We start from the raw sequence: 1,134,527 nt of genomic DNA on the forward strand, positions 1-1,134,527 counted from the left end.
ACCCAACACCTCTAGTCCAGGCTTTCCTCCTTCCAGGAACTGGCAACCGCTCCTGGAAGGGGGGTATGGGAGGAAGGAGGGAGGGAGTGCAGGAGGAGGAGGAGGAGGAAGGGATTGAAGAGGGGAAAAAGAAGAGAAGAGAAGGAGGGAGAGAATGCAAAAACCAGAGCTGGTCCTCCTGCTTCCAGAAAGTAGTTGGTGGGGAGGGGTGATAGCGAATGAAAACTCTGTGGCAAGGTTAGAGCACAGGTGTTCAAATACTTTCGACTTTTTCTCCCCTATTTTATGGCAAAGCGTCAAAAAGAGGAACATTTGAAGTTCTCCAAAGACCTGTCTCTTTCGTTTCCAGGGGACTCCAGTTAACTTGAGCAATGCATTTCCCATATTTAAATAGCCACTTATTTAACAGTTGTTCTTTCCTTAGTGGTTTTCCAGGGCCTGCTGCCCAGAATGCCTCCATAAACAGTCTTGGGCTTAGAAACTCCGTACTTGCGTCATGTTGGAGCATTAATTCAGCTCCAGAGCCCGACCTAAATAACTTTTTAATCTGAATCAAGGGAGAGCTTTAGCGGGCTCCATTTCTGGTTTAATGTGATATAAATCGCAGATGCACTTTTATTGAATGGTTAAAGCAGCGACATGGAGATCATCAACACAAAACGCCCTGAACAAAACCATCCAGAGAAATAAAGCTGGTTAATAAGATTTTTGAGAAAGCTTTGTGTTAAAAAGCAAAAAAGGAAAACCAGCTGAAGGTGACAGTTAGTTCATGGTTAATAGGATCAGGGCGGCCTGGCGGGCTGCACACTTCTCTTTGGGGAGGTTCAGCCACACTAAAGAAATGAATGGGACATTTTACACATCTGTTATCTAGCCGAGAAACGGAATTGAGGCTCAGCGCCACCCCAGCCCCAACCCAGCAGAAAACAAAGTACTGTCTACAGGAAGATTCTCATTTGAGGCACCAAATTAAGTAAGAATCGTCTTTCCTGATGTGGACCAACGTTTTTGGGAATCGCGTCCTTCGTGCTGTTTTCACGTGTTTGTACATTGCAGTTGATGAAGAAGCAGCAAAACTTTGGCCGGGTTAAGCGCCCGCAATGGGTAGGACTCTCTCGGGACAAATCCCAACCTTTGCTGCTGTGCTTTTAAAAGTCCAGGCTGTGAGTTTCTACTGAAACTGCCGAGGGCTTCTAGAGGTTAGGAAAGAGGCAGCAGAGCACCCACAGCGTCCAGGTGTCCTTGCCTGAGGCAGCTTCCAGCAGAGGTAAGCCCTTGGGAATGGAATCCGGCTGCCTTGCCCCTTTTCGACGCTCTCCTCTGATCCTCCCCCGGGTGAACTGCCGTTCGTTCCTCAGTGACACTTATAAAGATACGTCGCTGAAAATCATTTTCTAAGTTGCTGGGAGTTTGCAGGAGAGTCATATTACTATTCAGGTATCCACTAACTCTCTCAATCTCAATTAGTTTCCCAACATGAAATAACTCAAATCAAGACCTCCCCCTTCCAATCCTAGGGACACACATCCAATAGCCCCAAAGCAGCAATTTCAAGTCTCCCCGGGTTGTTAGAACGGCACTCCCCTACCCCACATTTATTTAACCCACCCATCACATCTGCTTTATGCCTCAGCTGGAGTAATGTATAGGGCAGAGACCAAAGAGGGAGTATATTTTCATGTTCACTGACTTGAAATTTTCCATTGCCCTCCCCACAAGGGGGGAGGATTATTTTGCTGATTGCCTGGAGATGAATTTCTATGAATATTTATTGATTTATTTTCCAGGCTCAGCAGGGGAGCTGCAAATAAATTTAGTGCATTCTTTAAATAATTCCTTTTCTATGAGGCAAGATGTCATCTGAAACTTCTAAATAGGCATTTAATTAGCCCGGGTGTTGCTTCCGAACAAAAACTCCCGGCGAGAGCTTTGGGGGCGCACTGTATTGCAAAGAGGCGGTCGATACGCAGAATTGATGCGCGCCAGCCTTTGTTGCCAGCCCATTGTGCGGGCCATGCTTATGAAGACTAATCCAATCATAAATTGCACCCCTGCGCCAATCAGCGCGCCCAGAGCCTCCGGCGAATGAAGCTCGAGTGGAGAACTTTGTTGAACTTCATTGTCAGAGCTGTCACTTTTCAAAACGCTTTAACGGGCGGGCCACTATAAAACCATCACCTCGACGGGAGGACCGAGGAGGACTCGCAGACACCCAAGTGGGATCGTTACTAGAAGACGTTTGCTAAGCCCAAGAGCGAGGGCGGGAGGGGCGGGAAGCCTAGCATTTGCCCTCTGGCCACTGGAAGAACGGTTTTTCCGCCCGCCCCTCGCCTAACATGATGTTCCCCGGCCTCCTCGCGCCCCCAGCCGGGCACCCCAGCCTCTTGCGCCCCACGCCCACCTTAACATTGCCCCAGTCCCTGCAGTCGGCATTTTCCGGCCACTCGAGCTTCCTGGTGGAGGATCTGATCCGCATCAGCCGACCCCCCGCCTACCTGCCCCGCAGCGTGCCCACCGCCAGCATGTCGCCCCCTAGGCAGGGGGCCCCTGCGGCTCTCACAGACACAGGGGCCTCGGACCTGGGCTCCCCGGGGCCAGGCAGCCGGCGGGGCGGCTCACCGCAGACGGCCGTCTCCCCTGCCAGCGAGCCCACGTTTCTGAAGTTTGGAGTGAACGCCATCCTTTCTTCGGCGCCCAGAACTGGTAAGTGAAAGCAAAACGCTAAGGGCCGGTCTAGATGCAGAGTCCTTCTGACCTCAGTTTCCCACACGCAGCGGGTACCCACGCTCACAGCAGTGCACACAAGTACGCAAGATCCCCGAGGCCCCACTGTCAAGCAATGTGAGACTTAGGTTAAGAAGATTCCCGGGAAGAAAAGCCTCCAGGTTCGCCCCACCCTCAGAATGAATTTGAACACCTACAGTCCGAGCGCGCACAGTTCCCTGGCGCAGTGAAATTGCGCGCACGCCCCTGGACGTCTGCGTTTCTGTCCTTGAGCTTCTGAAAGCCAGTTTTTGTTAAACCCAAGACAATATATTTACTAGCTTAGCAAGTATTATCGATCTGCAATTCTTTTCTCCCCCCCCCCCCGCCACCAGTTCTTCTATCTCGTTAGTGCCTAGGATGACATGGGGGGGGGGGAGGACGCTGAGGACTACTGGGGGAGGGGGTTCCACAGATAGAGACAGTGTTAGGAAAAGGTTTACTTTACTGTGTCAGTACATTGAGTAAGATGCCTTTGAAACCAGCCGAAAGGTTAATCATGTCGTGTATTCACTGTGCTGTACAATAATCATGTACTTAATCAAATTCCCTTTCTGTCTCCCTCCTTCTGTTCCTCCTTTCCTCACTCTCTCCCAGAAACGTCCCCCGCCTTGCTCCAGAGTGTCCCTCCCAAGACCTTCGCCTTTCCCTACTTTGAAGGCTCCTTCCAGCCTTTCATCAGATCTTCTTATTTCCCAGGTAGGTCTCACCCCCCTTCCTTTCAGGAGGCTGGGCGTCGCCCCAGCCCCACCCCGTCGCTCCCTGCCCCGAAGCCATATTTCTCCGTCCACCCCACGGGGTTACGCTCCGGTTCAGAGGTTGCAAGGCGTACAACATTCACGAATCCGTCGCGCCAATTTGATGCCCTATTTAGCACAAGCAGTGACTGCTTGACACTTTGCACCAATTCCCTGCTCTACAAATTAGCAGGAATTGTCATGGTCCAAATTTGAGGCGGTTCCCTTCCCGGCGAGGGGCTGTTGGCATCCCTTCACGCCGCCGTTTTCCCACAGAGTCAGTGCACTTGGCCACGATTCCCCACAAAGCTTTCAGCACCATGACCAATTGGTCAGCTCCTCCGGGCAGCCACACACAGACCAACCCTCGCCCCTCCAAGCCGCCGAGAGACACCTACCAGCCGGGGCTAATTTCTCTTTAAGACTCATTCAGGGCTTCAGGCTTTTCACAAGACCACATGGGGTGCCCTCTTGTGTGGGATGCCTGGGGTCGCCCAGGGGGAGGGGGACTAGATCCTCCCACAACCCCAACCTTCTATTTCCAACCTGATTTCCCAAACTCTTTCTCATACCGTCCCCCCACCGCCATACCGTTTTAAAGATCCTAGAGCTCATAAAATAAGTCGGAGGGAAGCCCATAATAGGGTCCCGGTTTAAAGGAGAATCACCTTAAACAGGTTCCAGGACGTTTTCATCCTGGAATCCCAGTGGTGACTCAAACTATGGCTCAAAAACTCTGCAGCTGGTCAAGATTAAGGAGACAGGAACTCTTATAAAGGGAAGAGAGACTGGGCATGGTCGTTGGGGGATGGGTAGAACCTCGACAGCACTTCCAAATATCAGCGAAAGAAACAAGCAATTGATTTTTGAAAGGGGGAGAGAGAATTTCCCCCCCCTCACCATTCATGCTACTGCTGATAATGGAATTTGCTCCCTTTCTCCCCCATCTCAATGCTCTAACAAAAACAACCCGAGCTTTATAAATAGCTTTTCATGTCCATTTAATGAAAATGATTCGGGGAAGAGAAGCCTCTGCCATCAGTATTCTCCCAATGGTCTTGGCCTGCAGTTGTGTTTAGTTTGAAAGTGTAAATCTCTTTTGTCCCAGTAATATATGGCTTTCGCTGCTTGTCCTTAGTCTTTTTCTGTTAGTTCATTACTACACAATTACCATTCACGCTTCATTAGAGTCTCTGTTTCTTTTGGGGTTTTTTTTTTCCTCCCTTAAAGCGAAACTCTCCCCCCTTTTATCATGCCAATACCCATTGGGAAGCGGTCAATGTGCTAATTAGCTGCCACTTTTCATGTATTCTGGCCGAATTCTTTACGTTTTGTGGGGGAGGGGAGGAAAGATTAATATAAAAAAAGATGAATACTGATTGGATTTTTTCAAAACATAAAAAATCCAAAGCGGATTTTCTCCTCTCTATCAAATCAGTAAATCACCTCGTTTTCATCTAAAGAATGCAAAAGCCACAAACGTGTTAAAAGCTTAGGGGGGAACCCAGTGGCTGGCTACTTTATTTTTACAATTTACTTTTTTCTGCAGCTATATTAGCTGATGCACGCAAGTTAGTTTCCCTGAGACCGTTGAATGGAAAAACGAAATAGGCTATTGTGGGGGGTCTTTTCTGTGTTTCCGTGGTTTTACCTAATCCGGGTTTGCACGGTTGAAAGGGAAAGTTATTTGGGCAGAAAGCGCCTTTCACTCTCGCAGGTTTGTAGGTTCGTAGCCTGTTCTCCAGGGGGAGAAAAAGGAGAGCTTTAAAGAGATGAAGGGATCAGAGAGAAAAACCTAAGGAGGCCGCAATGGTGGGGCGGACGCCACCGGCCCGGGCGGGCCACCGCCCACTCACTCACCTCGCACCCCTGGCCTCCGCAGCGTCCTCCAGCGTCGTGCCCATCCCGGGGACCTTCTCCTGGCCACTGGCCGCCCGCGGCAAGCCTCGTCGGGGCATGCTGCGTCGAGCCGTGTTCTCCGACGTGCAGCGCAAGGCGCTGGAGAAGATGTTCCAGAAGCAGAAGTACATCAGCAAGCCCGACCGCAAGAAGCTGGCGGCCAAGCTGGGCTTGAAAGACTCACAGGTGAGGGCAGTCTCCCCAGAGCCCCTCTCCCCACGCATCGTACGAACGGGAAGGTTCTCTGAAACCGCTTAGGTCCCATTGTACAGACGCGGTAAGGTCCAGGGAGGGAGTAAGTGCACGAGCCAGCTTCGCGGAGGCTTCTCGCGATAGCCCGCCACTCTCCCCGCCCCGTCGCTGCCGCGCCCAGCGTCTCCCCCACCCCCGCCCACCTGGGCCAGGTGCCGGAAGAGAGGGCGAGAGGTGCGTGCAGCCGAGCTGGTGGGGGTAGGGTGCGGGCCACTTCCGGTCCGAACTCACTTTACCGGGTGGGGAGCCGGCAAAGAGAGGAAGAACGGGGCCTCCTTCCCGCCCACTTGCGGCGGCGGCGGCGGCGGCGGGGGTTCCGCGCTAAGCGCTGCTTCTCCCCGGCTCTCACCCCTCTCGCCCCAGGTGAAAATCTGGTTCCAGAACCGACGCATGAAGTGGCGGAACTCCAAGGAGCGCGAGCTCCTGTCTAGCGGGGGCTGCCGCGAGCAGACCCTTCCCACCAAACTCAATCCGCACCCGGACCTCAGCGACGTGGGCCAGAAGGGTCCCGGGGACGACGACGAGGAGGAGGACGAGGGCCCGGGCAGCCTCCGCCACCGCCTGGCCTATCATCACCCGTCCTCCGACACTCGGCACCTGCGGGACCCGCGCCTCGAAGGGCCGCTGCCCCACTCGCCCGCGCACTCTGGCAGCCCCGACAAACCTTCGGACTTCTCCGACTCCGAGGAGGATGAGGAGGGCGAGGAGGAGGAGATCACCGTGTCTTAGAAGCCCTCCCGCGCCCGGGGTACCGATTATAAGTGCTTTGAAATTGAAGAGGTGGGATTCGGTGCGTGTTCACTTGCCCCCGCTGCGCAGACGCTGTGGCTCCCCGCTGTAGAACTGTCGCCTCGTCGAGGGCACCCTGGCCCCTTCCACTGCCCCTCAACGACATTCCCTTGCCCCACGCCACCTACTAACAGCCCTCTCCGCATAAGTTAAATTTAGGTCTTGGTCCCAGCCTTAACTTTGCCGCGAGGGCCCCTGTCTAGCCTCCTTATTGCAAGATATTTTCAACACAGTGGGGTGTTCACTCTCCCAGCCAGGGTTTAGCTGTGAGCCAGGCCCTGCTGGTCTACAGCAGCAACAACCCTATAAGGTAAGAAACCTTTTCTGAAGTGGGAAACCGAGATAGGAGTCACAACATCAAGCATATAACTTCAAGACCCCTGACTTCCTAGATCCCTCCACCTCCCCATCTTAGGTAGCGAGGGCCTCTTGCCCAACTCCAGACACTGGTAACCCAGTCTTCCCGTAGCAGTGCCCTTAGAAAGCTCAAGAATTTCAAAAAAGAGGGGCTTCCCTGGTGGCGCAGTGGTTGAGAATCTGCCTGCCAATGCAGGGCACACGGGTTCGAGCCCTGGTCTGGGAAGATCCCACATGCCGCGGAGCAACTGGGCCCGTGAGCCACAACTACTGAGCCTGCGCGTCTGGAGCCTGTGCTCCGCAGCAAGAGAGGCTGCAATAGTGAGAGGCCCGCGCACCGCGATGAAGAGTGGCCCCCGCTTGCCACAACTAGAGAAAGCCCTCGCACAGAAACGAAGACCCAACACAGCCATAAATAAATAAATAAAAAAGAAAGGCAAGTAACTTTATGTTAAAAAAAAAAAATTTCAAAAAAGAAAAAAAAAAATCTACCCGTGCCTTCTGGTCTAAGGTACCACATAAATATTGAGTCTTTTCTACGTGTCATATTCCAAATGCTCTCTGGGCAAAGAAGTGAATTCTGTAAATGGGAGGAAGAGTCAGCCTCTATTTCGAGTGTGTGTTTTAAAGCCTTTTCTTTACTATTTCTGCATGCATAGTATATGCACCAAGCACTCTACCTTGTGCCCTTTTATTATTTCTGGGGAGGTTTCACTGAGCACTGGGCATGATGTGAACAGAGAGAGACCCACAAGCCTCTTTGATTTTTTTTTTCATAGACCTTTGCTGTCTTTGCACAGCTTTTGTGAACTGTACACTATTTTGTACACTTGTATGGATATTTTATACCAAGTTTATTGTGAATGATATAAAGGACTGATTAGATTTCCTTCTCTCTTTTTTTGCAATGGTTTTTAAACTTTAAAAAGGTAGCTGTTTAATTGAGTAACTTATAAAAAAATACTTATTTTGTATTTTTACCATGTACAGATTTTTATATATGTATATATGTATCAAATGAACAAATGCCAAATAAAAAGTAGGATGCACACAACAATAAAGTGTTATCCCTAACTTACAGAATGTTAGAGCTATTCTAGTGCAAGGAATGCAGCTATTCTAGTCCAAGTGATGCTGGAATTTACAGAAGGTATACTCATATTCAAGAGAGGAAGGCACTTGTCTAAAGCACCCAACTAGTTAGAGGACAAGCTAGAACTAGAACCCATCTCTGACTCTCGGGCCAGTGCCTTTTCTGCTTCCCTGTACCATAAAATAGCCAATTTTGCTATGGTTACAAGTAAAATAGCTCCAGTCAAGTGATGTCAACAAGTTGAGTCTGTGATGATCCTTCTCCCCTACTCTAAGGACTGAAATGATGGACTAGAAAACAACAATGAAAGTCAGTTTAAGTGGTTCAACTTTGCAATGGTTTTTCTTTCCCTCCTTGAAGGCATATTTCCTAGTCCCCAGGGAAGCCCAAAGTTGGTTTTGACTTCTGTGTATTAACTGATTTTAATAGGAATGACATCTACAGGCAGGACTTGGGAGCCCAGATACAGACTCTGGGGCTCCCCAGTGAAACTAAATTTCTTTAAAGACTAACTTTCAGCAAAAATGATTTATTTAACCAGCAACCAGTAAAGAACATCAGGTTAGAACCCTGGCGAGGGCTCTGTGCTCCTTGAGAGACTGATCTCTGCCACATCAGCCACATAACACATTTGTTTATTGTCCTAACCCACACCACAACAGCCAGGAAAAAAAGTTGTTAAGCTTAAATTTCAAGAGTTTGCATTATATTTGAAATTTGAATATATTCTATTCTCAACTCCCTTTTCAAATAACACAAGCCCTCTCTATGCTAAGGTCCTGATATCCTGCCCTGCTGGGCCCATTCCTGACACTGGCAATCACTGTTTTCATTGTCATGGGAATTTGGGGGGAAAATTATCTTAATTCAAGAAATCTCCTACATTTCCCCCTCAATACATATGAAAGTGTTAGCGTGGTGTCCTGCATATGGTAGGCATACAATCTTTCAGACAGGAAACCCTCTCTGCTCTGAGTGATTCAGGCTATTTTCTCCTTCCCTCTGCTGTTGCCCAGAGAGATAACCAGAGATGGAATCCTGGCCAGAAATGGCCCACCTCTCCCTCTCTGCCAGCTCAAGCCTGCAGTTATTACTTACAGTCGAGAACTATTTTCAGGCATGGGGATGGATTTGTGTCTACATCAAAGTACTCTAGTGGCACACCCGTGTGCATTGCAGCATTATTTACAATAGCCAAGAGATATTCATGTTCACATCATTCCCATTATTCACAATAGCTTCCGCAACCCAAATGTCCATTGATGGGTGAAGAGATAAAGTGGTATACACACACAATGGAATATTATTCCACCTTAAAAAGGAAAGAAATCCTGTCACATGTTATCCTGTCAACATGAATAAACTTTGAGGACGTATGCTAAGTGAAATAAGCTAGTAATAAAAAGGCAAATACTATATGATTGCAATTATATGAGGTATCTAACGTAGTCAAACTCATAGAAACAGAAAGTAGAATTGCAGTTGCCAAGGGCTGGGGTCACAAGGAAATAGGGGGTTGTTCAATGGGTGCAGAATTTCAGTAATATTTCAGTATTGGAAAAATAACTCACATGTTAGCAGATTTAAAAATCCAGCAATGGTCAAAATTATGGCAGGCAAGTGAAAAAAATTTGAGGTAAGCAATATATATATTTTTGTTTGTTTGTTTTTGTTTTCTTTGCCACACCACACGGTGCAGCTTGCAGGATCTCAGTTCCCTGACCAGGGATTGAACCCAGGCCATGGCAGTGAAAGCCCAGAAACTTAACCACTAGGCCACCAGGGAATTCCCTGAGGTAAGCAATATTATCATGAGACAATGTAAAATTCAAACCAAGAAGTATTATGTGATGTAAATAAAGTTTTTTTTCTGTATTAATAAAAGTTAAGAAAACCCAGAAAAGGAAAAAAATATACTCTGGAGGTTTTTAAAAAATGTTTGCTACTCCCCCATATGCACAAAGCTTTATTTCTTGAGAATTACAAATGGCACATTTTGGCTCATTTTAGTGCCAGTTTTAGCTGAGCGTCACAAGGGTGAGAATCATGTTCATTTTGCATACTGTTTTCCTAGTGTCATGCATAGTCCCTAACATGTATTAGGTGTTTGATATGTGTTGAATAAATAAATAAATTAAAGGAGGGACAGACACACTCTAGAGTCTAGACCATAGATCTGAAAGTTGAAGGATTACTTAGGCCGATAATAAAGTAAAAGAAAAACACTAAATTAATTGGTCAGATGTGTTTTTAAAAATCAAACCAATTGGGCTTCCCTGGTGGCACAGCGGTTAAGAATCCGCCTGCCAATGCAGGGGACATGGGTTCGAGCCCTGGTCTGGGAAGATCCCACATGCCGCGGAGCAACAAAGCCCGTGTGCCACAATTACTAAGCCTGTGCTCTAGAGCCCGTGCTCCGCAACAAGAGGAGCCACCGCAATGAGAAGCGCGTGCACCGCAAAGAAGAGTAGTCCCTGGGGGCTTCCCTGGTGGCACAGTGGTTGAGAGTCTGCCTGCCAATGCAGGGGACACGGGTTCGAGCCCTGGTCTGGGAAGATCCCACATGCCGCGGAGCAACTAGGCCCGTGAGCCACAATTACTGAGCCTGCACATCTGGAGCCTGTGCTCCGCAACAAGAGAGGCCGCGATAGCGAGAGGCCCGCGCACCGCGATGAAGAGTGGCCCCCGCTTGCCACAACTAGAGAAAGCCCTCGCACAGAAACGAAGACCCAACAGAGCCATAAATAAATAAATACATAAATAAATAAATAATTTAAAAAAAAAAAAGAGTAGTCCCTGCTCGCCGCCACTAGAGAAAGCCCGTGTGCAGTAACAAAGACCCAACACAGCCAGAAATAAATAAATAAATAAATTTATTTAAAAAAAAATCAAACCAACTACTTTAGTCCAAAAGACTAAAATAGTTATAAGGTGAAGAATAATAAATACTACAAAGAAAGAATTTTTATTGAACACCTATTATGTGGCAGGCAGGCATTCTGCTAGGTGCCTTACACATCAGTGCTTCTCAGACTTTAATGAGCATGAGACCACCTGGGGATCTCATCAAAATGTAGATCATGATTCAGAGCTCTGGGTATTTAGCATTGCTAACCCCTTGTTGGTCCACAGAACACACTTTAAGTAGTGAAGATTTACATGAAGTTTTATTCTCACAATAACCCATCTAAGGTAGATATTATTATCCTACAATACAGAAGGACAAACTGAGGCTAGGAGTTTTGGTAATTTCCCCATGCTTACCTCAGCCAGAATTCAAATTCAGGTGCATCTAACTCTAATACACCATCCTCCTTCCTTGACTAAACAGGTAAAAACTCATTTACCCAAACTCCAACCAATAGGCACTCTTAATAGATCTTTATGTTTTTTAATATTCTGAAGTTATGAGAAAAAATCAGTGGCTATTTAGGGACTTCCCTGGTGGCACAGTGGTTAAGAATCTGCCTGCCAATGCAGGGGACAAAAGTTCAAGCCCTTGTCCGGGAAGATCCCACGTGCCGTGGAGCAACTAAGCCCATGCACCACAACTACTGAGCCTGCACTCTAGAGCCTGTGAGCCACAACTACTGAGCCTGCATGCCACAACTACTGAAGCCCGAGCACCTAGAACCTGTGCTTGGCAACAAGAGAAGCCACCGCAATGAGAAGCCCACGCACCGCTACGAAGAGTAGCCCCCGCTCGCCGCAACTAGAGAAAGCCTGCAGGCAGCAACGAAGACCCAATGCAGCCAAATATAAAATATAAATTAATTAATTAATTAAAAAGAAAAAGAAATCCAAATAAAAAAAAAATCATTGGCTATTTAAAAACCTTTCTCATCCACCTAAACCTCTTGAACCACCAGCTCTCCTCCCTGTGGTCTAAACCAGTGATCCACAAACTGTGGTGTTAAAAAACCCCTTTACACTCTTAAAAATCACTGAATATCTAAAACATTTTTTTGTTTCTGTGGGTTTTATCTATCGATATTTTTGGTATAAGAAATTAAGACTGAGAAAAAATTTAAATACTACTTCATTTTAAAACAATTTTGTTAAATATCCATATAAATACCATACTTTACGAAAGATAAGTATATATACAAAACAAAAAATTAGAAAGAGGAAGTGGCATTGCTTTACATTTCTGCAAAACTCTTTAATGATTGGCTTAATAGGAGACAGCTGAATTCTCTTATCTGTAGAAAACTTGGCTTCATACAAATATGCAAATGGAAATGAGCAGTATTTGATTAACCTTAGATGACTGTGGCTCTTTGGTACAACAGCAAAACTTGATGAGTGGTAGTTTTTTAAAGGTTAGTAGCAATTTGAAATCTAAATTCTTATCAATGAACTTTTCAACTATGTTACATTAAAGTCCATTGGTCTGTCTTGCATTTTGAATGGGTATTTTACCCATATTTGATTTTGTAACATCATGCATTGGTCATTTGGAAAACATTGGTTCACTGGGTAATGTCAATATTCTAAGCATTGACACTTTCCATATATTATCAAACATCACATTTGTTAATATCACCCATCTCATCATAGAAGTTTTAAGAGTTGAGGAGCTGTCAAGTTCATGGTGGCAGATACAAGTTTTCCAAAATTTAAATTTTTATTTGAAAACTCTAATTTTATATGGGGACAAATGCTACAATTTTTTCTTCAAGTGAAAGGCTCACTTCATTCATTTTTGAGAAAATGTCTACAAGATACCCGTCTGAAACCATAGTTTTTCTATCCATCATTCTTTCAAGTAAAAATGGAGTTCCATGAAAAATGTGGCTAGTTGAATCTCAAAGTGCTTTTCCTTGAAATAACCATCACATTTCACGATGTAGAAGTGCTTTATGCACACTTCTCATGTCATCATACATAGTATTAAAAGGATTATATATTATATACTTAAGCATTGAAATTTGATAACATTAATAATTTTTCCTGCCCCACCAACCACATTCTTAAGTGAAACTGGCTGTCTGTGGGCAGGAGGCAGCAGAGAATGCAATGACCACTGGTGTAGTTTAGCACCCCTGCCTTGATTTGTGCCAAGGTGCCAGTAGTTGTACCGACAACCGATTTTGCACTAAAAATGCCCTAAAAATGTCAACACAGTAGTTGAATAAAATATAAGATTCAAAAAGGTATTCAGGGCTTCCCTGGTGGCACAGTGGTTGAGAATCTGCCTGCCAATGCAGGGGATGCGGGTTCGAGCCCTGGTCTGGGAAGATCCCACATGCCGCGGAGAAACTAGGCCTGTGAGCCACAACTACTGAGCCTGCGCGTCTGGAGCTTGTGCCCGGCAACGAGAGGCCGCGGCAGTGAAAGGCCCGCGCACCGCGATGAAGAGTGGCCCCCGCTTGCCGCAACTAGAAAAAGCCCTCGCACAGAAACGAAGACCCAACACAGCCAAAAATAAATAAATAAAATAAATAAATTAAAAAAAAAAAGGTATTCAATACTTTAAATACTTCAGCAACACTTGCATTTGCTGTCAAGCATTTACAGATCTTCTTTGATGATTAGCTGTTTTGAATACTAAACAAATACAAACAGAATAGAATGTCCAGGCACTTTTGCAGATTTGTCCATTTCCAAAGCAAAATTACAGTTTTGCAGATGATTTATTAACTCTGTTTTTGATGAGTTACTCTACTATTGGAAAGTGGCACCATCATGACTTCTTTTACTGACTGTTCATCCAGCAGGTGTTCAGCATTGTCAGCTGTTTTAATTAGTCTCAGCTGCTGAGTGTACTTCCTTGGCTAATGCAAGATGCTAACTTACTCTGTGAGATGCTTTAGCGGCCTTTCCATTTCTAGTCTGAAAATCTGTAACAATTTTTAATTTTTTTTTTTTATAAATTTATTTATTTATTGGGTGCGTTGGGTCTTTGTTGCTGTGCGAGGGCTTTCTCTAGTTGCAGCGAGCAGGGGGCCACTCTTCATCGCGGTGCGTGGGCCTCTCACTGTCGTGGCCTCTCTTGTTGCGGAGCACAGGCTCCCGACGCGCAGGCTCAGTAGTTGTGGCTCACGGGCCCAGTTGCTCCGCGGCATGTGGGATCTTCCCAGACCAGGGCTCGAACCTGTGTCCCCTGCATTGGCAGGCAGATTCTCAACCACTGCGCCACCAGGGAAGCCCACAATTTTTAATTTTTAAAGAGTGCCTCACATCTTTGTTTTAAAAATGCAATTCAATTCCTTTCTTTGAACTCTGAATGACTGGTCTCAGAATGATAGTACAATTTAATTGGAACCATAATACTATCCCCGAATGGTCTGCTGTGTAAGACAATAAAGGTAAATTATTACATCAATTAACTTTTAACATATTTTCCTTCTTTTATGCAGTTTCATCCAGCTTTTGTTTTTGTTTATTGGGGGGGAGGGGCAGTATATTCCTGCCTTCCATGAACTCTGATATGTCACTTTTATCTGTTTTAGCATCTTTAGAAATAGACAGTGCAGCTATGGGTTGAGAAAGTGACTCTTCTAGTCTCCCTTTCAAAAGCCAACAATTCACCCTTAATATAAGAAAAACACATGGCACATTTTCTTTTATTTTTAAATAAAATATAAAATTCTAAAATAATAGCAGTTTTTGGCAAAATCTTACAGTGTAGAACATTTTCAAAACATTTTAAAATATTATTGCTAAACAAGACAACCATGTGCACTTCTTGTGTTTCTGCATAGGCACAAGGAAAATTTGGGAATTTCAAAATAGCAATTTACTGGGTGATAATGAGGTTACAGATGTCATAGCAGGTATAAGTAAAGAGAGCTGTGGGCTTCCCTGGTGGCGCAGTGGTTGAGAATCTGCCTGCCAATGCAGGGGACATGGGTTCGAGCCCTGGTCTGGGAAGATCCCACATGCCACGGAGCAACTGGGCCCGTGAGCCACAACTACTGAGCCTGCGCGTCTGGAGCCTGTGCTCCGCAACAAGAGAGGCCGCGATGGTGAGAGGCCCGCGCACCGCGATGAAGAGTGGCCCCCGCTCGCCGCAACTAGAGAAAGCCCTTGCACAGAAACGAAGATTCAACATAGTCATAAATAAATAAATAAATAAATAAATAAAAGAACGTGAATTTCTTAAAAAAAAAAAAAAAAAAAGAGAGCTGTAAAAGCACAGCAGAAGTACTGAGAAAAGAAAAGCTAAGTTAATCACTAAAATGCACATAAATCTAAATTCACCACCTTAGAAAATTCTAAGAAACACAAGACTATACAAGCACATATTCCATTAGCCGTCAGAGGGAGAGACCATTGCACATGCAACCCCTACTGTACAGAAAACACCACTGTACAGTTGTGGAAGGGTCTTTGGGACTTCCAGGGTCCCCAGATCACACTTTGAGAGCTCATCATTTAAACGTATGAAGTGCTTTACTAGGGGAGAGATGGGAGGAAACTATTTGGCGAAGTTCGTACCACTCCACATAAAAATTTAGCTGCAACCACACCTGTGCCTTCCACAGGTCCTCAGTTCCCTCCCTCCTCTGTCAACTCTTCCCTTCCCTCCAGGAATCCCTTCTCTATCCAGCTTCAGCCCACCTTTCTCAGTAGCACCTTCCTATCAGTATTGACACACGATCAACTTTATCCCTTCCTCCAAGCATACCCTAAAAAATCTCCTCTTCTGTTCCCTCTAGCTACTGCCAGATGTCTCTCAGCCCCTCGAGCTGGCAAAGGCTCATTCTTGGGCTCATTACCCTTAACGCAGATGTTTCTCTTTATCCTTAGCCCTTGCTGCTGCTTTCTCCATGAGCTACCCTGGTGATCTTCTCCTGTCTCCAGCTAACATCTGTTTGATGGTGAACCCCAACCTTGCACTAGAACATCTCTTTCCTCAGCTCCAGACCCAGATAAGCAGCAGTCTTTGGATATCTGCCCTTGGATGTCCCAAGAACTTGTTAAATTCCACATGCCCAGGACCAAGGGCGAGTCTTCTAGTTGCAACACTCCATTCAAACAAAGCAGAAACAAAAACAAAAACACCCCAAAAAACAACAATAAAAAACCCCCCACCCAAGTCTTCCCCTAACTCCATGAATGCCTTCATCTCTCTTGCTCAAAAATTAGAGACAAGTGTCATTCCTGACCTCTCCCTCTCTCATCCGTTCCGTACAAGGGATCACCCTCTAAGGCCTGTCCTGGTATGTAAGTCCTTAGTAGATTTTCTGCTCTTCTTTCCATTCTCACTGCCACTATCTCAAAGAAAAGCTATTATTATTACTATTATTATTATTTCAGACCATACTACATGCTAGATGTGGTGATTAGCATTTTTATATACATTATTTCCTTTAATCACCATGACAAATGATCTTCCTGGTTGTCCCCTTTTCCCAGCATTTAGTGGGTTTTGTGGAGAAATTTGCCCCAAGTCTTGAAGGATGGTATTATTTTTATGGGGTAGGAAGAGGAAACCATATACTGTTTTGTTTCCAGAAAGACATACCAGGAAGAGCAGAGGGAGGAATGTTTCTGAGTGTGTTTGTGGACAGTAATGTTATAAGATGTTTTTATTCAGTGACAATAAATTGAAACAAGCAGCCACTAAGTAAACATTTCCAAAACGCCTCGTTCCCTTTCTTTACACATAAAAGAATAACAGTAATGGCTACTGAGTCCTAGTGTGCCGGGCATATTGCTAAAGCTTCCATTTAGTTTGCATCTAACTTTTACTACAGCTTTCCGTGGAAACATCAATACCTGCATGTGACAGAATGGGAAACTGAGGCTGAGTAACTTTCACCTAATTACCCAGATGGCAGAGACTCCAGCACATTCTTTTTCCACTAAGGGCAAAGGGACCATAGAACCCAAGTCTCCGCCCCTTCTCTCCACTCCACTACCAACTGCAGCTTCTACATGGGGTCCTTTGGGTAGATATTCATGCTTTCCTTTAAAGAGTGTCTTTAGTTGGAGTCCCACAGTCTGAATTTGGAAAGACAATATTAAATAATTATAGAAATGGTTTTCCTGGTAAAGACCTGTAAGTCTGCAATTTTACACTCTCCAAAAAGAAAAAGGTTTCCTTGTTTTAAGTTTATGGTTTTACTTTAAAATTCAAAAAAAAAATGGGGGCTTCCCTGGTGGCGCAGTGGTTGAGAATCTGCCTGCCAATGCAGGGGACACGGGTTCGAGCCCTGGTCTGGGAAGATCCCACATGCCGCGGAGCAACTAAGCCCATGTGCCACAACTACTGAGCCTGCGCGTCTGGAGCCTGTGCTCCACAACGAGAGAGTTCACGATAGTGAGAGGCCCGCGCACCGCGATGAAGAGTGGCCCCCGCTTGCCGCAACTAGAGAAAGCCCTCACACAGAAACGAAGACCCAACACAGCCAAAAATAAATTAATTAATTAATTAATTAATTAAAATAATAATAATAATGTATTAAAATTCAAAAAAATGACTTTTTAATGCTGATGCAAAAACAATCTCAATCGGGATAGGTGGGGGGAGGGATAAATTGGGAGTTTGGGATTGACATGTACACACTGCTGTATTTAAAACAGATAACCAACAAGGACCTACTCTATATCACAGGGAACTCAATATTGTCTAATAACCTAAGTGGGAAAAGAATTTGAAAAAGGATAGATATATGTATATGTATAACTAAATCACTTAGCTATACAGCTGAAACTAACAACATTGTAAATCAACCATACTCCAATATAAAATAAAAATTTTAGAAAAATTCAAACAAATCAAAACAAAAAAACAATCCCAATCAAATGAGATCCTGGGACAGAAAAAGACATTAGGTAAAAACTAAGGCAATCTGAATAGAGGACTGACTTTAGTTGATAACAATCATGTACCAATATTGTTTTTTTAACTGTGACAAATGTACTGTGGTAAGGTAAGGTGTTAACATTAGGGAAGATAAGTGATTATATGGGAACTCTCTGTACTATCCCTGCAGCTTTTGTAGAAATCTAAAATTATTCCCAAATAAAATATTTTTTTAAAAATCCAGTGTATTTGTATAGATGTGTTGCAAGGGAGAAAACAGGACCACATTCTTTATAGTTTAAATGGCAAAAGTACTATTAGAGTAAGGTGATTATTAAAAGGAAAAGTGAAGTTTCAATTCATTCTTTGGTAATCCACACAACAAAAGTGTGCACCCCACCCCCTGCCCAAGCCCAGTGGGGCTGATGATTCTATTATTTAAGCCACTCATCCCTACTCCCCCCTCCAAACCCCCCACCATCAGGGTAATGCCTCCTGGAATTCTTTGTGGCACAAACATCTTGTTTTAGGACCATGTTTAGACTGTGATTAAAAGAGGATTATTTACATCACGTAGGCATCCAATGCGAAAGGACAGGCCACCTCCTTTACTTTTCTAAACTTTTCTGTAAATACCACACCCCAGCAATCACCAACAAACTAAGCAAAGCAGATCAAGGGGCGAGAGAGCTGAGGTTTTATTGTTCTTAGCAAAAAACTTTCAACTAGCAGCTGCCACTAAACTCCTCATTCTTAATTCAAAAGGACTCATTTACTGGGATTGATGGCGTAAGTAGTGCTAAAGTTTGTATTCCAAGAAAACCTTCCTTTTCAAGCTGTATAATGGGAGGAAATGACCAGCAATGAACAGTTATTAATTATTAACAAGGCCTTGGACAGACTGGTTTGCAGAGGCCTATTTTACATACAGGTATTTGAGAAAGTAGGTCCTCATTCTAAGTTCTCACATAAGTTTTCCTCACCTCAACATCCAATCAACCCCTCACATTTGTTCAGAGTTTAAAATTTTTACCTTACCTCATCCCATTTGATTTTCACATCAACCCCATGAGATAATCAGGGCAGGCTTCATTTTCCCCATGTTCCACATAGGCTCTGAAAGTTGACTGATTTCCCCAAGGTGGCACGGCCTGTAAGCAGTAAAGATGGCACTTGAACCAAGGTTTCTTAACTCTAAGTCAGGGTTCTTTCATTTAACAAGTATTTACTGAGTGCCTTCTGTGTGTCTGGATCTCTGGTTGTTCCTGAGGATGGAGTGATACTTGAAACAAACAGGGTCCTTGGTGTTGGAAGCTTACAGTCCAGCAGGAGAGGCAGAGACAAGTCAATGAACAGATGCATATAAAATCACAAATGGTGATGAGGGCTATAAGGGAAATAGAGTGCAGAGCTAGCCAGGGAAAGCCTCTTTAAGGAGGTGACATTTCAGCAGATATCAGGCACCAGTGGGGCACATATTGTAGAAAGGATGCTCCAGATGACTTAGGAGTCTGCAAAGGGCATGACAATGGAGAAAGGAACCAAGAGACACGATGTGGTTAAAAAGAAATGGGAGTCAGAGGATGGGCAGAGCGAATCTCTCCCAGCTTTGTAGCCCTGTTAAAGGGCTTCAGTTTCATTCTACATGGGACAGGAAGTACAGAAGGGCTTTTAATATGGCTTGACATGACTTGACTTGTGTTTTTTAGAAAATCATCCTGAACACAAGGTGAAGAATGGATTGAAGAATAAACTGGTTTTACCTATAGGCAAGAGTGGAAGCAGAATGATCAGTTAGCAACACTTAGAAATTATGGTGGGGGAATTCCCTGGCAGTCCAGTGGTGAGGACTCGGTGCTTTCACTGCCACTGTTGAGGGCGCAGGTTCGATCCCGGGTTGGGGAACTAAGATCTCGCAAGCCTCTCAGCCAACAACAACAACAAAGACCCAGCCCTGTTAAAATAAGGAAAGAAAGAAATTATGGTGGCTTGGACTAGGGGAGTGAGAGTGAGGGTACAGAGAGGGCGAGGGCTGAAAGGATCCACAGGTTGTAGGAATGAATTAAATGTGGTAGGTGAGGAGGATGGTGGAGCGTACTGTATTGTTCAGTAAAAAAGCCAGCCACAGACCCATACATGAATTCATTCATGGAAAAGAAAAGATATATGTATTAATAAAGATCCTAAAGGATATCTAGCTTGAGCTAGGTCAATTCTGGGTGTGAGAGAAAATCCCAAATAACAAAGGTTTACAACAATACTCACATTCCTCTCCTGTATACAAGGATGGGTTTGGAACAGCATCTCTGGGTCTTCCTGTCTCCCTCAATAGGGAGCTCCCACTCTGGGGTCTGTGATATTGTCATTTATAATAAGAAATATGTATTTGGTCTGTGTCCCCCTTTCTGGCACAGAGCTCCTAAAACCCTCAGAATTTCCTAAGTGATAAGACAGGTAAAGGTGTCTTGTTATCCATAACAAACATCTTTCAACAACACCTGAGTTTATGTTAATGAGATGACTTCCAGAAAGCACTTAAGAATGGGGGCCAGGGACTTCCCTGGTGGTGTGGTGGTTAGGACTCCGCCTGCCAATGCAGGGGACACAGGTTCGATCCCTGGTCCCGGAAGATCCCACATGCCGCGGAGCAACTAAGCCTGTGTGCCACAACTACTGAGCCTACACGCTGCAACTACTGAAGCCCACGCATCTAGAGCCCACGCTCCATAACAAGCCACCACAATTAGAAGCCCGTGCACCGCAACGAAGAGTAGCCCCCGCTCGCCGCTGCTGGAGAAACCCGGTGTGCAGCAATGAAGACCCAACGCAGCCAAAAAAAAAAAAAAAAAAAAATTGGGGGCTGGGGGCAAGTGGAACCTACCACATGATTAAACGGTTGGAGCTTTCAGTTCCATCCACAACTTTGGGGAGGGCAAAGGGGCTAGAGATTGAATTCAATCACCAATGGCCAATGATTTAATCAGCCATACCTACGTAATGAAGCCTTCCTAAAAGCCCAAGAGGACGGGGTTTAGAAAGCTTCTGGGTTGGTAAACCCATGGAGGTGCTGGGAGAGTGACTGAGAGCCTGGAAGATCCGTGCCCCTTCCTACATAACTTGTTCTGTGCAACTCTTCCATCTGGTTGTTCCTGAGTTCTAGTCTTTCATAATAAATCGATAACCTAGTAAGTAAACTGGCTTCCTGAGTTCTGTGAGCCGCTCTAGCAAATTAATGGAAACTGAGGAGGGTGTTGGAGGAACCTCCGATTCACAGCTTCTTGGTCAGGAGCACAGGTGAGAAGCTGCACTTGGAATTGGCATCTGAAGTCTGGTGGGGCTGAGCCTTGACTCCCGGCAGCTGACTCCCTCTCCACGCCAATCGTGTCAGCATTGAGTTGAACTGAAGAACTCCCAGCTGGCAATGCAGAGTTGCTTGGTGTGGGAAAAAAAACCCCACGTATTGGAGGGTCCCAGGGGGCTGCTCTGGCTCTGGCAACCAAACAGTAGAAAGGAGCAAAGATGAGGAGAAGGGCATGTCTTTTTCTCTGAGGGCACATCCCTGGAGTTGCACACACGAATTGAACTTCTCCACCGTGAGCCAGAACTCAGTCACAGAGCTGCGCACAGCTGTGCGGGAGGGAAACCTGGTTATCCAGCTGCGCTTGCTGCCCAGCATGCATTAAAGCCAATACCATGGCACTGGCTTGTGATAAAAGAAAGCTCGATTGCAAGGTCGACTGGCGAGGGGACAGGAGGCAGGGCTCACAGCTATCTCCCCTATCCAGAGTTGAGGGTGAAATTTAACCGGTTAGGGCAATTTCAAACTTGGAAGCTGATTGGCTAGTCTGGAATCAGTCCATCTATGGGTAATCAAGTTACTCGTGCTGCTGGAAGCTGACTTTTCTTTATTGAAGGACTTCTTGCTTCGTAAAGGGCTCCGGTGGCAACATTTCTATTCTCTGAGTTCCGTAGACTAAAGATTCTTGGTTCCAGGCTCATCCTGGAGATGTGGGTTCCCATCTTGCACGTGCACAGTGCTGTCTCTAAAATAACTCCAGGTCTGATTAATCAACAACCTACTTAAAGGAAGCAAAACCAGTTTAAACTGGGCAATGCTTTACATTTCAGTGTAATCTGACTTCTGGGTGGTTCTATTACAGAAGATAAAGGGGAGAGTGGATAGTGGGGCAGCTCACATCCTCAGTCCCCCACACCCAACGGTCCACGTGCCTCTGTGGGGAAGCAGGTGATGAGTAATAAAAAAGGGATATTTTATGTCCCTTTATTTATTTTATTTTATGGATTTGCCTTGCTTCATTTCTCTGCTTTGGAAACAACGTATTTGTGTATCATTTGTGTACTTTTTTTTTAAGCCAAAGAAGGGTTGGAGAAGGAAGAGGAGGAGCTTGTGCTGGGACTGGATAGAGTAGAAGGCACCTGTGAAGGAGATGGAAAGGAAGCAGCACTCATGGTAGGAGGAAAACCAGCAGAAGTAGGTTGTCATAGAGGCAAAGAAGTAGAGGGATGCCAGTTCTCCCGAAACTTTAAAGAAGGCAGTCAGGATGAGAATACAAACTATCTGGCTAGATAGAAATCATCAGGGACCCTGAGAAGACCAGTTTTATTTGAGACAGGGGTGTAGGCCAAAAGGAAGGGAATTAAAGAATAAATGCCCCAGAAACAGAACCAATACACAAAACCTTGCTGTTTGCTCATTCAGTGGAGAGAAAGCATGCACTTCGATAAAGGATGTTGGGACAACTGTCTCTCCAAAATTATGTACACTTTTGATCCTGAGCTCACATCATATGCAAAAATTCACATGACTTAAAAACCCAAAACTTAAATGTGAAATACAAAATTTTCAAATACTTAGAAAAATACATCTTGTTGTAGATGCACATAGATTTAGTAGAAGTTTAAGAACACAGACAGGATAAAAACCCAACTCCTGCCTCCAAAGAGGAAGAAAGGGAAATGGGAGGTGGGAGTGTAGGGGACATGTTTTTAAATCTGAAGGACATATGACAGTGTTAACATTTGTAAATTCTAAGTGGTAACAACAAAGTTTATTATACTGTCCTTTGAACTTTAATATATTTAAACATTTCTCAATGTCAAGAAGTTAATAGGAGAAAGGAAGTGGAGCAACAGTTCTGCTCAGGCTGTTACAAGAAAAATGCCATTGACTGGGTGGCTTATGAACAACAGAAATTTATTTCTCACTGTTCTGGAGGCTGGACTTCTGAGATCAAGGTGCTGGCAGAGTCAGTGTCTGGTGACAGGCCACCTGCCGGTATACAGTTGTCTTCTCAAGTGGAGAAGATGCCTTCCACACCCCGAGGAAGAAGTCAGGGAGCTCTCTCAAGCTTCTGCTGTGAAGACACTAATCCCATTCCCGAGAGCTCCACCCTCATGACCTAATCACCTCCCAAAGGCCCCACCTCCAAATATCATCACACTGGGGATTAGGTCTCAACATAGGAATTTGGTGGCAGCAGCTAGGGTGGGAGGACACATTCAGTCTATAGAAGCCAGTTGTTTTCTTTTTTTAATGAAATGGCATAACATAGCATTGAATGGAATAGAAAATCTCAGTGTATATTCCATGAGTAATGTTTTCTGAAATGTTTGTTTCTATTTCATATGTGTGTTTATGTGTGACTGTGTGTATGCCAGTGCATGTGTGTGAGTGTGTGTGCTTACACACTGAGTGTGTGTGCCCTGGGCTGCTTCGTAAAATGCATTTCTTACTATGGGTCATGGTCAAAAAGTCTGAAAGTCACCGGAGACAAGAATAGTCAAGTTTTTCAATCAGGTTGGCTATAGACAAAAGCAGAGCAATGGAACAGGAGTTGGAAAGGGATGTGTTGTTAAGGGAGGTTCTTGGTTTGCTTTTCCTTTTTTTTTTTTTTTTTTAAAGTCTGCTGATTCTGGAGCATGTCTGTGGGCTGATGAAAGATACATCCAGAGAGAAGGAGGGACTTCCCTGGTGGTCCAGTTGTTGGGACTCCACGCTTCCACTGCAGGGGGTCCGGCTTCGATCCCTGGTCAGGGAGCTAAGATTCTGCAAGCCGCGCAGCACAGCCAAAAAAAAAAAAAAAAAAAAAGAGAGAGACAGAGAAGGAGAGTTTGGTGATTAGGACTAGAGTGGGAGTGGAGTGAAGATCAAAGGGGAGGTGCATGATCGAATGATGTTAGTCAGGCATTAGCAGGCTCTGATGGGCACTGATTACGTACACAGGTGTGTGTGGGGGGCAATTCAGAGGAAGACATGGGACACGTTCCCACGCCCTGCACCCCACGGCATGACTCATAGTCTGTGTGATGTGACAAGGCAGCCACAGAACAGGCTGGCAAACAGGCAGGCAGGACAGGGCTCTGACAACAGGTGCTTTTGAAGTTCAGGAAAAAGATGAGGACTGGGAGTGACCTAGGTGGTGAAGCCTTCTCTGGGTGAATGAACCTTGGGGGTAGATTCGGGGGATAGATGCTGAATGGGGGCAAAGAGCAAGGGGGTATTGGGGGAAATGGGATTTCCTGCAGAAGAGAGTGGGGAGAAAGAGGGAGTGGATTTTGATAAAGGAGAGCCAAAGGGAGATGGACACACTGCTTTGGATTCCAGTCTGGAGGTGGAGCCTGGGATAGGAAGCTGACCTCTCTTATTCAAGGCCAAGTTACAGGTAGACAGAGTAATAACATTTAAAATCTACTGACTGCTGACTAGGTACTAGTCTACATTTATTGCCTAAGTTATTCCTCATAACAACATTATAAGGTAGGTTCTATGATAAACTTATTTTATGTTTACTGATAGTGAAACCTAGGCACAAGGTATTAAGAAACTTGCTGGAGATACACAACTAGCAAGTGACAGAGCAAAGCTTCAAACCTAAACAGTCTTGCTCCAGAGGCCATGCTCTTAACCATTACTAGCTTATACCATCTCTGGTAGTGAGCTGCTTTATGGTAAATGGCACATAGGAGGTATTCGAGAAATGATTAGAGCACGGAAGGAAGGAAGGGCATGATTTGGAAAATAATAAAGGAACCCCCCAACCTCTGTCCTTCTGTTGTGCCTTAAACTTCTGCTATTAAGTCTGAGTCATACCCACAAATCATGTGATGAGCAGCTATTATGCACAAAGCATGCTATTAAAGTAAGTTAAGGAATTGCCCATAAAACCTCAGATAAGCAGACCTGTGTTACCTGGTTGAGAAGAGTAACAAAAGGAAGTTGGATCAGAGCTCCTCTGATCTTGGACAAACTTTTAGGTTAAAATGTATTGTCAAAGAGGCAAAATGTTACATGAGGAAAGAAGACACATAGATCTTGGTTCATATCTTAGCTCTGCCATTTATTGCCATGCATACTAAGATGATTGGCTAATATAATTTTTTAGACCTCAGTGTTCCCATAATTAAAATGGCAGTATATTGGCAGGGGCCCAAGAGAAAGAGAGAGGAAAAAAAGATCGAATTGTTTAATTGGCCCTAAATGACCCTACTGTGATCCACCAATGAGCCCTGAATAAGAACATGCATTTATGTCAAAATAGGAAAAGAAACTAACACAGACCAGCAAGTCACCAAGTAGCTCACATAGGATGCTTTTGACCAAAATGGCCTTTGATCAAACGTCATGTTTCTTCCTCAGGTGATCATGCCTGAAACTTAGGTTCTCTGGCATGGCTTATCATGCTCTATAGGTAGAGCACTGCATGCTAATAACTTTATACTTTCTTACAACTTGCATCATCAGCCTACCTCCCTCATATTTCAAGGTCACCTCCCACTGGGAAGGAGGATGTTTTCCTCTTAAATTCTTTCCAAGTTGTCTGTTTGGCAGTGTTTCCTGGAGCCATAATGACTCCCCTACCACTTCCAGCAGCCCTGAGGGTGACCACTCATCTTTTTGCTCATCATTGTTTAGGACTCTTGGACCCCTCTTCCCAATAGGATGCTGCCACTTCTCCACGGGCATCAGTAGAGGCGTGAATATGGACAAGGACGTACTTTCCTTACTGCCTTGTCCCTAGATTCTCCACCCCCACCATGCTTTTTGAAGGCTGGAATCATTAAAGGTGGAAGACGTAAGCTGTATACCAAACATGGTGTTTCCCCTAGTTCATGGGAACAGGATATAGGGCAGCCTAGAGTTTGTTTGTCCGTCAACACTTCATCAAGACCCATGCTCTTTTCATCCTTCTATTCAACCTTCCTTAGATGTTGGCTTTTGAGTTTTTGTTTGTTTTTTTCAGGGGTGGCAAGATGTCTGTTGCAGTTCCAGTCATCACTTCTTCACATGATAGCATCCACAACAGGAAGCCACAAGGACAATGGCAAAGGGAGCTTTTTTATCACATGAATCTCTTTTATCTTGGAGGAAATCCTTCCCAGAATGCTCCAGCAGATATCTTCTGCCTCATTGGACAGAACTGGATCCAGGTCCACGTCCTGACCCATCACAAGCAAAGGAGCTGCCATTTTGGCTTAGGCCAATTGTGGTTCACTCTCTGTGGTTGTGCACATTGTTGCCTGAACAAAAGTGGGGTTCTATTAGTCAGAAGGGTAGGATAGCTATTGGGTGGACAACCACCAATGTCTTTTGCAGCATCTAAGAACTCACACCCTTCTCCTAGTTCCTAACACTGCTACTCAACTCCACCTTATCATTACCTTTGGCCTCCCTTCAAAAGAGTCTCCCTCTTCATACATTAACCAGGAAGACTTCCACTGACTTTTTGGAAAACTCTACTCCTTGTCCCTCGGGAAAGGTCTCACTCCAATTCTATCCGCTTCTCCTCCTGTTCCACGTGATAATGATAACTTACTCTTCCCCAGAATGGGAGATAAAGAAGAGGCATCTGCATGACAAGTAGTGGTGACTGGACGCTCTAGGTCTAAGAAGGAGAAATTTGATGGCCCAAATTCTTTCGTGAAGTCCAGGAAGAGTCCCTGCAAATCATCTTCACAAGTGGGAGTTTACCTCTTCATTCTCTCAATAGTCCTGTTAGTAAACGTTGAATCAAATACTCTCCCTCACACACACACACACACACACACACACACACACACACACGTCCCTGACTCGTAATGCAGACACTAATTCTCAGAGGTGCTGTTTTAACTAGTGGTCATAAATGCAGATGCTTTCAGGGATCAGGCAGGTGACACACACTGAAGGGGGCCAGGACTGGCGGGGACTCTGGAGCCCCCCCAAAAGACTGCTGTGCCCTCCAGCTGTTTGTTACCACGTGGGAAGTGGTCAGATTGCCTGGGGGAAGTGGGAAATCTGGAATTTAAGTGCAATTTCCCATTAAAAAAAAAATGCTTCATGCCTCCTCTCTCACCATGAAGTCTCTACTTCATAATATTATGTATGCAGACCTGTTCCTCGCCTTTGTCTCCCCAGCTTCTTTCAAACTATCCCTTTATGCCTGCTTGACAAAAGAGGGAAGCCTGAGGCTGAGCGGTACACCTCTGAGTGGCACCCTTAACCTTTTGTTATCCCCGTGGACCCACGGATGTTTGGTTTATTCAATTATGTTATGATGCATCACCACCATTATTCTTTTTGATGCTCAGTGATCTCAGACTCAGCTAATGGGAGTCCCTCAGATACGTCTCCAGTAGCTCTTAAGCACCTCCATGCTTTCTGGGACAACCAGAGTTTCCAGGCTCACCTTGTAATTTTTCTGCCGCATACGTGGAATCAGCCACTTCTCTAAGAAGCTCCGGTTTATTTTTTAATGGGGAATGGTATTTAGATATCAAGATCTGGTGGCTAAGTGTGTTGATTTGTACTGTAATATCATTGCTTCCATGCCCTTAGAGGAGAGAGAGACAGAAACAGAGAGACAGAGAGATCATACCGATCATCTACAGCAGCATAGGGTTCTTCTTTTCTTCCCCATTCCATATTTTCATCTCCCTTCTCTCACAGTATGTGAGAATTATTGTTACCCCATACAATATATTTGATTTAACCTACATACATTACTCACAAAATAGTACTGGAATGACTACATCAGCACCACCATCAGCATGCCTACAAGTAAATATAAGATTATATTCCACTAAATTGTACAAAGTTCTGTCATCAATCTGATGCACAGTTAGGTCTGTTTGTTTCCGCTGGTCTTCATTTGTAAGCATTTTTCCATCCTTGCTGATGTAACTTTATTTCATGTGCACACCTAGGGTGTTTACCTTCTGAACTTCCTCGAACTTGGCTTCCTTCTACCTCACTTTCTCCCCGTCGAGTCCTTTTTTTTTTTGGCCACACCATATGGCTTGTGGGATTTCAGTTCCTAACCACTGGACTGCCAGGTAATTCCCATGTTGAGCCCTTTAAACGTCTGCATTTCTTTCTGTCTTTCTTTATTCTCTGTCCTTATCACCTTTACTGATAGGAGCCAAGTTCTGTGCCAGGTGCTAGAACCCCACGGTGGAATCAGCATGCCTCCAGCTCACCATGTGTGGAGGAGACACAGGTAACAGCCCGTTGCAGTGGAGCGATGGGGGCCATGAAGGGGAGGCACAGGGCTGCCGGGAACACGGGGTTGGGGGGACTTCTCAATGCACTGTGCCCATCGAGGGAGTGTGGGTGGCACTCCTTAGCTGGTTGTCCCATTACAGGCGGAAGAGACAATGTCTCTTAACATTAAGTTAATAATACTCACTATTGACTTAATAATTATTAACTTAATAATACTTATTATTAGCGATAGGTTAATAATACTCACGTCATAGGGTCACTGTGAGGATGAAACGAGATAGTGCATATAACATGCTTAGCACAGTGCCTGGCATGGGAAAGGGTTGAGTATTACTAATACGGTTGTGTGATGCTCTCCACAGAGACACACACACTGTGGAGGTTCAGACTGAACGGCACAGAATTTCCCCACATCCTTGGAAGTTTCCCACTTCCATGTTGGTATGGACATCTGTCTAATTTTGCCCACGTAGCAATCATTCCCTTCTCTTGGTTACAACGTTTCGATTTGCCTTTGGCGAGCCAGCTCTCCCCACTCTTGGCGATGTGGTCTGGGTGTGGCTGGCTGTCCCCCATTCGCAGCTCGATGAATGGACACAGGACTCAGGCACATGAATCTAAGCCAGGATCCACTATGTAATCTGCAGGGCCCAGTGCAAAATGAAAATGCAGGGCACCCTGTTCAAAATTCAGGAAGAATTTCAAGACGGCAGCTGCATTACAACAGATTGCACCTCACTGTGGACCCAGGACTTCCTCGTTCATCTGTCAGACAGTAGGGGGAGGAAGGATTCAAACCCACAGATACCTGCCAAGCTCCTCCACTGTCCTTGTGCTTGAGGCTGGTCCAGGGCTCACCCACATCAGGATACAGAGCAAAGACACGCCAAGGGAAAAACGGAAGAGGTCAGCAGTTAAAGAGATCTCACAGGCATGTTGCCTTTGTTGCACATCTGACCATCCTGAGCCCAGAGATGGAAATGTTTCTCTAAAGGTCACACAGCAAGTTCATGGCAGTGTCTGAACTGGAACCCAGGTCTCCTAATGCTAGGGAACCATCGACTGAAACTGCCCACCCTGGCCAAGCACAATAATAACCCCTTGCATGAGTTGTCTCACAACAGGAGGTCCCGGTAAGGAAGGCAGCGCTGCTGCTGAAAACTAGCTGGGAGAATTTGGGAGGGGCCAAAAGTGAGACAGGCTGGGACCTGGGACCCTTTGCTGGGACCTGGGACCCTTTGCTGCAGTGTTGCAATGCTTGCACATGGACACACCTCTCCTCCAGCAACAAAATACAAAGAAACTACATGGGATTAAAAATAGCTGTGTGCATGCCCAGTTGGGGCAAATTCTGGACCCAAAAGATACAAAGAGACCAAAAAACCCAACTGCCACTTTTGAGGAGCCTGGAACAAAAATAGGGTGTCAGGAGCAAAAGCAAGGTACTGCACATGCCCCCTGCACACAACACCACCTAAGGGGTGGGCAAAACACCTAAGCCATCCCTCTGGCCCGACCCCTGGAAGCACCACTACCCTCATCCCATATAAGGAACAAACTTGCCCCCTTTTGGGGAGCGAGCAAGCAAGGGAAACTGTGGTTTGTTCTCGCTCACCCCTGCTGCGGCAGGGGCCCCAGTAAAGCCTTGCCTGAATTTCTTGTCTGGCCCCTAGTCAATCTGTATTGATTGGGGAAGGCCAAGAACCCTGGTTGGTAACAAAAGGAGGGAGGAGATGCCAGCCCATAATATGTCCTGCCAACCTCCCAGAAACCCTCACACTAGAATCCATCTCGACTGAGAGATGCGCACCACCAGGAGGGACCTGCGTCAGACCAAATATGGGCACAAGCAAGATGACTGTCCAGAGACAACCCGGAAAGCTAACCCCACCACTATAAACCCTGAGACTACGAGCCACAGCCACATGGCAGAGCAGTTCTCCTGGGTTCCCTTACCGCTGCTCTCCGCCCAGCGTCCCTTCCCAGTAAAGTCTTTTGCTTTGTCAGGTCATGTGTCTCCTTGGACAATTCATTTCCGAGTGTTAGACAAGAGCCCACTCTCGGACCCTGGAAGAGGTCCCCTTTCTGGTAACACTGGGGGCACTCCCATCACAGGTAACGAACTATGTTTGTCCTCACTAGGCAGGAGGCCAAAAAAAATTCCACCCTAAGATCTTGCTAACCTTCTCAGAACAAATACGACAATAGCAGCTAACGTTTGTTGAGAGCTTACATCGTGCCACACGCTGTTCTCGGAGCCTCGCAGATCTCAACTCATTCAATCCTCACAATAACCCCAAGAAGTAGGTCCTGTTATTATCACCTCCATTTTACAGGTGGGGAAACAGAGGCACTGAAATGTCAAGTGACCGGCCCAAGGTCACACATCTAGTAAGTGGATTTACTGGGGTTTGAACCCAGGCAGGGTTTAAAACAACTGGGGTTTAAACCCAGGCAGGCCAGTTGCAGAGCACAAGGTCTTGGTCAGCACTCTACACCGCACAGAGTGGCCCAGGCCTTCGCCCTGGTGTCTGTGGTGGACAGGCAACCCCCAGGGAAAAGCAGCTCCTACTGGTTTAGTGCTTGCTGCCGCCAGGTGCTGCGCTCAGCGGTTTACAGGACTTGTCTCAGCAGGTGGTACGTCCCTCAAGCACCCTCCAGGCTCCCTCCCAGTGTCTAGTTACAGAAACCTGGACTCAGCAGACTCCACGCATTATCTCATTTAACTGGGCATCCAGAGGGAGAGTGGACTCCTGCCACAGATGAGCCGGTGGCTGGACGACAGGATCCAGCTCCATCTCTGCTCTGCTCTCCTCCTCGCTGCTTCATCCTCAGGCTGGTCTCGAGATGACGGCACCAGGTCGGAGGTCACCTTTCAGACATGACGATAGTCAGAGGAAGAGGAAGCGTTTCTCCCCTGAGGATCTCTCTTAAGAGATAAACTCTCCCGGAAGTCACCCCTTCCCCAAAGACTTTCCCACAAACCCCATCATAGGTCTATTCCTGACCCATCCCCTAGGAAATAGACTGGGTTTTACATTAGACCATTGACTCCACCCTGGAGCTGGGGATGGGGGTCAGTCTCCTTGAGTCACACGACCTTGTGGGGGAGGGGTAAATGCCTGCACACCATCAGGGTTTAGTTAGGAAGAAGGGGATGATGGATGCTGAGAAGGACGCAGCATCTACTACAGGTGGATATTTCATGTTCATTTTACAGATGAGCAAACTGAGGCTCAGGGAGTAACAACTTTCTCAGGGTCACAGCTTATGCATGGGGGAGCTGGGATTTAAACCCATTCTGTAGGACTCCAGAGCCTGTGTGCCTAGCTGCTTCCCTAGTTGCCCAGGAAAGGAAGCCAGGACACCTGGGTTCTTGTTCTGGTGGCACTATTAGCTCAGGTGTGTTTGGGGACAATTTCCTTCCCCTCTCTGATCTGCATCCTCCTGTGAATGCAACTATGGTTTCTTGGGCGTAACCTGCAGGGCCGAGGTGGACCAGCAATGAGGTTATGGATGTAAGCATTTCAGCAACTGCAGGTGGAGGGCGCCATGTGGTATAGGAGAGACTCCAGGCTTTGGAATCTGACTGGGCCCTGGGTTCAGATCCTTACTCTGAGACCTTGTACAAGTCCCTTAACAGTCTATAGAGTGGGGATGATGATACCCACTCACACAATTGTTGTGCAGGTCACATGAATCCATGAAGGCAAATTCCTTGGCTTAACAGGATGCCTGACACACGTCAATTCCTTTCCATATTCCATTTATTAGAGAATGCTGCTTCGTCCTCCAAGCATGGGGTAGAAGGGAAAAAACTACACTCAATTGTCTGAGGATCATATCCAATCCTTTTTTGGTAATATGGCGGGGGTGGGGGGTGGGGGAGGGGAGCGGGGAGGAAGGGAGGGAGAGAGAAAGAGGGAGGAAATTTTGCCAAGAAAGGCACGTCCATCCCAATGGAGGATTGGCATTGCTTGGGCTTTGCTGCCCCCTCGTGGCCACTGTGAGTAGAAAGGGCTGCCTGTAACTGCACACTGGAATGGAAGGAGCTGGGAGAAGCCGGCAGTCCCCAGCTCCTTCCGATTCTCCAGCGCTAAAGGGGGGCCATAGTCTGTTTCTAACGTGCTTCCTGGGCTCGGGGTGGTCAGCCATATTAGGGAACCACTGAGCTAGTCCAATCCTTTCATTAAACAGATGGGAAAACTATGGCCTTGAGAGTAGGTGGGACTTGTCTGAAGGAGGCAGCCAGGATAGGAGCCAGTAACTCAGGTCTCTAGACCCCAGTGCTCTTTCCATTATGCCCTGTCTGAAGTGATCCTGGCAGGCAAGCAGAGCTCCAAAGACCACTGGAACTCACCTGCCAACCAGGGCTGGGATCCCTCCGCTGCTGCTGTCAGGTGGTCCTCCATTCTGTGCTTGGACTCCCATGGTGATGGGGAGCTTACTAGCATCCTATTCCCTACTCGTGAACTTCAGAACATTTCCCCTTGTCTGGGGTCCAGACTCACCTCTCTGCATCCTCCCCTATTGGACCCAAATCCCCCATCTGAGGCTGAGCAGCTCTGTCCCCTGACACACTGGAGAGACTGCACAGCCAGAGGAGCCAGAGCTGGGAGGATGAGGGAGATGGAGTGAGTGCTTCACGGCATCGGGAACCCTCTGGACGCATCGCCTCCCTGAATCCTGCAAGACACAGGTGGTTTAGCCTCATTTTACTTCAGAGGGGGTTGAGGCGTAGGGAACTGGCATTAACCTTTCCAAGCTCACACATCAGTTAGTGTTGAGGTGGACGCAAACAGTGTCCTTGGTTTATGGGCTTGGGAAGCTCAGTCTGCTACGATCAGGAGCATTCTCAGCTGCTGGGTGTGGCGGCCAGGCGGGCAGCCTGGGGTAGCATTTACTTTGTAAAAACCTTATTGTGAAGTGTAACACGCACAGACAGAAGTGCACAAAGATATACAGCTTAGCGATCTATGACAAAGCAGCTGCTCATGACATCACCACCCAAGTCACAAAATAGGACACCACCAGCAACCCAGAGCCTCTTATCCCTCCTGACCACTGCCCCTGTCCTCCTTGCTTTTCCTTCTAGTTTTATGACCTACACACGTGCCCACACCTAACGGCAGTGTGAACTTTATGTAAATAGAATCACACATTTGGCATCAGTTTGGGTCTGGCTGCTTTCACTCAGCATTCACTCAATATCCCCCTACAAATATTTTCACTGCCGGAGGACACTGACATCACAATTTTGTCAGTGGACCTGTGGACTGTTTCCAGGTTTTGTTATAATGAACGTGATAACTGCTGCGAACACGTGTGCACATATTTCTTGGTGCATACATGTATACACGCATTTCTGTTGGGTATGTAACTGTATGCGTTTCCTAGAGCTGCCATAACTCAGTGTCACGAACCGGCAGGTTTAAAACCGCAGAAAGTTATTCTCTCACAGTCCTGGAGGCTAGATATCTGCAACTAAGGTGTCAGCAGGGCGGTGCTCTCTCTGAGACTCTGGGTAGAATCCTCTCTCGCCTCTCCCCAGCTTCTGGTGGACGCAAGGAGCATCCATCCTTGGCGTGTTTGCAGCTGCACAGCTCCCACCTCCGCCTCCACCTTCGCGTGGCCCTCTTCCCTCATATCCTTAGGTTATCTTCCTGTGAGGACACTAGGCATAGCGCATTAAGAGTCACCCTACTCCAATAGAACTTCTTCTTCATTAATTACATCTGCAAAGACCCTATTTCTTTTTTTTAATACTCTTTAGAGAATTTTATTTTATTTATTATTTTTGGCTGCGTTGGGTCTTCGTTGCTGCGCACGGCCTTTCTCTAGTTGCGGCGAGCGGGGGCTACTCTTCGTTGTGGTGCGTAGGCTACTCATTGCAGTGGCTTCCCTTGTTGCGGAGCTCAGGCTCTAGGCGCGCGGGCTTCAGTGATTGTGGCTCGCAGGCTCTAGAGTGCAGGCTCAGTAGTTGGCTATACTTCACCTTTTGCGTTTCACTATACATTGTAAAACCATCTTGTCGATTCCATAAAAATTATGTCGGGCTTTGGAGTGGGCTTGCATCAACTCTCTAGACCGTTTTGGAGGAACTGACATCTTCACGTTAAGTCATCTAATCCATACACATCACATATTCCTCCATATCTTGGGGTCTTTCACTTCTCCCCATGGTTTATAGATTTCTACGTAGAGGTCTTGCCCATCTTTTTTTTTTTTTGGCCGTGCCGCGTGGCTTACAGGATCTTAGTTCCCCGACCAGGGATCAAACCTGTGTCCCCTGCAGTGGAAGCGCGGGGTCCTAACCACTGGACCGCCAGGGAATTCCGAGGTCTTGCCCCTCTTACATTGAATTTATTCTTAGGTATTTGATATTTCTGATGCTCTGAAATTGGTATTTTTAAATTAAAAAAAATTTAGGTGCATATAGATGTTCAATAGATTTACATGTACTGACTTTGTATCCAGCAAAAATTTTCAACTTATTATTTCTAATCATTTATCTGTGAATTCTTTTGGATGACCTAAGTACATAATGCTATCTGTAAGTAAAGACAGTCCAATTTCTTCCTTTCCAATCTTCAGGATTTACTTCTCTTGCTTCTCTGTGCTGACTGGGGTTCTCTACTATGATGTTACCTGATGAAAGGAGGCATCTTTCTTTATCTGTCTCCTAATCTGAAAGGGAACACATTCAACATTTTACCATTAAATACATTACATATGATGCTTTCTATAGTTCTTGCTTTTTTATGTTTTATTTTTTTACATAAATTCTTTTTATGGTCAAGGGAGAGAATGTCTTAAGAAAATGGATTGGGAAGAAGAATATTTTTTTTTTAACATCTTTATTGGAGTATAATTGCTTTACATTGTTGTGTTAGTTTCTGCTGTACAGCAAAGTGAATCAGCTATACGTATAAATATATCCCCTCTCTTTTAGATTTCCTTCCCATTTGGTCACCACAGAGCACTGAGTAGAGTTCCCTGTGCCATACAGCAGGTTCTCGTTAGTTATCTATTTTATACATAGTAGTGTATATATGTCAATCCCAACCTCCCAATTCATCCCACCCCGCTTCCCCCCTTGGTATCCATAAGTTTGTTCTCTACATCTGTCTCTATTTCTGCTTTTCAAATAAGTTCATCTGTACCATTCTTCTCGATTCCACATATAAGAAATATTGTATGGTATTTTTCTCTTCACTCTGTATGACAGTTTCTAGGTCTATCCATGTCTCTGCAAATGGCATTATTTTGCTCCTTTTTATGGCTGAGTAATATTTCATTGTATAAACGTAGAGGTGGAATATTTGATGTGGAAAACCTTGGAAATTCAGGATATCTAGTTGCCACACCATTGTACCAGCTCCCTTTCATTTTGTTTTTGACAGGCATTAAAAACTGCCTATTCTCAACGTCTGGATTCTTTACCTGCCCCCTGGCTGGGCCACTGTTGTGTGTTACATTGCGTTGGACATTTCACATCACCAGCAGTTGAGCCAGCTGGGTAGGATCAATTTCACAGTGACCCCACAGGCCTCACTTCAAACCAAGCCTTTACAGTTTCTGTTGTTCTGGTAAAAGTGAAGGTTAAGATGTGATGTCATCTCCCACTGCCTGTGCTCTACAGTGGATATTAGCTGCAATGCGGAACGGGGCCCCTGAGATGAGAGGCAGGATTTGGGGTTGGAATACGGGGCTGAAACTCCAACTCTCTCACCCCTTAGCTTGCAGGATCCTTGGCAAGTTGTTTTCTCTGAGCCTGATTTCTTGTCTTCGTTTTTCCTCTCACTTGTAAAACAGGAGTAAGAATATTTACCTCCTCTGGGTCATTTTGTAGATTATATTGGAGCACTGGGGAAAGCATCTGGCAATTAGTAGGTACTCAATACATAAAAAAAAAAATCTTTCCTGTGCCAAGGGGTCGACTGGTGGGGGGGGCGTGGCTGGATACTGATAGATAGAGCTTGCCTCAAAGTGTGGTCTAGGACCTAGAGTGTTGGCCTCACCCAGGAGCTTCTTAGAAATTGAGAATCGCAGGTCCCACCCTGGACCTACTGAGTCAGAATCTGCATTTCCACAAGATCCCCAGTGACTCAAAGTTGGGGAGGAGCACAAAGTCCTGCATTGCTAAGAAGCTCCACACAGGCAATAACTGAGGCGAGGAACTGAGAAGAGGTAGGATGTCGATGACACAGCAGCAAAGATGGGTTTGCAGATTTTGGGGGGCTCTCGCTGTGTTTCCTGCATCCAAATAAGAATGACTTCCTCCTGGCATGAAGCTGAACTCCATTGAGGACGTTCTCTAGTACAGAAAAGCCAAACCACTAATCTGAATAAATAAGCATCAATTTTATTGAATCATGAATAATTTAAGACTGGTACAATCATCAGCTTTATTCTCTATGATGTGGGGCATGATCTCCGGCAGATCACTGGCAAATCCAAAAACCTCATGACAAATGAAAATTAAATAGGGAGGGACGGCGGACGGGGAGGGAGGACGGAAACATACCGTACACAAAATACTCAATTCCTAGTTTTCTCTTTAAAAATGGCTAGAAAAAATTCATCAAAATGCAGCACTTTAATCAATTATTTACAATTTCTATGTTACAATGAAAAAATGTACATCTTATAGAACATATTTCATAAACTGCTCCACTGGAAATAACTAGATCAAAACAGCAAACCTTCCATTTCGTATCCACAAAGTTGGATTATTTTTTCCTTTTGAAGTAGATTCGCCATTATCAAATTCGAATACACAGAATTTTGAAGTTTAAGCATCAACAATAAAATATGTCCCCAAGATACAACAAAGGTCTAGGCAAGTCTCGTTCCGTGTCCCCCCCTGCCCACCCACCACCTTAAACTAAAGGGAATTCCCATCTCACTTATGGCCTGTAAAATTCTTGGCAGTTTGGAAAGAAAACTTTTGGCTTCCATTGGTAACTCAACACAAATGTTGCATAGAATTTCATACATTTTCAAAATTAGCCTAACTGTAGAAAAAGGCAAAATGGAAGCATTTCGGACAGAGCCCTAAATGAGCACAAAGTCACTTTGTCAAAGGTGAGTGACACAAAAGCAAAACAGGACCAAAGTAAGAAATGTGCATATCAGACAACCCTGCTTCCGGAAACTGTAGGAAAGACCCCGAGTTGTGACTCGTACAAGGCTACACTCCTTGAAACCACCGTTTCACTTGTCAGGCAGCACCAGGGACAGAGGTCTCAGCGCTGAGCCTGGACCTGGTGGGAGGGAAGTCTGTGGGACTGGGGAGAAAAGAAAGAGAAAAGAGGGTGCTGTAAAAAAAAAAAAAAAAAAGTTTCAAAGGATATTGGCAGGTGTCTACTCACAAGGTGACCGGGAAAACTGCCCATGAGGAGAAGTCCATTGCACCTCCTCCCAAATTCACAGTATGAGCGTGTAAGGTCATTGCTGGGAGATAAATTGAGAAGGACCATTCTTCAGGTTTACCAGAAGGCTCAGGGTGTGACTGACCCCTGAGGTCACAGGCTAAATACATGCTTTAAACATTTTATGAAAAACAAAACAGAACAAGACACACTCACACACCCAGATGACTAAGGAAGGCTTAGCAGAATAGAGTCTGAGTTTACTGAGATTAGAGAAAAGAGCACGCTGAGAGGTTTTCCATTCACCTGCTGGAGGGACACATTCCCCTTTTCCTTTCAAAGAGGAAGCAAATGGTGTCATCCAATGTAATGTGACTGGTTTCAGGTCACGCTCTTGTGGTAAGAAAATAAAAGATGTTGAGAGAGGGACCTTTGGAAATAGAAATGTAAAAAAAATGGAGTAAAAACCCTGATCATTAACAGAGACTCCCCCCATGGGGGTCCGATAAAAATAAAACAGAAACAAATGACTCAAAGATTGACCACCGGTCAATACCGGTATGTTGAAGACACATACGAGCAGAGCATGGCTCAACAATGTCATGTAACATGGTAGGAACTTTTGCCTTTTCCTGCACAAGACAGATCTTTGTCTAGTCAGGGCGTTAGCTGGAGACTGATAAGAACCTTAAAAAAAAAAAAAAAAAATTTTTTTTTTTTTTTTTTTCCTTTTTCTTTTTCCCACAGTCACGCATCCACACGAATGAGTCTTTTGGATGAGAAAAGTCACATTAGCTTGAGTTCTCCTAGTGAGTAGGTGACTTGTTAGCCCTGTTTGCTCTGATGGGGAAAACAGAAAAATAGACCCCAGGCAGGCACGACACTCATCAATGAACACGGTGAGTACAAAACCAGTTAAGGCATCGCTTTGGGAAGGTCAGCACCGAAGAGGTCAGGCAAGGCTCGTCCGCCGGAGGCTAGAGCTTCTGGAAGGGAGCAGCTGCCTCCACCTGTTGACTTGTGTGACGTCACGTTGGTTCTGGGGAAAGTGCAAGTGTTTTGCGAGGTGACCTCACACCCCACCTGAGGTCGGGGCTGGCATGCTGGAGGTGTCGACGTGTGTCCTGCAGCCTCGAGGACGAGGAGGAAAGGCAAGGTCCCGCTCACCCACGCGCTGAGGACGGGGTCCTGGTCCACTGTCAAGGGCACAGCGACCCCGGCCCCAGCAGGAGGCAGCGAGTGTGCAGAACTGTGAGGAGGGACAATTGAAAACCAGAACTCAGCAGGACCAAACCAAAAGCCAACTCCTGCGGTTCTCACGTTCACCAAAGGATGGATTCTGACCACGAGGGGAAGGAGGGGGGAAAAAAGTCTTCAAAATCAACAGAGTCAGAAAGGGAGAAACTCAACCTCATTGTCAAAGGGGTGATCGGTTCGCCAAGGTAGACCAATTCTCACTGTACACAGTGTTAGCAGGAGTAAGACCTGATTCATTTCTGTACGAGAAGGAAACAGACACATGCAGCTCTGCGTTTACAGCCACATCCGCTCGGCCTCACTCTCACTTATGGATGAACCAGAGGCTGATGGGTCTGAAAGGCGGGGGTGAACTGGAACAGGCAAAATACCTCTCGGGTAAGGAGAGCACCATTTAAGAAACAAACCAAAGAGAAAGCACGATTTGTTTTTCCTAAGTTTTTCCTGTGATGCGGCTCTGCAGTTTGTTGAGTGTGACCAAAGCAAGGGCCCCAGCTGGCATCAGATCTCTCTGTGGCCGGTGTGTTGGAAGGTCGGCAGCGGGGTTGGAGCTGCAGGGTCTGTGCGCGGAGGAAGCCCTGCTGTCTCCGTTTTCAGCTCTGCTCTCATCTCTTCTGTCTCTGGGCCGCTGAGGGCAGGATGCTGTTTGGTTTCAGAGCTTCAAGTGGGTTGGCTTTTTTTTTTAAAATCCTTTTCATTTCAACGGTGATGGTCCTTTCCCGAGAAGTATCTTTCAGTGTCTTAGGAAGGTCACAGCAACAAGGCAAAACAATAATTGACACAGAAGATGGTGCAGTTCTCCCTGTGAAGGAAGCGGTCCCGAGGCGGCTGGCCCGGGGCGCCTGCACCCAGGTCAAGGCTGGAGGACGAGGAGGGTCCGGGTCTTCGCGCGGCACTCACGCCGAGGCCGGGGGCTGGCTCAGGAGGGCGTCCTCAGGGTGGTGCAGGGGAGGGAGGTGGAGGGCAGGAGGGCAGGCTCCGTGGCCCGGCCGTCACAGAGTCGACTCCAGGGACGAGTCCAGGATGTCGTCGTGATGGCTGTTGCTGTTGGAGTCGCTGTCATAGCTCTGGGGGCTGGAGTAGTTGGCTGCTTCCTGCAGCCTCATCAGCATGTTCATCTGGGGAAAGAGCGGAGACTGCGACGTAGCTTCCGGTCCGGTCAGCCGGCCACGCCTGGCCTCTCCAAAGCTCACGCCGCCTCCTCTAGACTCACCCTGGGGACTGTGGCCTGCAGTGGACGAGAGCACGGGCCCTCGGCCAGGCTTCCAGGGTTCAAGTCTCGGCTCCCCCACTTACTAGCTGCATGACCTTGGGCCAGTGACTTAACTGCTACACCTCAGTTTCTTCACTGGTCACGTGTGAATAATTATACCTGCCCTATAACGTTACGGTGTGGATTAATACATGCAGATCACTGAAAATACAAAATTCTCTAAAAGATAATGTATATATATTTTTTACTTAGGAGGGGCACCTTACTCAAATATAGCCCTCAGCCTGGGTGAGATGCCAGCCAAGCGCCCCAGCACCACTGTCCTCGAGGCACAGGGTTCCCCCTTCGATGAGCATCGAGCCCATCTGTAGTCCTGGCTCTGGCCAGAGGGCAGCCTGGAGTCACCTGGGCTCCAGCTCCTGTCAAGGCCTCCATGGGGAGGCGGAGGACAGCATCAGTAAAGCAGAGCCTCAGAACACAGAGAGGCCTGGATTCCAATTCAGAAACCTTTGGGCAATTATTTAATGTATCTGAGCCACCAGTTCCTTATCCATACAATAGAGAAAACGGCAGTACCCATCCCATAGGGCTGAAGTAGGGAATTAAACGACATGATGTGTATTCAATCCTTAGCATAGGGCCTGGCACATAGTAACTGTTGAATAAATGTGATAAATCTACTATCATCATCACCATCATTTCTCTTAAGAGTTTAAAGACAGTGTTCTTGCGTCTTCCCTGGTCTACAGTCTATTGGTCATTTGTGTTCAAGGGGAGATGGGGAACTGAAAACTACCAATACTTTAATTTTATTTACAACTATAAACTGTGTGTGTATGTATTTTATATTTTATCTAGCAAAATTAGGAAGATAGGGTCTCTCTGAGCTATCTTCAGACTTGGTGCAGCTGGGTGTGAACTCCAGCTGCCCCCTGGCTGGCTGCCCCTCAGGATGTCTAGCAGAGTGGGCCTGGGTGGGCCAACCACAGAAGCACCACCATCTGGTGTCCATCTGCACGGCTGCAACCGGGAAGGGGTGGAGCGGAAGTACAAGGAAAAATCCTTCGCAGCCAGGATTATTCATTCACTCATCAAACACTCCCTGTGTACCCATAGTATATGGTCTGGAATAAAAACAAGACAGTCCTGCCCTCCTGGAGGCCTCAGTCTCAGGAGAGTGAGAGATCAGTTAACAAGAGGGCTATCATAGCAGACACCTGTGGTCCTGGGCAGAGAGAACAGGACTTGGGGGGAAACACCAAGTATCTAACTTGGTAAGTAGAGGTAGCTGGGCCGGCATAGCTGACTTCTGGGAGCCTGAGGTTGGAAGGACAATTCTGTGTAACTATTTGGAGAACCCCGGGTCTTACCTAAATGCCTTCTGTGTTTAGTCAGTGACACAAATATCCCTGGTTAAGAAAAGAATGTCCAGGGCTGAGCTGGCCATTCTTTCCTCTAGATATCCTAAATTCTATTTTTACATAAGTTAGAGTTCATGAGCTTGAACCCCCCAAAATAGTTCCATGACTTTGGCTTTTAGTAACGGTCAACGTTAGAAATGGCCTTTTACAGGTTGATCCTTTCCTCTGGAAAACCACTGTGGTAAACACTGCAAATTAGGTTGTGCTTAGTAATACAAGCCATAAATCCATTTAAAATAAAATTCCCGTTTAAAATGTCTCAATAGGACCACAGCTGCATCCCGCCAGTCAGGGGTGGCAGACAACCCCAAAGCACCTCTTATTATTATTTTTTATCTAGCAAATCAGTTAGTCACTAGGGATAGAACAGCAAGTCAACTGTCTTTTAATCCTGCCGCATCTCTTATGAATATGTTCTTTCATTAGGTAATGCAAGCAATATTCTTTGCAGTGTTTTTCCTTTTGCCTTAGTTGCCAAGAGAGCTCAGGGTTAAATTTATAGCATGATAATGGTCATTTAACCATGGGAAGTTCTGGTATACGTGCTTCAACTTTCTTTTTTTTTCTTTTTTAAAGATTGATTGATTGATTGATTGATTGCTATGTTGGGTCTTCGTTTCTGTGCTAGGGCTTTCTCTAGTTGCGGCAAGCGGGGGCCACTCTTCATCGCGGTGCGCGGGCCTCTCACTATCGTGGCCTCTCCTGTTGCGAGCACAGGCTCCAGACGCGCAGGCTCAGTAGTTGTGGCTCACGGGCCTAGTTGCTCCGCGGCATGTGGGATCCTCCCAGACCAGGGCGCGAACCCGTGTCCCCTGCATTAGCAGGCAGATTCTCAACCACTGCGCCATCAGGGAAGCCCTCAACCTTCTTTTAATAGGGCTTTTGATTTATTAGGTCTAATTTCGCAGTATGACTATGTATGGGTCTTACATTGGCAGAGAGTTCTAGAATTGTAGTGGTATGATCTCTGACCCAGGTTCTTCTTAAAGGGCCTTTACTGCTTTATCATTAGTGGAGTAAAGGTGCTCAGGCAGCGTTAAAGGCTTAACTCATGTCACTGGCTAGGGGACCCGCATTCAGGCCCCCTTGCCCTCTCCTCCATGAGTCCCTCCCGCCCTCAAACCTCTCCCTGCCTAAACTCCTGACCATTTGGCTTGGGCTACTGGGCAAGACATGATAAAGCTGGCACTCAAACCAGAGGGCGAAGAGTGGTGTAGGGACATTTAGAGAGAAAAATCAAATTCTTGAACTTTTATCTGAAAAATTTCAGAGGGGTTAAAGACAAGAGTGAAAAACTAAAAACAAGGAAGAAAATATGGGCAAAAATATCCCAAATCTTGGGATAGGTCTAGCCTTGCAAAGCAAGGCTGGGGCTCAGTCACTTCCAAATTTCCGGTGTGCCTGGCATGAGGCCCAGTACACAGTAAGTGCTCAGTGAATGCCGAGCCGCTCTGGAAGCCGAGAACTCACCAGCGGGTCTCCGTCAGCATCGCTGGGCGGCATCTGCTTGCTGGTTGACCCCTCCCGAGGCATGGAGTAGCCGTCGAAGCCGACATCCTCGGGCCGGAGCTGCAGGAGGGGAGGCCACTCGTGCTGCTGGGGGCTGGCTGCCCAAGGATAGGTGTCCATCACCCACTTGGCGGGGTCCTCCCAGGGGGCCCGCCTTCCATACAGCTGGAAACAGACAAAGAAGGAACAGTTAGGAAGTGGGCCGAGACCTCTTCTGCAGGCCTGGTTTTGCAACTTTCTGAAAAACTGTCCAAGCCCAGCATTATGCTTCCCTTGATGGAGTAATTCCACTTCCAGAGGAAATCCTAAGGAAATCATCCAAGGCACGGACACCTTGATGTACTAAGACCAAAGGCAGCATGACCTAGGGAGTAAAAGCACTGGCTTTGGAGTCAGCCTGACCTGGGTTCACATCTCAGTTCTGCCACTGACTCACTGTGTCGCCCTCAACTCTAAGCCTCGCTGATCCAACTTGAAAAACAACTCTCTGATTTGAAGTGTTTGCCAATTTCCATGATATGAATACTCCCACCATGGCCAATCAATTACCAACACGATGTCACTGAATGTGGAGCTGGAAAGAGGTGCTGTCATCCCACTGAGTACCCTCCCTCCTCCACGGCACACAGATGCGGTGCTGGGTATCAGCAGCCCAGGCAGAGGTCACCAATGGCTCTGGCTTGATAGAACCCCATTTCTTAAAGTGAGTCTGACTCTCAGAGCCCCCGTGTAGAGGCGCTGGTCACTTTCAGAACAGCAAATTGTTAAAGGGGTTCCATGTGGGTACTGGAATTGTAACTGCTTCTCCTCCCTCATGTATTTTTCAAAATTGCCCAAAACAACTAATTTGCTCTTAAAGCGGAATTATCACATAATTTTGTAAGACCAGTACCATGCCTCCAAGCTCCTTTCCTTAAGCCTGAAATACCGAATAATACAATGATTTTAGTGACTTCTTCTGGCAATTTCAAGAAATACATACACTCTTCAAAGAATAAAAACCTAGGCTGCACCACTTCCCAAGGCGAGGCTCTGCATCTCACGTAGCTGGGTGCCTTCTCTGTATCTTTCCTCTTTAACACCACCCCTGCTGCCACACCTTACAGCTCACTGTGTGCCAGGGATTACGAGAAGCACTTGACAAATATCTTGTTTAACCACCATGTGATTCCAAGAGGAAGCATCACTACCCAAGTTTCCCAGACAAGGAGCCAGGCCCAGGGACGAGAGAAGGCAGAACTGGAATCCAAGTCTGCCCAGGTCCGTGGACCACTTAAGTCTGAGCAGGTGTGGCAGGACTGGCTCACAGCCAGGACAGGACGTGCCCACCCAGGAGAGTGCCACCTGTGGCTCTGGAAGGGCACCCCCTCTGTAGGGCATCACAGGGGTACAAAGACCAAAGCCCCCTGAACCACAACGGCTGCAGGGGGGACTCTAGAGTGGAATTACATCTGGACCGCAGCCTGTCTGTCCGTCTGCCTCCTCCCTCTGTCCTCCCAGAACTCTTACAGTTGAGAGGGGAGGGAGGGGGATGTGGGGAGAGAAGGCTGACAGTACAAGAGAGCTGAGCTCTGGCTGATAAAATCACGTCTTTCCCAGGTCACAGGCTGCCTCAGCTGGAAGGAACTGGGGTCCCAGCCGCCTCATTTACCGGATGGAGAACTTATGGCTTAAAGAGAAGAGCCAGTTGTGAAAGGTTTCGGAGCAGAGCTGGATTCGAACCCAGGACCCTGGCATCCTTGTCTGGGCCTTTCCCTTCTTCCACCCCTCCTGACAGACTCCACTCTGAACCACTCGGTATCGGCAAGAGCCACATGACTCAGCCAAAACCGGAGCAGGGAGATGCAGGCCAGGCTGTCTACCCGACGAGGACACGTCACCTGGGCTGGGCTTGCTGTCTCAGGATTGCCTAAGCCCCCTCCGATTGTCTCAGGGAAGCACCTGCCCTGCCCACACTGCAGACAGGCCCGCCCACCTCCCTTCCTCCATGGCCGCCTCCTCCTCCACTCAAGATACACAGCCTTCTATGAGCTCAGCGCTTTCAGACACCAGCGCCCTTCCTGTCTAGTGCTCCAGCCCTGTCTACTGCGAAACCTTCCTTAACCTGGGGCAGCGGTGACTCCCAGGCCTGAGAGCTCAGTCTGACCTTGGAAAGGCAACTCGACTCACGGTCCGAGCAGGAAGGGATCATGTGAAGGTTCGTGTGCACATGGGTATGAGTCAGGGAGGAAGGGAACACAAAGCGCTTGGGGATATTTAGAACTGAAAAAGCCTGTTGCACATAAGAAACATTCCTGCAACTTGTAGAAGCTTCTCCCTCCAAGGGCTTTCCCTACAGCACTCAGCTGACTTTCCCAAGCCAGATTTCACATGTGTGAGGCTGAACCAAACGTCGTTTCTGGCAGCTACTGCTTCTGTCTCCATCCTCCAGCCTGGAAGAGAAGATGCTCAGGGCTGCAGAACAACAGAGCCTAGAATTCCGAGCTCATCAAGTTCCTAGAGGGTCTGGCCCCGTGGCTTTTAAATTTTTGCTCTGTTCCCCTGACCCTATTATGAGTAGTCTGAGGAACTTTGGGGCTCCACAGAGCCAGCCTGAAAAAACTCTTCTAGTCCACACTTTTCAGATTACAGACGGGAAACCCGAGGCTTAGCAGTGGGAGGTTTGCCCAGAGTCTCAGAGCAAGTTGGGTCATCTGATCAATGGCTCCCCACTCTCCGCTTTCCACCAGGGAGACAGGGGTCTTTTGAGTGACTCTGCAGGCTTTGGACACTTTGGCAAGTGTTTACAATGAAAATTCCAAAGGGGAATAGGGCTGAGGACTAAGTCATAAGACAAATGCACACCTGGGCACATCTAACGTCGTCTGCAAGAACAGAGAATATTTTTACAAGCCTCCCCACTTGCCGCTGGACATGTCTAAGTCCAGATGATGAATGGCTGGGTAAGTACCGTGGCAAGCAAAGGATGTATCGTAACGCTCCTTGGTCCCACTGCAGAGCCCCGAGGCAGCTCTGGGAAACAGCAGACAGTGGTACAGACAGACAGACAGACAGGACATTCACTTTCCGCAAGGCAGGGAGGAGCCTCGTATGCCCACTGGGTCAGGAAGAGGGAGCCAAGACACTGGAAACTGAAAACTTGGCCACTGGGCACCTTGTGACTCTGTGGGATGCACATGTTTATCACACGCGAAGGCATCAAGGTACACATTCTGGAAGAGCCTACAAGCAGTTGCGCGCGCACACACACACTCTACTGGGAAAAGACTCAGGAGCCAAAACTTGCAATGACACCTGGTACCCACTAGGGGGCGATGCCACATCTCCTCCAGGCAAGGCTGTGCCTGTTGGGGGTGCTGACTGGAAGCCCCTGGTGAGACCTGACGGCAGCAGGGTCTCTGGGCTGCCAGCCACCACCGGCGGCCCCGCCAGAGCCCAATCTGGGGACTCCACCTCTTCTTAGCTTATGACCTTGGCCAAGGGCTTAACTGCTTTGAACCACAGCCTCATGGTCACAGCACTCCTCGCAGGGTCAGGGCGGAGTAAATGGCCTGCACAGCGCCCAGCACACAGTGAGCTCGGGACTCAAGGTAACACGAAGGAGAGTGAGGAATTTTAAACTCTGTTTTTTGAATAGAAGAGTCTTTTTGTCAAATGAAACCTTATGTAGAACGTCACGCTATGAAACACAATACTTGGTTCCCTGAGCCACCTGAGGGGTCTGGATGCAGTAACAGGGGTCTAAGGACAGCCTGAAAAATCACGGAAGTAACCGAGGCGTCAGCTACAGGCTACGACGCTGGCTCATCCACACCCCGCCTAGTGAACTGGGGAAGGGTCAAAAACTCCTGTGAGCCTTGGTTTCCTCGTCTGTAAGGTGCATACTGGGCGCTGAGAACTAAACGGAATCATGCCTGTCAGGCCCCTGGCACAGTGCCTGGAAGGTAGCAGCCTCTCAATAAATGTCATCAAACTTTCCTTCAAAACTAGAGACATGAAGGACACTCCAGGGTTCCTCATGAATCTGCAGATTTCATGGGGTCTCCCAGGCTGCAGAATGGGATGAAGTCACAGGTTTGGGGCAGGAGGGCTCACTTTTGAGCAACTTGGTACAATGCTAACTCTGGTTGCCTCCTCTGGTTGTTTCCATGTTCTTGAAAGACTGCCCTTCAAAAGACCTCAACAGCACAGGGAAGTGATGACTTTTCTTGCCTCACAGTGAACTGGTGAGTCTCCTGAGACGGTGGCATGTTTCTGTTCCTTGTCCTAAACGGGCTGTTCCACAGCCACCCCCAAGTCCTTTCACCTACAGCCTCCTTGTTCTTGGTGGGAAAGAGACCCTTGAGATCCAGTCCCTCAGCAACCTCTCCAGGACGGGCAGGGAAGATCAGACCCCACTTTCATAGCCATGCCCACAAGGTCTTCTTTCAAGCTGAGGTCCAAGGAGCAGGGCCTTAGCACTGTCCATCCTTAGCGAGGACCAACGAGGGGCCTCTGATGTGTAGCTGGAGGCTAGAGCAAAGCCTACCCCTCCTGGTTGGTGCCTCCTTGGGCAGGAAGCCTTTATTCAACAGCACCCACGACTTTTTCCAAGCACACTCTAGGTCACTCCTGTCCTGCACCAGGAGACGTATTTGGGCAAAGAAGCAAAGGGGAGAAGTGAGAGGTGAGGCAGAAATAGAAGGAAACAGTGCCCCTTCCTCCCCTGCAATTCCTGTGGCTTCTGTTGAGCGGCGCGGGTTTCTACTGCAGTCCCTGGAAGCCCCTGATGGGAAGAGAGAGAAGCTTCTGGAACGAAACAGACTCCAAGAATCCAGCAGGCGGGGCATCCCAAGAAAACAGGAGTGACCGGGTGGCTGTTTGGGTTTGTGGTCCTAACAAATCCATTTGAGTAAAGACTAGATTATGGCTACTTTACCCAGTGAATTTATCTACCTAAAGAGAGTCCACTGACAGATCTGAAATCGTTCATATTTTCTTTCAAAAGCCACATTCGACAAAATAGAAATGCTGCCATCAATGGGAGAAATAGCTGAAGGGCATTAAGAGGTACAAACTTCCAGCTGTGAAATAAATAAGTCATGGGGATGTAATGTACAGCATAGGGAATATAGTCAATTATATAGTAATAACTCTGTACGGTGACAGATGGTAACTAGACCTACCATAGTGTAATTTCGTAATGTATAAAAATATCAAATCACTATGTTGTATGCCTGAAACTAATATACTGTATGTCAATTATAATTAAAAAAAAATGCTGCCATCAATTAATGATCTTCAGACACTGGAAACTAAGGCCGGTCAAGGGATTGCCGAATTTCTTGCTACTCTCTGCCTTCACAATCACTTATATTTGAACACGGTGGCTTGAATACGCAGCCTACACGCTCCAGTTCAATGAAATACCAGTGACCAGAGACGCACCACCTTCCTTTTCAAGCCCTGGTTGTCCTGAATGTCTCCGAAGACCCTCAGTGCTGCTGCATGTTACAGATACAAAGCAGCTGAACATCCGCCAGGCTCAGCTAAACGTACACAAATGACAAACCCTGACGGAAGCCATTAAGGTGTGCCGTCACACACGTGCATGTGGGTGTGCAATCCCTACGTGTACCGTCACACACATGCATGTGGGTGTGCACACACCCCCGCCCCGGGCCCTCCACCAGCATCATGTGTCTCCCACTGTCTGGTACTGAGGAAACACAGCCCTCAGAAACCCGGCTGTCAAGCTCGTTCCTGGACAATTCAGCCGTGCGTGATGCCTGCTAATTACTCAGAGTGGTCCTGAAAGCGGACAACCTTCTCAGGCCACCTCCAGACTCAACAGTAAAACTGTTACAATCTCCAATTTACTGCTAAGCTCCTAGCATTAGCCCCTGGGTTGAGTGAGAAGTGAAGGATTTGGGCTTTCCAGCTGCAGCAGGGCAGGAGGGATGGGCAGCCACGTGGGCCCAGGGTCACCTGTGAGGGGTCCTGGCGTCAGGCAGCGAGTGCCATGGGGCTTAGGGCCAAGAACCTGAGGCCTGGATGCAAATCCCAGATTCTTCAAGTTCCACTTCCTCACCTTGGACAAGTCACTTATTCACTCTGAGCCATAATTTTCTCTTAAAAAATGGGGATAAAACCAAAAAATCTCTGCCTAACCCCAGGACAAATGCAGAGCTTGAACCAAACAGCAGATGCTTTGCAAACTGTGAAGTGACATAGTCCAGTTCTTGTGCACTCACTAGGCTGAGCACTTGATGGCCATGACGTCACTGAACCCTGGCAATAACTCTTTGTGGCACGGTACTATTGTTCTGTCTTCCATCGATGAGGGCACTATGGCAGAGAGAGGCTGGATGACTTGCTTAGGGTCACACAGCTAACAGTGGCAGAGCCAGGATCTGCAGCCCAGTGTGTCTTACACTGCGCTAGACGGATGGCTTCACAGGTGAGGGCTTGTCACCTCACGTCAGTCAGATTTCTGAAGAGGGAGATGAAGACAACCCCTCTGGTCACTAGAACAGTCCCTCAAACTTTGAGGAGGTCAGTGGGCAGTGTGCTTCTTACCTGGAGTCCTTCTCTGACGGCTTCCAGGAGATAGGGGATGATTGAGTAGTTCCACAGGTCGGTGAACCACACCCTGGAACCATCCACGTCGATGGGGCACGACAGGAAGAGCCGGGGGCCTGGGGACCACAGGGAACTCAGTCAGACTGAAACGGGGGGGCAGGAGAAGCCAGCCCGGGCACCCCTCACAGGAGGGACCCTGCATTTTCTGAGCGAGAGCGGAAATACCAACTGCCACGCGGTGGGCACAGAGCAGGAAGCTTGGGCTCCCTAACCCCACCCTGGGACCGCGCTCCTCTCGGGAATCACCCCAAAGGGAGGCGAGGCTTTATGCAGAAAGATGTTCACTGAGATATTATTAGTCCTAACCTTTGCAAATGGAAGCACAGTAGATGTCCGAGAGAACAGAAACAGTTAAGGAAGTGACGGTGCACCCACATTTGATTATTTCGCAGGGTAATTATTTTGCAGAGCAATACAGAATGCCCATGAGACAATTTGAAGTGAAAATAAAAAGAACATACTGTATGTACACCGTGATTGCAACTACATAAAACATGTACGGACAAGGACAGAAAAAATAAGCTCAAATTACAATGATTACATCAGGATGGTGGAATGACCAGTGATCTTTTTTTTTTTCTCTGAAGCTTAAGCTTTAGGAATGTCGATAACATTATTTTATTTATAAAGCAAAGCCAATCCCACAGGGTGGTTTCCACCTGGGGGAGCCTCGGGGTGGGGGCCCCTCACTGAGCCCCCAGTTTCTGCACCAGCCTGGGGCTGGACACTTGTCTCTGCTGCTCATCAGCCCCAGAGCTCTGGGCAGGAGAGAAGGGCAGAGACAGCCCGGGTCTGTCTAGGCTGTGCCTGTCCTTCTGTCCCCTTCTCTATCCATGTGGCCAGTGCAGCACCCAGCTACCAGGGCCCAGGGACAGCCATCCGAGGAGGCCAGGGCCCCAGAAGCAGCACTTCCCTCCCCTGCCAGCCCGCCTGTCGGCACCCACCCGGCCTCCCCTCCCCACCTATGGTGACGTCCGAGGAGCTGTGAGCCTCCAGGAAGCGGTTGAGGTGATGCCAGACCTTGGGAATCCAGTCGATGATTTTTACCAGCTCCATGTTCCGTACCCGCCCACCGATCTCCGTCTCCATGAGCTTCCGCCTCAGGAACCGGCCCAGGAAACCCTTCACGGGCTCCGTGTGGTTGGCACAAAGCACCCACCTGGAAGAAGTCAGGAACACTTTTCCATGACAAAGACTATGGCCAACCTCACGAATCAAAGCTCACTAGAGCTGGAAGGTGCATATGTTAATACTCAAACTGGACTCTTCTGAACACTGCACATACATCAATTCACAACTCCTCACAGAAACCCTGTGCCATAGATACGATCGCCACCCATTTTACAGGTAGAAATTCTGAGGCACAGACAGGTTATGTAACTTGTTCAAGATCAAACAGCTAGTCAACAGAAGAGCTAAGATTAGAACCAAGACAGTCCAACTCCAGAGGCTGAGCTCTGACCACTGAGCTAACTGCCCCTTGTGATTGTGACGGGTTCCGTGCTGGGCTGTGGGGCTGTAACAATGACTCAGACACAGTCCCTGTTCCCCAGGAGCTCACAGTCTAGCGGAGGAGGCAGATAAGAGGAACGAGAGATGACGAAACCTGGGGAATCAAGGAAGGCTCCTCAGAGGAGGGGACATCTGAGCTGAGACCAAAGGAGATGAATGGAGCAGCCACGTGAGGCAAGGCAGGAGCAGGGGTCGGGGCGGCAGTGGGGTGGAGAGCATGCTGCAGCATCTGCAAAGGCATGAGCAGCAGTGTGGGGTGTTTGGGGAAACTGCCAGAGGTTCAGTGCAACCAGAGTTTAGACTTGACCTGGCAACCTAAGGGGCCTGGATTTCATTCTGGAGGCAATGGGGAGCCATTGAAGGACTTCTTGCATGAGGATTTACAGTCAGATTTGAATTCTAGAATGTTCACTCCGGTTGCCATTGGCACAGAGGATGGCCTGCAGGGGGGGGCCAAGAGGCAGGCAGGCATACTGGTTAGAAAATGACTGCAACAGTGTGCTGGGAGATGATGTGGCGGTGATGGGGGAAGCAGGAGCAGAAAGGTCTTGAGGGACGTTCAAGAGAAAGCATGGATAAGACTGGGACAGCCTGGACGCAGAGGTGACCCATGATCTCAGTGACCTGGCGGAGCTGGTATTTCTCTGATAACCGCAATTCAGGTCTACTTTCAACAGGGATGCCAGCAGAATGGCCATGAAAATGAGCCAGGGGGGGGTCTCACCCCAGGAGACGGCTGTTCATCCTCACCTAAGGCCCCAGGCAGGGGAGGAGTATACGGAGTCAGCTGAGCATCAGGACTGGGCGGAGGGCATTTCGCAACGGCAAGGCGAGAAGCCACACAACCTAGCATGGCAGAAGTCCCACACCCCAGCAGTGGGGTAGCTCGGTACGGGGCTGGGGCAGAGGGCTCACAGCAGCTGGAGCTCGAAGGCCACAGACTCTGCTCCATGAAGACATTCATAAGCAGGAGCTTTCACTGCTCATGTCCGCTTGGGACAGACGGACGTGCCACTGGTGACGTGCAGGGTTGCGTGACAACAGTCCCTGCCCAGAGCTGCCCCCGGGGCACCGCTGTCCCAGGACTTAGCCTCAAAGAGATCTGGGTGCAAATCAGCCCTGCCATCTGACTGTGACCTGTGACCTCACACAAACCACTTAATTCTCCCCACTTGTAAACTGAGAATGAGAAATTTAACGACTTGAGGCTTTTGTGAGAATCAAATGAGTGAAGCGGGGAAAAATGCTCACAGTTCCCGGCATATAGCACGTACTCAAAAAATGACTCCTTACCTGAAGTTATGATGAAGCTGCAGGTTGGGAGTAGAAGAGGTAGCCTGGTTCATTGTGCCAATTATATAAGGGCTGCGGGGGAAATGAAGGATAGGAGAGCTGGAGAAGGTGTCGCAGCATCCCGGGGCATCTAAGGGCCTAGGTAGATGGCTGCTGGCTGCCACCCACCCCTATCCCCCGCCCCAGCCCCTCCCTGCCACGTGCGTGCAGCACTCCTACCCCCTGTAGCACGCGTCTCTCCCAGGGGCCACGAGGTCCAGAGCTGCCTTTACCATTTGTGGTCCTTGCAGTTGAGCAGCCCGTTGAAGATCTCGCCCAGGGAGCTGACATGATGCAGGTTGTCCAGGATGATGACCAGGGGCATGTCCACAGCGTTGTTCTCGCTGGCGCACTGGTCGGCGAGGTTGGACAGGTACTGGCGCAGTTCCTGCGGAGGCCGGGCAGGAATGAGTGGGTGAACGCCCCCAGGAAGACGCACGTACTCGGCGCCTTCTCCCGCCCCGGGCCGGTACCGGCAGAGGGGCCCTTCCTGAGGCCTCGCGGTAACCGGTGCTGAGTGCCTGCCCGCTACAGGGAGTCTGCCTGGGCGCAGGGGGTGCGGGCGGGGGAGTGGTGAGGAGGGCCTGGGCCCTGGCTTCTGGAATTCACCAGGCAACAGAAAACCTGGGCAAGAGCAGGCACCACGGGGGTGCCCAGGCATGGTGCTGCACCTGCTCCAGCACTCTCTAGAAGCGCTACTATTTCTTACTTTGCCAACCTCCCAGGAAGGCCCTGAGGGCAAGCGCCTCACACACCTCCGTACATCCACAGCACTGCCTGAGAGCCATCTACACAGAAGCCCTTGATGAATCAGCACAGCAAAGGACCCCCTTGCCCCCAAACACACATATGTCCTGCTGACGAGTGCTGGGGCAGACAGACAGTGAATGGTGCAGGGGGGGTGGTCTCCATGCATGGGGGGCCTTGGAAGGTCTGGGTGAAAGGGGAACCTTTGGCCTTAACTGTGAAGAATGGGCAGGGCACTGTTTGGAGCTGGCACTAGAACACAGCTCAGCACAGCTGGGGCAAGGGGCGCATCAGAAAAGGAAGAGAAAGAAGAATGTGCGATGGGGAAAGGCCAAAACGGTGAGCTAAGGGCCAGCCAGTGAACCCAGAACAACTTCCTGATGGTATTATCATCACCATGAGGATGGAGTGACCTTGCGCCAGGCACGGCTCTGGGACCTCACACATATGAACTTCTGTGCCCCACAATAACCCTCTGGGGTGGGCACTATGACTGTCTCCATGTTACAGATGAGGAAGCTGAGGCATCCCTCAGTCAGGTGAGCAGCCTGAGATGGCACAGAGGGTCGGAGGCAGGCCTGGATCTGGACTCGGTGTGGGCGCCTCCCCATGCCACTGTCCTGCACGCTGGCCTGGATGCTCAGGGGGTCACACCTCCTCTGCTTCCTACACACACACGCCTCCCTTTTAAGTCAAAATGCGGCTTTTAGCAATAGAAGCAGCCCAATTTTTAAAGTTACTAGTTATTTTTCCTTTTAGCTCCTCTCCACTGTGGGTTCTTGGCCTCCGGCACCTGACAAGGCCAGGGATCTTGAGGCTTGGAGCCCTCTCTTCCTTATGCAGGTTTGCAGGGTATAGTTGGGGAGCTGTGCTCTGTACAAGGGTGCCTGGCCAAGGGGAGTGAGTGGGGGCTGAATTCAAGCCTGGCTCGACCTCCAGCCACGTGCCTAGGATCCTTCTCTCCCTGGTCCTGGGAGAGGGCGCCTTTCCTGAGCTTATTCACAGAGGATCTTGGTACAGGGGCTCTGACCACTTCCCGTAGTCCTGTCCCTGTGTCCACGTCACTTGGAGAACTTGTGGTGCAAATTCCCAGCCCCACACAACCTACTGAAACAGATCATCTGGGAATGAGGTCTGGGAGCTGCATCTTCAAGGATGCCAGGTGATTCTTAAGGTGAAAGAGTCACTTCCAATTCACCTTTGACTTCCTGGCCCCCTTGGCCAGAGTGAATCACCCATCAACAACCACTGCATGGATAATGAACAAGTTTGAGAAAACACCTCATAACCCTAGGCTGGGACTAGGTCAGGCTGTCCGAACGTTTCCACTGCTCCCTGTGAGGCAGGATCAAGCCTATTTGCTGGCTCTGGGGTCTAAGACATCGACTGGAGCTCCGGTCTACTGCTCAGTGCTATCTGAGTGGCTTTAGGTACGTGGTCATCTGCCTCGAGCCTCAGTTTCCTCATCTGTAAAATGGGATTGTGACAACTACTTCCTCGAAGGTCCTGCTGTGGGGCGTTCAGTTTGCTGCTCCCAGGGTAAGCAGTCTGCACATGTGAGCTGTTGTTCTTATTATTGTTGTTCCACAAAAGAAGGTTTTGTTCTGGAAAAACAAGAGAACCTGGTAGGTTCGTGATGAATTTTTGGTAAACTGAAGTGGAAGCATCTGGGTTGACCTTAAAGAACTACCAGCACTGAGCATTGTGCCCAACTCACAGCGGGGAAGTAAGAAATGAACTACATCGACTTACACATGGAACTTCTTGCTGGGACGTTCTGGGTCAAAGCCTTCCTTTCTGCTAGTTCCATTCTGACCTCCTTCCCCAGGCTTTTATAACCATCAGAGGTGAGCATTGTAAGAAACGCTGCTTTGCCATCACGGGGGTGGTGGCATCACCAGTTCTTAAAGGACTAAGCAGCAGCCTCTGAACGACCTTCTCACCTTGCTGGACTTGTGGTCCACATTGAAGGTGGCGATGACCCCGTCTGTCAGCTCCCGTCCCTCCCGGAGCACCAAGTACTCTGACAGCCGGTTGGCCAGGTAGGTCTTCCCAGTGCCGCTGGGCCCAGAGAGGATGATCCGCCGGTGCTCCACCAGCAGGGAGACGTAGCGCTGCAGGATGGGCTTGGGGATCAGGGACTCGAACACCAGCGAGTCCAGGCTGTTTTCCGCGAGCCCTGTGTTTGAGAGAGGAAGTGTTCGCAGCCCCGCAGAGAGGGTGGCTCTCTGTGCCTGCCCACCTGGGACTGCCAAAACGCAAGGCTATCCCTTTCCTGGGTGGCCCCGCCCACCCAGGGACACCGCAGGCTCCCTTCACCAGCACCATGTGCTCTGGCTCCTGGCTTGGCTGACTGCCACCCACACACAGATTCACCTTTAACATCTGGCCCCTCAGTCCTCATCCATCCTCCGCAGAATTCATAAGACTCTGAGCCCTACTTGTCTTTCTGGATTTACCATTACCGGTGGTGTTGGCTCAAACCAAACGTGCATCTCCCGTGTCCACCCAGACCCTGGGGCTGCCTCTTCACCCTGTTATTTCCTTCACTCCAGGTGCCGCTGCTGTCCACACTCAGATACACCATGAAGGTATCAACACTTTATCGTTAAAATGAGGAAAAACGCAAGGTGGGACCATTTGATTTGGGGATGTGAATACTGGCAGACCTAGGCTGAGCCTCTCCAACAACAAGAGGAAACATCTTTCCCCCTCCCTGCCTGGGACAACGTCATTACTCAGGGCTGTTGGCTTTACTAGAGCTGTTTTCTTCATATCATTCCCAAGAGAGGATCCAGCCAAGGTTACTTATCCAGAACCTAAGGCAATTCTATTAAAAAGCACCTCAAGAAACCACTATATGTAGGCAAAAAATAAACTGAAAAGCACTTATTCTGTTTTACAGTAGCATCTTCCATCCACATAATTAATTCACTGCAAACAGACCCCCCTAATGCATCTATACATTTGTTTCCAATCTTTCCCAACCAAAGATAGCACAGTGACTGTTCTAGAATCATCCTGATGAAGGATCCCAAATGAGATCTTCTGGGTACAGGCCTAAGACTTTCCTAGAACTGGTCTCAACAGAGCCTACATGGGCTCAAAGTTTGATGCAAAATATGGAGGATAGGGTCTCCTGTCTAAACTTAATAACAAACACGGGGCAGGGATTAAAACACACTGAAACCCCTCTCTTTGCATCTACGTTGCTGTCTCAGTCTCTTGTCAAAAACCCCCCTGGCAGTGACTACTTTGCAGACGAACTCACTTCAGAGCACACAAAGCCACAGCCCCTGCCCCGGTGCCACTGAAGCGAATCATCTGCAGCTCACGGATCTCTTTCGGCTCAAATCCTTGAGTGGTTTTTTTTTTTTTTAATTATTTATTTATTTATTTATCTATTTTTGGCTGTGTCGGGTCTTCGTTTCTGTGTGAGAGCTTTCTCCAGTTGCAGCAAGCGGGGGCCACTCTTCATCGCAGTGCGCGGGCCTCTCACTATCGTGGTCTCTCTTGTTGCGGAGCACAGGCTCCAGACGTGCAGGCTCAGTAGTTGTGGCTCACGGGCCTAGTTACTCCGTGGCATGTGGGATCCTCCCAGACCAGGGCTGGAACCCATGTCCCCTGCATCGGCAGGCAGACTCTCAACCACTGAGCCACCAGGGAAGCCCCTTGAGTGGTTTTCAGCGCCTTGAAGACATATGTGTCAAGCACCACAGGAAAACAGAAGAGTCAGGTATCGCTTAAAAACAAACCCGAGCTGATCCCTAGAGATGCTAAAACAACGTGATGTGCTGAGAGCAGCACCAGCTAGGCTCCGTGGTGAGGTGGCCTGTTTGGGAAGCAGAGAATCCTGTCGCTGTTCCTACAGAGGTTTGCTCTGGTCTCAGCAACGGGTCACTCCTTTTACCCTTCAGTGCTTGCAGCGCTCACCTGCTCGCCAGCGTGGATGAAGCGCAGTTTAAAGTCATGGCGTATCAGGCTTTCCCTAAAGGGTTCTTGGAGTGGACAGCTGTTGTCAAAGTGTGCCTGGCAGCCCTCCCCTCCTTCCCCTTGTAGTGGGACTCTTCTTTCTTGCAAGGAGTTCATTCCAGCCGGTCCAAGCAGGGCTGACCCAGCACCTTCACCCACCAAAGGGGTGGGCTTGTGACCAGGCCGGGCCAAAGCCTGTCCCTGGTCACAACGACTGATTTGGTGATGAGCATTGGACCCATGGTGGGCCAGAATCACCCCTAAGAATTTCTTGTCACTCTTTTCCAGAAAGACATTCTCTTTCTTCTAGGTTCCTAAGCTAGAAGGATGAATCTGGGCCATTCATTTGCTATGTGCAGAAAGCTCAAAAAATAAGCAAAGCCGAGGTAGGCCTGATCCTGATGGCACTGTTGGAGCACCTGGATCCAGCTGCGCCTGAAGCCTATACCTGGATCTTCCAGGTACCTGAGCCTGTATGCTTCCTTTTGGCTAAAGCTAGTTTTGAGTAGGTTTCTGTCACTTGCAGCCCAAGGCCACAATTATGGAATGCCAACAAGATAAGGCTATGTGTGAGGCTCCAACAGGAACATGCTACTGGTCACCAGGGGGGCAAGATCTTCATTCCTGCTGATGAGGAATGTTGGGGTGCTTTTAGAAAACCTCCCAGTTAGGAAACAAAGCTTGCATCAAACAACCCCAAAACTACAGTCAAGATTAATGCCTTCCAGGGAAGAAATAAGATACTGTGAAGGCTGAGCTTAGGACAGTGTTTAGCAATCTCTTCTTTAAGTGGTTCATAAAATATAGGAAAAAAGGGGTTTTGCAGTCAAATGCATTTGTGTCAGACCAGATCACACAGCTTTTTTAACAGCAAGGGTCAGGACATTAAAGGACAGAGGCTTTAGAGAACCTGTATGGGAATAACGATGCCGGACTTATTTGGCCGTGAAACTTTTTTTTTTTTCCAAAAAATACTTTGTGAGTCTAAAGTTCCACAGAACTTTAGCCTCGGGCGTAGCCTCTCTAGGTGATGAGGCAGTTGGAAGCTCGAGCAGCATCGTGCATGGGCAGGAGCTTCATTGCTTCCGCAGGGTGCTCCGAGCAACTCCCCTCTGGCCCACAGCACATCGTGGTTTCCCATCTGTAGAATGGGACTGCATCTAAGGCTCGCCGGCAAGAGTAACTCACTGGTATCAGTGGAGCCCCATTTCAACAGGCTTATTAAGCTTCCATCATCTCAGAGTCATAAGGCTAATGGCACCTTTTGTTATGTAATTTCAGCAATAAACTAAAATTATTTGTTTCCGACGGTCGCTGAAAAAGCTGAAGACCGTTCAACTTGCTTAGGTAAGAGTAACTGCGGTGGATGGGGAAAAAAATACAACCCACATATACATGCACAAACAAAATCATGGCCACAGGTTCCCGTGCCAAGTCACAGAACAAAACCTACAGTTCTGGAAGCTCCCACCCCTGCAATGGGCTGGATTACCTTTGACGGCCACAGAGATGGTTGTGTTCTCTCCAACCAGGTAGCCACAGGGAAGAAGCTCGGGGGTCTCGGAGGTATTGCTGCGCTTGATGTCCCCAATGCTGTAGCCGAGGACACTATCAGAGTTCAGCCCCAGCTGACTCACGGGGTCGACGTGAATGATGTACTCCTGGACAAAATAAAATAAAGACCCCGTCAAAGGTGTGGCGAAAAATCTGCCCAAGACTCACGTCTTCACTGGGTGATTTACGGTCATCTTCTCTTTCCCAGCTGATGCCTGAGTTGAAATCGAGCTGTGGAACGAGGGGCAGAAGAGCTGACTTTCTCTGGGGAGGACGCCCTGGTATCACAGGCCCCTTAAGGTACAGATTTATTCGGTTAGTGATGGGAGGGTGGGAAACCCTAACAAGATGGTGAACAGTTAGTCTGGATGAACCAAGCACGGAAAAGTTAAGCTGCTTTTCCTATAAGTTCAGCTGAAGTCTTAAAGACATTGGGGCCTGTGAATGGTGCTGGAAAATGCATGAAAAAGTAATTCTGACAAGAAATCTCTCCACCAGCCCTTTCTTTTGGTTCAGGTCAAAGGCCATATAATGACAAAGGGAACAAAACCCCGGGCTGCTAGAAAAAAGCAGCTTAGAGTTTTAAACAAACAAATGTGTGTTTAATTTGGAAAGTGTTCCATCTTAGATGAGTGACCGGAAGGTTTTAGGTCAGTGAACTTGGAACGAAGTCCATGGGCTCTGTGGTAGCCACACGACTGAGGTGGAATCCTGATAACAAGTCTCTACCTTTAATGGTCTCACTTCTTCACGTGTGACGCCTCACAGGCTCTTTTCAGCCCCAACTGTGGTCTTTCTAATCCAGGGATGTCCCAACTGCCCATCAGCAGAGATAAGGTTTCGGCTGGGGCAGCAGGCTTGGTCTGCTATAAGCCATTCCTGTCTCTCACCCCATCTCATTTCTACAGACTGGCCTGTCAAGATGGGAAGCGAGCTTGGGTCAAAGAACAGAATTTTCCCTCTGTGAAGCCACCTGAGTCTAGATGCTAGGAGACTAGAGTATACTAGTTAAAAGTCAGGTTTTGATATCAGACCAACTCAACTAGACCAATGTGGTCTCTGGCACAAAAAATGTGGGCTATTATTAATACTCAGGGGATGTGATTAATGAACACTTCTGGTTATTGAACTACTTCAGGTCAATAGAAAAAAATGTACCAGAAGCTTCTTTCAAATCACCCAGTACGTCAGGGTTCACCTAGATGCTCATTAGTAATTTCTCCTGTGGCAAACACCCACTCCAGTGATGTGATTAGAATGAACAGAAAAATAACTGTGCCAACAGCCTTGACACCAGCCACGGATCAGAAGTCAGTGTCACGCATAGCACAAATCACAGAGTCTGAAGTGCTGGCATGGGACGCAGCGTAAGTTGGATCAAATCCCCCTACCAAAATGAAGGGTGGAAACATGATGTCGTAGCCCCAGAACACACGCTGCAAAACATACTCAACAGGACACAATTCTAAGGTGAAGAGAATGTAGACATTAGCAGTTCACTGTGAGAGGCTCATGTAATCGCTCAAGACCAGGAAAATGCCTCTCCCTGGCTGGCCAACCACTGCCAAGGGCAGATGAGAATAGTTGGTCCTGTTACCAGCCTATACTTACCATCCTCCTTCTGTTCCCTTGAGGGCCAGGGGACAAGTCCCAGCAACATAAGGATGTGGGAGAGGGGACAGGCCCGATGAATGACCAGGTTCGGGCCACAAACCGCCCTTTCCCTCCCGAGGCCCAGGCCCCCGCTCGGGTGCACTGCCGTAGCTGTCTTCACGAAGCACTTACTTTGAATAGCCGTCTAACCACCCCGTCGAGCACGTCCCACTTCGTCTTGCCACTAACTCCAATGCAGCCGATGAGGAAGAGGTGTGGTCTGGAATCCTAAGGGCAAGGAAATGTCCGCAGGTGAAAAACAGGTGGCTCCTTTCTGACTCAGGTTACCAGAGGACTCAGATTGTCTTAGAACTCCGCCAATGGTTTGAGAGGGGAAGAAAAGTCCTATTTGTTTTAACACCAGATGTAACTTGGACTGAATGCAATGGTCTTAAACACTTTCCTCCCCTATTGCTAAAACAGCAACCCGTGGGTTAGCAAGAGAGGATCTCCTCTCTGGAATCTAGAACCTTCTACCGACTGTGCACCTCATATGGTGTATAGATCACACATCCTTTGCGGGGAATGCTCTCCCCTCTCCTTTCTGCCATCTCTCCCTTTCCAAACCTTGCTTACCAACTCACCTCTTCCAGGAAGCCTTCAATGATCAACCCACCAGGCTCAGAGCTCACATTGCTTCAACAGTTCTGTACACAACTTATATGATGATATATTCTGCACTTGTTTATTTTTAGGTATTTGTCTTATTTGTCTACCAAGTTTGTCTCCTTGCTCGATCTTAAATTCCTTCAGGATGTTTTTATTTTTTCTTTTCTTCTTTTCTGTTTTTTAATAGTATTGATTTCTTTTCTTCTAATTAAAAGTTAAAACATGTCCAATTCAGAAAACTGGTAAAACTCCAGGAAATTCACAAAAAATAATCTTTGTTCTACTTCTTTTGCCTCTCTGCCCACAGGGCTCTGCATAGTGGGGGCTAACTGATCACACTGATTAAAGGAAACTAATAGAACATTCCATTTTGTTTGGTTTTAAAATATCTGACATGCTGATAAGAATATAGAATTAGGAGAGTGGAGGGAGGTGGGGAGAGGAGAGGGTGTATTTGGCGGTTAAGCAAAATCAGCAGAGAAAAGAGCAACAGTCTTGAAGTGAGATGATCTGGCCCCATCACTTGCCTTACAGCCTTAGGTAAGTGATGCTTGGGTCTTGGGCTTCTCAACTGTAAAATGGAGATGATAAAATCTGGGCAGCCAACCTCATCTGGATGCTGTGGTGATCCAGAACAAGACAATTTTGGAAAGTGACAGACTTCCGTAAAATGTAAGATCTATCTGTTGTGTTGATGATCATTAGAATAAAATGCATTCACAGATACCACTTGTGTTTATTAACAGAATGTTATAAGAATGGACTTCCCCCTTGATAGTCTATCACTCTACCAGCTAAGCTCTGAACTATTTTTTGGATCTTTCTAAACTAGATCATGCTCAGACCCCTGGCAGCTCAAAATCCTGGGGCTACCCTCGTCAGTGAGACTAGACAGCCAGCCACAAAGTAGAATCCCCTGGCAGAGAAGTCTGGCTGCAGACGCTTTGTTTTGATGGGCACTGCGGGCTCCCAAGCTCTCAGAGCCTATGACAGCGTGTTGGCTAAAATACTCAGAACTAACAAGCAAACAAAAGCCTCAAGGGACTTACATGAGGGGCTCAGGAGGTCTTTTCCCACTTATCTGAGAGATGGTCATTCTCAGCATCCTTTAGATTTAACTGACGACTAAAAATCAACTTTGACTGTCAACCCTTGCCCTCACCCTAAAACAGTCTCTGACGGGGGTATGACCTCTAGACACTGGAAGAGAACAGAAACTACTCAGAAAACTCAGATTCCCAGCCTCAGTGAGTCAGGGTGCCCCACCATCTTCACTGCTAGCCACCTGTGTGCTCCTGGGCTTGACCACCTCTACCTCCCAGTTTCTACTTGGTCAGCAGCCTCTGATGACTGGATTACAACAGGTGCTCTTGGTCGGATGAATCTGGGTGGCTTACTTCTGTACCTTCCGGGCTAAATGTGCTTAGCTGCCTTTGAAGTGCTTTGGGAATATACTAAATTCAGAAAAGCCGTTTCTGACTGATGTTAGCGTTTAGCTAGATACTTGAAAGTGGTGCAGTGTGGACCATCTTTAGAACTCTTTACACACTTTTCAAACACGAGAGACAGGGAGGGGCCGTTGGCTCACTTTCACGGTGGCAAAATGCTGCTGGGGAGTATGGTTAGTTAGGGAAAGCGTTAGTACTATTTCCAAATCACCTCAGGCTCTTGAGGTGATGGGGCGTGATGATGGAATCACTATGCTAGGTAGTTCTACCTGGGGAAGGGACAGGCCAAGCAAGGTAAGGGATCCAACTAACCTCCTTCCACTTCATTTCCTCCTGAAAGCTGACAACTATCTTAACATGCCTGCCTCCTTCCTTCCGAGCCGGGCATTCACCAGTGTCATCCAGCAACATGTCTGCGAATGGAAAACATCAACAGCCTTAGGCACACGGGGACAGCAAAGCCGGCTTCCTGACACCCCCGCTGCTTGTCGGCACAGCAGCAGGACAAACCAGGTGTCGTGGTGCAGGGGAAGTGGGATGGGGGGTGGCGGGGGGAGAGGGCAGAATGGAGAACGCAACCACAGAAACCAACAGTGGACCAATCAAGGAGCCAGCGGGCTGACGATGTACCTTTGCCAAATGGAAGTGCAAGGGAGACTCAACCAAAACGACAGCAAGAGCAGCGTCATGGATAATAAACCAAAGCATCAGCCTCGATATGCTTACACACAGACCTGTGTGATCTGCCTAGATCACATTCGCTAATTATCAAGCCAGCCTGAATCCAGCCCCAAGGCAGGAAGGTCATAAACCAAGCCAGCGTCCCAATCGGCTACCAAGGGCAGGTGGGGCAGGGGGCGGGTGGTATGCAGCATACAGCTTGCAGGTCAGCCTCTCAAAATGGATCAAACAGAACTCAGCATGGTGGGCGAGGGGATCCAAGCTCATGGCTTGGAGAAGTTGGGGCGCTGGAGCAAAGCATGACAGCAGTCTATTGGCTGGGCTCATGTTGGTAGCAGACGCACACCCACACACACGTACACCCTAAGCACACACCCGCCTGCTGCCTCTCCACGTGATCTGCTGATCTGCTCATCTTGGGGCTCTTGCTTAGAGACCAGAGTGCCAGCTGCAGGCCCTGTGACGCCACTCACCCAGGCTGCTGGACTCAGCGAGGTTCAGGCTGTGCTGGGAGAGCCCCATGGACTGCCTTGGGGAGGTGGAGAGGGACGCCTGGGAGGGCGCCCGGCTGCAGCCACTGCCTTGAGACTCCGACTTCAGCCGGTCGTTCTCAGCTTTCAGCTTCTCTATTTCACTCTGCGAAGGGTAAGGGAGAAGCTCACTTACTAGGTGGCTACCATGCGAACAAGCCTTTCCTGGAGGAGGGATTTGAAAGTTCCCTGCGGGGATCAAGTGCATATCCCAGCCATGGAGGCAGAGTAAGTTACACCATCAGAGAGATTCAACAGTGGTCACTGCCTTTGCTGTATACACAAGACCTCTCTCTTTTGGGTTTTTTTTTTTTTTTGGCTGTGAGGCATGTGGGATCTTAGCGCCCCGACCAGGGATCGAACCCGCACCGCCTGCATTGGAAGGTGAAGTCTTAACCACTGGACCGCCAGGGAAGTCCCCCGACAAGACCTCTCTGGCACAGGAGGGTCCGAGAGCTGGCCTTTGACAAGACCTCAGAAATGTTTCCCAGAATCTGGGTGGTAAGTGGAAAAAGTCTTATCTAGGAAGTTTGAAAACTCTGGGTTTCTCAACCCAGACCTTTACTGCAGGACTTCTCAGAGCCTTTAATAAGCTGGTATGCATTGTGAATCTGAAAGGGGCACATAATGTGCGGCATTTCCCAAACATTTTTGATCAAGGAGCCTTCTTTTCACAGAGTTTCTTATGGAACGAGCGTTTCACGGAAACTCCTCTGGGAAACGCTGCTCTCCAGTGAAAGCTGATTTAGTAGAATCCACAGTGGTCTTTCATTCCATGAATATTTATAAAGAACCTACTATGTGTTAAGCACTGGTCCTACATCCAGAGAAAGGGATGCAAAACAGAACGGCTCAGAGACTCAAATGCCTTCAATCTGTGTCAAAAGGTGAGAGGGGCCGTAGGAACAAATCTATAGGGATCCAGATGAGGGCACTACACTAACTCTTCCAGCTGCAGGACGTGGAAAGGCTTGGCACAGGAAGAGGCGTCAGGCTGAGCCTCGAGGGAAGCTTCCGATCTAGGTGTGCAGAAGGCTATCCCAGCGGAGGGCGCCTGGCAGGAGCATCTCCTCCCCGGGCAGCCAGGGGCTCAGCCGCACTCCTGGATCTCACCTGCATCCTGTTCATGGCCTCCCGCAGCTGGTCCAGCTGGTGTGCAGAGCTGAGGGCTTCCAGGCGGATGTCGGTCAGCTTCATCTCCTTGTCTCTCAGCTCGTTTCGGAGCTGCATGACCGTCTCGGCTTCACTATCCATGCACTCCGAGATGCTAGGGAAAGAGGAGTGTTACTGACCAAGGCGGCTCTGAGTTCAGCTCCTTTAAGTTCTCCACTGACCACCACGTCATCATCAGGTTTGTTAAAGAGTAACCCTGTATAACCAGCTGCCCGGTGCTTCCCGGAAGTGACAATATCAAAAGCACCTGAAATTCACAGACTTTATGACTTCTCTACACTCTTTCTTTGCAGAGCTCTGGCAATCTGAATGGCTCCGGTATGCCTTTCAGCCAAATTCCAGTGATCTAGGGATAAACAGGAGCCAGCAAAAGGGAATGGTAACCTTGGGGGTTTGAAACCCTCCGTGATGTGTACACAGCTGGGCCCCTATAAAGATACAACATGGCCCTTGATATCTAAACCCACTCAGAGAAATGAGGTCAACTGTCTGTTGTAAAGATTGGACACTCCAGGGTCAGACAGCTGAGGGTGATTTTTATTTGCCAAAAATGGGAAGAAACCTAAAGATATGGGTGGAAGATGCTAGTCTGTTTCTGGTCACATTCTAAAGCCCACTCCCCTAAAGGTGTCCAGAGAGAGAAACATTCTTTCATTCCCCCACCCCCCCATACTGCTTAATAAGCCCATGGCAAGGAAGAGAAACATCTCAGGTAGTTAGCAGAGAGGATGCGACATGAAAGCCAAAATTTTATCTGAAAACATGCAACAGTGTAGTGAGCTGTCCTCCTTCCCCAGCTGGACACCAGATCAGGAGACTGTGGGACCCTGTGAGTCCCTCTGTTTTAAGAGGTGGACCTTCCAGGCTGAGTTCCTTATTCGATTACTTAGGTTTGCCCTTCAGATACTGGCAAGTCAGCACAAACTGGAAGATCATAAAAGTCATGATGAATTGCAATGTTAGAAAAGATAGCTTCTATTAAAGAAAAAAAAAAAAAAAGTTCTGTTGATTTCAAAGATTATAGGAGCTGAGGTGTGGGGTGATCCAGAAGAGAAAGCTTTGACATTTCTTGGAACTAAAACAGAAAAAAGAAAGGAAAAAAAGCCCAAGTTCATGAAGTTACAAAGCTGAAGCTGATTATCTCTGAATGACATGGTGAGCACGTGGTCTGTGCAGAAATAATCACTCGAGCCCTCTCTCCAGGACCCAAGTACTGGATCTGAGGCCAAACCAGACCTGACCTGTGAAACTCGGAGAGGGAGTGGAAATGTTAATTGCCAAAGGAGAACCATAATAATTGTTAAAAAAGATGTAATTGTATTTCAGGGGCAGAAAGGACTAGAAGAAAAATTTAACGCCTGAACAGCCAAATCTTTTTGTGGCTATTTTCTTGACCTGCACCCTGCGCTGTTTTGAGAGATACAAAATCATCTGCTATTTTAAAAAGTTGTCAGCATCCAAGAAAACTTCTCCACTTCAAAATCTGAAACCTCCAACAGACCCTTGAAAAATCATATAATTATTCCCATTTCATACCTATGAGAAACTGAGGCCAACAGATTTGGGACTAAAAGAGCTAGAGAGACAGTAATATCTTTAGAAATCAGATCATCCTCTGCCCCCCGCCAACCCCCCAGCTCTCTGTGCTTTGGATAGCCTGTGGTTTGTAGGGTTTAACTATACAGTCATACTTTCTTTGGTTTGGGAGGTTTTCGAGGGGAGCTTGCAAAAACTGGTTCTCTCTTGGGAAAGGACTATGGTTTCTGGGTTTAAATGGAGTGTAAAGTCTGAACAAAATTCCACTGTGACATTCTGGTCTTAGCCAAACCATGTCCTGCATAGATCTCGAAGATTCCAGTTCACTGCAGAGAACAATCAGCCTTAGTCCACCCTGTCTGTCTGTCTGTCACACGGCAAGGCGCTTTGCTCCAGTCTCCTTCATGTGGCCTGTGCTTTTTCCCCCAGAAAGCTTTCTCAGCAAGAGAGACAACATCTCCTCCACACCCACTTTGTGTAATTTATCACATGGGTTACTTTGTGAAGCTTGGCCAAACAATGACTTTACAAAGGGAAGCAAACTAAAAGGAAGAAAGTCTGTTGGGAGTCCAAGGCCCTCCCGTGTCCCCCACAAATCGGCCAGTTCTCAGAAGCACAGCACAGCGAGGCCGCACAGGAGGGGTATCCTACAACAGAGGTGATGTTGAAAACAAGCCCCAGCTAAGAGTTAGTCCCCCTGTGCCTACTGCCCAGGACAGAGCCTTCTCCCCTGGTTCTGCCGAGTCACTGATAATCACTCCCTGCGTGGCCCCTGGCTCCCCCCTAGGACCAGGGTTCTTCTCTGCCTCATTTGTAGTATCTGATCACACTGATCGGCACATAATGTTTACTGAATACATAGACCACTGTGTCAGGCATCTGCAGCGTATTATTTAATGCACTACGTACACTACTAACTTTCGGGAAGAGACACTACAATTATCTCCATTTTAAAAACGGGGAGGCTGAGACAGAAAGAAATTGACATGCCCATTAAAAATGTGAGAATCAGAAACAAGTCTGATGGGTCTGCTTAACTCCAGGGCGCAAGCTCCTGAACTTCACCCAGCAGGCATGGATGAACACACACGGGTCCCCTCTATGGACCACTTACTGAAGCAACCTGATGTTAATTTTTCCTACTCAGCCCCTAACACTTAATTCCAGCATATTCCTGCCCTCATGCCCAGGAGGCAGGGCTGGGAGCATACCTAACTTTACACACCCTAGTGTGGGAAACACTGCCTTCCCACACGGCCATTCCTTCCGCCCACGGGGTAGGAACTTTTCTGAGCCCCGACTCCTCTGCCTTTGGTTTCTTCTTTGAACGCCCTCTCGCGTCTAGATCTGCACATTCTTACAAACCCTTCAAGGCTGGAGAGAAGCATTTGCTCTCTGCCCACGCTTTGGAAAACCAGACCCAAAGCAAACATCTCCAGTGTGCCTGGATTCTGTGGAATGTCAGGAAAGGGCTGCTGAGCCAAAGGGTGGGCCCGCCTGCCCCCCAGTCCCTATGGGGAAAGTGGTTTGGGGGAGCGCTCCTGCTACAGGCTCCGGGAGCCCCATAGGCCGAATGCACCGCTCCTTGGCCGCCCGGCAGCTTCTGGCCCAGTGACTACTCCCGCCTCCAAACAGTTTCTTCTCTCTGCTCCTGGGTTTCCACCCACCTCGCTGGCTGCTCTACTTTCTCTTCCTGAACCTGAGGTATGAGAGAGCCCCAGAACTCAGTCCTTGCCCCTCTGCCTCTTCTTCATCTCCATTCAACCCTTTGGAGAATCCCTCCAGCTTCCCAGCTTTCGAAACCACCTCTGAGCCCACGTCTCCCAAATCTCCACCTCCAGGAACTCCAGGCTGGCTGGCATTTCCACAGGGATGTCTACTAGGCATCGCAAACTTTGCACGGTCAAACCAGAGCCGCTGATCCCCACCTGGCCCCGTGTGTGTCTCCCACTCATGCCGGAAACAACGCCACCACACACCCAAGTCCTCGAGTGGCAAGTCTAGGAATATTCAAGGATGATCTCACGTTCCTGCTGAAAACTCTCCAAAGCCTACTTATCACACAGGAAATCAGCCGCAAATTCACCTTGGCTTCAAAGCCTCACGTGTCCTGGGCCCGGCCTCTGCACGGCAGGCCTTCTTCCCACCACCTCCTCACGCGCCCGAGACGCAGCAGCCAAGCTGGCCGGCCCCCCCTTTCTCAGACACAGCGGGCCTGCTTCTGGGTTCTGTCTGGAGGACTGCCCTGCTTGCTGGCAGGCAGAGTCGGCCACGGGTTTACGACGGCCCACCTCCTTCCCCTCCCGGGCACGCTCATGTCACGTCTTCCCGCCAAGGTCGGAAGCCCTGCTCAGCGGACTGTGGGAAGAGGCCTGGTCCACGACACACGCCTGCAGGGCCTCCACACTCTCTCCCCTCCCCGCCTGCTGGCTGGACACTCAGCAGAGGACACGGGCCCGCAGGACAGAGGCAGCCTCGGTGCCGGCATCACCACACGGCAGGCCGCCTGCCGATGAGGGAAACCTGTGTTGGGTCTGGAAGGAAGCAGAGATCAACAGTCACGGGTAAAGGCGCCGACCTTTGCGACTGAGTTTGTCACAGCAGCTAGTGTTACCGACGAGAACTAGCCAGGGGTTCTTCCTGGCACACAGATCTCGGCTGAAACGTCATCTCCTCGGAGGGGCCTTTCTGGACTACCCCGTCTGCAGTTGCTGCCGAGGCACTCTGTATCCCAACACACTGTTTCAGTTCCCAGCATGAACGCTCGGCACTATCTGATTCTTCTAGTTTATCCAGCTTTATGTGCTTAATGCCCGTCTCTCCCCCTGACACATAGGGTCTACACCGGAGTTGGGACTTGATCGTCTCGTACACTGTTGTCACCGGAGCCAAGAACAGCGCCTGGCACGGAGCAGACCCCAGGAGTGGAATCAGCTCTACTGTGTCACGTCCCCGCAGGCCCTAATCCCCAGGGGTGGTTAATATTTATTCTCTTTGGTCTCTCCAGAACCGTCTTGGGTAGTGTCCTGCTCACATGGGCTGTCGTATGAGAAGTTTATACCAACACATAAAGAACAGATGAGGAGTTCCTTTTTCTCCTGGCCAGGAAACAGACAACTGGATTGAGATGCCCTGGGATGATGGCAGGTGAGTCACAGGCAGCTTGTCCTTTATTTACCTCTTGGGCACTCTTCAGGTCAAACAGGACTCACACTCCTGAACGCTGGTCTAACCCTCACGCCAGCACACAGGGCCTCAGGCGGGCACTGCACTCCAGCGCTCAGCACTCCTCTCCCTCCCCCTGCTTGGGGTTCGCCCTTGCCCAGGATGGAAGTGCCCTTGCCCAGGATGGAAGTGCCCGTCCGCAGGGCCTTCCTCTTACCAGAGTGCTCCCCGAGAGAAGAGGAGCTGCTGACCTAAGTAAAGCAGACACCCTGACAAGGCCATGCTTCACTGGTAGGTGGGTTCATAGAAAAGCCAGGGCTCTACGCTCTGTCTCCTTGCTTCCACTGCCTGTCTCGTGTGCAGTCCGTGCAGGCGACGTGCCACCAAGGCCTGGCCCACCGTCTCACCCGCATTTCCGGCACCCGTCTGGTGAGCCGGCTTTGGGACGCTGGCGCAGGCTGCTGTCTTCTGCGGGCGGGCTGGCTGGCTGAGTGGACCTGGGGACGGCGCCACAGACCTGACCTCCTGAGATCGCAAGGAGGTTGCCCTGCACGTATGGGATCTGACCCGGCCCTCACGAGAACCCATGATGCAAATCCCACTTTCACCAGTGAAGAAACTGAGGTGTCCACCACTACCCCACCCCACTGTCCAACCCTAGCTCACTGGCTGTTCTGACCCCAGCCACAGCGGTCCTCTTCTCCCAGGCACTATCTTATCTCGCGGGAACTGCCTTTGCAGACAGACCCCTTGAGCTCTGGTTCCTCTTTCACTTCTCACCTGGTTGTGCCAAGGGCTCTGATGGAACTCAGCCCTAGCTCTGACTGCCCTATTGCAGGGGCAATCTTCTTCACCGCTGCAGGGAGTCAGCTGTGCCGCCTTCTGAGCAGACACCTGGGTCCCCACCTGCCTGTCCCAAGCCATTCCTGACCTCTTCTTGCCTCTAGATTCTCGGCCTCATGTTTTGAGATGGGGCACAGGACTGTCTCCCTGCGCCCTGATGGAACAATGCTCAGTGGGTGCTCGGTGGAAAGCACGGGAGGTTGGCTGGGCAAGAGCAGATGACTCTTCCCTTCTGTGTACCTCTCTGCCAAGGGCAACAGCACCTAAGCCAAGGCCAAGGGAGCAATTGCCTGTCTCACTCAACCAGCTGTGTTCCCAAAGGGCTCTGTACAAACAGACTCATTTACAGTCGACTGGGAGAGTTCATGGTGATGAATCACTCGACGAAATATACAGCCCTTTGGTAAAGAGAATCGTCACTGAATCGCTCTGTTTTTTTAAACGTCTAATTTCTGAGTGCTGACCTCAGAGAAAGAGTCAACACTAAATGATGATCAAAGAAGAAAAGTGTAATCTCTCTAAGCCCCGTCACCCAAGTGAACCAGAATTTCAGCCCAAACTGCCAACACTTATACCATCATCTCCCTGTCAGAGCACAACTGGCTGTAGCTCTTCACATCCACTTATCTTGTTCAATTCTTAGGATAGTATGAGACAACCACTATCCCAATTTGACAAAGAAATGGAAACAAAGAGAGGTTAAGCCGTTTGCCCAAGACCAGACAACTAATTATGCACACCGAGGCCAGCAGAACAGAAACTCGTTTCCTTTCTCTTTTAAACTCTCTGGTCCTAAAACACCGAAAGAATATGCACGGTCTTATGAACGCAAGACACAAAGGACCCCAAGGAACATAGCAGGACTGCTAGCCATTCCTATTGGAGAGGGTTCCCAGGGGCCAAAGATGTCATCTGACCACAGTGACCCCGGCAGACAGACTTACAGAGAATTGGAGTGAGAGTTCCTCAGCAGGGGAGTGGAGCCCATGGAACCGTTGTGTGGTAACTTTGGTGAGGAAGGCAGAGAAGAATCCGTCATCTCCTCAATGTCTGAATGAGAGGATGCCGACTTGGGGGACTTCTTCTTCCCGAAGGCTTGCTTGAAGGAGCTGCGTAACTGAATACACAAGACCGTCAGCCTGGCAGGAGCTGAGACCACCCCTTAGGCCTCGGCAAAACGGAGACATGCAGAGTGAACAGCAAATTACTTCTCCCACGCTTTCCCCCCAGCAATGAAAAAGGTTCCCAACAGCTCTCTCGAATCAGTGCATTAAGGGAAGAAGAGTTATCTGGTGTTGACAGCTCAGGGGACTGGACCTGTGGATAACATTCCATGCCTACTCTTGGCTCAAGACTAGATGCCAACAGCAAGACAGAGCCTGGCTCAGCAGATGGATGTCGGGAGGAGGAGGTGACACAGCAACAAAGCGGGGTGCTCAGACACGGTGACGGATGCGGATGAGGTTAGTCATATCAATGGATGGGTTAGCTTGGTATCTGATATTCACGTTGGTCTTGCTTACCTCATTGACCTGCCAGAGAAAACGCAAGCAAAAATGGGGAAGGGGAAGGAAAAAAGACAATTTTTAACAGAGAAAGCCAGTGACAGGGAAAGCTTCGGACTTTTCAGACATGACATGGCTAATAATAAACACCATACAGAGAGGAGGTTTCCGGTAGGATCAGGAATCTTTCAAAGCATTAAGGGCATCTTCCTCTATTATGGAAAGAGAGGAAGAGCGAGTCTGGAGGCCCCTACCATCCGAGCTCTGCAAGCTTCTCTGTCTGGTTGAAATGACTGTCCCACCTTCCTATACTCCTCACTCTTTTCTGACCTTTTATCAGTCATCTCTAAGCCTTATTATTATTATTATTTTTTGGCATGTCTTCTTTTCTTAGCAAGGGTAGCTTCATTGCTGCACTGGTCCCAACATGGCCGCATAGCTCTTTGATATATATACTTAGGAGCCCCTGCTGTCCTTCTATACAAGTAATATAATAAAAGCAGAAAATTAGCTGTCTTGCTTCTTGCTCAAAAAATGATATTTTAAAGAAACGTATTAACCATATTGGGAAAAAGGAACTGGTATATCACAGATTCCCCAAACCATGAGATGGATTTGAAAATTCTAGTGAGAACATAAAGAATTTAAAGTGCGATGTCTGCTCTGAAAGCCATGATAAGCATGTATTTTTCTAGGCCAAAAAATAAATTTTCATCTTGAAAAATGTCTTTTAAAAAGTAATTTCCTTTTTCTAAAGTCTTTTTTTCCTACTGAAAACGTATTCTGGGCATTTTCTTAGCCATTGTGAAATTCAGAAAATTGGTCATTCTGAAATAATGGGAATTGTCTCCCTTCAAAGTTTCACCCATAGCAAACTGCATGTCCAGCTTGTGGGCGAGTCTGGATCCCATTTCTCTCCCATTTCCTACTTATGGCCATATTTCCAGAGAGTAGTCACAGAAAGAGAAGGATTTGGTATACATCAACCTAAATCCTTGCTTCAACCTCTGGTAAAATGTCAGGCAGAAGAGGAGATGATAAAGATTAGACAAAATTAAGCTTTGGGATTCTCTAAGGATGCCAATTATCCATCCTCCCCAATTGCACTGGTAACCAAGAGTTGTCTTAAAACAAACAAGTTTTATTTCCTGAATTAAAGAAAATGGATAATCATGATTTTTCATAGAAAATAATTCTCATCACTTTGATAATTAAATCAGACCGTATTTATCAACAGCACATTAGAAACAGTAACATGAGTTAATTCTGTTTGTTTAAGTCATAGCAAATGAGTTGACTAAAAGCCATTAGTAACATAAGGAAAAATTTAATCGGAACAATGAGAGGATCACACTGAACTGGCCTTTCGGCTTGCCTCCGAAGCGAGTCATCAATAAGTAAAATGACTAAATCCTCGATTCCTCCATCACTAGACCTCGCCACCCATCCAAGATAACACAAAATGAGGGGGAAGTGCATGGGATGAATGAGGACAATGAAGCTACTGTGAAAACACGATGCTGTCAGCATTGACAAACGGGGCCCTGTGAGTCCTGGCCAGCTTCAGATCAACCCGGGGTGTCCCTGCACTGAAGTCGGGGAGCAGCAAACATCTGTCAGAACTGACTGTCACAGCCCTGACAGCGGAACTAAAAATTGGATGGGGAGAGGGGAGTGGAATTTCCCAAGAAGAATGGGAAAAACTGTTCAAGAGGCCACCGTACGGAAGGCCAAGTAGCTCGATGGGATTATGGAAGCATGGAGAAACACTGCATTGGACACTGGTTCTATTATATTTGCTATTCTGAGGTATGACCCCCGCCTCCCCCCCCCCAAATTTAGAACCACTCACTAACTGCTAACAACTACATTATGAAGCTTTTACTTACAGCAAATGGTCAAAAATTTTTCAAAGACAAGGGTGGGTGATTTAATGCTATCATAGGCAATTATGTAAATAAATAGATAAGGACTACGGTTAACGATGGGATAACTAGTGACACATATTCCAAAAAAGACTTTGGAACTAAGGAAAAAACCACTTAAGAGTAATTTTGCTCTAGTATCTGGAACTCTGTGGCCAGCATATGATGAGGAAGAAATGACACGTATGAAATGAAAGATGAGGGCTTCACGTAGTCTCATGAAACAGAAAAACTACAAAGAGGTCGTTATTTCATAAATCCTAGGGTTTGGCTGAGCACCACCCTGATTTTAGTAGAAACCTGTCCACAAGCCACTTCTCTGGATTGACTCCCAAAGGTCTATGTTGTGAAGTTAAGAGCTAGCCTGGGCTCTATCTGGGGCACACTGTTTCCTAGCCTGACTCTGCTAGTGCCCATGAGAGTCTTTGGATGCACACTTACCCAATTCTTTCTCTTCTTCTTCTTTGAATCACTCTCTATGTTGCTGCCCACGCTGGAGTGACTGGTGGCACTGTTGATGCTGGAGACGCTGTCGGAGGAATGCTGTCTGCGGATACGGAGGTCTGCGGACTGGGAGGTACCATTTCCTGGAGACCCAAGGCAGGACATCAGGAGTTGCTGACTTGAGCCCCTTCCTTTGCCCCAGGATTTACACCTAAGTCCACACACCCAAGGACTAGGAGGTTATTTCCCATTAGACATCACCTTCTGTTCCGTGATGCTGGTTTTAAGGTCCTTGGGTAGCTGAGTGCTACGCCCTCTTCGGTCAATTAAAGGAGGGCTCTCTCCATTTTACAAAACAGAAGTCAGGGGAGGCTTAGAGGTCCCCCCACACTCACTCTTTTGAGCTAAAATGCGCCTGTGAGTTGCGGCAATACTCATCTGTGTCATGAGTGCCTCCTCCTTTGCTCTCCCCGCTCCTCCCGCACCAGCCTTCTTTCAGGCCCTTGGACATGCCAAGCCCATGTCCTCTCACCACCTTACAGGTGCCATTCTCTCTTCCTGGGATGCTCTTCTCCCTCTGCTCTGCCTGGCCAGCTCTTGCCAATCCTTCCCACTTCACTTCTAGCCTCGCTTTTCCAGGAGGTCTGACGTTTGAGATAACAGTGGTACCAGAAATAACACTGCCCAGAACAGTAGTGAGACCAAAATAAAGTTTGCAGACAGTGTTCCTCACAATCACAGAACGACCCTGACAGCCCGGTCTTTAAGAGCACTGGTTTCAGGGGCAGACTTGGGTTCTCGTGCCATTTCTGTTTCTCACACTCTGTGGCCTCAGGATGGGACTCTCGCCTCTAAAATTCAGTATTCCCCTCAGTACAATGCGGACAGGACCAGCACTGCACTCATAAGCGTGTTGTGGAGAGAAAATGGAATAATGAAATAATGTAAACACTGAGCACGGTGCTTAGAACACAGCGAATGTTCCATAAATGTTAACTCTCACTATTACTTTTCTATCGGTTCTCTTCATATCATTTTCTGGACGTAACTCCTCCTCATGCCCATATCTCCCCCCACCACCCAAGTAAGATACACAAGGACAAAGCAATCCTTCCAGAATATTTTCCGGGACAAATGAGAGACGAACCCATTTCAGGCTGTCCCAGGTCAATATGTAAATATCAAAGCATTAGTGACGTTAAGGCTATGAAATACTTTGACACTTTGCCAACAGAGATATACTTTCTTCCATTTTGAGATACATCAGAGAAGAGGATGAGCTGGAACAGCTGTTTTCCTAGAGGCTGGAAGTAACTGGATTAAGTGCCTTCTAGGACCTGTCCGACTGCCACGGACACCCACCCTCTGGCAGGGAGGTTGCATCATATATTGTCAAGGGAGGGTTCCTAAGGGCAGGCAGGTCGCTGGTCTGAGGCTGTTTCTCTCCCTTTACCTTTGCAGTTGAGCTCTGGGGTGTTAATTACCCCATTAATGGCCGCCTGGGCAGCTGCGTTCTGTTTCTTCAGCAGCTCAATGGTTTTTCTTAACTCATTCAGTTCTGAATCCTGAGGAATAGACGAAAACAGTGGTCATCCCCAAATCATTTTGTACCGAGTTCAGCTGAAGTACAGCTTAGCATCGTCAGCTTAGAGGAGGGTAGAGAATGAAGGAGTTGCAGGAAACCTTTGTGTCAAACATCAGGTTGAATCAGTTTTCAATAGGCACGTGTGAGTACATCAACGCAGAAAGAATAGGACTAAGATCTGTGGCCGATGCAGTTAACTGCCACTCCATCTAGGTCACATTTTCACTCAGCAGACCTATTCTTTCAGATTCAATTCCAACAGTCCAACAAGCACACTAAAATCTATACAACTCTCTGGAATAAAAGAGGATAATGTTTTTAGGTTTGTTGTTAATTCCAAGCAGGGAGGGAAGAAGCATTCTTTCTGCTTTACCTTCTGCTCAGCCGTCATGGTTAAGCTCTGGAGCCTGATTGTCATGTTTCCAAGACTCTGTTCAAAGGCTGCCACGAGGTGAGCCTGGATGGGAAAGACACATTTCCCTTCAGTTACATTATCTTGCAAGGTAGGAGTGCCTAAAGGGTGCCAGGTCTTAAAGACGGAAATCCAAATGGAGCCACGTGGGCTAGCCCCTGTCGACTTCTTCAGCCTCTTGAGCCCTACTCCTCACCACTCTCTGGGATCCAGTTACTCTAGACTTTCACGTCCTTCACACCCCGTGCTTCTTCCCACCTTAGGGCTTTTCTGCATGCTTTCCCCGCTGCCTGGAATGCTCTTCTCCCAACTGCCTCCCTAACTGATTTTTACCCATCCTTCTCAACAGACCTCAGCGCATGCCTTCAAGACACCCCCAGATTGGGTTGGTTCCCTCCTATTCACTCCCACAAGCACACTGGACTGCTGCTGATGTACGCATGGTGATATCACAGTCAAAAACACACACTCTTGTGATTGCTGATTTACGCCGGTCTCCACTACACTGCAGGATGACCTTTTGTTCCCCAAGCACCAAGCTCACAGTAGAGCCTCACGTTGAGTGTGTTTGTAGGATAAATGAACAAAGTGGTTGGCAGATGTTGCTTGTTATAATCCTGGTTAATAAAAAGCCACCGAAAGGCCCATCTGCTACCTCCTTAGAGAACCTGCCCACCGTTTTCCCTGGAGTTATGACTTTCCCTGGGGCTCCCCTGCACTTTTGTATCCCTGTTAGAAGACAGCATCAGACACACCATTATTTTACGTTTTACAAAGACAGTTTTAAAAATGCCGCCAATTATAGCTGAAATATGCATCCAATTTTCAGAGATGCGAAAAACATGAAAAAAATATATATCATAGAATTGAGAAATGTGATGCTTCCCTGTCTGCCCCTTTCTCTGAAACCCTCTTCAAGGGCAAGATGCAACTCTGTGTCCCAACACTAAGCCTTTTTCCTTCTTCCACAGAGCAGTAGGTGAAATATTAGTTAGTTGACCTAGGATCCTGATAATATTGTTAAAACCAAGGATAAAGAATGGACAACTCATCTAATCCTACTGGCCTCAGTTTCTTCGTCTATAAAATGGAAGCAATATCTATGTTCCTCCCAGGGTGATTGTGAGCACTGAATGAAACAATATAGTTGAAAATGACCTATAAACTGTTAAGGAATTGCAAAACACAGGAATGACTAGAGACTGCAGGGAAAGGAAGGGGTTTGGGACTGAGAAAGTGACAAAAGATACAATGAGAACACAGGTGTGGAGACATCAAGAAAGGGTTCTAGGAGCGGGGTGGGTAGATACACAGAAGGTCACAGGAGGAATCAGAAGGACCAGCAAGATACTTGAGTCTTGGGAGAAGTGAGATCTGATGGTTCTGGAAACTTCTAGAGGAAAAGGTGACTGACTCACAGAGTGAAGAAGACAAGGGTGGGAGAGGAGCCGTCACCCTGTGCTGTGAGGAGGGTCAGGGTCAGTGGACATTTCAGTTTGAGGAGGACAGACTTGACAAGTGAGTGAGAGGCCTCGGTTACTGGACTTCATCAAACAGGGAGACGGAGGATAAGACATCTCTAGGATCAACTGCTGAGTCTCTTTTCCATTGGCCGTAGGAACCGGCAGGGAGCAAGGGCACTTGAGATAGAAATGTTAAGTGGACTGGCCAGCTTCTTTCTGATTGCACGCTCTCTCTTTATTAAAAATTGAGAAAATGCCTTTGCATTTTAAAATAAAGAGATATGCTTTAGTTTGCCCGGGACAATGTGGCAGAACAAAAGCCAACCAATTCAAGACATTCACAAAGTGAATGAAGCCAGGACATGGATGTGAAAAAGAATGACTGCTACCCTTGCATTTCAAAGGAATGACAAGGTCAAATTTAAATGACCGAATTTCCATTTATTTCAATTCTCATTTGATTGCCCCAAGAGTCTCTTTGTGGGCATTCAAAATTGCTCTTCAGTTAAAAACAAAAGCAAAAACCTGACCCCATGAAGACTGCTATCAAGAGAGTGTTTTTGCAACTCAAGAAGGAACCACATTCGCTCTGAAGAACCAGAGGATCGCATTTTGCTGGCGAGCAAAAGGACTGACTTTGTGTCATGATCTCGATTATGAACATATGGGCCAGGAGGCTGGTTTAGAGCCGCACAACAGCCTTCTCAGCAAGCAGCATTCTCATATTCCCAGGAAAACAAACACAAGTGGTATAAAAACACTCAGAGAAGGTGGCTTTGAGTAGTTTGTCCTAGAAAAACAAACACAGCTTGGCCTGCGAGAAAGATGGCAGACAGTAAAACACGTTAGCACTGCTGGCGGTGTGTGGCAAGACTAAATATTTACTTTAAAACAATACTGGGGCTTCCCTGGTGGCGCAGTGGTTAAGAATCCGCCTGCCAACGCAGGGGACACAGGTTCGAGCCCTGGTCCGGGAAGATCCCACATGCTGTGGAGCAACTAAGCCCGTGCGCCACAACTACTGAGCCCGCGTGCCACAACTACTGAAGCCCACGCGCCTAGAGCCCGTGCTCTGCAACAAGAGAAGCCACGGCAATGAGAAGCCCGCGCACCACAACAAAGAGTAGCTCCCGCTCACCGCAAGCAGAGAAAGCCTGTGAGCAGCAACAAAGACCCAACGCAGCCAAAAATAAATTAATTAATTAAAAAAAAGAAAAGAAAAGAAAAAAAAGAAAACAATACTGGATTCAATGGCTTTTGTGAAGAGCAAAACGTACTTCTGAAATAATAATAATATGTGAGAGATCTCACTCTTCTTGATCAGAGAGGATAGTTCCAAATGGCCCAATGTAAGGTCCCTTGGGGAAGCATGAGGTCACTGGAGGAATTAATCCAAGTTCACTGATAAGTAAATTACTTACTATTTTTTCATTAGTAAGGGGCAGCCATTGGCAGCTGTAATTCTTAACTAGGGGAGTAGCTCCAAATCACCTGTCAAACCTCACATGTTTCGAGGAGACCCCTGGCTCACCGGGTCTGGGGTAGGTGCTGGATTCGAATGCATGCATCTGGTTACTGAGATGAAGACTACCCACAGAAGAATACCTCTGCCGTCTTAACTAGGCTCTAAGCCTCAAATTTCAGATCTAACATCAATTTCTGATCTTCTTTGGATAGAGTTACCGACAGAGGAAGAAGTCAAGGAAATAAAGGATTATAAAACACACAGTAGCCTAGTATACTAGGGTTTTGGAAAAAACCCCAAAGATTTCCAGAAATGTAAGAGAGCTCGGGAGAATGAATAGTTATGGGTAGTTACCAATGACTGAGCCTATAATCAAGGTCAAGCACTGTGCTAGGCACTTCATGCGCAGACTTTAAAGTGAACTGGAAAGTTTCCTTGAGTAGACTCAGGCTCAAGCCAGGAATTATGTGGGCAAAAGCTGCAGATAAATATCAATTACCTTCCTGGTCCAAAGAAGACAAGCTTTTGAAGTTGCTTTTCATTTTAACAGCATGCTGGGAGTCACGCAGGTGGCTTTCTGACAGGCTCACACACACGGATATGTGATCTCAAGCTGGGTTGTGTGCTCCCAAGCAGGAAGCCCTGCCTCTGAGGCATCTCAGCACCTTCCAGAACCTCAGGCCCTGCCTTCTGAGCCTCAGCCCTCGCCAACTCACGGCTCTGCGCCTCCTTTATAGACTGATCTGATGGGGTAGGAGATCTCTGCCTCCACTCTGACCCCTCAAATCCTATAACCACACCACAGTTAGGAAGCTGACTTAACCACCTAACAGCTGAGAGCCTTCAGGATGTGGCCTGACCCTTGCCTTTCTTCGATGCCTCCCTCCTTTCCACTTCCTTCTCCCCTCCACCTCAGCCTCTTCCCCACATCCAAGCCATAGATTCTAATTACACTGAGCTATTTACAGTTTCCAAATGCACCGTGGGCTTTTGCACGAATTACTCTTTGGTTAGAATGCTGTCCTTCCCATGCATCCTCCCCTACACAGCATTCATCAGATGTCACCTCCTCCAGGAAGCCTTTCCTGCCTTCTTCCAGCCCCACCAAGACTGATCTAGGTGCTCCTCCTATATATTCCCGCAACTTTCACCCTTTATTGCTATCACAACAGCTATCATGTTATAGCAAAACTGTTTTGTCTCTCTGCTGTACCAGAGAAAGAACACTAAGATGACAGTGATTGTGCCTGCTTTGCTGTTGAACCCACAGTACCCGGGGCATAGTTGGCACTCAAACAGTTGCTGAATTGAATGCCAGTTGGCAGTGCCTCCTGAACACGTACTTGTGTATATTACAATTACAGAGCAGTCAGCTATTTACTGTGGAGCCTTCGATTTTTTTTCTCTTAAGACGAACATTTCTGAGCACTTAATCTATTTCAGGTACTGATCACATGACACCCCTGAGAGCTAAATATTATCATTCCCCAACACACAGATGAGCAAAGGCAGGCTCAGAAGTTAAAGAATTTGCCCAAAGCACAATGCCAGTAAGTGTCAGAGCTGACACTCACACCCACGATGCTAAAGCCTATGTCTTTTTTATTATACCACACTGCTTCTATAATGCTCAGAGGTAGCAATGGCTACCGCCCTGGGTCTGTACTCACATTTGCTGTCAGCTGGGTGGTCAAAGCGGAAACCTTCTCCTGGGAGGCATCCAGCTCCCGCCGTAGTTTGCGAATCTAAAGATAACAAGGGACAGAGTTACTTGCTTTGGGAGTCTACTTACAGGATGAGCTGGGAGAAATAACTGATAATAGTGAAAGACGAAATCCAACTAGCCAACTCTTCCTTACCTCTGACTGGCATTTTTCTTCTGGCTGTAAAGAAAAAACATAGAAGAAATTAGACCAGTTGAGGAACTAAGAACAGTATAATCCTGCCTACAGGGAGTACCATATTTGGACACTTAGAGCAGTGTTGAAGATTTATTAGTTTCTTTCCTGATGGACTTTTCTGGATCAAGTGGTTCAATTAATATGACCAATCAGGAAGGCCAAATATGAACAGCACATTATTTTAAGAAACTAGAAAGGATTAGGAAATACGCTCCTGTTTTGGTGGTGAGGAGCCCCCTGTTCCCAGGTGGAGATGACGACAGGGAGAAGCTGGGAGGAGAAGGGGATAAGCTAGGGCAGAGTTGCCAGATTTAGCGAATAAAAAAACAGGACACCGAGTTAAGTTTGAATTTTTTTTAGTTTAAGTATGTCCCATGCCATATTGGGGACATACTTATACTAAAAAATTATACGTTGTCTACCTGAATTTCAAATTTAACTGGGCATTCTGTATGTAATCTGGCAATCCTACCTGGGAGGCAGGGAGGACGGCTCATAGATGAATTCTGCCCCATTTTATCCCTCCCTCTCATCTCCCTAGGGCACTGAAGCAGAAACAGCAGCAGGTCAGGAAGCTTCCCGAAGTGAGGGGGGCTGGGAAGCCCTGTCAGCCAGCCTGGTGACTCCCCAGGTTGTAAGGATGAAGGTGGCTTGTACCTTCCTGCCGCTCCATCTCTGGTCCCCCAGTTACCTGTGACCCTGGGGAGTAAAGACGAAGCCTGTAGGCCCTCTTGCTGGCAAAGCCTGCCATACTGGGCCCTGGGTCTGTGGTGACACAGCAGTTGGCCAGCCAGAGACTACGAGCTACTTATCTCTTCCCATAGGGGGAGCCCACATGGGTTGGAGGAACTATTCCTTCTCTCTTCTGGGGTTCCCGGGGGGGGGGGTCCATAAATGAAGAAACCCCCAACCCTCCCCAACTGCCCCCGCAAACACACCCTTTCTTGGAAATATTGGAAGTGTTCCTGCCCTTCTCTCCACACCCCGCCATCTGCACTTCCCTGGGGTGGAACAGTGACTTGGGAGCCAAGTAGGTGAGTGAAAATCAGGAAGGACCCTATTTTGTCCTTGAGTCCTCTATGTGTGTCCTAATCCAATTTCACTAGTGATAAACCCATTCTTTTAAAAAGTCAGCATCTGGTTTCTGGTTTCTACTTCTCTATTAGTTCAGGATGCAGAGGCGTATGATTCGTTAGGCCCCGTAGTCCCTATACCTAACAGCTGGGACAGGTGGGTAGCCGTTTCCTGTCTGACCGCCCTTCACATCCTGCTCCCACCGCCCTCACTCCTGGTCCTGCCCCAGAAGGCCCTCCCTCCAGGCTGGCTTCTAACAACAGTAAGTAATTGTTAGGTACACTGGGGCCAAATCAGTTAACCCTTGCAGTAACTCCACAAAGTAGGTTTGTATTCCATCTGAGGCTCAGAGAGGTTAGATATCGTGCCCGAAGCCACACAGCTGGACAATCTCCTCATCTAAGCAACACTTTCAGGAGAAGGTTTGGAGAAGTCCTCAGGGCTTACTCTTCCCTCTCTGATAATATTCAGCCATCTCTCCTTGTCTGTCCGTCTGCCTGTCTATCAATTCATCCCCACCACCATCAGATGTTTATTGATTTCTAACTATGTGTCAAGCACTGTTTTAAGAACCTGGGATACAGCCGTGAACATGACCAAGTCCCTCACATCTTATGTTGCTTACGTTCTGGTAATAATAAGTAGCATTTTATTGAACACTTACTATATGCCAGAGACGGTTCCAAGCACTTGACATTCATTATTCATTTAATCCTCATAACAACCCTTTCAGAAGGTACTAATATAATTTGCTCATGGCGACAGCTGATAAGTGATAGAACTGGGATTGGATCCAAGGTAGTCTGGCTCCAGAGCCTATGGATCTTAACCAGCACTTTCTCCGGCTCTGACTATAGCGACATTCTCCTGGAGGCCTTCCAGAAATAAGGCCCTGGCTTCTGAGTCTGATCCAAAGGAGAAAAGTTAATGGTGATAACGTCACAGCTATCTAACATTTGGGAGGCAAATGGAGGTCTGTTAGCAGGCTGAACCATCCAAGGAGGACCAGCCCAACTTCTAAACACTTCTATCAACAGCCTGCCTTGGGCGGCTGCCACTGTCTGTCTCGGTGCCCACCTGTCTCTGGGGCTGGAATCCTGCTCTCAACAGCAGCCTGGAGAAATCATGTGTTTTGTATCTTGCCCCAGCTGCTGCTGCTCTTCTGTGCATCTGGGAACTCCGAGGGAAGCTCCGGGCCTCTCTCCACTAGGCAGTTCCCCTGGGAACTCATCTGTTGCTCCCTACCAACGAAGAAAGCAAATCTGATGCCAGATGTGGCCTCTTCAGTTTTTTTCTACTCCAAGGGCCGGCCATGACCTCTTCATGGCATTTGTTTAGCATCAGGCTGTCTTTTCTTTCCTTTGTAATTAAAATTACAGGCAAATTTCAGCCAGAATGAACATTCTTGAATATCTAAGAATTACAGAGATTTCAGGGGGGAGAAAGCCTATTATCATCCAATAAGAGCCTTTAAAACACTCTGGTCTTAAACAGACTCTTTGGTCTGGGCTGGTGGCAACTTAAGACGCTCCAAAGATCTCTTTTTAGACAGCAAATACGAACTTATTTACCTTTTCATTTACAAAGGCGCCTGAGCATTTGTTTCTGAATTTCATCATCACCAAGGAGCTAATAATAGATAAGGGACCACACACCACTGCCTGGCCAGACTTGCAGTTTTCCTTGGAATTAGCATACCACTCCATCATGAAAATATTCAAAGGTTAGAGTATTTTGTAAAAAGTCCGCAAAAGCAACTTACATTCTCAGAGAAGGCACATATAAAGAACAGTACATGGGAACCTTTGACTCACCAACTAGTGGAATGTCAGAGGTTGTAGGGACCTCGGAGACCACTTGGCCGAGCTCCCTGAGGCCAAGGGCAAAACAGAGACCCTCAGAATAAGGAGGTAATTTGTCCAAAGTCATACAGTAAGGGAAAAACTATGAATAGGCCTCGGGTCTCTTGCTATCCAGATAAACATGGAATTAAAAATGATTATTATTAGGTCTTTGGTAATTTGTGAATTTATATCAACTCAGAAAGGACAATTTCAAATTTCATGAAAACACGAACTTCAGGTCCACACGCCTAGAACAAACATTACTGAAAGAGAGGCCTGTAGCTCTAAGAACTCCCGGTGGTTGGCATGAAGGGGAAGCAGCCAGGAACTGCAAGTGATGGTTTCCTGCATCTGAATTCTCACAGGTGGAGGAGCTCGTGCTCTTTCCCTCCCAGGCTGGCTGACGCAGGCCAGCCCCCATTTTTCACTTTTCTGAATGAACAGTGTGTTGACAGGAAACCCTGGGAACTCCCTGGGAAAACATGGGGCTTGGGCACTGAAATGTCTGGTATGACTGCACTGTACCAACCCTGTGAAACTAGAGTTCCACATGCCCCCCGTGCCCTCTGTGCCTCTGGCTTCCTCTTTCGGAAGCAGGCTCCTTCCTCCACCTAAGCCACGTCCTCAGGGCTCAGCCCAGAGCCTGGCATATATCAATACTTGGTGCCAGTAACTACTGTGGAAGAAGTGAATCTAGGCTGAAAAGTACCACCTCTGGTCTGGTACCCATGTCACAGAGTTTCATTCTAGAGGAAAGGACTCAGTAGATGCAATAGCTGATAGTTAGAAGGCCATCCCTATGCTTTCTTGGATAACGGCTTAAATAACCCCTTCCCAAGGTTACCATATATAAAGTCTTTAAAATGAAAGCCAGGACTTTGACAAAACTTCAGACAAGATGACTAGCAGAGCAAAGAGGTCCTGTGGAGTTGGAGGGGCAAGGTGGGTAGGAGCAGAAGAGAACGTTTCTAGGTCCTTCAAATCAGACCATGTCGGCAACCACTGAAGTCTGTTTGCTCGCTACAGGCCTAAGAAAGAACAGTCAGGCCCTGGGCTCTTTGACTTGATTCTGGGATGGTCTTTAACTTACAGGGGGCTATCTACAGTTTGTCCCACTACAGAGCCGAGAAAACTGGCATTACCAAATACTGAATTATTAAAACATCTGTCCTCCATGGAATTAAGGGCTAAAGAATTCCCAACTCCTAATTAGTCAAATGTTTTTTTTCCTACAGGAATTCCCGAGTTAACGTTTTTAAGATAGTTATGCACATAGTTATAAAAAGTAAGCATACTGAATAAATCCAGTACTATATTTGATTAAGTTTGGCTTTTGTTCAGTAGACCTCTCACTGATGACAGCTATCATTTACGAGAGCTTCCTCTGTGCTGCGTACACTCTATTCATTGCTTTACGTGCATTTTCTTATTTCATGCAAACCTATTTTTTGAACACCTACTATATGCTAGGCCCGGTTCTAGGCACTAGGAATAAAACCAGAAAAAAGTCCTTGTCCTCAAGGAATTTATATTGCAGTGAACAGTAATATTCATAACTTTAATTCTCATTACAACGCCACAGGGTAGGGGGGCTGTTGTTCTTTCTACTTTACAGACAAAGAAACTGAGGCAGACACAAAGTTGAAAAAGGCATCTCATACATTCTAACTAGTTACCACTCGAAGCACACTGCCACTTTAACAAAAGTCACCTCCTGATTTATTGGTTGGTACATCAGTAACTGTTCGTGAATTTCAAACCTTGTTCCCTAATTAATTGATTCCCTTATAATGGAAATACTCTCTCTAGGAGACATGCTTGTATTTTATTTTTGACACACATAGCCACACAGCACTGATTTATACTCACTGTAGAATAAATTGATGACGTGCTGGAAACCAAGGAGAGTGAGGAACCATGAACTGTTTAAAAAAAGAAAAGAAAGAAAAGGTGAATTGCACAGTTGGCTACTTTGGAGCCGAAAAGGGGAAGGGAAGGAGAAACTCAGCATTAGAGGACATTACCAGGCTTGGAGCAACTTAACCTCACCTTGACCCAACCTTTCCTGGTTTGGTGACAGGTCGGTGTCAAGTAAGGAATAATTTTCTATGGGAGTCATCTCTCTATTACCACATTTTTTTTTCTTACAACATTCTAAATACTACCCCTGCTCTAACTATCAAAATAACACATAATTACTAAGCTAAATGTTTCAAGTACAGAGAAATGTTAAGAAGCATTTTCACTGCCATAACCTGTGTGACTCATAATTCTGTTACCCAGAGGCAACTTTTACCTCCTCTGTTCCAGCATATTTTATTCCTTTCTTTTTTCTAATGTATCCCCTTAGGGTTAAGATTGGGTTGCTAGCATCTGCCATTTGTATAAGCAAAAAGACGAGCTGATTATTTTGAGCATAGGAGGCTGGCTGTTGGCCATGGTAAATTCATTCTAGATGACCCTGTGGTAGAACATTGTTTAGAAAACATATCCACAGAAACATAGATTCTTCATTTGATTTCTATCATATCTACAAAGTGTCCTCTTTTCTGTTTGTGACTGGTACTTCGGGTACCATCCTTGTACCCTCCTCACCCCCTCCTGCCCCCAGCCAATGGAGACATTTTATTTTCTGTTTTCATGTAATTTAAACCATGGTCTTTTCCAGGACTAGGTATTCTGGCTGACTTCTCTTCTTGGAAACCAGATTCTTTAATGACATTTTCTTAGTAATCTCTCAACAATTTGTTTGAAAGACAGAAATATGCCTGTTGAGACATCACAGACCTTCTAATGGGGCACAGCTTCCCTGACCAGGAGTGGAATGCTTCTACCCCACACTGCGCTCTCACCTGCGGTCTGAGAGTGGGAGGCTGGGGAGGAACTTTCCATGTGTACTAGACGGCTTTCACCTACCACCCAAGGAGTGAACTCAACTTGGATCAGCGGTTGGCAGAAGCTACCTGCCCACAGATATCCCAGCAACGGCTCAGCCGACCACTCCGGTGCCTCCACACCGTCTCCCCAGTAAAGCTTCCAACCTCCCATCCTTCATTTAGGTGCTCCTATCGCACTCTGAATCCTGCACGGCTCTCTCAAGCATGGCCTGCGTGGTACTCTGCCGTCTCAGAGTCTCTGCCCTTTCAGTTCCTTTGGTTTAGGAAGTTTCCCATTCCTGCCCATCCAAATCACCAGGATCGGCTCAAAGAGCATCTTCTCCTGGAGCCCTATCTCGTTTCCCCGACAGCCACCGGGATGGGCTTCCTCCCTCCTCTAACCCACACAGCTCTTGGCTTGTGTTTCTGGTCATCTTCTCTCTTAGAAGGTGCCAATTGCTCTGAGGCTATCTCTACACCGCCACTCAGATCCACCCTCTTCAGCAATGCCCGAGGTCCTAGATCTTTTCCTCCTTTCTTTCTCCATCCATGACTCATCTGGCCCATGCCCGTAAAAGATCAGTTTAAGGTGTTAACGGCCAATAATGGCTTTCAGTGTTAATATGTCCACACATTAACAGACAGGCCTCTCATGCCCCAGCCTAGGGGCCTAACGGTCCAAAGGGGTAAGTTACTTTAGCCCCAGGACACAGACACTAGGGGGGAAATTATGCTGGAGGCCAAGCTGAGGGAAGAGAGGTGAAAGCCATCCTTCAACCACACCGCCCTGCCAGACGCCCGCTCCAGAGGCCTGCGCAGGGCTGCTGCGTGGCCTTGGGCTGCTGAAAAACGGAGGTTTGTCTCTTCTATTTCTCTACCTCATACACATGGATTCACTGATACTGCCTTCAGCGATACCTCAGGGCAAGCTTGGGGCCGCAGGCAGAGAGGAGCATAGGCCTCGGGTGGAGGTAATTATTTTCCTCTGTAATTAATTCCTCTCACTTGTAAATAGCAACAGCAAGGCTGTGGTCCAAAGAAAGAGTCCTTGCTTTCCAGATCAACCCAAAGCTGAATATGGCTGCCTGAACCACTGCAGTTGGCCCTCCTTCAAGAAAACTGAGCCAAGGCAGAGCCTGGGTTATGTGGCTGGGGTACTTTTGGACGACAGAATGCTTATGAGACGTACAAAGCCAGAGCAGCAAAAGCATGCTCTGCAGCTTCCTCCCTATACCTGTACCTCCAAAAATTTGAAGATACAAGGAACCACAGAGAATACCTAGGCCTTCTCTGCCACTGACTAATCTGAAACCCAGAGAGGTTAAACAACCTGCCTAAGGTCCTACAGCATTCAGGAAGAGAATCTGCAGACCAGAAATCTGGAGATGGCTTTGCCCTTGACTGACCTTGTTTACTGGTATCTGAGGTTTTTTTTTGTTTTTGGTAAAGCTTTTTGGTATATTTAGAATGGTTTCCTAAACCCCTCATTCAATCTACACAGGCACAATCTGGGACCAAATAAGCAAAAAGTGCATGTTTGAGAAGAATTAGAAGGCACAGGTAGGGGTGAAATCACAAGATGGAATTAGACAACCGGGCATATTCCAGCCAATAAAGCAAACAAATGCCTCTGTTGTCACACTTGGGCACCATATATATATATACACACACATATATCTACGTCTATAGATATAGACGTAGATATATATATATATTCAGCTTCATACTAATCAAAGCACTTCCTCATACTACTGTTTGAAGTGATCCTCATCATCATAGAGAATTTGTAGGTAATATTCCCAGACAGGGCAGGAATTTCTATCCCTAATGAACACAGGAGTAAATTTAGGTCCAGAGAGGCTAAGCCATGTGGTCAAGCACACACAGCTGGTCAGGAGCAGAGAGAGAAAGTGAGTCTGGGTATTGCACTCTAGTTCTCGCTCTGCCACTGGGGGCTGTGGAAGGAAAGAGTCGGTGAGAATGAGATGCAGTTCTGATGGCTAATGGGCTGCCCTCTCAACCAGCGAAGGAAGCATAACTGAAAACGGAGACCACACTGATGAAGGTTCAGGGCTTGCTTCAGACACGTAAGAAAGCCCAGCTGTGGCCAAGGAAGAGACAAGTGTAAGGCAGGATTGAGTAGAAACACAGAGGGCTGAGAATCAGGAGTTTAGGACATAGTTCTGGCTGCAAAAAGTCCCCAGGTCACTTCCTCTGTTCAACTTTGCCATAAACAAAATGGGGTTGAAATGGCCCATGGGGAGAAGGATAAAACAAAACACAACAACTATAACAATAGCTACCATTGACTGAGTACTTACTATAAACCCCTTTCAAAGTCATTCTGCTAAATGCCTTCCAGGATTTATCTCACCTAATCTTCACTTCAATCCTCTGAAGTAGGTACAGTTATACTTATTTTCCACATTCTAATGAACAGGAAATAGGCTGAACAGGGTCAAGTCCCTTACTCAAAGTCACCTTGCTAACAGTGGAGGTGCCAGGACTTGAATCCAATCCTGGGGCTAGAAACACAGGAGAGCTGCAACACAAGATTTATTTACTAATAAGCTGCTCCGTTTCTGTGGGTTCCATATGAACTGATTTAGACTGTACCAGTTCTTAGGGATGACTGGTAAAGTCCCTGGATTTTTTTTTTCTCCAAAGACATTCATTTGAAAAGTGCCTCAAGCATCTCCCTAAAGTGCACTATTAAAGTTGACGTGAAGATTGCATAATGCATCTGATGGAAATTAATTTACCTGAAATAACCTTGAAAGGTTGCACCTGGGCCATGCCTGTACCTCATCTACATACTTATGACTTCCATTTCCTTCAAAATGGAAAGTGCTAATTAAATCCCACAAAAACCTCACTCAAGTACTTGTGCTAATTCTTCCTAAATTTCTTTCTGCTTTCTGGCATATGATATACCTCACTGCCTCTTATCAATATAAGGAGGTTCTATTCGGTCCAAACATGAGATGTGAATTTTTTCCCAACTGTTTCTGCAGTACCAGGAGTTTATACATTCAAGAGGGGAAAAAAAAAGTCATCCCCCAATGGAATTAAAAACACCTAATTGCACAAGCCCTATTTTGTTTTGGTAATGTAATAGCCTTGGAAGAAATAAAATCAATCTGATGCCAAATTTCCCAAAAGATGAAGATGTTACATGTTTCTTAGTATACTGACAGCAGTCTCTACCCCTTCTCCCCAAATTTGATTTTACCTCTGCGCTTCAGTTCCACATCACCATGAATCATCAGGGTTTACAAAAGTCTAGACACTGCTTGTGGGCAAGCCCTTTTTATCAATGTCACTTTGACATCCCAGATATTCCACAGTTGTGCTGCCTGACGGCTTGATTCCAGATGGAATAAAAAATACCCATCTGATGATGATACTGTAATGGTCCTGGACCTTTATGAGGTCAAGTGTGCTTGTTTGGACAAGTTGCAGCACTGAACATGGTTCACTCAGGTACACACGGGACAGAGCAGATGAATAGGGCACAGGGCACTCTCCATTCATGAGTCATTATCAGGAGGGCTGGGAAATGCTTTGTGGCCATGCTTGGTTCGCCCACTGATCAGAAAAATGTTAAAGACAAACTGCCTACTCCTTCACCTTATGGTCAACGTACCCTCCACGGTTACTACTGATTTCTAGCTCTTAAATCCAGCAAAACGCTCTCAGTAACTCAGGCTCTGCCCCTCCTTAATCCTCTGTCCCAGTGGGTTCCCACAGATGGGTTTACAGACGAGTGTCTGCTCACTGGACGCAAATGATACATAAATCAGAGTGGAGAGAATTAAGGAAGATAAACCAGGGGGCAACTGCTCTGTAACTAAACTCTTTACAACTTTTGTTAAAAAGAACACTGGGCAGGGCAGAAGCTGACATCTTGCATCTCTCTCCCTCTTGACTTGTTTAGGGGTTTCCTCGACAGTCACAAGTTTATTTGTTCTTTCCTACCAGGAGGATGCTGGGCATATTTCCCCATTCTCACAGGGGCTAGGAGCAGAGGGAAGTGCCTGTGCCTCCCCTCCCCACCCCCATTCTGTTCTGTCCCTGGCAGAAAAGGCACAACTAAGGCTATGGCCCTCCGCCTGGGCTCCATTTGCTCCAAGAGTCCCCCCCTCCTCTGGCTGGGGACTTCCAGCTGCCAGGACATCAATGCTGAAGCTCAGTTTTCAGGCTGTAACAGGTACTACCATTACTGGATTAACATTTATATATATTATCTCATTTAATTCTCATAATTCCATGAACCTGGTATTCCTACTTCATCAGTGAAAATACAAAGGCACAGAGAGGTGAAGTTAACTTGCCCAAGATCATATACCTAAGAAGTAGTGGAGTTGGAGTTCAAACCCTGGTATTATAATCTCATATTCTTAACCACTCGTCACTGGTACTGACACCAATGTCTTATCATCCCCATCTCTGGGAAGCTTTTGGGGGTGGGGGTGATGTGCCTTCCCAACATTTTGACTGTTTGCTCCCCTAACTCACACTTTGACTGAAGTAGGAAAGAGAAATGAACTGAGTTAGGAAGATGGCTGATGAAGATGCCCACTGTAGTTTTCTCCCCAAATTCTGATTAAAATGAACAAAACATAAAAATCCAACACCAAATATTCCCAATTAGCAAGCAAAGAAGGAAAAGGGCAAAACTGAAAGCAACAAACTTAAAAAAACTGGTGCTTGAGAAAAGAAATAGAAAATTCTGGAGCGAAGGGGGGAGGCGTGGCTGCCGAGAGCCCCCCAAAGCCATACGGGTGTGTTGGCACAGGGAAACGAACTCTCCAGTAACTGGCATTGCCAAGATGGTGTGCCAGCGGCTGAGCCTCACAATGGAGGTGCATGCCAAGAAGCTAGGGCCCAAGTCCACGGGAGAGAAGCCTGGAGAGGAACTCGGTCAACTCCAGGGTTCACCCGTGTTTTGTCTTCCCTACAGTCCTGCGAGGTTAATTAAGAGTCAGACCCTACCATGCAGAGTTCCCCAGCCCCGCGCCCCACAGTAAGTGGCGAGCTGGAAACTTGTACGGGTGGACTCTTAGGTCAACGAAGTGAACTCGGTATAGAGGACTGTTAACCGCTCTGCACAGCGTGAGAGAGGGTGAATCTCCTTGCTTCTTACCTTCTTCAAACCCATCCCGGAATGAGCCTGAGCGGCTCATGGTTCTGCTTTTCTCGTCCAGGGACATGGAGCTGTTCCGGAAGCGGCTGTCCGTGTACGGGTCATACTGCCCGTCGGCATTGGAGAGGCTGTGGGTCCTCAGCATGGTCGGGTTGGACAAGCTCATCTGGGTGACAGTGGTGGGACTCGCTGGAAGGAAAGGAGTCAGTCAAAGGGTTGGAGATTCACGTCCCGGTTCAAATCCTGAAGGGGGACGAAGAGGAGGCTGCTTACGATCAGCCATCCCCGTCCCTGTCAACTTCTCTCCCTTGTCTATTTTCTCAAAGGTGGTCACACCAGCATCTGAGTAACACATTTACAGCTAAAAATAAGGGAGGAAAGGTGGGTCAGTTCCAAAGCGAGGCTCTGGGCCTCAGCTTTCCAACTTGGCACATTCAGACAAGCTAGTGTCACCTTCCAGGCATGAGTTAATTACTTTCTGGGCTCATCTGGAACAATTCTCCCTAAAGCCAAAAGCCCAAAATAGTCCAGCCGGACTTTTGATCAGATGGGAAGCATTTGTGCATGACAAGAAACTCTTGCCTCAAAGAGTTACAGCCAGGAGAGAACAATATGAGAACAGGTCTCACCGTCTCAGATGGGGAGGATTTCATAACGGTGCCTGCAGAGCTTCAGTGCAAAGGGCGTGCATCTACCTTAGCCGAAACTGGCTTTCTTATTAAAATCCTGTCCATTTCAGTCATGTAAAATAGTTCACAAGTATGCATTCGGTTCACTAACAATGAAGAGTTAACCCTTACTTGATTAGAGTCCTTAAAGATTGAGTTTATTATTCACAATAATCAGAAAAGGCTGCCTCTCTAAAGAACGAGATGAGACTGGAAAAAATATTTCCCTCTCTTTCCATCTTGGAAGGCTCAGCTCTCACATCCTGCCACCTTCGTGTAACCTTTCCCAGTCATTTCAGCCAGGACTGTTCTTTCCTTTTTCTAACTGTGTATACTTGCTATCGGATCATATGCAGTTTTTACATGGATTCATACAAAGCTTTGGACTGTTCTCTTTTACCTATCTATGAGTCTGTGTGTGTGTTTGTCTCTCTAAAAAAAGCATCCGTTGACATGTCAGCAGGGACTGTGTTACAAATTCTTTTCCTTTCCTCACTGTGCCAGTCAAAGCATGATGTCACCGGTAGGCATTTCCAAGAATATCTGCTCAGTCAAAACCTGATCTTTATTTCCGGCTTAATAAAGCAATGAGGATGACCAAACATGGGATACGCTATAAAACCTACATCTTCAGAGGTCTTAGAATACATTCTTCTCATTCCACGGATGGTTTGCTCTTTGCTATAACCCCACCTATATCAACCATGTAGAGAAAATTACTGATAGAGAACCAAAACACATTTTTCTTTTCTTTTGCTATCAATTGCCTATAATCAAACTACACTGCTGAGGGCTGATCAGATACTGAGAGTGATGTGACCACATGTCTCTTTCAAAATGCAAGATAACCTCTACCCTAAGGCGCTGATCAACACAGTTAATGCCAAGTAGCTACTCACCAAGCTGAGAAAAGTTGAATCTTGTTCCGGAGGGAGAAGTTACACTGGAGCCAGAGGAGAAAGGAGAGTTGGCGGCAGTGTCCTGCAGGCCTCCTGCAGAGTGCGACCGTAACCATTCTTTTGCGTCTTCTTGTGTGCGAAGCTGGGAGGTGGGGGTGTACCTGGACAGACAGAAAGCAGGCTGGGATTAACTACGAACAGCGCTTATGAAAATGAGCTCTCTGGAGCTGATGATAAACATATAAAAAGAAACTATACATCCAAAGATGACGTTTGAAAAATCAGATCGCTACACATTCCCGAAACTCACAAAGTTTCTCAAAACCTTTTTTGCCACTTGGCTGTCTTTGGGGGAAAACTGCAATTCCTTTCAGTTTTGAGGGAACTACATAAAGGGAACAAGATGGGTAAACGCTCAAAAGAGCCGTCCCTGGGCGTATCTGTAACATGTTGATTCATGACGGTGTCATTTCAAAGCCTCCACCTTGACAGGACTGAAGCAACAAAACAAGCTGCTGTCAGAGCTCTGAGGAAGTTTTAATTAGATAGCTCATGGCACCTGCATTCTGGAGCGCAAGTAAGTGGCCATGAATCACAGAGTATCAGAAACCAGACACGTACAGGAAGGTATGAGGAGACCGACGCTGACAGTAGTTACTAGAATCTGGCAGAAACCAGTCTTCACAAAAGGAACCCCAAATCACTGGGTCTCACACAGGGGAGGGTCTTCAGAAGTCACGTGGTCCACCTCATCATTAATTCTGAAACGTATTTGGTAATGATTTATTGAACGTCTCCAACGTGCCAGGTGCCTTCATAGACATTATCTTACTGAAGCCTTGGATTCTCCCAGCAACACAGATGCTATTATTCCTGTTTTACATTCAGGGAAGGTGACAGCCTGCCTTGAATCACGTGTCGAGATTTCAATCCATATTTGTCTGATTCCCAAATCCATTATGGACGCTGCCTGTGGGTTCTTCTCATTATGCCCACAGGCAGCATCTTGAATGTCTAAAGTGCCCCAGTGGCCAGAGTACTTTGGACTTATAAACAGATTACCGTGGGGTTACTACTGATTACGTAAATAGAGGGATCCTCTTGACTTAGGACAAGGAGTTGTCAGTGTGTTGGTATGGGATGTGTGTGTGTATGGAGTGGGTGAGCTAGAAAGGGAGTCACAGTGAGAGGGAACATAAACACGATTCTTCCTTAATGTTTTTACTATACTTGGACTTTCTAGGTTCCATCAATTGCCTGAGGATTCCCTGTCACTTACCTCTATTCTGAATTTTTTTAAAAATAGATTTTAAAAGCCAGAGCTACATAATTTTCACAGAATAGAGCTGCTCCAGAAATATACACATTAGCATTACGAAATGCTGATATTCGAAGATGTGAGCTTCCTCTGGGAGCGACGCTGGGGCATCAAGGTCAAACTCACGTGAAGAGTGGGTATGATTTAAGCATTAGCCTGAGTGCCGACAAGCATGACGAAAACTGTTAAGTACAAAAGGCCTTGCCAACTCCCCCCTCGAAGGCCACCGTGCTGAACTTCCTCCCTCGGGAGGTCTGTTGGGGGCTTTTTCAATACTTTTATTCTTAGATTTTTAGATTTGGCCTTACTCGGAACTACTGTTGAAAGGAAGCATTGATACCTACCTCCCATTACTGGTCAAAACGCTCTCAGCCTTAAGAACTGCTGGTTATTAACTACAGACATACATGACAGCAACGAAACATTTCATTCCAAGTTCCACGTTTTGCGAAAGCACTTACTGCTCGGTGCAGGGTGAAGCCGATGCTACAGAGAACAAGGTGTTTAGAGAGCGGGAGAAATGACAGCTGTAACCGTGTGACATTAAGGTCACGGGGCAGGCGTTAGGACTGAAGTTCTTCTGGTTGGCAAAGTGAGGTGGATGGCGTGAGCAGTGGTGACTTATAGCATCTTGTTTCACCAGGACCAGCGCCAAAAACGAGCCATCACTTACAGTGAATGAAAGGACATTCGCTCTTGGAAAGAAAGTCTTTACTTTCTTTACATCAAAAAAAATGAACACACCCACGTCTTGTTGGACATTGAAAATTGACCCGATTTTCCATTAGAATATTCAGACAAGTGCAAAGCGCCTGTCCTTAGCAACTTTCCATGGGCCAGAAAGTTAAAAATCTTCAAATTGGGCGGGGGTGGGGGGGGAATATTTCTCTCCTTTGCTCTGTGTCCTGGCTGACAAATCAACATGCTACAAGTCATATCCTTTCTCTTGGAAGACAGCCCGTGAATGGAATGGTCATGGCGAAGTGATCAGCGATTAAACCCACTGGCCCCAGAAGTAGCGGTAACTGCTCTCCGGGCTTGCTCAGGGTTGGTTGTCATGAGATGGTTTGACCACAGTAAGCCTGAAAGAGCACAGCCTCTGCTCAAGCAAAGAAGCCGACACATGGACAGATGAGAACGAGAGGGTGGCGAGGGGAGCCGTCATCCAAAGGGTCCTGCTGCGGTGGCCAAAGCGGGGACCCCCAGCCCAGCCCGAGCCCCACCAGCCATGAGAGAGCCACACAGCCAAGCCCCAGAGCCACACCAGATGGCATGGATGCAAGGAGAAAACACAGATACCTGAGTCCTTTCTTAGGCAAAGTGTTCCTATCAAGGTGCGGGTCACTGTAGGAAAGTTAAAACAAACATAAGAACCTCAGAGAAGCACAGGGAAAGCAGGCCATATGAGGGGGGAAAGGCTAAGGAGGAGCCAAGAGACCTGGAGGAAGAGACTCACTTCACCAGGGAGCGGTCCTCTGCATGCAACACATCCACAGCCACGGGAACAGAGGAAACCCAGGCCTGCGTTCACACCCAGCATCCTCCAACCCCGTCCCCAGGAGGCCTGAGCCGCTCAGCCCCAACTGCTCCTCCTTTTCCGCGGGTTCAAAGCCAAACTCAGGAGCTGCCCCCATCTGGAAGCAGAGCCCATGCCCTCCGCGGCAGACAGAGATGCCAGGCTCCGCGCACCCCTAACCACTCTGGCCCACCACCAAATGCCACTGGCGATGACTTCAAGTGAGAGAAGGGACTTGCTGGAGAGTTTCAAGAGGCCAGCAGTCTGCATATTTGGAATTCATCTGTAACAAGTGAATTCCAGGTCCCTCTCAGTTTTCGAGGCTCTCATTGGGCGTAGCTGGGAGCTGAGCCCTGGGCAGAGTTGGGGCATGTTACGACCTGCTGGCTGATAAAGTCACACAGCATTTGGATTTCCAAAGAGCTAGGTTTAAAGGCTTGGTCTATGAGTCTGACAAAAGCAACGTTTTCGCTGTTAATGGGGTGAAGAGCGTTTTCATTAATTTTTTTTTCCCCCTAGCATGAAACAACATCTGCTCATTATGTTTGGCCAAGCCATGGCTTCCCCACAAACTCAAGGTCAAGGTCCATCTCTGAGGCCCACCCTCAGGGCATCTGGGGGCCAGCAACACTCCACATAGTCTTCTTACTGTTACAGAAAACGGGCACACAGAACACAACAGCCTGCGAGACACAGAGCCAAACTGCAGCAAAGGCCTTTGAGAGGGCAAACAGCCAGCTGCGTTGGGGAGCAGGGGTGGGGGAGACAAAGGTGCGGGCCGCAGAGCCGCGTGGTGGGCGGTAGGTCACTTCTGGGCTTGGAGGGGGAGGGGAGAGAGGAGAAAGGGCAGGAAGCTGGGAAGCAGGAGCATGCCACGGGGAGGCTGAGATGCCAGTGAGAGCTTCTGCCGCCCCTCGCCAGGTGGCAGGTTTGAGGTTCCTTCCCAAGCTGGGAGAGGAGGGGCCCGCCCCGCTCCACCTCTTCCTGAGCTTTGTGGGCAGCGGAACAGACCCTCACAGGCATGTCTGGGGGGTCACAGAGCACACCGGGGCCACGAACACAAGCGGAAGCCGCAAGCCAACAGCCTCACACAAGACATCTGGCTTGACACAGGGGGGCAGAGGAAGCTAGAGGCTCGGTGGCGTCCCCGGCCTACAACGTCATTACCTGTCCTGTTTCCTGGGCAGAGTACTTCTGCAGAACTTAGGGCTAGCGGCAGGGGAAGAGAGAGGGCTAGAAGGCCAGGCAGGTGGAAAACAAGAGAAGGAGCATTAGATTGGGAGGAGGGGGTGGGGTTATTATACGCAACAACTAGAACATTCTTCTCATTTCCAGTGCTGATACTGCCTTTCTTCTCCATGTGGAGAAAATGGACTTGTATCATTACTGCAGTGAGATTCAGAGCTTTGAGGACAATTCTGGTTTCTTGATTTCCTATCACTCTGGTCCGCGGCCCTTCAAGTAGGAGGGTGTCTGCCCCGAGGACCAGCATATGGACTCAGCTGCTTAAGGAACACCCCACCACACGCTCTGCGGCTACAGCTTGGACCTGCTTGGACCACACAATTACAAGGGGCAGGGAAAGAGGCAGTTGATGAACAAACAATAAAATGGAAGGACTTCGAAGGCGGAATGCCCTTTCAAAAGGCAGCATGAAATCTGCCCCCAAGAGACTTCCAGCAGCTCCATGCACTGAGAAAAACCACAGTGAAAAAGTTAACAGGAAGCAGAGCCTGGCTTAATCCATCCCAAACTGGTTTCCCTCTGGAGAGACGATCAGAAAGAGAGAAACCTCCCAGCAACGGTGAGTTAACACTTGGGCTTCCTGACATAATCTCTGGACTCTTGGAAGGGCGTCTTTCGGGGAGATAAAGGCAGCCAAATGCACAGCACCAACCTTTCCGACAGTGTGGTCTTCACACTGTTGGTTCTGACAAAGGGGGTCAGGGCGTCATCCTTAGAGGCGGCAATGAGGCCGGTGGAGGAGTTGTGACTCAGCGCCCCTCCGCTGCCCAGGGAGATGTCAATGGACTCGCAACTGGTGTGGAGGCTGCTGACCGACTGGAAGCCCAGGCCGTCCTTGCTAACGGCCGAGGAGCTGCTGGCGTGGGTGCCCCACGTGAGGCTGTTGGAGGGGCCCGAGTGGGCGGAGCCGGGGCTGGAGGCCAGGGGGGACTGGGTGCTGTCTGCGTTCTTACTGTAGAGAGGGCTGCTGCCGCCGCTGCTCAGGACGCCGCTGCCCGAGGGGGACTCTAAGTTACCTTGCTGGCTCAGGGTGGCATGAGGGTTGGAGATGACCACCGAGTTTTTCATGTTTTCGGCTGTGGCGATGGGCACTTGCTTGGTAGGCTTCCCACCAAAGAGTCTGCGAAGAGACAAAGGGTTGCACGGGTTGAACACCCAAAGCCCAGGGGCGCTGGCCCATCAGAGGAGGGCGGGGCACGGGAGCTAGTGAGAGTCCCTGGGGAGGGAGGCGCGGTCCTTTCTACAGCTCAGGGCGCTCCCCTGGGAAAGGCTGCCACACACAGCGGGCCAGGGCACTGGTGGAGCAAAGGCTCCACCTTCAAGTTCTAGGCTGCTGCTGAGACCCTGGATCTACCTGAGCCAAAGGGAGACGGGGAGTAATTTTCTACCGGCCTATCCCTCGCTGGTCCAACATCTTGCTTTCCTTTCTTTCCATAAATAGAGTAACTAGAAAACTGCCCTTGCCCAGGAAACATCTCAAGGGAAAAGAGCTGCTTTAATCACCTTTGTATCCATGACCCCAGGCACAAAGCAGGCACTCCGTTTATGACAGTTCAGCTCCAAAGGATTTGGTTTCTTTGATCTCATAAGCAAACATGTAGAATCAAGAACAGGAGGCTAGATCTGGAGGCGGCCTGGGCAATGTATCCTCTCAGATGTATTCTCACATGAAAGCCCAGCCTGAAAGATGTGTCTTTTAGGGCCAGAGAGCTAGTACTGTCCAGTGATACACACAAACCTTGTGGGATTCACAAGATGTTCGACCAGACACGCTGGGTGTGAACTGTGTCTCTGTGATAGACACACAGTAATGCCATTGCACGTCATCTCCCCCACTGCTCATGACCACAAATGTGCTGTCAGAACGCAGGGTATGGCACAGACACTCCCCTCTTCCGTTGGCAGAGGGTTCTCTGCTAGGATGGAGAAACTGTCTTAAAGTCAAAGGACAGTACATGCTCTAGAAATGTAACGGCTTTATTCTATCCACTAAAACTGTCATGGAACAGGTATCTCCGAAAAGAGACGATACTACTACATACTATGATAGGCAGGTTGCCCTTCACCCAGCTAGTCAAAGTGGTGTGAGTTTGACCTCCGACCTCTCCAAACAGTTGTTACAAATCCCAATTGTTGTAAAAATCAATAAACACATAATCAACCCTCACTACAATGTCTGGTGACAGAAGAGGAACACTTTTTGCCTGGTGACAGAGAAAGAACTATCTTGTTGCAGAACCTTGGCTTTAGAGTGCTTACATACTTCCGGTGTCAGGGACCTCACTACTTTATACTCCAAAGGCTAACTGGCTCCATTGCCAAGCACTTCCAATTGTTACAAAACCAAAATCTAACCCACCTTCTTCCAACTTTTATGCCTTGCTCCTAATCCTGCTATGTGTAACTACACAGAAAAAGCCCAATCTTTTGTCTGTTAGTCCTTCAAACCATTTGAAGAGAGCTATCACACTTCACCTAAGACTCCTCTTCTTCATACTAATGCACAACGAGAGCATTCAGAACACCTTAACAATTTAGGAAAAATGTAACTGCTAGGAATGGGCTGAAAGGTGCTCAATTCACAGCCTAAGAAGCTGCATGCATTTTCAAGTATTCTATTACACTAGCCTAAGGGTCTAGTAAAATGCCTTTGTAGTTACTAAAGGAAATCTATAATACCAAAGAGTGAATATTACATATAATACTTGAGGCAAGAAGCAGAGAAAATTTTCATTTACAAGGCAACCTGTTAAAACAACAAAGAGCAGCCCAATAGGACTTTTCCCTGAAAAAATAATCATTACTGAAATTCTAATAATCAAGTCTAGACAAAGAACAGTGAACTGCTGCATTATACCTTTCATGTGGAATGCTTCTTCTGAAGGCTTTGCAAACATTCCCATTCATCCCCAAATATGTACATGTGCACATAATTTTTATTTTTTCACTGCTAAGTTTTCTATCCTTGGACTTACTCTTTCTTATGACAAGAAATTTCCTGAAAAGGTAGGACGAACTCTGCTCTATGCAGCTGCAGTTTTAAAGTGGTCCAGTGGATATTATAATGAGATACTATGGAGAGGCAAAAGTTGTATAAACTGAAAGGAAACTGTTTTTAAGAAGTGAATAATCAATTTTAAGGTACAAATTTCCACTCGTTGTGGAAATGCAGGAAAATGCCTTTTTCAGGTAATAGGAAATCAAATTCTCTTTTTCAGAAACGCTTCTGCTTTGTTTTTTCTTTCTTTCTTTTTTTTTTTTAAAGGAAGCTAAAATTTCAGGCACTAATTTGGAATTATGCATGCAGTATAAAAAAGTATGTGGGGGATATTGGACTATTTGGGGAAAAGGTCTGGCCATTATGCCACTGTCTGGCATAATGATGAGGAATCTGAGCCACAGAGTGAAAACAAAACTGTTTCCCTTGAGCTCCCCATCCAGATCTAAGGGAGTATTAGGATCTCATCTTCAATGGTAGCTAACTTTTATTGAGTACTTACTATGGGCCAGATGTAGCTACATAGATTAATGGACACAAGAACCCGTAGGTAGGTATCATCATCCCCATTTTACAGATGAGGAAACGGAGGCAGAAGTATTAAGAGAGGTTACATGGTGGCTAATTAAGGTGGACCTAGGATTCAAACCCAGGATGATTGATTCCAGAGGCTTATGTTTTTCATGCCAACATGGGAAAATAATCAGTTGACTGCAGAATTGCTGGCAGCATCCGACCAAACAGCTTTACCCAAGGACTGAAGTGGAGAAAACCAGAGGTGTCTTCAGCTAAGAAAACAGGAAGTTATTAATCCAGGATGCCACTCCACGTATTCCAGTTCCGCTCGGCGCCATTTACCCACTTACCTGCGGAGCGTGGGAGAGGCCACATCAGGGTACTTGGCCCCTGGCTGGAGAGTGGCCTGAGCCGCACTAGACACAGGCTGGGCTGCCGGGTTCACCTTCACTGAGTTACAGGAAGCCACGCTCTCGTTGTCAGATGAGATGCCTTTCTCCTTATCGGTCTGGTTGACCAGACCTGGCAGAGAGCTGCCCAGGGCTGTCTTGGAAGGCTCCCTCAGCTTGGGCACCGGCAGGCCTGCTGACTTGCTACTGATGTTGGAATCTATGCTGCTGGTACTAGACCTGTTCCCAGCCCCATTCCGGCTGGTGGATTTACTGGGCCTTGGCAGACTCCGGTACTGTAAATTTGTCCGGGAGCTGAGAGACAGATACCCGTCATCCTGATTCTGAGCCCCATCCATGCTTGTCTTCCGACCGGTGGACCGACCGACAAGTGCGGACGACTTTGGGATTTTGCCCAGCGTGGCTGACCTGCTGGTGACAGTGGCCCCACTGGCTGTGATCATGGCCAAACCAGCGGCAGAGCCACTCTGCTTCTTGAACCCAAAGCTGTTGGCATTGGCAGTGGGCGTCCTGGAGCTGCCGGGGAGGGGTTTCTTGGATTCATCACCGCTGCTGCGGCCAGCATCTGACGGGGAGCGCTTCACCTGGGAGGCTTTGGGAGACAGCCTTCCTTTCTCAGACACCTTTGCATCATCTGTTTTTCCTAAGAGAGAAATCAGAAAGGTTAGCCTGCACACCAAGAAGCCAGCTCCGCCAGCTCAGACTGTTTAAAATTCTCCCCTCCTCCAAAGAACTAGTTCGCTTTCTCCTGGGGGAAAGCAGTCCCCTTGGGAGACAGAGGAAAGAGCTTTTTATAAAGATAATCGTGTCTACAACTGTCACCATGAGCCTTTTAGGAGATGTCAATGGTTTTCCTCATTCGCAAAGCAATCTAAATTTACCCAGAATAAAGCAAAGCCAGCCAATCACTGATATGTCTGGGAAAGAGATCTTGTGTTTTATTGACCATTCTCCCTCTGTCCATTGAAAAGCTGTCCCTATCATTTTCAAGGGGTACCCCACCTTCCTGCAAGAACACTGCCCTTGTTTACATACATCCTTAAATCATGGACAACATCAATTCAACACACCAACAGCTCCTACCCACGTGCTCTTGAATAGCCTTCACTGGGTATGTCAGCTCTGACCCAGCTTAAACCAATTCAACGTGTCTCGGCAGTTGAACCATCTTCAGAATTTAAGAGGCTCTCATGCTTACATATTTCCACTTGGAGAAAGGTAAGGATGTGAACCTTTCTGAAAGCTGGCTATGAGCAGGGTCTAAACCCTAAGAAGAAATACCTGTGCATTTTATAGGGATTTAAAAAGTATCATCAAGCCCTCGCTAGAGTGACTGCAGTTCAGGTTTTGAAAATGACAAGGGCCCACGCATGCCTCTGACTCACCAGTTCCTGGGGTCTTGAGCGTGCCTGCCGGGGCAGCCGGCTTCGTCCTCGGCATGGTGATGCCCACCTGAGCTGTCATGCCTCGCCGCCACGAGCCTGTCTGAGAGATGACGGGGTTCTTCTTGCCCGACGTGCTTTTGTCGGACTCGTCAGACACATCAGAAGGATTCCGCCTCCACTTCGACCCTGGCTCCATCTTTATGCCACTGTCTGACCCTCCGTCTGACTTCTTGACATCGTCGCCGGACCACAGGGAATTCCTCTCCACCTGTGAGTGTTTCTCAGCGTCGGTCTGCGAAGGAGACCCTCTGAATCAGTCCTTCTCAAACCCCAGGCTAGAGAGCCCCTCACCCCAGAGCAAAAATGCCCACGCACTGGACAAGTTAAGGGAAAAATAACAGAGGACTACTTGAAAACGTTTGGGCCTTTGTACTCTGGTTATCTTGTTAGGAAGCCTGATTTGTTGGGTCCAAGGAAAGTAAAGCATACGAATATGTCCTAAAAGGGAGTGAGGGAGGAGAGTAAAAAGAGCCAGAGGAGAAAGAGGGACAGAGCCCCATGGAGGAGGACCGATGGACGGAGCTGTGACAAGAATTCAGCCACCAGCTCCGCCACTTGGCGACGCGCCTCCTCTAGCTCCGGCAGCCTGAGCTCTATCCAGCTCGCGGCCTCCCAGCCCATCTCCCTTTGTTCTGCCAGCTCCCGATCACTCCACTGGCAGCCAGATCTCTGGATCTAGCACAGCGCCACAGTCTAACACACCGAGAGTGAGCGACAGAGGGCGGCTGCTAGTTCCCCTCGCATCAGGGAGAGAGAGGGGCTGAGAGGAAGCAAAGCCTCAAAAGCCGCTTCCCTCCCCACCACACCACGCTAAAAGCCAGAGGGTGCCTGCTCCCACCCCAGCTCCATTCATATGCCGCTGCTTGCTCCTCTTGTGGGATTTTGGGCAGACAAGGGATATAATTAGCCAGCTTTCTTTGGAAGAGGCCTGACCTGCTGGCCACGGAGCCCAGGAGGGGACAGAAGTGGGATGGTTAATCATTTGCTGCAGTTGAAAGCCATAACTCGCTCACCAGAAAGCTTTGGGGGCCTCCCTAGGGGCTGGGGCCAGTCTGAGGAGATTTCAGCAGGGAGAAGCAGTGCAGTGAATGGGGAAGGGTGGTCCGCAACACTTTAGGGCGGCTCCCCTGCGATACAGGTCCCGTATTTGCTGTACTTAACTACCAAGAGGGCAGCATCAGCAAGGTAGGAAGTCAAAATGACCCCCTGGCAAGAATCTGGCCTGATGCTTCGAGATTAGTCATTCGATATTAGTACCGATGGCTTCCTGCATGGAATACACTGGCTGAGTGGGAGCAAAGACACATACAGACAAGCAGCCCAAGTTCAATCGCCTCTCTAGCACCACCACAGCCTCCCCCCTCTCCCTCAGCCACCTCACGGGTGCCTTCAGTTGTTTGGTCATTCCTCAAACATTTCCACGAGGTACTAGGCATAGAGAGAGGAGGAGGACAGAAACACTCCTGGGCTGCAAGAAGCTCATCGTTCAGCTGCGGCAAAGGACAGAGACAGAGGCGTCCCCACAGCAGGCACGCAATCAGGCTTGGTGAGGACATGAGCACATCGGTCGGCGAACACATGCTTCTCGAGCTACAGCACACTTTAACAAAACGACCTCATCCGATCGCGACCGCTATCTGGTCAAGGAGGGTGAGCAGGTAAGTAGAACTGCCTTCATCTCAGTTTTACAGATAAGTGGAAACTCACGGTACTTGCTCCATGTCCCAACTACACCAGCCCGTGTTCCTCCCTCTAAACCTCCCAGTGTATTCATTCAACCAGAATTTCCTCCATGCCTGTGGTTTGCTGGGCACTATGGTGAGTCTGAGGATCTGTGAGTAAGATTGGTTCCCATCCCTTCTGAAGTTTACGGTCCAGTGAAAGAGGCAGGGATTGGAAATATAAGACAAATAAATGGAAAAGGACAAGGAGTCTGAGACAGAATTACAGGCAGTGATGTAATTTAGAGTATGATGATGGGGGTAAGGGACAGTGGTCTGGTAAGGCCTTTTTGAAGAAGTGTCCTAAAGGATGAGCAGAAACTTACCGAGAGAAGAGTTTAGGGAAGAGCAGGCCAGGTAGAGGTAAGAGTATGTGCAAAGGCCCTGAGGCAGAAAATATCTTGGCTTTGGAAACATTCACTCAACAAATATTTACCCGGTACCGCTGTGTGCCAAGCAAGCTTTTGGGTACTGGGAATACTACAATGAATGAGAACAAAATATCAATACAAATCATTAACCTCCTGGAGCTTATGTTCAAGTACATTCTAACACATCCGTTTACACTCTAAGAGGTACTGAAAACTTAGCACATACCACATCCTGGGGTACTGCATTAATTATTCTTTTAATGTTCCTATACCTTATTTTTCCTGATCAAATTATAGTGATGCTAATAGTTGGAGCAGTAACAATTAAAATTTACTAAGCATTTACTATGTGCTAGGCACTGGGCTAAAGTGCTTTACATGTACCATTTAACTTAATCTTCACCAGAAACCTATGAGGAAGTTATAGTTTGTAGTCTCAATTTTACATGAGAACACTGAGGCACAGAGTGGAAAAGAAAATTGCCCAAGATCACACAGTGCAAGGATTCTGGGGAACCTAAGTGCGGAGCCCATATTTTAGCCATCATGCCATGCTGCCTTCCTGGAGGACAAGTCCAAGGACTTGAGGATGCTGCATGTCCAGGGGCACCTAACATAATACCTACACCCAGTAGATTCTCCTTCCATCCTGGCTGGCCGGTGGTTCCCCAGCTCCAATTCTGGAGCAGTTCCAGCCTAGCCTCTGGGTGGGACCTCCAGAACTGATTCCACCCCAGTGGCAGAGAGAGTGCACACATCCCTGGTCTGGGACTACAATTGAATCCCCCACTGGAAAGAACAATTATCCAACCATCACAGCCCCACAATGTGGTCCAGGGTGGCCGGCTTCCCAGCTGCTCTCGGCACAGCAGCCTCTGCCCCGGGACATTATACTGGCTGTGAGTGCACATCTCCCTAGCAAACCCCTGCTGAGCTGTGTGTCAGATCATGTGGTGGCACCAGGAGGGATTAAAAGATGAAGAAGGGCCAGCCTCTCTGTTCCCAGAGCTTACAACAGGAGGGCCAGCTGGACGGCCACATGGGATGTACAAAGAGCTGCACCCTCCCCTTTGCCAGCTGTTCCCATCTCAAGTGGTACCTCCTTTCTGTAGATTTTTCTACTGCCCCTACCTGCAAGCCCACTTACTCATTCAGCATCTAAGAGGGAAGGCAGGGAAATAGCCACACTCAAGGAGGAAGAGGGCCTGGAAGATGGGAGAGTTCTCCCCTGAGGGCCCAGGTTCCCCAGAGACTGAAGAGGGGAGGCCAGTCTTCTGAGAGCGAGAGGATGGAACCAAGGCGCTGAGGAGCGAGGTGCAGCCGTGGGGCGGGAGGTGGAGGGAAGAGCATGGGCTTGGGGTCGGACAGACTTGAGGTCAAGTACTAGGTGCTGCAACTGCCTCCTGTGCTGTGTGTGACCCTGAAGGAAGTGGCTGAGCTTCTCTGAGATTGTTACCTTGTGCATGAAACAGGGGTGATAACAGACAGGTGTCTCAGAGAGCTGACGGTGGGCGCAATGAGCTCAATGTGGAGGGACTCAATTTTAACAGTGGCTCTTTTGTCACCAACTGTCCCCCCTCTGAAAATCTCCGGCACTTTAGCATTTAATCTATTTCTGTCTTGCATTAAGGTGAACAGGGTACTTGTCTTTTGTGCTCTTGGGCCACAAGCCTCTAAGAAGCCAGAGACACTGCCCTCTTCAAGCCCACACCATCCCCTGCAGATTGAGATGCTACACTGGCTAAAGTTGGAGTCCCAGTAATAACAGAAATTAGGATCGGCGTCAGCATCATCACCTGCTGCCTTTCTTACTGGGCACTGGGTGCCTCCGCACACATTATTAGCTCATCTAATCCTCTCAACTTGCACTTTTATCCGTATTTGACAGACAAGGAAAGCACAGGTGTGAAGAGGAAAGGTAACTTGCCTCAAGTCAGGAGCAGCAGGACCCAGCAGGTGGCAGAAGGGGTGCCCCACCCACACCCCAGCCAAACCCTATCCTTACCTCCAGACCATCATCCAGAGAGCATCCAGAGAGCTCCAGGATTACTCAGGGTCACACAGGACAGGAATCCTTGCCACAGAATTCAGAATTTTGTTTCCTTCAGTAGCAAAAAGTAAACTCACATGGAATTACCATTTTTTCCCCTTGTATATTTTATTAAAATTTCAAAGGCAGTGAAAATGAGAGGAATCTTGACATATGCCTTTTTTTGTACCTTGGCACCTGGAATGGAACCTTCCACAGACTGAGAGAAAATGCTGAGTCACAAGGACAGGAAGAGATAGATGAAAGGGATGTGGGGAAGTGATGTTCACGTGTGAAAGTCTTCTGCCACCAACACACTGTCCTAAAAACAAAATGCTGCAAGACATAAGATGAAATGCTCTGACACTACAGAGAAAGGACATGAATAACAGTCAACTTTTGGTTCCTGACATGAATGGAGGAGAGAAGCAGAGGGATAGGTAATATAGAGGAAGGAAGGAAGGAAAGGGAAAAAGGAAATGGAAAGGAAAGGAAAGAAACGAAACGAACCGTCTGAGCAACTATTGAGAATTAGGCTGAGGGAATTCCCTGGAGGTCCAGTGGTTAGGACTCAGTGCTTTCAACTGCCGAGGGCCGGGGTTCAACCCCTGGTCGGGGAACTAAGATCCCGTAAGCAGAGTGGCACAGCCAGAAAAAAAAAAAAGAAAAAGAAAAAAGAAAAAACGAATTAGGCTCATTTATCTGAAAGCGTGTTCAGATAAAGAATGTCCATATCGCTCTCACACTCACCCTTCAAGATAAGCCTAGTTACCGTGATTTTACGTAATCACGGGGAGGCAGAGGCTTGGAGAGGTTGAGCTTATCCAAGGATGCCACAGAGCTAGGAGCTCAACCCTGACTTCCAAGGCCGTACCTTTTCCCTGACGCTGCAGCCAGACTCACCGGCTCTCCTGGAGAAAGTTGGTCAAGAGGCTGTCAGACCCCAGGCAGGGAGATGCTTTGCCCAGCACACTGAGAGGCAGTGAGCAGAGGCCGATGCTGGGTATCTGGGCACGGGTGCCCCATCGAAGACCCTCCCCGTGCTCCTCAACATCCTTGAGGAAACAGTCACTCACAGACAAAGGGGACTTCCATCCCCCAAGGATCGCTCCTCTGTTACCGGCTGCCGCCTCTCTCAAGCAGCTAAACGAGGCTGTTCCTTAGGCTTCCAGACGATAGCTCCCCTGTTCCTTAGATGTACTTCCTTTTGGCTGGTCTTCAGAGGCTTTTCAAATATGAAAACTTAGGCAGGCAACCTGTCCTCAACCTGCTTTCCCAGTGGACACACTGGGCTACTTCTTCTTGCCTTTCCATGCCTCGCCCGGGATGCTTTGTGTTGCCCATTTGTCCAGGGAAACCCATGTGTGATGGGAACCTGAATGAGCCCTGGGGAGGATGGCAGTGTACACCTTCCCGCTGCCTGACGCTGCTCTGAGAGGAGTAATGGCCCTTAGCCTTCCTCAGAGTGCTACAGGGGAGGAGGGGAGAAGGCTGCAATTTATGTGGATTCAGATACTTGGAGATGCTCCCTGGACAGGAACAAAGGAATTCCAAAGAAACCATCTCATCAGGAATCTTTGTAACTATGGGTGCAAGTCTACATTTATTTTATTCCAAGACCTACTTGCTTAATTTTTATTTAAATATTTTAAACTCAGGTAGTTGTAGAGCAAAAAACAACCCAATAAATAGTAAACTCTTTACAACCCTTGACGTTATCTTTCTGATCTTGGTCAAAAGACATGCTTGTGTAACATCCTTGAAGCTTTTCTGATGTGACATTTGCTAGATGAAAGCAAAGAGCTGGTCAAGGAGGAGGGGGGGCCTTGACATTAACCAAATTCAAATGTATCATTTGTAAATCCCAGATGTTTACTCTGTATCAATGTGGAAAACAGATTCTAACTCCAGGTTTGTGGGAAGGGAACAAAGACAAGGAGACTGTTCCCAACAGTGTTTTGTTGGCTCAGTGAGCATTTTAGGAGCAAGCTTCTTCCTACCTTGCAAGTAAACAAGAGAGAAACCTACTGATTTACAGATCTCTCTCTCCTCTCTGTCTCCATCTGTCTCTCCTTCTCTCTTAGTTCCCCAGCTCCGTATCTAAGAACTGTCTAGAAGCTTGGTTGTTGTTACTTTGAAATTAAAATGAATCTCAGAAAAAAACAAAAATTAGTGTCCACAAGGAAAGGAAAACGGTGGATATCTTTTTTTTGGCTGTGCCCCACGACATGCAGGATCTTAGTTCCCCGACCAGGGATTGAACCTGGGCCACGGTAGTGAAAGCACCAAGTCCTAACCACTGGACTGCCAGGGAAGTCCCGGAAACTGTGGATATTGTAACATTTGGCAAGTGGTAGGGACACAGTCTGGCTGGGTGTTTCTAACTTGTGTCTAATAACTAATTAAACAGTAATCAGTTGGTGGTGTGGCTTACGTTTTTTGGGGGTTTTTTAAATTAACTTTTTAAAAATTGAGGTATAACATTCATATACTGAATGTACAATCTTAAGTATATAATTGGAAGAAAATTTCTGAAATTAACGTACATAACTACCCCTCAGATCAAGATATGGCACATTATCAGTACCCCCCAAATCTCTGGGCTCCCTTCATTTGGGTAGTTTTTTTTTCCCTTAGCAGCCACAACCCACCCTTGTTTGCCAATGATAATTAGAAATTCAGGCTAAAAATGAAAACTCAAGAAGTCATAGGCAATCCCAGAGGCAACACCTAATAGATTTCATCAGGCAGTCTGTGTTTACATTTCTGTGGTACAGAATTAATCCCACACTCTGACACATCCTTCATTTAGCCCCGTCCTCAAAGAAAAAGATACCTTTGAAAGCAAAGAGATTCCCAAAGCAGCTCCTATCTGTCCAGAGTGAGAAAGCCGAGAAAGGAAGCGGACGTGAAAGGAAGGGAGTGAAAGAAGGGGCTGTGTCAGCTCTGCCCTCAAAAGGTCCCTCTGGGAGACTCCATTCCCATCAGACCTTCACAGGGGTTCACCCGAGGCAGCGGGCCCCACTGGTGGGAGGGACTCATCATGAAAAGGATTGCAGTCCGTATATGCCAGTGCCACCGTGGTTGACCAGTCCTCGTGCCAATCTGTCCCAGCGTGGGGACTGGTGGTGAGGATGGCACCTCACTTGTCCGCTAGTAAAATGGGCTTATTAGAACCAACCCCTCTGACCACTAAGGGAAGCTATGAGGGGAAGCAAACACACCTGCACAAAACTGCTGTGGAAGCACTGCATCTGAAACACTAAATCAGAAGGTTTAAAGCAGGGGTTGGAAACTCAAGTGCCTCGGGACAGGCAGGTATTTGAAGGGTGTAGCTGGTTGGCACACAGTGGCGCGGGCCCTGTCCAAAGGCGGGGACACCCGGGCATCAGTTGGTTGTGGAGAATATAGACTCAGGAAGGCAATATCTTCTGATTTTTCAAAGAAACCAGAAGCTCACTATCATGTGAAATGATGAACTTGAAGAAACTTGACATGCAATCCCATTTAAAAGAAGAGTGATACTGTGGGCCAAATACAATACACTGGCAGGAGGATATGACCCACAGATCTGTTGGGACGTACTGGTCTTCAAGCCCAGGCTTCTTAACTTTGTTCCCACCCCAGCACTCTCGAGGGATCAGACGAATGCCAGGGACACGCACTCCAGACTAAGAACAACGGCCAGTTGAGTCCAACATTCTTTTTTTTTTTTTTTACAAATAGATGATGAAACTGAGGTCCGGGAAGGAAACAGGATTTGCCAAGGCCACCACAGTGAGAGCGGTGAGTCTCCCCACTCCCCTTTAGTGTACCCCGATACTGGACCCCCCCCTCTCCCTGCAGGTAGAGGACAGAGTCAAGACATAAGAGCACAGGCATCAAGCAGGAGGTCGGGCCTCATCTCACAGACCTGGAGATTCTGCGCATCCCAAACAGCCCCCTTGGCCCACAGGCCCAAGGCTCTCTGCTGGCAGGGGCCTTGGGAGGGACCCTGCTCCTTACCTGGACATCCAGGCTCTTACGCGAGGAGGCAGGCGTGTTGGCATAGGAGCCGATGGAGGAGCTGGTGATGTCATCCGTGCTGAGGTTGTCTATGGTGTCGCTGATACCGCTGCTGACGGAGCTGCTGTCATCCCAGCTGCCAAGACAAACACAGCCTGAGCACCGAGACCTCACACTGCGCCAGCTCAGCAGCGTCTGATGATACAGACAAGCGTGTACCATCCCCGAAGGCTCCGGTGTCACAAAGCCCCAGACAGAGCTCCTTTGCCTCTGATGTGACTCATCTTCAAGGGTGCCATCCATCCGTTTCGTCTGGCAGCCGGGTGAAGTGGCTGATGTGTACCTTCCCCCGAAGGGTGGGCACCTCCCTGAGCAGACGTGGCTAGACACCTACACCCTGCCTACCCCATCCTCAGCTTCATCTCGGGAACTTCAGAAAGGCCAAGGGCTACCTGCTAGGCCTAGAGCCAGCAGAGGAGCAGGGGTTTGGGGGCTGGAGCTGAAAGTGGGGCAGAGAGAGAGACAGCAGTGGCACCCTCCCTGGGGCTCAGAGCGGGAGAAAGAACTGCTATGTGAATTCCCTGGACTCCACTCCTGGAGCAAAAAAGCCAAGGGAAGGAAAGTGCAAAAGTCAGCAAAACCCACCAACTCCATTGGCAGTTCTAACTCTAATAATATCCCAGGATGCATCGAAAATAGAGTCCATTTCTCAACCCTCAACTCCATCGAGACCATTGTCCCCCACCATTCAAGTCAAACCTCCAAGCAATAATTCTTCTTTTTTCTTCTGCCTCCTGCTTCCCAACACCAAGACATTCAGTCCACCCCCGGGACCGCCCGCCTCTGCTTGCAGAATCTCTCCCAGTGTGCACAGCCCTCCCCGCCCCTGCGCCCTGTGGTTCCAGCTGCTTAGCTCTGCCTAGGTGACTGCCAACAGGCCGGCTGCGCTCCGCGCTCCTCGTCTGCTCCCAGACCGTCTACTCTCCCCACGGCAGCCAGAATGATCTTTGTGAAACACAAATCAGATCTATTGCTCCACTGCTTCAAACCCTCCAGTGGCTTCTCAGGGACCCAAAAACTCTGTACTCTGGCCCTCAAGACCCTGTGATCCAGCCTCCCCGTCCAGTCCTGTCTTGGGCCCCCCTCCATCGCTCACTGGCTCTGGGTGTTCGTGTTCAAGGCTTTGCATTTACTGTACCTCTTCTTGGTCACCTGTCCCTTCTTCCTTCTCACTTGAAGAGTCACCTCCCCAGAAAGGCCTTCCCTGGTCCCTCTATCTGCAGTGCCACCTCCACCCCCCGCCCGGCCAGCATCAAGCTGGTTGCATTTTCTCATTTGTTTGGTTGCAGGGTGGCAGATACACAGCAGGTGCTCAATAAATACTTGCTGATTTAGACACATGGGAGTGGGAAGTTGAGGAGGCTATAAAGTAAGCTTCCAGCATCAGTGTAACACTGCTCTACTTGATCGAGTGACAAAAGGTAAGTATTATTGTTTTTCTATTGTACAGGTGGAGAAACTGAGGCTTAGAAAGGTAAGACGCCTGCACAAGGTCAGACTGTGAGAGGTGGAGCAGGACCTGCAGCCAGCTGGCCCAGCTTCAGAGCCACCCTCTTTTTTTTAAAATAAATTTATTTATTTATTTTTGGCTGCATTGGGTCTTCATTGCTGCACGCGGGCTTTCTCTAGTTGGGCGAGCAGGGGCTGCTCTTCACTGCCGTGTGCGGGCTTCTCTTGTTGCGGAGCATGGGCTCTAAGCGTGTGGGCTTCAGTAGTTGTGGCTCGCGGGCTCTAGAGCGCAGGCTCAGTAGTTGTGGTGCACGGGCTCTAGAGCACAAGCTCAGCAGTTGTGGCTCATGGGCTCTAGAGTGCAGGCTCTGTAGTTGTGGTGCACGGGCTTAGTTGCTCCGTGGCATGTGGGATCTTCCTGGACCAGGGATCAAACCCGTGTCCCCTGCACTGGCAGGTGAATTCTTAACCACTGCGCCAACAGGGAAGTCCCAGAGCCACCCTCTTTACTGTGATGCCAGACGGCTCTCTATTACATCAATTTTCAGTGCACACGGGCATACGACACGGCCCACTTCCCCAGGAGGAAGCCCAGGTTCGGGAGGCTAGCATATCCCAGAGCAGGAGTGGCAGGGTCAGTATCTACACCCGGGGCCGTGTGATGATGAAGCATTGACTTAACCATGTTACTCCACCTCTCAGCCCTCCACAGTGAGCTGTGCCTCACCGAAAGGCCTGCACAGCGGCAGCCTGATGCCTCAGAAACGCCAGTGTCAGAACAATTCCACTCCTGGGTATACATCCGAAAAAACAAAAACACTAATTCGAAAAGATACATGCATCCCAATGTTCACAGCAGCATTGTTTATAATTGTCAAGATAAGGAAGCAACCTAAGTGTCCATCAACAGATGAATGGATAAAGATGTGGTATGTACATACAATGGAATATTACTCAGTCATAAAAAAGAATGCAATTTTGCAATTTGCAACAACATGGATGGACTTAGAAGGCATTATGCTTAGTAAAATAAGTCAGGCAGAAAAAGAGAAATACTATATGATAGCACCTACATGTAGAATGTAAAAAAATACAACAAACTAGGGAATATAACAGAAACAGACTCACAGAACAAACGAGTGGTCACCAGTGAGGAGATGGAAGAAGCAAGGGGCAAGATGGGGTAGGGGATTAGAAGGTACAAACTACGATGTACGAAATATATAAGCTGCAAGGATATATTGTGTAGCACAGGGAGTACAGCCAATATTTTATAATAACTATAAATGGAGTATAACCTTTAAAAATTGTGAATCACTATGCTGCACATCTGAAACAAATAATATTGTACATCAACTATGTCTCGAAAAAACAAACCAAAAAAACCAAACAACAAAAAAGAAATGCCAATATCTGAGATTTAGAAAGCCAGGAGCTCCCCATACTCCCCCCCAAGTAATCAAAAGGAAGTTTCAGTTTGTTCCACCAACTTGTAGGATGCCTGTCTGAACTCTGCTGATCAGACAGGAAGACGAGGCTTAGTGGAAACCTGTTTTCATCACCTTTCCCTTCAGCCCGCCAATTTGGCTTCCTAAAGCCCACCTGGAGGGTCCCACACAAGTGCAGGGGAAACATGCGAAGGTGGTTCTCAAGTAGGGAGGATAAAGGCAGGAAGTGTGAGGGCTCAGGAGGGGACTTGGGATGAATTCACAGGGCCTGCAGCATCCCGCAGCTCTGGGTCTTAGCCGACCTCCCTCCTGTGATTCCACTGCTTTGGCCTGGGCTCCATCCGGTTCCGAATCCTCCTTTAAGGACTTCTCCAAATACTCTGGCCCACCCTCACAATCCCCTCCTCTGAATTCCCACAGTCTTCCGCATTTGGGTTCATTCTATACACTCCTGCCGTTTTCTAGTTGTTCTCCATATGACGGTCTGTCCTACTTTCCAAGTATATGCAGGGGTCTGCTTAGTGATAGTGACAAGTGCATCCCAGGTGTCAGGCATCATGCCAGGTGCTTCCGATACATCACTTATTTCTCCACTCTTCATATCACACCTGTAAGGGACCTATTATCCTCCCCAGTTGACAAATGAAGAGATCAAGGCTGAAAGAACAAGTATTTTGCCCAGTGCCGTTCAGTCCACTTTGGAATTGGGTTTAAGACGCTGAATTGTCTAATTTCAGAACATGCGCTCCCTCTGGCCTGCATCATCCGATTTTTCACAACAGCCGTTGGCTGAGCACTTGCCAACATGCCAACTCTTCAGTATCTGCAGTTATTCTCAGCAACGCTCCTACTCCCTCACAGGTGGCCTTGCTTCCTAATGAGGAAACTGAGGCTGTGAGAGCTGCCGTCCAGGGCTCTCTGCAGATGCGTGGCAGAGCTGGCAGTGAAACCCTCCCCGACCCTGAAGCCCACCTCCAGAGCAGTGCTGCCACAGCAATACCAGCCTCTCATCAACTCCATCTCCAGGCACACAGTATGTGTTTATTAAACTCCTCCTGACTGAACTCACGTACAGGAGAGACAGGCAGGGCAAGTTCTGACGCAAACGCGGCCCCAGCAGTGGATTCTGAGCCCGGCTCCCTCCCACTTCAGCCTCTGACAAGTCACTACTTCCTTGCCTCAGTTGCCTTATGGGTGACACATGGATGACACCACCTAGGCTGGCAACTGTGGAAGGCTCTGCTGGGAAAAGGGTGACATAACAGACGGGAAAGGACTCTAATCCACTCTCATGATGAAAAGAAAATCCCATGAGTCTTTAATTGCATCTGCTCTCTGGGGTTAGCAATTTAACGTATCTAAAATTTCCTATAATCCAACGAAGAAGAAAGAGGACAGCCAGGAGACAAGTGGGGCTGGAGGGGAGGAAGGAGGGAACTTAGTAACAAATGCCCATGAATCCAAGCCCCAGATTTTTTTGCTTTGAAATTGTACCCGCTCTTCCTTTGTGGCCTTTCAACACTGAGAGGCTGTTGCAGAGGGGCATGTGGCACTTATCACACACACGATTCTTCCCACGTCGGTGCCCAGAGCATCATGCGGCTATGATGAGATTACAGGAAGTCCTTGAAACTGAGCTGGCCCAGAAGGGGCGAACCAATGATCTACCCCACAGAAGAGTGGAGTGGGGAAATTAAGGAGGAGGATGAAGGAGCAGTGACACAAGGGAAGTCCATGCTGAACAAGAGTGGCCTTGGTGTCCCCCAGGGCTGTCTGTGTGCCAGAAACCAGAGCTGTCCCCACACTCGGAAAACCAGCCATGTCTCCCTCACTTCTGGATCTTTGGGGACATTGGCGGATCTATCTAGATATAAAATCACTTAGCTCCAACTTGTCCTTTCCCTAAAATTCAGGGTATTATAAACGGTCATGAGGCACCAAGATCAAGGTCAGTGAGTTCCAAGAAGCATCCTAAGGAAAACTAGGTCCATAAGATGCTCTGTGATAACAACGTGGTCCGAACAAGAGAATGTGGGGTATGCCAGCCCCCTCTTAGAGATTCACATTGTCCATGAACTTCACAGTTACAAAGTGCTGGCACGAGCTCTTTAACTTTGCCTAAAATAGCACTCCCCCCACAGGAGATGTTGAGAATGACACACAGCTCTGGAAGAAATGCAAAGGAAGCCTAGAGCTGCCTCGGACCCACTGGTCCCTTCATCCTTACCTGCCTTAGAAGGCAGTTAGCACAGAGGCAGGGAAGCAGAGGCAAGAGGAATGACATCACCTGAGCTCCTGCATCCAGGTCAGACCAAAAGCCAGAAGCCACTTCTGGGAGACCAAACAGTGAGAACTAATACAATTCTTTTCTTTTGCTTAAAACTAGTTTGCTTAGGTTTCTGTCACTCGGTATACTTGTGCTAACTAATGGGGAATTGCAATTTGTTTCTAAAACGACTCCAGACATGTGGTTGAGAGTCAGACAGGAAAAATGTGGAAAGCATGCAGAATTCATTCAGGCAGTAAGAACATTAGTTGAATCCAATCAAGTGGCAAAGGAAATTAGGTACAACCTGGGATGGGGTACAAGTCTACTGACCCAAGTTGGGCGATAAATGTTGAAAGAGGTTACAAAACATGATTATGACTCAAACTTGAAAGAAACCCAGAGGATTTGTGTTTGCAGTGAGGTGAAACAAAATTCCAGGTAAGAGGCTCCAGGGACCCAGATGACACGGCAGAAAGAACTACAGGGTACTCAGCCACGGCTCCAGAACATTCATTCCGGAATATGATTGGACCATTCCTGCATCCTGCCCTTGAATCTGATTGAGAAAAATCACATGATGATTCTGAGCCCACCTGAGAGGATAAACTTCCTCCCTTCAGCTGGGAGTAAGTGACTTTAAATCCTGGGAAAGTTTCAAAAAGATGAAGGGAGATAATGAAATAAATCCTGCTATTAATACTTAAGTTTAGGGTGAAAGCTTTGTGATCACTGGGGTAATCTCTATATGTTTATAATATTTTAAAAAATATACGGCCTATTAGAGATTCTAAAAAGAATAGTCTTGTGATTCGAACCTAAATGAGTACTGAGGGTTTTTTTTTGTTTTTATTTATTTATTTATTTATTTATTTATGGCTGTGTTGGGTCTTCGTCTCTGCGCAAGGGCTCTCTCTAGTTGCGGCAAGTGGGGGCCACCCTTCATCGCGGTGCGCGGGCCTTTCATTATTGCGGCCTCTCTTGTTGCGGAGCACAGGCCCCAGACGCGCAGGCTCAGCAGTTGTGGCTCACGGGCCCAGCCGCTCAGCGGCATGTGGGATCCTCCCAGACCAGGGCTCAAACCCGTGTCCCCTGCATTGGCAGGCAGACTCTCAACCACTGCGCCACCAGGGAAGCCCAGAGTACTGAGTTTTGATTTGAGATTTTTAAGATGAAAGATTTAAAAATTGGATTCAGACTGTAAAAAGAATTGAAGTGTTTTGGACAAACTGAAGCTATAAATGTCATAAATTATGTGATTTGCAAGGGTTGTTTAAGTGCTTAGAAAGATTTTGCTTGTTAGGCTGCTAAAGTCTACCCCATCCAACATTTTGGAGAGCATGAGGAAACCAGGTATGTTAAGTTTACGAATGCAATCTGAAATATTTAAGGAGGGAAATCCCTGGTGGTCCAGTAGTTAGGACCTGGCGTTCTCACTGCTGGGGGCCCGGGTTCGATCCCTGGTCGGGGAACTAAGATCCCACAAACCTCGCGGTGCAGCAAAAAATACATAAAATAAAATAAAATATTTAAGGAAACTTAATTATCCAAGTTTGCAAACAGTACTAATTAAATTCAAGTCTGAATTAATAACGTACTAATCAAATAACAAGTGGAAACATTCTTAATGTATACAAAAATACTTGACTTACAGATAAGATTTATAAGAAAACATAGGTTTCAAAATTAAAGCTTCAACAGTTGAATAGTAAAACCTAATTAATTCTAAGACATTCTTTTTGGGTACAAAAGTGTTCCTCAGACATTTAGAAAAATATTAAAGCAGATTTCATTTTGTGAGTGAATGAATGATTTTTATATGAACGACCAGAAGAATAAATGAACACAAGACAGCATCTATTCTCTTCACCAGTTCTTCCCGCTCCACTTCACCTTCACTCTGTATTGTAAGACTGCCAAGACTACTCCAAAAGTCTTAGTGGAAACAGCACTGTGTTCAACAGCCTTGGGAAACAAGCAGAAGAACTCTGGGGGCGTCCTCCTGCCCCAGGTTCTGTCATAGGAAACTAAAAGGGACATGGGGCCCACAGCTTGGCTGGTTCCCGTCTTTTTTTTTAAATTTCAAAACAGCATATGATGTTTATGCCCTATAAATTCTTTGGCTGGGACATCTAGAGAAATGGCAAGAAGATGTTTCCATTGACTCCTCAGAACCATCAACACAAAAAGATCATTTCCCCTCCAGATCACAGCCATGTCCCTTTTTCTCTCCTCAATGAAAGGTCCTCCACTGGTGATCATATCAGGGCACAACTGCAGTTATAAGTGATCAGATTGGAAGATGACCTTCACCTATTTTTGCCAGTGGGTGGGCGGAAAGAATTCCACCAAACATTTGCTATTTTTCTTCAAGGCTCCTAAACTAAATGTTTTTGAGTCCCGAGCCAGGGGCCTTGAATTCATTTTGTTCATCTCACCCCGTCAGCCAGCACCCTCTATGTGCCAGGCACCACGTGCGGTTCCAGGGGGTACAGTGATGACTCAGTTGTCCCCACCCTTGACCGCAAAGCCGGTAGATGTGACAGACAAGAACACATAGCTCAGACACAAAGGAAAATGTAAAATGGGAAGGTCAGCAAAGGAAACTGCACTGGTTTCAGACATTTCTACAGCCTTCAATAGCCCCTCAAACCACCAGCCAAGTGCCAGCACAAGGCAATAGACGGCAGCATGCCAAAGCCCAGGCCCACCGGTGCTCTTTGCTATGCTGCTCTCTCCTTCAAGACTTGGAAGTGGCAAAGCCAAGGAGCCAGGAGAGCCAGGCCCTGGCCCCAGCCCTCCCCTCTAATAGAACTCCCCTCTAATAGAACTGCTTCCTATTAGAGTCTGGATATGTCACTTACTCTTAGTTCCCAGTTTCTCATGAGGGAGGTGGATGCAGCCATCCCAGAGGTGCTTTCTAACTGCCATCCTGGGAGTTTAAGCTCAGAGAAAAGCTAGTAGAGGCAAAGGGGCACTGAAGGTCCCCACTGGTCAGAGCACCTCCTCTCATTCAGTAAAAGCTGCCAAAGAAGTAACTGCACTTCCTAGTTTCTGGGCTTCTTCGTTGCTGATTTCACCCCTTAAATGATTATCTTTAAAGCCCACACTGAGTCTTTTAAATATTTGGAATAGGTGCCAATATCTTATACATAGGAGATGATTACTCAGCCCTGAGTTGTAACTGCTCTCTTTAGACAGACATGTGCTTTCCCATTTGACTCAACCCCCCATCTGAGTCTTTGCACTCACATATGCTACCTGACTGACCCTGCAATTTGAGTTTGAGACCCTCCTACAGAGGCATTACAACCCAATCCACAATAGAGGTCCTCCATGAGACCACACTGTTTATCCACAAAGGAATAAGATGCAATCTTACCTAATACTTAAAGCCACCATTGGCGGTGTTTACCAAATGCCAGGCACTGTACTAGGCATGATACATGGATTATTCCACCTCCCATTTTCCACTGGATGAACCGAGGCTAAGAGCCCAGAGCTCATCAGGATAGGACTCAACCAGGGTCTAATGCCTCTCATCAGAAAGAGAGTACATGTAGGTCAGCTTCAAAGTCTCTGTCTGCTAACCAGCCGAATCTCAAAAGAACCTCGACTGGCTGACAGCAACCACATATAATATCAATGAGACCCCATGTTGGCCAAGACACAGCATTTTAACCAGAGCCAAGGCTCTCCAAAGTGACCAGAAAATCCATTAAAAAATGGAAAGGCCCATAAGACAAGGAGATCCAGTTTCAGAGTCTTACAAGAGATTCTGACATCGCTGTGTCAGGAATTCAAATGCCACTCAGAGGGCTTAAAGCACAATTTCAACAGCCCAAACACAAGCTATCTGCTATGAAAAACGCAGGTGAAAGAATCATAAATTACTCCAGCCTCTCACACTCCCTGTTTTCCTCACTGTTCTAGGGAGTTAGCATTCCATACAACCAAGGAAGAGTAACCTGCTTTCACCAGACCCTCCTGAGAAATCACCTCTAATTTGGACAAATTTTTAATATTGAGCTCTTCTGGGGAGTATCTTGATATATCAGGAATCTGTAATGGTTCTGAATTAATGTGATACTATATTTACAACTTCATCTTCCATGAAATAAAAAGGCAAAACCGAATCCCAAGGTTAGAGGGATGATTAAACAGATTTTTCCACTAGGATTTACACGCCCAGGCATGAGGAATCCTGGCTTTCAGCGAAAGACTCTGAGGAGTTACTGAAGGATCTGGAGGGTCATTACACTTTCCAAATGGACTCCCTGTGAGATAATGTTGTTTATGCAAGGGAAAGGCATGCTTAAATGATGTTGTGAAAAAAATCAGATTGCAGATAAATATTAGTTCTCTGCTCACTAATAAACCACAGCAGGTTAGCAGAGATGAAGTACTGTAACTCTGGTTCTCAAAAGCAGCCTCCACAAAGCAATGGATCCTAATCCCCTCTCCCCCAAAACCCCAAAGCCTGGGTCTACTTCCAGAAGGCCCTCACCGTTCTCAGAAACAGTCTGGACAGCCCCTGCCCCCGTCTCTGCCTCTCTCCTGGTGACTAAGCCCGCACTGTAGAGCCACCCAGGGCTGTGTCCCGGCCTTACCTGCTCACTTTTCCAGTTCTGCTCCAGAATCACAGCAGAGCTCATTTCCAGGGCCCTGTGCCCCCCACCAGAGAGCTGTATTCACTTGCAAAAGCCCAGACTGGTGGAACTTGTTTTCTGGCTATTGTTCAAGGCAATTGTTCCTGTGAAACCCCAGGGCCCAGCGGAATGAGATCCTTTGGTGTGGATGAGTGAGCAAGCCCAACCAGGGCTTAGCAGCAACCCCTGGGGAAGGGAAAAGGTTTGGCTACCTCCATTTCCCACCAGACAGGTATGTTAACTATTTCCTCCCCAGGAGATTTTCTCAGGGGCCTCACCTCCTCCGAACGCTGCCGGAGCCTATTAAGAAAATCGACCTTCAAAGAATGCAACAGGACTCCTGCAGAAACCTACCTTCCGCTGCCTATCTGAGAATGATAAGGGCCAACTTTAATTGACGTTTAAAGCTGCGCCAGACTCCATGCTAATTATATTACTTGCATTCTTTCATTTAATCCGCCCAACTCTATGATAAAAATAATAACTATTATTGACGGCTTACTTATATTTTCTCCTGGGTACCATGAGATAGAGACTAATTCTATACCCATTCTAGAGATGAGACAACTAACGCTTGGAAAGAAAGGCCCAAAGGTCATACAACTAGGAACTGTTGAAGCTGGGATTCACACACAGATCCAAGAGCGTTCAACCACCTCATTTATTTATTCATTTGACACATTTTCATGAACACCTACACGTGTATTAAAAGGACTTTAAAGTTTTCCACATGAAAAAAAAGATAGCTACTTGAAAACAGCGATGAACAAGCAAGCCACCCTTCCTGGTTTCACCCCTGGGATCAGCCTACAGGGTTTTGCTGTTGCAAAATGACCCAGAACCTGAGCTCAAATTAAAGAAAGGGCAGAGTTAGATACTAATCCCAGTAAATTTAGTCTCATCTAGCAGTGGGCTAGGGTACCACAAACCCCCAAGGCTCTGCATGGAGGCAGCATATGCTCTGGAGGAAAAAGCAAAATAGATCTAGGTTTGAACCCTGGCCCTGCCATTTGCTTTGTCAGAGCATCTGCACCTCCAGGAGACCCAGGTTTCCTCCTGTGTGATCTGGTGCTAATTAACGCCCCGTCCTCATCAGATCTCCAGGCACAGAGGAGATAACCAGCTCCTGTCAGCTGCAGTCCGGGATCCAGGGACTTTGCAAGGGCCGCAGGAAGGAGACACAGGCCCACGATATGAAATAGATGATAAAGTTCTAGCGCAAGAGCTTGCTGCCATAAATGGGCAGTGTCCCAGGGGAGAAGCAGCTTCTACAGACAGTGCCAGGTGCAAGGCCAATCATTTGAGGTGGAGAGAGGGAAACAGGAACCCCATAAAGAAGGCTCCAAGGGGATTTAGTAGCAATCAGAATGCCTGGGGTTGAGTTTCACCCCACGGCACCTTTGTCCCATTTTGGTAACTCATTCCTTCAACAAGTAGGTGGTCCCCTGAGTAAGCGTGAAATTCCTCCTTTGGCTCCAGGGGCTGGTTGGGCTACAAACCCCAGCGCTCTGGTCCAGATGCCCTATACCCTCATTGTCAGAATAGGCACCAGCGTGTCTGCTGGCCTCAGCTACACAAAGGCCTCTCTCCTCCAAGGCTCCACCAGAGAAGGCTGCTGACACTTGGTCCACAGCCGCCTGGCTTTTGCCAAAGATCTCAACAAACTTGTCCTGTTGTTCTGTTTACCGGAAGATATGAGTACCCTATACATCAACAGAATTCAGCAATAGCTAATGAAAATAGCAGCAAACACTTACACAAGCTGAAAAGTTTTAATAGTGGGCTCCAGGCACTTTGCTAAAGCACTTTACATATGTTAACCCACACACTCCTATTACACTATAAGGCACAAACTATTAACAGTCCCTTTTTATAGATGTGGAAACTGAGACTTACAGGGGCTATGGTGACCTGCCTACGGTGCCAGAGCTAATAAATGGAGCTGGATTGGAACCTAGATCTGCGCGGTTCTAAAACCCAAGCTCTTCTTAACCACATTCATTCAACCTAAGAGCAGAGGCAAAGAGGCTTTTAAGCAGATCACAGTCATATAAGAACTCTGAACTCTCACTTGTTCTCCAAAAAACCCAGGACACCTTTTAATGAAGTCAACTTATTTCAAAAACATCTCCAAGTAGTTAAAGGTAAGCTGGGGCGGGGATCCCAGACAGGGCACTGACTGGCTGCCCTAGGTCGAGAGTAGGTGGGGGGATGTGAGGGTCCCAACATTTCCATTAACACCGCCCACCCACACATACTCACACTCACCTCCCAATACATCTTAGGAGTCCAGGAACCTGAATGCACAAAACAGAACTACAATTGCCTCAGGGCTGCCGGTCAGGGGTCTTCTGGGGCAATGGGATGGGGAGGGAAGGGAACTCAGGTCAAGAAACAGACACTCAAAATCAGCTCTGGGACCCAAGAGCAGCTCAGCCCTAGCTAATTAGCCACCCCCGTCACACATGTGAACGGCTAGTGCCAAGCCTGGGTCAGCATTAACATTCTGGGTGTACAACCTCTCCCTCTGGGACTCCATAAATCCAGCTTCTTGGGAGGCAGCCGGAGAGTTCCAGGGCACAGTTCCAGCAGCCCAAGGCCAACTCCAAGGTCACTGACCTTCCCAGATTTGACTTTCACTTGGGCTTCTGCCCCCCTGAACCAGGTACAAAGCCAACCAGCACAAATCCAGTCACAGATTCATCCATGAGTCCGAAAGCCTCAAAGAGATTAGCAAACTCCCAGGTAGGTCCTGCTGCCAAAGCAGAGTTACTTTTTAATACCATCCCGCTCCAGAAACAAGCCGAATCTGAGAGGCCCAGGCAGGCCGTGCTTGTAAGTATCATGTGCACTTTGGTGAGTCCTCCACAATAAAAACTGCCCTTCATCCAGCTGAATCCACATTTAAACTTACAGATAAAACCATCCTGAGCCATCTGCCAAGCCCAACAAGGAAGGCAGAGTGGTGGCCAGTCCCAGCTTTGCCTAGTATCTGTGTGACCTTAAGCATGTTCCTTAACCTCTCCTGGCTCCCACTGCCTCACCTCAAAATTTAAAATAATATTGCTGGCTTTGCAAGAAAAGTTAAATGAGACAATGTCTGTTAGGTGCTTGGCAAGTAGTAGGTGGCAATGAACATTGTTTTCTCTTCCCCTTGTCTGGCTTAAAAATAAAAATGCTCCTCTTTGGGCAGCTTTAGAGCAGCCCTAGCAAACAAGAAAAGTACTCCTACTTAAATCTATGCCATCTCTCCCAGAGCCTAGTTTCCACAAAAAAACCCACCTGGTAATTTGCAGCATTAGTAAACATAACCACAAGTTCACCCGGCTTCTTAGACTCCAAATAAAACCTCCAACTGCAAGTCATTTCAATCAGGGCCCTCTGAACCACCAGCACCCCTCGCGAGGGGCCCATGTTGCCTCTCTCTAGTTCCCCCATCCCCCCAGGCTCAAAGGTCTCCTCCAAAAAGCCTGAAATAAGGACCTAAGATAGCCAGTGATCAACACCCAGTTTTTTGGTCTCAGCAGCCTAATTTGATAAGATGGTCTGGAAAATATTGACATTACCCAAATGTCCAGGTGGACCAAGGACATTTGGGTAATGCTCTGTCCGGCTGCCTTTAAGACTATCAAGGTTAAAATGAAAAGGGCTGGGGGTGGGAAGGAAAAGGATGCTGAATTTCCTGACCAGTGACTCCCCCGCTACTTAGCTCACTGGGATTTTGGCAGCTGCACCACTGGCTTCTCTGCCTGGCTTTCCGATACCATCCAAGGTAGTACAAGCACCACACCCTGCCCCAGGCCCTAGAAATTTTAGAATATCGTCCTACCTTGTAAGGTTCCTAGGCCAGAGCATTTCACTACATTGTGGTCCTTAGAGAAAGCAGACAAAGAAGCTGAATGAATCTCACGAAGGCAATTCCGTCAGCCAGCCAGCCAGCCAGCCAGCCCACGCCGGGCCTGGGAATTCCAGGCACCCAGCAACTCTGCTACAGAAGTACCAGCTAGAAGGGGATCTCCATTCCCCTGCCCAGGAAAGAAACCGGATCCACCAACAAAATTAACCCCTAAAGTGCTGAAGGAGCGAGAGGTCAGGCCTGAGTGCTAGTACCAAGTCAGCTGTGAAAAGTTTCAGCAAAGCAAAAGCTAACACCAAACTCGGAAACTGTTACCGTAAAGCACCTAGTGGAAGGGCGCTCCTACGGTCCCAAGGGAGTCGGTAACAGTTGGTCAAGCTGAATAAAATCTAGACGTTAAAGAATATTCTAAAAACCCATGGACTGTGCTAAAATGTTGGAAAAAGTCTCTCAGCTAAAACTGCTACTATTAATAATGACACAGAAATCACTGACGGTAACATTACTTAACTCATTCCATCAACAATTGAATGCAAAGCATTTAACTGAAATGATTAGCCTACAGAGATAACTTATGAACCTGAGAGGGAAAAGATACCTATTTGTATAGCTAACAATGACATACGTTATTTCCAGTGATGTCAATTTTGATGCAGTGCCAACAAAAATATGCATTAATTCCTCATGGTTTCTGTTTTTGTTTTTTTTAAAGATGCTCGGTCTATGCATGGCTACTTTAAACATTACAGTACAGAGGCTGGGAGGGGAGGTGGGACGGGAGAGAATCCCAGTTCTGGGATGGGAAGGGGTTGCACCAACTAATCCCTATTAAAACCTGTAATCAAGGAATTCAGAAGGAGCTATGTAAACAGATGCTGTGAACAATGAACAACTGTTTTATTAGTGAGAATTCAAAGGCAAAATAATGTCATAGCCACAAGCTTTTATTTTAAAGTGAAGGAGGATTAAGATGCTCTCCAAAACCCTTACGCCCTCTCCAAAAATCCTACCAGCTGGCTCCCGGCAGCTTTCAAAGACTTTCCTTGAGAAAGGCTCTCTCCCTGGCCTGGGCTGCCTCTCCAATCAGTTGGGGGAATAGGGGGTTCTGTGTGTGTGTTTGGAAAGGGGGGAGGGTAGGCGAGGAAGCAATAACTGGCCCCAAGCAAGGTCTCGGTGTGGTCAATGTTTGCTCAGCAAACAGAAGCCTTTCAAAGGGGGAATGAAGAGCCATTCCTCCCCGACCCAAAAGGGGGGAAATAAAAGGTCAGCTCAGAGAGGAAGCGATGGTCTAGTGGGGCTTCCCAGGTGAACAAAAAAGCAAATGTGTCCAGGAGCAGAGATTGTAATCTTGAAGGAGTCTCAACCAAAGTTAATCATTCACATCTCATCCCTTAGGGCCCTCCCCCAGGTGAAAAACTGAGGCCAGCCTCTGCAGTGGGAAGTGGAAGGCAGAGGCTGGGTGAGGGATGGGTGAGTTCAGGGGAGGCCAGTGTAGCCCAGATCTACTGAGACAAAGTCAGGATGGACCCAAACTCTGGCTGACAAAGATGCTTTAAACCATTCCTCTTACCTTCTATACTGTCTCTGGAACTGAATTATCTTTACAACATGACTTGTTTGAGAATCTCGCTGACTTCTGGGTTAATTTAGATGGAACAACTACGTATATAGAGACATACATACATAAACACACACACACACACATAGGCATATATACATACACACACATAAAAATTTTCCACTGTTTCCTGCAGTTGTTCCTTGTTTTAAGCAAATATGATATGTAAAAATGCAAATTAACTGCCAAGATAACTAAGGGATCCATTCATTCATTTATTCATTCAACTAACCGATATTTACTGAGCACCTGCTATACAAGAGTCAACAACATAGACAAAAAATTCCTTACTCTAATGAGAACTTACTGTTTAGTGATAGAACTATACAATAAATGAGACAAAATGTAAATTATAGAGTATGTTATAGTGATAAGTGCAAAGGAGAAAAAACAATGTAGGGAAAAGGCTGTGATTTGTCAAGGAGGGGTGTCTGAAATTTTACATAGGGTGGTTAGGGAAGGCCTGCGAAGGGATGATTACGACAGATCTGAAAGAAGTGGGGGAGTTGGTTAGGTGAATATTCTGGAGGTAGGCGCCTTCTAAAAGAGGGAAAGGTCAGTGCAAAGGTCCTGAGGCAGGATACAACTTGCACATTCATTCCAAAGACCCGGATCCCAGTGCGGCTGGAGCAGAGTGAGCAGTGAAGCAAAGGGAGCCTAGGAGGTCAGGTCAGAGGGGTGGAGGGAGGGAGGAGGGTCCCCGAGGAGAACCTGGCAAGTCACTGTAAGCATCTTGGCTTTCACTCTGGGAGAGACGCACAGGAGGGTGAATAATGGAGTTTTCTCCTTATATAAAAGTTCGTGTAAATCTTCAACACTAAATATACAATTATGCACAATATTTTTCAAGGGCAACTTTATTACACAAGACAATATAGTTTAAAAGGATCTCAGTCCTCTCCCTGTGGTTAAAAGTAAAGATCACATCTTTAATATGAAACGCTCTGAATTCTTTGCAGCTACGGGTTCAAATTTAGCTAGGGCTTTCCCATGCTCTGAAAGGCAACACTCAGTATGGCTAAGAGATCCAGCAACAGGAGGAGATAAGAAAAGGAAGGCAGGTCAACCAACTCTATGAGAGCAGATGCCCTTTGGCTCTTCGCAAAGAGCCAAGCTTACCCTGTCATTTCTGACCCTGGTTTCCAAATAGGCCAAATTCCAAAGACCTTCTAGAACTCACAACATTTTTCTCCACAGAAACAATGTTATCAATGATGTCACAGTTCTCAGGTTAACTCACAGAGCCATTTTTTAAACCAAAAAGCAGGTGACCAACTCTACCCAGGTATCAAAGAGTAGAATGAAACTTTATTCTTAGAATACAGTAAGTAATTAGAGAAAACACCACTGAAATGAATCTAAAAAGATGTTCACTTATTTCTAATGAATACTTTTATTAAAATAATACTAATAATACTATTTTATTAAAATAATACTAATACTTCACTCCTTCTCCAACATCGTCGGTTTCTCTCTTTTTACTGGCTCTTTCTCACTGGCCAAGAAATATATCACCTATTTCATCAAATAAAACGAAATTTTCTTTAACCCCACGTCCATATTCTCCTCCATGACCATGTTACAGCAGAACACCTCAAAGGAGCTGTCTATACTCCAACTCCTATGGCCCACCATCTCCTCAACCCACCAGGAAGACTTGCGTCCCCCTCGCTCCACTGCAACTGTTTTGTTTCTCCCAAGAACATCAATGGCTTAATTCTTGCCAAAGCCAGTGGCCCTTCTGCTACCAACGTGGCAGCATGTAGCTAGGTTGGCAGCTTCCTCCTTCCGGAATGGGTCTCTTCCAAGGTTTCCATGCCATCATCTGCACCTGGTTTCATCGTCCCTCATTGGCTGTGTCTCTGTGTCCCTTAGCTCAACCTCCTCCTCTCCAGACCTCTAGGGTTCGGTCTCTTGTCCCCTACTCTTTTCTACCTAGTCTTTTCCTAGGTGATCTCATCTGGGGCTTCAAATACTAGACATAGACAACTCTGAAGTTTGCTTCTCTAGCCTGGCCCCCTTTGTGTACTCAACACATCTCAAATCTAATTCACCTTAGACAAAACTATTGTTTCCAACTTCCAATTTGTGTGCATCCCACTGCCAAAGTCGTCCCCTTCCCAGTCAATGTACCACTACCCACCAGTCATCTATCAGTCTCTCTTTCCTTCATGCCTCCTCTACAATCCACTAACAAGTCCTTTTGGCTATACCTCTCCAATGCACTTTGAACCTGATTACTATTCAGCATCTACAGTAAGATCACCTTGGCCCAAGCCACCGTCATCTCTCTCCTCCGTCAGCCATCTCCCTGATCGCCCAGCCTTCCTTCTTGCCCTGCTAGGATCCATCAGCTACACTTCAGTGACAGTGACCTTTCAGGTATATATCAGATCAAGTTGCCTTTCTGCCTAAAACCCTCCAAGAGCTTCCCAGGGAACTTAGAATAAAATCCAAATTCATTAGAATAAAATCCAAATTCGTTCCCTTGGCCTAAAAGAGATCTGACTCCTGCCCACTCCCTCTGCCATTGTGCCCCTCTCCTTCATTATGTTCAAGTGCAAGGCCCACGTGGGCCCTGGAACATTCTAGGTCTCTTCCCATTTCATAGGCTCTGTGCTGAGTTCCATTTGCCTGAAATGCTCTCCCCCCACATCTCCCCATGGCTGCCTCCTTCTCATGGTTCACGTCTTGGTTGGAATGTCACCTCCTCAGGGATTCCCTCTAGACTCTGGTCCAGTTACTTTCCACTCCATGATACTTCATGGTACTTACCAGGCAGCACATTATTCGTTTATTTTGTGTGCGTGTGTGTGTGTGTGTGTGTGTCTGGGGGAGGGGGTGTTATTGTCTGTATTTTCCAAAAAAAAATTACCAGTAAGCTCTTTGAGGGCAGGAGTGCTGTCTGCTTTTGTTTTGGGAGATCTCCTCCCAGTGCCTAGGGCCCCGATGATGTGGTCCTGGACCAACTGGGTACAAGAGGACAAAACAGTGAACTGAACTCTCTGTGCAGTCTTCTGGCAACTTCTGGTGCTGCCAAGGACTTTAATTCAATGTTTCTTAATCCTTTACTTGGTCACAGACCCATTTGAGGATCTGATAGAAACCCAGGTCTGTTTCTCTGTAAACAAAAATGTATGCTGACATTTTTGCACCATTTCAGGGATGCACTGATCCCCTGAAGCCTGTCCATAAGCCCCAGGTTAAGGGCAGCTGCTTCTGAGGTTCATGGCAGTGGCTTTACACAAGGTCTAGTTTCACATTCATTCCATCACCTTTTGTTTCCTTAATTCAGGAGCCAGCCTGATGCTCATTTGGGTTGCTTTCTTCTGGTTTGCTAATAACAGAACAAAGAGAGAAGAGAAGGAAGGAAGGCTCTCCTGGATGGAGGAACAAGAATGGGAAGATAAGGGGCTAAAAGAATACCTGTGAAAATGAGAAGCATCGCATTGCCCACCACTGAATTTTACTGACTGCGATCTGCAGTAGACAGTGGGAAGGGGAGAAATACTCCAGAGGTCTTCAGCAAAGCCTTCCCAGTATAGGAGTTAACACTAGGGAGTTTGTGATTTTTAACAGAAATTATAAGACACAAGGTAGCTTTGGGGTAGAAAATGAACAACATTCAACCAATAGCCATTTAGTGCCTAACCTGACTCCAGACTGGACATTGGGGATTTAAGGGCGAGTGGAAGAAAATATCCCAGCCCTGATGGAGCCATTTACTCAGAGGAGACAAACAAGGAAAGTCATTCTGGATGCTACGGGAAACGCGATGAAGGAAACAAACAGGGTGCATGGAAAGAGAGTCACAGGAGGCACTTCCTTTAAATACAGTGGTCAGGAAAGGCATCTCTGGAAGTGATATTTAAGCTAAGATGCAAAAGACGAGAGGGAGTCAGCCATCAAAAGGAGGGAAGCATGGTGTTCCAGGCAGAGGGCAAGTCCTGTGCAAAGGCCAGAGGGAGGGAAAAGCTGTGTGTCTGAGGAGCTGAAGTGGGGCTACCATGCTTCTGGGTGGCGGGGGTGGTGGTAGGTGGTAATGGAAAACAAAGTCCACCCTCTGGAGAACTCCAGACCCATTAGTAACAGATGATCCTGGTGGGGTACCAAAGAAAGAGCTTTGGAGATACTGTCCGTGTGCCTCTGTACCTCCATTTCCCCAGTTCTTTCCTGGGTCTCAGGACCTATTGGATAAATGAGAAATCCCCCTTTCCTGTTGAGGTGCTCATGCAGAATCTCTGCTTCCACTTGGTCCTCGCCTGGCTTATTCTTTGCATTTACAGATTGTGGGTCCTGCCCTCCTTTTCCAGCGAGGAGGTGATACCGTCCTCCAATCTTATTATAAAGACAGAAGAGTCACATTTCAGCGTCAGGTGTTTTATCTTGAGGGGTTGCAGTTTCTGTTACCTTCAACTGATTAATTCCTGGGATTGTCTGGAGCTCACGCTTGCGGGTCCTCACACGTAAAAGAGCACGCATACTCCTCTGTCTCTAAACAAAAGGCTTCATTTCATCAGGAAGAGTATCCACTCTGTTATCCTTGTCTACTCCCCTCCCATTCTGAATCTGAAACCAGTGGCTTTTTGACAAAACCTTGGATAGAGGAGACTGGAGAACAGGACCCTGGGTGTCGGCATCTTCAGCCTAAGATCACAAAACCAGACCTTCTGTCCTCAATCCAACATCAGAGATGCCTTTTCTTTCTTTTTTTAAAAAATTTATTTATTTTGGGACTTCCCTGGTGGCACAGTGGTTAAGAATCCACCTGCCAAGGCAGGGGACACAGGTTTGAGCCCTGGTCCGGGAAGATCCCACATGCCAGAGAGCAACTAAGCTCGTGTGCCACAACTACTGAGCCTGCGCTCTAGAGCCCGCGAGCTACAACTACTGAAGCCCACGCGCCTAGAGCCCGTGCTCCGCAACAAGAGAAGCCACTGCAATGAGAAGCACATGCACCGCAATGAAGAGTAGCCCCCACTCGCCACAACTCGAGAAAGCCCACGTGCAGCAGCAAAGACCCAACGCAGCCAAATATAAATAAGTAAATAAATTTATAAAAAACAAACAAAAAATACAGATTATTAAAAAAATTATTTTATTTATTTTTTTGGCTGCGTTGGGTCTTTGTTGCTACACGTGGGCTTTCCCTAGTTGCGGCGAGCGGGGGCTACTCTTAGTTGCGGTGCGCGGGCTTCTCATTGCGGTGGCTTCTCTTGTTGCGGAGCACAGGCTCTAGGCGCGCGGGCTTCGGTAGCTGTGGCACTTGGGCTCAGTAGTTGTGGCTCGCGGGCTCTAGAGCGCAGGCCCAGTAGTTGTGGCACACGGGCTTAGTTGTTCCACGGCATGTGGGATCTTCCCGGACCAGGGCTCGAACCCATGTCCCCTGCAATGGCAGGCAGATTCCTAACCACTGCGCCACCAGGGAAGTCCCAGAGATGCCTTTTCTAACAGGGTGCCAACAAACTACAAACCAGCTCCCAAATGGCAGCATTTTCAACAAAGGATACGTGAGGCCAACGTTATTTTCAATGACAACGATAATTCAGATTTACATACTTTACTGCCTATAAATCTCATTTAATTCTCCCAACTGTGCCAACAAGTATTATTATCCTTACGTTACAGAAAAACAAACTGGAACTCAGATAACCTAGACGCCTTGCTCATAGTCATACAAGCACTAAGGGACAGATCGAAGCCCATGCCTTCAGATGGCAAATCCTGTTCAGTTTCCATAACTCCACGTGCTTAGAGTAGCAAACATTTCCAGGTCACTGTGCCAACAGATGTCACTAACAGGTTATCCTTTAGCTGCTTCTAATACTTTGGACTTGGTCCTATTTAGATCTACCCTTCCACCGGATTCTATGATATCATGTCTTCTACTATATTCCCAGTGACTGTTCTCTTTAAAATATTGGCTGGGTGCTGACTTTTATGTGCCAGGCATTGTGCTGGGTGAACAGTGGTATGCAAAAGAGAAAAGGTCTCACTCTCCCCCTCATGGAGCTTATAGTGTGGTGTTGGTGGGGATGTCAGGCAATCAAATAAAAAAAAAAATACATTTAATTGCAAACCATGATACATGCCACGAAAGAAAAGCATAGTAAGCTGTGGGAGCACATCAGAGGGGAGAAGAGGAGATTACTGCTTCTAAAGTCAGAAAAATCTGTGCCTAGGCTGCCTGTACAGGAATGCTGTGCAATGCTATAAGTTGACAGTTTGGCGAAAAATTTTAATTTTGTGCCTATTTATAGCTTTCCACATAATAAAATGAGATTATCCCATAAACCCCATCCCAGACACCCTTGGCTAATATACAACAGCCACAAAGATTCCTGTCATTGTCTCCACGGCCAATAAGGAGTAACAGCAGATTAGAAAGTTAGTTCATCTGGTGTTTAGGGATCAATTTAGAGCTAGGGCTTCCTGCATCTTTGGTCATGGTAATAAACCTGGTTATTTGGCAGAAAATATTTAAAACAAAAACAAAAAACCAAAGAAGCAAACCCACATGGCAATTTGGTCTTTCGAAAAACAAACAAAAAAAAAAAATAAAGGAAATTTAAAATAATACCATTGGCCATAACGGGTTGTATTTTGATAATGCTGTTATGGGTGCATAGGGAGAATCCCAAGAGTTCAAATATTTATTTTTGCAGCTGGACTATTATCTATCTCTATGAAGATGGATGGGTAATGAATAAAATATTTCAAAGCCACTCTTTGGCTTTTTTTCACGTGGCTCCAGCTGCAAGGACATCCTTGAGTGTGTTCAGTGCAAGGTGGTGAGATAATGAGCGGGGTGGGGGGGCGGGGGGAGAGGCTGGAATAGGTGCTAATCAGGGACAGCCTTGAGCTGGCTGGGATTGAAGCCAGCAGTCCGCAGACTCTAGTCTCACGTTACTCACTTGTTACTCCACACACCCAAGGTGCTCCCTCTGGCCCTGGGTCACTCAGCTCTCACGCTGGAAGTGCCCTGCAAAGCAGTGGAGAAAACACTGACCAGTGCCCGGTTCAGCCAAATCACTGCCGGACGATGGCTCAGATTGCTTGCCTGTTCGGCGAGCCGACTGCCACCCCAGAGGTTCTCAAAGACTCCTCCAAGCATGAACGTTTTTATAAGTCTACACCCCTAGATCTCCCGCTGAAATCCCTTTTTGAAAGAAAATTCATTTGTCTGGCGAATTTGACTCATGCTTCCTCTGAGCCCTCAGCCCCTGAATTTCCTGCAGACTTTCTAGGTGTCAGGTGTTGTCTCTAATGCTGTAAATACCTCATCCCATGGAACCCTTCCTACAACCCTGAGTCCCTCATAAGAAAAGCTGTCCTGGGACTTCCCTAGTGGCGCAGTGGTTAAGAATCCGCCTGCCAATGCAGGGGACATGGGTTCAAGCTCTGGTCCGGGAAGATCCCACATGCCACGGAGCAGCTAAGCCCCTGAGCCACAACGACTGAGCCTGCGCGCCTAGAGCCCGAGCTCCGCAACAAGAGAAGCCACTGCAATGAGAAGCCCGCGCACCGCAATGAAGAGCAGCCCCCGCTCGCCGCCAACTAGAGAAAGCCCGCGTGCAGCAACGGGAACCCAACGCAGACAAAAATAAAATAAATAAAGGAATTGATAAAAAAAAAAAAAAAAGAAAAAAGAAAAGCTGTCCTGTCCCTTAGCTTGGTATTTCATTGTTTCCCTCCTGAGTTTATAGGGACTATAAAATAGGTTCACAATCTCTAAACCACAATCTTGTCTAAGTCAAAGGGAAAAAAAAAGTTTGGCAAAGAGCCCAACTTATTCTAGGTATTTGCCTAGTGGGGTGACTAGCTGAAAAGTTACAGACTGGTTAAGAATTAAACTCCTTCCATTTGACCATCAGTCTCTAAGAGAAAAACTGTTTTGAATGAGGGAAGAGAAATAAAACAAAGTGATTGGCACATAGTAAGTGCTTACAAATTTTGCTATGGGTACGGAAAACCAACTGTGTGCCAGGGATGTACACTGTTGATATCAAAACTCAAAATACTCTAGTAAGATAGATTTTATTGTCCCCAACTCACAGATGATCTACAACTCTGAAAGGTGAGGTACGCTGCTGAAGGACAGATAGCTAATAAGTGCTAAAGAACAAGTCTGCCTGATTCATAAGTCAGTGTCCTTTTGAGGATTTTTTTTTAAGCTCTCATTTTTATTGAATTCTTATCATGGCAGTTATTGTGCTAAATTCTCTGGTCTTATTTTATCCTTCTGACATTCCCTATATAGTAGGTATAAGCCCCTATGTACTAGGGATTATTATCCCTAATATATATGAGGATGTTGAGAAGCAGTGGGTTAAGTAACTTACCCAAGGCCACACTGCTGGTAAGACCCTACTAAGCAGAGCTTGAGTTGAAACCACCCTCATCACCTCTGAATTTTGGCCTTGAGCCTGGTACTTGGCCCACTGAGGACAATTTTCTTCACTTCACCAATAGCCACTTCATTGCTCGAGTATTAAGTACATTGACAACAACCTATACCCATGGGCCCTTTATTTTCTTCCCTTCTTCTCTCCCTCTCTACAGGAGTAGTTGACTCCAAGGGTGGGTAACATCATGGTAGATCCCACTTCTGTATTTTCATTTGAGTTCAGAGAGAAAGATAAACACGCTCATTCAATTCAGAGCACCGTGCACACTGACACTAAATTTGTAGGTCCAGCTGCAGGCAGCTGGCTGGGCCCAGACAGAAACTCCATTCTTCAGCCAACCTTCTCCCAGACACGGTACCAGGAACAATGGAGTGTGGAGACAAAAAGTGTGTGAATGGTTCAGGGCAGCCCCATCCCCAGTAGCCAGAACATACTCAAGACTACGTTCTTCTAACAGGGCCCCAAGGGCGTCATCTGCATGCACAAATGTCAGAATTATAAGGAAAATGTAGAATACAGTCTTTATTTGCAGCTCACACTAGCACGCATACATTTAGCTCCAAGAATGGTCTTTGCATTGTTGTTTGTAATGACAAAAGGAGTGGGACGCCCCGAAAAACCTTCAGTGGGGAAAGAGTTCATCGAACTGTGGCTCCACTGTAGAATGGAAAACTGCGTGGCCATCAAAAGTGATGTTGATGGATCCTGATATAAAAAGATGCTCATGCAGTAGTGTCAAACTACAAAAGTAGACGATAAAATCCTTTCCATTTTTAGAGGTTATAGAGCGTAGCAGTTAAAATTAAAGACTACAGAGTCACAATCCCTGGTTCTGCCACTTCCAGCTGCCTGACTTTGGACATGTTGCTTAAGCAACATATGATGGGTTCCTACTCTAGAGTTACTGTAAAAATTACATGAATCAATATATGTAAAGAGCGTAGAACAATGTCTGGCTCGTAGCAAGTGCTCAAGAAATTTTTGATCTTTTTCAAAAATAAAATGTGTAAGTGGTTACATGCATAGAAAAAAGTCTGGGAGTCACCAAGGTGCTGAGAGTGAATCTCACTGAGTCATATGTTATGATGACATTTTGCTTTTCTCCCTACTGTTTGCTTATCTGTATTTTCTATTTTTCCAAAATAAAATGTTGGTTTTTTCTTTAATAAGGAAGGAAGAAAATCACCTTTAATTTTATATTTAAATCCTAAGCTTTAATGAGAAACAGAAACCTCACCCAAACTTGCTTTTTAAAAAAAGCTGTGTGTGGGTCAGGCCAGGTAATTACAAAACCTGGAGTCTGGAGAAATGGCATGGTGTTACCTGGTCTTTTCTAGTTCAGTGCCTTAATAACAAGAAAGAATTTGCACCCCAGCGCCTCGGTCCTGAAGATGCATGAGCAGAGCTGGGGAGAGGAAGAGAGCAGAGAGACGGGAAAGTCTGGTTTCATTCTTAGCAATCCACTTGGTTTAAAAAGTCAGGAAGTTTAGTAGATTAAAGGTATTACAGCCACTATTCATAAAGGTGTTTTGTTAGAACTTCTAAATAGCAATCTGGTGAAATAAGCCTTGCACAGCTTTAAATGAAAGCCTCTGTTACAGTACTTAAAGATTCCTAGAGAAGGAAATAGATACCAGGTATTAATTTACCTAAAGAGCAGCTGCCTGGAAGATACTGTAATGTATCCTATGCAGCCAATGCTATAAAATAGGTTACCAGTCACAGAACGAAGCTTGAGTCCACATCACCCAGTGTAGAACTGCAATTAGCAGTAATGAGAGGCATGTCTGTGTTCTGGTAAGAGCCACGGCTGGACACAAATTACAGACTTGGGTCCCTTTCTACAAACTCCAAGAACATTTAAAGCTGCTGGAATCCAAGAGGCAGAAGGCGTGTTTGAATTTCAAAACTCACGCACACACACACACACACACACACACAAACCAACCAACCAAAAAAGTGCCTGATGTACTTATCTCACAAATGCATCTGGGACGGGAAGATGCGGCAAACTCTGGGGGGAAAGCAACCTCACTGTTATTGAGCCCCCATAAGCACAGCAGGCCCTGTGCTGTTTAAGTCAATCGACAGAAGTTTTCTCATGTCCGGTCTTATACATGGGGCAGAGTCTTGTGAGGCTCTAAATCAATGTCTGAGACACAAATGCCATTTTTCCCCACTATTTGTTTCTTATGAGATCATAGAAGATGTCTCGAGAGAGGAGGATGTCATAGTTCGGGGAAGATGGGGTCAAGGTGAGAAGTCTTAGAGTGGAAAAGAGGTAGGATTTGGAGACAGGTAGCCTTGGGAGTGAATTCCGGCTCCAAGAACAAGCTGAGCTGTGTGAGCTGGAGCTCATCTACTTGTCTGGGCAGTCTCTCATTTGGCCTGGGGAATGAGGATACGATGGTGGTAAGACAGGCCCTTGTCTTGAAGATGCTTTGCGCAGAAATGAGGTGACAGGCGAGTAGCTGACATTTATAATATGATGTGTTTGGTGCTCTGATAAGGAACAGTTCTAGGATACTATGGAAGTAAATAGGAGGGTCAGCTAATCTGGTCTTGGGAGTTGGTGTGGTCAGAGAAGGCTTCCTGGAGGAGGTGACACTTAATGTGAGCCTTTAAGGATAAGAACCAAGCTGTGGGGACTTCCCTGGTGGTGCAGTGGTTGGGAGTCTGCCTGCCAATGCAGGGGACACAGGTTCAATCCCTAGTCCGGGAAGATCCCACATGCCACGGAGCAACTAGGCCCTTGCACCACAACTACTGAGCCTGCAAGCCACAAATACTGAGCCCGCGCACCTAGAGCCTGTGCTCCGCAACAAAGAAGCCACTGCAATGAGAAGCCCGTGCACCACAATGAAGAGTAGCCCCTACTCACTGCAACTAGAGAAAGCCCGCATGCAGCAACGAAGACCCAGTGCAGCCAAAAATAAATTAATAAAATAAATAAATTAAAAAAAAAAAAAAAAAAGAACCAAGCTGTGGGTGGGACGGAGGGGAACATTGTAGGTCAAGAGTACAGGCTCTGCAAAGGCTATGAAACAAGAGAGGATAGTTTTGGGGGAATGGTTTGGAGATCAGTGTGGATGCAGAAAGGGGAAGAAGGGGCAGGAAATAATGGGGCTAGAGCTCACAGTAAGCCTAGTAACAGAGTTTGAACTTTATCCTGAGACACATTCATTGCTTCTGGAAAAGCTATGGGAAGCAGGGATGCAGATATAACAAAGGGAGGTTACCCAGCTATATTTCCCAGTTTAGAAATCTCCCGCCGTTTCTTGCATCTTGTGTGATTTCTTTGACAAACCCAGCATTTTAAAAATTATTATGTCTAGCCCGTGGAAGCTCCAAGTCACACCATGATCTCACAGCTCATCTGTTGCAGGTTCTGGAGATGCTGTTCAGACTTCACTGAGTTCAACGAGCAGCTACCTCCATGCAATTCATTTGCAATTACTTAACCCCGAATCTTATACAGGGTTGTCTATCTGATGAACTGAGGTCACCCTAGAAGTTTGGATCTGAAAAGAAACTTAGGTGCCGTGTGGCTCAATTCCCTTATTTTATGGGTGAGCTCAGGCGGAGAGGAAGTAACTTGCATGAGAACACAGAGTTTAGTGACAGATCCAGGGTGGGACCTCAGATCTCCAGCCCCCAACCCATGTTTTGCTTTACTATCCCCCACCCCCTGTCTCTCTTCTTACAGACAAAGGGTTCCAAATTCCCATCCCACAGTTAGGGAGGTCTCACAGACACCTGTGCAGCTATGCAGGGCCATGAAATCTCATTTGCCAGCAAATGCTACAGGAAGGAACAGAAAAGATGGTTGAACAGGATGGAAGTGATAAGAAGGGAAGCTAGTTACAGTGCTCTTATCCATTTAAGAAAAAAGCAGTAACATCACAGCAGTCGAGGAAAAGAATCAATTCTATTTACGCAAAGCACTTTAAGGTAATGAAAAGTGTTTCCAGCATTACCCTATTTCAAAACATTTATCGGATGCCAGGGAAATTAAGCATGTGCAGGCACACATACTGTTCTGTGCAAATGGTTTATCTAGAAAATAACCCGGGGAAAAGAGATCTGAGGAACTTCAATTTTCAACTGCCAAGTAGATCAAAGACACAAGCAGCAGAAAAAGAAATACACAAGTCTAAATTTAGTCGTCTCCCACACTGGCGAACTTCTCTTCCAGAGTGGGTTGGCTGCCGCGGGGACACGGCGTGGTGTGAATGATTTTCTTCTGAGCCTCTATCTTTGCCTGAGCAGAGTCCTAAGGGTAGCGCGGAAGGTGCTGATTTGTAAGCATGCTCTGCTTGTGTCCCTGCAATCTTTGTTGGCTGTCAGGGGGCAGGGAAAGCTCTGGAAGGTTGTGAACCTCAAGAAGTAGCTGAGGAAAGGACAATAAAGGTGAGAGAGAAAAGACACAGATACAAATGAAGACAGACACACCCACTTCAGTGAAAATGAAAATTCACTATGAGAGAACATTGAACCTTTCAATACACATTTAAATCAGGAGGCCTACCTAGTAATGGAAAAGCAGACTAACTGATTTAAGCTTAAAATACACAGACTGAGATTTCTGAAACATCTGGGCTCTGTTCCCCCGCCTCCACAAAACAGGCTTCCCCAACTGACACGTCTCATAAGACTAGCGCAAGAAGTAAAGCATAATGATGATGTTCTCCCATTCTGTGGACATAAAACACTTTGACAAATTCTCACCAGCACCATAAAGCAAAGGATCCAAAGCGTGCGGGTGGGCACAGTAGGCGGTTATTCTAACGCTGGCTGATCCGGGCAGATGACCACAGCAGAAGCCCTGGCGAGGAGGCGGCTCTACCTCCTGGTACCCACCCCTCGGTGCTCCTGGTTGCAGCCCCTGATCCACAGCTCACACCACAGGCTCAGTGGAGATAAATACTGAATCTGACTTACCTTCCAAGGGAGAACTGATTTCTTCAAGGACTGGCTTCTGTCCTCCAGCCAACCTGTCAAACCTATCTTTTCCTGGTGACCATGAAGACGTTCTGCTGGCTAAATTTAGACTCTCACAGCCTTCTCCAACCTGTCATTTCACTCTGGAGAAGGGCAGACCAGTTTCTTCAGTGACAAGAATACTGCCAACCCTGTCAGGATTGGAGAGATATGGCTAGGTCCCAGCGGGGCTCACGGGTTCCCGCACCCTTGCCCTACACCTCCAGGAAAATCCCTTTCACACACCCTGGGCATGCGGAGTCTCATTTTAAAAGACCTCTAGGAAAGGAAGGACCACCATTTTACTTAATAATCTAATTCTTCTGTATTCTACAAAGTCCTTCCTAACGCTTTCTGGGAGACAAGAAAAAAATGGTCTGTGGAGACCAGGGTTCCAGTCTCAGCTCCGCCTCCAACTATGTGCAGGTTATTTAACCTCTTTGTACCTCAGTCTCCTCATCTGTAAAATGAGCATAACTCATTGGATTCCCATGAGGATTAAGTGAGTAAATTTCAGTAAAGTGCCTGGCTCATAGTAAGTACTACATAAATGTTAGCTGCTGCTGCTACTACTACTATTACTGCTGCTGCTACTATTACTGCTGCTGCTGCTACTACTATTACTGCTGCTGCTACTACTATTACTGCTGCTACTACTATTACTGCTGCTGCTACTACTATTACTGCTGCTGCTACTACTACTATTACTGCTGCTGCTACGACTATTACTGCTGCTGCTACTATTACTGCTGCTGCTGCTACTGCTACTGCTACTGTTACTGCTGCTGCTACTACTATTACTGCTATTACTTCTACTACTATTACTGCTGTTACTACTACTATTACTTCTACTACTATTACTGCTACTGCTGCTACTACTACTATTACTGCTGCTACTATTATTAACCCAGCTTCTCCAGCTGTCTGACCTCAGGTAAGTTCACCCCTCTGCACCTCATTTTAGTTTCCTGACACGAAAAATAAAGGTCACACTGACTTCGCAGGAAGGAGTTTGGCAGGATGACATGAGGTGAGATCCTGGAACCTTCAGCCCACTGCCAGGCACATAGGAAGTGCTCAGAAATGTCAGTTCCCTTTGCTGGGTTCCTCTCTGAATTGAACAGCTCTCAACCCAGACGGGACTCATTTCCCCTTGTTCTGCTTTTAAAGAATGATTAAAAATAACCAGAAGCACTTGGCATTGAAATTGTTCACAAACATTTATGGGGCTTCCAGCACGGGGCTTCCAGGCCCTGGCTGTTACAGTGTTAAGACGGACAGAGAGGGTGTCCACTGGCAGAGGTTCGCAGTCCAGCGAGGATGCATCAGAAGACACTTTCCTTTCTGCCCTACCTTGGAGCCAAATCTTCCTTCTGAATAAATGCTCTCGTTTACTGGGATTCTCACTGGTGGGTCTCATGCTGACTACACCAAGAAGGGCCTCTAATTATCTGCATTAAGTTACTCTAAGTCATTTGGTTAGTAAGTGCCTGAGCTGGGATTTGGGCTATCCCAGCCAAATTATTTGGGCGACAGGCTATTCCTCGGCTCTTAACCACTGCATTTTGCCTCAGGTTTGAGGTCTTGAATCCAAAGAAGCATGAAAAAGAAAAAGAAAGACAGATGAGAAACGCTGACTCCCCAAAGCCCATTTGGTGGCATCTGGAACAAGAGGGAGGCCAGTGCAGGCCGGCAAGGCGGCTAAAGCTTGTAGCCTGGAGAGCAACCCAGTGGATTTAGATGCTATCTTCTTTCAGAACCACCTTAAGTTACAAGGAGGCCCTGGGGCAAGGAAAGGGAATTTCTGAGACTAGTAAGGCTGTGCCTCCCAGGGAAGGAGGTTCTGAAAGAATTAACTGTAACCTGATCAGAGCATCAAAACTGCCCTTGGAGCACATCGCTTTATGTTCCATTAGCACCGGGTGGTCATTTCCTCATGGCTAGCAGGGAGAACGTGGGCTGCTGAGGCCGGAGCCACACCTGTTCTAGGGGTGCAGCGAGCTGCACGGGAGAGGAGAAACCAGGACTTCACACGCCCATTTCACAGAAGGGAAACCAGAGCGCAAAGAAGGTGTGGATTATCCTAGAATCGTGCGTCCCGAAACTCAAGGTTCCTCTGAAGGACATTTAAGTCTGCCAGGCAAGAAGGCTTCATTCTCCTCCCTGGCTCTCAAGAGGCTTCACGCCCATAGCCGTGGTCTGCTCCTTCTAAACCACTAGGAAGAGTGCGTGCAGGTAGTTGGGCGTGAACCCCTTACTTTTCCCACCAATAGGGCCCAGTGGCCTCCTTCCTGGAGAAGCAAAAGGCAGAAGCAGGTATGATTCTTTTACCTGTTGGACTCAAGTGGAGCTAACTCAGAGATTGTGGGGAGTGGGTACCGATAGGAGAGGCAATGTCCCACACCTGGCCCTTTGAGTCCCTTGACCCTCGGGAGTGGCTGGGGGCAGTGTGTGGTCATGTGAGATAATGGAGAGGGCTTGTGCACGCAGGTCAGATGACCTGGGTTCTAGTCCTGCTTGCTGTGTGACTCCAGACAAATGACCTAGCCTCTCTGAGTCAGTTGCATCATCTAACTTGAAGGTGGTGGTGATAGTTTTCCCCTCATAGATGGGTATGCAGATGAAATAGAACATCATTTGAATCCAGCCCCATCGGTTACTAGCTCTATTTCCCCATCTGTTACACCGAACTCACCAGCCAGGCTGTGATGCCCACTAAGGCACAGCTTAATGCATCTAGCACAAGAGAGGGGAGGGAGGTGCTTGTTATTTTCCACCCTCAGTGACCTCAGAACCCCACCGCTCCCCTCCCCCACCTCCTTCCCAGGTGCAGTGAAGTTCTGGGTCTGTTCTCTGGGTGCATGTCAGAGGGCTCGTTGCTTAGGGCAGAAAGCATTTCTCCAGCCTCCTTCCCTCCAGTTAGTGGGACAGCTGCTGCACCCCCTGGTTTACAACCCATTTATGGCAGGACACCCTGGTCACCGGGTGTTTGTGTAGTGTTTAATCATTAGGAGGTGGCCAGTTTTAATACGGTAAGCCCCAGGACATCTACAGATAAGTCAGCTATTGTGTCTATCAGGGTCTGTTTTCAGAAGGCTCCTCTCGAAGGGCACAGGGATGACCTCTGACACAGCCTGGAGATGGGGGAGGTGACTCCTGAAGGGCACAGTGGGACATGGCTACTAGAGATGAGGCTTTAGGTATCCACGTAAAGCACCAGCCAGCCTGGAAAACACAGCCTGCAGGGATGGGACCTCCTTTCCCTCCGTCCCATTTCCCTCCCTGCCAAACCTGGACTGTCTCTATCCTCCTCACCACTCAGATATCCCACTTGTTTTCCAAGATCCACCTAAAAGTCCCCTCTCCTCCAGGAATCCTGCTCTAGCGCTCTGGTTCTGACCTCTGAATCAGAAAGCATCGACAGTCCCCTGCCCTTTCCCTCAGTTGCTCATGACCTGGTCTTTGAGATAACGGAGAAGCCTTTGGTTTTTTTAAAGAAGGCGCCACTCCAGACCCCTGTGTACCCACAGGGTTAGCTCAGCACCCTACACATGCTAAGTCCTGGTGAGCGCTCCACTGGATGGAAGGGACAGTCACACTCCAGTCATTTCAGTCAGGCTGGCACCTGATCCTTCACTGAAGACCTACTCTGTGCCACCCACCCAGCTAAGGGCTGAACCAGTGCTGGGAGCGAGAAAAACAACCATGTTCACAGTGAAAAGCCAACGCCTCAAGCTGGGGAAACATAACTCATCTGGCTAAAACAGGAGTCCAGTTTAACAAGTGCTGACTGAGCACCTACTGTGTGCCAAACACTGTATTATCAGGTCCTGGAAACCCAATGATAACTAAGATAATCCCTGTCTTCAAGCTTAATACAGAGGTAATAGAAAAAAAATAACAGTTAAGATTTTGTTAGAAAGTAAAGGATTGCATGGGGCCCTTTGGGAGCTCCCAGGAAAGAAACTTACTTAGTCTGAGATGCCTAGTAAGGAAACATTGGAACCGAACGCTGAAAGAAGTGTATGTGTCAGTTAGCCTCGCAAAGCAGGGCCAGGAGAGGGCATTCTGAGCAGAGGGCCTTCCACGGGCAAAGGCACAGAGACGTAGAACATCATGGAGTGTGCTAGAAACTGTGAAAGGTTTGGTGCTGCGGATTATGAAGTGGGAAGTGAGGCTGGTGTGGCAGTCAGGGCCGAGGTTGGGTGGACCACTCTAGATCCTTCTAAGCAGGTGAGTGATGCACTGATACGCGCAGTCAGATCGGCATTTGGGGCGGATCACTGCGGCTACGCGCGGGCTAACGTGTGGAGTAACAGGACAGTGGCCATGAAAGCAGAGGGGCTGTGCCGGGAAACACAGCACATGAGAACACGCCAGAAAGCGGTCGGAAGAGCGATGTTGAGGAGGCCGCCCAGCTCTCTGGCCCCAGTGGAGCTCAGATCTGAAGTCTGGGAGCTGACCTTGGTGGCACCAGCACTGGCGTGGTGGCTGGGTCATTAGCATGACAAGTGCTGCTTAAGGACAGAGGCCCTCCGCTCCAGACTTCCTGCAGGGACATTCAAGGCCAGAGCCTGCATTAGCTCTACCAGCTCGCTGGCTTTGCCCTCTAGCCCTTTATCCCAGATCATTAAGAGCACAGCCCTCTGGGAGGCTACCTCGGGGCCCTTGTTTAAAGTGAGAGGCAAGGACATTTAATTGCCTCAGCTAGACACCCTGCTTTACTCCCCGCTCCCCTCCCCTCCATACCCCCTGCCCGGTTAGCACCCCAGGCGCTCCCACAGCACAGCCCACAGCTTGTGTCTTGAAACATAATCGGTGTGTGTTCTAAGGCCCTCCTCAAATTATGGCTCTGATCTTGACTTCCAGACGAAGAGCTGGAATTATAGCTTGGCTCCGAGAGACATTTAAATCCACAGGGTCATAAACCCTTTCAAGTTCTGTTTCAAGACCTTTGCTGGGGATTTTAACAGGTTTGCACCTCTGATGTTGTTATGCTGTGGTCAGCCTGCTGGTTTCAAGAGTGGGGCCTCTTGCCAGGATGTGGAGTGCGCCGACTACTTCAGCTTTTGGCAGTTACTCATGGGGGGCTCTGGCCTTAAATGATATCTTCTGCTTTTTCTTCAGCCAGAGTTCCCCAAGGGTAGGAGAAGCAGGGGGACAGGAGCTGAGTGAGACTGTCCCCCAGAGCAGAATCACAAAGAGAAGGGTATGCTGGGGCACAGAGGTGATGCAGGCAAGTGGCCACAGTGCTGGACCTGGGGTTGGCAGGACCTATACTTCCATCCTGGACCCCCAACTTAGGCACTTCAACCTTCCTGTGTCTCTCTTTCCTCATCTGTGCAACTGGTATTCTAATCCTTTACAAAACAAAACTGGCTGCTGTTTACGGAGGGTGTTTAACTGGGCTCAGCCGCTGTGCTAACATTACCCCTGCACTACTCTAATTTACTCTGCACAGCTACTCTACGAAGTGGAAGTGGGCTCATTATTATTTATTTTATAGACAAGGACATGGGGGCTCAGGATGGTTAAGTTAATTGATCTCTGTCATGTAGCTGGGAGGCAGCAAAGCTGGAGTCTAAACATGTCAGGGGGTTGCAGGTTTGAAATCCTTTTTCTGGGAAAGATAGTGGGCTGGGTCGAACCATTCAGTCTCACACAGGAGAAGCTCCTGGATACCAACAAACCCATTTTTTGAATGCAGGTTGGGGCCATGGTTAACTTAACTTGAGGACTGGATGAGGACTGAGTGGGATGGATCACTATAAGCCCCAGCACCAGAATTGATCTGTGCTGGCAATAAGAGTTGTTTACCACCACTGATGCCTCGTTCTGATTGGTCAGTGCCTGTTCTGCTTGGCCAGTGCCCTATTCTGATTGGTCAGTGCCTGTTCTGCTTGGCCAGTGCCCTATTCTGATTGGTCAGTGCCTGTTCTGGTTGGCCAGTGCCCTATTCTGATTGGTCAGTGCCTGTTCTGGTTTGCCACTGCCTTGTTGCCCTTGTTCTGACTGGTGAGTGCCCTGTTCTGGTTGGTTGGTGCCTGCACCTCAATGGCTTTAAGTATTTTGCATATTGTCCCTGCATCACAGAGCCAGACAGTCATTCAAGAACATATGTAATGAGCACCCTTCTGAGCCAGGCACTGTGCTAGGAAGGAGATTCACCTGCACACAGAACTGACCTAGTTTATGTTTTACTGATACTTACAGTCTAGTGGAAAGACATAAAAGACAAATAAATAAAAATGAACGCAAATGCAAATAGGGATGTGAAAAAATCAGACTGGATGCTCCAGAAGACACTAACAGCTGAGACCATTAGAGAGAGTGGTCAGGGACCTTCCCTGAGAGATGGGTGAGATGTCTGAGTTGATTCCTGAAGGATGAGAATGAGTCAGCCTTATGAAAAGAAAGGGGGGAGCGTGAGAAGCACATTCCAGGCACAAGGAATAGCACATGCAAAGGTTCTGGAGGGAGACATTTGGCAAGTTCAAGGGCCTAGAGGAAGGCATGCGTTGGGGAGGGGAAAGTGGAATGAGGTGAGGCCAGAGAGACAGGCAGGGACTAGAACATGCCCTACCCTGGAGACCATGGTAAGAAGTATGGATTCTATTCTATGTGCAGCGGAAATCCACTGAGGTAAAGTTATAGGCAGGGGGCAGAGGAGATCTGATGTACGTGTTAAGCAGATCACAATGGCTGCTGGGTGGAGAATGCACCAAACGAAGGCCATGGAGGAAACAGTGAGCCCAGTCAGGAGGCCACAGTGGGAGCTCAACGAGAGGTGATGGCAGCCTGGACCCCTGTGATGGCAGATGAGAGACAGTGAGAAGCAGAGAGATGTGAGAGATCACTTGCAGGGACTATGGCCAAGATTTGCCAATAGACTGGATGGAAAAGGAGAGGAAACCTAAATATTCAGCAAGTCTTATTAATCATTCTTAGGGTACTGTAAATTAATTATACAGCAAACATCTACTACTGTATATGCCAGGCCCGTGCAGAGTCCAGGAATGCTGAGTAGAGTAAGATACCATTCCGGTTCCTCCCTTTAGTTTAGCGGGGGAGACCACACCTGGAGGCAGACAACTCCAAAGGCATGCTACATGCTACCAGAGAGCAAAACACGGGTTACCGGGAGACCCTGGATGGATGAGAGGTCCGCGGGGGACCCCGTCTGGGGTTAGGGGAGGAGAGGAGAGGGCAAAGAGGCTTCCTAGGAAAGGCAGGGCTGGGGCCAGTCCTGGAGCATGAGTGGCGGGGGGTTACGGAGGTAAGGGAAGCCAGGAGGTTATTCCTGATTATTCCAGGAGAGAGCTGGATCAAAGACTACTCATCACTGGCACACCCTCCTCTTTTAGAGGCGGGCAGCACAGCACCCCAGGGAGAACATGTTTTTGGAGTCCGACAGACCAGGTTGGAATCTGAGCTCTGCCACTCACTGCCCACGTGCCCCTGGGCAAGTCACTTAGACCCACTGACCCAGGACTTCTCAACTGTGAAATGGGGATAACTCCTCACTGGGTCCCCTGGGAAGTTAGAGCAAATATGCAAAGCATTTAGGACAATACCTAGAAAAGTAGCTGCTGCTGACAATGAGGCTCAGAGGCCAGGACCACAGATTGCAAGCTGCCGAGAGTCCTATGGAGGAGTTTAGACAGCCTCCCAAGGGCCCTCCACCCCTGGTGTACCCAGAGCTCTCACGAGCTCCTCCCACACTGACAATGGAAAAATGACTCCTTCTCCCTGCAAGAGCTCCTACAGAACAAGGCAGAGGGTACCTGGAGATCTACCCGCATCTGCCTGCATGGTACTCAGCTTCTGGCTGATGGCAGGACACCCAGTGTGGCCCCTGCACTCACCCTCCGCAGCCACCTGTGTACCCTGTACAAGACAACACATGAGAGTCCTGCCCAGCCAAGATGACCTGTGATTCTGCTGCACGTCTCCTCTAGGGCTTCAACTACCGCACCCTCGTGGGTTACCCACGGGTCCACGTCCCGGAAGCCCAAAGAGGCAGCCAGGGAGGATTGTTTTTTTTTTTAAGCCTCATTTTGCCACCAGAGGGGTTGTGAGTGCCTCTCCCCAAATCTCAGGGTAAGCTAAAGAGAGAGGAGACAACAGAAACCCTTGAGTCAGGGGCTTTGAGCCCACCGAGGCATGTAACCACTTCATTTCCTTCAGTCCCCATTTAATCTCCTCCACACAATCCTACAACATCCCTCAAAATGTCAGAGTCCCTCTTCAGATCTCATTTCAGGCAATTTTACAGAACTGAGCACCACGGATTAATGAGGGCGATAAATCAAAGTGCGCAGCGGACAAGGGAAAACAACAGGGCTGCAGCTGGAGCGCACGAAGCCGGCCTCCTTTTCCTTAAGTCCCAAGACACAAAAGCCATAGGGGTCTATGGCAGAGGCCACTCCCGGAGCAGACAGACCCTGAAGGTCACCAGGTGTGACCAGCAGGACAAAGGGAACTCTGAAGCCTCTGCTGGAGGTTCTGGCACTGAAGAAGTTAAATGTTCCTACAGAGGAAAATATGACTCCCACGGCTTGAAGCATCCCCAAATTCTTCTTAAGGAAGAGCTAGAGTTCCCTCTGCAGCAGCAGAGCCCGGCCTGAGCCGCAGTCTCTGGCATTCCTATGACCCAGCCTCCAGATGGGAAAAACGAGAGCTGGGAAGAGGACTGTCTCAAAGGTCAGCGGTCCCCAGGCTGTCACCTTTGCAAGCACCTCAGCCGGTGCAAAGCACTAAGGAGATGCTCGTCCATCACTCATGTAGCTCCCAGTGAGGGTCACCTTCTGGAAGGATGGCACTGAGCCTCTGAACAAAGAGGGAGCAAGCACGATGATGGAAAGCAAAGGTTTTGTGCCCAGAGAGACCTGAATTCTACTCCTAACTTTGCCCCTTACGGCACTGTGGCTTTGGGAAGGAATGTCACCTTTCAGAATCTGCTCCCTTATCCATAAAGCTCATGGTCTTGTATAAACCCATTCCCAGTTTTGCCCTCTAGGACGCTGGTGTACCGCACAAAGCCTGCCAACTGCATGAAAAATCACAGTGTAGGGAAGTCCCCCCAAGCCCCCGACACTGCTCATTCCCAAAGCCGCCCACTCCCCTTTGGACAGGCAGAGGCCGCTGCTAGTGGTGATTTAGGGAACAATGTCCTCCCAAGTCTAATTAAATCCTGAGTCAAAACACCCACCAAAGTAAATACAATTCATTGCTTATCAGTCACTTGGAATTTTATCTCAATGAAAATAAGACTACAATCCCATGAGCTTCAACTTCTAATATAACTTTGGGGAAGCTCCAAGTTAGAGCAAAATCCATTATCACGTGTAATAGATTTTCTCCAAAGCGTCAGAAAGGTACATACACCCACCGCTCCCGGTCACAGCTCTGTCTGCCCTACCTTCCCCTTTTGCAAGATTTCATTCGGTCCTTCAGCCCTGGGCATTCATCTGTGCCTGCCATCAGCGACACTGCTACCTGCCTCTCTCTCCCTAAGTGCCTCGTGGCTTCGCTTTGAAGCGCAGTGAGGATGGACTTTGAGGCTTTCTCTCCTCTGGGGAAGAAGAGGGGCCCCTCAGCCTGCTGGGTCTGCACACACCAGGGGCCCTGGATGAGCACCGCGCTCCTAAAAGAAACGCCATCGCACGACACCTGTCATCGAGATCATCAGAGTCGAAAGGTTCGTGGGGTCCCTGCCCTGTGTGGATGAGTCACAGCCTTGAGTCATTCTGTAACTCTGTCCTTCAAATGACAAACAAGAACACCGAGTCCCAGGAACTCAAGGACCTTGAACATCGGCAGATCTGACTGCATGGATGAAGGAACGAGGGGTTCGGGGAGGGGAAGCATCTTGCCCAAGATGTTCAGTGGTGGCAGAACCAGGTCTAGGACAAGGACTCTTGATTCCTAGTGCACTCCCTCCCTTACTGAATGGACTGCATTTGTCCTTACCAAAGCAATAATGTGCGCTTTCATCAGTTACTCAGAGTTCATGCTCTCCAAACGCACGCCGAGATGACTTTGCTCCCCAAAGCCTGGAGGACAGAGCAGTCACTGGACCACAAACCATCTCCCCAGACCTGGATTTCCTCACTGGCAAAGTGAGAGAGGGCTGCGGCTGGTGACTCTGAAGGGCGCTCTCTCCCCCAGCCTTGCATGGTAAGCCTCTCTTCGGAGGGGCAGCCTTGGGAAAATACATTTACATGCAAGGTAACCTTGAACGGAAACTGGGCTGGCACAGCTGTCCAGCGTGACCAGCCTAAAGGCTACACTGAACCAGGAACACGTCTCCACAGCCGGTGTAAGGGCTCCTTCTACACCAGGCTTATTTCATCAGCTCCTGCATTTCAGTCACAGAAATCACAGCTAGGCTGCTCTTCAAACGTGACAAAGGATATTAAAGGAAACAAAAGGAAAATCCCAAGTGGATAATGAAACAAGCGGGCCTATTTTGACACTTGGGTAATATTTTTAAAGGATCTCTCAAATCATCACTGACAGGAAAAGAAACCTCCTGCATTTCACTACAGTAACAACAAGTTCCCAATGTAGGATGACATTTAGCCCTCAGGGCTACCCCTGGTCCTTCCGGTTCCCACAAATCTCTTTGGCACTTGGCACACGGTGTTATGAGGGCTTATTAAGGCTCCTCTCCCCTCAATTTGACTGTAAGCTTCCTGAGGGCAGGGAGCAGGGACGATGTCCTGACTCACCTTTGGACCCCCAGGGCCTGGTGCATGGGAGATGCTCTGTCAATATTAAATAGTCATCAGCATTTTCTATAAGCTGTCACATATCAAGATACAGGCCAAATACTTTGCTGAAATGCAACTGACCCATAGCATTGTCTAAAATTCCTCAGCCAGTTCAGTCAGCGGGTTCTTCATCTACGGGCTCACCATCCCCGACCGAGGCCATCAGTCAGACTAGGCGCCATGGTGCCCAGCATCTGATAGGTATATAGTGAATATGTGATGAACTGCATGATTCAGAGTTGGTTACATAATGCGGTGGGGTGGGGGCAGTATTGGGCTCAGGCTGCCACTTGTATGTAATAAAACAATGATAGTCACTAAGGAGTTCTCCACATATTTTGTTCTCACAGGCACCTGGCAAAAATGTACTTCTCTTCACCTCTGAATTTAAGTGTACCCCTGTGACTTCCTTCGGCCAATGACAAATGAGTGGAAGTTACAGGGGCCATTCCTGGACAGAAGCTTTAAGAGGCAGTGTGTCTTCTCTTTGCCATGGACATTGTCAATGCTCTAAATAGTCGCTTCTCTGGCACCCCAGGTCCTAGGGTGAGAATGATGTACAACATAGCTTCCCACTGATCTGCAATGGCCAGATACTAAGGGTGGGTTTTGGGAGTTGTTTGCTATGCAGCACAACCTAGCCTGTCGTAACTGACGCAAAGACTGGCCCAGGTACTCGGATTAAAACACATGATGTTATTTTCTGTTCCAGGGCACAGGCGTAGTCAGATTCTGAGTTTGGGATGGGGGCCTATGCTTCAAGTTTCTGGGGGAGGAAGCACAGAAAAAGGTGCCTCCTTTGGTCTTTTTTTTTTTTTTGGCCACGCCACATGGCATATGGGATCTTAGTTCCCCGACCAGGGATCGAACCCACGCCCTCTGCAGTGGAAGCGTGCAGTCTTAACCACTGGACCGCCAGGGAAGCACATGGTTGTTTCTCTTTGACCTGTCACTCTTGCTTTTGTATTGCTAGATGTCTTCTCATCCATACTTTGTACAACCATCAAGTCTTCAGATTACCTTTAAGCAACTATTGAAAAGGCACCACGTTTGGAAAATGTGCTTTGGGGGAGTGACTGTCTTCCCTGTCCCCTAACGTACACACACTCCGCTGTGCTTCTCCTATGGCAAGCCCTGGAACAAAGCCATGAAGTCGGGCAGCATAAGGGAGTAGAGGGTTCTCGTGGGGCCACTATACTGCCTTTTTTTTTTTTTTTTAAGTGAAAACACTGCATGAATGAGAAATGATACTCCACAGACCATTCTTTCTCTTCTTGTTACAACCCCCTGGGAGAATTCCTTTGTGGCTGAAGGTGCAGATGGTTTGCTTCCTGTCAACGCTGCTCCCCGTTCAGCACAGGTGGCCTCTGCCCACCCATTCCACAAGCAGCCGCTCTTACTTAAAAAGGAAGCCAGTGGTACCGGCAGAAAAGAGGCTCTTGGGAAAGGCCAATGCAGTAAGTATTATCCTGTTACCACGGAAATAGAGGTTTGCCTCTAAGGCTCCTTTTATGAGCTTTAAAATGAAAGTGACTTTCACTCTCTCCTTTGTGTTCTCTTGCTACACACGGGCAGGAGAAGAAAGCGGAAAGGGATGGAAAAGAAACACAATGAAGATCATTGATGCTGGGCACTGTACTAGAGGCATCTTCTTATTCGAAGAAAATGAGTATAACCCTGGAATGCAGGACTAGGAAAACGCTTGGGGGCACTAGTGGGTATAATAGGCAGTTATGAGGCAGTGAGAAGGAGGAGGCCAGGAGTATGAGAGAGGAAGAGAGGGGAAGGGCTGGGGGTGACAGAGGGGTGGAGGTGGGGCGGGGGGGAAGGGAGAGAAAGAGAGAGAGAGAGAGAGGGGGAGAGAGAGAGGGGGAGAGGGAGAGAGAGAGAGAGAGAGAGAGAGAGGTAGAGAGGGAGAGAGGGGGAGAGAGAGAGGGAGAGAGAGAGAGGGAGAGAGGGGGAGAGAGAGAGAGAGGGGGGTGGGGAGAGAGAGAGAGAGGGAGGGAGGGAGAGAGAGAGAGAGAGAGAGAGAGAGAGAGAGAGAGAGAGAGAGAGAGAGGGAGAGAGGGAGAGAGGGGGAGAGAGAGAGAGGGAGAGAGATCAACTGATTGAGCCAAGCAAGGCAAGATGAAGACAAAATATTATGGGAACAGTCAGGAAGGCAAAGTTCATTTTCACTTAGTCCAGTAGGAATCTCAATGCTGAATTACCATGCAAATACGCAACCATGTAGGACCTTATGTACAGCTGTATTCTCAATTTTCTCCCTTTTCTACATGTCATATTCTAACTTACATTTCCTTCTGTCCTAATGTTTCATTCTTTTAATTTACAATTGTTCTTTTACTATACATAGTTACTCTAAGCTGTTACGGAAAGAAGAGGGCTTAACTATTAGTTAAGTTAATATAAAGGTAAGAGAACTGCAGAGGGCTAGAGGCCAGATTGCCCTGAATGGCTTGCAGGCCAAAGAATAATCAGTGTATTTATCTTTGTTCCGTACTTTATAAAGCACTTTCCCTACCGTCACCTTGGGCCCTCCTCACAACAGTCCTGTGAGGCACGTGTGAATACTGTCCTCATTTTAGAGACAAAACCCTGAAACTCAGGAGTTTTGACTAGACCTAGGGTCCCTCTACAGCAAATCCCATGTCTTCTCTTTACTCCACAGCTGCCTTTTGAAATAGAAATGAGCTGGTCTATATCAGCGCTGCCCAAAAGAACTTGCTGCAGTGATGAAATGTTCTCTATCTACTGAAGAGTGTCTGCATTCTCCAATAGGGTGGCCCCAAATCACGTGGGACCTGCGAGCACTTGAATGTGGCTCATGTGACTAAGAAGCTGACTTTTAATTTGGTTTATTTTACACTGTCATGGCCACAACCCACTGGGGGTCCTTACACTGGCCGGTACAGATCTTCAGTCCCGCACTCCCACCACATGAATGCAAGGGAAACAGGGCTCAAATACTGGCAGCCAGAGATGGCATGAAGTGTGATTAGTGATAAAAGAAGGGCAAACCCCGCCCCCTTGGCTTCCTTGGTGAAGGTGGGAAGATTAGGAAATGACAGTGCTCAAAAGACACAGAGAGGAGACAGCGAGGGGGAGGGAGGGAACATTTTAGGGGAGCCCTCCTTAGACCAAGGCTCAGCCAAGTAGGCCTGCAGACCCCCAAACTCTGGGTAGAGAAACTCCAGCAATGCCTCAGGGACTACAGTGGTAAGCCGGGAGCAGGGAGAATTCTTCAAATGACTGCAGAATCTCAGCAGATTCTATGGGCCCTGGATTTCTGGGATCATTAAAAGGAAGGATCAGCCTTGGCCTGGGATCTTGAAATTGTGGACCCCTCCTCCAGCAAACCACCCAAGTTGGCAGCAGGTCAGAATCCACAAACAGGCATCCCTCCTCCAAACCTGCAAGGAGGCTAAGGGGTAAACTGGCCCAGCACTGTGTAAGAAAGGCCTTTTCCTTGAGGCCTGAAATCACGATGGGATAAGGGATGAGGATCAGCCCATCTGCAGTGTCCCTGTGAGAAAAGTGTGGGATGGAGGGAGAGGAGTCAAGAAATATTCCCTCTTCCCTCTTAATGCAAACTGTTTTGCATTGTCCCTTAAGGATGGAGTTCGCCTTTCCAGGCATCTGGACGTTGTTTACCTTTTTAGTGAGTAGGGCCTCAATTAACGAGATGACACCAAGATACGGGCTGGAACTAGGGAAGAATCCCTGCACAGAGGGCTCCCTGAACGGGCAGTATGGCAGGTGGTTAGAGCCTTTGGGGGGGGTCTGGTGGGCCTGGGTTTCAATTCCAGCTTGGACACTATAGACAGTTAGCTGTGGATGTAACCTAACCCTCTCATAGCCTATGAAGCTAGGATAATACCTCCTCTCAAAGGGTCAGGGTTAGGAATTAATGACACAAAGTTTGTAAGGTGCTTGGCACAGTTCCTGGCATATAGCGATCCATCAGGAAATAGCGACTGTGATTGTTTTTGCTATTTTCTTTTTTTTAAATTAATTTTTATTGGAGTATGGTTGCTTTACAATGTTGTGTTAGCCTCCACTGCACAACAAAATGAACCAGCCATACACATACAGATATCCCCTCCTTTTTGGACTTCCCTCCCATTTGGTTACCACAGTGCATTAGGTAGAGTTCCCTGTGCTGTACAGTATGTTCCCATCAGTTGTCTATTTTATACATAGTATCAATAACGTATATGTGTCAATCCCAGTCTCCCAATCCCTCCCACCCCACCCCTTTCCTCCTTGTGTTTTATTATTTTCTGGTAAAGATGCGTATTAGTTTTCTATTGCTGCTGTAACAAATTATAATAAACTTGGTGGGTGAAAACAGTAAGTATGTACTGTCTTACAGTTCCTCGAGGCAGAAGTCTGAATTGGGTCTCATGGACTGAAATCACAGTGTTGGCAGGGCTACATTCATTTCTGGAGGCTGGAGGGGAGCAGAATCTGTTCCTTTGCCCTTTCCTTTTTATACAGGCCACCCACATTCCTTGGCTGTGGCCCCTTCCTCCATCCGCAAAGCCAGCCAGGGCGGGTGGTGTGCCTCTCACACCTCATCACTCTGCCCCCCTCTCCTGCCTCTTCCACTTTTAAGGACCTTGTGATAACACTGGGCCCACCTGGATAATCCAAGGCACTCTATCTAAACGTCAGCTGATAAGCCACCTTAATTCCCCTGGCCATGTAGCGTAACATATTCACAGGTGCTGGGGATATGGTCGGGGACATCTTTGGGGGGCCATTGTTCTCCTTACCCCAGGCTTGGAAGGGAGGACGAGGGGAGAAGTCATTCCCATCTGTGCTCCCTCTAGCCTGCATATCCCAGCAGGGGCGATGCCTAAGAAATAGCTGGGTTGGGGACCTACCACATGGTGAGGGCTCCTACCAATTGCATCTGCTGGCTGGGGTGCTCTGGCCTGGATTCAACTCCTTTCTCCAGGTCGGGCCTGAATCTGTGAATGCACCGCTTGGTGCCAGGAGGCCATGTTGTTCCACACAAATCACAAAGCCAAGCAGTGCCCTGGGCTCTTGGAGATCTTGTGACACTCCCACCGAGGAAGGAGGGCCTGGCTTGGCAGGCTGGTCAAATACCAGGTTGCATAGTTACATCCTCACACTGTGGGACTCCCTGTTCAAGCTGAAGCTGGGACGGCTCCGAGCACCAAGGCCTGGGTCCCAAATGCAGACAGTCCAGTTTATACAATGACTGAAGCCCAACTGAAATGCCATCTCAATACCTAAAATGTGCAGAATTTGCAGGGCACTGAAAATCTTGTAACAAGGGAAAAACAAAACAAAACAAAATAGTTTCTCCTTCCTGTTAGGTGATGTCAGAGGGCAATTTTCATTTTGTTCAAGTCTCAGGCTGACGTTTTAACACGCGGCATTAGTTTTTCTGCTATTTTTATTACTACCTAAATTAATAAAAGCAACCGGTGTTTGATAAGCGTTTTAATGGTTGAGAAGAAAGTTACCAAGTAATGCAAAGTCCTCCTCGGCATCTATGTGCACAGAAGCCTGGCTTCTGCCCTCCACGTGCTCTCAATGACACGTACATGACCATCGGGGGAGCATCTAACTGTCTTACCCCACTGCTTGCTAAAGCACGATGCCAGAAGGGGCCACAGCGGTGCTTTGGGGGGACAAAGAAAGGGACCTGAGAGTGGAAACTTTCCCACAGCTGACCTTTAAGCTTTGAAAACACTCAACTCACTGGAGTTCAAGAACTTCTGATGGGTTCCGAGGAGACAGCAGTGCGTGCAACCAGCCGGAGTTCCACAAACCATGCGACTGTGGGCCCAGCCCCTGGGCCCTCCCTGTTGTTTTCTTTCCTTCTCCCAGGCTGCCGGCCCACAGACCTCCATGCCAAAGCTCTCTTTAGTTATCTGTTATCTGGGGGCAACAGCTTGTAATAAGCTACCTCTGTTTGTCCCTTTTGATCCTCCCTTCTCAGACAGCTGGCTCTAGTTTGCTGAAAGTTGCCCCTGATGACTATCAGGTAAAAACTAGAGCCCACGGGTGGCAACCCTAAAGAGTGACAGGAGATCAAGGACAGACTTGGCATCTTGAATTTACGATCTTCATTTATTATTTCTCAGAAGCTGGCTGGTGACATAACGAGACTCACAAACAGATATGGTCTCTGTTTCCCAGACTCTGAAGGTACACGTTCCTATCAGTTACTTTTAATAACCCTGAAGATACCCCAGCTACATCCCGTCGCCAACAGCCACGGCCTGCCTGGTGGGTCGGCGTCCTTTAGGGCCTTCCCCCGGAGAGCTGCCCTTCCGGGCTGCACTGCCAAGGTCAATGATGTTCCTGTTTGCACTGTGAGGTGATCCGCCCTTCTTGTGCTTGCCTTCCCTTTGCTGAGGGCTCATCAGAAATCATCTCTCGGTACTTTTCCTATTTCCTTTGTAGAACTCATGTAGTTTACTGCTTGTGTGTGAATCCTTAAGGACTGGGCTGTCTTTTTATAAAAAACTTCACGGAAATAACTTAGCTCTTTTTTTCAGGTTAAAAGGGAAGAATTCTGGAAAGGTGCTGGGTTCTCTGCATTTTTTTTTCACTTGTCTAAATTATTTAAACCACATATTTCCAATTCAAGGATAAGAACAGGATTACCTAGCCTGCAGCCATTTGCATACTACTTTTTATTTTTTAATATATCTGCACACCATCTGTGATATTCTTCCTTGATATTTCACGTTAAATCATCCCAAGCCTACACTATCCTTACCCTAAAAGCAATAATTGTAAAATCATGGGTTTGAGATGCTAGTTGTAAGGTTTTTTTTTTAAATTACAATTAAAATGTAATTGTTAAAAAGAAGTATTTCCCTGTCTAGCATCTAAAATTATTTCCTGTACTATTAATGTTAGCCTCTCACTTTGGGACACACTCATGTAGAATATAGTTTTGGGAAGAGATTTACATGAGGAACTTGAAAGAAATAAATCTACTGCTATTTCAACTTAGCCAAAGATAAAGAATTCTTATGGTCTGTTTACACTAACTTTGGAGAGTAAAGAAATGTAACATATTCAAGAATAATGCAGAATATCTCACTGCCTACAGGTCAAAACTTTTATATAAAATAGAAAATTTGTAAGCATTATTAAATCCTTTTTTTAAAGCCACCTGAATTCTTTCTTTACAAGTTGGTCAGGGGACTTCCCTGGTGGCTCAGTGGTTAAGAATCCGCCTGCCAATGCGGGGGACATAGGTTCGAGCCCTAGTCCGGGAAAATCCCACATGCCACGGAGCAACTAAGCCCGTGCGCCACAACTACTGAGCCTGCACTCTAGAGTCCGTGAGCCACAGCTACTGAGCCCTTGTGCCACAGCTACTGAAGCCCACGCGCCTAGAGCCCGTGCTCCGCAAGAAGAGAAGCCACCACAATGAGAAACCTGTGCACCGCAATGAAGAGTAGCCCCTGCTGGACACAACTAGAGAGAGCCCACGTGCAGCAACGAAGACCCAATGCAGCCGAAAATAAATAAATAAATAAATAAATAAAATTTAAAAAAAAGTTGGTCAGTTATCCAATCAGTCTTAAATGACCACATCTGAGCAATTCCAGCTTGGAGAGAACCAGGAGACATTGTTGTCTACTTGGTCCCACCATAGGGGCTGAGCTGGAACAACAGAACAAATGTCACCCATCTTTCCAGTCCCCGCCCAAATCCTCCACCTCCAAAAGCAGGAACAAGCTCAGCTGTGATCTATGATCATTCCATTAACCTTGCAATGAAGCATTAAATTAAATTGCCTACTGCAGACTCTGCTTTCGCTACAAGGGGAAAAAGGCCTTCACTTTATGCTAATGGATTTACTAAGCAACTCCATGTTTACAAGAGAATGCAAATAAGCAAAATAATTTAGCAAATTGTGAAATCTCCAGTGGGGGCGTTACAACAACTGATTTTTCTTTTGCTGATATTTACTCTAAAGATTTTAGTTATAGAGAGTTTTAGCCTTAGAAAGAGCAGTTCTCAAACGGTTCATCTTTCTATAGAATTTTCAAACCAATACTTTAAATAAAGTTACAGGAAAAAAGCTGACTTGAGCTGGCACCGTAGTAGAAAGTCTTCTGTCCTCTCTGGTATCAATCACCACCTTGGATGCTGGGGAGATTTGGAGAAGGACATAGTCGAGTTGGTGACAGAGCCTGGGCCTTGGGCAGATGCCAAGCTCCCGATAACGAATTCAGCACTCTCCACACCAGCCCAAGCTTCCAAGTCTTCCCCAGAGAAGGTGAGGATTCCTCTTCAGCAAATTCCATTTCTGGGGGTAACTTCAAAATAATGCTGCCCTATTTCTCTGAAGCCAGAGAACTACAGAAGTTATATCACTCTCTGTAAAAAAGTATGTCCTGCTCAGTTCATAATTGCTTACTTCTTAGTTTTCACTAGAAATTAAGGTTTTTAAGAGTCAAGGATTCTAATTTAAACATGTAATTAAAGCTAACAGGAATAACAAGCAAAAAAAAAAAAAAAATATGTCCTGCTAAGAGAATAGTAAGAAGCTGGGCTTGTGATACAAATATTTGGCACAGTGATTTCAAACCACTCATATCAAAATTCCATGTTATGGGGACTTCCCTGGTGGCGCTGTGGTTAAGAATCTGCCTGCCAATGCAGGGGACACAGGTTCGAGCCCTGGCCCGGGAGGATCCCACATGCCGCGCAGCAACTAAGCCCCTGCGCCACAACTGCTGAGCAGCCCCCGCTCGCCACAACTAGAGAAAGCCTGCACACAGTAACGAAGACCCAATGCAGCCAAACATAAATAAATAAAAATAAATTTAAAATTCCATGTTATGTCTCATCAACCCAGATGTGGAAAGAGGTCAAGTATGCCAGAAAAATCCTTCAACAGTCAGATCATTAAAGGGTACTGAAATCTAGAAATATAGCACATCGGAGCTGGAAGGGATCTTGGAAATCATACAGTCCAAGCCCCTTCTTTAATAAATTGCTCATGGTCATAGAATTGGTTTGTGTCAGAGTAAAGACTAGAAACTTAGAGGCCAAATATTCTTCTTTATTATAGTGTTTTCTGAAGCTCTTTTTGTCTCTGAAGCAATGAAGACCGGTCAAGTCCTGTCATGTCAACTACTCAGCATGCAGTGTATAAAGCTACATGGTTAAGCCTTGCCTCCTATCACCAGGCAACTGGAGAATTATGGGGAAGCCTGCTCAGCCATGGCCAGGAGAGCTCTCTTCTACACACAGACCTTCTGTGCATCACCAGGGACTCTGTTCCTTCCAAGGTGCAATACCTAGATAGCTGGCTAACAGAGGAAGCCAAGCAGATCCCCAGGGCCTGCTGAACTGATAAAGATGCAGTAGCAACAGTCAAAACAACAACAAAAACTGCCCAGCCTGAGATCGCTGGGTTCGTGCTGTCAGAAGCACCATCCCACCCAGAAGCAGGATGCAAGAGCTGGTCGGCAGCCCTCTCCCTCCTGCTGTGCCAGCTCCTAATCCCAGGCCCAGCTTCAAGGCCTCCCAACCTCTCTGGTGGGTTAAAGTAGCACCCATCCGCTCTCACTATCACTGCCCTCATTTCTCAGGCCCCTCTGGAATGACCTCCACACCTGGGCAACCCCAAGTGGAGCAGGCTTACCTGTCAGCATCTCCGAGGCCCAGGGAGGTGTTTCTTTGCAGGGTCTCCCGCACCACAGCCATCCCATCAGGGAGCCGGTTCAGGCGGCGGGTGTAGAGGCCAAGTCCACCATCGGTCATGTACCTTTGAAAGGAGAAGAGGATGACGCAAATGTATGGTTAAGAGCAAGTCCTGTGCCATCTTGCGGTTCATATCCAGAAGCCCTGCATGGCCATCCCGTGCTCTAAGTGGGAAGGAACTGAGGCTTTCCCAAGGCTCTGTCACTGATCACAGCCCAGGGATAACTCAGCTGACTCAACCCAAAGGATGACCAGCTTGCTAGCAAAAATAAGTCGGCTTAATTAACCCAAACTCACAGGAATCTATGAAGCAGAAGGGAACTAGTAAATAAAATCAACTGTCAGATGCATTCATGACATTCTTTTTAATGTCAGCAATTATACAAGCAGGTGTTTTACCTAAGTACTGTGAATGGAACTGACAAGTCATTGGCAAATCATAGGGAAAAATGTTATAGAACAGTGCAGTGGAAAAAGTAGGCAAGCTTTTAAGAGGAAAAGAAAGAAAAGATGGAGGATACAAGAGCCAGCTTTGCCGTCATGGGCAAGTCACTTCTCTGAGTCCTGTGTTTTTCATCTAAACTGTGTGAATATCACAGCCTTCCTGCATCACAAGGTGGACATGAGAATTAGTGAGATAAGGAATATCACAGCGCTCTATAATTTGTATAAGATCGTATAAACAGAAGATGTTATTAGGATAGTCATCATCTTGAAGTAGCTACAAGGGTAAATTTCACCTCTGATACGTCTTAAGGCGGGTGTCCCAAACTCTCTGAATAACAGTAATGCTCCTTTACTTTTCTAGATCTCTTGGTGATGCCACAAAGCTATCTTCTGATGAAATCAGTGTTGTCAGGGGGAAGGGGAGACCCCTGAAACTTTCTGTATAGATGGCTGACTATCTACCAATCAGACCAGTTCCTGAAACATTAGCTACCAGTAGGAGGTAGTTCAGGTCCAAAGCAGCTTTACTTCATGTACCTTTGCTCCTCCATGACACCCCACAAAGGAGACTGCTTGTGCCATCACCCCCATCTCCAGAGGAGAACAAGAATTCAAAGCAAAATTTGAGCAGAGCCAGAATCCAAACTCGGATCCCTTAAATTCCCACATGGGCCCTATCAGATAGACCCGCAATGCATCTGAAACTGCAAGTGATTTGCATTTCAAGTCAAATAATAGGAAGTAAGAAGACCAATGAATGAGTGGTTGTTTTGCTGCAACAGTCAGCTGAGCTACATCATGGAATGTTTCACTGCATTTGGTATCTTGGCTTTAGAATATATGGCGTAGATCCTGAGGGTTCTCAACCCTTGAGATTTTTCCACCTCTAGTTTAGGAACTTCTTAGGATATATTCTTAGAAAAACGGACTTACAGGACGCTGTGGAGGTTTCCCAGAACCAGTAGGGTCAAGTTAGGGTCAGAGAAGAAAGTTCTCACAGAAGCCATCTTGGGTGAGAAAGAGCTTCTGTTTTGGGTCAAAAGAGCTCTCCCTTAGGGCAGCTTCCAGGATACCATGTCTGAATTGACTTCTCTGATGGCCCCATTCATCCCCCGTTTATGACATTAATGATCACAATGCCAGCAAAATGGAAAATCTGCTGAAGTCAGTCAAACCGATTGTTTGTGCACCAGCAAAACAACACAACAGACTGGTTTTTTTCACTCAACTGTAAGATAAAAACCACCCTGTGAATATACTAAAACCCAACGAATTGTACACTTTAAAATGGTGAATTTTATGGTATTTGACTTATACCTCAAGAAAAAAGAAAGAAGAAAAACCAAAAACCCCAGCGATTGCAGCTATAGTTAAATAATTATTTGTGTAATGACTTTTGGATGCTTGGTCCCCACGCTGGATAGTGAACTCCTTGATTGCAGAGACTATTTTATTTTGTTCAAATCTATATCCCATGTGCCTAACACATACTAAGTGCTTAATAAATATTGCTTTTGTTGAATGAAGCCCAAAGATACAGCCATAGGGTGAAGTTCAGCAAAAAACATTTTGGGAGGAAGCCAATTACAGGTTCTTCTTCCTCTTATATGTCAGCAAATTTGACATCTAAGACATACGGCAATTAAACTGTCTACCTGTCAGTCAACCCATCTGCCCATCCATCCACCCACCCACCCATTCACCCAAAAGACGTAGTGACCCTGGGTCCAGTGGTGGACTCCATGTGTGCATCCCACAATTAACATAAGAAGAAAAAAACAAAACACCTACAGAAAAATGCAGTAACTCTGCCAGAGGCTAGACTTTCTAGAGTAAATGTCCTTTCAAGGAGATTTCAGTGGAAACTCTTCAAAACACAATCTGCTGCACCATTAAACAAGGCAGTTAATTTCGATTTTAGCAAAGTCTGCTCAGCCATATAGATAAACAAAAATTTTTCAACTGGGGAGATCTTGTCAAAGGACAAACTAATTTTAGCATTCATTTCCCTGCTGGATTCTTATTGCTGGTGAAACAACACACACGGTTGGGCAATTACACTTACCCGGGCATGTAGACGGAGGCCCACACATACACAGCCCTGGCTTTCTGTGAAGGCCAAGGGCAGAGGCTGGTGAGCATTCCAGAGACTGAATGCTGAGATGTGCTGCAGCCCCCAGGCCCACTAACACCGGGTGCAAGATGGTGGTGTCAAAAACTGACCACCGATGAAGGTGGGGGGCCTTGGAGAGACGGGACTGGATGTGCTAACTTAGCGTGTCCATTGCTGCTGGGAATTCTGATTTTGTTTAGGCAGAGAGGAGGGGAAAGTCAAGGATAAATCAGGATCCTCTGCCTTCTCAAATGCACCAAAGACTGAAAGCCAGAATCAAATGTAACCAATGTGACAACGATCCAGTTTCTTTACAGATCTATTTCATTCATTTTGTGTGTGTGTGTGTGTGTGTGTGAGACAGAGGGAGAGAGAGAGAAAGAAAGAGGGAAGGAGGGAGGGAGGAGTCAGAAGTGGTTAAGGAAAAGAGGGAATTTACCTCTTCTCCCAGAGATTTATAAAAACGTATTCAATCATATATTTTTTTTAATATTCAAAATAAATTCTATGTCCTCTCGCTGCAAGACAGCACAGCACTGGAGATAGCTGTCACTTGAACCAGCCTCACACTCAAGAACTTATTTATTTCTAAAATTATTATCCACCAAATACAGTAGTCTGATTTATAAAAAGCTCTGTACATATTTTTAATAACTCTTCTGGTCTCAATGAAAAATATATATTTTTTGGTTCAACTCAAATTTCTACAGGAATTGGCTACTGAATGCATTAATATAGACTGCTGTCAGTTCATCCCTTTAGGAAGCATAATTTTAGAGATGAAGCCGTCACTGGTGTGCTGATCTAAAAGACCAGTCCTCGCCCTGGAAGGTGAAAAGGCTTATGTTCCTGAAGGCTCAGGAGGCTGGGAGGGATGGCTGCATCCCATCTCTGGGAGCTTTATCAGAGGCTCCCATTGGGTGGAGATGCAGTGACTTGCCTGAGGTCAGAAGGAAAGGAACCAGCTGATCTAGGGACCGAATCCCTGAGCACCAGGGCCACACTTTCCTTCTCCGTGGAGAAATAAATAATTAGTGCTGGAGCCTAATGAGGTGCTGGTAATATCCTAAGGCTGGCTTGCTGGGGTCCTAAGCCACCAGGCAACTGAACAATTTCCACACTGTCCTCCCGAGTTCCGCAGTGATGGGTGGAGGGGGTTCTCTGCCTCCCCTTTCCGCTGCTTCCCCAGAGGCTCCTGGATGGAGAGCGGGAGCCTCTGCTAAAGAGACAGGGTGTCTGTGGGGTGTTTTTCTTGCTTTTCAAGGCTGGGGCACCCTGCGGTGGCCCACGAGCATCAGAGTTAGGAGCATGGCTCTAACTTGTCAGCGAGTCCTGGGTTCAAAGTCTCCCCTGCCCCTTGCTAGCTGAGGGCCCTCGTGTGCATCAAATACAAACCGTTAGCAAATACTAACGGTTACTGATGTTTGCTGGGTGCTGTGCTAAGTGCCTCACATAAGTCATGACATCTTCAAAAGAGTCTTATCAAGTGTTATTTTTATCTCTATTTTTTAGATGAAGACAATGAAACTGAGGTCAAGATCAAGTACAGGTAGGTGGGTTCTAATCCCAGCTTTGTCACTTTTGGAGGGTAATTTCTCCAAGTTTCAGTTTCCTCATCTGCAAGATGAGTGAAACTACACATGAACCTCACAGGGCCGTGGTGGGTAGACTGAGACAGTGTGTATAATGCCCAGAGCCTGCTATATCAGGAGCCCTTAAAATTGATTAGCTGCTGTTACTATCAGCAGCAGCGATGGCTCGTATCTCTGAGCAGTGACTCTGCAGTCCCTCCTCCCCTTTCAATTCCACAAATATTACGTGCTCTGTGCCAGGCTGGGGTTACAGAGACAGAAAGGTCTCATTCCTGTCCTGTTTAGTGAAGCTCAAAGTCAACAAGGGTCTCAGATATGTAAATAGGTAACTCTCCTACTGCAGGATGAGCGGTATTCCAGATGGATGTATGACAGGCTCTGCGCATAAAGGGGAAGGAGTCACAGTTGGCCTTTGAAGGGTGCATAGGAGTTTGCCAGCCAAAGGAGGAGGATCCATCTAGGCACATAGATGACATGTACAAAAGCAGAGAGGAGGGTAAGAGGATGGGAGGTAGTTCACTGTTGCCAGAGCAGCAGGAACAAAGACAGGAGCTTGACTGCAAGGGGACCAGGGCACAGTCAGGAAGGGCTGGGAGGCCAGGCTGGGCTGAGACATTTGCCCGGAAGCCAGGGAAGCTATGAAGGTAGTAAGCTAGTGAGTAACAGGTTTTTGATACCTCCCCCATTCAACACTCCATTTTTGGCGAGCATTGTCTCACTGATATCTCCTGTAGATTTTTCAGAACACGCCACTTGTCTGGATCCTGTCTGAGTCACCCCAGACCTTCGGGGAATGACCAGACTTGCAGGGTAGACCTCACCACCCCTCCAGCTAAAAGAGACCTGTGAAGGCAAAAAGCCTATGACAAGGAACTTTCTCAACAAAATAGGTGCATCCTGTGTAACTGACAGGAGCTATGAAAAAGCTTTGGAATCTCATAGGACCTGTCAGAACAAATACGCTAAATTCTGAGTCCAACGGTGTCAACAGATCTCTTCTCCTTCTTTAAATGTACATAGTGAGGCAACAATGTAGAACAAGTGAAACTGGCTCTGTGAGTCACCTTCAGAAGGAGGGAAAGAGGACCCCTCCTTCCCAAAGTTCCCAACCTGGCACATAAGGAATACAAACGGGCTCGCGCACTGATCGCAAAGGGAATCACCTTTTGTCAAGAACTGGGGGAGGTGAGAGGGCATGGGAAGGGAGAAAAATATGTACACTGATGTATTTCAGTGTATTCCTAATAGACCACAGCATAAAAAAATTAAAAACTCTCAGAGGCAAGAAATGAAAGCAATACCGATAGAAAAAAAAAAAAAAATCGAGCCTCAGTGATTACTTTTCTTCAAAGAAATGTCAGCTTGTCTGTATTTCTGGGACACACATTTGGTTTAAATGTGAACGCAGCAAAGAAAAATGGAATAAAAGAATTGCATATTTAAAAACTATTCCTTGCCAACATCAATATAAATATATGAACATATACATCAACACATACCTCGTTGTATAAGGTTAAATAAAGTGATGTGGGCGGATGAAAAGACCTTGCATTTGAGTTTCACCAACACCCAAGTCCCCAAACAACCAAAGCTTTCACAGTGCTCTTCTACTCCATTACAATAGGCCTGACATTTATATTCTAAGTTTATTAGGATGTAAATTGAGTTTCTGGACCAACCCGTAAAAGGATCCCTTTAGTTTAGGGCCTCTTAGAAGTCAGATGAATAAATTTCACTCTGGGTCATGGAAGGACAAACTGACAAGCAAGTCTAACAAAGCTGCCTGCATCCTTTTGAAGAAAGTTGATCTTAGTGACAAAAAAGAATCTGCTACATTTGACTTAAGGGGAGAAGATGCATTTGAAATGCAAAAACATGGTTGGAAAAAAACAGATTTTTAAACTTTTCAGTGCTCTTTTTGGGAGGATGTGAGAGTTCAGTTTTCCTCTCCAGCAAAAATAATAATTATAATAGTAAGACTGCAGCACTAAAATTTAGGCGAACACTTAAAATTTTACTAATGAAACACTTGGAAACTGCTTTGCCCTCAGGTTTTAGGCACAAAATCTGAGGCAAATATGGCATATTTCATTTACCAATCCACCCCCCTGCTGCCCTCACCTCCAATGACAAGTACGGAAACGTATCACAGAGCAATTCTAAGACCCTACCCACTGCATAGCCTTAATATCTAAAAATCAAAGAACAGGTTGCTGTGCTTCTCTATCATGGACCACCCCAAACTGACACACAATGAAATGAAACTTACAGCGGCCTTCAGAGAGAAAGTCTAAGTTTCCAATGTCTTTCTTCATTAGGTTTCCCTGGAATAATAGGACTTCAGGTATAAATAATCCAGACTAGACAACACAAATAATCAAGAAACATTTCTTTGGTGTTCATGTCTTTTGGGGAACTCCTCCAATAACTCTGCTGGCAGAGGGAGAGAGGGATGTGCCCCTACAGGACCCGTTTCCTACCTTCCTGCTCGGCGCAGGGTTGGGGCAGCGATCAGCACCGCTTCCCACTGTGCTCTAGGACAGCTGGCTCTTCAGGACATCCCCGAGCTGGTATCTTGCTCTTTTTAGGAGGATATGAGAGTTCAATTTTCCTTTCCAGCAAAATCTGCCCTTATTTCGCTGAATCCTGGAGCAGCCACCCGAGGCCATACCATGAGCCACCTGGGCTCAGAGCACAGAACAGGGCTATGGCAAATAGATGTCACTTTCACTGCAGGCAAGTTCCCTCAATGGCCAGGAGCCACCAACCGGGAGCAACCACAGCTCAAGGGGCACCAGCTCCGTCTGTGGCTCATCTGCATCTCATTTCCATCTCCCCGAGTCAGTCCTGGCTGTGAAGTGAGTCAGACGACTGGGGAAACCTTGGCTCAATGCTCTGACCCTGGTGTAGCAGGAAGGCAAGCCTGCAGAAGCGAGCCAGGCTCAGCCGGTCTGAAGCCTACTCTGGCTACCTAGTCACCGGAGCACGCCTCTCTGGGGAGCACTGCAAAGACGTTGCTAAGCAAGTCAGGCAAGAGCTCAGCTCCAGCAGGCCACGGAGACAGAGGTAACAGCAGGAAAAGGGAGCCCTGAGGAAAGGAGGAGTCAAAGGGTCCCAGGGGGCCCCATTAAGCCTCACTGGGTGAAAGTGGTGCCACAGACTTTATTTCCGCAAGCTAGGTGCTGCAAAGCTGCTGGAAGAGAACACAAGGCACACTGCAGGGGTCACGCCACAAAACCCAACACCTGCCTCTTCCTCTACCTGCCGCTGAACCAGTAGTTTCAGCACCAGCTGGCAGCTTATTGGAGCTGCGGCGTCCCAGACCTCCTGAATCAGACCCTGCAGTTCAACACGGTCCCCACGTCGTTCTAATGTGCATTAAAGAATGGAAAGCAGTGACCTCAGGCAGTGGTCTCTGTAGTGGGGAGCATAAGATGACCCACAGGGGTGAAAACCAAAATGCTTCTGTTTATATTTAGTTCTTATCACGTCCCTTGTAAATCCTGCGTGTATGCAGGTATTATATACTATGCACAGTGTTTCAGTCACAAAGCATATGTATGTTTAAAAAACAAATACAGCGTCTAATGGAGGAACAAGCTCTTTCTGATGCAACCAAAAGCAGTTCAGAGACCACCGTCTAAAGCAGAAATTCCTAAATCTTCTTAAGTTGTGGACCCCTCAGAGAAACCCGTGAAAGCCATAAAACCCATCTCTCGTATGAATAAAACGTGTATCCAGTTCAAGTCAGGTCACAGGACTCCCCCCCAACCCCCGCCCAGGCCCTGTGTCAGTGGCCCCTCTGCGGAGTTAGGGTAGAAGTGGATCCTGGCTGAGTTGGTCCCTTCGACATATACAGTTTCCGCAGAGCAAGGTGTTTGCTTGTCTTTGCTGTAAACGGACTTCGCACTGGCACATGGCATCGCTGTAACTCACAAGTCACCCTGGCTTCTAGCACACAGACTCAATCTCACCACTGCTGTGGGTTTGGGTTTGTCTTCACCAAACTCCTAGCAGAAGAGAGACTGAACTAGCAGGAAAATTCCTGCATGGTGATGAAACATGCTGCTATGGTTCTTGCATCTTTTGCAAAATGTAATGTGGATTTTTACAAGTTTAACAAAATTCCATCTAGCATTGATTACCAGAGCATTTCGATTTAGCTTGCCTACGGATCTATACATATATCAATGCTATACATACATTTTAAAAAATCCGTAACTGTACTAATAAAATACACAGTCACATAGAGAGCCAGGGATTATAACAATTTATCCCTATTTATGACCCCTATTTAAATAAATACACACATATAAATTTTTCATTACAACCCATAACTATGCTTGTTTAAAATGGGTGTTGGCAGGGTACCCTCCTGAAGAAAGGCTGCACGCTTTGGAAATTTGACAGTCCCCATGTCTGGAATTTGGTCTGGCTTGAATTCTCTTTATTGTGGTTCAACTGTCAGTGTGGGATTGCAGCAAGTATTTCTAGCATGAGCAGGAAGCTTTTTGTCCACCTACTGAAAGATGAAACACATTCTAGCACACAGGAGACGGTTCTCTAGACAAAGCCCCTTTAAGCTCTTTCTTGGAATGAAACAGATGGTGAAAGGAGACTGACTGATATCCAGGAATTCTCAAACCTTAGAATACACCCGAATCATCTGGGGAACCGAGAAAAATGCAGACTCCAAGGCCCCAGCTTCACAGATGCAGAATGCCATTAGTGGGGCCCAAACCTGCAGTTTTAAATAGACCTTTTTTTTTTTTTTTTTTAATTAATAGACTTTTTACCTTTTTTTTTTTTTAAGTATTTGTTTTTTTTTATTTATTCATGGCTGTGTTGGGTCTTCGTTTCTGTGCGAGGGCTTTCTCTAGTTGTGGCAAGCGGGGACCACTCTTCATCGCGGTGCGCAGGCCTCTCACTATCGCGGCCTCTCCTTGCGGAGCACAGGCTCCAGACACGCAGGCTCAGTAATTGTGGCTCACGGGCCCAGCTGCTCCGCGGCACGTGGGATCTTCCCAGACCAGGGCTCGAACCCGTGTCCCCTGCATTGGCAGACAGACTCTCAACCACTGCGCCACCAGGGAAGCCCTAAATAGACCTTTTTTAAAAAAGCATTTGAGGTTTATAGAGAAACTGCACAGAGGAAAGTAGAGTTCCATTAAACTCCTTCTCCCCTACCACCAGTTTCCCCTATTAACATCTTGCATCAGTGTGATACATTTGTTAAAACTGATAAACTGGGTTTCCCTGGTGGTGCAGTGGTTGAGAATCCGCCTGCCAATGCAGGGGACACGGGTTCGAGCCCTGGTCTGGGAAGATCCCACATGCCGCGGAGCAGCTGGGCCCGTGAGCCACAATTACTGAGCCTGCGCGTCTGGAGCCTGTGCTCCACAACAAGAGAGGCCGCAATAGTGAGAGGCCCGCGCACCGCGATGAAGAGTGGCCCCCACTTGCCGCAACTAGAGAAAGCCCTCGCACAGAAACGAAGACCCAACACAGCCAAAAATAAATAAATTAATAAATTAATTAAAAAAAAACAAAACAAAACTGATAAACTAATATTGATACATTATTATTTGATACTAATAATTATTTGATACTAATAACTAACATTATTATCAATAATATTGATACACTATTAACCAAAGTCCACAGCTTACGTTACAGTTCACTGTGCTGTATAGCTCTATGGGTTTTGACAAATGCATAATGATATGTATCCACTGTCACAGTATCACACAGCTAACGTTTTATTGCCCTAAAAACGTTCTGTCCTCCCCTGTTCATCCCTTCCCTCAAATCTGTAGTTTTAACAGACATGTAATTTTCTTTTTCTGTCTTTCTTTTTTTTTTTTTTGGTTAAATAATTTTCTTGCAGTCAGGATCAAGCTGTCAGAAATGCTGGCTTAAGTCTTGAGAGCTGGATGGAGGAACTGTGAGCTAGACTGACCTCAGTTTCCCTAAGAGTTAGTTAAAAAGTCACCATAATGTGACTATAGTGTAACAGTAACTTAACTTTCAAATCCTTATAATAACTAGTCTTGGCCCTGTATACTAAGGAGGCAACATGCATGTTAAAAGTACCCGATCCCTGATTCCTAATGGCCCCTCCATCTCAGATCACGGCCTGATAAGAGTTGTTAGAACTCTAAGTTTCTTCTAAAATATCAGTTAACTCTTGTGCGTGGACTTTCAGGTCTACAGGCCCCAGAACAGTCCAACTGTGGAAGCCCAGACTGGGAAGGGACATAAGTGAGCAGTGCCAGGTATACTGAATACAGAGTACTGGGGGTCATCGGTGGGGGGCTCAGCGGGGGTGTCATAATTAGATGCCCTTACCCTGAAATAACCTTCTGTTTCAAAAGAATCCGTCCTCCCAGGCACTTCTCATGCACTGGGACACGCTTGCCAATCTTCTGGTTGCTGCTATACCTTATCATTCCCATGATTTCTGACATGACTCCCCGACCCCTAAAGTTCTCCACGACACAAGTTCACTTTTCACCTTGAGTTGGTGGAATTTGTCCTGGCGTTCAGGATTGTGTGTTTCCTTTCCAAGATGACTAGAGCTCCCAGCGGTGGGAATCAGACATCCAGAGTCTCTTTCCCTTTTGGTTCCATGTAGACACCCCTAGGTAATAACCAGAGTCACTTCCAAACTGGGGAGAAGCCAGCTGGCACTTGAGTTTAGGTTTATGTACATTTCACTTTGTCTTATCTAGACTGTGGCTCAAAGAAATGCCCAGGGGTACTGAGAACAGGCAGAGGACGAAGGTGACTAACGTAACTGGGGGGCAACCTCTTCTGAGACATAAAGCAGGCCTTGGGACATCACCCAACCTCAGCAAAGATTTCTGGAAGCAGCTGGGAGGCTACAGGAAGCACCGCACTAGAGCCCTATGCAGGCTGCTGCCCTAGACATGGTCCACATTTTGAGGTGGTGTCATTTGTTCAGTAAACATTTATGCAGCCCCTGCTGCCAGGCAGGCACTGGCCTGGGTGCTGGGGATACAAGAATCAGATCCAGTCCTTGACCTTGAGGGGCTTAGTGTCTGGGTGAGGGAAACAGACATGTCAATGTTTGCATGGGGCTCAGCAAGGGCCAGAGCAGGGAGAAGGGCCAGAAAAGGCTTCTTAGAGGAAGAAACCCTCAAGTGGCATCTTGAAGGATGAGAAGGTGTTTGCCAGGCAGCCTTGGGTTGGGGCAAGGAAATTAGACAGTTCACACAGACATACGTGTACCAATACAAAGGATCTAAAATGTACAGTGGATTCACTGTGTGGTCTTAGATGCTAAATTTCTACTAGGTAACATTTTCATTAAGAATATCATTGTTCTGGGCACTCATTCTAAATGGAATTCGATAAATGTATTTCCAACACAAAGAAATACGTATATAGGCCTCTGGCTTTCAAGCACAGGGATTAAGCCAAAATTGGGTGACCACAAGTATACTCGAATTACCTGCCACTAAATCCGGCAAGCCCAGTAGACACAACAGCTGACAACATAGGATGCCTGACCCTGTGTGCTTTTCCATTTGTCCGTGAGCACTGGGTCACCTTCAGAAACAACACCCAAGCAGCCAGAACACCAGTTCTCCATGGCAGTGGGCCCATCGCTGGGGTGGGGCAGGAGTTTGGAAAAGCATATTTGATGTTATAAATTTACCACTTTAAACAAACAACTAAAAAGGCCCAATGCTTTTTATAAGGTATTCTATAAAGTTTGACAGAATTTTGGTTCGCGTGGAACTACTGAAGAGACGGTAATTCTCTAAAGACACACTTATTCTTACTCTCACATGCCCCCTCCCCCCAATTCAGAGTGTGATGTCTTCACATTAAGGTATATGAGAGTTTTTGCTTTTTTTTTTTAAGTCTGAAAAACACTGAGTTAAAGTTCTGTGAGGATGGGAATCAGCCATTTTCCTCCTGGAGAGTTCAGATTTTGAACTACGTAAGCACCAGGCCTCCATATTAAGTGAGGCCATCGAAACATGTGTCGTACAGTCACAGAAGTGTCTCAGGATAGATTCACATGGAAGGAACAAGACTGTGGCTGAGAGTGGGGACGGGGCCCCTCCCCGCCCTGAGCCACGACAGGCAGATCTCACAGCTGCCTCTTTGGGGTCCCACCCCTTCCCCCCAGAAAGCTGCACTGCATAATCCTGAAATTCTTAAAGTCTTAAAATCAAAACAAAATTCTAAATTGAAAAGGCTTCCTGCACAAACCAAGGGCCACCGAAAAAAAGAAAAATCAGCCCAGCCTCCATCTTGGCATTCCCCAGATAATGCCTGGGTCCCTCCCATGGGAGCCACAGAAAAATGCCCTTTCCTACTAAGGCTGGTAAATGTCTGTCCTACTCCAAGAAGTGTCTGTGGGGTCCAACATTGTACAAACTCCAAAAAACAAATGATGTGCTCCTCAATGATTAAAACACCATGCTTGAGTTGCCATAGGGTCCAGCAATGCCACTCTTGGGCATCTATCTGGAGAAAACCATAATTCGAAAAGATACATGCACCCTTATGTTCACAGCAGCACTGTTTACCATAGCCAAGACATGGAAGCAACCTAAATGTCCACTGACAGATGAATGGGTAAAGAAGATGTGGTACACATATACAATGGAATACTACTCAGCCATAAAAAGAAATGAAATAATGCCACTTGCAGCAACACAGGTGGACCTAGAGATTATCATACTGAGTGAAGAAAGTCGGAAAGAGAAAGACAAATACCATATGATATCATCTGTGTGTGGAATCCGAAATATGACACAAACAAAATTATCTACGAAACAGAAACAGACTCACAGGCATAGAGAACAGACTTGTGGTTGCCAAGGAGGAGCAGGGGTGGGGGAGGAATGGCTTGGTAGTTTGGGCTTAGCAGATGCAAGCTATTATATATAGGATGGATAAACAACAGGGTCCTACTGTATAGCACAGGGAACTATATTCAATATCCTGTGATAAACCATCATGGAAAAGAATTAAAAAAACCCCACCTTGCTCATCTGCACACTGAAGTGCGGTGGCCTCACTCACCATACTCTGCCTCCTCTAGCATCTTAGTGCTGAGATACTGGATGTCTTTTAAGATCATCTCCCCCACCTCCCACTTAGGACACCAGCCTGAAAATGTTGTACCTCTAAAACCTCACCTTAAATGCAACCAGGCATTAAGAAAAACACCAACAGGGACTTCCCTGGTGGCGCAGTGGTTAAGAATCCGCCTGCCAATGCAGGGGACATGGGTTCGAGTCCTGGTCCGGGTGGATCCCACATGCCGTGGAGCAACTAAGCCCCTGCGCCACAACTACTGAGCCTGCACTCTAGAGCCCGTGAGTCACAACTACTGAGCCCACGAGCCACAACTACTGAGCCCATGAGCCACAACTACTGAGCCTGTGCTCTAGAGCCCGCAAGCCACACTACTGAGCCTGTGAGCCACAGCTACTGAAGCCTGTGCGCCCAGAGCCCATGCTCCGCAACAAGAGAAGCCACCGCAATGAGAAGCCCATGCACGGCAACGAAGAGTAGCCCCCGCTCGCCACAACTAGAGAAAGCCCGCGCGCAGCAACGAAGACCCAATGCAGCCAAAACTAAAATAAATAAATAAATTTATTAAAAAAAAAAAGTTAACCATTTAAGAAAAACACCAATAATACACAGTCTTACGGAACTACAGAATATTAGATCGGGGGGTGGGGGGAGGTTCCGAAGATTACTTGGTCTGATGATTTCTCAGATGTAGAACTGACACTCAGAGAGTTTAAGTGATTTACCCAAGGAAACACAACTAGAAAGTAGCCACTGATGTGTTTTCATTTTAATATATTTTTGTGTTCAATAAATTTATTGTGTTCAATAAAGCTTTTATGATAAAGTTTAGTTCCTTTTTTTTCCTTTTTGTTTTAACTGTTTACCTATTTATCTCCTTGTCTTCCAGCCTCTCACCCAACAACTTCAACAAATGTATGACCAGTATTATTATAATTATGATTATTATAATTATTATTTTCGAGCTTGTATTTTTGCTTCACTACTCCCAGTCCCTAGATTCTGCCTAGAATTCTTGAGATCGGTACCTAACAAATGTTCTTGGTAGACTAAATGAAAGAATAAATAATAACCTAGAATTAAGTTGCTTTAATGTATGATATATGTGTTAAACATTTGGGAAATACAAAGAAGTGAAACATCCTTGCATCTACTTAGGGAAAAGTCAAATATATTAATAGAGGCTATGTTAGCTAAAGGATTCAAGGAAGACTTCTAGGAAGATGGGGGTCCCCCAGGCAGGGGCAGCTAGTGAGAAAAGGCTTAGAGGGAGGGGTCATAGGTCCCATTCAAGGGACAGCATGGCATGAGCAGAGTACCTGGTGTAGGGAACAAGGTCAATGCCACTCTCAGTGGCTCATGAACCTGAGCTGAAGGCAGGCATGTTGCCCCCTGGCTGAATTCCCCATTGTCTGTGATGTTCTACAAAGGAGTAAAAGTGAAACCAGTAGAGCAGGGAGTTCAGTTGGAAAGGCAAAAACTTTCCCTGTAGAATTTCAACAGGTATGGGCCTGGACAGTGCCACAGGCATGTTTGCAAGAAGGACAGGTGTGTCTCCCCACAGCAGGGCGGCTGCTGGAGCTCGGGAGGTAACTTGGGCAGGAGACACCAGCAGCCAAGCGTCCAGGCAAACCAGCCAGCCTGGGGACAGACGGAGCGGCCCAAGCGGTGAACGTCGGGAGCGGCAGGGGCACCCCCGTGGCAGCTGGAGCACTGGTGGCAAGAGCGGGCTGGGAAGGAGCCAGAACCCCGGCCGGTGACCTCCAGAGCAGCAATCAAGCAAAAGCTGGCTGTCTACAGGATACTCAAGTTACCTGCTATCAGGGCAGTGGGAGCTGCAGTCACAACAGCTGGCTGTTGCTGTACAAAGGAACAGGGTCCCTGAATTTCTCACGCTTCCACTGGTTCAAACGTTTCCACTTTCACAAGAATGGGAGACAGATAAGCGGAAGGAGTCATTCAAACAGGGCAGGGGCAAAGCCACATCCCCTCGACCCTGCGTAGTGAGAGCGGGCTTATTCAATACTGCAACATTTTACACTTTAAAAAATCCAGCAATCCCATTCCTGGGCGTGTATCCAGAGAAAACTCTAATTTGAAAAGATACATGCACCCCAGTGTTCATAACAGCACTATTTACAATAGCCAAGACATGGAAACAACCTGAATGTCCATCAACAGATGAATGGATAAAGAAGATGTGGTACATATATACAATAGAATAGTACTCAGTCATAAAAAAGAACGAAATAATGCCATTTGCAGTGACATGGATGGACCTAGAGATTATCATAATAAGTGAAATAAGCCATAGAGAGAAGGACAAATGTTATATGATATCGCTTATACATAGAATCTTAAAAAAAAAAAAAGATACAAATGAACTTATTTACAAAACAGAAATAGACCCACAGATATAGGAAGCAAACTTACAGTTACCAAAAGGAAAGGGGGGGGGGATAAATTAGGTGTTTGGGATTTACACTACTATATATAAAATAGATATATTCAGTTATACATATAACCGAATCACTGTGCTGTATACCTGAAACTAACACAACATTGTAAATCAACTATCTTTCAATTTTTAAAAACCTATCATTTTCACTATACAACCTAACAAGTGTAACTTTCAGGAACATCTCGGCAGGTGTGCAGCCCCTGAGCTGACTGTGATTCTCAACAGCTACTCTGACATCTGCCAGACCAGAACCTGCAGCAGGGGAAAGAGGTGGGTCTGATTTTTGTGTTTATTTGAAGGGGGCATGGGTGAGAACATTTTTCGAAGGAACAGCTTTGGTGCCCTGCTACCACCTGCAGGCTGGCATGACCTGTGGAAACCAGTCTTGTCAAAGAGACCTTCTCCTGAACACGACGCCCAGCTCCACTCCATCCTTATCAGGACCTCAGTCATTCCTATGGGAACTGGACCCCCTGAATCTTACACTTTTACAGGTCCTCTCTCTCAGTTTCTCACCTCATACAAGAATCCCTTCTACAACATGTGGACACAGGTTTCCAGATTCTGCTTGATTACTCTCAGGAATAGGACGCTTAAGTCCTTAAAAAAGAGCCCAGCCCACTTTGACTAGGTCTGATTTTTAGCATGTTTTACATTACACTGATTAACAGTAACCTTGGTGTTTAGGAAATGAAAAATGAAAGTCTAACTGCCACCCACAATTTGAGTTTGGTCCTCTGGAACCTACTGCTTTTCTAAGTATTGTCCACGCCAAGCAGATCTAGTTTCTACAAATATTTCTATTACATTTTGAACCCTTTTTCCTTCCTCGTCACACTTCCCTAAACAAACCTTTGCTTAATTCTGAACCTCTTCAAACCTGGCACCAAGAACAAAACAGACATTGTCTAACCAGCAGATACTCTTTCACCTCCCACATTATTATCCTACTCATCAGCTGAAGGTTAGGATTTATAGAGCTCTCTAAAACCAAGAAGCATCTTTGGGTCTCAGAACCTAAAACCCAGCAGGTGGCAGCACCAAAAGGGAAGGTGCTTGGATCTCAATTGCTGAGTCCTCAAGCTTCCTGAGACTGGCTGCACCCCTTAGTAGCTGGATGACCTTAGACAAGTGGTCTCTTTTATCCCCAGTTTCCACATCTATAAAATGGGGATAATAACAGTGTTATAGGCCTCCTAAGATTTCCCTAAGAATTCAAGAATACAACACTTGAAAAGTGCCTGCCACGTTAAAAGTACTCCACAATCACTGGCTGCTGTTATTACCAGCAACAGCAGTAGCATCTGCGCCAGTGGCACCACTATTATAATTACCCTCTTTCCCTCTCCGTTCATTCCAAACATGTCACTAAACACATACAGCAGGTCTGGTAGAAGATGTTAGAAACGCAGGCGTAAAAAGACACAATCCCTCTGCTCAAGGATATCTTAGTCTAAGGGATAGACAGTTATACAAACAGACAAAGCAAAAGGAACTGAGAAGAGCCATCTGGGAGGTATTACCAGGTGTTTGGGACACAGAGGAGGAAGGCGATGTCTGCTGGCATTGCCAGGGAAGGCTTCCCAGCTTCAGCAGATTCTTAAAGGACTGTGGCAGGTGGATGGGAATGGAGGGGGTAGGGATTTATGGACAGAGAGAGCAGCCATGTGCAAAAGGCACAGAGGTCTAAGAGTGTGTTATGTACATCAAGGAAAATGTCAGTGGTCCAGAGTGGCGGGACCAGGGTGCGTGGGGGAGGGCTGGGCAGTGAGGGGATGGTGGAGATGACAAGAAACGAAGCCGGGCAAGCAGGTCACTCATTAGCTCCCCAATGGAAAGGAGGGCCTCTTCTGTGCCATGTACTGTGGGGCACAAGAGATTCGTGGTAAGGAAGACGAGCTGTGTCTCCATTAAACTTACACTCCAATGTGGGACCACGGAGGGCCTTGTGTGTCATCATGCTGGACAATGCATGGGGTAGGATGTGGCAGACTGTAACTTTCCGAAGATGACTCAGCAACGTCTCCATCCCATGTGGTCTTCTTCAAGGTGATCTGCCCACTGAGAGATGGGATCTATGCTCCCTCTTTGAATCTGCTTTGGCCAATGTGGTCCAGTGAAAGTGACACTCTGTGACTTCCAAGGTAGATGAGAGAAAGGAAAACTTTGCTTTGCTCACTGTATCCCTTGCCCCTGGGGCTCTGAGACCTCCATGTTGTGAGGAAGCCAAGCCACATGGAGAGGTACGGGCACCCTAACCTTCAAGTCACCCCAGCCCAAGTGTCAGGCGTGTGAGCGAACAAGCTGTGGGGTGACGTGTACCCCTGCTATCAAACCAGCTCCAGCCCTGGGGGCCTCCCTGCTGAGGCTCCAGACCTGGTAGAGTAGAGACAAGCCATCTCCACTGTACCTTGTCCCAATTCCTGAGGCAGAGACCTGTGAGCAACACCAAATGCTGGTTTCAAGCAGCCAGATTTTAAAGTCATGTGTTACACAGCCACAGAAACTCAAACACAGAGTTTACCCAGCAGGCGAGGTGGAGCCACTGAGAAATTATAAGCAAGTGATACCGTAATCAGAGTTATACTCTAGAAAGAGTTTTCTCACCCAAGTGTAGGATAGATTTGTTGGATGGACGAGATCAGAGGCAAAGAAAGCAAGGAAGGGACGAACGCAAATCATCTGGAGGAGACGCGTGAGCGTTAACACTAGAGGGAACCACGGCAGCAGAAAGTGAAGAGACGGAACCCATCAGCCTGGGTGACTGGCCTTCTAGGAACAAGGGAACAGAAGAGTCTGAGATTCCTTCTGGGCTGTGCACGAGAAATGGATGTGGAAATACAGGAGGAGAAATAGATTTGAAGGGGAGAAGAGGAGTTAGATTTTTAACACGTTTACACAACTTACAGGGTTTTCAGTAAAAACCCAACACAGTGGTTGCACTGCTGCTTTGCGGTCAGGTATCTGCATTTGAGTCCCGGCTCCCTAACTCACCGGGCTCTGCGACCTTGGGCAAGATACTGATGCCCTCCAAGCCCCCGCATCCTTGTCAGGAGAATGAGCAGACGACCACACAGACTACGGCAAGGCTCACAAGAAGTAAGGTATATAAAGGGCTGGACACAGTGCCAGGCGTTTAATATTGCTCAGTAAACAATACCAGGTAGTTGTTATTATTACCACCATGATCCTTATTATTAACTGTTATGCATACTTGGTCAGAGGCTGGCAGGTTCTTTGTATGCAGGAGGCCTACTGAATGAAAGCTCTTCCCAGGAAACCTTGCACACACCTCTGGAGCATGGTTTATTCAAGCGTAAAGTCTGTGTCCACGTCTAAAATAGCTACGCCAGCCTGCAAAGGCGGGGGGAAACCAGTCTGTTAGCTGTCCTCAATTTCTGTCTCCCTCCCTCTCTCCCAACTTAAAGGGTGAGTGGTTTTAATTAACAACTCCCCCAGCATAAGGCAAAAGTCACTCGCTTAATAAAGCTCTAACTTGCCGCGCATGGTTCTGGGGTATCCAGGTGGCGCTGAGCTTGTAATTGTGTGTTTTGTTTGGGTTCGCAGTGGGTGGGAGGCGACACAACTAGAATTTCCTTGGAGAAATTCAGTATCACATCAACAAAGGCTGGAAACCGCCGGTGATGGAAATGTCCACTTTCATGAGATTTTACAACAAGAAGCTAGGCTGTGGTGAGGTGCTTCAAGAAATCACCTTGCAAGGGGGGCTCCAGCTCTGAACCTTCCTGACTCTGACCATCTCATTGGTTTTTGTTTCCAAAACACACAGCACCAGTTTTGCCCCCGCTCACTTTCTGCGCACCAGCACGTGGAGAATGTTGATGCAAGTGTTTCTAAAGCTACAGCCAAGACCTGTGATATTTAATTGAAATGAAACATGAAATAATGCTTTTGAGGCAAATAAAAGTATCTGCTTTTGCCCCCTCCCCAGCCAGCCTCCTTGGTCCTTGCACAAGCACTGGCCAAGTATTTCTCAAAGTTCCTATGCAACTCAGCCCTCCAAGCCTTACCCTTCGAACACCGCCCTCCATCTCTCTTTATAGTCCTAATGCTCCCTAATATGGCATAGGGGAGACCCAGGGTTTCCAATATCCACAGATGCCCACTTCTCCCTTTTGGTCGTGACTTCCATATAATCAGAGCTACAGGGAGAAGCCATACTACAGAGTTCTTGGAGCACAGGCTCTGATTCCAGCCCAGTTAAACACTTGGTTCCAGCTGTTACTGTAATAGGGAAGAACAAATCAGACTCCATATTGGATCTGTTTCTTTTTTTTTCTTTCTTTTTTTTTAGATTGGAGTTTATTTATGTATGTATTTATTTATTTTTGACCGCGTTGGGTCTTCGTTTCTGTGCGAGGGCTTTCTCTAGTTGCGGCAAGCGGGGGCCACTCTTCATCGCAGTGCACGGGCCTCTCACTATCGCGGCTTCTCTTGTTGCGGAGCACAGGTTCCAGACGCGCAGGCTCAGTAGTTGTGGCTCACGGGTCTAGTTGCTCCGCGGCATGTGGGATCTTCCCAGACCAGGGCTCGAACCCGTGTCCCTTGCATTGGCAGGCAGATTCTCAACCACTGTGCCACCAGGGAAGCCCGGATCTGTTTCTTTTACTTTGTGTTCTACTGTTTTTGCTACAAGTTAAGAATGTTGCCTATAGCCTGAAGTATACAGGATAGTTCTCAAGGCTCTGACCTTTAAAGGTATAACACTTTTCCATTCATATAGAGATAAAAAGTTGCAGAACAGAGCATAACATTTGTCTTATTGGAGGTTTACAGGAACATCGTGACCTGACCTACGTGGGCAGCTGCAAGAACAAAGGATTCTGACACCAAGAAGTTTGCAAGGACCAACCACACTCCCTCCCTTTTAGTATAAACGAAGCCTGAATTCTAATTTGGGTGAGATGGTTCTTTGGGACACTAGTCCGCCATCTTTTCCATCTGCTGGCTTTCGAAACAGTCACTATTCCTTGCCCCAACAACTCGTCTCTCAATTTACTGGCCTGTCATGTCATGAGCAGTACAAGCCTGGACTCGGTAACATTACCACCTGTGTGACCTATTCAAGTAACTTAACCTCTCTGAGCTTGGTCTCCTCAATCATAAAAAAGGACAAAAAAACAGCCTTTATCTCAAAGAACTGATGTAAACAGTAAGTGAGACAATGCATGTCACGAGCTCAACAGAGTGCCCAGCACATGACAGAGACCCCAAAGCAGCTTAGCTGTTGTGAATTACAGCACCGCTACTGCAGGACAGGCAAAAAGACACGCGCTAGCAGGCACTGTTGGTCGACTTCTATGTGGTCTTTTCCCATCTCAGCAGAGCCAACACCACATTTATTCTGTCCCATGTTTCTAACAACTTGAGCTGACTTCACCCGTTAAACTTCACTGCTCAAGTATGTGAGATTTCTCATTTCAAGACAGATGACCGGGTGATTACAAGTGCAAAGCTCTGGGAACTGGGACATGGACTTCAACGATGCAGCAGAGAGAACCACAGACCCCATCTCCCTCTTGTCCCAAGATCAAGAGGTGAATGTGGGCTTGATTTATAGCTGGAAGATCCTGGAGACAGTCGTGGGCCTCTCCTTAGACTCTGACTCTTATTTCACTTTGGGGGTCTCAAAAATCATCAGCCCTCCAGAGGTATCCATGCCAGGGTGTCTGTTTAACTCTGTAGTTATTTCAAGATTAAGAGGAAAGGTTAAAACCTCCATTTCTCGGGAGATTTCTTATTAGGACCTGGGGATTCTGGAAGGGATTTGATGATTTTCCAAGGCATGCACAGACTCATGATTTGTTGTCATATCGGGGTTGGGGGGGGTTGCACTAGCCTTGAGCCCTCACAGATGTTTCTACAAGCTGTGTTGTTCTTTGTCTCTAGACCACAGGTAAGCTGCCTCCTGGCCCGGATGACTCATTTCTACTGATCATACAACAAGGTCTGCTGGCAGACTAATGGTTAATTTTATGTGTCAACTTGGCTAGGCTGTGAGACCTAGACACTTGGGCAAACATTAGCCTAGATACTGCTGTGAAGGTACTTTTTAGAGGCAATTGACATTTAAATCAGTAAACTTTGAGTAAAGCAGATTACTCTCCAGATTATGGGTGGGCCGCATCTAATCAGTTGAGGGCCAAAAGAGAAAAAAGACAGATGTTCCCAGGGAAGAGGAAATTCGGCCTCCAGGCTGTGTTTGGACTTGAGATGCAACATCAAATCTTCCTCTGGAGAACCCTAATACACAGATGGACTCTGACCCAGTTAGCAGATATCTAGCTATTGTGCCCAAGAATAAGAAACAGCATTACATCATCATAATAATGTTCCAAGTAGGATAAAAGAGTAGGAAGGCAAACAGATGCATAATTCCAAAAAGCCCAAAAGGAACAACCATTCTGTAGGTGCCAAACACTTTAGAAACACTATCTCCTTTCTTTCTCACTAAACACCTAAGAGGCAGGCTACCACTGAACAGGTGGGAAACACGCTCAGAAAAGGAAGCAAATTTGCCAAGGTCACACAGCTGGCAAGCAAGGAATATGAAGTCAGGTCTTCTGACCACGAGTCTAAAGTTTCCTCCATCATACCACATCTCCAGAGCAGCATGATGAGAGGATCATGAGTTGCCAACAAAACTTAAATTTCTTATCTTGATCTGAGTACAGGCACATATGGTCTATTATTATTATTATTATTTTTTTTTTTTTTTGAGTCTTTCAACATGGGCTTACTGTCTCAGGGCCAAAATACTCCCAACCTCATCCAAATGTTTCTTTTCGTCTTCACCTCAACTCGAACTTGGTATCCTCCAACCTCGCTATCATAAATCTGTTGAGCCACTCTGTAGCTGCTGGCCCTTGAAAAAGAGCTGGAAAGGGTGTTTTCAGTGATCTATATGCTTAAGATAAAGATAAATATGACTGGGTTTTCTAGATGAGAGCTATGCAAAGGCTTAATAGGAAAAATAGAGGACCTTCAGGTCTACCTGTGACATAGTTCTCTCCATTCAAGGTACATTTGCAAAGCACTAAATAGTGAAAGAGGAGCCCGCAGACTCTATAAGAGAGGGTGTCCAGAGGGAAGCAGAAAATACCCAACTAGAGCAAAGCAACAAAGGCACCAAGATCACACTGAAATTCCTGCACACAAAGGGAAAGACATAGCAGAATAGCAGCCATCTTTTTTCTCTCCTCCATGGGCTTAAAAAACAATGAAGTAAACAATCACTCTCTTGGGTCTTCATTTTTCTTATCAGTAAAATAAAAATATCCTATAAAGTTTAAGGGTTATGTAAGGTACCTGGCACACAGAAGGTGTGTGATACATGTTAGCCCCTATTCCCCGTCACCCATCGAGAGCTACAGAGTTGGAATATGTCTTTCCTGGATATGTAAGCACCCTTTGGTAAATGTGAGCTCACCGTCCCTCTTGATGAGGACCTATAATGATCAAAAGTGAGATCCCAAAAGAAGGGGTACCAAATGGTCAGCCTGAGAACAAATCTTGTCAGTCAGATACCCCAGAGCAAAGCCTGAGATGGAGAAGACGCTTGTTAAATATTTGTTGATTTTCAGTAATTAGAATGCAGAGTCTCTCTGCAGCGTGGATTAATGGACCCAAGGCAGAATTTCCCTTGGTTGAACACCTGGGGCTGATCTGAGGAAGGCCAAAGCGGCTGTGTGTTCTGTTGATGATGCTTACCAATGAAGAGCCCTGTGAAGGGCAGGAAGTCTGTTCCGACAAGACAGCAGATGGTCCAGATGGTGCGAAGCAGAGGAAGGAGAGCCTTGCTAAACATGATTCATGGCGGCAGGTTTCTCTACCCCAGCGCAGTGGATGCAGGCTGCAGCGTTTAGGGGGATTCTTATTTCCCACATGAATGTCAGTTACAGCCTCATTTCAAACCCCACTCACTATAAGGAGATGTCTCACTAGGGTTTGGGAACGAGCAAGGGTAGAAGGGAATGACATATAGTGAGTACTTCTACCGGCACCAGGCTCTGAACGAGGCATTATGTGTACATCATATCCCATTTAATCCTGGCAGCAGCACCATTATTATGAGGAGGGCTTGGAAGGGTCCAGCAGCACTGTGCATATGTCACCTCATTCAATCAGTCACTGCAACTCCAGGCATTATTATTCTCATTTGCAGATGAGGGAAGCCTGCTTCCCAGAAGAAGAAAGTGAGAACAGAAAAGGCACCCTCAGGGGTCTGCGCTATGGTCAGACCAATGCCCTCAGCCCACATTTTGCCTCTCAATGGGAACATTTATCACCACCTGCCTTGGGTTAGAATTAGGTGTTGAGCACAGGGCAGCGTCCCCTACTGGGCCCGGTGCTTCTCCAAGGCAACAATCGGGAGGCTGTGGGACTGGCGTTTTCCTAAAGCCCTAGGGATTACACTCCAGAGGCTGCCACGTACTCTGCTGGAACCGCCAGCCAGCCCTGGTCCGGGGGTGGCCCGGAGGCCTGAGACCATCTAAGGGCAGTGGGTGGTGCCAAGAGGGTGCTGAGGACAGACGTCAACTATTCCCAGCCAGTATCGGCATAGGCCGGAGCCCGGGAGCCGGCCTTGACTCGCCGGTGCCTCCATGCCCCTTGTCCAACTGGCCTCAGGTCAGGCGGAGTTTAATGTAAGGAGTCTCTCTAACTCCATGTGCCCGTTCCCAGGGCCTCGGCTTTACCCGGAGTGGTGTCACCCCTCCCTGGACTCTGAGAGCTTCTGACCTGAGCTCCCCCCACTCCCGTCTTGAATCTCCATCCAACTCAGCCCAGGCACCATTCTTATAAAACTATACGCCGCACACCTGTATGTCTTCATGCCCTTGCTCTTGACCTAGGCCTCTTGTTTATCCTTCAAGGCCCAGCTCACAGGTCCTGAAGATGCTGTAGCTGCTGCCGGCGGTGGATACGGTTGGTAGTGCTGAGTGTTCTGTCCAAGCAGCCAGGCTCGGGGCCAGGTTCACAGGCGTGAGCTCACGGAAGCCACACAGCAGCTCTGAGATGGGCACAGGGAACCTGCTCCAGGACACACAGCCCAGGGCAGGGCAGCCAGATTGGACTTCCCAAGCCCCCACCTCACAGTCGGCCCTTTATCTCCCCCTCATCGTCCCCACAGAAGGCACTGCTTCCTACCGTCTCTGGAGCTCCCCGCTCTTACCCTGACCTATTTCCTCCCCGTTCTGTGAGCGTCCTGGTGCTGTCAGGACCTCGGGCCCTTGGGGCTTGTTAATTTCCTTTGGTTTTACTGCCTTTAGCACAGTCTCCGGTACACAACAAGCTCAGTAAACACTTTTTAAATGGAATTTTACTGCCTTTTGCCTGGAGCCTCCCGAGAAGGCAGGCCAAAGGAAGGGTTTCCAGTCTCCACCTCCAGGAGAGCCTGTGCACTGGAGGATGTCACTGAGGATGGGCGAGCGGGCGGTGAGCAGCCCCCGCAGGGGCTACTTCAGAAGGGCCTGAGGCATGGTCTTCTTCTCCCAAAGCACTCACTTTTGTTCCCTTCTCCCCTTCTTTCCCTGAAGATGCTGTGGGTGGGGTGGAGTTGGAAGAGATTCCAATCTCGAAGCAAGCTAGGAAAACTCCCAAGAAGTCAGGGCTTAAGCCCCGTTTCCTGAGAAGACAAGACGCCCCCTTCTTTTCTCTCTTCCCCACGAATTACTAAGCCAACATTTGCTATTACGAGTAACGGTCTGGGCTGCCCATGTCACAGTTGGACCACGCTTCATTTCTCTGGGAGGTTGTTCTCCGGGAAATCTTTTTTGAATCCTGCTCTCTGCCTGTTCGATCTAACTCACCAACAGTGAGTGGCGCAAGCAGGCTTGGGAAGGCTGGAGAATTTCTCTGCTTCCAGCACGCCGTCAGCTCAATCGTTCTTTCTCCTCTGATAAAACCGCCTGCCCAGCTGCCGATAAGGGCTGAGCGATTTCCCACACTCAGTAAATCAAGGGAGTCTGCGATGCGGGGAAGAAGATGGGAAGAAGACATGTGCAAGTGACGCTGTCCCAGCCACTGGGGACAACTGATACTGGTAACCAGAGCCATCAATCAGCCGGACCGCCCGTGTCAGATGACATCACGGCCGTGCGGGGGGAAGCTGGCACCTGTTCAGCGACGCTTGGGGAAGTGAATCCTGCCCCCTGCCCGACTCCCTGTGCTTGCTCACTCCACCCAGAGAGCTGCCAAGGGAAACGGAGGTCATGGGGTTTGCCTGTGATATTTAACACCAAGGAAAATATGAGACAGGGTGAAGTATTTCTAGTTTCTGTGATTTCACACCCTGCTAAGACATGTATGAATCACCAGGGGAAGCGAGGAAACACCAAGGGAAGCAGAGAGGAATGGAAAGGCTGATAAACTGGGACCTGGTCCAGCCCCACCACCAAACTACTGGGCTACCCTGGACCTTTGGCTTCATGCTGGAGCACCACCGTATTTTTTTAACATGTGTGTGTGTGTGTGTGTGTGTGTGTGTGTGTGTGTGTGTGTGTGTGTGTGTGTGTGTAAGAGGAATGCAGTGCATTAGGGGCAAGTGGTTTGCCGAAGGCCCTGAAGATCTGTCTTCCTAGAGAGCTGAGTCTCTCCCTTTCCACGACGGTTCCACCTTCCGAACATCACTGAGAATTCCCAAGCCTTCCAAGAGCCTCACAAGCCAAGATCGTTTCAGGGGGATCAAGCTGGAGAAACAAGAGCCCACCTTTTTCAAATCCCAGAGGTGCCCGCCACACCCGGCTGGACCCTGCCATGACTCTGTGCCTTTCAGGACAGCCTTGCCTAAAATCATTTATCTTGGCTCCAGGCTGCATTTTGGCCAAAAGGGGTATTTTGGCTTCCTCTCCTATCAGTTTGCCAGGAACAACAGCCTGTCAAGGTTACTTCAGGTCTGGCCTGGAAAGACCATGAGAAACATTCACCAGATAAGAAAGAGCCTTTCGCGCTATCACTACCGCCTTGTGGACACACGGTGCGCCTGCTGTGTTCTGCGCTGACTTGAGAAACGCTTCCCTCATTTGTCCCATGATGGTCACTGGAGGAAAGGAGAGAGAAACAGGGCACCTCTACCTCCACCCACCACTCCCATGGTGTGTGGCCCTGGTCCTCTGTCTCTTTTTCCTGCACTGCTGATGTCCAGCTCACTGGGCTAGAGGGAGTCACAGGTCTGGAATAATTGGTGTACAGGACAGGGCCGAGGAAAGGAAGGTCACATGGGTGGGGCATCAAGCTCAAGGGGCCTCAATTTGAGGCACATCTTCATTCAGAGACATGTGATTGGTCTTGCTTCGCTGAAAGTCAGCTGCAGCATTCAGTCAACGAATATTTATTGGCCACTTACTATGGAACAGGCACTGTGCTAGCCGATGAAGATAGGGGAGCATCTAAGACAGACTTGACTTTGACCTTTAAGAGCTGGTGACAGGTATGGGCTCTGTCCCCTCCTCATAAATAATGCACTGAAACAATCTAAAAAAACGTTGTGGGGGCTTCCCTGGTGGCGCAGTGGTTGAGAATCTGCCTGCCAATGCAGGGGACACGGGTTCGAGCCCTGGTCTGGGAAGATCCCACATGCCGCGGAGCAACTGGGCCCGTGAGCCACAATTACTGAGCCTGCGCGTCTGGAGCCTGTGCTCCGCAACAAGAGAGGCCGCGATAGTCAGAGGCCCGCGCACCGCAATGAAGAGTGGCCCCCGCTTGCCACAACTAGAGAAAGCCCTCGCACAGAAACGAAGACCCAACACAGCCATAAATAAATTAATTAATTAATTAAAAAAAAACAAAAACAAAAAAAAAAACGTTGTGTATGGACGCTGTGTTTGCTTTTATACACACATATATATTTGTAATAACTCCGATGCAGTGCTATTGGTGCTATTACAAATACGTCAAGTACCATGAGAGCCCAGAAGAAAGAATCACCACCTCTGTTTGGATAGGATCAGGGAAGGCTTACTCAAGGAGGTGACCTGGCAGGCAATGATGGGAAAGGCAACACAGGGTGCTGTACATGCAAATGATACACGGAAGCCTGAAACACTCCGTTATGGTTAAATGTTTGTGCTTCTCTCACCCCTGCCAATTCCTATGGTGAACCCCCAGCCACCGATGTGATGGTATTAGGAGGTGGGGCCTCTGGGAGGTAACTGGGTTTGATGAGTCACAGGGTGCGGCCCCATAATGGGATTAGTACCCTTAGAAGAAGAGGAAGACACTCCAGACCTGCTTCTCTCTGCATTGGGAGGACACAGCAAGCCAGCAAAGGGGCTCTCACCAGAACCCAACCATGCTGGTACCTTGATCATGGACTTTCCGCCTCCAAAACCATGAGAAATAAATGTCTGTTGTTTAAACCACCCAGTCTACGGTATTTTGTTATAGCAGCCTGAGCTAAGACATGCCATGACATATTTATGGAGCTACAAGTAATTCGGCAGGGATGGGTTCCTCACCTTCTGAGGGATGAAGTCTCCCAGTAGGCACATGTGGTATCTGTTGTGTAATCCCTGACACCTAACAGGGAAGAATTTAGCCATCAGAAAGCCAACTCTGAAGACCAGCTTGCTCACAACCCCACGTTCTCTCTTGCACTAGACTTCCGGTCAGGCCACATTTGAAAGACGATCCAACTGCTACAATCTCCATTCTCTCAGCCTTGAATAACACCAGCCCTGAGTCTTAAACCAATATAGGACTTTGACTCTTTGAGTCAAAAGCAATCAAAACCACAGCATCACACCCTATATTGGCCACTAGATGGAGCTATGCATCACACCAAAAAAAGAAGACCAGAGGCTAAATTGATTTTCTCCAAGTGTTCTGTACATAGAATCACTGACTTTCACAGCTGGTGGTAGCAAGTTATACAAGCCCAGGGTCCTGTGAGGGTGGGCATGAAGGATAGACCATTCACAAAATATTTATTACATTCCTACTTGTGCTAGTCTCAGTTTAGACAAATAACAGGCACTATCTGCCTTCTGGGAGCTCCATGTTTGGTGGAGCAAAGGCACACACACACACAGACACACACACGCACACGCACACATTGTGCATGATGTTTCTTGTGCATCCCAGACTCTGCTGGGTGATTTTCAAGTTCTCTCTAATTCCCAAATGTTAAAAACTTGTTCCAGTTCATTTGGCAGAGCCAAGATTAAATCTCAAATCTGCTTGCCTCTTAAGACCATATCCTTTCCTCAATACCATCCAGTTCCCTCTCAAACACTTCCCATGCTAAGCGAAAGGTTCACACATAAGGTTGGGTGTGAACCAAGACCACCAGAAACACACCAGACAGAGCTAACTGACTGGGGTGTCCAGGAAGGCATCACAGAGGAGGTGTTTTTTTGTTTGCTTGTTTGGTTTTTTTTGTTTTTTGTTTTTTTGGATCAGTCAGATAAGCTTGAGGGGAAAGAAATTCCAGGGAGAAAGAGGCGGGTCCTGTGGCACAAAGCTTTGCAAATGCAGGAAACAGCCTTTGGTAACAAATGGCATGTAGCCTAGGGCACTGGGGAGCGTGGGGTGTGTGAGGAGGGATGTGAACAGGGTGGAGGTGGGAGGGCAGCTGAGGGAAAGACGTAGACCGTAAACAGCCTCCCTTGTTCAGTTAAGAAGTTGAGATCTATTCCCACAGGCAATGGGAAGCCATCAAAGGCTCTCGGAGAAACTTCTGATGTTAAATTTAAACGGTCATTCTTTTTTCCAGGAAGGGAGGTATATTCATACTTTGGAACATTATACAACTCAGTGACTCCTTTGAAAAGAAAAAAAAAATCTTTCTGAACATATGGACACTAAGTCTGTCCCTTTAATTTCACTCTATACCATATGGCATCCTGAATTTTTAGATGAGTAGATGGATTGGCTTCACAGATCAAAACTTGGTAAGAGACATCTTCGTCTGTTTCTTTAATTCCTTTTCCACTAACCACAGCCGAAGCCCAATTTATCAATCTAATAAAATGAAGTGGTGAGGTCAGACGATTGCTTGCACAGTACTTAGACACGCCTGGCACATACTAAATGCAATAGAAGGGTTTAATAAATACACACACACACAGACCAAAGGCATGTGCCATTAGTTCCTTAGCTAAACTCCATGGAAATCAAGTAACTTCAGCCCTACCTTAGGGAGAACTGAATGATACACACAGGTGCACGTGCAATCATATCCAGGGGAGACAATGAGCTGGAGACATCAAAAAAACAGCTGTTCTACCAAGCTGAGGTCCAGTGTCATTTTAAAAACAAAGGCCATACGTTTTCAGAAACTAGAATTTACTTCCACCTCAGCCTTGCTAACTAAACTTGCTGTAAACTTTTACGAGAACTTTCCTCAAAGAGCCTCAATACTGATTTATATATTACTCATACATCGAGGCTGTTTCCACTAAGCCAAACAAACATCTGGATGAAAACTGTAATCATTTCATTGTTTCCAAGTGCTGGGACCTTTGAGGTTGATAAGACATCTAAACCCTGTCTGAAAACTGTGTGTCTTTATCAGATACTTGCCATTAATTAGATGCAACCTCAAAGAGAAATCTAATTGTAGAAGGTTAAAATCCAAATTAATTGTAGTGCTTTGAGGCTTTGGGAAGTTAAATGACGTGCTTAATGTTACAGAGCTTGCGAGTGGCAGAGTGGGATTCAAGCTTGTCTGGTATCTGTCTGTTTTCTTTCCACTACACCAACTGCCTCAGCAATATGACTTATATTGGGCAGATTCTGAAGTACAGACTAAATGACCAGTCATTCAATATCTACAACCTTGTCATGTTTATAAAAGGAAAAAGAATTGAGTACAAAGGACATTAAACGGCGTGCCCTGAACTCTGCACATACAGGCAAACCTATAACTTGGCCTCAAAGCAGAAACTCGCGTGCATTTCCAGTGTGGAGTCATGCTTAACTAGCACTCTAGAATGTCACAACTAGGAGCTCAATGCCATCTGGGCTGCCTCTCCTCATTGTGTAGGTAAATTTCTACATTAAAAGGAATTGGTGGGGCTGGGGGGAGTTGGAAATAGACCAGAGTTCTCCAATTTCAGTAATTGGGTGTTTGCTTACATTTCCGCACTTTTATCTACACTTGCTCTAAGCACTATCTCACTTGCTAAAAATGTAAGCTTCCCAAAGCAGGAAGTGAAATGTAAACATCTGTGCCTTTTAGCAGGGGTAAAGGCTTTGGTTTGAATAGCTGAAGAAACTAGGAATGTCTCACTGTAACATCACTAAGGTTCAGTTTACGGTGTTTCAATGTCTCCACCTTGTGGAAACTGTCAGTAGTACATAAAAATAAATACATCTTCATTTATTAAAAGACTGACCTGACAAGAGAATAAACTTTCTTAAAAAATATGAAAATCTCAAAATAGTCCCGAAGTATTTTGGTAGTATATCACAGTGGGAAGTGATAATGATAACCTTGAGGCCATGCTGAACAGCAACGGTCTTCTAAAGAGTAATAAAAGATTAAATTACATGTAATTTTAGTAACAGGTATGTGTTACTGTTTTCATGTTCATGTAAAACTAGAGACACAAAATGATGCTCTAAGTTAACTGGATCATTTGATTTATCAGGCCATTAACTTTCCCAGCCATTTGGATAATAGCAGAAACGTGTTACACCGTAAGGGTTTGGTGGCTCCTGTCTTTGAAGATTTCACTAGGGGATGGTTCTAAAAGTAACAGGCAAAAAGCCAAAGCAGCTCTATCTCTAAGCTTCGAATTAAATGAAAGAACACTTCTAGTAAGACAGGTAGAACTAAGCAAAAGTAAATCAATTTTGAAATAAACTCAAGTAGCTGTGCTATTTCAACACAGCAATAAAATGCTGGGCAAGATGGGGCAGTACGGTGGTTAAGGAACTAGCCCTGGGCTCTGCTTCTTAACTACTTGGGCAAGTTATTTAACCTTCCTGAGCCTCAGTTTACTCCTCCAGAAGATGGGGATTATGATATCGCCTATCTCAAAGGACTGCTGGGAGGATAGAAGAAGAAAATATATATATAAAGCGCCTAGCACAGTGCTTGGCACATAGTAGGATAATGAGCTATTGTTAAAATTATGAAAACATTGACTCACCCATGGGGTTCTTGATCATTACATTCAGGAAAATAAGTGGCATGATCATCATGCCTAATTTTTATTATCTGTAATTTTATCTATTAGAATGTTAGAGGGGGAGAAGGTCTTGAAGGACTTCTGGGCAAGCCGGGTTAACAGATGAAGAACTCACAGGCAGTGGAGCAAATGGATGCTTGTTCAGCTTCCACAGTGATCTGGAAGTGTGGCAAAAACAAGAAGCCAAGCCTCGGGCCGCACGTGGTCACGGCCCGGCTCAGACATCATCTCGTCACTCGCCTCAACTTCGCATGTTACAGGGAGGTTGGGTTTGCTCCTTCATCCATCGAGCCGCGTGCTCACCAATCCAGCAACGTTTATAAGCTCCTACATGTACAAGGCACTGGGGATTCAGTGGTGAGCAAGCCAGACAATGTCCCTGCATGATGGCGCTTGTTGTTGTAAGCAGGAACGGGCGGGGAAACGATAAAATATAAACCCATCCTCAGGATAATTTTAAACAGCGATAAGCTTCCAAATGAGCATAAGACACGGTGACGGAAACTAGGCCTGGGGCAGGTCACATAAAGGACTTCAAGTTGAAGGGTCAAGGAGGGCCCCTCCAAAGAGATGCCAGCCGAGCAGCCAGAAGGAACCAGGGGAATAGATCTGGGCAATAGAACTGAGGCAGAGAAACAGTGCAAAGGCCCTGAGGCAGGAAAGAGCTTGATGAGACTGAGGGACAGAATTACCAGCTGCAGCGGCAGATGCAAGGGGAGTGCAAGACAATGAGTTCTAAGAGGCAGGTAAGGGCCAGATCCTGTAGGCCAGGTAGGCCAGGCTCAGGAGTCTGGATTCTATCCTAAGCATAAGGTTTGGTTTAAAGGACTGACACAATATGGTTTGTTGTCAAGTGTCACTCTGGCTGCCGGTGGAGCCTGGCTGGAATTGCCCAGCGAGTTACTGCCAAGCCCGGACTGCGGCCCAAGTCTTACGTCTCTTGGCCCAGAAGGCTCCCCTCCAGGGCACACAGCCTTCAAAATGAACAGGACGTGAGGAAGGCAGTTTGCTCTCCCCCAGAGAACTTCAATAAGCCCCGCAGAAGAGAAGGCAGGGGCCACGCCTCCCCTGCTCCGTGAAAAGAGAGGCGGCCCAGGTACTCACCCGCTCGTGATGTCGTCCGCCCGCACGTTCTTGCTCAGAACGTCCCCATCGCTCATGTAGCCGGGGGCGTCCATGCTGATGCTCTCCAAGTCCATCTCATCTCCTGCCTTGTCCGAGACGTCCCCGTGGCAGATGCTGCTGCCCCTGGAGGCCAGCTGCCTCCGCAAGGGGGCAGAGTACATGTAGCGGCCCGACTCGGTGTTGATGAAGCGGCTGGCGTTGGCTCGGGGCGGGTACCCGTTGCCCATCGAGGGGGCGTCTCCCGCCTGCAGCCGAGGGCTGGACTGGCCGAGCCTCCAGGACAGGGGAGTGGGCCTGCCCGTCAAGCTGAGGATACTGCGCCCGCTGATCTCCGTGGTGACATTGGTGTCAAACGTGGTTTCCAATGTGCTAAAAACATAAAACCGGCCTTGGGTTAGACCCCAATATGCCTAGTAGCCTTTGCAGTTCATATTCTCTTTCATTTTTTTTTTTTAGAATTATGAAATATTTCCCATATACAAAAGAGGATCAAAAAATAAGGTATTGGCGTATATTAACGCATGTATGTGGAACCTAGAAAAATGGTACAGATGAGCCGGTTTGCAGGGCAGAAGTTGAGACACATATGTAGAGAACAGACATGTGGACACCAAGGGGGGAAAACTGCGGTGGGGTGGGGATGGTGGTGTGCTGAATTGGGCGATTGGGATTGACATATATACACTGATGTGTATAAAATTGATGACTAATAAGAACCTGCAGTATAAAAAAACAAACAAACAAAACAACTAATACTAAACTTTCATTGGGTTATTTGTATGGAAATATGTTAATATAAATGTTTCAGACATTACATGAAATTTCTAAAAATAAAAAAAAATAAGGTATTGGGCTTCCCTGGTGGTGCAGTGGTTAAGAATCCATCTGCCAATGCAGGGGACAAGGGTTCAAGCCCTGGTCCGGGAAGATCCCACACGCCGCGAAGCAACTAAGCCCGTGCGCCACAACTACTGAGCCTGCGCTCTAGAGCCCGCGAGCCACAACTACTGAAGCCCACGGAACTAGAGCCTGTGCTCCGCAACAAGAGAAGCCACCGCGATGAGAAGCCTGTGCACCGCAACGAAGAGTAGCCCCCGCTCACTGCAACTAGAGAAGGCCTGAGCACAGCAGCAAAGATCCAATGCAGCCAAAAATAAAATAAGTAAGTTAAAAAAAAATAAGGTACCAACATACCACCCAGTGTAGCTCTGTTGTTAAAAATGAAGACAAAGCTGCACATCTACGTGACATTCTGAAAAGCCCAGCACAGACTTTTCCCCTAAAACATGGTACAAGATACCCCCTAACAATTACTTTAAATAAACAATCTTAACTACTGGAATCTTCTTCCAACCCAGGAAAGGAAGTAGAAAACTCTGGACTGATAACAATGGGGCATAAAGGTAGCTGTGTGCCTATTCATCCTAGGACGCTGCATCTCAGCTCACTTTTCCTAAAGGCAGGATGCACCCATCCACTCACTCCCAAGGTCCTAAGATCCCATTTTTCACATCCTCAGCTCTCTCCAGACTGAGCAGGTGGGGAGGGCCCTGATTTTCTAACTCTGTAATATCATCTATCCCCCCAACTCCACTACACACACACACTTTTGCTTCTCCCACCTTTTGTCCAAAATGACAAACTTTGGGGGCAAAAGGCCAGAAAAGAGTGGTAAATGCCTGGGCTTGAGACGCATGAAACTAGCTGAGTCTGAAACTGCCAGGAGATGGAGCTCGTCCCTGGCCCTCCGAAGACTCTTTTGCAGTCAGTCCACTGTCTTTCCGGCCCTGCAGGTCTCACCACACCATCAAGATGCAGAGACACACTGGGGTCTCTTTACTAAGCAGAGAGAGCGAGAGTCTTTCCTGCAGAAGAAAGCATGGAAGATTTCCCTCCTGTCATGATCACCTAGCCCAAGCCAAGACATCCACGAAACTGCTGTAACCTACATTAAATCAGTTTCAATGATGATGGTGGAAAGAGGGATGTTTCTTAGCTAATCAAGAGTCGCAGTGTCCAGCACCTGGTTCCATGCCATCACCACCCACCCCCAGTGGACTCTTCTCTGGGAGAATCAATTAGGTGCCTCATCTGTTTTGTTTCCCTCTGATCCTGGAAGCAGCCTGACTTTCCTTATACTGGGAACTCCTAAGGTTCGGGCCCTGGTCTTCTTTAAGAACCCACAGTGCTTAACTCCAATCTGCCGTAGCTGCTGGCCATGGTAGAGCCCAGCAGTCTCGTTGCTGTATTCATTTATCAAAGAGACTGAAATTGGAGAAGCAGGGGAGACCCCCCACCCCCAACCCGGGAGCTCACGGGGGTAACTGGGACTTTACCTTGATCATTAAGGCCAAACACAAACCATAAAAGTTGGTTCTGCCCAAATCACAAAGGATGTCCCAGGGCTGCACCCTCTTCACCTTCTTGCTCAACAATGAAAAGAAACTGATAAATGTTTCCAGTGTAATCCTAGAGTTCATCTAACGAAATCATGGTTTAAACATGATCCTACGTTTTTATAAATATTTCTGTTCGTGTTTTATACACGTGCATGACTAACAACGTTACAGAGTGCTTGGGGATCAGAGGCCGGGTAGGAATTCGAGTTATTCACTTTATCACACAGGTCAAATACAGTTCACCTGCTCGTTTCAACAGCATAATATCACATCGTTTTGGAAAATGCAAGCAAAGGGAAATTTAAATACAGCTGGTCTGCAACATCCTCTATGGGATGGATTTAGCAACCTTCTGCTTTGGGGAGGAATTTGTCTCCACGGATTTTTGCTCCTGACACTTCTGCATGCCGTATGGCATTCTCTGTGAATTCCAGCACATTTGGCGATCAAGGTTATTTATTCCGTTATTAACCAAATCACTTGGCTAGTGGCGGGTACACACCGTGGCAGAAGCAGCCATGTGAAAACCAAGTTACTAGCTGGTTCAGGAAAGTGATTCATGCTCCAGATACCTGTGTGTAACCTGAGTTCCCCGTAAACTGGACATGGTCTCCTCCAAATTCTGCCGCAGATCAGCGATGTTCTTCACTGTCCGCAGTCGCCGAGCCTCGGGATCTTCCCCTGGAGAGACAAAGGTTAAAGCTATTTTAGTTCTCAGATAGATGGGGAGATTCTTGGGAACAGCAATTGCACCTGTGACCAAAACCACGTTCCCTGCTCAGGGCCTGGTTCACCACGGGTGCTCGAGAAGGATTTGAGAATGAATGCATGAATGAATAAATGCACAGCTGCCCAAAGGAAGGTGTTAAATCTAAAGAGAGAGAGAGGTCTTTCTTCTCCCTGCAGGTCCCTCCAGCAACAGGTGAAGTCTAGCTCATGGGAAAAGCAAAGTGCCGAGCCTGAGACACACACATTTTCACACTGTCTCCAATAAAGCCACGAACACATTAGGTCTGACTCCTGCCCAGGAAGGACCTTTGGTTTTCTCACCCATGGGTGATAGGTGCTGCTGTCTATTGGCCTGACATTACAGATGGTTAATTTGTAGTGGTTAAAAGATCTGCACTTATTAATCATGAATATTCCTCCAGAGAGAGGTTTGTCTTTTCCTTTGTTCAATTTGTTAGGTCGTCTCGAATGCTGGCTCCTTTAACTCCCTGGCTGAGCGGTCACGGGGTAGGTGCTGACCCTCTCTCTCCATCCTTCAGATTCCGCGGTCCTAGACGAAGACAGTGACAGCGCTGACCTCAAAGGACTGTTGTAGGGACTAAATGGAGATCCCTGAGCGCAGCACCCACCAAAAGCACTCAGCTCACGCCAGCTGGTGCTGCAGAGCGGGGAGCATTCGAGAAGATTCAGGCTTCTCTCTGGGGGATAAGGGACTGCCATTCCCTGGGCAACATTTCCCATCCCACTAAATACCTGGCCCGGAGAGGTCAAGTTGGCACAAACATCCCAGGAGAAACAGGCTACACACAAGCTAGGAAGCCACGTCCCCTCTCAGAGAAGCCTTGCTTCGGGTTGTCTGGCTATTCTGTTTAGTTTGGGCTGCTTATGGGGGGAGAGGAAAAGCCAAATAACTAAAATAGTGATTAAAGGAATCACACATCATTCCCTCAGAGTAATTTCAGGAGGGCTGAGAAGACCACAATCAAGGATCTTTAAAAGCTGATGACTATTTCAAGTGCTCAGCAATATTTCTAAAGAAATCTCTATATAGAACATAGTACACATGGGCAGCAGCAAGTGGGATATAGAGCAGACACCAAGTAGAACTTCCAGCAATTGTCATTAATAGTGCAACAGGCATTTCTTATAGACATTTCTATAAGAAATGTCACAGAATTAACTTTCCTTCTGAGACAGATGATCTTAGATTATTCTCAGCATGGTGGTGCCTGGAGGGTGGGGAATGGACTAAATGATTGATTATATGGAGATAATCTGCTATAGCAAACGCTCTATCCTTGAAAATGCCAGTGTTTTCAATTTTCTTCCCACTTCTAACCAAGAGAAATTTGGAAGGCATTTTTCTCTTATCCAAAAAGTGGTCAAACCTGCATTTCCCATCCAATTCTTTAAAATACATATATATATATGTATGTGTTTTTAAACAAAAGCAGTGATGAATATCTATTTTACCTTCCCCTAATGGCTGTGGAGGAACGTAATTGCATCTATCTCCTGGGCCATCAATTAAATATCTTTTACTGCCAGTTTGACCACATTTTATCTGTGTAAAGGCTGCCAAAAAGGTACTGATCATTTGGATAGCTCCAGGCCCTGCAGGGAACATTTATTATGAAGCTAAGTCTAGGGACCAGTTTTCAAATTACCTTCATTAATTAACTTAATCACACACAACAATATAATAACTATATTTATAGGCATACCTTGTTTTATCGTGCTTCACTTTTTGTGCTTCGCGAGCATTATGCTTTTTACAAATTGAAGGTTTGTGGCAACCCTGCGTCAGCCAAGCCTATCAGCGCCATTTTTCCAACAGCATTTGCTCACTTTGTGTCTCTGTGTCACATTTTGGTAATTCTCCCAGTATTTCGAACCCTCCACCAGCAAAAAAATTATGACTCGCTGAAGGCTCAGATGATAGCTAGCATTTTTTAGCAATAAAGTATTTTTCAATTAAGGTATGCACATTGTTTTCTTTTCTCTTTTTAATTAATTTATTTGTGGCTGCGTTGGGTCTTCGTTGCTGCACGCGGGCTTTCTCTAGTTGGCGGCGAGCAGGGGCTACTCTGTTGCGGTGCGCGGGCTTCTCAGTGCAGTGGCTTCTCTTGTTGTGTAGCACAGGCTCTAGGCACGTGGGCTTCAGTAGTTGTGGCACGTGGGTTCAGTAGTTGTGGCTCACGGGCTCTAGAGCGCAGGCTCAGTAGTTGCGGTGCACGGGCTTAGGTGCTCCGTGGCACGTGGGATCTTCCTGGACCAGGGCTCAAACCTGCATCCCCTGCATTGGCAGGCGGATTCTTAACCACTGCGCCACCAGGGAAGTCCTGTACATTGTTTTCTTTAGACATAATGCTACTGCACACTTAGCAGGCTACAGTGTAGTGTAAACAGAGCTTTTATATGCACTGGGAAGCCAGAAACTCTGTGTGTCTTGCATTACTGCAATATTTGCTTTACTGCAGTGGTCTGGAACCAAACCTGCAATATCTCCAAGGTATGCCTGTATTTATCCATGTCTCTATGAATGACACATTTGCCTGTTAACTCTCCTTTAGAAATTCAAAGATCTTTGATATGGAGTGGTATCTCACCTTTGTTTTTGATAACCCCACACAAATCTATAGATGCTCAAGAAATATTTATTGTCCACAAGATGTTTGGTCAACGTAGGGCTGAAGCAAAAGGATAGCTTTTGCATTCCAACAGATAAAGGTTTGAATCATGGCATTGCCACTTACCAGCCACTTGACCTCAGGCAAGTCACTTATTCTCTCCGAATGTCATTTGTCAAATGGGGATAAAACCCCTTCCCTCAAGGTTAGGAGGATCAGATGAGATGACACATGATACGCCTGGCACGAAATGAGGGCTCGTTGAATCGGAGTGTCCTGTTTCCCTCTGAGGGGTCCCACTAGGAAATATCTGCTCCTCTCGGAGCTCTACATACCCAGATCCCAAGAGCAACGCAGAAACACAAACCAGTAATCTACCTGCCTTGCTCAGGTGATCACGTTCTGAACTGCCAATTCTACCTGCTTGGAAGATGGCCTTAATGTAAGATCTCCCTACCAACCCATAGCCTGAACAAAATAAACACACAACCGTGCCCTGGTGGAAATGGCTGGGGCCTTAAAGCCCGTATACAGAGAAATTAAAAACTGAATGAACTATTCCATGTCTACCTGTGGCTCTCTTGCATCTACCAAGGGCAGTCCTCCCTCAAGCCACTGGCCATGATGGAGAGAACACCATATTCTGACCAAATAGAGCAGAGGTGAGGATGTCAAGGTGTTCCATGAGGAACATGGACGGAACCGGGGATTTTTACTTGGAAGAGGGAGGCTAAGGGACACGCTGCTACATGGAAAAGAATGGAAATTGTCCGTGAGGCTGGATTATATCCAGTGATTTAGAAAGGTAAGGATAAAAGACTCTATTACTACTTATCGCCAATAAAATATGGAAGGGCTGCCTCGTGAAGGAATAGACTTTCCATCACAAGAAGTATTCCAGCAGAGACTGAAAGACAATTCATCAATGAATGATCGAAGGGATTCATGGACTGGATGATAAGCGGACGTTGTTCCTTCTAACGTTACAATCTGAGATGCAGGACTCACGTGTAACGCTACATAAATGACAGAGCACCATGGGAAAATCCACCTACTTGCATAAGTAAGGGGGAGGAACTAAGCAATTGATCAAATAGTCTCATAAATGTCCATTCCTAAATACACTCGTTTGTTGTCATTTCAAGGGATCGGCTGTACATAAGCTGAATTCAACCTCATACATACAAGCTACTATGTAGTGTCTCCATAAAATTCTTAACTGTACGGCCGCATGTGTTACAGGTGCCCATGTGAGTTCCACTACTTGAATGTAAAGACAAGTCACCCTGATTCAGATATTGTCCTTAGCAACTAACATCGTTTGACTTTACACCAAAGGGTGCTTGATCAGGCATGACCGGCTGCACGGTTCTGGTCCCCAAACCGACAGCATCTCAGGCTTTCTGACCTCTCACCTGGTTTACTGTCCTGATGCGCAGGAGACATGGGGAGAAAAAGATAAAGGAGTGAAAAGATCACAGGCTGCCATCTGTCCCTGTGAAATTTAACTGTTATGTGGAATGTTTTCCGGCTGCCGCTTTTGCTTTTCAGATGTGAATTTCACTGAGCCCCAATGTCTGCCACGACTCCACACTCCTCCACGAGTCACACATCTGACCCATGCCGGCCTCTGAATCACCAGCCTGGCTCTTTTGATGCGTGCACATACGAACACAATCTGGAATGTGTGTGGAGACCTGAGTAGTAATTAAACTCCACACCCTTCTCCTGAGAGCTGGCCCTTTTCCTGTACTATCCATGTCCTCATATGCAGGGGGGCTAAAACCTGGGAGAGAAGGAAACATAAAATCAATCCCAAACCACTAAATGGGGCCCTAAACCACTGTAAGATGGATCACTTACAAGTGGCCTGAAACCTCTCTGCCCCATCACTGTGCCCAGGCGCAGAACCAGAAGGAAAGAGTGAAGTCACTCAGATCCTCTAAAATTAACACTCAGAGCTAATGGTCAAACGGGTATGAGAGTCGATCATGTGGGCTGCAGACCAACTCCACAGCTGTAATGTGGCTATTAATATGGTGGGGTCATGGATATTTAGTCTAATAAATGGATTTTAAACATGGATTCAATTTTTAACCCAACTCTGGAAGTGGTAAGATATGCGAAGAATAACTCAGCCACTGCTAAATATGTGGTTTACCACTCCCTTCCCTGGTTAGAAGTTGCTGGAACCCAGGGCACAGCGCTGGGAACGGGGGACAAGGGACAGAGAAGGTGGTAGCTCGGAATACACTGCAGTAGGAATTCTAATTCTGATGCTACCTTTTTTTCTTTAAATTAAGAATGTGACAGTATAACACTAATAAATATTTGTGGAATTAACTATATGACAATTGCAGATTTTATGATTTTATGTGATATAATATCCCTTTAATCATCCTTGTCTGGGTTATATTTAAATAAAATTTAGATTTTGTTTTTGTTTTTGGTTTTGGTAAAAGAAGCATGCTGAAATCTTCTTTCCAACTGTTCCCAGGGTGCTCAGAACAATTTTCAATCAGTGCTTCTTAAAGGAAATTTGAAAAAGTCGATACATTTTAGAGTTCCAAGTCTTTTTGGAAGGCAACTCTATCTGAAGAGTGAACAAGGAGATTCAAAGTGAAGTATCCGAGCAGCCCAGAGCCCCTACATGAGTGAAGAGGAGCATACCTTAAAACAGAATGGCCAACAGGTAAAAGACTTATTTACATTTCTGAGGAGGAGGGAGTAGATCATGAGAGAAGGAGAAGAAAGAGAAGGAAGGTAGTAAGACAGACATTCAGTTTGTTTGGCTCATCAATCAAGGCAACAGTGAAGCAACTTCACATCAAGCTGGGTTCGGGACCTTCCAGCAGACGGTTGCACGGGAGGCCTCACCACCAAGAGACACGGAATTTCCAGGCGCCAAACTCACCAGTGAGTTCCTCCAGGGCAGGCTGTCCACTCTTGGTGTAGTGGCTGGGCTCCACGGTCACACCCCCTGAGCTGGACTCGGCAGTAACATTCCCTTCGGTGTCTGTCTGGGACCTTCACACACAAACCAGAGCAGACACACTCGTCACAAGGGGTAACTAGCACATCCGGACCACCGTGCCCCGACCACAGCCCCGACTATCCCCTCCTTCGGCAAGAAGCTTTAGAACAGAGCAGACCAGCAGACGGATGCTAAATAATTCACTGGTGCACGTGGAGCAGGGTCCTAGAAACAGACAGAGCCACCGAGCTGTAAAAGATGAAATATTCATCACCCAAATGGAGGGTCTGCAATCCTTCACTGGAGGACGTGTCTCTGCATCCCCTTCGGGGAGCTAGGTGTAGCCAGAAAAATGCTGGCGAGTACTGGATGGTTTGGATCGTTTAACATGTGCCAAAAAGAGCCACTTCTAAGTAACCAGCGATGCCAGCAAGCCAAGCATGAAGATGACTCCATGACTCCACTGACAGCCCCCAGGGCCCCCCCCCGATCCTCCTGACACAGCCGTCTCTGGAAAGATGACCGTACAACCAGTCAGGAGTGGGTGCCAGGCAGGTGTGTTTGTCCTCTAGGTCTGACTCAGAGCTCAGAGCTTCTGAGATGAAAGGTCTCATTGATCATTATTTCAACACCTGACTGAAATTCGTACTTCCCCAAACCTTCTCCATGCCCTTTTTTGTCAAGCAAATCGAGGCAACTGCTTCATGTCATGTGCTCTTGCCACAATTACCTCTGCTTATTTTGGCGTGCCAGGCAAACATATAATTATACTCAGACACATAACCATGGGTGTAACGTTACTAATTCGTTAGCATCCTGAGCTGATTCAACCAGATTTCACTCCCTGTGAAGAAAGTGTTTGCCAGCAATGTGAACTGTCTAAAACAGACTGTGGCGGATGTGTACTGATAACCCCACATCATCCATCCATGCTCCCCCCTTTGCCCTCCTACCGATACCATCGGTTCCCCATTCCTGCCATCTCGACCTTTAAAGGATTTTCATGCTCTCAGTGTTCCTCTCCTTCCCTTGACCAGAATCCAAGCTCTCGCCATCTCTGCCCAGACCCTAGAAGCACTTTGTGAACAGGTACGCTGCCTCCAGACTAGAGGTTGCCAGCGACAGCCATGTATAGAAACCAGCCCACAGACTGATTCTTATTGGTCTCCACAGTATTTTTTTTTAAAGCTTCTGAATTCATTTCCACATTTAAAAATTGGGAGATTTCAAAAAAATTCTGGATTTCTGCCTTCTCCCAGTAAAAACAAGTCTGGAAGGACTGAGCTCACGTTCTTGCGGGGCGCCACCTGCTGGTGACATGTGGTGGCGGCCCCCTCTAGAGAGGCGTGGGGTTCCCTCTACCAGAGTCCCACTCACCCTGAACCACTCCTTTGTATTACCTTTGTGGAGCCAAGCAGGCACGTGAACCGTGACTTCTGTTCTAGACTGTTCCTAGGTGCGGTCCACTCCCCATTCTGTCCTGCACTGATCTCGGTGATGCCGATGTGATCCTGTCACCTTCTGATTAAAGGGTTCCGATGGTTTCCCGTTGCCCACAGAATAAGGTCTAAAGTCCTAATTGTGATAGAAGGTGCCCTACATCATGGGATTCTTCCTTCCTTCCTTTCCAGCCCTGTCTCTTGCCACTCCTGCCCTTTACACACAGCCCTGCCCTGTGCTCCACCCACATGTGGCTCCTCTCCATTCCCAGATCATACCCTGTCCTTAACAGTTTCTTCTTTGTAGTCATTGTGTCCTCTGCCTAAAGGCTCTTTTCCTCTTTCTTCCTTAGTTTGCTCCTAATCTACCTTTCAGGCACAGTCCCCATGTCATCTTGGCCTGGAAGCCTTCCCCAGTCACATGCCAAGCAGGCGCTCAGGCAGGGTGTGCTGAACGGATAAATGAGAAGTTTTTAAGTCTAGAACGATGCTGGGTGCTAGAAGGAACATTAGACTCGGAGTCTGAACGCTGAGCTGGCTGCAGCGTGCAGTCCGTAACTTGATGGCCACGCACATCTCAGTAAGTCACTGCACCTCGTTGAGCGTCTGGCCCTCAAGCGGGGATTACGACAGCGACCTCTCCTGGCTGCCACAAAAATCACAGGTGAGACAACATAAAAGCAGTCAAGTGTAAAGCAACAGAGGTGTCCAGTGTGCCTTCTGAATCGGTAACTATGATTTACTCAGAGTTATTTTTCAAAAGTGATTTATCTTCCTTTTCTTCCCTTGGTACCATCACTAACGTGGAGAGGTTCGGGGGGAAGCGCTGTAAGGTATATACAGTGAGCTATAAACTTGAGAGAGAGCATCTCAGAGCACAAAGGGAGCCTAAACCATTTCCTAAAATCCTCTAATCTAGCCCCATCTCCTCACTTTACAGATGAGGCTCAAAGCGAGGCGGTGATTTAGAGTCAGACAGTTTCGTGGTTAAGCACTTGGCCCCTCTTAAAGGGACAGACTTGGCTTTAGACACTAGCTTTCTGGCTCTCAGCTCTTTGACCTACAGCAAGTTACTTAAATACTCTAGGCCTCAGTTTGCTCACCTTCAGAACAGGGATAGAAAGGGTAGCCAGCTCATGGAGTTGTGAGAATGATTAAATGAGCTGGGTCTCTGCACTCACGCGGTGCATACTCAACAGCTATGCCTGCAGCCAGGTCCCAAGGCCACCCAGGGGCTCACAAGCGAATAAAAGGCAGAGTCCAGGCATCTGACTCCTATCCCAGTGCTCTTCTTTCCCTCCTCCTACCTGGCTCACCTAGAGGAAAGGCACCTCAGAGGAGCCAGAAGGACATCACACAGGGTGAGCGTAAACGCAGCTGGACAGACAGATGTGACGTTTTCTCCTTCCTCGTATTTGTCAGACATTTGCTCTTGATCATTAAGAGTTTTTCCTCTCATTGAAAAATCTTGAAATATTTTTAAAAAAGGTTAAACGTTTTAGAATCGTTCAAATAATTACAGCCAGAAAAAAAAGGAGCAGGGGTGAGAGATTGATGGTAATCAGACTGTCACGTATTTTAATTCTGAAAATGCAGATCAAGAATCTGGGAACAGTCGCTCGAATATGCATCACCTCAAGACTATTCGTGTAACTGCCATGATAAAAATTTCACGGCAAGCAATTCAGTTGCCTCTATGGTTTATAAAAAGCTGAGCATGGAGACAAGTGCTGAGTCATTATCTAAGCCTTGGCACCCTTCTCAGGACTGTTAGCTGAGCTGATGACTTGATTGAATACAAAGATGACCGCCTCCCACTAAAAAGGTCTGGCGTGACCCTCACTGAAGGGGTCGGTAAGCAACGAAAAGGAAAGAGCTTCTCCTCAGAAGGCCTGACATTCCCTCACAGGCTGGATGCTGCGGGCTTGACTCTGAAATCAATCGCTTGAACCAGACTTTCTATCAGCTCTTGGCAGGAACGGTGACAGAACCTACTAGAACTCACCTCAGGCAGAAATAGAGGAAATATCTAATTCTTTGGGGAACCATGTAAACAGGGGAAGCTGAAAGCATGGGCCTGAGTCTGTGCATATGAACAGGTATGTAAATAACACGTGTGAATATGTGTATTTGCATTTTATGTATGAATGTGTACTTGTGTCCTTACGTGTGACTGTCCCTGATGTGCATCCACACTATAGGTGTATGAGTGTGTGTGTACAGGTGTGATTGTGTATATACTTAGGGTAGAAACTGTGAAGTAAGTGCCCAGACTGTGACCTTCAACCATCGGTCCCCTTGTGCTGTGGAGAGGTATTAGTTATCGCTCAGCTGTGCAGTGTGGCCCACTGCCCTGCACATCTCGAGCACGGGATAGAGTCGAGCGCTGTGAACAAGGTTCTGGGAACCCCCAAGAGCAGGGCTGAGAGGCTCGCATCTGCCCGGAGAGGACTCATCCCACGCATCCAGCATCACCCGGAGCCAGTGTCCTCCAGCCTGTACAGGTGTGTGGTGCAGCCAGAGGCTCTCGTAGGCCAGAACCACCCAGACACAGCACCTGGCTCCACGTGGTCTCCCGTGGTGCTACGGATGTGCCATCAGAGACAGACAGACCGAGGGACCGATAACGGACAGACGCAAACACCCAGGCTTGTCTCCCCAAATACCACCCGGGTTCTTTGGTTCTTCTAGAACCAGTCCCTCCTTACGGCTACCCTTCTTCCTCATCCTGTTCTCCATTCGAGAAATCCCAGCACAGAGCAGGGACCGAAAATATATTTAAGGAATTCCCTGGTGGCCTAGTGGTTAGGGTTCTGGGCTTTCACTGCCGTGGCCCAGGTTCAATCCCTGGTTGGGAACCTGTAAGCCACACCACACAGCCAAAAAAAAATTTTTTTTTAATTTAAAGAAAAAAGAAAAGAAAAAATATTTAATACGTGTGATGGGGTAAGAAACCATGAGGATCTGGAATTTTAAGATAAGCACCTCTGTGAGAAGTCTCCGTTACTCAGCAAGGTGGTTTTGTGGTTTTCATTGTTTAAAGTACATTCAGGATGCTTTAGGACTGATGTTGGAGCCTGTCGAGTGACAGCAAACCACCCTCCTAGCTCCTGCTCATGCTGCCGCCGCCTCTGCAAAGCCCCTGGGTCCCCATGTGCCTGGGCCGCTCCTCCTCATCCCAGGATCAGCTCACATTTTACTTCCACTCTTTAGCTTCCTGACCTCCCCCCAGCCCTGCTGAATTAATCGTCCCTCAAGCACACTGATCACGCGGCACCTGAGCTGTCTGCCTCCATGTTCCCGGGCAGCAGTCCCGACCCCTACCCTCAGAGACCCAGAATCCACCAGCAAGGCTCCTTTGGCCACGGGCCCCGGCAGGGCAGGGGGGCAGCCGCTCCTACCTGTACAGGAAAGGCGCCACCGTGGCAGTGTTGGGGTGGCTGTATTGCTGGGGCTGAGGTAGCTGGACGCTGACAGTATTGCTTCCCGTGGTCTGGGCGGTCCCGACGGACCCACTGACAGTCTGGCTGCTGATGCTGTGATTCAGGGTGGTCCCTCCTGGGGCTTTGCCTTCCGAGGACGCCAGGCTGGAGGAGGAACTGGAGTGTCTGCCGTCCAGCTGGGGCTTCTGCTGGGGGAGCCCCGAGCTCGGCTTCCCACCCCGGCTCCGCTCCCCATCCTTGGAAGGCGCGGGGGCACTTGGGGATTTCCCGGGCATGCTCTTCATTCCTGGTTTTGGTATCCCGCTGTGGGAAGGGGCCGGGGCCTCCTTCTTGGCACTGTTGAGCTTCCCCCCTTTGGGGATGAAGCTGGCGATCTTGGAGGACTTTTTTGGCACCTCGGTCACCGCCACCCCGCTGAGGTCTTCTCTCGGCCCCTCCTTGAGGTCCGGCCTCTCTGTCACCGAGGCTCTCTTGGCGAGGTCCTTGCTTTTCTCCTTCTCCTTCTCCCGCTGCTGTTTCTCCTTTTCCTTCTCGCTGCCTTTCGGGGAACTCTTCTTGTTGGTCAGCGCCCGGCTGAAAGTTCTCTGGGCAATGCCCTTGAGCGCGATCTTGGGGCTATTGGAGGTGGGGCCCGCCGCGGACAGTGGGCGACCGCCGGCCTCCATCTCTTCGCTCTCTTCGAAGCTGGGCAGGATCTCCAGCCGCTCGCAGCTTGTGTCCCGTGACCCCGGGCCCTCACCCACCTTGGAAGCCCCCTTGCTGTTGAAAAGTTTCAGTTTTTCCAGCATGGACCTCTGATTGTTGGGGGCTGGCTTCAGGGCTTCGGGGGTGGGCCTGGGGGCCTCGGGTGCAGGAGGCTTGACCGAGAGCGTGGCAGCCGTGGCGCTGTGCTTCACACTGACCGACTTGCTGCGCCAGGGCTTGGAGGCCGTGCCGGGCTGGGGGATGGCCGAGGAGGCGCCGCAGTTACCAGGGGCGCAGCCGCCGCCCTCCAGAGCAGCAGGTGCATCTTCGCTCATTCCGGGGTGGGAGGGGGCCGGACTCGCCAAAGGCTCTGCAGAGGCAGGGAAGAGAAGGAGACCTGAATCACACCCATGGATCTGCACTGATCACGAGGGGGCATCGGCCACGGCTACACGGCCAGTCGCTCCAACCCAGATGCCGCGCAGCTCCATTACCTGCTTCATGCGTTACCTATGGTTCAATTTAAACTCTACCTTGACTTTCTCCTATTCACGCGCTATTCACATCCCCCCCTTGTCACCTTTTGTTGTATGCTGTGTGAATGCATGCTGATCTTAACATCAACACGCACAAGGCACTATTAAGCACATATGTTTACGGGAAAACAAAAATCCGCATCACCACTATGATGGTGTAGGAATGATGTAGGAAACATCTCCTGTTTTGAATGACTCAACCCACAACCCCGTTTCCTAGTTAAGCCAAACAATTGAGAATCATCCAACTTTAAGAAAACAATGTAGCAGAGACATTAAAACAGAACAGACCAAAAAAAAAAAAAAAAATCCAGAAAAAGAGAAACCAAGTATAATCTTTACAGAAGAAGAATTACCCACAAAAGTTGCTAAATCCCATCAAAGCAAATACGTTTTTCCTACGTTGGCACTTTTAAAGAGTTACGAACACAACGCAAGTTAGAGTTAAAATAAAAAAGGCTTTTGAGCTTAAGAGTATGAACTGGGCACAAGCCTTCACCGTAAGCAGGAAAATGTGCAGGTTATCTGAAAGTCAAGGTTTCCCCCTTGGCGGTCGGGGAGTAGTTCCCCGGCCAGACTCTTTTCTCAGAAAAGCTTCAAAATATTTCCAAACTAGAACTGGAATTATTCTGAGAAGGGCGGGTTCCAAACTGGTGCTCCGCTAGGCACCGAGGTGGCCCAGACCGCAGACATGAACCCTGCAGCGCCCTTCCTCAGGCAGCACTCGGAGCCACGCAGCTCCGTCCCCGACGTCAGGGCAGCTGTCAGAGGGAAGGTGGCAGGGACATGGCTGAGCCCAGCGCCCACACCCACCCACGGCCGCGCCCGCCCGGTGCAGACAGGATGCGGTGCCTCGGCCCCAAAGAGCACGTCTGTGCCTGCAGAGTCACGATGACACGACTCACCCAGCGGCAGCCACTTTCTTCCGCAACGATTCCCCAGGAAAACTTCTCCAACCCGAAAGGCTGTCCTTCCAATTGTCACAAGTGTTTTCGGTTAAACTGCTCATGTTTCTAATTAACTTTTGTCATCCGCAACTCCTCCAGTGCCCAGAAGCCTGGCGGGATTAACGGCTGCTTCTTCTGTTCTTTTTTTTTTTTTTTCCCCTTTTTAAATACCTATGTTCTGCCGCCTTCTAGCAACAGAGTAAACTGTATATAGAGCGGCTTTTTATGATTTAAAAGTCAACGGCCGCCAAAGCCGAGTGAAGGCAGCCCCTTGTGGGACACGAGCCGGGAGAGCTCCCGGCAGAGGAACTGCTTCCCTTCACTCTCAGCTGCTCCGGGAAGCCACGGCTCCAGGGTGATCCAACGCAGACCTCCCAATGTTTTAAAACACATACATCTTCCTGACTTACTGGGGATTTGGGTTTGGAGCAGGGGCTGCTGCATGATCCTCCCTAACAAAACTCAAGGGGCGTTGCTGGATCTTTTCCTGGGGAGAGCCGGGGACTGCCTGGGAAACAGGCTCACAGAACCCACCCACACTACTGGCCTTTCAGAGGGCCTCCTCGGGTGCGACGCTGCTCATGGAGGGCTTCCTGGGTGTCACAAGGTGTGGCACTAGGCACGTTGTGAAGGGGGTTACTGCCCCCATTTGACAAGACTAAGGCTCAGAGAGGGCAAATGACTGCTCCTCAATCACATCGCTGGAAATGGACAAATCTGGGCTTTGGACCCAGGTCTCCCGACACAGTGTTCTTTGGGACTGCATCACAGCTACCTCCTGTGAGAAAGAACACATCTAAACAACAGCCACTTAAATGACTAGAGTACTTCTGGGGCATCGCCTTTTCTATTGCTTGGGTATATTCACGATACCCGTGGTGGGGGACAAACCAGCCCAGCCACTGGAAAGGAGGCAGCCTATGCCACAGAGGCCAGCGCCCTGGAGGAAATACTGGTGACCCTCCAGTCCCGAGTTCCACTCTCTCAGGACAACTGTCCTTCCCTTTACTTGGGCTCGGATCTGGGGCAGAAGTATTCATTCATTCGTTCATTCAATACATTCATTCATATCAATATTCAGTGAGTGCCTAGTATATGCCACACATTCTCTAGGCACTTGGGATGCCTCAGTGACAGTGCCGAGACCCCTGCCTTCACGGAGGTTACACTCTGGCAGCGAGGAACAGATGATAACTAATGTAATTAATAAATACATCTTATCATTTGGTAGCAAAGAAGCCCTAAAGAAAAAGGGGCTTTGGGGGCAATGTGCTTATAGGAGCTGCAACAAATCACGACCAGAGGTACGCCCCTCGTTCCTAAAGGAGTTTCAGGCATACTCCCTGCTGAGGAGACAGACATGGATCAGTGTCACTTCTCTGCTCCCACACATTCCTTGGAACTCTTATAAAGCCCGCCTGAAATCGTTTGGACAAGAAATGCCCCTGCCTAGCGTTTGTGTGTTTTTAAACCTTAACACACACAGCTAGAAATCAGTTGTTACTAACTAGCTAAGGACAGATCCAGAGCTAAACAGATGCCTGGCTTGTCTAAGAGAAATGTGCAGACCAACCAAAGGTGTGTGTCTCCTTTAGGGAAGGTGCCAGGTGCAGGGAAGGGGCCCACGCAGTGTAGCCACGGCGGACACACAGGCATTCCTCAGGCCGTTCCCCAAACAGCTCCCAGAAACTCTTCCCTGTCTTGCAAACCCCAGCTCACGTGCCTTCCTCCTTTGTCAAGCTACCTGAGACCCTCGAGCTGAACGATGCAAACCCCCTCGTTTGCATCACATCACCTGGTATTTCTCCCTACTCTGTTTTCCCAGGACACTGTCCATGCCTTCCTTTTTATAAAAGCATTTGGAGGGCCACCTACTTACACCAGGCACTGGGAATACAGAGTTGAGTAAGATGCGGCCCCTGCCCTCTAGGAACTCACTGCCCAAAGGGGCAGCGGACCTCAAAACAGAGCACAGAAACAATGTCAAGGCTTTAGAGGGCTGTACATGGTCCCAGGAGACCCAAGCATTGGGATCTCCTAATTCTCCCCAGGGAGTCTGGGAAAGCTTCATTGTTATTCCACTGGTTTGTAAATTCCTCCAGGGCAGAGATGACCCCCACCCCCATTCACCCTTGTGTCCCAAAGCCTGCCAGAGCATAGAAAATAGTAAATGGTTTCTGAATTGTTGGTTGGTAGTTTTGACCTTTGCAAGTCACATTTAAGGCAAGAGAGACTCAAAATTTGTGATTAGTCATTAGGGTTTTATTAAAACTTTTCAGTCCAAACTCAGGATCAGGACTCAGAGAGCTTCAGAATTTCTACTTGGCATTTTGCCTGGGCTCCCCTGGTTACAGGATCATGGGGACATTTCAAGGCTACTCATTACAGCTGTAAGAGTAGTCCTGGCAGATGATTCTGAATTTGGTTTCTAGAACAGAAGTTCCCTGAGTAGGGCTACAGGGCACCTGAGAATCAGATCATCAATACTTTGACATTATGTCATAGCCAGAAAACCCCTTAACAGTGAAGGGGCTCCAGGTCATGAGTGGTCTTGTCCAGGTGAACTTGACATGTTTCTGTCATCCCTAGGGTATCACATCAGTGATCTCAGATCTTGGTTGAAGTGGAAAGCAGCCATTTCTAATACAAGGCTTCTGTGATTCCCAGCATGAGACTTTCCTTACCAGCCTTCTGAGATAGTGAGATAAATGCAGGAGGGATGTGGGGAGGCAGGCCAAGCCTCAAGTTTTACACCAGTTGAAGGTGTGACCCCAGGTATACCACTTTGCCCCTCTGGGCCTCCGTCACCCCATTTGTAAGAAAGAGGATAAGCTTTTTCTCTAGAATCCTTTCAGCTCTGTTTCCATTCAAAGCTCAGCGAGTCTCCAAGAGACCCTATGAGGCTGGGCCCCAAGAACGCAACTAAGTCCACTCGCTAAACAAGTGAGTTTCCCTGTGCTGCGACATACAGGTGTTTCTTTAATGTCAATCATACCCCCTCCATGGTTCTCTTAAGATGCTTACCAATAAATGCAGAAAACTGGCTGGGTCAAGGTAGCTAGTACCTTGAATGAGCTGCTTGTGAATTCAAAAATGCTAGTATTCTATGAAAGTAAATGTGTGGGAGGGAGGGCAGGGGGAGTTCTTTAAAATTAAGAACACTTCTCTCTCTAATAACTAACAGCTCTAGTTTCTTTTCTCAGGTATAGGAACCTTTGTTGGAACAAAGGAATCTGAGAGAGCAAAAGGAGGAAAGCACAAAAGGAATGTTCTGACTACCAGTGTTCTCCCAATAATGGTATGTGGGGTGAAGAGGTGAGATGAACATTTTTGATGGCACGTGGATAAACATTTTTATATTTGAAAAGTTACGTATTTATTTTATTGCATATCAGAAAAGATAAGCAGCCCATATATAAATCAACAGTTTCACAGACAGTAGATGTAATTTGAGTTGATTTAAGGAAAATATGAAACAAATAAAAACACAAGCAGTTCACCGATGTGGCAAAAATCACGCAGAAAGTTTGTGAAAGACTAAAGTTGGGGAAACACTGTTCCATTAAATCAGAAATACTTATTTTATATGTAAAATACATAAGTATTTTAATAATACTTGTTTTATACTCAATTTATTCTTTTGGAAAATGCAATCAACCCAAGAGAAATTAAATCAGAAGGCCCAAATAAGGACTAGGTTCAAAAACTAATCTGAGGGGCTTCCCTGGTGGCGCAGTGGTTGAGGGTCTGCTTGCCAATGCAGGGGACACGGGTTCGAGCCCTGGTCTGGGAAGATCCCACATGCCGCGGAGCAACTGGGCCCGTGAGCCACACCTACTGAGCTTGCGCGTCTGGAGCCTGTGCTCCGCAACAAGAGAGGCCGCGATAGTGAGAGGCCCGCGCACCGCGATGAAGAGTGGCCCCCGCTCGCCGCAACTAGAGAAAGCCCTCGCACAGAAACGAAGACCCAACACAGCCAAAAAAAAAAACAAAAAAAAACTCATCTGAAATGGCTACTTTTATAGCTTTATTTATTTATATGTATTTGTTTAGCACGACATTTTGCTGAGACTTGGCCAGATCTGGGAACATGACCAGGCCTTTGTTTAGCCAAAGGTAATTTTAAGAATAACGGTCTTAAGTTTCAGATTACTAAACATAGTAAGGATAACACATTACATCATGCCCAATAAACATCCCAAATATCCATATGTAAAATTAAAAATATCAAGACTTACTGTATGTAATAGACACTGGTATATTTTGCCCTAGTCCATTTTTTAAAATGCTGATCACAGGGGCCCTGAACGGATTTTATGACCCACCCGTGGACCACACCCTGCAGCCTGAACATCTCGGCTTTAAAAGGCCAGCTCGCCAGGTTCACGCACCACCAACTGACAAACCACTGCAAAAAGGAAAAGTCTCATTTGAAATACTGCAGAAACAGGAGGCCTTTGAAGAAGAGAAAAGGCTTTTTTGTTTTTTTTAAGAGTTTAGAGAGAGCATTAATCCTCCTGTGGGGAGGGGAAAAGTTTGGTTTTTCTGGCAACCAGCCTCAACCTTCCCTGACAGTAACCAAAATATTTTCTAAATGGAAATACTGTCCAAGGCAGATAAATAAGTATTTCTTCCTCTCTACTTCCAAGAGGGCCAGCACTTGTCCCCGGCCCCTTCTGTCCCCAGCTTCCTACTTAGGGAGACATTGGTGGTCTGGTCCGGATGGCAGCAGGCACCCAGGCAGTGAGGCCAGCTGACCTCAGCTCGTCACCCTACTGTGATTTTAAACCTGCCCTGGGGATGGTTCTTGCCTAAATCCTCTCCATCACCTTCAGGAAAAGGCCTGATAATTGGGCCTGGGAAAATGTTTACAATTTCCTATAATTTGTCAAGGTATCAATCTTGAGCATTCAAATTTGTTCGGACAATTGAAACCAGTTTTTTGTTTTTGTTTTTTGTGGTTTTTTTGTAGGTTCATGGACTCTAGCCATACAGGCTGGAGACTGTTTCCAGAGTTACTCAGGTCAGTTTCTTTACAACCATGTTAGCCACCGGACCACAGAGGGGCACGTAAATGAACCTCACTCAATCCACTTAGTGGTTCTTCAGGATTCCTGGAGCCTGGCCCGAGGCGCCTTCTCAACACTGTTGTGATCAATGTCTAAAATTAAGGGCATGGGCTTAAACATAGTTTCTCTCCAACTCCTTCTTTGAGAGGATCCTTGGAGGTACAGAAAGATGGAGAGGGGGCGTCAGGAGAAGTACCAAGAAAAGTGTACAGAAAGGGAAAGGGCATGGTGTAGAGGGAGCTGGGCTTTGGATTCATATTCTCTAAGGATCATTTTGTGTCTACAACTCCATAGGCTCCTAAAACATCCAAGTTAGAATAAGAATGATGATTTATATAAACAAATATTTTCTTTAAAGTTGCTCTGTTAAGTCAGTCCCTATCAAAATCCCAATGATGTTTTTGTTGAAATAGAAAAATCCATACAAAAATTTAGATGGAATCTCAAGGGACTCTGAATAGCCAAAACAATCTTGAAAAAGAACAAACTTGGAGGTCTCATACTTCCTGATTCAAAACTTACTACAAAGCTACGGTAATCAAATCATTGTGATGCTGGCAAAGACAGTCATATAGATCAATGAACGAGAGAGGCCAGATATAAACCTTTGCATATATGGTCAAATAATTTTCAAGAATATTCAGTGGGGTAAAGACGGTCTTTTCAACAAATGTGCTGGGAAAACTGGATATCCATGTGCAAAAAAATGAAGTTGGATTCTTACCTTATACCATACAAAAATTAACCTAAGATGAATCAAAGACCTAAATGTAAGAGTTAAAACTATAAAACTCTTACAAGAAAACACGGGGCAAAAACTTCATGACACTGGGTTTGGAAGTGATTTCTTGGATATGACACAAAAAGCATGAGCAAAAAAAAAAAAAAATAGGTAAGTTGGACTTCATCAAAGTTAAAAACTTGTACATCAAAGGACATAATCAACAGAATGAAAAAACAAACTATGGAAGATAATACTTGCAAATCATGCATCTGATAAGGACTTGAACATATAAAGAACTCATATAATTCAACAACAACCTGATTGAAAAATGGGTAAAGGACTTGAATAGACGTTTCTCCAAAGAAGATATACAAATGACCAATACACACACAGAAAGACGTTCAATGTCACTACTCACCAGGGAATGCAAATCAAAAACCACAATGAGATACCACTTCATACAAATTAGGATGGATATTATTAAAAACAAAACAAAACAGAAAATAACAAGTGTTTGTGAGGATGTGGAGAAACTGGAACCTTTGTGTACTACTGTGGGAATAGAAGATTATGCAGCCATTGTGGAAAACAGAATGGCAATTCCTCAAAAAATTAAACGTAGAATATGATCTATCAATTCCACTCCTGGGTATATACCCAAAAGAAGTGAAAGCAGGGACCTGAACAGATATTTGTACACCCACGTTCATAGCAACATTATTCACAATAGCCAAAAGGTGGAAGCAACCCAAGTGTCCATCAATGGTTAAACAATAGATACTGTTTGGGTAAATGAATGAATAAGTTAAGTGTGGTGTATATATATGTATACACACACACAAACACATACACACGCATGCACACACAATGGAGTATTAATTCAGCCTTCAAAAGGAAGGAAATTCTGACACTTGCTACAATATGGATGAACCTTGAAGACATTATGCTAAGTGAAACAAGCCAGTCATGAAAGGCAGATATTGTTTGATTCCACTTATAAGAGGTCCCTTGAGTAATCAAATTCATAGAGACAGAAAGTAGAAGGGTGGTTGCCATGGGCTGGGGTAAGGGAGGAATGTTCACAATGAAAAAAAAAAAAAAAAAAGAAAGAAAAAGATTGTCTTTGGCTGCAAGTAACCGAATTCTGACCACACAGCCTAAACAGGTGAGGGTTTTACTACTTTATTTCCAGTGCTTAGCACAGGGTCTGGCACACAATAAGGGCTCAATAAATGTTTGTTAAACTAAAGTTTATCTTTGATGTTAATGAATCACATGAAATTACATAGTTTCGAATATTAATTTATTAGTATTATTTTATTCTAGCTTGAAAAAATATCTGCTTCAAAGGAATAGTGATCCTTTTTAAGAAACTCAAGCAGGGAAGCAAATTACACCACTAGGCTTTTTCTTCCTTAAATTGGCCATCACTGACTCTTTGGTCAAGCTGTTTCTTCCAACTGGGATGCTTCCTTGCCCCCCTCATTGCCTCACATCCCTACCTGACTTTCACCCCCACCCAGTCTACCTTTCATGGCGTTTCTTCTAGGAAACCTCCCGAACCCCCAAACCAGAAGCCATCTCTTTTCATCTAAAGAGACGGAAGCCTCTGCCAGGCCTTCTCTGGGGTCCTGACATTTGCTGCCCTGCGTTGTAGTTAGTGGTCACACTTAGCTTACTCACAAGAATGGCTGATGCACTAGGTCCCAGAAATGCTTGTTGGAAATCCGTGCCTTTGTCCTTTCAAGACTGGCTCATTTCCCTTAGTGAAAGTGATGCACTGACAGGTGCCCAGAAATCAATAAACAAATAACAACTATTACCCACACTGGATCCCTCCATATGGTTCAAAATTAAAATCAGGTGTGCCTGGCTTGTCCCTCTTGGCTAATCGTGCCAGTTGTTCTCTTTACAACTAAGTGAACTCAGAAGACTAGAATCCTTGGTGATGATTTTAATGCGTTTCCTGCTATGAATGGTGAGAATTTTGCTATACTGGGTCATCAAAAAGATTACGTATAAACACGCCAGTACCTTATCAGGGCGTGACCAAAAATGAATGTGCAGAATGTAATTTCAAGGTAATTCTTTCTCTTCCGTGGCTTATTTTGGATAAAACCAAGTGAAACTATGGGTAATGAGGTCATTTGTTGCTCTAGATGGAGCTAAAAGGCAGTAAAAGAAGAGAGTACCATTTTCCTACATAGTTGTCACTACATTTTCTCCAGCTTTACAAGGTACGTTTTCCAATCCTACTTAATGCCATAAAGAACTGGGGAAACTAAACAAAGGTTAACTTGCCTGAAATATTAGTATACAGCTGGGCTTATGGTTGACCTGGTAATAACACCTTAGAAAGAGAATTCTTAAAATCTTTACCTCCCTCCCTCCCATACACCCTTTACATCAAAAAGTGTCCTATACATATTGGTAAATGCTCCCACTCTGTTGGGTAAGGAGACACATCATTTGACTGCTGACACCTGAAGGAAGATACCTTTAACAATAAAAAGCGGTCCTATTCTTCACCTTTCATTTCTTGAAGGCTTATCACCGTCAAAACAACTCTTTCCTCTCTCTTGAACTTACTTGTTCAAAATCCCAAGCAATATGTTTGAAGAGAAAGCTTTTGTTTTAACTGGTCAAGCCATTTCTCTATCTTGTACCATATATGGCTATAAGTACAAAACTGGCCATAGAAAACTTTCTCCCTTGCTTCAAGGGTGTATGAAATTTCACAGAGATGATAAACACTTTACAGGGGGGCAAATCTCATTCTCACAGGAGGTCACCGTCCACAGCTAACAGCTCTTTGGCAGAGTGCAATGGTTGTACACTATTATAAATACATCCCCCTAAGATGGAGCTGGTTAAGGAATGCTATAGACTCTCTTCACCTAAGATACCAGCCCAGTCTTCTTGTTTTCTCTTTTGGGCAAGGGATGGGCACTCCAAAATAGGAGCTTCCAAACCAGTGTTAAACAAGAATGCCTTCTATTAGACAATACAAACAGGCAGTAACAGAGAGAAGGGGTTCCAGGCTCAGGTAAATTTAGAAAACAGAGGGCTAAAGAGTAGTCAGTTTTCTTGCCTGCAGGACTTCTCAGAGCCTTTAACATGCTCACTTGCACTGGGAATATCCAAAATGATAATGGGATAGTATGAATCCCAAACCTATTTTTTGCCATAGAATTGATTTTATGGGATAGCTTAAGGAAACAGCCTATCATAGGATGCATTCTGGTAAACTGTCCTAATGGAGGGGGGAAGAAAATGGGAATGTAACCCAAAGCAGATAAGACTGCTGTCTAACAGGTAATAGTCACTAATCAGGAGAGCTATGCAAAGGAGAAGGAAGAAGATGCACCTTTTTTTCCCCTGGGAAGTTATAATCTAGTAGATTGTGGAATGCTTTCATGATATGCATTTTGAACACTAAATATCCTTAACATCTACCTGTTCCCTTTCATTTCAAAAGGATTAGGATAAGGCTCTGTACTAAAGCCAAAAAGCTACATGAAAACAGGAAGCAGCAGTCATGGCTGTGCAGGGGGATGTCTATAAAAAGATTTCTATCAACAGGCTCACTGTGACTCAGTCCTGACACATGGCAGCCATGAAAACTGATGTGATCTTGGACTGTATGAACACAGGAATGACATTTAGAAGAAGGGAGGTAAGATCTTGCCCTGTTGCGCACAGCTCAGACCAGAGCTAGAATGGTGAAATCTTTAGAATTTTGGACCTGGAAAGGCTTCTTAGAGATCCTCTACTTTAAGTCACTCATTTCCTCAAAAGGGAACAGATCCTTGGGCAGGTAATGACTTCTCCAAGGTCTCCCAATCAGTAAACGGCACAGCTGTTACTGAACTTAGGACTCTGGGGCTTGTTAAATAAAGTAGCTTTGCTGGCCCTGCCCCCAAACCTCCCAGTTCAGAATCTCTGGGGATGGAGCCAAGCAGCTGGAGGTCTGACTAGCTCCCCAGGTGACTGTCATCCAGGTATTAAAGAATTCGTGTCTTACTACAACACGCTGAGAACATCTATCTATCTATCTACCTATCTATCTATCTATCTACCTATCTATCTATCTATCTATCTACCTATCTACTTATTTACTTATTTATTTATGGCTGCGTTGGGTCTTCACTGCTGCAAGCTAGCTTTCTCTAGTTGTGGCGAGCAGGGGTTACTCTTCGTTGCAGTGCGCAGGCTTATTGCGATGGCTTCTCTTGTTGTGGAGCACGGTCTCTAGGCACGCGGGCTTCAGTAGTTGTGGCACGTGGGCTCAGTAGTTGTGGCTTGCCGGCTCTAGAGCACAGGCTCAGTAGTTGTGGCGCACGGGCTTAGCTGCTCCGCGGCATGTGGGATCTTCCCAGACCAGGGCTCGAACCCGTGTCCCCTGCATTGGCAGGTGAATTCTTAACCACTGCGCCACCAGGGAAGTCCTGCTGAAAAATTTTTAACTTGCCCAGGGTAAGGACTAGAATCTGAGGATGACCGTGAACTATTCTCAGCAAGGAGTGGCCGAAATGAAGGAGACGTTCAGCTTGGAGCAGAGAGGATCTGGGGAAAGGTGAAAGTGGAAGAAACCTTCTTACTGAGGTGTCTTCCTTTCCCTTTGATTTTTTTCACCCACTGACAGTGAACCATCAAAAAGGATTAAAGCAACACCTGTCAGGGCAGGCCCATGACTCAGGTCTGCTCTGTGGACAAGGAGAGGTCAAGGGCCCACGACAGCACTGGAAGGTGGGAGCTTCCCGGGCTCCACGGCCAAGGAGGCGGGGTGAGGTGGGGAAGGGAGTGTTCGCAGCAACTGTGGAAAAGGGGAGTTGACCCAACCTGCTCTGCTCCACTTCTACCAGAGCAGCTCTCTTTACAAGTAAGATTTTATTTGACAAAAGGTTTCCATGGAAGAAAAAAACCTGTAACAACTTTAATAATCCTATATTAATAAGAATAACAGCCAACACTGACAGAGCCTGCACTTTGTGCAGACACTGTGCTAGAAAGCACTTTCATTGTATTGACTTTTTTCTTTTGCATTAAAAACCCAATGAGATAGGTATGAAGAAACTGAGGCGCGAGGCTTTAGGTGCCTCAAGATCAAACAGGTTAGTGCCAGGCAACTTTATTTCGAAGTCTACACATTTCAGCCACACTCCCAGTCTACCCGCCTGAAGACGAGACCCTCAACTGGACTCTCAAAGTACGTGCTCCTCTTCTGGTACAAGATAACGGTATTTTCATCAAGTCTTCCATCAACAGCTTTCAGAGATGCTACAGCGAAATTCTCTGACCTTTAACTCCTTCCAGGAGAAAAAAGAGAATTTTTCTCTCCAGGAGACTCTTTTTAAAAAATGGGGATGTCAAACAGCCGGGCAATAACTTAAGTATGGTTTTTGTTCTTCAGAATTTAGGATGCTGGCAAAATGCAATCTTTCTGCTGTTATTTTTTCTGCCAATCAAAATCAGCAGCCAACCAAAGAACTAACTTATTGTATTTCTCCAGGGGAATCAATGCAGAAACTGAGAGCTGAATTGGACTATTATTCACTATCTATGATTGTATTATGCCAAAAGTGCAGGAACAGGAGGGAAAAAAAGCAGTCATTTATCCTGATTCTGCCAAGTATGCAGACACGTGGTATCAGATAGATCAAATAATTCCAGGGCTTCGTGACCGTCACTGATCTACACCCAGCTCTACCAGACTTCTGAGCCTTTTCACCTGACAGTTGTCTCCTTAATGGAAAAACAGAATTTTTCTTCTGAAAAAAAAAAAAAAAAAAAAGACATACGCCGAGGTAGAAAATGTCCCTAAGGACTGCTCATCAGCTTTATTCATCAAAATCGGGAAGCAATTTCCTTCAGGTGTCTGTTTTGTTTTATACAACAGGCCTGGCTGTGACAAGTTGGGGGTAGATTGAGTTTTTGTAAGCGAAGCACTCATTTAGAGGAATCTAGTAACTCTGCTGTAAAGCTAAGACATCTTTTAAAAACAAGAGAATCATGATGAGGTGGAGAGAACGGCAAGGTAATTGTTTTATTCTGCTCTGTGCAACTCACACCACCCTAAGAATCGCGCAAACACAGGACTCTGTGGATGGGGGCAAGTCCAACTTAATAGCCTGGTAACCTTGACCTAGTCATTTAGTTTAAACTCCAGCTTATTCATAAGTAAAACTAAAACTAACATCCCTAACTACCATTTACTGAGTGCTAACCAAGTGCCAGGGACTGTGCAAAGTGCACTAAATAATTTCATTTACCGAATTCATTTAACTAATGATGTCATTAATTCACACATAAGCATCTCATGAAGTGGGTTTACTGCAGCTCAGAGATGTTAGCAACTTGCCCAAGGTCATGGCTAGGAAGCAACAGAGCAAGAATCTGAACACTAAAGTCCATGCTCTTAACCCATGCACTTCACTAAACGGAGATGGTGACCGAAGCTCTCTTCCTTCGCTATAAGGAGCAAAGGAGCAATGATGGGAGAGCATTTTGCAAAAGTATCTGCATACAGATTCACTTTCATCCCCCTACTAATATTGGGCTTTCTTAAAGCAAGGGATCGCTGTACCCAGTCCTGATGGAATTGTCCCATAAGCAGAATGGGGCCGGGGGGGGTACCCTAAATGCTCTCCCTGCCCCGATTTTATAGAGGGAGGAAAAGCTGCGCTTCTTGGGGCCCTGTGCGTTCCAAAGTACCCACGGACTGTAAGACGCTTCCCACGGCCCCATCCAGGCTGACTGAAGATCGCTGGCAAGCTCCCTCTGTTCCTCTGTGAACCAGGGCCCCGTGCAAGGCAGGCTTTGGCCTGTGTGTCTTGTCCACCTCACCAGGCTCACTGGAGGCAGCCCAGATAATACACAGCTCTCACTGTCTGCCGTGATGACTCAGACACTCCTGGCAACATCTGCTCTGTTTCTGTAAGACTCAAAGGGCTCTTCACATGAATGACGGTGAAAAGCAGTCAAGAAGCTTCTCACCCGTGTGCAGGGCTATGAGATATAATGTGGAAACCAGGCACGCTCACGAACCAGCTTGGAGGTTTTAGCGCACACTTACACATGCCAAAGCTTATTAAGTGTTGTTCCAGGGGATCTCTGTCATCTTGAATAATGAATTCTGGAGGTACAGTAACCAGGAATATGATTGAGGCTTAAAGTTATTTGGTGATGTTTCTCCTTGGAATCCTAAAACCACCACAACATGTAGTGTCTATTCCTCCATCCATCAGATCCCATCCCATCTCTCCAACATTTCTGACTCTTCTGAGTCCTTTCCCAGGTGCTGGAGATACAGTAATAGATATGAAATCTATGCCTTTAAGGGGTCCTAAGTCTTATGGGTGAGACAGACCATAGAGCAGAAGTAACAGCAAAGTGTGAAAACACTGCCATAGGAGAATGCTTATGGAACTCTGGATGGCAAAGTGGGTTACCTCACTCAGTCTGGGAGCAAGAGGCAGTCCCGGAAGTCATTCAAGCCATGTTTCGTCACCCTTGCATAGAACTTTTAGAACTTAATTCTTTATAAAGTATTAAAAGGAAATAAAGTGTCCAGGCACCCAAACCAAATGATTAAAATAAAAATATATAGATTCTCCACGTGATCAGGGTAAAATCTGGTCAGCCAAACGCACTCATGATACTAATCCAGGAGTTCTGAGGGCATAGCCATTGCCTCCAGGCATAATGAAAAATGGGACACATAACTCAATCAGAATGTTATTCTTCCCTGCTCACCCAGCATGCATATACTCCCTTCATTCAGCACACGTACTGAATTTATTTCCGCAATGAAGGGTCCTTACAAGTCACCTCCCAGTCGGGGCTGGAAAAAACAGGCATGCAGACACCACACTCATTCTTTCCCAAATTTGGCTGACAAGCCAAAACAAAGTGGATGGTCTCGACTATTATCAAACCAACTACTGATCAAGTCCCTCCCAGCTGTCAATCCAGAAGCCACAAGTTCAAGGCAAATGGCTAAACTTCCTCTATCAAGAGACACGTAGCGCAATAACAAAGATATAAATGAGTGAAAGAAACCCAGATGCAAGTTTATACCCCCAATTTGGGACTTAAAGGAGGAAATGAAGGCAGGAAAAGACAACTAGCATTAGCCCCACACTAACTAGGACCGAGCTTGGCAAGCAGGTTCTTTTCCTGAATTTTCACAACCACCCAACGAGGAGAGCGGTGTCAAGTCTATTTCACAGAACAATAAATCAGGCTCAGGGAGACTGAGTCACTGGCCTGAAAACACATAGCAGGTGAATGCAAAGGTGAGATTCAAGCCAAGGTCTGTCCAACACGGAGGCTACAGAGGGCTGCCCCACCCTCACTCTCCTTTGAGAAAGTAATAGAGCCGGGACCAAAGCTATGCAGTTGGGGGTGGGAGGTGGGTTGTGGGCTGAGCAGTGGGTAGTAGCATATTTCTGGGAAGCCACCGTCTGTTAGGGTAATGGGAACACCAGAATTTCTGTTAGGATGAGAGAGTTGTTTCTGGTAGGAGAATTCCTTAATAAGCTACTTGGGCCAGAGGCTGAAGTCCTAGGAGAACCTGTATGTCTTGCAGAAGATAAAGGAAATAATTGCTTGGTCCCATCAAAAAGAGAAAAAGAGGGAAAGGAAGCGGGTGGGACAAGCAAGGCAGGGGACACGTGATGTGCAACGCATCCCTCCTGGTGACATCACCATAAACTGCCACAAAAGCTACTAAAAAATTGGAAATGCTTGCTGTGAGTGGGTTTCTCTTGGAAGCCATCAAGGAAATAGGCTTCCGTGTTCAGGGTGAGGGTGGAATGGAGACAACCTTCCAAGAGATCAGCTGGGGGAGGCAGTCCACAGGAACTGGCAGAAATTCTGAGGTGGGATCCAGGCTGTTCAATCAGATCTCCCAAGAGCGAAAGGTCTTTGCCAGTATGTGGACTGTTTAGTGCAGGTCTGGGACAACTGATCCCTAGTTACACCAGCCATTGCCTGCTTCAGCATCAAGCCATGCATCTCTTCCTCCTGGCCTTGGTTTGCTCTCCTTTACCTCACCCAGCACAGCACTCCCACCTCCCTAACCCATTTCTCCTGTGAGGGTCACAGCCCATCTCATCCTCTTCTCATCTCCCCATCCTCTGTCCTTCACAGGCCTTAGCCCTTGGTGCTGACCCTGCCTGGTCCAGACTTAGCTCAATCTAAGTACCTATGTCCTCTAGGACAGAGGGTCAGCAAACCAGGGCCTGACGGCCAAATCTTTTTTTTTTTTTTAATTGAAGTATAATTAATTTACAATGTTGTGTTAGTTTCAGGTGTAGAGCAAAGTGATTCATATATATATATATATATATATATATATATATATATATATATATATATATTCTTTTTCAGATTCTTTTCCATTATAGGTTATTATAAGATATTGAATACACTTCCCTGTGCTATAACAGTAGGTCCGTGTTGTTTATGTCCACAACCTTGTAAATAAAGCTTTATTGGAACACAGCCATGCTCATCCTTTTGCATATTGTCTATAGCTGCTTCCTTACTACAATGACAGAACTGAGTACTTGCAACAGAGAACCTATGCCCCATAAAGCCCTAAGTATTTACTATCTGGACATTTAAGAGAAAGTTTGCTGACCTTACTCCAGAATATTAATTCCTCGAGGCCAGGGGCTCTGTTTCACTCATCTTTTTTTCTCCAGTACCTGATACAGGGTAAATGTTGTTTGATTAAGTGGTTGAATGCATGCACGAGGATTAGATAAACATCATTAGGTCAGTTACTGCAAAGATAAAAATTAGAAATGCTTTTAATAACTGAAAAGAGATAATTCTAGCTAACTGTATTTTCTAGTTAAGCCAGTTAGCAGCAACAACAGAGACTTTATGTTTCAATACATATTGATTTGTTTTTTTCTCAAAAGCATGTTATCCCATTTCTCTTCCTTAGTACTTGTGTCTAATTGAAAGCGCCACGTGATGCTTCAAGCTGCATATCTCAACATCAGTATTCATTACTGAAGAATCACAGACATAGCTTTCGATGTTATTTGGAAAGAGGATCATTTGCCTTCAGTTAGATGGTGAAAATTTTTGCTTTTTGGTACATATACCAAAAATACCAGTTTATGTCCCTATCATTTACGCTTCATGATTTTAACAATTAAAAACAGCTCAATAACTTATTGAGCATATATTGTATAAAGGGCACTATTCTAAGCAATTTACTTGCATTGCCTAATTTATCCCTCACAATAACCCTAAGTAGTAGATCCTGCTACATCCTCATCATCCTCATTTTACAGATGAGAAAACTGAGGCTTGGAAAGATTATGTAGCTTGTCCAATGTCAAATGACAGGTACACTGGCTCCAGGGTCTGAGCTGTAAATCATGATTCTACAGCTCATTCATTCATTTACCCCACCAACAAATATTTACCTAAAGTCTCTAGATACCAAGTTCTGGGATGGCGAGGGACAGAAAAGAGAAGAGGGCTCAGTCCCCACCTGCAAATGAAGGATGGACAAGATAAGCATAGAGCGTGATGAGGACAACCAGAGAATAAGGGCAGGGTGCTGTGGGAACACAGAGGAGGGGTTTCAAACTGAGCCCAGGAAAAGCTTTCTAGAGGAAACAAAGTCTGAGCTGAAATCTAAAAGGTGAAGTAGAAACTTGGTGGGAAAAAAGAGTGAGGAACGAGGAGGGCAGAAAGCATTTCAGAGACAGACCAGCACCGACAAAGGCGGCACACTTGAGAGAAAGGCCCCTGCATGAAAGGCCCCTGCATGAAACCACTAACTATTCCATAAGGCAGAAGCTTCAAGTGAGACAGCAGACCAGCTCCCTCTAAACGGTCAAACGCAGAGGAGAAATGGTAATTCAGTATTCCAAGGTTCACTTGACAAGTTCCCCCTTCTCAACAAAAGTCATTTTCTTCTTTATGAAAATCAGATAACTTCTGGACTTCCTAGGTAGCGCAGTGGGTAAGAATCCGCCTGCCAATGCAGTGTACATGGGTTCGAGCCCTGGTCCCGGAAGATCCCACATGCTGCGGAGTAAGTAAGCCCGTGCGCCAAAACTACTGAGCCTGCGCTCCAGAGCTCGCGAGCCACAACTACGGAGCCCACGTGCCACAACTACTGAAGCCCTCACACCTAGAGCCTGTGCTCCGCAACAAGAGAAGCCACCGCAATGAGAAGCCTGCGCAATAAAAAAAAAAAAGAAAATCAGATAACTTCTGATTGCAGGCTCCCTCCCACCAAAAACTAAGGCCCCGATGGACTCAGTGAAACCATAAAGGCTGGTAGAAAGTCAACACTCAATAAATACGCAGCAAATAAATGCACTAAATTGGCACAGTAAAGCTGTGCACCAGCTTTGAGTTAAAATGAATTATTTTTATTTATTTTTTTAAGGTAAGAAGTGGATTTATTTAGACAGATACACATTCCACAGACAGAGTGTAGGCCATCTCAGAAGGTGAGAGGCCAAAATGAATTGTTAACTGGAGATAGTCAGCTACCAAGCTTTGGAGATGGAGGAATGTGAAAAAACAGTATGATTTTAATAGCTGGTACCAGAGCTCCTCTTAGAAGCTTTGTTTAAGAAATACCTTGGATATGGGCCACCATATCCAAGGAAGTGTGGAAGATGAGGCTCTGGGGCATGGTCCGGAAGGAGACAAGAAAACAGAGATCAACTGTTTGGCATACGAAAGGGAGAGGGAGAAGAGGAGAACTGAACAATACAGTAGGAAGCTGGAGTCTTAAAAACAAAACAAAATGTGGTCACTGAGAAATTCTCAGTGTCAGGGAAGCTGAAGGACTTTTAAGAACAGGAACATCCAATATTCAATTTGAAGGTGTTCGTATTGCAACACTGTAACCCCTCCATGGCCTTAAACTTTCAGGAAAAATCTACGCTCAAAGCCTTATGTCACTCTTTTGAGGACAGAAGGAGGTGGGGCAGTTCCAGTGCCAAGAGAGGGATACTGCACATAGGATGGGAAGCGCCATGATCTACAGGCTCGAGTATCTCAACAAAACAGGAACTAGGAACAAATACTACTGACCAACAGTAATGTAACCCCACCTTCACCCCAACAAAACAAAATCAGTAAAACATAACACTTCCAGAAAGACTCTGGGTCTTCTTCCACCTGTGAGTTGGCAGATCAATTTCATCTGAATCTCTGTGGTAGACTAGTGAATATCTAACAACCCTGAAGAAGACCAAAAAAGTTCTGATTTACAGTGTGTGCCGATTTCTGTGGTGTAAATACTCCCGCCATGGCAGCTATCTAGCTATTGACATGACATCAACAGTCTTCTGAGAGTCCTAAAAATTTTTAAGTTGGCTCTCATGAGCTGGTACAAGCTGGCTGATCATGTCCACAGCTGGCGTCTAGGTTAATGGCAGTTCCCATGGATGCAGTCCTTGTTTTGGCTTTGACAAGAGAAAGTGCTATCCAGAGCATTATTAGCTTCTGGAGACCAGGCAATACCTATAGGAGGGTAAGGAAGGCCGAGGGACAAGAAAGGCACAGAGGCAGGCACCATGCATCAGGGAGCCATCATGTAATCAACGTACATTAGAGCTGAAAGGAAGCACTCAGTCAGCTGGTATGATGCCCTTTTTTAACGAGGAGAAACCCAGGGCCCAGAGAGCACGATTAACTGCTCAAGGTCACTCTTTGAATTAGTAGCCGACCTGGAACTGGAGCTGGGGCTGCCTGCCTCCCTCTCCTCTGTGCCTCAAAGTTCTCCTTTCAGGGAGAGGAAGGCCTGAACTTGGCTTGCAGCTGGGCAGGGGCACACACGGGCAGCTCTGGCTAAGTTTTTTTTTTTTTTTAATATAACTGAGTTTATTTTTTAATTTTTTTAATTTTTATTTATTTATTTTTGGCTGTGTTGGGTCTTCGTTTCTGTGCGAGGGCTTTCTCTAGTTGGGGCAAGTGGGGGCCACTCTTCATCGCGGTGCGCGGGCCTCTCACTATTGCAGCCTCTCTTGTTGCGGAGCACAGGCTCCAGACGCGCAGGCTCAGTAGTTGTGGCTCACGGGCCCAGTTGCTCCGCGGCATGTGGGATCTTCCCAGACCAGGGCTCGAACCCGTGTCCCCTGCATTGGCAGGCAGATTCTCAACCACTGTGCCACCAGGGAAGCCCTCTGGCTAAGTTTTTACATTTTACTAGCTTACCATTTGGAGAACTTCTGACTCTCTCTGTATGAAGAGGAGGAGCTCTGTCAGGGATTTGGGTGAGCTTAAGAAAGCCCGCCAGAGATCCAGCTGACAAGAAGGAACGACCCAACTGGGGTGGCCAGCAGCAAAAGAATGAGCGGACAGATTTCTCCAAGAATGTCCAAGGATGTGGGCGGAAGCAGAGGGCGGATGGGATCTTCCCAACTGTAAAAGGATCCCCCATTCCCATGCTGATCAGCAGGAAATAGGAGAGGCAGAAGAGGGAGGTCCTTTTATGTTCTTAATACATCTCCAAACACAAAAACCTAAAATGTACCAGGCAATGTCACTCTCTCATTGAAAAGAAGATCAAATTAGGCATCGTAAATGTTTTTCAAATGATTTCTGGCCTGGTTATGTTACAGAAAACAGGGCAGGGTGATTCAAACCTGCTGTCAATACAGAGTGAAGGAGAGAAAAATGCCAGCTATTCCGCAGCTGTCCGGCCGGGATCCTGCAGGAGCTGCTTTCATGACAACTCTGATGCACAGAAACAAGCCAACTTCCAGAGCAGGAGTTAAACCAAATAAACCTGAAGCATATCAATTTAGGAGGAGAGTCTTAAAATAGCAGCCAGGAATGCATGGGTTCCCTTCCACAACTCAGATTACATGCCCTGTCCCTGTCTTAAATAAAACTATGCACTCAAAGTGTCTGTTTCATCTAGTTTCCCTCTGAGATGCCAATGAATTTTCAGCTCATGGAAGCCAGTCTGGAGGCAAACATGCTGGGTGAGCAAATGTACAAAGTGATACTCCTTGGAAAGGCAGGCAGGGTACGGAGAGAAGTCAGACACAGTCTGGGTCCCTAGGAAACTATCCTAGGATTAGGGAATGACACACCCACAGGGTCATGTTCCCAAGGGTGAAGATTTCCAGCTAAACTAATAGGATGGTCTTCATGAAGATGGGCGTTTAAAATGGACTCTCCAGAAAGGGAACCCTCCTACCTACACTGTTCGTGGGAATGTAAACTGATGCAGCCACTATGGAAAACAGTATGGAGGTTCCTTAGAAAACTAAAAATAGAGCTACGATATGATGCAGCAATCCCACTCCTGGCCATATATCTGGGAAAGATGAAAACTCTAATTTGAAAAGATACATGCACCCCAATATTCATAGCAGCATTATTTACAATAACCAAGACATGGATGCAAAGTGTCCATCGACAGATGAATGGATAAAGAAGACGTGGCGTGTGTGTGTGTGTATGTGTGTGTGTGCGTGTATATATATATATATATATATATATATATATATATATATATATATATATATATACACGCACACACACACATATACATACAATGGAATATTACTCAGTCATAAAAAAGAATGAAATATTGCCATTGGCAGCAACATAGATAGACCTAGAGAATACCACACTAAGTGAAGTAAGTCATATAGTGAAAAACAAATATTAGATGATGTCACTTATATGTGGAATCTAAAAAATAATACAAATAAATTTATTTACAAAACAGAAACCAACTCACAGACATAGAAAACAAACTTATGGTTACCAAAGGGGAAGGGGGGGACAAATTAGGAGTATGGGATGAACAGATACACATTACTATACAGAAAATAAACAACAAGGTCCTACTGTATAGTGTAGGGAACTATATTCAATATCTTGCAATAACCTATACTGGAAAAGAATCTGAAAAATATATATATATTTATACATCTGAATCACTTTGTCATACACCTGAAAGTAACACAATATTGTAAATCAACTATACTTCAATAAAAAAAGATAAATAACTCTGCAGGAGGCAGTAGTTTATGTAATAAATATCTCTTCTGTGCTAGGTCAAAGGAACACAAAGATCAACAGTGACCCATTTCATACCCAAAATACTACATTTAAACATATTTTTTCTGCTTCACTTAACATCTTGGTAGCCAGCAGTACAGACATTAAAGTCCAATTGTGTTTAAGTAGAATGTAAAGATCTGCCCCATGCTGTGGGTGTTTGAAAGCAGAACAGCCTTTTTCAAGAGATACAGAAATGCACGAGAATCACTTTTTTGCAAAGAGGCCAAAATGTCCTCGAGTCCAAATATAAATTCCGCTCCTACTTTCTCTATCTCAAAAACATTGGCCTTAGCTCATCTTGCTTTTGATAGTTCCCTAATCTTTATTTAATGAGATAAAGTTAAAGAACTACTACCAAACATAGGCATTTTGCTTAGAAATTAGAATGTAAGCACCAAAAGAAGTTACTCGGCTGAGATCTAACTGAGCAGAAATTCACTGATGAAATCCCTGCAACCCATCATCGCACCCATCAGGATCGCCCCAGCGGCTGCATAAGTCATCACGTGTGTTCACAGACACTGAAACTTACTGGGATTTAGCCGGCCCAGGACTTCATCACCACCCAGCTCCATCAGGTCCCTGTGTCCACAAATAAAACTATCACTGGACCATGATGTGCTTTCTCTTTTACTGAAAGCCCATCAGGTTAGCAAAGCTCCTTGGGCAGCTCTGCCCCCAGGCTGGGATTGCTCAAGCCATGATGTTCCAAAAATTGATTTCTGCTCTGACCGGCCCATGGAGGTACACTAGGTCATTAAAAGGATTCTAGTACTAATTCCAGTGTGTGTGCATGCATGCATGCGTGTGTGTGTGTGTGCGTGTGCGTGTGTGTGTGTGTGTGTGTCTGTGTGTTGGGGGGATTCCCCACACCTCCCAGCAATTCTCTGACACCAGCTGGGTGTCCTCCAATCCAACTCGATTCTAACATTATTTACCTGGAGTTAGTGTCAGATTCCACAGGTTAAGGGTTTAATCCCACAAGACTGCTTCCCACCCCCAACCCTCTACCAACACTCAAACATCAGTCAGAAGCCTGCATTTCTGACTGACCAGATAGACTGAAGGTACCCATAACGTCCTCCTTGGATTCGACTAATTTGCTACAGCAGCTCACAGAACTCTTAAGAGAAATATTTTACTTACCAGATCACTGGTTTATTATAAAAGGATATAACTCAGGAACAGCCAGATGGAAGAGATGCCTAGGACTAGGTACCGGGAAAGGACCAGGAGCTCCCATGACCTCCATCCTTCCCACACCTCCATATGGTTACCGACACGGAAGCTATCCAAACCCTGTCCTGTTGGGTTTTTATGCAGGCTTCATTACAGAGGCATGACTGATTAAATCCTTGGCCATTGGTGCTTGACACCAATCTCTTCCCCGGAGGTCAAGGAGTGGGACTGAAAGTTACAACCCTCTAATCACAAGGTTGGCTCCACTGGCCACCAGCCCCCATGCTTAGGTGCAGTCCAAAGTCACCTCACTAACAGAATAAAAGACACCTTTACCACTCCTATAGCTTAGAAAATTCCAAGGATTTTAGGAGCTCTGTGCCAAAAATGGGGATGAAAACCAAATAAATATTTCTTATCACAAATCACAATATCACAGTCGCCCCCTGTCCAAGGCCAATTTGGAATTGTCCAAGAGATCTCAGAGTAAGAAGATTGCCCAGAACACTAAACAGATTCAGGAAACCTGGGTTCTGATCCCGTTTCGGCCACCGTCTGTTCTTTCAACAAAGATTTATTGAACGTGAGGCATGTTCCCTGCCTACATAGAACTTAAGAGTGTAGCACTGATTTGCTGGGTAGACTTGACAAGGTCACTTTGCCTGCTTCAGACAGACACGTGCAAGAAAGCTCTCAACTTCTGTTCCCTTCATCCTGCCATGCTCTCCCTCACCGTCCCCGCCCCCTCCCCTTCTTCCGCAAGCTGTTCCCTCGGCCTAGAATACTCTCTCCTTCTATGTAGTTAATTTACCACTCAACTGGCATTTGCTGGTTTTGGTCATAGCTGCATCTCCAGTAATTTGCACAGAACCTGACACAAAAAAGGGGCTTAATGATTGGTGAGTTTAGTCAAAGCGAGCTTGTATGACAGCAGGATGGTTAAAAAGCAAAACACCAGCTTTGAAATCATGCAGATCCTAGTTCAAATCTCCACTCTGGCCCTTGCTGGCGGCGTGATGTAGGCAACTTATTTCACCACTCTGAGCCTCCGTGTCTGCATCTGTGAAATGGATCAGATACTACTGACATTCCCTGGTAGTGGTGTGAGGGATTGAACAAGGCTATGCATGCAAAGTGCCTGAAACACCTCTAGGCCAGTAAGAAAACCTGAATAACTAGCAGCTCACCACGACCGTTATCTTCATTACTACTGTTACGAGGTCCTTTTCTGTTCACGGCCCACCACCCCATCTACACTAACAGCAGGCCCTACAGTTATTTATAAGGCAGGCTTTTGTAACAGCTGCTTGCTGGCACACATGTAAGGCTTTCTGACAGCAATGAAGAGGAGGAGGAGGAGGATGATAATTACTTCCTCTCACGTCACTGATTTTGGACCCTTTGACAGGTTTGTTTTACAAAAGCCCACATGAGAAGTGGGAGAATAAAAAGACCAGCTCAAGCCTGCTCCTGAAGAAATGGACTTCCCAGAAACTCCTCAGGATCCCCTAACCACAAACCACGGAAAGCTGCACAACATTTTACAACCAGGAATCTCTTCTTTGCCTGCCAGGAATCTATGCTCGCCAAGGGTATGGAAACCTGTTTCTGTGCATTAGATCAAATGACAACTCAAAGTTACAATCTGCTTTTATCTGGATCAAAGGCAAAAAGATAAATATCTCAGCCATTACTTAAAATTCCTAGTCCGGCACCAAAGGCTTTCTACACTGTGGTTCCAGAGGGAATGGACAGAGCAGGGCACTCTGTTACCTGCCTCAAAGCTCTGCTTACTGCCTGGGGCTCTCCTGGAACTGGGGGAGCTTCTGGAATTGGGTTCCTAGAAAAAGGGGGCTCATTCTCTATCCCAGGGATCAGCCCATCTGAACTGGATTAAAGTTAAATAGATACAGGGAAAGGAGGACTGGGAATTCTTTTCTGCATTACCCTTGTGGCAAAGGCAATGCCCTTATTTTATTGAGGGTAAACTGAGGCCCAGGAAGGGGGAGGCACGTAACCAAACACCACTGAGCAGGAACAGAACTGCGGTCAGAGCATCTACTCAAATATGGCAGGAAAGGAAGCCATTTTTTAAAAACCACTTTATAGAGATATAATTCATGATCATAATATTCACCCATTCAAAGTGTATAATTCACTGGTTTTTAGTATACTTATGAAGTTGTGCAACTATCATCACAACCTAATTAAAACATTTTATTACAGCAAAAAAAACTCTGAAGCTATTAGCAGTCACTCCCCATGCCCCTCTGTATGCCTTCACCCTGACCCTTAGCCCTGGCAACCACAAATCTACTTTGTGTTGCCATCGATTTGCCTACTCTGGACATTTCATATAAATGGAATCATACAATGGTCTTCTGTGACCAGGAAGCCATTTTTTCATGATGGACTTTAGCAGCAGACCCTCTGGTTGCTCCCTGAACTACTATCCAGAGATGTGCTGTCCCATACTGTAGCCACTCGCCACATGTGGCCATTTAAATGTTTAACATTGAATATACTAAAACTTCAGTTCCTCACTGTCACCAGCCACATTTCAAGTGCTTAACAGCCCCATGTAGCTAGTGGTTATCACATTAGACAGCACAGATGTGAAACACCACCGTCACTGCAGAAAGTTCTATTGGACAGCACTGACCCGGAGGATACAGAGGCATTTGCTCCTTAACTACAAATCCACTCTCTCTAAAATGGCTGCTCTTCCTGGTGTTGAAAAGTTACCTTTGCAGATGAAGAGTGAAGGTGAGAAAGAGCTAAGGGAAGGGGGAGGGGGAGGAGGAGGGGGAAGAGGAGGGGGAGGAGGGGGAGGGGGGAGGGGGAGGAGGAGGAGGGAGAGGAGGGGGAGGAGGAGGAGGGAGAGGAGGGGGAGGAGGAGGAGGGAGAGGAGGGGGAGGAGAAGAGGGGGAGGGGAGGGGAGGACGGGGGGAGGGGTGGGTCAGGAAGAGCCAACCTCCTCCTCCCACCCTTCCCGCCCCCAGCTCAGTGTTATGCTGGGTGCCCAGGGAGCTCCCCTGGCCAGGACCCAGACCTGAAAAGCTCTCTGTTTAGTGAAGTTCATCCAAAAGGCAGATATGCCAAAGCCTTTGGAAGCACTTCAAGGAATCCGGCCTCTACCTCAGCTGTTTGATGATTTCTGAAGCGTTTCAGGCCAGAAGGTGATCTGAGGGACTCCTTAATGAGAGTGAACAGTCCTGATAAGTTTCCGGCCAGCAGTGGCTACTTTGGTTGCCAAGACATGACCACTAAGGCTGATGGACACCCCAAGGCCAGAGCCATGGCATCTTGGCATGCCCAGACAGAAGGGAGCCCAGGCTCTGCATTCCACCCCTTTCCTTGGGCTGTTCACTAGTTCAGCTACAATGTCTTTCCTCTTATTGTCGAAAGATCCTTCAGTCACTGGCTCCCAGGAGCAGGGCAGCAGGTTATTTCAAATTGCGGTTTTGGATGCATTAAGATGATCAGAGAGCCCAGACTGAAGGATGATGGACAAACTAAAGGAAATACAGAATCACATTTAGAAAAAAATCCTATCCTAATCCAAGGGTGCTTTGTTCCAAAACACTGCAAAAATCATCCGTCATGACCTTTTAAAGTTGTTTTAGAGGAGCATTGTTAAGTTGGCTAATGTCCTCTGTTTAAAACTCTGCTGGAAGATATATCTTCTTTCTTCTTCTTTAGCAGCCAATTTATTTAAAAAAAAAAAAAAGACAACCTAATGAATGCTTCATCCAGTGTGCCTGCTTGTCTAAATCAATACTTTTGTCTTGAATTTCCCCTCCCTCAATGAGTGGCAGTGGGGGCATTTCAAGAATCAATAGGTTACATTTCTAAGACACCAGGAGCAAAAGAGAACCAGATGGATATTCACCAAGCTATGACAAGAGTTCATTTGCTAATAAGCTGTTCTTTCAGGGAAGGGCACCCTGTGTTTCTTGGTCCCTTGGTTTTCAAAAACATCCTGCACCACGGAGATGTAGCTAAGCAGGAAGAGGCAGTTCCATGGGTGCTTTAGACTTCTGACCCTAAGCAACAGACCGGGCGTAGAGAACTAGCTCTCTGGGGTTCTCTGTTCAGCTGCTGTGGTTATTCTGCCCCTTGCAGTCATTTCTGGCTTCGTACATTCATGAATTCACACATTCAATAAACTTCACATCCATAATTCAGGGTATTTTTTCCCCCCATGTTTCATCTCATGTAATCCTCCCAATAACTTTGCAGTTGGTGCCATTCTCAATTCCATTTTAGAGTTGAGGAACTGGAAGTTCAGAGATGTTAAAGAAGTCATCAAAGTCACACAGCCATCAGGTGGAGTTGCTAGGGTCAGATCCCTGATGTCCTGCAATCCCAGGCTGGCATTCAGGCCATCTTCATTACATGACAACTTGTGCCAGTTGGTATGGAAAAGAGAAAGCAGGGGAGCAAGGGGATCTGAAGACCAAGGATCCCAGAGGCCCAAGAACAGGCTTAGGCAGAGCCAGACCTGTTTTGCAGGCTGCTGTTTTCATGGGTAGTTCCTACCTTGGCCAAAGGGGGTCTCATAAAGCAAGCGGGGCTTGTGCCCTGCAATGAATGGCTTGCGTCTGCTGGTCAGAGAGAACTTCTGTGGGACTGAATAACCAAGGATGCTTCAGCCACTCTCCCCACTGAGAGTTCTCAGAGCTACATGCCCCCAGCTCCCCTTTAATGAGCTCAGAGGATTCTCATTTTCATGTGATTGCAGTGCTAATGCACTGTTACCTCAACAAGTGAAATCAATCCATATATATATATATATATATATATGTATATATATATACTGGATCCAACTTACACAGTGTGGAGATGGATTGCAAAAACAGTCTTAGATCTCCACCCCTCTCTGGATCCTGCAGGCTTTGCAGTGTGACTTTGCAACACCTCCCTCCTTCACGCATCTGGGCGGGCCGTGTGACTTGCTTTGGCCAACACAATGAGGCAGAAGAGAACCGATGTCACTTTTCAGAGCTTAGGTGTTAAAGGGCCTTGCACACGTCAACCCTATCTCAGAACTTGTCCATCACCATAAGAACAGCATGGACTAGCCTGCTGGAGAACGAAAGACCAGGTTGAGAAAGCTGGTTTGGCTCAGCCGAGGCCAGTGCAGATCAGCCGGCATCCTACACACCACCCAGACAGCCTCAGATGTGTGAGCCAGCCCCACCGGGATTACCGGAGCCTGGCACGCCTCAGCAGAGCTGCCCTGTCCTCCTACAGGCTTGTGAGAAATAGTAAATGGCTATTATCTGAAACCAGAACTTTTAGGGCCTGAGGAGACAGGAGTCTCCTTCGGTCAGAACCTGCTTCACCAACCTTATCAAGGCTGAAGTCCAGAAAAAGGTTTCCTCCCACAAGTTCTACTATTATTTACTATTACCTAGGCAGTAGGTAACAGGCTTGAAGATGCTCCGGGGGAAATAATCAAACCCTCTGACGGAGGGTTTGAGACCAAAATGGCTCAAAACTTGGCTAAAAGAGTGAAAGCTTGGAGTCAGGTGATCTGGATTAGCCTCCTCGCCCTAGCACATGAGTCCTATTGTGGAAAAGTCACTCCGCCCCCCACAGGTACTCACTGGTATTAACTGGAGACCAGGTGAATTTAATATCAGGCCAAGTAATCCTGGCTCGCTAAGGAGGTTTATCACCAAAGGGCCAGAGCCTCATTCATACATGAACAATAGGACAGAATGAGTCTCAGGTGTGCAGAAACCTTTACAGACAGGGCCCAGAGACTCTTTCCTAGAAGGAAGACTCTCTCTCCCTGGTTTTCCCTAATGAATGCTGCCCCCTACAGCACATATGTGAAATAGACTTTAAAAAATAATTCTGTATGGATACCTGCCTGAAGATGCTTGTATCTGGCTCTTCTCAGGAGAGGGCAAGAAAATGAGTCCAATGTTAAAATGGTTGAAAGCAAGCACGAGTAACTTCTCACTCAGTGGCCATGGCTATTTCCGTGTGGCAGGGGTCCTCGCCTGTGGCCTCTCTGATGGCCTCAGAGCATGAGTTTGGCAAGTTCCAGACAACTTATCTGAAGTTAAGGGAGAAATCTTCCCCGAGGATGTGAATGGAGTAAAGGAAGTCATTGCAAACTGCACACAGGCTGCTTTCTGCATGAAATGCAACTTTCATTCAGTAATGAACCCTAGAGGGTAAGCAGCATGAAGAATAAAGCACATTGTTGGAATGAAGACCTTCAAAGGAACCAATCCAAAGGTGGGGCTTTGGGAACTGCCACAAACTGTGGGGAAGAATGTGTCATTACCAGGCCTTTCCAGGACCTACTAAAATCACACCAACTTTACCCTTTGCCTGGGATAATCAAATCCTATATTTGCAAGGGATCTTACAGAATATCTGTTCCAATCTACCTACTGATGCAAGAAAACTCCCCTCTAGTAACCTCAGTGAGTGACGATCTAGCCTTTGTATCCGTTCCTCTGGAGTCAGGGAACTCCCTACACCCAAGACAGCCTACTCAACTGTGAGAAGACAAATGTGAAAGAGTTCTTTTTCCTTTTTTAAAATGAAGCTAAAGTTTGCATCCTTGTAATTTTTTAGTTCTGCCCTCTATGGCTAGCGGGAGAAAAAAAGCTGGCCCAGGATATAGACTTTCATTTCTAAAAGGAAACTGGTCTCTCTCCATAAAACTGTTTCTTAAAACATCTTTTGTGTCTAACCACTGGGTGGGAGAATGGATGTGCTGAGCAAAGCAGACCTCTGCCAACTTCTCTCTGGGTCTCACACCCTGATGGGCTCCTACCTAATCCAGAGAATTCGGTTCATCCCTCCTTTATTCTCACTCATAGCACCTAATCTTCTTCTCAAGAGCAGGTATCACACAGTGTAACGAGATTACTTGTGTTGTGTGTAATAGCTGTCTCTTCCACTAGACTGTAAGTTCTATGAGGGCAGGGATCATGACCTGCCTTTTCACTTTTGAAGTTTCAGTGACTACCATGATGCCTGAGACAGAGGAGGTTCCCAATGGCGTGTGAATAGATGAAAGATTGAGTTCCAAGTATGTGAATATGCAGCCTAATGAGAAGAGAGAGACTCATCTACTGCACACTGTACAGTCTGGTTGGAATTACCTGCCTTTTAAAAATGGAGTCAAATCTAGCATAACTTTTCTTGCAGCAAAAATCCACTAGTGCCTTCAGAGATCCTTATGCTTAGGGCTAATCCTGATTCTTGAATCCACCGGCTGGTGGCCTGCTGAAGGGAGAGAGTGGACAGCCTCGTGAAGACCGATTTCAGCTCAGGCCTGCTGTCAATTCCTCGCCACTGGAGAGCGCGCTTCTCCACCTTCCCACGTGAACAGGGTCACACCGACAGCGTGGGTTTTATTTATTCAGTCCTCATACATTCTCCTAAGTTGTGGAAACAAATGTGGGAAAGCTCTGCCTGGAAGAAAACGCTGGGACAGTCTGGAGTCATTATCCTCCCAGTGTGCCCTGAGGATGCCAGCCCGCAAACCAAGGCTCTACTCGGATACGATACAAAACCTGGGCAGTAGGGGGAAGCAGAGACTCACTGTCCTGGACTGTTCCGAGCCAAAGGACTTTTTTTTTTTTTTTTTTTTTTTCCTATCTTTGCTTTACCCAAGGTGAGTTATTACAGGTCACTGATTCCCTACTCCTCTCCACGTTTCGTAAGAATGCTCTGGGGCTTCCCTGGTGGCGCAGCGGTTGTGAATCTGCCTGCTAATGCAGGGGACGCGGGTTCAAGCCCTGGTCTGGGAAGATCCCACATGCCACGGAGCAACTAGGCCCGTGAGCCACAACTACTGAGCCTGCGCGTCTGGAGCCTGTGCTCCGCAACGGGAGAGGCCGCGATACTGAGAGGCCCGCACACCGCGATGAAGAGTGGCCCCCACTTGCCGCAACTAGAGAAAGCCCTAGCACAGAAATGAAGACCCAACATAACAACCAATCAATCAATAAATCTTTAAAAAAAAAAAAAAAATGCTCTGATTCTCCCATCTTGAAACAGGCAGAGGGAGCATCAGGTGTGGAGAGGCCTTCTTTACCTTTGCTCTAATGAAGGAAGTAGGCCAGGCCGCTGATTTCCATCAGCAGCTAATAACTGTCGAATCTCCACAAAGTTTGGGGAACCTTGCCAATCCCATGAATCAACACAACTGTCACTAAGAAATCATGGCAGGAGCTCCCAGGACACTAAGAATGTAAATTGTGCCCACAATGCCTTGGCATAAACCACTGTGCAGCATGACCATTTATCTCCATGGTGTGACACCTACCAAAGGCCCATGCGGCAGTCTCACCACAATGAAGATGGATTATGACCATTATCTTGGAGACAAATATTCTCAGCGTGACCCCTCATCTGACACCCTCAACAGAAGATGGTTCCCCGACACATGGGATATGTGTTGGTTATCCTAATGAAATGCACAGACTCAGAAGCTTGCAGAAGGCAAGCTGTAGCTGAGAAACAGGCATTTTATCTGTTAGGTTCATTTATGCCTGAGGATGCCACGTCCTTAGCACAGAGGCAACCACACACGTGTTCACGAGAAACTCCTCATCGAGTTGGTGAGCTACACGGAGCTCTCAAGCTTTATTGTTCAGGAACTCTCCCTGTTCTGACCAGCATTCTCTTCTTGTACTTTTCATTGTGAATAGGGGCCACGTGCGCTCATAGAAAAGTTAATCTCAATTATCCCCACACATATTGTATTTATCTTCTCATGCTAATACACACTGTCAAATACCTAACTTGGAGAAGGAAAATATTTTTTTTCCAGAAAAGAACATCTAAACGAACAACTAAACTAAGACCTGACTGCAGATGACACCTGGATAAAAATGACTAGGGGAGCCCCCAGAAACATAAACACTTTCCCCTACCAATGATCCTTGAAATTAAATTGAATTCGTGTACGTGTGACGCTTTGCACATAGAAGATGGAAGCAAAAGAAACGCTGAGATTTATCACCTGAAAATCAGATGAACATCAACTGGTCATTTTCGGTTCCTGACACAAGACTAATCAAACAGATATTTCATCTTCCTAAATGATCTCTTTTCTTTCTTTTTCTTGACTCTTTCATCCTGTTACAAAAAGCCAGGTTTAGTGTATTTTCGAGAAAGGATATACAGCAGAACCATGAGGTCCCGCATGGCTTTGAAACACATCCCTATTTAGAGAAAAGCAAACATGGTTATATCCCTCTTACTCTTCTCCCTGAAAAAGGATGGCTTTAGCATTGAAGGTTGTTAGTGTCACACATTAGAGGGAGTGATACGTCTCCTCCTCTGAAGGCTCTTCTGAATTACACAGTAGATCAAAACAATGGCTCCCAAAGGTGGCCAGAGAGAGTTCTTTCACCTTCATGTTTGACTTTAGTTTAATGCTAGAGGTTAAGGACAAAGGCTACGCCGGAGCATGGGAAGGAAGGATCATCACAGAGGCTCCCCTCCAGGCAGCTCTGCCAATGCTCACCCTTCCTCTGAACAGGAGATTGCTCTTCCATTCATAAAGTAACACCAAGCTCTCCAAGTGCAGGGAGAGAAAGAGCCAGAAGATGACTCTTCAAACAGGGAAAGGGCAAGCTGACTTCCCCCTCAGACCACCTCCTTGCAAAGTATTCCCTCCACTACCCTATCTAGATCCCACAGGGACAACTCTCTTTTTTATATTTCCAACCTAATGTGGGATCCAAATCCATTTCCTTATTTTCTATTAGCTCAACTGAAACAAGGTAGCATTGAGTCATTTTTTTTTTAATTAAGAATGTCACTAGAGATTAATGAGACAATAGCAAGAAACCAAAAGATACAAAGACCTATGCAAGTAGCTAAGTCTACCCAGTATAAGCTGCTGACTCTGAGAATAAGTGTAAATGTGTGTACAACAAAATGCATGTAACATGCCAGTGTAAACGGTTTCCCACGCGTTGAGCTCCTGCTATATGCCAGGCATTAATTTGGGCGTCTTAACACGTTTATCTCCATTCCCCATAACAACATGCTACAAAGTAGTTGCTGAGAGTTGAAGGGCAATTAGAAGGTAGCATGCCCTTTCAAAGGGGAGCAAGAAGTCCTCCTAGGAGAGGCATTCTCAAACTTCAGTGTTGTAAGAACGATAAGGGTGTAAAATGTAGACTTTCAGACTCTGACTCAGAAATCTGAATTAGGAGGACGTTTGTAAAGCTTCTGGATTTCTGTTTTTAGCAATTACCTCAAAGGATGCTGGTGTAGGTGGCCCATTCATCATACCTTGAGAAACGACAGTCTAGAGTCTTGAATTCACCGTGCCACCAGACCACAGGACGTGAGCTGTGTGCTTCAGAGCTAACAGAGAGCTACCATGTGGGACCTGTTCTCTCTTCCATCACACAGGGGTAATTTACAGATGCTATGTCAGAGTGGAAAAATGTTACTGTGGAGGCACTATTTTGGGGAGAGATGCCATGTGTTTTAGGACTTTTCATCTCTTCAATTAGACGTCAGTAATTTGTTTAGAACAAGAGGGAACCAGGGTGTAAAATGCAAACGAGAAAAATGAAACCTGCCTTTACTGCAGGAGCCACAACCCCCAGCCCCCAACCTGTAAAAGGGCACCACTAACAGACAGCAAACAACCGGACTACACAAGATTTAGAAAGGTCAGACGTAGCAACTGTTTCAAGCTGTGCAAATGACACCCACGTTGTCAGTCAACGTCGGCTACTAGGAAACAAGTCATACCCTTCACAGAAATGTCTTCAACCAACAGAGGTGACAACGCCAGGAAATCTGAATTGAGCTCTACAAAAAATGAGAGAAAACACTTCACATCTGACTTTCTCCCGTCACTAGGGCTAGAGCGGCCTGTTGCTGCTTCGTAGATAACTGAATCTCTGAGAGGTGAGGTGACTTGCTGTTGGAAAAGGATTAACAAAACCTTTTCCCCTTCTGCATGAGAATTTGACCTTGGGTTAACCTTCTATCTCTGTTCCCCTGGAAACTTGATAAAGATAGAATGTCAGCTATGTTATCAAGCAACACTGCTCATGATAAAATTGACCCTGGATAGTCATACCACATCTGGACGGACAAGAGCTATAAATGAGGGCCTATTGAGGGCCACCATCATTTTGGGCTCCTCTGAGCGCTGTGACTCTTACCGATCGGGCCCAAGCCGATCGGTGGGAACCACAGAAGTTTTGCATGTGGAGCTATTACAAGAGATACTGGCTCTTGTGGGTCACGTGGCTTTTAAGCTACAGAGACTCCTACACCTGCCCCCTGTGGGTCTTGTTCCCTCACACCTGAGCTGTCCCCTGAGGTGGGAGAGGGGAGTGACAGCCCCCCGATGCTGCGTGGACTGCTGTCTATATGCTGTGAGGACCACTCCTATGGAACAGAAACGTCCGCACTGCCCTGCCGACAACCTGTGATTCCCCTCCGTCCCCTGAGGAGTGGAATGGTGCCAGGTGTGGCCTGTGATGGTCCGAGCGTGATTCTGAACACATGCCGCAGTGAGCAGTGCACTTGCCCAAAGCCACGCTGCTGGGAGGTGGCAGGGCCAGAACTCAAACTCAGTTGGCTGTCTTCAAGGTAAACATTTTCTCTTTAATTGCAGGGCCCAAACCTTTTCTCCTGAGATAACTGTATTCTGGCCCAAGAGACTGGTGCAACCGGTGTAAACACTTGCCAGACATTCTTTTCGTCTCCAGTGCCACATGAGGCCCCTAGGTTTGGAAGCATCTATTTCATCCTGCCTGCCCACCTCGACAGCGGGGTCAGCTGAGTCATTTCTAGATGATTCTCCCAGTGTAGGCAGCTCTTTGCAGGAAACTGCCCTCAGCAGGAAGCCCCTTTTCTTGTCACTTTAGCAAAGCTGTATTGTAACTAACTTTTAAACCAGGCGCCCCTCCCCCCCCCCATGCTCTACTCATCTCTGGCCCAAACACACCTTTCAAATCTTTTGATTACACAATACCTTGCCTAACTTGTCAGTTCTTTCCCTAGATCAAAGAAGTAGAAATGAAGAGTAAGTAATTAACAGACGACGAGATCTCTTCCGTAGCTTCCCCTTCGGTAATCTCCCGAACAAACTGTGTGACCAAACTGTGTGAACAAGATAGCATCTAGAGGAAGATCACGAGGCGTTGACAAGTCTGCCCACAAGCCTGCACACAGGGGGATGGCGACGACTCTGACCCCCCATCTCAATGATTAACTGAGGTTACTTCCCTGTTTCCCTTTAAAAGCTTTCATGGCCGAGTAGAATCTTTAGAGGTAGTTTTGGGGGACACTGAGTCCACCACCTCCCCAGATTGCAAGCATTCTGGTTAAAGGCATCTTTCCTTTCTATCAACATCTGTGAGAATTGATTTTGTAAGCAGCAAGCAGTGGGACCTATTCATTTCATTTGATAACACCAGAGACTTCTCTAAATGCAATGGTACCCTGGTTCAAACCTCTAGATGACTTTTTAAGCCCTCAGACAATTATGGCTTCAGGCTGGAGGGTCATGGTGATGTCACACCTGATTCCCAAACCAAGGTGACTGTCACCCATGAGCACAGACGGGTACCCAAGCTCTCCCCTTGCCTGGGGTGACAGCTCTGGAATGGCAGAGGTCCCCTGATGACCAAGGGAGGTCCTATACTGCCACTGAAATGATCTTACAGAAGTTTCCCTCTACAGGCCCTCTGCGGGGCATGAGGTTATTAACACAGTGAACACAACACAGGTCCTCCCAGATTAACAGCTGACCAGAAGAGTGGATGCATCATTCCTTCCCAGCCTCCCCTTCCTCTGCTCTCAGCAAAAATCTTCAGATGGAAATCAGGGCAAATGATATCACCTCTCTGAGGTCCTCCCCAGCCTTCTGGCTAAGTGGATCTTTTTCCTCACCACTTTGAGCACAGCCCTATCACAGGACAAGTGAGCACCGCCCCTCCCCCAAGGCTATCCAGCTCCCAGTTCTCACCGTCTCTACAAACAGCCCAAAGCTGGGCACAAATGGTGACAAAACGAATAAAGGCAAGAAACAACATGAAACAGGTGCACCCCAACCATATTCTCTTCTGCGTGACCTGGACCACTGAATCAATTCCATCTAGTCTAAACTGTAATTTTAGGTCAGCATCTTGATTAACGGCAGAACATGGGCAACTTCTTCGTGCTTCCCTCTCCCAACCACTAAGTCTGATAAAGAACTTGCTTTGCCAACCACTAAGTGACAAGTTTATAGAGATTCTAAATCAATGTTACTCAGATATGACATCGTGCTGAAGGCCGTAAAACCCCGTCTCCAGCCACCTCTGGCTCTCCTCTTCTGCCACAACAGGTAGGAGTGAACAAAGAGGAAGAAAGTGACCCAGAGAATGAACAACCGAGGAAGGAACCCACCAGAAAGCACTGATGGGGCTCACATTAGGCAAGGCCAAACAGCCAGTGAAAACTTCACAGTGGCTTAGTGCCAGAGGACTTTAGACTCACTTTACAGAAGGGGAAATTGAGGCCTGGAGAAGTGTCTTGAAGGAGGTCATGCCAGGTGGTAGTGAGCTTGATCTCAAGCCCAAGTGCTTCTGTACTATGCCACACTCACTAGTTGTGACTCTCAGCAAAGTGTCAATAAAAACAGTCAGTTTTTAGCAAATGATCTTGTTATTTCAGCTTCTTAAAATAATTTGCTTCATTTCTAAGACAAGGTATTTTTTGCCCAAGAGAATGAAAATAAAAGTGTCAAGTGTGGAGAGAAACTAGCCTTCTCACACATTGTTGCTGGGAATTATAAACAGGGATAACCTTTGGGGAGCAAAATTTGGCACTGTTAAAACAACTGTAAAATGTGCATACACTCTTCAATGCAGCAATTCCACTGAAATGGTTGTATACATGCAAAAAAGACCTACAAGGATGTTAATCTCAGTACTATTTATAATATCAAAAAATTAGAAGCAACCTAAATGAAAGTGATTAAAAATATTAAGGTAAATTCATACTATGAAGTACTATGCAACTATTTTGTGAAAGAGAATGACCTATAAAAAGAGCTGTCCACGACTTGTTGATTTTATTTATAAGACTTAAAATGTCATATACGTATGTGTGAGACTGTGTGTATATGTATAAGGCTCCTGTAAGAATTAAATATTACTAATAAAGCACTTCAAATAGTTCCTGCCAAGAGTAAACATTAGGAAAAATTTATCAAAATGTTATAGTATATAAATCAACTATACTTCGATTTAAAAAAAGGAAATATTAAAAAAAACTTTAAAATAACAAAAAATGTGATAGTATATGCATGAAAAAAATATAGAAGAATATAAACTAAGTGGTTAACAGTGGCTTTGTCTGAGAGGTGGGATTATATAGGGTTCTTTTTCTTTTAATAAATTTGTGTTGTTCGAATACTTTAATATAATTATTTTTATATTGAAAATATAGTAAAGATATGCTTTCTACAAAATGAAGAAAACCTTATTATTCAGAAAAGAACATCCCCCATATGCACAGAATTCAGTCTAGGAATACTAAACGTTCCAAATTTGTATGACGGACTAAATACTTTAGACCTGTATTAGATTTCTGGCAGTGTTAACCTGTTCAGAGGATGTAAGTGAGGGAATGGAAGGAAGAGAAAACAGATCATGTCACAAATGCTGAAAAAGAACAGCTATTTCCTCTCCCCTGAAAATCTGTGATTCTGGCCTGGAGCCCTAGAGCCACTCGGAGCCAACAGAGGAAGTGAAGGGCGGCCGCGCGTCCTGGCCATTCCTTGACAGATGTTTCGCAGCCGATCCTGCTGACACATCCTGCAGGCCAGGCAGGGCTCTGCACGGTTGTTGCCTGCAGGAGTGCGAATCCAAGCGCAGACCTAGACCATGGCAGTGATAATGATACAACAAACAACTGGCAGGTTTTCCTAAAGGCTAAGTAAGGCTCTGCAGACTTTCCTCCAAACCTACAAAATCTGAAATCTGAATTTCTAGGAAAACTACCAGGTCGTGTTGCTGTACAGATCATTTCTTGCTGGGTTTTGTGTTATCAACAATGTACTTGGTCACTTTATGGAACAACGCAATGAATTGTGTGAGTCCTGAGGTTTTTTTCTAGCTCTGAAGTACTACCTGTTAGTTTTCTTCTGCTTTACATCTCAGTTGATTGCCCAGTATAATCAGAACTAAATTCAGTGATGATGACAAAAGGGGACTTGTTTCTTTGGGTGTGATTTTAAGAGGAATGCTTTAGTGTTTCCCCACAAAGTATAAAGTGCTCTAGGGTTTTTGAAAAGTTGCCTGTTACAATCTCCTTTTATTCCTCTTAATCCTTTTTAAAAATTGGGACTAGGTGTTGAAATATTTTTGTCATTTATTTTCAGAATAATGAATTTCTCATTGAACTTACTGATGTGATTAGATCAGTTCCTAGGACTGGAATTCTCGGGTCAATGGATCACACAGAAAAGCCTATGAATTGGTTCACCTGAGAATGAAATGCCAGAGCACAATGCAGTCTGGGTCTGACTGACTCACAAGAAAGCTTCAGGGGAGGACAGGCAATGAGATCCTATCACGGACTTGACCTCATGGGAAAGCAGTCCTCACCTCAACTACAGCACCAACCACAATGAACTGCAATTCAAATGCTCACAGTTTCTCTCTCCAAGATTTCTCCAGGTGAAGGATGCTATCTTATGCACCCAAGTACCTGTTGTGTCTTTTACATGGCCAGGTGGCTGAGTTATTTCTGTTCCGTCCCCACAAACTATATTTTGCACGCAAGCCGCCTACCTCAGTCTGCAACCAAGGTCAGATTCAAGGGAGAATACAGGGAACATGAAGAAAGGAGGAGGAAATAATGAGTCTCTGAAGGTAAAATCACATGACCCCGTTACTTCAGGATGGTGGAAAAGTATTAGTAAAAAATACTGAGGCCTGGGAATTTCCTGGCGGTCCCGTGGTTAGGACCCAGCGTTTTCACTGCCAGGGCCCGGGTTTGATCCCTGGTCGGGTAACTAAGACCCCACAAGCCACGTGGCTCGGCCAAAATAAATAGATAAATAAAATCTAGGTCTGCCCCAACCTTGCTTTACGTCAGCTCCCCAGGATAGGAGAGGGATAATAAACGCACCTCCCACGCACCTGAACCTCTATCAGTAATTTTTATCACTGTAAATCCTTGCAGGGTTTTGAGCGCATCATAGCTCACACAACATTCTCACGCATATCCCCTCACTTGACACTCCTCACACACATCCCAGGGGACAGGACAGAACCAGAGTTCAAAGCTGGCAGTCGGACCTGGATATGAATTCTAGCACTCAATTAACGTGGAGGGCAAGTTACTAAATCTCATTTAGCCTCATCTTCTTTACCTGTAAAACTGGGGTAATATTTACCTCATGGAATGTTTCTGAAGATCAAGTACAACATAGTGAAAATCAAAGTCCCTAGCAGATGTTACATGCTCAACAAGTAAGTATGATTTCCTTTCCTTCTGACACCGGAGTTTTTCCCTGGGACAATGCCTCTATTAGCATTCACAGCCACCGTCCTTCAGGGGGCCTCCCGCCTGCCTGCTTGAGGCACAAGTGGCAACCCCTGCCCAGGACAGAGGCAGATTGGTGGCTGTGCCAGTGCCAGTGGGGAGCCCCTGGCTGGGCTGCCTGAGTGGCCCTATGTCTGTGTGGGCTCTGTGTGGGCCCTGGGTGGTCCAGCCACCAACCCTGCACCTTCCCACATATGTTCCCTCCAAGGGGAACCTTTTCTTTATTTCCTCAATTTTTTGGACATTGGCCTCATACCCGTCCATCAGACTGTTTTATGTCTATTCTCCCCAAAGGACTATGGGACAAGGGCAGGCTTCCCAAACACCTTCTCCTCTCTCCCCCCTCCCTCAACCTGCACATCTCGAGCCAGCTCTCAGTGGCAGGGTTTCAAGCATGTCTTTTCCACTTCCAGGAAAAGCACAGTATTAATTGTGGTTCTGGAACCAAAGTGCCTGGGTTCAGTTCCAACTCCATTTCTCACTGTTTCTGGTGTGACCTCGGCGACTACTTAACCTCTCTTAACCTTAGTTTCATCCTTTGTAAATGGGGATAACAACACACTTTGGGGGAATTCAATGAGGCACACAGTAGGTACTCAACAAAATTTAGCTCTTTTCTATATTATGTATATATACATAAACGTATCTGGAAGGATATGCATAGAATGGTTTACAGTGGTATGCTTCAGGGAGCATATAGAGAACTTTTATTTGATAGAAACTTATACCATTTTACAAGCATTCGTTATTTTTGTAATTTAAACACACTTTTAACATGAATATACTTGGGTATGGTAAAGAAAAGGAAAGGAGGAGAGGGGAAGGGAGGTGGAAAAAGAAAAGAAGAAGAAAAATGGTCTGCTTGAGGCAGAAGCCAAAGGCTGGATCAGAGTCACGACTGGTTGAGACATTCTGGTTACAGCTTTAGTGCTAGGTGCAGAGTTCCCCATGCCTTGCCAGAGAGAACTTCTGCCATATATATGTCAGCCTTACACAGATTTCCTTCATATTTCCTCCAGTGTTCCAGGTGGGAGTGGGCGTGGGGGGAAGCCCAGCTCCATTGGATTAAGTTATCCTGGGATGGAGAGGTGCAGGCAGGGAGGTTCTGATCTCGTTCATGGTGGGAGAGCTGCCCAGTCCCCTGGAGCACTTTGCGGGGGGCAGGCGGGGGTGTCTCCTGGGTCCCAGGGGAGGAGGGGGTACATCCAGGACAAGCCCTAGGAAGCTTCCACACTACCAGGCAGGAAATGCTTCCAAGGGACCTGGGCATGCCCCCCTAAGAAGTCTAGACCATTTTGCATGAGAGGAATAAGGGAGGGCTCTGTCTATTATTGAAGAATCTTCTGAGCGGTTTCAATTTCCCTATTTCTCCAATGTCTCATGAGATACAGACTGCAGCAAGCAAAGGTTTGTTTTACTACCTTCTGTGCAAGAGTCCCCACAGGGCTACTTACATTTCTCCCCCAACCTAAAAGCTCAGTACTATGCATAGTAAAAAATCATATCCTTTTTTGGTAAGAGCTACATTATCAGAACAGCAAGAGGAATGCTGCCTACTCTTTATGTGTAGCCAAGATATTCATTTAGCAAACCCACATTTCGGACTTTTTCAAAGGGTGAAAACCCTCATTGTTCCTAACTTCCCTCACATCACTTCCGATGGGTAAAAACCTTATCGGCGCACAAAATGCATGCCCCGAGCAGCTTGCATTTCTAGAAAACCACCTCCTGTATAGAGAATGTTCTATGAATGTTTTCAAATTGCAAATGCTATATTGCTTCTGTGTGTCTTCTGGGCTCCACCCAGACAAACACAGCTATTCCTGCTGGCAACTATGAATATGTAATACTGTCCCCACCTTATTAATACCTCTGCTAACAAAGTTCCTGCCAGCCAAGCACATCCTTGTGACCCGTTCCCATCACTATTTGCAACCCCACACTCACCCAATAGAACTGGATCTGCTATAAAGGAAGATGCCAGAAAGGACCCCCAAGAAGGTGGCTTACCTTTCTCATGGCTGCTTGCTGGTGGGGGTGGGAGTGGGGAGGTGACCGGTTTGGACTTGTCATAGTTGTTAAAGCTCTGGCTCCGTCGGTTGTTAGCAGTGGCTGACCCTCCGCGTGTTTTGGCCTCGTTGCCTGCAGCGGATACCCTCGCGGTAGGACCTGGAAGTCTAAAATGCAAAAGCAACAGAGTAATGGCTTCAGTCTCAGGAGAACAGCAGTACCTCAGAAGGTACTGCAGTCATGCAGGAGGTAAAAGAAACCATTCAAGACATCGGGTCGGTGGCGGTTTGCCAGTCCAAGGACTTACTGGAACCACCACAAACATCTAGGCTAGTAATGACCCCAGTAAAGTCCAAAAGCCAAGTGTCAGTAGTTTTCCTTTGAACACAGAGAGAAATATATGAATATGTCTGCTGATTAGAAATACAAAGCTCGGGAGTTCCCTGGTGTAATAGTGGTTAGGATCCTGGGCTTTCACTGCTGTGGCCCAGGTTCAATCCCTGGTCGGAGAACTGAGATCCCACAAGCCACACAGCATGGCCAAAAAAAATACAAAGCTCATCTTCCTTTTTCTCTTGGATGAGTAATTTTACTTTTCAATAGGGCCAAACCATGTCATCTCTAATTCTATCAAGGGCAGAACATAAAGGCCTGTTAAGACTCTACTTGTGTGTGCATCTCTTTTGACAGATATTGAAAATGGTTTTTGCCATAATCTAGGGATGTAAGTATCAAGAAAAAGATATAATTTATGATGGTCAGAAAGGAAACTGCTACCTCAGAACCCAACTCATCTGCAATGAAAAATTATGTACTGGATGGAAACATTTGTTCAGACATACATTTTCCTTCAACATCTGAAAACCTGTCTCCATAGACATTACTCTGAGTCTGAAGCTCAGCTTCTCTGCACAGTAGATGGATAAAATCATACATTCTTTCTGTAAAATGAGCAGGAATCTGTTAGCCTAAAGACAAACACACACTTTCCCTTTAAATAAAACACTTCATTTTTGGGTGGTTTGGGAAATAAAGTCAGTAGACTAATCTTTGGTAATGTGTCTAAAGATATTATGGCCCATTCCCCAAAGAGTTAAGGCTATGACTCCGCAAATCAGAATTTTGGTTCAGGGACTACTACGTGGACTCTTTCCAATCATTAAAGTTGAAAGATGAATAAATGATGAAATATTTAGTTATATCTTTCAGCTAAAACCCACTTAGCAGTGTTGAAAAGCCACTGGAACCTCAGCTGACCAGCATTAGATCTAGCGATAAGTCTGAATTTTCAACTCATAAAGCTTTCAGCCTTCTCTTTCCACACAAATCTCTAAGCACCAAAGAAGTCTGCAGTCTGGAAGCATTTTAGATAGAAGCAGGCAAACGCTTTAAACTTTTTCTTGTTGGCTGAGCAAGAAAAGATGGCTGGAGAGTAAACAGAGAACATGAGCTGGTGTGAGAGGACTGTAAGATTTATACAGTTAAGAAGAACCTGGCCCAGTTCCTTAACTGGGAGCTAGGAGAGAAGGAAGGCAGTGAGTTCTTCCCCCCAAAAGTGGCAGAGGGAAGGCCTCACTTCCCACTGCATTAGGAGGATTTGCCCCTCTGTTAATTTACCCCATCTTGTTTAGTGAAGATATTCACTGCATGAAGACAGGCACAGAGTGGGGTGCAAAACCAGCAGTGCCAGTGCCTGTGTTTGTGGACCAGAGGCGGCCAGGTCAACTGATCAAGGAGGTCCAGCAATGGGATCTTGGTACCTCTCGGTTCTGCTTCCAATGCACACAGCACCCTGCAAGCCCTCCAAGACGGACAATGTTACCCGAGGACTCACAGCCAATGGCAGAACTACTGCAGGTGCAGACATGGGGCTCCTCAGGGCTGGACTCTGCAGGAGTCTGTATGCCCACAGATAGGCCTGCAAAAGGATTATGGACATGTTCCAAAATGATGTCACAGCAACAGTTTTAAGTGGTGCAGGGTAACACAGGTGACAGTATTCTACTCCCGTGGCAAAGAACAGGGAAGCAAAAAGCAATGAGGAGGGGAAAGATGCGTTCCAACGAGGAGGGGAAAGATGCGTTCCAACGAGGAGGGGAAAGATGTGTTCCAACGAGGAGGGAAAAGATGCTTGAGAGGCCCCACTGCCCTCACCTGGGACTGGACCACAGATTTTTCAGAGCAGCACAGGGCCTTTATAGAGGCAAGAAATCAAAGTATTGGATGGGATGGCCACAACCTTGAATGAGGTAGGCAATTTGGTCCTCTGTGAGGCAGTGTGGTACAATGGATAAAATATGAGCTTTTTCCATACAAATATGGACATGACATTGGGCCAGTCTTATGATCTGAGATTCACGTTCCATATTTGTCACTTTGGAATAATAGTAAAGTACCCAATGGGATAGCTGTAAACTTGGAATGGGACTTAAGGTCCAGCTTGTTGTAAGTACTCAATGCATGCTGGTTCCCCTTATCAACCTTTCTGCTGAGCACAGATTCATAAAGGAATTGGACATTGTCATAAAGAAAACATGCTATGGTAGAAAAAAGAACCAGACAAATAAGGAAGGAATCAGGCAGATCTAGGTTAAAGCAGCAATAGAGAGCTGGACAAAAATCAACACACAAGAGTTGGAGATCAACATTTCCAAAGAGGCAAGACAGGTTTTGGCAGACAGGATTCATCATCTCCCTAAGGAACATTCGAGGAGAGAAACTGCTTCATCCAAGCGTCTGTGACGAAGACCTTACACTTGGGGTACCTCTGAGCCATCTGTGGGGTCCAGACTGAAACATCCCCAGTCTTGGATTAACTGAGACGGCTCTGGTTTCCCAGGGGTGGTCACCATCAGATCCTCTTCCTTGAGTCAGAACCTAGAGGTGCTACTCTGATGGGAGTGACCCATCCTTCAAATGGCTACAGGTTGTACCAAGTTTTCTGAGACATGGAAGAGGTCTCGAAGGCCTTGAGGGCAGCTGACATGACAATAAGGGATGGTTGGCACATGCCGAGCCATCAAAAGCCACCATAAAGCTCAAGCCAACTCATGTCACCCTCTACCTCATCACCATTACACCCTAGTAAGGACAGCTCCCTTAACTTGACCAAAGGGGAACATTGGATGGAGACCAAGTAACTTCTTCCAAGTGTCAGAAGGAATCTATGTGAACACTGTGCTTTAAAACTTGGGTTCTGTTGCGGATGGGGTTGGACAGTGCTTGCTCCAAAGCAAGCCTCCTCCATCCCTCTGAAATTTTCAGCAGTCTGCCTCACGAACAAAGGCCATGAATCAATGTGTGATGGATGGGAAATAAGGTAAAAAAGCTTCGTTTGGATCCACCCAGGAGGGAACCAAAACATCCCTTGGGATGATGAGTCAATCCACAAACTGAATTAATTCAGACTGAATTGTGAATACAGGATTTCAAAGGCAAAGGTGACCACGAGATCCTAAAATACCTGAGCAATCCAGGTGAGGGACCTGGACTTCGCAAACTGAAGCAGGGATGTGCTATGTGTGTGTTTCTGAGTCCTTCCTCACCCCAATTCATCTGTTGAGACTGTAATGCCCAATGTGATGGTATTAGGAGGTGGGGCCTTTGCGAGGTGATTAGGTCATTAGATAGAGCCCTCATGAGTGAGATTAATGCCCTTATAAACGAGGATCCAGAAGCCTAGCTTGCCTCTTCCACCACGTGAGGACACAGCGAGAAGTCAGCAGTCCGCAATCTGGAAGAGGGCCTTCACCAGAATCCGACCAGGCTGGCACCTTGATCTTGGACTTCCAAGCCTCCAGAACTGTGAGCAATAAATTTCTGTTGCTTGTAAGTCATGCAGCCTGTGGTGTTTTATCATCGTGGCCCAAAAAGATTATCACAGGGTTCTAGCTCAATCTTATCCAGATCTTAAGGGGCTGATTGACCCTAGCTGACATCTCAATTACATACGCATTGATAAAAGAATATGAAAGGTCAGAAGTAATTCAAAGAAGAGAAATAATGACCTCGGAAGTTGTTGGAATGGTCAGGGAAGGTTCCAAATAAAAGCGACCCCAGAGCAAGATGTGGCATGTGGAATGAGAATGTGAGTAGAGGGCAAGAAGGTAGCGGGCAGAGGTGTGATGCAGAGGGAAGCTTGTAAAAAAAAAAAAAAAAAAAAAAAAAAAAAAAAAAAAAAGCACTGAAGAAAGAAAGGGCCAGTGTGTGCTGGGGCTTGGGGGACAGCGTGGGAGGAAATGAGGCTGGAAAGCCAGGCGGGGGCAGCCTTCAATGTCACACTATGAACCTTGGACTTGGTCCTGTCCTCCAGCAAGGAGGCATTCATTAGGGAAGCTGAGAACAGAGCCAGAGTTGAAAAGCAGAGTAGCTTCCAGGTCACAGTCACACAGGCCCCTGGCTAACATTCTGAAGTTCATTACTGTTAACATCCTTGTGCATCAGGAGAACTTCTCTCAAGCCCCAGCCTGCAAGTAGCTGCTGTCTGTCCATTAGCATCATTCTGCTGCAGAGCTGGGTCTTGCTCATGTGGAACAGCTGCAGATACCAAAACAGCTGCTGCCCAGCGATACCTGCCTCATCAAGAAAAAGCAGAGAGAGGAGAGTGCAGCAAGTCAACCTCGAGTCATCTACACCCTGCATCATCCAGAGTGCCAGAAGGTTTCAACGGCTCCTTTGCAAGAGGGACTCTACTTCCCATGATCATCCCATGTCCAAACAACAGTTACAGAATGAGAGGACACAGATGTGTTCTCTGAAACACACACACGTTGCTTTTTTAAAAAATGAAGTTTAAGGGAAGAGGTGTAACAAAGAGGCAGAAGGAAAATCCTGCTGCTATGGGAGCTATGGTCAATTTCTCCAACATGTGCACAGCCGAGCAGGCAGGATGGTAAGACTGTTGTTCCTGGCACATAACCTGTGCGTGCATCCCGGCTCCACGCGTTGTACGTGCTGATGGGAAGAAAGCCGTTCCTCTCCCCCAAACCACTTCAAAGGCTGGGAGCAGAAGATGGCCCTCCCAGGAAAGATGGCAGCTTGTGTGCACATGCTCAGGACCTTGGGGGGGGGGGGGGCGGAGGTCATAATTGGAGATGCTTTTGCTAGACAAGATGATTAAATGCTGAACCTCTCAGCTCCATGGCATCTGCTTTTCAGCAGCTGGGCAGAGACGGCTGAACTACTGGCCACACTGATTCTTCTCCACGAGATGGTCGCATAGAGATCGACTCTGTGAGACTCGCTAGAGCTGGCCCAGATCAACCCAAACCACCAACATCACCCTATCAGCTAGTTATGGTGCACTGATTACATGCCAGGTTGCAAAGGACTGGAAATGACTTTATTTAGTCCACATAGCACTGTGAGTGAGGCAGGACTACCCCATTTTACCAGTAAGGAAACACAGGCTCATGGAGATTAAATAATTGGCCCAGGTAACATAGTAAGTGGTGAAAACGGGGTTTAACAGGTTTGACTGCGAAGCTGCACTTTTCGTCACCATGCTTCAGTGCCTCCCACAGGTAGAATAAGCCTAAATACCTGAGGCTCACCAGGGATGCCAAGAGGCAATATACAGTGATCAAAGGTGGAAATTCATGGAAACCCTTCATCCCTGTACCAGTTCCCTCCATAAGCCCCTTCCCCGTAGATTCAAGATGAGGCTTCCCACCCTGCTCAACATCCTTGGTGCCTATCTAGGTGTTTGGCTCTGGCTGGTGTTCAATCAATGTTTGCACCTGAACAAGAGACCTATTTCCAAAGCTCTGGGAGAGGTATCCTGCTCAGCCAGAGGGGTAGGTAGGGCTGTTCCTTTTGGCAACCAGACTTTACTACTACCCCTGGTGGTGCCTGATCAGCTAAAATGTTTACCAAGACTGTGCTCAAGTCTAGGGGCGGGGAAGTGGGGGGGAGCCGAAGGCAAGGAGTGTTAGATGAATAATAAAATGAAGACCATCCCTTTGTCAGGCTCATCAGAAACAAAATGTATCCAAAAGAAACTCTAGGTGACGGACAGGACCCTGATGGAAAGCCAGACCTCGGCTTCGGTCAACTTGGAAGCCCTGTGCCCAGCACGCCCTCAGGGCAGGGCAGACACGCCCTCATTCTTCAGTTCTTCCTCTCTTCCCCCCCAACCCCACTCCACCTCCTTCCATCATTTGGGACTGATAATAATAGATCATTCACGGGATGGGCATGTGCTTCCAATTAGATTCTTTCCCAACTAGTTCCTGTTTTCTCTCTCTTCCAGAAGTAAGCACATCGGGGGAACAAACACTAGATTTCAGGTTTCCTCCAAGCTCCCCACCCCCTTCCTTTCCTGTGTATGGACTTTGCATGACACTCAAAACACAAAAAATGGGATCCCAGGTTACCAGTGCAGTGGTGGGGAGAGGCTGTCTATCTGACTTGGGCCTCGTGCTGTTGGGAAAGCAGTCACTCTCTAGCAGGGTGCTATGGACTCATGTTTGTGTCCCCTGCTCCCCAAATACATCTGCTGTCATCCCAGTGTGACGGTATCTGGAGATGGGGTCTCTGGGGGGTAATGAGGTCATGAAAGTGGAGCCCTTGTGATGGGGTTGGTTAGTGCCCTGGAAGAAGAGACAGAGACGGGAGAGCTTGCTTTCTCTCTGCTCTCCACCATGTGAGGACGCAGGAAGAACACAGCCATCTGGAAAACGGGAAGAGGGCTCTCACCAGAACACGACCATGTTGGCACCCTGATCTTGGATTTCCCAGCCTCCAGAACTGTGAGAAATAAATCTCCATTCAGTCACTCAGTCTATGGTGATGTGTAGTAGCAGCCTGAGCAGACTAAGACACATGCCTGTGAGATGCAGTGATGAATGTAGGTCCTCCAGAACCAAGTCTGGGTAACATGCTGACTTGTTCTACAGAGAAGCAGCTGCCCTGTGGCTTCTCCCTGCACCCAGACGGATCCTGAGTTGGGCCTCCCCATGCGTAAGCTTTTTAGAAAAGTTAACTGATTAGAAAAGGCACCCACCTGGAGCCTAAGAGCGTGGGGCAGCAAGCAGACGTTCTGTACCTATTTGTTGCATGAATACAGACAGAAATGCAGTCTGGGCATCCCTTTACCTTTACGTGAGAATTCAATGAAAAAGAAATACCAGCCATAATGAGGAGGAGACTCTGTTTCTGTCAGGATGCTACAAGGGCAACATGAGGCAAAGGCCAGGAGGAATGGCTGAAACGTAAGATTTTAAAAAGCAGCCTCAACAACCACATAAGTACCGGAATTCAAGGAGGAGGAGGGGGCGGGGAGAGATGTAACATAGTGGTTAAAGTGAGGGGTCTGGGGTTAGATTACCTGGGCTCAAATCCTGGTCTTTCCACTTTCTGTGTGACTTTGATAACTTACTGAGAACTTCCTAAATTTTAGTTTCCTCATCTGTAAAATGGGGATAATAACATGACCTACAGCAAGAAGACCGATGTGAAGATTAAAAAAGATAATGTATTCAAATTGGCACATAATAAGCATTCAATAAAAGTTAGCTGTTGATACCTTTAAAACAGAGTAGATACAGGGACATAACTGGCGTTTGCCATACCCTGAAACAGGTCCTGACAGGATGCGGTAGATGCCAAACTGAGTCAAGAGAATTAGTGAGCAGCCCTAATTTTTATTTTCAGGGAACTGAGGTGATCTGTCCATGGTACACATGGTACACAAGAGCACCCAGAAATAAAAATGACACATTGCCTTATTGCCTTGTCTCCTCTGAACAACTGGATTCATGCTTCAGGTCTTTAAAACTCAAGAGAAAACCAATCCCACATTAGTAATTTTAATGACAGCACCAATAACAAAAAGCATAACACACATAAATGAGATGCAGGTGAGGTGGGATCAGGGCCAGGACAGAGCAGGGAGCCAAACTCATCATAAAACTACTATGGAAAACCACCTACAAACTCACCTCTCTAAATCAGAATGGACTTTGATGTCCAAGCAATCAAAGACAAAAAAATCAATGAAATGCAGAAACAATACGTACAACTCAACCTCACTTACAGATCACACACACACACACACACATCCCTTCAACAACCCCATGGCCACTCTCAACTCTCCAAGACTGGGTCATCAGCCAAAGCATGTTTGGTTTTCCCAAACTGCAAACATGACATGGGGAGGGGGACCAAAAGGAAACGCAGCCAGAACAAAAGGAACGAGGGGCTGGGTTGAAACCATGCTTTGCGGGACACGGAGAAAGTCTAACCTAGAGATCTTTTTCTGACCCAGAGTGAAGCGGATGATTTTGCTTTGTGATGAGTCCTTGGAAGATGCACTGCATGATAGGAAAGAAAAAAGTGGAAGAGATGAGTGAGGGGAGAGAAGATGCATTAGACACACAAATAAATAACAGGAGTCCTGTGATAATGCGAATGCCCCTGGGTTTCCCTCTGCCCACTTTTTCTACAATATGCAGCCTTCTTTCTAGGTCTGATTTGATAAATTTCCAACATGAAGAAATTGCTATCGAGATTATCTAAGAACTTTTGTGGTTTTCTTTTTTTTTTTTCTTAACTCCAAATCTCTTTTCTGGTATCAGTCACTATAAGGCCTTCTTCCACAATGACACTGAAGCCAGGGGTCTCGGACAAGTAAACTTTGTAACTTTCTAAAGTATTCAGATGTTTCTATTTTGTATGCTTGTTCTACCAGGGTGGTTTTTCGATGAATGTCCTGAATAGCCCATAAAGTTGACCCTAAACAAGGGTGGAGGTGTTTTCAAGTTTTGCTGGTCTTGGGAATTTTTGCTCTCCATGGTATAAGCAATGATCATTTCAAGTCTTCTGAACTTACTACAGTCTGGGCTTTGAACCATAAATTTATGAATATGAAGAATCATGGTTGGACTAATAAAAGGTTAAACTTATTTATTGCCTTATGAAAGACAGAAATATTTATCTTTCTTGCATCCATACATCTTATGCCACATTCATAAAAGGATATGAGGTGAGAAATACAATGTTAGTGTCATTAAACTTAGGAAGTGAAGGAAGAGACAGAAGTGAATGAATTAAAAAAAGTAATTGTTTGGATTTTTTCTAGAAAGCTAAATATTGATAATATGTAAGGTAGACACAGATGGAGAGGAATTTCATGAGGTGAAATGTGGATCAAGTTCTCAGCCATCACGTAAATTAATGAGAAGAGCTGCAGGTAAAAGTGAGTCTCTATTCGGCGGCCATCACAGAGGAGTTGCTGTGATTCCTTCATGCCGATATCTCAAATTTCCTTGCTCAGCTTCCACAACTCTCTTATTAACAAACACTACGGAAAAGCTGTAAAGTTTTAGTATTTGCTATCCTGAGAGGTACTGTATTTAGGCATGTTTGTATCTGGCAGAGTTCTAATGAAGGATCAACACAAACCTGGTATTTGGGGGTTGCATCAACATTTGACGTTAATGATCAAGGGTCTGAACCATTATCCTTGGGACTTTGGTTATCAAAGTCAGAATTTGGGGATAGAAATACAATGAAACAAAGCCAGGGAAGTGATTTTACTACTCTTAAATTTACAGCCAGAGCATGAGCATGGGGTATCACATCTCTAGACCTTGAGAACAAGATTATCCTCTGGAAGTAAAATTAGAAACTATCAGTATATAATGGATAAAACAAATCATCTGCGAAAGTAACCCAATATGGGCCAAATAAGGGATGAATGAGGACATACAGCAACTCCAGAGCCCAGTTTGTGTCACCACATTGCAGGGTCAGGGGGTCATGATGGCAGGAACTACTCTGGAAAAAATGGATATAAAAACCTGGCTTAAGTGAGTTTGGCTCGTCTTTAGGTAAAGCATTTATTTTTTATTTTTAAAAATTTCTGGCTACCTCGCGTGGCATGCAGGGTCCTAGTTTCCCATCCAGGGATGGAACCCCTGCCCCCTGCAGTAGAAGAGCAGAGTCAGTCTCAACCACTGGACTGCCAGGGAAGTCCCCCTAGGTAAAGCGTTTATTAATAGTAGGATGTTTTTTCTTACTGGGAGATGGGTGTCCTGACTGTAACATCTGGTTCTTTTTTTTTTACGATTTTAATTAATTAATTAATTAATTAATTTTTGGCTGTGTTGGGTCTTCGTTGCTGCACGAGGGCTTTCTCTAGTTGCAGCAAGCAGGAGCTACTCTTTGTTGTGGTGCACGGGCTTCTCATTGCAGTGGCTTCTCTTGTTGCAGAGCACAGGCTTGAGGCGCGTGGGCTTCAGTAGTTGTGGCACATGGGCTCAGTAGTTGTGGTGCATGGGCTTAGTTGCTCTGCGGCATGTGGGATCTTCCCGGACCAGGGCTCGAACCCATGTCCCCTGCATTGGCAGGCGGATTCTCAACCTCTGCGCCACCAGGGAAGTCACCATCTGGTTCTTCTGAGAAGACAAATGCTTACTATGGAAATGGATGCCTCAGGCTAGCATAGCTCAGTGACAAAAGCCCAGTGTTTCTCAACACATGTTCCTTGGAACGCTATGCAATGAGATGCTCTATAAAATAAGAGTTCTGTGGCTCAGTTTGAGAATGCTTTCTACGTTGCCTTCTGAAGATTCCCAGTACACATGTGTTCCTCCCCCCACCCTAACCCCCCCCCGGCCCCCGACTTCCTTATCTCAAGAAATGCCACCATTTTCCTAACCGCTCAAGCCAGAAATCTCGGCTTTATCTGTGATTCCTCTCTCCCTCACTCTAGATAGTCCATCTACTATCAATTCCTCTCTCCCTCACTCTAGACAGTCAATCTACTAGATAGTAGTTCTGTTGGCTCATCCTCCAAAATATCCTGAACTGGTCCATCTCCATGTTTGCTCTACCACCTTGATCGAAGCCACTGTCATCTAGAGGACCATGGAAGCCTCTTAGCTAGGGTCTTTCCTTCTATTCTTGACCCTCCCACAGTCTTATTCTCCAGAGAGGAACAAAAGTGACTAAAAAAACAAACAAACAAAAAAAACTGTAAATCAAATCAAGTCTCTCTCCTGCTCAAGACTCTCCAATGGCTTGATACCTTTAGAATGAAATATCCACTCTTTAGCCTGTAGAGCCATCACTGTGACCTCATTTCAAGGGCCATGGGACTACAGAACTCTAGGGGCCACCGGTCAGCCCTCTTTGCTTATAGGCTGCCTTTCACTTCACACCCCCTTCACCCACTGAACTCCAGCCACACTAGCCTTCTTTCTGCTCCTCCAAGCTGCCAAGCTTACCCCTACCACAGGGCCTTTGCACCGGCTGCTCCCGCTACCTGATCTATTCTACACCCGCATGGACAGCTCCCTGTCATTCATATTTCCACTTTGGTGTCATGTCCTCAGAGAAAGCTTACCATCACCCCAACCTAAATTATCAACCCGGTCCCTCTGACCCCATTATCTTATTGTACTACCACCATCGGATATTTCTCTTCCCCTTTTGTTTGCCTGCCCTCCTCCAGTAGAAAGTAGAGAGCAGGCACCTTGGCTATCTCATTCACCCTTGAGCCCCCCAGTGCCTAGGACAGTGCCGGGCACACAGCAGAAGGCATTCAAACACTAACTGGATAAATGAATGCATATTGGCCGATTCAAGGATCTGAGTAGACCCTGCAGTAACAGTTACACAACTTAACCCAGAGGATTTCCCAATTTTTTCCCCCATAGAACCCTTCCCCTGCATGTTACCATCCAGGGAATAAGCACTCTGCAAAATGCAGTGTGGGAAATGATGTCCTGATCATTTAATCATCCAGGTCCACCGGGGATCTCGGAGCAGAGAATGGCTCCCACCCAGGTGGTTCTTCAAGGCAAAGGTGCCTTGGCTGGCTGCCTGGGTGCCTGTCCCTCACTGCTAGTGCAGGCTTTCCTACTAGCCCACGCATGTCCATAACGGGGCCTGGATATAATTCGATAATCAGTTAGGGGCTCTGAGTTACATCACATCGATAGATGTGCTGGTTGTAACACCATCACAATTGGGAAACAGCGCTTCTCCTGCGGAAAAAAAGCTGTAACCATCTATAAGGCAGCTGCTTTGTTTGAACCACTTTGTGCTTTGCCTAACTACAATGGCCTACTAAGGGTATGACGGTGTGTGAGAAAACCTACGATTATTAATGCTGGTGCTTCGGGGAACTGGAAAGGAAAAGCCATTACCCTTTAGCATATGTTCAATGAAATCAAGCAATCAATTCGATCAGTGGCCTTTAGGTTTGATAGCTAAAGGTTTATGGCTTAAAAAAAAAAACAAACAATTATGGTGGACTTTTCTCCAGAACTTTACTATGAGTCAAAAACTTTCTAGTTCCTAATCTCCTCCTTCTTTTGTCATGAAAACAAATGTTTTACGAGGTGATCGTCTGCAGATCACCTGTTTAGGAATGCATCTATACACTGTAACAGAGTAGATGGAAACTGCCCCAGCGTTCTGCTAGCGTTATCATTCTGTGGCGAGTCCCTCTGGCAAGCGTGGGTCCCTCTGGAAACAACAAACAAAATCTAGGTCCTAATCCAAAAAGCAGAGGGCCACAGCTGACACTGCTACCCGGTCTCTAAGGTCAACAAAAGTCAGTCACATTTAATGGTAACTGCTCCCCATGAGGGGATGCCGGCCCCCTCAGGGAAGGGGGAATGCCTCTTTCCCTGCTAAAAACCACCGGCCATCTTTCTTCTGTGTTCTCAGTATTTCTCTTCTGGCAAAGCAGAGGCATCTGCTGGAGAACTTTTGCCTCCACTAAGGGAAATTACTTGCACGTATAACACTGAACACCCAGCTTGTAGGCAGACACGCAAAAGAAATTTGAAGTCTATTTTAGGGGCTGTTGATTGCCTACGAACGTGTGCGTGGGTAATAGGCCAGAGTTCAGGCAGGAGCAGCTAATTAGCTCTGGCTGCTGGCGATTCTGATCTATAAAAGTACACATCTCCGCCAGGCACATCCATTTCAAGGTCACGCTAATTCCCCACTAACTACCGGCAGTTCTCAGCATCGAAGAGGCGCAAATGACACACACGTCCGGCACAGGCTAGAATGTGGTCAGTGGGGCAGAAGACCCCTGAAAAAAAAGCAGAAGTATCATTTGGAGAGGAGAGCCCACCTGGACTGCATCTCAGCTTGTGCTTTGGACGGCTGGTGCGGCGCTGGCTGGTGAGGCTGGCACGGGGCTTGGGGAGCGGCGGGCACCTGTTGCTGAGGAGCGCCAGCCTGGCACTGGGAGGGGGCCCCGGCCGCCGGGGACACGGAGGGCAGCAGTGGCGAGGGGAGGTGCGGCTTCTGGGGCTGCTGCTGCTGCTTGTACCGCGAGAGGCTGAAGAAGAGGCCTAGAATGGCCTTGAGGTTTCCATTCCTGATCTCTGCAAGACAGTGAAGAGGCCCTGGTTAGAGGAGGAAGCCTTTCTGCGGAGCCCTGTCTCGCACCCTTTCAAGAGGCTGCTTCAGCCCTCGCACGAGTTTTAATTCCTCTAGGATATGACAGATTTCCTGAACGCTTAATTGGTGTCCCAGTCAATTAAAATCAGGCCTAAACCACAAAGAAATTAGTTGATTCTCCCCACTGGGATTAGAGTGGATACCCGAGGCAAGCGGCAACTGGGATGTCTGGTGAGTGCCAGGGGGAAATTCTCAGGAAGGACACAACCGAAAAAGACAGAGTCCCGAGCAAGACTGTGCTTGTTCAGGACACAGAGCAAGCCGTCCAGGGACAGAGGCACCGCGGGAAACTCACCGGTCTCCACGCGGCCCTGCCCAATCCGTGCTCTGCGCTTCAAGCCACCCGGAGTGAGCCAGTGGCTGCCGACCCCCTCCAAAACCCTCGCCCTGCTTCGCCCAATCATCCTGCCCTCAGATGGCTCTGTGTCTCTCTTGCCCGTTGAATAAATAACTTGAACTTGGGGTGGGCGTGGGAATAGGAGATAGGGGTTGTTTCCATAAAGAACTCACACAAAAATTCTCCTATATTAAAAGAAATCTGTGCAGAGTGGGGCTAAGAAAATTTTTTATTCCAGACGTAATTTTTCCGATGTTAAAAAACGCATTTGCCTCGAGCCATGCATTAAGCGCTGCAGAGAAGGAATAAAATATTTATTCACAGGCAGAGACTGTGGATGCAAGTGTGTTTCCCCTTGGGCAATCCCTCTTTTCTGCAGTTCTTTTAACACCAGATGCTGATGGCCAGGGTCTAAACTGACCCTGAGGGTAAAGTAATAGGGCCACCCAGCATGGGGGACAGAGAAGAAGGAACCTAGGGGCTCCCTCTGCTTTGCTTCTACCCTTAGGCAGAATTTCTTTTTCTGAACTGGCAAGGGGGTTAGAGGGAGTGGGGTTGGAGGAAGGGAAGCCCCCCTCCCCTGTGTGGGTAACACACACCTCCAGGTTAGCCCCAGGCTGGGCAAGAGGATGCTGACAAAGGAACCAGAGTTTCCTCCAAGGACCAGACCAGTTGAGGGGCAGAAGGCATGAATGGGGTTCTTTCAGAAACAAGCCCCATTCCCTGCAAGCCTGTCAGTGCCCTGGGGTGTGATCCTGCTGATTAGGTCAGGCTGAATTACTTCCTGTTGGAGAGTTCCTCTTTCCAGCCTCTGAAGAAACTGACAATACAAACTACTAAAATCCAACTTTCACCCTCTGCTTTGGAAGCTAGCATGTGCTGATTGTGGGACAAAACCGTCAGGAGCCCAGCTTTCGGAAACCCAAAGCCATGAGTTGCAGTCTGTACTCTACCACTTACTAGCTATGCAACCCTGGACAAGCCACTTAATCTCTCTGGACCTCAAATGACAATATTGACACAGCTTGCCCCATCACACAGGGTTGTTTTGCAGATCAAACCAGAGCAGAGATGTGAAAGCACAACTGTAAACAGTCACGTCCTTCACTGGTCTTGGTTACTGTATGACCACAGCAGCCTCAGAATCCTGTAGGAGATTCCCATGCAGTTCCGGTTTCATGCCTTAAAAATTATGGTTTTTACCATGTGACCTTATAATTTATCATGCAAATTACATCATTTTTGAGAGTGGGAGGGAGAAGTTCTTGATTACATTAGGAAAACAGGTGTAAGCCAGGGCTGACTTGGACAAGTCAAGATGCTCGTAAACCACTGTGTGCAATGCAGGGAGCACAGAAAGTTTCCCCAGATGTGGGAAAGTCCCCCAGTTTCTTTGGGTGGCTCAGCTTTAACCCTTCAGCTCTGCTTCCTTCTCCATCCTAAGGAAATCAGAGGAGAACACACCTGTGGCCCGTTCCGCTTCTGCTTCTAAATGTTCTGACAGGGACACCAATGTCACAGAGTGTGAGGCTTGGCTGGGATGATTCAGTTTATAGATTGAGTTTTTGTAAGATTCAACCTCTGAGTCTCAGTGTTCTTCTTTAAGATGGGCCTTTTCCTCATGGGCAGATGGAGGGTAAAGGGACACACCCCTGGGCCCTCGGCTGGACGGTGACGGGAGGCAGGACAGAATCAAGAGCTGGCGTGCAGGTGACGACCTGTTAAGGAACTCGGGAAAGCAATTTCCCCTCAAAATTGAATCCCTTGAAGGGTGCAAACAGAGCTATAATCATGACAGATGAAATCTGTGTAAGATTTTAGTGCCTTTTATAGAGTTACTACTAATTAGTATATATCAAGAGAAGCTTTTTACATACATGATCCCGTTTAATCCCTACAACCTGGAAAATGAGGCCTATTATCTCCCTTTTACTTAAGGGGAAACAGAGGCTCAGAAATGTCTGAAACCTCTGCAAGTTAATAAATGCTGGAGCTGGGATTTGAATCGAGGTTTTTCCAGCTCAAAGCCCAGGCTCCCAACATGGTGTAACCAGGCTTACTTACATACCCATCATGGGTCGTGTATTGAAAAGCACACCAGATAATGTTTTATTTAAGTTAGCTCATGGCCATATAAGTATTCTTTACTCTCCTTCTAGAAGTATTCTTGTATTATGGGATGTGTCAAATATCCCATAATACATTTTTTTAAAACCATGCAAGAAAAACAAAGGAGGGAAGAACTAGCAATTCAGCATATCCAAGGGCTCAAGGGTTGCCCCCTGCAAAAAGCAGGCATATCCACATCGGGACCCCCTTAACCTACCTGCCCAGCCCAGGGCAGATGAATGGAGCTGGCTCCGTCATATTCTCTCCCTGCTGTGGATGTTCAGTCATTTATTGTTCATAACTGTTCTATTATTCCTGAAAACATCTTTTTATTTGTGACACAGCGCAGTGCTCCCATAAATACACTTTTTCTTAGGAGGAAGCATTTTTATTGTAAAGATCACTGATTATTAGAGCCACAAAGACTTGGGTTTGAATCTCTCTAGTCCATCATTTATGGACTTCAAAGTTTTTCCAAGAGTCAACCTCTCTGAGCCTGTTTTCTTCTTTAAAACTGGCATATGTGTGCCACACCTTCCCCACAGGGATGCTATGAGAATTAACAGAGGGTTAATGAGAAAATAAGGGCAACGCACCTAGGACATGGCCTGACTCTGTATTTCCCTTTTTGGTTCAGAAAATACCGTCGTTGTACCTGCGGTCCCCTCAGAACTCAGCACAGAGCTCTTCAACTACGAGAAGACTAAGAAGCCCTTCTTCCTGCACATCCCCTCCAGGCCACAGTCACAGGCGTCAAAAAGAAAATCAACCATGATAATCTCATTTTACAGAAAACTCAATGGTCATCTTTTTAAAACAAACAAACAAACAAACAAACAAACCAGCTCTACTGAGATATAGTTTATATCCATAAAGTCAAGTGTGTGATGACTTTTAGTAAGTTTAGTAAATTCTAGTTTTAGAATACTTCCATCACCCTAAAAAGTGCTCATCTGCAGTCAATTCCCAAACCCATTTCCCCAGGCAACCTCTAATCTGTTGTTTCTATTGATCTGCCTATTCTGGGCATTTCCCCATAAATGGCAATCATGGGATGTGCAGTCTTTTGCATCTGGCTTCTTCCACGGAGCGTAATGTTTTTAAGGTTCATCCAGGTGAGAGCGTTATCACTAGTTTGTTTCTTTATATTGCTGGGTATTATCCCATTACATGGATAGACCACATTTTATCCATTCACTAGTTGGCGGACGTTTGGACTGTTTAATTTTCTTTTCAGAACACAGGACGCAAGCGTGGTGAATGCTCTGTTTGGGATCGAGCCACACAGTTTATGCCATGGGTGGTCCAAAATAGCTAGAATTGTGTTCTCTTCCTATTTCCAAATGGCATTTTTCTGTGTGCCACGAGGCCTGGTAAGTTGGCTCCACAGGCTGTCTAAAAACAAAATCCACCAGCCCACAAAAATGTTCCCCTCATGACATTTCCCGAGGCTTTGGAAAAAGAACATCATTCTGTTTCTGATCAACTATCCTCACCCTCCTGATTTGTAGAGAAGGCAATAACTGTAGACCTAGAGACATATGGCTTGTTCAAGGAGACATGAGCTAGGCTGGTATCTAAACCAGCATGAGAACCCTATTCTTCTTTCTCTCCTATGGCTGCCCCCACGTAAACTGAAGAATAAACTACACGGGCCATAGTCCAATTTCCACTAGAATTCAGTATGGCGTTGATTCTGAACCTCCTTGGGTTCTGACTGATCTCCGTACCCACTGGCTGGCGCTAATCTGCATGGATGCTTTAGGGGGATGTTGGGCAAGAAGGGAGGATAATAGAGTTATTTTCTTTCAACATTGTTTAAAAGAAACCTCAGGCCTGCTTTAGTAAGGCACAATCATTGGAATAATCTAATACAAAGAAACCTGCTTTGTAGGAAAGGGATTGGGAGCCAAAGGGAGGGCTGCCTCAGACCGCAGTCTCAGAATTCCTATTCAATCCCCTTAAGCCACGGTGTAAGGTCACCCGGCTGGTTCGGGATTGTGGATTCTGTGGCATTACTCCTCCAGCTGGGCCGTCTACATCACCCACATTCAGCATGTAACTTTCCACCCCACTCTGGCAGCCCTTCTGTGTACTGCTCAGCAAAGCCCCTCAGTGACTCTGCCCACAGGGGAAGTGGATGAAGGGGTGGGAACAGAGCCAACAGGGCCCCCTGCTGGTGAAGGACAGAAATGGCCCCACTCACTGCCAAACTCAGGTGACGTGGGTAGGAGGAGATGGAGACAATCTACGTGCTGCTTTTACCCTAACGGTCCAGAAAAACCTCCTGCTTTCTGGCTCAGGATGAAAGGAGGAGAAAGCTCAGCATCAGGTCTCTGGCCATCAGGGCAGCACACCCAGGTCTGAACTAATCAAGTCAGCAACCGATTTCACTCCTAAAGCATATACTCCCTGTTAGAGTCACCTGGAAGCATCTTCCTGCCTCTGTTTCTCCAACCTGCAAGACGGATAAAAAGCTAGTCCTTTGTTCCCATCATATTACCTATGCCCCAACTTCTATCTAAATTTCCCTTCACCTTCCTTTTCCGATTGGTGAAAGCCTATTCAACCTGTAAAACCCAGAAGAAACATCACCGTCTCTGAGAAGCCCCTGCCTGTCCCAGGCAGAGCTGATCGTAGCCTTCTTTGGGCACCACTGGATCCTGTACATACCACCAGCACAGCTCTCTCATTAATTGGAATTTAAAGCTAGTTTTGTATGACTGACGTGACTTTCCGTGTACCCCGGTGCCTAGCACTGTGGCTGGCATATAGGACGTGCCCGGCAAATGCGTGCTTAACTAAATAGGATATGTCTTCACCTCCAGACCTCCGCTTCCCCATTACGGGAGGATGGGCTCAGGGCCAGGTAGCGCAAACCCCAGGTGTTCTCGAAACTCCCAGGGATAAAGGCCATTCCTCCTCACAGGAACAGGTTTACAGATGGTTGTGACAGGTGGAGTGAGGGGTTGAAGTGATCTAAAAAATCACCCTGGGGAAGGCTGAGGCCCAAGCTCACAGGACTCTGGCAAGTCTCCAGGAGCAAGCGGATGGGTCCGATCTTGGGGAACACGCAGGGGACAGGAAAAGTCCCAAACCAGCAGCATCTCCACGGGCCTCACCTGGGCCTGCAGCCCCTGCTCGCAGGCATCAGCTGTCTGTGCCCTGGAACAAAGGCTCCCTGTGGCTCTCTCGCAGGCAGGCCAGGGCAGGGCCTGAGCTGCTGAGATGCTTCAAGGACAGGTGCACACACCCTCCCGGGTTCCAAACCTGGCTTTAGTCACTGGGAAAGGGTGGAGATGTGCCTATGAGGCTTTCCAACCGCTGATTTTTTTTTTTTTTTTTTTAAATCAGAGGAGGAGCCTCAGGGCAATCAATCATCTTCAAAAGGAAAACAAAGAGCATTAAAATTACATGATTTCTTTAAACACTATAATGATTTTCTAGTAGTTATGGGGGTGGTTAGAAGTGTAGACAGTGGTGAGCAGTATAAAATACCAGGACTTGAATCAACAGATGTGAGTAGCTTGACCACTACTGACTCTGTAGGCCTCCCTTTTGCCACAAGGAACAATCTCTTTGGGCCGTAGTCTCCTCATCTGTAAGATGGGGTAATACGAATACTGATCTCGGAAGGTTGCTGTGGGGGATTAAATAGGATATAAACTAAAATGTGTATAACACTTAGTCCAGGGGCTGTACCTGGTGGGTCCTCGATACATGATTTCCACTCCTATAACTTAACAGTATGTCAAATGGAGGTACTTCCTGTAGCCCTGAAACTGTGAATAAGGCCCATTTGAGGAAAACAGGCTCTAAGTACCCTTGCTTTGTAAGTTCAAGGAATTGACAGAAGTTGGGACCAGTCACCCTCCCACAAGACTGCACTAGTCCAGAATCAGTCTTACAACCAAAGACCATCATCACCAGCCTCTACCCACCGCGCCCAAAATCAGTATAAGAAGATCCAGATGAGAGAATGTCATTGAGGGTGGGCGTGGGTGGTCATGATTGATGACCACAGAGACAGGATATCTCCCCCCGTCACCAAGGAGCAAGACAGTGGGGTCCTTGCACTCCTTGAAGTCGAGGGAGTAGAGGCTTCAAGAGAATCACTCCAGGTGGTGGTGCTGGTGTTCTAGTGCCCAGCTGGGACACCTGCTTAGCAGGGACCTGGCAGATCTGCCTGTTTGCCACCTAAGCTGGGGGAAAAGAGCTGGAGAGAGATTGTATGGTGGGGACTTCCAGGTGACAGGAGGCCTGTTCCATCACTACAAGTGGAAGACAGAGCCCACACATTCCTGCTGCTCTATGGTGGGTAACGCAGGGATTGTGAGACTGAGGCCTACGGCCTTACCAGGACCACCTTAGTGTGGGGACGAAGAGAGGCCTGAATCAGGGGGATGGAATGGGACTTCTACTAGCTGGGGGTGAGCTGGAGGAGTGGTCAAATCTCACAAGAGACTACCAAGGCCCTGGGAGCAGCATGGGAGTGAGTGCCGGTCAGCAGGGCATGCAGAGACCCACACTGGGGACAGTAGAAATGATGGCCCACCAAGAGGAGGGCAGCAACTTCACCACCAGCAGAACTCTGCTGCCTCTGCTGCTGCCCCAATCCTGGAGGCTCAGGCACAGGAACGAGGGAAGGGAAAGGAAATCAAGTCATCACACCCCCAGCCCCCCTCAACCTTCCAAAGCCACCTGCACGGAGGGGCACCGGGGAAAAGAGCTTTGAGTCTGAGACTGAAGTTTAAAAATGAACAAGGCTGAGTCTTAAGTATTGACATAAATCTGTTCTAATAACTGCACAAGGCTGAAGAGAATGGGTTCTGGCTCAGATATCGTTAAATGAGTCTCAACCAAGCAGGAAAGATGGGGGTCAACATAGCACAGGTGTGGGCAGTTACTGAAAAACTTACTTCATGGTTATACCCCACTGACTGATTCCTCAACACACTGGTTCCAGTCTGCTCTTCCCTGCTCAGACTCACAAGGGCCACATCCCACCATCGACCAGGGGGCTGGGGCTGAGTCTGTCTGCACGATATGCCTTCACAGGCTGCCCAGCATCTTCCGAGACAGCGTTCCGGCCAACAGAGGTTCTAGATCTTTTTTGATTTCTCTCACCCGTACATGGCACGCCCACATTGTATCCATCTGCCTTCCCCAAAGACACCATGAACAGGAGCTCCGAAATCACACAGACCTGGGTTCCAATCCTGGCCCTGCCACTCACTCACTGCGGGCTTCATAACTTCTTTCAGGGAAAATTTCCTCATCTGTAAACTCAGCATATTATAAATTCCACCGTCAGTTGTGAGAGCTGGAGCTGATGCAGATAAAAGCCTTAAAAGCACAGTTGGTACTTATTCATTCAACAAATATTTGTTGAGTAGATTCTCTATGCCTTAAGGTATAGAGAAGATGGGGCAGGGGAGAGACAGGACAGGCAGAAGGCAGGACAATGGGTAGATAGATGGCGGGGTGGCCAGGGTCACCTCCAGGCCACATGAGATGAAGCTGGCCTACAGGGTCTGCATCCCCTGGAGCCCTTTCTGCTAAGCGTGACTTGTAGAAGAGACGCCCCTGCTGGTGCTCTGCTGTGGGTGGGGTGCACAGGCCCGGGATCCAATCATGCCCAGGACCTAGGAGGAATGTGTGCCTGCCACCTCCACCAGCACGAGAACTCTCTACCAGGAGGAAGCAATGTGCTCCTTGGAATAGACATTTGCATCTCCCTACCTCTCCATGGAAACACCAACACCAACCCCTCACGCCCCAGCGATGCGCATGCCACATGCCATTCAGCCTAGATCTCATCCCCCGTGGAGGAGGGCCCATAGCCCAGAGCAAAGGAATCCTCCACGGACCCTTCTCTCAGAGCTGAGATTAAGGCTGACCACCGAAAGCTGCCTCAGAGACCTCTGGAAGCAGTGTGACCGTGTCTGACCCGGGGCAGCCCCAGCCTGTTAGAGGTCCCACTTGGGGAATTCCGTGCAGACATGAGACACCAATAGCGGCCGCCCACCCGCAACACTGGAAGAGACTACAGCCCAGAAACACAGCCAGGAAAACCAAGCTTTCACCACACAGCAGAGCAAAGGCAAGGAACAGGCCCCCAAAGGATCACGCTTGCAAACTTACGCTCCACTGGGCTGCGTCCTTCCGCAACGCTCCCCGCCTCCCCAACCCTAACTACCAGAGTCAATGCTAACCAGCAACTCTGCAAAACGCGGCCAGGATAGGGAAAGGTGGTGTCATCTGAGGCCCACACTGCTCTACCTGTTCTGGGAAAACTGGAGGAGGTGCAGCCTAATGAGTTTGGGAGGCTACTGGGGCCTATGGCTGCTCTGGAGCTAGCAGCTGCTTGTATTTACAAACAGGAGAGAGACAGAGCAAGTTTCCAGAGTAAGCTGTTGCCCGAGGAGGCTAAGAATTCAGACCGGCCATCTCCAGACCGGCCATCTCCAGACCAACACCTAATGAACAGCGAACCACCAGCAAACGCTAATGTGCTAATTAGCCACCAAATTGGAGTTAATTAAAAACTAATCACGATGTCAAAATGGAGCACCTCATTAATAAATCACGTGCTTTTTTTGGGGCGGGGGGAGCTAGGAAAAGTGCTGCTTCTTCTGATAAAATTAAGAGATAAGGATTAGGCATTTTTCCCTGGGAACTTGCACAGTTTAAATATGCTCTGTGGTTAAGTGTTCTCTCTCCCACAGATAAGGCTTGGCTTGATAATTAACTAAATTGCCGGTTGCGTGAATCAAATCGGTGTTGTTTGATGAAGCCCTTCTCAAAGAGAAGCAGCTCCGTCTTTACTGCTCCCTCCGTGTCTTGCCGACAAGGCTGGCACGGTTGGATTGGCACTCTCAGAGAGATTCTTTAGGTTGTCAAAAAGTTGGCATCCTCAAGTGTAGACAAGCATTGAGTGGCCTCAAAGCCAGAAAGAGACAAAACCGGAAAAGCCCACCAGCACCCCTTGGCTTAACGCTAAAAATGTCATCAATAAGTAACAGGTGGGCATTTCGAATGATGAAAGGGCAGCTTTATGACAAGTGCTCAGACTCACCTTCTGCAGACAGCCCCTGGATGTTTATTCCCTTAGCTGCCAGGAAATTCAAGCAGGCATCTATGTTTTCAATCTAGGGGGGGGAAAAAAAAACAACAATATACACTCAATAAATGTTCAGTCTTCTCCAGAGCCATCTCTTATTAGGAACAAAAGTCTATGTCAGAGAGAGGGTTCACTGTGCATTTGCTAAGGTTCTCAAAGAGGAAAAAATGACATGAAAACACCGGATGGATAGATGGGTGCAGGTCAGTACTCTCCTTTGTCTGTACTTGCACAGGAAAAGGCTACCTAATATCCCAACCACACACAGCGCCAAAAGTCAAGGCCTTGGATTGCTCACGCCTGCCAAAAATAACCAGGGTGGAATTGGAGCTCTCGTGTTGATCACTGTCACCAGTGCTATCCTGAACACTTGAGCAGCTGCCAGAAACACAGAGGTGGGGACAAGGTTAGGAGACCCTTCCACCTACCAGCAGCTGGGAGAGACTTCCCAGCCCCCGAGGAGGTGGGCAGTCAAGCATAAAAAGAGTGAATGGGCGTCTCAGCGGGAATCTGGGTAGTGTTTACTCACAAAATTCTCAGGATGGCAGGCATTGCAGAGGACAGGGAGAGCTGCAAACTCACCGAACCTCTCTGTCCTCTGTGTTTTCTGTGGCAGAAGGGACCCGACCCCACCAGGGTCTGGGAGGCCTCCCGGGCTTTCCAGGGCTGATGCCACGGCCAAGGGCACGGCCAAGGGCACGCTCACGTCCAGCCCTCAGGAAAGAGCAATTAGATCATTCCCAAAGGTCTGATTTGCCTTCAGACCTTTCCCTTGTCAGGGCTAATTATTTTTTGGTCTACAGGAAACTGTTCAGGCTCGATTCATGTCAACGGTGACCAAAAATAAGAGAAACTGCCTTGGACTTTGGCACAGGGAACTTTGGATTTCACACGGTTTGCATTTCACAGCGGAGATCTTCCTCACCTCCGCAACCCCTCAGCCCCCGCCCGACTTCCCAGGCTCCAGCCACACGCTTAGGAACTCCAACCAGTATTTGACCCATGGGGTTTGTTGTGAACTCATAAATGACTCTCTTTCACAGCGTACGTGTGACCCTTCTCCCTCCCCTCCCCCAAGCAATATCCTGATGGCTCCTTCAGAGCCACAGGGTGAAGTGTCTCCATTTTACGAGCTCTCATTTGAGTACAGTCTGGCTCCAAGGCAGTCTTCCTGAAGTTCACGTCCACCCTCCCCTGATGTCTGGCATTCTCCTTCTCTGCTCCCAGTCTTCACAGCTTCCAAACACGTTAAATTAAGCTCAGGGACACCTGAATAAAACTGCATCCATTCTAAAAGAATCCGCTCAACCCTGAGCTTGAGGTCACTCCATCCTCACATTTTTTAGCTCAGGTTCCCAATCTCTTTCCCAGCTTACAGCTCACCTTCCAGGGTCTTCATCTGGGAGACATTGTTTCATCTCTAAGAAAAGGGGTAGAATGCAATTCCTACAAACGAAATAAATGCCGATGCTACACGTTATGCCTGCCACCATCGCAGAAAATCGTTTCTTACAAAGAGGGAGGAAAAATGAGATGGCTTTAAACTCTCCTTTCTTCTTTCCAGCGCAGGATGACTGACAGTGACAACCAAGTGCTACCACCTTGGAGGGAAGGGGGGCGAGGGGGAGGACGAAGAAGGAAGAGAATGGCTGGGAGGACCCTGTGCAAGGTGTTTTGGAGCAATTGGCTTCCATGTAGAAGTGTAATAAAAATCATCTCTCTAAATGTTATTGCACTCTATTACAAAACCCTGCTTTTGAGAAAATACCAATCCTTATTTCATGATATTGTATACAGTGGTAACAGACCAAAACCACTCAAAAGGATTTGTGGCCTCTACACAAAGGCACTAGCATTTAAATCACAGTAAACTTATAAAATTCCTCTTCTACCGCTTGTCTCTTCCTATAATCCTATCCTATTTTTTTTTTTTTTTGGTGTGTATGTGTTTTTATTGTTTATCTATTTTTTATTTTTTTAAACTTATTTTATTGAAGTATAATTGATTTACAATATTGTGTTAATTTCTCTGTACAGCAAAGTGATTCAGTTATATATACATTCTTTTCCATTATGGTTTATCACAGGATACTGAATACAGTACCCTGTGCTATACAGGACCCTACCCTACTTCTTCTAATATAATATCTTACACATGGCTCTGAAGGGAGGCTTTGGCAATTATGACCCCATAGAAAATGAGAAGAGAAATCTGACCACCCCTGAATCTGTTAATGCAAAATCAAAAATAGTGCACTTGGTATTGATATTTATCCTGGGAAGTGTCATGTAGGTGGGCTGACATGGGTAGGTTAAGTTTTTCAGCAACAGTGTGGCAGTGTGACACTAAATACAAAAAAAAGGGACACCTGCCAACATATTCAAGAAAAGCACTGCTCTACTACAACACTGCAATTCTATAGAATCTTCCCTCCAAGGAGCATGAAGTACGTTTCCTTGTCACATCTATGGAGCATTTGATGTATGTGGCACCATTTAAAGTCCATGGTGGGACTTTCCTGGTGATGCAGTGGTTAAGAATTCGCCTGCCAATGCAGGGGACACGGGTTCGATCCCTGGTCTGGGAAGATCCCACATGCCGCAGAGCAACTAAGCCTGTGCACCACAACTACTGAGCCTGCGCTCTAGAGCCCATGTGCCACAACTACTGAGCCCGTGTGCCACAACTACTGAGCCTGCACTCTAGAGAGCCCACACGCCATGACTACTGAGCCCGTGTGCCACAACTACTGAGCCTGCATTCTAGAGCCCATGCGCCACAACTACTGAGCCTGCGTGCCACAACTACTGAAGCCTGCGTGCCTAGAGCCCGTGCTCCACAACAAAAGAAGCCACCTCAATGAGAAGCCTGCGCACCGCAACGAAGAGTAGCCCTGGCTCGACGCAACTAGAGAAAGCCCGCGGGCAGCAACGAAGACCCAATGCAGCCAAAAATAAATAAATAAATAAATAATAATAAATTAAAAAAAAAATAAAGTCCATGGCAATTTCTTCTTGCAAGGCTACCCTTGGTACATTTCAATTCACCCATGGGGCTTTCTTTTTAAATGTTAAATTCTGTTAAGGGGAGAAATAATTATAAACAGGTTACCTAGAATATTTCCTCTCTTGTTGATTTTGGTTACAGTCCTATCATTCTGTCAACCAATTTCATAATTTTGATCAATAGTTCTTTGCTGAGTAAGGGAGACTGGGAAAGGAAGAAGATTTTGCCCCCCAGGGGGCATCTGGCCACATTTTGGGTTGTCACAACACTGAGGGGAACTGACATCTAGTGAGCAGAGGCCAAGGACGCTGCTAAACACCCTCCAAGGCACAGAACAGTTCCCTCCCAACAAAGAATTGTCCAACCCCAAACGTCAGCAGTGCCAAGGGTGAGAAACCTGAGGGATGTGATTCTTTCAATCACTCAGTCAACATCATTGTGCGGATGTCTGCTCTGTGCCAGGCACTGTGCTCGATTCTCTTGACAGTGTTGGTCCAGAGTCTCCCCCCACTCCAGGAGCCCACATTTACATAATCCTTCTCTTTAGGGTCCACAGAGCCACTCGACATACACCCCCTGACTCCCGTCCATTTCCAGGAGAATCAGAGCATATAAACAGGGGAAGCATTAGGATCTCCCTACATCAGGTGAAGGAGGAGACCTAAGGGCACTAGGAATGCTTTCTCCTAAAGAGGAGATGAAACGGGGAACACTATCCAGATGGCCAGATTGCACTCCCAGAAAATGTAAAACCTGAAAGTAAGAACTTGGGTCATCATTTAAAAGACGATTCATAAGCCCATCAAGCGCCTTGAATTTTTTTCCCCTCTACCACGAATTCTCTGCTCACAGAGGAGTTCAAAAAACATTCCTCAAGTTTCAAATCCACTGTTTAATAATGTTCCATTAAGGCTAAAAATCACTCCCGACAAGGCGGCGGAGACCCACGCTCTTTTCATCTGCACCCCAGGAAGGGCACGGGGCTGGGAAGCAGCATAGGGTCAGATGTGGATTCCAACCTCCCGCTTCACTTGGAATGAGATCAGAAGAGGAGAAGGTTTCTTTGATCCACGCTCTCTTGTGATTCAAATTCACCTTAAGGTTTTCTTATAAATACTGTTCAGGTAAACAATCCGTCCTCCAGTACGACTGAGGTTGCAAACTCCCACCACATCCCTGGAGGGGACAGGACGGTGGCAGGACCCTGGGGCACTCAGCACAGCACAGTGAGGTCCTAGTGCCCATCTTTAATGAGGCTCATGGCTCATATGGGATCCAGACATGCAGTGCAAGATGAGAATCCTGTTAAAGTTGAGAGGCAGAGTGAAGGAAAAGACTCTTCACCAGCAAAGTATGTAAATACAACGAAAGTTGTTCATTAACACATAGCGGCCAATATAAACTACTTTCCAAAATTAGCTGAAAAAAAATCTGTGCGAAGTCTGACATTCCAGTGTTGCTGATGGGTGGGGAGGGGCACTGGGTGAGAAGGCTGTTGTAGTTGTCGTCATAGAAATGGGTCCAAGAGCTCTGGGATCAAGCTCCTGGAGTTTGCAGTGCTAGCTGGGGTGGAGGCAGGAAGCTGAGAAGGGGGACCACAACACCAGAGACCCTGGGAGCAGAAAGGAGCTGGATGGAGGAGTGGGCGGAGTAAGGGGACAAACCAAGACCAAGATGTACTTCCCAGAGTTTCCCTTTGTTTGGGGCCATATGTGGCCTCAACCCTGTGTGGTCCATGAACATCCAAGAGAGAAAGGCTGCAATTAAGCCTTTCTCCCACTCTCAGCCAGGCTCTCCATCCCAAAGTTGAATAGCTTCTCAACAGTCTCTAAACTTCAGACCTGCAGGGCAACTTCCATGGACCATGTATGTTGTAGCCTATGTCTCCCACATCCAGAAATATATCCCCAAACAGGCCAGGCACAGAGCAAGGAAAATCAAAACAAATGGCAAACAACTGGAAAGAGAAGGGAGGGGGGATCGGAGGCAAATGGAAAACTTCACATTTCAATCATGATTAAGGCTGGACTGGGTCTCATGATAACATAAAATATGCAAACCTCAGAAGCACTGCTGTATATCTCCTTGGTAGCTTAGAGACTGATCAAATACCATCTGTTGTGGCAGTTGTCATGGTAGCATTTTTCTCTGAATACCAGTGTATGTAGTTGAGTGCAAAGCTCATGAAAATGATTAATGCAGACGAAGACCATCTCTACCGGCACTATCGCAGCCCAGGGGAAGATGGGGCTCTGGGCATAACGAGTAAATGGGGTGCTAGTTTTTATGAGTTCAGAGTTTGTCACCGCACCCCTTGAAGGTCTCCTTCCTGAGAAGATGAAATTGGAAGGGAGGCAAACAGATGCTGTATTAAAGTCAGGTATGGTCACAGCCATTTTTAAAAAATCATGAAAACGGGCTTCCCTGGTGGCGCAGTGGTTAAGAATCCACCTGCCAATGCAGGGGACACGGGTTTGATCCCTGGTCCGGGAAGATCCCACATGCCACAGAGCAGCTAAGCCCGTGCGCCACAACTACTGAGCCCGCGCACCACAACTACTAAAGCCCGCGTGCCTAGAGCCCGTGCTCCGCAACAAGAGAAGCCACGACAATAAGCTCACGCACTGCAACAAAGAGTAGCCCCCGCGCACCGCAACGAAGAGTAGTCCCCGCTCACCACAACTAGAGAAAGCCCACGCGCAGCAACGAAGACCCAACGCAGCCAAAAATAAATAAATCAAATAAATAATTTAAAAAAAAAATCATGAAAACGCCTAGAGCTTAAGTAGTGGGAGACCTAGACCCCAGACAAGGCTGAGCGAGAACTTGCAAGTTCTAGGGACAGTAAAAGCACAGTGTAGCTTCTTCTTGAGCCTCTTATCAATACAAACAACTTCCTCCCAGAAGTGTGTGTGATCTTCACACCTGCTATTGCTACTTGTCAACAAAAACAATTATCATTCATCCATTCATTTATCCATTTCTTCATCCATATTTACTGAGCACCTTCTGGGTGTTAGGAAATGTGTTGGTACTGGGTATACAGTGGTGAATAAAAGAGACATAATCCCTGACCTCTAGAACCTACAGTCTAACGTAGGGGAACTGGCACTAGATAAACAGTACACCAATAGCATCTGTCATGTACTAAAGGACAGGATCTAGCCTGGGGGGATGGGGAGTCATGTAAGAATTTAAGGAAGAGATAGCAAGTTGGTCCACAGAGACAGGGCTTTTTGTCTGTTCTGTTCACTGATGTAGCTCCAAGCACCTAGAAGAGCATGGGGAGCATGGTAGGTACTCGAGAATGTCTGTTGACTGAAGGGAAATTTGAGCTGAGACGTAAGAGTGAGCTGGGCACCGGGAGTGGGGAAGAGAAGAACATCCCCATCACAGGGGCTCTAAGGCTGGAAAGCTTTCATGCAGGATGCAGCCCAGCATATTCTGGGAACCAAAAGAGCTGGAATGACTGGAGGCCAGTGAGCAAAGGAGAAAAGCAATGAGAGAGGACACAGAGCAAAAGCAGAGTGCTGGGCCATATTCAGGAGCTGATGTGGAAAAGGAGAGAAGGGAGGGGTCCTTCCTGTTCTTAAGGAAGCCTTGACACTCCATTACCATGGCAACAGCAGCCAGGCCAAGCCCTTCTGGTCCAAAAGTTTCAGGATGGGCTATGTTGTGTTAGGGATGGATCAAGCAGTGCCTTCAAGGTGGGGCTCCAGTGACATCCGGGCTGGGCACCGAGACAGGGAGGGATGGGAAGGGTAGGGCAGCATCTGTGGTCACATGTACTAGGAAGTCTGTTTCCTATCTAACAAGCCTCCACGCTCTCCTGACACTCCTTCCCCAGACACTTTCCAAAAATAAAAATAGAATAGAAGAAAAAAATAAAAACAAGAAATCCAACCATGAAACCAAACCAAAATATACTTTGGGGAACTGCCCTCCGAAATGCCTATCTCACCAGTGTTGTCTTTTTGCTCTGCATTCCTAGGGACCATGACCTGACGCATGATTTTCCAGCTTCACTTTTTTCTCTACCTATGTCAGTGTTGGGGTCCAGCAGCATCATATGGTCACTTACATGGTCATGGGTCACAGTATGGTCCTGGAGATGCACATCACCACAGGACAGAGCACGCAGGGCCCAGACACTGTAGTTTTTTTTTTTTTTTTTTTTAATAACATCACTTTTTTTAATTGAAGGACAAAAGGCGGTCACATTCAGAGATCAAGAGGCCTCATCCAGATGGTTAAAACCATCTTTTCCTTCTTCGTTAACCATCTCCTAACTTCAAGTGATTTCCACAAGTTCTCCGGAACCATCTACAACTGTCCTTTGAGGCGATCCACCACACCACGGCATGGCAAGGCCTGAGCAAACGCACCGCCGGACACACCTCACTGGATATCATCGTCATCAAAGAGATCTTCAAAATCATTAAAAAAGTCTGCGTGAACTGCCTTTTCATTGGCTGCCAAGTCCATCAGGAGCCCGGTGCTGCCTCCTGCCTCGTCCAGATCCACGTAGGGCCCCGCGCCCTCGGGAAACATCTCGTCCACCGCCGGCTTCATCTCCGCCTGCAGCTCCGGCGACACTGTAGTTTTAATTTTAGAAGGGGACCCCAGAAAAAGGGAAATGTATGCTGGTGCTTCAAATCCGCCCAGGTGGGGAAACGTTCAGGAGCATCTTTCCTTGTAAGCCCCACATACTGTTGCTTACTTGACAGACACATAAAGCCATCTTTGGCCAGTAGTACAAGGGGCTCCATACCTTCTGTCCCAGCTCTGGCCATTCAACCATCAAAGATTTCAGAAAGTCATCTCTAGCTCTCTTGGTGGCTTTGAAACAGAAAGCTTAAGAACGTGGGACTCGGGGGCTGGATGGAGCTTGAGTCGCTCTGTCAGACTGTTTCTCGTGCTGCTTTAGTGCCTTGCCCGACTCCTTCCTTTAATTTGGCAATGTTATCCTCCTTATCTTTTATGATATTTATAACTTAGGCTTTCCAAGATGTTGTCAAGAATTCCTTTTCAAAAAATTTTTATAGGAGTCTCTCTGCTGTTACAGCAAATGGGTAAGTCCATATGGATACAAAAAACGTCTCTCTAGAGAAGAAAAAAAGTTGAAAACAAGAATCTCAAATTCCTCCAGTGACTATCTTTTTCCACTTTGCTTCCTACTGCCTAGAATGTTTCATTTCCCTATTATTTTCTGACTTCTCGATTTTTCCCTTGAAACAAAGAGAGAGACCTGGAAAGGGAGCTGTGGCTAACTTCGCAAAGCCAGTCCTCACTCTGGAGGCTCCCAGAATAGAGGCCTACAGTTGAACTCTGCAGAGTACCTGCTTTTGGATACAGCAGTCCTTCTGAGGGTGAAAACTCCACCGGGGAACAACATCATCGGAAAGGCCCAAAGGATGCCCTTGTGCATGTTCGTTCAGCACAGCATCCTGCACGTCATTTCTCCTCCTGCAATTTCAGAGTAATGATCCCAAACGTCCTAGCACTCCCAACAGGGATTATTCCAAGTGGAGGCCTCCATTAGGAGCTGACATAGATGCTAAAAGGGGAGTGATCAGGGCTAAAGAGTGATATTTACAGGATAACAAAGGGTCAGACAGATCTGGGTTCAAATCCTGATTCTGCCATTTACTGAATTATGATCATCAGCAATTTAACCTGATTAGTGACCTGATCTGTAAAATGGGCATTATAACACCTACCACTCAGGGTGGTGGTGGTTATCATATGAGAGGATATGTGTATGGTACTTAGTAGGTGCCCAATAACTGGCAGTTTTTGTTACTGTGTTGTCAATTCTGATATGAATGTCCCTGGTCAATAATGCTCAGGCCATGACATGCTCAAAGCTGTGTCTGGAGTCGGCCTCTGGCAAAACAGAGAATTAAACAAGCTTATCTGGTCTGCCTTCCATTCCTCCTCCTGGGTTTTCCTCTCCATTACCTGATGTGCAATCCCTCTCCTGAAAAGATGCTGATAAACCAATTCACACCAAGGCAGAAGGGCCTGCTACTAGCCTCCCAACATGTCACCTCACCCGGAGGTACTTGTATACCATCACAATTATTAAGGAACAGTATATGTTGATACAGATATTGAACTCCACACTAGATTCTGGTTCCCTTAGAAACTACCCACAAAACCCTAAGAAACTTATTAACTGCTTCAAGCCTCAAATTCATCAACTGTAATATAGGAATGCTGATACCTATCTCAGAGCATTAGTGAAGACTACATGAGTTGACATATGTCAAGAGTCTCGTGGTACCTCACACAGACCTTTAAAAAGGCTCTTCACAGCTAACACCTATCCTTCTCAAACTCTTCCAAAATATAGCAGAGGGAGGAACACTCTCAAATTCATTCTACAAGGCCACCATCACCCTGATACCAAAACCAGACAAAAATGTCACAAAAAAAGAAAACTACAGGCCAATATCTCTGATGAACATAGATGCAAAAATCCTCAACAAAATAGCAAACAGAATCCAACAGTACATTAAAAGGATCATACACCATGATCAAGTGGGGTTTATCCCAGGAATGCAAGGATTCTTCAATATACGCAAATCAATCAATGTGATACACCATATTAACAAATTGAAGGAGAAAAACCATATGATCATCTCAATAGATGCAGAAAAAGCTTTTGACAAAATTCAACACCCATTTATGATAAAAACTCTCCAGAAAGTGGGCATAGAGGGAACCTACCTCAACATAATAAAGGCCATATATGACAAACCCACAGCCAACATCATTCTCAATGGTGAAAAACTGAAACCATTTCTTCTAAGATCAGGAAAAAGACAAGGTTGCCCACTCTCACCACTATTATTCAGCATAGTTTTGGAAGTTTTAGCTACAGCAATCAGAGAAGAAAAAGAAATAAAAGGAATCCAAGTCAGAAAAGAAGAAGTAAAACTGTCACTGTTTGCAGATGACATGATACTATACATAGAGAATCCTAAAGATGCTACCAGAAAATAACTAGAGCTAATCAATGAATTTGGTAGAGTAGCAGGATACAAAATTAATGCACAGAAATCTCTTGCATTCTTATACACTAATGATGAAAAATCTGAAAGAGAAATTAAGGAAACACTCCCATTTACCATCGCAACAAAAAGAATAAAATACCTAGGAATAAACCTACCTAGGGAGACAAAAGACCTGTAGGCAGAAAACTATAAGACACTGATGAAAGAAATTAAAGATGATACCAACAGATGGAGAGATATACCATGTTCTTGGATTGGAAGAATCAATATTGTGAAAATGACTATACTACCCAAAGCAATCTACAGATTCAATGCAATCCTTATCAAACTACCAATGGCAATTTTTACAGAACTAGAACAAAAAATCTTAAAATCTGTATGGAGACACAAAAGACCCTGAATAGCCAAAGCAGTCTTGAGGGAAAAAAACACAGCTGGAGGAATCAGACTCCCTGACTTCAGACTATACTACAAAGCTACAGTAATCAAGACAATATGGTACTGGCACAAAAACAGAAATATAGATCAATGGAACAGGACAGAAAGCCCAGAGATAAACCCACGCATCTATGGTCAACTAATCTATGACATAGGAGGCAAGGATATACAATGCAGAAAAGACAGTCTCTTCAATAAGTGGTGCTGGGAAAACTGGACAGCTACATGTAAAAGAATGAAATTAGAACACTTCCTAACACCATACACAAAAATAAACTCAAAATGGATTAAAGACCTAAATGTAAGGCCAGACACTATAAAACTCTTAGAGGAAAACATAGGCAGAACACTCTATGACATAAATCACAGCAAGATCCTTTGTGACCCACCTCTTAGAGAAATAGAAATAAAAACAAAAGTAAACAAATGGGACCTAATGAAACTTAAAAGCTTTTGCACAGCAAAGGAAACCATAAACAAGACGAAAGACAACCCTCCGAATGGGAGAAAATATTTGCAAACGAAACAACTGACAAAGGATTAATCTCCAAAATATACAAGCAACTCATGCAGCTCAATATCAAAAAAACAAACAACCCAATCCAAAAATGGGCAGAAGACCTAAATAGACATTTCTCCAAAGAAGATATACAGATTGCCAACAAACACATGAAAGGATGATCAACATCACTAATCATTAGGGAAATGCAAATCAGAACTACAATGAGGTATCACCTCACACCAGTCAGAATGGCCATCATCAGAAAATCTACAAAGAATAGATGCTGGAGAGGGTGTGGAGAAAAGGGAACTCTCTTGCACTGTTGGTGGGAATGTAAATTGATACAGCCACTATGGAGAACAGTATGGAGGTTCCTTAACAAACTAAAAATAGAACTACCATATGACCCAGCAATCCCACTACTGGGCATATACCCTGAGAAAACCATAATTCAAAAAGATACATGTACCACAATGTTCTCTGCAGCACTATTTACAATAGCCAGGACATGGAAGCAACCTAAGTGTCCATCGACATATGAATGGATAAAGAAGATGTGGCACATATATACAATGGAATATTACTCAGCCATAAAAAGAAACGAAATTGAGTTATTTGTAATGAGGTGGATGGACCTAGAGTCTGTCATACAGAGTGAAGTAAGTCAGAAAGAGAAAAACAAATACTGTATGGTAACACATATATATGGAATCTAAAAAAAAATGGTTCTGATGAACCTAGGGGCAGGAAAGGAATAAAGACACAGACGTAGAGAATGGACTTGAGGACACAGGGAGGGGGAAGGGTAAGCTGGGACGAAGTGAGAGAGTAACATTGACATATATACACTACCAAATGTAAAATAAATAGCTAGTGGGAAGCAGCCGCATAGCACAGGGAGATCAGCTCGTGCTTTGTGACCACCTAGAGGGGTGGGATAAGGAGGGTGGGAGGGAGATGCAAGAGGGAGGGGGTATGGGGATAAACATATGCATATAGCTGATTCACTTTGTTATACAGCAGAAACTAACACAACATTGTAAAGCAATTATACTCCAATAAAGACGTTAAAAAGAAAAAAAAAAAGCCCTTCACACAATCCCATAATGGCAGAGTACTAGACACCCATGGCATCTTCTGAAACGGAAAGATCATTTGGAGTTGTGAGACATTCTGAGATCCACTAAATTATGACACTAGTACAGCCCCTCTATGAATGGGCTCCTTGAAGCTCGAATTCACTTTGAGCCTGTTGGAATCAGTATTTTCTATCTGAAAAGCTCTCAGGTCAAAGTCTCCTCTGCTAAGTTACATAGGAAACCCTAAGCCTTAGACAAGTAGTTTTGTTAAGAAGAATCAAACATTTTTTTTTTGCAGAAAACTTCTGGCTTCACCTACAGAGAAGGATACAAACTCAGATTCCAACTTCTAGACCCCAAACACACAACTGCCTCTTGAACGAACGGGGAAGAGCAGTGCTTGTCGAAGAATTTCACCCAGGGACGAACTGGGACTTGGCAGCCTCATTCATTCCTGGAAAAGTGATGATTGAGTATTTACTCTCTCCCAGGCCCTGCTCTAGCAGAAGGGGAAACAGTGGTGATGAGACAGTGTGGTCTTTCCCTTGTGGAAAAGACAGCCTCCTGAGCAAGAGCAGACTTTAAGCAAATATCACCCCACTAAACAAAGTTGATACAGGCTAACTTAGACCTATCAGCTCACCTACTTGAAAGCCTAACACTGACTCACTGGGATCTTTTTAGAAGGTCTGGGTGCTTTTTGTATTTTTGCCATATTTCCATGCTTTAACCCATAAGCCACCACAAAGTCTTCAAGAGGCAGCAGAACATAAATGCAAAATAAAGCAAAACAGCAGATCCCTGATACACCCCAAGAGTGCAGTAAATCCTCAGTTTTGGAGATACCACTAGAATCTATCATTTCACCCACAAAACCAACACATATAAAAGAACAGGGTAATGGGATAATTAATCTGTAGATGAAGGCCAAGAGTTACACTTGGCTCACCAGCTTGGTGACCAGTTCCCTCACATCAGCCTGTAAAACTCAGTTTTGTGGCTCAGCCAACTTGCCAATGTCTGCAGCTTATGGTCCTTCCGGGTTGGTCGTGAGTAGCTGATCCATGGATTCCTACCCCGCAATTCCAAGGATAGCATGATGTACCTAAGTGCAAGATGCATCCTGGCAGCATTGGTAACCAGGGAAGTAAAGCCAAGCAGGTAAATTTAAATGCTTTAATACTCAACTCAGGATCCTATAAGACTTTGCTCTCTCACTGTGATGATGGTCGGAAGGAAGCCAACTGTTCTATTATCCTCTCCTTGTATGTATCACCTGTAGTGTTAATTTCTGCAGGAGATGTAATTCAAAAATCGCCATTAAAAAAAAAAAAAAAAAAAAGAAATGGCATATTTGGGAATTCCCCGGTAGTCCAGTGGTTAGGACTCCACGCTTTCACTGCGAGGGCCTGGGTTCAATCCCTGGTTGGGGAACTAAGATCCCACAAGCCATTCAGTGTGGGCAAAAAAAAAAGAAAATCACCATTGTTTACAGTCTAATTCCAGATGTTGCTAACAATTATCATATGCCAGGCATAATACTAGGACCTTTCACATACCTTACACTTCAATCCATTTTTTAATTTCAAAAGCTGTTTGTAGGTATAGCTAAAGAGTTGAGCCTGAATTATAGCCTCCTAGTGGACATTAATATAGAATTTGGGAGATTTTCCAAGCAGTACACAAAATACACCAAGAAACTAGATTTGGCCAATAGTTTCAAATTCCAAAATCTGTGATCAAGGCAAAGAGCTACTTGCCAACCAAAAATTATATGAGATTAAAAGTAATTAAGAATATCATCAAGAATTAAAGTAACTCTCAACTCTACTTACTGCCACAGCCAGAATGTCGAAGTCACTGAAAGAGGGGAACAAACAAGACAAGGAAGGTCTTTATTACAGGATATCCTTGAGATTCCCAAGGCTACAAGATCGCTAACGCACCTGTGAAGAAATAGTGACAATTCTTGTATATAATGCGAACCTGTTACTCATTCCATCCTTGTCAAGTATTCAGTTGAACCAGATAAAATTGCCATTTTTGTAGGTAAAAATGGTTACATACTGGCCATTTCATATGGTTCTACCTATTATCAATATATTAGGAAGATGCTTCCCTCCAAAAGCTAAAATTATACTGCCAGGTGATCATAAAAATAGAGCACTCTATAGCCACTGATAAACAAAGCATCTGTAAATTCTGAAACTCAGATCTCTGCAAGTGTCTCTCAAAGGAGTTTCAAAAGACTGATGATGATACACTTTGGTTTATATATATAAAGTCAGAAGAAACACCCCATTCACAAGCTAAGCCCTCAAAGGCCCTTTGCTTCAGTTCTAAGAATTTCTCCTGCACTATCCCCTTATAGAAAGCAAAGTGGGGCAAGGCAAGACTTTCATTCCAAGCTGATTCATCTCAAAACTACCCATAAAAGGCAAGCAGTAGTCGTCCTTCACAATAGTGAAGGGTAACCCAGGTCACCTACCCTTCTCCTCTTGCCTTCCTGTTCCTTCAGGGGAAAGTGTGAGAAAGATGAGATTTTCGTCAGGTTCTGCCACCCTATGCAACTCTACATGACTGTTACCACATTCGCACCAATGTGGGAATCTACTCCGTAGGAAAAGCCAACTCATGCCACAGGGTCATCATCGGCATTGTGATGGCACCATCACAAAGAGGAAATTTTAAAAGAGGAGATGGAAATCAAGCATTTCCCAGGACCAGAGGTGAAGTCTGGGGAACCATAGGTTTCTCAGAGCTCCTTGGCTCTCTTTGAGCAAGGTACTTAATTTCCCCAAGCCTCAGTTTTCCTTTCAGTAAAATGGGGATAATTATCATTTTCTTATCCCTCCCAAGAAACTAATATTTACACTCTTAGAAAACATGAAACACTGGGCTAGATTCTTTTCCGTACATTATTATTTCAGTTATTTTTCACCTTTCAGTTAGATAAGGTAGGGTTTTTTTTTCTTTTTTACATTTATTTTTGGCTGTGTTGGGTCTTCATTGCTGCGCGCAGGCTGTCTCTAGTTGCGGCGAGCGGGGCTACTCTTCGTTGTGGTGTGCAGGTTTCTCTTGTTGCCGAGTACAGGCTCTAGGCGCACAGGCTTCAGTAGTTGTGGCACATGTGTTCTAGAGCGCAGGCTCCGCAGTTGTGGCACAAGGGCTTAGTTGCTCCGCAGCATGTGGGATCCACCCGGACCAGGGCTTGAACTGGTGTCCCCTGCATTGGCAGGCGGATTCTTAACTACTGCGCCACCAGGGAAGCCCCGATAAGGTAGGTATTATCATCACTCTCTCAATGGGGAAATGGAGGCATAGAGTGTTAAAGTGCCTTCCTAAAATCACGGTTTAAAATGGCACAGTTGCAATTCGAACACTTACTGGAAAGTGTTTTGTAAGCTCTCTACACAAACATGGGGCATTAACAACCGAGCAGCAACAACTTCACTATTGCTGAGGGGGAGAAAAATGACCACCCCGTTTTGTCATTTCCCTGGCCCTCCAGTAGTAAGACAAGGCAGGTAATCAATCCATCGAAACTAAACCCAATCATTACATCAGAAAGACAAAGGACACTTCGCAGAGGAAGGAGTGACTTCTCCCACATCCTTCTGGACACGTTTTGTGGAAGATATTTATGTTCTTTTATAGTGTTTGAAATCTTCTAGGGCAGGAATTATTTAAACCAATATAAACATTACAGGCATTATTTTGATGTTGAAATGCTCCCATAACAGGGATTTTTCAAACTACCATATGCCAGTGTTTAGGATTCCTGAGGAAGTTCATGATACTTATAAGAATACAATGGTTTGGGGGTCAAAAACCTCAAATGTGTGCAGGGGGTAGGCAGGGAAAAACTAAGTAAAAGAGGCTGGGTATAAGACAATAGGGAATGGTGGGGAGTATGACTAACGCAGTCTACATCTACCTAAAGAGGACAGCTGCTATCCAGTTTTAGCCAATTGTTGCCTGTGGAGTGCCAATCCAGTACTGCCATTTTTTTCCTTAAAAAAGCTGGAAGATCATTGTTTGTGAAGTATATTGATTTTCATCTAATGGTTGGCAGCTGTTTAGTTTTTGTTTTAAAAGGTCTTTTGGGACCTGAACTCAGCTTGTTGGCCACTGTTCTCTTCTCTTTGCTTGTGAGCACACTGGCGTTCACCTACTGACCAGTTCCCAACACGCAGACACCACAGGCTAACTATGCCTTACCAAAGTGCCAACAGGAATTCCTTGCTAAGTTCTAGTTCATGGGAAAAAAATAAAAAATAAAAAACAAAGATGCATACCAAAACACCCCTTTGATGCTAGGCTGAAACATAAGAACCCCATGAAGACATATGCAGGGAGATGGATCCAAGCATGAAGCCAGATGGCTTTTATATAAACCACAATCTACATGGTTATAAATCACCATCCAATTTCTCTTTCAGCTCAAGATCTGAAGCTATTCTCTCCCCACCCATCCACATACTTGCTAAGCTCTTTAACCTTACGGGGCACCACATGTTGCCACTCAAAATGCCTCAGTTTCAAAGTAGGTGTAATGGGGATTTCTTCAGTTAATACTCCCTGAGCATCCATCAGATGTCAGGTGGTATGGGCAGATGGAGAGATGAGACCCCGCCCTCAAAGAAGTTAACGTCTGGTGGGATGCAGGCAGTTAAGGACAATGTGCTAAAGGATTATCACCTGGGTTTTCAATGGAGGAAACCAAGGGTCACAGAGCTTAAGTGAACTGGAAGAGGTAGAGAAGACACTTGCAAACTCCAACACCACAGCTGCAGACACAATTCAGATCCTATCAACTTAGAACTTACCACAGTTCTCAGACAAGAGGATGTCTAAGGCGTCCTCATCCTTCCAAAAAGTAAACTGATTGGTTCATTCAAAAATATTTAGTTAAACCTTATTGTGGTGATCACTTCGCAATATATACAAATGTCGAATCATTATGTTTGCACACCTGATATGAATTGTGAATTATACCTCAATCAAAAATACATAGCGTTCCTAAAAAAATAGTTAAAATTAAATAAACCTTTAGAGAGATTAATTTTTAAAAATTTAAAGAACTTTGCAAACTGATAGATGTTTAAATGCGTATTTGCACAGCCATATCCCAAAAGAAGTTTTGTTTTTAACTCGGCTCCAAGATACGGTCGGCAAAGTAAGGTCACCGAACCAGGAGCAGCAGCAGCATCACGCAAGAGCTTGTTACAAATGCAAATTCTCCAGTTCCTTCCCGGACCTACTGCATCAGGAACTCTGGGGGCGGGGGTGGGGGGGTGGGGGGGCGGGGGGGGGGCGGTGGTCCCAGCACTGTTCGAAGAAGCCCTCCAGGTGATTCTCCTACTCACTAAAGCTGAAGCCCAATGGCTACAGGAGGTTTTGCCAAACCTCCAAACACTCCTTCCCTTATTAATGAAAATAATCTGTTTTCATGGTATCACTTCCATACACTTTTATAAAAGATTGGATTTGGGAATTTTTTGGTTTAGGATTACTTAAGTTTCTTTCTTTTTTTAAAAAATTTTATTTATGGCTGTGTTGGGTCTTCGTTTCTGTGCAAGGGCTTTCTCTAGTTGCGGCAAGCGGGGGCCACTCTTCATCGCGGTGCGCGGGCCTCTCACTATCGCGGCCTCTCTTGTTGCGGAGCACAGGCTCCAGACATGCAGGCTCAGCAATTGTGGCTCACAGGCCCAGTCGCTCCGCGGCATGTGGGATCCTCCCAGACCAGGGCTCGAGCCCGTGTCCCCTGCATTGGCAGGCAGACTCCCAACCACTGCGCCACCAGGGAAACCACCGGATTACTTAAGTTTCTTGATAGCATTTTAAAGTGCCTAGTATTTCACATATGAAACCTTGACGGGTACCATCGCCCCACTCTCTGGGAAGCTCCCAGACGGCTGGACCATTTATTGTTTGGCTCTGAGAAAGATTAGCTGAGCATTTCCAACGTACCTAGCACTAGGCCAGGTGCTGGAAATATGGAGCTTTTCATTGAACTAAAAGATAAAAAAAACACGCTATATGTACTACAAAGCTTTGACGGGATTACCTAGCATATGAAATATAAGTCTCTCATAAAGTGTCCTTAAATGTCGTATTAATTACAAGACAAACACACATTAGTTAGGGAGCATAGTACTTACTCCTGAGTTTACATTCACATCAGGAATACCGCGTATCCACTTCTAAATAATAGACGAAATGGCACCTGCCACACCCAGTATCTGAGCTCAGTATCTGAGGCAGCCCATGATATGGTCACAGTGTTGGAAACTAAATGTGGGCCTCTGTCTCCGCACACTTCCTTGCAATGACCTGCAGTAAATGTACAGATGTGCAAAACTCCATTCCAAAGTGTTCTATCAAGGGAGGCAACTTCCAGTCAACTCAGAAACTTAACAGGCACACAGTGGCAAAATGAGCCTCTGCTATAAACCCGAACAGCTTGCTAATACAGTCAGAGTTACTTTGCTTGAATCCCAGAGTGTATTAGTTTCCTACTGCTGCTGTAACAAATGACCACAAACTTAGTAGCTTAACACAACATAAATTTATTATCTTAAAATTCTGGGAGGAAAAAAAAAATAAGGACTTTCCTGGCGGTCCAGTGGTTAAGACTCCATGCTTCCACTGCAGGGGGCACAGGTTCGATCCCCAGTTGGGGATCGAAAAAAAAAAAAAATTCTGGGAGGTCAGAAGTCCAAAATCACACACCACTGTATATGAAATAGATATCTAATAAGGACCTACTGTATAGCACAGGGAACTCTACTCAATACTCTGTAACGGCCTCTATGGGAAAAGAATCTAAAAAAGAGTGGATATATGTATATGTATAGCTGAGTGGATCAACTATGCTCCAATAAAAATTAAACAAAAAAAAAAGAAGTCCAAAATCAGTTTCAGTGGGCTAAATCAAGGAGTCCGCAGGGCTGCATCTACTCCGGAAGCTCTAGGGGAGAATGTGTCCCCTTGTCTTTTTTATTAGCTCTGGAGGCCACCTGCATTCCTTGGCTCATGGCCCATTCTTCCATCTTCAAAGCCAGCCAAGTAGCATCTTCCAACCTCATTCTCTCTCATTCATTCTCTCCCTCTCCCCTTCCCCCACACTCCCCATGTTCCCTCCCTCTCTTCCTCTCTCTCCTCTGACCTGCTTCCATGTTCCACGGTCACATCTTCTCTCTCTCACCTTCCTGCCTCCCTCTTAGAAGGATCCTTGTGATCACATTGGGTCTGCCCAGATAATCTTCCTGTCTCAAAATCCCTAACTTAATCACCTCTGCAAAGTCCCCTTTGTCATTTAAGAGAACATATTCACAGGTTCCGAGGATTAGAATGTCGATGTCTTTGGGGGTCCATTGTTCAGCCTACCACACTGGTGCCTACTTTTTGAATATGAAAAGCCTTTTTAATGCACAAGTTAATAGTTAGGAAATATGTGACTTGTCAACAGAGAAGGGAATGACAGTCTAATGTGCTCTCTTCATGAGCCAGGTGCTTTTAATACCGTCTCTCATTCATCCCTGGCAACCCTGGGGGCAACTTCCATAATTATCTCCCTTTTACAGAGAAGGAAAAAGACTCGGATTTTCAGTAACTTGCCCAGCACACCTGCCCAGTATGTGAGACCCAGGTCTGCCTGATTCCAGAGTCCATGCTTATTCTTTTTCATCCCAAATCTCCTTGCCATGATGGAATGCCTCATCCCAAAGCTCTGCCCTTACCTACATGAGGAGACAGTATTACAAATATAATTTTTGCACCTCCACGTCAGTCATTTTCTCTTCTTCCATCTATTTCCTTACATGTAGGATAGCATAAGAGTTAAGGGAATGGAGTCTCGAGCCAGGCTTCCAGGGTTCAAACCCCAGCTTGTCACTTACTAGCTGTGCGACCTGAGGAAACTTACTAAACCTGTCTCTGCCTCAGTTTCCTCACCTGTAAAGTGGAAATAATAAAGATACCTGCTCTCATAGGGTTTTGTGAAGATAAAACCAGTTATAATGCAGATAAAATGTCTAAAACATTGCCCCAATGTACTGTATATGTATTTGCTATTAATATTATATAAAAACCCAGACAGAATCAGGGACAAAGGCAATAACCCTAGGCTCTACAGCATGAGGGGGAAAGAACGAGATGTTCTTCAACGTGCCTCACATTTGGCCCCTGGCAGAGCACAGCAAATGGCATCAGGGTCCAAGTTCTCCATACCCTTTAATGGAATGAACAAAATATATTTCTTACTCCATAGGGTTGTTATGAGAATAAAGTGAGTTAAAACATGTAAATCACTTAGAACAGTAATTATCTTCATTTTTATTATCAATGTTAATCATCTCTGGTAATTGTAAAGATGTCTAAAAATGCTACCTCAAGCAACATAAAAGAACTCAGTAAACGAAAAATTAGCTGCCATGTTCTATTTGGATCCTCTGGATAAACCAAGGAAGAAAAGAATTAAGAGAAGGAAAGACACTTCTAGAATAGTGTTAAATATCTATTTCTTAAATCCCATAAAGAATTTCCAAGTGAACACCCAGCGCTCAAATCACTGCTCAACAGTAGATAATGATATGAGAATAACAGTATGTTATAATCCTCTAGCCCCATGGACACATCCAGGCCAGCTCCCTCTTTGGTCTTTCCATCTGTCCGTCCATCCACCCGACACTTATTAACCACCTACTCTATGCTAGTCATCTAAGTGATAGGTGCTTAGATCCTCAGGTGAAAGATACAGCATCTCCTTCAAGAAGACAATTGAACAGACAACCACAAAGAGCAGGTTATGAGACATGCTTTCACACCTGGGAACACAAGGGACAAAAGGCACCTAATTATCTCAATTACTTGAGTTAACAGTTAACCTGAATATTCAAGGTTACATTGCCCAGGTGGGACAATCATCAGGTCTTCCTGGCAGACTGGACAGCTTGCATCAAAGTACAAGGCATGAAAGTACAGGGCCTCCTTGGGGCACCCCAAGTTCCAGTATGGCTGGGGTATAGAGTTTGAGTGGCCAAGTGGCAGGAGATGGTGGTAACTAGATCGTGAAGGCCCTTCTATTGTGTGCTCAAGAGTATGGAGAGGTAAATGGGGAGCCAATGATGGTTTTGAACAGAGAGGTGACCAAAAAGGTAAGAGACAGACATGGAGATGGCCGCCATCTTTGAAAGAGAATGTCAGCCACAACACATGCAGTGATGCTAGACGTGACCCCTGAATGGGAAGCAGTGGATGCTTCCTGCCCATGTTGGCCCTGGACTCTCCACTTTGTTTTAAATTCTAAGGGGCCCATGGACGTTCCTTCATTCTTTCTTGGTTTTGTAACGTGTGTGCCCTTAGGGCCATGTAAAAATAGGTGCAAGGGCCCAGGGAAGAGGCAACTCAGCTGCCCAAGGATCTCAGACACTCCCCAGGCATGTGGCCGGCTTTCTGGCAGCTGTTAGGAGGGCTCAAGGTCACTGGGGCTGGAAACCTGATCTTGTTACAGACAGCCTTCTCCTGGCCCAGGAAGCTCTGTGCAGAACGCAGTCGGAGGTACCTGGCGCCACGGCTCTTCCTGGGCTTCTCAAGATGCTGCCTTTCACTGGGGGCCACTTGCTCCTTTTTCAGCTCTTGAGTTCCCATCGACAGGTCAACTCAGGCAATCTCCAGAAATACTCACTCTCCTCCCTTCTCACTAACTCTCAGCTAAACCCAGCTGGCTCTACTGTGCCCACGAATGAGAAATAAGGGACTGGTGAGGTGGAGACTATTATGCCCTTTCTCTGTCGCAGAAGGGACCACCACAGGCTCTCCAAATAGACAGACTTGGGTTCAAGCTCCCGCTCTGCCTCCTAGGCAAGTAGTCTGAGGCAAAAAAAACTTTTAAAGCTCAGTCTCCACGTGCAAAATACAGACAATAATTGCACCTATTCATAGGGCTGTTACTTCCCACATTTCCCGGGGGAGGAAGTACAGTGCCGGGAGGCCAAGTGGATTAGCCAGGGCCACGGTGGTAATCCCCTCACCCAAAGGTAGGCTGGCCAGTCTTGAAACATCTATTTCTTTAAAAATACTGAGGTATCTTGAAAAACCTCATCCTATTAAGAGCTAACATCAACTGTGTGCTTCCTCTGTGCTCAGCAGCATGCGGGCATGCTGTCATACAGATGGTCTCATGCATGCCTGAAAACCACCCTGGGAGGCAGGTGTTGTTACTAACCCCGTTACAGAGACTGGTCCCCTGAGAACCTAAGGAACATGCCCTGGGTCACAAGCAGCTGGCCTTCAGGGCCCATGCTCTTAGCCCTGATGCCTTGTAACCTCCAGAGGTTAGAGGTGAAGACGACCTAGTTGATGGTCTCTTTTCCTACAGGAGACTTAGGAGGACCAGAGAATTCCAGAGCTGGAACCTGATGCCCGGGTAGGGGGTCCCTAGGCTTCATCACACTGTGTATTTTCAGGGGCTGGCCTTCTGAAAGGGGGCTTCAGGGGCAAATGTGACAGTGGGGACGGGGAGAGAAGAGGCAGGTGAAAGGGAGATGCTACGGTGGCCCTCCCTGGGCTGCCTAATCCTATGTAAAGCACTAATGCAGTTTTTGTCACTTTCACACGTGGGGTGCCACATACAATTTTATTTGGGAAAAAAGGGGGGGGGTTCTGCTCATGGAACAGAAGTTTGAAAACCAGTGTCCTGTCCTTCTGTGTCTAAGGGCAAATTCCTCTTGTTTTGGGAACCTAGCTGCTGCCTTTTTCCACAGGGGCCTCTGAAAGGACAGGGCGAGGAGCAGACCAGTGCCCTAAGCAGCAGGGGCACCGAATGTGCGGGTCTGTGGCGCCCCAGAGGCCTTTGGGATCCGTGAGCTGCTCAGGCCATATGCAAAATTCCGGGGTATGTGTGATCCGGGGAGGAGAGGGCCGGTAGCTCTTCTCAGATTTCCCAAGGGTTCCATGTCCCCCAGTACCTGAATGGCTACTAAAACAAATCATCATCATTGGAGAAACCACCGCTGACTGAGTGCTGACCATGTGCTATGGAGAAGGGGGGTGATGAGGTCACCTACCGCAAAGGGCTGTTGGGAGGATGAACTAAGAGGATATTTGTGAAGCACTCAGAATGGCACCTGGCACACGGCAAACACTGTTTGGCCTTATGGCTTATTTTCATCATCATTACTGTCATCCGCCGTTATCACTTTGACTGCCTCATTAGTCCTCACAAAAACTTGATGAGGTTCGTATTATTATCAATCCCACTTTATAGAACAGGAAATAGAGGCTTCAAGAGGTTAAAAAATTAGCTCAAGGCCACAGAAGAGCAGAGAAGGAACTCGAAGTTGGCCCGTCTGGTTCCCAAGCCCAGGCAGGCCCTCGGTCTAGAAGGGCTGAGGGAAGAAGGCAGGACTCCCTGAGGGCCCAGGAGGAGGTGGGCAGGCAGGTGGGCAGCAATGGGAGGCCCCAGATGATCCCAGGCCAGAGCAGAAAACAGGCCAGGGCTTTCCACTGAAAGGGCCTGAAAGGACAGGCAGCCTTCCTAATTTTGCACCTCTTCTAATCAACAACGCAAAGCCAAACCACTTAAATTAATAATGATGAAAAAAGAAAACCACCCCCTGCTGCTCCTTTCCTAGGCTCTAAAGTGAGCCAGCGTCTTGGAATACAGTGGGTTCAAGGCACAAGGCAGCGGCAGCCCCAGCGTCCACTGGCTGTGCTCCAAGCAACGTTTCTCCTTCCAAACACACACGTGACCCTGTGGAACACACCACTTGAAAGTCAAGAAGATGCCCCATGGGTTGCCGTGGCAATGCTAAACAGAAGAAACATTTTAACCAGCTCCGACGCACATACATCAACCTATTTAAGGGCCAAGTGGATGGATTGGGGGGTGAGGAGGTGGGGGGAATGTTGTTTCTACAGCTCCATCTCCGAGGATTTGGCCCCCAAAGCATCTATGCCAGACTGAAACAGAGCAAAGGACTCCTTCAACACAAGCTGAGGCCAGGCTTGCTTGGGAAAGGGAAGCCACTGCCATGCTTCTGCATTTTGGCTGCAGGCACAGTCCTGTTTTACGAGGGCCACGAGAGGGTGACAGGAGATGCCGAAGGTCCTGGCTCTGCCTCTCCCTGGGGACAGCCCTCCAGCTGCCGGCACCAGTGTCTCTTGATAACGCTGGCCTATAGCAGGGTCGGGAGGGTCGAGTGTGCCCATGAGTGTGAAAGGCCTTAAAGCAGTGCGTGGATGCCTGTGAGTGCTGATGTTAACAATACTAACCACCATTTCTCACACCCCATGGTTCAACTTTCATCCACAGGAGTTGATCGCCATGGGTACTTTCCTTTAGAAAACTTCACTCCAGGGTCCAATGGGGCTGTTCCCTGAGGCGCTGCCACCTGGGGAGTGATGATGAATGCAGAAGACTTGGCCCAGGTCTGAAAAGACCACCATGCTTCTGGGGTCTGTCGCACTCTGGTCTCTTCCATGCCCTATCCCTCACCTCGGATACAACGGGACAAAGGGTTGACACTGAGGAGAGGCCAGAAGAGTCTCACCAGACACAGCTGATGGCACACGGTAGGATCCATGAACAAATGTTGCCAAACCTTCCTCTGCAGGGTCCAGGATATCCTCAGGTAAACAGAATCTCCAGAAATGGGAATCCTCTTCCACTCATCATTCCCTGCGGTGAACCCTCTTGCCTTTCAAGACTCAACCCCTGAAAGTTATTCCTAAGCCTCCCCTTTTCCTAGAGTGGACTGGCCCCCACTGTGCCACGCACAGATGTCTATGGGAGCAGTTGCACTATTCTAGTGTTCTAATTGTTCTCTGGGCTCCTGCCCACTCATCACTGAGCTCCCTGAGGGCAGGGACCCCATCTTGTTCACGGGGGTACTAACCTGGTCTAGTCCAGTGCCTGGCATTAGTCGGCACTCTGTGACCGTGTGCTGACTGACAGGCTAGAAGTATACAGTGCCATGCCCATAATGTTTGTGCATCAGGGCCTCTGGAATTCTCTAGGCCATATGCCACAAGTGTCTGCTTTCACTTCCACATCCTCTGGGAAGAGAGCAGAACCTGAAGCAGAGCCTGGAGCTCAGGAGTTGGAGAACAGAGCTCCGGGAAGCCTGGTAGGTCAGGAGGAGGGGGATACGAGAGGAGGAAGAGGCACCCCACCTGTAAAACTAAAGCTCTTGTGCCTACCCACCGATGAGCTAATGAAATAATTTGCCGCTTGAAAACTGAAATAGCACCCATCCCCCCTGCTCTGAAGCAAAATCGTTTTCCTTTGTCTCCGTTATTTAAGGCCTCTGACAATGCTCTGTGTTCTGTGAGCACGATAACTCTATGCTGATGATTTTCAGTGGAGTCACAGCTACCCTCCCAGCAGGTACACTCTCTCCTATTCTCTCGTTGTGTGTCATCTTCCTTGTGCCAACATGATGCTCTCCGTACATGTTCCCTTCTGGTCTCCTCCAAACAGGCAACGTTTAGCAAACAACAACAAATCTTTATCATTGGCTGCCCTAAATAAAGCCTAATTGGGAGTTTAACGTTCTAGGAATCTAGAAATGGTGGCTCATTCGCTATGCCATCTTCCCAAATGATACTTCCCATGAGTAGACATGCTTTAACTCTGTACGTGCTCACACACGCATACACACAGGTGTCCTACTAGCCAGAACACCACCTGTGCTTGTGTGTAAGCAGCACTTCCCGTGTGCCCTAGATGAGTTCTGCGTTATGGATTTGTCATTGCTTTGTGATGTAGGCGAAAGGACAATGGCCCCGAGTTCCTTATCATCGCCTTTCTCATTTCCTACAGAATGGAATGACTGTGGTGGAGGTTTTGACGTTTTCCTGGACTCACATCCTGTCTGCTGAATTATTCTCTGCCACTTTTACCACCAGACCTTGTCTGCCCCCCCTCCCCCGCCCCTGAGCTGGAACTAATTACCACAGACAATTTTAGGATTTTATATTCCTGTGTTCTTAAAAAAAAAAAAAAAGAAAAGAAAAAAAACACAGTCCATGAAGAAAAACCCAATACTTCCATAGCTGAAAGAGTTATAGAGAAACCACAAAATTGCGTTGGTGCTATGTAGCATTATACATAACATATTTACATAAACTAAGTTGGCACAGAAGAATCTGAGGTGACGGTATTATTTTGTAAGCTTGAAAGTGGACTTTAACAGCAAACATCTCCACCAGAAGGTACAGAAAATACAAATGCACCAAACAGCATAAAAGGTTCACTACCTTAAACTGTCAGTTGTACATATGCATTATAATGGGCTGGGACAAACACATCCATCTCTCTCCCTGGCGGAAATACTACATCTCTTTCATGAGAAGCTATGACTGCATGTGTAAAATGCTTGCACTAAAATTAAGTCTTCTATCTTCCAAATTTTCTCAATTATTAATACACCAGACAGCTGTAGTAGCTCTGGCAAAAATAGCAGCCAAGCTTTTCCAAAAGTCAAAGCAGCCATGAGATGTCTGCATGGGGACTTTCCTGTGTGAGGACTGGCCACTCTCTGGATCAAACAAAAAGAAACAAAATCTCCAGTGGAACAACAAAAAAAGAGAAACTTGTTTCAGAATTTAACGTGAAAAATGACACCCCCTGCCCCCGCCAGGCACACTCACTCCTCTTTATAATAAGAAACTTTGTGTGTCTAGATAAAAAGTTGATGAAAGGGCTATCTGTCCACTCACTGGGATAACAAACAATTCAGAAAATTAAACAGTAAACCCAAGGAAGGCCAATCACTTCAGTGTATTCTGGAATGAGACTATCCAATTGTGTCTACTCAAAGGGAGGAGGGTGAGGTTAGAAAACAAATTATGCCCCTTTTTTTAGATTTCTGGAAGCAAATTAACGTCCAGGAGAAAAGGTTGTCCTTCAGTTGCCATCTTCGTATTTTAAACAGGTATTAGCGTCATCTTAACAGACTCTGATAATATACAATCTTTGTGGAAATATTCATATTTGAAAAGCATTTCTAAGGGAAAAACTAAGCACTCAGATTGTGTCACAATTCAATGCTCCCTGAACTCAACAGTGATCATGAATTTTCATTCAAAGATTATGTGTAGGACATGCAACAAGAACAGAATAGATTTTTAAAGATTTTTTGAAGTTATAATATCAGAGCTTAAGCATATCACGCCAGAGAGAATGCCACTTGTCAAGGTTACGTTGTGAATGGTCTGGATGTGATTGGACATTTCACATTTCCTGTCACAGTTCTGATTTCACATCATTCTAACCTTTAAAGGCAATCAGACCACACGCCCCAATCTCTGATGGTTGTTACGATACCATCACTCCATCTGTGCCCCAGCAACCATACACAAACAGAAATTGTTGTGGGTCTTTGAGGAAAAAGCAAGAGTCATATCAGCCCAAGTTCTAAACAAGGGTATGTTTGCACCAGTTCTGCATAACTTGTTTCAAAGAGCAAGGACCATATTTCATTTTCTCTGTCTCACGACCTACGTAAAAATCACAGCCATTTCCCAGTAAATGCCAACAAATGTCAGAGAAGCAAACCATGGCTATTTGGAAATGGCTGTTAGTTTATTAATATAATCCCCCAGAGTAAAGCTTGTGGTGTGAATGTTTTCAAGATGGTCAATATCATTTAGAGGTAGGGCTTACTAACATAACACAAACACTCACTGCCCATGTACCACTTACCATTTGCGATCTGTTCTTTGGACAGCCATTGATGTCTTCAATCTTCTCATTTGCTGAAAAAAGAAACACAAGTCAGAAAAATAAATAATCATCACAGACACTTTGAGCAGTGATGTTCAGGACCCTTGAGGCCAAGAAAATCCTAAGGCCCATACTGGGGTTTGTCCAACCAACGCAGGCATGTGAAATACTGAGACGCATCTAGCAAGCTTCAGGACTTACTCATCGAGCTGCCGCCCTCCAGGGACAGCTGGGGCAAGGTCGCTGTCATCTAAGGCAGAGACAACTGCATTGATGACAGTCTTGGACTGATGGGGCATGGTGGAAATGTTTGGAGACTGGGAAACGGCCTGAGCTGTGACTGTGCTTTAGGCTCTTAAAAAGGCAACTGCAACTTGCCCACAAAAGATAGGGTGCTTCAGAGTGGATCCATCCAGCCACAACACAGCTCCTGGGGACAAAAGCCATAGATGACAGCATCTCACTCCATCTTTAGCCAGAAATGCTAAGATTGCTTTTGTTTGTCCTGATTCTATTCCCAAAGTGGTGGCCAATAGAAGAACAAGAGAGTGAGACTTTAAAAATGGCACATCCATGGTCATATAGTAAGTCCAGATTAGATCTGGAACACACACTATTGAAGTCAAAAGAGTACCTACCTACCTATTTAGGGAAGTGATAGAAAGAGGCTGTACGGAATAAGCTGGAAATCAAATAAATAACAGGGAAGAAAGGCCCAGCTTCCCATGGTGAATGTATTTCATCCTAAGTATGGAGGAATCCTTGCAAGACACAGCCCAAGACATCTGAGTTTGCAACTACAGTGCTACAAGAAAGGTAGTACGTGTAGTGGCTTGGAGGCGAAGATACCCCAGTTTGAAGCACAGCTTTATAGCTTCTCAGCTGTGTGATCTTAGCCATGTAACACAACCTCTCTGGGCCACAGTTTCCTCATCTATAAAATGGAGCTAATACTACCTACTTCACAGGAGGAGCTGTGAGAAGAAGACTATATGATGCCAGTAAACTGCTTAGTGCAGTGCCCAGCACACAGTGAGTATTCTATGTACGGTAGAGATCATTAATCCAATAAGATATATTCTTATCATCTATGAAAAAATATATAAAATAAAATTTCCCTTTTTTGATGTCTCCATCTGAGTTAAGCCCAGAAACTCAGCTAGGAGTTCACAGTAAAGAATTACGGACTTGCCTCCTCTGTGAAGCCTTTATGAGATTCCTCCCCAATCCCATGCCCCTTTATTGCATGCCCCCTCCCCCAGAAGGGTAAGTCCCACTAGGTCTCTTTGCTCTCCCAGCACCCTGGACTTGTCTCTACTTTGCTTTTAATCACCTAATGTGTAACTCCTTTTCTTGTCTCCGCCAGCTACGCAGACATGTAGATTTTGTTTTTCACACTTGTATCCTTAGGGCTCAACAAGTGTTTGCAAAATTGCATTTAAAAAAAATATATATACGTGTGTGTGTGTGTGTATATATATATATATATATATATATATATATATATATATATATATATATATCACATCAGATTTTAATGACTATGACACCTAAAACTTCCATGAAGAGAAAAGACATTGAAAAGTGTCTGAAAAGGATAACAGAATCAAAGTGTCCCAGGACACTGAGGTTTTAGAACACCTGAACCCAAATATAGCTCACCGTTACCTCAATTGGGTTTTTTTCCTCTAGTGTTTCTATCTTAAGAAGTAAAAAATAAGAAAGCAAGCTAGTGGCAGGAAATTATTTAAAAATCTGATTACCAGAGACAGCCTGGTTAGTATACATTCAGCCTGATCTACACCTTCTTTAGAACTGGCCCAAAGTAATAGATATTCAGGCTTATGACCCACCTGGGAAGACCTCGGTCTTCAGAGAGCCAATTGAGTTTTCTCAGCTCTTAAGAACACTGGGATAGGCATTTTAGGAAGCTTCCTCCACCTGCTTTTCCCTACTCCCAAAAGAGGTGCCTTAAAGCCTTTAAAAAGCACGTAAAGGATGCCCAATGAATGGGATAACTCACGGATGTTTGTTCTTCAGTTCACCAGAAAATACAATTAGCCAGAATGTGTCACTAGCATGTAAACTCCACAAAAACAAGGATTTTCATCTGCTTTGTTTTCTACTATAACCCTAGGGCTTAGCACAGTGCCTGACACACAGGAGCCACTCAATATGTATTTGTTGAGGGGAACTAAGGAGTATTCTGAACATTCCAATGAATCAAAGTTTTACTGTCTATTTTGAGGCAGCTGCTCTTTCACTTGTATATATAAATGTCTGTACTGAAGGTGGAAAAAAAGAAAGATCCTTGACAAATGGCACTCCTTCATACATGGGAAATTATGGCAGGCTTGCACTCTGACCTTGGATTTTGATACACAACACTGATATGGCTTTTGAGAACCAAGGCCACTCAAGGTATCTTCCAGGTGGATACTCATGATGGCCAAAGTCATAAGTCACTGGATTCTGATCAACACCCAGTTCATTAGTGCTCATTAAAGTGAAGGATGGATAACTATGATCCTGAGAAGTCATTTTAAAGATTATTTATATACCTTCTGGATAAACAAAACCAAGGGATTTGGTCTAATTATCCCTCTAATTCCTTTTCATGGTCTGTCACCTAAACCACAGACAGGTGCTCCTTGAATTCATTAGGCTCCTATAAGCCTAATGCTGCCATTTTACAACATTCAAAATAAACCAATGGGGTGAAGCCTATTCATGACCCTCTAAAGAAAACATGGGAAGAGATCAAATGACTCAGCCCAAACTCAAAATAAATGTTTAATAAAAATGCAAAAAAGTCTGGACCTCCTAGTTTCCAATTTCATGTAATTTAAATACTTCTCCTTCAACTTAAATTCTCAAGAATTTCTGTGGTTGTCATAAATACTTAGAGCAATAATAGCAGCTCTGATTCTGCTGGTTAGAAGGAAGAAGAGCTTGGTCCTCAGAGCTGAATTTATTAATTCGGGGTAGGGGGTCTTTGGCTACAGCCCCAGAGAAGATAACCAGAGAAGCAAAGGCATTTGTCCCCCAAAGTCTTCAACTGTGATTAAAACTGGCATCCTGAAGTGCCAATGGTAATTTATTCATTCCAGCAATCTCTAATGTGGTGACCTGTCTGCACACAAGGTGACAAGTTAGTAACTGGAAAGCATCAGTGCACTTTGAGAAAAATGGAATCAAGCTCATCACTTCTCAAAAGACCTCCTCGGAAGGGTTCCAAGCATTTCAACAGCCCAAGCATCTATGCATGGCAACTATGCATGTGCAGGGCAGCTGGCGGCCCTGCCAACGTCTAGCAAAATTGGCTGCCCTCACTGAAAGACAGATGACTTACCCAAGGCCACGCCATGGTAGCAGGTCATCAACAGAAAGAAGGTAGAGTCCGGCGTGTTGCCTGAATTTCCTGGTTGTGCTCAGAGGCAGCCCAGATGGTGGTGGAAAGTGAGCTGCTCTCATCCCCTCTCTGTCTTGGCTTCCTCTTTCTCTCCAAGCCTCTTTTGTTTATCCTGTTTCCCTCCCTCTCTCTCTCCTCTTTCCTCCCTTTCTCCCGCCCCTTCTCTCCTTCGCTCACTCCAACCCCTTCTGGCATCCTCCCTGAGTGACAGCAATGTAAGCGGGAGGAGGGAGGCCTGTCTCTCCCTCTTGATTCATGCTGTTTATCCTGGCCTCGTAAACCTTTCTAATAACTCACGGACATGGCACCGTGATGGGCTGGCAGGCAACTGCCGGCTTCGGGCAGCTCATGACTCAAGAAGATAATCATACTAATAAGAGGCTGAACACAGACATCCAACCCTCAGTCACTAAAGCAAGGGCATTAAGAGGCAGCAGCAAAAGGTCTATTTTCTGCCTAATGGGCAGAAGGCAATGACGGAAAAGTGTGGGCCCCAAGATATCCCACTATCTGGTAAGACCAGCCCTAGGATGGATGGATAAAGAGATGGCTAGACCCTAGGGCCCATCTGGGCTAGATGGAGACTCAGGTAGGAGCAATGTCTGTGAAAAGCATCTAAGGTTTTCCTTCATGTTATACATCTTAGCTTTTAAAGGATTCCAACTCTCCATCATTAGAAATAGTAGAGGAGGTAGTAAGATCCCCAAGCTGAAAACCGACTCTTCAACCACTGGCCTTTGTTCCTTAGGTTAAAGCCCAGAATTCACTGCCCTGTACCTGGTAGCCTGGCCTTATTTTGCCTTGTTGAGCCTCTGACTCTCTACCCTCCAGCCTTTCTACGCATTATTTCCTCCACCAGGAAAGCCCTCCCTGACCACTTTACCCAGCTAACTCCAAGTTTGAGGTCTTGGCTTATAGATAAATTCCTTGAGGAAACGTTCGCTGATTCCTACCCTCCTAACCCAGCCCCCCAGCTCCCCAGTCATGGGTCAGGCCACATAGCACACGGATCCTTAATCATTACGCACAACTTTCCTCCCTCCCAGGCCTAGGAACAGGTTGTCCCTTAAAAGGACAATCTCCCTGACTGCAAGTTTTGATGGACCTTCATGTAAACGTGTTCTTTTTAACTATTTTGAAGTAACTTCAAACCTACAGAAAAGTTACAGGAACAGTACAGAGAATTCCCATATAGCATCATCCATTCTCATTTTCTCCCTCTCTCGCTCCCTCCCTCTTCCTCTGTATAGGTACACTTTTTAAAAAATTCTGAATCAATTCAGTGTAGGCTACATAGATCACGTCCCTCACTCTTAGTATTTCCAAAGGACAAGGATATTATTTCATGGTACAATTTTAAAATTCTGAAAATGTAACATTACTATAATTCCAATATTCCAATTTTGTCAACTGACTCAAAATTGTCCTTTATGGCATTTTATGCCCCTGTATGGGATCCAGTCCAGGATCATGCGGTACATTTAGTTGTCAGGTCTCTTTAATCTCTTTTCTTCTGGAACAATTTCTAAGCCTTTTATGTCTTTCACAGCACTGACATTTTGGAACAATTCAGGCCAGTTTTTTTTAACAGAATGTTCCACAATTTGGGTTTGTCTGAGATTCCTCAGGATGGGTTTCAGGTTTTCCATCCCTGATTGCAATACAACACTAAGTCATGTTGCACTCTTTTCGAGGTACCACGTCAGGAAGCACGTGACATCCAGCTGCTCCTCACCAGTGACGTACTTTTGATCACCTGGTCATGATGCCTCATTCTCCCACGTGGTTACTATGGTTCCCTTCGCAACTAATAAGCCATCAGTGGAGAGCCACTTTGAGACCATGTAAATAGCTGCTCTCCATCAAACTTTCTCCTCTAGATTTCAGCATCCATTGATGATTCCTGCCTTAACTAAACTTTACCATCACAGCTGCAACTCTTCTACATTTATCAGTCAGCATTCACCCAAACAGTTGAGTTCTCTTTTCTCCTCCATTGATAGATCATCTATTTATATATCTATCTATGAATACAGATTTGTAGGTTCCTATTTCATTCCACAGTTATAACCCACAATGGTCCTCAATTATTTTGATGCTCTAGTTGTCCCAGATTAGCTTGCTCTTTGTAGCTCTGGAGGGCAGAACTAGTACTTGTAGGGAGACACTACCAAGGAGGGGCAGATTTTGACTTAATGAAACAAGAGCTTTTAAAAAATTCTAACTCTCCATCATTAGAACTAGTTGAGGAGGTAGTAAGTTGCCCATCTGCTGACTACTTTAATAGACTCTGCTGACTACTTTAATAGACTCTGCTGACTACTTTTCATGGAAGCAATTCACACATCAGGTTGAGGCGTTTAAAAGGTCCCTTCTAAACCTTAGAGTTGCATCAGAATCCTGGAAAGGAGGAGGGTGTGACATACAGTTTAGAGGAGTGCTCAGAAGAATACTAAATACTGGTAAGGGAAAACATCCGGGCCACCTTCTGGAAACAATCCGAGCCAGGCTTAGGGAAGCAAGGGTTGCAGTGAATAAAATTCTCATCCCTAATCTCCTCAACTCTTCTTGAACATCACTGCACGCCAGGTACCGTGTTAAATGCTGTGAACCCAGAAAGAAAGATGACTCAGACCCAGGCCTGGAGAGACCCAGGCCCAATACAGCAGTCAGTAGGATGACAGAGGAGGGTCCCTCCAGCTCTGCCTGGGGGAGCTAGGAAGTATCAGAGAGAAACTGACCTTTCAAGAATGAGTAGGAGCTCTCCAGCCAAAGAGCAACTGTAACCACTAGAATTCTGTCCAATACAGATGGAGTCACTAGGACTCCAATTCGAGGAAAATCTTAGGGAGAATAGAGAGAGATACACCCACCCCCAACACACATATGTGTGTGTGTATACACACACACACATATATGTATATATTAAAAACATGTACACATACAAATATACATTTTTACATTTTCCTTTTATAGGCACATGTGTGGGGGAAGCAGGGAGTATAGCAATTAATAGCTTAGCATCCTGGCCAGAGTGCTGTACCCTCCCGCCAGCCCCCCAACCAAGAGATCTGTGTTCATAAGACACTCTGAGATGAAATGTTCTGAACTGGCTGATGGACAGTCTAGGGAAGAAGTCACATAGGAGATGCCTATGTTTAGCTGCCTTCTCATCCCCCCGTATCCTGGGCCTCTGTTCTCCACACCCAGAGCAGAGGGTGTGAGCCTGGCACGGTCACGGGTAGAGTTCCATGTGTTGACATCTGGCCTTACTTAGTAGGGAGTCCCTGGGCAGAGGGAGCCTCTCCTGGAGGGCTGGGGGGAAGCAACTTGGTGGCCTGAGCGGCAGCCTGCATCAGTGGTACTAGCTTGAGCTTCTGAACTCGCAGTCCAGTAGTTCAGGCCCAGAAAGGTCACTGTCTAGGGAGGTTCAGCTCATCTGAATAGATTCAGGGAAGCATCCTCCTGAGCAATGATTAAAAACTGTGCTAGCTTACATTTCCCTAGCACTATGCTTAGTAAATTTGGGATACACGTGTTACCATTCACCTTTGCTGGGCCCTGGCAGACACAACTAATCTATCGTGACACTGTGACATCGATTCAGAGGCCTCTTCATCTTTCTACACATATCTTTCTAGGCAGTGACTACCAAGTCCTATCCAGAAACACCTTCCAGTATCCAAGCACATTTCATATCTGATACCTACCTTGTGCCTTTCCCAAGACTGCCACAAGATCAGACAAAGCAGGCATGGCTGTGCCCATTTTAAAGACAGGGAAACAGAGGTGGCAGAGGCCATGTTCAGAGACCCATGTGGCAAGGAGCTGAGAGGGTCTTCTAGGAGCTGAGGGTGGCCTCCAGCCAACAGTCAGGGAGAAACCAGGGCTCACGCTCCTAGAACTGCAAGTAAATGAGTTCTCCCAACAATCTGAGTAAGCTTGACCCCTTTCCCCAGTCAAGCTCCAGATGAGAACTCAAGCCTGATCAACACCTTGACTGCAGCCTTGCAGAGGCACCCAGCTAAGCCATGCTTGCACTTCTGATGCACAGAAATAGTTAATATATGTTGGGAGATAGTTAATATACGTTGTTTTAAGCCATTAAGTTTGTGACATTTTGTTAATACAGCAACAGCAAACTAATACAGGGAAGGAAGGAAAAAGGAGAGAAGAGAAGGAGGACCAATGGAAGCTGGTCTTCAATCAATCTTAGGACAGCAGGGAAGCATCTTTCTCTTTGAAAGTCCAAAATCTTCGCCTAAGGGCAACTTACCTATATTTTTAGGTACAGTCTCCACAGATGTGAGCAGAGCTAGAACTATACAAGGCTTCTTCTCACTTGAAGGATAAGCAACTTTTCCATAAGAACTCACGCCTGAGGGGCTGGGGCTTCTGTCCTTTTTTTCTGCCTTCTCTTTTGGCATGAGTCGGCTGCTAAAGCTGCCAGCGACAACAATCAGCCTAATGCCATCTAATTGACCTCCTGCCTCCACGGTCTGCTCTAAGTTCTCAGGCAGGACCACTGGGGTGCTTCCCTTAAGACCCAAGGCAAAGCTGCGCCCAGCCTCCACCCACGCGCCTGCCCAGGGTGACTCCTCTCCTCCTGCACACAGCCAAGGCATTAAAAACCCCACCGCTCCACTTCCCTTCCCCTAGTATGAAAAACAGAACCAGCCCTCTGCGGAGTTTGATCCTTTGATTTCTCAGACCCGATTAGAGTTCACAGGAATAAACCAGCCCCATATTGCCTTTTTTTTTTTTTTTTTTGAAATATTGCCAGAGTAATCCACAAAAAAGCACCATCGCAGGGGGGAAATGAGAGAGCCAGAAAGATGGTAGGAGGTAAGAAAGGGGACAGAGAGCCCCTCCCCAAACCACCAGCATTTCCCCCCAGCCACGGCTAGTCTTTCTTCTCAGAGAATCAAGATGAGATTGCCACGTGGGTGATCTTATCAGGAAAAGCAAGCTGGTACCCCTCACTCCCCCGGCACAAGACAGAGTCAAAAAGTGTCATACATGTGACAGAAACACTGCATTTTTAGATGTCAGGGTTCCGGTCCCTCTTGCCAGACTCGGTCCCGTCTGGACTGGTCTCCATGGTAACTCATCCACCCCTGATGTAAAATCTGCTCTTACCCACAACCTGGATAATCTGGGCCAGGAGGACGCCGTCCGTCACGTCTTGCTGGAGATCCTTGATGAGACGTTTGTGGCCTGATTTGGCTAGATAATGATTGGCCCAGTCCGTGTAGATCTGCAAAAAAAGCAAACGGGCAACTTTAGGAACCCCGTCAGATTCCATCCGAGGCAGCTGCTGGGCCGGTACAGGAGCCACTGCCCCGCAGGCGAGCTGTCTGGGGCCAGCCAGCGCCATTAACATGCAGTGCATTGTGCCCATGGGGTATTCAGCTGGCCAGAGCCAGGCTTTCACCTATTGAGAGATCTGCCATCAAGGCTCAGGAGAAAGCTAAAGAAAGCTTCAAAACATGCAGAGGCCTGAATGGGACAGGGGACACGGAACTAAACAGTCTGTGCCAGACGGCTTTGAGAGGCTGCGGCTCTAAATGCAGGCGAGGTCCCCTCCGCCCCACTGCCCTACCCCGCCCCTTCCCATCTTTTTCTCTTTATTGAGAAAACGTATGGGGAGGTTACCACCCAACAGGCATCTTTTCATGGGCCATTTCAGGGAAAGGAGGGCTATTGAGTTAGCTGAGTTCTCAGGAGCCTGGGTCCCTTGTAAAGGAGCCAAGTACCAAAACACAGAGCGCTTCAATTACTCTTGTGTGAGTGGGGTTATTAATGGCCTCACAATCATCTCAAATTTAATCAGTTTAACTTAAAAGCCTGGCATCATTTTCACAGTTGGGATTCTCTGAACAAAAAAAACCCCAGCAAATTCCAACAGATTTAAACACAGCATCGGTGTGCACAGCACCCGAAAGGCAGAGGCTGGGTCACCACGGGATCAGGAAAGCAGACCCCCTTGGGGGACGGAGAGACCTGCCCCTCCCAGTCACAGAATCATCGGCACAAAGGATATTTGCTTCCAACGAGCCAACAAACACAAGAAAACTCTCGCCTAAAAACTTCCTCCCTAAATGACATAAGCCAAAAACAAAACTGAAAACCTCCTTGTCAATTCTGAGTGCTAAGTTTCATGCGTGGACTTGTGAGTTTGTGGGGGACATGCAGGTCCTGTTTATCAGCACCTTTTTTTTCCCCCAGGAGGGATACAAACCCACGCCTGCTCAGAAAGAGAAGTATCCCACCTCAGCTGGGCCGTGTTTGCAGGTGCAGTTCATGTACTAATCCATGTGATGTCTCCACCCAAATGATGAAAGTGATCACTGTATCTCCACTAGCAGGCCTGCTCCGAGATCTCGCGTGACTCACCGAGCAGTGGAAGCCCCGGCCTCGCCCCAGCTCTCACTCTCCATCCTGCTCTTCCCAGCACTGTGCCCAGAGGACTCTCACACAGTGGGGTGCTGCCCTTCAAGGCCCCCGGAATGGGCACTGAGGGCCAGGGCCTGGACTTGCAAAGCAGGCCCTTCGAGGGAGGCGGCACCTCTGACTACTCCACCTGGGACTGTGAAGGCCTCATCCCAAGAGGGGCCAAGGCAGACGTGCACTTTCCACTTCATCAAGCGCGGAGAACAGACGACGCCTATCCACCCCCCAGCCCCCAACTCGAAGCTTCCATTGCAGAGACCCACACCACAATATGGTTCTATTTCACACCTCGGACCATGGCATCTAATCCTTAAATCCGTGTCACTTTCCTTCCTCATGACTCCCAAATTGTCAGATAGAAGCTCTAGTTCAGCAAGATCATTTTCAATTTCACAAGCACTGAGAAGGCTAAGGAAGTCGAGCGCCATCTTGGTCATTACAATGGCCAATCTGAGAGATCATTCGATGAAATTGTTAAGAGGGAGAGAGAGAAAGGGAAAAACATTCAAAGGAAACGAGAAAGACCTGGGTTCAAGTCCCAGCCCTGGAGGCTCCCCAGGGTGGGGATTTGGGTCTGTTTTGTTCAATTTCTCAACATGTATCTCTGGAGGAATGGGTGTATGACCTCAGGTGAGCTATTTAACTCTCTGAGCCTAGGTTTTCTTATCTGTAAAATGGAATAAATACCATGTACTTGTCAGTTCTTATGAGGACTGAGTGATATAACATATTCGAAAAAAAGTGCCTTATGCAGAGTAGGAGCTTAATAACAACTAACACATACAGAGCCTAATACATGCCAGACACTGGTACAGACACTTTACATGCATTAACTCATTTCATCCTTATTCTCTGTGGTAGATGCTATTATTGTGTCTATTTTCCAGAGGAGAAAACTAAAGTATAGAGAGGTAAAGTAACTTATCTAAGATCACAGGGAAGTGGCAGAGCCAGGATATGAATCTAGGCTGACTAACTCTAGAATCCCTTAGACACTCTCCAACACTGCTTCTCTGAATACAAATATAAATTATTCAGTTCACTCACCCCCTCCATGACACCGTCCTACTGACTCGGCTCATTCTCTGTTCAGTTATGTTCACACTGAAAGAATTATTTAAAAATAAATAAAAACCCCAAACCTATCCATTGCTGTCTGAATGCCCTTTGGCAAGTCACTTGCCTTTTCTGGGCTTCAGTTTATCCAGCTGTAAAATGGGCACAGTAAGGTCTACTTCAGAAGGTGGTTGTGAAGACTCAGTGAAGCACCACCTGGAAGCCCCTGACCTGACCCACGTGGGACTCAGGAAGCAGAGGCAGCAGGTGGTCAAGAGGAGGGCACCGGAGTCAGCAGACTGCTCTAAATCTTAGCTGCCACGCAGCTTATTACGTCTGTGTCCTTTGGCCTGGGTGTCCTCATTTACAAGAGGGGATAATAATACCTACATCATTGGGCCATTATGAAGGTGAAACAAGTTCATACACATAAAGGACACAGAATCTGACACATGCTAAGTGTTCAGTAAATAAAAAGAATAATTAGAAATTTGACTACCAGCATTATAAAATGGGCCAGAACAAAACCAGCCACAGCCTCTACCCTGAACCTCCAGGACACAAATGACTTGAAGACTCACTCCCCTTCTCTTTCACAAGGTACAATTTCGAGAGTCTGGAGCACCCCCATCTGGAATCACAAACCACGGTAGACTGTAAAAGAAAAGCAGGCCAGAAACTGGCCAGGCTGGTCCAGAGAGTGATTCCAGGCTGGTCTCTTCCCTAAACAGGAGATAGAGCACAGTGATGTCTCAAGCCCTGGAGGGATCCTACCATCTGAGGGTCTGAGGGACCACGAGAACATCCCAAAGCTTAAAGCCATCTGCCCTACAACCATCAGCTGAGGTGAGAACAGGCCACGGACAAGGACACCGCTGAGCGGGAGGGGATACAGGTACCTCTGCTCATTCCCTTCCTAGGTGATTAAGGGTATTTTAAAATAGACGTATCCTCCCTAAAGCCAGCCCTCTCTGTGTCTATACAATCCAGCAGGAAACCAAGGTTAAATAAGCAAGCTTCTTTCAACGAGTACAGGGGTAACCCTCTCCCACTCACCCACCGGCACACACAGTGTGGAGCCCTGGGGAGGCCACACAGGTATCTGGTATACCAGGGAGAACTCTGAAAGTTCTACAGTGGTCAGAAATGGCTCTGCCAAAGAAGTGAACCTCTCTACTCCACGCTGTTTAAGACAGGGCTCTTCTTCTCCCAACTCGAAGCTACCTACATACCACAACCAACTTAATCTTCCAAGAGCACAGCCCTAGTCCTATCACCTGCTCACGAAATCATCAACGGCTCCCCACTGAATGAAAGGCAGACTTTTCACACTGCAGTTAAAGGTAGTCTTCTCATCCATCCACTCTTCCCCAGCCAGTGTCGACCTCACAGGGCAGGCAGTGCGTGGGTAAGTGTAAAGCTTGGGCTTGGGAACTGACCAAGTCAAGGTGGCCCTTGGCATGTGAATTTCTTTTCACCTCTCTGTACCTCAGTTTTATCCTCCATAAAATGGGAATTATACCAAATATATGATAAGGCAGGGAGGGACTGGCCAACTGTGACCCAGGCCAAACCCAAGGGACCACCTGTTTCTGTAAACAAAGTTCTGTGGGAGCCCAGCCACACCCATTTGTTATCTGTAGCTGCTTTCAGACCACAATGGCACAGCTGAGTAGTTGTGATAGAGGCTTTTGGCCCGCACAGCCTCAAATATTTACTGTCCAGCTCTTAACAGAAAAAAGTGGCCAGTCTGTGTCATAGGGACTGAATGACATAATATGCCTGCACATAGCAAGGGCTCAGTAATAGTTACAATTACGCTCAGGAAAACTGGACCTCACACTTCCCCATCTCTGAACTCCTGCCACCCCACCCACCTGGGTGCCTCCACCTGGGGCCACCCCAAAAAACTCCATTCCTACCCTGGTTCCTCCAGGAAGTCACCCTTGATTTCCTCATTGCATCCCGAGCGGCATACGAAGCAGAGAACCTGTTCGCTGGCACCACCTCCTCACCCCACCCCCAGATTGTGGCAGAGACAGTGTCTTTCAAGGCGGGGGCACAGCAGGTGGTCAGTAAGTGGTTGCCGGGGTTGAGCTGAATGGAGAGAAAAAGGGCAAACCCCTGGGAAACTGATTGCACTGGAGACTTAATGTGAGCTCTCAGTGAATCCTCAAACCAGGATCTCAAGTCTCTTTATTGACTGAAAAGAGGAAGGAATAGAGAAAATAAATCACTCCATAGTGCAAGCTCGTTAATCAGGACCCATCAGACAAGAATCATTGATTATCTGGAGTTTCCTCTCCCCAGCTCTCGACTTTCTGAAGAAGTGAGTCACAAGAAAATGCCTAGATTTATTTTAAGAAACACCGTTTTTATGGGCCCTGCTATGCATTGACATACTTCAGCCCCATCCCTCTCACTTGCTGTGTGTTTGAAAGATTTTAAGCAAGGGCTAAGGCATGCAGGGTTTCCTCTGTAAGCCTCAGGCACTCAGAAGCAACTTCTCCAGAGCCTTTCCTTCCTCAGAGTTCTAAAGACTTAGGGCTTCCGTTGCTTTTACGCTGGAGCCCACTCATCCTTGATCTGCGAACTTTCAGTAGAAACGGGCAAGACAAAGAACCACGCAGTTCTAGGAAAGAATAAAACAACCATCCCCACCCCCAACTCCAAATCATCACATCATTCCAGAGAAAAGATTCTCGGGGAAAAGGCTCTAGAATCGTTTCACACCAGTATCTGAAGGAGTCTTTCCCGCTCTGGCTCTGACCCATCTCGCTGAGTTTACCACGCTTCCCACCCCCTCTAACGGGAGACCCAGTGCTCCAGAAGCGCCCGGTGAGGGAAAGGAGCTGCTGTCAGAGGCTTGAAAAGAAAAAAGGGGAAGGAAGACAATGACAGCTGAAGAGCGAATTCGTTTTGATTCACTTTATTAGCCCTGACAGAATTTCAAGGAGCGTGTCATTTGTTTGCTTATAACTCCACATCATTCCATATCAAACAGGCTGAAATCAAAGAGGGAAAATCTTGACAGATCAAGCGAAGTAAAGAACCTGATTATTAGCTGTAACAAGAAAACTGATAAAAATGGCACTGCTGTTAAACCAGCGGGGAAGGTGCCAAGTTTATACTGCAATTAGCTCTCAAATGAAGGGGGATTGGGGGCACTCTAAGGAAGAAACCTCCCAAAATTCCATAAAATAACTGCACCCAAAGTCATTGCCCTAACAACTCTAAATGCAGACCAACATGCCGGGCAGGCAGCGTGATGGATCCTGAAGGCAGCAGATAGCTTTTAGCATAGTGGTTCCAGGAGGAAAAGAGTACAACGTATCTCTTAGCAGGAAATGCCAGGGTGGAGATTTAAGATACAAGTACACTAGTCACTTAGCATCTGAGGTGGTTTCCAGTCCAACAGTTGTACAGAGAACTCAACTGTTCGGCCTCTATTCAATGTCCCGCTCTAGACTCTGGAAACATCATCAACATCCTATCATTTCCATGACTGTGCAGTGTGTGGTTAAATGGTTTAGTTCTGATTGTCCTGAAGCACAAAAAATGGTATTGCAACAATAGTATAGAGTGTCCACCCAGCACCTGAATACCACAAAGAATGATTATTCAATTAGTCACAGTTTTAAGACAATCAAAATGCACCATTTGTTATTAAGGGCAAAGCTGGTTAACACATTCACTTCTGTATCCCCAGCATCTCGAAAAGAGTCCGGTACCTACCCCACAGGTGTGGCCACATGTCCACAGATCATTTTAACTGCCTGGGGTGAAGTAAGGGGCCTGAAGTTAGCTGGTGGCTTTTTCCCTCTTCCCCTCTCTCCCCATCAGAGTCTAATATATCCTTTCTTAATGTAGACCCTGCCTTGATTAAAACCACTGCCTTGAAACAAACATTCAAATGGGTGAATGGTGTCCCCAGCCCTATACATTGGAAAAAGAGGGGGAGCACGGAGAAGCCAATCCAGGCCACACAGCCCAGCAGGGGCTGAGCCTGAAAGCTGGCACTGCTCCCTGTTTTCTCAAAGGAAGAGTCCAGCTCTGCCCAGTGTCCGTGGTTCTCACTACATGCCCACCCTAGAGGTCAATGACTCTCCTCCATTCCCATGTTTGCCATCTCCCGATGCGTTACTCAGGTCATTTGTGGTTTTTCATCAACCACGGTAATTATACAAGGGCAGTGTGTCTGCAATCTCAGGAGCTGGCGTGGACCAGGGTTCAGATCTGGCTCTGCCTCTTACCAGCCAGGTGGCCCACGATGAGTCAGGGCCAGCTGAGCGCGGGGGGCCCTCACTTACACCGTGGTGATACGCAGGTTTGCTTTACAGACGAAATGAAAACATGTATGTCAATGGTTAACACAGTGTCTGGAGCACAGTACTGAATAAATGGTGTTTATTCATATTCAAATTAATATAAGTTTTGGGGGAATAAGTCATTCTAAATTGCTGAGAGCTTCCACTTCTGAAAGCCAGTTTTTAACTATGCCATTGGGACTCTTTCCCAAATAGATTATCATGATCCCTGCTTTTTAAATTAACCCAATTCCATGTTTTCCTGATGACCTGTGGACGTCACTATGAATAGCATTTTGTTGCACACAAAGATGCCCTTAAGGCTGCAGAGTTGCTGGACTGTCTTTAAAAGACCCCAGAGTCCTTTAAAATTAGATGTAAAGTAAAAGAAGTACCATTCAAGCAGGAGCCTTGATAGGACTTTTCCACTGATGAAAAGACCTAAGTGGAAGGCTTCTGTGGCACCCCTCTGAGCTGCTCAGAGGGTCGGTAGGGAAGGCTTCTTGGCTCTCGGCTGGTCTCTAGCCAGGTAAGGCTGCTAGAAAGCTGGGCTCCAGGAGCACCTAGATGTGACTGGGGTCTGTATCTCCCACGCGAGCACGTGCAGAATGGGACTGCCAGCCCCCGTGCTCAATATACGTTTTGGAACATGGTTCACAGGATTTTGTTTACACCAGGGAGTATACACCCCTGTCTGGACCCAGAAGATAGCAGCAGGGGGAGGGAGGAGCCCACTGCTGGTTTTCTCCCTTTTTAACTGGCAGTAACCTACATACTTGTATGCACAACCACCAAAGAGCCACCCTGACACCTGCCCATATGTATGCTTCTGTCCCTAAGGGATATGCACACGTGTACACACACATACACAGCAGGTGACTAGAGGAGGGGCAGGGCTTATCGCTAATCCGAATTTCCGTCCACTCCCCTCACCACCCTTCCTCCTACTTTACCTCTGAATGATATCAAGTCAAGATAAGGTGCTCAGAGCTGCCTGTACGCCCTGGTGCCTTGAGCAAGAAAAAAGGAAGACAATGACAATGGCAAGACAATGGCTGCCTGAGCAGCCGCCTCTGCTGGGTCCCACTCTTGCTGCAGCCTTGTGTAGGATGCTAACTATCATCCGCCAAATTCTATGGTGAATTGATAAAGCGAGCACCTCCTAGAGTCAGACTGCTTAGGTTCCAGACATGCCTCAACCACTTCACGGCAGAATTATCCCAGGCAAGTTCCTTAAACTATGTCTGAGCCTCTGTTTCCTCATCTGTAAAATGGGTTGACTCCCTATTCAGGTTCTTGTGAGATTGAAAAGAGGTCATCTAAATGGGAAGGAAATCTAAAAAAGAGGGGATATATGTTTACATATAACCGATTCACTTTGCTGTACAGCAGAAACAATACGGTAAAGCAACTATACTCCAATAAAAATTAATTTAAAAAAAAGATGATGAGAAGGAGAAAAAAAAAAGAAAAGAGGTCATCTAACAATGCCCGGTGCATAGTAAGGGCACACAGTATGTTAGTGCCAATTATCATTACCATGGAGACGATGCCATGCACTGTGAACACGTGGCAAACAATGGATTCCTTTAGTGCCCAACTCACGTGTGAGGAAGGTATTATTTCCCCCATTTTACAGATGAGGAAATGGAGGCTCTGAGAGGGGAAATGACTGTCCCAATGTCACACACTAGTATGCAGCCTTTGACAGCAGAGACTCTGGTTCCTAATGATGCTACACTGCTTCTCAGAGGCCCATGCAGGAACCGCAAGCTACAGAAGGGTGAGTGTCACGGCCGCGTGGGAAAAGCAGCCAGCGAGGGTGAGGCTCATTGCACAACAGGCACCTCAATGTCACCCGCACCTGCCCCTGGGAACACAGTTGGCTGCTTGTCACTCACGCCTAACAGATCCAAGAGGGGAGCTGACACTTTCCCATGTCACCAAAGCACAAACCAAACATCATTTCACAACAGTGTCACCATCGCAAAAATAAAAATGCCAGTACAACAGGAGTTACCACCGCAGGGTTGTATCCGGATGGGAAATGCTCAGGAGCAAAGTCCCCCAGTTCCTCCAGCCTGAAGTGGACCAGGCCGGCCTGGGAAGGGCCCCTCAGCCACACAATGGTGGCATTGTCTTGCGGGAACACCAACCAGCCGCAGGTGGGCGTGCACAGCAACTCCGGAGGTTTTGAAACTGTGCCTCTAGAAAAACACACCAGGCTGGTGAACGTGCAGGGAGGCACTGGTGAGATTTTAAGGATGAGCACGTAGGCGCCTGCTTACCCCACACCTTGGGTTGACCCACCTTCAATGCCTAGGATGCCCCTCGCTTGCTTGCACTCTGTCCTCCTGGGATAGGCTGTGCTCTGCCCTGCACTTGACAGGATACACAGTCCTTTCCCATTTGTTTCCTCACTATGGCCACCACCTGTGCACGAGGGGAGGCTGTGCTTCTGTTGAGAGCCTACTGTGTGCCAGGCATTTTCTACCTGTGATCTCATCTACAATCTCTCCCTGCTGGAGTGACAGCTGCAGGAGAACAAAAATTCTCATCTGCTTTGCTCACTGAATTTTTCCAAACATCCAGGATGGTGCCTGGCACACAGTAGGTGCTCACTAAATATCTGCTGACTAAATGAGTCATCCCCATTTTACATACTGGAAAACAGAGGCTCTAAAAGGTTAAGAAATGTACATGGGGTCCCACAGCTAATAAATGGTGATGCTCCATTTGAGCCAGGCAGCCTGGTCCGGCGGCCACCAGCCTTTACAAAACACGTGCATCCAGGTCTCCCGAGGGTCTCCCTGGAAAGTCAAATAAGGCCAAGTAAGGATGAAGACTATCACGGGTGCCTTCAGAATAAAACTGGGTTCCCCCTGCAGCACTTCCTCTCACCTACTCCAACCTTAGACGCAAGATCTGAATAACTTTTACCATAAAGTCCAGCATCTCCAAGAAAGTCAAATGTCAGAGCCCACTTGGAATTACTCAAGTATTTTCTCTCCCTTCCTGTGTTCATTAGTTAGTGACTAACTAGAGATATTCTCTTCCCAAGAGCTTCCTCTATGGCTGTGATGGGAACCAGGTCCCCGCCCAAGGCAGGCCTGGAGGGAGGGAAGGAGGAGATGGGGTGGAGGGTAGGCGGAGCTGCTGAGTACACTCTTTGACAGCAAACATCCCCAAACCCAACAAGAGCTTGTGAGAGCTGCCTGGCAGGGTGGCCACACCTGAGGGGCTGGTGACAACCTGGGCAACAATACCAGACCTCCCTCCCGCCTGGTCATGAACTGACCTTTTAAATATGAGCCTCCCTCCGGTCCTCCAAGCCTCCACAGTTGCCCTCATCTGCAGACTGCAGGTAAGGGGGTGCTGGCCATTGCACTTCTCGGTCGCTCCTGTCCAGCCCAGATGCCTCAGCTTAGCTTCCCAGGCACAGGCTCCCCAGGATTTTGGCCCTACCAGGTCCAGTCAAGACCTTGGAGTCCTGGGTAGCCTCTGGTAGGTTGCTTAACCTCTCTGAGTCTGTCTCCTCTTCACAGGGTTGTTAAATGCATAAAGGGAAATATTAGACCTAAGGGACATCACACATGTGGACACGGAGTATGGCAAGGCGTTGAGCAAGCCACTTTCTGAGCCTCAGCTTCCACATTTGTAAAATGGGATAATAATTTACTATCTACTGTGAGGACTACATGAGGATGTTTGGAAAGTCCTTAGCACAGTGCCTGGCACTTAGGTGGAACCTTTAAATTTTTTTAAACTTATTTTTATTTTTGGCCGCACCACGCAGCATGCAGGGTCTTAGTTCCCCAACCAGGGATCGAACCCGTGCCCCCTGCACTGGGAGCACAGGGTCTTAACCACTGGACCGCCAGGGAAGTCCCAGGAACCTTTAAATGTTAGTTTCCTTTCCTGCCTCGTCTCCACGTCCCCAACCCACAAATTCCTCTGGTCCACCACTCACACCACAGGCTCTGTGCCACGTTAACCTTCAGTCCCTGCTGGGGGGTTTTCTGGTCTGGCGTGTCCTCCCGCATCCCCTCCGTTTGGCAGGATGTTCTTTTCTAGAAACCAGCCCCGACTGCCAGGCTTCTCTCCCTTCTTTGAAATCCTAGTGCACCTACAATTAAATATACCTGCGTGCCTAGCTACCCAGCCCCTGTACCTTTGCCCACACCATCCTCTCTGCCAGCAGTGCCATCTCTACCCCACCACCTGGCAAATGCCTATTCGATGTCTTAAAAGCCTAGTCAAGTGTCAATCCCTGTAAAGCCACTCCCAACTCACTGTCTCACTCCCAACAGGAAATTCTTTGTTCCTTCTTCTTGGCTCCAAAAGCACTTTGCACATGGCTTCATCATGGTTATTATAACCATCCACATCTCACCTGGGGGCTTCTCCAGAGTAGAGAACAAATTTTCTACATCTTTGAAACATTAGCACAATGCCTGACTCCCTACAGGAGCTCAATAAACAAGCACTTACTGACTTACTGGAGGGTCAACGGGTGGACGGATGGACAAGAAATGGAGGGGTAGACCAGTGAACGTTCAGATGGATGGACAGACAGATGGATGAATAGATGGAATGGACGAATGAATCTGTCCCCCTTCACTGCCTAGAACATAAAGTCCATGAAATCAAGACGATGATTCATGTATCTCTTAGACCAGTCGTAGCACAAGACACAGAACAGGCACTGGTAGGTAACACTTTGCTGTGAGAATTTCCAGCAACACGGTAGTGACCCACCTGACTGTGGACATTAAAGTGTTCTTTAAAACGATACACACACAGAAACACACACATGCTAGAGTAGGCTTGTACTGGCTCTGGAGAGTTGACTGTTAAACTTTTAGGAAATCTGTGAGTTAGCTGTTAACCAGCCATTAATTATAAAGGAATATCAGAAAGTGAAATTTAAGAAAACAATCCCATTTACAATTGCATCGAAAATAAGATACCAAAGACTGAGTTCTCACCTTTGGGCAGTTGTTTTCTAGTTGTTCAACTCTGCATTACCAGATTGGCCTAAAATTATTCAAAATATTCTCTGAAAGGATTAATAGGAAATGATGAGACACTCCTGATCTCCAGGAATGTCCATCTCCAGTAGACAGATATTGGGACAGATAGATTGGGACTATCTCCAGTGGATAGTCCCAATCTCTCTACAGTGTTGTCATATGAGGTGATCCTGAATCCCAAGAGACCAATTCATCCATAATTACAATTACAGAATTTCAGTGACTGAAGAACCTCTGGTGATCTGATACAACCTTAAATTTATAGTTGAAGAAAGTGAGGCCAATTTAAGTTACTTTTATGTTATCCCCAAACTTAAATATATGGCCCTATATGGACCTGAAAACAAATATATAGGCCAATCATCCATGAGGTCACAACAAAACATACATGAAGCAAATAAAAATGCACTCTTTTGTATGATAAAGCTGAACTTAGAAAACTGATCATTCTGAAAAAATAATTTAATCTAAAATTGTTCAATTTAAAATCCCTTTTCCAATTGTATTGAGATTTAATTTACATGTAATGTACTGCATATATTTCAAATGTAAAATTTGATGAGCTCTGATCTACATACACCCACGAAAGCATCCCTACAATCAAGATAACAAATGTTGGAATCTAAAAAAAAAATGATTCTGATGAACCTAGGGGCAGGACAGGAATAAAGATGCAGAAGTAGAGAATGGAGTTGAGGACATGGGGTGGGGGGGAAGGGTAAGCTGGGACGAAGCGAGAGTAGCATTGACATATATACACTACCAAATGTAAAATAGATAGCTAGTGGGAAGCAGCCGCATAGCACAGGGAGATCAGCTCGGTGCTTTGTGACCACCTAGAGGGGTGGGATAGGGAGGGTAGGGGGGAGACGCAAGAGGGAGGAGATATGGGGATATATGTATACATATAGCCGATTCACTTTGTTATACAGCAGAAACTAACACAACATTGTAAAGCAATTATACTCCAATAAAGATGTTAAAAAAGAAAAAGATAACAAATATTTCTACCAACCCCAAGAACTTCCTTGCAACCCTTTATAATCCGTCCCTCACTCTACCACTGCTGCAAGACTAACACGGATCTGCTTTATGTCATTACAGATTCACTTAGGCTTTCTGAACTGTATACACATAGAATTATATATACTTTAAAATTACATTATATAAACTTACAATTAAATCTTTAAAGGTAGTCGTACTCAAAACTCATCACTTCCTTTAAAATTATCTTTCTACATTTTGCCATTGTTTATGCTCGAGGTGATTTACATCTATTTCCTCCACATGAGAGAAACAGTATATAATGGTATAGTCTTGCACATCTCTTGCCAGTTCAGAGATGTCACATTTGGTAGACTGAAATCAGCCTTGGTAGGAGGATTTACCTTGGAAATCAGCAAGTGCTACCTATCAATTGTGAGCCCACTGCTAACCGCCACTAGGTGCGCACAGGTGAGTGGTGGGGGTGGGATGTTCCTTTCTTCCCCCTCCCCCCTCCCCCCAACCCCACACCAAGGAGGAGCTTCTTTGTTACGTAAAATAATGTGTATGATTGTGCAAATTTAGAGGAGTGCAGACTGAGCTAAAATGCTTTGCATCAGAAAGACAGAGTTCAGGCAGAGAAAGAAAAGGTTTGGAGCTGGACCGACCGGGAAGCAGGAAGGCTGTGTGGGTGGGGAGGAAGGAAGAAGCCCTGGAGACAAGATCAAGGGGCATTTAATGAACCTGTACATGGTCCAAACGCAGCCCTTTCAAATCTTCAATAAAATCTATATTCTTACTGGTGCTTTCTAGGGCTAGTGGAATCCTTCTTAGGAAGCCCTAAGGTGCCACGTCCTGCTTCCCAGTGGGTGAAGGGGCAGGAGAGAGTGAGCCAGAGCCAGTTAGGTTACTCCCGTTCCAGAGTGATGAGCTTTATCCACAGGGCCGAGGGGTAGATGGCGAGCTCGTGGTACCCCTAGGTAGCACCGAACTGGGTGCCTGTCCTAAGGCACTCACTCAAGGAATGCTGGCAGACAGGCCCTCTTGGTGGCCTCATCCCTCCTCCCGCACAAGCCTCCTGGATTCCAGCATCAGTCTCCCAAATATTTATGGTCCACAAGCTGCCTCAACCCTTCCTGCCCCCTACACTGACTCCGCCACCCACCGAGGTGTCCCAACTGGCCCTGCTCCCGATCTCCCCATTCCCGGGCACTGGGCCTGGCCCCGTCTCAGCCTGACCCTGGCGATCAAAACTCACTTGACATGTTCCATTCCATTCCATCGGGGCTTCCTAGGTCCCAGGTATGCAGCTCTTCCAGGGATGGCCTGGTGAGTCACTGTTCCCAACTAACATTTACGTTCCCAATGGAGTCATCAATGCTTTACTTCCAGGAGATGGCTAGGGGGAAAGGCAACCACACTGGCAAGCTTGGGAGAGAGTTTTTTGTCTTTTTTAAATGGTAAAAGGGTTTTTTGGGGCCAATCAGATCACTGCAGGTGAGTGGCCGGCCAATCAGATCACTGCAGGTGAGAGCAGTACATTGCTCACTAAAATTCACAACCCACGGGACAAACTGTGTGCACTCTTGCTAACTGTTTGAGGATGCTCCCTTACCCAGGAAACCTGAGTAGTGGATGACAGTTTAAGGATTTCCCCTGGGTCAGGTTTCTTGAGAAGATTAAGCAGCCAAAGCAGGCTGATTCATCAGGAAGAAGCAGATCCAGAGAAGACCCCAAGCATGGGGGCCGGGGGCAGTCCCCTTTTCTGCGTGAGGGGCCGTGAGGCGGGGGCAAAGCAAGATGGTGGGTGGGGCTCCACCCAGAGAAAGAGGGCGGGGCACAGCTGAGGGGCCCTGGGAAATAAACGGGGTACCATGTGTCCTTATTCTCCCCCACTTCCAGGCAGGTTTATGGTTGGCACAGAAAAGGTGACAGCCATGAACTCTCTGAATTTTATGTTAGTGACAAGGAGAAAATGGTGTGCAGTGGTTAAGAGGGTGAGGTCAGATCTGGGATCAGATCCTGGCTTCACCTCTGAACGTATCCAAATCCAGGCAAGTCACTTAAACGCAAGCTCAGTTTCTTCATCAGTAAAATGGAGATAATAATGGTACTTAGTGCATAAACTTATATTAAGGATTGATGAGAAAAAATGTGCAGCACCTGTGAGCCCACGCACACAGGTACCCAATGAGGGGTAATGATGCTTATTAAGGAAGGTCCAGGTGCTCCAAGGGGAAACTTAGAAGGTCTGGCATCCTCAAAAATGGTCAGAGAGCTTCGTCCCATTGGGTAGAGAGGCACTAGGCCTGCCAGAGACAGTGCTATGTCATTTGTGGGAAAGTTGTGTGACAAAGGCTTTAAAAATCTCTGGAGATAGGCAGTTCCCAGCAGTGGCCAGCGTTGCCCTGCCCCAGAAAACGCTGCCCTGTTCGTTCTCCATTTAGGAGCCTCCTTCCTTCCTGAGTAACTCCATGGCCAAGAGACTTGGCCACAGTGGAAGTGGCCGTTGTGCCCCGGGCCCCTCTCCAGCCCAGATGTAAGAGCTCTCAGGCCTGGGGAAATCTCGGGGGTTCTGTGTTTTGTATTTTTATAATAGGCTTTTACTAGGAAGACTACCAGATACCAAGCTGGCACCCAAGAAAGAAGGGGCCAACCTGGCCCGGAGCACAAAAGAACGATTTGCACAAAGATACTGTTTATTCTACAAAGTTCTGGAAGTAAGCCCTGACTGATTCATCTCAAGAAGAATACATAAAGTCCTAACTACAACTCAGTCACTACCTCCCATCTGCGGTGCTTATAACTTATAAAGCCCTTCTGTAGATACAATCTAATCTGAGCCACACCACAATCCTGGGAAAAGGGGGAGGCGGTCGCACTGCATTCTCCCCACTTCATAGATGAGGAAAGGGAGAGCTCAGCTGGTCAATGATTAGCATCAGCACTGCGGCCCAGGTATTCTCACTCAGTCCAGCCATCTAGGTGTCACTCGGCAGGTACCAACACCAGGCCAGGTCATTGACGTGCGGTGATGGGGAGGGAGTCTTCTCTTCCTAAGGAAATCGGAATTCAAGTTCCGTGTGTGTCCAGCCAGGCTCAGCAGGAGATGGAAATCCCCATGCAGAACACGAGATGTGTTCATCGAAGCTCAGAATCACATACCACAGCTTCCTCCTACTGAAATGTCTATTTTTAACATCCTACCTCAAAAGAAATCTCTTCCATGGGGCTGTGAGCCTAGATCCCAGAGCTAAAATGTCAAAGTAATGACCCAAAGACATCTCCATCAATCACGCTTGGCCTAGGTATTGTTAGACCTCTAAAGCAAAAGACACACCGGTGTCCAATATCCCAGTAGCCCTCTACCTCTAATGAGCCAACACACCCAGAGGACGGAGGCCACAGAAGGATATAAAATATTCGGAGGGCTCCACAGAGAGGCTCATATGGAAAATGGCCTCAAAGCTGCATCAGAAGATAGCTCCATGCGGGGAGTTTTTTTCTACATGGTTCACACCGATTCCATTCATACCCTTGCATGTAAAGGGCAAGACTACCCTCTCACCTAAGCGAACGTTTCGTGGCTTAAACATTTTACAATCAAGCATTCCAAGGTCAGTTATACACAGTAATCATTAAACAAATAAGAGAAATTCGCTCTTCCCCAGAAAATGCATCCTTTCTACACCTTATAACAATGTTGCCTAGAAAGTTGAGTTAGGGGGAGGGGCAGAGATACGTTCTGGGAAGGGGAGGATAAACTACACCGTTGTTTGCGAGCGAAACGAAAACACAGCAAAGTGACTGGTCTGATTATCAAACCGGGGCGCCCCTCTGCCACAAGCATCAAGACTGCCATTGGCCCCAGGGTCGCATTAACTGTCTGAAGGTGAAGGAGACATAAAGGAAAAGAAATACATCTTGCCTTTTTGCTCTGTGTTGCAAGATCCCAAACGGATTCCCCACAGTAAATGGAAAGCCACAGGGGCAGCTGCTGTCCGGCTTGAAAGATCCTGTCCAAGTTGTCCGACCAGCAGTGGGGGAGGTCAGCGGTGCCCTGCCTGGGCCATTCCTGGTCTCACAGGACGGGAAATCACTTCGAGTTACCTCCCAAACAGATCCTTTCTGCAGTGAAGCCCCCTGGAGGACTCCCTTACACCTCTTCAGACCTTTACAGAGGTCAGTCTTGTTTCCCGTTTGCACCTGCTGAGGCGCACAATTGAGAAAACACCCAGACCTGCCACACCTGTTGGCGTCTGCGGCCCTCCAGATTGTTGCCTTTGGTTTATGCGACTGTATTTTTTCAGGCCGTCAACAGCTTCTAGACAGATTCTTCCCTACCTGCTCTAAAAATACACCACTGGGTCCTCACCCTGTGAGGACACAGGAAACAAAAAGCGACAACGAGATGGCAGTTAGTTCAACCAAGCGTTCTGCAGATGAAAAGCCAGCTCAGAGCTGGGGTCCCAACAGGCGTAGAAAATAAACTAGAACTGTCTCTAAACACAAGCCCCAATTCAAACAAACTTCATCACCTCTCCCCAGGGACCCCGCCAGTGGCCCTCCAGGTGGCTTACCATTTTATAATGGTTGCAGGAATCCCGGCTCTCTCCCCGGGCAGGAACCCACAAGTTGATGCTTACAGGCATGGCTCGACCCACAGCCCACGCTCGGTCCCTGCAGTCCATGGCCTACGCCCTCCCGGGGTGTCTAGTTCAAAGCACTGCGGAGGCGTGCGAAGCCTCGAAGGTTAATTTTAGCTGAAGTCATGCTCCCACTGTGGTCAGATTTTCTTACACAGGCCACCTCCTGAATAGCGGCAGCTTATGTTACCACAACCCGCTGGGCAGCCCTCTGGCCCTCAGCCGCAGTTCTACACTGCTGCCATTCTCCCCCCTCATCTCCCCCACCCCATTCTCTTCGCCCTCCAAAATAATCGAACTGTGTTTATATTTTCATGACACACTCGAGGGAAAGAAATCACAGTTCCTTTTGCTGCCCCAGGCAAACGAACCTGGGGAATGGCTCCCCTCTCTCCCATGCTTGGCAAAGGCTGGGCAAAGGCCGAGGGATTGTACAAACTTCACTTGAACCGGGCAGCACAAGGGCAGGAGCCTGATGCTTCAGCTTCTGCAGAGACGTTTTGAAAACCTTTGTCTAAGCCATTAGTTGCGTGGGACCCTCACGTGTCTTGTCTTCTGCCTGACATCCTTTTTGTCAAAGGGAGGCACAACCGTGCCTGCCCTTCCATTTCTCTAAAAATGCTGATGGAGAGGAACCTGCATGTTTCTACCCAGAGGTCTCGCTCCTGCAAAGGAAGAGAGTGTGAGCCTTCATTCAACTTTGCAGAGGTTTTGAAAAGGCTGTCTGTGCAGGGTCCTCGGGTTCCAGATTGCAGCAAGTGGAGACTTCAGGAGGAAGGTCCCTAGAAGCAGTCTATTTCAGGTAGGCCTCGCTTCCTGCTAAGCTCAGCGACTGGGACCTGGGAGCTTACCAAACCGGTCTGTGCCGGGGTTGCCTGCTAGATGGAATTCTGATCTGCTCTTCAGATGGCCTTTTTTCAGTGTGGACAGGACCATGGAAAGGCTATGGAAAAATTAAACAAATCTGGAGTGGCCGACTGCAATCTCCCACCAGACCCCACAGCCTACAACCTTGCAGGCAAAACGCTGGTGTGCAGTGCTTGAAATTGACACTAAGGCCACACCCAGAAACTGCTCCCTGTAGAATGTAATGCAGTGCCTTTCCCCGTCTGAGGGCTACCTGTTACAATCCCATGGTGTCCTAGGCCCCTCTTTTCTAAGACTCATTATGCTTGTAATTACTTCATTCATTCAAGACCTTACTGAGCACCTACTCTGGGGCAGGCACCCTTCTAGGCTGGGATGAGGCAGCAGTGAGTAAGAGAGCCCTATGGGGCTTTATTCTACGGAGGATGAGAAGTGGGAGAGACAAAATGGCAATAAACTGATTAGCAAGTTAATATCAGAGAATGATACATACTATAAAGCAAATGCAGTAGATGGGAATTCCCGGTCAGTCTGGTGGTTAGGACTCCACGCTTCCACTGCTAGGGGCCCGGGTTCGCTCCCTGGTCGGGGAACTAAGATCCTGCAAGCGGCGCGGTGCGGCCCAAAAAAAAAAAAAAAAAATGCAATAGAGAATGAATGGTGAGGGGAGGAGGGATCCTATGTCAGGGAACTCAAGAATGGCCTCTCTAAGGAGTTGACACTGAAATAAAGACCTAACTGACAAAATGGCGGCAATCATGCCAAGACTCAGGGCAACGGTTGTCCCAGACCAGCAGTATCAGCATCACCTGGGAACCTGTTAGAAATGCAGATTCTCAGGGCCCACTTCAGGCCTCCTGAATCGGAGACTCTGAGGTTGGGTCCCAGCTGTCTGGGCTTGAACAAGCTCTCCAGGTTTTTCTCATGCACACTACAGTTTGGAACCCACTGAAATAGGGGATGAGCGTTCCAGGTAGAGAACTCTATGAACAACAGAAATCTGTGGTTCTTCTCCTGGCTAGAATCCCCAGCCACCAGCCCAGCGCCTAGCACAGAGTAGGAATCCAGTATCTTTTGACTTCTTGCCAAGCTTTAAGCCCTAGCAGCCTGGACCCCAAATAAAAATCACAAAGATATAAATCACAAAAGTGTTAAATTCATAAAACTTCAGCGAAAGCACCCAAAAAGGAACAGGAGGAACTCATTTAGAATTCCAGGTGGCCAGTGGGAAGCTTTCCGTCATGTCTGAAACTGCCAGCCGCTAAGATTGACTCTTCCCAATTTAATAAAACTTGGCATCACGAAGTTGGCAATTAGATTTCCTGTAAAAGGCTAAATGTGGTGGCCTTCTGCTTCCTGGATTCTGAAATTCAGTAAGAAAGGCATTAGTGTGTGGCAGCTGGGACAATCATTTAATTGATCTTTTCTACCCATAGAACCCTCCCTTCCCGGCTTCAACCCACTGAATCGTAAATCAATGTCACCTTCATTGTGAGCATGAAAAGGCAGGAAAAAACACCCCCCTCCCCAAACCAAATAGGAGTCAATTTCCTAATGGGGACTAGGTGAGGCTCTAAGTGGGTGCTGCCATTTCTCCCCCTCTGGCCTCCTCCTGGGCCACCCACACAGCTCCGTGCAGGCCAGTGGGAGCTCCAGTGACATGCAAGGCAGGAGACAAGGCAAGGCGCTTCCAGTGGTAGGAATTCCTTGACAGAAATGGCATGATTCTGATGTCAGTCAGACCCAGTTCAGATCCCTGAACTGGACTATATTTTGAAAGCATCTGCAAAGGCATTTGGCATGTAGGAAGGGTTCGATAAATCGTTTCGTTTTCTCCTCCCTCCTCATTCACACTGTATTTAATTTTACTCATTCATTCAACAAATATTTATTGAGGACCCACTATATACATATACCCACTTACTAGGGATGGAATGATGATCAAAATGGACATGGAGTTTCTTATCTTGAGGGAGGGTCAGGTATTAATCAAATAAGGATGTCAAGTAAAAATAAAGAAAAAGATGTCAGAGGGCACTTGTGGCAAATGCTACAAAGATGAGTACATGGCACCATGAGCCTGTAATGGAAAAATTCAACCTGTCAAGAGATTATTAAAATACAGAGGCCCAGGTCCCAGGTAGGCATCTCAATCAACCTCAGGACATGGGGTCCTGGCACAGGGGTGTTTAAGAAGTTTCACAGGGGATTTTACCGCTGGAGTGGGAGGTTACAGACCAGCAAGGGAGGAAGGCTAGAATGATCCATGTGCTAACTGGTTCGAGTTGGAAGCTCTCTATACATTATAAACTATTTTTAGTTTATAAACTAAATAATAGTTTACAGTTTCACTATAACTATATACTGACCTATATAGTATATCGGTATAAACTAATGTTTAGCTTAACCTAGATACAATATTTATAGATACGTGCCTTAGTATGCACACATTTATTTCCTTGTTCTGTCAACCGAAAAGATCTAAAAACAATGATATCCCAGTGGCAACAAGCACACCCAGTGCCCACATCTTGGTTTCTAATACTGTTTACCAATATAAGGAACCAGGGCTTCGTGGAGAAACGGCTGATTCTTGGGCTGCGACAGGAAATATTCAGATGGGCCTGGAGCACATTATAGTGCCAGAAAGGCAGGATACATCCCCGCACCAAAACACATGAATGGGGTTTTGTCACAGCGACACAGGAGCTAAATGAAAGAGCTCCCAATGGCCAACGCCGGAACAACTGACCAACAAGAGTAATAAAGAATTAATAGTATTGGATTGAAACCCAACGTATGAAACAAATATCCATGAATCCATACTGAGAAATAAAAGGTTGAATAAATAAATAAATGACTGGGGAGAAGAGAAAAATCTCCCATGCAAAGAGAATTCCAAATAATTTATGTCGATATTCTGTTCTCAAGGAGGTACAATGTGAATTGCCATTCCTTTGACAACGTGAATTGCCACTCCTTTAAGTGTGGGCTGCACAAAGAGAACAGTATGGAAGTGATGGGGAAGAGTAACTTCACAGAGAAACCTGATAAAGACCAACCCACCCGGATGATCAACACATCCACATCCGTAAGTTGTGTTGATCGTAGGTACCCCTGATACGAGGTGATGAAAGTGGCACTTGACATCTCTGGTCTTCCTCCCCAGAATCCACAATCTTAGTCTCATCATGAGAAAAGCATCAGACTGATCTCAATTGGGAGGGGCCATTCTACAAAATATCCAACCAGTACTCCTCAAAACTGTCAGGGTCATCCAAAACAAGGAAAGTTTGAGAAAGTGTCACAGCCAAGAAAAGCCTAAGGAGACATGACAACTAAATGTAATGAGGTGTCCTGAATGGGGTCCTGGTACAGATAAAGGACATTAGATTAAAAAACTAAGGAAATCTGAATAAAGTACAGACTTTAGTTAATGATGTTTTAATATTGGTTCATTAATTGTGGCAAACACACCATACAAGTTGTTAACAATAGGGGAAACTGGGTGTGGGGTATATGACAGCTCTCTGTACTATCTTCACAGCTTTTAGAGTAGATTTAAATTTTCAGAAAAGTTTACTTAAAAAAGATAACACACAAAGCTCCACCATCGACTATAGTGTGCAGCCAGGTTTGAAAACTGAACTCTTAACCACCCATGGATAGACTGTTGATTTAGCCATTTCAAGGGCAGAATGCCTTCCCTGAAGTTAGATTTGAGATCACAGAATTTCAGAAACATCATTCACTTATACACACACACCAACCCCCATACATGGATGTAATGTATATAAAGTCTATACCCTAGTTATTATGTACCAGAAACTCTTTCTGCATGGGTGAGTCTCCTTGAATGCTCATTAGTAACTGTTAAGGATAAAAGGACTTAACAGAAAAAAAAGGCCATTCAAAACTCCAGGTTGTGCTTTGATCCTTTCAAAAGGGCCATGAAAGAACTATTTGTGCCCAAAGAATAAGTGCTGGGAATCTCCCAGTTAACAACCCTGGGCCCCAACTCAAAAGATCCCATTTGTTCTTAAAGATTCTGCATTTGATTCTTCCTCACCTTTAAAAGAAGGAATCAAAACACCTGAGGGTCCCTCAAGATAACCAGATCAAAATGTGACGTGAGACACTGTAATTAATAATGTAAGTTAGAACACACCAGATCCTAAGATCTTCAGTATGTAAAAAACCTCTCGAAAAGTGAATTTAATACCCAATGGCCCCATGGTCTGAGATTTTGAAGGGGAACAAAAAATACTCCCTATGATTGGAAACACAAGCCCAGCTTTCACCAGCAATAGGTGGCAGCATTTCTGTTCTCTGGGCCACATTCTATACACAGAATTGTACCAACTAGTAATAGACAATTAGAAGGCAAGGGTTTTTCAAGGTCCTACTGCATCCCTTGTTTTCCATTAAAGGATACACTCTTTCTACAAATCACTTTGGCCAGAGATAACAAAATCACGTCTCTTTCTTAAAAAACAAAAGAAAAAATTAAAGTGACAAATTAATTTCCCCAAACATAATAAAACTAATTCAATCATCTTGTGCTGGCCATCTGCTTCACAGATGCAAATCTAACTGCATTTCCTACTGCCTGATAACTTGCTTAATTCTGTTAGCTCCTGTGACCCTGCTTTTGTAAGCAGTTCTCAATGGGACCTTCCCGGTGGCTTCCAGACAAGGAATTGGCTGAGCCAGAGAAGTGTTTCTCCAAGGAGCAGCAGTGACGCAGCCCCTCTCCAGCTGGCTGCCCATCAGCAAATGAAGTTTTAAACAGGGCAGCTAAGATGGCTAGACTTTCAGCTGAACTCAACTGGATAATGGGTACCGCACAGCACTTCCTACATGTCAGGCACTAAGCCCTTTTACACGCATATGTCACATTTAATCCTCACAAATTGAGTTAGTTTCTATGACTTTCACTCATGAGGAATCTGAGGTCCAGAGATGTTAAAACACTTACTCAAGGTCTGAAAACAAAGCCTTTCGGACCTGACAGCCCATGCCACTGGCCACTATGCAGGTCACTCAGCATGACAAAGTGGACCGCCTTGAAGTCTGAGCTTAAACAGAGACACCAAAGCAAGCCTGGGACAAATGTGTAAAATGCAGGATTTCAAAAGAATACTGGGGTTACCTTGGCGGCTCAGTGGTTAAGAATCCGCCTGCCAACGCAGGGGACACGGGTTCGAGCCCTGGTCTGGGAAGATCCCACATGCCGCGGAGCAACTAAGCCCGTGCGCCACAACTACTGAAGCCTGCGCGCCTAGAGCCTGTGCTCCGCAACAAGAGAAGCCACTGCAGTGAGTAGCTCGTGCACCGCAACGGAGAGTAGCCCCCGCTCAACACAACCAGAGAAAGTCCGCGCAGCAACGAAGACCCAACGCAGCCATAATTAATTAATTAATTAACTAACTAACTTCCTTAAAAAAATAAATAAAATAACAAAGGAATTTTGGAGAGCCAGTTTCAAGACTTTTCCTGCTCCATCAGATGGAGGATATTAAAGAGACGAAAAAGTGTGGAGAAAGAGAATTTGGGGGAGAAGGGTATCACTGGAGACCACTGTGCTACGAGCACGTGCTCTACCCATTCACTCAAACCTGGGTCAGGGGTGCTTCAGTGGGGTCCCTGGGAAGCCTAAGATGAATGTGCCTGCAGTTAGAGATGCTGTGGTCTAAGATCTGACTCCTGCCCTGAGAATCTGGAGGGATGAGGGAGGGTATGATGGACGGTTTCAGTGATGGAGTCAGGAGACTGTTACAGGCTGGGATTAGCCTGCAGCCCACACTGTTGAGGCAAGAGATTTGGTGTTTTCTTGGAGGGAGCGCACACCAGGGTTCATCAGGGGTTCCTATGAAGTGGCCCTTGAAGTGCTCCACAAAAGAAAGACTCAGCTTTCAACAGAGCAGGAAATGAGCTCAGGGAGGCACCATTGAGTAAGCCCCTTTCTCCTCTGCGTAGTTCCCCGGCGGCTGGGGAGGGCGGACTGCTTTCACTTTTCCTCTGCAGGGGCCTGACAATTCAAGTTTGAGCTTTGATTAAGTATTATAGAGGGGGGATACTCTAGTTTCTCACTTGAGGCTATCTTTGCAAGTTATTGTGACCACGGGACTGTCTATATGAATGAGCAGAATGGCCATGGGCTACGAGAGCCTTCCTCCCGTGGCAGGAAAAAAAACTCATGGGCTTTGCCCACTATCCACACATTACACTTACCCAATACGCCAGTTACATGAGCAGGGCAGAGTCCCCTGGGGAACTTTTAAAAAACACAGATGCCCAGGTCCCACCTTCAAAGAGTGATGCAGTAGGTTTGAATGACCCAAACATCTGCCTTTCTTTTCAAAGTTCTCTAGAGAATTCTGATGCCTTGGTAGTACTGAGAACTATCAGATCACGCTCTATATACAGATATAGGAATAATTATCTCCGAAAGGAGGAGAGAAGATCACTTCATCAACACCCAGGTTACTTCTTAATATTTAGAAAATCTGCATTATTTGGTGAGTGAGGCAGCATGGTTATTAAGTATGTCCCACAAAAGAAGGTTTCCAGCGTTGCTTTTTCTCATCTCTCAAAATATTAGCAAATGGTGGCACACAAAAACGATACGAAAATATTACGATCAATTCTCCACCCCCTCTCCAGAAATGAATCTTCACTTTAAAGATAAGAGAACTGAGATTTAGAGATGTTATTTGCTTAAGGTCCAGCAGTTAACAAGAAGCAAGGCTGACAGTCGACCCAGGTCTTCTGCTTTCAAAGACCAGGTTCTTAACCACTATACCTTCTTCCTTCTAAGAATCACCATTAATGTAGAAATCAAGACATTCTTTTCCCCTGGCCCCAGGCCTGATCCTGTTCCAAAGTTTAAGTTGAAGAAGTGCAGGTACTTGAGATGAAAGGGATCCGATGACAGCAGAGGTGACTGATGCAGGATCATTTCCTACACAGAACTTCAATGTCAAGGCCGCTAAGAAAGAGTTATCACAAACCATGTAATATCCCTTTGATGGAGAAAAAGAATTCAGGAAAGGAATATTTTCCAATGAGAAGTTCACTGGAGAATTCAGCCATCTACAAAATACATTAGATTATAAAGCCAGAAGGAATCTCGCCTGACATTTTAGGACCTTGTTTATTTTCATCTAAGGGTGTGGGAAAGAAACTCCATAAAGATGGAACGCTGTGGCTACCCAGGCAAATTCAGCATGAACGAGCTTTTAAAAATCGCATGTTCAATCAACTACTTAACTACAAGTGACTGAACTATCAGGGGACAAAATAAATAAATAAAACCCTCTGGAGTGACATTCCAGGTTCAGAAATCAGACACGCATGGTTTCATGGAAATTATCCAGGCTTTGACGCCAGGCAGAATTTTGGCTGGTTTGAATTCTGGCTCTGTCACTTACCGACTGACCTGGTGACTCTGGGCAAGCGATTTACCTTTTGACACTCAGTGTTCTCTTCTGTGAAATGGAGGTGTGAACACCCCAGTTGAAAGGGCTGCTGGGGGAATGAGAGGTCCGCTAGGGAAAACCCCAGCCGCCAGAACGCAGAATTCCCTCAAGATTCCGTAGCTCATCTTTTTGAAGAACCTCGATAAACATGGCTAGATATTTCAAATAAATGGAAAGAGACAACCAGATAAGGAAAAGCGGCTCACGGCACATGAAATTTTAATGTCAGCGACAGTTCAGGTTTGGGCCTAGTCAATAGGAATCATAAATAGCTGTCACCTAATGGCCATGTCCTCTTGAAAATGGGTTATTCGTCTGAGTCCATCTCCCAGAGGACAGCTGCAAATACCATCAATACTGGCACTAAGCAACAGCCTTATTTATAGCTAAGGGACAGATTCCAAACATAGAAGAGGTCATGGAGGCTGAAACCCCTTCTCCAAACTCCCAAATTCCTAGAGGGCGGAGAGGTGAGGCTAGAGAGCAGGTCTTACAGGAATGCCTGAACACAGTGGGAAAACTGTCAACAAAAGTGAGAAAAACTGAACAGTAAGGAGAGGTTTGGAAAGGAAGAAGCAGCCATGAAAGGAGGAATTGGAGACAGTGCTACGTACGCCTGGCGCGGCTGAATCGGCCACCACCTGTCATGAGACTGCCCCCCATCTCTCGGCTAACACCTACTTGTTAAAAACTGGAAGACCTCTCAGAATCTATCAGCATGTTCAAGGAGGGCCAGAAAGTCTGCCCTTGGCCACACCTACCAGGAAAGCAATCTCCAGTACCTACAGAATCAAGTCTCAAAGGCTTAACTTGACTTTTAAGAAGTGTTACTTAAGCCGGTAACAGTTATATCCCACTCCTCCCCTTCACTTTAGCCAAGTGCAACTACTGGCAATTCCTCATAGAGAACCACCTCTTTCCAGGCTCTGGGCCCTTAGTCTTGCAGTGGCAATGCACAGCCTTCACAAATTGGAATCCTGTGTATTTCTCAAAGAGCAGCTGTTTCAAATACCACTCTTCCCCCCAAAAATTGTCCTCGGGCTTTTCATCCAGGTTCTTAAGGGTCTTGACTCCTATTTCACATCTTAAGGTCTCTGAGGGCAGGAGCTATGATCTTTATCTCCATATTCCCTTGCAAATTTAGTGCCAATTCAAGTGGCAATAAGTGTTTGTTGGATGGATGGATGGATGAAAGGATAGAAGGAAGAATGGATGGACTTGATGGATTAAGAAGAAACCAGCAGGGAACACATTATCCATGGTGTCATTTGTCATCCAGTACAGCCAAGAAATGGAATGTCCTGGTTATCACAATATTCTGATTAATAAAGCGCTCCACCCCCTCCCAACGCCATTCACAGATTTGACCACGAGCAACTGACTATGTCAAGATGGGCATAAAATCTACCTTGCATTTCAAATGGAATAAACAAGACTGTCATTTGTTGATGATTCGGAAAGCACTTGGACATCCTGCAAGACTCAAGGTTAGGAATCTCAATGGCCACTGCACTGTGGTGTGTGAGGAGGACGGGTTGCAGAGCACTGATTAAAAAAAGAATCCTAGATAACGAGACATATGTTTGCTGAAAATATAACTGAAAATAAGTAGTTTTTCTACAGTCCCTTCTTCAGTGGAGTCTTACAACGCCAGGATGAACATTATAAACTTTCAACCAGATGACCCTACAAAGCAGCAGAGACATGAAGAAACACAGAAACACACACACACCACCCCGAAGTGCATGAGGTCTGGCTCTCTCCCCTCAGACGCAACCGGCAGACTTGAACTCAAAAAATCAGTGGCAAAAGTCATTAAGCACCCTGGCCACAGATCACATTAAAACATCTCACCCTTGTCTCGCACTTAATCCCGGCCCTCCCCTCCTCCAAGTTCTCCTTACCCTTGCCAAATGTTCCTAGACAAGGCCCATGCTTGTTTGACCATTTCCCAATTCCACCAGCCACACATGGGCTGAGGCAGAGGAAACACACACCAAACAAGTAGGGCTGCTATTATTTTTAACTTGGCTCCTTGGTGCTCGCAGGTAGAAGAACCGGTTCTGTTGTAAACAGTTTCTCCATTGCCAAAGCAGAGAGTAGCACTGGGGGCTTGCTGGGCCTGTGGTCCCCTGCCACTAGAGCTTTCCCAAGCAGTCATCGGACAGCTCCCGCTCACAGGTGCTTTCCTGAGCCAGGGCATTCTGCCTCCTCTCTATTAATTATATGCAGCATCTCAATGAATCCTCACGACATCTTCTGAGGCAGGGATTACTACCCGTTGCACAGATCAGGAAACAGATACTCTGGAGAGATAAGTGACTCATCTAAGCTGCACAGGATTTGAACCCACATCTGTCCTCATCATGAAGCTATGCTCCCACCATTTCAGGACATCACTTGGAAGGATAGAGCATTTCTCACTGCCAAGTGCTCTCTTGTCCTCTGTCCCGGTCCCAAACTGAGTAGCTGTGGCAGCCTCTGCAACTAGAGAGGGGCATGAAAGGGTGAGCCGATACTCACCAGAGGACACAGCCCCCTGCTTGGTTCTCAAGGCAAAACTAAGGTACTCCGTGCAGTCAGAGGCTCCGTCTGAGTTCAACAGATGTGCCGGCGATTCCACTGCATAGATTTGATATGCTGCATATAACTAATAAAGTGTATGCCCACCTGGGAGTTTGCTGGTGCCAAGAATGAACAGAAGGGAATGTATTGCAGAAATATTAACCTTGGCAGTCTCCTGCCACAGTAAACCGCTGGCTGAGCTTTAATGAAATCTTGCACAAGAGCAGAAACATCTGTATCGCTGGTAAAAATAAACCCCAGTCTGGAACGCACAACTGTCTTTGCACAAGGACACAACAAACCTGGAGAGAAACGGAGAGGAAGCCTTTCTCTGCGATCAAAATGACTGTTTATAACAAACAGAAGATGGGTCTGCTCACCTCTGTGTGTGCTCTGTAGTCAGTCTCACTAGCTTCTTGCGAATGAAGATGCATGCTACATTCGCGCAACTCAGGCTTTCCTAGCAGGCTTGTGAGTGTGGGCGAGCAAAAGTCCTGCAAGCGGCCCATCCCCACGGACCCTTCCTGTCCCCACAAAACCATTCTCCAGGATGAATGAACACTATGCCAGCACAATAAGGCCTAATTGCTTTGTTAAGTATCCTGAATTAATTACTCATCCAAGCCAAAATTAAAGCACGGACATAGCCTTATTTAAAAGATATAGTAAGAAGCCAGTCTACAAACCACAAGTGGTCAGGGGAGCCCTCAGCAATCACATCAAGTCGCTGTATAAGTAGGGAATATGATACCTTCTGTGCTAGGTGGCCTTTCCCAGAAAACAAATAGCACAGGAACCGAAATCAGACAGTCCTAGGGTTGGAAGCCCTCTTGCCCAATCTCCCTCCTCCTTGACGCACAAATCCCCTAATCAAACCCTGTGCCAAGTTTTCCCAAACTCCCAGGGATGAAGACCTCCCCAACCCCTAGGAAGCCATCTGACACTACCTTAGAAAGCTCTTCCTTCTGCTAAATTAAATTTTGGTTTTGTTTGATGGGGAGAAGCCCAGAGATGAATCCTACCAGCCCTTGGGAGATAGAACGTGGCACAGCATCTCTTCCATGAGTCTGTATATAATGAAAGTGTTTCAACTTCCTCTAAATATTCTGCAGAACAAGGTTTCAGTTCTCTCACACCCTGGCTGTTCTCCTCCAGATAGAGGGTGATGATGGATAATGATGACAATGATGATTATTAAAATAAAAGCAATTATCTTAGCTCTTATTTAGTAAGCCCCTACTATGTGACATAACAGCTCTTATTTAGTAAGCCCCTACTATGTGACATAACAGCTCTTATTTAGTAAGCCCCTACTATGTGACATAACAGCTCTTATTTAGTAAGCCCCTACTATGTGACATAACAGCTCTTATTTAGTAAGCCCCTACTATGTGACATAACAGCTCTTATTTAGTAAGCCCCTACTATGTGACATAACAGCTCTTATTTAGTAAGCCCCTACTATGTGACATACACTAGACTATGCACTTTCCAGGCACTTCTACTGGAATCCTCACAACAGCAATAGTTCGGGACTATTATTCTGTCCATTTTACATTTTGAAGAAATTGAAGCTCACCAGGTGACGTAACTTGCCCAAGGCCATAGAGTTAGTAAGTGATGGGGTCGGGATTCAAACTCAGACAGACTCACTGGCCTCTTTGTCCTCATGCCTAAAGAGGCCACCAGTTCAGCCATATCCTTCTAATGGTCCACGAGGTGGGCTACGGACATCATACTTCCACGGGTGGAACCCGAAACTGACATTCTCTACTGGGAAAGACTCAGACCCTGAGCAGCAACGGCGACAGTCTGCCTAGGGAGAAGTAAGTCTTAAACAGGGAACAGGAAAAGGAAAGTGGGAGGCAGTGAAAACAAACTGTTTATCATTTAACAATCTGGAGGAATGTTGGGCTTGGAGGAGACACAGCAAAGGGGGAGGGGCCAGAGGGTGGCAGCAGGAACCTTATCCCCACAGCAGTAGATGGCTGGCAAGAAAGCTGCTTTCTGGGAGACCCAGTGGGTGCAGGGAGCAAAGGGCCAGTGTGCTGGCTACAGTCAGGGGGCAGGCCGCCTTTGTGCCTACCCTTCTCCACTCCCCACGCTGGATGGGACCCTGTTGTTGCCAGACTGGTTGGACTAAGTCACAGACAGTAAGGATGACCTGTCTGGCTGCCATATCCCTGATCAAAACTGGCTCATTTCAAGGGTGAAATGTCAGCAACTTGGGAGGTTGCAATCGGACGAGGAAAAATAAACTGCGAGGTTACTTCAGGGGTTAAAAAACGAAACCTCCCCAGAAAAATGAAGTTCTCTTTTGTGCTTCTGAAATTCTCAGACCTAACAACTCCATGAAGAAACGTATGGGACACTAATTAAATACTTTGGGTCCTGAAGTAAGACCCTAATGTTCATTTGGCCTCAAGCTTTGTCCGGGATGGGGAGATTTTCTGCAGCTGTGAGCTTACAGAAATGACCCAAGTCTAGAGTTTGGGCTGGGATCCCAGGTGTTTGGAGATCCCAACTTTACTTCCACACACCCTCACGGTTTAATCACAGTACAATGAAAGCACAAAGAGGTTCCAAAGAAAATACACACACACGTACACACAAATACACCTATTCACACATGCACACACATAGACACAAACATCTATTTTCCTTCTCTCTCCCCCTCCCTCTCTCCCTTTCTCTCTCTCTCTCCAAGGAATCCCCAAGCTACCAAGTTAGACTCACACTAAGCTTACACCTTACACTAAGCTTAAGATCGGTTCAGGGCCTGGATTTTCAGAGTAAAACCATTTGGTCAGAAGAGGAATTTACTAAGCCGGTCACAGGTTATCTACCTAGAAATGAGAAGAAGAACTGATTTACATTTGATATGCTGGGGGAAATGGGAATTTTCCTTGCTTCTCCAACCCTGGGGGTCTAAGAACCTTGAAGATACCTACAGATGTGTCTAGGAGGGAGCAGCCAGCTGGAGCCCTCTTTCTTTTGTAAGGTTGTGGGCCAACCCCTAAGTGCTGGAACATCCAGAGGACCCCACAAAACCCCACTGGACTTGTCAGAAGTGGGCCCAGTGCCACCGTCTGAACAGAACTGCCAGCAAGTACAATACACTCAGTTCTGCCAGAGGGGAACTTGGGTCTCGCTGTGAGGAGGACGGAGGTGCAGCAGGATAATGGGGAGGATGCTGGGGTCAGGAACATTGTAAAACCATCACCAATGTCACACCTGCATCAATCAAACCAAGTGTGTCAATTTAGTACAAGACGTGGGGCTCCCCTGGGCTCTGAGAAACTGCCAAGATACGCTCTTCTTTCCAAGTTTGAGGCCCTGGGCTGAAACCCAGGGGCGGGCAGTTAAAACAATTTCTCCATCAAATTCCTCTCCTGAAAAGGCACGTGTTCCGGCCTCCTCTTGACTGCTGAGTCCACACAAAGTCTCTCAGGGCTCTGATGCCCTCATCACTATATGTGGAACAAGGCAAGGGGGAGACAAAGAAAGGGTCTGAACAGCACCCACACACCTGCTCTCTTCCTGCTACTGGGACTGCTGCGTCTAGGACAGATGCCCATCTGTCTGAATGTTAAGGAACATTCTTCCTTAACAGTTTGCAGGTGCTCTGCAGGAGAAAAAAGCAAATGCTGGACTGTCCTGGCAGAGGCAGGAGACAGACCTGCTGAAGCTCAAGGGGATCCCCCAGCCTCCCCTCTCCCCCTACCAGTACAGATGTCCAGGTGAGCTACAGCCCGGCACCTAGCTTGGCCAGTCTAGGGAGATGACACGTTCCTTGTACAAGGCAACTGATGCCAAATCGCACACTTCTGCCCACACCGGGACCCACTGGGTGGTTTGTTCTACTCACCTGGGGTCATAGCGTCTTAGAAGAGTTTTGGTGACAGGGACACAACACTGAGCATTTACAGAATGGACTTAGTGAGGATCTGTAATTCGGAATGCCCTCTTTACTCTCCCTCACCTCTAAATCCTATAAAAATGTTCTCCACTGGTAGTTCCCCACCTGGGGGCCTAGGATCCTTGCGGTCCTCGAAGGTATAACAGTACCTAAGAGTTCACATGGGTGTAAGAATGCTTCCAATCAACCAACAGGAAAAGGACAAGGACTGTCACATCTGCCACAGGGTGGGACTTTAACAACTGCTTAAGTTGATCCATGCCGCTTCCTGCCAAAACTTTCAATCTCATCCCATGACCCTGAACATGAAGTCCCAACTCTCAAGACCCTGGCAAAGTCTTTCAGAGCCCAGCCTGTGCTCACCTCTCCTGCCTTAACCCCCTGGAGGAGGTGAGCGCTAGAGGGATTAAAAGAACACCAGCGAGGGTAATCCCAGTACTTCAGATCTACAGATTTGGAGATTTTGCTTCCAGAAACCCACAGATGAATGGGAGGCAGTCAGGTGTACTGGAAAAGCTACAGGCTTTGAAGTCAGTTAAACCTAGACTCAAAAACCCCCTCCACCATTCACTTGGTAACCTCAGGCAAGTTACTTAATATATCTGAACCTCAGTTTTTCCTCTATATGTACAATGGGTATCATGTAAAAGGAGCTTCAGGATAACCTATGTAAAGCACCCATCGTAGTGCTTGGACAGAGTGAGTTCTGGACCCCACAGCCCCTTGCAAAAAGCCCCCTGCACTTTCTAATTATCTCCACACATGCATGGACCACCCTCTCCCCACAACTTTTTAAAACCATTTTCCCACAGCAGAGGAGACTGGCAGTGAGATTTCAAACCAGATTTATGAAAACCCGTAACTAGAAGATTAAAATTCCAAATGTCATCTGGATAAGATGGGCCAGATGCTTGGAGAATTACAAAAAGCCTCAAGCTCTTTGCACTGGCAGAGAAGTGGGAGCTGTCAAGGAGATCGTGTCAGAGGGTCTCACTGATTGAGAAGGAGTGCACTCCACCTATGATGGCAAAAGAGAGACACATCTTCAGGACTGGGTGTGTGCACTGCACTGGCTAGATAAACTCAAACACCATCACGTGGTGTTTGGTGAGGGCTTTTATTCACTGGGAGGCAACCATGATTCAGGGTTGGCTCACTGGCCCTTCTCCTAGGTAGCTCTGGAATGCACCTCTGTCTACCTTGAGGCTTCTGGGGGCCAGAGGGAGGGGATCAGACCAGGGCCACTAGGAGAGAAAACCCTAGAGGCTAAGTCATTAGGACCACATACACACCAATTGACTTCAGCTGATCAGCACCACCTAACACTGCTTGCAAAAAGCAGAAACGGGAAAGTGAGCAATATTTACAGAACTCCTACCATATGCACACCAACCATGATGAATGCTTCACACACATGACTTCACTGAGCCCTTCTGACCACCTGATGAGGGTCTGTGCATCATTACCCTACTCTGTAAAGGAGACTGGTGCTCAAGGAAGCTGAAGGTACCCAGAGTCCTATAAGTCCCAAACACAAAGAAGCAGAGTAGGGATTCGAACCAGGTATTTCTGATTCGAAAATGCATCCATTGTCCTAGAACTTGCTCCTTTCAGCTACAACCATCACATCTCATGGTCCATTTCCACAGAGGCTGGCCCACTCCCACTGACTACCATGGCCAAAGCAGCTCAGGTAGGAAGTTAAATCAAATCATCAATGTCATTATCAAAGCACTAAAAAAAAAAAAAAAAAAGTACAAGAAAAAGAGCGAACAAACATTCACAGAAAGATAGACAAGATGAAAAGGCAGAGGGCTATGTACCAGATGAAGGAACAAGATAAAACCCCAGAAAAACAACTAAATGAAATGGAGATAGGCAATCTTCCAGAAAAAGAATTCAGAATAATGATAGTGAAGATGATCCAGGACCTCGGAAAAAGAATGGAGGCAAAGATCGAGAAGATGCAAGAAATGTTTAACAAAGACCTAGAAGAATTAAAGAACAAACAAACAGAGATGAACAATACAATAAGTGAAATGAAAACTACACTAGAAGGAATCAATCGCAGAATAACTGAGGCAGAAGAACGGATAAGTGACCTGGAAGACAGAATGGTGGAATTCACTGCTGCGGAACAGAATAAAGAAAAAAGAATGAAAAGAAATGAAGACAGCCTAAGAGACCTCTGGGACAACATTAAACGCAACAACATTCGCATTATAGGGGTCCCAGAAGGAGAAGAGAGAGAGAAAGGGCCAGAGAAAATATTTGAAGAGATTATAGTCGAAAACTTCCCTAACATGGGAAAGGAAATAGCCACCCAAGTCCAGGAAGCGCAGCGAGTCCCATACAGGATAAACCCAAGGAGAAACACGCCGAGACACATAGTAATCAAATTGGCAAAAATTAAAGACAAAGAAAAATTATTGAAAGCAGCAAGGGAAAAACGACAAATAACATACAAGGGAACTCCCATAAGGTTAACAGCTGATTTCTCAGCAGAAACTCTACAAGCCAGAAGGGAGTGGCATGATATACTTAAAGTGATGAAAGGGAAGAACCTACAACCAAGATTACTCTACCCGGCAAGGATCTCATTCAGATTCGATGGAGAAATCAAAAGCTTTACAGACAAGCAAAAGCTAAGAGAATTCAGCACCACCAAACCAGCTCTACAACAAATGCTAAAGGAACTTCTCTAAGTGGGAAACACAAGAGAAGAAAAGGACCTACAAAAACAAACCCAAAACAATTAAGAAAATGGTCATAGGAACATACATATCGATAATTACCTTAAACGTGAAAGGATTAAATGCTCCAACCAAAAGACACAAGCTTCCTGAATGGATACAAAAACAAGACCCATATATATGCTGTCTACAAGAGACCCACTTCAGACCTAGGGACACATACAGACTGAAAGTGAGGGGATGGAAAAAGATATTCCATGCAAATGGAAATCAAAAGAAAGCTGGAGTAGCTATACTCATATCACATAAAATAGACTTTAAAATAAAGAATGTTATAAGAGACAAGGAAGGACACTGCATAATGATCAGGGGATCAATCCAAGAAGAAGATATAACAATTATAAATATATATGCACCCAACATAGGAGCACCTCAATACATAAGGCAACTGCTAACAGCTATAAAAGAGGAAATCGACAGTAACACAATAATAGTGGGGGACTTTAACACCTCACTTACACCAATGGACAGATAATCCAAACAGAAAATTAATAAGGAAACACAAGCTTTAAATGACACAATAGACCAGATAGATTTAATTGATATTTATACAACATTCCATCCCCAAACAGCAGATTACACTTTCTTCTCAAGTGCACACAGAACATTCTCCAGGATAGATCACATCTTGGGTCACAATCAAGCCTCAGTAAATTTAAGAAAATTGAAATCATATCAAGCATCTTTTCTGACCACAACGCTATGAGACTAGAAATCAATTACAGGGAAAAAAATGTAAAAGACAGAAACACATGGAGGTTAAACAATACGTTACTAAATAACCAAGAAATCACTGAAGAAATCAAAGAGTAAATCAAAAAATACCTAGAGACAAATGACAATGAAAACATGACAATCCAAAACCTATGGGATGCAGCAAAAGCAGTTCTAAGAGGGAAGTTTATAGCTATACAAGTCTACCTAAAGAAACAAGAAAATCTCAAATAAACAATCTAACCTTATACCTAAAGGAACTAGAGAAAGAAGAACAAACAAAACCCAAAGTTAGCAGAAGGAGAGAAATCATAAAGATCAGAGCAGAAATAAATGAAATAGAAACAAAGAAAACAATAGCAAAGATCAATAAAACTAAAAGCTGGTTCTTTGAGAAGATAAGCAAAATTGATAAACCATTAGCCAGACTCATCAAGAAAAAGAGGGAGAGGACTCAAATCAATAAAATTAGAAATGAAAAAGGAGAAGTTACAACAGACACTGCAGAAATACAAAGCATCCTAAGAGACTACTACAAGCAACTCTATGCCAATAAAATGGAAAACCTGGAAGAAATGGACAAATTCTTAGAAAGGTATAACCTTCCAAGACTGAACCAGGAAGAAATAGAAAATATGAACACATCAATCACAAGTAATGTAATTTAAACTGTGATTAAAAATCTTCCAACAAACAAAAGTCCAGGACCAGATGGCTTCACAGGGGAATTCTATCAAACATTTAGAGAAGAGCTAACACCCATCCTTCTCAAACTCTTCCAAAAAATTGCAGAGGAAGGAACACTCCCAAACTCATTCTATGAGGCCACCATCACCCTGATATCAAAACCAGACAAAGATACTACAAAAAAAGAAAACTACAGACCAATATCACTGATGAATATAGATAGAAAAATCCTCAACAAAATACTAGCAAACAGAATCCAACAACACATTAAAAGGATCATACACCATGATCAAGTGGGATTTATCCCATAGATGCAAGGATTCTTCAGTATATGCAATTCAATCAATGTGATACACCATATTAACAAATTGAAGAATAAAAACCATATGATCATCTCAATAGGTGCAGAAAAAGCTTTTGACAAAATTCAACACCCATTTATGATAAAAACTCTCCAGAAAGTGGGCACAGAGGGAACCTACTTCAACATAATAAAGGCCATATACGACAAACCCACAGCAAACATCATTCTCCATGGTGAAAAACTGAAAGCATTTCCTCTAAGATCAGGAACGAGACAAGGATGTCCACTCTCACCACTATTATTCAACATAGTTTTGGAAGTCCTAGCCATGGCAATCAGAGAAGAAAAACAAATAAAAGGAATACAAATTGGAAAAGAAGAAGTAAAACTGTCACTGTTTGCAGATGACATGATACTATACAGAGAGAATCCTAAAGATGCCACCAGAAAACTACTAGAGCTAATCAATGAATTTGGTAAAGTTGCAGGATAGAAAATTAATGCACAGAAATCTCTTGCATTCCTATAAACTAATGATGAAAAATCTGAAAGAGAAATTAAGGAAACACTCCCATTTACCATCACAACAAAAAGAATAAAATACCTAGGAATAAACCTACCTAGGGAGACAAAAGACCTGTAGGCAGAAAACTATAAGACACTGATGAAAGAAATTAAAGATGATACCAACAGATGGAGAGATATACCATGTTCTTGGATTAGAAGAATCAATATTGTGAAAATGACTATACTACCCAAAGCAATCTACAGATTCAATGCAATCCTTATCAAACTACCAATGGCAATTTTTACAGAACTAGAACAAAAAATCTTGAAATTTGTATGGAGACACAAAAGACCCCGAATAGCCAAAGCAGTCTTGAGGGAAAAAAACGGAGCTGGAGGAATCAGACTCCCTGACTTCAGACTATACTACAAAGCTACAGTAATCAAGACAATATGGTACTGGCACAAAAACAGAAATATAGATCAATGGAACAGGACAGAAAGCCCAGAGATAAACCCACGCACCTATGGTCAACTAATCTATGACATAGGAGGCAAGGATATACAATGGAGAAAAGACAGTCTCTTCAATAAGTGGTGCTGGGAAAACTGGACAGCTACATATAAAAGAATGAAATTAGAACACTCCCTAACACCATACACAAAAATAAACTCAAAGTGGATTAGAGACCTAAATGTAACACCGGGCACTATGAAACTCTTAGAGGAAAACATAGGAAGAACACTCTTTGACATAAATCACAGCAAGATATTTTTTGATGCACCTCCTAAAGTAATGGAGATAAGAACAAAAATAAACAAATGGGACCTAATGAACCTTAAAAGCTTTTGCACAGCAAAGGAAACCATAAACAAGACGAAAAGACAACCCTCAGAATGGGAGAAAATATTTGCAAATGGATCACTGGACAAAGGATTAATCTCCAAAATATATAAACAGCTCATGCAGCTCAATATTAAAAAAACAAACAACCGAATCCAAAAATGGGCAGAAGACCTAAATAGACATTTCTCCGAAGAAGACATACAGATGGCCAAGAAGCACATGAAAAGCTGTTCAACATCACTATTAGAGAAATGCAAATCAAAACTACAATGAGGTATCACCTCACACCAGTTAGAATGGGCATCATAAGAAAATCTACAAACAACAAATGCTGGAGAGGGTGTGGAGAAAAGGGAACCCTCTTGCACTGTTGGTGGGAATGCAAATTGATACAGCCACGATGGAGAACAGTATGGAGGTTCCTTAAAGAACTAAAAATAGAATTACCATATGACCCAGCAATCCCACTACTGGGCATATACCCAGAGTAAACCAGAATTCAAAAAGACACATGCACCCCAGTGTTAACTGCAGCACTCTTTACAACAGCCAGGTCATGGAAGCAACCTAAATGCACGTCAACAGACGAATGGATAAAGAAGATGTGGTACATACATACAATGGAATATTACTCAGCCATAAAAAGGAATGAAACTGGGTCATTTGTAGAGACGTGGATACATCTAGAGACTGTCATACAGAGTGAAGTAAGCCAGAAAGCGGAAAACAAATATCGTATATTAACACATATATGTGGAACCTAGAAAAATGGTACAGATGAACTGGTTTGCTGAGCAGAAATTGAGACACAGAAGTAGAGAAAAAACGTATGGACACCAAGCGGGGAAAGCGGCAGGGGGTGGGTGTGGTGTGATGAATTGGGAGATTGGGATTGACATGTATACACTGATGTGTATAAAATGGATGACTAATGAGAAAAATAAATAAAAAATAAACATTAAAAAAAAGAAAATAGGATTATTCAAGATTTAATTTCTTCTTGTTTTAGTTTTGGAAAGTTATATTGTTAGAAATTTCCATTACTTCAACATTTTCAAATTGGTAAAAAGTTGTCCATATTACCCTATTGTAAACTTTTCCAGGTCTACATAATCTATGTCCATGTCCCCTTTTTCTTGCTGATAATGATTTTTTCATGCCTTTTTCTTTTTTTCTCATTAGTATCAATATGAGGTTTTAAAAATTTTACAAATGTCCTACAAGAAACAATATCTGAATTTTATTGATCTTCTCTATTATTTATTTTCTATATAATTTATGCTAACTTTATTTCTTCCTTCCCTCTACTTTCTTTGGATTTTATTTTAAAAATAAATAAGAAAAAGAAATAGAATGACTTGTATTGGAAGGTTGATCCTGGGCCATAGTCTAAGATCAAAACTATCAGTGAGGCTTCCCTGGTGGCGCAGTGGTTGAGAATCTGCCTGCCAATGCAGGGGACATGGGTTCGAGCCCTGGTCTGGGAAGATCCCACATGCCACGGAGCAACTAAGCCCGTGCGTCACAACTACTGAGCCTGTGCGTCTAGAGCCTGTGCTCCGTAACAAGAGAGGCCGCGATAGTGAGAGGCCCTCGCACAGCGATGAAGAATGGCCCCCACTCGCCGCAACTAGAGAGAGCCCTCGCACAGAAACGAAGACCCAACACAGCCAAAAATAAATAAATAAATAAATAAAATTAAAAAAAAAAAAAACTATCAGTGAGTGGAGGGAAAATGCTCTTAGCCTCTTAGCCTTCCTTAGCAGAAGGAATCTGCTTCACTGACCAAAATGAAAACCCAAAATCACCTGGGATTCAGGATCTGTTAAGCAGAGAGTTCACTCTCTTTGAAATGAAGGGGAAAAACCGGGAGGAGCAAAAGCTCATCTTTTGCTGACTCTAGCCTTTTTCATGCGGGTTGAGCCCACATCCTCCTGCTACATTCATCTCTGCACCTCCACCACGTCACACTCCTGCTCTCACACCGCCCGTTAGCGACACTTCTTACCATCCGAGATCAAGTTCAGAATCCTTAGCTTGGCATTCATGGCTCATGATAACCTGGCCTCAGTCTCCCCTGCAGAGAGAGGCAGTGTGACTTAGCAACTGGGCACACTGGCTTCAGTGTCAGCCTAACCTAGGTTTAGCAACAGGGCTCAGCTGCCTAATAGCTGTGTGACCTGAGGTGGGTTCTTAAGGCTCTCTGAAGCTAAAATGAGAAGAAATAACATTCAGAGGAAGAATGGAAACACTGCATGTGAAACATACTCGGTATAATGCATGGAACCTAGGGCCCATTCAAGAAAAAAGAAATCGGAGATTTTTAAGCCTTCATGCCAGGAGAGAGGTTGATACCATTGCACTGTTCCACCTCTTGATTTTCCTGACCTAGACCTCTCTACCACATCCCCCTACACACCCTGACCAGAATTCTGCAAGGTCCAGATCACACCAATACTGTTCTCTCTTTCCTGTGACCTTGCTGGTACTGCTTGTTACCATTTAACTGGGATTTGAACACTTATCCTGGTTAGTTATCTGCCTTATCTCCCCATGGTTATGTTGTCTATTGGCATTCGGCATCCATTTCTGTCCCCTGCTATGTTCTCTTCCACTTCCATACTGCAGCGTGGAAGCATATCCCAGACTCCCTTGCAGTGGGGGTTCTGGGTGTGATTTAGGTTCTGCCAACAACTTGCACTTGCATGAGGTCTAGAAGGCAGGCATGAGGCAGAGGGGACTGGCAAGCAAATTACAACAGATGGGAGTGATTGTGGAAGCCAGACTCCAGGTTTCAGAATCTGGTAATCAGCTTCGTGGGAGTCAGAGGTAGGTGGGTGGGGGCAGCAGGGGAGTATAACAACTCTAGCATAACAGGCCCTCTAGATCTCAGCTGTGGTGGCTTGGCCTTAAGATGAAGAGTCCAATTGCACCCTCCTAACTTCTGTCCTTCTTAGCGATTTTGTATGTTACCAATTCCCTGTATTAAATCCCTTCCTGCTTGAGTTACCTAGAATGGTTCCTAGTTCCTGGACTGATGCCAAATTATTAAGACCCCCCCCCCTCCCCCACCCAGTTTGCTCTTCAGCTTCTCAAGCTCAGTAATTATCACATTATCTGTATGTAGTTTAGTGCTTAGCTCTGGTTGTAGGGGCTGCTCACTGTATCATGAGTCCATCAGGGATCCAGATTTATTTTCATCCTTGTAGCTGACTCAGCCTAAGCAGCCACCTTCCCACAGCACCTCTCAAAGCCACAGCCTGTGAAATTGATAGACGAGAGTGTATATTACCCAACAGTGCCCACGGCCAAGGAGGGCTCCAAGTATCTACAAAAATCATATGCTGGGAAAAAGAAATAACTGCCAACACTTGTCCCAAAGCAAACCTGGATGACAGAAGCAGATCTGTCACTGGGACAAATTTTCACCACACTTATGAGGTGGCAAACTCAGCACTAAGACTTAGACTAAAACTTTCTGACCATTCTGTGAGCTTTGATAGTTCCTCCTTCTTTCCCTGGTCTGTCTTTCTTTCTCTCTGGTCAATAAGAGTCAGATTTGCTTTGTAAGTCTGTGTTTCACAAGTGTGGTAGATGAACCCCTGGTGGTATGCTTTGTAAAATTTTAGACTGCACACTGGTGAACATCTTATTGTAATGCCTATGTATTTATTTTTGTGATTACTTTCTATTATGCCCAATGATACTGCTTTTGCATTTGTAGTTGGAGTATATAGTTTCCTCTTTAAATAAACTGCCTCAAATTAAGTAGTTACTGTGAAGAAAACTAGTAAGTAAATAAGCAATACAAGTGGGTAGACAAATATGGCAAAACTATGAATATGGCGTAAGAATGACTAAGTTTGGGTGACACTGACTTAAATCAAAATCAAAATAAATATATTTTCTGGGGAATTTCAAATGATCTTATCAGGATAGTATGAGATGGCTCTGAGAACATTCATAATTCATTTTACATAACTTTCCGTCCCACTTCTCTTCTCAGGGTCTTGGGAATAATCTGGTCTTCCAGGAAGACTGTCCAATGGCATCAGAAATCTCAATAGCCTTTTGCAGACTGTGGCCCTGAGCAGGTTATTCAACCTCGTTTGGCTCACTCCTGTGCCTGGGAAAGGAAACCTTCAGGTGCCCACTTACTCCATGGGGTGCTGAGGAGAACAGAGAGATGCAGCTATGCCTTCTAAATGAAATCATTAATTTCAATGATTGTCTTTAGTTGAACTGATTTATCTAAATACAGTTTTTGACACATACAATCCCAGGGTTGGGGGAGAAGAAAGGCTTGCAATAAATTATTCCAATAAATGAATCTTAATGGGGGGAAATGTTAGTATCCGGATAGACCCTTTTAAAACATACTTGTTTATTTTGGGTCCTTGTGAATATTCATGAACAGAAATGATACTGAAGCTAGAATGAACAGCCTACCTCCCCTCCATTCCTGCCAGCGTAGAGAGGGGGATAAGAGTTTCTAAGCAATTCTCAGGGTCATGGGCTTCTTCTCTTCCAACTGGATGCACCCCCCCTGAAACTGAAGCAGGTGTGGCCACAAGGGGTCAAGTACCTATACTCCAGGTATCCTCAGTGGGATACAAACACACCAGTTTTCTTCTGAGAAGCTGGCTTCCAAAGAAGTCAAGAAACAATGTGTTGGCATACAGTTGGTGCCAAATAAAAATAGCACTAGGCTGTGGCTGATTCCCTCAGCCATAGACATATGGCTGCAGAGCTAAGGTAACCCCATGATGTAGATCCACAATTATGAGAGGAAAAGGAGGTGGGTGATTTTCTCTCCAGCCATCCCACAAAAATACTACTGGCACTTAGGGTCCCCCAAAACCCAGTGTAAGAGGGCAAAAGAGAAAAGGGTGACAATAAGGCCAAGGAAGTAACTCACCATGAATTTGTGCAGGATGAGGCTAAATTCCCTGTGGACCTACTATGGTCATTTTTAGCAGAGATGTCACAAAGCACATCCTAGAATATGTTTGATAAGGGGAAAAGTCTTCTGGGGAAATGGTTGTGATATTCATTGCAAATACCACATTGGTCCACAACCGTTTGAGGCAGGGTTGGGGTGGGGGGCAGGGGAGGTCAAATCTACTGCATAAGGCAGCCAAGTTGGGTTCTTTGGCAGCTGCAGCTTGTCCACAAGACTAGGACCTCAGAGAGGATGCGAGAAATGCAATGTATGAAAGGCTTCACATACAATGTAACAACAGTATACTTGGCGTGGGATCCTAACGATAGCTGGCCGGAGGAGGAACGTGGCTGGCTCAGGTGAGGTGAAAAGGAAGCCTCCTTACAACTCCAAGTACAGATGTCCCTTTCCAGAAGACCCCGCCAAGTACCTTGCCCATTAGTTTGGTCATTCGTTCATTTGACAAATATTTATTGGCCCCTACCTTTGAGCCAGATACTGTGCTAGGTGTCAGGGATTCAGTAGAAAACCAAACAGACATGTCCCTGAAGCCATGAAACTGACCTATAAGTTGGGTGAGATGGATGATACAGAAATTAATGTATTAATAAACAAGACAACATCAGTGCATGTGGTGTGTTACGAGGGAAGGAAAGAGAGCGACAGAGCTAGTGACTGAAGGGGTCACTGCTATGGTGAGGGCGGGTGGAAAGTGAGGCTTCTCTGAGGATAAAAAGAGAAGGAAGAATCATGCGAAGAGCCAGGTAAGAAGATTCTGGGCAAGAGAACAGCCAAGACCAAGGCCCAGAGATGGAAAAGAGCCGGAAATTGTGAGAAGAACAGAAAGGCACCCCGTCCCCAGTGCCTGCCCCCAAAGAGAAAAGAGTAATGTGGGGTGATGTTGGGCGGCAGACAGGGCCCGGATGGCGCAGGACCCCAGCAAGCCACGATGGTGCGGGGGAGGGGATTTTATTCGACATGCAACGGGCAGCCATGGGAAGGTTTAAACAGGGAGCAAAATGATCTAAGCTTTCAAAAGGTCACTCTGGCCCCTGTGGGAAGAATGGACGGAGGGGGTGGGGTCAGGACTGGAAGTAGGGGGCCTAGTTACCTGGCTGCTGGAGTAGTCCAGGTGTGAGAGACTTGGGCCAGGTGATGGTAGTGGAGACTGAAGGAAGTGAGGAAAAGCAATTGAAAAAGCCTAGGCACACTTCGGCACTGAATCAAAGCTTCCTGAATGAATACTTATAACTTGGCTGGAATTTTACCTGATTGGATTGGCTTTTCGAAATTCAACCATCATAAAAAGTGAAACTGATCATACACCCAGCCACCTGTTCTAACTCCGAGATGGGCAACAAACATCTTTGAATTGAACAACAATCAACTGCTGTTATATAAAGTAGGCATTAAGATAAGCTCAGGGCAGCATCTCTATCCATAGTAAAGAAAAACGGCTCACTCAAAACCGTGCTGTCAGGAGCTTCCAGTCTGTCTTCCACTGCCTCCTACCTGCCCCCATAACCCGAGCCCATTCTCACTTCGCAGTTTCAAAGTTGAGAGCCTGAAACCTCCCCATAACGAACTGTAACTTCCAAGGAAGAATGTGGTCTGGCATCATGCTTCAGTAAACCCAGAAGGCATGCTGAGATAAGAGTATTAAGGGTACCTATTAATGAAGACGGACGTCCCGAATAAAGCAGAGATGTCCCAAAGGGAGACATATAAACCAGAGCCTGCATCCAGGCAGAGGCTGAGTTCCATAATTGCTGGCAAGTTTGCAGAGAAGGCTTTTGCTTCCCAGCTTCCTCAAAGAGCAGCAGAGGGGTGGCAGCATGGAGGAAGAGAGGTTTTTCTCCATTCCTCTGGAAGCCTGATGCGCATGCCAGACAATTAGAACGTGGGTCATCGGTGGTCCTGGAAAATGGTTTTGGTTTCCAAGGCGTGCTCTCCCTTGCAGCAGACCACCGTGTTGGGCCTGACACCATTAGGGGGTCATGCTTTCTACTGCTTAGAACCAAATCCCCCTGGTAGTGAGGGCTTTGACTTCCAGAAAAACTCATGGGGGAAGGTGGGGAGGGGCTAAAGAACCCAGGAATGTCACTGGCACAGGAGTTCCTAAAGCCTGTGACCTGGATCTAAACATGTAATTGTTAGGGAGACAGGCATAAAGGAAGGTTCCCCTTTCAGTTTCTGAATTTAATCACCTCTCACTACCACCTAGGTATATAAGTTAGCCATGCATGTGAAGAACAGGCACCCTGGCATACCCAGGGCAGTCCTGCCCCCCTGGGGGCCCAGCAGTGGGGCTGCACAGACTTGGCAGGAGAAGGGGAACATTCGCAAAGCATCTCTTAGGGGCCCGGCACCTTCACTCACATATGTCCACTATATAACCCTCCTAGAAAACCTCTTAGGTGGGAAGGAAAGACCGTCTCTGTACTAGAGGGGAGTAAATGAGGTCCAGAGTCAGATAACCAGTGCGCAGCAAAGCTGTAGTCTGAATGAGTCAATTCCAAGTCCCGTGTGCTTTCCACACCTGCCAGCCGCTGCCCTCAGCCCAGCCACACTCTCCCCTAGGGGGATGAGTGCCTGCCCTCTGGATGGCTACAGTCCGGGGTTCCAACCCAACCACTCAGCTTGCTCCAAGCTCTTACCTAGCTTAAGAAAGGTGACCAGGCACAGATGTTCTCACTTGTGAACTCTTTTTGAGGAAAGAACTCTATAGTGCCCGAACTCTGCTACTGCGGGTATTCACCAGCTGCCATGTACTCTCTCCTCTGCAGGGTCTCTCTCCTCTGCAGATTAAGATGTGCCTTTGAACAGCTCTCAGGCTCAGCTTCTTCCTGCCCAGCTCCGGGCCTGCAGACCTGCTCCCCGTGCGCTCCGCACCTGGGCGGGAAGGGAACTTGGCAGGCTTGGCGCGCTCCCAGGCTGCAGCAGATTGGCGTATGCGGTGTGCGGGGCTGGGCGGGAGGGCAAGGGGAGGAGTCGAGGACGTGGCTCCTTTGGTAGCTGGGGAGGTGGTAATGGTTAACCCGGCAGGGTGCTCTGCGTCCTCCTCTGGTGCCCTTGGTGTGAGTGATGTCACCCCCCCCACCCCCACCGCAGGACTCATCTGCAACCAGGGCCTGCCACAGTTCCTAGCAGTCACTGGTTAAGGGTGTAAACTTTTCAAGCCAGATTGATCCGCGTTCAATAGTGTAGCTCCCCCTCTCACCAACTATGTGACTCGGGATAAGTTATCAGCTTCTGAGACTTAGTTTCCTTATATATAAAATGGAGATAATCACAGTACTTATGTCATAGGGCTATTGTGCAGATTAAATGAGATAATGCATGTAAAGGCACAGAACAGTGCTTCCCACCTAGCAAGTACTCAATAAACGTTTTAAAAAATACAAGTAACATTCTTTTAAAGTCAGTCAGTCATTGGAATTGCAGTTCTTCCCTGGAAGCGGCAGCAGTTCCAGTCCTAAGAGTCCCCCCTTCTGGAAACAGAAAGAGAAAGGAACAACTTAAGCACCAACCTGGTGGCAGATGCTGTGTCCGGCTGGCTCCCAAACACAACATTCTCACCCCTTCAGAGGCAGTAAACGATCTGGCCATTCGCTCAGCACCTACTTATAGGCAGGTGCCTCGTATGCATGTCCTCTGATCTATTCAACAATCCTGTAAGGCCAGCATTATTCCCACAGAGGAGGAATCTGAGGCTCAGAGATGTCATATAACTTGCCCAGAGTCACACAGCCAGGAAGGAGCAGTTGGAATCACACAGTAATAATGAGAGCAACATTTACATAGTCCTTACGCTGCGCCAGGTATTGTTCTGAGATCTTTACACATATTAACCCACGTAATCTTCAACACACCCCAGATGAGGAGGGACTATGATTATCCCACTTCACAGATGAGAATAACTGAGGCCCAGACAGGTCAAGCAAGGTCATACAGTGGACAGCTGGGCTGGAATAAGAACCGAGGTAGGTTGGCTCCAGCGGCGTTGCTTTAACCATTGCCCTAACTACCTCTCAAAAAAAAAAAAAAAAAAAAAAAAAAGGCCTTGCTCTGCTCACAGCACTACCCTGCCTCTAAAAAATGGAACCTCATGGGTGCTGAGGATGCTTTTCTAATCAGAGACAACTGTGTCAGAATCAAAAATACAATGGGCTGGAAGTTGGAAATACTGGGTTGTGACCTTAAGCAAATCACTTTCCCTCTCTGGATGTCAGCTGGTCCAAGTAGAAAAAGATTGGTTTGGGCTAGGACTTTGCACTGCAATCTCACAGCACTAACAGTATATGGTTCTCTGAAATGGGCCTTCCTCCTTCCTGAGGAAGACCATGAAGTCCATGGAACTGTGAGCTGAGCTTGCTGACAGGCCCTTCTCAGGGCAGCCAAAGCACATCTAATGGAAGGAGATGGCATGTGGCCGGGAGCATGAGAGCCGCCCACAAGCGAGCATCTGAGCCTGGGAGATCCTGGGCAATTTACCAGGCCTTGGTTTTTCCCCTTTGGCAAAGATCGAGAAATAACTTGCCTCAGAAGGTTGCTTTGAGGTCATAAAAATGGTCATAAAGCATTTTCCCAGATTCAGAGTCCGGGTTTGCAAAATGCTCTTGAACTCAGCCATGAGAAGAGTAATCAGAGAAGAAGTCGGGACTTTGCAGGATTCCCAGAAAGCAGTCTGAGAATGTCAAGAATCTTCATTACTTCTCCATGCTTCTTACAGCTGAGTCTGGTCCAGAAAGAGGGAAAAAAAAACCCAATGCTAAATCAAAGCAACTCAGAAGATATTCAAAACAGTACTATGCTGTTTAGTATAATTATATGCTATCCAGTTCTCCAAAGTCTTCATCTCTCCCATCGGACAGTAAATTCTTAAAGGCTATTAAATTTGTCTCTCTCTAATCATAACCTGTAGATTTGCTGATTCACTTCCAAGATGAGACCCAAATTCGCTTCGCTGTACATTAACTTACCTAATTCTCCTCTCTTTTTCTTAAGTGACTTGATTCAACTCAAGTCAACAAACATGTACTGAACGTCTACCATGGGCCAGGCAGTATGCCATTTGTACATTCCAGCTACTTTTTAAAACTACGTAACAATAATGGCTGAAAATAGCATCAATGTCTTAAGCTTGGAGCTGGGGGTGGGAGGCGGGTAATCAAACCTTCCCTATAAAAATCTGAGAAGGTCAAAGAATGGTTTTGGAATTTCAACTACTTGCTTAAAGTCTGCTTATTTTAATCATTATGCATTCATATAATATGTATTATACAAATTCTTACTACATAAGATTGAGTCATTCATCCATTCAACAATTATTCCTTGAGCAGCTGCTCTTTGTTAGGCAGTGTGCTAACAGTCCTGAGAGATTCAAACAAGAAAACTGGTATATTACTTATTTTATTGGAAGTCTAATTCCAGAGGTCCACGGCTACCAATTTTAAACTACAGCAATGGCGTCTCTCTTCCTCAAGGATGATAAGATTAATTCATTCATTTAGTCAACTCATACTGGGCATCTATCTTGCGCCTGGTAGTAGAGATATGTTGAAAAGCAGTCAAGCATGATGCTTGCTTTCATGGAGGCCAGCCATCTAATTAAGCAGGCAGCCAATTACTAAATGCAATGGGTGTGATGAAGGAAAAAAACAAGGGACTGAGATTTTGAAGGGGGTACCTACATAAGATAGATAGGGCAGGGAAGGTCTCTATGAAGGATCTCCATTTAGGTTGAGTCCGGAAGGATGAGAAAGAGCTAGTCGTGTAAAAAGTGGGGAGAAGGGCATTCCAGGTCAAGGGAACTGTAGGCGAACTCCCTTAGGTGGGAAAGACATGGTTAGTTCAAGGTAGGATGGTGCGGGAGCCTGGTGAGCAGCCGAAGGAGGTAGAGATGACAGATGGGGAGGCAGGCAGAGCACTTGGTGCAGGGGCTTCTAAGCCAAGGTGATAAGTTTGGATTATATTCTTTGTGCAAAGGGAAGCCACTGAAATGTACGTGAAGCAAGAGAATGAAGTGGCGCCATTTTTCTTTTGGCACCGCTCTGGTGCCGTATGGAGAATGGGCTGCGGGCAGGCAATAGCGACACTACGGAGACTAGTTAGGAGTCTAGTTAGGAGGCCATTGCAGTTCTCTGAGTGAAAGATGATGGTGCCACATGAGAAAATGAGAAGTGGTCAGATTCTAGATCTGTTGGCAAGCTTCAAGCAGAAGTACTTGCTATTGGGATGAAGGAGGGCAGGAAAGAAGGACTCCAGGATGGTTCTTCAGTGGCTAGAGCCTCTGCTAAACAGAGGACCATTTACTGCAGCGGTTCTCAACCAGCAGTGATTTTGCGCCCTTAGGGCACATCTGGAAATTTATGGAGACATTTTTGACTGTTACGACTGGGGGGGTCGCTACCAAATATTCTACCATAGGTAGAAGCCAGGGATGCTGCTATAAATTAAATAATTATCTGGCCCCAAATGTCATTAGTGCCAAGGTTGAGGAAGGCCGACTTTCAGAAGTAGGAACAGTGAGGATGGGAGACAGTCTGAGGGGTTACTTAGCGCCACATCTGGGACATATTAAATTGGAAATATTCATGTTAAATTGTCCTCGGAACCACACGGCTCAGAACGAAGAAAGTAAAAAGTGGGACTGGCAACAGGCTCCTTGGAGGAGGAGAGAGTGTCAGTCCTTTCTCTCTGGGCTCAAAAAACCCAGTGGTCCTACTCATGATCCTCTCTGCTGCTAAATTATAAAAGAAATTTCATAAAATCAAAAAATGGGAGTCTCGGAGGGCTAGATTGGGAGTTTGGGATTGACATGTACACACTGCTATATTTAAAACAGATAACCAACAAGGACCTACTATATAACACAGGGAACTCTGCTCAATATTCTGTAATAACCTAACTGGGAAAAGAATTTGAAAAAGAATTAAAAAAAAAAAAAGGAGTCTCTTTAGACTTGCCACTCACCATGTTTGGAACCCTTCCTTTCTTCTGTCCCCAGTTCTGCCTATTTTGCAAGCCCAGTGCCAAGCCTTAGATTTTCAAGGTTTCCCTACGGTACCCATCCTTGCTGCATCTAAGTTCAGAGGAGTCTGACTTTTTTGGCACCTGCTGTGTACTGGCAACTCTCTAGGTATGCCATCCTGCTACGACATACGTATCTCCTTTAGATTTCTGACATCCCTCAGAGGAAAGGATTCCACCAATCTTCCAGATAGAGAAACTGAGGCTCAGACAAGTAACTTGTGGGCCACGTTGATGGTGATGTAGACCAAGTTCTGTTTCCAAAATCAATGCACCATACAGGCTGCCTCCCTCTCATCTCCTACAGCACTCAGTCTACAGCCTCTGGATGGTGATCAGGTCCTGCTTTAGACCACAGCTCTCAGGTACACTGGTTTCCTGTGCCTACCAGTGGCTGGCACACAGCTCGTGCTCAATCATTTGTAGAAGCGTGTTCCCCCTGTGTTAGCCTGGCCCTTCCAGCTGGTCTGTTAAGAGCTTGAAGGCAGGGAAGCATGTTGGGGAAGAGAGCAGAAACGCTCAGCTTTTCCTTCTTTCCCAAGATCCCATTGGATTCCCTAAAGAAGGAAGCACCAGTAGGATTTCTGGCCGCATCTGCACACCTACAGGAGATGCTGGGTCTAATCTGACCTGGCAGAGACTAGTACTCCTTGGGGTCTCAGGTTACTGGTGGGTGGATGACTGCGTTTAAAGGCAAGAGTCAGGCTCCACGCAGTCTCTTTCACTTCTGGGGTGCAGGCGACTCTGGCCCTTTTTCTCTCACTGTTCAGAGTCTCCACCTGGAAGTCCAGTTAGGTCAACCCTGTGGCCAATTCACGGGAGACAAGGCAGGAAGCCTTCCTTTGGACTCAGGCCTAAGTTGTGTTCTTCACAACTTATCAGAAGTCTTGGATTTGGGGAGTTAAAAGGGGCGTACCAAAAAGGTGCTTACCCAGGTTAATAAAGGCCACCTGTCTTTGTCCTTAGGGAGGGAGGAGGGCACAGCCTTGATTTATGTTGCATTCACATCCCCCTTGCATAATTTGGGTCACAGTTTAGATAAGAATTCAATAAAACTTGGAAAATGATATAAATAACTCCAACACGGCACTACCAAACCTATCCATCATGCCCCATTCCCCTCCCTCTCTGACCTGCTCCTCCTCCTGAGGTCCTGATGTTGGTCAGTGACAGTGCGACAGCCCAGCTCTCCCAGGATAAAAGCCTCAGAAATCTTTAAACTCCCCTTTTTCTGACAACCAGAACAATCTCACCCCCCCCCTCACCCCGAACAACACTCCTACCCAAAGAATGTCTTTCCCAGGCCACTACCTGAGCTTTTGTTCACTCTATGGAGAGAAGTCCGCCAAAACATAAACCCTGGGAGGAAAGCCGTGATGTCGTCGTCATCTTTGCCTTCCCCAGAACACAGAACCTGGCACACACAGAATGTTCACAACCTGGAGCAAGTATAAGACCACCATTCCAGCTGACAGTCTTGGGCCAGGGAAATTCAGAGACACAGGCAGCACGGCCTGCAGCTCCTCTTCTTGCAAAGGTGACACCAAATATCAGAATCAAAAGGTCACCATCAGGTCCCCACACCCCTCTGCTCCCAGAGCACAGCTACACCCCACACATAGTACAAGGTGAATGAACTCCGCCTGCAAAGAGCTGAGCCCCAGAACCATCAACTTCCAGCTGGGACACACAGTAAAACCCTGAGATGACTGGGCCTCATGATAACTTGATTTCCCATTTAAATGGCCTGGTGATTTGCTCCAGGCTTCAGCCCAGAATCCCGTTCTCCAACAAGGGTAGGTAAAGGTCTTATCTTTATGCATGTGTGTGAGAAGGAGCGGGGAGGGGAGGGAAGGGGAGATGGGGAAAGGACCACCTCTTGGGGAGGCGCAAGGCAGAGCTCCACAGCCACACCCCTCATACTCCCCAGGCCCAACATGCCTAGGGAGCCAGCCGGGAGCCATGGTATCAGAAAACTCTTGGAATATCGGCCACTCTCTTGGGTCCTCCTAAGCAGCTGCAGAACCCCAAAACATTCAACCCACACTGAACCTGGAGTGGACCTCTACTGGGAGGGAACCAAACTGCAGCCTGGACCCAGACTGATTGGGAACCCCAAGAGAGAACCAAGGAACCCCTGCCAGCTACTGCTCAGATTCACTCCAGCTATTTCATTAACCTTACAGTACACAACACTACATTTTATGGAATTCAACACTGCATTATGGGGGGAGGGAAGGATTGGGAGTTTGGGATTAGCAGATGCAAACTAGTTTGTATAGGATGGATAAACAACAAGGTCCTACTGTATAGCATAGGGAACTATATTCAACATCCTGTGATAAACCATCATGGAAAAGAATCTGAAAGAGAATATATATATGCGTAACTGAATCACTGTGCTATACAGCAGAAATTAACACAACATTATAAATCCACTATACTTCAAAAACATTTTAAAAAACAGAATTTTAAAACTAAAAAAAAAAAAAAAACACTGCATTATGATGAAAAATCAAAATGGTGACTTTACAGTTGCTTCATTCATTGAACACGTATGTGTGCCAGGTGCTATGTTGGTTCCGGGGAAGGCAAAGATGATGGAGATTCAACTGCAGGCGTCTAGGAGGCAGCTGCAGAGGGTCCAGGCAAGCCGAAAGCAAGGTGGGGGCATGGGAAAGGGGATTCTTTACCCACAATGGCTACTCTGGAGACATAACCTACAGGGCTTAGCAACTGAAACATCTTGAAACTGCACCATATACAGCCTTGAAACCCCAATTGTCTCCTTGAAGAAGTCTACAGCCATATATCAATCTTCACATTCTTACAATATAGAATGCTTCCAGGAACTAAGTTAAAGGATAATGCACCAAACTCCAGATTCCTAGCGTTATCTGATTATATACATGCTTTTTCTTTTTTGACTAATTTTCTGTCCGAGAACTTTTCTCCTCTTTCCCTGGTGTAAGGTAGATGTGCAGCCCCCTTTTACTGAGCGAGAAGCAACTTAAGAGGGAGAGAGGGCAAAGGGCATGCAGCATGGATTCAGAAAATATAAAGTAACACAAACCTAGCTGTCCCCATGTTTTCCTGGGTCAGAAATCTATGTATTCAAATAGGGACCCCTTTAAACCAAAATATAGTTCAATCTGGAATAGTACCTAACCAGAGAGGCAGTGAGACAACTTCTGAGGACTGAACACTACCGTGTCTATAGCTCCCCGCTCCTCCCCATACGGCAGCCAGACATTACTGTGGAGAGAACATTTACTACTGTGGTTAGCGCCTGGAAAAAGAAAAAGCCAACCGACACAATAAACTCAGTTCATTTAATTTCAAAACATGAACTCATTGCTATCTCAGGAAGTATCACCTTACTCTTTAGATTAAATGTTAGCCCAAGTCTAGGAGGCATTCAACAGTGAGAAAGTAATATACTTTAGTTGGCTTTTCCAGGCTCAAGTTTCACCAAAACAAGTTTCGTACAAAGATTAGCCAAGTACCGGGTAATGGGATATGGAAGGGTTACGTCATCTGCGGCCCATTTCCAAAGAAACATGGCTTTTCCAGGTGGAATTCTAAGTGCTCTCTCTTCTCTTTATAACCTTTGTTACACCAGTTTGCTGGATGGGTAATGGCAGGTGTATTAAAACTGCTTCCAAGCCATGAGGCCTTGGGCAGGTCATTTCATCTCTGAGTCTCTGCTTCCGCCGTTGTGAAGTGGATTGTTAGGGGCCACTAGTCATGGGGCCCCTTCCTGAATGAACATCCCAAGATTGTTAGTCCTAGACTCCACTGTCCAACTCTTCCTGTGGCTGCCTGGGCAAAAGTCCCCCAACGGGCATTTGAGTCCAGCATCCAAACGCTGTGTGACTCACACATTCTATGAGTAGGGATGGAAGTAACTACCTTGCAGACTAAGCCAGTTCATCTCCCAAGTCCACTGCTCAGCCAAATTTCCAACCCTGACATTCACCCACCTTGCATATCCTCAACCACTTCCCAGGCACAGTGAGAGATATGAAAAAAGAATAATCTGTGTCCTTGATCTGGTGATGATAATGGTAATGAATTTTTATTAACTGCTTATGAGGTGTCAGGTCCTGCACCGAATACTTTACTTGCATCATCTCATTTAATTCTCACAAATCCCTCTTAGGTATACATAACATAGGAGGGAACTGAGATGCAAGGAGATTAAATGATTTGGCCAAGATCTCACAGCTAGGAGGTGGCAGAACCAAGGATTTAGACCAGGCCTTTCTGATGTGATACTACATTTTAGCCGATCTAGATGCTTGGAGTAACCAAGTATAAATATGAAAGCATCTCACTTTGCCCAGGACAGGACTGATTTACACCTGTATCCCTGTGCAGTTCTTCATAGTACCCCCTTTCACTCTCAGAAGTGTCCCGGCTTGGATGATAAATTATACAGTCGCCTACTTATAATGCCTCCCTGAGGGGTGATAATAATGATAATAATTATTATTAAACAACCATGTCACATTTGCAGTAAAGCCCTACTTAACCACTCTACATTAAAGAGAGACCTCTCCCACCCTCCCTATCCTTCTTCTTACTTTGCTGTATTTTTCTCCATAGCATTCAACGTAAAAATACAGATTTTGCCTATCATCTCCACTAAAATATAAGTTCCATGCAGGCAAAAATGGCTTTTTGTTTACTTGTGTATCCCCAATTGTAGTAGATGTTTCATAAATATTTGTCAAATGAATGAATGCATCATCGTCATTGGAACAACAGTGAACATTTCTTGAGCATTTACTATGTGCTAGGTGCTGCTCAAAATACATATATTTTATCAAACAACCCCAAGTTTGGAAGAGTTATCCTCATCATTTTATAGATGAAGAAATGAAGCCTCAGAGAGATGAAGCGATACTCTCCAAGGGCACACAGACTGTTGGTGGCAGAGCTGGGAGGGAAGTGAAGCTGACCATCTACACCACCAACCACCACTCTAAGCCTGACAGCAGAGACACAGCACACACACAAGCACCACAAGGCTTCAGGACAGTACGGGGTCAAAGGCGGGTTAGCGCTACTGCCTGTCAGAGATCCCCAGAGAGTGTGTGGTCAGGCAGGGCTTCTTAGGAGAAAGGGGACTTGATCTGAGCTTTGGAGGATGGGATAGAACATGGACAGATGGAAGAAGTATTTAGTCCCAGGGAGCAGTGAAAGCGGAAAATCACAGGGCTGACCATGCTGATTAGAACAAACAGCTTCTATCTGGAGGCCCTGCAGAGCAAGATTTAAAACGCTGCTGTCAGGACTCTCCTGGTGGACCAGTGGTTCAGACTCCACGCTTCTGGGGCTTCCCTGGTGGCTCAGTGGTTAAGAATCTGCCTACCAGTACAGGGGACACGGTTCGAGCCCTGGTCCGGGAGGATCCCACATGCCGCGGAGCAACTAAGCCCGTGCGCCACAGCTGCTGAGCCTGTGCTCTGGAGCCTGCGTGCCGCAACTGCTGAGGCCCGTACGCCTGGAGCCTGTGCTCCGCAACAAGAGAAGCCACCGCAATGAGAGGCCCACGCACCGCAACGAGGAGTAGCCCCTGCTCGCCACAACTAGAGAAAGCCTGCGTGCAGCGACGAAGACCCAACACAGCCAAAAAATTAAAATAAAATAAATAAATTAAAAAAAAAAAAAAAAGACTCCACGCTTCCAACGCAGGGGGTGCAGGTTCGATCCCTGGTCGGGGAACTAAGATCCCACATGCTGCATGGTGTGGCCAAAAAATAAAAATAAATTAATTAATTAAATTAAAACAAAAACAAAAACACTGCTGTCACTTAGAGAGCCTTGAATGCCATGGAGGGGTTGAGCTTCATCCACTAGTAAGCAGGATCCCACAAGAGGTTTCCTACCAGGAATGACATAGTGAGCAGTCTGGATTCCTGAAACTTCACATTGGTAACAAGGCCAGAGGAGTTGGCAGGAGCTTCAGCTGTGGACCAAGACTCCCCCTGGAGCCTCTGCAGATATACATCCTCTTAAAAGCCCAGGGCACATACTTGAGCTGGTAAATCCCTGTTTAAAGCACACTCCTTCCCATAGATTTGTGTTTTGGGTCCTATCATATTCCTTTGAGCATGTTGCCCTTCTCTACTATGACAAAGATGACGCAGGCGCTAACCCTTGTCCCCCACCACAGTGTCCTGAATGTATGTAATTAGTATCTGTGGTGGCAAGGACCATCCTCTCCTATCCCCCAGCCATCCCAAACATCTCCATCATACCTTCTTATTACCCTGTTTAAACACTATCTGTCAACTTATTCTATCCTCTCCCCTCTTTTCACGGCCTCTCCACCTCCTTGGCTGCTACTCCTATAACATGAGAGCCAGCACATCTGCAACATCTGAGTCAAAACGAACAACCCTTTGGAACAGCCCCTGTGTCACCCAGCCAGGAACCCTAGGCTCGCAGCTAGATGGATGACGGCAGTCTGGTCCACATATCCTGGAGAGCCTAGACACCCTGAAGAAAAGCTTAGCCACATGCCTTCTGGGTGACTGGCATTTTATGACAGAAACCAGAAACAAAACCAAAAAATATACATATTTTGCCGGCTCCACACAAAAACGATGGCAAAAGTAATGCGAGCGCTACTGGGTCACCAGAGGGACCAATTATAAATCTCTACATCCATATCAACACCAAAATGAAGGAAAATGTGTTACCTTAAAATGTCATCCTAAGGAAGTCACTAATTTCAGCGGTTTTCTTTCCTCCCCTCCCGATATCCATTTCTTTATTTTCTCAGTAATTAACCAGAGTCAAAACCTTCCTTACGTGCTTTGGTTTCAATTCTGAAAAGTCTATCAAGGCTATGATGGCTCATTACCTATAGCAGAAATGCATACTGAAATGTTCCTGTATATTTCAACCTGGTTTCTCCAGGAAAGGATGGAATTTCTCGCTCTGGAGATTTTTGGAATGAACAGAAAAGACATGATGACTTCAGTACCTGGGATATGGTAAAAATCTATGCCAGTTACAATTAGTGGAAAGCAGGAGAAAGTTCTAGAAGTTTCTGAGAGTTGAAATTGCTGATATTTTCCAGCAGAAGAAGGGAATACCTTCAGGTGAGTGGTCAATGAGCTTTATCCGGAAAAAAAGCAAAAGTTGTCACTTTTCTATGCACAGAAAGACAAATAAGAGCTGAAGGACCACTGCATTTTAAACACAGAACCAGGTCGTACATGGGCTCTGCAGTGTCCAAGGCCTCCTTGCCTTTAGGAGGGAGCAGTATAACTGCAGAAAGGCAGACAGGGCCCTTTAACCCACTGACCTCTTTTAATCTGCTTGTTAGCTTGGCTGTGGGCAGGACCAAGGGGCCTGTGATCAATGCCTCTCTGGGGAAAGGTCAAAGGTCAGAGGCGCATTCCCTCATCATCATTATTCTCAATTATTCTTCATTCAGAGCTACTTTCTCCCCCATTTTGAGGAAGGGCCCCATAAGTGTTTTCCAGGACACTGAAGGGCAATGACCCAACCCAGCCCCTCTCACTGTGTTTCCTTTCCTCTTCACCTGGCTCATTGCATCTCCCTGGCCAAAGAGGATAATAGTGGGTAGCAACTCACAGAAAGGCCCCTCACAGAGAGAAAGCCCGGAGGTAAGCACAGGCCTGTACACAGCACGTTCACACATACCTAGCTCAGCAGAAAGCCCCACTGGTCCCCAGGATGCACCCACAGTTTTATGACAGAGCAATTCAAGGCACAGACTTTGTCATCAGACAAGCCAGAGGTTCTACAAGTTACTAACCCTGGAACGTTAGGTAAGTCACTTACCTCTCCGAGCTTTAATTTCCTCATCTGAGCAGTGGGAATAAGAGTAGTTTCTCCTTCATAGGGTTATGGCGGGGATGAAATGGAATGAAGCTCAAAGTAAAGGATCAATGCATGTTAGCTATTAATACGATGAACATTCATTATATGATTATTTTAGCAGTACTACTATTTCTATATTTCCTTGATGATAAATGTAAAGTATGGGCATTGCACAAAATTTGAAATATAAGCAAAAGTATAGACCAAAAAAAATCCTTGATAATCTCCCCCCAGAACTGAGCACTGTTAACAGTGGGAATATCTCTGTTGAGTGTTTCCTCTGTGCACAGAGACATGCACCCACTACTGGACCACCTTGCAATCACAGGAGCAACCGTCCACCGCTTGTCAACTCATCGCTGGGCCCTGAGATCAAAGCCTGCGGCACACTTCTAATTCTCATGGTAACCCTGTGAGGCACTGTGGTACCCATTTACAGATGAGCAAAGCAAGGCTGAAGAGGTTATGCAGCCAGGTCACACGGCTAGCTGTTCCTGAACAGAGCTGTGACTGTGGGCCTCTCTAGCTGGAGTGCCTGCCTCTCTGCCTGACGACAGGCTGCAAGGGTGGCCGCCCCACCCTGCTTTTCCTCTCCCCATTCGGTGGCTCTGCCACTTCTCGGAGGACACTAGATGCTCCAGAAGTGGCCTCATTTTTTTCTCCTTGCCCTGCCCAAGTTGAAAGAATCTAAAAGAAGGGAAGTGAGAAGGGGGGTGATAAGGATGTCAGGACCATCTACATCATGCTCTAGGCCTGTGCTTACCCCCTCCCAGTGGGTGCTTCAGGCTTGAGCAGTCCCCTCTCACTTTTATCAAAGGCTCTGTGACCCTGTCAGATGGGATTTGAACAGAGAAGGATTTATCAGCTACTGCCTTCTACCCTACGTGGGCAGGTGCCTTTCTGACATCCCCCTGCAGAGATAATACATAAAGATGCAAGTTCTGCCTCTAATTACTCTTAGCCTTATTTTGATCCAATTAACCTTAAAATAGAACATGAAGCAAAACCTTTGGTTCCACTATTCAATCAGAACGGTGAATTTGCAAGCTGTGGGTTAACTGACTTCATGTTTATTGAACTGCATCAGTGATAAAAGTTCAGGCACCCACCTCTGGCCCCAGGCCCCATTCTGGGATGGTTATTCATACACAATTGACTTCCAAGATGTTCCCAGAGAGCTCCTTCCTATAGAGGGCCACTAATGACTCAAAGGTAAAAAAGGTTTGTTTTCCTCAAGCTCATTAGGAGAAAAAACCATTCACCCAAGAGCACAATGGAGAGCAGGACATTTACCTTTGAAGAAAATAACAATAATAACAACAACTGTTGTTCCCATTTTTAGGTACCCATATATCAGACTCGGTCCTGGATCCTGTTTCTACATTCTCATTTCATTTTTTCACAACCTGGGAAAGAGGGCTGTAAAACCATCTTTTACAGAAGAGGAAAACTGATTCGGAGACTAGCAAGTGGCAAGGCTGGAATTCAAACTGAGAATCACCTGAGAGCGAAGTCTTTCGCAAGGAGCACGGCCTCCCACCACGAAAGGGCTCTGCACAGAGGAAACACACAACATAACTGGTAAATCAAACAGTAAATGATGAAACCAAAGACAGACTAATGAGGTGTCAACTAATGATGTGTCCGTGGTTTCTAGGATTCTGCAGAAAAGCTGAGGCCCATCCTTGAGGGTAGCAGAGGCTCTTTGAATGTCAAGACGCAGTCATCAGCTTTTTCTGCCTGGGACAGTAGCTGCCGCTTCCCCCAGTGCTCCCAGGTTGTTTGAGCGCCTCTAGCCCCTCCCCCACCTGGCACAGGGGTACTTTGGTCAGACCACAGCTACCTTGGGTGGTCCTCACAGCTCATTCGAAAAGTGAGACTCATGTTGGGGAATGCTCCCTCCATAGGCTAAAAGGGAGGCTGTATTGGAGCAGTGAGGACATCCCAGCCCTTACCATAGCCACCTGCCACCAAGCTCTAGAAAACCATCCCCTGGCATACTCCACGTTTTCCCTGCCTGGGAAATAACTCTTTTTCTTCTTTTTTTCTTGAGAGCATTTAGGTCTGGCAGCCTGACACTACCCAGTCCAGACCAGGACCCAACTTTCCTGGGCTGTATCTTAAAGTAGCATCTCAGGTGTAGCTTGGAGAGAAAATGTGTGAAACTCTGGGCTCTCCCACAACAGTCTGGCTGGAGAAAGATTTCAGGAAAGGATTAGGGAACTGGAGTCCTGGCATAGTGCAGCAAAGGTGCATAACATCTGCTAATGTTATAGCACATTAAACGAAGTTGTAAAATAGTAGCTTAAAGTTAGACAGGCCAAACATAACACAAGAAGTATGAAAAGCAAGGTGCCATTTTTCCAAGAAATAAGTTCATTATATGAAGAACCAGCTTAGGTTGATTTAGCACCTTGGTATCCACTGCAGCTGCTATGACTTTTTTTTTTCTTTTTGGTAGCATCTTTAAAGAGTTCACCCCATAAGTATCAATTCCAGTTTATTAATAACACCTATTCCTTATTGAATGCTTATCTTGGGTCAGAAACCTACAAATATAATTCCTTATCCTTGCACCCGCTCTACAAGGTGAAAACTTGCCCAGTTTACTGAGGAGGAAACTGATATCCAAGGGGGTAACTCACTTGGCCTCAGCGCTGACTGACTTCAATGGGGAATTAAGGTCCCCGCCAGCTGAAACCATCAGATAAAAAACAAATCACAAAAGCAAAACTCAAAGAAGAGCCTTCCGATCACATTTTCTCCTTGTGATGGAGAAACAATTCAGACTTCCTGGGGCAGAGAGAAAAACGCCGCTCTCCTCTGCCGTCCCAGGAGTGATGGGCGGTTATTTTTGAAATCGGAGGAGAGAAAAAGTACCTGCAGCCTAGACGGTTCTTACAAGCTTGAAAGAAAACTAAGGCATTGTGAGAGGCGGGAGAAGAGGTCGCAGTGCATATTCAAGCTGGGCTCGCGTTTGTTTGCCCAAACAAGCCAAACCGCAATAGAGATCAACACTCGCGCGCATCCCCAAACTATCAAAACACAATGGGGGCGGGGTCGGGAGAGGCGGGCAGGCCATGCTGACCCGGGACCCGCAATGAGAGCTCCGACCTACGCGCAGGAGACAATCCCCAGCGTGTGCAACCCTAGAAAGCCCCAGGAATTCCTAGGTGGAAGGGTCTGGGAGATAATGCAGCCCATCCCACCCGCCTTCAATCGCTCACACACATACGCACATCGACTTTCCTGGTTTAAAAAACAAAAAAAAAACCCTGAAATCTATTTTCAAAACAATAAGGGAAATACCAAGAACTGGACGCATTTCAGGGGCTTTCCATCACGGGAGACAGTTCCTAATGGGGGGTGGGGTGAGGAATAAAAAGTAGAGCAGCGCCCCGGGAATGAGGGCTGCAGTCCACCCTTACCAGCTTCATGGTGGTGTTATTCTGGTCCCAGCGCCACAGCATCACGCTCATCTTACTTCAAGGAGAGGAGGGAAGGGAAAGAGGAAAAGGAAAAAAGGGGGGGAGGGGGCCGAAGCACCTGCCCGCGCGCCCGGCAGGTTGGGCCGTCCCGTCCGGAGTCGTCCTCTCCGACCCCGGCCCCTCCGGGCATCCCCGGCGCCCGCGGCCGCCTCGCCCCCGCCCGGGGCCGCTGCCGCGCGCGCGCGGGGACCCTCCCCAGGAGCCCGGCGCCCGCGCTGCCCGGCTCTAGTGCCTCCGTCGCTCGCTCCCAGCCGGCCTCCCCGCCTCCGCCAAATCAAACAACTCCCCCTGCGTCCGAGCGCCCGCGCCTCGCAGCGCGGGGGCCGCTGGGGCCGCGGCGGAGGGGGGTCGGGGCCGGCGGGCTCTCCGCCTCCTCGCCGGCCCGCGGGCTGCCCCGCGTGGCCCCCGGCGCTTCAACTGGCCGGCTCCCCACGGCGGGGGCGGGGGGCGGGGAGGGGGGGGCAGAGGTGGTCGGAGCGGGGAGGTACTTAACTCTTTCGGGGAGGGCGTGGGTAGGCGGAGCAGACTAGGCAGAAATAGGGAAGGTCTGGTGGGCCGGGGGCTGCGGGAGCGCAGTCAGTGGCTCCCCGGTCCTCGCGGCTCCTGAGCCCGCGCCTCTAACCGAGTGTGCTCAGCTCCATCTGCATTTTGTTTCCGCACCGAACTCATGCAAGTTGTCTGACAGTGGCGGCTCTGGGGCCGCCGCCCCCGGAGCAGCTGGAGGTGAATGCACCATCGCCACCCCTCTCCGCCCCCTGCACCGCTCCCCACCCCCCACCCCCCCCACCCCCCCCACCCCCCCCACCCCCGGCAACGCACACACCCGCGCCAGCCCACACGCCGCTTCCCCAGCAGCAATTATTTCCTGCTACGTGAAGGACGGGGCTCGAGTGTTTTCAAACACACCTGGCTGCTGCTGCCAACGAAAGGACGTCCGTGGAGGGGAGGAGGAGGGGGCAGGCGACGACAGGCGGACAGAGGAAAAGGCTGTGTGGCCTTTGTTTCCTCTTCTGCCTTTCCCACCTGCCACGGGCTCTTTCTAGGGACCTGTCCCCTCCACCCTGTGCCCTCCTCTGAGACTTTGGGGGCTGGGCACCTCCACACCTTCCTGCCCAACCCTTGGCCTGGGTCTAGCATCCCCTAATCTGGCAGTGACCCTCCAGGGCTCCCCAGCAATTTTTAGTACCCTGAAAAGGCTCAGGAATCCTTCAGCTCCCCAAGGCAAGATGGCACTAGCCACCCAGACCTCAGGGCTGTATCTGATTGGGGCTGCTCTGACATCTTGGGATGGAAATCCTGACTCTCCCCTGCTGATAGAGAGCTGTGAGGAGAACTTAAGCAATTGCCTTATTACACATTCATTTCAGTAGTCAAAACTGTTCAAAATGACAGGAGGTGATCAAATGGGTCCTAATCTTTTCAAAGTGATCTTTAAAACATGCCAGTTAGATCAAAATGTTGCCCTACCTAACTAAAGCTTTCAGGATTTGGTTTCCCTTCATAGTTGAAAAATCCCAACTCTTCTTCTATGGCCTACAACTTCATCTCCCAGCCTCTCCCTCTGACTTCTGTGCTCCAGCAACAGTGGCATTCTTTCTTTTTCTCAAACACACAGAGGGGGAATTCCCTGGCAGTCCAGTGGTTAGGACTCAGCTTCCAATGCCCGGAGCCCATGTTTGATCCCTGGTGGGGAAGCTAAGATCCTGCAAGCTGCACTGAGAAAAAAAACACATGGAAATCCTTCCCACCTCAGGACCTTTGCACCTGACAGTCTCGCTCCCTAGATCACAGTTTCCCCTAGACCTGACCATGGTCTCATTTTCATGTCACCTCCTCAGAGGGACTTCTGACTTTTCCTGTAGTGACCTTCTCCTTCCCACACTCTTCTATCCCATTACAGTCATCTTTCCTTCCTTGTTCTGCTCACTTTGTAAACTTAGCTAACTTGTATTCTTGTTTATTTTCTGCCTCATCCCATTGGGCTAGAAACTCCATGGTGTCCCCAAGTGCCTGCAACAGTGTATGGCTCAGAGTGGGAGCTCAGTAAATGTTTCCCTACTGAAAACTGTTGACAACTGTCCTACTCTAAGTTCATGCAGCTTCCTCTGCAATGAGGACTGAGCCAGACCCAGGCAGCACACCCCACATCCTGCCAGAGGCCCTGACCTAGACTGAATGTCTACAAGAGACCCTTTTATGTACATCTCCACACATATTTCTGGAGAATGAAATAAAGGCAGTCACCTTTGCTCCTCCAGGGAAGGGGCACATCCTAGGGAAACACAGAAAGGGGAAAGCAGGTGTCATTTTAAAAAGTATATTCCATATTAAAATATGTATTTGGAAAACAAGATTCTAAATAACTTTTTTTTTTCTTAAAATAAATCTTGACAAAATCGTATTGGCCAAAAAAGCAAAACACAAGCTCTCTATTGCAGCTATTTTAAGCCAGGGGTTCTTGGAGTCCAGAAACTTTCTGGTTATGAGAAAATGCTGTGAGACTGGACGTTTGTGCATTTTCTGGGGAAACACGTATAGGTTTATCACATTCTCTAGTATACCCAGAATATTAAAAAACTACAGGTCTCCCGGAAGTCACTGAATGAGCATTTGGTTCCCAATCAAAATCTTTGCTGGTCAAAGATGGAAAACACCAGTCACAGTGGAAGGAGGAATCTGAAGGGTGGGGATTTTGAGAGGGCACCTGTCCCAGCTTTAATTAAACAGAATAAATCCTGTGGCCTTGCGTTTCAGGTCTCACACCCTTCAGGCCACAGGTATGTTACCTTGTTTAGCAAATTCTCCTTGATCATCTACCATGATGCACTTACCTGGCTCTGTGCTGGGTATTGAGAATCAGAGGAGTTCCTCTCTGATGTGTGTGTGTGTGTGTGTGTGTGTGTGTGTACTCCTACCGTGCACACACACAGTCTACTGGAAGATGGACACATACACCACCAGTTGCAATGCAATGTGACAGGCACTTCAGAAGAGGGCTATACAGTGTACAGCTGGCCCAGAAAGAAAAAAACCTACGAACAAGACTGGGAGACATGGAAGAACTTCAGAGTGGTGACGCTGGCCTGCATCTGGAAGGATGAAGGCAGGCTGCACAAGAGGAGGCATGCATCCCAGGAAGATAGAATAGCACGTTCAAGGATGCAGAGAAGTGAAAAAGCATGGCAAGTTCTGTGTGGTCAGAATGTGGAGATGAAGTGGCAGGAAGTGGGGCAATTTGTTAGGCTGGAGCAGGCTAGGTCCCTATAAAGGGGATTCTACCCTTAATTCTTATAAATCAGGAGAGTGATTTGACCAAGTTCCCATTTTACGAGGAACTCTCTATTAATAGCAAGAGGATGGCTTTGACAAGGTGGAGGCTGGAGGGACGGAGACCAGTTGGAAGGCTGTTGAAATCACACAGGGGAGACAGAATAAGGACCTGAGTGAGGAGACGTGTATAGAAAAGGAGACTGATGTCACCAGCAAGCCACAGATGCCATGAGTGGCTCCAAGGGGTAATGGCTGTGCATTCACCCAAGTAGGTGTCAGGACCCTGCAGATTTTCAGGGACAGACGTGGCTCCTTAAACCTCCTACTACACCTTGGAGAGCTGTTTCTCATTCACCAGGCTGCCTCTCCCAGCACGTTTCTTCTCCTTCTCATCTCTGTAATCTCCCATCAAGGCCTTCGATATGAATTCAGAGAAAGAGATCAGCCTCTCTATGTGTGGGCCACATAGGACAGAGCCGGTGGGAACAAGGCTTGTGAAGATCTGCCCTGAAGTGCAGTCTGGTTCTTCCCAGCTGTCAGCCTCTTTTTTCAGCTCATGGCCTCTGACCCATCCCCTGGGCCTGACCATTCAGCGCTGACCCTTGCAGGTAGTAGCACCCGCAGCTTAGCCCAGCTCCCTGAGCGTGAACTCTCTTATACTCTCATGGCAGCCACAAGGCAGGACTCCAGGTTCTAGTCCTGGGCAACCCCTCCCTGGTGGTGCTGAGCCCACCCCCAGAGGCTGAATCTGCCCTTTGCTGACAGTGTCCTATGTTCCAGACCTTTCCATCCCCAGCATCCAAGAGATCCATCCCACATCATCCAGCATTCGCTTATTCCCACGTCTATCTTCCCTCCTGTCTGCTTCTCTGAATTTCAGCCCAGCTTCAGTAGACATGTGATAAATATCTCCTAAATAAAAGTGGGAGCGTCCATCTTGCTCGTCAAGGCAGAATAAGGAGGGGAGGAGAGCCAGGCCAGAAAGCTGGGTTTGAGGCTTAGAATCCCAAAGACCTGCTCCCCTGTGAACTTTCTTTCCCTTGCCTATAAACTGATGATCTGTGAAGCTCCTTTTCACTCCTAAATCCTGCAAGTCCAGCCCCTGTCTGATAAACTAATTTGTGTCCGGCTGTTAATGGCTTAATGCGTTTCCCAGATAACGGATTTCAGTTTAACAGGGGTCTTCCACTCTCCCAGCCAAAGCAGTGACTAATACGGGAAAGTTCAGACGCAGTGGGGGCCGGCCCGGGGAACAGCAAACAACATGGGCTCTTTAGACGGGCCTGAATGTGGGCTGGTGCCTTTCCACCCACACGTGAGGCAGACTGTGGGGAGATGTCAGCTTTTACGTGGTACAAGGCTAACAAAGTTAAGACCAGAAGCGGTGTGCCACCCCAGAGGAAGGGATAAGCTAGTTAGCTTGACATGGGGAGTCCACTAATTTTTCCCCAAATAACTGGGCTTGAACAGAAAAATGCCACAGAAGAGCTTAGCATCACCTGTCAAATGAAAAACCTAGCCATATTAGCAGCTATGTATTAAGCATGGCACAGGGCAACTTTCACTTACTCATCACAGCCCTGCTAAGAAAGGTCATTTTGTGGATAAAGGCTCAGAGAGGGAGAGTGATTGGCTCTGTTCAACCATCTCAGAAGCCGCCAAACAGGTCAGCCTTCCTCACCCACTATCTCTGCAGTGTCTGTGTTATTGTCAAACTTCCTACAGGAAATGAAAGTACAGAAATGCCATCCTGGGATAATGAAGAGGACCTGTGAGCAGATATTTTTGCAAGGGGCTTTCAGACTTATTTTAAGTCTCCTTCCCACTCTGGAAGGGCCCTGCAATCTTGGATATGGAAAAAGAAGATGTATAAAAATTAAAATAAAAGGCTTGAAAAAGTACACAGCTGGCAGGCTTTTCAGGACTTGAGCATCAAATTTAAGAAAAGCACTAAACCTTCCTGGAGAAGAAAAAACTCTTGTTGAAAGCCAGGGACAAGGAGAGCCTGAGCACAGGAGGTGCCATCTCCCCTCTGCCAACCTCCGGGAAAGTGAGCCCCCTGCCTATAGGTCAGCCTGGGAATGCTGGGGTCTGCAGGGGGTCCAAGGCGATTGGGGGGTTTGAAAGTAAGATGTATGGCTTTCAAGAGGGCAGACACAGCATCACAGTGACAAGTCCGCAAATGAATGAATACACCCCTAGAAAGGGCTGGGCTGGCTGGGCTAGCAAAGGATTCCTCTCCCCCCACACCTCCTTTCCTTTTCTCTTAATATAAAGAATTATGTAAAGGCATCTCCCAGCGCACATACTAAATATCACTGACTTTTCTTGTATTCCCCCGAACAGGGTTTAATTGGTCGCTCCCCATACAATTTACTTTCTTCCTTCCAGTGACGGGGGTCAGGTGGTGGTAGAGAATTTCTGGGAAAAACAGGGTCTCCGATCGCCCCTCCCAATGTACCTGTGAGCTGCTCACTCCCCAGGACTAGGCCACTCACGGTCACGCTGCCACGCCCTCACCTAGGCTGTTCCCTCAGCTTAGAAGTGCTTTTCCTTCCATTCTCTGCTGGACGATATCATGTTGTTCTTTCAAGACTCAGAGCAAAACTAACTTAGTTGGTGAATTGCTCTTCAATCTCTCCCCCATCAGAACTATTTACACCCTCCTCTGTGGTCCCCAGTATTTTGTTTCTATCTTCTTGACGGCCTTTATAATAGTCCATCTTCTCTTGGAGTTTGAGGTTGGTATGTTTTATTTGCTGTTATGGGTATTAGTATTGATATTAATATTATTACCACTAGGTTATAAGTTGCTTAGAAACAGGTGCTCTACCTTATTCATCTTTGTACATGCAGAATAGTGCTTGGCTTATCATTGGTATAATTAAACACAATTAACAAATTCAGAATGTCAGGGCTACAGGGGTCTGAAAGATCATCCAGTCCCCCACCCCCCCAATTTCCAGAAGAATCCCCGTATACAGCTCCTTCCACTGTAACATGAAAAATGTATGAAAAATAAACCCAACTGAATTGTGAGGCTGGAAGCACCGGGGCATGATGGCATCTTGGGCAGGCCCTCAGGAAGAAATCAGAAGTCCATGGTGACTCAGACTAAAGATTCACTTGTTTGCTGGGAATCTGGATATTTGATACTTCCTTTTAAATATTAGTCGAAGAAGAGCTTTTGGAGAGTGAGGCTTCTATCTTATTTCTCTCTATAGCCGCTCAAACACTGTCAAACATAGAGGGGGGAGTAGGGTAAAAAATAAGTTTCACGGTTAATGAATAAAAGACTAAATTCAAAGCTCCAAGGCAAGAGGTTTTGATTTATACAAGGCAGCCGAACTGGTCCCAAGCAATGGAGGACACACCTCCAAAGAGCGAGCTTGTTTATCCCTCACGTCCGAGGGTTGCCAGGTGCCCCCGGTATTTATTTGCTCTACTCAGCACCCCAGGGCTGGGGGCTCCTCCTCCAGCCCCTTCCCCTCCCACCACCTCAGTGAGGCAGATAAGGGTTGAAATTGCACAATCTTTGGGTGACCTCTGACCCCCCTTTGAAGGGCCTCCACCTGGCCAGTCCTCTCTCCAATTCCCCCACTCTGAGGACCGCCACCTCCAGCTCTGACCCCAGGGAGGTGCTGGGGCATGGGGACCCACAGACATTTTGGGAAGTGGCTTAAAGACTTGTTTCAGGCTTATTGAGTCCACTTAGGTGGGCTAGGGGTTCACATAAGGTGAAATAAAACGATTTAAGCAAAAGAAAAAAAAAATTTAGAAAAACTTCTGCCGCAAAACTGCGGCCACAGAAATATGGATAGTTATTGTGGAAGCACTTAAGAAAGTTAAATGGCTTCTAATTTTTATCCTCTGTTCTGGTTTTGCATTTGAATGATTCAGAGAAACATTTTGGAACAGAGCTGCCCTCAAACTCTCACTGGGGTGTGTTAGGGTGTTGGGTTTTGCTTTGTTTGGTTTTCAGTGGCTGTGGTTTGGTGGGGGAGAGGGTGGTGTGGTTTCGTTTATTTTATTTTCCCTGTGGGATCAGCCTTTTCATTCTGGGCCAGTTCTGGTCCCTGGGGATTAAGGTTAGCAATTTAAGAGGCAGCGCCTTTCCCAAGGGGCCATGGTCTACACTTCCTGGGAACTGTTGAGGAACTGAGCGCCTCTCTAATAACTTTGCTCTTGGGAGTGTAGTTGCTTTCAACAGAAAAGTTACATGATTGAACGATTAAAGGGACACGAATACCCTAGACGTGGGCTAAAAATTATTCCCCAATGGGGGCTTTTTTTCCCCTTGGAACAAAAGCAGTAGGTAAGTTGATTCCACTTTTGTTAGGCCTCCTGATCTCACAGGAGATGGCTACACACACACACACATACACACCCCCCTCCAGCAGTGTACACAATCCACACTGAGGGTTCCTCCTCCCCCCCAGCCCAGGAGAGGGTGACTGTGATGAGCGCCCCTGGGGAGAGGATCAGGGCTGGCTCTCTGGATCCAGTACACAGGGCTTGAGCTGAGGATAAACAGGAGGAAACAGATGTCTGAGATGCACCAGCCGAGAGAGAGTGTGTGTACACAATTACCCTCTATTCCAAGTCAACAGAGGACAGCAGGGAAATCCCAGAATGAGGGCGCCATTGTTGAGCAAAGGAAAACTCCCAGCGCCACTAATGACTTGCTTTTGGCTTCCGTACAGGCCCATGAAATTACACTGGTCATAATTACTGCGGCTGTTGATCAAACGGCCTCGGCAGTTCAGGGCATTTCTCAGCTCCTAGAGTAAGACTAGTAGAGAGGTTCTCCCAAGCCAACCCCTTTACACAACTTCCTCTCTGGTCATGCTCCAGTCAAATGTGGACATCGAGAACTCAAGGTGACCTGGTGTTATATTTATCAAAGCACTTTCTCATCAGTTACCCAGGTAACTATTCTTAGAACTATTCTGTGAACTAAGTTGAATGGCTGGCATGATTTTCCAAGAGGACACTGAGGCACAGAGAGGGTAAGTGAGCTGTCTAAAGTTGCACAGCTGTTTAATGAGACCACCAAACTAGGTCTTAGACCTTATTGGCTGCTATCCAAATCCACTCTCAAGGGTTCTCAAGACAAATGGACTTTACATAATAATAGTACTATTAACAAAAGCAATAGCAGCAACATAATTAATATCTTCATTGAATTTCTATGTGCCAGGTACCATTCTGAGAAGTCTGCATGTAAAATCTCATTGAATCATCATAGTAACCTTATGATATAGGTTTGAAAATTACATGGTACAGAAAATCAGGACAGAAAAGTTAAATAACTCACCTAGAGTCACATCGCTTGGATTTAAACTCTGTTTAGCTGCAGAATCTACATTCTTACCCTGTGCTGTTCTATCTCTCTGTGTGGTGACATCATAATCATAAAATGAGCCTAAGATCAATAAATAATATAAATGTACTCCACTGAAAGGGTTTTGACAAATAATAGGTACCATTCCCATTTAGTCAGGGGAGGATTGTTTTTGTTTTTTGCTTGTTTTTTGTTTTTGTTTAGTTTTAATGATTGTTGTTACTACAAATAAAATTCCACCAAATGCACCAAATTCTTTCTCAGGTCATGCAATTGTAGGTTTTTTTTTAAATAGCTCTGTGACCTGCAGCAAATTATAAACCGCTCTGCCTCCTCTTCCATAAAATGGGTATGATCATACTTACCTTTCAGGGTTGTTTTGAAAATCAGGTAAGATACTACATATGAAGGACCTGGAAAACTGTAGATTCCTAGAACTAGTTTCCCAAAATTAATTGATGGTAAACAAAGTTTACTTCGTTCAACAAACTTACATATGTGTCTCAACTGCAGGACTCCTGGGAAGCTTAAATACGCTAGTAAGCATCTTGGAGTTCTTGGTAGGAAACCAGAAATGGAGTACTTCCCAAATTTGACTATAGAACCCTTTGGGTGAAGCATTTCTCCAGCTACTATTCCAAGTAACACACTTCAAGATACGTCTCCCACAAAGTGGAAACTGGTATGTATTTTCCCAGAGGGTCCCCCTCTTCAGCAACATTCAGAGCAGCTCCAGGCCATCTGAAGTCAGCCCTAGATTTTTCCACTTAACTTTGAGACTTTGCAGCAAAAGACTTAAGCTTGCATTTCTATTATTATAACTATCAGTTATATCCTCATAACAGGATATGAGTGACGAGAGAAAGGGGCTCTGGGACTCCAATAGAAACGTGACAAGAGACCTAAGATGACCCAACTCTAATTCTTGTGTCCTACAAGCTGCAGAGTCACACCAGGAGCTAGTCACCCAGAATGTGTGGCCGGCCACCGACACAAAACCCAGATTTGAAGGATGGCCCTATGATGATGAATCCCCATCCTTCCAGCACACACAGAGCAGATGTGTAAAGAATAACATGGGGTTGGCCCAACACATGGAACACAATTGGAGGAGAATGCATGCCTTTCTCTGCTCTGACACCACTATCCTATGGAGGTGGACGTGGGATGTCTAAAAATCCCCACTGTTTTATTCTGATAATAAAAGTCGTTAACATTTATTGAGTACTTGCCTACTTTTAGCAATGTCCCCAGCACTGTCTAAGCTAATCGTCATCTTCAATCCTCACAATAACTCTGTGAAAGTATTACCATCAACATTTTACAGAGCCGGTATTGGGAGCACAGAGGTGTGGGGTAAACTGCCAATCATCACACAGCTCATAAATGGTGTAGCTGGGATTCCACCACGGGTTTGTCTGAATCCATAGCCTTGGGCCTAGGCTTATAGGCCTTATGGGTCATCTAGAGCAGTGGTTCTCAAAGGGTGGTCCTCGGACCGGCAGCATCAGCAATACCTGGGACCTTGTTAGATATGCAAATTCCTGGGCACCACGCCAGACCTACTGAATGAAAATCTCTGGTGGGATCCAGCAGTCTGTGTTTTGTACAACCTCTGCAGCTCATTCTAAGGCCCACTAATGATTGAGAACCACTGCTTCTGGGGCAAGGGCTTTGTACCCAGGGGATGGCATCCTATTACCTGAGAAAAGTAACACAGCCCCAGAATGAGTCCTCTGGTCCATTATCCAGTAGTGCCACCCAGCAACAAGCAGGGCACATTAGGGCAGGGGTGGGGGGCTAGTAGTTATTTTGGGAAGGAAAAGTAATAGGGAGGTTGGTGGTCCCAGGGCACTAGGGCCAAGACAGAATGGAGAGGGAGAGCCGCCGGTGTAGGGGCAGGGAAAGGCCAGCGCAGCCCAGGTCTGCAGTGAATATGCCACCACTTCCATCCCAGTCTATTCCATTCCATCCCATTTCCCACCCTCCCTCTTCCCACAACCATAGACTCTCAGGGCTGTGCAGTCCTCAGGACCCCTGAGTTCTCTTCCTACAGGGCACACGTCCCCGCCTTAGCAAAGCCTCTGCCAAGGGGGCCCCCTTCCTCTGCTTGAACCCCTGCAGTGATGGAGAGCTCACTGCCCCCAGGGCGGTTCTTTTCCCTTCTGGAAGCATCTGCCCGTTATGCTGCATTTTCCTTCTGTGAGATTTCTGCGTGTTTCCTTACACTATTCCCTGACTTTCCTTCCTCCACTCCGTGGAGGTCACTCCGAACTCACCTGCCCAGGGCGGCCCCTCAGATATGGACAGAGCCCAGGCTTCCTGGGTCTTCTCTTGTCCAGGACAAAGGCCACAGTTCTTTCAATAATTCCTCTTCTACCTGTTTTCATGTCCTTTCCCCATCCCCATCCATCTGAAAAGGCTCCTGAGGAATTTTCAGAGAGGGGCATCCAGAAGCCCTTATCTACCACTTTCTGTTGGCCGAACCCACCAAACTCCACTACATGGAAAAGTATCAGGCTTGCTGAGCAAAGAGGCCTGGGCTGCCACACACGCTGTGCTGTCATGAAGGAGGGCTGGATAGCCCCCTTCCTGAAGGAGGGGCTGCGGGGAGGGAGCACTGACTGCTTTTCCTTCTCTTCTTCCTGATGAGAACATGGAAAACAACAGCCTGCCCTTCAGAGATTGCCTCCCTGCCTCTGCGTTCTCAAGGAAATGTTCTTCCAAGACCCACTCAACATGCAGGGAGGGAGGCCCATCCTGAATGAGAAAGTTCCACCCCACGTGCTTGCCCCCCATAACCTGGAGGAGCACCTGTTCCCTGCATCCCTCCTGTGTCCCAGGACTGGTGGGGATTTGCCACCCCATTGGAATCCTTGGCTCTTGGAGTTGGTAAACATCAAGCTGTGTCAAAGCCCCACAGCCTCTCTGCAGTTGGCAGGGATTGAACCCGTCTGCAGGGAAGAGATAGTGATGGGTCGGTTTTCTCTGGACAGACTGTGGTTATCTTCTCCGAGGAAGCCAAGTAGGGTGGGCAGGCAGCCTGGAGATCTGGGCTACAGGCCCTCGAGGTCCCAGTGCATCCTCCGGAACAAACTTCTTGAATTTAGATTCTGGTCCACCCTGGCTAGCTGTGTGACCTGGGGCAAGTTATTTAACTTCTTGTGAGGTCTATGACCTCATCTGTTCATGGGGATATCTATCTATCTATCTATATATACAATTCCCTCTCTCAAGGTTGCTGTGAGGACCACATGTGACATGCATATGAACACTGGGCATGGTGCCCGGCACACGGTCAGTGCTCACTGGATGTTTCTTATTTCTATTGGTATTACTGTTTCACACAACTTGATTAGGGACCAAGTTATACATGACTAGAGCCTTTTTAACTTTGCAAAGACTTTCTTAATTCTCTGGTAATCCTAATAACTCAACGAGCTGACAATGTCAAGACTTACCATTACCATTGTACAAGTGAAAACGCTGAAGGCCAGAAAGGTCAAGTGACTGGTCCAAAGCCACACAGCAGACCCGTCATCACATCCCAAACCATCTGACCTCCTGCCTTCAGCTCCTGAGGCACGGCTGTGATGGACAGTTTGATTTGCACTATCGTTGCATTTTCCCCCATATTCTACAGCTGTCTTATTTTCTAAAATCAAGAGCTAGACTCATGATTTCAGACACAAAATTCCCCAGTCTGGACAGTGTATGGACTCCCCTGTCCTACACTCCCCAGTTTCTATCCTAAGGGGCATCCAAGGAAGAGATTCCTATATCTTTTCACTCCCTAACCTGGCTCCTGGGCCAGGGCTGGTCCAGTCCTTGCCTGGTGTATGAGTCAGTTTATAGCCAAGCTCACTGCCTAATACAAAGCTCATTGTCTGACCCTGAGCTAGAATTTGAGGGTGTGTGGCACCAAGTCCTCCTGGAGTCCTCCACAGGACCACCCCGTGCAGCACCCCATCCAGCCCCTGAGTAGCCTCCTACAATGGCCCCAGGAAGGGGCCCAGCCTCTCTTTTGCAATGATCCAGATCCAAGCCTATTTCTTCTGAAGCTTCTGGACTAAAACAAGGCAGGGTGGGAGTGTAGGGTGGGAGGAGGGTATACCTGCCTGCTCTAGATGCACCCCTCTCGCTTACCCATCCAAAGGGGCCCCTAGGAGGAGACTCTGGGGTATTTGTGTCTGGGGCTGGGAGTCACCATGTTCTATTCAATGGCTCCAGAAATACCAGATCTTTCCACCATGTCCCGTCTAGGCCTGATAAGCACCATCTCTTCAATGTCTGTACTAACTGGATCGCAGGCTGGCTTAGCTGTATATTCCAGGGAAGGACAGCTGATCTCAGCGCTTTCCTCTGGCTCCAAGAGATGCTTCTCTCCCTCCTCGAGAGACATCAGGAATTGGCTCTGCTGAGCACTTATCCAGGGATGCTCCAATGACATCAGCTTCCTGGGAGCTGGACAGTTCCCCTCACTTCAAAGCCTTGCTTTGCTCCCCTCCTCTCCCTGCTCCTCCCCACCCCCATGTTCACACTCGGATTCACCCTTCAGACCCCGACGGTACGTGGAACTAGGTTCTCACAGTCCTCGCTATCATCCAGAGCACAGCTTGGCGTCTTCACCTGATCTCTCTTTATTAGACTGAGTCAACAGGGCCGAGCGTTTAAAAGAGGGTCGCCTTGCTGCAAATGAGTGGTATTACAGGAGAAGGAAACAGAGATGGAGAAAGAAACAGACACAAATACGAAGGCAAGGAAGAAGAAGATGATGGCAACGTGATAGACTCCTGTGTGGCTCACAAAACCTAAAACATTTTCCATCTGGCCCTTTACAGAAGAAGTTGGCTTATCCCCTAATATTGAGATCTGAAGGACAGTAAGCCATTTTTTGAGTTTCATTTCCAATATTATAGGAAGTTGCTGGGATCGGGGCAGGAGGTTCTGAGCAAGCCAGTGGCACAACCTGGGTCTACCTGTCAGCGCTTCCTCTGGCTCCACCACAGGGAAATGGCCGTAGGGGTCCCGGGTGGCACAGGGAGGTGGGCTGGCGCTGGTCTACTCACCCAGGAGGGAGAGGATGGTAGCTCTGTTTGCGATGGCGGCAGTGGCGGTGGTGAGGAGGGCTCAGGTTTGAGACACATCACATACGGGAGGTGAGGGAAAGAGAGGCGTGAAGGACAACTTGGGTTTTCAGCTTGAACAACTAGGCAGATGTTGGTGCCATTTACTGAGTGCAGAAGACTAAGGGAGAAGCAGTTGGCGAGATGGGTGTGAGAGATCCAAAGTTCTGGTGTGGCCATGATCAGTTTGAGATGATGATTAGACATCAAAGTGGAGACGTATATACACACATGCACAAAATGCATATAATGTAAATTTTTTATACCAAGGTAATAAATGCTCTGTATAACTTCTTTAAATTTACATAGTGCTCCAGCATATTAATACCCTGTGAACTTCAGAAAACCGAAGACATTTACGGTAGTATTGTTGGTCACCAAAATGAAGGGGATGGAGACTTTACAATTGTGAGAATGCGCAGATGTTCTCATTAAGGCAATACTGACTCAGATGACCATTTAGTATCTGTCACCTCAAATGCCTCAACTCTGGAATGCCTATTGTGACAAACATGTCACATACAACGTAAAGAATGATAATGTTACTGATGTACTTGGAAAAAAGAAAAAAGAGTGTATTGAAGACTTACGTGTGAAGTAAGATATTCATGCTCATAACAATCTATAAGGAAAATGTTTTCCATCTGTCTCTCCCCTTTCACTGATGAGAAAACTGAGGCTTAAAGAGGTGGAACAGTTTCCCCAGCGTTACATACGGAGTTCAGCGGAGGTAGAGCTGGGAGACAAAGCCACGAGTCCAAGTTCTTAATCCTACATCCTCTAAACTGAACACAACCGTGTCTGCTCAGGAAGGCACCCTTCCCTTTTTGGTGTTTGTGTTTGGGCATTTTTATTTGGGCAACATAATGGACAAACTGAGTTCTCGAATTGATTCTCTAGCCCAGATACAATAAAATATCCTTGTTTTCTACCTCTGAATTTAGTAAAATTGAAAATATACATTTTTCATTATAATACTTTTTCTTACACAATACTTTTTAACTGATGAAAGTAATACATGCTTATTAATTAAAATTGAAAACACAGAAAAATAGAAAAGGTGAAAATTAGTCATGTTCCCAATCCTTAAATATAGCCATGATTGAATATTCTGGGACTTTTTAAAGGCTGCATACACTTTATCTGCTTTATAGATAACAATTAGTTTCTGAGGTTCAGAAACGTGGGCTCAGCAAGTAAAGAGGTCCCCAAAGGAGCCAATGAAGTATATGGCAGAGGAGCCAGGTAATAAATAATAAAATGGCTGACATTTATTACAACAACACAAAGATGTGTGTCAAGAATTGTGCTAAGTGCTTAAGCTGCATACCTTATATAATTCTCACACCCATTTTACAGTTGAGGCAACTGAGGCTTTCATCACTCCCAAGCAGCAGAACTGAGACTTTAACCCAGAGCAGGAGCCCTTTAATCTCATGTTATTCTATTCTAGAGAACAACAATGGTCCACCAGAAGGCTAGGAGGTGCTTAGTAAACAGTTCTTGAACAAATAAATCAAAACTAAGGAATCTGATTAATTCAGAACAAAACTAAGGAGAGGAAGATACAGTGAACAGGGACAACCCAGGATAGACTAATTAATTGATGCATTCATTCAATAAATATTTACTGAGCATCTACTAAGTGCCAGGCACTGAACTAGACACCAGGGACCAGCAGTGAAGAGGACAGACTAAAATCCTGGCCTCATGGGGCTCACGTTTTAGTGGATGGATCACCATGGGTGGTTAAATCTGGGAGATGCTCAGCGTGGCTTGCCCCCAGGTCCTAAAGGTCTACCTCATTTCACCCTGATGCACATATTCACCCTTCGTCAACCAACTTCTAAAAAGTAAAGAACTTCAGGAATGGAAAAATCTAATTATGGAGCATTTCTATTCTATTCTTCAGACCAAACATTGTCTAAGTTGTGCTTCACTGTCATCTCTTATTAGCTATATTTCTGCTCAATTTCCAATCAGACCCTCTAACTGGAATTTTTAACCTGAGGCCCTCCAGGGTCCCCATGGATGGGAGGATGTTATATAAATATACGTTTTGCAGAGGGGGAAGGGGCATGGAGGGGAGGTCCACTGCTTTTGTCAGAATTTTGAAAGGGTGTGTAACCTCAAAAAAGTCGAAGTCCATGGCTCTAACCTTTTTCCACTTCAGTGATACTTCCTATCGTCTGTGAATGTTGACTCTCTTTTCCTATAACAGTCTCTCATAGAGCTGAGACTGAGTGGCATGTGGGCTTTGCTTTCAGGAACTCGGTAAGTACAGCACTGGTATTTTTCCAGGCGAGGCAAAAAATGGAGCTTAATTCATTCACTTCCACACTGACACAAGGGGGAATGTTCCAATTCCTCAGCCACTGAGAAAGGCAATGTCCCCTAGCAGGCTTCACACAACCCTCTTTCACTTGATTATTATTGGAGTCTCACCCCTGGCCCTGACTCCACACCGTGGGTCTATACTGTTTCCCTGAATATACACAGTCTTAGATTCCTTTGAGCCAAAGAAAATAACACTGTTCTGATAGTCGACGGCAAGAACAGACTTCCTAAGCAGGTTGTGCATCTGTCAGAATTCCTGCTCGCTATGCTTATTCTTGAACTCCAGATATCAACCACCATCTCTATAGGGTAGGAAAATGGAACAGAAAATACAGACGGTCTCCTGTTATTTCATTTTGTTGAAAGCAAGTAGCACATTCAAGTGGAACATTTCAGATTCAAGGTCTTTGTAAGCGTTCATTCCTTCAACAACTACATCTTAAGTGTCTACTGTGCTCCAGAAACTTTCTAAGTGCTGAGGACAGAGCAACAAACAAGACAGGCATGGTTCCTGCCCTCTTGGAGCTTGCGGACTAGTGCAAGAAAGAGACATCACAAGTAAATACAAGTGTGCTGAGAGTTATGAAAAAAATATGAAGTGCTAGTGGGCACATGAAACCGAAAGACCCTATGTAATATCATAGTGTCAAAGAACGAGGAAGCCATTCCTGCTGAAGTAACAGCTATGCTGAGAAACCCGAGGAGAAGTTGCTGAGGCCAAGATGCATGGAAGGAGAACAGGTTAGGAGCCACTGAGGCTTGTGCAAAGGCCCGAGGCCAGAACTAGTACAGCAAATTGGAGGAACTGGATGAAAGACTGTGTAGCCACAGCAGGGAAAGTGAAGCCACAAATGGCTGGAAATAAGGTTAGGGAAGAAATAGGGGAGCTGCATAGACAGGGCTTTGTATGTCATTGTGGGATTATGCTGAGAGCAAGAGGAGTCATGAAAAAGTACCAAGGAGGGGAGTGTATGTATGTATGTGTGTGTGTGTGTGTGTGTGTGCGTGCGTTTGTGACATGACCAGATTTGAGGTTTTTTGGATTTTGTTTTTGTTTGTTTGTTTGTTTTATTTTTTAGCCACGCCGTGCGACATGCAGAATCGTAGTTGCCCGACCAGGGATTGAACCTATGCCCCCTAAAGTGGAAGCGCGGAGTCCTAACCACTGGACCGCCAGGGAATCCCCCCAGATTTGAAGTTTTAAAAGATCATTCTGAACACAGTGTGGAGAGTGGACAGGAACTGGGCAAGACTGCATGTGAGGAATCTGGTTTAGAGGTGGAGAAGTGGAGAAGGAGAAGTGGACCCACCTAAGAAAACACAGGGAGCACGAACCAACAGAGCTTGATGGTAGGTTAGATGTGGAGGTGAGAAGGAGGGAAGGATTAGTTCTCTGAGTAATCATTTCTGCTTGTCCCCAAAGCAGTTCTAGATACTCCTGGATACTCCAATTGGGGTTACAGTATGCCAGGTATAAAGCTGAAACAAGCCACAAATGCAGGACGGTCCAGGGACACTGGCCAAGCCAGTCCCTACCTGGAGCCTTTGTGGGGATTCCCCTGCCTGGACCAGGCTCACCCATCTTCACGTACTTGGGGTTTCAGTTCTAATGCTGCCTCCCCAGACTGGTCTTCACTGAGCCACTCTGGAACACATCACCCTGCTCTACTTTCTTCACAGCACTTGTCACTCTCTTATTAATAAACGTATTAATGCATTTGTTTACTTGTGTTTTGTCTGTATCTCCCCACAAGAAGGTAAATTCCATGACGACAGAAACCTCGTTATTCTTGTTTCACTAGAACAGTGCCTGGGGCATAGTAGGTGCTCAATAAAAAGATGAATGAATAAATGACACCCCAAAGACCAAAACCACCCTCCACTGCCCTCTCCTTGGGTGATCTGGACATTCACATTGGCCTTGGCTCTGAGCCTTGGCCCAGATGAGCAGCCCCCGTGCTCAGATTCCACACGAGCTCCTTCAGACTCCCTCTGGCCTCCTGAACACAGGGCTCAGGTAAGCAGCAGGTTTTCAAGAAACAGCACTCCCCTGGGCTTCCCTAGTGGTGAAGCGGTTGAGAATCCACCTGCCAATGCAGGGGACACGGGTTCGAGCCCTGGTCTGGGAAGATCCCACATGCCGCAGAGCAACTGGGCCCGTGAGCCACAACTACTGAGCCTGCACGTCTGGAGCCTGTGCTCCGCAACAAGAGAGGCCGCGCCAGTGAGAGGCCCGTGCACCGCGATGAAGAGTGGCCCCCGCTCGCTGCAACTAGAGAAAGCCCTTGCACAGAAACGAAGACCCAGCACAGCCAAAAATAAATAAATAAATTTAAAAAAAAAAAAAAAAAAAAGAAACAGCACTCCCACAGGGATTTCCTTTCATTTCTTCCCCAAAGCAGAAGAACCACCAGCATTGGTAACTTTCCAAACTCCACACCTCAAGGCACAAACCAAACTCGATAGGATCCTGGGACAGAATTACTTACTCACACCCATGACTGCAACAGCTCACAGCAAATATTGCTTGTGCTGCTGATTCGTTTCTCTTTTTTCCCCCCAGTTTTCCCCATAGATCTCAGGGCCAAAGTCAACTGCATTTGTACTTCACAGCTGATTCTTTTTAACCCGAGATATTGGACACGATTTGGTCCTCTCAGCTAAATTCTATCTTGCAAAGGGCTCTTGATTCTTCCTACTCTTTGAGTTTTATTTTGAAAAGATTCTGTTTTCATAACAGGAAGATGGAGACTGCATTCTGCAGAGGGGAAAGAAACAGGGAGTGGCAAGGCCCGGCCCAGCCCCTGCAGAGCCCACCGAAGGGACGAGTTGATCCTGAGTCACCAGTGGATGGTCAGTTGTCAGAGCTTGTGAGTTAGCGGCTGCTGTGGATGAGTCTTCTAATCTTTTCCTCATGCCTGCAGTCTCCCCGAAGCCAAGAGGGAAATGACTAAGAACAGACATCCCTGTCCAACGATAATTTCAACGGGAAACCATAGTGGAACTGATTAGATAAGAGAAACTGTCCCCTTAAAATACAATACACCTTACTGTATTGCCCCAGGGTTGAGTTGGGATGGGACAAAGGATAGGCTGTAGAACAGCTGGGTTAGGCTGGACACCTCTTTCTCCAGCCTGTCTCTCTGAGGAGCCATCTCAAGGCTCACACACTGGCAGATGTGCTGGGGCTGCTCTTGAAATGAAAAACACTAATCTCTGTTCCAAACCGCTAATTCATGTGCCGGAACTCTCGCTTCATGGGGACTATTTTTGTCTTAGAAATAGCCTTTCAGGAAGTAGAGGCAAATGATCACATAACAAACTTTTGGAGGGGAATTAATAAAAATCAGTTCTCAGGGATGCTATGGACGGCTGAGCTCAAGATAATCACATTTGTAGCCCATCTTGCCATCACTGAGCATTTTCCTTTGCTCTGCATCACTAGTCATCTGCGTCTTCTGCGTCTGCCCCTTCAAATGGTAACAGCAGCAGCCATTTATTGAATACTTACTATGCGATGAGCACTTTATATGGTATTTTATTCAGTTTATATGGTATTTTATTCAGTTTACATGAGCTGAGCATCCACTATTATCTATATTTTACAAATTGAGACATTAAATAACTTTGCCCCAGAACATATAGCTAGTAAGTACCAGATGTGGGAACCAATCCTGTATCTGACACCAGCAGCCCCACTCTGCTCTGCTGCCAGCCTCTCTTCAATCAGTCTATTTACTCTGTTTACTAAATCAGAAAAGGTATATTTGTTTGGTTTTTGATTATCCGCAAAGACTTTTACCAACTGTTTTTCACGACACTAAATTAAAATAACACCTGAGCCTTAGTCTCTTCTTCTAAGTGAGAGTGTTGGACAAGATTGTCTCTAAAGTATCTTCCAGGAGTTCCCTGGTAGCACACTGGTTAAGAATCCGCCTGCCAGTGCAGGGGACACGGGTTCGAGCCCTGGTCCGGAAAGATCCCACATGCCGCGGAGCAACTAAGCCCGTGTGCCACAACTACTGAGCCTGCGCTCTAGAGCCCATGAGCCACAACTACTGAAGCCCGCCCACCTAGAGCTGGTGCTCCACAACATGAGAAGCCACTGTAATGAGAAGCCCGCGCACTGCAACGAAGAGTAGCCCCTGCTCGCCGCAACTAGAGAAAGCCCGTGCGCAGCAACGAAGACCCAACGCAGCCAAAAATAAATACATGTTTATTTAAAAAAATAAAAGTAAAAAAAAATAAAGTATCTTCCAGGTCCAAAGGGCTGCAATTTCATGCTGATCAACTGCACAAAGCGTCTTCCTACTCTCAAGAGGGGAAAAATTTCTCATTAGGCTCTTTCAAACATCCACTGCAATTCTCTGTAGATGGTGGGGTTCCTACAAAATCTGTAATAAATGAAGATCCAAGGTCTCCAGGGGCATGTGTAAAAGTGGGCCGAGGAAACTGCTCTGCCTTCCTGGGGAGGTCTTGGCTCCCACTTTGCCAGCGGCCTGGGTCTAAGTCACAGGTGATTACCAGCTGTGCCGATTCCTAGATGCATCCGAGTGTGACGACCAGCCCGTGTGGGTGTGGAGGGAACCCCCGAGCCCCCAGGCCTGCTGACTGTTTACCCTGCAGCAATATGAGAGAGGGCTCCACAGGCGCCAAGCCCGAGCCCAGCCACCCACTAACCAAGCACGCTGCCCAGCTGCCCGCCCTGCCCTGCCCAGGCCTGGCCACCATCCCTCACTGGACACATGGCCGATGACATGGCAGCACAACTGCCCCCAGAATCAGCTTCGGCAGAAATGAGTCCACGCTGACTCCTACAAGAGTCACCTTGCTTTCCACCACGGCCACTGCCTCCTGTTCCCCTGACCCCCAGCACCCTTGCTCTCCCCTCCCCAGCCTCTTCCAGCCCCCTCACAGACCTCTCCTCTTCCTCACCTGACATAGCTCCTCCCCACGCAGATCACACCACTGCCTCTTTCTCACCATTCAAGTCTCAGCTCCAACAGCCCCTCCTCAGAGAGGCCTTCCCGGATCTCCTGTCACTCTGCCACACCACTACGTTTATTTTCTTCATCGCCATCACCATGATTTGAAATTATTTTGTTTATGTGTTTCATCACCTGTCCCCCAGCACACAAATATAAGTTCTATGAAGGCAGAAGCCCCCCCATTTTGTTCACTGTTGTGTCTCCAGTGTTTTAAACAGAATAGTAGGTGCTCAATAAATGGAGTGAACAGAATCTTTCATCTCAAATTTCCTTATCTCTAAAGGGGAGGTGATAATATTTGTATCACAGAGCTGCTGTGAGGATTACAGGCAATGTATTTTCAGGGTTTGTCTGAGACTAGGTCCCAGTAACAGGCAGTTTTAAGATGATTATGATTGCACTGAGAGGAGTAGCATACACTGGGGGTTAAGCCTACAGGCTCCAGAGCCTGAATCTGGCCTTCACAACTAATTAGTTGTTTGACCTTCAGCAAATTATGTAACTTCTCTGAGTCACAGTTTCCTCATCTGTAAAATAGAGATAATAATGGCATTAATGCAATTATACTCCAATAAAGATGTTAAAAAAAAAAAGAATGGCATTAACTCCTAGGGCCATTGTGCATATTAAATACTACAATCCATGAAAAGTACTCAGAACATTGTCTAGCAGGAACTATACCCTCAGTAAATGTAAGCTATTATTGTGTACAGATATAGGGCTATACATTTTCCATTATGCTCTCTCCTTATACACTATCCAGCCTTTAGCACTTTGACATAAAGTCTCTCAGCTCTTGCTTCTGAAACCCTATGAGGACTAGGAATTATCCACTCTATTTTATAGCTGAAAAAACGGACACTCAGAGAGGTCAAGCAGTTTGCCTGAGATCACACAGCTAGCCAGAAGCAGTGGAGGAAAAGCCTCTGAATCAGGAATTCAAACTCTCTTTTGGTCACCACACTATGCTTGTGTCCTCATCCAACCTACAGTCCAGAATCTGAAGACAGCACGCTGGGCCCAACATGGAGAAACCCTGCCATGCTGTTTGAGTATTATTTTTGAGTATTCAAAATAAACAGAAGCCCTAGGCCTCTGCACACTCACTGAGGTCAAGTGCGTCTCTCCCAAGCCCGCTCCCTCGTAGGCCAGTCGAGGGCTTGGCAAAGCCACAAAGACGGATGGAGCCTGTGGCTTCGGCCACTAGAGGAGGCCCAAAGTTCTAGTGCTCTCCCAGCCTCAAAGCAACATCAAAATAGCTCAGCACTGGCCGGGGGTGGGTCAGAGCGGGGCACTGAAGCGGTCACCCAGGGCTTTGTCATCCGCTTCCAGCTGGGAGGTGAGTTCACTGGGCACCAGGGTCTTGCCCGTGGATCAGCCAGGCCTAGTGGCCCCTCCCAGGTTGACCCCCTGCCCTGCCTCGGTACCTGGCCCCTGTCCTCGGAAAGGTTATCAGAGGTGGCCTGACCAGGACTTGGCAGCTTTTCCTGCACCAGGGACAATTCAGGAAAGGAGCTCTGGGCACAAAGTCCAAGGAATCCAAGGGGCTGGAGGCAAACGATGGGAAGGGGAGCCAAACTGCATTCACCAAAAAGAACCCGGTGCCCCATTCAGTCTTTTTAACGTCCAGTAGGAGCAGATTTGTTGTGACTAATGCTTTAGGCTTTGACTAGTTTCACATGCAAAGTTTCCAAAAGGAAGTAGAGATTGCCATTCTCGGAAACACCCACCTGCTGAGGGAAACCCACCCAGTTTAATTCCTTAAAAAAGCAACAAGGCACAAGGAGCTGTAGCCAGAAAGAAATCACTCAGAACCAGTTAGATTTGAAGCAGGCGGGGGCTGGTGGTGGTGTTAATGGGTGGAAATTTGATTGGATTCTGTCATCCTCCTCAAAAACCCTTCATGATTGTTCCTTGCTCACAGTCTAAACTTCCTGGCTCTACCTTCTAGGAGCTTCATGAACTGGTCCTGTATTGGGTTGAATGGTGTCTGAACAAAACTTCATGTCCTCCTGGAACCTCAGAACGTGACCTTATTTGGAAATAGGGTCTTTGCAGATGTAGTTAGTACTGGATTAGTGTGGGCCTTAAATCCAGTGATTGATGTCCTTAGAACAAGGTCATGAAGGCACCGGTACACACAGAGAGAAGAACGCCATATGAAAAGGAAGACAAAGATTGGAGTGATGCGTCTGCAAGCCAAGGAATGCCAAGAATTGCCAGCAACCACCGGAAGGTGGAAGAGAGGCATAAAGCAGATTCTCCCTCAGATCTACCAGAAGGAACCAACCCTGCTGACATCTTGATTTCAGACTTCTAGCTTCCAGAACTGGGGAAGAATAAATTTCTGTTGTCTCAAGCCACCCTGCTATGGTACTTTTTTAATGGCAATCCCAGGAAACTAATACTGGTCCCCACGTACATGCCTAGCCCTTCTCCCATCAAAGTCACCCTCCTCACACTCCACGTATAGGAGATGGTTATTATACATTTTTTTTTAAGTACCAGAATTCAGGTATCACCTCTGCCATTTTGGCTGCTGTGTGACTTTGAGCAAACCAATTCACTTCTCTTATTTTCAGTTGTCTAATCTATAAAATGAAGGTAACAGAAGGGCTTTGGGGGGAGTTTGAATGAGAAAATATACGTGTAACAAGAGGGAAACTATTGATATGTAGCCACTAGGATTTCTCTTGAGGAGGTATCACATTTGTTTGGAAAATAGAGCTTAATAGGCCACTTGCAGGAGGGCGGATCTCAAGGGCTCAGATCAAGAACCTGGGGGTGGAGGTGGAGAGGACTGTTGATTAACATGATGGATTTGTAGTGTGTAAGTTGGGTGGTAAGAATCGGCTGATAAAGAGAGAGGAATGTAAAGGGAGAGAAAGAATCCAAGAGATAAAAAGGGCCAGCAAGAGCAGGGGAAGGAGGGAGCACCCCGCCCTGCCCAATACCATGGTGTGGCTAAGGAGGGCTTCTGGAGAAAACAGAAATGTCTACTGGATACTTTCAGTTGTTTGCGACAAGGTATATAAGATAAGGTCTTTTCCCCGCCTCCCCTCAAAATGTCCAGTAAAGACTAAATTGGGTACCAATGTTTTTATGCTCACGGAGTTTTTTTCAGTTTGAACTTGGAGAGGTACCAAGTTGGAAGGCTGGGCTGTCACGGGGGTAAAAATGAGAGAAGCCCACACAGACACATGAGCTGGAGACCCAGGGACCTGGTGGCAGGGACCCAGGGATATTTGGTGGCAGGCATGTTGCAGGTACTTTATAAACATTACACATAAATGTTTCCTTTGGCCACAGTCCTCACCTTCCTGACCATGCCTGACTCCTGCCCGAGGCTCGAGTGACTTCTGCCCTTCCTCTACCACTTCCTCACCCATTTGAATCCTACCCATCCTTCAAGAATCAGCTGCCTCCCCATGAAGCCCTCCCCCACCTTCCCAGCTGGAAAGGGACGCTCTCTCTTCTCCCAACTTTGTGCAGCCCAGATTCCCATGTAACAGGTACGCACTGTAGTCTTTCTGGAGTTAGAGTTAATCAATAAAAAACAAGACAAAAAGTCGTGCAGAGGCAGATAAGGGAAGATGAACTCAGGACAAAGAGAAAGACCCAGAAGGGAGTGGGGGAGGGGGAGAAGGTGGGAGGAAGGGGTCCTGAGAAGCTCAAGTGACCAACTTCATTCACGGTCATTGTATCTGGGTTGGGCGAGAGGGACAGAGGGGAAAGGTGACATCACAAGTGGGGCCTTTTGTAAAGCTGAAATTCAAGCATGTCCCCTGACTCTTGAGTGTCATTCTGAAGCACAGTGAAAACAATTGCTCTGCTGGTAACGTGGTTTCTTGGAAGCTTTCTATAGCCACGTGGGCACGAATTACCAAAACCTCCGCCTGCCAAGTTTTCTCCCTGCCCTTGCTCAAAGCAAATACATATATCCACAATGGCCTGAACTGGGCATTAACCTCAAAGGTAGGGCAGGTGAAGTGCTCTGATCCACCCCCAAAGGGCTCTGTAGAGGAGCTCTCGATGGGCCTGGAACAAGGAAATAATTCCATTTACCTATTCAGCCGGGAGGACAGGGGACAAACCACTCCCTTCCCCACAGACCTCAGCACCCATTCTGGAGCCCAGGCTACTGAACTACTGGGAGGTGGAGCCACAGGAACGTAATATACATTTTTGCTGTTCTCAAGGAGGTCCTCGTGTAGGGAAAAGAAACCAGCAGGCAAGTGCAGTGCAGTGTGAGTAGTGCAGTGATAGCCCAAGGGGTTATGACAACCTAAACCCAGAGAATTACTGCCCGGCTGAGCCTTGAGGGACGAAGAGGAATGATGATATTTCTCAAAGCCCATGACTCACTCCCACCACAAATACACACACTGGCTGTTACAGTCATTGTCATTTCAGAAATATTAAAACATAAGGAAACATCTGACTTGGAGGAGAAAAAAAAACCTATGATAATCAGGTAAAAAAGCTTGAGGGAGGGACTTCCCTGGTGGCGCAGTGGTTAAGAATCCGCCTGCCAATGCAGGGGACATGGGTTCAAGCCCTGGTCCGGGAAGATTCCCACATGCCGTGGAGCAACTAAGCCCGTGCACCGCAACTATTGAGCCTGCGCTCTAGAGCCCACGAGCCACAATGACTGAGCCCTTGTGCCACAACTACTGAAGCCTGCAAGCCTAGAGCCTGTGCTCCGCAACAAGAGAAGCCACCGCAATGAGAAGCCCGCGCACCACAACGAAGAGTAGCCCCCGCTCGCTGCAACTAGAGAAAGCCCGCGTGCAGCAACGAAGACCCAACGCAGCCAAAAATTAAAAAAAAAAAAAGCTTGAGGGAGAAGCGGAAAGGGCTACCCAAGCAGAGGGAACAGAATATGCAAAGGCCCAGATGTAAAATCATGGTTGCCATATAGGCAACATTCTAGTGAGAAAGGAGGTCTCAGTGAGGTGGCTGTGATAACAGAGCACCATAGACTGGGTGACTTAAACAACAGACATGTATTTTTCACAGTTCTGGAGGCTGGGTGTCAGCATGGTGGGGCTCATGCTGAGAGCACTCTTGGTTCACAGAGAGGTGCCTTCTCACTGTATTCTCACATGCGGGAGAGAGAGAGAGAGAGAGAGAGAGAGCTCTGGTCCCTTCATCTCCTTATAAGGACACTAATGCTATCAAAGGGGCTTTACCCTTGTGACCTCGTCTAAACGCAACTATCTCCCAAAGGCCCCCCTCTCCTAGTCACATTGGGGATTAGGGCATCGACATGTGAATTTGGAAGGGTGGGGGGACACAAACATTCAGTCCACAGCATTGAGTTGTAGTAATTGAAGTTAATGACGATGAGATGAATCCCTGTTGGTCTAAGACAGTCCATCACAGCATCATCTGTGATAATCTAGAGTTGGAAACAACGGAACTGTCCAAACGTTATTACTAAATCATGGTACCTACATACACTAAATACTCTCCAGCTAATAAAAGTGACTGTGTATAAGCATATTTAATCACACGGAAAGATGTCCATGATGTATTAAGTTTCTTAAACTATAGGTCAGAAAATACATAGATGGTAATTGGTAGAAAAAAAGACTAAAAGAAAACCGACCAAAATATTCACAGTTGTTATCTCAGGGGTGAGATCACAAGTAATTTTTTAACTATTCTTTTACTCTTCCCATGTATTCTAAATTTTCTACAATGGACTTGTAAAGTGTTTGAAATCAGAAAGGAAGGTGTGTGTGTGCGTGTGTGTATGCATGTGAGGGATTATGTATTTACTGCCAGGCATGACCCAGGAAATGTGGGAGAGCACATTGGTGTGACCCTCCAGGTCAGAATGAGTGAACAGGCACCCTGCAGGGATCCCTGCGGCCACTCCATTGCTGACTGTTACCTGAATCCCCTCGTACTTGCTTCCCTAAAGGTCACACTCAATCAGTCCCAATCATCCGCTTAAAGAGTTAGTTTAAAGGACACAGCTACACTCACCTTCTAAGATGGGAATGTAATTAGTTCTTGGGGTCAAAGGTTCCTTTGTAAAATGTTTGATTAATTATTTGTTAGCAAATCAGCATTGACAGATGTGACTGTTGGCCTATTTGAGGGGGGAAGGTGGGAACATGAAAGAAACAGCTCCAGGGTGGAGAGAAGATGGTTGTAGACTTTGAAGATCCCATGAGATCAGAGAGCCAAGGAGAAGCCCTTTACCTTTACAAATGAATACGAGCTAGTAGCTGACTACCTAAGGCAAGTCTAAGAAAGGCAGCAGTGGTGTAGAATAACGGCTGAGATTCCTTAAGTTACCCATCTGATCCCTCCCTGGTCTGCACACCGAAGCTATGATGGTGAAGTAGACACAGGTCCAACCTTCACGGACTGGCTGAGAAAGACAAAAAGCAAATGCGTATGTGCTATGAAGACAGGCCATGATTTTCATAGGCCACTATGAAAATCAACTAAAGCAAGTGAATAGAGACTGCTGAGGTGCTGTTTTTGATGGGTTGGTCAGGGAAGAGCACAGACTAGAAGAAGTGAGGGAGCAGGCTTTGTGTTGATGGGTGGAAGAGCATTTAAGGCAGTGGGAACAGCAATGACGGAGGCCCTGAGTTAGGAGTGTGCTTGGAAAACCCCCAAATAGCAAGGAAGCCAATGCCGCTGGAGCAAGGGAACCTGAGAAATGCTCCCAGGGCTGCCAGATCCAGCCAACCAGGCGTGGTCCCTCTGCGTACGGGTACCTCGTACCCTGCCACAATCCTAGGCATCAGCTTTCTCCTACCACCACCTCCAGCCCAAGAGGATCGAGTCTGACAACTTGGCCCTGTTAACTATATAGGGTAATGGCTGAGAGCTCAGGCTTTGAAGTCACTCACCCCTGGGTAAAGGTCCCAGCGCTGCCACATCCCCGCTGTGCGTCCCTGGGCAAACCGCTTAGCTTACAGGAAGCCCAGGGGTATGCCGGTAAACTAGATGTCCTGGAGGAGAGGGGGGCAGGGGATGGAGAAAAGCCCTGATTTGTAGCATTCGCCCATTTCTGTGGTGTAAATACTCACACTGTCGCTGATTTCAGTTAGCAGCATGAAATCACTGAACATGGAATTGGGAAGAGACACACGTTTGGCTCTTGAGAGCCAGTACTAGCCAGCTCCAGCATACCACTGCCTCAGTTCCTCCATCTGTAAAATGGATTTCACCTCAAAGAGTACCTGCTGAGAATTAGATGAGGTATATGTTAAAAGCACTTAGCATAATGAATGTCACACAGCTAATACTCCATAAATGAGGTACAATTTGTATTCAATTTGGCTTTTGTATGTAGAAATGATTCTTGAAGGTAAAAAGGGCCAAGAGGAAGACTGGGGCCCTAGTGTGACTCTGTCTCTGCCTCCTGTGTGACTTTGGGCAAGTGGCTTTCCCTCTCTGGGCTTCAGTTACTCTATCTGAAGTGAGGGATAGAGCTATTGATAAAGTCCCTTCCAGACTGGACATTCTGCAACTTCCTACTTTGGGGACTGGTCTGGAAATAGCATTGAAAGAACAAGTGGCTGAAGGCTACCAAGGCAGCATGAGGGAGGGATAGAGTTTGCTAGATTCTCACCAGTATGAAAAGCTACCAGGACAGAGGTGGCAAATGTGTGCAGAGCCTGGGATAGCAAGTTCTTTCCTGGCAAAGGCTAAAGAATTGTTCAAAAGGTCAAGAGAGTGAGAGAAAAATACATTAAAAAAAATGAGACCTATGGCCGTGGTGAGAGAAAAGGAGCATTTGTTTAAGTGAGTAAGGTCAGGATTGATAGGCTTTCAGAAAATGTCTTTAATAAACATGTTAGAAAGGAAGGCTGTTTCTGCCAAACCTTGCATGTAAAGAATTCAGAAAGGAGCTGTTGAGGAAATGCTGGGCGAGATGAGCACATCAGAGGCAAAGAGGGAAAAAGGAAGGTGAGAACGATAAGGTCCTTTAAGACCATCCCCACCACGCACAAGCAAGGCAGAAAGAGCAAGAGGCTAGCTAGAGACATCAAGTAGCACCAAACTTCAGGGACTTGAAAACTGAATCTGCAAAGCTGAGTTCTTTGTGCCTCCAATGTCCTCATTAGAATCCCTTTGAAGTACATCAGACTATAATTTTCAAGAGTCAAGAACAAAGCTCCATCTAGCCTTTGGCTCATATGGCCCATCAGAAGGAACAAAGTATCTGCCACGGCTCCCCCAAAGCCACAGACATGAGGCAGGCCTCCCCGCAGATGACAAGCTGCCCTGAAAGATTTTGTGGACTTTGCACTTTTCTTTGTCAAAGTCTCTGGACTTGCCTGAATTTCTTCTCTGGGGGGACAAATGAATATCAAATCTGAATGCTGTGATCCCAGAAATTGCTTCCACTGGCTATTATGGTTTGGAACTCAATTTTCCTCACAAACGAATAGTTTTCTCAAGCAGCCTGAGAACTCACAGCTCTTCTAAGTCATGACAAGTAGGTAACTTAACTGAATTTCCATCTCAGTAACCCCTGTTCTAACATTTTTGGGTCAGGTATTGTTCCCATAAGGAACTTAATTCAGATGCCCTGACATCCAGGGAAATGAAAGGGGGAAGCTGCAGAAATGTACTTCATTCTGACTTAAGCCAAACTCTGACAGGTGAGCTTAATTACTAGCTAGCCCCTCATCAACCAGCTTAGGACAGAGAGAATAAAGTTGTAATAAAATGGAATGACAGTTTAGTCAAACTGGGACCTCAGTGGTGGCAGCCGGTGACTGGAGTGGCGAAGTAGATGTTTAAAGAGGTGAGGACAAACCTGCAACAGGGACGTCCCTACCTCCTCCCACCTCTTGGTTTTATCATTTTCATGAAGACACAATGAGCTCTGGGCCTGTGGAGTCAGGAACTATAAATGCTGCATTAACTATGTCTATAAACGATTAGCAACCGTAGCGTTTAAGCTTATTAAAAATAAACTGAGAAATGAATCAATCATTGTCAAACGCTCAGCGTGATGTTGCTGCTAAAAATGAGTCCATTTGAAATTCTAAGAGCATCTTACAGTGGATGCCTAAACAATCTGTCAGTGAAACTTAAAAGAGTGGTTCAGAAATGACACTCTGAGGGTTAGAATCTCTGGGTTCCAATCCGGTCTTTTGCCAGTTACCAGCCTTGTAGTTTGGTCAGTCCTCCCCCATCTCTGCCTGTCAGTATCCTTGATCATGTTCATGCACATCTTTGTCTTTTCAGCATCCGATCTTCCTCGGGAGCCCGGCTGAGATGCCCTTGTTCTCCTCTGAGCCTACTTCTCCTTGGCCTGTAGCTCTCTATAGAAGTGGCGCTCAGCCCTCCAGGGAGTTTTAAAGCCCCCATCCACGAGTGTGTCCCAAGAATCCCTACAGAAGCATTTTGCTCATATCGTCACCTTGAATATTCGCAACAATGTTCATTCAATGAACAGGTGTTTATCCAGCACTTACTCTGTACCGGGCACCATGCTAGGTGCTTGGGATAAGATGGACAACAAGGCAGGCACAGCTCTTGTCTCCAAGGAGCTCGTGGTGTACGAGTGTTATTATACCCAATTTACAGGCGAGGAGACTGAGACTCAGCAAAGGCTAAACAGTGGGAAGTAGCAGAAGTGGGATTCAACCCCAGCCTAAGTTGTTTCACTCCCAGCTGTCCAGGGACATTTCTTTTTCCCTCTCCCAGATTCCTTGAAGGTGGGCTCCAGGTCTCCTGTGCCTGCCTGCCTTTCTCTCAGATGCTCAATAACCAAGGCTGGCTTAGCTGAACTCCACAACCCTTGGTTACCTAATCTGTAAAATGCAGGTAAGCAGGTCTGCCTCACTGTATCATGGGATGGATGTGAAGACCCCAGGGCACATATGGGCATCTGCAAGGGCCTGTGAACAAGTTGGAAGCAAATGCGACTTGGAGGCGATTTCCTCTGCAGGAAATTCAATCTCCCTGGCTCCACCACTCCACTGGTCAGCCCTGTCCCAGGCCTCAGTGCACATCAGAGCCTTCCCACAAAGCCTCCAGAAGGTCTCATTACATGCCCAGCACATCCCGCAAATGTTACGCTCAACTGCCCGTGTGCTCAGGTTTCCTGGGCTGTGCACAATCTCCCTGCCACCCGGTCAGTGGGGCCCTGGGGGCAGTGGGCAGGGGCCCTGGCATCGCGGCCGAGTCTTCTAGGCCCTCCCAGGTCTCCACCTAGGCAGAGAGTTCTCCATTTCCAGATGGGATCACTGTCAAGAGGGAAAGTGACACTGGCTATTTCCTGGAAGGGAAATAACTGCTGAGGCAAAGTATTAAGTGAATAACTTACCCCAACTCAACTTGAGTTTTAGTTTTAAAAAACCAAACATCTTGAAACCAGATCAATATCACTCCCTGGAGACAGTCAGGGAGAAGCAACGGAGGCCGGGAATGGGACAAAAGTCGATTTGCCTCCTCCCAAGGGCAGCTTGGACAGTGGGTGATCTGAGCATGGATGTTCAGCTCTTGTCCCAGGTCCTGTCCACTCCTGGCTAGCTAGTGAGCTTGCTTGATTCAGTCCTTTCTGTCGTCCTGTCTGAGAATAGCACAGTGTGATGGAAGGTGATTAATTTGAGTCCTCCATCTGTGCTGTGTGACCTCAAATTACTGACTCATCCTCTCTGAGCCTCAAGTTTCACATCTATAAGCTGGATATAATTATTCCTACCCCAAAGTATTATTGGCAAGTAAAATAATATGAGTGATGACATAATAAGTATTCAATAAAAGGTAGACAATAATGATAATAATCATCACGGCTTTTTTAAGAGGGACATGATGAGAGCCTAGCTTTATAAAGCTTAGTCTTGTGGCTCCTCTCAGTTGGGATTGGAGGGAGCATTCTAGAAGGTGGATATGACTGACTGACACTGTGGATATGGCAACAAGAGGGGAGTCAGAGCAGGATTCTTAAAGAGAAATGGAGGGGGCACTTGGCAAAGGGGTTAGATGAATGAAAAGGATGTGGAAATCAGACAAAATGTAAATAAAAAAGAAAGAAATCCATTTCTAATTTTGCCATCCGCAACTCCTTATTAAATCTGCCTTCTTTTGATTAATCCTCCTTCCATGCTTCTCCAGCATTCTCCTAGTTAATGACAGTAAACACACTCCATAAATAAAAAGTGTAGTAGAGAGGTAATTAATGCTGAGCCAACTAATTCCGAATTTCTAATCATGCTCTACTTACATTAAAATGAGATTCCAGACATGTGTGACAATCAATTTTACTCTAGTTTAAAAAAAACACACACTCACAAACTGAAGTCAGTTATTTAGGGAGAGATTCGGGAAGCACTTGGCTTCCATATGTCACCCAAATATGTGGAGCTCCACTTGTGTGCCTGTCGGGATGTGGCACTGTCATTGCCTTGTCTTCTGTAAAGTTGCACTCTTGACTATGTTCAGAGAACAAAGTTGTATCATGACATCTAAGTTGAGTCAGGGCAGCAGAGCTGGTCTTGCAGGAGGGTGTGAAGGGGGCTGAGGCTGCAGCTGACTTTACAATACTATTTCTTACTAGCCATATGTTTTGGACAAGTCACTTCTCTTTTCTCTGTGTCAGTGTCTCTATTTCTTCATCTGTAAAATGGGCATAATGCTTTAGGATAACCATGTTGATGAAAACACTTTGAAAACTGCAAGTTTCTTAGTGATCACCTAAACGTTGCCCAGTGTTTTATGTGATGGTCAACTATACCCAAATGGCCTGAATTTCATACCTTCCCAGTGTCAAAAGCCAGAGTCAGGGAGGACGACAACAGGGAGGGAAGCAGGTGTGTGGAGGGCTCATCTGGGGGCCACGTCCAGGGCCAACTTACCCATTAGGCACAGTGCTTAGGGCCCGTGAAAATATTTTAAATTTTTTGTAATCAGAAGAAAAAAAATAAATATAATCCAGCCTGGATTATATTTGTATAAGACCAATATATTATATATTGGTCTTATAGCAATGCAGCTATAAAATTTATTTTTTTTTAAATCTGTTTTTGATGGAGGAAGGGGTCCACAAAGGCAAAAGTGAGGGCCCATCAAAGTCATAATGTAGCCCTGACCAAGTCCACTGCTAATGAATGCAAATGGGCTTCCCTTGTTACCCTTCCCAGAGCCCAGATTTGTTCCTCTGAGACTGATGTCTGTTCCTAGACATAGGAATCTTCTGGAGACAATGTCCAGGTCAAGGAATGAATAGGAATTCCCGACACCACGGCTGGATGGAAAGGGAGATTCCTGAGGGGGGAGGGGGAGTGGTTTCTGGATGCCTCTGGAATCATACCTTCTCAGCTGCTGTCCAACCTGACCACTGGACTCATTTTCCAGGCGGAGATACTCTCTACTCCCACTGTTGGTGGGAGTATAACCTGGTACAAACTTTCTGGAGAGCCATTTGGCAGTGTTTAGTAAAATCTAAAGAGTATGTCCTCTGACCCAACAATTCTGCTTTCAGGAATCCATCCTACAGTCCTTCCTGTGCAACTGTGCACAGATAAAGGTATAATGAGCACGTTGTTCATGGTGGTAAAAAACTGGAACAAGCCGAAATGTCCATCAGGAGGGCAATAGCCAATACACTGTGTAGCGCCGACAGCCATGCAATGGACAGCAATAAAGCAGTTAAAGAGAGGGCATTTGATCTCTGTGTCAAGAGACGGTGAGGAGAGAAAGACCTCTGTAGGAGGGTGTGTATGGGGAGATTGCAACTGGGGAGGAAAGAATAGGTGTATTTGAATATGCTTGTTTTTGTACAAAAATTTCTGGAAGGATGCACAATAAACTGTTCATAGAGGTGATTGCTAGGTGAGTGGGAATGAAGTTGGTTGGAGAGTAAGGCCTTGCCAGGGCGAGGCTGGCAGGGGAGCATTTCACTGGGTCTCTGGCAAAGTGTGTCACTGGGATCCTCCCTCTCTGCTCAGAGAAGCCTGGGAATCTAGGGTGGGCCTTCTTCGTTCCAGGTCTTTTTCTGGAAGGTCTTGCGCTCTTAGACTCTATACATACAAGGAGGCAGAAAGTTCGGGCTTAAAACCAAGTTCCCACTTCACTAGCTGAGTGGCACCCTCTGGAAGCCTCAGTTTCTTCATCTGTAATATGGGAACAACTACCCCACCCTTAAAAGTCTTCTTTGAGGAGGAAATGAGACAAGCTCTGTGAAGACATTCAGCACCATGTCTAGCACATATTAGATACTCAAGAAACATCAAATGCATCTGAACTCAGGGGAGGGGAAGGCGATGCTATTGGCAGGGGAGCACATCACAGCCTGAAGAGGACCCTTATGGCCTGAGGATGGGGATGGCCCCAGCCTGACCCAAACCTTCCACTGCTGGTGGGGCACACAGACACCCCAGGCTCCTTGAGCTGGACCAGCCCAGCAGCTGCTGCAGCAGGACAAGGAGAAGCTGCTGAGATGACCGCCTGATGCAGCACACTGGCCCTTTGTCCATCAGCAGAAAGGGATGAGCTAATGCTTCGTGTCCAGGTCCAGATACCATCACATTCCTGGGGCAAGAGAAGCAGCTTGGGGCTGAGTCCAGCCCTTCTATGTGGCCTTATCTTGGAGTGCTGTGTCTTGTCCCTCATTCAGACCCAGAGTTTTATCCTTGGGGAAACCCAGTCACAAGCTCCCATGCCCAGAATTGAGAATTACAAGCACCAGGCATTTTCCACTTTGGGTAAGGAGATCACAGACAAGGCTCAGGAGGAAGAAGGGCCTGGAACACACAGCCAGGACTGGAGACCCCTGTGCTTCACCCACCCTAAGATATCTTGGGCCAGCAAAGCTGGATGAGCCACAACCAGTCCTGCTCCTATCTCCAAGCTGGGCTTGGGTGGTCGGTGGTCCCTCCCAATGAGGTCAGGGGAGCTGAAAGGCCAGTCTCCTGACTCACAACTTCAGAAGCACTGACCTCTCTTTGCTGCTGCAACCCCGTAACCATCACCTCCCCCACTTACAGAATCCTTTGCAGTTTATAAAGCCCTTCATGGGAGCCTCACATTGGCTTTGTGAGTAGATGTGGAGGATTTTCATTACATTTTAGATAAGACACAGACTCATCGAAGTTCAGTCGTATGTCTGAAATCCCAACTACGGGAGTGGAATTTCAACCTAGGTCACATGACTCCTCTCACTGTGCTCTTCCTCCTAAACGTCACTTGTTTTCCCTCTCTGGAGCTCAGTTTTGCCCTCTGTACTGTGAGCACATTGAATTGGACCTTCACTCCCCAGGATGCTACAAGCTTACAATGATATTGCCGAAGTCCCCACGCATGCATTGCTGCAAAACACCACCAGATGGCAATAGCAGCCACGGCTTCCCAGGCAGCAGTGGGGAACTTGGGCTTGTCGGCTGCCCACACGTGAATTTGTCTGGACCAGGGCAGAGGTGGTTTCTTGATTCCCTGCCTGTCTGGGCACCAGGACCAAAGTATCGCTACTCCCACTATCTAGAGCCAGGCAGGGCTGACACCAGCCCAGGTCCCAGTGGACGGCAACCAGCTCCTGTAACCTTCCTGGCGCCAGCGCCCCAGCTATCGGTCCAGGCACTGGGCAGAGCAAGGATGCATCAAACCTTAGCCTCCAGGTCCTACCTGGAGCATCTCACGTGGAGGGCAGCAGGAGTCCATGAGCCAACGCTGCAAACCACACCCACACCTTTGCCAATCCTGGACCTAGGCGATGACCACGTGTGAAATTAATTCTGTGCTCAAAGCAGCTGTTTACAGGGCACTAACTATGTGCCAGATCCCATGTTAAATGCACTTATCTCCTTCAACTCTCACAACAAGCCTATGAGGGCAGGAGCTATTATCACCCATGTTTTACAGATGAGGAAAATGAGGCTGGAAAATAAGTAATTTGTCCAAAGTCACCAGAGGTAGTTAGCAGTAATCCAGAATTTGACCTAAGCCCACGTAACTCCCCAGTTCATGCTCTTCCAAAAGAGTTTGGCTAGACTGGAGTATAAGGGCCTTGGGAGGGGTAAGTGGGAGAAGACAAACTGTTAGGGGAGGCCGAGGCCATCCAGGAAAGGGTCCTGATTCCAGACTTTGAAAACGGTGCCATGACAGGGTCTAACTCACTCTCTTCACCTCTTGCCACAGTCTCACAGCCGTCATGCTGGGGCTGCTGGCTGCTACTGGAAGCAGCACAGGGCAGAGGTTAGGGTGTGGGCTCTGGGGCCAGACGCTCGGGTTTACTAGCTAGGTGACCTTGAACATGACGCTGAGCTCTTTGCGTCAGGTTCCTACTCTGCAAACTTGATGATAATGATAAGAAACAGTATCTCCCTCACAGGCTTATTGTGAGGATCAGAGATTATATATGGAGTGTGCTTTTAACATGCCCTGGATATACAGTAAGTGCTCAATAAATGCTACTATTAGTGACTGGGCTACCAAAGTGAGGATTGCTGTGGTTTGGTTCTCCTGCCTGACCTTCCTTCTGCATCTTCCCAAACATCAGTACTTCTCCTTCCCTGATTATGTCTCCTGTGTTTTCCGACTTCCATGCCTTTGCCCGTGATGTTCACTCAACCTGGGTCGCCAAGTACCCTACTTCTGTTGAAAAAACCCCTCCAAACTTCAAGGCCCACCGCAAATTAGTACAGTACGCCTTTAATTAGTTCTTTGTGAATAAGTTTTATTGTCCCTCGATGTTTGCAGGCAGTCATCCCGCCCAGCACGTCACACAGTACTTTACTTTGTTCATAGTAGGTGCCCCCAAAAGGGCACAGTGCAAATGATTCCTCACTGTGGGCCAAATGGCCACCCTCCGAGGTGTGCCTGCTTGGAGCGCTGATCAGTATGGGAGAACTTTCCTTTTCCTCTGCAAGGACAGAATAAAGCATTTCCCTCCCCATAGTCCTCTTTAGAAACCTTGTGAAACTTGAATTCACAAAAGCTGAATTCCAAGCATAAAAGCAAAACCCAAGGCCCTGAGAAATTCTTCAACCCAGCTTGGCCAAGTCTGGAACTGCCAGCTCTTCTTTCCTCCTAAGAGGGAAAAAGAGGATATTTTCCCCCTAGGACACTGTCAATCCCTCTGATTCAACCACTGACTCAAGCAAAAGAAAGATTTAGCCAAGAATAGTAAGGTCACATTCCTAAAGGGGCCAAGCACTTGGCCAGGTGTAAGACAGCCAGGAGTGGAGGGGACTGTGGTAAACAGAGAACACTACTTAAAGTCATTCCCAAAAGATTTTGCCAAACAAGTGTATCCACAGACCTAATGCAGCCTGAGGGCCATCTGCTTGCCAACTTTACCTTAAAAATTTGCCACTGAGGGCTTCCCTGGTGGCGCAGTTGTTGAGAATCTGCCTGCCAATGCAGGGGACACGGGTTCGAGCCCTGGTCTGGGAAGATCCCACATGCCGCAGAGCAAATGGGCCCGTGAGCCACAATTACTGAGCCTGCGCGTCTGGAGCCTGTGCTCCGCAACAAGAGAGGCCACGATAGTGAGAGGCCCGCGCACCGTGATGAAGAGTGGCCCCCGCTTGCCACAACTAGAGAAAGCCCTCGCACAGAAACGAAGATCCAACACAGCCATAAGTAAATAAATAAATAAATAAAATTTAAAAAAAAATTTGCCACTGACCCTCAAAACAGCGGGATTCAGGGGCCTCAGTATGACCTCTGAAGTAATACTTAAGGGGGACAAACCTGAATTTGAATTCCTACTCTATCATTTCCTAGCTGTGTGACCTTGAACACTTTACCCTCTCTTTACCCCTTTTCTCATCATTAACATGGGAATAGAATGAGAATCTGTCTAGTGGGGTTGCTATGATGATTAAATGAGAAAACATACATGAACAGACTGACATAGAATCTGATATATGTTAAGTGATTTTAAATGTTACTGACCAAACAGGAGGATTGTAAGGGGAGAGGGTAGGATTTGTATATGTTTCTAATTACATTGTTCCTTCTGGTATAAGCTGTGTGTTCTCTCCAGCTACTGCCTCTTCTCCAACAGGTACAACGTGCGGCCCAGGGGACAGAACCTAACTTGTTGCGCTCCAAGGGTGGCTCTGGGCTCCAGCATATAGCTCTGCATTCCTACAGGCAGCCAAACAGCACAGCAGCAGACGTTTCCCATCTGCAGTAGTTAAGACAGCTTCAGAGAACTGTCACAGAGCCCGTGCACCAAAAGCCGTGTGACCTCCTGCACGGGGAGAGACCCAGAGGTCCCCTCACAGTGGCCAGGAACGGTCCTCTCTGGTCTCCCTAACAAACAAGCCCCATCTGCCAACTGCAGCTACCACGCCAGGCGTCAGGATATCCAGTTTAGGTGTCTACGTTGGCTATAAACACCGCCTCTGCCTTGAGGTCTCACCCGCAAGTTCCTCACTAGGAAAAGCCACCACCCACTGACGGTAGTCTCCCTACTTTCTCCAGAACCAAGCAGATGGAGTTGTCTCTTCATCTCCTGGATGTGCCTCTCCCACATCTGTCACCCCCATTTAAGATCTACATCTCCCCCAAACTGGAAATCCAGCCTGAGCAAGGCTGACAGGCTCCAGATGGATCCTCAGAACACATACATTTAGGGGCTCCTGCTCTGCCTGGGCCACACGACGTGCAAAACATAACCAGCATCCAAACTGTTATTTTAGCCCTTTTTATCCCCCTGAAAGCCCTATATTATGCACCCTCACCTTCTCAAAAATCAGAATACATTAAGCAGAAGTTTACCTCTTCCTCGTGGCTCAAGAAGCATCACAACCATCATTAATCGTTCTCAGGGCTGAGAAAACAGTGGATTTTTCAGTCCCCTCTTCCCTTGTGGTTTCACTGCCAGCTGACGACTGGGCTGTCAGAGTGCCTACTTACCCCGGCCCTCCTAGTCAGTTGCTTTAGATCTACTTAAGCCTGAGAAATCAGATAATAACTAGCAACAGCCACCATTCATTGGGCACTGTGTGTGCATCAGACTTCCAGCTGAGGGCTTTCTTTCCGTGCACGATTTCACTGAACCCTCTCAAGCACCCTGGGAGGTAGGAACTCTTATCCCCATTTTTCAGATGAGCAAACTAAGCTTGGAGTTTAAGTGTCTTGCACAGAGGTGTAGAGCTAGGAAGGAGCAAGGACGGTTCTTTTTTCTTTTTTTTAAACATCTTTATTGGAGTATAATTGCTTTACAATGGTGGGTTAGTTTCTGCTGTATAACAAAGTGAATCAGCTATACATATACATATATCCCCACATCTCCTCCCTCTTGTGCCTCCCTCCCAGCCTCCCTATCCCACCCCTCTAGGTGGTCACAAAGCACCGAGCTGATCTCCCTGTGCTATGTGGCTGCTTCCCACTAGCTAGCTATTTTACATTTGGTAGTGTATATAAGTCAAGGACGGTTCTTGAATCCAGTCTCTTTGACCCAAAAGTCTGTGATCATGGTATACCACCTTCCACCATGTTACTCTGCTTTGGAATTATCTACTAGATAGATGGGCCCCTTGCCTCCCTACTCATTCTATGCCTTCCTCCTTGTAATGATGTAATTCATGCCTGTTTTCCCCACCAGGCTGTAAGATCCAGGAAAGCATGGATTCTGTCCTCCTTGTTCACCCTATCCTGGCCTCTCCCTCCCCACCCTGCTGAACACTGTACCTGGCAGATAGAAGATGTTTAATAAAAAGACAGACTCACTCCCTTCTTCTCTTTCTTTCCCTCATATTTTCTTGCCTCTGTGCTCACTATTGTCCTTTAAATCAGGCTTTTGAGTGCCTTCCTAGAAATCTTCAGTCTCCCTCCACAGCCTGGGACCAGCTAGTACGCCCCAATTAACACCTGGAATCGTGGGGCTCCCTGTCCTCAGTTCTCCCTTCAGGGACCCCTCTGAACTTCTACCCGCTCATGGTGTTGACCAGATGCCCCAAGGAGTTCCAGAAATTACCCCAATGGTGTCTTGGGCTCCATGGCTGGGCCTCAATTCTGGGAGAGCAAGAGTGTGGATCCTCTTGGCTGGGACTGAAGTTCTTTCATGAGATTGTATGAGGTTGCCCTATCCAAATGGTGCTGGCACACTGACTTTTGGCAACAAACTTTTTTAATATAGATAAGAACCCCTCAAAAATATTTGTCAGGGGCCCTATATAGCCTAGGGGAGGCTTTGCCTACGCAATCCCTAAAGGAAGACCCCACCAATGTTTATATTGATGAAATCTGATTAAAATGAACACAAAGGGTAGCCATGATCAACACCTGGAACAGCAGAGTTGGGGCAGAAGATGTCATGCAAGTTTGGGCTTTGGAGGTGGCAGATGTGAGTCTGAATCCCAGCTCGGCCGGTCTGCTGGCTGAGTGACGTGGGGCAAGTTCCCTCCCTCCTTCCTGTGGAGTGGAGTGTAAGCATTTTGGTTTAGGAGCCTCGTGAATTTATTTAGAGGTCCCCAAATCTTTCCAAATTACAGTTGACCCTTGAACAATGCAGGAGTTAGGGGCACTGACTCTCCATGCAGTGGGAAATTCTAGTATAACTTGTAGTCTGCCCTCTGTATACCAGTTCCTCCGTATCTGTGGTTCTGCAATCGGGAATTCAACTACCCACGGATCATGCAGTACTGTAGTATTTACTACTGAAAAAAATCTGCATATAAGTGGACCCGTGCAGTTCAAGGGTCAAAACTGTACTTGCATTTTGTTGCCCAAATCCAGATGGCTGGGGAAGGCAGGCTGGCAAAGTGATTATGAGTATAGACACCTGGTCCAAATCCCAGCTCTGCCATCAATTAGTTCTCTGATTGTTAGCAAGTCAAATATACAGAGTAACCCTCAGGTATCCCTTCTGTGAAATGGATATAATTGTAATTTCCTTATAAGCTTATATGAGCAAGACATGAGAAATCTTATATATAAAAAAATCTTAGCCCATGGTAGGCATTCAACAAATGACGGTTATTGACTTTGATCTCCAAATCAATCAGTATGTTTGCTTAGCACAAACCTAGCACAGATGCTAGGTGCCCCAGGATATTCCCTGGGAAGGAATAGAATATTCCCTGGGTGTTTAATGCTGACAAGAGTTCTCACTGAAGCTCAGCAGATCATGTTGTATTAAACATACTGGTAAAGACTTTGCTCTTGTCTCTTCATCTTCTGCTTCAGCAAAGCTCCGGGGCCTGGGACAGCCATGGAGGTCCTCATGGAGGCTGCCCTGGGTCCAGCCCGGCAGCCCTGGACCCCAACAAGAGGTGGCCTAGAAGGCAGACTGACAGTGGGTAGCTCCAGTTTTCCTAAGAGGAAGCTATTTTTAATCCTAGCAGCAGTGGAAACTGCATACATTAACATAATCTCAACTCCACCAACTTCTAGTTTTTCATTTTTAAAAAACATGTTTCATGATCAAAAGCCATGCCCAGTTTGTGTCTGGAGCTGGTTGATAACGAGAGGGGGAGATACACGGTCACTGCCGCATACTATGCGGGGACAATGTGTTTTGAACTGTCACCACCCCCCATGGACCTCTCTCTGTCCCTTGAGGTGCCTTGAGCCAAAAACTCTTTGGAAAGATCCTGTGCTTCTGATGGCTGATGCTGGCGACCGGACAGGTGCTGGCAGGTCAGGCTGATGTAGGCCCCAAATTGGGCAGATGGCAGCAGATGGCACCCAGGTGGGCAGCCCCTAGTACTCAAGCACCTTCCTCTCCACAACGTCAGCCTCCCAACTTCAGCTTGTTCTTCCCAACCCTGCAGCTTATTTTTACCATGGGAGAAAAAAAAAGTGATGCTATTTCTCTGCATTTTACCCTGAAACAAGTCACACCAGCTCCCTCAAAAAAGCACCCAACAGATGGCTCTGGTCCCTTGCGCTCAGAGAAACAGCAAACCTCCTGGGCTCTCGGGAAGTTATTAAAATCTCACGCATCGTGCAGAGGGAAAGGCTTCAAACTCCTTTGTTCAGAACAGCATAGAAGTGAGGAGCCGGAGTCCTGCTTCTGATTTCGGCTGTACGATTCCAAGCGCAAGCAAGTGACCTAAACTCGCTGTGCCTCCATCTCCTCCCATATAAAATGTGGGTAACAACAGTGTTTGTTTCCTGAATAGTTGTGAGGATTAAATTAATCAGTCCAGTGCCTGGCACACAGTAGGTGGTCTGTAAGTATTGGCTGGAACTATTATTACCTCTGATGGAAACCTCTGCAGGGCTGGAAAGGAATGCTACAGGACCCTGTCTAGGATGCCAGGGGAGAGGGCTGCTCCCAGGGCAACGTTAACCCCAATACCACCCATGTATCTGGCTGAGAGAGCCAGGGAGGGTGGGCAGGCACCACTGCCACCAGCGGCACCAAGCTGCCAGGTACCAGGCTTAGTCACAACACCCATGGAGAAGTCTTAGGTCTCCTGGAGAGATTCAGAGTGGGGCTGCAGCGACAACTGTAGCTCACATTTAGTAAGCACTTACTACATGCTGGGTCCTGGGCTAAGCACGTTACAGGCCTTCTCTGATTTAGTCCCCTCAACGCTATGAGGAAGGTATTATTACTATCCACATGTTACAAATGAGAAAACTAAGGTCACAGAGAAGAAAGCATGAGGCCAGGACCCAGCTCTGGCCTGGCCGACCAGAGATTCTGTGCTTATAATAACTACATACCACCGAGGTGGGGCTGGAGGGCTGAGGGTGGTTTCCCACACCGCCAGCCTGAGAGGAGGGTCGCGGGCCTGGCCCAGACCTCCATGGCAGACCTGGCCGAGAGAGTGTGCGGTCCGTGACTTTACTGGGGATCCAGGTCCGAGGCCTCTGATTCCAGGCCCAGGCGGAGACTCCAGCCTTCTCACCGTTTTCCGGCGGGGGGATGTGTGAGCCTCTCCTGTCCCTGCCCAGCCCACAGGGATTACTCACTTCCCCACCTCCTTTAGTCAGACTTCCAAAGGTCTGTTAAAATGCCACCGTGTGACCTGGAAAGACGGATACTTAACCCAGCTGGTCAGGAATGCTTGAGCATGAATTGCTTTGCATCAGACTGAGTGTGAGTAGGAAGGAAGGGCAAAGAGCTCAAGAGAAAGGGACCCAGGGCAGTCACGTTTTGAGGCAGCACGTGGAAGGAAGGAAATGGCTGGCAGGAGCCTTCTTGAAACTGACCCATCCAGGTCCCCTTCTCTTAAGCCATCCTCCCCATCCTGAAGCTGATGACCTCGCTTGTGCTGCGGTGTCTGTGTCTGGCACTGGTTTATTATATTCTGCCTTTCAAATCTTACATTTACATTTTCTCACAGGCATTGAGGAAATTGCTACCTTGCCCTTTGCTGGCTGCGTGGTCACTTCACCCGTAACTACCCACCTGGAAATTGGCTGCAATCAAAAAGCAACAGCTTCCCTTGGAGTCATTACACAGCCTCCCCTCCTTCATCTCTTCCTCAACACGGGGCGCCAAGCCCTCTGCTTGTTCTTCCTCCAATGACTCTTAGGTCTACTTGCTCCTCTCCAGCCTCAATGCCCGTCCTTATTCCAAGCCCTTATTGCCTCTCTGTGCCAGTTTCCTCATCTGTAAAATGGGGCTAATAATAGTACCTTCTTTATAAGACTGCTGCAATCTTTTAACAAGTTAATACATGTAAAAGTCTTAGAAGAGTATCTAGCACATAGTAAACACTCAGTAAACATTGGCCATTGTCACCATCACCATCACCATCATCAATATTAGTACTAAGATTGCCAACAATCCCTGGTCAGGCCTCTAGTCTCCATCCTTTTCATCGCAGTGTTCTGAGATGATCTCCTTAGATACTGTTTTCAGCCTGCCCTCCCCTACTCAGAATCCCATCATGGCTCCTCACTCTCTGGGACTGAAACCAAATGTCCCTGACTGGTCTTCAAGGCCCTCATTCTCCAGCCTCCAGCCTGCCTTGAGCATCACCTTCCCATATATATATTCGGTCAAAGCACGTCTCTTCAATGTCACCCCTCACTGCATGATGGCCATGATCATTACTGCCTCTAGGCCTTGCACAGGTTCTTCTGGTCCTTGGAAAACCCTCCTTCCTCCCTCCACGTACCCAAATCCTTTATCCTCTTTAAGGAAAGACGGGAGATCAGAAACCAGCTCTTGTCCCATCTTCCTCAGAAGCCTAGGTCCTCTGTCCAGAGGTTGGGCACTTAATGGCACCAAGTGGCTTAATGCCCGCTGTCTGGTAGGTGGAGCACGCTATGTCCTCGAAGATGCTGCATGCAGACCCAGGTGTGTGGGTGACAGACAGCCAGTCATGGGCTCTGGAGCCAAACGCTCTTGAGCGCAAAAGCTGGTGCTACCATTTACCAGCCACTTGACCTAGATCAAATCAGCCAGCCTCTCCAGCGCATTTTGCTCATCTGCAAAATGGGTCTAAGGCCTGACCCTAGAGGGCAGTCAGGGGACCTAACCCGACGCTGGGAAAGAAGCCCCACTACAGTGCTGTGTATACAGCAGGTGCTCAGTAAAGATGAGCTCCCTTCCCCTCCCCTCAACAGTCGCGGGCTGTTGATCATTATTCTATTGGAAACCAGAGTATCACCTAAAGTAGCAATTTAATCCACCTGCTCCACAGGAGGGTGAAGCAGTCGGTGGAAAGGCCTCTCCTGTGAGAAGCTCACCCCACCCACTCCTCAGAAATGCCCCCCCTTTTCAAAGCTGCTTTTCTGTTCAAGACAATAAAACTAGCATCCAGGCCAACAGCATAATTGTGCAGGCATCGGCTGACAAAAAGGTTTAAGAGGGTAATAAAGATGCCCACATCTCAGACTTCAAGCCCAGCAGAGGAAGAATGGATGGTGTGACGCGCATAAATCCTCAGATTCCTAAAGGATGTTCTTTCTCTCTGCCTCCCAGGGGGCTGGGCAGGGCAAGGCCTAGCACAGCAGGCATGTCAAGATCTTCGGGAGACACCCAGGTGTCTGGACCAGACCACGACTGGGCAAGGAGGGCCTGAAACCGGCTACTCCTCAGAGAGGCATCCAGATGAAAGCTAGAAGCAGAGTCCCCTGAAGCCCGGGTGACCAAAGGCCTCCAGAGAAGCCAGGGGTGCAGTCTCCACAGCCATCCCTCTGACTATACCTCTTTAGGCTGGTGACCTAAGCTCCCTAACCTTCACTTCTCCACCTAATAATTACTCCCTCACAAGGTTGTTAAGATACTCAAATAAGACCCTGTTAATAGCTGCCCATTTCTTGGGCACTTGCTACGTGCCAGGCTCCACACTAAGTGCTTTATGTGACGGGTCTCTTTCCATCCTCTCAACCACACCTGTGAGGCTCTATTTTACAGAGGAGAAAACTAAGCATGGAGATGTTAAGTACTTCCCTGAGGTCACAGAGCAGAGACAAGGCTTGAACCCAGGCCTGTTTGAATCCCCAGCCCATGCTCTTAATCATTATACTTTGCAAAAAGTAAAATACCATATAAACATCTGGTATCACTGTTATTCACCTGAGACAGAAGGAGAATGATATAAAAAACTGACAATAACAATGCCAGGCAGAGAACCAGTGTGCTGAGGGGGTTAGGACGGAGGGGCATGGAGAAGGCCTGGGGCCTAAACATTTCTGGCCCCCCTGTATTTCCCTCTCCTTCCACTCCTACCCTCCATGCCCCAACACACACACACACACACATACACACACACTCACTCCATCTAGAACCCTGCATTGGCAGTACATGTTTACTTTCACTATTTTACTTGGAATCTCACACCAGTCCCAGAGGCAAGGTATATTGTTCCCACTTGATAGATGAGGAAAACTGAGGCTCGGAGAGGTTCAATGACTTACCCAGGGCCGCACAGCTAGTCAGCCATGCGATACAGCCCAGGATTTCAACTTGGATCCTCTAACTCCAAGACCCCTATTCTTTGTGTCAGTATGGTTGTGCAGGTGTGGGTGCGATGTCCTCCTGGGATTTCAGAGAGAGCCCATCTGTGACTCCCTCCACCCGCCCTCAGTGTTCATGGTTTGCTGAATCGTGGTTGCTCATTTGTTCACTGCATGTCTCCCCTACTGGCCTGTAAGCTCCTTTGAGGGCAGAGGCCACGTGTGGCTCATTCACCATTAAGTCACCAGGGTTCAGCCCAGTGTGACAGGCAGGTGCTCAGTAAATAGTCACCAACTGGAAATGCACCTCAAAGCTTCCCTTCCCACTGTGGGATCTGGGGGAGAAAGATGCAGCTCGTGGAAGCGGGGGTGAGGAAGAGCCAGGGGGCAGTGGCTGCCTTTCAGTAAAGCACCTACTAAGTGGAACAGCCAGCACCCCAGGTACGGGAAGCGGGAGGTGGAGAGTGTGTGCAGGAGAGGACTCCGTCTCCACGTGCCCCACCCTGGCGGCACGGACGAAAATCTAGCTGAGTCCTAGCGCCTCCACGCGTGTGCCCACCATGGCTTCCTTAGCTAGGATTGTCAGATTTAACAACGGAAAATAGAGGGTACCCTGTTAAATGTGAATTTCACATAAACAACCAATAATTTTTAGTTTAAGTGTGTCCATGACACACCAAATGGACCCACATCTTGGTTCAGGCCTTATCGATTATTTTTATTTGTTACATACTTAAACATAATTTTTAAGTTATTCACTATTTATTGGAAATTCAAATTTAACTGGGTGCCTGCGTTAGCCACTCCACCTGCGGGTGCCCTAAGTTACTGGGGTGGGTGTTATTTCTCCAAATCGGCTGAGAATGATGCCCTGAGGATCGAGGGGACCCTGGAAAGAGCTGACCACAGTCCCCAGTGTCCGCGGGTCAGGGCCCGGCCTGGGCACAAGAGGAGGCGGAGAGCGGGCCTGTGGCTGGGAGCCGGGTTCGCAGTCTTCCCGGCACGGGGAGGAGTGTGGAGTCCGCGCTGGCTGCTCCCCATTAAGCGGGGCTGGCATTTCAGAGCGCGTCAGGGGCGCTGGCTCCCTGCCCTGGAAGTCAGCATCTGGCCTCTGAGCCGGCGCTGCCTGCCGGGCCCCAGCCCTCTCAGCTCAGCGGACCCGGACCGAGGGCCCCAACGGGCCATTGTCATCCTGCCTGCGCTTCAATGGGGCCATTCAGGGGCTTTGCAGAGGCCCCTCTGGAGGGCACCTCCCCCCCTCCTGGGTGCCCTTGGCCGCAGCCTTCGCCTGTGTGGGTGGGGTCTCTGGCTGTGGCAAAAGCAGCTGGCAGCCAGGGCAGCGTTACTGAAGACTGGATTGTTGACGGAGGGCACCGAAATGCCCCACACGTCACGGGACTCCGGGGTGCTCTGCCCACACCGCGCCCCTGCCCCGGACGGGGCGCCCAGGCTTCCGAGGGGCCCGCACCTGAGGGCTGAGCAGCAGGGCCTCCCCTACGTTCACTGAGGATCTGAGGGCGATTCGCCGCAGCCAGACAGAGCGAGCTCCAGCCCAGGCTTTGCCAAGTCCTAGCTGTGTGGGATTAGGCGAGTTGCTTCACCTCTCTGAGCCTCTCTTTCTCCACCTGTAAAACGAGACTCCTGATACCTCCCTCCTAAGGTGGACACTGAATGAGGTAAAACACGTAAGCATGTAGCATGGAGCCTGGCACATAGTAGGTGCTGAATAAATGTTCCCTTCCCCTCTATCCCTTCCTATAGCTCTTCCTGATCCACGGAAGACCCCAGGAAATGTGCTCTCCTGTCACCAGCAGATCCAAAGGCCACTGCTAGGGGGATATCTTGGTTCAGGCCTTCACAAGTGGACACTGGGCCCCTCGTAGACCTGGCACTCTGATTCAGGCCCCTCTCAGCCCACACAGCCCGTGATAAGCAGCACTGACCCACAACACACAACTCCTCCTCTCATCTCTGGCGCCCCTTCTGCCACCCCGCTCTGGGGTCCTGAGCATCTCATACTGGCTTTACCCTTCCAGGTCTCCCCACCCCCAGGCTGTTCCTGGGCTCTGATTTCCGAATGAGCAAACAGAGAGACAGATGCTGAACTCTATGGGCACTGCCAGGCAACTTACAGGCAGCCAGCTTGGGCCTTAAGCAGAGGACAAAGGGGCACATACCCTGGGTTCACAGCCCTTAACCAGGAGTCCCAGTTAACCCTTTCCAGTGGCTGACATCCTGGTATGACGCCCACTCTCCATGGCAGCCCTGGCCCCTGGCAGCAGGGAGAGGAGCCGGGGCCCCCTGTCCGCCAGAGCCCTCCACCCTCTACTCAGCACACGAAATCCTGAATATGCTGCTCTGTTCTCTCTGCATCTCGCGTGCATGCCTTCCAACCCAGCTCCTCTCACCTTGTCTAGGCTCCCATTCTTGCCTGCCCCCACTCACCCAGCTCCCTCCTTCTCTTAATCATCTAAGTTGACCTTTCCCTCTGGACCAGCCTCTGTCAGAGAGTGAGGGCTGCAGACCATCTTCTGCACATTCACTTGCCAAAAAAAGACATTCTTGGGCCTCCCCCAGACCTACAAAATCAGCATCTCTGAGGCTGGGGCCCAGGATTCTGCATATTTAACTGGTGCCCAGGTCATACGGATGCACAGTGACGTTTAAGAACCACTGTCGTGGAGGAAGAGGGGCACGCTTGGCATCGCGCTCTGACCCCGCAGGACCTTTCTTTGCACACTCCCTGTCCTGTTAATAACTGTCTGAAAGAATGAATTAATTGGTTTCCTTATTGCCAAATTACACTAATATAATTGAGCTCTGCCATCTCATTTCCCAGTTGCATTCTCCTTGGACTAACTTGAGAGGTTTCTATCCATATATTAGAGTACAGCAGAAAACACAAATACACACACCTGAGACCTAACATTTACAGAGAACTCATCACATGCCAGGTATTTGCCACATGCTTCATACACTTTAAGGCTCAGAGCAGCCCTGTGAGGGCGTGACTCTCATGCCTCTAGAGCAGATGAGGAAGAAAGGACAAGTTTATCAGCAATTCACCTTACATGGGCAGAGCTGGAATCTAAACCCTGGTCCATGTGGCCGTGACCGCTTGCTCTTACCCACTTCATTATCCTGACCTCTCTGAAAGAGCTGGTTTCAACTCCAGTAGCTCTCACCCCAGACCGTGCATCAGAATCCCCTGCAGAGCCCTGAGAAATACAGATGCCGAAGCCTCACCCCAGGCCTATATCTGGAAGGGAGATGTCTGGACGTGTGTTCTGTTTTGACAGCTCCACGTGGTCCCGGCAAAGAATGACTGGCCATGCGCCCAGGTCATGCGGCTTGCTCAAGGAGGTCTAGAGAGAAAACTCAAGTTTCTTGACTCGCACAACAGTGCTCTTTCAGCCTCACTGCTCACATGCTAGGGTGCTGCCAGCGGTCGAAATGGATTTCCTCTAGCCCCTCAAGCAGCATCTGGACGCACATACACGCACGCGTGCCTGTGCACACACGTGCATACACGCACACTCCCGCAAACATCTTAGCATCGGACTCATCATCTCCCCGTCATGGGACAGCTTCCCTGTTCCCATCAGGACCCAGTCTGGACTTGAGGGGGGCTGGGGATGTCCCTCCTCCAGGTGACTCAGATGGGGTTAAATGAGACAAGTCTAGGGGAGCTGGGGAAGGAACAGAAAGCCCCCCTTGACTCTCTCCACCACCTTCCTCCCTCCTGTGGACTCCAGAGCAAGGTGACCAAGTCCTCTTCCTCCACCTGCAGTGGCCCATGCCTGACTAGGCCAGGCATGTGCTCAGGGATGGGCGGTTTCTATGGTACCAGTGGCCGTGTAAGCAGCTTTTAAGTAGCCCTGATTTACACAGAACGAGACAAAAAAACTCCCACCTCTAAAAGCATTAGACAATAATTTCACCAAACAGTCTGATCCAGGGGCTCAATTAATCTGCTCTGCTCCTATCAATGGGCTTTCCGCAAATCAGTACCCAGCCGCAGCATGACTGAAAGAAACGCCTCAGCAGGGAGACAGATTACATTTGCACGGCACCTGCCCATTCACAGGGCTTCCCTAGGCGGGGATGGAGACCCCAGCATGGCCACTGGAGCGAGCCGCTCCCCTTGGTTCTCTGGGGCACACTCCTTCACGGAGCTATGCTAGAATCATGCAATGCAATTTCCTATTGCAATTCAAGGAGAACTGGAAGGAAACTTCCAAACAGCAAAGGATCCTGGGAGTTGGGCTCTATTCAGACGAGGGGAAGGGCTGTCCTCCCTTTGCTGAAGGGGCTGGAGAGGATTTCACCGCTGGCTGTGAGAAGGGCTGGGATGGAACTGCCTCCAGGTCCTGAAAGATGCCATCTCGGCCAGCCTAGAACACACCAGCGGAGAGGAGAGCTGAGGTCCATTGATCCTGAATTCCCAGGCCAAAGACAAGATCTCCCTTCCTTCTGCAGTTACCAGGCAGATTACAGCCTCCCATCACGCTGACCAAGCATTAGCCACAAAGCCCAGTGCGCAGGTGAGTAAGACAGAGCAATGTAAGAAATGAAGCGGCCACAGATTCTAGAAGTCTCTTTTATGGTACCCTCTTCTAGGGTTGCCCTGTCCATCCCTCCCATCCCTAATCAGAGGGTAGGGTTATTAGAGGCAATGGGGCCTGTGCCTCCAGACAGAAGATGCAACTGAGTATTTATAGGAAGGTTTCTCTTAAGTACTTCTGAAGGGGTGAGGACGTAATTGTTCTTCTGCTTCTTAAACTTTAATTTGCCTATGAAATATCTTGAGGTCCGGTTAAAATGCAAATTCTGATTCAGAAAGTCTGGGGCTAGGCCCGAGGTTCTGCATTTCTACCAAGCCTCCAGGGGATGCTATTACTGCTGGTCCATAGACCATACTTTTATTAACGAGGGTTAAAGCACAAAAAGTAGCCAGAACAAAGAAAGGAAAGAAGGAGGGAGGGAGGGAGGGAGGAAGGAGGGGGGGAGGGGAGAAAAGAAAGAAAGAAAACTGAAGACAAAAAGGAACCAGTGTACGCTGGCAAATCCAATTCTCACCTCTCTCTTCTACTGTGGATCCAGCTCTCAACTAGGACCAAGTAAGAGTCTGCTCATAGGGTAAGAATTCCCCAACCTGATCACTGTAGATTTCTTAGTAGCATCTGGAGAAACAGTGTAAGTAAGAGTCCTTGACTTTGAGTCAGACCTAGATGCCAGTCCCAGACCTGCCTGGAATCCTGTACAAGTCCCTACTGTTTATTCACTAAATATTTAGTAAGCACCTACTATGTGCTAGACACTGTTCTAGGTGCAGGGGATACAGCTGTGAACAAGAGAGGCAAAGCCCTGGTTCTCATGGAGCTGAAAGTCTAATAGAGGAAGACACAAGATAATAAATACAGAACATGTCTAGAGTAGACTGCTCTGGCTCTGGAGAAAACTAAAGCAGGGCAAGGAGATATAAAAGGATGGATTGCTATTTTATATAGGGTTGTCAGAAAAAGCGCCACTGATAAAGGGGCATCTGAGCAGGGACTGAGGGTAAGAGAATAAGCAGCGTCAATATCTGGGGAAGACATTCCAGGCAGAAAGAACAAGTGCAAAGGCCCCGAGGCTCGGCTTCATCATCTCCAAAATAAAGAGGTAAGGAAACAGGATCTTTGTGATACAGTTCTAAGGTTCCAGAGCCTGCCAGCCAGGAGCAGGAGAGGCTTTGGAGGTTGGGGGAAATGACCTGCGCTGTGTGAAAAGGCCAGGGTGGTGAAACCCATAGGCCACCTTGATAGCCCCCTCCTTTTTCACAGTCTTATACATCTCTCATTCCAACTCTGTTTCGAGGAGCAAATCACCCAGTTGTTTTTAAGAAACAAAAATAATCTGTCCTCTTAAGGGAGAGATATTTTAAAACCACTGAATGGATTTTTCCTTCCCAGCTTTTTTTTTTTTTATTGATACATCTCTTCTCCTTCCAGTTCTAAAATAAGCACCCTGTCTGCCCATACACTAATCCAAAGGCAACACAGTGCAGATGGCGTGGGCCTGGGGAGAGCCAGGCGGAGGTTGCTTGGAAGGCACCAGACCCGGAGAAAAGGCACCAAGACAGCCTGACCAGCCTGGCCTCGCCCATGGCCTGCTTCTTCCGAATCCAGGTGACGAGACATTCTTAAAAACAGCAGTGGAATGTGGTGAGAGTTGGCATTTGCAAATGACAAATTTCTGACCGAATTCCAGTTCTTTGGAATGGAAAATCAGCAGTTTCCTGTTATAAAATGTACCAACAGTTCATGCCTAATACATGGGTGTGGGCAATGCATATACTTCACATCTAAATTTGGCTAAAAATATATCAAAGCCGGCATATTTTTAGCCAGGTAAACATTTCTAGGGACTAGGTCAAATTTATATTGGTTCTGCTCTGCAATCCAGAGAAGAAATGATTCCAAATGATGAGAAGCAGGGACCCAAGGGGAAAACCACACAGTTCCCCCAGGCAAATTGGGAGTCACTGATTCTTAGTGACCATCTCCCGTTTGGGAGTGCTTCCCAGGACTAAATAGTTTGTCCTTTCCCACTAGAGAGGCAGCGCCTTTTAAAGAACAGAGCCCCAGGCTACTTTAGGAAGGCAAATCTTAGTTGGGTTTTACTACCTCTCACGCTAAAGGACCTTAAACAAGTTGTTTTCCATCTCTGTGCCCTCATCTCTCTTCCCCACCCTCAACTAGATTTGGGTGTAGTTAGGAGCAGCACGGAGCGAAGACCACACGGTGGGTAAGGATGCATGCTCTGCCAGCACTGCTGAGTTTCAGGCCTGGTTCCTCCATTTATAGGTGGGTGACCTTGGGCAAGCTGCTTATGGTCTACCTGCCTTGGTTCACCTGTAAAATGGAGAGAATAACAAAAGTGCTTACCTCAGAGGTTATTGCTTTTATGATGATTAAATGGGTAAATCCATATAAAATGCTTAGAAGAACACCCAGCACATAGTAAGTGCTCAGTAAATAAGTGATCTTATCTACCCCATGCCAGGCATTTTTATACACACTATTGCTTTGATCTGCATGACCCACTGAAATGCTACACTTTCCCTCAAGCAGCGGAGGCTTGGTTAGACTGACTTGTCCAAGCTGGAGTTCAACAACTATTTATTGAGGGCCTACAGTGTCCCAGGCCCTACACCAGCACTGGGGAAGTTAGATGTCCAGTAAATAAATGGGGAGGTAGGATCTTAACCTAGGTCTCTCTGACTTCCAGCCTGGGGGTGGGGCTCTAAGGTGTTTGGTAGAAAAAGCACAGATGTGAAATTAGAGAGTTCCAATACTGACTCCGTGTGATCTTGGTCAAGTTACCGACCTCCTTTGCACCTCATACATGAAACTGATGAAATGCCACAAGCCTTATCACATTGTGGTGAAGCTTAAATGAGATGATGTATGGAGAGTGGCCCATGGGAGGTGTTGAATGGTGGTCTGTTGCCACAATTATATGATCCACAAAGAGGCCCTGGTTTTCTGATCCGCTAAGCCAAATGCAAAAGCTTTCAAATATGAAAGAATTAGGAGAACAGACTTGTGGTTGCCAAGCGGGACAGGGTTAGGGGATGGATGGATTGGGAGCTTGGGATTTGCAGATGCAAATGATTATATACAGAATGGATAAACAACAAGGTCCTACTGTATAGCACAAGGAACTATATTCAATATCTTGTGATAAACCGTAATGGAAAAGAATATGAAAAAGAATGTATATATATATGTATAACTGAATCACTTTGCTCTACAGCAGAAATTAACACAACACTGTAAATCAACTATACTTCAATAAATTTTTCTTTTAAAACAATACTTAACTACTTAGTAGATGGAGGGGAAAAGAACATAGCTCAGGGCTGGTTCTAATTCTTTAAAACATCAGGCACTTCAGAACAGAACATCTGATCGCCATGAGTGAGGTGGAAAGGACACTGGGCCAGGAGTCAGGGGGCCTGGATCCCAGTTTTTGCTCTGCCCTCAAAGCTGGGTGACCATGGGCAAGTCACGCCCCCCTCTGGGCTATGTTTCCCCATCTGCACAATGGAGCTTTGGGAATAGATGGCCTCCAAGGTCTACACTGTCTCAGACATCCCAAATATCTAGTCCATAGAGGCACAGATCACTAAGCAGACATCCAAGTAAGCCTGATTCTTCTAAATCTGGTTTTGTCACCCAAATGGTACTTTCCCCTCCAGCGCTTGCCTTCCTCTGTCCAGAGACAGTTAACAAGCAAAGTTCACACACTGGAAGGTCTGACAGCTCCAGGATGCTCGTGGCCCACATTTTTTGACGTCAACATGCGTCACTCTCAGGTCTGAAAAGAATCAAAGCAAACCAGTATGAAATGGGGACTGTCTGCAGAGCTGCAGCAGGAGTACAGGAAAGAGGTCCTGCCAGCTGTCAGGCACATGGCCCTGCCCAGCCCACCAGCACGGGGGTGACCTGGGGGACAGCAGCCGCAGCAGCCAGAGGAGACCATGCCCAGATTGCAGCAAGATGTGAGCAAAATCCAACGGGGCTCCTCATTCTGTAAATGCAGAGCCTCTGGCAATAGGCTGGGACAGGCACAGGAGGCCCTGACAAGGAGACAGTGAGGAGGCCAAGGCCAGGGAAATGGAGAGCGGGCTCCAAGGAGAAGAGGGTTTGGAGGTTTGGTTTTCTAAAGCAGCACCCCAGTATAGGATTCAGGCCTCTTCCAACTCCTGGCAGAAGAAGGCAGTGGTTAAGAGCACAGATTTTGGACTCAGAAACACCAGGTTGGACTCCTGCAACTGTTCACACCAGCTGTGTGACCTGTAAAAGTTCCATGACCCTTCTCAGGCCTCTGCCCACTGACTCCTCACTTTTCTCCTTACTGATAAGACAAGGTGAATAACATGGGCTCAGAAAGTTAGTGTGAGGATTAAGTGAGATTTCGTATGGAAACGGCACATAAGTGGTTGCTGAAATCATTATTCCTGGAAGGCTTGTCCTATCCTCTTTTCTTAACCTACTAAAATCCTTCAGAACCCTTCTCAGGTCCCCCTTCCAAAGTTATTGGTGGGGGTGGGGATGGAATCTGCCAAAGCCCTCCGAAGCCCGTCCAACCCTTCCCATCTACTGTACCGCCATGATCACAGCTGGACAGACCTTCTTCCAGTGGAGCAGCCAGCCAGCTTGGATGCTGTAAACAGTCTTGTGTAAAGAATCTGCCTCCTCCTGCTACCCAACCAGGTGAGTTTTCCCAAGACCTGGCGTTGGAAAGCTTTGACACTGGCCTCGCTTGGCCACCCACCATCATGGGATCATCTCAGCTCACATGCCAAGAGGGAGTTCTGCAGAAGCCATATGGCTTAGCCGCAGCTTCAGGAACACAGCTGGTGCTCAATATCCACTCAATCCTGTTTTTCAACTCTTTCTTTTATCTTCGCCCTCCCATCCTTCTTTGCTTCTGCAAATAGGAACTAAGAACCTACTATGTGTTGATGCTGTACCCCCAGAGATCATGAGAGACACATCCCTGACCTCACGGAAGCCATGGTCCAGCTAAATAAGCAACCATAGTCCAAGTGATGGGGGCTCAGAGCAGGCTATGGGAGAACACAGGACAGATACTGCATCCGGACTGTGGTGGTGGCACAGGGCTTCCTGGACGAGATGGCACTAAGCCTGAACTTCAATGGGTCAAGGATGGGACGGGTTTAGCCAGGCAAAGGAGTTCTAAGTAGTGAAGAGAGGAAGAGGTTAAAGCAGACAAAGGAGCTTGCTTCCACTCATAGTCCTTGCCTGCTTCATGCCTAGATGAGTAAAATTCAACCAGGTATTTTCATATTTTAAAAAATTTCCTCATTAAAAAAATCTCTTTTATACTTTCAACCTTGGAAACATCTCAGATTTTTATAAGAGATTATCAAATCAACCTGGATCTTATGATTTCCATAAAATTTCAGCAACCCTTCTCATAAAAGAAGAGGAATTAAGCCAAGATTCTCACACTACACCAGAAAGGAGATAAGGAGTCCAGACCCTAAACCCAGTGAAACAAACTTGGCCAGGCTATTTACTGTGAGTGAGTACGTACACACACACACACACACACACACACACACACACACACACATACACACACACACTCCTACTTGACACACACTCCTACCTCATATATGTTCTCATGGATACACCACAGATGTCAAGGGAATTGCTAATGTATGCTCTTTAGCCAAGGCTTTGTTTTGCTTCCCAACATTTTGAAAAAGTTCGAACACAGAAAAGTTGAAAGACTCGCACATATATCTTCACCTAGATTCACCAGTTGTTAACATTTTACAGCATTTTCTTTCTCCTTCTATCTACAGATATACTCACCTTTTTTTTTTTTCTAAACCATTTGGGAGTTAGTTGCTGACATCAAGATACTTCACCTCTAAATATATCAGCATGTAACTCCCAAGAAAATGGACATTTTCTTACATTATCCCCAAACCATTAACATCGATGGAGCAACACTATCTAACATACAATCTGTACTCAAATATCTCCCATTGTCTCCAAAACGACCTTTCTAGCATTTATGGTTTTGCTTGTCAAGGATCTCTCATTGGATTTGGTTGTCATAGCTCTTTAGTCTCCTTTTCTAGAATAGTTTAGTTCTCCATCTACCTTTTAAATTTTTTTCTTTTTCATGACATTATCAGTTTTGAAGATCCCAGGCCTGTTGTCTTAACGATGACCCATAATCTGAATTTTTCTGATTGCGTCTGCGTGCCAACAAATGATCAAATTCCCCATTTTTCCCTTCCTCTGTCCAGAACCAGCCTTGCCAGTTACACAGTGATAACGCCTTAGTGGACCTTGTGGCATCAGAACACTTAGAATTTTACAAATCCCAGAGAGGTTAACCGATATGATGACGCAGCTAATGTTTATTTAATATTGAATGAATATATTCAATATTTCTAAACTCTGGGGCAGAGGGGAGGAGCCAGATGTCATATATACCACACCAAAGGAAATTTTACAGCAATTTACTTTGATTCCGTATTAACAATGCCTTTTCAGATATTTTTTAAAAAGTGCTTTCACACTTGCTATTTAAGAACCTTGACTTTGAGGTCAAACAGATAAGGGTTCAAATCCTGAGTCTACCACTTAACCAGCTGTGCTAGTTGGAAAAGTAGCTTAACCTCTCTTACCCTTGGTTTCCTCAAAGGGTGTTTATGGTGTGAGATGTTTAAACCAGAGTCTCATTCATAATAATTACCTCTATTAAGCTTTACAACAACTCTTCAAAAAAAGTAGAGCAAGTATCATCCTACTCATTTTGTAGATTAGGCAACTGAAGCTCAAAAGACAATGTAACTTATTGAAGGTCATGCAGCAAAGCATCTAAAGAGACAAAATTAGAACCAAAGTTGCTGATTCCCAGAGCTGTCATTTCTATTCTCTTCAGGAAGTAGCTTCTATGTAACAGGATGTTGGGAGGATTAAATGAAATGATGCATGCCTGGTGCTATGCATTGGGCTGGTAAGAGGCTATGCTCTGTCAGTGTCAGTGCCCATTATTATTTTTCCGGTGTCACACTCTCGTAACTGATTTTGTTCAAAGGCTCCAAAAGAACTTTATAATTATCTTGCCCAAGCCCCCTTTCCTACCCTATCTTCTCTTCCACCAAGACAGGGGCGGTTGGAACAAACCAAAATTCACTAAAGGTATTAAGGTTTCACTTAGAAGGAAAGAGAAAATATTCTGAGGCTGTGGGGCTACTGTTTGCAAAACACAAAAGAGGGTCTGTTTTCCTTGGGAAATGGAGCACTAAGTCATGAGTCATTCTTTAGGTTCTGCGTGGGCGACTTGGGGTTCCTGCGAAAACTTTTGTGTCACTCACTAGTGTCTTGTGTGGACTGAAGCACAAAAGCCTGACCCAGTTTTGTTCCCAAAATCACATGAACCATTCTGCCCAAGACATTCTAGGAACACATTGTCCATCTCTTTGAACAATGTGACCAAGAGACAGAGTCACCATTGAAAGTGGCCCCGTGGCTATCAGTAAAACACCACTGGGCAGCTGGCCATGCCTTGGGGCACCTTAATGACCAAGCTGATCACAAGGTTCAGCTCCCACCACAGTCATGCCAGCAGTAAGAGAAGAGGGCTTTCCTTCTGCCTTCAGAACAATAAGAAACCATTCAGAAGCCCAATCAATGGGACTGTTCCATTCTTGGTCCTGGGCAGTGCTGTCAGATTGGCCAGCTCCACTCAATCACCTTGACAGTGCCAGCTCAGACTGGGTGTACAAAGGAGGTTCCCATAAGTTTGGTTTGCAGCAGATCCCTCAGCTTGGTTAGTGCTATAGAGATGGCATGTTTGGGACCAAAATGTGGAGGTTTCATTTCACAACTCTGGATATGACTACATTAATTTACTCTTGACCCTGACCCTCATTCATCTAACCAAAGCCCCGCTATGCTCTCTGCTTCCACAGTGCAAGTCAACTGTCCTCCATGTAATCAACCGTGCACTTGAGAGGCAGAGAGGCAGAGAGGTAGGGTAGAAAGAACACAGGCTTGGAATGAGGCAGATCTGGTTTCCAAACTTGGCTCTGACCTTGGGTGATAAAAATAGGCAATATCACATATTCCTTGCTTATTGCATGCCAGGCTCTGTGCTCAGCAACCTACCTGTATTATCTCACTGAATCTTCACAGACAACCTATAAGCATCATCGCTTCTGCTTTATAGATGAAGACACATTTAGAGATGTTAAATAACTTGCCCAAAGCCTGGATTTGAACCCAGGTCTGTCTCTCAGTTAAGTGTAATCTACCATTTAAAACTGTCTCCAAGTGATAACTTCCCTTGGTCTCAGCTTCCTCATATGAAAGGCATGGGCCACTTTACATTTTACCCAGTTTCTTGTGCTTCACATTAAATTTCATATACATATAAAATTTATATATACATAAAATCATTTATAGCAGTCTACTACTACCTGGCACATAGCAGATGCCCCCTAACTACTCCCTTCCCTGCTGATGAGACTGATTCTAAGAAATAAGAGTCTCTGACCTTAAGCCAAAATCTCACTGGGTGGTTTGGCTTTTTCAGACTGGCTTCAGGAGCTTCACTAAGGCCTAATTAAAACACCTCTCTCAAGGCCACATCTCTTATGTCTTATAAGTCAATAAAATGGGACACCAAGACTTGGTGCTTCAATCTTGGTCACAGAGGAAGGGAGTATGAGAAGTGGGAAGCAAATCTAGCTATTCTGAAAGCTGGAAATTGGGCTGTAATTCCCCCAGCCTGGCCTTTGATGTGTGTGTGCTTACATGTGCTCATTACTTTAAGCTGTTCCATGTGTATATATTTGTATATGTGTGTGTATATATGTATATATACACATATCCAGAAGTAGATGTATTTATACACACATATATACACACGTAATGATACCCTAAATTAGCCACCAGTCCCACCCTTAAAGTGTCTTCAGAAAATTAACCCATGGAATAAGCAATAATACGTGAACTATAAACATTCTTGCATGTTGGCAGATAACCACGCTACACATTCCCCCTCCAAGAACCGAGGAAGAGAAGAAAGGGAATAACACAATAGCAGAAAAATGCACTAATCAAATCCATAATCAACTTTGATGATGGAGCAAGGATTCTAATCAAAACACAATGGGGCAAAGTTGCAACAGGTTGCAAGCTTGGAGCTGCGCTCTCTTCCCAGGGGCCTCGCCCGCGCTTTCTTTTTAAACATCTAAAACACCCACAGAGGATTTCAATCACTTCTAATTACTTTTTTAAAGAAATGAGTTGCAAGTTGAACCCCAGGCTCCTAAAAACAGGAAATATCAAAATATTATATATATAATTTTTTTCCCCTGCAACTGCTTCTTAAAAATAGGCTAACCTCTCCTCAAATAGCTCACAAGCATTCCTTATCTGAAGGTCAGCCGGACAGAGTTTCTGAACTAACACAGAGCAGATCTCTAAAACAATTCTTTGCACATGGTCATAATTTATACGCCATGTTAACAGAGCAGATGCTATAAATGTTCATTCTTGGGGGAAGGCCCAGGTATCCCAACACCAGGAGGGGAATTCGGGAGGGATCTGTGGCTGCAGAGCAGTTCCTTTCTCTGGGGGTCGAGCCCCAGCTGTAGGTTTGTGGGAGAGATTCAAGGTGAGGGGTTTGGCAAGTCGGCAGTGGGGGCTGCACCTAAAAGCTAGCTGCTGGCTGCGTCAGGTCTTTTCACACTTGATGGCGATGGACAGCAGGCTTGGGGGAGAACAGGTTGTCACTGGCTCAAGAGAGTCGCTGCCTAATAAAAGCCACGAGACCCACGTCCTTTCCGCATCACTACCATGTTGGATATCCTGAACCCTAAGCTAATAATAATAATCACTGTCATTTCCCAAGGGGCTGTTATGAAACGGGTCTTTTATGGACACCATCCTTCCACCTTCTCATAACTACCCTGCATGCTCAGGATTACTACGGACCACGAAGGCAGCACGCAAATCCAATCCTCGACTGCAAGGAGCCTTTGTTCTTTGCTCATGATTACCTTTCAAAACGAAGACACCAGATACGAAGCAATCACCTGTTAGGCGAAGGTGCGGCTTCCCGGTGGTGACACCCACTCCTGCTCCGCACCACCGCGTGGCCCTGCTCCTCCTCCTTCCCTGGCATGCTCATATCACCCCCTCTCCTCCCCAGCCAGCCATTCCTGCCCATCTCTGGAGCCCGCCATCTCCTGCCTCCTCCGTGAGGCCCTCAGGACTTCTCCAGCCATGGTGGCCTTTTCCTTCCTTTCAGCCCCAAGCATACCTCTCAGCCCTCTTCATGTTGTGCCTGATGCCCTTGGTACATCAAGTCATGCCTCCCAACTAGACTATAAGATCTCCAAGGCCCAGGCTGTGTCTTATCACCCTGTACATCCGCCAGAGCATCCAGGAGGAAGGCAGCTGTGAAGAGGGGAAGACCCCCCCAGCCTGGAAGCCAGACCAACCTGAGCTGGGCCCCCCACTCGCCACCCTGGAGCAGGATGACCTGGAGCAAGTTATTCTACCTTTTGCTAAGTCCTGCTTACTCTTCCCGCTCAATGGCTAGAGCAGTGGTCTTAGAAATCAGGGCCTGCGAGTAACTGGCAAGTCCCTATGATTCTCTCTCTACAGCATGCTGGTTTAGGACTTGGAGTCCAGAGACAGATTGTCCGAGTCCTAATTCTACTTCTGCTACTCACGGGGTTACTAACCCGGTCCTTGCCTCAGTTTCCTCATGTGTAAAATGAGAATAATAACACTTATCTCACTGGATTGTTGTAAGAATCAAATGAGGTCTTTTAGAACAATTCCTGGCACATAGGAAGTGCTATGTGATGACTCGCCATTATTATATTATTGTCATTAAAGAAGATGTTACAGGAAATTACTGTCATAGAAAATGTTATATATGCTTTAAGTGTTACTGTGGGAATGAAATGAGATCGTATGTAAAGAGCCTGGCACATCAGGCACTTCTCTCATCTTCCCACCATGGCTGGTACTGTATTAGGCATGTGACAGATGCTCTGTAAATCCTTGCAAACTGAATGATACCTTCTCAAGGGCTTGACAGAATAAGCTATGCCTTTTCTCACTGAGAGGCTATTAGATCTACGTTCAACGATGCCCCATCTCTTGGTTTAGCAATACGAATAGCTCATTTTATTGAGTGTTTCCTATTTGCCTGACACTGGGCTTTACACATGTTACTTATATATGTCTATACATATGTCTATATGATGTATGTATATGTTTATATATAAACATATGTATATATGACACTTTACATATGTTCTTTTTCTTAATCCTCATAATTTGTGTGGTTGTTTAACGTCCATTTTTACAGATGGGAACAGTGAGGCCCAGAGAGGTTAATGGACTAGGTCACCAGCTAGTACACGGTGGAGACAGGATACCAGGGATATCCACCTGACTTTAAAGCCTGTGCTACTGACCACTGCACAACCCAGCCTTCTCCCCAAAGCCCCCTGAATAAAAGGGGAGTCAGATGCCCCAAGGTATCATTTGCCATTTAACTCATCATCTCCTGAGTATCTTCTAGTGATAAATACCAGGTTTTGAGTCCAGGACTACCAGATGTGTCAAGTCTGACACAGTCCTCGATCCGTATGGAGAGGCTTTCCTGGATGGTGAATGGACACCATGTCAGGCAAAGGGGGAGGAAGCCTTGTCCAAAGATGGGAAAACCCCTTTTGCCAATGTCACTTGGATGCCAGGGTGAGGCAGTGAGACAAAGGATCTGAACCTGCCACAGAGAAGAGCCTCCAGGAAGCTCGGCCATGAATAAAGAAAGGGCAGGCTGGAAAAAAACAGGATAGCCCACTGGGAAGTGGCCAATTTCCTCAGCAATCCATCCAAACCATCCACATGGTCAGTACACAAGGTCCCACTGAGGGCAAGGCAGGTGGCGTGGGGGCAGCCAGGGGACTGTGGGCCAAGGGCGAGGGAGAGAAGAAAAGCCTCGAGGGAACTGGACCACACCAGCTCCTCCGGCAGCAGCTGGAGATCATTTTTTCAGGAAAAAGAGGGATGAATCACCTTTCCAGAGCCTGCCCATGGCAAGTCCACCGACAGTGTTCGTTAAATGAAGGGTCAAATGGGCAACAGTAGAACAGTTGCCTGGGTAGCAACGATCCCAGTGTCCACTTTCCCTCTCATTCCTTGGGTCCTCCTCATCAGGCTGGAGGCTGTGTGTCACATCCCGGAGTCACTGCTCTGGCCTCCTGCATACCACCCACCACACCTCATCAGCCCCGTCTCCAAGGATGGAGGGGAAACCCTCACAAGGTTGCACCCCCAAGCTCATTCCCATTTCAGAGCCCACGTACAAACCTGTGTCGAAGGCAGAAAAAGAGCGCAGAGCACAAAACCCTGGCAGAGACAGGCCCTGGGAGCATTGGGGGAAATCTTTCTCCCACACACCATCACTCAAACCTGTCAGCTTCCAAACATGTTTAGCAAGTGCAGCAGCAAGGGGCATGCTTATCAGCCTGGCGTGGGAGCTTAATCTGCTTTGAGGGCCTTCTCCAACCCAGAGTTCCAAAAGTCTGCTTACAATTAGCTTCCAGCTCCAGTTCCTCCATCAGAAAGGCTAGGAATGTGTTGAGTTCTAGCCTCTGATCAGAGAAATCTCCAGGAGAAGGTGGAGACAGTGTCAGCAGAGAGTAAGTGCCAAAAAGGTCAGCTGGTCTGTTGCCACTTCCCTCACACCAGCCCCAAACTACCTCCCCCGCTGGCTTCCCGCCTCTCCTGACCGGGACAGTCACATCCGTCAGGTTTGCCTGTCCCCAAAAGTCCCTGCTGACTAACTGCCAAGAAAATACAGCACGCCCCTGCTCCCTCCTACCAGAAGAAGAAAAAAGAAAAAAAAAGCAGCAGAGAGGGCAGGAGGCCAGGAGAACCTGATTGGCCCTTGCTGATTTCCTTAAAAGAGATTGCATGGCTAGGGCCCGTCACCCAGCCGAATTGGGTGATGCGGGCTCTGTCTGGAAAGGTAGAAGTCATCAATTCTTTTCAAGTCATCCCCCCACCCCGGCCCCAGTCACCCGGGCTACCGGCATCAGGATCTGCTACCCAGGAAGGAGGGGCTTAGCTTCGGGCAGCCATTCTGAGGCAGGCACCCCCGCCCACCGCAACAGCCAGCCGAGACGCTAGGAGTCTCCAGCTGCCTGCCTCCGCTGGTGCACCGAGCACTTCTACTGCAGTCCCAGCACCGTGCCTGGAATCCTGTCAACCCAAAGGATGGGGCAGGGGCAGGCATCTTCAAGACGAGGGGAGCAGGTACACTGCCACCCCCAGACCCCTTTCCCTGGATCTTTCAGCCAGGCCAGAGGGCGTGGAGCCCAACGAGGCCTCGGACCATTCCTTGGCAGGGACAGAATCTCTGCTGAACCGACACACAGACAGACAGACGCTGCAGCAGACACTGCCTTCTTGGGGCCAAGCTCTCAACATGCAGAACCTGGCTTTTCCAGTGCGGCACAGTTTTGAGAACACCCTGACCGTGCCCGCCAGAAGGAAGCCGCAGACGTGCCCGCACCCCGGTCTCACAGAGCTCCTTAAGGCAAACCTCGGTCACCGGCCACACCCACTGGCCAGCCCACTCTCCGCGCGCAACCCCCAATCTGCCGGCCTAAGTGGGACGGTTCCCTTCTCAGCGCACAGGGTAGCCCTGTCTCCTATCCGGCCATGCCAACACCCCCCCCCCCGCAAGTATTCACCCTTCTCCCAGAACAGTGCCCCGGCACACAGCACCTCTCACCTGGGTATCGAACCCGTTTTCCACCGAGCCGCTCATCCGCAGCGGGAGCCCCTCCCCCGCCGGCTCCTGCAGCCCCTGCGATTTCAGGGGGATCTGGCTAGGGTAGGCGGTCTTGCTCACCTCCACCTTGCTTCCTAACTTGAGGTAGCAGGGCTGGGGGCCCGCCCGGGCTGGGGGCACGTGCAGGATGGGCGCGGCGCTGTGCACGGGTTTGGGCAGTCCCGACTTCATTTTGGAGGCGACCAGGATGGCCGGCATCTTCTCCCGGGGCTTCGGCTTTCCCAGCACGTCCCTGGCAGCGGCGGCGGAGGCGACCGCTAAAGGCAGCGCGGGCAGCAGAGCAGGCGCCGGGCTTCGGCCCGAGAGGCGCCCACCACCAGCCGAGGGAAAGAAAAAAATATCCCCGGGTCGGGGATCTCGGAGCAATCCGGCGAGCTCGCCTTGGTCGCGGCGCTCAGCTGGTCCCACCTGGACGGATGCTGCAGCCGGGTTTCACGCCCCTCCTGGGCGGCCTGTTCAAGGGCTCCGGGTGCTCAGGAGCTGTTGCCTCTTGTGATTCTCCTCCTGGGAACTCGAGGCTTGGACGCCCATATTAACTTGTCACTGCATCTCCGAAGTGAGGAGGCCCCTTTGGAAGAGAAGCGGCGGGGACCCACGCCTCCCGCTCCGGGAGGCTGCGGGTGTGAGCGGGCGAGCTAAGGAGCAAGCAGCTGGGGAAGGGAAAGGACGATAGGGGGGAGAGGGAGGGCGCACGGAGCCCAAGACGTCTTCACCGAGAGGCAGCTGCCGCCCTGATCGCGAGCACCGCAGTGTCACCCGCTACGCAGAGGCGCGGCGAGAGCTCCCGAAAGGTCTCTCTACGCGTGACAGTCACCACTGCCCAGAAGCCCGCCGGACAGATAGCACCTCGGCGCCTGCGGGTCTGCACATGCTCCGTGCGCTATAGCGCAGCAAGGCTGTGGCCGTGGGGCGCGGGCACCGGGACGCGCGGCTGGCGGGCTGGGCAGGGCAGCGCAGCGCTCGCGAGCGGCCGCCGCGCTTCCCGGGAAGGCTCCGCTGGCTGCGGGGCTCCGCGCAGGGGAGGACAGCCGGCTACCCGCGCGGCTGCGGCGCGCGCTGACAGCCCGGGCCGCCCCGGCGCGCCGATTGGTCCGTGGCGGGCCAATCTGCAGCCGCGGCTCTCACTGCAAAGGGGGGCGTGGCCTCAACTCCCGGGCCGCCGCCGAAACTCTGGGGCCGCGCTTGGCCGCAAGTACAAAGCCAGCTGGTGGCCGCTCTGCAGCGCTGCTCGGGCTTCGCGCTCCCCCGCGGGCTGACACCCCCGCGTCGCTGAAACCTTTTGAAAAATGCCCTTTCGAACGCAAGCGCCCGCCTCGGGGCCCCGCGGGAAAGGCTCCGGGGAAGTTTGTTTCCTTTTTAAAATTGTTCTGGTCACCTTAACGGTCTGAGGCTTCCGGAGTCGCGCCTGCAGCCCCGCGGCCCCCCATCTGGTCTGGGCAGGGCCGTTCCTCGTCTCCCGCGTTAAGGACGCGCCAGCCATTTCTTCTCTTTTCTGCCAGCTCTTCCAGGCGCGCTGGGGGGCCTCCGAATAGCTTCCTCTCCAGCTTTCAAAGGCTGCACATTTCACTTAACTATTTGAAGTATTTATAGGCACATACAATACCCCGCGAAGCCTCCCGCCCCAAGACGGTTCCTCCTTGCAACCTACCACAGACTGACCAGAGGAAGCCAGGAGAAGCTCCATGACCCCGGCGGGCTCGGGCTAAATTTTGCTGCGCTTCATGTAGGAGCCCCTCCCTGTCCGCGCCTCGGACACACTGGCCCTACAGGTTCCTCGACTTTAATTCGCCTGAGGACTTCTCTCCTGTCCCAGGTGCTCTATGGGTTCCTCGCTGAGAGTTGGAAGAGATGACACAGGCAGGCCAGACCCCTCATTGATGAGAAGCCCCCACCCCTGGAGAACTACCTGGATTTAAATCGGGCAAGTTCTCTGACAAAGCTTACAAAACTTCGGTTCTCACTGGGAGTAAGGAAGGGGTTTGACTACATATATATAATATACTGTTGTTTGGTTAAACGAGATCGTTCATTACAGTCATTTAGCACAGGTACTTAGCTATGTGAGAGACCAGTAAGTTGGGTATTATTATCCCTATTATTAAATTACTGCTTCTCACAACACCCCCCCACCACCCCACCCCACCCCAGTCATCTCTGTTTATAAGCTGTTTCTCTTCTCTGGCTCTGAGATACAGGTTTTCACAGTATGCCCACCCTATAGCCTGATTTTCAATGCCGATAGCATTGATTTGTCATTATCCAGATCGCAGGAAATAAAGTTTTCAAACAATCTCTCAAAGCAGTATTAAGAAATAAGAAGGCCTCTTACCCTGGCCTGTTCCCTTTCCTATCTTATCTCCACCCATTCTATGCAGCAACTTTCTACTCTAGCGAGACTGAAATGCACACAGTCTTGTATACAATTTCAGGTATTCCTCCCTCTGAAATTAAAGCACACGTGGCCCGTGCCACTTACTTAGCACTCAGCCCTTTACCATCTGATGCCACCTTGTTATTTATGGTTTCATGTTTATTTTCTTCTTAAAGAGAAGGCCTCTTGAAGTTAGGAACTGCATTTTTAACCTTCATTAGATTCTCTCAGCATTGAGTATAATGCTGTGGACAGAATAGCTACCCGGATTGTCATCAAATGGATGAGTAAATGGTGCCAGCAGCAATTAACCAGGAGAGAGCCTTTTAGATCCAGGTACATAAGGTCATAAGAGATGTTATGCTGTATTAAACCTTGGGACTCTCCTACTCAGAATTCTGGTTCTGCCAGATGTAGCAAGAGTTATGGAAATATACTGCAGTCTTTGACTTTAAAGGTCATGGAGATATTCCAAAGTATTTCCATGGCCTTAATGTAGTTTTTCTCAAAGTGTGGTCCCCAGACCACCACCAGCAGCATCAACACCTGGAAGCTTGTTTGATAAGCCCCACCCTAGATCTTCTAAACCAAAAGTTCTGGAGCTGGGGCCCAACAATCTAGGTTTACCAAGTGTTTAACCCAGCGATTCTGATGCACTCTGAAGTTTCAGAACTTCCACCCTAATGAATATATCATGCATTCAGTGCTCCTCCAGGGCCACTTAAACCTTAATATACATAAGAATTATGTATCTTGCTAAAATACAGATTCTGATTCAGTAGGTCTAGAATGGGGCTGAGATTCTGGTTTCAGAATAAGCTCCCACATGACACCCATGCTGGTGGTCTGAAGCTCACACTTTGAGTAGTAAGGCTAATCCATAGGTAGCAAAATGGGTTCATCTCAAGGGCCATCTCTAGCTAATTGACTTTCTGTCACACTGTGCTGAAATGAATTCCAAGGGTGCATGTATCTAGTTAAGTTGGAAACAGCAGCCTGATCAATTAATAATGTCTGTCATGGGTACAGAAAGAGACCTAGTGACATACATGCTATGTATTTGCCATCTTGGATCTCCCATTTAAATCATATTTGTACCAAGGTCATTTTTTTGGATTCTGAGACCCTCAAATATGTACTAATATGAAAAACAATGCATTCTTTTTTGAAAAGTACCTCTTCCTAATACTCTAGGATTTGGTAAACACATGACAGTTCACCTTAACCTTATGTGATTTATTTAACTAAAGTCTTATAACTTCTCATCTTTCTTGATGGAAAAGGAGTGAATCTTTTAGTCTACTTCCAAATTTCTTTCCTGGCCTCTGCATCCCTTTAACAATTTTATTTGCTCTTTCCTGGAACATTTTTCATCTCCCTTTATATCTTTCCTGTCTTTCCCTCATTTTCCTTCTTTAAAGCAAAATAATTTGTCATTATAACCAGACAAAGGGGAAAAAAAAGCTATATTTTCCCTGAGGCAAAAGAGATAATTGCAAGATTCCTCCTTAAATAAGATCACCTCAAATTATAAAAATGTCCTATAAAGTTACTCCTTCCACATAGATGCTGTGTTAACATGAATGAAGTCATTTTAAATCAATAAGTCTGGCAAGCATTGGCAGCTAAAGAAGACACTGGTTCAGCGTATGGCAAACTGCTTTGGAAAGAACACACTATCCAGGGTTTTTTTTAAATGTTATTTTTAAAAAAATGATATGCACTGTGGATAGCCCACTATTTTATTTTATTTTAATTTTTAAAAATTTATTTATTTATTTATTATTTTTGGCTGTTTTGGGTCTTCGTTGCCACATGTGGGCTTTGCGGCGAGCGGGGGCTACTCCTCGGTGCAGCGCGTGGGCTTCTCATTGTGGTGGCTTCTCTTGTTGCGGAGCACGGGCACTAGGCACACAGGCTTCAGTAGTTGTGGCACGTGGGCTCAGTAGTTGTGGCTCGCTGGCTCCAGAGCGCAGGCTCAGTAGTTGTGGCGCATGGGCTTAGTTGCTCCACGGCATGTGGGATCTTACCGGACCAGGGCTCGAACCTGTGTCCCCTGCATTGGCAGGCGGATTCTTAACTACTGCACAACCAGGGAAGTCCCAGCCCACTATTTTAAATCCCAACTTTGACAACCCTTCTCTCTTTTTCTCTTTTGGACTCTAAACTTCCAAAATCTCCCAATTTGAAACATATTACCAAAGCTCCCAGGACCACTGAATCATCATCCAAAGAGTTCGGCAATTCTCTGGCTGTAAGAACGATCCTCAGGTCAGGATGTGCCAGCTGTACCGCTTTCTGATCCTATACATCAGCCACTGGTGATTAGTTGAGTGTAAATTGGGCTTCGGAGCTGACCTGCAAGTGACCAACCCCATCAACCCATCCTTTATCTGACTTAAAGACCCCTGGCTGCGCCTGACCTCCCAAGAAGACAGCCCTAAGAGAGCCTGAAACATCTAAACCCCAGCCTACCACACACACAAAAATGCAGGAATCTGGGGAAAGAATCAACAGACTCTTGGAGACCCCTACTATAAATGATGAAGGGACATGTTGCAAGTCTCTAGAATAATATAAAAAGCAAACATTCTTGAATTTATTTGTGAGTAAAAAAAAAAAATCAGACTAGCTTATTTTCAAAAATGCACTTTTCCTTAATTTTTTATGGCATGGGTTGGCAACTTATGACACCTATCTCAGCACTGGCACAAATGCTCACCTTTTGGTAGTGGCTGAAAATGAGACCCCACCCATCTCAGACTGCAGAGAAACTGGGGTAAGAACCTTAGAACAGCTATTTAGAAAGTCTGCTCACCCCCCCTCCCCCTCCACTTGCTTCTAATCTACCTTTTTCCAGATGGATGTGTGCAGATCAGTATGCTCAACGGTAATCTCTGGGTTGTTTTTTGAGAGCTGAAGACAGTGGCTTCTTCTACCTGCAGGGCTGGAGTGTAAGGAGTACGTGTGAATGTGTGTGTGCGTGTGTGTGTTTACAGGTGTTTGAGGCAATAGCCCTGACTAAATGTCAAACAAATATATGGTAAACCACTGGTTTATCTGATATGGTGTGGCTCAATCATTAACTCAGTGAATAAATTGAGAGCCAACTATGTGCCAGGCTCTGGGCAGTATGACGGGGAGCAAATAAGAATAAGTGCTCATTCCCTGCTCTCAAGGTTCAAAGAATGATGCAACTGTTGTTTCCAGCCTGAGGGTTGCCCTTTTCCACAACTGAAAAACTGAGAGAACAGGGCAAGCAAACAGGGAAATAAATGACAAATAGTAGAACTAACACTCCAATAGAAGCCTAAGAATAACTGGGGCTTAAAGGATCAAAACCCTAACCGCACATCCCCAACAGACCTAGAATTCTGAATCTGCGTGTCTGCATTTTAAACAGGCACTCATGGACTCTGAATCAGTTCTCACACTTGGCTTCACAGCCTTGGCTGTCCATCAGAGTCACCTGTGGAACTGAAAACACAGGGTTGCCCGGGCCCCACCCTGGACCAATTAAATCAGACTCTGGGGATGGGGTCCAAGCATTTGTCTGTTAATAAAGCTCCCGGCTGCAGGCAAATTGAAAAGTGCTGCCTTAAGAAATGCTACAAAGACTTTGCTCCCTCAACACTTTAGAGTGGGGGATGAAGAGGCAAGAACCTGGACAATTTTAATCAATGTGAACGGACAATCTGGAAAAACCCAGGCCTTCTATTACTTTCTGTGCAAGATCTTCTTTTTGAGAGACACACTGAGCCAGTCGAGCTGCCTGTGCAGCCCAAAGGCAGCTGGGTAATTGCCCAAATGTTGCCTGGGAGTCAGCCATGCAGACGGCATCAAGCAGCCTGACCTCTGGTCAGTGCGGGCCCCCAGGCAAGAAGCCAGCATGCTCCAAGCTCCCTCCACCCATTTCCTCTTTGGGTTACTGCTTTCCTCCTGTGAGCCTTCCTGCCTACCCTCTGACTCTGCCCCAGGTACAGGGCCTGGTAAGCATCTGCTAGCAGAGGGGCTCCTGGCCCTGGGAGAGGTACATGGTGCCCAGGGTTCAGGGCTCTCTGAGGAGGGCCTGGAGCAGTTAACTCATGAAGGTCTGTGCTCAGAAAAGGTGTGCTGGCATGAAAAATCTCAACAATGGATAACAAAAATAATCATGTAGAACTTTGGTATGTACTTTGTGGTTCTTTTTCCTTTATTTGAAATGTATTTGTCGGGACTTCCCTGGTGGAGCAGTGGTTGAGAATCTGCCTGCCAATGCAGGGGAAATGGGTTCGAGCCCTGGTCCGGGAAGATCCCACATGCCACGGAGCAACTAAGCCTGTGCACCACAACTACTGAGACCACGTGCCACAACTACTGAAGCCTGCGTGCCTAGAGCCTGTGCTCCGCAACGAGAGAAGCCACCGCAATGAGAAGCCCGGGCACTGCAACGAAGAGTAGCCCCCTGCTGGCTGCAAGTAGAGAAAGCCCGTACACAACAACGAAGACCCAATGCAGCCAAAAATAAATAAATTTATTTTTTAAAAAAGTATTTGTCGTGGGGGTATTTATGTTATTATTTACATACATGTTTGGCTATTGTTAAAACTTGCTAATATGTTTATGTGTGTTTACATATATATAAATAAATACATTTATAAAGAGAAGGAGAAGGAAGGAATCACATCACAATACTAATAGCGGTTATTTCGGAGGAGCAAGTTAGGGGACTGGTCATTCCTTCTTATTTTTCTATCACTGTTTTAAAGGGTTGGGATTATGGTTGATTTCAACTTACTTTTCCATGCAGTTTTGCTGCATTTTTCAAGTAAGTATCTTTACTTGTTTTAAACTTTTATTTATTCAAGGAACACTCATTACGCCCCATAGTGAACAAAGCCCTGTGCCAAATGCTGGTGATATAGAAGTTAGCTAGCTTATATCCACCTCTGCCCTCCACCTTTTCAGGCAGGAGAGATGAGTCCTCTCCCAAACAAACAGACAAAAGCTTTGTTAGCTATAAAAGATTAAAATCCAGTTTTAGTTAAACTAAAATCCAGTTCAGTTAAATCCAGTTTAGTTATATATATATACATATATAAGATCTATATACAGTTGGCCATCTGTATCCGTGGGTTCCAGGTCCACAGATACAACCAACAGCAGATGGAAAAAAAAAAAAAAAATCCAGAAAGTTCCAAAAAGCAGAACTTGAATTTGCCGTGCCCTAGCAACTATTTACATAGTATTTACATTGTATTAGGTATTATAAGTAACCAAGAGATGGCTTAAAGTGTATGGAAGGAGGATGTATGTAGGTTATATGCAAATACTACGCCATTTTATATAATGGCCTTGAGTATCCCACAGATTTTGGTATCCGAGGGGGTCCTGGAACCAATCCCTCACATTTGCTGAGGGATGACTGTAGATAAGAAAGTCACTAACAAGCAGGGTTCCCTCCTTCTAAGACAGCCAGGAACAGTTACTCCAGAGACCCTTCCTGTTTTCCCTTCCTTCCAGGGAAGCAGCTCCTAATAGAATCCTCCTCTGCAGAAGTGCCAAGACCGCCCCCGAGGAGAGGGACTAGGAAATCCATCCTTTTCTGACTGACCTACCAAGCTGTCTCTATTAGCCACGACGCTAGCCTGAAGACAGTCCTCATCTTGCAGAAAGAGAGAGGACGGAGAAGAAAGTAGGCCCCTGTATGCCTGAAACGAACCCTGCTGGGCACATGTAAAAAGGAATTCTAGTTCACACTACCCCTTGGCTGAGTGAAAGCTGGTCTAAAAACTGTCAACAATGCAGAGACACCCGTGAGGATCTTTTGCGCCCTGAGATCATTCGAAGCCACTAAACATAAACAGCTGTGTTGATCTCTACTCGCTCTCCAAACCCAAGGCAAATAAAACCTAAGAGCTTGAAGGGTGGAAAAGAACAAAATATACAAGGATTTTCTTTTATATTTTGGCTTAGAAAGATGGTTTTACAAACAGGGGGGCAAGATACCATTCGGTCTTTTTTTTTTTTTAAATGGCATCTTTCTTGAAGCTCCACATTGTGCGAGAATTTTAGACATTCACTGATACATTTATCAAAATTTTTTTCCTCAAGGCAGTCTGGACATACATCAAATGTGAATCTAACACAGTCAGTCTCCCTAAGGCTGCAAAGAAGACTGTCAAGCATGTCACCCTGGCTTCCTCGTTTCCACAAAGACTGTCTTTTTGAATTTTGGGATGGTGAATGAATTCCTATTCACAATCATTTGCTTCTTAGGGTTTTATCCTTTCCAAGGGGGTAGAGGGGACCCTGAAGAGTTGACTGTGGAGATGGAGAATCCAGTCTTCCAAGGCATCTGGCCTGCAAGACTGACTTCCTGCTGAATTATCAAAGACAGGTTGCTAGAATCTCCTCCCATGACCATTTTAGCTCTTCCCTTGCCTTTGATCCTTTATTCTTGACTTTCAATCCTGTCCGGTATCAACAACCTCATTTTCTTCTCCTCTCCCTAGAGGAGGAGCTTGAGCAGAGTCCCTTATCACGGCTTTTTTTTTTTTTTTTTTTTTCCGCTTGTACTGCATGGCTTGTGGGATCTTAGTTCCCCAACCAGGGATTGAACCTGCGCCCTCAGCAGTAAAAGTCCTAACCACTGGACCACCAGGAAATTCCATGCTTATCACTGCTTTTTTGTTTCCAGTTTCTTCTCTGAGTGATGTGAAGGAGAGAGAAGACTGGGGTGGCGTCAGGCAAACTTGGGTGTGAATCCTGATCTCACCTCCCATTGACTGAGCAAGGGTCACTTCATTTCATCTCTGGCCCTCAGTTTGTTCATCAGGAAAATGGGAATGATGGTAACTAGCTCACTGTGTTGTTGCCAGGATTGGGGATAATGGAGACAGAGGGCCAAGTGTGAATCTAGAACTTCATAGGTGCTCTACTCATTCATTCATTCACTTAAATCATCGTTCAGTGGTACTGAATGCCAGATAGTATGCTAACTGCTGGTGATATAATGTTAGTAAGAGCCAAAGTTCTTTTCTCATGGAGCTTACAATACAATCAGGAAAATGGACAATAATTACACAATCACATCTGTGGATGTATAATTACTAAGCAAGGCAAGTGTTATGTTAGCAGATAAAGAACCTAGACTGTCGAGGCAGCCAAGGCTCCTGGAGAAGTGATGTTGGGGTGATGCTGGGATGAGGTCTGAAAGGCAAAGAGGCAGGGATGGGGCTTTCATGGCTGCCTGCCAGTGTGCTTGAGATGGAAGGCTGGGCAGTGCGCAAAGACCTGGGCGCCCCCTCTGCATACTCCTCCCTATTACCCATGGGGTAAGAGGTGATGTCAAGGTTTCAGTTGCTCTCCTGGAAGCCCTTCAGTGAAATGGAAAGAGTCCCACAGATGTGCATGGACACTTAATTGGTTGTGTGACCTTGGCCTAGTCACTGAACCTCTCTGAACCTCAGTTGCCTCACCTATGCCATGAGTAACACCCACCTCCTAGGACTTTGGAGCAAGATTAACTAAGAGAAGCAGTAGAGGTGAGTACAGTGGTTGAAAAGAGGATGACTTTGGAACTGGACTGCATGAGTTTGATCACATGCCTTTGAGCTCTTCCACTAACCAACCGTGTGACCTTTGACAAGTTATTTAACCTCTTAATGCCTCAGCTTTCTCATCTGTAGAATGGGGTTTCTAACAGTACCTAACAGCAACACAGGGTTGCTGGAAGGATTAAATGAACTAATATGTGTAAAGCACTAAATCAGAGATGGATGCATGGTCACTGCTACCACCATTACGATGATCGTTTTTCCTGGCACACAGTAAGTTCAAGCCACAGTTCCTCTCTCCCACCTACCCTGGAGTCACTACATGACCCCTTGTGGTGGGTATATCTGAGTGTGTGGAAATTTCCATTGCTAAGACACTGAGTGAAGGCCCAGAACCTGAGGCTAGGAGCCCAGTGGGGACCTCTGCCTCTCTGAGAGGGGTTCATGGACACCATCCCCTGTCCTGGAAGAGGGATCTGTATCCCCAGAACTGGGGCACCCAGAATGGGCCAGGCAGGGAAAAGAAGCTAAGAGAGAGGGTCATGGAACCTCTCCACAAACACTTCCCTTGCAGTTCTGCAGGCCGAGAGAGGTGCAGAGAGGTCCAGCCTCTCTCATTGTAGCCCCAGCCCATATCTGCCCTCTCCTCACCTGGCCTCCTGCCAAACCCAGTTAGTAGAGAGGTACACAATCAGGCTATGGGCATATCTGTTATATCCAAGACACCCACTCAGGGTACTGCACCATTCTTCTGCCACGGGATGTCAAACGTGGGTGCCCCCCCCAACAATGGCTGCTTTTATCCCAAACGCCTGAGGTACCGAGGCCATCCTCTCCAAGGAAGATGCCTCTTTGGGGGAGGCAGGCTTTGCTTTCAGCAGCCACCTCTTCATACTGGTGTCTCTCTGACTCTTCCAAATCCACAGTTAAAGTCAGCACATAGTATCAGCCCAGGCACGGTGGTAATCCGGGTGCAGAAAGCCACTGGGATGGGGGCAGGGTTTGGGGTGGGAACGAAACAGTCATGTGCCAGAGTAGTCCTCTCATTTAATGTCTCCAAATAATGCAAATTTTCTCCCTTTTACGGATGAAGAAACTGAGGCTCAGAAGTAATTTTTTCAAGGTCACACAGCTAGGAAGCAGTGGAACTGGGATTCAAATCTTGAACTGTCTGATTCTAAATTCCATGCTTTTTCCATTCCACACACTATCTGACACCAGCCACCTGGGACTGAGTCCCTGGCTCTATTGACTGAAGGTTGGGCAAATCATTGCCTCTCAGCAAAACGGCTCACGCCTTCCTCCAACAGGTGGCTGAAAGTAGGTTGCAGAGGACCTGGGAAGAAAGAGAGCACTTCTGTTTGAGTAGTAGGGCAGGGGGCTAAGCCACAGTGTACTGGGGTTCAGGTATGGAAACAGGCGCTGGAAAATCTGGAATTTTCTGTGTGCTCTTCTTCTTCCTCGTCCCTTTCCTTATCCCCTACACACACACGTGCACACACACACAGACAAACACACACGCACACTGTCCTCATGCAGCTTGCATCTGGCAGGAAGGCATGCCAACGGAGGTGTTGAAATCCATGGAGAGTCATGATTTGGCACCTGTGGAGTACTTTTCAGCACTTTGGAATGACAGCTTATTCGTACACACAGCTCCTCCAGAAAGGCTGTATCCGTGCCATCATGGAGAGAGGAAATCAGAGCAAAGGCTGTGAGTGACCATGGCCAAGCCTGAGCTGAACTTCTCACCCTTGCTCAGTGAGGCTGCTCACAGGTACCTCTTGCTCCCTTCTGCTGTTCAGATTCCAGGTGATCCTGGGAAAACCACGGATCCCTTTTAGGCCCCAGTTTTCTCAGCTGCAAAACAAAGGGTGCTCAGCCTGGGCTCTCAAGACCCACAGGAGCTTAGGATACGGTAATGGCAGTTAACTGGGCATAATAAGAGCTGCCATTTACTGAGAACCATAGACACGTTTACCAGGTGCCTTATGAATGATATCTACAATTCTTAAAGCAAACCTGAGAGGTAGGAATGGCCACCCCATTTTACAGATGAGAAAACTGATCTCCACAGTGGTCAAGGGACTTGCCCCAAATCACATAGTTAAATGCTGGAGCTGGGATTCAAACCCAGGCTCATGTGTAACTATTACCACTTACTGCTTCTGAGGGGATAGGTAGCCTCTCTGCTGGCTTAGATAATGGGCAGGACGCGGGTTTCCGGTTCATCCGTGGCCGCCCGCTCAGCACTCAGTCCTGTGCTCCGATGAGCGGGTGCTGTGTAGGAAGGTTCTGGTGGGCACAGGCGCTGGGTAGGTCATGCAGCTTCCAGGGAGGGAAGGCACAGAGCCAGCTGCTCTGGGGCTGACCCCTGAGGTCCAGATAACATGTCGAAGCGAGAGTTCAGTGGGGGGGGAGAGGAGCAGGAGGCCCTTCTCACATTCCTCCCCACTCAGCACGGAGCTGCTGTCAGAGCTGATTGTCGTCACGGAGCGCCTGCACCTCCGCACTCTCTTCCAAAACACTGACCTACTTTCTGTCGTGTAGAAATGTATCCCGAGCCCCGCAGCTAATGCCTTCTTACTCTCATTGGTACAGGTGGCAGCTATTCTGACTGTCCGCTGGATAAAACCCGGTCTCCTAGTCTGGGTTCCCTAGGCCCTTCCTGCCCTGCCCTCACCCACCTCTCCAGCTTCCTCTCCCTAGTTTCTCTTTTGTCACATGCCCCATCCATCTCCAAACATGCCAGCCCCTCTCACGCTTCCACACACGAAGAGGCAGGACAGTTCAGCGGTTAGCACAGCTCTCGGGAAGCAGAGCGCCTGGGGTCTTATTCTATTTCTGTGATGCTAAATATCCTTGGGCAAGTGACTCACTCAACTGTGCCTCAGTTTCCACATCTTCAAGATGACTGCAATAGCAGTATCTATTTTGTAGGATTATTGTGAGGATTAAAGAAGAAAATACACGTAAAAAGTACTTTTGAAAAGCTCCCGGATGATTCCACCGTGCAGCCAGGGTTAGGGAATCTCTGGTATCAGACTGTAATCTCCAACAGAGTAGAGAAGGCATCTTATTGTGTGTACTTCATGGCCTCGGCGCTTATGTAGCACAGTGCCTGGCAAAAAGCTGGCATTCTGGAAATAGATTTTGAATGAGTGGATGATTCTATTTATTTGGAAGATTAAAGGATAAATGATCCTTTCCCCAAAGCCAGACATCCAGTCACTCCAAAAACCCAATTTCAGCCTGAAACCAGTAAACCCATGATCCTGTTCATCAAGAAGTCCTGCTGGTTGAGAATTCAACTATGAGATGCTGAGCTCAACTGAGCCACATCTCAGTAAATAAAGTCAGTATTTAAAACTGACTCCTGGACAAACTAGGAAGAACAGACTCAATGAGATCCAAACAACACACTAAAGGGAAAAAGACTTTCAACAGGAGACAGATTTTCGGGTATTTAAGTGTTTGGATGTTTACTCTAGGTTTCTTGTCAGACTTCAAGTTTTAGGGCTCATGCCAGCTGCAGACTCAAAATGCACAAATGCACTTTCTGAATCATCACACCTAATTCCAGATGGAAACACTAGGAAGTGACTCTGACCAGCTCTACTGCTGGGAGAGAAGTTATTCTTAGCACAATGGTGTGGGTGGCAAACCAGGGTTTTTTTTTTTTTTCTGAAGTGATTGATGTTCAATTAGGCTGCTGAAAACTAGGACAGCATTTCTATGTATGGGGGAGAAGGCTGGAGCAGGGCAGGACCCATCATCTCAGGGTCTTGTAGCGTTTTGCTTTTTCTCTTGTGGTGTGCTGTCCAAGAGAGCTTCATCTGAGGAGGTATTAGCATGTGGAGTATAATGGAATTCAGTGAAGAGGGCCAGGTGCTAGCTCTGCATTAGTCAAGATCAATGGGAAAAAAAAAAAAGCAGGCCCTTTGTGTTCTTGGACAGAAGTCAGATGGAAACCCAGAAGGGACAAAACCTTTCAAAACACATGGAAATAAAGGACACATTTCTCTGGCTTGCACCCTGCACCCAAGCAAGCCCAGGGCAGCTAGGTTGAATTAAAATGCACACAATGACCCAAAGTTAAGACAGGTAATGGGACAGGAGGCAGTGCCAGCAAAGCCAAGGCAAAAATGTTGGGACCAAACAGTTCTCAGATCCCCACTCTGTGCTAGGCACTGACAGATAACATCTCATTCATTCTTTGCCGGGTAGAGTATTGTTATTTCCTGTTTATGGATGACAGAATGGAGGTACAAAGAAGTTAAATAACCACTCCAGTTAGTAAGTGGATGAACGGGGATTGTGAACTAACTCCCATCCAGCCTCCAGAGTCTGTATCTTTCCCACTATGGCAGGTCCTCGGCTGGAAAGCTCTGACTCAGCTCCCTCGGGAAGGCCGCCTTGGGCTGCTAAATAAGGGCAAGTGACGGCACCTGGCCGGGGGAGGGAGGGCAGAGGAAGCAGCTGGAGGGGATCCCCCTCACCAGGAGTTCTGGTGCCCATGTGCCCCTTGGCCTGGCTCAGCTGGGGGTGAGCTCTTGATCACAGCAGCAATAGCCTTCTCAGGCAGTGACCACTGGATAGCGCTTTGCCGTCAGCCATGGCCTTGGAGAGCAGCAGGTCACCCTTGCCTGTGCCAGGGCACCCCTGAGTGGGAGGACAGGCTCCAGGGACTATGGAGGGACACGGGAGCAGATCCCACAGAGCTGGATGCCGGAAAGGCCCCTTTTCCAACCTAGAGAGGCACAGGGGAGAGCTAATGTGATGAAAAGTCCAGCTTCCTGCTAAATGGACTTCGACAGGCTATGGCTCTCAGTCACTAGGGCGACACCGCCTCCGCACCACCCCCTGCCACCCAAATCCATCTGCATGAGGCAAGTAGGCTCTGAAATCTCATTCTAAGGTAAGGAGGAGCCGGGTACCACCAGCTTGATCCTGGTGACCAAGGACATTGGAACTGACATTTAGAGGATGACAGTGGCCCATTCAGGACAGCAGAGTTCTGGTCCTACCTCTTTGTAGCAGGAGCTGAGTTACTTTTATCCTTCTGAATCTCAGTTGCTTCATGAGTGAAATGGAGATGAAACTAACACCTACCTCCAGTGGTCTCCAAAGATGTTCTGCCTGGAGGCCCAGGGCCCCCTCAACATTTCTGTGGCCCTCCCCTCCCTCGGATTCCATGTGCTTTGCCTCTATTGGCCAGCGCCTGTGACCTTGCTCAGAGGCTGCATGTGGGCTACTGGAGCCCCTTCACCCAGGTACGCAGAGAGCTGAGTGAGTCTGAGCATGGACTCCGGAGGGCACCCATGACCAGAGATGGCCCGCAGGCACACCAAAGCCCAGCTCACTTGTCTTGAGGTGGGACAAACTCTGAGGAGTAAACGAAGCTCCAGAGCTCGACGCAGGATGAGGCTAAGACTTTGCCCAAAACACATATCCTCACTTGGCTTCGTCCCTGGCCCTGTCCTGCTTTTGTCCTGGCAGCATTGCTTTAATAAATCACAAATACTCATCTGAGTCCACCCCTGGGGAACCCAACTTCAGACACCACTCTGTTGGGTCACTGTAAAGATTAATTGACATAATTGCTATCAAGTGCTTAGCTCAATGCCTGGCACACAAGCAGGAATCAATAACTGGTAGCTATTGTTCATTTTCAGATGGAACCAGATGACATTGCCAATAACAACTATTTTTGACTCAAAAATGATAATTTCATATGGATCGACCTAATGCTATTTAATGATAGGTCCAGTCTCCTAACATTCTCTCACCAGCTACACTGAAAACATTTTTCTAATGAAGACCACAGCCTGTTCTGGTGGGTTCCCAAATCAGTGTCTCTTCTCTGTTCTGTCCCCTTCCTAGAATAGTGCTGGCCTCAAACGTCCCCTCAGTTGCTGGCATTTGGGCTCTACTGGGCTGGGACTGGGTACAGATACACTTGTTATTTCACCAGAAGACCATGTGAACTGCGGCCCCACCTAAAGCAGGAGGAAGGGCAGGGTTGTGGGTGGAGGAGAGCAAGCGATATTTGTCAAGTGGAAAAGGACCAGATCATAAATAGGAAAAATGTTTTCGACTTCCCCCAAGGGCAATGTTTTGTAAATATATTTTTGTTTTATTTTCCTGAAATAAAAAAAAAAGAGGCCACTTTGGTGACCTCTTAAAGCAGGCTGTTGTGAACCGACTCTTTGAAGGGCCATGGTATATTTTATGGCACATTGCAGCTTCAAACACTGAACAAATGAATCCTGTGTTCATGTCGGCGTGGCACTCCTGGCTGACAGAGACATAAAATGTGCATGGGAAATTGTTGTTTATATTTCCTCTAGCTATCACTGCTCCAACCTCATGACAATGGGGAAAGTTTACGGTGCAAACAACCCATCTGCTGTCTCACCCCAAACGCATCATCCCCACCCCTCCCATAGCGAGGGGACCCTGTGGAGGGTGAGTGTCACGCGCAGTCATGGCTTCAATCACAGAGGAAACCAAGGGCCCAGGTAGAGGTGGGATGGTGGCAGATAAGTGACAGAAAATGAATCTGAAAATATTGGGGCACCAAATGATCTGCTTAATTGGCAAATCTCAGCCATAGGTAACCAGGGAGCTGTTGAGCTGGGACAGAAGGTATTGGTCAGGTTCTCAGGCAGCAGGGACTCTGGGCAGGGAACAAAATCTGTCCTGGGTGGGGGACAGCCCACTATTGGGGAGGCTTGGCTGCTCTGTGACTCAGTTTGGGCCCCATCAAGTGTGCAATAGCACATAGAATACTTCCCACCAGGTAGAATGTATCTGTCATTTGCTTGTTTATTTTTCATCCCTGTCTTTCCCCTCACCTCAACACAAACGCACACACTTGGGATTCAGGTTCCATAAGAGCAGAGGTTTCGTTCTGATGTATCCCCAGAGCCTAGAACAATGACAGGTACTCAATACATATTTGTCGATTGAATGAATGAAATATAATGGCCTATACTGTCAAGACGCAAAAATGCCTGTGGAGGTAATAATGATACCCAAACATTAGATAAAATTGGATTTTGCCCGCTACCCTCCACTTACTGAGGCAGGGAAAAAGTCAATCCAAGTTTAGAAGGATTTGCAACCATAAGGAATGAAACAAGGAACAGTTTCTGCTTTACTGGAAAACTCCATTAATCAGACCATCCCTGTGTAGATGTTTTGTCTATAGAGCACAGCATATTTAGATGTTTCCAGATATTCATATGTTTAACATTAGGTAGCACCAAGCCATGAGCTTTCTCAGACAAAAGCGAGCGAAAGCAAACATTTGACTGAGGAGCCACATGTCCCAGCTTCTCAGACATGGGTTTCCAGGGGGTACATGCGAACAGAAGTGCCTGGTGAGTCACCTGCAAGTCACCGATTGGGGGAGAAGCTTATAGCTTTCCTTCTGGCTCAGACAAGACCCGAAACCTCCACAGTGAGGCCCTGAGCCGGGGCGGGGATTTCTCCCAGCGAGTCTGTGAGCACGGCCAGAGCTGTCAGATGATCCATTGATGTCTCTTTGGCAGGAGAAGAACTGCGCCCGAAGTCACAGAGGGCCCACAGATGTCACGCTGGCGCTCTGCCACGGAATCACGGCCTGTGTCTCTCACCGTCATGGCTGACCCCACAGAAAACCCTTCCAACGACCAGGCCAGACAGTGGCAGGGCTTGAGCCGTATGGAAAGTATTCTCAGCCCCGCTCTTCTAATTGAGAACAGAGCACACAAGCTTTCAAGCATTTAATTGTATATTCCGACACCACCGTGCCAGTCGCACTGAAGTCTTTTGGCCCAGATGAACCCAGGGTTACCCAGAAATGAAGGAGGGAAGGTGGGTTTTGGCCTTTCTTACTTTGACCCTATGTAGGCTGTCGTATTCACAGGAAGCTGGACGGGTGGGAGCCTGGGCTGCTATTCTTCAAGGCTTAGTGCCATCCTCACCCATGAAAAAGGTACAAGAGTGGGCTAGGTGGGCCTGCCAACGTGGGAAAGCCAGAGGAAGACCCAAGATGATGGTCACTGTCAGCTGGTGCGAAAGGGGGTACGGGGCTGGGACCCACTCAGTGATTGCCTCTAACTGCCCTGTAGCCAACACCTACACACCGCGACTTCATACTTAAAATATGGCAAGTCTGAATAGAGATGCGCTCTAAGTGTAAAACACACACTGAATTTTGAAGATTTTGTACGAAAAAAATGCAAAATGTCTCATTAATAATGTTTATACTGATTATTATGTTGAAATGAGAATATTTTGGATATACTGGGCAAAATAAATATATGAAAATGAGTGACATCTGTTTCTTTTTTTGATGTTGCTACTAGAGACTTTAAAATTACATATGCAGCTCATATGATATTTCTATTCGACAGCACTGGCCTAGAGCCCTGTTAGGCCAAGTCTGATCCCTATTGGCAGTATCACTTGTCAGAAATGCAGATTCTTAGGCTTACCCAGCCCTACTAAAACAGAACCTGCATTTTGAACAAGATCCCCAAGAGATGCATTTGCATATAAAAGTTTGAGAAGCCCCGGCCTAGGCCATTCCCTAGGATTCCTGGATTCACCGTGGGTGAAGGCCAGCTTTGAGGGCTATGGCAGAACAGACCCCAAGAAAGAAAACTCTGGTCTGTGCAGTATCATGGCAGGAGCCCTAGTTTGAAAATCATGGGATCTGGCTTCTATGCCTGATGCTGCCTTGAAATTGCTGTGACCTTAGTTAAGTCACTGCCCCTCTCTGGGGCCAATTCCTCATCCTGCAAATGAAGAACCTGGACTACAAGACTTTTAAAGCTCCTGCAGGAGCTTTCCCTCATGACAGCTGGTGTGACTGGAATCTGCTCCTTTTTTTTTTTTTTTTTTAAGTTTGTTTTTTTTTTTTTAATAAAGGTATGTGTCTTTTTTTTTTTAATTTTTTAAAATTTATTTATGACTGTGTTGGGTCTTTGTTTCTACGCGAGGGCTTTCTCTAGGCACGGCAAGTGGGGGCCCCTCTTCATCGCACTGCACTGCGCGGGCCTCTCATTATCATGGCCTCTCTTGTTGCGGAGCACAGGCTCCAGACGCGCAGACTCAGTAATTGTGGCTCACGGGCCTAGTTGCTCCGCAGCATGTGGGATCTTCCCAGACCAGGGCTCGAACTCGTGTCCCCTGCATTAGCAGGCAGATTCTCAACCACTGCGCCACCAGGGAAGCCCTCTGTTCCTTTTACAAAGGTTCCCAGACAAATCCCCTGGAAGGTTTTGTTTTCACTTTGGCTCTTGCATCCATCCCACTCAAAACAGTCATATACAGTGGGGAACTGATACATATGTTTTAGTATGTTCTAGTATGTCCTCCTTTGGGTCCTGAGAACTTTATTTTAATTAATTAACGTTTTTGTTATTGAGCAATTACTACATGCTGGGACTGATTCTAAATATTTTACATGTGTTGTCTCATCTAACTCTTACAATGACCCCAAGAGGTAGGGCTCATCAAAACTTTAGAGAGATAGATATAGATTTATCAATTAAAGCACAGAAAGGGTAATTACATTGCCCAAGATCATACAGCTGGTAAGTGCTCAAGTCTGGATTTTGTTCCAGGTAAGCCCAACTTCTCATTCTTAACCAAAACCGTGAACTCCTTCTGGGGCTGTTCTGAAACTCCTTACACATGTGTTCAGCCCCCGATCTGCCAGGGATGCTTATTCTCAACTTGCCACATTTGTTTTTGGTTTCCAGGCTCCAGAATTTTTCCCTGACACTGCTGACATCAAAACCCCAGAGGACCGCACCCTTGTTAGTTGTTCCCTTGGCCTCCCGGCCCATAACTGTGGATAAGGGGCACCAGACGCAGCAGCCATGGTGCCATATTCTTGCTCCGTGCTGGGAACAAGCATTCAAAACAGGTGTGTTGACCCTGACTCAGGGTCCTCCAGACTTTGGCCATGAAGTCATGACTGGCCAGGAGGGGAAAGGCCCAGAGAGGCAGCCTAAGACTGTTAGATGGCAAAAATAGGGAGGAAAAAGGAAAGTGTTATAATCGATATAAGTGAATCAAGTCAACACACAAGACCAAACTAGGTTCTTCTGCAGCATTTGCCTGATCCCCATATGATGGCCCATGTCACGCATTTGGCAACCACGATAATCTCTCTCTTTGAACTCAGCACCCACATGACAGAAGTCTCCTGGGAAAGACATTCTGTCCAGTTGCTACAATGACATAAATACCCAGTTACACACACACTCTGACAAGCCTGGTTACAACGGATGGGGCAGGCTGATTAATTTGTCCCCAAGGAAATAATCAGAAAAAGGTTAATGCTAAAATAAGCCCTTTTCTTTTTAAAGATCGCTCTCTTCTCTCATGAATAAATTTTGCTGTAAAAATAACTACTCGTAAGGTAATCATAGCAATGCCATCAAAAGGCAGTTTAGTTGGCCAATTGTGAATGCAGTCTGGGGAGGGCTTGTCCTGCCTGGCCAACGTCTCCTACCCAGCCAGGCTACATCCCTTCTTGCGCCAGCCCTCAGCCACTTGTGTTGTCACAGCCTTTGCCCTGAGCCCTGTTTCCAACCCTTGCTTCTACCTTGTACACCTCTTCCCAAACTTTTCCTCCCATTTCTGGTTCCGGGCTTCTTGCCTCGTTTCCTGATGATGTGTTTGTACTCATCCCTTGGAAATGACACATCACTTTGACTTCGGCATGCCAACCTCTCAGACTAGAATTTGCCTTCTTCCCGTAGATGATTCCTTTCTGGCTACTCCAGAAACTGGCCGAGGCTGGCTCAGCCTGCCCTCCTCGACTCTGTCCTGGCATTGTCACATGACTTTTGTCCAGAGCAAGTGTGCCTTGACCTGGGGAGGGGGGACCAAGAATGGACCACTGAGAAAGGCCACTTCAGGATTCTCCCTCCTAACAGATTCCCAAAGTCTCTGGGAGCTCCTTGTGGGAACATACAAGACTTTCCCTCTGTTGAGTTACTCCCAGCCAGGGACTGAGCTTCCAGGCCTCCTCCCCTAATCTTGCTGGGTTTTCATACCTAGAATGACCATATGACTTTTCGTCCAAATTGGGCTCCTTTGGCAGTGGAAGTAGATGCTATTAATAATCATGCCTGGACAACAGGCATAAACTGGGATTGTCCCAGGCTAACTGGGGGACTTAATGAAGTACCCTTACTCGGATCCCAACTTTCTTCTCAGTGATACAGCCTGATAATAACTATATCCCTATGTTGTATACACTATACCGATTCCTTCTTTGATCAGTATCACTGAGACTTGTCCACAAAAGTACCCCTGAAGACTGATGCGTACACGTCCCAGGTGACTGATGCACTCTGCAATGGAACCACCTAAAGCCTCTTGACAGCGGCTCTTTTCTTTGAAGTCTTAGAGGGTATATACATTTTGTCATTCTATTTCATAATATATCCTCATTTTGCCTTTTAAAAAACTACCTTTAGGGGGCTTCCCTGGTGGTGCAGTGGTTGAGAATCTGCCTGCCAATGCAGGGGACACGGGTTCAAGCCCTGGTCTGGGAAGATCCCACATGCCACGGAGCAACTAAGCCCGTGAGCCACAACTACTGAGCCTGCGCATCTGGAGCCTGTGCTCCGCAACAAGAGAGGCCGCGATGGTGAGAGGCCCGCACACCGCGATGAAGAGTGGCCCCCACTTGCCACAACTAGAGAAAGCCCTCGCACAGAAACGAAGACTCAACACAGTCATAAATAAATAAATAAATAAAAGAACGTGAATTTCTAAAAAAAAAAAAAAAACCTACCTTTATATTCTTTTCTCAAAATTTAAAGTGAAATTGATGCCCAGGAAGATGCTAGCTGCAGGTTTACTCTGTGGTTTTGGGTCCCCCCTGATTCTACAGTGTCATCTGAGAAGCGTGACATTATAACAGCCAGTGTGGGTGGCAGGGTGGACAGAAAACCACGCACACTCACCATGTCCAAGATGTCTGTTGGGATGAATGAGAATTCCACAGGTCAAGGTCTAGATCAGGGTCTGGGCTTGCCTAAGCATTTGACTTTCTTCTCTACTGAGTCTCCTTTTCCTCTATGTATGACAAATCTAAGACCAATAACCCTCATGCAAGAGTCTTGGGGGCTTCATGATCATGCAACTCAAAGCCTTAGATGGGATACTTTGCCCCTGAGGTAGAGATGCTTGAGCTTGACAACAGACCACCTCTGTGGGAGACACTCCCCAAATGCGAGGTGTTTGTGTGGGTCCCCCACCTTTCATCCCATTCCATGGTTTCTGAAGAAACCAGAAGGCAGCTCCCCCAGCAGTCATACCTGGAGTGCTGAGTCCACAGCAATTCATCTGGATGGAGGCTGGGGGTCAGCCTGAGGCACAGAGGCTCTAGGTCAAATCTCCTAGACTCAGCTGACTGTGACTTCCTCATTGAGGCCTGATTCTAACCCAGAAGATAGGGCAAGGCTCTCATCATTTGTGATCCCACAGCCTCCCCGTGCATCCCTCCCACCTAGCGATGTCCTACACCACACACACACACACACACACACACACACACACACACACACACACACACACAGAATCTGGTCCAAGAACATCAAGTCACTCTTCCTTTTTCTCTGGCACCTGCAGCCATTTGCCATGTCTGAAGATTTAGTACATCTTGTGTTGAATTCCTCCCCTCCTCCACCTCCTTCCTGCAGACTTACAATTCCCCTAGAGACGAAAGGATAATTTGAAAATTAACTTCTTTTCCCAGTCTTTTTCCATAGCGCCAGGAAATATCCTCAGATCAAAATACACAGGGCCTGGAAGGTAACGATTAGGAGGGGGCTTGATGGGGACTCTGGTAGCCGGTAATGTTCTATGTCTTGACCAGGGTAGTGATTCCATGGGTGTGTTCATTTTGAGATGATTCATTCGCCTCTACATGTATAATGTGTGCTCTCCTCTGAATGCATGTGCTACTTCAGTGAAAGTTTAAATTTGAAAACTAGCACAGGGTGAGAGGGAAGGCTCTAATTGGAGACTTGCTATCTGGACAAGAAATCTTTCTAGCTCTTTTTCTGGTTCTCACCTATTAGTACAGCTAAGAGCTGCTATTGGGCTGCTGGAGCTGCCACTGTTTCAAAGATGCGAGGCTGAAGGCCTGCACCGTCTCCCTGCTTGCAGGGAGAAACTTGTATTGAGAGCATGTTAGTCTGTGATCTCACGCTGCTCCTTCTAAGGCTCTGGGCAGACTAACCCTCCTGGAATACAGTCAGGAGGTCCTTAGACAAGAGGCAAAGTGGTTGAGAGCCGAATGTTTGGAGGCAGACAGATAAACCTGTACTCAAACCCTGATTCTGTTACTTGGTAGCCATGTGACCTTGGGAAAATGATATAAGCTTTCTACTCTTCAGTTTCCGCATCTGTAAAATGGGGCTAATGACAGAGCTGGCCCCATATGATTGCTGTAGGAATTACCTGTACTGCATATAAAGGGTTTCGCCCAGAGCCTGGCAAAAATATCAGCACCCACTAAAGACTAAATGTTATAATCCAGTCCAGCCGCCTCACTTTATGAGAGAAAAGTAAGACCCAGAGAAGGGAGTACCTTGTTGAGGTCACAGAGCCAGTAGGTGACAATGACAAGGACCGGCACCCAGATCTTCTGGTGCCTTCATCAGGCACAGGGGACATGGCTGGGGACAACACGGGGAACAAAGAGGGTCCTGCCGTCCTGGAGCTCACAATCTGGGAGACGGTGGGTGGAGAGACACCAAACTATGCGGATGACAAGCAAGGGATGGGTTATTCAAAGAAGTAAGGGAAACGTATCACAGGGGCCTAAGAGAAATGAAGAGGCAGGGGAGAGCCTGTGGGAAGGTGCTGGGGTGGGGTGGGCATGGCACGGGGAATAGGACAATAAAGGGGCCGGTGCTGGTGGAACGCAGGGAGCCAGGGGGAGTGTGCAAGACCTCCTAAGCCATGCCGGGAATTGTGGACTTTATCCTATTGGATGTGAGAAGCCACCTCAGGGTTTTAAATTGGGAAGTGACATAATGAGATTTGCTCTTTAGAAAAGAGCCCTGAGAGTGAGCCCAGGTCCAAAGGCACCAGGTGGTACAGAGTGGGAGGGCTCCTGCAGCCTCATTCAATTCCCACGGCCAGAGCGGCAGGGCCCCTTAGGGGCTGGTGCATCTTCACCAGACAGTTGGGGAAACTGAGGACCAGAGAGGGAGAGTGACTTGCCCAGGGTCACACGGCAACCCAGAGGCAGAGCTAGGTGTGCTTCCCAGGCCTCCAGGCACAGTCCCTGCTGCACCCACAGCCACCTCTGCCTTGCACAGCGGTTTTCTTAACATCAGATGGACCAATGGGCTCTTAATGGGCAGGGACATGTCTTATGTCTAGAGGCACCGAATAGATCTTTGCAGAATGTAGGAATTTAAGTGCATGGCCTTTTATGGGGACCCTGGATCTGCTCCCCTTTCCCTCCATTCTTCCTTCTACTTCTTCCTTCACAGCATCTTGGGGCCTGCAGAGCTTGACCTCAGCCTGGCTGCACCTGCAGACCTGCTCAAGTAGAGACTGGGAAGGAGTGTGGCCATGAGCCCGATTCCAGCAGGGCTGCTGGAAGCCTGCTTCCCCCCCACCCCTATTGCTGGGTCTGGAAATTCCCAAGGATTCTTCCTCAACTCGTCCCCCTTGGATGGATAATATGGGCCTTTGAAATAAGAGGAAAACTCCTGCTAGGCTGGAAATTAAGGTGATTTAAAGCCAGATGGCAGAGCTCGGAACGGCGAGGACAGGATAAGTCATCCAAACACACCAAGCTGAGAAGTCAGCTTGGCCTTTGGGCATGGAGGTTTTGGGGTTGTTGTGGACATAGGGCCCGGGGTGGGCTTCATGGCTGGGCCTCCTCTGAGGGTCCAGACCAGGGTCAGACCCTCACTCCTTGCCTTGCTCCCTTCTCACCCCAACCCCACATTAACCACAGGAAGAATCTTTGGCTTTCCCTGAGAAATGGATTTCCAGGTCCTGGCCCTGCCTGAACCTGTGCTTATGGAGTGAAGGACTTAGGATGGGAAATTAACACTGAGAAATGGATTTCCAGGTCCTGGCCCTGCCTGAACCTGTGCTTATGGAGTGAAGGACTTAGGATGGGAAATTAACACTCAGTGAACACCTGCCACATGCCAGGCACTGTGCTGGGGGACCATGGGTTATAATGACCCAACCTGCAGCAATGTACCACCCAGTGGCTCTTTAGGCCACAGGGATAAGACCAGCCTGGGAACATAGGCAGGATTCTTCCCTTGAAGGGAATGGGTGTTCCCATAGCCGTCTGTCCTGGAGGTTCAGGAAATGCAATGAGGCTCTGGACTGGATGAGGGATGAAGGAGATGTGCTTTTCACCCTGGTGCCCACGGGAGTTGCACCAGATCTGCTGTCGGGAGAGGCCGTGAACGGTCTAGGGGTCAGCGAGCTGCCCTTGGCTACACAGATGCTATCCAGGAGCCGGGCAGCCCCTTGCCACCACTGTTTACCATGGTGGAAGCAGCGGCAGCTCAAAGAAGCAGCAAGTTTTGGTGATAATCAACATTTAGGCAATGCTCAAGGGGGCATGACTTAGTGCCTGCCCCTCTTCAGAGAGGTGAGAGCAACCCAGACTGACCCTTGGATTGAGGCAAGCACTTCCCCTTTGCCCCTGGGCTCTCAGAGATAGCCAGTGGTGATGACACCTGAGCCAGCCAACTGGTGACCTCACATGGGGAATTAACCCAGATTGTGGTGTCGGCACAAAAGGGGTGCCATGGAACAGAAGGACCCCCAGGATTCTCTCTGGAGCACATGTAAACCAACGCCCTGGGAAACTCCTCAGAAATGATGGGGGGACATTGTCACAAGGGCTAATGTCCAGTAACGAAACTCAGACCATAATAGTTGACACAAAAGGAAGTATAATTCTATTTTAAACTGAGTTCAGGGACGTACAGATTATATGTTACCTCACTTTTCCAACACAATAACCCTTCAAAGGAAATAGAACTAATTATTATCCCTACTTTATAAATGAAGAAATGAATATTCTGAGAAGATATGCCAGTGATCTCAAGTTTTTACAGTTCACAAATGAGCAAGTTAGAAAGCACTGGGGGAATGTACATGGGTTGCTAACTTTTATTTAATATTCCTAAATAAGGAAATTTAAACCCCCCAAATTGCTACATCTACATTCACTATTGCTTTTTGGTAAAAGAAAGGATATTTTAATGTCAAAAATATAGCAGACAAGCTAATCAGTGTAAAGTCTGGTCTTTTAAACTTGATAAAGTTATATCATTGAAGATTCAATTGAATATCCTTATTTGTCTCACCTCCCTGGAGACCTGTGAGATGTGGTCCTGTACTTGTGCTGGTTTGTGGCGTGAAGTTGGGATTCCAGGGGATGAGTGACTCAACCTAGCCAAAAAGAGGCACAACCAGCTGTGCTCCACTGTGGTCGGGGCAGGGGAGACCCACAGATGCTCTCCAGTGTGCTCCAGGGAGCATCGGTGCCCTTGTCTGACTGTCCTGCCCACAGGCCTCTTGGATGGGCTCATTGGGCTGAGAAATCAACCAGTAACACCAGCACAGAGCACCTGGCTAAGCTCAGCACTGCGTGTTCTCCTCTGCACCAAATTATGGCCCATTAACAATCCAGACCTTGCTGGGACACAACAGCGAAAGAGAAAGGCAACCCAACTCTCCTGTATGGTCAGGCCACCCAAGATGGCTGTCCTCTTGCTCTCTGTACCTCCCCTGCTCGACCAGTGCTTGCTTCACCTACGCCCTACTGACCTTCCCTCGTATGCACAGAGTCTAATCAGTAAAGGCCTACATACTTGCCCCCGACCCCAGCTAGTGATTGTTCTAATCTTTAGATCAGAACATCTCCAGTTTGATAGCTTATCAAAAGGGCAGTGAGGGGCGAGCTCCTCTACTGGTTTCCCTGGAAACTGACAGCCAAGCTGACGTCAATTCCTCCTGTAACTGGTAATCCCTCCACCCACCCTCCCCCAGAAGTAAAGACAACCGCCACGTCCTGCCTGCCATCTGTCACACACAGTGGGGTGTTGCTCCAGGACCTTGCTTCAGACGTGTAAGATCACCATCCATTAAACTACTGATGTCTCTGTCACCGACTCCAGGCTCTTTCTTCAGTCTGGACGCTGGGCAAGTACGGGGCTTGCAGGACTGTGGGGTGAAGCCCAACATCTCCCTTTTCTCTTTTAGGAAAACACATCATCAAACCCTCATCCCCAAGATGCCGCCATGAGGCTTTCTGCTCCCTGAATGCCCTGCTTGAAGGAAAGATAAAACCATTCCCTCTCCTTGCCTGTCCCCACTGAACAGGCTTAGAAGGGTGCCAGAACAAGACCGCTGATGGTTCCCCAAAATCCAGGGCATTCTTGCCTCCTCAGAGAATCACAAAATATTAGCACTGCAAGGAACTTAAAGGATAATTTAGTCCAACACCCCCATTTTATGTATAAAAGGCAAAGAAAGCAGCCACTAAAACCCAGGTCTTCTAACTTCTAGCCAGAGCCAGGGTGGCACAGTTGACAAGCCACAGACGAACTTAGGTTGGAGTCTAGTCCTCCCTCATCCTAGCTGTGCTACCACGGGCGAACCTTCACTTCTCCTAACCTCAGTGTTTTCAACTGAAAAACGGGCAAAATACATACCAGCCTGCAGGGTTCCCTCAGGGATTAACCAGGCCACGTATATAGGGCACTTCACATCCGGCTGTCAGGTTGTGCCCAGTGCCCAGTCCATAGTTCCTCTGGGCAGCCTACTAACTTCTCTAAGGCTCAATGGTTCCATCTGTGAAGTGGGGATAATAATTGGATGATAGGAGCTAATGCAGGTATGTAAAAGGTTTAGCCCAGTGCTTAGCACATAGCAAGCAGCACGTGGAAGCAATTATTATTAGCACATTATCAGCCCCTTCTCTCTGTCTTCCTCTCCTCCCTCTCGAAGTCTCCCACTCCTCGATCCAGATACATGAAAAGGGCAATGTGTAGGGTGAGTACTTTGTTAGTGGGCTCTTGTCCTGCCTGTGGCTCTGGTGGCGCTCAGCAGCCCTGGAGCCCTGAGGGGTAAAGTCCACTCCATGGCTAGCCCCTCCCTGAGGAGTTTGATCAGGGTCCCGTGGCCAACACAGCTTTCCCAATGATCTGGAAATCTATCTAATTCCCTCCTTAATGTATTCCATCAGGTGGAGGGGTCCTAAATCGTGTGTGAATGCACCATGCAGCCTCCTGAGGCTGTCTGCCACCTTGGCCATTCCATCCCCGCAGGAATCCCACTCGGATGTGCAGATTCCCCAGGTGGCTTCCTGATCATCTGGCAGCAGGAAATGCTCACCGGACACTGGTGTGAGGCTCTGGACACTGTAGACATGTGCTGTGTGAAGGGAATTCCTGGACCTCAAACCCTGACTTGCCAGGGGCTGCCCAGGGCCTCTCAGAGCCATAGACCGTCAGTGCAAAGGATGGTCTTCCCAAGGTCGGGGGGAAATCCATCGCTAGACCCTATCAGACTGGTCTCCTATTCTGGAGGATTTAGGCAGACCAGGGGGCCATTACTGCCAAATAATCAAGTCACGGAACTTCAAAAAGACAAAGTCAGCTTGCTGACAACCCAACCAGCCATTTCACATGGAGTGGTAGAACCACCTCCAACTTTGAGAAAGAGAGACCTGAGTTGAAATGCTAACTTTGGCAGTAATCAGTAGCATCACTCGAAACCTCAATTTCCGCATCTGGAAAATGAGGACCATCAACCCTATCCTTAATAAATGCTGTGAAAATTAAATAGAAAGTTGATAACTGCTTAGTTCAGTGTGTGGCACGCTGTCATTATTTAATGATGACCCAGTTAGGGCAAAGGACAGTCAGGCCAGGGACAACCCTGAGAGACTCTCGCTGCTGTGTATGGCATGGCCCCCTGAAAGCAGATCATTTATATTCAAATCCTGGCTCTGCCTCTTTCTCTACCACGCCAGTTAACCTTTCCGTGCCTCAGTTGCTCTATCTGTAAATGGGGCTAATGATAGTACCTACCTCAAATGAGCTTATGATGGTTAAATTTTTAATGTAAAGTACCGAGAACAGTGCCTGGCACATAGTAAGTGTTCAGTAAATGGTGGCTAATAATAATAGAACTAAACGATTTCTTATCAGCCTAAAGTGAACGTCTCAAGTGTGAATTTTGGGAAGCTCATTATTGTCCTGCCTTTCTGAAATGACAGATGGGCAGAAGGCATGAGACCCACACCTTTCTCCTGCATCAGTTCATTCCCAAGCAAAGGAGCTCTGCTTTATGATAATAATTGCCACTCCTAGAAGGCCTGCCATGTACCAGGTGTTTTATAGATTTTATCCCCGATCCTCATGATAACCCTCTGAAATAAGCATTATTATCCCCATTTTACAGATAAGGAAGCTGAGGTTTGGAGAGGTGAAGTGACTTGCTCAAGAGAGCACAGCAGTGGGCAGGGACAGAAGCAGGGTTTGAACACCAGTCTGTCTGGCTCCACAGCCACAGCCGCTTTGCTTCCCACAACAGAATGGGGCTCTGGATCCCTTCTGTGGGTGTGGGTATGTCAACCAGTCCCTCAGCGCTCATTCAGCTCCACTGGGCTGGCTGAGGCAGTTGATATTTAAAAGCTGGAGGGTAGTGGGGAAAAAAACCTCTCAAAACAATAAACGGTGATTCAGACCGAGTCTTAACTCAGGCGGTTACGGGAAACTGGCGGGAAGCGACAGCCTTAGTCACTGAGGAATGGCCGAGCCCCTGACTCATGGGCAGCAGATCACGTTGCTCAGGACAGAAGCCAGCACTGCTTTCAATGCCAAAAAGGCAGGAAAAAGCTTCGGTGCGGGGGTTGGGGAGAGCAGGAGATGAAAGAAATGATGAACTGGAGTGAGAGATGCTTTGTAAGGGAGGGACCAGGCTTGCCCTGGTCCCTGGAACGACACCTAAACTCCCAAGTCTGACATTCCTGCCCCTGTGTATACCGGCCCCCATCTTTTTCCTCCCAATTTCTCTCTATTCTCATTCAAACACCCCACATTCCAGCCAAATGGGATGATCCACCATGCCCAGGATGCCCTCTTGTTCCCTTCGGTGCCTGGAATGTCCTTGCCTTTTGCTCCCGGTGCCCCAGTCTCCCAGCCCTTGGGTCCACTGTGTTTGCCTCTCCTTCATGGGGTCTTCCCTCCTGCCTGCAGCTCTAAATTCAGGCCCTGGTTCCTCAAATATCTGTGGAGCATATACTATGTGTTAAGTTCTATGGTAGCTACTGGAAATACAAAGATGGATTATACATGGTCCCCACCCTCTGGAAGCTCACATCTTGTGTCCCTTTCAGTGAGGAACCAGGTGTATACAGGGAACCGGACAGTAATCTCCACAAAAGAAGAGCTCTGATACGGGGAGGGTTGTGTGGAGGGAGGGCAAACCCACTCTAGGAACCCGGGGAGGCTTCCTGGAGGAGGTGATGTTTGAGTTGAATGTTGAAATGTAGAAATTAGAAGATGGTGGATTGGGGAAGAATATAGAATCATCACTTCTTCTAAACTCTCAAAAACAGAAATTTAGGCAAGTAATATAAGTTTATGGTACAAAAAAGAGAAAAAAAATGAAGAAAAAACCAGAGAAGAAAAGTACCAGCATCTGTAAATCCTATTAAAATTTTGGAGCAATTCCAGCCTTTCCTCTGTGTATTTCTATGTGTGTAGACATACACATTAAAAAAAAATGTTAATCTGTTTTGTAATCTGCTTTTTACATTTAATAATATAATATGGAATCTTTACATGTCAGTACACACTAGTCAAAATAATACAGAGGTCATGACTTATCTACCCTGAGAGGTTTTGTTTGGCTCATGTTCAAATTCTGCAGTTGCACACCTAGCATGAGGACTATATGAGCTATCTCTCCCCAAGGCCACCTTTCCTTGTGTTAAACACGAGTGAGGTCTGCTCCTCTGTTTACATCCCCTGCCTGGCTGGTCCAGGCACTGGCATCTGAGCCCCTGATCCTGAACACTTGAATGGCTATGTAGTATCCCAGAACAGGAGGCACCTTGAATTCCCTGGCATCTTACTTGGGCGTCTCTTTTGACACCGCCAATTTCTACTAAAGAGAGCCACTCATCACGTAGCTGCCTTGTCCCCTCATCGGTGGGCTCCTTGGATACAGGCTCCATGCCTGACATTTTTCTCTCTCCTCCTCTCTCCTTCTGACTCACAATACCCAGCACAGCTCCACGATGACTCTTGCTCAAAACGTGGTTACTAAACGTTTGACAAAGGGATGAAGGAGAAAAGTACAGAGTCATGGCTTGACCTCTCCTAATTCAAGTGAGATGCACCCACCCCCCCACCAATCCAGATCATGCAGCAGATGAAGGACAAGGGCTCCAGAGTAAGCCTTCCCGGGTTCACACCTGGTTCCACCACTTAGCGGGTCTGGCAAGTTCCTAAATCTCTCCATACTTCAACTTCTCTTGTGCAAAATGATAATACTAACTGTACCTATCTCACCAAGTTGCCACGAGGGTTCAATCCTACAGGAAAAGACCTTCTAACAGAACATGACACACTGTTACAACTGTTAGCTATTGTTTTCACTCTTATCCTGATTATCTTACACGCTCAACTCCCCTCTGAAGGAGGCATTCCTATTTGTCAGCCCCCCTCGCTCTATTCCTGGGGCACAGTCTCACCCTGTAGAGAGGGGTCTCGGGCTGGCACCCAGCCTGACAGTGGGGGTGGATTCTCTTCTCAAAGGAGGAAGATATTGGAAGCATGGTCAGCAGTTTCCAGGCCTTTGGAAAACTTCAGTGAATTAGACCAGGGGTGGGTAAACCTTTTCTGTAAAGAGCCAGATGGGAGATATTTTAGGCTTTGCCGGCCATATGGTCTCTGCTGCAACTACTCAACCCACAGTTGCACAGAAGCAGCTATGGACAATGTATGAATGAAAGGTCATGGCTATGTTCCAATAAAACTTTATTTACAAAAACAGGCGGCAGGCCAGACTTAGCCCAAGGGCTGACCCTTGGGTAGACCAGTCACACACTCACAGAGTCAGGGCCTGTGGGTCTTCTCTGCTCTGTGCTCCTGAGAAGCTCCTTTCTTGCCCGGAAGCTCAGAGTCCTCATCTATCAATTGAGGTGATCGGGACAGATCATTTTTAAGAGGCATTTTGTCTCTAAAGTACAATAATTCTGTGCTTGGTAAGCTGTGTGACCCTGGGCAAGCTCTGTTCTCTCTGGGACAGCTCTGAGAACAGAGCTTGCCCGCCTGTCCTCCTCTGTAAAATGAAGGGGCTGCGTCGGCCACTGAGCCCTGACCACGTGCCCAGGGGAAGCCTTTGGGCTAGGGAGGCCCTGAGTTTGCTATAGAGTGAGCCACAGGCACTCAGGCACCCCGACCATCCCAAGATGCTGCCCTTTCCCACCTCACCGCCCTCCTCCCCACTGCCTGGGACCCCTGTAATCCGTCACTGTGGGCTGGGCTGATGTTCAGCCCCACACTGTGACACAGCCAGGTTGCTCTTGCCCGAATGGCTTGCTGGGAAGTCCCTCCACAGCCAGACTGTCTCACTTCATGTTTGAGTATGCCAAGCACCCAGGCAACTCGTCTGCAGAGTGCAAGGTAGCATGGCAAACCAGGTGTGGTGTCATCGTGGACTGGGCCAGAGCACAGCGTGACTCAGAGGCCAATAGGAATGCAGAGTTCCCTGCTCTACAAGGCCAACCTTAGCGGCTCCTTGTGGCTGGCAGCCTTTATTCTGTCCTTTAGAGGCACTGCCTTCACTCCTGGCGATCTTCATATGCACACACACACACACACATGCACGATCACAGGGTACCACGTGGCCTTTACCTCCTAGGAAATGTCTTAAAGATCTAAGGAGAGTCAGGAAGCTCTCCAGACCCAACCAAATGCTGCTTTTATCCCCATAAAAAAAGAAAAGCAGCTGCTCCGGCCTGACCCACAACGAGGCAGGCCTTAGAAAATGAAGAGCGTCTCCAGTGGGGAACCATCGCATCCTTGTGACCTGACCACTGGGAGACAGGACTGGGCCAGCCTCATTTCACCGGGAGCTGAGGTGCCAATGGCAGTGACACCACCATCAGCCTAGGCAATTCTCCCCAGCAGATGCCTCCACCCCACAGAGCGCGTGACTTCCAATCTTCCCTGGGGTATTGGGAATAACAAAGGCTGTGTCCCAGCACCATTGTACAGCTGGGGAAGGCCGGAAACCAAGCTGCAGGAAACTGGTTGCTATGGTTTCCTTGAGCATACTGCCATAGAAATTGCTTTCTAAAAAAAAATTTAAGGTTTCTGTTGTTTTTTTTTTAGGGAGAAGTAAGGAGGGAAACATTTATTTCAATATTTACTATAAGCCAGGCATTGAACTAGGTTCTAAATCCTCATAGCAAACCACTAGGTTTGGTGGTAATATCTCCATTTTGCAAATGAAAATATGGAAGCACAGAGAGGCTAAGACACCTGTCCACAGACACAGAGACCGAAGGTGGCAGAGCCAGTTTTGAACCCAAGATTGTCATACTCCAGTGCTTGTTTCCTTTCCTATATATACACACTGGGATTCAGGAGATTCTGCAACCCAGATTATTCTTATCATCCAGGCCCTGGAGCAGGGGGTGGGACAGAGGATCAAGGGGACAGGGAAGGAGCTAAACCAGAAATTAGAGAGCTGAGGGGACTTCCCTGGCAGTCCAGTGGTTAAGATTCCACGCTTCCACTGCAGGGGGCGCAGGTTCGATCACTGGTCAGAGAACTAAGATTCCGCATGCTGTGCGAGTGCATGCGGCCAAACAAAAAAAAGAAAAAGAAAAAGAAGAAAGAAAGAAAAAGAAATTAGAGAGCTGAGGAATGAGGACCCTGGTAGCTTCTGATGCACAACCACTAGGCTCTTCAGGTTCTCCAGGTGGGTGGAGGGATCACAGGATTTGGCATCAAAGGGCCTGAGGATAAGGTCCACTTTCCCACTCTCAGTTTGAGCCTCAGTTCCCACATCTGTAAAAATGGGTGTAAAAGTCCTATCTGCCTCATAGGGTTGCTGTAAGGATTAAGCAAAATAACCCATGTCAAATGCATGGCACAGAGTAAGCACTCAATAAATGTCAGCATTCTGGCTATTGTTACCATTTTTAATTATGCTATTTGTGAAAACAAACCTGTAAATTATGAATTGCGGTGCGAATATCAACTAATTTAGGGGGTACTTAGGGCTAACTTAGTGGAGGGACCCTGGGAATGGCCGTGCAGGTGGCACACCCCACAAGCCACATGACTGTACACAGCAGCCCTGATTTACTGGCGGATGGGAAGAGACTTCCTACCTTGCAACCCGCGGTGAGAACAGTGATGCGTGTGTTAGTCCCACGGGTACTTACTGAACACCGAGTACGTGCCGCGTCTTGTGCCAAAAGGAATACGACATGGTCCCTGCTCTCCAGGACCTCACGGGTTGTGAAGGAGACAGAAGGGGCACACACACTGGCCGTTCACTCACAGAGTGATGCCTACTCTAGGTGGGCATGTGCAGTGGGTGTGCAGAGGGGGGGCCATCCCTACAGGGAGTGTGTGTGTGTGTGTGTGTGTGTGTGTGTGTGTGTGTGATGGTGGGCAGGGAAGACTTCTCCATGAAGGGGGCATTTAAATTAAGCCTTAAAAGGTACGTAGGAGTTTGTCAAGGGAGAAGCAGGAGAGGGCAGACTGGGAGGAAGAAACAACACCTAAAAAGATCTCGGGGCATTTGGGGAACACGTGATTAGAGTTTCAAGTGCATATGTGTGGTGTGGAGTTGGGGGAGGCTGGAGGAGTGGGTAGGATGAGAGATGAAATGGAAGTTGTGTTGGGTCTTCTACAGTATGCTAAGGATCCTGGAGGCTTCCTGTGGTCGAGACAAGAAAAGGAAGCCGTTGTGTGTGTGAAGGATGTGATTGGAGGTCTATGGAGGCCCTGGGAGAGATGGTATAGAAGCCACGAGGCTAGGGGGAGAGCCACCCTTTATCTCCCACTCTTACTCTCTGCGAGGCCCCCTGCTGACCCCTTCGCATGAATCCCCTTCTTTAATCCTCCTCCAAACTTCACAGGGTGGTCCAACTATTGCCCCATTTTTCAGATGAGGAAACTGAGGTTTGGCAAAGTTCTACACCAGATTCGAACCCAGGTAGGCTGGCTCTTTCCCCTCCCAGTGGCCGCTGCATCCTACCATGGACAGGTGGCACGTTTCAAAGAGTCCAGGAGAGAAGTTGTGACGTCTGAAGGAGGGCAGTGGGCCTAAGGGTGGAGGCTGAGGGTGCAAAGCCTGACATTCCAGGCAGAGAAGTGAAGAAGTACCCAGGAAGCCCAAGACTCGGGAAAACCTGCTCTCTGGGTGACCTCACTCACAGAAACTTCCAACTGTCAACACATGTCCATTGTGTTTCCTTTCTGGGCCTGTCCCCACCTTTTTCTTGGAGAACATAAGCCTGGCCCAGGACAATAATCCTGAGAACAAACTCCCCCCTCCAAAACTGGGAGAAGGGAGCAGAGGAGTTCAACCCTCAGGGCTGGTTGCTTATAACCTTCCATTGAGAAAAATTGCTGGCTGGGAGCTGCCGCCATTCCTGTCTGTCAAGGGCGGCGTCCAGAAGGCTTGTCTTCCCAGAAAGGAAGATGGACACATGTGCTCCGTCCAAGAGCTTGTCCTCACATCCCTCTTGTGCAAAAATCACTCCAGAGTGGAAATGAAAATAAGACTTGGGACATGGTGATCCTTAGGCCAGTCTCTGAAGGTTCCTCACTAGCTCGGGGAAGAAGTGGCTGCAAGTGTCTGTGATCAGAGGGAACAGAGAAGGTGAGTCGGGACCAGCTGGAGAGAGAAAGAGCTTGATGCTCAGCCAAGAGCTCCTTTCACATCCCGGGCCAGAGGCACTTGGCTGCCTGGCCCAGACCTGACGATGACCAGAGCTGCTCTCCAAGTGTCCCTGAGTTGCTCTTACTTAATTAGCTCCATGGCCATAAAAGGCTGGCTCAGCTCAGAGGAGGCGTCTGGCCCCAAGAAGCAGCAAACTGAGTGTCATAAAAACACAGGCCCAAGAAGGGGAAAGGAAAGGGAAGGGTGGGAAATTCAGATCATCCTGGATGTGCTGTTTCTGACAGCCGCTGCCCACCCTGGCCTGGAAGGAGGCTGGGTCCTGGCCCCCGAGCCCCGCTGTGCCTAGCCTTAGTCCATCACGGAAGGAAGCTAACAGGTCCTGGGAGGAGAAAGAGCTTTGCTGCATGTGTTGTTTAATCAAACCAAAAGATAATGCACAAAACTTTCAACCCTCCATCTAAAACTGATTCTGGGATTTCTTTAAAACTGACTGTTTATGTTACTCACTGTCTCCTTCTTCCTCCAATTAAGACTCCATATGAGAAATTTCTTACAGAATTTAGTGTGAAGGAACCTGTTCTCAGAGGAGTTGGGTTAAGAGGGTGGTGAGAGACGAGGTTTAGAATCAAACTCCTCTGGGTTTAAATACTAGCTGTGTGACCTCGAGGAAATCACTTCACCTCTCTGATTTTTGTTGGTTAAATGAGGATAATGATAATACCCACTTCTGAGAATTGTTAGAAGAATTAAAATTCTGTGTATAAGGCATCCGGCACAGTGCCTGCCACATGGTAGATGCTCAATAAGCACAGACGTGCATGAATACATTTATAAAACACAATGCAGCCTCTCTAACTTCTTGGTCCTGTAAATGGAAATAATAATGTTTATCATCATAGGGCTGCCACGTGAGAATACCTTGCATGATAATGGTGCTCACTACAGACTCAATATTCGTCTCTTTCTCTTTCTCTCCCCAGCCTCTGCTTATGTCTCAGCTGCTCAGAGGTTCAGAGCCAGATTCAATGTCTAATCCAGCTCTTGGGCTGTGGTTGTTTCCGACTTCTCTTTCTAGCAACCCTCTTGTAAGCATGTAGTTTGTTGCAATCTCCCTCAAATTTCCTTCGGAGAAAGACTAGGAGCCAATAAATAAACGTAAAACACTCCTAAGTCTACGTTCTGTGCCACAGGAACTTTGCCCTGTCCCTCTGCCTGACTCTCTAAGACCTGAATCCTCTTTGTTTGGAAGGTGCCATAGGCTGCCGGCAGGGAGTTGCATGGTGCCCAGACCCTGACTGACTCGGAGATGGAGGGCACTCTGCCCGCCCGCGGGCCCGTCCCAAGCCTGAGCTGGCCGAGCTGGTCGATGCAGGACATGTCCGCTCTCAGCTTCTGTCAGGCTCCTTCCTCACGCCCTCTCTCTGCCGTTCCATCTGTGCCGATCACCCTCAGCGCATCCCTCCCACCCTCCATGTCCTGGGCCCAGCAGATAGGAAGGAACTCTTTCTGGTCACCTTCACGGGGCATTTGCCAAGGGCTCACTGACTCCCGAAGTCCCCTCCAAGAGGCAGGTCCCACCATTCTGCCCACTTTACAGCGAGAAAGTTAACACTTGGAGAAGTAGAATAACTTGCTCAATCAAGGTCAGTGACAGAGGCAGGAATACAACTCATGTCAAGGAAAGATGTGCCAACAGTCACCTTGACCAGCACTCATTCCCGAGTGGACCTGCCTCCCTCCTAAGGGTTGGTTGGATGTAGATTCAGGCTCTGTGCCCTTATGAAAATAAAAAATTAAAGAAGAAATTAAAGAACCACACAAGTCTCAAATATTTCTTGAGTGCTGACTCAGGATCTGGCACTGGCCTGGGGACCATGACGGAAGCTGCTCAAGGCACTATACTTGTATTGAGCACTTACTCTCTGCCAGGTACTGTGCTAAGTACCCTCCACTTGGAGTTCCTAGGACACGCAGGGCTGGTTCACTCCTGTATGCCCTTGCCCTGTTGTTCCCTCTGCCTTGATCTCTTCTTCCTCTCTTCTATCTCATTCCTAGGTGTTCAGGTTCAGCTCTGAGGTTGTTCCCAGGAAGTCTGCATCCCCAGTTCCCTCATGGCCCCCATCACTTTATTGTAATGGCCTATTTATGAACGTCTCTCCCTCCATTCAGGGCATTCCCTGTGGACATGGATGTGCTTTGTACATCTTTGTCTTTCCCACACCTAGAATCACACTAAGCATACAGCAGGAGTGCTTAAAGATTTGTTTACCTAAATCAAGAGTTGGCAAACTAAGGCCAAATCCAGCCTTTGGCCTATTTTTGAATGGTCCCTGAGCTAGAATGATTTTTACATTTTTAAAGGGTTGTAAACAAAACAAGCGCATAAATATGCAACAGAGACCATATGTGGTTCTGCAAAGCCTGAAATATTTACTATCTGGCCCTTTACAGAAAAAGTGTGCCAACCCTTGTTCTAAGTGTTGAAACTAAGTCTTGAGGGGCAGGTGGGATGGAGGAGCTGCTGGGACGAGCGGGGCTCAGTCTGACCCCAAGGAGCCAATCTGGCTGCAGGAGACGGGAGCCACAGGAACAGGGAGAGAGTGAATAATGCCAGATGCGGCCGGAGCAGGGGATGCTCAAGACAGATTTCATGGAGGCAGCTGAGTTCAAAGGGTGAGTAGGATTTCCGTAGTCACTATAAATAGAAGGCATTCCCAGCTGAAGGACAGGACATAAAAGCTCAATGAAATAAGAGGCCCCGTATAAAGAAGACAATACCGGAGAAATCACACCATCCACTGTGGAGAAGTACAGGTGTGAATATGAGCACATGCATGCATGTGCTGGAGCTTGTTCGTTACCTGTCATGATTGTTTAAAGCACACACAGGTTGTTGGTGAGACGAGAACCAGGGCCAACAGTCCAAGTGAGGCAAAGAGCAAGAACTAGATCAGAGAAACAGCAAACGGCACTAATTGATCACCACCCTCTTTCACGAGCGGCTTGAATGTAGCTTCCAATGCCTCTCCGCCCAAGCTCCGGCCCCCTCTGCCCATTTGGCGTTGAAGCAGATGTAACCTACTTGCCACCTTAGACTAGATGGAGGCCCCAGACTCTTGGCATCACAGGGGCTTCGAGGAGAGGGGCCAGGAGGGCTGGCCTAGCCAGGTGGGCTGCACTGGGGAGAGCGTGGGGCTGGAGGGACACGCCAGGCTCCTCCATTAACTGCCTTGACATTCCAAGGGGGCTGGATGAACCAGACTGTGGCTGGAAAGCGCTTAGGCCAGGCTGCCGGGGAAGACAGGGTGTCATTATTTATTTATACAAAATGCTCCGTGGTGGTTATTTCTTTATTAATAATATCCTGTGGGCTCAGAGGTGCCCACAGCCACGGCATCACCTCTTTGGCCTCTCCCGCCTCCTCCGTGGCCCAGCTGCAGCTTCAAAGCCTGGGCTTTTCTTTGGGGGCAGGGGGAAGCCAGCAATTAACGCCTGCCTCCTCCCTCCTCTGCCCAGCGAGTCACAGGCATGGCTTGGTCAGCAGCCCCTTCCGGCTGGCTTGGTGCCTGAGGACTCCAGGCCCCCTCGGTGCAAGGCTGCGGGCAGCCTTGGGGGAAGCGCTGCAGAGGGGCTGTGCCTTCTCCTTGGAACGCGACAGGAGAGAGCGCAGGTCCTCCCTCCGCAGAGCTCCCGGAGCAGAGGCAGGCACCGCATCACCCCCGCAGTGAGGGAGCTCGCGCCGCGTAGGGACCCCTCGGAGACACCAGGGGCAAAGCGGTGAAGAGGAGAGGGCTGTGCCCTTCCTCCTGGACCTCACAGGGAATCCAGCGAGGGGAGGCTGAGACCACCCGGGGAGTTCAAGGTTAGGCGAAGAGGCAGCACGCCCAGACCTCGGGGGTTGAGAAGGGCTAGAGGAACTGGGGCCTAAGCAGAGATACAATGGGTCAGGGGGAGCCACTGGCGGTGAGTATGGAGGTGTGGGTGGAGAGCATTCCAGGCAGAGGGATAGGGGAGGCCAGAGTGCGCGTGTACGTTTGAGGGACTGAGGTTCAGAAAGGCTGGGTCACAGAGCGCAAGGTGGGATGATGAGGATGGACCGCAGTCTTGGATCTTTGTGGGCAGGAGCCAGATCACGTGGGACTTTACGGCAAGTTGAAAGCAGTAGGACTTTTCCCGAGAGCATCGGTGGTCGTAATATGCAGGGGAGAGGTGTGATTAAATTAGCGTTTTAGAGAAACTTGAAATCTGGATGCCAAGTGGGAGAACATGTCTGACCTACTGGGCATCACCCAGGACTAGGGAGGAAGGAGTCTCACCCACCGCCATCATGGGCAAGCTGGGTCCACTTGTGTGAACCTGGACTTAAAAGGGTGTTGAGGGACTTCCGTGGTGGTCCCTCTGCCCTTCCATTGCAGGGGGCGTGGGTTCAGTCCCTGGTCAGGGAACTAAGATCCCACATGCCGCTCGGCACAGCCAAAAAAAAAAGGGTGTTGAATGACCTGGGATTTACTAAGAGAAAACGGAACGGGACAGGGTAGGACCCTCTGACCAAGCTCAAACCACTCAGCCAGGTGCCTCTGGCTCAAAACCCCCTGGCTCACAAGTACTGAGTTACATCACAGGCAGCTGTCACCAGTGGAGGAAGGAGAGAAAGGCTGTGAGCAGCATGGCACCCCATCTGGCACTTAGTAGGTGATCTATATAGTTAGCACCTGTATAGAGCATACTGTGCACCTCGCATTGTGCTTTACATACATTAACTCATTCTGTCATGCTGAGGCTCTATGAGAGAGGCGCTATTGTATTCTGCATTTTACAGACGCTCACATTGAGGCCCAGAGAGGGTAAGTAACTTGCCCGAGGCTGTGTAGCAAGTAAGTGGTAGAGCCATTTAAAATGAAGGAGTGAGGGAAGGAAGACTAGAACAATAAAGGTCATCTGGGGCTTAGGGAGAAGCAAGTGAGATGAAATGGAGCTGAAGAGACCAAGGCGATGGCAGTGAGCGTCGGCGTCTTGCAGATCTCTTGTGCAATTAAATGACCTTTTATACAGAAAGGCCCAGTACGGCTTCTGACGCCAGGGAGTAGCTCAATAAACCTCAGCCGCCGGCTGCACCCTCTCTGCGCTGGTGCATCAGCCAGAGCTCTCCACCTCTCTTATCGCCAAGCGGGTGGTCACTTGTCCACCCCTGCATTCCTCCATCCATCCATCTGTTTGTCCTTCATCTTACTGGTACCCCAAGAGGATGGACAATACATGAAGACCCAAGCTCTCCTAATTGTCTCCCATAGGCCTGCAGTGTAGAGGGAATCACTTCTTAACAATGAAACGGGACATTCTTCTCAATTACTAGTGTTCTGTCTCAGAAACCTATTGAATACCGCCAGGGAACCAGCACTCTCACCTCTGGGCGCAGGTGAGTTGATGGGAAAGCACCTGAATTCTGGGCAGCCGCAGCTTGTGCACCAGGGCAAGGTGGCCCAGTGCCCGCCTCCTCAACCCAGCCTGGAAACAGGGGTACATGAAGGGCCTGAATGAGGAGGGACAGAGAGGGGGATCCCACCCTGGACTGAGATGATTCAAGATCAGCATTAAGCTGTAAACACACTTTAAGCCACTAGGCTGTAGAACCAAGGTTACTTTTTAAGGCAATTGATGGAAATAGCATTTCATATGGGAAGTGCAGATCTTACTTATATGTGATTTTTTAAAATACTGTCTTTTATACGTTCCCAAACAGTTCCCTCCCTCCTCTGCCCTTCTTCCTCCCTGGAGGTGTCCTCTTGGACCTGGGAGGACAGGCAGAGGGGAGACATTCAGTGGGCGTGGGGGATCCAGGATGGGTCCTCCCCCAGCCCCCCGGACCCAGACCTGGGCCCTACAACCCACCAACTGAGCTGTCTCCTCATCTTCACTCTCTTTCCCCACCCCCTGGTGCCCCTAAAGCACACCTGTAGGGGGATTTGGGAGGCTTTGGCTAAGACAGGCTCCAAGGGAACTGAGAGCTATATGGGCGGTGGATGGGAGTGTGGAGAAAACAGGCAAGCAAACACCTTGAGATGTGTGACTGTGGATTTTGAGAACCTTTCATGGTGTTTGAGAAATACAAATAAAGGACTTGAGCTATGTTGAAATTCCTTTTGGCTTCTGAACTGTGTTCTTTTAACCATGACACCGCTCTGGCATAGAAACCTGTAAAACACACACTGGTCCTCACCCAGGGAGTTCTCCAGTTCCTCAGAGCCTAGGCATTGATTTGCCTCATTCAATCATTTATTCATCGATTCGCTCAACGAGTTCTTCACAAGCACCTAGCATATTCTAGGACTGGTGCTGGGCACAGGGGACCCAGGATGGTTCCTCCCCCAGTCCCCCAGCCCTGAGCCCTACACCCCACCAATCAAGCGGTCTGCTCATTTTCACTCTTTCCCCCCACCTCCTGGTGCCTCCAAAGCTCACCCGTGGGTACTGGCCATCCCGACTGGTGATCTCAGGCCTGAAGAAGTTGCCAGCCTTCCACCTGTGCCCCTAGTCAGATGCCACGCTGAGATTATTTGTTCACGCATCCGTCTTCCCTGCCTGACTATGAGCATTGCAAGGTCAAGGGCCACGTCTTACTGAACTTTAAATCCCCAGAGCCCAGCACAAGGTCTGGCACAGAGCAGGCATCAGTGAGTAATTGCAGAATTTTGAAATATCTGTTTGGTCTATTCCATCAGCCAGAAAAGCAGAGCAGGCACATTCTATGTGCAAGGCACTGGCTCTGAGGCCCGGCCGGTGAACACGGCGGACATGGTCACTGTGTCCAAGAGTTTGCAGCTTCTTGGGACACTGACAATGGGAACAGACAGCAGAGGGGCTGAGCCCAGTCTAGGGGTGGGGGAATTGGGGTGGGGTGAGAGGTGGGCTGGGGCAGGCTTTCTGGAGGAAGTGATATTTAAATCAAGTAGGAACTAGCTAGAATCAGCAGTTTTCAGTGCTGGTTGCATATAAAAATAACCTGGAGAACGATATAAAAATACTTGTGAGAAGGCCTCACTCCCAGAAATTTTGATGCGTTTGGCTTGGGGTGAGGCCTGAACATCACCTTTTTTTTTAACTTCCTCAAATGATCCTAATGTGAGAGGCCAGGGTGAAGTCTCATTAAGCTGGATGAAGGCAGAGGTGGAGGTCGAGGGGTGGGATGAGCAAGAATATTCCAGGCCAGCATGTGTAAAGGTCCTGAACTGGACAAGAGCATGACGTAGCCTAGGAACTAAAAGAAGTACAGTAAGGTGGAGGCGAAGACGGGGGGAGAGGGCATCATCACAGACCCAGCCATCAGTGCCCACCGAGTCCACAAGTTCTACAGGCTGCCTGGGAGCCTACTTGGCTACAGGGGAAAAGCAAATATTCAGGGCTCAGGCCACCCATGTGTGAGGTCATTACCCCAAATCCCCCTTGACAATAGCAATACTGAGTGGTGGTTATTCTCTGCTGCAGACAGGCTGCTGGAAGAGGTGCCGTGAAAACATCTAGCCAGTTGGGACTATGGTGGCACCAGGAACTCCCACTGGTTTCTGCAAAGGCTTAATGTGGACTTTTACACCATTCCAGATACTGATTCAGGGAATCTGGCTTCCATTATACATGTTGGGCCCCACCCCAGACCAACTCAATCAGAATCCCTGGCTAGTGAAGCCAGTGAAAAACCCATGGTGAGATATTGGAAGCTGGCTGTTATAGCGGAAAGAGCATGTGATTTTAACATCAGAGAAAACTAGGTTCAAATTCTGGCCCTGAGACTTTGCTACGTGAACTCATACAGGTATTGAACCTTTTGGAAGCTCAGCTGTATTTTATTTGCAGAAGGAGATTTATAATACCTCCCTCGTAGGCATGTGGGAGTGGTGGGGGTCCAATTGCCTGCGATGGAAAGGTGTGATGATGACGATGGGGTAATGATGGTGATAATGATGCTATTTCATTCTTTGAAGTTATGTTGTGATTCATAATCCTAGAATGAAATAATCTTCAAGTATGGTTGTAATTGATCACACATATCATATTCGCATTTTAGACTATGGTTGATCTAAAAAGTTCTTTATAAGAAGATTGCTAAGAACTCTCGCCAAATGTTTCATTATTAAATTGATTCTATCAGGCTTTTCTGCTCTTCCAAGAAAAGATGATCAACATTTTGGATGGTGAGAAGTTTGAGATACGTTTGTCCTCAAATCTATATCTTACGAATCAGAAATGAACGGATCACAAGAGCAACGGTGACTGTGTGTTTAAAATCTCTTAAGGCTTTTACATATATTGATTTTGATTTGAGCAACAACCTTGCCAGGTAACTATTAATATCTCTGTTTTGCAGAAGAGCCAGTTCCTTAGAAAAAACAAGCCACAAGGCTCTTCCTTGAGCTTCCTGAACAGAGCTGTCAGGGGATAAGGAGAACCTCATAAGCTGTAGAAAGCCATGTATGGGGGTGTCAGGCAAGCACGTCACTCCCTGCCCCCAGCCATGCCCCATCTGCTTCTCAGCCTCAGAAATAGCATCCTCTCCAGAGGCCTGAAAGGAGCGCCGGGTAACAGTGAGCTGGGGAGGAAAAGAGGACCCTGGCTGGTCGTCTGCAGCCCAGAGCGTCCAGGGGCCACAGGGTAGAAGCTGCTGCCCCTGGAGCGGGCCCAGCACGCCTCTTGACTTCTCAGTTTTGTTAAGTGGTCATTTTTGTTCTCTTAACGTCTTCCCCAAGCCCCCACCCCCAGGAAATACAGCACAAGTGATAAGCTCCTTGGCTTTCAAGTTTCACAATACCCAGGTCTGAATTCCAGTTCTGCGACTCACTAGCTGTGTGACTGGAGCAAATTATTTAATTTCTCTGAATTCGAGGTTTCTCTTCTGTGAGGTAGAGACAATCTATCCCTCACACAGCTGCTCTGAGGACTGAACATGAGAATGCTTATAAATGTCTTGTACGTTGCAGGAGCACGACAGGTGTTCAATAAATGTTCATCTGTTCCCTGTCCTTCCTTGGGCAGGTGGAGCTCAACATTCTCCTCCATGGCAAGGGCCTCTTGGCATCTTGAAGCCCCCAGGGTTCAAATTCAAACAGGTTGAGGCTTGAGACTGGGGCGATATCTAGCTCTCCGTTTTCTACTGAAATTCAGAGTTCTATCACCCACCCCTTCTCAAAGCTTGCCAGAATCCCTAAGGATGGCAGCCTTATTTCTCCTGTCCTGGGAGACTTGTTTCTCTGGTCAACCTCGTAACTGTCCTATGGGCTTGAGGGAGGAAGTGCTTCTCTAAGTGGTTCTAAATTAATCTTGGACTCATGACCTCTCCATTAATAGACAGCAGACCAGTCATGGTCTAGGACACGCAACAAGACGACTAAAGGCTCAGGGACAGCAACGAAGAAACACAGGCATTGCCAAGAAACTGACAAATCTGGTTTGTCTTCAGTTTGGGGTCCCCAATAGCTGGCCCCGTGCCCAGCTGTGGGACTGGCATCCATGTGACAAAGGGTCAACTTTCTCCTCTCACTCAAAAGAGCCTTCAACCAAAGAGTCTAGGCCAAAAGAAAGAGGCCCAGGGAAGGAATCCAGGGCCGGTGGAAGGCCCACCTTTCAAGTCTGATCTCCTCCAGAGACTGGAATCAGGCTTCACCTTCCCCCTTGAAGGATGGTCTGGTCCCTTTCCTGTGCAGTCACGGCCTTACCCTGTTGGCGGGGGGTGGCGGCAGAGAAGGTTTCATTTCGCGCGACAGACCGGCTTAGTTGGCAGTGGCTTTCTGGATTCCTGTGCCGTGTCTGGGCTCCACAAGGAGGAGTGCGGTCATGAATCAGTGATGTCTGCCGTGGGGATGGGAGTGGGAGGGGCGGCCACAGGCCACACGCTTGTCATTCCTGTCCTAGAGCGGAGAACCTGCATAGCGTGCGTCCATATGCCTAACATCAAAGGTGTGTGGATGTTATTATACGAAAGGCATTTTGCTCTGCTGAGAACTTTGATGGAATCTGAGAGGAGGTCAGGAGCAAAGGGCTGGGGAAACTTGAACTGGTCTGAATAATAGAGGCAGAAGATGTTGGAGTTCCCACGCTTATCTGGAAGGAAGGAGGGGAATATAAGAAATGAGAGTAGGAAGAAAAGAGAATATGTTACCAGGATGGTGTGGGGCTGGAGGAAGCAGACAAACCATTCGGAGGGTGTGGGAGGCAGGGGACCACAGGAGTGGTTTGGGTGACGGCTCTGTAGTCAGATTGCCCGAGTTCGGTTCTTTAGCTCTGCTACTTCCCGGCTGAGTAACCTCGAACACATCTCTTATCCTCTCGAAGCCTCAGTTTAATCTATACATTGGACACATCAATAGTGTCTAATTCCTAGCGTCACGGGGACAATCAAATCAGGTCATACATATGAAGTGCTTAGTACAATGCCTATCATGTAATAAGCACCCCGTAAACATCAGTTTTGGTTATTTTTATTTCTCGCCCCCATACAGTATCTAATATTCAATACAAAGTTACATGCATTTCTGAAATACATACCCCCTCTCTGTGTCGCCAGCAAATCTTTCGTATACTCTACACACATACACATCGCCTTGTGTGAAAGAGATTGGGTTTCCAACCCAGAAAATGTGATGCAGAGTCAACATGGGCAGAGTGGGGAAATGACCATTAAACTAAGAGGCAAGAGTGTGGGACTTGAGGGAAATGTGCAAATGGCTCTCTTATCATGACCCCAGCTAGGAACTGATTGAAACCGGGGAGAGCCTTGGACCTCCACAGGGCATGGCGAGTGGTGCTCAAGCTAAGTGTAAGTGGTCCCCTGAATCGGGAGGGCCCTAGCTGGCATCAGGTCACACACACATGATATCAGGCAGTCGTGTGGCAAGGGGAAGGCACACCAGGCCGGGGAAGGTAGCCAAAAGATACAGTCCACTTGTCACTGGACCTGGGGTCTGAGTGTCTCAGGCATGGGTGAGACAGGTGGGGCTGCTGTAGGAAGTTCTGTGCTTCCACAGGAATCCCTGAGCCCATGGGCACAGCTTGATCGTAGGGAAGTGGCTGAATGGAAGGAAGGCTCCAGGGCAGGCTTGTCTGGTGCCACCGGGGTGCCGGCTCTGCAGGGCCACACAACCGTCCCTCCAGCTGCCTGGCATGTGGTGGTTGGCAGGGATGGGAGGACAGTCAGGGCCATGAGACCCACCTGGAGTCTGAAAGGTAAGGCAGGTAGAAGTAACAATTGCCATTCTCATATTTGCTTCCCAATCCTCCCTCACCTGAAATTCGGGAGACCTGGGTTCCAATCTGACCTTGGCCATTAATTCATTAAATCCTTTAGTCTCCTAATCCGTTATAGGAGACAAATATTTCATGTCCTACCTAACCACAGATTGTCATTTGAATCAGATGGAAACAATGAAGTAATAACACAAACAATGAAATCCATTGAGTATTAAAAGTCAGACTCTGCTCAACACTTTCACCCTTGTTCTCTTATTTAGAATCATAGTAACTGTCCACACTGGGCATAATGTCCTGACTTCTTCTCACATGAGGACACTGAGACACAGTGCATTTAAGAAACTTATTCAAGTCACACAACTAGTAAGGAGACAAAGCCAGGATTAAAATCCAGGCCTGACTGGCCATCAAACTCCTATTCTTACCTTCACACCTTAGTTTCAAAAGCCCTCTGACAAGTTAAAAACACCATACAAACAGAAGATACCCATGCATCTTGTTATATGCTATTTTTGACTTTGAATCATTTCAACACACCCAGTATCAATAGCGACACTGTAATGATAGCCAAAAAATGGAAGCAACCCAAGTGTTCATTGGATGAATGGATAAACAAAACGTGGTATATCCATACAAGGGGATATTGTTCAAGCTTAAAAAGCAATGAAATTCTGACACATGCTATGACATAGATGAAACTTGAACACATTGTGATAAGTGAAATAAGCCAGACACAAAAGGAAAAACACTGTATGATTCCATTTATATGAAGTACGTAGAGTAGTCAAAATCATAGAGACAGAAAGTAGAATGGTGTTTGTCAGAGGGTGAGGGTTGTGCGTAGGGGTAGACATTTTATTGTTTAATGGGTACAGAGTGTCAGTTTGGGGAGATGAAAAAGTCCTGGTGGTGGATGGAGGTGATGGTTGCACAACAGTGTGAATATTAATGCCACTGAACTGTACACTTAAAAGCGGATAAAATGGTCAATTTCAGGTTATGTATATTTCACCACAATTTAAAAAAGAGGGACACTGCCCAAAAGCTCCATATCCCCTCAATTGTTAGTGTTTTCACAGATAAAGGCTATTATTATCACTACTGCTACTGCTATAATTAGAAAGGCAATTCTCCTTTCTCTAGTGGGGCTACACCAGCCTCACATCAGAATCTCAGAGTGGCAGATGGAACGTGGTTTAGAAATTGTATCCAATATTGTAGTCTTATATTGAGAAAGCAAACAGAGTTACCCATCGCTTTTGTAATACACCTTGTGCAAATCTTCCAGGCTGGGCTGACATGGAGTCAGAAGGGTTGAGGAACCCTGAGTCAAAGTGTCCGAAGCTGGGGGTGGTTGGTCACCTCTGGCTTCTGTTCGGATCTGCGGGCCCCTCGGCATGTGTTCGCCATCCCCTCCTCCCCAGTGCCCTGCACACCTTCAATTACTCCCGACCTAACCTAGTACTACTATCTCCCTTGTTTTCTTCTGGACCCCACCTCTTGTTGCTGCCTGGATGTCAATTTCAGGAGCCTGTGAATCATCATGGCCAGACCAGGAAGCAGTGAGTGATAGTGGTGACTCATCCGAAGCCACACAAGAAAAGGGACCAGACAGCACAGGTGACAGGCTCCCCGATGGAGGCCCCCCCCCGCCAGGGAGGTCCAGCCTGCTGGGGCAGCCCCTGAGAGGCAGTGGCCTGGTGAGGTCAGCATAAAGCCACCCTGCTTTCTCCTGTCCCGCAGTGCTGTTTGTCTGGCCTTTGCTGTGTTGTCTAACCTGATATTATCTAGGGCACTGGACCCATGTTTACTTTGAACAGCTTCGCCTGCCAAATTCATGCTGGGGAAGGGAACACAAACACAGAGAAAGAGGGGACGCCTGCGGTACTCCTCCCAGAACATTTTCTTTCCAAACAAGAGTTGTTTGCCTTGAAAGGCTCAATTTCTTAATGGCAGGCAGAGAAATGATCAATAGACTAATCGTAAGAGTCATAATTCCGTTTTGTGCAGGGCTCACTAAATTCAGGTATTATACAGGCACTTCACACAGAATAACTCATTGAGACCTCACAAGAACTGTGTGGGGGCTTCCCTGGTGGTGCAGTGGTTAGGAATCCGCCTGCCAATGCAAGGGACACGGGTTCATGCCCCGGTCCAGGAAGATCCCACATGCCGCGGAGCAACTGGGCCCGTGAGCCACAACTACTGAGCCTGCGCGTCTGGAGCCTGTGCTCCACAACGGGAGAGGCCGCGACAGTGAGAGGCCGCGACAGTGAGAGGCCCGCGCACCGCGATGAAGAGTGGCCCCCGCTCGCCGCAACTGGAGAAAGCCCTCGCACAGAAACGAAGACCCAACACAGCCAAAATTAATAAATAAATAAATAAATTAAAAAAAAAAAAGAACCGTGTGGAGTAAGAGTTCCATTTTATTGATGGGGAAACTGAGGCCCTCAGGGACCGAGTCACTTGAAAAGGGCTACATTGCTAGCAAGTGATAGGGTCAGGATATGAACTCAGAAGGTCTGCTTTGGGCCTCTTGTCTTTAATGTCTCAAGGAAACTGAGGTCCAGATGAGGGAAGCATCCTTGATTCCACCCTCTCTCTTGCTTTGCAACCCATATCAATCCATCAGCTTGTCCTTTTGATTCTGCCTCCTAAATACATCTCAAACGTGTCCCAGTATAGTCCAGACAACCATCAGCTCTTGCCTGAATCCCTGCAATTTCCCCATAAGAGATCTCCCTGCTTCTACTCTGACTACGCTCCTCCCAGCCCACTGTCCATATACGAGCCAAAGTCATCTTTTATTGTTAGAAATCAGAGCAGGTCACCCCTCCCACCCCATGCTGCCCCCACCATCTGGCCATATCTTATGCTTCCCTTGCCCACCACCCACTCCACCTGACCTGGCCTCCAACATTTGCCAAGCTGTTCCCAGTACTCGGCCTTCACACACACTCTTCCCTCTACCTGGGTCTTGCTGGTTCCTTTTCATCCCAGAGGTCTCTGGTGTAAATGTCAACTCTTTACAGCCACCTTCCTTGACTCCTTGTACAACCAGATTCTCCTCTGTTTCCTTCACAGTATCACAACTTGAAAATGTATACTTACACCTCTTTATTTTTACCCGTCTTCCCCACTGGACTCTCAGTGTCACAAGATCAAGGACATGTCTATTGAAGTCACTGATGTATTTCCAGGGCCTGATGTTATGACAACAGAGTACACTTGAACTGCTAAGTATCCGTTCCTAGAATGTTTTTGCTGATTTCCGTCTCCCCCAGGATCAGGGCAGAGATATACCTGGTTTCCTGACTCCACAACCTTCCTCTGGCCCCAGTGGAGCACACTTGATTCTAAATGTCAGCTCAAGTCTAATCAGTGGTGCACTGGTACTTTGGCTCTCCAGGAAAAGATAATTCCCGATTTGTAGCCCTTGCTGATTTCCATGGTGTGAAGACTCCCACTGTAGCTGATTTCAAGCAACAAATGCGATGTCAGTGAGTCGGGAAGAGATGCATGCGTTAGCTTTTGTGAGCCAGGAAGAGCCAGTTCCAGCACACCACTGGGCTCATCCAGGCCCAGAGCCCCTCTTATCTTCAGTAAGGGGATTTGAGGAGTTGGACTTCCACACTCAAAGGGCATGCCAAGAAGTCCCCTCTCTGCCTGCCCTGCCTTTGATTAGGTGGCATGGATTGGGTGCTATGGCTGGTGGTTCAAAGTTCAGACATTAGTGTCTATAATCCAGCTCCCTTGCCTTTCAGCTATGTGACTCTTAATAAATCACATGGCTTTCTAAGACTCACTTCCTTCACCTGTAAAGTGGAGATAATACTGGTACGTATATGGTTGTCATGACAATTACATGAGTTTCTATGTGTAAAGTGCTCACTATAGAATAGTGGTTAAAAGCCTGAACTCTGGAGTCAGACAGCTTGGGTTCAAATCTCAGTTCTGTTACTTATTAGATATGTGACCTTAGGCAAGTTACTTAACCTCTCTGTGCTTCAGTTTCCTAAGATATAAAATGGAATAATAAGAGTACCTGCCTCATAGAGTTGTGAAAAGTAATTAGATAGTAAACACAGAATGCGCAGCATAGAATAAAAGCTATTATTATTTGGAATTAAATGGCAACAGTAGATATAAAAGTCCTTAGCACAGTATCTGGTACTCAGTAAGTGCTTGATAAATAACAACTTTCATTATTAATAATACCTGATCCTAGGCTGTGTTCCCCAGTCCAAGTCTCCACCTTGTCCCAGATCTAATACTTGGGTCTCTATCACCCCAGGCCTCTGCCCCTGACGTGACGATGTGTCCAGAAAGCTGTTCCCACCCGTCACCACAGGCTCCTCTCATCGCTCTAACTTGTTGTTTATCTCATCTCTCAGGATACCCAGCTCTTCTTCATGCCTTCCTGCTCTGTTTCCTGCCTGTGCAGGGCTCTGGAGCCCCAGGGAAGCCAACGTGCCTTGCTTGGGGGCTGAAGGACATCAGCACAGGCTTCCAGTCAAGGCCTCTCTGTCTGGTCTACCCTGCCTGCTGTCACCGACCCACGTGTTCCTGGCCCTCTCAGGATATAGGGCTGGCGTGGTTTCAGGCAGCCTAAGGATGTGGGCAGCATAAGCATGATGGGAAATGGGCAGCAACTCAGATATAGGCGCATTTCCCTAATATTCAGAACCCTCTTGAAGATCAGCCCTGGGTGTGGCATAATCAAAAGAACATGGATATAGAAAGTTGATTGGAATTCAGATCCTCAGCTACATACCTTCCATCTCTGAACCAGATTTATTTATGTATGTATGTATGTATGTATGTATATTAGATGTGTAAAATAAGTTCTACCTGCTTAGCTGCATTGGAAAATACAAACAAACAAACAAAAACCATACATAGGTACCTGCCACAAATTGGATGCTCAAAAAGGAATGACCAGGATGGTAGCCTTTTTAGGCTACCCTAGACTGTCCTGCTTTTTCCAAATTGAAATACTGGAGGGCCAGTTTGAGCCCTTGGTCTTATTCTTCTCTAGTCATACTCAATCACAGTTCCCATGAATTTACATGTCCAGATTTATATCCCCAACCCAGACAGCTCCCCTCAACTCTGAATCTGTAGGGCTAACTTCCTGCTCAACAGTATCGCCTGGATGTCTACAAGGCACCCCACTACATCACAGCCAAGTCAGAACTCCCTCTCAGGCCTTCCCCTCCCCAGAATTTTTCATCTGAGTAAACGGCTTCTCCATGGACCCAGGTGTTCAGGCTGAAAGTTCAGGTGAGAGCCTCGATGCTTTGTCTCTCACACCTCACACCCAAAGCATCAGCAAACGCTGTCAGCTCTACCCTTAAAATATATCCTGAATCTGATCACTTCTTAGCTTCTCCACTGTCACTACCTTAGTCAGGCGACCATCATTTCTGTCTCTAGAGCACTGCTGTTCCTAAGAAATCACTTGAGTCTGCAGATTCTGAGTACATGGGGGCAAGGCCTGGGGGTCTGCATTTCTAGCACGTTCCCAGGTGATGTGGGTGCTGCCAGTTCCCTGGGCCACATGGAGAAGCGTCCATCTTCTAACGAGTCTCCCTGCTTCCACTCTTGCCCACTTTCTCCTCAGTAGCTAGAGGGATCCTACAAAACATAAAACAGATCAAGTCACTCCCTTACTCAAAACCCTCCAATATCTCCCCTTCGAGCAGGGAGTGAAATCCAAAATGTCAAGCCGACCCGCAAGTCTCAGCACGATCTGGCTCAGGGCTCCCTCCCCAACCTCAGTCCAAGCATCTCTCCTGCACTCACTGCATTTCACCAGGATGGCCTTCTCTCTGTCCCTCAAACACACCACACACACCAAGCTGCCTCCCCTCTCAGGGGCTGTGCATGTGCTGTTCCCTCTGCCTGATGAATGCTGAGCCGGAGAGTCCAACAGAGCATGAAGCTCCGAGAAAACAAGTGAGATGGATTCCCTTGTGAGACAGGGGATGGGCCTTTGCCACTGAGGATTGACCCTGGGGCCCCTCCTGCAGCCAGCCTCCCTGGACATGGAGGTCCCTATGCACTGTCACTCAGCGCTCTGCATTCTGTCATTTCCGTTTGCTGTTTAGAGAGAAACTCAGCTTGAAGCTGCGATGTGAGATAACCGTAATGCCCCAAGGCCACTGGACAAGGCCCCTGCACAGAAAGATCTTCTTGAGGCAAATGCCCTGCAAATGATCCCCCTGCCCCCGTCAGACATCTGTCCCCCTGGAAACCAAGAGAACAGCTGGACAATCTTCCTTCTCCAATCAAGGGCCCAGAGGTGTGTTTGATCTTTGCAGTCACCCCTAAAGCTCTAGCCTGTCAGGTCATCCAGGCGAGCGGAGGAAAGCAGAGGTTCAAGTCCCAGCCCTGCCAGCCAGGATTGTGTTACCAAGGGCAAGTTATGTCAGCTCTCTAAGCCTTGTGTTACTTGTCTGTAAAATGGGTATAGCAGTGGTTCGCTACCTCGCATGATTATAAATGTATTCATATGCGTGATGCACTTAGAATGGGACCTGGCACACAGCAAGCGCCCGATAAGTGTTTATTAGTTATTATTGTCATGCCTCATTATCTCTGGTATCTTCCAGTAACACGGCAACCGGGGCGGCCGAGTTGGATGGCAAGAGCATGAGGTTTTGATGCCAGGCACGTCTGGGTTTGAATCCCAGCTCTGCCTGGCTGCATGTCTTTGAATAAGTGGCTTCACCTCAGTTTTCTCATCTGCAAAATGAGGATATTAATAGCAACCTCCTGGGTACGTGAGGAGGATTCATAAGGACACAAATGTAAACTGCCTGGCACTCAAGAGTTGGGGCCTAATAAATGTTAGTTCCCTCCCTCTTGTCCTCCTTTACCTCCCTCTGGAGCTTGCTCTGCATTCACAGTCCTTTTTTTCTTCCTCTTTACTGTCACACTGAATAAATGAATACATTAAGTTAGTTCGAGCAGATACTTTAAGAATCCAGGCTGGTACATTTCCCAGGTTTCGCCGCCATCCATCATGAAACATTAACAAGAGCACTTAAAGAAACACAGCGCAACAGAGATAGAGCGGAGCTTCTCCATGGCTCCGTGGTTCTTGTGCAAATGTCACCTGTTATTAAGGCCAAGGGCAGGAGAGGCTGAGACATGGGGGAGTCCTAAGCGGAGCCCGGAAAAAGGATGGGGATTGAGAAGCCGGCTGTGCACAGCTAGGGTTCAAGGCTGGGCAAATTTCTGCCTTCCCCGGAGGTTTGTAAAGAAAAACCAATGCTTCGTAGTCTCAGAAAAGGTGGAAAATACCTAAATAATCTTCAACAGGGAGCTAAAGAAATTATAGTCTATGAATACTTTGCATCCATTAGAAGGAAAGAAGTGAATTTGTATGCACTGCCGTGGAAAGCTGCCAAGTGAAAAAGCGAGGAGGAGAATGCTATGTATGGGATGGTTCCATTTACGCGAGAAAAGCTCTGCAGTCGTATATGGACATAGATGCATGTAAATGTGTGAGCTGCTCACAGCGGTTACCTCCAGGCAGGGGGAGGGCATTCAAGGCAGGCATGGTGGTTGAAGCCACGCTTCCATAGAAGTACCACATATACTTCTATGTTATTGATTGTTTCACACGTATATTACTTGGGAAGTTAAGGAAGTAAAAGGAAAAGAAAAGAAAGGAGGGGAAAACTAGTATTTCTCTGTCCGCAAACCCAAGCCCATCTAATCAAGGATACTTAGGGTCTGGAGGAGCCTTGCTTTCTCACTGCATATCACCCCAGATTCAGAGATTTGTCCAGACATATATCCCTCAATGCCGATCATGGGCCTGCTGCTTTGCATGTCTGCAGAAGGGTTGGGATTGGGGCTGCTTTGACCTAGGGCCCTGCCAGTACTCATCCTGTGGCTCAGCTGTGCCTCCTTCAGGCCAGAGGAGCCCTGGGAGGAATCTGGTCCCAAGGGTGCTGGTGGTAAGCCAAGATCTCTCCGAGCTCCCCCTCCCAGAGCCCACAGATCATCCAAGTGCAGACCCTGGCTGAAGGTTCTTATTAGCTGGGATCATAGGGGCACAAACGGCATTTTTTCCGATAGGCTCTATTTAATTGGTTAACACCCTAGATTCATCTTTGTCAGGTCACTCCTTGCTCCAGGATATTCTGTGGTCCACCGTTCCAATACACTACATAGGATACAATACAAACTCCTTACTCTGGCACTCAGGGTCCTCAAGGATCTGTCCTAACTAGATACCCATCTTTCTAGATCAGAAGGAAAGCATATCCTATTACGGTTTGTGACTCATCTTGCCAGAAATGGTTTTTAGAAACAGATGCCATCTGTCAAGGCTGCCATCTGCCCTGCCTTTGCTAAGAAGGCCAAAGTGGATGACCAGCTGGTCTACCCACCTCATTTTTTCACTTGGATCATCTGCAGTCTCTTCGGTGAAACAGGGTTGGTGATAATAATTCAAATGATAAAGCAAGTTCCCATGGATTGAGCTTTTACCTCATGCCACACGGTGCTAAGGGCTTCAGATAGATTATCTCACTTATCTCTCACAATGAAATTTCAAAGTATCATGTGCTCCCTTTACAGATGAGGAAACTGAGGCCCAGCAAGCATGAGGGGAAAGGGGCTTCCTGACCTCCAGGCAGTCCTGCCTCCCCAAGCTCACAGATGTGGGGGCCCCTCTGCAGCCACAGTGGCCTGCTGGGTGTGCGGTGAGAACATTTTGTGGAGTGTATCCCTTGTGCCTCCACGTTACGTGGCCCACTGCACATCACAGGCCCCAGAGACCCCTGTCCCTCTGTCTCACAGGGAAGTGCACTGGGCCTCTCTGCTCCCCGATGGGGCCTGGCAGGTTGAAAATGCTTTAGTCAAGCTCTTACTTAATCTCTGTGCTCTTATAGGACCCTTGAGAAAAGACATCCTCCCTGGAGACGAGCTGTGAAGAATGCCTTCCAGGGAATGGCCCTTCAAGAGTGTCAAGAGGGTCTGTACAGCAAACCTAATGGCTTTGTACAGCAAATCTGGTGGGATGTTTTCTTCTCCCAAGAGCTCTCTTGAACTAAGACTCGGATGAGGGATTCAGGTTTTGTCTTGGTCACCAGAACTGCGTGAACCTGTCCTCTTTAGGCCAAGTTTATTGAGAAATAATTTACATAGAATAAAGTGCACCTACTTAAAGTGTTCAGTTCAATGAGTTTTTATAAATGTGACACTCCTGTAACCATCACCACAGTCAAGATACAGTAGTCCCCCCTTCTCCATGGGGGACACATTCCAAAACCCTCAGCGGATGCCCGAAACTGCAGATAGTACCGAATCCTATATTCACTATGTTTTTCTTATACATACATACCTCTGATAATGTTTAATTTATAAATCAGGCACTGCAAGAGATTAACAATAACTGATAATAAAATATAACAATTATAACAATATACTGTAATAAAAGTCATGTGACTGCGGTCTCTCTCTCTCTCTCTCTCTCTCTCAAAATATCTTATTGAACTGTAGTCACCCTTCTTATTCTTGTGATGATAGGAGATGATAAAATACCTACGTGATGAGACGAAGCAAGGTGAATGACATAGGCACTGTGACGTAGTGTTAGGAGGATCATGTGCTTAGTGTGATCCTGGACCCTTGAGCTATGACGATGTTGATGGTTGGACGTCAGAAGCAGATGACGTCAGTAGCAGATGACGTCAGTGGTTGTGGATCCCGGGCAGAGCGGAGCGAGATGGCGTGCAACTTCATCACGCTACTCAGAATGGCGCACAATTTAAAACTTACGAATTGTTTATTTCTGGAATCTTCCGTTTAATATTTTCAGATCGTGTGTAACTGAAACTGTGGAAAGTGAAACCGTGAATAAGGGGGGACTACTGTATAGACGTTTCCATCACTCCAAAAGTTCCACTTCCTGCTTTCAATCACTAAACATTAAATCTGTTTTTTTCTAACATTCATACACCTGGAATCATTCTGTACGTGGTCTCTTTCCCTTGGCTTCTATCACTCAGCATGTTTTTGAGATTCATTCATGTTGGTGCACGGACAAGTAGTAATTCATTCCTTTTAATTGGTGGGTAGTATTTATCATATGAATCTAATACAGTTTGCATATCCATTACTTGTTGAGTATCTGGATTGTTTCCAGTTTGGGGCTGTTATGAATAAAGCTGCTGTGATCATAAGTAAACAAGTCTTTTGTGTAACTCCATGTTTTCGTTTCTCTTGGTTAAATACCTAGGCATGGAAGTTCTAGGTCCATGTGGATGTATTTGTTTCCTAGGGCTGCCATACAAAGTGCCACAAACTGGGTGGTTCAAAACAACAGAAACTTACCGTCTCTCAGTGCTGTAGGTTGGAAGTCTGAAATCAAGGTGTTGGCAGGGCCGTGCTCCCTCTGAAGCCTCTAGGGGATGATTCTTTCTTGCCTCATCCAGCTTCTGGCAGCTCCAGCCCTGGTCCTTGGCTTATGGCAGCCTAACTCCAATCTCTGCCTCTGTTTTCACATGGTGATCTTCCCTGTGTGTCTGTGTCTTCACATAGTATTCTCTTTTGTGTGTCTGTGTTTAGATTTCCCTCCTCTTACAAGGACATCAGTCATGTTGGATTAGGGCCCACCCTAAAGACCTCATCCTAACTCAACTACATCTGCAAAGACCCTATTTCCAAATAAGGTCACGTTCACCGGTACCAGGCGTTAGGACTTCAACATACCTTTTTGAGGGGGATACAATTCAACCGGTAACATATGGTAAGTAGCTGTTCAATTTTATAAGAACTGCTAAACTATTTTCTAAAGTAGTGGCATCACTTCACTTTCTCACCAGCAATACAGGAAAGTTCCAAGTTGCTTCACATCCTTGACCACTTGGTAGCTGTCACACTCTTGTGTTTTTGCACGCTAATGGGTGTGTAGAGGTACCTCATTATGGGTTTTTTTTAATATTTATTTTATTTTATTTATTTGGTTTTTTGGCTGTGTTGCATCTTAGTTGCGGCACATGGGCTCTTTGTTGCGGCGTGCAGGCTTCTCTGTAGTTGTGGCGCGCGGGGTCCAGAGCTCATGGGCTCTGTAGTTTGCGGCACGCGGGCATAGCTGCCCTGCTGCATGTGGGACCTTAGTTCCCCTACCAGGGATCGAATCGGAGACCCCTGAATTGGAAGGCAGATTCTTAACCACTGGACCACCAGGGAAGTCCCTACCTCATTACGGTTTTATTTTGCATTTCCCTGATTGTCAGTGATGCTGAGTGTCTTTTCATGTGCATATTTGCCACCCACAGTCTTCTTTGGTCAAGTGTCTGTTCAAATATTTTGTCCAGTTTTTAACTGAATTGTTTACTTCTTCTTATTGAGTTACAAGTGTCCTTTATAGTATATTCTCTCCAGACCATGTTAAAACTAGGAGTGATAGTCTCATTTCTAAAGTCCCTTAGACCTCTTTGGTTTAATCTCAAATTAAATGGTCAAACTGATGGGAATGTTTAACCCACTGACCAGACGCAAATACTGAATTGTATTATGTCTTTTAACATAGCAATCTTACTCTAGAGGATTTATCCTGAGGAGATATACAAGGATTTTGTGACAAGAATATTCTTCCTAGCACAGTTTATATTCGAGAAAAACTGGAATTAATCTAAATGCCCTAAAACAGGAGATATCCTAAGTCTAAGTGATATAATAATATACATCTACTAAAACAGATGCCATAAAAATTAACATGGAAAGATGTTTATAATATAATGTTGATGAAAAAGCCAGTTATATAAAATCATGCATAATATTATCCTTTAGCAAGTGTTCACAAAGAGCATAGAAAGCTATCAAGTAGGAAATACACCAAAATGTTAACAGTAATTGTTTCTAGGTGGTGGAAATTGGGGTAATTTTAATTTCCTCTTAACGTATCTGTATGCTCTGTTTTCTCTACACTTAGTTAATAATTGTACAAGGGTTGAACTGTGTTACTGCCAGGGCATGATTTTCCAAAGCCAGACATTCGATGTTAGCTTTGTTATCCTGAAGGCTGGCTACAGCGGAGTGGAAAGAAAACACCCTTGTGATCTCTCGGAGGGTCCCCATCACCAAACACTCTCCAGGACTGGTCCTGCCTAGCACACCTTAGCTCCATTAGCATTGATGGTGGGACCAAAGCAACACGGCCAAGCGAAGAGCCATCAGTGGCAACTGGGCTACTCAGAGCCAGGACCCTGACCCCCTCCTCTAGATTACTGGGCCCATCCTGAAACATGATACAGTTGAGGCCTATCAGGCAGTAGTATGTGGGTAAATGTTTAACAGCTGGGTCTCCAGGAGAACTAAAACCAGCCCTGATTTGGCATATTTGCTGATTTCTGTGGTGTAAATACTACCTTCATGGCTGATTTCAAGCTACCAATGTGACATCATTGAATGTAGCATTGGGAACAGCTGAGCACAGCAAAACATTATACAGTATTTTAAATAGTGTTTCCATCACACTGAAGAGACTTAAATAACTTTAAGAGCACAGGGAGAAGTAAAGGAATGAAGAAGTGATGAGTTTTGAGTATTTATGACCTTCAATTTTAATACAATGCATTTAATTGTCAGGTTATATAATTCAATTTTTAATAATGACTATTTTTAACAAGGAGCTCACAAAATTGCTGAAAAATTAATACCTGGCTCTCGTGCACAGACACTAGCCAGCTCCAACATATCACCGCAAATTAGGCTGCCCGGCCTCGTGGAGAGGCCCTGCCCCAGGCACGCACAAGGAGGCTGTTAAACTGAGCCTCTCAGTGTTCTCATTTTCGTACGAGTCTAATACTACCTAATTCACAAGAGTGGGGAGGAGTAATGTAAAAGTCCTAGCACTGTGTCTGGCACACAATGGGTGCTGAGTGATCGTTAGTTTCCAAACCTTCCCTGAGGCCGGTACAGTCAAGAGAACAAGCCAGAGCCCCCCACACCCGCCCCACCCCAGTACCCACCTCCTCTCTCCCCCTTCAGTCCCAGGAAAGGGTGGGTCAGAATGTCTGACACTCGGCGTCCATTCCACATCCATCAGTGACCAGGGCTCACCACCTAAGCGTGCCCAGCCACAGGGATGGCAAAGGGCGGGTGGAGGTCTAGGTTCAAGAGCTGGGACATCTGGATGCAAATGCTGGCGCTGCCACTTGCTTGCTGCAGAAGCTTCACGAGTCATTTAATTTTCCTGAGCCTCGGTTTGCTCAGCGGTAGAAGGGGGCTATGCTGCCTGCCCCACAGTCATAATGACGAAGGCGGATGGTGCTGGTGCTGCTGCTGGTGGAAGCAGACACCCATCGCTGGGTTTGCACTGCAATTAGGTTTATGAATTTCTGGGCTTAGGGGACATTTCAAGGGGCAAAGGGCAGCTTTAACCCTAGGTCTGACCCGAGGCCTGCTCTGTACTCTTCCATGGTGGCATCAACCACTGTACAGTGCCAGCCTCTCCATGCCTACTGGGAGCCCATCAGCCTGCGAGACCTGCAACACACATGTGCAAGCCTGTGTGCTCAGCCTCGTCCCCACCAGGGCTGTGGTTTGCTGCGTGCTGAGGGCCGCTCTCCAAGGGAAACATACCTGGCCAATCCTGACCACAGGCCCAAAGGTGGCAAGCTAGAGCAGCTCAAGCCAGAGACCCAGAGGGAAAGTGGCATCTCTTACCCTACCTCTGCTTGGTGCAGGAGGGCCTGGCATTTTGTGGCACACCTGCCCCCTGCCTGCAGCAGATTCTTCAGGAATTCTGGAGGCTAAGTGTTGGGAGCCAGGGCAGTGTCCCCTTGCAGTGCCTGAACAGACATGGGCTGTAGAGTTAAGTCAAACCTGAGTTCAAGTCCTGGTTCTGCCACATTCAAGCTGTGTGATTTTGTGTAAGTTACTTAACCTCTCTGGGCCACATCATCCATACCTATAAATTAGGGACATCAATAATACCTACCTCATAGTGTTGTTGGATAGGATTAAGGATTTTATAATTAAAGCACTTAGCATAGTACCTGCAGCATAGCTGCTATTTGAAAACTGTCGTCTGATTCCCTCTAAATAAGCATCCCTCAGCAGCTGTCTCTGGCCAGTACCCTCACCCTAAAATACATTCCAACAGAACCCCACCCTGGGAAGCTCCACAGGCCCTACACCCTAACGTTTCTGAGCCCACCCTCCCTTCTGCCCTCTGACCTCCAGTAGTTTGTGGCACGTGGCACCACGGGTCCTCAGCTCAGACATGGTCATAAATCCACATCATTGCCTGCCATGTACAGCTGCCCAACGCTTGTCTGCACGAAAGACAAAAAGCAGGAGGAAGCCGGCCTGCCAGCCTCCTCTGCCCCATTTCAAACAATCCTGATGTGTCGATTAGAATATTTATATTAAAAGAAGCAGCTCCCACTCCACACCTCCATTTTTTTCCTAGCTGGCTTCACTCTGCAGCCCCTCGACATCAGTAGTGAAAGACAATCGGAACGCAAACCATGTTCGCAAAAAGTCACACTCAGAGATGCTGGCTGTGCATTTTCTGACATTTGCTAGGGAGGCCATTAGCATTTCTGCTGATGGGGCTGAAGCCCTCAGCCCTGGCCTCTCACTCAACCCCACTTGCAAAGCTGGGGGATAATCTGCAAGGTGGGCACGGCTCCATAGAAAAGCTCTGTGTCAGGCGCTGTCATCAATCCCGGGCGGCACCACTGCTCCTGGCAGCCAATTCGACTTTAAAGGACATCACAGCCATGTCAGAAGCTGCCCCTGTTCTCTGCTTCAGCCATGGTGTAGCTTTGGACTTGGTTTTAGACTTTTAACCTTGTCACTTATCAGCTGGGTGACTTTGGATGAGTCCCATAACCTCTCTGGGCTTCATTTTTCTCCACTGTAGAATACCAGTCACCTTTTCACCCAATCAAAGAGTTGTGGTGATAATGAAATGAGACATGCCTTTGAACTATAGAGCAAGTGCCTGACACATAGTAAAGGCTCAATACATCTTAGTTCCCTTTTCTTCTCATCCCTCCCCTGTCCGCTGACATCCCTTATCTAACTCTGCATGTCGTTAACTACCAGACTAGGGATGGTCAGCATCCAGCATTCTTATCACCCCAAATTCCCACCAGTGCCATGGCAGACGTTGCTACTAATCTATCCCTACTACAGTAGGCAGAATTACACCCCCCAGAGACGTCCACATCCTCCTCAGCTCGGAAATCTGTGACTATGTGACGTGCTATGGCCAAAGGGACTTTGCAGATGTGATTATTAAGGATCTTGAGCTGGGGAGATGATGCTGGATGATCTGGTGGACCCAATGGAGTCACAAGTCCTTATAAGTATAAGAGGGAGGCAGGAGAGTCAGGCTCAGAGAGATGCAGTGTGAGGGAGACTCAACTGGCCATTGCCCACTTTGAGGACAGAGGGAGGGGCCACACACCAAGGAATACGGCTGCCGCTAGAATCTAAAAAGACTGAGGCAATGGATTCTCTCCTAGACCCTCCAAAAGGAATGCAGCCCTCCTGACCTCTGGATTTTATCCCAGTGAGGCCTGTGTTTGACTTCTGACCCCCAGAATTGTAAGAGAATAAATTTGTGTCATTTTAAGCCACCAATTTTTATAACTTGTTACGGCAACAACAGGAAACTAACACACCCATCATCTTTCTCCAGGAGAATATACTTGGCCTGAGAATTCTTTTCAATATAGTGCTCCAGGCAGCCACCGCTGAGAAATACCAGATGTGACCTTCAGTCAAGGCCCCCCTGGGCCACACAGAATGCCAAAAACTGTTCATCACGCAGTACTCTGATTATAGCCCGCCCTGACCTGATGGCCATCTGTCCTGATCTGGGACCTTCTCAGGTCCCAGCTCTGCTACCTACTTTCCCCTTTGCTTGAAACCCAACAAGCTAAGGGCCACACTCCAGCCAGCTCTGGGCTTAATGGCCCTACAAAACGGACTCCTTCTTCCCAAGGCTTTATTCTCCCAGTTCTGGCGAGGGCCTGGCTTCCGCGGCTGTCCCGTGACCCACAGCTGGCGGATCCTCAGAGCAAAGGAGCTCACGTGAATGGCTGGATCAGAAGGAAGGAGAGACCACAGCCTGTCTCCCGGCTCCCACGTCCCTCAGCCTCAGTACAGAGGCTCTCATCACAAGGGGTTATATGAGATGCATTCATGCATATCCACCGGCCTGTGGCCACCAGAGGAACAAAAGCTTCTTGCAGCAACACCTAGCACCAAGGACGGCTTCCCTGGAGGAACAAAGGGTCCCAAATAGAGCTGTTTTTCCTCCACTTGTGATTGCAGAGGAGCTATAGACAAGGACAAGCTCCCAGGGGATGGGCACCGAAGGGGAGAAGATTATGACTCACTGTTCAAAATGCCCTGACATCAAACACCTTCTCCCCAGCATCCATTTCTGGAGTTCACCCCATGCAAATGTAACCACACACACAGCCTTCTTCTGTGTGTACATACCACTCCCATCCAGGACAACCCAACCCACAGAAAGCCACATGCACACGTGTGTGTCAGTCCCTGGATATATGTGCACACACACACGCACCCAAACGTCAGGATGCTCTTCCCTGTGATGGGAAAGCACACTTTGGGGCCATCATAGTGCACAGACACAGGGTCCTACTTACCAACCCAAGACACATAGACATGTATGTGTTTAACTACATGTAGGCAGTGAAATACCAACTTTATGGTAAACACGTGCACAAACATAACACACGTACTTGGAAGCGCTGCCACCTCCATCCTGTGGCATACATATAATTGCATCTAGGATCAACACCTCAAAACCGTGGTGATTCCCCCTCCACACCCCCCCCCCCCACCAACGCCCACATCAGAAGGACAGCCACTCAGAATGCAATCTGGCACATGCTCTCCGAATGCCTTAGTGAAAACAAGCAAAAGCCACGTAAACAGAAGCAAAGGCCTTTGATGTTTTTGTTTCTGCAACAGGACTGCCACCTGACTCACGGGCTGACTGCTACAAGCTGCCTACTCTCGCAGCATGTGGCCACTGTGAACACAGGGTTGGTACACACTGAGAGCATGGGAATCATTTCCCAGGGGCCTTGGGTGCTCATATTAACATGAGCATGTGTCACACATACACACACACACACGTACCCCTGACTGTTTGCAGCTGCCTTTTCTTTTTAAATCTCTCCTATAATACACTTTGCAATCCAGCCCCCCTCCTGCTCGGCTGGGCTCAACTATTTCGGGAATTGGCACAGATGCTGAGAGCAAAGATATTATTCTGAGATGCTCAACAGAGATCAAAGCTGCTTAATCAAAGCCGTCGACTCTGCGCACAGCGCCTTAGCGCATCCAGAGCCCAGGTGGAGAGGAAGAAGTCAAAGCAGATAATTGAGGAGACCGGGGGAACCCAGTGGTGGAACTCCAGGTCTGACAAGAACGAAGCCATCAGGATCAGGGAGGGACTCCTAAAGTCCTCCAAGTCCCAAGCTGGTCTCACTCTCCATCTCCAGGCGGAAGTCGCTCAAAGCAGCCCCAGAAAGAAAAATATCAACCTGCTTAAAAAGCACTCCAGGAAGTTGTGAATTACGGCTTAGTACTGTGAAGATTATATTGATGTTTACTATGTTTAGTACGTGAATATATCCTAAGCTGTATGTCTTATTTATTTAGAGGTGAGGAAATTATTTAAATTCTGTAAAATTTCTTAGACTTTCATATATGTAAAAATCAATTGACACAGCAATTTATTGTCAACTGAGACACTGATTTAGTTATATAGTTGGGGTAATATATCAAACATACATCTCTTGGTGTACCACTGGTGTAAAGCTTTTTAAACTGAATGTTAATAAAAATTTTCCACGTGTTCAAAAAGTAAAATAAATACATAAAATTAAAAAAAAAAAAAGCACTCCAGGGAGGAAGATTTTGTAACACTGTATCAAACGATTCTCACGCTTAGGAAAGGGCTTTGTCTCCAGGCACAGGTCTGATGAAACGCTCTAGAACTTACAGGGACTGTGGCCCCCTCCCTGGAGAGTTACCGGGAGGTGCTGAGCCGTGCAGGGTAGGGGCAGAGGGGTAAGTCCCGGAGGGTACAGACCCTGCGGGAATGCGGAGATGGAGACCCAGTGGGATTCCCCGAGGCTTGCGTTCTTCACTTAGGGAATTTAGTCAAGAGAACACCTGTCCCTGCCACCCCTTCCATCCCCCAACAAATATAAAGTGGTCACTAATTAATTCATTAATTCAACCAACATTTGTTAGTACCTGCAATTCGCCGAGCACTGTTCCAGCTGGGAATATGCTTGACCAAAACCAGGCCTCTGCCCCCAAGGAGCTTGCACTTGAGATGAAAATGGGAAGAATGGATGGGGGAGACAGGTCAGAAAAGGAGAGACAAGAAATAAAAATTAAATTTCAGATTGCCAGAATTGCTAGGAAGGAAACAAAGTGCTATGAAAGACAGAGAGGTGAGTAGAGGCCGTGAGGATGGAAGGCTGTGTTTATCTAAGGTGACCACAGAAGCCTCTTTGAGGAGGTGACATTTGAGCCCAAACCTGGAGGATGAGAAGGAGGCAGCCAGGTGAAGAGCAGAGGGCATTTCAGCCAGAGAGAATGGCAAGTGCCAAGGCCGGGAGGTGAGAGCCGGCCGCGTTCGAGGGAAGCCAGTGTGGCTGCAGCCTGGTAGGTGAAAGCGAGAGCGGGGGCAGGCAGGACTGCCCGGCGTGTTAGACCAGCTAGGGGCAGGCCCTGGGGGACACGGTGAGGAGGTAGCCCTTCTTCCCAGAGTCTTTTTTTTTTTTAACATATTTATAGGAGTATAATTGCTTTACAATGGTGTGTTAGTTTCTGCTGTGTAACAAGTGAATCAGCTATACATATACATATATCCCCATATCTCCTCCCAAGAGTCTTAACTCACTGACTGCTGTGGAAACGGGTTAAAAGTGGACAAGAGTAGAAGCAAAGAGACCAGCTAAGTGGCTACTGCAGTGGTCCAGGCAAAGGTGATGGTCACTTAGACTAGGGGAGTGGCGGTAGAGGCGAAGCAGAGTGGATGGATTGTAGATTCATTGGTAGGTGGAAGGGATGGGCCTGCTGATGGATTGAATGTAGATGGTACGGGGACTGGAGAATGCTGTCATCTGTCAATATTATAAAGTCAAACTTCCTAGAGTCAAAAATCCCAGGGCTAGGAGACACCTTCGAAATCACTTCTCATCCAGAGTTTAAATATTTGCTTCCTGCCCCCACCGGGAGGTCATCAGCCCCTGCTTCCAGACGATGGTACCCACTAGCTACAGGGGCCAGCCTACCCATGGCCTGACAGATAGCAACAATCCCTGGAGAGCTCTCCTTTGGGTGGTGCTGAACTCTGCCTCTCCAAAGCGCCCATCCCTGGTCCTGGTTATGTTTCTCCTTTGGGGTCACAAGGCAATGGCAAGCCCCTTTCCATAGGGGGCACTTTGGAGAACTGTGGGCAGTGCTAAAGGCGTCCTGGGTCATCTTTTCTCCAGGCCAAACATCCCTAGTGTCTACAGTCGCTCAGGGCCACCCCAGCTTGACATCAGTGTCACAGTGTCCCTTCATGAGGTCAGCACCTGGGTGTGGGTCTTGGACTTTAACACATCCAGGTTCAGAGAATCGCCAATGGACTAAAAGTCAAGATGTCATCTTTCTTGAGCCCTACATTTGCAACCCTTAGCTCACAACTCAGCCACTTGGCCCAGAAAACTGGGCTGGCCAAACCCTGTCCCTTTAGTCTTACCTTTCCCCTCACAGAGCTATCTTTTTGTCCTAAGATGTTCTCTTAGGCCTAGGGAATGGGTGACACTATCCAGAGCTGTGTTTCCCAAGTAGGCTCTGAAATGATAGTCCCAAGATACAGCATGGGAAGAGGAATCTTCAGGTGAGTAAGTGTGGGCAATGTTGTGGATAATAACGTAAAGTATTATATGTGTGTGTATATGTATATATTAGAAACATACGTAACATATATGTATATACTGTAATAAAATACAATACTATAATCTTCTCTTGGAGTTTCATGATACGCATGAGCAAGCTCTGAGACGTCCTGCAGTAAAGATATCCATTCAATTTGGTTGACTAGCACGTTACCTAAACTTATTGACCAAAGCAACCTTTATTCCCAAACACCTACTATTCATAGCTCCGCTTTAGGAAACGCCATTCCAGATGACTGAGTTATGAGATGGAATTTGTTATCTGTCTGACTTAAGCCCCCAAGTCCCACTTTGCCCTGAACCATTTAGATGTTTTAAAGCCCAAATGGTGTTTTTGAATTCAATTACCCGCTTAACGGATTCTGTCTTTCTTTACTGGCACTTATAGACCTGGCTTCATTTACATACACACACTGGTTTGGGCAAGTGAGCAGGAGACCTTCCCTTCGTCCCCGCAGCCCTTCTGAGTTCAAACAAGCCATCCCTTGGCTGCCAAGCAGGTCTGAATGGAACTGAATGTTTGCACTCTGTTCCGGTTCCTAGGACGAGATCCCGTGGGATGAGCCATTTCTCCACATTTCCCCCCGTCCCACTCCTCATCCTGATTACATACAAGGCCCGTCAGTGGGGAGTCACTTGGCTCGACGGGCACAGGTGGGGGAAGGCAGCCCTGGGCCTCCTGTGCGACACCCAGGGAATCGCTTTCCTCTGAACCTCCACTTCCCACGCTGCTGAAGGGAGAAGGAGACCACTAAGGCCTCTGTCTGTCGGTGGTGGGTTTGTTTGGGGCCCCTCCCCGTCAGCAGGCCTGCGGCAGTCAGTTTCCCAGAGAATTAACCTAAAAATACAGCAACGGAAAGCGTCCTCCCCACACGCAACCTTATAAAAAACTGGAAAACCTCTTGAAATAAATACTTCCTTTGTTGATTAAATATCTAGAAATATTTTGCCGTTCTGCATAGGCCGCCAGTCCTAAAGTGCAATTGTCGGAGGGTTAAAAATAGTAACGGTCGTGGTGGTGGAAGGGCTGCGGGGGCCTCATGCAGGGCTGTGCTCTCCATGTGGGGCTGCTCACAGAGGGTTGAACCATTTCATAGGTGCTCCTGGTGACCAAACCCTCTTCGAAGTAGTGAATCCACTTCATGCTCTGCTTCATACAACAAACCTGAAGTAGAGCTGTGTCAGGGGGCCTCAAGCAAAAGCCATATTTTTTGCACAAATGTTTTAGGCATAGTGCACCATCCTTATCGGGAAATTGTGGGAACCCTCTGGAAATCCAGCAGACAAGGGCCAACCTTGTGAACAGAACTTTCTAAGGATTGCAGTCTCAGCCTGCTATATTAACGCTTTTCTACACAAGGGCCGATACTCTCTCTACTTCCAGATGAATAAGTTAAGGCTCAAGAGATGCGCCCAACCACCTGTGTACGTTTGGGCACATTGTAAACTACACTGGGCCTCAGTGTCCTCATGGGAAAAAAGTAGGGATAATGTAAACTACCTTATATTGTTGTGTGGACAAATAAGGCTGCATGTAAAGCATTAGGAACAGTGTCTGGTGCATAGTAAGGACTCAATAATATTAGATAGTATTAGCATTAGTATTATTGGTCTACACTACATGGTTAGTAATTGGCAAAGTGAGCCTTCAACTTCTGGTCTGCCTTTCTCCGCCGTATCTGTCTTACTATACCACATTACTGCTTCCACCAAGTTCTGCTTTCTCAAGCTCAAAGCTTGCTTTTTTGGTTCACATGGTGGAAAGCATGGCAATGAAGGTCCCTGTGTTTTGCTTATTACTTTTCAGACACTGAGAGAGAAACTGATCTCCTTCTTTCAGTCCCAGTAACAAACTTCCCAGGGAAGGGACTGATTGTCCCAACATTTTTTTTTGTTCTTCTCCCAATTCATCCCACCTACCCCTCCCACCCCTACTTCCCCCCCTTGGTGTCCATACATTTGCTCTCTACATCTGTGTCTCTATTTCTGCCTGTGTCCCAGCTTTTGACAAGTGCTCACCCTGGGATCAATCACATGGGCCTAAGAGGGAACGGTCACATCGAAATCTAGTAACTCCTACTGAAATCATATGAATTTGTGGAAGGCATTCCTAGGAAAAGAGACTTGAGGCAGACAATCCTGTAAGTGTCCATTACAAGCGGGGTAACAATATGTACCTCCCAGGGTTATTCTGAGGATTTAATAAGACAACATACATAGAATGTTTAGCACATAGTAAGTGTTCAATAAATTATCGCAATAATGACTTAGTCAAAAATCTGTATCTGAAATAAAAGCCAATTTGCTAGTCTAACCTAAGAAGGCACCTGGAAACTAAAAGGACAAAACCCCCACTAGCTATGAAGGCTCTCAAAACACCTTGTATGTGTCAGCACCTGCAGGAAGGGTTGGGAGGGGGAAATGTGTCCTGTGTCTGTGAGCACAGAGGTAAACTGGGGCTGAAGGGAGGTGTGCAGAGACTGAAGGTAGAGGCAAGGCCAGCAGCCGGGGAACACAGAGACTAGAGGTCAGGCCAGGAAGAAGTTCATGGCCCTTCATGTGGCCAGGAGGCCACACCCCCAACTCTTGAATGGAGCAGAAAAAGAAGACCCAGAGGTACTTTTACCAGCTCCTTCATGGAAGCCTTAACTTGGAACTGATATGCTACACTGGGACCCCATCTGTCCCCGTTGAATAATTTCAACTTCCAGCACCAAAGCTCCCTTCTTTTAAGAGGGAACTCATTGTCACATTTCACGAGATGTGGGTCTATATACCAAGTGGATCTGGACCAACCAGACTGTGTAAATTAACCTGGAAGGTGTGAGGCGGCCTGAAGTTCCAGCGTCGTTCAGAGTAAGTGAAAGAAGACTTAAAGGTCGCAGAACTCACTACCTAAGATTCCAAGTAAAGAACTCCCTGCACAGACTTGAATCTCTTCTCTCTCTCAGTATGAGGCAAGTCAGCAGCTCCCTGGGCTCGAGACCTTGTGGCCAGCAGGGTCCTTTCCTGGGTGATGTGCCCTGAATTACAGGTGGGGCCATCGGGAAGATGGTAAGCAAAGAGACCAACAAACCCAGGGCCCCTTTCCAAGGGTAAGGAAATCTCCATCTTCCCACTGATGCTCAGGGACAATCCTTGCTTCTCTAGGAGAGACAAATGTGTGGAGAAACAGACATGGAGACCAGAATGCAAAACAGAAAGAAAGACACAGATATTCAGAGGGCACTACAAACATCTCTGATTCCTCGGAAAACTAGCAATTGCACCGACCAAATCTATTGACCAGGGCCCTAATGGATGAGATTCAGGCTTGTGGAAACACAGAGCTCAAATAAGCTGCTCTGTATTGACTGTAATTTCATGAGCATGAGGTTCAATTAGCCATTGCACTAGACATGAACCCAAAAGCTATTTAAAGCTTTGCTGCAATGCAGACTCCAATACATGGCCCAGATCTGCCTCTCAGGACAGCAGTCAATGCCCCCTCTCCCTCCCCATAGCCACTGCTCACCCGTCCTTAGGTAAGACGGCCTGGGTTATGAGAGTACTTTTCTCACTGGTTCCACTGCCTCCAGTCTCTCTCCCTCCAGTCCATCCTCCACCCTGCAGCTGGAGTCGTTGATCTAAAAAAAGCAAATCTGATGATGGCAATTCCCTGCTTAAAAATTTCTGATGATGCTGCACAACTTTCAGGATAAAATTCAAACTCCTGAGCTTGCCTATAGCACCCACACGCTCCGGTCTTGCCTGTAGCACCCACACGCTCCGGTCTTGTCTGTAGCACCCACACGCTCCGGTCTTGCCTGTAGCACCCACACGCTCCGGTCTTGCCTGTAGCACCCACACGCTCCGGTCTTGCCTGTAGCACCCACACGCTCCGGTCTTGCCTGTAGCACCCACACGCTCCGGTCTTGCCTGTAGCACCCACACGCTCTGGTCTTGCCTGTAGTACAACCACGTCTTAGCATTCCCAGTCGCATAGCTTCTGTTCCAACTTTCTTTAACCCCTAGAAATTCTTCACACAGGTTGCTGGAGGTACTACTACGTTCCCACCAAAAACCATTTCATTTTCCTTCTGCGGACATGGCTACAAGTAGCTGATTCTGAGGCTATAGAGGATGGAAGAGTCACAAAGTGATGGTGCCTGGGTCCCTGAATCACTGCAAGAAAGAGAGCCATCTAGAAGCATCTGACCAGGAACACTGGTGTTGGACCATTGCATGAGCAAGAAACACCCTTTTATTATACGGAATTACTGAAATTTTGAGCACATTCGTGACAGCAGTTAGTGAACACTAACTAACACGTGGGCACGTTCTCTTAGCCAATAGGCCTGTGCGTGCGTGCTCTCTCACCCTGCAACACATTTCCCTTTATTTTCTGCCTAGAAAATACCTAATTATCCTTCAATACTCTGGCATCACCTCTTCTGGGAAGCCTACCTTAGTTCTCCAAGCTGAGTTAGGAACCTCATCTCTGAAGTGTCTCAGAATTTTGCGCTTTTCTTCTGCCAGTGTACCTAGCCCATGGAATTTAATTCTCTCTTCACTTGTCCAACTCCTCCAGTTAATAGACTCTGGGCAGGGACTGTGTTTTGTTCATCTCTGTATTCCTGGGGTGCAGGATAGGGCTTTTCCCTGAGGAGAAGTTGAGTAGAAGTTTTTTTGAATAAATGAATAAATGGATGAATAAATGGAGTGAGTTAAGACATAGATTTGTGAATGGGTGGTTCCTTGATCATAACCTATATATGTATATAATGCTGCCTCCCTCCTGTGTGTGCTGAGGACAATGTAGGGCAATTGGTGCAGCAGCCCAGGCTGTAGGCAAACCTACACGGCAAGCTTTCTGGACAGTGGTTGCTATAGGAGCCAGAGCCCTGGGTTCTCTGTGTGCTGTGGACACAGGTGAGGGGCAAGAGAAAGTTAGGAAACCTTGGCCTGGCGAGGAAGGAAAAAGGAATGTACTTTTATTAAGCATCTACTATGTGCCAGGCAATTTAAATATATTCTTTCAGTGAGTCTACCCTGACAACCACTCTGTAAGTTTGCTGCTATTATCCACATTTGGCTCAGAGAAGTTAAGTGACTTTTCCAAGGTCACACAGCTGGTAAACAGCAGCAGGGCTGGAATCCAAACGAGGCCCGTCGGAATTCTGAGCAGGGGCTCCTCCCAATGCACCTCAGGGGACAAAGGCTGGAGCCAGATAGGCTAGTTTCTCCATGATGCCCCGGGCCTGGACCCTACACAGATGTGAGGCCCGCACATCAGTCCTGGCCCCAGCAGAGCACTCCGAATGCTTCCCCTGGCAGCATCCCATTGAACATGGACTTCGGAGGAGAGGGAAGGAACAGACTGCTTTTCCCTGGACCCAGCTCTGTCAGGCAGGCCTGATTTGCACAGCTGCCCCAGATAAGGCGGAAACAAACACCGGGCTGCTGGGTCAGCTTCCCCTGATTTCTCAGGTGAGGGAGCCAGACTGGAGCCAGCACATTTCTCAGCCCCCAGGCAACGGTGGCCAGGCCTCCCGGGCTCTGTCTCCGCTGGCAGCTGTGAGCCGCACAGACTCTTGGCGGGCTGAGCAGCCCCTGGCCCTGCTGACAGGTAAGGGCCCAGGGTCCTGAATGCCAGAGACCTCCCCCTCTGGCTGGGGAGATGGATCCAGGCGTGCAGCCAGGAGCCCCAGGCCCCGGTCAAAGCCTTTGCGTGCTTCAACAACCTGGCAGCTGAGCAGAGGCCCCTGAACTGCTGTCAGGGAGATCAGGAAGGCAAAAGTCCTTCTGGGGGCTTCCCTGGTGGCGCAGTGGTTAAGAATCTGCCTGCCAATGCAGGGGACACGGGTTCGAGCCCTGGTCTGGGAAGATCCCACATGCCGTGGAGCAACTAAGCCCGTGAGCCACAATTACTGAGCCTGCGCGTCTGGAGCCTGTGCTCCGCAACGGGAGAGGCCGCAACAGTGAGAGGCCCGCGCACCGCGATGAAGAGTGGCCCCTGCTCGCCACAGTTGGAGAAAGCCCTCCCTCAGAAACGAAGACCCAACACAGTCATAATTAAATAAATTTATTTATTAAAAAAAAAAAAAGTCCTTCTGGGATGGGACTAGGAGGGGAGGTTAGTGGGGAGAGGCTGGAAGGAGTTTGGGGCCCAGAATGAGCCATCTCAGTGAGGCCTCTGCCAGGCACTGTGATGGATGAGCAGATATAGCTTCTGCCCCCAAGGAGCTCAGAGTCTAGAGCAGGAGGTACACACAAGGCAGACAATCTTAGTGCGGTGTCAAAGGGAGGCAGATTCTTCAGGCTGTACCACTTACTAGCTGTGTAGCCTTAGACAAGTGACAAACTCTCTGGACCTCAGTTTTCTCATCTGCAAAGTGGGACTAATAATATCCACTTAAAGGGTTTGGATAAGAAGCATACGGGTTAATGTACTTAGCCTTGCTCATAAAAATGGTGCTTGCTAAACACTGCGTGGATCTTTGCCCTCCTGTTGAGGTGGAGTGTGTGGAAGTCAGGGACCTTGGCTTATATTTCTTTATATCACCCGTGGTTTTTAGCCCAGCGCTGAGCGTTTTGTTTCCTAAGTATTTAAGAAAGAGGTCAAATGCATATCCTAATGGGATAGAAACGACTGCCATCAATAATAGCTTCAGGATGTGAGTCTCTCCCTACTGGGCTTCCTGCAAGGAATCAGCCTCTCTGACTGACCAGGATGAAAACTGCAAAACGGGCAACAGCAGGTGGGAAGAGGTTGGCTAGTCTAATAATCTCATAATAATGAGTCTGGATAATCTAAACCTGATAAAAAGCTCCTCAAATAATCAAGACAGACTGCAATGATGAGAATAACTCCTATCTAGGCAGCACTTTCAGTTTGCAAAACTCTACCACAAACATTACTTCATCCAGGGGAACCCAATAAATATGTGTTGAAGGATAGAAGCTTGCAATAGCCTCATGATGCAAGGTACAAGTGTCCTGATTTAACCGATAAGGAAGCCGAGGCTCAGAGAGGTGAATTAAATGGCTAGAAAATTATGGATCCTGTTTGATGTCAAACCTAGTGTCTTTCACACCACACCGCGTCACTCCTATAAACAGACGGTAGAAGGGGGTATGCCATCACAGACACCTGCCCCACCCCGAGCCAGAAAGGAAATCCAACCAATACAGCTCTTCTCAGTGTGCTGGTCTTGGAGATGGGTCTTTGAAGCAACATGCAAAAGCTATTCCCTGCACCCCTATCCTGCCCCCCAGCAGGCATGTTCCCTGGTGGGTGGGAACCGTGGAAAGATGAGAAGGGGGTAATTGACACAGCTGGAAGGCAAACAAACAATGAAGCCGGTGAAAGGTTGGCCTGGGTCTCTCTTGCTGATGGAGGGTGTGTAAAATATGGAAATAAAAATTACACAACTGAGCTGTCTCCTGGGAAGGTGATGGCTAATTAGATGGCTCACAGCACACTGACCCCTCACCACGGAGCAATCTGCACCCTCGGCTTGCAGACCCCAGCCACGAGCCAGGCGGGATGCCCAGAGAGGCAGCTGTCTCCTGGGATGCTGACGGTCACCAAAGCCACCGCTCAGAGGTCACTTTCCAGGTACCATTGCCTGTGCTCGGCCTTTGCATTCACTACTCGTTGAAAACCCTGAGAGTGAAGTGCTGTGAGTGTCCCCGTTTGCTATTTGTGGAAGTAGAGGCAAGGGGTTTATGTGAGCATCCTAGTCTTGGAGGGGAGGTGAAAGGTGGGCAGTGACTCTAGAAACAAAAGGAAAGATGGCCTTAAAACCAGAGACAAAGAATTGGTTTTGCTTTCTCCTTACATAGGCACTTTTGGGGGTGAAATAGATGACAAATCCTGGCTTGTCCAAGCTGGAAGGGCCCTCAGAGAGCATCGAGGCCAGTGTTTTACAAACTTTTCTTTTTCAAGCAATAGGACCCTTTGTTTAAATGCACTCTTGAGTGGAACCACAGTAGATGAAACAGAGCGAGGAGGGGCTGCCCTCTTAGAAGTGGGGGTTGCTGCCCTCAACCACTGCCTTCTTCCCTTCTTGCCTTGCTCTCACCATCATGCCTTCCTGGAACCCTAGGGTTCCCTGGAATCCAGTTTGAAAACCAATGTTCCTGCTCAACTCCTTCATCTTGCACATGATAAAAGAGAGATCTGGAGAGGCTAAATGATCTGCCAATGTCAAAAAGCCAGTGAGTGGTAGAGGGAGAAGCAGAAATCAGGCTTTCTGTTGTTCAGGCCAAGGATTTTTGGCTGGGCCATGCAGCCTTTACTGCTCTAAACTACTATGCAGATAGATGCAGATGATCTAGATATTAATGATATATAGATACTGAGAGATAAAGATACGTAATTTATTGAGCATTCTTTGCACCAGGCTGTATGGGTATATTGGGGACCCAAAGTTGGGGAAACATGGGCTCTATTTCTCAGGAGCTCCCAAAAGAGATGGGGAAACAGACAGTGGCCTCCAGGGTTGCCCCACAAATCGGAGAGTGGAGAGGATTTTATCAAAAGCCCGTGACAGCTCATGAGGAGTATAGAATGGGAAAGAGTTGCTCTGGACTGACAGAGGCCAAGGCTCTTGGGTGGGGAGGACTTGGACCAGCTCTTGGACCAGCAGAAGTTGGGAGGGTTGATGGGCCCATAACACAAGAGGCACTGAGAACAAAAGCAGAGAGGCAGGGAAGTGCAGGGCATGATTTAGTGAACACGCGGGGCCTTCCGAAGCTGAGATCAGTCCAGTCTCTCCCCGGCCCCCTTTCCTAACAGGATTTGCGCTTCCCACTCTCCCCTCCCCATCCCCCCACGCCCACCATTCTGGGATCTCTTTGGGGGCTCAGCCTCTTCCTTTCCAGCAACTGTCCTGAAGATGGGAGGGGGACGTAGGGGGAGAGCATGCAAAAGGAAATTAATTCCTCAAGGCTGTGTGTGAGTGTGTGTGGGTGTGAGTGTGAGTGTATACGTAAGAAAAAAATACCATCAACATCAAACACGGAAGCTATTCTGCCTTTTAGGAGAGAGGCACAATTAACCTGAGAGGAACTTTTCTGACACAGCTTTATTACTAACACTGTTGTTATTGTTAGTAGTAGTAGTAGTAGTAGTTGTAGTCTAGGAAAATGTCTTAATGGGCCTCTTTGGTTCCTGGCCTGGGAGGGGAAGGAGAAAAGAGAGAGGACTAAATTTCTCCGCCCAATATGACATTTGGGCTTTGCTCCCTGGGAGCTGCAGAGGCTTGATGAGTGACGGCTCAGAGGGGTGGGAAAGAGGGGTGTACCAAGGAAATGCAGATGGAAGCCCAAAATAGGCAGGGAGTGCACTCTGTGGAGACAGAGAATTGCCACCTGGTTTCTGGGAAGAAAAAGAGCTGTTTTCCGCCCACTCCTTTATTTTCCGCAAAAGCCTGGTAGCCACGAGATCCCATGTCGGTGGCATTTGGGAATGAAGATGGGCGCAGGAGAGAGGGCTGTAGTCTCAGGTGCTTGGAGCAAGGCCAGGAAGACGATACACCTTGGAGGGAGCAGCTGAACGCCTTGGGTGTCCTGGGGAGAGGGTGTTTGTCAGTGTAGCAGGGACAGGGTTTGGGCTGTTTTATTTGGAGAGTATAGTGGTGGATGCTGCCAGAAGGCTAAACGGCTAGGGGACTTTGGTGTATGTAGTTATGCGTGTGGAATTACATGCGTGTGCATGTTTATGGTATGTACATTCACATATGTGTTCATGGGTGTCAACACTGATTGTGCAGGTAACTGGGTGCGCATTGGTGAGTATGGGTAAGTGATGGGGGTGATTAAATATACTGTGTGTATGTGAGTGTGTGCACACAGGGCTGGGACTTCAGGACCTGTGGGTTACATGTGGACAAATGAACACAGATGAGTACATGGCCATGTGCGTGTGGACGTCTGGATGCATATCTGAGCACGCCTGTGTGTCTGTGTGTGGGGGCAGGGCTGTGGGGCTATTTGCGAACGTGTGACACTGTACACTCTACAAAGGTGTGCACAGATGTGCCAGGGGCCCTGTGCAGGCCTGGCCGCCTCTGCAACGTGTCTTCCTCCCCACAGGGCCCAGCACGGGCTGGTGAGGCTCCAGGCAGTGGGTAAGGGGGAGCGGATGTTCCCGGCATGCTTGCCCCAGAGCCCTGTTCCTTGCCCTGGAACATTCCCGCTTTCCCATTCCTGGGAAGGAACATAATGTCCACTGGCACCTCTCCCGCCTGACGAGTCCAACTCCCCGGCTGCCTCGGGCCGCGAGGCACTTCCTGACCAGGACGGAGAGCATCCAGGGAGCCAAACCCCAGGGGCAGAGTGGGAGGGAGACACACCGGCTCCAAGGGTGTCAGCAGTAGGAGACTCTCCCCAGGCGTGATGAAAGTAACCATCGTTTATTGGGTGTTTGTCCTGTGCCGGCCCCGTGCAGAGCATTTCACAAGCATAAACTCACTTCAGCCTCCCCACGGACTCAGTGGCCACGGGTTACCATTATCTCATTTTGGCAGATGAGGAAACAGAGGCTTAGGTTAAGGAATTTGTCTAAGATGACACAGGCAGTGCTGGGATTGGAACGTGGGTTCCCTGGCTCCAGAGCCCAAGCTCTCACCCTGCAGGCAGGACTAACACCTCCCATCTGGCTGTCACCCTCGGGGCACAGAGAGGGAGACTGGGGCCCAGGAGGAGACCCTCTCGCACCAGGCTTCCTTCTGTGCCAGGCTACCCCCTTGGAAGCCCTGGAGACAGGTGGGCTGTCACTGTGGCAAGGGACCTTGGAGAAAACTATGGTCCACCCTCCACTTGGGAAAAAGCCTCGCATAAAGGTCCAGAGCACATTGTCCTCTGCACAAGTTGCTTCCTTTTGCTGGTACTGATAAGATCAGAATTGCAGCTCCTGTGGCCTGTGACCAGAGAACTTCACCATGGAAAACCTTCCATTCCCATGGTCGGCATGGCCCCCAAGCCAACAGAGCCCTGGCCCAGCACACACATGAGTCTCTTGGTCCCCAACTGATCCTACACACCTCAGCCAGCCTCACCTTCTTCAAACACCCCTTTTGCATGTGAGGACCTACTACGTGCCGGGCCACGTGCTGAGTCCTTTCACATCCCATATGGCATGTATTCTACTTTCTAGTTATTGTCTCATTTCATCTCCATAACTGTATTATAAGGTTGACGTTACTCCCATTTTACAATTAGGGAAACCGAGGATCAGAAAGGTTAAGTCACTTTCCCAAGGACACACAGCTCATAAAAATTGGAACCAGAATTTGAACTTGGACCTGACTCCAAAGCCTATGTTTTTAATAATTAAATTATCACATTTCAGTCCCACAATACTCCTGTGAGGTAGGAAATATGAAGCCTCGGATCAGAGAAAGGGCACAGATCTGTTAAGTAACTTGCCCAAGAATACACACAGAGTAAGGAGCAGAGGTGAATATGAACTCAGGTCTGTGAGAACATCAATGTGCTTCCACAGATGGATACCTGGGACCACATTATAAGAATGTGTGTGTGTGTGTGTGTGTTGGTAGTGGTGGATCTTTCTGTCCTTTTCCTGCCAGCCCAACCCCTTAGCTTTAGCCAAGATGGGTCTCTATCCTTCTGGTCCCAGAGAGGCCATCCTCTTCCTCACGCCACTCATCTCAGTCCCTCTCCCACCTCTAACTCTCCCCTTCTCAGATTTTTCATGGTCCTCAGAGGGTACCCATGTACCTCCCCTCAGAACCTTGTTCTCCCCAACTTGACTCTGGACTTTTCGGCTAATTTTTCTTTGGTCCCCATCTCCCTGTCAAATCTGGGGATCCCCATCACCACAGCTTAGCGCAGGGCCAGGCCCATGGTAGAGACTCAGACTGTACCCATTGCTTCTTCCAGTGATGAGGATGAGCCTTGAGTCCCCAGGGTCCCATCCATGCATCTAGAAAATATTTATTAAACACCTATTATGTTCCAGGCACCATTCTAGGTACTTGTTTACATCAAAAAATAAAACCAGACAAAAATACCTGCCCTTATGGGTCTTATCATCCAGGAGGGAGAGAAAGACAAAAAACAACAAATAAGTAAATTACGAGTATGTTAGAGAGAAAATAGCCTAGGGTAAAGGAGAATGCAGAGCCCATTGAGAAGTTGACCTTTAAGCAAGACTTGAAGGAAGGAGTGAGATAGCCATGCGGATATCTGTGGGAAGAGTGCTCTGGGTGGAACAAACAGCAAGTGCAAATGTCCTGAGGTTTATGTGTGCCAGTGTGGCTGGAGTGCAGTGACCACAGAAGAGTAACAGAGGAGCAGGTCAGATCGTACAGGGACTTGACGGCCACGGTAAGGACTTGGATTTGTCCTCAGAAGAGGAGGAGGACTTCAGAAGCTCCTCCCACCCCTGCCTCCTGTCCCAGATCTTTGTTTTGCTGTCTTTTTATCTTTCAGGTCTGGACCAAAGCTGTCTCCTCAGGGAGGCCTTTCCTAGGGCCACCTTTATGTAAGTGGCACCCACATCTCACCATTCACTCTTTATCACAACTCCCATATTTAACCGTTTTCATGATCTGAAAATTAGCTGATATGGATTTCCTTGGCTCCACCCACGAGACTGGAAGTTCCTTGAGGGCAGGACCTGTGTCTGTCTTGTTTATTGTGGAAACCTCACTGCCTAGAACAGTGCCTGACAGTGTCCAAGCATTGTACAGCGAGCAAAGTAGCAAGCAGCCTGTTATCCCCATTACCAGCCTGCTAATAGCTGATGCACCCCAATGGGCTGGATACCGGCTCATGAACCTGCTCCTGTTGGGAAGGCAGGTGCATGCTTTCTGCAGAAAGTTCATGCTGCCCCTCCTCCAGCTGCCACCATCCACCTTAAATGCCCTCTAACACTCACTAAAATGAAATATAAAGGTTTAAATTCAAGTTACAACAAGCTAAAAGAAAACATTTGCAAAGCTAAGCCCTCCTTCCTGCCCCGCAACTAGGTCATTAAAAATAAAAAGCTCTTTTCCTAGAAATTCATGGCATTGCCTTGCTGGTCCAGTCATAAAGCTGTTACCCAGAAAATTCCACAGAGACAAAAGGAATGAAAAGTGATGGAGAACCTGCAAGGTTGTCTCCATAGATTTTATCATTTAGGCTCCTAAACAAGGCTGCAACGTAATGTTATTACACCTATTTCACAGATGAGGAGACTGAGGCTCTGAAGTTTAGTAACTGTCCCCATCTCCATATTATATGATTAGCATATGACAGAGCCAGGACACCAAATCTTCATGCTCTCTCCATATGCCTGCAATAACACAGCCTCTCAATTCAGCATGAAAATCTATGCTTCTGAGGACTGAAAAGAAGTGAGAAAAGGAAAACAAGAGAAATAAGGAACCTGCCTCAACAGGGCTGGGGTTGGCTGAAAGCCGGCTCAGGGCCCAGGCCAGAGGAGCCAACCTGAGCCCAGCACTGCCCAAGCAAGAACACCCAGCACCTTGGATCCAGGCGTGGCATTGGGACAGCTCTGTCCCCGCCATCATCCAGGGCACTGGAAGCGGCCCTGGGGTCCGGCTCGCCGCCTGGGTGCTCCACAGGGAGTCTCCACTGCCAGCCTGCCTGCCTTCCAGACTAAACACTTCCTCTCCCAAGTCTCCCTGCTCTGCCGGCCAAAGTATCCTAGGAGGGTCTCAACAACACAAGTGAAGGATAGTTTACACGTGTCTCTGGACACCCTTGGGAGAGATGCAGGCATGAACCCAGGCTCACAAACACACACGCACAGGGGCAAGTGAGCCTTTGGACACTGCTTGGGGGAGGTAGACCAGCCCAGAGAGCCACAAACACCACACACGCGCACACGCACACACGCACACACACACACACAGGCAGAAATGGTTATCTTTGCATACTGATCAAGAGAAGTGGGCTCACACTAAAATACACACATATAAATATCCAGACACCACGTGCCCTGAGCTTCTGGACACCAACAGGGACACATATGCCTAAATGTGGACACATACACAGGGTGCAGGGCTGTATTTTGGAAAATAAGGAGGAAAAAAAACCTGCCAATGTTTCCACTGTGTGCTGCTTGTAAAAATTTTGTAGCCTGGAGAGACGCCCACAAGCCGTGTAGCTGTGTGTGGGCTGTCAAATAAAGTGGGGAGCACAAAAGCAAACAGCTCAGAGAACATGGGGGTGGAGAGGCCAGCACTCTGCTGACAGGGCTGGGGTAGGGGCAGCACAGAGGGCGGGGTCCCCCGACGGCTGATACAGAGGCAGCTGAAGCTGCCAGCTGATGGGCCTACGGCTTTAGTTCCCCGAAAGAAAAAACAAAAACTAAGCCTACCCTAATGGTTGCTTTGCTAAGATTCAAGAAAATGATATTTAAAGCACAGTGCCCGGCACATCCCAGGCACTCAGTACATGAAAGCTGTTGTGATTAAGCTCACGGGTAATAAATATGTGAATCATTCCATTGCCACCTTTGATGCTGCCCCTTTTAGAGCTGATTCATTACAGCACTGTTTGTCTCAAAAATTTTTTATATAATATAATATAGTACATATACATATATTATGCATTTGTAGTAATGGTAAGTGCAAAAACAAAAACTATCATTTGTTGAATATTCACTCAGTGCCAGGCATTGCCCTAAGCACTTTACATGTGTTATCTTATTTGACTTTCATAAGAGCCATATGAGGAGGTACTATGATTATACCCATTTTACAGATGAGGAAATAGAGGCACAGAGGACTTAAAGCAAGTTTACCCAAGTGGGAGTTTGAATATAAATGCAAATCCATTTAAGTGCTGAAAACCTCAGCGTGTGTGTGTGTGTGTGTGTGTGTGTGTGTGTGTGTGTCTACGTGTTGTACATATTCACTGTGGAGGGAACTCAGCCAGAACAGTCAAGTGGGCACTAGCAGCCCCAGTGTCTCAGGCAATGACTACGAGTTGCCCGTTCTGAGCTTTGCTCGGTGGAGGGCACACAGCCATCTGGTGCCTCCACCCTAGTCTCTCCTCTGGGCGGTATTCTGAGGATGAAGGAATGGCACAGGAGGTGGCCCAAAAGTCACAAAGAAGAGGACCATGTTTGATATTAAAAATGAAAATTTTATGGTGGGCGGAGGGGTCTTTAGGGAAAAGTTCCAGAAAACAGAGGGCACATAGGGATCGGGGTAAGCCCTGATCATAATCGTTACTGCGGTCTGGAGAGCTTAACTATTCCTTGCGTAGAAGGTGCTGGGGAAATTCCAGACAGAGGCTCTGAGGAGAACAGGAAAGCCACGGCTCCAGAGCAGGCACCTCCTCTCAGCATGAGCTCTGCTGCCTGGCCGTGGGGCTGGGCGCCCCCGGACCCCAGCATCCAGACATGTACCCGCCATGCCGACAGGGTGTGTGTTTAAAAGAGACTGGGGTGCCAGGAGTAAACCCTAACGTAAACTATAGACTTTCGGTGATCACACTACGTCCGTGCAGGTTCCTTCATTGTGACAAAGGTACCACCTGTGCAGGATGTTGATAGGGAAGGCTGTGGGGCTGGGGGTGGGGAGATGGGGTTATATGGGAGCTTTGTACTTTGCCTTTATTTTGCTGTGACATAAAAGTACTCTAAAAAATAATATATTAATTAGAGAGAGAGAGAGATGTGTGGAGCCAAAAGAAAGACACAAGCCACTCCAGATCGGAGGGTTTCATCTGTGTTCTGAGCAGCCAAGGGGTTTCTGGAAGGTGCCTTATGGGCCACTAGGGGCTGGGGCTGCAGCAGAGAGGAAAAGAGCCAGCAGGACCAGCAGGATCCAGCATTTTACCTGTGAGATATTTATGTTAAGTACATATTATAAAGCAATAAGAGATTTCTGAAACTTTGAAGGGGGTTCATTTTATAGAAAGCTCGGAGTCACAGTGGTAGCCCACGTCCAGGTAGCAGGTGTGAGCCCATTGGCCTCATTGCTCTGGATAAAATCTGATTTTCCCTCTCTCTATTTTCCACTGTACTCTGACTTCCTTGACTACATATAGGTTATCATCTTGTATTAGCTTATATATTTTAAGCTTCCTCAAATCCTTTTTGGAATAAAGTTGAATCGTGAAGGAAAAAAAATGACTGGATTGAACTAATGCACATGGAACAAAGAGGGGGTTTATTTCAGGAACTGAGATGAGCACCACCCCCCATCCAAACCCCCAAACTGAGAGTCCAACATTCTCTGTTACCCTCACCCATATCCCTGCGGATGTGACTGTTGTCAGTTGAAGGGTTGCCTCTTGTTGGCCAAGGGATGCGGCCCTTCAAGAAGAAACTCTCAGACCTGATTTTGGGCATCTGAGGGGGAGACCCCAGCTGCAGTGTTCTCACTGTAGAGTGGGGGTACATCAGTTCCTGGCCTGCAGGACTGCTGGGAGGATGTGTGGTGAGAGCTCGGTAAGGGTTATCTGCTATTGCTGATGGGTTTAAATTATCCATGATGTAAACCGAGTTTAAATCTTTGCGCCAGAGCCCATGTGGACAGCCTGAGCTGTGCCCTCTCCCTTCCTCTCAGGCTTTGAGGGTAGCGGGAACAGGATCTTTGAGGACACAGAGGCTCACATGGCCAGGAATCAATTGTTCAACTGATCCTGGACATTGAATGGTAAGAGTCCCCCTAGTTAAGGCTGGGTGAGACTTGCAGAGCTCAGGGCCTCTGCCAAGCCCTCGGGGGTGCCCAGAAGGGAAGACACACTCCCTGCTCTCAAAGAGCTCAGTGTCTACCAAAGGAGACCCACCTGCAAACCACCAACTACAGCAGCAGGAGGAATGAGGTGTCTGTGACTCCATCTTGCCTTTAGGCCTTTGTCCATGCTGTTCCCTCCACTTGTAACACTTCTCCTTCCCTCCATCCTGCCTTTAAATGTCTCTCCTCTCTCTCCCTCTCTCCCCCTCCCCTCCTCCTTTTCCCACCCCCCTTCTCTGTAAGTCTTCCTGAAGACACCCGTCTTCCTTGTCTTTCTACACACCTGGTCTTGATGTATTTCGCATTTTCTTTTTCTCCCTCCCCTCCTTTCCTTTGTGTCAGCTTTCACCTTCAAATTTCTATATTTGGAATTTCTTGCTATCCTTTTGTAGTAATGTAAATGACTAAAACTATGTCTGCGGTTATTAATAAATCTCATGTGTTATCTGCTTTTACAAAGGCTAGTGTGGTAGGCAGACTCATGGCCCTCTGGAAGTCGCTGAATCTGTGAATGTGTTCTTTTATACGACAAAAGTAATTCTGCAGATGTGATTAAAATAAGGATCTTAAAATAGGGAGATTATTCCAGATTGCCCAGGTGGACCCAATGTAATCACAAGGGCCCTTAAAGATGGAAGAGAGGCCGAAGAGGGAGAGAAGGAAATGTGGCAATGAAAACAGAGGTCGCGGTGATGGGATTGATGGCCAGCTGGGGACCCTGAGACATGGAATGCGGGAAGCCTCCAGAAACTGGAAAAAGAGAAGGAAACAGTCTCCTCTACAGCCTCCAGAAGCCCTGCTGACACCTCAATTTTAGACCTTGACCTCCAGAAGATAATAAATTTGTGTTGTTTTAAAGCCACAAAGTTAGTGGTAATTTGTTAAACTAGCAATAGGAAATTAACACAGCTGGCTTCCGAAGAGAGACATGGAAACTCTGTTTCTCACAGGAGAATTCATATTGCCTAGTGTCAGGATAGCCAGATTTTGTGTGTGTGTGTGTGTGTGTGTGTGTGTGTGTGTGTGAGAGAGAGAGAGTGTGTGTGTGTGTGTGTGTGTGTGTGTGTGTGTGTGTGTAATGGGACTCTCCCATACAGCATATGGATATCTTTTCTCCCCCAGATCATGGCTGACACAGGACAGGTTTCCTCAGAATAAATGGATGCTCTCATCTCAGTTGGGCCTTTGTGTGGAGACTAGTTCACATGCCTAATGGACTTGGCCTGAACACCCCTCCCTCTGAAAAACATCAAGGGCATCATTGTGTTCATGCACTAATAAGCAAGGCAAGGCAGTTGGCTTTGCTTTTCTCGTGCTCTCTTTTCACAGTGACATCTGCTGGTCTTCAGCTGGCATCCCGGGCACTGTGCACAAGGGGCCGTTAGGGCGGTGGAAGCGGGAGCAGAGGCCCAGGGAAAGGCAGCGTCCCCAGGGCATTTTACCATTTAGAAATGCACCTACATTTTTACAATTAAAACACGAGTTCTACAAGAAGGACCCATGTCTTTGATAAATGGAGCTCCATAAAGTCCTACAACAGCCCGTTTGCTCTGTTGGAATGTAGTAGAACATGGTGATGCAGAAAGGTGCAGAAAGCTAGATTCGGATACTGGCTCCTACTGGCTGTGGTCCCTGGGTTTGGTACTGTTCTTTTCCTCATCTGTAAAATGGGAGAATAAGGTGATTCTGGGTACACAAGGGGATAATGCATTTATGGGCATAGCACAGTCCCTGAGAGAGGTAGCTCTCAGGGCACATGTGGGCGCTCTGGCACTTAGCCTCCTGATCGAGCATACAAATTAAAATGAAGGATCATAAAGAAATAAAACTAGGGTTCTGTGGTCAGTTACCTTGTCAGAGGAATCTCTGTTGAAAGGTTTCCAAAGGCACGAACTATTTTTCTCCTTGGTTCCCTTTAGGCATGAAGCTTCTCTTCGGCGCTGTGATTAAGAAGCCTGTAATCTGAGCTCCCATCTTGCATTCTGCTCAGTGGACCCGTTTTCTTTCTCATCCCTCAATTGTGCTCTCAGCCCAGCCACACCCATTCATTAGGGGCTCCGAGGCTGATAAGGAAAAGAGCTGAGCTGTGAGTGGAGAGGTACCTGTTTACTCCCACCTTTGGGGCCAGGAGTACAGTCAACTGATGGGGCAGGAAGCCTGCCGTACAGGGTCAAGTACAGCCAGACACATTGACACGCAGAGCCGGTCATCCTCCAGCTGCAACCTCTCGTGACAGCTGCCCTCACGCTGCTCAGAAAGGCAGAGCCTCCTCCGCTCACCAGGTGGGGCTGCCTTGCCCAGCGCTCAAGATGGCAAAGTGAGCAGAGCTGGTCCCCATGCCTACAAATCATCTCGTCTCTGCTCTGGGCCGAGAGGGCTCTCAGCGCCAAGGGCAGACGAGGGGGAGATCTGGGAAGGAAGGACTGGGGGGGGATCACACCCACACCCGGGGGGCCTATCTGAGCAGAAGCTGAAGGGCCAGCTGTGCAGCTGGGGTCACCTACCAATAGTGGGAGTCATTCTCCACTGTGCCCTCACCAGATCCAAGGGACACAAACCAAGAGAGGGCCTTAGCAGTGAGGAGGCAGAGTAGTGCACAGCTGTGGCGAACCCCTGCTCCCTGCCCTGGCCTGGGACCTGGCCATGGGCGCGAAGGAAGTACCGCCAGCTGGAGCAGCGTATCTCCGACGTTGTTACGTGTGCTCCGAATCGCTTGGGGTCTTGTTAAAATGCACATTCTCATTCAGCGGATCTGGAGTGGGGCTGAGATTCTGCATTCCTATCAAGACCTCAGGTAAGGCTGCACTACCTGCCCACCTTTGGGATTGCAGTTAGCCTGAGAAAGCATAAAAAGAAACGATAATTCAGAGACAAGAATAGGGACTTGCCGGAGACCTTCCTATCGACTTCCATGATGTCCTGGGTGCCCCGTCTCTCGGCAGAGGTGATTTAGTGTGCTCTCGCCTCCTCGTGGCCTTTGGGGTTCCGGCTATGTGCTTTTCTGGAGAATGAAGAGGGGCCCAGGGCAGGGCTTGGGGATTTGGATTTGACTAACATCAAGTGCCTGATTGGAGCAGCCCCAGGGGCACAGACGCAGCGTTGGGACAGAGCAGAGCTTGGCTGAGGCAGCTGGAATGGTGGTGGTGGGAGGGCAGACGAGGCAGAGAAAAGGGGAAACCAGAGGTGCGCAGGTGGGGTCCCAGAGGAGCACTGGACACGGAGCCCTCGTTGGCTGTGACACCGGCGGCAAGGTGACCTCTCTGTGCCTCAGTCTCCTCATCTATGGATAAGTATTATAACATTTTGGCTTCAGGATTGGGGTGAGGATTAAAGCAATGAATGGGAAAGCATCCGGCGAATTACCTGACCCATAATAGCATCCAATATCCAAGATATTTTGAAATAAAAAGCAAATAAGCAGGCTTAGCCCATGCAGGATCTTGACAGCCAAACAAAGGGGCTTGGCTGTGCTGTCAAGAAGCCAGTCACAAATTATTCCCAACTCTTTAATCGAACAAGGCCCGCCCTACAGATCTCTGCTGAACTGCCTCTGAGGACTTCAATGGACCTCAAACAGATAAAAATTATAGAATTTAAACTTAGTCCTGAATGCCGGCCTCTCACTCGTTCCCGTTAACCTTTTGCTTCAGTGTGAACGGGTGTGATGCCACGGGCCTCCAGAGTTCCTGGAATCATCGGCCAGCTCTCTCTCCGAACAGATTCCACGATGAGCGAGAGCAGCACGGGAACAGGGCATCCGGGGGAGGCTGCACAGCCTGGGCCCCGGGCCTTGAATCCCAAAGGCCTTCCAAATCTGAAATCTGATGAAGCTAAGAGAAGAGGTGACCCCTTTTGTAGGGTCCTTGCTAGAGGCCCTTAGAAAAAGGCAGCCTCCGTCATGAATCCCTACCAGGCAAACAAATGAAGCAAAGGAGTCAGCCCTGCAGCTGCTACCAGGGAGGGGATGCGAGGCCAGCCGCTGGCCCTCCTCCTCCTCCTCCTCCTCCTCCTCCTCCCCACCCGCCCATCCTCCCTCGCCCCGTTGGACAAGCCTTCTCAGCTATGCAGAGCTTAGGCCACTTTTCATTATTTTTTTTCTTTTTTAAAAATAATATTTAGAAATGGTTTGGGGCCCGGAAACTTAAACATTTCCACCGAGTCATTTTTTTCCTGCAGTGTATTTTTTGAAGTAGATAGAAATAAAGCCAGCATGTCACAAACAGAACACGAGGAAATGGTAAATACGCTTAAGATCAGCGTAGGGGAGTGCCCCTTTACCCTCCTGGCAAGAGGATCTTAGAGGGGGCTGGGCTGGAGGATTAAGAGTTTCTCCCAAAGGCCAAAAGATCTAGATGGGTGTGGTGGCCCAGGGGAGGCTGGGTGGAGGCAAGTCAGTATCTCCTCTGGGTGTTTTTTTCCTAAATAAATATCCCTTCCCCCCACCGCCTCCCCTCAACCTCTCAAAGAGCTAGTGGCAGTCCTTTGTCATTGTCAGGAACATGTCTGGACTCAATCCCAGCTCAGCAGCTCACTACCTGGGGGACCCTGGGTGAGTTAATTAACTTCTCAGTATCTTAGTTTCTTCGCCTGTAAGTGGGGTGACTATGGTTCCCATCTCATGGGGCAGCTATGAGTTCCAATGGAGTTAATACCCGTGAGGGGTTTGGAACAGTGCTTGGCACAAAGCAAGGTTCAATAACTTAACTTTTCCCAAACCACCAATAACTAGCATGTCCCCAACCTCTCGACCCCATCCCGGTTGTTTCATTGCCCCCCTCTCTGGGTAAATGACAGCCCCATCCTGCCAGTTGCTCGAGCCTAAACTTTGGAGTCAGTTTTTCGACTCTTTCTCTCTCCTACTCCATAGGCGATCCATCTGCAAATTGTATCAACTCTACATTTAAAATAGATTCAGAATCTGGTTGCTTTTCACCATCTCACCAATAACACCCCGCTTCAAGCTAGTGTCACCCTTCATCCTTACTATCACAGTACCCTCCTGCTGCACTCTCCTCCTGGCCCCTAATCTCTCCTCCAGAGCAACCCTTTTAAAACATTTAAGTCCAACGATGTTTCTTGGCCTAAAATGCTCCCAAATCTCTCCATCTCACTCAGAGTAAAAGCCAGGTTTTTCCCAGGGCCTCCAACCCACTTCCTCTCTGATGCTCTCACCTACTGCTTCTTCCCTCTTAGTCTCTTCCAGCCACACTCTCTTCCTTGCTGTTCCTTGAACCTGCCAAGAATGTTCCTGCCTCAGGACATTTGCACTTTCCATTCCCTCTGCCTAGGACACTGTTCCCTCAGAAACCTTATGGCTCCCTCCCTCCCTTCCTTCAGGCTTTGCTCAAACTTCACCTCATCAGAGAGGTCGTCCTTGAACCTCCTGTACAGAAACCTTCCATTGCTCGCTGTACCCATTTCTCTGCCTTATTTTCCTTTTCCGCTTTTATTGCTAGTTAATATGATAAATCTTTGTTTCTTTGCTTTTTTTTTCTTTCCTTCCTTTGGTTTTAAGACCTAATACAGCAGCAGCAGCTTAACTCCTTTTCTCCATTGCTATACTCCAAATCTCTCGAAACATGCCTGACACACAGTAGGTGCTTTATCACTACTTATTGAATGACTATCTCCCTCCCTCCATTCTTGTCTGCCTCTAATACAACTCCAGGCTGTAGCCAGGATGATCTGCCTACAACACATTTTATGATGCTCGTTCACTGCTCATGAACAACCAGTGGCCCACTTGCTGCCGACAGGGCAAAGCTACTATGACACACAGAAGGCCTTTTGTGGTCTGGTCCCACCTAACTGCAGGCCCCTCTGTTGCCATCAGCAGACCCTGCAGCAGTAATGTCATTGTTCCCTGAGCAACGATTCTTAGCTCGTGCTGTCCCTTCAGCTCGATACACTCTCTTTTCCCTTCTCCATCTGCCAGACTCTCACTGTGGGGGGTTGAATGGTGGCCCCCAAATGATATGTCCATTCAGAACCGGTGAACGTAACCTTTATTTGGAAAAAGGGTCTTTGCAGATGTAATTAAGCTAAGGATCTCAAGATGAGATCCTCATGGATTAGGGTGGGCCCTAAATCCAATGACAAGTATCCTCACAAGGGAAGAACAGGGGAGAAGACACAGAGGAGACAGCAACGTGAAGACGGAGGCAGAGACGGGAGTGATGCTGCCACAAGCCAAGGGATGCCTGGAGCCACCGGAAGCTGGAAGGGGCAAGAACCAGAGGCCTTTCCAGAGCCTTTGGAGGGGGCACGACCCTGCCAACACTTTGACTTTGGACTTCCGGCCTCCAGAATGGTGAGGGAATAAATTTCTGTGGTTTTTAGCCATCGAGTTTATGGTAGTTTGTAATGGCAGCCACAGGAAATTAACACACTCCCTTTTAAAACCGCCACAGAGATGCAGTCTTCGCTTCCCAGCACTGAGGGGGGCTGAGGTAGCCTTTTTGTACTAGATGCCCCTGCTTCCCTGGCCAAGGTTGATTGGAGCCGGGATGGACACCTTGCCCGGGCTGGGCTGGTAAGCGTCACAGGTACCGGGAACTATATGGTGAGGCCATGGGGCATGGGTAGGGGTGGTCATCTAGGCTCAGAGTTGGGCCGTGTGGGGTCATGTGGGGAAAGGGAGCTGCGTGGAGAGGCGCAGGGCAGGCCCTGACAACACAGAAGACCGGGGGCCCTGACGCCTCCTCTGCTCCCATGGGGGAGGGTCCTGCTCTTTGTTTCCAGAAGGTTCCTTGTATTCCTCTAAAATCCAGCCCCCCTCCCCTTTTCCTCCACCTGGCTTTTCCTAGAGGAGGCTGCTTTTCCTTGCAACCCAATCAACCCTAAGCTAAGAGTTCAGCTCTAGTGTCACCTCCATAAGAGCCTCCCTGACTGCACCACATGGAGAGAGATGACCCTAGTCTCTGGGCACTCTCAGCTCTGTGTCCCCACCAAGATTCACTGTCATCGTTAGGGATGTTTGCATGCCATTCTCCCCTCAGACTGAGCTCCTCCAGCCATGGACCAAGCTCGTTCTGTGTGTCCGGATTTCCTAATTAATCACCCAATGGGGTACAGTGTCTGGTACCACAATGGATAAATAGATGAAAAAAGGACAGGTGCCACTCGGCTCTGCCCACAAGGAGCTTTCAGGCAGGTGGGGAGGCCCCGCTCACACACACCGCAGGAGCACATGATGAGGCAGACATCGGGGTCGGGGTGGGAGCAAGCAGAGGGCAGCTCTGAGCCCTGGGTCGGGGGAGGTCAGGGAGGGCTGATGGGTGTGGCCACCCGAAGGAGAATTGTAGAGGTTGTGCTTGGGGGACAGTGATGGCTCGAGCAGGCCGAAGGCAGGCGGAGCAGGGAGCACTTCCGAGGGGGGCCTGTGGGCATTGGGAGAGGCAGCATTTGGGGCATGTGATGGAGATAAGGCCAGACTTAAGTGGAAGTTCCAAGGTGGGAACTCTGATGGGAAGTGTCAGTGGGGCCCGTCCTGGGGCCTTTGGTCACTCACCCACTTAGCTGATGTTCAACCAGGCACTGTGCCCACTGCCAGCTTTACAGCAATGACAGATAGCAGAATTCAAAGGCTAGACTGGAGCTCTTAAGAGAACACCACTGTATCTGCTGTTACAAGGATCAGGAAATAGTCAGCTCATAACCAAAGCATTTGTAGAGCGTTTTACAGTATATAAAGTGCTTTCTCACATGTTAATGATTACAAAGTCCTGTGGTATAGTAGGAAAGGAGTGACTGTGGCTGCAGAAAGCCTGAGTAAAGGTCTTGCATCCTCTGTGCAGCTCATGATAACCCCCGAGCTTTGATGTCCTCATCTGTAGAACGATGACCGTGGCTAGTGTTGATTGAACACCCACTGCAGGCCAGCTACTGTGGTAGTGCTTTTATATGTATATGTATAATATTTTATATGTATAATATTAACTATTTTAAACTTCAAAACAACCCTATCAAATAGGTACTACTGTTATCCCCATTTTGCAGATGTGGAAACTGAGGCTCAAAGAAGCTAAGTAATTGGCCTGAGTCACACAACTGCTCAGCAGAAGAGATGAGATTTGAACGAAGTTATTCCGGCTCCAGAGTCCATGTTCTCAGCCTCAAGGCTACACTGCAGATCCCGACAGCAGGCCTACCTCCAAGGTCTTATCTTTAATAAGATTAATAGACATGTAATTGGTTAGAGGTTAGAGGTCAATATTGACCATTGTTATTCTTCTGTCTGACGCTCATGGTGCTTGAGCATTTGGTTGCTTTAGCAGATGCTGTTGACACTCTGGCATCACTGTTGGCCGAGCCTAGAGATCACCCACAGACAGTGGCAGTGGCCCTCTGCATGGGGCCATTCTCTCTCTGAGAGATGCTTGGCCACCAAACACGGCAGGCCAGAGGTGCTGGGGTGCTCACACCCAGGAGCGCCCCGCAACCAATGAGGCCTGTGAGTTGGTGGATAAATACGTCAGTGGGCCAATTCCGAGGTGTGCCCCACACAGTCCCTCAGAGGGTCCCTAACAGGACTGAGCCCCAGCTTCCCGCAACAGTTACCCACCCACGAGGCCCCTTTGATGGACCTCCTCCTCTCTTTGCCTCACCCCCCCAACCCTCATAATGCTGCCTGGAATCATTTCCCAAATAAACTACGTGCATCGCAATCCTTCCCTCAGGGTCAGTTTGGGAGGACCCAAACTAAGACAGGGGTGCAAGCTGGTTTGGAAAGAGAAGAAAAGAAGAGCTATTACACATTGAGGCTTGAGGTTTTTCTGGACACACATAACTAGGGGAAGAGCTGGGGAGGGAAGGGCACACACAAGCCCTCCCGCGGAAGGGGAAAAGTCCCAGGAAGTGGGGAAATAGACCAGGTACCCCTCATGCTGGCTGTCAAACAGGACAGCCTCCCCCGAGCCCACATTTCACCTGACGCTCCAGAAAAGATTGGCCATCAGAGGATTTTTGGCAAGAGCCCCCGTGCCTCTGGAGTAGATTAAAGGGGCATTCCTTGAAACTCTGGGATGTGAGCACAGAATAAACACAAATAAGCTCCCCTTGTCTAAATAAACTGAGGTACAGTTTTATGAAGCTGTTTTCTTTTTCTCCTCACCCTCCCACACTCCTCTCCTCAAAGGCCACGCTTGTTTGCTTACTTACTTAATCCCAAACCCTTTGCACCTTCAAAGGGCCCCTTTGTGTCTAGGATGATATGGAGCGTTTCTGCCTCGTAGACCCGATTTTCCAAATGAACTTCCAAACACAGAAGAGCCCAGATGATTGACAATGAGACAGCATCGTGGTTTGGGCCAACGGATGAAATGAACAGAAGGCAAGAAGGAAAACACGAGAAAGGATGAATTTTCAGCGGGTTCCTCCAGCCAAATAGTTTGTAATTTCATTGGAAAGGATCCTCATGAGGAAAGAGACCAAAAAACATGGTGGAAAAACAGCAAATTACTGGCCCAGCAGTGTGGCTTCTTTCTTCGACAAGTTGGTCATAAAGGAAGAGGGACAGGACGCATGGGAAAGGGCTGAGAGCTGGCCCGCATGGTGGGAAAGAGGGCTCTGTCACCTCAAAATGAGGGTGGCCCTTGGGCCAGGTCCAAAAGATTCTCCACCCACTTCATTCATCACTGAAGCTGCAGAAGCACTGAGAACAGAGGGCATCTGGCCGGACCCACCGTGGAGGGTCCGCATGGGGAGAAGCTTTCAGAGAACACAGTTGGAATGAAAAACCAACCCAAGAATTTTTAAAAAAGAAAGCTGGCCATGAAAGAACATATTATTCAGAGCCGATCAAAGAAAAATCAGTGGGGATATTTGCATTGTGAGGTACCCAGTTCCCTAAAGGTTCAAGTTCTTCCAATAAGAGGCAGGATTACCTAGTGGTTAAAAGCCTGGCTGTGGAGCCAAACTGCTTGGGAGGGAATCCCCAGCTACGCCATTGATGGGCTGGGTGACCTTGGCAAATTACATAAACTTTCTGAGGCTCAGTTTCCCCATCTGCAAATCAGGGCTGATGATAACAATTGTACTCACGTCAGGGAGTTATCAGTGAGGATTAAATGAGAACATACATCTAAAGCACGTAGAAAAGTGTCTGGCAGATAATAAGTTACCAATACATGTTAGCTCTAATTACTACACGGCTTCCAAAGACAATAGCTTCTCGGCACTACAGTATTCTCACAGGTGCAATAGAATAAAAGTTAAAGAGGCAAAACAGCATGAAAGCAGGTTCAGAGCAAAGAAGAATGCCCTGAAGCTAGGAGACTGGAACAAAGCCGTGGATGGCCTTACCTGAGCGTATCCCCCAAGGAGCACAGATGGCCGGTCGCTGTGCCTGCCTCCTGTGCTGGGGAACCCTGAGGTCCCCGCATGCCCAAGTTCTCCTCAGTGTGGTAGGAAGGCCCCCTTAGACTGTGGATCAGAGGCGTGGCCGAGACCGGGGCTCTGTCCTCGCAGGGGAAATGGCACACCCACTCCTCACCCTGGAAAGCAGCTCTGCCACCCGGCTGTGCCTGTCGCTGCTATGGTTAGCGGCTGGGACTGGTCCCCGGGGCAGCGGAGGGGTTATGTCGCAGGCACGGTTCACAGTGTGGTCTGTCTGTGCAGAGGGTGGCACTTCTCAGGCCCACCTGCCTTGAGAGCAGAGCCCCATCTCCATCATCCGCTCAGGATCAAGGTCCCAGGTTTCCTCTGCAGAGGTGTCTTCATGGGGGGGGAACCGGCCACGGGCACGCCTCCACTCATCTCAGACAGACGCACGCACCCTGGCGAAACCCACCATTCGGTGCAAACATTCCACATGCACCCCAGAACCCCAACTTTTCCATTTAGACCCCTGCAGCTTGGGAATGAAGCTGGAATTACAGCAAAGACAAAGGGGCCGCTATCAGTAATTATTTCTGAAGCAACAAGCAACTAATTGGGGCTTACTGTTGTTATAAACCTATACTGCAGGCAGTAATTCAACTGCAGCTAATGAGAATTCCAGCACCAGCCTCTGCCCCCACTACACGACGACTCCCCCTCGTCCCAGGCGGAGGGGTCTGCTGCTGGAAGAAATAAATGGTTTCTTCGCAGCCCTCCGAGAGACAGTAGTCATGCTGGAGACTTCTGCCCGGGGGGCATCACTGTGGCCGAGCAGTGGGGTGAGACAAGGCACAAGTGAGAAGCCCAGGAGCACAGGAAGGCTTCTAGATCGGCTGCCATGCCCCCTCAGGATGGTGACATCATGCCTGTGGGAAATGGCTGCGGGATGCTGTCAAGTCAGTGGAAAAAGAGCTGAATCGCCTCTTTTATAAATAGATTTATTGAGAACCTTCTAACGCACCAGGAGCTCTCAGAGATTCATTTATACACATTATTTCCTTGACTCCTCCTAACAGCCTTAGGAAGGAAAGGAGGTGCCATTAGGAATGGAAGAGGGCAACTTGGCTCGCAGAGGGGAAGTCACCTGTGGGAACTCACCTGGCCGCTGCACAGAGTGAAGCCAGGGTTGGAAACCAGGAGGAAGGGGGAACTTTGGGTGACATTCCTGCAGGCAGCCTGGCGATGTGGGAAGCAGGTGTGGAATCTGGGGACAGCTGGGTGTGGCCACTTAGTAACTGCCTGGTGAGCTTGTCAAGTTACCAGAACATTCCACGCCTCAGTTTCTGCGTCTGTGGACTGGGGACGATCATGCCTATCTAGTGGGTCTGCTGTAAAGACCACACGCTGTAACACGCTGCATACAAAGCATTCGACATAGCGCTTAGTGCATGGTAAATGCCCAGTAAATGCCAGTTATTATTAAAGATGCTGTTGAGATGCTCTCGAAGAAGCACTGAGGGTTGGAAGAAACTCATCGTCTGAGCACGGCAGAATTTTTGTGATAGTGGAAGCTGTGGAAGTTTCAGCAGAGTGTCTGGCTGCCTGTGTCCCTGGGGAAGGGGGCAAACCAACCCAGCAGGCTGGCTCTGCTCTGAGGCCACTGCCCTGGTGTCCAGGGCAGCGGGAAGCTGGCCAAGCTCCCAGACAGCCTGTCTCGGGCCTGGAGCACAGAGCCGTTGCCTCACCAGCTTGTAATGAGCTGCGTCTCCATCCTGATTAGGGGAACAATCCTCACTCAGAAAGACTCAGGGGAAGGAAGTGACAGCGTCGTGGGGACAGGGCATAACCTCGTCTCCCAAGGAGGGGCTCGCTTCTGGGGAGCTGGTGACTTGGAGGTCACGGCCCAAGATGGTGCCCATCCCCCTGGAGGAGGCTGAACAGACCCCACTGGGGCAGGTCTGGGTCAGAGCAGGAGACGAGCTGAGCCAGCTCTGGCCTCCGTCTGCAAGCCTGGGAGGCAGCTGCTCACGGGCTCTGGTTTGCCAAGAGGGGCAAGCAAGGAAACCAACATTCTCTGGGCACATTCTGGGCACCAGGCCGGATGCCAGCCCTATGACATCATCACTGTCATCAACGTTGTCCTATTAAATCAAATGTTAGAGCACCATCTTTTCCAAAACTGTAGATTGCAGCCTGTTACTGGGTTATGAAAACAGTTTAGTGGGTGACAAATAGCATTTTTTAAATAACGTGATAAAAAATACAGAAAATTTCAGAGTGCATTGGGCAGAGCAAGGATTAGTATCGTGCTGTGGAACTTACATTTCTTGAATGTGTCTGCAAGTGTTTGGGAGCTGGGTTGTAATGGGGATGGAAATCGTGCTCTTTCTTAAAGTTGTTGTAGGGATTGAATGAGTTAATGTTTTAAGTGCTTAGTGCAATGTAGCAGAGGCTGCCAGCACCCACCCAAGTCCCCTTGGAGATAGTTCAGGCCCCCTGGATGTCTCTGTCTCTGTCTCTCTCTCTCTCTGGTCGTGGAAATATGCTTAATTCAAGTTCAGGGCAGGTAAAAGCATGGCAGAATTAATGTCCCAGGATCAACCCTCAGCCTAGGAGGCCTGGGAGATGGTGGATAAACACTGCATCCTCCTCACCAGCCCCCCAACCCAGTGCAACAATTCTGAGGCATGTCCCCCACGATCTCTCTGAGCCCCAGATGCCCACAGAGCAACTCCCTTCCCCGTCTCCCTTCCTCTCTCTCACTCCGCTTCCTGGGATCCCCTCCCAAGTAAACTTCTTGCACCTATATCCTTGTCTTGGTGCCTCATCTTACTTTGCATGAACTCAACCTAAGATAAGCAGATTCTGGCAAAAAGTAGTGCTTCATCATGTTCATCTAGAGATAGGATCTGTTCAAATGCTTCACATGTATCATCTTACTTAATCTTCACCCCAGCCCTATAAGGTAGGAACTGTGATAGTCCCCATTTTCCAGATAAGGAAACTGAGGCTTAGAAGAGTTAAGAACATTGTTCAAGGTCACATAGATAGAAAGGAGAGAGCTCCATTCTGAATCCATGTGTGTTACTAAAGCCCGGTTCTCACCCTCTGCTCTCCATTTAATCCACACAACCACCCTGACAGTTAGCTACTGTCGTTACTCCCATTTTACAGATGTGGAGATGGAAAGTTCAGGGAGGTAAAGCGTTCAATTCCCACACTATTCACTGCCAGGCTGGGACCCCTGGCCCTGTGCTTCCCATGACATCAAGCTGCCTCCCAGTGCCCTGGAAAGGGTAGGCATGGAGAAAAAAAAAATCCCCGCAGTGGAAACTGGCAGCTCTTCACCAAACCTGTGGTACAGGAGAGAGGTAAGATGTGGATGAAAAGAAGGGACAATTCTAGCAGGCTTACTGGGATTTCCAGATGGAAGTGTGTTCCAATGCTTGTGCCTCAACTTCTCAGCCTGTTAAACGGGGCTGATGAGCTGACATTAAATCCCTCTACTCACTGCTGGCTTCAACTTTTATCTTCCCATCCTTATCTCCAGCAGCCCCACCATTTCCACCAAAATCCCGTGAGCTGTACGTGCCTAAGGTCTGAGCTCCATCTGCATGGCTCACGGTGATTAGTCACTGCCCATCTGCTGCATGCCAGGCAGCGTGCTGACCACGGTGCCTCAGCTTCCTCATCTGGTATATTGGGATCATCTTAGTATCTTCTTCATGGGTTGTTATGAGGATTAACTGAGCTACTTGTGCAAAGCACATATCTGACCAAGGACTCTCAACTCCACATTAAAAAACCAAACAATCCAATTAGAAAATGAACAAGTGACGTGAAGAGCCATTTTACCAAAGAGGATATTCAGTTGGCAAATAGGCATGTGAAAAGATGCTCAACATCCCTCACTCCTGGGGAAATGCGAGTAAGACCATGGTGAGATGTCACACCATACCTATTAGAAGAGCTAAGATTTAAAAAAAAATAGCGACAACACCAAATGCTGGCAAAGATGTGGAGAAATGGAATCACCCGTACATTACTGATGGGAATGTAAAATGGTACAAGCCGCTCTGCAAAACAGTTGACTCTTCCTTAAAAAATCAAACATACACTTACCATATAACCCAACAATTACACTCCTGGACATTTATCTCAGAGAAATGAATTCTTAGATTCACATAAAAACCTATACATGAATGCTTGTAGCAGTTTTATTTGTAATAGCCCCAAACTAGAAACAACCCAGATGTCCTTCGATGGCCAGACCATGGTACATCCCACCATGGAATATTACTCAGCAACAACAAAGGAATGAACTACTGATGCATAAAACAACTTGGATGGATTATGCTGAGTGAAAAAAGTCAACCTTACAAGGTCACATACTGTGTCATTCCATTCAGATAACATTGTTGAAATGAAAAAAGTATGCAGATAGAAAGCACACTAATGGTTGCCAGGAGTTAAGCATGGCAGAAGGGAGAAGGGTGGGTGGCAAAAAGTAAGCCACCCTTACTGGCTTACTGGTAGAAGGGAGAAGGGTGGCTCTATAAAGAAATAGCATAAGGGAGATTTCTGTGGAGATAGAATAGGTCTGTGTCTTGATTGTGGTGGTGGTTACACAAATCTACACAAGTGGACACAGAACTGTACTCACACACCATCATGCCAATGTCAGTTTCTTGTTTTGATACTGTACTATAATTGTGTAAGATTTAACCACTGGAGAAAACTGGGTGCCCTCACAAAGGATCTCTCCACACTATTTTGCAATTTCCTGCAAATCTATAATTATTTCTAAAATTAAAAAAAATGTTTTAAATGAGATTTTAAAGAGTTTAGATCAGTGCCTAAGTGAGCACTTAATATTAGCTCTCATTATTATTATTTCATTTTCATTATTACTTCATCTTATTTAATGTTCACAATAAGCTTATGAAAAAAGGGTTTCTTACCTCCATTCTACAGGCTGGAATACTAAGACTCAGACACATTAGGTAACTTGTCTAAATTTACATATCCATAAAGACCTAGGAATTGAAGTTCAAATCCATGGACTTCCCACATATATGCAAATACCCAGTAAAATAAAAATCTTTGCCCTCACTGAGTTTATAACATAGTAACGGAAGTAAGAGATATAACTTAAACCCAAGCAGAATACCATACATGCTGTATAAGTTCTATGGAAGGATGGGAGAAGGAAAAGTTAAAAATTCCAACTGGGGAGATTTAGGAAGGCTTCCTAGAAGAGGTGGCATTTGGGATTGTTTTGAAGAATGAGTAGGAGCTCAGTAGGTATAAAAGGGGGTAGTGGTGCAGGAAAGGACATTCCAGGTAGAGAGAACCTGATGGCTAAGGGGTGGGAGAGCTTGGAGAACAGTGACAAGCTCAAGGTGGCTGAAGCAGCTGGCATGAGACCAGAGGCAGAAGCAGAAGGAAGGAAAAGCAGAGGGCAGTCGGTGAGAATAGGCTGGGGATTGGGCTTGTTCTCCCAGCTTTTGCGCACTGTGGCCTGCAAATTGGAGTCTGCCATGGAAGCCTAAAGGCCAATGTCTAGAGTGCATGTGCTGTGAAAACAGTGTACGACAAGGTACCAGGCTTCTATTTATGCTGAAAAAGCCGGGTAGAGCTCTGCAGTGGGTTCTGGGGTCCCAGCAAACAAGGAGACCTTCTGTTTCAGGACCTCAAGGTGACATTTTCCAGGGTCCTCCCAAGATCAGCCCTAGTGGATTCTAAAGGCAAACCCCTGTCCCTTGTGGGCTTTGGAATTTTATCTTTCAATAATAAGTCATGAGCCCTATCACACCTGTACTTAGTAATCTTCCCACCCCATCAATGACCACTGTGCAGTCAGGATCCAGGTCTTTCCGGGTCATTGTTTTTGTTTTTTGTTTTTTTTTTTTGGTTGTTTAGTTTTTATTTCATAACCATAAACTTAACTTTGCAATTCAGCTAAACTTGGAGGGGAATAAGGAAAATATGGAACCCAAAGAAGTGCAATGAGAGCACAAAGATTATAGTATATTTTGAGCAGATGGGGATGAAGGGGTGCTCTCCTGAGCTACAGAAGGAATGGTCTGGTGGTTAAGATAAAACACAAGTCAAATTTATTATTAGATTTGTCCACAGTCAGCAATGGTGATCTTCCTGCTGGTCTTGCCATTCCTGGACCCAAAGCGCTCCATGGCTCCCACAATATTCATGCCCTCTTTCACCTTGCCAAAGACCACATGCTTGCCCTCCAACCACTCAGTCTTGGCAGTGCAGATGAAAAACTGGGAACCGTTTGTGTTGGGGCCAGCATTTGCCATGGACAAGATGCCAGGACCCGTGTGCTTCAGGAGGAAATTCTCATCATCAAATTTCTCCCCACAGATGGACTTGCCACCAGTGTCATTATGGCGTGTGAAGTCACCACCCTGGCACATAAATCCCGGAATTATTCTGTGAAAGCAGGAACCTTTATAACCAAAGCCTTTCTCCCCAGTGCTCAGAGCACGAAAGTTTTCTACTGTCTTTGGAACTTTGTCTGCAAACAGCTCGAAGGAGACGCGGCCCAAGGGCTCACCGTCGACGGCGATGTCAAAGAACACGGTAGGGTTGACCACGGTTGGGCAGCGCGGGAGGTTCCGGGGTGGCGGCGTCTGCAAAGCCTCTGGGTCATTGTTGAATGCAGCTTGGAGTTGACCATGTAGAGGTTCCATATTCAATTCCATTCAATCAATCCAATATCTATTTATTGGGTGCCAGCTAAAAAAAGACCCTGTGCTAGGATCGGAGGTGAAAGAACAAAACGCAGTCCCATAGTGGAGAAGAGACAACCATACGGCACCACACACAGGGCAATGGCAGTGCCGACCATCTAGAGGCAAAGGGATGAGAAACTACCCTGGACTCTGACTGGTGGAGATGGTCACATCTGCACGACTTATCTTTAAAAAATATGCTCCTAAAGCCATTGTGGAAAACAATATGAAGGTTCCTCAAAAAATTGAAACTACCATGTGATCCAGCAAGTCCACTCCTGGGTATATATCCAAAGAAAACAAAAACACTAATTCAGAAAGATACATGAACCTCAATGTTCATAGCAGCTTTATTTACAATAGCCAAGATATGGAAGAAAACTAAGTGTCCATCAACAGATAAATGGATAAAGAAGATGTGGTATATACATACAATGGAATACTACTCAGCCACGAAAAAGAATGAAATTTTGCCATTTGCAACAAATGGATGGACTTGGAAGGTATTATGCTAAGTGAAATAAGTCAGACAGAGGAAGACAAATACTGTATGATATCACTTATCTAAAAAATACAACAAACTAGCGACTATAACGAAAAAGAAACAGACTCACAGATGTAGAGAACAGTGATTACCAGTGGGGAGAGGGAAGGGAGAAGGGGAAAGATAAGGGTAGGAGATTAAGAGGTACAAATACTATGTATAAAATAAATAAGCCACAAGGAAATATCATACAACACGAGGAATATGGCCGATATTTTATAATGACTATAAATGGAGTATAACCTTCCAAAATTATGAATTACTATGTTGTACACCTGAATCTTATATAATATTGTAAATCAACTATACCTCAATAAAAAAATGTGGAGGTAAAGCCTCATTCTTAATGAGAAGGGCGCTGTTGGTCATATTGTCCAGAAATTGTTAATGGGACTAAACTGAGACACAAGTTCTGCTTACATCACAGTAAATTTATTGAAATGGTGATAATGAGACTGTTAACCTTTTTGCTAAGGTCATGAGTGAAAACTGGATGTACCACAACTGCAATACGAGAAATGTGCTAAGGAATGATGCATTTTAGATCATTAGCCAAAATAGCAATGTACTTCTTGCAGTTCAACTGCTAGAGCCCTAAAGTGAGTTATTTGAAAAACTAGATCCCAAAGATTCTAAGTGGGATACTCTCTGAAGTACGTCATCAGTACGTCCTTATTCAAGTGGAGATAAAGAAACCCAACTAAGAAAATTGCGACCAGGCTGACTGACAAACAACTGTGGATGAAGTATGGGATCTTTTAAAAATGCCTATCTTGAAGATAAGTTTGACTCAAGTTTTGGAGGAAATAAGGTAACTTTGATAGGCAGTGGAATGAATCACAGTGTGTGAAATTCCTTAACTAAAAATGTATTGGCTTAAAAAAAATGCGGAGGTGGTACTTGGTCGTCTGTGGGTCTTTGCAGTCAGGATTTTTGTTCAAATAACTTCCTCACCTCTCCGTGTCCACTTTGGTTTGCCTTTCCCAGACTGTCCCTGAGGCCTGACGCAGCTGATGATTTTGGAAAATGGATTTTGAGCTGTAAAGGATAGCTATTCCAGATGTATACTCAGGTTTCAGAAATAAGAATTAGATTAACAAGAGCAGCTGAGAGAAGAAATTAACACAATATTGCAAATCAACTCTACTTCAATAAAATTTAAAAAAAAAAAAAAGAGCAGCTGAGAGACCTCATTAACCTTCTGGGACAATCGCTTTCAACCTGGTGTTTTTGGAGCCTAAGAGTTCTGCGGAGGTGTCCTGGGGGGAGGGGGTGCTGGGAGACAGCCCTGTGGAAGGGGGATGCTGAGGGCCTGGTCTCGGGGTCTCCACCTGCATCAACCAGAAGAGGTCAACGTAACCTTTCTTACACACTGCAGTTCCAAATATGTTGGAAAAAAACACTGTGTAAGGTTTAAAACCTCCAAAGCTAGTCCATCATGATCATCTCATCATATTTTACAATAGCTGATTTTGAGTGTTTTGCGTGTGTCAGACACTGTTAAAGGGGCTTTATGTGCATTATCTCATTTAATCCTCATAGCACCTTTAAAAGGTAGGTACCATTATTAGCCCCTTAACATAGGAGAAAACTTAGGCCCAGAGGTTAAGTAATTTGACCAAAGCACACATACCGTAAGAGATGGAGCCTGGCTTTGAACCCACGCAGCTGCCTCTTGAGCCTGCACAATTTTCCACCACGAGGTGCTGGAAGCTGAGGCCCAGGGAGAGGCAGGGACTTGCCCCAGACCTCACAGTGGGCTCAGGGCAGACCATTCCCCCTCAGGGCCTTCTTCCTCCTTCCCTCCCTCCCTCTCCACCCTGCAGTATGCTTCCTAGAACCGACTCACAAGTGGCTTTAAATAGACCATCCCTTGGTTACCAAGCATCTGTGCTCTCACGAGGGGAGCCTCTGAAGGAAATGGAGCTGTGATAACAGATCTGCTTTGGAGCCCCCTGTTCTGAATGGGCCCAGGGCGCTCTCCTGGCCTGTGGCCTCATTTCCCACCCTCTGCTCTAGATGCACTTGAGGACCTTGGGCACGGCATCCCAGGCCCTTCACAGTCTGCACTCTCTCTGTCTGCCCTGTCTCACCTCCGTTTGCTCCTCTACACATATCCTTGCTACTGCAGCTACGTCTACACCTTATTCTTTTGTCCATGCTGTTCCCTCTGCTGGGAATACCCTTCCTGCCTCGTTGGCCCGGCATTCTCCTCCTCACGTGTCCTCTAGGGTCCTGACCTCCCCCACGAGGCAGAATCACTCACTCTCTCCCAGCACCCTCCCTGTCACAGCACACACCCCTGTGCTAGAACCATTGATTTCACTTCCTTGATTCAAAGACATGCAGGTGGTCCCATTTCCCCTTGACTAAAATCAGGGTAGTTCTTACAATCCACGCTTCTGAGTCAGAGTTCTTCTTGCCTCCAGGAACCCTGTTACTGAATGGATAGTGTTTTGTAATTGATGTCGTCTTAGGATCCAGGAAATACAGGACTTCTGGCTCCCTCTGGACTGAGCTCACCTGGGTTGGAGGCCATGACCCAGGAGTCTCAGGACTGCCAGCAGCCAACACAGGGAGGCACAGAGGAGGGGCCGGGTGGTGGTGGTCATGGTGTTCATGGACTGGGAGGCCCCCTTTGTGCCCAGGTCATCATGGGAGGCCTGCGGGGCTGTAGGCCCAGGAGAGCCTCCTGCCGTTTTTACCCACTACCCAAGTTCACGCAGCTACCTCATGGCCTATGCCCTGGAGGGAAACACGGGCGAGAACAGCAGACTTCATTTCCCCGTGTTAGTTTTCTGCCATAACAAAGTACTACCACTCACTGGGTGGCTTAAGCAACAGAAATTAATTTCCTCACAATTCTAGAAGCTAGAAGTCCAAGATCAAGGTGTCAGCAGGGTTCGTTTCTTCTGAGGCCTCTCTCCTCAGCTTGTAGATGACCATCTTCTCCCTGTGTCTTCACATGGTCTTTCCCCCATGCGTGTATCTGTGACCTAATTTCCTCTTTTAATAAGGACGCCAGAGTCATATTAGATTAGGACCCTTTCACCAGCTTTACTGAGCACCTACTATATGCTTGGCACTGCCCTAAGAGCTAGGGATTCAGACAAAGATAGTGATATTGTCGGCCAGAGGCCAGATCCAAGGCCACCCTAGCTGTATTTAATTCTTTATGGACTCCATTTTAGTATATTTCCCTTTCTGTAGCAAATATTGCTAACTATCCCTAAAATTCATGCTTTTCCTTCTATGGTATATTCCTTCCATGTGGAGGAATTTCCCAGAAAGCAACAACAGCTCCCAGCTCCATTTATATCTAGGTGTGGCCATGTGACCTCACTGATGAAATGTAAGAGGTGATGAGAGCCATTTCCAGGCTGAGGCTTTTATGAAGCTGGTGAGCCTTCTCCACATTCCTTTGTACCTTCCTTTGACTAGATGCAGGATGGTGAAGCCATAGGATGGAAGGAGCCTGGGTTCCTCTATCACTGGATGGAGGGGAGCCACCGCTGACCAGAAATGTCAACCTCAGACTATTATGTGAACAAGAAATACATTTCTATTGTGTTGAGCCTTTATACATTTGGGGGTCTTTTTGTTATAGAAGATTACATTACCCTAACTAACACAATTTTTAAGTGAAGTCAGTCTCATTGCTGCACTGGTCCAGACACGTCTTTGTAGCTCTGTTGCCTACTGTCAAAAGAGTCTTGGATGTAGGGACCCAAAGGAAATGTTTATCAGCCAGGAATCAGCCTTTTCTCTAAGCCAGATGCCCTTTAACTCAGATTGTGAGAGTTTTCTATGAGAAGGACTTAAAAACCCTGGTAAAACAAGCTTTCAAAATTTGAGAGAAAACTGTAAAGCTTCCCTGAGAAATTCCCAAGCACCATATTCCTTTACCTGGGAAGTCGATCTGGGTACAGGACAATTTTTTAAGCAGCCAGAAACCCTTTGCCTGGGTTCTAGTCACTGGGGCTGTGGCCCAGTGAGGGAGCGGGCAGAGTAAGGACCACCTGGCAAAGAGAAATTAGCAACTAATGGAAGCCCAGCCCCCTGGTTGGGTCAACAGCATGAGTCAGAGTGCTACAGAAATAGAGAAATCCCATTCATAAATTTTTCCTCACCCCAGCTTAAGAGCTTTCAAAGTCATAAAGTCGACATAAAGCCAGAAGACCTACAATTGTCCAATTAGAGGTTTTATCCAGGAAAACACACATTTTCAAAGTCACTGGTTGGTCCCCGTGCCAGGAGTGTAGCTAAGCTGGTTTGGCGTGCTGCACCTCTGGGTTTTATGGAACTTTCCACTTCAGTGAGACAGGACAGAAGACTTCTTAGAGCCTTTTACCCCCAGGGTGTGGTCCACGAGGGGCCTAGAGACACCCAAAGCTACTCCTTCCTGTGACAGCCCAGGAGAAACGAGAATCTACCTAAGCCAGCTCATGTGGGAGGGAGTAGCAACTAAGTACTTACTATCTACTATTCTTGAGGGTTCTAAATACATAGCGCACATGATTACATTCAATCTTTATTACTCCCCTGCAAGGAAGGCTCTATTTTCCTCCATATTCCAGATGAGGAAAGTGAGGCCGATATCTGAATGCAGGTCCAGTGATTCTAAAATACTTCATCCTCTACATTCTGTTACCACTCATGATCCCAGGGCCCTGACTCTGTCTCTGTCAGGTGAAAAGCATGACCAGTGAGGGGAACCAGCCCTGGACAGAGCTCCCAATATTTGCCAGGCATTGTGCTGGCATTTTGCTTAGATTATCATGATAAATCCTCATAACAGTCCTGCAAAATAAGAATTGTTATACCCATTTTACAACTGAGGCTCAGAGATGTATGGTACATACTTGCCCGAGGCCACGCAGTTAGAAAATGGTGGTGAGTCTGCCTGAGCGAAGTCCCTGCTCAGAAGCCTTATCCCAGACCCTGACCTCACCCTCCTATGCATCATAAGACTTTTATTCTTGGGAGGGATTTCTTTCTTGTCAAATTCCACCTCTACTTGTGCACATTTAATTGGTAACTTCTCTGACAGTCTTGGATGTTGAGCCTTCCACAGGCACATCTACTTTTAGGCCACTTACTAGCTGAGTAACCTTGAGGACATCCCTAAACCTCTCAGAGGGGACACAGTTTCTGCTCTCATGGGACTTACCATCTAGACCAGGTGTTGATGAACTTTTCCAGTAAAGAGCCAGAGCTTAAATGTGTTAGGCTTTGGGGTCCATCTAATCCCTGCATGGCAACTACTCAGCTCCGCCATTGCAGTGTGAAAGCAGCTGAAGATATAAACGGATGCATATGACCAGATTTGGCCCATGGGCCTAAGTGTGCAGACCCCCTGATCGAGGTGGTCAAATGATTCCACAAATGTTAGATTCTCACTGGGTAAGCGCTGCAAAGGAGACGGATCACCCTTCCCTGAGAGTTTATTCCCCCAGGAACTGGTCCCAAGGGGGTTGGCAGCTTGGACAAGGCCACTCCGTGAGTCAGAGCCGGGCTAGGACCAGGGTCCAGGTCTCCTGTTCTCCTCTCGGGCCTCCCCCCAGCACATGCTGCCTCCCTGGCCATCAGGGAACCTCCTCCAGGAACTGAGGCTGGTCCTGCGGCCCTGTTAGAGGCGCAGGGACAGCGGGCAGTCCTCAGAGAGCAGCCCGGGGCTTCTGCAAACGCCTGGCTTAAACTCTGACTGGGGCCAAGAGGCTTCCCTTAGCAAATCACTGGCTCATTTCTCTCCAGCAGAGCCTGGCTCTCGCAACACCTTCTGGAAAGCTGTTACAGCAGCTGCAGCAGCACGCGTGGCGTTAATTTATTAAAATCCCAGCTTGTAAAAGCCGATCTTGCAGGCAGAGCTAGAGGAAGCAGAGGCACGCGGCACCGGACACGGTGTGAGCTGCTATTTTCTTCTCTCACAGCCACAAAAGGAAATGTTGGCGAGGTCCTGGAAGAAGGGGTGGTTGGTGGGGAGCGGACGCTGCCGGATTTGATAGCAGGAATACGAGTCATTTGTCTTATTGTAAAAGAGATGTGTGTTTGGATGCCGAAAATACTCTGGATCCTTTCTTTCCTCCCCTCGCAGGCATGAAAAGCCGGGAGCAAAACAAAATGCTGCTGATTCTGAGGCTATTTTGGGTGCCTGCCGCGGACTGTCTGCTTCCGAGCCCCTCGGCACACGCCGCCTTCTCAGAGAATGGTTTGATCAAATTGAAATGGGGACCGAACGAGCATCTTGCTGCTGCCGCCGCCTGCCATCAGAGCAGAAAGCACTCCCCACAGGCCGGGCCTGGCCCACGTCGCTGAATTCTTCCCTCTCTCCCCGATGCCCACCCACTGCACACCTCCTGCCTGCGCCGTGCTCGCTGGCGCCTGAACTCGGCTGCCCACCCCGTGCCAGGAAGCTATTTACCAAAGGAAATAACTCCGATAAAGGGCTAAAATTAGCCAGCAATGATGGAAAACATTTTGTCGAGCGATCTGTTGACAAGAGGGGAAATAGAGCTGTGAAAAAGATAGGGGGTGAAGGACACGGAGGGACAAGGGGGCTGACTGGGACAGGTGGGGGAACCCAGAATTATCTGGGACAGAGGCCGGAGGCCAGGATGGCCGCATGGACGGCTAGGCCCAAGTGGCCAATCTTCCCTCTCACTCAGGGGCCCCCGTCCTGCGCTATGGCACCTGGCCTCAAGGCAGCGAAGGAGGCAGAGCCAGCAAGTTTCTTCCCAGAGGATGGATGTCTGAGGATGGGTATCAGAAGCGCAGCCCCAGGAAGGAAGCAAGCAGAGGGCAGGGTGAAGGCTAACCAGGACTTGGCTTTTGGAGTTCAAGTCTCAGCTCCGCCAGTTACTAACCGTGACCTTGGACAAGCCACTTAACATCTCTGAGCCTCATGTGATATCCTCACGTGATAAATAAGTATAATGTTAGACCCACGTCACAGGGTCGTGGTGATAATACACGCATACTATTTACCAAAGCAGCATTATTCAGGGCATTCAGCCTTCTGCAAACACGGATGGAGGGCATTCTGTGTGCCAGGTGCTGTCCCGGGAACTGGGGAATGCCTTGATGAGTTAGACAAAGCCCTGCTCTAAAATACTTTAATTCCATAGAGAACACCGCAGGGAAGGAAGAACTCTCCTTAGAAATATAGAACCAGCACTGTTCGCCCTGAAGCAACTGAATTGAAAGGCCCCAGAATGCCTTTGCTGGGCCGCAGAGACATTTATCCCATCCGACTGCATGTCTACTACTGGCTACATACTGGAGAGGGAGGGATTTGAGCTCAGTCTGCCTTTTTGAGATACACAGCCTGGTGGGGAAAACAAGTAGGTAAACAGGTATCTGCCATTCAGCACGAAAAGGACCATAACAGAGTTAGGTTTAAGAGGGAACCATGAATGCTCCCTGGAGACAGAGGGAACAACCTCATGAAGGAAGTGACAGAGGCGGGTCTTAAAGGATGTGTAGGAGCTGACCAGGCAGACAGGGAGGAGAGGAAGGCATTCCCACAAGAAAGAACGAACAACATGATGTTTGTGAGAAAGATGTCCATAGTTGCAAATGGCTGGTGTGCAAGACGCAGGGATTGGTGATACTCAACCCATTTAATAATTGGTATGGCAGGGACCAAACAGTTAACATGCGCTGGCCATGGCGCTGGAGAACAGGGTTCCAGAGCCCCTCTGTGAGCCGGGCCCTTCCTGTTACTTGCTGGACCGTTGGAAGGCCAGGGGGGTGTGGCAGGGGCCAGACGGTTGGAGGATGTTAGGTGGGGGACACAGAGAGGGCTCAGGGCAGTGGATAGTCACCAACTGGTTTAGAGGTATGGTTATACCGGTGTGTGCAGCTAAATGGAGGAAGGAGTGGAGGGAGAGGAACCCAGAGGATGGGGCAGGGTCTCCAGGGCCCACAGGGAAGTCGTGGGGCATCCCAACAGGCAGAGATCTGGGACCCCGACCATGATGTTTGCCAAAACACCTCCATTTTTATTCTATTTGCACGTGGCTGTCCCATCCAAGGCTTCGTCTGGGAGAAGTATTTTGATGTTAAAACAATGACTCACGCAGCATAGCCTCTGTTCTTTGATGAGCAGACATCTGAATTTTGCCCTCTTCAGCTTTTGCATTTGCCACCACACTGTGGAAGGATATATCTGAAAAGTTTCTGAAGGCTTTTCTCTTCATTCCCATGGCTGATATTCTGAAGCCCTTTCCCTCCTCTGAGGTCTTGCAGAGACCAGAAAAGCATCCTGAAAACAGGGATAGGTCTGCTCCTTGTGAGTAGTCCCAGCGGCTCACGCAGGGCCGGGCCTATCAGAGGGCTTGATAAGGATATGATGTTAGCACCCAGTGGACGGCCATTGGCCATCTCTGCTTGGTCATCTCCAAGGGCAACATGAATGCTTCTCTCTGAGGCCTCAGATAAGGCCACTGAAACCACATGATGAGGTGGAAGGAACATGAACTTGGAGAGCAGGACAGACCAGGAGTTTAATCCCAAGGCCACCCACTGCATCCTAGCTCTGTGCCCTTGGTTACATGATTTACTGGCCTTGCCTCATTTTTTTTAAATCTGAAAAATGGAAATGAGAACAATAAACATCTGATGGGGTCATCATCAAGATAAATGAGATAACGTTTGTTTTATCACGTAAGTTTGGTTCTTGCATTATCAATACGAAGAGTGTTTAATTACAGCCAGGCACATAGTAGGTTCTCAATAAAAGCGAGTCCTTTCCCTCTCGTCTCTTTCTTTGAGGTTTCCAAGCACTAGAGTTTGCAAGTCTTTACAACAAGCTAAATATATACAAGTTAATCATATTCATGTATTTGCATAAAATAATAAGCACTAATTATATATTACAGCAATTTCTGAAAAATATCCCAAAATAACTATCTCAATACACCAAAATGTTAACAATGTTTTTTTCTGGGTAGTGGAATTGGGTGATTTGTATTTTCTCCCCAGATTTGCTACAATTAGTATGCATTATTTTCTAAATAGGTGGGGAAAAAAAGCAACAGTGAGTAAGAAGAAAGCTGTCCTCCGATACCCTGTGTTGGGAAGTCTGTTCACTGGCCTCAGATTCTGCTGACGGTCTCTGTGACTCCGCGGACCTGGTGAGTCATCAAAAGGTTGAAGTAGCTTGAAAATAGAAGATTTTGCAGCAGAATGCGTCAAGGCTGCCCAGGCTCTGGCCAAGTGGGTCTGATCCTTTTCTTCCTTACTCTGGGAGGCCAGATCAGAAAGAAGTGTGCTAACTTGGGGGGAGGAGAGACAGAGGGGAACCCACTCCACAAATGACTGTGCTCACAGGGCACTGATGGAGGCCTGGATTTGAGGGCTCACTCTGCCGTGTGCCAGATGCAAGATCTTGGGCCAGCTTTTTACTCCCCTGAGCCTCAGTGTTCTCAGTCCATGTGTTTCAGTTGTCACTTCCTCCGAGAAACCTTCTTGAACCACCCCAGCCTCAACTGGGCACCCCTCATTAGAGTCTGCACCCCAATCTGCTCAGCCCTCTGTGTTACAATGATCTCTTCATGGCCCCGTCCCCTGTACGAGGCTTAGAGCAAGGAACACAGCTGCCCACAGCTGTTTCCCTTGGCCTCTCATGGAGCCTGGTACAGAGTGGACCCTCCATAAACATCTGCTGAATGAATGAATGAATGAATGAATGATGAATGACATGCAAGCCTGTGCCAGGCCCTGGAGCTGCAGAGATGTAGCTGCCTGGACCCCCTGCCCTCAAGGAGCTCACACTGTGCTTGGAACTCAGTCTCCCCAACAGAATGTACACTATGAACAAGACCTTAAAAGGCTTAAGAGAAACTAGGAGAATAAGGAAAGAGAGGCGAATTCCCCCAGGGCCTTGTATAAGAGACGGAATTTGCACAGAGCCTGGAAGAATGAGTAGAACGTCCCCCGTGGGGCCAGGAGGTAAGGCAGCTGAAGGCAGGAGTCAGGCAGAAGAGTGCTCAGAGGGGGAGAGATGAGTGCAAGGCGGGGGCCAAGTGTGGAGCACCTCCCATGGGAGACAAGCAGGTCTGGGTGGCATTCTGGCTGCAGCAGGTTGAGGAGGAGAGCTGATGGGGTCTGACTTGCCTCTCTCTAGACTGGCAGGACCAGGCATCTCGCATCTCTACTAGATGCCAGCCTAGCCTAGCATTCTTTCACCTGCCCATCAGGAGGGCTCAGAAATAGGACCAGTTTGGAATTTGCCCAATCTAGTCTTCAGCAAACAAGCCCTCTAATTTAAACCAACATCTGTGAAAAGGGCAGGCTTTGGCATGGGTCCTGAGGAACACGGACGTGATTAACCTCTGCCAGATGCAGCAAATTAATTGCGGAAAGGATATCCTGGGAGCACCCAGGATCTTAAGGGTAGCCAACTGTTGAAGACAAAGCCTGCTTGCCTTGTCTGGGCTGGAGGAGCAGAGCTGTGGCTTCTTTGTGGGGGCCCACTGTTCCCACTAAAAAGTGTGGGGGCACTAGTTAAGTTCAATCTCACCCCAAGGCCTTTGCATGTGCTGTTCCTGCAGCCTGAAACCCCTTCTCCCAATGTTGACCATGGTTGGCCTATCCTGATATTTCAAGTCTTGGTTCAAATACTGCCTCCTTAATGATACTTTTCCTGGCTCCCCATTTAACATAGCATTACTACTCCCCTCCATCACCTCCCATTATATGATTATATCTTCTGCTTTCATAGGGCTTCTTTTCTTTTCTTTGATACGTGTTTATTTTCTTTCTCCCCACCTGACTCCAACCAGACTTAAGTTCCAGAACAGCAGCGATCTTGCCTTGCTCACAGCTCTGGTCACCGTGCCTAGCATAGCACCTGACACATAGTAGGTACTCAATAAAAATGAATTGGATAAAAGAAAGGAAGGGAGGGAGGAATGGGGCTTCTAACACAATAGCTCCAAAATGAAACACAGCCCCCAGCCCACCTGCTCTGGGAAGCTGGCTCATTAACCACGAGCCTTTGGAAAACATCCAGGGCAGGGCCTGGGGTGTTGCATCCCCAGGGACAACAGAGGCCTGGTACTTGAGGCTGAAGGAAGCGAAGGGGAAGAGGGAGGGGACTAACCTTTATTCAGCCCCTACTGTGTGCAAGGCCATGTCTACTGACGGAAACCTCTCATTTTACAGATGAGGAGACTGTAGCCCACAATGAATAAACATAAAATAACATTTATTTTGTAGCCGGGGTCAGCATGTCACATATATTGTCTCATCCATCATCCCCCCCCCCCCTCCGCCGCAAAGTCTGGGAGGCAGGCATTGATGACTGCTGAGATTTTATAAGCAGGGGGATTCAGGGATGTTCAAGAAACTTACTCGATTTCACACAATTCAGTGGCAGAGCCAGGATTAAGAACCCAGGTCTTTCTAACTCTTGTCTGATATCTCCCTTGGACAGAAAACACCCTTCACAGGCATGATGGCTGTCTTGGTCTTGCCCTGCACACCGCCCTCCTGGGGGCAGAAGTGGAGGGAGCCCCGTTCCAGGCCACGGCTCTGAGCAAACTTTTCAGACAATCCCTAGCGCATCCACTGGCAGCTCTGGAGCCCTTAATTAGCCTGCCACCTCGGAGCGCCGAAAGCTGCTTGGGTCGCCTGACTCAGGGAACATGCCAAGAGCCGCCTACGCACGCGGGCAGGTGAGGGGGGATGGGCCCTCTGGCCCTCCAAAGCAGCGAGCTCAGAAAACACCCAGGGCGGCCAGGCTGGGGTGCAGGGCAGGGCGAAGGCTTCGCTCGCGGTCCAGGAGGGGAGGGCTCGGTCCTCAGGCTCTGTCACACCCATCAACTGTGTGACCCGTAAGTTTCTTCCTTTCTCTGAGCCCTAACTTTCCTATCTGTAAGGCTATCGTGAAGAAGAAATGAAATGATATACGCCAAGCACTGCCCAAGGCTGTCCCGGAGGGAGAGCTCAGTAGAGATTGGTTTTCTCTACTAAGCACAACTGTCCTGGATGAATTCTAAATTCAGAACCAGCCTGCAAATTCTCCTTCCCACTTGTGTACTCACACATGCGACAAACACGTGTGGGGTCCGTGCTCTGTGCATGCCCTGGACACTGGAGAAAAGACAATGAACAAAGTGGTCCAAACCCCTGACCTCAAAGCCCTTACTTTCTAGTTGAGGGGCTGGGGAAGGAGAGGGGATGATCAACAAAACAAAGAAATACATGTCAGATAATGTGCTAAGAAGGAAAAAGTAAAGCTGAGAATGCAGATAGGAAGTGTAGGGAGACAGGGTCACTGGAATTCTGGAGAGGGTGCCCAGAGGCGGGCTCACTGAACAGCTGACTTCTGAGAAGAGAGTGAAGGAAGTGGCAAAGGCTGCCCTGTGGATACCTAGTCCGGGGGACAGCTTTCCAGGCAGAGCAAACAGGTCTCAAATGCCTCCTGAGCTAAAACGCCAAGGCAGAGTCCTCACTAGATTTCAAAGACAAAGCTTTTCCCAAACAAGAAGTCAATGAGAAAATTAGATTTTGTAAAAATGCAATTTGTGGCCAGTTTTTCAAAAGGAATGATGTGATCCACTGTTGGTTTGACGGTTTGCTCTTTCTGGGAACTTATCTTTGGCAAGCCTCAGCATGTTAATATAGGTTTCCCTAGGTGATGATACTAATTAATATCAGCAGTAAGAATTATAATCACTGTCATTTCTTAAGCCCCTACCAGGCACCAGGCACAGTTCCGGAAGCTTTGATGTGCACTGTTACTATTCCCATTTTGCGGATGAGGAAACTGAGGCACAGAGAGTTTAAACCTTTAACCAAACTCACACAGCTTTTAAGTAGACCAGCTGGGGTTCAAGTGCACGCAGCCTGGCTCTGGCATCTATGCGCTGACCACCATGCTAACTACCTCAAAACCCGCAAGTGGTTGTTGCTATCAGCATGAAGGGATTGCCCTGGGCCATCCAAGCTTTCCCTCTCTTTCCTGTGAGCCATGCTGCTTCCCCCAAATGAACACTGCAGAGCTGCCCGTTGAATCTTTTGACACGGCTCATTTCTTTTGTCAAAGATGAAAAATCTTAAAGAAAAAACATGTTGCAGATGGACTCCTACAGCAAAGGGGTGACTCAAAACTCCAGTCTGCATTGCAGAGCGGAGCGGCTGAGCAAGGAGTGAGGCAAGCTGGCGCCACATCCTCAAGCCTCAGTTTCTCCGTCTGCAAAATAAGAAGGGATGGAAGGCTCTAGGGTCTCTTTCCAATCCACGATCATAGGGTTCAGAGACATAGGCCCTGACCTAAGCCATAGAGCACTGTTAGGAGTTTACAACTGATACACAGAAGGCAGCAGCCTGGGTGAGCTGGCCGTGTTGCTGGGCAGGGCGAGGAGCAGCCACAGGACCAAGTCCATGCTCTGGACCAAAGGAACACCTGCCCCATCTGACTGCCTTGTGTCTGCCAGCGTCACCCCTGTGGTCTCACGGCAGTCAGTGGGGGATGGGTCTCTCTGCCTGCCAGAGTGCTCGCCATAGGGTGACCCTAACGCACTGAGTGCTCGAAGGGTCGGGAAGGGCCACACCTGTGACTGTGCCCCATCTTGTCCTTGTCCTCCGTCTCTGCACTTCCCGTCTTATAGCTTCTTAACACATCTTATCACTTATCCTTTGGGGAAAGCTGATGTCCAAGGGGAAGGGGACATATTAATGATAAGTGATGCTAAAGGCACCATTTACTGACTGCCTTCTCTGAGCTATGTTTGTTTTGTTTTTTTTAAGAGGTAAAATTCACATAACAAAAAATTAACCATTTTAAAAGGTACAATTCAGTGACAGTACGTTCTCAGTATTGTACAACCATCACTTCTATCTAGTTCCAAAATAGTTTCATCACCCCAAAAGGAAACCTCGTACGCATTAGGGAGTCACTCCCATTCTCCCCTCCCCCAGCCCCCCTGCCACCACTAATCTGCTTCCCATCTCTCATGGATTTGTCTATTTAATATCAATGGCATCATACAATATATGATCTTTTGTATCTGGCTTCTTTCACTTAACATGTTTTCACGGTTCGTCCATGTAGCATTTATCAGTACTTCACTCCTCCTTATGGCTGAATCATATTCCTTTGCATGGACAGAACACATTTTGTTTATCCATTCATCTGCTGATGGACGTTGGGTTGTTTCTACCTTTTGGTTATCGTGAGTAGTGCCGTTATGAACAAGTTTTTTTTGGAACACGTATTTTCAGTTCTTTTGTGTACACACCCAGCAGTGAAATTGCTGTATCAGATGGTAATTCTATGATTAACTTGTTGAGGAACTGTCAAACTGTTTCCCACAGCACTGCACAATTTTACATTCCTACCAGCGCTGCACGAGGGTTCCAATTTCTTCACATCCTTACCAACACTTGTGGTTTTCCATTTTTTAAATATAGCCACCCTAGTGTGTGTGAATGGCATCTCACTGTGGTTTTGATTTGCGTTTCCCTAATGATTAATGACCCTGAGCATCTTTTCATGTGTTTGTTGACTATTTGTAGATCTTCCCTGGAGAAATGTCTATTCAAGTCCTTTGCCCCCTTTTTAATTGGGTTATTTATCTTCTCATTGTTGAGCTCTTTATGTATTCTGTTGAATTCCTTTATATATTTTTGTATATTAGACCCTTGTCAGATATAAGATTTGCAAATATTTTTTCCATTCTACAGGGTTGTCATTTGACTACAAAAGTTTTAATTTTGATGAAGTCCAATTTATCTTTTTTTCTTTTCTCGCTTATGCTTTTGGTCTCATAGCTAACAATCCACTGCCAAATCCAAGGTCATGAAGATTTACCCCTTTGTTTTATCCTAGAGAGTTTTGTGTGAAGTGCTTTTTTACATTTAATCTCTCTGACACTCTCTGAGGTAGATGCCATCATCATCAACACCCCATCTTAGAAATGAGGAAACTGTGGGTCAGGATGTGTAAGTCACCAGCCCAAAGACACACAGCCAGGGCAGAGCAGAGGCAAGGTTTGGACCTGTGTCTTCAACCCTGGAGCCCAAGATCCACGTCATTCAGCGTCTCCACGTCTACTCTCCTGCTGTCTTTATTCCGCTGTCTTCAACAGTATAGCTATTTCACAAATGAAATGCTGAAAGGGAAGGCACAAAGGGATGCAGATTTCCCCCTGATTTCTGAAGGCCCAGGTAAAAGCAGCCACCGGGTTGAATCCAAGGACCAAGTCATCTTTATATCTCAAAGTTTAACTTTGAATAGATTTTGTGGCCGTGCTTCCGAACTTTCCTTTCTTATAAAGCAGCAAATAGTGGGACAGCTTCTTTGAGCCATTGCATCTCATAACTCCCTCTCCCAGGGTGGTTAGGGGCCGTTCTCTCAACCCAGCTCATTCTCCAGAAAAGAGGGGAGAGGTAGCCCTGTGCATCCTTGGGTAATGTGAGCCTGACTCCTCACCTTCAAGTTCACAGCAAACACCTATTTACTGAGGCCTAAGATGAGCCAAGCTCTGTGCTGTGGGGTCACAGAAAGAAGCGTTTCACTGGCTCACAGTCCTGTGGAGGAGGGAGACGGAAACAGCTGCCTCGGCGTGACACACAGGGGACCACGGGAGAGATGGGCATGGATATTTGGAATCAGATATGAGACTACCCATTTATTCATGAAAAAAATTCTTATGGATTTTTCCTATGTGCCCATCGTTCCTTTGGATCCTGAGGATAAAGCAGTGTTGTCTCACAGGGCTTCCATTCTAGTGGGCAAGACAGACACTAGCCAAGGAATCAAAGAAGAGGTTTATTGGGCTTGGGAAGGGATCAGCATTTGCAGAGCTGGGCCCCGCGAAGATGTTAACGCGTTGGGCGGGGCAGGGCTGTCCAGTGTTTTTTCCGACACCACCAAGCAGTTCTCCAGTTCTCGGCAGCCACTGCCTGTCCTACAACTTTAACTCAATCCTGACACTGTCTACCTGGAGACAGCGTCAGATCCCACAGGTTAAGGGCTCAGTCCCACAACACTGCCCTGGCTTCAGATGTCCATCGCAAGTCCAGGTTGTCACCTGTGCTTCGGACCAACTGGCTATAAATCGGAGGCCCCATGACTCCCTCCTCAGGTTCGATAAATTTGCCAGAGAGGCTCACAGAACTCAGAGAAACATTTACTTATGTTTGCCAGTTTATCATAAAGGACACAAATGAGCAGCTAGATGAAGAGGTATTTAGGGCGAGGTCCAGAAGCGTTCCAAGCATTGGAACTTCTGTCTCCGTGGAATGGGGGTGCACTCCCCCCATCCCCGCAGGTGAATTCATTTACCAACCTAGAAGCGCATCCAGTGTCTTGTCGTTCAAGAGGTTTTTTTTTTTAGAGCTTAATCTGCAGCCCCCTACTTCCCTTCCTCAGAGGTTGGTGGGGGGCTGAAAGTTCCAACCCTCCAGGTCTTTCTGGTGACCAGCCCCATCCTGAGGCTGTCTCCATTCCCCACTCATCAGCATAAACTCAGGTGTGGTCCAAAGGATCTCCTTATGAGTAATAAAAGACACTTCAATCACTCAGAAAACTCCAAGGATTCTAGGAGCATTGGGCCAGGAACCAGGGACCAAGACCCAATACATTTCTTACACCACAGAAGGGAGAGCATTCCAGGCTAAGAGAAATGCACAAGCAAGGGCAGGGAGCTATGCAGGTATTTGCTTGCTTGTTTGTTTGTTTATTATTTAAAATGTTTTTCTTTGATTATAACTTTTAAAACTGCAAAAAAAGAAGAAAAACCACCCATAATTCCATCACTGAGGGATAATCATTAACGTCATGACCATGGAAAACCGGAAGCCATTTGACTTCTCTGAACTGCAGAGCCCACAGATGCCTGGCTCAGCATCCAAAAGGCCTGTGTTACGTGGACCGGAGCCTTGCCTTCCCCCGAGCTGTCTGTCAAATAGAAGGCACACGGGGACCCAAGGCAGCACAGCTGAAATGAAAGTTAATGACTTTGGCTCAACTCCCTTCTGCTAATCAGATCCACTGAGATTGGAATTAAAGCCAGAGCTCCCCTTTGCATTCCGGGGTATGGCTGGGGTGGGGAGGCCACCTCGGGAAGACACCACATGCCACAGCACAGACTTGGGGCCTGAGACCTGGCTCTGCCCGCTGCACCCCTGACCTGGGACAAGTGCTCTCCCTCTCTGCTCCTCTGTCTCCTCATCGGGTGATGCAGGAACAGGGACCAGGCCTACCTGGGAGGTGTTTTCATAAGAAGTAAACAAGACCAAGTAGGTGAAGTGCTTAGCAGGATTTAACCTGTAGTTGGGTTCAATAAAAGATGCTACCATGCTCCGGAATTCTGGGTCAAGTTGCCACTTTAAAGACCCATCCCTGCAACTCAAACATCCAGGATTCACAAACACCATCCAGAACTGGGGCCGGGATGCACGCACTCTCTCCAGCTCTTCCTGCTCCGGATTCTCCTGAGTGCCCTCCTCCCCTCCACCCCACCCTGCACCTTCCCATCCATTCCACGCCCCATCTGGCCCCTGTCTGGAGCCTCTCTCCAGGGTCCCGGCACTGGAGAACATTTCTGCGGACACTCCCCTTAGAGGGTGTCTTGGGCTGAGCTGAGACTCCTGAGCCCAAGAGACAGAGCTGGTGGCCTTCTGGGCTACAGAGAAGTGGTGCACCAAAGAAAGCAGTAGCTGTGACAAGAGCTGGGGCATGAGGAGGGCGTGCAGGCCAAGGGAGCTGAGATGGCCTCATTCACACTTTCACCCACTTCACGTTTATCGAGCATCTACTATGAGTCCGGTGCTGCCTCGGTGGCTGGCGTGGCAGCTGTGAAGAGGTCCCTGCACTCAGAGAGCTCATAATCGGGGGGACAGAAAATGAAGTCAGAAGTTACACCACAGCGTGGTCAATGTTAGACAGGGGGTGCCAGGAGCCCCTAACCAGGCATGAGGTGGAGGGCAGAGCGTGTGCACAGGTGAGTGGGGTCACCAGCGACAGGAGACCCCTCGGAAGAGGGGACCTTTCAGCTGAGCGTGACTGTGAGTAGGTTCCCTGAAGACATTTTTTTTTTTTTTTTGAGAGGATAAATAAAGTGAAAAAAGAGTCCCAGGCAGCAGAAACAGCCACGCAAATCTCTAAAGACAAAGAAGAATGTGTACATCGGAGGGACTGAGATAGATGGTCACAGTGAGGTGCCTGAGACATGGGCCCAGCGACAAAGGCAGGCCTGGCTCCTGAAGGGCCTTCCAATAACAGAGCAGCAGTGAGCCCGTGACCTGGGAGGCAGGGGTCAGAACTTACTAGTGCCTGACCTTGGGCAGGTTATACAACCTCTCTGAGAGGTGCTGGTGGGAAGAGGGAGAAGGGAAGGGATGTGAGAACACAATAGAAATAAATCTACACGATGACTTCGGAAAACTGTATACCTTGGTCCAAAACCACACGGAAAGCCCCAGGCTCGCTCTCTGGTGGGTGAGTCTTCCTTCCCCCAGGACCACCGCTTGGGACCCAGCCTGCCACCTCCCTCCGCAGCCTCGGCTCCAGCCCTCCCCTGGTGGGTCACTGGCCCACCTTTCTTCCTCTGACTGGGAGACGCCCACAGTCAAAAGTGAAAAGAACCACTCGTGCCTCGTCATCCTGTCCCCAGCCATGGCTGAATGTTCAAGAGAGGAGAAAAGGAAGTATCTATGAAGCTGTCAACGGGGACATTCTGGACTACGATGAAGACAGCAATATTTACTTTGCAGCGATAAATATTACAGAAACAACCTTCCATTGTCCAGTCTCTGGTCTGATGTAGATTTCCCTTGCCAGGACAGTGTTCTCGCTGCCTGGAGAAATGACTGCAGCAAAAGTGTGGACCCCCAATAAAACAAATAAAGGCACCTCTGTGATACTTGGAAAATTTGCTCTCAGAGGTGAGTGTGAAAATGCTACCGAATGTAAAATGGTTGGCTGGTGGGAAGCAGCAGCAGAGCACAGGGAGATCGGCTCGGTGCTTTGCGATGACCTAGAGGGGTGGGATAGGGAGGACGGAGGGAGGCTCAAGAGGGAGGGTATATGGGGACATGTGTATGCATATGGCTGATTAGCTTTGTTGTGCAACAGAAACTAACACAGTATTGTGAAGCAATTATACTCCAATAAAGATCTATTTTTAAAAAATGCATGGATTTGGGGGCTTCCCTGGTGGCGCAGTGGTTGAGAATCTGCCTGCCAATGCAGGGGACACGGGTTCGAGCCCTGTCATGTGTCGAGCCCTGGCATGTTCGATCCCACATGCCACGGAGCAACTAAGCCCGTGAGCCACAACTACTGAGCCTGCGCGTCTGGAGCCTGTGCTCCGCAACAAGAGAGGCCACGATAGTGAGAGGCCCGTGCATCACGATGAAGAGTGGCCCCCGCTTGCCGCAACTAGAGAAAGCCCTCGCACAGAAACGAAGACCCAACACAGCCAAAAATAAATAATAAATAAATAATAAATAAATTTTTTAAAAAATGCATGGATTTGAATTGGACCTACCTGGATTTGCTCCCAGAACCTTTCTGTGCTACTTGGGTGACCATGGACCGGTTACCATGCCTCTCTGGGCCTCGGTTTCCTTGGATTCTAGACCTAGATGGAGCTTATATCTTCACCATGTGACTGTACGGATGGAATGAACCCAGGGTATCGTCTGGGTTCTCAGCAAGTGTAGATTCTCTTTCTCCTGCTCTTCTTCCTGTCTGCCACATGAACTTCCTACATGGCCAGCAGCTCTGAAATACCTGAGTCCTGAGGCAGTACCAAGACTAGGTCACTTGCGGCAAGCTGCCTGGGCTCCCTGTCTCCCAGGCCCAAGGGTGGCATCCCCAATGACAGGAAGCATCTCGTGACTGAGCCAAATGGTCTTCACAGAATCAAGTTTACAGATAAACTTGAGGCTTATGGTGGAATTCAGCCATGCTCCCCTCTTGATTCAGAGATCTATCAGGACCAGAGTTCTTTTTTCCTTCCTGTAACAACTGTAAATGAAAATGACCACCTTGGTGAGCCCTTAGATGGGGATACAGCTTGGTGTCCTGCAGCATTTCTGGAAGTAGCACCCATGGACCACCAACATCAGAATTCCCTGTGAGTTGGAGCAAGCCCAGCGCTCCAGGAGAAAAAACATGAAGCCACAAGTTCTTTTCCTCCAGCTGCCATTAGACATCCGGCCACAGCTGGCATTTCATTGGTGGACGGAGAGACAGCCGGGAGGAAAACTGAAATGTCTTCACATTTGTATCGTGTATATTGCACTATAGCACCTCTGAAAGGCACAACTCATCAAGTCCACACAAAGGCATAAGTGTTTGCACACAGACATGGTTTATTTTAATGGTGGGTTCAAATCAGTGAGTGGACTCAGGCAGTCATTTTACTGGCATTAATTTCTGTGATAAAAAGGAGGGCTGTCAATTTCTCACCGTAGTGAAAATAAATGCAATGTGAGCCCTTGCCAGATAGCTGCAAAAGGGGTGTGCAGGGGAGTGGGCTTCTCCAGCAAAGAGATGTTCTGACCTGTGTGCTTCTAGGAGCAGAGTTTAGCAAGGAATTGGTACTTTCAAGGCTAGGAATTTCAAGCAGATCTAAAATTGGGAATATGATTGAGTCACTACTGTAGTTCTTACCAAAGTACTCTTGGATTAAGAGGAAAGAGGGGACTTTTAATTGTGGGATAAATGGGAACTTTAATAATTTGAAAGACTGGGGAAATAGAAGGGTAGTCCACAGGGTTTTGAGGCAGTGTGGAGTGGAGGGAAAAGCATGGGCTTTAGGGTCAGACACTGGGGTTTACAGATATGGTTGCTGTAGGACTGAGCATATGTGATATGACTGCCATTACACCCGGCAATGTCCTAGGCTCTCAGTTGGTGGCCCATGGCACTGTTATCTTTGCTCACCAGCTGTGTGGCTCTGGGAAAGTCACCTTACCTCTCTGAGCCTCAGACTCACCTCTATAGAATGCTCACGAGCTACAGAAGAGCACAGAGCAGGTGCTCAAGCAGTGGTGGTCGGCTTCCTGAGCCCTCGACTCACAGGGGATGGCAGCAAGGGCACTAACTCCTAGCTCCGGATCAGAGGGCAGGTCTGTACCCCTCACCCACCACCCCGACTCCGAGGGTAAGAAAGCTGGCTAAGTAGGGCGAGCCTCCTTGCACAGTTCTTGCTCCTTTAGATGGAAAAAGCACATGAGGCCCAGATCCTGGCCCTGCCAAGAGTCTCCTTAGAAAGGCACCGCAGGCAGCGCCCTGCTGAGGGCCTGCCGGGGCCAGACTGGGTGGCGAAACTAAAATCAACAGCTAAGGAGGCACTTTCTGAGGCCTCAGGGGAGAAACTCAGCATCAAGCCAGCTCAGGCCCTCGCTTTTCGAGCAACGAGAGGAAAAGCAGTACCCTGTCTTGTGACCATCCCCAGACATTCCTCTCCACAGTGGGAGAAAGATTCGAGAACAAATGCTGATCCCAGCCTCAACCCATTCCCGGCAGAGACAGCCCCCATCCTCAAGGGTCCCAGCAGGCTGTGCTCTGAAATGTGTGCATGTCGCCCCCTGCAGGTGGCCACTGTCCCTGCACCCACCAAGACCCCAGCCTCAGTGGGTGGGCCAGACTTCTTACACCAGCACATCCCGGCTGGGAGGAGTGGGGCAGGGAAGAGTCGGGACCTGCTCCCAGGACCCCTAGGGCCCCAAATGGCCTCCATGTGGACAGCTGAAAACAGAGACTGTCTCTAAAGAATGATATCAGTGTAGCTGCTAATATTTATTAAGCACTTGCCAGCTGTCAAGTACTTTACCTGCTTTACGTCCCTAAACTCTCTCAATAACCCTGTGAGGGAATTATTATTATTGGTCTCCCCATGTTACAGAGGAGGAACCCAAAGCTCAGGCATGCTGAGGTCATACATTAGGTAACTGGCAGAGCTGGGGTTCAAACCCAGGGAAGCCTGACTCCAGGGCCCGTGTTCCACTGCAGTGGTGGTTCTCCAGTGTCAGGGTGCATGCAAATCACCCACAGGGAATGTCAAAATGCGGGTTCTAGGGCCTTGTTTCCATAGGTCTGGATTCAGTGGGCCTTGCGTAAAGCCCAGGAATTTGCATTTTAACAAGCAAATTGGTGAATTCTGAGAAAGACGCTAGGCTGCATCCCCATCTAAGGGCTCAAATACCAACCAAGAAGGTCATTTTAATTTATGGTTGTTACAGGCAGAAAAATGGTCTGTAAAGGTCCCTCTGTGTCAAGAGGGGACTCTGACGAAATTCTACCTTCGGCTTCTGGTTATCTGTAAAATCTACCCAGATTCCTGGCCCCCAGCTCAGCGCTCCACCAGGAGAGCTGCCTGTGAGGGGAGAGCCCAGGGAAGTGATAGAGAGCTGGTTGGGCCCTGCCCTGTCATTTGGGAGTTCTTGGAAAAGTCCCTTCTCCTGATCTTGGTTTATCCATCTAAGCAATGAAAAGATCTGAGATCTTCTCTACGTATTGAAAATTCTATGTGCTCATACTCCAAACCTTTGTATGTCTTTTGGCTTCCTGCCAGTTCTCAAAGCAGTCAAACTTAACTGTCCAATGTCTCCGATGGGTCCAGAAGTTACGTTAATTAGGGCTTTGCTGTTAACGCTGTTAATACCTTCCCCAGGTAGGTAAGACATAGCAGATTCTACTCCAAGTTTTAAGGGTGATGCTATTTCAGGACCCAGGGCAAACTCATAGGATTAGATAGATGGCCAGAGAATAGACGGAAGGTCACTGATTCCTTGACATCCCACCATCCCACCGTATGGTTGGCTCTGAGTCACAACTTGATTATGAAGCAGCTCTGTCTTGCTTGCTCTGAGTAAAGCAGATCAATAGATCAAGAGACGAACAGCCTGGGCTCCAACCCCAGAACCATTGCTATGGTGCTGGTTGAATCCCTACCAGCTCTGGGCCTCCTTTCCCCTCTTTGTAAATGAGGTATTGGACTTTGCTTTACACAGTCCCCTCCTTCCTGGACTCCGATTTATTAGATCATCCAGCTCTGGGCAGACCTAATCCCTAGCCAAACATCTTAGATTTCTATCCTGTTGCTGATATAGTGCCCAAACCCCACCCAAGCTCCAGGGCCACCAAAACTTGAAACTGAAAAAGAAAAAATAATTCAGTAAGGGTCAAAGAGGTTAAGTGAAGACCCAGCCCATGTCTCAAAGAGGGTGGCTATCATAAAGGTTTTGTCTTGCTTAGAAGATACCTTGGCCCCGGAGATGTCCCAAAAGCTTATGGGGAGGCCCCAGGGATCACTTTGATTATCAACAGGCCTTGCCACCTTCCAAGAGGGGATCCGACCCCAAAGGGTTGGGGGCTGGGCATAACTTGGTCACAGTCATGATAAGTCTCCCCACTAGAAGGCGCTGTATTTCCTATAAAGGCATGTGAAAATAAAGACACTATAGCTAATGCTTGGCACACAGTGTGAGCTCCATAAATATCAGTTGTTGTGGTGGTTTTTGTTATTTTTACTAGTTAACCTCTATAAGGATATCTGTAAAATGGGCATATTACCACTGTCAGGGAAATGGTTGGAAGATTAAATGAAATGAAGTATGAAGGCATGAAGCTATCTCTTTTGGAGGCTTGATGCCTGCATCTCTGGATTGGGTGGCCCCCAGACCCAGGGTGAGGGCAGGAGAGAAGGGAAGACTGGAATGGAGACATGTCCCAGATCTCAGCCCTCATCTGCAGGATCTTCATTCTCCCCCCCAGGGACGGCAGCCTAGGGCAGGGGACAAGGCTCTCGAGTTAGGCAGGGCTCAGTGCCAAGCCTGACTGAGCCAGACTTGCAGGCTGTGAGATCTTGGCCGAGTCACCTAACCTCTCTAAGACCCAAGGGAGTTCACAGAAGGTGCAGGGTAGAGGTCCCACTTAAGGAACTTAGTGCCCGAGAGGGATAAGAAGCAGAAACCTTATCAAGGGCTTTAGCTATCCACAGACTATGGGATTTGGGGTTCACAGCAATTTAACTGAGCTCTCAGAGACTCCCCCAGCATATATGTAAATTAAACAGGTTGATGAAGATGATTAAGTAACTTACAGATGCCTGGTAACAGTAGGTGCTCATAATATGTTCCTGATTTTAACTTTTCCCTCCACTGAAGGGGAGAAACTCATTCAAGGTATTAGAGCTCATGAAGGCAAAGGCCAGCCTCAAATGGCCTTTGCTGCCGGCCTTGGACTTCAGAACCTCACATGTGTTATATGCCAAATTCTAGGTCCAGACAATTTTCTGGTTTACCCTAAATAACAGATAGGGCCCAGCACTGTCCTCCCTCCTTGGCCTCCCACCCGACTCCTCCCATCACTGATTGTCTCTAAGGAAAGTTCAGCTTGGGCAGGACCAGTGACACCCAGACGTGTGTCTCACTGACAGCTGACCACACCGAGCTGTCATAGGAATAGAATTAGTTGTAATCTTGGTGACAATCAACACTTAAAGGGAAAAAACCCACACATTCTGTCTTTTATCATCTCAGAAATTCCTCTTTCTAACTGTAGAGACCCAAGCAGAATTGAAGGCTAAATTTCAGAATTGGAAGGAATGGTTGAGATCATCAATCCAATAATTTACCAGGTGCATTCAGTAGAACACCAGTCTTTGTGGAAAACAGGGGTCTGTGGTCAGAGAAGTTTGGAAATACTACCCACATATGCTCTCCTTCCCTTAGAAATTCACTGTGCAGGTAGCATTTAAAAGGCACTGAGCAGTCCTGCAGAAAGAGACTCAATTTTGTTTAAGCCAGTTCCCCATCTTATTTACTTTGGACCCTTCCTCGCAATGCACATTTAAAAAAACCATAATACCTATTAACATAACATTTCTTCTATCCAGTCTACTTTACTCTTTTCCACTACTCTTTTCTGGCTCCTGAAGGCATCTGAGTTTGCAACCCATTCTTTAGTCCAGATATCCAGAAAGATAAAGTGACTTATCCAAGGCCATACAGTGAATTATTCTTGATAATCATAAAAACCAACATTTGCATAGCACTTCAGAGATTTCTATACACTGACATTCTTTCAAAGTATCTCATTTTATCCTCAGAATATAGTAACAGCTGATGATGCTGTTGAGGGCATATTGACGACCTCTGTGGAGCTTCGCAGCGAGACCCCTGTACTATGTCCTTATCCTTCTCATTGTGACGCTGAAGATTCTGCTGAGGCTCAGAGAACCCGATTCACATGCCTGAGATTACACAGCTGGCAAATAGCAGGGCCAAGGTTTGAACCCAGAAAGTTTGACTCCAAAGCCCACACTCCCAGTCTCTCCCAGCCAAGGAGAGGTTGTTTTCCTGCAGCAGGAAGCAGATGTCTGCATAGCTGATAACCTGGGAATCTCAGGGTTTTCTAAAGCTTGTGATTAGATATCCGATGTCTCAGGAAGCAGCACATCCTTCTTCTTTTGGGGGGAGGGGGGAGGAGGTGGTGGAGAATAACCAAAGGAGGCCGAACCATCAAAACATGGGGGCTATTTTACCACTGATTCTGAGCAAAGCAATAAAAAACAGCTTCAACGAAGAGCTAATTAGGAAGTCATAACTTGGAAAACCACCAAATGCAGCCTTGATGAGGATGAAATTTAATAAAAGCACAGCTTCTGGTCCCTGCAGCTAGAGCTGATCAGGCACGTGAGGGGAATGGCTAACGGAGAGGTAATTGAAGAACTGGAGACTCCAGGTAGAACAGGCAGGGTCGGAGGGCTCTCTGTCCGTCTGTCCTTCAAAGGGCTGACGGACTCCCGGCACAAGGTGGTCTACTGAGAGGGGGCTCTGGAGACTCACCAGAGGGGACACACAAACCCCAGACTGGCTCTGGGAAAGGGAGAGGGCCAGAGGCTTCAAGAGAAAGCAGCTTCCTGCCTCCAGAGTCATCTTTCATAGAAATAGGTACTTGGGAGTTTCCTTAGTGATCAGACAAGAGTGGCTTAACATTCACGTCAATGGTTGCTTCCCAAAGACCTGGAAATCGCTACTGCTTGTGGGTTACGCACTATACACCCCCTCCTGTGAGCCACCCTTAGCCGCCCTAGTTTACCACTAGTGTTAAAGGAGGTAAACATGAATCTGGATTCTACCAGCAGGAGACAAATTCTGAAAGAATGATATTCAAATTAATATCTCAAAATAATTCATGCTCCTATATGCTTCATACATTATAAGATGCTTTCTGGGGCATTTCCTTATTTAGTCTGCAAAATAATTCTATGGGGTAGTTGTCTTTATTACATCCATCGGAAATCACATGCGGAAAGAAAGGCTCAGAGAGGTTAAGTGACTTGGCCAAGGACACACAGCTTATAATGATGATGTGATAAGTGAATGTGCTTTGGATTCAGAAAGACTTGGGTTTAAATACCAGCTCTAACCTTACCAGCTGTGTGATCTTGGGACAATCTCTGTAGTGTCTCAGCTTCGGTCTGGTCAGCTGTGATAGTAGTTACCATTTACAGAGGGTTTCCTCTGTTCTACCCGTGATGGATTGTTTGCAAAGATGGCCACCAATAATTCCTCCCATCACTGGAGTGCGTCATTACTCCCATCAAGAAGTAGAGCTTCTTTCTCTTCTCCTTGAGGCTGCTCTGGCCTTGTAACTTGCTTTGACTCATAGAATGTGGTGGAAGTAATGCTGAGCCAGCTCCTAGTCTAGGCCTTAAGAGGCTGGTAGCTTTTATACTTATTCTCTTGGAGTCCTGAGTCACCGCGTAAAAACATCCTGACTATCTGCTGCTTTTTTTTTTTTTTTTTTTCCCAAAGCCAAAAGAGACTTTTAAAAGGGAATTTTCAGATCCTAATACATTTTTTTTCTTTTGTTGCAAATGTATGTTAATCCTGAAGAGGAATGCACAGACCCTATTACTTTACTATTCTGTTCGTCCCGCCTGCTTTCTGTGAGCTAGAAAAATACTTTCATGACAATGTTAGGGGAATTGGGGGTCCTAAAAGCCTTTTTTCCAAGGGACTCTCATAACACCTGAGTTCTAGAACAGCTATGCCACTATTTGCCAGTGATAAGACCTAGGGAAAGTGACTTGACTTCACAGGCCCAGCCAGGCCCCAGCTGAGCTGCCATACATTTGAAGAAGACTTCTTGGTCATAGAGCCTCATCTGAACTGCGCCACCCAACATCCCATGGAGAAGAAAACTATTCCCCATAGAGCCCTGCCTTAACTGCAGAATCATGAGCAAATACATAGTTGTTGTTTTGGGGTGGTTTGTTTTGCATCAATAGATAATTGAAACAGTACCTAATTTGTATTAATTCATTCAGTCTTCTTATCAACCCCATGGAGAAACTGAGGCACAGAAAGCTTAAATAACTCGCCCAAAGTGACACACCCAATAAATGGCAGAGCTGGATTTAAACACAAGCAAGCCGGCTCCAGAGTCCACATTTGTAGGCACCACATTATGCTGTCCCTTTGTAAAAGGACATGCCTTTCAGAGTCATTAAAGGGACTCTCCCTCCCCAGTGTGGTCCCACAGCGGCATCCACTCCTCCAAGAAGAAACTCCCAGTGGGCTATTTGTAATGAGGTGGATGGACCTAGAGTCTGTCATACAGAGTGAAGTAAGTCAGAAAGAGAAAAACAAATACCGTCTGCTAACACATATATATGGAATCTAAAAAAAAAAAAAAAAAAGGTTCTCACGAACCTAGGGGCAGGACAGGAATAAAGACGCAGACGTAGAGAATGGACTTGAGGACACGGGGAGAGGGAAAGGGAAGCTGGGACGAAGTGAGAGAGTGGCATGGATATATACACACTGCCAAATGTAAAATAGATAGCTAGTGGGAAGCAGCCGCATAGCACAGGGAGATCAGCTCAGTGCTTTGTGACCACCTAGAGGGGTGGGAAAGGGAGGGTGGGAGGGAGACGCAAGAAGGAGGGGATATGGGGATGTATGTATACACATAGCTGAGTCACTTTGTTATACAGCAGAAACTAAGTCAACATTGTAAAGCAATTATACTCCAATAAAGATGTTAAAAAATAAAATAAAATCAATAAATCTGAAAAAAAAAAGAAAAAACTCCCAGTGGGCTCATCAGACATTAACCAGACCCAGAGCCCCTCTGTAATCCTGATTCGATGCTGCCCTCCAGTGGCCACTGGTTATCCAAACCTTCTCCTATTTGCTGGTGACACACCCCCAGCCTGCAGACACCACCTCACACTTCCCAACTGGAACTGCAGCCCCTTCTGTTCTGTTTGAGTCCCAGTTTAGCCAGGCCTTTCCATGGTCACTGCTCAGAGGAAAGTATCGCACCTGAAGCTCAAGTTGAGGTGCTTCCAGAACCCCAGAGGAGAACTGATAGAGCATCTGGGGAAAGAGGATGTCTCTCCTCAAGCCATCAGCAGACATGAAACTCCCAGTTTTCTCTTTCTGAGCCCAGGGTACCATCGATTTCCCAAGAACTGCACAGATAGCATTTAATCAGAGGCAGCTGTACTTCAGCAACAGAAATGTACACATTGAGATTACTTCACAACAGCTACAATAAATAGAACATACAAACACAACATTCAACTCACTCATCATTAGACTGGAACAGGTAGAGGCTGGGCTCTTGGAAAGACCTAGGTTTGAATTCTGGCTCCACCATTTACTGGTTGTGTGACCTTGCACAAGTCTCCTAACCTCTCTCAGCTTCAATGTCTTCATTTGCAAAATGGCTACAATAACAGCACCTCTCTCACACAATTAACCTGAGGATTAAATGATATGATATTTAAGAGTACAAGTAATCAAAAAAAGTCTGAATCATATTTACTTTCTCCGTTTGCTTATTTAATTTTAAAGTTCCCTGATTATTGTATACATTGTAGAAGCAATGCATGTCTATTACATAAAATTTGGAAAGGAAGGAAGGGAGGGAGGGAGGGAGGAAGGGAGGAAGGAAGGAAGGAAGGAAGGAAGGAAGGAAGGAAGGAAGAGAAAGAAAGGAAGGAAGGAAGGCTCTGATGCTGGGGTTTTAAATCAGGGTCCACGAACCCCCTAGAGGACCTGTAAGAAGTTCATAGCATGCCTGAACTTGAATAGGAAAAATGACATACTGATTTCATCAGGTTTTAACTAAAATGCAGCACTTCCATCCATTATGAATACAGGCATCAAATCACAGAAATCTTAGCTGTAGTACAAGCAACTTTGTCACCAAGAGGAATGTCAGACGTTGTTATTTCACGTTTTAGTTTTTGCAGGTATCTTGAAATACTGTTTGCATTCATCACCCCTTCATAGGTATAGTAGTTATTTGACCTCCTGCTAGGTAATCCTTGTTATTTAAAGGTATTTAAGAAAAAACATATACACTACTACGTTGCAAATTTGTTTTAAATTTTGATACCTGTATTTCAATTTCATTGGTTTCCTTTGAAGTTCTATGTTTTCTATTTCATGCATTTAATAACATGCTGAGAAGGGGCCCACAGGCTCACCAAACAGACAAGAAGGATTTTTGTTGTACAAAAAGGGTTAAGATTTGCCCACTGTGATGTCTCCACCCAAGCCCATGACTAGTTCAAATCCTACCCCCCCCACCCCCGTCGTTAACTGTTTATGTATTTCCTATTGCTGTGATCAGGTTGTATAATATAATTTTGTAGTCTGCGTTGTTAACTAACCATAAACATGTTTTCGTGCTACTTCTTGCACACATAATTTTTAATGGTGGCATAACAGTCCATTTTGTTGACACACCACAATTCACTATTCCCCTATGGTTTGCCATTTAGAAATGCTTTGAATCTGTCACTTTTATGAATGACATGGAGATGAGCATCTTCCTGCGTAAAGGATCTTCCATGTTTTAGATTATTTCCTTAGGCGAGATTCCCAGCAGTGGCAGAGTGAATGTTTTCAAAGCTCTAACACCCTCCCTGGTTCCTGGGGAGGTGAATGCACTGACATTCAGGATGGAGGAAGAGAAAAGGCTTTGAAAGGGAGGCTGAGCCAGAAAGACAAATGGGAGGACAGGGCCGTTATAGACAGGTGTGCAGGCTAAGTCCTGCTCAAGGATACCCAACCCAGGTGATAAGTGTGGGCTGGATTCTAGTCCGTTTCTGCTACCAAGCAATGCACTCTGGCTGGGGCCGGCAGCCCACAGGAAGGCACGTTCTCCGAAAGGCACCACAGGGACAGAAGCCGGCCTGCTGAGGAACCCACCACTGACCCCTGGTGGCAGCATCTCCTTGGGATTTCCAGGATATAAAAACCACACCGTCAGAGAATGCTAGAAAGGAGGGACCACATTTTCAACCTGGAGTTCCTAGATCTCTAGGATCTGGGAAGGCAAAAATGTAGGATCACAAGCAAGTTTTACTTCCAAAACATATAAAAATTAACATGTGCCCTCAATAAGGCCTTAAATGTACAACTTCTACAGGTTGAAGGTCATTGCTGTCATTTCCTCCTTGGGAGTACAGAGTTACTGTAGTAGCTGCTGTGGTGCGCCCCCCAGGACAGAGGTCCTCCCTCCCCGGCTCTGGGAGCATCAGCCGCTGTTCATGGCTCAGTCCTTCCTCAGGAACCACACTGACCTTAGGGAGCTACCTCGTCCAGGTAGTGGCCCCTGACTGATGGATGTCGGGGTACTCAGGCCTGGCCCCTCATCCAGTGGAGACAACTCGGCAGCTCATCCCAGCTCCAGCGCTGCCCAGAGGTGGGCTGAGGCCTTTGTTGTGAATGCACGGAGGTCTGACCTCTCCATCTGCCCACTCCAGCTTCCTTCCCTCCCTCCCTCCCTCCCAGAAGGCTTGCCAGGGCACTGCCAACTTCCCACACATTCATCTTACCTCAGAATCCATTTCTCGGGGAACCCAATCTGAGACAGTTACCTATCTTTGTTTCATAGAAAATGTGAGAAGAAATAAATGATTACAACATACTTTGGTGGATTAAAATTTTTCAAAACATGGTGTCCATGAGGTAGGAAACCATTTTTAAAAAGATCTTTGCGGCATTTAATCCTGATCCTCACCTACCCCCTTCGTTTTATGGATCGAAAGACAACCCCAGAGGACAAGTGACTTGAAAGTCACACCGCCTGCAAACATCAGAGCTAGAATTCAAAGCCATACTAGTAGCGTTTCCAACCCTCAAGGCTGCCTCTCACTAGCTTTGGGTTCAAGGTAACTCACTATCTAGATAAAAGTTAATTCCATTAGTGGGGAGAAGCAGGGCCCTGAAGCCTAGTGTCTCCCCAAAAGGTTAGTCATCTTCCCTGCCCTCACTCTCACATCCAGAGAGAAATCCTAATCCATAAGGTGATTCTAGTGTGGGTACCGGCATCACACAGTCAATCCGGGCTCTGCCGCTTGCTGGCTGTGTGTCTTTAGGACAGTTAATTTACTTCTCTGAGCTACACTTTCTTCATCTGTAAACTTAAAATTCTAATAATTTCTCAGAGTTGTTTTCTGACAAAGAGAAAAACCTCTATGTAGATTTTTTTAGCTCTTCCAGGCCCTTAGAAGGCTCTAACCCAGCCTTAGTTCCCCCAGGCCAACTTTATCCTGCATTACCTCCTGGGCTTAGAGCATAGTATTTCCAAGAAGATAGAACTCTCACTTATTTTCAGGGTGAAATTAAATCAAATGCCCTGTCCCCTTCTGTCATTGCCAGGGGGACAGACGTCAGCCTCACCTTACTGGGTGCAAGGCCCTTTGAGCCTGCAGCCTGAGAACCTGTGCGGCCCAGGCAGTGACTTAGCCCTGATCTGCCAGCAGAGGGCAGCACCACTCTGCCAAAAGCCCAGGAGGATTTGCCATCCAAGCTGCCTCCTCCGTCTTACTGCTTCACTGGCTCCCGCAGAGAGCCTGGTCCTGCCTCTGAACCTCTCCTTCCCTGGAGCCCAGCGGCTGTGGCATGTCTCCCCAGAAATGGAATGGCCAGACCTTCAGGTCTGCAGCAACCAGGGCTGGATTCAATTTGCAATGCCAAAGCATATTTGAATGGGCTCTTCCGTTAAATGCGTCCATTTGTTACAAACAATACAGACTGGAGGTGGAGATTCAAACCAGACCAAGGAAACCAGCAGTCTCGGCTCACTGTTTCCTAGGCCTTTGACAATCTGGTGGCCAATGCCTTCGCTCAGTCACCCTGAGGGTGGGGGGAGGGGGGAGGGGGGAGGAGAGACAGAAATACAGACTACGCGCGCGCGTGTGTGCAGGCTTTGTCTGCATTTGTGTATCCTGATGCTCCGAGGGCCCTGAGCCCCCGGGGTGGAGGCCCCAGGAGGGAGGATGGATGAAGCAGGGGTGGGACCCCACACGTTCTTCCTCCTCCCACGAGGAATTTGGACAAAGCCTGGAGCAGAGCCCTCACGTTCCCCTGGGAGCCCAGAGTCCTGCTCAAGACAGTGGCATTAACAAAGTTGGGTGGGTGGGGAAGTATGTTGATTTCCTGTATCTCAGATTCTGGAGACAGAGCAAAGGTTTTTGGGACTTTCTAGCTGAGGGGCCTCCTGGGTTGGAGGCAGGACCATGCACTGAAAGAGGGTGCCCCTCTCAAGGGTCTGTCCAGGCAGGGCTCTCCCAAGGGACAGGGACAGCCCCCACCCCCCCCTCACCAAGCAACATTTTCCTGTACAAATGTGTCCACAGAGAACACATCACACAGCCATGCTGAGGGCAGAGACAGGGCTGCCAGAATGTGCCTTCTTTTTCACTCCATTGATGCAATGGACAAGAAGAAGGATTTCTGCTTACGCATTAATTTCACTGTCTTGAGTGGATCGCGCGCTCTCTCTCTCTCTCTCACACACACACACACACACACACACACACACACACACTCACAATGCAATGTCAATGCTAACGAGTAAGCAAATTTTTCCACAGAGAGAACTGCTGCCCGGGAAACAGCTCGTTGGAGAAAGCTACTTTAAGGCAGAAAATCCTCCCAGAGCGCTGGCCAGTGAAAGTGATTCGGCTCTTTCAGACTGCAGCGCTGAAATAATCTTTTTTTTTCCACTTTCTCTCCAAAATGCCTATCGTATCCGCAAGACCGAATAATTTACGGTTCTGCTTGTCCTTCAAGCCACCAAGTGGTTCCACTTAATGTTGTTCCACAGCCTTGGGACAAACAGAGCCTCGTCTTGTGTTCTTTGACCCAAATGGGATCTGGCTGGGGAGATTCCGCCCTACTGGGAGGGGGATGGGAGGGAGCTGGTGTAAGGTTGGAGCCCAGGGCCCAACAAGACCCCCCAGCCGTGACGATGCTGCCCTGGGGCTTCTGGGAATTGACCCAGAGAAGCACAAGAGGGGCAGAGTGAGGGGGCCGAACACCCAGTGACTGTAAACTGCAAATTCCCCGCAGACACATCACACACACAGAGCGCCCCTCTCCTGGCTCCGTCTGTCCTCGGATTCCCAGTTACCCCAGCTCTCGCCCCTCCCAGCCCCAGGCCTGGCAAAGAGGCAAAGGATGGGTGATAAGTGCTTCCTCCCCACCCTCCCCCCACTGCAACCTGCCCCCCACGGGCTCCCAAACTGACAGTCTCGCTGCCCCCTCCAGGGGCCCGGGCCACCCCAGGCTCAGCCCTGGGCCTCGTAGAGTGCAGCGCCTCATCAATAATTCACAGCCTCCCCTCTGCTCCGCAGACAAAGGGAAGGGGAGAGTGCAGGTCTCAGAAGCCCCAGGAACCCAGGGCTGCTAAAGTCCTCACCAAAGGAGCAGCGAGGAGGGTGAGGTGGGGAGAGAGGAAGGGGAGGGAGGAGAGGAGAGCAAGGGGCAGGCGGGGAGCAGGGAAAAGAAGAAGGTGGGGTGAGAAAAGGAAGTAGAATGAATTTGATCTGGAATAACAATTCTAGAAGCCACGCATGCTTCACGCATGAAATGCACTATTCCGACAGAACTAAGGAACTTTTTTTTTTTTTTCCACTGCTATTTTACCCCAGAAATGAGAGGAAGCAGGACACGGCTGGGTTTCACAGACTATTTCTTCACAGTTTCTTATTCTGTTTTGACAAGACATCTGCTTAAGCTACTATTCTGAACCTCGCGGTGTGGAGCCTCCGTCAGCTTTGCCAAGTCCAATGTTCTGCAACATAACAGGGGAAGTTGACAGCACATGCACCTGGAGGGTGGGGAGGGGGAGGTGGATGGAGGGGTGTGCAGGGGGCCAAGGGAGAGGAGCACTTGGCGGGGTCACCACTCAGCCAGGAGCACACGCTGAGCCTCTCGGGTAAGTCGCTTGACTTCTCTGAGACTCAGCCTGGCCTCTGATCCCCTCCTCAAGGAACAGAACACATGGTCCTTATCCTTGGGGTATTTACAGTCTGGAACTTGATCCCAATGACACATCAGTCTGCTAACCTGCACGCATTCTTGTATAAGTTGTAGAAAGAAAGTGACAGGGGTAGGCTGGTATCAGTCCCGGAGAGAAGCCATAGGGCCATGTGGAAAGGGATGGGCTTGATCATTTATTAGGTAAATATTTACCAAGCGCCTGTTCTGTGCCAGGCCCTGAAGCCATAGCAGGGACCACACAGACCCAGTCGCTGCCCTTGTGAAGCTCATGGTCTGCTGAGTTCCAATCTCCACTCCAGTTCATGCGCACCTGCAATGGGGTAAGCCACCTGACCCCTATGGGTCTCGGTTTCCTCATCTGTAAATAGAAATTGTTAATCCAAACTCATGGGATTATTGGGAGGATTTAGGGATGCTTTAGGTACAAGGGTTCTAGCACAGTGCCTGCATTCAGTAAGTGCTTAATAAATGTGCATCCCCTTTCTCTTTCCTCATTAGCAGACAGGGGCATTGAGGGGCTCTGGAAGGAAACTCGGAGTTTCTCAGCCAGTGATTTTCTTTATCAAATGAGCATCAGGAATAGCTTTACTCCTATCTTCCTTCAGATACTGTCCTGTCAAATTTCCCTTCCACACCCCTAGGTAGCAATATCTCAAGCAGGTCCCAGGGCTTTTCTGGTTGCCTTCGGGTATTGGAACAATCTCATTTTCAGGTAATCACTAGTCCGGTGCAATCTAAATCAAAACTCGGCTCTCTTTTCCAACCCCACGCGTGTCCTCTCTCCCTGGCTGCAGTGTGAGCACTGGGGCCACAGAGCAGCAGAAGGGGGAGGCGGGGGGCTACTATTTTGCTTTCCTTGCTCCGTCCCCTTCCACTTGCTCTCCTGTTTCTGGCCCCTCTGGAGCTGGGGGAGGAGGATGGGAGGCTATGGAGAAAGGGCAGACTCTGACACGACTAATGTTATTGTCATCTGGCTATGATGCCCTTGGTGGGCAGAGGACCTAATGCTCATGGGGACAGTTTGGGTTCTTGGGCGATGCCCCCTGGGGCCTACACATTGTATCATTCATGGCTCAGAGGCAGGACCCTGTGGGGGGACCTCTCCCTCCTCCTCAGAGCCTGCCCTCCGGCACAGCACTCCCATATAATCTGCTGCTGGAGTCCCCTCTTCCTGGCAGGCAGCCCTCCCTCGTGAGGTCCTTTTAAAATGGCTCAGCCTGGTTACCATTTGCTGTCACCTGCCATGCTACTGGCAGAAAGGTCACGCTCTCTCACAGTACCTGCCCTCCTTGCTCTGCAGTCAGGGGCATCTCTTCCAGCCAGGGCCTCTGTTCATCAGGTCAACCCTCATGCTCTTGGGGACACTTGTCCTTCAACCCCAAGAGCACGGGGTGGAGAAGGGGGTGCCCCTCTCCTGTGAGTTTCCGAAAGGACTCGCAAGCATCCAGCTGGGAATAAGATCCCAGTCTCCCTTCTCAAAGGCAGCCTCGATCTCTCTGAGTGGTTCAGAAGGATCTCCCTTCCTACGCACCCCCAGACTTCCTTTATTCACTCTGGAAGTAGGAGCCCTGGGACTGGTCTTGGTCACCTCTTAGCCAGTTCAATGAGGATGACCCAGCCCCTATCTTGAGAAAGTGTGGACACCCGGCCTCAGCTTGGGAGCCTCAGCCAAACCCCAAGACAATAAGAAATGTCCCTTTTAATATCCCGTCACATTCAGAAAGAGGAGAATGACTTTTGGTCCCAAAGCCTGAGACATTCACTTGCTTAGGGGCCCAGATGACCTCCGAGGCCCTTCTTGCTCAGGGAAGCAGTCATTTGAAAGAGATGTAGTCTCATCTTTCTTGTCTGTAACCCTGGCTCAGACAAAAAGGAGGGCATGCAGGAAGTCGGTGACCTCTGCTTAATACAAATTACCTCATCTATGAGCAGCTCATATGTTTAAACACTCACTTTTAGAATGTTTTGAAATTTTCTATTGCTTGTGGTTGGCAAGATATTGGTAAAGGGCACACTCTTTGGTTACAAAGGCAAACTGTAGACCTAGACAATATAGGCTCATGAACCCTGACTCTTCCACTATCACTGTGCTCCTGGGTAAATGACATTTCTCTTCCTCAGTTATTCCATCTGTAAAATGCAGACAAGAACAGGTCCTCCCTCAGAGAGCACAGGAGGCCATGTCACTAGAATCAGCCTGGTACAGAGTACGTGCTGCAGAATGTGCACGGTTGGGAGTGAACGGTGATAACTGAACCCCACCCCCATCATCTGATTCCCTTTGATCACTTATGTCTTTGCTGTTTCAGGATTTTACTTTATTATTATGCCCTTTCCTTAAGTTTCTTTCCTTTCTGTTCATTTGTGAACTGCTCTATGGAGATACCCATTACTGACAGCCATGAAATTGTCAGTAAGAGACGCCATGACTAACCTCACCTGTGAACAGTGATACCCAAGGAGGAACAATGGTGACCACGGAGTCAGGCCCCCTGAGTCTGATTCCAACCCCATTCCTCACTAGCTGGGTGATTTGCAGCAGGTGATTCAACCTCTCAGCCTGGACTTCCCCATTTCTAAATCAGGGACGATGCTCAAATTTACTTCACCTTAATCCACTCTTCCAACATTTCTTGTGGGCCACCAAGTTGCAGACATTGAAATGTTACTATCCAGACTGCAGTTGCTTTGTTTTAATTAGCAGGGAACTGGAGCCCAGAAACATCTCCGGAAGCCAGCCCATTCCCTGTAGTGAAAGTGAGTTCTCAGACCTTTTACTGTTATCACTATTATCCTTATTATTATTATCATCATCACCATTATCATCACACAATTATCATTAGCCTTATTGTGACTACTCAAAGCAAGGATGGGCAAGTCTTAAAGCAAAAGAGAGTATGAGGTGGGATCTTCCATCTCCTCCAGCCTCTCAGCTCCTACTTGTTCTTTAGTAAATGGCCCCAAGGAAAGGGAAGATGAAAGGCAAACTTGAGAGGCCAAAAGAAGAGGTAGAGAAGATGACAACTGTAGCTGGATGCCAGCAGCCTCCCCTCAACGCCTGATAATCCCGTGTGCAGAACAAGAACACACTTCATGGACCTGTGACCAAGGAAGGACTGGAAAAAGTAGTGGTGGGAGAATAAAAAAATCAGCTTCCAGAGTCTGCAATTAGAAAAACCAGAAAGAAGCTACTTTAGTGTCAGCAGTTTTGTGTTTCATGGTAAAGTACTGCTTTGATTTGGCATTACATTTGGGGGTGCGGGGAGAGGAACTCAAGTATTTCCAGCATCTTTCAAGCTCTCCATCTGCTGGGGCTGCTTCTGGCCCTCGCTCGGCTCTGCAGATGGCCTCCAGCCCCGGCGACCTTAATTAACGACTGCTCTCCAGCTTGGAGAGCTGGCCTCCAAAGTTACTATAGGATCATTAACCTCTGGGCAGCCGTGGGGCCTGTGTGCAGGTCTGGGGAGGCTCCAGTTGGAAATGGGTGTGCAAGGACCCCCCCATGTCAATGTCAGGGGCTCTCATAGTCTCATGTGCACCCACCCCCGATTCTTCACCTACCATTCAGAAGGGAGGTACACAGGCTACAGGTGAGCTCCCAGAATCCAGGTGCTGACTATGGCCTAAACTTCAACTGTTCTTCTCCCAGATCTGATCTAAAAATGAATCACGGGTTATATGGATGGGGAGATGTCTGCACCTGGGGGTTAGAAAGTGCTACGTCTTAGGGATGTAGCTTCCCATCTCAAGGAGAGAAATAGAGGAAAAAAAAAAAGAAAAAGTTTAAAATGATTACATTTACTTTAGAGGAACTTTAAAAAGAGAGAGAACTAGCTCAAAACCTGGGAAATAAAATCTTTTCGACAGTCCCTAAGGCAATTTAAATGAGAAAAAAAACACCTCCAAAAGGGCTGCTGGAGTTTGGACCACAGAGGGTGGTTACCATGGTAACCAGCCCCTCCTTCTGTACACAACCCTTCCCCCATTCTCCATGAACTCACCCCACCCTGCAGGTGGCTTTGGAGAGGCTGGGATTCTGAGAAGAGGCAGTCCAGCCGGCTCCACTGCCCAGCTTCCAGGCTGTTTTCCTACCTGCCCCCAGCGGTTCAGTCTTTGCCATCCAGGCCGCACAGCCGGGGCCCCCAGCATGGCCACCACGGGGCTTCCATTAGTCACGGCAGCCAGACCCCCAGCGGTCAGTTGCGCCCTCAACATGGCCTTAGTTACAAAACAGCCAGGCTTGAGGGAGGAGGACGTCTCCGAGCTGGGGGTTCAGCCTCCCCTGTCATCTGCTCTTCAGAAACCAGTCAGGGCTTGCGTGAGACTCCCAATCAAGACCAAACAGGGATGAGATTTCTCTTCAGGAAAACATCTATTTGTTTTCGCTGCCTGCTTGAACACAGTTTGGTGTGGTTTCCTGGAGAATGAGTTTCCTTGGTTCTAAAACAGAGCCCCATGGAATTCTAAGTTTCCCTGGAAGCACCCAGTGGAAACTTCCCGGAGGGGAGGGGAGGGAGATCCCAACCCACTTGGAGCCGCTCTGCCTTCCGTTATAGCACAGGTTTCTATACTATAACTGCTCGACATTTTATTTGAAGACAAACAACAGAAGAGTTCCTCTACTTAAAAAAAGTGGAAATGATTAGATTATTTCCCCAAATGTTTAGTACCCTCAGGACAAAAAAAAGAGAGAGAGAGAGAGAGACACCACTGCTTACTTCTCTGACCGATTCATGCCAAGCTAAATTGTCTGGCGAGCAACCAACTCCCAGCAGCTCAATGCCAGCCTCCCAGGGAGGCTCCAGGTGGGAGCTCCACTTCAAAGGGGGCACCCCTAGCCAGGACCGCCTTCCTTGGACCATCTGCGTGCTGGTGCTGCAGCTGTCCCCCAGGAAGGAACTCTGTCCCTGGAGGCCACATCCAGCACCAACACCAGTCTTTAAACCAAAGAGGCTCCAAGGGAGACAGATGGAGGTGAGCACGCATGTAGTGAATAATTCAGCTGGTTGCCACGTCCAAACCGGCTCCCTGGAGGCAGGGTTGAGACACACATCTGCCCCCTTACGAAACCTCACCGAGCCAGTCAGGTCTGGGTAGCGGCTTGGCCCTCCGGGAGCTCCCAATAATAAATGCCTACCTTGGCGAGGAGGGCTCTGGCAGGCAGGAGGAACACAAGAAATGAATGGGCAGGTGGATGAGGACCACGGGGGTCAGAGCAGCTTCATGGGGGGAAAGGGTCTCTGAACATGGCAACTGCTCCGAATGGGCTTTACTGCCTCCTGGGCTGAAAGCAGGGTGGAGAAGGGGAGCACCTAACATTTGTTACCATCCAACCACGTGCCTGCCGGCTGCTCTGCACATGAGCACCCAGGTCATCCTTACAACATTTCGATGCGGCGGGTGTTAGGACCCCATTCTCACGCCTTTGTTCGAAGTCACTGGCAAGGATTAGGCTGAGGGAGGGTTGGAAGATCTGCCTGTGGTCTCACAGCTACCGGGTGGCAGAACCAGGCTCACTCCAGCAGCCAGGGCTCATTCTGCTGCCCCCGAATCCCTCCCTCTGACTGCCCAAGCTTTCTTCTCGCTGGCCCCAGGAGGACAAGATGGCCAGGTAAGCAGCCAGGGGGGTGACGAACCAGGAGGAGGCTGCACAGTAAACCCCATTTTTCCCCCCGAAGTGGATTTTCTCCCCAACTCCAAGCCACCAAAGTAGACCAGTGTCCCAGAGTGAAACCCAGCCCCTGCCCGGCTTCAATTTCTCATGTGTGGAATGTGGACTCCAGGGAGACAGAACCCAGCTCAGGCCTTGATGGCTGCTCAGAACACTGGGTTTCAGACTCTGCCTGACCAGAGCCTGGGAACCAGTGAGCCAGGGGGATGAGAGACTTGAACTTGGCCTTTACAGTGACCTCCGTCTACTTGTTGTCCCTGAAACCTGTGGCTGGCTCATAGCATGGATCTCATTCTGCTCACATTGGAGACTCACGGCAGAAAAAACTCAGGAGTTAGAATCAGAGGGTCTGGGTCCAAGTCCATCTCCTCCTCACGCTGCTTAAATCACTTGGTTTAGATGGCATCCAGCTCTGCCCATGTCACTGCTTCCTTGAAGAAGTACTAATCCATGCAGTCATTCATTCATTCAGTAGTCAAACATTTATTGAACACTTACTATGTGCCAGGCACAATATTAAGCCCTACACACCTATAAGATGCTCAAGAAATATTATTTAAATGGATGCATACAGTGCAAATCATATTGCTGTACTAAGGACATTAATAAGCTTTGGTCTAGAGGACAAAAGAAGGCAGTTTACATTGGAACAATACTTTTTATAAAGCTATAAAGTACACTTGTGACCATTATAACACTTGAGAGATTATCCACCATGAGCCTGGAAATACAAGAGGAAGACGGAGGTGACGAGTAGCATTTGGTGTCACTGAGAGGTCGGACTCAGAGTTGGCTAAGTGAGAGAGGAGAGGGCAGGGAATAGAAAGAGAAATAATGTTTGAAAACCTACTGTGAGTAAGTCTGTAACCTGAACCACTCTAGAGTGGGGAGGCAGGTATTTTTACTCCCTTTTTATAGACAAGGAAAGCCAGGCTCAGCTCAGTTAACCAACTTGTATAAGATCACACAGTCAAAAAGGCAAGACACCTGACTCCAGAGTCCCTATATTTTAACTCCTACACCGGGCTGAATGTTTCTCGAGGGGGAGTACAAGCTGGAGAGACTGTATCAGTGGGATTAGGCGGGATTTGCTGCGAGGATAAAAGCAAAGTACCACATGTAGGGGTGTGCAAGTAAACGTGACAATAAATGACATTTCATTGACGGCAGCGATGACTGCTTGTTAGGTTGGCTGGCAACACGCGTCATCAACAGCTCAAGCCACGGTTCCTGGAACTTCAGAGATACGTTTAGAAAGTATCGCTACTTCCAAGAGGAAGCTCCCACTTCTAAAAGAAATAGATTGATGACCATACAAGGTAGCCATTCTTATCTCTGGTCATAGACAAGGAAACTGAGCCTTGGGGAGTTTATTCAATTTGCTTTAAATCACTCAAAGAGGAAATGGCAGAGCAGGGATTTGAACCAAGGTCTTTTTGACTTTGAAATTTACATTGCTTTCCATGACCCTATTCTGAAGGTGACCAAGGATGAATGAAGAAACTCTTCGAACCTCAGAATTTGGAAGAGACCATAGGCTTTCTCTAATCATTGGTTCTCAAACTTAAGTGATTAGACCAGCTACCCGGAAAGCTTATTAAAGCTACTGGGGAGGACAGAGAGATGGGATCACCCATCACCAGAGGGGCTGGTCCTCTAGGACCCAGGGGCAGGATTAGAGGTAAGCAGGAGACCAAGGAAGAGCTGGGGGTCTGAGTCAGGCTGACCTCCTGACTCTACCACTTCTAGCTCGAGAGCTTGGACAAACTCCTGAATTTTCTGAGTCTCGGTTTCCTCACCTGTAGAATGGCAGCACTATGGCTTTTGATGGACAGTGTGCTTTGGGGCAAAAAGACCTTGATTAGAGTCACAGCTCTGCTGGTGGCCTTGGCTGAATCCCTTGGGTCCTTATCTCTAAAATGGGCATACTAAGAACCACTTCACAGCCTGTTACAATGAAATGAGATGGTATCTACGGAACCCTTGGCCGAGAGCCCAGCTCCTAGTAAACACTCCATGAACAACAGCTATTCTTATTCAAGGCAGAGAGCAAAGGGCTTAAGAGCTTGGGCTCTGGAGTGACTCTTCCAGAATTTACCAGCTCCATCACTTACTGCCTGTGGGACCCTGAACGAGTTCCTTAATCCTCTATGACTTGTTTCACTCACTCTGTAAAATAGGGGTAATAAGATATTACCTTAGAGGGTTAGGATGAAGATTAAATAAGACAGGCATGTAAAATGCCTAGCCTAGAGTCTGGCAGGTGGTGATGGTCCTTTAAAGGGTACCCATTGTTGCCTCCCTATGGGATCAAACTCACTGAGAGTTGGCCAACAGCAGATAGGTCTACCCAGGGAGGGAGGGAGCTCCCTTGTCTGTGGCAGTGCTGAGCCAGAGGCTAAAGGACCATCTGTCCAGGGTAGGTGGAAGGGATTCCCATATGAGGTCAGTGGTGGGCCCTGCTGACCTCTAAGACCCCGCCTGTCACTCCCATGCTGTGACTCACTCTGTTTGAGTTAATAAAGAAGACACTGACCCATCAGACCAACAAATCAGAAGTGGAGAAATCACTTCCTGGCTTAGTTTTAAAAAACCAAAGCCCTTTTCCAGCCAAAGGCAATTACAGACTGATCCACAGTAAGGCAGAAGCATATTTCAATTGAAAAATGGCATCTTCCTAGCTGTTGCCATATGGAGACAGGACACCAGGTGGCTCAGGGCTGAGACCAATCACAGGGTCCAATTGGAACTAAATAAAATGACCCCCTGGAGGAAATGGCTCCAGCGAGGCCCACAAATCCCCATGACATGTCATTTTGGCATGTCCCACATCAGCCTGGGCCTCATGCTCTGCCTGACGCCTGAGGCTCTGTCCCTTCCTTCCAGTGGGACAAAGAGATGAGGGGCCTCAGCTGTGAGTACATCCTAGTGTAGAGGAGGAGCCCCTGGCACAGCCGAGGAGTCCTGGCCTCAGCCCGCTGCTGTAGAGAGCCCCAGGGACAACCAGATTCACAGGGGACTCTGCCAGGGGCTGACAGTCCCCAGAGATGGACCCAAAGCTTTCATCTATAGTAAAACTCTTGCCCTACTGTATTTCGGCTCCATCCCAGGGCAGTGTAGTCTCAATACTGCTACTGCATCTTTCCTTCCCTGGATTCTGGAGCAATTTGTCTTTTTCCCCTGCTGTGGGAAAGCAGGTCACATTTTTGGTATAAAAGGTGGGATAGTAGATGCTGGACGATGGATCTCTGTGGTGCTGCCACAGCCCTATAATAGGTAACAACAAGGACCTACTGTACAGCACAGGGAACTCTACTCAGTACTCTGTAATGGCCTATATGGGAAAAGAACTTAAAAAAGAGTGGATATATGTATAACTGATTCACTTTGCTGTACACCTGAAACTAACACAACATTGTAAATCAACTGTACTCCAACAAAAATTTTTAAAAGAGAGAACTTGGCTATGATTCCCTTGTCAGGCCCTGAAATTCAAAGCGGCAGTCAACAGCTCTGCCTCCACCGCTGGCTTAAGGGGCTGAGCGCAAGAGCCAGTCACGTTTCTAACTTCCTCTAGAAGCTGCTTCCTCTAGTCACATTTCCACTTCCCCCATCATCATAATACAGTTTAGCATTTAGCAAAGTGTGATCTGTGTTGTGCAAAAAATGACAAATACTTGGGAAATACTGAGTTAAACAAGTCAAATTTGTTTCCTGCAGGACTTTCCAGAACTTTTAATAAACTAAATTGAATTGGGAATCTCCAAGAAAGGGACTGGGGTGTGGTGGGCAGGGACACTGTAGAGCATTTCCCAAGCTCTGTCTCAGAGGATCTTGAAGGAAATGTACTTCGGGAAACCCTGGCATCACTTGGAGCATGGAATTTGGAGCCTGATAGAGCCCGGGTCCGGGACTGAATCCAGGTTCTGCAATTTACTAGATGCGTGACTTCCTTGAGGCTCTTTTTGCTTTATTTAATAGGAATGGTTATACTTACCCTGCAGAGTTGCCATGAGGATCTGTAGCTAAATGTACAAATGTGCATAAAATGCTTATAGTTGGGGAAGTAATAAGTGCTCAATAAATGGTTACAATTCTTATTTTTGATACTGTTACAATTTCATTGCAAAGAGTAAAATAGACAAGGGTCCTTGGGCTTGTCTTTAGAAGGAAGGAGAAGCAGGCAGGAGAGAAGCTGGGAAGGCCTCCTGCAACCAGTCTGGGTGGGGACCTTGGGAGATGCCCCAGGGACAGGTTGCCTCTGAAGGTGGGGGATGGCAGCCACTGAGGGAGGAGAGACAGGCTGAGTCCTCTGGCTCTGCAGCCTAACAAAGAAAGGGCTTTGGGGGCCCAGCCGGGCCCTTCCTGGATAGTGGCTGGGAACAGCCAGTCGTGTTTACCCCCTCAGTTGCTAGGAACAATTGTCCCTCTCAGACAGCCTATTGTCTCCAGTAAAGCAGGCACATAACTCCCATTGGCGCTGATGGGATTATGGGTTCCTATCGGGAGAGAAACAGAGCCCAGGCTTGGATAAGGGATGGGGGAGCAGTGGGTCCCCCTTGGCGACCTATCTCAAGGCAGCCATTCGTTTGATTATCAGCTGAACACAGTGAGGCTTCTTTCAAGAGAACTATTCAACCCTGAGCATTTGTAGCCTGGCTGCTTCTTGATAACTTTTCAGGGAGTAGACTGACTGCATCAAATTTGGGATGCAATAAAAAGGCTTCAAAATGCCCATGACATTAGATCTTGAATCAAAATGGCAGTAGCTGATAATGGCTTTCCAAATGGCTGTGTTGTCTCAGTTGTCCTCAATCTTTTTACTCCCATCCCCCAAAAAGAAGGTTGAAAAAACACTGGCTTCTTGTTAAACTGATCATCTAAAAGTTGTCATCATGAGTGCACATATTTACTCTGTGTTAATGAGCAGAAAATAGCATATTAAATAAAATTAGGATTAGGTATAACTGGAATAAATATCTCATGATGTGATTAAAAAATAATGAATGGAATAAAGCACATCAAATCGGAAAGAGATCACATATAAACTTTACACGTGGGTTTCACCAATATAGCTTGAAAACAATGGTAGCTCTGAAAAACATTCTAAGCACTTTGAGAAGATTAGCATCACCAATCTATGCTGCTTTGTTCCTGATTCAGAGCCTCCCAACACAAGCCCAAAGACCCTATTTCCAGTGCCAACCTTAGCCTGTAACAGGAAGATGCACAATTTGGGAAAAGATAGGACACCCTGTGTGTTTAAGGTATCTTAGTTAATCATTAGAGGTGGCTTACTTCAAACTAATATTTCAATTTATTCCTTTGTTTGACATTCGGATGGTTTGAAATCCCAGGGCAAATCATCATAGTAAGATTTGAGATAAGGGAGAGGTCTCCTTCTTGTCAAATGGGAGAAGAGCCTCTCTGAACTTTTATTGGGTAGATTTTCTTGGTCAGATCAATACTGGAAAACTGTTGAAAAACAAGTTGAGTATCTGGAAATTGATTTCTTTCAAACTATTCATGCATACACACCCCTGGGGAAATCTTCAGGTACTCCCAGTTTGAAGAGCATTGCTCTGATTTAATGAGATTCAGTTCACAGAATTTGGAGAAACCTGTGACTTTGCAGAGTAAAACTACCTGGGCATCACAGAGCCATTTAAAGATTGCAGGGAGAGGAAGGGATAGAAAATGATGCAGGGCTCTTGCCCTACAATTTTGATTCACACACTTAGCAAACAGTAATTAGGCAGCTACTACACGCTAGGCACCGTTCTAGATGTTGGGAATTTTGTGTCAAATGAGACAAAGTCCCTGATTTTGTGGTCCTTAATTTCTAGGGAAAAGAAAAAAATTTTAAAGATAATGTCAATATCTTGGTTGTTATATTGCCCTAGAGTTTTGAAAGATATTACCACTGGGGGAAACTGGATGAAGGGTACACAGGATTCCCCCGTATCATTTCTTACAGCAGCATGTGAATCTACAATTATTCTAAAATAAAAAGGTTAATTTCAAAAAGATACATAAATAAATGAAACACAAACTTACAGAGACCATGACATGAAAGCACAAAAAAATGAGTTATAATTTGAAAATAAAACAGAGGAACGTACAAGAATATGAACAGAGAACTTCCAGATTTGATTGGTCAGGGAAGGCCTCTCAGAAGAGATCGTGGTTCAGCTGAATGATGATGAGAGCCTTCGGGGCCAGGTTGCTCCAGAGATGTCACAGCTTGGCCAGGTTACTGGACCTCACCAATGTCAATGATATTTAAAGATACAGGAAGAAAAAAGCAAACTGAGAGACTCTACTGGTCTGAGTTGCTTTCTCTGTGGCATTTTCTCACCAAACCTAAAGCATAGGTGTTGCAAAAGGTGCAGTGAGGTAAGGGACCCAAGGCTGGGTTCTGGCCCCTCCTTCCCTCAGCAGCCTTATAACCGTGGCAAGTTGCTCATTCCTCTAGAACTCAGGTGCCTTCCCTGCCAAACATGATCTCCAGACCAACTGTTTCACATATACTTCCTTCGTCAATCCTCACAACACCCTATGAGGCAGGTTCATCTTATGGATATAGAAACTGAAGCTTAGAAAGATTAAATAATAACTCTGAGGTCACACAGAAAGTGGCAGAGCCAGGACTTAAACCCAGGTCTGTTTGACTTAAAAAAAAGCACGTGGACTAGATCTGATATACCCGTGAGCTTGTGTCCAGAACTAGGGAAAGTCACTCAGGAAATGGATAGTAAAGGTGACGATATCCAGAATGCACTGGGACTTCCCTGGTGGTCCAGTGGTTAAGACTCTGCGCTTCCACTGCAGGGGGCACGGGTTCGATCCCTGGTCAGAATGCATTAAGGAGAGGAGGAAAAGACAAAGTCTACTTGGTGGCTGTTGACCAAAGGCCAATTCTAAAGCCCCATCACTGAAACAGTCAAGAAAACCCAGCTGTCAGCCACAATGGTACAACAAATAGACTGTAGTAAGCCGGAGGGGTACTGTGCTATGAAAAGAAAGGGGACTTGGGAGACTTGGCTTTGATTGCTGGATCATATGGTAAGTCTATTTTTAATTTCTTGAGGAACCTCCATGCTGTTCTCCATAGTGGTTGTATCAGTTTACATTCTCACCAACAGCGTACAAGGCTTCCAATTTCTCCACATCCTCGCCAGCACTTGTTATCCCTTGTCTTTTTGATGGTAGCCATTCTAACAGGTGTGAGGTGACATCTCACTGTGGTTTTCATTTGCATTTCCCTGATGATTAGTGATGTTGATCCTCTGGATTTCTTCTTCAACACATATGAGAAGTTACTAGACTCACAGGGACCCCTTTTATAATCTCCTTCCCACTATGGATCTCACAATTTGAAAGCCATTGTCTCCTAAACAAGTCAAGTTTTTGAAAGATAATTAATGTCTCTTTTTTATTCATCAAAGTGATATATGATTGCCTATCTAAACCCCTGCTCTCCAGGAAATAACTGGTTTCCATGCTGGCCAATTATAATTCTTGCCAAAAGCAAAGATGTTTGTGTCCAAGTTCACATCTCTATGGTCTGACTAGGATGAAGTAGAAGATACACGTTGGACTTCTGGGAATGCTAATGATGGCTCCCAATCTCCATTATAATCATCCTGAAGCCCAAGAACTGAGAATGTGGGACCTTAGCTCCTAGAACTCCAGGTCAGGGGCAGGGCTAGGGACTACATCTGGATTCTGCCACTAATTGAATGTAAGATTTGGGACAAGTCATCACTTAATGTCTCTGTACCTATTTATTAGGAATAACATTGACATTGGAAGGCTCGTGAGGATTAGTAGAAGATGTACTAATTGAAGATGTATTAGTAGAAGATGCTGAACAACTATCAAATATCCATTTTGTTTCCCAAACTTTAATGGGTATTGTACATCCTGGGAATCTTATAAAAATGCAGATTCTGATTCTTATGTGTGAGTTGGGGCCTGAGATTCTGCATTATAACTTGAACCCAAGTGAGCCGATGCCACAGGTCTGTGGACCACACTTTGAGTAGCAAGGGTCTAACACACCCTCCAGAGAGGGTGCCAAACAAAAGGGCAGTGGGGTTCAAGCTGGGAGACCTTGGTTGTAAGCCAGGAGAGTGCAGTCAACAGAGAGAGGTCTCTGAAGTTGGATAGACCTTGACTTAATACCAACTGCGTCTCTTGCTAGCGGGTAGATTTATGGAAGATGGTTAATTTCACTGACTTGCTTTTCTCTTCCAGAGATGGGAGACAAAACTGCCTACACCTCATTAGATGGCCTGGAATATTAACAGGCACCAGGCACATAAAGCACCTCACATAGGACTTAGCACATAAGAGCTGCCCAATAAATGTTAGTCCCTATTGATTCCCTAACTTTTAATGACCTGAATTTGTGACTGTAATCAAGTTACTTAATCTTTCTGAGCCTGGGGTTGAAGCCTGTGGGCTAGCCCATCAGCTTTTCCGCTTCTGTTTTCCTAGTTATGGTACTGGGTCCTAATATATGCGTGGCCGCCTCTCAGGTTTATCTGCCTAATTCTAGGGGCTTCCTCAAAAGGCCTGCCCCTAAGGGGTCCCATAATCTTGACCTCCGGAGGCACATATGTTGTGTGCTTGCCTGGGGCTCAGTTGGACAGCAAGAAGATGGACCCCTAGGTTACTGGTAGTTAACTGAGAATTCTAATTCTCAACCCCCCAAATCAGGCCTGGTTGGCTCCACTGCACCCAAAATGTCAATAGAGAGTGGAGTTTGGCTCAGGAATGATGACACTCCGTGATCAAAAGAGGCGGCTACAACTGTTGATATGTAATTTATGAATAAAGGATAAAGAGAATGTTAATTAGGGCAGAGCTTGCAAGAAGGCAAATTCCCAAAGTAAAACTTTAGAGCATGCTCAAATGATTACTATTTTAATTAAAAGTGTCTCACCCAGTACTAATGGCAAGCCACCCTTCTCACCGCAAGGGCTGTCTGAAATGCAGAGCTGGCTGCGTCTTCCAGGGGCGCCGTGAGCTGCTGAGTGAACCCAGGTCAGGCTGAGCTGCAGTCCCCGCCTGGTCCACATCGAGGTCTCGATTACTGTCAGGCTTGGGGGCTCCTCCTCCAGCCCCTGCACCCTTAGTTTGAGGAGCAAAGTATGGCCACGTTTCCTACCACAGCAGATGCTCTAGATCCTAGGAACCACGCCCCCTCCTCTGCCTCCCTTTTCATTCTAGCAGCCTCCAAACTGTCCTCCTTGATTCCTGTCTCATCTACTTTCCCCAGGGCCACTGCCAAGCTACCCTCTACACTACTGCCTGAGTGATCTTGCTAAAATGCTAATCTATCACATCCCTTGTTTGTCTCAGAAACCTCCAATGGCTCCTTGTTAACCACACCAACAGGAATGGTGATGATTTATTGAGTACTTACTATGTGCCAGGCATTGGGCTGAGCACACAACCACATTCCCAACAACCCAAAGGGAAAATGTTAACCTCATTTCAAAAGTGAGAAAACTGAGGTTAAGAGACATGAAATTGCTGGGCCAAACCATTGAGAAGTATCAGAGTAAGGATGTGAACAAAGATCTGAGACTAACTTCTAAGCCTACGGTCTTAACCATTAGCCCACACTGCCTCCATGGCTCTTTTTTGCTAGAGGATAGGCTGAAGTTTCCTCACATGGGATTCAAGGCCTCTTAGTGTTGGCCTCATTTATTCCACCACCATCATCTCCAGATGCTTCAGATACTGCCCTGGTATTCCTGCAGCGCCAAGCTTTGTGCCATGCTCCTTCCCTGACCTCTGGGCTCATCCATGATCCCCTAGATCTCCATGCGTCTAGAGATGCTGTGCACCCTCCCTTTCCTCTAATCACCTCTCTGGAGATCTTTCCTCACCTGCTCCCTTTCTGTGCTCCCATACTTCCCTGTCCTCACCTCCTCCATTGGTCTCCCTGGCAGCAAGTTCCCAGGAGACAGGGGCTGCGCTATTCACCTTGGCATCTGCAGCCCCAGCACAGCACCTGGCACAGCGTAGGTGTCCACCAAAGTCATTCAACCAACCATTAGCCATGCACTGCAGTCGGCACTGTGGCTACAGCAGGGAACAGGCTAGAACAGTTCTCTGCCCTCGGGGAGCTTACAGTCTAATGGGGAAGGAAAGCAAGAAACAAATAGGCAAATAAACGAACAAGATGATTCCAGAGGGTGGAAAATGCTCTGCAGGAACTGAAGCAGAGAGATGCAAGAAGGAGTGACTGGAATGGTAATCAAGATGGTGCCATGTGAATAGTGATCTGAATGTTGAGAAGGAGACACAGGCAGGGGAACAGCACATGTAAATGTCCCAGGGTGGGAACACATTTGGGTGTGTCTGAGGATACGTAGAAGGTGCCCAGCACAGATAGAGAGTAGTGAGAGAAAGAGCGTGTCCCAGAGAAGGTTTCAGTATGAGATGAACAATTAGTGAAAGGCAGGGGGAACCTGGTTACAATGCGGTCCAGCTTTCACCCAGCCCTGCTGTCAGATGCCATGGGGAGAAGAATTTTCAGGAAGGCCCCAGGGCATTCATGGAAGTGGTCAGCTGATGACCTTCTTAGGAGGATAAGGGAATTATTTACACCAATGGTTCTGAACCCTGGGGAAGGGGGTGGGTACAGTTTTGCTCCTCAAGAAACATTTGCAATGTCTGGAGATACTTTTAGTTGTCTATTTGTCTATTAGCATTAATGGGTAGCAGACAGAGAGGCTGATATACGTCCTACAATGCAAAGGACAGTCCCCTAACACAAGATTCATTTGACCCAAAATGTCAATATTGCTGAGGTTATGAAACCCTGGTCTACACTATAATCCTGTTGAAATGCTGACGGCAACTGACTCTGGTCAGCTCCACGATTAGGCCTTGGCCAAGAGCCAGCTTTGTCCCATCACTCAAACCCGCCCAAATCCACCTCTTCCCTCCCACCTCCTGCTCAGGAAACTTTCTCATGATACCAGAGAAGACAGAACGGGCCTTCACCAGCCCCTCCCCAGCCACAGGAAACCCATTCAGCACCATTCTGTGTGGCACCACCCTTGACTTATAAAAATGTGGTCTAAGAGAGCACTGGACCCCGAGTCCCCAGGGTTGGGTGTGAGTTACCCTCTACACACATCAGTTGCCTCCCTTTCTAGTGGCCTTTCCAGGAGCCACTCCGTTTCCATGAGGGCACTGGAGCTGCTGAGACAAATTACATTTTCCGTTTATGTGGGGCAACGCCCTGAACGTCCCTTGTCATATTATGGGGAGGGGTTGCCCTTGGGCTCTGGCGATGAGGCTACTAAGTTTCATTCAAGAACCACACGTCGATCCCAGCAGGGAGGCAGGGGGCTTGGTGGACTCCAAAGCCCTTGGCCTTAAACACCCTGCTTTTCAGCCTGGCTCCACCACTATGAGTGGCCTGCCCCCTGGGGTCTCAGTTGTCTCATCTACAAAATGGGAATAATAACACGTACCCTGAATGGTTGTTTATATTGATTAATGATTACATAAATCTCCTAGTAGATGCTCAAAGTACTGCAGCCAGTATTATTGTTATCATAATGCCTGAGCCAGAAGAGGGCTTCAAGATCATCCTGGCCAACCTCTTCATTTTATAGATGCAGAAACTGAGGCCCAGAAAAAGAGGAGATTGGCCTGTTTTCTGGGTCTTGAAGGGAGTAGAGCAGACATTATATGCACATATTACCGATGAGGAAACTGAGTTCAGGTTTGGACCCAGGTGAGCCCAAAGGTTCGGCCCTTGTGGATGCCAGGTAGCCAGTGCCAGGTGATTGGCTGCAATGCCAGCTGGCCACCCCTGAACTCTGCATCCTCAGACTGAAGCCCCATAGGGAGGCACCATCATGGCATCTGCCTCTGAAGAAGAACTTTAACTGTCTGACACTGCATTTGGCTGGAACTGGGCCGTGAGCGTCCTAGCTTTGCAGTCTGAGAGCACAGTGCTTGTATTTCTGTTTTTTTTCTCTCTCTCCTCTATCACTCCCATGGTGATTTCAACTCTCACCACCTTTAATATCACCTATATACCGGCAACTCCCAAACTGACTATATCCCATTGATATTAAGACACACATTTTAATATCTCCAAAAGTTGGGATGTGTCCTAGTTTAATTGGCAGTGCTCTTTCTTAGTAGTACATAAAATAACGGTGGTCTTACAGTCAATGACATCTTACATTTGATGAAATATGGTACATTTTTAGCACAGAATACCCCTTGAGTTCCAGCCCCATAAATCACAATGGCTTTTCAACATCTCCCCTTGGATGGGGAATAAACATCTCAAACGCAAATAATAAAATTGAATTTCTGACCTTCCCATCTTCCCCATCTCAGCAACTGGCAATTCCATCCCTCCAGCTAGCTGTTCAGGTGGAAATCTTGGAATCACCCTTGACTCCTTGATTTCTTTCCCAATCTACATCCATGCTATCAACAAATCTTGCTGATTCACTTCAAAGTGAATCCAACCACCTCCCACCGATCCACTACCACCATCCTGATCCAAGCCATCCTTGTCTCTTACCTGGATTTTTGCCATCACCTCTTAACTGGTCCCCTGCTGCTCTGCCCACCTACAGTCTCCACTCAGTGCGGCAGCCAGAAGGGGCGTGGGCTTCACACAGACCCTCCTGTCTTTAATAACCTATAGCCGAAATGACACATATTTCTTTCTTCCTACATTTATTGTCTGTTTCTTCCACCAGAATGTGAGCCCCATGAAGGCAAGGGCCTTGTCTCTCCATTTAGTGCTAATCCCTACCTTCTAGAGCAGTGCCTGGCATAGAACAGGTGCTCCTAAATACTTCTTGAATGAATTGTGTCCCACAGGACGATGCTTTCGAGGGAGCACTGAAGTCAGGCAAAGCTGGGTTCAAATTCTGAATCTACCGCTTCATGGATATGGGCCTTGAGAGGTTCATTTAAACTCTCTAGTCTGTTTCTCATCTGCTTAATGGCAATAATAATACCCACCTTTCAGGGTTGTTGCGAGGGTTAAAAGAGTGAATGTGCAGAAAGCTCCTGCACGGCGCCTGACACATAGCAGGAGCTGGGTTGTCGTCACTTATTACTATTATTACTATTGTCATTCCAACCTCAGGACTTGGCCACGGAGCTCTGGGGCTTGTCACCACACTATGGCACATTTTAGTGAATGGGATGTAGGCTCAGGGCAGAAGCACAGAGGTGTGCGTGCACTGCGGGTGGGGCAGACTTGGATGCAAGTCCTGGCGATGTCATGCGTCAGCAGTGTGACCTCGGGCAAGCCACCTAACCCCTCTGAGCTCCAGTGTTCTCATGCATGAAGAAGAGATAATGATGACATCTATTTCACACGATTCTTAAGAGCATTTCTAGTGCACGCACACAGCACGCGGTAAATTCTAAGCAAATATTAACTCAGGTTATTATCATCTGACCCAGCTCCTCTCCCAAACTCGGAGCTCAATCCCCGGCTCCTGACATCTGGGGAGCTGCACTGAGCTTCACCTCAGCCTGCCTTCCTGTAGCTACACACAGCGGAAGGAGACTGCAATTGCTTTCCTAAAGCTGCTGTGACCTCCTGAGAAGCAATTACACGGCGCCCAGCCACACAAAGAGGCAGTCCCACCCCTGCCTCCTTGCCAGGGACTGGGATGTTAATGTCAGGCTCCGGTCCTGCCTGGGACCTCCCCTGTCATTTCCAGTGGTGACCTGGCGAGGGGATTTGGGACCCTCCTGCTGCCACCAGCGTGCTTTGCGCGGACTGCTGATTTCCACCGGGGAAGGGCGATGGGGAGCCTTTGAGTTTTCAGTTCTAAATATTCCCCATGACCTTCCAGCAACCTCCACGCCCTCAGCGAAGGAAGAAAGTGGTACAAAGCAGATTTCTTTTTTCCTCCTCTAAAGAAACACTGCTGTTCCACTTTAACTTATCTTCCTAACTGGAACTCCATTAATTCAGAAGTCAGAGCACTCATTCATAGCAAGATACCTCCAATCGCCTCACCTGATCACTGAGAGATTTGAAGAGGTTATGTGCAGTGTGAGAGGCCCAGGACAATGGGCGGCTGTGTCCCACCCACACCCCCCAACCCAGGATCCCACCCCACTACCCTGGGGAACCCGCTGTACCCCTGTATGGGAGCTCCGGTGGTGAGTAAGGCAGAAAAGTTCCTGCACCCTTGGGGCTTACGTTCTAGAAAGGTGAGATGGGCCACAGAGGAGGACGCAAAGATAGAAGCCAAGTAACTTCCATTAAGGTAAGAGTACAGAAGAAAAAGAAAAAGGTGACATGTTAGAGAATTACTGGGGTGGGGGGGTCTTTGCTGCCACTTTAGATGGGGTGATCTGGAGGGCCTCTTCAAGGAGGTGACATTTCCATATCCTTCACTCAAGTACACACTCCCTTGTGGTCAGGGAGCAGTGTGTACCCCACACAAACCTAGCGCCCAGCAAGAACTCGGTAATCATGCATGTGTGTTAAATGTTGACGTCAGTAAACGCAGTGACATGTAGCTGTTTGCATATGTGATCGCTTCTTTACCTTGTGACTGATTCAGCAACTTGAGCTCCCGCTTTCCAATCTCTAATTCAAGGAACAGGATACATTGGAGTTTCCATGGATCTCCAACAAAATAAGAAAAGTAAGGACAATATTGGGAGTTTTCATATAAAAATCTAAGTGTATTTAGTTCAAAGTGCTGCCATTTATTCCAAGATCAGGTTCCTTCTTAATTAGTATGTGTGTGTGTGCTAAAATGTCTTTTCTTTTATGAAATGGTGGTCTAGGAGATGTTCATTTTTTAGGTTTCTTTTTTCTCCAATATCCTTACTTGGCAAATAAGTTTCTTGTCATTCTTAAAACATATTATTGGTCTGTAAACTCCAAAGACCAGGGAACCACTGTTTTCATAGCCTTTCTCTTTGGCAGCCTAAAGGTTCAAGGGAATAGGCTTCACTGCGGAAGGGAGATGGCAAATTCCTACCAAGTGCCTCTTCATACTGGCCAGATTCATCCCTGGTTTGGGGGTGGGATGATGGGGTTTCAGGTGCCTGGAAGTCAGACTGTGCATGTGAGAAATACAGTCATCCGCAGTCTCAGAAGAGGATAAAAAAAAAAGATGTGATCCTGTGCACTGCCCACTCAGCAGTGCCCCTCCAACTGCAAAACACTCAGTACTGTTGCAAAATGCCAGGGACGGGGGATGCCGGGACCAGGAGGTCATGAGAAGAGGCCACCAAGGCTGATGCAAAAGGTCTTCCTGAAACCACCTCCCTTTTTGGTCATGGTTGTTTTCTTGTTCCCCTTTACGTCCCCCTGGCCTTCCCCAGGATTAGAAAGGTGCAGTCAGGGTGGGGGAGAGGCACTGAGTGTATAATGTTTCCCTGATGCAAAATTATTCCTCTCCGTGCCTGCCACACCATATCACAGAGCAGTGAAGGTGGTTTGTCTAACAGGGCTCCTGGGGAACTGCACCCCGCCCCTCAAGCCCCTACCGTTTGTTAAGAGAAACAACTGCAGCCTGATTCCCAGGACTGGGGGAGGGAGGAGGGAGTTCTCTCCCTGTGACTTGGCTGTTCTGCATCTTCAACCCCTCTGAGGAGACTCAGGGAGCCTGTGGGATTCCCATTGTGGGAGTTCCGGTGGGAGATGGGCTCCACCAATCAGGAGGGACCACCCCAGACTGCGAATCAGGAGCCTGGGAAAGAGTACATTTCAGCCACGACCTCAGACAGACAAAGAGATATTAGATACTCTGCACGGTGCAGGGAGAGACCAAGATGCGGACGTTCACGGTCGGTGTCTGATAAATTCGAGAGAGTGAGCTTGAATTTGGAGAGAGCTGCTGCGGGGAGGGAGGGCACCCACCCTAGAGGGTCTAGAGAAAGTGGTCAATGCGCTGGAGAGCTTGACCTATGTGCACTGGAGGCTCACCAGGCTAGTGCCTGATACGGACCTGAGAAAGTTAAAGCCAAGGGAGTGTGGCTGTCAGCAGAGGGGCGGGGAGAGACAAAGAGACAGAGAGAGGCAGTTGCATGGAGAAAAAACCCACCTCTCCCTCCCCAGCAGTGGCTAAGGGGGCATGAACCTCAGGGACTTCTATAGGAATGTTAGCCATAGGGGACAAGTAGGGACAAACAAGAGTTTCTGCTGCCTTATTCCTAGGGTTTGTGGGTTCAGAAATGACATTTTTCAGATGTGGACCCCCTCTGAAGAGAGAGCTGGTGCAGGGGAGTGATGGGACTTTAGCATAAGGAAAACTTCCGGCTTCCTAGGGGGCCACCAAGCCAGTGGTGATCTCAGGCTTGATTGCAATCAGCAGGTGAGCCAGACCCCGCCTCCCTGTCCTGCCATAACTAGGTCTCTGAGAAAGTGTGAAAGAGGTCTGCTGCCTAATCAGCTTTCAGTGTCTGCCCCCAAGTCCAGAGCCGGCTGTGACAGCTGTGACTGGCACACCAGTTTACTAAAAACTTTCCTTTTCTACTGTCCCTCCTCCTTGTCCTTGCCCAACCCTGGAGCTGCAGTCAGTAAACTGAGGGCAAAGGAAGAACAGAGAAAGAGTGAAAAGCACAGTCCTACCCACTCTCCAAGACAAGGCTGGCCCTGAAGCTGGCCCTGGAAGGGGACATGGAGAAGATTTACCTCTAGATCAAAGGCAGAGTTGGACCTAACACACAGGACTGGGTATTCTCATTATAGAACCAAGACTGTGCTTTGTGACTTCAAGTGACAGAAAATATTACTAACAGTGAGCAGAAGAGTCATCGGACCTCCTTGAGTTTTCATCTGGGGACAGGAGAAAAACTTCAGTGAGAGACAAAAATGAAGTTATTCTGTTCCTCCCAAGACTTGTGCTTGACGAAAGTACGCAGGGGATCAGGAACCAGGAGGGGCGTTCCACTGGCGCGGCAGAGGCAGCACAGGCCACGGGCCGTGTCCAGGGAGGGCTGTGGCCAGGCTGTCGGTGGGAGGCAGAGGTACAAGCTGACGCAGTGGCGGCGACCATGGCATCCTCAGCAGCCTGGCTTTGAGGCTCAGCTTTGTCGGGTACCAGTGGGTCCTGGCCACCCCCTGGCTTCCATCCTGCCTGCCTGTTCCTAAGCCTTGGCCTCCAGCCTTCTTGGCAAGTCTGCAGACTACCTGAAATCTTCTCAAGGAATTCATTTCCTTAATGCAACGGAAAGTGCTTTCTGTTTCTTGTAATCAGAAACACTGACTAATAGGTCCTCTTTTGCCCAGTCTTTTTTTTTTTTTTTTTTTTAATATTTATTTATTTATTTATTTATGGCTGTGTTGGGTCTTCGTTTCTGTGCGAGGGCTTTCTCTAGCTGCGGCAAGTGGGGGCCACTCTTCATCGCGGTGCGCGGACCTCTCACTATCACGGCCTCTCTTGCTGCGGAGCACAGGCTCCAGACGCGCAGGCTCAGTAGTTGTGGCTCACGGGTCTAGTTGCTCCGCGGCATGTGGGATCCTCCCAGACCAGGGCTCGAACCCGTGTCCCCTACATTGGCAGGCAGATTCTCAACCACTGCGTCACCAGGGAAGCCCTGCCCAGTCTTTTAAAGTAGTCAGCAAAGCCTGTCTCAAGTTTTCCCTAGCATCCCAGGCATCTTCCTTGCTTGTTTCCAGCTAGAGACTCAGAATCTCATCTTTATCCAGATTGGAACATCTGGCCAGATGACTCTGCCCTGGATCCCATCTCTGGCCCTTCCAGTCTTGGTGACCATGTTACACAATGATTATGAGAAAGAGTGTCTGAAGTCATACCTGTCTCTGTCACATGTTGTCTAAGAGACCTTGGGAGAACAACTTTTCCTCATCTGTAAAATGGGTATAATAATCCTTTTAAGGATAATGTCAGAATTAGAAGGGATTATCACATTTGAAGTACAGAGCATATTACCGGGTACACAGTAATACTCAATGCATGTCAGCTAGTACCAGTACTAGTAGTGGTGGTAATACTCGGAGTAGTACGGAAATAGTAATAATAGTACTTGTAGTAGTTGTAGAGGCTGGGCTCTCTGGACTGTCAGGTGAAAGAGGAATAAATTGTTGTTTTGTTTAAACCACTGGCTTTAGGGTCTCTTTGTTACACAAAGTAACAAAGGCTTATTTTGAGTCCTAATGGAACATATTAAATGAATATTTTGAATTTTAAAAACATAAAAAAGTTCCATTTATACTAAGGTAAGAATTATGTCCAAAATATATGCCTGTGCAAAGTCTGGAAGGAAAAATGATTATGATAAGGTGATGGAGTTATACGAGAAACATTTTTCCCATTGAAATTTCCTCTTGTTATCTGTATGTTTCAATAAAAAACTATCTTGCCAGAGGAAAAGAAGAAAATGCCCCTGAGATTGAATATATTTTGATCATGTTTCTGTATCATAAGAGAGGACTGTATCTCTGAACCCTCCTTCAGCTGTAGGTCCTGGAGAGAATTAAACAATAAAAGAGACAAAGACAGAAAGGACAGGTCTGCCTCAGTGAGAGTGTGGGAGTAGTGGGCGCTCTTAGCACAGCGCTGAGAGAAGGGACGCTTCTTCCAGGCAGCATTTCACAACACCCACCTGAACCTCGGCGCCCCCAACAGGGAGGTGGGGAACATTCTCAGGTGGGACCAGTCCATGGGGCACCGAGACCTGGGCCTTCACTCTAAGACATTCGGCCCAGGGTATCCTATCTCCTGTCTCCCCTGGTGACCACCTGCCCAGTAGCCTAAAGACTGGTTTTCTGGATCAAGGCTCCTCCTCACAGCAACCTTAGCAGTCATCAGACAAACACCTGGCGTTTCACGCTAATGAGATCTCCTAAAACATGCAGGGCAGGAAGGTTGTCTCCAGAGGCTTTGTCCACAAGGTAAGAAAAGGTAGGATGGGGGCAGGCTATTACACGATGCGTGTTTCTCCTACCAGTATTAGTGAGAACTAGGCTACGCCCCCAGTTCCACGCCCCCATCCGACCCCATCCAAGAGAAAGGCCCACCTTGCAAGGTCTCCCACCACGGGACTTCTCAACCTCAGCTAACATTCTTCTCCAGTGTGGCTCATTGTCAGCACCTCTCAAAACAAGATGTGTGGTTTCCGCATGGCTAGTAACAGATCACAGGCCTCGCTTGCTCAGCCTGCGCCCTCTCTTCTATTTCACTCGGCCTGATTGTTGACAGGCCGTGAAGGAAGCATATCCCATTCCACTTAAAGAATTTCTGCTAGAGTGGTTTGGGGTTGGTACTCGGCAGAGCTTGAACGTTTCTAATGATCTGAGACATGCCGTAGGGAAGAGATTCCAGCTGGGAGACTGAGCTCGCTGTGCGTCCTCAGACAAATCAGTGCACCTCTCTGGGTGTCAGTTTCACTCTATCAATGATGGGGGTTGGACAAGAAGATCCTTTCTAGCTCTGATACACTCTAGTTCTGGAAATCCACTCTGGTTTAGGATGCTGCACTCTGGCTTGAATTTATGACCCAGACAGCCATTTGAATGCCAATTTAATGTTTCTTTTTTGGAGAAATGACTATCATTCCCAGGGTAATAACCAATGAGCCAATTCAAACCAAGGATAACAGGAAGAAAATGAAAATGTCTCTCCAAACTGGCTTAAATATAATTTACACAATACTGGTCTAACACAAGGCTAAACACTGAACTCTGTGTGTCTGTTAGCTGAGGCCAAGGGGCCTGGACACTGCAATTCTAAATAATAATTGTAGAAAGCCTAGACGCTTCTAAGGCATTAATGGGAAGGGACACCATCTCCTGGAGAAGTCGCTAGAGTTTAAGTGGCTTAAGAAAATTTGAGGGTGGTGTGCTGGGGCACCCCAGTAGGAAATTCAGATCTTAAAATGAACAATTCCAGGATTAGAGTGGAGGCAGGACATCTTTCCTGACCTTTCCAAGGGCTGGTTCTAAGGCGTGGCCCTTTTAGGCCTAGCCCTCACCACGCCGGCACTGACATCAGCTCAGTGTCTCCACAGCCGGCAGCCCTGGGAGCTCTGACTTGCTAGATCAATGAAAACATCAGCCTTGCCAGATGTGTCTGCCCCACTCCAAGCCCGCTGTGGAGCCAGGGGTTCAGGCTCGCTGCCGGACCATCTGCCATTAGGCACTGCTGTTAATTGCTGTGCTAATGAACAAGATTTGGACTGGAGGCACGAAATGCACATGCAGATTTAGACACAGTTCCCAGATACTGGGTCCTGCCTCCTAACAGCCTGGCACAGTCTCCAGGACGCAAAGGTAAAGGTGGCCGAGTCACATCATGGGCACAGACAGTGCATAACCCAGTGGGCAGATACTCCAAATAGCAAGCATTGGGAATTTTTCAACCAGGCACTCATTCGTCCATTCATCCATCTATCCACTCAACAACCACTGGCTTTACGGTGGACACTGTGTCAAATGCCAGGGCTTTAGGGATGACAGTGACTCAGTCCCTGCTGCCAGGGGATGACAGCCTAGCAGGGGGGAGACAGACAGCTGGACAAATACAGCAAATGCATCGTGGCAAGAGCTGGGAGAGGGGTCAGGCTAGGGGCTGGGGGAACACAGAGGAGGGGTATCTAACCAGCCTGGAGTATCAGGGAAGACTTCCCTGGAGGAGGAGAGAATGCCTGAGCCAAATGTTAAAGGAGGAGCAGAAATAACCCAGGGAAAGAATGGAGGAGGGCCTTGCAGACAGAGGGACTAGGAGGTAAAAGAGAACGGAGATGTCTGAGGAAGCCCAGGGGGCTGGGTAGAGCACAGGTGTGTAATGGGGGAAGGGGAAGGCACTGGGGGGACAGAGTGAGGATGCTGGAGAGGGAGATGGGGGCAGAAGATGAAGAGCCCTGAAGTGCAATTACTCTGCAAACCTTGACTAGGCTCTTGCACTGTTACAAGGGATAGGGCTAGGTCAATGTGAACCCCTGCCCTCAAGGGACATGAGCAAGGAACACAGGTGGTGGCTCAGAGTGGTTTGGAAGAAGAAGAAATGGTAACAGACTGAGTCAGAGAAGGTCTCGCTGTTGAGGAAGTCAGAGCTGGGCTTCCAGTTTCAAGAAGAACTTGGTCAGCTAAGCCAGCGTTAGGAGCCAGATACTTTGCACATGTTGACTCATCAAATCAGTGAGGCTGCGCTGTCCTCCCATTTTCCAGGTGAGGAGACTGAGGCCCTGGGAGCTTAAATAGTTTGGCAACTGGGAAGTGGTATGGCCAGGATTCCGACCCCTGGTATGCCTGACTCTGAAGACTGTGCCCTATCCATGCCACTTCCCAACGTCTTCCTGGAAGAAGGAACAGCACGAGCGAGGCCAGGAGAAGATAAATGGAAGGCACAGGGAGGACCAGTCAGGAGAAGAGAGTTTGTGTGAAGCAGGAGACTGGGGTCCTGGGTATATGGATGGTCTCGCAGAGCAACCCAGGCTTGAGCTTTGGAGTCCAACGATTCACCCTCTCTTGGCCTCAGTTTCCTAACTGGAAAACGGGGACCTCACATCTACGACCTGTGGCTGTCATCGGAATTCACTGAGATAATGCAAGTGCTTAGGACACAGCCTCCAGCCTCGTGTGTCCTCAAACATGGATGATTGATTATTTTAATCAACGGTCATCATTATTACTAATAATCATAATAACTGTTAGTAAGACCCCTGAATTAGGTTGGGACCAGTATGTGGGGAACTTTGAGCACCAGCTTGGAAAGCGGTTTTGATCTTGTCGATACTGAGGAATCGCAGAGAAAGGTTTTAAGCGCAGATGAAATGATGGCTTAGAGCCTTTTCTCCTCTCCTAGAAAATAACACAGCAGCTCCCTTCTTCAGAAGTTTCATGATTTTTCTTCTACACAGGAAAATTGCATCACAGTGAAGAAAGACCCTTTCAACACCTGCAAATGCTGGCCTTGAGGTGCCAGTGGGGGTCCGAGTGACTGTCTGAAGCCTGGGCACACGCCACAAGGAGCCTGAGAAGGGGTTTGTGGGCACCTGCTGGGGCCCGGGGGGCTCAGACACCCCCGGCTGGTGAGGAAGGGAAGAAGGGCGGAGTCACCACTGCTGGCCCCTTACCGCTGGCTCTGTGAGCCTCCTGAAGGTGTGAGGCAGCATCCCCTCAGCCATTTATCATCAAATCAGAAGCCTCTGGAGGCCACGCTCCTGTAGCCATAGAAACAGGCCCTCTCTGGACCACTCCTCTCTTTATTAAAAAGGATGAGTTGGTGGGTCCCCCCATCTTCAGTGATGGGAGTGGAGATAGCTGAGGGAGGGGAGGCCTTTGTGAGGGGCCCGCTGTGGCTTCACTTCCAGCCTGCCCCCCTGCCCTCTTGTTGTTCTGCAGAAGGAGGCTCTGTGGAGGCTTCCAAGCTGTGCAGCCATCCCCGAGGAAGGGGAGGAAGATCTGGCATCTCCCCAGGCACCCACACATCTTTGAGTGATTCTACTCCCTCGTGACCTGTCTGTGAAGCAGACCTTATCTTCACTTTACAAATAGAGAAATGTGGCCCAAAGAGGGCAAATGACTTGTCCAAGCCATGCAGTTAGTAGGTGGCCAGGCTGGATCCAAACCCCCCGTCTGTCTGATCTGCAAAACCCCAGTTTTAACCCCTACTGCATTCTGCCTCTCAGAGCAGAGGGTGAGAGAGAGAAGAATTGGCTAGAGCTCTTCGGAAAAGGGACTAAATGATAGTGGCCAAAGCAAAAGGAAGGATCCAGCTGACCCCTGGCTCTAAGCCAGGCAGAGAGACAGTCCTGGGTAGCACCTCCCCGAGTGACCTTGGGTAAGTGTCTTAGCTTCCCTGATTCCTGCATCCTCATCTGGAGAATGGCTCAGGGCAGGAGGGACCTATTCGCAGGATGACTGTAAAGATCAGAGATGTGATATCTAAGCCCATGGCCTTCCATAAACGCTCACTGATGGCAGTTCTGATTCATACAGATAGGATGGGGGCTCCTCAAGTATCCCCACTAACATGTAAGATAAGCTAAGAACAGAACTGTGAGCTGGACAGGCATGAGAATCTGCCTTCTCCCTGACAACTGCTCTTGGAAGCGATCCTTTATTGCTAAGCACTTAGGCACACTAGCTAGTTTCATCTTCCTCACAACCTGGAGAGGTATTACCCTCCCGTGTTACAGGTGAGGACGCTGAGACTCAACGACGTATTGCCAGGTCAGCCAGCTCCTGCTTGTGAGGATTCAGAGCTCTGCTCCCTGCTGCTCTGGCTCACTGTCTGTCCCCACAGCAGCCCAGGACCTGGGCACTGGTCTCTGGATCCATGGTCTCCAGAAAGTTCCAGAAGGAAGTCTTGTCCCTAGCCTCAGCCCTCGCATCCTCCTCTCAGGAGTTCAGCAGCTGCACATGACTCAGCCACTTCTTTTAGCCGAGTGGCTACCACTGATCACCCAATGTGAATGATCCAAGCTGAGGACTTCACTGGGACATGGGGAGAAGCAGGGTTCAGCTTGGAGTTGTAGGTCCCAGGCCCACCACCCCTCCCTGCCTCATCACCAGTTGGGTGCAGGACCCAGACTCAGTTTTGCAGGGTCCAAATGAAACAGTGGGCGGTCACATGGACCCCTTGAAGGGATTTCTAGGCTGGCCTTCCATTCCCCTCCATCAAAGCACTGCTGCAACTCACAATGAGGGCCGGGGGAGCTGTAAAATCCCCATTTGCCACAATTAGCAGATGAGTAATGAAGTGGCAGTGGCAGCCGGCAGCAGCCTCTGCTCTCCCAAGGCCACCCCTTTGCTCCTGTGAGTGCCACACAGGGACAGAGCCCGGCAGAGCACCTGGTACCCAGAGATACCTGGAGACACACCACTGGCTTCTCCTGCTCTTCCTCCCTGAAACCCAGGCTGTCTTTGATGTTACCGAGCAGCTCGTGTTCTCTGCAAGGGGCCTGCGCTTAGAATCTCCAAAAGCAGGGTGAAGCAAGGGAGGGGGACCCCAAAGGAGCAGAAAGGAGGAAGGAGAGACGAGGAAAAAACAACGTCTGCCAGGACCCCGGGGCAGGGAGGAACTATGGTGGGAAAGGAAAGCAGGCTGAGCAGCTGGAGCGCAGAGTGAGGTGCGTGGATTGAGAAAGGGCTGGACGGGGTGGGCAGAGGCGATCAGGCGGGGGTCCCCACAAGCCACGGGGGAGATTTTGCCATAGCGTTGGCATCTCATGGCTTCTACCCTTCTGGACTGTCAAGTCCTTTGATGCTTCCCTAGATTTCAGTAGCAATTTTGCTTCATCTGCAGATGGTTGTACTTGCCTGAAAATGGGCTGGCGCCAGCTTCCGGGCCATAGTCTGGAACAACGCCCGTGCGTGTTTGTTTCCGGGTGCATCACATGGAAGACGATTAGAGGCAGCCATATCCTTTCTGTGGTCCCTGAGGTCAGGGGCTGCCTGAGCATGAAGGAGACCCCAACTCCTGGCACCCTTCCAGAAACCCTCTGCCTCTTCTGGTCCAGCCAAGAAAGGACTTCAAGGCCCTCAGACCAAAGAGAAGAGTTGAAAAAAGTCTCAGCCGTAGAGAAAGCGCTATTCCCTCAAAATGCTTCTGTCCTGCTCAGTTCATCAAACCTGCTTTATGTAGCACAAAATGAACACAACCCTCATTAGCACGTTTGTGCTGCAGCTGAATTATCAAAAGCACATGCTGCTTCCAGCCTCTGCATCCCCAGAGGAAGCACAGCGTCTCCCTGAGAGGCCCGGCCAGTGCATGTGGAATCATCACTTGTCCTGTGCTCATGCAGTTTGCCTCATTTCCTCCAAGGAGCTATTTGCTGAAGGATATTCTCCTCCAGGTCTGATCCTCAGTGAACTCCCATGACCTGGCTGGGTCTGGTGAGTTGAGGTGGGAGGGATAATATGGTGTGTGGATGTGCTGGGCTGCCTCAGAAGCTAAGACAGGTGCAGCCAGGGAAAGCCTTCCTGAACACCAGACCAGGAAGGGGGTCCTTCTCGCATTTCTTCATTCGTTCCGCAGTTACTCATGGAGTGCCCACTGTCTGTGAAGTGGGGGGAGACAGCAGGGTACTGTGCATATTGGTGGGGATTCTAGAGCTAAATGGGCAGGGTTCAAATGCTGGTTCTACCACCCAGTAATAATAAAATTACTTTTACCCACTGATCCTAATTGGTTTTGTCACCTGTGAAGGGTGCTGGGCTACCAGGGTGGGGCCATAGAACCACGGTTGAGAGCCACTCTTTTAGCTGCCTCTCCAGCTGTTTGGTATGTCATCTGAATAAGCTTGGTCAGGAGCCTCATCCACCTCTGTGGGCTCGACCTGGAAATCTGGAACGATCCCCAGTCCTTTGGTGCTCAATCACCTCCTCTTTGCAGGGTTAAAGGTAACTCAGCCACTTACTGGCAGGCAAGACAGAGGTGAGTTTGGAGTGCATGATACTGAACTAAGTGCCAGGCACTGATGGGCAATTTGTGGGCACTGTTTTACTCCGTGCTCTCAAAAATTCTGTAAGCAGGTATCATTATTCTCATTTAAAAGATGAAGACACTAAGACTTGAAGAGATTTGGTGATTTGCCCAAGGACATGTGAGTGCTCAGGACCAGAACCAGAAAGCCTTGAATCAGAGCAGAGATTCCACAGAAAAGCCCCCCGGGCCAGGGCATGCTCACACGCGCTAGGGTGGCTGTGAGATGCAGCTCTGCAATGAGCACATAACATCCATGGGCAGCAGGGAAAGTGGACTGTGCCGGCCAAAGGAAGGGAATTAGCTGTGAGTCCTTCTGTCACTTTCTCACCAATCCACTCATTCTCTTCTGCAAAAACCCACTTGAAATTTCACCTTTTAAACAGTGCTGATAACGTCACCTATCACCGCGTCTCTCTTCTTTGTTCACTGAAATTCCCAGCATTTACCCACTAAACCCCACTGTTGACAGGTATACTTGGGGCATATTGTGCAGGTGACCTGGGTCTATTGCCCACCCTCTCTGAGCCTCACATCCTCACCTGGGTGAAAACGCCAGGCCAGCGGGGAGCCATTTGGCTTTTTCTCAGTCCCCATTTCTCCTGCTCTCTCCTTTCAGAGGTCACTGACCAACAGCCAGAGGGACCAAAATGGAGCCAGCTAAGACTACAAGTGGACTCCACCATCATCTCATGTCCCCTCTGCCCCCATGACGTCAGCCAAAGGAAAAAAAACAGTGATCGTAGACGAGCTCATTTTGCTTTCTACATGGGGGTGAGCTGTGGTGGAGAAGGATTAACCCAGGTGTGCAAATTAGCACAAGGCTATAGGCTACAAAGAAATCAGCCGCAAAAGAGTTCCCAGCCGGGCCTCTTTTATCCACAACTGAGGACAGCTCGTGTGGTTTTCTGCCCAAGGTGTTACTGGTAAGGGTAGCAATTCTGGACTCTGGGGAGTTGTTAGTGAAGGCAAAAGTTTGTTTGGTATTGTGGGGCTCAAACTGTGACACTACATCATTGGCTAAGGAGAAAGAGGGGAACGTGTCACCTTTTCCCGGCAACAAAAAGAAGAAAAGTCCCCAGTGTGGTGGCAGCTATTCTGAGTTCTGCAGCTACCTTAGAGATCTCATGTGGTCTCAATTCTTTAAATCTGTGTATCACACATGGATAACATCCTACTTTATATCTCCAGCCAGGACATCTTCCCTGAATTCCATACTCGTATATCCAACGGCCTATTTGACATCTCCACTTGGATGTCTAATAGAAACCTCCAACTTCATGTTTTAAAAACAAACTGCTCTTCTTCTCCAAACTCGCTCCATGGGAAGCCTTCCCGTCTCAGTCAAGGGCAAATCCATGCTTCTAGTTGCTCAGGCTGAAACCCTTGGAGTCATCCTTGCTGCCTTTCTTTTCCCCACATGCCTCATCCACTCAATCAGCGAATCCTGCTGGCTCTACCTTCAAAACATATCCCAGACTGACCAGTCCTGGCCACTCCCTTGCCTCCAGCATCGCTCCCTGAATTACTGCAATAGTCCCTTAACACACAGTGTATTTGTACCAAGGGGAAACTAGAAATTAATGTCCAACAATATAAGCTTTAGAGAATAACTTTTTAAGATTTCCATCCTCTGGACCGTCAAATGGCTATTTAAGGCCATGCTTGAAGAACAATCAAGAAATTGCCTGGGAAAATCGTACTTGAAATTATAAGGTTAAAAAAAAAACAATACATGTAAACTGGAAAGTTATATTCAAAAATGTTCTCTGGGTTCTAAAATTATAGGAATTTTAAGTTTCTTTTTCTATGTTCATACTTTCTAAAATTTTTTTAAAGAATGAAGTTTCATTATTAGGAAAAATTGCTACTTAAAAAAATAAAATGATGGGAAAAAAAGACAGAAAGAAGACAGAAGCAGAGACAATGTGTGGTGGTTGAAGAGGAGGGAGAGGCTGCAGTTTCCCTGTCTGCAGAGAATGTGTGAGCTCTCTGTCCTGTGTGTCCCCATTTCCCAGATAAAGAAAGAGAGGCCCAGAGATGCACGGTGACTTGCTAGAATAACAATGCCTGCTTTCATTTATTCCCAGGTGCCAGACACTGTGCAATGTGCTTTATAAAATGAATATTCTTCATACTACCTGTCTCAGGTTAGCCATCCCCCCTGCCCTGCCCCACCCCATTCTACAGCTGAGGAAACTGAGGCTTACAGGAGTTAGAGAACTTGTCAGAAAGACATGACCGGTCACCTTCAAATCTCGTGTTCAAATCCCAAAGTCCATACTATTAACTACTATTGTGTGTTGTTTTTTTAACTTTACAAAGTCATAGGTTAACTTAGGAGTGGAGAACCGAGGTTTCCCAACCTCCTCAGTCCCCTTGCCCCATTTGAAAATGGAAGGTGACAGCAGAATGAAACAGCTCAGAGGCCCCCTAATACTTCTCAGCCCAGGGCACAGCCTGGGCCTGCCTGGGCCAGGGCTACCTCCTCTGGTTGGACTCATGAGTCCAAATTTCCCCTCATAAAAAAAAGCAGCTGCTGCGGGCAGGCTTTCAGAGAGCCTGGGGCTGCCGGCAGGGGAAGGCCAGCCAGCCTGGGAGGTGGGAGCTCCCCCCAGGGCAGCCTGACCTCCTACCCAGAATCCTCTCCTGTGTGATTCCCTCCCAGGCAATAAAGCCATAGACGATCTAGGGAGCATCTCCTAGCGTTAAATGTCAAACACACACCGATAAAAAGTCTGGTGAGCTGATCTCTCTGAGATGAGGAGAAGGGGGACTCGGGTCCTATCAGCAGCTTCTGGGCCGTGGGGGAGGGAGTCATGTACCTGAGGGACTCCTGTGGCCTGACAGGTAGGCCTGGGCTGTGGAGGTGACAAATAGTTTCACCTACAATGTCTGTAAAAATAAGATCAGAAGGACAGCAACGTTACAGTGTTGTTGAAAGGATCTGATGAGAGTATAAGTTAAACCCCAGGAGAACTGAATTGTTCTAGTTCTGAGGACAACAGTGCCGACCCCCGGCTTGCAATTGGGCAAATGAAGATTTTCCTGTGATAGGCGCCCTACACGACAAACACAATATGGGCTGGAGCAGAGCGATGCAAAGGCGTCTTGAGGAGACAGAATGGCCCTCAGGCCTTTGGCCCTGGATGTTAACCTTGGCGCAGGTACTAGCATTTTTAAAGGAAAAAAATAGGTTTTAAAGGAAAAATATAGGAAAGCAAAGTTCTCACGTCTTTCAAGTCAATCTAAGAATTAACTTTCTCCTTCTTATCCACAGCAGGTTATATTCCCCTTGTTGTGGCATCACCCAAACCAGCGTAAACAGTCCATGTATTCTGGTATTGCAAAAATGAGCTTCACTTGTTGATCTGATCCCAATCTGGTGCACACCTGTGAAAGGATGCGTGTGGGACGTCGGGACTGAGGCACGCTGTTGGGAAAGCATCTCCAGGACTGATGAGAAGGGGACCAAGGTATTTCCAATCTTTTTTCCTACAAGGCTTAAAACAAAGTGGTTCTGCCTAACTCTGAGTTATCTAGAAAGGCAAACTAGCCACTTGGCCCCTTTCTAACGAATCACGCTTTCACTCTAAGAGCCTAAAATACAATGTGAATGCATGACAGTTCCCTTGTGAGTTTTAGCCTCCCTCGGGGGATAGGACTCCCTCTTTTCCCTCCTTTCTCCTTCCCTCTATGCAGCCACTTGCCAGTTGGCACCTCCGTACCACTTCCCACAGTCTCCTACCTTCTGCAGACCTGTCTCCCAGAGAACCCGTCCCAGCCTCGATCTCTGAAGTCTCAGCCTCTGTGTTCAGTGGCCGCTCCAGAAAGGAAACTGCCAGCTCTGGGTTTCATTTACAGCTAATGAAAGAGGCTGTTTTCCCTGGAGACAAAGTCAGAGGAGTCTTCACACTGCCAGGCACCCCCCCTCCCTGGGGCCCGCAGCTCTCAGCGTTGTCCAGACACCCCATCCCCATTCCACCCCTCAGGAGGGGCACCTAAGGGTCCCAACAGAACCTACCGAAGTGAGAGCTCCCCAGCAAACAGGGAGGTTTCCTGACAGGGAAGGGAAACAGAGTCTGTCTATTTCCCTTGGAGTCTGTCCAGGTAGAGCAATGTCAAAGACTGGGCAGGGGTACAAAAGGCTTTAGGCAGGAACCCCAGAGGACAGTGTGCAGAATTCTGGCCATCAGACCGCAGAATGTGTTGTTACTGGCTACATCCATTCCTATTTGGCAAATGTAGTTTTTGGATAGGACGATGTTTTTCAGTCTGGGCTCAATGTGCCAAGTGTCCTGGGTCAGAGGGAAAGGCTGGTGTCCACGCCAGATGGCAGGGCCTGAGGCTGGGGGAGACTGCAGAGCTCGCCAGGACCCCAGCAGTGGCCCGGGCCCAGCAGAGTCATCACCGGGGCACCGAGGCCTGGGTGACGAGGGCATTGTTCTCCTATTCTGGTCCTTCCCTCCAGCCTCACCTCCCAGGCCTGAGCAGAGGGTCATGGAGACAGGCAGAGAGACAGCAATTGTTGTCTGGCCCAGAAAGGCTGCATGAAAAAACTCCCATTTTCCAGCCTGGCGTTTCTCACGCACCCACCCGCCTCCCAGCTCCATGCCTCCAGATGTCTTCCCCACTTTTTTTTTCAAAATAATAGCAGCTCTATTGATGGATTATTCTCATACAATTCATCTACTTAGAGTACACAACCTGATGGTTTTTAGTCTATTCACAGAGTTGTGCAACCATCACCACAATCAATGTTCACCCTACTCCCTCCAGATAACCCACACCCACTGCTGTGAGGATGCAGTGCCTAGACCCTCTTCTGGTCACATCGCCCTCAGCTTAACCATTGCTTTATCAGTTCTCCTAGTAGCTCTGGGAGCACTTGTACACTTCAGAAGAGACCATGAATTTAAAAAAGGAGAAATAGTACAGCATCATCAAGAAATCTGACCTGCGATACAGAAAATGATCAAGGAGAATCTAATGAAGAGTGAGACTTCTGTCAATGAAGCATAGGAGGAACAGGAATTGTTAACCTCTCTACAAACTGACTGACCTGATTAAAAAAAAAAAAGAGCTGAAGCATCTCAAGAAGAATTGTTTACCCATAAAAAATGCATCTATTAGCAATCACTGCCCTTTCTTTTCATTCTTCCCCAAACCTAGGCGAATCTACTTTCTGTCTCTGTATTTGCCTATTCTGGACGTTTCATATAAATGGGATCATACCATACTTACCTCTTAAGCCCCGCTGCAGCCCAGTTTAAGCCTCCTGGGGCTTGTGTGTCTACTGGGGACCATGGCACCAGGCTGGGCTACCTGTGCTGATGGAGGAAGCGGCAGGTCCAAAACGTTCATGCATGCCTGCCTTTTCTCCGTGAGTCCCCAAACCTCCTGGCTGTGCTCTATGATGACAACCATGGACTGACAAGACCCTCAGACATGGAGTCAGGAAATATGGGGGCAAAGACAGGCTTTGCCATTTGCCGGCTCCGGCACTGACACGTCACTTAAACCTCCTGGACCCGTTTCTCAGCCGCAAACCAAGATTAATAAATAAGTCTACCTCCCAGCCTCGCGGTGAGGGTCACACAAGAGGCGTGTGAATGCACACAGCATACATCATAAAGCCATATGCAGATAAATACGGTGTCATCCCAGCTCTTCTTTGAGTTTATAAACAAAAGTGAAGAGCTGGTCTTCTTACCGTGATAACTCTATGTCCTCCCCTCCCCACCTTTATTCCTCTGTGTTTTATTCTCTCTGTGCCTATGACACAGATGTCAAGGACCACTCAAGGGATGGTGCCCCTAGAAGCCAGTAAAAGAAGAGCTGACCACTTCCCAGGGCTCTTTGGTGAGAAAACAAAATGATCAGTCCTTGCTGGGCAGGCTGCAACACACAAGAGTGCGTGAGCATGGACCAAAAGCCTGGACTTTGGATTGGGACAGTCCTAGCCTTCAGGGCTGGCTTGGTCATCTCACCTCTGGCAGCCCAATTAACCTCCTCTCCTGTTTCCTCACCTGTACAACTTGAGATAAAAATAGTTACAACCTCATGAGTTGTGTGCTAGGATTACCTGAGATAAGGGCTTAGCACAGAGACGGACTAGCGGTCAAGATAAATTGCAGCCACTGCTATTAGTATTATCCTGGTTGTAATTATTACTGCTGTTATCAGAGAAGGGGTAGCATATTGGTGAGAAGCACTGGCTCCCACCTGGGTTTAAGTATATTCACAGAGTTGTGCAACTGTCACCACAATCCATGTTCACGCTATTCTCCCCCAAATAACCCACACCCACTTCTGTGAGGACACACTGCCTGGACCTCCTCCTGGTCACATCGCCCTCAGCTTAACCATTGCTTTATCAGTTGTTCTAATAGCTCTGAGAACCTCTGTATACTTCAGAAGAGAACATGAATTAAAAGAGAAGAAATAGTACAGCATCATCCGCCAGTTTGGTAGTTTGAGGCCAGGCTCCACCCCCTCTCTGTGCCTTAACTGAACGTAGATACGAAAATAGTACCAAACTCATAGTATAGATAACTGGGAAGGTCAATGAGTTCATATACATAGTGTGCTTAAATACAGTGCCTGGAACAGAGAGCTATGGAAGGATTTGTTACTATTACTTCCTGAGATGGTTCTCCTCATTCCCTCACATATCAGCAATGGCTCCTGGGTATCTTCCCCTCACTTCCTCCCTGTATACCCTGAGTCCCTGTTTTCTATCTTAAAAGTCCTTCTGATACTTTTTCAAATTGTAAAATAGCCTCTGGTTTTCTAATCCCATCTAACAATCTGTTTACACCTGCAAAAGTCCAAGAACTAAAAGCATTAGATAGTTCCTCCTGGAAAATGTTAATGCCCAGAGGAAGAACACCCCCAGGAATGAGGAAAAGCCCCCAGACTTTGGAGGTGGGTCTCTGCCTGCAAGATCTAGCTCAGACATTTCTCTCTAGCTGGCTGTTCGAGGCAAGATTAAAGCAATTCCAGCAAATGTCAGGAGCTCAACCGCCCAGCCCCCAGAATAAAAGTCCATTTCTTCCTTAGGGTTCTAGGGGCAGTGAATCTGTGGCTTGAGGGGGTAAACACTGATGAAATCTAAAGAACCAGCAAAGAGAAGGTGGGGCAACCGATTATCTTCCCAACTTGCCTCCGCTGATTACATTATCATTTATTGCAGCTCAGCAGGAAAAAGCTGGGAAAAGCAGCCTGCGATCCTGGGTTGAATAACTATCCCAACTATCAGGGCTGGGAATACAAGCTCGATGTAGCCAAATCTTAAATGCATTTGCATCTAATCCCCTTCTAATCCTTCCTATGGAATAATGTAAAAGCTGAACAAGATCATCCAGCCTTCCCAGGGTGCACAGGACACAGACACTCCTGTCCAAACTCTGAGATGTAATTAGCCAAAGCGGGGTTCCCCTCTGAGAGCTTGAAGCCCGGTACTCATGCTAATGACAATGTCCCTGTCCCAGATGATTTTGTGCATTTGCACACACGTCCCACACACGGCTGGACAACAGGGGACTAAACCTCAGGCAGAGAAGGACCAAGTCGAAAGGGATCTTAAGAGCTGTCCAGTTACCTGTCCCACTCTCATTCTACAGAACAGGGCACTGGGATCCACAGCAAGGACTAACTTGCCCTAATTATCGCTCTGTCCTTTCTCTTTTTTGTTTCCTCGTTTGCCAGTGCAAATCATTTCGCCTACACTGCAGGGGTTTTGAGGACTAAACGAGAGACATAGGCCCTGAAATGTAGTAGAAGCTTGCTAATTTACTTTCTTCCCTTCCTTCTCATGCTGCCCTGATATGTAATGATGGTGTTTTGTTTGCTTTCTCCTGAACATTTAGTGGGACCACAGTCAACCTACCAAATATCAAGGAAGCTGGGAAAGCCATGAAGTTCTCACCTTGCAAGACACAAGCTTTCCCCTCAGTATAGGTGGTGGGTCTTTGGAGGTTTTATTCATTCATCCGTTTATTCAACAAATTCAGAGTCAGCCATTGTTCCAAGGATACAGGAGTGAGTAAAATAGTTATTGTGAGAGAAAGATCTTAAACAAATCATTACACTCCTAATTATGTAATGAAAATTCTGATAAGTGATACAAAAGACAGACAGGTGGCTGTAGGATTGTATAACAAGGGGACTTAACAGAGCCTGGGGTGGGGGTAGTCATCCCAGAAGACTTCCCCGAAGACCCAAAGGAAGGCTTCCTTGAGGAACATTTATGCTCACAAATGAAGGATGATTAGAAATTTGTCCAGCAAGGAGTGGGGCTGGGAATGAGGGCTGGGAAAAGCAGCCCTGGAAGATAGAGCATGTGCAAAGGCCCTGGGAAAGAAATTGCCTGCCATATTTGAGGAACCACATAGGATTAGAAAGAAGTCTAAGGGCTGGTTTGTGCTTGTATGATTATTTGTTTTTGTTTAGTTTTGGGGAGGACCAAGGTCAGCAATCTCAGAGCCCTGGGGAGGAAGGACCACTGGAGGGCGAGTCAATGAGTCAGTTTGTTAATCCTGACCCTTGGATCAAACCAGGGTAAGAGTTGCTGCAACTCCAGAGGAATCAGTGAGACAGTCCTAGGAAGAGACATTTGAAGTTCTGGGGCTGAGCAAGGCTGGTCCACAGAACAGCCCTCACCAGCAGATACTTATTAAAACACCCCTTCCCCCACTCTCGCCCCCACTACCTTTGCTGTAGAAGGAAGGCTACTCCTTACTTCATCGAGGACCAATCTTCCAAAACCAACTCAAAATCTAGGAGACTGTATGTCTCTCAGCATTTGTTCAGTCTTCATGTCATCATTAGTCCAGGGGCGCTGTGCATAACAGTTAAGAGCTTGGGCTCTGGACTGCTTGGGTTTGAATCCTGATATTGTCATTTACTAGCTGTGTGACCTCAGGCGCGTCTCTTAACCTCTCTGTGTCCTCATCTCTAATCTCTAAAATGAAGATAACAATTTATTCACTTCATAAGGTTGTTATAAAGGTTAAATGAGATGCTGCATATAAACACTGGGACACTCAGGTGGACGTCCTCAATAAATGGCAGCTTTATATAATTATTATTTCAGTAATATCACCATAGCAACCCTGTAGTGCATGTTTACAACGTTCCAGATACTGAGCTGAGTATTCCATATACTTTATTTTGAATGCTCCCATAAGTTTAGTATAATGATCCCCATTTCCTAAATGAGGAAACTCAGGCTCAGAGGAATTAAGTGACATAGCTATTAAGTGACAGAGAGAAGATTCAAACCCAGGTTCCAAAAGCAGTCCCCTCTCTGCATTTCTATCCCAAATTAGCCACTTCTCATCAAAGTGCTGTAAAATCCCGTTAATTACGACTAATGAGAATGAGGTTCTATCCACTACCTGTTCATTGATTTGCAGATTTTTAATATCATTCCTTGCCCCAGGAGAACTCTCCAGGGGACCATCATTACCATACAATTCTTTGGGGGAAATGAAACAACAGCTGGCCCTTCCAATCACCATGGCAACACTCCTGTAAGTACATGGAATCATGTCAACAAAAAAAATTTATATATATATATGTTCTATATTTGCCCTTAATCTCTATGTTACACATTGACTTGCTGATGACACCATCGAGGCTCAGGTACAGGTGTTTTCAATCAGTTTCAAGATCCTTCCCCCTCCTCTGATGTTTCCAAGACCCCATCAAGCTGGGCATAGGCAGGAAGAGACGTTGCTAGGGAAAAGGGAACATTGCCAAGCTCCGGCCCACAGCAGCACTTGCTTCACTCTGGCAGTGTGTAAGTGTGGGACAGGGCTGGCATCATGGGCATGTGACCAGTACAGTGGCAAAGGGCCCCGCACTCAGAAACGGCCCGTGCTTGGTTTACTACTCTTGCTGATGCCGTCCTGAAATGCTCAATAACCTTTGAACAAGGCATCTCCCATGTCCACTGGGCAGCAGCCCCACAAATTACGCAGCAGGTCCTGTGTGAGAAACAAGTGATGAACAGGCATTTTGTGCATTTCCTTCCTGGATGGCATTTTCTCCTTCTTTATGCCTCCTTCTCAGATCTGCCAATCCATTCAGCACTCTAGCTCAAGAGTTTTCATCAAAACTCAATAGTCTTCCCCCAGAGAATGCAGCCATGCCAATGTCACCAGAACGGAGTCACTCATAACCCTACAAATAATAGTTGCTATGTGTGTATTGCCTGCTAGATGCCAAGTACCACACTCAACCGGGGCTAATATTATTTGTGATCTGGAAGGTGGGTAGGTATTATCAGCCCCACTTCACAGTTGAGGACACTAAAGCTCAGAGAGGTTCAGTGACGTTCCCAAGGTCACACAGTACTGGAGACACAAATCTTGTGACTCTTCCCAAAGGTCCTTCTCAAAGGCTGCTGCTGTGCCTGACTTGGGCCCAGGTGGTTCTCCATTTGTGGCAGATCACTTACAAGTCCCAGGAGTGCGGGCCCCTCCCAGCCACATGCCCAGAGTTTCTGGCTCTTCTGACATTTTCCAGACTTGGAAGAGACACTTTCCAGTGCGGTGTGGGTGCTGACATTGTGGGAGGCTGCTGACAGGATTGGGGTTACAATTCCGAAGTGATGAAGACTTAGCTCCCCACTGGGCACACTGACCAGCGGGAAATAGGGGTTGAGAGGGAGCTGGGCACAGACATTCCTCTTCCTCCTCTCTCCATGGACTACTTCTGTCATTTGCAACCAAGGGAAGCCCAGCTAGCACTGTATATTCCCACTGAAGGGAACTAGAATGCAGAGGTGGGAAGAGGGTGAGCTTTGGAGCCTGACAGACCTGAGTTTGAATCTGGAACTCCATCACTTTCCAGCTCTGGATCATGAGGGGTAATTGAACCTCTCTGTGCCTCAGTTTCCCCATGTAAGAAATCAGGGGAATAATACCATATTTCAAGGAAACTGTGAGTATCTAATGAGGTCATATATATAACATGCTGAGCACCGTCCTCCCGCCCCCAGTATCTGCTCAAAACGCTGACTTCCTTTCCCCATCTTCCATGTTGGTGGCAGGGACTATCTGTAGAGGCAGGTTTTGCTTCAGCCCAAGACCCCATGGGTTTGGTCAGAAAGCACTATTAGTCACTCCAAGCTGTCCTCGTTCTCGGCACCTTGAACTAAGAAGGCAAGACCTAGAAGCCTTCTCTAGAAATCAAAGTTCACAAAGTCTCATCCCTGAAGCATACCTCAGAGATAACATAGTTCCAGCTTTCACACAGACTGCTTTGAAAACCTTTTTTTTTTCAGCTTTTAATATACACATATATATATTTTTAACATCTTTATTGGAGTATAATTGCTATACATTGTTCTTAGTTGCTGCTGTATAACAAAGTGAATCAGCTATATGTATATATATATCCCCATATCCTCTCCTCCCTCTTGCGTCTCCCTCCCACCCTCCCTATCCCACCCCTCTAGGTGGTCACAAAGCACCGAGCTGATCTCCCTGTGTTATGCGGCTGCTTCCCACTAGCTATCTATTTTACATTTGGTAGTGTATATATGTCCATGACACTCTCTCACTTCGTACCAGCTTCCCCTTCCCCCTCCCTGTGTCAAGTCCATTCTCTAAGTCTGCGTCTTTATTCCTGTCCTGCCCCTAGGTTCTTCAGAACCTTTTTTTTTTTTTTTAGATTCCATATATATGTGTTAGCATATGGTATTTCTTTTTCCTCTTTCTGACTTACTTAACTCTGTATGACAGTCTCTAGGTCCATCCACCTCACTACAGATAACTCAATTTCGTTTCTTTTTATGGCTGAGTAATATTCCATTGTATATATGTGCCACATCTTCTTTATCCATTCATCTGTCAATGGACACTTAGGTTGCTTCCATGTCCTGGCTATTGTAAATAGAGCTGCAGTGAACATTGTGGTACAGGACTCTTTTTGAATTATGGTTTTCTCAGGGTATATGCCCAGTAGTGGGATTGCTGGGTCATATGGTAGTTCTATATTTTGTTTTTTAAGGAACCTCCACACTGTTCTCCATAGTGGCTGTATTAATTTACTTGCCACCAACAGTGCAAGAGGGTTCCCTTTTCTCCACACCCTTTCCAGCATTTATTGTTTGTAGATTTTTTGATGATGGCCATTCTGACTGGTGTGAGGTGATATCTCAATGTAGTTTTGATTTGCATTTCTCTAATGATTAGTGATGTTGGCATCCTTTCATGTGATTGTTGGCAATCTGTATATCTTCTTTGGAGAAATGTCTATTTAGGTCTTCTGCTCATTTTTGGATTGGGTTGTTGGTTTTTTTGATATTGAGCTGCGTGAGCTGCTTGTAAATTTTGGAGATTGATCCTTTGTCAGTTGTTTTGTTTGCAAATATTTTCTCCCATTCAGAGGGTTGTCTTTTCGTCTTGTTTATGGTTCCCTTTGCTGTGCAAAAGCTTTTAAGTTTCAATAGGTCCCACTTGTTTATTTTTGCTTTTATTTCCATTTCTCTAGGAGGTGGGTCAAAACGGATCTTGCTGTGATTTATTTCATAGAGAGTTCTGCCTATGTTTTCCTCTAACAGTTTTATAGTGTCTGGCCTTATATTTAGGTCTTTAATCCATTTTGAGTTTATTTTTGTGTCTGGTGTCAGGGAGTGTTCTAATTTCATTCTTTTATATGTAGCTGTCCAGTTTTCCCAGCACCACTTATTGAAGAGGCTGTCTTTTCTCCATTGTATATTCTTGACTCCTTTATCAAAGATAAGGTGACCATATGTGTGTGCGTTTATCTCTGGGCTTTCTATCCTGTTCCATTGATCTATATTTCTGTTTTTGTGCCAGTACCATACTGTCTTGATTACTGTAGCTTTGCAGTATAGTCTGAAGTCAGGGAGCCCGATTCCCCCAGCTCCATCTTTCTTTCTCAAGATTACTTTGGCTATTCAGGGTCTTTTCTGTTTCCATACAAACTGTGAAATTTTTTGTTCTATTTCTGTGAAAAATGCCATTGGTAGTTTGATAGGGATTGCATTGAATCTGTAGATTCCTTTGGGTAGTATAGTCATTTTCACAATGTTGATTCTTCCAATCCAAGAACATGGTATATCTCTCCATCTGTTTGTATCATCTCTAATTTCTTTCATCAGTGTCTTATAGTTTTCTGCATACAGGTCTTTTGTCTCCTTAGGTAGTTTATTCCTAGGTATTTTATTTTTTTGTTGCAATCGTAAATGGGAGTGTTTCTTTAATTTATCTTTCAGATTTTTCATCATTAGTGTATAGGAATGCAAGAGATTTCTGTGCATTAATTTTGTATCCTGCTACTTTACCACATTCATTGATTAGCTCTAGTAGTTTTCTGGTAGCATCTTTAGGATTCTCTATGTATAGTTTCATGTCATCTGCAAACAGTGACAGTTTTACTTCTTCTTTTCCAGTTTGCATTCTTTTTATTTCTTTTTCTTTGCTGATTGCTCTGGCTAAAACTTCCAAAACTATGTTGAATAATAGTGGTGACAGTGAGCAACCTTGTCTTGTTCCTGATCTTAATCGAAATGGTTTCAGTTTTTCACCATTCAGGATGACATTGGCTGTGGGTCTGTCATATATGGCCTTTATTATGTTGAGGTAAGTTCCCTCTATGTCTACTTTCTGGAGGGTTTTTATCATAAACGGGTGTTGAATTTTGTCAAAAGCTTTTTCTGCATGTATTGAGATGATCATATGGTTTTTCTCCTTCAATTTGTTAATATGGTGTATCACATTGATTGATTTGCGTATATTGAAGAATCCTTGCATTCCTGGGATAAACCCCACTTGATCTGGTGTATGATCCTTTTAATGTGCTGTTGGATTCTGTTTGCTAGTATTTTGTTGAGGATTTTTGCACCTGTGTTCATCAGTGATATTGGCCTGTAGTTTTCTTTTTTTGTGAAATCTTTCTCTGGTTTTGGTATCAGGGTGATGATGGCCTCGTAGAATGAGTTTGGGAGTGTTCCTCCCTCTGCTATATTTTTGGAAGAGTTTGAGAAGGATAGGTGTTAGCTCTTCTCTAAATGTTTGATAGAATTTGCCTGTGAAGCCATCTGGTCCTGGGCTTTTGTTTCTTGGAAGATTTTTAATCACAGTTTCAATTTCAGTGCTTGTGATTAGTCTGTTTATATTTTCTATTTCTTCCTGGTTCTGTCTCAGAAGGTTGTGCTTTTCTGAGAATTTGTCCATTTTTTCCAGGTTGTCCATTTTATTGACATATAGTTGCTTGTAGTAGTTTCTTAGGATGCTTTGTATTTCTGCAGTGTCAGTTGTTACTTCTCCTTTTTCATTTCTAATTCTGTTGATTTGAGTCTTCTCCCTTTTTTTCTTGATGAGTCTGGCTAATGGTTTATAAATTTTGTTTATCTTCTCAAAGAACAAGCTTTTGGTTTTATTGATCTTTGCTATCGTTTCCTTCTTTTCTTTTTCATTTATTTCTGATCTGATCTCTATGATTTCTTTCCTTTTGCTAACTTTGGGGTTTTTTTGTTCTTCTTTCTCTAATTGCTTTATGTGTAAGGTTAGGTTGTTTATTTGCGATGTTTCTTGTTTCTTGAGGTAGGATTGTATTGCTATAAACTTCCCTCTTAGAACTGCTTTTGCTGCATCCCATAGGTTTTGGGTCATCATGTTCTCATTTTCATTTGTCTCTAGGTATTTTTTGATTTCCTCTTTCATTTCTTCAGTGATCTCACGGTTATTTAGTAGCATATTGTTTAGCCTCCAGGTGTTGTGTTTTTTACAGATTTTTTCCTGTAATTGATATCTAGTCTCACAGCATTGTGGTCAGAAAAGATACTTGGTATGACTTCAATTTTCTTAAATTTATCAAGGCTTGATTTGTGACCCAAGATATGATCTATCCTGCAGAATGTTCCAAGAGCACTTGAGAAGAAAGTGTATTCTGTTGTTTTTCGATGGAATGTCCTATACATATCAATTAAGTCCATCTTGTTTAATGTGTCATTTAAAGCTTGTTTCCTTATTTATTTTCATCTTGGATGATCTGTCCATTGGTGAAAGTGGGGTGTTAAAGTCCCCTACTATGATTGTGTTACTGTCTATTTCCCCTTTTATGGCTGTTAGCATTTGCCTTATGTATTGAGGTGCTCCTATGTTGGGTGCATAAATATTCACAGTTGTTATATCTTCTTCTTGGATTGATCCCTTGATCATTATGTAGTGTCCTTCTTTGTCTCTGGTAACATTCTTTATTTTAAAGTCTATTATGTCTGATATGAGAATTGCTACTCCAGCTTTCTTTTGATTTCCATTTGCATGGAATATCTTTTTCCATCCCCTCACTTTCAGTCTGTATGTGTCCCTAGGTCTGAAGTGGGTCTCTTGTAGACAGCATATATACAGGTCTTGTTTGTGGATCCATTTAGCCACTCTATGTCTTTTGGTTGGAGCATTTAATCCATTTACATTTAAGGTAATTATTGATATGTACGTTACTCTTACCATTTTCTTAATTATTTTGGGTTTGTTACTGTAGGTCTTTTCCTTCTCTTGTGTTTCCTGCCTAGAGAAGTTCCTTTAGCATTTGTTGTAAAGCTGGTTTGGTGGTGCTGAATTTTTAGCTTTTGTTTGTCTGTAAAGGTTTTAATTTCTCCATCGAATCTGAATGAGATCCTTGCTGGGTAGAGTAATCTTGGTTGTAGATTTTTCCCTTTCATCACTTTAAATATGTCCTGCCCCTCCCTTCTGGCTTTGCATAGTTTCTGCTGAAAGATCAGCTGTTAACCTTATGGGGATTCCCTTGTATGTTATTTGTCGTTTTTCCCTTGCTGCTTTTAATATTTTTTCTTTGTATTTAATTTTTGATAGTTTGATTAATATGTGTCTTGTTGTGTTTCTCCTTGGATTTATCCTGTGTGGGACTCTCTGCACTGCCTGGACTTGATTGACTGTTTCCTTTCCCATATTTGGGAAGTCTTCAACTATAATCTCTTCAAATATTTTCTCAGTCACTTTCTTTTTCTCTTCTTCTTCTGGGACCCCTATGATTCGAACGTTGGTGCATTTAATGTTGTCCCAGAGGTTCCTGAGACTGTCCTCAATTCTTTTCATTCTTTTTTCTTTATTCTACTCTGCGGTAGTTATTTCCATTATTTTATCTTCCAGGTCACTTATCCGTTCTTCTGCCTCAGTTATTCTGCTATTGATTCCTTCTAGAGAATTTTTAATTTCATTTACTGTGTTGTTTATCATTGTTTGTTTACTCTTTAGTTCTTCTAGGTCCTTGTTAAACGATTCTTGTATTTTCTCCATTCTATTGCCAAGACTTTGGATCATCTTTACTATCATTACTGTGAATTCTTTTTCAGGTAGACTGCCTATTTCCTCTTCATTTGTTTGGTCTGGTGGGTTTTTAATTTGCTCCTTCATCTGCTGCGTGTTTCTCTGTCTTGTCACTTTGCTTAACTTACTGTGTTTGGGGTCTCCTTTTCACAGGCTGCAGGTTCATAGTTCCCGTTGTTTTTGGTGTCTGCCCCCAGTGGGTATGGTTGGTTCAGTGGGTTGTGTAGGCTTCCTGGTGGAGGGGTCTGGTGCCTGTGTTCTGGTGGAGGTGGCTGGATCTTGTCTTTCTGGTGGGTAGAATCACGTCCGGTGGTGTGTTTTGGGGTGTCTGTGAACTTATTATGATTTTAGCAGCCTCTCTGCTAATGGGTGGGGTTGTGTCCCTGTCTTGCTAGTTATTTGGCAGGGGGTGTCAGCACTGTAGCTTGCTGGTCATTGAGTGGAGCTGGGTCTTAGCATTGAGACAGAGATCTCTGGGAGAGCTCTCTCCGATTGTTATTACATGTGGCCAGGAGGTCTCTTGTGGTCCAGTGTCCTGAACTCAGCTCTCCCACCTCAGAGGCTCAGGCCTCACACCCGGCTGGAACACCAAGACCCTGTCAGTCACACAGCTGATTGATTCTGATGTTCTCAGAAGCATCCAAATGGGGTGATTTGATTAGGCAGCTGAAGAATAGTGGAGGATACCTCTTTTCAGAGCAGTCCCTCAGAGCTTTATGGGAGCCTGTCTTCTGGGCTTAAGTCCTCAGAAAATTCCCCAAATAAAACATAATTCTCAGCTTTCAAGTTCTACTTTTTTTTTCAGTCAACAGTTGAATGACTTGCTGAACAAATATTAGAAATATAAACATTACTCAGAAAACTAAAAGTTACTTTGATTAAAATAACAGGTAGCTATATATATTTAGTCTAGATATTTTGCAAGATATTAGTAAAAATTAAAAAACAAAGAGTCGGTTTGGGGCTGTGGACTGGGAGGCCTGAGTCTTAGAGGGGGGCCACCTGCTCACTGGGTGCTCCACTGCCCTCACGATGGCCCCTCTAGCCCAGCAGCCCAACACGGAGACTCCTCCCTGAGCCCGCCAGGAACTCGGCCTCCTGCTCTGAAAATCTTTAAGGAGTGGTTATTCAGTTTGGACTCGAATACCTCTCGTGACAGGGAATTCACTCTCTCACAAAGGCAACACGTTTCATTTTTACACAGCTCTGACGTGAACAAAACATTTAGTTTGCTTCTTCCATTAGGCCTGGAATCTTTGACAGGTGGGGAGCCCCAGATTTCTATCACATAGTAGGGTCAAAGCCTTGATAGCTCCTGCATGTATGTCACCATCATACGCCTAGAAGAGATCTTCGAAAAAGACAATATATAGCTCACTTTAACAAGTACCGTGTTTACCCAGTACTTTGTATCCACACATCATGGTCATAAGAATAGGATCACGGAAGAGATTAAAGATTGCAAACCCTGTGGCATTCCTCCCATCCAGGGGTGAAGTCTATGTCCCAGCCCCTTGAATCTGCATAGGCTCTATGTCTACTCTGATCAATAGAATATGGCAGAAGTGACACTGTGCCACTTTGTAAAGTGAGGCTTTATGAAGCTGGCGGCTCCCATTCCCTATGATCTGGAACACTGTCTCTGGGAACATTGGATGTCAAACCCTGAAGCCACCATGCTGATGCGGCCGCATGTAGATGCTCCAGTTGACAGTCCCAGCTGAGCCCAGCCTTCAGGTCATTCCTCAGCCAAAGCACCATACATGTGAATGAAACCCACCCAACCAGCTCATCACTGGTTGAATTCCATGATTGGTCTTAGTTAAAGCCACGTGGAGCAGAAGAATTGCTCGGCAGATCCCTGTCTGAATCCTTGACCCACAAGATTGTAAATTATAAAAAGATGGCTGCTCAAGATCCTTTTTGGCCCAGCTCCTAGAGAAATGGAAATAAAAACACAAATAAACAAATGGGACCTAATGAAACTTAAAAGCTTTTGCACAACAAAGGAAACCATAAACAAGACCAAAAGACAACCCTCAGAATGGGAGAAAATATTTGCAAATGAAGCAACTGACAAAGGATTAATCTCCAAGATTTACAAGCAGCTCATGCAGTTCAATGACAAAAAAACAAACAACCCAATCCAAAAATGGGCAGAAGACCTAAATAGACATTTCTCCAAAGAAGATATACAGATGGCCAACAGACACATGAAAGAATGCTCAACATCCTTAATCATTAGAGAAATGCAAATCAAAACTACAATGAGGTATCATCTCACACCGGTCAGAATGGCCATCATCAAAAAATCTAGAAACAATAAATGCTGGAGAGGGTGTGGAGAAAAGAGAACACTCTTGCACTGTTGGTGGGAATGTAAATTGATACAGCCACTATGGAGAACAGTATGGAGGTTCCTTAAAAAACTAAAAATAGAACTACCATACGACCCAACAATCCCACTACTGGGCATATACCCTGAGAAAACCAGAATTCAAAAAGAGTCATGTACCGAAATGTTCATTGCAGCTCTATTTACAATAGCCAGGACATGGAGGCAACCTAAGTGTCCATCGACAGATGAATGGATAAAGAAGATGTGGCACATATATACAATGGAATATTACTCAGCCATAAAAAGAAATGAAATGGAGGTATTTGTAATGAGGTGGATGGAGTTAGAGTCTGTCATACAGAGTGAAGTAAGTCAGAAAGAGAAAAACAAATACAGTATGCTAACACATATATACGGAATCTAAGGGGAAAAAAAAAGGTCATGAAGAACCTAGTGGCAAGATGGGAATAAAGACACAGACCTACTAAAGAATGGACTTGAGGATATGGGGAGGGGGAGGGATGAGATGTGACAGGGTGAGAGAGTGTCATGGACATATATACACTACCAAATGTAAAATAGATAGCTAGTGGGAAGCAGCCGCATAGCACAGGGAAATCAGCTCGGTGCTTTGTGACCACCTAGAGGGGTGGGATAGGGAGGGTGGGAGGGAGGGAGATGCAAGAGGGAAGAGATATGGGAACATATGTATATGTATAACTGATTCACTTTGTTTTAAAGCAGAAACTAACACACCATTGTAAAGCAATTATGCTTCAATAAAGATGTTAAAAAAAAAAAAGATGGCTGCTATTTTAAGCTACTAAATTTTGAGGTGATTTGTTATGCAATAAGATATGACTGGAACAATCATTACCTCATCCAAGAGATGAAGAAACAGAGGCAGAGCAAGGTAAGTGAATTGCCTAGACAGTGAGGCACCAACATGTGGGGCTGGAACCCAAGACTTCCTGTTTTTAGTCTTATTTTTCTACTTCATCTTGATGACACTATGAACACCTATAACCATCAGCAGCAAAGAGCACTCATCGTTCATTTTAATTTTATCTAAAGTAACATTATCTGGCACTTCCACAGCCTGGTGTCAGTGAAATTCTTTCTAAGTGCTTTAACACACAACAACCCTATGGGGAAAGAGCTATTATAATCTCTAATTTGTAGACAGGGAAACTGAGGCACAGAATGATTAGGTAACTTGCCAAAAGTCATGTAGTGTCATTCAAAAAAGCCAGGGCATCTTAAGTCTCTTCAACTCAGAGATGATCTGAACTCATGGTCGTTATGTGTGGCTCAGTGCCATATTGGCTCCCACCATGAGTTCTTAAGTTTTGAAAGTCTCTCCAGAAGCTTCTGGGAGACTTGAGACCCACCCATGGTTCACTTACAACACAGAGCAAAGCTATAAAGGACATAAATACTTGATATCCAATTGGGTGAAGGGAAGCATCTCTGTGTCTGCCTGAAACCCTGTCAGAGAAGCCAGGCCACCCAACCAATGCCACAATTAATTTCCCAGCACACACCATCGCCTGTGGGGAGAGGAGGTGCCGGCTCATTTCTTATTCATGAAGTCACACTGCCAGGCTTCATTTGCATGAAGTAATTTCTGCTGCTGCTACCCCACCATCAAATAAATCCATTTCTACTACAAGTCTGGTCCCTTTACACTAAGAGAGATGAGTAAGCAATATATGCAGAAGGAACATACCCTTTGGACTATTTTAATCAGAAACATGTCTGTAGCTAACACTAAGTGATTTTATAGGAATATAAAATATCTTGGACTCCAAGTACTCAAAGACAACTCTGTCTCAAGATCTGTTTTGGGGAGTGCTTACCGTTTTTTCTTCCACTTGGCCAAACGCAGAGATTTTACAACCACTGGAGTTGTGGAACTATAGCTACTGCACCGTTGTCCAGAAAAAGAAATGAAGAATAAAGGGGAGCGGGCAGTAGCCTGCCAAATCCTGACGAAATGAGTTACTGGAAATGTAGATGACCCTTTGCATGGCGGGCAAAATAGTGGTCCTGCAAAGATGTCCACATCCTAGTTGCTGGAGCCTGTGAATATGCTACATTACATGCAAAAGAGACCTTGCAAATGTGATTAAGGTGAAGGACCTTGACATGGGAGTGTATCCAGGATTTCCAGGTGAGCCCAATCTAATTGTGTGAATCCTTAAAAGTGGAGGAACTTTCCTGACTGTAGTCAGTCAGAGAGATACGACTACAAATGAATGACCAGAGAGATGCAATGTTGCTGGCTCAGAAGAGGGAGGAACCAAGGAACATGGGCAGCATCTAGAAGCTGAAAACAACTAGGAAACAGATTTGCCTCTATATCCTCCAGAAAAAAATGCAGCCCTCCTTGACACCTTGATTTTGAGACTGTCAGACTTCTAACCTATAGAACTGTAAAACCATACATCTGTGTGGTTTTAAGCCACTAAGTTTGTATTAATTTGTTACAGCAGCCACAGAAAATGAATACACCTTCTATCAAGAGTTCTTTCTACGATTTGCTAGCTGTGTGACCCTGCCTGAGTCACCTTACCTATCAGGAATAGTGTTCCTGAGAAAATCAGAGTAATTTAGAGAAAGCATCTGAAAGTTTTCTAAGTATTAAAGTCATGTGGGGTTAAGATTTTACTATTATTAACATTATTATTCCAGCTGACTACACTCTATCTAAGAGAGACAACCCGATAGAGATGGCTGAGACTTTCCAATTCATAGTGCTTCAAATCATTTAAGCAATAATCATTTAATGCCAGCTTCCCCAGATCAAATATTTTCCCAGAGGTGATAAAAAGAAAAAAAAATGACAAGAAGTATTTCATTATTTCTCCTCGCCCCTTTTTAAGATCTATCCCAGATATTAATCAAAGAGGGGTGTACCAGCTATTTATTGCCACAATGATGCTGTGTAACAAAGTACCCCAAATGTTTGTTGCTGAAAACAATAAGCATTTATTTCACTCATGAGTCTGTGGGTCTTTGATTTAGGCTGGGCTTGGCTGGGCAGTGCTGGCAGTAGCCCAGCTCACTCTCATGATGGATAGATGATTGTCAGATGACTCAACTCTTCTCTACATGCCTCTAGCCCTCCACCAGGCTAGCCTGAGCATCTCCTCATGGCAATGGAATAGGAGCAAGAGCAAGAGTGGAGTTATCTTTTCAAGCCTCTGCATGTGTCGCATCTAATATCCCGTTGGCCAAAACATGGCACAGGTCCAGACTTAGAAGCAAGTAAGTAATTCTTTAGTGAAAGAAAATACAAAGACACATGGCAAAGGGCATGGATACTCTGTGTGTGTGTGTGAAGAGTTGGGCCCATTGATACCGTTAATCTATCACAGAGAAGAAAAGCAAAGCAAACTGTGTCATATTTATTTGAGATTTAAGCACCTACTGTAAGCCAGAAACTCATCTAGGGGACATGGAAATAAACAGAACCTATCTTATGCAGTGAACTTACATTCCAATAGAATGTCTAAGATGAGTGTTTACAGGGCAAAAGAACAGCATATGATATGTTCCACAACGTTTCAGGCCCAGGCCAATAACTGGGGATAACATGTAAACTGGGGATAAACGTAAACAGTATGTTATCTCATTTAGTCCACACAACAGCCCCGAAAGGTGGGCACTATGCTCATCCCTATTTAATAGAGGTAGAAATCAAGGCTGAGCAAGGTTAAGCTGTGTACATGCCCAGTTTCAAGATACCGAGCTACATCTCATTCCAAACTCCAGCTTCATTCTGCTCCACTCTGGAAAGCATTCCTTCATTGACTCAACAGCTATTTCAGTGCCAGGCACTGTTCACAGCTCCTTAGAAATGACTCATGACTCTTCTCCCGCCCAAAATCTATCAGACCTCACCAACTGCAAACAGAATCCCTACCATCTCCCACCTTTACCCCCATGTGGGGTCATCATGGTTGAGAGACGCTAACTAGCTCCTTTTAAAAAACCCAATAACAACAAAAACCCTCTAGGAGAAACAATTCATCATTATTACTGTAACCTCTGGTTCACTTCAGTCTCAGGTTCCCGGCCTTTTATTTATGGTGCTTTCAATGTGGTTCCACTTCATTAACTGCTCACTGTTGAGGCCAATTAGATGAGGTTAAAGCACTTCTGGAGAAATCACCCAACCCAGGTGGTAAAGGCAGCTTTGTCTGCCTAGGGTGCTGGCTCTGCCCTCCAAGACATGTAACAACCCAGAGGTGGTCGGAGCATGTTGGCTGGGCTGTATGGCTCACATAAAATGGATGGACTACAGACAGATGTTAATTGTGGATTTATTTCAACAGAACAGGTCTGAACATGATGAGAGGTTAAACTAATGGTTTAACCATAGTAGCTTGCTACTAAATGAGGAAAAACCTTAGGGAAAAGCTTCTTTAATAACAGAGCTGTCAACCTAGTGAATTAAACCTGGCTGAGCTAAGCTTTGTACATCTGAGTGTGACGTGACACTCAACAGCATAGGCTGAACCCGGATTATGAGCTACTTGAGAGCAAAGACCCCAGCTTTCCATCTTTGGAACACAGCAGACAGTCGTAGCTCAATCAATATTTTGAGTGAATGAATATGTGGATGAGCGAACAGATGGATAGGAGGATGAATGGACAGGCAGATGGATAGATGAATGAATGTAACAGGATGAAATGGGGATGAACAGGTAGGAGTAAATGTCTGTGAAATAAATAAATGGATTTGTGATTTATTTATTTATTTATTTTTACTTTATTTATTTTAATTTATTTATTTTTGGCTGCTTTGGGTCTTCGTTGCTGTGTGCAGGCTTTCTCTAGTTGCAGCGAGAGGGGGCTACTCTTCGTTGCGGTACGTGGGCTTCTCATTGTGGTGGCCTCTCTTGTTGAGAGGCACGGGCTCTAGGCACGTGGGCTTTAGTAGTTGTGGCTCACGGGCTCAGTGGTTGTGGCTTGTGGGCTCTAGAGTGCAGGCTCAGTAGTTGTGACACATGGGCTTAGTTGTCCACAGCATGTGGGATCTTCTTGGACCAGGGCTCGAGCCCATGTCCCCTGCATTGGCAGGCGGATTCTTAACCACTGTGCCACCAGGGAAGTCCCGTGATTTTTTAAAAATTAAGTAAAGTTTCACACTACTTATGGGAGCGGGTAGGAACAGGGAGAAACATTTATTGAGTACCTCCTGTATTTCAACACAATACATATATTTTCTCATTTTCTTTTTTTAACAATGGATCTGATTTAATATACTTTTTATCAGAATTATAACTTTTAAAGTTTTTTTTATGGGCTTCCCTTATGTCACAGTGGTTAAGAATACGCCTGCCAATGCAGGGGACACGGGTTCAAGCCCTGGTCCGGGAAGATCCCACATGCCGCGGAGCAACTAAGCCTGTGCACCACAACTACTGAGCCTGCGTGCCACAACTACTGAAGCCCACATGCCTAGAGCCTGTGCTCCGCAACAAGAGAAGCCCCTGCAATGAGCAGCCTGCGCACCGCAATGAAAAGGAGCCCCTGCTCTCCTCAACTAGAGAAAAGCCCGAGTGCAGTAATGAAGACCCAACGCAGCCAAAAATAAAATAAATAATAAAATAAATTTTTTTAAAAGTTTTTTAATTATTGAAGTATAGTTGATTTACATTGTGTTAGTTTCAGCTGTACAGCAAAGTGATTCAGTTATACATACATACATACATACATACATATATATTCTTTTTCAGATTATTTTCCCTTATAGGTCATTACAAAATATTAAGTATAGTTCCCAGTGCTATACAGTAGGTCCTCGTTGGTTATCTATTTTACATAGAGTAGTGTATATATGTTAATCCCAAACTTCCTAATTTATTCCCCCTTCCCCTTTTCTCACTTAATTGTAACCACACCTCTCCAGAGTTGGCTTAATCATCCCCTGTTTACAGAAAGGGACGCTGAGGCTCAGAGAGGTTATGTAAGGGAATTGGCCAAAGAAGCCAGGGTTCAAATCTGAGTCTGCCTACTTCCTAAAGTCTGTGCCCTCCCCACCGGGAGTTGGGAGAACTTTCAGGGACCTTGTTTTGTAGGTAAGGAAACTGAGGCAGGGAGAAGCACATGATGTGACCATAGCCATCAGCAGACCGTGTGTAAAAAAGAACTGGGGAGCTGCCTAGATCTGTTGTCCTCGTATCCAGAGGAGCCACATGGGGAACGGGGATGGCCTGGAGAGACTGGAGCCACCAGGGCGGCATATAGAGTGCTCAGGGCCTGGGCTCTGAAGCCAGGCTGCATGTGTTTGGATCCTGGCTCCATCACTTCCCAAGTGTGTGTTCTTGTGCCAGTTACTTAACTTCTTGGTGCCTCCGATTCCCTATCTGTAAAATTAGGATGATGCCAAAATGACCTCAGGATGATTGTGAGCACCAAACGAGCTCTGACAGGATCTGGCTCAGAATAAGCCAGCCGTGGACGTTAGCGACCGTTCTGAGAGTTGGCTCCTCCAAGCTCCTTTTTGCTGCTCGCTGCTCCAGACCCGGCAACCGCCAACTCAACATGGTACTTGAGCAGAAGGGGCCTCGTGGAGGCCTTTCTGCCGATTGACGTTTGGGAACAAGAGCTGGGCTGACGGAGGCATTCTAAAAGGGAATTGCATTCTCTTTCTATGGCTTTCAGGTCACAAGTTCAGGTGGCAGGCTCACCTTTTGGTTAGCAAAATTCATTCATTCCCATCCGATGATGAATGACTCATAAACGCTCAGAGCCTCGGGGACCCTGGGGCCAGGGGCTACAGCTGTTCATCTAATCGTGGAAAAGTAAAGACAAATTTAAAAATAGGAAGGGAGCCTGGGTAAATCTGAGGCTGTGAAAAGCCAAGGAATAGCAAACACATTAGACATACAGGGAGGCTCCCAGCCTACATTCTAAAGGGATCTACTCACCAGGGTATTTTTTTCCATTATGTTCTGATACCTTCAGTCTGTTATGGGACACAAGCCTGGACAGAGCGGAAACAGCTACCCATTATTAAATACCTACTATATACCTAGACTATGTTTTATTTCACAAACACCAACACAGCACTTAGAATGTGCCAGACACAGTGTTAAGCACTTTATAAGAATTAACTCATTCAATCTTCATCACAGTCTTGTGAGGCAGAGAATATTATTATTGCCATTTTACAGAAGCCGAGAGCCACAGAGAGGTGAAGAAACTTGCCCAAAGTCAAGTGGCAAATAACTGGTAACACCAGGGTTCGACCCCTTCACTGCTACGTTTTGGAGTGGCTACCAGCTGGGATGGGGACTGTTCACCTTTGCCCCTAAGGACACCCAGGAAGGTGGCTATTATTACTCTCCACGCTACAGTGAGGAATCAGAGGCACAGGAAGATTAAGTGATGTGCCAAAGCACAACCAGTGAAATTCTGAGTTAATTAACCCCAGGTCTGGAACGAACGCAAAGCCTGGCCCCCCCCCCCCCCCGCTCCTTTGACATTAGGAGCCAACATGACCTTAAACAAAAATAGTTCAGTAGACTGTTTCTTTTTAGTGATCACATCTCAAATTTTCTGAAATAATGCTAATTTCATGTCATTTTAAAAATAGATTTTCATTAGTTGCCTATTATGGTAGCCAGCCTCCAAGATGGCCCTGGTGATCTGTGCCTCCTAGTAATCGAGTCCTTGTGTAGCCCTATCTCACCCTACACAGGACTGACCTGTGTAACAGATAGGATGCTGCAGAACTGACGTTGTGTGGTTTCTGAGGCTAGACCACAAAACACATTGGGGCTTCTGCTTGCTCTTCCTCGAGTTACTTGCTTTGGAGGAAGTACCTACCATGTTGTGAGGACACTCAAGCAGCCCTTTAGAGAGGTGCACGTGACAAGGAACTGAGGCCCCTCCAACCATCAGCACTAACTTGTCAGGGTGAGTGAATCATCTTAGAAGTGGCTCCTCCAGCCCCTGTTCAGCCTTCAGATGAACACACCCTGCCTGACATCTAGACACCAGCCTCCTGCGAGACCCTGAGCGAGAACCACCCAGCCAAGCGGCTCCCAGATTCCTGACACTCAGAAACTGGGAGACAGTAAATGTTACTTTTGAGCCACTAAATTTTGGGGTAGTTTATTATACAACAGAAAACTAATTGCATATCTAAACATGAATTTTTTTAACATCTTTATTGGAGTATAATTGCTTTACAATGGTGTGTTAGTTTCTGCTGTATAACAAAGTGAATCAGCTATATATATACTTACATACCCATATCTCCTCCCTCTTGCGTCTCCCTCCCACCCTCCCTATCCCACCCCTCTAGGTGGTCGCAAACCACCGAGCTGATCTCCCTGTGCTATGCGGCTGCTTCCCACTAGCTATCTATTTTACATTCGGTAGTGTATATATGTCCATGCCACTCTCTCACTTCGTCCCAGCTTACCCTTCCCCCCTTCCCGTGTCATCAAGTCCATTCTCTATGTCTGCATCTTTATTCCTGTCCTGCCCCTAGTTCTTCAAAACCATTTTTTTTTGTTTTAGATTTCATATATATGTGTTACCATAAGGTATTTGTTTTTCTCTTTCTGACTTACTTCACTCTGTATGACAGTCTCTAGGACCATCCACCTCGCTACAGATAACTCAATTTCGTTTCTCTTTATGGCTGAGTAATATTCCATTGTATACATGTGCCACATCTTCTTTATCCATTCATCTGTCGATGGACACTTAAGTTGCTTCCATGTCCAGGCTACTGTAAATAGAGCTGCAATGAACATCGTGGTACATGACACTTATTGAATTATGGTTTTCTCAAGGTATATGCCCAGTAGTGGGATTGCTGGGTCATATGGTAGTTCTATTTTTAGTTTTCTGAGGAACCTCCACGCTGTTCTCCATAGTGGCTGTATCAATTTACATTCCCACTAACAGTGCAAGAGGGTTCCCTTTACTTCACACCCTCTCCAGCATTTATTGTTTGTAGATTTTTTGATGATGGCCATTTCTTTTCTGATTTTGATTCCTGTTATTTCTTTTTTTTCTCTGATTGTTGTGGCTAAAACTTCCAAAACTATGTTGAATATTAGTGGTGAGAGTGGGCAACCTTGTCTTGTTCCTGATCTTAGAGGAAATGCTTTCAGTTTTTCACCAATTGAGAATGATGTTGGCTGTGGGTCTGTCATATATGGCCTTTATTATGTTGAGGTAAGTTCCCTCTATGCCTACTTTTTGGAGGGTTTTTATCATAAATGGGAGTTGAATTTTGTCGAAAGCTTTTTCTGCATCTATTGAGAAGATCATATGGTTTTTCTCCTTCATTTGTTAATATGGTTTATCACATTGATTGATTTGCATATATTGAAGAATCCTTGCATTCCTGGGATAAACCCCACTTGATCATGGTGTATGATCCTTTTAATGTGTTGCTGGATTCTGTTTGCTAGTATTTTGTTGAGGATTTTTGCATCTATGTTCATCAGTGATATTGGCCTGTAGTTTTCTTTTTTTGTGAAATCTTTCTCTGGTTTTGGTATCAGGGTGATATGGTGGCCTCATAGAATGAGTTTGGGAGTGTTCCTCCCTCTGCTATATTTTGGAAGAGTTTGAGAAGGATAGGTGTTAGCTATTCTCTAAATGTTTCATAGAATTCACCTGTGAAGCCATCTGGTCCTGGGCTTTTGTTTGTTGGAAGATTTTTAATCATTGTGTCAATTTCAGTGCTTGTGATTGGTCTGTTCATATGTTCTATTTCTTCCTGGTTCAGTCTTGGAAGGTGTGCTTTTCTAAGAATTTGTTCATTTCTTCCAGGTTGTTCATTTTATTGACATACAGTTGCTTGTAGTAATCTCTTATGATCCTTTGTGTTTCTTTTTTTTTTTTTTTTTTTTTAACTTTGGGTTTATTTATTTATTTATGGCTGTGTTGGGTCTTCGTTTCTGTGCGAGGGCTTTCTCTAGTTGCGGCAAGTAGGGGCCACTATTCATCGCGGTGCACAGGCCTCTCATTATCGCAGCCTCTCTTTTCGCGGAGCACAGGCTCCAGACGCGCAGGCTCAGTAATTGTGGCTCACGGGCCTAGTTGCTCCGCGGCATGTGGGATCTTCCCAGACCAGGGCTCGAACCCGTGTCCCCTGAATTGGCAGGCAGATTCTCAACCACTGCGCCACCAGGGAAGCCCTCCTTTGTGTTTCTGCAGTGTCAGTTGTTACTTCTCCTTTTTCATTTCTAATTCTGTTGATTTGAGTCTTCTCCCTTTTTTTCTTGATGAGTCTGGCTAATGGTTTATAAATTTTGTTTATCTTCTCAAAGAACCAGCTTTTAGTTCTATTGATCTTTGCTATCATTTCCTTCATTTCTTTTTCATTTACTTCTGATCTGACTTTTATGGTTTCTTTCCTTCTGCTAACTTTGGGGTTTTTTTGTTCTTCTTTCTCTAATTGCTTTACGTGTAAGGTTAGGTTGTTTATTTGCGATGTTTCTTGTTTCTTGAGGTAGGACTCTATTGCTATAAACTTCCCTCTTAGAACTGCTTTTGCTGCATCCCATAGGTTTTGGGTCATCGTGTTTTCATTGTCATTTGTCTCTAGGTATTTTTTGATTTCCTCTTTCATTTCTTCAGTGATCTCATGGTTATTTAGTAGCGTATTGTTTAGCCTCCATGTGTTTGTAATTTTTACAGATATTTTTCTGTAATTGATATCTAGTCTCACAGCGTTGTGGTCAGAAAAGATACTTGGTATGATTTCAATTTTCTTAAATTTATCAAGGCTTGATTTGTGACCCAAGATATGATCTATCCTGCAGAATGATCCACGAGCACTTGAGAAGAAAGTGTATTCTGTTGTTTTTCGATGGAATGTCCTACACATATCAATTAAGTCCATCTTGTTTAATGTGTCATTTAAAGCTTGTTTCCTTATTTATTTTCATCTTGGATGATCTGTCCATTGGTGAAAGTGGGGTGTTAAAGTCCCCTACTATGATTGTGTTACTGTCTATTTCCCCTTTTATGGCTGTTAGCATTTGCCTTATGTATTGAGGTGCTCCTATGCTGGGTGCATAAATATTCACAGTTGTTATATCTTCTTCTTGTAGTGATCCCTTGATCATTATGTGGTGTCCTTGTCTCTTGTAACATTCTTTATTTTAAAGTCTATTATGTCTGATATGAGAATTGCTACTCCGGCTTTTTTTTGATTTCCACTTGCATAGAATATTTTTTTCCATCCCCTCACTTTCAGTCTGTATGTGTCCCTAGGTCTGAAGTGGGTCTCTTGTAGACAGCATATATACAGGTCTTGTTTGTGGATCCATTTAGCCACTCTATGTCTTTTGGTTGGAGCATTTAATCCATTTACATTTAAGGTAATTATTGATATGTACGTTACTCTTACCATTTTCTTAATTATTTTGGGTTTGTTACTGTAGGTCTTTTCCTTCTCTTGTGTTTCCTGCCTAGAGAAGTTTCTTTAGCATTTGTTGTAAAGCTGGTTTGGTGGTGCTGAATTCTCTTAGCTTTTGCTTGTCTGTAAAGGTTTTAATTTCTCCATCAAATCTGAATGAGATCCTTGCTGGGTAGAGTAATCTTGGTTGTAGGTTTTTCCCTTTTATCACTTTAAATATATCCTGCACTCCCTTCTGTCTTGCAGAGTTTCTGCTGAAAGATCAGCTGTTAACCTTATGGGGATTCCCTTGTATGTTATTTTTTGCTTTTCCCTTGCTGCTTTTAATATTTTTTCTGTGTATTTAATTTTTGATACTTTCATTAATATGTGTCTTGTTGTGTTTCTCCTTGGATGTATCCTGTATGGGACTCTCTGTGCTTCCTGGACTTGACTGACTGTTTCCTTTCCCATATTAGGGAAGTCTTCAACTATAATCTCTTCAAATACTTTCTCAGTCCCTTTCTTTTTCTCTTCTTCTTCTGGGACCCCTATAATTCACACGTTGGTGCATTTAATGTTGTCCCAGAAGTCTCTGAGACTGTCCTCAATTCTTTTCATTCTTTTTTCTTTATTCTGCTCTGCAGTAGTTATTTCCACTATTTTATCTTCCAGGTCACTTATCCATTCTTCTGCATCAGTTATTCTGCTATTGATTCCTTCTAGAGAATTTTTAATTTCATTTATTGTGTTGTTCATCATTGTTTGTTTGCTCTTTAATTCTTCTAGGTCCTTGTTAAACGTTTCTTGTATTTTCTCTATCCTACTTCCAAAATTTTGTATCATCTTTACTATCATTACTGTGAATTCTTTTTCAGGTAGACTGCCTATTTCCTCTTCATTTGTTTGGTCTGGTGGGTTTTTACCTTGCTCCTTCATCTGCTGCATATATCTCTGTCTTGTCACTTTGCTTTACTTACTGTGTTTGGGGTCTCCTTTTCTCAGGCTGCAGGTTCATAGTTCTCATTGTTTTTGGTGTCTGCCCCCAGTGAGTAAGGTTGTTTCAGTGGGTTGTGTAGGCTTCCTGGTAGAGGGGACTGGTGCCTGTGTTCTGGTGGATGAGGCTTGATCTTGTCTTTCTGGTGGGTAGGACCGTGTCTGGTGATGTGTTTTGGGGTGTCTGTGAACTTATTATGATTTTAGGCAGCCTCTCTGCTAATGGGTGGGGTTGTGTCCCTGTCTTGCTAGTTGTTTGGCATGGGATGTCCAGCACTATAGCTTGCTGGTTGTTGAGTGGAGCTGGGTCTTAGCATTGGTGTGGAGATCTCTGGGAGAGTTCTTGCCAATTGATATTACGTGGGGCTGGAGGTCTCTGGTGGTCCAATGTCCTGAACTTCTCTCTGCCACCTCAGAGGCTCAGGCCTGACACCTGGCTGGAGCACGAAGACCCTGTCAGCCACACGGCCAGGTACGTGAGGAGTTTCTTGCCTTTTGGGAAGTCTGAGGTCTTCTGCCAGCATGCAGTAGATGTTCTGTAGGAGTTGTTCTACATGTAGATGTAGTTTTGATGTATTTGCGGGGAGGAAAGTGATCTCCACGTCTTACTCCTCCGCCATCTTGAAGGTCCTCTCCACTGTTCTATTCTGTAACCATCTTACATCTAACCTCTCCTCTACTGGTGGAAATGTAGGTTATATCCATTTTCTTTGCAATAATAAAAAAAAATTATATGGAGTATCTTTGTCCACATGACTTTAAGCATTATATGATTATACTCTTTGAATAAATTCCTGGAAGACAAGGTTTTTAACTATTTGGAAAGGAAAGCCTTTCTATTTGTATCCATTGAGATGAAGTTTTGCTAAATATAACAAAGAAAGTCAAAAGAGCAGTGGTTTAAATGAGACAGAGGTTTATTCTTATAAAAAGAAGTCTGGAGGTAGAGAGACCTTATATGGAGACACATGAGGCGGTTAGGCTCCTTCCAGTTTACCCTCTTTCTTCCCTGGGGTATGGTTTTTATCCTTGTAGTCCAAGATGTCTGCGAGAGCTACAGCCATCATATCAAAATTCCAGGCAGCTGCATGGAGGAAGTAACAAAGAAGGGTGTGGCTCCTCTCTTTAAGTGTCTGCTGATATGTAACTTAGTAAACTTAGTAAAATGTCCACATTTAGCTACAAGGGGAGCTGGGAAGTATAGTATTTAGCAGCACCCATATGTGCCCAGCTTAACATTGGAGTTCTGGGACTATGGGAGAAAAAAAAAATGTATGTTCCAGCCCACCTGTGGATCCAGTGTCCCTTTCATGAGGTAGTGGGAAAGTCTTGGAAGTCAGGCATGATTTGGGGGGAGAAAAGCTATCTTCATAAAAACATTATGATCACAATAGTTAACATTTATCCAGTACATAGTATGCCCCAACACTGTGAGCTAGTTCTAGTATGTCATCTCTGATCTCACAGGATAGAGCTGAGAATCAAGCCCAGATGATTCTCTATCACGTACCGAGCACCTACTCTGTGCATCTCATTTTAACTCCTGGCGTACAGGCCACTGTTTTGCCTCACAAGATGACCTCCTGAAAGGCAGGGACTGTGACCCTTATTTCACAGATGAAAACTGAATGCAGCAAAGTGATATAAGTTGCTCATATCAGCCTGTGAATGGTGAAGCTAGAATTAAGCACTACTCCATCTGAAACCAGAATCTCTATCTTTTCCATGTCATAACGCGGAGGGTCCCTTTTCTTTCAAAGAAACATATTATTAGAAGTGACGGCAGAGGGAAAAAAGGTACCACAATTTCAGACTACAGAATACCTTCCTTCTTCCCTGCCCACCCCTTAAGGGGCTTAAGATACCACTGTGGAGTCCAGGGTTGAAGATGTGCACATGGGGCTTCAATGAAGATGTGGTCTCTGGGGAAGGGATGTAGGCCCTGGACCTTCACAGTCCCAGGGACCCTCCCTCACCACTTCTCCTGACTGGACAGGGGAGCCTCCTAGACACCGCCCACCCTGCCCAGGGTAAAGCAGACCCTTGGAGAACAGAAAAGATGCTGGGGCCAGGACAGCACTGACCGTATGACAGATTCCTGAGAGCAGACACCCCAGTGTCCTCTATAGGGTGGCCTATCCAAGTGACTCAAAACATCCAGGGGACAAAACTGTCTGCTTTACCTCAAAGAGATGAGGACAGACAGGGCCACCCTGCAGACTGTAAGTTCTATCGATTGGCATCTGAAACACTGCACCAAGAGTTTGGCCCCGTGCCTTGCACATAGTAAACACTCAATAAACGTCAGCTTGGTACATTAATATGTCAGTAATGATGCAGTGATAAATGCTTGTTTATTACAGTTAGGTGCCACTACCGAGAACTAACTAGCTGCTAAGTACAGTATGTTCTGTTCATTATCAAATTTAATTCTTATATCAACACTGTGGCGTAAGTGTTATGATCACCAATCGCCACTTCAGAGGTGAAGAAACTGAGGACTTATGAGAGAAAGCCCTGAAGGACACACAGCTGGGAAGGGGCAGACCTGGGATGTGAACCCAAGGCCGTCTGACTCCAGCATCCCTGCCCTAACCTTACTTCGCCATCTGTACATCTGCAAGATCCAAAATGGCCTGTCTTAGTTGTTCTCAATGAGAACACCCTCTATCCACAGCCATTCCCTGCCTGCTTACACCTACAGATTAAATCAGTAAAAGGGATGACAAATTCTCAAATGTACAGAAATGTTATTGGTCTAATAAAGTTGGTTACAGCATCACTATATTTAGAGCAGCTATTTGTCATTTTTGTATCTTTCAGTCAATAGATACAGAAAGCAAAATTACTAAAGTGGAGGAAAACAGTGGTCCCCGAAACCTTGAAGTTGTGATTCACCAAAACCACTGTGCTAACCCAACCCCCTTATAAAGACACTGAGACAGGGAGGGGGACATTGACATGTCTGAGATCACTTAGTGACACCATATGATGTTCCACCTGCCTCTCTGATATTGGTGGAGGCACTTCCTAATTTTTAGGATATCTTTGGTTTTTAGGACTTCTGTCCATGGCTCTCCAAAACCCTAGGAGCATGTATTAGCTACCTCTTGCTGTGCAACAAATTATCCCAAATCTCAGAGGCTTAAAACAACAACAATTTCTATGGGTCAGTGATCCAGACAGTTTCACTCAGTCCTCTACTTCAGAGTCTCTTACAGGCTTCCATCAAGATGCTGGGTAGGCTGTGGTCATGTCAAGGCTCAACTCGGGGAGGATACGCTTCCAAGTTCACTCACATGGTTGGTGGCATGATGATGCCACGATGTCAGTTCCTCGAAGGCTGTAGGACTAAGGACCTTAGTTTCTCACTGGCTGTTGGCCAGAGGCTGCCCTCAGCTCTTGCCACATAGATCTCCCCAACATGACAGTTTGCTTCATCAACGCAAGCAAGCCAAGAAGACAATGGAGAAAGAGTCCAGTAAGATGGAATTCACAGTCTTCTATATCCTAACACGGAAGTGACATCCCATCACCACAGCCATATTCTATTTGCTGGAAGCAAGCCACTAGGGGAGGGAATCACCCAAGGAGGGAATCCCAGGAGGCAGGGATCACTGGGCACATGTCAGAAGCTGCCAACCACAGAGCACCAGCTCCATTTCCCATTTTGTGAAGCTGTTTCTTCTCCTCAGGAGGAAGATTTTAAATAGGAATGCCTTTCAGCACTGAATGAACAGCATCACTTCCGGTGACCTTGCAAGTGACAAGTCTTTGCATTCTGAAGCCACTGAGTCAGCCTCTCTCTGCTTCAGGAAGCAAGCTTGGGGGTGGCGGGAGGGAGCACAGTATAGCTGGATGGGTCTCAATGTCCTCCAGTCATTTTCCAGATAAAGAGGCCCAGAGAGGGAAAGCCACTTGCCCAGGCAGTGTGCCTGAGCCCTCTGCTTTGGTCTTTACACCCAGAGCCTCTCTGGGTAAGGTGCATCCACTCCAATCCTGACCATTCTCTCAAGTCCAGGAGACAACACGTAATCGGTTGCAACTATCCCTGGGCATCTTCTGGGCCTCCAGGAGCTCTTTTGAGCTAAAGGGTGCTGACTCACGGATTATGGAAGGTGCTTGGATAGATTGAGGATAGTTCTAGGTCTGAGGGACTATGCATATTCATTCCTTTATCCACTCCCTCATAGGAGGCTTCGGAGAGATGATGCTTGAGCTAAGTCTTGCAGGATAAAAGGTGGGGGGCAACAGAGACAGAAGAACCAGAAAGACCAAAGCCCTGACGATGGAGAGTGATGGGGAAGGCTATTAGCCAGTGGCTTCTGAGGCGAAGGGTCCCAGGGGGAGATTGTAAGTGGATGCATCTAAACCCTCCCTGTTCCCAGGCAGCTACCCTCAATTCCATCTTCAGCTGCTCTGACGCCACCCACTTTTGCCTAGTTGGCTTTGCACTCCAGAAGCTACAACGGGCAAACATCAGAGGAAGGGCACTTTGTGTCTCTTGGACAAGGCTACTGTGGGGAGATGCTTTTGCCATACTCCACTCCTGAAGGGCTGCAAAGCTCACCTCACTCAGAGGTGGACCATAAGGGCAGTGCCAAGCCTCCCCAGCTTGGTCAGGTTGAGGGCTCATGGTGGACAGGGGTCTTGCCACCACTTCAGCTCAGCCTCCTTTCCCCAGCCCTGCAGCTGGCTCCAGCCTGCCCTGTTCAATGCAACACGACAGAGCCTGTCATTGGCACAATCAGGAAACAGGTTCTATTTGTGCACAGGCATCTCTACGTCATAGCCCCTGGACACTCTGTGCCCTAGCATTTGGAGCCATCCCAGGCCTGCCTACATTATTTCTTCCTCTCTTTCTTTTTAAAAAAAATCCTTAATAGATTCTATCTATGTGCTCCAAGGATCTGCTCCATGGGAAGCAAATTCAATCTAATAGGAGTTAAAGGATAAGAACGAGTTTATTCAACTCACTTCCCAGGTGCCATATTTAAATATTCACAGGTGACTTCTGGAGACCATGTGTCCCCAAAGGAGTGACTGCAGTTATTGAATTAACAGGGGCAGAGAGGATATTTGGGGGGTGGATGGGCCTTTCAACATCTCCCAAATCAAGCCCTGTATGCTGGTAACTTCCTGGTAGTCTTGGTCCTAGTCTAGAAAGGGAGGGTAGTGACAGAAGAAGTGACCCTTCCTTTCTTCTTCGCTCTCTTGCCTCCCACTTAGACTTGAAATTCAGAGGAAATCTCAAGTCAGAGGGTTCTGAGAAATGAAAAGTCAGGGATAGAAAGAGGCTTGGCTATCACTGGCCTCAAGATCCTTCAGAAACCCACACATGCCCTTTGTGGGTGGGAAGATCAGTACTCAAGCAGGGGAAGTGACTTGCCTAAGGTCACAGGGCAAGTTTATAGCAAAGGGAGGAGCCTGAGCCTCTGAACGCCTAGGCCTGTGCTTTGTCCTTTGCACCTTGTTGATTTCCAGAGGGTAGGTCCAAGGGAGTTGCTTGCGATAAGTTTCAGGGCGGGGCCAAGGTGCTATAGAGTCTGCAGCCTGAGCCTCTAGTGCACAGGAAGGACGGAAGTCATCCCAAGAAACAGGGATTTCTCCTGGCCTTGGGGGTAAAGCTGTTCTGTCACCCCATATGGAAGACCTCCCCAGCTCTGTCTGGATGAGTGCCTGCTGAGGCAGGGGTGAGGGCAGGAGGGCAGGCAGATGAAAGCCAGGCCCAGTGCCAGCTGCCAGAGGCTCAGCACTGGGAGTTTCTCTTGCACCTGCTGTCTGCTCCATCAGCCCTTTCCCTGCCTGACTCCGGCAGCCAGCGGCTGTGGGGCTGGAGAGAATGTGGGCTGGCAGCTCAGGGGTTGGCAGGCTGATGAGGGAAGGGTTGGGGTCAGAGTGGACAAAGCCTTGTGCCACCTCCCTCTAGGAAAGAAAGACCAGAAGCTGGAACTTCCCCAGGAGGGGTCCAGCCCTGGGAACAGGGAATAATCACAGCCCAAGGTCTAGGAGAACAGACCTCAGGGTCCAGGCAAAGGCCTCGCAGGGTCAAGAGCTGAAGGGTCCCTTCCTCTAGACATAAACAACAGCAACAACAAAGCCCCCATACCAGTTGGCTGAGCTGCTCTTCTGGGGCAGGATTTGCCAGGGCACTTGTATGGTTCCTGAGGAAGAGATGCTTTCTAACGGCCAGGGTTCTGCAATAGTGGAACCGGCAGCGACCACCCCCGCTGCCCCCGCATCATCAGAAGGGCTGTAAGAAGTGGTGGAAGCAGTATCTGAGGATGCTGCAGAGGTGACTGACCCCGAAGCACCTCCAACCTCCCAAAGCAGGGGGCAGAACAGTGCAAAAGAGACAGCCAGACTTTAATTAACATATTCATTCTCTGAGGGCCTGGGGAGACGTGTGTGTGTGTGTGTGTGTGTGTGTGTGTGTGTGTGTGTGTGTGTGTGTGTGTGTGTGTGTGTGTGTGTGAAGACCAGTCACAAATCCAAGGGCATAGAGGAAAGAGACACCTGCATTGCCAGACTCAAGAGGCAGAAGACACAGTACTTTTTTAGCAACAAGGTGCTTGAAGCCCACCTCACCACAGTCTGTGACACCCCAGGCGGGTAGGACGCTGAGGATCGGCCCTGCTGAGTAAAACGTTTGGGCTTTAGAATCAAGAAACTTTGGTTTGAATTCTGGCTCTGCTACTTCCCGGGCAAATTACTTTGCCTCTCTGTGCTTCTGTCTTTCCTTCTGAAAACCAAGTAGGATGAGAGTATTACTCACTTACCTATAACAGGGGGTTGTAGGACCTGAATAAAGCAGAGGGCAGGCCAGAGGGCTTGCACAATGCCCGGTACCCGGGAAGCTGGGCTCAGTGAGTGGAAGGTGGCATTTGTGTGAGCACAGGAGTGTGGGGCTGGGCAATGGCACATGGGAACAAGAGGCATGGAGTGGGGGGGCGCATTAGCCGCTGTCCCTGCCCCAGCCCTTCCCAAGAACCACCCCCCCACACACACATATGTGTATATGTGACTGCAGAGTCTCTGTAGCTCCCTAGCACAACGGCACTTAGGGAAAGGCTGAACGTTATCCCACGTGCCTTGAAGAGCATCCCATTTACCCCTGTGATGAGCGGCAGTGAGCTATGCTGGGCGTTGCTAAGGCGGTCCTGACACGGATTCTCCTCCGTGTCACTGCCCACCTGGCCAGCTCCAGCTGACTTCTTAGCCTCTCGGGACCTTGCTGGACCCACGCCAACTGCCCTGACTTGCAAAAGCTGCTGGGAGAGCAGTGCTGAGCTGTCAGAGTGGCTCCCTCCAACTTCACTGAGGCCAGACCGTCCCAGTCACCAACGTCAACAGGCTACCTCCATTCACGGTCAGTTTACACTTATCCTCAAGCACCACCTGGGCCGTGGCCTGACTCATGGAAAACTGCCTTCTTCTCATTTGACAGACAGTAACCCTGGGGTCCCGAGGAACATTCATTTTGGTCTGGGAAAGTTGAGTTTAGATGGAGAGAGCTCAGATAACAGAGGACAAATTCAGCAGCACATTCTCGTTCCTGGAGGCGCAATACATTGATTCTGGAGCTGATGTCTTCCTCTCTCCAGTGACTACCTAGATGCCCTTTAGTTTCACCAACTGTAAAATGGGAATAATAATGGTACCACCTTCTGGGGTTGTTGGGAAATGTAATTAGATTACGATAAGGATAAAGTTCTGAGCATAGTGCTTGCACATAGCAGGCTCTCAGTATATGGATAATAAATTTAAAATTACAAATGTATAAATCAACTACACTTCAACAAAAAAATAAATTTAAAAAAGTAAAATAAAATAAAATTACAAACGTAACTTATAATTTTTTCTTTTTTATTATCTTTCTTTATGGAAAGCATTAAGAATTTCCCACCTGAGCCAGACCTCCTATTTATATGCCCAGATGCTGTCTTTGACAGTTAACACTAAGGGCATGCTGTGAGTGATATTATGAAAACCATCTATCATTGACCATTTACTATTAAAAGTGCCTGGTGGTCAGTAAGTGTTCAGTAAGGGATGGATTCCTTCTTGCCCTTCCCCACCTTTGTGTGCTACCCCTGAGATATACTGTAGATATTCAATGGTCTTTTAAACACCTTGGTCTACATACCGTGTCAATACACTATGCCACAAGGTATGTCTCAAGACATAGTATCTGAGGAGGGGAATTTAACAATAAGAAGAGTAGCCTCTATGTATTGACCATTTACTACATGCTGGGCCTGCTCTAGATGCTTCGCATGGATTATTTCATTCAATCTTCCAAACAACCTCATGGGCATTCCTATTACTATTGCCCCCATTTTATAGATGGTAAAAAGCAGAGGTTTCGAAGGCTCAAGTCGTTTGCCCAAGGTCACACAATTAATAAGTGGAAGAGCCAGGATTTGATCCCAGGTCTTTCTGCTTCCAGAACCCCATCCCTTAACCACTGCTCAGATAGGTAGCAGGAAATAGTTAAAAGACAAAAGTGAGGCTTAAGAGCTTTACAGAGCAGGGGTAGAGATGTCCATAGTTGGCATCTCACTGAATGTCACAGCCTATGTGTCAGACACAGCTCTCCCAAAAACTTGCTCCTTCCCACAGAGCCCTTGGACTAGTCTTCAAGCCACAGTTCATAGGCCCGGCTCTTGGCTCTTGTACCAGGCAGAGGCTACCTCTGTCCTTATCCATCCAGTACAGATGCCAGAAGCTGGAGATTCTCCAGGGTCCCCTTGGGGAGTATTTGAGGGTGTGGCACTCTTGAGGACACTGGTAATTTGATTCAGTAGTGGACCAAGATTTGCAAGTGGCCCTAAGATCCATACCTACAAACTATCTAGCAGTCACAGATCCCCACGGCTGAGGCCTACAGACTTCCTCCAAGGGCTGCCTGCTCAGCCCCCCAAGCCATCATCCCTCTCTCCCTCTTGTGCAGGCTCCATCTGCAGAGGGCATGATGGGCCAGTGAGCAGCCCCAAAGAGGGAATCTAGAGAGGGGAAGCATGAGCTGGAAAAGACAGATAGACAAAGCTCCCAGCAGCAGCTGGTCAGGGAGGCTGGATTCTCACCTCTAATCTGCTTCTGCAGATTATGCGTCATGCAGTCATTGGGGGAGAAATACCATGATTTACATGACAAGGGCCAAAGGAGAGAATTACGGCAAATCAATTCTGCATGAGGAGATAAAGCCCCATATTTAATATATGCAGTGAAAGGTAGAAATTCAATTCTCATAATGGCAGATAATGCTGATTAAAACTGACATCCTTTATTAGTACGATGATTTTTCCCTCTCTTCTTGGACTTGAACAAACAGGCCCCATAAAGACGTGGTTGTAGAACACCATCGTGAATGAGCAACTGAATGAAGAATGGGCGGCTCTGGCCACCGCAACAGACGACCCCCCCGGAGAAGGCGCCCCTGGAACAGCACCAATCACTCTCACTGAGCCTGGCAAAGGGCAGACGGTATAGCACTGCCTTGGGAAGCTCCTGGAATCCGCACCAAGTCCTGGCTGAACCATACTCAAGCCGCATGGCCAGTAGCCCGTCACTTTTCCCACTCTAAGCCTGTCTCCTTGACCAAGTAAGTGAGGTCAGACTCCAGCAGTACTCCCCAAAGCTCACCTCAAGGACGCCTCGAGGATGAAAGGAGGTCCTTTAGCCAAATATGTGAGGCTGCGCTGCAGACCAGATCCTTCTCTGGGCCCTTCACAATGCACATTAGCTGAGTGAAGGCTCTGAAAAGTCGTGCAGCAAAGAAACTTGTTTAATTTTATTTCATCCTTGGTATCCTTAGATCAGGGTTGGCAAATTTTTTCTGTACAAGGTCAGATAGTAAATATTTTAGGCTTGGCAGCCCATACAGTTACAAGCACTCAACTCTACAGTTGTAGCGTGAGAGCAGCCCTAGACAATAGTAAACAAAAAGGTGTGACTGTGCTGCAATAAAACTTTATTGAAAAACACACCGTGTGAGCCATGGTTGGCCAGTCTTTGCCCTTGACCATGAACGACTGCAGCCCCAACCTTCTTTTCTATGCGAGACTTATTAACAGGTCAAAGAGCAGAGCGGGTAGGAGGTCAGGTCCAAATCCCCGCTCTGCTGGGTAGTAATTCTGAATCCTTGGATAAATGACTTAAGCTCTGTTACAGCTCCTGGCACAGAGAGAGGTGTAGGGTGGAGTCAGTGAGACAGTTTCTTGTTAGAATATACATAAAGCACTTCCATAGCAACTGTCACATAAACGCTCAATAACTATGTTGATGACAGTTTTATTATTATTATTATTATTATTATTGATGTCCAGCAGTGGAGCATTCTTTGAAATGCCCAGAAGAAACAATCTCCAAAAAGGCCCCTTGGGTGCTTGCATTCTGCTGGGTGAGTAGGGAGGAGACCAGCTACCAGTGTGCCACCAGAGCCATGGTGGCAAAGCCCTCTTGTGGAGTTTCCAGACTCTCATCATTAATTTCCCATCAGAGTTCATCCTCCCTGACCTCCCTGTCAGGGAAGTTTCTTTAACTTCCTTTCAGCTCAATTAATTATACCCGACACAGTGACCAGGCCACCACATGAACTACGGCTCAACTCACAGCCACCCTCCAGACTCAGCCCCACGCAGCTGGCTCGGGCAGCCAGGTGAAAATGGCCACCCCACCTCTGTAGGCCCCATCCAGATCCCCAACGTCAGGGGAGACCTCTGGAAGCTGGGAGCTATGCTAAAGGTATGCACCTGTCTCTGTAATGAAAAACAGTTCCTCAGAGGCCTGGCAAAGCCTCCTTTTTAACTATCTCATTGTGGGGGAGGCTTTGTTTCTAAAGCAGGCATTACATTTGCATCAGAACTTTTGACCTGAAAAGCAAACGTGCCTTGCCTTGGGACAGAGGAGGAGAGGTGTCTGGTAATGGTTATGGAAGCCAGCAGGAACACGGGATGGGGATGAGAACCGCATGTGTGCATGTTTGCATATGCATGTGCATGCATGAGTGTGCATGCATGTGTGTGTGCATGCGTGTGTGCACACATGTGCGTGTGTGTGCACACACGTACATGTGTGTGCACAGCATAGGGGCTAAGGAGGCAGGTAAGACCTTGGTTTTTGTCATGGTTGGTCAAGGCTTAGGTTGTGTCCTATCTTCTTGCACTATCTTGTACTTGCAGAAGCAAGTACCAACCCTGACACACAGTAGGTACTCAATATATTTTCACTGACTGATTGAAATATTTGACAAATTTATTAATGAGTTACTATCCCCCCTCCTTTTTCTTCTGCTTTGGTCTGCTAGGCCCTTGGTGTTTTGCTCCTCAGTGAACTCCAAGCTGGCCCGCTCTGCCCATTGCTTTGACATTGCCTCTTGGAAACCCCTACCCCTCCTCCCCCATCCCCTCACACTGGAAGCCCTCCATCAGCGATTCTTGTCGGCCCCTGGCTCTGGACCTGCCTGTCCAGTCACGCCCAATGACCTGGATTCCCCTTTGCTTTGCTGAGATGGAGCTTTGTGGTTTCCTCTGTCCTTCGCTCCTGCTGTCCCTCTGTGAGTCCCACCTCCAACACCCCTTCCAGAGGGAGCTCTTGCTCTGCGCCCTATCTCTCTCCCCTGATGCCCACACACTTTCTCTAATTGATCTTGACCATTTTCTACCTGATAAAACTCTTTTTAACGGACAGCCCTTATTGTCCTCCTGAGGGCTCTTTGAGGGCTCTAGGACATCTTTCCAGGAAGGGTTGTTGCTTGTAGCAATAAATGCTGAATTTGTCATGATGGCAACACATTACCCTTTGTACTGAATGGTGTTTGCATCTGGCAAAGCACTGTCAAATGGGATCTGGGGCTGTGCTGGAGGCCACCCAGAGCGTAGAATCCAAGGCCCAAACTTTAAATCCTGGTTCGCCTCCTCTTGGCTGAGAAACCTCAGGCAGGGTCTTCAACCTCTCTGAGCTTCTGTTTCCTCATTTGTAAAACACAGATGGTCTTGATCCTGGCCTAACCTAACTCAGGGAGAGGCCATGGGGATGAAGTGAGATGACGGACACAAAAGGAAGCCCCTAGTAAACCTTCAGGCATCACAATACCAGTAATTTCCTGCAGCCTGCTCTGTGCCAGGCTCTGCTGGGAATCCTCATGAAGGCTGTGAGTTTCCCAGTATGGTCCCCAATTTAGATGAGAAAACAGAGGCTCAGAGAGAAGTGATGTGACCAAGGCCACATGGACCATTCAGTCCCAGTTCCATCTGACTGTGGAATCTGCAACCTTCCACTCTGCCACACGGTGGGCATTTGATTATTTATGACTCTAAGGGAGGAACCTATATCTCAGGGGGCAGCAGCCCCACTCAATAAATCCTTCTTGATTAACTGTTTGAATGCATACGATATAATAAATAATGCAAATAAAATTGATGCAGCTCGCTGCCCTCTAGGAGTTTTTGGTGTAATGCAAGGAGCAAACATTGCAGGAGACAGCGAACAGCAGTCGGACATAAAAGGGCCATAAACACGACAGGTTTTACAGGGTTTGCAATGCCCTCATCAGCGTTCCTCTGCCAACTCTGATGGAGGTTTGAGTGCCTCGTTCACCTTGACAAGTGTTTTCGTATCCTTATCCCAAAAGGTCATTTTCCCTGACCCAGACTGGCTATATTTCCGGCCCTGTGACCCAGTCTGGGGGCAAAGGACCCCCTGGGAACATGATATGATTGGGGGATGGGAGTGATCATTCCTCACCTTCAAACTTCCTTTGATGCCCAAAGCTTGGAGAGGAGAGGCAAACTGGGGGGAGGACAGAAGGCAGGTACACAGCAAGGTGGTCACAAATGGGCGTGCTGGTACTGGGCAAGACACCCTGACCCACGCTGAGGACTGGGTGAGCTAAACTCCAGCACTGAGCCTTCATCCTGGACAGAAACTTGGGTGTCATCCTTCATTTCCCCAAATCCAAGCCAGACAACACCAGTGCCCCAAGACGCTCCATGAAAATCAGCTTCCCTGGTAAATTCATTTGAGAAGCAGATGCACGTCAGTTCATTAAGGGCTCTGGAAAGACCTGCACGTGGGACTTGAGTTAATTTTGTCTAACAGTGCTTTCCAGTGAACTCTATTCACGTCCCACAGAGCTAATGTTACATGGAACACAGTTTGAGAGATGATGTCCTTTCTTTTCATGTGAGGACACTGGGACCCAAAGTGGGGGTAGATGGGATGGCCACCTAAGATCAGTTGGTGAAGAACTGAGACCAGTATCCAGGCCTAGAAGTTTCAGCAATAGCCCAGTGATTGGAAACACAGGTACCCATAGGAGGAAAGCAGCTTGGCTGTAAGAAAAAAAAAAAAGCCTCTGGATGATTTAGCTCACATCTTTTTACATTTTAATATGTCATGAGTTTGGACAAATTTTTCTGACTATAAGATAAACAATAGCACAAGAGTGATATGCTCTTAATGGCAACTGACATTCAGCCTCAGGGTCAGGGAGCAAAAGGGAGCGGTGGGGACTGGGGCTAATGGAGTGCTCTGGTTACAGGGGCAGCCACTCCATGACTCCTGCGATTACTGCCATGTGAATGTGCAGGTCACACGTTGTTGGTTCTTTTGATTTCTCAAGAGAAGCAGGATGGATGGATTTGTACGGTACATCTTCTAAAAAATATATTCTTTGCAGGCTGAATTTTGTCAATGGGTCCCCGGTTTGTCTGTGCTAGATCCTTCTCCTTCCGACCCGGTGTGTTCCTCTCCGCAGACGGCCAAACACTAGCACCCTCCAGCAATCAAGGGCAGTACCAGGCAGGCCAGCGGGAGGCAGAGGTTTCCCTTGCCCAGTTTGCTCTGCTCTGAGGGATTCCCCACAGAGATGAATTGGGACAACAGGGCCCTGCAAACAGCAGTTTTCAACATAAATATTGCCGGGTTTGAGCTAATGTGTTATCAGCCTGGCCTGTAATCCAAACAAAATAGACCATTGTCCCGTGATTATTTTTCCTTTGGACAAAAGCCTCTGAACACTTGGTTTCCCATTTTTTAACCTCTGTATTTATGGGCCATGTTAATTTAACTCAGCAGCTCCGCCTTCAATGCGGTTCAAAAGAGGCCAGGATTTGCATTTCATGATTTCAAAGCCTTTCTGATCTGCTGGGCTGCCCTGAAAGGGAGGCTTTGTCCTCTTCATTCTGAGAAAGAAGAGGACAGAAAAACCACCCAAACCCTTTGACATAATACAAAACCTCTTCGGCAGCTACACACACGGCTGCTCATATCCCAGAAACAGAGAGCTGATCCCAGAACACCTGGAACGTTCTGGAACAGTCTGTCTTGGCCCTCACAGCTGCAGGCTGTGACCAGGGAGTGGGGCTGCTGACCCAGGCCCAGCTGAAGGTCATCAGAAGTGCCGGCTGCTGGCTGGTGAGGCTGGGCCAGGCGCTTGTTCATGGGACCAGCTTACACCCCGTCCAGGGCTGCCAGGCTGTCTTCTCTAGAAGCAGAGGAGCCTTCCCTGAAGTCCACCCACCACTTTTTCACAGCGTGCCCAGCACTGGGCTAACAGCTTCATAAACTGTACCGCAGTTTAACCTCGCAACATATGAAATGGGATCTGTGACTGTCATTTCACAGATGGGGAAACTGAGGCTTGCAGAGGCAGAGTGATTTGCCCGAGGGCTCAAGGTCTCTTGAAATGAAAATAAAGGATTCTCTCTGGAAAGCAAAGCTGGCTTTTTTCATCTGTCCTCAGAAGATGACTTTGATTTCAATTCCCATGACTGAGAATGGATTTCCATTTTTCTCTTTTAATATAAATTTCTAATGGAACAAATCATCCATGAATGTATTCCAATACATTCTTTTTACAAAACATCACAGGTAAGGCTTAAAGCTTCTTAGACCGCTCTCCTTCACGCCTTACCCCAGCCCAGCACTCACATCCCAAGTCTCTCTTCCCCTCCCCAAAGGCAGCCACCGTGATCAGCTTCCACGGCAACCTTCCACTGGTTTTCCAAGTGCTTATATACTATTCTGATGGCTGTGCATGTATGTAATGTTTGCCACTTCTTAATAAATTGGTAATCATGTCGTATATATCTTTCTGCAATTTCTTTTTTACATTCACTAAGCTCTTGGAGAATACGGAATACAGCAAATCTAGAACTTTCTCAGTCTTCTTACCCTGCTCCATGGTTCGGCCACGCCGAACCATGTTTTCACTCTCGCAGACACTGCAGGGACACGCCAGCCCGAGGCTGCTTCCTGGGGCATACCTGCAAGTATCTTTTCAGAGCTGATGTGAAAAATGGGATTGCAGCAGGTGACAGGGACTGTTTGTTCCCAACATCCTCTCACCTCTTCCGTGATACAGAACCCAGATTTCTTAGTTTGGGTTCCCTGAACCTGTCTCTGGTGTAGAGTGTGCGGGCAGAGGTTTACTGGGGAGAGATCTCAGGAGGGCCACCTATAAGGAAGTGAGGAAGGCACGGCTGGGCTGGCAATGCTCTTCCAACCAGGCTCCAGGGGGCCCAGCAGGACCTCTGGAGCTGGAATGACCCTTCAGAGCTGTCCCAAATTGAGGCAAGGAGGCCAGGAATTTTTCTGCCTGCAAAAGCCAAGTATAGGCAAAAATGGCCTCCTTCTGGAAGGGTGTATAAGCTTGGGTGAGATGGTTCCCAAGTGACCATCTTGGCTCTGGGCAGTGACCAGAGAGAGACACAACTGTGTACTATCAGTCACCGATATCCCCAGCAGCTGGGGACTGGGATGTCAGCCCTGAAGAGGGGACCTAGGCGATGTAGCACATATCCGCTGCACCCACTTCCAGAAGAATGACTCCATTTTCCAGACTCCCTCCCAGCTAAGTGCATGTGATGAGCTTCTGACCAATGGGACCAGGCACTAACATGAGTAACTTGCAGGTTCTGCCATAGAGGGATCATCTCAGACTTCTGCAGGAGAGCAAAGTTAACTTGAGTGCTATTTAGATCAATTTTATGTGAACTTTCTTCGAAAAACAGCCGAACGTATATACTGACTAACGTACCATGGGCATGCACTATTAAATAAATTGAACAGCTATAGCACTACTAGGCCTCTCCCTCTCATCCACGTCTGTGCCAACTCATGCCCCCACCTGCAGAGTACGCACATGTCCGTTTCATGGAAATGACTTGGTGCTGAGCCATCTGTATCCTCTAACCTGGGCCCATTTCTGACCTATTTGTAAGGACTCTAGCGGTGGCTAAGGATTCTGTCAGATGCATGGAACAAAGCAAGCCTAACTTGGCAGAAAACAGACCCAAATAGACACCCCCTAAGCCATATTAGCTTCTAGCTTCAGTTGGCTCGCACCTCAAAAAACAAGCTGGGGGAATCAGGACCAACAAAGCTGTGTGGGTCCAAACCAGAACTCTAAACTCTGAAACCTTGGCTCCAATCCCAGCTTGGCTGCTCTCTTGGGAGCCCTGGGAAGATTCCTATGGGTCCTCTGTCTTCTCATATGGAAAACCTGCTGACCTGTAGCACAAAGAGTGGGCTCTTCACCCAGACCTGGAAGAGCCTCCAGTTAATCATGGTGCTTCTGTGGGTCACACAGTTGAGCTGCTGGGGGACCCCACATAGGAGGGCAGGCAGCACCAGGCTTGGCTACTGTCGCTGACTAAATGATGGTTTTACCATCGAAACTTCAGGCAAAGTATCATCTTCCCAGCAGGCACTATTGAGTTTATTTACATACAGCACTGCCTAAATCAACCAGGAAACAAGGGCCCTGGAGAAACAGCTCGAGGGAAGAAGGCAGCAGCACTTCCTGAGGGCCTATTATGAGCCAGGCACTTACAAATATTCAATATTATCCTATTTAATCTTCCTGACAACCTGAGAGACCGAAGTCTAGCTATCGATGAGGAAATCAGGACCCAAAGCGATGAATGCACTTGCTTGGGCTGACAGAGTGAGGCTTCAAACCAGCCCTATGTGGCTCCAGGATCAATAATAATAGCATTACTACTAATAATATTAATGGCTCTCATGTACATGTCACATCTATGTTTAGGTATTGTTCTTAGCGCTTTACACATGTCAACTACTGAATTCTCAGGACAACTCTGTAAGGTAAATACTCTGATTATCCCCACTTTACCGATGAGGAAACTAAGACACAGAGTGGTTAAATGATTGGCCAACGTCACACAGCAAGTAAAAGTTGGAGCTGGGATCTGAACCAACAGCCTGGCTTTGGAATCCATGTGCTTATCCACATGTCCTCTGGGCTCACTGCCCTGTATTTGTCTCTACACTCTCAGCTTGCTATAGAATAATGGAGCTAAAAGGGATTACAGAAAACATAGTCTAATCTCCCTATTCTACAGATGGACAAACTGAGACCCAGAGATGACAAGAGATTTCCCCAATAACACACAGATGGGAGCAACAATGCTCGGAGCAGAACTAAGATGGAGGAAGTAAGGAGAAATTCATAACTAAGTTTAAAAGCAAGGCACTCTTCACCCTTAGCCTCTGTTTTTTACTTCAACAGATCTGGGGTTCTCAGGAAGCTGGCCGGTCTAACTTTGGTGTTCAGTGTTTGGTGTTCCAGCAGGAGTGGGGATCTGAGGGCAGCATCTGTGGGAAGAGGATCAGAGTGAAGCTGGCAGTGGCAGAGAAGGCTCTAGCAGCTCTGGAAGCCAGATGGGTGCCCAGGCAGCCCTAGCCAGGCACCGCAGGGGCTGCAATTCTACCATATTGATTGGGCTAAGCAGTGCCCTCTTCAGGCTTACCCTTTACTAGTTGGAAATCAAAAGTGAATACTGAGTGAGGATGACGATGGTGATATAACCAGTGCTGAGAAGTAGTAGAGGGTAGTGGTTATAATAATGAGTAGTGGGTCCACTCCATCATTGGCTCTCAGTGTGACTATGGATAGCTGCTTAATCTCTCTGCCCCTCAGATCCTGCACTGGTAAAACCATGATGGGGAGAGTGCCTCGTCTACCGGGGAGAACTAAATCCACAGACAGTCCTAAAGTGAATAACATACATCTGGCACAGAGTAAGCGTTCAAGAAACAGTTGTTGCTGTTGCTTCTTATTGCTACTGCTACTTGTTGGGCACTGACCCTGTCCCCTGGCTCAGGGTGTTATAACCATTTTTCTCATCTTATCCATCTGCTGTGGTGGGTATTACTTTCTCTACTTTACAGATGAGTAAATGGAGACTAGAAGGATTAAGTAATTTGCACAAGGGAAGCAACTGACTTCTTGGTGCGAGTAGTTTACATGGAGCCCTATCTCTCCCTCCATGTAGTGTTCAAAATGGTCCTGATAACATGCAGATGTAGCCATGGGTACTGGGAAAGTCACCAGAAAAAGGAGATGGGGGAGAGACACAGAAGGCAAATTTCAATGCAAATGCAAATAATCTTCATTAAAATAAGAGAATTTGGAGGTGGCTGATTTTCTCCTTTTGCCCCACCATTCTCCACACTTCTCCACCCTGCTCTGGCTCAGGAGGTGATTCTACAGACTGCATTACCCAGACTCCCTTGCCCTCTAGGCCAATGAGAGCCCCTGCCTGACAAGAGAAAGGAGAAACGAGAGCCAGGGTTGGGGGCGGGTGGTATGTCCCCAGCTCCCTCCCCGCCAAATTGTCTCATTCTTCTCCTTAAGGCCAAAGCTGCTGTGGGGAACCCCTAGTCCAAGGCTACAGCTTTCTCCCCTCAGCTCTCAAGCCTGGGGCTTGGAACAGCCCCTACTTTCGCTAGTTCCCGTTGGCTCCCTCAACCCTGCCCGTGCCTTTGTAAATAGTCCCTTGATTAAACCCTCTCCAACCAGTCCTTCCCAGTGTGCCACCAGCTCGCTACTGGAACCCTCACCTGGGTTATAGGGTTCCAGGGAGTTTATGGGACAGGAACATCACTTGAGTTATTCCAACTCTCCTGGAGGCTGTCTAGGGAATGATCCAGACACTTCTAGTGAGTTCTCAGGCTAGCCAACAGCTCTCTGAAGCCCCATAGCTCAGCCAGCACTGACTCACTGACTCTTCAGGGTTTTCCACCTTCCCTCAGCCCCAGGGAGACAAGGAGCCTTTGCAGAAACAAACTTCCAGGAGCCAGTGTAAGCGCTGCCTGGCACAGTCTAGGTTGACCCTCTGGCCAAGGGCAAGCTCAGGGTCAGCGATCTCCAGGTCATCGGGCAACCCTCCACTCTTAGTGTTAATAAAGAGGCAGAGGTGACAGACAAGGCACAGGGGCTGCCTTATTTTGCATTCTTGCCTCCTTTTAAGAAGACAGATAATCAATGTTAGAGCTTCTCATGGGGCTTTAGTACAGCTGGTCAGAGTTGCCTGGCTAGAAAAATTCAATACAGCAATGGAAAAAAAAAAGAAGAAGTCCAATAAGAAAATATAGAACAGGTAGAAAATGCAGGAGAGCCAGGAACAAAGGTAGCCAGATCAGGAACATAACTTTTGGATTTCAATGGTTTTCTTCCTTTCCAACCTCTGCTCTTTCCAACTCCTGCCAGATTTGCCAAGGAAAAGCCTGCCAGGATCCTACAAGCAGGTGAGAGTGCACCTGGTGAGATGAGGCTGGAGGCCATAATGGAATGCTAGAGATGAGAGAATGCAGGAACTAGCACCACTGACCATATGGGGAAATGGCTCTGGTTGACCAAATGGCTTAATTAGCAGGGTTGGTAGGGCTGGGCTTTAGGAAAGGTAGGTCTTTTCTGCCCAGTCTAAACGGGAAGGCAGAGAATACACGATCCTCTGGACACCAGAGGGCAATCTTTTAAGCCCCTAGCTATCCTCTGTCCCATCCCACAGAGTTGATGGCAAAGGCCGCAGATCATAGTCTAAGGAGATGGCTTTTCCACCACTTCTGCCTCATCCTGGGGGCCTGCCTCAGCTTATTCTTGACTCATATTCACACGTGGGCATTCTTGGGGCCAGAACTGAGCCAGGGGAGCGGCCACCTATCTTTGGGAGGCAGTGGGTTCCCTGGAAAGGGTGGGGACTTGGATGTCACACTGTCTGGGGTTTGCTTCCAGCTCTGCCACTTGGCAAAATGACTACAAGGTTTTGAGTACTTTCCATACGCCAGGTACGATGCTAGGAGCATTACATGAAATTCTCTCATTTAATCCTCATGAGAACTCATGACAGACTCACGAGTTAAGTTTGGTTATCCCTGTATACAGGTCCAAGGTCCCAGACACAGTACGTGAGAACTCAAACATCAGCTCTTTGTCTTTAAAATCTCTGCACTCAACCGTTATGTCATCTGTCTTTCACATAACCTCTTGGCACTTCAATTTCCTCTTCCAAAAAATGGGGGACAAATAGCTACCTTGGAATGAAACAACAGAAGAAAAGGACCTAGTCACATAGCAATAATAACAGTAGTAATAATAGCTTCCAGTTTTTGAGATTTACCACAGCCTAGTCCTGGTCTATGACTTTTACTTCAATTTAATCCTCCAGACCAACCTGTTAGGGGTTGACTTGGGTCCACTAAAAAAATATGTTGAAGTCATAGTCCCCAGTAGCTCAGAATATGATCTTATTTGGAAATAGGGTCACTGTAGATGTCATCAGCTAAGATGAGGTCATATTAGACGAGGATGGGCCCTTAACGGATGGTGTCCTTATGAGAGAGGAGAGAGACGCAGAGAGGAGAATGCCATGTGAAGACACAGAGACACAGGGAGAAGATGGAGGCAGAAATTGGAGTTACACTGTCACGGCCAAGGAAGGCCGGGGACTACCAGAAAATCCCCAAAGGATTTGGAGGGAGCAAGGCCCTGCCAACACCTTGAATTTGGACTTCAATCTCCAGAACGGTGAGACCATACGTTTCTGTTGTTTTAAGTCACCCAGTTTATGGTACTTTGTTACAGCAGCCCTAGGAAACTAATATACAACACTAGGCATTTTTTTTTTCTGTTTTTACAGATGAGAAAACTGAGGCTCAGCAGAGTCTCAGATCAAGATCATGCAGAGAGTGTGCAGTGAAGCTGAGAATGGAATGTGAGTCTGTCTGACCCCAGAACCTCGAGGCTCGACCACCAAGCCTACAGCCTGTCTGTGGGAGAGGCTCAGCACACACTAAGCCCCTCCCATGCCCCTTCCCCTCTCGGCTCATTCTGCCCACCCCTTCAGGGCCCACTTTCTCTCAGGAAGCTTCCCTGTTGACTTACCCACGTGACCTCTCCCTTCTCTGAGTTCCCACACTTCCACAACAGAGCACGGCCACCTGGCACCTTTCTTCACGCCCTCTTCCATGGCCCCTCTTCGGTTCAAGTGAGCCTCACTTCCATCATAAGACTGAAAGTTCTTTGAGGCCAGGAACTGGTCAGGTCTTCTGCTGCTCTGCCCAGAGCTAAGGCAGAATCACCTGGTACTTACCCATCTGCCCTCAGACTGCCCCATCCAGGGACAAGACGCTGATCCCAGCAATAAGAGGCCCATCTGATTCACCCGCAGATCTGAGCATCCACAGATCCGCATGAGAAGCAAGATATTTCCTGGATGTTTTTGACAACACTGGATGTCAGGTCTCTCCTTTTAACTTACTCTCAATTCTATGCTGTTTCTCAAGGAAAATCTTTTCATCCAGGGTGTAAGGGAGCAAGCTCTTTGACACCAAAGGAAATGTAAATTGCTACAAAAATTCCTGGAAAGCAAGTCAGCCATGAACGTCACAAGTAGTTTTTTTGTTTTGTTTAACTTCATAGTTTTTATCCACTTTTAGAAATCTTTCCTAAGGAAATGATCAGAAATTCCAACTAAGATTTATGTTCAAAGATGCTTATTAAAATAGTATTTATTGTTTTGAAAAAACTGAAAACAGCCTAAATGTCTAACAATAGGCGATGGGTTAGTTAAATTATGGTACACTCACAGAGTGTTATGCCTTATTGGTTAGATAAGTTATGGTTCTTCTAAAAAATTATCCCTGGACTATTAAAAATGTTAATTCTGAAGAAAATGTCTTATCATGGGAGCATGTGGATACTATTAAAAAATCAAGTTACCAAATTGTACATACAATATGATCCCAATTTGGACTATAGATAGAAGGGGGGAGAGTGAGAGAAAGAGAGAGAGAGAGTGAGAGAGAGAGAAGGAGAGGGGAGGGGAGGGAGAAGGAAGGAAGGAAGGAAGGAGGGAGGGGGGAGGGAGGGAGGGAGGGAGGGAGGGAAGGAAGGGAGAGAGAAAGGAAGAATGGATCATGGGGGGATAGGAAGGGTGAGACAGAGATTCTCAGATTTATAGGAGATACATTAAAAATATCCTTTCCTTTTGAGTAGTAAGATGAGAAATAAATTTCTCTTTTTCCTTGTAATTTTTTGTGTTTTCCAAGTTCTCTACAGTGATTACCGGTAAGGGTTTTATAACTGGAGGGGAAGCAGGGGGTGGGGGCTGTCTCTGCCCAGCGAAATGTCCCTGCCGCCTCCTTTTCACCTCCCTGCCTAAACTGACGGCCTCCACTGGGCTCCACCCATGGCTCATTCAGAACCTTCCTGTGTGGCTCACTCCTGAGCCACGTGGAGCTGAGACTAAGCAAGTGCCAGTGCATTCAAGAGTCAAAGAATGAGCACAGTGAATGGACAATTTTCCAGTGCATCTTTCTGCACCACACAAGCAATTCATCGTCTGGGACTATTTCCAAGAACAGCACATCTGCTCTGAGCAGCAGCTGGCTCTGGCACCTGCACACCTCTTACCTTGTTCCCAGACCTTCAGACACAAAAGCTAGGAGGAACTGGGGGCAAGCCCATTCACCCCAAACTGGAAACAATCCGTCTTCCCAAGCGTGTTGCCGCCAGCCACATCTCAGGGACAGGGCCAATAGGGGCATTTGGTGGAAGAAACAAGGGGCTGTGGGCAGGTCCAAATGGATTTTCCACAGTGAGGTCACAGGAGGAGAAATCCCACCAATACAAGCAAAACGATAAGTCTGACCTGTTACTTTGGCCCATCACCCAGTGCAGCCACAAGGCTTTTACAAATGCTGCCTGTCTTCCCATCTGGCACGGCGCTATAAAAATTTAAATAAAATACCAAACACACACAGCACCAAATTATCATCATCATCACTTTCTCATGGAAACAAGAAATTCAACTAGCTGAACTCTCACTCGCGAACTGCATTTCAACAAAGCTCACATTCATGTGCATTTCTGGACTCCTGTGTCTCCCCAGAAAGCATCATACATTATAGGGACCAATTGGTGCTCCCCCATCTAGACCTTTACCTGTTTAATTTCCTCTCTACTGATTACCTTCTGGGTTCATCCTGTAGGACAAAGACCATTTCTAATCCTAAGGTGTTAGAAAAAGTAAAGGAATTGGACACCTGGGTTCTAATTGCAGCTCCCCCACTAGTGAGCTGAACCTCAATTTCCCCGACTGTAAAATGTCTACCATATTTTTGAGGATCAAGTGAGATGTAAAGTGTAAACTGCGGTGAATCCTCAAGTGAATATGGTTAATATTATATCATCTTCCATTCTTAGGGTTTAACTATAAACTTAGTTCAGTCACTTTCCCAAAAGCCCTAATCAGGGGACCTTCTCTCCAGTTCCCCATTCTACAACTTGACAACACACAAAAAGCCCACAGTTTCGTTCTTAATCTCTCATCATGAATCTGAAATTATAAAGGCTTTTTTTTTAGCTAGTTAATTAAATTTGATTTAATAGCAATTAAAATAATTAAAATCTTTTGGAGAAATAATGGTCATTTAATACCAAAAAAAAAAAGCACCTTTATAAAAAAAATATGAAGACTTTTGATTCTACTCTACCTGTAAATACAGACTAATCCTGAAATAGAAAGACTGACTTTCTTGCAGCTACCACAGCAGGGCAGTCCTCCCTCCAGCAGGGGGCTCCCTTTTCTTTGAACAATCAGGAGCATGCAAACCTTCCCACCCATGGTGGATGCAATTGCAGGAGAAAATACACACCCCCAGTGTCCTCTTACCCTAAGGCAACTGGAAAATGCTGTTCTATGGATAGTTTCCCAGGCTCACCAAGTTTCATTCCAAGTTAAATAGTTTCATTCCAAGTTAACCTGTCAAAATCAACACTATTTCAAACAAAAGCAATACGACTATTCCATGGGAGCCCCCATGACAGTTCTGTTCCAGGCTAGTTCATGAAAGAGCCCAACTCCAGGATACTCTATAAAAACAGTACTATTATCAGCCTAGTCCCATAAAACTAAAATTACTTTAGTTCCATTAAGGGCCAAACAGGGTTTTTGTGGGTTGGCCAAGAAAGTTACCTCCAAGTTAAATATTCCCTGGAAAGTGCATTCTGAGTTTGACGCAAGAAACTTAAAAGCCAACTGTAGGGACACAGCGCATGTCTAAGCGGGGATCTGCCAGCAATGTCTAACTTTTTTGCACTAGATGGTTTGCTTCTGATCACAGCAGCAAATCTGGATAAAGCACGTTAGCAGAGTGTATCCCTCTGATAGATGAGAACAGACAGAGCCTGGCAATTTGCTGATCAAACATCTTATAAAACAAATCTCCCAGGCAATTGCTGTCTAAACAAGGAATATTATAGATGGAAGGACATGTAGATAGTATGATTCAACTTCTCCATTTTGCCGGTAAGAAAACTGAGGCCCAGAGAGGGGAAGGGTCTGGCTCAAGGTGGCCCAGGCATGAGCCGAGTCTGAATGCCAGACCCTGTCTTAGAGGGTGCCGTCTTTGCATCATTCGGCTCCGACCAGCGGGCTATTTCCCTATATCCACTTTCACTTCCTTTCTACTCCTGCAACTCTAAAGCTGATTAACCGGAAAGTTCTGGAGCCAAAATTCAAAGCCCATCACCCCCAAGAGTAGGGCTTTAAATATTTTTGTCGGGCCCCCATCCCCTCACAATAGCAACAGAGCTCGGGCTCAGTGAGAAGGACATTCTTTTAAAGCAGGGGTGGCTTTTTTTTTTTAAACAAACAATCCCATTAGAGTGTAGCCTGCAGTCAGCTCGTGATGGAAAAGGGCGCTCAGGGCGGCTTCGGCCCAGCACTAATCAGGTTCTGCGCTTGATCCTGAGGGACCTGGATTACTACCGTATGAAATAGAGAAATGCCTCCATTATCCCTTAAATCTTTTCACTGGATTCAGGGGTTTTCACACAGAGGAGGAACATTTCTTGCCTGTCAGCTTCTTTTCTCCAGGTTAATCCGCATCAGTTCAGCTTTCTGTCTGGCACAGCACAGCAGCAACCACCCAGCTCCCTCACAGGGAGCTGGGGACTCTCACCTGCCTGCTCCCAGGGGCACAGTGATGGTCCCCTGACTTCAGCATGGCCAGAAAGGCCTCTCTTTACTGTTGCAACCTCAACACACCCTTCCACCATACCCTGTCCCCCTTACAGTTCCCCAAATGCCCGCTTGCTCCCTCTTGCCTCCAGAACACACAGGTGGAGATGGAGATGGAGAGAAAGATGGAGATGCGGATGGGGATGGGGATGGGGATGGAGATGGAGACAGAGATGGAGATGGAGACAGAGATGGAGAGAGAGACAGAAAGACAGAGACAGAGAGAGACCTGCCTGATTGCTTGTCTGTCTGTCTTTTATGTAGGTATACAGGCTGTTCCCCCTTCTCCCTGATCACCACCCCTCCTTTAAATCTAATCAACTCCCTATTTGTCCTTCCATACTCAGCTCTTTCTGCAAGCCTTACACAACATGCTCTCCCCAGGGAATTAAGCAACCCTCACACAGGGTATGAGGACCTCTATTTTCCCCTATAAGGGCATTTACCACACACCACTGTAATTGTCCATTTCTAAGTCTCACCCACTAAACCAGGCAAAGCAGAGAAGTTAATGGTTTATGGCCACTCCACCTGCTGGGCAGCACTGCCTGAATTGCCATGTGGAGAAGGATGCTAAAGTTGCATATTGAGCTCAGTGTGAAATGATACCATGATCAACTAGCCATGTTTGCCTCGGGCATGAGATTAGAGAGTGGAGGCAGGTGGGTCAGTTTAGCACTAGATTGAGAGATGCCTAAAGGCAGGGGCAGGGCCATATTCATCTTTCTAGCTTTGGTATACATAGCATAGTGCCTAAAACAAAGTTAGGTGCTCAATTAATATTTGCACGTGAATGAGTAAGGACTATACTATCTACTATTTACTGAGGGTTCATTCAGTACCAGGTGCCATGACAAGTGTTTTATATATGTTATTTAATCTTCAGAAAGTGCCTATGAGGTTATAGGTATTTTTAGTCCTGTATGAAAGATAACAAATCACGACCTGGAGAAAGTTAGGTAGAAGGCTCAGGATCACATAGTAATGGACCCAGGATTTGACCCATATCTCTCTAATCCCATAGCTACTGCTCTTTCAGCTACAAGTAGAAGATGTATCCTTTGAGTACTATACTCTAAGTCCCAGCCTAGGAAGTGCCAAATGTTGGCCTCCATTTGGGCTCTTCTGGAATCATAGTTGATATAGAGAACATTCCTGGGCAAAGGGGCTTTTCCTGGGCTTGGGATCTTCATGAGACCAAGCCATGCACATGTCAAGACTCCAACTAAGACCCAGGTATGGAGTTGTTGACAGGAGGTGGGGCAGGCTTGCAAAGACTGATAAAGGCTAAGGATGCCATCCAGCTTCTCATCAAGCCTGTGCTCTTCTTCCCTTCTGGGGATTAGGTACCCATCTAAATAATAAGGGGGTTCCGCTTGCCAGTGCCAATGTTTCTTCTATCTCAGGCAATTTATATGGGACTTGGAGAAAAAATATAGAAACAAGCACACAATATACAGAGAGCTGCCAGATCCACTTGTTGAAGACAGATTATTTCCAAAACTAAATCGAGCATAACATGGTTTAGAGTTTGGGGGTCAAACAGACTGAGTCTGTATCCTAGCTCTTAATCGTACCAGTTGTGGACCATGGGCACATTACTTTCTCTCTCTGAATCTCAGTTTCTTCACCTATGAAATGCGGTCATTAGGCCAATGGTTTTCAAATGTGGTTTGGGATGAGCAGCATCAGGCACCTGGAAGCCTGTTAGCAAAGTTTTAGGCCTGACTCAGACTTACTGAACCAGAAACTCTAAGGACAGAGGTTGGCATGCTGTGCTATAACATGCCCTCCAGGTGACTCTGATGCACACTAAAGCTTGGGAACCACTGAGTTAGGCCAGTGAATTTCTAGCTTTTTTTCTCCACCACCCACAGTAAGAAATTTATTTTTCATCACAGCTTAGTACTCACACACATTATGCTCATAACTGAGATACAAGTTTCATGAAACATTCTTCCTCTGGCTTCTTTCAATGCTCTCTGATATTTAATATGGCATTCCATTCCATTCCACTCCATTCCATTCCCTATCAATTTATTTCATTTTTATAAATTAATTAATTAATTAATTTATGGCTGTGTTGGGTCTTCGTTTCTGTGCGAGGGCTTTCTCCAGTTGCGGCAAGCGGGGGCCACTCTTCATCGCGGTGCGCGGGCCTCTCACTATCGCGGCCTCTTTTGTTGCGGAGCACAGGCTCCAGACGCGCCTGCTCAGTAGTTGTGGCTCACGGGCCCAGTTGCTCCGCGGCATGTGGGATCTTCCCAGACCAGGGCTCGAACCCGTGTCCCCTGCATTGGCAGGCAGATTCTCAACCACTGCGCCACCAGGGAAGCCCTATTTCATTTTTTAAATGCTGGTTTCAACCCAACAAATTGATTTCATGACCCATTAATGGATCACAAACTATGGTTTTGAAAGAAACAGTGACCTAAGTAGTCCCTTCCAGATTGGGCTGATCAGAAGAGATGTTTATAAAATACCTAGCACACTTCCTGATGCATAGTGGGTTCTCAAATTAACGGTAGCTTTCATCATCATCAACACATTATGCAGCAGGCAGAAACTTATTAAGTATTTTAGAGAAATGAAACTCATGTTAATGTCTTAAACCACATAAAATGCACAAGTCCCAAACCTCTTCTTTTGAATGTGCTTATGCATAAATCCAAGTTCATCTTTTCCTAGGAAATCCCTCTGAAAGTTATAATTACTCTGATTCTTGGCAATAAAATTATCATAGTGCTAGAAAATCCCCATGGAGGAGTGTTGGCAATGGACTAGTGAGAGGGGAGGCGGGGTCAGAGGTGGGGGCTGAGAAGGGAATCTCCATGGTGCACTGAGCTCTGATGGGTAAATTTCAACTTTCCCGTGGCATTTACTCAGCACTGTAGTTGCCAACAAAACAGATCTCCGCTAAGGAGACCAGATGGCCGCAAAGGAGCCAAATGGGAAGGTGCTGGTTACAAATTATAACCACAGCACCTGAACTCTACAGACGGAAGCTGCTGCAGTGCTAATCATCCCCTCCTGGAAAATCAGACCTGCGTTTAATTCTGAGGACCTGAAATGATGAATCCCATCAGAAGTACACTGTAAGTCTCAACTCCCTTTATTGCATGTGGAAGGAAATGAGGAGTATAAAACTCCACCCACCAAGCAAGGGGGAACCTCTCTCCCAGGACTGCCTGGTGAGATTCACCTATCTAGAAAGTTCATCTTTGATTCTCAACTCCCCCAACCAGGATTTTTTTCATGATGATTTCTTTCTTTCCTTTTTTTTTTTTTTAACATCTTTATTGGAGTATAACTGCTTTACAATGTTGTGTTAGTTTCTGCTGTGCAACAGAGTGAATCAGCTGTATGTTTACATATATCCCCATATCCCCTCCCTCTTGAGCCTCCCCCCTAACTTCCCTATCCCACCCCTCTAGGTAATCACAAAGCACCGAGCTGATCTCCCTGTGCTATGTGGCTGCTTCCCACTAGCCATCCATTTTACACTTGGTAGTGCATATTTGTCAATGCTACCCTTTCACTTCGTCCCAGCTTCTCCTTCCCCCACTGTGTCCTCAAGTCCATTCTCTACGTCTGCGTCTTTATTCCTGCTCTGCCACTATGTTCATCAGTACCGTTTTTTTAGATTCCATATATATGTGTTAGTATTCATGATGATTTCTAATACCTATGTGCCACTGCACATACCTATGTGCCATCTGGCTGGCACATAGTGCCAGCCAGGTGACAGGCTGAGCTTTATCTGTAGGTAAAGTAGGATTGTAAATGAAAATTTTCAGATGAGGAAAGAGGCTCAGAGAGTTTGTCCAAGGTCACACAGCTGTTAAACAGGGAAGTTAGATTTAATCCAGGTCTCTGGCTTCCAAGCCCAAGCCCACATTCTTTATCAGTCAGAACCTACTTCTTCAAACTCAGCTGAACTGCATCACTGGATCACAGGAAGAGGAAAGAAAAGGAAGAGAAACCAAGATTTGTTGCATACTTATGATGTGCAGTATACCATGCTAGGTGCATTATAGAAATTTTCTAAATCACGGTCTTCCTTTCAGATCAAGATTGTTCTCCCCCTTTCCGGATGAGAAAACAGAAGTAAAGGAAGGTTCAGTATCTTGCCCAGGGTCACACCATTTAAAAGTGGACGAGTCGGACTTTAACCCCACTCTCCGAGTCTAAACCTCTTGCTTCTCCACTACACCGTGCTGACTAGAATCTTGAAAGGGATTCTCCTCCACACTTCAATCCACCCTCTGGGTTAACGCGGCATTAGTCATCCTAAAACGCAACTCAGGCTAGAGCCCTCTCTTGCTCTAAAACATTCTATGGCTCCCAAGTACCTAGAGAATAAAGCCTAATCCCTCAGCCTGGCTTCAGGCTCTCCTCAGTCTGGATCCAAATAGTCTTTCCAGTGTTTATACTCAATACTACTCTTCAAGCACAAGTAGACACCCCACATCTCCCTAGTCCAGTCCAATGTCACCACCAATGCATTCTTCCTAAAATACTGCTGAATTACACCAGCCCTTTGCTTGAACATGGCTCTAAGGAGACATCTGTTACATTCACTGCCATCACTTGCCCTTCCTCTGGTAACAGAGGTGACTGTCCTCCTTGGGGTGAGCCTGTAACCAGGCCTGACCAATCAGAGCACCACACCCTTCAGACCACAGAGATTGCTGCAGGTATGGGCAAGTAACCTGGGCCAGGACAATCCAATCCACTCAGAGCTAATCCCAGGACTTGGGCTCAGGCAAGAGCACTCCCTGTTTGGGGGCATTTTAAGTGCAGGGCCATAGGCAGTCACCATGCCACCAGAGGGGAGACTGTATCTGAGAATGCAGCTCACAGAGAGGAGAGATGCAAAAAGACAAGCTCTTAATGACACGGTATATCACCCCTGGATCAAGCCTGGCCTGAAATTTCTTTATCCCTAGACAACCCAGTGACATAGCCAATACATTTCTTTTATGCTTAAGCAAGTTTGGGTTGGGCTTTCTTACAACTTGAACCTGGAAGTCTCCTTATGACTGGAAGCTCTAATTGATGTAGCTCTCCCCTGCCTTTGGCATGAGATTCAGTCTCCTGAGGGACTTTGAAGACCTGAGCAGTCAGGACCCCAGTCTTCCTTTCCAGGCTCATCTCCTACCACTTCCCCTCGTCCACCCCCACCTGTGTCATCACGTGTACTCACACACTCAAGCCGCCCTGCCATGGCCCACATTGCTCTCTGCCTGAGTTACTCAGCCCCCGTCCCAAAGTTAGTCGATGCTAGATCGGGATTTGAATCCCCACTTACCCATCTCAGAGTTTAAATGCATAACCACCGTGGAAGATGGCCTCTCAGAGGCGGGAGGTGTGCCTGGAAGGTGGGATGATGGACCAAGGAGCACCATGTGCCAGGAGAGGACTCTGGACTCTATTCTTTATTTACTGTGTGTAGAAAACTGGCTAAACACAGGGCCCAGGAGCCAGACTCCTTGGGTTCAAATCCTGACTCCACCTCTTACTAGCTGCAGGACTTGGACCCCTTAACCTCTCTCTGTTTTGGTTTCCTGATCTATACCATGGTGGTGATAACGCATCCTACCTTGAAGGATCAAATAAGTTAACAAAGGATTAAATAAATTAACAAAGATAAAGCACTCAGAACAGTGCTTGATCCACGGTTGGTCAATCAAAGGCTTAGCTACTATCACTGTTCATCGGCAGGAGACAGGGAGCCATGGAATGTTCCTGGGCAGGTTTCAGGGACATGAGCAGGGCCTTCATTGTATTTCACACAAATGTGTGACTCAGCTACAGGAAGACTTTGGTGACTTCCGGGCACACGTGGACGGTCCCCTCACCAAGTGCTTCCTCTCCATTCAGACCAGACACCTGTGGGAAGGGGCTCTGGGAGCAGCCACGGCTGGCTGGTCACTCCTGCATCCCCCCTTGCCTCCCAGCACAAGCACCACCTGCTCCCAGCTGCAGTGTGGCTGTCACGGGGCTGACCTCTTGTCCACATGCTACCAGCGTGGGGCATGAGCCACTCCTTGGATGGCAGCTATGGGCACCAGGCCCAAGAGCCACCATGGGGCCTCCTCCGCCCATCAAGCTGCCGCCTCCCAGATGTTCTCAGCTGGCTGGGCTTGCAGACCGGGCGAGAGCAGGATGTCTGGCACATGGGGGCCAAGCCTGCCGCCAAACCACCCATAAGACAAGGGACCAGATGGAGGCTGCGGGGCCAGAAAAGAGGCAGAGTGCAGGCCAGTGGGACTGGAAGGGAGGCCCCCCGCCTTCTTTCCATCTCTAACTCCTTGCTGTGCACCGCAGACCATTCCGTGCTCCCGCAGCCCACTCCTGTGTTGCATTCTCTTCGATGCTCTATAATTATTTCTTGAGGGTCAAATAGGAGTTTGTTAAGAGTGGGCTGTAGGATCCTTCAGGAGAGCAGCTCGTCACACGCATCCCTGTTCTCCCCTCCGCCCAGCACAGACCTGCCCCCAAACTTGTTATAAAATCTGCCAGCTTTTCTCCACTCCTCCGCCTGTTACACCCCAGGCCAGCAGCTCCTGCGGGGAAGACCGGCCTTCCTGCTCCCCCTCTCTCCCACACCCTGCCATTCGTCCTTCATGTGGCAGCCCAAGTGACCTTTTAAAAATGCAAATCAGAGGGTGTCACTCCCTGCTTAAATCTCTCAAACGGCCTCCCATCCTAATTAAAACGAAGCCTAAACTCCTTATAGCCAACAAGTCCCTCCATGCGCTGGCTCTGCCCCCCTCCCCCCTCCCTCTTCCCAGTGATGCCAACCATCGTTTTCTTCCTCCTGCTCACCAAGCCGGTCCTGCCTCAGAGCCTCTTCCCTCTGCCTGGCACACTGGTCCCTAGGTCTTCACACAACTGGCTCCTTCTTGTCTCCAAGTCACTTTCCCAGAGACTTGTTTCCGGACCACCCAGTCTGAATTAGCCTACTTACGCCACCCTCCCTTTTCTACAGCATCATTTTATTTTGGTTTCTTCACAGCATTTACCAGTACCCCCTAAAAGGCATTGGTGATGGTACTGTTTTCTTTCTCCTCCATCTGATTGAAATTTTGTTTATACTTTTTCTTCCCCCGTTAGAATATAAACTCCATGAGAGTAGAGACACTGTCTGTTTCATGTACCACCTCTGTCCCCAGAGAATTTGAACAGAGTCTAGTACATAGTAGAAGCTTAATAATTTTTGAATAAATTTTTGACCTGATAAGTCACCTGATCCCTCTCCTGCCTGGACTACAGTTTCCAGAAGAGCTGAGTCCTAGGGAGGTAACAAGAGAGAGCACATCAGAGGGTGGGACTGCAGGGACTTCTGGTCTGAAGGGCTTTGAGTTTGTCTCCATTCACCTCACCTCGTGCACCACCCTGGGCAATAGAAGAGGTCACCTGTAAACAGCGTCCAGTCCTGGGAAGGGACAGTCAAGCCACCCTCAGAAGATTGCTCCAAGGGGAAAGCCTGGGATGGGGCAGGGAGTGTGAGCTCTGAAGTCAGACAGACCTGGGTCCAAGTGCCATCTCTGACACTTCTACTTGGGAGGTTGTGCAAGCTGTTTCTTTTTTCTCCAAACCTCAGTTATTTCACCTGTATAACAGCTACTTTACAGGGCTGTTCCACACAATGGATGTTACTTATTAATAATCATTACTAGGGCTTCCCTGGTGGCGCAGTGGTTGAGAATCCGTCTGCCAATGCAGGGGACGCGGGTTCGAGCCCTGGTCCGGGAGGATCCCACATGCCGCGGAACAACTAGGCCCGTGAGCCACAATTGCTGAGCCTGCATGTCTGGAGCCTGTGCTCCGCAACAAGAGAGGCCGCGATAGTGAGAGGCCCGCGCACCGCGATGAAGAGTGGCCCCCACTTGCCACAACTAGAGAAAGCCCTCGCACAGAAACGAAGACCCAACACAGCCAAAAATAAATAAATAAATAAATAAATAAACAAAACAAAACAAAACAAAAAGTAAAAAAAAACACATGTTGCTAGGCTCTACCTACCCCCAGAGTTGCTAAAAAAAAAAAAAAAAAAAAAATCATTACTAGTATCTCACAAAGGTGTTTGAGGATTCAGTGAAATAGTGCCTGTTGATCTATCATGGCACCTGGCACATCATAGGTGGTCGTAACTGGCAATGACATTCGGGTCACATTAGGGAATATCCCAGGAGCACCAGGGATATCACAGGTATCCTTTAAATGCACGTTTCTTTTACTTTCTTTTTTCTACCTATAAAGGCAGAGGCTTCTGATTATGCTTTTCAGAGCTGGGTCCTCACCTGGTTGGGAGGAGCTGATGGCAGCAATCCGGGTCACTTGGATGACATCACTGCACCTCCAAGGTGCTCAAACCCTGAACGGCAGGAGCAGCCTGTGCTGCCTACTTGGCCTCCTCCTTTCCCCCTCTGCAGCGCTGGCCCCACCATGAATCTGTACACTCAGGCCTCAGTCACGGCAGAGGATGTCTCTGCCTACTATAGGTCAAACACCATGGCAACCGGGCAGGCCCCAAAATATCAGGCCTTTTGATACCTCGGGTTCTCGTGCATTGCTCACGGCTGGCAACCATTCTCAGGGGACTGTTTCACCAGCACAGACATTACCCTGGAATTCTACTGGTGATTTTTCTTAAATAGCACAAAGGTAAAAGGACAAAAGGAGGGGCTGGCATCGTCCCGAAGAGCTTGGGTTCTGATTCTAGCCCCAATCCTTCCTAGGAAGACAACTTAACCTCTTGTAATGTTTCATCTCCTGTAAAGTGGGAAAAATAATAGTTCCCATTCACAGAGACGCTATGATTACATTCAATTATTCATTCCACAAATATTCCTTGAGGCCCTACATGGCAGGTATTGTGCCTGGCACCAGTTCTTGCCTTATAGAAATCACGGCATGTGCCTGGCACCAGTTCTTGCCGTACAGAAATCACGGCAGAGTGGAAGAGACGTACCAACAATTATGCACAATTCACTGCATTTCATATGTGGCAAATGCTGTGGATGAAGTCTACAGGATGCTTTGAGAACAGATAACAGTCTACAATGTGATCATTCTTTCAATAAATATTTACTGAACATCTACTATGTACCTCTTGTGATTCTAGGCACTAGGGATATGGTAAACAGCCTCCCAACTGGCCTTCCATCTTCCACTGTCAACCCGCCCCACCCCATCCATCACTTCTCCACATAGCAACCAGGAATATTTTAAAATGAAAACTCAGATCATCCCACCCAAGTGCTGAAAAATCCTTCGGTGACTTCAATTGCACTTAAAATCTAAACTGGCTATTGCACTTTCCCTGGCCCTACTGAGCTCTGCAGCTCATCTCAGGCAACCCTGCCCCTTGCACACTGTGCTCAAGCCCAGTGGTTCTCTGTCTCTAACATGCATCAAAGCCACCTGGAAGTCTTGCTGGGTCCCCCACCCCAAGGTCTGTGATTCAGTAGATCTGGGGTGGGCCTGAGAATTTGCATTTCTAATTTGTTCTCAGGTGATGTTGAGATCCACTAGAGATCCACTCTGAGAATGCTTTAGCCAGCTGGCCTTCATTTTGTTACTTGAAGACACTAAGACTTGTCCCACCTCAGGACCTTTGCACATGCCATTTCCCTCTGTCTGGAATGCCCCAACTCTCCCCCTGCTTGGCTCCATCTCATATTCATCGTCACTTCCTCAGAAATGTTATCCTCGGCCATCTGCCTCCTTTGTTGTTTTCAGTTACAATGGCCTGTTAATTCATGACAACAGTCCTGGTCTGTTCCCTTCATTATCCCGCCCATTCTCCTATAGGCTTCATGAGCAAAGGGCTGGCTGTTTTGCCTACCAGCTCAGCACGGTGTTAGCAAATGATAAGCTGTCAGTAAGCGCACTGGGGTGAATAAAGGACAGGCGCCCTGCCTCAGGGATGTCCGGTCTAGAAAAGTCCTTGCAAAGCCCTAAGCACAAGGCCTAGCACACAGTAAATGACAATTATCATTAACAACCTCCCGCCCTCAGGGTGATGTGCCTGAAGGAGCCGTCCATCCTCCTTAAATATGAGTCACAGAGAGGCTGTGTCCTCAAAGCTCCCTGAGGCCTACTTTCTTGGCCAGCATCGAGGCAGCTGTTTGCAGCTGGCACTGGCCCCCACCCTAGGAGGCCAGGAGGACTGTGTCCCCTCTGCAGACAGCCGTGCACCCCAGTGTCCTTGAGTCGGCCCCCCACACAGTTGATGCTTAGTCTTTTGGAGACATAGCCCTTCCCCCAGCTTCTCTAGTCCCCCTCTCTCCTTGGCCCGGCAGTCTGATCCCAGCCTTCAACCCTCTCCGTGCTCTGAGTGGCACCACCTCCAAGGCAAGGAGTGTTGACTTTAAGCACTCTTGTTTCACTGAAGCCAGCATCTCTCTGTGAGAAGACTCTGTGTCCAAGGCAGCCACAGAGAATGGTGTCCAATATTGTCCATGAAGGCTATGCAGAGGCACCAACGGATAGGCAATTAACAATGAAAACTAATCGTAATGGCCTCTCTCCGCATAAAGGGGTTCACTTAAGCCACAATAGTGACAGGAAGGCGGATGGAGCCCGGCTGGGCTCTCTCCTCCCTTTTCTAAAGGGCTGACTCTGGCCTTGAGCAAGAGACAAAACCTTAAAGGAGTCATTTAAAAGGATAAAGGTTTATCCATGAAGGGTTTAGATTCACGGCTGGAAGGATTTCAGGAGGAGGAGAAAGCCACAGGGGCCCTGAGGATTGGGCAAAGAGGCCTGCCCTCTGCTCCCAGGCCAGCTCAGATCCTCCCCCAGCCCTGGTGGTACCGCAGCAGCAGAACTAGGACAGGCTGATGGCCCCGTGGGGTCTCAGCCAACGACACGACAGTCACTCTGGGAGCCCCTCAAGGCAATCCGAGGAGAGTTAAGAGAGGTCTCAAATGCCTGCTGGGTGTTTTCAGAGCAAGTCAGCATGGCAGGAGGGGGGGAACCCCACGGAGTTCTTCAGAGGAGACGGGACTGCGGCCAGTTCCAGGAAGCTGGAGCCCCCGCGGTGCTCTGGGCGGGGTGGGGAGGGCAGCTGCCTGGGGTCAGATCGAACAGGGAGGTGCCCTCTGGACTGAGCCCCAGTGGTCAGCAGACAGCCTGGCCATGGTGATGGGCCTGGCTGGTGGGATCAGTGTGACCGGGCTCCCAGGCCACTCGGACAGGACATTGGTTTTCTCAGAGGTGACATTATTACAGGCTGACCCAGGCAGCCCACGGGAATGTCCAGAGGATGTCTCTCTGGGGGAGATAGCCACATACCAAAAAGTGTTAGCATGGTCAGGGATCTTCCAAACACATTTCTAATATCCAGCTTAAGAATAAAGATCAGTTTCCCTCTATTGATCTAAATCTCACTGAATTTTGTTAGGGTCTGGATCGTAGCCCTCCTGAAGGACATGCACTCTTTCTCAGGGGCCTTCCATCCAAGAGGCTTGCTCCACACTCAGCCCTCACATCTGTTGTCCCAAATTTTCCTTTGCCTTTATCTGCAATCAGCCAGTCTCCACGTGTTTATTTTGAACACCTGTGATGTGTCAGGCACAGTGCTAAGCACTGGGAATCCAGAGGGAACAAAACAGCAATAGTGTCTGCTGTTAAAATCTAGAGGGGAATTCATAGCAATGAACAGTTAAATATGGGCAATAAACTGTCACAGTTAGGACCCCAGTCTCTGGAGTCAGACTGCCTGCTTGGGATCAAACCCCAGCTCTGGCACTTACCAGCCATGTGACTTTGAATGTATGTGATATTGATCAAATTACTTAACTTCTCTGTGCCTCAGTTTCAACATCTGTAAAATGGAGACAATAAGTGCCTTTATCATAGGGTAGTTCTGAGGATTAACACATGTAAAAAGATTTTACATATAGCAGCCACTATTTATCTTATCGTGTTCTCATTGTTTGCGATCTTATTGTCATGATGGAAGTGGAAATACAGGAGTCTGGAAGACAGAGGAGCATTTCTCACCCAGACAGTGGGGTGTGGGAGAATGTGGCCGAGGAAGGAACCCGCCCAAGGGGGAGGGGATGGCATTTTGGGAAGACAGGGAGGGCGTGGGCCTTTCATGATGGTCATTCCCCAGCCTGTGAGCTCTTTCTTCCTATCTCAGTGTCCAGCATGGCACCTGGAGCATGGCAGGCACTCAGTAACCATTTAGAGATTACTTATGAGTTTTCAAAAATGATTTCCCGGGGGCTTCCCTGGTGGCGCAGTGGTTGAGAATCTGCCTGCCAATGCAGGGGACACGGGTTCGAGCCCTGGTCTGGGAAGATCCCACATGCCGCGGAGCAACTACGCCCGTGAGCCACAACTACTGAGCCTGTGCATCTGGAGCCTGTGCTCCGCAGCAAAAGAGGCCACGATAGTGAGAGGCCCGCGCACCGTGATGAAGAGTGGCCCCCGCTTGCCGCAACTAGAGAAAGCCCTCACACAGAAACGAAGACCCAACACAGCCAAAAATAAAAATAAATAAATAAATAAATTTAAAAAACAAAACAAAAAAAACACAACGATTTCCCTAAATTTGCCTTTAGTTTAGGACTGATTTTTAAAGGGTTACCCACTTACATGAAAATAATAGAAGGGAAATGAAGAGAAGAGAATCTTTGGTGCTCTCTCTCTCTCTCTCTCTCTCACACACACACACACAAACACAAACACACAGACTCTTACACCTAATTTTTTAATCTAATAGAACTGACCACATCACAGGGTGTTGTGCACTGTGTAGTGAGGATGGGACAGCAGATACCACAGCTGTGGGGACACTTTATGGAAGATACTTCCTTGCTCAGCCCTCTTCACCAACTCCTTCTCTTTTGGATCCAGGCTCCACCCTCCACCTGACCTTCAGGGTCCCGCTGCTCTGGTCCTTGCCAGCCCCAGCAGCTGCTGCCCCTCTTCACCTGCAGGCTCCAGCCAGCCTCTTCCACCTCCAAGTCCCTGACTCTACTCCACTCCTTCTTGTCTCAGGGACTTTGAACCAGCTGAGAGGCCGTTCCCTCCTCCAGGACTCTCTCCCGCTCCCCTTCCTTCCTTCTAGGAAACTCCAGCCTATCCTTCAGTCTCAGCTGAAACGTCCTCAGAGCAGGCAAGCCCTTTGGACCCCCATCCCAGCCTCACTGTGTCTCGCTCTCCTAGCATCCTGCACTCGCCTTTGCAGCCCTCCAGTCACCTGTGAGTAGTTCAGTATTTGCACAAGTGGCTGTTTTCTCTCTCCACTGCTGGGAGCTCCACTGCTGTATACTTAGAGCCCAGTACAGAGCTGACTAATAGTAGGTCCTCAGTAAATACCTTTTGGAAGGAAGGAAGCGATGAAGGGAGGGGGGAGGGGAAAGAGAGAATGGGTACCATTTGGGGAGAGGTGTAGATGGACACTGGGTCCATCAGCGGGGGATATGCTTCCCTTTCTGTGGTGTCATCTGTTCTGTGCTGCTTGGGGGAGAAGCGTAGATCTCTAGGAATATCTGTGAGTCATAAAAGAAGAGACTGGGGGAGGGGCAGGGAACTGAGAGGAGGCAGAACAATACACGGCAGCCTTGGGAACAAGAGGGAGAGAGAGCTGCAGACATGAATAAGGGGTAGACAGAACTACATCCCTTTGTCCTAGCAACTTCTTCCATGCTCCAGGGCAGAGTTCATTTGGGGCAAGCTAAACTCTCTATCCCTGTATATGTATTCCAGGAGGGCAGTTGGACAAGTCCCTACTACGTGGTCATTTACTAAGTGGCCACTGTTATCAAAAGCCTTCAAGTTGTCTGTCCTATCCTTTCAGACCACAAGTCCATACCTTATTCAGAAATTGCTACAGACCTCCGCCCACCCAGCAGGCCCAAATCATCGCCCACCAGCTGGCATCTGCTGTGCTCAGGTGGCCTAGACTGGGAAGCATCAGATGCACTAAGCTCAGGCCCATCACACACTTGACCCTGGAAGAGAATCGATGCCACTTGGTGGAAACCATACACAACCACGTCCCTGCCTCAAAACAAACTAATTAAGCCAGTCCAGCCACATGGTTTGTTGTGAATGACGAAGTTGCATAGGTTAGGCAGGGAAACCTCATTAATTCAAACCTCAGGAAACCAGACATTAATTCAAAAGTCAAAACAAGACTACAAATGTGCCGGTTGCTTATATTTTTATTAATAGGGCTTTTTTTTTTTTTTTTTTTTTTGTCAGCTGGGAGATAGCAAAGGTTCTGAATTACGTGCTACTTTGAATAAGCCATTAACGGATTAGGAAAGTTTTTTGCCATTTATGCTACAGGATGTAACAAATGACCTCAGGGGCTTAGAACCAGTGATTTGCTTGGGCCAGCTCTGCCGAGAATGAGGGACCAAGTCATTTTCTTGCCACCAAATGGTTTTCTTCCAGTGCCCCATGACTCAGAGGAACTGGTCTTTAGACATTGATAAAGGGGGCAATGAAAGGGAAGGAAATTAGGTGACACTGCAGCTCTGAATGCCGCTGATTACAAGTGACCCTCCACCATCAAGGAGTCAAATCATCGTAGGCTGTGCAGGAAATTAGCTCAATGTGCCTCAGAAGGGGATTTTTTAAAAAATCCATATATACCACACTGCCACTCACCCCTGCAGCTCCACTGTAGTAAATGGACTTCTACATTCTCCCCGCCCAGACCTCACTGTCGTCACAGAAGTTCTTCTCCCCCATTTCCAAACACTTAGGCAGTTACTTTTTCTAATGAGAGTCCACTGATGAATTGAAGATGATAGAATTTGCAGGTCACCATATCTCCTGTCATGCCTTTCCCTGGAAAAGCACACAAGGCTCCTCGTTGTCCTCTGCTCTGGATGTCTGCTTAGTTCTCACCACAACAGAATGACGCCACAAATCCTGAGGGCTGAGGGCAGGCCACGAGAGAAGACTGCAGAAGGAAGAGGGGTCACTGGAACCCACGATTGTTTTCTTAGCTCAACCACAGACTTGCTCTGGGCCAGACCCTGGTCTGGGCACTGGGGACATAGAAAGCACTGCCATGGCCCAGCCCTGCCCGCCAGGGTCACACAGGCTGGCAAGGGAGGCAGACAGGGAAACAGACTGTAACAGTAAGGGATCTACAAAAGCACCCACTCCATGCCCCCGCCCCCGCCCACCCATCCCCACACATGGTCTGCCTCAACTATGCCTTTGCCCTCTGTCAAGAGCAAGGAGGATCAGCCCTGGAAGGCGGCGGTCCCTGCCCAGGAAGATGGAAGCAGAGGCAGTGTTTGCCCAGAGCTCACAGCCCTCCCTGGGGGGCTGCTGCCAACACATTCTGCCCGAGGCTGTCACTTCTCCACTCCCGCATTTCAAATCAGGCCTCCACATTCCTCAGAACCTCTTCTGGGGAGTGCTTCCAAAGCCCCCTCCTCTGCTTACACCGCCACAGACAAAGCTGTGCGTGTGTGTGTGTTAGGGGGGGGCGGTGTGAGGGGGTGTCTTTCCTCAGCATAGAGCCCACCTAGATGGTCCAGCTCCCCAAACTAGAGGCAAAGTCCGGATGCCCTAGCAGACCCAGGAGGTAGGGATGGGGAGAAGTAAAAATAATAGCTCAATTCCAGGCTTGCTCGAGGCTAAGTGAATTTAATAATCCATAGATCATATTATACAAACTGCATTTCACAGTTTGAAAAAAATAATCCCACACTGTGTACAATCCTGGGTGGTTTATTTTACAAATAAATAACCACTCTCTAAACAGCTCTATTTCCTTAGCCATCACTCTTAGAAAGCAGATTGACTCCCTGGCTCCCCTCTCTCCCTCCTTCACAGACTGTAATTTCATTGCCAAAAAGGCTTTATTTATACAACTAATCGCTATGTGAACAAAACAGAAAACAGATGGTATCTACTGAGTGCTTACTATATGCTAGGTAATATGCAGCTTGCAAATTATAATATTAACAACATTATTAAACAATAACATACATTATTGCATTTAACGCTTATAGTGTGAAGTAAGGATTGTTGTGTCATTTTGCAGATGAAGAAACAGGATCAGAGAGGTTAGGCAACTTATTCGAGTTCACGTAACTAATACTCATAGCTCAGCGTACAGAAAAAAGTGTCCAACAAAATGTCCCACAAAACCAAATGTCCAACTAAATAATGAATGGCCTCTCCAAGGAGAACCATGTGCCTGGATCCCAGTATAAAACAGACTTGGGATTGGGGAGGGATTCAGAACTCCCAGGGTGTCCTGGCCCTGGGTGTCCTTGCCATCAACCTCCCTGGGGAGGAGGGAGATGGCTGCCACCCCTGAGGATCTTGCTTATATTCCAACCCATGCAATGAGACAGCCAGGCCTGCTGGGGGCGCTGAAGTAGCACCCAGGCCATACTGACTGCCTTTAAGTGTTTTTACCCCTTGTGATCAGCAACAGTTCAGGCTAAACCAGGGTGCCAGGACATTTGGTCACAGGAGAGCGAAAGAAGTTGGGATAATGCTGATTCACATGTTCTGATGGTATCTCATATCTTACATCTCACTTCAAGAATCCAGCGGAAGGACCAGCTCATGGAACATCAAGGATAAGGAAGCACTCTTCCTGGGACATTGTTACAAATCAAATTCCTAGTTGGTCCAGAAAACTAAGACCTTCTGTGACTTAGTCTAATAAGTGAAACGAGATATGGTCTCTGGCCATGAGGGAAGCTTATATTCTAAGTCAGGGAGGCTTAATATTTCATCTAATAATTCATAGATTATTACCACATAGCTCAGAGTGTTGTAAGAATTTTTAATAATGATAATAATAACAACAGCTAACTACATGCTGGACCCTGACATAGCACTGTAAATGCATCCTCTAGTCTCGTTTCCCCAAAAGCTGTGAGGTAGGAATTGCTGTCTCCACTTTACAGCTCAGGAAGCAGAGGTGAAGCACCTTTGTCCTGGCATCTTAGCCGGGAGGTGGGAGGGCTGGGGTTTGAACCCACTCTATCAAACTGCAGAGCCCAGACTCTGAACCTCCTCCCAACACAACCTACTCAAATTCAGATGAGCAGCAGTGCTTTGAAACTCATGAAGCAAGGCACAAATGTCAATGGTTATTCGAGTCTACGTGACAGTCTGATGGAGAATCTATCAGTTAAATCCTGAAAAGACCCATCCCGCTCAATTTCAGGGAAGCCACAAGTAAGCTAGAAAGAGACTGCCAGTGTTTTATTTCCAACTAATTTGGAAAAGGTTTTCAGGTTAGAGGTAGAAGAGAGACAGCCCTCTTTTACCACAGGCCTGCTGGGCAACAGTGGGTATCAGTATCCCGAAGGGCATAATGAGTGGGTACCAAACCTTCTAGGTTCTGGGGAGGGAACACATGGGACCCCCTTCAGGTCCAACTGGCAGCACCATAACCTCACTGGCTCATGCCAGGTTCTTTACCTATTGATTCCCTCTCCTTGGAGAGAACGTGAATCACGCGCACCTGAAGGACTCTTACGGCACTTGAGGGCCCGGGCTGACACTGGCTCTCTCTCCATCAGGCCCAGGATATGTCAACATCTGTTCCACACAGCTGTCCACACAGACCCAGGCCTGGAAGTCTCGGGCCCTCCAGTGTGTAGATGTGGATGGACATATTCCAAGGGGCACGGCCCCTGTGATGGGTTCTCTCCCCGGCTCCCACACGCAAAAGAGCCCTAAGCCCTTCAGCAGTTCAGCTGTTGGCATTAATGATGACGCGGGCGGGCAGGCAGGCGGCACTCTGTCTGAGATGCAGTCCTCGCTCTTGTTATCAAATCCCCTGAAGCAGTTGCTAACCCCCTGCTATCACCTGGCAGGCTGCGAGCAGCTCATTAAAAGGGAGAAAACTCCCTCCACGTGGCCCAAAACTCCATTCCCTGGAGAGCTGCCAGGTGAAGCAGATAAACCCCGAGTTGTGTCAACTTTCATTTAAACCCAAACAACCCCCGGCCCTGCTCCCTGTGCCAGTTTGGCCTTAGTTAATGACACAGAACACACAGTAGAAGAAGTGGGAGGAAAGGAAGAAAGGATGCAAAATTAGCATTTATAATGCTCCTCCCCATCTTTGAAAAAATAGAGGAATCTAGGAGCCCACAGCTCTGATGGGGGGAGGGTGGAAGGGGAGAAGAGGAAGCAAGAGGATCTAACCCAGAAGAACCCAGATCCTGATCCTATGTTTCCAATGCGCCTACTTGGCTGCGTCTCCACTGCCTTAGGCTGGGAAGAGAGGGTAGATGATACAGAGCTGGATATTCAAGTTGCCATTTTCCTCGCGTTGCTTCCCAAGGAAACTTTACAGAAATGAGATTGAGTAAATTAAGAGCTGGAAGAAGTCTTGAAGATATTGACTGTGTTGAGGCACAGTGACTTGGGATTTTATGCCACAAAAACATTGTTGACACACATACCCAGGAGATGGGTGTGCCACAGAGATCTGGGACGAGTGATGGAATCTCTCTCTCTGCCTCAGTTTTCCATAACATCACCTACCTCGTATATTGTTGGAAAGATTGAAAGAGTTAGTTGTTCTATTGAAAGACTCCAGTATGGTACCTGGCATATGTAGCTTACCTCCATCCCCCTTTCTCTCTTGTTAAAAAAAAAAGCATCAGAGACAATAAAGCGGCGTGCCAAAAATCACAAAGTCAGCTAATGGTAAAGGTAGGGCAAGCCCCCGTCTACTGACATTGCTTGCCTTTTCCCAGCTGTGACCTCAAATTCTGCTGAACTAACCTTGGTGAATGAAAGTGGCTCCAGAGACAATAGGGTCTCTACCCAGTGAAGATTCAAGCCTCTGCTCTACAATTGACTGTGTGATTCTGGGGGAGTTCCATCGAGTCCTGTGTATCAGCTTCCTCATCTATAAAATGAAAGACGTAGCAACTTCATGGGTTTGTGGTGAAGGTTCAACAGGTTAGCAGGGATCCACGGCTTAGCCTCCTGTCTAGTGCATCCCAGGTGCTCAGCATCCTCTCCCACTCCCTTCCCCTTCTTACTGCATCTCCCTCAGTGCCCAGGGCAGTGCTCTGTCCACAGGATGCTCTCAGAAGATGCTTGTTGGCCAGTAGGACTGAAGCCACCTTCCAGAGGAATGTAGGTGCCCTGCTACATCAGCTGTGAAATGGGCCAAGTCTGTTTTCAGCACTGCATCACTTCATCTTCCCACTGCTCAGCTGCCTTTCTCAAACCTGCACAACCATGTCCTGAGTATTTTCTATGCCCCCCTTCAACCCCAGAGCCAGACCACAGTTCCACCTCCCATTCAGTCAGTGCCCAATTCTCCACTGACATAACGATGATCGTGATGATGATGATGATGAAGATGATGGGGGTGGTCGTAGTTAAATTTCCTTGAACTCATTCTGTGCCAGACACTGTCCTATTCTTTACACAGTTTTCTTGACCCAATTCTCATAATGGATCCATTTTACAGTTCAAGTCATTTGGCACAGAAGTCACACAGCTAGTAAAGTGATGGAGTTGGAATTCACATCCAAGCCTTCTAACTCCAGAGTCCACATGCTGAACCCCTTGAAAAGCCTCAACAGGGCCTCTCAGAAGAGGTCTTACTCTGAATTATAAGAAGTTACAGACGCAATAGCAATAACAATGTAATGACTAAGGTAATACCAGCTGCAATAACAGAAAAAATCCAAAATCTTGGTGGTTCAACACAAAAAGAATTGATCTCATATTTATATAACGTCCACTGGTGGTGTGACGGGATGGGCTGGTGAGCGGGGGGCCTCTGCCCTGCCGCCATCCAGGGCTCCGGGCTGCTGGATACTCTGCTGTCTTCAGCACATGGTTAAACTGCGGCGAGAACATTTTATGAGCCAGGCCGGGGTGAGGCATTACATCACTTCTCCCCACATTCCACTGGCCAGAACTCAGTCATATGGCTTTCCCTACTCGCCAGGAAGGCTGAGGATGGAAATCCATGGCGGGGCAGGGCTTCTGAGCAGCAACTCTTCATTGTGGAAGGGTTGCACTCAACTTTGGTGACAGCCAACCATTCCTGTTATAAATAATAACAGCAGCAATAGTAAAGATAATGATTGAGCACTCGCTGTGCTTATTCACCAGGCTCTGTGCTAAATACTTGATACTCATTATATCTACTTTTCACACTCTGAAAGCTGAATATTATTATCCCTATTTTACAGAGAAGAAAACTGGCATTTTAGGAGAGGAGAAGTTGCACGACTCACACCGCTGGAAAACTATAGATACATGTGCCAAACCACATGTCTCAGTCTGGGTCCTCCAGGAAGCAAAGCTTCAGTGGGAATTCAAGTACAGATACTCTTAGGTAAGTGCAATCCCATGGCAGCAAGAGGGAGAAAAAGAGGAAAATGAGACCAGGAAAGGGGCAAAAGGATGCAAAGTGATGCCTCACTGGGGGCCACTGCTTCACCACAAGCTGCTACGTGACAGCAGGTGATCGGCAGGTTTGTCTGCTTAGCATGTGGAACTTCCTCCAAAAGATCTGCAAGGACAAACTGTGCCTTGGAGTGGTCTATGGCAGGGAGGAAGAAGTAGGGAATTGGCCCATCTCCCCCAGGCTTCTTCCTTCCCATTGGTCCAAGTCTACGGAGGGTTGGCTCCCTATACTTCCACGTGGTATCATTCAGTCCCTGGTAAGCACGAGGGAGGCCAGAGACAATATCCTGCCTCCCACCCATGTCTCACAGTGAGGGACAATGCACCAAGGATAAGGGCCAGCACATAGGGCATGGAGGCCACACTGGCCCAGCGCTTCACCTTTGATTGTCCAGCTGTGGGTGGCAGCAGGACTAGGAGGTGGCAGCGCCTTCAGCAAGAAGGAGGTGCTCTGAGTAACCTGGAAAATGCCCAAGGCTCATGTCTCACCACCAAAGCCCATGCTCTTTCCACTACATTACCCAGCCTCCCTCTCAAATTAGATGCAAACCGTGGGAATTTCAGGCCCTTTGATGCGGAGATAGGGAGACCTCTTTGGGCAGGAGTGCATTTCAAATCTTACCCCATAAGGGACCACCTTTCTCCCCACACTGGAAGAAGCAGCTGAAATCAAAACACTAGGGACCCAGGGCAGTCCACCTACGTAGCTCTTTTAATCAAGTAAACTGAGCCACACACCTGACGATGGTAGCTGAGAGGGAGAGGATGATACCTCTGACGTAGCCCACTGTCACACCCATTTCAGAAACTGGGACCCATTTTTAGAAATTTCACAGTACTGAAAGGGCGTTTCCTCTAAGTTCACGCAGCCAATTGGTGGCTGGGGCGGACCAGAGCTCTGGGCCTTTTCTATGATGCCACCACCTCCCAATATCTCTGCAGGCTTCTGCAGACCACCCCTAATCCTAATTCTGGCCAGCCCTCCAATGCCTGGACTCCCCCAGCAAGAGCAGAGAATGGTCCCCTCCCCACATTTGAGAAATGCACCTCTTTTCTAGCCACGCCCACCAGTCATTTCTTTGGGGAAATCCCTCCTTTAGAATGAATCATTTCACCTTTGGTTTTGAGGGATTGCAAAGCCACAGACATAATTATCCTTGTTTATCAGCTGGCCTGATCCCAGGAAGTCAGCAGCTTGCCCACGCTGCCCACAAAAGCCAGATAGGAGGGAGGGGGTCTGCTTGAACGTTCAGAGTGGAGGCCCGGCCGCCCACGCCAGCCGCCTTTCCTCAACCCATTAGCATTCTGGAGAGGGCCTCTGGGGAGATGGGGAGGAGGGAGCACACAGAGGGGAATGTCTGCGGTCTCCCCTCCCCATGGCCCTCACCCTCAGAGCCCCATCAGTTTCAGCCATGACGGTCCCGGACTCTGAAACTGGAGATTCCTTGAAAGGTGCAGAGCCAGGCCCAGACCAGTAGTTCTCAGACACGCTGCTCCCACCGTGAAGCCATTAGGAGGAGGATTAAGACGATGGGGCACCAGGGCGGCTACAATTAAGCCGGCACATCACTATCTCCACAAATGGCGTGAGCGATGTAATTTAACAGCTCATTATTAATGGGAAAAATGAGATAAGGACCAGGTTCCGTGTCCAAGGGGAGTTCCTATACCAAACTGAATATGTGCTAATGCTCGCTTTCAAGCCAACCCCTGACAGAAGGGTGAATTCCACTCCTGCCCAACTTCAGCACCCTCAACCCCTGGCCCTTCCCTTGAAACCAAGGGAGAAAATGGGCTCTGATAAAAGCACGTTATCTGCTGTGACCCACATCCTCTCCCTGAGAAGAACAACTGTAAGGGAAGTGTCGTGTCTGTTGTTTCATAAAATTGGTAAAAAAAATAAATAACAAGTAATGTCAGCTTTAATGCAGGATGAAGGGGTGGGTCATATCAGAAAGACAAGGAAGAAACAATGTGAAGACAATCAAACCTCAGTTTCGTGTTCCCTACGGCTTTCTGTATACAGGGCATTGCCAGCCTGTTTGGAGAGAGGGAGAGAGAGAGAGAGAGAGAGGGAGTGTGTGTGTGTGTGTGTGTGTGTGTGTGTGTGTGTGTGTGTCCCCCAGTGTCCCTTCTTGCTCCCCTCCAATCCATTCATGTCTCAGCAGCTTGTGTGACTGATACATCTCCCCCCAGTTTAAAACCTTTCAATGGCTCCCAGTACTCTTAGACCAACGATCAAAATCTCTAACGTGGCTACAAGACCTCCAGTGAGGAGCCCCTGTCTGTGCGCCAGCCCACCTCCGGCCACCCTCCCAGTTAATCCCTGGGGTTCAGCCACACTGGCCTTCCATCATGTCCTTGAACACACTCTGCTCCTTCCTGCCTTGGGGCCTTTGCACCTGCTACTCCCTCTGCCTGAGACATTCTTCCCACCTCCTTTTGCCCCTTCAGAACCTAGTGCAAGCAGCCATTTCTTTTTTTCTAAATTACTTTTTGTTTTTATTTGACATTTGCCATGAATTCTTCTTTCTTTTTGTAGAGATTGAGTGGTTGCTCAAGTGCTTTAATAATTCCTCCTCCACTGATTTATTTAATGGAATATTTGCTATCAGTTCACTGGCTCACCTATATAAAAATATAAAGAAGGTCATGATTTTGCACCTAATCAATAATAAAACGAGTATTCTTTCAGATGGCCAACAGGCACATGAAAAGATGCTCAACATCACTAATTATTAGAGAAATGCAAATCAAAACTACAATGAGGTACCACCTCACACTGGTCAGAATGGCCATCATTAAAAAGTCTACAAATAACAAATGCTGGAGAGGGTGTGAAGAAAAGGGAACCCTACTACACCGTTGGTGGGAATGTAAGTACACTATAGAAAACAGTATGGAGGTTCCTCAAAAAACTAAAAATAGACTTGCCATATGATCCAGCAATCCCACTCCTGGGCATATATCCAGACAAAACTATAATTCAAAAAGATACATGCACCCCTATGTTCATGGCAGCACTACTCAAACAATAGCCAAAACATGGAAACAACCTAAATGTCCATCAACAGATGAATGGATAAAGAAGATGTGCTGTATATATACAATGGAATACTACTCAGCCATAAAAAAGAATGAAATAATGCCATTTTCACAACATGAGATTATCATAGGAAGTGAAGTACCATATGATATCACTGATATGTGGAATCTAAAATATGGCACAAATGAACTTATCTATGAAACAGAAACAGACTCACAGACATAGAGAACAGACTTGTGGTTGCCAAGGGGGAGGGATGGACTGGGAATTTGGGGTTAGCAGATGCAAACTATTATATATAGAATGGATAAACAACAAGGTCCTACTGTATAGCACAGGGAACTATATTCAATATCCTGTGATAAACCATAATGGAAAAGAATATGAAAAAGAATGTATATATATATATATATGTATAACTGAATCACTTTGCAGTACAGCAGAAATTAACACAACATTGTAAACCAACTGTACTTCAATTAAAAACACCTAGTATTTTTTCCCAAAGCAATATACTTTGACCTAGAGATTCAATTTTTTTTCTTTTCCCTTTCAATTTAAGAAGTTTCTCTGTTGTGAAATTTTTGACTATGACTTCCCTCAAATTGTTCCAGTTTCTTCTCTGAAAATACCTGTAACTCTGAGCTGAGCACTGTTTTCTATCCTCCATATCCACTGTGTTCTTTTGAATCACTTCGGTCTTTATCCTTTTCCACTTCAGGTTTCTCTCCACTGGATTACCAGTTCACCTTCTCCTTTAGAGTAACCATCTTTTATTCCTGTTTTGCCCCTTCTTTACATGTCTCAAATGTACTTATGAATGTACTTATGTGCCTTTCTTAATTGAATTAGTTCTAGATTACATCAGAACACAGATTCCAAAGTGTTTTCTATTAAAGGGATAGATTTGTGTAAAAACAAAACCAAACAAAACCAAAAAGACCACAAGACACTAAAACGTAACAAAAGTTTAGGATAAGTAGACACTTTTGTTTCATCTTAAGCCTCACTAAAACTGGAAAAAAGCAGCCATTTCTAAGAAAGCTTTCCTTGGCCCCGTTATGTGCCCTTACACCCCCCACCCCCCGTATATCTTCTTTGTATTGTGTGTCAACATTTTAATTACATAACTATTTGTGTGGTTAGTTATTTAATGCCTGTCTTCCTCATTCCATTGCAAGCTCCATGACAACAAGGTCAAATTGCATTTTTTTTCTGTACTGATTTCCAGAACACTATGTAGGAGGACTGGCCTGTGTTACAATGGAATAGAGGTGTTTCCAGATGTGTACGCAGCACAGATGAAAGAAAATAAAAGCTGTTGAGTAGGAAGGGTTAAACCATTTCTCCATTCATTCATTTGTTCAGTCAATCGCCAAATCCCCACTGAATGCCTGTCTGATGCCAGGAGATGTGTGGGCTGGGCACACAGGTCCGACAGTTAATAAGATAGGCGTGGACCGTGCACAAGGCACAGTTCATGTGTCCTGTCCTCTATGGAGTCAGTCTCGAGCCTTTCACCTCCCAAGAGATTTACTGCTTCATTCTTTGTGATGGGTACCTGTCTCTCACCCCCTCCCATGCTTGACTGTCTCGAGTGTCTTCCCCACTGACTGTGTGCACCCTGAGGTCCAGGCTATCACCTGCTGACTGTGCTACCCAGGGCCTAACACAGTGCCTCCAGCACTCGTGGTGCCTAATAGATGGACAATGAAAGAATGCAAGATGAATACTGGAGCTGCATAAGCCTCCCTTAGATAATCCATTAAGAGCATGACCTGGCGCCGTCCCCTCCCCCCTCTCCAATCCCCCTGGGACCCCTACTCTCTGTTCCAACCGCACTGACCCCAGCACCTTGGACAACACTGGGGGTGCTCTTGCATAGGCTGCATCTCTTACATAGAAAACCTTTCCCTTTATCCGACTCTAGCTCATCCTGCAGCTCTTGGCTTAAGCATTGTTTCTCCCGGAATGCCTTCCCTGTCTGACCATCACCACCTTCACCCTTACCAGCTGCCAAACCCAGACTTGGTAGGAATTCCTGACATGGCTTCTCATAGATCCCAGGACTTCCCCCACCAATTGTCTGCCTTTCCCCTAGACAGTAGCTTCGTCTATCTTGTATACCAGCCCCTTGCCTGGCACATAGTAGGCTCTGAATGAATTTTTTAAAGTAAATGATTGTAAAAATACTTGAGTAGAAATTGCATATGAAGCCAGAATGCTTCCAATATCTTGCCTTCAATTATGTAACTTCAACTATTTGGGCATTTAGCTGAAACTCTGAGCAAAAAGGTAAATTACTTTTTTTAAAGTTTGCATTTGGAATTAATTTTTAAACCAATTTGCATGTTATTTTCAATATTCTACATCATTCTTGGCTCTACCTGCAGGCCTGGGTAACGAAGAATGATGTTCAAAATGAATCAAAGATTAAATCATGCTCACCGCATGTAAGAAAAATGGATTCTGACATTTTCTAAGGATTTTTAACAAGGGTTGGAACAAAAGAGAATTTCTAATTAATCCTCAGTTACCTAGGAAATTACATCCATCATGGCATTCATTCACAAAAACATATTTCTTGATCATGTACTGTGTGAATGATTAAGGCCAAAGATGTGAATGAGCACATCTCAGGGGGCAGGAAGTAAACATGGCGGCCTGTTGCGCCCATTATATAGATCATCCCGCCTAAACCTCACAACCTCTCTGTGAGGTCAGTATTATCACTGTCACTTTTTTATCTGGGAAAAGAGACTCAGAAAAAAATGCATAATTTCTTTAGGATCACACAGTTGATAAGGGCTGGAGACAGGGTTTGAGTTCAGGTCTGCCTGAATCCAGGCCTGTGCTTCCTCTAGCCCCCTGATTTCTACACTTCATGGCTGAGATGACCGTGGGGAGAGTGATAATAATAATATCAACAACACTAACACAGCACAGAGGGCACAAGCAAGCAGACAAATGAGGTTCAGACCCTGACCCACCACATACTGTGTCTCAGACACGTTACTTAACCTTTGAAAGCCTCATTTTTTTCATCTGTAAACTGGGGTGATAATAATACCTATATCATAGGGTTGTTCTAAGGATCAATGAGATAATCCATGTATGGGGACTTGCTGTACATTAAAGCACAACGATGCTGCAGAGAAGGACTCTTTTAGCCCCAAGGAGCAATGGTTATAAGATAAGTGATGGGGAAGTGGTTAGTCAGAAGTCAAGTGAAGCAGGAGTCTGAAGTAGGCTCACTTTATATAACTGCAAGACTGCTGAGGGCCTAGAACCAATGGCTTTTCATTCTTTTAAGAATTCATTTCAGAATTACTAAATCACCAATGCTTACATTGGCATTAACAGAAAATGGTATTATGTGGGAAAACACCCATATCAATGACTCAAAAATTGATTCAGAAATCTCAAGCTCTAATTAGAGACATTTTAGCAATACCTTACTTGATTTATTTTGCTTGTCTTTTTTATGCATGTACGAGTGATATGATAGAAAGCCATGTCTAATTAAGTATAAGTATCTTTTGATAAGCAGAAAAATTCTAAGTGATGAGAAAGCATTGTGTCATAGTTTAATTGGCAGTGATTTTTTTTTCTGAGTGGCACATAAAATCACAGAGAATTTTATAACCAATGGCATTTGAGATTTGATGAAACACCATAACTCACAAACAGACATTTGGTATATGACCCATTTGTGAGTTTTAACTGACTAAAGAAGGAATTCACTCTAAAGTATAAAGGACTGTTCTCCTTTATGTCTCCAATATTTATGTCTCCAATATTTCCCAGAGTTAATTTTGCTGGAAAATGAGAGCGCAAAGGGGAGAGAGGGAAGTGATGGAAAAGAGAGAAAAGAGGTGGAGTGTAGGGTGAGGTTAAAGCAAATTTTGTATAATTAGCATTCTGTACACAGGGCCAACCCTGATAAGAATAAATATTTTGAAGGATGAATAAAGATACTGTGAAATCCTCAGCCATCAGGCAAAGATTCTATTATATTTACCACATATGTTTGGAAAAGAAAGTAGATTTTGAGTTACTGACAAGTTTGCAAGGATTTTAAACATAAGATTTTTCTGATTAGTTAGCCTCAAGTAACCAGAACTTATGAACCTTGGACATTCCATTTAAATGAGAGTTGGTGATGGTAGTAGCTTCATCGCATGAGTGGTCACTGTCTTCTCTGTGACAGATCACATGATCTAGAATACCCTTGCTGCCCCTTCCAGCATACACATACCTCATTCCACCACCAACAGATCGGTGCCATCAAGATTTAGGAGAGCTGGGGACCAATATAACGACTCAAGACAGATTTGGGAAACACGAAGAACCTTTTCAACTTTTCTGAGAAGAACCTTGGCAAAAGTCCCCCATAGCCTCTTGCTTCTTTCCTGTGTTTCTTTTGACTATAAAAGTATGAGAGATTCAAATGGTGATAGATACATCCATGTCAATGAACATACTTTGATATTTGAAGGCTCATCTATAACAAAGCCAAAGTGTTGGCTCCCACCACCCAGTCCAGAGTAACTTGATTGCCCAAGGTAGGAAAATACCTCAGGACCTGCTCAAACAGTATTGGCCTTCTAAAGGAGCTAAAGAAGACATATGTTCCAAACCTGGGGGTAAACTATTGTGCATCCATCCATGGGAACTTTACGTAGAGTCTGGGAAGGTAGATGCTCACTCAGTTCTGGATTCCATGCTTCTGATGGGAACTCAGCTTCCTTCTTCCCAAGGCTACACTGTGAAACTCCTCACTTCCCTTCTTTCTCTCCAGGTTCTTAATTCCTTCTTTTTGTAATTATCAACAACAAAACATTGGCCACTCTGACATATTAATTCTTCTCTGAAAAATGCCTCATTTCTCCACCACCAAGCTACACAGAGATGAACCCCAACATACTTCTTCCCTTCAGGAACCAAGATGCCGTACTCTTTTTGATGTCCATATCACCAATAGCCACTGGTCACTTTCTATACATGAAATCAGATGCCTGGCTCCAACGTCACTGACAAACTTGTAACACCCATCTCTTTAGACATGGAAAGTCGTCTCTTCTGTTTCTCATGTGAGAGACTGCTATTGACTGATATCCATGCCATCCTCTCTTCTTTGGCATATTTCTTAGTTCCCTATTATCCAAGGGAGGCCATGTGATTAGTGTAGTTTGCCCAACGGAGTGTGGGCAAAGTGACCCACACCATTTCCAGGCCTGGCACCTAAACTTCCTGCATGACACTTCATGCTTTCTCTTCTCTTGCCTATTGGCCAGATGCTAAAGTTCTCCTGGACTGCCACAGGGAGAATGGTCCATAATGTCAACAGTAGTTACAGGACATAGAGGCCCCGGGTGATGCATGTGATGGGAGAGCCCAGAGCTGAGAGAAGCCTGGGTCCTTGAATGTTTATGTGGAGCAGAGCCCCGTGCTGATCCAACTGAAACCATGGCAAACGTGAGAAACATCCCTTCATTGTATTAAGCCCTTGAAATTTTAAGCTTTACTTGTTATAGCAGCTAGCATTACTTACTTTAACATCTTAACATATTTTTGACAACTCTTTTCTAATGCAGATTTTATTCGTGCATGTGATAGCTTAAACGTCTCAATTGGATTTGAGACTTTTTGAAAAGCAGTGATCTACCTTCCAGTCAAGGGGAAATACAGCTTGTCAGTGGTGGTCACAACGGCAAGGAGTTAATATAAAGATCCCGATTAGATTCAGGGACCTAACTGGGCAGTCCTGGTGGAGCTAAGACCCTTCAATAAGCAAATGTGTTGCCAGCTCACAAAACACTTGGTCCAACACCACCGCCTTTCAGGTGAGCAGATGGGGGCTTTGATATAAATTGTGCTGGCATTTGCCACTCTGAAAATAGGTTTGGTTTTGCCTGCTTCCAAAATCAGTTTTAAAAACCAACAGTCAACCAGCTCCAGTCCCTCCCTTTAGGCAGGTCAGCAGGACCAGACCTCTGTTTCCTATTAAAAAGTGCAGAAATAAAGAATCCAAGCATCGCGGGCTTATGAGGGCTCTTAGGCATTCCCTTGTTGTTGCCCTATCAAATGCAGAAATCTTCTGGATTACTTGTAATTTCTAATTTTTCTAGAAGCATATATTGATTTGGTAATAAGAAAAATTAGTTTTAAAATATAAAATAAGAACTAAAACAGGTGCAGAATACTTAGGTCAACATTTCCAAAATAAACTCTCAAAGTATAGAAGTTGCATCAGTTCTTAGAACTTCAAATAGTGATTTCTGGAGCATTCCAGATGGAGCAGCCAACCTGTGTTTGCTTGCCCTCTTTGATGGGGAGCTCACCACTTGATAAAGTAGCACCATCTAGCATTGAAGAGCGTTGGAATTAGAGGGCTGAAATGGCCTCCACAAAAATTCCATTCTTCAGTCCCATATCTGCCCTTTAGAGGCAACCTCCACCCCCATAAATACAATCCCATCTCTACATGTGGACCCTTCAGGCATCTGAAGACAGAACTGAAGCCTGAACATTTATCTTTTCCTTATCTCTGTCCCAAAGCCCTCTCTTCACCAAACAGCATGATTTCCAGGACCCTTCCTCAGAACGTACGCCACCTCATCAGTATCCTATGAAGACTCAAGTACCAGGAGCCAGCCACAAGTCTGCCAAATACGGAGAGGAATGGGGTGAACATTCAGCGTGTTCAGGACGTTAGTGGTTCAGGGTGAGTTGGACTCTTTTGATCGAGTACGAATTGCCTCAGAGGACAGCAGGGCTCTCCTCAGCTCCAGTAAGGTTTACTGGGAAGACAAACATGGAGATAAGGAAGCAAGAACTTGGGTGTCACGGAAACCCTGAAATGGATTAGCACGTGAACATGCTTTGAGACCACAGGGTAGTTCAGGATCCAGTGCAGTTCTCACAGCAGCTCCTCAGGGGCCCTGGCTCCCGCCTGTCTCCACCTGTGCTGCTCCAGATCCGGCCCACCAGGTGCCCTGCCCTCCGTTCCTCACGTCTTTCTAGCACCTGCATACTCCCGGCTAATACCTCCTCATGTTCATCGTGCCTGTGGCTTCTCCTGCCTGCCTCCCCTGTGAGTGTGTGGTTTGTGGTCTTTTCCCAAAATATTCTCTATGACTTAAATGCAAACCTTCCACAGGGAGACAACTTGAAATTTCCACTTAATCGCCACCCACCCAGTCATGCCAAGTTTTAGGAGCAGGTCGCCCTATCAGCTGCTGGCCAGCCTACAGATTAGTTCAGATACCCTCCTCTGATCCATCAACAAAAATGAGAGGGTGGCCCACAGGATATGAGAGTGGCAATTTCTACAGGAGAAACTCTGTCAGGGTCTTTAGCAAGATGGGCCTATGCCGGCTTGCCCTGTCTTAAACCACATTCACGAATCCAGGCTTGTCAACGCTTTGGACAGTCACGTTACACTCTAAGCCTCGCACTTATTGAAAATTCCCAAAGCTGGGCTTTCACCAGCTGCTGCTAAGCCCACCCTCTCCACCAGGTACCTGTATGTACAAATCTTCACCTCTTCCATCCATCTTGGTAGATTCTACTTAAGGTCGAAGCCTGTGAGTTCTCTCTTCATCCAAATTCATTCTTTCGACACCTGGCTTTTTAATCTCTGCTCTTAAACCCCATCAGAACCATAAAGAGAAGAAGCAGAGCGAGGGGGTTAGAGTCAGCACCCAGCCCCAGCTCCACTTTGGTCAGAAAAATGGTTTTTAACACAATAAAGTTCCAAGTAGGAGTTTGTTGGAACAACGGTTTCTGAAACAAAAATAAAATTTGAAAAGCATGGAGGCCAGGCCTCTCCCGGGCTTCTGTACTCAGTGGATGGTCTCATTGTTCAGTTCATCAAGATGCAGGGCTTGCACAATCCTCCAGGCCTCCTCCTGGGGCAAGTAGAAGCCAACGGGTACACTCTGTCTCCCCGCTGCTGCTCCGGCAGTCATTAAATGCGGCAAAGAGCTGGGACCGTGACTGCTGGCCTCCTAGCTCCAGGAAGCGGCAGGCCGCCACGTGGCTTCCCGCTTCGGGCTTTAGCCAGCGTTAATTCAGCACAGCTAGAAGGGACAAGCTGTTTATCCCCAGCACTGTGAGACCACCATGGGTAGAGAGACAGCGGGTGAAATTGTTAGCAGCTTCCAGGCGGGAGATGAGATGCCCCTCCATGGGCACTTCTATGCTGCCTTTAATAAAGCTAAAATAAGGCAGATGTACACTGTAAAGGTTTAAGAGGCTACGGAAGGGGCTTTTTTGTTGTACCTAAATCTTGGCTGAAGCCTTAAAGGAAAGCTAATGGGTGACAAATAGCCCACATTCTGGAGGGTGGCTTGACACATCCCAGCAACACTTACTGGAAGACGACAAAGCTAGTTCTGAGACCCCCTTCTCCATTCAGGTGGTGTCAGAGGAGGCTGGGGCTTCTCTGAGGAGCAGACCCTCCTAAGGACATCTGTGGAAGAACAGGAGGGGAGGGAGAAAGGTGGTGCTTTCCACCCTCATCCCTCACTGGCCGACTGAGGGGGCACCAGAAGGCCCATCCAGAGATTGAGGATCCGTTCAGGAAGCTCCTCACTCCTTAACTGTGCTGAGTTCCAGAAACTTACAAAAACAACTCCCTGTTATAAATGGAGTAGACAGAAGTGAGAAAGTTCTTGGGAACTCAGTGTGCCTCCAGGAGTTTGAAAGTGTATGTGAGGGGCTTCCCTGGTGGCGCAGTGGTTGAGAGTCTGCCTGCCAATGCAGGAGACACGGGTTCGAGCCCTGGTCTGGGAAGATCCCACGTGCCGCGGAGCAGCTGGGCCCGTGAGCCACAATTACTGAGCCTGCGCGTCTGGAGCCTGTGCTCCGCAACAAGAGAGGCCCGCGCACCGCGATGAAGAGTGGCCCCCACTTGCCGCAACTAGAGAAAGCCCTCGCACAGAAACGAAGACCCAACACAGCCATAAATAAATAAATAAATAAATAAATAATTTTAAAAATTTAAAAAAAAGACATATAAAGAAAGTGTATGTGAAATGAACAGGGCTGCCCATGGGCTGGAGCTGCCATGATGGTAGGGCAAGGGGATGGGGGTCAGCAGTGGGGTTAGCTGCTCACTGACCTTTCAGCTGGGCAAGGAGGCACTGTATCCATGGGACAGAGAACGCTGGTGAACTGGGCTTGAACTGTCTTGAAAGGACCCAGCTGAAGAAGGCTGTGAGAGAGGGGACAGGAGGAGGGGAACAGACACCAAGGAGGCCAGCTGGGGTGAGGGGCACAGTCCACGTTAAGGGTGGGGCAGCGCAGAGGCACTCAGAGGACACGCCAGGGGCTCCACGGCGGAGCTGACTTTGGGAAAATGCTCTGACACAGGTGCCTGGAGAGCTAAGCAAGAAGGGCAAAGAGCATCAGCTGCACGAGAAAGCCTCTGCCCCGTCCTTCCTCCCCAGCCCAACCCTAAGCAGCCTGCAAGGGGGAAGCCAAGGGCGGGGGCAGCGGGGCAGCTGAGAAGTGGAACAAGGAGAATGAAGGGCAGAGGGTGGTCCTACTCCCACCGCTGTTCCCTGAGGGCCAGACCAGGTGGAGCTGAAGGGAGGGATAAAGTTTTAACCTGAATGTCAAATTACAGTTTTCAATTTAAATTGGATTCAATGTTCAAATAACTCAAGATGAGACCTCTTCCTTCCTCCTCCTCTCCCTTCCCCCCACCCTTTCCCCCTTCCCCTCGTCCTCTTCCTCCTTCTTCATGGCTGAAAAGGACTGGAAACTATGAGTGTCACCAAGTGACAGAGAAGTGAGATCAAAGGCACCTGCAGGAGAAAAACAATGTGGTTTCCTGAAGGGACCCTACTGAGTTCAGGCTACTGGAGAAACCGGTTGTGTAGTCTTAGAACTTAACTGTCCTAAGCCTTCGATTCCTCATCTGTAAAATGGAGACAACAAGATGCACCTCCTAGACATGTCTTGAAAACTGAAATGAAAGCATATATGTCAATGCATAAAGCATCTGGCACTTGGGGGAGCCCAGCCAATGTCTGCCAGCGCTGACAGGGGTCCCTCTCTATAACCTCTGAATCAATAGACTCCTAGAACAGCAGAGCTGAAGAGTCTTGGACAGCTGTGGTCCAATATCCTCACACTACACACGACTAAACTGAGGTTCAGAGAAGCTGGGGTCAAGCTGCCTGAGGTCACCCAGTGGGTTCAGGGCAGAGTCAAAATTCAGACCCAGATCTCCTGACCCCAAAGCTAGACTTCTTTCTCCCAAGCCCCTGGGCATTTCCATAATAACTCAGCGAAGGTCTGCAGACTGGTTGATTGACAAGCCTGTTGATTGGCCTGGTGCCCTTGGCAGTGCCAGGAACTGCCAGATAAATGGATGCATCAGCACAAGGTTTCATTCACCCAGCAAACCTTCCCCAAGCACCCACCCTGTCCCAGGAATTGTGAGTGGAGCTGGATATGGATCTGGAAACCATCATCTCTGTACTCATTGAGCTCCCAAACCAACAAGGGAGGCAGAAGACTGTGAGTATACCTTGGAGATTCTAGAATGGCTGCACAGAAGGGTTCACGAGCTTGTGCAATGGATGGAAAACGATGGAGGTCCACTCAGGATTTTCCCCTGTCCCCGTCTCCCCAGGCCACCTATCTTTTAGGGCTCAATTTTGAGTTCCGCAGCTCTGTAGTCAGGCTGGGAGAAAAGTCCTCTCTCACCTTGCTTTTGCCTGCAAGTACCTACTACACTGCACACGAGTCAAGGTTCTTAGGCAAGAGTTTTCTTGATGCAGATGAAGAAAGGATCACTTGGGAAAGCGTTTGCCAACAATTAGTTTGCACATCTCTGCTTGTTTCATAATTTAACAGTCTGGCCAACCAACCCTTGTCTTCCCACCCTGATTCTCTGCTTATAAGTGTTTACAACAGGAAGGTGACTCTGAGTGGCCGTGAGGAAGGCACAGACTGTAAGGCACAGGGTTTCCCTGAAGAGAGCAAAGCAAACAGAGCTCAAGGTTTAATTCCTGGCCAGGGTATTAAACTTCTGATTCAAGTAGCACCATTCACCCAGTGATTTCAAAGCACTTAGGAGGAAGGACATGAACTGCATTTTTTAAATATCAGGTAATCCAAATTTGAATTCACTGCCCATGTAAGTAACACCAGGGATAAAGCTCTTAACCTCTTTGGGTGCAAAACCAATTAAGTATAGCCAAAGGCCATACAGTGGCTGGACTGTGTCAAGGAGACACATAATTCCCAGTGATGGCAAATCGGATTAGCCCCAACCTGCAGCTGGCAAAACTTTCAGGGGCTCTCAAAGCTCAGTACTGAAGGACTGGCCAGGAGACAGCCCTTTCCAAGCCAAAGGTACTGCGAGACAGAGAGCAAAGGCTTCAGGACAAACTGGGGAATGATGGGAAAGAAACTATAAGAATGAAGATGTGTTTTAGAAACAGCACACCTCTAGTTGCCCAATTATGTAATGTTTTCACACAGGATGACAGTCAGGTCTTAAACCAGAGGTTGCAAATCAGGGATCGATAGATCAAATCTAGCCCATGTGTGTGTTTTGTTAGGCCAATATAATGTGCATGCATGTTATATGAATTAGTTGCCAATATTTAAATACAAAGAAGATTTAAATACAAAGAAGGAAACTGCTATAATAGAAGAAGAAATCATTGGAGAATTCTTTTATAACCTCAGGATAACGAACACTTTTCTACTTTAGACCCAGGATCCAGAAGTTATAAAGGAAATGACACATTTGACTATATAAAAATCAAAAACACCATAAACAAAATCAAAAAGACAAACAACAAACTGGGGGTGGAAATTGCAACTCATATTACACAGGTATAATTGCTCTCATATATAGAGACTTCAAGAAATCAATAAGTAAAAGATCAACCACCCAATGAGAAACAAGCAAATGACATAAACTGACAGTTCACAGATAGTGAAATACAAGCAGCTTTTAAATATAGAAAAGATGTTCAGCTCTACTCATAATTAAAAAAAAACACAACCAAGCTAAATTATACTGAGATGCCATTTTTCACATGCTGGAATGGCAGATATCCAAAACCTTGATAATATCCACTGTTGGCAGGGCTGTGGGAGACTGCAATTCCTCTTCCAGGAAATTAAACAACAACTATTTTGCACTACAGTCCAGAAGCCATCTGACTTTTCATCACGTGTCCCAGTGACTAGATTCCCTTGAGAGTTTCGTACCTGGATTCTGAAGATGGAAACAAGAACTTTGTCTGGAGCCCATTCAGCATTTAACTTGAACATGCTGCTCTCCTGTAACTAGGCAAAGGTTCTGGTTAAAAATAAAAGGGTTTCCTCAGTAATCCTAGCTGCATGTGCTCTTCTATTTCTTATTAAAAGAGAGAAAGAAGGGGAGAAGCAGCAGGAGGGAAGGAGAAAGTCTCGTACCGTTGCAAGCTCACTACGCACCAGCACCCACCCCGAGCTTCATAGGCATCACCTCATTTCTTCCCCACAATAAGCCCAAGCGCGTTGCCATCCTCTTTTTGTAGAAAAGGAAACAGACTCAGAGCAGCCATGGGACTTGACCTTCTCTGACAGATGTGTGCAGGGAGGGTCTGAACAAAGGAGCCACAGCTTGGTCCATGTGGAGGAGAAGCTTATTTTGACATGGGTTGTTTTGGTTGAATGAGTGAAAGGAACCCCGGAAGCTAAGGGTGCCCTGGTCAGCTGTGGAGCCAGCTCAGACATAGTGTAGCAGGGTACCATACCAGGGATTTCATTTGTGCTTTTCCTTAATCCTCTTCTTCAGTAAGAGAGGGGCCAAGACCAGTCTCAAATGGCTGCTCTGTGTAAAGGAAATAGCAGTGGGGAACCCCTCAAATGCCATTGCTTCCTCTGATTAGGGGAGAAAGCATGACTGACCTTTGCACTGCATAAATCACCAGGTTCCAGGACAATGTGGTGGAGGTGGAGGAGTCAGACAGGACCTCAAGGGGGATACGAATTTCCTGCTGGTAGAGCAGTTGGCGGAGGAGTCCATCAATTCATTAGAAAACAAACAATGATAAGACTTTGAGCTCTGAGATGGTGGGGAGGTTCTCACTGGTTACAACCTACAGTACTTGGTTTCCCTCTCCCCGTACCCTGAATCATATTCCTCTCTTGGCAAGTTCGCCATGAGAGACACTAGGATTCTTGCTGACCTGTCCCTCCCCGTTAATGGAAGTACTTGTGGGTAGATGTTGTTATCCTTGGCAAAGGGATATCTTTGGAAACCAGGAATTAGAGTGAAAAGGCCAATATTTTTTCTGTAACCAAGGAGCATCTCTGATTTATTTCTTCACAGAGTCCTTCATGGAGTATCAGGTTGTGATTGGCAAAAATTCCCAGAGAAGAGTGATGGGGAAGAAAGCCATTCAATGGCCTGGGAAAGCTGAGTTCCTCTGGAGCCTGCCAGCAGTACCTCTGCATCCCAGAAACCTCCGCTGGGACCCATCTGAGCCCTTCCTTGGGGAAGACACAAATCTATATATCTAGAACTGTGATGCAAACGAATTTTGTGGGATTCTCTGAACACTGATTAAAACCACTGAGAAAAGGAGAGGGTGGGCAGGAAGCTGTCAAATTTTGCAGAAAACCACATTCCCAGAGTCTTTCCAAACCAGTCCCAGAGTCTCACTAAACACAAAGTCGTGTTTCCTTTCACCATTATTCAGAATCACTGAGCTGGAGTTGTCAAAATAGTGCATTTCTCTGAAGTAGTGCAACTTCAGTTAATCAAACCTTGCTGAATCACAGCCCCAGTAATTCTAAAGCTATCTAGTTCCCTCTTTCCCTCTGTCATTAAAACAAGAAGGCAGGGAGCGGGAGCGGGAGCGACAGTGTCAGGCCCAGCAGCTAGAGGCCAGACTCACCACACACACCACTCTCTTTTGAAAGGGTAAAAAAAGAAGAGGAAGAGACAGAAACTACAGGAATTACATCAGGACCAGAAAGCAGAACAAACATAGAGTATGGGAATATTAGCCAGACAAAAGCAAAGAAGAATGGAATGAAAGACAAAGCTTTGCTTCTGCCATTTGTCCTAGGGTTCTGGGTTCTGTCTGTCCAATTTTTTTTTTTTTTCGTATAGTTCTTAGCGCTTGTTATCATTGGTGGATTTGTTTTTTGGTTTGGTTGCTCTCTTCTTTCTTTTTAAAAAAATTTCTTTAAAACATTTTTAAATTTTTTTATTTTTAATAATTTTTTTATTTTTTATTTTACTAACTTTATTTATTTTATTTTTTTTCTTTCTTTTTTTTCTCCCTTTTATTCTGAGCCGTGTAGCTGACAGGGTCTTGGTGATCCGGCTGGGTGTCAGGCCTGAGTCTCTGAGGTGGGAGAGCTGAGTTCAAGACATTGGTCCACCAGAGACCTCCTGGCCCCATGTAATATCAAATGGCAAAAGTTCTCCCAGAGATTTCCATCTCAACGCCAAGACCCAGCTCGATTCAACGACCAGCAAGCTACAGTGCTGGACCCCCTATGCCAAACAACTAGCAAGACAGGAATACAACCCCACCCCTTAGCAGAGAGGCTGCCTAAAATCAAACACCCCAAAACACACCACGAGACGTGGGCCTGCCCACCAGAAAGACAAGATCCAGCCTCATCCACCAGAACACAGGCACCAGTCCCCCCCACCAGGAAGCCTACACAACCCACTGAACCAACCTTCCCCACTGGGAGCAGACAACAAAAACAATGGGACTACGAACCTGCACCCTGGGAAAAGGAGACCCCAACACAGTAAGGTAACCAAAATGAGAAGACAGAGAAATACACAGCAGATGACAGAGCAAGGTAAACACCCAACAGACCAAACAAATGAAGAGGAAATAGGCAGTCTACCTGAAAAAGAATTCAGAGTAATGATAATAAAGATGACCCAAAATCTTGGAAGTAGAATGTAGAAAATACAAGAAATGTTTAACAAGGACCTAGAAGAACTAAAGAGCAAACAAACAATGATGAACAACACAATAAATGAAATTTAAAATTCTCTAGAAGGAATCAAGAGCAAAATAACTGAGGAAGAAGAACAGATAAGTGACCTGGAAAATAAAATAGTGAAAATAACTGCCACAGAGCAGAATAAAGAAAAAAGAATGAAAAGAATTGAGGACAGTCTCAGAGACCTCTGGGACAACATTAAACACACCAACGTTTGAATTATAGGGGTCCCAGAAGAAGAAGAGAAAAAAAAATGGACTGAGAAAATATTTGAGGAGATTAAGTTGAAAATTTCCCTAATATGGGAAAGGAAATACTCAATCAAGTCCAGGAAGCACAGAGAGTCCCATACAGGATAAATCCAAGGAGAAACACACCAAGACACATATTAATGAAAGTATCAAAAATTAAATACAAACAAAAAATATTAAAAGCAGCAAGGGAAAAGCAACAAATAACATACGAGGGAATCCCCATAAGGTAAACAGCTGATCTTTCAGCAGAAACTCTGCAAGCCAGAAGGGAGTGGCAGGACATATTTAAAGTGATGAAAGAGAAAAACCTACAACCAAGATTACTCTACCCAGCAAGGATCTCATTCAGATTTGACAGAGAAATTAAAACCTTTACAGACAAACAAAAGTTAAGAGAATTCAGCACCACCAAACCAGCTTAACAACAAATGCTAAAGGAACTTCTCTAGGCAGGAAACACAAGAGAAGGAAAAGACTTACAATAACAAACCCAAAACAATTAAGAAAATGGTAATAGTAACATACATATCAATAATTACCTTAAATGTAAATGGATTAAATGCTCCAACCAAAAGACATAGACTGGCTGAATGGTTACAAAAATAAGACCTGTATATATGCTGTCTACACGAGACCCACTTCGGACCCAGGGACACATACAGACTGAAAGTGAGGGGATGGAAAAAATATTCAATGCAAATGGAAATCAAAGGAAAGCTGGAGTAGCAATTCTCATATCAGACAAAATAGATTTTAAAATAAAGACTGTCACAAGAGACAAAGAAGGGTACTACATAATGATCAAGGGATCAAACCAAGAAGAAGATATACCAACTGTAAACATTTAGGCACCCAACATAGGAGCACCTCAATACATAAGGCAAATGCTAACAGCCATAAAAGGGGAAATTGACAGTAACATTAATAGTAGGGGACTTTTAACACCCCACTTTCACCAATGGACAGATCATCCAAAATGAAAATAAGTAAGGAAACACAAGCTTTAAACAAGATGGACTTAACTGATATTTATAGGACATTCCATCCAAAAACAACAGAATACACTTTCTTCTCAAGTGCTCATGGAACAGCCTCCAGGATAGATCATATCTTGGACATGATATGATAGGATAGGTCACAAATCAAGCCTTGGTAAATTTAAGAAAATTGAAATCATATCAAGTATCTTTTCTGACCACAGAGCTATGAGACTAGATATCAATTACAGGAAAAAATCTGTAAAAAATACAAACACATGGAGGCTAAACAATACAGTATCAAAAAACCAAGAGATCACTGAAGAAATCAAAGAAGAAATAAAAAAATACCTAGAAACAAATGACAATGAAAACATGATGACCCAAAACCTATGGGATGCAGCAAAAGCAGTTCTAAGAGGGAAGTTTATAGCAATACAATCCTACTTCAAGAAACAAGAAAAAATCTCAAATAAACAACCTAACCTTACACCTAAAGCAATTAGAGAAAGAAGAACAAAAAAACCCCCAAAGTTAGCAGAAGGAAAGAAATCATAAAGATCAGATCAGAAAGAAATGAAAAAGAAATGAAAGAAACAATAGCAAAGATCAATAAAACTAAAAGCTGGTACTTTGAGAAGATAAACAAAATTGATAAAGCATTAGCCAGATTCATCCAGAAAAAGAGGGAGAAGACTCAAATCAATAGAATTAGAAATGAAAAAGGAAAAGTGACAACTGACACTGCAGAAATACAAAGAATCATGAGAGATTACTACAAGCAACTATATGCCAATAAAATGGACAACTTGGAAGAAATGGACAAATTCTTAGAAAAGCACAACCTTCTGAGACTGAACGAGGAAGTAATAGAAAATATAAACAGACCAATCACAAGCACTGAAATTAAAACTGTGATTAAAAATCTTCCAACAAACAAAAGCCCAGGACCAGATGGCTTCACAGGCGAATTCTCTCAAATATTTAGAGAAGAGCTAATACCTATCCTTCTCAAACTCTTCCAAAATATAGCAGAGGGAGGAACACTCTCAAACTTATTCTATGAGGCCACCAACACCCTGATACCAAAACCAGACAAACATGTCACAAAAAAAGAAAACTCCAGGCCAACATCACTGATGAACATAGATGTAAAAATCCTTAATAAAATACTAGCAAACAGAATCGAGCAGCACATTAAAAGGATCATACACCATGATCAAGTGGGGTTTAACCCAGAAATGGAAGGATTCTTCAATTTACACAAATCAATCAGTGTGAAACACCATATTAACAAATTGAAGGAGAAAAACCATACGATTATCTCAATAGATGCAGAAAAAGCTTTTGACAAAATTCAACACCCATTTATGATAAAAACCCTCGAGAAAGTAGGCATAGAGGGAACTTACCCCAACATAATAAAGGCCATATATGACAAACCCACAGCCAACATCATTATCAATGGTGAAAAGCTGAAGCCATTTCCACTAAGATCAGGAACATGACAAGGTTGCCCACTCTCATCACTAATATTCAACATAGTTTTGGAAGTTTTAGCCACAGCAATCAGAGAAGAAAGAGAAATAAAAGGAATCCAAATCAGAAAAGAAGAAGTAAAACTGTCACTGTTTGCAGATGACATGATACTACACATAGAGAATCCTAAAGATGCTACCAGAAAACTACTAGAGCTAATCAATGAATGTGGTAAAGTAGCAGGATACAAAATTAATGCACAGACATCTTTTGCATTCCTATACACTAATGATGAAAATCTGAAAGAGAAATTAAGGAAACACTCCCGTTTACCATTGCAACAAAAAGAATAAAATACCTAGGAATAACCCTACCTAAGGAGACAAAAGAGCTGTATGCAGAAAACTGTAAGACACTGATGAAAGAAATTAGAGATGATACAAACAGATGGAGAGATATACCATGTTCTTGGATTGGAAGAATCAACATTGTGAAAATGACTATACTACCCAAAGCAATCTACAGGTTCATTGCAATCCTTATCAAACTACCAATGGCATTTTTCACAGAACTAGAACAAAAAAATTCACAATTTATATGGAAACACAAAAGACACCGAATAGCCAAAGCAGTGTTGAGAAAGAAAAAAGGAGCTGGAGGAATCAGGCTCCCTGGCTTCAGACTATACTAGGAAGCTACAGTAATCAAGACAGTCTGGTACTGGCACAAAAACAGAAATATAGATCAATGGAAAAGCATAGAAAGCCCAGAGATAAACCCACGCACATATGGTCACCTTATCTTTGATAAAGGAGGCAAGCATATACAGTGGAGAAAAGACAGCCTCTTCAATAAGTGGTGCAGGGAAAACTGGACAGCCACATGTAAAAGAATGAAATTAGAACACTCCCTGACACCATACACAAAAATAAACTCAAAATGGATTAAAGACCTAGATGTAAGGCCAGACACTATAAAAGTCTTAGAGGAAATCATAGGCAGAACACTCTATGACATAAATCACAGCAAGATCCTTTTTGAACCACCTCCTAGAGAAATGGAAATAAAAACAAATATAAACAAATGGGACCTAAGGAAACTTAAAAGCTTTTGCACAGCAAAGGAAACCAGAAACAAGATGAAAAGACAACCCTCAGAATGGGAGAAAATATTTGCAAATGAAGCATCTGAAAAAGGATTAATCTCCAAAATATACAAGCAGCTCATGCAGCTCAATATCAAAAAAACAAACAATCCAATCCAAAAATGGGCAGAAGACCTAAATAGACATTTCTCCACAGAAGGCATACAGATTGTCAACAAACACATGAAAGGATGCTCAACATCACTAATCATTAGAGAAATGCAAATCAAAACTACAATGAGGTATCACCTCACACCAGTCAGAATGGCCATCATCAATAAATCTACAAACAATAAATGCTGGAGAGGGTGTGGAGAAAAGGGAACCCCCTTGCACTCTTGGTGGGAATGTAAATTGATACAGCCACTATGGACATCAGTATGGAGGTTCCTTTAAAAACTAAAATAGAACTATCATACGACCCAGCAATCCCACTACTGGGCATATACCCTGAGAAAACCATAGTTCAAAAAGAGTCATGTACCACAATATTCATTGCAGCTCTATTTACAATAGCTAGGACATGGAAGCAACCTAAGTGTCCATCGACAGATGAATGGATAAAGAAGATGTGGCACATATATACAATGCAATATTACTCAGCCATAAGAAGAAACAAAACTCAGTTATTTGTAGTGAGGTGGATGGACCTAGAGTCTGTCATACAGAGTGAAGTAAGTTAGAAAGAGAAAAACAAATACCGTATGCCAACACATATATATGGAATCTGAAAAAAAAATGGTTCTGAAGAACCTAGGGACAGGACAGGAATAAAGATTCAGACATAGAGAATGGACCTGAGGACATGGGGAGGGGGAAGGGTAAGCTGGGACGAAGTGAAAGAGTGGCATGGACATATATACACTACCAAATGTAAAATAGATAGCTAGTGGGAAGCAGCCGCATAGCACAGGGAGATCAGCTCGGTGCTCTGTGACCACCTAGAGGGGTGGGATAGGGAGGGTGGGAGGGAGACGCAAGAGGGAGGAGATATGGGGATATATGTATATGTATAGCTAATTCACTTTGTTATACAGCAGAAACTAACACACCATTGTAAAGCAATTATACTCCAATAAAGATGTTAAAAAAGAAAATACAAGAAGACAAAAGAGAAAAAAACAATCTCACCTAAGGGCTTTGGACAGTAACTTTTAGTAGATATCTTGGGCTTGAGATCAATAACGAAGAGTCATAAGAATTGTTGTTCAGAATGACAGACTTGGGGTCTTTAATACCCTCCATCATCAAAAAAGGATTTGATATGAATCTTATACTCTGTCTACTAGAGTATGTAAGAGAATTCAGAACTAACAAGGGTTGAAACCAAAAGGATATTCTGGATAAGCCTCCACTGTCCAAAATCACCCCGTCCCTAAGTTTAGCAGTTAATGGAAGTGGCACTATAACTTCCCATTGTGGGAGGCATGTGTCTTGACCTTTATTCTGAGACATAATGGATCAGAGCTACATAAAATGCACAGAAGACTAACCTACAGGAGATCCAGTCCAAGTCAAGACTGTAACCAGCTGGGGACATGTCCTTCTAATTATCTGACTCTTAACTTTCTTACCTGAAACACAAGCCGGTTAAATTAGCACAGGCTGACCTTAATGGGAGGAAAGAGAGACCAGTGGGGCACAGAGGACCTACCCAGTTGGAATAAGGAAAAGGTACTCTTGAAGAAGGAAAGAGCATGATTAAAGGCATGTCAGTGGTAGAGAATGTTGTTCTTTTCCTTGGATCTGGTGACCCTATCCCCGCTCTTCTTGGATATGGATTGGCTGTTCCCTTCTGCAAAAATGGTTTTTCCTTTCTTCTGCATGTGTCTAAATTCTATGCAACCTTAAAAGTCCCATTCAAAAGTCATCTCCATAAGCTTTCTTTTACAAATAACCTCTTCACTGAACTATTCCAGCACTAATTTGCACCTCTATGATGATAGTTATCACTTCTCACCTTATACTAAAATAGTACATACCAATAGTGTCCCAGACACAAGGCTGAATTACATATTTGTATACCTGATAATGCCTAGCAGAATGCTTTGTGCCTAGTAGGTGTTCAAATTACTGTAGGATGACTGACTGACTGACTGACTGAATGAATGAATGGATGGAATCCCGTAATATCTGGACAAAACCACTGCTGTTAACCTAAATACTTTAAATATTTTTATTTTGAAATTCTTGCTTAGATCTTATTAAAAAACTGCAATAATCCTATTCCAAATTCTGTGGTTTATTTAGTTATGGATCCATCCCACATTGGACCACTTCTCACAGTGCAGAAGAACCTTTAATTTCCGACAGTCAAATCTTCAATGAGTACCACACCTAGAGCTCTTCTCATCGCTCTCAAATACGCGTCTGTGACAACACTTCAGCCCAAGCCTGCTGGGAAAATTTCATTCCTCTCTTATAGCCCCACCTCCCAAGAACCAGAAAATAATACTTAGAGAACTAAGCATCTTTGTCCAACACAAATAAAGGGGAAAACAATACCCATGACTACTTAAAGCTGTATATTAGCCGCACTGCAGAGGGTATCTCATTGATATTAATGTGCTTACAGCTTATTACACAAAAATTAATTAAAAATTGAATAAGGCCAGAGCTCAAAATTCTGCATGTCTAATTTCCCTGTCAAAGCAGCTCATACAATGAATAGCTAAAATTTTAAGAGCATTAGTTTATCACAGTGCAGCATACAACTCCATGTCGGATCACCCTTTTCACAGGAAATGGGGGCTCCTTGGCTTTCTGGGTCTACCATTTACATGTCAACTTTGGGGACAGGAGTCAGATCTTGGACTTGATGCTACTTTACAATTCTCAGCTCGAGCTTCAGCCCCCAGGGAAGTGCCCAGTTATTTCCGAACTGCCAATGGCCCATCCATGGAGAAACCTATCAGAAGTTTCCCCAGCCCCAAGTATCTCTGCAGACTCAGGAGTAACTCACAGGGAGGAAACCATGGCAGGTCAGGTCAAGCTGACTCCTACTTCTCAGGTCCCAGTCACTTCTGCTGCCCTAACTCTGCTCCCTGGGGATAGCTGCGTACAGTAGAAAGATAATGAACACTGGAGTCAGACATTAGCAAGCAACTTCCATCTCTGAGCCACAGTTCCTCACGTAATACCTACCTTAAAGCTTTGTGTCAAAAGGGACACGAGATAATGTATATGTTGCACATGGCACAGAGCAGATGCTCAATGAATACTCCCCCCACTGAAGACAAAACCCAAAGTTTCAGTCCAGCAGTTTCCAGCTCCATTTATTTCCCTACAACATAAAATGTCCACAAGCCTCTTGCCTGTTGAGTCTATTGAACAGTAAATTCTTGAAGGAAAGAGACATGTCTCTTTCATCTCTATGTTCCCAGCACCTTGCACAGAGCCTGGCACACAGCTCTTAGTTGGAAATGCCTGTAGAACAAATGAATGAAAAAATGGAAAAAAACTGCCACTAGTTGTTGGGTGCTTGCCTTTAGCACTTTACAAACATTAGCTCATTTAATCCGTACAACAACCCTCCAAGGTGGATACTGTCTCTGTTTTACAGTTAAGGATACAAATGCTCCAAGAGATTCAGTATGGCAACTTCACGAAGGCTACACAAATAATAGGTAAACCATATGAAATTATCGTTAAAAAAAAATACAAATGAGTATTTACTACATGTCAGGCACCGATCTAAACAGCCTACATGCATTGTAATCTCAGCATTACAACCTTGTGAAATGAATGAAATTACAGATGTGGAAAGTGAGGCTCAGAAGGGTTAAGTATCTTACCCACAGTTCTGGACCATTTTAGACTGACCGCAACGGCCATTTCAAACGGACCAATCTGGTATTAAAAGGGAAAGCCAGGGCTCAAACTCAGGTCTCTCTGCCTCCAAGTCTCTGATGTGCTGCTGTGCCTCATGAATAAATGAATCAGTGCATGACAGGAGGGGAGAGGGAAGGAGAAAAAGAGCAGACAGAAGACAGAGGGAGAGGGAGAGAGGGAAGGAATGAGGAGGGAAGATATGCGCAAACGCTGTAACCATCTGGGTAATTCCTACAAGGCCAGATCTTTCCTATATTTTTTTTTTAACATCTTTACTGTAGTATAATTGCTTTACATTGTTGTGTTAGTTTCTGCTGTATAACAAAGTGAATCAGCTATACGTATACTTATGTCCCCATATCCCCTCCCTCTTGCGTCTCCCTCCCACCCTCCCTACCCCACCCCTCCAGGTGGTCACAAAGCACCGAGCTGACCTCCCTGTGCTATGCGGCTGCTTCCCACTAGCTATCTATTTTACATTTGGTAGTGTATATATGTCCATGCCACTCTCTCATTTCGTCCCAGCTTACCCTTCCCCCTCCCCGTGTCCTCAAGTCCATTCTCTATGTCTGCGTCTTTATTCCTGTCCTGATCCTAGGTTAAGATCTTTCCTATTTAACCTTCTGCATAATTGCTGCCGTGGGGACCGGGCCAGTCTCCGAACCTGCAGCTCCCCGTGGCCAGTGTATAAAACGTCAAGGGGCCAGCCTCTCCTTTGCACTTAGCCCCAGAAGGGCCGTGTGGATGGTTTCCTGTTGGATGGGAATGGGGCTCTCCAGCGCAGGTGCATCCCAGAACGCTGCGTGGGTGGCTACCCTCTGCTGGGGTTGGCATCCCAGGGGCACTGCTTCCCAATGCAGTGGCCCCTAATTGCTCTCCAGGGCAGTGGGGACCTCCCTCTCTGGCTGGCAGCCCATTCGGCTGCTTAGACGCAGCTCACTGATCCCCAGGCTCACTCATGAAGGCCTCTTCAAATCACTGGTGCTCTCGCCATGGAAAGTCAGGCCAACCCAGCAGAGAGCCGGGTAAACTACGCCACACTCTCCTCTAGCTGACCCTGGGCCACTGGAGCAAGGACTTGCAGAACCAGGATGAGGAGGGATGGAGCCTTAGAAGAAAGAGAACAGGACTGGGAGCCAAGAGCCCTGGGTTCCAGGTCTGGATCTGCCTCTAGACGCTGCCTTATATGAGTCCCCTCCTCTCTCTAGGGACAGAGACCAACCAACTTGAGCCTGGGGCTTGATTATCTCTTTTAAACCTTGTAACAACAACCGTGTAATATAGGTATAAAGTTTTTCATTACAGATAAGGAATCCTCAGCTCAGAGAGGTTAAATTACATGTACAGTGTCGCACAGCAAGAAAAACGGAGGGTTGGGATGTGACTCCAGCTTGATCTGACTTTGAAGCCTACGTTCTCACTGTTGCCCTGTCGGGGACCCTGCTCCTTCATTCTTGGTGATGGATGATGGTCATTATCTCAACCTCCCATGCTGGGGCAAATCTATCTCTTAAGAAAACCTCTCTCTTAAGGTACTTAACGGGCTCTCCAGTGCTGTGTCAATGTTAGGAGTCAGGATCGTCACGTTGTTCCTTCCCCCACATCAAGCCTCAGTTTCCCCATTGTGACCTGAGGGAGCCAGATTAGTGTTTCCCAAACTTCCACTTCTATGATTTTTGCCATATCCTTATATCACATATACTAATACTTAATGTTTGTCTTTAAACCAACTAGTTTTTAAATTCAGCATCATTCTAAGCAATAATATCCATGAAATCAAGGATTTAATGCAATAATTATTTCCTAATACACAACAAAGTAAGCTGATCATTAAGTTACAAATTGTTCATCTTGGTGACACCTAGGAGCATCCCATCAGAGGCAAGAGAGCCTTGTTTGCGGGACTCAGTGATCTCCAAGCTTCCATTCAGCTCTTGCTCTGTGAGTCCTTGCCCCATCCCCCTGCATGGGTGTGTGTGTGTGTGTGTGTGTGTGTGAGTGATTGGACCTGTGTCATCTGCAGCCGTGTGGTCTGGTCCTCCATGATGGACGCCGGGCTGCCACGGAGGCAGCTGTGTGATGGGAACTGGACTGCAGCACGTAGGCAAAGGAGGCAGAAGTTGATTTCTGGGAACCTGAGCGTGGTTTCCATCTGGAGTGCCTGGGGCAAGAGTCTGGTGAGCCTGAAGAGGTGGAGAGCAGGAAAGGGGCAGGATCCCGCCGGGTAGCGACCCCTTCCACCAGCTGCCACACATCAAACCCAAGCCCTTCTTCTCAAGGTGTGAGGCTGGGGAGAGCAGCTGGGCAATGCCTTTTGGGGCAGTGGCATCCTATGGTGGAGGAAGGCAGGGGCAAGCACCCTGCCACATACAGTGGCAGATCAAACTTAAGAGATCACCCTTAAGTTTGTTTCGCTTTGCTTGTCAGCTTAGCTTTTCACTGAAGCGCAACATAATAAGAAAAATACACAAATCACAAGTTCAGAGCTCAACAAATTTTTAATAACTGAACACACCTATGTAATCAACACCCAGATAAATAAATACAACATCGGCCTCATTCTAGAAGCCTTCTCATGCTCCCTTCTAGTTAGTACCTTGTCCCAGAGGTGAACAGTGTCCTAGCTCCTAATATCAGAGATTGGTTTTGCCTATTGTGAACTTTATATAAATGGAATCATACCTATGTAGTCTTGTGTCTGGCCTCTTTGGTTCAACATTATGTGTACAAGATGCATCCATATTATTATATATAGCTTTAGTTTGTTCATTCTCATTGGTGTATAATAGTCCATTGTATAAATAAACTATAATTTATTCATTCTACTCTTAATGGGTATTTGGGTAGGGCTCAGTTTGGGGCTGTTATGAATAATGTTGCTATGAATATTCCAGCACATGACTTCTGTCTTCATTTCTCTTGGGTATATACCTAGGAATGAAAGAGCTCAGTCATAGTAAATGTACATGTTCAGGTTGAGTGGATACTGACAGTTTTCCAAAGCGGTTACACCAATTTCCACTCCCACCAGCAGTGTGTGAGAGTTTTAGTTGCTCTCCATCCTTGCCAACCATTGATATTTTTTTTAATCTTTTTGATTTCAGCCATTCTGGTGGGTTTAACAATCACCCATATTTTGGTTTTGTCCAAACAGCACAACAAGTCCACGGGTTGATGTCATTTCTAAGAAGCAATGTGGTGTAGCAGACATTGTTCAGACCCTGACTCAGAAGACCTAGCCCTAATGTTGGCTCTCCAGCTACTAACTTGATGCCATTAGGAAAGAATTGCTGCTGGTCTTTACCAAGCCCTTCCTCAAGCACTCACTCATTCATCTGATCCTCACGACAAACAGATGAAGGCAGGCAGGAATTATTCTCCGGAGCTTATGTAATTTGCCACGTGAGGGCCAGGGACAAAATTCAGGCCTGTCTTCTCTTCTTCTGACTCCAGTCCAACATTCTTTCACAGAGTGTGTACTGATTCTTAAGTAATTTACTCCCCATTTCTAAGAAGAAGGTGTTGAACTACATGATCTCTGATGTTTCATCCAGTTTAAATACGGAGGAAGGATTTTTTTCTGAGCCTACAAGTGGTTTACTCACTAAGTTTAAACAAGTGGAAGAGCCTTGCTCAGTCCTAAGAGGAAACTGGGCCAAGCTCAGCTGGTGACTCAAATGCCAAATGAAGCAGAATCTTTGTGAATACTCAGCTGTTGGAGACGACAGAGACTCAGCAAGACTAAGAGTGAACAGAGGTTACAGCTTGGTCATTGAAATGACAAAATGTGCTCTACAGACACATTTTATTATTCAGGATTTCCTGCAACCAAAGAGCATCCAACCATCCATTCATCCATGCATCCGACCAATAAGCCATTTATCTATCCATCCGTTCAACCATCCTCCCATCCTTTTATTCACCAAGCATTTATTGAACACCTACTCTGTCAGTACCCATACCAGCTTCTGGGGTTACAGAAATGAATCAGTAACAGTCTCTGCTCTGAAGAAACTCTCCATCTAGGCAAGTATCTCATCCTATACACACCTCCCTATACTCTCAGTTACCAGAAAGCAAGGGCCTTATCTCATTTCTGTCATTCCTAGATCATCTATTGCTAAGCGTGGTATAAAGTATTGCTAAGATATATTTGATGAATGAACTGTTAATCCCCAAGAATTCTCGAAAAGAATTTGGAGTGTTCATTTCTATCATTCCCCATTTCTTCTCACTGGACTAAGAACCAGGTCTTGGAGCTGTGCCTGCCATGTTTCCTTCCACATACCAACCAAAGTGCAAAAGAAAAGAGCAAGCGATTGTTGCACCACCTTCCTTTCTCAGCGTGCTGATGGGTGCAAACAGCTGGGAAACAAGTTCTGCCCACGTTCCCCAGAGAATCTTATTCATGAGATCCTTCCGTATCAGACATGTTTCCCAAGTTTTCTAATTGGCTCATGATAGAATGCTACAGAGTGTTTTTGATGAGGCTCACCTACAGTGCTTTTTCTCTAAAGATAGTAGGAAAGCTACATGTTTTATAAAAAGCAAATAATTGTCAGTCAGCATTTCAACAACGATGAGCCGAATACAGTTTAGAGAAGGTGGGCAGCTTGCAGGTAGGAGACAAGAAAGAAGCGGAAGGCACTTCAAACTCCAACACTGTACCATTACTCCCCACCCCCAGTAATACTGACCCCCAAACCTCCAGGGCTCAGCTCCCAGCACTCAAGGCATGTGTCTGCCATCAGATGCATTCAGGTCCATAAACACCCTCTGAGATCCTATTATGTGCACTCAGAGGCTGGGTGTTACCCTTACCTTCTCCCCCTCCCTTACCTACCAAACACCATTAAGCACCAAGTGGTCCAACCCCTCTATCTCTGGAATCCAACCCTTGCTCTCACTCCTTACTGCCACCACTTGAGGCCAGCCCGTTGTCATTCTCCTATCTGGACCCCCTCTGTCTCCTAACTGGTCTCCCTGCCCCTACTCAGACCCTCCAGCCATATAATAGATGCACATCTGATTACACCACCCCACCACCACCAACCCTCCAACGGCTTTCAATGGCACTTAGAGAAATGCTCCAAGCCCTTCTGATGACCTGCAAGACCATCTATGATCTGGCTGCCACCTCTCTTTCCAGCCTCGTCTCAGTCCCTTCTTCATTTGACTTATTTTGCTCCAAATGCACAGATCTTTCCCTAAATATGCTCCTCCTCTTTCCTACAAGCAGACCTTTATACATGCTGGTCTCTTCTTGGAACATGCCTTTTTCTAGTCCCTCATCTCGTAAATCACCACCATTTATCCTTGAATAAGAGTTTCAGCTTGGACCTTTTCAGTGAACACTTATCTGAGGATAAGTGAGGGGTAATCCCTGTGCTGTAAGCCTCACAGCACCTGCGCATTTCCTTTGGGGATGCTCATCCCATTGACAATTCTTCTCTCCATGTCCAGCTTCCTCCTAGACTGTGGGCTCTCTTAAAGCAGGCACATATAGACTTTCTCTATTGCTGAATCTCCACTCCTAACACACAGCCTCCCAGACGAGAGGCTCTTGATAAACACTGGTAGATTGAGAGGCTGATTGAGAGATACACTGACTGACTCACTGCAAGCACTGAACTCGGTGTCAGAAAGTCAGAAGAAGGTTTTAAAACAGACTCCTGGGATTCTTTCCAAACTCTAGTCTATAGCTACAAGCTGTGTGTCCTGGGGCAGGTGATTTCACCTCTCTGAATCTCAATATCTTCATCTTTACATTCATGATAGTAATACTTGCCCTTCCTGTCTCATAGATGCTGAACCAAAAAATGAAACACCCATTGTGAAGATGCTTCACAAAATGAAGATGTGCCAAGCAGGGCAGCCCTAACAGTATAGCTGTGCTCTGAAGGAAGTCCCGTCTCTGGTCCTCTTCTCGTCCAGATGGAAAGGAATAGTCTCCACATACTTTCTCCCCATTCCTTATCCCTTAGTATGTTCTCAGGGCTCCTTGGGATTGAGCTAAGACCCTCTTAATAAATAGTAAATAGGACATAATGAGAAGGAGGAAAGCCAGAAGAGATTTATAAGAGATGGAAGAAAAACACCCTAGCCATACACACACACACACACACACACACACACACACACACACACACACACACAAAATAGCTCCTGGTCCTACTTGTCTCTGGGGTCTTGTAATGAAGGAGAAAAACCCTAAATACTTACAGGAAAGGGAAGGAAATGATATTGATGGCATGTGGGTAGAAAATGCATTCTGGTTAGTAGAAGGTCCTTTAGGTGTCCCATAACCCAGTGGCTTTCAATTGTTTCGAGGGTTCAAGCTAGTTGACAGTATGGTCCTCAAAAGAGTACTTTTTGCTGCTAATGCAGTGGTTTTCAAAGTACAGATCCCAAAGCAAGGGCAGCAGCATCACCTGGAAACTTACGAAAATTCAGATTCTCAGGTCTCACTCAGCCTTAATGAATCAGAAATTCTGTGGGTAGGGCCAGAGAAAGCCCTCCAGGTGATTCTGCTGACACCCAGGTTGAGACCAACTGTGCTATTTGGGCAGAGGAAGATGAAAGAGAAAGGGGGATAGGATGGCAACTTTGGTAGGTATGGGAATGTCCCCTCTGGCACCACCAACACGGGCTCCCTTGTTGGGGAGCCGTAGGAGGATTTGACGTCAAGTTGCTCTGTGCACACGTCCTTGAGTCCCTTCACCACCAAAAAAAAAAGTTGATCCTGGAACTCAAGCAGAGCCTTGAGAACAGGGGCTCAAAAGCAAACAAATATTTATGCCTGCCTACCCGTCTTCCTCCCCCGTTACCTCTGGAAACAGTGGCTACAGGGATGAATCTCTCAGTCCCTATTCAATATAGAGGGTCTCACAGTCAAGAGGAGGGAAGATCATGAGTGACAGGATAAAAATGTGTTGACTTGTAAGCGTTTCAGTGTTTATATTTGCCTCCACCTACTAAGGAGAGTCCTGCATTGGCCTCTTGGTTTTCCCTTCCCACTCTTAAAGAGAAAAGATTCGTACTTGCTAGGAAAGGGACTAAGTCCATAGAACTATGAAAGGAATAGAGAAGATATGGAAGGAAGAAAGAGACAGAAAACCCTTGCACATTATGCGTAGTGAGATTTGGGGTTTGGGGCACAGAGAAGGATTGAGAGGAACTGTCGGATATAAGGAAATTGGAGAGGAGAGAAAAGGGAGTTTTGCCAAGGATTGTGGTAGATTAGGATGAGCATCTTTGGTGTCTCCAGGACATGGATTTTAGTTACTTTTTCATTTGAATATAATTACTTTAAAATTTTAATTTGGATCGTTAGTCCTTGGATATACTAATGCTCCAAAACTGAATCATGTGGTTTCCTAGTCTTATTAGGGTTACACATATACTCTGACAATCACAGCACTACAGCATCGGGACAGTGTACTGTGCATGACTCACTCTGCTCAAGCCAGGCAGGGAAAGTTTCTCCATAGAGGAGACATCGACCCTGGGTCTAGGGGAATAAATAGAGGTCAGTCAGGTAATAAAGAGTAACTGGCCAAATGACAGAGGACCTGTATTTCTAAAGAGCAATTTGGTGCAAAAGACCAATAGCTCTCAGAAATAAGTAAGCTAGCACTCTGAATATTGTGGATGACAAGGAACACAGCCAGGTCCCCTTTGGATGGGTGGCATTCACTTCAGCAATGTAGGGGGAGTTTATGACTAGCCAACAGGATATTTCTGGCTACCTGGGACAACTATTAAATGGAGTTTGCCAGTGCTAAAGTATCTCTTCTCACCCTCTGCCATGCCCCTTAAGAATACTAGCTCTTATCTAGAAATCTGGCCTTCCACCCCCTCCGTCTGGGTCTTTGGAAAATCATAATGTTCCATCAGTGTTCATCTCTATTTGGCATAGCAGCGGCAGCATCTCAGCTCTCATTTACTGAGCGTTGGGTCAGGTTTAAAAGGGAACTGAGAACGACATAATAATATGATGTCATTCCCACTTCACAGATGAGGAAACTGAGGCTCAGTTGGCATGTGGTGTAGCCAGATTGAACCCAGGTAAGAAGGGCACCAAATCCTGTTCTCTTATCCAGAAGCTCTGCTGATTCTCCACCCCAAGCCTCACCACACACTGTGCTGTTCTCTCTCCCCTGAACACTCTGTTATGACATTCCTAAGTAAAGGGGTTTCTTCATGTACGTCCTCACCTCCCCCAGCACGGTGTCCAGCACACACTAGGTGCTCAGGAAACGTCTGTTTAATGATTAATTAAAGGAAAGAGCCCTTCTTGTGTCAAGGAATCCTAGCCCTAAGTAAGGTCTGGTCTCCCCATCCCATTTGCACTATGATGTGAGGAATGGCACACAGAGCCCTGCCCCCCCGCCGCCCCCCGCAAACATCAGCCCTACTGCATGGCGGTCCAATCATTCCACCTTCACTATTTATGTCTGAAAGTGTTCTTTTTTTTTTTCCTTTGAAACGAAAATATCCCATCAGGGAGTTATCAGAAATATCAGCACAAGGTAGTGGTCAGGAGGACAGATGCTGGAGTCAAATCCTCTGGGTTTAAATCCCAGCTTGGCCACATCCTAACTGTGTGGCCTTGGGTAAGTTAGTTAACCTCTCCCTGCCTTGGTTTCCTTATTGTAAAATAGGGATAATAAGATCTACTTAGTAGAGGTGTTATGGAGATTAAACGAATCATTGTGTATAAAGTGCTTAGAACAGTGCCCGGCACACTTAAGTGTGTGTTGAAAACATAAATCAGGCAGGATTAGATGGAAACCAGCAGAGAGTCAGAATGAGGTTCCATATGAGCGGATAAAAGGAAGGAAAGGGCCCAGATGAGGGGGGGAGGAGTTGTCTGAAACAAAAAGTGTGCCACCTTTATAATCTAGCCAAGGCTGCCCTTGACTGTTGCGTGGCTCTTGGGAAGGTCCCAGCCCTCAGAAAGGCCGCCCTTCTGTCTGTACCCCCTGAAGTCGGACCGGAGCTGGGTGGGGAGGTAGGGGAACAGCCCCACAGAGGATGCTGGCACACAGAGGTCTGTGGACATCCTGGGCTCTCTCTGTGGGGTCCAGTCTCCTGGGCCCAGGGGCCCTGGAGAGCCTCCCAGAGAAGCTCCAGCCCCGAGTCTGGCCCCAGGACTACCCCCCCTCCCCACTGAATCCTGAGCCCTGGCCCAGCCTAGAACACTCAGTCATTTCCCTCCAACTGGGGTCGAAGAAGATCCCAAACTTTGGAGTCAACTAAACTTGGGTTCAAATACCAGCTCTGCAACAGTATGTTTTTGACTTTGAGTAAGTAACTACCCTCTCTGAGTCTCAGTTTCTTCATCTTTAGAATAGGGGTGCAGTAATAAAGTCCACCTCCATGGGTTTTTGAGAAAATGAAATTAAATAGCAAAGGTAAATCTTGGAGCATGAGCCTGGAGCATCACAGAAGCTCTGTGAAGATTTGCTGAATGAATGAATGAATGAATGATCACACAGAACAGAGTCTTGGATTAATATGGCTCATGGCCTCCACCATTCCACTTAGAGAGGAGACCAGAGCACCAGATCACTTCCCCTTTCAACCTCGCCAAGGCCGCTCCAGGCAGTCCGGGGCTATTTACCTAAGTGATGGGAAGACCGGGGTGGGGGGGCTCCAAGATCCCACCCACCCACCCAAGAACAAGGCTGAGAGCTCAGCGGGTGACTGGGAGAGATTTGAAGTTTCAAAGAAAATCAAGATCTGTTAATGAAAGATCAGGAAAAGCAAAAGCCTAAATTAGTCCCCATGCTTTGTTAAATCTGGAAGTCACGTTTAGTAAAACACTAGTGATTAAAGAGGGGATCCTTTTTTACTTTCTCTTTTTTAAACCCTCAAGCATCATTCAGCTTTTGCACTTGCAGAATAAACCCACCATCCTTCTAGCTTCCCGGAGGCCCCAGATGACACGGGGTAGGCCAATGATTTGCTCGTCAAGGGAAGCTGATGTTCCCAAAGGGGGAGAAAAAGGCGTGTGATTTACATGGCTTAATATACTCATTAAAGGTTTAATTGGAGTCACTTTGCCACTGATCCTCCAACAGCCCGCTTTTCTCCCCATTTAATTAGCAGAGTAACCTTTAGCTTCACAACTCATAAAGAAAGCCAAGTATAAAAGAGGGGGCTCTATCCGCTTCTCCGTCCTGATCCTACCAGGCAGCTTAAAACCCCAGTGGGACTCACGGGCTCTCGGGGTGGGGGGTGCCTGTCTTCAGTTTAAAGTATTCATATCCTCAGAAAAAAGGGGCTGCAGAGTCTGAGTCAGCCAGGCCCAGATTCAAATCCTAGTTGTGTCATTCACTAGCTGTGACCTTGGGCAAGACCATCTCTTTAGCCTCAGTTCCCTTATCTGTAAAATAGGGATAATAATTAAACAGATAATTCACGGGGTTGAGTTTCAAATGATTGCAACATTTGTACGGAACTTAAGCACAGTGCCTGGCATGTGGTACGTGGTAAGTGCCCAGTAAAAGTTTGCAGTTTGCTCTTATCACTAAAGTCACAGCTATGGAGTGTAATGAGTTTTGGGGTAGCAAGAACCGGACTGCCAAGGGACTTCCCAGACACTGATAAATTGTCATTTTGCCTGAAGGAGTCACCAAACAGTTTCTGGGAAACCACATACAATATTTCTAGCAAAATTTATTTGGAGTGACTACACACAATCACCCCTACTTAATCAGGGTTCAGAATATTTTAGCCGCTTGCCATGATCTCAACTGGTCGGCTGTCCCTCTCCCAACCTCTCCCCTTTCTGCCCTTTTCCTGCTGGCTTGCAACATGAAATATAAATAATTAATGCTATCCAATTACCTAAGCCAAAAATAAACAAAGCTTCAAGGGTGTATTGGATTTCCACACAAATCCACCATCAGGAAGACTACATTCCACGTGCAGGTGTCTGCATCCCAAAAGCCATTTGTGATGGGACCACTCAGTGGGTACTAGGGTTAGTTAAAGCTCGCTTCGTTACGGTGAGGTCGGGGCAGATGGTAACTGACGGCACGGGGTTGTTTTCATAGGGAAATGTGCAGAGTCCCAGGTCAGCGCCGTGATAAATGGGCTTGCTGACAATTTGCTGGGAGCGTGCATCTTGGGGAACTCCTGAGGTCATGAAATGTCTGCTGTTAAGCTACACAATTTTCTTTACTTATCAGTCCCAACCACATCGCAGACACATATTTGCACAATGAAACAAAGGAGGACACGCATTATCAGGCCCCAGCCGCGAGCGGGAGAGGCACTCAGCCAGCCAGGGCTGATCGGACAAAGCCCGGGACATGCTGAACGCCAAGTGCAGAAAGGAAGGGAGGCTGGAGATTTCGTTTTCAAGTGGCAAGTTGGAAGGGGGAGAGAGTGGGGGCTGTGGGTGGGTGCGGTGTTCTCTAAAGAGCACAAGTCCCAAGGGCTGAAGTCGTCTATCACCACCACAGCCTTAGCGGCTGGCTCCGTCCTCCACATGGCAGCACAGGGATCTCCCCAGAATGCAGATCTGATGTTTGCAACCACCCCATGGCTCCCCGTTGTCCACAGGACAAAGCCCAAACTCCTCAGCACGCCTGCAAACCCTTCCATGCTCTGGACCCTGCTTACACCTCTCCCCCAACTCCTCCACCCTACCCCATACTCTTGCCACCCTTCATTCATTCAGATGCCTGCAGGCCTTTGTACATGCCATTTTCTATGTGGCAATACTCTCTTCTCCACTCCTTTAACTGGCTAACTCCTAGTTGCCTTTTACGTCTCAGATGAGATTGGCTTCCTCCAGGAAGGCTTCCCTGACCACCATCAAATTGGAATTTCGTGCTCCTCGTCAGCCTCTCACAGCACAGCCCTGTTCAGCTGTACTGTTAATGTCTCGTGACTTGTCTCTAGACTATCAGCTCCACTGGGGCAGGGGCTGCTGTGTGTGTGGTATTTCCAGTACCCTGCACCATGCTCAGCACAGAGTAGATGCCCGAGACTGTCTATGAGATGAATGAGTAAGCATGCAAAGAACCTGCACACCGACAGGAGCCAGTAGTCCTAAGGGAGCCACACGTCCCGTCAAGGTAAGGTCAGGACCTCCAACTCCTCCACCAGCCCCACCACCCAGAGCCTCCACCTGGCACTGGGAGACAGAGGATCAAATGAGTTAACAAAGCTGAAAACCAGACAGGACATCAGAAACCAAATCCCTAGGAAGGAGCTTAGAAGTTACTCCCAAATAGGGGAGCAGAGGAAGATATGGAATTTGGTGTGTGAAGCAGAAGTTTGGGGCCAGAGAGATGAGAGAGGGTGCCAGAGAATCAGGAGCAGATTGGGAAAGAGGTGATTTCAAGCAATTTCCTAAAACAGTCATGAGCACATGCTTCTCCTTTTATGGGTATGTTTTACAGGCCAGGAACAAATCAGACCCTCTTGGCTATAGGGTGATTGGGCAAGTGAGGCCCAGATCCTCTACAGGGCAGTGGCGACAAGTAGAGATTTCAAGAGAAAAATAGGCTTGGTTAATTGCAAAAAAAAAAGAAAGAAAAAAAGGAGGGGGAGGGGAGAGGGAGGGGGGAAGAGGAGGGGGAGGAGAAGGGCAAGGAGGAAAAGGAGAAGAAGCAGAAGAAGCCTGGGTGAAGGGAAATAGGAGACTCCCAGTGACATGAGCCCATCCTGAGGGAATGGCTAGTTCCAGGGGCCACCTGTAGAAGTATCAGGTAGCATGTGAGCAGGCCAGCCTGGAGAAGAGAGACCTGTAGCCTCGGTTCTGTCTGCTCTGTGACTTAAGACGAGTGGTGTGCTGTCTCTGTCTTCCCTTTTCCTCTTTGGGAAAATGATGCTTTCCCCCATTTTTACCATTGAATCTTCCCACACCCTGTTAGACTCTCCCCTCATTTAGCAGATGAGGAAACTGAGAATAAGAAGAATAGAGTCACCTGTCCTAGCTCACCTAGCTAGTGGGTTACCATGCTCAAATTCAAATCTGATGAGTCCAAATTGTGCCCTCCCCCAAGCCCCGCAGGCTGCCAGGTGGCCCCAGCTTCCCCCAGCTGCAAAGCAAGAACACAGAAGCCGAGCTAGCTTGGGTTGACCACCAGAAGTTTGCAAAATGTGTTCCACCTCTGCCTACCCCACCAAGCACCTCATAGCTCTTTCCCGGGATTTCTTTGCACCCATTACCAAATTGCATAGCCCACCCCATCCCCCAATGCTGTGCTTCTCCAGTGGCCCCATCTTGTTTATCTGGTAAGCCATCCCTACCTGGGTAATTATGGCTTCCCTCTGAGATAACCCTTTTGCATTTTTAAAAGGTTCTTTTTGGAGACCCAACGCCTTCACCCAAAAGTCTAATACAAATAGAGAAAATGTCACTGTTCCCTGATGCCCCTACTCTACGCTGGGCATGGGCACAGATATTACAAAGCAAGTACTGCCAATCGCATTTTATGGATGAGGGGACTGAGGCCTGCAAAGGTTTAATAACACATTCAATGCCACAGAGAGGAAGTGGCAAAGTAAGGCTTCTAGCCTAGACCTGTCTGTGTCTCATACACAGCTTCTTCCACTGGATCAAGGTGTTTTCAAGCACCTGTAGGTATGCGGTGGCAGGGGCGGTGTGGTGTGGTTTGCTGGTGGTGTGCAGAGGGAAGGGTTTTCAGGACAAACAAACCTTTTGATAGCCTTCACATCACTCCCTCACATAGCAGGAAATACAGCCCTGACTGCAGAAAGATCTCAGTGGAGAACAGAAGCAACCACTCCAAAAGGGAAGGGATCATTTATCACAGAGAGGGGGGCCGGAGACCCAGGTGGGAAGGAGAAGGGGAGGGGGTCAGTCCAACGTCAGAATTTGGGTGAAAAACTATTAATATCCTGGCAGGCACCTCCCAGACATCTGCTTCCCTATTTATTTGGGGGGACCCGGTGGTCTCAAACCAGCAGTCTTCAGCATACATGTCAATGAGTATTTTTCTCCTATTCATGAACGTTCAGAGGCATCAGGATTCTGGACTCTTCTAGGACAGTAAATACCAACTCCTATCTTCCAGGGACAAGAGACAAAAATATCTAGGATGGAAAAGTCAGCTGCCTTTTGCCTCTGTCCTTGGTCCACGCTCCTCGTCCACTGCCCTGGATAACCGGAGCTCCAGGTGGACGGTGCAGAGAGGGGAGGGAAGCCTCAACGATGGGTTTTTGAAGACCCAACAGACAGGTTTTCCAAGTTAAAACTTTAAAAAAGAAAGAAAAAAGTCGTTTCACCCTCTGTTCTCTGATTCCCTGCTGAATAGGAGTGTGGGTTTAAAATTTAATCATGAATTCATTGGAAGGAAATAAATCATGGAGTAAATGTTTAAAGTGCAAAATTGCTGAGTTCTTGGGTTGTGGTCACTTGATTTAGCATAAAAACTAAGAGGTAGCGTTTTCCAAGAGCGGAGACAAAGACGCATTTAAAATTCTTTTAAATGACAGATGCCATTAATTTTTTTAAAAATAATCTGGTTTGCGATGCAGTGTACAACATAAAAATGTCTCACTGTTCTAGACCTAGGCTTCAAGCTGCAGGAATTGTACCTGTAATAGCACCCACAGAAATCTGGAAGTTTCTTTCTCACTATTGGCCTTATGGGCTCAGGTGACTGAATTCTGGTCTTTCCCACCCACAATTCAATTCAGGAGGTAATGCTGATTCCAGTGAGGCACTGGTGAGACCCATGGAAAGAGGGGAACTTGCAGGCAGTGAAGGAGACAGACGTGGGTGCAATCAGCTCTGCCCCCTGTTGCCAAGTTCAGGCCTCCCTCCTTTTTCAGTGGGGTCACCCCCTGAACTCCTCACTTGACGCCCCTGCCCTCCAGTAAACTCTCAAGCTAGAGTTATCTTTGTCCGACGCAATGCGACCACATCACTCTTGATTAAAACCCTTCCATGGTTCCCTGGCTCTCATGAAGAAAGTTCAATCACTTGGCAGAGCTTATGCCTCGGCCCTGAGCAGTCGGGCCCCCCAACCTCTCTGTCTTCCTTCCAACTCATGCTCAAAGTCTCCACTTGCCTTCACAAGGCCCAATGGCAACTGGCCAGCCCTTTGCCTGGTCTCCTCCCACTCTCCCCTTGCTCACTCCTCAAACTGGCCTCTTTGCTCTATCTCCAACAGGTCCAGCCTGCTCCTAACTCAGGGCCTTTGCACATGACTATTTCTCTACCTGGACCAATCAATGTCTCCTTAGAGAGTCCCATGTTTCCTCCTTCACTTCCTTCAGGCTCTGTACAAATGTCACTTATCAGAGAGGCCTTCCCTGACCGCCCCATCTCAAATAACCCTCCTTCCCCTAACCACAAACCCTATATCCCTTACTTTGCTTTGGTTTTCCCCATAGTGTTTCTGGCCACCTGACACTTGACATCCACATCTGTTTATTGTTTGTCTTCCCATGCTAGGATAGAAGCCTCATGTCCAATGTGTTCTCTGCACTATCCTTAGTGCACAGAACAGCGCCTAGCATAAGTATTGTTCGTGCTCAATGGATTCTAATAAAATGAATTAAATGGATGAATGGCATCCTGATGTTTGCTGCCCTCCAAACATATAGCTGCTGCTGCCGCCTCTTTATCTTTGAACGTGTTGTTCCATTCATGTGGAATGCCCTTCCTCCCATTTCTACTACGAGGCTAACCCCAGCTTTTCTTTTAACGCCCCTTCTCTGGGAACTTCCTTGTCCCTGCACCTTGGGCCCCGGCCTGGCGAGGGTGCCAGCTCTATGCCCCACGGCAGTTCCTTCTACCGCACCAGCGTGGGATTGTTAATGCCCTTCTCTATCTCCCCTAGGAGATGCTGAGCTCCCCGTGGAAGGGGTGTGTTGTTTTTTCTTAAGCACCAACTATATCTTAAGCACCCAGCAAGGGCCTGGCAGATAGTAAATACTCTGTAAATGTTTGCTGTAATTAGCAAGTAAATGATCATTATAGCTGGTGTCTACTGAGCATTTACTATTTGCCTGTCACTGTTCTAAGCACTTCGCAGAGATTAACTCATCATCTTTTTATCAACTCTATAAGGTAGGTGCTAATATAACTCCATATTTCAGGTAAACAGAGGCACAGAGAGGTTAGCTAAGTTGTCCCAAATTCACACAATGTAAGTGGCTGAAGTGGGGTTTGAAGCCAGCTCTGGAGTCTGGGCTCTTAACCACCACCCCCTATTGCCTTAGTAATGAATAAATGGGGGAGTGGCGTGAATGTGGGACCTGAAATAATATCCTTTTCCTCTCCTTTTCTTTCTTTTCTCTATGCTCCCTCTGTTATTCTTACTCTCTCCTGTTTCCTTATAAACATCCACGTGTTCAATTAACATATACTTATTGAGAAATTACAATGTGCCAAGGCGCAGCACTGAGGGATGGAGGTAACTACAGTAAGTGATGCTCTCATGGAGATTTTGTCCAGGAGGGAGACAGATACTACACACAACACATGAGCACACAGAGACAAATGATAATAAGGGCTATTCATTCATTCATTCATTCAGTTATCCAATAAATGTCTATTGATGGCTTACTATGTGTCAGGACCCATTCTAGGTACTGAGGATGAAGCAGTATCTATTTGCACCCAAACAGACCAAAGATAAATAAGCAAACAAATAAACAGTCAAGATAGTTTCAAAGTCCTATAAATTATATTATAGGCACAATGAAGGAGGAAAAAAAAAACAGAAGAAAACATACAAAAAGCTATGAAAGCATATTGCAGGGGACTTTGATCTCGACACATAGCGATGGAAACCAATACTTATAAAGTGCTTACTGTGTTTCAAGCCCCAAGCTCTAAGTAGATCAGTCTGTTTAATATTCACAACAAGTCTGTGTTATCTTCACTTTAAACATGAGGGCATTTTAGGCACAGAAAGAGAAATAACTTGCTCAAGGTGAAACCAATAATAAGTAGCAAAACTAGGCTATGAACCAAGGCACCCTGGCTCTAGAGTCTACACTCCTCCATGCCTAAGTTCACACCTTCTACCACCTGGAGAGGTGGTATTGGGATGAGGTATCAGGAGCTGTGTGACCCTAGGCGGGCCACCACCTCCTTGGGCTTCAGCATTCTGGAGTGAAAAACAAGACTACTAGACTAGATCAGAGCCCGACAGTCTTATGTCCGGGGTGAAGGACCCTCAGAAATCATGTGAAGAATTTTGTGTGCATGTGAATATGACCATGTTTCTTAAGTGTGGCACTATAGTTTAAATTTTCAGAGTGATCTGTGGCCCCCTAAAAGTGCATTAAATCATTCCTTCTAGAGTGTAGTGTTCCATGAAATATACCAAGAAACATACCTTGTGTACTTCTGTATAGTGCATACATGCCCACTATCAGAAGAACCCAAACGTCTACAATACTTTCTGTCCAGAAGATGAATTCTGAGTCAATCTTAAACAGTTTTCCCTGCATCTTCCCGACTGCCCTTGCTTCCTTTGAATTGTGATCACTCCTCCTTCACCTGCATCCTTCTGTACATTGAAGACCCAGACGCAACCCTCCCCGGCCCTAATGTTATTAAGGACAAATAAAGCTGAGCTGCACAGTTGTGATTTCATAAATGTGCCCTGTAAATCTGAGAGTGAAACATTTTATTAGGTGGGAAATGCCATACATAAGTTATTTATTTGCCCATCAAAACGTGAATAAAACAACTTCATTGTATAAGGATACAGTTTGATTCCATGGCTGTCAACTCATGGCTACCAGCATGGTCAGTGGGATTTGGTTTTGTCTTTTTATTTTATATTTATATCTGAAAGAAAAATAAATTCAGCCATTCAATGCTCAGGTCTTAAGTCACTTAACATTATAAACACCCTTCAATAATGCATTAACATATAAAATGTATTCTTAAAGACAAACAGAAAGAATTAATATTTTATGAGCTACAACCGACAAATGTCTTTAGAAGCATTGATTGCTTCCTAAATCCATTAGGCTCTATTTTGATCTCCAGTGGCTGGAGACAGTCTGCTCTGTGGTAGGAATTATTTTGGCAGCACAATAATTTAGAGATGGCCAATGTTTTGATGACCTTCAGCTTCTGATACCGAGTGCTAAAGTAGGTCTAATAAGAACACACAGCTCCTGGCACACCCCTGTGTATTGTCACGATTATATGTTAGCTGGTCAAAGGAGAATTGCTCTTTTGTGATGAAATCTGATTAACCAGGCATCAGGCTGATCCAACTAACCCACCAAAAGGTCAGGTTGGAGCTCTTTTCCATCAAGGCGATAATAATGATTATCATAGTAGCGGCTATCATTTATGCAATGGATGATGTGTATCCTACATACCCTAGGGGGCACCACTCACACCATAGGCTAGAAGATGACAGTAGAATGTCTGGAAGAAGAGGTACCTTCTCCTAATTCTAACTCTCACAAAACCACCATATAAGCTGGTGACAGCCTCATCCTCCAATGACCTGCGAGTTAGGGGTCATATCCCCCTTCTACATTTGAGGAGATGGACTTAGGCAGGTTACTGACTTACCTACAGCCACACAGGTAGCCAGGGTAGATGCTGAGATTCAAACCCAGCTCACCTGGCTTCAAATCCTGCCCTACCCTGGACAACATACAAGTTGGCTGGTAAGAGGGACCAATATTACTCCAGGAGACTGAAGGAAGATAGCAGCTGGAACAGATGGGAAAGCCAGGGCATTCCTTCCTTGTCACCCAGATGGAAGCTTTGGAACAAACATAGCCCCTCAGCAGAAGCTCCATCTGGAACATGACGAGGAGATTGCCATGACTTTGATGAAAATAACTCACCTCCTTCTTCCTTGTGATTTCTTAAGACTCACGGTCCACCAGATTCTCCAAAGCTCTTAGTGAATTAAACCCTAGCTTATAATGTTTGTTTCTTCTACAACAGGTCTCGTGTAGAGAGCTCACCACTGTATATCGTGAATGTCTATTACATCTCTAACACCCTGCAGGACTGGGAGTGCTTGGAGACAAGAACTTCTTCTGTACTTTCTCTAGCATAGTTGATGGATGATTTTAATGAGTTCAAAATTAACTGGATTTTCATTCAACTCTCTCACCTCTGGACAAGTCAGAACTAAACACAAAGGTGCCACCCCTCTCCAGGTCACCCATCCACACTCTGTCCATCTGGGTTCAGCCAGCTCAAGGATCATCTTGAAGCCTTCCCTCTCCCCTCAGACTGTCTCACACCACAGGGTTCTTAAACATGCTCTCACATAAGCAGCTTTGTGTTTCCAAATGGATTAAAGAGTTCCTTGCGGGAGAGGTCTATTCTTGGAGAGTTGGAGGCGCATACATATGCCCATGATATGTACTGTTTAAACTCCACAAGAAGTCCCATCTCTTCCTCACTAGAGGAAAGCAAATAAAACCAACCAGCCCTAACTAACCCTTATAATGAACAAGGTCCTGGTGCATATTAAATCCTTACAAAGCCTCTGCAAGTAGGGAGAAATTATGCCCATGTTACAGATGAAAAAACTGACACCCAGAATTCTTCAGTAACTGGCCTACAGTTGGACAATTAACCAGGGGCAGATCTGGAACTTGAATCAAGTTCAGGTCTCTTGTTCCTTCCAAGACACCAGGCTGAATCCTGATCTAAAGCAAAATAATGGTCTCTTCCTTCAGACATTTTCTTTTGAAGCCACAGCAATTCCATTTCTAATAGCCAACAGCTGCTGAAGAAATGGTCCCATAATTACTCCCCAGAAACATCACCAGGTTTGTCTATTTATGCCAAGATCAGACCTCCAATTCAGACTTAAAACTGAAAGCTGTCCAGTTGTTCTTGCTTTGCAGTTCAACGTTTTAAAAATCTCAGTCCTGCCTTCCATTCATAAGAAAACCCCGTCCATCTTAACTACGGGACTTCTCTAAGGCTGCTTGCCAACTGAAATGTAGTCCTAATTCCTCCTGGCCAAAGACCAATTAATCCTCCTAGAAACCCACTCAGAACATATGATGGAACCAAGACTCTGCATCGCTGAGTCTGATGAAACGTGGTCCTAAGGTGCTGCTACTTCTGCAGGTGAAGCCCAAAGTCAGAGGCCTGAAAAGGATGGAAGAAGCAGAGACTGGGAAGGAACCATATTTTTCTAATGTCAGTTTCACTGGGACACCTCTCTTTTTCTCTTCTTACCACACCGGCTGTTCTTTCTGTCTCCTTCGCCAGTGTTCTTCATCTTCCTGACATCTTAATGTTGGAGTGAGCACCCCAGAGATCAGTCCTCAGATCTCTTTTCCATCCACACTTCTTCCCAGTGTCATGACTTTAAACACCATCTATTCTCTGATGATTTCCAAATGTATATATCAGGACTGGGCTTCTCCTGTGAACCTCAGACTCATATCCAACCGCCCACTCAACGCCTCCACTTGTGGGTCTCATAAGCATCTCACCGTTAATGCGTCCAACACCCAGTCTCCACATTTTCTTCTCCCCACACCTGCTTCTTCCACTGCCTTCCCCAATTCATTAAATAGCAACTCCATTTTCCCACTGGCTCAGGCCAAAAATTTTAGTCTCCCTTAACTCTTCACTTTCTCTCATAATCCAGAACTAATCCATCAGCAAAAATTGTTTGTTGTATATTCAGTGTATCCAGAACGGATCCACTTCTCTCCACCTCCATGGCTACAGGCACGGTGCCAGTCACCCTCATTACCCACAGGGATCACCGCCATCACCTTCTATCTGCTCTTCCCCTCCTGCCCTCCCTCCCCTTCCAGCCATCGGCCACACAGAAGCCCCGAGCAAGGGGATCCTTTAACACGTACGCCTGGTGTTATCTTTCCTCTGCTCAAAACCCCCTGCTGGGTTTTCATTTCCCTCAGTGTAAAAACGAAAGTCCTTATGGTCACCTGCGAGGCTCAAGCATCACTTCCCTCCCCTGACTCTTAGTCTACTTCAGCCGCATCACTCCCAGTTCATCCTTAGAAACGCCAGACACGTTCTCCTTGCAAAGCCTTTGCATTTGCTGTTTTCTCATGTCCAGATACCATGTTGCCTCGCTCCCTCACCTCAGGGCTCTGCTGAAATGTGAACATATCAGTGAGGTCCTCCCTGACCGGCCTGTGCAACATGCCATCAACACCCTGTCGTCATATTTCTATTCTCTGTACTCGACTTTATTTTTATTCACTACACTTATAACCATCTGACATGTTCCATGTTTTACTCATTTGATGTTCATTATTTTGATTATCTCCTCTCCTCAGCAGAGTGTAAGCTCCAGCAGGACAGGACTTGTCTGTTTTTGTCCACCAGGGCATCGCCAGTGCCTAGGACAGTGCCTGGTGCACAGGAGAGATGCGACAAGTTGTTTTCCAATGAATGAATGGGAGAGAGGAAAATGCTCAGAGGCCCAGGAAACTAGCCAAGGATACCTCCCAGTCCTAAGTAGCCCTACGAGCTTTAGAAATGCCCAACATGCCACACTCATGGCCCCATCCATCCCGTGCCTTCTTCTAGTGATGAGCGGGAAGGATCTGGCACTTTCCCTGGAGGCTGTCTTTAAACAGTTGGGTATTTACCCTGAGGAATCTCCAGTTTTGTTACAGAGCCCTCATCCATAGAGTTTTCTTTGCAAAGAGGTGAAATGCTGCAATGGTGGGTCTTTGGCGCACGTGTGCTCCATGAGAGACATCCCTGGAGGCCTGAAGATTTAGTCGGTGGCTTCTGGGGGGGAGAAATGACTTCTTCTCCCCATTGCTGTGTCATTCCAGCAGCGGAAAAGCCCAGTCACACCAGCGCAACGAGGAGCAAGTCAGCCTCGGGGGCCCTGGCTCTACGTGGCCAGCATCTATGTTTACTACATAGTAACATGATGAATGGGAAGTAAAACAAAGGAAAGTGAGGCTAGGGTAGGGATATGGGAGAAGGTGGCTCTTTAGGATACCTCCCCATCCTCCTGAACGCTAACCTTACCTGAATTCACAGCTGTCACTGTGGACACCCCCCCAGCACCCACCCTGATTTTCTCTGAACACACCCTTTGGATAACAGGCACAGCACCTTCCTGCCCCAACCTCAGAATGCTGCCTCACTGCAGACTGACCTTCCACATCTGGATACAGGAATCTGTCATCCGAGAGCATTAACCTGCTACTGAGAACTGTTCATGAGATGTTGTATTAAAATGGAAATGGCATCCAAGGGGGTTGGCTGCACAAACGAAAAGATGCTTCTCTATATTCTGGCCACTGGGCCTGGGGCTCTTCTGGGTGCTGGGAAGGGCAGTACCATATATGGGGTAAAGGGCTAGCTGACTTTGGAGTCGGTCAGACCTGGTCCCAAGCTCAGCTCCACCACTGGCCCTGGGCATTTTAACCTCTCTAAGGCTCAGTTTCCTCACCACAAATGGCGTCGGTCATAATACTCGCAGTTTAGGGTCGATGAAAGAAAGGGTCTGCCGTCTTATCCCAGCGGCACCCTGACCGCATCAGTCCATCCCCGCCTCACCCCCGGCCCCACCGACACCAGAGGCAAGTAGGCTCCAAGGACAGGAGCCTTGTCACATCTCTCTGTGTTCCCTGCCCGTGTACGCTACACCTGGCACAGAACAAGCCCGTTAACAAGGATTTCCTGAACTGCATGGAACTGAAAAATATCTGGGCTAAGGGGTAAAGCCAACCCCAGGGACTTGCAGGAGAGAAGGCAGCCTTCTGTGTTACTACCCAGAGAAATTACCATTCTGGTAATGTCAGGGTTGAAATAAAAAGCTGCTGACTGTCTCTCCAGGTTGGAATCTGACTTCTGAAGGTGGCAGGGAGTGCAGCATAGGGAGAGGGAGTTCTGATTTTTTCCTTGCAAAATTCATCACAGACACTCAGCCTAAGGCACAGGGGGAAATAGACCTGTGTTTTGACTTCTAATTTATCTTCTTAATATCCACTTCCCCACGCCCTGGACCAGGGCCAATGAGTCTCAAAGATCACATTTCACCAGTGACCTTGAAAGTGTGATTCAACATCTCTTTTTGCAGTAATGAGATCTTTTAACCGAAAGTGACCATTTTATGAGGCTGATACATTACGAAAGAGCCAATAGGCAAACTGAAGCTCGGCATTATTAAAGCCCTGGGAGAAATCAATATGCTCTGAAGCCAGCCTCCAGCTGTGACTTAAGCAACAGTGACCTGGGGTTCAGGAAAGGTGTTTGCCAGAGGCTGAGGCTGTGTCCAAAAGCGCTGTTCATTCACCCACCAACTATGATCCTGTCTGTGAGTGAAGGAGAGGGTCCAAATCCTCCTTCCCTGGTGGGAGCAGGGGTGTCAGAGGGGGCCGAGGCAGGCTCCTGCACAGGATAGGGAGCTGAGACTAGTAGGGTACCTCTTAATCCCCAAACTTTGGATCTAGCCAGAATTAAGGGGCAGGGTAAAACTGAGCGTCAAAAGGGAAATTGGGTTTCAGTAAGCTAGGGGAGGACTCCCAGAAGGTTGGAGAATGGAGGCAGGGGTTGGAATTTCAGGGATAGGAAAGCAGAGGGGTGAGTGGAGCACAGAGGGGGCTCGGAGGAAGGACAAGCCAGCACAAAAGCAAGGCTAGCTTCACAGAGTCACCATGGTGGCAGAAGCATGGTGCAGGGGAAAGCCAGCTGTGTTTAAAGGGACAGAGACTGGCCTGCAGAAGGGGAAACCAGCAGTGCCATCCCCCAGGCTTGCTTCTTCAAAAGCCAGCCCTCTAGGCATCACGGAGCTTCTGGGACACAAGTGATGCAGTCGGCACCTCCTACACATCTCCCAGATGGAGGATGCCAAGGAGAGTCAGGAAATAGAGCAGTATTGACAAAGTGGATGCAGCCCGAAGACACAGGTCCCTCTGCCACCACTAGCCCTATTCCCATCACATAGAGGCACAGATATCGTCCTTTCTCTTTTTCTCCCTCCCCCATTCCCACGGCAGCCCAGCCTGTGTATCAGAGCTATATGGGCCCATGCATAGCGTATATAGTCCAGTCCTCCCATTTTACAGATGGGCAAACTGAGTCCCAGAATGAAAATATACCTTGCCCAGTCATATAGAGGGGGAGCAGCCAGGCTAAGGCTAGACCCCAGGTCTCCTGACTTGTAGTAGCCCACTGATCTTTCTTTAGTGACATATAATTCAGAGGCAATTTTGATTCAAGGTGAAATTTTAGTCTATTTTTTATCATATAATCAATGCTTGCTTGTTGTAACAAATTTAAATTAAATATGCATGCAGAAATAATAGTAAAACGTAGAAATGATGCGCTCTCCCACCCACCCACAAACACACACCAGAGGTAACCATTGCACATGTGAGAGGCCAGGAGTTTACAGCCCCCTTTCAGAAGGCAGACACGAGGGCAGGAACCCCAATACACACACACACACACACACACACACACACACACCCACACACCCACACCCCTCAGAGAATCAATCTTGTCCACAACAGCCCTGCCAAGTGGTCAATAAGTCTTGACTTATATACCTCCAAGACCAAGAGAGATCGTTACCTCTGGAAGCATCCTGTCCACTTTTCCATAGCTCTAGTGGTCAGAAATTTCCTCCTTTAATTGAGCAGAAACTTGTCTACCCATAGCTCTAGTTTAACCCTTTTGACAACACCAAACATATCTGCTTCCTCTTTTTAGGGGGCCCTCAAGTATTTAAGAACAGGGCCCACAGCCCTCTGAGTCTTCTCATCACCATGCCAACCATCACTGGTTCTGTCAGTGGTATCTGAAGGACAAAGTCAAGATCACCTGCCCCCGAGAAGGGACACACTGGCATAGAGTGGGGCTTGAGAATTGACACACAATGGTACCTCCCACCAGGTGAGGTGCTCAGGAAAGGAGGAGCACAAGCTTCCTTCTGGAGACCCTATGACTATGTGAATCTCACAATGTGGGCACAGGTAAGCCCTGGACACAAGCAGAATGACAGGGATAGAGCCTTCTGAATAACATGGTATCTCTTCACAGAAAATGCTCTAAGCAACACCCTCATAGGCTATAGGTTAGCGGTAATACATTACACATCAACCTAACACACACACCATTGGGTCCATGTCCTGGTCTCATACAGGCAACATGCCCATGTTGGGCCTCCATGATTCCTTGCTGTGAGATCTTGGGTAATAGCAGTGGCTGTTCTGTCCAGAGCCCAGCATGTATAATGTGCTCAAATGTTAGCTAGCAGTATTAGTGGGTGCTTAACAAACACCAGTTGTAGGGGAAAGGCACTCTCTCTCCCCTGCACCCTCTAAGCTGCTGCGATTGGTTATTCATAATTACCAATATCACTTATTAGGAATTTATTAGGCGCATGCCAGGCAGAGCTCTGGGCACTTTACATGCATCATCCCAGCTAAACCTCACAAAACTCCAGGAGGTACTTTTACCCATTGTGCAGTTGAGGACACTCTCCACTCCTGCCTGAGATCAACTCAAAATTCTCCCAACTTAAAACTTTGTGGGGAACTGCAAATCTGGGATCTGGGTGCCAGGGCTGGGACAGGTAGGAAATGAGACAGTTCTATTACAGGAGCATTCAGGGGTGAAGGGGCAGAGGAGGGGCAGAAACAGGATGGGACCAAAAAGGAGAGGCAGGAAGAGGGACAGAGTCAAGAACAGAGGCTGAAATAAAAACCAGAGCCATCGGTGTGCTGGCTTTGCCTCCAAACAACATCCAGAAACCCACAGCAGGCTCACTCCGCACCCCGCTGAGGGCTCCCTCCTGCCCTGAGCACAGGCTGGTCTGTCAGCTGGACCTTGGGGGCTCAGCTGTCTTCCCAGTGAGTCACAGGCTCATTTCTGCTCCTGCAGCGATGGTGCCTCCTGGACCAGGACCTGGGCAGACATATCTGCCTCTGAGGACAAAGGAGCTGCAGGCAGCTGCCCACCCATCTACAGCGATGGCCTGAACCCTGTCTGGACCCTCTCCACACACCAGACTCAGCCTAGGGTGGTCTTGTCAGAAGCAAGAATCCTCTCTCTGCCCCAGGTACCTGGCACAGGGGAGGTCCTCCCAGAATGAATGTGTGCTGAATGAATGAAGCACAGCAAGGCAGGTGCTGTCCATGGTAGCAGAGGCTGGGCCTCTCCGGCGGGGGGGGGGGGTCTTCTTTCCTCCCAGGAATGTGCCCCCTCGGGATTCACCTACACACAGGCAAACCCACGGGCACGTGCTCACAGCCTCACTCTTCTTCCCTGATCCCAGAGAGCAGCACTGGAAGATTTCAAGATACTACTTGAACCCAAAGACACAGCAGCTGCCCACACCCCCGAAAAGGTCATTGCAACCAGTCTACCTTTCCATTTCAAAGACTGCGAAAGGCCTGCCTCAGACGAGCTGGGCTTCCTGCTTTTTGCCTTTACGGAGTCACGTACAGCTCATCCACACACCACAGGTTGCATCAAACCCTTTGCTATTACTCTCAGATAAAGGTGGCCCTCCTGAACACGGTCAACTGCCCTGGGTGGAGCATCCCTGCTGAATCCCCTACTTCCTAGCTCGAGGGCTCCATCCCAGCCACCATGAGCCTTTTTCAGGACCTCATGCCTCCATGTCCTCTTGATACTGGGCTTTTGTCCATGCTGTTCCCTCTGCCTGGGCACTCCTCCCTCCTTCTTGACTCACCAACTTCTACTCTGCCTGCAGATTTCAGCTCAGGGAAGTCTCATCCCACCTTCTGCCTGGGGTGAATCTCCCCTTCCTGCCCTCCAATGGCACCACGCCCCTGTCTGAATGTTCCCTTTCAAGGAGCCCCTATGTTTACTGTTCCCACTCCCATAGGCTCTAAACAAGGTGAGGACAGGAGCCATGGCTACTTATGTTTATCTTTATGTCCTGAGAGTCCAGCATAGGGCCTGGAACATAGCAGGTGCTATGAAAATATTGGCTAATGGAATAAATGAATGAGCACCCTGGAAAGAGTCCCTCTAAACAATAATTCTTTGGGGGTTGCGGTTTTGTTTTTAAAACAAAGGTTTTATTTCCCATTATAAAAGCAATATCTACATCTTAAAGAAAAACAGAAAGAGAGTGAAAAATACCCTCTTTTCCAGCACCCAAAGTTATCCTCAAACAGTAAAATCATGAGGTCCACTGCACAAAGCACCCAGAATGTTAGGAGATGCAGCTCCTTTCCTGGCTGTGATATGGCCAAGGGGAGGGGAACCGTGCTGGATAATTTAGAGTTACCTTCCAGAAGAGACCCAGGATGTGTCCTTCGACCTCCCACCACCCACCCCAGCGTAAAGCAGGTCTTCAGTTTCACTGTCTCCAAAAATGCTCAGGGTTCACAGTCCAAATGGAAAGAGAAGTTCCTAATACAACAGTCTCCATGAGTTTCACACTTTCATAAGTGAGATTTTACTTTAAAAAAAACAAAAAACTTAGGTTATAAATTCTTTTTAAAACAGAAGTAATAATATAGAGCAAAATGGCTCTCTATGCAGTACATTTTAAGTTTAAAACAAGCAAATTTCTACTGGGAAGAAAAATTACCAGGCATATAGGGGAGAGAAAAAGGAAAAAAAAGTCCAAATTAAAAAGCCTGGAGGTAGCAGTCCAATTTCATTGCCTTCTTCCTCAGGTTTTTGTCTACAAAAGGTACTTTTCATTTCAAGGAGGATTACATTTTAATTTGACAGGTGATGGGATTTCCACTGCAAAATTAAAACACATTTTGTCAGGTGTTTTTTTAAAAAATTGTATTTTATTGACACACATATAATTTCAGGCTACAGATATAGTTCATATTTTATAATCCCTGTAAACAGACAAAGGGATCCACACCTTCCCCTCTAAATCAATGGAGCATAACGAATGGGGTGGTATGGAAGTGTTTTAAAGCTACAGACCAGCCCAATGTAGTTAACAGCTGGTGGAGAACAGAAGCTTCCAGGTCAAGCCAGCAGATGTTAGACACCTCCCAAAGTCCCAAGGGGACTGGATACAGTGACTTAAGGCCTGTCTGGTACCTTTATCCAAGGCCTTCTGGATGACAACCTGAGAAAGAAGAAACTGATGGTCTTAGTGTCATTCCCACAGCAGGGTGCACAGGGCAAAGCAAAATATTCCAGTGCCCACCTAATCAAGCCCCAAGTCCCTTTTCAAAGAGGAAAGAGGGACAGACAATCTGGGAAAGAAGGAAGGAAGACCTCAGGCTATAGAGATTAGATCATCCAATTCATAAATCCATTTCCTCTAACAACTGGCACCACGTGTAAACGACGCTGAGTGACGTCAGTGCCATTTGCTAGCCTCTGAAGGAGCCACACCGAGTCCTGCTAGCAACGGTTCAAATCCCTGCGCTGGCAGTCACTGGGAATCTGAGCAAGTCATTTCACCTCTCAGAGCCTCAGCTGCTTCAGCTGCAAACTGGAAATGTGACATGCTTCATAAGGTTGCTGTGGTTATACATTTGTGCCAGGCACTGTGCCTTGCTTTACTGCAAGATCACATTCAATACTCACTACAGCCCTGATGTAGGAACTATGTGATGGTTTTAAGAAGGGCTACAGATTGTTTTCCACTCCTCCCATCAAAAGGTAGAGTCTAATTTCCCTCCCTTTTATATGGGCCAGCTGTCTAGACTCATGCCTAATGGATAGAATGTAGTAGAAGTGATGCAGAGTGGATTCTGAGGGTAGGTCATTAAATGAAATACATCGTATGCCTGGTTCTCCCCCTTCCCCTCCCCTCCCCTCCCCCTCCCCTCCCTCTCCCTCTCCCCCTCCCTCTCCCCTCCCTCTGGATGCTTGCCCTTGCATCCAGCTACCATGTGGTAAGGAAGCCCAGGTCCCATGGAGAGGCTGCATGTAGCCCAACTAGACCCCTAGCTGACTACCAGCATCAACTACCGCATACGTGAGTGAGTGAGTGAGTGAACCTTCAGGTGATTCCAGCTTTAAGCCACACTAGTTGATACTGAATGGAGCAAAGAAAACTACCCCCACTGAACCCTGCCCGAAGAATAGATTTGTGGGACTTCCCTGGTGGTTCAGTGGTTAAGACTCCGCACTCCCAATGCAGGGGGCCTGGGTTCCATTCCCGGTCAGGTAACTAGATCTTGCATGCCGCAACTAAGTGCCCGCATGCTGCAACAAAGATCCTGTGTACCACAACTAAGACCCGGCGCAGCCAAATAAATAAATATTTTAAAAAAAATAGTGATAGATTTGTGAGCAAGATAAATGTGGTCATTGCATTAAATTATTGTGTTGGGATGATTTGCTATGTAGTAATAGATTCCTGGAACAAATTCTTATTATATCCATTTAACAGACGAAAAATTGAGGCTTGGAGAGACGAAGTCACATGCCTCACACAGTGAGCAATTGGCTGTCAGGGCTTGAACCCAGCTGGCAAGGCTTATACCCATAACAACTATTCCTCCATCATCAACTCAAAGGCTTAGACAGAGAGAGTCTGATTAATACTCAACTGCCAGAAAACACGAATCCAGACTCTCTATTCCCTGAGCATTCTGGTCAAGAGTTTAACGTATTCCCTCCCTTACTATGATTTATAATCACGATTTTTTTGCTTCATTTAAGTATCATTTTCTTGGAGATGGAGATGGGGACATGGTGAGGGAACCAACATTTTACTAGCATCTTCTATGTGCACAGCACCGTGCTAAGTATTGTCATTCATTATTCTAGACAAATAGAATAGATAAAAAAGAAAAGTTAGAGTTAGATTGAACTCCAGCGTCTGTTACAACACACAGTATAAAATCCCCCTCCTTCCCCAGTTCTTGTTCCTCCCGCACTGCCCCAAACCCCACTGATAGGCGTTAAAACCTCTATTACTTTCTTACTGTGAGGCCATTAGCAACACCTAAATTCAAAATCATCCCCCACTGTTTCTGCTACTTAAAGGCACAGAACTCTCTTCAGGACACACAGTAACAGTGAATGTCTTGTTCACTGTAAGGTCTTCCTCAAATTCAAGGGGTCATTATTATTATTTTTTTTTTGAAGTATAGTTGATTTACAACATAGCATTAGTTTCAGGTGTACTGCACAGTGATTCAGATAGATATAGACATACATATACATATACATATAGATTCTTTTTCAGATTCTTTTCCCTTGTAGGTTATTACAGAATATTGAGTATAGTTCAGTAGGTCCTTGTTAGTTATCTATTTTCTATATAGTAGTGTGTATATGTTAATCCCATCCCCCTAGAGAGAGATTTAATCTAAGGAATTGGCTCATGAGATTATGGAGGCAGGCAAGTCAAGGGGTCATTCTTAATGTCGCTAGTAAGGTTTAAGATACCTGATAGCCTTTGAAATTCAGAGCATCAAAATTTACTGAAGGACACTTAGGTTGCTTCCATGTCCTGGCTATTGTAAATAGAGCTGCAATGAACATTGTGGTACATGACTCTTATTGAATTATGGTTTTCTCAGGGTATATGCCCAGTAGTGGGATTGCTGGGTCGTATGGCAGTTCTATTTTTAGTTTTTTAAGGAACCTCCATAGTGTTCTCCATAGTGGCTGTATCAATCTACATTCCCACCAACAGTGCAAGAGGGTTCCCTTTCCTCCACACCCTCTCCAGCATTTATTGTTTCTAGATTTTTTGATGATGGCCATTCTGACCGGTGTGAGATGATATCTCATTGTAGTTTTGATTTGCATTTCTCTAATGATTAATGATGCTGAGCATTCTTTCATGTGTTTGTTGGCAATCTGTATATGAATGGATAAAGAAGATGTGGCACATATATACAATGGAATATTACTCAGCCATAAAAGGAAACGAAATTGAGTTATTTGTAGTGAGGTGGATGGACCTAGAGTCTGTCATACAGAGTGAAGTAAGTCAGAAAGAGAAAAACAAATACCATATGCTAACACATATATATATGGAATCTAAAAAAAAAAAAAAAAAAATGTCATGAAGAACCTAGGGGCAAGACGGGAATAAAGACGCAGACCTACTAGAGAATGGACTTGAGGATACAGGGAGTGGGAAGGGTAAGCTGGGACGAAGTGAGAGAGTGTCATGGACATATATACACTACCAAATGTAAAATAGCTAGCTAGCGGGAAGCAGCCGCATAGCACAGGGAGATCAGCTCCGTGCTTTGTGACCACCTAGAGGGGTGGGATAGGGAGGGTGGGAGGGAGGGACACGCAAGAGGGAAGAGATATGGGGATATATGTATAACTGATACACCTTGTTATAAAGCAGAAACTAACACACCATTGTAAAGCAATTATACTCCAATAAAGATGTTAAAAAAAAAATTTGCTGAAGGTTTAACGTGAGGATGGTGAGGACGTTCTAGATGAGGACATTTCTTCTGCCAGAAGTGTGCAGATGGAACAGGTAGGAACCAGGTTCAGGGCTTTGGGAACAGGTGAAATGGCAGCTGGGAAGGGACAGAGGTGAAATGCTGAGAAAAAGCTGACTAGGTGCTGAGTGCAAGGCAGGGGGACGAGCCAGAGACAACTTGGAAGGGACTCTCATAGGTGAGGTGCGGAAGGGGTGCCTCCTTGGAAATGAGCTGTAATGAAGGCAAGAGGTGGGGTTTAATCAGAATGCAAGTGGGGCTCAAAGGAGGCAGTGTGTGCAGTGAGTCCTACTGAACAAAGGCCTGGGATACTGCAAAGCTGGTGCAATGCCAGCCCCACCACTTACTTGGTCTGGGATGCTCGTGGACAAATTATTTAGCCTCTCCACCTCTCAGTCTTCATCCTCCAGAATGAGACTGGAGTAGCTTCTACATCTTGAGTAACTGGAAGGGACAAGATTACCACTCTTTTCATAGGATCAGTTAAGATATGGCATGTAAGGATGACGCCTGGCCCTGGCACGGAGTTAACCGCACAATAAACAGTGACCGCTCCTAAAACTCACCCCACTCGCTCCCACTTCAGGGCCTCTTGTACAGTTGCTTCCTTTTCCCCAGATCTTCCAGCTCCATCTCAGCTTGTAGGTTCTGCTCGGAGGTCCTCTCCCTAGAGAAGCCTTCCCTCACCATTTCCCGGCCCTCCCTACCCACCCCTCACCCTACTTGACTTTCTTCACGGCAGGCAAGCCAGAACTGTTGCTCATTTGTTCTCAATGATGAGACAATCCATCAGCCCAATCTCTCCACTCCCTGGACATTTGGTTTAATGCTTCGTTCCCCTCCTAACTGAAACTTTATGATTTATTTCTTTGTTTTACTTGGGTATTGCTTCTGTCCAGGGCTTTAACCAACTTGTTCACCCTGCATCCCCAGGGTTAGCACACAGTAGGAGCTCAATAAATGTTTGCAGAAGGGTGGAATTCATATTGATTATGATTTTGCAGGCAGGAAGCAGGATTAGGCATTTGGGGCAGATCTGGGAGCTACCCACCAAGGACCAAAAGCTGAGGCAGCGGGATGATGAGCTCTTGCCTGGGGAGACTCGAGAGACAGAAAATTATGGGTCGAGCACCGTCCATCATGAAAAGCCACAGAAAGGGGTTGGGGGAAAGAGTCAAGAGGGCCAAAGCAGGATCGTCATAGCCTCAGGCCACCGGCACCTGCACAGCCAAGCTCAGGAGAAAGGGGTGACCGTAGGGAGGACCCCGAGTGGCTCTGAGCATCAGAAGGTTATCATTTAATGAGGCTCCATATGTAAATTGTCCCACAAACTTAGGAGCCTGTACAAACAACTGTTTCCTGGAATGTTTGTACAAATGGTGCAGATTATGAAACTCTGGCCAAAGGATAAAAATATCACATACGGCCAAGGTCACAGAGCAGCCTGGGTCGTTGAATAGAGGGCAGGGATTCTACCTCTGACCCTAGCCCACAGTTTTTCTTGTCTGACCAGCTCGCAGTTGGAAGGTGACGTGAGAACATCTCTGCTCGGAGCTTAGGCCTGTGGGCTGGGGCAGGAGGCTTCCAAGGAAGTTCAAGTGGCCCAGGCCAAACTTTCTATGCCACAGAAGCACGGATGAGATGTTTGGAAAGAACAAGCTTTGAAAACAATAAAGCACTAAAGACTCAGAGTTCCATAAACATCTTTAAAGAAATACTGTGTGCCAGGCATTGCACTGGCCAGGTCCCATACATCCGGGCCTTTAACCCTGGCAACAGCTCTATGAGACGGCTGTCCTGGATTTTCATGGTCCAGATGAGGAAACTGAGACTCAGAGAGGAAAAAGTATCTGCTTAGCATCACAAATCTGGTGGGTGGGAGAACAAGATTCAAATCCAGACATTTTGAGTGCATATTCTGTGCCCTTTCTGATAGGTTGCAGCAGCCTCTGAAATGCAAGACACTGTAAAAGCACACTGTATAAGTTGCCAATATGCAACTTATCACGTGCAGGTGAGAGGGGAGTGTGTTTATTTCACAGCTCCATCAGTCTAAAGGCCCTGTCTTCATACTTTTAAGCTCTCTGGAGTCTAGAGCCCTGCCTTGTGCATAGTAGCTATTTATCCAATGTTGGCGGAGTTGACTAGCTGGTGGATTGATTGCGACCAAATAGCAGGCCATGTCACTGCTCACTCTCTTCTTGTTCACGGATGATGAACAAGTTTTTGAGATTTGCTTCCATCAGCTGAGGAAGGAGGCTGGTGGGTTCCTTGGCAGCAAACCAGAATGGCAGGGTAAAAAATGAGTCTGGCTCACAGTGGACAACTGAGGGCAGAGCAGAAAGAACATAGATCTGGGGTTCAAAGGACCTGGGTTCAAATGCCAGTTGCAGGGGCCAGTGCTGTGGCCTTGAATAAGGTATTTTTCCTTTCTGAACCTCAGCTTCCTCATCTATCAATGTGGATAATGCCACCTACCTATGGAGTTGTTGTAGGAATATATATAATAGATGTAAAGTCTGGGGCACATAGTAAGTATTCAGTAAACTATGGCCATTTTGCATGTGAGGGCAATGACAGAATCATAAGAATTCATAGATTTTCTTCTGCCCTGTGTGTCCATACTACTAACATCTCTTTCATCATAAGTCACAAGGAAAGCAGCTGTTCGCCAAATCCACCCACATCCACCCCCACCACCTACTCCTCAACTTCCCCCCAGCAGCAAACCCCCAGCCATCTATAGTTCAATCTTTCCGTGCAGATTACATTACAGGAGGTTTAGAAAAACAGATTCTCAGATGGAATATATATTACATGGGTGTTTTTAATACCTAGCAATTAAAATCTTCAGAATGAGACAGAGAATCAACAGGCAAACTTTCAACATCTCCAATGAGGCTCAACCTCAAGGAAGCCAGACTCAGGACTTAAGCTGTAAAGCTGGTTTTTCTAGGATGGGGAACAGCTGGAGAAAGGCAGCCTCTTGCAAGGTCTGGCAGAGATAAGCGATGTACTTGCGAGGAGAGTCGCACACGTCCCATTATCCTGAAAACTCCAATATGCAATTTATAATCCAACGTTTTATAAAGTATTCTAAAACATATAAAGATTTACACTTTACTGTATTTCTAAATTCCTTAATCCCTTTTCCTTCCCTTCCAAAGTTGGAAATTTCTGGCTTGGAGTTTTCAAGGTTTCACCTCCCAGGAAGGGGGTGATGCTTTCCATCACTGTCATTTATTTATTTCTTACATGCCTATCATGTGCATTAGAGTCACGTGAGGTTCTTGTGGAAATGCAGATTCTGATTCAGTAGGTATGGGAAAGGGTCTGGGATTCTGCATTTCTAACAGGCTCCCAGCTAATGCCATAGTTGCCGGTCACACACTTGGTGTGGAGAGGCATAAGGATGCTGGTGGGTGCCTACCGCCTGCCCAGGGTCCATCAAAGGGAGCCAAATGTTAGCAAGTTTTTCCTCTCCACTGAGCTTTTTCCCTAAGAATGGAGCTCTTAAATGAGGCTTGAATATTAAAGAAGTCTATTTAAATCAAATTACAGCCAAGAACAAGATTTAAAGCAAATGAATGACTTCTCAACAGTTACTCTGAAATGGTTTCACCCATCCTCACTGGCATTAGAAAGCCTCCTGTCCTCTATTCACAGTCTCCGGGACTCTCTGGGGCAAGTCCCCTAGCGTCCACCCCTTCCCTGGACAGGAGCCCCCGTGCTTTTCATGACCTCACAGCCTCACTCAACACGCACCAACTACCCAACCCCTCCCTGTCACTTCACGAGGGGAAGAAAATACTGTTCTGTTCCATGTGGTTGGCAAAAGTGGGAAGAGGAAGAAAATGTGCCCTGGAGGGAAAGTTCTGTGGGGCCCGGAAGCTTCTCTTCACATCGCAGCTCCCAGTCTACGCTCCCACCTCGGCCATGGGCAGTTCCTAAAACACGACATGCTGCTCAGTCCCTAGGCCTTTCTCCTTGCAATGCCTCCCACCCTGCCCACCTCCCTTTCTTCTTCATGCGGTCTGGTGCTCTAACTCACCCTCAAATCTCAGCTCCGGAGAGCTCTGGGACACTGAGCCAGCATCTTCCCAATGTCTGCCCCTCCTCCTTCAGCCACCACGTCCCAGAGCACCTAGCTGACCTGGATCGCAAATGCTTAAAGAACATCCAACAGGATAAGGAAGATTTTTAACTAGAAACACAGTTTAGAAACATGAACGGATGAACCAGCCTTTTGTTCCCCAGAAAGGGCTTGCCAACATGAGTGAGTGAGTGACTGAGTGAGTGAGTGAGTGAGTGAGTGTGTGTGTGTGTGTGTGTGTGTGTGTGTGTGTGTGTGTGTGTGTGTGCCCAGTAAATGAGAAACTGAGAAAGTGATATCATTGAAAAAACTTGCAATGGGACAAAAAAGGATATTAGGGGGATGAAGTGTGAGTTTCTGGTCCTGAATCAGGCAGTGACCACCTGTGTGGTCTTGGGAACACACCCCCATCACCTCTCACACACCTTTGCCTACACTTCACCCCAAAGAAGGGCCTGCTGTCCTCCTACTGGGTGGGCAGCGTAGACTCACCTTCCCTTCTCTATTTTTCTTTCCTATTTTTACTCCCAGTCCTCCTCATATCTGATTCTTTTCCAGGAAATTATTTCTGAGCACCATGCCCCGGCCCATCACTTTTTTTATCCTTTACCTGCTGCCCTTTTGGGTCATGGAGATAACATCTCTAAGCCCCAAACTATAAAACTAACACACTTCAGTTTTGCCAAGTCACATTTTCTCTCTACCAAACCAAGGTCAAAGTTACAGACAAATTTCCCTGGTGTTCTACTATGGCTCACTGAACACTGCTGAAAAATGCTGGAGGTTATTCTAAGAGCTGTGCCATCTCAATCTCAAATTTGACAATACATGCTCCCTAATGCCTCATGTTGTCTCTGAGAATCTCCTCAAGCACATCTTGTGACTCCACTGAGACTGATTCAGATTCGACAGGCATTCACTGAACACCTATCACATGCCAAGCTATTTTTTTAATTTATTTATTTTATTTTATTTATTTAATTATTTTGGCTGCGTTGGGTCTTCATTGCTGCGCGTGGTCTCTCCCTAGTTGCGGCGAGCGGGGACTACTCCTCGTTGTGGTGCTCAGGCTTCTCATTGCAGTGGCTTCTCTTGCTGCGGAGCGTGGGCTCCAGGCACGCGGGCTTCAGTAGTTGTGGCACGCAGGCTCAGTAGTTGTGGCGCACGGGCCTAGTTACTCCGCGGCATGTGGGATCTTCCCGGACCAGGGCTCGAACCCATGTCCCCCTCATTGGCAGGAGGATTCTTAACCACCGCGCCACCAGGGAAGCCCACCAAGTTTTTTTTACGTGATACATTAAATCAATAATATGAGATAGGTATGATTATACCCATTCCACCCAGGAGAAAACAGAGGCTCAGAAAATTAAAGTCTGGGGACACTCCCAAAATCACATAGCTAAGACATCACAGGGCCATAATCCAACCCAGTCCCCTAACTTCAAACCCAGAGCTATTTTCATTATAAAATGATATCAGTTTCTCACATCAGAACTGCTCCTTCTGTGTCACTGCACAGTGCCTGGTTCAATGCTAGGCACAAAAAATATTTGTTGAATGGATTTAACTTTTGCCTTTGGGCAAGTAAACAAAGCCACGCCAACTTATGGCTTAAGACTGTATTAATTTAACATAATTTTCTTATATTGAGAGATCACAATACAACTATATTTAAAAAGAGATTGAGGGAAAAAGTTTCAGCCAATGGAACAAGATCATTATTAATACCATCCATTCCCATGCATTTCTTCTCAAAGAACTGGAATGCAGAGGCAAAAGGTAAGAGGATAAAAATTATCTCTTTCCTGTTGAAGCCAGGGCCAAGTGTGAAAAAAATGACATGCAAACAGAGGCACCTCAAAACTCTTAGTTTTGGTGCAAAAACACATTTTTTTTCAGTTGTCAGATTTATTTTGAAATTGGATGTAAGATAACACGGGTCTGAGAATCAAGAAAATATAGTAAATAACACTAGCTAAATGGTGACTGACTTAACAAAGCTTCATTTCAAAAACTGTCTACATGCTCCTTGAAGGCATAAACTTTGTTTTACCCATCACAATGTAATTACATAATTGCTGGATAAGTGCATGAATGAAGAAACATATTTATCCAGAAACTATTTTATCACATAAATCAAATCATTTTGAACAGAATTTAAACTGATGCCATAATAGCAATGAACTGAGAATCCAGTTGTCCCATATCCTTACCAACTTTGGGAGTCATCAGACTTTTGTTTATTTTAGCCACTCTATTGGGTATGAAATGGTATTTAACTGTGGCTTTAAATTGCATGTTCCTTATGACTAATGATGTGGAACTCCTTTTTATGGGCTTATTAGCCATTCCTAGATCTTCTTTTGTGAAATTCTTCTTCAAATCTTTTGCCCACTTTTTACTGAGCTTTTTATTGTCAATTTGTAGAAAATCTTTATATATTCTGGATGGGAGTCCTTTGTCAGCCATATGCATTGTGAATACTTTCTCCCAGTGGCTCACTTATTCTTGCATAAGAATAAATGGTTCAGGGACTTTCCTGGTGGCGCAGTGGTTAAGAATCTCCTGCCAATGCAGGGGACATGGGTTTGAGCCCTGGTCCAGGAATATCCCACATGCCGCGGAGCAGCTAAGCCCGTGCGCCACACCTACTGAGCCCGCGCTCTAGAGCCCACGAGCCACAACTACTGAGCCCACGTGCTACAACTACTGAAGCTGGCGCGCCTAGAGCCTGTGCTCCACAACAAGAGAAGCCACCGCAATGAGAAGCGCGCGCACCACAGTGAAGAGTAGCCCCTGCTCGACGCAACTAGAGAAAGCCCGTGCACAGCAACGAAGACCCAATGCAGCCAAAAATAAATTAAAAAAAAAAAAAAAAAGAATAAATGGTTCACTTATTCTTGCATAAGAATAAGTGGTTCACTTATTCTTGCACAAACCTGAAACAAACTCATTCACACTCATTAAGTCCCTGGCTCCAGGGGTGAGAAAGCTCGTGGTGAGTGTTACCAGCCCAGAGAAGGCTACTCCAGCAAGTGCTGCCATGCTGGATGCCTTGTTATATTAAGGCTGGGAGTTGTCAGCTTTCATCTTGTGGTCCTCAGTCTGTCCAGAGATGCTCTTATGCTCTGGGCACCTGGAGAGTGTCACGGGACACCTGGTCCTGTCAAGGGCAGGATTCACATTAGCAGCAGAACTTTTACAGGGAAGGGAGGAGGGGAGATGTCCATGTGCTCGTGTGTCCATACAAATAATACCCATAATATTAAACATCCAACAACCAGCACCCACCTAAACCACAAATGACAGCAACACAACACTATACTCGATAGTTCCCCGGGTCAACTCACATTTGTCTTCATCTCTCACACTGTCCAAGTCAACATCTACACACAGTGATCAGAGATGTTCAATGTCATGGCTAATGCAGGCAAAGCCAAAAAAAAAAGAAAATGAGTTTATATAACTTAGCTTTTTCTCTTTACCTAAATAATTCCTTTTTAAGACTGAAAATCTAGAAAACACAGATAAGCAAAGGAAAAAAGAAACTCACAAACCCCACTCCCCAGAGATAAACATTTTAATATTTCAGGGTATATCCTTTTACTCTTTTTCTTCTGTATACATATGCTTCTATTTTTATTTTTAAAAATAGGTTCATGGAATACATGCTGTTTTACGATCTGCTTTCTCTACTTTTTTGCTGTGAATATTCTTTCATGTCACTGCATGGCCTTCTATTATGTATGTTTAATGGCTGGATGGCTGGATGGTTCTCAGTTGAATAGCTGCACCACCGTTTATTTAACCAATTTCCTATTGTTGAAAATTTAGCTTGTTTCCAATTTTTCACTCAAATGCAATACTAGGGTAAATATTTTAATAGCTGAATCTTTGAGCATCCAAGATTATTTTCTTAGAATAAATTCCTAGAAGTGGAATTGCTGGGTTAAGAGCCATGCAAACATTTCAGGTTTTGACACATAGTGGACAACTGCTCTCTCACTAAAAGGAAAAACCTTTAACATTTATCGAGCAAGTATGCAGCAGGGGCTGTGCTAGGGGCTTTAGCTGTATTACCTCTAACTCCTCGCAACAACCCAGCATGGGTGGTATTTCCTGGATTGCCCAGAAGAGGCCTCTGCAGCTTAGTAAGGTTGAGGTACAAGGCTACCAAGTGGTGAGCTGGGACAGGAACTCAGTTGGGTCTGACCCTAAAGCCTGTGTTGTTTCCAAACTTCACTCTCTCGGCCTCTGTTTACCGTGGCAGAGAAATGGACTCAGGCACTTTTCAAGGGCTTTTTTTTTAAGGCTCTATATTATCGGGGGTAGAGAGACCTGACGGCTATAATAATATCAATATCTGAGTGACTTAACCCAATACATATGGTCTCTTGCTTGCATTAAAGTCCCGTTTGGGGGCGAGGGGTTGGGGGCTTTGCTCCATGTAGTCATTCAAGTACCCAGGCTCCTTCCATCAGTGACCCTCCTTTAGGTCCCCTGGGATCACAGATGGATTATTTTGAGGGCGGGACAAGCCTGCAAGGGGCATACATCCCTTCTGTTCATATTCCGCTTGCTAGAATTCATTGACGTGGCCACACTTCACTGCAAAGGAAGCAGGGACATGTAGAGAGGCTGTGAGCCCAGGAAGAAGAGAGCACAGATACCGGTGACTCTAGTAGGGTCTGTCACTGGGTTGAAGGCAACTGGGTTTTCCTACTAACCCTCAGTTAACTAGAAAAATCCAGAGATCCCTCACTCAGCCTAGTATAGAAGTTCAGTGCAGGTATCTTAGAGTCAGACATCCTGTGTTCAACCCCAGTTCTGCCCTCAGAGGCTGTGTGCCTTTGGGAGTAATAAGAGTAACAGCAGCTAACAGTTTTGAGCGCTCTCTGTATATGTGGTGGTATTGTGAAGGGTTAAACACTTAAACTTCGGAGTCAGACTGCCTAGGTTCAAGTTTTGGCTCTGTCGAGAAAGACAAATATCATGATATCCCTTATATGTGGAATCTTAAAAAATGATACAAATGAACTTATTTACAAAACAGAAACAGAATCACAGACATAGAAAACAAACTTATGGTTACCAAAGGGGAAACGGGGGAAGGGATCAAATAGGAGTTTGGGATTAACATGTACACACTGCTACGTATAAAATAGATAACCAATACAGACCTACTATAGAGCACAGGGAACTATACTCAATATCTTATAATAATCTATAGTGAAAAAAATCTAAAGAAGAATATACATATATATACATAGATACATATATATATGTAGGTGTGTATATATATATATATATATATATATATATATATATATATATCTGAATCACTGTGCTGTACACCTGAAACTAACATGACATTGTAAGTCAACTATATTTCAATAAAATTTTTTTTAAAGTTTTGGCTCTGTCACTTACGAGCTGTGTGATCTTGGGCATGCTCTTAACCTTGCTGTGCTCCAGCTTCCTCATCTGTAAAATGAGGCTAATAATGGAACCTATATCCTATATCCTATACGGTTGTAAGGATTAAATGTGTTGTACCTATCAAAGGACTTAGCATGATGCCTGGCACAGAGCAAACCTAACCTAAATTTTAGCTACTATTGTTGGGATGGTGTGCCAGGCAATGTGCTAAGTGCTTTGAAGGTATTGGACTCCTTTGGGCCACAGTTTCCTCCCCTGTAAAGTGGAGACAGAATCACTTGCCACAGGGCTGTTGCTGCAATGAGACGAAGCTAGTTATGGAAAGCAGAGCCAGCATCTGACCGGAGTGAGCAGCTCCATAGACAGCAGGCACTGCGAGTCTCCCCCACGGGCTCTCATTCATCAAGGTCGGCACAATTGCCACCCCCTGTGCTGCTGTCAAAGGTCACGGGCAACAATTCCAGGCTCTCATTCAGGATGGGCCAAGAGGGAAAGAATTCTATAACCAGAGCCGTCTCCCGCGCTCACCTCCCGTCCCATTGTACACAGGGAACATGGTGTCCCAAGCACATTATTCCACTCTTGAGGATGCCGTGCCCTTCCCCCTCAGGCTCTATTCAGCTTAGATTAAAAAGGCACTGCCTTTCCCAGCTGCCTTTCTGAAATATTCATCCTGCAGACAGAGATTCCAGTACACAAGGCAGCCCCCGTGGCAGCTCAGGGGACTTGCTGGCAGCGTGCTCACCAGGGGTCCCAGGGAGTGATGGGTCTGCTGAGCAGCCTGTGGACGAGTCCTGGCCACCACCCAGCAGGCTGGCCTAGGACACACTGCCCATACCAACCTTGCCTCCACCAGGTCCCATCTAGGGCCTGCACAGCTCCCCTCTGCCCTCAGAAGCCCAGCAGGGCCTCTCTAAAAGAAACCTCCTAAGTTCTGTGTCCTGGCCACCTTCCTGGATGTCCCACCTCTCTCTTCTTGACCCAGCCCCCCTTTTGGGTAAGCATCTTCGTCAAGAATATCTCTTTGGAGATCAGATTTGTGGTTACCAGAGGCAGAGGGGGTAGGGGGGCAGATTGGAGGAAAGTGGTCAAAAGGTACCAACTTCCAGTTACAAGATAAATACATACTAGGGATGTAATGTACCTGATGATTCTAGTCAACACCACTGTGTGCATATACAAAAGTTGTTAGAGAGTAAATCCTAAGAGCTCTCATCATAAGAAAAAAAATTTTTTCTTTTTTTGCTTTTGTTGTGTCTATATGAGATAACGATGCTAACTAAACTTATTGTGGACATCATTTCATTATGTATGTAAGTCAAACCATGTGGCTGTACACCTTAAACTTATGCAAGAATGTATGTCAATAAAACTAGGGGAAAAAAACGAAAGTAGAAAAATCTCAGCCCTCTTCACCATAAAACCTAAAAAAAAAAAAAAAAAAGAAAGACTATCTATTTGGCACCCAAGAGCCAAATGACCAACAAGCCTACATTTGCCCTGATGTGGCATTTGGTTCACTTCTCCCCGGGTTGTCCTGTCCCTCCCCCATCCCAGCTCCCAGGACACCAGTTTGCTCGATCACCACCCTCATCCCACAGCCCCTTCTCGCTTCCAGCCCCCTTTTCCCTGGGCAGGAAGTTTGGTGACCCTGAGCTATCACACTCCCCACTTCCATCCCCAGGAAGAGTTGGGGTCTCCCCATCTTTCATGAACTGCTCCAAGTGTTTGTCAACAGAACACAGGCACACAGTTTTGAAAGGTCACCAACACCTGAGCTATATCTTATCGTCTACCTTTAATTCTTTCAGTCACTTAAATATTGAAATCAGTAAATAAATCTATAAATAAAATATTTCACAAACGCCTATGTCTAGTCACTGTACTAGGTGTGGGAGATATAAAGTCTAAGAGGTCATATTCCTGTCTTCACAAAGCTCCCAGCCCAGTGGGGAAGACAGACAAGCAGATAGATACTGAAGAGACAGAGTGATGGCTGTGACAGGGGATAAAGCACAGAGGAGAGAACCCCCCCAACCTGGGGGGTCACAAAGGCTTCCCAGATGAGGTGAAGACTCGCCGAGTGTTCAAGTGCGAGGAGAACCAGTTAGGCAAAGACAGGGGAGCCAGGGCGGCCTTGCAGGCAGCCAAGAGAGCAGGAGTGTAGGCAAAGAGGGAAGAAACAGCAGGGAAACGGAGTGTAAGCTATAAAAATATTGAATCGCTGTGTGGTACACCTGAAACTAATATAATATTGTAAATCAACTTTACTTCAGTTTTTAAAAAAGAAACAGCAGGGAACCGTTATAACCCATTTAGAACCACTAGAGCTTATTGCTCAAGATAGGGGTGGCAGCTGGGGCTGCAGAGGAATAGGGGGGCCTAGGTCATGCTTATAGGGTGGTCAGCTCAGCCCAGTTTGCCCTGACTTTCCAGTTTTAGCACCGAAAGTCCCACATCCCAGGAACCCCACTCAATCCTGGGCAAAGCAGGGCGGTTGGTCACCCTAATCAAGAAACTCTTTGTCGGGCTAAGGAGCTTAAACATTGTGTAAAGGTGACAAGGAGTCCATGGAGGATCATCAACATGCAAGTGACATGATCGGATCTGTATTTATAATTTATTCAGAAAACCCACTCCAATCACTTCTACCATCCGGACAGGGGGCACACTCTCCTCCATGAGCATCTCCATAGCACATCAGCCATTCATAATGCTTAGACTGCACTGCCCACCAATGCTTTGCCATGACATTGAAGGCTCTGACACTTCCTATTAGCCTGCTGTCATGGAGGACGTCATGGCAGATCCCTGGAGAAGGAAGCTCCTTCTTCCTACCCTCCCACATGCCTCATGGTAACCTACTCAGAAGCACTCCACTTCCTAAGCAGCCCGTTAGAACATGGAAATTCCAGAGACCGTTCAAGGATGCCAGGATTTTCCAAGCCTGGTACAGTTTCTAGCTGCTGCCTTCCAGACTTTCAGAGCCACAGGGATGATATATCTAATGCAAAGGAACAGCAGTAGCCTAAGGAAATCCAAGATGGAGAGAATCCCACTGTAACAAGCCTGACGGGTATCAACATCACCGCGTTGTGTTCAAATCTCATTAAGGTCGACTAGATTGTTGCCGGAGCGGCGAGAAGATGTACTCTATTATTTATTAGTTTGTTTGCATAAAAAGATTCCACTTACATGTTAATTGCAAGTAATACAACACACAGGGAGTGAGGAGGATTAGACAAATGGGATGTCTTGTGGGAGAGCCTGGAAGGTAGAAACCATCATGGCAGTATTTGTCCCATCTGCAACGGTATGTGGTACGAGATATTAATTATATAACTTTATTATATATGCCTATAATTATAGGCACTATAGCTATCCAAGATATTAATAAAATCTGTTTTTCAAAACGGTCTTTTGGTGACTTGGAGGAGCTTGTTAAATTCCTGGTGCTGCTGGAAGCAGGAAGTGCTTCTTGGGGAGGCACCGTGGACAGGTGAGCAGAGAGCTGCCGGGACCGGATTCTGCATGCAGACAGCAAAGCAGTAAGAAGGAGGATGTGGGGTTCTCGAAGGAGTACCAGGCAAAGCAGGCAGTTTGAAGTGAGATAGGGAAAAAAACCTCTGAGAAGCATACATGCGGCTCTGGTCAGCTCCCTAGAGACATGGCAGCATTTGGAGTGATGCTGAAAGAGCAGAGTCAGGGCAGCTGAGGTGGCCACGCCCAGCAGGTGTCGGGGTCCCAAGGCTGTCGCCACCCTCTCTTGTCCTCCCCTCTCTGCCTTTTCCTCTACAGCAGCCATTTGGGAGTCCGCTTCAGAACATAACAGGGAAATGGAGTGAAGACGAACATTTTCTAGTGAATCAAGTGTGAGGTATGGGCATGACTTTCTTCCAACTCTCGCTTGGAGTTTTCCCTACTGCTGTCATGGCTTCATAGCATGCCATCCCAACTACTACCCCGCCTTCCTCCCAGGTAACGGGCCCTGTTGCTCTCACCATCTAAACAGGTCTCTCTCCGACCCCCTTGGCTTCTCCACCCAGTCACTAGGACTTCAGTGTCCTTGTTCCCCACTCCCGCTCCAACTAGCCTGTCTGACCTTGAACCACACTGCAAGTTCCCAGACATTCTCACCACAAGGTCCCTTGAGCAGACCTCTCTTGCCCACCAAACGTCCTCCAAACAGCCCTGCCCCCTCCTCCTTCAAGACCCAGCCTCGGAAGCAGCATCTCCAGGAAACGCCTCTGCCCCGACCCCTGTAACACACTGAGGAAGGAGTTCAAGAGAGGCTGAGAAATTTGCCCACGATCACACAGCTAACAAGGGGTGAAGCCAGGGCTGGAACTCAGGCCCAAGAGCCTCCACAGGCACACTGAGCCTGGCACTGAGCCTGGGGTTGGGGACCCAGAAAAATACAACAAAGGCCCTGCCCTCAAGGAGCTCGGAGGCTGGTCAGGATGCCTGTGCTCCTTGGCAGTATCTGGGATGTGTGTGTTGATCATCCATTCCTTCAGAGCGGAAAACACAAAGGCGGCATCAAACCAATCCTGGAGGCTTTGGCAGAGATGAAGTTGGCGTTTATAAAAGAGAGCATCTCCTCCTCGGTAAGTGACTCCCCGCCCTACCCCCACCCAGCTCTCCATCTGCCGTTTCAAAAGCCAATCAGAAAGAGATGCTTTTAGCACGACCAGCCCTATCATAGCAAATAGTGAGGCGGTGCTCTTTATTAAAGGTGTGCGCTGACTCCGAGTGGCATCTATCAGCGATTCAGTGCGTGCACATGGCATCACCACACTGCGCCTGCCAGGGAACTGATAAGGTACCTCTCATTGGGTTTTGACAAGCAGCAGCATGGGGAGATGCATCAGAGCCCCCGAGCCAGAGGCATGTTGCCAAGGAATAAACTCAGGGGGGAGGCACAAAGAAGACAGAAACAATATCCCAAAGTGATGACGGTTAGATGTGTAAAAGAAGCAGGCACCCCCCAAAAGCCCAGCCTCCATTTTCAGATGGCCTGAAAGGGTCCACTGCAACTTGGAAGTTGAAAGATAAATGACATGTGCAGAGGGGCCTGGGCTGTGACAGCCCAAGCAGAGGGGGAAATGTGTTTGCCGTACGCACCACTTCACTGCACATGGAGCTTGTCTCATGCACACGCTCTCTGAAACCCTTCTCCACTCTCCCCAGAGATGACTGTTTGTTCGGGGCCCACACAGCTCCACCTTGTCAAATGCTGTCGCCTCTGATCTTCTTCCACCTGCCTCCTCCAAGCCTCACCGTCTTAATCTATTCAAAAGCTGTTGCCCAAATGAACCTTCACACACTTCATATCACTCTTCTCCTTAAGCTGTTACACCCCGACTCCTGTGTCCCTTAACTTACACCAGTGAAAACGCCTCTCTGTTTTTCCAAAGGACAGAAATGAAACTGAAATCCTGAGAGGCTTGGGGGAATTGTAGAACCATTGTCCTGGGAAGTGGAAGACCTGGCTTGTCCTTCCCAGTAAGTCTTTTAACCTCCCAGGGCCTTAAGAGTCTTGTCTGTAGAATGGGCATGAAAGTACTTTATTCTGAATACCCAAGTCATTTTTGGAAGACCTATCATCCAACTCAAAGACCTATGACCAAACCAAGTCTGCAATCTTCCATCATTCTTTGACATATGTGTCATGCCAGGCACAGGGCTATGTTCTGGGACCATGGAGATAGAAGGTCGCAGTCCCTCCCTCAAGGAAGGCATGGCCAGTGGAGAGTCAGACATGCAAACGTACAAACACAAGGACTGGGACAGTTATAGCCCAGGGCTCTGTGTTTGCTAAGTAGGGTCCTGAACATCTCTCTGGGAACAGGAAGAAGAGACAAGAGAGGAGCTAGAAGTTAACGGATGGACAAAATGGGCCTCTCTTTTTAGGGAGAAAGCAGAGCTAGCGCAAAGGCACGCAGCTATGAGAGGCATGAGAAGGGCCCTTCCACACTCCCTGACAACATTCCTATTTGCCCTGTTCTTGTTGCTTGCTTGAGACAGTGCAATCAGCACTTTTAAGCTTTTTTAAGATGTAATCCCTTTGTATCACTGATGAGAAAGCAAGGCCTGGAAAAAAGACAGAGTTTGCCCAGGTCCCAAACCAGGTCTTCTGATTCTTGTCTGGGGCACTTTCTCCATCCCATATGTTCACAGCCTTCTCCAGCCCACCTTATCACTCAAAGTCCCCTCACTGGGAATGCTCTTCCTTCTTGAACTAGCTCCACCCACTGCTTTCTTGACAACTGAGCCCAACTAAGAGTGATATAAGGGGTGGGCAGAATAGTGGTGCATCAGAAGCTGGTACCACTCAGGGAAATAAATGCTTGTTAATACACATACACATCAAAATTCAGCTTTAGCATCACTTCTTCCAGGAAGCTTTCCCTGACCACTGCCCCAGGCCAGGTGTTCCTCCTTTGTTTTTCCAGAGCCCGAGTCCTAATGCCTGAGCACTTGTCACACTACTATAATTAAACATTTACTTACTGTCTTCCTTACCAAACTGGGAGTTCCAGACAGTATCTGGTAAATAATAGGTTCTCAATGAATAGTTTTGGATGGATATAGATGGATGGATGGATGGATATATAGATAGATGAATGGATGGATGGATGAATGGCTGGATGCATAGATGGAGAGATAGATAATTGAATGAATGAACAAACCTGTTTCTTTGAGAGGCAGTGTGAGACTGTAGAAGGAACTTGAAACAGAAATGGAAAGACTTGGGTTCGAGTCCAGCTCCACCACTCATTAGCAATACGACACTGGATGCGTCTCTCATTCCCACAGAGCCTCAGTTTTCTCTTCTGCAGTAGGGGAATCTAAGTGTACCCAGGCCAAGGTTGTCAGGAGATTTAAATGTGACAATCAACCTGAAGGTGCCTTGTAAACTACCAAGTGTTGTACGCATGCTACTTCTATTTACAATTAGGATGCTTTGACAGCAAGTAAAAGAAAATCCATTTCAACTTAGCTTAAACGACAAGGGAATGTATTGGCCCACCAGAAATGCACAAATAAGAAATTTTTGAGCAGGAAATAACTACAGAAGTAGAGAACATGATTTTTCTAAACACAAGATTTTTCTTCAAGTAATCTCCACAAACTTGCCCTTCCCCCTGTGACATGTCTTTAAACCAGCAAGCTCTTAGCTGTCACATCCTATCCGAAGAAAAACTGATAAAGACTACCTGTAAGAAAAAAGTCCATGGTTATATTGTAGTCATTCATTTAAGCAACAGGTTAAACCTATAGACATTCAATCCTTTTGCCCTGTTTTTCCCGAAATCCCTTTCAACCTTCCTACCAAGATATTTCTAGTGATATTTCTGTTCTTAATAAAAATGAATCTTGTGCGGAAAGGCTAATAAAATGATCATAAACACACACACTCCCAACATCATCACCGGAAGATAAAACATAAAGAGCTATAGCAATGCCAAGGGATAATAACATGGGATTCTTTTGTTGAGATTTTCCAGGGGAGTTTAGTGTTTTATGAGGCAGAGTGACACAGGACCTGAACACCTGCACAGGTGAATGCACAAGGCTTGCATGTAATTCTGTAGATAAATCCAGGTCCATCCAAGCCACAGCATTCAGCCATTCACGCAAAGAAATGGCAAACTCTACCCCTGAACAGCACTGACGGATGGGTATGTCTAATATCTAATTTAATAGGAAGGAGAGGCTGGGAGAACAGTAAACTCAGACAGATGTAGAGCAAGAGCTGAGCTTGGCAAGGAGGAGGTAGATATTGAAATTCAAGCACCAGGAAAGAAACAAGCCCAGGAAGAATTTTGCTGGAATAGGGGGGCAGGGGGGAAGGGAGCACCAATGCCTTGCCCTGCTTTCTCCATGAGCAGTCTCCCGTTGCCTGATCTGTGCCCGGCTGTCCCCTGGGATGAATTCGTACACATCAGATCTTGAGTGACTGCAGTGGAGAAACAGGGCTCCTGCAGAGGTGTCCTGCCATAACTGCACGGAAGAAAGAGACTACCCAGATGTGTGGAATAATGACTCCTCAAGTCTGAGGGGATCGTGTAGAGAACAACTGGCTGCCACAAACCAAGAAGTTGGACACACGAGTCTTTATTGAGTGGCTGTATGTGGCCACCCTTGGGTGAGAATTTGGAAGGAACCTAGAAGTATAGCAAACTGTCATTGTCCAGGAGGAGCTTTCAACGTGGCTAGAGAGGAGGACATCAGGGTCTGAGTCCTGACCTGGTGGCTGGGCAAGCCAGGCGGCATCCAACCGAAAGGGACAGATACAGTCAAAGTCGCTCTTTGTATGCCTGAAGGACCGCCATTCAAGGGGGTTGGGACTTGGTTCTGATAAAGAGAGAGGGACAGGCATCAAATCCAAAGAGAAGAAAAAGCCTTGCAGGGGAATTGTATGATATGATGGGCACCAAACTTCCAGGTGGGCCACACAGTCAGGGAACAAGGTGAGGGGATGGTTATGTATCCTGAATGTCCAGATTCTGAATTGTGCTGGATTCACGATATTCCCAGAGTTAAAGCTTCTTAAAATCAAAAGGGGAAAGGATCTAAAAAAAAAAAAAGAGCTGATCTAGCTCAACAGCTTCTGGTTGGATTCTCTTGGTGTTTCTTCCTATTTTGCAGATTAAGAAATGGATATGTAAAATACACTGCATAACTACAACATAAAGGTTCAAAGCAACTGGCTTCTGCCAAAGCGCAAGAATGACAGGATCTCCCAACTGTGAGTCCCTGGAGAATGCACCATGGTGCCCTGTGACCAGCCAGTCAACTGCAGCTCACCCATCACCCGACACCAGACACCACGAAGTGTCCTTCAGTGAAGACACTGGTGAGGGGTTCTTTAAACAGACAATTATTTTTTTAATCTTTTAAGAAAAATTCTCCTTGGATGCACTGGGTATTTGGATTCTCACATAAACAGTCATCTACTGGAGCTGACAAAGAGTTATGGGTGCCAAGTTACTGTCACATAGTAAATAACAAGACAATAAGGTTAGGTGTGAAGTCAGGAAAACATGTGTTTTGGGGGAAAAAAGCAGACCAGTCATACATGTGGTAAATTATGGTCACAATACATGTTCAGAATTGCTGTGAAATGCACATATGAAATGCACATACTGAGTTTTGTTATCTGGACAAAAACTAAGAAAACTCTATCCTTGTTATAAGTTTTATCAATTTATATCAAAATGAATAGAAATTGCTTTCATGTAAGTGATCTTGATTAAAACTATCACACCTTTTCTGAGGGGAAAAAAAATCTGTGGTATGGGGCACATTCCATCTTTCAGCCTCCACTTCCTCACCTAAAAAATTGGAGAAACGATACCTACCTCTCAAATTATTCTTTCATTCAACATCTAACAACCATTCCCTGGGCTCCAGCCACTTGCAGCCACGTTCTAGCTGCTGGTGCTACATCAATGAACGTGAAAACATGTGTACCTTTGTGAATTTTATAATTCAGGGGGAGGGACAAACAATAAACAAGAAAGTAAATAAACATGCCATGTCATACCAGGTAGGATAAGTGCCATGATCAAAAACAGCAGGATAAGGGCATTGAGAGTGGGAGGTGGGGTCCTGTCTGAGGGGCTGGCTTAGATGATGTGGTCAGAGGAGGTGCCCTGATGAACAGTGAGGCAGCCAAGCAAATATCAGGGGAACCGTTTTCCAGGCAGAGGGAACAGTAGTTGCAAAGACTTTGAGGTGGGAATATGTTGACAGGTTCAGGGAACAGCATGAAGGTCAGAGGCTAAAGGGGAGATTAAAAGCGGGGGTCGGAGAGGCAGGCAGAGGCCAGCTTTCCTGGGAGACTTCCAAGAGGGGTGTATGAGTCTGGAGCCCAGGTGCACGGTTGGATCTGGAGACATAAACTTGGGAGTTATCGGCATAGAGGTGGAAGGTAAACCACAGGGCTGGATAAGACCCCCTACATAGTCCTAGAGAAGAGAAAAAAGGACGAAGGACTGAGCCCCAGGCACTTGACATTCAGAGGAAGAGCCAGCAGATTAAAAAGACAAAACCATTAATATGGGAGAAAAAGCAAGAGAGTGTGAGCGTTGCAAGGAGAGAATGATCTGTTTTGCGGGAATGATATGGTATAATGTGTGTAAAAGTCTCAGCATAAAGTCCATCAAAGAGTACGCTCTCAAAACTGTTTGCCTCCCCTTGGTTTCAGAGAGAATTAAGTACTGCAGGATTTAAAATAAGTAAGAAATCAGTGTAGATGGGAGACTGGAACACTGTTCCCCATCCCAATAAAAAAGAACACAATAAGACTGGTTACGGTTAAAATGAAGTTTTCCTAGAAATCCCAACAGCCCAAATGGCCAAAGGCTGTGAAATGACAGAATGCACAGCTGATGGGGCCAGGAGGTCCTGAAACCTGGTTTCCACAGCCATTTCTCAGCATCACTTATCACCCAAACCTCTCAAGCCTGATCTCCTCTGCTGTCTCATGGAAGTGGGGCTGGATCTTGAAGCAGGGCTCAGCCTGCTTCCACTTGGAACCAATATTTTCTATGTACTTCAAGCACAATGGAATGGGGACTCAGTCTGGGAGGCCCCACGGCTCCCCTCTGCAGGCGTCCCCAGACATCTGGAGGGAGTACTGCCAGCTCGGCTCTGTTGTCCCCCTGAGCCAGCTAGAAAAGAGGTCTTGCTGACAGCCATTTAATACCCAGACCACGCTCCATCCGAATCAAATACAAACCCAGCTGTCATCTAACTCACAACAAATGTGGACACTCCAGTGGCGATCTGAAGGGATGAAGCAACAGAGAAGGCTTCCAGACCTCAAAAGATAAAGGGACTTAATGGAAAGAACCAGAATAATCCCCTGTTCAGCACTTTTCCACTGAAGTACATGTACATTTACTGTCTCACAAGCTCCTGTGGCATAAATGAGGACGCTAGCCCTCTTTTACCAATAAGAAAACTGAGGCACACAGAGGGAGAAGTGACTGGCCAGAGAGCACACGACACATTTGGTAGCAGAGCTAGAACTATATCCAGGTTTCTCAAGTCTGACCTAAGGGGTTACTAGGAGGATTAAATGAGATATGGAAATGGGTGTGGATAGGATTCAGAGACTCCAGGCCTCACAAAGTAGAATTAGGATAGTCGAATTTTGGAGCTTCAGCTTAAATCTTATCAATCGCTGGATAAGTTATTCTTAACCTCCCTGGCCTTCGGTTACCTCACCTAATGGTACCAACCTTCTAGGATTGTGGTAAAAATTAAATAAGAGGATGTAAAGCATACAGCACAATCTCTGGTACATAGCAAGTGCTTAATAAATGTTATCTACTTTCAGTGGCAATAACTATATTTTCCACTAACTATTTGAGCGGCCTTGGGCAAGTTGTTTCCCTATTTTGAGTTCCGGGTGTCGTCACCTGTAAAATGAGGAGAAATTAAACTAGACTCAGTCGGAAGGTGGAAGAATACGGCGGTTCGGATTGCACACTGGCGTCAGACGTTGAGGATTTGAGTGCTGGCTCCACCGGAAGTTACTTCTCTCAACACTGCATTGCCCTGTCGGTCAGATAGAGATAATAAACAGTACCTGCCTGCCAGAATTTTTCTGAAGACTAAACGAAATGCATGTAGAATTTTCAGTATGGAATAATACAGAATAGCACATAATAAATGCTCAGTAAAACGTTGTTAATGCAGTCGCTTCCACCTTTCTGCAATTCTTTCCCATTGGTGGCAAGCATTATAGAGGTCACCTTTCTATCTGACATGCCCAGTTTTCCCATCTGTTAAATGGGAGCTTGAAATAGGTGGTCTCAAGGAACCTCCACCTCTGATGTTCTAGGAGGTTACCGGCATCTCAAGGAAATGCCTCTTCCCAGGAGTCATGGAATCCTCCCAAAACTCAAAGTTGGAGAGCCCAGCTGTCTGCTGTCACAGAGCTTTGGAAGCCACATCTCCTGGAGCAGGTCCCCCTAACGTTAACTGTCAGCAAACCTGGCCTTTGAAGCAACTGCAAACGCTGTGTCTGTGCGTGGCGGGGAGCCAGCTAGCGTGGGCGCCATGCTCTCCTCTGCAGCTACCCAACTCCATCCTCCGACTGAGCACATGCCGGGCCATTTCAGGACACAAAGAAAGTTGCAGAAAGACAGGACTAGTCTCCTCCCTCCCTCTTTCCTAAATAAATATTCTACTCCATGTTGTAATTACTCTCCTCTCAGTCCAAAATATTTAGCAGAAACATTTGCGAGGTGGGCAAACACCTGCCACAAAGCTGTGTCATACGAGGCCTTTTACTGCTCAGAGCCCCCCGATATCAGATGACACACCCTCTCCTACACAAGAGCTGCTGTACCTGGGTAATTAGAATCAGACTCTGCTGCAGAGTTTGAGAAAAACTTGCTGAGCAAAATGTGACAATGCAGCTTGCTCTCTTCCCCCCATCTCCTAACACCAGCTCAATGAAAAGGCTTGTCCAATAAGAAGACTTAACCATCTCCTCATTAGCCATTCCTTCACCCATTCAGGCCAAATTGGTATTTGATGCAACAGGGAAACGTGTCGAGTACATTATTAATCAGGCTCAGCAAAGGAAAGGTCATGGGGGTGACTGGCACAATTACGGGATGTGGGCAACAGGCCAATGGGAGCGTGCCGGGGAGGAGGGGAAATCGACGGCTATGAAATTACGGAGGGTTATGAATAGTTGGAGGCAACCGAAAGGCTGATATTCTGCCCAAACCAGACACGTGCAAGGCTTCCATCTTCAACTGTCTTCAACTGTTTATTATTAGGAAGAAAATTTCTTGGCCCGGAGGAAGCCAGTACAGAGAAGTGACCCCAGAGGCCTGCAACCAGGTCTTAGGAACAAGAATCACTTGATGCAGAAGTTTCGATTGGAAATTTATCAGACAGGTTAGAGCTCCAGCAAAAAAAAGAGATGTCAAGGTGCCCACCAAAGGAAACTAGGCTTGTTATCTTTCGATTTCCTGATGTAGCTGTTCGATGTTCTCAACAGCCTCAGGAGGACATGGGTTTCCAAGAGACTTTTCCAGATAAAGTATGCTGGGGTATGGAAATGGCCCCCAAACTGCCTTAACTGGGTCATTGATTGGTTAGAATCAATGTGCATTTAATTCTACAATAAATTGGTGGTAAACCATCCAGAAGGTCTCCCTAGGGCGCACAGCTCAAAGAAAATCTCTAAGGAAGTCACAAAAGTTTGCAAAGGATGATGCACCAGAAACAAGCACACAGCATTAAAACCCTCAATCCCTGTAAACAGGTGTGGCTAAGGATTTCTTTTTAAAGGAATCCCATTAAGCTCTAACTACAGAGAGGACTATCCATCTAGTTTATCAAACACAGAGTAGACCAGGCAGAGATGAAGTTGTGGTCATTTTATAAAGGTTTTTAGATTATTAACCTGAAGCACCAATGAGAGTGCTCATTAAATTGCACCCTAGGAATTGATTTGCAATGGGTCGTTCCCATGTGCTACGCAAACTTGTTGTAGAAAATCAGTCATCCTAGACTCCCTAAAGAGTACAGACATGACATCCGGGCATCTGTTAAGTTTGCTCAAAAACATATGCGAGCCTTTTTTTAAAGAACCGTAATTACATCCTGCTGAAACCTCCAAGGACCCTGCTAACTGCCTTTGTATTACAACATCCATTTCCCACTTAGGCAGGCTCGGCTCTGCTATTTAGATGTGCGTTACAACCTGCCTGCTCCTCCGTCACCCTCTCTCAGCTAGAGTCTGCAAACGGTCAAGTCCTTCCACATTCAAAGAAGGCCAAACTTGGAGGAAGGAAGTGTTGTCGGGTAGTGGGTGTCTGTGCCCTTTATTAAAATACAAGCGGGAACTTGGAGCTGAAAGGGACCTTAGCATTAATCCATGCCAAGTCTCTCATTTTCAGATGGTACCACTGAAGACCAGAGAGGGAAGTCACTTGTCCAATGTGACACAGCTCAAATCTGAAACAGTATATGGTGTGGCGATGAAAAGCTTAGACTCTGGGGTCAGACAGATGACAAATACCAGGCTCTATCACTTATTTACTGTGTGACTTTGAGCAAAGTGCTTAACTTCCCTGAGCCTCAGGTCCTTTATTTATAAAATGGAGAATATAACAGTGCCTGGGATGTACCCAAGGAACATTAGCTGTTAGTGCCTTTGCATTTTCACAAACATGACCTCATTTAATCCTCACAACAACCTTACAAGGGAGAAAGGGCTGGGATTACTAGCCTCCTCATACAGTGACAAAATGGAGGCTCACAGTAGTGAAATGACTCTTCCAAGGTCATACACACACACTGTCCAGTTTCTGACAATCCTGCTGAAGTACATGGGGGAGCTCGGTCCCATTCAATGTCCCACCATTTTTCTTGACTTCACCCAGAGATGAACAGGGAGGCCAGGAAGAAGCTTGCTTGTTTGTGTCTGCATGGGAGCAACATCAGTGTGGCCATCATTCTTAGGACTTCAAATCCTGCAGGGACTCTGGGTCTAGCTGGCTGTTCCCTGCCCTGGGGAAGGGAAGAGAATAGATATATCTCCAAACCTGCCACTGGATGATGTTGGGGGCATGTGTATAAGTGAGGGAGGGGGAATATTACCTCAGGATTCTACTGCATATTTTAAAGCTGACATCAGAGTACTTGTCAATGCTCCATCAGCCTGCCCTCCTGACCCCTAAATCTGGCCTTTGGGAAAAATCTAATTGCCTGCTCTGAGTGACATCGGAACCGGGTGAGTGATAAAGTCATATACAGTCACTTTGTGATTATGTGCCCTAATGGAAGGAGGAAGGCACTGAATGAATGCATGAGAGAATGAATGAATGAATGAATGCACACCAGGGTTGTTTACACTAAGCTCTGGAGGGCAATATAGTGATGTCTCCATTAAGACATCTTCTGGGAACTCAGCCCCTGTAAGGATGGCAGCCAAGGACAGGGCCATAAAATAGAGGCAGGGGCTGTCGGAAACAAAGACCCTAAATAGCTTCTCTGGGCCTCACTTTGGGAATTTCTGGTCCTTGGGACCCACAAGGATGGACATACAGCTCAGGTAATGGGTGGCTGCACTCTGGGTCACTGGGAGGGACACCATCCCAGAGAAGTCTCTATAAGCAGAAGGGATGGAGGTCTGCCATCTTGTTTAAAAGAGCCAGTGGGAACCTTTCTGGAAAAGCTACTGCCATGAGCATGACCCTATCTCCTTGCTATCTATTCATTCACTCATTCTTTCATTGCATGAAGAGGTCCTGGAGCACCTACAATGTGCCAGGCATGACAGCAGAAATACAAAAATGAATAAGACTTGGCCTAAATCCTTGAAAAGCTCATTGTCGAGTAGGGGAGACAGGCAGGGGAACAGCTGTCCACAATGCAGTATGAGAAGTCCACCACAGAGGTCAGCTCCACTGGCTCTGAAAGCACAGAGGAGGGGTCCCATACCAGCTAGGAGGTGGTGGTTGGGGAAGGCTTCTTAGAGGAGGTGACTCTTGATCTGAATCTTCAAGGAGGACAAACAGTTCAGCACAGTCAGTGCAGCGGTTGTACTTGGCAGAGGGAACAGCACATGCAAATGCTCAGAGGCTGTGAGAAGATCCTGAGGGATCAGGAAATTACAGATGGTGCTGTACAACCTAGATTGCGGACCTGGGCCTGGTTCTACCACTCTGGGTGTGATGATTCTGGGCCTCAGTTTCCTTGTCTGCACAATGATGACTCTGGATTTAAAGACGCAGGTATCAAAGGGAGAATCTACCCAGACCTAAGAAACCTGCTCTAGATGCGGCCCCATCTGCACAAAAAGTGAAGAGCTAACCCAAGTCATTGTTGGAATGGTCTAGCAGCTACTAAACTCAGCTGTTAGAGTCTAGCTAGTTGTCTAACATTCGAGAGTGGTGACATAGGGGAGGCGGGTAGCAAAGAGCTGCCAGGCATTAAGTTCTCACTATGCACCAGTCTCAACACTCTCTTCTCCAAAGGGAGGAAAACATCCCTGAAGAGTATTATTCTCCCCACTTTACAGACGATGAGCTGATGATTAGAAAGGAGAAAGGATTTGCATATGGTCCCATCATAAGGGTTGGATCCAGGATTTCATCTGGGGGCTGATTCCAAATCCAGCTCTTTCCAGGACAGCCCTCTGCTTCCCATCCACTACTGGCAGCTCTGGCAGGCCCATCCTAGGGACCTGAAACTTTCCATCAACTCAAACACCTGTATTCTTGCCCGCCTAGGGGCTCCTGATTCCCTTCCTCTGCAAACCGACCTTGCAGGGAAAGCTGCAGAAGGGCGACCCAGCCAGGAGGACTGAGCAGCCAGAGCAGCCCTGGCTGCCCTCCAAGTGATGGGGGCCGTCTACCGCCCTCCCGCCCTCCCTCCATCCACACGGAGCTTCTACCGCCCTCCCGCCCTCCCTCCATCCACACGGAGCTTCAGGCTTAGATGGGCTCCGCGGAGGGTGCGTTGGGCACAGCTGCGGCCTCTCCACGAGGCCAGCACGGGCTCTTAGGAGCCACCCTGACGTCATGCCCACTGGTAACCTGACTCTTGATGACTGCCCCCCTCCTGCCCCCGCCTGGCTCATCCTGCCAGCACAGGGGAGAGGTCACCCCCCCAGGGGAAGGAGCCAGGTGGGGCTCTTTTTAGCGGCTGCTGAAATGAGAGATAATTTTGGTTATCGACATCTCCCACAGGACTTCTTATTCTCAGAGCTCTGCCTAATGCTTCCTCTCTGGCTGCTTCTAGAATCAGACCTGCTTTCACTTCACACTAAAAGAGCAAGGGTGGCTCTCCCTTTGGGCTTACTCTCTGCGCTGTATGAATTGGCCAAGGGCAGGAGTCTTAAAAGCACACGGTTTGGCTGGGGTGTTTACACTCCAGGAAAATAAACACTTATGAATAAACCCTATATTTAATCGCTGACACATGCACTCTAATAAAATGGCTCTAAGGACAAGCCAAACACTAATTTTACTTAAATGTAATTCTAATAAAGCAGACAGAGGAGAAAGCATGAAATCTGAAACCTCCTTAAATCCCCCGGGTATTTATAGAGTGCTTCTATGACTTTAGCACCATGATCAACTCTGGAGGATAAAAAACAAACATGAGACTCGGTCTCTGCCCTCTAGCATCTTACACTCTAACCAGGAACACAGCACCACTGTCGCCACTATCACTGCTCCCAGTCGGTATTTACAGAACAGTTACCATCTACTGGGTACCTGCGAGGTACTTGTATCGTCTCATTTGATCCTCCATAAGATGACCAGGATAGAGCAGCTATTGTTTTCTCCTTTGAACAAAGAAGGGAGCTGAGGCACAGAGAGAGGAAGGGACTTTCTGAAAATCACAGAGCTGAGAGTTTCATCCTTTGACTCCACAACGTATGCTCTTAACTCATATGTGATTCAATGAAATACTGTATCAGGTAGGAAACAAAGAAAGAGAGTTAAAAAGAATCAGAGAAGAAGGAACAAGAGAGAAGAGATAGGGAAGGTTTCAAGTGAATAGAAACAGGAGAATCAATCTTGAAGAGTGGCTAGGGCTGGCTGGTTGGAGGAAAGGGGAGAATAAGGTGAAGATGGACAGACACGGCCAGTTTCCACAAGGACAGCCAGTCCTGCTTGAAATGGCCCAGATGCAAGTGACTGTCTCCACATACTCTCATCTGTATCCATGCAACTTGGGCTCTAAACACACCTGAAAAAATACAGCAGAGGGGATCATTGTTTCTAGTTCATCCTTTCCCAAAGAGGGAGAGATGCTCTCAAAAGGAAGCTCACTTGCCCTTAATGATAAAATTTGGCCCAGAGATCTTCTTATGAAAGGTAGAAAACAACAACAGTCAAAACATTGTGTGAGTAAACCTACCTTTGCATAGTGAACATATTCACGAAAAGTAACAAGCAATCACAACTTTCTAAAGTTCTCTAAGGAAAAGAACTCCATGTAGACATCTGTAAAGCAAACCACTATTATGTTATATGATGGGAAACAGATCCTTGACTGCTGCACCTTGCAAAACAAGATGCCTGTGTACAAATTCTGTTGCTGGTGCTGCTACGGTGGCATCTGTCTGTTCCAGGTCACTGTGCCCCGCTGCAGTCCCACATTCTAATACGTGTTGACTGCCCACTGTGTGCAGGATCTCTGGGCCTCTGGATGGACACTGTGGGGGACACAAAGATGCCACAACAGGCTAATGGGAGCTGAAGACTCATCCCACATCACTAGAATCAAAGTTGGAACATGGACAGACAGGGCGACACTGGCTGCTTTCCGAAAACTGGGCAAGGAGGTTCAGTTGGCCCAAGAGGATAAAGTCTGACCCCATGCCTGAGAAATAAATGGGAGGCATCCCTCTGTCAGGAAGCGGGGCTTCCTTTCATGCGGAGGCAGTAACGGCAGAGTAGCTAAGAGAACCAGCTATGGCTTCTATGATATTGTGATAGATTAAGAAATACATATTTAGTCTTCATCCCCAGTTCCTCGCACAGAGCTTCTAAAATCCTTGGAATTTCCTGAGTGATAGGGCTGAGAGGAGAGCCTGGTCTTTTGTTTTTCCTGAGTTTATGCTAATGAGATGACTCTTGATGGGGGCTTCAGGATGGGGGCTGGTTGCCAGAGGAACCAACCGTAATTAGAGGATTGGAACTTTCAGCCCCAGTGCCCTCACCCCCTGACCTCCAGCGAGGGGAGAGGGGCTGGAAATTGAGTTAATCACCAATGGTCAATGATCTAATCAATCTTGCTTACGTAATGGATCTTCCGTTTAAAAACCTAAATTAAGGGGTTCAAGGAGATTCAGAATTGGTGGACACACTGAGGTACCGGGAGGGTGGCACGCCTAGAGAGGGCGTGAAGCTCCATGCCCCTTTCCACACGCCTTGCCATATGTACCTCTTCCATTTGGTTGTTGTATCCTTTATAGTAAACTGGTAATAGTAAGTAAACTCTTTTCCTAAGTTTTGTGAGCCATTCTAGCAAACCCTGAGGAGTGGGGAGTGGGAACCTATGATTTATAGATGGTAGGTCAGAAGTACAGGAGATCTGGCCCTCAACCAAGATGGCGGAGTAGAAGGACGCGCTCTCACTCCCTCTTGCGAGAACACCAGAATCACAACTAGCTGCTGGACAATCATCAACAGGAGGACACTGGAACTCACCAAAAAAGATACCCCACATCCAAAGACAAAGGAGAAGCCACAATGAGACGGTAGGAGGGGTGAAATCACAGTAAAATCAAATCCAATAACTGCTGGGTGGGTGACTCACAGACTGGAGAACACTTATACCACAGAAGTCCACCCACTGGAGGGAAGATTCTGAGCCCCACATCAGGCTTCCCAACCTGGGGGTCTGGCAATGGGAGGAGGAATTCCTAGAGAATCAGACTTTGAAGGCTAGTGGGATTTGATTGCAGGACTTCAACAGGACTGGGGGAAACAGAGACTTCACTCTTGGAGGGCACACACAAAGTAGTGTGTGCATCGGGACCCAGGGGAAGGAGCAGTGACCCCAGGGGAGACTGAACCAGACCTACCTGCTAGTGTTGGAGGGTCTCCTGCAGAGGCGGGGGGATGGCTGTGGCTCACTGTGGGGACAAGGACACTGGCAGCAGAAGTTCCGGGAAGTACTCCTTGGCGTGAGCCCTCCCAGAGTCTGCCATTAGCCCCACCAAAGAGCCCAGGTAGGCTCCAGTGTTGGGTTGCCTCGGGCCAAACAACCAACAGGGAGGGAACCCAGCCCCACCCATGAGCAGTCAAGCAGATTAAAGGTTTTATTTGTTTCTTTTTTTTGTTTTTTTAAATTTTTTTTTGGCCGCATTAGGTCTTTGTTGCTGCACACGGGCTTTCTTTAGCTGTGTCGAGCGGGGGCTACTCTTCGATGTGGTGCGCGGGCTTCTCATTGTAGTGGCTTCTCTTGTTGCAGAGCTCAGGCTCCAAGCGCAGGCTTCAGTAGTTGTGGCACACAGGCTCCAGAGCGCAGGCTCAGCAGTTGTGGCGCACGGGCCCAGTTGCTCCGCGGCATGTGGGATCCTCCTGGACCAGGACTCGAACCCATGTCCCCTGCATTGGCAGGTGGATTCCTAACCACTGCACCACCAGAGAAGCCCCACGGATTTAAGTTTTACTGAGCTCTGCCCACCAGAGCAACACCCAGCTCTACCCACCACCAGTCCCTCCCATCAGGAAACTTGCACAAGCCTCTTAGATAGCCACATTCACCAGAGGGCAGAGAGCAGAAGCAAGAAGTACAATCCTGCAGCCTGTGGAACAAAAACCACATTCACAGAAGGATAGACAAGATGAAAAGGCAGAGGGCTAAGTACCAGATGAAGGAACAAGATAAAACCCCAGAAAAACAACTAAATGAAGTGGAGACAGGCAACCTTCCAGAAAAAGAATTCAGAACGATAGTGAAGATGATCCAGGACCTTGGAAAAAGAATGGAGGCAAAGATCGAGAAGATGCAAAAAATGTTTAACAAAGACCTAGAAGAATTAAAGAACAAACAAACAGAGATGAACAATACAATAACTGAAATGAAAACTACACTAGAAGGAATCAATAGCAGAATAATTGAGGCAGAAGAACAGATAAGTGACCTGGAAGACAGAATGGTGGAATTCACTGCTGCAGAACAAAATAAAGAAAAAAAATGAAAAGAAATGAAGACAGCCTAAGAAACTTCTGGAACAACATTAAATGCAACAACATTCGCATTATAGGCGTCCCAGACGGAGAAGAGAGAGAAAAAGGACCAGAGAAAATATTTGAAGAGATTATAGTCGAAAACTTCCCTAACATGGGAAAGGAAATAGCCACCCAAGTCCAGGAAGCGCAGAGAGTCCCATACAGGATAAACCCAAGGAGAAACACACCGAGACACACAGTAATCAAATTGGCAAAAATTAAAGACAAAGAAAAATAACTGAAAGCAGCAAGGGAAAAACGACAAATAACATACAAGGGAACTCCCATAAGGTTAACAGATGATTTCTCAGCAGAAACTCTACAAGCCAGAAGGGAGTGGCATGATATACTTAAAATGATGAAAGAGAAAAACCTACAACCAAGATTACTCTACCCAGGAAGGATCTCATTCAGATTCGATGGAGAAATCAAAAGCTTTACAGACAAGCAAAAGCTAAGAGAATTCAGCACCACCAAACCAGCTCTACAACAAATGCTAAAGGAACTTCTCTAACTGGGAAACACAAGAGAAGAAAAGGACCTACAAAAACAAACCCAAAACAATTAAGAAAATGGTCATAGGAACATACATATCGATAATTACCTTAAACGTGAATGGATTAAATGCTCCAACCAAAAGACACAGGCTTGCTGAATGGATACAAAAACAAGACCCATATATATGCTGTCTACAAGAGTCCCACTTCAGACCTAGGGACACATACAGACTGAAAGCGAGGGGATGGAAAAAGATATTCCACGCAAAAGGAAATCAAAAGAAAGCTGGAGTAGCAATACTCATATCAGATAAAATAGACTTTAAAATAAAGAATGTTACAAGAGACAAGGAAGGACACTACATAATGATCAAGGGATCAATCCAAGAAGAAGATATAACAATTACAAATATATATGCGCCCAACATAGGAGCACCTCAATACATAAGGCAACTGTTGACAGCTATAAAAGAGGAAATCCTGAGAGACCAAGGCAGCCTTCCTTTATAACGAAAAAAAAAAAAAAAAAAGAGGAAATCGACAGTAACACAATAATACTGGGGGACTTTAACACCTCACTTACACCAATGGACAGATCATCCAAAATGAAAATAAATAAGGAAACAGAAGCTTTAAATGACACAATCGACCAGATAGATTTAATTGATATTTATAGGACATTCCATCCAAAAACAGCAGATTACACTTTCTTCTCAAGTGCGCATGAAACATTCTCCAGGATAGATCACATCTTGGGTCACAAATCAAGCCTCAGTAAATTTAAGAAAATTGAAATCATATCAGGCATCTTTTCTGACCACAACACTATGAGATTAGAAATGAATTACAGGGGAAAAAACGTAAAAAACACAAACACATGGAGGCTAAACAATATGTTACTAAATGACCAAGAGATCACTGAAGAAATCAAAAAATACCTAGAGACAAATGACAATGAAAACACGACGATCCAAAACCTATGGGATGCAGCAAAAGCAGTTCTAAGAGGGAAGTTTATTACTATACAAGCCTACCTCAAGAAACAAGAAAAATCTCAAATAAAAAATCTAACCTTACACCCGAAGGAACTAGAGAAAGAAGAACAAACAAAACCCAAAGTTAGCAGAAGGAAAGAAATCATAAAGATCAGAGCGGAAATAAATGAAATAGAAACAAAGAAAACAATAGCAAAGATCAATAAAACTAAAAGCTGGTTCTTTGAGAAGATAAACAATATTGATAAACCATTAGCCAGACTCATCAAGAAAAAGAGGGAGAGGACTCAAATCAATAAAATTAGAAATGAAAAAGGAGAAGTTATAACAGACACTGCAGAAATAGAAAGCATCCTAAGAGACTACTACAAGCAACTCTATGCCAATAAAATGGACAACTTGGAAGAAATGGACAAATTCTTAGAAAGGTATAACCTTCCAAGACTGAACCAGGAAGAAATAGAAAATATGAACAGACCAATCATAAGTAATGAAATTGAAACTGTGATTAAAAATCTTCCAACAAACAGAAGTCCAGGACCAGATGGCTTCATAGGTGAATTCTATCAAACATTTAGAGAAGAGCTAACACCCATCCTTCTCAAACTCTTCCAAAAAATTGCAGAGGAAGGAACACTCCCAAACTCATTCTATGAGGCCACCATCACCCTGATACCAAAACCAGACAAAGACACTACAAAAAAAGAAAATTACAGACCAATATCACTGATGAATATAGATGCAAATATCCTCAACAAAATACTAGCAAACAGAATCCAACAACATATTAAAAGGATCATACACCATGATCAAGTGGGATTTATCCCAGGGATGCAAGGATTCTTCAATGTACGGCAAATCAATCAATGTGATACACCATATTAACAAATTGAAGGAGAAAAACCATATGATCATCTCAATAGATGCAGAAAAAGCTTTTGACAAAATTCAACACCCATTTATGATAAAAACTCTCCAGAAAGTGGGCATAGAGGGAACCTACCTCCACATAATAAAGGCCATATACAACAAACCCACAGCCAACATCATTCTCAATGGTGAAAAACTGAAAGCATTTCCTCTAAGGTCAGGAACAAGACAAGGATGTCCACTCTCACCATTATTATTCAAAATAGTTTTGGAAGTCCTAGCCACGGCAATCAGAGAAGAAAAAGAAATAAAAGGAATACAAATTGGAAAAGAAGAAGTAAAACTGTCACTGTTTGCAGATGACATGATACTATACATAGAGAATCCTAAAGATGCCACCAGAAAACTACTAGAATTAATCAATGAATTTGGTACAGTTGCAGGATACAAAATTAATGCACAGAAATCTTTTGCTTTCCCATACACTAGTGATGAAAAATCTGAAAGAGAAATTAAGGAAACACTCCCATTTACCATTGCAACATAAAGAATAAAACACCTAGGAATAAACCTACCTAGGGAGACAAAAGACCTGTATGCAGAAAACTATAAGACACTGATGAAAGAAATTAAAGATGATACCAACAGATGGAGAGATATACCATGTTCTTGGATTGGAAGAATCAATATTGTGAAAATGACTATACTACCCAAAGCAATCTACAGATTCAATGCAATCCCTATCAAATTGCCAATGGCATTTTTTACAGAACTAGAACAAAAAAATCTTAAAATTTGTATGGAGACACAAAAGACCCCGAATAGCCAAAGCAGTCTTGAGGGGAAAAAAACACAGCTGGAGGAATCAGACTCCCTGACTTCAGACTATACTACAAAGCTACAGTAATCAAGACAATATGGTACTGGCACAAAAACAGAAACAGATTAGTGGAACAAGATAGAAAGCCCAGAGATAAACCCACACACCTATGGTCAACTAATCTATGACAAAGGAGGCAAGGATATACAATGGAGAAAAGACAGCCTCTTCCATAAGTGGTGCTGGGAAAACTGGACAGCTACATGTAAAAGAATGAAATTAGAACACTCCCTAACACCACACACAAAAATAAACTCAAAATGGATTCAAAACCTAAATGTAAGACTGGACACTATAAAAGGAAGAACAATCTTTGACATAAATCACAGCAAGATCTTTTTTGATCCACCTCCTAGAGTAATGGAAATAAAAACAAAAATAAACAAATGGGACCTAATGAAACTTCAAAGCTTTTGCACAGCAAAGGAAACCATAAACAAGACGAAAAGACAACCCTCAGAATGGGAGAATATTTGCAAACGAATCAACGGACAAAGGATTTATCTCCAAAATATATAAACAGCTCATGCAGCTCAATATTAAGAAAACAAACAACCCAATCCAAAAATGGGTAGAAGACCTAAATAGACATTTCTCCAAAGAAGATATACAGATGGCCAAGAAGCACATGCAAAGCTGCTCAACATCACTATTAGAGAAATGCAAATCAAAACTACAGTGAGGTACCACCTCACACCAGTTAGAATGGGCATCATCAGAAAATCTACAAAGAACAAATGCTGGAGAGGGTGTGGAGAAAATGGAACCCTCTTGCACTGTTGGTGGGAATGTAAATTGATACAGCCACTATGGAGAACAGTATGGAGGTTCCTTAAAAAACTAAAAATAAAATTACCATATGATCCAGCAATCCCACTACTGGGCATATACCCAGAGAAAACCATAATTCAAAAAGACACATGCGGGCTTCCCTGGTGGCGCAGTGGTTAAGAATCTGCCTGCCAATGCAGGGGACACGGGTTCGAGCCCTGATCTGGGAAGATCCCACATGCCGCAGAGCAACTAAGCCCGTGAGCCACACTACTGAGCCTGTGCGTCTGGAGCCTGTGCTCCGCAACAAGAGAGGCCGCGACAGTGAGAGGCCCGCGCACCGCGATGAAGAGTGGCCCCCGCTCGCCGCAACTGGAGAAAGCCCTCGCACAGAAACGAAGACCCAACACAGCCAAAAAATAAAATAAAATTAATTAATTAATTTAAAAAATAATAATAATGCTGCTATAAAATTCTGGTTAAAAAAAAAAAAAAAAGACACAGTCACCCCAATGTTCACTGCAGCACTATTTACAATAGCCAGGTCATGGAAGCAACCTAAACGCCCATCGACAGACGAATGGATAAAGAAGATGTGGTACATGTATACAATGGAATATTACTCAGCCATAAAAAAGAACAAAATTGAGTCATTTGTTGAGACGTGGATGGATCTAGAGACTGTCATACAGAGTGAAGTAAGTCAGAAAGAGAAAAACAAATATCGTATATTAATGTATGTATGTGGAACCTAGAAAAATGGTACAGATGAACCGGTTTGCAGGGCAGAAGTTGAGACACAGATGTAGAGAAAAAATCGTACGGACACCAAGAGGGGAAAACCGCGGTGGGGTGGGGATGGTGGTGTGTTGAACTGGGCGATTGGGATTGACATGTATACACTGATGTGTATAAAATTGATGACTAATAAGAACCTGCAGTATAAAAAAACAAACAAACAAAAAACTAATACTAAACTTTCTTTGGGTTATTTGTATGGAAATATGTTAATATAAATGTTTCAGACATTACATGAAATTTCTAAAAAAATAAATTAAATAAAATTCAAAAATTTTAAAAATAAATAAATAAATAATTTTTTTAAAAAAAGTACAGGAGGTCTGGACTTACAATTAGCATCTGAACCAGGGGCAGGCTTGTGGGACTGAGCCCTTAATTTGAGGGATCTGACACTCACTCCAGGTAGACAGTGTGAGAAATGAGTTGAATTGAGTTGTAGGACACCCAGCTGGTGTCAAAGCTGGTCTTTGTGGAAAAACACACACCACACACACACACATTTTGTATCAGAAGTGTTCTGTAAAAATCATAGCAGTAGAGCTTCAGACATACCTGGATTTGATTTTCAATTTCATCATGTTTTAGGCTAGGGAACCTTAGGGGAATCTGCTCAACCTAAGTCTTCTCATCTGTAAAATGTGGATAATATCCACAATCAGATTTTTGTGAAGATTATAGAATGATGTCAACATGCTCAAACATTAATTAACTGTCAAATGAATGAATGAATGAATAATAGCTAATACTTAACATAGCACTTAATATGTGCAAGGCACTTTTCTAAGTATTATTTTAACTTGTTTAATGTTCAAAACAACTCTAGAAGAGAGATATTATTATTATCCCCATTTATAGATGAGGGAACTGAGGCACAGAGAAGATAACTAATTTGCTGAAGGTCAAACATCAAAGGAAGTGGCAGATTTCAGTTTTAAACCCAGGTCTGACTACTGATCCCATGTTCTACCCACTGTGATGCTTTGCACAGAACTTGGCGCATGGTGAGTGTTCAGTAATCAGTCGATATTATTATTGTTGCTGTCATATTGCTAATGACGTACAGGGAGTGTTTCCAAACTGAGGTCTGTGTACCCGTGGTGGTATATGTTATTTTAAGTAGTACATCAATAAACTTTAAAAACTTCATACCCCCCCCAAAAAAAAAAAACAAAAAACTTCATACCCATGATTTCATTTTAATGAGTATTAGAAAGAAAAATAAGTAGCACATCAAACCTGGGATTTCACTGATACTATCCTGTGATAAGGCTAATTTTTTTTTAAGTGAGTCAATTTAAAAACAGATATGGAGTATTAATAATATGGCAGAAGTCAGGGCAGCAGTATATTAATGTCTATAATGGCATCTGATGAAAAAGGGCATAGGGTTTGGAGTCATCCAGAGCTGGCTTCAAGACCCAGGGCTACTGCTTCCAGCTGTTGGAACCATGGGAAAGTTACTAACTTCTCTGAGCCTGAAGTCGGAACAACAGCGCTACCTAAGATGACAAAGTACTAAAATCCCTGCACCACTGGACCTCAGCAATCGCCAGTCCATCTCCACCCTCCAGGCAACCCCCACTCTAGGCATCTGCACTGCCCTCACTCATGTCTTTCCCCATCACCTCTACCTCATCCTCCTTAATCTATCTGAGATCTAGGATCTCTGGGCACCATTCTGGGGGCCCAGGGATTCTCCTCACAACTTCACTCCAGCAGTGAACTTCACTCCCTTCTCCCTCCTCAGTTGTGTTGATAATAAAATTTGGAGACTCCACAGGAATCCAAGTAGGAAGATGCTCCAGGGACACTGGCAGAAATTAGATTTTTTTCAATTACCGGAGGCAAAGGGCTTCATGTTGTTCTAGTAATGCAAACTGCTTATTTGCTGTTTCCCTCTTCAGTCCTAGCCGGGGCCCTGCCAGTGATTGATGGCCATAAGAGAAGAGAGCGCACGCATCCAGGGCTCCTGTTTCCAAGTACCCTTGATCTCAATCGGCAGAGCGAGTTGGCTCCCTGGGCTTGATGCAGCGGCCTCTGGATGATGGAAGGCAGCCAGGGACGAAGATGTTTTACAGCTGGGAACTTTGCCCGGCCTTCCAACCAGATCCCCTCCTAAAGCTACCCACATGCCAAATACTAGCAACGGCCAGACCAAGGAATCAAAGAACTTCATACAAGTCCAGCAGGAGCTGAGGCCCAAGGAAAGACAGGACTCGCCCAGTCGTAGCTGTCACGCCAGGTGATGAACTGGGATTGTAACTCAAGTCCTCTTGTTAGTGTGACTTTTCCTCACTCTTCTATAGACAAGAGATGTTAGTCCCAAAGTAAACCCACTGACACCTCAATAACAAAGTGCAGTTTCTCATGGCTTAATATGAGTTCAGAGACTGGTAAAGGAAAGTTCAGTTTTGATCAGTACCACTGCAACATACCAGGTGCTGTGCTAAGTACTTTACATACATTATTTCTTTTAATATAACCCCACAAGGTAGAAACTATTAGTATCCACATTTTATAGATGAGGAAGTGAAATTCAGAGACATTAAAAAACTTCTTCCAAGATCAAAAGACCCAATACACTCTGAGGCACAGATTGAAACCCAAATTGTTCAAATTGCTGAAGTTCTTCCCACCTTACCATTTGGCTTCCTGCTTTCCATTGTTTTGTTTTTAACAAACTTTTATTTATTTGTTTGTTTGTTTGTTTATGGCTGCGTTGGGTCTTCATTGCTGCACGCGGGCTTTCTCTAGCTGCGGCGAGCGGGGGCTACTCTTCGTTGCGGTGCGCAGGCTTCTCATTGCGGTGGCTTCCCTTGTTGTGGAGCACGGGCTCTAGGTGCGCAGGCTTCAGTAGTTGTGGCACGTGGGCTCAGTAGTTGTGGCTCGCGGGCTCTAGAGCACAGGCTCAGAAGTTGTGGTGCACGGGCTCAGCTGCTCCAGCATGTGGGATCCTCCTGAACCAGGGATCGAACCTGTGTCCCCTGCATTGGCAGGCAGGCTCCCAACCACTGCACCACCAGGGAAGCCCCTGTTTTCCATTGGTGAAAGCCCCATCTTCCCTGGTATATTTCATTTATCAATCAGTGGAACCTAAGTGGATATTTGTTTCAATATTCACTTAATACCTAGTTGCTCCATTGAACTGTGAGCTTTACGAAGGCAGGGACAATCCAGTGACAAAGACAGACATTCAACAGATGATTCCATCACTCCCCTGACCATCCAACCCAAAGAGTGCCTCCTCCTCTCTAGTCTCCTCTTTCCATCAAATTCTATCTAATAACGTAGAGATGTCAGTCATTGCCTGCCTACACATGCCTCCTCCTGGGATAATCTATTCTCAAAGGCTGCCATGTACCATGTGACCCACCCCCACTGGAGCCACAGTTGACAGGCCCAGGAACAGACCCACAACTCATGAGTGGCCAATCTAGTGGCTGATCTAACTCTCTGGACTTGCTTCTAAGCTGGACAAGATGAGATGAGCCAATCTGAGCATAGCACGACTCTGAACTAAGCAACACAAAGGGAAGTTCTCAGTGGACAGTAATATTGAAAGAGCTAAGTTGTGATGGCAGGTGGAGGTGATGAGGGTCAGCCTTGACGTTAAAAGGGAAGAGGAAGAAACTATGAATAGCAGCAGAGGACGAGTGCTGGGAAGAAGAGAAAGGAAGAGATGCACTGAGAGAAGCAGAGAAGGGACACAATAGCCAAGGAGGAACAAATGGCTGGGACCTGGAGTTGCCTTATTTCCTGCCCTTCCTGAAGCCTGGTTCTTGACATTTCTCTGGGTTCCTAAGCACATGTGTCCTTTCCATTAACAAACAACAAATTTCATTTTTTCCTAAGGGAACTTAAGTGAAACTCTTTGCAATTAAAAAAAAAAAAAAATTTTTCCTCCAACCCATTCCTGCAAAGCCCTGATTTTGGTGCTGATGGAGGTGGTCACAGGTTTTAATCCATCGTGAAAGTAATTCTCAAACCTCAGTGTACGTTAGAATCACTGGAAGACACATTTAAAATGCATCTTGCTAGTTGTAATCAAGATGTTGACTCCTGTCCTTCAAGTCCCACTGTGACCCCCCCAGAGGTTCAAGGGAGCGTGGATACAGGAAATGGACAAGGCTGTGAGTAACCTTGTCTGTACTTACTCAGCTTAGCCAAGGGAGAAATCCCCACATACACCCAAGTGTATTTCTCGACCTTCCTCTCTGACACACACAGTTACACAGCTCTGGCTCATTCCCCAAATGACCTCCAGTTCCCACATCAGACACCACCCCGATCTGGCTCCATTAGCCACCGTCCCAATTCCAGCCTTCGCCTCTGCTTCCTCAAGTGAACTGGGAATGCAGATGCAAGACTTCAGATGCTCCCTCTTCCCAGAAGAGGCTGCATTATAAAAACACCCACTCCTGCTCTGCCAACCGCATCTCCTTGCATTTCTCTCCCTAACCCCCCCCGTCCCTCTCTTTCTAATTATCCCAAAGAGAAGGAAGATTAAAAATTAATGCCCTGAGGATAGGAGTCAGAGATGTCATTATTTTGATTCAAACCACAGGCATGGAGGAATCTGATCTAAGCTTTAGGAGCAAAGTAACCTAGGACACGATTTGGAAAACCTTGATTAATTGGAACTTACCTCTAGGTAACCAGATTTTTTTCTCCCAGTGCTGCAGTTTTAGGGGATGCTACAAAGTGTAATAAATGAAATTCAGAAAACATATTCACGCAAAAAATGCAACTTGTGGTGGGGGAGTGTGGGAATCACACAAAAGGTTTAGCCTCATCTGTACATACCAGAGTCCTGTAAATTGTCAATTAATGTGCAGAACGATGAGGTCAAGGAAGTTCCTACAGGATTGCTACACAAAGGAAGACTTGGTTGTTTTCATTGACTCTACTTCTAAAGCAGAAAAGCAGACTTTCTTTGAGGGAGACATGCAGAAACAAAAGTTTAAACTAGAAGTAATTTTATATGACCTCAGTTAACCAGAAATGGAAACTCAAATGAACAGCAGGCACCCATCTCCCTCTCCACGCACCCCCCCCCATTTTATTCCCAAAATATGCCATTTAGAGAATTTTGCCAACCAAGGAAAGGGAAACATACAAGAATTATAATAGATATCATTTAATACTTAATTGTGTGCTAACTACTGCATTAAATACTTCAAGTGCATTATATCTCATAATCCTCACCAAAGGTTTTATTATTATCATCCTAATTTTCAAGATGAAGCAACAGAGGCTAGAAAGGATAAATTATCCAATGTAATAAGGTCCCAAAGTTATGTACTTAACAAATACCAAACAGCCTAGGTGACATTGCCACTCTCTCCCTCCAGTTTAAGACCATACTTTATATTGTTTAAGGAAGGAATTAATGATGAAACAATACAGACCAATGGAAAAAATTAAAGTCTAAAGAGATCAGGTAAGTAAAAGGCTTTAACAAATATGCCAGCCCTACATAGGAAGCCAGCTGGAAGGTTGGCACTGCTTACTACTTCTTTTTTTTTTTCTTTTTTTTTAATTATTTTTTATTTTTTAATGCTATTCTTGTCTGCTTACATTCTTTTTATTTATGTATGTATGTATGTATGGTATGGCTGTGTTGGGTCTTCGTTTCTGTGCGAGGGCTTTCTCTAGTTGTGGCAAGCGGGGGCCACTCTTCATCGCGGTGCACGGGCCTCTCACTATCGCGGCCTCTCGTTGCCGAGCACAGGCTCCAGACGCGCAGGCTCAGTAATTGTGGCTCACGGGCCGAGTTGCTCCGCGGCATGTGGGATCTTCCCAGACCAGGGCTCGAACCCGCGTCCCCTGCATTGGCAGGCAGATTCTCAACCACTGCGCCACCAGGGAAGCCCCTTACTACTTCTTATTAAATCTCAGCCCTCCTTTGTGCTGAGGACACAGTAATTTGGTTCCTGGAAGCCAGCTGGGACAGAGCTAGAACTTACTGCAAAGCTATCCTCATGCAATTTATGTGTATCTTTCAAATAAATGGGAAGAGGCCACCTCTGAGGTGCCTGAATTACTGTTCAACTTCTAGCACCTTTAGGACCAAAAATAATTAACTTTTCCAGTATCTTTAAAGTAGGGTCCCAAAAATGTCATCTTCTTCCCCACTGAAAATTAAGCTAAAATAACAAAACATCAGCATTTATTTCTGCTGACTGAGGAAGGCAGTTTTATTCCCTGGAAAGTGACCCTAAACTAGAGGATAAAGACTAGGGATCTTCACCCCCATCTAGTTATGAACAAGTTGTGTGATGTTGGGCCCGTCACTTGGCCTGTCCATGCTTCACTTACCTCATCCACCAAATGGAGACATGGTCAACTACTCTGTTATGACCAGTGCAGGAGATCACGGTGCATCCGGGGTACATTAGTCATAATCCAAAGTGCCACTGGGCTATCAGACACCATTCTAGCAGGTATGGTGAGGGGAGGCTCTGAACCTTGGAGACCCCTGGGATTCTTGCCACCTGGAATAGGAGTCAACCATATCCAGTTGCTGGCCTGTTTCTGTTCCTCAGATTCTATTCCTTGTATCTGTGCTCATTTCTGCCTTCCCTTTGCCTTAGCCCTGGAATGGAAGCTTATAGTGAATGCCTATGTGGCTACTGCGGCCTTCTAACTGGTCTCTTTGATTCCAGGCTCTATCACCTGCACAGCTACCCTCACGCCTTCCTATTCACCCTGGTTTATTCCAGAAATCTTCCCAAGCACCGCTTTCAGGGCATTCCCTAATTCTGACACCCCCAGTGGTTTCTCAATGCCTACAGGACAAAATCCCAACTGTTCATATGGCTTGTCCAGTTTCTCCATTCTCTGTCCTCATCTTTTTCATTCATGGATTTTCGCACTCAACAAGTATTACCTAAAGACCTATCAGACATCAGGCAGTGTGTTGGATGCTGGGGAATTGACCTAGCGTCTGCCCTCAGGGAGCTTACAGTCTGGGTTGTTGTAGGTAAAATGCCTTAAGCCAACTCTCTCTCTCCCCGTGTGCCAGTGTATTAGTCTGCTAGGGCTGCCATAGCAAAATACCGTGGAATAGGTGGCTTAAACAACAGAAAGTTATTTTCTCACAGTTCTGGAGGCTTGAAGTCCAAAATCCAGGTGTCAGCAGGTATGATTTCTCCGAGGCTTCTCTTTGTGGCTTGCAGATGGCAGCCTTCTCACTATATCCTCACACGGCCTTTCCTCTGTGCACACATCCCTTCCTCTTCTCAGAAGGACACCAGTCATAGCAGATTAGGGCCCCACCCTTTTGTCCTCATTTAACCTGAATTATCTCCTTGAAGGGCCTATCTCCAAACACAGTCCCATTCTGAGGTATACTTCAGCATATGAATTTGGGGCAGGGGGACACAATTCAGTCTACCCTGCGAGCTGCTTATTTAGTGCTCCCTCCAGTGTGCTCCTCACTCAGCCTCTTATAGGCAGAGCTCAAGTTCCTCCTCCTCCAGGGAAGCACTCTCTGCCCACCCTCTCACCCCTGCCAACCTCTCCAAGCCAGACACACGCTTATGTAACGTCACTGTCACTGCTGGTTGAACTGACTCCTCCAAGGCAAGGGAAGTGCCAAGAGACCAGAGACAGTATCTAAGCTCATCATTATGACCCCAGAGCCTCATGCTGTGGCTGGCTGGCATACAGTAGGGACTCAATAAATAAATGTGGGATGAATGAATGCATAAATGAGACTGGTCTTGAGCTGTCTCACATTCTCCACACTGGAATGAAAGCAGGGCATTGCCCTGGCCCCTTTGCCAGCCTCTCTCCTCCTATACCTGAACGGAAGCTCAAAGCTTACTGAATTGAGTTGCATCCGACTACAGTCTTTTTCCAGCCCTCAGTGACATATGACACGTGCTGTGGGAGGCCCTCGGTGCACATCCCCTGAGCGTTTGGTTAACACCTCCTCCACGCATGCCAGGCAGAGAGGCAGGCCATCCAGGCAGGGAGGTGTCTGGAGGCTGATCAACTTGTAACTGCTGCCACCTCCGGCTACAAAGGGGCGGCAGCAGCACATGGGCCCAGGCCGAAGAGCAAGCATCTCAGCTCATCTGGAAAGAGCTCAGGGAGCTGGGGCTGGAGCTGCATTTTTACCTGACATGTGAGCATCCATTCGTCCAGAGCCCTGACCACACTGGCAGCATCTCAGAGCTCAGATCACTAGGAGGAGAATTCCTCTACAGTGGCTCAGCCTCACCATGGCCGGAGACTGACCTTGGGGAGGGTGGTGGCATGGAGCTCTGATTTCAGGAATGATATGGACATAGTTCCCAGATAAACAAACACCTGTAAGATGCCACACAGGCAAACCCTGCTATGGTGTATGTATGCACGCACGTGTGTGTATGTGTATGTCCATGTATACACAAGTACACAACTAAAAGGAAGTTAGAAGAAACTATTTTTAAAGTAAATTCCAGTTAAAAATTTTTAGAGATATAATCCTAATGGGTAGGTGAAACTACAGTGAGGTGCTGGAGCCTAGCAGACAAAATAAGTTGTGGAAACTTGGAGAAATCCTTTCCTTTGCATCTGTAAAATGGGTTGGTAATACCTACATCAAGGGCTTGGGGGAGATCTAAATGAGATAACATGAGTGCCTAGTACACTCTCTGCACATAGCAGTTGTACAATATGTTAGTTACTTTCCCTATCCTTAGCCTATTTCTTAATCCTTTCTGAAAGATTCACTAAATCTAAGTCATGTGTGCTTGGGAAAAGTACCTTAAAATACATCTTGTTTTCCTTCTTTGCCTGAAAAGAAATAACAACTGCTCTGCTTCCACTCGTGCAAACCAAGCAAAAGAGCACTTCTGCTGTAAGAAGCATTAGAAGGTGTCATTACTTCAAGTCGCTCCAAAGGGCTGCAAGTCCCCTCCAGCCACCGACGTACCAAAGCTTGGCAACATCTTAGATTCATCCCTCTCTGTCAGTCTAGGGACTAGTCTAGTCGCTAACCCAAATTCTTCTGCTCCTTCCTTCAAAATATCGCTTCAATAGGCCCCTTCTTTCTATTCCACTCACCAGACCCAATCTAGTCTCCCGAATCAAATGTATTCAATCACTGCAGCGAACTCCTAACCATCTCCTTGAATCCTATTTCTCCCTCTTCTCTCTCTAAGAGTGGACAACATATTAAACCAGTCCTTTTGGAAGATCAGATTCAGCTTCAGGACCACAGGGAAAAAGAAATCTCAAAGCAACAATTAACGTTCATTCATTCAACCAATATTTACTGGTGCCTACTGTGTGCCAGGGGATGAAGAGATGGGCAAGACCAGTTCCTTCTTCAATGAGCCAACAATCTAGTACAGGGTGTGGCATGTAGAAAAACATCTGGGCCATGAGGAGAATGCCGTGAACTGCTACCCCAGCTGCATGTGAACAAGGTATTAGAAACAGGAGGAGGATGCACTCTTCGTGGAGGACGGATGAGGGGGTCTCAAGGTAGACAGGCGGGCATGTGCAAAAGCAAAGGCTCAGAGGTGGGGGAAACGTGAGGGTTGTTCATGAAACAGAAATGAGAGTTTGGCGAGAGAATATTTGGATAAAAGAGAATGGGAGACTATAATCATCACAGCAATTCCCACTCACTGATTATTTACCATGTTCCAGGCACAGGGCTAAGCATCTTACAAGCTATGAATAAATACCACTGAAAAAACAGCTCAGGGAGGTTACAGAACTCTTCCAGGGGTGAAGCTGAGGTCTATGAGACTCCAACGAGATTTGAGCTTCTACTTATTACACCCTAGAAGCTGGGCACAGCGTAAAGTGCCAGGGGCTGGGGAGGGTAAGGTCATAGCAGGAAATCACTGAATAGGATGACAACACTCCAGAAAGACTCCAAGAAGAGTAATCTGGCCAGGAGTGGAGGATGGTCTAAAGGAGAAATGGAAACAAGAGAGCCAGCCAGGAGGCTATGCCACCAGCCAAGCAAGAATTCCTGGACCTGAAATGAAGGTGGTGGCAGTAAGACCAGAAAGAAGAGACAGCTGCACATACAATGTAGCACAGGAGCAAGTGGGACTGATGATAGGATGAAAAGGTAGAGGACTTAGCAGGTGGTGGAGAAGGTAAAATTATTCTGAGCTGCAACCACGTGACGGGGAAGTCAGGGATGCCAGTAATAAAAATGAAGGGGAGAGGATGACAGGGCAAGTATGGTAATATCTTCCACTTTGTAGGGCAGCATTTGGCAACCCAGAGCTGTTCGGCCAACCCGGGAAATTTTAATTACACAAAGCCCAATTTCACTCTCTCCAAAGTCATTTTAAAAAACTGTCCCCAGGAAGTCTTTCATGCTGAGAAGCTGACAGCCCAGAGAATATTCAAACTAAGCCATCTTTGTCACCACTCAGTCATCAAGTATCTTAAAAACCCCTGAACAATTCTTACTTTATGTTCATCCTCTGTGGGAAAGCTCCGTCTGTGAAGGACAAACTTCTAAGGAGGAGTAGAGAAAAAAATCAATCAAAAAGTCATTCCCTTGACTGATCAATAGGTGTCTGTCAGGGAAACTTTACTTCTCCCATCTGTGCTAGTTAAGTGGGTTCTTACAGCACTGAACAATACTTACCTCACTGAATTTCTCTCCGTGGCAATTTGCAGCCCCATGCCTCTCCGGATTTTTCCTGACGTCAGCACAGAATTTGAATTTGACAAGTGCTAGGGATGCATGGGGAGCTACTGTCCATAAGTGGCACCAAGATAAGTCCCCCAAGGGGGAGTTCTGAATGGCACCCCTCCCTGCTGCGGGGTGAGTCTGGGCACGTTCACATCTGAAGTCTGCCATCCGATCTTCCCATGGTCAGCTGCTGCTCATCACTGAGGTCTCCACTCAAAATGCACTTCCCTAGGGGGGCATCCCTTATACCCAGCTACAACACACCCTCTTGGGGTCAAGAAATGGTCTATATCTTGACCTGTGTGGTGGCTGCACAGGTGTAATAGAGATAAAAAAAAATTCATCAAGCTGTAAATTTAAGAAGCATGGACTTTACTGAATGTAAGTCACACCTCAATTAAAAGAAAATTAAAAAATAATTATAAGTATGAAATTCACCCTTGCCATACTCATGACACTACCCAGACCTATTTATTTTCTTTAGCATGTAGGCCATTGTCTGCAAATAGATGATGTAGCTGTCAAGAGAGGTACTGTCCAACACTGTAGCCAACTAGTCTATTTAAGCTTAAATTAATTTAAACTAAATGAGAACAAACTTTTTTTCTTTGGCCACACCGTGCAGCATTCGGGATCTTAGTTCTCCGACCAGGGATCGAACCCATGCCTGCTGTAGTGGAAGTGCAGAGTCCTAACCACTGGACCGCCAGGGAATTCCCAATTTAAACTAAATGAGGTCCTCAGTCATATTAGCCACATTTCAAGTGCTCCGTGGCCAGATATGACTAGTGGCTACTGACGTGCACGGTTCATGAATGGAACATTTCCATCATTGCAGAAAGTTGGATGGAAAGTGCTAGTCTAGAATGTAAGCTTCAGGAAGAAAGCGATCATGTCTGTCTAGTTGATACCCAGCTCCAAGAATAGGACTTGGCACATGGAAGGTACTTCATAAATACTTGCTGAATAGATGAAAAAAGGAATTTTGTAATACCAAAAAAAAAAAAAAATCACAGAGCAAAAACCAAAACCTGGAAACATCCTAACTGTACAAACAAGGGATTAGTTAAATAAATTTTGGCACATTCTATAATGGAACTCTCTCTAGTCATTAAAAGGCATGAGGTAGGTGTGCATGTAATGACTCAGACAGATGTCCACATTATATTAAGTGGAAAAACAAGGTTCTTAAAAATATGTTCAGTAAGATTTCCTTTTATTAAGAAACACACACCAAGAGTAGTCAGGAATGCTATATATCAAACTGTTAATAGCAGTCACTGCTGGATAAAACTAGAGAAAAGAGGAATTTACACTCTGAATTCTTCTGTAATGTTTGAATGTGTAATGAGTGTGTATTCCTTGAGTATTTTTTTAAAGATTTAAAACAAAATCACATGTAGCCCTCTAAGAACAAAAGGAAAATAAGAAATCTCACATTGCAAATTGTCCCAAGAATATACAGAACATTTCTTAAATAATTACCAATCACCAGAGTCCGTACCAGCTTTACTTCAGTTAATCTTAACAGTATCCCTATAATTAAATACTATTGTCCTCTTGGAAAATGTAGAATCTAATAGTCAGAGAGTTTAAGTAGCTTTCTCAGAGTCACACAGCACAATTGGAATTTGAACCCAGCTCTCTGGCACTCTTCACCACAGAAAGCACAGGCAAATACCCTCAAAGAGCCAGATCCTAGAGGAGCCCTCAACAAGGCACTCTATCTGTATGAAAACCAAAAAAAGGGCCAAGTTACAACAAGGTGCATGAAACCTACCAAACCTTAAAGAAAATGGCTTTGCTGCTCTGGACAGCAAGAAATATAGCAAAATGAAGCTGGCCACTCTCTCTCTGCCTTGTCTCCGCAGCTACCCACAATTGTCCTTCCCTGGATAACACACACACACACACACACACACACACACACACACGCTCACTGACAGCAATGCCACAAGGATCTGGTGCCAGTGAACGCGTGGTAACTTAAGCATGCTGATGGAGATTTCCCAGCTCCCCTACGGATGCCTTGATTGTGCCTTTGTTGGATTTTCAGCCAATCCCCCCTGAAGAGGGGTTTTCAGCTCACCCGAGATATCTGAGCCAAAACACTGGAGAGTCGCCTTTCAGCTCCGGGGACAAGACATTCCAGGCTGTGTGCCGGGAGGCTTGTTCAGCTTCACACTTGACACAAATGGGGTGTGTGTTTACCCACAAACACACACATGCACACACCAACAGAAGCTGCTGCCGCCAACAGAAGCTGTTGCAGTGGCGGTATTTCTACAAGAGTACCCAGAACTGTACTCGAGCAATATGGAACTATAATTACAATGCCTATCAGAAAAAGCAATCTAATTCCTCCTCAGCAAAGTTTCAACCACTGCCTGGAAAATTCAGTAGGAGATGAAATGTAATACTCTATTAAGCCTTATTTTGCCAGCACAAGTGAGAGCTCACTCAAGCATGGAGAGTCATTAAAACGGATCTTACATATATCATTATAAATTTAATAATCGCCATGACAGCTAGAGTTCAAGTTAAAATGAATGTCAGCTGAGCATGACCAATTGATGTTAACCCAGCTGCCGCGGAGCCTCACTTGGGGTTATATTCTACTTCCAGAGGCGCCATAGTACATGTGGACCCAACACAGCCAGAGCCAAGAACAGATGGGAAATGCAGATATCCATACCTAACCAAGGAGAGGCTGTCATAATTGCATATTATCTCGGTGTACCAGCCCAATTAAAATACTCTACAGTGTCAGAGGTCCCAAATGTTCCTCCACTAAATTGTCTGGATATCAAACTTGGCTTATACTTAGTAAAACGCAGTCAGTCCTAGGATCTGTTCACAACAATTACCAGTTTTCCTCCCATCTCTCAGAAAGCTCCTGTAGAAATAGGAGCAGACGGGTCTAGCAGGTTATACACTGGATAAATTAAAGACCACAAAACAAATTTCACTTATCCAGGTGTCTAAGATAGTGGGCATTCTTCCCACATTATGGTGAGTGCAGCTTAAAGAGTGGAAACTTTTTTTAGAAATAGAGTAATTAACTGTGTTTTTAAAATATGGTTTGTTTCCATTTATGTTTATTTTTTTGAAGGTCAGAGCAAAGCCCCATACTAAATCCTTTTCACACACACACACACAGCCATTGAAAAGTATAGGGAAGAGGTGTAAGGCTAGTTTTCACCTCCACAGGTATTTCATACCAGAAAGAGATGATCTTTGAGACTCATGAAGAGAAGGGATACTCCACTCCACACGGAGAGAATACCAGAAGTTTTTCAACCATCCACAACATTTCAAAGGAAACATCAGAAATTATTTTCAGATTAACATAGACCCTGACTCTGCTTGTGCTGTATTTAACCCTGGCCACCCCTGGTCCCAGAAATTCCCCTGGGAATGAGGAAACACAGGAAAACCAGCCACTCAGTGCTACTCTAGACTGCATTTGGCTTTTGAAGACAAGTTGAACTTTAACTGCAAGACACAAGTCCTGGGTGACTGCAGTTTTCAGACCAATGACAGCAAATGACCCACACTCAACGGGCCTTTTTAAATGGCTTTGACATTCTCACAGATGTGGCCAAAGAGTGGAGTAGAATATGGTTTTGATCCATAAACACAAGAGCCAGCAGACCACATGGTGAATAACTCAAATGAAACCACCGCTGTCAAGAGTACCATTTCCAAACGGTGCTAACAGCATATAAATCCCAAAGGGGGGCTTCAGTACAAATAAGCTCATATTTGACTTACAGAACACCAACACTTTTTGTTAACTCCCTGAGCTAAGGCTTATAAATCTTTGCCTTTCTGATTTTTTTCCCCTTCTTTCTCTCTCCCCTTGCCCAACAAGTCAAGGCTTCAAGTCCAGCACTAGGACCTGGCAAATCAAGAGCCACCATCCCACCTCCTTATCCAGAGAAAGACAAACCAGCATAATCAATGACAGCAACAACGCAGGCGACCACCTGGGCGCTCTGAATCATGCTTAGCAATTCTGGCGCCACAAGCCAGGCAACAAAGTTCTCACTTACCCTCTTTTGATCTTCCAGTCCGTGGGTTACCAGTCTTCTCTTCTGCTGTTGGCTGGACTCAGAAGCCGATTCCATTTCCCAGGAATAAGATCCCCTCTCTCCTTCAGCGATGCTTCCAAATCCACAGAGGAATAAAAGAACCCAGGCAAAAGTGATGCGTGCACGTGGCCTGACACGGCTCCTGCCAGCTGAGGAAATCCACACTACCTTTTCAAAGGTCTTCCCGACTTCTTAAAATCCACTCGGGAACCTCTTTCGCCATGGCTGCTTTAGCAATGAAGGTGGCTGCTGCCGGCATCGTGAGAGCTGGGACTTGGGGTTTTATTTCAGTTCCAGTGCTGGCTTCCTGAGAGCCCAGAGGACAGATTTGGGCAAAGACGAGTCCATATCCTGGGGCATGTGTCACATTACTGCCCCAGAAATCCTTCCCCTCACAGTCTCCTTGGCACTGATAATTTATACGTCAATAACAATGGAAATGGGCATTTAATCCACCGAGCTGATAGCATCCACATCCCTCTCCGGCAGCCCCTGACTCCCATAAATCACCACAAAGCTGCTCGCCAAGCCGCCCCTCACAGTCCCCGCGAGTGTTCATCACCGAGGTGGCTCCCTTCCTGGGCTGTCATCTTCCTCCTCGGAGGAAGACTCATACCTGAGGGGAAAATGTTCAATGGTCAGAATTGCCTTGTGTGGAGGAGGACAGGCTTGAGCTTCCTTGCCCACCATCTGGAGCCCAAACCCAGCAGCAGCCATCGATCTTCCTCCAAGCCTCGCCATGTTTGGAGTGCATCCCTGGACAAGCACCCGGGGGCCGCACAGGTTCCCCACTCCCACTGGGAAGAGACACACAGAGGACCTTGTTCTTCAAATACGCACACCGGAGACAGAAATGAGCTCTCTCTCGAACCCACGTGGGTGCATCGTCATCAAAAGAATAAGGCACCCAGGTATGATAAGACAGGGAAGCAATGGTCTCTGAAGCAAAAAGCCATCAGCATTTTTCCCCCAATTACAGCTGCGAAAGCAGCATGTGGCAGGTGAGACAACAGGGTCCACTGGGGAAGTGAAAAGAGCAGCCTAGATCATCTGAGGGCTGGAAGGCGACTGTGCAATAGAGCTGCATTCCCTGCATTCCCTGCCTCAGAACCTGCAGGCAGAGAAGGCACCCAGTCACCTCCGGGCTGACGTCACAGAAGCTCAGAGGGACAGGGAGGGAGGGAGGAGAGAGGAGGGACCTCTGCACCAAGGAAAACATTTCGCACGGGATGCACCTTCCATGAATGATCCGAGGGGTGGGAACATATGGGAGAATCCCCAAGAAGATGCACCAATAAATAATTATGAAAGCCTTTTCCCATAGCACCAGCACCACCAGAAAAGAAAGAAAAAAGGGGGAAAAGCTCTTTACTAAAAGGCACTAGTCTGTTGCCAGCGTTTCTAATCAACGCACTAGCCATTCTACAATTCAGGCCGCGCCAGCCTCCGGGAGAGCTGTGGCCAGATCCGGCCACAGCGGGCATCAGACAGAAGCCCTCAGACCCTCCCTTGCAGCTGTCCTGACCGGTGGCTACTTTGGAATGAGGCCGAAGCCACCGCCTGTCACAAAAGGCTTCCGCACGGCTCAGTGCCAAAGCAGGTTAAAAGGCGGATGAGAGACTCAGCCACGAAGGGTTTGTGAGGAGGAAGAGAACAGCTTCTCCTGGGAGAGAAGCTACAGAAAGGTTGAAGGCTTGTCCCACACCACATGAAACACTCGGCCAGAGAAGATTTCACCAAGTAAATGCCCAAATCACAAATCTGACTTTCTGAATTTGGCAAGAATCCATGAGAGCAGAATGTCCAGAAGACAGGCATCTCGTACACCCATGGGTGACAGATCTAAGACGCAGCATCAGTGAAGCCCTCTGCTGGCCCAGGAAATAGCTGAGCTTCCAGAGAAAGCCCTCTGGTTGCCCACCACCATCTCCACAGCCCCTTCAGGGGATCCTTGGCAGAGGTGAAAACTCTCAGATCCATTCTTTTTAGCTCCAGATTGCAATGCAAATAAACTCTGGCAAACTGGCTCCAAGTATTACCCTTTTCTGAATTTAAATTGAGACCTCAAACTAGAGGACTCAGACAGATCTAGGTTTGAATCTCAACTCTGAAACTTAACTCACTGTGTGACCTTGAGCAAGGAACTTAACCTCTCTGAGCCTCAGTGTTCTCATCTATAAAGTGGGGATAATGATAGCACATAGGAGTGGAAAGATCAAGATCACCTATTGACAGCAGGTGATCAAAAGATAACAACTGCTAACATGTACTGAATGCTTGCTCTATGCCAGGCACTGTTTACTGCCTTACATATTCATCCATTCAACCAGTCTCTATCAGGGGCTTGCTATGTGTCAGTCATCTTGCTCCAATTAGGGATTCTTAGCCTTGGGTTAGAGATGAGACAACTGATGAGGAGGAAGGTCAAGTAACTTGCCTAATGTCACACAGCTAAGAAGTTGTGGGGCTGGGATTTCAACCCACGTCTGACTGCAAAGTCCTTGCTCATAGCCATGCCTCTCTGGCAGGATCACTGTTATTTGGCTTTTCACAAGCAGCCTGAGTCCAGAGTCCACACTTTTTACAGCTCCTGGCTCTCCTCATGAATAATAATAAAAGAAAAAAAGCCACTGCCAAAAGGGTCTCCTACTTGGACGGGCCTTCTCCAGAGCAGCCGCTTCGTTCTCTGCTCTGAGATCTCTCATTTCTGAGAACAGCTCTGCACTCTGCACCAGACCCTAGCTCTCTCCCGGGCGAGACCCTGTCACATCCCATCATGCCAGCTGGTGCACACACCCCAAGTGCACATGGGGACAGACGTTCTCGCCACAGAAATACCTCCCCATCAGTGGGGAGTGGGAGGATGTTCAACACCTCCTGCGAGCCTTTTGTTTTTTTTCTGGGAGTCAGTCTCCACCAGTTCTGGGGCTGTCGCTGTCCCTGTGCTAGAGCCAGGGTAGGGAGGGGGTACCCAAGAAAGGGGAGAAGCAAGGATGCTGCTCTCAGCTCGCTGCCATATCCAATCAGTCTCCTGACAGGGGAGGGCAGACTTCATGAGAGGAAATCCTGATGTAAAAGCTCTGATTTCTTACTGCCCAGAGAAATCTCAGCAAGTTTTTAAACACACTTGAATAAAAAAAAAGAGCCGAACGGCAGGACTAACAGAATATTTTACTGGATGTTTGAGAAGTCAATGTTTGCTGGATTGATCCCTAAATGCAGCAACATAACAGCAGCTTCTCCACTCCATGCCCTAAGTCAGCCAGGAGCAGTGCAAGGGAAAGGGGAGAAAGAAGACTGGACCAGACTGGACCATAAGAGGGGTGGGGGGCAAGCCCAAGTCATTGTGGGCAAGCCCCAGCTCCTCCTTAAAGTCCAGAAGACAAGTCCAGCCATACTGAAGATATCCTGAGCACACGGTGTGGGCTTCCTCCTACTTCGTGAAACACAGTCTCCAAAAGCCTTCAATTTCCCACTCCACATGTGTCCAAGTCCTCCCCGCCTTCTGGGCAATCCCCAGGGGAAAAAATTTTAAAGACTGGTTTGGAGGCACAGCCCAGGACACGGGAGCCAGGCAAGGGTCTAGTCTCGGATACAGAGGCACCCTTTCCAGAGGCCCAGTGAGGTCCCTTCCTGCAATAAGACTCCATTTCCCAGTAAATGCCAATTTGGGACGCCAGGTGCCAGACAAGCCACAGGCCAGTCCCTCCCAGGTACAATGCACCCCTTCCTTCTGCCCAGGTATTGGAATTGTGAACCCATTTCATATGTTTTGGTAAAACCGCCTTCTTATTCTCCAAAGTTTTCAAAAATGGACAAAGTCCCTTTGGCCTTCTTACTTTTCTCCCTCTCCCCAGCTGCTCCTGCCCCCAGCTGGCTCCAAGACTGGGGAAACTGGTTCTAAACCTGGATTAAAGGTTATTGGGGTGAGAAAGGGCAGCCTGCCCTGCTTCATCTTTTAACTGGAGTTAAGCTTCTGAAACAGGGGTGCATCCGTCTTTGGAATGGTCTAATTAACACTCATCACCAACACAGCGTTTTTAATTAGTCTTCGGTGCCAATAGGGTAAACGGAGGAGCTTCTTGGCAATCAAGCCTTTCATTAATCAATCAATAAATAAGTTACATAAGATGTAAGAAAGAGAGCCAAGGAGGCATGGTGGTTTCTGGGCTGGTTTATTTTTTTTTTTCTTTTGGGGGTGGGGGGTTCTTTATTTCCTCCCAAAGGGAGCCCGCCAAGTCGGCCACTTCTGCTAAGCTGCCCTTGGCCACTTCTGCTAAGCTGCCGGGAAGGGCTGACCCAGCCGCCAACCCCGGCGCCTTTATTTGCGCACTACTAGGGAGCGGAGCGTGCTCCCGCCTCTTCCCTGAAGAAAAGAAAGGATCACACACAAAAATAAGTCACTAGGGCCTCAGCTGGGCGGCGCGGGCTGCTGCTGCTGCCTCCGCCGCTGGGGTCCCTTTGCCGGCAAGAAAGGAGCCGGCTCAGCGGAGCGCACACCCGCGAGGCGCCGTGGCTTCCCCTCCCAGCCCGCCGCCCTCGCCCTCGCCCTCGCCCCGCCGCCCGCGGCTCCCCGGAGCGTGGGAGAGAGCGACAGGGAAACTGGAGGCCCGGCCTAGCTGCCCTCGGCTCGGATCCACCTACACTCACACACACACACACACACACACACGCACACACACGGATATGGACACAGTGAAGAGACTCGGACACAGACTGACACAGGCATAGTAGACACTCGCAGAGGTCCAGACATAAACACACACGCAGACTTACACACACATACCCACAGCAGCTTAGATCACACACGAGGATGCACACCCACCCAGAGAGGGACGCGCGCAGACAGGTACCAGACCTACCAATAAAACAGAGGCACAGACAGAAAATGCACACATACTCTTAGATACACAGACAGGCACAGAGAAAAGAGACACACACACAAACACCAAAAATACATGGATACGCCGACAGAAGGATCCACAAACAGCGATACTCAGACACAAGCACCCGGAGAGGGCGTTCACAGACACCCACGCCAACAGCAAACACAGAAGGGCCCAGACGTGAGGATACACCCAGAGATCCAGTCACACAGAGGGAGAATCACGCACAGAGACACACAAACAGAAGACATCAGGAACACAAGAACACGCACAAGAAGATACACCCAGCCTCAGGCACGCACACCCAGAGAGACACACACCCACTCTGCATGGGGGCGTGTGCAGCGTAGCCCGAGGCCGGGGAAAGTGCGCCCCGGAGCTCGCAGAACCACCTCGGAGCACCGCGCCGCGCGCCCCAGCCCACATCTGCCGGGGAAGACTTTGCCGGCGCATCTCTGAACAAGGGCCCGCCAGCCGTCGGCGTGCGTCGGTCGCTGCGCGTCCGCCCGCTGGGTCTCTGTGCTGCGGCCACACGTCCAAGGAGGCCCCGGCCCTCCAGCAGGGTCCCGGGGTGGAGGTGTGGCCCCGCGCCGCTCCATGCGGGGCCAGCCCTCTCCCCGCCCGCAGTCCCCGCCCTGCCCGGCCCCCAGAGCCCAGCACAGAGCATCCGCAAGTCCTCTCCTCCCTGCTCGTCCCGTTGGGCGGCAAACTTTCCCCCGGTTGGTCCAGGCGCCGGGCAGCCCGGCCCAGCCCGACCCCAGGGGGACGGCGCTGGGAGCTCCTACCTGCGCCCACGCGGCTTTGCGGAGCCGCCGCCTCCAGCAGGTCTCGCACCGCGCTCCGGACCGCGCTCCTCAGCCGCGGCCGCCGCCGCTGCAGCCGCTCCTTGCCCTCCCGTTACCCGGGAAACCGCCTCCTCCTCCCTCCCGCCAACCAACCAGCACCATTCACATGGCGCCTCACAGCCAATGGGCGACCTCGCCATTCCGGGTCCCTTCCAGGGTCCCGAGCCCCTTCCCAGGCTAAGGGACCAGACGGGGAGGCTGGGGTTTCTCTGGAGCTGCTGCTACTAGAAGATGGGGTCCCGGGAGCCAGAGAGAGTCATCTGGTTTCTCCGCTGGTACCATTCTTCTGCGGGACAGATTTACCTGGCACTTTAATGTAGACCCGCATGACTGGAGAACCTGAGTCGGAAAATGCCCTAGGGCACCTACTTCAGCCTTTCACGAAAACCCGGAATCCTTTGGACAAGGAGCTGTCCAGCTTTGAACACCTCTCTCCATGGAGCGCTCGCAGTCTCCCAAGGCTATGCTTAGTGCCTTCTCCCTTTAGAGCTCTGACTGGGAGCAGGTTCTTTCCAACACGGAACTGATCCTGCCTCCTGACCAAGACCCATTTCTGCTCTCTTGGACGTGCAGAACAAGACTGCCAGGCTACCTAACAGGCCTTCAGAAATTAGAAGGCCACACACCCTATTCCCCAGGTGACCCTTCTTCAGAAGGCTCTTCGTTCATCTTTCATCTTTCCCCAGGACCATTCTGAAATCGGAGAGGCTTGCGCTCAGCTGTGTCCCCCTACCCCTCTTTCAGGTGCCAGGTGGGAGGAATCTCGGGATCCTAGCACTATTTGCAAATAAGACCTGAAATGGTGAAAACAAACGTTTTCTCATCTCTTAAACTGAGGTCAGTTCCCCAAACATGGAGTAAAAGGGGAGACAGGCAGGTCTGGAGAAGCACAGAGTGGTCACTTCCGTCTCTGAAGACCTCTTATTTCCCTCCTATTTCATCCTCCAATCAAAACTTGCTCCATCACATGGGGCATCCAAGGTGAGAAGGCAAGGAGTCCCATTGGTCCTGGCAGGAGGATGGCCTGGCCTTTCCAAAGCCTACAGATGCCACCAGACTGCAGGGCCTGTCCACACCACCACCTGGGGAGGACCATATGGGCCCAGCATTCTCAGGGTGCTGTGGACCCAGGAGCTCCGGACACAGGCCAAAGCAGAAGGCCAATCCTGCTGCTGGGCCTCTGGTTGAGGGGTGGGAGGAGATCCAGGCTCAGAAAGGGAGGTGCACTCGCCAGGTCTGGTGGTAGGAAGAGGGAGGGGCCTCCTCTCATTGAGAGCAGAGGGCTGAGCTGTGAGATGGCAGGGGTGAGGCAGCTGCAGCTGGGATGGAAGGGCACCTATGCTCGTGCTCACTCCAACACAGACACACGTGTTACACTCCTGGGTCCTGCCCCAGAGGGGCCCATTGAGACTGGTCACAAGACAGAACTGAAAAATGAAAACCACGCCGCTTTCTTAGCCAATTCCTGCAAGTCCCTCTGAGGTCATGTAAGCAATATGACCAGCAGGGAATGACAGGCGAGTAACATCATGTACCCAGCTGTAGGGAGTGTGATAGAGTTAGAACACGCAGATCTGAGCCAGACAGCCTGGGCTGGAATCCCCTCTCTGCTATTTATCAGCTATACGATCTAATCGCTGGACCTCCATTTTCTCAACTATAAAATAGAGAAGTTAATATTCCTCCCGACAGAGATGTTCTGAGGATCAGATGTGATCATAGGTGAGTGCATGTTTTGTAAGCAAGAATGAACCTTGCAGAGGAGAAGGGCTTTTATAATAAACCCAGTTTGCCCCTGTGATGGTTCATTTTATGTGTCAACTTGGCTAGGCTATGGTACCCAGTTTTTGTTCAAATACCAGTCTAGATGTTGCTATGAAACTATTTTTTTTAGAGGTTATTAACATTTAAATCAGAAGACTTTGAATAAAACAGATCACCTTCCATAATGTGGATGGGCCTCATCCACATCCATTTAGTTAAAGGCCTTAAGAGAAAAGACTGAGGTCCCCCTCAGAAAGAAGGAATTCTGCCTCCAGGCTATCTTTGTACTCACAACTGCAACATCAGCTCTTCTCTGGGCCTCCAGCCCGCCATCCTGCCCTCCAGATTTTGGACTTGACAGACCCCACAAGCACATGAGCCAATTCCTTCAAATAAATCCCTATCTATCTATCTGTCTATTGGAGGGGGGAAGAGAAAGAGCTATATAGATGTAGATAGAAAAATAAAAATATAAATACATATCCTGTTGGTTATGTTTCTCTGGAGAACTGTGACTAATACAGGCCCTTCCCAGAATGATGAGGATTTGCCAGGCAAATGCAAAGAGAGGAAACAACCAGGTGGCTGGATCTGTAGCCTGATCACGAGCCTACAGCTTGTTGGTGTGTATGTGTGTGTGTGTTTCCCCAAGTCTGGGCCAAGTGGGCATTGACATATTTTCACAGGTGGTTTTGATCCACCACTCTACACAACAACCTTTCCCTACTAGAGGTGGATATCTGGGGGAACATTTTTCTAAAATAGCTCCCTTTCTCTCCTGCCACTATGACTCCTGCCCAGTCCCCACCTGTACACTAAGATCCAAGAGGACAGAGTTAGTTCTAGGGAGATTCTGTCTGATCGCTCTCTCTCTCTCTCACACACACACACAGACACACACACACACACTGGAATCCCAAATGAGAGTTGTAGCAGTAAAGGCCTTAACACCTACTACCATCTGCAAGACCATTTTTGCCTTTATTAAGGATGCACAGATTTTAAAAAATCATATCCAATCACGCAGTTAGGGTCTTAACCCCAAATCTGTCCCTGTCACCTGAAGAAAGGGTTATTTCTATTTCACTGATGTAGAAAACCAGGAACCACAGTATAACCAGGTCTCCCAGGGGCTAGAACTGCAAGCCTAGGGACTCAGCTGCTCCCTCCGTGCCTTCAGGAGGGGGCTGCACCCTCTCTTGTCTCCCTTTCCGATCACTCGCCTTCCTCGTAGCCTAACACGGCTGCCTGTCCCAGTGTCTCTATCAGGGTCTTTCAGTGCAAATACCAATTACCCTCTGGAACTTAGTTCAGATTCTCATGGAAGAACCTGACCTTTGGGTCAGATCAGGGGGTCAATCAGCAGTAGCAAATATGAAAGAGACCTTTCAATGGTTGGACAATGTCAGACATTTGTAGCACACAGTGAAAGGGAGACATGCAAAGGTACTTACTTAACTCAGCTTCTGACTCCTAATACTAACCCCCTGCACCCCCATTTTCTTGTCTTCAAGAGTGCCCATGTTGCCCTCTTTCAGAGCTACGGAATCCCTGAACAAGTGAATTGTGAGGCACTTTAGGAAATTAAAGCATGTTCTGTTTTTCTATAAATTAAGGAGCATCTTTCATCCAATCTCAAGAAGACTTGAGGGGAAAAGTCTCTGGTTTAGGCCTCTGGAAAGCAGGCAGGTCTGGTAGATTCAGCACAGATACTGTCTTAACATGTGTGGGACATCAGAGAGGTGTCATCTTAAGTGCAAAAATGTTCTTCTCAGGCTTCCCTGGTGGCGCAGTGATTAAGAATATGCCTGCCAATGCAGGGGACACGGGTTCGAGCCCTGGTCCAGGAAGCTCCCACATGCCGCGGAGCAACTAAGCCCGTGAGCCACAACTACTGAGCCCACGTGCCACAACTACTGAAGCCCACGCACCTAGAGCCTGTGCTCTACAACAAGAGAAGCCACCGCAATGAGAAGCCCACGCACCGCAACAAAGAGTAGCCCCTGCTCGCCGCAACTAGAGAGAGCCTGCACGCAGCAACAAAGACCTAACACAGCCAAAAATAAAGACATAAAATAAATTTATTAAAAAAAAATGTTCTGGGCTTCCCTGGTGGCGCAGTGGTTGAGAATCTGCCTGCTAATGCAGGGGACACGGGTTCAAGCCCTGGTCTGGGAGGATCCCACATGCCGCGGAGCAACTGGGCCCGTGAGCCACAACTACTGAGCCTGCGCGTCTGGAGCCTGTGCTCTGCAACAAGAGGCCACGATAGTGAGAGGCCGGCGCACCGCGATGAAGAGTGGCCCCCGCTTGCCGCAACTAGAGGAAGCCCTCGCACAGAAACGAAGACCCCAACACTGCCAAATAAATAAATAAATAAATAAATAAATAATAACTTAAAAAAAAAAAAAAGGTAGGGACTGCCTCTATTTAAAAAAAAAAAAAAATGTTCTTCTCTCATGTCTTTAGTTGTCTGTGAATTGAACACAGGGCCACTTGGCCAGCAGGTGGGAAAGAAGATGGAAAATGTCCCTTTCCACCTTATCTTTTTGGATTGGTTAACTTTCATTATCTTTGGGGATCCAACTCTTAAGAATTTTCCCCAAAATCCTCGTCAGTATTGGTTGTTCTCTTCTCAGGCATCCCATACCATTTTGTACTCTTTTCTAGCACCTGCCACACCACACCATAATCATCCCTTTTCATGTTTCTCTCCCTGACTAGTCATTCATTCACATTCATCATTCACTCAACCCTGCAACAAATTTTATTGCCAATAAAGATTCTGAGATACAGCAGTGAACAAAGTAGGAAAGGTCTCTGCTCTCATGGTGAGAGTGGAGGAAGATGGAAGAGAAACAAGTATTTAGTCAAGATTACTTGCGAAAATAATTAGGGCTCCGCAGGGAATAAAAATAGGATGGTGTGATAGAGAATGACTAGGTGGGTAGCAGTAGGTGACTTCTTTGAGAAGAAATATAAACTGAGATCTGAATGATAAGAGGGATACAGCCATACAAGAATCAAGAGGAAGAACATTCCAGGCAGAGGCAGATCCTAGTGCAAAGGCCATGAGGGAAACGGCAAAACCACAAGCTTGGCGTGCTCATGGAGCAAAAAGAAGGTCAGTGTGACTAGAGCATAGTACTCACAGCCGTCTGGGGAAAAAAACAAGCCTAGGGAGGTAGCAGGGACAGGGGAGCGTCCATCCCTCTTTTCTGTACCCCTGCCTGATACCAGCTTTACCCTCACCCACCATATTTCCTTTCTTCTAAGACAGCTCAATTTGTCTCTGCCAACATCACAAACTAATCTCACTCTACACTCCCTCACCTCAGCCTTTCCCTCCAAGCACACCCCTTAAGTTTATGGTATATTATAACTGTATGATTTTGTTTTCTTGCTCCTTCATTCACTTAGTTGATAAATTTTATTGAGTGTCCACATATGCCAAGAACTTACATGCCTGTGCAGTATGATCTCATTGATGAGAACGCACGAAGAGTCAGGAGATCTCTGAGAAGTCAAAAGAGATGACGCAAAGGTTTGTGATAAAGGAGACAGCCTCTCCAGTCCTCGTTCAAAGCCTCTCTGCTCTTGGTTTACTCACACTTTTAATGGGGCTGGTTATCTCATTCTCAAGCCCACAGCAAATCAGAGGAAGGCACTGATCCCTAGAGTTGGCAAACTGACAACTCTAAGAAGTAAGAGAGGACAATCTGTCAGCAAGAGAAGAGACCAATAAACCTATGAAAACCAAAACAAAAGGTCCAGGCAATCTGGGACCATTTAGTGAATGGGCAATCAATCTTACACATCTCATCCATTCATTAAACTGCATGGATCCCTTGTAATGCTGACTCTGAATCCAACAGAGGTCTTAAAAGGCAGGGAAGATTTTAGTATCCAAGAAAGCTTTTCATACAAATTGGCTAAATGGAATTTAATGGACAAACCCAGGGTTTCTAAGAAAGTTCAGTTGTCAAAAATGACTGAATTCTGGACAGCCAATACTTGACACTGATTGAACTATTAATTACAATTTATTGAGCAACTCTTAAGATGTGCCAGTTGCTTTAAATACTTGACTTCAATCAAGCTCCACAACAAATCTACAAAGTCGGTACTATTTATTCCCTGTTTTCTGAAAGAGGAAAGAAGAGAAAACAGGCTCAGAGGGGTTAGGCAACTTGCCTTCAGTCACAAAGCTGGTTAGTGGCAGATCTTTTACAACCAAATAGAAAGATGAAAGACAGAATAAACAAAATTTACTTCTCTTTATTCCTCTTAACACCTAACATAAATCTGGGGATAGAGTAAGTTCTCAAAGTAGGGGCTCAGGGATCATTCATCCAAGAAATTTGTCCCAGGAATTGCGCCAGCATCTGGAGATACAGGGAAGAACTGGCCAGACGCAGACCCTGTCCTCAGGGCAGTGCAGCATGAAGAACTGACGAGTCTATCCCACCGGTTTGAAAACAATTAATTCGCTGTGATTCTATTAAATATGACTCTCATTCTGGATCTTTTGGAAGCAGCTGAAGTTTCACTCTTGAAAAAAATATGTGCCAGACTGTAGTAAAGTCAGAGGTTTATGTCTGAAGAAAATTCATGACCCCCACCTCTACTGTTCCCATTTCTTGGCAGCCTACAGTCCTCATTTTGTGTTTTCCCTTCTGCAACTTCACTGAAGAGTCACTTAATGGTAGTCACTTCAGCCTCCTCATCTGAAGAATGGTCATGGCGGGGGCGATGGGGCAGGGAGAGATAGATGGGCTGTGACATTCTGGTTCTCTCTCCCTCCTGCCCCTGGCAGGTTCTCCTCAAACTCTTCCCTCATCATCCTTCACTCAGCACCACCACGGCTGAGCAGCTAGAGTAGATGGAAGGAGTCTCTTTACCGGACTGATGGCGGGCCGAGACAATGCCGGATTGTCTGAAATAGACAGTAGCAGGGAGGGAGTTTACTGTCAGCTGGCAAGGGGTGGAAGCTGGGGGTGGGCGGGCTCTGGTTCCCCAGCCCCGAGTGGCTGGCGCTTCTGCAAGCATGGGAGGACGCTATAAAAACAGGCCTGCTGAGAAACACCCAGACAGGCAGCATGAGCATGTCAGTTGGGCTGTGGAGGAGTCAAATGTAGAGAAAGTGGCTTGGAGTGGAACACTCTAGGGAGGCTGGAATGGGTAACAAGATCCAAGCTGTAAGTTGATTTTAGTAGTTTTGGTTTTCAAGATATCTTAAAGAGAGGGCACGTATGTACTAGAAATGGAGTTGAAACTGAAATTTAAAACAAATCCAGTGAATATTTATTGAGTATCTGTGTCCCATGCAGGCAAGAATGAGATTCTTTGGAAGCCAAGAAATTAGGGGAAGAAGAGGTCTAGGGGGTCTAGGAAGGAAAACTCTGTGTGCCGGAGACATAAGATGAGCAACGAGCCAGTGGTGTGCAAGTGGCAGTCTCAGGCACCATGCTTCCTCCCAAAAACCAAAGGGATCCCCTATGGAAGGATTTTAAGCAGAAGCGGGAGTGATGTAGTCAGATGAGCTGCTTAGAGAAATGTTTGTGGTGACGAGTGTGAAGAATGGACTAGAGCAGGGAAGGCTGCAGACACGAAGACAGGAGGCAGCTGCAACAAAGCAAGCAAGACAGGGTGAGGACAGGGACTCAGGCAATGGCAGAAATATTCAGCCGTGTCACCAAGAGAATGTGGGGACTCCTGGATCCCACCACATTCAAACCAGAGCAACTCTACCATCTAAAAGAGAATGGGCATGTCCTCCTATATTTTGAGTAAAAGTTTCAGTCACCCCATATCTGAATAGTGTTTGCTTCCTGGATGTGTGACTCTCCATTGACATTTTGTTTCTCTAAATTCTTCAAAGGGAAGATTCTTGGCTTCAACGATGAGGCCACCCACCCTAGCTTCCTGTGTGTGGATCAAGACCTTTCCTGGGAAGGCAGGTGTGAGACCCCTGACTTGGCTACTTTGCATAGCACATTGGGAGTATTTGCATTTCCAAAGTCTTGTTTCTCCATTGAAAGGAGCCCCATTAGATTTTTTGTTGTTGTTTTTGTCCTGTGGCATCAGATGAAAGTGGCCTGGAAATCAATGCAAATTCCTTTCATCTCACAATGTGTCCAGTGGTCTAACTACTCAAAGCCCAACAGGCTGAGCAAGGATATACAGAAGAAAAGCTCCACTTCGATTCTTTTGGATGGGTTCCTGGCTGCCTCCTAACTAGTGCTCACACACACATGCACGCATGCGCACGCGCACGCACAATAAGCCCCCAGGGTCCACCCCCTCACACAAATCCTTCTTCAAGACACCTTTGAAGTCTGGTGATGTCACCACACTATGCCGTTGTCTTCTCCCCTGGGGTTGAGTGATGGCAGCCTACATATTCCAAATCCTCAAAGAAAATAAAAAACTCTCTTCTTTCTGGGTCAGTAGGTTAGCTTTGTGTTAAAAAAAAAACAACAACCAAAAAAAACAAAGATGAATCCTTCATGGAGAAATATATGAGTGCTGCTGACACGAATCTCTTTGCCTTCCTTTACCTGCAGAAATCTCCCCTGGAGATGGGATGCTTGGCTCTACGTGAGTTGTAAGCAGGTTCAGGTAATAGCACCCTGAGCTTCAGAGTCTAAATCCAGAGATTACAGCTCTATAAGACCTTATTTCTGATTAGCTTTTGTTCTGAGAATAGTTTTTAAATATTTAGGTCCAACTCCAGCAGACTTACTAAATATTTGGGGGTAGAAGGTAGGATGAGTTTATGATTTTTAAATATGGGAACTGTTGTGTTTGCCATCAGACTGAAAAAAAAAACCTTGTTAAAGTAATAGTAAATGCCATTGATGAGGACATGGGGAAACAAATTCAACAAATGTTTATTAAGAACATAATCTGTGCTAGGCATTACTCTAGGCTAGAGTCCTTGTGGTATAATAAATGGACAAAATCCTTGCTACATGGAATGTGCATTCTAGTGTAATTCATTGTGCTGAAAATGTGCATGCCTCTTAGAAGGCAGAATGAATCAAAAGCCTTAAAAATATGTGTACATGCCCTTTGGGACAATCGTGCACCCATATACATACAAGACTGTAAAGTTGTTTGGAAGAGTAAAAAATTGGGGGAAAAAAAACCTAAACACATTAAGTAACTAGTTAAATTAATTATAGTCCACTTTTACAACTGAATACCATACTACTATTAAAATAATGTAAAAGAACATTTGTTGATTTGGGAAAATGTTAATGATATATTGCTACGCAAAAAAAAAAGTTACAAAACAGTAGGTAGAGCATGATTCCATTTGTATAAAATAGATGGAAAAAATTAAGTGAAAGGTTATCACTTAATTTAGCATGTTTACTGAGCACTTACTACGTGCCTGGGCCTTGGAGTTACAGAAATGAACAAGATCAGCCAAGTCCTTTCCTTTGTGGAATTTGCGGTGGTTATCTTTGAGTGGCAGACTTTGGGGTAACTTTAATTTTTTCCATTTGTTTTTGTGTCTTCCATGTCTTCTAAACTGATCAGATATTCCTTTTTTAAATTACTTTAAAATTAAACATAATTAAAAAAATTAACTTTGGAGAGGTCATTTGTAGCTTGGGGTTGGAACATGGGCCTTAGAAATTAAAGCCCACCTCTTATGTCCTTCCTCCCTCTGCGGGAGTAACCCAGGATGGTCAAGAGTGGTACAGCCAGAGGGCAAGAATCAAAGAGATAGTGTGAGACAAGGACCAGCGTTGAAAAGAAGATGCCACATCTCTAGCCAGGATCTAGGGTGAGACAGACACAAAGCCAAGACCACAGGTAGGGAGAGGAAGCACAAAATGGAAGCCAAGGGGCAGAAGGCCTGCCTTTTGCCATGAATAGGGCTGAAGCCCATCAAACTACTCTTCCTTCTGGCTCTAAGGTACATTAGGGTGTCAGAAGGGGATAAAGGCCCAGGGTCAGGTGGGCCTCTTCTGCCACCTTCTTAAAATACATCTACCATTGAATCAGTAGTAAAACATTGAAAGCCATCCAAATACCCAATAAGGGAATGGTTAAGTAAGTTAAGGTTCTTTTAATACTTACCCATACAAATGTGGCCAAATAACATTTTGAGATGTTAGCTAAAGTTTTATTTCTTCTTTACAATGCCTTAGAGATTTGGAAATGCAATAAGAATGTTAGGTATTAGTGCACACTCTGGGAAGTGCCATGGCTTTCCCTACACCATCCCTCCCCTCCTTTCTGTCCCCTGTTTGGCCTCTCAGTCCTTCCATAACTGATGTATCCAATTTCCTGTATGACATTTGATTTCTGTTTTCCTAACTGGACTTTGACTAATCAGGAGCAGAAGCCTCCCTCACCCCCAACTGAGGTCTTGATACCATGTGAGACCCCTGGGAATTTATCACAATTCCAGGGGGAAGGAGGGAGGTTGAACATCCTAAATTAACTGAATTTACCCAAAAGAGACTTAGGAAAACTTTGGATGATTAAGTTTTTGTAGAACTGATTAAATTAGGTAGGATTTTTGTTTGTCTGTTTCTTCATTTTAGCCATTAGCTATAAACAGAGCTCAAAATAGAGTTTAAGTTGTAGAAAAATAAAATGATCATCTTTGAATATTTGAATATGTAACTTGTGAAATTCCTACTCACTACATTAAATATAAACATGAAATGAATGCATGCCATCACCATGACTAAGTAAAATTTATATACATGTAGATAAAGACAAGGAAAGAAATAGGAAAAATGAATTCCTTATGATGGGGTAGAAAGATAACATATGACTTTTAAAAAATCTATGTTATCCATTTTAAAAAGATACGTTTTCAAAGAAAACCCTTAGGGGTCACCTGGGAGCCTTAATAAACCAGACATCTCCTCCATCCCAGGGTCAACGTCTGTGTAAAATGGTAAAGATTCTTCCTCTGGAGCAGCACCAAGTGAATGGGGGCATTTTCACTATATGGAAAGCTGACAGAATGCAAGGTGTAAAGTTAAAAATATGGCAAGCAGCAAAGAATAGCAGAGGTACTAAGATACAAGCATCAGAAGCAAGTGTTAGAACCTTCCTGAAGCCGCATCATAATTAAACTAGGTCAGGTGGGAGGCTCTGATTACACCAGGCTGAGTAGGTGCAGAGCCAAGGCATCCAGAGAATATGAGGGCAATTTGTCCAATTTGGGGGTCATTTCCTCGCTGAGGTTAGAGACATAGCCCTGCTCTCCTACAAACCAGTCCTTGGTATCCCCTTGAAAGATATAATCCTGGGCTAGAGGAGCTGACCCACACTCCATGTCTTCATACCCACAGGGATGGAAGAATGATCTCTGCAGAAAATGTTGAAACGGAGACACTTAAAAAGTAATATGGCCCAGCAGGGACAGGTCAGCATAGTGGTCCCAACCATGGACTTGGAGCTTGGCAGACCCAGGTTTGATGCCAGCTAACCACATACTAGATATGTGACCCCAAGATAGCCCTTAACCTCTCTGAGCCTCAGTCTCTCTGTCTATATATGAGGATGATAATAATAGGACTTACCCTGAGGATTTGGGGGAGTAGGAGCTGAGATAAGGCCGATAAAATGCTTAGTACATAAGTGCTTAATCAATGTTAGCTGCCGTAATTATTTTTGAAATCAGAATCCCTAAGTTTAATTTTTTAGAATAAAGTAAAGGTATCAAATGAGCTGCAGATTGTGTACTAGTCACAATGGAAGAATGTGAAATGAACATGCTCCTGTTAAATGTTTCTGACGTGACTGTTGGCTGGCATGGTTGGGGGGGCGGTGGGGAAGGGGAATGAAAGAACCATAAAACCCAATCAGTAGAACTGAAGACCCAATGGAGGATGATTTACGGAAGCGCCATGGGAAACACACAAGCTTCAGGTTGCAAAGCGTTTTGAATGAGAGGTACCTCTGAGTGTTTACTCAGAAGCCCTCATCTATTTATAAACAACTCTTTCCTCTAGAGTTGAGACAAAAAGGACTTTCAGGTCACTCAGAGCAAACAGTCTGGGTCCTTGCCGTGCCACTCAGCGAGGGACAAGCTCAGGTAAACACCCCTCCCAATTCAACATGGCCCTGTGTCTGTCTCACCTGGGGTACCTCCTGGACCTGGGCAGATAAGATTTGGATGGGCAGGGAGAAAGGGCCACTGGGTAACTGGATTATTTTTCTTTTAATTGAAGTATAGTTGATTTACAATATTTTGTTAGTTTCAGGTGTACACCAAATTGATTGTTATATATGTATTTTTTTCAGATTCTTTTCCATTATAGGTTATTACAAGATACTGAATATAGTTCCCTGTGCTATACAGTAAATCCTTATTGCTTATCTGTTTCATGTAGTCTGTATCTGTTAATCTGGGTAACTGGTTTCTTTAGGCCACACAGCCAATCTCAGGAAATTTAATTCCAGAACTAAGCCTAATGCTCCCCAAACCTATGATTCTTGACATTTTGGAGTGTCAGTACTCCTGAAAGTTCAGTAAAAACTTTGGACCCTTCCCCAGAAAAATGCACACTATTTTACATATTATTTCAGCGTATTTATGAAGCCACATGAACCTCCTAATGTCTAGAGATAAATAGACCTACAGTTCATGGCAAGACTTTTTAATCCTTGAACAGAAAAATTCAAATGACATCTACTTAGGATAAATGATAATGTAAACACACACACACACACACACACACAATGCATTCTTTCTATAGCAAAGACCAGCTGCTCCCCTTACCAGAGTTTTTGCGTGACCCTTACAAATATCAGGGACTCATGTGGTAAAGCCCAATTTCCACTCACATTCCAAAATCCAATCACTCCCTCATGTCATGGACTTCTTTCCAAATGTTTACCATTCTGTGACATCCCCAAGGCACACCCCAGTTGTCCCTCCTAACCAGCTGGGCAGTCAAAGCAAGCCTCATTGCAAAGCTGTCAAGGCAAAGGCAAGAGGTTACATAATTCCAATTAGCAGAAGCTCCACCGACTCTAAACAGCTCCTTACCACTTCATCATCTTTCCCCTCCAAGGAAATAATCACAATTGCCACCAACATCCTGGAAACAAAAGCCGACAGAATAAACATGGTGCTCACCCAGCAGACCCCAGGATTAAAATGTAATCTCAAAATAAAGTCTAATAACTTTCCCCCTTTTGAACACACTTGGAATAAAATTAGCATATAAATCAAAGCTTAATTAGGACATTATAACAATGAACAGCACCGGCTGGTATTAAGGGTTTCAGACCCAATATGATGCATCGAATAAACACCGTAATTAGAGAACAAAATCAGGGCGGTCTCCTGGTAATCAATCACCCGGCTAGGTTCAAGCCTTTCAACTTGAGGGTCACCTCTGTTTTCTGTCTTGTGAATCTTGCCTTCCAGCCCGTCTCTCCCAGGAGACTTCATGCATCTTCCAGGCTGGTCCCTGGCACATCTCTCCAGCTCTTGGTCCTCAAAGAGTAGTCCTGGCACAAAGCAAGGATGGAAGAGACTTGCAGGTTGGTCAGAACAAGAGCTTGTGGGGTTCCAGAATGAAGCACTGATTCGTTATTTGAGCTGTACTAGGTCCTTTAGCTGCTGGTTTTATCCAATCCAGAAAAATAACTGCCTGAGGCAGAAAGCCAGAAATCCTTAAGATATGTCTCCTGTTTTCACTATGCTTCAGCCACACTGGCTCCCTTGCTGTTCCACACATACATACACCAAGCAAATGCCTGCCCCAGGGCCTTTGCGCGAGTTGTTTATTCTCCCTGGAATGCTCTTCTCCCACATGGCTTTCTCTCTCACTTCATCAGAGAGGTCCTCCTTACCTCTCTTATCTAAAATAGCACCTTCTATCACTCTTTAACTCTCTTTGCTGTAAGTTGGAAGAGCCATTTAAAAACGCCCTTCTACTCCATGTTTGTTCTAATTCAATTGCAAAATAAGAAAGAAAAACAAAAAGGCAAGGCAGATGGGAGAACAAAAATGTCACCTTTATTTCCAATAGAACTGACATTAGAAAATGAGACTTATACCTGTGGGCAAGTGGGCTTCTGGGTACCAACCTACAGATGAGGCACATAGAACCACCCGGCCTGGCTTTGCAGGACCAGACAGCAGGGGACCCTAAGAGGTAAGGCGGGAGGAGCAGAGCGGGCTGGTGCTTGCAGAGAGCAGGCTACGCCCAGCAGAAAGGAAGGCAGGACGAGCAGGGCCTCACATGCCCCACTATTCATCCGCAAATGGCCAACAGTGAACCAGCCCTTCCTCCCTAGAGGAGTGTTCCACAAGGGTGGGTCCTCCCCCGACATGGGAGGGACAGGAGGAAGGAAGATGTGGCTCCTACCCCCCACCCATCTTAGTTTTCTTCATAGCTCTCATCACCACCTGACGAATTACATCAGTATTTATTTATTTGCTGTCTTCCCACACTAAATGTAAACTTCAGGAGGACAGCTCTTTGCTTTGTTTACTGCTGCATCCTGAATCCCTAGGGCCTAGAACCGTGCCTGGTACACAGCAACATTCACTAAATAGTTGTGGAATAAATGAATGGGCAGAAGGAGTCTTTACTCGCATCTTCAGAGAAACACTGTATTCTTAGGCTGCACTGTGCCTGGGCCGTGGTCATCTCTAATCATATAGACTCACGGACTTTGGAAAGTCCTGGTATAATTACCTGTGATCTCCTTGAACACTGAACTGATTTCTTACCTGGTATAGCTTTCCTGACCTCTAATTCCACCTAGATTAAGCACCATGAACACAGGACACTGTCTGTCCTGCTCACTGCTGTGTCCCCTGCACCAAGCACACTATCTGGCACAATAAATGGTGGCAGAAGGAAAGGAGGGAGGAAGGAAGGATGGAAAGATGACTCTTCTTTCTAAGCCCCCTTCCCCAGGGCTGGTCCTCTCACCTAAAGAGAAGATGTGGTCCAGCCTTCAGCATTCAAAGAGAGAAGACATTATCATCTTCACCTAACAGATGAGGCCACAGGCCCAGAGAAGTTAAGCAATCTTCCCAAGGTCACACAAGCAGGGTCACAGGGAGTGGTGGTGGAAGGGACTAGGACCCAAACCTTCTGACTCCAAGGACAGTGCTTATCGTGTGATGCCTGCTCTCTTAGGACCATGGGTCATTAGCACCCCAGTCATGGCCCTGTTGGTCTGGAGCAGCTCTGACAAGGGCATCATGGCAAGGCCTCTTCCCTTCAGTGTCCAGTGAGAGAGGGGTCCACATGGCCTGAAGCTGGGCTTGGGCCTCCAGCCACCCAGGGCTGGGCCATCTGTTTAGATCATGCTAGGCCACAGGCAGAGGCCACCTCCAGCTCATCTGCCTGCCCAGTCCTGCTCCTTTTCCAAGTGTCTGCTGGCTCCCAGACCACCTGAGCCTTGCATGGAAACAGAGATCCCTTCCCAAGTCACATGTCCTGAGCATCTGGGCTCCATCCTGGCTCTGGCCCTGCTAGGGGTGGGAGGACTCAGATGAAATGTCACAGACTGTGTCCAAAGGGTCCCAGCCTGGAGTGGGAGGCAGATACATGAACAACTACAGTGTGGCTCCAGACCTGCCTCTTCTACATTAGACTCACCTACTGATGGTAGCTTCCACTACTGGGTATCCACCATGGGCCAAACATGAAGCCAAGCTCTTCATATCCACCAGCTCATTTCATTTCACAATAACTCTATGAAGCAGCTACGATTATCAGCAGTCCCATTTCACAGGTGAATAAACTGAGGCTGAGAAAGGTAAATTACTTGTTGAAAGTCCTACAGGTGGTATGTGGTCAAGATTCAAGTCCAAGTCTATCTAACTCCAAAACTGGAGAGCTTAAGCTTGTCTGGCCTATCCTGTCCTCTCCTGGGTTTGTCTTCTCCACAGGCTGCCTCTCCCCATGCTGACCAAGAACAAAGGATGAATAAGCAGGAGCCCTGCTATGCAGCAGCCTCCACACTCCGCCCAAACCCTTTCCATGGAGGATCGCTTGCCAACACGCACTGTCATCTCTCCACACCTTTGCTCATGCCGTTCTCTCTGCGTGGAACCCCATTCCCCATCCTGCAAAATCCAGCTCATTCTTCAAGGGCCTGTACAAATGTCACAGCCTCTGTGACCACTCTCCCAGAGTCAAATTTCATCACCCTGTCTCCTCTGCCATGTAGAGAACATGCCCTGATTTCAGTGGTTCTCAAAATGTAGACTCGAGACCAGCAGGGTCAGCTGCACTTAGGACTTGTTAGAAAAGCCAGCTCTTTTTTTTTTTCGGCCTTTTAAAAAAATTATTTATTTTTAAAAATTGTGATAAAATATACATAACATAAAATTTACCATTTTAACCTTTTTAAGTGTATGGTTTAGTGGCATTAAGTACATTCACATTGTGCAGCCATCACTACCATCCATCTCCAGAATTTTTTCATCATCTGAAACTGAAACTTTGTCCCATTAAACAATAACTTCCTCGGGAATTCCCTGGTGGTCCAGTGGTTAGGACTCAGCGCTTTCACTGCCGAGGGCCCGGATTCGATCCCTGGTCAGGGAACTAAGATCCTGCAAGCTGCGTGGTGCGGCAAAAAACAAAACAAACAAACAAAAAAACCCAATAACTTTCTGTGTTAACATTTTGATGTACTGTCTTTGAGGCTATTTTTGATACGTGAATGAGAATGTAATATTTTTCTTTTACAAAAATGTTGTTGAGAGCATTTCCCTAAGAAATGCCAGTTCTTGAACCCTAACCCAGAACTACTAGAGCAGAAACTCTGGGGCTGGGGCCAGCATCTGTGTCAACAAATCCTGCCACTCAGTCTGACACATACACTAAAGTTTGAAAACCACTGCCCTATTTTAACACAGCTTATTAGAGGCATTTGTATGTGTTTAAGAAAATCACTCAGCTGGGAGGACCAGCGGGGCCAGGACTGGATGGTGTTCAGAGTCTGTCCCACGGTAGGTGCTCTATTGACTTTGAAAGGGCTTCCTTTCCTGACAACCTTGTGGCTTAGCGATGTCAGCAACAAGGAGGGAGGAAGGAAGGATAGAGGGAAGACTGGGTCTCCCTTCTTTCTGAGCTACCTTCCCCAGGGCCCCCCAGAGAAGACTTTATCATCTTCACCTAACAGATGAGGCCAGATCGAAGGTGGAAGTATTTTAGTTGAGTGGGCCTTCCTGTGTGCTGTACAGCAGGCCTCCTCCAGCATCGCACCTGCTCGGTGGAGAAAAGCTCCACGCGTTTTCATTCATTCCTTTCATGAAATGTATCAGAGGCCAGATGCCGATAAGCCTGGAGGACACAAGGTGAGTAAAGTATTGACTCAACCCCTAGCCTCATGGAGCTTACAGTCTAATGGGGGAGACACACAGTTGTCAAATAACTACAGCTAATTTTAGTGCCATGTACATTTATTGGGTTGTTTAATTCTCACAACTACCCTAAAAGTGGGTACTACTGTGGTCATCCTCTTTCTATGGATGAGGAAGTAGATAAAGGTGAAAACACTTTTCCCAGATTCCTACAGCTTGCAGATGGCAGAGCTGATATTTGAGCCCAGCAAAAATTCATCCCTGCTCTTAATCACAGCACAATCTTAAAATAATTACAAAATAATACGATAACTCACAGACATAGAAAACAAACTTAACGGTTACCAAAGGGGGAACGGCAGGGAAGGAGGCATAAATTAGGAGTTTGGGATTAGCAGATACAAACTACTATATATAAAATAGATAAACAACAAGGAACTACTGTATAGCACAGGGAACTATATTCAATATCTTGTAATAACCTATAATGGGAAAGAATCTGAAAAAGAATATATATATATATATATATATATATATATATATATATATATATATATATATATATATATAAAAAACTGAATCACTTTGCTGTGTACCTGAAACTAGTACATCATAAATCAACTATACTTCAATAAAAATAAATTAATTACTTAATTAATACTATAAACTTTGATAATCACTCTGAAAAACAGCACACAAGAGTACATGACAGGGAAAACTGATACAGTAGTTGGGAGAGAGGGGCCAGTCAGAGAAACTTCCTGGAAGAAGCGACATCTGACTGGGGTTTGAAGGATAAGTAGGAGTTAAAGAGTCTGATCAGTGAGGCGAGGGTGGGGTACAGGTGGGGCCTTTGCATGCAGAGGAACAGCTCTTGCACAGGCCACCAATGGCCATGGCACTGGGGTTGGGAAGTGGGGTTGGGTGCAGCTAGAGGATGGAGATGAGGTTGGAGGTGTGGGCAGCACCAGCTCAGCCGGGCACCTGGTGCCATGTCACCAGCCCTTACCCATGGTTCAGTCCAGGGACTTACACTTTTCTGAAGAAATGTTGTTAAACCAAGAGTCCCACATAAAAGGATGATCTATTATATGTGAAAATGTGGTTAAAGTCCAGAAAATCTCATCATTCACCCATTCAGTCATTCGTAGATACTGACCAAATGCCTATCATGGGCCCAACATGTTATAGGTGTCGGGATACAGATCCCTCCATCTCATTCCAAATCATGCCCAGGGAGAGGGGACACGCTGAGAACTGATGCTTGCTTTCCCCCATCAGCACTGAGCGTGGGCTGTTGGCCAGACACTGTGTTAGGAGCTCTGTCGAATGGCCTGGTTTGCATTTTAATGACAAATCAAAGGCACGTTCCATAATCACAACTAGACCTCCTAGTCACCAAAATGGACATCCCTTACAATTTCAACAGTCACTTAAAGTTCACAGGATTTGAAACATTTCTTAAGAAGCTAGCATAAGATAAATCGTTTTGGCTGCTCATAAAGCGAACTTTGCTAATAGAAGCTAGGGTAATGAAATGAATGTCTACAGACCTGTAATTCATTCTGCATAACATTTACACACTGCACTCCACTGAAATCTTGTTAAATGACTTTAGTCAGCAAAGCTCAGCCTAGAAAGGAGGTGGAGAATGAAAACAGATTGGTTCAAAAAGGTCTTCAGAGAGCATTTTCCAAATCTGTTAGATTTTTCCAAAGAAGATATACGAATAGCCAACAGGCACATGAAAAGGTGCTAAACATCACAAATTGTTAGGGAAATGCATATCAAAACCACAATGAGATATCACCTCATGCCTGTTAGAATGGCTATTATCAAAAAGACAAGAAATAACAAATGCTGCCGGGAATATGGAGAAAAGGGAACACTTGTGCAGTGTTGGTGGGAATATAAATTTGGGCAGCCACTATGGAAAACAGTATGGCGGTTCCTCAAAAAATTAGAAATAGGGCTTCCCTGGTGGTGCAGTGGTTAAGAATCCGCCTGCCAACACAGGGGACACGGGTTCAAGCCCTGGTCCGGGAAGATCCCACATTCCACAAAGCAACTAAGCCCGTATGCCACAACTTCTGAGCCTGCACTCTAGAGCCCACAAGCCACAACTACTCAGCCTGCATGCCTAGAGCCCGTGCTCCGCAACAAGAGAAGCCACCGCAGAAGCCCACACACCTCAACAAAGAGTAGCCCCCGCTCGCTGCAACTAGAGAAAGCCCGCACACAGCAACAGAGACCCAACACAGCCAAAAATAAATAAAATAAATTAATTAATTTTAAAAAAGAAGTTATCAAGAGATCCATTTCTAAAAAAAAAAATTAAAAATAGAACTACATATGATACAGCAATCCCACTTCCAGGTATTTATCTGAAGGAAATGAAAACATTATGCCAAAGAGAACCCTCATGTTCATAGCAGCACTACTCACAATAGCCAAGACATGGAAGCAGCCTAAATGTCCATCAACAGATGAATGGATAAAGATGTATTGTGTGAGCATTGTGTGTACATACATATGTAAATATACATGCACACACACTTAAACAATGGAATATTATGCAGTCATTTAAAAAGAAGGAAACCATGCCATTTGTGACAACGTGGATGAACCTGTAGGACATTATGCTAAGTGCAATAAGTTAGACAGAGAAAGACAAATACTGTACAAATACTTATTTGTGGAATCTAAAAAAAAAAAAAACTCATAGAAAAAGAGATCAGACTACGCACAGGGTGGGAGATGGGGGAACTGAATGAAGATGGTCAAAAGGTTAAAACTTCCAATTATAAGACAAATAAGTACTGGGGATGTAACGTATAACATGATGACTCTAGTTAATACTGCTGTGTGGTATATTTGAAAGTTAAGAGAGTAAATACCAGGAGTTCTCATCACAAGGAAAGAAACCTTTTTTTCTTTTTTTTTTTGTACCTATCTGAGATGATGGGTGTTAACTAAACTTACTGTGGTAATCATTTCACAATATATGTAAATCAAACTATTATGCTGTACACCTTACACTTACACATGCTGTATGTCAATAATATCTCAATAGAACTAGGAAAAAATCTGTTTGCATTGCCTCTTTTTTTCCTATAGAATGAAGGAAGTGGTATCACTGTGCAGATTCCACTGAAACTGACATCTTGATTTCTCATCACATACAGGACAAAAACCACACTCCTTTACTTTATCTGTAAGGCCCTACATAACTTGGCTGTCCCCCACCTGTGATTCTACTACCTTCTCCCCGTTCAGTTCTCCAACTGACCTTCTTTGTGCAACTCAAATAAACCAAGCTCATTCCCAGCTCAGAGCCTTTCTTCTTGCTCTTCCTCTGCCTGAACTGCCGTTCCCTCAGATTCTCACATGGGAGGCTCCCAGGCTTCATTAATGTCACAACTCAAATGTCCCATCCTCAGAGAGGCCTTCATTGATCACCTTAGGGCTCCCCACCTTTAGGACTTACCATTTTTTGAAATTATCTTGATTTTAAATTTATTTACTTGTATTTCTTTAGTCTATCTCCCCCTACTGAAATAAAGGGACCATTTAGAGCAAGGACCTTGTCTTACCAGCAGTAGAGATTTTTTGACCTTGGAAGCTACTGGTAACTTCCTGGGTCCCTGAATCACTGCTTGGAGGAGAGCTGCCAGATAATTGTGAACAACCATCCTGGATTTCCCATGAGATTTGGGGGTTTAGCTGTTACATCAGCAAACATTTCCTTAATTGATCCAATACCTTTTGGCCATTTTCAGTCAGGTTGTTAGCACTTTTCTAACTGATTGGCAGGAATTTTTTATATCCTGCATAGATATCTTTTGTTATACAAGTTGCAAATATATTTCTCTTGGTCTGTCACTCATCTTTTACCTTTGTTTATATTGCCTTTTGTTGTACATTCTAAATTTTTTATCTAGTCAAATCTGTCAGTATTTTATATCATATTAGGGACTTGTTATATGCTAAGAAAGGCTTCCCCAATCCAAGATTATAAAAAATACTCTCCAAATTCCCTTCTGGTTCTTCTTTTCTTTTTTTTTCTAAGTTGATAGTTAACTATCACAATAATATTTAATTTACCTATTGTCACCACTGATTTAAAATCCTACTTTTATTATTTGCTGAAATCCTATGTATTCCCTATTCTGTTCCCCTGGTAAAGCTCCATATGTACCAGTATCTGTTTGAATCACCAGACCTTTACAGTTTGTGTTAGTATGTGGTAATGTAAGTGTTCCCACATTATGCTTTTTTTCCTCAGTGTTTCTCAGGTGTTTTTTTATATTTATTCTTCCAGATTAAGTCTAGAATAAAATTATCTGATTTCACCAAAAATGTCCCAATGGGTTCTTTATATTAGGTTAAAAGCATGCACTAATTTCAGAATTATGATCTTTATAATGTTGAGCCTTCCCATGTAGAAATGTGGTCTGCCATTTATTCTTCTCTTGCATACACAAGTAAAGATTTATGATTTTCGGGGCTTCCCTGGTGGCGCAGTGGTTGAGAATCTGCCTGCTAATGCAGGGGGCACAGGTTCGAGCCCTGTGAAGGGGAAGATCCCACATGCCGCGGAGCAACTAAGCCCATGAGCCACAACTACTGAGCCTGCGCGTCTGGAGCCTGTGCCCCGCAACAAGAGAGGCTGCGACAGTGAAAGGCCGCGCACCGCGATGAAGAGTGGCCCCTGCTCACCGCAACTAGAGAAAGCCCTCGCACAGAAACGAAGACCCAACACAGCTAAATAAATAAATAAAAATTAAAAAAAAAAAGTACAATTGGCAGTGATAAAGTTAGGGCTGGGAAAAGAATGTGTCATTAATGAATGAATTAAAAAAAAAAAGATTTATGATTTTCTTCATACTGGTCTTGAAATTTTCCAGCTATAACTATTCTTATGAGCTTTATAGCTATTACTGTTATAAATGAGAACTTTTACCCATTGTGTTGCCTAACGAGATATTACTAATACACATTAAGGCTACTGGTATTTTGTATATTACTCTTGTATCCAGCAGCTCAACTAAAAACTCTTAATGGTCAATCTTCTTGAATAGTTCAGCCACACAATCTCATCATATTCAAAGAGTTATAATTTTGTCTCTTTACCTCCAATATTTGTAGCTCTCATTCTTTCTCTTAACCTGTTGCTTTAGATAGGACTCCAGTACCATCTTGACTAATCCCAAGGATAGTAGGATCCTTGCACAGTCCTTATCTTTACTAGAGTAGCCTCTATTATTATACCACTAAATGTGATGCTTGCTCTTCACTTCTTATACTCTTTCTCTTTTAAAATTTTCCTCCTCTTCAGAATTTACTATAAGTTTTAAGCACGCAAAGATGTTCAATTTTCTGAAATGTATTCCAGCACTCGTGGAGCAAGTCATATGGTTTTTCTCCTTTAATCTATTAGTAAAATGAATTCATTAACAGATCTCCTAATGTTGACCCATATTGGCTTCCTGGAACCAAATCTTACTCTGTCATGGTATGCTGTTTTAATACTTTTCTGGATTTGATTCACTAATGTTCTACATAGAATTATTTACATCTACATTCACAGTAATATGGGGTCATTTGGGGCCAGTTCTCTTGAATGTTAAAAAAAAAACATGATATGGAAAATTATGGGTCCTCATGAATTTGGTGGTTTATTAAAAGGATACATGGCAGAAAGTAACAGAATTGGCAGGCATATCTGAGGCTGGTGGTTAAGCTCTCTCTCTCTCTACTCTCTCACTTGAGAGGTGCTACCCTGTCCTGAAACTCTGGGACTGGGAAAGAAAACTGGAACATGGGGGAAGTTTGAAGTTTGGTGAATTTTATTTTGGAGGTACAGAAGAGGTGTTCAATCATTTCAGTAAAAGATAATAGAGGCTAAAGTGGCAAAAGAAGAAACCTAGATGGTATCCAAGTATCTGAGTGGGATCTCTGTGGCTGAGAATGGGCAGAAAAAGAAACCGCAGAAGAAACGGTGGATATTTTTTCTTTGGGATTTTACATGCAAAGGGAATTTCATCTTGAAATTTAATTTCTCAATGGGATCTCAATAATGGAAGAAAATTCATGTTCAAATTTGGAATGTTTCATGTTATATTAATTTGGTTCATTTTTTTTTTTTTTTTTTTTTTTGCACTAGAGTAGATGACATAGCCAGGTATAATTTGAGATGGAAAACAGAATATAAGAGCAAATTTTGGGATAATGCACAATTACCTGAAATTTTCCTAAGAAGGAGTGACCCCAAGCTAAGGAATGCTCAGCTATGACCCATTTCAGAAGCTGCACTGCCCACCTGGTCCCAGGAGAATAGAAAGGAGCAGTAGTAGATTTCAGGTGAACAGCCTCACGAAGGCGAGACTAGGGCCCTCCTGGTGAGGACAGCCCTGGCTGACCCTGGGCTTGGCTGCTAAAACCAGTGGATTAAGACAGAGTGAAAGGAGGGGAATCCAGAGCAAGGGGACTCTTCGGCCCCCTGCACCCATGAATCTAAGCTCTGCCCACTCCTTTGTCATTTTCACCCCTGCCAAAGGGACTGTGCATTGGCGATCTGATGGGGCAGAGCCCAGAATCTTCCATGGGAAATTTTTTGCTGCAGTTACTTTTCTATAGAGGTCAATAGCTATTTACAGAGTTCTCTCTTCTGTTTCTTACCTCCTATTGGGGCTTCCTATCCTCAGGAAAATCTGAGCATGGCTTTCTTTTTCTGTATCATCTCTGTATTTGCAAAATAGGATATAGTCCATTCTGCAGATTTCTCTCTCTTTCTCTCTCTTTCTCTCTCTTTCCAATGTACAATTGTATATATACACAACTCAGCTTTTGCCAGAAGGCCCTGTCTGCCTGTCTGTGCTGAGCACTTCCACAAATATTAATAAGGTTAGGCTTTGATTCTCAGTCCTCTATTTCTGGGTTGTACCCTTGTCCTCAATTACATATGAAGAGAACAGGGCCTGGCCATTGTCTGACTCTCTAATCATCACAAGGATCAAACATCTCCAATCACAACAGGACAAGAGCCAGGATTTGAACCCAGGCCTGTCTCCAACCACAGCCTGCCCTCAGTTGCTGCATTAGACCCTAGCTATGCTTTGTGGGTTTCATCACTCACCACTGTTTCACACACGTTTGTCCTCCTCTTTGTTGAGTGTCTTGTGCTAATTCTTTTTTCAGTTGGCTGAAGAGCTTCCTTAAGGAGTTGTTTTTTAAAGATCATGTGGGTAGTGGACTTTCTGAGTCTGTCTGGTGTATCTCTTTCTTATGCCTTCACATAAGAATAATAATTTGAATGGTTATATATAGAGGCTCTGTCTTTTCCCCTCTAACTCACATTCTAGCATTTAGTGTTACAGATGAGAAATCCAGTAATAGTGTGTGACCCTTTCTCCTTTGTAGCTGGTTTATTTTTCCTATTTAAAAGATCGTAGGATTTTCCTCTTGGTTAGAACTCCAAAATTTCAGATGAATATAGGTTTGTGCCCTGATGAAACTGACACTTTTTAATCTGGACTCATGTATTTCTTCTATTATGAGAACTTTTATGTTTCCTTGATTATTGTTTCTTCTTTATTCACTCTGTTCTGTACTTCAGTATTCTCGTTTTGTGAAACTTGGACCTGATAGCTCTATTTTATATATTTTTTTATCATCCTCATAATTTCCATCTCTTGTCTTTGTGCTCCACATTCTGGAAAACTTCTCCAACTTGTCTTCTAATTCACGAATCCTACTCTCAGCTATAGCCCCTTCTACTAGTCACTGTTGATTTTTTTTCTTATTTCTTTTATTATTTTTTTTCCTTAGAACTCTTTTCTAAGAGCTGTCTGATTCCCTCTATTTTTTGGTCAGCCTTCTCTTAACTTATTGATTCAATATGTTTTAAATAACTCTAAAAATACCAAAATCATCTTTAAAAAATCTAAAAATACCTCTGAGACATTAATTAGACATGTAAATTTTTTCTTTTGTTTCCTACATTAATTCTGTTTCAGTCAGAAATTCTTGCTCTGAATCCTCAGCCTCATCCCCCTCCTTGGACTGCTGATTCTTCTTGTCATTCTGATGCACTCTTTGTTATTTTTGGCCTCAGATTCACCTGTGCCCTAAAGACATTTCCCTAGAGACCTGGCTCACAGCTGCCAAGTCTATGAAAGAGCTGGTGGGAAGAACTGGGAGAGGGTTGGGTTTGGCTCAGAGAGGAGTGAGAAGGACAACCCAAGCAAGGAGCAGAGAATGATGGAGGCTGGGGAGCGGGGCTGGGAGGAGGCACTGAGTTCACAGGTGGGGTGGTATGCATGTAGGGTCTTCCTAGGGCCGTCTGCCTAAGAGAGGTGGGCAAGGGAGATGGGACTCCAGAGAGCCTTTTTTCAGAGTCTTGAATACACAGCTAGAGGGTCTGGTCCTGGTGCAAGGGAGGAGTCGTGCCACCAGCCACAGGTCCACCTTTGTGCTCTATGGAAGAGGGGACCTTCCAGGTCTTGGCCTCAAAGTCAGAAGTCAACAGATATCCAAGATTCCAGCCTGGCCTGAGTTTATGCCACATAACCCAGCGTCTGTTCAAAGGCTCCATCGTGGTGACCACAGTGGAGGTCCTGCTGGTGGGGCCCTGGCTGGACTTTGGCTCCTTCTCTGCTGGGATCACACAGAGTCACAGTGAGCAGCATGGCCTTGAGCCAAGTCAGCTGTGCCCCTGGGACTAAGAAAAACTAAGTTATGTTTCTCAAGAAGGAAGGCCACTTAACTTAGTGGAAACTCACCTCACCTTTGGGGTCGTGAGGGAAGGGGGCCTGTGGGTTGCAAGAACAGACTGCAAGAAAAATTCCCTGTGAGAGGTGAAAGGAAGTCTCCCCCATGACTCCCACCCCTGGCTGTGCATGTACATCCCCTGGAGAGCTCGTGAACTATTCTGACACTGGTTTCCCCACGGCCAGGTGAGTCCAGCCGTGCAGCCAGGGCTGAGAACTACAACGCAAACATGGGATAAACAAGCTACATGGCTCAAAGGCCAAAAGAGCCCCGAGGAAAAGCTGTCCGTGGTGAAGCCCACAGCTGTGTGTAGTGCCCGGGAAAAAGTTTCATTCCAACTTGACGAGGGTTCCAAAAAGGCTTCTTGGAAGCCTGGTCCTGAAGGCAACGAGTCTTCCATAGGCTGACATGCAGGGGAAGGGCAGTCCAGACAGAGGGACCAGCCAGAGCAAAGTTCCAAAGGTGGGAGATCTTGCTGGGAATCAAGTCCCTATGCTCTTTTCAGGTCACATCTCACCAAATTAGCTCTAAAGTGCTTTTTGTACTGAACCTGGCCCCATGGTTCATGCATTGTTTGAGGCTGATCTAAAATGTTTCCAACTTCAGCTCTTAATTCTTTGTTCTTATAAAGGACTGTTCTGGAATAAGAATTGGAGGTGAAAGAAGAGGGGTGATGGATTTCTGAGTCATTTTAAAAGTATTTTCACATACAGCTTTCTCATTTGCTCCCAGGAAATCCTTGGGAGGTGTAACCAGCATCTTACAGAGGAGGACATGAACACAGGTAAGGCTCTGAGCCAGAGGCCACACGGGCGGCTACCATGAGAACAGTTGTCCATTCTGCCTACCCTAGTGTACCTTCCCCTTGGGACACAGAGCCCAGTCAGCTGCTCACCCAGAAATTTGAAGAGAGGTGCTGCAGTGCTATGCCCAGATTAAGGAGGGCAGTGACAGGAATTCTCCACAAGACACTAGACATTCACATCTGCTCATTCCACCAGGAACGAAGAACCAAGAACCCACACACAAAGCAGAGCCCGGCCCTGTCATCACTTGATAAATGGAGAATCGCATGAATCTGTATAATCCTTCAATGTCCAAAACCACAGCAGTAGTCAACACATGCTTATATGTTCTTTCTTACAGAAATTATTCAGCCATTTAAAATAATGCTTTTGAAGAACATTACTGACATCGAAAAATGATCCCTCTATAATGTTAAATAAAATTAGATCTGAGTTCACGGCATTATGAATTAATTCACTCATTCTACAAAGGTGCCAGGCACTGTTACAGGCACTAAGAAACTAGCAGTGGACAAAATATGAAAGTCCCTCTTCTTGGCGAGTTCCTTTTCTGGAGGGGGAGACAGACAATAATCACATAAATGGGTGTCAGACAGTAGTAAATGCCGTCAAGAGAAATGATTCAAGAAAGAAGGAAAGATGGGAGGGATTTTTTTTCTTCTTTAGGTTTTAACATATTTTCTAAAAAATAAATATTTATTATATTTATGATCAGGAAAAAAATACTTAGAAAAAAAAGTGCAAAACCAAAAAAGTGACTGAATTAAGAACTGAAGTTGGTTCACAACTTGGACCTTAGCTGGGATTCATCCATGTGGCTCTGTTGGCAGGTATCCTACTGCTGGGTGGCAGAAACACACTGGCAAGAGAAGGCAGGTACCTGGTGTGTGATGACCTAGGTGACAGGGCAGTCGCTGAGGCACCAGCCAGTTCCTTAAGCCAGGCTCGGATTCAGGAATATGGCTTTAGGACAGTTCTTACACTTGAGGGCAATACTGACAGCAAGATGCCTCTAGCGCCAAGGCTCCCAAGCCCACCCCAAAAGTTTCAAGTGTGCTTGAATGTGTTCCCCTACGTGAGGCCGGGCTTGATCTCTGAGCCCAGGGTGGAGCTGAGCCTATAGAGGTTATGGGAATTCTAATCCCTGCTCTGCCCCTGGCCTTCCAATGTATCATAACCACCTGCCAGGTGGTGGTTAAATCAATGACTTCCATGATGAGCTTTGAAGGTTCCATACAACTTTCTGCAATCTTTCTCCCTGTCCTTTCCTGAGGCTGTCCTTTACCATGGTTCTGGTCTACACTAAGCATATGAACTATCAATATTTAGGTCACTGAGTATAGAATAAATGGATACACAGGATGAGGGATACAGAGAGCAAATAAGAGCCTCAAATGGGACAGATATAATAAGGGGCTCTAAGAGATGGCAGGCCCAAGGGCGAGGGCTTCCTTGGGGTCGCCTACAAGCTGGTGCCAGAGTACCACTCACTCGCCCAGCTGGAGGGCTTCCCTGAGTAGACATGACCACCCACCAGATTCCATGAGAACACCATCTTCCTGAGAGATTTCACTCCATCACCACCACTCATGGGCAGTCTCAAAGTGGTCCAGCTTCTCACCCTGGCCCTGCCTGGGATGGTGTATGAATCCATGAGCCAATGAGTTGGCTAAATATGGTAGAGCATCCACGGCCACCAGGAGAGAGGAAGCTGTACTAAGAAGGCCCTTTGCCTTCTCTTGGCAGAACTCCCCCAGGGCATCCTAATGGCAGGTATACTTTCCTGCCTCTTTCCTGGAAGGGCATCATAACATGGAGGCCTGGGCAGACAAGAGTCCAAATTTTAGCTCAGCCCTTCCTTAGTCACGTGATCCTAGGCAAGTTACTTAACCCCTCTGGGCCCCTGTTTTCTCATCTGTAAGGAGGGGTTTGCCTACCTCAGGTAGTCTTTGATAGAATGAAAAGAGTGAGCATTCACAGGAGGCCTGGCACTCTACAGGGACTGGGTAAATAGTAACTATGGCTCTTATTCTTTCTCATTCTTTTTCCTCTTTCCTATTCTCAGAGCAGCTTGGCATCCAACAAAGGGTTTTCTCCACCTGAACCCAGAAAATCTCCCACCCTCTGGCCTTTCTTACTCTGCTCCTGGACCACACCACTTGTGTGGACAACTTGTCTTAACAGTGGGATTCGCTTACCAGGGGAATAGAAGATTGCAAGAGTTTTCCTGGGTCTGGGGCTGCTCCAGCCAGACTGGCTCTTCTCTGCTCTTTGCTGCCCCCTATTGGTTCAGAGCCTAAAGAGTCACTTGCCCACTTTGCCCACAGGGCTACACCATCTATGGAGATGATAGAAAGGCATCTCCAAGCAAGTAAAAAACAGAACAGAATTAACAAACAAAAAAGCTCTGGAGGGAACTCCCTGGTGGTCCAGTGGTTAAGACTCCGTGCTCTCACTGCCTAGGGCCCAGGTTCAATCCCTGGTCGGGAAACTAAGATCCCACAAGCTGCACAGTGTGGAAGGAAGGAAGGAAGGAAGGAAGGAAGGAAGGAAGGAAGGAAGGAAGGAAGGGAGGGAGGGAGGGAGGGAGGGAGGGAGGAAAAAAGAGAAAGAAAGAAAGGGAGAGAGGGAGGGAGGGAAGGAAGGAAGGAAGAAGGAAAGAAAGAAAGGAAGGAAGAGAAAGAGAAAGAAAGAAAGGAAGAAAGAGAAAGAAAGGGAGATTGAGGGAGGGATGGAGGGAAGGAAGGACAAAGGAAAGAAAGAAAGAAAGGAAGGGAGAGAGAGAGAGAGAAAAAGAAAGGAAGAAAGAGAGAGAGAAAGGAAGGAAGGAAGGAAGGAAGGAAGGAAGGAAGGAAGGAAGGAAGGAAGGAAGGAAGGAAGGGGAAAAAAAAGTTCTGGGAAAAAAGTTCCAGAGCTAGTCCTGCCCTGCCATGCTTGGCTGCTTTGGGGTGCTAACATCTCAGGAGCCCCTGCAATCTGAGGCTTTGAAATAAAGGGGAAACCATGCTGTGCTCTACCCACTTGGGGAGGTCGTCACTACATTTTCCAGAGAGGCTGAATTTGACAAAGGTCTGTAAGATCCTGGCAGGAGCGTTGCCCTTCACTCCATTCTTAGGTCTACGTCAGGCATTATCAACTGATCACTTCATTTCTTCCCTTCTGAGAACAGACTCAGCCTCAGCATCCTTCTTAACACAGCTGCATACCAAGCAGCCAGTCCTAGTCGTTGATTGGATTTGGTGCACAAGATGAAACCTGGTTTACATCTTGGGGTCTGGAGTTCAAGAGCAGGGCCCTGCAGCCAGGAAGAAGATGTGGACCAAAACTTCCTGCTCTGTGCCTGCCCCATATCAGCTTTCTCCAAGTGGTCTGGGTACATCATAGTTGCAATAGTGCAGCTCTGGGCTTCTGTTCTTGAAATATCATAGCTATTTTATTTAGGAAATTTACTAAAGACAGAGCACCAGTAAGTTGAGACTTAAAAGCATTACTGAGCCTGAGAATGGCAAATAAGTGGACATATAGGTGATATTAACTGATGTGTCTCCCCTAGTACTTCTGGTTACTTCCTTGGAGCAGCTGAACTGAACCACAAGGCCCCTGATGCCTCCTGGTTGGGTGATGACAGCAAACTGGATAACAGTATAGCCAGATCCAAGTGTTCAAGGTTTCAAAAGACTTCAAGGCTCTTAAGTTACAAGACCTAGGCTTTTGAGTGTCAGATGCCTAAGTCCTACAAAAGTCAGGTGTAAAGTTAATGCTGTTAATGACAGAACTGGAAGAAAATGTGACCAGTCCGAGCCTCTCCTTGCCACTCCCCAGACTAGATCATTCCACACACTGTTGTGAGAACAGGAGAGAGAGGGAAAGCAGAGAGCTCAGATGTGGGGACACCTCTGAAAAGGGGGTCTGTGCCCTGTCTAGCCCCATCCCGTGACCCAGGCCAGGCCCCGGGGCAGGATACGTCAGGCATCTGAGAGCAGAGACCCTGGGGCTTACTTCTGGGTAAAGCTGGGTTTTCCCCTCCCAGACCCTACAGGGAAGGGAAGATTAAGTAGAAATCGTTAAAAGAAATATAACCTGTGTTCTTCTATACCAGAGTGGCAGAAATCTAATGTCAGGGAAATTTTATTCCATCTGGGGGTTCTCTTCTCCTTTATGTTCTTCATTTGTTTGTTTTACTTTGTTTTGTTTGGTGGTACCAAGACATGGGGGAAAGAAGAGTCTGGTCTCAATGATCACCAGTCCCACTGTCACCCACTGGGATGTCCCTGAGCCCATCTCGTCTCTGGCCGTCTGTTCACATGAATGTCTGTTCCAGGGGCCTCGGCCCAAGGCCTGCCGGGTCTCCATGCCTGGTCCACGGCCCACGTTCCACTGCTCTCCATGCTCTGTGTGAGCCTGTGAGGCCCCCAGGAGGCTGTCTCTGACCACTTCCACTTAAAACCTACTCACAGGCAGTGTAAATTTAAGCAAATTACATACATTATATAACCTCTCCACACCTCAGTTTCCCCATCTGTAAAATAGGGGGAACAATAGCATGTACCCCATGGGGTTGCTGTGACAAATTAATTAATACATGTTAAATGTCTAGAACACTATAAATGTGTTTGTTCATACTATTTGCTACTACTAGTAAAGGGGTGAATGGTAGAGGTCTCCATATACAAATACCAAATATGTAATATTTGTCACAGGCATTCTGATGTGCCTTCCTGGGTGGGAGAGAAAGGGTGAGGTTACAGCTAGGGCTTTGGGAAAAGCACATCACATAATACTGGAAAGTGCTGATATTTCAAATCAGACCTAAAAGAACGGTCCTGGAGGCACCTATGTGCCAGGCATGCTCCCTTCAGCTGTGGGATGGTGAAGAGAACCTGAAGGTCCAGGGGTGAAAGGGCAGGTGGCCAAGGCAGTAGGTGGGGGAGGAGAAGTGGGGAGGGATCTCCAGGGCTGCAGGACACCGGCTCTTTAACCAATAAATGTTAAAACATTTCACTCTTTTCACAACCAGTATGGCCTTCCCAATGAGCTGGGCTTACCACTTGTGATCAACCATCCCAGCTGACCTAGAACTGTTCCAGTTTGAGCACTGAAAGTTCCACAACCCACGAAAACCAGGAAAATCAGAACAGCTGGTCACCCTACCAACAGGAGATATGTAAGCCTTACCTGCCCTCCTGGGCCCAGGGCTGATCCTGCAGCTTAATAACCAGGAGCAAACACTCCTCTTCAGAAAGAGAATGTGGGAGGGACCTTCAAGATGGTAGAGGAGTAAGACGTGGAGATCACCTTCCTCCCCACAAATACATCAGTAATACATCTACACGTGGAACAACTCCTACAGAACACCTACTGAATGCTGGCAGAAGACCTCAGACTTCCTAAAAGGCAAGAAACTCCCCACGTACCTGGGTAGGGCAAAAGAAAAAAGAAAAAAACAGAGACAAAAGAATAGGGACAGGACATGCATCTGTGGGAGAAAGCTGTGAAGGAGGAAGAGTTTCCACACACTAGGAAGCCCCTTCACTGGCAGAGACGGGGGTGGACGGGAGGGGAAGCTTCAGAGCCACAGAGGAGACCACAGCAACAGGGGTGCAGAGGGTAAAGCGGAGAGATTCCCGCACAGAGGATCGCTGCCGACCAGCACTCACCAGCCCAAGAGGCTTGTCTGCTCACCCACCGGGATGGGTCGGGGCTGGGAGCTGAGGCTTGGGCTTCGGAGGTCAGATCCCAGGGAGAGGACTGGGGTTGGCTGCATGAACACAGCCTGAAGGGAGCTGGTATGCCACAGCTAGCCGGGAGGGAGTCCGGGAAAAAGTCTGGACCTAGCTAAGAGCCAAGAGACCACTGTTTCGGGGTGCACGAGGAGAGGGGATTCAGAGCGCCACCTAAACGAGCTCCAGAGACGGGCACCAGCTGCAGCTATCAGCGCAGACCCCAGAGACGGGCATGAAATGCTAAGGCTGCTGCCGCCGCCACCAAGAAGCCTGTGTGTGAGCACAGGTCACTATCCACACCTCCCCTCCTGGGAGCCTGTGCAGCCCGCCACTGCCAGGGTCCCGTGATCCAAGGACAACTTCCTCGGGAGAACACATGGCGCACCTCAGGCTGGTGCAACGTCACGCCGGCCTCTGCCGCCACAAGCTCGCCCTGCATTCCGTACCCCTCCCTCCCCCGGGCCTGAGTGAGCCAGAGCCCCCCAATCAGCTGCTACTCTAACCCTGTCCTGTCTGGGTGAAGAACAGATGCCCTCAGGCAACCTACATGCAGAGGTGGGGCCAAATCCACAGCTGAACCCCGGGAGCTATGCAAACAAAGAAGGGAAAGCGAAATCTCTCCCAGCAGCCTCAGGAGCAGAGGATTAAATCTCCACAATCAGTTTGATGTACCCTGCATCTGTGGAATACCTGAATAGACAACAAATCATCCCAAAATTGAGGCGGTGGACTTTGGGAGCAACTGTAGACTTGGGGTTTGCTTTCTGCATCTAATTTGTTTCTGGTTTTATGTTTATCTTAGTTTAGTATTTAGAGTTTATTATCATTGGTAGATTTGTTTATTGATTTGGTTGCTCTCTTCCTTTTTTTATATATATAGATATACATTTTTTTTTTTTTCCTTTCTCTCTTTTTGTGAGAGTATGTGTATGCTTCTTGGTGTGATTTTGTCTGTATAGCTTTGCTTTTACCATTTGTCCTAGGGTTCTGTCTGTCCGTTTTTTTTTTTTTTTTTGTATAGTTTTTAGCACTTGTTATCATTGGTGGATTTGTTTTTTGGTTTGGTTGCTCTCTTCTTTCTTTCTTTTCTTTTCCTTTTTTCTTTTATTTATTACTTTTTAATTTTTTTTCTTTTTAGTAATTTTTTTATTTTTTATTTTAATAACTTTATTTTATTTTATTTTATTCTTTCTTTTTTTCTCCCTTTTCTTCTGAGGCGTGTGGCTGACAGGGTCCTGGTGCTCCAGCCAGGAGTTACACCTGTGCCTCTGAGGTGGGACAGCTGAGTTCAGGACATTGGTCCACCAGAGATCTCCCAGCTCCACGTAATATCAAACAGTGAAAGCTCTCCCAGAGATCTCTATCTCAACGCTAAGACCCAGCTCCACTTAACGACCAGCAAGCTACAGTGCTGAACACCCTATGCCAAACAACTAGCAAGACAGCAACACAACCCCACTCATTAGAAGAGAGGCTGCCTAAAATCATTCTAAGTTCACAGACACCACAAAACACACCACCAGACGTGGTCCTACCCACCAGAAAGACAAGACCCAGCCTCATCCACCAGAACACAGGCACCAGTCCCCTCCACCAGGAAGCCTACACAACCCACTGAAACAACCTTAGCCACTGGGGGCAGACACAAAAAACAATGGGAACTCCGAACAAGCAGCCTGCGAAAAGGAGATCCCAAACACAGTAAGTTAAGCAAAATGAGAAGACAGAAAAACACACAGCAGATGAAGGAGCAAGGTAAAAACCCACCAGATCAAACAAATGAAGAGGAAATAGGCAGTCTACCTGAAAAAGAATTCAGAGTAATGATAGTAAAGATGATCCAAAATCTTGGAAATAGAATGGAGAAAATACAAGAAACGTTTAACAAGGACTTAGAAGAACTAAAGGGCAAAAAAACAATGATGAACAACACAATAAATGAAATTAAAAGTTCTCTAGAAGGAATCAATAGCAGAATAACTGAGGCAGAAGAACGAATAAGTGACCTGGAAGATAAAATACTGGAAAAAACTACTGCAGAGCAGAATAAAAAAAATGAATGAAAAGAATTGAGGACAGTCTCCGAGACCTCTGGGACAACATTAAATGCACCAACATTCGAATTATAGGGGTCCCAGAAGAATAAGAGAAAAAGAAATGGACTGAGAAAATATTTGAACAGATTATAGTTGAAGACTTCCCTAATATGGGAAAGGAAATATTCAATCAAGTCCAGGAAGTGCAGACAGTTCCACATGGATAAATCCAAGGAGAAACACGCCAAGACACATATTAATCAAACTATCAAAAATTAAATACAAACAAAAAATATTAAAAGCAGCAAGGGAAAAACAACAAATAACATACAAGGGAATCCCCATAAGGTTAACAGCTGATCTTTCAGCAGAAACTATGCAAGCCAGAAGGGAGTGGCAGGACATATTTAAAGTGATGAAAGGGAAAAACCTACAACCAAGATTACTCTACCCAGCAAGGATCTCATTCAGATTCGACGGAGAAATTAAAACCTTTACAAACAAGCAAAAGCTAAGAGAATTCAGCACCACCAAATCAGCTTTACAACATATGCTAAAGGAACTTCTCTAGGCAGGAAACACAAGAGAAGGAAATGACCTACAATAACAAACCCAAAACAATTAACAAAATGTTAATAGGAACATACATATCGATAACTACCTTAAATGTAAATAGATTAAATGATCCAACCAAAAGACACAGACTGGCTGAATGGATACAAAAACAAGACCCATATATGCTGTCTACAAGAGTACCACTTCAGACCTAGGGACACATACGGAGTGAAAGTGAGGGGATGGAAAAAGATATTCCATGCAAATGGAAATCAAAAGAAAGCTGGAGTAGCAATTCTCATATCAGACAAAATAGACTTTAAAATAAAGACTATTACAAGAGACAAAGAAGGACACTACATAATGATCAAGGGATCGATCCAAGAAGAAGATATAACAATTGTAAATATTTATGCACCCAACATAGGAGCACATCAATACATAAGGCAAATGCTAACAGCCATAAAAGGGGAAATCGATAGTAACACAAACATAGTAGGGGACTTTAACACTCCAGTTTCACCAATGGACAGATCATCCAAAATGAAAATAAATAAGGAAACACAAGCTTTAAATGATACATTAAACAAGGTGAACTTAATTGATATTTATAGGACATTCCATCCCAAAACAGTATATTACACTTTCTTCTCAAGTGCTCATGGAACATTCTCCGGGATAGATCATATCTTGGGTCACAAATCAAGCCTTGGTAAATTTAAGAAGACTGAAATTGTATCAAGTATCTTTTCTGACCACAAAGCTATGAGACTAGATATCAATTACAGGAAAAAAACTGTAAAAAATACAAACACATGGAGGCTAAACAATACACTACTAAATAACCAAGAGATCACTGAAGAAATCAAAGAGGAAATTTTAAAAATATCTAGAAACAAATGACAATGAAAACACAATGACCCCAAACCTACAGGATGCAGCAAAAGCACTTCTAAGAGGGAAGTTTACAGCAATACAATCCTACCTCAAGAAACAAGAAACATCTCAAATACACAACCTAACCTTACACCTAAAGCAATTAGAGAAAGAAGAACAAAAACCCCCCAAAATTAGCAGAAGGAAAGAAATCAAAAAGATCAGATCAGAAATAAATTGAAAAGAACTGAAGAAAACAGTAGCAAAGATCAATAAAACTAAAAGCTGGTTCTTTGAGAAGATAAACAAAATTGATAAACCAGACCCACAAAGGAAAAAACGGGAGAAGACTCAAATCAATAGAATTTGAAATGAAATGAAAAAGGAGAAATAACAACTGACACTGCAGAAATAGAAAGGTTCCTGAGAGATTACTACAAGCAACTATATGCCAATAAAATGGACAACCTCGAAGAAATGGACAAATTCTTAGAAAGGCACAACGTTCTGAGACTGAACCAGGAAGAAATAGAAAATATAAACAGACCAATCAAAAGTAATGAAATTGAGACTGTGATTAAAAATCTTCCAACAAACAAAAGCCCAGGACCAGATGGCTTCACAGGTGAATTCTATCAAACATTTAGAGAAGAGCTGACACTTATCCTTCTCAAACTCTTCCAGAATATAGCAAAGGGAGGAACACTGTCAAACTCATTCTATGAGGCCACCATCACCCTGATACCAAAACCAGAGAAAGACGTCACAAAGAAAGAAAACTCCAGGCCAATATCACTGATGAACATAGGTGCAAAAATCCTCAACAAAACACCAGCAAACAGAATCCAACAGCACATTAAAAGGATCACACACCATGAAAAAGTGGGGTTTATCCCAGGAATGCAAGGATTCTTCAATACACGCAAATCAATCAGTGTGATACACCATATTAACAAATTGAAGGAGAAAAACCATATGATCATCTCAAATAGATGCAGGAAAAGCTTTCAACAAAATTCAACACCCATTTATGATAAAAACCCTCCAGAAAGTAGGCAAAGAGGAAACTTACCTCAACATAATAAAAGTCATATATGACAAACCCACAGCCAGCATCATTCTCAACAGTGAAAAAATGAAACCATTTCCTATAAGATCAGGGACAAGGTTGTCCACTCTCACCACGATTATTCAACATAGTTTTGGAAGTTTTAGCAACAGCAATCAGAGAAGGAAAAGAAATAAAAGGAACCCAAATTGGAAAAGAAGAAATAAAGTTGTCACTGTTTGCAGATGACATGATACTACACATAGAGAATCCTAAAGATGCTACCAGAAAACTACTAGAGCTAATCAATGAATTTGGTAAAGCAGCAGGTTACAAAATTAATGCACAGAAATATCTTGCATTCCTATACACTAATGATGAAAACTCTGAAAGAGAAATTAAGGAAATTAAGAAACTTTAAGAAAATCTTACTCTTAAGAAATTAAGGAGTAAACTCCCATTTACCATTACAACAGAAAGAATAAAATACCTAGGAAAAAACCTACCCAAGGAGACAAAAGACCTGTACGCAGACAACTATAAGACACTGATGAAGGAAATTAAAGATGATACAAACAGATGGAGAGATATACCATGTTCTTGGATTGGAAGAATCAACATTGTGAAAATGACTATACTACCCAAAGCAATCTACAGGTTCAATGCAATCCCTATCAAACTACCACTGGCAGTTTTCACAGAACTAGAACAAAAAATTTCACAATTTGTATGGAAACACAAAAGACCCCGAATAGCCAAAGCAATCTTGACAAAGAAAAATGGAGCTGGAGGAATCAGGCTCCTGGACTTCAGACTATACTACAAAGCTACAGTAATCAAAACAGTATGGTACTGGCACAGAAACAGAAATATAGATCAATGGAACAGGATACAAAGCCCAGCGATAAACCCACACACATATGGTCACCTTATCTTTGATAAAGGAGGCAAGAATATACAATGGAGAAAAGACAGCCGTAGTGCTTGGAAAACTGGACAGCTACATGTAAAAGAATGAAATTAGAACAGTCCCTGACACCATACACAGAAATAAATTCAAAATGGATTAAACACCTAAATGTAAGGCCAGACACTATAAAACTCTTAGAGGAAAACATAGGCAGAACACTCTATGACATAAATTACAGCAAGATCCTTTTTGACCCACCTCCTAGAGAAATGGAAATAAAAACAAAAATAAACAAATGGGACCTAATGAAACTTAAAAGCTTTTGCACAGCAAAGGAAACCATAAACAAGACGAAAAGACAACCCTCAGAATGGGAGAAAATATTTGCCAATGAATCATCGGACAAAGGATTAATCTCCAAAATATATAAACAGCTCATGCAGCTCAATATTAAAAAAACAAACAACCCAATCCAAAAATGGGCAGAAGACCTAAATAGACATTTCTCCAAAGAAGACATAGATTGCCAACAAACACATGAAAGGATGCTCAACATCATTAATCATTAGAGAAATACAAATCAAAACTACAATGAGGTATCACCTCACACCAGTTAGAATGGCCATCATCAAAAAATGTACAAACAATAAATGCTGGAGAGGGTGTGGAGAAAAGGGAACCCTCTTACACTGTTGGTGGGAGTGTAAATTCATACAGCCACTATGGAGAACAGTATGGAGGTTCCTTAAAAAACTAAAAATAGAACTACCATATGACCCAGCAATCCCACTACTGGGCATATACCCTGAGAAATCCATAATTCAAAAAGAGTCATGTACCACAATGTTCATTGCAGCTCTATTTACAATAGCCAGGACCTGGAAGCAACCTAAGTGTCCATCAACAGATGAATGGGTAAATAAGATATGGCACATATATACAATGGAATATTACTTAGCCATAAAAAGAAACGAAATTGAGTTATTTGTAGTGAGGTGGATGGTCCTAGAGTCTGTCATACAGAGTGAAGTAATTCAGAAAGAGAAGAACAAATACCATATGCTAACACATATATATGGAATTTAAAACAAAAAAATGGTTCTGAAGAACGTAGGGGCAGGACTTCCCTGGTGGCGCAGTGGTTAAAAATCCACCTGTCAATGCAGGAGACACAGGTTCGAGCCCTGGTTTGGGAAGACCCCACATGCTGCGGAGCAACTAAGCCCGTGCGCCACAACTACTGAGCCTGCACTCTAGAGCCCGCAAACCACAACTACTAAGCCCGCGTGCCACAACTACTGAAGCCCGCGCACCTAGAGCCCGTGCTCTGCAACAAGAGAAGCCACTGCAATGAGAAGCCCGTGCACTGCAACGAAGAGTAGCTCCCGCTCGCTGCAACTAGAGAAAAGCCCGCGTGCAGCAATGAAGACCCAATGCAGCCAAAAATAAATTTAATTAATTAATTAATTAATTAATTAATTTTAAAAAAAAGGACCTAGGGGCAGGACAGGAATAAAGATGTAGATGTAGAGAAGGAACTTGAGGACATGGGGAGGGGGAAGGGTAAGCTGGGACGAAGTGAGAGAGTGGCATGGACATATATACAGTACCAAATGTAAAATAGCTAGCTAGTGGGAAGCAGCCGCATAGCACAGGGAGATCAGCTCAGTGCTTTGTGACCACCTAGAGGGATGGGATAGGGAGGGTGGGAGGGAGACGTAAGAGGGAGGGGATATGGGGATATAAGTATGCATATAGCTGTTTCACTTTGTTATAAAGCAGAAACTAACACACCATCGTAAAGCAATTATACTCCACTAAAATAAATAAATAAATAAATGATCATGAAAGCAAAAAGAGAAGAAAGAGACTGTGCCAGATCCCCTGAAGAATCTGACTGTGAGCACATTTGGTGGCTCTTAGGTGAAATGTTTACCCAAGATCCTAAGGACCTTCGATTCCCCTGACGCCTTCTTGTTGATGAAGATGAAGTATGGAAGATCTTGGAGAGTGTCCATCTGCAGTGTGTTTAGTGGCTCCTACCTTCGCCAGGAGATAAGATCTGTGAGACAGTGTCCACACAGTGATTCTGCTAGTGAGTGGTTCATCACAGGGAAAGCACAGGTCAAACACCAGATGCCCTGGCCACAGGCTGGGCAAGCAACTCTCTCCTACAGAGGGAAGACACTCGTGGAGTCAGACCAGTTTCACTCATCCACTCCTCCTTTCTCTAGCCCTGCAGATCAAAACAAGACCACCCCCTAAGTTCTCAACTGCTCTCACCCAATAAGCCAGCTGCAACAACAAGAATGCTTTTCAGCTGCTCAAAAGACCTCTATCTGCGGTACCCAGGAAAGAAAATAAAATATTCCTTCTTGCTTGTCTCTAAAAATTTACTTTTCAAAGCCGAAAAAAGGAGGAAAAGCAGAGAAAGCAGGGATAGAGTAAAATCATTTGCATTGGTCCAACGTGCAAAACTAACCATCCAAAGGAAAGGAGGAAATTGAAAATTAACTTCGGCTCCCCAGTTTGTGTCCTTTCTGCCTGCAACTTGCTAAGAAGAATCTCCACTTGCACTGGGCTATGTCTGCTTATGGTGACATCTGTCAACCTAGGAGTTTAATTGTTGGTAATAGCATTTCCCTGTTATTCAGGCACCGCACAAATAGCATAAATATGATTTAACCACCCTTGCCAGAAATCACAAATTTGCGTCGTGAGTGCTGAACGCTAAGGCTGATTAGCATAAAATTTAATTTTCGTTAATATCAGCCCAAGACAAGTAGAGCATGAAATGAACCTGATGTGTTAATATTGTGCTTCACAGTTCCAACTGTATCTTGTAGATGCTCTCATTGGAGACAGGTGCCGCTCTGCATGGGGAAGAAGTCTAGCAATCAGCGCTGCCTGGGAGGCAGAATGAGCTGGCCCAGGAGGCGGGGTTCCCTGAAGCTGCAGGAGTTCAAGAAGGCACTGGATGATAGCTCAGGGAGGCATTGATGGCAATTGGATATTATGGTGGGAATTAAGGCCTACTCGCCTCTGCCGTCCTCTCCAATCCTGAGGTTCTGGAATTTTAAATCTTAAGAAAACTTCCACAGGTCGCATGTTATCATCTAAGACAGAGGTTGGCAAACTACAGCCCTCGGGGTAAATCCAGCCCATTGCCTTTTTTGCACAGCCCATGAGCTAAGAATAGTTTGTACATCTTTAAATAGAATAATATATCATGATGAGAAAATTATATGAAATTCAACGTGTCCATAAAGTTTGATAGGTACCCAACCGTGCCGTTGATTTTTGTATTGTTTATAGCTGCTTTTGGGCTATAACAGCAGAGCTGAGAAGATGCAACTGAGACCGTATGAACTGGAAAGCCCTAAATATTTACAATCTGGCTCATTACTGGCAAAGTTTGCCACCCCCTAATCTGAGACAATAATAATTTTCAAATGGGCTCTTTAGAGAAGTGACAAAGGACATCAAGAAGAAGTGGGACTCCAGGCTTTAGCTCTTTAACAGTTATACACAATATGCTTTTGTTTGAAGAAAGGGATTATAGCTAAACAAAGTTCAAGACACATAAGATAGTTCAAAATGCTTTCCTTTTGGAGAGGCACATCATGATCTGTGAATGGCGGGCTGCAGGTGGCTTCAGGATCTCCAAAGATCCCAGATGAGGGCAACATGCAGCTGAAATGAAAGTTGTTTGTGTGTACACAGATACATGTGCATGAATCATGTGCTCCTCCAACCAAGGGGTTTGGGGTCAAGGGCAAGTATACAGTGAAATATGTTATAATCCTCATGGAGCACATCCCAGGATTCTTCTACATACACAGCCTTGCCTTCTCCTTGTGCCTGGCAAACACCTACTTACTCGTTTTTAATAAACTGGTATATATTATTAATTCAATTAAACCATTTATGGTAGGCCAATGTCTACATCAAATCCTTGGAACCTGTGAACGTTGCCTTATTTGGAAAATGGGTCTTTGCAGATGTGATTAAATTACAGGTCTTGAGATGAGGACATAATCCTGGATTACCTGGGTGGGCCCTAAATGCCATCACAAGTATCCTTGTGAAAGAGACACACAGAGGACAATGGGACAACGGAGGCAAAGGTCACAATGATGTGGCCACAAGCCCAGGAATGCCAAGGCAGCCACCAGAAGCTGACAGAGGTAAGGAACAGATTTTTCTCAAAGACTGCCTCCAAAATTATTAGAGATTAAATTCCTGTTGCATTAAGCCACCAAGTTTGTGTTAATTTGTTACAGCAGCCTCTGGAAAATAATACACCATTACAAAAGGGTTTTATTATAAATAGTCCCACAATCCTGACATAATTATTTTCATTACTTTGTGTTGAATACCCACATATCACTCAAAAGCCCATTCAAAGCTATCCTGTCATAAATTGTGGTATGGGAAGAGCATGCAGGATTAAATGAGGTAGCTTAATTAAAGCGCCTGGCATATACTCGATACTTCCTGCATGTGAATTCCTTTCTTTCTTTTCCCCCAGCAGAATCAGTTGCCCCTTCCTTTGAGTTCCCATGGCACCTCATACGTATTTCAACTAGCACTTACCTTTCTCAAATATATACTCCTGTGTTTTGGGGGTTTTTTTATAGGTAAGTTGTACTCACTCTTTTCTTTTTTTTACTCCTGTGTTTTTGATGTCAGTCACTCTCTCCTCCCTACAAGTGGGCTCTAAACTTCTTGGGGGGCAGTGATCATACTTCATTCTTTTTTTTTTCTTTTTATTGACTTTTTATTGAGGTTTAACTTACATACGGTCAAGTGTCCATATCTTAAGTGTATAGTTCAAAGAATGTTTACAAATGTTTACATCTGGGGAGCCACCACCCAAATCAAGAGAGAAAACATATCACCCAAGAAGTCTCTCACATGCCACTGCCCAGTCGATACCTTCCCAGTTACTATTCTGACTTCTACCATAGATTGGTTTTGCCTGTTCTTGAATATGATATAGTATATACTCTTTTGAATAAGGCCTCTCTAACACAGCATAATGTTTTTGAGATTTATTCATGAGGTTGTGTGTAGCAATAACACAATTTCTGTTTATGAAATTACCACAACTTAGGTATCTACTTTACTGTGAATGGACCCTAGAGAGTTTCCAGTTTGGAACTATTACAGCTAGCGTTACTAGGAAGATTCTTGTACATGTTCTACCATGGAAAAAATCATTCATTTCTGTTGGGTATTTACAGGAGTAGAATTTCTGGATCATAACTTCTGGGTCACAAGGTTGTGCATATAACAAGCTTTAGTAGATACTGCTGAACCATTTTCTAAGTAGTTGTACACATTGTCACTTACTCCAGCAATGCATAAAATTTGGAGCAATGCACCAAATCCTCACCAAACTTTGTCAATCTTTTTTATTTTAGTCATTCTGGTAGTAGCTAATTCATCTTTTTTTTTCTAGCTTTATTGAGGTATAATTGACATATAAAATGGTAAGATATTCAAAGTACGTATCATGTGATCTGATATACACATATACATTGTGAAAGGATTCCCTTCATGGAGTTAATTAACACATCCATCACCTCACATATTTTTTTTCCTTTGGTGAGAACTTTTCCACTCTCCTAGCAAATTTCAATTATACATACAGTGTTATCAACTATAATCACCATATTATACATTAGATCCTCAGGTCTTATTCATCTTATAGCTGAAAGTTTGTACCCTTTTACCAACCTCTCCCTATTTCCGCCACCCCCTAGCCCCTGGCAACCACTTTTCTATTCTCTGTTTCTATGAGTTTGACTCTTTTTTAAAAAAAATTCCACATCTAAGTGACGTCATGCAGTATTTGTCTTTCTTTGGCTTATTTCACTTTAGATAATTCATCTTCTTACCCCTCATGCACTAGGCCAAAATTTGTACTACGTGACCCCACCTTCCTTCCTGGCCAATGGTGGTCAGATAAAACCATTTGACCAAAAGCCAGTAAACCATAGGCCAGCTATCGACTAATACCACTTTGCATGAAAAAATGAGCTGTACCAATTAGATCCCCTCGCTCAGAAATTAAAGCAACAAAACAAAGAGAATAACATAGTCTTCAACAGGAGCAAATAATGGAAAGTGGGAATGGCAATGGTAAATCAATACAAGCCAAAGACATGAGAAATTATAAGAAGCAGAAGCGATAACAGAGAGACAATGTAAGGTGGAGTGGGGGGAGGGGGGGAGCAGCTGAGACCAGGACAGAAAGAAGCAGGTATTATGCGAATAGCAATGAACCAGGGCATAAAGCCCAAGGCCACGCTCTGGGGTCCACAGAGTAGCCTTGGATCCAGAACCACCCTCTAAGCCCCCAGCTCCGTAAGGCCCTGGAGTAGGGCCTATTCTTGAATCTCCATGATATTCTATCTCCCTTTTCTCACAGTAAATGCCGTTAGCATAAACCCTTCTTCACTTTAGTTGAGCTAACCTGAGTGAGCCCCTGCTTCTTGCAAGCAAAACCATGCAACTGTCATGCCTGGTAAGCAGTATCAGTGGGGGGCTGGTTAATGCTTAACAGTCAACTCTCTGGGAATACTAAGCCCTGATGTGAAGTGCTTGCCAATACACGTGGTGTAAATATTCCTACCATGGCCACTTTCAAGCTACCAACATAACATCACTGAACAAAGATGGGAAGAGATGAGAAATAGCACACCATTATATAGTATTTTCACCACACAGATGCAACCAATGTAAATAACCTCAAGAGCATAGATAGTAGTAAAATAATTGGTTGACTATTCTCAACGTGAGTACAACTGAGTATTTGTTACCTTTGTTTTTAACATAATTTATGTAGTTGTAAGTCTATATAATTTACGTTTTTATAATGGTTGCATTTAATAACTAGCTTGTAAAATTCCTGAAAACTGACCAAACAAGCCAGCTCTAGCACACCGCTGAAGCAGATGCTCACTAAACGTTTGAATCCTTTCCTGCCTTCTGTGCAAACTGCATTATGACAGGCTCCTTACTTTGTGGGGTTTAGCTGCCCAGCTCCTAAGCCAGGGGCATACCCAAATACGAGCAAAACAAATCATGTGATGGAAGTCTTGTACTCAATTTTCCACTGTCGATTTCCACTGGTGATATTCTAAATCATGGAAATAGACATGCCACGGCTATATTTACCAAGACAAAATTGTCACAGCTTTTTGGTCTGGGAGTCTGGTTTGTTTTGGTTTTGTTTGGTCTAACAACAGATCTAAACAAGCATGTAGTATGTTAAGTGGCCACGGGAACTTTTTACTCACCAAAGGAGTCACTGGGTCAAAAATCCAGCAAATACCCGAACCCCTTCCATATGCCTACCGCTGTGCTGGGCACCGTGGTCATATGAGTGCAGGAAGAGCTGTACTTGCTGCCCTTCAAGGGCTCTCAGCAATAACGAGGCTGATGATGAGAGGTGACATTTATTAAGGGCTCTTTGTACAAAACAATTCTTTTCCAAGTGCTTTTTGTAGATAAACCCAGCTAATCCTCACAACAACCCTATGTGGTGGGTACTATTATCTTCCCAATCTTACAGATAAGAAAGATGAGGCATAGAGAGCTTAAGTGGAGCCTAAGGTTAAAATATGAAGCCAGGTATCCAACCTCAAAGACCATGTTGCCAACCACTGGGCCACCTTACCTTAGGACAGTAAGATACAAACGTTGTTGTACAAGTAGATAAGCAAGACATCGAGAGGCTGTATATAAGTACATTAGGATCAGAGAAGGAAGGAAAAGATTACGAGGGAGCGTGAGGACACTTTTAGGGTGATGGCTCTGTGCCCTATCTTGATTGTGGTGATGACACCACCACTGTGTATATATGCGTGTGTATACATATATATATGTCAAAACTTATCAAATTGTATACTTTAAGTATATACAGTAAATTATATGTCAATATAATTATCAGAGTTAGCAGAACAGTAGTGCTGCTTTTTAAACCAAAAAAAAAAAAAGCTTTATACCATATGATTCGATTTATATGGCATTCTGGAAAAGGCAAAGAAAAAAAGATCAACAGTTGCCAGGGGCTGGGATAGGGGAAAGGGCTGAGGACAAAGGAGCATGAGGGAATGTGGAGGAGGAAGGGTTAATAGATGTGATGAGAAGGACACTTCACCTTGGTGGTCTTCCTCCCCAAAACCCATAACCCCAGTCTCATCATTAGAAAAACATCAGACAAACCCAAATTGAGGAACATTCTATTAAATGCCAGTACTCTTCAAAACTGTCAAGGTCATTAAAAAAAAGGTTGGGGGGGGAGACTGAGAAATTGTCACAGACCAAAGGGGACTAAAGAGACACAATGACTAAATACAATATGATGTCCTGAATGGGATTCTGCAACAGAAAAAGAACATTAGTGGAAAAACTAGTGAAATCTGCGTAAAGACTGAAGTTTAGTTAACAACAGTGATGTGCCAATGCTGGTGCCTTAGTTTCGATGAAAGTACCATGGTGACCTAAGATGTTAACAACAGGGAAAACTAGGAGAGGAGGAGATGAGAACTCTTTGTACTAACTTTGCAACTTTTCTGTAACACCAGAATCATTCCAAATTTATTTTTAAAAAATCTTAGTGGAGGCCCTAGGTGCTTTTGTTCCTCTTGTTAAATCTTCTCCTAAGAAGTAAAGAGTATATTTCATTTTTTAGCCAAGAATTAATTTCCAAGCCAAGGGCAGGAACTTCTCCACTTTGACTCACAACACTCTACACAGGGCAGCCTGGAGGGGGGAGTCATCGGACCCCCCCCGCCCAGAGCGCCTCTGCCTTTTCCCCCATCAGCAGCAGCAGCGGCAATTTGAACTCAGTAAAGGCATCCTGACCATGTATGGATCCTGACAGCCAAGGGTCTGAGAGCAATGGCAGACTCTTCCACTGCTCTCTTGAAGTCCCACTGGTCAGATGGGCTCTGGGTAGGACCACTGCTGAGTGGGGCGGATGGGGAGGGGTATGTCCTCTGAGACCAGGGGGTTCCAGGGCTCCCTGTGAACAAAGTGTGTGTGTGTGTGTGTGTGCGCGTGTAAGAACGAGAGACAGACAGGGAGACAGACTAAACTGAGCACTGAGGAGGGGGTTAGGGTGAGTGACCTGAAACAAGCTCCAAGAAAGAATCTCTCAGCAGGGGAGCAGAGAGTCCTTTTGGAAACCAGTGAAGCCGGAAAGTGGTGCTGACCAATGTATTGTACAGGCCATTTTCACTATGTGTAAATAAATGAAAGCCTGACCCATCCGTCCTCCGCAGGGACTAATAGTCTGCGTATTTCCCTGCTCTCCCCGCCCGCAGCCTCTGTCAGCCCTGGCCTTCCACCCTCAGCACCTCCTCCACCCCTCCTTGCTCTACCACACTTTCCTTTCATTGTCCTTCTCCTCTCGGCCTGTCTTCAAGGATTATTCTACTTCCCAAATGCAGCCGCTCACATTGAAGCCTTAGCACCCTCACCCCGCCCCCAAGGAGGGCAGCCCTGCCCACGAGGTACAGTCAGGGCCCAGGTGGCCTTCCCACCCAGGTGCTTCTGCAGAGTCCACCCAGGGCATCCGGGGAAAGATCAGAATCCCAGCATCCTTCATCCAGAGAGATGCTGACACCTTCACTTGTAAAATGAAGGTGTCCTACTCAACTGCCTTCTTTAGGGAAAGCGGAGTTGTTTGTGGTATTGGACAGGGTCTGCTCAGAAAGCAGAACTCACATCAGGAATTTTAACAGAGACAATGTAGTATAAAGAATTGTTCACAACATATTGTGGTAATCAACTCACAATATATACTTATATCAAATCATTATGCACCAGGAATTAGAGAACTAAAAATCAAAGAGGGAAAACTGAGGTTCCTGCAAGCAGGAAGCAGCTACTGCCACCACGGCTGGAGGAATGAACAAAGGAAAGAGTCTGGGGCTGCTAGGACCTAGAAACACAGAGGAGGCCCCCCCCAGAGATGGAACCCAGGCCTCTGAGGAAGGCATGCCAACGGGCCAGGGCTGGGATCTCCAAGGAGGGACAATGAGACTGGTTTTGAGAGTGTGAGAAAAAAATGAAAACCAGAGTCAGCTGCCATATTGAAATCTACCACTGCCGAGGTAAGTCGGGTGATGCTGGCAGGAACTGGAGGCGAACAGCGAGAAGCACATCTCCTTTTCCTCCTCCTGCCTTCCGGTCTCCATCTAGCACCCCCTACTGGCAGAACCTGAACTCCACCCAGCTGGCAAAGGAGACGGGTTTGCAGAGTTGCAGCGCCAGCAACACCAAACAAGTATACAAAGTAGGTGTGAATTTGAGACCCAGCAGCACAATAGAAGCAGAAGGAAGAAGAAATGTAAATTTATAATTTACCGAATGACTATTCCATAGATAAACTGTGTGATTTTACAGGCACGTGTGAGTGTATGGGTATAATAAGTATCTCTGAATATGACACATTATGTTTGATGGTGGCTTCCCATTTCTAATAATAGTATCTAATATTCACTAAGAGGTTGCCAGGTGCAAGGCAAGTGCTAAACTCTCCACATCACTAATCTAATTCACAAAAACACAAGGAGGTAGATACCAAAAAAATTTTAATTTTGCAGATATGCAAATTAAGGTTTAGAGAAGTTAAGCCGCTTATGATGCTCAGAAAGTAGTAGATCTAAGACCAGACACTATAAAGCTCATGTATAGTCTCCGCATCACCTCTTATCGACTGGGTACCATGACTACAAAGTCTTCCACCTTCTCCTCTCCTTCCACTAACATTGTCAGGGGCTCCTCCAACAAAAAGACTAACAGATTCTCAGTGTTCTCTACTCAGATGCACTGTACAACCCCAACTCGGTGGAATATAAAAATACAGTATTAGGACTTCCCTGGCGGTCCAGTGGTTAAGACTCCACGCTCCCAATGCAGGGGGCGAGGGTTCAATCGCTGGTCGGAGAACCAAGATCCCACATGCTGTGTGGCACAGGCAAAACAAACAAACAAACATGCACAGCAGTGAAGCACAACCACAAAACTAAAGGAAAAGCAGAAAAGCGTACCTGCATTCCAGTACGCAGACAATAAAGTTATGTTGTAGAAATACATGTACTGACATGGAAAGATAACAATATCTAACATTCAATGAGGGCTACCCATGTGTGGAGCACTGTATTATGGGCTTTTTTTGTATTAACATATTTACTCCTCACAAAAACTCCATGTAGTAAATTCCATCATTATCCTGTCCATTTTACAGATGAGGAAATTGAGGCACCAGAGAGGTTATATAACTTGTCCAAGGTCATATCACTAGCTTGTCCAAGTTAGTAATTGACCAAGTCGGTATTTGAAACAAGGCAGTCAGGCTGCAGAGCACATGATGTTGACACCACACTATTCTGACTCCAGCAGAGTGTAAAAATCTTCATGACATACCATTCTTTAAAAAGAAAGCAGGTACAGACGAGTGTGTATAGTATTTTGCCCTATGTGTATATGTGTGTGTGTGTGTGTGTGTGTGTGTGTGTGTGTGTGTGTGCGTGTGTGTGTGTGTGTATGTTTTAGTCCATAAGGGAAAGCCTGGAAGGGTTTAAAATAAAATATTAACACTGGTTATCTCAGAGTGGTAGTTTGATTTTTTGCTTTCTTATTTTGAAATAACTGTATGTTCTGGGGTTTTTTTTTTACAATAAATATGTTCATTTGTAAAAAGTATTTTAAGATTTTTTTTTTTAAGAAATGTGTGTCATTTTAGGGAAAATGATATGACAATTTGAAAAGCTTTCTAATATTTTGGGTAGTTAAGAAAAAGAAACTTGTGTTTTAAATAGACAGGTACAATAGAAAAGGGATTCAAAAGCATTTGCTCCATCCTGGCAAGGTAATAAAATGCTCCCTGACAATCATCCCAGGAGCCAAGTCCCATGCATTGTTTTAAGCGTGTTCCCTTCTCCACTGCACTATAAGGAGGGTTTGCAAATTTATTGAACATAGCGTGATTATTCCACTTTGAAACTCATGCTGCCCAGATTCTAATCAAGATGACTTGGTTCCTCTGAACACCCGACATTTGCGCACTGGGTAGCATTGTTGTGGTAGCTGTGATGTTATCCCTTTGCATCGAGAGTATTCTCTCCAGTTTCCCCAAGCTATGTGTTGCCTTGGAAACATCATGATCCTCATAGAGATCTAAGCAAAGGGAAATAATAAAAATAATAAGATCTTACAGTCGAAGTCTATCTTTCATGCCACCAAGGCGCGTTGCTAAACCTTTCCTCTAGATAAAAAGACAGACAGGCAGAGTGGCTCATACCATGTGTCACCCTGATAATTAACAATTAGAGAAAACACACTGATCTCTGTTCTCCAGATAATTCAAGTCAAAGTAGTTTTCCACCTGAATTAAGCGGATTGCCAAGGCCAACAATTTCATGAACGGAAAGATTTAGTCCCATATCTAAAGACACAGGCATGAAAGAGGCCTCTGAGCTGAGAAGCAACAAAGCCTCTTGCCACTGTGGCATCAATTCATATGAAAGAAAGGTCTGACGTAATCCAGGGAGCCTTCCCTTTGGAGTAGCAGTTAGTGATCTTTTCTGTAAAGGGCAGATAGTAAAACTGGTTCAGCTTTGCAGGCCATATGGTCTTGGTCTCAACTACTCAGTTCTCCTGTCGTAGGGTGAAAGCAGCCAAGATAATAAGGAAAGGAATGTGCGTGATCATGTTCCAATAAAACTTTATTTATAAAAACAGGTGGTAAGCTAGGTTTGACCCATGGGCCATAGTTTGCAGACCCTTGCTCTAAAGTGTAGACTGAAGATCCTCAGGTGTTTCTGCAATAGTCAAGGATTCCACTCCGGAGAACTACAAAGTTGGCAACGTTGTTTTCAAATTCATTTATTCAATAAACATGTATTGCATTCCTTCAGTGAGCCAGGCTCTGGCTGAAGCCTTGTGAATCAGAAGTAGAAAAGCAAATAAAGTCCCTAGAATTTACATTTGACAGAGGTTATCCTAAGCAAGTAAACAAATAAACAAACAAGAAACTTTCCGGTAATGGTGAGTGACATAAAGACGACAAATAAAGGTAATGCTTTCCTTGGTGGGGGAGGGGATGAGGAAGTCAGGGAAGGCCCCTGAGGAAGGTGCTTTTGAGCCCACATCAGAATGAAGAGAAGCAGCTGTAAATGCACAGACCTGTGTGAAGAGTGGGCCACCAGGTGGAGAGATGGCAAACACAAAGAGCCCGGTGGCAGGAACAGGCTTCGTGGGTCTGAGGAACAGAAAGGCCTAATTGGAACATAATGAACAGGGAGAGTATGGTTTGAGATCAGGCTGAAGAGGTGGTCAAGGATTGAGGCAGGCGGGGCCTTCCGAGCCACGGGGCCTTGCCTTGACCTCACGCTGGCACTGTCCAGCAGTCTTGGCTCTCACTGTAACCTCACCTGGGCACTCTCAGGCCATGGGCCGTCCTCGGTTCCCCTGCATCCATCGGGCATGGCTAGTCCTGGAGGTGCTCTACAGATGCTAGGCGGGACAGGCTCCCCACCAAGGAAACACACCTATTTTCACTGGAGCCAACAGAAGACAGATGAAAGTACATTCAGGCAGCAGTGAGATTTTAGGCACTTGATCAAGCTTCTTAGCAGCCCTCTTTCTTAAAATCAATGCTCAGACCAAGAAGAATAAGGAAGCAACTGGCTGGGTACTTCAGGGCCATGTTCAAAAGAAAAAACGACTTAACTCCTTTAGGTCTATCAAGGACAATAATCTTCAAGCTAGAAAACATAGAATATACATGTTTAGAAAGACACTGAAATACAAGGCAGAGAGAACTAGCAAGACAGTCTTAAGCTATTTTAAATGAGATGGATGGGCCAGGCCCACACCAATAAACCCAGGACGGGGAGGCATCTCTAGGACCAGTGTGATAATGAACTGGGATCTGTGAGACCAAGAGAGGAGCCAGAAAAGGCAATGCTCTTCTTTTCAGAAAAGGTAAAGAAGCATATTCCAAAAGCCACAACTCATGATTTGAATATCAGTCCCTAGAAAAATCCTATAAGGGATAATTAAACAATAACATTTCATGAGCGAGAGGGAAATGGTGAGCATGACAACCAGCGTGGGTTGCTAGGAACAAATCTCACAGGATCACCCTCATTTCTTTCTTTGATAGGATGGTTACATTCAACAAGTGTTTATTACACAACAACTAAGTTCTCACGCCAGGGCTATGGCGGTGAATAAGACACAGTGTCTAAGTCTGTGGAGGTCTTTAGGAATATGCCATTGGGCTCTCTCCTTGATTCTATCCTGTTCAGCCTCACTGAGTAGGATGGAGATATGAAAGGCATGACTATCAGCCTATGCATCACACAATGGAGTCTAAAATGGGCTGAAAGAAATGAATGGGCTGAGAAGAAACTGAATATGAATATTTAATCTGGCACAACTCTAAAAATACAGGATGTAGACTTCTAGTTAAAAGTTGTCAGTGGATCAGACATGTATCTCCTTTCCCTCCCAGGCAAAGAGAATGGGAATGGAGCCATCAGTGAATGAGAGATTTCAGCAAATCTTAGGAAGAGGAAAAGCTTTTAGAAGAGTGATGAATGAGGTAGCAGGACAGAGAAAGGCACAAATTAAAATGTTTGCAGAGGAGGCCAAAGCAAAAAGACTGCCGGTTTGCCTCATGGAAACTTGGGGAAGCTCAAGACTTGACCCAAACTGCCATGGAGAAGGCAGGGGCAGTGCAGAGCTGCAGGCCATCTGTATCTGAACATTGGAATCCCTAGTCCTTCTTTCCCCCCAGATATGCAGAACACCAGCAGCTATATATGCATGCCACCCTCACCCATCACCACCCTTCCCCAGGAAGGAGATCAGGAAATTCTTCTCTGGAGAATCTGAACAGTCCCAAAGAAAAGACTGTCACATTCCTGATATTTGGGTTTCCCCCAAGTGCCAGCCTCCCACCCCCTCCCCCAAGAGTGAAATCTGCCAATAGAGAAACTCCCATATCCATACTAATACACAGAGCTACCCATCGGCTTTCTAATCCTATTATTAGATAGGAATGGACAACCCAACCAGGATCTTTGACAAGAGCCATCAATGTGAAGAGAGGCTAAACTCAAACAGTAGAAAAAAGGAAACAGATATAACACAGGAAGCAAAGACTAGAAAAAAAGTACATCTAGTCAGTTTCCTCAAAAATACTGATATTGCATACAAAAAAACAAGAAGAGATTACAAAAGAGAGGTAATTAAATAAGATTTTGAAATTAAAAATATGATAGCATACATAAATAATAAATGATAGTCTACATAAACAAATGAGTTGGAAGATAAAATTGAAGAACCTTATAAGAAGTAAAACAAAAAGGGACTGAAAGTATAGGGACAAAATATAAGATTCAACACATGAAGCAGGAGGCCCAATATTCAACTACTAAGGATTCCGGAAAAAGAGAAGAGAAGAAATAGAGAGGGATGAAACTAGTATGAATGAATGAATGAGTCTCCAGTTTGAAGGACCCATTGTGGCCCAGCACAATGAGTGAGAAAAGGCCCTCATTAAGTCTTCTCATAGTGAAATTCTGAACCCTAAGGATAAAGAGAAAACCCGAAAAATGGGCTACTTAGAAAAATACCAACATCAGACTGAAAAAGGATTTCTCAAGAATATAGCATACTAAAACAGTGCTTCTCAAAATATGTGGTGAAGGACTTTGCCTTCAATCTGTCACTGAGTGTTACTTTTATAAAACGGAGTAGAAAAGGGACTTCCCTGGTGGTCCAGTGGTTAAGATTCTGCACTTCCACTGCAGGGGGCATGGGTTCAATCCCTGGTTGGGGAAATAAGATCCTGCATGCTGTGCTGCGTGGTCAAAAAAAAAAAAAAATAGAGACTAGAAAAGAAATAGTAGAAAAAATAAAATTTGAAAAAGACATACAAATTAAAAGCCATCAACATATTATCAGCTTCAATAAACATGTAATGACACAAATTAGTATAAAAGTTTTGAAATGCTTACTCTCAATTTCTACACTGATTTCATCCCAGATGAATGACAAATGTTTGCAGACTGACACTGGTCCATGGACCCCACTTTAAGTAGCAATGTGGTAGACGAAATGCATTCAAGATTTGAGTTCTCAGCCCAGAATTCTATCCCTAAACTATCAGTCGTAATGAGAGCAGAATAATGGAATGTTGAGATTTGCAAAAGTGAAGACAATTAATCTTCTTGACTCCTTTCCCAGGAGGTACTAAGAGATGTTCAAGCAAAATGAAGGAGTAAATCAAGAAAGTATAAGACAAGTGCAGTAGAGGGGAATGAACAATGGAGTCCTCCAGCCTCTCTATTCCAACCTGGACTGCTGATGGGAGAATGGCCCCCTTGCAGAGCCACTCTCTTCCCTTTGAACAGGTGTCTCCCAAGTTTAAACCCACAGGTGTGTCCCTACAATGGGGCTGATATATGTGCACTCGTCAGAGAAACTACAACACCCAGGCAAGGAAAGTGGCAGAAAAAGGAAACACTTGGCTTCTCCGTGCCTTTGCTGGGCCTTTCTTATCTGCATGAGTCTACCCAGGGATTCCAGTGGGCCCCAGCCCTCCTGCTATAATCCAGGCTTCTGTTTGAGATTGTCAGGCGGACAGGCACAGAAAGTGACTGAGGTTCCCAGCTTGGTATCTGCTCTCCCCCAGTGTCTACTGAGGCTTATTTCACTCTTTTCTTTCCACTCTGGCGGTCTTGGAGAATAGTAAAAAAAAAAAAAAAAAAAAACCTAAAATATTTGCATTCCGTTCTAGTTAACACTGCATTTTCTGTAATTATCCCCGCTGTTAAAATCATTTTCTTGTGTGCTTTTTGAGCAAGAAGGGAGGGGTAGGGGGACCAAATTAATTCTTTGGCAACAAAAATCTAATTAATCAAAAACTGTTCCTAGTCATTCAGAGCCTCTTCAGCCCATGGAAACAGCAGCCAAAAGGGAGCAGGAACACTAAGCTTGGTAGTCAAAAAAAATCAGGTACTTCTCAAGACAGCAGTTTTTATAAATGTGCCAGTGGCTGGTGGGATAGCATAAGAACATAAGCAGGAGATTTGGGGTCAGTCTGAGCTGTGCTCAAATCCCAGCTCTGCTATTTCCCACTGCATAACCTTGAGCAAATTACTTTGTCCCTCTGGTCCTCAGATTTCCCATCTGTAAAATTGGGGTAGTAATACTCTCATAAGGTCAGTGGAACGGTTGATTGAGGTGATGTCTGTAAAACCTTTATGTGTTTGTCACATGGAAAATACCAAGTGTGGATGATGGTTTATTAGCACCAAGCACAGCTACTATTTTATGAGTCATAAATTTTCAGGAAAGTTTTTTCAGCTCTTTCAAAAGCTGTTCTTAAGTAGTTTCAACTAAATGTATTATATTATATTAGGAACACATACTAAAGACTTAAGAGCTGGATGAAGACATTTATCTGTGGGAATGTTCATCATGCTGTTGGTTAAATAGAAAAAAGGAAACTTTAAATTCCTAAAATATGAATTGGTAAAATAAATCATGGTACACCCATAAAATGACTAATCACTCTTCAAAGTAATGAAATGGCATCCTGTTGAATCTCTGATTGAAGAAACAAACCTTGAAGCAAAACAACTATGAAATTAAACATTTCAGCTGCAGAAGTAAAAGAGAAAGCAGTAAATGGGAAATGAGAATAATAATAAAACACCCCAAAACGGCTTGACTTGGATGTTCTGTATTTATTCATTTAACTCAACAAACACTTACTCTTTGTGTCTTCATGGGCTGGGTCTACAAGAATTACAGAGATGGGGACAAGGTCAGCCCTGGCGAGGTCATCATCACATGGATATGTTCCTTCAGGTTCCTTCATGTAGCTAAGTATATTTTCATACATTTCCTTTCCAGACCTTGCCAGTTCTCCATTAAAAGTGGAGTCTATTTCCCATCCCTTAGGGTCCGGACGGGCCTTTGTGACAGCCTTGACAAGCAGGATACCACAGAACTGATAATGCCCATCTCTGCGGGGTAGGCCATAAAAGCGGATATGACTTCATCCTGGTTCTCTCTGGCTCTTGGACCCTCACTCACGGGTTGGGGGAGGTGATGCCACCATGCTGTGAGGAAGCCCAAACTAGTCCACGCAGAGAGACTTCATGGAGAGGCCCATGTGGAGGGGAACTGAGGCCCCTGGCCTCAAGCCAGCCTCAGTCGGCAGACTTGGGAATGAACAAGACTTCCAATGAGCGCGGCCCCAGCCTTCAGGTCTTCCAGCTGAGGTTCTAGACACTGTGGAGTGGAAATAAGCTGTTCCTGATGTGCCCTCTCTGAATTTATACGTGAGCCAAATAAATGGTTGTATTATGCCACTACACTTTAGAGAAATCTGTTACACAGTTATAGTAACTGGAATATCTCAGTCTCTTGAGCAGAGCTTGGGTTTTTAGAGCCAGGTAGACCTGTTTTTAAATCCCCACCCTGCCATTTCCTAGTTGTGAGATGCTGGCAAAGTTACTTGACCAGTCTGAGCCTCACTTTTTCTCTCTGTAGAATGGGAATAACATCTACCTCACATGAATGCTTTGAGGAATAAATGCCACAGTGTGTATATAAAGCAACTAGCCCGGTTCCGTTGGAAATAGAGGGAAATTGCTGTGAGCAGACCGGGCAGAGGGATCAGACAAACATCCTTGAAAGAGATGAGATGAGAATGGCCCTAAACAGTCAGGACAGGAGGAGAGAAAGTGCAAGAGTTCCAGGTAGACCCAGAGGGTGATCTCTCTGGAGCACCCCCTCTGTGGGCCAGGTCTGGATGGGCCTGCCTGAGTACCTGCCCCCATGGCCCTGCAGTCCCTGATCCAGTGGCTACTTGACAGTCATCTGGAGCTTCACCTTTGCTCTGCAAACAATTCTGGTCTGAGCCAGGGGAAGTGCAATGTAGATGCCCCACTTTCTGCCCACTCTGTCCAACCTCCCCAGTAGACAGCTAATAAAGTCCACTGCTGAGAATCCAGAAAAACTCCTGGCAACTGCCTAGGGCTTCCCCACATCTCTGACCTCCCACTTGCTCCTGCCCTGAGCTTTGTCCCACTTTCATTCTGTACCTGCTCTTTGCATTCGCAAAAGGACCTTGGATTCCCCAGCTTAAACTTAAACACGCTCTGAGGACCCTGGTTCCTTCCCCTTTTCTGGTTCTTTTTGCTTAACCCCCACCTCAACACCAGCCCAACCAAACTAATAAAAAGTAGCTACCATTTATGGACCTTTCATGCCACGCACCTCCTCACATTATCGCATGTAAACCTCCAACAATCCTCTAAGGTTGGTACCAATGGTCCCATTTAAGATGAAATACGTGCCACTTAGAGAAATCAAGTCACTAGCCCAAGGACACAAGCCCACTGTACCAACAAGCTAGTGGTAAACGCTCTGGGACCCCTAAAATCTGCACATTCTTCACCCTGACACCATGTTACCTTCCTTGGCCTTCGGGAATGCACACACCCGCCCCACAGCCTGCAGCTGCACCAGGTCATTCCCCACTGCCTCCCTCCTCCTTCTGGCCTGCAGTCCTTCCCTGAGATCCCGCAGGCAGCTGTCTGGACACAGATCTCTCCACTGCTGCCTGCTCCCCACTCAGCAGCCAGAACACCCCTCTCCCCAATGGCCAGGCTACCTGGGATGATGCAGGTCCTTAAAGTGGACCAGCTACAGGTGATGGAAAGAAAATGGGCTGGGATAAGGGAACTCACTGTACTCGCAGGATGTAGAGGCAGCCCCTGAGGGCAGCTTTCCCAGCCCTGGCCTTTCCTGGGATGTCACTATGGGGCTTCTGGCAGTCAGGCAGACCCATGGGTAAGGCTCCAGCCCAGAAACTCTCAGAACCATGTTTCTTGGGGTGTAGAATGACAGTGTGCCTGACTCTCCAGACAGTCCTTCTCATTTACTGCCACCAACTATCAAAGCAATTGTCAAGCTGTTTATTGGAAACTGCTCCCCTCATACAACTAAGCTGAAAGGAAGTTACCTCCAACTATCAACAATCTGGGTCAGCTTGACAAAGTCAACATGGTAGGGACTTCCCTGGTGGCGCAGTGGTTAAGAATCCGCCTGCCAATGCAGGGGACACAGGTGCGAGCCCTGGTCCGGGAAGATCCCACGTGCCGCGAAGCAACTAAGCCCCTGCGCCACAACTATTGAGCCTGTGCTCTAGAGTCCACGAGCCACAACTACTGAAGCCCACGGAACTAGAGCCTGTGCTCCGCAACAAGAAAAGCCACAGCAACGAGAAGCCCACGCACCGCAACAAAGAGTAGCCCCCGCTCTCCGCAACTAGAGAAAGCCCACGCGAAGCAACGAAGAACCAATGCAGCCAAAAATAAATAAACATTTTTTTTTTAAAAAAGTCAACATGGTAGGTGCTCAAAAAAATATTTGAATGGATGAGTGGATGAACACACTAGACTCTAAGCTCCATGAGGATGGACTCCAGTGCTGCTTTGCCGGTCACTGCACTCCTAGCGCCCAGCACTGCCCCCTGTAATGCAGTCTTTGGAGGTCAGTGGTTATTATAGTCCAGGGGTGAGGACCTAGGTCTCAGGGGCGGCTGCAGGAAGGGGCAGACGAAAAAGACCCTGGGAAGGAAAAATGGACAGACTACATGATAGATTTGGTATCGAAGGTGGAGGAAAGAGAAAGAGGCCAGGCTGTCCTGAGCTCAGAGCTTGGGATACCAGAAGGTGCAGGAGGCCCTGGCCCATCAGGTAGCAGAGGAGAGGGGATGCTGCCCGGAAGGGGCAAGAGCCCAGCAGGAGAGATCAGAGGACAGTTACTGTAGGAGGACAGGGAAGGCATGCTCAAGAGACTGGAAGGATGGCCACCGGAAATTGTCCTGCAGGTAGCTGGCTGGACAGATGCCATCCTCCAGTGAGTCATCTGCAGAAGTGATCACTGAGGCCAGGGGAGGCAGGAGAAGGGGAGGAGGCACCGGGGAGGGGGTGGAGCGCCAAGGAGCCGGGCTTGTCTGTCCAGGAGACGAGCCACTTTCGGCTAAAGAAAGGACCTGCCCTGTGAGTGCGCGGTCTGGCATGACGCATCTGAAGGCAGTCAACCCACCCCAGGGGTGCAGGATTTCCTACTAAAGCTACAGGGACACCAAGACCACAGGAGCGAGACCAGGGAGTAGAGGAAGGGGAGTTGGAGAGGCCGTCAAATCATAATAGCCAAAAGCAGTAACAAAACAGATGAAGCCAGGAGCCTGGGAAGGGAAGGAGTGAGAGCCAGCTCGAGGAATGAGAGGGCAACGAGGGAAGGGCTGGATGATCATCTAGGAGAGAGGGGCTCACAACACAAGAGCAGGAATGTGGCCTCAAAAGGTAGAACCAGGACCAGGGAGATAAAACAGAAGGATGCAGATTTCAGCGCAGCAGCAAATATTCTTCACATCCAAAGATGGTACAGAGTAACTGGAAAGGTGTATATTTCCCTTCACTGAGGCTTATCTGACCCAAGACTGGATGCCTCTTGGCAGGGACATGCAGAGCGCACAGAAGCTTCACCTGGGGCACTGGACCAAAGGACCTTTAGGATCCATTCCTCCCTGAGACACCAATTCTCACCAGCTGCCCTGCCACTCTTCAGCATGTCACCCTTCACTAATACTCAGCACTCCCTTATCACCAGCTGATACTTTTCCTCCTTCATTTATTAGTTTATAACTTCTTCTTCATACTATCATCATTTACTGTATAACAAATTGTCCCCAAACTCAGAGGCTTAAGAACAACATTTACTATATCAGTTTCTGTGGGTCAGGAATCCAGGGGCATTGGGGTCCTCCAGCTGTGAGTTTCACTGGCGGCAATCAAGGTGCTGGCCGGGGCTGCAGACCCCTCAGACTCAACAGGGAGGGTCCGCTTCCTGGCTCCATCGTGTAGTTGCTGGCAGGACTCAGTTCCTCATGGCGAGGAGCTGAGGCCTCGGTTTCTCAGGAGCTGCTAGATGGAGGTCACCCTTATTCCCTGCAGTGTAGGTCTCTCCATAGTGCATCTCATGGCGTGGCAGCTCGCTTCACCGGAGTGAGCGAGAGGGAGAGAGCGATAGAGACAGAGACAGAGAGAGCAGCAAGATGGAAGTCACAGTCTTTTCTGACCTAATCAGAAGTGACATCCCACCACCTGGGCTCTGTTCTCTTTCTCAAAAGCAAGTCACTAGGCCAGCCACACTCAAGAAGAGTTGGGAATCACACAGGGCTGGGACCACCAGGAGTCACAGCTGTCACGTTCCTTCACGCACCCATCCCAAAGCTAAGCTCCATGACAGCAAGTACCTTATCTGCCTTGTTCACCTCCCTACCCCAGGGACTGACACATAGTAGATGCTTGACATATATTTTTAAATGAATGAATGAGGTAAGCTCTAAGCTCTGTGTGTTCCCAGCGCAGCACTGTAGAACGCATGCTTGTTAAATGAATGGGTGAATGAATGATCTGAATGTCCCTTGGTGAACACTTGACACTGTCACTATTAAAAATAAATTTAACATACTGAGTGGCTTAGTGGGTACCATAAACAATTAAGATTTTTTCAGTCCTAATCGCCCATAAATCCTGTTTCCCAACTATGTGTCCACGAGGCCATTTAGAAGGTGCTTCAAGAACTGAGGAATCCCTCTGGAAGACACGTGGCAAGAGGGCCCGTTGCCCCTAGAGAAAGGGACAGAAGGCAGACCTTTACCCTCTTGCCAGTCCATGGAGGGGGCTTGGGAGAGTTTAAATTTGCGTAATTGTTTCCCCTTCGCTGGCTCCCCTCACTGCTAGGGCTGATGTCCTGGAGATGCCTTTCCCAGTGACGAGTATATTGTCAACCCAGATCAGATCTGTGCGCCAGGCTGATTGGCAAGCCTCTTAAACCACAAAGAACGCCCCAGGTGAGCAACTTTGGGGACGTGGAGGAGGAGGCTGGTAAGAACATGTTCTCCCCGCCCCCGCCCCGGCTCTTAATTGCGAAGGAGAGCATCAATAAATTATATTGAAAGCAGATGATCAACTCGAGCTGCGTTTATTAAAGAAATAACAAATGGCACGATGCCAGCATGGATGAGTCTCACTGTAGCCAGTGTATTTATTTCACCCAGAAGAAGCCTGTCTGGGCTTCTTTTAAGCCTGATAAACTCATTATGCTAAATTTCAGCCTCCATAGCACCGAGGCTTTTCTACATGTTAATTCATTTTAGTAAATAATTATTTTGTTTGGCTGAAGGAATGCATGTCTCTATCATTTGATAATTGGGAGGGTTACTCCATGTGATTAATAGGAATCATAAACGAATACTGAGAGTATAATAAAGAGGGTCGTGGGGAGGCGGGAAAGATCCTCCCCCACCCCGCCCCCTCCCTCCTTTTCCTTTCAGAGTTAGGAACTCCGGACTTGGAATAGGAGAGAATGCCTTTCTTCTCCCCCCAAGATCCAATTCTGATACACAGCATGCTTCTCTTTGGAGCTCTGAAATGTGCCTCTGTGTGTCTGTAGGTAAGAGGAGAGAAAGGGAGAAGTCGAGAGAGGAGCTGGAGAGACACGTAAAGACAGAGGCAAGAATTTGAGGGTTCTTCCAGGCCAGAGGCTCCCAAATGCCCATCTGAATCCCAACCTATCTGTTCCATGTTGAGCAGTGAAGTTTTCCCTAGTCCTCAGTGAAATGAGAACTATAAAAACAATGTAGCAGCTTTCCCACCAAGCCAAAATGCACGGCAAGTTTAAAAAATTCTGGGATCATCCTTCACATAACTGGAGTGTTAAAAACATCCTTTTGTGACATAATGAGTGTTGGTCATACTGTTATCCCTTTCCTTCCTTAGAAAACAAAAAACTGGCCAACTCTTTTTTTTTTTTTTTTTTTTTTTGGCACTTTTCGTTTAGAAATTGACCAGTCTGTGAAACACCAACATCCTAGAACCTCTGCTTTTAGACCAGACCCCTTCAGTCTCAAGACTTCCAAATCTGATTTTTCTGGGCTATTTCCTTGTTTATTAAGTGGTGAAACTGATTAATCCAGGTATTAATCCAGCAATTCAAAAATATCACTTAAGCACTACTCTGTGCTATTCTTAGCACTGATGATAAAGTTGATGGTGTGCTTTAATAAATAATCAATTTCGCTGAAGAAGTGTTAACCCTATAAATGTGGAGGTTTGCTGTGCGTGACTAAGGCAACGACCACAGTGCCCATTTCTTGGTAAGGGATCAATGAAGTGTTTGTTGACTGAAGGAAGGAATGCATCAATACCACACATGGTTGTGAGATAATAGATGTAAAGGTTCTTGACATATTTCAATGTTGTTGCTGTCGTTGCTTCTGCCAGGAAATGGACCTTTAGGCCCCACCAGGGCCAGCTGGGAAGCCCTACGTCATCAGTGCCCCCAAGGAGCCTCGTGAACTGCCACCCCACTATCATTCCAGACATGCCGGCCACCAGGGGCACCTTGGCTCTTCCCCTCCCTGCCACCCCCAAACCCCAGACCTGCTCCCTGACGCCAGCCTTCTCACTTCTGACCTTTCCCAGCCCTGCCCACCCTCACCTGCTCTGGCCTTGGGGTCCACCATCCAGCCTCAGGGTTTTTCCCCCACCACTGCCCTCACCTACTGGAATCTTCTTCCGGGACCGGGGCACGTGGTTTGGGCAAAGGATGTCGGGGCTGTGGCTGCCTCCTGCCATACATGCCTCCTCTCCCCTAGGAAGCCAGTGAATCTAACGAAGTACAAGTCCCAAGGCCTGGCAGGCGCCAGCAAGCTAGGCCGGGATCGTTGTTCCTCCTAGAAGCTAGAGGTTGCATACCTGGAAGCTGCAGAGCAGTAAAAGCTTCCAAACGCATTCATTCACTCAGCAAATAAATTCAATTTGTTCCTGATAGACACCAGTCACTGTGCGAGGCACTGGGCATACAGCAATGAACAAATAAGCAAAACCCCTGCCCCCATGATGCTTGATTTCTAGCAGACAGATACAAACACATACACAATATAATGCCAGGGAGTGAACAGTGTCATGAAAACGAAGCAGGACAAGGGGGTAAGGTGGCAGAGAGGGCCTCTCTGGGGAGGTGACATTTGAGACAGAAAGGCATTCCAGGCAGAGGAGAGGGAACAGCAGGTGCAAAGGCCCTGAGGCCCACGCATTCTGGAATGTTTTAGGAATGGCCAATGTAGTAAGCCCTAGATGGGCTGCAGAGTGGAAAGAGCAAGGATAATGGGCCGCCAGTTCATGTGGCTCTGGTGGACAATTGTGATGGCTGTGGATTTATTCTGGGTGTTTAGGGAACCAATAAGAAACTTTCTGATCAATCAAAAGCAAGGGGAGGCTGGAGCTGAGGCCTGGCCTGACCAGCCACATAGTCATAAAAGAGGCAGCCTGTCTTCAGATAATTCCTTCCAGCCTCTTCCTCCTCCTGTACCCTCCAGCCTCACCTGACACCCTTCTCACCCACCCCCATAAAGTCTCTTGTTGTCTCTCATTCCCACTTCTCACTTGGTCACCGACCCATCAGCAAACAATGCTGGAGGTGGGGGGTGGCCATCATATGCCAGGCCCTGCGCCATATCCGAGGTTGGTTACTCAGATAAACACAGCCAGAAGAAAACCTGGTTTAGCAGAGACAGTACCAGGTGCAGGACCACAGGAGCTGTTTCTAGTCCAGCTCTGCCATTTAATAGCTGTGTGACCTTGCACGAGTTACTTAATCTCTCTGGGCGGTCTTCGTCTTTAAATGGCAACTGTAACCATGGCTCTGCTAACCGCATGTGGTAGTGAGAATCCGGTGTGACAGTGCTTTAGGTAAACTATGGAGTGATGTACCCTTGTCAGCTGCTCATCATGGGGATAATGCAGGATCATTTGTTTTTCTCAGTCAGTCAGTCATCAAATATTCGTTTAGAGACTTCTCTGATGTGGGCCAGGCTCTGTGCTAGGCCCTGGGGCTCCATCAGTGAACTAGACAGGCCTGGCCCTGGCCTATGGGGCACTTACTCAAATAGTATTTGCTTCCTTACAGCTGTGGTCAGTTTATCAGCTCTCAGGGAGCTCTGGGGGACCGTATCCATCCAAGGGGTCAGGGTTGGCTAGGGCTCCTCTGAGGAAATGTCTGTGTCACCTCTCTTGAAGACCACATTTGCCATTTTGCAGAGTTTGCCCGTGGAACAAATCACCTTTCTCCATAGACGCGCCCATCCCTGCAGCCCAGCAGTAGACAGCAAGCCAGGCGACCAGGGATTCCGTCCTGGTTCCACCATGCCAGGTCAGTTTGTAACTTTGGACACATCCCTTCTGCCCTCTGGGTCTCCAGTTCCCAGTCAGTCACAGGAAAGGCAGCAGAAGCCAAGCTTTCTTAAACCTTCAGTTGTCCTGGAACCATCCTCATGACTTTTGCCCCATATACCCCTTCCACCTTCAATTCACTTAATTTTATTTAACAGTTACTTATACAGTGTTTAGTATGAGCTGGTAAATGTTCTAAGCGCTTTATAAGTATTAACTCATGTAAACATCCAAACGCCCTCATGAAATGGCTCCTATTTTACAGATAAGGAAGCTGTCGCAGAGTGAAGTCTCCGCCCATCACTCCACAACCAGTAAGGGTGGAACCGGGAATCCCGCCCAGGAAATCTGGCTTCAGAGTTCACTCTCTTAACTATTATAGTATGCTGCTTCTCTAAATAGTTTTTTAAACCAATTCATCTTTATGTCAACTTCTTTTTTAAAAACTTTGTATCGTTGCCATCAATTGAAAAGCTATATGACTTGCCATAAATAAAGGAGACACATTAAAATGCATGGCTATTACATTTAAAACTCAGTATTTCCTCCAATGAGGTATCACCTCACAGCAGTCAGAATGCCCATCATTAAAAAGTCTACAAACAATAAATGCTGGAGAGGGTGCGGAGAAAAGGGAACCCTCCTGCACTGTTGGTGGGAATGTAAATTGACTCAGCCACTTTGGAGAACAGTATGGAGGTTCCTTAAAAAACGAAAAATAGAGCTACCATATGATCCTGCAATCCCACTGCTGGGCATATATCTGGAGAAAACTCTAACTCAAAAAGACACATGCACCCCAATGTCCATTGCAGCACTATTTATAATAGCCAAGACATGGAAGCGACCTAAGCATCCACTGACAGATGAATGGATAAAGAAGAATGTGGTATATAAATCTATATATACGTACACACAATGGAATATTACTCAACCACAAAAAGGAAAGAAATAATGCCATCTGTAGCAACATGGATGGATCTAGAAATTATCATTCTAAGTGAAGTAAGTCAAACAGAGAAAGACAAATATCATATGGTATCACTTATATATGGGATCTAAAATATGATACAAATGAACTTATTTACAAAACAGAAACAAACTCACAGACATAGAAAACCAACTTATGGTTACCAAGGGGGAAAGTGGGGGGTGTGATGGGAGGGATAAATTAGGAGTTTGGGATTGGCAGACACAGTATACAAGCTACTGTGTATAAAATAAACAACAAGGGCCTACTGTGTAGAACAGGGAACTATATTCAATATCTTGTAATAAACTATATTAGAAAAGAATATGAAAAAGTATATATACATGTATATATATGTGTATAACTGAATCACTTTGCTGTACACCAGAAACTAACACAACATTGTAAATTAACTCTACTTCAATTTTTAAAAACTCAATATTTCTCCATGTGACTCCTAAGATCATCTCACAGACCACCAGAGGACACCCAGGGACACCTAGGGGGGATGTGCTAACGGCCTTTCCAGCGCCATTACACAGTGATCTTCTGTCACTTCCAGGCACCTGCAGGCTTCCTGGGGAGAAGCTTAGAGGCACATGGCCTTTCCTCTCTGGCCCCCCTCTCCCGCCCACAGGATGCCACTCAGCCACGCACACTCTGAGGACTTCCAGGGGATTCAAGGCTTTGATGACTCACCTGCCTCCTCCCCCGCGCGTGAAGCACCCACTCAGGGGCTGGTGATGCCCCAGCCCGAGGCTCCCTTTGCATGCTGCTTTCTCAAAAGACAACCCACTGGAGGTGTGTCCAACCTCCTGCCAGAGTAATGGACAATTCGCCATTGTCCACACTCCACGGGGGCCCTTCAGGGAATGCCAGCCCCAAGTGCAGGTGCAGGGGTAGGCGAGGGTGGGTCCTGCCATTGCTACCTGGGCCCCTGCCAGAGAGGAATTCTCAGGATAATGGGCGTTAACCACACTTCTGCAGCTGCACCACTTTGCAGACCGGCGTTTGTCCCACCACTCATCCCCCTGCCCTGTGCCAGGCTCTTTATTATAAAACAAGGATGTCTTGTATTGACAGTGGAAGGGAAGAAAAGGGGGGAATGGATGGCATGGGATGAAACTGTCCCCCATTGAACAGTTTTCTTTAACTTGGAGTACAAATTCATGCAGGGAAGATATAATTGTTTGGGGAACCAAATTCTGTGAATGCCAGTGAGCAGGGGGCTGGCAGCTTGTGGTGCCCCACTGGTCCTCGATCACAGGGTGTGGCCGAATCACAGAGGTGAGAGGAGCTGACCTGAAACCCCCAAAATTAAGTGAGTGTGTGAACTTGGGCAAGGCATTTATTCTCTTTTGGCCTCCGTTTCTTCATCTTCGAAACAGGGATAGTATCCCAGGCCTGCCCAGCCCAGCTCAAGGGGCCATTGTTGGGACTGAATGAGATGGTGGCTCAGCATGTGTCCCGGAAGAAGCAACGCTCCCTGTGGATGTGGGAGGCTGAGGGGATGAGGCGCTAACCACCAGCACCAGCTGACATCTGGTGTCAGGGGCAAAGATGGTCGGTTTCAGGTTCACCCTCTGAATATGAAGGCATGGTCCTGCCCACCTCAGTGTCTGTAATAATTTGTCAAATGGGGCATCGTTTGACCTCTAAGATAACCAGACTTCTCAGGAGGGCAGGATGCCAATGAAATGAAGTCTTGACTTAAGCAGAGTTGAAAATAGTTTCAAACTCCTTGTTTTGTTCTGGAATGAAAGAGAGGTTTGATTCCCATTATAACTAGTTTATCAAGTGAGATTTGACTCGTCAGGGAAGATGGGGGCACGGAGACAACTCTAAATCAGTTCAAATTCCAATGGATGGCAGACACTTGGGTTAAGTTAAGCTTCCAAGCAGGAGGACTGTTTGCCCTGGTTTGGGTTTAGGGTCTGTTACATCTGGGGTTCCCTGGCCTTTTGTAATGGGGTTTGGCTGAGCAAGTGACATGTGTCATACTGTGCTTTTCCAGTATGTTTGCAAGTCAGTATCCATTTGGTAGATGACATTCAGATTTGGCTATGACTACTAAGGGAATAAGCTGCAGAACTACTTACCCAGACACACAGAGGGAGCACCCACCCACTGCTTCATTCATTCACTCACCCATTCATTCACTCACAAGCATTTATTAAGCTCCCACTGTGCCAGCATTCTCCCTAATGCTAGGAAAATGAAAATAAGACTTAGTATCTGATCTCAAGAAGCTCATGGTCAGGGGAGAAACAAGCCTATAGAGAAATACATTACGATGTAGCATGTCAAGAGTGATGGTCAGGGACTTCCCTGGTGGTCCAGTGGTAAAGAATCCCCCTTGCAATGCAGAGGACACAGGTTCGATCCCTGGCCAGGGAACTAAGATCCCACATGCTGCGGGGCAACTAAACCCATGTGCCACAACTACTGAGCTTGCGTGCCTCAACGAGAGAGCTCGCATGCCGCAAACTACAGAGCCCACGCACTCTGGAACCCACGCGCCACAACTACAGAGCCCACGTGCCCTGGAGCCTGTGCGCCACAACTAGAGAGAGAAAACCCGCGTGCCACAACTAGAGAGAAGCCGGCGCACCACAACAAAGAGTCCACGCGACACAACGAAAGCTCCCGCATGCCTCAACAAAGATCCCACATGCTGCAACTAAGACCCGAAGCAGCCAAAAATAAATTAAATAAATAAATAAATAAATAAATAATCTTTAAAAAAAAAAAAAGAGTGATGGTCTAGGCCCATGCATGGAGCAGGACAAAGACAAAGAATCGAAGCAGCGGTGCAGTCCAGAAAGTCTTCATGGAGGAGGTGGCCTCTCGTCTGTACTTTGAAAGATGAGTAGAGGTTCACCAGCTAAAGACACTTACTGCATTCCGATTCCTACATATTTACCAGTGGAAGTGTTTATTTCTACACAAGCATGTGTGTGCGAGTGAGCACACATGCAGCACTAGAATATCCACACAATGAGGTGGGACTTGGTCCGTTCACTGCTACATCCCCAGAACCTAGAACGATGAATGGCAGGTATTTGTCAAATGAATGATAGAAGGACATATTCCAGTCAAAGAGCACAGCATGTTCAAAGTGCAGAATCAAGTTAAAAAGGACAAAGAAGACGGTTTCCACTGATGATGGAAGAGAAATCCTGTGGGCTGGCTCAGGAATGGATAGCTGCTCAAGCCAGAGGGCAGAGGGTTTACAAAGGAGGAAGTTACCTGACAAGGGGTAGGCGGGACGTAGCTGAGGCTTTCAAAGGGCCATATTTTTAAGAAGGGTTCAGATACCCCACCCCACCCTACCCCCACACATACTCGATTTTTGCACTAAATTTGCCTGGAAATTGGCAGGCAGAGAAGGCTGGCACCAGCCGTAGGGCAAGTGCATTAACCAGACAGTGAGAAAAACAAAGCAGAAATAGGACTGTTGGGACTTCCCTGGTGGCACAGTGGTTAAGAATCTGCCTGCCAATGCAGGGGACACGGGTTCGAGCCCTAGTCTGGGAAGATCCCACATGCCACAGAGCAACTAAACCCGTGCACCATAACTACTGAGCCTGCGTTCTAGAGTCTGCGAGCCACAGCTACTGAGCCCACATGCCACAACTACTGAGACCGCTCGCCTAGAGCCCGTGCTCTGCAACAAGAGAAGCCACCGCAATGAGAAGCCCGTGCACCGCAACGAAGAGTAGCCCCCGCTCACCACAACTAGAGAAAGCCCGCGAGCAGCAACAAAGACCCAACACAGTCAAAATTAATAAATAAATTTTTTTAAAAAAGAAAAAGGACTGTTGACACCACACATAATCCTTCCCCCCTGACAAGCCAAGGCCCACGGACGGACTAAGGTGACAGCTACAGAGCCGAGAAGGCCATTCTCACAGAGCTGCCACTTGGAAGGTAGCGATATGAGCAAATAACGTTCATTTCAGATTCTAGGGACTTAAGATGGGGAGTCTTGAGACAGCCAAACAGCCATGACTTGAAAGTAAGATGTCTACACCTTAATACCACATTTATCAATTATTCCTGAGCCAGAGAGGTAATCAGGGCATTTGGTCTGCAGGTATCAAACAGCAAAGTAATGTCTGACCTTGCCAAAGGGTACGGACTATGTCATGAGAATGTGTTAGCCGTGGTGAGCTTGGCTTGCAAAGGATCAGAGTGGGAGCCAAGGAGGGAACTTAATTCTCCAAGGGGAGAGAGGCTAGTGCAGGAAGCACGCTCAGCAGTCAGTCGCCCCTGTGGCTGCAAATAAAAAGATGGGACTTGCCTAAGTGTTCCAAGTATAGAACAGCTCCCGAGGAAGATGCATTTATCACAGCTTCAGGAAAGATGCCAGAAAGAGGAGCAGACAGGAGGGAAGAGGGAAGCTCATTGATTCTGCTCACAAAGTCAGGCTGAAGAGCCTCCAACTGGAAAACAATCCTGTGCAGAGATAGTGGCTGAAAGTCACTTACTGGGTGGAAACAAAGAGAGAGGTGACATTTAGAAGAGGTAAAGCATCAAGCGACAGCGTCATCAAGATGAATTTGTAGATTTAACAGATGGTGAAGATGAACCTATTAAGTAAATCAGGTCCCCTAACCCACACCTCTTCCTTTTAAATGGTCACCGACTTCTAGCTGGCAGGGTCCGGACAGCACTCCAAACCAAAGCCAACCCCCATCTTCCACAAGAAACACGGTGATGTGGTAGGATGAGCGCTGGGCTGGGAGTCACAGGTTCTTCCTCTCACTAGTTACTAGTCCCCCTCAGCTTCTAAGCTGCAATTTCCTCATCAGTGATATGGGAACAGTGAGGCTGATGTCACGTGACTGTCACGTGATTCAATCAGAGATGTGAAACCGCATCGGAAATGTTAGGCGTTTGCCTATTTTTTTTTTAACAGGTGAGGTCACTGAGGTTCTGAGAGGTGAAGTAATTTAAGCCCAAGAAATCAGCAAAGGGGAAACAGAATCGGAATTCCCGACCCCTCCCTCAGTGCTGTCTCAGTGCCCACCAACATGTAAAGAGCTTGGATTCTCCTCGGGGCACACATCTTGTCTCTTCAGCAAGTTTCTCTAGGACAAGGATTACGTGCTCTCCACTGTTCTGAATACTTAACAACAAAGCTAACATGTGTGGAGCTGTTACAGGGTGCTGGGTTTTGTCCTAAGTGATTTTCCTGCACTAACTCATTTGTCCACCTGTGAAATCTATGAGGTAAAGTGTTATTATTATCATCTCCATTATTACCGATGAGGCAGCTGAGGCACAAGTTAAGAAACCGGCCCAAGGTCACCCAGCCAATAGGTTGGTGGTATTTCTTTACTGCAGCATCTGAATGGAAAGCTCTGTTCTAGCCATCTGAGCAGAAGTGCTGTCACATAAAGCTGGCTGTGCTACCCCAGGGAAGTTTGGCACAAGGCTTGTTCATGCCAGGGACACAATCGATTGTGGTTTCCCTTGACCTGAAGAAAATCCTGTGATAAAAAAAATTTGCCATGAAATAATGCCATTTGCAGCAACATGGATGGACCTAGAGATTGTCATACTGAATGAAGTAAATCAGACAAAGACAAATATATGATATCGCTTATATGTGGAATCTAAAAAAAGAGAACAAATGAACTTCTTTACAAAACAGAAATAGAGTCACAGATGTAGAAAACAAACTTATGGTTACCAGGGGGTAAGGGAGAGGGAGGGATAAATTGGGAGATTGGGATTGACATATACACACTACTATATATAAAATAGATAACTAATAAGGACCTACTATATAGCACAGGGAACTCTACCCAATGCCCTGTAATGGCCTATATGGGAAAAGAATCCAAAAAAGAGTGGATATATGTATATGTATAACTGATTCACTTTGCAGTACACCCAAAATTAACACAACATTGTAAATCAACTATACTCCAATACAAATTAAAAACAAAAAAATAAATTTTAAAAAATTAAAAAATAATTTTTTTTTCTCTGCCGAAGGAAATATGAGGAAAAAGAAAATTCACCACCTGCAGCCCTGGTCTGGCTTCCTGCTCTTGGGAAGCACTTCCATCCTTCCCTCCTCTCACAAAGGACTCAAGGAAATGCGTCCTAAAATGTGATGAACAGTCACAAAGGGACGTTAACAAACTAGGAGAAACCTTCACCCTTGCCGGGAGTTGAAAAACACAAAGTAGAGTTAGATAGTCTTTTCACCTGTCAAATTAGAAAAGATTTTTTAAAATGATATCTAATGCTGGCAGGTGTGGAGTCAAACAGGCATTTTTACATCCTGCTGGTAACACTGCACATTGATTGTACGTCTCTGGAAAACAGTTTGGCCGTGTCCAGTCAATTCTTGCTATTCCCTGTAGTTACGTTTTATAAAGTCACCACGAACACAGAATTACAGTGAATACTGAACCATAGCTCCTAGGGGGAATACAGGGTTAGGTTACTGTGAGCCTCTGGTCACAACACTTTTGTCAACCAATCGATACGTACCTTGTTTTACATGTGTCTCTGTTTAAAGACACCACTTCAATATACTATATATTGTTGATTATTTAATATTGAACTCACAGCCAACAGCACTGTAAGCCAGGCCTGAATGAGGCTCACCAGACACACGTATTCTCTGTGTAAAGCACATCACAGCCTTCCTGTGCTTACAAACTCTAGACAGCACTCCAGCACAACACGTGGTGGACATTTTAAACGGCAAAATCACCGACAGAAAGCACAGAAAATGCAAAGAGCATGGCCCTGAGTAGACCACGTGAAGGACACTATAGTGTAAGGGAAATGAGGAGGCAGAACATCTTAGCTGGAAACGTGCATGATGGAGACTCAAATTTTTCCACTCTGCGCGTGTCAGCAAATGACTGTAAAAGCCCAGCGAGCACTGATTTCGAAGTTACAAATCAATCTTAGCAAGTAGGTGAATTTGCAAATCTGCGAAAAATGAGGATCCACGGTATCTATTAAGAACCTAAAAAGCTCAGCTACCTTGAAAGGGACAGGTAACACAAATACAGACTTGATTTCACAAGTGCCTTCTGACCTGATCCTATTTCAGCTGAAAAAGATCCCTCTGAAACAGAGTCGGGGCCTGACTGATAAGAACTACTGTGCATTTCAGGCTGAAAACTGCAGTAAGGAGAATTAAAGGCCCCCCACTTGGATTGGGGGATGGGGAGCATCACAAAGCCAGGCACAGGCTCCTCTGCCTCCTCACAGACTCTAGGCTCAGTCCTCAGGGAAAAGTTCCCACTAAGGACCAAGCCCTTCTCAAGTCTGTGCCAAACCCATTGTTCTTGTAATGGCCTGGAGGTCAAGGCCCCTTCTTCCATTCTGACTTATCTCCTGCCCCCTCTCGCTTTGACTTGTTTCTGTCCCACTGGCCTCCTTGCTGTTCACTTGAACGCACCAGGCAGGGTATGATCCCAACTCAGGGCCTTTGCACTTGCTGTCTGCCCCACCTAGAACTCTTCCTCCCGAGAGTCAATAGGGTCTTTCCCTCACCTCCCTCCTCTCTGCTCAGTGGGGCTTTCTCTGCCTGCCCCCACCCATCTCTCCACTCTCTCTTCCCTGTTCTATTTGTCTTCATAGTTGTTATCATCTGACTTATTCATTTCACTTGTTCATTTATTGTTATCTCTCCCCAAAAAGCTGAGAAAGGGGGATTTTATCTTTTTTTTAACCCCATATTCCTAAAAGAAGGCCTAGCACATACTAGGCACTCAATAAATATTTGTTGATCAAATGAATGAAATGAATGTCAGATACTAGTAGTATAGTAATAGGAATTAACATTTTTGCACCACTCACTGTACTTGGGTGCTTTACACATGTTTCTTCATTGGGTTTCAAAGCTTTAACAGGTGAGCACTCTTTTGCCCATTTTATAAGTGGAAGCACCAAGGCACAGAGAGATAATACACTTTAATTAAGATCAACCAGTTTTTGAGATTGGGCTGCAATAAAGCCCAGATTTTTCTAATTCTACAGCTTCTACACCAATGTTTTTCAAACTATCTGTGGTGAAGGACCAGTTGGGTGTTTTTTTTCTCAGTCCATCCCAGACTGATAATAGAAAAATAAAGTGGAAAAAAGTATAAGATACCCTCTACACTTGGATGTCACAGCAATATTAAAGTTTTAAACACTTGCAGTGTTTGCACTTATCTCACCACAGACTGGTAGAAACAGTTCCACCCAGACGGTACTGAGCAGCTCTGCACGTACACCTAAAGAACCAAATAGTTCTGAGTTTCCAGGTGGCCTGGGGACTGGGGCTGAGACTCCAATAGAAAAGTTCGTAATCCCTTTCCCATGTAGGGAACCTGAAAATTTCACAAATCAACTGTCCTTCATTTGACCCCTGCAGTTCTGTGAGATGAGAAGTAGCTTTCCTCATCCTCAAGATTCAGGTAGGAAAACCTGCTTTTCCCTCTGCCCAGAAGGCCCCTTCCCTGGGCTCTTCCCTGGATTGACTCCTCATCAGCCTTGGGGTCTCGGCTCAGCGTCACTTCCTTAGAGCGCCCCCTGCCCAGCCAACCCCCCCAAATACCGCCTCTGACCCGCTCTGTGAACACACCCTGTTTATTTCCAGCACGGCACTCATCACTACCAGAAACTGTCTTTCTTTTTCCTACGTGTTTACTAGTCTACTTTCCCTCTTCCCTCTTCATGAAACAAACTCCAGGAGGGCAGAAACCTCAGTTCATCGGCCTCTCCCTAGTACCTGGCACAGAGTCCGGCTCCCTGAAAGATGTGTTGAAGGAACGCAGTAAAAAATAAACAAAAAACAGAGTGGTTAACTAGCTTACCTAAGGTCAAAATCAAGCAAGTGCAGGAGCTGTAGAGCAAATCCATTCAGTCGTTCAACAGATAATGTTTCCGTGTCTCCTCCTCAGAGTCAGCCATCGGGCTGGGCGCTGGGGTCGCGGTGGTGGGCAAGAGACGCAAGCTCTCTGTCCTACGGGGGCTCACAGGGCTCAATTTCCGGTGCTCCTCCTCCCTGCCTTTCTGGCCCTCTCTAGTTTCTTTCACCTGTACGTGCTTTTCTGCCTGCAAACACTTCGTCACAAACAATTGTGTTATCGTGTAAGCAGGGAACTTTTTACACCTGTTTTTGCCAGAAAAAATACATTTGAATTGGAAATAAACAGTGAGTGATTCTTTAGGATAGTATGTCCCATGCAATACAGACATACTTATTCTAAGAAATTATTTATTGTTTACCTGAAATTCAAATGTAACTGGATGTTCTGGGGTTTTCCTTCTTTTCTTCCTCTAAATCTGGTAACATGACACATTTTACAGATGAGGAAACTGAGGCTCAGTGAGAACAACTGACGTAAGTGACTGGCCACAAGGGCACACAGCCAGTGGGAGAACCAGAACTCGCCTTATCTGCTGTCCAACAATTAGCTACGTCCTCATCCTCTCTCAGAGACCCTGTGCTTCTGCGCCCAAGCCAATCCCTGCATAGCTGTCTAAACCCACACACTGTGAAGGTAATCTTGCAGTTGAGATGTCTCCTTGGCCTCCAGCAAGTTTCTATGTCCATATGTAATCATTTTTAGTAAATCTTTTTCTGATTATAAAAATACAGACGGGCAACATATTCACACAATTTAATACTGCACACCAATGAAAAAGAACTGACTTCTGCTACACAAAACAACAGAACAGATTGGTGAGTTTTTATGTATTTATACACATCAGCTTAAAGAAATAATGTTGAACAAGAGTCCAGACACAAAAGAAGACATCCTGTATGATTCCTTACATATATAAAGTAAAAAATTAGGCAAAACTAATCCATGGTGATAGAAGAGTGGTTCCTAGCAGGAGAGGGGTTACTGGGAAGGGACCCAAAGGAAATGTGGGGGGCTTGGGTAATGTATATCTTGATCTGGGTGGAGATTACTTATGTATATAAATATGTAAATCCAAGCTGTTTGCTTACAATTTACATATTTTCCCTTTGTAGGTTATACTTCAATGAAAAACTAAATACAAACAAGAAAGTTAATAGATGCCCATTGTAAAAAATGAATAAAGTACAAACAAGTATGAAAAAAACAAAACCAAACCATCTATATTCCCACCACTGGGAGAGATCACCACTAACATCTTAGAGCGTATCCTACCAGATCTTTTCCCAGTAGCATTTCCTAAGAAAGGAATTTGGGACCTAATTCCAATCACTGGAGGTGCTAATTTATTTAGGAGTCTGAATTTCCTGGACATGTCTTTCACTTACCCAGAAAGCCCTGAAACGAGTAGATTTAATTTGATCATTTTAGAAGAGCATGGAACAATTAACGGCAAATAAATGGAATTAAAATCAAATTGAATACAGCCGTTCAATGCTATGACTTAGAATCTGATTTTAAGCACAGTAATGAATATAAAATGAAAGCTTAGCGTGTGGAAGGCTAAAGGGCTCTTGAGCGTCCTGTGACCCAGAATGTCACCTACTGGTCACAGTCTGTAATAACATCCCGCCACCCCATTATGTAAATGTATGGCCTTCCTACTGAGAAGCCTCAAAATAATACCTCTTTTTTTTTTTCTATGAGTTTATATATCTCTCCCAAGAGCTTCCCAGACACCTTTGCTTCCATAGTGAATTGCACAGTTCCTAGCACATAACAGTTTGTTGAATGAATGAATGAAAGGATGGATAGTCGGTTGGATGGATGGATGGATGGATAAACAAACAGATGGACATTATTGTGCGTTGTTGTGAAATGAGGAAATAATCTCTGCCCTACCCAGCTCACAGGGTTTTTTTGGTTTATTTTGTTTTTAATAAAAATGATGATTTGATACACATAGTGAAACGATTACCATAGTCAAGCTAATTAACATCTCATCTCCTCACAGTTACCCGTTTGTGATGAGAACACCTGAATTCTATTCTCTTAGCATATTTCCAGTATTCAACACAGCACTGTTAGATGAGCCATCGTGGTCTCTAGACTTATTCATCCCACGTAACTGCAACCTTGTACCCTTTGACCAGTGTCTCCCGATTTCCCCCACCTCTGCACCCCCAGTAACCACCATTCTACTCTCTCTGTGTTCAACTATTTTAGATTCCACATATAAGTAAGAGAATGCAATTTGTTTCTTTCCTCAGAGGCTTTTTTGGGAGAGTGAATAAGACAGCCCTTGGGGGAGGCCAGAGGAATGTGAGGGATTATTATGACAACCCAACGCCAGGGGGTGGAGGAGTCCAGTGGTGACCAGAGTGAGCAGTGAGGCTGCAGAGACAGGTACTGCGTGGAAAACAGGAAGCTCAAAGAAATGTGAAATGTCTCGAACCAGATACTCAACAGGCACCTGACAGATGTTAGCTATTTTCCCTTTCCTCCTCCTCCTTACAGCCCAGTTCACAAATCCCTGCTAGGACCTGAGGAGCTAAGAGCAGAGATTTGTTCTTTTTTGGGCTCACTCAGAGGGTAGGTAATGTTCAATGTTTGTCTGCTGTCAGTTTTTGAAACAGGCCAGGGTCACTGTGCTTGCGGGTGTGAGCTGGCCCATCAAAGCCCTCCCTGAGTTAAGAAAAGTGGATTCTGAGCCATCACTGTCAGGCTGCCTGATGGCAAGGTGCCCATCTGAGCGTGTCCACTGTGACAGCGCTTGACAAGCATCATGCCAGCCTTGCTTTTAGATGCCGCCCAGCAGGGGCTCTGGTCTGCAGAAAGGCAGCCTGATGCAATTGAAAGAGTACGGACAAGAGGTCAGAAGACTGGGCTCAGCCACCTACTAGCTAGGTGACCTTGAGCAAGTCGGCTTGCCCTTGCCAGTATATAAAAAGTCTCATTAGGACAGTGTAACAAGATAATGCCTGGGAAAACACTGTAATCTGAAGCACTGGACCCAGGTTAAGGTGTGGCTATTAATAAAACCCTAGATGAACATCATGCCTGAGTGACCTGCATGAGCTCAAACTACAGGGAGTGTCACCTGCATTGATCTGGGCCTGGCTTCTTCTTATGGAATCCAATCCTGTTTCAGCAGCTACATCACAATTATGGCCCACTAACACCTACCCCTTATTGGCTTTTTTTATATGGGCTGCGCCCCTTGGAGCACCATCTACTCCTTATTTGGGTGATTTTTTGAAACTAAGTGTAAACTTTGTGTTACACATATACTAGGTAAATTTAATCTTATTGCTCTGGTCTATCTATATAAGCTATTAAAATATTTTTAATACTGCTTTGGCTATCTATCTCCCTGCTGACTTGGTGAGAGCCATACATTCCAACAGTGTACAATCCATGCATTTGTTCATTCAATATACATTTACTGAGCACCTGCTATTCTCTAGACACTGTGGTAGGAACCAGGAGATTCAGAGGGTATATCTGATGGAGGGTAGCAAATTCCATAGTAGAGGCTCAGAGAGTAGGGCATTCCTATTGCTGTCAGCAGCATGGGAAGTTTTCTCAGTTCAGGAGATGTGGCGGAGGCCACTAGCCACTCGCCTCTTCTTTCTGAGCAAACCACTGGACTATATTTTCCAGCCCTGACAATTTGTGGTGCTTCTGCATTAATGACCATATCTTCCTAGGCAGATAAAGAGATGAAGTCCACTGTGACAGGCTTCTCATGGTTTCTTAGAAACTGCAGGTGGCAACAGCTAGCCTGCTTTTATCTGTCTAACCTCTTCACCCTATCCTCATTCCCTCGTCACACACACATTCATTCCACAAATATCGGTAGAGTTCCTACAATGGGCCAGCACTGGGTTGGGCACTGCTGCATTCTCTTAAATCCTCTCTGAGTTCAAAAATCTCCACACTGGGGAGCAGGTGCCTTCTCCATGTGGGTGGATCCCCTTCCTTAGCCCTTTCATCCCAGCCAAAATCAAGGTCTGAGCCTCTGCATCCTCACACCCCCAGCTTGGTACAGCCAGGATCTGTGTAAATGTGCCAAGAAACGAAGGAAGAGAGGGAGGGAAGGAGGGAGGGAGGGAGGGAGAGGAGTCAAGGCACATCTTGTCTTCTTGGTCTCTTGATTAGCAGAGCACTGTAGTGAGTAAAACTTGGATTCAGATACAGATCCAGACTTGAGTCCCAGATCTGCAACCAACAAACTTTGTGACTTTAGCAATGGCCTGTAAAACAAGCTGAATAACCCAGAAGACCTTTGAGTTCCCACTCAGCTCTAATATTCTGATTCTTTCTATGCTAATCCCGAATTCCTGGATGAACCCTCCTCTCTCTTCTAATCTAGCTTTACAGAGGAATAAAAAAATTTCCCCAAAGAGGCAGAAGGGAGGGAAGAGTTTTGCCAACTTTCCTTATAATGAAACATCTGCTGGCAATAAGCAGTCCGAAGCTAAAAAACAAATGCTAAGTGTTATAACTTCAGAATATCCTAAAATTCTTCCTTGCCCGTAACCTGATTTCTTTTAGGCTCAGCCTAATTTTGTCCAGACTCAGGCTCCATGTTAATTGTCAAGACCAGCTTGAATTATTCATGGAATTTCTACACTGGAATGGTTTGGGAGATGTTCTTTGCAGATGTATTCATCCTTTCATGGCTGCAGGAACTCAATAATGAGCTGTTTGGATTGGGGAGTCCCTTCACTTTCTTGGGCCTCTGTTTCTTCACCTGTAAACTAGGGAGGCAGTTCCTCCCAGCTCGAGAACGTCTTTGGTTCTGTGGTTGCAAGTGCCTCAGCCAGAGATTCCACATGCAGCTCACAAGCAGCAGCAAACCACGGAGACGGAAAAAACAAAAAAGAAGGATGCCATCCGACGATTAAATGCAAAAGGAATTATGCAATTAGCAAAGGACCTTGATCACACAACACGGGAGTCTAATTGCAGCACATACAAATGTTTGCTAAGTTAGATAAATATGGGTTTACAGTCACTCTGGTGCACAGATTGAGTTGTAAAGTTAAGGAAAATATAAAAGTTAATTATGAGATGGGAGTGATAAACATAGTGTATGTGCACTAGGCCGATTAGGATTATTAACCAAGTAATCATCGCACACCAAAAGTGTTATAGGAGTCCCAGGCCCATACTTGGACTACCGTGTACTGGTTACCACGTGTCACAGGACATGGAAAACATGCTTCATTTTTACATAGCACCTGTCACCTAGGGAACCCCAGCACTCAGGGCTCGTTCCATTGGCTCGTCAATATGCCCAATGCACATTGCCAAGGTGGGCCAGGCTTCGTGTGCTGGCTCAAAGAAAAGCTGGATCCTAATGGTTCTCAGACTCTCCTGAACCTGCCGCCAAGTCATAAATCTATAAGCCCATGAAGTAGCTCTCACAAGATGTGCCTATCAGCCTGTTGGGACCTTTCAGGGATGGGTAAAGAGTCCTGGAGAGGCAGCCACAGTGAGAGCCCAGGTTCTAGAGGCAGACAGCTTGGCTTGAATCCTGGGTCCCTCACTAATTCTTTGACAAGCTGGCTCAGTTCGCTGTGTCCTGGTTTCCTCATGTCTGTCATGGGGACAATAATATCACCTACCTCTTGGGGTATCTGCAAGGATTAGAGGAGTTATGACCGATAACAGAACACTGTCTGGCACATAATAGACACTCAATAAGTGCCTTGTTTCTTATCCTCTGGTTTCCCCTACTCATTAGATCATTCATTCAACCAAGTAAGGGCCCCATGGGCGAGGCACTATGCTAATGATAATAACCATGGGGGTGGGGGTGGGGTGGGGGACATACACACACGGGCTCCACCCTCACATCGGGATTAGGGAGGAAATGTTGGCACACAGATAACTGCAGTGAAGCCACAAGTGAGGTGCACTGCTGAAGTGTTATGAAATGCTCGAGGGTGCATCATTCCTGCAAGGCATCTGGAGAAAGCTTCACTGAAGACAGGCCACTTTGAGGTAGGCCGTGATGAGATTTTAACAGATGGTAGGCTGGGTGGAAAAATGTGTAACATTCTAGGCAGAGGATATGTCATGGGCAAAGATGCCAAAGTCAGGAAAATCAAGGCAACATCAAGTCATTGCAGGAAGTGATGGGTAAGGCTGGGAAGGAGCTCTGAGGTCAATCGTGGCAGGGGTGGGGTGGGGAGGTCTTGATATCAAGCCCAGAGTATCGACTTTGTCCTGTGAGCCATAAAGAGTCCTTGGGACATTTTAAATAAAACATTTTAGGACAAAGCAGTGTTAAAGGAAGATGAACCTGGCAGGGGGAGCAGAAAGGATGGAAAAGGGAAAGGCTGGTGACAATGGGAGCTGGGAGGCTACTGCAATAGTCCAAGTGAACAGTAATGAGGATACGTATGAAAAGAAATGCAAGGGAAGGACAAATTGACAGGACTCAGTGACCAAGAGGATGTGTAAAGCACAGATAGAAAGGAGGAGATAAGAGACGGTTTTGAACTTGGGGAGCATGGACAGAAAAGGAGGCTTGCTAGTCAAGCCAGGATTCTAATTCCTAGTTCCCCAGCATATTATCCCAGTGAAGCTCTTCCAGTGGGAAGCAGCATAGAGTAGAAGTTCTGAACATGGTCTTGAGAGCCAACATCCCTGCCCTGCTGCTTGCTAGCTGTGTTACCCTCAGCCAATCTTAACCTCCCAGAGCTTTCCTCATTTGCAAAATAGGGATAAGAGCAACCTACCTCTTAGGTACACAGTGAAGATTAAATGAGATAATGTGCTGATAACATGAAGCACCTGGAAAGTGTCTGCCCCCTGGGGACCTCTCAGTAAATGCTGAAAAAAAATAAAACCAAGGCCTCAAAGTAGAGACTACCAAAAAAAAAAAGCCCTAAGTAACTCTGCACTAAAATTCCCCTGAACATGGTTTGTTCACGCTTTGAGGATTCAGAAGCTCTTTCCAGATCTTGCAGAAACACCAGTACACTGTCACTGTGCTGTAGTCCCACAGAAGCACTGGTTGGTACATGTTAGGGTCAAAATAAAGATAAACCTAGCTCACTGTATTGATTTGGAGGCAGATTGAGAGAAAGCAGTGAGCAACAATCCCAGGTCCTGCTGATGGAATCAGACCATGTAACTTTCTCCCCTGTTTTCATCAAGGACCTCACTATTTCCTTCTCTTGCCTCTCAGGCAATGCCAGCTTTGACACGCTGTTCCTGATGTCCTATGACAAAGGTTATGGAGATGATTCCAGGGGCTGCTGACCAGTCAGCGGGTGTGTGTGGGCTTCCAAAGCCTGCTGACACAGCTGCAGACACACCCCTGGGCGGGGGGCCAGTGGTGGGAGGCAGGCCTGTCTGAAATGCTTGGTCACACCTGGAGAGCCTCAGAACCAACGGCAAGGGTACCAGTAAACCATCCCAGCTCTTGGGGCACTGTTATTCATTCAACAAAAATTCAACATGCAAAAGCAAACTGGTTCTAGCAAATGGGCCGCTGGAGTTTGGAAATTCTAGACCTGAATCTTGGCCTGATCCATTTCATCACTGCGGAGCTCTGCTCACAGCTAACGTCTTCCTGCAAGCAAAACTGCCCTTCAGCCAAACTGCGGTTAGTTTTCCAAAATACCTGGAACCCTCTGAGACAACCTTTCAGGGTCCAGAAAGACAAAAGGACAGCAAGCTGTGAAGTGGGGGATTGACCCCAGTCTGTCAGACTTCAAAGCCTGTGCTTTTTCCAATTTCCAAGGGAAGCCTAACACCAGCATAAAATTATACAATGTTGGGAGATGTAAGTAATTAAGTCTGCTCTCCCTGTATCACAGGGGAGATAACTACAGTTCAGAGGAGTTGAGTGACTTGTTTAAGATCACACAGCGCATAGCAATTCCTACTGTGGAAATCAATTAGCTAGCAAGAGATGTGATCATATTAATAGGACTATTTCCTTATAATCAAATCACAATTCATGTTTTCAAACATTATTATTTTTACTTATGTTGCTTTGGTTGGTCTCACACAATCAGTGAAATATTTATGCTACAAACATTACCAACCCCTTTCAGAGAAGGAAACTGAGGCTTGAAGAGGTAAGTGGTCTGCGCTAGGGCACAGAGGTAGAAGACGCCACAGCCAGGGCTAGAGCCGAGGCCTTGTATTCTAAGCCAGTTGGCAAATTCTATGCCCAGGCCTAGGATTAGAGTCTTTAAGATGTCTGTGTGCTGGGAGCAGAAAGACAGGAGAAAAAAGAGGAGGAGAGGCAATATGTACTAATAGAGCCCATGAACTAGACAGGAAACCTTCAATTATGAGGTACTTATTAATTCTAATAAGAGATAAGAGTATGCTATGTTCGAGCATTTTTTTCCCCTTCAAAGTATCTTTCTCAAGCATTTCTGTAAATTATGTCCTAAAAAAAGGCCTCAAGTTGTTAGGCTTCCAAGGACACTGGACATGTCCCCCTGCAGTTGCGCACTGAGCCAGCTGCACCTCCTGCAGGGGGCGGCAGGAGGAAGGGGAAGAGGGAGGGAAGATGCAGACTCTGTTGGTCAAGAGGAATTTCCTGGCCAAACCACCTGGTTACCGGGAATCTTTTTCCCCGGAGTGATTAAACCCCGCAAAAAAACAAAAACAAAAATGAATATTGCTTTGTCTGGATTCGTGTGGGTTACAATAACATGTAATAATAACTGTTATCGAGTACTTACTGTAACGTGCTAAACACTGTGCTAAGCACGTTACAGTAAGTACTGGGTAACAGCTATTACCTCATCTAATCCTCACAACAACCCTTCAAGATGGGCATTTTGATCCCCATTTTAGTGAGGAGGGGAAAGTGAGGCTCAGAGAGGTTAAGTAATGTGCCTAAGGTTACACAGCTGTAATGATGAGGTAGGCTTTGAACCAAGGTCTATTTCACTCCAAAGTCCTAACTTGTATCCACATCCTATCCTCTCTGACTAGAAGATGCCTCTCCATCCTCCAGACCCTAATTTTCTCTAAGAGGCAGCCACAGATGCTATGACACAGATAGGACATTATTATCACAATGATACCAAGATAACCAGTATCAAAAAATTTTGGTTAGCAAATACCTTTCCCTTTTTTAATAAAAAAAGTAGTGTTTCATATTATTCAAACTAACCCTAAAACAATTATACATTTTTATTCCAAAGACTGAATTTGTAATAAAGCTTAGCTCTATATTTATGTTTATTTATTTATTTACTGAAAGAGTTAAACTTTAAAGCTTAGCTCTTTTTTAAAATTGCACTGACTATTCAGACATTTATCAATTAATTTAAAAAATTTACAAGGTTACTTGTCTCTTCTATTAGAATATAATATTTAGATTTAAAAGTACTTTAAGATGTTATTTAACTCTTCCAATTATGCACTGATAGAGTTTTTACTATTAAAAAATATGACTTGATTATAAATGCTACTTAATAAATCTGTATGACTAGAGAAGTGTTTCTCAAAAAAAAAAAAAAAACGCCTATGTAGAACTATCCGTTTTGTGGGCAGATTCATATGCAATTACTCCAACCAATTTCCATACTGAAAAATACTGTGAGCTTTTATTGAGCATTTGCAATTAAAGCGGAGAGGACAGTTATGCACTTCTTTCAGAAGATCCTAAGTATTTTGTCAACAAAATTAATTATGTATGTCCTATCCAATCTCTGTACTATATGATGAAGCAGTGTAGTAAGACGTTAAACTCTACCATAATATGTCTGGGTATCATGGGTATATTAGATCAAGTCAGATCCTGAAAACCATGACTTGAAGGAGAATTCACATGAGCCAGTGAGTTAGAAGAAACGTGTAAGGGGAAGAAGTGGGTTCTTAGAGCGCTTGGTGACTGCCTGTAACCCAGTGGGGGAGATGCCCCTAGCCCAACTTGGCTGATTAAGAGCCTGTTCTGTCTTCCTGGCTCCTGTCTCCAAGACTTGGCAACTGAGAGCCGGCAGAGGTTTAACTAACCCACTTAATCTGACTTCAATGATCATTCCAGGAGAAACCGGGTTGCCTCCAGGGACTCTGAAGCAGCAGTCTGAAAGCCTCAGAGAAGCAGACAACCTGTCCAAATGAAGTCCATGTCTCTGGAAAAGAAAAAGAGAGAGAGAGAGAGAGAGAGAGAAAGAAAGAAGGGTGGTGAGTAAGTGAAAGGTTGGTTTTGTCGCTGTGATGCGAGGGCAGCCGCCAGGTCCTGTAGCAGGTGCCCAGCACAGTCCCTAGGTTCAGAGCAAGTGACTCATACACATGAGCTGAAAGAAGGAAAGACCAGAACTTGGGTTCCTAAGGAAGAAAAATACCTACAGAAAACTTAAAAAAAAAAAAAAAGTACTATAGAGGTAGGACATAGAAAAAAAGACATTTGCTAAACTGAGGGGTGGCAGAGAAGTCTCACATTTACAGGAAAAAAATAAGATGATGGTAGTAATAATAATAGCAGTTAATACTTTGTGCCAGACACTGTTCTACTCCTTGACTGTAAATTCCAGTAGGGCAAGGTCTTTTCCTCTTTCACTCACCTGTATACACCAAGCACCTAATTCAGGGCTTGGGGCCATAGTAGGCATTCAGGATACTATGTTTTAGTGAATGAATAGATAAAACAGAAGTCATGGGTCAGGGAGGGGGGTGGAAATAGTATTTAGCTAAGTTAAAAAAAAAAAAATTTAAAGGATGGTAATTATGAGCTCATTTTTTCTAACATTATTGAGCACCAAGTATGTGCCAGGCATTGAACTTGGCCCTGAAGATAGAGATTAAACGACAAGGTATATTCTGGGCTTGGTGAGATGGCAATTATTCAATGAACCAAAACTTATCAAGCCCCTGCTCTGGGCCAGGCATCCAGCTGAGCACTGCGGGGACAGAGATATAAGGGAGTTCCTTGCCCTGCCATCCAGGAGCTCACAGTGGTGTGGGTGGGGTGTGTATAACAAGAGATGCATACACAGGGTTATGATCAGGACAGGGTGTGAGGAACCTGCCTGAAGGGGCCAGCACTGTTACCCTTCCCTACCAGACTTCAAGCAAAGGGTAGCCATCGCTGATCAGGGAGGTTACGGGATTCCTGCATTGACTGGGACTTTCTCAGGTACTAAATTCCTGCCCCCACTCCCAGGAATCTGTATATATTTTCAGTACTCTAGAACCTGGAAAATGGGCTCTTCCAATCCAAGATAAGCGTTAAGCCTACATGATCCTCAGCTCTATGACAATTTTAAGATCAGATGATGCGGTAAGGCAATGAGGACAGAACTCAGACTCCAATTCTATAAAAAGGGTCCTCAGTATTTCGTGTTCTGTTATCCCCAAAGCATTTTAAAAACTTAGATGCAATAATTGCCCAATAAATGGCAGCAACTGTTGCTGCGGCAGCTGAGTTCAGGGCTGCAAATATCCGCTCAGGGCTCGGAGTTGAGTGGCGTTCCCCACAGGAAGTCACAGGAGAGTTGGAGCAAACCTCACACACAGCCCAGAGGGCTCTGACCAATTCTGGCTCCGCCGTCAGCACAAGCCACCTCCAGGCTCTCGCACCCTCCTGCACCCCTTGCCGTATCCACCCTCTTTAAACCTTGTCCAAAGTGGACTCAGCATGCTTCATTTTCAGGAAGAGTAACCAACTAGTTAAAAAGCCCAGGGAGGGCTGAGATCTGGTTGGGAGCAGCTGCAACCTAACCCAGCAAGCACATGGGGATTTGTGCAACTGAAAGCTGTAGATGACTCTTTTGTAGTGGTCGTGCCAATGCGTGCTGCAGAAAAAGCACAAGCCCGCACTGCCCCCACTGGGTCAGGAAGTAGAGCGGGTGATAGAAGCACGTGGGTGGTGGAGGCAGTGAGAGAGCAAGAGGGAAAGGTCTAGGAGCCCACTGGCTAGAGCAACTTCTTTTTTTTTTTTTTGATTCAAAAGAAACATTTATTTTTAAAATCTGGAAATTATCAAAAGGATGCAAATAATAATGAAAAGCACACAAATACCACCACCTAGAAACTGTGTGATCTAAATGGCTTAAGTTTTCATTCTTTGAACACATAAACACAATTCTGCTCTTTGTACAGATTATTTTCTGTATAGAAAATGTTACCTGTCTGTAATAAGTAATAAAGTAATATGTAGAAAACATCACATCAAATAATCAGATGGTATTTAAACATACAATCTTTCAACATGACAATTGAAAATAGTGTCTCCTTGCTATTGTAATTTGCATTTCTTTAATTAGTAGTGAATTTAACAATTCCTCATATGTTGCTGGTCTTTTCTGGTTATTTTTGACAGTTTATTTTTTTCAATTGTTCTGTCAGTGGTTGTCTTAATTTCCTAAGTGAATATTTTAAATGAGAGATACTAAACTATCTATACTCATTGATATAACTCATATATGAGTCTTTATTTTTTTTTAACATCTTTATTGGAGTATAACTGCTTTAAAATGTGTTAGTTTCTGCGTCATATATGAGTCTTGTGAAACATATTCATCTGGTTAGAAATCTGAATGTAAATGTCGATAAATACCACTGACTGAATTAATGTGAGTGAAAAATCCACATTATAGTAATAACGATAGAGACATACTAAACAGGAGCAGAAAACGATATTACCAATGATAAAGTATTACTAACATACTCATGTAATATTGCCACCCATTAAATGATACATATTTTATCTTAATTTGAAAATTACAAAGCACAGTTAAAGGAAAATTTTCAAATTTTTAATCACTGATAAAAATTTAAATAGGTTAAATAATTTTCAAAACACTGGAAAAGAAAAGAGCAAAGCATATTATGATCCTTACACCAAAGGAGTAAAAAGAGAAAATGTGTAAATAGAGCAACTTTTTTCTTAGCTCCTTGACCTGCTCTGGTCAGCAGGGAAGAGCCTGTTTTTTTCACACCCTGTGTGTGAGGCTCTGGTGATAATGAAAAGGGCTGTGATTCCAAAATCCTGAATGTTACCTTTGAATCTAGACACCTCAGGTGACTCCCATCTTTCCCCATTACCTCTGATATCTTTTTACACTGTGTAATGCTGAATTTGTTACCCAACATGTCACCCTCCAAGTTGTGCTAGCATAAGGGTAGCAGCAGAGAGTCGAAAGACTGGTCTACTTCAGTGAGACACAGATTATACAACATGGTGAACAAAAGACCAGCAACAAGTGCACGAATATTCCCTTGGATTATATAACTGGAAAACACGTCTGATAGCAATACAAGAAAAAAAGATTTCACATCTGCCCCTTCATCCTTCCTTCTTGGTTGTGCAGTAAACATAAAAGTTTTCAGTAGTCTTGTGTCCTTCCTTTCCACTCATGCTGAATTTCAAATCAGACACACCATACAGTGTTGAGTAGAATTGTTTTAGCTTGCTTTCTTTGTTCATTTCCTGTACATGAAAGGGTTGTTAAGACTTTAAAACTATATCATTTCCCTCTTAATAGGGCCACTTTTCATCCTAGTCAGTAAGCTGGATTATAATTTGCATGTTTCAATAAGACATGACAATTGTCATTAAACCAAGAATTACAGATCCCACTTTTTCTATATTTTGTTATGTTGGGGGAGGGGTTATGTAGTTAAGAGTGGTCTAACGTGTCACCAACACTGCTTTTATAGGGACTTTCAGAAGCAGTGGAATGGGATATAGGAACTGGGAGCAGGTAGACCTGGATTATAATCCTGACTCTATAGCTGACTTGGCTATCACTGAAACCTTTTTGTGCCTCAGTTTTCTTCTCTATAAAATGGGGCACAACTATCCTGTGAAGGAAGTACGGACTGGCCCAAGCACAGTGGAGAACATGGCTTTCAGGGAAAGCCCTTAGGAGTAAAGAGACTTGGCTTCAAATCCCAGGCCAGCCACTTACCCTGAGACCTGGGGTTTGTTACTTAAAAATGTTCTACTTCACTTTCTGGATGGTAACTCACAGTTAACACCTGTGCTGAGTATTGAATGAGATGACATCTGTGCAGCCTCACCAGAGGCAGCTGCTCCTTGCATTATTTGCCTTACAGGTACTTGGCACTCAGACACCTGGGGCATGAATGCCCCCATAGACCACAGATGTGAACGCATCAGTCACCGGTTCTGAAAACAGTGGCGTCAGACCTTCCCTTTAAAGAGGATTCCCAGGTTGTAAAAACTTAAGGTAGGTTGGGCAGAGCTGGACAGGCACACTCTTATAAATGCTGGTGGGAGAGGGGGAACAATCCGTGAAACAGTGGCTAAAGCAGAAGCACCAACTGCCCACCTTTCGTTGATGTATATATAAACACACCTTCCTCCAGAAAAGGTGTACCGGGGCTCAGTAAGAACGAGCTGCTCAGTGCTGTCGGGGGTGGGGCCCTGCCCAGTGACCTCACTTTATTTTAAATCTGAGAGCTCTAGGTGGCCGCTGGCTTCTGCACAGCACCGCGCCCAAGGTCGGCTTTCAGGTGGAAGCGAGTTCTTGAGCGACACTTGCCTGAAGCCGGGTAGGACCCGCTCCCCGGGTAGTGGAGAGGGAAGGACGGAGACACCACGGCGCTAACCCTGCGCGCCCTGAGGTCGCGTTCAGCGGGAGAAAGAGCCACCGCTCGCCACCGGGACCCCTGGTCCTACGGCCTGTCGCTACAGCACGGCGACCTTAGCCTCAGTATCACTGTTTCCCCGCCCTTATATCGCGTCCGGGAATATAAGAATATTCCGCGCTGCGAGTCAGCACTGGATGATTCGTTGACAAATATAAATAAGTTACACGCTAGGGGATTGCGGCCCCGAGCTTTGCTGGAGCTTAAGAGATGCGAAATTACAAAAGAGGAGGAAGAGCTCAAACCAAACAGTCGATAGATGGGCGCCCTGATCTAGGCGCTGTTGGGCAATACATGCGGCCCCGCAACTCCAGCACAGGTCCCCAGAAAAGGGAAACGCTTTAAAGCAGAGAACAGCGGAGCAAGACAACGCGGGCGCAAACAATCCAGGCACAGGCAAAGGCAGCGCTGCCGCCCCGGGCCTCGGTTTCCCCGTCTGCAAAACAGGGCGTTGGACTAGAGTGTCTCCCAAACCTCCTATTAATCTAGAACTCTACAATATTCCATGCTGAAGCTGCCCGAGGCTCGGAAACCGGAAAAAGAGGGAAAAGCGAGGGAAGACGACAGGGAGGGGAAAGGGAGGAGCCGGGAGCAGACCTGGAGAGGGAAGACAGGGGACGCCTGGAACAGGCTTGGCGGGTTTTCAACCTTATTCCTCCTCCTCCCACACCTGCGTTCTCAAGTCTGGGCCGAGACCTCGCGCCCCTCAAATCTGAGCACCGGTTGGCAAGCTTCTCCCTCCACACCCCAGTTTCTAGAGGCCATGAGGAGATGGTGGGCAACACAATAATGCATGCCATGGGTGGAAGGGGTAATGGTCCTGGCTGGGATCCCCAGGGCAGGTGAGCGGATCTGGGGCTGGGCAGGGGGTGCCACGGACCCAGGCTGGGGATTGCAGAGCGCCCGCGTCCCAACCCGCGTGCCCCGGGCGGACTAAACTTCATTCCCCAACTTTGAGCTAGGGGAGGGGGTGTTTGCCAAAAAAAAAAAAAAAAAAAAAGTTGCTTAACTTTTCCCCCAACTCTGTCGTGGAGGCAGGACCGGAGGGCGGTGCCTGCACCCTGATTCGCCGCCGGCTCCAGTCTGGAGGCTCGGATTGGCGCGCGAGGTCCGGGGCCGGGAAGAGCGGGCGTGGGGGAGGGGAGCGGCCCTCCCTGCCCGCGGGATCGGCTCGCGCCGGGAGCGGGTTAATTTCAAATCGGGGGCTTGACTGCTCCTGGACGGTCACGTTCCCTCTGCCCGCCCGCCGGCCCGCCAGTCCCGGTCCCGGCGTTTCCCTCCGGCACCCACCTCAGCGCAGCGTAAGGACCGACTGACTGCCCGACACGCGGGCTCCCGGGCCTGAGCGGGGAAGGGGTGCCGAGGAGTCCCCGCTCAGCCCCCGTCGGCTCCAACCGTGAGGTGAACTGACAGGTCAGCGGGGCGCAGAGGGACGCGGCGCTCGGCCAGCCTGGCACCGGGAGAGGGCTCGGGAAGGCAGCGGCGGCCGTTTCCCGCCTCTCGCTCCTCCCGGGGCAGTGGAGGGAGGAGCTGAGCTCCCGCGCAGAGGGGAGGGGGCGAGCGAGGGGGAGGGGCGGGGATGCTGTGGTTCCGGGCGCGGGTTTGCCCGCGCTCAAGCCCCGCGCTGATAAGGGGCGGCGCCGACCACGGTCCGGCTTTCCGCGCCAAATTTTTAAATCGAAGGCGGAAGGTCCGGACCCGCCCATGGCGCCGCCAACCAATCGCAGGCCCGCGACCAGCACTCTGATTGGTCGGGAATCGTTGCCCTAGAAACCGCGAGGATGCTGTCCGGGAACTGCCTGGCGGGCGGCGCGCGGACTGGGACCGGGGAGGGGGAGGGGCAGTTGGCCTGGCGCTAGGGGAAGTGCGCGGGGCGCGGGAGCCGGTGGCGGCAGGGGGACTGTACCTGGTTGCCTTGCTGAGCAAATGCAGCCTTCCATGGTAGGGTCCAACATTGTGGCGTGAACTAGCCGCCTGAATAGCGAGTACATAGCGCTTTAAGGAAGCCGCATCTGTAAGGAAGTCTTTTTTTTAAAAAAGTCTTAATCATAAGGCGCTCTTTAAATACCCAGAATACGTTTGGAGCTTAAGGACTGAATTTGTAAGTTACCTATCAAGCTATTTCCCAAGACTTTACTGCTGAGCCTATGCACGTGTGTGTCAAGGGAGAAATTCAGACATCTAGATGCAGACTTTTATCCAGATACTTAGGGTTGTGGCTGCTTAGCCGGAACCTGGGCTCATGCTCTGAGTCCCGAGCTCTGATCTGTGAACAGGTGGGTGCTTGTGCTTGGCTACAGTCCATTCGGTGGGGTCTGGAGAATTGTTTGCCTTCTCTAAAGGTGGGAGAGGGCTGTCACTGGAAATTCTGTGGGTTGCTTGAAGTCTCATGACAGCGGATCGGTTAGCTGAAGAAATCTACAGGCGTTTGATGGAGTTCTGTGCTCCGTGGGGCTGTCTGTGGTCGGGAATAAAATGTAAGTGTCGTTTGTCAGTTTTCTTTAGCCTTTGTTTCAGTAGCCTGTGGCGTCCATGAAGTTATTTTCAACAGATCTACTGCTTTTATTTTTCTTTAACTTTTTCTATGTCCTTTTTTCTTTAAGGATATTAAAGTTTTTAATTGGACTACCTGGACTACTTGAACCATCAGGATATTGGGAGGAAATCCAGATTTTTCATTTTTAAAGAAACTCTAAATGTATGAGAAATTTACAGAATGGAGAACGAAAAGGTACCTTTTTAGCTTCAATACTCATCCTTGCAGTTTTAAATGCAACATCATCCTGATTTAGCTCCATAATTTTTCAATATCCAATATCTTACTAATGCCGCACCCTTTTTTGGTTATCCTTTTTTGGTTAGCCCCTATAAAAACCCAGAAGGAAGGGAAATTTAATTTTTGAAGAGGGGAAAATTACCCAGGATTAATCTTTCTAGTTTTTTATGATTTGGTGGAAATTTCAAAGAGATAAGTAGAGAGAAAAGGTATTTTTAAGAATAATAAAATTTGTTAGTTGCTTTATGATATTTCTGAGAATTCTTGAACAATAGGAATTCAGAAAGGGCATTTGACATGATTTGAGATTGGATTTCCTGTTAAGATAATTTTCTACCAAACCACCAGTTTCTTTTAACTATAGGGGACACTGTCAGTGGGGGGGTATCTTGATTGATGTCCAAATACTGATAGGTTAAAAAAAAATGAAATATGCAAATTTCCTAAAAGTTTTAGATAGTAGTCAAATAAGAGAATTGCTGTTGCTTCTGACGGTCAGAGGCAAAGGACAGCAGCCCTGAGAAAAATCCCCTTCTTGGATCAGCACCTCTCAAGTACACCATCAGGGGAGGGTTCCCCCCGCTTGGGTCCATCACACTGACTTCCATGTAAGGGCACCATAGTTGGATGGAGGAGATTCAGATTCAAGTCCTGTGTGACCTCTCTCAGCCTGGGTGTCCTCTTCTGTAGAATAGGACTACAGGATTGGATGAAAACACAAATGGAAAAGCACTTGATAAATCCTAAAGAGTCACAGACATATAAAATAGTCCAATTAATCTTTGTTCCTAAAGTCACTGAAGAATTAGTGAGCCTCTATTCTTTCGCTTATTGCCATCCTAAGCATTTCCTTATAGATACAGATGTATTCTCAGTGTTTCCATTAAAACAGAACAGTTAATGCATAGCAGTGCAAGAGCGGGATTGACTGGTCATTGTACATTGTAAATTGTAGACAAACATCTTTTGTTGTTGTTGTTAATAAAAACATGATAATAAACATCCTAATCAAATTTTTTAAAAATAAAAATAAAATAGATACAGGTGGTAGGAATGTGTGAAGTCACCAGTGGCCAAAAGTAGAAGAAACGTAGTCTCCATCAGTCTTAAGTATGAACTGCTGTTAATGTACCCCCTTGTTTCTCAGTGGCAGTCCAGCCTCTGCCAGGAACCAGCTTTGTGGTCTTAGGTAACTAATCTTACTTCTCTGGGTTCCATTTTCTCCATCTGTAAAGTGAAAAGGTTAAATATTCAAAGAGCAGACTTTTCTGGTCGGAAATGCTGCTCATAGGCACTCTGGACTTTGCTCCCCAGTGGATTTTGCCAACAAGTCTGACCATATGCTAGCCCTCACCCTTGTTTCCTTGGCTCTCTGACTTTTCTTCATCAGTGGTATTTTATTGAGTAGCCACTGCATGCAGTCATTGTGCTAGATACACAGATGAATGGGACATGGTTTCTGCCATGGAGACCTTTACTTATTACAGTGTCATAAGTCAAAGTCACTCCGAGAAGTTTGGGATCACTTAAATTATCAGTCCTATTAAGGGAAGCTAAGTGAAAGGTATATGGGAATGCTCAATTTTTGCAACTCTTCTCTAAATCTAAAGTTATTTCAAAATAAAATTTTTTAAAATTATAAGTCTTAAAGTTTTCTTTTTAAATTCTTGGAACATAAGATGAAAAGTTTAAGTCCATGCTTTGTTGAAAAGTTAAAAATGGGAAATTTAGCTATTAGAATGGACAAGTGTCAAAGTGATCATTGGAATATAGTCACTAATGTAATCAACTTGACAACCTCACTAGGCATTTTTTCCTTAGCACTATTCTATTTATACAATTTCTAGAGTCAAAAGCTATCTGATAAATCCTTTTTTACAGTGGATTTAATAATTTACTTGTTTTGAACCAGGAAAATCTCTTTTTCGAGCCACATAAAAGGGGACTGGTGAAAACACCTCTGAAAGAATCCACCGCAGCAAATATAGTGTTGGCGGAGATCCAACCTGACTTTGGCCCTTTAACCACACCCACCAAGCCCAAGGAGATCTCCCAGGGAGAACCGTGGACACCAACAGCCAACCTAAAAATGCTAATCAGTGCCGTGAGCCCAGAGATCCGCTACAGAGATCAGAAAAGGGGTTTGTTTGACAACGGAAATGGATTACCTGAGGCCAGAGATTGTTTACATGTAGGTTTCAGAGGCCTGGGTGGAGACTGGGGGATTTGGGGAGCGGGGGTCGGGGGAGCAGTGTGAAGCTGTTGCAGAAGCACTAGCAGTGTAAAGGATCACCCCCCTCAGAGCCCTGGAGGGGCTTGGACCCCATCAAATACAGCCCTGGGAATTCTGAACCTGTGACTTACTTATGAACTTCTTCCCTTTCAGATCTGTCAAGCAATTTATCCCGGCTCCACACCTTTTCTTTCCAATTTTGTAGCTATGGAAGCAAACCATATGTATAAGTGTTAGTCACTGAGCGCAGATGCCCCCAATAAATCTTTACGAATAAGATATTATTTACATCTTTCTTTGTAGGAACACTTATCTGGAGACGAATATGAGAAATCCCAACCCAGTCGAAAAGAGAAAAGCTTAGGATTGTTGTGTCATAAGTTCTTAGCTCGATATCCCAACTATCCCAACCCTGCTGTGAATAACGACATCTGTCTTGATGAAGTAGCCGAGGAACTTAGTAAGTATGCAAAGAGCTCACCGAAATGGTTAATCATTAAAGGGACTTCAGAGACTTACTCCTTCAGGCCCACGCTCATCTAGCCAGTGTTTGTAATGACGCAAGGCCACACAGAAGTTATCCATCTGTAAAGCCCTATTAATTTAAGAATAACCGCATATAGTTTCCAGTCTCAGTTAAGTCTTAAAACAGAAGCAGAAAATCACAATGGAGATTGCTCTGACTGCATTTCGAAAGCTCTGAAGCTTTAAAGGGAGGCACCATTGTTCTATGACTTGTTTCATAAACAGCTACAACTCTGAGCTTGGGTCTTGTTTCTCACTCTGGAGCCAGGCTGTGGAATGGTTTCTTCACAGTTTACAATGAGGATCGGCCTCTGGGCATGGGAGCAGGGCTTTAGCCCTCCCTGCCATTCAGCACTACCCTGAGAACCAGTGCATTTTCTGCATGTTTTGTGTTTGCCAAAAGTTACTGTGTTCCCCTGCCCCCTTTCGCTCCTCTCTTCGTGGACTCAAACCTAGTTACAGCTAAAAAGGAGTCTGTGGCAAACTTGGTATATACCTTTGGAGTCATGAAAATACTATAATCTGAACCTGTGAAGAGATATACAGGATATTTTAATATATAGCTATCACCCCGGGAAGAAAGTCTTGTCCTTCTCATACATGTTTATACATATCAACTTTATTTCATATTTTAAGAATATGCCATTTAGATTCATCTCTTCACATACACTTCATTGTAGCTATGGAGGATGTACCCTTTAATTCAGCAGGTATCTACTGATCACCTATTATGTGCCAGGCAATGTTGTAGCAGCTGGGATGACATTGGTGAACAGAAAGACAAAATCCCTTCTCCTGTGGAACCTGCTTTCTAGTGGGGGCAATAGATAATATGCAAAGGACATAATAAGTAAGTAATTATGATATATGTTAGAAGGTAATATGTGCTATGGAAAAAAGAAAATGTAGGCCAAGGTAGAGGGGGATCCGGAGTGCTAGGGGTGTGCTTTGCAATTTGAAATTTAATTTTAAATGAAGTGGTCAGGGCAGGCCTTGTTAAGAGGGTGACATCCGAGCAAGGACTCAAAAGAATCGAGGTGGGGAGCTATGAGGACATCTGGGAGAGGGAATCCAGCCAGAAGGAGCAGCCCAGCACAAAGGCCCTCAGGCAAGGGCATATCTGGCAAGTTCCAGAACAGCAAGGAATCCCAGCACCTTGTACCTATCATATGACAGCTGTATATGTGTGTGTGTGTGTGTGTGTGTGTGTGTGTGTGTGTGTGTGTGTTGGGAACTAATATAAGAAATGGAGTGTAGAGTGTGGGAGTTAGAGCACTGTAGACTTGATTTTGCCACTTACTGGCTCTGTGCCTTGAGGTGAACAGCTTAGCCAGCCTGAGCCTCTATCTCCTCATCATTAAAGTGTGGTTAATAATGCCTACCTCACAAGTTCAGGGTAAAAATGTCCTAAACCTGTATGGTGCAGCGGAAGCCCTCAATAAATGTCACCTTTCTAATTCATATTAACTATTTGTGCCCTTGGAGAGCAGGGGCATGCCTTTCTCATCTTCACACTCTTTGTTGAGCATAAATAAAGTTATATAATCCAGAACCTACTGACTAGTAATCCCTGGAAGGAAAAGGTATTCAGTTCTATCCACATTACAAAATCTGATCCTAGTAAGGTACAATTGCTCGTTCTTTGCAGATGTTGAGCGCCGACGCATTTACGATATCGTCAACGTCCTAGAGAGTCTGCACATGGTGAGCCGGCTTGCCAAAAACAGGTACACTTGGCACGGCCGACACAACCTCAACCAAACCCTTGGGACTTTGAAGAGCGTCGGGGAAGAGAACAAGTATGCCGAGCAGATTATGATGATCAAAAAGAAAGAATATGAACAAGAGTTTGACTTCAGTAAGAGTTACCGTATAGAGGATCCGATCATCAAATCAAACACTGGCCAAAATGGGCACCCAGACATGTGTTTCGTCGAACTCCCTGGAGTGGAATTTCGGGCAGGTGAGAGCTGCTGTTGAAAAGCCCAGGCGGCAGAGCACCTCTGGGAGGTCTAAAGAAGAGGTTCCTTAGGGAACCACGCTCAAAGCTACTGCTGCTTTTAATGTGAAAATGCTGCACATCAACCGTGGGATCAGGTTGTGGTATTTTTAGCCTGGTTACTTTAGAAAGCACTTGTCCCTTCATAAATTTTAATTCTCTAATCCTCTTCCTTCTCCAAAGCCTCTGTAAACAGCCGCAAAGACAAGTCTTTAAGAGTGATGAGCCAGAAATTTGTGATGCTATTTTTGGTGTCAACGCCTCAGATAGTAAGCCTGGAAATTGCTGCCAAGATTTTAATTGGGGAGGACCATGTGGAAGATTTGGATAAAAGCAAGTTTAAAAGTAAGTGGCACGACTGCCATGGACTTTTGGACCTACTCTTAAATAATAAAATCTCGGTTATTAACTGATTTCCAAATACATTTGTTATATAAACAGATCATATCTAGTTAGGCTTTTGTATCTTCACTTCTCCCCAGAAGCCATGATGATACTGCTTTAGCTGACTTGTAGGATTCAAAGATACATATATAATTACTCTTATCTGACACTTTGGCTTATACAGTTCCTTAAATGTTACCTCCTTTGTTACTGTAACATTGTCTCCATTTTACACATGTAGAATCTGTACTGTCTGAAATCTAAATGAGCAGTAAATTGTAAAGTGGGAGTGGTACCCAGGTCTCTGCTCTTTCCACTGACTCTCATATTTGAGGGTGAAAGTAACTTCTAACACCGTCCCCAGAAGTGACCTGCAGCACAGTTGGTTCGCCATTTTGAAAGTGGTTTTAGCCAGAATATCTGCTCTAAGTTGGAAAGAGACCGTAGATTGGGTCCCTAACACAGCTCTACCCTTGCCTCTAGAACAGACTTTGCAGGAACCCCCTCAAAGAGGAGTAGAGAGAGAGTGTGGAAAGGAGTGCTCAGCAGACACCTGAGGGTATTAGCGACCTCCAAGTAGGGCATGAGGCTGGCCTGGACATGGGTCATTCGGGGGACCCGGCTGACTGGTGAGGAAGAGCTGCCTCGAGCCACAGCAGAGGCTGGGGGAATGCCTGGGAGCTACCACACAGATCCCTTCCCATCCCTGTGAAGCTGTACTGGTGAAGTATATTAAAAGTATATGAAAGTATATTCATACATCTCCAGTGTCTCTATAAAGACAAAATGAATAGAGATTAAGGCAATAATGCTGGCAATGGGCTTGGGAGACCTGTCATCTCAAAAAACACATCCCGATACTACCGATGGGCTGCCCGCTTTCTCTGAGCCACCAGACAGTTTTCAGCTCTCCATTTCACTGGTTAGTCACAGCCCTGGAAACTATTCCAGGAACTACAGATGTGTAATTTCCTGAATCCCCCTGGGAATTCAGCACCTTCTGGCATGGCTATGAAAGAGGGGCTCAATTTGTAACTTTGTACTGTCAAGCTCAAGTAAAGGCAGACTTTTTGTAGCAAAACTTTTCAAGATATGTAAGGTTTATAGAATTAACAAATCTCTGCTTTTCACATTACATATGGACAGTATGAAAATTCATAAATTTTGATGGGCTATAGCATATTCCATGCTTATGTTATTAAATAAATCTTTTTATAAACTATCACAAGCAGGAAAGCAATACATTTATCATCGATGCTATATTTCTATTTGTTCATAATCCTGAATCCTCACTAGGAGATGCCCAGCAATGGTAAATTTTTATTAGAAAATCTGTAACATGATTCCCAATAGGGTGATCTCATTGAGTCACTTTTCCTTTTCCAACATGTACTTTTGTCATTTCAAAATTCAGTATCATCAGTAACTGCGTCTTATCAATATTTAAAACTATTTTTTGTTGTTTTAATTAAAGCAGTGTCACTAGCATAACTTAAGAAGAGTCACATTTTTCTCTGACATTGATAGTTAGGATAGCTCTTTGAATGTACATGAAGTCCTTATGAAGCAAAGTCCTTTGATCTTTCATTATTCCATTAAGGGATGTATACACTTTTTTTCCCCCCAGCAAAAATTAGGAGGTTGTATGATATAGCTAATGTTCTGAGTAGCCTGGATCTTATCAAGAAAGTTCATGTTACAGAGGAAAGAGGCCGAAAACCAGCTTTTAAATGGACAGGCCCAGAAATCAGTCCAAATTCCAGTGGTATGTATTTGTTTTCTTTCATTCATTGCTTCATTATTTTGAATTAACGCACATTTGGAGATATTCCCCCTTTCCCTTCCTACCCACACTCCCACATGTAAAGAACATATATAAGTGATTGAAATTACAAAGATGAGTACCGATATGGAAAATTTAGCTCTTGGCTTCATCAGCAGCACAAGGTCCATAACAACTGCACACCTTGTGCAGGAGGTAGAATCTGTATGTGAAAGGATTTGAGAAAGTTGAAAGCATCACGAAGCATAAGATACTACTGCTGTCATTATTATGCTGTTCAGTGACCATAACAGAGTCTGTGCACATGGAGAATATGAAGTGAATTCATTCTAGTATCAATATTCTAGTCTCCATCTCAACTCTGGGATTCTGACATTTTGCGTTCCACCAAGATCCCCACACAGAAGTGCTGGCAAGTGGGAAGAACATGGGCTGTAGAAGCAGAGGGAGGCTTAGGTTCCAGTCCCAGCTCTGATACTTATCAGCCTTGCGGCCTTGGGCAGGTCACTTCTCCAAGACTGTTTCCTCACCCGCAAGTGGGAAGAATAGTGGCACCTTCGCAAGGTTATTGTGATTTTGGATATAACTACAGAGAGAGGTCCTTCGGTACAGGGATTCAGAGTGTAGGCTCTGGGCTAGACTGATCGGGTTCATATCCCAGGCCCACATTCTACAAGCTAAGAGACCGTGAGTCAGTTAATGTCTGAAATGTCTCTGAAATGGGGATGCATTTCCTGAGAAGTACCTACCCAAGTTGTGGAGAGTGTCTTAGCATGTTCAGGCTGCCATAGCAGAGTACCATCAACCGGGTGGCTTATAAACAACAGACATTTACTTCTCACAGTTCTAGAGATTAGGAAGTCCAAAATCAAGGCACCAGCAGATTCAGTGTTTGGTGAGGACCTGCTTTCTAGACAGCCGTCTTTTCATTGTAACCTCAGGTGGTGGAAGGGACTAGGGAGCTCTGTGGGGTCTCTTTTGTAAGAGCACTAATCCTATGCAAGAAGGCTCCGCCCTCATGAGCATCTTGCAAAGGCCCCACCTCCCAATACCATCATATTGGGCATTAGCTTTCAGCATATGAATTTGGTGGGTGGGGGAGTGGGGAGGGACACAAACATTCACTCCATAGCAGTGAGGGTCACCATATTTCATCAGATTAAGTCTCCACTGATTCTGAGATGCACAATGTTTTATATATCAATAAGAAAGAAAAATCAGTAACAGTCACACTATAGCACCACTGGTTATAAGATGCAACGGCTTTCAGAGATGTTAAAGCGTGAAATATTATCTCAGAATTTATTTAATAAGATAAACAGGGTTTTGTAGGTGAAGCCCTTAAAATGGTATCTGGCACACAGTAGGTGCTCTATTAACTGTGGCCAGTTTAATTCCTAAAATCATTTTAGAATCACACTGACCTCATACCCCAGAAGGAGGCCGAACCAACCGTGTATTAACACACTGCCCTTTCCTGTTTCAGGTCTTGGCCCAGTGCTTCCTTTTGCTGCCTCTGATTTGGAAGGGAGGCGGTCTTCTAAAGAGAACTGTGCCAAAAACCTCTTTTCCACACGTGGGAAACCAAACTTCACTCGACACCCATCTCTCATCAAACTGGTAAAGAGCATAGAAAGTGATCGGAGAAAGATAAATTCTGCTCCCACTAGCCCTATCAAAACCAACAAAGGTATGTTTACAATCATGTCAGGGCTCTGCTCGGAAGAATTCCTTTTTATCTGACTTTTTAGCTTACTTGATCCCGCGGGACTTGCTAGAGAATTGTTTCAACTTCCATAGTCCCAAACCCACTTGAAGCCTAACTGTATATGAATTAAAGGATAAAAAGTGATTTGTGGGGTTTATTGTTTAATTGCTGGGTGATTTTGGGGGGCGGTGCATGTTCCTTTGACCTCAGTGATGTTTCATCTGTGTGAACATGTATTCTTTTGCTTTGACCAATCCTCTCCCCCACCTTCTTTTTATTTTACCAGCTGAGAGTTCTCAGAATTCTGTGCCTTTCCCAAGTAAAATGGCTCAGCTTGCAGCTATTTGCAAAATGCAGTTAGAAGAGCAATCAAGGTAGGCAACGCTCTTTAGTAACAGGATGCATTACTTTACGTTGCATCCTTAGGATTACTTATTTTACATAAGAATAGGCACTAGCCTTGGCAACTGGTGAGAGAATCTTTTCTATACGGAATGATTACAGAAACTATCTGCTAGTTTCATAAAAGCATAGCTTCAATCTGGGGCAATCTAAAGTGGTAGAACATTTTAGAGAACATGTTTCCATTGTATCATGATTTAAATCTTGTCTTTTAGTGACCCCAGAAAGAAAGTGAAAGTACAACTGGCAAGATCTGGGCACTGCAAACCAGTGGCCCCTCTGGACACTCCAGCAAATGCTGAGCTAGAGATGACAGCACCGTCCCTCATCCAGCCCCTGGGGGTGGTCCCCCTCATCCCCAGCCCATTGTCATCGGCAGTGCCCATGATCCTACCTCAGGCCCCTTCGGGCCCATCATATGCCATCTACCTGCAGCCTGCCCAGGCCCAAACGATGACGCCGCCCCAAGGCCTGAGCCCCACGGTCTGCCCCACGCCCTCTTCTAACGCTACGAGATCAAAAGGTTCCACCGATACCACCACAGAGAATGCAGCCAATGATGCACCAAAGTCCAGTGCCTCCACCAGGCCTGGAAGCTTGCTGCCAGGGCTGGAGCGACAAGGTACAAAGAACCGAGACAGGGAGCCTGCTGGAGAAAGAGGCTCAAAGAGGGCAAGCATGCTTGAGGACAGTGGTTCCAAAAAGAAATTTAAAGAAGACCTAAAAGGACTTGAAAATGTCTCCACAGTAAGTACAGCCTTGAACTGTGCGAAGCTTTAGGAGCTCCCCAGTTGATTAGGAGAGAATCTGGTGGCTTGTGAAATTTACCAGAGCAAAGAGCAGTCTCTCAGAAAACAGGGAACTGTTCCTTAGCATCCCATAATCCAAACAAGGCCTCAGACAGCTAATCCCCTTACTGGGATGATGGCAGGGACATTTTTAACCTTTGGAGGAAGGGATTATTTGCTCTCTTTTTAAAGCACCGCGGGTGGTTGTCCTTAAGTCCATTTCTCTGTCACACACTGGAATGCAAACACCTGCCATGAAAGTCTTAAATAATTTACAAGCAGCCGTGACCCCAAATGAAAGGATGGACACATAGGGTCCCTTTAACTCCTGCTTTCTGAGTCATTAGTTGATGTTTGTTTGATGTCATGTAACTGGCATCTGCTGCCTAGAAGAGAAATTGTTCCCCCTGTTTTTACTTTCTACCTAAAATTCAAACCAAAATTTCTATTTTGTGCAAATAGAAAAATCAAACTTAGCTTGGCTAATTTTAGGTATATTTGATGCATTGGTTTCTAGAGATTTTGATGTTCTAGACAATTTTTTTCCTAGATGGAGTTTTATTCAGGAAGGAATGAACATTTATTGGATGCCTACCCACATACCATACAGCAGAAGTATTAGGCACTTTTACATACATTATCTCATTTTCCTCCCTTAGGACAATTATATATGAGAGACAGCATCACCAAATAAACAAACACCACTAAACGTGGAAGCAGAAGTTAATCTCTCATTTTGTCCCTGCTGTGAATTCAAGTTATTTTACTTCCCTTCATCTTGTTTTTCCACATCTATAAAGAATTTGTTCTGCCAGTTTTTCCTGATCGTCTATTGGGTGTAAAGAGAATGTGCTTTGGATCAAACCTGTGCTCTGGATCAGACCAAACCCAGCACCTGCCTTTGGGGGTGGTTGCTTTTGAGCACTTGCCCCAGGGCCATATTACAGTTTTTGTGAGGTTAAGTGCATTTATTACATGATGTTTTACATAAAGGGGTTCGTGGTCCTTTTAAGGCACCGTAGAAGCTGAAGGGTATTATCTATAACTGTTGTTATTAAGGAGGCTTTAGAGTTTGTCAAATCTTCCCTGAGGATGGCCTCATGGTAACCATTCAAAACATCCATTATCTTAGCATAGTATCATTTTGCATCTAATATCCATGCTAGGGGGAAAATCACAAGGCTTCGGCTTGATTCGATTTTCTGGGAGGTCCATAATCTCTTTGAGCCAATGGGTATGATTTAATAATGGTCTCCTGTTGCTCACTTAGTTATTCAGGATTAGGGTTTTCACTGGATAGATTTTTCACGTCCCCTGCTTCTTTTTTCATCTCTGACTTCATTTTGACCATTTCTCTTTAGCACGGACTGAGCAGGACAAAGAAAGTGAGAGATTCGCGTGTTAATTCATTCAACAAACATTTACTGAGAATCTACACTTCTAGGGGTGGAGAGAAGACAGTATACAAATAAACACAAACGTATCAGGTAGTGAATGATAAGAAATATGGTGAAAATAAAACAGGATAGTGTCATAGGAAGAGGGGTAAGAGTGGTAATGTAGGCTCAATGAGAAGATGTGCAAGTTGAAATATGTCAAATTCTTTCATCCTGCTACTTTAATAGTTCTAATTTGTTTTAAAAAAAAGGAATTGGCATTATAGGTGAACAAATTTTGCGATGAATATAGTTTGTAGGAAATGGAAAAATAATTATTATTAGAGTATTAGAGGTCTTGCTGGAGATTTGAAAAGAGTTAAACCGGCAACCAGAAAAACTCGTACCATGAGAGAGTACGATTAAAGATAGCAATGAGCAGCTATTTGTAAAACACCTAAATCTACCCCTTAAAAATTCTTCTTTGCTGCAGTCTTTAAGGAACCTACTAGTAAAGATATTGAATAGAACTAAGCATCTAAGAAACAAAATAGAAAGTCTGTGGTACCCTTTAGCATTGTGGACTCTGACCAGACCTATTAACAGCTAGATCAAAGTATAGACTGTTGTTTTGACAATGGTGAGAAGAAAGATCCGGAGGAAGATAAAAGGAGGGCCCCTAGTTTACAAGAGCTGCTTTTTTGCTTTTACCAGTCCTGCTCCTGGTAAGACTGAGCAGACTTTTCAGGCGGCTCAGCCACCCATGTAGGCGCTCTCTGTTTGGAAAAGCACAATGATCAGCGGGCAAGGTGCAGACACACACAACCCAACACTCTGGCCATTTCGGTTTGGAATGTAACTTTATTCCCTAAAGCTTTTGCTGCATGACAACTGGGTATCTAATATGAATTAATCAGTTCTCTTTTTTATCTGTAATTTTTGAACCCTGGTGCCCTGCCCTTTCATTTGTATATTATAAGGGTGTTTGTTTGGTATCATTTGAACCTAAAGTACTAGGGAAAAAAATCTATAGTTGTATAATTCCTTTGTTCTAAATCAGGAGTCAGCAAACGTTTTCTGTAAAGGACCAGATAGTAAATGTTTTTGGCTTTGTGCGCCATATGGTCTCTGTTGCACCTATTCACTCTGCCATTGTTAAAAAAAAAAAAAAAGGAATGCATCTGTAGACAATACATAAATGAATGGGCATGGCTATGTTCCAATAGAATTTTATTTACAAAAACAGCCAGGAGGCTGTATTTTTGGCCTATGGTTTGGCGTTCCCTTTCTGTAAATCAACATTTCTTAAAATGTTTTCCTTAAATACCAATACTACCGAAAATTTAGTTGCTGAATAACCTAGGAAATGTTACATGATGCCCCCTTGGAGAACAATGCATGCCATCATAAAAGTCCCTTAGAAATTCTGTCATAAAGACCGTTTTCCTTTGTTTAATTCAGAATTTACCAGACATATTTGACTATGATTCGCAGAGTGCCTGCTTGCATCCCATAGGACTAGAGTCCCTCAGAATATTCTTGGGAAATACCATCCCACAGAATTCAAGGACAATCAGATAATAACACAGCAGTGCCTTTACGGTGTCCAGCTGCATTAAACTTGTTCTGACAGTACCACATCATACCAAGAAGTCTGGTAGCAGGACTTAGGGCGTCAGTGGTGGGGGTCAGGGGGGATGTGCTGGGTAAATCCTGCCCTTAAGCAGGTTCAGTGCTAGCTTTAGGACACTTCCTAAGACCACAGATGGCATTTAAGAAACACATGGTTTGTATCATTCAGGACAAGCGTTGGAATGGGAAGGAGGGCTATTGTCTTCAAGGAGCCATTATAGCTGGCCTGTCCGTGGCCCATAACATTGGAGGCTTTAGTCTGATGAGAGAACCACCAAGGGATACTAGTCCCAGAAGAGGCGCTTGGCCATTTTTCTTCCGTATTTGTGTGTAAAATAAACGCTTCCTCCTTGTTTTCTAGACCTTGTTCCCATCAGGATACCTAATCCCTCTCACCCAGTGCTCAACCCTGGGGGCAGAGTCCATTTTGTCTAGTAAAGAAAGCTCAGGTACACTTTCCCCAAACCACAGGATCTACAGCTCCCCGATTGCAGGTGAGTGTACGTAAAACACTGTTCAAGTGTGGGTCATTCTCAAGTTCACTCAAGCCTTGTATGCTTCTCGGACAAATGCCTGTGCTTTTAAGATATTCTCCCCCCTTTTCTTTCCAGGTGTTATTCCAGTGACATCATCCGAACTCACTGCTGTTAATTTTCCCTCTTTTCATGTAACACCTTTGAAGCTAATGGTCTCACCAACTTCCGTGGCGGCCGTCCCTGTCGGGAACAGCCCGGCTCTCACTTCGAGCCACCCCGTTCCCGTCCAGAACCCGAGCTCAGCCGTTGTAAACTTCACTCTGCAGCACTTGGGCCTCATCTCCCCCGGTGTGCAGGTGTCCGCCAGCCCCGGGCCTGGAACCGTTCCTGTGTCTCCAAGAATAGAGGCTGTTAGTGTCACACCAGAAAATGCAGGCACTCAGCAAGGAAGGGCCACCAAGTACGACGTATCAGTCCTGGGCCAGAACCAAACAAATGGACAATCAGTTGCAGTGACAGGGGCACAACAGGTAAGAGTATTTCCATTTATTATTTTTCCTTAGGTTATTAAGTCCCCAGTGTCAACATCATGGGAGACTCACATTTGCTTTTCTCCTTTGAGAAAAGGAAAGGATGGGAGAGTGAGGAGATTAAAGGCCTGCCTTCCTTCCAAACCCAGGAAGAGTGCCCAAGGAGTCCGTTTTATGGGGTTACCATGAGCTTTTTGTCTCACCTTAGCAAAAATAATTGAGAACATGAAACTCAGGCAGGCTCAGCCGGCAGATTTCAGGGCATGCGAGGTTCCCATCATGTGACGTGTCCCTCCAGTACAGTTTTCTAAGGTTGCCAGGTGTACCTGTCTGCGTGGGTTTGACTCTTCTCCATTCTTCTCTTTCCAATCAGCCTGTTCCTGTGACACCCAAAGGGTCCCAATTAGTGGCTGAAAGCTTCTTCCGTACCCCAGGTGGACCAACGAAGCCGGCAGGCTCCTCCTGCATGGATTTCGATGGTGCTAATAACACCTCCATAGGAACTCTCTTTGTCCCACAGCGAAAACTGGAAGTCTCAACAGAGGATGTCCATTAATTGACAGATTTGGCCTCGTTTAATCTTCTAGACTTGTTTAACAGAGATGATGTCCTCAGACTGATTTGGAGAACACGTTCTCTGAAAATGCTGTAAATACGTTGGGAGTTTACTTAATTTCAAAACAGACACTTGTTTTCATACTTATATATATCCATACACACATATAAATATATATTTGTATTAAGCTAAGTTCAGCCATCAGTCCTACAAAATAAAAGAACTGAGATATATATTAACTTCCAGGGGGAAAGAGTTCGATGTTCCAGCTGTGCCTATACTATTATGCCTAATAACTGTGTTAAAGTTTACTTCCCTTTGAGTGAATCTGTGACAGGCCTAATGCAGCGCTCTCTTCAACTTTGCACAAAGAAAACGCTGTGACGTACAATGCTGTATTTTTAAATAGGAGGGCTGTAGCTATATTTTTTGTAATTTCTTTCAGCTGTTGTTGCAGTATGTCTTTTTGTAAAGTTTGCAACAATCCTTAATCAAGTCTATGGAAAAATTATTTATAAAATGTATTTTTAATCATAAGTTGTTCAAATTAAAACTTTTCTAAAATGTATTTAACTTTTCATTTGGCCTGTTGGAAGAAAAGGAAAATTTCTCGAACCTCTGAGGCAAATTCTTAGTACGGAGAATACATCCTGGGTTTCCTTAGATATGCCAAGTTTATTGCCTACGTTCTTCCCCTCTTTTGATCTTCCATATGGCTCCACTTTTACAGAGTGAAAATGGCTTCAGAGAAGCTGTTGCTTGGCCAAGGACGGCCAGCTTAGTCTCCTGGGCTTTCCACCACGCCCTGGGAGGTTGGAAATGAGAGGTGTGAGTTGGGGTGCTCCTGCCCTGGCATGGCATGGCATGGCCAGCACCCACCCTCTTCTGTCCCGCTGTCGACAGAAGAGGGGCTGCAGCTATAGTCCTCTTTCCACACTTTCCAAATGGGCCCAGCTCCAGGGGTGGGCAAGTAGCAGTAAGGATTCTAATTTCGTCCACACTCAAGGAACTATCACATCAAACCCTCCATGAGCTCCAAGAGAAGGAACGAGCTATAATGTGTTAAATGTGCATCTCCCTGATCCCCTGGTTATGCAACAAATTGTACCTTAAGCATTAACACGTGCCTTCCCTCGTCAGGGTCTTAAAGGATCATTGTAATATCTATTTCCTGCTTGTTTCCTATGTGCCAGGCACTGTGTTACACATTTTAAAGGCATTATCTCTACAAGCTAGGGCGATGAGGTCACTGAGGCGCCCAGAAATTCAAGCAGCAAGTCCAGGGTCACACTGCCAGTGTATGCAAGGACTTAACCCATGTCTTTATCTTTTTTTTTTTTCACACACACACACTGCATTTTATTTTTACAAGAGATAAATAGACTGACACCAAGCATTGTACATGGATGACCACAACAAAAGCAACGATTGCAATTACCAAACATGAAACATACTCATACTATGTCATAATATTGACATTCAGTCCAGTAATCCTCCACTGTAACAGCTCCTTTACTTTGCAGTGAAAATTGATTTGTATATTCTTTGCCTCTGAGTCCTTGTGGGAATGTTGTTTTTTTTTTAATTCAGACAGAAAGTCACAAAAATTATACTCATCCTCATCAGTTCACTCAGTCCCATGTAATTAATTTTTTTTTTTCATCTTGATCTTTTGTTAGCACTTCTATGAGTTCATCAGTTTTTCATTAGAGTTCTGAAAATGCTTATTCATTCAGTTCAGCAGTACAGTCAGTTACCAGAAACCTGTACTTGTCAGAGTACTTGTCAGAGTCTTTTCCATGAATTTCTTGAAGATGAAAGCCTTTTATAGGAACATATTTGCAAAAGCATCACAGTGTTTATCTCTTTATCTGTTCATTACCCATCTGCCTCCAGATGCATGCCCAGCAGTTCTAGCAGGAACCAAGCACATTGTTTCAGGGTAATCTGAGCATTTGCAAGCTCAAAGCTTTCAAATATACATGTTTTGTTTGCACAACCAAGTACAGCTAAGAGGCAGATTTTCACACTGACCTAGAGATCCCTCTTCCTCCACACCACTAGAGAGCCAATATGAACTATTTCCCCCAAAGTACCTCTGCCTTGGCTTTTATAAACCTACTTGGAGGGCACGTGGATGGTTCCTGATTTAAGAAATGGCTCCTGCCTTTGCTTATAGTATCACTGAGGAAGACAGTATATACACACAAATAAATGAAAGAAAGCAAGTCCATTCAATATAGAGAAGGTAAGTTGCCAGTAGTAGATATAGACTAAAGATACAGTTCAGCGGAGGCTACTACATAATTGCACAGAGAACTGAGAGAAACACCAACCCAGACAGACAGTCACTGTAGCTCCAAGGAGGTGAATCTCCTGACATCTGCTCCCCGATAGCCGAGCTAGAGAGACTGCAGGCCAGGTTTTGTTCTGCCCCCCTTCTCAGGTCTACACATGGAGAAGTACCTCTCTAGGACGGAGGTTTGGGGAAATCAGATGCACAGAAAGAAAGGAGATGTGTCAGGTTTTGAGACAGCTCTGGGGTTGTCCCACCCAGCTCTGCCACTGGCAGATTCATAAAGTTGCCCCATAACCCCCACCTCCTGGTGTTCACGCCCTTGTGGATTCCCTTCCCTTGAGTGTGGGTGGGACCTGTGACTTCCTTCTAACCAATAGGACACAGTGAAGGTGATGAGGTGTGTGTGAGTGTGTGTGTACATGATTAAGAGCCTGCCTTTCCCGCTTGGAGGAGTCAGAGTGACCATGTTTGGGGAGCCCAACAAAGGACCTGTGAGCAGCTGTTGCAGCTGAGGGTGGCCTGCCACCAACAGCCAGCAAGAAACTGAAACACTGAATGTGGTGCCAACAGTCTGAGTGAGCTTGCAAGCAGATGTTTCCCCACTTGGACCTCAGATGAGACCACAACCATGACACCTTGATTGCAGCCTTATGAGATCCTAAGCAGAAAACCCAACTAAGCCACTCCCAGACTCCTGACCCACAGAAACTGTGACATAATAAATTTGAGTTGTTTGAAGATGCTAAGTTTGCAGCGATATTGCCATGTGGCAGTAGGTAACTAATACAGCTACATAACCCACTAGTGTTCATAAACGTCTTCTTCCAGTTTGTCTTATTATTGTTCACTGGTTTTATAGGCACTCATAGAAACAAACATCACTGGCACATGGTAACCCCAAAGGCTTTCATGGGAGAGTGTCCATTTTTAAAGCTGGAAGCAACTTTAAAGATGCCAGGTTGTAGCACAGTAGTGGACAAAGTTATCTGCCCAGCACGAAATTTCTTTCCTCAAACTGCACATTTCTCCAAAGAAGATATACAGATTGCCAACAGACACATGAAAGAATGCTCAACATCGTTAATCATTAGAGAAATGCAAATCAAAATTACAATGAGATATCATCTCACACCGGTCAGAATGGCCATCATCAATAAATCTACAAACAATAAATGCTGGAGAGGGTGTGGAGAAAAGGGAACCCTCTTGCACTGTTGATGGGAATGTAAATTGATACAGCCAATATGGAGAACAGTATGGAGTTTCCTTAAAAAACTAAAAATAGAACTACCATAAGACCCAGCAATCCCACTACTGGGCATATACCCTGAGAAAACCATAATTCAAAAAGAGTCATGTACCAAAATGTTCATTGCAGCTCTATTTACAATAGCCAGGACATGGGAGCAACCTAAGTGTCCATCAATAGATGAATGGATAAAGAAGATGTGGCACATATATACAATGGAATATTACTCAGCCATAAAAAGAAACGAAACAGCTATTTGTAGTGAGGTGGATGGACCTAGGGACTGTCATACAGAGTGAAGTAAGTCAGAAAGAGAAAAACAAATACTGTATGCTAACACATATATGTGGAATCTAAAAAAAAAAAAAAAGGTCATGAAGAACCTAGGGGCAAGATGGGAATAAAGATGCAGACTTACTAGAGAATGGACTTGAGGATACGGGGAGGGGGAAGGGTAAGCTGGGACAAAGTGAGAGAGTGGCATGGACATATATACACTACCAAACGTAAAATAGATAGCTAGTGGGAAGCAGCCACATAGCACAGGGAGATCAGCTTGGTGCTTTGTGACCAGCTAGAAGGGTGGGATAGGGAGGGTTGGAGGGAGGGAGATGCAAGACGGGAGAGATATGAGGACATATGTATATGTATAACTGATTCACTTTGTTATAAAGCAGAAACTAATGCACCATTGTAAAGAAATTATACTCCAATAAAGATGTTAAAAAAATAAAAAAGTATTTATTCTGGTTCAATCTCAGGTTTTGTTTGTCACCAAAAAAAAAAAGTATATATTCAATTTTTACTATATGCTTAGAACTGTTATGCAAAACAATGCCACTTTTGATAATAAAATATCCTCTGTGTATGAATCTTCTAAAAGTTTATCCTGAATAAAAATTTTTTCTTTTAGTTATGACTAATTAAAATCTTTCTAAAATGATAATATACCCTTCCAGTTCCTAAACAGAGTACTCTGAATATAATTTAAACTTTTCTTCATGTTTCAGAAACTCATGAGCGCTATTTTATTAAATTCAAATTCAACAAACAAACAATTTAGACCATCTATGATACAGTAATGCCCTCAAGGGCTATTAAATATATAGGTCTGTGTCCTCCTAAAATTAATGGCTCCAGAATATTATGCTTTTCAAGTTCTGTTTTTAATGGTTCTCTGTCTCCACCTTTGATATCAGCTTCAACTTGCTTCTTCCCTCTAACCTCATGATGAATTTCTCTTCTAACCCAGGAAAACTGAAGGATTCCAGGGGAGCTGATGTCACCACACTCACTTTTATAAACCACTCAACAGATTTCTAACTATTTAAAGAGTGCTCTGTTTCTCTCTTGGGGGATAAAGGCCGTGAGCTTCATCTCAGGTGTTTCCCTTGCCAAACAGTGGTCTTTCTCACTGTCCACACAAATCCAAAATTGTTGATACTGGGAATCTGGGGCATGACGGAGTGCCAGGAATGCTGAATTTAAATTATAGCTCTATATTCATGATCAAAATCCAACTTAGCCAATAAGGGCATTTCTACACGGAGACATTTTGAGAAATACTACATGTCCTAGATGTACTAGGGGGAAGGGTGGGACTGGAGAGATAAAAGGAGTCATTTTTATTGAGCATCTACTACTCTACCTACTCCAAAACAGTATTATGAGGTGGTTACTAAGACCTAAATGTAAGGCCAGACACCATCAAACTCTTAGAGGAAAACATAGGCGGAACACTCTATGACATAAATCACGGTAAGATCCTTTTTGACCCAGCTCCTAGAGAAATGGAAATAAAAACAAAAATAAACAATGGAACCTAATGAAACTTAAAAGCTTTTGCACAGCAAAGGAAACCATAATCAAGACGAAAAGACAACCCTCAGAATGGGAGAAAATATTTGCAAATGAAGCAACTGACAAAGGATTAATCTCCAAAATATACAAGCAGCTCATGCAGCTCAATATCAAAAAAACAAACAAAGCTTTTCAGAAAGTGTAAGGAGCATGTCAGCTCCTTTTCAGAAAGTGTAAGGAGCATGTCCCAATCCCACAGTATGTGTGCAAAGCCAGCACGCATGCGCAGATCAGCCTGGTGACAAAGCTGTTCTGATTCCAGGGCACCACGCCCCACTGCTCCATCACACTAAAGCTATCACACGTTTTCAGACTGTGGTGAAACAGGTTGATTCCAGATTGTTCATGACAAATGAGAACAGAGCTTCAGGAACATTACTCTCAAGGTATGACAGCTGTTTCTATTTAAGGCTCTCTACCTACAGTGATTAACGCTGTATCAAGTTGCCTAAGCCAGAACACCATCTCACAGAAACCCCTTCGTGTTATGGTTGTGCTTTTGAGTTTGCCAAAAGAGCAATGCTTGGCTCCTTGAATTGACTGGTTGGTGCCAGCTCTGGTTCTCCACCTCACCCTTTCAAACCTTCACTATCCTAGCTCCTCCTCCAATGGTGCGAGGTCTAATTCCTGTAAAAAAAATCCCTGACTTCATAACTCATCGTAGTTCTCCTTCCCTGATTTAACACTGACTATACAATACCATGCAGCACCTTTGAAAGTAAATGGGGCTTGGGGAGCTTCAGAGGTGGCCAGGGGCTGTCTAGTTCCCAGTGCGCAGAGAATAGGATGTGCCAGTAAACTGTGGGTCACTTTATAAGCTGTGGGTCATTTTGGTTGCCAGTATTTTAGTAACTGCAAATCCAGGAGCTAAAGCATGTTTAGGTCAAAATGCCCTTTACAAATGCACTGCATGGAACTCAGCCACGGCCCACTCACTGCAGCGCCTGACCCAGCTCAGTTACTGAGTTACTCAGTTACTGGAGACTCCCAGGGGCTCCAGGAGATTCCACATCCAAGATCTCACCTGCCTCAGCTCAGTCAGATAGAAAATGTGTTTCTTAGGAGCCAATGTCTGGCTTCTGGACCCAGTTCTGACCCCCTAAATAAGGCACATAACCTCTCAGGCCTGGTTTCCTCTTCTATCATTAGAGAAGTGAGCTCAAGGAAATGATTTCTGAAGTCCCTTGGAAATAAGCTTTTATGAAAAGCAAATTTAAAGTCACTAGCGATTCCTAGCACATAAGCAGAAACTGCACTCAACCAAAAGAAGTTTGTCAAATATATGGGAAAGGGATAAGCCTAGGGAGAAAAGGAGACGTTTAATGAAACCACTAATCCTCAGACCTGAGCATACATGGTCTCCCTTCTGGCTAACACCACATAAAGCAGATTTAGAATTTATTGCTGCTTTTAGTGCAAGAAGTTGTCATTTCCATGAAACTAATCTTACAGGTTAGGAGTCCATTCGTTCTCCTGTTGGCTTTAATATCTTGACTTTGCCTATCAGTTCTATATATTTTTTGGTCAGCTCTGTGGCAGCTATGTGGCATCACATAGATGACCTATGTGATCCAGAGCTTCAGTTAAACATTTGAGGGAAGTGGCTAAGCACCTCACTTAACAAGCAGCTTTCTGAATGGGATATTCTGAATAATATAGAGCCTGAGGATCTCAGGGTTGGAAAGGACCTTGGAGATCATCTCATCCAGGGCTTCTCACACTTCCAGCTTGGACCCTATCTCTGGGCACCCCCCAAAACCGGTGCCAGGTTGGCTATATCAGAAACTCAGAAACATCTTCTACAGATTCTTGGGTTCCCATCCTCAGAAATGAGTCTAGGGTAGGGTCCTGGAATTTATGTTTTTTTAAGTTTCCCAGTTCATTCGAATTTGTTGCTAGGTTTGAGAATAATGATCTGCAAGAGTGGTCATCCAGTATTTAAATTGTCATTACAAAACTTCTGGTGCTAATCAAGACAGAGTGAACCCATGATAGCCTATCTTTCCCAACGATTATAACTAAAACCTCCAGAGAGAATACAAAAGCTACTAGCTGAGGACTCTGAAAAGTAAACAGTAGCATATAGACTGAGAAGGGAAGTCAAAACCTGAAGCACAACTGGTATGGCAGTGAGATTACTTGGTTTTTCTTTCCTTTATCTCTTGGCTTTGATCCGAGAGTGGGCTGAGTCCTGGAACTGTTCTACAGGTAGAGACAGCAAAAAATCTGAAAGAAATCCCCTTTTCTAACCAGAGGATCAGGAAAGGGGGCCCTTAAAGCTGAAGAGTATGGGGAGAATCCCTTTAATTTTTCTTTCTTTCTTTTTTTTTTTTTTCCTCCCAGGCCTCAATGCCAGTCCTAGTGCTAAAGCTTCACTGTCACGATGGCAGCAGCAGTGGTGTGGGTACCTAAAACTCAAACAACCATCTCTCGGTTTGCACAAATCGGGAAAAGGAGTCCCAATAGCCTGAAGAGAATGGGAGGGATTCCTATTATTTTTCTCTTTTCTTTCTCTTCATGTTGCCTAGAAGGCACCCCAGGTTCTCAGAAAGTGCATGGGTTAAAATTCTGGGAGAAACAATGGCTTTCTACCCAGAAGACTGGGAAAAAGGACCCCTGGAAGCCAGAGAGAGTCAGGGCAAGTCTAAGGATGAGAAAGCTGAAGAAGCAAATCCCTTAATTCTTTTTATTTTCCGTTTTTTTGGAAATCCCTTCATTCTGACTATGAACAACCACCAATCTCCCTCACTCCTGAGTTATACATGTACAACACAGACCCAAAGAAGAAGAGAAAAAGTTTTGAGAACTAAACTATGATATAAATCACTGCCCAAGTAACAGATAAACAGTTGAATGGTGTATGTGCTGGGCAGACAGACAGAGCACGGCAAAAGCTTTGACCTGACATTGCACCCACCACTCTCAGAAGATAAGACACAACTTGGAATATGAACATAACCAGGCACACTGCCTGCTAAAAAAAGCAAAAAACACAGAAAAGAGAAAATCTGCCCAATTCTCAAAGGAAAAGAGCACCAACAGATGCCAAACCCAAGACGATCCACATGTTGGAATTAGAGAGTGGCATGGACATATATACCTACCAAATGTAAAATAGGTAGCTAGTGGGAAGCAGCCACATAGCACAGGGAGATCAGCTCGGTGCTTTGTGACCACCTAGAGGGGTGGGATAGGGAGGGTGGGAGGGAGACACAAGAGGGAGGAGATATGGGGATATATGTATATGTATAGCTGATTCACTTTGTTATACAGCAGAAACTAACACACCATTGTAAAGCAATTATACTCCAATAAAGATGTTAAAAAAAAAAGTGACTATTATAACCATGATCCATGAAGTAAAGGTGGACACGCTTGAAATGAATGGAAATATAGATGTTCTCACCAGAAAAATAGAAGCTATAAAGAAGAACAAAGTGGAAATTTTAGACCCGAAAAATACAGTTTCTGAAATAAAGAAAATTCATTGGACTGGCTTAATAGCACAAACAAAAATTAACATTCTCCAGAGATTTTAGTAGTGCCCAGAATCAATAGAGAGACCAGAAATAGACCCATGCAAATATGGTCAAATGATCTGATACAATTTTTTGACAAACGTGCAAAAGAACTTTAATGGAGAAAGAATAGTCATTTCAGCAAGTAGTGATAGAACAGTTAGACAACCATATACACAAAAGAGTGAACCTCAACATACACCTTACGCCTTATACAAAAATAAACTCAATATGGATAATATGCCTAAATATAAAATGTAAACCTGTCAAACATTTATTTTAAAGGAACCATAGGAGAAAATCTTTGTTACTTTGGGTTAGGAAAAGTTCTTAAATACAACCCCAAAAGTTTGCATAATCCATGGAAGACATAATTATTACCCTGGACTCTATCAAAATGAAAATCGTGGTATCATAAAAGGCTTGAAAAATGTTTTAAAAATGAAAAGAACATCACAGACTGGGCAAAAATATTTGAAAAATCACATAACTGATAAAGAACTTGTATCCCGAATATATAAAGAACTCTCAAAACTCAACAATAAGAAAACAATCCAATTTTTAATAGGCAAAAGATTTGAACAGTCAGTTTACTAAAGAAGGTATATTGATGGCACATGAAAAGATTCTCAACACCATTATTCACTGAGGAAATGCAAATTTAAAACACTTATTAGAACAACTAATTAAAATACCATTATTAGAATGACTAAAATTTTTAAATCAAGAAATTGACCATACCAAATGCTGGTAGATATAGAATCTGGAATTCTCATTCACTGCTGATGAGAATGCAAAATGGTACAGATACTTTGGAAAACAATTTGGCAGTTTCTTAAAAAATTAAACATGAACTTACTTTATGACCCAGAAATTCTCCTCTGGTGTATTTACTTCAAAAAATGAAGAGTTATGTTCACACAAAAACCTGTATGCTACTGTTTGTAAAATTAGTAGTTTATTCCTATTCACTCCAAACTGGAAACAACCCAAATATTCTTGGAATTTATCCTACTTGGTGTTCTCTAAGATTCCTAGATCTGTGGTTTGCTGTCTGACATTAATTTTGGGAAGTTCTCAGTCATTAGTGCTTCAAATTTTTTTGTTGTTGTTCCTTTCTCTCTTCTGGTATGTTACACTTTTCATAGTTGTCACACAGTTCTTGGATATTCTGTTCCATTTTTTAAGTCTGTTTTCTCTTTGCTTTAGTTTTGGAAATTTCTGTTAATATGCCCTCATGCTCACTGATTCTTTCCTCAGTTGTGTCCAGTCTACTAATGAAACCATCGAAGGCATTCTTCATTTCTATTTTGGTATCTTTGATTCCTAGCATTTCTTCTTGATTTTTTCTTGGGATTTCCATCTCTCTGCTTACATTACCTGTCTGTTCTTCCATGTTGTCTACTTTTTTCATTAAAACTCTTAGCATATTAACCACAGTTGTTTTAAATTCCTGGACTGACAATTCCAACATTCTTGCCATATCTAAATCTGGCTCTGTCTCTTCAAACTCTGTTTTTTGCCTATTAATATGCCTTGTAATTTTTTGTTGAAAGCTAGATATGAGGTACTGAGTAAAAGAAACCCAGTAATGGTTCCCATGAAGGTCTCTACTTGTGGGTTTCTGCTCCAGTAAATTGTGATTCTCTGTATCCACCTATCTGTCTCTCCAATTTTGGGGGCAGTAGTTTTTCCTGTGACCTCAATTCTCTGATGGATATAAGGAGAGTTGTTAATTTTCAGTTTGTTCAGCTTTTAACTTGTTGTTAGAATGGAGTCATGACTTCCAAGCTCCTTACATGCCACACTGGAAACCAGAAGTCACTTATATATTCTTCAACTGGTTGACGGATGGACAATGTGGTAGATCTATACAATGGAATACTACTCAGCAATAAAAAGAAACAAACCTTGGATGAGTCAACAATATGGATGAATTTCAAATACACTATGCTGAGTGAAACAAACATGATTCAAAAGGCTGGATACTGTATGATTTCATTTATATGACATTCTGGAAAAGGCAAAACTTTAGGGGTAGAGAACAGGTCAGCAATTGCCAGTGGTTAGGGATGGGGGTGGATTTGACTACAAAGAGGAAGTACAAAATAATTTTGGAGGATGGTAATTATTCTGTATCTTGATTGTTGTGGTAGTTATGTGAGACTACCTATTTGTCAGAATTCATAAAACTATACAATAAAAAGTTCATAAATTTTAAAGAATTTTTTTAAATTGCCATTACAGCACCTCATCTGGGTTGTTTCCAAACTCTGCTTGAAAATTCCCTATGATGGGGAATTTATTCTTTTCAGAGACCACTGATCCTATTATTACAGAGCTTCCCTATCACTGTGCTGTGAATGGATTACAGGTTGCCAAGATATTAAACATCTCAGCCCTCAGGCAGGTGGGAGTCATTGGACAACTCTTTTCCACAGTGGACTGTAAAAATTCTTTCATTTTCTATAATTACCATAAAGTGAAAAAGGATGCACTGTGTTATTAGATGGATTAAAGTTTTTTTATACATTGAAACAATATCAGCCTATCTACAACGTTTATTCTTATTGGTCCTTGTGTTTTCTTGAAACACATTTATTCCCTCCTTATATATACGGCAGTTCATCAGGTATTTGAAGATTTGCTATATGTTTTCCTACTCCCACCATCACCAGTTCTTCTCTGAGTAAATGTGTCTGGTTCCTTGGGCTGTTCCTCACATGGCATATTTTTAAGATTTTTTACTGCTCCCTGGAACATGGTCTTTATTTGCAGTATTTCTTCCCAATCTCCAGAATATGATATTCAATTTTCAGCTAGCATAGGATCTACAAGGAAAACACTTTTATTGAAGCTGGTCTATGATATCTGCCTTCACACATCCAGCAGAGAATGAATAATACAATCTTTTTTTGGAGACTGAAACTATTACAGGGTCTCATGATCTTCAAGTTTTGTCATCTAACCGTACTGGCTCTAAAGGCTCTAAGAGTTCGTGGAGCACTTTCAAATTCTAGCATTTGGAGACAACTCACTAGAAGGAATTCACAGAATCAAAATAACACCAAGCAAGTCAACAATAACTATAACACAACTACCAGCACCATATCTCAGCATCTATAAAAGGATCCACATCTATAAAAAAGATCCACAGTTGTCACCCCGTATACTTGGCCTTCCTCCAGCACTATGTCATTCTGTAACTAGAGCTCCTTATTGCCCTGACCCTTTTCTTTCAGATACTCATGAGGCAAAATCTTCCCATCTTCCAGGAAATGGGAGACCTTTCTTAGGTTCCAGCTAATCTTCTCAGGAAATTGTTCCTCACTCACAAAACATCTCACCATCTACTTAGCCCACATTCCAGCTGACAGACATTGCCATAACAATATGTATACTCAGCGAGAAATAAATTTTATCTCCTGTGGGTTTATGGAAACTTAGTTGAAATCCCTTGGTCTATGACTTCAGATATAGCAAAGTGGATTTAAGAAATTGGGTTGAAATCTCCCAACCCCAAGACATCCCCTCAATGAATACTGGAAACACACATTGCAAGTTATAACTCAAATTTGATGACAGATGATTTTTCTAACTTCTGTTTATAACTCCTAAATCAAGGAAATACAAATAAAACAAAGCCTATTTCTATAGGCTAGAAAGAAATTTCTGGATAAGTGGGATTTCTGCTAAACAATTTAAAAGTAGAATTTTGCTTGAATGGATCTATTAAAAATGAGAACAGCTCTGCAGAAGATGCTGAAAAGAGAATAAGGATACAAGCCGCATTTGCAAAAGACATATCTGATAAAGGACTGTTATTCAAAATATACAAAGAACTCTTAAAACTCAACAATAAGAAAATGAACAACCCAAGTAAAAGATGGGCAAAAGACCTCAACAGACACCTCACCACCAAAGATGGCAAATAAACATATGAAAAGATGCTCAACATCTTATGTCATTGGGGAACTGAAAATCAAAACAATAAGATATCACTATACACCTTTTAGAATGGCCGAAATCCAGAAGACTGACACCACCAAATGCTGACAAGGATGTGGAGCAACAAGAACTCTCATTCATTGCTGGTGGGACTATAATACAGCCAATTTGGAAGACAGTTTGGCAGTTTCTTACAAAATTAAACATATTCTTACCATATGCTCCAGCAATTGCACTCCTTAGTATCTACCCAAGGGAACTGAAAACTTTTAAAACCTGCACATGGATGTTTATAGCAGTTTTATTCATAATTGCTAAAACTTGGAAGCAACTGAAATGTCCTTCAGTAAATGAATGGCTAAATAAACTGTGGTCCATCCATATTCAGCACTAAAAAGAAATGAGCTATCAAGCCATGAAAAGATATGGAGGAAGCTTAAATGCATATTATGAAGTGAAAGAAGCCAATCAGAAAAGGCTACGTGCTATGTGATTCCAACCATATGACATTCCAGGAAAGGCAAAACTATGGAGGAAATAAAAAGTTTCAGAGGTTAGGGGGGAAAGAGGTTGAAAAGACATAGCACAGAGGATTTATAGGGCACTGAAACTACTCTGTATGATAATATGATGACGGGCACATGTCATTATACATTTGTCAAAACTCATAGAATGTAAAACACCTAGAGTGAACCCTAATGTAAACTATGGACTATGGATGATAATGATGTGTAGTGTAGGTTCATCAATTCCAAAAAATGTACCACTCTGTGCGGAATACTGACATTGGAAGAGGCTGTGCGTGTATATGGAAATTCTCTGTACCTTCTGCTCAACTTTACTGGGAACCTAAAATTGCTCTAAAAAATAAAGCCTAGTTTTTTAAAAAAATGGGTAGAATAGCATTTCAGAATACTGGAGGGCTTTCAAGTTTCCTGTTACACAAAAGGAAATTGTCACAGCATCTAACAGGTGCCAGGGATACAGCTGCACTCACAAAATTGAGGATTTCCGATTCCCTTTGTACCTGTGACATATTGTAAAATGCCTTCCCTAAAGACCTGAATTTAAAACTCCACCTCCAAGCATCTTCTCCTTCCTCTCCAAACCATCTTCATGTATGACCTGACCACTTTATTCTCTCCTCCATCTTTGTGAACCCATCAGATCAACTAATCTGTCTGAGGTCTTTTTCTTAGCCTTATGCATGGACTTTCAACTTTAAAGGGCCAGAGGCCTGATGTTTTGGCAGTAAGGAATTTTTTGTTAGTTGTTTTGCTTTTGTTTTTGTTTTTTACCCTGTATCAGGAACTCTCACTTCATAAAATATTTGGTGCTTTTTCTAATACCTAAATTTTATGTAATGGGGCCACAGTAGGAGAAAAGTGTTTTTATGACAATGTAGAATGTCTGCTCTTCTTACTAAGGGACCATCACACTCAAAGGGAAATAAAGACTTAGTCTTCCTAACTAGAAAATAAGAACCTTCAAATTTTACAGTTAGAAGACACCTTTAAAGTCATTTTGTCAAGCATTTTTGTAAAGAAAAAAATCAGAAAGGGGGACCGACTTGCCAAAGGGCACACAGCTCAGTTCATTGCGGAGGAAGGACTAGAAACCCAATCTGTTTGTTCCAACCTGGTGCTATTTCCATTTTAGACATGGCATGAACTTTTTGGTAAACCCAGTAAAAGGCTTCCAACTATTCAAAAAATGCACCCAATCCTTATTTTAACATTTTAGATGGAGTATGCTTAAATAAGTAATTTCTTCATGCTGATTTTCTGCTTTCTCTTTTGCTGCTTATCTCAGATCTGGTAGGAATTTAGCCCTTTCAAGACCTTTCAAAACCACTCAGTTAGGGACTTCCCTGGTGGTCCAGTGGGTGAGACTCCAGGCTCCCAATGCAGGGGGCCCCGGTTCCATACCTGGTCGGGGAACTAGATCCTGCATGCATGCCACAACTAAGAAGCCTGCATGACGCAACAAAGATCCTGTGTGCCGCAACTAAGACCCGATGCAGCCAAATAAATAAATAGTAAATAAATATGATTATTTTAAAAAACCCACTCAGTTAGATGAATAAATTCAACCAAAAAATTTCAAATGCCTATAGGTACCAACACAGAGGACACAAAGATGAAAAAGATGCTCTCTGTTCCCCTAAGGAGTTCACCATCTCATGAGTCAAAATGACATGTGAAAAACCAGCCAAAATTCCTTGAAATGAGGAGTGTGAAAGGAGTGTTTGAGGGCCGGTGCAGAGAGTGGTGCGTCCCACCTGGAAAGGGGTGGGTGAGGAGGCCTGCACTGAAGAGGCAGCATTTGAGCAGCTCATGGAAGGTCGAGGAAGATTCCACCGAGGGGGTAGGTTAAGGAGGGGGAGGACATTCCAGGCAGAGGACGGAGCATGAGCAAAGCAGAGAGGCATGAGAGGGCTGGCTATTTTTAGAGAACAGTGATTAGACTGGAGAGGCTGGAAGATAGAATAAAGGAAAGTGGGGCGGTGGGAGGAAAAGTTGGAAAGTTAATTTGGGGCAAGAAGAAGAAACCTGAATGCCATGTCAAAAGTTTTTAGTAAGATCACATAGTAAGGGGGCGCTAATGGGGGTCTTTAAGCTGGAAGCTGCCATCATCAGATCTGTGTTTCGAAAGACGGCTCTGGTAACAGTATGAGAGATGGAAGACAGGTGGGGAAAACTCAGTGGGAAGCTTCTGAAAAAGTCTAGGCAAGACATCTGAGCCAGGGCAATAAGAGGAGCAGGGATAAAAAGGACTGGATTCAAAAGAATTTCTGTTGTTGACACAGGTGAACAGTGATAGAAGCTAGTCAACCCATGGAAACAGCTCCTAAGATGATCCCATTGATCCACTTTAGAACCTCCGTGAGTGGATTTGCATTTGTCAATTTGCTGGCCCTGTGATACCCACTTAAGGGGTTTGCACTGCTTCAGGCTCCTCCTAGAGGCTTTGTCTTGGCTGAATAGCGAATGCAGAAACAGCCTCTACTGAACCCAAGGGACCATTGATGTAAATAAAGCCCTGCTAATCTCTCAGGGCAAGAAAAAGTTGAGTTGGTACTTTGGCTGCAGAGGCACTCTGACCTGTAGTGATTCTCAGACCTAGTGTCCTCTCTCCCAACTACATAATGCCGACCAGATCAGTCGAAACCTCCCTCAGGGCATTGGCTCTGGAGCAGAGAACCTGGTTCAAGTTCTGACTTTACCATTTACTGGCTGTGTGACCTCACCTCTCAAGCCAGGCTCTTCATCTGTAAAAAGGGAATAATAACACCTATATCCCCCCACTGCTTGAGAGAAACAGAGAGAAAGGGACAAGAGAGAGGAGAGAGATCACATCTGAGAGAGAATCAAACACTTGGTAATGCTTTTAAGCTGAAAGCGTTATGTAAGGAATGCTGTCATCACTGTAATCAGCAAGTGATGTATGGCCATAAGAACAAAGAGGCCAATACAAAAATCTGAATGACGCAAGTACATCAATTATTTGTTTCTCCAAGTCTCACTCTATTTCAGTGAGGACAAATACATATATATATATACGTATATATATATATACGTATATATATATATACGTATATATATATATATATACGTATATATATATATACGTATATATATATATATATTTTATCTCTTGGGGAAAAGGAACGATCTTGGTTCACTTAAGTGTTGCTTTGCTCATTTCTCTGCCTTTCATGGATGGGCCGCATGGCCAGGAGCAACCTTTGAATGGTAGTCTTAAATTAATTCTCTCTTTGAAATAACAGCCAATGACAAATGTCAGACTACTGGTGCATAGAAATAGTGAAAAGCCCTAGTTACTCCAAGAATGTGGCTGACGTTGAATACATTATAGTCCAATTATGTTTCTTTTCAGAGTGGTTTGGACGAGCAGATGAAAGCTGAGATTCCCAGGCCTGTAAATTCTTCTACAGCATATTCCCTCTTTGTATGGCATGGTTTAGAGCAGTGGTTTCCAAAGTGGAAGGGGGGACGAGCATCGTAGAGAGCATGTGAAATAATACTAGAGCATGAGAAAAAGAATTAGAACTTTTATTACATTTATTTTTATCTTTTTTAGTGTGTAGCATGGAGTGTTTTATAGTGTATATGACAGTAATATGTTTATAATTTACATATATATGTACATACATATGTGTGTTGTGTGTGTATGTATGTGTAAACAAAAATGTTTACTGAGGGCACAGTGACCAAATGAATTTGGGAATCAATGTTGTAGAAGGGATTTGAAGTTCAATCTGGGTTTGAATTTCCCTGTCTCCTTAGTGATGTGTTTCCCAATGACTCTCCAGTTTTTAGTTATCCTAGGAGAACGGAGGGGGTGAAGCAGCGTATTCTAGTCCTGACATTGCCACTGACTCACCATTGACTTAAGTGTGTGGGCTTGGGGTAACTACTTAGCTTTCACGAGCTGTATTTATTTCATTCCTCACTCATACAATGGGTATAATAGTATCTTCTTTACAAAGTCATTGAGAGAATTAAGTAGAATAAAGTTTATTCTGATTTGGGTATAAAGACAGTGTTTTAAGGCATGTGTTTAAGATCATCGTCCCTTCTTACTCTATTGCCTGATCTTTTTTTTTTTTTTTTTATAAATTTATTTTTGGCTGTGTTGGGTCTTCGTTTCTGTGCGAGGGCTTTCTCTAGTTGTGGCAAGCGGGGGCCACTCTTCATCGCGGTGCACGGGCCTCTCACTATCGCGGCCTCTCTTGTTGCAGAGCACAGGCTCCAGATGCGCAGGCTCAGTAGTTGTGGCTCACGGGCTCAGCTGCTCCGCGGCATGTGGGATCTTCCCAGACCAGGGCTCGAACCCGTGTCCCCTGCATTGGCAGGCAGATTCTCAACCACTGCGCCACCAGGGAAGCCCCTTGCCTGATCTTCTTTGTGTCCTATGTTTCACAACAGCTGACTCATTTATGGCTATTCTTGGGGAACAACGGGGCAGAAACAGTGGGTTCTAGTCCTAATATTACCATTCACTCACTGTTGAGTCAACACTCAACTAGTATTGATTGAACACCCTGCCATGTGTCCAACACATGCTTAATATTATCTATTCTTCATAGAATCCAAAAGGCATTTGCATCATTTTTCAGATAAAGCCACTCTACAGCAGTGCTAGTCAACAGAACTTCTGCAATGATGGAAACACGCTATAGCTACGCTGTTCAAGGTGGATGCATGAGCCACAGTGGGTGGTAAGTACTTGGAATATGGCTGCTGTGACTGAGGAACCAAATTTTTCATTTCATTTAATTTCAAATAATTTCAATTTAAATAGCCACATGTGACTATTGGCTACTGTATTGGACAGTACAAATGTAGAGATTGCTGAGCTAGCATTCATGTGTAAGGCAAAATTGAGACTGTTATGGGCTGAACTGTCTTCCCCAAATCATATGTCGAAGTCCTAACCCCTGGTACCTCAGAATGAGACTGTATTTGAAAATAGGGCCTTTAAAAGTAAAATGAGGTCATATGACTGGGTCCTAATCCAATATGACTGGTATCCTTATAAAAAGAGGAGATTAGAACACAGACACACACAGCAGAAGACCATCTGAAAACATGTGAAGAAGATGGCCATCTACTAGCCAAGGAGAGAGGCCTCAGAAGATACCAACCCTGCTGACACCTTGATCTTAGACTGCTAGCTCCAGAATTGTGAGAAAATAAATGTCTGTTGTTTAAGCCACCCAGTGTATGGTATTTGTTACGGCAGTTCTAGCAAACTAATACAAAGACCTTTTCACTTCTAGTTCACTTACAACAGACTTTCTCAATAAATTCATCAAGAATACATTCTATCACTCACACACACACAAACAACACAGCACACAGAGTTTAAAAAGTAAGATACAAAAAATATATAAGTAACAGTAGTTGAATGAAGAAAGCAGTAAATTTATAATTAGGTTTATTTTTTTATGTTATTTTTTAATAGATCTTTATTGGAGTATAATTGCTTCACAATACTGTGTTAGTTTCTGTTGTACACCAAAGTGAATCAGCCATATGCATACACATGTCCCCATATCCCCTCCCTCTTGAGCCTCCCTCCCATCCTCCCTATCCCACCCCTCTAGGTCATCACAAAGCACCGAGCTGATCACCCTGTGCTATGCTGCTGCTTCCCACTAGCTATTTTACATTTGGTAGTGTATATGTGTTGATGCTACTCTCACCTAGCCCCAACTTCCTCCTCCCACCCCGTGTCCTCAAGTCCATTCTCTATGTCTACATCTTTATTCCTGCCCTGCAACTAGGTTCATCAGTACCACTTTTTTTTTTTTTTTTTTAGATTCCATATATATACGTTAGCATACGGTATTTGTTTTTCTCTTTCTGACTTACTTCACTCTGTATGACAAACTCTAGGTCCATCCACCTCACTAAGTATAATTCAATTTCATTTTTTTTTTAAAGCAATTCTTTATTTACTTATTTATTTGGCTTAGCTGCTCTGCAGCATGTGGGATCTTCCCGGACCAGGGCTCGAACCCATGTCCCCTGCATTGGCAGGTGGATTCTTAACCACTGCGCCACCATGGAAGCCCCTAGTTTCTTTTTATGGCTGAGTAATATTCCATTGTATATATGTGCTGCTTAGTTTCTCATCTCACAGAAGAAATAAAATATGGCTACCAGTTAAATCTATATCTATCTATCTATCTGTGCATTAGTTTTTAAATTAGAGGAAGAGGATCATTTTTAAGTCATAAAAGAAAACATGACAAGGAAAACTATTAAATCTAATAAAAGTCCAGAAAAGAAAAAAGAAACATTATTTAAAAAAAATAAAATAAGATGAAAGGAATAAGTCCATATATATCAAAATTCACAATAAATGTGACTAAAGTATCCTTTTAAAAGGTGACTCAAGTTATGTAAAACCCAAAATATTGTCACGTGTTAACTCTGGGAAAGAAAGTAGGATTGTGGGAGGGCACTTTTACAATTTACTGTAAATACATCTTTATCATTTAGTCTTTCACGATAAAAATGCATTCCTATGTTACCTGTGTAATCAGAAAACATTTTTTTAAAGGTCAGAAACAGTAGAGTCAAACTCAGATTTTCTGGCTCCAGAAATAATTCTACTATACACATTGCATTTCCCCTTAAGGGAACTGAACCCCTTCTTTGGGCTTTAATATCTGTACTATAAAATGAAAGTTGTGGGCTACATTTGTGACTTTCAAATTTTGTTTCAAAGAAGTATTTTAGAAGCCACTTTGGGGGTTCCGAGAAAGGCTATGTGAGTAGACCACCTATTTATTATAATAGACCACCTATTTATTTCAAGCAGTGAAGTTCCTCTTTTATTTGCTTTATATATCGATGTTCCATTTAAGATTACTTATAGAAAAAAGTATTATCGTTCTAAAAAAAAGCACACGAAAGTTTGAAAGCTGCTATCCTGGAAGACTTCTAAAGTACCTTCTAATTTTAACATTCTAGAGTACTCGCCATTTCCCCATTTCTACAACAAATACACTTCTGCATGAAAACATAGACTAGGAAAATCTCATATTAGGTTTTGCTGTGTTCATATTTGTGAAATTAGCACAATCTTCTTTACAGTTATTTCCATCACTCAACCAACTGCTTTGTGGTTATGTAATGAACAGGCTAATATGGCTGATTTGAAGGACTGGATTTCATATCCCTCTCGGTTGGCTATTACCTACACCTAGCCTCAACAGCTAGGTCAACACTAGTGGAAAGTGCCTTCCCCTAAGAGACAGATAACCTGGATTTTCATCTGGGACCTACCAAGACTCATTGTTTGCCCTTTAGCAAGTTATGTACCTCAGTTTCCTCAGCCATAACATGAAGAACTGGTCTATTAAATCTCTGAACTTCTTGCCAGCTATCAAATTTTATAATTTATATGAGTCCTTGATGCTTGATCAAAATATATGTGCATTTCAGGCAAAGAGAAATGAGACCTCCAAAAAAAATGTGGGTTCAGAGAGACTTATCAAGACTTGTAAATAGGATGCACAGCCATGTTAAATTCTTAAGTAGAAAAAGATAACAAAGTAACTCAAACCTTTGGAATGAAAGCTTTTCTTCATAGGATAGCGGGCCATGAAGTGACAGGACCCTAATGATTAGCTGACCTTTTTTTCCCAAGCTGCTTTGAAGAGATTATCTAACTATCATTTCAGACAACCATGACTCTTATTTTTAGCTCTGAGTTTTCTTCACGAGCACAGTGACCTGTGTCTCGGAGTTACAAAGGGCTCCCAGATATGGTTCATGATTCATATGCAGGTACCTTGCATTGACTTCCAGGAAGGTCAGGGGGGTAGGAGCCCAGAAAAATGATTTTAGGTGTAAAATCTTTCTTTGCCCTTGTTCCTGTTCCCACCACTTGATCAGAAATGCACACTCCACAAATTGATCCCTTGGCGCCATAGGCGATTGGCAATTAAAACAGAACCCAAGAGATACTGTTCTCCAAGGGTCTCACAGCTGGTGTGGGCGGGACGACACTCAGGGCTTTGGTCACAGGCTATTTCCAGCCTCTGATAGCAGTTGTGTTACTCATGTCTCATTCACCCTCTCCCCTCGGCCTCCCTCCCCTTCCCTCCGCAGGCCAAGGCTGGTGACAGCCCCCATATATTTAAAGAGGACGTGAGCCCCCTTAGGCAGTCGAGCCGACAGAGACCGCACAGGCAGGTGAGTGGAGCGAAGGGCATCAGGGCTGGGGGTGGGCTGGCCTGGTGGCCAGCTGAGACTAGGAAGGGTCCCGTAGAGTAAGGGTGTGTTTCACGTCCCAAGTACCAGCATCCACTCTGGTTCTGTGTGAGGAGGCTCAAGTTATGCTCGATTCTAGATGGACCTAGCTGTCTAGAACATTCCTAAAAGGGTGATTAGCATTTGGGGACTCAAGGAAAACCCACAAAGAATGAGTAAGGGATTATTTTTGGTCTAAAACTATTTCCATTATTCATGGAATCATGTTTCTTATCGTCTTAGTCAAAAGACCTGCATTCTAGTCCTAGGACCAGGTAAATGAAAGGATGTGTGACTTTGAGAAAGTTCCTGCCCTCAGGGTCTTGGTCTCCTCTGCAATGATGGATGTGGACGTGGTGACAGTTTTCTAAACTGTAAAGCACTGCACAGTTACAAACTGGTTGCAATAGATACGATACAGCAGAAGCCAGCTTTCCAATGCGCAAAATACAAGGATTTGTTCTTTTCAAAAGGTGTGGGTGAATGACTCAGATGTCTTTATTTCACCTTACCCTGTCTCTCACATAGGTAATACTCAATGGAGTTGTTGATTTAAAATTGATTTTATATCCCAAGGATGTTCAGCAACTGGCTTGCTTTTAATAATTTGAAACTAATCAAAGCAAGACCCAAAATAGACATTGCTGTATTGAAAACCCATTAAAAACTCTGTTTCCTGGGAAGATAATTCCCAGCTGGGGCTGAGGGGTGATTCCCAGTGTTTCCTCTAGGTTTCAGTAAAGGATTTTTTTTTTTTTTTTTTTTTTTTACATCCCAGTGAATGACAGGCATGAGTGTGACTGAGAATAAGAAGTGGTTTTAAACAATAGCCTGAGTGGAGCTGCTGCCTTCAGATCAAAGCCACTGCCTCTAATTTCTGTTTCCTTCACTGAGCTGGGGAAGTGACTCCCCAAGAAGGAGGGGTTGGGGAACAGGTCTGAGGAACCTTGTCTCTCTGCAGTACAACTCAGTGCAATTCAATGAGCTTGTACTGACCATCTCACGTGTCGGAACTGGCGGGAAGTAGATGCATGACTAATGCAGGGAAGGTTGGGCATCGACATGGACAGGACAAGAAAATAGGGAAGAGCCTGTGTCTTCAGTTGACTTTTGGGACTGAATCTCAATGCTGGGTACATCCAGTTCATCACAATTTATGTAAAACTGCTTTCTGACCCAGAAAATGTCTGAGATTCTTCTGGCTTGGCTTTGGTTCCATTCTGAACAACTCAGTCCTTAAAATGAGCCCCGGGGACTTCCCTGGCAGTCCAGTGGTTAAGACGCTGCGCTTCCACTGCAGGGGGCGTGGGTTCAATCCCTGGTCGGGGAACTAAGATCCCTCACGCCAAACGGCACGGTCAAAAAACATTAAAAAATAAAATGAGCCCTGGCTGTTGGCAGAGCGTACAGCCGACCCCCAGGCTCGGCGCCCTCTCAGCGGGCAGACAGGTGCTCTGCAGCCCCCGCACGAGCCGTCCATTGGAGATGGAGGGGCCAGGCCAGGGGGCGGGGGGAGAGAGAAGGAAAGTGCGAACAGGATCCTTCAACAGGCAAGTTGCCACGGACTTCTTGGAAGAAGTGGAGACAGACTCTTGGTAGAATACAAATTCAGAAATCCTGGGAACTTGAAGAAGGAAATAGAAGAAAACAAATAGCATCAGTCATAGAGGCCGTTCAAATTCTAGCTCTGAACATCACTTCTCTGAGTTTCCATTTCTGAACAGTAAAATTAAAGTAAAGCCACCTATCCCAAAGGGATTTGTTAGAATCAAATGGGATAAAGTATAAGAAAGTACTTTGTAAGCCTAATAAAACCGTACAAATATTCAAGGCCTTGGAGGAAAGGCACAGGGCCAAACCTGATGGGTTGCAGGAGGATTTCCTGCTAAGTACAAATGTGATGATAAAAGTCCTGAGGTCACAGCAAATAACAAGCTGACCAGGAGTTAGAAGACGATTAATTTGTTTTACAAGAAGAAGGACACAGACAAGGAATATAATACACAGGAAATATAGCTCCTGAGGCAGGCAAACTTCCAATCATAAGTGTGCCACTCAGATGTCTGGGAATACTATATCCAGAGTTGGCCTTCACGGCCAAAGAGAAATGTGATGCCTTCAAATGTGAAAAACTGCAGTTATTCATCACAATGAAGGAATGCAGGAGAAGAGACAATAATTGTCTTATTACTGGGACCAAGGAAGATGGAAGCTTTTCGGAGTCTCATCATGGACCTCATCATGGGAAAGCGTAGATCGTGATTTGTTGGTCGTTTACTGCCCTGTGCAGGCGCAGAACAAAATTAGCCTATTTAACTGTCACCAAAAGTCCTGCAAGAAGTCATTCTTCAGAGGAAGTAACGAAAGTTCAAAGAAGCAAAGTAATTACTCAGATCACACGGCTAGGAAGTGGCAGAGCCAGGATGTAAACCAGGGCGCAACGTGGTCTTAAAAACAAATTATAAAGGCCAGGAGAGAACAAAGTGAGTTTCTGAGAGTAAAAGTCAGCCACACCTCAGAGATAATTTCAGGAAAGATATAATATGACCTGTGCATTACAGCCTTAGTTTAAGGGGCAGGTGTGTCTACTCTGAATTTTAAAGGGATGAGAGCTGGGTTTATTTCTGTGCTGGGATTAAGCAACCTATCTCCCCAGGCTTTGTGAAAGGGCCTCTGGAAGGGGGACTTCATATATCTGTTCAGAAGCTTAGGAGGAAGCCGCTGACCTTGAATGTCCTACACCAGGGAGCTGAAGGCCATGGTCTCCCTCGGCCACAGTGACTCTGTTTGGGTTCACTGCTTCCCTTCAAAGTCCAGAGCACCGGAGAGGTCAGCTGGTGGTAGGCAACAGAGCTGCCAAAGTGAGGAAGCGGGTGTCCCGGGGCACAGGCTCAGGACCCTGCCTGATGTGCCGTCCCTGGTGCCAGGCACCCTGATCCCCCCAAGGAGGCTGACTCTCTCCCTGGCCTGGCTGCATCTGTTCTTGGGCACAGCACACTCTCAAGGCTGAGAAACAGAGTTGGTTCACAGTCTGAAGAGAAGGGCCATGGAGAAGGAGTTGGAAAGATTTACTTGTTTTAAGAAAATGGATTTTAAAACCATTTTGGAGATAAAATAATAACAGTAATAATGAAAGCAACTAAAATTATTAAATACCTGCTATGTATCAGCATTGACGTATAATATCTTAGCTATTATTATTATCTTATTTAACTGAAAACCACCTTCTAAGACAGGTCTTCTCATTCTCTCTTTATGTGCATGACGACACTGGGCTCAAAGATTTTGAGTAATTTGCCCAAGGTTGAACAGATAGTGTTTTTTGAAACCTGGCTTGGTTCCTTCCAAAGTCCATGCTTCCCCACACCATCCGTTTTACCTGGATTAAGAGACTAGAGAAGAGGCAGTGTTTGAGAGGAGAAACTACTGGGCAGCTTTTCTGCAAGATGAGGCTCCAGTCACCGATCAGATCCCTAAACCTGTCTCAGGGCTTGAAGGACCCTTGAAGGGGGCTTCACTACATTACAGCCACTTGGACACCCATCCCCTGCCAAGCTAAATCAATAGTGAGAAAGAACTCTCCAGCCCCAAAGGAGCCCTTTCCATGTGTGAAGAGCACTGACTCTTAGAAAGTCTTTTATTTTACTGAACTGAATTCCATCTCCCTCTTTTACTCCCATCCATGAGTATTCTCTCTGTCCCATGGAGAGACAATGGGTCAATCAGATCCCAATTCCCATCAGCTGGGAAGGTTGGTTAACGGAGGTGCTGACCCTTGTCCCCTCTCGAGTGTGTTGTAAGCAGGAAAATGGGACACAGAACCAGCTTAAACTGGGGTTTGAATTGTGGTTCTGCCGCTTACTGGTGGTGGGACCTCAGACAAGTCACTTAAGCCCTCTGAGCCTCATTTTTCTCATCTGCAGAATGGGGATCACAAAATTTGCTCCGCAGGGCTGTTGTATTTAAGGATAGTATATGTATAGCAACTGACACATAGTAAACAATAAATAGAAGCTAATGTTAACATAAGAACACAGCTTTGGAGTCAGAGCGACCTAAATTCCAACCTAGCCATGTGACACATACTAGCCATGTGACCTTGGGCAATGTAATTTCCCTGAGATTCCATGTCTCCATCTCCAAAGTGAATGTTGTAAAAGCACCTGCCTTGAAGGGTTGCTGTGAAGCTTAAATGAGATTTACCATAGGGCCTGGCCCAAAGGCTGGGCATCAGACGCTATGGCTTTAATAACAATATTATTATATTAGTAATAATTGTGATTATCATTTAGATTCCAGATATGTGTTTCTATGTTCCAAAATCTTTGCCTCAGTCAGTGTAGACAATTTAACTCACTATGTGGAATCAGGCACCTAATAGGACAACCAAATAAACCAACACTGAGATGAAAACAGCATTGTCGCTGGAGGTCTCTGCTCAAAGCCATAGTCTAAGGTTCCCTCCCTGGTTCTTTAATGGAACTCTAACAAAGAAAGAACAGAATCACTGAGCACCCATTTTATCTACACCACCCACTTTTGCCCTAAGGTATCACCTTTCAGCTCCACAGTTGGTAGTTTAAAAAAAGAAAAACAGAGTGTTGGATTAGGAAGAATGTGCCCAAGTTACACAGTACAGTTATACTTTTAAAAATTCAGACTGATACGTGACAACTTAGAGTTGTGGCAGAACTCATTAGCTCTTACATTTTATAACACTCTGTAGTTTACAAAGTGATTTTACTCACTCGAACAGCTACCGTCCTCCCAGCAATAGTGAAATAGATGGGACTATTATGCCTGTTTTATAGAGAGGATATTGAAGTTCAGAGAGCCTGCATGGTTTTCTCAGATCACACAGCTTCGAAGAGGCAAGACAGAACTAGAACTCTGGCCTCCTGCATCTGGTTTACAGCCTTCTCCAGCCCCTACTATAGCACATTCCCAGTATAATCTCTTCCACAGCATTATTCGTTATGAAATCCACCCAGGTAAGTCTCTCACTGGGATCTGGTATCTAAAAGTCTGGAGTCCACTCTCTCCCTAGTTGACATCACAGGGTCCTGCATTCTGTTTCATCCTCCTAAATTCGACTGTCCCCCATTTCAGTCCTGACACACTACTTTGTGACAACACAGCCATCTCTGGGACTGGCCCAGGGAGTAGTGCCAGGTGATGTGATGGAGACTGTGATCCTGGTGACAAATGGGGCTGAGTGACGGGCAAGCCTATATTTGGTGTCCCACCTTCAGTGACCCTTGCCTGTGCCAGGCAACGCTGATAAACAAATGGCCCACCCCTTGGTATCTTGCCAGCGTAAACTCGCATTCCAGGCCTGGCTAGGGGAGTGTTGAGACACAGGAATTCCAAAGCAATGCAGAAGGCTGAGAAGGTTAGATATGTAAGCCAGGACCTACATGTGCTTTCAAATCATAGTGACTTAATTAGCAGATCGGTGCTATTTGAGTAAACTGAAATAAAGTGAATAACAATGACTTACCTTTGAACAGCTTCTCAATGCTGCTTTAAATTCCATCATCTTTCCATGACCTTCACAGTGATCCTGTGAGGAAAATGCAGGACATAATATTATCATCATTTTTGACCCACGTTAAGGCCGCAAGGTCAAGATTAGAACTTGTGTCTTCCAATTCAGGATGTTTTACAACACACGCTGCCTTTTGGCCTTTGAGCATCTGAAGAAGAAATCAGAGACATCGTCTGTGTTAGGCTCCCATAGCTACATTTCCATCTTTAGAAGTGGAACTGAGCACCTGTTTAATTGAATGCTTATGGATTTCTATTTTGAGTTTCAAGTCCTGATAAATGTATGTCAGATATTTATGATCACTTAATAACAACCTGTGCCAGGCTCCATTACCTTGTGAATAAGCTATTATCTGTAATCTTATACGCACTTTGTAAAGTATCATATGTGGACAATTGCTGAAGACACACACACACACACACACACACACACCCCTAAGAAGCATATCTCTTTCCCATTAACTTGCAGGACATGCCAATGAAATCTCCATTGAAGATTTGAAATGAGAAATTTGACCTGGGGCTGTTTTCATTGAAAATTTTCACATCATTAATTTCACAAGTGTCACGGTCACATTCCTGGATATATATTGCATTTCTCCTCTATTTTATATTTTGTTGAAACTCAGGACCAAAATGAACACGAGGAAAATTATGATTCTACCCTTTTCCAAAAAAACACACCATCTTTAGTCAGAGAAGGGTGGATCTTGGAAAAAGAAGTTGGGTAAAAAATTACCCCCAAATGTCTACTTTTTATGCCTCATCTTGTTTGTACATGAGATGGCAATCTTGAAAATCTATTCTGCCCCTGAAAGTAAAAAATAAACAATTTGGGCTCTTTTAGGGCTTATTAAGTTCTCCATGCCTTTCTGTGTGCTCTTTTCTCTGCCTGAAATGTCCTTTTCCCTTTTCTCTATCTGGTGAACTCTTATTCACCCTTCAAAACCCCATTTGGATGTGATGTTTTCTGTGATCCTCCAACAACTCACTGCTTTCCTCCCCAATCTAAATGTCGGTAGCCATTCCCTCCTTTGAGTTTGCATAGCACTTCTCATAAGTCTCTTTTCTGGTACAGAGTATTCTGGTTCCTGCCTATCTTTCTCACTAGAATGTAGGCTTCTCAAGGCTAGGGGACAGGACACAAATTACCCATTTTTATAAGCTTTCCCCTCCTTCATTCCTCACCGAGTAATTAGTGCAGTGTCTGACACATGATAGGTAGGTAGTAAATGCATGGTGATTAAATGAATAAATGAATGAATGAATGCAGACTTGATCCCAAGCCTTTCAATTCAAAATCCATTACTCTTCCCACTAAACAATCTGAACTATAGAAATAGTAGCACTAAATGTTTCCTTTTAAAAAACTTATTTTCTAAGATTTTACTGAATAAAAAGAAGAGCCTGATTCTCTGAGAAGAAGGGTAGGATGTTCCTGGCTAACTAACCTGCTTTTGGAAGCAGGAAAATCTCCTTGCAGGACATTTAGGTGAAGAGCTTCCCTTTGGTCCTAGTATCGGTTTCCATGGTCTGTTTGCTATTTACCTTCTGTTTCTTAGCAAAACCTGTCTTTCTTACAAGGCTGGGAGACACAATCCAGACCAGGTGGCCCAGGAGGCTTAGTGTTCATTGCCAACTATTATAAGAAGGTGACTAGCTTCCCAGAAGGGAAAGAGAAGGTCAGAGGCAGCCACTTGGAATTGTCTGATAGTGCTTGGTGTCAATGACAAGATGACACACCAGGCTTCCTAGAAACCGAAGGATCCCAGAGAAAATTCAGCCCCCCTGGGGCTGGCAGGATTTCAGATTTCACTGAGTACTGATGGCTTATTTTAGTTCCACTCTGGGGAAACTGAAAACTGGATTCGTACTTACATACAGACACAGAAGGAAAGAGAAAAAAGTTTCTTGATGTCCCTCCTTGCCTAGTATCCCTCAAACATAATTCTCTAGTGAGGAGACAAGGATGGCCTGGGGCTGGCTCTCAGCAGCTTCTGGCAGCAGAGGGTGCTTGGAGGGTGTGGAAGGACCGCAGGAGCATCACCTGGCTCCCGTGATCACACCTGTCCCTGTGAGCTCTGACAAGTACCTTCCTGCACATCCTCTAAACACCACTGTGAAGCAACAAGGAAAAGAATGACCCTCTTCATAGCATAGGTGGGAAAACAGAGGTAAAGAGAAGCTATGAAGTGCATCTCGATGCACATGGCAAGCTGCCGTTAGCCCTGAAAGCAGGAGGACGTTTCCAAACCACTGATCTAGTGCAGTGCCAACATAGCTCATTGCCCGGGCAATGATATTTCTTAAAAAGGAATTAATGGATAGATGAGATAAATCTGAATAGAGTTTTTATATATTATGTATTTTTAGCAGCAAGATGAGCCAAGGCTTCGCTAACCGAAGGGTGATGCCCTCCTAGCGGCATCAGCCCTGCCTGGAGTCTTAGAAATGCAGAATTTCCTGCCTCTCCCCAGATCTACCAAACCAGAATCTGCATCTTAACAAGATCCAAGGTGACTCAAGAAGCACTGAGCTAGATAAGAATACCATTTTCATAGGTTATTCCCACTTCTGATGGAATAATTTTTAAAACCCAAAGTGGAAGAAAATAACAATACTGAATATTGGCATACAATTTCAGATACACAAAACTAGCTTATCCATTCCTTCTAAGGACCCTGTGAGGTACATAAGAGCAGGGGCTACTGAAATTTAACAAAAGAGGAAACTGAGTCCCAAAGTGGTAAAGTGACTTGCTCAGAGCTTGCTCTGAGTATCTGAGCTTATCCAATGACTTACACACAATAACCATTTGCTGAAGGAATGAATGAACCATCAGCAAACTGGGGCTGCATCCTGGTCTTCAGACCACAGCACTACTAGGGATTGGTTCACTCTTTTTTTTTTTTTTTTTTTTAATTTTTATTAGAGTATAGTTGATTTACAATGTTGTGTTACTTTCTGCTGTACAGCAAAGTGAATCAGTTATACATATACGTATATCCACTCTTTTTTAGATTCTTTTCCCATATAGGCCATTACAGCGTACTGAGTACAGTTCCCTGTGCTATACAGTAGCTCCTTATTAGTTACCTATTTTATATATATTAGTGTGTATATGTTGATTGGGATTGGCTCACTCTTGAGGTTGCCTAAATTTAGGGTATTTGCTTTATGTCCTGTTAGACTTGACCTTGACCAGAGAGTCTTCAAGATGCCAAACTGGGGCGGAGGAGCGAAATGCGGAGCCTGCGGAAAGGCCGTCTACCATGCGGAAGAAATCCAGTGCAATGGAAGGAGTTTCCACAAGACCTGTTTCCACTGCAGTGAGTTGGGTGAACACCATGACGGCCCCTCAGCACTTCAGAGTTCACACTTAGTCACAGATACTGTGTATCAGTAGTTCTCAGAGTATGGCCTGGGGGCCAGCAGCATCGGCATACCCTGGGAACTTGGTAGGGATATCACTTTGGGGCCCCACCTAAAGAAGGGATGGTGCTCTCCTGAGCACCCCCTCTCCAACCACTTATCCAGCTCAGAGGCCATTTCCCTGAAGCTCAAAGTCAGAACAAGCTCCCAGTGGTGAAAACTTGACCCAGTGGTGACATTTACAAAGTGTGACTTGGCAGAGAAAGAAAGCCATCACTTATCTGCAGCCAGGATGGACTTGGCTTGATGTGCTGTCCCCACAGGCCAGCGGTCACTGAAGCCAGCTGCAACTGGTCTTTCCTAAGAAAGAACCTGTGTCAGGCTGGGGGGCAACAGATGACAATTCTGGAAGCGTCGGAAAGGGAAGCGTTTGGGGCACCATCAGCTTGACAAGGGGAATCTTTACCGTTCCCTGCTGGACAGTTTCACAAATGTCAAAACTAGGGGGACATTTAAAACCCTGTGGTCCACCTGGGAGTCAGGCTCTACCCAACTCATGTGACTTTGGACAAGTCATGTCTCATCTCTAAGCCTGGGTCACTGGCATCTGCAGCAGAGCCAGGAGCAGAGTCTGTACCTTCAGATTCCCAGTCCAGTCTCTTCAACACGACTGCATTCTAGAGTTTCCTAGCAGCTTAATCCTATTCTAGGAGAGCAGTTCTGTCTTGGCCACTTGCCTTCTTTGCTCCCCTGCAGTAGGTCTGGCTTAAGGGTTAGCTTTACTGGACATTTCGCAGACGCCCGCTCCCCAGCCCTTCGAGACCCATCCGCCCCCATGTCTTAGCCCAGCAGCCGCAAGGCATTGCGTTGCCTCAAGCTGTTTCAAACAGAACTTCAAGGGTTGGGCTCCATCTGTTAGGGCATGGAGACACTTCATCCTCCAGAAATAGTAGCGCTTTCTCTGCTGCGGGAGTTTCCATTATCCCTTACCTCCCACAACAAACATAATTCTCACCAAGGAATAGGGGGAAACACTGCTGTGAGCGATTGGGTGGGTGGATTTACTAATGCTTTAGGTTTTAATGATGCATAATTCTTTTTAAGCCATCATACACATTCATCAGATTCACCATTATCATCACAATGATCCAGAAGTCATTGCTCAAGAGAGTTCATTCCATAACCCTCTGGCTTTTGTCCAAATACAGCTAGTGTTCTTCAAAAACAGTGGGGGAAAGGAATATTGGAAAGAACACTGGAGTTGGAGTGAAAATGACTAGGGTTTGAGTCTGGGCTCTACCATGCACTTTAACTGTGTGACCTTGGGTAAGTCACCACTGTGAGCCTCAATTTCCCCATTTATAAAATAGAGATGGTTATACCTGCCACACAAGTTGTTGTAAGAAGAAAGCTGGGTTTCTTCATCTGAGATCCAGTTTTCTAGGCCTTTATTCTCCTTTCATCAACTTGGATGTCTGAGTGGGAACAGGCAACGGTGGGGATGCTTTCCATGGCGAGGGGTGTCTTGTTTTCCCAGGCAGCAGGAGGATGCCCTGTTTAACGGAGCCATGGAAGAACGATGTGAGCATTTGCTGGTGCATCCCTTTCAACCCCTGGATATTCTCCTTAGAACCTGTGGGTGGGATGGGGGTCTGAGCAGTAAAGGTTTCTGCAGTGGTGGACAGAAGGATCCTGGAGAGGAGTGTGATTTTCTGTAGTATCGTCACAAGAGTGGTCTGTCCACAGGTCAACCTGTAGTTGCTGGAAATAGAGGTCAGAGAGGCAGAGTCTACCTTAGCTTGTCTCCTGGCCAGTGTTCTCCAAACTTCTAGACAAATCTTAACCCCCCTACCAGTGCTGTCCTAAAGATACATAATGCAAGCCACATATGGAAACTTAAATTTTCTAGTAAACTTACTTTTAAAAAGGTGAAAAGGAACAGGTGCAATTAATTTTAAAACATTTAACCCAATATATCAAAAAATTATAATTTCAATGTGTCACCAATATACACATTATAACATCATGTGGCGGGTGAGTGGCTACGGTATTACACAGCACAGTTCTGCTGCGCCTGTGTGTGAAAGCTAGTCAGAAGCCAGGGAGTGGCTATAGAATTGGCCAGGACAAGACAGGGTATAGGCAGTCCTGGAGTGATGGGAATGAGCACTGGAGTAGGAGTCAAAGGACCTGAGGCCAGTCATGGCTCTGCAATTTACCACTGTATAATCGTGGACAAGTCACTGATCTTCATTCACACATGCATGCATGCATGCATTCATTCATTCATTCACTCAACAAATGTTTACGGAGGACTAACTCTGGGCTAGGCTCTGTGCTACATTCTGGGGATATTAAAACTGTTTTACCCTCAAAGAACTCAGAGTATAGAACATAAATGAATAGTCAACAAGTTGTTCTGAAAAAAAAACAACAAAAAAACAAAAAAACCAAGTTGTTCTGGAGATTAGTAACTGACAGCTACAGGAAGGGCAGAGACAGGTATATACCTTATACGCTCAAATATAAGGCAAATTCCCCCCAAAATTATTCCTCATTAAAAGGGTTTGCCTTGGCTTCAAAGTCTTATAAAGTCTCTCATGCTACAGGACAGTCTCTCAATTACTCCATTTATTTAAACTGTTTTTTAATAGAAATTCTTACAAACAATATTGACATAATTATTTAATGAACTCCCATACGCCTGTTTCCCCAGCCACATAACCACCAACCTCTGGCCAATCCTACCTCATCTACAACCTTATCTTCTTCTCCCACTCTTGTATTCAATAACACTTTTTTTTTTTTTAAATAAATAACCACTTGAGAAAGGCATATCAGCCTGAAACAACTTCATTCAAAGCTGGATTGCTTATAGAGATCACTTGATGGAACTGTTTTTTTAAAAAGGAGGCAAATAAATTGAATGCCCATATATTATTATTCCTGGGGGTATGACCTCACTATTACAAAGCACTGAGTGTCACCCTAAACAATCTTTAAGGATCATCATTACAAAGCGATACAGCAAGGTATTAGGCTGTGGAGATACTACATACTTTTTAATGCTGCCCTAATATTATTGCTAATAGGTACTTCTTGCTGAGATACAATTTCCAGGTGACAGCCTCCTACTCAGGTAAACAGGGCTGCCTCTAAAAGACACAGACAGAAGTGGGGATAAGCTGCTCTGGAGAGCTGGGTCAGCTGCCTCAGAAAGACACTGTTGAGAAGGGAGATGCTGATGTTGAAGACGCAGAGGAATAATTTGGATACAATTGTTTCCCGAATTTGTGTCAGATTAGAAAAAAGTTAACATCTCCAAATCCATATATTGTTGATTTATATTATTAAATTAAATGTTACAAGCAGGTATTTGACACTTCCATTTACATCCTTAAACGTTTATTTATTCAAGTTGGCAAAAATTTTTCTATTAATAGAAAAATCTAATTAATAGAAGATTTTCTATTAATCTTCTCTTTGGAAAAATAGGGGATTGTCTTACATACTATGTATAATGTATATACACAGCATGTGTATAATAACTATACTAGGGTAAAGTATGGGGGATACTTTACATTAGGTGATATACAGTAACCAAGGGGCTTGAGCCAATATAAGCCTAACAGCAGGTCTTCCTTGCCTCCCCTGCTTCCAGAAGTGGATCAAAAGAAGTCTCAGCCGTAATTATCTCCTTGAATATCAAAGTGCTTTTCAAAATCCATTTTAAGTAGAGAAACTGCTCAATGCTGATTCTGATATGATTAAGAAAAAAATAAGTTCCTCCCCTGCCTCAGCCCCTCACCCCCTACTCACCCACACACATATACACTCATACTTCCCGATGTCATTTGTGGTGAGACACTCAGGAGTGCAGGTTGTCCCCGTTCAGGGACAATATTCTTAGCTGGTCCAAGATCACACACCAGGTTCCAGTCCTGGCCTCCACCTCTTTCTAGCTGGGTACCACTGAAAACATTACTTCCCTTCTCTGTGCTCCAATTTCCTCATCTGTGAAACAGGACTGCCTTGGAATCTACGACTGAGGACAGATGCTCTGGTCAGGAATCAAAGTTGTGTTCTTGGCTGGGGGGGGCCCCTTGTGCTGAGTCCCTTGGCCCCAGTCAGGGTATTGGGGGTGCAGGAAAGGGGGGAGGAATCTCAACCCTAACCCCCTGACCATCCTTTCCTCAACAGTGGCCTGCAAGAAGGCTCTGGACAGCACCACAGTGGCAGCTCACGAGTCAGAGATCTACTGTAAGGTCTGCTACGGGCGCAGGTACGGCCCCAAGGGGATCGGGTATGGACAAGGTGCCGGCTGCCTCAGCACGGACACGGGTGAACACCTGGGCCTCCAGTTCCAACAGTGAGTACTACCCTGCTTCTCCCAGCCCGTAGAGCCCCAGCTATCAGGACGGTTCATTCTGTTCCCATGGCAACCTTTTCTGGAAGTGGGAGAATGGACTCTATTGCTGACTTGCCAACAATAGGAATACTCAGTCTGACCAAGTTTTAACAATGTGTCATCTCTCCGAAGACTCTCTTTAAATTATCTGCCTTTCAAAAGGGCAATTACTTTTACACCATGGCTCTTGGTTTGCATGTCAAGAGAAAACCCAGAATGTACAGATGTTCTATTGTTTGACCTTTGCAAAACTGCATGGTCTCTTTTCTTCCCCGTTGAGCATTTTTGTGTAAATCACATAAATATGGCAGGGACGCAACGGCCATCCTCTGTGTGCTTGTCACTGAAAGATTTCTTCCCTTGGGTTGTAAGATGACTAACGTCTGCATCGCAGTGGGGAGTGGCTCTGTGGGGATGGGCTGTGCCTCAGTAGTAAACAATTATAACTTTCTGTAGGTCTCCCTTGCTGCCTGTTGCCAATACAATGTTGAGGTTTCCCCAACATTATCCTAGGGAAGCCAGGATTTCACACTGTGCCACCTCCATCTACCAGTCTGTTCTACTTGATGATCATGCTGACCTCCATCCCAAAACTGAGTATATAGACTGACGGTCACTGGCCTGCAGCTGCTGTCTGGCCAGCTGGTACCCGGGCTCAGCTCTGTGGTGGGACTGGCAGAAAGGCCCAGCCCAACTGAGGCAGTGTCCCCCAGAGAATAATGAGAGCATCTGAAGAGTCATCTGGTCCCTTCCAAAGAGAGTAGCCCATGGTAGAGCCTGGAAAACTGCAGGGATGTGTGATTAGTCATATAAATTTTTCTCACTACTCAATCCCAACCGGAGATGCTATTTTAAAAAGAAAGATGATACCAGCTGCATTCTCTGCTTCACATTACCCAAAGTTCACTCTTCTACGTTAGGGCTTTCCTGTGGTGCTGCACAGCCAGGAAGAGTCTGGAGACGTGGGTTTCATCCCAGCTCCACCAGTTATGAGCCACTAACCTTGGGCACTTACCCCTCTGGCCCATGCTCTCCTCCAGCTAGCCCTGCCTACTCTAGAGGGTTATGGTGAGGCTCAAACGATAAACGTACAAGGAAACACAAAAAGATATGGAATCACGGGGTTATTATTGTGCCTCTTTCTTAGACTTTGCTCTCAAGAGGACAGGGGACCTTTGGATGCAGGGTGACAATTTGAATTGTGATAAGCATCAGCTCATTGGACTATGGTTTGTTTAGTATCAACTGTCAAGATCCCATCTTGCCCTGTAATATTTTTACTCATTTTGGAAAGCAGACCCATGGGTTTCAAGATGGTATAGAAAACCCTAAACGAACAATCACAGCAATATAACAAGACAAGGGTAATTATACAAGCTAACATACGTGGAAGACTTGTGAAGTGCTTTACAACAGAAAGGAAAGAGGTAAGTGAATTCTGGCTAACATTCATTAGCCCTTACAACAGGCCAGGCAGGCACTGTTCTAAGTGCTTTACTCATGTGGCCTCATTTAACCTTCTCGACAACCCTGTAAGGAAGGCACTATGACTAGCCCCACTTTCCAGATGAGGCGTCTAAGGCACAGAGAAGTTAAGTAACTTGCTCAAAGTCACACAGCTAGTACTGTTTGCCAAGGGAAGTCTATAGGTTTCATTCACTTGTCAATTTCCACCAGGTCCCCAAAGCAGGCACGCTCTGCCACCACCAGCAACCCTTCCAAGTTCACTTCGAAGTTCGGAGAGTCGGAGAAGTGCCCTCGATGCAGAAAGTCAGTCTATGCTGCTGAGAAGGTGATGGGAGGTGGCAAGGTAAGGACTTCTGTATGAGTCAGATGGGATACTGGGAGGAATGAGAGAAGAAAGTAGGAACTGAGGGCGGGTGGAGGCCAGACCCTCCTTAGCTCCCAGGAACCACTTAGGAGCCACCCATCCTTACCCACTTTCCTGGGCTGTCACTGTCACCCTGCAGTGCTCTAGGAAACTGGAACTGGTGGAATTCGATGCAGTAAGCGTTAACCCACTAGGGGGAGGCACCCAGCTAGGAGCTCTGGAGAAACAAAGGCACACAGGCTCCCCTATCCTGTGTCCACAATCCTTCCAGAAAAGTGTCAGCCCTGGGAGCTGTCACCACTGCATAACTCAGCCTGCTACTGGCATCACACTGATGCACAGAGCAAACACCCCACAGCAGTGAGAAGCATCCTCGCTCACAAATGTCCTGGCAATCGGGAAAGTCATCTGATGTCTGAGACAGTAACACACACTTGTCTACAAGCTCCAGTTTCAGGCCTGAAGCCAGGGTGTTCACCGAAGGATCTGAGCCTGAAGAAAGACAAAAATCCTGTTTATACTAAGTAGGGGGAGGAAGGCCACGGAGAGTGTCTGACTCCAAATATAGGGGCAGTCTCCACCCCAGGACTGGCCATTTAAATACAGGTGAGGACCCTGGGCTGTGCCTGGAAGACACGCAGATATGAAGAAGGCAGACAGTCTTCTGGATGATCCAAGCCACGCAACTCTCTTCCATCAGAAATACAGGGAGAGTACCAAAAAGGTTACAAATAATAAACACTGGAGAGGGTGTAGAGAAAAGGGATCCCTCCTACACTGTTGGTAGGAATGTAAACTGGTGCAGTCACTATGGAGAATAGTATGGAGGTTCCTTAAAAAACTAAAAATAGAGTTACCATATGATCCAGCAATCCCATTCCTATGTATCTGGAAAAGATGAAACTTCTAAGTCAAAAAGATACATGCACCCCAATGTTCACAGCAGCACTATTTACAATAGCCAAGACATGGAAGCCACCTAAATGTTCATCAACAGAGAAATGGATAAAGAATGTGGTGTATAGGGACTCCCCTGGCGGTCCGGTGGTTAAGACTCCACGCTTTCACTGCAGGGGGTGCAGGTTTGAGCCCTGGTCAGGGAACTAAGATCCCACATGCCACACAGTGTGGCCAAAAAAAATTTAAAAAAAGAATGTGGTGTGTATATATATATGTGTGTGTGCTATATATATGTGTGTGATATATATACCACACACACACACACACACACAATGGAATATTTCTCAGCCATAAAAAAGAATGAAATAATGCCATTTGCAGCAACATGGACGGACCTAGAGATGATCATATTAAGTGAAGTAAGTCATACAAAGACAAATATCGTATGATATCACTTATAGTGGAATCTAAAAAAAATGATACAAATGAAATTATTTACAAAACAGAAATAGAGTCACAGATATAGAAAACAAACTTATGGTTACCAAAGGGGAAGTGGGGGGGTGGATAAATTAGGAGTTGGGGGTTAACGTATACACACTATTATACATAAAGTAGATAAACATCAAGGACCTACCTACTGTATATCACAGGGAACTATATTCAGTATCTTGTAATAACCTATAATGAAAAAGAATCTGAAAAAGTATATATATATCACTTTGCTGTACACCCGAAACTACTACAACATTGTAAATCAACGATACTTCAATTAAAAAAAAATACATAAAGAGTTAAAATGAAGTTGAATTCCCTGGATGATTGCCCATTTCTTCACCTTTTTTCTTTTTTCATTTTATATTCAATATGTTACCCACTGCCTCAAGTCCAAGTTCCCCTCTCTTCAGTATTTTGGATCTTCTAGAAATGGGAAGCCCTATTCTATTTAGTCTGTCCTGAAGGAATACATATGGAAATCACCTTGATCTATTCATTTTTAGGGGTCCTAAGAATCGCTGGCCAAGCCCATAGCCAGAATAATTATTCTGGGGGCCAATTAGGTGGGTGAATGGTTAAGAAAAGGGCACTCCTTTACGTGCTGCTGGTCAGGGGACTTAACACGGAAATAAATGCCCTGCCTGCCCTATTAAATATCCAACTGCCTGTTCTCCTGTGCCCTGCAGCCTTGGCACAAGACCTGTTTTCGCTGCGCTATCTGTGGGAAGAGTCTAGAGTCCACGAACGTCACTGACAAAGATGGGGAACTTTATTGCAAAGGTGAGTGGTTCCAGAGACTCTCTTGAGATGTTTTCCCAGGGAGGGTTCTTGGCAGGGGAAGTTGTGTTCCTGCCAAGAGGCTTGTGTCTGCCCGGAGGTATGGCTTCTCAGCCTGAGCCAGGTTTGAGCTCGCAGGATGGGGAGCAAAGCCACCTAAGGGGAAAGTAACCTCCTGCCTGACCCAGCTCTGGTCCTCTCCATAGGGACATCTGGAGGGACCTGATACTTATAGATGCCCAGTGGTTCCTGAGCACCTGGGGGGAGAGGGGACAAGGAGGAAGCAGTGTCCTGACTGGCCTTGGAAGAGGCCTTAGGTCTGGACAAAAACATCACATTCCCTTCCAAAACCTGAACATTCTGTCCACTTGACTGGCAGATAAGGGTGACAGCACTGCGGGGTGTGCGGATGAACTGTGTTCGGCCTCTCCCGAATTTATCAAGACACATCTATCTCCTTCCTCCCTCCCTCCTTTCCTTCTTTCCCGGCCCCCTTCCCTCCCTCCCTTGCTCTCTCCCTCCTTCCTTTCTGACATTTCTGTTTCTGATGTGATCACAGAAAGCGAACTGACAAGGTGGTTTCCCTTCTGGTCCTCACAGCTCTGCCCCTAACTACCTCCATCATCCCTTTGTCTTGCAGAGAGGCAATAGAGGCTTAGCTCCTTCCTGATGCTACAAAGAAGAAGGGATGCTTTAGGGCCAGGGCAATGTGTCCTCGCCCTCAGAGCCTCTCCTAGGCCTCTTCTGTTTCTCAGCGGGGTCCTCCCACCCTTTCACTCAATGATGGTGTCTCAGGATCTCCAAATGTGTGTGTTAAGAGTTGGGGAGAGGCAAGGGGGAGGACACTACTAATCAAGACTGTAGGTGGCCCAGCTTCTCCCAGGATGAGACAGGATGGAAACTGATGCACTATCTGACAGGGGCTGCCTTCTCCTGGCAGTAGAGGGTACAGAGGGTTCTCAGCATTCACAGGCCATAGAATTCTAAAATGTTGCCGCAGCCAGTAGGGAGATCAGCCTATAGAGAAGTAACTGCATTCCCAAGTGCTACAAGCTCTAGTAGAGGGTGCTACACAATGCAGGGTGCAAAAAGGGGCAAGTGATTGGCTGGGGGTGTCGGGAAACCTTCTTAGAAGAGAAGCTCCCTCTGGGCCTTGAAGGGTGAACGTGGGTTTGGGAGGGGGCGTTCCAGGAACAAGGAGCAGTGAGTGCAAAGGCACCAAGGCCAGGCCATCATGGCTCGTTCCAGGAACTGCAAGCAGTTGTGTGTATCTGGAGGGCAAGCAGGGAGGCGGAGGCGGGAGGGGATGAGGCTGGGCAGGCAGCCGGCAGCCAGATTATGTCAACTCAAATGAGAAAATGTCTCTGAACACACCTAGCGAAGTGCAAAGAAGTATAAACAGTTTTATTAGCCGATCTAAAATAAATACAGTTCAATGTATTTAGAAGTTAACTTACAAACACATTTGTCAAAAGGATGCCTCTCCCAGGCAAAAGGACTGTGCTCAGACAGAGGGAACTGAAATGATGGTGCTGACCAACCCATTCTCTCTCCTGTCCTCTTCTCTCTCGTTCACAGTTTGCTACGCCAAAAATTTTGGCCCTACAGGTATTGGGTTTGGGGGCCTTACACATCAAGTGGAAAAGAAAGAGTGAAAAGTGCACCGTTTCTCAGGTCTCTCATCGGCCTAAAGCACTTGCCAAGTATCCTACCCAGATGGAAACCCCTCCCCAAACATCCTTTTGTTGGTAGTTGGACAGTATTTCTCTTCAGAAGTGATCACAGCCTTTACCCGAAGTTAGAAGAGATCTTTGGAAGAAAATTATTAAAAGTCTAATCCGTAACAAATGCTTTATTATTTACGATACCTGGGGTGGGAGAGGCCATAAATAAAAGTTTAAGTCGTAACTTGTACGTCTCTGGATCTTTTCTTTCAAATAGGGGGAAATTTTCAAAAAAACCAGAGAGATAGTTTAAAAAAAAATTGTGCAGAGGATGTAATGAATTTTCGTGTCAGCTGTGGAAAGAGTGAGGAGGAGGAGGAAGCAACGGGCAAAGGGAAGGAGTCTTCTAGAATCTGTTGGCTAAGCTTCTTTCTAGTTAGCGCTAATGGAGAAGAAAACAGGGGGTCCCGGAGGAAACAGACAACATGGTAGCAAATTCTAAAAGGAAAATCAAACTAATAAAACTGCTGAAGAGCTGATCCTTCTGTCCTTATCATGGGCTTTGCAATATTACACATTTCGTGAAAACTCAGAAACGGCAACAAAATGTGGAGTTTGCTTCTGTGTTATAAACAACATGAGGATGATTTTCTTTTATTCTGGGGTAATTCCCTAAGGTTTAGCAATTGTCTTAAAACTTCTCCTCCATCAGATAGCCAGGCTCACGAATGAAACACAGCCAATTAAAAATGTCTTCCTCTGCCTCCTCGGCAAGATCTCAACAGCTCAAGCCTGTGTATTTTCTCGCCTCTGCTTTTAACAACCACGGCATTTCTCCCACCACCATGCACTTCTCAATTATTTGCAGAAAATGAGAGCAAATGAAAATCTATTGACAAAAATTATGAAACACTAGACTAAACCGTGGGTTTTTCTATGCTCCAAGTCCCAAAAAGGTGTTCTTTAAAATGAGCGTTTATTCAGGGTTGCTTACTTGCTGTCATGGACAAGGCCTTGCACTGACTTCATTATTTATCTATTTATCTATTTTTTGATGCTCAAAATGCAATTACATTTAATCATTTTCTCTCTCTGATTGGCATTAATAGAATGGTTCAGAAAAAACCAAAAAACAAAAAAACAGCTGGCAGAGGTTGTGTCCCATCCCACTTTCAAAGAGATAATATACAAATACGCTTTACTTGCCTAGAGACTCTCGCTGGGGTAATTCAGCCACTGAGTTCCACTCAAACGGCCTGAGGATGGAAATATTGTACATTCCACATTCTCTGGGGAAGGAAGCCTAGGACAATGTATTTTTAATTTGTAAACCTTTTCCCAGACCTATATAAGAGATCCCATCATTGTCGATCGAACAATTAACAATACCAGGGATGAACTGAATTAACTAAACCAAATCCCCTTTAACCTGCACTGACTTTAAAAGCAATATGCTACCTTGGTCCTTCACTAGGAAGTCCCCCACGCTAGGGACTTCCAGGCTTGCTGAGGGGTGAGATACATGTGAAATGACTACCAGACAATGCAACCTATTCCTCCACTGCAGTTCAGTTACCAGCCCCACTAACCACCCACCCAGAAGACAAGCAAAAAACTTCAGTCATCCTTAGCTCTGCCCTCTCCCACATCCTTCCTTGCCTCATTCCCCAAGCCTCCCTGATTCTGACTCCAAAATGTCCCTAGAATACATCCCCTCCATGCCCACTCTTTGGTATGTGTATCAATCGGCTAGGGCTGCCATAACAGAGTACCATGGAATAGGCGGCTTAAACAACAGAAATTGTTTTTTCACAGTTCCAGAGCCTAGAAGTCTGAGATTAAGGTGTCAGCAGGGTTGCTGTCTTCTGAAGTCTCTCCTTGACTGGTAGACGGCTGCCTTCTCCCTGTGTCTTCACATGGTCTTCCCTTTGTGTATGTGTGTGTGTTGTAATTACCTCTTCTTATAAGGACACAAGTCATCTTGGATTAGGGACCACCTGAATCACCTCGTTTTAACTTAATTATCTCTGTAATACCCTATCTCCAATTATAGTCACATTCTGAGATACTGGGGGTAGGACTTCGACATAGGAGTTTGGGAGTGTAGGGGGACACAGTTCTGCCCACAACAGTATGTCATATAAGGACTTTCACGAATTGGTCTTGGACTTAACCTATTCAACTTAGCTTCAGACAATCTCTTCCATACAAGCCCCAGCTACACTCAAAGACCTGAAGCTTTCCAAATACAACAAGTACCCTCACCCCATCATGCTTTTGGGAATGCTATTTTTTGCCTGGAATGTCAGGAAGATGGAACCTCCTCCCAACTCCTTAGCCTGGTGAACGCCTAGTAATCAAGTCACAGGTCAAATGCCATCTCCTCTGCAAAATTTATTCCTGAACTACCTGAGCAGAATTAATCCACCTCTGTGTTCTCATAGCCAGTACATAATTAACACAGCACTTGTCTCATTGCATTGAATTTTTAAACTCCCATCTGCCTCCTTGTTAGAATGTGACACACTTGTATTCACAGTGCTCGAAAAATAGTAGGCACTTAGTAAACATTTGTGGAGTGAGTGAAGTGGGAGAGACTGCAGGCTGGACTAAAAGCAAATTCTACTAGAATATAAAAGAAGAGATTATTACATACTGGAGTGGAGGGGCTTGGAAATGAAAAAACAAAACAAAGTACCTTATTGCGGTTCAGCAGTGTCTGTGTTTCTCCTCTGCTTCCTGGGCACACTCTTCTACTGCATTTCCCAGGCTCCCTACCAGTGACCAGGACACATGCTGAGTTGGCCAACGGAGGCCCGGCCCCCACGACCCCCAGAAAAGTCTCCACTCTCTCTTTGCACATCTGTGGATACAGAAGGTCCAGTGGACACTGAGGCCCTAGGAAACGGTGGAGCCATTGATTGGGAAGGGGCTTGGGTCCCTGCATGGAAGGACACCTGCTAATTCTAAATGCACTGTGACAAGAAGGAGAAATAAGCCTGATGTTGTGTTAGGTCACCGAGATTTGGGGGATGTTTACTATCGTGTTAACTTCCTTGACTAACATGCACCTGAAATACTGGATGTGCTGCATCCAAGATAGTTGCTATCAGTGTCCATCCCGTTCATTTAAGACACAGGGAGCATCATCAGGGTTTTGCCTAATATTTGTGAAATCGATTCAAATGTGTCCTCTCCAATGTGACTACACAGGCATTTGGGAAAAGGAATGAAGTTATGGCATGGTGATATGAGTCACACGATTGGGCTTGCTTTGACTTTAAAACAAAACAGAAACAAAGCCCTGCTATTACCTCCAAGCTACTGCCTTCTCCCCTCTCCTTTCACAGCCAAACTGTAAGACTAGCTCCCATTTATTCCCTAGCATCTCGGCATCTGGCTTCCGATCCCCCCATGCCGCCACACCGCCGCACCTCCTAAGCACAAACTCTCCGGTCTCTCCTCAGTTGCTCTTCTCAGCCCTGCCTTCGCTCCTGACCACTGCTTTCTCTCTGAAATTAGTTCCTCTCCTTGAATTCTATGACTCTGTCTCCTGACTACCCTCATACCCAACCTCCTCCCAGCCTCCTCCCCCTCCTCTCCAGCTCCCTAGATCCATGTTCCATAAGGTCATATTCCTGCCCTTCTCCTCTCTCACTTTTTTTTTTGTTTGCATTGGTTTTCATCTTTGGTCTATTTTTAGAATTGATCTTCCCATTTTGGGAGGGCAACTCCCTTTTCATTTTCATCTCATTTTTCTATGTCTCTCCTGTGACAATCTCATCCATCTGTGCAGGTGACTCCCATCCATGCCCTGGCCTCTTTCCAGCTGTCTTAACTGTTCCACTGGATAGCTTTTTTTTTTTTTTTTAATAAATTTATTTATTTATTTATTCATTTTTCGCTGTGTTGGGTCTTCGTTTCTGTGCGAGGTCTTTCTCTAGTTGCGGCGAGCGGGGGCCACTCTTCATCGCGGTGCGCGGGCCTCTCACTATCATGGCCTCTCTTGTTGCGGAGCACAGGCTCCAGACGCGCAGGCTCAGTAGTTGTGGGTCACGGGCCTAGTTGCTCCGTGGCATGTGGGATCTTCCCAGACCAGGGCTCGAACCCGTGTCCCCTGCACTGGCAGGCAGATTCTCAACCACTGCGCCACCAGGGAAGCCCTGGATAGCTTTAAGTATCTCAAACAGGCCCCAACTACCAAACTCACCACCCTCTCCACACTGTTTCCTTTACTTCTCAAAACAGCACCATCGCCCCCTCATTCATTGGGTTCAACACTGCAAAGCCATCTTTGACTCCTCGTCAGTCAGTAACGGGGCCTGCCCATCTCTCCTGTGCCTTCATTACTGGTTGCCTAGACCACAATTAAAAGTTTACCTCTAACATTTTTTATCTGTCAGGGTCCAGTCAGAAAAACAGAAATCACACTAGTTTTGTTTTTTGTTTTTTAAGAGAGAAAATAATAGAGGAAATTGGCTAAACAGGTGCTAAAATTTTTGAAAAAGTAACAAGGGACACACTGACCTAACACAGAGATAAAAACTGCAGCAGCAAGCAGCTACACCACCCCTGGGGCTGGGGAAACAAAGAGAAGAGATGGGGGTATCCTCATTTACATGCCTCAAGGAGAGCTCTCTGGGGAGCTAGGAGTCAGACCTCTGAGGAGAGCACCCTGCCTGCTAACTGCTGGTGCTTCTAAGGGGCACCATGGAGCTGATCCAGGGAAATAGCTGGACACTGATTCCAACTGTCATTGTCGGGGTGAAGGGCCATTGTTTGAAGAGCGCTGAGGGGAACAGCTGGCAAGTAGGATGGAGTAAGTCCCTTCTCCCCTCCTCCTTCCAGTCTACTGGCGGAACTTAACGGAAAGTCGGCTGACAAGGAGACTGTAATTTTCGGAGTCCTAGCCCAGACACACAATGCAGAGTAGAGGGGGAAGATGTGGCACATTTCCCTACCTCTAGCTTCTCTCTCTCTAGTCAATTTTCCAAAGATTTCTGAATAGCCAGCATTTATTGAGCCCTTACTATGTGCCAATTACAATTCTAAGCACTTCAAATGTATTAACTCATCTAATCCTCTTAACAGCACTTGGAGGTGTATACTATTATTACCCACAATACAAATAAGGAAACTGAGGCACTAGAAAGCTAACTCATGTGCCCAAAGAGATGAAAGTAGCATATAATTGACATATCCGGGATGTATACCCAGGGTGCCTAGTATAAAACAGATTCCCAAACTTTCTTGTAACTTTCACACCTACATATACCTGAGGGAAAAGCCAAAATAGAATAATGGAAGTGCAATTCCCAAAGTAAATGATTCTCAAATTGTAGCATGTACATGTAAGAACCATCTGGGGAACCTGACAAAAATTCAGACTCCAGGACTCTCTTCTCAGAGACTGATTTAAAAGGTCTGAGATGAGATATTTGACTTTCAAACACGTTATCCCTGGACACCACCCTCCGCGCCCACCCCCCAGCCCCTGATTCTGATGTGAATGGTCTGTGGACCACCATTTGAGAACACTAACTTGGCAGGGGTTGGTGAGAAAATAAGAGAGGATATAACTTGAAAAAGTCCACTTGCCCCCAGATTGAGAATCAGCCTTCAACACAACTCTGATCACATCATGTTCTGCTTAAAATCCCTCAATTCCACTCAACAGACTTATTCAGCAGATTCATGCAAATATTTGTTGAACACATACTACGTGCTAGACAGTATTTTAGGTGCTTGGGATACATCAGTGAACAGAACAAAAATCCTTCATGGACCTTATAATCTGACGGGGTGGAAAGGGAGACAGTATGCAGTAGACACAATAAATAAATCACACAGTATGTTAGAAGGTGGTAAGTGCTATGGGGGAAAAGGTAGCGTAGGGTAAAGCGGAGGAAAAGGGCAAGAAAAGGATGTTACAACTTTCAAAATGTGGATGAGGGTAGGCCTCACTGAGAAGCCGACATTTCAAACAAAGCTGTGAGGAAAGGCACTATGGATTTCTGGGGTTACAGCGGTCTAGGCAGAGAGAACAGGCAGGGAAAGGTCTGAGGCAGAAGCGTGCCTGGGAGGTATGTGGGATCAGCAAGGCGAAAAGCAGGAGAAGCGGTCAGATCCTATAGGGTCCTGCAGGCTACTGTCAGGGCTTTGGCTCTTCCTCTGGTGAAATGAAGAGCCACTGGAGGGTTCCTGAGCCCAGGAGTGACATGATTCAATCTGCTTTGTACAAGGATCACCCCGCTGCTTGTAACAGGGTGAGGGTGGAAGCAAGGAGACCAAATAAGAGGGCTGTAGTAATCCAGGCAAGAAGTGATGGTAACTCAGGACTACAGCAGCAATAGTGGCCAAAAGGATTCAATTCTGGATGTATTTTGAAGATAGAGCCAGTAGGATTTCTCAAAGAAATGAATCTGTGGTATGATGAGAAAAAGTGAGTTATCAAGAAAAGATTCTAAGGTTTTGGCCTGAGTAATGCAAAGGATGGAGTTTCTGATCAACTGATATGGGGAACACTGAGGGTAGGGAACAGGGTTGTTTACTTTTTATTCATTTACTTTAAAACGTATTGTTTTATTTTTTATCGATTTTTAAAATCCAAGTTTTATTTGTGCACATGGGGCTAGGGTAGAAATCAGAAGTTCAGTTTCAATTTGGACAAGTTAAATTTAATATGTCTATAGATGTTGAAGTGGATATGTCAAGTACACAGTCTGGAGTTTGAGAAGGAAGTCTGAACTGGAGTTAACAACCTGGGGCGGTTGGGCACATAGATGGTATACGTCAGGAAGAGGAAGTGAGTTTAGATAAAGAGCAAGAAGATCAAGGAGTCGCCTCTGGGACATTCCAACATTAAATGGTAGGGGCGGAAAAACAGCGAAGGAGATGTTGGGCTCTCAAGAGCAACCAGCAAGAGGAGGAAGAAACTCAGGGGTGCTCTCCTGGAGGCCAGGTGAGGAAAGTGTATTAAGGAAGCAGGAGTGACCACCTGTCAGATGCTGCTAGTAGGTTCTGTACGATGGACTTGGAGCTGACACACAATTTAGCAACACGGAGGACAGCGGTGTGCTTGACAAGAGCAGTTTCCATGAGGCGCTGAAGGTAAAAGCCTGACTGCAGACGGGTTAGAAGGAGGATGGGAGAGAGGACTTGGAGGTATTGACAAGGTTTTCAAGAACTTTTACTTACAAGAGTAAAGAAATAGTTCCTTATTGCTCACTTTAATCTTACAGCTCCTTAGCTTAACGTTCAATGCCCCTGGTGATCTAGCCCCCGTCCACCTTTCCAACTTATTAACCAAGCTCCCCACTTCCAACATCCTACACACCCAGGCTGTCATTGTTCTGACTATACTTTAGACTTTCCCGTTGTCTTTACTCATAGAGTTCTCTCCATCTGAATGCCTTTCACTTCCAACTCCCTATTTCCAAACTCAGTATCACTGAAAACCCTTTCTAATGCCCTATCATCCATAAACACTTCCTTGATTACACCCACTGAGGCTCTCCCCAACCTCTAAACTCTAACCATATTTAATTTGCACCCCTCTTATAGCTTTTAGTATTTTCTACATTATACTATATTTTCATGTATCTTAGCTCCCCCTCTAGACTGTAAATGCCATGATTAGTATGCCCAATTAAATGTTTTATAGCCTCCAACACCTAGCATGATGCTCCATAAATATTTGTGGAATAATTTAAAAATGAATGAAATGTGCTTTCCATGTTACATATCAATTAGGTGTGCTGGAATACAGTGGCTCTGGGAATTTGAATTTTAAACAAGTGAGCCCCAGGCCCCTGCCCTGTCCCTGTGATTCTGATCTAACTGGTCTACGGACCACAATTTGAGAATATTTACTTGGCGGGTGTTGGTGGGAAAGGAAGGGAGAGAGAATAAGTCCTTCTGTCCCTTAAATGAGAATCAGTCTTCAAGCCACAATTCTGATCACATCATGTCCTGCTTTAAAACCCTTCATTCATTCAACAAATTCATTCAAATATTTATTGAACACATACGTGTCAGGTGGTATTCTAGGAGGCTGGGACCTCAGAGTGGGTAGCCCACTTGGTATCCATTTGACCTTGAAGAAAATACAAACTTCTTTAGGCTTTAGTTTCCTTATCTCAAAGCCTCTGTAGAAAAAAGGAGAACAGGTCTTTGAGGAACTGAAAGGTCTATGCCATTAGAGTACAAACTGGTCCAAAGCAAGATGGTAAACAAAATAAGGCTCTATCATTCAGGGTCAGTTGGACATGATAAGAATTTTAGCTTTTACCCCAAGAGCAATGGGAACCTAAGGAAGGGTTTTCAGCGGGAAGGTGCCATGTCCAGGGGCATATTCTCACACACACACACACACACACACACACACACACACACACACACACACACACACACTACCAAGAGTTCAAGTTGAATTAGCATTTCTTCCAGAACAAAGAAAATGAGCAATTACAATCACACCAGTCTAATATTTTAAGGGTACTAAGTAAAAATTGTAATTAATCTTTAAGATTTCCCGTTCAATTTTCTAAGCAGAACGGAAAACAAAATTAAATCTTGCTATTGCTATTAACAGTGATCTCAACTCATTCCTGGAATTTGGGAATTTTTCTTCACATCCTATATATACCTTTTCTCAATTTAAGATTCAAGAAGTGTCAAGTGTCAGAAACTAAGTCTCAACTACAAAAAAAAATTTTTATTAAGTGTGAAAGCAAAACAGGTACATCTATTTAAATATTTTTTTACATATTTATAGATAAAACAAAGACAAATAATTTATCAAAAATTACAAGTTTAAAGAATAATACTATTTTGAAACAGCCAATAAAAGTATCTGAAAATACCACATTTTCTCCATAATTGAATATTATCTCCAAAAAAAAAAAAAAAAAAGGAACTTGCGTTTTCTTGTGAAAAATATATAAAAGTTTTTTTTTTTAGATGTCTGCCAAGATTGTTCAGAAACAGTCCATCTTACTAAGTCTGAAAAAGTGTAAGCCTTTCTCGAGAACTTCTGTTTTTACCAAATGCTTTAAAAACCACCTGTGTTTTCCTTTGGGCTTAGGTGAACTCTAAATCTTCACTTCACTTGCAGACCACAGGGCATCAACATAAATACAAACAAATCAGAGTGAGAGTTGTGGGTTGCTTTTCTTCACACTGAGCGAAGAACTTTCTCCTTAGCTGGGTGAAAGACCATGGTGTACTGCGACGTCCAGTCTACTGCACAGGGCTTGACCAAGCCAAAGCAGCCACACTGAAAGAAATCTGCGAGGTTCTGTGTGAACCCAAGGCTGCCAAGAAAGAAAGAGAACACGTCTTACTACATTTCCTGTTAGCATTTGACAAACATTCATTCAAACCATAAACATTCACTGAGAATTTACAGTATACATCCTTCCAAGATCCTGCAGGAATCCAGAGGTGAATCAGACAGTTCTTGAATTTATGGCCCTCAAAACTGAAGCCCAGTTCCACTTCTGGACCTGAATCCCTATTTTGAGATTCCCTGGCTTGTGCCCAGCAACGCAAGTTCCTTTTGGGTCCCCACTCACTAGAACAGTCACTGCCACCATTAAGTTTCTTTCTTTCCATTCCCACTGCTCTAGTTCAGACTTGGACTATCTCAAGGGCCAGACAGGCCAGAAAAACTATTATCAACAAGATGGGATTCTTCGAATTCTAAGAAACTCTAAATGGTGTCTCTGTCTCAATTCCTTCTAATTCATCCTACATACTGGAGACTGGTCCTCCAAACACCTGATATATTCATGGCCTCTAACCTCCCAGTCAAAACCCTTTAACGACATTCCTCTGCCCAGAGGCTCAAAGACAAATCCCTCATCTTTGTACTCACAGCCCTATATAATAAAGCCCAGGACTCCTCGGGTATTGATGCTCCAAACTCATCTTTTGTTATAGCTACTCTGGCTTTATTTTTCCCGTGATCACAACTGCATGGGCCGTTCTTCTACCCTGGGACCCACACTCCCCTACTCTTCCATCAGGTAACGCCCTTATCCTTTTAAGCCCTACCAGTTCTCAAGGCCTAGGTCAAGGCCCACTTCCCCTTTGGAGCCTTCCTGACTACATACCTTCAGCATCATTTTTTCCTCCATTAAATTCCTGAATGCTACTGTCTGTTCGGTTATCATGAATGTTCATTTTTAGGCATACGCCCCATCTTTCAAGGGCCTAACCCAACGTCTTAAACACATCGGAACACGTCTGTGTGTGAGGATGCGTGTGCCACTGCTGCAGGTTAGTGACAGTGGTCAAGAAATTCCCAAGGCTGCTAAGAAGGCAGCTTCCCAGGCAGGGGGCTGCCCACACGGAACTAATGGGGTGGAAGCAGGGAGGCATGCTGGGGACCGACAGGGCCCAGTTCAAGAGCTGGCTAGTGAGTAAAAGTAACTTAGGGGACGACAATAAGACAAAGCTTTGGTTTGAAGCTAGATTCAAAGTGGCTCCAAGGCTTTACCTTTAGTTCCTCCAGTAATGCTGCCATGTCTTAGCAATTCCCCAAAATGTCCCAACTCTCCCACCTCTGGCCCTTTATTCAGACACTTCTCCAGGGCTCGGGATGCCCTTCCTTCCTTCTCCCCACCCCACACCTTTCAAGGCTCAGCTTAAAATTCCACCTCTATCACAAAGAGGTCCGTGCTCCGGTGGAGTAAATATTTATTCCTCTGGTTAAGTCACTGAGAAAGGGATTTTATTATCACTACCAGTCTGAAATAATCATCACAAGCTTAACACGACTCTCTACACTCCATCACTTTGGCCGTCTCTTCCCAATTAAGTCAATTTCTCTCCTCTAAACACACATCATAGTCATATCCCAGGCTCTGATTTCCTTGCCTAACAGCCTAACAGTTTCATCTTGTACCACGAGTGTGCTTTAAAATAGACTGCTCATGAGATATGCAGTGAGCGGTCACATCCCTAGAGGGCCCTGGGTCACCTCTGCAGCACTCCCAGCCTCCAAGATCCCGATATATCTGACAGGAAGATAAGCTTCAAACCCTGATCTCTCATCTCGTAAGATGACGGCCATCCTACAAACACTCTCATTTTCAGCTGAGGACAGGTTTTACACAACCAGTGCTCTGGGGAAAACATATCCCAAACCTGAAAAAGTAACTTTTCCCTGACACAGGTGGGCACTTTAAACATCGGGCTAAAAGAATTACTGGCGATAGAAAGCCAGGTTGAAAATCCTGGCAAAGCTCACAATCTAACGCTTTCTACAGAGAGCCTAGTGGCTGGCTTTCTCAGCCACGTGCTTAGTTATCTCACGCTGACTTCATGCCAGCAATATGCAACCTTGTGACCATGTGGCTTGACTGAAGAAATCTCCCATCTTGGCAAAACTTCAAAGTCACTTACTGTTTGTGCTGAGTCCAGTAGACTAAATCTTACCACCTTGGGGCTCATGACCTTGGGGCTCATGACCTTGGGGCTCATGACCTTACCACTCATCTCACTGAGGCTTCCAAGAAAGAAGAGGTTCAACTCCGTCAGCCAGTTAGAGGATGGCAGCAGGGCTGTGGGTGGTGACACTAGGTCGGGAAACCAATGGCGAGGCCAGCACCTTCCACCGGCTCAGTGGGCAGAATAGGTCTCACTTACTTGTATGGGGTCCTCCTGAGGGACAACGTCTGTTTCATGTGCCTGCTCTGCTTCAGCAGGCTGGTTCTCTCATGAGAGGTCAGGCCCAGAAAAGCAATCTGAAAATGAAGGTGGGAAGGTACATGAAAAACACCACCACATCGAGGCTCGTCACTCTCAGCAACGCATCACAGGACACTGGCAAACATTCAGTTCTCCCCCAGAGACAACATCACCTGGACTGCTAACCAAGGATCACGGTGAGGGGAAGGACAGAGCAGCTCGAAACAAGACTCCTATGTAAATCTAGTAGCTAGGCATTTTTTTTTTTTTGATTGTCTGATTTTTATTAACCTTTAAGAAAGCAGAGTGCATTGACTCAGAGTCGTGAAATGATTGCTTTAGTATTTCAAGCTGTGGCTTACGGCCATGTTTAGATTCTCAACACGTTCAGCATTCAACTTCCAGGTGAATCAAACAACATAAGGTCAGTATTAATGCAATTATCTCAACCTCTATACGCTTCTTAGTATCTCTTTGAAAAGGGCCAAATAAAAAAGCCAATCTGAAGTGAAGAACATTTAAATCCATAAATTTGGGGAAGGGTTAAGAATTAAGGTAACTTTAAAAACTCTCAAATCTTTAAAACCAATATTATTCACTGAGATACCTCACCTAATCCTCAAAATAATTCAAACATCAAGTTCCTTATCTGTAAGACAGAGATTATCACAGCATCCTCATCGGATTCTCTAAGGATTTGCGATAAGATATTTAAAATGATACAGTGCAGAGGCTGATAGAGATGAAGTAACTGGTCCAAGGCCACACAGCTTAGAAAGTGGCAGAACTGGGGCGGACACCTCAGTCAGTGTGAGAATAAAGCCCGTGGTCCTTGCCAGCCCTCTATATGCTCAGTTTGACTCCCTACAGTCAAAACCATGACTCACCTGAGCACTCCGGAAACGAAGGGCTTTAAATAACTGGATTGTTTTGTTTATTAAGAAAACATCTTTACTCTGAATTCCTGTTTTTGAAAACTAACCAAAACTTTGACTCCACTTTCCTGCCTTAGAGAGCATAAACAAACTTTCTTTTAAAAAGTGAAGATATTACAGCCTCAAATGTACTTATTCTAAGAGTCCAGGAAAGAAGAAAGAGAAATTTAGAACTGATGTCCCAAATCTTAGGTTCTGCTTCTAACTCCACCTCTGACTGAGCCCTATGGCCATAAGCAAGGCGCTCAACATCTCTTAGGCTTAGTTTTCTCATCCATAAAATGGAAACACGAACACGACTTTGACACAGATTCCAACTCAAATGTCTGAGGCCATTGACGGGAAAGTGCTTTGGAATACGTAAAACATATATAAATATTAGGTATTCTAAATGATTATAATATTAATAATCATTGATGCTAATATCCATTCTTACCGCCTGAGTCTGTAGATATCAGATAGGAGATTAGGACGAGTATTCAGAAACCTCAGTTCAGTCAGTATTATTAGCTTAATTCCTTTCCTTAGCATTTTTTCCCCCTTTTTTCTTACTTTATTTTTTATTATTATTGCAGAATTGGTTATTCCCCCATAAAAATGGAATACATCTTGCTTTTGTTGAGTAATGCGCTAATTGTCTGAGGTCCGGCAATAATTGGCTCAGACTGATCATGGCTGTCCATTCCACGGGGGCAGGCCATAGCAACAATGAGAATTAGGTTACGCTCATAAAGGAAGGCAGGCAGCAGGGAGGGGACAGAAGCTTCACAGAAAGCTGAAGGCGGTGGCTACTGCCCTGGAGCATGAGCTTTCTAATGGTCGTGACCTACTCCGCAAGTGTAAGTACCATGTCTGTTGGTTAGTGATGCAGCTTTCATTTCTTCCCCACTTCCATCCACTTAAGTACTGCATAATAATAAGGATAACAAACAGGGCTGGGAAGAGTGAGGGAACATAATCATCTCACATTTGCACAATGCTTTACAGTTTATACCATGCTTTCACATGCCATATAATTTAATTATATGATGGAAAAACCCCTTGAAACGAACTGTCAGAAGACCTAAGTTTCCAGTTCTGATTTTTGCCACTCACTGGGTGACCCTGAGCAATTCAATTCACCTCTCTGTACCTCTATCCGTAAAAGAGGTCAGATTAGATAACTCCTAGGGCTACACTAACACCTTAGGACTCTAACCTTTAAACTATCCTGCGAGAGTAGACAGGCATTATTATCCCCATTTTACAGACAAAGAAACTGAAATTCAGGAGTCAAATGACATGCCCAGACCCACAGAGTAAGTGACAGAAGTGGAACTCAAATCTAAGTGTTCTGATTTGAAATTCAAGTCTTTCTATCTCACTATGGGGTACTGGAAATTTTACTCAAAGGCATTATTAGAAGATAAATACCTGAAAGAGCTGATTTAGTAATAAAAATGTTGACCATGAGAAATGGAAACTTGTTAACATGAAGATATATACGACCCAAGGGGAACAGGTCACAATCTGATTGAGGTAGGTCCACAGTCCATCTTCTTTGAATGTTGTGACACAATGATTTGACCAATCTGTGAATTCACAAAAAAGGAACCCATTATTTAAAAAGGCAACAAACTAGTGATCATTCCTCAAGAAGATAAAAATCACTGCAGTTCTGTTTAGGGAGAAGAGAAAGTAAGACATGATGGCACAGATCAGAACTCAACTTTAAGATTTTATCTTCCAAATAAATGCCAGCTCAACAAAGATTAAAAAAAAAAAAAAAGATACCTCACTGTTAAGGCTATGATAATACTGCATTGGTAGTTGGCAGTGAGGGAATAAAAGCAAAAATGTCTATAAAATCATCACTAAAATTAGCATATTCAGCATAAAAAACACTGGCCAGAAGTTAATTGTTCAAGGACTTGATAACTGAGAATGATTATATATTTAATAAATATTTCTCCTAGAAAATTCTCTATCTTATCCATGTTACAGCAAGATAAGGGTCTATTACAGAACAGAATATAAACTCTTACTAAGGGTTCAGATCAACAGGCCATTCCTGTGGGCACAAGAAATCCTATAAGCACCTAGATACCACTGGACCACAGCCTACAGCATGCAGTTACTGGGTGTACTTCTGCACTGGGACCATAATTAATCCTGCAGGGGGAGAAAAGCCAGGTGAGAGAACTCATGAGTCAGACACCCCTAGGAAAAGAACAGAGAACAAGATTCATATGGTCGCAGCTCAGTTTTTCCCCAGAAACATCTATTTACATGCCGATCAAAAGTGAGGCCTTCACTGTGGTCTTCATGATACTGACCCCCTAACCCACACAGCCAAGAGCAGCAGTAAGGAGAACACAGGTAGGAAGCAGCAGAAACAAGGGAACAGATCTTCAAGGTTATGTAAAACCAATGACTTTAAACAGGCATCATGAGCATTCATAAAGGACAAGGAAATAAGAATTGTGTAGATTTGCACCTTGAGGTTTCATAAATGCCTCTGACAATTTGAAAAGTAGTTTCAGACATTTTCCCAAAGCAGCACTTAAGAGCTCCTGGGACAGGAAGAAAATGAGTCCATGACTTAACTATCAACTGTCTGTCCATTTTTTCTTTTTGAGTCTCATCTGATTTCCAACCATCCTTCATGAATATATGCCAGAAGAATTCTAAGGGCAATCATCATTGAGTAACAATCAATGTAAAAAACTTAAGGTAAATTACACTTTCTTTAGAGTTTCTCATTAGGGCTGCAAAGAAAGATGCATTCCACGTACCTGATATAACAAAAAAAAGAATATAATTTCCAACAGCAGGCAGAGGAAACAGCTGCTGAGTGGGAAAGAGTATCTATTTTCTTTCAGCTTCTCTGGATTTCTACTGCTCCCTTCTGGGAATTTTTTTGGTAACACAGCATGACTTTGAACGGAAATTTTCATAGGACTGATTTCAGATTTATCAAAGATATGGCTGCAAATGGCCACATACATTATGTTATGCAATATAACACTTTAATACGTACTAAGAATACATTCTTATCAGGTGGTCACTGGCTAATGATAGGGAATGCGTATTGCTCCAGGTCAATCATTTTCAAACAACTCTGACAGTTACAATGTTCTTTCTAACAATGATCTAAAATCTTTCTCCCTGTAACTTGCGGGATGCTGACACTTTGAGTGACTTACTGTCCACCCTGAAAACAGACCTCACAGAAGGGGAAATGCATGGAGGCTGCACAGAGTCAGAGTAGCTGGAACCGGATCCCACGAGGAGGATGAGGGTGCACAGCAGCGTTCTGGCACCAGGAGCGTTAATGATAAACAAAGGAGGTGGGATGACAATGAGGCCTCATTAGAAAAATGGAGCAAAAGTTCGTTTTTGCTGTCTGAGAAATAACGATAAATGACAGGATGCGTGCATTCGGTGTAAAGAAATGCTGTCAGAATATAAATGGGATGAAAGTAACAAAACACGTTCAGCTAGTCTATACAGCTGTTAGTAAATGTAAGGTGGGACTGTTCCTAAGAAACAAAAAACGTGATACAAAAATTGGTTCAGAGCCAGAGAATAAAGACAAAGAGGAGGGAAGAACCAAACGCATGTAATAAGGAAGCAACTTGGAAAGAATGAATGTGATGGAAAATTACTTCTGCCCTTATCAATACAGTCGTATGCTGGACATAGCCACCACACAAAGATGACTATTTTTAGTGAAGAGAGAGAATGGGGAGAGACAAGAGCGGTGTAAAATCTGGCTCCTCTCCACGAGGATCAAGTCCAAGGGACAAGTTGGTCCATGGGCCAGCTTAAAAAGGTTTTCCAGGAACATGCTTTACTGTCAGGCCTTAAAAAGGCAGCTCTTTCGACAGAAAGCAGCACTGTCAACAAAATCTTTTATTTCTTACACCACAGGACATAATCTAAGAGGTTTTAAAATGTCAATTCTTAGGATTTCTGATGGCCTTTGACAAGAACTGAGATCAGGGATCACAACCTTCTGACCTAGGTCCATTTGAGATGGTGGTAGTTACCCTGAGCTACAAAAGCATTCCCTAGTGATCAGAGACACCGACGGTGTCTGGTAGGGAGAGGGGCTGACAAGGTAACTGAGGCCCCCTCCATGCCTACGGCAGGGATAAAAATAGATCATTTCATAGATTTTAATTAACAATCTCTAAAAATGAAACCTTAAACAAAACAAAACTTGTAATACTGGATGTTTCTGGAGAAGAGATCTGGGAGGCTGGGGACAGCACAGGAGGAACTGTCTTTCAACAACTAAACAAAATTTAAACTAGAGAAAGCCAGTGGGTGAGCGGGGCGGGGAGTGTAAGGTGCGGTGGGACTTGGGATGCTAAGGGGAAAAGAAAAAACATAGGAAAAAACTTTCCACGTCCTCCTGCATCGTTTCAGATTTTAGCTCAAGCAACAAACTAGTATTCTACCGGCAAAATCTAAGACTTAAGCATGAATATAACAGGAGGGTGGATGGAAACAGATCAGTAGCGAAGCCTCTGCCTCTAGATCCAAATTCTCCTAAAACCTTCAGAATAAATGAATAATAAACAGTTAAACAAATAAAGTCAAAATAAACTACAAGCACAGTAAGTGTTTCCGGTTAGGTAACCTATTCCAAGGTCTGAAAAGCACAGTCATGCAATTCTTAAGAGCTAACCAAAATCCTCCCTGCTTCAATTTAAACTCTGTTCTTAGTCGCTCACCTTGGAACAGCTCAACGTCACTCCCTCCATGAGACCCCCTCAACGCCCTTCTGCACTGCTGTTGAAAAGTTATTTGCCTTTCTCAGGGATGCAGAATAAGTGAGCTAATGTTTTCTTCCAAGTTATTATTTCCGACCTTTCGATCATTGTTACTGTTTTCCCATCAGTTCTAAGTTGTGACTTGACATCTGTCAAATGGCATGAGCTTTCAGAGTTTTGTTCCTTAATTACTGTGACCACCTCCACCTCCCTCCCACAACCTCTCTAGCACCAATCTTTTTTTTTTTTTCCTAGTTTATTTACTTATCACTTCCCTTGCTTTGTACTTGAACACCTGATTTTTACTCATTTCACTGGGGGATAAATCTGCACTTACCTTAAATGAATCTCTATTTCTGACCACTTCTCAAATTTATCAAGGTCACTTTAGAGTAGAATCTCTTCCAAACTACTGACAACTAACCTCTCCTAGCACTCTTGCAGCTTCCCGATGCTGAGAGAGTCTTAGAGACGTTTGTTTCATTTTTATTAGGGTATGGTTTATAGTCATCCAGCCGGAGTGTGAGATACAAGAGTTTACAAGAAAAAGTATATGTGAGTGCAGGTGCATAAGTTTGCTGTAAGAAAAATTTATACTTACAGATGAAAGATTCATATATAATCCAGTCACACACAATGGAAAGGAAAAATAAGAAGAATATGTAATAATGATGGTTGCCAAAACCTACATCAAAAAGAAAAACATGTTTAATACTTTCTTCCAATGATTTTCCAGATCAAGACCTTAGTAAACCACTTCCCTGTCAAAAGCCTTCACCAAAGTAAAAGAGAAATAAGCTATTGTTTTGCTTTTAAATACCATTAAACCCAAACCAAACAGCTCTGATATGTCACGTTCAACTGTCCATGTTAACTAAACTAATATTTATTCATTACACTTCTTTTTTGGATAGAACAAATACAGCTCTAGGATGGCCTATACAGCATGGGAGGGAGGGGAGGAGGCAGGATTTGGGGCAAGTCATACCCTGTCTCTTCCTTCCTTCCGTGTAATAAGTTTATATAAGTACAACTTCCGGACATCAAGTACTGACTTAATCAGGGGAACAGAGAAAACAAATGAGGGGCAATAGATATATTGCAGGAGACTGACATAACAAAAGAGGGGCAACCTGCGGCCTGAGAAAGGCCTACAGAAGCAAAGAAGGGGTGAGGGGGCCAGGCAACCAAGCCCCACTGTTGCATGTGCTGCCCCCTTGATGCTGGAGATGGCAGCATTTTGATACTAATGACACAAAAGCTCCTTAGCCACCATCACATTCCCACCTCCTCCTGAGGTAGCAAAGCCCAGCAGAAGGAGCAACACCCACTGGAATCAGGAGACCCAGATTTACGAATGACAAGCTGTGTGACTATAGGTCCATCATTTAACTTCTCTGATTCAGTGTTCTTACTTTTAATATGGGGAAAATATCTCTTCTGTCTACTTCACAGGCCTGTGGCAACCAAACAGGATGATATGTATGAAAACACTACGTAAACGCAGCGTGATAAAAATATGTGGGATCACACGATTGTTTTCGCACTGCCATTCAGAGCTGCCTGTTATAATGCCAATCATCTCATCTCTATGGTGGGATGGGGTACACGAAGCCTGGAAGCCCAGGAATTCTCTCTTCCCCTGTTCTCTAGGAATAGTGGAGAACATCAAAATGCACCGAGGAAAGCTGCCTGAGCTGAGGCAGCCTTTTGTTCATCAAGATTATACATGCATAGCCTCCCCTGAAGACCCATGACCATAGTTCCTCTGATGTTCCTCGTAATAAAGCCCTGGCTTTTACTGTGACGGCTCGGAGGAAACCCAGGGCTTCAGATCAGAACACTCCCTGGGTGGAAGGCAATCCCCAGACCCCTGTCGTCTCTGGTTCTAGCACCTACCTGAGCCTTAGAGGCAAGTAGAGAAGGTGAATAAAAGGGACAAGACACAAAATATGGAAAAGACATGGTATCTGGAGTGGAAGACTGACACTACTAAAGTGATCTCAAGCAAATAATTTGACCTTTAATATTTTTTCAACTCTAAAATGGAGGTAATAATACCAACCTCTGATGTTCAAATAGGATACTATATATGAAGGTACTTTATACATGTTAAAATACTATACAAATGACATTAATTATTATTATTAACATCAAGAGTCAGTGTTCCAAAAAGTGTTAACCACAAAGCTGATTCTCTGACAAGCAAGAATGGACCCCTTACATGCTTTCCCCTTTTTCTGAGTGACACACATAACTAAAGAGAACTGAACTTCAAAATGGTAAATGGAAACTTGACCCTCTCACCGATGCACCGTCCAGTCCACAGGCAATGTTGATCATACCGAGCCACACAGGAGTTGCACACATGGCAATGGAGTGACCTTAATGGTTTCCTTATCTAAGTGGACAATTAAGAGAGATCTAAGCAAAAATCAGAATCTCAAAGTGGTAACACATCAAAATCTTATTCCTAAATTATAACGACATTGGCACAAATAATCCTAAATCGATCATCAATTCACTCAGAGGCTCTGGAATGCCTTATTACTATTTACTTCCACATGTCTAATTAGGCCATCGCTAAAAGGGATTTGAATTCCAGAGCTTACTGACACTGACTAAGGGGAAATGAGGCAGCACCACATAGGAGAATGAGCCCTGGACTAAGAAAAAGGGAACCGAGTTACACTTCTGGTTCTGCCAATAATTTAGGGAAAGTTACTTCCTCCCTCTAGGCTATGAATCTTCAGTTGCTAAATCAAAGGTTTCACTAAGTGGTTTCTAGGGTCATCATGAGCCTCTGACTCCAAGTTAGTTCTAACATATGCTTCATGGCAGGAAAAAGCAAAGGAAACACACAAAGAGATTTAACCACAGGCAACCTCAAGAGATTACAAACATCATTCTCCCACATGTTCAAGGCAGGAGACTGTTCTGACAGTAATGCAAAATTAAAGAAAACAAATTCTACACCTGGTCAAAAGAAAGGTGTATAAATATACCATGAAGATTTGAAAAATGCTTACATGAGCAACGTAACCAAGAATTCGCTTTCACGATGGGAGAAAAATTATAAAGAAAAGACTCACTCACAAGACATGATGTACAAAATGTTCTGAAATCCAGAGAGCCGGTCTCTGCAAGGGTGACGATATTCTGAAAGACATCGAGTTTGACCTGACGTTTGCGCTCTATTGAGGAATGGATGATGCGTGGTTACATACCAGTCTCACAGCTCTCTCTCCGAACTGAGGCAGCGAGAAAAGCAACTTAGAAGACTTGCCACCGTATCATTCTGTGCTTGAAATGTGTGACTTTTCAAGGCTGCATTTTCAACCATAGCCAGTAAATTAGAATGCACAAAAATGACACCCCCCCTTTTCTCCATGAATGGCAATGATTTCTCAGTTATAGTATGCTACAGAAAAATAAATACACACGTTATGCACTCATAAAAAGGGAACAAAAACCACCACCTATACATCAGAACTGATGGTTAGAAGCACCAAAGGCAGTCTTTCAGGAACACTGGCTTTAGGTAACAAAGAAGACAACCGTCTCCCCAACTTCTAAACATTCACGAGCAACGGAAGACACATCATGTCATCTGACAATTTCATGTCTGAGGAAGAGAAGGGGCATCTTCTCAGCCAGTAAGGAGAAGGACTCTGCTTGACCCCTGCCTAGATACCCTCCATGTACTTAATGGGGGAATTTAAACTGTATGATCATTATCTAAGTATTACCATAAAGAAGTAGGCGCTCATATCTACTGACAGAAATTATATCTGAAAAAGTCCTGGTGGGATATTACTGTAATAAAAAATAAAAATATTTTTAAAAGTTTCATATAAATAAATGACAGTGGAGAAATCTGTTTGTTGATTTTAATCATCCCACATTTACACTGCATCTATTAGGTCCCAGGCACTAGAGACGCAGGCACGACAAAAACCAACATGGTCATGACCCTCTATAGTTTCCATACCCTCCTATAAAAAAATCAGTAACATTACAGAGAAAGCTCACCATCTTCCTTTCTTCCTCAGAAGCCTTAGTGAAGCCTGGATCAGTTGCCCAAGTCTTGTAGAAAAAGTAGAGGAAGGCTACTATGCTGAGAATGAAAACGAAATAGAAAGTGGTGCCTGCTAAATGTTAAAGCAAAGTTAAGGAACATATCAGACTTCAAGTAAGAACAGCCTAATTATGATGAAAGCAGATTTCATCACTGGTGCCTAAGAGTCTCTTTTCTCTGCATTCTAGCCTCACCTTCCCTTACGTACACATATCCCTACCCTCAAACCTGGCCCCATTCTATGCTCTAATCCTGTAGGAATTTGCTCATAGTTGGCTAATAATTAATCTCTTCTCATTAGTTGAAACTCATATAAAATATTGATAGGAATAGTTATAATGTATGAAGAACCTCCTAAAAATTGAAAAACGTTCCATATCCCAATAAATTAACATCTAAACGGTGTAACTGTGGCTCTCCTGTGCACATCTAAAACAGTATTTTCTGATCATTTTAACAAAATTAGTCAAAGAAACAAACCACTGAATTCAGAGACGCCAACTAAAAATATTTCCCTATACATTAAATTAATGCTAGCAAAGATTTCCTACTGGAAAGTTTTCATAACTTAATCCTTGTAACTGTATTAGGCTGAGTTAATTCAGAAACAAAGAAATTGCTCTCCTTGCAAAGTGATTACAAATCAGATACTATTTGGAAAGGCAGATATTATGGATAAATTAAGATAAAGTGTTTCAAGGATAAACATTACCCACTTCGAAGTGTTTTTGAAATGGTACAAATTCTTTGTATAAAAAAGTAAAACTCAGGCTTCCCTGGTGGCGCAGTGGTTGAGAATCTGCCTGCCAATGCAGGGGACACGGGTTCGAGCCCTGGTCTGGGAAGATCCCACATGCCGCGGAGCAACTAGGCCCGTGAGCTAAAATTACTGAGCCTGCGCATCTGGAGCCTGTGCTCCGCAACAAGAGAGGCCGCAATAATGAGAGGCCCGCGCACCGCGATGAAGAGCGGCCCCCACTTGCCGCAACTAGAGAAAGCCCTCGCACAGAAACGAAGACCCAACACAGCCATAAATAAATTAATTAATTAATTTTAAAAAAAAAAGTAAAACTCTGCCCCAGGGAAAGACAAATGAATGTGCAATAATAAACCAATATGCCAGTAGTAAACCAGTTCTCCTTGCCCAATTAAAATCACTATATTGACATAGTAACTGTATCTGCCTTCCAAGGTGTTGCCAAGATGTTCTTCTGCTAAACTTCAGAGTGGAAAAGGTGGCCATAAAATAAAACTCTGAACGCTTGCTATTCAAAGTGTGGTCCGTGGGTCCCACAGCAATGGCTTTACCTGGAAGCCTGTTACAAGGGCAGAATTCCAGACCTCACCCCAGACTTGCAGAAGCAGACTCTGGATTTTAACAAGATCCCTAGAGGATGCACATGCACATTATAGTTTGAGAAGCACTGCTCTAGCCCACGAAAACCAACACAACCACATCTGGTTCAGGTAAGCAGGAACGAATCTTGTTGGTTTAGTTTATCTGTTTATCTGCAGATGGGCCTGGCTTTAAGAAAGAGATAAGATCCAAAAAAGTTGTGTGAAACTGAAACTTAATTCCCATAAAATCCTGATCAACACACATGACACAGTCTCAAAAACACATTCAGTTTAATCACATGATCATCTCATATGTATTGACTGGACCAAATTTTGGGCTCTTATTCTGAATTAACTTTCAAAACCAATCCCAGGAGAATCAATGGATTTTTCTCCTTCCAAGTAAACTGAATCGCACTACATTCCCTCACATAAAAGCCAAACATTCCTTGCTTCCATGTCCTTGCTTTGTGGGGTTCATTGCCCTCAAGTGCTCCCCACTTCACCCCATCTACTTCTAAAACCACATTTTTGGGATGTCCAAGTCCTAACTGCCTTCGAGACCTAACTTAAAACCCTCCTTCCCCCTTTAGGTCTTTCCTGATTCCCTATGGGAAAGGATTCTCTCCCTTCCCTGAACCTAAGAATGCTTATTCTACAGCACTTAGCCCTTAGGTCATAGTTGTTTGTAGACATCGCAGCCTCCCCAGTTAGCTTGTGACCCTTTTGCAGTTAAAAAGTTTCTCAACGTGGATCTAAAATCTGCCTTTTTATAACTTGGACTAACTGGTTTTCATTCTTTAGCTCCTTTATTTCTACACTGTAGATCTACACTATAGGTGTCCTATAGATAGACCCTACAGAAGCTGCTTCCCCATTTGTTCAATAATTATTGAGTGCTCATTCTATACAGTGCACTGGCTTCCAAATGACAGACTTCCAAACACCTGAAACGGGAAGGCAGAGCTCACACTTCCAGGATAAGCAGCAACAGCATTCCTCCTGCAACACGCTCTCCTGGGTATGTTCCTGCTTTGTTCCTGTTCTCTTTTAAAAGAACACATCTCAGGTGTGTCCTGACCAGGGCAGAAGACAGTGAGATTGCTGATGTCTTTTCCTTGGACACTCACATCGTCCTTATATACTGGCTTCCTTGAAAGCTGCATCACTACCCATGCTGGGTTTTTAGTCAAAGCTCCTGGTTCTTTTTCACTTGACTGGAATCTATGTCATTCCCACAACAATGCGCACTTGTACACGTTGATCCTCTGAAACCCAGTATTAGGGCTTCACATATTTATCCTTCTTAAACTTAACTCAGCTAGAGACAGAATCACAAATGTAACGTTCAGTGGTTTGCCATCTCTTTCCTGAATCCTCATCTTACCTCCAAACTCATCAGTTAGGTCCTCTCTCCTTCTCTTAAACCTGCCTCATAAAAGATAAACACATTATTTGCTGAACATATAAAAGGCACCAGAAGAAACTGTTCATCTGAGGTGCTAACCTAGAGCTGCTCTTAAAATTAATCCCAACATGTAGCCTTCCACACAGATTTTATTCATAAGACCAATTAATAATAATAATAAAATAATAGGTATTCTTTACAGAATGGGGACTATGGTCAGCGCTTTACAGACATCCTAGCGTAGTAATCCTTGCAGCTGCCCCATGAACTTGGTACTGTTATCCCCAATTTACAGAAAAACTGAGACTCAGTGAAATTACTTGCCCAATGGTACATAACTAGTAAGAAAAAAAAAGCCAAAACTCCAATTCATTCTGTCTGATTCCAAAGATCGTACTCTTTCCACAGTTTCCCAGACCCTCTTCCCATGATGGGCAAGGCGGCTGTGGGCGTGGAAGCCCCATGCAATCCACACTTGGCAACACGACTAGTCTACACTCTCAGGCTGGGTCTTTCCAGGGCAGCACCTCAGTGCACACCCAAGCCAGTTCAAACAGCATTTAGCATTCAGCTTGAAAAACACTGATCTGATGGCGCCACCTACTGACCGACCTGCCCTCACTAGCAGTGGCCTCACGTGGGTGCTCAGATCAAACGGCTTCATGCTGTACGTGTGAGTAAAATACCTTCCTGTCAACTCCAACATCTTAAGATTCTGGCCAGCTATGGAAATCAAAACAGTTCTTCTGATATAATGACATCTTCACAAATATTGAACAGCAGTAAACTCAACTGAATACTAAGCTGAATACGAACTGAATACCTCTGTAATTGAGGTTTTCAAACTACAGTGGAGTAACATGTTTGTTAATACTAATGCTGCAAATTTGAAATAATTCAATGTAAAAACTACCACATTTTAGGTGCAAAATTTGACATAGTGTGAGCTTCTCACATTTTAAAAATTCATCAAGAAACACAATTTTTAAACTGTGTTTACTCCACTGCATGTGAGTTGGTGAATAAAAGTATCAGCCAGCCCTTTCAGTACCATGTCAACTACCATAGGATTTACCAGCCTTGGGACTTCTACAAGTGATAAAAGTATTTTTGGATCACATTATGATATCATCCAAGCCTTTATTAAGTGGTGGTAATAAGGCTAGTGCTTAAAAAGCTGCCCTCAAATCAATAATTATGAGACAAAGGTTAGATGTAATAAAATCTTTTGAAAAAAGTCAATGCCCTCCATGGTATGCTGTGCCGTTCATTTAGATTGAAAGGAATCTGAAAAATATTAGAGATAATGCTCAGAAATAAAAAGCATCCCTAAAGTAAAAACATGCTATATAGTGAAGGGAGATGTATGCACGCTGAGAACTCATATGCCTCTCTCACTTTACGTTTATTCCTATGGAAAAATATTCTTGAACTGAGTGTATGCATCTCTCTCATAAACAGTATTCTTTCTTTTCAAGTGTGTCATTAGCAGAAAGAGAAACAACATAGAGCTAAAGGAATACGCTTAAAGGTACGTGTCTATCTACCATACCCCTTCTTCTCTTCCCCTGTAAGGAAAGCAAGACTTTAATGTCTTCCTAGGATCCTTCGAAGGGGAGAAAGGAGCCTGGAAAGAGGTGGGAACATCAAAAATTGGAGAAAATGCCTCCTTCCCAATGGCAGCTATAAGTAACTATAAACCAAGAAGTAACCCCTATCCCCACTTCTAGGTGACTAGACTTGGCCTGGGCCCTGCTCCTTGAATGATAAACCTATCCCTTAGATGAGTTTTTTTTTTAAGCTACGGGCTGCCATCCATTAGTAGGTCATGAAAGAAATAAATGGGCTATGACCAGCATTTGTTAAAAAGGAAATAGAATAGGATAAAACAACAAAATATCAGAGTTAAAAGCACATATTCCGATTATTGTTTTCTGAAACTTTTTTTCACATACGTTTTGGGTGGCAATGCAAATTTATTTTTACTGTGAACTGAAAATCACTGCCTTGGATAATAACACTGCACTGACCATTGCTGAGGGGACACATTTCCTCCAGTATTCTTCCCGTGCAGGAGACCTTGGTACCCAGAAGATTTATTCATCACCTATAACTGCTGACCAAGTTAAAAGAACCATCGGACCTTGAAGAGAATCTCAAGGCAATACAACAAATTTTTATGGATCTAAATAAAACAGTAATTCATTATATTGTTTCCTTCCTATGAGTAATCAATACTAGACACCTGCTGTTTCCATAGTGTACTCTGAGATCATTTCCAGAATTCAGTAGATTTCCAAACATCTTCAACCAGGACCACTAAATGAATATAAATTTGACTTACTTTCCCTGGATCTCTTCTAGTAGCTAAATTTCTAACAATGGCATTAGTAATTTTTAAAAGCAAAATGAGATATGCATTTAAATGTAACCTGGAAGGATATTAGGAACAAATAAGATGAACCAAGTCACAAATATCCAAAAAACGGAACCCAGCAGAAAGACTGTTGGTAAGTACATAAGGTTCTTATACCCGACCAAGAACCTAAAAGAAAAAAAGGATAAACATAAGGTATTAGTGAAAATAAGCTCGAATCATATTAATTTTAGTTCTAAATCCCCTTAAGTAGTAATAGTAATAATAATGATGCCCTCACATAACAACAACAGTTTTCACCGAGTGCTATGCACCACTTTCCATGTGGTAACAGAGTTACACGCCATCATCACCCCATTTTACATGTGAGAAAACTGAAGCACCAGGACCTCATAAAGTGAATGTTCTAGTTCCCATAATTAACTTATACAGTATTCCATTCCCAGTAACTTTATACTTTCAAATCTTTTTTACTTCTATTGCAACATATATTTGTATTTCTTTCTTTTTTGGCATATCATATTTTCAAATACTCCGAAATGCAAAAATATAAATCCTTGGAGATTCACCTTCGCATTTAACAAGCTTTCTTCTAGAGGCTAGCAGGGTATTTCTGAAACATACGGATGCACACAACCTTGAGCACTGTCATCCTACAAACAGCCTGCAAAGCAGACGCTCGATGTAAAAAGACACGTAAAGGCGAACAGTGACACTAGTCATCAGACACCAACCATCTCGCTTGGGTCAAAAGCACTTTGGAAGTCCACATATAACTTACTCAAACGCTTAATATTGTTGTCTCAAAAGAAAAAATCTGTCTTTTACAATAAATACTCAATATAGTAAATCGGTGCATGAATAGAGATTACCTGGATCTACTTTAAAATTTATACCAGAAAAAAAAAAGGTTGATGATAGATATTAAAGGGTTTTTAAAAAGCTATCAAGATCATAAACACAATTATGATAAAATAATATTTGACAACAACTAAAGATCCCAAACCTCAGGTCCCCAATATGCTGCCAGAATAGGCCAAATAGAGCCCATGTAATCTCCATGGCATGGCTTGTCTGAGATTCTGCAGCAAAATAGGTTTGACCTAATTAAGTGGTGCAGTGAACTACCTAGTTTGTAACAGCCTGCTACTACGACCTGTCTACTTCTAACAGGTATCTCATAGCAGCCTGGATCAATAAGCAACCTCCCGTGGAGCCTAATAATAGTGGAAGTTTACAGCTGCTTACCTCCGTGAAATTGGGACTCTACAGAGTGGGAGAAATAAAAGCAGTTGCCATATGAATTTGTCTGCTATTTGAATAGTGTACATATGCTAAGCCTAGCATATGAAGCCCTCAACTCGCAAACAAAAGTTTCCATATAAATTTTTTGTAATGTGAGTTTCTATTAAGACGAACAAAATCTCAAATGCCCCTATCCTAGGTGAGTAGATATTGCCAGCCTTTGCTTTCTCTCTGGAAAAAAGAAAAAAGTGATGATTGTAATTTGGCTTACAATTTATCTGAAGACCAAGTCAACCCATTTAGTGGGAAATAAATGAATATCTCTAACTTATAAGTTTTCTGAATAGCAGACAATTTTAGGCATTTTGCTATTTTTCAGAAATTTGAACTTTTACTTAACATTTAAATTCATTTCCAGACTACTGTCCTGCTCTTGAGTGATTAAGAGGTAAAATTCCTCTAATGCTTTGTTTTTTGTTATAACAAAAGCAACTCATGCTTCTTCTACAAAATGCTGGTAATCAAAAGAAGGACACAGAAACACTCATAATCCCAGCACTTCCTTTCAGATTCTCTTTATGGATCATCATCGTTACATTCTCCTTTCAGTGACTGAAAACGTTCAACAGGAGAGACAAGTGTCCTGCTTGTATGGGCCTTACATCCCAGGAAACAGTGATTAAGTGCCATGAAGAAAATACAATGGGGTGATGCAGTAGAGTCAGTCAGGCATGGCCTCGCTGAGGAGGGGACGCTGCAGCTGACGCCTGACTGACGTCTCCCGCTATGCAACAATATGGTATCAGAACCCTTCAGACAGAGACACGAGCAAGAGCCAAGGCCCCGGGTGGGAATGAGCTTGATGTGTTTTAGAAACAGAAAGAAGGATGGAGGGCAGTGAAGGGAAGAGGTGATGTCAGAGGGGAGGGAATGAATTACATAATACTTCACAGGCAAGGAGTTTGGATGTCATTCTGAGAACAAGGAAAAGCCACTTGAGGGCTTTACACAAGGAGAAAAGACAAACTGGTTTGCCTTTTTAAAATACCACCCTGATTGCCAAGTGAGGAGGAACTACAGGGGGGTAAGAGATGGAATCAGGAGACCAGTTGGGAGGCTTGGCCGTGGGTGCCAGCTGAGGAGAGGGAGAGAGCAGACCAGCTGGGGCAGAGCAGGAAGCACTTGGTAATGTGCTGAGTGGGGGACGTGAGGAGAAAGGAAGAACAGAGGAGGACAGTAATCCAAGGATGGTACCCATTATTCATGTGAGGAACTGGGTGCCATTCTACTGGGAAAGGGAGGTGAGAAGAAGAGATTGGGGTGTGACATGATTATTGAGTACTGTGTGTCAGCCACTGTTCTAACCATTGTATTTGTATTAACGATGAGGCAGGCGTTGTCACAATTATCATCCTCATTTTATAGATGAAGAAATCGAGGCACAGAGAGGTAAACCAACTGGCTCAAGGTAAGACTGTTATGTGGTAAAGCTTGACTTGAACCCAGGCAATCTTTATATATATCATGTATGAATATTTTCCTAAAAATAGAACCATACCATAGTTACTGTTTTATAACTTCCTGTGATCTAATTAGGTTGTTTCAACCAAAAAACATTAAGAGCAAAAATAACTAGTTTACTAGTTTAGATTTAGATTTAGAATCTAGATTTAGAATTTAGAATTTAGAATAGGAAAAAACAAAATTTCTGAAAAATGGGCAAAAATGCTTCAAGATGCAAAACAGTTACAAAAATCTCCCTGAGATTAACTGAGATTAACTCAGTTAATTAACTTCACTGAGATCAAAAAGTGAGCTAGGATATTTATTTTCCACCAATTGTCAATGCAGTTAAATTACTGGATTGACCAATTTGCTTTCAGTCAAATCATATGCCATCAAAGCTCTTCCTTCCCACCCTGAGGATGTTTCTACGTGATAAGTAACATTCATAGTTCAATAAAAATTTGCAACTCCAACTAATCAGCAATAGAAATAAGCACTCAAATTGGAAATGTTATAACCAGCCTTGCAAAGATTAATATACACACCTTGGAAACAAAGATGTCAGAAAAAACAATACTATTAGAAGAAATCCTTTTAAAAGCCAAGAATCTGAATTGAAGTCCAATATGTATCCAACAGCCCACATGGTAATCACAGAAAGCATCAGCAGCAGGAAGAGCTATTAAGAGATTCAGAATTTTAGAACTTATGGATTTTACCTCCTAAGTATCTAATAATAATTAGTTCAATAGAAAAACTACTTCCTAAATATACAGTAACAATTAATACAACAGTAGAACACAGAATTTTTCTTCAAAATTGCTGATTGATAAATCTGAAGTTTGAGAAATTACAAATCTTGGAAACAATCTTTTAAAAGCCTTACATTAATAAAATGTTGCTTAAACATGTTTTCTTTTGCTTTCTTCCACTCCAAGAAATGGTGATCTTTTAAGAAAAGTGTTAATGATAGCTGACATTTAAAAAAATAATTTCTTTCAAACAGTATTATATGTCAGAAAGCATAAAGCAAGACAAAAAGACCACACAAAAATCAACACACCCAAGATTCGACAAAGAGAGTATAAGAGTTCCAACCTGGGCACCGGATGGTGCCATCCCCTAATAAAGAAGGTTAGAAGGAACAAGTTTGAATTTTGTTTAGGGCATATGGAATTGTAGATGCCTATGGACGTCTAGGAGATAGCCAGGAGTCAGTCAGAAAAGCAGGCCTACCACACAGGAGAAAACCTGGTGTTCATCAGTATATAGGTGGGAAAGCCAGGAATGAAGAGCATCCTGGACTGTGTGCAGGTAGAAAGGGGCAGAATCTTGGCCATCGGAAACACTCAAGGGAAAAAAAGGTAAGTCCCAAAAGGTAAGTAAGTAAGGGTGACCAGTATGACCAGAAAGGCAGGATGAGAACCAGAAGAAAGGTTCCAGTAAAGCCAGGGGAGAGAGCTTCAAGAAGGGAGTAGTTCTCAGTGTCAAATGTCACATGGAGGCCAAAGACTTAAACATATTCTCAGGATGCTAATAATTCGGGTTTATTCTGCAAAGTTAAAAGAATGAAGCGTCTACAAACCAACAGTGTGGCTATCTGCATTGAAGCCAGGCACCACATCTGTACAATGCAATCCCTTAAGTGCAATATACATGACCTTGGAAGTAAGCAGCGCTCGTGCAACAGCAAAGGGAGAAAATATATTCTGCCCTATCTTCTTCAATCGTTACTTCCCTAAGCCACGTTCTGAGGATGGATAATTTCAAATGATATGAAATCTTTAATATGCTTCCAATTCTAATTTGCATGATAACACAAAATGAGCAAGTCTAGATTTTTTTTTTTAAAAAGGTAAACTTGGAATCTACAAGCAACATAATCTCAGAACAGAAATAACAATTAAATGTGGATCTCAAAATTTTAATCCCAGATACAATACTCACAGATGAGCCACACTATTTCCTCATTCAACAAATATTCCAGTGCGCACCATATGCTAGGCACTGTTCCAGGCACTTAGGGGCACATCGATGAATTTAAGGTCTTTCTCTCACGGGGCCTAAATTCTAGCAGAGGAAGACAGACAAATGTACTGAATTTTATAGTATATAAAAAGCTAGATGGAAACCATTGTAAGGACTTTGGCTTTTATTCTGGGAGAAAGTGGGAGACATCATAGGATTCTGAGCAGATGAATGACAGTATCTGACTTACATTTTAAGATTCACCTGGCTGCTCTGTTGAGAAGAGACTAGAGGTGAGTAGAGGCAGGGAGATGTCAGACAGCTGCAGAAATCCACATCAAAGATAACGGTGGCTGGACCAAAATGCCATGGTAAAGTGGTGAGAAGGGTCAGATTCTGGATATATACTGAGGGCAGAACTAGCCAATATGTTTTCCTGATGGACTGGATACGTGATATGACAGAGAAAAGGCAAAGATAACTGGAGAGCGGGAGTTGCCACCTACTGAGATGGGGAAAGCTGTAGATGGAACAGTTAGGGACAGTGGGGAGGAGAGATCAGGAGCTCAGTTTTGGATGTTATGTTGATGATGCCTATTGGACAGTGAACTGGACAAATCAAGGTAGCTGGATATGCAAGTATGGAAAGGTCTGAACTAGACATAACTTTGGGAGTTGTCAACATAGAGACGGCATTTAAAGCCATGGAAGTGCATGAAATCACCAAGGGAATGACTAGACAGAACAGAGGTCCAAGGACAAAACCCTGGGGCACTCTACCAATAAAGGGGGGGAGAGAGCAGAGGAGATGGCAAAGGAGACAGGAGTAACCATTACTTCTTTTTCTCTCCCTCCACATACCTAAATGCAAAATTGGTGTAGTATTCATGATGACCCTCTGCATAGAAATCCCATGCCTATTAATCTAGAATCATCCTAAAGGTATAATTACTAATTATTATTCGATAAGACGATACTATCATATATGAAAACGTTAAATAGTGAAATCAATTCAATACCCCATTTTAATAATTTTAATTATATTCTCTATCACAACTTAGATTTTGCTGGTCATTCGTGACGCTTTAGAGCCATCTAGATAAGGACCAACAATAAACTGTCAATAAAAGTGCCAAATTTCCAACGGGATGTGTGGGAAAGATATAATCAGCAGATATAATGCAGCACTAGGCCAACTCCCTGGTTTCCCCTGATGCCTTAAAAAACAAAAACAAATGAACAAAACAGTTCTTATAGCCCACAGAATAGGCCCTGAATGAAAGTACCTCGCATTTCTGCAGCCACCTCCAAAGTCTGAAATTTCTGTTGGCTCGCATTTTGGCCTCTGCTTTTAGCATATGAATAATGAGCCGATTTTTGTTTTGCTGAGCCATATCAAGAGGCGTTTCTCCCTAAAAAAAAAAAAAAAAAAGAAAAAGTTCAATTATATTTTTGATATATCAATACCATAGATGCTAAACATTTTTAAAAACTTACCAGAATCACAGATTCACTGTATTTATTCCAAGGGTAGCCAACTATTATTGTTTATAATTATCTTGTGGTAACTGAAAACATATGTATATAGCTTATCTTTATGTTAATTTATCAGTCTTCTAACTCAAGATATAATAAATTAAGGGAGATAAACACCTGGTCATACCTTAACATTTCGGATATCCAGGCTAGCACCAGCTTCCAAGAGTTTATCAATGGCATTAACATTTCCTGCTGCAACTGCCCAGTGAAGTGGAGTGTTTTGGTGTATTTTATCAACTACATTGAGAGAGGGATTAAACTTTAGGAGAAATCCAGTTGGTTCTGGCCTGTCTCAAAACAATAAAATAAAACAAAAGAGATATTAGATAGCTGAATGATTTGAAGGGTAAATGTAAACAATGAAACTGTTAGCTAACGTATCAATGAACCAGTTAGTAAGTATTCTGAAAACTGAGGAACTTCTCTGTGCAGAGTTCCATTCTAGGCACTAATACTGGAGAGTTCTCGCCCCAAGAGACATCTATTAAGTGACAGTCTGCTATATAATGTAATTTTAACATCAATACTGTGGAATAACTGCTTTTGTTTTTCAAATTTTTACTTTCATGTTGCTGTTCTATTGGTTAACATTTTTTTTAAACTTAACTTTGGCCAACATTAAATGCTATGTTATTTATCCAATTAAAAAATTAAATGTACAACATTATATTTGAGGAGATAAACCAAAAGCTAACTTCACATTCTCCCTCCAACCAATTATTGCATAAAGTGGTATAAATAATGTCCTAAAATATTTGTTTACCATAGAAAGTTATGGACTTGACAGCAGAGTTCAATGAAATATTTTTACTTCATCGTCAACACCTTCCCTTCTTTTATGACTACTCAAGAGATTCCTTTAATAAAACAATATTCTACTTTATTCTATCAAGATTTTTAAACATTATACCTGACTTTACAGTTACCAGCAAACATGACAAAATGCTTTTTGACAAAATTCTACCCCAGCCCCACCTCTCCATGAGCTAAAAGGAAATGGCATCAGAACTAACTCAGTTCCTAGGGGAGACATCTTAAGTAAAAGCAGAATCAGAAATTAAGTACAACGTTGGAAACAAAACTGATACAGGGCAAACTGTAGCATGTATTTGAATAGAAGAATAACAGAAGTTGGACAATATGGTGATCAATAATCACAAAAACTTAAATATGTAAATAACTGATATGAACATATAAACATACTATTTTCATAGATCAGTTATAATTAATATTTTCAGAGCAGTCAACAATGTCAGAGAACCTCAAAATTTATTGTTTTCTGGAAAGTATATTTCTCATCTACATTTCAAATTATGAGAGCATTTAAACCTGTAGATATTCTTGAAAAATGTAAACTAAGAAATGTGCATCATGTTAATAAGTATATGCTGCGGAATCTCTACCTGTTCTGTAAGGAAATTTTTTTTCTTATTAGTAGCTTTCAAACTTTTCCCCAAAGCTACCAGAAAACAGAAAATTTACTTCAATGGTGCTTTTCTAACTACAACTACGTTAAAAGTCCATATCACAGTCACAAGATGGAAAATCTTACTTTCTTCCTCAGAATGTTGTGTCATCTCACAAAGACTAAGATACTTAAATTGCTGGATCAAGAGTCAGAATAAGGCAATTCAATTAAACTCACTTACCCAAGTACTTTGTGAGCTGATAACATGAGAGGTGTCTGCCCATTTACATCTGTCATATTCACACTCTGTTCAAAAAGAAGAGTCAATCAGCCTAACTGTAAACACAGTCAAGATTCTGTCTCCCCTCTTAGTAGAAGTATCTCTTTAATACATTCAACACCACTAGTGTGTCTATAAGAAGGATTCAAGTATCATTTGAATAAAAGAATGTTCTGCTTCACATCCATAGGGTTAAAATCCATTGATTCCTACAAAACATTTTTAAAGGGAAAATCTGAATATATGATTTTAAATGTTGTATGTTGTGAGTGGAAGAGAACTAAGGGAAAGAGAAAAATGTTGATAAACACCATCAAATATGAGACAGTAGAGACCTTAGAAGTCACTTAGTTTAGACTTTAACCGACACATTAATTCATACTACCCCCCCCTCTTACATAAAGTCAACCAGTCTCTACTTAAACACTTCCAGTAATAGTGAACTCTTGATCTTCTGAGGCAACTTGCAATTTTGAACTTATGTTTCAAAGAGTAAAATATGAAAAGTTCTTTTTTATTTTCTAGAATATAGAAAAAAAAGGGAAATCATACCTCCAAGAGGATATGCTTCTTTTAATAAAATGGACCCAGGTTTGAGGTATATGATACCTCAACCAAGCCAAAAAAAAAAAGAGTCAATTACTGAATATTCTTATGGGCCTTGGAGGAATAAGCCCAAAGAGAAGCAGAAAAGATGACTCGTCATACAGCTTTCCAAAATGAGACCCAGGAGGTTATAATTATTCTACTTGAGTTGACTAAGTCTAAGAGGAAGTGCTTATTTAAAGAGAACACGATCATCCCAACAGCATTTGTGCAAACATGTTTCCACGCCTGTTACAGATGAGACTACTGATATATAAACTACTTGCTACCAGAAAGCATATCCCAGGCAAGTAGAGCTGACAGTGAAACTCCCACCGCCAGCAACCTATAATTTAACCAGTGCCATAAATGGATGCCTCTTAAGGCAAGTCATTTTTCATGGAATTACTTTAGGGAACAATAAGAAACATACATTCAAATTGGTCTCCACTTGGACTTAAATAATGAAAGCAAATGATGGGTTAATTTAGTGATCTGACTACCATTTCCACATTCAATCAGAAGAAAAATACGGCTTTGAAGTCATGTTTTTGAAAAACTCTGCAAATTACTGGGATCATAAGGAAAACTATTATAGGCTTACAAGCTTCAGAAACATCTATTATATGTTACTGAGCTAAATGACCTATCCTTTTTGCTCCAATGAAGCTGGAAAAGCAGTATTCAATAGCTAGACTTACTGAGGCTAGTATTTGAATATTTGGATATCTGTAACTTCTACTTTAAAAATGAGGGCAGAAAAAAAAAATGAGGACAGACTACTGGTAATCATCCTCTGAATCCCTTCAGATTTACAATAGCTGGAGCACAAGAAACGTTTCAAAACATACCTGTCCTTTTGAGATGAGATATGCTATAATGGGCATGTGTTGAAATAACACCGCCAGGTGGATGCTGCTGAATCCCTCTCCATCGATAAGGGTGGGGTCTGCACCATACTGCAGTAATAATATGACCATAGGTAAATGCCCTTGTCTGGAAAGAAAGAACAAAAATTATACTGTATTCTGTCACACAAAAAAGAGAACAATTCAGGGAGAAACCAATGTTCCTAAGACACGAAGGATTTTGGTTAGATTTAAAGAGTACTGCCTAATAATACACAGATTTTTAAAACACTGGAGATTCTCTAAATGTCTTTTACATAGATGCTCCAAACTTAGAACTATCTGGACGGTCCTTCTTCAGTGCAGGTAATAAACTTAATAACCTCCCAATCTACCTTAAATCTTATGTGTAAGATTACTACCATGTGTAAATAATTTTACATAACTAATGATAAAAATGGAAATTAAAAACCACTTAAGACTTTACTGTTGCTATTTTAAAAACAAAAAATAATCATGAAGCAGATATGCCACAGCATAACATTCACAGACTGCAGGTATACTGTGGTAATCTTTTTCTTAGGAACTACATATTTTTCTTTGAAAATGGCTCATTTCTCTGGAAAGCACTGTACCTCAGTAGCTTAACAGGGGGATGAGCTAACCCCAGATTCCTCAAAATTCTTGGCTATGGAGAAAAGATTCAGTTCCTTGCCTTAGACGAACAATTATTCACTTCACTTTCAGGTTCATATCAATCCCACCAAACACAGAGAGAATGGAGTTAAAATGAAAGATGAGGGGCTTCCCTGGTGGCGCAGTGGTTGAGAATCTGCCTGCCAATGCAGGAGACACGGGTTCGAGCCCTAGTCTGGGAAGATCCCACATGCTGCGGAGCAACTAGGCCCGTGAGCCACAGTTACTGAGCCTGCGCGTCTGGAGCCTGTGCTCCGCAACAAGAGAGGCCGCGATAGTGAGAGGCCCACGCACTGCGATGAAGAGTGGCCCCTGCTTGCCACAACTAGAGAAAGCCCTCGCACAGAAACGAAGACCCAACACAGCCAAAAATAAATAAATAAAAATTTTTTAAAAATGAAAGATTAAGAAGTTGTTAAGTATCCACACAGACACTTACTAACTTCAGCTTCAGATGCCAACACATACGAGAGAAAAGAAATGATTGAGTTTACACTCACTGAACTACCACTTTTATCCATGTGATCAAATATTAAAAATATTTATTTTGATTATAAAATATAATACACATATTTGAGGTTGAGCATCATAGTGGAGCCCCAAGTTAAACACAAAAACATCATCTCTGCAAACTCTTTAAAACTGTAATTTATTTATTTATTTATTTATTTTTGAATGAAGGGGTAAAAAGGAAAGAAAGCCTTTCAAATGGTCTGTAACTGCAATTTCCAATATGGACTACTATTCATATACAGCTACTTAAATTCAAATTAGTTAAAATTAATTAAAATTAAAAATTCCATTCCTTAGTTGCATTAGCCACATTTTGCATTTCATGTATGGCTAGTGGCTACCTTACTAGACAGCACAGAATAGAACATTTCCATCATCACAGAAAATTCTACTGGAAAGTGCTGGTCTGTAATATTCAGAAAATGAGTAAGTCACTTTTGATTTTGAACAGCAATTTCAGTATTTAAAGAAACCTTTACCTGATGGCCCAGTGAAGAGGAGTTGAATTTAAATCTCCGCCCAACTGATCTACCACAGCACCTTTCGAAATATAAAACCTGTTAAAAGCAGACATAAATGAAAATAAGATTTAAAACTTAAAATTCATACTAAGAAAGAAAACATCAATTTTTCTTAGTAATAAATGTATTAGAAAACAGAAATTATAATAATACCCCTCCCTAAAAACACTCAGATCTACAGAGGTCTGAAAGAGTCACAACAGCATCAAACAAATCCCTGGTGAAATATTCTCATCATGTTAAGTAATTACTCCTGCTGTCATGAGCATTCCATGACAACTATACACCAAACACATAATAACTACTCTTTACATATTCTAACCACCACAACACTCTTGAAATGGTTTATATTCAAAAGGTTTCTATTACAGATATTCTACTTAACTGGCAAGAAGAAAGGTGAAACTATGTCACTGTTAACAGTTTAAAATTAGAATTACTATGTGGGAATGAATTCTAAAAGTAGGTAGCAAAAAATTAATTCAAAATTCTTTCCAAGAAGTTAGACATTTTGAGCATTTCACTCTCTATTTTGGGGGCACAGATGGGATACACTGTATAAAGTGAAACTATAAGGTAAAGAGACTTATTTTCTTCAGCGGTTTACAGGAATTAGTCTCGTTATTTCAAAGTTGTGCTTCATATATCATATTATCTAAACAATACACCAGTTTATTTCCACAGAAAAGGAGTTTACTTGTGAGTATATGTTTATTCTAAACTTTAGTATATTTCTACTTTTTTAAACCTCAAGGATTTTAAGTACGTATAATACAAAACATATACACATTCACATACATACACATTTTACATGCTAAGGTATAAAACAAAGAAAAAACAAAAACAATGGGTAGGTAGTAGTGCTTTATGAAGGGGAACTATTTTATATAATCTAACACATGCCTACTTTAAAATGTATTCCATATATAATTTTGTTTTTAAAGTTAAATTATTCTCCTACCTATCCATTCCTCCTGGCGTTATTACAACATAAAATATTTCAGTGATTCTTCTAAACTAGATGAAACTATCTGTTCTATCCTGGAAAATGTGTTATGCTTTCCCTTTTCAAAAAATGTTCAATTTCATTGCCTGAACTCTATCTTTATGATGGGCCTCTGTGGCTCTCTCTCTCTCTCTATATGGCTGCACTGGGTCTTCGTTGCTGTGCGCGGGCTTTCTCTAGTTGTGGCGAGCGGGGGCTACTCTTCATTGTGGTGTGTGGGCTTCTCATTGCAGTGGCTTATCTTGTTGTGGAGCACGGGCTCTAGGCACGCGGGCTTCAGTAGTTGTGGCACGCGGGCTCAGTAGTTATGGCTCGCGGGCTCTAGAGCACATGCTCAGTAGTTGTGGTGCACGGGCTTAGTTGCTCTGCGGCATGTGGGATCTTCCCAGACCAGGGATTGAACCCGTGTCCCCTGCATTGGCAGGCAGATTCTTAACCACTGCACCACCAGGGAAGTCCCCTGTGGCTTTATTTTTATTTTTCCTTTTTGGGCCACTGAGAGTCCTGGTCCAGACGATCTCTGAGGTCCTTTTCAATACTACGATAACCAATGTGCATGGCACAAAGTTTCAAGTATTCATTTACAGTAAAGGATTAGAGATGGTTCAACATACATACTTGAACTTGAAGGAAAAAGACAAATGAAGGAAAGATCTAAAATTATAAATACGCTCTTAATTAACACACATATATCCCATCTTACTTTACAAGATCCAGCCTGTTGTTAATAGCAGCCCAATGAAGAAGTGACACATTTTCTTTGTCTGGTTGCCTGACATCATATCCTGCTTCCACCAACTCTTTACATCGTTCAAAAATCCCGTATCTGAAATAAGAAAATGCATAATTGATACCATTAAAATAATTTCAAATATCAAAATTTCTTCCTTTTACCATATCTTTATCCCATCTGTCTTTCAGCCAACATAGAAATACAATAATTAACAAAGATATTCACAAAGAGGACAGATTATAAAGCCAAACAACAAAAGTAAACCTGGCTACTGAATGATCAGATTAATCCATTTGGAGTTGAACTTGATTTTCTTAAATAAACTTTAACATTCACATTTGCCCTCTTGCAATAAATTTCATTTGATTTTCCACCAGGAATGCACCAGGAATACATGGTGTTGATTCTGGATGACAACCTTATCCCTGAATCAAACAAAGCCCAAGCAATGACCTCACAATAAGGGAGAGAGACTAAAAGCAAACTTGGAATGGGATAAATTCAACAATAAAATATGCACACAGTATAGGTATAGAAAAGGAAGGAATGATTAGCCCTTCCTGAAGGAGATGGAACCTGATACACAAGCTATGTTTTATAGGTTGAAGGGAAGACATTTCAGGCAGAAGGAATAGCATGTATGAAAACCAGAGATATAAAACTGCGTGGATGTCTGGAGAAATATAAGCAATTTAGGACCACAGAAGCATTAGCATAAGAAAGGCAATGGCAAGAGATGAGGCTAGGAGAGGTAGGCAAAGACTGCATGAACCTTCTCTGCCATGCTTTGAAATTTAGACTTTATAGTGCATGGGGAAGCCACTGAAGGTTTTAAAGAGGAAAGCACTCAGACTTTTGGCTGTAAGAAAGATCACATTAGTGGCAGTATGGAAGCTAATTCAAGGCCAAGACTGAGAGACCAGTTTAGAGGATCTTGCAATAGAGGCAGGCGAGCAGCAATGGGAGCCTAAAGAAAAAGAGGCAACAGGAATGTAAAAGGAGGGACAGACTGAAGGGATATTTAAGAGAGTTATTGAATTGACTCACTATCAGAATGAAAAGCAGAAGAGAAATATCTCTTTTTAATGCTAAAATAATTTTTAAAATCATTCATTAGCACTATTTCTTTTCAACAGAAACTATTAAGACCCACCAGACCATTTAGCACTTTCTCTGAAACTTATTTCTATTTAGAGGGACCTGAAAGTTTCGATATGTCTTCAAGGGTCAAAATCAAACAAAATGGAAGAACTGTTTCTATTTCCTACACTGTTAAATAACCTCTGCCTCACCAAAATGTGTGTGAGCCTGTCTGTCTGTCTTTATGGCATTTTTTAAAAGATGGAGGTACCCATTTGACAATGCTAAGTGAAAATATTAATAAGAGAATGAATTGTTGATAATGATACATATGTATTGGGATGGCCAAAAAGTTTGTACAATGTTACAGAAAAACTCGAATGAACTTTTTGGCCAACCCAATATTTATATTCTCCATCTTTTAAATATCAACTTTAACGTTTTACTGGAAAAGAAATACTCCCTTTACACGAGAAATATAAAGAGTACACAATAATTAGGATTTTGGTGGTTTAGAAAATACAAGAACACCTATCCTAGCTAGCTGTCTTTCACCCTTCCCAAATACTACCTAAATATATTCTCACAACCACTTAAAGTCCAAGACCTGAAGAAAATTTTGGGAAATATACATAACGTGAGTTTTTATTGATATTCCCTGGGAATATAGCCTGATTTCTCACACTTATCATTACAGAGCTTTACTGGTAGCAGAGAAACATTTAAATGTTTCCATTCTAATTAAAGCAAATATCTATTTACCTTAAGACCACTCTCATCTTCATATAAATATAATAATACAAACAATATCAAACAATATTCACCTAAAGTAGTGGTTCCCAGAGCCTCCAGCGTTCATATAAATTAGTAATTAGAATATTCAAATAATTGTCAATAACTTTTTAACTAACACAAGCAATACATTAGTCTACATTAAAGCCAAACAGGTTAACTAATCACCAAACATCTTTGCTTTTGACAGAAATTATATCAAGTTAGTACAGTTACATTAGTTTCTTTCATGCAGATTAGAAGCTCTGATGGGCAGGCTTATATTTGATTACTAAGAAAATGGATTACTAATTAACATAATCTGACAGATAAAATATTTCAAAATATATTCAATGGCAAGAGGTGGGGTAGATGTTAACAATCAATGAGATCCACAAGGGTGAAAATGTTGGAAATGGTTTAATGCAAAAACCCACAAATGGAGATCTTAAGGGGAAACTTTCAAAACATATTTCATTTTCAGTGCAAGCAAAATAACTGTCTATAGTTCCAAATGGTCAGAAAACCTACTTCTATTTTACTGACTTTTTTCCAGTGCACCCAGAACAATAGGTACATAGAAAGTACTCAATAAATAAATGTTTAAACTACACATCAATGTGTGAGTTGATATTTTTCTATCCCATCTTCATATTTAGGTTGTAGTACATTTTAAAAGACTCAGATTTGTGTTTCAAACTCAGAGTCTAGTTTTAGTGTCATTTAAAACCATTCATTCACTCAACAAACATTTATTGGGCACTACTTAATACAAGACAGAAACTGTGTAAAAGTACTGGGGTTACAAAGATGAAAAAGACAGGCTTTTGCTCAGAAGTTGCTCACAATCTAATGGGAGAAACTAATAACAAACAACTAAGGTGTACTGTATTAAATGTTCTGATGTTGGTATGACAAACATACTATTACTGGAGAATGAAGGGAGGAAGGCGTACACTGGAGTGCCATGAACCATACATGCGTTATTATAATTCAACAGAATCTAAGGATAAAACAAAGCATTGGGAAGACTTACTGAGTAGCTTTTACAATGTCACAGTTACTAGAATCCTCTATAAGAGGAAGAGCTTCTCTCGCCTTGGCAAGTTCTTTGTTTTCATGTGCACAGACTTCATGTCGACCAAATCCTGGAGGGTGGGGGCCGTGGCTGTGATTCCTGCACTGAAAAGTAAGAGTAATTTGACAAGGCTCAGTAAGAGAATTAACGTCACATTCAATTACATCATGAAGCACTTGGTACTATCAACAATATCTATTAATTAAATGATTATTTTTTCAGTCTTAGAGGTATATCTTACAGAAGATTTTCATTTTAATTCTATCCACTAGGATTAAATGCTTAATATTAGAAAATTCCAAATTACATATTTTGTCATAAAACAAAGGTGATATGCAAAGGCACCAATGGATTTTGTTACTTGTAGTAGGTGGAGGGTCATGGCTATTGACAGTAGGCCTCTGCTTCAGGAAGTCGTGGTAGACACACCCTAAGGATACCTCCCAATGAATCAAGTTCTTGAATATGTATAACTGGAGTCCCAGAAGAGGAAGAGGAAATACTTTTAAATATTTGACTAAACAATAGACAAAAATCTTCCAAATTTGGTGAAAATTATAAACACACAGCTCCTACAAGCTCAACAAACCCAAGCAGAACCAACCTCATAATATTACACCAAGGCATATAATAATCAAATCACTTGAAACCAATGATAAAAAGAGCAGCCAAAGGAAAAAGACATATTATGTTCAAAAAAACAAAGATAAGAATGAATTCAGACTTCTTATCAGTAAGTACCAGCCAGAAGACAAAAGCAAAACAGTTTTAAAAAGCTGAAAGAAAAAACTAAACCTGGAAACACCAACAAAAATATTCTCAAAAAATAGGGGTGAAATATACACTTTTTTCAAACAAACAAAAGCTAAGAAAACTGCCAACAGACCTAATGCTACAAGAAATGATACAGGACGTTCTTCAGGCTAAAGGAAAATAATACCAGATGGAAATCTGAACCAATACAAAGGAATAAAGAGTGATAGAACTACATGGGTAAGTATGTATAATTATGTGGGTAAACGTAACACACTTTTTTACATTTTTTAATTCCTTGATGATAATAGAGAAACAGAAACATACTGTTATAAGAGATGTTATAATAGTATTTGCAGATAGACAGTGATAAGTTAACGTGTATAATGTTAACCCAAGAGCAACCTCTAAATAAATAAAACAAAGTCATATAATAAGCCAATAGCAGAGATAAAATAAAACACTTAAAAGATACTCAATATTTTTTCAAATGCAGGAAAAGTAGGGAAAAAATGAACAAAAACAGAGAAGGAAAAAACATACAAGATAATATATTTATACTTAACTATACTGATAATCACATTAAATACAAATGGTCTAAAGAAAACCAAATGAAAGACAGAGTTTGTTAGATTGGATTTTTTCAAAAAACAACAAAAAAACTACATATCGTCTACAAGAAACCTACCTTAAATATAAAAACATACATAAGTTAAAAGTAAAAGGATAGAAAAATATATACCATGCATAAAGGAATACTAAGCATAGAGAATGTAGTGGTTATATTAGTATATGACAAAGTAGACATCCGCACAAGAAATATTACCAGAGATGAGGAGGGACACTGCAAAATATTAAAGAAGTCAATTTATTAAGAAGCATAACAGGGACTTCCTGGTGGTCCAGTGGTAAAAAATCCACCTTCCAATGCAGGGGACATGGGTTCAATCCCTGGTCAGGAAACTAAAATCCCACATGCCGCAGGGCAACTAAGCCCACGTGCCACAACTACTGAGCTCGCGTGTCTCAAAGAGAGAGCCCGCATGCCACAAACTACAGAGCCCACGTGCTCTGGAGCCACAACTAAAGAGAAAACCTGCAGGCCACAACTAGAGAGAAGCCCACATGCCGCAACGAAGATCCCGTGTGCCACAACTAAGACCCAATACAGCCAGAAAAATAAAGTAAATAAATAAATAAATAAATAAATAAATAAATTTTTAAGTAACTTAAGGAAAAAAAGACATAACAATCTTAAATACATATGCACCCAAAAGGAACTTTAAAATTCATGAAGCAAAAAAGAAAAATAGAAAGACTCACAATTAAAGTTGAATATTTTAATACTTCTTTCAGCAACTTATGGAATGAGTAAACAGAAAACCATACTGCATAGAGAAGAGGAGAGAAATCAGAAAAGGATAGAGAACACTTAACACTATCCTCCAACTCGATCCAGCTGACATTTTCATAAAATTCCATCCAACAAGAGAATAGATATTTGTTTCAAGTACACATGTAACACTCAGCAAGACAGATAATACATTTGGCCATAAAACAAGTCTCAACAAACTTAAATGGGTTGAATTCATACAGAGTATGTTTTCTGACCACAATTGGAATTAAATTAAAAATCAAGAGATTACTACAAGCAACTATATACCAATACAATGGACAACCTGGAAGAAATGGACAAATTCTTAGAAAAGTACAACCTTCCAAGACTGAACCAGGAAAAAACAGAAAACATGAACAGACCAATCACAAGCACTGAAATTGAAACTGTGAAAAGAAATCTTCCAACAAACAAAAGCCCAGGACCAGATGGCTTCACAGGTGAACTCTATCAAAGAGAAGAGTTAACATCTACCCTTCTCAAACTCTTCCAAAATATAGCAGAGGGAGGAACACTCCCAAACTCATTCTATGAGGCCACCATCACCCTAATACCAAAACCAGACAAAGATGTCACAAAAAAAGAAAACTACAGGCCAATATCACTGATGAACATAGATGCAAAATTCCTCATCAAAATACTAGCAAACAGAATCCAACAGCACATTAAAAGGATCATACACCATGATCAAGTGGGGTTTATCCCAGGAATGCAAGGATTCTTCAATATACACAAATCAATCAATGTGATACACCATATTAACAAACTGAAGGAGAAAAATCATATGATCATCTCATTAGATGCAGAAAAAGCTTTTGACAAAATTCAACACAAATTTATGATAAAAACTCTCCAGAAAGTAGGCATAGAGGGAACCTACCTCAACATAATAAAGGCCACATATGACAAACGCACAGCCAACATCATTCTCAATGGTGAAAAACTGAAACCATTTCCTCTAAGATCAGGAACAAGTCAAGGTTGCCCACTCTCACCACTAGTATTCAACATGGTTTTGGAAGTTTTAGCCATGGCAATCAGAGAAGAAAAAGAAATAAAAGTAACCCAAATTGGAAAAGAAGTAAAACTGTCACTGTTTGCAGATGACATGATACTATACATAGAGAATCCTAAAGATGCTACCAGAAAGCTACTAGAGCTATTCAATGAACCTGGTAAAGCAGCAGGATACAAAAGTAATGCACAGAAATCTCTTGCATTCCTATACACTAAGGACAAAAAATCTGAAAGAGAAATTAAAGAAACACTCCCATTTACCATTGCAACAAAAAGAATAAAATACCTAGGAATAAACCTACCTAAGGAGACAAAAGACCTGTATGCAGAAAACTATAAGACACTGATGAAAGAAATTAAAGACAATACAAACAGATGGAGAGATATACCATGTTCTTGGATTGGAAGAATCAACATTGTGAAAATGACTCTACTACCCAAAGCAATCTACAGATTCAATGCAATCCCTATCAAACTACCAATGGCATTTTTCACAGAACTAGAACAAAAAATTTCACAATTTGTATGGAATCACAAAAGACCCAGAATAGCCAAAGCAATCTTGAGAACGAAAAATGGAGCTGGAGGAATCAGGCTCTCTGACTTCAGACTATACTACAAAGCTACAGTAATCAAGAGAGTATGGTACTGGCACAAAAACAGAAATATAGATCAATGGAACAGGATAGAAAGCCCAGAAATAAACCCATGCACATATGGTCACCTTACTTTGATAAAGGAGGCAAGAATATACAATGGAGAAAAGACAGCCTCTTCAATAAGTGGTGCTGGGAAAACTGGACAGCTACATGTAAAAGAATGAAATTAGAACACTTCCTAACACCATACACAAGAATAAACTCAAAATGGATTAAAGACCTAAATGTAAGGCCAGACACTATAAAACTCTTAGAGGAAAACATAGGAAGAACACTCTATGACATAAGTCACAGTAAGATCCTTTTTGACCCACCTCTTAGGGAAATGGAAATAAAAACAAAAATAAAAAAATGGGACCTAATGAAACTTAAAAGCTTTTGCATAGCAAAGGAAACCATAAACAAGACGAAAAGACAACCCTTAGAATGGGAGAAAATATTTGCAAACAAAGCAACTGACAAAGGATTAATCTCCAAAATATACAAGCAGCTCATGCAGCTCAATATCAAAAAAACAAAAAACCCAATCCAAAAATGGGCAGATTTAAATAGACATTTCTCCAAAGAAGACATACAAATTGCCAACAAACACATGAAAGGATGCTCAACATCACTAATCATTAGAGAAATGCAAATCAAAACCACAATGAGGTATCACCTCACACAGGTCAGAATGGCCATCATCAAAAAATCTACAAACAATAAATGCTGAAGAGAGTGTGGAGCAAAGGGAACCCTCTTGCACTGTTGGTGGGAATGTAAATTGTCCTCCCTATGGAGAACAATATGGAGGTTCCTTAAAAAATGAAAAATAGAACTACCATATGACCCAGCAATCCCACTACTGGACATATACCCTGAGAAAACCATAATTCAAAAAGAGTCATGTACCACAATGTTCATTGCAGCTCTATTTACAATAGCCAGGACATGGATGCAACCTAAGTGTCCATCGACAGATGAATGGATAAAGAAGATGTGGCACATATACACAATGGAATATTACTCAGCCATAAAAAGAAATGAAATAGAGTTATTTGTAGTGAGGCGGATGGACCTAGAGTCTGTCATACAGAGTGAAGTAAGTCATAAAGAGAAAAATAAATACCATATACTAACATATATATATGGAATCTAAAGAAAAAAAAAAGGTTCTGATGAACCTAGGGGCAGGACAGGAATAAAGATGCAGACGTAGAGAATGGACTTGAGGACACAGGGAGGGGGAAGGGTAAGCTAGGACGAAATGAAAGAGTAGCATTGACATATATATACACTGCCAAATGTAAAACAGATAACTAGTGGGAAGCAGCTGCAACGCGCAGGGAGATCAGCTCGGTGCTTTGTGACCACCTAGAGGGGTGGGATAGGGAGGGTGGAAGGGAGGTGCAAGAGCAAAGTGATATGGGGATAAATGTATAAATATAGCTGATTCACTTTGTTATACAGCAGAAACTAACACAACGTTGTAAAGCAATTATACTTCAATAAAGATGTTTTAAAAAAATCAATAACCAAAGGATATGTGGAATATTCTCAAATATTTGGAAACAACACTTTTCTAGAGTGAATTTTTAGCTTTAAATGCTTATAATAGGAAAAAATAAGAAACTAAAATAAATGATCTAAGCTTTCATCTTAAGGATCTAGAGAAAAAAAAATTAAATCCCAAGTAGATAGAATGAAGGAAACAATAAAGACAGGGAAATCCATGAAATATAAAAAAGAAAAAAATGCAGAAAATCACTGAAACCAAAAGCTGGTTCTTTGGAAAGAATAAATCAATAAAACTGATAAAGCTCTAGTCAGACTGATCAAGAAAAAAGATGTCAATGACAAATAGCAAGTTTAAAAAAGGGGACATCATTACAAGATTCTGCAAACATTAAAAGGGTAATAAGGGACTTCTGTGAACATCTCTATGTCACTAAATTCAACAACCTAGGTGAAATGCATAAAATATCTCGAAAGACACAAGTTATCAAAATGGACTTAAAAAGAAATGAGTAGCACTCTATCTATTAAAGAAATTGAGTTCATAATTTTAAAACTTCCCATTAAACAAAACAAAACAACTCCAGGCCCACATGACTTTTAACTGGCAAAGTCTATGAAAACACTCAAGGAAGAAATGATACCAACTCCTTCAGAATACAGAGGGACTGCTTCCCAGCTCATTTTAGGAGGCAGCATTATCCTGATACTAAAACCAACAGACATAAGCAGTAAAGAAAACTATAGACTCAATATCCTTCATGAATACAGATGCAAGGATCCTAAATGAAATATTAGCAAAACTGTATTCAGTAATATATAAAAAGGATAATATACATTACAACCAAGCTTAAACATTTCAAAAGAAATCAGTGCAATTCACCATATTAACAAAATAAATATACTCATTTCAATAGAATAAGCATTTGACAGAATTCAACACCCATGCATGATAAAAACTCTTGGCACACTAGGGAAAGAAGGGAACTTCCTCAACCTAATCAGGAGCATTTTTAAAAAATCTACAGCTACCATACAGTTAATGGTAAAAGACTGAATGCTTTAACTCTAAAGACTGAAACAAAGCAAGGATGCCCACTATCGCCACTTCTAATCAACAATGTACTGAAGTCCTAGACATAATAATAGAGTAAGGGAAAGAAAAATGCATACAGATTAGAAAAGAAGCAAATCCACCTTTATTTGCAGACAGCATGATCCTATACACAGAAAATCCTCAGGAATCTTTTTTAAAATTTACAATAGCATCAAAAATATAAAACACTTAAGATTTTATACTGTATCCAGCATTTTCAGTTGCATTTAAGGTGGAGGTTCACATCAAATATCTAGCAAATCATTCCAAGAGATCAAAACTGGCTTACTATTTTATAATCCCATCTTGTTCCTTACCATAAAGTTGCTACCCGGCTTTTATCCACCTTATTCACCACAACTGTCTCTCTGAACAACTTTTCATTGTTTAAAAAAAATTCTCAAAGGATGAATACACATTAAGAATAGAAAATTGAAGATACTTGAAATGATGTGCCTACATCAATTCTCCAGGAATTCCAAAAAAGATTTAACAAATAATAGTTTTACTGAAGTAAGTCCATAACCCCTCAACAGGTTACTCTGAAGGAGCAAATCCTTTTGTTCTAAGTCACCTTACAGTTAAACTGACTTTTTGGTACATAGTTCTGTGAATTCTAACCACTACCACAATCAGGATCCAGAACAGTTCCAACACCTCAAAAAACTCCCTCAGGATATTCCTGTTTAGCCACACCCTCCCCCTACCTCAACTCCTGGCAACCACAGACATGTCCTTCATCACTAGTTTTATCTTTCCCAGAATGTCATACAATGGAATTAGACAGAATATAATCTCCTAAGACTGGCTTCTTTCACTCAACATAATGCTGTATGTTATTAATAGTTCCTTCCTTGCTATAAAGTATTCCATCATATGAATGTATCACCGTTTATCCATTCAAACTCACATGGGTTGTTTCCAGCTTTTGGCAATTATAAATGGAGCTGTATAAACACTCATTTTGTGTGAACATATGTTCTTGCTTCTCTAAGAGTGAGATTGCTTGGCCCTCTGGTAAGCAGATGTTAAGTTTATAAGAAATTGCCAAACTATTTTCCAGAGTAGCTGTACCACTTTGCATTGCCATTAGCAACGTATGAGTGCTCCAACTGCTCTGCATCCTCTCTGGCACTTGATACTGTCAGTATAATAGATGTGTAGTAGTGTCTCATCATGGTCTCAATTTGCATATCTCTAACGGCTAATGGGGCTGAGTGTCATTTCATGTACTATTTGCTATCTGTATATCTTCTTTGGTGAATTGTCTAAGTCTTTTTACCCATTTTTTAATTGGGCTATTTATTTTCTTACTGCTAAGTTTTGAGAGTTCCTTATATTACACATGCTAGACGTAAGTCCTTTGTCAGATATGTGATTTGTAAATCTGTTCTCCCAGTCTGTAGCTTATCTTCCCATTTCTTACGTCTCTTTCATAGAACAAAAATTTTTAATTTTGATGAAGTATAATGTATCAATTTTTTTTTCTTTTATGGATCATGCTTCAGGTGTCACTTCTAAGAACAACTGCCTTGGGACTACAACTCCTCTGCTCAGAGAGGAAGTTCTCCTCCCTCAGAGTTTCAGTGCCTGTGCTGCCAGGAGACCGCTTTCCTGCTCCTTGAACCTGAACTAGAGGGCTTCTCCAGAAGTGTTCTCTCTCTCTGCAGGGATGCTCACTTCCAGGGTTCAAGTCCAGGGAGAGGGCAGTGGAAGAGAGGAGGGGACCCAGATGGGAAAAAGGTAAATTAGCTCCTGGTTCAGTGGTTTTTTGAATTCTGGTCTTTTCCCCCACTCTACCTGCTAAAATTTTCTTTTGGGAATCCTTAAATAGCATTATATCTAGTGCATTCAGTGGGACAGACAGGGTGGAGTGTGCTTTACTCCATCTTACCCAGAGCTAGAACCACAAATGCTTTTCTGAATACATAAGTTCCGATTTATCTGGTAAATTCAACCTCACTGCATGACACTCTTATTTTACACACACACACACACACTCACACAGCTAAATAATAAATAAACATATAGGTAGTTAGATTAAAACATAAATAAGAACATTATTTTTCACCGTATCACAGTAATTATAATTACATCTAACTGGAAGAAGACAAGGGGTCAAGGAAAGAGCTGAATACACTATACTCAGAATTTCTCGAGCGTCAATAAACAGCAGATGTAGCTAAAATTGACAGAGAAATCAGTCTGCTTTTCATATAAAATTTAGACTTTTTAAATTATAAAATTTTAAAACTTTCATTTTAAAACTCCAGCAATACCAAAGTGAATAAAGAGTTGATAATCTGGACTCTTTCCCTTCCAATCTTGTACCAACAGAGATACTGTTATTAACAGTTTGGTGTATCCTTCCTCACTATGTGTATATACTTTAACATATATAACATTATACAGGATACACAGGTTTTTATCATTTTCTTCTTATATTTAACAAAACTTATCCCCAAACATGGGATCCAATTATATAATTATTCATCAACTTGCCTGTCTCGCCTAACAATATATCATGTACAGCGCTGCAGGTCAGTAACAAGTAATAGTTGAATATTATTCCATTGTATAGATCTAGCATAATTTATTCAACCATTTCCCTATTGTTAGACATGCAGGTTGATTTCAGCATTCACTCTCTAAACAACCCTATAATTAACATCCTGTACATTCTATAACTGATTCCCCAACATAGGACTGCTGGGTCAAAAAATATGTGTATTTTAAACATAAACAGATACTGACCTTCCCTAATTTACACTCCCAACAGGCAAGTATGTAAGTGTTCTTTTTCCCTACAAACCTCCTAACTGAATATTATCAATCTTTTTACAATCTTGCCAATCTGATGGCTAAAAAAATGGCATCTTGTTTTGCATTTGCATGCCCCTAGTTGCTAATGAATCTGAGTTTGATTGTTTGTTCTTTATTGGCTCTCATACTTTCTCTTTTGTGGGTTGCATTTTCATAGTCTACTGTTTTTGTAGTGGATTGTGTATCTGTTTCCATTTATATATTAGGAAGATTAAGCCTTTGTTTATATACAGATTTTTCATCACAAATAAATGTCACATATTATACAGATACAAATTTATTGCTTCTCATTATGCCTTAAGGCATTAAGGACATCAGCTTCATTTCTCATGCCGAAAGTTGAGGTGGATTACACATTTCAATGTAAAGAGCATTTATTTATTAAAAGCATTTATTTATTCAGCAATTAATTACTGTGTATGTATGATGTGCAAAGCATTATGCTAGGAACACAGAAGATGTGCGTACGTATCCTCCAGGAATTTAAGTCTAATTGGGCAGCTAAGTCAGAGACAAAGAGAGTAAAGTGATAATGGAAGCAATATGCAATTAAATGGCAAAAATGGGTGACAAAGACTAGAGAACAAGAGGTACTTTCTGTTCACATCATCATTTTTTGTCCAAATACAGATCAGAGTAAAACCTAAAAATGATTATATAAACTCAAAGCCTGTTTTCAAAGTCAATGGTCTCCAAAGTGAGGCAAGCGCACTCAAGGCCAAACACTCAGTGACCCATTAGGTAACGGAAGAAAATGTTAAAGTTGTTATAATGACTTTTTCTTTTTTTAAAAAAAAAAAGAGGGGAACCCACAAAAATTTATACATTTGGCTTCTTTAAGATTTATGAATTCTGGGGGATTCCCTGGTGGCGCAGTGGTTACGAATCCGCCTGCTAATGCAGGGGACACAGGTTCGAGCCCTGGTCCAGGAAGATCCCACATGCGTGCGTCACAACTACTGGGCCTGCGCTCTAGAGCCCACGAGCCACAACTACTGAGCCCGCGTGCCACAACTACTGAAGCCCACGTGCCTAGAGCCTGAGCTCCGCAACAAGAGAAGCCACCGCAATGAGAAGCCCGCGTACCACAACGAAGAGTAGCCCCTGCTGGCCGCAACTAAAGAAAAGACCGCGCAGCAACAAAGACCCAACGCAGCCAAAAATAAATAAATTCAATAAATGAATTTATTAAAAAAAAAAAAAGATTTATGAATTCTTAGCCCTGGCAGCCTCACTTAATCTGTATATCAAATAGGTCACTCCTCATGGTCTGTTTACAAGGTAACTTGGGGACAGAGTAAAAGTCTACACCCAGATGGGTTACAGTGGGACCTTCAACATTTTGCAGTATACATCAGGCTAAGTAATTTTCAAGGTATATTATCTCATTTTAACTACTTACTAATTTTAAAGTTACCCCTCCCAAAATGAGCAAGTGGCTTAAACTGATTACTACTACAAAGAAGCCACGAACTGAAATAATAACGATAGTAAAAGTACAAGCAAACAAGAAAATGGCAGAGCTGACACTTCTCATAGCAGGTGCTCTTTACTGGCCACATAAAGTAGAAACAAAGACAATCTAAGCTGATCTAACAAAAAGCCAGCCTCCCTCCAAAAAAAATTCCAAATTATCAAAAAGGCTGATTTGAAGCAGACTTATATTTACTATCTTTAATTCAAAACCTTACCATGAGTATATACTGAGCTATTCACTCATGAATACAATTTAGAAACATACTGTCAAATCCTACAATAACATGTCCCACGACAATATGAATTTAGAGACTGGCTCCTTTCCCCAGCCCCCAGGTACATCAAACAGAGGGGAGCTGAACTTTTTAAGTCCTAGCCAACCACATGACACGGAATCATCCCCATTAACACATAAGTTAGAGTGATCAATGGCCAACCATGGACGACAAACTGCAGTCAGTGGTACCTGGATGATTCGGACTGCGCAGCTGGAGGCCTGAGCTCCCAGCCAGCTTGCGGTGCACGTGCCACTCATCATTCCGTTAATCTCACAATACATGACATTTTACAAAAATGAACATTTTAAATCCTACTTGTCACACTGCGGTTTTACTCTAGGGGTGCAAGCTCAAAACTGCTTTACTGATAGGAATGCATGATCAAAAAAGCTTAGCGGCCACGGCTCTAAGCTATGTCCTTTGCTCTAGATATCACTCCCTCCCAAAATTCTGCCATAAGAGCTACAGGTGAGAAAGGAGATGACCTGCTTTGGGGGAGGTTAACTTCAGAGACAGTCGCATAAAAATGTTTGAGGAAAACAACCATACATTCCCATCACAAAGATTAAAGCAAAGTTTGTCATGATACTATATCCTTCTTAGAAATTACTCTCTGGTTATCAAGAAAATGTTTTTCTAAGTACTCTCTAGTTGTTTCATTTTTACCATGGTGAAAGGTAAACTCCTTGAGAACAAGGCCCAAGTCTCAGGTTTCAGGCGGCCGTATGATGGTGGCTAATCATCTACCCGATTTTTGGCTTCAGTTTCTACATTTGTAAAATGAAAGGAGCAGGTCAATATAGCTATAAAGTTCTTTCCAAATCCATGTTGTACGGTTCTAAGAGGAGCTGTTACAGTAGTCATTACTGACATGTGTACTGGTAAAGGCATCACCGCATAAACAAACACCCTTTGTGGCAGGGGAAGCGTAACTGATGTATGGCTGCCTACAACGTTAAGGTAACAGAATAGACCAAGCAAATTCTTAAGACACCAGCAAACTCGTAAGAGTTTTATTAGTGATTGCTTCACTAATAAAATACCACAGAAGTGACGCTCTGCCAGTTTGCAGGTTCAGGACTCAGAAACTGGCAGATTCCTCTTTCTGTCTCTTGAAATGCTCACTCTTGGAACCCAGCTACCATGCTGTCCAGAGACCCAGGCCACATGTGGGTGTCCCTGCTCAAAGTCAGCATCAACCACCAGACATGTGAGTGAGGGTACCATCAGATGACACCAGCTCCAGCTAGCAAGTCATCCCAGGTGACAAGTCTTTCCAGCAGAGGCTCCGGACATGGTGAAGCAGAAACGAACCATCCCTGCTTTGCCCTGGCCAAAGTCCTGACGCACAGTCCATGAGCATGACAATGGCTGGTTTACACCACTATGATTTGGGATGGTTTGTTACACAGCAATAGATGACTGGAACATACTTAAGATATAAGAGATATTTCTCACGTGGAGATATCTTAAATCCAATTATATTTTCTAAATAGTAAATAAGTACTGTTAAAGTTAATTAATTTAAGAGAAAACCAAGATCTAGAAAACCATATTTAAACTCTGATAAGGGTCAAAATCCTGACAGATTATCAAATAAAACAAAGAGAGAAACAGAGACCTGACAGATAGCCATTAAAATTTCTCATGGCATTAACAGAAGCATTCTGTATTAACAGAGTCAAGTATCCAAGTTCATTCACTGGACAATTATTTACAGAGTATGTTAATGGTATTAAATGCTGAGAAGAAATATAAAGGAAGGAAGGAGGTTAAGGAATGTTGCTGGTAGTGGTGATGATGGGGAGGGCCTACCGCATTGAGGTGACAATTGTGTCAAGACCTTACAAAGGTTGGGGGGGTGGGGAGTAAGCCATGTGGTTATATGAAGAAAGAGTTCTCCAGATAGAGCGAATACTAAGTGCAAAGGCCTTGGGGCCAGCATAGCTGTGGTTGATTGAGCAAGCAAGAAAGTAGTAAAAAATGAGGTCAGAGAGGAAACTGGGTGCCAGAGAGTACAGGCAAATTCTGGCAAAAACCTATCAGCTGGAATCAGGGGAACCAAATTCAACCAGAGCAGGAATGTTTTTGTCTGTTTTGTTCACTGATTTATCTCCAGCACCTATAACAGTGCTTAACACCTGGTAGAACGAATGAAGTCTTGGCTCTCTCAGCAGCTATTTGACTTTTTTTTTTTTTTAATTAATTTATTTATTTATTTATTTTTGGCTGTGTTGGGTCCCCACCTCTGTGCGAGGGCTCTCCCCAGCCGCGGCAAGAAGGGGCCACTCTTCATCGTGGTGCGCGGGCCTGTCACCACCGCGGCCTCTCCCGCTGCGGAGCACAGGCTCCAGACGCGCAGGCTCAGTAGTTGTGGCTCACGGGCCCAGCCACTCCGCGGCATGTGGGATCCTCCCAGACCAGGGCTCGAACCCGTGTCCCCTGCATCGGCAGGCAGACTCCCAACCACTGCGCCACCAGGGAAGCCCAGCTATTTGACTTTTAACAACTGACTCCAATTTTTTTTTTTTTTTTTAATGGCCACATCACGCGGCTTGCAGGATCTTAGTTCCCTGACCAGGGATTGAACCTGGGCCACAGCAGTGAAAGCACTGAGTCCTAACCACTGGACCACCAGGGAACTCCATGACTCCAATTTTTTGAACCTCAATTCTAATCTCTAAAACTGGAATAATAATCCCTCCCCACCTCACAGGGTCACAATGAGGAATAAGAATAGGGAAGTATTTTGCAAACTGTAGAGCATCTTATACAGGTAAAAATCTTTTGCTATTATTGAAAATGTTAATACCAATAACTATTAATAACAACAATCATCTCTCTACCTTGGCCCATTTAATTTCAACCCCTGAATCATTCTCTCCCTCCAACTGGCAGGGAATTCGGGCAGGGCAATCTTCCCTGCAGAACAAGGTAATGAACTTTAAGCAGTTGAAGGCTTTTGTAAATGAGTGGCAGTAATTAAGGTATGAGCATTACTGCTACCAACTTTTCCCTGAAACTCTGAGGGGAAAAAAACAAACAAACAACAAATGAGACAGAGTTTCCACGTGAAGATTCTACAGCCTTCTGTAATATCCGGTCTGCTTGCAAACCTTTTTTATTCTATCAAAATGCAAGAACACCCGACAACTTCCCCACCTGTGTTGTTCCTCACTTAAACCTACATTAGATTGCTGAAAGATTTCAGATTGCTGAAAGGGGGAGCGTGAAGAATACTCTCAAGATGTGAAAGACTTTTTTTTAGAGGCCAACTAACCCAATCATCTCAAACTGTTTGAATCCCACTAGGGACAGAAAATCTACTACCTAATTCACTCCAGCTGGAGAGAGCTTCAGTTTTCTCATCTGTAAATGGGGATTATATCACCTTCTTAAGGATGCTTCAATTTTGGAATTAAATAATGCATATAAAAGCACTTGGCATATGCTAAGAACTCACTAAACATTGGCTGAATCTGAATATTTTTCATGTATTCAACAAAAATTAAGTAAACAGCTATAATATGCCAGTCAGGACCATAAGCAAAAAGGACAAAAATCTAGTTTTCTTGGAGCTAACATATATCTCCTGTAACTTTCCCCATTGGCCCCTTCTGTTTTCTGAAACTACATCTGGCTTCTAGTACGACCTCCTCCACAGAACAGAGTCCTTTGGGATTTTGCAGATAGCTATCACGTACCTCCCTTTCCAGCCCCCCCCCCCCCCCCGCCTTTCTCCAGCCTAAACAAACAGCCTCAAATCTTTCAAAGAGTAAGCAAGGATGTGGGAACGAGACCTACAACAGGGCTGGGAGGAGCGAAGGCGGGTTCCCAGACGCCCCGGCCGAAAAAGAAATGAATAGAACCTCATAGACTCCAGGCCAATGTCAAAACGGGCTGGTCCAACTCAGGTGTGTCACTTAACACCTCTCCCAGGAACGCCACCCTCCCCTCCCAGGGCCCGCAGCGGTCCCTGCCGGGCACGGGGCGCCCCGGACCGCAGGTGGATGCTGGAGGGCCGGTATGGCACTCATCCCTGTCCTCGCCTTTTCTTTCCGGTCGCCTCGGAGAGAATTCCCTGCATCATTCTCGGTGTTTCCAGGCTTCCTCCTCCCCGGATCCGGACCCTCTGCCCCCGGAGGCCCCTCTGGGAGCTACCTAACACTCATGTCCTCCCTCTCTCCACAGCCGCGGCCGCCCTCCGAGCCCCCGGGACAGCCAGCGCCCAACCGCACTCACCTGCGAGCCCAGTCCCGGCCCCTCCATCTCTGCAGTGGCGGCGGCGACTCGGCAAAGTGGCGGCAGCTGCCCGCTGGCCAGCCTGTCTCGAGCCGCCTCCACTCCCACTTCCTGCTCGTGGCCCCGCCCCCACCGCGGCTGCCGCTCGAGCCCTGAGCCGTCAATCAGCATCGAGAGAGCCAATCCCTGCCTTCTCCTCGGCTGGGGGCGGGACTTTCGCGCCCCCAGGGAGGCTAGTGGGGAGTCGCCAGTAGGAGGCTCAGTCTCCGACCCAGCCCTGCTGGGCGCTAACAGCTACTGGCTGGGACTGTGCACTGCTCGCCCAGGTAGGTGTCCACCGGTCTGCATGCTTCATCCTGACCCTCGTACAGGTCCAGTATCGGGCTGTTATTCCAACATCAACCACCATCTACCGAGTGCAAATCCGGACTTGGCTGCTTAATAGCTAGATTACCTTGTGAAAGTCTCTTACTTTACCTCAATTTTCCTCATCTGTGAGATGGAGAAAATAAGGGTACCTACTTCACAGAATTGTCAGAAGGATTAAATGAGAAAAAGCATGTAAAGCCCCTTAGCCAATGTTTGACATAAGAAGGAATCAATAAATGTTAACTATTAAAACATTTGCCACTCTCTGTTCCTGTGATCTTGGGCAAGTCTCTTTCACCATCTGGGGTTCTGTTTCCTCACACAAAACAGAAAATATATGAGTTCCACTGCTCAGACTAGAGGAGGATTGGGCAAGAGCCCCCCACCTGCACTCCCCACGCCGTTTTTTGGGCTGCCCTGAAAAAGGTGGCATCTAAGCTCTGTTCAGCTTGAAGGACAGCTATGAAGCTAGGAGAAAGCTTGGTTCCTGCCCTTGGGGAGTCCAGTGGGCCAATGGGGCTCTCCTACCTCAGCCCCCAGAAAACACTGGAGCTTTTTCTAGCCCACCATTTAATACAGTCTTTGCAATTATTCCTTAATGTATTTGTTGCCAAACCAAACCTTTGGAAGTTAAATTGGAAAAGAATTGAAAACATTATGACTCCCTTATTCTATTAAAATAGTTCTAAATCATAAAATAAGTGTCTAGAAATTGAACAAAGTGCTGTTTTTCCTATGATAAATACTTTAATACAATATAATTGTAAATTTTTATTATTATTATTATAGTACCCCTGCCTATTGGGCACACCCAGCCCTGAGTTGCCCCAAAAGCCCTACACCTTCAAGGGTGGGACCTTATTGTATCCACCTGTGAACTTCCAGTGCCTGGCACAGCACTGGGACATTAAAAAAATGCTACAATTTTACTGAGTGGATGGGCAGATGGATAGGTGTGTCACCAACTTCTATGATGGAAGGAAGGACAAACTGAGTGACAAATAGAAGTGCAAGCAACTTCCCTCAAGAGCCAGTGGAGCAAGCAATGAATTTGGACAGACAGGATGAGACACTGGGCAAGGCTTCACAGAGGAGAGCCTTTAGGTACGGTCATTTTGCTTAACTAACAAGAGCTCTGTTTATTGATCACTTACTATGTATCGGCACCTGTGACAATGTTTTTGAATATATTATGTCTAATACGTGAGATGGGTGTCATTTTCCCCATCTCCCAGAAGGAAAAACTGTGGTTCAGACGAATTTCATAAACCCCAAGTCACTCAGCTGGTAAGTGGTTGAGAAAGGATTCAAACCCAGGCCTCTTACTGCAAAGTGCTTTGGCTGAAGCGGTTTGGTTGTTTCACTTTTAAGGACTGAATTAGAAGATGTTTTTGAACTTGAGGGAGGCTTGAAATCTGCTATTTCAATGTTTCCTCACTGATGTCCTAACATATAAGAAGATTCTGGAACAAATAAATCCTAATGCTCTACTCTTTAGCAAGGCTCCTGCTTCCCTCTGCTTGTTTGTTTTATGCTTCCAGTGAGCCACTTCAGATTGGGATGAGTATAAACATAACTTATGGCTATAGGAAAGCAAACCCAGTGAGGCCTCAAAGTGCCATCATTACCTCTCATCTTTGAAAATGCCTCTGGCTTGGCATGTAGACATAACACTGGGAGAATAGCCTGATGGGTGAGGGCACGTTCCTGGAGCAGACTGCCTGGGCCTGAATCCCAGCACAAGCACTGAGTTGTCATATGCTCTTGGGCAAGTTGCTCAATCTCTTTGTGTTTCAGTTTCCTCATCTGTAAAAATGGGACAATAGGGACTTCCCTGGTAGCACAGTGGTTAAGAACCCTCCTGCCAATGCAGGGGACACGGGTTCGATCCCTGCTCTGGGAAGATCCCACATGCCGAGGAGCAACTAAGGCTAAGGCCGTGCGCCACAACTACTGAGCCTGTGCTCTAGAGTCCGCGAGCCACCACTACTGAGCTCACGTGCCACAACTACTGAAGCCTGTGTGCCTAGAGCCCATGCTCCGCAACAAGAGAAACCACCGCAGTGAGAAGCCCACGCACCGAAAAGAAGAGTAGCCCCTGCTCGCTGCAACTAGAGAAAGCCTGCACGCAGCAACAAAGACCCAACGCAGCCAAAAATAAATAAAATAAATAAATATTTTAAAAAATGGGACAATAAATAGTACTTACTTCACAAGGCTGTTGGGAGAACTAAATGAGCTATTGTGTGTAAAGTACTTAGAAGAGTGCGTGGTACATGATAGGCAGTATACGTGGGTTAGCTGTTATCATCACCGTCATCATCCTCACCAGCAGTGGGTGTTGGACAGAGTACCAAATGGACCAGCTGGATGGTGTCATGTAAAGGGCTTAGGACAGAGATTCAGCAGACCTGGCTTCTAGTCCAAACTTTACTGTGTGTATTAGTTGGCTTAGGGCTGCCATAACAAAGTACCACAGGCTGGCTGGCTTAACAACAGAAATTTATTTTCTCAAAATTCTAGAGGCCAGAGTCCAAGATCAAGGTGTCAGCAGGGTTGTTTCTTTTAAAGCCTCTCTCCTTGGCTTGCAGACGGCCATCTTCTCTCTGTGTCTTCACATCGTCTTCCCTCTGTGCATGTTATCTGTGACCTAATCTCCTCTTCTTATAACGACACTAGTCATATGGATTAGGGCCCCAAAATGACCTCATTTTAACTTTCCTCTTTAAAGACCCTACTTCCAAATTCAGTCACATTCTGAGGTACTAGGTGTTAAGGCTTCAATATAAGAATTGGCGGTGAAGGGGCAGAATTCTGCCCTTAACACTGTGTGACCCTGGGCAAATCCCTTTCCCCCTCTGTGACAGTTTCCTCATTTGTAAAATGGGCCTGAGAGCAGCAGTGGGAACACTAACCCTAACCTTGATGGTCCCTCTCAGTTTTGATCATGTGATGTCTCCAGCTGAGACTAATCTCTACCTCTCCAATCCCCACAGCACATTTTCTTAATCTCTTTTAGATGACACTATTTCCCTCATTCTGCAAATATGTATTGAGTTCCTACTACGGACCAAGCACCATTCAGCACTGGGGATTCAACATGGAGCAAGACAAAAACCCTATCCCCCGGCTTCCTGCGGCTTCCAGTCTAGCAGCAAGAGACAGACTTTAATCAAACAGGCTCACAAACACTGACCTCTTAGAGTCAGCCTTGCAGTTCTCGGTAGATCCTCTTTCCTCTACTTGGCCACGGGCTTCTGGCACACATCCATCTTTACGTCCCTCACCATGCTTTGCACAAGGTCTGGCACGTGGTAAAGCCTAAAAAGAAATGCTGTCCAAACAAATGAACCAGTGAATGAACACAGCTCAAGTGATGGTTTACAAAAGGAAATCAAAGGCGGTTCAACTCCATAAATCACTCTAAGAAGTGCTGACTGCACAATGCTTAACAATTCTTAGCTTTGAAAAAAATTTCCTCATTAAGGTTTGCTAATCCTCACTGTCACATTATGGGCAGCAACTGACTTCATTCTGACTCAACTTTTGATTCTGGCCTCATTTCTTCCATGGCCCTGGAAAGGACAGGGGCAATTTTTTTGAAACAGGGGCTCATTGTAATCATTTCAATGTTGGCACCAAAGTGACCCTTTGGAATGTCGACAACAACAAAAAAACAACCAGAAAAGCCCACACATTTGTTAGCATAGAGATTCCCACAGATACCAGTTAGGAAACCCCAATGCTCTCTGGTACCAAACCAGCAGGGCTGGGGTGGGGATGAGTGCTTGCTAGGAACATTTCAGGCAACAAATGTTTATTGAGCTCCTAATGTGTGCCAGACACAGGCTAAAACATATGAGTACAGTGGTGAACAGTACAGTCTTGGCTCTTCTGGAGTTCAAGTTTTTTGGAGAGGGCAAATACTGATAGAGATAAATAAATAGATTTTTTGAAAAGAAGAAGTAACAAAGATAAGTTCTAACAAGGAAAACTGCCAAGGATATAACCCAGGGACCCGCTTTAGCCTGGGAGGATAGGGTAAGGTAGAGGTTCCTTTTCATAATTCATAAAACTAGCTCAAAAGGACTTTTCCAACTTCCTCTATTTATAAATGGGGAAAATGAGGCTCAGGGAGGGAAGTGACTTGTCCAAGATCACCCTGCAAGTTAGTGATGAAAGTAGGATTAGGGCAACTCTCCTGACCCGCTCATGGCTATCTCACCAGCCCTCAAGCAGCCTCAGCTTTCTAGATACAACTAATCTCACAGATTTTCAGGGCTGGGGGTTGAGGGACAGGGCAGGGATTGCTTAGAAGTCTTGCTCAATCTCTTGTCTTCTATCTATGAAAATGCTTCACAGTTAAAAAGTGAAAGTGACTCTCGCTTCATTTTATATACCCGTCATCAAGATCTGGTGATGAGATACTCTGAGAACCTCAGTTAATAAGGTCTGGGTTAGGAGGATATGGTGCACATCTTATATTTTACTTGCCAGATTAACTGGATTCATATGGGTGTGTGGGTGTATGTGTGTGTGTGTGTGATAGAGGAAGAGAAAGAAGGTGAAGCAGGAAGTATTTTTTGCTGTTTGCTATTTTGAGTCTTAGTCACCTGATTGCAGTCACACATTTAAATAGCTACTCCCATGGAAAATTTTCTGGTTGCGTCCAAATTGTGACAGCAACACTCAGAACTGGGTAATACATTTACCTTGACTCTCGTGTGGCAAGAACCCCCCTCTCTACCTTCTATATCCATCTATCATAGCTCTGTATTTATTGGTTTACATACACATCTCCCCTAGTCTCTGTGCTCCTAGAAGACATTTAAATATCACTATCTGGGGAAGACCTTCCTGGACTCCTAGACCAGGTTAGGATCCCTGGTAAGTGCCCCCATATCACCTGTAATTCTTCTAACGGCATTCATGGAACATTACTGAATTCACACTGTGAACGTCTATCTTCTCTGTGTACCATGAGCAGTTCTGTGAGTATAGAACTTGGCCCTGTCTCAGCCATAGATGCATTCCCAGTGCATAGCACAGTACCTGGTCCCTGGGAGCCACTCACTATTCAGTTGTTGAAATGAACAGACAACCCTATATTATTCATTTTTTTTAATATCCCTGGCACCTAGCATATTTCCCATCCCAGGCTAAGTGCTCAAAAAATGTTGACTTGAGTTAAAGAATCCCATCTATGGCTCTATACAGTTTGCAAAACACACTTTCTTCTTTTAGATTGAGACTCATAACATCCCTGTGGAGTAAGCAGAGCAGCGATCAACATCCCACTTTATAGACTATGGCTCTGGGAGCTTTAGCAATTGCCCCCGGGCATCAGGCTAGAGCCGGTGGAAGAGACCTTACCACTTTCAGCCTCCATGCTCTCATCTGCAAAATGGGACTAGTAATAAAACCTACTCCATAGAGTAGTTGTAGGGATTAAATGAACGAATGTATGTAATGTGCATATAGTAAGTGCTGTATACATGTTGGATGTTACTAGGTACAAAGGCAACTGAGAAAAACTGAGATCTTAGGGAAAACTCAGCCAACAATGATCATGACCCAACTCTGGAATATTCCTGACTTTATAGGAAATATGATCAAGGTTCCACCGGCTAGTATTTACTCCTTGTTTAAACAAGGACATTGGGTTGTGACATTTAATAGAATTGTCCTTCTCTTTCCTCCACCGCCCTGTCCCGCGCACTAAACTATTTATGTGAGTGAGAAAAGTTACATCTCCCTCAGCTCTGCCTTCACTAGAAGACAACACACTGGTTAAATCTGCTGTTAGCTGCTGCCTGTTGGCTCCAATTATAGCGACAGAGTGGTGTCCATGGTAACCAGCCAAGCTGGCTTGCCGTGGTGCAAGTTGTTGGAGAATATAGAAGAAGGGACCATCGGAGGCTGAACTGGTTGTCATCTCAGTTTCTGAATGAAAGAATTCCACACTGTGCTTTGGATAGTTGGTGAATCCAGACAAAATCTGGATTTCCTAAGCAGAAGGCACTGAGTTCATTCCAAGGCCACTGAGTTTCTGATGAATCTGACAAGTAGAGATATGAATTGTTGGCAAGGGCAGTAGTGAGTGAGATGCTAGGAGGACAGAATGCCAAATAAAATGATAGAGTGAAATCCTGCCACTCCCTTGAACCTTCTGTGGCTCCTATTGCCTGCTGCAAAGTCTTTTGTGGGACTGGAGTTAAACACTGAGTTACTCTCAAGAACCAAGGTAGCCACGGTCACTATTTTCTCTCTCTTGTCTCTGTGCCTCTAGACATCTGTCCTGTTCTCTCTGTAGAACGGGGCCCTCTGCTTTCTCATGGTTCCTGCTTCCCCACAACTTCCGCTTGTGTATGACATTGACTCCAGCCCTGACTCTACAAGATTTTACAGGTCCAGCACCCGCTACCTGCTTGTCACTGTCTCTGTGCCTCTTCATTCAGAATTTTGAAAAAGAGAATCCATTTGGTTGTTATTATTCAATGGCTCAGATGGCCTTCGGTCGCTTATCTACCCTGACCAGTCAGCTGTGATGGAGTAGCTTGTTTTTACCATGATCACCAAGGGATTTTAGCAAGGACTACAAGTGGGGACAATTCACAGAGAAGGGGACATACACCACCTGAAATTCCATGAATTAGAGATTCCCTTGTCCTTACAAGTAAACACATTCAGTAGGATGTATTAGTTTCCTAGGGCTGCCATAACAAAACACCAGAGTGGGTGGCTTAATTCTGGAGGCTAGTCCTAAATCAGGACTGGTCCTAATTTAGGACTTTTAGGAAGTCCTAAATCAAGGGGTAGGCAGGGCCATGCTGTCTCTGAAAGCTCTAAGAGAGGATTCTTCCTTGCCTCCTCCTAGCTTCTAGTGGTTGCTGGCAATCCTTGTTCCTTGGTTTATAGGCACATCACTCCAGTCTCTGCCTCCTTTGTGGCATTCTCCCTGTGTCTCTCTCTGTGTGTCCAAACGTTCTTCTTCCTATAAAGATAGTCATTGGATTAGGGCCCACCCTGATCCTATATGAGCTCATCTTAGCTTGATTGTATCTGCAAAGACTCCATTTCCAAATAAGGTCATGTTCACAGGTGCCAGGAGTTAGGACTTCAACATATCTTTTGGGGGGACACAATTCAACCCACAATAGAGGGTAAGGAAGATAAAGAGAATTAGTCTAATCTCAGTGCATCTGTCTGAGAGGTCCTGAGAAAACAGCAGTTTGGATTTGGGAGTAAGCAAACATGAGCTAGAGGTAATTTTGAGACCAGGGGCACTTCCTGGAGGGAGAGGCCAGTTACGTGGGATAATGAGGGACTTTGGACAACCTGGAGATAGTGAAGGGAACTGGATTCCTGGGTGGTTGGGAAACAAAAGCATCAGGAAATGGGAGAAGATAGACTTTATTTATTTTAAAATGTGGTCCAGGACCCACTAAGAAGGGTCACAGAAATCTGGAGCCAACTCCACATAACACCTAGGAGAGTATCTCTTAAATAATAGGCACTCAGGGCATTTTAGTGAGAGAGGAAGAAAGAGAGGAAAGAGAAGGCGGTGGGTTGGGTTGGGGGGGCAAAGGGGAAAGAGGAGAAAGATTGGATGTGTTGTGCAAAGTCTCCCTCCATCCCTGGGGCTGGAGGGACTGCCATTGTCCACATGCCACAGCTTTCCAGCTTGGTGCTTCCCTTACTGTATGAAGCTGCCTGCTGACTTGCCCGCCTCTGCCTCCTGTCTGTGACTCTGTGAGCCAAGGGGCTGTATCCTTTCTGTTCACCACTGCATGCCCGAAGCTGGCACAGAGCCCACAATGCATAGGCTCGCAATTAGGCTCGATGGTTATACGCAGGTGAGGGAGTAAAGATTGTCAGGACGAAGTGAGAGAGTGGTATGGACATATATACACTACCAAATGTAAAATAGCTAGCTAGTGGGAAGCAGCCACATAGCACAGAGTGGTCAGCTCGGTGCTTTGTGACCACCTAGAGGGGTGGGATAGGGAGGGTGGGAGGGAGGGAGATGCAAGAGGGAAGAGATATGGGGATATATGTATATGTATAGCTGATTCACTTTGTTATACAGCAGAAACTAACACACCATTGTAAAGCAATTATACTCCAATAAGGATGTTAAGAGAAACAAAACAAACAAATAAAAAAAGATTGTCAGAAGCCCCAACCTAAGTCCTGGGCTGACAAGGTTGGGGAGGAGCAGAGGAGAAAAGGCTATGAATTGGAGGTTGACCCAGGGCCTAATGGTTCTTAATTTCAGTTAGTCACATGATTCATGTTCACGGTCCACATGCACCCCGCCTCCCTCAGGACCGGTTCAGGAGCAGCGCAGCCACGGTTGCCTTTGCTAAGGGCAGCAGTGGTGAAGCCCATGGCACACGTTCTGACACAGCTGTCTCAGGCCATGGAGGCCGCACACAACCCAACCAGGAAGAGCTCACAGGGCCCGGATAACCCCAGGGTGGGGCGGATCAGAAAGGAGAATCAAGACCCATGACCTGAATCCAGGGCACCAGAGGCCAGGCCTCTAGCTGTGATCAGACCCACCACGGAAGGCCTGAGGCAAGAGCCCCATCTCTCCCTGGCCCAGCTTCCTCCTCCGTCAATGTTGACACTGGGTGGCCTGAAGGGGACGTGTGGGACAGTGCAAGGAGCTGGGCAAAGAGTCAGAAGGGACAGCTTTCAAGTCTTTACACAGCCAGTTACTAGCTGAATTGCCTCCCGTGAGACATCAAAGCTCTGTAGGGCTTAGTTTCCTCACCTGCAAACGGAACTTTGGCCAGAGCACACCTGAGTAGCACTTAGGAATCGGGGCCATGGAAATATCATCCATGTTGTTCCTCGTATGCCACAGACAAGAAGGAAGGGAGTCCTGAGTTCCAAGGCCAAGTTAGTTTGGTCTCAGCCCCAAACATGAACACTTACAGGTGATTCTCCTCATGGTGAAGGACAAACTGGGTTCCTGCCTCAGGAAGAAGACAGTTGCACATCATTACCTTAGCTCAGATCCTGGGGTGATGGACCCACAGGCAGGCAGAGGGAGACAAAAAGAAGCTCCAAGAAGATACCTCCGAGACGCCTCCTGTTCTGCGGTATTGTTAGCCCCTCAGCTCATGCCCCATCTGGGTCCTTTTCCTCAGGCAATTCACTTAGACTCTGAGGCAGAATATTAAAATCAGTAAAAATATTTTCCAGCAGGAATCATCTTAATTGGATAAATACGGAGTACTTTTTAAAGGATAAACATGAAACTAAAAATGCTGGAAAAGTTGAAGGCACAGTTAAATGCTTAAAGATGCATAAAAGTTTGCAAAACGTCCCTATGGTGTATCTGATTATCAAAACATGCTTTTGTGGGTTTTTTTAATATATATATATATAACCAATGTGTAATTTTGACATTTTTAAAAAATCAATTTACCATCTGGAGTTGACCGGGAATCTTGGGTCAGCCTTGTGAGAATTCTAACTTCAGGAAATGGGGTGGGCAGAAAGCAAGGAGTAATTTCATAATCATAGAATCTGTAAAAACCCGCCACCGATCTGCTCCCTCAGCCAGGATTCTCTCGCTCTCCCCACTCCCTTAAAAGCTGTTGGCACTGTCTCCTTAAATGCCCACACTCCTTTCTATCATTTTGATTATATTGAGCAGAACTCTACCTCGCTATAACTTTTACAGTTAGCCCTGTTTCTGGCTCACGGAGCCATAAAAATTCCAATGAATTCTCTCTTCCATCTCATAGCCCATTAGATATTTGAATGAATAATGGCACCCCTAAGTGTGTTGTCCTCTTGGTTAAACTTCCCCGGTTCTTTCAACCATTCCTCCATTAGCATGAAGACGAAGTGGGGGAAATGCTGCTATTTTGGGAGCCAGACAGAGGTAGCTTTATACCCTGACTCTTGCCAAGTAGCTGTGTACCCTTGGCCAAGTCACACAATTTTTCTGGGACTCTACTACCATTTCGTGAGGTTGTAAATAAGCCTCGTAGAGAGAATGTGTGTAAGACACCCGGTGCGGCTTCTGCCTCACGGTGGGTGCTTTGTATGATGGTCGGGCTAGTATTGACATGGGACCAGGGAAAAGTTGCTTGCAACCACTCCTCCTTCAGGATAATTCTACATAAAAAAGGAATGGGGTTGAGATACGTGGAAGTGGAGAGAAAACTTGGGTGGGTGTGGCCTGGCCAAGGGAACTGGGCAGAGAGGGGCTCTGAGTCAAAAAGGGGAGAAGGGACCAGTCACAGGAGGCCAAAGAAGATTCTGTGAAATGAAGATGAAAATGCCTGCTTCATAGTGGCTGGATAATGAGGAACAAATGATACAGTGTATGCAAAGTGCTTTGTAGAATAAATGCTCCTCTGTACCCCAGAGCACTTGGTGCTTCACCATATGTATGATAACAATGTCAATGTGTCTATTTCCCCCTGAAGACTCTTAGTTCATTGTGGTGGGGAATTTTTTTTCTGCCCAGCTTCCTCCTTCCATTGAGGAAGTGCCTCTCCTTCATCCCAAGTGGTGTGGGTGGGACTGTCAATTTCAGTATCCTGTGAACCATAGGGCTGAGTCCCTGAGCCATGCTTGACCAATCAGTGTGCTCCAGCTCTTTGTCCAGAGGGATTGGTCCAAGGTGTAGGTTGGAGGTGGGGGAAGGGGGAATGGCATGTGACCCAACCAAGGCCAATCAGAGCCCTTCCATGTAACTTGATCTATGGATGCTGGAAAAGACAGGTTTCTTTCTTTTGAATGATGAGCTCTAAGAATATTAGCTTGGCATTACAATTTATTCATTCAACGAGTATTTATAGAGGGCCTAAATATCAGTCCGGGTTGGAAGGGTCCAATCATGAGAACATATACCTCTCTAGGTATTTTAAACAGAAAGAATTGAATATAGGGAAGTGACTATACAGTGTTAGAAGAGCTGAGAGAAAAAAAAAAAGGTGTATCAATTAATCTAGAGCATAGATACTGCTGGAAGAAGCTGCCATCCCTAAAACTGGAAGAACAGGACAGAAGTGGTGTTACCAAGAGTCCAGACCTCGGAGAAAGAGAGCTTAGGCTGATGCTTTGAGCCATAGAGGTTTCCAAAGGTGGGTGGTGTTAAGATCATGGTGGGGGCACTGCATGCTGGTACCTGGACCATTTTGTAGATATAGGCTTTAAGGAAAATGTCCCACCTGCCAGTGCTATAAATACCAAAGGCACCTGTTGCTCTCTACACCTGCTGCAGGGATGCTAATGGAAGTCCAAAGCAGGAGAAGAGCCTCTTCTCTCCTTCTGTCTTACTGACAATCTCCCACCAGTGCCTAATTGACAGAGCCTATCTGAAAGCCTGTTGGCAAGAGAGTCTGGGGAATGTAGTTGCAGGGTCCAAGCCTCTCTAAAATACACAGCAGAACAAAGCAGAGTAGGAATGGGGCTGAGAGCAATCAGACAAAAAACCAGCCAATCTGCTATGTGCTGAGTCTTCTTCCAGGGACTGGGGTTCCAGCAGTAAGCAAGACAGAAAAAGTCCTGCTCTCCAGGAACTTACTGCTGGAGGGGAAGGGTAGACAACACAAAAGCTAGCCTAAAACAAACAAGGTAATGCAACAGGACACGAAGCATCATTCAGTCTTACTGCATGTTCCCTAGAAGCTGAGTGTGAGATGAGGATTAATATGTGAGTGATTTCTGTTGGTGGGAATGTAAATTGGTGCAGCCACTAAGGAAAACAGTATGGAGGTTCCTCAAAAAACTAAAAATAAAGTTGCCATATGATCCTGCAATCCCGCTCCTGGGCATATATTGGAGAAAACTATAATTCAAAGAGATACATGCACCTTAATGTTTATTGCAGCACTATTTACAGTAGCCAAGACATGGAAGCAACCTAAACGTCCATCGGCAGATGAATGGATAAAGAGGATGTGGTGCATATATACAATGAAGTACTACTCAGCCGTAAAAATGAATGAAATAATGCCATTTGCAGCAACATGAGAGTATCATGCAAAGTGAAGTAATCAGAAAGAGAAAGACAAATACCATATGATATCACTTATATGTGGAATCTAAAATATGACACAAGTGAACTTATTTACAAAACAGAAACAGACTCATAGACATAGAGAACAAACTTGTGGTTGCCAAGGGGGAAGGGAGGTAGGGGTGGGATGGATTGGGAGTTTGGGATTATCAGATGCAAACTATTATATATTGAATGGATAAACAACAAGGTCCTACTGTATGGCATAGGGAACTATATTCAATATCCTGTGATAAACCATAATGGAGAAGAATATGAAAAAGAATGTATATACGTATAACTGAATCATTTTGCTGTATGGTAGAAATTAACACAACATTTTAAATCAACTATATTCAATAAAATACATTTTTTAAAAAATGTGAGTGATTTATTAAGGGCGTGCCCTCAGGAGCACCTGTTAGGGAGTGAGGGAATGTGATGGTCAGTTTTATGTATCACCTTAGCTAGACTATGGAGGCCAGTTGTTTGATCAAACATTAGTCTAGATGTTGCTGTAGATGTATTTTTAGCTGTGATTAACATTTACAATCAGTTGAATTTAAGTAAAGCAGATTACTCTATATAGTGTGGGTGGGCCTCATCCAATCAGTTGAAGGCCTTAGAAGCAAAGCTTGGGGTTACCCAAAGAAAAAGGAATTCTGCCTCCAAACTAAAACATAGAAATCCCAACCTTCAGACACAAGACTACAATGCTAACTCTTACCTGAAACTCCATCCTGCCAATTTGCCCTGTGGATTTTGGACTTGCCAGCTCCAACAATCACATGAGCCAGTTCCTTAAAATCAATTTCTCTCTGTCTCTCTTTCTCTTTCTATCTGTCGATAAATATCCTATTGCTTGTGTTTTTCTGGAGAACCCTGACTAATATAGAGAGGGGGAAAGAAGCAGAGCAAGGATGTGACTTCAGCAAAGTCTGGTTTCAGCCCAATGCCATGAGGGTCTCTGGAGTATAAATTGCACACAGTTTGCCCTGCCTTGAAGCAAAGGAGTTGGGCTTTGTACAACTACATCAGTCAGTCCACAGGCAATCCTCCAGAGAAGGTTGTGAGTACCAGTTACACAAATACTTCAACTACTGGGAATTTCTGTTTTCTCTCTATTTGTAAAGGTCTTGGCATTTAAATTCCAGAGTGTAACAGAGACTTCTGGGAGGAAAAACGTACGATTTCTCCGTCATCCATTGACAAACTAGAAGCAATTTCTTTACTTAGAAAACACCCTGGGGTCTTGAGTGATGTGGGGCCTGACTTAAGGATTTAGGAGGTCTGGTGTCAGGTTCCAGCTTGGCTAACTCACTGTGTGGTCTAAAAAAAAAAAATGCTTGCCTTCTTTGAACTTTACCTCCTGGGTATACCAGAGAGCTTGTGAGGACAATAGAAAGTTATACTCAACCCAATCCCCCACTTATACCCCACACCTCTGCCCTTTGCCACAACCAGGTAAATGGTACTTCTGGAGGCTTCCCTGATCTCTGCAGGAAGCTATGCAGTTAATTCTCTGTTCTCTCTGAGGGTCCTGCATGCTCCTTTGTTATTACACAATTGCATTATCCCATAATGAACTCTTCACTTCAAGGGTGACCAACCATCCTAGTCTTCCTGGGACTGAGATATTTCCTGGGACATGGGACTTTTAGTGCTAAAACTGAGGCTAGTTGTCACCCTACTTTTCTTTGTCTCCCACTGACAGCGAGTCCTTGAAGATATGTGATCCTGCCCTACTCAACCTGGTTGTTCTTGCACAGATCTTACACAAAGTAGGTGCTTGATTGTTGGTTGGAGTTGTGGGGATGTCAGGAAATAATGCCTTTTTTTACTCCACCCTAGTTCAAAACCCATTAAGAGAGACACACACAAACATCAGACACAAAGAGACAAAATGCCGGCTTCGTTAGTAATGAAAACTGATATTAGAGAAAGGGCTTAAGGTCTGCTAGCCAATGGGCTTCTCTTTTTTTTTTAAATAAGTTTATTTATTTTTGGCTGCATTGGGTCTTCGTTGCTGCGCGCGGGCTTTCTCTAGTTGCGGCGAGCGGGGGCTACTCTTCGTTTGTGGTGCGCGTGCTTCTCATTGCAGTGGCTTCTCTTGTTGCAGAGTATGGGCTCTAGGCACGCGGGCTCAGTAGTTGCCGCTCACGGGCTCTAGAGCGCAGGCTCAGTAGTTGTGGCGCACGGGCTTAGTTGCTCCACGACATGTGGGATCTTCCCAGAGCAGGACTCGAACCCATGTCCCCTGCATTGGCAGGCGGATTCTTAACCACTGCGCCACCAGGGAAGCCCACCAAGGGGCTTCTAATACTTCACCGCCTTAATTAGAGACTTTCCCAATCACAGTTCCTGGTGGTCCTGGAGCAGTGCAAGCATCTGAGTGTCTGGGCGCAGGAAGTGGAGCAGAAGGGGTGCTCCCTGCAGACAGGCAGATCCCAAAGGGAAAAACAAGGGGCTGAGCTGTGTATGCAAAGCTTGCCTCCCAAAGTCTCTTATTAGATAAGTCATTCCTCCTCCCTTCGAGATGGGGGAGAGAAATGGGGAAGGAAGGTAGAGAGAAGCCAGAAGTGTTATTCCAACCTCCCTCCACGTGAAAGCACAAGGCCAGGGGAAAGGAGTTTCCAAATGGCTTGACTGAATGATTGAATCAACAAGAAATCAGGGAATCAGCAAGTTGCTAATGCTGCTCATTCTTCGTCTACCATTTGATCATGTACTGGGGAGTCTGGAGCTGTTGCAGGGTAGAGACTATCCACTGTAAATAACCATCATCACCAAGGCTGCCACCAAGGCCCAAAGCACAGACAGCACAATGGACCACGGCATGCTGATCATGTGCTGAGATACCCCTCAACCACTGATCTGACTACGTGACAACCTTCCCAAGCAGTTCCTCTGTGCCGGCTGACACAGATTTCACCAGCTATACCTCGCCAGGGCTTGTCAGAGCCATACTGAGAAAGGAATCTTTTTTTTTTTCAGGACTTTGCAACTACTAAAATAAATTACCCAGTCTCAAAAACAGGATACCCACCCACTTCCTGAATAAAATATTGCACTTGCTTAGGATGGAGGAGTTCGGTGGTGTTGGGTGGTAATGAAAGTGTGTGATGTGATGCATTAGCTCACATGGGGTTCCCTTAGGGTTTCTGTACATAAAGACAGCAGTGATCTGAGGTTATTCTAGGCCAGAGAAGATTTCGCTTAACTGAAGTGCTGCTGAAATCCTGCTCATTCCCGGCTGTTCTGGTCCCAAGGTAACCTGAACCTTGTTTCCCTAGGGTAACTCGGGTAGGGCCTAATAAACCAGGTTAACACACTCTAAATGGAACTTTTTCCTTACCCAGCCAAGGGTAAAGTGGCCAGTTTCCTAATCCCACCCAATAAATACCTGTTATAGATTAACTTGATTTAGCACGTGCCTAGGGGAGGCTGGAGATGAGGCCCATGCCGGCTTTAATAAGGCGAGCAGTGTGTGCCCTGGGAAGCAGTGTTGTCACTAGGAAAGGGCTAAGGCCAAGGAGTAAGGTTTCTACTGCACATTAACTCACCGTAGACCACTGAACTCTAAGCCTCAGGCTCATTTGAAATGGGGGCGGGGTGGCTGCATTAAATATCTTCAGTCCAAGCAAAGCACCCAGGACTACCAGCCACCCATCAGGCATGTCCACTCTGGGGAAAATCTTCACTGAGGCTCCTTTGACAGTGATTTTTTTCTGATGGCTCCATGTCTTCTGCATCTTCTTCTTTTTTTTTTTTTTTAAATAACTATTACTTTAGCTGATGATGTACATTTCACAGCAAACGCTTTGTTGTAATCTTTTTTTTTAATAAATTTATTTATTTATTTTTGTCTGTGTTGGGTCTTTGTTTTTGCACGAGGGCTTTCTCTAGTTGCGGCGAGCGGGGGCCACTCTTCATCGCGGTGCGCGGGCCTCTCACTATCGCGGCCTCTCTTGTTGCGGAGCACAGGCTCCAGACGCGCAGGCTCAGTAGTTGTGGCTCACGGGCCCAGTTGCTCCGCGGCATGTGGGATCTTCCCAGACCAGGGCTCGAACCCGCGTCCCCTGCATTGGCAGGCGGATTCTCAACCACTGTGCCACCAGGGAAGCCCCCTGCATCTTCTTATAGCAGGTGTTTCTCCCGAGTGTGGCATGTGTGGAATATTAAAAAAAAAAAGTGGCACAGTGACTCACAATTTAATATTTGCATTGTGATTATCTATGACAGCCATCTTTTGAATCCTCCGATATTAACATGCTAAACCTCTCCCAATTCACATTTCATAACCTCCCCCACACACATCCATTCATGAATAGGATTTCATTATTAAGAATTTCATTTCTCATAATGGATTTTTTTTTCTAATTTAGGCTCCATGGGCAATGCATTGAAATGACATGATTTATTTTTTCCAGTTTGCTGGCTCATTCTGCCAGTGTACTAATTTTATGGCAGGCCGAACTTCTGCTTCTTTACCAGCCTCTTCCCGAAAGAGGAAAAACTGTAGCCCTAACACCTTCAAAACAAACAACAACAAAAAACACCCTCAGACTGTAGAGGCAAACCTTTCCCTTAGAATGAAAGGCTCACACTTGTTCAAAATGCTATTATCCCACTCATGGGCTATTGAAGATGGACTGAAGAAAATGTCAGACAAATAACTGTTCTGGTAGAAAATGGAGCAGACTGATTAATTCTTAATTAGTATCCATGTAGAGTAAACATCCTTGTATAGTAAACATCTAAGCATGGTCTTAATAGACATTAGATTCTGCATTAAACATATCTACTCATATTGGAGGTCTCTCCTATTGGCAATGAAATTTATATGGAAATACATATTATTTGTTGCATAATACATGTGCATGTTTATTTTCCAGAGCTCAGAAAGATTGCAAAAAGAGGGAAAATTAATACTACTGAGCGTACAATGTTCATAGCAGCATTATTTACAATAGCCAAGATATGGAAGCAACCCAAGTGTCCATGAACAGATGAATAGATAAAGAAAATGTGGGGTACACACACACACACACACACACACACACACACAATGGAATATTAGTCAGCTATAAGAAAAAGAATGAAATTTTGCCATTTGCAACATCATGGATGGACTTGGAGGGTATTATGTTTAGTGAAATAAGTCAAAGACAAATACTGTATGATATCACTTATATGTGGAACTAAAAATTAAAACAAACTAGTGAATATAACAAAAAAGAAACAGACTTACAGATATAGAGAGCAAACCAGTGGTCACCAGGGAGCGGGGAGATGGAGTGGAGGAGGGGCAGGAGTAGGGTAGGGAATTAAGAGGCACAAACTCCTATGTATAAAATAAATAAGCTACAAGGATATATTGTGCAACACAGGAATATAGCCGATATGTTATAATAATTATAAATGGGGTATAACCTTTAAAAATTGTGACTCACTATGTTGTACACCTGAAACTTCTATAATATTGTACATCAACTATACCTCAATACAAAAAAAAACTTACTGAGTATATGTGCTTCCTGTGGCTGCTGTAACAATTTGCCGCAAACTTGGTGTCTTAAAACAACAGAAATCTATTCTCTCACAGTGCTGGAGGCCAGACGTCTGAAATCAGCATTAGTGGGCCAAAATCAAGGTGTTGGCAGGGCTGCACGACTTTCAAAGGCCCTAGGGAAGAATCCATTCCTTGTCACTTCCAACTCCTTGTCAGCGTTCCTTGGCTTGTGGATACATCTCCAAATCTCTCTTTGCCGTATCTTCACCTTCTCCTCTCTGAAATCCCTCTCTGGCCCCCTCTTGTGAATATACACATGATTGCATTTATGTTTTTAAAGTTATTTTAAATTTATTTTTATGATTATTATTATTTTTGGCTGCGTTGGGTCTTCGTTGCTGCGCGTGGGCTTTCTCTAGTTGCAGTGGGCAGGGGCTACTCTTTGTTGTGGTGCACGGGCTTCTCATTGCGGTGGCTTCTCTTGTTGCGGAGCACTGGCTCTAGGCATGCGGGCTTCAGTAGTTGTGGCACGCAGGGTCAGGAGTCATGGCTCGGGGGCTGTAGAGCGCAGGCTCAGTAGTTGTGGCACACGGGTTTAGTTGCTCCGCGGCATGTGGGATCTTCCCAGACCAGGGCTTGAACCCGTGTCCCCTGCATTTGCAGTCGGATTCTTAACCACTGTGCCACCAGGGAAGTCCCCACATGATTGCATTTAGGGCCCACTTGGATAATTCAGGATACTCTCCCTACCTCAAGATCCTAAGTCACATACACAAAGTCCACCCAAAACACACTTTTTTTTTCTTTTTTTTTGCTATATAAGGTAACATTCACAGATTCCAGGGATTAGGACATGGATATCTTTTGGAGGGCCATTTTCAGCCTACCACACTGAGCATTTAGTCTGTACCATTTCTTACTTGTATCTATATGCCTGCACCTCCTCCCACAAGCCCTCTATGAGGAACATGCAGTAGGAAAAAACCTTGCTGGGAATTAGGAAGCTTAAGTTCTTTAACTTACCAGCATGGGTACCTTCTTATCTGTGTCCAGGGCAGACACTGTTAATTGATCACAGCATTAGTTTTTGCTGAACCCCTAGACCTTACCTCAGAACCCTCAATACGGTGGTCCAGGAAGTCAATGTGAATAGAAGCCTACTTGTCACCCTTATGTTAAACACTCAATTTCCTCTTGTGTAAAACAGGAATACTTCCTGCACATCTTCCTCCTAAGGACAGTGTAAGGATCAAATGACATAATGGATGGGAAAGCACTTTATGAACACTTAAAGCAGGTGACTAAAGAAGATATGTCCTCAACAGGAACTCATGGGAAGACTGTCGAGGAGACCCCTGTCTAAAACTGTAGAGGGCTCTCAGTGCGAGGGGATTGTGAAGGTCAGGTTCAGGGAGTGAGCGTAGGTCTGAAACCTAGAAGATCATTCTTCTCTTTATTTCATCCAATAACATAACAAGCAAACACAGCCTACACATTCAGTAAGGATAGCTTAAAGATAACATCACTAAGCATGTAAATTTTGCTCTACTGCTTGCTTGGCTCACAATAGCCATCTGGTATGTGTCAGCCTGAGATCAGGACTATACACTTACCAGGTATCCAGGAACCACCAACTCTGTTCAAATTATATCAACCCTTGCATTCCTCTAGTCAGCCTTCCCTGGTATAACAGGAAGTGCTCTTTCTCAACTGCATATGCATTTTTGTCACATTGCATATGCATTTCAAGGTTCCTGTCGACAGGAACAGGGACAACTCATCCCTGCCTCCACAGATGTTTCATGGGCTCTTGCCAAAAAGCCTTAAGTGAATACTTTAAATCCCTCTTCAAGACTTCAAAGTGTCTCCTCTTTCTTTTCCCACTTTAGGAATCAGAAGACTATCCCTCAATATTTCAGTGACCCCTTTGGGTGACAGCTCCATCTGGGGTGCCTTTACTGGGATCTGGTTCTAGGCTTGGCTCTGCTGCAGACCAGGTGTGTGATCTTGACATGCTCTGAGACTTAGCTTGCTCCTCTATAAAACGAGAAGAGGGTTGAACACCTGTCCTCCCTGCCTCTCCTGGTTGTTGGCGATGACTAACAACATGGGGTTCGTTGCATACAGACTGGTTCAAATCCCAGCTCATTCACATTCTTGCTGTGTGGCCTTGGGAAAGCTGCTAAACTTTGCTGAGATGGTTTTTTTCACCTGTAAAATGGAAATGCCTACCTTCTAGGACTGTCAGTAGGGATAATACATGTATAATTCTTAGCACAGTACCTGGTATCTAATATGTGCTCAGTACCTGTGAGCGAGAGTTGTTATTTTAAAGGAACTGCTTTAGTTAAAAGAAATGGTATTGTCAAACGAGGTGCAGCCAGGCAGGACAGAGGTGGCTGGGACCAGACAGAGAGTCTAGGAGCAGGCAGGTTCAGGAAGGGGGATCTTGCGGTCTGAAGTTCAAGATCAGGCAGGTTGTGTTGAAATAAACCTAATGTTAATCATTGACACACACAATGGAATTGTCCTAGATATTCGCAACCCTCTTCTTCTTCCCCTCACCCCCCACTCCAGTCTCCAGCTGTTTCTGGACCCAGCTTGATAGGAATCAAGAATATGGGCAATGTGGTTATCGAGTTCAAGGTGAAGACCCTAACTGTGGTAGCAAACAAGGACTTGTTCTTAGAAGCTAAACAGGACCCAGGTTGTAAGCACAGAAGTCCAAGGTCAGCTCCTTCTCTGCACTAAGGCAGCAATTCCCTGGTGAGAGTCAGGGTGTAACATGTCCAGCCGTATGTAAGGCAAGGCAGGCCGAGATAAATGCTCTAACAGAGGATAATGCTATTTTATAGATGAAGAAACTGAGGCTCAGAGAGGTTAAATGACTTGCCTAAAGGTCACACAACCTGTAAATGACAGAGCTACCCATCAGAGCCAGGTCTTTGAGGATCTCATTCTTGGTGCTCTCTGCTACTTAATGCTGTTCTGAGATTCCACGAAAAGAAGAGGTAGTCCCACACCACTTCCTCCCCTCCCCGAGCATTTTCTGTTTCTAATGGATTCACCACTTTGGTACCACTGTTCAGCCCACTTGGCATCTCTATGGGGGAGCTTCATCTCATACCCTTCAAACATTTTCCTCCTGAGAGTTTTTTTTATTGCTCACTGGGAGGCTGGGTGAGGAGGGGAGCGGCTATGAGACCAATAGGAAAATCTGGGGGTTACGTTACTGGAGGTATATAAGTTGGTACACATTTTCTGGAGAGTTGGTAGCAATGCGTATCAAAATCTTAATAATATGGATATGCTTTGATGCAGCAATTTCTTTTTTGTTTTAAGATTTTGTTTTGATGTGGACCATTTTTAAAGTCTTTATTGAATTTGTTACAGTATTGCTTCTGTTTTATGTTTTGGTTTTTTGGTGGTGAGGCATGTGGGATCTCAGCTCCCCAACCAGGGATCGAACCCACACCCCCTGCACTGCAAGGCAAAGTCTTAACCACTGGACCACCATGGAAGTCCCTGATGCAGCAATTTCACTACTAGAAATTTATCCTGAGGAAATAATCAAACAAGTATATAAAAATACAAACAAGTGCAGGGCTTCCCTGGTGGGGCAGTGGTTAAGAATCCGCCTGCCAATGCAGGGGACACGGGTTTGAGCCCTGGTCCGGGAAGATCCCATATGCCACGGAGCAACTAAGCCTATGTGCCACAACTACTGAGCCTGCGCTCTAGAGCCTGTGAACTACAACTACTGAGCCCGCGAGCCACAACTGCTGAAACCCACGCACCTAGAGCCCATGCTCCGCAACAAGAGAAGCCACCGCAATGAGAAGCCCTCGCACCACAACAAAGAGTAGCCCCTGCTCGCCGCAACTAGAGAAAGCCCACGCAGCCAAAAATAAATAAATTAATTAATTAATTTAAAAAAATACAAACAAGAGCAAAGAAAAAGAAAACAAAGCCTACAAGGTCTTAGTGAGGGATTAGGTAAAGATGGCATATCCATACAATGGAATACTATGCAATCACTCAAAGTGATGATGTCAGACTATATTTATTGTCATGTAAACATGTTAAACCAAGAAATGGGCCATATGGATTTCAAATTTTGTAAATAGATTAATGTCTGTTGCGTGTGTGTGTTTGCTTACAGTGTCAGCTCTCCTAATTGACATCCAACCACCTAGCGGACTCATCATTTGAGTCAACCCTCCCTTTCCACCTGGAAAACCTCCAGGGCCGCTGCTCAGGCCCACTGAAGGTTCTGGATGGAAGGCTGTGTACCTTTGTGCCCAGCCACCTGTGCTCCCACCAGACAGCTCATGTGTTTAGCAGGAGTCAGTTTTACAGTTCTCTAGCCTCTTTACTCCAATTTACTTATTATTATATTCATAGTTAAATATTATATAAGAAAAAATGAGTAAAAACAGAGAAATGTATTTTAAAAAACTAAGTTGAATTCTTTGAAGAATTCAATTGCTCTTGTAGTGAGGGAGGTATAATGGGTTGGGGGAGGGGGATAATCGTAAAGGTTCAAGATTCTGCTCTCAGAATGCTTCATAAATGTTTTTAAGTTTTCTTCCTTCTTCAAAGAAGCCAATACAAGAATTTGGAGACAAAATATTATGGTGCCTATATAAGAAAGACAAATGTGAATTTCCTTCAGCAGAGTAACAAGTGACATAAAAGGCTATATTAAAACATTGATATATTTTAAGTGAAATAAAAGATTTAAAGTATATATATATATACACACAGTTTATTATTATCATTTCTTATTTAAACTATGTTTTTTTCTTAACCCACTAAGCACAGTCCCACTACTATCAGATAAAAAGCCTTCTGCTACATACGTCTAGAAAAAGGAAGGATATAGTGATATTTCTGGAAAGACATAGTGAGATTATGGTTGATTTTTACTTCTTCTTTGTACCTTTCTACACTTTAAAAAATAAGAATGTCTATTACTTTTATAATCAGGAAATATCACAAAGCCATCACCATCTTGGGAAAGAGAAACAGAAAGAGAAACTTCAGGATGAAGGCAACGACATGCTGATGCTTGCACGTGCCCCAGGCAGACCCTGTCTGTCTCCTCTGATGACTGGAACTGTTTGGATTATTTTGTTACAAATCCTAATAGTGATAATGAGTTTGGCTCCTTGGGTTCACCCCATCCTGAGGGTCAGGTTGACGTCAGCACTCAGACATCTCAACACACTTAATTATCAGGGGAAGGGGGCTCGGGACTCAGGCAAGCAGGTCTCAGGAGGAGAGACGGACCTTCCTGGGTGATGCAAGCCAAGGAGCCCATGAGGAAGCCAGATCAGAGTCAGAAGGCAAACGAGAGGGAGCCGTTCTGAACACCTCAGGTTACTCTCATTCACAGAGGTTACAGCAAGTAGTTAAAGGTCACACACCAGCAGATGCAGCCTTGCACAAAGATGGGCTGAACTTCCTATATAAATAAAACCACAATCTTTATTTTTTAAATAAATATATTCTTCCCATCAAAACTGTAAAATATTCATTCTTGACTTATAGAAATACTTGTTGAAAACAAACTTCCGACTATAATAACTAATTCTAAAATCATAATAAAGTTGTTCAAAGTCTGGCATTAAAAAAAAAAAAACAATGGAAACAAAAATCTGTTCTTATTCCAACACCTTCCCACAATACACTCTGTTTCAGTGCTAGGGAGGCTGGGACCATTGGTCAGAGAAAAGGCAAACCTGACAGGGTTGAAGTCATGCCCTTGGCAACAGGACTATTAATTGTGCAAGGACGTTCTGGGGAGATGGAGTTTAGCAGCAGCTCAAAGAGGAAAGACTTAGGGCTCTTCTTAGAATGATAGTCCAGGCAGGGGGTCATGTATGAAAGCAAATGGGAGGCACTGCACACGGTCTAGCTGTGACTGGCACAGGGACACTGAACTTAAGGAACAGAGTCGGGCTGGAGCACAGACAAGTGCAATGGAGCAGAGATGAGGAGGATTCCACTTTCCCTTCCAGTTTGCCATCAGGAGCAATGGCAGGCAGCTCTCAGTTTGGGATTAGAGCTCCAAATGCAATCCCATTCCAGGCACTATTTGGCGAATTAACTTCACTCTAATGCTGAGTGATGGGCTTTGGAGTCAGCCAGACCTGGATGCACATGCTGGCTCTACCACATATGAGTTCTTAAACACAGATATTGTTTAAACCAATTCAAAATAGGGCATGTTGGAGGGCATTCGTGCTAAAATTCAATCAATATTTCCCTCATTTTACATAACTGATATGTCCCAGCAAGGTGACATGCAAAGCAAGTACTGGGTTAAATGCATGAAAGGCACATTTCTCTCTCTACCTCTCTCTCTCTCTCTCTCTCTCCATCCCCCCACCATATGCACACACACAAATCAGTGTAATGAACAAGACTCAAACAGAAGAAGCATCACTTTTTACATTTTTCTAAATCAACGCAAATCCTGCTAGGCCCCCACCTGCGTGGTTGGCAGAGCCAGGAGATATAATCTTGGCCGTTTTGAGGACTGCTCCCCATCACGGTGATTGTACATGAATTGATTAATTGCTCAGTAACTCAATGTCTTTATTTATTTATTTAACATCTTTATTGGAGTATCATTGCTTTACAATTGTGTGTTAGTTTCTGCTTTATAACAAAGTGAATCAGCTATACATACACATATATCCCCATATCTCCTCCCGCCCACTCTCCCTATCCCACCCTTCTAGGTGGTCACAAGCACCGAGCTGATCTCCCTGGGCTATGTGGCTGCTTCCCACTAGCTATCTATTTTACATTAGGTACTGTATATATCTCCATGCCACTCTCTCACTTCGTCACAGCTTACCCTTCCCCCTCCCCGTGTCCTCAAGTCCATTCTCTATGTCTGCGTCTTTATTCCTGTCCTGCCCCTAGGTTCTTAAGAACCATCTTTTTTTTTTTTTTAGATTCCATATATATGTGTTAGCATACGGTATTTGTTTTTCTCTTTCTGACTTACTTCACTCTGTATGACAGACTCTAGGTCCATCCACCTCATTACAAATAACGCAGTTTCATTTCTTTTTATGGCTGAGTAATATTCCATTGTATATATGTGCCACATCTTATTTATCCATTCATCTGTTGATGGACACTTAGGTTGCTTCCATGTCCTGGCTATCGTAAATAGAGTTGCAGAGAACATTGTGGTACATGACTCTTTTTGAATTTTGGTTTTCTCAGGGTATATGTCCAGTAGTGGGATTGCTGGGTCATATGGTAGTTCTATTTTTAGCTTTTTAATGAACCTCCATACTGTTCTCCATAGTGGCTGTATCAATTTACATTCCCACCAACAGTGCAAGAGGGTTCCCTTTTCTCCACACCCTCTCCAACATTTATTGTTTGTAGATTTTTTGATGATGGCCATTCTGACTGGTGTGAGGTGATACCTCATTGTGGTTTTGATTTGCATTTCTCTAATGATTAGTGATGTTGAGCATCCTTTCATGTGTTTGTTGGCAATCTGTATATCTTCTTCGGGGAAATGTCTATTTAGGTCTTCTGCCCATTTTTGGATTGGGTTGTTTGTTTTTTTGATATTGAGCTGCATGAGCTGCTTGTAAATTTTGGAGATTAATCCTTTGTCAGTTGCTTTGTTTGCAAACATTTTCTCCCATTCTGAGGGTTGTCTTTTTGTCTTGTTTATGGTTTCCTTTGCTGTGCAAAAGCCTTTAAGCTTCATTAGGTGCCATTTTTTAATTTTTGTTTTTATTTCCATTTCTCTAGGAGGTGGGTCAAAAAGGGTCTTGCTGTGATTTATGTCATAGAGTATTCTCCCTATGTTTTCCTCTAAGAGTTTTATAGTGTCTGGCCTTACATCTAGGTCTTTAATCCATTTTGAGTTTATTTTTGTGAATGGTGTTAGGGAGTGTTCTAATTTAATTCTTTTACATGTAGCTCTCCAGTTTTCCCAGCACCACTTACTGAAGAGGCTGTCTTTTCTCCATTGTATATTCTTGCCTCCTTTATCAAAAATAAGGTGACCATATGTGCGTGGGTTTATCTCTGGGCTTTGTATCCTGTTCCATTGATCTATATTTTTGTTTTTGTGCCAGTACCATACTGTTTTGATTACTGTAGCTTTGTAGTATAGTCTGAAGTCCAGGAGCCTGATTCCTCCAGCTCCATTTTTCTTTCTCATGATTGCTTTGGCTATTCAGGGTCTTTTGTGTTTCCATACACATTGTGAAATTTGTTGTTCTAGTTTTGTGAAAAATGCCATTGGTAGTTTGATAGGGATTGCATTGAATCTGTAGATTGCTTTGGGTAGTATAGTCATTTTCACAATGTTGATTCTTCCAATCCAAGAACATGGTATATCTCTCCATCTGTTTGTATTGTCTTTAATTTCTTTCATCAGTGTCTTATAGTTTTCTGCATACAGGTCTTTTGTCTCCTTAGGTAGGTTTATTCCTAGGTATTTTATTCTTTTTGTTGCAATGGTAAATGGGCGTGTTTCCTTAATTTCTCTTTCAGATTTTTCATCATTAGTGTATTGGAATGCAAGAGAGTTCTGTGCATTAATTTTGTATCCTGCTACTTTACCAAATTCCCTGAATAGCTCTAGTAGTTTTCTAGTAGCATCTTTAGGATTCTCTATGTATAGTATCATGTCATCTGCAAACAGTGATAGCTTTATTTCTTCATTTCCTATTTAGACTCTTTTATTTCTTTTTCTTCTCTGATTGCTGTGGCTAAAACTTCCAAAACTATGTTGAATAACACTGGTGAGAGTGGACAATCTTGTCTTGTTCCTGATCTTAGAGGAAATGCTTTCAGTTTTTCACCATTGAGAACGATGCTGGCTGTGGGTTTGTCATATATGGCCTTTATTATGTTGAGGTAGGTTCCCTCTATGCCTACTTTCTGGAGAGTTTTTATCATAAATTCGTGTTGAATTTTGTCAAAAGCTTTTACTGCATCTATTGAGATGATCATATGGTTTTTATTCTTCCATTTGTTTATATGGTGTATCACATTGATTGATTTGCATATATTGAAGAATCCTTGCATTCCTGGGATAAACCCCACTTGATCATGGTGTATGATCCTTTTAATGTGCTGTTGGATTCTGTTTGCTAGTATTTTGTTGAGGGTTTTTGCATCCATGTTCATCAGTGATATTGGTCTGTAGTTTTCTTTCTTTGTGACATCTTTGTCTCGTGTTGGCATCAGGGTGATTGTGGCCTTGTAGAATGAGTTTGGGAGTGTTCCTCCCTCTGCTATATTTTGGAAGAGTTTGAGAAGGATAGGTGTTAACTCTTCTCTAAATGTTTGAGAGAATTCACCTGTGAAGCCATCTGGTCCTGGGCTTTTGTTTGTTGGAAGATTTTTAAACACTGTGTCAATTTCAGTGCTTGTGATTGGTCTGTTTATATTTTCTATTTCTTCCTGTTTCTGTCTCAGAAGGTTGTGTTTTCTAAGAATTTGTTCATTTCTTCCTGGTTGTTCAATTTATTGGCATATAGTTGCTTGTAGTAATGTCTCATGATTCTTTGTATTTCTGCAGTGTCAGTTGTTACTTCTCCTTTTTTTCTACTTCTATTGATTTGAGTCTTCTCCCTTTTTTTCTTGATGAGTGTGGCTAATGGTTTATCAATTTTGTTTATCTTCTCAAAGAACCAGCTTTCAGTTTTATTGATCTTTGCTATTGTTTCCTTCATCTCTTTCATTTATTTCTGATCTGATCTTTATGATTTCTTTCCTTCTGCTAACATTGGGGTTTTTTTGTTCTTCTTTCTCTAATTGCTCTAGGTGTAAGTTTAGGTTGTTTATTTGAGATGTTTCTTGTTTCTTGAGGTAGGATTGTATCGCTATAAACTTCCCTCTTAGAACTGCTTTTGCTGCATCCCATAGGTTTTGGGTCGTCATGTTTTCATTGTCATTTGTTTCCAGGTATTTTCTGATTTCCTCTTTGATTTCTTCAGTGATTTCTTGGTTATTAAGTAGTGTATTGTTTAGCCTCCATGTGTTTGTATTTTTTACAGATTTTTTTTCCTGTAATTGAAATCTAGTCTCATAGCGTTGTAGTCAGAAAAGATACTTCAGACGATTTCAATTTTCTTAAATTCACCAAGGCTTTATTTGTGACCCAAGATATGATCTATCCTGGAGAATGCTCCATGAGCACTTGAGAAGAAAGTGTATTCTGTTGTTTTTGGATGGAATGTCCTATAAATATCAATTAAGTCCATCTTGTTTAATGTATCATTTAAAGCTTGTGTTTCCTTATTTATTTTCATTTTGGATGATCTGTCCATTGGTGCAAGTGGGGTGCTAGAGTCCCCTACTATGATTGTGTTACTGTCGATTTCCCCTTTTATGGCTGTTTGCATTTGCCTTATGTATTGAGGTGCTCCTATGTTGGGTGCGTAAATGTTTACAATTGTTATATCTTCTTCTTGGATTGATTCCTTGACCATTATGTAGTGTCCTTCTTTGTCTCTTGTAATAGTCTTTATCTTAAAGTCTATTTTGTCTGATATGAGAATTGCTACTCCAGCTTTCTTTTGATTTCCATTTGCATGGAATATCTTTTTCCATCCCCTCACTTTCAGTCTGTATGTGTCCCTAGGTCTGAAGTGGTACTCTTGTAGACAGCATATATATGGGTCTTGTTTTTGTATCCATTCAGCCAGTCTGTGTCTTTTGGTTGTAGCATTTAATCCATTTACATTTAAGGTAGTTATCGATATGTATGTTCCTATTACCATTTTTTTAATTGTTTTAGGTTTGTTATTGTAGGTCTTTTCCTTCTCTTGTGTTTCCTGCCTAGAGAAGTTCCATTAGCATTTGTTGTAAAGCTGGTTTGGTGGTGCTGAATTCTCTTAGCTTTTGCTTGTCTGTAAAGGTTTTAATTTCTCTGTCGAATCTGAAGGAGATCCTTGCTCAGTGGAGTAATCTTGGTTGTAGGTTTTTTCCCTTTCATCACTTTAAATATGTCCTGCCACACCCTTCTGGCTTGCAGAGTTTCTGCTGAGAAATCAGCTATTAACCTTATGGGGATTCCCTTGTATGTTATTTGTTGCTTTTCCTTTGCTGCTTTTAATAATTTTTATTTGTATTTAATTTTTGATAGTTTGATTAATGTGTCTTGGTGTGTTTCTCCTTGGATTTATCCTGCATGGGGCTCTCTGCACTTCCTGGACTTGACTATTTCCTTTCCCATATTAGGGAAGTCTTCAACTATAATCTCTTCAAATACTTTCTCAGTCCCTTTCTTTTTCTCTTCTTCTTCTGGGACCCCTATAATTCGAATGTTGGTGCATTTAATGTTGTCCCAGAGGTCTCTGAGACTGTCCTCAATTCTTTTCAATCTTTTTTCCTTATTCTGCTCTGCGGTACTTATTTCCACTATTTTATCTTCCAGGTCACTTATCCGTTCTTCTGCCACTTAACAGTTATTCTGCTATTGCTTCTTTCTAGAGAATTTTAAATTTCATTTATTGTGTTGTTCATCATTGTTTCTTTGCTCTTTAGTTCTTCTAGGTCCTTGTTAAACATTTCTTGTATTTTCTCCATTCTATTTCCAAGATTTTGGATCATCTTTACTATCATTACTCTGAATTTTTTTTCAGGTAGACTGCCTATTTCCTCTTCATTTGTTTGGTCTGGTGGGTTTTTGCCTTGCTCCTTCATCTGTTGTGTGTTTCTCTGTCTTCTCATTTTGCTTAACTTACTGTGTTTGGGGTCTCCTTTTCACAGACTGCAGGTTCATAGTTCCCGTTGTTTTTGGTGTCTGTCCCCAGTGGCTAAGGTTGGTTCAGTGGGTTGTGTAGGCTTCCTGGTGGGGGGGACTGGTGCCTGTGTTCTGGTGGATGAGGCTGGATCTTATCTTTCTGGTGGGCAAGACCGCATCTGGTGGTGTGTTTTGGGGTGTCTGTGACCTTATTACGATTTTAGGCAGCCTCTCTGCTAATGGGTAGGGCTGTGTTCCTGTCTTGCTAGTTGTTTGGCATAGGGTGTTCAGCACTGTAGCTTGCTGGTCATTGAGTGGAGCTGGGTCTTAGTGTTGAGATGGAGATCTCTGGGAGAGCTTTCGCCATTTGATATTACGTGGAGCTGGGAGGTCTCTGGTGGACCACTGTCATGAATTCGGCTCTCCCACCTCAGAGGCACAGGCCTGATACCTGGCCAGAGTACCAGGACCCTGTCAGCCACATGGCTCAGAAGAAAAGGGAGAAAGAAAGAAAGAAAGAAAGGAAGGAAGGAAGGAAGGAAGGAAGGAAGGAAGAAAGAAAGAAAGAAAGAAGGAAGGAAGGAAAGAGAGAAAGAGAGAGGGAGGGCGGGAGGGAGGGCGGAAGGAGGGAAGGAAGGAAGGAAAAAGAATAAAATGAAATAAAGTTATTAAAATAAAAAATTTTTTTTAATTATTAAAAATAAAAAAATTAAAAAGTAATAATAAAAATGAGAGCCACCAAGCCAAAAAACCAATCCACCAATGATAACAAGCACTAAAAACCATACTAAAAAAAAAAAAAAAAAGCAGACAGACAGAACCCTAGGACAAATGGTAAAAGCCAAGCTATACAGACAAAATAACACAAAGAAGCACACACATACACACTCATAAAAAGGGAAAAAGGAAAAAAATATATATATCTTTTGGGAAGTCTGAGGTCTTCTGCCAGAGTTCAGTAGGTGTTCTGTAGGAGTGTTCCACATGTAGATGTATTTCTGATGTATTTGTGGGGAGGAAGGTGATCTCCTCTGCCATCTTGAAGGTCCCCCTCTCAATGTCTTTTAAATAAGGAAACCCTGTAGCAAATCCTCTAATAGAGTAAAAGCACCCTCTAGAGATTTGATGAATAATCACCTCCCAATATAATTGCTCTGCACATAGTTTTTTTTTTTTAAGTGACAAAACCAATAGTGTAAATATATTATGGTCACGTGGAACTTTAAAAAATTCTAGAGACAGCTTTGCTTTTGAGGTCAGGGGTCATTGCTTTTGTTTTTTGTTTTTTTAATTTCATTGGCTTATACATTTCTTTTATTCCAATGTTTAATGTGGTATCCATTGAATTACAAATTTTCTTGAGAAAATAAGTCATCACCTTTATTCAGTTGTGTGGCTAGATTATCTTTATGATATAGATAGTCACTGGTAGTCTTCTTGAGACTAAAAACACAAAGTTCAGATTATAGTCGTAATTAAGTTCGACATGACATGGAATTTTAATCAGCAGGAAATAAAAGATAAATTATTTTTCTATTTTTATAACTTCTGAGTTTGGTTGTAATGTTCCATAGAAGGTAACTTTGATTTCTATGTAATTTCCAGAAATGATCTGGGTGCATAGTTTTGAATCCAATTCCATCTCTTACCAGTGTGTGATCTTGGGCAAGTTACTTAACCTTCTGATCTAGACTGTAAATATCAAAAAGGCAGTAACCATTTGTTTACTTCTAATTTTCAGGCATAGTGCATGGTATACGGAAAGCATCCAATAAATTATCAAATAAATGAACAAACTAAAGGCACCTAGCACAAGTTAGATGTTTAATAAGTATGAGGCTCCTTTGCCTCTTTCTTCTCAGTCCACTTTTTAACTTTTAATTTTGAAATAATTGTAGACCCACAAGGAGGTGCAAAAATAGTGTAGCAATGTCCCGTGTACCCATCATCCAGCTACCTTCAATGGTGACATTTTACACACCTATAGTGCATTACTGATTGACTGGCACAAGAGTCTGACCAGTTTCTGCATGCACTCACTCTTTTTGTATATGTATTGATTTGTATAATCACTGCCATATCAAGACACAGAACTGCCCATAACCACAAAGCAGCTGTCTAGTGCTGCCCCTTTATAATCACACCCTTCCTCCCCTTTCCAAGCCCCTGGCAACCACTTAGCTCTTCTCCGTCTCCATAATTTTGTCAATTTGAGAATGTTTTATAAATGAAATCATACAGTATCTAACCTTTCAAGATTGGCTTTTTTCACTCAGCATAATAACCTCATGATACTTCCCAGTTGTTGCATTTATCAATAATTCGTTCCTTTTTCTTGCTAGGTAGTGTTCCATGGAATGGATGTACCTCAGTTTGTTTAACCTTCACCGATTGAAGGACACTTGGATCGTTTCCAGTTTGGGGCTATTACAAATAGAGCGTCTATGAACATTTGCATATAGGACATTTTATGTGAGCATGTGCTGTGAACATTTTGTGTGAGAATGTTTTCGTTTCCCTGAAATAAATTTCCGAGATTGAGATTCATGGGTCATACAGCAAGCATATATTTAACATTTTAAGAAACTGCCAGACAGATTTCCAGAATGGCTGTTACCATTTCACATGCTCTCCAAGAGCATATGCAAGACCCAGTTTCTCCACATCCTTGCCAGCATTTGTTTTATCAGTATTTTTATCAGTATTTTTTATTTTAGCCATTCTGTGCAGTGGTATCTCATTGTGGTTTTAATTTGCATTTCCCTAACAACTAATGATGGTGAACATCTTTTCATTTGTTTATTTGCCACCTGTGTATTAGTAAAGTGTCCAAGTCCTTTGTTCATTTTCTCATTGGATTATTTGTTATCTTACTGTTGAATTTAGAGTTGTTTATTCCAAAAACAAGTCTTTTGTCAGGTAGTTTGCAAATATTTTCTCCCAAATAGTACTTGTCATTTCATCTTTTTCACTGTCTTCTACAGAGCAAAAGTTTTTAATTTTAATGAAGTCTAATTAGTCTAGTCTTTCCTTTTACGGATTGTACTTTTTGTGCCGTGTCTAAGACCTCTTCTCCTAACTTTAGATCACAAAGCTTTTCTCCTACGTTCTCCTCTAAAAGTTTTATGGTTTTATATTTTACATTTAAATCTATGATCCATTTTCAGTTTATTTTTGTATAAGGTGTGAGGTGTAGGTCAAGTTTCATGTTATTGGCTATTGATGTCCTGTCAATTTGTTTCTGCCAAGTGAGATAATAGCACCAGGTTCTACAGGAGCCACGGAAGTAAGATACTACCCAGAGGGGCAGGCTGTCTAAACAGTCCCTTGTAAAATTAGTTGCCCTCCCCGGGTTACGTAGAATGAGCTTGATGCTACAGAAACCAAACATTTCACCACTGAGTCTTCCTTCTGCAATCATATTGTGCAACCAAATGCTGTTCATGTTGGGTCCCTGAAGAGTCTCCTGCGGCCCCTTGCACCACCACCTAGAGTGAATTTTTGTTTGAAACAGGAAATGAGCATTGAACATTACTGTTGCACATGATAAAATACCACTTAAGGGTAGGAAAGGGTGTGTTTTATGGAAACATGGTCCCAGAGGTAGAAAGGGCCCAAAGCAGGAATCCCTTCTATAGCCTCTTTGCAAAGAAGGACAATCTTTCCTTCAACAAATATATTCTGAGCAGCTACTATGTGTCAGGAACTAGGCAATGAAGATGCAGAGTGAAAAAAACAGACATGGTCCCTGCCCTCTACTGGGGAAGGGGGTGGAGTACAGGTAATTACATACACATACACACACACACACACACACACACACACACACACACACACACACACACTACTGTATGCCAAAAGCTAGCAACAGAATGCTAAGGCAATATATGGCAGGGACATCTAACCCAGACTTGGGAAGCCTGGCAATGCTTCCTGGAAGACGAGACACTGAACCTGAGGCCTAATAGATGAATTGCAGAGAGCTGGGAGGAGTGGAATGGGTGGGATAGGAATGGTAATAAGAAAGAAGACGCTTCCAGGTGAGGGGGAACAGCATGTGCAAAGGCCCAGAGGTAGGAGTGAGTGTGGTGGGGCAGGGATCTAAGCCTCCAGTACTGCTGGTGTGTAAGATGCAGGGGAAAGAACAAGGGGTGAGGCTGCCCAGGTCAGACCATGAAGGGCCTTGAAAGTTCAGCCATTTCATGAGGACACCAGGAATCCACTGCAGGGCTCTAGGCAAGAGCGTAACAGATGCACATTTGCATTTTAGAAATCTCACTCTGGCAGCATGGAGGCAGGTTGGTGGGAATCCAGGCGGCTGGCTGGGGCACTGGTTAGGAGACTGTCACAAGAGCTGATGGAACAAAATGGGGGCAGTGGAGAAGGGCTGATGCATTTATACCAGAGTAGGAGCCGAGGCTTAAGGAGAGAAGATGCGGTTTTAAAGATCTCTTTGAGAAATGGAGGGATAAGTTGTGCAGAGAAACAGAGGTGAGTTGAGGGATCAGTTGAGGACGGAGCCTTTGCTTGGACACTCCTACTGAGGAAGAGCTGGCTTATTCCTTCCCCTTTGTGACCCTCCCATGTTTGACAGTTCTGCCTGAGCAGAACCCTGCTACCCTGTAACTTCCCTGCCTTGGTCCAACCTTGGCCCTGAGGGACCACACTGAGCGAGTCCACCTCTGCTGGTCATGGCAGCCCTTTGACTGTTTTAAAGACACGGGTCACATTCTCTCAAGCTTTCTTTCCTCCAATTTATTCACTTCCCACTTGGCATGGGTTCCTCTTCCGGGTAGTTCCTCCACTGCCCACCTTTAATTTAATCATGCGATGCCCAAACTCTGGATAGAGTCTGATCAGCCAGAAAACAATAAGCATCCCCTTCTGGAGCCTGACATTTCTACCTGTAGCATTTCCACGCCCCTCTGCCCTTGTCAGGAAGCTGCCTCCCTTCCCTGAACATTTGAGGCAACATCTCCCAGTGGGATCTGTGGTAGCCTGGGCACTGGGGACAAGCCTGGGCCCAGAGCCTCAGCTGGGGAAACAGGTTTGACGAGGCCCTCGCTGCCTCACTTCCGATAGCAAACAAGCCATGCCTGGGAGCACAGGACCCAGCCCCACCAGCAAATGGATCGCCTGCCTTTTCTCCTCTGGTGAGAATCAGGGCACCTGACCGCCGTTGGGTGTGTGGCTTGGTGAGGAAAATAGAGGTGGGACACTGACTCTGTCTTCAGGGACTATGCAGCCTTGTTGGGAGAGAGGATGTAGAACAGGTGGTCAGAGACGGGCCTTTACAGAGGAGATAGGGCCACAGCTAGACCTCGAAGGATGGTGGAATATCAGCTGGTGAGAAGAATAAGGCGATGCACTAGGATGGCAAGGAAAGATGCAGAGGTCAGAGTACTGAAGGTGGACCCAGGGAAGGAAAAGAAGACACTCTGGTCAGAGCAGAGACTCTCTATGCGTGAACATTGAGAGAAAATGCTGTTAAAGGTAGGTTGGAACCATAGCGGGCTAGACTCTCTTCTAGGTAGGGAGCTGCCAAGGGCTCTTGTACCAAAGAAGGAGATGATTAAAGTGGTGAGTGGTTTGGGGTCTGGGTCTGGCGAAGTTAGTGATGAACCCTGCCCTCTGCTGTGGCCCAGAAGAACAGGGCTCCAGGATGCCCAGGGAGGGTAAAACCCTTCCCGGAAGTCATCCAGGGAACCTACCTGGCACCTGGCTGGCCTAGTTTTAAGTCCCCTTCGGGTGATCTTTCCAATAGCCTTTCCTAGGGGGATACACACAGGGAGAACAGTGAACTATTCAAATGAGTGACCTGGGAAGTGCTTTGAGTGGCAACAACAAAGGCTGTAAACTGGGAGCAGAACTGGCTACATCAAACCTTCGGTGCCTTGGTTACAAATTGTTAAGAATTTCAAGATGGCAACATTAAAACAAGCCTGGGGCCCCTTTAAGCACAGAGTCCTGTGCAACTTCAGAGGTTGCACACTCATGATGCTGGCTCTGTCTCAGGGTCAAGACGAGAGCAGGTTCTTATCCAAAAGCACACAGTGGGCTTGCAGGGGGGCTCCCACACTCAGAAGGCTCACAGTCAGTCATCTCCCTCTCTGTCCTGGGCAGGTGACACCTCAGCATTCCAACTCAGGCAGCTTATGGCTCTTGGCCACAGGAAAAGAATAGACTAGGGACAGGAAACCTGAGTTCCAATCTTGATTTTGCTTTCAATCTGATGTAAGAATCACTTAACTTCTGGGTCTTGGTTTTATGGCCCATATTAAGTGTTCAGTAGGTATTGTTTCTCTCCCTTTCCGTAAAGAAGCCCCAATTGTAGGATCTCTACCACATGGCCTCTTGCTGGAGTATCTGAAGCAAAACACAGGTTCCAATGATGGGTCTTGAGTTGCAGAAAGAACTCAGTGAAATGCATTTGTATCTTGGAGCAAACTCCAAATATTACATATTTGTATATATGTACCACATCTTCTCTATCCATTTGTCTGTCAATGGACATTTAGGTTGCTTCCATGACCTAGCTACTGTAAATAGTGCTGCAGTGAACATTGGGGTGCATGTGTCTTTTTGAATTATGGTTTTCTCAGGGTATATGTCCAGTAGTGGGATTGCTGGGTCGTATGGTATTTCTATTTTTAGTTTTTTAAGGAACCTCCATACTGTTCTCCATAGTAGCTGTATCAATTTACATTCCCACCAACAGTGCAAGAGGGTTCCCTTTTCTCCACACCCTCTCCAGCATTTATCGTTTGTAGATTTTTTGATGATGGCCATTCTGACTGGTGTGAGGTGATACCTCATTGTAGTTTTGATTTGCATTTCTCTAATAATTAGTGATGTTGAGCATCGTTTCATGTGCCTCTTTGGCCTTAGCAATTTGTTTAAGGCAGCCATCAGGACTCTCCTGGGAGGTTCCTGTGCCCTACTGCTTACCCCAGTGTGCCCAAGTCTGCAGTGGGTACACTCGGAAAGCCTTGCTTCCCTTATGTCTTTCAAATCAGCACAGGCCTGAGTGCTAGAGACCAGCTCAAAGGACAGCTCATGGACAAGTCTAAAGTGAAATAAAGCAGCCAAATTGAACTGAGCCAAACTGAATGACCCTATCCTAGGCACAGAGGAATTGATTTTTTTTTTAAAGGAGGAATATTTCCTGATCCGTCTACTCTTCACTGAGTATCCCTTGAACTCCCGAAGCTGAGGCTTTCCCTGGCAAATTTCTGCTCTTATCGCCTTTGAACTCATAGGTGAAATTAATCCCGGGATCCCAGTCCCCTTCTCTCTCCCCCCCACCTCTTCTTTCTGACATTAAAATCTGTTTCTGCCTTTCATATCCACACAGGAGGGGGCAGAGCTCCACTAATGAATGTTTGAGAACCCCTTTGAGATCTTGGATGAAAGGCACCTTATAAAATACAATAAAAAATAATAGGAGTAATTACTAGCTGGGCTAATCCCTGTAGGATAATTCAAGAGCTTTCCTCAGGCAGATTCCGAATTCACGCAGAAACACATGGGTTCACGAGGCAAAACTAATTTGAGAGTTCAGGGGCCATTGCTACGCTTCTCCCATTCTAGGATCGTGTACTAGAATCTTTCTGAAATCTGAGGTGCATTGCAGCGGGCCAGAGCTGGAAAGGATCTTTGAGATGATCTGTCTAACCTCTTTGGTGTGCAGATGATGCCAGTGAGGCCCAGAGAGGCGAGGTGACCAGCTCAAAGTTGCATAGCAAGTGTGAGAGCTACAGCTTTGGAGGTCCAGTCCCTGGATACCCCAATTCGGGGGCTCCTGTTACCCCACTCTCAATCAATAACACACTCTTTCCCATCTCTGCATACTGATCACCTTCTATTGCACAGCAGAGCATTGGAACAAGAGTCAGATAGAGCTGAGTAGGAATCCTAGCGTATGAAAGACAGTAGCAGACAAGTAAGCCTCAGTTTCCTCATGCGTAAAATGGGAATAATGATGCCTTCCTATAGAGGTGCTGTGAGGAGCCAGTGAGAAATGCACACAGGAGCACCTGGCATGGAGCACGTGTTCAGTCAATGCTGCTTGAACAAATGCTCCAAGAATGAGCCTGGCAGTGCCAGGGTTTGACCTACAGTCCTTGCTTTATACAGCTATGTTCAGTCTGTATTTAATGAGCACCTATTATGTGCTGATCGCTATGCTAAGCTCTCCAGGACGTTATCTCATTCAATCATCATCACCAGCCCCATGAGGCCAGCAGTGTGAAATCGAGGTACGGGGAGGTTAGCTAACTTGTGCAAGGCCACACGGCTGAAGAAGAGGCAGGACTTGAACCCGTGCTCCCAGCTGCTATGCAACACTGCCTTCCCTTATGAAAAGAGGCATGAACATTGTTGTAACCACAATGGAGCCCGCAAAGGAGTCTCTGCTGTGATACAGGAAAGGAGTGATGGAGGGGATGGGAACAGTAGTAGCCTAAGATCATCCACTGCATCACTTTTACCTTCAGGGTTATGAAAGTAACACTCTTCTCCTTACGTCAGATTATTTATTCTGAGGGCTGCACTGATGCAAGCCACACGATCTCCCTCAGGAAGGGCAGTTAGTAGCTGTAGCTGAATTTGGAATCAAGAAATCTAAGGATTTCCCTGGCGGTTCAGTGGTTAGGAGTCTGTGCTTTCACTGCTGAGGGCTCGGGTTCAATCCTTGGCTGGAGAACTAAGATCCCACAAGCCGTGAGGTGCAGCCAAAAAAGAAAAAAAGAAATCTAGATTCAGGTCCTGGATCTGCCCCTTAGAAGCCAAGTACCTTAAGCGCTCTGCCTTCAGAGTCCCGTGTTCCTGGTCTGTATAACAAGGATAACTCTTCCCACTTTACCCCTCCAAATGGGATCTTTGGAGTCTCAAATGGGAGTGAACATGGAAGTACTTTGTCAGTTGCAACCTTCTGTACAAATGTAAATCATTGCTGTTACTAGTGATAGTTTTAAGCCTTTCAATGTGATAAAGCAAGTGGCTAGGGTCCCAGGCTGGTGGTGGACTTCAGGAAGACTGACTCAACACAGCTGGCAGGCAGGGGACAATACACATTACCGGTCTTCGAAGGACAGTCTAGTGCATTCACAGCTCTGACCTCAGATTATTTGGTTGGAAGAGGGCACTTTAGGGGCCCAGCCCTTTGAAATTCAATTGTAAACCTAATGGGTTCCATTTATTTCAGGTTTCATCTTTTTCCCAGATGAGACCCAAGGTCAGAACCTGTTGTGTCACATTCTCTGCTTCTGTATGTGTGGAAGAAACCAGCCCCTGTGAAAGGCCACTCACTGGGTGAGGCCGGCAAAGGAGGAAAGAAGCTGATCCGAGCGTCGTTAATCACTCACGGTGATTTCTTCATCGATCAAGACTTTCCCAAATACCACCTAGAAACTAGAATAACCAGGACTGTGTCCTTCTGAATTACCCTCCTCAGGATGGATGGCTCTGAGTCACCCTCTCCAGAGATTTCCAGGGCTGATCAAGACTGTCAGAGCTAAAGGGAACTCCCAAGTTGCCCTCTTCCAGCCTTTGGGCCTCTTGGAGAGACAGCCGTCTAACACCCCAGAGATGGGGTGCTCACTCCCTCATGTTGTCGGACACTCTCCAGCCACAATCTGCCTCCAGGTGATTCTCACTCACTGCTCATGGGATCTCCAGCACCACTGGTATCATGTCAACTTCAAGACACCCCTTCCCAAGACTAAATTCCCCATATTAGAGGGCTGAGATGGTACAACTAAAAGTGCATGGCTTTAGGCATCAGAAAGAAAGGCTTGAATTCAAACCCTGGATCAATAACTCATCAGGGGCTTCTCTGGTGGCGCAGTGGTTGAGAATCTGCCTGCCAATGCAGGGGACATGGGTTCGAGCCCTGGTCTGGGAAGATCCCACATGCTGCGGAGCAACTAGGCCCGTGAGCCACAACTACTGAGCCTGCGCGTCTGGAGCCTGTGCTCCGCAACAAGAGAGGCCGCGATAGTGAGAGGCCCGTGCACCGCGATGACTAGTGGCCCCCAGTTGCCACAACTAGAGAAAGCCCTCGCACAGAAACAAAGACCCAACACAGCCATAAATAAATAAATAAATAAATAAAAATTAAAAAAAAAACTCATCAGCTGTGTGACTTTGGGAAATTTAATTAACCTCTCTGAACTTCAGTGTGCTTATCTTTAAAACAAATAATAATCATCAGTACCTTTCTGGATTGTTGTTAGGATCCAAACTAACATAGAGAACGTGCTTGCACATAGTAGGCATTCAATAAGCAGTAGTCTTTATATGGCAAGACTCATTCATTTTAGAAAACATGTATCGAGGGTTTACTTTGTGCCAGGTGCTCTGCCGGGTGCTGGACACAGGAGAGCAGAATAGAGGAGTGGAAAGAGAATGGGCTTTGGTGTCGAAGACCTGCGTTCTAATCCAAACTCAACCATTTACCAACCTGGTAACCTTGGACAGTGGACTGACTGAGCCCCCCTGGACCTCCCTTATCTCATCTCTGCACAGGGATGGTGTGGGGGTTAAATGAGATGATGTACATCAAGTGCTGAACCCAGGGCCTCGCTCAGCATGAATGCTGAGTAAGTGGGAGCCGCATTGCAAGACTCAGGGATGCTGAGTATGAGAAGAAGTTAATGCAAGGCCGAGTTCAGGCAGGACAGTGGACATTTTATTATGTAGAATTTAAAGTAATCTTACTTAATGCTATGGTTCCGGACACTGGACTCTGTGGACTGTTTCCTTTGTCTACTTATTTTCCCAGGGAAATAGACTCTTGAATATAGAGGGACAAAGTCCTGTCCCTTTAGCTTTGCCGTGTTGTCTTTGAGAACAGAAGGGGGTCAAGGCTGGGGTTCAGGGCCAGCTCCATCCAGCTTCTGTTCAGAGCAGAGAAACTAAGGCAGGAGATCAGTCGTGTAGGCAGGACATCAGGGAGGGGAACGGGGAAGAGGGGGCAGAAAACTCAGTAGGCACGAGGGCTCCCTGGCCCTGCAAACACAGGGCAGGGACAGCACTGAGACTTCTGAGCCCATCCCTGGGGGTCACGCCCAGCTCGAGAACTGCTCAGGGCTGAGTCCATCCATTCAGGGCCTCTGTGGAGCTGAGAAGGGCAGCAGCTGGCAGAGACATCACACTAATCCTAGTCTTGTTTTTCTTTAAAGATTTTTTTTGATGAGGACCATTTTTAAAGTCTTTATTGAACTTGTTACAATATTGCTTCTGTTTTGTGTTTTCGTTTTTTGGCCACGGGGCATGTGGAATCTTAGCTCCCCAACCAGGGATGGAACCTGCACCCCCTGCACTGGAAGGTGAAGTCTTAGCCACTGGACCGCCAAGGAATTCTCAATCCTAGTCTTTCTTCCTTTGAGCCACTGGACCCGGGAGAAGCTAGGGGGAAGGAAAAGAACAGTTTCATTTTGTCCCTATCCTGGAATATCCATGCAAAGTGCCTGTCCTGCTTCTGTTTCAGGTAATATGGTAAAGGAAAGCCATGCTTCTCAACCTATATAAGTCCTCTGGGGTTATATGTATAAAATGCAGATTCTGATTCTGTGGGTCTGGGCGGAGCCTAAAATTCTGCATCTCTAAAGAGTTCCCAGGTGATGCTGAGGCTTCCCTGAAACTCTCTGCCTATGAAACATATGAAAATGTTAGAAAAAAATCTATAAAAACATATTTTTAAATTAGTGGAAGAGACTTCAACGAAGGGGAACCTAAGGCCAGAAGTGAAGCCGGCCCCCAGTCCAAGTGGATGCATGTAAAGAAATGGTCACATTCTCTGGGGGACCCTGCACAGCCTCGTGACCTAGAACTGCTATGCATAGGACTATGCTAGGAATGGGGGAGGGGTGACACTCGGCATTCATTCTGCACCCACGCAGGCTGGGGAATCACACTGGAGACCCCTCCACGTACAGCCAGGATTCAGGAAGGGTTATACCCTGAGGAAAATGGGGAGAGATACGAACAGCAAACACACAACGAAAGAAAACCCAAAACAAGGAAAAGTGTCTGTGTCAGCCTTGATTTGGGGTAGTTGGAGAAAAAAATTGTCCTCTGAGATTTGAGAGCTACTGGCTGACCCTTGCTTGACGCTGGAGTCTGAAATGACATGGTAGCCTGGTCTTAAAACCCCCCTAAATTATCCTTTAAATTTCAAGTGGACCCTGGTCTGTTGTATGTCCTGATGCCCAGTGGAAGCAATCACAAGTCCTCCTGCAGGAATGCACCTCAAGCCAAACCATACAGTATTATCATAGGATTCCCCCAAAAAAGGACCTCACAGTCCAAATCTCAACGCATCCAAGGAAACAGACCACCACGAGTGAGAGGCAGCAGAAAACAGCACTCTGTAGAATCAGACCCACAGAGACTTCAGATATTGGGATATAGACGATTGAACTATTATGTTTAATATGTTTAAAGAAATAAAAAGAAAATTGAAAGTGAGTAAAGAGTAAGAGACTATGAAAACGACCAGGAAGATCTGAAAAAATAATCAAAGTGCCTACTAATGATGATTAAGTTTCTCTAGCTTCCTATAATGAAGCCAACACATTTTCTATTAGAAAAAAGTTTGGAACATGCCCATCCCCTCCCTGGCCATTAAATGAAGCCTGTTCACACTTGCCCTGTGTCAGCAGCAGGGAATGTTATTGCAAATATTTTTCCAGAATCATCCCTCTGCCTGGCCCATCCTGTCTTGGGCTACTCCACCTAGCTCTGGGATTCCCCGGTTTCCTTCTCCAGTTCACAGTTCCTACTTCTGGCCCTCTTCCTTATTGAAGTGACACATCCAGACATTCCCTGGGTCCCCTTCCAACTCCACATGAGCCCCTCTTTCACGGTGGGACCCTCGGTCCCAGTGTGAGGGGTTGCAAACGTGACGGTGCTAGCAGCGGTTATAATCTCACCCCATTCTACCACCACCACCTGCTTACCTGTTTACAAAGCACCTTTCATGTCCACCAGAGCACTATCGTTCTCACAAACAGAGAAGAAGGCTCAGAGCCATCTTCAATCATCTAGAAGTCAACAGAACCAGTATACAAAACAGGACTCACTCCTGTGCTCCCATCTTGGCCCCCTGCTCGTTCTGCTGCTTCACAGCTGCCTCCAATTACAGCAATGATCAATCACCAACCAGCGCTTTCTGCTCCCTTATTATGTCAAACCCTAACCAACCTTCATTGATCTGAATTGACATTTCCTTAGTCTTACCCAGTTGGTTGGGAAATCTCTGGGTCATGGCCAAATATATATTTATGGTCAAGAAAATGTTAATTTATGTCCCATCTGTCTGAAGATAATCTGTCTCTGGCTACAATCAGTGGAGACATAAGTACAAGTTGGCTCAAGCAAAAGTCAGTGAAAGCTTAGCAGAGAAGAGGTGTGGGAGTGAGCCAGGGTCCCATGCATCTTCCCTTCCCCGTCTCAAGGCAGTATCTCAAAATCCCACAGAAAAACATTTTTTTTCTACTCTCAGAAACATGAAAGACCATGATACATGACAGTATGGGTATATACTACAGATACTAGGCAAATTGTGAAATTTCAGTTAGGGTTCTATTAGCTTTACTCTTGGGAGATTTTCCAGCCAGAAACTGAAAAGGAAATTTATGGGCGCCCTCTTGTGGGAAGATCTAGCACTGCAGGGCCGCCCCGAGCCACCCCTGCGCGTGGGGGGAGTTGACGGAGACAGGCGCTGTACCGCCTGCCTTCGCGGAGTTTACATTCTAGTGGAGCCAGGTGGGGAAAGGAACAAGTAGGTAAATGGGCAAGATCCTTTCAGATAGTGAAAGAACATAAAATAGGGTGATGTGATAGAGAGTGCCTGGGTGGAGGGGGTCTGAGTAGGGGTACCAGTTGTGTGTTCAGGGAAGGTGGCTAGGGGAGGGGATGGCTGAGCTCAGCCCCCAAGACAAGAAGTTACCGACCACGTGGAGATCAGGGACTAGTGTCCCAGGAAGTACAAAGGTCTGGAGGCTGAAACGAGCTCGGAGTATCTGAGCACAGAGAAACCAGTGTGGCAGGTGACGCAGAACAAAGAGAAGACCACCAGGCAGTCAGGGTAAAGGAGGAGGCATCTCTGGGAACACCCACCTCACGCAGGTGGGAAAACGGGGTCTATTGTACATTTCCAGAACATCTGATTCTCACCCCTGCACCCGCCCCCCATACCAGGTCCTTCAGCAAATCTAACCAGCTCCGTCCGACTCAGACCGTCCACTTCCCTCCTCTCTACAGCCACCCGCAGCCCCTTGTCCTCCTCTCCTACAGCAGCTTCCTAATGGATCTCCTTGCCTCCTGCAAGGCATTCTCCCCTCAGCAGAAAAGTGGTCTTTTAACTGTAAATGGATAGTAGTTCACCCTTGCTTAGAACTCTTCAATGACTGTGCATTTAGAATAAACCCAACTCAGGCCGTCCTTCTCCCTCCCTCCCTCTGCTCCAGCCATAGTAGACGCTTACCTCTTTTCTGCCACAGGGCCTTTGCACTTGCGGTTCCCCCACACCAAGAATGCTCTTCCCCTGGTTCTTGCCAAGTCTGGTTCCTTTTCATCCTCCAGGGCTCAGCTTAAACTTCTCAGAGAAGGCCCCAGGTTACTCCAGATCCCATCACCATGTTGATTTCCTTCATGGTACCCACCACATTGTGTAATTATTTTATTTAATCATTGTTTTCTTGCTTTTTGTCTTTTTCCATCTTGGGTTTTGACCTCCATGAGGGCAGAGACTATAACACTTTTATCCACCACGGGATCTTCTGTGCCTCTGAGGTCCTGGCATTCGAGTGATATTTGTGGAGTGAACAAATGAGCCCCAGGAGATGGGAGCCCATGAAGACCTTAGTGATAATGTAGCCCAGTAGTTTTCAGTTTTTATTTTTAGCACAGAACCTCCTTCCAAATGAAATCTTGTACAGAACCTCAGTGCTGAGACAGCAGACGTGAGCCCTGCCCTCCTGGTTCTGTCTTTGTGCCACCGAGAGCCCTGAGTGAGCTAAGGGTGCTATGGGCTCCTAAGAAATGCCCCCCCCCGCCCCCCCAGTGGCTGAGTTGTCCTGAACGTCCCCTCAGCCCAGCATTTCTCTGGCTGCTGCCTCTGCTTTGATCCTTAGAACAGAAGCAGGATGGAACATGGCATTTCGGACTGTCATAAGCAATTTAGGAAGTGCTTAAAGGTTTTGGAGGAAATTTACACACGGAAACATATTTGGGAACCTGACGATTTACTCCTGGGGGGTGTGTGAGCACGGTGGTTTTCACTTCAAAGAGCGGCGAATGATTGTGGGCGCAGGCAAATAGGGAGAATTCCCTGGAAGCCCTGTGTACCCAGGAGAGGGGGCAAGGACCACCCGCTTCTGACACCAGGCAGCACAGCCCAGTGGGCCCAAATGGAGCATGAGACAGCAGAGGCTGGGCTCACAGGGCATCTGGGTGCCCTGGGAAGGGGCCTATGTGTGTTGGACATCTTTTATGCCCCACTGCACATATCCTAGGCTTACCTTTTTACCTTGGCCATTGCTGTGGCAATGAGCGCTACAATGATTACACAGAATATCTCTTGCTTTCTGATGGCTACTTATTAGCTGTGTGATCTTGGGCAATGGCTACTTATTAGCTGTGTGATCTTGGGCAAGTTGCTTAACCTCTCTGTCTCTCACTTTCATCATCTGGAAAAGGGGGGTGATAATGGTACTCCCTTCATATGTCTGTAGTGAAGATTATACAAGTTAATACATGTGAAGTGCTTGTAACAGTGCCTGGCACAGAGTACGTACTACCAAAGAGAGAGACATTACTATTATTATTATTATTATTACTCTGCCTAGGGCTGGGCGCTAGAGGAGAGAGATGGGCCTCCTAACTCCGAGTCTGCTAAGTCAGGGCCTGACTTGCCGTGGATGGGAGTTGACTGCAGCCCTCGGGCCTATGGTTGGGAGTGGGGCAGGGGAGGACAGGAGCTACCATTTCTCGAACGTGCAGAATCTCAGAAAACTCTCACAGGGCCTCAGGGAGAAGAGACTCTTGCTATCTCCTTTTTAGAGGTGAGGAAACCATGGCTTAGAGAGGTAGCGAGAGTTGCCTGAGGTCACGTAGCCAGGAGTGGCTGACCAGGGCTCCAGCCAGGCCCAGCGAGCCTGGACCTGGTGCCCATGGACACTGTGGGAGGCTGCAGAGGCCGGAGAGGAAAGGATGTGTCCCTATTGCTCCCTGATTGGTAGCGTCCAGAGATGGTGGAGAGGTGCCTCCCAGCCCTCCAAACACGGGGGATTGCCTGTCTGGGCTGAGAGGAAGGTGGGTCCTGAACACTGCCTGCCTGAGGTACAACCAGGGGGCTGGGATCTGGGGGATGAGGGTGGGGAAGAGGGGCTGTTGGAAAGGCACTGGGCCAGGCAGGAGTCAGGAGCCAGATTTCAGGCCTGGCTTCCTGTGCAAATCCCAGCACCCAAAACAGGGCCCTCCAGGCAACGGGTGCTCAAATGGATGAATGAACCAATGAACTGAATGACGTGGTCCCTGCTCTTGGGGAGTTTCCAACCTGGAGGACAGACTCATGAATGTCATTATAGAGCAGGATGTGCTGTGTCACTTCTATGGGGTGGCTCGCAGGGGCTGCAGGAGTCAGCCGAGGAAAGCGCCCTGTAAGCCGGGATGTATTCCAAGAAGGGAACTTGACTGGGCCTAAAGGATAAAGGCGGATCCAGGTGGCAGAGAAGAGGGGCAAGCACAGAGCACTGGCAGGCCTACACACAGAGTGCCTCGGAGGCAGGAATGGTTCAGCGTCTGAAAGGCATGTGAGAAGGGGGCTTGATACTGCACAGATCTTTATACTCTGGAACATATTCTGCTCCAGCAAGCCCCTCCCCTCCATTCTCCTAAAGCATAACTGCAAACTGCACAGTTATCTGTAAACTGGGCATGAGCCCAGCTCCCCAGTACTGGTTTCCTTTTCTTTTTTTAAAATTAATCATTTATTTATTTATTTATTTTTGGCTGCATTGGGTCCCCGTTGCTGCACGCAGGCTTTCTCTGGTTGTGGGGAGCGGGGGCTACTCTTTGTTGCGGTGCGCAGGCTTCTCATTGCCGTGGCTTCTCTTGTTGCGGAGCACAGGCTCCAGGCACGCAGGCTTCAGTAGCTGTGGCACGTGGGCTCAGCAGTTGTGGCTCGCGGGCTCTAGAGCTCAGGCTCAGTAGTTGTGGCGCATGGGCTTAGTTGCTCTGTGGCATGTGGGATCCTCCCAGACCAGGGCTCGAACCCATGTCCCCTGCATTGGCAGGCGGATTCTTAACCACTGCACCACCAGGGAAGCCCCCCAGTACTGGTTTTCTTAAGTCTGGCCCCATATCAGGAGCTGGTTTAGTACAGAGACCTGTAGGGCCCCAGCCCCAAGGGTGTCCTCCTTCCAGCAACTGCCGCCTCAGGGAGCTGCAGGCCGAAGCTGAACCCAGGCCTGGGCCTGCACCTTTGCCCTCCTCCTCCTCCTCCTCCTCAGCCGGCTGCCCAACGAATCACCACGGGGTTCACACACACCCTCCCCGCCCTGCACTGGCCAAACACTGGCAGAGGGAAGCCAGAGAAAACCAGACTGGCAGGCCTCACCAGGAATTCGGGGAGGAGAGGGTGACATGGGAGTCACTCAGGCTCCCTGAAGCTAGGAAGCCGTGAAGGGGAACTGCCCTCAGCGGGGACCCAAGGGCCATGAGTCTCATTCTTTTCTTCTTACCCAGTAGCCCTGTAAGAGTTGAGAGAATTATACCAGCTATAACAATGCTTTACACCTTTAGAGGGCTTTACAGTTTACAGCCCATGTTTACACGAGGTGTCTGCTCTAACAGAGATGCAGCAACAGAAGTGGAAATGGGCTCGCCCTGAAGAGCCAGGTCGGGCCCAGTGCTCTGCCCCAAAGACTCACAGGGGCAGACGTGGCCTGAGCAGCTTCAGACCCTGCTGGCCTTGGGGACTTGAATTTCAGGACCAAGAATCAGAGGCTTTGAAGTGTGGGAAAGGAATGGGGTAATAAAGATGATGGTGACGAAGATGAGCACATTGCTGACAAGCCTAGGGCTCTTACCACGTGCTGAGCACTCACTTGTGTTTGAGGACCTCGCAACAACCCCATAAGCGGGCACCACCATCTCACACGTGAAGAAACTGAGGGTCAGTGAAGTTAAGCAACGTAACTGGTAGCAAAGTCAAGTTAGTAATCCTGTTAGATCCAGGATCTGAGATTGGGAATGACCATTCCAGAGGTTGATTTCATAGACACTGCCCTACACTGGCAGGAATAGCTGTCCTTACTACCATCCATGAATAACCACCCAGAAGTAGTAACATGGGTCCCTTTGCTCTCCTACTTCAAATTGGATTGCTTTCCAAACTTCATGGACGTCAGCCCCCTGCTGGCCAGTCAAGGGTGACACGAGCCCCACAATAATCATCGACTGCCACCTAGTGGCGCCATGTGGAATGTCACATTTCTTTTCTTTCCCCTCTTCATCCTATGTGATACTTCAAAAACCAGAAACCAAAATGTTAAAAGCTTGCTCTTTGCTTCTCCCTGCTTCGACAGCCTAAGAAGAACTGCAGGTAGATGCTATTCCGATTTTATGAATGATGAAATGAAGACCCAAGGGAGTTAAGCAGCTTCTTGAAGGTAACACAATGAGGATTGTATATAGAAGTTAAGGGTCAGAATCATTTATTGAAAGTGTGACCTTGAGTAAGACATTTTATTATTTGTTTTTGGTGGACACCAAAAAACCCCTCTGCTACAATAACAATTTTTTCTTGGCTTTATTTAATAAAAAGTTCCTCCTTTACCCATTTAGCTCCCATACTAGCTCTACTGTATTTCAGTTTGGTATTTGAGTGAATCTGTTTCTGGGCTGTCTTTTCTAATCTACTGGTCAATTTGTCTCTCCCTAGGTTTGTACCATATAGTCTTAACTGCTACAGCTTCATAATAAAGTGCAGGTCCTCTCTCCTTATGCTTCTTTTTCAGAAGCATATTGTCTATTCTTGATGCTTCTTTGTAAATTTAAAAATCAGTTTATCAAAGCTTCACATAATCCTACTGAGATTTTTATTGGAGTTGCATTGACTATATAATAGAGAAATTGAAGAGAATTCATCTTTATAATGTTCAATTTTCCTATCCATGAACATATGCTATCACTTCATTTACTTAGGTAATCCTTAATGTCATTCAAAAAATTTTTCTTAAGTTTATACATTTATACATTCTTTCAGATATTTTCCCAATTACAGTTTTGATATTATAAATAGTTCTTTTTAAAATTATGTTTTTAACATTTTTCTACAAATACAAAAATGCACTAATCATTTTTATAACTAAAAACTCCTGTGTACATCTTATAACCATAAATATTAATATATCAATAACTACATTTCTTCCTTTTGGTTAGTGTTTGCCTGGTGAATCTTTTTCCATTCCTTTACTTTTAATCTTTTTGTATCCTTAGGTTTTAAATTAATATCTCATAAATAGCATATGGTTGGATCTCAATAGATTGCATTAATGGTGTAAGAGAGCCAGTAAAGAAGTATGGGGGGCACTGCTGTTTACTCAGGACAGAAGATCCCAAGAAAAGACAGATCCTGCTCTCACCACAATAAATATCCATCCACCATACAAGGAATGTAGCCATGCTAAGGGATGGGCCACAGAGGGGTAAGATGGGGACTGAGCAAGGTGGCCATAGAGAGCTTGCCAGGCGGCCACAACTGGGAGCTGTGCTGTGCCTCAATGATCAGGCTGAGGCTGAACACAAACACACACACACACACACCACACACACACACACAGAGTGAGCTCCAGTTCTGGGCGCTCCAGTTCAAGGGAGCTGTGCAGATTACAGCTGCCCCTTCTGAAAAGAGCCACCAGTAGGGACAGACACTGAGCAGGACACGCAACAGCTAATGCGTTCTGGGCTTGAGTGACAGGGTTACCAGAGCAGGAGGACGACAGAGCTGCAGCACTTGTGGCTGCCAGCCCGCAGGATGCTCAGGTCTAGCATGTAGGAGAAGCAGGTGGCATAGGTAACAAGGTGAAGCACTGGGAGCACAATTTTCACTCAAGACCTCGTGGTTAAAGGAGAAGAGAAGCATACAGGAAAGGAGGAGGCTGGCGGCAGAGGATAGGGATGGAGAAGCCCACTCCGTCTGCCGCTTGACCACAGAAGGCAATGAGCTGAGTCAGCGAAATCCAGGCTCAGGACCCCTGGAAAGCCATCAGAAGGGGTCCTCATTATAGAGCTCCCCTAGGGTTAGAGTAGAAGCCATCAGAAGAACTCCCCTAGGGCCAGGGTGCTCAGGCAGGCTGGAGCGGCTGGGTCCACAGTCAGGGGCCTTCTAGCCATTGCTGGACATCCCTTAGAACACAAAACACGTGGAAATGCACTGGAATCTTCTTGTCACTGTCTTCACGAAGTATATAGAGGTATTTACAAACATCAGACTTACTAACATCCTTTACTCATAAACCTCTGGTCCCAACAAGTAGCTCAGGCCCAACTCCAAGCATCCGTTCCTCCAGGGTCAGCAAGGCTACTGGGAGCTACTCTCCCCAGCCCTTTCCCTTTTCCTTTGCCTCCACACGCTTGCTACCAGAGGACCAGATGCCCGCTGCCTTTGTCCTGCATGCTCGGTTTCCCTCATAGGGCCTGCGTGCACACCCTGGAGCTGACACCAACTTCAGCGAAGTGCCTGACTCTACGACTCCAGCTCTGGATCCAGCAGAAACTCTCCAGAGACCTTCCAAGTCCTGCCCCTGCTTCTCCCATGGTCCTCACACACCTCCGAGGTCCCCAGACTGAGCTGTTACGAGAAGAATGGGGCCCTAAGGAGGACTGGCAGCGATAATCCCCTCAAACTGCTGAAGGTGATGTGAAGGTCTGGGAATGAGGGCATGGAGAGGAGTGACATACAGAACCAGGGACAGAAAGAAGAAAAGCAGAAATAGAGGTAGGCAGAGATAAACAGAGAGGGGACAAAGACAGCAAAAAACCTAGACAGAGTCAGAGACAGGCAGACAGGGAGAACCCATCCGGTGGGCAATGGTGTGAGCAAAGAGTCATCACCTTGATAGCGACGCAAGAGGCTCCTTGGTCACATGGCCACCAGGGTCAGTCAAAGCAGCAGATTGGCTGCTGACCGACCTGGGGGCGGTCCAAGTGCCTCCAGTGGTCGGTGGTCGCAGCCTCAGACAGTGCCCCTTTTCTGAAAAAGGTGAGATTATCTTGCCCCAGCAAGATCACCCAAAGGTGAAGGAGTCAAAGGGAGGGCTTTGTGGTGAGGGGGAGGGGGCAGTGCCAGCACCAGGGCGGAGCCTACAGTTCTGTTCCCTGCTCTGTGTCTGACCTTGACACAGCACATGCCCTCCCTGACTCTCAGTTTTCCCAAATGCAGTGTGGTCGCTAATATCCCCTCCACCTGTGAGATCTGGGCATCTGTGAGCCTTGGAGAGAAACTGATGCAGTGAAAGAAACAAACGTGGGTCAGCACAACGCGGGGAGCTTCAGAAAAGAAAGGAACACAAAGGTATAGGGGCCACATGCCTTTCACAGCAGAGAGGTTGCTAGGACTGAATTGAATACGATCAGATCAAAGAGGAAAAATCAGCCAGAGTAGTACTCAGTTAATCCAAGCCTACCGACTATGCATACATGTGTGTCCAGAATGTAACCTTTAACAGGCGCTGGGATTTTTGTCTGTGATGCTCACTCCTTATAATCAGTGCCTACCACAGTGCCCTGCACAAAGTAGCCATTCAAGAAATATTTGTGAATGAATTTATGTGATGCTTGGAGGAAAAAGAAATTCCAATGAGGAAAACTAGAGCATTGGTTGTCCCAAATTTTTCATTCCCAGAATCCCCCCAGACCATGTTCCCTGACAGCAGATCTGAACAGCTGACAGATGGAAGGACACGGCATGAAGGACCAGAAAGGACCTGGCTCTCCCCACTCAGATGAACCTGGCCGCAGGCTTCCCTGACCACTCAGCTGCTACGAGCCCTGGAACTCCTGCCTCCACGATCCTCTGACTTTCTGAGGAGCCTAGCCCTTGTCTGAGCAAAAGCAGATTGACCTAAATGACAAAGGATGAGAAGAAAAGAATTCAATAAGCCTTCTTTCTCCTCTACTCCAGTAGAAAGTCAGCTCAGAACTGCCTTGAAGCCGGAGGTCCTTCCTGGAGCCCCTGACTCTGTAGTAAACTTCTGGTCCTCTGGCTGGGAGAGCCCTGGAGAAGTTGCTGCCTTATCTGGTGTTACCAAGAGTCTGAGAAGCCGTGTGATTTCCTATTCAAGGACCATGGTTGCTCTCACGAGGGAGGCTCTGACCTCTTGCTCTCCTCAGCTCTCCCCAGCTTAACTCCTCTTTCCCTCGCTGAAGTCATATAACTGTTTCTCCTTCCATCCAACCAGTTCAGACTAACTTTGATCCAGTCCTCCAGCACCCCATGGCAGGGCCACCATAGATCAACCGTCATTCTGATTACGCACCCTTAGTCTTCCATCCCTGGTCAAGAAGAGACAAGAGGGACTTCCCTGTCAGTCCAGTGGTTAAGACTCTGTGCTCTCAACACAGGGGGCACGGGTTCGATCCCTGGGCAGGGAACTAACATTCCTCATGCCGCAACGCACAGCCAAAAAAATAAAATAAAATAAAATAAGGCTACAATCTTAAAAAAAAAAGAAGAAGAAGAAGAGACAAGAGATTGGTGAAGCCCATTTTCCAAAGGGGTTTTTATAGGAAGGAGCCTGCAACCCAGGGACCTTTCTGTCCCCACCCCCAACCCCAGAGTATTCTGCTTCCACTTTCCTGGACCCCCCTGTGACTCTCTATGTCACTGTGGCCTGCTCCCCCACTCTCTCAATACACTGCTTCCCAAATAGTACAGGAATTGGGAAACTAACCTAAGTCAACTACAGGTACATTCTATTTCCCACAAGGACTGGGCTTCTTAACTGTTGGGTACATTTTAAAGTGGATTTTTAACCTGTCAAATTTTCTTTGCCTTCATTCTGTTTTGCTCTTCTATTGGCAGATGTTTCTCACAGTGAAGCTTTAAAAGTTCTCTGCCCAGAATGACTGCCCAACCTTCACCTCTCCAAGTCATCTATTCAATCACTAATTCACTCATGCTTGCAGACACAAGTATATGCACTTCAAAAAAAAAATTGCTGAGCATGGGGTCAGGCACTATCCCAGGCCCTGGGACTCAAAGACATGTTTGTTACTCTCAAAGAGATCATAGTGCAGTGGGAGAAAAATCATGTCCTCAGATGCTTAAAGTACTGTGTGATAAATGCTTTGATATGGACATATTTATGGCTATGTGAGCAAAGGACAGGGCCAAATGAAATTCATTTTGGCAAAAATGGGACATTATTGGTTCAAATAACTGGGGGTCTGCAAGAGAACCTGGCTCCAGGCATAGTAGGATCCAAGTTCAAATGACATCATCAGGATACTCCCCCTCTCCTGGTTTCATTGCACCTGCTTGGCTTTCAGTGGCTGGTGATAGCTGCACGGAGTGGAATGAGAAGAGGCCCACATCAGCGATAAGCCACCCACCCCCTTCCAAAATCTGGATCTGTGCAAGCTCATGTAGTAAACTCAGCTACACACACACACACACACACACACACACACACACACACACACACACCCTCCCCGCAACACATACTCCCCAACAAAACTGTCCTTTATAGGGACTTTCTAAATGACACTGCCCTGCATTCTCAATTCTAATGGAAAGAATTCATAACACAAAATTTGGGGCCATGGAGAGGGGCCTACATTGATGAGTATATCACAGTGATGAAAAGGGGAGCCTCCAGGAACCACTAAGGACCTAATGAATGAGAGTCATCCTGGGATCAAGTTTGGCCTCAGAGAGATCCCCATTTGAGGTCTCCACTCTCTTTGGTACAAAACAAATCCAAGGAGAGGGGAGGGTACATGAAGGAAAGAAGCCTCCACAGGTACCAGGGATTTCATTTTAGATTCATCACAACTGGAAAGCATCTCATTTTAAGGATAAGGAACTATGACAAAACAGGTTCCACAATTAATAATTATCGAACTGGAAATATATTACATATTACAAAACAGCATAAATAGTTGTATACTTTGTATGCATGTACCATAGTATTCATGCAGTTGTTTCCATGTAGAGGTCTGACGAGAGATTTATAGTTTCATCTATATTCTGTATATTCTCCTCCCAGCAGCCTGAGAGACTCTTCTGAAGTGCAGAGCTGATCAAGTTACTTCCTTGCTTAAATTCCTTAAATGGACCCCCTTTGCTCTCAGAAGGAAACTCATATTTCCTAGTATGACTACTACAAGCCCTGCATGATCTAGCAAGGGTAGAAGATAAAGTTTTAGGACAACCCAAAAGTGGGAAGTCTAACAGCGGTGTCCCATGAAAAATTGAGACCTCAAAGACTAAACCTTAGTGTATTTCTCATTAGTGAGAAATAAAACCACCAAGAAATAGTTTGACCAAGCTTGGATGTAGGTGAAGAGAAATTTTCTCTTGAGAATTTGTAGCCACAAGACACACTGTGGTCCAAACTCACACAACCTGTTGTCTCCTTAAAACTTCAAATGACAGATGAGGTTTCTGGGGAAATCCTGATAGATGAGAGCCATGTTGGGAAGTTTCCCGAGTCAATCAGCAAAAAAAAAAACACAAGTCTTCTCTGGAAGAACTCAACTATAATTCAGACCTCAAGGAATTCCACAAATAAAGTCCCAAGGAAAGTGAGCAGCTGACAGTCTAAAATTACAAATACACAAAGAAACAAGGCACCATATGAAAAAACAGAAGAAACAATAGACAGTAAAATCAGACATAGATAGACTTTGGCATTGGAATTTTCAGATGGAGAATTATAATATTGTTATGCATAAATAGGGTTAAAGACATAAAAGAGAATTGACAATGTGAGCCAGCATCAAGACCAAGCCAAAAGCTGACCAAGCAAATTTAAAAACAAAATCTCAAATAGAACTTCTAGAAATTAATAATATAAACATTGAATTTAAAATTCAGTGGATGAATTAAACAGAAGATTAGACACAGTGGAAAAGAGACCAGAAACTTAGAAGATCCATCTGTAGAAATTACCCAGAAAGCTGCCTAGGAGCCAGAGAGATGGAAAATAAGAAAAAGGTGTTAAGGGATATGGAGACTAGAAAGAGAAACACTAACATATGTTGAATGAAACTTCTAGAAAGAGATAATAATAAAAATGATCATAGGAGCCAATAAGTATATAGTACTTACCATGTGTCCCTGTTCTAAACTATTATATAATTAACTCACTAATGTTCACAACAAACCTATACGTAGGTCATAATATCATCCCCATTTTACAGATGAGGAAATTGAAACATAGAGGAGTTACAACATTTGTCCAAGGTCACATAGAGGTGCCAAGTAGCCTGGCTCCTGAGTTTGTGTTCTTAACCACCATGCAATATTTGAAGAAATAATAGCAGAAAATCATCCAGAAATCCAGGAGACACCACAAACCCCAAACATGATATAAAGAGAAAGCCACCAGACACATTTTGGTGAAAGTGTACCACACCAGAGAAAAAGGAAAGCTCTTAGAAAGAAAAAAGGCAGATCACTGCAAGTGATTGGCAACTTGACTGATGGCCAGTCTCACAAGAGTAACATTGGCAGCCAAAGACAGTGGATCTTCAATGTGCTGGAGGACAGCAACTGTCACACTATGACGCCAGCCTGGAAGAACCCTCTAGAAAATGAGGGGGAAACAATGACATTTGCAGACAGAGAAAAACGAGGGCATTAACCACGCATAGACTCTCACAAAAGGAACTTCTGAAGAATGTATTTCAAGGAATGGAAGATGTGAGATGTGAAATGCGAGGGTGAGCAAAAACATTGGTGACTATGGGGATATATTTGAACAAACACTGACTCTTTAAAACTATAATAAATGTTTAATTTCTTCGGAGGGGGGCGAAGAGAACAGAGTCAAAATAACGTACTGGAGCACAGTTGATTGGGAGGAAGGAGACAGAGGTTAAAGCCTTCTGAGGTCTTGCTGATTGAGGAGGGCAGACTTCTGGGGACAGTTATATAATTTGTCCACCACACCAAACAAAGTACAGGGCAAAGGAGGGGAACGGGAGCTGAAATACAACCTGCTGGTTAACCCTTGTGTCCAGGTGCAAGGTTGTGACTACAGAGTTATCACACTAGAGCTGCCTTTAGACTTTGCATAAGTATGTTAAATAGCTACGGTAATTGCCTGGAAAATAGATGAATCATAAAACTTCCAGACAAGTTGAGCAGAAAAAAAAACATCCTCTGTAAAGCCAGTGACCTTCTGGACAGCACCAAAGAACTCCTCTTCTCCTCCCATTCTTTGAGAAATTTTTAAAAATTGGGAAGGTTTAGAGACCTGTTCCTGATAATGTGGTGACTGTAATGACTGTTCACTAAACTCTTAGGGTTGCTGTCACATCTCTCACCAGCATAGGTTTGTGTAAAGAGTTTTATGAGCAGCTTCCCTTTCGGGACAAAGTTTTGCTTGGGAGTGCCAAGCACGCGAGAGCGCCACGTTCCTCACGCATTCTTGAACATTCAGTATCAAACTTTTGAATATTTGAAAATCTGAAGATGGAACTATCTTGGTAGAGTCTCAATTACCCTTTCTCATTATGAGTACAGCATTTTGTTCTCATGTTTAACAAACATGGGTTTTGTAGGAACTGAGTTGGTCATTTTCTTATTAGGTTGTAAGGGTTCTCTCTTAGTAACGTGTTGGAGATGATATAGATATAGATATGGACATAGATATAGATATTTTTGTCCAAGATATGCATTATAAATACTTTTTCCCAGTTTGTTGTTTGACTTGCCTATGGTGGCCTTTTCCATGCAGAAAAATTATTTTTAATTTTCAATTATTTTTATTCAATATTTTTATTTATGACTTCTGAATTTTGTGTCAGGGTTAGGAAGATCTTCCCCAAACCAGGGTTATAAAAGAATTTCCCCATGTTTCCTTCTAATTCTTTTTGCTTCTCTTATTTATATTTATTTATTTATTTATTTTTAAAGTTCTCTCTTTAGCTCATCTTTTTTTTTTTAAATTAATTAATTAATTTATTTATTTTTGGCTGTGTTGGGTCTTCCTTTCTGTGCGAGGGCTTTCTCCAGTTGCGGCGAGCGGGGGCCACTCTTCATCGCAGTGCGCGGGCCTCTCACTGTCGCGGCCTCTCCCGCTGCGGAACATGGGCTCCAGATGCGCAGGCTCAGTAGCTGTGGCTCATGGGCTTAGTTGCTCCGCGGCATGTGGGATCGTCCCAGACCAGGGCTCGAACCCGTGTCCCCTGCATTGGCAAGCAGACTCTCAACCACTGCGCCACCAGGGAAGCCCCTCTTATTTATATTTAAATACACAATCCATTTTAAAGTTAACATGGTGTAAGATATGAAGTATGATCCCTACAGCATTTTATTGTAGATGGCTTCCCAGTTGCCCAATGACTTTTATCAATTTACTATTTTTATTATTTTATCTCTACCTCCTCCCATTTGAAATGGCCTCTTTATCATATACTGGATTCCGTATGCATTTATGTTTGATTCCTGAGACCCTCTGCCCTGCTCCAACAATCTCTCTGCCTGTTTTTATGTTAGAACCTCATTGTTGTATTCACCGAGGCTTTAGAATGTGTTCTAATTTCTTGTAGGGCTGATCAGTCCTGATTTCTTTTTCTCTCCAGAAGCAGGTAAAGCTTCATTTTATTATAGTTTCTCACTTCTTTTCATACATAGGAAATCTGTTGAGTAATTTTGTCCCCGGCCACCCTTCTAAGCTACCTGTCTTTGCGGAAGCTTCTCATGTTGACTCTCTGGGGTTTTCCAGGTCTGATATCACACCATTCTCTCCAAAACCCACATCCTTCAATTTTCCAGCCTCACCGTCCCCTGGAATCATGCCTGTCAAGATCGGCCATGACTCCCTATTGTACATCCCAAGGTCAATTCTTGGTCTTCATCTTACTCAGTCTCTTGAGTAGGATTGATGCTATTGCTCACTCCCATCTTCTAGAACTAGTTTTTCCATTCTGTCTCTAGGATGCTCTCCTAGCTTACTCCTTCTTCAGTAGCTGCTTTTCACTACTCTGTTAGCTGAGTCCTCCTCTTCTTCCAAGTCTCTGGAGGTTGGAGGCCCTAATGTTGAGTCTCAAACCTCTTCACTCACGCTCACTCCCAGGGTGAGCTCACCAGCTCCTGGGGAACATAAGGGGCATAGTCTTGTGTGTTGTCACCATCACATCGTCACTGCCTGGAACAGAGCCTGGCACAGCATAGGCACACAATAGTGTTGGGTAAAGGAGCACATGAGTGAATACACTTTTCTGATTGCTTTAAATGCTTCATAGTTAAGTTTTCAAAGGAAACAAGTAACTCAATTTGGTGATAGCATGGGCACATGAAAGGAAGTCATAGGAGCTAAGACTGAAAATACTGGTTGGCTCTAGACAATCTAAAAATAATCTAGCTAACAAATATCATGATGTAGAGGGAGGAAGGTGACAGAGAGTGCATGTGGTATGCTAAATTCCTTATCTTTCATAAGGGAACTCAGTATACCCTGTTGTTGATATTGATAAATCAAAAATATAAATGTAGTTTTTTATTATATAAAGCTACAATATTAACTTCTATAAGCATTAAGAATGGAAACTGGGGCTTCCCTGGTGGCGCAGTGGTTGAGAATCTGCCTGCTAATGCACGGAACACGGGCTCGAGCCCTGCTCTGGGAAGATCCCACATGCCGTGGAGCAACTGGGCCCGTGAGCCACGACTACTGAGCCTGCGCGTCTGGAGCCTGTGCTCCGCAACAAGAGAGGCCGCGATAGTGAGCGGCCCGCGCACCGCAATGAAGAGTGGCCCCCGCTCCCCACAACTAGAGAAAGCCCTCACACAGAAATGAAGACCCAACACAGCTCAAAATAAATAAATAAATAAATAAATTTAAAAAAAAAAAAAAAAAAAAAAAAAAAAAAAAAAAGAATGGAAACTGGACATTGGTTGCTATTGGGGAATGAGATTTGGAGATCCTTTACATTTCATTTTATACACCTTGGTGTCATGTGAAATAAAATGAATGTGCACTCATTACTTCTGTGATTAAATTTTAAAAGATCAAGTGAGCCAGGCCACGCAGGGCCTTGTATGCCAAGCAAACTATTCTTTAGCTACGGAAGCTCACGTTGCTTGGTGGGTCAGCTTCCTGCACAGGCTCACAGGGGGCAGCAAAAGGCTTTGGGACAGCCATTCCTCACAGGGAAGGGGACCGGATGGGGTAGGATGGGTAGAGAGGCTGAGATAAGTGACTGGAGTCAGGGCAAATGAGAAACATTTCATGAGGTTTCTTGTCTCACTCATCTCCAGGATCTCTCATTTGCCAGTACCCCTCGTGCAGGAAATCACAGGGGCTGTCCAGCATCTTCATAAGCCTCCCTCGGTCACCAGGTTTCTCTCCTGCTACTGCAGGCACCTCCCCATCCAGAGGGTGAAAAAGCATTCTCTGCTGTTTGTCAATCCCAGGAAAGCTCTTTCTTTCCTACTCACCACCTCCAGCAGGAAGAATGGTGTTAAGGTAAGAGTTTGCTCAAGAACTATCTTCGATCAAAGGCAGATTTGTTTCCCCCTCCTTAGTCCACATGCTCATGAATTCATGTTGGGGTAAGGCAGGCAGGGGGCACGGGTACCCATCAGCCACAGTCGGGAGACATGAAGCTCCCGAGGGAAGCTTTGGCTGCTGGTAGCTTGGACTATGGGAGAGTCAAACGGGATCAGCCAGGTTCTTTCCGCTTCCGTTCCATCTCCCTATATGCTCCCTTTCTCTCCAAACATTCAAATCTGCAACTATAAACAGAAATATTCTGCTAATTTTAATTTAGGGAGTGAGATGGCATGCTGGCGTTGCATTCCCAAACTAAATTGTTGTTACTAACCTCAGGTTTCACAGATTTGCTTGCTGTTCATTGTTTTTTGTTTTGTTTTTTGTATCCTTATATCTGGCATTGTCCCAGCAGAAAATACAGAGCACAATATAATGGGTCATTGAGGAGAGTTTAATGAGGGACTGGTTACAAAGGTGTGGGCACAGCTAAGGGGAATCTATAAAGGATGCTGAAGCCCCCCCCACCCCAGGACAAGTCTTCCTAGGGCGCTGTTACGATTACTGGCCCTAAAGGAGAAAAGGAAGGAGTAGTTACCAGAACTCAGGGAGGGCTCTGGCTGTAGCTGTAGTTGTCACTATGGCTGTAGGAAAGGGCCACCAGACAGGGGCTATGTCTTCAGGTAGACTGACACTGCCACTGCCAACTCACAGCCTGGCAGGGAGACAGCCAGGGAGCTAAAAAACCCAAATCACTCTCTGCCTGCTCTCCAGCTTCCTGTCAGTGTCTCCCTTCCTCTGGAAGCAAATGGGAGCCAGAGGGCGAAGGAGGTCATCAATTAGGCACAGAGACATCTCGCGGGACGCAGAGAAGGGTACAGAAGATGGAAATGAGACTTGATGGCAAATAGAGAAAACCTATCTCTTCTTATAGCCTCCTCACAGTCGCTATTTCCTGGGACTGGGTCAGTATCTCACTGTACCTCCTCAGTTTGTTTCTTTAACTGTTTGTTGGTTTGCACTTCTATCTGGTGTCACTTCTTTGGAATAATCTCTCACTATCATCAGAAATGCCTTGAGAATGGAATGTAATCATTGTTTTTTTAAGATGGGGGTACACAGGTATTTATAAGTACTTTCAGTTTGTGATTTGGGCTTCTCTAGAAAGAAATCCATTATAAGAGTGACTTAAACTGTGTCCGTCACACAGAGCTGGGCACTGGGGACACACCAATGCATGGAGAAAAGTACCATCTGTCCTCACAAAGCTCACACATTGGGCCATTTCTAGCTCAAGAGGCCTCCTGACTCATTCACACCTGTCATAGCAAAAGGTCACATAACCTTCATGACCCTAAATCATGATCTCCTTTCTCCCTGGTGGGTGCACTCCTCTCAGTCACTAAGATGGTCTGCACGTCATGCCTGGGGTTTCTGTCTTCCTGGCCCTAAAAGGTAATCTCTGTCCCAGGCAGAAGGAATGCTGAGCTCAGAGTCCTATTGTCACCCCCGCATAACCTGTCTAGATTTTTCTCCTCCTGCAGACATGACATGGCCTGGGAGGTTGAGTGGAGGTAACATTCCCATGTCAGTAGAGAGTCCGTGTTGCAGTAGAGAGAGCCCAGGCATTTGAGTCAGAGAGAACTGGGTTTGAATCCAGGTTCCAGGTCTCCAGGGCTGTGTGGATTTCGGTAAGTATCTTAATCTCTGCAAGGCTCCAATTCCCTCCTCTGTAACACAGGGATGGTAATTCCCACCTCGTAGGGTGGCCGTGAGGATCGATGATCACACAGCAGGTGTTCGCGTCTTGTTTGTGTTCCCAGGAGCACCAGTGGGGGGTTTCTGAGCTTGGATCCAACCACCCCCGCCTGAGAGACGGAACTCACACCAATGAATCGAAGTGACCAGGACCTTCCTCAAACTTTCAGTGTGGCGACCCTGACCCTGGTCTTGCTGATGATCATCATTGCCTTGGAAGCACAGACAGGAAACGCAGTTGTGCTGTGGCTCCTGGGCTTCCACCTGCACAGGAATGCCTTCTCCATCTACATCCTCAACCTGGGGGGAGCCAACTTCGTCTTCCTCTGCTGCCACGTTATAGGTTCCCTGGAGAAGCTCATCACCTCCTGCCACTCCAGCTCCAGCCCCATCCCCAGTTTTTTCACCACTGTGCTGACCTTCGCCTACCTCACAGGCCTGAGCTTTCTCAGCGACATTAGCACCGAGCACTGCCTGTCTGACCTGTGTCCCATCTGGTACCGCTGCCACCGCCCCAAACGCTTATCGGCTATCATGTGTGCCCTGCTCTGGGCCCTGGCCCTGCTGCTGAGCACCCTGGAAGGGAAGTACTGTGGCTTCCTGTTAATGGACTTTAATCGCATTTAGTGTCGGGTGTTTGATTTCATCACTGCTGGGTGGCTGACGTTCTTATCCGTGTTCCCCGCTGGGTGCAGCCTTGCCGTGCCGGTCACGATCCTCTGTAGGTCCCAGCGATGCAGCTGACCAGGCTGTGTGTGACCACTGTGCTGACAGTTCGGGTCTTCCTCCTCTGTGGCCTGCCCTCCGGCATCCACTGGTTCTTCTTAATCTGGATTCAGGATGATTTGTTTGTGTTCCCCTGTCATCACTGGCTGGTGGCCTTGGGCCTGTCCAGCTGCACCAGCGTCATCATTTACTACTTCGTTGGCTCCTTTAGGCAGAGGCAGCCAAAGAGGCGAGGACGGCAGACCTCAAGATAGTTCTCCAGAAGGCTCTGGAGGACCTATCAGAAGTGGATGGAAGCAAAGGCACCCTTCCTCAGGAAACCCTGAAGGCGTCAGGAAGCAGCCTGGTGTCCCGATTCAGAGTCTCTGCCTCAGTCAGACAAATGTGGCTTTGAGAGCCAATTTTCTCCCTATCAGTTTGGGAGGGTTTCTTAACTTCTCTCAGCCTCTGGACCCCTGATCTTAAAATGGTTAAAAAAGTAATAATTTGGGTAGTGAGGATTAAGTGAGACGGTGCCTGTTATACAAACACTGAGTGCAGTGTCTTAAGGACTCTCACCCAGGGGCCTTCACCCCAACCCCATGGGAGCTTCGCCAACTCTGGGGTCCAAGACTGTTTCCACTGTTGAAGAATCCCACCTTCAGCAGAAGTTGAAAGCAGTGCAAGAAAGGTCTTAAATTTCTTTGGTCACTACACTTGGTAGGGAATAAACATTACATTTTTGACAAGTTTCTGTGGTCACTTTCTTACAATCTGTTTTGATACAATTAAAAGAATTAAAGTTCAATCTAGCTCCAAAGAGTAGTCTTTGATTTTGGCAGGCGTCAGAATGACTCCCTAGCTTGAATAAATGACTTAATGAATGAATAAATGATGAATTTTTAAGTCCAGCCTGTGCTAAATCTCCATTTACCAGATTTGAGTCACCATCTTTAAGTTTGTTGCCTTCACCATTTTCAACTTTTGCAAGCATGAAATTAAGTTTTATAACCAGATAAATCAACATCAAGGCGTATTTAAGGTTTGAGGTGGGTCGTCTTCCTGTTGTTCCCTTCCACATGCCCTCCGGTAGAATCCCATGTGCACCCCGTCTCATTCCCGCCCCTTCGTCTTTACCCTGATTCTCCCTCCCTGGGGCTCATTAATCCTTCATGCAGGTTTCCAGTGGGTCTTACTAGACTCTGTCCTCCGAGGACAGGATGCATGTCAGATTTACCTTTTATTTCAAAAAGCTCACAACATTGATTTTAGTAATCTAATTGCACAAAAATATTTCTTGTTACCTGTTCTATAAAAATAATTTATTAAGTTTAAATGTTGCATCTTTTAATAATTTTTTTATTTTTTTAATTGAAGTACGGTTAAGAGAGAGTGCACAGATCATTAGTGTGTACAGTTCAATGAGTTTTGGCGATAAATACACACCCATGTGATTGACATACACACTACAATATATATAGAATAGATAACTAATAAGGACCTATTGTATAGCACAGGGACCTCTACTCGATACTCTGTAATGACCTATATAAGAAAGGAATCTAAAAGAGTGGATATATGTATATGTACAACTGATCCACTTTGCTGTACAGCAGAAACTAACACAACACTATAAATCAACTATACTCCAATGAAAATTTTAAAAAATAAATAAATACACACCCATATGACTAAAGCTCCAGTCAAAACATAACACATTTTCATTACCTCTGAAAAGTCCCTCATGTCCCTCCAAGTCATTCCTCCTGCCCCAGAGGCAACTATCATTTCAACTCTGTCACCAAAGATTAGTTTTGCTTGAACTTTGACTTCATATATTTAGACTCATACAATGTACTTTTTTTTGTTCCTGCCTTCTTTCACTTAGCATAATATTTGGGGGATTTACTTGTAACATTGCATTGCATATACCAGTAGTTCGTCCCCTTTATAAAGCTGAGTACTATTTCATTGGATGGGTGTCTACAGTTTATTTTCATATTGATGGATATATGTGCAGTATTCCACTTTTAGCTATTGTGAATAAAGCTGCTGTGAACATCCTTATTCAAGTCTTTTTGGGACATAGGTTTTCATTTCTCTTGGATAAATAACCTGAACTGAAATTCCTGGGTCACAGGGAGATGTATGCTTATTAACTCTATGAGAAATTGTCCAACTCTCTTCTAAAGTGGTTGTGCTATTTCCCATTCCCACCAGTGATGTATGAAACTGCCAGTCTTTTGAATTTTAGTGTGAAAAATTGAGATACCACTTCACGCTCATTAGTGTGAAGTGGTATCTCATTATGTTTTAATTTTCATTTCCCAAATGACTTATGAAATTGAGCATATTTTCATGTGCTTATTGGCTACTTGTTTTTCTTTGAAGTGTCTGTTTACCTTTTGCCCGTTTTCATTCTTTCCCTTTTTCATTATTTATTTGTAGGAGTTTTTATGTGCTAAATATGAGTCCTTTGTGAGTTATGTGTATTATAAATATTCATCTAGTTGGTGGTTTGCCTATTCATTTTTAATAGATTTTATATTTTATAGCACTTTTAGATTTACAGAAAAATTTTGCAGAAAATACAGGGGGTTCCCATATACTCCCTCTCCCCATCCCCACTCCACTACACAGTTTTTCCTGTTACTAACATTTTCCATTAATGTTGCACATCTATTGAAATTGATGAACCAATATTGACACATTATTATAAGCTGAATTCCATAGTTTACGTTAGGGTTCAATCTTTGTGTTGTAAAGTTCAATGGTTTTGACAAATGCAGAATATCATGCATCTGCCATTACAGTATCATATAGAATACTTTCTCTGTCCCCAAAATGAATTGAATACCTAGCATATTAATCACAGTTATTTTAAATTCCCAGTCTGATAATTCCAAATATCTCAATATTCTAAATTCTTATATGGAGAATCTCATGCGGGGAATCATATCTTACATGGGGAATCAACTGATTCTGTTGTTAATACTGATAAATTAAAAATCAGAAATATAAGTTCACTATTCAAATCTATAAACTTTACTGATAGTAGGATTTAGAAAAAAAAAACTGAAACAAGTTGTTTCTTCTGGAGAATAGGATTCAGGAAGACTTTTACTTTTACCATTTAATTGAAACTGGCAAGAAGTTGTAAACCTGTATGCGTTACTACTATGATGAAGAGAAAGGGTGGGACAGGCCATGGAGAACCTTGAATGACAAGTAAGGAGGGTGTGCTTTATTCTTGGCATTGCTGCCCGAACACACAGTTGGGCAGCAAAAGGCTCCACAACAACAATCCCTTGCAGGGACCAGCACTGAATGCGGTGGGGATGGGCAAAGGCTGAGAGATAGGAGAAGAGTTGGACCAAATGTTGAGAAACATCTCATGAGGGATCATGACTCAGAGAACTCCACACTCTCATTTGCCAGCAGGTCCGTCTACAGGAAATCACAAGGACTGTGCAGCATCTTGATAAGTCTCACTCGGGCATCAGGCTTCACCCTTGCTCCTGCTGGCACCTCTCCAAGGCAGAGAAGCATCCTCTAGAGATTGTCAATCCCATGAGGCTTTTCCCTACATCATGGGTCTGCATGTCACCTCCAGCAACAAGAATGGAGGAAAGGTACATTTATCAAATGTTTATTTCCAAAGCCAGTGTTGGGTTTTTCCTCTTAGTACCCATTCACATAACTCCACCTGGGGGTGGAGTATTCAGGAAGCCACAGGGGCTCCAACAGGAAAAGGCAGGAGACAGGAAGCTCCCTCCTGGCAACTCTGGGTGTTGTCAGCCTCGACCATGAAGACCTAAATTGATGAACCAACACTGTTTATTAGACTTTATCCCCACTCTCCCCTCCTTCTCAATCATTCAAATGTGCTATCATGGTGAGAAATCTGCTGCTGTCCTTAATTCAGGGAGCAAGATAGGGCACATGCATGCATCCCAAAGCTAAAGTGATGTGAATAAACCAATCATCTGTTTTACTTCCTTTTCAAATGTTCTTTTCCTTTCTGTATCTCTCAGGCTCCCAGCGGAAAACAGATGGCCAAATATGTAATGATTAAAAAGAGTTTAATTAAGGGACAATTTACTAATATGAGCAGATTAGGGAAAGTTACATGGGATGATGACCTCTCCCCACTGAGGAAAGTAACAGAAGGGAGCCATAGCATCACTAGGCTTGAAAGACAAGGGAAGGAGAAGTTACTAGAACTCAGGGAGGGCTCTGGGCTGTAGCTGTAGTTGTCACTGTGGCTGTAGGAAAGGGCTACCAGACGGGGGCTACATCCCTGTATGTAGAGTCACATCATCACAGCCTGGCAGGAGAAAGCCAGGAAGCTAAAAAAATCCCCAAATCACTCTCCTCCTGCCTTCCAATCACTGTTAGTGTCTCCCTTCCACTGAAAGCAACCAGAACCCAGAGGGAAAGGGAGGCCATCGTGAGACACAGAGAGATCTCCCAGGATACAGAGAAGGAAACAGAAGATGGAAATGAGATTTGATGGCAAATGGAGAAAATCCACCTCGTCTTACAGCCTCATCATAGCTGGTATTTCCTGGGACTTTCTCTATCTCATTGTGATTGGATCAATCTCTCATTGTATCTCCACAGTTTGTTTCTTTGACTGTTTGTTTGTACTTCTATCTGTGTCACTTCTTTGGAATAATCTCTCACTATCATCATAAATGCCTTGAGAATGGAATGCAGATATTTTTTAAAGAGGAAGGAGTACACAGGGACTTATAAGTATTTTCAGTTTGTGATTTGAGCTTCTCTAGAAAGAAATTCATTATAAGGTTGACTTAAGAGAGAAGCTACTAGGACTGGACTGGTGCCTCCAAGGCCTTAGACATCAAGGCTCTTTTAAATTGCTGCTCCCATCTGTAGAGAGGTGTAGAGAGATGACTTTGCCCTTGAGGTCTTGCGTAGCTCCTGGACACACCAGCATTCCATCCAGAGGAGAAGAGGAGGAGGAAATGCACAACCCAGGAGTTGGTTACATCACTTCTGCTCACCTCCCATTGGTCAGTGCCTAATCACATGCTGCCATACAGCATTAAGGGAGGCTGGGATAAGGATCCTTTTTCTGGTCTAAAACTCTCGGAATTATTATGTGAGAGAAGAAGAAATGGATATTTGGAGCCACTGGCAGTTTCTGCACCTCTGAACCTCACATTCTAAGCTCACATGAAGATTTTTTCCTGGGGGCTCCTTCCATAATAAATGATGTGGTGAAGAACATTGGAAAAGCCTCAGGCAGGGCTCGAGGAGCCCAGAGCTGGTATTGGACCTGCTATTCACGATGTCATCTCAGGGAAATCCTTTGACTTTTTAAGCCTTGGCTTCGTCCTATGTTAAATGGGAGCATTATAACAGGTGGTCTCTCAGGGACATGTGCTAGATGCTGAGGATACAATAGTGAACAACAACAACCAAAAAAACCCAGGCAGATCTAGGTGTTATTGAGCACTGACTTTAACAAGGGAGATTAAAAAAACCCCAAAAGACATGCACTTAAAAATTAGAGCTGCAACCTGCGTTCAGTGCCATGAATAAAAAGTACATGGTGAAGAGCGGCCAAGATGGCAAAGTAGAGAGACCCTGAGCTCACCTCCTCTCACAAGCACACCAAAATCACAACCATCAATGAAAAAGACTGCAACCTACCCGAAAAAGATCTTCTACAACTAAAGACATAAAGAAGGAACCATAAGGAGATGGGTAGGAGGAGGAGACTCACGATGTAATCTAATCCCATACCCGCCAGGTGGGCGACCCACAAACTGGAGAATAATTATACTGCAGAGGTTCTCTCACAGGAGTGAGAGTTCTGAGCCCCAAGTCAGGTTCCCCAGCCTGGGGGTCCAGCACTGGGAAGACAAGCCCTCAGAGCATTTGGCTTTGAAGGCCAGCAGGGCTTAACTGCAGGAGCCCCACAGGACTGGGAGAAATAGAGACTTCACTCTTAAAGGGTGAACACAAAATCTTACATGCACCTGGACACAGGGCAAAAGCAGTAATTTGATAGGAGCCTGGGCCAGACCTACCTGCTGGTCTTGGAGAGTCTCCCGGAGAGGCGGGGGGCGAGGTGGGGGTGATGGCTGTGGCTCACCCTGGGGACATAGACACTGGTGTCAAACATTTTTAGGAACATTCAACTGCATGAGTATTGCTGCTGGTGGCTGATATCTTGGCTCATTAGCACCAAGACTGGCCCCACCAAACAGCCTGTAGGCACCAGCGCTGGAACACTTCAGGCCAAACACTAATTGGGCTGGGACACAGCCCCACCCATCAGCAGACAGGCTGCCAAAAGACTTCCAGAGCCCACAGCTGCCTCTAGACATGCCCCTAAGCACGGCCTTTCCCACCAGAGGGCCAAGACCCAACTCCACCCACCAGTGGGCAGGCACCAGACACAAGAAAACTACAATCCAGCAGCCTATGGACAGAGTCTGCCGACAGTAGGCCAGACCCTACGATCGGGCCAGCTGGCCCCTGGCCCTGCCCACTAGCAGACAAATGCAACCTTTGGGATACCCTGGACCCCATACCCATCTGTGTTAGGAACTGGCCCCCTAACATCAACGATCTGAAACAAGCTCTGGGATCCCTGGGTCCAGCAGCCAGACTCCGGGAACCAGCTCTGCCAGCCAGTAGCCTGGCACTAACCCCAGAACCTGGCTTCATCTGCCAGTGGGTGGGCAGCAGTGCCAGAGTCTTCAGGACCCTGACTCCTCCCACCAGTGAGGCAGCATTAGCCCCGGGGCCACCTAGGATCCAGCAACTAGCCACCTCATCACCAGGCACCAGTAAACAGTAGCCAGCAGCATCCACACAACGCAGGGCCTGGCAACCAACCAGACTAGAGGCCAACCAAGCCCACCAGACTGCCCATATAGTCAGCCCACCACAACAGAAGGACCCCTGCAGCCCTCTTAGGGGAAATCCCTAGAGCATGTAGCTTGGGTGACAAGAGGCAAGTACCCTGCTGGGACGCATAGGACACCTCCTACAGGAGGTCACTTCTCCAAGGTCAAGAAATGTAACTAACCTACCACATACATAAAAACACAAATAGCAACTTAGACAAAATGAACAAAGGTTCATTTTGCTTGTCTGTGAAGGTTTTGAAACCTTCACAGACAAGCAAAAGCTAAAAGAATTCGGCACCACCAAACCAGCTTTACAACAAATGTTAAAGGAACTTCTCTAGGCAAGAAAGAAAAGGCCATAACTAGAAACAAGAAAATTACAAAATGAGAAAGTTCACCAGTAGGCAAACATACAGTAAAGGCAGGAAATCATCTACACACAAAGTTAGTAGGGAGGTTAAAAGACAAAGGCAGTGAAATCATCTGTATCCACAATAAGCAGTTAAGGTATACAAAGAACAATTATATGTAAAATATGATACCGAAAACAGTAATCATGAGGGGAGGAGAATACAAATGCAGAATTTTTAAAGTGCATTTGAAATTAAGAGATCATCAACTTAAAACAATCATATATATATATATATATATATACACACCCACACCCACACACACACACACACACACACACGCATATATATATATATATATATAAGTATATATATATATATAGACTGCTATACAAAAACCTCATGGTAACCACAAACCAAAAATCTATAATAGATATATACACAAAAAAGGAAAAAGAATCCAAACATAACACTAAAGATAGTCAGCAAATCACAAGAGAAGAGAAGAAAAGATGAAAGGGGGAAAAAGACCTACAAAAACAAATCTGAGCAATTAACAAAATGGCAATAAGAACACAGATATCGATAATTAACTTAAATATAAGTGGACTAAATGCTCCAACCAAAAGACAAAGACTGGCTGAATGGATACAAAAACAAGCCGTGTATACATGCTGCCTGCAAGAGACTCACTTCAGATCTAGAGACACATAAAGACTGAAAGAGAGGGGATGGAAAAAGGTATTCCACACAAATGGAAATCAAAAGAAAGCTGGAGTAGCAACACTTGTATCAGCCAAAATAGACTGTAAAATAAAGACTGTTATAAGACGCAAAGAAGGACACTACATAATGCTCAAGGGATCAATCCAAGAAGAAGATATAACAAGTGTAAATATATATGGACCCAACATAGGAGCACATCAAAGTATAAGGCAAATATTAACAGACATAAAAGGAAAAATCAACAGTGACACAATAATAGTAGGGGACTTTAACACCTCACTTACATCAATGGACAGATCATCTAGACAGAAAATCAATAAGGAAAAATAGACCTTAAATGACACATTAGACCAAATGGTCTATAGAAAGCATTCCATCCAAAAGCAGCAGAATACACATTCTTTTCAAGTGCACATGGAACATTCTCCAGGATAGATCACATCCTAGGCCACAGAACAGGCCTCAGTAAATTTAAGAAAACTGACATTATATCAAGCATCTTTTCCGACCACAGCACTATGAGATTAGAAATCAACTACAAGAAAAAAATGCAAAAAACGCAAACATTTGGAGGCTAAACAATATGCTACTAAACAACGAATGGATCACTGAAGAAATAAAAGAGGAAATAAATACCTAGAGACAAATGAAAACACAAAAGAGGATGATCTAAAATCTATGGGATGCAGCAAAAGCAGTTCTAAGAGGGAAGTTTATAATGATACAAACTTACCTCAGGAGTGTATCACCTCACACCAGTCAAAATGGCCATCATCAAAAAGTCTACAAACAATAAATGCTGGAAAGGGTGTGGAGAAAAGGGAACACTCCCACACTATTGGTGGGAATGTAAAATGGTACACCCACTATGGAGAACAGTATGGACATTCCTTAAAAAACTAAAAATAGAGCTACCATATGATCTAGCAATCCCACTCCTGGGCATATATCTGGAGAAAACCATGGTTCGAAAGGATACATGCACCCCAAAGTTCATTGCAGCGCTGTTTATGATAGCCAAGACATGGAAACAACCTAAATGTCCATCAACAGGTGAATCGATAAAGATGTGGTACATATATACAATGGAATATTACTCAGCCATTAAAAAAATGAAATAATGCCATTTGAAGCAACATGGATGGACCTGGAGATTATCATACTAAGTGAAGTAAGTCAGACAGAGAAAGACAAATATCATATATATTGCTTATATGCAGAATCTTAAAAAATGATGCAAATGAATTTATTTACACAACAGAAACAGACTCATAGACTTAGAAAAAAAACTTATGGTTACCAAAGGGGAAAGGTGGGGGGAGGTATAAGTTGGGAGTTTGGGATTGACATACACACACTACTATATTTAAAATAGATAACAAACAAGGACCTACTGTATAGCACAGGGAACTCTGCTCAATATTCTGTAATAACCTAAATGGGAAAAGAATTTGAAAAAGAATAGATATGTGTATATGTATAACTGAATTACTTTGCTGTACACCTGAAACTAACACAACATTGTTAAATCAACTATACTCCGATATAAAATTTTTTAAAAATTTAAAGCACTATATATTGGTCAAAATGCTTTTGGTTGGGAAGGAAGACAAAAAAAAAAAAAAAACTTACCTCAGGAAGAAAAAAATCTCAAATAAACAATCTAACTTTACACCAAAAGCAACTCAAGAAAGAAGAAAAAGCAAAACTCAAAGTTAGTAGAAGGAAAGAAATCATAAAGATCAGAGCAGAAATAAACGAAATAGAGACTAAAAAAAATAGAAAAGATCAATGAAACTAAAAGCTGGTTCTTTGAAAAGATAAACAAAATTGATAAACCTTTAGCCAGACTCATTAAGAAAAAAGGGGAAAGGGTCCAAATCAATAAAATCAGAAATGAAAAAGGAGAAGTTACAACTAACATCACAGAACTACAAAGGATCATAAGAGACTACTACAAACAACTATACACCAATAAAATGGACAACCTAGAAAAAATGGAAAAATTCTTAGAAAGGTACAATCTCCCAAGACTGAACCAGGAAGAAATAGAAAATATGAATGGACCAATTACCAGTACTGAAATTGAATCAGTAATTTTAAAACTCCCAACAAACAGAAGTCCCAGATCAGATGGCTTCACAGGTAAATTCTACCAAACATTTAGAGAAGAGTTAACACCCATCCTTCTTAAACTATTCCAAAAAATTGCAGAGGAAGGAACACTTCTGAACTCATTCTATGAGGCTGCCATCACCCTGGTACCAAAACCAGGCAAAGATATTGCAAAAAAAGAAAATTACAGGCCAAAGTCACTGATGAACATAGACGCAAAAATCCTCAACAAAATACTAGCAAATCAAATCAAACAATACATTAAAAGGATCATACACCATGATCAAATGGGACTTATCTCAGGGATGCAAGGATTTTTCAATATCTGCAAATCAATCAATGTGATACACCACATTAACAAATTGAAGAATAAAAACCATATGATCATCTCAATATGTGCAGAAAAAAAGCTTATGATAAAATTCAACATCCATTTACGATAAAAACTCTCCAGAAAGTGGGCATAGAGGGAATATACCTCAACATAATAAAGATCATATATGACAAACCCACTGCTAACATCATACTCAACGGTGAAAAGCTGAAAGCATTTCCTCTAAGACCAGGAACAAGACAAGGATTCCCACTCTCGCCATTTTTATTCAACATAGTTTTGAAAGTCCTAGCCACAGCAATCAGAGAAGAAAAAGAAATAAAAGAAATCCAAATTGGAAAGAAGAAGTAAAACTGTTACTGTTTGCAAATGACATTATACTATACATAGAAAATCCTAAAAATGCCATCAGAAAACTACTAGAGCTCATCAATTAATTTGGTAAAGTTGTAGGATACAAAATTAATATACAGAAATCTGCTGCATTTATATACATTAAGAATAAAATATCAGAAAGAGAAATTAAGGAAACAATCCCATTTACCATTGCCTCAAAAAGAATAAAATACCTAGGAATAAACCTACCTAAGCAGGCAAAAGACCTCTACTCTGAAAACTACAAGACACTGATGAAAGAAATTGAAGATGACACAAACAAATGGAAAGATATATCGTGTTCTTGAATTGAAAGAATCAACATTGTTAAAATGACCATACTACCCAAGGCAATTTACAGAGTCAATGCAATCCCTATCAAAATACCAATGGCATTTTTCACAGAACTAGAACATAAAAATTTTAAATTTGTATGGAAATACAAAAGACCCCAAATAGCCAAAACAATCTTGAGAAAGAAGAACAGAGCTGGGGGAATCACACTCCCTGAATTCAGACTATACTACAAAGCTAGAGTCATCAAAACAGAATGGTAATGGCACAAAAACAGACACATAAATTAATGGTACAGGATAGAAACCCCAGAAAGAAACCCATCACTATGGTCAATTAATCTATAACAAAGGAGGCAAGAATATACAATGGAGAAAAGACTGTCTCTTCTAGAAGTGATACTGGGAAAACTGGACAGTTATAGGTAAAAGAATGAAATTAGAACATTCTCTAACACCATATACAAAAATAAACTCAAAATGTATTAAAGACCTAAAGTAAGAAAGACCAGATACTATCAAACTTCTAGAGGAAAACATAGGCAGAACACTCTTTGACATAAATATTTTACATCGAAGTAATATTTTTTTGGATCCATCTCCTAAAGCAAAGGAAATAAAAGCAAACGTAAAACAAATGGGACCTAATTAAACTTAAAAGCTTTTGCACAGCAAAGAAAACCATTGAAAAAATGAAAAAACAACCTACTGAATGGGAGAAAATATTTGCAAATGATATGACCAATAAGGGGTTAATATCCAACATATATAAACAGCTCATACAACTCAACATCAAAAAAACAAACAATCTGATTAAAAAATGGGCAGAAGAACTGAATAGACATTTTTTCATAGAGGAAATGCAGATATCCAACAGGCACATGAAAAGATGCTCAACATCACTAACCATCAGGGAAATGTAAATCAAAACCACAATGAGGGACTTCCCTGGTGGCCCAGTGGTTGGGACTCCGTGCTCCCAAAGCAGGGGGCCTGGTTCCATCCCTGGTCAGGGAACTAGATCTCGCATGCCATAACTAAAGATCCCGTACGCGGCAATGAAGATCCCGTATGCTGCAACTAAGACCCGGTGCAGCCAAATAAATAAATAAATAAATAAATAAATTTTGTTTAAAAAACCACAATGAGATACCACCTCACACCTGTCAGAATAGCTGTTCATCAAAAAGTCTACAAATAGCAAATGTTGTTGAGGATGTGGAGAAAAGGGAACCCTCATACAATGTTGGTGGCAATGTATCAATAAATTGGTGCAGCCACTGTGGAAAACAGTATGGAGGTTTCTCAAAAACTAAAAATAGAACTACCATATGACCCAGCAATTTCACTCCTGGGTATATATCCAAAACAAAAACAAAAACAAAAACACTGTTCCAAAAAGATACATGCACCCCAATGTTCATAGCAGCATTATTTATAATTGCCGAGACATGGAAACAAACTAAATGTCTATCAACAGATGAATTGCTAAAGAAGATATGGTGTGTGTGTGTGTGTGTGTGTGTGTGTGTGCAAATACTGTATGATATCACTTATATGTGGAATCTAAAAAGTACAACAAACTAGTGAAGTGAATATAACATAAAAGAAGCAGACTCACAGATACAGAGAACAAACTAGTGGTTACCAGCGGGGAGGGGTGAAGAATCAATATAGGCGTGGGGTAGTGCGAGGTACAAAGTACTGGGTGTAAGACAGGCTCAAGGATGTACTGTAAACATTAGGAATATAGCAAATATTTTGTAGAAACTGTAAATGGAAAGTAACCTTTAAAAACTGTATAAAAATAAAAAAAATTTTTTTAATTTAAAACAAAGAGAAAGAAAGAAAGGAAGGAAGGGAAGATGCCATTAAATATGATGCATCATTCATTGTAAAATGAAGTGTAGATTCAGAGACATTAAAATGTTAAAGACTTTAAGAAAAAAAAGAGGCACATACAGGCACATCTTATGCTGACATGATGCTAACATCACTCTGATATTCTTATTTGTGGTTCTCTCTGGGGTCAGCCTGACCCTGCTAATCATATTCCTGTATGGCTCCCATTGGATGCAGATGACTAGGCTGTGTGTGACCAACCTGCGCACAATGTTGGTCATATTTTGGTGGCCTGTCTGCTGGCATCCACTCATTCCTTGGATGGGGGGTTCAAACTGGTTACAATTCCTTCTTTTGTTTCCTTCATCGCATTGTGTTTATCCTGCTCTGTGTTAATGGCTGTGCCAATCTCATCATTCACTTCTTCACTGGCTTCTTTAGGCAGCGGCAGAGATGGCAAACGCTCAAATTGGTTCCCCAAAGGGCTCTGCGGGATATTTCTGAGGTGGATGGACACGGAGGAAGCCTTCCCCAGGAAACCCTGGAGATGTCCAGAAGCCGTCTAGGGCGGTGCTGAAGAGCCTCTGCCCTGGTCAGTCAGAAGTGACTTTGAGAGGGACTTCCGTGGTGGTGCAGTGGTTAAGAATCCGCCTGCCAATGCAGGGCACACGGGTTCGAGCCCTGGTCCAGGAAGATCCCACATAACGCGGAGCAACTAAGCCCATGCACCACAAATACTAGGCCTGTGCTCTAGAGCCCGCGAGCCACGACTACTGAAGCCTGCAAGCCTAGAGCCCGTGCTCTGCAACAAACAGAAGCCACCGCAATGAGAAGCCCACGCACCGCAACGAAGAGTAGCCCCTGCTCTCCACAGCTAGAGAAAGCCCACGAGCAGCAATGAAGATGCAATGCAGCCAAAAATAGATAAATAAATAAAAAGAAGTGACTTTGAGAGGCGATGCTGCCCTGCCAGACTTGGCAATTATCCGCTCTTCTCTCAGCCTTATGCCTCTGAAATGCCTCAGTGACTCCCCAATGCCTTCAAACTGATTTTTTAAAATCTGGCTCTTGGGCTTCCCTGGTGGTGCAGTGGTTGAGAATCTGCCTGCCAATGCAGGGGACACGGGTTCGAGCCCTGGTCTGGGAAGATCCCACATGCCGCGGAGCAACTAGGCCCGTGAGCCACAACTACTGAGCCTGCGCGTCTGGAGCCTGTGCTCCGCAACAAGAGAGGCCGCGACAGTGAGAGGCCCGCCCACCGCGATGAAGAGTGGCCCCCACTTGCCGCAACTAGAGAAAGCCCTGGCACAGAAACGAAGACCCAACACACCCAAAATAAATAAATTTATTAAAAAAAAAAAAACCTGGCTCTTCTGTTTTTCTCAGAAAAGCGTTTTTCTGAAAGTAGAATATCTGTATCTCTCTGTACATTATAAATAAATTTCTCACGTTATCTTCTTTGAATCTTTTCTTATTCGAAGATTTCTACTTCTAGTTTCATTTCAATGGGAAAAAATATTTGTCTAAAATCATAAAACCCTGTTTATAATTGTTTTCTACTTGATGATATAGAAAAAGAAGAATCCTCATTTTTCTCTGAGACTCTGTTCCTCTAAGATTCATGTTTGGGCCTGTGTTTGGAAGCATGCTGCAGATTAAAAAACTTCATTCTAAATGAGTATCTAGAGTTCATTGGATTCTCTGGTCTTTGGGAAAAGAATGCCCTTAGAGTTAGACTCTGCCTGCATAAGAACAGTCCAGGAAATCAGATTTAGGAAAGGTCCTCTGGAGACATTTGTCCCTGACATGGTGACCAGTTTGCCATGAGTTCTAGGAGTGAAAAACATGGCCTTTACCTTTGAAAACTTATGAGTGGTTATTTAGCTTTTGCTCCAACCAATGGAGAGTCAAAAAATATGCCCACCAGTTCTAATTTGGCCATTGCAACTTCAGTGTCGATTTCAAAATAGAAATTACCTTGGAAACCATTTATTACTAGCTTTTGGAACACTCTGTAAGCCTCAAGATTTTGTACCAATAGTTCTGGCTGTGACTTTTAGTCAGTTTCATGGCCAGTCCCCATGAAGAAGAGGACTGAAAACATTTGAACCTTCATGTCAATCGTATTGATAAAAACTTGGGGTTGGTACAGAATTCTCAACTGTTCTCTGCCAGTGGTTACTCATTCCTCACAGCATTCGGGCAGACAGGGAGGGGCCGCCAAGAGATGGTGTGACAACACCCCCCCAGAAAGGAGAGCTAACAAATAAACTCTTGATACTTAGGAGACAATACAAGGTAGCTAGGAAAACAATACCATTTATAGTTTACAGTTTTTCCAACCAAATATATTGATCATTCCTAGAACACAGCTCAATACTCAGATCTCAGATCCAGATCCAATGATCGTCCCAGACCAGCACTCAGCTGTATCCTATATGCAACCCTTGATTTCCAAGTGCCACAGCAGGGCTTGGCTGTAGGTGAGGGCTCCTTAGCTGGGGCACAGGGTGGTGGGAGGAGACAGGAAGACAGTGCTGGTGGCCTATGTACCAGGCAGGGTGCCTTGATGCTGTGCCACCAACTTAGACTGGGGTTCATATGAGAGTCATTCCTGTGAGTCCTGTGAGTTTATTAATTGTACAGCTTTGGCTGAGGGTTTTGTACATCACGAGAGCCCTGTGGTGGGAGAGGAAAAACTGGTTCACCTATAAATTAAATTCAACATTTTAAGCCTTAACAGAAAAATTCAGTTCTGAACATTTTTATACCCTGACATGCATGATAGCTTAAGAGTTGTGTAACCAGTGATCAGATGCTTTACTTTTAAATTCTGCAAGTCATGTTGCATTCCTCTTGAAATGTATTTTGTGGAATATCTTGATATTTAGATAAACCTTCTATTTTGACATCCTGTCATGCATATGAGAGAATAAGACACATCAATTTCTGAAGAACTGAAGAGTGACAGATCCAAGTGAGCTGCAGGCTTGGGCTATAGTTGTATCTTTAGTTTTATTTATTCGTTTTTAAAGAGAGATTGGCAAATATAATAAAACTTCAATATATGCTTGATTTTGAGGTGGGTATGTGAATGTTTATTTTCTGGCCTAAGCACCTGGTTTATAGTCATCTCCAGCACCACCCCATCCTCACTCTGGGGACTCGAATATCCATTTAGATGGTTAATCCAACATTCTAACCTCTCAGCTTTCTAAACACCTCCTTCCTTTAACCTTGTCTCCCACTGCATTCTCATCAACCAGTCCTGGATCTCGTCATCACCCACAATAGCATCATCTCCAAAAAATGTTTCAAGTTTGCACTTCCTGCCCTTCACCTCTGATCTGCACACTTTATTTTCCCTAGTATCCCAAATCTAATGACCAGCAAATACCATCCTGACCTCCCATCCCTTGACTTAACACATCTCATTGCCCATGATTTCCTCATGCCCTCACTTCCATTCCTGCCATGTTTACATACCATGACCTGTTTCTATAATCACTGCTTTGCACACACCCTCTTGGCCCTTATCACACTCCCCTCTGCCACACTCATCAGACAAAACCCGATTCTGGTTAAATCTGTCTCTCACTCACTCCATACTTGTTCCTAGAGACCCAAGTACGGCTGGTATGTGTGCTAACTTCTTTACATCTCAAAGGGAAGTCAATTTATCCAGTTTAGCACAGATCGATTTTAAAAACAGAAACCAAATTTTATTGTTCAAAGCTATAATAATAACTCATGAAAGATTTAAGAATAATAACTAACAAAGTGTTGCTTTTGGAGAATAGGATTCAGAAAGACTTTCATCTTTTATTTGATATACTTCTGTGCCATTTGGAAAGAAATTATAGACATGCACACTTTACAACTATGATAAAGAAAAAGGGTGGGCCTTGAATGATAAGTAAGGAGGGTGTGCTTTATTCTTAATATAAAGTCGCCCAGTGCAGGCTTACTTTGCTTGGTATTGCTGCCCAGGCACACAGTTGGCAGCAAAAGACTCCACAACAACAATCCCTTGCAGGGACCAGCACCAAATCGGGTGGGGATGGGCAGAGGTTGAGAGATAGGAGAAGAGTTGGACCAAGTGTTGAGAAACATCTCATGAGGGGTCATGACTCAGAGAACTCCACACGCTCATTTGCTAGCAAGTCCCTGTACAGCAAATCACAGGGACTGTGCAGCATCTTCATAAGCCTCGCTTGGTCACCAGGCTTCACCCCTCCTCCTGCTGGCACTTCTCAAAGGCAGAGGAGTGTCCTCTAGTGACTGTCAGTCACAGGAAGCTCTTCCCTTTAGCATGGATCAGCTTGTCAATTCCAGCAAGAAGAATGGAGGAAACATACATTTATCAAGTATTTATTTCCAAAGCCACTGTTGGGTTTTTCCTCTTAGTACCCATTCACATAACTCCACCTGGGGTTGGCGTATTCAGGGAACCACAGGGGCTCCAGCAGGAAAAGACAGGGAAAAAAGACGTAAACTCCCTCCTGGCAACTTTGAGTGCTGGCAGCCTCAACTGTGGGAGATCTGAATTGGGAAAACAACACTGTTCCCTCTTCCTGGATACTCTCTCTGTCCTCCCCTCCACCCCAACCATTCAAATTTGCTGTCATAGTGAGGAATCTGCTGCTTTCCTTAATTTAGGGAGCAGGATAGGGAACACTTATGCTTCTCAAAGCTAATGTGTTGTTAATAACCCAGATTTCACTGCGTTTCAAAAGTCTTCTCCTTTGTGTATCTGGCAGTGTCCTAACATAAAATAAATGCCCCGAATAGATGGAATAATTGAGGAGAGTTTAATTAAAGAGGTATTTATGAAGATGGGTGGGCTAAGGGAAAGTTTAAAAGGAATGGTGACTGAGAAAACCATAATTCGAAAAGACACATGTACCAGGACTTCCCTCATGGCACAGTGGTTAAGAATCTGCCCGCCATTGCAGGGGACAAGGGTTCAAGCCCTGGTCCGGGAAGATCCCACATGCCACGGAGCAACTAAGCCCGTGCGCCACAACTACTGAGCCTGTGCTCTGGAGCCCATGAGCCACAGCTACTGAAGCCTGTGCACCTAGAGCCCGTGCTCTGCAACAAGAGAAGCCACCACAATGAGAAGCCTGTGCACCACAACAAAGAGTAGACCCCGCTCGCCACAACTAGAGAAAGAAGAAACGCGCGCAGTCGCAAAGATCCAACGCAGCCAAAAATTAATTAATTAGTTAATTAATTTAAAAAAACATTATTGAACTTTATGCTCTCTATAAGAAACTCATTTAAGATCTAAAGACACAAATAGTTTGAAAGCAAGAGGATGAAAAAAGATGTTCCAGGGAACATCCAGTTTCCAGTTTTGCATGTAAGGATCTTGGAAGTCACCACTCTATCCTAAAAACAAGTAAAACCTGAATACATTGAAAAAATCAACAACCCTTTGGATCAGTAAGAGAGAAGACGACACAGGGTAAACTAGCACCCTCAAGATTGGAGAGACAGACAGGCAAATACAGGGAGTCAGAAATTACTGGAGCAGAGGCTCATGAGTGGAAACCACCACAAGATCCAGTGCCAGGGTAGGAAAACCTGAACTGTAATTCACAAATTCCTGGAGGCTCAGCATGGACAAAACTGAGGGTTAAAAATGCTAGGGGGATCCAGTCATAAGTGAGCATGCACACTTTTATGAATTTTACTTCCAGAAGCTTGACCAGGTCTTCACAGTAAATCTCCTTGGGCTTCTAGCAGGGTGAGAGGAAAAGGAACCATTCTGAAATATACCAGAGAACTCTGTTCTTCTATCAGGGCCTGACCTCATGAGAAACTATTTAGCCAGAGCCTAAACTGCTGGGGTATTATCAGAGCCTAACTGACCTGGGAAAAAGGTAATACCCAACTCCAGCCCACTCTAGCCATCCTGCCCCAACCAAGCAAAGGGGGATGACTGAGGAGCACTTGTGAAGTTCAGAGTCCAGAGGCTTGGGCTCCCTGAAAGAGGCGACTGGGGCTTCCCTGGTGGTGCATTGGTTGGGAATCTGCCTGCCAATGCAGGGGACGCAGATTCGAGCCTTGGTCCGGGAGGATCCCATATGCCGTGGAGAGGCTGGACCTGTGCGCCACAGCTACTGAGCTTGCATTCTGGAGCCCATGCTCTGCAGCAGGAGAGGCCACCGCAATGAGAGGACCATGCACCACGGTGAAGAGTAGCCCCCACTCACTGCAACTAGAGAAAGCCCATGCGCAGCAATGAAGACCCAACACAGACAAAAAGAAATTAATTAAATTAATTAATTAAAAAAAAACCAAACAGGGACTTAATTGTGGACTATTGACCACTTCTCCTCCCACACCTCACCACCACATTACTAAAGGCCTATTTACAGCCGTTCATTTTATACAGCACAACATGTCTGGCAATCAAAATAAATAAACTATAATGCATACTAAAAGGAAAAAAAAGCACAAATTGAAGAGACAAAGCAAGCATCAGAACCAGACACGGCAGGGATGTTGGAATTATCAGACTGGGAATTGAAAACAACAATGATTAATATGCTAAGGGCTCTAATGGATAAAGTAGACAGTATACAAGAATAGATGGGCAACATAAGCAGAGAAGTGGAAATTCTAAGAAGGAACTAAAAAGAAAGGTTAGAGATCAAAAACACCATAACAGAAATGAAGAATGCCTTTGATAAGCTTATTAGTAGACTGAACATGGCTGAGGGGGAAAAAAATCTCTGACCTTGAGAATATATCAATGGAAACTTCCAAAACTGAAAAGCAAAGAGAACTAAGACAAAACACACACACACACACACACACACACACACACACACACACACACACACACACACACACACACACACAATATCCAAAGACTTTGGGACAACTACAAAACGTGTAACATACACATAATGGGAAGACCAGAAGGGGAAGAAAGAGAGAAAGGAACAGAAGAAATAGTTGAAACAATAATAACGAGAATTTCCCCAAATTAATGTCAGACACCAAACCACAGATCCAGGAAGCTCAGAGAACACCAAGCAGGAAAATGACAAAAAAAAAAAAAACACACAAAAAACGCACATCTAGGAATATCATTTTCAAACTGTAGAAACATAAAAGGCACAGAAAAAAATCCTGAAAAAAGCCAGAGGAATAAAGAACTTCAGTGCAGAGGAACAAAGATAAGAATCACATCTGACTTCTCTTCAAAAACCACTAACTTAGAATTCTGTATCCTGCGAAATTATCTTCCAAAAGTGAAGGAGAAATGCACTTTCTCAGACAAACAGAAATTGAGGAAATTTCTAACCCATAAACCTGACTTGCAAGATATGTTAATATAAGTTATTTGGAGAGAAGAAAAATAATATAGGTCAGAAACTTGGATCTTCATAAAGAAAGGAAGAGCAATGAAGAGGAATAAGTGAAGGCAAAATAAAATCTTTTATTTTTCTTGTTCTGAATTGCTCTAACACAAAACAGCTTGTTCAAAATAATAATACAACAGTGTGTTCAATTATGTATGCTTAAGTATGTATCCTCATACATACATGTTTATGTATGCTTATAAATAAGTGAAATGAATGGTAGCAATGTTACAAGGGACAGAGGGAGGAATTGGAATTATTTTGTTATTACAAGCTATTCAAACTATCTGTAAAGTGGTATAGTGTTATTTGAAAGTGGACTCGGATTAGTTAGGACTGTATATTGCAAACTCTATAGTAACCACTATTAAAAAAAAAAGTTTTTTAAAAAAGGAAAGGATAAAGTGTAACTGTTATGCTAAGAAAGGAGAGAAAATGCTAAGAAAGGCATGCTAAGTGACATGCTAAGAAAGTACCAGTAGAATCACATAAAATGCTTAGTTAAAACCACAAAAGGCTGAAAAAGTAAAAGACAAAAATAGGAACAAAGAATAAGGGCAACAAATAGAAAACAGTAACAAATATGGTAGATATTAATCCAACTACATCAATAATCACTTTGAATGTCAACGGTCCAAATGCACAATTAAAAGACAGAGATTGTCAGATTGAATCAAAAAACAAGACCCAACTATATGTTGTCCGTAAGAAATCCACTTTAAATGTGCAAACACATGCAGATTAAAAGTAAATGAATGGAGAAAAATATAGCATGCTAACACACATTTTAAAAATCAGGAGTAGCTATATTAATTTCAGATCAAGCAGACTTCAAAGCAGGGAAAGTTTCAGGGATAAAGAAGGGCATTACATAATTATAAAGAGGTGAATTCTCCAAGAAGATATAAAAATTCTTAATATCTATATGCCTAAAAACAGCATCAAACTACATGAGACAAAAACTGATAGAACTTCAAGGATAAATAGAGGAATCCATTATTATAGTTGGATACTTTCACACCCCTCTATCAGAAATGGAAAGATTCAGTGGGCAGAAAATCAGTAAGGACAGAGTTGAAGTCAACAACATCATAAATCAACTTGCTATCATGGACATTTATAGACTGCTTTATCCAACAACAGCAGAATACACATTCTTTTTATGCTCACATGGGACATTCATCAAGATGGGTCACATACTGGGCCATAAAACACACCTTAACAAATTTAAAAGAATAGAAATCTTTCAGTGTCTGCTCTCAGACCACAATGGAATTAAGCTAGAAGTCAATAACAGAAAGATAACTGGAAAATCCCAAAACACATAGAAATTAAACAACATACTTCTAAATAACACATAGGCCAAAGAAGAAAACTCAAGATAAATTTTAAAATATTTTCAAGTAAATTAAAATGAAAACACAACTTATCAAAATTTGTGAGATTCAGTGAAAACAGTGCTTAAAGAGAAACTTATAACGCTGAATGCATATATTAGAAAAGCAAAAAAAGAAGAGCAAATTCGGGACTTCCCTGGTGGTCCAGTGGTTAAGAATCCGCCTTCCAATACACTAGACACGGGTTTGATCCCTGGTTGGGGAACTAAGATTCCACATGCCACAGGGCAACTAAGCCCATGTGCTGCAACTACTGAGCCCACGCGCTCTAGAGCTCGTGAACCACAACTGGAGAGCTCACATGCCACAACTACTGAGCATGCATGCTCTGACGCCTGCACACCACAACTAGAGAGAAGCCTGCGTGCTGTAATGAAGAGCCTGCATGCTGCAACAAAAGACCCTGTATGCCAAAATGAAGATCTCACGTGCCGCAACTAAGACCCAACGCAGCCAAATAAATAAATAAATAAATAAATAAATATTTTAAAAAAGAAGAGCAAATTAAATATAAAGTAAGCAAAAGAAAAGGAATAATAAAAATAAAAGTAGATACCAATGAAATTGAAAATAGAGAATCAATAGAGAAAATCAATGAAACCAAAAGCTGTTTCTCAGACTCAAAGACATAGAGAACAAACTTGTGGTTGCCAAGGTGGAGGGGGGTGGTGGAGGGATGGACTGTGACTTTGGGATTAGCAGATGCAAACTATTATATACAGAATGGATAAACAACAAGGTCTTACTGTATAGCATAGGGAACTATATTAAATGTCCTGTGATAAACCATAATGGAAAAGAATATGAAAAAGAATGTATATAAATGTATAACTGAATCACTTTGCTCTACAGCAGAAATTAACACAACATTGTAAATCAACTATACTTGAATAAAATTTTAAAAATTTTAAAGCTATTTCTTTGAAAAGATCCTTAAAATTGATGTCACTAGCCAAGCTAACTGAGAGGACACAAATTACTAATATCAGAAACAAAGGAGGGGACATCACTACAGATCCCATGGACATTAAAAGGACAATAAAGGAATACTATACAACTCTATGTCCACAAATTTGATAACCTACGTGAAATGGATGAATTCCTTGAAAAACAGTCTGCCAAAGCTCAAACGAGAAGAAACAGACAATATGAATAGACATATATATTAAAGGAATTGAATCAATAATTAATAACCTTTCAAAACAGAAAGTGCCAGGCCCCAATGAGTTCACTGATGAATTCTACCAAACGTTTAAGGAAGAAATTTTACCAATTCTCTACAATCTTATTTGGAGGAGAGAAGAAGAGGGACTACTACCTAACTCATTCTATGAAGCCAGCATTGCTCTAATACCAAAACCAGACAAAGACGTTACAATAAAAGAAAATTACAGACCAATATCTCTCATGAACATAGATGCAAAAATCCTCAACAAAATGTTAGCAAATAGAATCTAAAAAGGGCATTAAAAATTATGCACCATGACCAAGTGGAATTTATTCCAGATATGCAAGGCTGTTTCAACATTTGAAAATCAATTAATGTAATCCATAACATCAACAGAGTAAAAAGGAAAAATCACATGATCATTTCTGTAGATGCAGAAAAATCATCTGATGAAACCCAACACCCTTTCATGACAAAAACTCTCAGTAAACTAGAAATAGAGGGGAATTTTCTCAACTTGATAAGGACTATCTACAAAAATTGTACAGCTAACAGCATACCTGAAACTTTCCCACCAAGAAACTTGAAGCTGTCCCACTAAAATCAGGTACAAGGCAAGGACGTCCCCTCTCACCATCCCTTTTCAACATTGCTGAAGTCCTTGCTAATGCAATAAGGTAAGAAAAGTAAATAAAAGTATATAGATTGGGAAGGAAGACATAAAACTGTCTTTGGTTGCAGATGACATGAATGTCTATACAGAAAATCTAAAAGAATTACAAAAAAAAAAAAAACCTCCTAGAACTTATAAGCAATTATAGCAAGGTTTCAGGATACAAAGTTAATATACAAATGTCAATTGCTTTCCTATACATCAACAATGAACAAGTGGAATTTGAAATTCAAAGTACAATATTATTTACATTAGCATCCTCCAAAATGAAATACTTAGGTATAAATCTAACAAAATATGTACAAGATCTATATAAAAAAACTACAAAACTCTGATGAATGAAATCAAAGAACTAAATAAATAAATAGTCCATGTTCAGGAGTCAATATTGCTAAGATATCAGTTCTCCCCAAGTTTACCTATAGATTCATCAGTCATTTCTATAACACAGGTCAGTACTCAGAACTCAGGTACCCTGACTCCAGATCCAGTGTTTTCCCAGTCCAGCACTCTGCTGATTCTGTACCCTACATGCAACCCTTGATTTCTAAATGCTGCAGTGGGGTTTAGCTGTAGGTGAGGGCTTCCTCAGCTAGAATGCAGGGTGATGGGAGGAGGCAGAAAGACAGTGTTGTAGCCTATGCACCAGACAGGGTGCTTTGATGTGATGCCACAAACTTAGACTGAGGGTTCTTAGGAGAGTCAGCCTTGTGAGCTGTGATTTCATCAACTGTATAGCTTTGGCTGAAAATGTCCATCATGAGGAGACCTGCAGAGAAATTTCAAAATAACTTAGAGCTGGATGCTTAATCTCAGTCCCTGCAGCCCACACTGAACACACTTGGCTGCAATATTCCTCTGTTATAACACTTATAATATTGTACTGTAATGATTCATTTGCATGTCTCCCTCCTCCGCCACACTGTGAGGTCTTTAGGGAAAAAAAGCACATCTTTGAATCCATAGTGCATGGGACTGGACCTGCAATTTAGAAGATGCTCGGTGACTATTATTCTCAAGTAGCTCCCACCTGAACCCAGGGTTGTCCAGCATCTTGAAAGAATGGCTCAGTCACCAGGTCTCCTTCAGGCACCTCCCACTCAAGAGGACAGAGAGTGTCCTCTGGAGTTGGTCAGTGTGAGGAAGGTGCTTCCCTTTCATTGCAGGTCTGCTTGCTGCCTCTGGGGAGAATGGAGGAAAGGAAAGGGTTTGTTCATGAGTTGCCTTCTTTCCGAAGCCAGTGATGGCTTTTCCTCCTAGATTCACCTTAGGGTGGATCATGCGTGATATTCAGGAGTTTTCTTCAGGAATAGAGAAAAGATATGAAAGTCCCTCGTGGCACATTTTGGGAGGTGTCATCCACAACTGCATGAATTCAACGAACATTATCTAAACCTACCTGATAAAGCACTATGCTATTTCTTTATAGAGCAAACACCTTTTATGTAAATCTCTGGTTAATAGAATCTATCTGTTTAACCAAACCTGTCCATTCCATTCAGAAAATATATTGATTGATGTCCAGCAAACGCTGAGTCCTCAGGACCATTCACTGATTATCTAGTACACCTGGACATTATAGCACTGTGTTATCTGTTTCACAGGAACCAATTCGGCCTGTTTCCAACCCTCCTTATGCCAGTTGGACTTGTTCATGTAATTATCTAATTTATCAAAGTACAGTATAAATCAATGAAATATGAATATGTAAAGAGAATTATACTTTTGATGAAAATTAATATGCATGCTTAAAAGGGCAGTAAAAGCTAGTCTCAAGATTATTGTAATTTAATTAGGAATGAGCCTGACAACTATACAAGATTGAAAAAAAATTAGCCATATTGAAAAATATCATCAAGCAGAATACCGTACAACATGACGTTAAGATCTCTAATAAATCCAAACTGCAAATCATAGACAATGCTGAATGAATGTGCTTTCTGCAAGAAAGAGCAGAACTATATCTTATGATCCATAATCAAAGGAAAATCCTTCTCTCTCCCTTATTTTGGTGAATGAATTCTAGGTTAAAATAAAATATTTCTATTACAAATGTATCCTTTTTTAATAATTGCCCTTTAACAGACCATTGCAATTAACCTATCTACTGCTACTCTTGAAGATATCATTAAGCAGGCTTCTCATAGCAGACTCAGTCATTCTTCTGTTCTTTTTATAAATAATAACTGAACATCTTCAATGTTCCAGCCCCTGTGCCAGGCAGTAGAGGTTCAAAGACAACATATTCATCTTCAAGGAACTCACAGTCTGTGGAAGGAAGGAGCCTAGTGTGGGACAGGCTGCCATACAATGTGATCCATGCTATCATAGAGTTGTTTGGGAGTCAAGGGTGCTCAGAAGAGGGGTCATTTAAAAATTCTAAATTGCTTCCATCCTGAAGAAGGATGTCACACCCAACCGCCCAGGTAAAGCATGGTAGTATGAATCCAGGTGGCTCCCATGATGGACAACATCCTCAGCAAAAGGTTTACAGTTGATGAAATCATTAGACTCACTGTGCTGAATCTTCTAACAGCCTTCAGTCCACACTCTGACATCATACCAGTGCACAATGCATGAAAACATTTTTCAGGTAGAGTCCCTGCAGGTGCTAAGGCCACAGGCATTACACCTCTACTTATTCCCATTACCCTATATTCCAGCAGAGGAAGTCCTTGCCTCCAGCCAAGTCCACCTCAGCACCCAAATATCCTGGGATAGGCAGGAATATAGAACCTGCAAGTGCTAGACTGGGAAGAACACTAGACCTGGAGTCTGGGAGCCTGGATTCTCATGCTACCTCCATGAACAACTTGGGTCACAAGCCCATCCTAGGCAACCCAAGCAGATATTGAGGTAATAGGATTGCACCAGTCTGAGTTTTATGACATTTGTGGTTGGGTACCTGTCTTCAGAATAAGGCGGTAGGGTTTGACTTCACCGTGGACATGGACTGAATGTAACTTCAGTTATAAGTCAGGCAGTCTCAGAAGTTCAAGTCTCTACACTCTGACTATAATCATGAGTATACACTCTTCTCATCTGAAGGTATACTTGGCAGCTATCTGGAATTCAGGAAGGTTGCTTAATGCTCTCTCTGTATGATAGTAAGGTATGTATTAGACACCAATATTGTCAATGTACCAACGCTGGCTGTAAAAATAGATGAGATTTGGTTCTTCTTCTCCAGGAGCTTATAGTAGAATATGGAAGAAGGGATCTTATACACACCTAACATATTGTTATAATTGGCTCTGAATTCTTCCAGGATACAATCACAGAGATGGGGAGCAGAGAGGGAGAAGGTCTCATTAATAAGTATGTACGTGGGGGCAAGTGGATCAGGGAAGGCTTCTTGAAATAATTGGAGTTTGAATCGATGATTCTACAGTTTACCAAGCAAGTAACCTGTGCCACTTTTGCCAGCCACACCAACCTTTTGAGGTAGGCAAGGAAAGATAAATAGGATCTGGACAGATGGAAATGTGAGAAAAAGCAATTCATAGTGGCATTGCTAATAAAAGCACAGAGGTTGTTTAGAAAATGGTGATCAGTATGTAAATAAGTTTTATTCCCTGTGACACCCCAAGTATTTGGTCATGGTTGCTAGATCCCTCTTAAGAAGGGTCACAAGACTGGAGTGCTGTGAGCAATGGGCAATGTGCCTCATGGCCTTGAAGTGACAGAGGTTGGCATAAGTTTTGCAAAATTAGTTGGAGTCAACTCTACAATATTGTCAAGTCCAGAGAGAGCCAGCAAAGTCACCCCAGCAGGACAAGCCAAACAACCAAGTCCTGCTCTCCTGACCTTCCTCCCTGGAATATGTCCAACCCTCCGGGGTCAGAAATCACAGCTAGAAACAGTAGGAAGGTGGAACAAGGAGAAATGTGGGGATCAAAAGAGAGAAGCAACAGAATGTACCCTCTTCTCTGCTGCAGTCTTTTTGCCTGCAAAGGTCAAATTGGGAGCAGGGGAGATGGTTCATCTTTAAATTGAATTTGATGTTTTATTCCTCATATAAAAATTGAACTCGGGCTTCCCTGGTGGCGCAGTGGTTGAGAATCTGCCTGCCAATGCAGGGGACACGGGTTCGAGCCCTGGTCTGGGTAGATCCCACATGCCGCAGAGCAACTGGGCCCGTGAGCCACAACTACTGAGCCTGCGCATCTGGAGCCTGTGCTCCGCAACAAGAGAGGCCGCGATAGTGAGAGGCCCGCGCAACGCAATGAAGAGTGGCCCCCGCTCGCCGCAACTAGAGAAAGCCCTCACACAGAAACGAAGACCCAACACAGCCAAATAAATAAATAAATTAATTAATTAAAAATTGAAGTCAAATTTTTAATAACTTTGATATGGATGATGGTGTAAGAGTTGGTAACCAATTATCAGAAATCTCTTACTAAAATTCTGCATGTCACTTGTACCTTTTTCAAAATGTAGTGTCTATAGTATCTTGATATTTAGAGCAAAACTTCTGTTTTAATATCCTGTTAAAACATATATATATAAAGTGTCATATGAGAGAATAAGAGAATATTCTCACATGAGAGAATAATGCATGTCATCTTCAGAAGTTCTGAAGAGATCAATGAGAGAAGAGATGCAGGTTTGGGCCTCCAGATGAATCTGTAACATTTTATTTATTCACTTTTAAGGAGAGATTGGAAACAAATATGACAAAATTTTTATATACGCTTAATTTTAATGGTGAGTACGTGAATGCTTATTACATTATCTTCTGGCAGTGCACTTGGTTTATAGATTTCTCTCCAGCATAAACCTGTCCTCATTCTGTGTCTTCAGTATCCATGTAGGTAGTCAATCCAACAAACTAACCTTTCAGTTTTTTTAACTTTTCATTCTGAATTAATTATAGACGAATGTGTTGCAAAAATAGTACAGAGAGTCCTGTGTACCCATAACCAAGCCTCTGCCAATGGTGACATCCTCATAAATAAAGTACATTATCAAAACCAAGAAACTTCCCTTGGTACAATAAAATTATCTACACTACAGATCTTACTCAGATTTCACCCATTTTTGCATGACTCATTTTTTATGCCACTATGTTTAATTCTAGGGCATTTTATCACATGCATTATATTGTATAACCACCACCACTTTCAAGATATGAGACTGTTCACCACAGAAAAACTCCCTTCAGCTATGTATTTATAGTCACACCCACCCCATTCCCCTTCCCAAACCTCTAGCAACCACTGATATGCTCCCCATCTCGATAATTTTGCCATTTCAAAAATGTTATATAAATGGAATAATACACTATCAAACCTTTTGATTTTGGATTTTTTCATTGAGCATAATGTCCTCAGGAGCCACCCAAGTAGTTGTATGTTTCAACAGTTTGTTGTTGATTTTTTTAAATTGTTGAGTAGTATTCCATGGTATAGATATACTACATTTGGTTTCAATATTCACCAGTGGAAGGATATCTAGTTTGTTTTCAGTTTGGCTATTATAAATAAACCTGTCATGAACATTTGTACATAGGTTTTTATGTGAACAAAAATTTTCCATTCTCTAGGATAAATGCCAGGAATAGATTGCGGGGTTGTATGGTAAGTGCATGTTCAATTTTTTAAGAAAATGCAAAAGGGTTTTCCACTGTGGCTGTACCATCTTACATTCCCACCAGCAACATATGATGTGAAAGATCCAGTTTCTCAAATCCTTATCAATATTCGAAACTATCAGTATTTTTTATTTTAGCCATTCTAACTGTGCAGTATGTAGTGCCATTGTGGTTTTAATTTGTATTTCCCTAATGGTGAGGAATGCCGAACAACTTTTCACGTGTTTATTTGCCATCCATGTAAGTATCTTCACTTGATGTGCCCATCAAGTCTTTTGCCCTGGTTGAATCTGACTCCCACTAACTCCATGCCTGTTGCCAGGGAGCTGAGAATGGGTGAAAAACAACATCCAACTATGCCCAGCGGTTTCAATTTCAATGTATGTCCACACACCTCAGGTATCCACTTGGCTCTGCTGAGTGATTATGTAATGTTTCCATAATTACCCTCTCTCCAAGGGAAATATTTCACACCATCTCTCCCCTGAAATCTCCTCCTCACTCTTTTATCACGCTCAGATGGTGCTCTGCTGAAAATTTCTCCATCTCCTGACACCAAATCTATCAGCCAATCTGCCTCTGAGCTCATTTCTCTGTCTTTCCTGTCATGCCAGGGAACAGTTCTGCACACTCCTATCTTAAGCCATCCTTTCCACCTGTGTGCCGGTTCCCACCCCCCTCTACTACACAGAAACACCTTAGACAATGATTATCTCTCCCACCTGCATCTTCAGTGATCCTTCTCTATTGGATCATCCCTGCAACATACAAACATGGTATTCTATCTCCTGGCTTAAAGACCACCCAGGTCTCCATTCTCCTCCATCCACGGCCTGATTCCTCTGCTTGCCTTTATAGCAAATCTCTTTTCTCTCTAGATCTATTTCTACATCTCTCTCCTCCTCCTTCTCCTCTTCTCCTCTTCCTCTTCTTCCCTCAACTCCCTCTTTCTCTCTCTTATCTTTTTACATCTGTCTCCTCTTGGTTATATCATTAAATTTATTTTCCTTGTTTTAAAATTTTATTTTTGAAATAGCAATACATTCATAGTTTTAAAAAAATTGTTTAATGCATACATTGAAAACGGTCATTCCATTCCAGGCCTTCAGGCATCTATGCCTTCCCCACAAAGACAAATATAGTTATTACGGTTATTAGTATTTTTAAACCTTTCCAGAGATATTTAATCTAAAACAAGTGTGTATCAATATATTTGTATGAGAAGGAATAGTATATGTAACACATATATTATATATTATACATATATGTATGTGTATGTATAATATTCAGAATTATTCATACATATGAATATATGTATATATTCATACATATGCTTATTGTTCTACGTTCTTTTTTTTTTTTTTTAAAGTAGAGGGAAGGATTATTTATTTATTTATTTATTTATTTATTATTATTTTTTGGCTGTGTTGGGTCCTCGCTCCGCGCGAGGGCCCTCTCTAGCTGCAGCAAGGGGGGGCCACTCCTCATCGTGGTGCGCGGGCCCCTCATCATCGCGGACTCTCTTGTTGCGGGGCACAGGCTCCAGACGCGCAGGCTCAGTAGTTGTGGCCCACGGGCCCAGTTGCTCCGCGGCATGTGGGATCCTCCCAGACCAGGGCTCGAACCCGTGTCCCCTGCATTGGCAGGCAGACTCTCAACCACTGCACCACCAGGGAAGCCCCTCTTCATTCTTTTTTAAATTTGCTATATCTTGGAGGTCCTTCCATATCAGGTTTGTTGCTCTTTTATACATCTATACAGTATTCCATTGTATGGACTGACCATAATTTACACAGTATTGATAGCCATTTCGGCTGTTACTAATCCTTTTTATTGCAAATAATTCTACATTTATTAACTTTGTACATATGTCTCTTGCATATGTACAACTATAATCCTAAAATTAAATTCCTTGATGAGGAATTACAGGTAGAAAAACGATGACACTTTATATATGTTTATATATGTTGCAAGTTGCCCTTCCTGGAAGCTATATCAATCTTCACTCCCACCAGAAATGTGAGAGTGCCTTGTCCCCAGACTATACACACAGTACACTACCAAACTACTGGGTCTTTCATATTTCAATGAGTAAAAGATAACCCTGTGTAATTTTAATTTGCATCTCTCGTATTATATGTGTGGTTTCTCATTTTTCCGTATGTTTAAGAGCCATTTTTATTTTCTAGAAATTGTGAATTTGTAACCTATAGTCATTTTCTTATTGGTTCACTGGATTCAGAATTATCATTTTACAGGAACTTTTACAAATAGGAGGAACTCTTTTTTTTATAATTTATTTTTTTAAAATTTTTATTCATTTATTTGTTTATTTATTGGCTGTGTTGGGTCTTCGTTGCTGTGCCTGGGCTTTCTCTAGTTGCAGTGAGCAGGGGCTACTCTTCGTTGTGGTGCATGGGCTTCTCATTGCAGTAGCTTCTCTTGTTGTAGAGCACGGGGCTCTAGGCACACGGGCTTCAGTAATTGTGGCACGTGGGCTCAGTAGTTGTGGTTCGTGGGCTCTAGAGCGCAGGCTCAGTAGTTGTGGCACATGGGCTTAGTTGCTCCACGGCATGTGGGATCTTCCCGGACCTGGGCTTGAACCCGTGTCCCCTGCATTGGCAGGCGGATTCTTAACCACTGAGCCACCAGGGAAGTCCCGAGGAACTCATTTTTGATATGAGTTACCAATATTTTCCCAACTTGTTACTTATCTTTTAATTATGATGGTTCATGTCACGGCAAAAATTTTCATTATGTTCTTGCCTTTATGAATCCTTTCCTTAATGTCTTCTGAACTTTGTGCCATACTTTGAAAGTCTTCCCCACTTTGATTTTAGAAGAATTTTCCTAAGGTTTATCCAAGTACTATCATATTTTCATTATTTATTTTTAAGTATTTAGTATATTTGGACTTATCCAAAAATCATATATAAGTATGTTTCAACTTTATTTTATTTTACATGACCATCAGTCGCCTCAATCCCATTCATTGAATAGTTCACGTTTTACCCACTACTTTAACATACACCATTTGTCATAAATTTCCATATGCATTTGTGTCTAATTCTGAGACTTTTCCACTTATAAGTTGTTCTATGTATGGATCAGTACTGCAATGCTGTACTCATTCAGGCTTTATGCTGTTTCAATCGCCCTCAGTACTCTTCTCTTTCAGAAGATGTAAATGGGGTTTATATTCTATTATTTCTTCTAACTGCTTATTTTTGCACAGAGAAACACAGCTGATTGTTTAAACAACAATATGTGGCTCGTCCACCTGTCCCAACGCTCCCCTTGTCTGTGGTGGTATTTCAATTGGTGTCTGGGGGGTCCAGGAGCCCCATCCCACACCCGCAGTTCTCTCTTACACTCCCTCCGCTTAGTCCTTCAGGCCACCCTTCCACTGCAACCACCTTGGTGAGACTGGCAAGAACTCCAAGCTGTTAATCCAAGGTCAGTTTCTTACTACCTAGCTGCTGCTGACACTACTTACTGACCAATAACTCCATCACTTGGCATTCTGAAACACTACACTTTCCTAGTTTTCCTCCTTCCCCAACACCAGCTCCTTCTCATGTTTTACTTTGAAAGCAACTTTTATCACACACTAAATTCCCATATGCATTTGTGTCTAATTCTGAGACTTTTGTTCCATTGATCAGTCTCCCTACACATGCTTTGCTGCATCCAATGCCTCTTCCAGATGTCTAATGGATGGAGACCCTTCAGACCTCTTCTCTTTTCAGTCTGTATTTACTTTCTGAAGAAGCTCATCTGCCCTTTTGAGGATAAGCTACAAAAGGTCATGATCTAGTTTTGTTTATTTTTAAATTTTATTTATTTAATTTATTTATTTTTGGCTATGTTGGGTCTTCGTTGCTGCCTGCGGGCTTTCTCTAGTTGCAGCGAGAGAGGGGTCTACTCTTCATTGCATTGCGCAGGCTTCTCATTGCGGTGGCTTCTCTTGTTGCAGAGCACGGGCTCTAGGTGAGCAGGCTTCAGTAGTTGTGGCACGAGAGTTCAGTAGTTGTGGCTTGTGGGCTCTAGAGCGCAGGCTCAGTAGTTGTGGTGCACGGGCTTAGTTGCTCCGCAGCATGAGGGATCTTCCCGGACCAGGGTTCGAACCCGTGTCCCCTGTGTTGGCAGGCAGATTCTTAACCACTGTGCCACCAGGGAAGCCCCATGATCTAGTTTATAGTTGTTGTTCACACTGAAACTCCATTGCCTGAAATCATGCCTGGGACACAGTAGGCCTATATTAGTCTGCTAGGGCTGCCATAACACAGTAGCACTGACTGGGTGGTTTAAACAACCGAAACATATTTTCTCACAATTCTAGAGACTAGAAGTCTGAGATCAAGGTGTTGGGAGGGTTGGTATCTTCTGAAGCCTCTCTTCTTGGCTTGTAGATGGTATCTTCTCCTTGCATCTTCACATGGTCTTCCCTCTGTATGTCTGTGTCCTAATCTCCTCTTCTTATAAGGATGCCAGTCATATTGGATTGGTGCTCACCCTAATGACTTCATGTTAACTAAACTGCTTCTTTATAAACCCTATCTCCAAATGCAGTTATATCCTGGGAGATACTAGGAGTTAGGACTTCAACATATGAATTTGGAAGAACACAATTCAGCCCATAACAATATCCTTATTAAATATTTGCTGAATGAATCCATTGAAGAACTTTTCAGAGTATTTGAAACAGTTCCTAATTCAAACGACATTTTAAAAAATGAAAAGTAGCTTAACTTGAGGAGTATGAAAGGAAGTCATAGAGATAAAGACTTAAATTTTTAATATCTATACCACATGAAAATAAATAAATAAGAATTTCATGAACTGGAGAGAGGAAGATAAAGAATGCTATGTGTGCTGAACTTCCATTTTTTAAGGGCTGTCAAATGATCCACTTGTTAATGCTAATAGATTAAAAACAGATATACAAGTTTACTATTCTGGGCCAATAATAATAAAAGAAATAATGGAAAGTGGAATACATGGTAGCCTCTGGAGAATGGCACTCAGGGAAACTGCCACTTTGTATATATTTCTCTACCTTTTGTTAAGAAATTACACATATGAATGCATTACTGCTGTGATAAAGAAAACAAACAAAAAAGTGGGGTCAGGCCATGGTGAACTTTCAACCACCCTAAGACAGACTTTATTCTCTAGTTATAAAGCCTCACCATGCAAGTTCACATTGCTTGACATTGTTACCCAGGCTCACAGCTGTCAGTTACAGGCTCCAGAACAGCAGTGACTCACTGGGAGGTGGACCAGACTGGGTAGGATGCGAGAGGCTGATAGGTGAGTGGAAGTGGGGCAAATGCTGAGAAACATCTCGATGAGGGATCATGTCTCAAACAGCCCTGGTCTCTGAAGTGCCCACAGGCCCTGCACAGGAAATTACAGGGTCTGTCCAGCATCTCGATAAGCCTTGCTTGGTCACCAGACTTCATTCCCACTCCTGTAGGCATCTCCCAATTTAGAGGACAGAGAAGTGTCCTCTGGCATCACTCAATCCCTGAAAAGCTCTTCTTGCCCAGCACAGGTCAGTTCTCCACCTCTGGCCAGAAGAATGGAAGAAAGGTAAGGATATATACTAAGAACTGTCTTATTTCCAAAGCCAGTTATGGGTTTTGCTCTAAGTTTCCATGTTCTGTTTCCACTTTGGGATGCTACATGCAGGGGGTCATGGTGCTTCCTTCAGGAAAAGGCAGGAGACATGGAGCTCTCTACTAGCATCTCTGGGTGCTGGCAGCTCCAACGGTGGGAGATGCAAATGGAGTCAACCAGAACTTCCCTCCCTTCTGATCCATCTCCCCATGTTCTCCCCTTCTCCAGTCATTCAAATCTGCTGTCTTGGAGAGAATGTTGCCTCTTACATTAATTTAGGGAGCATGCAGACATTGCTTCCCGGAGCTGGACTGCTGGTAACCCAGGTTCCATTGTTTACTGGCTTTTCAAAGTTCTCTTCTCTTGTGGATCTGGCAGAGTCCCAGGAGAAAACAGCCCAAACTGGTATAACTGAGGAGTGTTTCATGAAGAGGGCTAATGGCAAACAGGCAGGGGTAAGGGAAAGTGACAATGCATGGAGAAGCTCCCTAAGGCAAGCAGTAGTGAAACGCTCTTTCCACCCCGAGGCTTAAAAGGACCAGGGAAGGAGCAGTTACCCAGATAGTGTGCGACAGAAGAGGAGAACAGATGTTGGGGGCGGCCTGTGCACCCCCTGATTGTTTCTCACATTCTATGCTCACATGAAGACTTTTTCCCAGGAGCTCCTCACAAATGATAAACGATGGAGCAGAGAGCAGTAGGAAAGCCTGGGACGGGGCTGCAGGAGACCAGGGGTGGTGTTGGGCCTGCTCCTCACACTGACATCTCGAAAATCCTTTGACTCCTTAGGTCTCATTTTCTTCCTCTATTAAATGAGGATATGACAATAGATGGTCTTTAGGGAACATGCTAGATGCTGGGGGTACAATAGTGAAAAACAACAGGCAAGACTTAGTCCTTATGGAGCTTCCAGTTTGATGAGGAAAAAATATACGTCACACCAAAGAAAACAGATTTACAAACTTTTAAGTGCTTTCAGTGGGGATAGCAGAGGCCCTGGTTTTCCTCCCATATCACTTCATGGTCAATCAGGGCTGTGGGACCTTGTTTCTCTGAGAGAGCGAAAGATGGATGATTCTGCCCTTGATTCCTCCCTGGGCCACAGCAGAGGACGTACCCTCTTTCCAACTGGAGGCCTCCTGCCTCTGGATTCCAGAGCAATGGCTGCCTTTGTGAACCAGGAAAGGACTCCTGGATTCTGCTATGTGCTCTTAGCTGGCTTCTACCCACCTTCTTTGTTCCTTATATGATTGGCTTCTCTACCTCTCTGTGTTTCTGGAGTTTGCTTATGTTCGTTTTTTTTAGTTTTGTTTTTGCTTTTTTAGCCACAGTATTGAGTGCCATGGTTAAATCTTGGATTTAACTTGGGAATCCCTTCTCTGCTTTCCCCACATCCACGTGTAATCAACACCACAGTGGTGGAGGGTTTGGAGGGCTGGTCAGAAGTATGGACCCTGACGGAGCCCTGCCGGGTTCAGATCCACACTGTGTGAGACCAGGAGCAAAACACTCATCTTTTTTGTGCTCCAATTCCATCCTCTGTAGAATGAGAACAACACTAACCTCATAGGGCTCTTGAGAGGATTAAAGAAGACGATACTGATAAACTCTCAATCGGCTCTCACTCCCCCAGAGGTGAGCTAGTGCTCTTTCCCCAGGTGAATTCTGCAGGAGCGTCTCTGCATTCCAAGCCCTGTGCTTTTTCCCTTTCCCCTCATAGACTCACAGGCTCATCCCACACAGCAACTCACTCAGCAAAGCAAACTCTCCTAACGATCCCCCAGGAGAGAGAATGGAGTAGGTTTACGTTGCACACACCCAGCACCCCACTTCACAGTCCCCCACAGACATCCCCAAACTTCAAGTTCCTCTTTTCAGTGGCACTCAGACCTCCTCCTCACTTACTCTTCCGCCCCCGTAGGCAGCCCCGCCCCAAATCCCACCCCCAAATTGTGCACCAAAATGATTCTAGGTGCTCAGCGAAGCCATGTGGAGTCCTCACTTCAAAGGCACCTCAGTGGCCAATGTAAGTTATTTGGGCACAAATATGTCATTCTTCCAAACGCACGCGCAGCTCTCCACAAAAAGAATGAGATTTGCTTCATCTTGTTACACATGTGTGTCCTAATGCCCTTAATTTTATATATATATATATATATATATATATATATATATATATATATATATATATATATATATATATTTTAAACTTTTATTCCAAACCTTCCACTTCATTAGACTCCTCATTTACTCATTCGTTCATTCATACATTGAATGAATATTTATTGACAACACACTGTGCCACACACAGAGCTAGGCACTGGGGATATAAAAAGTGGCATGGACATATATACACTACCAAACATAAAATAGATAGCTAGTGGGAAGCAACCGCATAGCACAGGGAGATCAGCTCTGTGCTTTGTGACCACCTAGAGGGGTGGGATAGGGAGGGTGGGAGGGAGGGAGATGCAAGACGGAAGAGATATGGGAACATATGTATATGTATAACTCATTCACTTTGTTATAAAGCAGAAACTAACACACCATTGTAAAGCAATTATACTCCAATAAAGATGTTAAAAAAAATAAAATAAATAAATTTTTAAAAATTAAAAAAAATTTTTTTAAAAATGAATAAAATAAAAAGTGCTCCTGTCTTCACAGAGCTGACGCACTGAGCTGTTTCTAACCCACCTGGCCTGGCCATCCTCACACCTGTCCTAGCAAGAGATCACATTCTTCTCATGTCCCTAAAGCTTGGTCTTCTTTCTCCTCAGTGAAGGGGTCACTCTTAGTCATGAGGGTGGCCCCCTATCATCTCTGTGTCTTCCTGATTTCGTGCACCTGAGAGGAAATTTCTGGCCCAGGACAGAAGTAATGTTCTGGCCCATCACCCTCTCCTGGACTCTCAGATTCTATCTCATTTACCTTCCTTCTTCGGGAAATTCTGGGGACATGACATAACCTCTGGGCAGTGCGTTCTGGTGGGGGGACTACAGCACGTTCCTATGTCAGTAGAGGGTCCGTGTTGCAGTAGAGAGAGCCCAGGCATTTGAGTCAGAGAGAACTGGGTTTGAATCCAGGTTCCAGGTCTCCAGGGCTGTGTGGACGTCAGTAAGTATCTTAGTCTCTGCAAGGCTCCAGTTCCCTCCTCTGTAACACAGGGACAGTAATTCCCACCTAGCAGGGTGGCCGTGAGAATTGGTGATCACACAGCAGGTGCTGACATCTTGTTTGTGTCAGAAACCCCCAGCAGAGGGTATCTGAGTTTGGATCCAACCACCCCAGCCTGGGAGACCGAACTCATACTAATGAATCACAGTGACCAGGCCCTTTCTAAATGTGACGTACTGACCCTGACCCTGCTCTTGCTGAATATCATCTCTGCCCTGGGAGGACTGGCAAGAAACTCAAGTTGTGCTGTGGCTCCTGGGCTTCCGCCTGCATGAGATCTTCACCATCTACATCTTCAACCTGGCGAAAGCCAACTTCCTCTTCCTCAGCGGCCAGATTATAGGTTCCCCGGAGACACACATCACTTCCTGCCACAACCCTACCCCATCGTTCTCAACCTTGCGCCTATCTTTGCCTACCTCTCAGGCTTGAGCGTTCTCCATGCCATTAGCACCAAGTGCCACTTGTCTACCCTGTACCCCAACTGGTACCACTGCCGCCGCCCCAAACACATCAGCTGTCGTGTGTGTCCCTCCTGCTGAGCATCCTAGAAGGGACTTACTGTGACCTGTTTAGGCATTTTGACGATGACTGGTATCCACTATTTGATTTCATCATTGCTGGGTGGCTGATTTTCTCATTGGTGGTTCTTGCTAGCTCCAGCCTAGCCCTGCTGGCCAGGACCCTCTGTGAGTCCCAGCGGATGCAGCTGACCAGGCTCTACGTGGTCATCCTGCTCAGCGTGCTGGTCTTCCTCCTCTGCAGCCTCCTCTCAGGCATCCAGAAGTTTCTGCTAGACTGGCTTCGGAAGGATTTCAATGTGTCCTTCTATTATTTTAATATAGGGATGATCCTGCCTAGCAGTGCCAACCCCACCATTGGCTTTTTCGTTGGCTCCTTCAGGCATCAGAGGCAGTGGCGGCTGCCCTTCAAGTTGGTTCTCCAGAGGGCTCTGGAGGACACAACTGAGGTGAAGCAAAGGGGAGAAAGCCTTCCTCAGGAAACCAGGGAGATGTCAGAAGTGGTTTCATGTAGTGACTCTGTATCAACCAGGGTTCAGTCAGAGAAGTAGTACTTATAGAAGATATATATATATATATATATATAATTGTATACATATATATATATATTTGACCCTACACAGTTGTAGGTTCTAGTTAAATTGTTTCTGTAAGGCTGTTGTCTGTTCATCTGATGCTAGAGCTTGAGGCTTGCAGGACAACCTAGATCCCATGAGCATGAGCTAAAACCCATGAGAACCAACCAGAACTTGTGTCAGCCTCTCTCAGCACCTACAGTTTTGCTGAAGTCTGCAGGAGTTGGCTCCCTTCATCATGGAGCTAACCACACACCTGGTCCAGGAGTCAGAGAACCTGCAGGAGTATCCAGGGGAAGATGGAGCAGCTGCAAGCCCAGCTGCTGCCTTAGGCCAATGAGATGAGCCAACAGAGAAGCAACAACGCACATGAACATCCTGGAGCCCCAGCACCGACCTTCCACACATAAAAACAGTACGGCTGCTGCTTCCTTTCCAGCCACCACATCTTATGCAAACTGTCTCTTGACGCCCACCCTAAGAGGAAACATACATGGAAGGAAGTTCTGGCAAATATAGTTCAGCCTAGACAAGTTGACACGTTCAGACCCATCCCAGTCCATCCCTGTCAACTTGGCACCCATAACCACCTCCCTAAACCATAGTTAATTTCAAATGAAGATAATAAAGCAAAGTCAAGCTTCTCCCTAACATGATGTACCTATCCCACAATACCTGAAATATACTAACCTTTTCCCCAAAAGAGGATACAACTTTTTGTGGATTACTGACCATTTATTTCTCTTTTTTTTTTGAAGTATATTTTCTATCCATTTTTATTGGCTTGTTTATCTCGTTATATTGATTTGTTCAAGTTCTTCATATATTCTAAATAAAATCTTTTGTCAAATTTATGTATTGCAAATATTTTTCCTCAGTCTGGGACTTGCCTATTTATTTTTAAAATATCTTTTATTGGGCAGTGGATTTTGTTTTTCATGAAATCTAAGTTATCAATTTTCACTTTTTATGTTTAGTGCTTTATGCTTTCTAAGAAATCTTTGCCTACTCCCACAGAAACAAAGGTATTCTCCAATACCTTTCTTCTAACAGCATTATAATTTTTGCTCTTACATTTATTAACTTCTGTGTAGAGTTTGAGGCAGGGGTCAAGGTTCATTTTTTCCCATCAGTTATCCAGTTGTTCCAATACTACTTGCTGAAAAGACATCCCTCCCCCAATTTAATTATTTAGCCCCTCTGTCAAAAACTATACTTACAAGTATGGGACTATTTCTGGATGTTCTGATCTGTTCTATTAGTCTATTCCATGAGTCAGCAAACACAGTCTATGGGCCAAAGAGACAGTTCCTTTTTTTTGTAAATAAAGTCTCATTGGAACATAACTATGCCTATTCATTTACGTATTTCCTGTGGCTGCTTTTGTGCTAAAACAGCAAGGCTGAGTACTTGTGACAGAGACTATATGGCCTCAAAGACTAAAATATTCACTATCTAGCCCTTTCCAAAATAAGTTTGCTGATCTCTGGTCTATTTTTATTTTATTTTATTATTATTTTTTATACAGCAGATTCTTTTTTAACATCTTTATTGGAGTATAATTGCTTTACATTGTTGTGTTAGTTTCTGCTGTATAACAAAGTGAATCAGCTATATGTATACATATATCCCCGTATCCCCTCCCTCTTGCGTCTCCCTCCCACCCTCCCTATCCCACCCCTCTAGGTGGTCACAAAGCACCAAGCTGATCTCCCTGTGCTATGCAGCTGCTTCCCACTAGCTATCGATTTTACATTTGTTAGTGTATATACGTCCATGCCACTCTCTCACTTCCTCCCAGCTTACCCTTCCCCCTCCCTGTGTCCTCAAGTCCATTCTCTATGAGTGCGTCTTTATTCCTGTCCTGCCCCTAGGTTCTTCAGAACCGTTTTTTTTTTTTAGATTCCATATATATCTGTTAGCGTATGGTATTTGTTTTTCTCTTTCTGACTTACTTCACTCTGTATGACAGACTCTAGGTCCATCCACCTCACTACAAATAAATCAATTTTGTTTCTTTTTATGGCTGAGTAATATTCCATTGAATATATGTGCCACATCTTCTTTATCCATTCATCTGTCGATGGACACTTAGGTTGCTTCCATGTCCTGGCTATTGTAAATAGAGCTTCAATGAACATTATGGTACATGACTCTTTTTGAATTATGGTTTTCTCAGGGTATATGCCCAGTGGTGGGATTGCTGGGTCATAGGGTAGTTTTTTAGGGAACCTCCATACTGTTCTCCACAGTGGCTGTATCAATTTACATTCCCACCAACAGTGCAAGAGGGTTCCCTTTTCTCCACACTCTCTCCAGCATTTATTCTTCATAGATTTTTTGATGATGGCCATTCTGACTGGTGTGAGGTGATACCTCACTGTAGTTTTGATTTGCATTTCTCTAATGATTAGCGATGTTGAGCATCCTTTCACGTGTTTGTTGGCAATCTGTATATCTTCTTTGGAGAAATGTCTATTTAGGTCGTCTGCCCATTTTTGGATTGCGTTGTTTGTTTTTTTGATATTGAGCTGCATGAGCTGCTTGTATATTTTGGAGATTAATCCTTTGTCAGTTGCTTTGTTTGCAAATATTTTCTCCCATTCTGAGGGTTGTCTTTTCGGCTTGTTTATGGTTTCCTTTGCTATGCAAAAGCTTTTAAGCTTCATTAGGTCCCATTTGTTTATTTTCGTTTTTATTTCCATTTCTCTAGGAGGTGGGTCAAAAAGGATCTTGCTGTGATTTATGTCATGGAGTGTTCTGCCTATGTTTTCCTCTAAGAGTTTTATAGTGTCTGGCCTTACATCTAGGTCTTTAATCCATTTTGAGTTTATTTTTGTGTACGGTGTTAGGGAGTGTTCTAATTTCATTCTTTTACATATAGCTGTTCTCTGGTCTATTTTTAAACCAACACCCACTGTTCTGATGACTGTAGCTTTGTAGTAAGTCTTTTTTTTTTTTTGTCTGCATTAGGTCTTCGTTGCTGCGTGCGGGCTTTCTCTATTTGTGGCAAGCAGGGTCTACACATTGTTGCAGTGTGCGGGCTTCTTATTGCAGTGGCTTCTCTTGTTGTGGAGCACGGGCTCTAGGCATGCAGGCTTCAGTAGTTGTGGCACGCAGGCTCAGTAGTTGTGGCTCGCAGGCTGTAGAACTCAGGCTCAGTAGTTGTGGTGCATGGGCTTAGTTGCTCTGTGGCATGTGGGATCTTCCCGGACCAGGGCTCGAACCCGTGTCCCCTGCATTGGCAGGTGGATTCTTAACCACTGCGCCACCAGGGAAGCCCTGTAGTAAGTCTTAATATCAGGTAGTGTATGTCCTCTAACTTGGGAGAGGGGGTTATTTTAGCTTTTGCACTTGCATATAAATTTTAGAGAAACTTCTCGATTGCTATAAAAGTACTGATGGGATTTTGATTGTGTTGAATCAATTAATTTGGGTATAATTGACATCTTAGAATAAAGAGTCTTTGGGGACTTCCCTGGTGGTGCAGTGGTTAAGAACCCGCCTGCCAATGCAGGGAACATGGGTTCAATCCCTGGTCTGGGAAGATCCCACATGCCACAGAGTAACTAAGCCTGTGCGCCGCAACTACTGAGCCTGCGTGCTGCAACTACTGAAGCCCGTGCACCTAGAGCCCGTGCTCCGCAACAAGAGAAGCCACTGCAATGAGAAGCCCCCACACCACTGCGAAGAGTAGCCCCCACTCGCCGCAACTAGAGAAAGCCCACGCACAGCAAGGAAGACCCAATGCAGCCAAAAATAAATAAAATTTCTTTTAAAAGTCTTTGAATTCATAAACATGGTATATCTTGATATTTATTCAGATACTCCTTAATTTTTCTCAGCAACTTTTTGTACTTTCTATCATACAAGTCTTGCATACCTTTTATCAAATTAGTATTTTATGTTTTCTGATGCTATTATATACACTTTTTTTAACTTCATTTTTCTGATTGTTCATTGCTAGAATATAGGAATACAACTGAGAGCAAAATGACTGGATAGGAGGCTCCTGACTTCGGCTCCTCCCACAGAGGATCAATTCCCTCTGAGAGAAATCCAGAAGTGAGTTGAGTGACTCCTACACATCAGGCAACTGAGAAAATGTGAAGAATTTATTTTTGCTCATGAAAAAGAAGGAAAGAAAAAGAGAAAAAAGATGAGGAGAGCTAGAAAGATGGCAGATGGCTAGCTGGGTACCAGGAAGCATAAAGGGCTAGTGAGAAATCTCTAGTGAGGGAGGGCTGAAAGGATACTTTAGAACAAAAATGTATAATATTTACACATAGATGATTTGTTTATGTGATATAACATATGGCCTCTTTCCATGACCTCAAATCTTCAATGACGTCTACACCACACTTACAAATATAAATGTCAGTAAGGTTGTGAGTAGAGAGGGGAGTTGTGTGTGTGCACGTGTGTGTGGGTGTGTGTAAATCAAGTAGATGAACCTCCCTATGAGAAGATACACTAGAGAAAAAAAGAGATCAGCTATAAATGAGATCCTGGAGACAGAGGTAATGTAAGAATGCAAGACCCCAGATGACACCTGGGTCATCCATGGCAGTATAAATTAAACATGGGGAAAAAAAAAAAGACACGCAGAGTTGGAGACAAAGTGATGCCAGAAATGAAGCTGAAGTGCTGATCATTCAAATCCCTTAGGGCCGTCCATCCAACATGAGGACCAAAGTCTTGTCAGTCACACATTCATGATCCATAAATAGGCCATTTCCCAGGGGGACTGCAATTGTACTTTCTACCAAGATCAGATGTACTTTGCCCTCAGGACACTCTCCTAACTCAACATTCTCAACCACATCCTGAGAAAAGACACAAGCATGAGCTTCTGCAATGACTTCTGACACCAACTATCCGGAGTTAGGCCAGACTTCACAGGTGAAGGGCACCATCCTCACAAGACTGCCCTCACTTCGGACACCAGCCACAAGTTCAGAGGACCCCTGGCCAACATCACTTTTGGGGCAGCTGGCTAGAAATTCAGTGGTTTGTACTATCCCCTCAGCTTCAATAATTCTCTAGAATAACTCAGAAAACTCAGGAAAGTTCTATGCTTATGATCACATTTTTTTATAGCAAAAGGATACAAGTCAGAATTGGCCAAAAGGAGAAGCACATAACGGGAGGTCTGGGACAGTCCCATACATGAAGCTTCCATCCCCCTCGAGAATGCGTCACCATCCTGGCACACCAATGGGTGGTAATATGCAGAGTACTGCCAACTAGGGACACTCATATGAGCTTCAGAATCCAGAGTTGTTATTGGAGCTACATTATATAGGCAGGATTAATTGACTCATTGGCCATGTGGTTGAACTCAATCCCCAGGCTCCTCCCCCATCCCAGGACTCAAAGCCCCAACCCTCTAATCACATGGCTGGTCTTTCTGGCTTGGCCAGCCCCCATCCTGAGTCATCTAGTTAGCATAAATTATCCAGGGTTTACCATGAGTCACCTCATTACCATAAACTATCAAGTATGGTCTAAAAGACCCACCATGAATAATAAGTACACTGCTATCACTCTGAAAATTCCAAGCATTTAGATGCTACCTCCCAGGAGCCAGGGACAAAGGCCAGCCAAATTTTTATTACACAGCCTCTCATTGGTTACTTCTAACAACAGCTCTCAATCTAGAATGTTGGCACCAGACTAAAGCACGAATCAGAAAAAAAAAATCACTCTCAATGGAGAACTGTAGCTGGCTGCTTATGCTGGAACAACTGAATCCCTCTCTCTCTAAATTGTGGGGACAGGGCCTCAACCCAGCCCCAGGACAGCATCTGGAAAGTGAAGTAGGAACAGGATTCAAGGTTAGCTCAGTGGAGAGTGTGCTAAGATCAAATATTGGCTATAAAGGTAGGGGATTAAGAGGTACAAACTATTAGGTATAAAATAAGCTACAAGGATATATTGCACAACATAAAGAATATAGCCAATATTTTATAATAACTATAAATGGAGCAAACCTTTACAAATTGAATTGCTGTAGTGTACATCAACTATACTTCAATTAAAGGAAAAAAGATCAAATATTGGCCCCTCATGCAACAACCCTTTGTGTAAACTTGGGTTCACCCCTCCCCTCTCTGGCTTCAGCATCCCCTTCCATAGAAGGAACGGCTTGGATGACAGAGCCTCCACATACCTTCCACTCAGGGATTAGATGGTTGGACACTTTCAGGGCTGGCAGAGAGCCAGATCTTAGAATATGTTGGCAGCTTAGACCTTCTGTCCCTTTGCCTGGCATCCAAGGAGTCAGATTTCCTCTTACTTGTTCTCCACTCTCTCAAGGCAGCCCCCTCCTTACACATATACTCACTTCTCCAGTTGTTGAGAGTATTTCTTTCTGGGTGGCTACTCCTGGTTCTAGGTTTTATCTGTGAGTTCAAGCTGGATTGCAAATGAAGCACACTCAGAACGCCATTGAAAGCCTCCTTTGGGGCTTCCCTGGTGGCATAGTGGTTAAGAATCCGCCTGCCAATGCAGGGGACACGGGTTCAAGCCCTGCTCTGGGGAGATCCCACATGCCGCGGAGCAACTAAGCCCGTGCACCACAACGACTGAGCCTGCGCTCTAAAGCCCACGAGCCACAACTACTGAGCCCACGTGCCACAACTATTGAGCCCACGTGCCACAACTATTGAAGCCCGCAGGCCTAGAGCCCGTGCTCCGCAACAAGAGAAGCCACTGCAATGAGAAGCCCGCGCACCGCAACGAAGAGGAGCCCCCGCTCGCCGCAACTAGAGAAAGCCCGTGCACAGCAACGAAGACCCAACACAGCCAAAAATAAATTAATTAAATAAATTTTTTTTAAAAAGCCTCTTTCATCTGGTTTCCCCAGCTTCCCTGACCTTAATTTCCCAGGTGATCACAGCCTCCAGTCACTTTATCTGTGCCTCAGCTCAGCCAGCTGTGACGTGTAATAGCTCATCTTCCTCTCTCGCCTCTGTGTCAAACTAAATTTAATCTGTCTTCATCCTTTATTCTAGTGCAGGCATCAACAAACATTTTCTGTAAATGGTCAGATAGAAAATATCTTAGGCTTTGTGGGCCATAGGGTCTCTGTTGAAATTACTCAACTCTGCCACTACAGCATGAAAGCAGCCATAGACAATAACTAAGCAAAGGGGTGTGGCTGTGTTCCAATAAAACTTTATTTACAAATACTGTTTGTGGGCTGGATCTGGCTCCCAGGCTGTCATTTGCGAATCCCTGCTTTAGTGAAGCAGGTTCTCTGGGGATCATGGAACACACATTTGTTTGGGGGGGAAATAATGATAACAGTTACCATTTAGTTGAATCATATGTGTCATCTCATTTCATCCTCATAATCACACTGAGAAATGAGTGGTGGGAACTAGAAAAGGCCTTGAGCTCTATTGCCAGGTTGGTATGAGTGAAAATCGTGAATACAGGGAGATCCAGGAGCCAGAGGGCAAGGGCACAGCTGGCATTTGGGCTGATAATAGACAACAATGGTTGTGCACCCAATATGTGCCAGGCGCTAGGTACATTGTTCTCATTTCATGTCCACAATTACCCTAAGAGGTGGATGTAATACTATCCTCACTTTTTAGACAAAGAACTAGGCACAAAGCATTAACTGAGATCATACAGCTTTAAGTTTAGAGCCCAGATTTAGAGCCTATGTGCAGAATCCCCAACGGTCAGCACTACGCTCTCCTGCTTCCGCAACTGTCCTTCGGCTGGGCTACACAAAAAGGAAAAAAGTTATAATTTCTAGTCCACAATAAAACAAAATAGACAACCAAAAGTTATGTGGTGTGTATGTATTTGAGTGTTTATGTGAGTGTCTGTGTGTGAGTGTGTGTGAGCACGTGGGGGTGGGGGGGAGGATGTTGAATTGACCAAAAGGTAAATTTCAGACACACCATGGAAGAATGGTCAATAGCCTTGAACTAGAAATAGGTGGATGCAGGTCATTGGGAAAAGGAAACAGTGTCCAGGACTCTTTTCTCCCTTGAAATGCAGCCATGGAGGCAATCAGCAAAGGACTGTCATAGGAAGGAGGCCTTGGGTGGAAAAAACATCACAGAGTCTGAGGGCCAACAGTTGGCAGAAACAATGAAGGGCACTTAATGAGATCTTTCGGTGAGATAAGGTCATTCCTTAGAGGACTGGCCTGCTCACTTACATTCCATGGTGTGAATTCGGTCAGCCAGTCTGAGAGTGTTGTACATACGCTTAGAACTATTCTGATGTCCCTGTGAGCACAAATAATTGTTGGTCATCTGCTGTATGAAATGTCCATTATTGTCCCCATTTCACAGATTTGAATGCTTGGAGGGAACGAAGCCATATAGAAAGGTGGACCAGAAGAGAGAAATGTTCTGGTTACCCTAATCAGATCTGGCACAGTCAAGGCTGCCAGCACCCAAAGCTGTTAGGGGGAAGCTTCCTGTCTCCTGTCTCTTCCTGAGGGTGCTCCATGACCCCCCACGTACCCCACCCCAAGGTGGAGCCATAAGGATGTGGACTAATTGCAAAAACTATCACTGGCTTTGAAAGCAAGATCATTCTTAAGCAAATTCTTACCTTTCCTCTATTCTTTTCACCAGAGGGGGTGAGCAGACCCTGCTAAAAGGGAAGAACTTTTCTGAGATAGGCAGAGCTAATCTCAGAGGTTAGCTCTTTACCTTCTCAAAGGGTAACTGTGTTACCAACCAGGGTTCTTGCACTCCTTAATCAATAGAAACTGATAAGAGGCCAGACAAGAAATTCAGGCAAGGTTGTACTGGGATTCATGCTACAGCACAAGGGAACGAAAACAAGTAACAGGTTCCCTTGCTCGCTCCCTGAGAGGGGGCGAGCTGGTCCCTTAAATGGGGTGAGGGTAGGGGTGGACCCATGAATCAGGCTAGAGGGATGGCTTAGGTGGTCTGCCCACCCTCCTGGTGGTGCTATGTGCAGGGATCATGGGCAGTACCCTGCTTTTGATCCCAACACCTTAGAAGTGGCAGTTGGGTTTTTGGTCTTTTTGTATCTTGTTGTTCATAAGTTGCCCCAGCTGCAGATGCATGCAGTTATTTTCAGTCCCTTGTAGTTTCTTTGTATTCTGTTGCTCAAGGAGACATTTGTCCAGGTGTGAGCACTGCAGCAAAGGGTCCCAGGTCCTAGCCTGTCTCAAATTCAGGAGCTGCAGTGGAAACTGGTGCCTGAGGAAGGCTTATCAAGATGCGGGACAGCCCCTGTGACTTCCTTCCTAAGGCCCCACTGGTCACTAGAGGCCCAGATTTGCTGGACACACAAAACCTCACAAGGTGTTAGTCACCTTCTACCTCTGCCCATCCCCACCCATCCAGTACCCTTCTTGTAGAGAATCACTGTTCTGGGATCTTCAGTAAATAGTGAGTCTAGGCGGCCCTGCCAAGTGATATGAGTCTGTACCAGGAGGTTCTATAACTAAAGGATAAGTGCAGTCACCTTTGCTTTGCATTCAAGGCCCTCCATGGCCTGGCCCACACTATCTTTTGCTTTGTTTTGTTTGGACTGTTATCTTTTTATCATAGAAGTAACATACACACAGATTTGAAATATTTTCTTAAAATGACACAGAATTGCACATAATAAGAGATAAAAGCCCTCCCATTCCAACCCCCAGGGGGGATCACTCTTTATAGTTTCCATTCTTAATTTTTAGTAGTTATCTTTCTAACTTTAAATGATAATACAAGTTAAGTTCACAGTTCTCAATATCAGGTACAATCCACTGACTCTTCTTACAAAAGATAAAGGATGTAGCACATACATCTTTCAACTCAGGATCCTTATCAGCACTATATTTTCAGTCTGTCAAGGGCCAGGAAACGTTTTCAGTCTTATGTCCTAGGTCTTCCCTTTAAGGACTTCAAGTTGCACCCTAATTAAGCTACTTGTCATTTTTAGAAATTTATTTAATAATTAAATATATCAAACTTTGAGAACTTTAGTCAAGTTTGACACAATAGACCAGGGGTCCCCAACCCCTGGAACCAGGCCTCACAGCAGGAGATGAGTGGCAGGCAAGCAAGCGAAGCTTCATCTGTATTTACAGCCGCTCCCCATCGCTCACATTACCGCCTGAGCTCCACCTCCTGTCAGATCAGCAGCGGCATTAAATTCTCACAGGAGCGCAAACCCTACTGTGAACTGCACATGCGAGGGATCTAGGTTGCGCGCTCCTTATGAGAATCTAATGCCCTATGATCTGAGGGGGAGCTGAGGCGGTGATGCTAGTGCTGGGGAACAGCTGCACATACAGATTATCATTAGCAGAGAGGTGTGACTGCACAGAGACCATAATAATAAATCAATAATAAATCAATTGCTTGCAGACTCGTATCAAAATCCTATCAGTGTGGCTTCCCTGGTGGCAGAGTGGTTAAGAATCTGCCTGCCAATGCAGGTTACACAGGTTCGATCCCTAGTCCGGGAAGATCCCACATGCTGCAGAGCAACTAAGCCCGTGCGCCACAACTACTGAGCCTGCATTCTAGAACCCACATGCCACAACTACTGAAGCCTGCGCGCCTAGAGCCTGTGCTCCGCAACAAGAGAAGCCACTGCAATGAGAAGCCCACGCACCACAATGAAGAGTAGCCCCCACTTGCTGCAACTAGAGAAAGCCTGTGTGCAGCAACGAAGACCCAATGCAGCGCCCCCCCCAAAAAAAGCCCTATCAGTGAGTGGCAGGTGACAATTAAGCTGCATCTGGTGGCAGGCTTTAAGTCAGAATCCAACACTTATTTCAGTCCATGCATGGCCCGCCCATTATTTTATTTACCACTTCTGTCCTCACCTCTTTCCCGCACTGCACATTTGTCTCAGTCACAGTTTTGGTAAGCTCACAAGCTAACCCTAGCCAAAATGAGTAAAAAACAAAGAAGCAAATGAGAGCTTCTTTGAAAAGAGGGAAAGACCCAATGATAAGACAGCAGAAGACTCTAAGACTGCCAACAAAAAGAAAGCTGCATTTAAAAGAAAATACCAAGAGTCCTACTTAAATTACAGGTTTGTTGCAACAGGTGATTCACATTCTCCAAGCCTGCTTTGTATAATATGTGGCGACCGGCTATCCAATGAAGCCATGAAACCTTCAAAACTGATTTGCCACATGGAGACCAAGCACCTTGCATTAAAAGACAAGCCTTTGGAGTTTTTCAAAAGAAAAAAATGTGAACACGAAGAACAGAAGCAATTATTGAAGGCCACCACTTCATCAAATGTATCTGCACTGAGAGCATCGTTCTTAGTGGCTAACCGCATTGCTAAAGCTAAGAAGCCCTTTACTATTGGTGAAGAGTTGATCCTGCCTGCTGCTAAGGACATTTGTCGTGAACTTTTAGGAGAGGCTGCAGTTCAAAAGGTGGCACGTGTTCCTCTTTCAGGTATCACCATAACTAGATGAATTGATGAAACAGCAGAGGATGTTGAGGCACAAGTGTTAGAGAGGATGAATGAGTCACCATGGTACACAATCCAGGTTGACGAGTCTACCGATGTTGACAGCAAGGCAGCAATGCTTGTTTTTGTGTGATATATTTTTCAGGAGGATGTGCATGAGGATATGTTATGTGCACTTTTGTTGCCAACCAGCACCACAGCTGCAGAACTATTCAAGTCTTTGAATGATTACATATCAGGAAAACTGAATTGGTCATTTTGTGTCAGTATATGTACAGATGGAGTGGCTGCCATGACTGGACGGCTTTCTGGTTTCGCTACTCGGGTCAAAGAGGTCGCTTCTGAATGTGAGTGTACGCACTGTGTCAACCATAGAGAAATGCTGGCTAGCAGAAAAATGTCACCTGAACTTAACAACGTTTTGCAGGATGTGATTAAAATTATCAACCACATTAAAGTACATGCCCTTAACTCACATCTGTTCACGCAGTTCTGTGAGGAGATGGACGCAGAGCACACAGGTCTTCTCTTATACACAGAAGTGAGATGGCTTTCTAAAGGTAGATCACTGGCCAGAGTTTCTGACTTATGACAGCCGCTCCAGAAATTTCTTTTAGAAAAACAGTCACCACTGGCAGCACATTTCAGTGACACAGAATGGGTCACAAAACTTGCTTACTTGTGTGACATATTCAACCTGCTCAACGAACTCAATCTGTCACTTCAGGGGAGAATGCCAACTGTGTTCAAGTCAGCAGATAAGTTGGCTGCATTCAAAGCCAAACTGGAATTATGGGGGCGATGAGTGAACATTGGGATTTTTGACATGTTTCAAACATTAGCAGAGATTTTGAAAGAGACTGAGCCAGGGCCTTCTTTCTCCCAGCTGGTGCACGATCACCTATCTCAGATTTCCAAAGAGTTTGAGAATTACTTCCCAACCACAAAAGACCCCCGAACTGGGAAGGAATGGATCCGCAAGCCATTTGTGAATAAGCCAGGTGAATCGACTTTGTCCATGCTAGAAGAGGATCAACTGCTTGAGATCGCAAATGATGGCGGCCTTAAAAGTCTGTTTGAGACAACTTCAAATCTCTATACATTCTGGATTAAAGTCAGGATGGAATATCCTGAGATTGCCACAAAAGCACGGAAAAGCCTGCTTCCATTTCCAACATCCTATCTTTGTGAAGCAGGGTATTCTGCAGTGACAGCAACCAAAACGAGATTATGGAGTAGACTGGACAAAAGCAACACACTTCGGTGTCACTGTCTCCCATCACCCCCAGATGGGACCATCTAGTTGCAGGAAAACAAGCTCAGGTCTCCCACTGATTCTGCATTATGGTGAGTTGTAGAATTATTTCATTATATATTACAATGTAATAATAATAGGAATAAAGTGCACAATAAATGTAATGCGCTTTAATCATCCCGAAACCATCCCCCCACCCCAAGTCTGTAGAAAAACTGTCTTCCACGAAACCAGTCCCTGGTGCCAAAAAGGTTGTGGACCGCTGCAATAGACCATATCCAGGCTCATGATACTTAAAGTCCCAATCAGTTTAAAAGGACTGAAAGCTTACAGTGTATTTTCCCTGAACAAAAAAGAATGAAATTAAAAATCAATAACAAAAAGATATGTGGAAATACCCAATATTTGGAAGTTAACATGGTTCTAAATAACCCATGGTCAAAGAAGAAAAAGTAAGGAAGTAGAAGATATTCTGAACTAAATGAAAATGAAAACCACATATCAAAATTGCAGTATGTGGGGCTTCCCTGGTGGCGCAGCGGTTGGGAGTCTGCCTGCTAATGCAGGGGACACGGGTTCGAGCCCTGGTCTGAGAGGGTCCCACATGCCGCGGAGCAAGTGGGCCCGTGAGCCACAACTACTGAGCCTGCGCGTCTGGAGCCTGTGCTCCGCAACAAGAGAGGCCACGATAGTGAGAGGCCCGCGCACCGCGATGAAGAGTGGCCCCCACTTGCCACAACTAGAGAAAGCCCTCGCACAGAAATGAAGACCCAACACAGCCAAAAATAAATAAATAAAAATAAATTTTTTTAAAAAATTGCCCTTGGTTAGGTAGGCCCATTCTACTAAAAAAAAAAAAAAATTGCAGTATGCAGCAAAAGCAGAGCTCAGAGGGAAATTTAAATCAATGAAGTTGAAAACGGATAAGCAATAGAGATAACTGATTAAACCAAAAACTGTTTCTTTTTTTAAAAAAATCAATAAAATTGATAAATGTATGACTGATCACGGAAAAAAATAAAGGTACAAATAACCAATATTAGGAATGAAATATCAGTCCAACGTCCCTCGTGAAAAGTGATGCAAAAATCCTAATAAAAATATTAGCAAATAGAATCCAGCTATATATAAAAGGGATGATATATCACAGTGAGTGTGACTTATTTAAAGGATACAAGGTTGTTTCGTCATTCAGAAAACAATCAATATACAGGGTTGGCCTAAGACCGGAACTTAAGAAGGTCAACACAGAACCACCCCAGCCTTCACTACTAGCCTTGAGTTCAGTAGCAAACAACAGTAAGGGGTTGAACAAGGCCATGCATAGTGACACTCCCTGTAGCACAAATATGGATATACATATAGTTTTTTTAATATATATCTGAAAGCTAAAGGAGTAGCAGGAACATTGAGAAAAATATCCACTGGCACCCCAGATCCTATCCTTATATACAAGCACAAGGCAACAGCAGCCCATCATTACAGAAATTCGAAGCCTACCATGCAGCGAAGGTAACAATACAAACATCACCACCGAAACTTAACTACTGTCTGCGTCGACTCAACCTCCACATGCTAATGACAAGACAGAATAGAACACTTAATACTATTACCTTCGTCTCTACTGTTCTACACTAGAAGTCCAACATTGAATCAAAAATTATAAGAGGCATAATAAAGTAAATAAAAATACTCCAGTATCTGTACAGGCAGACTCAAACAGGACCCACATGTTGGAACTAACAGACAGTAACTTTAAATATATTAAATGATATAGACAGAAAGACATCCTGCATGGACACGTGGAGAATTTCAGCAAGGAGATGGAAACTATCATATGAAATGGTCAAATGGAAATGCTAGAAATAGAACATAAATGTCAGAGGTAAAGAATTCCTTTGACAGGCTCATCAATAGACTTGACACATCAGAGCAAAGAATCAGTCAATTTGAAGATGGGTCAATAGAAATTATCCAGACTGAAACACCAAGAGATACAAGAGTGAAATTCTAGCAGAACATCTATGAACTGGAGGATAATATCAAATAGTCTAAATACATGCACCTGCAGTCTCATTAGAAGGCGAGGGACAACAACCAAAAGAAATATTTGAAGAGACGATGGTTGAGAATTTTCCAGAAATGATTAAAGATGTCAAAGCTAAGATCCAAGAAGCTCATAGAACCCCAATGAGGATAAATAAATTTAAAATACCTAGAGATATCACACTGTCTTAGTCAGTGTGGGCTGCCATAACATAATACCATAAACTGGGTGACAAACAACAGAACTTTATTTCTCACAGTTCTGGAGGCTGGGAAGTCCAAGATCAAGGTACCACCTAATTTGGTTCTTGGTGAGAACTCTCTTCCTGGCTCACAGATAGCTGTCTTCTCGCTGTGTCCTCACATGACCTTTCCTTGGTGCATGCACATGGAGACAGAGATCTCTCTCTTCTTCTTATAAGGCCACCAATACTATCAGATTAAGACCCCCTCTCCAACCCTTATGACCTCATTGAACTTGAATTACCTCCTAAAAGCCGTCTCCAAATACAATCCCCTTGGAGGTTAGGACTTCAACTTATAAATTTGGGGGACACAATTCAGACCTTAACACCTACTATGCTGAAAATCAAAGATAAAGAGAAAATCTTGAAGGCAGCCAGGGAATACAGAAAGATTATATATAGAGAAACAAAACCAAAGGTAAAATTTACAAGTCTTCTCCTCAGAAACTATGAGGACCAGCAGACAATGGAGTGACACTCTAAAGGACTGAATTCTGCACCCTATGAAAATATCTTTCAAGGAAGAAAGTAAAAAAAAAGACTTTTTCAAACAATTGAAAGCCGAAATAATTCATTGCCAGCAGATTTGCACTACAAGACATATTAGCCAGAGTTCATATAACAGTTCTATGACCCTAAATGAAAATTTTGATCTAAAGAGATCTAGAAATGGTAAAAATGAAAGTAAATATAAAATACGTGTTTTTATAATTTTAAATCACTCTTTAAATTAATCAATATAATTATCACATTAACAGATTAGAGGAGAAAATCACATAATCATCTTAATGCAGAAAGAGCATTTGGCAAAATTCAATGCCCATTCATAGTAATAATAATTATATATATATATATTTTAACATAAAAACAGTAATGGAATATAACATCTAAATCTCATAAAGCACATTTATGTAAAATCTACAGCTAACATTATACTTTGTGGTGATATACTCAATGAATTTTCACTTCTAATTTCAGAGATAAGACAAGAATATCCACTCTCATGACTTTTATTAACAATGTTCTAGAGATGCTAGCCAGTGAAATAAGGGGAAAAAATAAATGAATAGTATACAAATGGAAAGGAAGAAGTAAAGTTCTCTTTATTACAGACAATGTGACTATTGAGGTAGAAAGTCCTAAGAAAACTCCAACAGGCTACAAGAATTAATCATTGAATTTAGTAAGATAACATGCTATATGGCCAAAGAGGAAAAAATCAATTGTATTTCTATATTCTAGCAACAAACAACTGGAAAATAAAATTAAAATACAATGCCATTCTCTCACCCATTGACACTCAGGAAAAAAGTGTGGCAGTTTCTTAATAAACGAAGCATACCTTTTTCACATAACCCAGCAATTTCACTCTTGGGGACTTATCCTACAAAAATTAAAGCTATGACCATACAAAAACATGTACACAACATATTTATAATTGCCAAAAACTGGAAACAACACAAATGTCCTTCAGTGGGTGAATAGTTAGACAAACTATAGTACATCCATACTCAGAAATAAAAAGAATGAACTACTGATAGACACAATAATTTGCATGAATCTCAATGTGATTATACTGAGTAAAAAAAGGCAATCTCAAGGAGTTTTATGGTTTCCAGTCTTATATTTAGGTTTTAACCCATTTTTAGTTTATTTTTGTATATGGTGTTAGAGAATGTTCTAATTTCATTCTTTTACATGTAGCTGTCCAGTTTTCCCAGCACCACTTATTGAAGAGACTGTCTTTTTTTCATTGTATATTCTTGCCTCCTTTGTCATAGATTAAGTGACTACAGTGCCTGTGTTTATTTCTGGGCTCTCTATTCTGTTCCACTGATCTATGTGTTTGTTTTTGTGCCTGTACCATACTGTTTTGATCACTGTAGCTTTGTAGTATAGTCTGAAGTCAGGGTGTGTGATTCCTCCAGCATTATTCTTCTTTCTCAAGATTGTTTTGGCTATTCAGGGTATTTTGTGTTTCCATACAAATTTTATAATAATTTGTTCTAGTTCAGTGAAAAATGCCATTGGTATTTTGATAGGGATTGCATAAAACTCCTAGAGGAAAACATAGGCAGAACACTCTTTGACATAAATCATGGCAATATTTTTTTGGCTCTATCTCCTAAAGCAAAGGAAATAAAAGCAAATATAAACAAACAGGACCTAATCAAACTTATGAGGTTTTGCACAGCAAAGTAAACCATAAACAAAACAAAAAGACAACCCACAGAATGGGAGAAAATATTTCAAATGATATGACCAATAAGCAGTTAATATCCAACATATATAAACAGCTCATACAACTCAGCATCAAAAACAAACAAACAACCTGATTAATACTGGGCAGAAGAACTGAATAGACATTTTTCCAAAGAGGAAATGCAGATAGCCAACAGGCACATGAAAAGATGCTCAACATCACCAATCATCAGGGCAATGCAAATCAAAACCACAATGAGATATCACCTTACACCTGTCAGAATGGCTATCCTCAAAAAGAACACAAAAAACAAATGTTGGCGAGGATGTGGAGGAAAGAGAACCCTCATACATTGAGGGTGGGAAGGTAAATTGGTGCAGCCAATGTGGAAAACAGTATGGAGGTTTCTCAAAAAACTAAAAATAGAACTACCATATGACCCAGCAATTCCACTCCTGGGTATATATCTGAAAAAACCAAAAACGCGAATTCAAAAAGATACGTGCACCCCAATGTTCATAGCAGCATTATTTACAACTGCCAAGATATGGAAGCAACCTAAGTGCTCATCAACAGAAGAATGGATAAAGATGATGTGGTATATATATATACAATGGAATACTACTCAGCCATATAAAAGAATGAAATTTTGCCATTTGCAGCAACACAGATGGACTTGGAGGGTACTATGGTAAGTGAAACAAGTCGAACAGAGAAAGACAAATACTGTACAATAACACATATATGGAATCTAAGAAATACAACAAACTAATGAATATAGAAAAAAAGAAGCAGACTCACAGATATAGAGAACAAACTATGGTTACCAGTGAGGAGAGGGAAGGGGGAAGGGCAATGTAGGAGTAGGGGAGTAAGAGGTACAAACTATTATGTATAAAATAAGCTACAAGGATATATTGTACAACACAGGGAATACAGTCAATATTCTATAATAACTATAAATGGAGTATAAACTTTAAAAATTGTGAATCACTATATTTTACACCTGTAACTTATATAATATTGTACATCAACTATACTTCAATTTAAAAAAAGTTTAAAGCCAATCTCAGATGGCTATTTATGATACCATCTATATAATGTTCTTGAAATAACAAAATTATATAGGTGGAAGAGAGATTTGTGGTTAGCAAGAATAAGGCAGAGGGAAGAGAAGGGGAGAATTGTGACTGTAAGGATAGCACAAGGGATCTTTGTGATGATGGAATAGATCTGTATCTTGATTAAGGGGTGTTTTGTCTCTTTTGTTGTACTCTTAATTTCTGAGTCATGCTGGGGTTTTGTTTTCATGGTCACTTCTGTCCCCTGAGCCCCTCCTTTCAGTTTTTTTCCTCTCGTTTTCACACATCAATTCACATGTGCAGTAAGCTCATACAAAACATTCGTTAGTGTAATAAACTTTAATTAAATTTTGGTGTCCATGGTGATTTGTCCCATTGTTCATCAGACAGCAAAAAGCTAAGATGTAATTTGATGATGATGATGATGATGATGATAGTAGAAGTAGTAGTAGCTAACACCTGTGTATCACTATCAGTGTTCTAATCACCTTATATATGAACACATTTAATTCCCTAACAACTTTCTGAGCTAACGTAAATGTATGAGTTATAGACCTGTGCTAATATTATCTTTTGTTATTCAATAAAACTGTATTTAATCAATTTAAAGGACAATTTTTATCCTTAGAGTTTGTCCTGTCTATATTTCTGTAATCAACTTCAGTGAACTAAAATTTACATGTTAAAAATGCACCCATTTTATGTATACAATGGTATGGTCACAATGATTTTGGCAAATATATATACCTATGTAATCACCCACACCAGTCAAGATATAGGATTTTTCTGTTACCCCAAAAAGTTCCCTTATGCTTTGTTGCAATCAATCTCCCAATCCTACCCACTGCCCCAGACAACCACTGATCTGTATTCTGTTACTAAAGAATAATTTTTCCTGATTTAGAATGAACTATTACATCGTGTAATCTTTTGTGTCTTGTTTCTTTGTGGCGTGCATCTGTACTTCATTCTTTTTATTCCTGAGGTGTACTCCATTGCGCGAACATACCAAAATTTGTGTATCCAGTCACCTGTTGTTGAATATTTGGATTGTTTCAAACTTTGGAAATTGTGAATAAAGCTGCTTTGAACATTCATGAATAAGATATATATGTGTGTATATATATGACATATATATGACACGTATATGACATATATATATACACACACACACTTCTGTTGGGTAAATACCTAGGATTGTAGGGCCAAATGGAAAGTACACGTTTTCCTTTATAAAAATGTGCCAACCTATTTTTCCAAAGTGGTACCATTTTACATCCCCACCAACAATGAGTGAGAGTTCCAACTCCTCCGAATTCTTACTGACACTTGGTGTTTTCTTTTAAATTCTAGCCATTTTAATAGTATCACATGTTGATTTTAATTTGCATTTGCATCTCTGATACTAATGTGCAACATTTTTATGTGCATATTTGTCATCTGCATATCTTCTTCATTTAATGGTCTGTTCAAATCTTTTGACCATTTTTGTAATTTGTCTTTTCATTATTGAGTTGTGTTTTCTATATATTCTGAATACATATCTTTTGTCAGTTTTATGCATTGTAAATATTTTCATTTTCTTACAGGAGTCTTTCAAAGAGCAAAATCTTAGATTCTGATGACCTTTAATTTAGCAATATTCTTCTTTTATGATTAACGCTTTTCTGTATCATATGTAAGAAATCTTTGCCTGTTTCAGTCAGCTTGGACTGCCTTAAGAAAATACCATAATCTGGGTGGCTTAAACAACACAAATTTATTTTCTCACATTTCTGGAAGTTGGAAGTCCAAGATGTAGAAATGTAGAAATGGACAAGATATAGAACTACAGGGTGTTCTCAAGAGGGCGGGGGATGTTGGCTACCAATAACTACCATCTCAGAGCTCGCTGAGCACAGAGGGTGAGGTCTTTCAGGACTCTGTGGGGTGGGACCACAAACAAGTGGCAGCTTCAGGGAAAGGTAGGAATTTGAGGGCAGAAGCTCTTACCTTTATGCAGCCAGCCCTTCATTTACAAAGCAAGTTCCTAACAGCTATCTTTTTTGGTCTTTTGATACTCATGACAATCCTAGGAGGTGCCTCAATTTAACACAAGTAAATTTTCGACAGGAAGAGATGGTGACAGGGAAAGCAAGCAGACATAAGATAATTTCCAGAAAGGCACCAAAACTACTTAGGGAGCACTGAACAACAGGGAGGTTTCCTCCCTCTCAGGTTAACACCAGTTGACTGGTAGAGTCTGTCGGGTACCGTCTGCAGAAGAATTCTCCAGCTCCAGCCAGACTCAGTGTGACAAAGTTCTGGGATCCATTAACCATATCTTCCATGGGTGGGGTTTTGGAAGATGATGTCGAAAAATAGGAGAGGAGTAGTTATAAATGAAGATGGAAAGGTAAGTGGATGCCAGAATGTTAAATGTCAGAGGGTCTGGAAAGTTTATTAGTCATTGTTTTCTACAGTTGCCAGAGATGAAAAAAATGTTTTCCTATAATCTAGGTTACACCAAACTGTGGGACCTGTCCATTCAGTTGTGTGAGATTCCTGCTTCTCTAACAAATAAAGTGAAAAATCAGGACCATTTTCATAACCACTGTACTCCTCTTGTTCGCCATAGATTTATTCCCTCAGCTCTCCCTTCTGGAAAAATCTGAGGTTCAGCATTACAGCAAGTGTATGTGAGGAATTACTGTACTTGTCCCACAATTGTATGACAGCTGCAGTCACACCACGGGAAGGTGTCTTCTTCTCCCCTGCAGCTCTCTGGGGGCCTCCATAAGCACAGGGCAAAACAGCCCAGAATCCTGTCCTCACTATAAACTTTCACCAATACAACTGCCATGAGAGAGATATGGTCATTTGTTTCAATTGTGCTCCCCTAGAAAGACAACTTGAAACTACCCAGAAGTCATGGACACAAAAGTCCTGATAACAGGACTGATGTGTGCAGATTCAACCCAGACTGAAGAATATCTGTCAATGAGTAGCAACTGGCACCCAAGACCCTTCCCCTTCATGGTCTCTGTTCCATCACCCAGGGGACAACATAGTCCCTGGATCACTGGCTGGGCAAACTCCCACCATTCTGAAAACACAGGTCCAGAGTTGAAACCCTTGAGGCTTCGTAGGATCACATACAAAAGATCACTTGGGCCTTGATGGCAGCTTTGTGAGACCCTGAGCAGAGGACCCAGCTAAGCCATGCCCTGACTCCTGGCCCATGGAAACTGTGAGATAATAAATATGTGCTGCTTTAAGCCTCTAAATTCATGGTAACTTTTTATGGAGCAATGGGTAAACTAGTTCAACAGGCAACGAGATATACACATCTGCAATTAAGAGATTCCAGTGGAAGATATGTATTTGGAAATCATTAGTATATAGGTCACCTATGTGCTGGTTATTGCCCATTTGCTCCCACCTCAACCAATTCTCCACCCTCTCTGCCTTTCTCTGTGCCCCAGGAGGCTACCTTCTATTGACCACAACACATGGGCTTCTTTGGTTCAGCCAATGGAAGGCACCAGCAGGAGATCAGGAAGCAGGAGAGAGAGGTTGAAAGATGTCTTCCCCTGCTCCCTCCCAGCTCTGGGTAGTACAGCCCTTAGACTTGGATAAGAGTGGCCCCTGCTGGGCCAGCAGTGCCATCTGGGTGGGGCTTCACTCTCCAACCCCGACTCCTACTGCATGGGGTTGGCCTTAGTAGGGATAGTAATAGTTCATCTACAGTAAAGAAGGGAAGTAAGGAGAAGGTTCACCTATAGTAACAGAACGGAAGAGAAGGCACAAGGTTAAAGATACTGGTAGGTGACAGATGTAGAGGTGGAGCTTTGAGGAATTTCTCTTCTGATTGTTTCCGTTATCCCAGTTAAGGTCATTTGTTGACAGTGAGGATGATGGAGAAGGTATCAGAGGCTTAAGGAAAGAGGAAGTCATGGAATAGTCATCAAGGAGAACAAGAGATGAATGGACTAGAGAAATATACCATGGTTACCTGGCAGCACTGAATATTCAGTTGAACTCACTGGTCATTTTTAAAGGGATACCGTTCAGTAAGAGTCCTTCTCCAGACATGTTTAGCTGAGAGGGTGCAGACACAAACTGAGCAGATTCAGAGCTAACTAGGCTTGAGATCTGTCCAGGTAGAACAGACACTGGTGGTGACCTGTCCAGATCCCTGAGACTTCTTTTGTGGTTTTGGTTCCATTTGTCCATCCACCAGCTAGTGCAGGTGACACTGCTAGTAGTTCACACCTGCAACCTTCTCCAAAGGCTTGTCCTTGGGTGATTGGAGCCACCTCACCCTGAGATGCTTAGCTGAGGAGGAAGTAAAAAAACCCTTCTTTCTTGCCTCAAGATGGGACAGACTCCACATTACAGTTTATATTCAAGGTCAAGATGAGACCAGACTTTACCCGAAACCATTTCCATGCTTAGCTCTGCCCCTTCCCTCTTCTGCTTCCCTCACTCTCTTACAGGTTTCTCCTGAGAACACTCCACTAGCTAATCCAAGGAATCCCCATTTCAGGCTCTGCTCCTCAGAACAGCCCAGAAGATGCTACCTCTACCAAGGTGAAGAGGAGTGAATGAGGAGGAGGGTGTCAGCTGAGAAACTCCTTGGTGGTTGTCCTCTGGAAGCCGGAGTTGGCAGTGGGAGATACTGTTATGGAGCTGGGCTCCCTGTTTTCAATAGGGATGGTAGGATTCCGGAGTAGCAGAGACTAAAGAACAGCGTTAATCATCAGAGGCGAGACAGCCTTAATTAACCACAGTGAGCAGCAATGTCAGAACCGCAGCCAGGGGGCCTGACTTGGAGGACTCTGTGGAGATGGAAGATGGAGCGCAGTGTTCCTTGGGGCAGTAAAGATTTTCAGGCATCACAGATATCATTTAATATACATAGCCAGAAGAAATCAAGAATGAATGAACAGAAGGCTGAGGTTACCCACCTCAGTAGAATGTCAGACCTGAGCCAGGCCTCAGGCCCAGAACCCATCAACTGAAAGGGAGGCTGATGAGCCCATGCAAGGACATCAGAGCAGGGGGCGAGGCAGAGCAGTGCGATCAAGGCCTCCACGAGGAGGGTGTCCAAGCAGAGTGCTGGCCCAGAGGGGTCAGGTTATTGGTTGTATTCAGGAAGTTTAGCAAATAAGTAAATATATTAAGCATAATGGGAGCCAGATTTGTCTAGGTTGGGAGAAGCAAATACAAATAATTACAGGGACAGCTATGAACCCTGTTGGATTGGTGTTGGATGGGAATTGAAGGTATAGGTATAAACTAATGATTTTCAACATATACAAATAGAGATATCCATATTTATATGTGTGTATATGCATACACACACCCACACACACAAATGCACACACATCCACGCTCGCAAACACACATATATGTAGATATATACACACACACATATATGTATGTATATATGTATATATTCTAATTCTGACAATTGAGGGGGCCTGGAAGCAGCAATACTCCAATAGATATTCATTTCTAAATACCATTGTCCATTTAAAGAAAGTAAGACTGCTTGGGGAAAAAAAGTGGCTGATTCCAGGACTAGAGCAGGAAAAGAACAAAGTGACCTGGGAAAAGTCTTATTATTCTAGAAAATAAAGAAATGTTCAAAGAATGATGGAGATATGTAAAACGAACAGAGAAACTAGTGCAAAGGAACTCTCACTGGAAATATCTGGTACAATTTGATCATCAAAATAAATAATTGATAGTACCACATTATAACTTGTTGAATAATAGAAATCAATGAGTCCACAATGACACAGATACATGAGTGAAATAAATGGGGAGAAGAAAAAGTGTTTCCTTATAGTCGAGTGCCAACTGAAAATTGATGGAATTAGAAAATCAACATTTGGCAACCACTGAAGTAATAATTAAGGCAAGAAATAGCAATGGATGCTAAAATTAGTGTGCTAAAATGGGATGAGGAATGAGATTTACTATAGCTTCAAAGTATTTCCCAGAAAAATTCTTACTATTTACAAAAGGGAGAAAAGTAACTATAGTGGAGAAATATGGTAGATACCATCTTGATCAAGTGATCAAATTAATACCACCAGTGATGGGACAAATCCACATCATATAGGGCTGCAATCAGAAAAATACAGCATCACTTCTGTAGTATTCTGGCCAAAATGTATAGCCTAGGTCTAATTATATATGAATATTAAACAAAACCATTTTGAGGGACCTTTTACAAAACGACTAGCCTTCAAAAAATGTAAGTCATGAAAGTTAAGGAAAGACAGGGGAGCTGTTGCAGATTGGAGGAGACCACAGAGACCTGACATGTGAATGCAACACATGATCCTGGACAAGACGCTATAAAGGACAATTCTTTTTTTGTTTGTTTGTTTCTTCTGTTTTGTTTTGGGGGAGTTAGTACCTACAGGTGGATGTATATTTATGTATTTTGGCTGCATTGGGTCTTCGTTGCTGCACACGAGCTTTCTCTAGTTGCGGTGAGAGGGGGCTACTCTTCCTTGAGGTGCATGGGCTTCTCATTGCAGTGGCTTCTCTTGTTGTGGAGCATGGGCTGTAGGCGCGCGGGTTTCAGTAGTGCAGCTCTCAGACTCTAGAGTGCAGGCTCAGTAGTTGTGGCGCACGGGCTTAGTTGCTCCGCGGCATGTGGGATCTTCCCGGACCAGAGATTGAACCAGTGTCCCCTACATTGGCAGGCGGATTCTTAACCACTGCACCACCAGGGAAGACCCAGGACATTCTTGATGAAACTTGAATAGGGCTTTATGCGAGAGAGCATGCAAAATTTCTTTGTACTAGTCTTGCAACTTTTCTGTAAGTTTGAAATTGTTTCAAAATAAAACATTTAAAAAAAACCCCTATACTTTTTTTTTTTTTAAAGAAAGGAAGGCTGAGTCCCCTTGGGGGAAGTGCCCTGAAACACCACAGTAAGTGTGTATAGTAGTGATACCTTCAGTCCTTCCTCAAAGTATTTGGATAACTGTAGTGCCAATGTTGGGGTAAAAAGAAATATCTAGATCTTTTGAGGGCTGTAATTTACAGAGTCTGAGCTGACACAGAAACCCAGGGACCCAAAGGGCCATCATTGTCTCCTATTAGAGAAGTGGCAGATTAAGGTCAAGTAATAAACAGAGTCCTGGACCAAGTCCATCTCACAGTGAATCCACTGAGTCCACAGACCAACTGGTAGCCATCTCCCCAGCTCTTAAATATATATTTGAAATGGTCTTACCTAGCAGTTAGCGAAAGCCCATATTCATCCTTGACCTATGGAGTAAAAGCTACTGTAGTATGAAAGATCAAGTGGAAGTCCCTGAAACTATACCCTCTTCTAGACAAAATAATAAATAAAAAAACAACATTGCATTCCCGGGGGAACAGCAGAGATTGGTACTACCCTCAAAGATGTAAATGATGCAGAGGTCATTGTCTCCACCATATGTCCATTTGATTCACTAGTCTGGCCCTTCTAAGAATCAAATGAATATGTCAGATGACAGTGGACTACTCACATCTACCAAGAAGTAGGACCAAGTGCAGTTGCTGTGCTACATTTAGCATCTTTACTAGAACACAGTAACATGGCCTCTGGTACATAGTGTTGCTTTTGATCTGGCATTATTTTTAATACCTATCAGGAAGGATTGGAAGGAGTTTGCTTCAGGTGGGATGGGCAAGCGTATACAACAATTACACCCTCTGTCACAAAATATCCTGAAGAGACTTGGGCCATCTGGACATTCCAGAAAATACTGTCCTGGTCCACTATATTGATGACAGCATATTAATTTGACCTGGTAACCATGAAGTGGCAACTACTCTGGATATCCAGGAGATAAATATTACAAAAATTCAGGGGCCTGCTTGCCCCATCAGTGAAGTTTTTAGGGGTTCAGTGGTTTGTCAGGACATCCCCTTCAAAGTAAAATACATGATATTGTACCTTATGCCTACTGCTACCAAGACAAAGCCTTGGTAAGCCTTTTGGGTTTTGGAAGCAGCATATATCACACTGGGGGATAATGCTCTGACCTATTTATTGAGGATGTGGAAGGATGTCAGTTTTGAGAGGAATTCAAAGCAAAAAGGATTCTGCAGCAAGTTCAGCCTGCATTACGAGCAACCCTGTCACACAGGCCATATGACCCACAGATCCCGTGGTACTAGAGGTATCTGTGGTAGAAAAAGAGGAGCCCTCATACATTGCTGGCAGGAATGTAAATGGTGCAGTCACTGTGGAAAAGTTTGGCAGTTCCTCCAAATGCTAAACATAGAGTTACCATTAGACCCAGCAACCCAAGAGAAATGAAAAAATATGTCCACTCAAAAACTTGTGCACAAATGTTCATAGCAGCATTATTCATAATATCCAAAAAGTGGAAACAACCTAAATGTATATCAATTGATGAATGGATAAACAAAATGTATATTCATACAATGGCCAATGTTTGGCAATAAAAAGTTAGGAAGTACTGATACATGCTATAGCATAGATGAACCTTGAAAACATGTTCAGTGAAAGAAGCCAGACACAAAAGACAACATATTATATGATTCCATTTATGTGAAATGCCCAGAATAGACAAATCCATAGAGAAAGAAAGTAGATTAGTGGTTGCTTGGGGCTGGGGCAGGGAGAAGGGGAGAGAAGCAAGAATGGGGGATAACTGCTACAGGGTACAGGGTTTCTTCTGGGGGTAATTAAATGTACTGAAATTTGCACAACTCTGTGAATATACTAAAAACTGCTGAATTGTACACTTTGGGTTTTTTTTACTTTAAATTGTTTTTTAAAATTTTTATTGGAGTATAGTTTCTTTACAATGTTGTGTTAGTTTCTACTGTACAGCATAGTGAATCAGCTATACGTATATATATACCCCCTCTTTTCCGGATTTCCTTCCCATTTAGCTCACCACAGAGCATTGAGTAGAGTTCCCTGTGCTATACAGTAGGTTCTCATTCGTTATCTATTTTAGACATAGTATCAATAGTGTGTATATGTCAATCCCAGTCTTCCAATTCATCCCACCCACTCCTTTCCCCCTTGGTATCCATACATTTGTTCTCTATGTCTGTGTCTCTATTTCTGCTTTGTAAATAAGATCGTCTATACCAATTTTTTCAGATTCCACATATATGCATTAATATACAATATTTGTTTTTCTCTTTCTGACTTACTTCACTCTGTGTGACAGTCTCTAGGTCCATCCACGTCTCTACAAATGACCCAATTTCGTTCCTTTTATGGCTGAGTAATATTCCATTGTATATATGTACCACATCTTCTTTATCCATTCCTCTGTTGATGGACATTTAGGTTTTTTCCATGTCCTCACTATTGTAAATAGTGCTGCAATGAACATTGGGGTGCATGCGTCTTTTTGATGAACTGTACACTTTGTATCACACATTAATGCCCACCAGAGGGCTTCTACTGCAGGAAAGGCATGAAAAAACCAAGTGGACAGGATCCAGTAGATGTTAGCCAGCCTCTGTCCTTGGCCACCATAGTGTTGGTGAAATGGGATCATGAGTGGAACAGCCATGGTGACAGAGATGGAGGTTATCCACAGGCCCTACAGCACCATCTTTCTCTCCCCAAGGTTGATCTGGCTACTGCTGCTGCTGATATCCAACCTGTCAGCAACAAAGACCAACACTCAGGCCCCCAATATGGTATCATCCTTCAAGGAGGCCAACCAGCCACCTATGGCCATTTGGGCCATAGCTGGAACCATCCATCCTGGAAATGGCAGCAATTCATCTTGACTAGGATTGGCACATATTCTGGGTATATCATTTGCCTTTCCTGCCTGGAGTGTCTCCACTAACACCATTATTTGAAGGCTCACAGAGTCAGGGCCTGCACCAAGGTGAAGCAGTACAGAAGAGTACAAAAGAGTGAGTTTTGTACACTTAAGGTACTCATCTTAAGGTTTGCACCCTAGGCACCTCACTTTCCCCACTCTGTCTAGTCCCATTCCTGCAGAGTTTCTGATTTACCATCATGAAACCATAGACAATTTTGCCTTGGACCAAGGGACCCTATCAATGGCCAAAGAAGAAAGCAGTGGGCACATGGAATCCAGTGGTCTTATCACATACCACATCATCCAAAAGAGGCTAATCTGATACTGGTTAAATGACCTCTTCAAGATGCATGCAAGGTGCCAGGTATCCTTAAACCAATGGCCAGTATAAGTGGAATGTCCTCCAGGGGTAGAATATTCCATCTAGGAACCAAGAGATGGAAATAGGAGAGGCCCCCGCTCACCTTTATTCCCTGTGACCCCCTTAGGGAATTTGTGCTTCCCATGCCTGCAACTCTGGACTCTGGGCGTCTAGAGGTCCTGGTCCCCAGAGGGAGCTTGCTTACACCAGGGAACAAAACAAGAGTCTCATTGAACTTAAAAGTATGGCTGCCTCCTGGACACTTTGTGCTCCGTGTGCCAGTACACCACCAGTCCAAGCAAGGCCTCACCTTACTTCCAGCAGTGATCGACCCTTACCCCCGTAAGAAGGTAGGGATGCTACCACAAGAGTGGGGGCAGGGAGGAACATGTTTGCCACTGGGTGTCTCTTCTTACTCTCATGCCAAGTTTAACTGTAAATGGGCAAAAGAGAGCAACCATGGCCTGATAAGGACATGATAATAAGGGGTTCAGACCCCCTGAGGGTCTAGGTTACTCCACCAGTCAAGCCACCTAGACCAGCAGAAATGCTAAATGGAGGTGAAGAGAATCTCTAATGGGTGGGAGAGAAAGGAGAAGATAAGTGACAATGGCAGCCTGAGGGTCAGCTACAGAACTGAGGGCTGTGACTCATCCCATTCCTCTCTTGTAACTTTCACTGTAAGTTATGGCTACCCAGAATCCTGGAGAAGCTGAGACAAGATGAAGTGAATTCCATCTGAGATGCAAGTGGATCTAAGTGGTGGCAGAGGTAGACTATAGCAGATGTTATTGGTGTCCCTGAGATCTTCTTTTCCAGTTTGGTACACTTATGCCCCCAGCTACCAACTGAATTCCTGCTAAGAGCTTACCAAACTCCTCCCCAAAATTGTCTTTGGGTGATTGCAGGCACCTCACAGTTTACATTTCCCCCAACCCAGGCTGCCCCTAGCCAATGACTGCCCAGTGCGGGGGCTATGCAGAAGCCCAGCTTCCTTGATCCAAATGGGGCAAGCTCTATGGTACAACTTGCACTTCCAAGCAATCTGCAAAATCATGCTGAGGCTAGACTTGGTTGAAATCATATTCTTGCTCAGCTTCTTCCCCTCCCCTGCCCAGCTTTCCCCACTCCCTTACAGGCTTCTCCTGAGAGCACACCTTAATAAATCACATGCACATGAATCCCCATCTTGGATTCTGCTTTTAAAGAACCTGACCTGAATTTACAAAAGTGATTTCAGTTTTCATGTGAATACAAAATTTAAATGAAGCTTAATTTTAAGTAATGACAAATTCAATTTGAAAGTCATCCTCTAGACCAGCGATTCCCAGACTTGTGACTGAAATCACATGGCAGGTTTCTCAAAATGCCATTTCTAGGTCCTATCCTAGACCTCCTTAACCAAAACTCCAGAAGTGTGACTTAGGAGTCTCAATTTTTTTTAAGTTCTCCTGGTATTTCAGCTCATCAAAGTTTTGGAACCCATTGGTTTAGACCAGCGGTCCCCCACCTTTTTTGCACCAGGGACCGGTTTTGTGGAAGACAATTTTTCCACGGGGGGTGGGATGGAGGGTTGGTTCAGGCAGTAATGCGACCAGTGGTTCAGGCGGTAATACGACCGATGAGGGGGATGTGAAGTGGCAGATGACGCTTCGCTCACTCACGGCCACTCACCTCCTGCTGTGAGGCCTGGTTCCTAACAGGCCGCGAACCACTACCGGTCCGAGGCCCGGGGGTTGGGGACCCCTGGTTTAGACAACTTAACTTGTATTGGATGGTTGCTATATACCTCCCTATATATGAACTTGTGAAATGTGCAAGATAAAACTTTGAGGTCCCTCCCAATACCACATGTCTGTGATTCAGCTAACCATTCATTACAAACCAATATCCCTTAACTGAAAAAAAAAAACTGATCTTGATTTTAAATCAATCTTAATTGATTAGTCTTTAAAATATAATTTAATATAAAATTGGACATAAACATTTCTGATTATGGTACAGGTTTGATTATATTTCATGAAATGGTAATATTTCTTTTTAATATATAAGTTATATATAGTATATAAGTTATACATGTTATTGTATTAGTTGGAATAGACTAGGTAATGCTGGGGCAACAAACACCACCAAAATCTCAGTGGCATAACCCAGAAAAGTTTATTTCTTTTTAATACAAAGTCCACAGCATGTCTGAGCACCTCTTCAGGGCAGCTGTCCGCCTGGTCTACCGCTCAGTGGTGCGGGAAGCTTCCATCTTAAGACACCTCAATCTCAGTACAAGACTTGGAATTCTCTGGTGCTAGAAAGACTCACACTGGAAATTAAATGCAGTGGCCCTGAGGCAATCCTGGCCATTTCCTCTGATCACATGGGTCACCACTTATTGGCCAGAATTAGTCATATGATCCTACAATAAGTGCAAGAGCCAAGGAAGGGTAATCCTGCTTGCTGCATGCCCAGAAGAGAGGAGAACTGCATACTGGGAAGACTAGCAATCTCTACAACAGTTATTTTTTAAATGTGGAAGATTCACAAAAGTGGGAAAAAAAAAATGTGTGTGTGTGTGTTCTATCACTGCTATTGGGTTTTGGTTTATCTCCTTTGAGTCACTGAAAATACAAGTTCTTTTGAATAATGGTTTTTTTTACAATTATGCATTCTCACTGTAGAATATTTTTAAATACATCAATGCGTACCAAAGAAAATTTAAAACCCTTGCAATCTCATCTCCAAAAGATAGTCACATATGACTTCTAATCAAAATTAGAATCACATTATTCACACTAATTTGTAATATGTTTGTTCTCCTATCAATACATACAAATTCAATTTTTAATTCCCATTTGCTAATGATCATTAATTGTGATTTCAGGAAAGGCATTTCTCTCTGGGTCTCAGTTACTCCGCCTCTAAAATGAGGGTGTTATCGCTAATTCACCTATTGCTAATTCATACTAAGATTGATTTTAAATCAAGATCACTTTTTTTTTTCAGTTAAGGGATATTGGTTTGTAATGAATGGTTAGCTGAATCACAGACATGTGGTATTGGGAGGGACCTCAAAGTTTTGAGAAATGCAAATCAAAACTACAATGAGGTACCACTCACACTGGTCAGAATGGCCATCATTAAAAAGTCTACAAATAACAAATGCTGGAGAGGGTGTGGAGAAAAGGGATCCCTCCTACACTGTTGGTAGGAATGTAAGTTGGTGCAGCCACTGTGGAAAACAATACGGAGGTTCCTCAGAAAACTAAGAATAGAATTACCATATGATCCAGCAATCCCACTCCTGGGCATATATCCAGACAAAACTATAATTCAAAAAGATACATGCACCCCTATGTTCAAGCAGCACTATTCACAATAGCCAAAACATGGAAACAACCTAAATACCCATTGACAGATGAATGGATAAAAAGGTGTGGTATATATATATATATATATATATATATATATATATAAAATGGAATACTACTCAGCCATTAAAAAGAATGAAATAATGCCATTTGCAGTGACATGGATGGAATTAGAGATTATCATACTAAGTGAAGTAAGTCAGGAAGAGAAAGACAAATCCCATATGATATCACTTGTATGTGGAATCAAAAATATGACACAAATGAACCTATCTATGAAACAGAAACAGAATCACGGACATAGAGAACAGACTGGTGGTTGCCAAGGGGGAGGGGGCTGGGGGAGGGATGGAGTGGGAGGCTGGGGTTAGCAGATGTAAGCCTTTATATATAGAATGGATAAACAACAAGGTCTTACTGTATAGCACAGGGAACGATATTCAATATCCTATGATAAACCATAATGGAAAGGAATATTTTAAAAAGAACATAAATTAACACAACACTGTAAATCAACTATACTTCAATTTAAAAAATTAAAAAATAAAATAAAATAAATAAAGTGAGGATGTTTGAAGAGATCATCTCGAAGATGCCTTCCAGCTCTGGTGACTTGCGAATATATGCAACTCCTGATGCCTATACCTGTTCCTCTTTCTCCTCTCCTCCCATCCACAGGCTACACTCAGGACTAATTGTACCTTGGAGAACAAAAGCCTTGAACCAGCCTCTCCACTTTCAGGACTCAGAACAGCACCCAGTGGTTGGGCTCCTGTCCGTCAGGGTGATGTCCAGAGGTCTCAACTGCTCTCACTCTGATATACAAAATCTCCTTAGGGCCCTGAGCCCCTGGCCAAAATCTGTTACCAATGTTTGCCAAGCAAGACTACCATTACTTGGAATTGCTGAATCTGAGAATCTCTGATTAGAAAATAACATTGGAGGTTATTTCCCCCAATAAAATGTAAGCTCATAAAACAAAGACTTTGTTTTGTTCACAACTTGTACATCCTGTCTTTTAGGAAGTTTCTGAGATATAGTAGGTACTCAATAAATATTCGCTCATTTGAATCAGTGAATCTAAACTTATACCTACCCTTGTCTAACATTCCCAAGAAGGACGCCTGCAACATCTGCTTCTACATCTCCAACAACAGAAAGCTGATTATCTCCTGGAATAATTGATTCCATTGTTTCACCGAGAGACAGGTGTAACTAAAGGATGGCTGTGTCAAACTCAATATATCCTCTACCCCAATTACAGGAGGGTGGACATGCCAAATGGGCAAAAGTTGGTTCTGCGAGTGTAAATACAAGCTTCACATAGATAACATTCCCATTTGTAAACTATATATTACTTTACAGGACATATATGTCCATTTTTTTAATCCTGCCTTGAAGGTTAGGCAGAGGCAGGATTTAAGTTCAGTGTTTGTTGAATGGCTGAGCCTTTCTGCAATTTTTACATAGGTCACCAGGGGGCGCACTTGTTGCTTAAATCGTCACTTAATCATCCCTGCAGCTGGAGACTGGCAGAGTCTGAAGGGCGACACTGGACTTGAAAAATAATTAGCCAGAGACATGTAGGTCCTGTCACTGGCCCTTTATATAATAAAGGAACGATGCTAAAATGCTGATAGCCGGGGCGCGTCACATCTACTGAGAAGGGTGGATAGAAATCCTTCCTTTACCATTGATTAAATAACCAGAGGAGAGAAAGCCAAAGACCTACAGCTGAATATTATGGCTTCAAGGTGAAGGGGTCCCAGAGCCTTGCTGACCTGGAAGGAGAGTTGTAGAGACATTACCTGCTGGTGCTACCTTGTTCTCTAAATCCCTGGCAGTCTCCTTCTAAAATATTAGGGCTAGAAGGAACTACAAGAGCATCCAAGCATTTCCTCCAACCTGTTTTACAGAGCGGGGAACTGGGGCCCAGAGAAAAAAATTATTTGTCCGAGGTCAAACGACAATCGAGTGGTGGAACCAGAATTAAAACCCCGGAGGTTATTTCACTGAGTATTTAATAGTTTGGCTGGTGGGGGGTGGTCTTTAGAAATTACCCTTTGGATTCAGGACAACCTGAACTCTATTGGTGATTAAGATTGGTCTTTTTAGAAGAGGTTATTGATTATGATATCTTTGCTCAAAAGAAAAAAAGAGAGAGAGAGAGAATGAAGGAGGGAGGGAGGGAAGGAAGAGAAGGGAAAGAGGGAAGGGAGACAAGAGTTTTCTGATGGCCTTGTCTCCAGGCAGCCTCTGTGGCTGCTCGCCCTTCCTAGCAACTGCAGCTAGGCTGCATTGTTTGAAGTACTCATTTTCTTTTTTATCCAAAATCAAAAGATGAAGGATAAACTCCCAAAACAAAAGGCATTTTTCTTCCAAGGGCTTAGATAAATTATAATTCAAGGACAAAAGAGTCAAGGGTGAGCAATCCCTCAAAAACCATCTGCAGAACAATTAAGCATTGTCAATAGCACAACTCATTTCTGAAGTGCAGACTTGGATAGCCTTGCAAGCCAGAACTGGAAAGGATCTTGGAATCATCATATTCAAATACCTCACTTTACAAATGAGGAATATGTGGTTCACAGAGGGGAAGCGATAGGGTCATAATTCAAATGCTTACAGAGACCAGGGAAAGCAAGCTGGGGTCAGATAAGAGGTCTCTTAGATAGGTTCCAGGAAATATATGACTTTCCCCTTTAAGAAAAACAACAGAGCAAGCATCCTGACAAATGGCAAATCACACAGACCCTCAGTAAAGGGGGTAAGAGTGGAGACCATGGCAAACTGGACATGGCCTGCCTCAAGGGAGCAACTGCTACCCAGATTCATTGGTCGCTGTCACGTAGGCATGTGAGCCTGAAGTTACCAGATCTTCTGTTACTTTTATATATGGATTTGTACTTGCAATGTCCTAATTTTTTTTAACGATGGCAACTAATTTGAATTAGTTGTAGGCCAAACAGAGCCCTTCTGGAGTCTAGACTGAGCTGCAAGTTTCCTGTGTGCACCCTCGGGACCAGGGTACTGGGGGTGGTAGGGAGAGGGCCTTCAGCTCAGACATCTACTCACTTTGTGACCTTCCAGAAACCACTTTTCTCTGGTGTCTCTTTTCTCATCTGAAATGTGAGGGGATCTCTCAAGTTAGATCTGACAGTCTGTGGTTTCTGAGTATTCTTGACAGATCGAGATTCTAAATTAGCAAGGCATTGTGGGTAGAGCATAGGAACTGGAGGCAAAAGGCCCACAAATGCCTGTCTCTCCATGTCCTTGTCCCCTGGAACTTCCAACACCACTTGTCCAAAACTGAGCGTATCATCTCCCTACCCAAATGGGCCCTCAGCTAGCCTTTACCCACAGTATATGGCACCACTCCTCACCTAGTTGCCCAGGTCAAAAACCTTGGCCTCATCTTAACTCTCTCCCCCTCCACCCTCATCCAATCAGCAAGTCCTGTCAATTCCACTTCTCTCTCGACTCTGTTCACTTCCATCCACCTCAAGGGCCATCATCCTAATCCAGGCAACCATGATTTTTTCACCTGAATCACTGCATCAGCCCCCTAACTATCTCCCTACCTTTATTCTTACCCCCCTCCAGTCCATTCTTCATACTGCAGTCAGAGTTGTCTTCATAAAACACAAGCTCCCGGTTTAAAATCCTTCCGTGGTTGCCCTCAAGATGAAGTCCAAACTCTTTAACATGAGGCCCCTGGTTTGGTTTGGTTTGGTTTGGTTCCTGACCCACACTCATGCTCTAGCCTTTTCTCTTGCCCCTGCCCCTGGAGTTGGCGAACTTCTGGAGAGAAGAAACTACAGCTGCTAACTAGTGAGCTCCCAGAACTCGGCATAGTCCTGACCCCTGACAGCCACTTGCTATTTGACGAATGAGTGTATGAATGAATGAATGAGTGAATATATGAATCCAAAGACTCCACCACTTAGTAGCTGTGTGACTCTAGAACATGTGCACACACTTTCTCCATCTGTAAAAATGCCTGTCCTGGGCTTCCCTGGTGGCGCAGTGGTTGAGAATCTGCCTGCCAATGCAGGGGACACGGGTTCGAGCCCTGGTCTGGGAGGATCCCACATGCCGCAGAGCAACTGGGCCCGTGAGCCACAATTACTGAGCCTGCGCGTCTGGAGCCTGTGCTCCCCAACAAGAGAGGCCGCGATAGTGAGAGGCCCACGCACTGCGATGAAGAGTGGCCCCCGCTTGCCGCAACTAGAGAAAGCCCTCGCACAGAAACGAAGACCCAACACAGCCAAAAATAAATTAATTAATTAATTTTAAAAAAAATGCCTGTCCTTACAGGTTGTCATGAGGAGGAAATTAGACAACAGGTATAAATGGGCTTTGGAACCTATAAAAGCAGGATCTAGGTGTTAGTTGCTACATACCTTCTCTGCTCCAGTTTCCTTGTTCAGTATGTATCTCAGTATCCTTCCCCCATAACCTTAAAGTATGAGTTAAATGAGTTAATATATGTAGCATGCTTTGAATAGTACCTGGCACATTGTAAGTAGTGAACAAATAAGTATTACTACGATCATGGCAATGGTGACAATGATGACAGATCTTTACAACCCTCTGAGGTGCCAGATGTAGAGGACATTTTTGGCTGCTCTTTTGGTAACAGCCTTCTGATTTCCTTTTGAATGAAATCTTGGGTGAAGTATGATGGGACTGTCAATCAAGGTGTGCCCTCCCCTAGCCAGTGGGGTGAGCCCACAACCAGAACTCAGCCAATCGGACTCTCACTCTCCCAGGACTTCGAGTGGCAGGAAAGGCGCTCATGTATCCTTGTGGTGACACCTAGGTGTGACTGTGGAGATGTTCCCAACCCTGAAAACTTCTGGAGCTTCCTGAACCCCACTTTTCCAAGCATGGTCCTTCAGCCTTCCCTTCCATCCATGAGCTTCCCCATGGCCTTCCAATCAATTCCCCTTTGCTTAGGTTAGCCAACAGTCACTTCTGTGACTTGTTTCCAGAGACCCCTGGCCATGCACTGCTCTGGGGTCAGGACACTAGTCGGCCGTCAACTCACTGTGTTCCCTCAGGCAAGGCATTTCTCCTCCCTGGACCTCAGTACACCCCTCCTAACACAGGGGCCTTGACCAGGCTGGTTGTTCCCAACCTGGCCAATTAGTAGAATCATTTGGGGGAACTTCCTTAAGACTGAGCCTCACCTCCATCCTACTGAACCAGATTTTCCAGGGGGAGGCCTGAGAATCCATATTTTTTAAGAAGTTCCCCCAGATGATTCTGAGACACAGCCAGCTTGGGAAGCACGGGGCCACACAGCCTCTGAGGGCCCTCTGAGAGCAGAAGGGATGGGATTCTTGGTGCTTCTGTGATGTCTCTGGGACACTCACGGTTCAGATCCAGGTCTCATCAATCTCCCCACTTAGAAACCTCCTGTAGCTTCCTGGCACATCAGAATAAAACCCAAGCTCCTCCCACAGCCTTCAAGACCCCCTGCAGCCTGGCTCCTGCCCTCCTCTCCCACCTCATCTCTCTCTCTGGCCTTCCTGCTGTGCCCAGAAGAGAACGATCTGCTTGGGAAGCTCTTCCCTTACTCTGCTCAGCTGGCTCTGAGGCAGGAGATAGATGGGCCCCAGGCTGAACAGCTGGAGTTTGTCCCCTGTGGACAGATACTCCAAAATAGCAGGCGCAAGAGAGGAGCTGAGCCCTGCCCAGGTAAGAGACCACATATTTCTCATTCTCAAGGTCAAGGAGACCTTCCCGACTACACATGCGCAGGAGACTACAAGGCTCCTTGGAGGTCAAAAGGGAGGGGGTGTCACTCCATAGTAAGTGATGTCAACCTACCCATAGGCCTCTTCGCTAGAATCCATTTTGGCTAAGAGATACACGTGCACACAGGGAAGGGCCCTGAGATAAACCAAATCTGGACTCAGAACCAGGCAAAGCAAGATGATTGGCCAAGAGAAACCTGGAAGAAATGCCCCATATAAGTGATTCAAACAACCATGAGGGCACGACTCTCTCTCTGAGTCTGCCCGTGTGTCTATCCACGTGTACCCTTTTTCCTCCTAATAAACACTTTACTTGTTTCACTACTTTCTGTCTCTTTGTGGAAATTCACTTCTACAAAGCCGATGGGCCAGGGCCCTGTCACTGGCCACTGGTCGCTGGTGGTCTAGTGGCTGGGATTCAGCACACTCACTGCCGCAGCCTGACTTCAATCTCTGGCCAGGGAACCAAAATCCTGCTTCAAGCCACTGCAGGCTGAGGCCACCTGAGACCAGCTCCTTCTTGTAAGTCAAGATCTGTTCAAATGTTATCTCCTCTGAGAGGCCTTCCCTGAACACCCAATCCAAAGTGTCTCCTCTCCAGCTACACTCCCCATCACCCACACTCTCTTTTTTTTTTTTTTAAACTTTGGGTTTATTTATTTATTTATTTATGGCTGTGTTGGGTCTTCGTTTCTGTGCGAGGGCTTTCTCTAGTTGCGGCAAGTGGGGGTCACTCTTCATCGCGGTGCGCGGGCCTCTCACTGTTGCGGCCTCTCTTGTTGCAGAGCACAGGCTCCAGACGCGCAGGCTCAGTAGTTGTGGCTCACGGGCCTAGTTGCTCCGCGGCATGTGGGATCCTCCCAGACCAGGGCTCGAACCCGTGTCCCCTGCATTGGCAGGCAGATTCTCAACCACTGCCCCAGGGAAGCCCCACACTCTCTTTTCTTTTTCTTCATTGAACTTACCACTGTCTGAAATGATCCTTTTATTCATTGTTTTCACCTGGTTCATTGGCAGTGTGTTCCCACTAGAATGTAAGTTCCGTGACAGCAGAGAAGCTGACTATCCTGTTCTCTAACATGTACTCAGCTTCTGGAACAATGGCTAACTCAGAGTAGGTGCTCCATAAAATACTCGTTGAATAAATCTGCTTTGCAGGAGCCCAGAGCAGTGACCACAGGAGAGACAAAGTTCTGACTCCCACTCCTCCTGAGACAAGTATTTCTGATGTTTCTTCC

General features: G+C 45.5%; 8 protein-coding genes and 2 pseudogenes across 36 annotated transcripts; 5 read left to right on the forward strand and 5 right to left on the reverse strand.

Moving 5' to 3' along the window:
- Positions 1-2,336: 2,336 nt before the first annotated feature.
- DBX1 (developing brain homeobox 1) lies at positions 2,337-8,752 on the forward strand (the record flags this gene model as incomplete). The annotated part of the gene is made up of 4 exons (XM_082342541.1): positions 2,337-2,703; positions 3,361-3,462; positions 5,383-5,585; positions 6,015-8,752. The coding sequence occupies 4 exons, from the start codon at positions 2,337-2,339 to the stop codon at positions 6,378-6,380; spliced, it is 1,038 nt and encodes a 345-aa protein (XP_082198667.1). The 3' UTR covers positions 6,381-8,752.
- Positions 8,753-21,964: 13,212 nt separating this feature from the next.
- Positions 21,965-880,834, reverse strand: NAV2 (neuron navigator 2). Of its 12 annotated transcripts, XR_014231592.1 has the most exons (40): positions 434,529-435,645; positions 308,988-309,105; positions 300,416-300,468; positions 272,614-272,686; positions 262,758-263,013; positions 257,908-257,976; positions 249,665-249,831; positions 206,845-207,940; positions 201,945-202,057; positions 196,244-196,352; positions 193,252-193,641; positions 160,244-160,366; positions 111,080-111,215; positions 102,894-103,185; positions 101,449-102,151; positions 98,237-98,704; positions 97,507-97,572; positions 96,123-96,167; positions 93,506-93,666; positions 91,939-92,127; positions 85,786-85,838; positions 80,957-80,980; positions 80,768-80,842; positions 76,131-76,214; positions 75,626-75,737; positions 74,170-74,315; positions 71,243-71,415; positions 64,695-64,848; positions 63,525-63,687; positions 62,683-62,783; positions 60,446-60,541; positions 58,599-58,767; positions 55,078-55,313; positions 52,621-52,775; positions 52,349-52,420; positions 50,506-50,702; positions 49,481-49,599; positions 42,884-43,087; positions 27,334-32,834; positions 21,965-26,657 (listed from the first exon to the last, which is right to left on the reverse strand). XR_014231592.1 is itself a non-coding variant. In XM_082342380.1 (39 exons), the coding sequence occupies exons 1-39, from the start codon at positions 434,784-434,786 to the stop codon at positions 32,676-32,678; spliced, it is 7,377 nt and encodes a 2,458-aa protein (XP_082198506.1). In that variant the 5' UTR covers positions 434,787-435,645; the 3' UTR covers positions 21,965-32,675. The 12 variants fall into 12 exon arrangements, 11 of the variants coding, with proteins under 11 accessions (XP_082198506.1, XP_082198511.1, XP_082198516.1 ...); XM_082342380.1 differs by having other exon boundaries at positions 21,965-32,834; XM_082342390.1 differs by lacking the exon at positions 21,965-26,657 and having other exon boundaries at positions 32,057-32,834; positions 434,649-435,644.
- LOC309605850 (uncharacterized protein) lies at positions 139,237-140,750 on the reverse strand (the record flags this gene model as incomplete). Its single annotated transcript, XM_082342180.1, has 1 exon — positions 139,237-140,750. A coding segment is annotated over one exon (384 nt), but the record flags the coding sequence as incomplete, so codon positions are not given.
- Positions 279,841-280,258, reverse strand: LOC309606010 (COP9 signalosome complex subunit 9). Its single transcript, XM_082342532.1, has one exon. The coding sequence runs from the start codon at positions 280,235-280,237 to the stop codon at positions 280,064-280,066; it is 174 nt and encodes a 57-aa protein (XP_082198658.1). The 5' UTR covers positions 280,238-280,258; the 3' UTR covers positions 279,841-280,063.
- On the reverse strand, positions 534,703-535,421 carry LOC309606000 (peptidyl-prolyl cis-trans isomerase A pseudogene; annotated as a pseudogene). Its single transcript has one exon. The product of its transcript is annotated as a peptidyl-prolyl cis-trans isomerase A pseudogene (transcript).
- On the forward strand, positions 879,993-897,149 carry E2F8 (E2F transcription factor 8). Of its 11 annotated transcripts, none has more exons than XM_082342425.1 (14): positions 880,714-880,826; positions 881,756-881,890; positions 882,017-882,144; positions 884,102-884,380; positions 884,726-884,882; positions 886,596-886,910; positions 887,130-887,291; positions 888,958-889,095; positions 890,600-890,803; positions 891,108-891,195; positions 891,439-891,970; positions 895,381-895,513; positions 895,631-896,025; positions 896,399-897,149. In XM_082342425.1, the coding sequence occupies exons 3-14, from the start codon at positions 882,130-882,132 to the stop codon at positions 896,579-896,581; spliced, it is 2,601 nt and encodes an 866-aa protein (XP_082198551.1). In that variant the 5' UTR covers positions 880,714-880,826; positions 881,756-881,890; positions 882,017-882,129; the 3' UTR covers positions 896,582-897,149. The 11 variants fall into 11 exon arrangements, 10 of the variants coding, with proteins under 10 accessions (XP_082198556.1, XP_082198557.1, XP_082198549.1 ...); XM_082342426.1 differs by having other exon boundaries at positions 880,734-880,814; XM_082342430.1 differs by lacking the exons at positions 880,714-880,826; positions 881,756-881,890 and adding an exon at positions 879,993-880,255.
- A 20,896-nt stretch (positions 897,150-918,045) lies between these two features.
- CSRP3 (cysteine and glycine rich protein 3) lies at positions 918,046-937,488 on the forward strand. Its single transcript, XM_082342525.1, has 6 exons — positions 918,046-918,190; positions 926,984-927,123; positions 931,367-931,535; positions 933,252-933,384; positions 935,490-935,583; positions 937,159-937,488. Exons 2-6 carry the CDS (start codon positions 927,012-927,014, stop codon positions 937,233-937,235), a joined length of 585 nt encoding a protein of 194 aa, XP_082198651.1. The 5' UTR covers positions 918,046-918,190; positions 926,984-927,011; the 3' UTR covers positions 937,236-937,488.
- An 8,457-nt stretch (positions 937,489-945,945) lies between these two features.
- On the reverse strand, positions 945,946-996,165 carry ZDHHC13 (zDHHC palmitoyltransferase 13). Of its 6 annotated transcripts, none has more exons than XM_082342446.1 (17): positions 994,846-996,130; positions 979,570-979,715; positions 976,653-976,775; positions 974,902-974,979; positions 973,217-973,361; positions 971,742-971,806; positions 970,217-970,379; positions 969,840-969,965; positions 967,131-967,264; positions 963,900-964,002; positions 958,666-958,788; positions 957,730-957,792; positions 956,941-957,034; positions 955,235-955,318; positions 951,287-951,444; positions 948,897-948,994; positions 945,946-946,558 (listed from the first exon to the last, which is right to left on the reverse strand). In XM_082342446.1, exons 1-17 carry the CDS (start codon positions 995,014-995,016, stop codon positions 946,420-946,422), a joined length of 2,013 nt encoding a protein of 670 aa, XP_082198572.1. In that variant the 5' UTR covers positions 995,017-996,130; the 3' UTR covers positions 945,946-946,419. The 6 variants fall into 6 exon arrangements, with proteins under 6 accessions (XP_082198572.1, XP_082198577.1, XP_082198573.1 ...); XM_082342451.1 differs by having other exon boundaries at positions 979,570-979,710; positions 994,846-994,968; XM_082342447.1 differs by lacking the exon at positions 955,235-955,318 and having other exon boundaries at positions 994,846-996,140.
- Positions 996,166-1,055,653: 59,488 nt separating this feature from the next.
- Positions 1,055,654-1,057,110, forward strand: LOC309606613 (mas-related G-protein coupled receptor member X2-like; the record flags this gene model as incomplete). The annotated part of the gene is given in 5 exon segments (XM_082343918.1): positions 1,055,654-1,055,687; positions 1,056,106-1,056,614; positions 1,056,618-1,056,720; positions 1,056,723-1,056,959; positions 1,056,962-1,057,110. Coding segments are annotated over 5 exon segments (1,032 nt in total).
- Positions 1,057,111-1,094,833: 37,723 nt separating this feature from the next.
- Positions 1,094,834-1,096,502, forward strand: LOC309606614 (mas-related G-protein coupled receptor member X3 pseudogene; annotated as a pseudogene). The gene is made up of 2 exons: positions 1,094,834-1,095,052; positions 1,095,096-1,096,502. The product of its transcript is annotated as a mas-related G-protein coupled receptor member X3 pseudogene (transcript).
- Positions 1,096,503-1,134,527: the final 38,025 nt, after the last annotated feature.

The sequence above is a fragment of the Balaenoptera borealis genome, assembly GCF_965194805.1.
Source record: "Balaenoptera borealis genome assembly, chromosome: 11".
Taxonomy (NCBI): domain Eukaryota; kingdom Metazoa; phylum Chordata; class Mammalia; order Artiodactyla; family Balaenopteridae; genus Balaenoptera; species Balaenoptera borealis.

Excerpts from the sequence above, each read along its gene's own strand:
- ZDHHC13 (XM_082342446.1), bottom strand. The coding sequence starts at position 995,016 with ATGCTGATTGACGGCTCAGGGCTCGAGCGGCAGCCGCGGTGGGGGCGG. Across the intron at positions 979,716-994,845 it reads GGCCGGGACTGGGCTCGCAG|TGCAGGAATCACAGCCACGG; the intron begins GTGAGTGCGGTT and ends CTTACTTTTCAG. Across the intron at positions 951,445-955,234 it reads TATATATGAATCTTTCATCT|ATTGGTCAAATCATTGTGTC; the intron begins GTAAGTATAAAT and ends GTGAATTCACAG.
- CSRP3 (XM_082342525.1), top strand. The coding sequence starts at position 927,012 with ATGCCAAACTGGGGCGGAGGAGCGAAATGCGGAGCCTGCGGAAAGGCC. Across the intron at positions 933,385-935,489 it reads AGGTGATGGGAGGTGGCAAG|CCTTGGCACAAGACCTGTTT; the intron begins GTAAGGACTTCT and ends TGTGCCCTGCAG. Across the intron at positions 935,584-937,158 it reads TGGGGAACTTTATTGCAAAG|TTTGCTACGCCAAAAATTTT; the intron begins GTGAGTGGTTCC and ends TCTCGTTCACAG.
- E2F8 (XM_082342430.1), top strand. Across the intron at positions 895,514-895,630 it reads CTACAGCTCCCCGATTGCAG|GTGTTATTCCAGTGACATCA; the intron begins GTGAGTGTACGT and ends TTTTCTTTCCAG. Across the intron at positions 896,026-896,398 it reads CAGTGACAGGGGCACAACAG|CCTGTTCCTGTGACACCCAA; the intron begins GTAAGAGTATTT and ends CTTTCCAATCAG.
- NAV2 (XM_082342380.1), bottom strand. The coding sequence starts at position 434,786 with ATGCCGGCCATCCTGGTCGCCTCCAAAATGAAGTCGGGACTGCCCAAA. Across the intron at positions 249,832-257,907 it reads GGTCAGAAAAAGATCTCTAG|ACTTCCAGGTCCTACCGCGA; the intron begins GTTAGACTTTCT and ends TTTGCATTTTAG. Across the intron at positions 71,416-74,169 it reads AGAAGAAGAGAAAGAATTGG|TTACGCAGCTCCTTCAAGCA; the intron begins GTAAGTGTGCAT and ends TTGTGTATTCAG.
- LOC309606010 (XM_082342532.1), bottom strand. The coding sequence starts at position 280,237 with ATGAAGCCGGCGGTGGACGAGATGTTTCCCGAGGGCGCGGGGCCCTAC.